A 1,143,782-nucleotide genomic window follows, 5' to 3' on the forward strand; every position below is an offset into this window, starting at 1 on the left:
TTTAATAACTTTTAATAATTATTTTTTAATAAATAATTTTAGAAAATACACAGAGAGAATTTTCTCTTAAAATTTACCATGCAGTTTAGTAAAATTAATCAAACATGTTTTATATTTTATTGTGATAGATATTATTATTTTTATTGTGATAAATATTAATCAGAGAAATTCTCATAAAATTCTTTCCATACCATATTGTCCCACGATTACCATGATTTTCAGGGTAAATTCTAAGAGAAAATTCTCTCCATGTAAGAATAGATATGTATAAAAATAGAACAATATTTTAAAATAAAAAAAATATTTATTGTTCAAATTGTGAATATTTAAAATAAATAACATGTCCCGCGAAAGTATCGTCGCGATGAAACGATGAGGATAATTTTCGGTGTTTCTCGCGTGGAGTAGTAGTTGCCGGCGTAATTATATCGGTATCAGTCCCTATTACGGTAGGAACGGCTGGCGGGCGTCGATACTTTCCGATAGAACGCGGCTAAGGTTAATATCGTCCATGGATGCACTCAGCTCTCGGCCTGGGTAACACTGATAGCGAGCGGAAGCGGAAAATCGATTCGTTCGCGGCCAATGTAACCCGTCGCCGTTTAAGAGATGCACGGCATGGAAAGTAGCATGGCGGATCACTCTCCTCGTGAGCGCATCGATGCCTTAATGCAATTTGCAAGTCGATGCAAAAAAATGCATCCGCAAAGAGCTGTCTCTTTGTCAAGATCTCGGAAAATAAGCCTACCGCGATGAGTGACGATAATAATCATAAGATAAATCAAAGTACAGTTTACACATAGTAGAACTTTTTACAATTTGATAAATGTATCTATCGCTGCAATATTGTTTGGCTTATTTATAGCAATCGAATTTTTTTGAATTTATTAAAATCGGATTAAATAGATTAAAAGATGTTTTACTGGAGTTTTTCCAACAATTACGAATTTGCAATTATTCTCGTATTCGTCGACAATAAGATTCTAATCTCCATAGCCGCAACACGATGGAATCCTAATCCTTTCTGACTTTGTCTTGTGATATAATATCGTGGTTCATTCTGTCTAGAATGAGTTGCAATGCGAGCATCTTGCGCCTCAGTCGCATAATAAACCAGAGACGATTAATTTGTTATAGCAAAGAAAATATTCTTTCATCTTGCTATGGTATAAACATTATTACTTAAAATCCGCCTTTCTTAGTTCCAATAATTATGTACCTCTTTCTTTCTTATTTCAAAAATATTACATTATATTATAGATTAATTATCTCTTTTTAACACACCTACAAGGATTTTTATTTAACACTCTTAAAATATATACACAGAGAATTTTCTCTTAGAATTTACCCTGAAAATCATGGTAATCGTGGGACAATAAGGTGTATGGAAAGAATTTTATAAGAATTTCTCTGATTAATATTTATCACAATAAAAATAATAATATCTATCATAATAAAATATAAAATAGATTTGATTAATTTTACTAAACTGCATAATAAAATTAATCAAACTTATTTTATATTTTATTGTGATAGATCTTATTATATATGTATATAGTATAAAAATTCAGTCGTGCTATTAAATCGTGAGATCTCTAATAATATAAATTAAATTTATACTTTTATTACAGAATGCAAATAATGTATTATAATTAATATACATAATTATATGATGTTCGTATATTAATGTATATTAATTACATTATTTGCATTCTATGATAAAAATACAAATTTAATTTATATTATTAGAGATCTCACGATTTAATAATACGACCGAATTTTTATACTTTATAATTTATGGCAAAATATACTTTCTCTTTGAGCGTTGTAATGAAATACATATTTGCGACAGTTACGATAGTTGAACAATCGCTTGCCATGGTCAATGTCAAACTGTTTTGGTTACAACACGAGTAGCTCGTTGAGGCCGAACTGTATCTCAGGATCGAACGGGTGGTACGCCGCAGCACTTCCTCCTCGAGGTTCGCGGTTCCACTAGGAATTTCAGGTCCCTCCGCGCCACTCTGTAGAGACCCTTGGAGCGCCTCAGAATGACCGTAGAACGTTGGTCGAGAAACCGGCTATATATTTTAGAGACTCAACTTTGCAGCCCAAATTGCGGCGGCGTCAGTTTAAACGCGAATTTCCTCCCAACTTTATGATTCCACGTGCCATCCATAATAATTAATTTGTAATATAATGTCATATTTAAAATAAGAAAGAAAGAGGTACATAATTATTGGAACCAAGTTTGTGCTAAAATAAAGGGATATTTTATATAATTATTTAATATCTTGGGAAGCAATTAAGAAAAAGAACAGAGAATGCAGCTTTTTTTCTATTTATTTTTTTGTTACACTAGCGTAACGATATCTTATACGGAAAGCTTCGTTCTGTGCCGTGTGTTTTTGTGTGATAAAGTTTACCCTTGCGTAAAGCCGCTTCGCGACTCACTTAACGCGCCAATGTCACGAAAAACAGCGGCGTTAATTCGCTGTAAAGTAAACGCACGCGCCGGTATTCATTGATAAGAAAAAAAAAATAAAAACCTGACGCGGAGCGCGAGTTAAAGCGGGAATGAAATCCGGAGGAGAGGACCTAAATATTCCGCACGCCGGCGAATATTCGCGGTTCGACGAAACTCTATCCGTCTGAATAACGCCCGACTCGATTCGAATGAACTTTTCGTGCGGAAGAAACCCGCCGGTCGGAAGAACCGCCGTGCACCAGGAAGTAACTTCATCCCCTCTCTCTTTCTGTCTTACGGAGAACCGTCGAGGTAAAACTACTTGCCGAGCGGAAGCAACTTGAGTCGATCGCCGTGCCTGAGAAATTCGCTCTTGTACGTACGACTGTGATAATGTTTCGAGATTTCCGCCCACAAAGACTCTGCTACGAATCTCAGAAACAGAGTGTGATACGACGCCGCGTTCCGTTTACAATTCTGCTCTTTCAAATCTCAAATCTATACCTTTGTCGAGAAATTGTTTCTTATAAAGCGATATTAAATTTTCGAGGTATACACACTTTTGTGTTGATTTAATTAAAATATAATAAAATAAAATAAAATCAACTGAAATTAATTTGATTATTATACTATAGCAATATTATTAATCATGCTATTATATGCCGATATTCTTTTTCAATTCATGCAGTGGAAATTAAGAATAGAAAAGAAACACACACATGCACATTAGAAATTAAGAGCGGCGATTAACAGGATAGAATTCTTATACATGGAAAGGGTGGAGTTGAGAACAGTCTGGTGCACGCGCGCTTGCGGAATTTAACAGATTGCTACAATGTTGCAGGTTGGTCGATAACAACAACAGCATTTGCAACATAGTAATATGCGAGTTCGCATCCGCTGCACATTTCCGCTGTAGGAAATTCATTGTAGGAAATTTATCGAATTTATCCAAAGAACTTTCTATTGCCCATATTATTAATATTATGCGTTGTGTATGATTTATAATTTCACTTACAACACGATTCGCATAAATAGAAAAAGATTATCCATAAAATTATTGTTGAATAATTATTAGAAAAATATTAATATTATTTTATTTACATATATGATTGTCACATTGCAATGCGAGAAGATATGCAATCAATAGATTTATAAACGAAAATTACAACAAATTTTTATATTTTAATATTGCATTATAGATATACACACAGAGAATTTTCTCTTTGAAATTTACCCTGAAAATCATGGTAATCGTGGGATAAGGTATATGGAAAGAATTTTATAAGAATTTCTCTGATTAATATTTATCATAATAAAAATAATATCTATCAATAAAATATAAAATAAGTTTGATTAATTTTACTATGCAGTTTAATAAAATTAATCAAACATGTTTTATATTTTATTGTGATAGATATTAATCAGAGAAATTCTTATAAAATTCTTTCCATATATACCTTATTGTCCCACGATTACCATGATTTTCAGAGTAAATTCTAAGAGAAAATTCTCTCAGTATAGATTATAAATAATTATCGATTTCTTAAAATTATAGTAAGTGTTATGAAAAAGAATCGCTCACTCGTCGTTGTTCACGATCATCATGTAAACGTTGTTTCTCGTCAAACTTTATGATAGACGGCAGGGGGGGTGATCGATCGCAAAAAAGCAGCAGACCGACATCGATAGGGCCGGACACGTTTGTCACTCGAAGCCGCGATCGATTGGCCGCGACGGTATCCACGACGACGGGATGTTTGCGAGGATTTGTCAAAAGCGAGGCAATAAAAAAAATGCGGGGGCAAGGACGCGAGAAAAACAAGAACGAAGACGCGTTCTGTCGAACGGCGAAGGAAAATTCGAAAAAAAAACAACGCGAATGTATTACGAAGAAAGCTGTAAAAGCCGAAGGACGGAGCAGCAAATCGATGAAAATGAAAAAGGTGTCGGCCCGGCGAAGCAATGATGATCGAGCAAACTGCAAACGCGTGCATATGCGGCGGTGCCGGGGTTACCGCTGAGGGTGGGAAGGTGCGATGAAAACACGAGTCGGACGATTAATCCTCTTTGTCATTTAAATCGGAACCGATGCGTGTCACGCGGCCGTGGTCGCGTTGTCAATCGTTATTGGAATGATTATCGATTTATTGCGAACCCATCCTTTTCTGCGTCGCGGAAGGTTGGCGGGGGAATATTAAGGGGTGCGTTGATGATAATTGAAATTTGAATAGCGACGGTAACGGGATGTTTATGCAATAATGCGAAGGGACGATAAGCAAATTTAGGGTTGCCGGAGCATGTTACAGGTTTAATATTGAATTTTCTCCCCTTTTGAAAAATTTCTCTTTTGAATCAGACATTCTTCTGTGCGCTTATATTCGTATTTTAATCACTACTCTCGCATTCTTCTTTCGTTAGACTGTAGAAATATATTGTATGAAATACAAAAGAAATTGAGGATATCGTCTAATAAAAATATAAGTGTGTGTGAAGCTGGCGTCTGATTTCATAGAAACTCCTTAAATAAATAATTAAGAATTCTGGCTTTATTTTCAATAGTTCTAGAATTCTTAATAGTTTAAACAAATAGTTAAACAAATAGTCTGGCCATTAAAGCAATGAAAATGCCTTGGGACAAACTGAGACACCAATTTCACGCAGCGTCTCACTTTGTGCTACGGCATTTTCCTTATCAGTAATTATCAAGATTAAAATAATTTATAATTCTACATGAGTTCTAAAAAGAGTTCTGCCTTCTAAAAGCAAAAAAAAATATTAATTAAGCTAAAATAAAGACAACCGGATATCTATATCTATATATGTATATTGAGATAAGATTGCTCTAATAATGTATGTATTTGATTTGTTATAGGTTCTCGCAGTCAAATTCGCGCGCAGCTTATCAACAATAGTACCGAACGAATCGTTACTTCGTGTTTTCGATTATAGTTTTCTCATTGCGCAATGTACGCAAAATACGCGTGCGATTCACGCGTCGCGTCGGGAATGCCGTGTAAAGTTTCGCGTGTCGGGAGTGCCGTGTAAAGTGTCGGGCGATCGTAATTATTCGTGTTTTCGCGAGTGTCGTGAGTGCTACCATGAGAGGAGGAGGAGGCCCAGGGAGGCATCGGGCGACATCGGGGCAACTGTGAGGTATGCAAAAAAAACCATTTTTTTCTAAACTGCATTGTTTATTTAATAGTTAAGATATTCGAACGTTTCCAGACTTTCAAACACCCTGTATACACACACACATACATACATACAAATTAAAATACATACACACGTGTATATACATAATTTGAATATTTTGTTTTCAGATCAATGTGCTGTCTGCAACTGCGCTATTGCACGTATCGGTGAGTGAGATTTGATAAAATATTTTAAATAGTTTTCTGGCTTTTTATATTTTTCTCTGAAGGAATAAATCTTTGATGCTAAAATTGAAATATCGATTTCTGAAATTCTTTGTCTGAGATTGCAAGCTTTAAACTGTTTAATAAAGCAATCGTATAAATATCTAACAAAGTGAAATGCTTTTGAAATATTCAAGATACTAAAAATTGGACGTTTGATTCCTCTTTTATAAAAACCTTTTACTTCCCCCTGATTCTCGCACTTTTTGACTTTGAGACATTTCTTATTTATCCGCGCCGAAAGACTTCGATTTTTCGATTAAAAAAAATCAACTCAGCCGACATGGCGACGCCGAAATATTCGCGGGAGTATACAACGACTCTATTTAAGAATCAAGAATCCGATAAAGTTGCAACGGTTAGACGTCATGCCGGAAATCTAGGGAGTTATGTAAACTCAATTCCGAAGCGGCAATCGAATGCGTGGCGGAACCATTCGACTTTTCAACTTTCCGGCTACGGGACTTACAAATTGTTACAGAGCTTCGAAGTTTCATGTCGCGAAATCAATGACGATTACAATAGGCCGCCGCCTGTGACGTTGCTACATGAAAACTTTGCTCATGTTACTTACACTACCGAGCACTTCCGGACTTGCTCTCGAGGACACAATTTCGAAATTCTGACGCGACAATCTGTCCGAATCTTACTGACAAAATCCCTCTGCGATTCTTAACTTTCGTGCCATTTCTTTCTTGCGGAAGTACAGATGAGGCTAAAAGAGAGAGTCAACAGATCTTGAACAATATGTTAAAAATTTTGATTGTATTGCATTTAATCGGATTATACGTCAAATACGAAAATTCGGAACAATTCGTAAAAAGCAAGAAATTCATAAATTATTTTTTATAAATATAAGAATATGAGAAAAACTATTCAAAGATGATTTATTTATATTATATGATTAACATTTATAATTTCGATAGAAATAATTTGTTGACTCTGTTTATTTTTCTTAAACAATATAAAAAAGTCAAATTGTGTTCATTAATCTTTATCGCAAAATGTCTTTTATACATAAAACAAAAAATATATATTAATTAAATTTAATTAAATCTATGTATGACTTTCGAAACTATTGCTGTTTAAATATATGCAATATACGTATCTGTCCAGTGAAATAATAATTAATTTTAATCATAGTATATTTGACAATTCAAATACAATGACGATGCGTTTCGAAACTAATTTCGGATAACTGGTAAATTTAGCGCGCGCGACAGCAACCAAAATTGACGGGATCGGACATCGATAATCAACGTTAATGAGAAACAAGCTGTTCCTCTCGTAAAATATGGTCGATTAAGCTCTTAAAATTTTTGCAGGGTTTGCGTGTCGGAAACTACGTTCCTATCTCGACGTCCGTGTAGTGAGGTCTGCGATTTATGACTCGCAGTCTCCTGCCAGTCCTATTTTTCCATTCTTTCTTTCTTATATTTTTCCGGAGTCTTTTCCAACCTTTTCTTTTTGATCGTTAATGTCGTAAATAGCTCTTTTCTTTCTCGTTCGCTAATGTAAGATAAAATTGCAAGATTATTTTCAATTGTTTTGCTATAAATGCAAAAATATTCAATAATATAATAAGGTTGATGTATCTTCTCTTGACTTAAAATTCTGTGGTAAATTGTTGCTGAGTTTTCTTTAGCTACATTTTACTTGTACATGCCGGCTTTTTTACAAAATGAAAATTTTTGAAAATTTTTAAGATTAAATAAGATTATCTATGCATAAAGAGGCTAATTAATGAATAATTCAAGATTTAATTATTTAAAAACTCAAATTTGATGATAATTACATTAAAAAAATGTTAGAATATTATAAAACATACATATATTAAAATATTAAATATATATTAAATAAGAAAATGAAAGTTTCAAAATTTTAATAAATTAAAATAAAAATTAATTAAAATATTTTCAATGTTAATAATCGGCTTATATGTATATTTATTCGGCAAATCACGTATAATACATATAAAATGTGGAAATTGTGTTTGTACTTGGCAATGCTACGATTAAATATTTTAATAAAGAACGTGTGTGTGTGAAAAAAGCGGGAAGATGTGTAGATAACATTTTTTGCGTGCTAAAATTCCTTAAATATTTAGTGTGACCTGAAAATGAAAAGTTTTCAAACCTTAATTACTGGAAATAGGCCGTATTTGAGAGAACGTGCCTGAATAGCATCATTTAGAAGCATGGTATGCGAGAAATGCATTTATACCTTGCATTTTCCTGCACATCATTATTACATATTCTTCCTTAGCATCATGTTTTTCATAAAATTAATAATACGTTAATGTAAAAAAATATAAATAATAGAAATACAATAACATCGAACATGACGAAAATATATATATTTATATGTATAAAAGACATTTTGCAAGCAATTAATGCATAATAAATATCGGGAATAATTAAAGATTAATATAAACACAATTTGACATTTTTATTATTTTTATTAAAGATACAAGATAATAAAACAAGTTTCTGACTAAAATAAGTTAACAAACATACACATTTTTAAATTTTGATTTGTATACTGAGCATTTTTAATGTTTATCGGTGACTTATTTTACCGCAATTTATTATTGGAAAATTTTATCAAAATATAGCAGCGTTTATGAAAAATTGGGCAAATTGGGCATTGCCTTTATTGACGCATGGCATCGAGCTTGCTTTTCAAAAGAGAATCGCCTCGCATCGATTAACAGTGCCCGCATAAATTGGTCAAGCGAAAAATGGTTTCAAAAATAGAGGTTGCCTGAAAATTGCATGTATTAATCATGGATCGAGGAGCGGGCAAAGATTGAAATTAAATTTGACTCTGCATAACGGAGCACCCCCGATGTATCGCGGATAATCATTAAACAATAAATCGCATATTGTTGGCAATTAATCGCGAACAATGGACAACGCATTAATTCTAGTTTAAATAAGCGCCATTATAGTGAGAATTCATTTCGCATAACAGCAAACTGCATTTTCCTCCCCACACCATCTTGAGCTACTAGGAGCGTTCATATCAGTTCGCGGATGCAGCTGCAATAGAAGCAGCAGCAGCTTGCTGCCGCCGCCGGAGATAGAGCTCGACAAAACTAATTTCTCTCGGAAGAGAGCCGACTCCTTTTGTGCACTTTAAAGTATACTACTTCTCTTTTTCGAGTGAAATTAAAATCCCCGCATACCTTAGAGCACGAGAGAGCGCGAGAGAGCAACATATAGATTCACCTATTTCCAACGCCGCGCATAAACCAGGATCAAAGAATGCATACACACTTTAGGCATGCATCTATGCCGTGGCGTAATTCCAGTCCTGACCCATAAAAAAAGAGGCTAAAAGAGAAAACGAACGAAAAGGATAGAAAGGAGAGAAAAATGTAATCTGTTAGTATTATAGAACATATTGCATTCTGAATGGAAAATAATCACAGCTGCAAAATTGTAATTTTCAAATTAAAGCGTTATAAATTTCCTTTTGATTTTTTCAAATTAAAGTTCTTGATATAAAAAGAGTTATACCTTTTGCATGAAAAGTAAAACAAATAATTCGATAAAATTTTATATTGAGAGAAAAAAATCTTATTCTTTCTATCTGTAAAGTTAAAAAAGGAGAGAAAGAGAGAAATTGAGAAATAGAGAGGGAGAGAGAATATAAAGGGATAATGTATATATCCGTCGTAATTTATTATTATTAATTTTAGCAACGTAAATGTAATAAAACTCGTGCCCTGAATTAATTTTAATTAACAAGTAAACATAAAGATGTGAGCATAAATTTAAAAATTATAATACCGTGAGTGGAATTAAAACTATTTTAATTAAAAATTAGAGATAACATATAGATAAAATTAAAGAATATTTTACTTTATCTCTCAGTCTCTCTTATTCAACGCTATTCATTCTCGGGCGATCGTTGCCCGTGTGATTTTTATTAAGATTCGCGATTACTTTCCGACGACAATCTTTTTTTTGATTAAAAACGTGAAATTTTCAATCTTTCCACATATCCTTAAATCGCTCATATTTTAAAAGTCACAGACAAAGATCAGGTTGAAGAGAAGGAGAGGTGAGGCGGTTGTGTCGGTCGCACGCAAACCGGATACAGCACGGAGCCTGTTTTATAATGGCGTACGTCTTAAAGCCGATTTGTTGCATGCTCGTGGAGGTAGTCGCGCGAGATACGGCACGATTAAGGGTAAAAGTTTCCGTCGGGTTTCGCCGCTACGCTCGCGAGAAGAATCTCGCGTGCATCGAATGAGTCGCGGTGCACCCTCGAAAGTGAATATCCAGGAATTACTAGCAGCTAAAGAAGGCACACGCATATGTATTCTCTCTCTCTTTCTCGACTTTATCTGCCGGTTTATTTATGAAGCATAAACTCGCATTTCGCACTGCGTATATTCCTGCGAGGGTCCGCTGTTGTATTCGGGGGGATAATTCTCACGAATGTTCTCAGAGTTGTGAATTCGCGCGGAGGATGAGAATTGTTGCGCTGGAATGATATCTGCTGAGTTAACACGTGGCATATTACTTGAATATTCGATATAATATATGCTCTATTACCGTATATATGAATAAAGATTTTTTTATCAGTCGACAATTATTCAGATTTCCAGTAATTAATGTTAAAATAATGTTTCATTGATGTTTGTATGATACATATACATATTTTTTCAAGAATATTCAGCAACGAAATCTGAACTTATAAACTTTAATGATGCAAAAATGCTATTTTATATTTTCGCATATACGAGAGGCTTTAACGTATAATAAATATAAAATATCGACGAGCTTCTCGTTACATTGCGAATGCAAGCGATCGATGTAAATTGTGATCGCAATTACGCCGAGGAGATTTGCTTTTTACTCGGGAAAACATGGGAAAACCACCAATCAGCGAGTTGTTTTGTTTCGCTCGTAATCAGTCGAATAAACAGATCCTGTTACTGCATTATTGTCAGCGGAATTTACGTAGAAAAGGGATAACGACACGCACGCCGGCGCTTCGCATTAGCGGTGATTAATCAATTATGGACATTTAAAACCGGAATCATCAAAATGCTAATTTCCACGAGTCCGCGCACTATACCACGAATTCATTTGCTTAAATCAGCTGCGCAAAAGTTCGACGTTGATATTTACGACGTGTATATAATTAGGCATTGCGAGTTTATTTATAATAAATGCATTACATTCGTCATTATTTTCTTGTGTATTAAAAAGATTTATTTTAGTCTGATTGCATTATATATCGTAATCAAAATAACATCATTAAGGTTACTTTGAATTTATATTTTCATTCTTTCATATAGGTTTTATATTGACAGAAGAAATTTATAGCTATATAATAAATATTTAATTACTCTGAATACGCGCAATTTTTTATTTGATAAATTAAAAGAATATGTAAATCGTAGAAAAAATTGAATCTATTTTTTTATAATTGCATTAAGTAATACAATATTATTCGATAATGAAATCAGAAAATTATATTTATTATATAATAAATTGTATAATTCTAATTTTAAATTTTCTCGAATTGCATATGTTATATGAAACTTTTTTTTTAATGTGAACTTGTTTTATTAAATTATTAAAATATTGTACTTTTATATTTATGAAGCAATAAGTTATGAATTACATTTTCAATTATTCATATTCTAGTTTTAAAGAATACAGATTATTCTAACAATTTCATGTTTTTAATCATAATTTAATTTTTTTTATATTTAAAATAATTATCAACGCCTTTATTAAATTGGAAAAACCGGTGAGGAGTTTTGCAAGATATATAATGTACAACTTTATTCGCCACTTTTGATGTCGCGCATTACACTTTTGCAAACTTTCATGACAGTTTTTTTAGCATTTCCTTTCTTCCGTTAATTGTTGTTATATAAAAATGAATCTCTACAGAACGCGGATATGTCTACAACAATAATCGATTTGGATGTTTTGAGTGAAAAAAAGTCTTGTTTTATTTTTCTTTTTATCAATTAAGATGAAAGTTAAGTAGGTCGGTTGCAATTCCCAAAGTTTCCAAGTTGGTGAATGCCTTCTCTTTTCTCTCCGCCCCCTTATCCAGCCCTTCTTCGATCTGGTCCGGGCAGATACGAATCGGTAGGGAACAGTATCCATAGCATCGTTCCTTATTCCTACGAGGAGAGGGACGAAACCCTGTTGCCCGATTGCCGAGGGCTGACCCGAGGCTCATTTGGCTCCTTCTGATTAAACTCGAGTCAGCACAATGTTTACGTTACCCGGCGTTCTTCTCTTCCCTTCCACTTCCGGCGTTCTCCATTATTCGCGAGATTACTCATTTTCCGAGCAATTTAACTCCTCAAAACTCACGCAAACGTGCGCGCGCGCTTATCTCGCAAAATTCCATTTTCGCGACATTCGTCGTAATGCTCGATTTAATACACAACGTAATGCTTTTGATAGCGCGCGAGCTCGAAGACACTGCGAGTTCGTGCGAATTTGTCTGCGTGATTTCGAGGCGAACGCGACGACAAACGATGCTTATGAGACGACTGTCCCCGCTTTACCGTTTCCTCGCCTCCGGACTTTCTCTTTGTTGGCTCCCGGGATTACTTATTCCACAAGGAATTCAATCTCCCAATGCGCGGATTCGTCTTGCGCGCGTTACGCGCCGCGCTACTCGCATTTCCTCGCCAAATCAGGCGGAAGGCGTTTTCTCGAGCAAGGAAATCGCAATTTTCGTCTGTGACGTCAGAATAGAGAATTGTCATTTTTTTTTATTCCGCGAAAGAGATGTGTTTTAGCAAAAGGCAACGTAAAAGGTTTCCTGATAATATCATAAATTTCAATTTGTTTAACCGTACTTCTGTAAGTGCAAACATTTTTTTATTATAATAATGAATTAAGAATTTCGTTGAATAATAAATAAAGAGCAAGTAAGTGAGAGTCTCTCTTTTTATATCGGAAAATTACTCTCGTTGAAGTTGCTTTTGTATAATTAAGATCGTTAATGTTATGAATGATTTATATATTATTTATGAGACATAGAATATACTATATTATAAAGACGAGAAATACAAATTATAATTTCTTTCTCTCTTTTCTCTTTCTTATTTTTTTCAAATAAATTAAGTATGCTGCTTTTATAAAAGTAGCTTTGACTATAATTCTCATTTTGGATATTGCACAGCTTCTTCTTTCACATAAAGATTAATAACTCAGGAACCAAGATCGTGATTCAACCGAGTCATTCGTGATGAAGTTGATTTAATAAGCAGAGCAGGTATAAGGACCGAATTTATAGATAAAACTTCGCCGATGTAGTTTCTGAACTCTGTGAACTCTATGTAATCTCGTTGATTAAAAGGGGAGACCGTGTTTCACATTAAGTGCAAATGTTTGCTGTTACTGTTCATAATTGAGCTACGATTGGTATAACTGTATTGCACATAGTATTCATAACATAACAAGCATTTGCAATATATATGATAAGCTAATGCGACTATTATACATACATCTCTTTCTGATATATAAATTTCTCAATATAATTAGTAAAATGCAATACAATGAATAAATATAATACAGATGCAAATTACGGCACGTAATTTCCTATAGAAAAAAATAAAAATAATTGGCCGTAAAGATAGTAATATTTTCTCTCTTATTTTGAAATAACATAATGCATTTAATTCATTATCTAGTAGGTAGTGAAATTTATACATATAATAATTTATTGTACACACGTTATTATATATACAAAAGTGCAATTTTAGTATTATATTTATAAAAATATCGGAGAGAGATTTTTTTCGTTTTTCTCTATTTTTCTACCAAATCAAGAAAATGCAACGTATTCTTTTTTTTTTGCATTTTCTTCTCGCTTATAACAATTTGCATTTAAAATTTTGTTTTCGAAGGATTTTGATAAATCAATAAGCGATCACGAAATTTCCGGTGGAAAGAAAACTATTCGCGAATATGATAGATGAGATGTCAGAATTTACCGAAAAGGGAACACAAGAATGACATAATTGAAGACCACGATTGTCGAGAAGATCAACGAATTGTCGTCGATTTCACCGTTGCATTGTTTTTTTTTTTTTTAGGCAATTTTTAATTAAAGCATTATCTAATATTTCAATTTCTTGACTTCAATTAAAGTATTAAATAACTGGACATAAGATTTTTTCGCTTTATTCTTCTTTTTTATAATAGATTTGATTCTAGATACAATAGTTAAGATTAATAATTGAGATTAATCATAATAGTTAATTTTTTTGTGTCAAGAAGTTGTGAAAAAGTTAATGACATAAAATGCTTACACGAGAAATTTCGTGAAAGAATTTCGAATTATTAGTCATCAGCAAAATTTATTCAACGGAGAACAATTTATTAATACGCAGGATATATATTTTAATTTTATGCTCGCGCTTTCTCAGGTGGAATTTTATTCCGTTTCTTATCGATGTGCAGGCAGTTATTGGAAAGAATCCGGTGATTTATTACACCATTCCTGCTCGAATGTTCCAAGGGTCGAGTTAGAAGGAGAATGCGCAAGCGAGGGATTCTTCTTTAGTAAAAGGGCTGTTTATCGGAAATGTTTTTATAAGCATCATCGGATTTACCTTTCTCGAATAAATTAAGTCTTTGTAAAGCGGAGCTTTTTTTAATGGCCTAAACGTATCATTAAAAAAAAACTTATTTTACGTTTTTAATTGTATGAATAGTACTTAATTTAAAAAATCTATAGCAGTTTCTGATTCTAGAAAATTTGCAAATAAATTGTGATTAAAAATGTTTATCTTTCTAATAAATTAATATTCATGACTTCTATGTTAAATTGCAATATAGAAATAACGAATTAACAATTTAGAAGATTAAAGATTTGAAAACTTAGGGAGACATAAATAAGTGAGTTCTTTTAAATTCTAAACAGATCAATTTTTGCGACTTGTGTGAACGATGGAAAATCTTGAATCCGATATCATCGTGAAAGAAAGAATTCAAAAATATTTTTCCGCTAACTGCCGTGACGCGTGTTAGATCCACACTTTTATTTCATTGTTGAGGAAGCATGTCGGAAGTTGTACGCTTCGACTTTACCGCCACGCGACTTCCGCATTACGTTAAGAATTGCATTGGAAGAATTTGTTGCCTGGTTCCTCTGCACTGATTCCCCAGCGGAAATCGGGTCAGATAAAATGTGGAAACCGTCGAAAATTTCATAACATTTCATGCGTGTCGCAACCATATCCCACAAAAATGCGCTTTGCTCTTTTTGTCAGCTCTCCCCGCGGGACTATTTTGAAATGTTCCTATGACTCGTGACATAGAAAATTTTGATATATTTGATGATATGTGAATGGGTAATTCTGTTCTCTTTGTATTTCAATGTTAAAATCGGATAATTAAATGTAAAATTATATGAAAAGGTTTGAATTAATTGTTCTTATTTTCTTATTTTCTGAATTGTCACTTTTTTTGAAATTTGAAATATTTAAAGATATCTTTGTCAAATAATCTTAAGGTACCTATGTGTATTGGCTAATTACGAAAAATATTTTTTATTTTTTGTCAATCGTTACTGAACTGAAAAATAGGTACGCCTGAACATCAATAAATTTGATTCATGGATACGATTTGAAAATTAATTTGTTTGAATAATGTGATCCGTCTAGAATAAAACGGAAATCCTACGAAATGATGGCGGGATGCAAAAGGGGAAGCAAGAGCTTGTGAAAACAGTAAAGCGACCCTCGGATTCGATGGTCCGAGAATATCCGTGTGACAATGAGAAATGTCTTCGGCTACTGCGCGTGTAACGTACAGGCGAACATGTAGTACGAGCTCGTACTTTATGCGTATAATGATATCTATGGGAAAACATACGTACGTGTCTGACAGTAGTACGCCATATGTAAACTTGTAATATAACGAAACTTTACGTATAATTAACGAAAGAATTCCTTTATCCATGAAAAATTAATTTTTAATTGTAATAAAATGCTACACACACACATATATATTTTATTTAATATAAAATATATATATTTTATATTTTAATTAATATTTAAAAATATTATTTCGTTGAAATCGACGCACCGACATCCGCGTACGGCTCGAATAGCCTATCTATTACCGATTTATATTTAAAAATATTAGTTAAAATTAAATGGCATTTAATTATTATTTTCATTTCTTAAAAAGAGATGGGACTAGATTAATTTAATTTTAATATTTATGGAAATGAATTTAATGCTTTATGAGCTTAATACTTAGAAATTAATCTTTATAATTGAACTTAGTTATTGTTTTACTAAAAACAACAGTGCAGAAAAAAAACAATTTATATGAATGATAGATTTTATCGGAAGGAGTACAGAGATGTGTGTTGAATTAATTTAAATTTTTTTTACTGGGAGGGTTTGAAATAACACGAAGATAAATTTTAGATAATTTTATATTTCTATTATTTGTACAAGTAATATTATTAAAAAGGAAACAGGAGCTAATAGCTACATAACTTTTTTCTTTGAGCGTTCTACAATTTTGCACGTACGAATTATATTGTTGAATTTTACATAAATTCTCGCAAATGAAAAATCTCCCCAAAAATCGTTTCACGAATCGTGCTAGCCTCATATTCCGCTATATTATTTAATTATTACCGTTAACTTATATGTTTTGATCACGACGCCGATCACATGGAATAACGCTCGCTCGTTTGGAAACGCGCACAGGCGAATTATCGGTACAAATAAGCGGATGTAAATACCGTGACGACTTAAATCGCGCTCGGCCGCACATGAATTCACGTTTTACGCAGTCGGGGCGCGCCGTGGAATGCACCAGAATCGCCGTATTATAATAATCTATCGCATCCATTCCGTAGCTATGTAAACCTAGCACCCGACTTTTTAAAAATTAATTTTTTAAAACGGAAAATGATAGCATTTCGTTTGTAGTTGTTTGTAGTAACAATAATTTTGTTTGTAGTTCTATCAATTAATAAATAAAAAAAATTTTTTAAATGACTCGCACCCGACATTAAGATATCGCAAATCTAAAAAAGACTGCGCAAGCGGATTTGCGATATCTCAATGTCGGGTGTGAGTCATTAAAAAAAATTTTTTTATTTATTAATTGATAAAACTACAAACGAAATTATTGTTACTACAAACAACTACAAACGAAATGCTATTTCCGTTTTAAAAAATTAATTTTTAAAAAGTCGGGTGCTATAGGTTTACATAGCTATCATTTTATATATTTTGTTTATTTAAATAATATTTTTAGGCGCGTCTCCACCTCGCTTTCAATGTATTCGCGACTTTCGATCACATAGGTGCAATTAAACTGACCAGTCTGTGGGGTTACTATTTAGGCTCGCAATGCAGGGCTGTCAAGATTAATAAAGAATCATTTTATATATTTCGCTTTTTTAAATAATATTTTTAGGCGCGTTTCCACCTCGCTTTCAATGTATTCGCGATTTTCGATTACGTAGGTGTGATTAGACTGACCAGTCTCTGGGCTTACTACTTAGGCTCGAGATGCAGAGCTGTAAAGATTAATAAAGAATAACTTTATATATTTCGCTTTTTTAAATAATATTTTCACACGCGTTTCCACCTCGCTTTCAATGTATTCGCGACTTTCGACCACGTAGATGCGATTAGGCTGACAAATCTCTGAGCTTACTACTTAGGCTCGCGATGCAGGGCTGTCAAGATTAATAAAGAATCATTTTATATATTTCGCTTTTTTAAATAATATTTTTACACGCGTCTCCATCTCGCTTTCAACGTATTCGCGACTTTCGACCACGTAGATGCGATTAGGCTGACAAATCTCTGGACTTACTACTTAGGCTCGCGATACAGGACCGTAAAGAGTAATAAAAAATCATTTTATATATTTCGCTTTTTTAAATAATATTTTCACACGCGTCTCCATCTCGCTTTCAATGTATTCGCGACTTTCGACCACGTAGATGCGATTAGGCTGACCAGTCTCTGGACTTACTACTTAGGCTCGCGATACAGGACCGTAAAGAGTAATAAAGAATCATTTTATATATTTCGCTTTTTTAAATAATATTTTCACACGCGTCTCCATCTCGCTTTCAATGATTTCGCGACTTTCGACCACGTAGATGCGATTAGGCTGACCAGTCTCTGGACTTACTACTTAGGCTCGCGATACAGGACTGTAAAGATTAATAAAGAATCATTTTATATATTTCACTTTTTTAAATAATATTTTCACACGCGTTTCCACCTCATTTTCAATGTATTCGCGACTTTCGACCACGTAGATGCGATTAGGCTGACCAATCTCTGGGCTTACTACTTAGACTCGCGATACAAGGACCGTAAAGATCAATAAAGATCATTTTATATAAATTTCGTTTATTTTAAATATTTTTACACGCGTCTCTGCCTTGCGGCCGCTCTCAACGTATTCGTATACTTCCGACTACGTAGGTGTGATTGGGCTGACCAATCTCTGGACTTACTACTTAGATTTGCGATACCAGGACCGTAAAGATCAATAAAAATCATTTAGCTATGTGAACCTAGCACCCGACTTTTTAAAAATTAATTTTTTAAAACGGAAAATGATAGCATTTCGTTTGTAGTTGTTTGTAGTAACAATAATTTCGTTTGTAGTTTTATCAATTAATAAATAAAAAAAATTTTTTAAATGACTCTCACCCGACATTGAGATATCGCAAATCTGCTTGCGCAGTCTTCTTTAGAATCGTTTGTAGTTATTTGTAGTGATTTTCCTTTCGTTTGTAGTTGAACGGTTCAAAAGTTATAAACAATTGTTTATTCATCCAATCGCTAACTTTGTCAATTTTTAAGATTTTTTAAATCCGTTTGAGCAGTCTTCTTTAGAATCGTTTGTAATTGTTTGTACTGATTTTGCTTTCGTTTGTAGTTGAGCGGTTCAAAAGTTATAAACAATTGTTATAACTTTTGAACCGCTAAACAACAAACGAAAGCAAAATCACTACAAACAACTACAAACGATTCTAAAGAAGACTGCGCAAGCGGATTTGCGATATCTTTAAAATTAACAAATTTACCTCTTGGACGAATAAACAATTGTTTATAACTTTTGAACCGCTCAACTACAAACAAAAGGAAAATCACTACAAACAACTACAAACGATTCTAAAGAAGACTGCGCAAGCGGATTTGCGATATCTTTAAAATTAACAAATTTACCTCTTGGACGAATAAACAATTGTTTATAACTTTTGAACCGCTCAACTACAAACAAAAGGAAAATCACTACAAACAACTACAAACGATTCTAAAGAAGATTGCGCAAGCGGATTTGCGATATCTCAATGTCGGGTGCGAGTCATTAAAAAAATTTTTTTTATTTATTAATTGATAAAACTACAAACGAAATTATTGTTACTACAAACAACTACAAACGAAATGCTATCATTTTCCGTTTTAAAAAATTAATTTTTAAAAAGTCGGGTGCTAGGTTCACATAGCTTCATTCCGTTCTTCGATACGCCTTTAGATCTATCTGTCTCAATTTATAGCGGGGTTATCATCAGACTGAAAGAGAGACAGAAAGGGAGTGTGTGTGTGTACAAGAGAGAGAGAGAGAGAGAGAGAGAGAGAGAGTGAAAGAGCCAAAGCATGAATTGCAGAATGAGAATTTACGATAATTATGCCGCGCACTCTGGCTGAGTGTTGATCATTCGACGAATAAATTTAATTTTAATTTTGCCGACTGCACTGCGATATGTTTATTTAATGATATTGGAATTTTTGTTTTAAAATTTTCTATTAAGCAGAAATTGATGGATTAAAAAGATACCGTTAAAAAAGCATTTATGAATGTATCATGTCTCATGATTGGTCCGCGCATAGCGGACAATAAAACGAGCATGGATTAAAAAGTTGAACGTTTGCGCAGTTATTTTTTTAAAATATATTTTTTCGTTTATTTAAATTATTTTTCGAGATGGAAGAAAATAACGGAAGCTCAGGAAAAACAATAACGCGAAATCGCGTCGAATTTGCAATCCGTGTATCATATGCATTAATCCAATCGATTCTTTATATAGATCGATGGCCCGTTTATCGATATACAACGGAATTTCCGTCGAATGCACCGGAATCACTGTATTATGGTAATCGATTGCCCATTTGCTTTCGCGATACGCGTCTTTACGTTCTTTCCGGACCATACAAGCGTATTATGATCGAACGTCGCCGTAATGTTCGCAAAAATTTCTATGGATCGTAACGCGTGGCGAACATGCATTCGGCTATGAAAGCTCCATTGCACCGCGTATATATTCACTTCTTTCTCGTGATAACATAAAATGCATGTGCCGTACGAGTTAACATTATATCGATAATAAAAGAAGAGTTTTTATTATACATATTATATATCTTTATATATTTAATCTCTCTTAAAATCATATTAGCGCAAAAATTTTACTAGAATATACTGAAATGCAAAAAGACAAAAATGAATGTATAGAAATAACATGTAATATATTAATATTTTCTGAACTGAATCAAATATGAGATATGCTCATATGTACAGTATTTAATAACAGCGTTATAAAAAGTATAGTAAAAGAATATTAAATAATGTGAGGTTTTTTAACCGATCTGATTTTTCGCGAGTTTATCATCTTTGTCGTTGCTGTAACTTCGATAGAGGAATCGCATCTCGACCGAAAATTCGTACGTCCATCATTTATTCTTTAGGCTTCGGGATCACGTAGGTCCGGCAATAAAAGTCGCGCGACGGGAATAAAGCTCGTGTCACTCTACTTGCACACCAAGAATAAGTCCTTGGAGTTAACGGAACTCCGGGAATTTTGACGCGACAGAAGTAGTAAGCGCTTATTGCATCGTGTCTCGTCGCATAGCGGTGAACTCCTTTTAGAAGGAGCAGTTTATTCGCGTTCTCGCTGCGCATTACGACAATTTCAACGTGCGTGATAATGACGAGTATCGCGTCACTTCCGGTCGAAGAATATATCTCGCCAAGTTTTGCGCGCGCCTGCGACTGCTAAGTTAAGGAACCCCGCCCGAGGACTCACACTCTCTAACGAGGATGTTTGCAGGATGATACAACTTTATGTTGTCGTACTCGGTGCGGAAACGATGTGCAGAAAGTCGCGAGTTTCTTTGGATTGTCGAGAGATTCTCAAGTGGAATTAACGTTGTAGATTTCTATATCGCAAACTCTGCTTATCTTTTCAAGTTTTCCCTTATCTTAATACAGGATATATATAAAAGAGAGCGATATTTTTGAATTATTTGACAGCAAAATGTGAACTGCATAATGAGGAATTTAGGGCTTGATTTTGCATCTGTTTGAAAACATGTTATCTCAAATACATTGCGCATTTAATTAATATTAATTACATAATATTAATGTGTAATATTAATATTAGAACATTAAAAGGTCATTAAAAACAATATTTTTAACAATCGCTCCTTATCTTGAATCTGTGTTGCGTTTACCTAAATATAATTTCTTTTTTGCATAACATGCATTATTGATTAGTTTTAAAAATATTATTAGTTGAAAATATTATCGGTTGAAAATATTGTCAGTTGAAAATATTATCATTAAAAATATTTGTCAGTTTAAAATAACTTGACTTGAAGAGAAAAGTTGCGATAAAAACTAAACTATAGAAACATTCGCTCCAGATTCCAATTATTGGACTCTGAACAAAAAAATCGAAAATAATTTCTCGCTTTAACAGTTGAACGATTCCCATTCGCGTACAAAGGCGATCAGAAAAGTGAGACCTGAGCAAAACAGGACAAAGCGGCGTGCGTATGAAAAGCCATGTAGTATAATCGGAACGATCAAATGGTTCATCTGCTGAATAATTGCATTCTGTGTTGGAACGGAATGTTTCAGCGACGACAATGTGAGTTCGTCGAATTTTTCGATTGTATTCTCGTGAAAAGTAATGGCTATCAAGAAACTTAACGTTAGCCAAGAGCAAGGCGGGAACAATCTAGAACGAGAAGTATAACGATTGCGTGTGTTCGATTGTTAAATTTCCCTTCTTTCTCTCTTTTTCTCTCTCTCTCGCAAACACCCTTATTTCCTCTCGCGCGCAAACGTCCGCTATTTTTCCACTTTTCTCCACCGGCCATTTCTACTCTTCTCTCACACTTCTCGCAAACCGAGAGTTCGAACTTCCCGTATCGAGCGTTTTCGCCTCGCTGATTTTACCGGATTCAGGATTCCGATCGCCTTCTACCGCGAGGACTTCGGGAGCGCTTACGAAGTCGACGGCGCCGAAGTAAAATGTCTACCTTCGGTAAGATCGTCTCCTTCGGATCCTAGGACGGTCCTAGGTGCGCGTCAGGATCTTTTCGTATGCGACCGCACGTGGGATTTGGAAGGAGTCAAATTATCTGAATATAATTTAGCCGTCCGAATCGGATGGGTAAGAGAGATCGCTGCTCTCATGGGTAGGGGATCACGATCAGGAATCGATGTATCCCAGCGAGGTTCTTTTAACCGATTTCAGATTTCAATCAGAAAATCTGAAACGTAGAGAGATTTTTGCCCGAGATACGATCTTCTTACTCACGATGACGTCGCAATCGACCCATCTATCAGCTGATTCGAATCAAAAATGTTCACGTCAATAAATAGGAAGATTTGTGTGTGTGTGTGTTGTGTGTGAAGATTTTCTCTAAAAATTATTTTATTAGAATCTCAAAACCTCTCTCCTAACTAAACATTTTTTGTAACAGACTAATACTTATTATGATTAAAATTCATTAAAATTATCACGTTTATGCAATCTGAAAAAATATATTGTATTTATGCGATATATATACTCATGATACTTCGTAAATTAATATTTAAAACATTGCGATATTAATTGATATTAATATATTATTTTTGATTATTTTTCTCTTTATTCTTGGAGATTAATTTTGAAATATTTTTATGCAACAATGCATTTAAAGTGATCATATACACATAACTCATTTTTATTTGTTGGATATTCGACAAGTTGAAGTATTGACTGACTTCAACCTCATCAGAATTTCGGAAACATGAAGAAATTCTTTAGGTTTCTCAAGCACATAGCGTGACGCAATGATTTAACGTTCGAGTGTTTCATCTAAGCTTATAAAGGAAGGATTACTAGCGAACATTCTGTACACGCACAAGTTAAGGGCTTTACTTTTCGCGCATTTTCATGATGTGGCATAGCGGAACGTATGAATTTACTTCGTTCGCGAGCATCCATATATATGTATGCTTATGTCTGCGAATGGAAATGCATAAGCTGCCTGAAATAGAATTAATGAAGTTTGTCTTCGGAAATCAGAAAGCTACTGCCATGCGCGATTGTGCGTTACATCGTCAAAATATCGCGAAAATTTGCTATAAGTATTGTCAATTTCTGTGTCACATAATATATCAAAATATAATATATTACAGATAAACTGATGCAAAGTGCGATGTTGATATGATTGAGATAAAGATGGAAACAATAGCAATATGACGAATGTAACTGAAAATGTAAAAGTATTGTTAAATATTATAATAGTCTAAAGTTTATAAATAATTATCTCTTTTCTATATAAATATTATATATATATATATTTGAAATATATTATTTATTAAAAACATTTTTATTTTAATTCATATTTTTTTATTATAATATATATATATATATGTTATAATAAAAAAATATGAATTAAAATAAAAATATTTTTAATAAATAATATATTTCAAATAATATGTTTCAATACTCTATAACTCAAGAATGTGAACGTCGCATATGTTTTCTCTATCTGCATCATGTTTATGATTTCCTATCACGTTCGTTCGACGAGATAACATCTAGATTGTGAATATGTTTTCGCATTTGCGTCCGCGTACGCATATTTCGAGTGCATCGAGTTGGCATGCACTTGCTCGACTGCATTTTCGGTGTCGTCTTGATCAGAGATATCAAGCTCGGATATATCGAACTGGCAATCATTTCCGGTTACCGAATTGACCGCAGCGGTGGCACTTGGACGTGACAGCGTGATGTTGTGTGTGAGCTTTATTGAAAGGGCAAATAGAGAAATGAACAAATAGACGGCTAGGTAAATCTATTTAAGAGAGAGAGAGAGAGAGAGATCTATTTAAGAGATGTATTTTAAAATTATGAAGCACCGTTTAAATAAAATAAAAAATATAATTGCATTTTGAGAATGTGTTATGTTAGACGAAGAAACACTGTAAAATAATTGCGACTAACACACATACATAGACATAGCAATTGTCAATTGAGTTCACCGTACTATTGTTGTACTTCAATCGCAATATGCCGTCGTGATGCAATTCATGTTTCAACACGCGGCAATTTTATTTGCACTGCGGAGAAAACAGCATCGTTTTCATATCTTCCGACTCACGTCTCACGCAGCCAATCATATAAATACAAACGATTTGTAGCGTCAGAATGAAGTTACTTGTGTCTCTATTACGGATATTGCAGTTAGATCTACGAGAGAGATATCGCCTCGATTTTAATAGCAAATAGCAGAGAACATCAGGACATCAGCTAGCGTGCATTCCTATTCGACTCGCACGTATGTACATACAAACGCTTTTACTGTTCTCGACGAATTGTCGTATGTGCGATTGCGATTAGAACCGCGCAAACTGCAACTGTTTCATTCAACGATGAGCCACATCTAACAACCGATCAATTGATACGATAATTAGCCTCTTGTTGCGCGCGTTTAACGAGCTACTTTATATACATAGTCGCATCTGGACAAGACAGTTCCCTTTCGGGCTTTCATGCCTATCCGCATTTCCCGTAATCGTATATACAGTCGACGTTTCCTACTAAGTTTTGGGAAGCACTAATTACGAGTGACGGACTTGCTCGTTAGTGTCCGCCCGAAGTTTGCTGCACGTTTCGAGCGATTCGAAAACCAGAGTGATTATAACACAAATTAGCTCGTCAGAGAGATAAGAAAGTTTTTCGTCACGCCTGCGATGCACGCTATCTACAAAGTGGGTCAGGATGAAATACTTCGTTTGCTTCGCTCGAGATTTTCAGAGTAACAAGAAAATGATAAACTTTTATTTTAAAAACATTTTTGGGTTATTTATTTGGAAAAATTTATTGTAGAAAGAGAGAAAGAATTTAATAGGCAAATGACACACAATCTTGATTTTTTCATTTCATTTTATACGTGTTCTATAGAAGAAAAACAAATTAGTAGTGAAAAAGTTAAAACATTATTCGGGCATATACACTTGTAGTGTTCTTGTAATGCGTCTAATTTGCGTTGAATTTCATGAATTATAATACAAATTAAAACAATGAGAATAGTCAACGGCAAATGGATCTGGATTAGTGCTTTTAGCTATCGATCATTATTCAATCGTATTTATTTGAACGTTTCAAATATGGAATCTATTTTGAGGGCTTTAGTATTCTCTCTGCGCTTAATGTGTTCGTTTATGATAATCCCGTGGCGATTACGATGGATGGATCACGCTATTGCTGAAAGATATATAAACCGGTTCGAAACGACGATGAATTTACATGTCTATCAAAATGTCGACCATTTTGGTGTATTGACTGAAATCCGCTTATGCTTCTATATGACATTTTTATTGAAATCCGTGTTATTTTTGAACCTCATTAATACGGACATAGAATCAGATGGAAATCGTTTCATTCACATTGAGCATTGAGATTTGTATAAAAAATATTTTTATTTTTTAAATATATTTTTTACAAAAATTATAAAGTCAATTTTTTATATTTTTATGATTAATAATAATAAATAATTTAAAATATTAATATATTAGAAAAGAAAATTATATATGAATAATGAAGCTTGTACTTATTTCGCGACATTTATCATTCACGTAAATGTAAGTTTTAAATCTGGCAGGCAATCTTAATTACTGTCAAGTAATTGCCTTAGCTAGAAGCAAAGAAGTTATCGCGCATCGTGTTTCTTATCTCTTTCACCCGCCATAACTTCAAGTCTATCAACGAATCTATTTGTTTCAAATCGAGGTCTGATAGATTTAATTAATTATGATTTTAATTCAAAAATGGAATTATGATTCGAAATACTTTGTCAACTTTTGATATTTGATATCTACAAATCTCTCTATTTGCTTTTTTAATGATAGAGAAAGTAACAACGAACAGTCTCATAAAGACTTAACAATCTAATAAATCGAAAATAAATTGAGATTTAAGAAAAATTAGGATTTAAGAAATATTATATATACGATAAGGAATGATTAGGCATTTACATAAAAAGAACAGAAATTGATTCAATATTTTAAAAGTTTTATAAAAAAATTTAATATAACAAAAAAGAAAAAGAAGACAAAAAAGAGCAGACACATAAATACAATTTTTATATATTATATATTTTATATAATTTTGTATTATACAAATAATACAGAGTAATTTAATTTAATCACTGTAAATACACTTTAATAGTATTTATATAATAAATTAAACAATGTATTTATAATTAGTCAATCATTAAAATTTTTTATTTTTATATTAGGTTTTTTAAAAATTAACATAATTATATTATTTTATATAAATTCAAGAAAATAAGCATATCAATTTAGATATATACAAATATTAGTTCATTCTATCATCGCTTCGTGCTTATGCGAGAACACGCCGAGACGAAAGCGCATTTCCCTCTTTCCTAAACTGCCTTCTGGTCATCCTGCTATCCCCGTAGCACTCTCACCCCCGTATCTCGATTGAAGCTCACGAGCTTGCACGAAGATTATCGAGCTTGCACGAAGCACGGGTGTCGGCACATGGGGAGTGAGTCTGGATGTGGGGTGGATAGCGCCCCGACCGGGCAGAAGAGAAATAGCGTCGAGGGGAAGGGAATAGGTCGGCGGACGCTTGTCCGTGCGCGAAAGTTCGCTCGCAGCATCCAGTGACATCGCGGAGCTCGACGCGCGCGCATCGCTCATCGCGCGGGAGGATCGAATCCTCGGATCTGTTGCGAATTTTCTCGAGTAGCTACCGATCGAAAAGCGTAACACGTGTTAAAGATCCCGTTCGAGTGCGAAACGATCGCGCGAGTTTTCGTTCTATCGTGACATCGAGTGACGATCTTCCTTGGGTCTTGATTCCTCCGTTGATATAGTGTTTGTTCGCCAAGTGACATAGGCGGTGCTCCTCCCGATTGATGACAAAAATCAACGATTAAAAAAAAGTCAATCGTGCGTGATTATCGGTGCTCCGAATCGATAAAATTAGTGCGCGATGCTGCGATGCACGCTCGAGGACGATGCGGCGAGGAGATGATTTTCGGGATCGAGTGAATAGTGTTGGCGGGAGGGTTGGAGATCGTTGCGACCGCCGATGACAGCCCGTGACACCACGTGTTCGCGACGTCATTCCAAGACGACGGGGGACGTTGGCGCCGGAACGATCTGTCGCGGTGATGCCGTGATGCGTGTAATAATGCGTGTGCAAGCTGCAACTGGCAGTACGTTTTGATCGAGTGTTAAGGGATTGACGGCTCAGGTAACGATCCTAATTCCGTTTATCTTCGTGATGCTGCTCGTGACGCAAATCTCGTAGTAGTCGTTTGTATAATGCCAAATATATGTGTGGAACTCTTCGATGAAAAACTGGAGATTATCCAGAGGTGTGGCTCTTATGAGTTTAATCGTGCTCCACTGTTAAATTTATTATTTCGTTTTTATAATATACACACATTTATATTTATGTATGTGTGTGCGTGTTTTCGTTCCTCTTTATATTTTTTTTCGAATTATTTTAATTCTATAATGCAAGACTGGTTAAATGCATTTTTTTTTTATTTAAATCTTTTTAGCATTATAACTTATTTTATCTATTTTAATTTATATTTATTTAATTTAATATATATTATTTTGCTCTATTTTGCCAAAAGGAATTAATAAAATAATAGATCTTTTCTTGAATTCTTCAATTAATTATTAATAAACAATGATCACATGCTTGTCATATTAACATTGTATCGACGCAAGAGTTCGCTCAGCGGTTTAGGTTAGCGGTTTAGCCAAGGGGCGGTTGCTAGCGTGTTGCTTAAGTTATCGATAAGTGACGCGATGATAAACCTACATCCTGTCGATATCCGATACAAGATTTAATCGATCGTATCGATATACTTAGGTACTGTGAGATGATTAAGTCAGCAACAGGGTTTAGATATGTTGCAATTTATGACAAATTATTGATTTTTATTGGCATATTCATTTATTGCCCAATTTACAAATATTTCAGTGTATTATAATAATACAATACAATTCAATGCAATTGCCAGCAGGCTTTTTCGTCATTGAATAAAGTTATGACATATACGTTACGAAGAAATAAGCGCGGTCCAGAAAAAAAAACGCCGAACTTGTAAATATATTGGACATTGTGCATTTAGTGTGTTCCCCGTTGCAATATTACGAAAGTTAAATAACAGCCACCGCAGAAAATCAAATACATAGCGTACTGCCAGCGCCAATAAGCCGTCGTCGAAATTATATTGACAGAGAATGCGTCAATGGTGAGCCGCAAAAGCATTTTCCATTCCGAATCCGATAAAATATTAACAGCCAAAAAGGTGAATGCTTCCCTTCGGTTGTTGTCCAATTCCTCTGAATGATTGCTGCAAAACGTGATAGCTGGTTTTTCATAAACGTATGCAAATAAAACAATATGCCCTTCACAATTGCGATAGGATTGCGCTCAAATAAAATAAATAGTTTTTGTTAGTTTTCTGATTGATCGTTTTCGATTGATGTTGTATATTCGATACTATAGATTTTAAATTCACTAAAATCCACTTGTGTTTTTTATTTATCAAAAATTTTTTATCATTTTACTTTATAATGTCAAGAAATTTTATAGTTTTTTCATTGTTTTTATATATCACGAATTTTTGTCATTATTATGTATAGTGACATAATTTGTTCAATTATAGCTGAAAAATAAAATTTTTTGATAATTTGATGAGCTTGATTGAAAAAGTGACCATATCAAATTAATTTTAAATATGAATAAATGAGAAATAGAAAAGTACATTTAGAAAATTTAATTTAGAAAAATTATAAAAACAATGATTTTTTTTATTAAAGAAACACTGTTAAAACTCAGTTATTTTATACATGTTAGCAATAATAAATTAATTTTTGTCAATACAATAATACATGCAGCTTTCATTATAGTGAAAATTTCTAAAGTTTCTTTTACTGTTTATTTATTGGCGCATATCTATCTAACAATTGCATTGTACGAATAATCCCGCGGGATTGAATACATGTGAAAACTTGTGAACAAAAAATGCATTTTGATTAACGACCAATGAAACATGAAGTTAATCATCACGACAATCAGTCATTATTCGATGATTTATGCGTCGATCCGTAAAGCATACAAGATAGGATCATGGATAAAAATGTAAATAATGTATTTTGATTTTATATCAACAATCGGTCTTTTGATTGTCAAGAGAATATTCACATTTTATTGTTTTTTTTCCCCCATATATTTTAAAGCTATTTTTTAAAATAACAATTATGCAGTAATTCATCCAAGTAAGAAAATCAATGTTTTTTTCAGTTAAATAATTCACGCTCATTAGCATTGTCGATGTGACAACAAACATTGACCCTTTTAGCAGCGATATTGTGTTAAAGTCTCAGTTTTTTTTGTTCGCGTTGTTTGAACAACAGCTAAACATCGAGATGCAACTTCTCGTCGAACGAGCAACGCTCTAAGAGAGAGAGAGAGAGAGAGAGAGAGCTCTTTCTGCTCGTGAATTTGCAAAACATTACCAACGAAAATACAAGCTAACTGCCTATTCGAAACTTCCGCGATACAACGTGCGGCGCGGTGTAGCGAAAAAGAATAAAAAAAAAAGAAGAAGAGAGGTGCGTTTTCATCGGGGAGCCGCGCACTTAAGGCAAATTAAGCGGCCCGCGCGCCATAAACTAATAGAATCTCCCGCGGAGACACATTTGGGGAACAAACGGGGAACAACATACTATTCGTAAGAGGAACTGGCACGTTTATTCGAGGAAGAAGTTGCGCGAGCGATTGACCTAAAATTCCGAGAGCGTGTTTCGTTTGCGAGCGAGCTTTCGACAAATTCGTTGCTTCAGTTTCGTGAACGGGCTCGCCTGTCGTCTATTCGTGTTTCGTGAAAACTTGTTAGATCCCTATTTCCGCGCTACTTCGAGATGTCGAAGACGTCGTGCTTGTTGTTGCAATATCTTCTGTTTGCGAAAGTTTCTCTGCTAAGCTGCTAGATAGCTCTAAACACGGAAAAATGTATGGAATATTATTTTCATATTTTTGTAATACGTGTTTATATTTTGTTTTATATTTTTTCATCGATGAAATTTAATTATAATCTAAATGTGACACACATTAAAGAATAATTTATATAGATAAATTAAAATGGATAGGAGCAATATTAACGCTATTACGTGTAACGTGATAATATAAACACGTAACATGATAATAAATTACATTTTCTTAATATTATTTGCATGATTTCTCTCGTTTTGTATGTAATGTTGTTGTAAATGTTTAATCTCTAAATTTACATCTATAAACAGAGAGCAGTAAACTGTTTGCTTTTTGTTGCTTCGTCAAGCTCGCATGTTTCGTTTCAACTATGTCGAAAATTATAAGAGAGAATCGAATAATCAATAAAATAATAACATTGATCCATCGAAATGTAGAGGATGAGGATTGCTCTTATTCCGTTCCGTATAAAAATCATGCGTTAATTTGCTACTTAACATTGTCCGTCAGTTCTATCCGCTCGTTGTCGCCAAATGCGTTCATCTTTGATGTCTGTCAGGCTAGTCTCGCGAAATTCTCCATCGGTCTTCATGGTCGCTCTTTCGAGCTCGAGCTCGGTTAATGGCTGTTTAAGAGCTCCGTGAAAAGCCCAGAAGCGACCCCGGAGCTCCTCCATATCTCGTCTATCGGAACTTCCTAAGGTAGTCATTCTTCCAGTTCACTCCAGGTCCCATTATTCTTCGCGCTAATTCGACGTCATGATATTAGCCGGAAACTTTCGATCCCCTTTCGAGTCAATTCGAGCTTCTGTGGGTGGCACATAGGATTTTATGAGTTATATACATGTAAGAAAATAATTGTGTCTTTGGTTTAACGATAAGATAAATCAGGCAAGCATTATTTTATTCGCAGATGGAAAATAATTGTGATAACGTTATTCTTTTTTTATATCTTGTTGCTAAAGCTTTCAAGGCTACTTCGCATTTTATATTTTAAAGCTAACACAGTTATATTGCCATGATTTAGAATAGAAAGATGGAAAGAAGAATATATGATGTTATATATTGACATCAGATATTCTAAATTCTTCTTTACTCCAATATTAATTAATATAAATTAGTATAATATAAGATGTGTAGATAAGCCGATAATAGAACTCTTAAAATTATAGAATTGAAATATATTATCCCGAGTTTCTTTTCAACATGTTCTCTAACGAGAGTTTTGAAGTTCTTCAACAGTTTTTTTTATAGACAAAGAGAATTTGCTCAGGTTTCTTCGACATTCGATTTTAGGTGCAGGAAAAATATTGTCTTATCACAAGAATCACGATTTTCGTAAAATGGTCATTGTCTTGCGACGTGCACCCTTTTTCTTGGAACGAATCTCTTGTCACGTAGTGGTTGTAGCACGATGGTTCGGCACGATGTGGAACACGTCGGTGGGACAACTCTCCTTTCCGTAGCCGGCCGTACCAACACGGGCTGTAACCACTTTCCGACATACGCTTCGAGTGCGCCCTCCGATAGAGAAAATGGCCGGTAAGAACAAACAGCGTTTATGTACGTGTACGTGTTCCGCGATGTCGGCAGAATGTCCGCGTGCTCGTTTCGATTCACGCCAATATCCGATCGTTAGAAATCGAATTATCCGCCGTTTCCTTGTCTAACTGGAACATTATGAGATTTCGTTTTAACGAAAAGTCTCAATTTATTAATATATCTTCCGTTTTGTTAAAAGTAAAAGTTTATTTCATCAATACCATTATAGATATAAGAGAGAGCTCAATATTTTTTAAATATAAGGCAAAGAAGACAATTGTATGTGGCTTATAAAGAGAGGAAGAATTAATTTATAATTTCTCTAATAATTTTTTTTTAGGGGAAATATATCATATTTTTGCTCTTTGAAAAAGATTATTATGCTTAATCTCTATAATGTACCATTTGTTGAATTTTTATATATATTTTATTCAGATATGGACACGATTTAATAATCCAATAATATCTTGTTAATCATAAAATCTCTTTTGATATTTTTAATATTTCGTGTGTGCATATATATATGTGTTTTCTTAATCAATTATAAAGAGTGATAAAATTTGAAATGTGTTTGTATTTGGAAAATTGAAGTTTTTACATTGCTTCATCTTTTCTGAGCATTTGATTGATAATTGTGAATTAATAAACTATATAAAAAAAAAGAATGAAACGCGCAAGGAAAAAACATGCAGGTATTAAATATTAAATATAAAACATGAAATATTAAAAAAATCCAAAGCCATATAATAAAATGTTATTATTAAATATTTAATTATTTTATTTCCATTGTGTGTGATTTAAAAAATAAAATATTAGAAAAATTCTTTCTCAACAGTATATTTCATAATAAAAGATCATAAATTAAATATTGCGGTAAATTCTAGGGATATGGTTTTACAATTAGAGAAAGAGAGATGAGAACAAGTATTATTCTCATAACATTCATGTAATATAAAAGTTTTTATAGTATATGTTTACTTATTTAATTAAATTCTTATTTTAGTATAAAAGGTTTAGCGTATTGCACACTTTTCCTGTTTCTGTGCAACTGCTAAATTATATATTTTAGATTTTCTACTAATTATCTTAAATATTTTTAATTATTGATATCTCTTATGAGAGACACATCTTTTTATTCATAAAACATTTTATTAAATTATCGGAGAGAAAAAAGATATAATAATAGAAATATTATGTATATATATTGTACATTTCGATCCGAATTATGTTTATTTGAATAATCGAAAAGTCGATGGAGCATCTCGCATCTATATATTTTCCTGTTCGAGTATCGGCGCGCGAATGATAAATAGAGCTGCGACATGTCAACAATGGCGCGCTAAACGACAAGGCCGAATACTTTGTTATTAATAATTCGAGAGACGCGTTGTGATGGGTGTATACATAGTCAGCGCGATACATTCGCAAAAAGATAAAAGCTCGTGTGTGCGTGTGTGTACATGCATGCATGCGTGTATATATACATATAATTCATTTTCCAATGTTCTAATATTCACAAAAGAAAGATTCATAAAATTCACTCGTGCATGTTGCTTTCGCCAACAGGCGTACGATGGCCAAATTTGTTCGTGATGTCAAGTGCAATTGCATAGTGCGATTCACGTGTGTGCAACGCGGTCGCATCTATGTTTGTAGACTCATGTTATTGAGATTATTAACTATCTGTCGTTGGGTCGCGTGTAGCTTCCATTACTTGCATACCCATATTACACGATCATTCGCCTTCGGCCATAGATACACGAGAGTGAATCAGCATGCGCTACAACGCGTGTAATAGCCACGGTCGATCTTATTTCTTGCACGTGCTTAATTTTTAATTTTACGGACGACAATAACTTGGCAAAAAATCAAATGTAGCGGTGCGTGACAAAGACAAATCTCGAGGGCTTACCTCATCTTTTTGTCATTTCTTTTTCGATGATGTTTATTGAATCTCGATATGCGCACGTACGTTATTTCAAATCAATAAGAATCTGTAATTGAGTAAAAATCGTGCACAATTCGATTATTAAAAAAGTTAATAATTTTATTTGTTTGATACAAGTTTAATATTACCCCTTTGAAGAGAGAATTGTAATACATTTCTTTCGAGTTTGTGATAATATAAAAAGCTGTTGTTGCAAAAATTGCAATTTTAACAGTTTTTAAATATCGAGTTTGCAATGATCAGGTTTGTTTGCGGCGTGTTGTTTTTATTGTTTATGGAATATTATATATATAAATATACTTAAATAAAGAATATATTAAAAATAGCATTTTTTATATTAAAATGTCATTTGAATAAAACTGATATTATGTGTGATTGAGATCTAACAAGCAACCAAAAATCAAATAAAATCTATTAGAAATGTTGTAGATAAAAACTTAGTGAAGGTTTGAAAAATAAGAGAAATGTGTTAAGAGAAATTTGTTAAAAAAAGGTTTTTAATACATTCAATTAAATAAACATTATTTGAAAAATGTTACTTATATATAAAATCTTATTTATAGAACCTTTAAAACAAAATTATATTATAATTATGATTATTAAGCATAATCATTATTATATATGGATGTAAAAAAATAATGTTATTTTCATTACTATTGTATTAATATCAACAAGTTTTCTCCGAGAAATCATTCTGAGAAATAATATTACAGAGAAAGGTGGTCGTGAAAAGAATTGTTTTCAAGAGTCTAGGTAACATCGATACCTTTTACCAGTCGTTCGTTGCGCGATTGGTCTCGTAGAAACCATCGGGGCGAAATAAACACGCCCTTCGAGTCATCGATTCATACATTTACTTTGGACGGCAATGCTCGCTGTCGCATTTTCCGTCTCTTCGACCGGAAGCAGAAAGTTCATTTTGCTCGAGGCGTAAAAATACGAGAGGTAAAGCATCGAGAGTCGCTTCGAGATGAAAGGAATTTCAATTATTACCCGAGGGCCGCTTTATCTCGAAAAGCGAGATAGATTTTCATATTAAAAATATCACATTGAAATTTCGTGAGTTATAGACGCGAAAGTTAATCGAGCAAATAATGCAAAAGCTAACGGGGTGTTTAGATAACCAACATAATTATCGATAGAAATAGTCGTATCTAGCTAGTAATATTGAATAAATTATGCATTTTATTTTTGAAACGATTATCCTGAACAATACAATTTTTTTTAATAGTAAGTTTTATTCTGCTGCACTTCATTGAAAATAAAAAATCTTTAGAAATATAAAATATATTTCATATATACAATCGCTGTGCATGTGATCTGACAATTATTTCGGCGGCTGTCATTGCGGATTATTTATAAGTAGTAATGTAAGCAGGATGCTTGTGTCAGCCACAAAGGATGTAAATCTCGTTATCTATGGCATTCCTGATTAGACGTAACACGATTTTACAGTCTATGTTATTTATCTCGTATTCTTTTTGCGAAATCATTACGCTTGCAAAACTCGCCGGAAGGACGAAGTGACGCAGTTCGCTTACTAAAACATCGATCTCGCGTCTCGCCCTCGAGGGGTGCAGTTACGCTGGTCGCTTTATAGCTCACCGGGAATGACCGGAAGCGCTAGTAGCGCGATCTACTCTTTGGTTGAGGGAGCAAAAAGTGGGAAAGAGTGGATAAGGATCGAGGATAGCGAGTCGTCGACGGGAAAGAATTCTCGATTAAATCTGGCGACCGGCGGCCCTTCGACTAAACCGACCGTATAAAATTCAATCTCGCTTTTTTTTATTTTTCTTGCCTCTCCATCTCTATCCGGTCACTTTTCAATTATTTGATTCTTGTAGAAACTCCTTTAAATCGTTTCATTATTAACATTTGCAATCTCGTCTTTGCGAATTTGTAAAACAATGGAGATTTGTAAGATAAATTACATCTACATCCAAATATCACTTTATTAATCTTTATTGTTATATTGTTAATAAGTGTAATGAGATTATTAAATGGGACTCAACAAAAAATCTCTGTATTATAAAATGTTTAATGCAATCTGCAAAAGAGACATTTAGTTGAGCTATGATAAAAATTATATACAATAATTATGGCATTGGATTCCAAAAATATAATGAAAATCGTATAAACTTTCAAAATCAAACGAATGTTGATGAATGATCGTGCGAATGCAAGAACAGGCTGGCTGATTTTGTGTTTAAGACTCGAATAGATAAAAATTCTTAAGCATTATTATTGCTGGTATATATATTTATCATGATATTATCTTGCGCATTTTGTTTTTAATGTATATTCGCTTGAATTTTGACTGCGCAAGTAGATCTTCTATGGATTCATATCGTTATTTATATACCATTCAAAGAGAGAGATTGCTATTTTATATTTATTTCTAGAACCCAATAAACTTGTCGTGAATCTTTTCCTGCGACAATGTGTATTTTATAAATTTTTATTTCATGAAATAAATCTTCTTCATGTCGAGTAACATTTATGTTACACATGCTACATATGCAAGTGAAAATATATTTGATTTCTCTCATCGTACATCTATTTTTAGCATACAATAAATGTGTCGTGCATTTGTCACTTTGCAAATTTATTTAACTGATTGTTATTTTATGAAATATATTATTCTTTTATTACTAGGAAGCATTTTTGCACCAGATGGAAACGGCAATATTTGATTTATTGCTTTACGTCTGTCTATGTAAACCAATTAACTGTGTTTTGAATTTATTACCTTACAAATTTACGCTGCAAATTTTTATTTCATGAAACAAAATTTTTCCACGTGTGGAAATCGCGTAAGTTTCGATTGTGGTAATGTTTGATTTATCTCAATGCACAGAATAATTCATGAATAATGATAGCTGTGGAATAATGATGACGTAATAATCGGAACGGCGAAATGTTGCCTCGATAAACTGATCTACGAGGCCCCACGCGAATAAGCTTGCATTGTCGCCGCACAAAGGATACTATTCACCTGCCACGTTTCGTAGATTTCCCACGAGTTTCACAGTACGAACGTATAGAGCTTCGAAAGACCCGAAGCATTTTTCTTTTCGTGCGCCATCATTACTTTCGTATTCGCGATCCTATGTTCAGCGATGCGCGGAAAATCTATCATCAAGAAAAATGTATTGCGAGATGCGGACAATTCTCCGTAATAATCGATCGATATCTTACGATCAATCGCACACACATCCGTTTGCTTTTTTTTCCCCCGAATTCTATAGAAATCCTATTATATTCCACCTTTTTGCAATGACGTGTCTTTTTGACGATCGGATTTTGACAATATCGGGGAGAATAAAACGCGGAGTATAAAAAAAATTTCCTTCTCGTTGGATTATCGAAATGCGATTCCGGAGAGAAGTTTGGCAACTCTAAAAAATTGCGAAAAAATTTAATATACACATGTGGGACAGTTTGATCCATATACATGAGTATTTTTTTGTTCGAGTTAACTTTTTCGATTTTTTTAAAGTTATATGATACCTTCAATCTCAAAAATGTGTGTATCGGAAAAAAAATTAAATTTGTAAACAAATATTTTGTTGATGTAAAACTGATACCACGCAACGGAATATCTATCTTATTGTTAGTCCGTCGCAAGTTTCTATGTATGTAAATTTACTTTTTTAAAAATCGTGATATATATATGTAAACAATATAATCGTAAAGTAAATTTTGTTAAAGTTAGAATTTATTAGTCGGAAGCATTGAGAGATAAGTCGAGAATTTTTGAATCATATTTATAGCAATTTCGAGCAACTCGTTACAACTTTTCATCGATTGTGCAAATTTTCGAAAAGGACAAAATATTCGGCGGCGTTTTTGATGGACGCTGTATTATTTGGATTTGATCGATCGACTTTGGCTTTGTATCAGTTCATTCTGATAAGTCGATCACTGTTAACCTGATACCGTAGAATGTACGCATCAAACGCGGCAGTGAAATTAACAATAAACGCATCACGCGTCATACCTTATCAAACGTGGCAACTGCTGTTAAATGCCAGTTACACCTGTCAACGGTATCGCGAAATTGTACTGAAAACGATTCGAGTAAAACGTCATCCAACAAAAAACGCGCAATTTCACAGCTTTAACGTCATAAAATCTATTTTTCTTGAACTGTAAAAAACAGCACAATATAAACCATATCTTTTCTATTCTAAGAAACAGAAGTAATAATGGAAAAAAATGTTTAATGTAAAATCCAGTTATTTTTTATTGTAGTATTTTTTTATAACTTTAATTAAAGAAAGAAGGGAGAGATTTAAAACTTGCATTACATAAATAAATTATGCATGACATGTACAAAGATGCGAAGGAAAAATATTTTTTAAATAAATTTTATATATTTTCTTTTTCTTTCTTCTCTTATTGACAAAAATTAATTGTTTGTTGGCAGGATATTGTCTGAGAGTCGAACGAGACGCGAACCACATTAGAATGGTTCGAGGGTGAAATCGCTAAAGAGACGTTCGTCAGTATGTTGCGGATATTGATAGTGGTGACATGCATCAAGATATCGATGCTCGCCAGTGCGCAGTCGAAAGGAACTACTTCTTTCGACGAAGGTGCGAATAGCGACGAACCTGACCATCCGAGTGAGTACATAAATATTCTACAGATTCATTATTTAATTCAATTATTGTTTAAGCTCGTAATAAATAAATGTAAAATTTGCTTGGTACGTGATAACAAAGTAATTTATTGTTTGACTTGTGTCAACGCGTCGATGTTGGCGCAAACCATTTATTTAGAATACATATACTTAATAGTTTGGCCGAGTTGCGAGTTACTTTATTCGAGTGAGTAATGGTCGGATGGATATTGACAAATACAAGTCTGTCAACTAGTCTAGTTACAGTTCGGCTTTAGCTCAATATAGAGCTTGAAAAAAAAACACGATGGTTTAATATCCGAGCGAATATTAGAGCGGATGGATTCGTAAATTCGAGTAATCGGAGAGAAATTCAAACATTTCCGGTCTGTTGGGAAGCGCAAAAGCACACTTCCGCTGCATTCGCTGTTAGTAAACGAACGTAATGCATTTCTTCCCACACTCTCGCACAGATATGTACATATACATATGTGGAGCGATTTATATATGTATAGAGCGCCAGAGAAACAATTTGTTAAAATGGCCACGGGAAACATACAAGAATCCTCCTTTTGCCGGTCGTGTTGTGCAAATCGGCCGTCCCGAAAACCGTTCATACGACGGCGAAATCGCGAGGGCAAACTACTCGCGCAAATTGCCGTGGGTGCGCGCGCAAAACTTTTTCCCGAATTTATTCGCGTACAGTTTGCCGGCGGGACGGATATCAAGATTAACGTTCAAAGCCGATGAAGAAGGAACGGGGCAAAAAGAGGGAGAAAGGGGTCGAGAGAGCCTCCCCGATCCGCGTGCTAACTTCGACGATGAAGTTCTTCGAAACATATCGAGATCGCAATTACCGGTACCGACCGGTCCGCAGCGAGATTCGATGGCGAAAGTTGCGAAGATCGTGCAGCGAGAGACCCGGTCCCTTTAAAATTTCTACGCTTTACTCTCGCGGAGTTTTATCGAGAAGTTTGATGATCCTGTCGACACACGAGTGACATCTTCCTTTGGAGTGATGGAAAGGAGGGAAAGGGGAAAGGGAAGATGGGATAACTTTCCATCTCTCGTTTTATGCTGCGCGTTCTCTGGAACGCGCAGCTATCAATTTGCTTTGAGTTCTATGAATTTTTATGGATTTTTTTATCGATATTATATTAAGCGGCCTTTTATATCCTGTCTTCTTATCCGTTTTGGCTTGTATCTGCCATTTCGTATATCTTTGAGCTTTGTATTTTGATCGAACGAAAAAGAAAGACCGTCTGCTTGTTTTATTTCAATTATGTTTACTTATTCTTAGTATTTTTGCAAGTATTACATAAGTTTAATTTCGAAGTATTACATAAGTTTTATTTCGCATCTGTTCTTGTATATGTTCGCGTGCGAAACCCATGTTTAACTGAGTTCTTTCAACTCGAAAGGATTTTAGAGTTCTTTAATAAAGTTCATAAAATAATTAGTCAGAATGAAAGCAACACCGACGAGTTATGGGACGTCGCACGTCGACTGGTCGTTGGAAGTTTATACGGGAAAAGCTTGGCGCACTCTATAAGTTCTCCGCACGAGGCCAAACTAATTAGATATGTATGAATAACCTGAGCGTTGGCCGGGGACATATAATTAATGCAGCCCACCGGCTAAGTGAGAAATTAATTATAATATGGAAATTGGAGTTGTGTGTGTGTGTGTGTATGTCTCATCTCCCCCCCCCCCTCTCTCTCGCTCTCACTTTCGCTTTCGCGCTCATTCTCTTCTTTTCTGTCTCTATATGCTAAAACTCTACATGAGTTTTCGCGCAGTAAAAGATTTCTCGATGCACGTGCGAAACGTGTAGATGCAACGAAGCACGTATTTCGTGTAACGGCATATATGTGATGCGCAGTGCTTTCTTGCCGAATATATCTTTTGGTGAGAAGGAAATCTTTTTTATGCACGATAAAACCATCAACTTTCCTTGGGAAAAATTTATCATCGCGCGCGATTGCTCGCACGAATGTCAATGGAAACTTTTATGCAATTTTTTGCGGGAATTAATTTTTTGCTTGGTTCTATCGCGTTAAATGCATTCCATTATGCGGCATTAAATTTCGTATAATTACCTTTCCGCACTTTCAAAAATACAGTTTTATTGTCTATATATATTCCATGTTTAAAATGAGATCAAATCGAGGAAGTCATAAAGATTTAATTATTTCGTGCAGTAATATGCATAATTCTTAAATAAGGTGAAAATAGAATCTAAAATTGATAATGCAAGAATTTTCACACAATTGTATATTGTTAGATAGTTACAGATAAGTAGCATCACAGTTAAACGAAATCTAAGATCTTGTAGCACTGTATGCTCTTATATACTTTTTCTCTTATCTCGCAGATACGAACTTTGTTAGTGAATTTGGTGAATTTTGTACATTCTTGGGGAAGTGTTTGCTCTGCTACAGGCATTACGTGCTTTCTGTTTGTATAACGTCGCGTTGTGTAGGTCAGTAACGACGGGCGGGTCGATTCGCATTCCAGTCCCATGTATGTCTGAACGTACGCTTTACACGATGCCTTCCCTGTCGAGTATGCTACTGGAAAACTCGTGTAATATGCAGGAAAGTCATTCTCGCGAAGTATATTTAGAACATAATAAATTTTTATTGTATCTCAAATATTACAATAAGTTTACAATATTACAATAAGTATTGTTCGCAATTTTGCACCTGAGATAAAAGAATATTAGTTTAGAAATTCGAAAAAAATCATGGGAATAGATAATTTTCAAAATTAAATATATATATAAAAAATGACAAGTTCCGTAATCTTTTTATAAAGTTTGTGTTGCAACAAAATGTAATTGTATTACAAACTGTAATGGAACTCGCTATCTTTTTCCTCTTAGATTATAATAGAACATGTTTACATGTGGCGAACGACAGATTGCAAAGCACTACTAGAAAAAAAGGCATGGAATAATAACAATCAAAAATTAATAGAAATATATTAAATTCGCGGCGCGAGAGAAAAAAAGATTTCGACCGCAATCGGTTTACCTCGTCGGTTAACTACTATAGGGTTAACGGTAACCTTGTTGCGAAATCGAGCCCACAGGAGTTATTCTCACCAACAAGAAGCGAGTTTCGGGTGGAACAACTCGAGACTACCTCGCCGAAGTTACGGGTTAACGGTAATCTCGTTGACGAGAGTCCGGCACACACACTGAGCTTTATATAGCGATGAGCTCGACAATTTTTGAAGTTAAAACCACAACGCGCAAGAGTGCGAAATCCTGAACTCGTTAAAAAGTTTTCAGATGGTAGCTCATCGTGATTCGCGAACTTCGTTGTCCTCCTCTGGATATTTCACCGTGATCTCGGAACCGATGATCTTTTAGTGCTTTCGGGAGAAAGAGGGGAAAAAAAAAGAATAATAATTAGATTTTTAATATATATTTTTAAAACTTTTGATGAATGATTTCATGCGTTATTAAAAAAAAACATGGTTTAATAAATATATATATAAATTATTTAATAATTATGTTTAAACAAAGTCTATTTTGAATGAAATTACGAAGATGGCTCCCTCTTTATTTTGCTTTTAGACAAAAAACTATTCACGCCTCGAAACTTTTTTTTCTCTTTTAAGCACAAGGAGAAGATATAGTTTTGTTCTCGAAGCTAGTGAATTTTATAACACAGCGATACGAGATCTCATTTTCATAGTTTGACTCTCGGGTGCGGAACTTACTCGATTAAGAGCTCGGCGCTCAGAGTTGCAAAAATGCGTCGCGCCGTTCGGTTCGCAAATCGAGGTCACCGCGGTCAACGGGCGTCTCTCGCTCGTTAACGAGTTCGCGAGTTTGCCAAAGTCCCGTCTTGGGTACCCCTGACAACGAGTTGGGGATTCCACTAAACTCGTTGCTTTGGTAAACTCAAGGACACTTTGTTAAGCTTAATCTCCTTTCACGGTTATTGGGTTCCGCGCTCTTTATAAGCAAAGAGATACGAGTCCGTTGAAGGGGGACTTGAGTCCTTCGGGATTGGATGTACTGACGGCCATATTGCATAGGGCCTCGCGGAAAATTCCTCTCGGTTTTTCTCAATTTTGCATATTTTGCGCGAAATAAGCTTCATTGCAATATTTTTTTTTATACGTGAATGGAGAGATCAATAGTGAGAAAGAAAGGTGGCGTTTTTTGCCAAAAACTAAGAGGTGCATTCGCGCTTATTACTGGGTGGGCGAGTTTTCATGCAAATTCGTTTGAATAGAGCTGCCAGAGGTATAAAAGCAGATATAGCGGTGCGCTTTGTTTCCCTATACAATTAATTGTTGATATTCTATTCGAGACGAAATTGAATGTAATGAATAAATCTTGAGGAAATGCGCTCTTAGAAAAATAGATCTTTAAATATTCTTTGCAACGAAAATTGCGCTTTTGGAAAGATTTTAATACTTTTTACGTCTTTGTTAGGGCGCACCCTAGGAACGCGACAGCATAGCCATTTTGTTATGACGGTCTGACAACCGGTAACGCGGTTTTAACGATTATCATCGTTTTAATGAAATTTTGCTTCATCAGCATCTCATAAAAAGCGGTTAAGAAAGAACTTTTTACCATGACGGTGACACAAAAGAGCTAACTTGATAAAGAGCGCCTTTGTGAAGCCCAGCAGATGATGCCACTGGTTTTTTTTAAACATAGTACTTTACCTAGGATCTAAAACTCACGTTTGCTTGCGGTTGAAATAATACATTGAAACTAAGAATAGCATTTTTTCAAAACGTTACGTTAATGAGAATATGGAGAAAAATTCAAGTTTAATAGTGTTTCTCCTATTTGAGAATTAATTAATCGTCATTTGTTCTTTCATTAATGTTATTTTGAATGAATTTACTTCTCATTGAGTGTCACTCAACTGTGCTTCTTTTTATCACAGGCTTGATAGGATTTGAATAGAGAACGATTTAAATTATTCAATAACAACGTACTGTTTTTGTGTGAAATCGGGAATGTAGATATTGTATTGTATTGTCATTTACCATGGTCGATATTTAACAATGTGTGGCCTATTGAATAATGTATATTAAAAGTATCATGTTTTGCATGCGCAAAACTATTATATCTTATAATTATTATTTTAATTTTCTTTTTTTTATGAAATAACGCATCCATCATTTTCCTCAAATACTTAATTCCTTGCAATCATAGAGTAAATATTGAAGCATATTTTATTTTTTCAATTTTTTCTTTATTTTGTGCCATATTGCGTATTCGATATACAGCAACGCGCGAATGCAATATAATATGTGATATAATATAATATATGCAGTTGACAGTTTTTCTGTTTAAAATGCATGCTTGAAAAACGTTGTAAAAACAAATGTGCCAAATACATAAAAAAAATGGCACAGTTGATGTTGCAAAAAATACAATGATAAGAGGCGAATCGTAAATATAAAAATATCGAAAAAATTTTATTTCACAGATGTTACACTAGAAATCTATCGCATAGTGTGTTTCTGTGTGTTTTGCTCTACGATAAATATTCTATATATTTTGCATGATACGGTACATGATTTCAATATATTTCTCTGGCTCATTCAGCAGACTCGACATCGGATACGAAAATCTCACGGATTAAAACGGGCGCGGACAGAGAGGGACGATAAAAGAGCGGTTTATCTATGTAGGTGCCGCAATTTGGGTCGAGGCGACAGGGTCCCGCGCGATAAATGCATGACCCTTTAAGTGGTCGCCTTCGTGGCGGCATGAGAAGGGTTCTCTTCTCGCGGAGAGTCTGGTAGTGAAATACGGCGAAAAAATTGTCCCCACGAGGACGCCGAGCGGACGAACGGGCACGATTTAGATAAAAATTTCCGACGTTTGTCACGCTCTCCCCTAATTAAAGGCGCCGGTATTAATGGCAGCCATTTCTCTCCCAATGTATATCCTCGCGATCGATCCGTTTAACTATTCGAGTTTCTTTCCGGTTCGCTATTGCTCACTATCCCCGTGTTCGGGAAGTTCCGGTTCAGCGGGAACACAGGAAGCATCGTTGTCGTCGTTGTCGTAGTCGGTGGTCGTTCCGCCTCTCCGGCTCTCGCAACTTCGTCAGCAGTTGCAGTTGTGCGAACACCATCACAGCTGCCCATGCCCGCGCGCGCGTGGAATTAAACTTTTTACTTTCGCGCGGCGAGTAATCGAATGAGAAAGAAACCGAGGAAAAAAGCCCGACGGCCGTCGATGGACCGGCTGTAAATTCGTTAGCATAATGAGACGAACGGCGCGGATGCGCAGCGATGCACTTCGTTAATGATGTTGCTAATTCTACTGTTGGAGTACGGCTCGTGTGTTATTGATGACAGGGATACATAATTATCGTATACAATGACATGTATTAATTATATTTGGCTTTGTCGCTGCTTTATGCTCATCATGAGAGGATGTAAAGCCTGATAACGGGAATTCGCTAGAAACCTTATCAGAATCCTTATTAATTATAGTAATAGTAATAATGACAAAGACCAAATAAATTGAATAAGTAATATTTTATCTAAATATTTAAATATTTGTATAATATAATTTTTTTATCTAAATAATATTGGAATATTAAATATTATGTTTGAATATTTGAATATTTGATTTAAATATTTTAATTATAGCTATTATACGATCATAGGAGAGAGAGGGAGAAGAGAATCAAATTACAGATTACATGTTGAAAATTAAAGTCGTTTTTTTTTTTAAAGAATAAAAGGTTGCGCGTAAATCTGTCTTTAGAATATTTTTTATTTTAAGATCAAATATCTCGGTAATCAAATTTTAAATTAGTGTTTTATTAATACAGAATAAATTTTATCTGATACAGTTTATTTGACAATTGAAGTATATATATTTTGGCATCTACAATATTAGCAAATTTAATGTTTGATTTTCAAAAAGTACTTTATTTGCAATTGATTAAAATTCTGTCTTATAAACTCTATATGCCTTCATATATCCTTTTAAAGTAAAAATCTATGAGTAACACAAAGAGATCGCAGGTAAATAGAACGATAATTTTTTGTATAACTCGGTGAATTTTCAAAAAATATATATAATAAATAGGAATTGTGTGCGAGATATAAATAAGGCAAAATAATTAAGATGATTAATTGAGATTTTTGCGAGTGGAGCTATAACTTATCAATAGCAATCGTCGAGTTTGTAACTTCGTCAGCGATTTCGCGTACATCTCACTCGCTGTATTCATTCGGTACATTTGCGCAGGAGATTAAACTTTTCTATTTGAATGGCGAATCGGAAATGGTGGTTGGAACTGCCGCATAAAAAGACTCAGTCCACACCGCCTGTACATTTGTGCAGTCCAGCTAAGCAAAAAGGCCACGCCAATTTAATCCGGAAGATTACGGCCAATTTAACATTGATATATACCCAAGAGGCTTTGCCGCGAAATAAGTTATACCGATGCGAAACCCTCTCTATCGCTTCGATAATAAATTCTCGTTCTGCCATCGACATAGCCATCGAGTCCGCTAACTTTTATATTTTCTTGCAACACTCTATATTTCTCATAACGGGGTATATATTCAGACCGTAGATATCTAGGCGAGTCGAGAAGTAAGGAGACTTTCGTCATTTTTCACACTATAGGTTGGTAACGTTCTCCGTACCATATGGACCATAAATTTCTCGTATTTTATACAGTAGGGACATAAAAGCAAGAAACGTTTCTCAGAATAAAAAGTTTGCATTTAAAGCGCATTAAAAAGGAAGGGCATTAAATAGGAAAATAAGTTGCGCGCGGATATCGCTTTTTTATAACTGTACTTTAAATAAAAACAAAAAAATTTCTTTTCCGCTTCCGTCATTAGTTTTCGAACGAAATTATCTCGTAGATAGGTTAATCATGTTTTAATTTAATCGGCGCGTCAAACTCTTCTGACCACAGCGACGACGAGTTGTGTGTCGCCAGGTTGACGTGATGCGCAAACGTCAGAAAAAAGTTGTGGACCTTAAAGCGCGCGTAAACTAATTTACCGCGAAAAGCCGCATTAGCGGTTGGATTTGTCGACCACGATAATTTACTTAAAGTCGCGAGACGCAAATTTGTCGGCAAGCTCGCACGCACATGCGAATTCTCCCGGCTGCGTAAACTGGTGCGAGTTTTAGAATGGGTTCGCTCTAAACGACGTTACGCGTGTTTCCGCATGATATTATCAGCCTTAGCCATCGCTGAGGCAGCATCTAATGAAATTCGCAGTGTCGCAAGGCACACACTTCCTACTAGTTTCCGTCATAACCGGTCTTTTGCGCCACACACACACACACACACACACACACACACACACACACACACACACACACACACACACACACACACACACACACAAACACAGATTGCGGCGTGTCTTATACTCGAAAGGGCTGCACACGCCCGGTTGTTCGAAACGACGATCAGGCGCCTCTAACGAGTGTTTAAACTAAGCTTGTTAACCAGCCACGGATGAGCAAAGAATTTCGTTAACGTGATCTATTGGATTTAAACAATCTCTCAACTTCCGATTCAGAAGCCGTAGCAAATTTCATTGCGTCATTCTCCATTGCGTGTTTGCACTTTCGTTAAAAAAGCACTGTTTGGCGATTTTTAATTTTGTTAATAATTTCGTGATATTAATTTTGAAAAAAATTATGAAGACAATCGTAAACGCAATATATAATATTATATAGCAAACTCTCTATTAAAATTATATATTAAATATTAAATTAAAGTACAATTGAGTATGCGCAAAGAAAAATTATTTCTCTTACTGATACGTAAAATATCCAACATCGGTATTATAATCATGCATATTGCGAGGATTATAATGGTTATCTCGTAAAACTTTTAGAGAAGAAAAGCATTTGCCACGGTATAGTTTACTGCTATAAAGTTAACCTCTTAATCTACACGCCCGTCTTGAAATAAGCGATTTATTTACAGTGATAAACTTCCGAAAACACAAGACTCGTTTAACAAAATTTTGCTATACCATGATTGAGTTTCGTAGAGTTCGTAGCATGTTATGTCGGCAATCTAATGCAACTCGACTATTAGCTGAATGCCAGACGCAGCTAGTGAACTCGGGAATCGCTTCCAGTGTCGGGCAAATATTCAGAGCTCAAAACTCGAACGTGATGGACTTAGCGTGACGGGAATTAATTACTATACACATTGCGTCACAATCACCATTCATCCGCCTTTAATCGCGGAAAATATGAGGAATTTAATATTATAATTTCAAAACATTTAACATTAGAATTAAAAATATTCGTGAATTATATAGATATTCATATAATGAAAGCGTTAATTTGAAAATTGAAGATTTGCAATCAAGGGAGAGTAAATATAAAAAAAATTACATTTCTCGCTAGAAACACTTTTTTCGTGTGTTTTTAACCATTAAAATTATTATCCTCGAGCTCATGCAACGCGCGATCAATCCTTCTCTTTCTGCTTTTGCCCGCGCGATATTCTCTTTACAATTCTCTTCTCTGCCGTATCCGGGGCACAGCGAAACCGCCGTCGGTGCCCAACGGCGGCGCTTCAGCACTTCCAGTAGTTCCGGTCGGACCGACAACTTGCGCTGCGGTTTATGAATTACGAGCCGTGATCCTCACAAAGCAACTAGAGAGAGAGAGAGAGAGAGAAAGAGAGGGTTACATGACGGGTGCGGGTGCGATGACGCACTGTTGTCGTCGTCGTCAAAGGGGCATAGGCTAACTCGTAATTAATCGAGTTCCACCCGCGAGCTAGTTTTCTATCGCCGTACTTTGTGCCCTGTGTTTTCCAAACCGGCGCCGGCAACTGGCTTTTAATTGATACGTCCTGCTCGTTAGAACCATTAGCTGCGCTTCGTCTCTTTCTCTTTCACTTTCCCCTTCCCTCTTCGGCTTTTGTTATCTCAAATGCGCCGGTGGCGGAAGGCCTTGCCTTGTGTATGCAAGCGAAATGCAACTCGGTCAACCAACTACGCCACAATGATTCTTTTTGTCGAAATTGGACTGAAAAAAATAGATTTTTGTAGTATAGTAGTGAAAATCGCGTAAATATCAAAACTTTTTAAATAAGCTCTAAAATTATAATTTAATGTATATTAAAAGGGATATTGTTTATCTTTAATTTCTATATTGTGTATGTGTAACCGAAATTGAGATTTAGTTCTGTATACATGTAATATTTATTTAACATGTTGACTGTCAAATAGAAGTTGAGAAGTTGACTATTCAGACCATTATTCCGAAATATGTTTAGTTTGTACAATTAAAATAATAGCATTATAGCGTGATTCATGGGCGAGTCACGCAACAATTAACGTATTAAATGTTTACACTTTTTTTAACAAAATCTCTTCACGAATAAATGTATTAAATGAGTACAATTATTATCCGAAAGGTATTGCATTAAAATATACAATAAAAGAAAAAGGACAATATCCGAGATCTCACATAATATATTTAACTTTAATCAATTATCATATTTGTTTCTTTCTCTTAATAATTATATTTAATATTTACAAACACACAGAATTATAATTAATTACGCGATCTTTTCCACATTATTCTAAATGTAAGGTACAAGAATTTAAGTAATTAAACGTCGAGTTAAATCTTTCCCGCAGAGAAATCGGATTTAAATTACTCGCACGGACGCATTCGAATTACTCGCACCGAATATTTCCCGATAATTACCTTTTCGTAAGGAAGGCCGCCGCCATCCGGACAAGAGAACGCTAGATGATAAAGAGAATTTCTACCGGAACTCGGACCGCACTTCTTCGTAATCCGTCTCAAAGAGGTGATCGGCGCGCCTTCGTGAGAGAAACTTTACAGCGCGTATATCTCTGGGCGGGAGGCGAAGTAGTATAAGTCGACCGATGGATCGCCTCGAGGCGTCCGAAAGTTTTAATTAATCGGAGGCACGGGTCTCGAGGTATTTTTATTAATTTTCTCTTCGTTCTCTCTCTTTCTCTCTTCTCGAGCGTCAGCTCCGTTCCGGACAACTCGGCCGAATCAGCTTCGACTCTCTTCAGAGGAAGCCGTAGGAGGATAATTGCGCCCAAGTTTTAACGGTGTGCGCGCGCGAATCGGCGCGGGTCCGGGCGAGATTACGATTATCTCGAGTAAACTTTCTACGTATCTCGAGATACGCGCGCGACGCATTTTCGCGAACAAACACGGGGGAATGGAAAAAGAGGACCGCGCGTTGCCCGAAGTACGTTGCGATAATTTCGTAAATTATGGGACGGGCGTACGAGCGAGTACTTAACTGAGTTTTCTTGCAAAATTATCGTGCTTTACCGCGACGAGGTAAATGTAAGTAATATTTGAAAAGAAATACTCGCATTTTGAATTACAATAATTAATGTTTTCTATTTAAATTTGTGTGTATACAATAATATTAAATCACATTTAATCTGACGAATTGTTATATCGATGTATGAGTTCTGTGTAAGTTGAAATTCGTATTGTAATTTGAGATAATGATACAGCGCGGTTATGGTATCGAATCGTACGCTGATAGTAACAAATAACTCGGAGCTCCGAATATTAACGCATGCAATATATTCGAATTAAATTGTGGAGTGAGATGAATGACGAGCGCGATAAGAGAGCGCGATGTATTCTGACCACTCCGACTAGGATCTTCGACCGAGCTGCGAAATTACATTGCATCGACGAACATCGCGCTGTTAGAATCTGCGAATGGCGATCATTAAGATACCCGGAAAACACGTTGGTAATATTGCTGCGATGTGACAATTAATAACAATGATACATTTGAAACTCGCGTGTCGGGATTAGAATCTGTGACTACGACTGGCCGAGCTGTAACGCGATGTCCCATGCACATTCAATTATTTATGTGAAGTGTGACTGCCCTCTATTTTCTAGTCCGTGGACAAAATGGAATGTAAAATTTATTTAAATGGCGAGTTATTTAGCATGCCGCTATTTTCATTCGTTAGAAAGAACCAGGCTTTTATAAAAAGTAACTTTTTTGTGTGTGTTTTATCTTATCTCATAAATATTTCTGCAGTATTTGAGAATGTTTTGCATAAACGCTTATATATACACAAAAAATCTTGCCTGTTAATAAATGAAAAAATAACTTTGAGATTAAAATTTGGACAGAAATATTAATATTATATATAGATACTATGTGTCATTTTATTAATATTTTTTTATATTATGTTTAAATACTATTTTTTTTATATGAGACTTTTCTATGCTAATGATTTGAAAAAAATGTGATGCAAATTAATGAGCAAGTTTTTAGTTTGATTTATTTTCTAATTTTTTCTTTTCATTCGCTATAATTATATGTAAATTATTAAAATCGTAAATGAAGCAAGGAAAGCAAAAATTCAGGAAGATATTTGCGATGCTCGCATAAATAGCGAACAGTATCGATACTAATTAAAAGCACGTATAGAGTCTAAAAACAGCGTGGGATAATTTTGTCGGGTGAGTCAATTTCCATATCTTGCGTCGCGAGTATCGATCCGACAAATACGGGGCGCGTAATGCACCGGCGTATACGCTGCGTATGCAAATGAAACTCGCACGTCTTGGGATTTAACGTAATGCATGCATAGATTATATCGGGGAAAGATCGTATCGAGTATTCGAAATCGTAAAAGCATCGACCTGTTCTTGTTAAAATTTATCAACCCCCAGAAATGCTATCTCTTTCGAAACAATCTGTAATGTGGATAACTAGATATACTTAATTTTGCATAAAGAGTTAAGCGTTTTGTCGTTCGGATTAATCCATTAGCGAGGTTATTTTTGAATAAATAATTATTTTATTGCGGAATATATTTCAGTGCGCACGATGTTTAAATCATAGCTCGAAGGGTACTCGATATCGATAATGTTTATTATAGCTGCTGGCAGTATCAGGGTTCATTATTATTGTTGAATTGACGTTCGCAGAATAAAAATGCAACGCTGCAGGGTGATTTCGAAAATCTGAACGAGATTGTACTCGTATAATTCTTGTCGACTGACTTTGACGTTGGCGAGAGATCATTGGTCGGAAATTCCGCGCGTATCGCTAGAAATACCAAAACATTCGCTCCGATGTAACGCATTTCCTGCTATAATGGCGCTCGAGTAATAAAGCCACTTTAATAATGCGCCCCCATTAATGTCGTTACTTTTATTATATTATCGCACTCTGATTCTTTTTCTCTCTCGAGAGAGAATCTCCGGCGCACGTTACGCACAATATTTCGCTATGGAACGATGTTCCGTCGATTCTGTTTTTTGAAAAATTCATGGGTCTAGCTAATTGCGCATTGGACGAGCTTATTCATTCTATTTCGCTGCGTACGTTTCGGCGTTTCACATAATAATTTGCCGCGATGCGGTCTTCCCCTTCTCTTTCACAAACGCGGCACTCGAATGCAATTAGCCGTGCTGCTAATTACGGTGTTTCTTTGTTTTTATTTTGCTTCGGTTCGTTTTTCGGCCAAACTCATTTCCCGACCGTACGACAGCTAGATGATAGCAGAAAAAGATAGATAAAATATGACGCGCGCTATGTCATTCCGTCTATTTAGTAACTCGTTATTTTTTTTTTCCTCTCTTTTATCATTTTAATAACGGACATATTTACTCTCTTATTGACGATACAAAAAAAACTACATTTTTCTTTTATATATCAAAAGAAATTTTAATGTAAAGTAAAAAAAATATTTATTTTAATACGCAGTATGAAAATTATCTTGCTGTCTATCAGTTTTTGAAAAACATTTCACTTCTTTTCGAACATATGCGTCCTCAATTTGGAAACCATTTTGATGATGTGATGAGATATACTTAGGTACGCGCCTATGTAAAGCGTCTATGAAATAAACCAAGCTTTGCTATCACGCTCTATTTATCTACTCATCGCACTGTTAAACCTTTTATTCTATATTCGAGAGAACAGTGATTTTACGACGCTTTTAATTAGTTTTTGAGCTCATTAAATTCTATATCGCTGTACATCAATAATTTCACCTAAGATCTGTTTCGCGAAAATATTAATATGATTAATATATTAATGAACAATAGAAAAATATATCGTCTACTACTAATATACTAAATATTTTGCTCATAATTTTGGATAATTTTTTTAAATATTAAATTGCAATTAATTCGTTATTTCTGATATAAAAAAAATCTCTTAAATGCAAGCTGCGATATATTTTACCAATCATTTTGCCGATACTTTTTGCAAGGAATGAATTTTAAACATTCGAAATTTAGGGAATATTTATTTTCTGTAAAATGTTAAATTTATGGCATATTGTGTATATTTGAACAAATATCAATTAATTGAATGAATCTGTAAATGTACGGATTACACGCGGGCGTATTTACGCGAGTGCGCCGCTGCGTCGGAAACGAGTTGGACGCATCGAACGGACTCTCAATCTGATGGATGCATTTAGTGCATTGCCCTGGATGACATGAAAAGGCGAAACCGATTTCATTCGGCGAATACCTCTCGGCTCGTAAATTCCGAATCCCCGATGTGAATAAATCACGGGTCTCGGATACCGTATGACGAGAGTTTGACTCGCGCTGATCGTTATTTTTCGCGAGAGAGAGAGAGAGAGAGATTGACAAGGAAACGCAAAATGTTAAGCATAAAGTTGAATTGAGGAATGAAATATTCAAAGCAAGTGTGTCCGGAGATTGTAAATTAGAATTATTTAATATCACGCAACCACAATATATGAAATAAATAATCTTTTAATAATAAATTATTTACTTTCGACATTGATTGACAGTTTTAAATGTGAAATGTGTCTTGTCATGTTGATCGACATATTTCGCAAGATTGACATGGGAATATAAAATAGAAACTGTGCTCGGCTTATAGGATCGCTAATTAAGATTGTGATAAATTATGCAAACGTGTCACGCAGCAATTTCTATTTATTTTTTATTAAGATCGATCGATAGCTGCTATATGATAAATTTAATTTCAAACGTTTTCTCGCGCGCGCCCATCATTATTTATCGCGACAGATTAAAGAGACATCAGAAAAGATTAAGTGTGAGGGATAAAATGAACAAAAATCATGACGATGCCGCACTTAAGACCGCTCAAGCTATTAGGACTTAAAAGTGTTGTGCGGATGCCGGGAGTGGATAAAATAAACAGAACAGGAAGCGCTTTCCGAACGGGGTCCATTATAGCTATATAGATATAATATTTTACGCCGTCGCGCGCGGCCTGCCCGATCGACCGTGTGAAAAATCGCTTTCCCGAGTAAACCCTCGTTTACCGCGTCGCGATATATTTCCCCAGGACGACGACTACGCCATTTCCGAGCACTCACTGGTTAACCGGTTCGAAAAGATATTGGCGCGCCGTAAAACGCGATGTTAATTGCCAACCAACGTTGGAAAACGCCGGAAGGCGGCGAACTTCTCAAGGATCGCGATCATCACGCCGGCGTCGCTTTATCGAAGAAACAGAAGAGTAAATGGGGGAGAGAAGGAGAGAGTAAAAACAAGTATTCGAGAAATCGCTTTCGGTGCGAATGGTAGAGAATCCCCTTCGGCTCGGTTCCGCGCATCTCGGGAAACCGCCATAATGCCGCATTATTATTCCATTAAGAGACTGGCGATGGTTTCACTCATAACTCTACAAAGATGATTGAAGAGAGCCGAGAAGAAAAGTTGAATCCAAACTTTTGTTCTTTTATGTGGAAATCTAATTTATATGACTAGAAAGAATATTTGTGAGGATCTTTTTAGCTAAGAAAAGCTGTATACATTTCGTTTTTTTTTTTTTTTTATATAAGATTCAGATAATTTTGTATGTATATTTATATATAAATCAAAATTTAATTAATCTTTAAAATATTGAAAATATATACATACAAAATAATTGCTAATATAAATCAGAATATGCCGAGTTTACTTCAATTATTACATCTTAATGCTTTTTACGAGTAAAATATATTTGAAAAATTTATCTCTCCTTAAGGCTCCTGGCTCCTTTCCGACCATGTCGAAATCGTGACGTCAGAGGCGAGAAAACACACGCTAAAATTTCTTAGATGCCATTTCAAAATAAAAAAATATTTCAATGAAACAGCACTTCAGATGGCTTTAGCACACTCTTAAAAAACCCCGAAAACTATCCTTTCCCCTTTATAATCAATCAACAGCTGTAAAATGTAATATTATGAAGCCCAGTCCGTCTGGTCTTTGCACATGCGCAGTCATTCCGCATGTCAAAGTCTGATATCTCGATCATTTTACAGATGTTGATTGATTATAAAGGGAAAAGGATAGTTTTCGGGGGTTTTTAAGAGTGTGCTAAAGCCATCTGAAGTGCTGTTTAATCGAAATATCTTTTCATTAAAAAATGGCATCTAAGAATTTTCAGCGTGTGCTTTCTCGCCTCTGATGTCACAATTCAATATGGCCGCGGTGAGCACCCAGGAGCCTTAACTGTTTTTTCTCTTCGGTTCTTCAAATTGACGGCGGTGGAGTCTCGAATAAATGATCGAGAATCCTGTGTCCGGTTTGCCCTCTTCTCTTCAGTCCCCTTATACCGCGTGCGATGAATCAATTAATTATACGACTGACAATGACGAAGCCTGGAGGAGAGTTCTTTTTGAAAATATACTCCGTCAACAATTCGCTGTGCTTGGTGATTTATGATTTCCGGATTTCTCATGCGGACTGTGAATTCGCGTCCGGACGGATTCAGCATCCGGAAAAGCGGCCGAATGTCGGCGGTGGCGCGAGGACGGGCCGTGGAAATGGGATAATTTTTCGGGCACACGAATTCGGCCCGGTAATAAGGACATCAATCAGTCGCGCCTAATAAAGCAGCGAGGTCGATGATAAATGGCGCAATAGAAGCGGCTCGCGTTTTGCGTGCAATCGAATTGTGTGAGAATGAGATTTTCTCTCGAATAATTTACGTTCGACAGGAGTATTGTACAAACAGCTCGACATGTAATTCGAAAAATTAAAGAAGCGAAGAGAAGAGAGAGGCAGAAAAAGAAAGAGAGGAAGGATATAGCGCAACTGACGATAGGTGGAACGAAAAAGGAAAGGATTTACGTTACAGTGGATGAAAGAGTGGCCGTGTATATATAGATTTACCATGCCGGTACTGAATAATGCAGTCTCTGACGTGATCTTTGCCATTTTCTCGGATACAATTTCTCTTGGAAAGCTCGAGTCCCATGAGGCAGAGAGAGAAAAAGATGCCCGACCTCACCTCAATTACATCGATTCCTTTCTGTTTGCTCCTTATAACCAATCTCTCGAGTATATCCTTTAGCTCCTTTTCTTTTCGCGGTCACCGCGAGAGTAAGACCGGAAAGGAATACTGAAGGAGATGGGAAAGGTGGGCGAAACGAACGAGAGCGATGGATCGTCTCGTCACCGTTTCTCACAAAGCGACGACTGGAAATGAGATTCGATAGCAGCGACTTTTTCTTTTTTTTTTTGTAAATCTTTATACCGTGGTGCACTGGAGAAACTTTCAACTGATATTTGCATAAAACGTTCGCGAAGATTCTGAGACGTTATTTCTTTTAACGTGATTAAATGTCGCGACGCATCTGTACGAATGTGCATACGAAATACACAAACATCAGAAATATCTTTTCAGTTTCAAGTTATTGGATTAAAAGTAAGAAAAAAAATGTTCAATTCACATCCGTTTATATTTAAAAATACACAGTTGAAAAATTTGTGTTAAATTTAACAAATATCACCTGTCCCAAACGGTCCACAGAAATTTTTGTGTTAATTTAACATAATACGGATATGTTAAATGGTAACACGAATATTGTGTTAATATTTTAACATAAAATAAATGCAAACTTCAAATAAACTTAAAATAAATTTTGTGTAAAATTAACATAGTTTTAATGTAAAAATTAACTAAAAAAATTGTTAATTTTACATTTTATTACCCCCACTTATATTATAAAGTAAAATTAACATTTTTTTTCTGTAAATTTTAACAGATAAATCTTGTCACTAATAATACGGAACATATTTATTGTGTAAAATTAAAAATAGATATACATTGTGTTATTTTTACACTTTTTTTTAGTTGTTTTAATAATTTAACATTTGAGTCCAATTAACATAACAGCAATATGTTAAATTAACACATGAATGTGTTAAATATTTAACACAAAAATTTTAACGGGGACCGTTTTTAACAAGAAAACACACATTTTCCAACTGTGTATTCAGACAAATTTTTGAATTTATGATTAATGATTATCAAATATTTGCCGTAAATAAATTTTGCAATAATTAAATCGTTCTTTCAAACTTTTTTGATATTTTCGTTTCACTTTCTTCTGTCAGTTATATGATATTGTTATTTTGTTAATTGATTCTTGTAACTCTCTGTTAGATTCTCAGCAGATTTATCTCCAGAACTGAATAAATCTCTTGTTGCATTTAAATCTGTTAATCGCACGCAAACACGAAAGCGATAGGTATATATCCGAGCAAGAACTAAAGCCGCGCGCCTTAGCGAAATATTTATCCATCCTACGGTGAATTTCCTGCGGAGCTCTCTTACAATACCGCAGTTATCGAAGCGACAAGCTTCGCGGATTTCCTTCGACGCGAATCGCAGCGTCGGAAGTTTTCGGGCCTTTGTCGCGCGGCAATGGGCTTTGATTCAGCATTTCGCGTTCGTCTCCTTTACACCCTTTTCTCAAAACTTTCGCTGTGCACACCGCGTTCTTTCAGACGGGCCGTTTCTGGCTGCTGCGGAATAAAAAGGCTCCAAAGGCTGATTTCTGCAGGATTTTGTGCAGCGACCATGCGTCCGTGTCGCAATGTTGATGGAAGCTGCCGAAATGCACTATTGCCGCTAGAATAATATTGAATCATCGATTTTGATTTATACGCGCGGATTTTCTGCTGCTTTGTCGTGTGCCGTGTGTTATCGACTGTTTGAATAATGATATTCCAAGATTTTTTTCTTGCCGCGGATGCAATCAATGTACGGCTCTCTTACGTCGAAAGAGTCATAGAAATGTTTCGATCTTACTTATTTTAGCGACAGTTGTGAACATATTACGTGGAAAAGATATTTTTCGAAAGAAATTGAATATTATCCGCTTTCACAGATTGACGTAATTTATAACAAAAATACCGAATAAATTCTTTTGATTGAAGTCATTAAAATCAGATATGCAATGGAAATTCTTTACATAATATCTCTATGCAGAAAAGATTTCAATACGTCAGCGTAATTTTTAACTTTAATGAGCTCTCTTCATATATGAAAATAATAACAATTTTATTAATTATTTCTTTATCTCCTTCCCTCAAAAAATAATTTGAGTAATGTTCAAATTATTTAAAATTGCATTAAAAAATCAAAAATATATTATGACATTTAATATGCCGTCAAATTGTATTTCACATTAATTTTTGACTTTTCGAAATATCTTTAAGTTTGTTAAATTTGTCATATATTTCTAATTGCCTTGAAATTACAGATTGACGTCTAAAAATTCAGAGATAATTAAGACAGTTACGGCTCAATTTTCCTTTCTCGGTTCATCCTCTTGTTACGCTGTCTCTTTTATCTCTTTGGGCGCTTTCTCTTTTTTTCTCTGTTTCGCTGTTACGGGTATAAGGTATGGAAAGGATATTTCATGCGGTCCATTCCTTCCGCGCGCGCCCGTTATTCTCTCGTGCGCGCGGGCCGGAAGGCAATTACCGGTTGAGAAATGTCTACAAAAGTGGAACGTGCGGGGGTGGAAATTTCGGGAGATCTCATGCCCTTTGTGCCCAGCCGCATTTTAATTGCCCTGCCTCTGTACCCTTTCTCTTCCTTTTTCTCCGTGTCGTGAGAGAGTGTCACGGCCAGAGCTTTGTGAGCTCGAGGATGCCGTGAAATATGATTATTCAATTGGCGTTACAAAAGGTCTTCCTTAACACTTCGAAGCAAAAGATGAGATTAGTATTGAAACATTTAATTTAAATTTGAATTTATATTCTGAGAATTGTGTGTGTATTGATATTTCGACATTGTAGTCAGAAATACATTAAATTTAGACTGATCAAAAAATGATATTAACGTTCTGTATATTTTATTTAGAGACTGTATTAGAAATTCAGTTGGTAATAACTTATATTAATAAATATCGCTCAAGTTGAATTTTATTCTTATGATTTTGAAGATGACACCTATTTTTAATGTTATGAACATGAAATCAAGATCTATCGTTGGAATTTTCGTTGCGTCACAAGGGCGCATAATTATTATAGAAGAATTTTCGGAACAATATGAGACAAAAACAAATATATCTTCCTTTTGCAGACCGGAAATAAATAAAGAATAGGAGTGATTTACATAGCTAGGATTGCGGTTTCTTTTACGCGTTTCACGAGACTCAAGCCGTGTGGCAGGAAGGTAATTATGTAATAAGGAATCCGTCAGAAAATCTCGCGGCAAGTGATCTCAAACAGTCGTCCGCGAATAGCCGGCGCTTGCGGTTTTCTGGTTTCGTTAATTATACCAGTCAACGGAAGTGTCACCGGCAGAACTTGGCCGGCACTTCCGTCCGACACATGCATGTAAAATGTCATTGTTCTACGAGAAATTTAATTTAAATCGCAACTTAACAACACGTCCGACAGCACGGCTCTAACATGGCTCCGTTAAAATGAGACATAATTCCTTTCCCGTTATTAAGTAACGAAGTTCGCGCGTGCGTAATTAATTTTGAATCATAAACACCGCGACGCGTTGTAAGCCGGTGATGTTAAGTAGATGGGAACTCGTAAATAATCATAACCATCATGTTTAAATAATTTTATTTAACGAAGCGCTTCCTCCGAAACTTATAAACGTTGACATAAATAATGTTAGAAAAAAATGTTAATTATATAAATTTGCTAATATTCTGAAATAATATTATGTGCAATATATTATAACAATTATATATATAAAATAATACGATATTCTAAATTTACATAAATCCTTTATTTATTTATGAATATTCAATGTCAAAAAGTGAAAATTTAACTTCTTTCCGGAATTGAATTCTTTTTGAAGAAAGCACAGATTAATAAAAAAGTTCATAACTGCAGCGAAATTTGTGTGACTTTCTAAAACCTTTTGAATAGTATTGATACAAAAACAATTCTCGTCAAGTATTCGCAATGAGTACATGACACTCAGAAACACGTTTTGTCCCCGAGTGTCATTGCGAGAGAGCAAATCTTGTAAGCCCGACCACGTCTTAGAATGTAATCCGAGTCAGTTTTATTGTCCAGGACACAATCTCGCATGCTAGTCTGCTAGAGTTCTTTGCTCGTCGTCGCTCTCGTTCAATCCCGGTCCGCAGTTTTCCTTTTTTTTTCTCCGCCAAACTTTTCGTGAACGCAGTTTCGTAAATTCGTGGGACTTGAATCGGTCTCAAGTCCCGGATAACCATCGCCGGATTAGTATCCCATAACAATACGATATAATCCGTGTATCGATGGCTGGTGGTTACATGCTCGGCAAGAGACATACCGAAGCGTAAAAATCCACGACGGGCGACGTTGCAACCCTTCAGATGCAACTGTTGCTGTGCCGCCGCTTTTATTTGGCAGATGGCGATATTTCGTTTCGCGAGATATCAACCGCGACTATAAATCCCTCCGAAGCAGAAAATAGTATCGTAAAATATTGAGATATATCCATTTCCACATATGTAACATATGTATGCATGAACATATTCTTCTTGCGCATTACTATTTGTTGCTCGAGATTACATCCGAGATTATGTATAGATGTGAGCTTACAATTTGAATTTAATTCTTCATGAACTACGTACAGTAATACGTAATTTAATGCTTCCCCTGCGTCAGATTTATAAGCTATTGGTTATTATAAATGTAGCCTTTTATTTCTTTCTTTTTCAATTTAAATTAAACTGCGTTTGAACCGTCTGTTACGTATCATATAACGCGAGGGAAATTTCTTCTTGTATAAAATCTCAGATTTTTTAATGAAAAGTTAGTAATTTTATTTAAAATAAATAACAATCAGAAATTTAAAATAATTAAATTCTATATGTAAATTCTATGTAAATACATTTTAATTATAGAACATATTTATATAGCTCGAGTCAAAATTAAAATACTTTTGAAACTCTATCTTTACAAGTTTTCTTACTCGCGCGTAGGAAAAGATTAGGTATATATACAGGACTAAAAATATCCCAAGTTCTTTTCCAGAAAATTGACAATTCTAAATATATAGTTTCAAATATCATCATACGAGCACATGAACAATATGTATATATGCACTGCGGTCTCCTGCTAAGATCGGCGAGTCTTACGTGAATTTTCCCAGCTCGCAGAAGGGCACGTACTTGCATAAAGTCGTTGTAGCGTCAACGTAAATGCAATACGTGTTTCCGCGCGAAAATGCATGCATAGGGCCGTCCTCTTATAGACGAGCAGCAGTGCAACGTCGACTTAAGCGAATTCCGGGTGAGGAGGGAGGCAACCCATCGTGGCGCCGCCGGTTTCACCACGCGAAACTTTCATTTCGCGGGCTTGCGGAAAAATAAAACGCAAAGTCACCCGCAACTTTCGGAAATCGCGCTCGTTGCCACGACCCGAGTGCATTTCCGCGCGCGTTTATAACTGCTATATACAAAAATTTCGACGCTAGTCGGAATAGTGATACGGTTATTTCATAGTTTTATCGATATCGGTATTTACCATAAATGTAGGTCTTTTATTTTTTGACAAAATTAAAAGGCATGATAAATTTTTGTCGTGTATTATAATAAAGATAATATACATAACAATTAATAATGAAATATATACTGTTTGAAAACTTACTATGTTGTCAAGATTGTGAATTAGTTTACTATTTATTATGGGTATCTCATGTTTATTTCTATATTTAGACTTATTAATATTAATTACTTCTCATAGTAAATATAATCAGAGACAATATTTATTCAATGTTATGCAAAAATGTTAATTAGCATAAATATCATATCTGACGCTCTGTGCACGAAGATCAAAAGTTACACTTCATTACACTGGAATGAAACGATATTATAATATTAATGTAGATAAAAAAATTTTTGCCGCAGCAAAGATTAAAAATAGTTATGCCAAGAGATTATTCATGAGTCTCTATGAGGAATGGAAGAAGGTTGTTTAATAAAAATCTGCGATATGATTTTATTCTAAGAAATTGTGCGCGCGTCAGTGATGAAACGAAAAATGTCGTGAAATGCGTTTTTAAGGAGTTTCTTTAATTTGACCGACTTTCTTTACGTCCTTGATGCAACTTATCACTGGCTGTCCTTTTACATCACAGATATTATAATTTTATCATATGTATCTCTCTCTCTCGAAATGTCGTAATAGGTGGTATATTGTATTGCCATATAGAAATGTAATATCGGTCGTATATAACATCAATAAAAATATAATATTCGTTTCTGCAAGAATATCAAGATTAAATGGCATCGTTAGTTCGATATTGCATACAGATGTATGGCAATTGTAAATGCGAACAAGACATAAGAAGGGGATACAATATGTAAAAATATGTACATACATTATGCGAATCCTGATTTTACTTATATAACATATGTGATATGTCGTAATAAAATATCGCATAAAAAAAAGATAAACCATGTTTAAATTATATAGGATATATCAAATCGTGTAATCTTGAAAGTAATAGTAACGTCTTATTTCCTAGAAAAACAAGGAAAGTTTATTCCTTGATATTAATATCAAATAGTCGCGGAAGCAACAGAATCATGTGAGAATTGAATATCTCGCGAAAAAAAACATGCATGTTGAAATCTTGAAGTTGATAAAATATGGAGTTATAATATCTTGTCGGAAATCTTGTCAGCATGATATACATCCCTAGGAAGAGTCTTTTTAAAACACCCTCTCGAGGGATTAGGATCGTTGTAGACCGCCTAAAAAATCCATAACTCTTTGTTATCCGACGATTCTTCCTCGTTTCATTATTCTTCGTTTTCTCGCGGCGTAATGGACATTTCTCTGAGCGAGTCGTTGATGTGTGTTTCAGTACCCATGGAGTCGATACAGGGGGTGGCGGGTCAGAAGGCAATCCTGCCGTGTAATATACAGCCCCGCGAGTCGAATGACGCCGTCTCCATGGTACTCTGGTTCAAAGAGGACAGCGGTGAACCCCTGTACAGGTAAGCCGCATTGATATTTATGAACGATGACCCTCGGAGCGCTCGTTCGCTCAGCCTCGACGTGAATCTCTACGGCGCCATAGATTTCTAAGCATCCAGGGAACTTGTCCTGTAGCGTGGAAAATGTTGCAAATACATACAGTACGTAGATCTCTTAGATATATGCAGTATTAAGATTAAGATTCTTTATAAAATAAATCATCTTTTATAATATATTACATAGTTTCGTCATATAATGATATATTCTTACGCGTTATCAATTTACAATTTTTTAAATCTAATTTATGTTGTACGTAAAAATAAAAAGATGTAAAGTTATAGAATTATTTTAATAAATTAAATTAATTGAAATAATATTTATTTAAAATTAATTTAGTTAAAATTATTTGAAGATTTCGTTCTAAATATGAAAAGAACGAAAAATATTTTATAATGTTTAGTTTATAAAATTGTTTTTTATTTCTTATAAAGAGACAAGCGTTATGTATGTATTGCAATAAGACGATCATGCATATACGACGTTACATTACACACGTCGTTTTGATTTTTCTCGGCAAGTGTATGTGTCAGTCTCATGAAATATAACATCGCTGTCGAGTAAACGTCACGAATCATTTGCGTCACGCGTTACGATCGCGTTCCAAATTACGGAATAAAATGGTAATTTGCAATAATTTCGTTCGATTATTACTGCGACGATATTGTCCGACCTTTATTGATATTATGCTGTTGAATGGCAACCGTGACATTATCCGTTTTAATATGGATGTTCGGCAAATGTTTGACAAGTGTCGTCGCAAAACGCATCGAAACGAGCAGAATTTTATATGCAAATAATTAGTAGTTAATTAAATTCAACTGTTTTTAAATTTATTGAGCAATTTGATGCTATCGACATTTCATACGATCCAGTTTCCTGCATTGACATATGTCAAATATATTGATCGTCTCAAGATATATGTAAATCAATACACTGCCGTCTATTTATTTGAATCAAATTTAATTTAAATTTCATCATTATTAAATTAATATTATTACATTTTTATTGTTATTTAAAAATTAAATTAATTACGAGTCTTTATATTTTTGAATATTTATCTCTTTGTTTTATTTCTTAAATTTGGATATTGCAAAGTTACTACATATTCTTTTATATTAGACTTTTATTTGACACGTTTTTATTTTGCACTATATTCATACTAATTTTTCCAATTTTGTTACGAATGTTTTACGAACCTTTTTTTTCAAACAAAGAGAAAATTCGAGACTTTGCAGACTCTATCTTTCGATTTCCACATTTTCGATCTCATTACTTGTGTATCCTATTGGTTTACCGTTCCGCCACGTCGTCGCGGTGTAAAACCGAAAACCTCGAATACGAGCAGATTACGACGGAGCAAGGATTTCGTTAAGCCGCAAATCGGCCTCACGTTCCATCCGTTATACGTTACTTCAGTCGACAGCCAATTCAATGCTCGTAAATATCGTATTTATCGAGCAACCCAATAAAATCCGGATCATCGTTCGAGCTTGGAAGTACCCCTTCGTTTTTATCGTAAAAAATACTTTGACCTGCGTGGAACATATTTGTATTGCGTTTATTTGCTAGCACATTCGATGGCGCGCAAATAAAATGGCAAAGATTTTCTTGTTTCTGTTATCTATATTTTAATCCCGAAATTATTGCCACTATTCCATAAATCAAGTTAGCTGTATACAAGTTTTATGGCGACGAGAAACGATTTTAATTATACAAAACGTGTGTCATTAACCGTCAATTAGCTATCCGCCAGTAATCTGTATGCCCTTTTCAAAGAACTTTCAAGAACTAAGTTTTTAATCAACTCTTTATTTGGATCAGATATGAAGCAAATTATTACATTTAAAATTAAATGATTGCAGTCTGCAGTCTTTTCATTTCATGTATAACTTCGAATTTTTCATAACTTTCCTAATGTTACGCTAAAAATGAGAGCTCCCGTCTTAAGCATTTTTTTCGCAAAAGCGGATATGCGATTACAGCGAGTGGAAAGCAGGCTTTTGGGAGTATATGCCGAACGCTCCATTATTGGATTTCATACCTACAGGGCTGCGAGTTAAGAGAGTCAACTCGTGAATCTGCAAGCACTGCTGGCAGTGCTGTAAACAGATTTCCCTGACAGCATGATTGCAGCTGCATCGTCGTAAATAACGTTCCTTGCACGACCGCGAATTTTCTTTTCGTTGTGACATTATCGAGTTACGTAAAACGACGCGACATTTTGCATAACGTGGCAGAACAGTCGGAAGCGGTTCTACTGTATAAATTTCGTTAGATGGCAATATTGTAATTTATTTAATCCGATTATATCGAGAAAGATTTTTATAGACTCGATTTTTCTTTCAATATTTTTAGACAATAAATATAATACAAATTGCTTTTACATATCAAAATCTTTTATATACATACACACACGAACGTGTGTTGTGTGTATAAAATGCTTTAAAAATATAATATCCAAATGTTATGAATTTTAAGAATATTTCTATAAATAAAGATTTTATACGGTATTTTTATATATTCGACTACTTGAATATTCTGTGATAAAATCCTTTTTACTGGATTTGGGACAAAGTTGCTGATGAACGCAGCTCATTTGGATAGGTCGAAGATAAGAAACTGTGATCTCGCGAACGAAAGAAAAACGTCTCGTTTGAAGGAGCTGCGGTTTTATCTTAGCGCGGTGATATTTTAGTTTTAACGGGATACAATTGCGTCGTCGTAAAATGTAGACGCGGCGTCGTCGCGACAGTAAGCGCCACGAAAACGGGCTTTCCAAAACTATTCTTCGTCCACGCGACAACGAATCATTTCCTTGTGGGGGATGTGGAGCTCTAAATTCTCTTAAAGTCCGGACGTTCGTTGAACGAACTGCGTTTTGCTACGAACAAACGCTCTTTCACAAATAAAATGATACACTGACCTACTAAAAGCGTGCAAGAGCTGTATATTTCCGGATAGTTTATAATCCGCGATAAAAAAATTAGAATTTATAGTTGCCGTGCTTGGGAAAAAATTACGATGCTTTCTTGACATTCGCATAAGTCAAAATGTCGTCATTCCCATATTGCATATATGTTTTTATTTTTTCATGTATTAAATTGTTGCGTATGAAATGATCATTTTTTATATTTGTAAGTTAATATATAGATGAATTAAAATCGCAACTTTTTACTATTTGTGTCAGTATTTATTCTTATTTATTATTAAAATTTCAAAATTTGTCTATTTGATGAATATAAATTTTATAGATATGGAAAGCTTTTCAAAAACCGCTTTTTGTACTTTTATATAAATTCAGATTTTTAATTAGCACAAATCACGGGAGAATTTAATGATAAAATTTTGAAATTAACATAACTTTAGAAAAGTAATAAGCTAATATAAAAAAAGTAATGTTGTGTAATAAGCTAATTATAAAATAATAGTTAAAAATGAAGAGAAATTTAATGAAATGTAACTTGTGCGCCAGAACTTGCAAGAGATTAAGCAAAATATATTTCTATTATTTCTCGACAATTTAAAGTCACAGAGAAACTTACAAATCGCAAGTCATAAGCAATAGGAAGTATATACAGCATATTAATAATTTCGTAGAGAAGCAGGTGTTACTTGGAGATCGATAACATCATAAAGAGATAAACTATTTACTATGCTTTAGAGCATCAACCTCTTTCAGAATCCTCACACGAGGATACGTTAATTAGCGGTAATATTACTGGCAGGAACAATATGTCATAATGACGAGAATTAGCTAATTTAGTGATAATTAGAATCGATATAACCAGCAATGCGTGTTTAGATAGCAAATGTATGTATAATGACAAAATAGACAAAATAAACAAAAGGAGAAAAATTGGAAAAAAAAAATAAAATCAGAAGAACAAAGGACATACAGTTAATATGCAGGAAAGCATACAGTTATATCGTGTGCGAATTTTTCTTAGTTTCTGTAATGTTTGATAGTAATGGTTAACATTTTTTATTAATATGAGAACAATTGCCGGATAAGCGTAATTTAATGGAAAAAAAATAAATAGTGCAGGACTTTTAATTATATGCATCTCGTAGATTACACAGCGTACTTACGGACTTAGTGTCAGACGCATCGACTAACGAGAAAACACCACTTGGCGAGGGTGCTTAATCGTGTGCGGGATACTCGTCGCGAATGCAAACGGGCGTGCCCTCAACCCCCTTAAACGCGAGCGACGTGATATCGCAGTCGGGGTGCAGTTTTACTCCATCGCGCTCTCCGCTTCCCGTCTCTTCGTGCTGCTTTGCTCCCTTCCGCCCTGTGAACCGAACACGTCGTGATTGCACTTTCGACGATTGCGACATCGACACGAATCCAACGATCCGCGTTTTACGCAGTGACACGCTTCTTTCCCTTCCATTCGATGAGAAAACGGTTCCACCTCTCGTCGCAGCCAGTCACAGATATAAAATTTTCATTCCGACGAATATAATTAAATCTCGCATTAAAACTCTATCATAAAATACAGTTAATTAAAATTCTATTGAACAATAAGAGCTTATATAATTGTGCTACGAAAATTTAATTTATAAAAAAGTTCTTTATATATTTCGTATTAGATATTTTTAATTAAGAATTATTGGTACTTTGATATTTTTAATATGTAAAAATTATCTTTGAATTTATATGAAAAATATAGGTCAAAAAAGTTGCTAACATTAATAATATTTTCTGAAAAATTAGATTCAAATAATATTATTTTAGCAAATGTATCTTTTGTTTGTGTGTATCATAACGATTAAATTAAATCGGTGATATTACATTGATTAAATTAAATTATACTTTGCGCGTAATTTTCCAATTGTAAATTTCCTATATACCAAATATTATAGAATAGTTATTACGCCATTAGGAAATTTGATTACGTTGTAGTTTTTCAGATGTATATATTCTATTTTAGTATGTATCGCATAAACACATAGTGAACTTGTGTTATTGTTGGCAAAATTTATCTAAAATGCGCTGTTTGTGCGCTGAAAATTCGCTCGAGTTTGCGTATCATAAAAAGCTGATTGTGCAAGGAACGATAATTTATAGTTAATTGTTGGATTGAACAATATGTGTTTACGTGCGAAATTATAAAGCTGTGTTGCAACAATAATGCATGTTCACGGCATTATTGATATATGCACGAATATTTATTGATGTATGTTTCCACTCCATTACAAAATAATATGCGTTTAATGCATAATATGCGCATGTTTAAAAAACACGCAACGCGGAGAGCAGTTCTGATCGATTGAGCGTCCCTGAAAATTATTCGCTCTACGAAATGCTTGTTAGATAATTTACAACGTCTTGTAAATTCGTTATACAAAAATCGCACGATTCTTGTCCTTGTCAGGTTCTTTCTTAACTTTTATTAGTGGAATCGTTTTTTAATCGCGCTACAATGAGGTGATGGCAATAATTGAGATTTAAAATATTATATAAGGTCAAAAATATTATAGTTCGACAGAAGAATGTTTAAGCTAATTTCGGGTTGAAGCGATACTTCTTTGCGAGATATCGTCACGTTTGCATTCGTTTCAACGTCATTTTTCCGCAAAGAAAGCATTTTGTCGAACACGAGATCTGTAGAGAACTCGTCGGGCGCGTCTACGTATGCAAATATCTCTTCTACCGCAAACGTTCGGAGTAGTCTTTCGCGAGTATACTACACGACCGCGTATATTGTATGTTGTTGCAGTACTCATCAGCGAAATCGCCGAGTTTCTGCGCGCGCGTGCGAATTCCGCGTAATTCCTCTTGACGCTGACTGGATCAATTCTGCGCGAGAGAAACTTAGCGGCGTGCAGCTGCGAATGCTCGGGGCTGTGCTCCTGTTTTCGTTGAATCGGAAGTGCTGATCGCGCTGACACTCTGCCTTGCGTTGATGGGGCTGACGCCAAGTGTTAACGCTTGAACTCTCGAGACAATCTCAATTGGCGTTACATAAATTTGTTATCGTTATAAATGATGATATTTATGCCGTTGATATTAATTGCAATTGTTGGAACAAGTCTCACCGAAGTATATTACTTCCTAGGAAGAAGTTTGCAGAAGAAGGTTGATTGAAAAAAGAAAAAAAAAAATACGAAAAGATATTCGCCGGAAGCTAAAGATAGACAGTTCTAATTTTCGAGTCGTTCTTTTATTACGCATTAGACATTATATAAAATATTCGCCATATCAAAGACATATTCTCAACATTTACCGGAAGTAGGATGTAGCGCATCGCTTTAACAAGGCGAGATGCGAGATTACCGTTCGTCCGAAAGTACTCGTCATCACGGGCAAGATCGCGAGATTACGAATGTGACATGCGGGTGTTGATATATCGGCGATGCTTGCGATGCAAAGTGTCACCAGCCAGCGCAGCGCCGCAATCAGTTAAGCGCAATCCCACGCGGAAACGTTCTCGATCGACGGCGAGTAGTCAATTGTCCTCCGCTTTCTCTTCGTCCCTATTGTGGTCGACTTACGTAGCGTGGACGGCCGAACACATCTGTGTATATGTGTATATGTGGACGCGAGTGTATCGCACGTGACCGGATGCGCGTACTACCGGCTGGAATTATCGCGCCATTGTCCGCACAGTTACGCGACATAATAGCAGGATTTCTCTCCCTCGTCGCCGATACGCTCGAATCGGCAAACCGGTGCTATTCGTTGTTGCACGCGATTTTTTACGCGTCGTTATCCTCCCTATTGACGTTCCCTGGATTAAAATAACAGAGTCACGGCCGTACGAAACAAAGGGATCATTATTTTTTTCATTGCGATGATCTTCCCGAGATCGATTGCGATCGTGAACGATAGATTAAAAATAGATTAAATAGGACGTTGTGATATTTCCAAGTAATTAATGGTTAACAATTTGTAACAAGGAGTTACATGTAAATACTTCCCCACTACCTTTAAACTTTATTAGTTTTATCGGAAAGTAATTAAAAGTTACATTTATCTCACTGTAATCCTAGTCTCTACCATAAATTCTAAAAATTCGCTGCAAGAGTAAAATAATAAAAGAGTACGTCCGATGGAAAAATGTAGTAAAATATGGATATAAAATTTATATATATAATATTGATTTATGGTGAGGGTATTATAGTATTAAAAAAGTTATGGTCTCTCCTATATATATATATGTGTATAGATTACAGAACTGTATAGCGAAGTGTAAGTTAATACCGTATAGCGAGCTAAGACGTCGCTAGTCTAACCACAGTCTGACCATAGTCGTACCTCGACCACTGGCGGATTCCAATGTCCGATTACTACTGCGAACCGACCGCACAAGCGCCGGTGCGCGATATAGATTTTGCCATAACCGAGATGGGAATAGATACGGCCAAGTATAATCGTATAAGCTTCTCTTAACCGCGAAAGTTAAGGGACTGTAAATTGATTACATACTACAATGTCGGCAAAAATGTAACGAAAATTATAACTTGTCGTTTCTCTCTCGAATACGGTTTTACATGAAATAATATAGAACATTTGACATACAAAGGTGGGAAAGAGTAATATATATTATTATAATTTATTGGTTAATCTTGTATATACAATAATCGAATAATTATATAATAAAGCCACTATTGCAAACATAGAGTAAAATATAAAAATATAATTAATTATTTCCAACTGGTTAGACTAATTTACTTCATTATAAGAATCGATTTCATATCGATACCGAAATCACACACTGTATACACAAAGTAGGTGTGAAATGCAACCGCGATGAGAGAATACCCGACATATTTATGTAGAGATAGATGTGTAACAAAGCGCAGGCCAATGACGACGAGCTTGCAATTTCGTTCGACGAATCTGATAGTTGAAATGCCACAAAGACGCCGTAATGGGTGCAGCCGCTGTCATTGAAGTTCCGCGGGCGCGGATGGGCGCCAATCCAGTCCGGTCCAGGTATTCGGTCATCATTGCGGTGCCGACCGCATTCGGCTCGTGGTGACCACCGCCGAATGGCAGAGATTCGGCGATAAACTGAGAGGGAGGACCGTACTCGGGTCGTAGGAACATCAAAACCGCGCTCGCGCTCTGATGATTCACCGTAAACTACCAGACAGATGAATATGGCGACCGATCGACGACCCGTTCGTCGGTCGACGACCTCGTCGTTTACGGCCGCGCGATCACGATATCGTTGCGGTTTCCATCGGTCGCCCGCGCGCGCCTCTGCACGCGTTTCCAGCGTCTAATAAATGATGTCAATCCTGGAATACGGCCGATACTATGTGCGGTGCGGCGCGCTCGATAAATCATATGACTGCCCGGCCCCCCACGATCGTATCAAGTATTTGCAATTTGCGATATCATAACTACCCCCTCTTCCTCGCGGCCGCTTAGTACGAAATTAATTCCCCGGCCCACGATTGCAAATGATGTAGTGACCTATTTGCGCGCGCTCGCGGAACGTCAGTCTTTCTCGTTGCGCGTTAAAATCGGGATTGGCGTTTCGCGCCCATTAACTTTTGCGAGTTTGTTAATCGACGTTTTCGTATAAAGTCGGCGAACTGTAGTCGCCGTTCAAATCGGGACGAGAGTTCGAAAGTCGACTGGTTGCGAGGGAGTTAAGAGTCGGAGAGACGGAGAGCCGAGAAAATCGCGAATTGAGAGTTTTCAGTTAAGAGTTAAGAGTTAAGAGTTGAAACTTAAAAGAGTTTAGAGTCGACAGTTTGGTTTACGCGAGAACTCTTCCTTTCGAAAATTCTTCTCTTCGAAGATATATACAGATATTACGGAGTTAGCGTACAATTTTCCGCGCTTTATTTTCTCATCCGAAAATCGGCCGACGTTCGCGTCAGCGATTCTTCAGGAAACGCGATCGACGTTTCGAATGCATTGACAGAAGTCGGAGGAAAAAAAAAAAAAAGAAGAAGAGACACACGTCGCTCGTCAACTTTTTCACCGCATTTCCCGTCGATAAACGTTAAATGCAACCAGCTTGACGCGCATTACGGAAACGCATGTCAACCCGCGCGGGAACGTCAAATCGATTCTTTCGCTCTCGCATAATGCTGCGCTTCGTGCGCGATTTGACAGAGCGCTGTTTTGTCACGACTGTTCGCCACACACACATACACACGTATACATATTGTATGTATATTTTTTTTACGCACACGCTGCACGGAAAAATGAAAAGTTGGCGAGGATTCGAACATGTTTATCCCCTGGTTTCGCCACGAGCATTTCAACCGCGGTGAAATGACGGCAAAAATAGTATAGAACGCAAGATTTTGCAGTAGAATCAGCGGTAACGCGCGTACACATACATATACATATGTTTTGCGTGTATTGGTTTATGTGCGATATTTCATATGAGACATAAAAACACGAACCGCAGGTCGCTCTATTTTAAAAGCAAGAGTCACGCGTTTTATCGAGCGCTGATGGTTCTTGGATGCGCGATACAAAAGAGATGCTATGGTCTTTTTTCCTTGCTGTTTTTTGTAACGTTCGATTGAGTCTCAAATGCTGCTATTACCACGAGCTAATGCGATCTCATCTTTACTTTAGTCCGTAACTTTGAAATCCGAATCTTAATGTAATTCTGAATTAATGACATTATGTGAACGTGGCTCCTGAACTCGACGCTTACAGGAGTAATCAAATTTTAAGAACAAGCTTAGCAAGTCTGTGCGATCTAAGCCACAGAGACAAGATAATAAAACAAGACAATATGTATTTAACAGAATCATTATAATTTAGAAAATCAAATGTACAACACGTTTCTGGAAGCCTATTACATAGAATTATTATAAATTCATAATAATGCACAATTTTGAATTTATTACTGCTCGTACAGAGAGCTATTTAAATACAAAAGACACATACATTAAATATTGAATAAAATATTTTTATATATTTTTAGGAATTAATCAACATATTAAGTAAAAAAATAGAAATTCTATTTATGAATTCAATAATTACATAATATATTTCAAGCGATAACATATACGTAACATTATACATTAATTACACATTATACATAATTGTTTTATTAATAATTATATTGCTGCATTAACAAGTTTATTTTTAGAAAATTGTCATAATAGTAACAAATTCTCTGTTGTAAAAAGAATAACTTTTTTTACGACTTATCGAATCTTGGTTGTTTCTTCAGTTTTTGTTTAAATGTTGAGATCGGCGACAGTAAAATTTGATACGTTCCTCAGGAATGGGGTCAGTTTGTTTTTGTCGACCGCGTCGCCATCACCGAATGACGATCATTCTTCTCGTAACCCGGAACGATTCTCGCAACCTTCGTCATTCTTGGACGATAGCGCGCTCAACATCGTCCCCTATTTTGATTTCCCCGGAGTCATCATCGTCTTTGTCTGCGATAGTGATCACGATTCCCGTCGTATCTCCGGATCGCGTTTCGAGAGAATAAGAGAGATCCGCTTTTTCTTGACAATAAACGGACGCCACTTTCCGCTCAACATTCCTTTGAAGCGACCCTTCACCTGGCTACTCGCTTTTTGCTCTGTGCTTCTTTTTTCCTCTTTTCTTTTTTTTTTCTCATCTTTGTCTCTCTCTTCTTCTATTTGCAGGAGCTCTAACTTTCGTGGTTTTGAACTGATGAATAATCCAATTTCCGATTTTCTAAAAACGCGGTCCTTGCCGGTATAATTCGAGAAGAAAATTCCCTTCGCTGGGATGATAGGTGATCAAGAGAAAAGAATATTTTTAGTACTTTTTATATTCGGATTAAAAATGTTATTTGAAAGTTATATTTATTCTTTGTCTGCAATCAGAGGAGTCTCCCAGTGAAGTTTTTATAATTCCATTTATATTATGACAGGAATCGTTAAAAAACGTAGATTCATAAATGTTATATTTTTAATGCTTTTAAAGAAACGTTTCCATTTATTCCGTATATTTTTATTAAATAATCAGTAAGTAACAATATTTAATATATATAGTCATTTTTTCTCTCTTTCTTTTTATTTATATAATATTAATAATTTTTTTTAATTTTATTAATAATATGATGCTATTTGAAGATTTATTATACGAATTAATAAAAGTTATTTGAAGTTTTATTATACGAATTAATATAGAGAGAAAGCGAGAGATTATTATTTATAAAAAATATTGATATTTGATATAAACACTGATAGTTTGTTGAAAAAATATAATTATCTCTTAATATAAATTATTTAAAATATGCACAGAACTTATAAAACACTGTAAGAATTTATATCTTCTTGTCTAAAATTTTACTTTGCGTTTCTCACTTATAATAACTAGTACAACGATATGCATAATATGACCTAGCAGCAGAGATAGCAAAAACAGTAACAATCTTGCCATAGCAACGTCAGTGCAGGTTTACGCCTTTTTTTGCAATAAATTTTTCTCTCAAGATGTAAACGTGTAATTTGCACAAAGATATAAATTTTTCCCCAGCGGGTCACATATAGTTTGCAAGTAATTAATTAGTAGATACCGTCGCGCGCACACTATTCTCTTACGCACTCGTGTATATTAGCTCGTATATTTGTTTTTTCTTTTTTGCTTCTTTTATTCTGTCTCTCTGTTTTCTTTCCTTTCATCTCTCTTACTCTTATATCTGTGCTCCTTTTGTTCCATTAAGTGAAAACTCGTCTCTCGGTAACTCATTAATTTGATGTTGTAAAGAGAGAAAGAAAGAGGGAGCGATCCGTTTCAACAGCCGTGCGTTTCTAACTGAAATTTGTGCAGTGATATAAAATTTCTCCCGACCAATCTCAGCGAGGGATTCTTTTCTCGAGACAGTGATAGACAAATTGCATTTAAACCTTTCGTTAAAGATGAAGACATCTGAGAGAAATATCTCTTTCCACGTTTTCAACCCGGAAATTATAAATTCTTAGTACGAATATAATAATTATATATTAATAAATTGATACAATTAACACATTTAATTTTTATCTTAATATTATTAATATTTCAGATGACTATATATGATAAATATTGAAAAATTGAAACTATTAATAAGTTTTAAACATATTAAGATTGTATTTATTATTTTAATTTTACAAATTACAAGAGATATGTAAAAATTAAAAGTCAAAAATTATTCATGAATTGGGAAAACAATGTTGAGTGATTCCAATATATTTGCATGTATAAAAAAATATGTAATTAAGAATGCTAGAAAAAAGGAATTAAATTAGTATTCATAATATTGACGGGGTATTTGTAATGTTTTAATTTTTACTAAATAATATACAGAGAGCATTTGTTTGCGCGTGAAAAAATGAAAATATCGCAGAGAGTCTCTTATCGAAATGAACGTTCTCTCTGCAGACATTTTCTCGTACACAAAATTTGTGTTTGTGTGTCAGTTTAATTACATTTACATATAAATCACGCCATTGTAGTAGTCTTACGAGGAGAGCACTTCCAGATGATAATAAACTCATCTCTATTTACGTGACTTAGTGTTACATTGCCGTCACACAAAGACTGCGACTAACGGAAAGCCGTGGCCATTAGAGATACTTATTATATTATTCATAAAATTCGCGAGACGCTTCGGTGAACAAAGCCGGCGATCTACATGCTGATTAATTTACCAAGCTTTTTATTTTTTTCGAATTCTTTCAAAGAAAATACTTAATTTCGAGCAATTCGATAAAATAAGAAGAGAAGGATTTTTGTTGAATCTATATACAGTGGCGACAGTTTTACATTTTTGTATGATGTTATCTATGTGCAAAAATTTGAGAAAAAATTCCCTTATTTCATCAACTTTCTTAATTGAGATTTTAAGCGAGTACATTAATTAAAGGAAAAATGCAAGAACGTGATATATAACTTCGCAGAACATGTATGCTTTCTAGATTAACTGTTGAGTATATTACATAAAGTTCACGAAATACTCGTCTTTTTTCGTGCTTCATAAAAACTTGGTGCGCCTTGTAAAAAATTACATACGATTTTACATGCTAATACGAGGCCTGTTCTTCTCTCACAATCAGTTATATTAGTATTCTCTCGTTGTTCTTTCCTCCTTATCTTTAAGAAACTACATTTGTATAACCACGCTTGTCTCATCTTAAATACACGAAATGCAAATAAGTATAATTAAGAAGAAAACCACGATTTGCAGTGATGTAGCTGGAATATTATTCGGGTTTTTTCTTTTATTAATTTTTTTTACACATTTGTTTCGTTGTTATTTTCTTTCACTTATATGACGTATTTAAAAAATGGACAGAAATGATCGTGAAAGGAAGAGAAGTATAGACTCGTGAGTTTTATATATGATTTTCCTATGTGCACTGATTACATCGCTGCTTATAAGAGTAATGCGCATCATACATTCTCGTTGCCGTCTTCCACCTTAATACAATAATTCTAGCTCCAATTCGATGCGTTCGCGGACCGACGTCGTAAATAGACCCTTCCAATTGTCTGGTGCGACTGCCGCGCCGCAATCTTGGTTGGAATTCGATTCGAACATCCATTCAACATTGCCCGACGCGATAGAATTATGCCCCGCGTTCGTCGAACATCGTTGTCGCACATACAATTTCTCTGCATCTACCGCTAACTTAGACCAATCATAACATCCGTAAATTTCTTTTCGTCGCGACGCATTCTTATTCTTATCTGTCTACCATTTACCTTTCAATCTCAATCAATTTACCTGAAATGTTCATCTGCCTCTTTTTACATGCGTAGAATTTTCTCTCTTATTGATTTTATCAATTTTGTGGAAAATATTTCTAAATTTGCATTTAACGAATTTTAGCTTCTGTTTATTATAATCGTGAAAAAGAGCATAAGAAATAAACATATCGAGGAGGAGCAGGTTGCACAAACAAATTTAAATTTATTTCTTTTAATTATCAAACATAAATAAACGCGGAAAGCTCTCCAACGTATAATCATTTTCGCACATCTCTTGCGAATAAGCAATCTACTCCGAAAGTAAACAACTATCAGACTAAATAATATCCATGAGTGACTATTGTACGCTAAATTAACCCGAATAAGACAGTAAATATTGACCGTAGTTAGAACCGTTACGTTCTCCTCGCCACGATAGCAGTAGTAACAGTCGACGTCTCGTCAGACTCATCAAGCGAGCGCGTTTCTCGCCCTTGGAGAGATTTCAATTTTCAATTCATTCGTTTATCATTCGCGCGAGGATCGATACGCGTTACAGGTCAGCTCGCAACGTTATTCGCCGTGATTCGATTCGTGAATTTTAACGCCGACATACGCCGATTCACACGAGCGTGATTTTCCCGTGAAGTATCCAACGAATCCCTTAAGCAAGAAACGATCGATGAAAGCTCCCGCGGATGGTCGATACAGGACGATCACCCATCTTCCGGAATTCGTCCGGAACGAGTGCATTGTGAAATTCTCTTCCCGATCATCCTTACCTCTCATCGTCTTCTTCTTTTTACCGCGGCAACAACGGCATACTCCTTTGTCACCAATACTTTTCCGCCGTCGACGCTCCTTCCGTCTCGTCCCATCCTCCTTTCCATCCATCCTCTTTTGTTACGCTGCGCTCGCAGATTCTTCCATATCGCGGCGCGAAGGGAGATTAAATCGACGTTGATGGTGTTCGCTATTTCGCGGTATTGTGAGCGACCGCCACGTTCGTAAATACGGCCTTGAACGGCGGAGGGTTTCCCAGATTTTCAAGCACGTCGCGATTACGTGACATCTCCATGGCGATTACAACGTTCGGTTGTAATATAGGCAGATTGGTTTTATTTAAATAAATGAAACCTGTTTCTTAATAAAACGTCGAGGCAAAACTTTATTCGCAAACTGTGTTAATTTTAATTAATTTTAATTAATTTCTTTTTTTGGCAAAGATTTGATCGGTCATTGAGTATCCGTTGAAAAACTCGACGATTTCAATTTCTCGAAATCTTTAAATCATTTTTAAGCATTGGATATCGATCTGGATGCACCGAATGTTTATTTATAGACGTAGAATCCAACCGCAGGCGATTACATATAGAACGCGAATGGAAGGGACTCCGTCCTTTCAGCGCGATCGATCGTCCGCTCGGCTTTCGAGCGAACTTTTTCTGCGATCCGAAGGGCTATCAGCAACCGTCAAGAGATATCGGAAGCCCGCTCGCGAATTGAGCCGATTCTCGATTTTCTGCTCGAGTGTCGACGGTGCGTATCTGGTACCGCGCGATTTGACGCATATGCGGAAAGCTACTATGTGGGGGAGCAGCGCCGTTTGCGGCTATGTAATCGGATATTATATTCGTCGATCGGATTGATATCTCTGTCCCATTATGCCGCGGCATGAATCCTATTTGGAAGAATAATGACGGAACGTGGTTTCAGGGTGATATTTGAATAGAGAGATAACGACGGCGATAGGTCGATTATCTCTACGGGATATTCAGGGGACGAAGGAGCAATGATAGAAATACGGCGAGATTGGAAACGACAAGAGGTTGAAATAGGCACTGGCATTATATGGTCGACGACCATTTCGAGCGAATCAAAATCGCGGATATGGTGAATCGCGCGCGACAGTACCGCATCCGAAATATATCCCGAATCTGATCGGAATCGTTATGTCTGATGCGAATCTATCATCTAAAATCGGTACAGCCTCGCTTTGAAACTAAACGTGATCGATTACGTTTACCGCGAGCAAATCGGAATGCTACGCATTACGCATAGTCGTTCTTTTTCGCGATTAAACTTTTTCTATCTCTAGAGAAGATGGAAGAGGGCGGTAAATGGCAGCGATGCAAATTCGCCATGCAATTTGCAAATGTCATAGCAATTATTAAAAAATAAAATTGATTAATGAATAATCTTATGGAGATTTTCTTAAAGAAGTTAAATTTAGAATGTATATATATGAAAAGAGGTGTGATAATTTTAGTTTGTATATTTTTATGTATATATATATTTTTTGTACGTGTTTTAATAATTAATCTTTATTTCACTGTAATTTTATTCCGCCGCAATTAAAAATCATTTTATCATCATCATTTGAGAGAGCTATTGTAGCTAATGCGAAATGTAACTGTCCTCAGGAAAATTATATTTTTTTCCGAATGAAAACACAACAGACATGAATTTCAGAAACAACATTTTTATGTATATATATTTTTTTTGTACGTGTTTTAATAATTAATCTTTATTTCATTGTAATTTTATTCCGCCGCAATTAAAAATCATTTTATCATCATCATTTGAGAGAGCTATTGTAGCTAATGCGAAATGTAACTGTCCGCAGGAAAATTATATTTTTTTCCGAATGAAAACACAACAGACATGAATTTCAGAAACAACAGAATGGGGAACTGGCGAGACAATCGCACTTTACTTCAGCATCGTTTGATACGCCGTTTTGCGGTGTATTAATTTTTTACGCTTTTATTTATCCGCTGGCAAATAAAATAGCAAATAAAAGTAGCGAATTATTACACACGGCTATTCGGATAATATAAAGTGCGGACTCTCTCGTAAAACTTAAATAAAAATTAATTCTCAAAGCAAGCGTAGACATAGAATTTTATTACAGTGCAATTCCAAGTCAGTTTCATTTTATCAGAATTTTAATATGAAAATAGCATTTAATTTTTAAAGTTGCAAAACTGCGAAAAAGGAATTGGCGATCCAATTAGATTTTTGGTAACGAAAAATTATTTTAAAGCTTAGGAAAAGATACCTTTTATGCAAAATTCACAAAAAATTTTGAGATATATAATTATACATTTAATCTGATATACACTGTATTTAATATTAAATTAAAAAATTGTGAAAAGAGATGGTTTATGAAATTTTTTCTTTAAAGAAAAATCGAGTAAACAGCAATTTCCAACACAAAGTATCTCCTTATTTCTGGAAAAAGTATATCATATTCGTCATATTCTGCATATTGTATATTGTAATTTCGGCGAGACCATTCATCGACATGCACACAAAAATGATTTTATCATCGCTGACATGCAATGAAGTTAGCTGAGGCAAATTATAAATATTTCGTTGTCGAGTGAAAGAAGGACGAAATTGACATCGCAGGTCATTTCGAAGGGCTAAAGAGTTTCAAGAAGAAGAGAGGGTCAGCGAAGGTAACGGAAGAAAAAAGGGTCTAGAAAAAAAAAGAAAAGAACCGCGTTGCCACAGCGGTGACGCCGTCTGCAATTACAATGCCTTAATTTTATGCGCGAAGTTAAGTTCCTTTTAAAAGTCCTGAGAGTGGTTAAGTCTCCCTTACAACCCATCTCTGTCCCTCTCTATGCTACATTCGTTTTGCCAACGTTGCCCGTATTCATGAGAGACCTTCTTTTAGACTAGCAATGCCGACACAGCTTCCGGGTGGGACTTGGCGATTATTTTAATTTGTTTAGAGGCCATCTGCCACTTTTTCCTCGTTCTATTTTCTCTATTCCTCTATCTATCTCCCCCCCCCCCCTCCATTCTATTTTCGTTTTCATTTCTATATATGTATATTCGGTATCGATTTTTTAAATTATTCGTTCTCATTTGGAGATTTAAAATATTTTTAATCTTAATCACGGAAACTATCTACATTAACGGTATTAAAATTAAAGATAAATATTAAAATTAATATCAATATTATAATAATATTATATTAATAGTTATTTTAATATTTAATATTTATTTATTACTATAATATTAATATTTAAAATAAATATTACAAAATAAATAGGTATTAATATATTTTATAATAATATTATCTTATATAATATTTATTTTAATTAGGATTTATTTTATTAGTTTATATCTCAAAATCTTATTTAAATGTTTTTTTAAAAATTATTGTAAATTTTGTAGATAATTATATACAAAATTTAAATTTTTTTCATAAAACGAGACTTAATATCGAAAGAATTAAAATTAAAACTTTATTATTTAAATTTAAAATACCTGTGCATTATATTAGATTAAAAATTAAAATAAAAATATTTTAATATATTTTTTATAATATAGATATTTTAACTTATACGTACACGCGCACGTGTGTGTGACGTATCATGTATCATGTATATGTATGACTGTAAAAAAGTTTCATCAAAGTGCAATGTATTGCAATTGGACAAAATTAATAATGCAGTTTTGACAATCCAAACGTGTCATGGAAAAATTTTCACAGTCAAAGTACATAACAGAATTTATGCGATCGTAACGTGCTTTATATTACATGCAGTCACTGTTTACAACGGCAATAATGAATAGTTGACAGTATTAATTAAAACTTCACCAAATGATAATCATTTGAAAAATGTCTGTACCATATTCTGAAATGCGACAATTTTCGGGATATTATAATTATAATTATTTTCGTATTATGCTATGTTAATCAGCAAAATTCCCCGACGTATTAATTTACATTAATCGTGTAAAAAATATATCTCTGTTTCATAATGCATGTACAATTTACATGCAACAATTTGCGCAGATTGTATGATTTTTCTTTAACTTTTTATTTTATATGACAACAAATCTGTTAATAAAATGGATTTATTTTCATCAAATGTCACGTTTTATATTATTCTCCGTAATTTTTGTTATCTCTTTAAATGTATAATCCATAATTTTATCTCTGCGTCCACGTATTTGATTGTAAATGTATATTTATATTTTCCAATACACTTTGAGATAAAATGAAATAAACTAAACTATTCCATTAAATAAAATAACAACTTTTCTATTAACTTAATATTATAAGTAGATTATTATCAAATAAAATGTAAATTTATAAATTTTATGTGTATGTGTAAAAAACCTGAGAACTAGATGTATATTTGTATAGATATATTTATTTTATTTTAAGCTATAGTTTATATAATTTTACATAAATATAAAATCTATAATTTACTTATAAATTTACATTTGATAATAATAATCCATTTATAATATTAATTTAACAGAATAATTATATATGCATATATTTTAAATCTTTTATAAAATAATTTTTGTAACTATACATATACAAAACATAAAAAAATATTAAAAGCCATAACTTTCTTGTGCAAAAATAATGTCACAACAAAGAGTTAAATGTGTTATAACGTGCGTTTTCTATTCAAAGCGGAATGATTCAATACAACTATACGCAGTGTCGCGCTTTTCAACGTCGTTCCGCCAGCAGCATTCGCCCTCACGCTTAATTATCCGCGCGACACAACGTGGCCGACTTTCGCAAATAAAATTTTCCACGAGGGATTTACTCGCTCGGCCTCGGAGAGAACAGCCGTCCGTCGCAATTAGACCTTTTTACTGTCGACGTGTGTTCACGGACCCCTTAAATTTCACGTAGACCACGTAAATCACGGAGAGAAGCTCGACAAGCGGGTTGATACCGAGCGTCGTGCTACGTTGTGTGTCGGTGAATTTGAGCGAGTCGAGCCTCGAGCTCGACGAATCATTGGGCTCATTAAAAACCAATTTAATTTATCTTGGCAACCGCGAGAACGAGAATGAGCCGGGTGAGAGCGATTCGGAGAAGCGAAACTTGGACGTCCTTCTCTCGACGCACAGACGCGATTGACGGCGCGAATGTCTTATCGCGCCAACTTCGTCGTCATTCTGTTCCTCGATGAGACTTACGAACTTACGTTCAAGCGCATTCGGTCCGGACCAATGATAATTGACGGTATGGAAGGGAGGATGCAACATCTGTGTTACAGATCTTCATGGGAACTGAGAATATCTCTGATTTAAGGAACAAGGAAAAACTTTCTCTTTGTACATTTTTCTAAACGGAATTATTATATTTGTATTCGAAAGTGTAGGTCGGTAATTATATAAATTATTCTTGAAAAAATATAATATATTTACAAAAACTTGTAGCAAAAAGAGAGCAGATTTTAAGATATAGAATAAATAAACCGAACATAGAAATAAATTAGATTATCATTGTTCATAGGTCAGCCAGTAGAACATACGATATCGTTGTATAATGCAAACGATATAATGTGACCTTTTCTTTTAGCAAGACCTAAAACCGCCTCCGCGGTTCAAAGCTCCGACCTGAGAAGTAAAAGGTTATCTGACTCTCTCGGTCGAGTGCACTTCTCCTGTATTGGGTCTTCTCTCGAGTCCGGGTGACTTTGAGAGGGATGGGCGAGAATCGTCCCCTATACCTTCGCCTCTCGCGAGCTCTTCTACTATGACGAATTGCAAAAGTTTGGTGAAAAATTGGCCGAAGCCAGATAAGAGCGGCCCGAGTGTATTGTGCGTCGTACTTTTGTCGTCAGCCATTCGTTCCTCCGGTTACTTTCATCCCTCTGGCCGACTTAACCCGCATTATTTAGCTCTTGCCTCCACCCCTCATTCGTCCGCTCCTCTCTGGCCCGCGCAAGGAAAGATTTTAAAATAACTCGTCTGTTATTCCGAAGGGGAAAGTTTTCGTCTGGCTGACAAATGCGAATATCGTGCAGCGGACGGGAGCGCGGGCTACGCGACTTGGCGCCGCGATTTGCGACACGCGAAACTGCGGTATTTAACTCCGCGAGCGGACATATTTCGCGGCGGTAATCCCGTGATTTGTATGCGCGGCCCGAGGACACTCTGCGAAGCTCCAGGCCGAGCCAGACGAAGTATATCAGTCGCAAACAGACTTCTCACTGTAAATGCAGTGTACTCTGTGTGATAAGAACTCCGCTTTGGAGTCTTTTGCCGTTACACATTAAATCAACAGCGTAAATCTTTTATAATGCTTTGCTTTGAGGAGTTGACGCTTTATGCTGTGAGATAAAAGTTACACTACTCTTTCAATGTATATATCATCTTCTTTTTCCTAATGCGATATCTCGCGGCTATTTAAAAATTTTTTATAAATTGTTTCCTTGGATTAAGAATTTTTCATAAAGCTGCTTTTAAATTTCAACGATTGGGACTGTTAGCGAATAATAGACTAAATATAAATTAAGTAATATGCACAATCTTCTTTCGGATTATCTTAATGATACATTTGTTTGTGATTGCTGTTACAGTTACGATGCGAGAAGTCGGCTGTTTGGAAAAGTGAAGGTATGGAGCGCTGCGTATTTTTGGGGCCATCGAGCGTCTTTTCGTGCGAGCCCGCCGGCGCAACTGACAGTTCAGGATCTTCGGCAGAGTGACGAGAGTGTTTACAGGTGCAGGGTCGACTTCCGGAACTCGCCGACAAGAAACTTGAAAGTTAACCTCACCGTTATCGGTAAGTAAACGTCGCCCTTAATCGCCATGGCAGGTTTCTCGTTAGAGTGACGTTTACCCGAAAATGTAGTTTACCAAAAACATTCGATTTATCCTGCTAGGCACAGTACATGTATATATTTTTACCACTGATCTATTAATCTCGAAATTTGCCATTAAATTCAAGGACCGTATTGTGTATACTTTTACGATCCTTGGAATAGAGGTATCGTAGATATCTTTTAAATCGTAATCCCTTATACATATTTAAAATACTGAAATGCTCAGTCGCGCAGTTTACAATTCTGTTTGCATTCATAATGATATGCTGCTGTCACAGATATAGAGTGGACGGAAAATACGCATAGCGACTATTTCATAGCGATTTGCATTTCGAGAAATTGACCTAGTTGTTTTCATGAGAAAACTTGAATTTTTGGTGCGGAACTAACTCAAGGCTCGTTAAACTTCCATAAAATTATGCTGGAATCACTCTTTTTGCACAATTTACTATTTATTTTCCGCATACGTTTTTTATTGCTAATTTCACGATCCGCTTGATTTACGCCATTTTATTGCTTTGACAATTGTGAAATGTTTCAATAGAAACATTAGGTATTTATTATTAAATTATAAAAAAATTCGTGGAAAATTGATATTGAGGAAAAGATTACGATGCAAGAATTGCATCTTAAACTAGCAGAAATTTTCTTATTTATTATATAACTGTTAGTATTCGAAATATGACAACACAATAGTTATAGTGACAATCGCAATTGTTTGCGGAACAGCTATACTATCGCTATTATTCGATAGATCGATGCTACGAATGAAATAACTTTTTTTAGCGACGTGATAAATTTCAAGATACTTTCGACATGGCAATTTTCATTTTGTATGAGAGAGAACATTGATCTTTTCATGAAAAACTAGTTGCAAACTCGTTAAATACAAATAGAAAAGAAACGAAGTTTCTATTCCGCATCAATCATTTTCCAAATATACTTCTCAAACTAGTCCACTTCACGGAAATGTAATCGTCGATATCCGAAGATACGATGACACACACTCGCGATTGCAGTTTACAACTGTTTGCAGTGGAACAGTCAATTGTGATAGCATCGCGATTATTGGAGAACATACGAGAACCCCTACGTATAGACACATTCCTCTTTTTCTTTTTCTTTCTCTTTCTCTCCCTCGTCACAATATAAATCTGGAGATTTGAACTCGTCGGCTCTGTTCTCGTTTTTCGAGAGTGGAAACTTGGACTTTTCGCGCGGGATCTAGTTCGAGGCTCGTTAAACTTTCACAAAATTGCGTCCGACCGAGGAAACTCGGCGGAACTGTCCGCCGATACTCGACGTCGATCGTCGCTGCGATTGGATGAATCGGTCCCAAGAATGGTCGTTAATCCGAGATCGAGCGACCACTCGTACAATCAGTCGACCATTGAAAGCGATCCTCTGTAAACGATCGTGCTGAGAGTACCGTCGATTGGCCAGTTTGTCTATAGTTTGATTCGCTTTTCTGTTGACGCACGGTTGTTAAATCGTCGAATCGAATCTTCGATAACAAAACTCTTGGATTATTTGCAAAGTGTTCAATAATGGGAATCGAAAATTTCACGTTTGTTAATGCGTTAAAAGGAACGCATGTCATGATCGATTAATCTTGCATTCTTTATTTCAATAAAAAAAATATGTACTATACTCGTATAATATAAAATGAAAAAAGTTTAAAAAGAGAACTATATATGCACGATTATAACAAATTTATTCAATTGAATTTTCGATTTATTTTAAGATGATTCGTTTGCTCGAAAATATTCTGAAATATATTTTTAATCTATTGGATAATTAGTAAAATAAAATTTTTCAGTGTATATCTTATTCTGTATAAAAGTTTTAATTTAAATATGCGGTATCAATTTTTACTTATGAATAAAATTACATTCTCGAATAAAATCTTGTTTTTCGCGTGAAAACGTACAAAGCTTTTTTTTTATTTGTTCTATTTTTTACGCGAACAAAATTTTTATTTAAATAGTGAATTGCGTTTATAATGCTATTATAAAATGGAAATATGGACACAAAATCTGTTATTGATTATATCGTTATTAGTGAATATTGGAATAATTATTTTTTAGAATATACATATATTATATTGCAAATAAAGCAATAAGCAATCAACATAATTTTGAGCAAAATGCTTTTAATTTTCACTATATTAATCGAGACAGCATTTTTAGTGTTTCATTTTGTCTCTCTCTGATAATAAATTATACATATATTTATTTTGTATTTATTCTTTGTAATGAGAAGCGATATAAATTTTAAATAATAATGAGCTTTTTTGCACAGTTGAAATAGCAGCGTTGCGCGATGTTATTTTATTTCGTGTAAAATAATCGCTATCGCGTTTATAACGCGACTAACTTGACGAAACGGATATCACAATGTAGTAATTAATGCTCGATGCCAAATCGATATGAGATACGCGTCAACCTGTACAGAAAGTTCAATTTCCACTTTATAGAAAGCTATGCAATAGCGTTTCGCGTTTCCATAATGTTGAATAACATTATCCGGTGTAGAGGCGAAATCAAACGTAATTACCTTATGCATAAACGCTCTGAAAATATTGAAAATGTTAGAGAAACTTGGAAATAAATAGGATATTAATGTTTAAATACTCGCAGGAATCAATATATGTATATGTTGAATGTACGATAAATATGTTTATCCTATTTTATGCAACATCTAGTTTTCAGATAATTTTACGAATATTTTGAACAAAGTTTAATTATAAGCGTAATTAAAACGAGTCTGACAATTCAGAGAGAGTCTGAAATATAGATTCTCATATAAGCCCCTTCCTTTTTGCGAGGGACTCGCAAAACTTTTTATTGTTAGTTACAATAATGGCAACATATTTTATTCTTTTTCAAGTTCTCTGATCCTAATAAGTGATATACAACTTTGTGTCCCAGTTCGATAACAGTTTTGTTAGCGGTGCATATCCTCCGAACTAATTTGGTGATGTAGTAAAACCGGAAGTTCGAGAGCCGGTCTCTGAGAAACGCCAAAAGTTCAAGATGGGTCCGTTGCTCTTGTCTCAAATAGAATCGAACTAATACCTTGTCGGTCTCCAAGGAAGAGCTCTTCATGTCGTGGCGATGAGAAGCTTTCACGAAGTCTCTAACCCAATTTGATTATCGATCGATCATTATGTTGATTTAATATGTGGGTCGCTGATTAGATTCTGTTCAGATGAGAACCGACGAATTTAAATGATTAAAACGATTAAATGAGATTATTAAATGGAATTTGTTGAGCAATATTAAATAATAAAGGCGTTATAATGCTATGTAAAAGCAGTACATGATTTAATATGAAAAAAAGACAGCAGTTTTTAAATATTTAAAGTGTTTCTCCATCTTATCCAGCCTGCTAGATAATGCTTCTATTTTGTAAAACTTTTCAACTTTTAACTAAAAATTTTTTATTATTAATAATTTTAACAATATTTTTCGAATTAAATTGAAGAGAATATCTTGTATATAGAACATTATTTATTTCGGATTAGTCATCAATTTATCATCATGTATATATTTTTATTTAAAAACGTATATTTATTTAAAAACTTTTTAAAAACATATATATGTATAAAATTGATTTATTATCTTCTTTTTAATCGATCTCATCGCATCCATTACTTTTCCTATTTATTTGGATTTATTAGAAGCGTAATTCACAAAGTTCAATTTCCAGTCGAAGAAGAGATTAATCGATCAACCGGAAGCGTATTACGCTAAAAGATTAACCTAGTTTGTCGAATAAATGCGTATCAAATACGCAGAATGTGTCAAAGCCAAATTTCAAAGCCGGCCGATCGGCGTTGTTTTCTTTTAATCAAAACTCGGCCGAGCGTTGCGGAACGGGCCGGATCGTCGCGCGTCGCTAACTTAAACAATCTGCTCTCGCGCTAGTTCTCCCGGGTATCTCGGGCTCTGGTCCCGATGGGGGATGTCCGTAGAGCGCGGGCGCGTGGAGAACATAATCGAATAGGGATACATCTAGCAGGCGAAAGGCCATCGGCGTCGAAACGTCGCTATGCCGCGGCGCTTCGTTTTACGCCTCGGCGCGCCGCTCCAGCTCGGGTTAATTCCGAGTCACTTCGATATATGTATATGTATATATGTGCACATATATAAAGAGAGAGAGGAACACGTTGACAGTGTGTATGTGAAAGGAAGTAGCCCGGGATCTATCGCGCTTCAACTATATTCATGCGTTCTCACGAACGAGAAGTGATACAACCCTATTATAGCTAAACCCTGTAACGCGATATTTGACGATTGTGTTTTCATTTCTTTCTTCGCTCATTATTTTTTTTATCTTCTTATTTTTAATTTCCTTCTTATCTTACATATCTATTGATTATGATTATCTTTCTCGCTTTCTTAAATCACGTTTATTCATGTATTTTTACGCTTTGTTTTTGATTTTTCTCTTCTTGATCTTTTTAAATATTTATCGTATCATTTTTGATATCTAGAAATTTCAAGTGGCTTATTAAAAAAAAATATCTCGTAAATTATAGAAATACAAATCGCACCTTCTTATATTCGCGATATTCCTTGACACGTCGCACGCATCGCTTTCTCCATCACTTCCAATCGCGCTTCCTCTTCGTCGTTGCAATTTTCCTGCCTCGAGACTCGGAGTCGTTAACTCATTGGATAAAGGAGACGCACGCCCCAAGGAACCCAAGGCTTCATCATTGAAACTTGGGAACAAAAGCTGCTCGGGCGTTGAGTCGACTCATGCTAATCCGATTAGGATTTACTTTAGATTTTGACGAGCGCTGCTCCCTTTCTCCCGTTTCCTCATATGCGCACTTTAGGGCACATCTAATGGCCGCTTACGGCTAAATTAGTTTCATACCGTCTCTCGTCCTCTATCTCACCTATCCTCTGGCCGCTATTTAGCTATATTAGTCTCTTTCCACCTAATCGCTCACTTGACTATCGTACATATATGTGTGTCTATGTCTATATCAGTTTCTATAAATTGATCTGCGTTAGACTTTGTTTTAATTTTTCAATAATTGCTTGATTAACTGTATGAGCAATACGTAAGTCTAATGTAAATTTTATTATTATGACAAAATAAATGCGATATGAGATAAAAAAAGTTTTTCGAGGAATTCTATAAAAAAGATGAAATATGTGCATTATGTAAATTAAACCAAAATTTACAGAGTTAATGATAGTATTAATCTCGCGCATAAATTCGTGACTCTTTGCATTCTCAAACGAACTTCTGTATCCCTTCGATCCTCGTCAATGAGCTTTTCAAGTGGTTTAGATAGATCCTGTAATCCCGTACAGGACACGTTGCATCGGAATCGCCGGAACTGCGTCTCAACAGGCCAAGTGGCACTACGTGATTCCCTGAAATCGATACTTCGCGCTGGATATCCTCGTTTAAACTCCCTTTATCGGTAATTATTCGTCAGCTTTTAGGAAGGAAGATCGGCGCAATGAGGATCAAAAACATCTGATACTGCCGAAAGTATCTAAAAACTGGCTTTGTTATCCTTGATCTTCCTTTTTTTTCGCGAATGACGCATTTCATTATCGAAAAGAGGAAATGAATCGAGTCTGCCTATACTTAATTTCGTTGGAGATACTACTTATTTTCAGTATCCGCATATAAATAAAGACCAATAAAAGTTAATAAAATTATAATAATATAACAAAAGATATATATATACATATATATATATAGGTATATAGTAATGAGAGAAAAATTTTTATAATAAATATTACGCGATAATGATATCAAAATTACGTAAAATAAAATTTATTTTATAACATTGTAACTAATACGATAGAGTTTTTTATATAACTAGAAATTCAATAAAATTCTTGTAATAAGAAAATACTTAATATAGAGATTGTAATCATGCATATTTTTTTTATCTATTAATTCTGTCATTACTTGTCCATAAAATGCATCGTAGCACGTCGTTTACTGATGTAGAATTTTTGACACTTATTCGCGAGCGCCAACGAGAAATAATACCTTAAAATCGCTTTCTCCCATCGTCAAAGCCTTTTCTGTCAGCATTTAACCTTCTTGCGCTGTGCTCGATAAACGGAGCAGTCATCTTCCACCCGAGTGTTTTTCTTCTCGAGCGCGTCCGGCGCTCGGAATCTTTCATGAAAATTAAATACCGCGTGCTAGAAGATGATTGATATATTCCGCGAACGACGTTCTTCACGTCATCTTTACCTTCGTGGGAGGGGGCGGATGCCACTCGCGCCTAGAATAAGAAGAGTACGGAGTCGGGCGGACGCATCCTAAAATTTAGTATGACGGAACGGACGGGCTCGTATTTTATCGTTAGCAGATTCCATAGAAAATTCAGAGCTCCGCTTGCGACTCGGGTGCACCTCGGCTGCCATTTCCCATCGGACCGAGTCCCACACGGCTCTCCACGGTTCGTGTACCTCTGCGTCTGCTACTAGCAAACGAGCATATCTCCGGAATATTTTTCGTGTGTCTCGACTTTCTGACATAAATGCATCCTTGTTTGCGCCGCCGTTAAGAAGTTTCTCAACCGCGCGATACGATACTTCGCAGCCTCGCTAGCTCGTTTGCTAGCTTCGCAAAAACGCGCATTTTTTCCTATCATTGAATTTATGCAACTAACCATGAAGAGAAACACATTACATAATGTAGCAAAAATTTATTCGTTATTATTTTATTGCAAGTTAAAATATTTATCGACATGTATTCACTGTCGTAAAAGTTAAGGAAGCATTCTTTCGTGACTCTAAAGATTTGTGAAAATTTGACGAGACTGTAATCTGATGCAGCGACTTTATAAGTTTTATCTTCCTTTACTTTCCTTAAATATCCTGGCAATTAACGTTCAAATTAAGTTTTTGTCAAAGTAAAGCCCGTTAATTTCAAAGAGACATTTATTGCTTTAAAGAAATTTAACTCGTCAAATATATGCATAATTAGTGAAACAAAATATTCGCCTTAAGAACATCTTGTAGAGAATTTTTCTTGAAAAGAGATTAATTTCATAAAAATTTTGAAAGAGAAAATAATTATGAGACTTTTAATGTATATGTAGTATCATTTATCGATGTATTCTTTGCGAATTTCACGAATTTACCGCGACAATAATTCATCGTTACATCATAATAGAAACGTACGTTCAGCAAAGTCGATGCGTTTCCGCGTCCGCAGACCAATGCAATTCGGAAAGTTTCTCCCGAAGCGGAAAACGCGACTCGACCGAGTGAATGAGGAAGGACATAAAAGGAGGAAAGATGGTGGAAGTTTGCCTTCTCGGGTGCACTTGCGGTTAGGTGAGACTCTAAAAAAAAATCATGAATCAGAGAAACGAGCCTCAATAATGGATTGTCCAATTCGAAAACTTCGACGCCGGATAAGTCTAAAGAATGACGGCGCATCCGCGTGAAACTTGCTATAAAAGTGTAAAACTTGCCTGTCATTTCTACGACATGTTACGGCTCTTATTACAGAAAATACCGGACATGATATATTTTTAATATTTTATTCATAAAAAGTTATTTTTGTAATTATATAATTTTTTTTCTTTTTTATAGTCTTAAAAGAAAAGGCGGGTGGGTTCTCTACATATATTAGTTAAAGGTTTCTTACCTATTTTCTTTTTCTCTCTAATTAAAATACAATATTTTTAGAATTTCTTATAAAACACGTGTTCTCGCAGTTCTTCTTTTATTACATTATTTTTTTATATGTAATTTCTTATAAAAAAATATATTTTCTTCATGTCATATTTTTCTGTTTGATATACATTTTACGTTAAATAATATCAAACTATTTAATTTAATTTTTATCAGTGTGTATTATATACAATGCATAACATTCAAATTATATGAGAAAAAAAAGTTAAATTAGTTCTGAAATTTATATTCGCGAAAATATCGAAGCAATTCCTTGTTGTCTTCTTTTATTCTTTGGGTTGTGAAAACAGCACGGTGCTCATTAGTCGGAAGAAGTCTTACAGGGATCTTAAAGCATCCTGTTTTTCAAGGAAAGTTCGTAATCGCCGAGAAACATTGACCGCTTAAATAACAGAAAACGAATGCAACGAACGTTTGCGCTGCCATATTATGCTTCCTTCGTCGCATAAAATCGAATATATTTGTCATCTCTTCGTGAAAACTCCGCAGAAAACTAACCGGCGATGAGGCAAAACTCTCTCGTTGAAAACTTGTAATACTTTAGTAATATTATGACTCGTATATATTGCGTTTGCAATAAATACAGTAAAAATTGTAAATGGACCGTCACTCCTTTTTATAAAAACAATCCACGTCGTTTGAATCCAGTTAAATGCCAGAAAAGTTATAATTGCGAGCTACAGAATTTTTTCCATTCTCATGATAGCACAATACTGCCGATAAAATAATATTTTTTTGTATTGTCCGAATAATTCACAAACGATTAAACATTAGTTTTATTTACATTAAAACTTGTTACTTTAAACAATGAGATTTAAAGGTTGCTTCATAATTCTCAAGAATAAAAAATTTAATAACGATTGTTCGAAGGTAATTAATAATCTATAGCGCAGAAATCTAGTTTCTGGAACAGTCTTTGCACAAAATTAATGACTTTGTTTTTTAATCAAAGTGTCGAGATGCAATCAATATTATAAATTTTAACAAGACACAAACATTGGTTATTCTAGGATGAATTTATTTTTTGAATGTATCACGTTTCATTTTCCCAAACGTATCGCTGGAGAAACGATCGGGATCCTATCGCGCGAGAAAATATAGCGATATTTCTTTGGATATGGATGCCGAGAGCGAAACTCGAGGAGAACTGTCCATCAACACCGCACCGGAACGGACATCTCCATTTCCATATCCTTTGTTGCTTCTTCGCTATTTTTTATCCGCCTCTTGACCTGCGCTTGACTGTCCGCTCAATAGAGATTCTCAATTTTCTTCTAACTAGGATATCGATAGAAAATAATAAAGAAATATATAGTTTTCTCTGATAAAAATTTATACCAATTCTTATTAACAAATACTAAAAAAAAGAGAATCAAATAATATCAGAGATATCAATTAATTTTTCACCGCTAGAAAAATATTTATATTGTAATTATTTTTGAACCAAAATATAATCTAGTGTTGAGACTGCTAAACCGGTTTTCTAGATATTGAAGAAACTTTTTCGAACTAAATTAAATTTCTCAAAATTACTCTCGTTTTATTAATAATTTATTTTTTTACAGCAGTATCTTTCTTTTATATGAGAAATACTGCATTCCGGAATTAAATAGATTGCTTGATTGGTTAATTACAAACACGCGATTATGATTTGATATTTACATACGAGGCGCATGACGTGATACAAAAAAATTAATTTGTCGTAAATTAATAACAGACTGTTTTTGATTTTTCGAATTGTTCGGTTCCTCTCTTTTTCTCTGGCTTCTCTCGATATCATAAGAAAACTAACAAGAAATTCACAGACAGTCCAGCTGCCACATATTTTTCCATCTCGTAAAGCTCGTCTATCTTCGCAGACTGAACGTTCGATATCCCGCAGAATTCCATCGTTTCATCGTCCTTATCGGCTCCGTCTAACATGCCGGTTCAAAAGGCCGTGTATATTTTTCTGTCGTGAGTTAGATGAACGATTTTCAATCATCAACTTTGCTATCTTAATGAAAATTGTTTCCCGATTAAAGAATCGGAACGAATAAAATTCGATATCTGTAACATACTTATTTAAGTAAAATCAAGCGTGCTTTGCCGTTCAATATTTACTTAGAAAACATTACATGAAAAATTTATCATAAAATAATTGCATTTAATATTAATTGATTAATTCAGATGAGTTTTTGTATTTTATCGAAAAATTGTAAGTATTCTTAATTTACTCACAAAATAATTTTTTATCTATTGTATAATAAATAACAATTTTGTTTGTATATAAACTTTACAACTTTGTTTTTTTAGTCTCATTGTCAGTAGATTATAATTAATAACGTGTACAGTATAGAAAAACTCAGCATGTGTGTGTGTGGGGGGGGGGGGAGGGGGAGGCTTTACGTAAATGTTTCCGTTAAAATATTTTAACAAAGACAAGATTAAAAATATTATGAACATGCATGAAAATTATAAATATACGAGAACAGATTCACACACAAAAAGCTTAATCTCGTTTGCGACTCGCAGTCATGAAAATTGACGTCCGCTATGCGTACGTCCACGTTTTTACAAAAGTAAATCCGCGTTGACATGGAGAATAAATCACGAATCGCGACAAATTTTCATATGTTCCGCGAAACGTGCGTCTCGCTCGCGACGTATTGCGAGAAAAATTGCAGGGACACACATTACAATTGAATATGTCGACGTCCAGAATGGTCGTATGTCATATTTCTCTTAGCGACAATCTCTACCTAAATGCGGGATTCGATTCCGGAATACCCGGGATTCTAGTTTCGACGAAGGATCTTCTCTTTTGCGATACGGCTCGGTCGCGGTCAATTATTCCAGTCACGCATGGGATTCACTGTCATCCTCGATATCCTCGATATCCTCGATTTAGAGTGTCCTGTCACCCTGTCTGCTCGGGACCTACTCTCGAACGTGTCTTGAACTGAACGAGTGACTCATCTCCGCGTTTTCTTTCCAACATTTTTTACATTGAAAAGGGATTAGTTTAGAAAAAAGTCTTTTGGCGTATTTGATAATGGCACGCGATTACTTATTCGCCAAATAATTCTGGATAAATTTGAATAATTACATTGAATTTTTTGCTCGTTAATAAATATCACTTTACTATCTTTTATATATGTATATAAGATATATAAGATAGAGATAGAGAGATATATATATATATATATATATATATATATATATATATAAACACACATTGTCTATATATTATATTGTCTTATGTTACAATTACATGATTGCATCACAAAGGCATAGCCTTCGATCAATTACTCGGCAAGATTAATTACTATTCAGCTATGATCGATAATGAGGCAGTAATAACGTAGGAAACCGCGACTGTAATTAACAGAATTATATTGATATCGCGATGGAAACCTTATTCACTGATCTCCATTATGATAAAATGTGATATTAGTGTGATAATTAGTTATCAGTATATCTTCTTTTATGTTGTTTTTTTATTAAGATCTCTTGTGTCTGAATTTTTATGTTATAAACGATAAAGACTTAATTATTATAATATTTAATCTTTAATGTTAAGAATTGTAAAATTATGTGATGTCTGATGAAATGTAAGTGTGAAGAAAATGTGGGGCGGTTTCCAAATATTCAAAGAATACGTAAAGAAAGGTATAAGTGATAAAAAGAAAATTAGGAGTCGATTGTTATAATTGACAGTACATTGTCATATAAACTATGACACAACAAAGTTTTAAATTAATCATAGAAAACGCGCGAAAAAGAGAGTAAAAAATTTTTTTTTTCGAATAAACTAACTTAACGCTTGAAGTTGAAACGGGAATACTTCGGGATAGAAGGAGGCAATGGCGAGATATCTCCGGAAATATGGGGCCGGCGATCTTTTAAAAAACCAGAAACGAGTCCTTCGCATGATAAACGTCCGGATCTTCGCGGAGCAGCAGGTGCAACGGCGGCTAAGTATGTAATATCGTTCTGGGTCGGCAGTAAAAATTCTTCCGGGACTCGACGCGCGCGTGATCTATCCTTACTAGAGAAGGGCTAAACGACTCGCAAAGAGATTCTCTCCGGAGAATATCCTCGCGACCTGAGTAACGATCGTTGCAGAGGAGCATCGCGTAAGTCCGATGCGGGACGCAGTGCTGGGTGTGGAGAAACGTTTGTTACAAGAATTGTGAAACACGACAATTTCGTAACGGAAACCTTATTCGGTGATTTATCCTTGCAACCAATTGGTCGGAACGGCGGTATAAGTTACGAAATGTTTTCTCCTACGAAATGTTTTACGACGACGTAAAGCAGTTTAAATGGTGATCTTTGCGGAATCTCCGTAAGGAGAAAAAAAAAGCAGCTTTTGAATTAAACTTTGAACGGAGTAAATCGGCTAAGGCAAATGTGCGCGCGATATCTCGACAACTATAAAATCATACGATATTGTTCTCTCACGTCGTTCGTATCGGCAGCGTATAACGATAATACCTCGGTGATACCAAAAGATTTTCGTAAATCGCGCCGACGATTTTTCCTGCTCCTTTACCGCTGTCGATTACACATTGTAACGACCCATAGGAGGACGATTACACGGTGTTCGAGATTCGTTGTGTTCGAAAATTTCTTGCGAAATGTTATACCCCCGTCTTTGAGGAAATCGTAAACTCCGGCGTCTTCGAAAGCGTCTGGATTATACGAAGCTACCATAAAAGTCTGGCGAAATGTTGACGACGATGACGACGATGCCAGGAAAATTCACGGAAAATACGGGGGATACCTGGTCTCGGATAACGCCGAGCGGATCGCGAAATACAAAACGCATGACTGCGTTTTTCCCACGTACCTTTCCGTTCCATGAAGTACATTCCTTCCCGTCTCTCTTCTAAAAGTAGCAATTCTGTGTTGCCTCCGTGCGAAAGTTTACTATCATGAACGACTAAATTTGTTTCTATTAGAATTTTGAAGCAAATTGATAAAGCGTAAATTAACATTTAATTTTGATCATGTTACTCATAACAAAAATGTAAATAATTTATAAGATGAGTCTAAAGTATATAATTTATTGACGTTTCTGCATCATTTTCTATTGATATACTGATTATATATACTGATAACTGATTCTATGCACACTTTTTGGTCACCATTATTTTTGCGATCCTCATTTAAATAGACCCTCGACATTATTCGCGATGATCTAATTGTTCGCGATTTATTTATATGACAAGCTTCTCATAAATGACTCGTCACGCGCTGGAGAGCGCGTGTTCTCGCATTTCTTTATAAGAATCCGTCGCTGTTGGCATTATGGTTTTTTTTCTAAAAGGAAGTGGACGAATGCGGTATTCGCGATGAACGAAAGTACGATGTGGAATTAAAAGCTCGACAGAAACGAGCGAAACAAGATTCGCGTATAAGAATACTCGTATTCAGCGTGCCGCAAGACTCACTTAACTGTCTTCCTGTCCTTCCGTTCTTCAAACACAAGACGGATTTTCATCCCCTCCGGATTTCCACAATGCGTTTGCTGGAATTTACCGAGTATTAAAAGAACAAGATATATCTTGGCGCGTGGTCTCCTCTCTCTTTCTTTATTTACCGCGAGCGAGAAAAGGAGCGACCGGGGGATAATACCGAGGGAGAGAGGAGAAACATAATCTTGTAACTATGGCGTACGCGGTGTTTTCGTCCTGTTACATGACTCGGGAAATGCAAGGAACGACTCTTTCGGTCCCCGAAGAACACGTGAATATTCTTTCACGCACTTTTGTATGCAATTTTTGCATTTTCTTCCGCTAGCCCGTCTTAAAAAACAAACGATATTACAATATTCAAGTATTTTTAACTTGTCATTTCATCAGCACGAAACAATAAACACGTTTTCTTGTTTTAAAAGAAACTTTTTATTCTTCGAATGTGTATCGTTGTTTAATAGATTAATATTCGGCGTAAACGCAGAATATAAATATAATATTCTAAATGACGATCAATATAATATCAAACTTACTATAATTAATTGGCAAGTATTATTTGTAAAAATAATTTAAGAATTTAACCCCTTGAGAAAAATTTTAGTTACGGCTCTCAATTTGCCAAGAACGCGAAGAAAGTATAATTTCACGTTCGTAAAATAAAGGATAGAAAGGATTAAGCAGTAAAGAGCTTGCTATTAGAAAACTTTAGTTAATCTTGCGTCGAGTCGTTGATATAAGTCATAACATAAAATGTAAATCTAACGTCGGCTCTAATCTTTTATAGCACAATGATGTAAGTTTCAAGGTACAATAAACAGGATTGATAAGGGTTTGTTGAACTAAACGTTTACGAGTTATAATAATTAACAAATTGTGCAATGGCTAGTGAACATGTACATTATCTTGATTTCATTTATTTCATCTTATTTATTTTTTTATTTTTATTTTCTCTCCCTATTTTATAAACACTAATCTTATCTATTTTTATTACATACTTCTATCTAATTCAGTAAAATTTGTATACAGTAAATTTCTTCTTTCGTAAATCGTGGAAATAAATGAATGAGTAGATTAAAAGATAAATTTTAGAATCTTGCTGATGTGAATCTTTCCACATCAAAGAGTACACGAAGAGTTTCCACGGTCTAATTAAACAATGATAAATGAGTTATTCGCGGTTATCACGAGATCTTCGTCAGGAAGAGTTTTCTTCGCACTTCCGTCCCGATAAATCAATTTTCGAAAGAATGGCGAGCATCCTCACATCACTTTATTTCATTATGGCATTGCTCTCGCCAAATACACGCACGTTGCTCGTATTTTAGAAATTTCAAAAGCCGTGTGTCAAGCGCTCAGAAACTTTCTTTGACAGCGTATTTCGAATCGATCTCCGGTGAACATGTATGTATCTGTGCATCACGTGCCACACTGCACATGTCAAAAATCACGACATACACGTACGAGAGAAGCTAATTTTTCTATATCTTTTTTTTTTTTTTTTTTTACAGATGTAGCGACCTTTTCCGCACTTTGATGTAATTAATCAGAAACTAGAAAGACTTTAATAACGAGAGATGCGTTTCTTTTTTTTCTTCCTATTTTTAAGACGCGTCTTTTCTCATTTCGATGAAGTTTTCGCAGAGAAAAATTTTACATTTTGGGATCTTTAAAATATGCAGACGGGTTCTCGGCGAAACGCTTGATGCGATATTTTTGAGGGAAGAGCAGGGAATAAAGATCTCGGACGGTTCTCTCGCGCGAGCGCGTGTGCGCGCGCGTTACGGCGACACGTCCTGAGAGACAAATGCCTTTGAAGTTGCATCGGCATCGACAGCAACTCGATTCCGAGAACGTGTTGTCAGCTCGTTTCTCCCCTGCGGGATATCCCGGGTATTTTCCCAGGATCTGAATACACGTATACCTACTATGGCGCCGGGGCTTATTCGCTCGCTCGGCCTGAGAGTTTTACGAGATTCCTCGCTTTGTCACACTTTTCGGTTACCAACTTTGCCGTGGAAGAGTCGCTATATATCGATACCTTTGAGGGGGCGCGACGAGACCGACTCGATTTCAGGAACGCATTGTCGCACGGAAAAGTCCTTCTCCTCCGAGTCGTAGACGGTATATTTTTCCATGGAACAAGATCGATCTCTCCTTATATTCGTATAGCAGTGAGGAACTTGCTCCTCTCGAACCTCACAAGTCCGATAGAATAGCGAAGTTCGAACTCCGCATTCGGGATATGTGGAGCGAATTGGCGGGGTAGCGGTATTGACAGTTATGAGGAACGTATGTAAAATACTGTGTGAAACGTTTTACGTGTGAGTGAGACAGACAGATGAACTCGCAGTTTTCTGCGATACGTAATTTTTTGTTTGCTAATTAATAAGTGAAGAAATTTAATAATTTTATGTGGAAGCTTCTCGTTCTATCAAACTTTGATAGCACCGGTAATGTTTAGAAAGTAGTTTACAAAGCAACGGGTGCTTTATTAAGTAAAGTTAATTTCAAAATACATGGTTGATTTACATTATGTGATAGGGTTTCTTAAGATCTTGGTAATAAAGTCTCAAATTAAAATTTGATTAGGATTCCTGATGTTGATGGGAGAATAATGTAAGATTTTTACCTCCATCTATGTACACATCGTTGAAACTTAATTCATCAAAACTTCTTAAATTTTAATCTCTTACAACTGAAAAATGATCGATGTGCCCGCGTTGAAGTCAAGGCATTCTTCTCGTTGTTTGGCGTTTGTTTGGCGTCTAGTGTTTGAGATAAAACGCGGGATTACCACGTATTATGATTTATGATACGACTCATTAGTCTTCGTACCACACACTTGATTTATTACGAAAACACAAGATAAACGCATCTCACGGCAAAGCCAAAGAAAGCTCGCGTCAAAGATAATTTTACGAGCGCTCAAGTGGCAAATCATTAATTTGTTGTTAAATAATAAATTCGAGATTTTTCATTTTACTGTGTTCTTACATTATTTAGCTCGTTTTAATAATTAAGCGAAATGGTAATATTTCTCAAAGCAGATCTCGTATTAAATTCAAAAAGATGCTTTTAATAATTTCATATCGAAAAAATTATTGTCTATCCTCTTAATCTCTCTCTTTTTCTTTTTCTGCAAAATATAAATAATATAAAAATATGTAATATATTAAAAATGATGTAATCTACAAAACAAGAAAATTTTAGTTTAGAATATTTATTATTAAATTATTTTTAAGAAATATAATTTTTTTCTTATAATATTTCTATTTCACTGTTGGCGACTTAAGTATATACTTGGCTTATCGAATAAAATTTAATTTTTGTAGAGAAACTTCCTTTTTGCCCTGGTTTCCATAACAGATATCGTCAATTCACTTTTAGCAGGCCCAAAATCAGCTATAAACGATTTCTTTGTGAAACGACAAAAAAGTTTTTCGTATATGATACGAAACGCGATAAAGAATGGTGAATTTTACGGGCTCGTAAGCGGTCTCTCGGTGTCTTCAACCAGTATTTTTACCCGCTTTTCGAGCACCTCCATATCTTTCGCCTCTGTGCTTTTCATTGACATGATCATCTTTTCCTCTCAGTATCTCGTTCCATCGCGTTTCTCCCTTGATGTCACCATTCACTTTGCGCGCGAGATATACGTGCAAATCTTCCAATATGATTTTGTTTTATCGTGATGTTTGATGTTTTTTTCATTATCATCGGAATATATATTGAAAGCTCGATATAACTCGAGTAAATTTGAAATGTTAATTGTATTTCGCTGATGTATTCTACGAGCAAAAGAGAACAGAATATGAGAGAACATCTCTTTTTTTTAAATAGCTATAAAAAGTCATATAAATAAATTTATATTTTAGAATCTTTTCTGATTTTTCAAGTATATCTTTAATTTATATTTGTCAAAATTTTGTTATCATCACACACATTTTATATACGTGTTCAGCAATAACAGTTATCAGTTTATGTACCTTGTCTCGCAATTTCACCAGAGATGCTCTCGGTAAAATTTTGCGTGTATTTTTCGATGTATCTCACTTTTATCAATTTTACAAATCTGACCACGCATTCGAATAATTTACGCGATGCGCGGTTTAATTAACCCTTATTAAAAAACGACCAGATCTCGGTTTGTTTCGCAAGCGGCGTAATGTATGTAAAAATAATTCCAAGTCGGTGCACAATTCGATCCAAAGCGATCGAGCGAAACGGATTAAATTTACATTTCAAATGAAGTCCGGTGCTTCGATATGCGGCCCCGTCGTGCGACGAATTCTTCGTTAAAATCTTCGAAAATGATCATGATCGGATTTTTTTACATTTATATATTTTTTTATTTCTACACAACTTTTAAGACGAATAAATTCAAATGAAATTATTCTTTAAGAAATTTGCTATCGAAATGTTCATTGTCGAATTAATTAAAACTGTGTATTTGTGTGTTTAAATGTGTTATAGAATTTACTAAAACTATGTTTATGTATCGAAAATATTAATTAATAATTTTGAAACAATTAAATATGGGGCATGGAAAATAAAGATAGAATAAAATTTTATTCTTTATTTAATTTCAAGTCGCTTTTACTTTATAATACTTTCAATACAATATGTTACTAAGATATCTCACGATGGAGATTCGATTCGAATATCAGAATAAGACAGCATCCGAGAAAATTTTCGTTTAGAAAAGATCGTTTTAAAATGCAGGATCGAAGAATACACTTTTGAGATATGATGCAAAGCTTACTGTGTATAACGTATGAAGTAGTGAGGACGATTTAGCGAGCGCGATAAAATTTGTCAGCCGTCGCTGGTCGAGGCCAAGTGATATCGAGTGGGATATCGAGATTTATCGTGCCGCGCGATTTTCCTGAGTTCCGTCCTCGCGGCACCGCCGATAGCGATTCCGATTGAATTCGGGGAGTGAGAAGAAGAGTGAGAGACGAAGCGAATGATACAGGGGAGAAAGCGAGAAAGCCGGTCGATACGATCGATATTCGAGAATGCGCACGATCCTGCACCATTCGGTGTTCTCCTCCATCTCGTCCGGCTAGGCGAATCGATTTACGATCGGAGCATTCACCGAAATATTCCGCGATTTGTCGACGGAAGGCTCTCCGTAATCCGTAATAGAGAGCCGCTTCTTCGCCGCGAATGAAATAAAATCTTGGCCGGCGCAATAATCGGAAAAAAAATCCTCCTCATTCAGGCTAGGGGTAAGTAGAAGAACGAAGCGAATATCTACTGCTCAGGCATTTAAATTTTCCTAGCAGCTCCGTGCTGTAAATTTTCAGCTCAATTCGTTTTCAATCATTCGTCGATTAATATGAGTTTATCTTTAGAACAGGTATATTTTTTACTGGCATTTACAAATTCCGCGGCTTGATTGCGTTTAATTCACTGTTTAAAAAATATTTTTAAAAATATAGACATTTTTTAAATATATTTAAAAAAGGAATCAATTATAAATATATATAACATTACAAGTCTTTTTGTTTAATTTTAAGAATATATTAGTGATCTTAGCATTACTTTTTTTATATGATTTACGTCTCGAGATCACAAAATAAAATTTGAGAAGAATAAAAGCAGCATATAGGAGCGATGCGCGAAGATTTAAGATTCGAAGAGTTCGAGATTCAATTCGCAGTGAAAACGACTATCCGATAAATCTCGATATCGCACTCGATATCAACATGGCCCGTGGTCTCTGCTTCGGCCCAGCGACTGCCGGCAAATTTTATTACGTCGTAAACTCGCGCATTTGTATTTTCGTAAAAAGAACGACGAATTTCGCGTGGCATCGTGCGGACAACCATAAAAGACCGTGACTGATAGTCGTTCAACGCTAATAGTTTCGCTGTTGGAATCGTTTGTTGTGGAATAAGAAATACATGTGTTCAATATAAAATAGAGAAACAGACTTTTAAAGACAAATTACAAATATATATGATATAATTTATATATCATATTATATATAATTTTTATTTTGTTTCTTAACATCGTAAACGATTTATGAAAGACTTATTTTATTCGTGAAATTTAATAAAGAATAAAAAGAAAAAAGATTTTAAAATATTATTTTTACTGCTACAAAAGTACCATTACGAAATATTTCAATTTTTTGAAACTGGAAGAAGCTTTTCGTAATAGCAAATTTAAAATATCGTGTTTTTTAAGGCTGCAGAAATTCAGGTAATTTATCAATCGTCATTTTCATTCGACATTTTCCTTGCGTTTCTCTCTCGTCTCGCGACACGACAGACGGTTGCATCGTTGCATATGGGACCGCAAGAGTTAAGAAATTCCGATATATGCGGGAGGAGAAAAACGCGAAGGTTGAAAACGTTCGAAGATGGACGTTTCGAGGGAATAGGGGAAATTCGATTTCTTCGAGTTTCCGCGACACAGACGCGACGGGGAATCTCAAGTAACTCAGAGAAACAACGTTGCATTCCTGTTCGAAGGAAAGATCTCGGCGCAGTCGAAGCAGTCAGTTCGTCGATTCTCTATTATACGCATCCTTTGTCCGCTGCATACGATCCACCTGGTGCTTTCGATCGTCGGCGAGATGTATCAAAATGGTCTCGTTCTCTCACTCGGGTACTCATGAATATAAATTTTGCGCAAGATACATTCTCTCTCTTTCTCCTTACCTCGCTGATCACGACGTCTTGTGACGTCGTCATGTCGAAATAATTCGCCGAGTCGCAACATGAATCGTTTCGATGAGAGAACTGCACGTCGACAGATGATTAAGTTGAAAGTGTCGCAGCGTTTATGGCATTCGCTAGGAAATATAAAATATAAATTAGGGAAGAAAGAGAAAAGTTCCACAAAAGCTTATTCTAATGTAATTCTTGTGAATATAAGATAAAATTGCAAAAAAAAAACAAGCTTTACATTAATGTTTCTCTTGGCATTTTCTCAGCATAGCCAGATTAATGTCTCGTTATAAGCGTTTCCAAGTTACTTTTTTTTTTATTTTAACAGGGGGATATTACACTGTTCTTCTTCGTCGTAGCGCAATTTTTGTGTCCTTTGGATGTAATTTTCATGTCCCCCGATCGATTCTTTATCGCCGCATTCGTCGCCTTAATCCGTTTCGGAGATGAAAAGCCTGTATAAATTACGAAACGTGCCACGAATATTCGATCTTCGGCAATCCAAGTTCTCTTTTCTCGATCGTCCCTTTCTTATCTCTCATCCCTCGCCCCGTTTCTTGATCGCCCCGTCACGATCTACTATATCTTTCATGGGCAGCCATAAAAATTGTATTAAAAGCACGCGAATCGCTATCGATAGAAGCGCCGGAAGGCGAGAGGGAATTGCGCTGGATCGCCGTGTCGTATCGAAATATAGAAACACTGCGGTTTGTTTTACGATTTGCGCCTTCCGCGAAAATATTGGAAGTTTTACGAACGTCCTCGTCGATACGGGAGAAAATGTGATCCGCGCAACTATGTTCTCGCTATCGGTCATCGAAGTCATGTTATTTAACTCTTTCTCTTTCTTGCCTGTCTCTCCATTTCTCCAGTCACGACATGGATCGTTGACGTTTGACAGCTGATCTCTGAGCTGAAGCGAAATAGGAGCCACGATTTATCATGCACGTGCAACTAGTGTACGATAACCTTACAGCTGCAAATATATTTTATTGATTCAAACATGACATTATAATCGCGCCAGTATGTAGAATATTCGCCATAATACTCGAGAATGTGGTCTCATATGATTTTGTTTTAAGATTGAATATAAATATCTTCTTAATTATAACCGAGAATAATTCGGTCCCCGTCCCAGCAACAATTATTTTTCTTAATTAATCAATTAGAGCAATTGTTAATATGAAACAAACTCGTTCTGAAAAGAAATGAAATGGAACCTAATTGTATTATAATTATCTATTATAATAAATATAAACTATTTCCTAATTAATATTGAATAAACACTAACTTATGTATTTAGCCATATCGAAAAGAAAGTGAAAGAGAATCTTATTATTAGTTTCACAAGGCATATATTTTGTTTAAAAAACTGTTGCGTCGTCTCCTTCACCTCATAATCAGTGACGCTGTCAGTCAATTGATCGAGATAGTTTAGTGTACTACGAACACCGATCGCGTGCGCTTTTCAATCGTGAGTTCCAAAACGGCGAAGAATCTCGACGTAAAGATACGAAACAAAGACTTATCTTTTATATAAGCCATTTCGTTTACGATTGTACCACTCGCTATTCTTTTATTAAGAAACGCGTATATATTTTCTCTTTGTAGCCCTTTTTTGCAATAGTAAAAGCTTATTTTTTCCATCAATTGAAAAGAAAAATTAAAAAAATATATTCACATTTAATCTACACACAAAAATTCTACAAAACATTGACAGTTAGACTTGTACGAAAAAATCGCATATACGATAAAACGACACTCGATAAAAGAATTTGATAGGCATTATCGATCGGGAGATTACATCCGGCGTTTGAGTAAAAGTCACGGAGTGTCTTGTCAGCATTTCGGAGAGCGGATTTTAGCGAGTAATTACCGGAGGAAAATACGATAGATCGAAGGCGGACTATCCGGAACTATCTCGAAATCGTTCGTGCGGAATAAAAACCGCAATTCGAATCCGGAAAACTTTTTCCATGCTCGTCGCAAAGTGCTAGAGTGCTAAGGCAACCGGGGTTAGGTTAAGTTAAGTTGATCGAGGTGGAAAACGACAGTGGCAGACGCGGCAGTCTCGCGTTATCTCGCTGACTTTTCGGTGCATTTCCGTTTATTCGTCCGTTTTATTTGCGATTACGTGTCATCGATTGCCGGCTACGACTCGACGATCATGAAAGTTTGCGTCGATTCCATCAAAGAGCATCGGTAAAGGTAAACCGACAATCGTAGCAAACATTACTTTGGAAACTGTAAATGTGATGAATATCAAACGTAATCGAATGCAAATATTTATTAGTTGTAATATATGGAATTTTTCCTTTTAAATAGCTATCGATGTACACTAAACGATCTTATGCTTTGTAGCATTTTTTTTTCTCAGCAAAGCGTGAAATCAATGATTTCACTCGAATCACCGCTCTAAAGAATTAATACACGCTTTTTTTGATATCTCGTTATCGAGTGAATTTATAAAAGATTAGCATATGCAAAACAATGAATACAATTCGCTAATTAAGACCTTTAATAGACATACTTTTTATAATTTTATGTTATATTTTAAACTCGAATCAGCTTCCTTTCAATCTTTTTTCTTTTTTTTAAATTTTATTCGATTTAGTTGATTGAACAGTATGTAGTAAATTGTTCTTTTTTTAAAACTCTTGGTGAAATATAAAATCTTTGAATGGTAAAAATATGATATAGTATATCTTATACCTATAAAGATATAATATAATATTATAGCAAATGTAAAATAAAGATTTTTTCTTGTATAAATGACGATATAATGAAGATTGAAAGATATTAGAAGGCTTCTAAAAATATATTGAAACATGTTATCATTTTTAATAGAAAGTATCAATATACATGTAAATCTTGTTTACATATTATCACATATAATAAACTATAATATCTTACAATCGCGATATATGTGTATTCTAAAAATTATTTTCTGAAAATACAGTTTAATATTTTGGGAATTTGATCGATGTTTTTGTCGGTCGATCGAGTTTGCTATCTGACTAAAACTTTATATCAAGAATCCAGAAATTCTCATTTTGATTTCTTTGAATCTGCATAATAATTTTAAACTTAGATTTCTACATTGAAGCATAATGAATAGAAATACATTTTATGAAATTTAGATAGATTTCTTTAATTTTGAATTCTTTGATAGTTAATCTGCTTATTCGATAAATGTACATACAACAGCCGATAAATAACATCTATAGAAAAAGTTTCTCTTCTTCAAATATATAACGTAGCTGTTTTAAAATATTTGAGTAATCTTACGATAGTAAAAAAATAGAATTATAAAACGTGATATTATGTTTGAGAATGTCTCGCGAGAATAAATCTTTATATTAAGATATATAACTTGAAATCAGTTCATACGAAGCAATGATAACTTGGAGGCAATTCAATGCGCATTGCAGTAGCACGTATTCCGCTGTAGTAAACTCAAACTCCAAACTGAAGTTTGAACGACAATATAATTACGATACAGCGCTTTAGATCAGCAGTTGATTCCACGCGAATAATTCGCAGGTGAAATTAACGATGTAAACTTATATGAATAATTAAAATAATGACTTCCACATAAAGAAGACATCGGACATCTTTATAATTAAAATGCGAAAAGGAGTTTTACTTCTCATATCATACTATTAATTGTAGAATTTTTTTAAATTTTATTTATTCGCATTTTTTCTTAAACACCGTTCGATGAAATCTTGTCACGTATAGTTATGATTATCGCCGACAGTTTCCATTACGCTCGAGTCTTTATAATCGTTACATCGTGAGGGATGAGAAGGTAGAGGAAGTACCAAAGGACCCCTGGCCTCGAGAGTTCGTCCGGGTCGAGGAGGATTTACGGTATCGGGATAGAAAGCAGCGGTCTTCTCGAAATGAGAGAGATAGAGCGGTTCGGATAAGCGGCCACTTTCGGGAATAAACACAGGCGCGTGCGAATAGACGAGAATGAACGACGAAGGAAAGCCGACTCTTTATTATTACGTCGTCGTTAGTTGATAAACGTTCAATATGAATTTTTTCTTTTTCGGAGATAAAAAGCAGGATCATGCGAGATTGATAGAGAGGCATAAAAAGAAAGAAAGGAATAAAGCGTATATTAAAGCACATACATATCCCAGCCAATTTTTTTTTTTTATTTCGCGTTTCGCGAGAATGTTTTAATAATATTTATAAATACGATGGAATAACAAAGAGAGAATGAGAAAACGAGAGGGGAATCAGGCGCGCTTTTATTAAACAGGGATCTCGTAGGGCAAATCCTACGGGACTACGTCGGTTCGTTCAACAATATTCTGCGTTGTCGGTTTGTGCGTTTCGGGGTCGCATCAATTCGCGACGAGAGCGTGCTTTAATTCCACCGCCGGTGGACTACGATGGCGCGTGCTTTATGAAATGCTTCCGTGATGAAAATATCAAGTTGTTGCAGCGCATACTCTCTCTTCATATCTGTTAATAAATAATGAGACCGGTTTGGAATGTTCTATCATCGCGAAAAAAAATCTCATTTCTCTTTCCCAGTGACGCCACGCTTTTCAACAAATAAAACATTCGGCTATACAGTTTTTTGCTCTACAATATAATGTTAGATCGTCGCAGATAGAAAGTTCGATATAAATTTCATAAAATGTGCTTCTATTCATTATGCTTCAATTCTAGCAATCTATAAGTTTAAAATTATTCAATTGTCACAAACTTTTATATACGTACAATGGCTCTATCATTTTTCCCGCGCATGCAGAAGTAATCCAAATTTATTGCTCAAACTAGGAATATAAGCCCGCGACGCTTTTAATAAATTTCTCTCTCCCTCCTCTCTTCGCGTTCCAAAAATATCGGCTCGCAAATATCACGGTCTCCGGCATATTCGTTGGCGTCGCGAGAGAAATACCCGATCGTTTCCCCATTTTCGACAGCTCTCAACGAGCCACGAGATTTTCACGGCGAAAAGTTGATGGCGAGGTGAGAGAGGCGCTCACACAAAGGGGTACGTGTGCGGGTTGAAAATACGAAAGGTGTCGGGGAACGTTGCCATCACTTCGAGAATGGTGCGCCCGCATGAAAATAGCATTGGTTCTCGGCAGCGACGGTGGCGTCGTAGGAATTTTCCTAAATTTTTAACGGTAATCGTTACGTGGCCTTAGTCCGATACCCAGGTCACGCAACCCGTCAGCGGCATGGAGGCGCGAACCGTTACCATCACTATATAGCGCGAACGTATATACGTGTTTGTGGGGCTAAGAGAGAAGACGAGAGGGTGGCAGAGTTCGGCACCCGGACCATAATTCAGAGGGTACACACGTAGCATTCGTAGCGTCGGCATCACGTGAACCAATACGCATATAAGAGAATGCCGCAGGAATTCAATAAGTTCGAATTGCTCGAATATGTTCCGTTTTTCGAGCGCCCTTTACGAATGTTTTGTACCTTTAAGGCTCGTTGCACATTACTCTTTCCTTCGTCTCTTCCTTATTCATTGACGTTTGTAGATTTTACGGCAGAAAGATGCGAATAAAATTTTTATTTAGATATCTATTTTATTACAATTCAATGAAAATATATTTTGTGTTTGCTGAAATAATGGAGAAAAAAACATTTTTTCTCTCTCTCTCTCAAATAAAATAAATCGACGCAATGCGTTTACGCAGTTTCAATTTTAAACGAGCTTTTCCTACAACAGTATCTGGTTAGATAATGCAGAAATAGTGTTGATATCTTTATAGATGCTTAGGCTGCATTATCCGGAATCGTTCGCCACAAATCGATAAATGTCGTCGATTGTAAGAGGATTTCTCGAGTTACGACGCGATCAAGATCGAATGAAATTTACGAGTAATAATTTTCAACAATGTGTGACGATGTTACTATCGATATCAATGCTTTTTTTTAGTTCGCTATTTTTATTTTGGATCTAAGTCAGTTCATTCACGACGTAGATACAGACGGTTCTCCCTTTACCAAATGTAGTGAGAAATACTTTATTCATATCATAAATATCTATGATAACAGAAGTGTCTCTCGTCGATAGCGGGTTGCCTCGAACTATCTTGCATCCGTCGTGCCATAACGTGATAAATGATTCTTTGACACTTTCTCATCGAGATATGACATCGAAATAACGTCAAAGTTATGTACGTAATGTGAGGGTGAAAAAAGTTCAGTACACTCCAAGAGATCACGATTATTCTGAACGAGAAAGATTAACCTTTTTCCTCGCGATACAACTTGTATAAATTATGTATTGGGGATTATGCATTTATGTCTCTAGAATAAAAATGTGGAACATTTAACTTTAGATAAGAAATTGTATTTTTTATATAAATTTACATAATAATGTGAACAAATGTAGAGTATAATGAAGCATTTTTAAAATTTATAAGTATAGTGATAGTACTGCGTTAAGCGTAAATGTCTGCGTTACAAGCATTGTCAAAGATCCGAGTAGAATTAGCAACGCGTGTGCGAAAAATGGTGTTAACGGTGCTTTGTAGTCTTCGTTAAAACGACAAGTTTTTTTTAAAGATATTATGCGCGCAAGAGAAATTCCTCGCTGATGGTGTAGGATACTTGATGCCGGAAAATGTGTCGCCCCGTCAGGCTGCCGCGTCGTTCGCGCTCGCAATATTTAATCGATGCACGTCGAAGTGGCATAAAAAAGAGCAGACACGGCGAAACGGGATATCGTAACGTCGAGCGATAAAACTATCGCTCTTAAAATACGGTGCGGCCATATCGCAATATTCGTAATGCCTGAAATATGGCGGGGTATTACCTCGCTCTGGCAATAATTTTCCCGGGATAATACCGTTAGTAATGCACTAATACACGCGCGATGTAACATTACTTTTTCGCCGTAACCTCTCTATCGTACCACGTGCTACATTGTGCATTTCTATCGCATTCAGAAGCGACAAATCATATTTTACGAATTTGTCCCGGATTTTCATGCCGATGAAAATGATCGATCGATACAAATTTTATCTCTCAAATTATTGGCGAAATATATTTTACTACAATTTCAATTATTAATTATTTTCAAGATTAAATTTTAAATTAGAATAAAAAATTGTGAAAATTAGAATAAAGCTATTAATAATTAGTTGATACAAAGTTTGTTATCTGCTTCCAATTTTCTTGTATTTGCCAAAATTTGCACATCGAGGCTATTATTAATTTTTTAATTTAATGTCTAATTATCCCTATATCTAATAGTATTTAGATAATCTTTACAAAATATATATTTGTGAAAAACAGTATTTTAAACATCTTTGCAGTATTTTAATTATGCTATAGAAAATTATTTTTTGAAAATATTAAAGAAAAATTTGAAGTGTGCGAATTATTTGAAATGTGCAAGACGTCGCAAGTTTCGGTTCGCAAGTTCGAAGCTCCGGTTTTCAGAAAAATGACATCCCTTGGCTAGGATTGGATCAATCGTGGCCCACGCGGACAAGCGACGTCAAACGAGGCAAAGAAAAAGGAAAAGCGTGACGCACCGTTGGCTGAGTTATAGTAATTGTCTAACTCAGTTGGACGGTCACGACGCGCGCTGGCTGGTTTCGTAGTTTACAGAGATAGACAGATGCCTCTGAATCTATAGCGGGTACGCCCGTAAAACGGTAACGGGGAGAAAGGGTGTGTACGCTCGAGCACGTCTTGCGTCGATAGCATCGCAGAATATCTCGCAAATGGTGCATCCGGCTTACGGTGAGAAAGAGATAGATGCATCTCACATCTCGATACACATCTCGATATATATCTTATACAGCTGCATATGCACGAGCGCATCTATAGTATCGTATACAAGATGTCTAAGAAAGTGGCCTTTTCATAAGGATTCATCAGAGTTCATAAGAGTTCATAAGGGTTCATACGAGGTGTTAATACACCGAGACAACAAACAAGTGCCGCTAATCGCGCTATCTCATTGTCAGTGATTGGAGTTTAATAGTAAACTATATAATTTATATCGACGCGCTATTTTGCTTCTAGTTTACTTGAAATATAATAAATAACTAGTTTAACTTGAGATATAATAAAAAATAAAATGAAAAGTAGAGTGTAAAACATACTATAAATTGTGTTAGAATAATTAAATTTTTATATTAGCTGTACGCAGAGAATGATCTGACAAGTTTAATGTAAAGTAAAAATCTCGATAAGTCTATATCTCTCTAAAATTCGTTTACATGATGAACAGATTCCATTTCTAAAAAGTGCATGTTAAGTCTGATGAACAGATTTTATATAAATATTTAAAAACAGCATTTTTAGCTTAAAGTATATTAGAAAGTTAATAGTGTTTAAATTTCTATCATTTCTTATTACACGCTCAAGTCCCGAGAAATTTTTTTCTTCGCTTATCACACAGAATTTACATGCTAAGGAAAATATAGTTCACAAGACATCTTGCATATATAATATTATAGTTCGATATTATGCATCCGATGTTTGCGCGCAACATACGCGACGTTAAACATGGTTCCGTTGTCAGGACGACGAAATAAGGAGCAAAACAGAACGTTAGCACTCCGAGGAGCCATCCAAACAAGGCATCTGTCGAACGTGACGAGACTCGAAGCACATCACAGAATCCTCTTCCGCGTAGTTTTATGACCTATGTATCCTTGTATATATGCAACTCTCGACATGATGTTTCGCGCAGTATATTCATGCAAACAACACTCTAATGCACTCTAATGCATTTGTATGCTCTCGCTTAAATATGTATAATAACGTTTGCAATGACATAGCTAAATTATAATTAGAGAGAGATGATGAGATAACGAAATAATAAGAACGTTCACAGTTACTTGAGTCTAAAAGTGTATCGGACGGTAATAACTCACTGAAGGCGCGTAAAAGCGACGTGCAATCCGTTTCGTTCGACTCGCGAAGAAGAATACCTCTCTAATCGAGAGACTCGAAACGGTCACGTGCGGTTATCGCGGCTGCAGGCTGAAATCCCTCGACGAACGAGAGCATGGCGACGAGAGGGTCGAACGCGTGACACACGATGGAAGTCCATAAATCTAATCGACGTCCACGGAAGCACGAACGCGAGAGAGTAGGAGAAGGGCAAAAAAGACGAAAGGGCGAGACGGAAGAAAGAGAGAGATAGGGAAGGAGGAAGCGAGCGAGAGAGGCAGAAGGCGGGGTGTGGTTCGTTAAACGAGCTTAACGTGTGCCACCCCGTGGTAAGGCATTACTCTCGACTAACGGGCCGTGTTGCAAACCCTATTAGCAATATATTTTCCTCGCTCCGTCGGACCTCCCGGCCCGCCATTGTGTTGCTGGCCGAACGGTTTACACGTTGTCGTTGGAAACCCGTCCACCGAGATTTTCGGTCCCGTGGGCCGGAAGCGCGCGCATCGATCCCCCCCATCTCATTCTCGGACGCTGACCCTCGGTAGAGATGGGGCTGATTTGTGCGCCCATCGAGTAAATTCTTCTCCATTTTCTGACCGACCTCTCGAGCCCTTTTAACATAGCGGCCTGTTGATTTGCCGGCCGATGGTTAAATGCCTTTGGGATTCTGTTTTCCAAAAGGTATTATAACGAATGCGTAATATGAATTCGTCGGAAAAAAAGCCGGAAATATCTTTCATCGTTCGGGAATAAAACTGTTTTAAATTCGATACATTTTTTAACGCGGAAAAGAATTTAGCTCGCTTGACGTGCGACGCTCTAAAAGCTTATAGCTTTACTAACCGTACGGCAGAATTGATATCGATACTTTTTCAGTTCGGGAATAGCGTTCCGGAAAATCACGGTAAACACTCGCAGCGCAACCGTATTCGCAGTGGGCCATAAAAAGAAAGGAGAAATAAAGAAAAGCAGGAAACACGCGATCCCGGGGAAAGAAACCAACAAGCGTCGACTTTTCAAGTGCACCATTTCGTGTCTCCCATTTATAACCGACAGAGACAACCGGCGAGTATCCCCGGTGGCTCTCCACGTACAGCGAAATTTCAGTAAAAGTTCTCGCGAGAGAGGTTCCGTGGTCGGCATATGTTACCGCCTCGTTTTGTGCACTGGCTCTCTAACCCGCGAGATTCCGGAAACGCCGAATGGGATTCGCGGGTGCGTACTGGCGGCTTACTCTCCATCTACGTGAGCCACACACGAGACGATCCCCTCTTTCTCTCTCTCTTTCGCGAGAAAGACACGTAAATCCCGCAAATCATACCCGCGGGCCACGAGGAGAAAGAGGAGGAAGAGCGGGGAAAAAGAAAGAGAAAACGAGATCGTCCCGGGTTGCCCCGGGCTGCCTTTGTACGAGGCGCTCTGTACGACTTTAGACGGGTTTTAGCGGGGTCTCGATGCCGCAAGCTCGACGACATAACGGGCCGAATATCAAAATAGCCGAGCTGCGCGCGCGGAAACGATAATAAATATGTAAAACTCGGCCGGAGGATGAATCTCGCGCGCGAGAAGATTAATGAGCGGTTACGGGAGAGGGAGATATCGCAGGGTATTGAAGCGAGAGAAAACTCTACACACAGTACATACCTCTATCGCCGTGTTATAAATAACGTTCGATTTCGATAGGATCGCCTTTTTAGATATCGGTCGATTATACCGGTAATACGTGTATTAGAATAATAATACGATAATATCTCATATAGGTATACATGTATATACTACTAATGATCATGAATATTCATGAGATTAGTGCCCATGTGACGCCAATTTATTTCGTAGTTAATCGTAGAAGGTTAACGTGAAGTTACTACTAATATGATTTTTATATGCATATGATACTGGAGCGATTTTGCATCGAGAAATATAAAGGAATATGACACAATAATTGATAATTAGTAATTGACGAGAAGATATATATCTATAAACAAACAACTTTTGCACTAGAGCAATTAATTGTAAAAAAGATATTAATATGACAGTGATATGATATGAAACTTGTTTTATTTTTTTATTCTTAAATTTATAAAATATTATACATTTTTCTTTTCTTGTCAAAATAATTATTAAAAATCTCTGCAAGAAACAAACAAAATGTGATAAGGGTAGCCGCCAACATTGCGATAATATTTTCGTAAGTTTTCCGCAGGAATGGTTGGCGCAAGTAGTACAAGCGCGTTTCGAGTCAGACGCGCGCGACTCTCGTTGATGTCCACATCGGACACGTCTTTCGAGTTCTTTTTGCGAGCGAGTCGATTGTCAACGTAACAACGGTCGACAATAGGAGCTATAAACAAACAACTTTTGCACTAAAACAATTAATTGTAAAAAAGATATTAATATGACAGTGATATGATATGAAACTTGTTTTATTTTTTTATTCTTAAATTTATAAAATATACATTTTTCTTTTCTTGTCAAAATAATTATTAAAAATCTCTGCAAGAAACAAACAAAATGTGATAAGGGTAGCCGCCAACATTGCGATAATATTTTCGTAAGTTTTCCGCAGGAATGGTTGGCGCAAGTAGTACAAGCGCGTTTCGAGTCAGACGCGCGCGACTCTCGTTGATGTCCACATCGGACACGTCTTTCGAGTTCTTTTTGCGAGCGAGTCGATTGTCAACGTAACAACGGTCGACAATAGGAGCTATAAACAAACAACTTTTGCACTAAAACAATTAATTGTAAAAAAGATATTAATATGACAGTGATATGATATGAAACTTGTTTTATTTTTTTATTCTTAAATTTATAAAATATTATACATTTTTCTTTTCTTGTCAAAATAATTATTAAAAATCTCTGCAAGAAACAAACAAAACGTGATAAGGGTAGCCGCCAACATTGCGATAATATTTTCGTAAGTTTTCCGCAGGAATGGTTGGCGTAAGTAGTACAAGCGCGTTTCGAGTCAGACGCGCGCGACTCTCGTTGATGGGACATCGGACACGTCTTTCGAGTTCTTTTTGCGAGCGAGTCGATTGTCAGCGTAACAATGGTCGACAATAGAAGCTGGGAAAAAATCGCGTTCCAGGTATCTCTCTCGGATAAACGTCGCTATAAAAGACCGTGAATGGGCCGGGTATTAGCGCCACTAAAGCGTCGTCTTGCGCCGCTCTCGCGTAATCTCTGTCGAGATTACGACATTCGTCCGTAGAATCCCGTGGGAACAGAGCACTTCTTTCCGCCGTAGAAGTTCTTGCTCTTCAGCATATCGATTCGAGCTGACGGAGATCATATCGCACGCCAGGGATAGCAATTACTTTGACGATTATTGAATTCTTTCCGCGTCGTTAATTTAATTGTTATATGAGGCAATCTCTTTTTTGCACGATACGAGGAGTCTATAACAAATCGAATTAATTTTAATTATTCTCATGTTCTATAATACACAATAATACTATAAAAAATAATAATAAAAAAATAGTATAAAAAAAGATCTATACTTACATGTGTATATATATATATATAATTAATTGGACGTGGGCAAATAAAACGAAAGAATTAATTTTTTTTAATTTAAATTAAAATTAGAATATATGTATTTATTATAATTAAACATATAAACGCCACAAGTATAAACAAATCTATTTTTAATAAAAAGCTACTTTATAGTGCATATAGATGCACTGTTTGTCGCGAGTCAAATTCTTATACGTACATCACATACGTTACATTTTCTATGTATATTTTGCCGTATCTTCTGCCACAGCTTGGAACATAGGTCGACAATACTGAGCTCTGTTTGCCTTTATAGAACACGTACCGAAAATATCGCCACATACTTCGGATACAGGCCGGGTACGCCCGGGATCGTCGACGATATGAACAAACAAGTCACGCCGGCGACACGATGGCACCGTAAACTTCGCTCGAAGCGAAACAACGATATCTACATAAGGATTCCCACGGGATCTCTCATGCGCGCCTCGTGTCAGCCCGCCGTCTTTCGAGGTGCGCGGAGTCGATTCTCTCTCTGATGTTGGCTCACACAGCTGCACAGGTGGCCGCGATTGGAAGAGGCGCGAAGCGGTTGCACGTGTCGCCGTTGCCGAATCGGAATATTTCGCCGTACGTTGAAAGCTTTTATCGGTGTCGCTTTGCCCTCTCGCGCGAAAGTCTTCTCGCGAACGCGATCTTTTCTCGAGCTTTACTGCGCCTTCCTCGCGAAGGAAGGAGGAAGCACGAACGAATGGAGCGCGTGCATTGTCGTCGTCGTCGTCGTCGTCGCGACAATAGCCGAAGGCAATTTCCATTCGACATTCGACATATCGGGATGAGATTCCCATCGGCTTGTTTGCGCTTACCTCTTCCTCGGCTGTGAATGCACCGAGTTGGCGATGAAAAAGAAAGCCTGGATGCTCGCGCCAGTCAAGTGAAAGCAGCCGCTGTTGCTTCACCTTCTCGCCTTTTTTTTCTCGTCAGTAATTGTTCCGCCTATTATAACACAATTATATAGGATACATATATATTATATGTATAGGATATTATATAGGAATATATATATATATAGATACCGATGTCCCATCAACGAGAGTCGCGCGCGTCTGACTCAAAACGCGCTTGTACTACTTGCGCCAACCATTCCTGCGGAAAACTTACGAAAATATTATCGCAATGTTGGCGGCTACCCTTATCACGTTTTGTTTGTTTCTTTTGCAAAGATTTTTAATAATTATTTTGACAAGAAAAGAAAAATGTATAATATTTTATAAATTTAAGAATAAAAAAATATAACAAGTTTTATATCATATCACTGTCATATTAATATCTTTTTTACAATTAATTGCTCTAGTGCAAAAGTTGTTTGTTTATAGATATATATATATATATATATATATATATATATACGGGGACTTATTGTTAGAGCCTCTTTGATGCAAAAGTATCTCGTTCGCGATTAATCATTAATGCACATTAATTTCCTTTACAAAACAAAAAAATTATATTTTTATTACATATTTAGTCTAGATTTTATATCTATATCTTATATAAATATCTAGTTGTTTTGTAATAAATTAAATTTATTATATTTTATTATATCAGCCTCATAGAAATTAAACTAGATAATTCTTGCAATTAGAGCACAATTTGATATTAAAATGAGTCGATCAGTTTAACATATCTTTCTGAGAGACTTGTATATTAATATATAATATATAATAAATATATTATTAGCGACGCTATAACCTCCTCAAAAAATAATTATCTTTTTTCCAATTTTCTACGACGATGGTTGTTTGAAAAAAATTCATTTGAAAAATGCACATGTCGCTCATATATTTTCTGTCTTTCTGTTTACAGTGCCGCCGGCGAAGCCGATAATCTATGATGCGAAAAGGCGAGACATGAGCAAACTCCTCGAAGCATACCCTGAGGGAGCCGACTTGTTCCTAGTCTGCGAGGTGCACGGCGGTAAGTGCTGGCTCTAACATTAACATAACTTTATGCGCACTTTTAACGTTTCTTTTAACGAACATCCCGAAAAAGGCACGCAATCGCATTGTAAAACTTTTTAATATTCAATTCCAATTATACCTTGAATTACAATTCAGGAGAGGATTAAAACCCTCTTGAATTTAGATTAACGATAAGGTCTTGTACTCAGTTTCACTATACTCAAGAAGCTTAGCGCAAAGCCCCGAAGCCAACATAAATTACGTTAGGTATAACAGTAAAATCCGAGGTTCGAAAGAAACAAACCGATCGTTTTCTGCTATTTAATTATGCGCGATAAAAAAAAATGTCTCTCTTTGGCTCCTGAGCATTTTTAAGAGCCTTTGAAAATCATTGCGCGGACAAATCATTAGCAGAGTCGCTCGAGGAAAGAACGTGAAGGTGTAAACGTATGTTATGCGTGCCGAACGAAAAATCCTATCTCGTCGAAGAGGCGCGGGACGCTATTCACGGGCGCGACGCCAATTCCATTTAGGGTTCTCGACACAACGCACTCGAAAAGGACGCGAACGGGAGCGAGAGATGGATCGCGAGACTGGTAGGAGCGAAAGGGAGTTTAAAAGAGAGCTCGCTCGCTTTTTCTCCTAGGTAGGCACCGATTCGACGACGGCGACGATGCGTCGCGTTGCCTCGCGCAAAGGGCGAATCCATCCTGGACCTACGCCAATTTCCATCCTCCCCGAAACTGCCGTCGTTCCAGTGCACCCACCAGGAATCGTGCGCTCGCTTCCGTTGTCGTCGGAAATAAATTATCGCGGTCGAAACCCTCCCGCGCAATGACTACGCCTTTAATCTTTTCACAGTATCGGATCCTTATTCGTTAGAGAAAAAAAAGAACATGATTCTTTTAATTTTAAATTGTTACACTAGCAAGTTTTATAAATATGTAATAACTTCATTTAAACACAATCTTTATTCCGAAAGTAGCTTTAAAACTATATAGTTACTTAGATAGCATAAAACTTCTTCGCTTTAATAAAGATTTTAAAATGATAACTCTAGAGCGAAGAGTACTCAACCTTAAAGAATTAGAAGAGGAAAATTTCGACGTTTCTTACTTCGAAATATATATTACATGAGAATTTCGGAGGACGACGTCTTTCCTTTCCGTTCTCTCGACAAAAGTCTGATAACGGAGTATAAGAATACTTTTATTTCTTTCTTATATTAACGTTTTACGGAAATGGTAAATGTAGGAAGAGATGAGAAGTTTGGTATCCAAGAAAAATAAAAAAGAAGAGGGCGGAAATGACCTCGCAATTCGTCACGTTGTTGTGTAATCAACTTCTTGAAAATTCGCCAAAGTCGTCTCAGAAATTTATAGAAGCATCTAGCTTTCAACGGTACAAGACATCCTTATTTATCAACATATTTTTAAGAGCGTTTGACCAACTATTTAATTATTATCTCCATTGTCGAACACAAGATATTAACGTAGGTCTTCAAAAAAATGTAAAACGTAGCGAGTTCTTATTGTTGAATTTTCTGAAGTCCCGTTTCACGACGATGAAAAGATATCTTTAATAAAAGTACGAAACAGTCGATGGATGGCGGGGTGAGAATGAACTCCCTTAGAAGGTTCGAAAGCGCGGGATGAAAATGAAAAGCGCGCTGGCAGAAGATTAACGTACAGTTGACTTCGGATTTCGTCGTCGCTGTGCAGAGCACGATGAATCCGTTGGATCCGTGCCAATCTCCGCTAACATTGCCGAGCCACTATTTCCAGTTTAACACGAGCCACCAATCTCCCTCTTCTCTCGCGCGATTCCATCGCGGGATTGCGAATTGTTTCGAACTAAGTTTCATTTCCCGAGAATGTTTCGATGCTTTCCGTGAGCCAGATTACTACGGCACGTCGCGCGGACAAAGTATGTCGCGCGTCGATATTATTGAATTTCAACAATGACAGATAAATAATTAATAGCTCGATTCGATGTCTCGGCGCCGGCTGCCTGTATTGAAATACTCATTAGCTTCCGTAATCAGAAAATCTACCGATACCATTTCGAAAATATATGTAAACTGGTACTTTTATGTATTCTGGTACGTACCTCGAGGAAAAACTCTCTCGGAAAATGAAATCATCGAAAATCAATAACATACTAGTTCCCCTTTGAATACTAATTCTCAATTTGCAATCGTAGAAATTCTCTCGATTTTCAATTCTTTCCATTTCAAGATAGAAATAATCTTTATCTTAAGATTATTATAATGTAGCGCTATCAAAAAGCATCGGTATACGTGTATTAATATTCAAAGAATCGGTCGCGATATTTTTCAAGAAAGAATTTCAAGGATCAACGATTGCATTCGCATTTCACATTCCACGCAACATGCCAATGATTTGAAATTATTGCACGTCCTGGCTCACTCGCGTCTTTCTATCTCGCCCTATTTATTGTTACGCTCCTATTGTTGCGTTTTCTCATGCGCGTTTTATTTATTATTACGTCCCTATTGTTGCGCCTTGTTGAGGATTCCTGGGAGATTGCGCGCGGTTCATTTAGCTTTCGTTGCGAAACGTTTTTTTTGCCGTCGAAACGAACGAGGATTTTCTCAGGATATCGTATTCAGTTTCGCGAGAAGCAAGGTGCTGATAGAAAATATCTCAGTATATTATTACTTAATTATATTATAACTCCAAATATTAACAGTGGAAATGTTACATTATCGCATACAAAAATATTTCTTTCCGTTATTAAATTTTTTTTTAATTTATACGGATATTTATTATTATATGAATGAAAATTTCCGATGCATACGTACGTAAATAGCTTTCGTTCGTAAAGAGTATGAAATTACTCGGCACAAATTTCAACGAGACGGTATAATTTCCCAGTCGTCGCAGCGCGATGCGTTTTTGCAGCAGCAACCGCAATTTCACCTTTCGCCGCGTTTCGGCGTCGAGCGGAAACGGGCTCCTCGGGACAGGTGATTTGTCACACGAGAACGAAGCTCGCTTCGCCCGACTTGCTTCGAAAGTTTTTCATGCACGCGTACAGGTAGCTGATGACTTCGAGGCGGAAAGAGCTTCGTGACGAGACACGAAATGCGACAGTAAAGAAAAGGAGAGGTGAAGTAGTAAGTAGCATCGCCGCCGCGACTTCAGGCAGAAGATGCGATGAGAGAACTTTCGGCGCATTTATATTTCCGCCCCTTTTCGTATTACGTTTCTCTCTCTTTCTATTTCTAGTAGGAAAACTCATTCGCTTTGCTCTTCTGATCTCTTCGGGAACAGCTGATTGCTCGTATTTCTCATTCGTCGAGAAATCCAAAGCGCCACTTGTTTGCACGGTTTTTCCGCTCGTTGCTTCCTCCCGAATTTTTCCGTGTTTTTTTATTTTTAACATGTACCTTGTTTCTTTTCTTTTTTTTTTTAATAAAATTCTCTGCATAATTAATGTTTTTCCTTTTATTATTTTTGCATTTATAATATGAAATATTTTACTAATTAGAAAGATTTAAATACTATATTTAAATCCTATATTTAAACAAATGTAATTGAATATAAAATAACAATTTTATGTGTAGCTACATCATTACATTAATATTATATATTCATTCAGCCAAACAAGATATATATGCACTCGCATATGTACATATTTCTGGCGCTTGTGCAAATATTTGCCCGGATAAAAGTTACAGATTGCACTTTTGTGAGCTTATTTTCCTTCCAGCGTCAATGAGCGCGTTAATTACGCCTGGTTTTTTGCAGACAACACGAAAATCTCTTTCATCCTAAACCAGGCAAAAGCGTCCGCATATGCGTGCGTATTAGCGTCGGCGCACATTTAACACCTGCGTCATGAAATATATAATACGCCAATTTCATAATGCATCGCTCGCCGCCGCTGTGGCAATTCGCGTACATACATACATATTAAGAGCCGAGGGAGGGAGGAAATGTCTATGGGAAGATCGCCCCGAAGAGAAACGCGAGTATTTTTGCGGCTTAATTCGAGGGATTTTGGTCGAACGTCGATGCGCGAAATATACGTATGCGGGAAAATCGCGTCGGATATACAAGAGGAAATAAAACGCGGCGGAATGCGCCGCGCGGAATACCAAAATTGTCATTACGAAGATATATCGCGCTCGTGAAGTATTCCGCCCGAATAATAATCATTCCGCGATGCTCCCAATGGTTATTAATTCCCTGTGTTTTGGAGAATTAACGGCTTTCACCGACGATATCAATAAAGCGGTATTTTGTGAAATTTTGCCTTTGAAAAAAATTTTGTCGATACTGATTGTAGGATACCATGTGTATCGTACAATTCCACATATTTATACGAACGTTCTGCAGGTTATATACTAATTATTTTAGTAATAATAAAATATAGTGATATAATAAAAAAAAAGAAGGTAACTGTAATAATAAAGTTAGTAATGAAGGCTTGAATAATTAATATACGCGAAATAATTTTAGAAAATAATAGCGGCAATGCACAAAAATGACACAAATTTTCGCATTGATAAATACGCGAAAGGATAAGTCGTAGTTTTTAACTTTAACGATCACCATCGTTTTTATCCACGGCTCGAGTTCTTTGAATTACAGGTAATTCGGTAATCGCGGTATTACTCGCGGCATATGATTTAGCACAGCGCGGTACGAGGTTGGCATATAATTGATTTATTGAACAACATCGGAGCGAGAAATAAAAACCTATCCTGGGATTAGTGTACCTTGTTTCAAATGCAGCTTCCTACCTCTTCGTATTTTGCAACTTATGAACCAGCTTTCAGATAATGATTCGAACCATTGTTTTCGCCATCGAACTCGTGTTCGACCGGATATTATTCGCCGTTCCGAATAATCATTACTTAGTTGTCCCCGAGGATGGTCCTCTCTCGGGATAAACTAGAATGCAACATATGACTGACCTGAAACCATATGTACGAATTCGCGGACTAAAGCAGGATATCTTGTATCTTCTTGTTATTTGCTGAACATCGAGATAAAATTGTGCCTTGTGTGCTATTAATATAGTTTAATTATTTTTGATAATGCTGTATATATACATATATGATTAATTTTACATCTATAAATCTCACGAATAAATAATTTATATCCTCTCTCAATTAGGAAAAAATATTTTACATTTTTATGCAATGCATTACACAAATTGTAATTATAATTATATATAGTTTATCATCTGTCGAATCTATTATGTAAATGTAATTTTGTCCAGAAGGTATCTCCATATGAGAGCGTATTATCATATATTTAACATAATTGTCCTTATTACGGGATACAGTCGGTGTGTCGAGTATCTGTTTGTGCAATGTCCTATTACTGACGTAAATTGCCTTTCGTCTTCCTTAATGTCACTATCTTTAGACGCGAACATGGAACTACCATAAAAAGAGAGATTGTTCCTTGTTACCGTTTGCAAAAAGAAATGCATCCGGGAGACAAGGTACAAAAACCAGAGAGGTATAAAACCGGTATTCGAAAGAACGGGAACCTATTACGTTCGCACAACGGTATGAAAACATAATTGTTTTACGAATTGATTACTTAGTATCGTCTTGTGCATTTTTAATCTTCAATTTCACATTGTATGGAAACACTCGAATACAGAATAATATATAGTGACACATTCGCGCGACAATAAAAATTGGTGCTTCTAAAATGCATTTTTTTTTCTCTCTCTCTTGTTTTCTCGCGTTCGCGTCATCGATACCTAGACCGGAACGGACTGACACGTTCGTCTCGCACAATGCACTTCCGACACTTCGAGCGAGCCGAACGCGGCACTTTACGACACGCACAACAAGCAACGCAGAGAGAGAGAAAGAGAAAGCCTGCGGAGATCGCGAGCGAGTGGTTGGATGCAATGCGAAGCGAGTCGGACACAAAACGCGGCGGACAGCTCGGAAGAACGGCAATGCGGGATAAAATCCGACGTGACGCCCTTCTCTCTGTTCACTGTACACCAGGTTGTGCATATGCAAAGCGAAACTTTCCGTCCGCTTTGTACACGGCGTTTCAAAAGCGCGTACATATAATATAGGTACATTATTTTTCGCGAAGAGTTTCAGAAAACAAATGAAATATATTACTCGACACGTGTCGGTGGAGATTAATTGTTTTAGTCCTGAACATAGATATCGGGTGGACACGTCATATTATTAAACACAGATCTTTTGGAATTATCAATATGATTATTTACTGTATAATTGTTTTCAATTAAAAAAAATAATTATTTTATTATTTTAATATTAATTATATTTAAAGTTATATTTTAAATTAATAATTAAGAAAATTAAAAGATAGAAATGCCAGGATATATTATATTATTTTTTCAAACGCATTTTTTAGATCTTGTAGTTTTGTAACAATCTGTATTATGGAATATTCTTGGTTTGCAAGAGGATAGCAGCAGCGATGGGTTTTAATTTATTTTATTGTGACATAAAATCTTGCAAAATGCATGCCATCCTATACGAGCTGACCTCGTCGACCTCGTCGACATCCTCGCGGTCCGTGTAAAAGATATTCCTACTGCAAGATGCATTATATATTTAAAGAAAAAAAATTATTTCCCAAGTTTTATTTTTTATAATACATTTATAATATATCATAATATTCTACATTTATATATATTTTAATATATTTATAATATATCGAAGCAAACTATTTTTATGAAATTTTATTCAAAGGATTATCATCGCGGAAAAAGGATATAAAGTTAGATTTTTATTTCTATTGCACGTGTCAAAGCGAAATAATTTTATTGTTTTATTGTTATTCATGAAATTATTCTCCTCTTGAAATACGAAACGACAAAACTTTGCAAATAAATTGACCATTAATATTTTACGCGCGCTTTTTGAGTAGCAAAGTTTGCAGTAACTCGAGCTTCGTTAGAGATTCGTGCTTTCATATTTGCGATTCTTAGCGGTAATGCTTCTTTCCTTCCGGTTTGAGGTTGGAAATGGTTGGGACTGGGAAATTCGCGCAGTGTATCTTGCAGAAATTCAAACTCCATAACGCATTGACTGTAATTCCTAATATCAATAGAACTTTGGACCAAGAGTACACTGAAGGAAACTACTGCGCGATGATGCTTGTAGATTTGCATTCTGCAAACGCTTTATAAAAAAGAAAACTTTATATTTAATTAGCATAAATTTATATCTTGTATACTTTATATTTAATTTGCCGTCATGTCTTTAAGTATATTTAATGATATGCAATTACATGGGAATATTAAATTTGAACGTTGTATTATTCCGTATATATTTTCAACAAAGCGATCTGATTTTCTCATTTCACATATTTATTATATCATATATTATAACTTTGTTTCTCTTTTAATCTTTTGTGATTTTAAATAACGAACATGTTACGTTAACAAAGAATTATATTTTTTATTTAGCTGTCTGTTAGCGCAAATATTTATTAAATTTAAGAGATACTTGATTTTTTAAAAATATTATATAACGTAAATATAAATTTTTCCGCAAACATTGAGAGCGAACAATAAACGATTTTTCTAGAACTCAATTTGCAACAACAATCAGTCGCAATTGTTTTAAATAAATAAAATCTCCGTCCAAAGAAAAAAAAGAAAACATTTTTGACATAAAGACCGATTCTTTCGCCGCATATCGTGACATACGAAGTTCGGCATACTTTCGCGTCTCCTTTCTTCAATCACATCGCTCTTGTGTTCATCCGTAGTCCTTGTCAATTCGACACGGTTGTTTGAAAATAATTGACCCAGTTTTACTCGAATTTCGAGCACTCGCATACGTCGCATAAACGCGCGAGCCGGCGACCTCGCGCGTTTTAAAACTGACTGCGCGTTTCGGCTGTGGATATATTCTTCGAAAAGCGGAGCGACCGCTCATTCTGTCGCGTATTGTTACCGCACAATACACCGTGTATTTTCACTACAACCTCGTCCCTGACTAGCCCCTGTCCGCTGCTGCTGCTGCTGCTGCTGCATTGTCGGTGCCGGCGTTGTGCGTCGAATGCAATTTTACAGCGTCACAGCGCGTTGGTCAGGGACGAAATGTTTGTTTTTAACACGACCGGCAGCCATAACCGCGCCCTCCATCGTCTCTCTGTTCGCGTTCTTCGCTCTTTTCGTCTCGCGATGCGTCGCAATGCGTTTTTATTCCGTCCTTCGTATTTCCAAAGATATATGTATATGCACTGAGAGAATTTTCTCTTAGAATTTATCCTGAAAATCATGGTAATCGTGGGACAATATGGTATATGAAAAAAATTTTATGGGAATTTCTCTGATTAATATTTATCACAATAAAACATGTTTGATTAATTTTATTAAACTTACTGCATAATAAAATTTTTCAGGGTAAATTCTAAGAGAAAATTCTCTCTGTGTGCATTTTGCGCATGTTGATTATACCTCTTTACATCGCTCGAAAAATATGAACATTTTTTTACGCGTATAAAAAGAATTTAAATTTCGAACTATACAATAAGAAGTTTGGCGAGTTTGCGAGAGCATTTATTACTTTCCTGTATGCCAATTGAGGCTCGATTGAATTTGTGGTTATCGATTAAAGTTTAATCGATGCTCACAGCGGCGCGATTTAATATCGCTACAATTTTGCTAGCGTTTTATTAAATTGATGGTTTATTATGGAATTATTTGTTTATCGATTCTATATACTATATCTGCAATGTTATAACTGTTTGCAGTGTAATAACAAGGACTTTATGATCCACATTAACGTGTACGATTGTTTGCCTTTAATCGTGATTACTTACGGTATCGCGTGAGATCTGTTTGACGAAGAAATTGCTGGAGCTGAACGTATAAAATGAGACGGTGACCGGAAAACGGATACTCGCGTTATAAATGTATATATCCATGCAAATATACATCGTTCTTTTACGTTTCTTTAACGAAAGGAGGAGAATTGCGACGACGACGTGTTTATGCGATAACGGTGTGTTTAAAACGGCATAACATCATAAAAATACGCCGCGGTAAGTACCGCGACAAGAGTAAGTACGATACGGTAATGAGTTTAGTTTGCAGCGAGTTTTATAATACGCGAGCTTTTCTGACTTTTAATACGCGACGCGATTGGGCAAAATAACAAAAGTCATAATAATTGTAATAATAACCGTGCCGCTTTATTATTCGGGACGTATAAATACAACTTAAAGCGGTCGGATACAAAGAATGGTCTTAAATGTCGCGCTCTTATTAACATTACGTCTCCACATTGCAGGCAGAATTATTTAAATTACAATTCTATTCAAGTAACACTTTTTTATTTGAGAAACGTTAAGAGAGAAATTAAAGTTTTCGACAGTGCGAAGTTTAATTCGCGAGAAACTTTTAATTTTTAATTATGCATAATTCAGGAAATATTATATAAACGTCTCGATATTTTCCTCCTCGAAAAAGAATTTATAATCACGCAGTATACATCGTGTTTCATACATTTACGACCGCGAGGTGCGCTTTAAAGCGAGGAAGCGGATAGGGAAAAGCCCTCCGAGAGATACCACCAGCAGGATATATTTGTATCCTGCGGGGTGGCGCGGGAATTATCCCGCGGGAAACAATGGAAACAGTAGCGGAATTAATTATAGTATAGAACTTAATGAACGCTTATTATCGTTCCCTTTTTGAGAGAGGGAAGGGGGGTGGCTTGGTTATCGCGCAGCGGTATTGTCGGAATTGTCGTTGTCGCAACAGGAGGAAAGTTGCAAACGCATGAGACGGTGTTCCTGAATATCAATCCGCGATAAACACAATTTTCTTGCAAATCAAATTCGTCGAGTAACATGCTTTCAGATTTGAATAAAAACTCTATTAGAACGCAGATGATTTTTTTTACATTTCTCGGCGTGTAGAAAGTTTGATGGATTTTAATAATGTATAACACGTAGCTATTATATAAATAATAGTTATACGTGTCTAATAAGTTTATATAATATTTATACGATAATATACGAAAGAGATGTACATTCACCAGAAAAATCAACAAATGAGATGAAAATTCGTGATGCGAAAAATTGTAAATTTATATGAACGATAATAAAATTGATATATATTCAGAAATATATACTGCCCGATTGTTAGTTTTTTCATATCAATATCTGAAATACATATATTTATGCTACTTTGAGTATTATTACGCGCATTAATTAGAAGCTTCCCTCGGGTCATCCAGCACGCAACAGACGCGTTTCCTGAACGCGCAGGATAACTTCGATTTCGCGACGGAGGGTGCGGGGAAGCCTCTTGTTCATTTCCTGGTTATTGTTTAATGAACGTGTAGCTCGGGAAATTAATGCGATTCCAGCGCATTGTGCTCGAGAAATTAACGCGATTGTAGATAATACGCGTCTCGCTATAACGCGCATGTTGGATTATCTGTTTGTTTCTTTTCATACTTCCGGCAGTTATGTTTACTCATATAATCTGCATCTGATAAATTATTTTATGCTTCAGTAAAGCTTGTCTCGCAAAATACGCAAATCCATGTCACTCGCGCATTAAGAACAGTGTGAAAACAAACAGTTTGCAGTTGTTGTAACATTGCAGGTAAATGCAGATTAAGCTCCGTCAGCGTCCTGCGTCACGCAGAAATGCGAAATTTTGATGTGCAACGCACATGTAACAGTTTTATATAAACTTGATTTAACAATTATTTAATTTTCGTTGAAATTTCTCTTTTAAGTGTGTTTTGAGTCTTATTCTTAGCTTTTAATCTTTAATATTTTACATTTGTCTTTATTAAAGAAATTCATAAAAGAGGAAATACGTAGTTATCGAAATCTTTATTTAAATGCACTGCATCAGGAAATTAACATTGTACTCCAGGCCCTGACTATGTAAATGCAAGTCCGGATTATTAATGTAGATCTCTAAGCGAGCAAATAGCTACATCTAATTACTACTACCCTTCTAGCTAACTATCAGCATCAACGATCGCGGCTTTCGGCAAGATGTATATGTAATGTACAGACGTATCTTTGATTGGATAGATATCTATGTAGACAGCTAGAACATAGACAGCCGTCTGTGAACTAGATAGACAGATGGTTCATCTAGAATAACTGTTGATTAGGAATGGGTATCCGTTAATATCGTGTAGCGCTCGATAGTACACATCGTTGTTTGTGTAATGATACTGTTCGCTGCAAGACGTCTTTAGAATCGATAAGAAGATGTCATTTAGAGCAAGAATTCTCAAGTTTTACAGTCTCACACTTGCTTTGAATATTTTTGCAGTCAAATTCTTTCTTTTTTCAAGCTATCTGCATATTAAATTACAGAAATTAACACTTGAAATTAACAGTGTAAAATCTTCAAAAATTATATTTTACTAATTAAAATTAATACAACGTTAGAAAAAATAAAGCATTGTTTAAAAAAAAATCTAGATTTTATACAAAATTTGCGAAATTTATATTAAAGAAGCATATTCGAAAGATTGTGAGAAAAATTTGTGATGGGAATATTTTTCAATATAAATATAAAAATAATATCTAAAATTATTGCGCGTGCATAACAGTTATATTAGCGTGCAAGTTCAGAGGCGATCTATTTTGAATTAGTAGGAGAAAATAAACTTACATCGAATATATAAACAGTCCCGGACCGCTGAATTGTCGGAACCGGTTTATTGTCGCTTCTCCTGTTTACAATCGCCATTCGCGCACAACTACTGTCTCGCGACAGACAATTCGCTCTAGTCTTCGTCTGATAATTTACCAGCTTCCTTACATCCCCAGACGACAAGTGTACCTTGCTAATTAGTCAGCAGTAAATTAGCGCAACGCTATTAGAGCGACGCTGCGATGCCTTCGGTGCACGAGCTACGGGCGCGGGGATCTATCCCGGAAGTACACGCTTTCGTGGTCTCCTTTCCTCATAATTAGCCGTAACAGTCGGCGACGGTGAGCCACAGGTAGATAGATAGGTCTCTTGAGGGTGGGAGACGTGGAGTGTCTACCTTTGTGCCGTTGCTTCGGCCGAATGAGACCCGTCCACATTCGTGATTGACGGCGACATCCACGACGCGACCCTCGGGATGCGCCACTCGAATTACCCTTGCTGTCAACTGGCTCATTGGCGGAGAAGTAATGAGTAATTGGCAGGCGTCATCATCCTGCCAGTTCCGATACCTCCCGCTTTTCGATCCTTTTCAGCCCCAGGTTCGATGTTACAGTCGTCGTACGACAAGCTTGTCGAACTGCTAATTGACATTTGATAGAGGCTTTTTCTTAGAAGAGCTTCTCACAAATAGGTTTATAAACTTCTCCATTCGACTTCAGCATATATTAAACGGGGAAATTTGTCTTTAATATTTATAATTAATATAAGTGAATCATTTTGGAGTACTTTGTATGTGCAAATACTAAATAATTTAGAATGGATATAGTAATACGAAATATTTAGAGCTCTATATTTATATTAAAAATTATATATATATTTTATTTAATAAAATTTTAATCGATTTCTCTACATATTATATTAATTTAATATTATAATTTTCTACATTTTAAAATTTCTGTGCCATTTATTTTACACACACACTTATTATTATGTTTATTATAATTTTATATTTGATTTTTGAAGATAATTAAATAATAGTAAAAACTTAACGATTTCAATGCAGCATCTCGCTTTTTTTATTAAACTTTTCTAACTCTAGTTTCACTTTATATGCGCAGGTAAGCCAAGACCGCAGGTCTCTTGGTATCTGGAGTCGCAGAACATTCCTGCGTCCACTGAAATTCGAGAGACACAAGGTCCGAACGGGGAGATCAACGTTGTAACCATCAGCAACGTGACTGTGAAGGTTCTCACAAGGAGGCATCATCATGCCAAGCTGTCCTGTCGAGCGAATAACACTCAATTAGCGCCGCCACCCACCACTACCATCGTCATAGAACTTAACAGTGAGTACGCTCATTCCAATTAACGCTAATTGCGCGCGACGACGTGGCATACATCCCCTTAAGTCGACCCTTCTTCCCACTCTTCGCGACAATAAGTTCTTTTTCGAAAAGAGCGAGCATCCTACTCTGGCGTCTCTTCTTCATTTTGCAAGAGCGAGAAAGCGTAAGCAAAAACGCGAATGAGAAGAAATATTAAATTATCACGAATATTAATCCTTCTAAATGATCGTCCATAACGATGCGGCTTCTGTCACTTTTCGAATCCACGAAAATGTCGGAATTGTCATTGCAGTGCATTGAAGTTTCATTCCGATGCGGTTTATATAGTACAAAGGGGAATTGCGGTTCTCGCGCGTCAGAGAGACTCTTTATTCGCCCGTAAAATAACGACTGCTCGAATTACTCGCTCGCACGTTTGGCTATTACGCAAGTACGAAAAAAAAGTCAGATATTTTCCCCGGGAATGTTTGGAATTTCCCGAATACTCGTGGAACAAGATAGCCGCGTTATGAATATGCAAAAAGCTCGTCAATATCGGCGCACCGCGATACTTTCGATCGATGCCTGCTTCTCTTCCTTCTCCACCTCCTTTCCTTCTTTCCTCCTCGTTCCGTATATTGGTATCAATATTTTTTTTCGCGACAAAAAGAATATAGCGGAATATTTAACTGGCTCGAGATCCGATTTGTCTGGACTGGATCTCTCTCTCTTTTTTTTTTTTGACCCACCCGTAAATGAAAGCGGACTTTGGACGAGACGAAATTGAAACATTTTTCACCGATTACAATGGGGTGGGAAGGGAGAGAAGGAGGAAAAGTTCGAGGAGGAAGAGGGGATCGCGGGGTTTCGTCGAAAAGCAATCAACCCCACGATGTCATTAATAACGCCACTTCCGGAATCGCTTCGAAATGCGACGGACGCATAGCGCAGGCAACATGCCGCGAACGCGGCAACGTTCGATTAATCTCCATGAAAAACAGAGGTAAAAAGGAAATATATACGTAGTATACCTCCCGCTCCCTCCAACCGTTCCTCTAATCCGGAAACAACGGTGGAGACTCGGCGAAAATTGCGATTTCCCTTCGGTCGCAAAGTGAATCCGAGACGAATAACTCGTTTGCAATTATTTCGAAAAGTACGGAAATTATCATGAAAGTTCGTTGCTCGCAAAATTATAATACATCGTCATATATCGTAATTACAAGTATAAGCTGATATAAATTGCTTTCAGCAAGTGAATTTATTATTATATTTTAAGCTTTATGTGTATGCTTTTATGCATATACGTATCAGGTCGATCTCTTTGTACTAAGGTTATATTAGAAATATTAATTACTTGATATTTTTGATGGATGAATCAATTATTTACACGCATTTCTTTATATATATTTTTTTAATAGATATTACTAGCGCAGTTACAAAAATTTGAGTACTGCAACGAACTCGTATGCGAGTATCTGATAACTCATATCTGGCCTATCAGATTTCGCCGGAATCTATCATGTTTCGCAGAAATGGATTTCGAAATATTGAGCGATGCGCGAAACAAAAATCCTTCATTTTTTTTCATCGACTAATTGACCATCCACGGTTCGTCAAAGAACAACCGGCGACCATTTTAATTGATCGGCGCGAAGTAATTCCTGTTGGGTTTGACGACTGGGAATGGATGCGGCTCAAACGCAAACAGATTGCAGCCATTCATATGTGATATCATACTCCGTCCCCAAAAATTGAAAACCGCCGTGCTAGTTGAATTATTTATCGCTTGCCGTGTGCGCATGTATGTCCGGAAAATAATTTCGAAATATGATCTTTCGCGTCTCGCCATCGATATCCTAGAGACCATACTTCCGTGCAATTATTTTTAATCGATCTTTGCTGTTGTCAAAGTTGAAACTGAAACTTGGTTATAAAATCATTTAACATTCTGATGAATTAAATTAAATTTCAATCTCACAAATTCACAAATTAATTTAATGAGAGATGATTTGCTACAAGTAACGTAATAATAGATTATAATTGTGATGTAATAACATTGTAATTTATGGCGCGATATAATTGCCAAAGAATAATTCATTACTCGCTCTAAATATATTTCGCGATTGGAACAGCTGCTCTACATTTTGTAGACGATATTTTTAAATCTTGTCGAACATCTCTCTTCTTCCTTCCATGTCGCCTTGATGGCAGTCGCCGGGATGGAAAATTAATATTCATAATTGTATAAGCGGCGTGGCGGCTCATCGGCACGCCCGAGATTCATCTGACAAGAAACTTGTGCGCCAGACAAACAAGTTTAAATTAAATCGCCGGAAGCTGCCTCGAGCCGGAAGATGCAAAAGCAGTCCACTTGCCATAGATTACCGTAGAGGCTACTTTCGCGTGATCCAAACAGGAACGTATCGATCGTGAAATATTTAGAACACGACGTTCGATTATCTTAATTGAAAAGCAAAATACTTTCACAGCTTCTATAGTTATGGAAGTTATAAAATTCTCTTGCCGGACATTTTCACTCTCTTTTTATTTGCTTTTTTTTATTTGACATTAATATTATCCAAAGAGACATTAATGTGTATTATTAATAATGTCTATAATTCTAATATTGAAATTGAATTCTATGACAAGATTAACGTCAATTATCAATTATTTTAAGTTATTATTTCAATTCAAGAATTCTATAATTAAATAAATATAAATTTTCTGAAATAAAAAAATATAATACAGACTAATGTTTCCAATTAAATAATTTGATTACACAATGCAGAATGATTGAAAATGATAATGGACTCAACAGACTCGAGACAAAATTAAAGCAAATTTTTCTGACACAATTACGACTGAATATCTTAGAACTCAGGCAATAGCGATTTTAATCGAATATCGCAGAAGCGCAATAAATCTCAGCGAATAATATACATAACGTTATCAACGTCTTCAACGTTGGAAAATATCAGTCGCAGTAAGGTTGGCAATTATAATCGAACGAATAAATATCGACGTCGCGCTTCGAAAACGGATCTCGACTGACGCAGTAGCACTCGGTTCAATATTGAAGCATGATTGCTTCGTTTTTTTCCTCGATCGAGTGTCGTACATTGTATCGAAATTCATTCTGCAACTTGTCGCTTCTCGATTCCTCGTTTAATTGGAGAAGCGCGCGAGAATTCGCTGTCTGCATAATCGCGTTACCCTCGATATTCCGTCGCAATCGTATGTACGATCGCACGAAAGTCTAACGAGTCATCGAAGGGCCCCCAGGAGTCGATCGACTTGCGAAAACGATTTCCGCGGTCGACAACGAGGTCGACGGTATACTCCGATGTCGAGGAATGGATTACGTCGAGCACTCGGAACCGCGCGCGATGTGTCCCATTAATTTTTCATGCCGTCGCCGAGGGTAAAGCCTCTCGACCCTATGCACGAAGGCTTCGTCGTCGTCGTCGTTAATCGTTATTCGATAGCTCCGCGTAATGGAAATGACAAAATTGGAGTAGAATGCGATACGTATATGTACGTATATAGGGTATGCGCAAATACAAAGACACGCGACCACTCGAGAAACAAATCGGATTCGTAACGAGGGAGAATTTATTTTTAGAAATGAGAATCATAGTACAGGATGTGTCCCAGAAGTATTTCCGGTTCTGTCAACAGATTATTCGATGAGTATAATTTTTATATGACAATAATTATGAACTATGTTTATATGTATAAATGTATGTATTGTTACTAAATTATAATTTTCTCGCTTGTAGTTATTTAATGCCAAGTTAACACCATCTCACATATTTATGAGACATTATTGATTATGGATTTGATTTATGCAATTTAGCATTACTTTCGAGTAAGAGATGGGGACGATGCGCGCGGTATGAAAAAGCGGAGAATATTGAGTTCTTAGCAGAATTCGCCGCACCGAAGAAAAATATTGTATATTTTTCCATATAATATCTTAAAGCGGCATACCGCTATGAATTTTTATTATTTTTAGCAATGCGTTCTCTTCTACTCTGTCGCCACTCATCGTTTATCTTTTGATATATTTCCTGCAAAATCAGCAGAATGTCGTAGTGTCGCCGCTGATTCTCCCAACTATCGATCAGATAGATAATATGTGAAAACAAAAATATTGTATATGAAACGTTACAAAATTAAAATCTATTTAGCAAGAATTGAAAGATTTATTATAATGCCATTTTGCGCAAATATACATATATTTGATACATTAATATTTCGCGTTCGCAATAAATACGGAACACAAATGAATTTGAAAGATAAATAATAAATTAAATTACATACAATAAACATTAAAGCATCAGCATAATTAAAGAGGTTGATAAATATTGCTAAATCTTCATTTGCACGCTGTTAATGTAAAAGAAGGAAGAAGCATTATGAGAGAATGCTATTATATTACCGGCAGCTTTGTACAATAACATCAGTGCGTTTCATTTATCGCGACTGTATTTTAAATCGCTAACACCAGCTACCTCTCGCAACGAGGTTGCAAATCGGCACATTGCAGAGAGGAACAAAAGCGAGACGATCGCCTTCGCGAACTTGTTCAACTTTTAATGACTCATTCTACCAAGGCGTTTGATTCCGAACAGAATGTAGTCTGCGCGAGTTTTAGAAGAATAATCAAGTTAGGTAACAAGCCGAGAGGAGAGTCTCCGGTTTTCTCTCCCGTCGGGGGCATTCCGTCGACACAGAAATTCCATTCGGCAAAAGTCTCCTTCCTCTTTTACGATCGGCGTCCCCCCGTTAATTAGTAAGAAAATTAATGAAGCCGCCTCGACCCGCGTAAACTTTGCGCGCGCGCGAAGCTCATTAGTCTTTTATAGTTAGGAGCATTAACGAAAGTAGTAGATGCACCTCTTGATAGATCAGGCGATTATATGCTCGCCAGTAGTAACGACCTAATGAGTATCAGACATCAAAAGAAATTTCTCATTAAAATCAATCCTGCCGATCGCCCATTGTTTTTCTTGGGCAAGCAATAATAGCGATGATAATTGTAAATCGAAAAGCTTCTTTTCGACGCAATTATGGACGGAGAATTAAAGGAATAATGTATTAGTATATAAGTAATATATATTATAATATAATTATAATTTACTTATTATAATATATTATAATATATTAAAAGTGCGAGATTTCAAGTTCCAATTCTTTGAGAAATTGGAGTGGCCGGATTACTAATGAAAAATAAGGAATTCTAACAAAAAGTGACATTTAGCATATAGAACAAAATTCATTAATTTCAAGCAAATTGTAATAAAAATTTCAATTTTACTATCGAGTTACGGAATAATAAAAATTCATCAATTATAAAAAAAGAACATTTTTTGAGAATTAATTTTATTTTATTTAGATTTAGAAAATATCTTCCTGATTTTTATATGTCAGTCTTATACTATATACTGATGCACTTTTCGTATCTTAAAATATTCATGTAAAAATACGATATACGAGAGAGGTAGTAAAACAAGTAAAAGAACCGAACAGCATCTCAAGATTAGGAAATAAAATGTAGGTAACTATAGTTCGTAAAACAAATAGTAAAATTTAATTTGTTTATATCGGGGTCTGTCTCGTGTCAATCCGGATCAATTCGTTTTACAATCGCGCTCTCAATCTGTTAAGCAGACAATTCGAACTCGCGATATAAAGTAATCTCGTAACGAAGCCAGGCGAACGGCGGATTTCAGAGACGAAATGAGGACGTTTGTGAATCCACCAAGTCGCAGACAGCGTAACAACCGTCGAAAGTGCTCTCTTGCTGGCAGTACGGTGGAAGAAGAAGCTCACTCCGGAGACGAGTGAACTTCAAGAATGTAACTCCTTGTGCCTGATAACTCAACCCGCAGAGAGAAAGAGAGAGAGAAAGAGAGAGTTAATAATTTTCTCTTCTATACCCGACGCGAATTGTCTTCTTTATGCGGCGACATCAAATTTTTTTTACCAACATATTTTCCAACGTGACATTCTTAATCGCTAAAGAATCTCTACAATCTATTCCACTCTCTTCGAAGAGAAAATAATATATCAAACTTTTTATATATAGGTCATTAATTTGGAAACTTTTAAATATGACAAAACTCTTCTAAGACATTTTTGAATGCATATTTCATTTCTATAAAATTTTGATTCTTAAACAAGAGTTAGAAGATTATAAAGAGAAATGTGGGTAAAGATTGATTATAAACTTGCATAAAAAATTAGATATAATTGGACACAAAATGCGATATATACACAAAATGCGATATATACACTACATATATAGATTTTGTATTCATGATATTTCTTTAATAAACATACATATTTTCTCGCTTGCAAACATATAAGAGGATTAATATTTCGTCGGTGATTTGTTTCACTGCGGTGTTAAATTCTTCGCCTCTTCGGAACTAATTAGTTTGCCCAAAGGCTTTTAGCAAGTTATTATTCCCGCCGTACGTTTTGTATATTTCCTTGTATTTTCTGAACTGTGAGAATCGTATATACATCGTCGCCTCGTTTACAGACTTTTGCGAGAATCGGAATACGAAAATAGACCCGCGAGAAACGTAGGTCCACCCCATCTATTAACCCCTCATTCCGACGAGACCGTAACGATACGGGGCTCACTGAAGCTTTGCCAAATTATGGTAATAATATCACTTAGAATTGCGAGTCTCGGCGAAATTTCACTTAAGTCGACAATTCGCGGGTACGGCGCATATACGGATCTGCGACTCACGACTCTTTAATGTTCGATCGTTACCGAAACAACCAACTTTAACCTATCTACGAACGAGCCACTTAACAGTCAGCCCCTTCCGGACTTCTCTGATTTCGCTATTTTCTTTCTCTTCTTCACCTCTTTACGCTATCTGCGCGAATCATTTTAAGATTAAAATTGAAATTAATAGTTTTCCAAGCATATTCAACATTAAAAATGCCATAAATATTGTATAATATATTTTATGTTGATTAAAAAAGTGTATGAAAAACGATAAAAATTATATCTCGAATTTTTTGTTGATTTCTTAAGTAATCTTATTCGTGGAAGCTCAATCTATGTCATGTCTATAATGCGTCAAAATGTATTCACATAGTTTGCAATATTGAATCTCATTTTGAATTCTTGATCGAGTCAAACATTAAAGGGATTCGATTTTTTTTTAGTAAAAAAGAACTTTTATTCCCTTTTGTTAGAAAACTCTCATCGCTCGTGATATCTTGGTCGAAGTCAAATTTAAAGTTCATTTTCAGACGGATAAATCGATTTCCTTTATGATCTTTAATCACCGAAAAAGCTGGAACAAGATTATAACTTCAAGTTTAGCTAACTTTTTTCTTAAACTAAGTATAAAGTTTATAAGAGGCAGGGAAAGAATTAACTTAAGAATAATTTTTAAACTGATCAACATTGCTTCAATCTCTACTACCCTAGGCTTAAAAACAGAGTTAAAGAGAACTTTCCTGTTTTTTTTTAATTTATAACAATCATAATACATTCAATTGTAGAGGTTGGAAAGAAATTTCTCTGCTCGCACATTATGTTTAATGTATTTAATTACATTAAGTGTGTGTATGAGTAAAGCTATCAAATTCTTATTATCAGAAATTTTATGGAAAATTTCTATCTTAGATTTCAAAAACATCTTTGCATCCTCTTGCGAGCCTCTTAAAACTTTAAGTACCGCACTCAGGCGTTATTCCTATAGCGTCTAACGGATAAAATGGCATAGCTCCTCGAATTCTGCTTTCAGAAGTCACACGATAAACGCACGAACGAAGCGTACCTTATTGAACTGCTTCGTAACTCGATTAAAGACACTCCATGCGCGCGAATAATAATAGCGGCTCATTTAAGCGACCGAGGAGACGACGAGTCTTCGAGTCTTGTGCTTCCATTTGTGAAAGGGTGCTTGATTGGGAATATAAGTTCGCGAAAAGGAACTCACAAGAATCACGCGAACGGCGAGAGAAGAAAACGGAAAATAAATGAATCAATAAATGCATGGAATTAATAATAAAATTGAATTTATTTTACGTTTCTGGAGAACTTTATCTATGAATAACAAAATTAATATCTATTTACAATGCAAAACGTAAAATGTAGAATTTTTATAATTATATGTAGTCATATAAAGAATATATATAATATACACAAAGATAATATTAATTTCTCTTCCTTTGGAGATTTTCAAAATTAATAGGATAATCGAGTCAATAAAAAGAAGTATATCGAAAAAAATGAATAAATAATATCATTCTTTGTCTACACACAGTTTTAATATTTTATAATAAATTTAAAAAAGTAAAAAATAAAAAGATTGAGTAAATAAAAATACGCAGTGTATATAGAAAACGGATTAAAAATTAATTTTTATGAATGAAAATAAAATGATGTTTTTAATACCTTTATAACTTTCAGCATTAAATAATCTTGGCGTTAAAGATTTAAAGTTTCTATTAAAAGCATAATTTTTATTTGTAACAATTTCTTTTTACTTATAAACTTGAAAAGTACAGCTATTCTATATGAATTTATATTAATAGTACGATATAGTTCACGCTTGCTCAAATTCTTTCTTCTTTGGAGAAGATTTTAACGCAGTTAACCTGAAAGGTTGGCTGAGATAGGCGGATGTATGTAGAAGAGAGTAAAGTGATGAAAGGGGAAGACAGTTCTCGTTCGTTCGCAGGGAGAGAGGTACTAAAAGCCTCGTCGAATTCTTCACGTCGTCCCGTCTGTTCGCGCACCTGATGACATGAATTTTGATTTGCAAATGAAATCTCAACTTTGTCGGGAATTTCGCACTCGGCAATCTTCCCCGGGCCGCCTTTGTTTTCGGCAGCTTTCACGACCAGCTCCAATTATACGGACTATTCTCTCAGCCCGACTCCTTTCGCCCCCGTCCTGTTCTCCCCTTTCATCCCGATTCCGAATTTTTTTCTCGATCTATTCGCTTCCTTCCCCCCTTCCCCCCTTTCTTCCGTGTCGTCGTCATCGATCTACGCTTCCTTTTCTACTCTTAGTCGGAAACTTTCGCGGAGAATACCGGACAGAGAAGAGGAACTTGCGGCATGAAATTCGTGAACGGACTGAATTCTAATTATCCCGGCGTTTCTTTCGCGCATTTTTCACGTTCCGCCTTTTTTTCTCCTTTTTTTTTTACCTTTACCGCTTTCGCTGGATCGCGTCGTCCTTCGTTATGCGTTACCGCATATTGCAAAAACGCCGGATCCTCGAAAAGGGACAGAAGTAATGGCCGAAGCGAAGTGGAAATCAAAAAAGCGAACGTCTATGCGCCCTGGTTCTGTGAATCGTGCTTACGAACTGTACGTGATTGGCATTGAAATGCCTTCCTTGTTGTATGAGCGACAAATTTTTTTCTATTAAATTGGCTTACTGATATAGGTGGAGAGTTTTTTCAAGTTTTCCCTCAACGGTATAAAATAAATAGAATAAATGAGAATATGTTATTGAGATGATAAAGCGAACTTTATTCATAATTACGAATATAGGAAGACAAGATAATAAGAATTTTAACTTAATTTGCAAAAGTTTATTGCGCTCAATTTCTCTTAACTGTAAATTCTTTGATAAAGTTGGAGTGTTTTATTAATTAAAATTTAATCACGATATTCTTTTATTATTTCAATGTTTAATATACAGGATATCCGGCAATAATCTTTCGTGTGGAAGTAGAGCGGGTTAAATCTCTATCGTTTTGCGATCTTTTTTAATTAATTTTTCTTTACTTATTGCGAAGATCTCGAAAGATAGAGCGAATTAAACCGAGTAGGAAAGTCCGTTTTGCGATCTTTGCAATAATTAAGATATGATTTTCTAACACGAACTATTTTATTTTATTTTTGTTTTCCATTTATGTTAACCATTGATATTAAATTTGCAATAATGGTTTTTTTTGCAGTGAAACCGTTGAAAGTGGAAATTTTGGGGAAGGATCAGATCCTATCGGCAGGAAAAATGTATGACGTGAGATGTCAGAGCAGCGGTTCAAGGCCGCCGGCGGTCCTGACCTGGTGGAAGTCCTCGAAGCAGCTGAAGGGGCTCAAGAAAAACGTGAGTATCGCCAAGAATCTTCTTCCTTGCATTTCGCGAGGTAAAAACATGCCGTGCTCGAACGAACCGCGCTGCCGCTTCGCGCTTAATTGCATCCCCCTACTTAACCACTGTTTCGAGATACGAGAAACGTTCTCTTTTTCGCCTTTCTCTTTTTCTCGATTACACAACTCTACTCCGCTTTATTACATAGACTAACCTGAGTGCCCTTTCTCTCTAATGACATAAACCATTTTATTTAAACATAAATATTTTTGCAACGATGAGACAAATGAATTATCGTTAATCAAATTGCAAGTATAAAAATATTATTTCAAAGCTTTATTGATTCAACTGAAGAAAAACATTATTATTCTGCTTCGAAATAACGTAGATCTTGATTGATATTTCTATTTTTGTAATTATTTTATTTTACGTATATTGCTTTATATACATATGTATAATAAAGATGTGACTCATTTTATCAACATATTATTTAAATACAGAGGTTTTCGCGATGAAAGAACGAACGAAGCGAACAAAGATTACTGTCGTTATTGTTTTAATATAAAAACATTTCTGTTATTATTGTGGAATATTGTTAATTTGCTTGGAGGTTTATTATTATTTTATTTCGTAATACTCAGATTCCAATCAAAATCTTAATTTTCGCTTGTTCTTCCCCTTTATATACATAGATCTCGTTCTCGTATTACTTTTATATACAATTGATTCGTGTCGCGATCCATTCCATCATCTCGTTTCGAAATTGAAATCTTCGATTCGCCCCGGCGCCATCGCGCACGAGCGGATCGGAAATCGCGCAGTCTCTCCATCGCGATAACACACATTTTCCCCATAATATCAATCGCGAGAGAAAGAGCTCGCTCGCGACGCTCGCCAAATCGACACGCGGCGAAAAACCCGTCTCTCTCCCGCGATTAAACAAAAGAATAATAGAGAAGCGCGAGCACGAAATAACGACGGCGGAAATGACGACGTCGGCGGAAGATGATGTGCCGTTGCCGCGCGATCTTTCGTCGCGAAATTGACGTAGAACCGCTTCCAGAGCAAATCGATTCTCTCGTTGCGCTCTCCAGCTCTCCGCGCGGTGCGACGGAGCGAAAATAAAAATGACAGTGCCTCGATACACGAAATACTGCTGGGAGCTCCTCGCCTGCGACATAAATGGGAACCCGTAGAAATAAATTCGCCTTTATCTCGCGCAATTTCCACCCTTTCTTTGTCCACCTATTCTCTATCTCGCTTGCACATTCAGTTTTCTTATAATTTTCTTTCTTTACTTTTTTGTATCTCGGTCCAACGCGATGTCTACTTTGAAAGCCTCTCCGCTAATTGAGAAGCTTACAATTAGATCAAAGAGAAAATTTATTTTAAGGTATCTATAAAAATGCCGAAAAAAGTATATATGACCGCATCATTTGATGCGGATCTAAAATAATGGGTGGATATAGGGATGACTCCAAAAATATATGACTAGAACGGAAGGTGAATTTTAATTCATAATTGCAAGTAAAAAAAAGCGAACCATCGCGAGTGACGATGGCGCAACACAAAACAATTTTTTTTAGAAAACTAATCTATATTTTTATATTAAAAAAATTTCATATATACTCTCTTGCCATACTCTTTGCATATATTATCCGCGAAATTTTATTTTACCTACATGTTTACGATTATGTATAAAAAAAAGAGTTAAATTATAATTTATCAGGATTTATTCCTCGTTTGCCTGCAAAAAATAAAATAATTACGGCTATCCACTCTTGCTGGAGAGTGGATCAGCTGGAGTCGAGAGCTCGAGGGATCAAAAATTCATGTTACGAATTTAATGACAAAAAGCTTGTTCGACTTCTATAAATGACGCTATCAAAAAGATTAAGCCTTACGCCTAATCATCGTCCCGATATAAAATTTGCCCTCTTCATCTTTCCTTTTACCTTCGGATCCCCCAAGGGCGGAAAGACGATGTCTACATAAATGAATTTCCGGCTGAACCTGACGAGGTTGTTTCTTCGGGACGATTAAATGGGGAGATTGGACGCGCCCCCTTGTTCCTCGCTGTATTTACCTCCTGCGATAATTTTGGAATTGCACCTCGGAGCTATATCTGGTATCATCTATGTCAGCGATTCTCAACCAGTAACTTGCGAAGGACTTGTAATTAAAAGTTCTATAATAGCGTTTGCTTCAATCAAAACTTTTATATATATATATATATATATATATATATATATATATGTATATATATATATATAAAATATAGATTTTTATAGATATATAGATTTAAATTTTATAGATATTAGATTTATTATAAATGCTATACGCAATAATGAAAATTATTTTTCATACATATATATATATATATATATATATATAATTCTTTAAAGTATGATTTATAATATATGATATACTTATATGGTTTATGAGCTATCCGAATTTTTGAGAATTTATTAAAATAATTAGTATGTTTTTACAATCATTGATTATATATAATAAACATAAAATAAATCTATAATAAACGGCATTAAAATAAAATTCTCTAGACAGTGAAAGATATAGCTGATATAATCTTTAGAGAGATAATAATATTACAGGTCAATTCGATACGCGATATTTTAACTAGATGAAATAACTGTAATTGATAATTTCATTAATATTTTCGCTCGTTTTGTATGTAATAATAACTCGATGTATGAGCGAAATAATCGATTTCCATTAATAAAAGACCTCGTAAGCTACTTAGCGAGTAAGTATAGTGGAAATACGCGCTGCAAATTTTTTTAGTCGTAAATTTAATCCAAAAGTTTCACCCGCAAAAATCACGGGCGAATTTCAAACTGTTAAGGAATAACATGCTGTTCGTTAAAAGCGATTTGTGCCGCTATCTCACGAACAGTAATAACTCGCTCGGACCATCCGATAATTAATTGGATCATGGGATCCGCTTGATAATCACGATAAGTCCTTCCACGAGATATTACCTCGCGCGCCAGTGATTATTTCCACGGAATATTTTTCTCTCTTCTCATTACACGTTCCAGTTTTGACATTATGAGCCTCGTAATAGCGATTGCCACGATTGTGAAATTACAATGCATAGATTTCCAACGCTTTTATATTAAATCTAATAAGAGAAAATAAGAAGAATTTGTTGCCAATATAATGTGTATACAATTCACTTTCTGCATTAATTTTGATTTTTTTAAATATAAATATTTTATGAAAAATTTTATATAAAATTTTATATAGAATTTAACTTATTGTTAAATCAAAATTGAGTTTAAATTAATTGCATTAATATTTTAATATTAAATCATTTTCTTAGTTTGGCTTTTAATATTTGTATACTGAAAGAATTTTCTCTTAGAATTTACCCTAAAAATCATGGTAATTGTGGGACAATATAGTATGGAGAGAATTTTATAAAAATTTCTTTGATTAATATTTATCACAATAAAAATAATAATATCTATCACAATAAAATATAAAACATATTTGATTAATTTTACTAAACTGCATAGTAAAATTAATCAAACATATTTTATATTTTATTGTAATAGATATTATTTTTATTGTAATTAATATTAATCTCATAAAATTTTGTCTGTACTATATTGTCCCACGATTACCATGATTTTCAGGGTAACTTCTAAGAGAAAATTCTCACTGTGTATAATTTATAATTTCACTGATTGGATATTAAGCCAATTACAGACATTTTTTCATATTTCTCACTATTGATTTTATATTGTCACACTTCGCTCGTTTTGCGGCATAATCGAGGATCACGAGAGATGCATTGGACGGCGACATCGAGAAAATTTTCAATCGATAGAAAGGAAGTGACTCTCCTTGGAAAAAATACCTACTCGACAAAGCGACAGGCATGGTAGCGTGCCAGCGACAGGGCGGATCGTAATTCTCGACGTGTTCTGTCTTACATATTATCGTAGAGATCGTTTTTCGCGTCGGTTGGCATAACTTCAAGCCACTTGCCGGGAATCGTGATAATAATTCGTACCGATCTGCTTTTTTTTTTTTAATTTAATCCGACGGGGTCAAAACCAGCAAAAGCGAGTCGATTAATGTCGATGGATTGATATTGGGGAAAAAATGCATTATATATATGAAATATATATAATGCATATTTTATTTGTTCGTTATGCATTCTGTGAAAAAACATGTTATATTAGATATCGTTCTATTGTCCAAATATTATTTAATGTTAATATATGTATAGTAACATATTAATATATTTTTAAGTTTTGGTGCTATTAATAATATTTATTAATTTATATTGTATATACATATATGTGTGTGTGTTTTAAAATTGAATCCTAAAATATTTTTCTGCTTAATCGGAATCGCGATAAACTCTGTCAGTACTTTGATGGCTCTCCATTGAAATGGGAATAATGGCAATTCCATCGTTTACGATTCATCCTCGTACAATCGATTAATTTCAGGTTCAATTACTTTTGAAAGACGTACATTCATCCGGTGCATGGCGAAGGGTTTCGCAAATGAAAAAGCACTGAAAGGCGCTTTTATCACGGATAGGGATTAAGTACGAGGGCTTATTACATTCGAGAAGACCGTTTGTCTAATTACACGTTGGCACCGTATGACCCGTCTGTCACAACTTTAATGATTTTTCTAGTACTTGATTCTTCACGTTTTTCTTATCCGCGAAAACTAGGTTATCCGATATCTACATAAACATAATGTTTCGCGTATAACTCTCATGCGATTTTTTGATATAACATTTTTTACAGTAATTTTTAACGTGATCTTTGTATATGCGATTTGCAAGGAATGCGTTTGGACATTCCATTGTAATATCCATCTTGAACTTGGGCTGCTTTTTCCTTAAAGCGGATATCGGAATAACGGGTCGGCAAAATCCCCGGAGATAAAACAAAGAGGCGAATAATCGTAGGAAAAAATTTCGTATGTTGGATAGACTGCCTCGCGAAAGAAATCAAATATACCATCTTATAAATCCAGCTCGCCGTAGGAAGACTAAAGTAAAGTCTTAATGCCTTTAAATCTTTTCTCGAGGGAGATGCTATAGCGAAAGAATCTCATGCAGATATTTTTCGCGACTTGAATAGCTTGGATTCGTGCGATTCTTCAATAGGTAGTTGATAGTTGTAGTTCGGCAACAGTTTGTTCCTTGACGAAAGCTGCATATATTTTTATAACTTTGTTAAATTGTTTAGAGTAATCGGAGAGAAGTGATTTGTTTTAATGTAGAGACACAGCTTTCACAAGTGAGATCTTTGGGAAAATTTTACGAAAAAACATGTCTCTCTTGGCTAAAATAATAATATACTCCCGGAAAACGTATTGAGAATATAAGAAACGTTATTGCGAAGCACTCATGAAGGCCTTCTATCTCGCCCTAAGAAGGATTGGATTCCCCGTGTACGAGCCGAAACGTATTTTCCTCTCGATTATGTCGACAGAAGGACGGAGAGTATATTTACGTAGAGGGGCGATGAACCCCGAGGGGATCTTTTATAAAGACTTCTACTAACAGCGCTTTCAGATCGGGAATTTATATAGGATACCCTACACGCGTTGCGTAAACCTTTAACTATCATTGTTTGACGAACCCCGAGTAAATTTTTGCTTAACGAAAATTTTATTATATATCTCGAAAGACATTATTTGATTAAATTCCAAATTAAACATTTTTTCCTGATAATCAAAATTTACATAAAATTCAACTTAAATGAATTGAATTTCTAAATAAAATGGCCTCAATGATTCAGTGTTGAAATACTTTCCCTTAGTTCGGCTTTTGATATTTATAGCTGAAAGATAATGTGCAGAGTATAATGCTCCGTACATTCAAAGTACTTTAATTAAAACGAGAATGTTATTTCAATGCAGAATAGCTGGTGCACCAATCGTTTTGTCGTAAAAAAAAGTCTTGTTCGGTCTTGCTTTAACGAAATTGGCACGAGAAACTACGAATGCATTCAGTATTATAACAGAATGGATTCCGGTAATCGTGAGAGGAGATTCGAGACAAAACGATTACGTGCACGATTGTGAGGCTAGTTAACACAATATATTTGTACTTTCTTAAATTTTTTCATTAGAAAGATATTACAATCGCAGATGAATTTTAGTAGATGAGTTTTTAGTAATTTTGTAATTTTTAGTAATTTGTATTTTTCTTACAAACAATGTATATATGTATGTTTCAAGAGAATATAAAAATTAATTTATCTTGTAACGATTATTGGACAGATTGGATTTAACAATAAAAAATCTGTATATGTGATGAAAGTGATTATTATTAGTTTACTTAGCACAAAAATTTCATGAGCTGTTAATACTTTTTATCATTATTGAATATCACAATTAATCTATACTTTGCAATATCAGTATCAATTTGTGATAATTAAAGAAAAGAAACTTATACCATGCAACAAATTAATAAAAATCGATGGAATAATTTACACGTTGTAAAAGTATGCAGATAATTGCAGGATTATCGCGCGTGCACGTTTACAATTTTTTATTTTATCGATATGCTGATATAGGTAATAAAAAATTACAAAAAATCTGTAGATATCTGGATAAAATTATAAAAGATATGTGGCATCCAAAAAGCACAATCCGAGTATCGCAAGCATTTCAAAAGCTACGTATCGAAACGCTTTTAAAAATCTTCGAATCATGTTGTCGAAACGAATAAATCATCACTCATGTCAGAATCTTCAGTCTCCATCCCGATGAATGCCCCGTTCGACCGGGAAAATTTTCATTAAACGGCCGATCGTTAAATAACACGCTGCGCAATATTGGTTAAGAAAAATATATACGTTAAAGGTGGACAGGGATGGAGGAGAGCGAAGGGAAGAACGAGCGGGATAGGCTACGATAATTTATCGGCGCGTCGATGCACCGGCGCGACTGAATTAATAGTTTCATGGGGATGACAGACAGCTTGATAATAATTTATCGACGCGTTCGTGTAATTGCGATCGCGGGGGCCATCTGGGGGAGAGTAACGTATCGCGCGTCGGATTGATCGGCATCGGGCATCATCAATAACCGTCGCCGACGAATGTGTTGTATAATGATGCTCGAGGAAGTGTAGCTTCAGTAAAATCAGCCCGCATGAATTGCGGGCGGGGTTTGTGTGCGTTTGCTAAACATGTTTGTCAACACACGTCCGATCACTGGCCAGGACAACCGTGTGTTTTGGGTAATTAATGATGGCGAATCGGGATCACGACCGTAGAAATATTTGTCCGCGGTTCCTCCCCTCTTCCGGACTTAATTGCGGACGATTAGATACGCGATCTAAATGTTGCTGATATCGTCGCATTCGAATATGCATGAGATAATTTATGTCGAATTCGGATAATTCTAAAGAATTTACGAGTCACGATCGGAAATGTTTGAAGAGAAATAGCCTGCACATCAAAATTATCAGAAATAGGATCAATTATTATAATATTTCTAGCACGTTAATAAATATTTTGCACTATATATTGTTAATGAAATAAGAATTATGTACCCTTCTAAATGTAGAGTTTCCTTACAAGTCAAGCACAATTCGAGTCTAATTTGAAAAGATTGTGTTGCATAAATTTGTTGAAGATTATTATATTAAAAAAAGGAGACCAAATTCTTTGCTCTTTATATTTGCTAATTCATTAATGAAAAAATATATAAAACGGATAATTTCATTAATCGACGCTACTATTCAACGACTCTCGTAGGGGATATGTCGGATCGATCTGAATAAAATGACTAAACACACTGTTCGTTCTCTTTGGGATTGATAGCTAGAGTTCACACGTTGTTTTAAGGGAATTGCTCCGTATTTAATCAGACATCGTCGGTTCTCGGGGTTAAGATGTCGTCGTCATTGACGGCGACGATGATGGCCCGGATAGCAACGTCTAATTCATGAAATCCATTAGTTGAGCGAAAGAGCTCTCGCGGCTAGCCATCCCCGCGTTTGATCAAGAAAGAGAGAGAGGCGAGATGAGAGCAATAGCGATAGATAATAGCCGACACTTCGGTAGGTATGTAGTTATCTGTGCTGACAGACAGAAGAAAAGAGATAAAATCTCGACAAACGCGAATAAAGGTTGATTCATATTTGTATGTTGCAATATTCCCTGCTATGTGTTATGATAAAATTTCGTAGGATGGATATACTTTTGTGGCAGTTTTACATATTTGGACATTTTTCGTAAAAATATTTATCGCTTATAATAAAATTGAGAGTTATCATAATAAAATAAAATTATTATAGATTACTAGATTTTTTCATGTTCAGCATTTTTTATTAGTATTGATGTTTGCATATCTATATTTAATTGCTATCAAAAGTAAAGTCGGAAACACTCTTTAATAATATTAATAATATAATGCTATTAATAATATATTGCTAACAACTTCTTAAGAACCAATTCTATCGTAATATTATATCGAACGCAAATGATTTTTAACACATTTTTCATTAAAAAATATTATTTTGTCGCTTATGCTACCGCGAATATGAATTAACCTTAAAACGTTTCTCGAGGTCTGCAAGCGTGTACTTAGCTCTCATGTAAATTTACCTACTCAAGGATATAAACGTGGCATACATCCATTAAATACATTATCAAGGTAGAAGAAGGCTACATCATAAAAAATTTATGAAAGATATAAATCTACGAACTATCTTATCCAGATAATATCCTTTTAAATATTTTTTGTCGGTCAACTCTTCTGAGAAAGAAGAAAAATTTAATATATCATAATTTTTTAATCTTTAAAATAAATATTTTCAAAGTTGGCAAATTAAAATTTCGTTAAAATATATTTGAGATTGATCTAAAGAATATTTTTCAATTGCAAACAACATTTAAAATATTCTTTAGAAAGAGAAAGAAGAACTGAAAGTTAATGGAAGTCGTTACCAGTCGTTAACTTTAAACGAATGCAACCCGAGAAAGGAACTTGGTCTAACATTGAAAGCAGCTGCAAACGACTTATGTAATCGCGACTTTTGTAGGTTACATCTTCCAGAGTAAAAGTAAAAGACGTGCAAAAGTAAATTCCCGACATACATTTTGTTATATGACAGTCTCCACCGGGCACGTTTATACATTTGCATAAACGCCAGTACTCTTTTCATCTATTTCATCTGCACGGTTTGAAGTACGGTCGCTGGACCATAAGGCCGACCTCGCGCTCGAGCTATACTACTGGATTAAGGTGGGCGCGACGTAAAACGCGACGATCTCTCAGCCGTATTATTTTTACGGGATGCCGAGCCCGTCATGAAGGGGCACGGAAAAACTCTGTGTAATCCAGCTCGGGGTCAACCTTTAATTCCGGTTGGCATATTTCGGACGTACTGTTTTTATTTAGCCGTAAGAAAATTAAGAATCTTATTAACGAGATCCACTCATCCGTCGATACTCCATTTAGAAACTCGCTTATTGAAGATACATGAAGAAAAATAAAGAGATCTGAGAGAGAATTTTAAAAAACTATTATAAATATTTATTATAAACAAGATACAATTATATTTGTAATGTGAAAAACTGAAAAAATAGAAATTTTCGGATTAATTTAGTACTAAAGATTATAAGCTTTATTTTCATCGTATTCAATGAAAAGTTTAGCAATGTTTCTCGCATTTTATTGAAAGTGATATATTTTTTTAAAGCAGTAGAATTGTGCGAACTAGTATTTGATTAGAAATCGATATGTAAAATCGTTTCTAATAATCATTACATCGAAACAACTGATTCTTAATCGCGTAAAATTGGCTTCAATAATCGTTAGACTAAACGAGTAATTTGGAGGAAGCAACTGTTTCGTTTCACATCTTTGCAATAAGTAATAGCTTTTTTTCAGTACATGAAAATGTTAACGATCGACAATAAACTATTCGATCTGATTTAATTTTCAGAGAACCGATCTCTTCGTAATAATTTCCGGCCGGAGGCTTCTCTCGAATTTGTCGCAGTTTTGCGCATTATTAGTCGACGGATTTTATCACCGCGAATTATTAGCCCCGGAGTTTTATCACGAATGACCTCGTACACCGGTGGAAATATACGCGCGTTATCTCTCGCGAAAAATATGCGTCACAAAACGAGAGTTCCGTTTATGCGACGCGCACTGTGAATTATTTTTCGACTAGTCGGAAATTTCTCATTGTAGGCGTATGGCCGTTTCCTGAAACGATCTCATTTTTGTGAAAAGTTTATCGGACAAAATCCGATACTCTTTGCACTTTTTTCATGTATATATTTCTCTTTGCCCCTTTCTTTCACGTTTACATTTGCAATAATTTTCGTGTTTCCGCTTTTTTCAGTCGATCCATTAACGATATTGTAGATACACGGAATGGGGCGCGGGCGGTCGGAAATATTTTAATTATATTATACTATCATTTTTCAGATTAATTATTTTAATAATTCAATAAAGTATGTGAAATATTATCTAATCGCGTTTTTAATTAATTTATAATCCGCTTTTATTTAATTTCTATTATATTTGGCATAACTTGATAAATTCGATGAATTGCAATAGCCATGCTCTTCATTTATGCCGACCTTTGTCTCGCGCAATTTTATGCGACGACACTGATGATCACGAGAAATTAATCGGCCGCATAAATAATTTCGATATTGCGTTATTACGTGGAATTTGATCATGAGCCGTCGCGCAAAGAGCGAGGTAAATTTATCAGAAATACAATTATCGTAATAGTGCATAGTGCAATCTCGTTGCGCGATTCGCGAACAAATCTGAAAAATTGCCGAGACAAATATAATAAAAGTGATATAATGGCGCACGAAATATTGTAGGAACGAAATAATAAACGCGTTATACACACACACACACACATACACACACACGCGCGCGCGCGCGAAATTGCACGCAGAGAAACTGAAAAGCTCGTCTCTCTTTTGCTGGCCGTGGAAACTCGGGACGCTTTTGGATATATCAAAAATCACTCGTGAACAAAAGACGAAATATATCCGTCGCTGCACTTTTCAAATTAAAAGCTTATTCCGCGCGAAGCTCATTTAACGAGAACACACATGAAATGAAAACGGTTTACGATTGCATAGTAGAATTCATTATGCGGGCATTTCGTTAAAAGTTTTATTCGGACAGACGGATGTAATTACGAATACTTGAATGATATTGCGAGTTATGTTAAGTGATAATAGCTTTACATCAAATAGCGATTATATGAAACGAGCCAATTTTAACTATTTAAATTCAAAAGGGTTCGAGAATGCTCTTGAAGATCATGTTCATGTAAAAAGAACGAAGTAGTAGAATTTCTAGCAGATATATAAAGAAAATGGTTCTACGATGAAAGATGGAATACGGCTGAAAATTATAAGGCATTCATATTTCCAACAAAAAAAGATATACTAACAATAAATCCCCCCCTCCCCATTTAAACAATTATCGATTGATAAAAGATTTAATCTTGTATATAGACACTAAGAATATATTTGTTCCCAAACTTGTGTGAGAAACATTTGTCTGACCAAATTATAATTTGATTGCCAAACAGTAAATAAATAAAATCAAAGCGTTTAGAAGAGCAAAATACAAAACTCTCGTATTTCACAATGCTCTAAAAATTCTATTCTCGCCCGAGGAGAAGAGTGATTTCGATTGACGACACAATTTTATCGAGTCCACTACGATAATACTCAGCTGCAACCGCCGCATTTACAATACGTGTCCCAACAGCACGTATGCTTGTGACGGCAATAACATAAAAGGCTTTCGATACCTCGGTATCTATCTATCTATCTCGTAGTCCGATCCAAGCGGGATATTACTACTATCTCGTTGGATAAAAAGAGAAATAGAGAGAGAGAGAGATTCGCTGATGCACACGTGCTTTCTTACATCGAGCTCGTCCGATTTTAACGCGACAGGTGAAGAAGAAGAAGAAAGAACGCAACTCTTGAAAGAAACGACGCGGATTTATTTCGTTTCTTGAAAGCTCTCTTGCGAATAAAACAAACGACGAACGTTCATCTTACGAGAAAAAAAAACGCGCATCTCTTTATATTAAAATGGGAAATACGAGCATATAATCGCACTTTCGCGCGTATGGTTCTGCAGAAAAAAAGAGATTGCGATTACATACGTAAGACATTATTTTAAAAAATTTGCTGCTTTATAAATAAAAAATCATATTCGTCATATTATTTGAATTTTATAATATTCTTACAATTTTTGCAGAATTTTAAATGTTCAAAGTATTATTTTACTTCATATATGTAGGTATATATAGGGATGAATTTTTACATCTACTATATGTAGAGAATTTTCTACGTATAGAAAAAGGAGAAAAATAATAGTATCCTCCGCTCCTTTTTTTTCAAGCCATCTAACTAACGGATGACTCTATGACAGAGGAACGTTGTTAACTGTGTGATACCGCACAAATGTATTTAACATGTGCGACGTTAGAGCCTTGTGAAACCTTTCTTGCTCGCGAGCGAATATACCGGGTAACTGAAGACACAAGCGAGTTTCCGGACGGGCGGATCCGAGTTGTGGTTTTGTGTATACACACAAACGTCCCTGTGTACACACTCGCGCTGTGTGTACGCACGCGGAAAGATGGAAGGGCTCCCTCTCTATGTATGTATGCGTGTGTGTGTGTGTTCACAGCTTTCCTCTCGTCCGTGTCTCCATCAGGAAGGTAAGAAGAAGTTAATCCCAGACCCTTTCACAACGAGAACGCAACAGCGGCATAGTATACAAAGGACCGGAACGCGCTACGCAAATTGCGTCTTACCTGTACAATTACGTTTCGTAAACGGACTTGATCCTGTCAACATTCCATTTATTATCTCTAGAGCACAAAGGAAATATCGTTTTAATAGGATAAACGGACTCTCCATAAATTCATTTATTTGTTACGCAAACACATTTTGATCGAAGATCAACTTCCGACACAATAAAAAAGAATTATTAATTAAACGGCAAAACACGTAAAGAATAATTATTTTTGAAGAATTACATTATTTTTTGCGATGAAAAAAATTAACTTTGCTTTTTAATTCAAAATTGAAAAAATATACTCATAAACTGATTACTCTTATCCAAAATACTTCTAGTTTATATCTGTTTAAAAATTATAATACTTTTTCCTTTTTCTCACTTGCATGTTATGTTTCGTTTTCGTGACTATTTATTTACTTATTGAATGACTTACAAATTTGTATAATTAAACATACGATTTTATATGAGATCCGCTACAAAGTAATCTAGTCGTACGAAGTGGAATTTGTAAAATTCTGTACTGCCGGTTAAGACATCGCCCCGGAATTTTCGCCGATAAACTCGGCCCGAAGTTTTTCAAATTCCGGAAACGTAGCCGGCAGACAGCCCGAGAGACTGGCAGCTGCCCGCCGGGAATTTGATTTTAATTTCGCCTAGAGCTGTCGTTGAGTCTCACTCTTTAATTAACTCGCATTGCGTTCGTTCAATCTTTATTGTTTCTGATTGGTTCGCGCACGAAACAGACAGACCGTAGAACGAACAAATAATATATAGAAAAATGAAGGAGAAGAAATACACGCGAAAAGCGGAAAATAATAACGAAAAGGTTGCGCGAAATTCTTTGATGCGATTCGATCGAAAAGAAAGGGAAAGGAAAGTTTGTTCACACACACGCACACGCACACACATGCACATACTTATATTCACACAAAGCGGTGTACATGGCGCATATCGACACATATTTTCTGTCCGCGAAAATCTGCATGACTAACGGTGTTGAAATTTCAGCGCCGTCGCTATAAATTTCGCGGGAAAGCTCGTTTTCGAGGATGCTTCTTTGGAATACAACGACGTGTATCTCGTTTTTCGTTTCGATCCACAACCGTCGCGTTTCCGTAACACGTACGTCGATACGGTATTCGAAATTGAGACGCGTAGTTTTAAAGAGCCGAGATTCTTCGCGATTCCCTGCCACGTTTTTGTCATTCTTTCTGCCGCGATAATGCTAAAATTGGTCGTTTCACACGGTATATCGGATTTTGAATAAATAAAAGCTCGCAGTTACCTACTACATAAAAGCTTAATTAATTCTGCAGATTTAATGATGATCTAAAAATTGTACGAGATTTTTTTATTACAATTATTATTCACAAAAACGTATTAAAAATTTGTAATTATTTTCACTAACGTGCCACGTTGCAATTTGTATTCGTTCTTGTTAATTTTATATTGACTCTCTGCGTATTACATTAAAAATGTATTTAAATTAACGCACAGCATGTGTGATTATGAACCAATTTAAATGCATCCTAATGTATAATTACATAAGATTAATTGTTGTATAAGATTAATTATGAAATCGCTTTTGTGTGTATGTGTGTGTGTACGTAATAATATTTCAATAATAGAAATTATAAAACGAGGGTTTAAATAATATCTCTTCATAACAGAAAAAGAGTCAGTCGAGATTTATAATACCATCGATATATAATTTGCACAGTTGTGTAAAAAAATCCGATTTAATATTGCGATGTGCAAAGTGAGAAATAATATTGGCTTTCTTTTCTCCTACACGATGAGAGTGAAAATTTTATCGGAGGATCGGAATCGATGGAGCGTCATTAATACGATGACGTAGTCGATTCTTCTCTTTGGAAAAAAATCGGGTATTCGCGATCTTTCTCAGCTGAAAAAGCGAGAGCAAAATTCGTACGAAATAAGAAAGAATTACGAAAGCTCCCTCGTGGCGACGTCGATTGTCATGGAAATTAAACGGGACGGGATGAATCTCCGAAACGGTTGCGTTTAGTCGCCCGAAATTCGGTACATTTCCGTAATTTGCATTACATCAATTTGTCGCAACGAAAAATCGTTTCCGCTGACGCAAATTGCGAATATTTTTCGCGTTTTTTTTCGGACAGGATTCTAATTGCCGAGAAGACCCGACACATCAATTTCGCGAATTTTCAAAGGCTGAATTCCTAAAGGAGATACCCATATATAAAACGATAAAAGGATCAGCGCCATAAAATCCGAGAGTGAATCCGAGAGCGGTAAAAAAAAATAAATAAATAAATAAAAATAAAATAACAGATATATATCGTACGCGACGACCCGAATGTATAAGTTCTGTAAGTGAAAGAGCTCCAAAAATGATAATAATAAAGCGGCGTTATCTCCCGTAATTTTTCGACGGCCTGGGTTTTCGCGGGCACGCGAGAGGAAATACGGTCGCACATTTCTGGTAACGAAAACGCACATATTTATTTTACCATTTCACGCGTTCATTGTTCGCGCTTGAAAAATGTACGGGTCTCGCTGTTGCGATAAAACGTACGCTTTGCCGGGCTGTTCGGCGTCGCGTTTAAAGTCTCGTAAACAGCGCGAGCTGCTAGTTATGCGAGACGATAAAACAAAAATGTGGCGCGACCGCAATTTTCCATCGGGCGGGAGGGAAAAAAAATTGAAAAATGACACAGGAATGTTATGAAATCGTTTATCTTCTGCTTCTTGCGCATTGCGATTTGTCCTGATTATAATTTTTGTAATGGGATAGATAATATAAGGGGAAACGGCGACAATTTTCAGAATATAAAACAGCCATAAAATAGATGATAAAATGAGATCGCAATTATATATTTAATTCAGACATTGTATCTGTGTGAATTGTATATTTAATTATTTCGACCTAATAATATTATCAACGAAAAGAATGTATCGAGAAAAATTTTGACTATCTATAACCGTATATCTAATAAACAAGCGAAGCGAGTTTCGTACGGATTTCTGCAAATCACTATCCTGATTGAACAGCCGAGACGAATGATTGCTATTCGCAATTGCAGGACGGTGTGAGTCTGCTGCAATTCACGCCGACGGTAGAGGACGAGGGAAAGTTCCTGGTGTGTCGTGCCGAGAATCCGAAGCTGCCGGAAGCCGGTATCGAGGACCGATGGAAGCTGCAAGTGCACTGTAAGTACCAGTCAGATGATAATCGATAATAGCGATGACTCGCGTATTTTCGAGACATAGCTGCGTCACGGTACGAAACAATCAGTGAGCAAATATTACTGTCTCACACAGTCATTTATATTAAAAAATTATTACGGGAAATCGAGTTTATTTCAGGAGCAATAAATAAATAAATTGGGCTGCGCGCGTTATTTGCAGCAGAATAAATTCATAAAGATTTCTTTATTCCTGTATTTTATTAGTATCGATTTTAATTTTGCTGTTTGCTATGCTCTAATAAATTTAAAATTTTAATAAGATTTAATCTCTGGTATTCGAAAAGGAAAACTTGTAAATTTCAAACACTTTGTATATTCGTGGTACCGTTCGATTAAAGATCGAGAATTATGTGCGAATAAGCTTTTGGGACGCGACACAAATATTTGGCGTAAGCACGCAGTTTTTTTTTCCGAAATATCGACCGTCGTAACGATTCTTTTGCCGATCACCACGCGGAGAAGGAATGAATCCGATTATTCCGATAAATTCCGAAAAGCCGGCGCGCGGGGCGAGATCACCCCCAGGACAAAGGCTGCAGGCAGGCGATCGGAATTTCATTCGAACGCGTTCGAATAACGGGCGCCCCATACGATCGTCCTTAGAAAAGAACGATCCTCGTAAGTCTTTCGGTCGTCCTTAAAGGAAAATGGCGCTCTTAGAGCAGCGGCGTGGTATCTACCTTTCTCTTTTTCCCTTTTTCGAAGCGATAAAGTTAAATATTCCAAACTTGAAGGAATCGGGTGATGCAATAGATAATACAAATCGTATTTAAATAATACATTTTTAAAATAAATTCTATAATATTTATAATATATTTCCATTTAAGAGGATTTTTTCTGCTATATATATGTGACAATTGCACGTATATATTTAAGAATATTAAAATTTAATTAATATTATTTGAAATATTCTCTTAAGCAGGCTTAAATCATCAGTTTGGAAATTTATTGTTTATTATTTAGCCGTCGATTGCAATCCAACAAATTGATTCTCGCTTTTTTAGCTTTAGTATACATTTTGTACATATTTATTTACCATGTGTATTATAAAATGGGTGTAAAGAGATACGCGTTCCAAAATTAGCTAAATTAACTCTCTTTGGTAAAACAGCGCAATTTGGGACAATTTCGAAATCACGCTAATAACCGAACGAAAAATAAAGTCCATGTAATTAGCCAATAAAGCCGGTTGGGATACGATAACAGGTTCATTATCCATTAAAAAGTTAGCAACGCTATCAGATAATGTTGAACGGTGGGGGGAACTAGGCTATAAACGTTATTAAACTTTAATAAAGCGATACTATAGACTACAACATGGTGTAACGAATGTTGGTGTAATAAATATGGTATAATAAGCTATAAATAATTATTTGATTATTTATATGCTTGAAACTTAGGCAAACTGAAATATAAAAAGACAGATTCGAAATAATTGGAAATGATTGAATTGACAAATTATCTTTCAATAATAAATCCTTTGTCGATATATTTTTCCAATTCTCTATGTTTGAGGAATTAATGTTTTCTTAACAAATTTGAAAAATTGCTGTTGAGAAATAGTGTGATAATATCTGAAAAAATCATTATTATAGCGATATCAACTCTCGAGCTTTTAATCTATCTTCAAGAGAAAATCGCTCGGTAGCGCTTAAAATAAAAAAATTTTTAAAGCCATTATAATATTTTTACTTTTTATAATATTTCGAATTGAGTAGGTTCTATTTTTTATATATATCACGGCAAAAGATAGCTATTTGTACAGAACAAGGCACTCACTGCCGCGATATAAATTGGAGCAACGCAAATTAAGGCTGAGTTTTCCACAGTTTAATTGCTTGCCTTGACCAGGCGGCGCAGAAGTAAATAACCCGAATAATCGTACGCAGTTAATACTTTTTAAATGAAAAGGCCAATTTGCATCGCTAATAAAACCAATAATGAGTTCCGGAAATCGAGAAAATGGCAAACGTAATTTTTTTTCGCGGAAACTTTATGTTGCTAAAAATTTCATCTTGCGGAGTAATCAATCTTTGAGAAATAATCCATGAACCAACGTCTGATCAATAAATTACTCGGAACGAATTGTAAAATAAAAGAAAATACGTATAAATATCGTATCTTTGTAAGGATTGAAAATTATTTCTCATGCGAGATGTGTAAAATCAAATGGGAAAATAAAATCCTACTTTCTATATTTTATTTTTAATCGTCGAAAAATGTCGAAATAATAATGAATCGATTTAAGTTAAGACCATCGCGATATGAGAAAATGCTTCGAACAGATTAACTCATCGGAGAAAGATATTTGGGAATTTTAATTGTAATACGACTATTTGTACTTTTCATTGTCGTATGATAGTATCTTTTCATTCACAGGCATAACGAGATTTTGCAAAGAATATTGCAACGTGTTGCAGTTTTGCTCGTATAGTTTCTCTTTTATATTAATCGTGCAATTTTAATTGAAATCGTGTTAAGCAGCCATCTGAGAATACGATGAGCAATATCGGCAATTACATTTTGCGAAAATTAGCGTGTATTAGCGCGGGACGTCGTTTTCGCTCCAGTGATCGTGCAGAGAACACTGTCGGCGGGCCCTGCTCAAGGGCCCGTACGACGCTTTGAGTCGCGGCGTAACAATTTGGATTGCCGGCCTGAAGTGTCCTTGAGCGAACGTAAAGGGATGTTAATTCGATTTCGATAGCTGGCGTGATGCATGGATGCATCAGCGGGGCGAGATTGCGCACGCAAACATGCACACGCAGAAAGCAGCTAGTGCTTGTTTAAGCGAGCGGGCTCGAAAGTAAAAAGGTTGAATGGAGAGCCTTGCGCGCATATTAAACCTTTGCAGTGTGCTAACGCTCGCATGGCGAGACTTTTGAATCTTACGATGTCTCAATTATTTTGACATAAAAGAATTACCTTGTTCTATTTTACGCACATAGATGCGTTATAATTGCAATTAGAACCAGTCAGTTAAGATTGATTTTCGAATCAACATCCAAGATGAGATAAAGATACCATAATTCTATCATAGGTATAAAATGAAATTAATGAAAAATGAAACTAAGATAATTAAAAAAAATAAATAAATTTTAATATAAATGCAAATCTTTATTTATTTATATTATATATATGTTTTTAGCTTCCGTGTATTTTCAGTATAAAAAAATCTCTTTCTTTCTGTAATCACGAATTCTCAACACGCGACAATAAACAAGAATGACGAAAATCTAAATCGTCTTTCGTGGGGATGCGCCGTTATTCCCGGTGATTCAATATCCTTCCCACTTTGGCCGCTTCTCTTCTACCGCGAAATTACTGTGGCCGTCCGATCTGTTGTGCAACGTTCGGATGCATAACGCGCGCAAATCGAGGGAACGTCTGCTCGCCCTCGCTGCCGAGATACGAGAGCTATCGTTATCCGTTTATTTACGGCTGCCCGTCCGATCAGGCCCGCTCGGCTGCATCCGGTATTATCCTCGCGTCCGGCGTTATATGCGGGCATCTGGCATTAGCCCGATGGTTAATCGCCACCGGCGTAGCCGCGAGGAATTCGCGACGAGATCTAGATAGTCCAACTAACCGTCGAGTCCCATACTACTAATCTATATATGTATAAGAATATCCCTCAAATCATAATTAAGCGATTTCGACGATGTCAGTCGATGCAATCTTATAATCACTCTTTGACAATTTCGAAAAAAAAAAAATATGAGAATTCGTAAATTCGTTTTACGACTGCTAGAAAGATTATTTAAAATTTGTTTACATATATATCATATATATTTCTCTTTTTTAATTATATTTTATTAAAATATATTTTTCGAGAAGAAATGTTTCGCGTCTCTTATATGCGTTAGTTTTCAATGTAGATATATGCGTTTATTGAGATTGCACGTTTCGTACACGAATTTGGAATAGCCTTATTCACGGCAACGTTTCTGTGCAAGGAGTATTATCGATGCACGTGACGCATGCAACTGTCCGATGCAACCGCGTTATTCCCCTTTTGTTTATCTCAGAGACTGACATTTGCCGGCGAACTACGCGTGACAGCTGCCATCGGAGAAATCAGCTCTCGTTGCACGCCGCGTTGGTTTGTAACATTTACATTTCCTCTGCATCTATGATATCTATAGTACAGAAAGAATTCTTGCGGTTTCTCGTAAATAAATAAGGAAAAATAAAAAGTTTCAAAAGTTTTAGAATTATCACATGAAAGGACTTGATAAAAAAATATAAGCGTAATATTTTTTTAGACATACATGTATATATTTTTTTTACTTATTTATTTATACACATATTTTTTGTTATCTCTCTCGTAAATAAATTTAAATTGATTTCAGATGGAAAAATAGAATGTCATAATATTTCTCTTTCACTCCGTGGAAATTTAAATCTGTATGCCATAATATTTCTTACGTGCAGTTTTTGTTATTTATATGTATATACAAGATATAATTGTGATATTAATTCTATTTTAAAAAATTACTGACATACACAATTTAATAACTACAATCAGCAGTCCGACAACAAATTTCCTACAATGGAATAAACTTTTAACCGCCAGTTCACCTACATACGGCATACAACTTTCGTCAGGAAATAATGCGGCGCCGTCCGGATTTTTCTGTTTCTCTCGCCCGTAAAATGAGTTTATCTTGGGGCGGGTAGAGACGAACGCGAAATAAAAATTTGTTCTCGTTAGCTGGCTTCTCCTCGCGCTTTCGTTATGACTTGGCGTCGGCAACGCATAAAATGTCGAGGCTAAATGAAATTTGATTCGACCTCTCGGCCCACTCGTTTATCAAATTTTGCTGTGCTTCGTAATTTTAACCCGACAAGTGGTTTCGAGAGGTATACGTAACGTATAAATAATACCACTAGAGTCCCGCTATTTTAGAACCCCACATTTTGTGAAAAATTTAATTATTTTAAAATACATAGTGTGCGCGCTTTTCTGTATTAAATAAATGTTGAACGCTGATGTCCAAATTTAATATCAGATATTAGCTTTTTTAGATATAGCGAAAAAATTAAATAAAGCAGCATTTTTATTGACGACACTGTATTGAAATATACAATCACTTGGAAGATGAAATTTGCATGATATTGGATATTATAATGGCGAATGCAATGGCGAAGATCTTGATAACAACTTTGGACAGATTCCAAATGGCATTGGTCGTATTTCCTCGTGCCAAACAACGCGCAGTAACGAATAGCAATTATGGTTGGGTTCGTGTAACGAGCATATCATATAACATGTAATAGGTATTTGCGAAAAACGCGATCATGTGCATTACATCAAGTATTGATGTCAATGATGGCTGCTACGAATAAATTAATGATATATGATGTAGTGTGAGTTATATATATTGAGATACTTACACCAAAATAGATTAATTGAATTGAAGCCCATAGTCAATGAAACAAATATTTTTCAGCGCCTCACCGCAAAACGCGAAACGCGTTTGCGTAAAAAATAAAATAAAATTGAACTGAAATAAAGGATCAAACGTAGAGAGAACGTTTGAAAAATTAGAGACAATATAATTTTCCGAGTGAAGCGTATAATTCACTGGTAGATGACCAATATCGGTCGCCGCTGCCGAAAAAAACGAAGAAAATAAAAAAAATGAAAATATTCGTTATAGTGCAAACCGCAACGTTTAATTTGTACGATCAAAAAGCACGCGTAACAAGCCGCAATTACAATAAAAGTGCAGTTTGCGTCACAGAAACTCAATAATTTAAAATGTTTTTGTAAAAAGCAGTGGCCAACCAAATGCCTATCATTCTTGATCAACGATATAAAATTACGGCAAGGTAAAATCAATTATCTTGTCACAAAGGGCATTGCGAAATTTTCACAAATGCATTTCACGTAGGGTCGTCGATATTCTATTAACGAACGATCGATAAACCGGTCGATTCTTCAAAATGGCTTTCGAAGTCGAATTATTCATGTAATCGAAGTGACAATTGTATCTCCGGTTATTTCAATTCGTCGACATTTTCAATCCATTTGGGACATTTTCACATGTTTGATCATGCTTTACGGATGTTGATATCGTTTTATATCGAGTTTTTGTTGTAATATAAAAAAATTTATTTAAATGAAGATAAATAAATTTAGAGAGAATTTTATAATTGAATATTTATTAATAACTTGATTTCAATATGAATTCTTTGAGATTTTCGAGAAATTAATCAACAAATCTCTAAAATTGACGTACACAAAAAATCGTTTTTTAAAAAGTACCTAACAGAAAACGAGTAACATTTGAAAAGTATTTTTATTTAACAAACTTTTATACTTATATTCGAAATTATATGTATTCAAAAATTAAAAAATGGCACAGAATGGATCTGTGCATACGTGTGGCATCGATTTTTATTTTTTAAGTAGCCAGAACGAGTTACACTATCGTTATCTGATGTATGTAAGTGTTTATGTTTTGAAATGCGACGTGTAAAGAATTTTGATAGTATCGATACGCATTTTTCAAGCGTGTAGCATGACTAATGGTATCGATAGCCAGCGTTTTTGAAGATCGCCAGTCGTATCCCACGTAACCGCAGGCAAACTCGGATCGTTCATCGGGAAAATGGGCGGCCATTATAGTAATAAAGCATCCCATAACTGCACAGTCTATCCTGCCTAATGGTACAACGACGAATCTATCAACGTCAGACTCTCGAGTCGGCGGCAGTGGTAACGGCGTGTACTTCGTCAGACACAGTCCCGTGCTCGCTCATTCGAGTTTGCGTTGTAACGCGCATAATAGAGTACTCGGAACTCCAAATTGATCGAAAGATAGGCTTTTGTCATCCTCGATTTATCTAGAACATATCTGCAAGATGTCCCAGAACTAGGCCGAGAGTAACATGCATCATCATTCGAAATATTTGAAGTTAATTTTATACATTTCTTTAAACAAGTCATACAGATTTTAGAGATATTTAGAGATTCTCTAGAAAATTGAGGGACACGTGAAATTTATAATTATATGATTTAATTTTAGCGGAGGAAAAGAGTGAAAAATTGAAACTATTGGCATTCTAATAATTCCGATTGAACGGTTAAATATCTCACGGATAAGACTTTGCGAGGGATCATTGGGGTAAAACAAAAGAAGGGCTGGAAGGGATAGACGACATTGCCCACCTGTGGCTGACCATGGATCGTCCGTACGAGCACGAGTTCGATGTCGGATTTTTTGTGTCCCCGCTTCTATCTAATCGAAGACTTTAACAATTCGTGTCGCGTGAAAAATTCAAGCGCATTCGAGATCTGGTGTCGCTTATCGCGAGAACTTGTTAGGCACAAATTTACGAGCATCCATTAATTATTTTTAGAAGGGACAAGCGCAATCGCGATTAATGATTGCCTTGAATACCTGTTATTTGACTGGAGATCACACGTAAAAATAAGTAATATTAACCATTTCCTTATTTTTATATATGCATTAAGTATGATTAATTAATTTGTATTAATGATGAGAAATTTTAATTGCAGAATTCTCTAAAATTGACCTTTATAAATTGACTTTTTTTTATTCTATTAAAAAGTTGCATTATAATATAAATTATTTAATCGCGTTATTTATGGATATATCTACCCTTAAATAAGTATCAAAAATTTCTTTCTAATTATAATACAAATTCATGATTGAAAGGATTAAAATTTCGCCGTCGACAGGCAGGACCTGCTATCGAAAGCCCAAAGGGGGCGAATTTATGACTAAGTGGAGGGAAATAGGATGCGGGGCGCGCTTTAAGCACGACGGAGAAAACGGAAGGAAGTGGGTCGACGGCATCGTCCGTGTCACGTGGTTAACGATCTGTTCGGTCACACGACGACGCTTCTCGTCGTCGTCCGGGACGGAATGCGGAGAGGGCATAGCGCGTGTTCATTCACCGGAAAGCTATTTCCCGCCCGCCCATTACCGGACCGTCCGTACATCCATGCGACCACACGGACGTGTATCCGCAATCGCGATCATGCATGTGCTTTCAACGTAGATGAACGCGTTACTTAAAACGAACCTGCACGATTTACTCACCGTCGCATCGTCCCGAATGAATTATTTGAAATAACAGGGAAGTCAATCAGAGAAGGAAATGCGTATTCCTACAAAAATGATTATTATCACATGAATGATGAGAAAAATAAAGTGACTTCTTATTTATATACATTTATTTGCTTTGCGTAATTATTGAGAATATTAAAAGAAAAATTAATTGTATATTATTAATAATGATTTTGAGAAATTAATATCTTCTGCCGGAAAGTAAAAAAAAAAGTATAATGTTATTCTTTACCTTGTTCAATCATTCGATATTGCAAGTTTCTATTATTTTTTTGCCGTCTCTAATTTCTACGATTCCACGAAAGAAAGGCAAAAGCAAACCGTGTACTCCGTCTATATCGTGACTTTCCAATCTTCGGCGTGAAATATCGCGGTAAATCCGCGATAAAATTTCCGAGGAGATAAAGTCCGCCACGTGAATTAATCGAAAAGAAAAATAAAATGCCCATCGCATATTTATATCCGCCAAGTCTCGTCGGCAAGATAAAAATGCGCACGGTCGCGGAGCTGTCAGTGGAAAATCGATTAGGCGAAATGAATCTTGCAAAGAGTATAAAAAACAGTTTTTCCGGCCGGCAAAAATGATTTCTCGACCAATCCCTTCCCCCTCTTTTCCAGTGGTGGCCCTCCACAAATCACAGTTCGCGATAAATGTTCGCGGCCGGACCCGTACGATTATTTATCATCGTAGAAACGCAGAGCGTGTTTTCCGACGAGCTCTTATATGTGCTCTTGCATTACTCACGAATGGAATAGCTTGCCGAAACGCTCGAGTTAATAATACGTATACTCTACTAATAATAATTATGCGCGTACGCGAGTAATCAATCAATCTGTTTGGACGGGGCTTAAACAACTTGTCAAAAGAAAAGATAAGCGTGTAATTTGCAACCTAACTTATCTCGCTGCTACATAGTTAGGTGTAAACCACCACATTTAGTATATTGTTCACGTCGTTTTGATGCTACGCTAATGAGAATAAATTTGCGATACGTTGTTAGGGAATGTGAACAGAAATCCATGCAGATTAGATCGCGAAAAGTAGACAAATAGTAACATCGAAAAGAAAATGGATTTTAGGTATATTTTTAATTTAAGACTTTTAGACACAAAAATTATACGTCTGCTTTGTGAGATTTTATGGTGCGATTTATTAATTTTAATGCCAAGATTTAATGCAATTATTTTTGTTTCGATTTTTATATCCAGAGAAAATATTAAAATTGTAGGTATATTTTTTAAATATAAATTCATATAGTTTATTATCTAAGAATTTATTTTAAAAGATAATTAGTCCTAACTTTCTATTCGATATTTGTCATCTTTTATATCATCAATAAATAAAATATTAATATTAGATAATTAAAAATAATTTTATTACTTTTTTATGTAATTAAAAGATAACCGCATATAGAATACATTCATTGATATAGTTTAATTAAAAATTTTCCGTATTGGAATTTACAGAAAATGTGCTATAGTTGCGAGAATATATTCTGATGAAATATATATGAGAATATATTAGCAAATTTTTATAAAAAAGATGAACATTTTTATCGAAATAACCCTCCTTGTGCAAAAATTTAAATTAGAGTACAATTAAAAAATTATTTAATTATCGGCAAATAACTTTAATCAGGGATAATATTGGCTATATGTCTGATCTCACATTTGTCCGACATCAACGTATAATATTTTTGTTTCTAAAGGCGCTTACATTGGATTTATATATTATAATTATAACATTTAGACTGAGTGGAGATTAGCCACTATCTTTCATTAAACTGTGAAAGATAAATAGATAATCCTCGCAAGAATTTGGCGTTACGATCTTGCAGAGAATTGCCGATCCCAGCGGCAATCTACCAATTTCATGCGCGCAAAATAGACGAAGTTACCAAAGTTGCTCATCGTAAATCGCAAATTCGGGTCGCCGAAGAACGCCGTATCGGAGGAGGAGTGTCATGAAAACGCATGACAAAGAGAAGGGGAGAGAGAGAGAGCGAAACAACGATGGCGGCGGCGGTGGCGGATATCTAATTAATAACTAGCGTCGCGCGCGCAACTGTCGCGGCTAAACAAGAAACACCGTAAATAACTATCCGCCCGATTGTTTGCGCCGCCCGGTCTCGCGAAATCGCCGGGGAGAGGACAAACTTTGCGAACACGAGATCGCCGTCTAATTAATTAACCGGGTGCGTATAATAATCACGCGTAAAAGTCACCCGCGAGAACTCGTCGCGAAAACGGGAGAAAACAACACTTCCGCGCGAATGCATTGTTTGAATACACGATGAATGATGTTAAGGGAGAAAGGAGGGAGAAATGTTTATTGTGTTGTACGGTAGTATATAATGTTTACATGATACAATTACTATTTTCCCTCTCTCCCACCTTCGAATTTCGACACAGACTGTGCGCAGTTTAAGTGAAAACACGTGCGCGAGCGAGTTATAATTACTACGATAATATTCCATTCCCTTGTTCACTTTTCACGTAAATATTAATGCTGTCGGTTAATTCAATGTCGCACGGCTCGAAAATTATCTTCCTTTTGTTAGCTTCGCTTTAATCACTTGAGCTTATGTTAGCACTTCACAAACAAGGTGCGAAGAAAATTTTCGAAACATGAAAAAACGACAATAATGTTAAAAAATCATCTTATAAGAACTTAGAGAAACAAATTTTATTTTTCTTGATATATAAACCACTATTTTTTTATTTTTTTATCTAAGATTGCCCCTATATCTTAGGTTATTAATACTATTACAGTAATATTTACATTAGTACTATACTTTTATACTTTTTTGCAATTTAACACAAAGCTTTTTTCTTGATTTTTTTTTATTCTTGAAAACTTTCTGCCGGACATCATTAAAGAGCTCATATAATTCGAATGTCATTTAATTCAGGAACGTTCTTATTATATTTTCGAATTTATTCGAGATTGCTCCTCTGTACGCGCGCATAAAGGAATACGTATTTTATTTATTTAGAATATTGGATTCTCTTACATATTCGCGCTCGCAACCGCACGATGCACGTCGCGCATAATTGTATTCAACTCGGTGTCCTGGCCAGGCCACCCGGCCGGCGGCTATTAATCCGATTCAGCTTCGCGCGATAATAACGAGAGGTGGATGCGGCCGGGGTTGACGCGATTCGATTTTCCGCGGAGGCTGCGCGCGAACGCGGCACGGCGTAACTTCCGGGAGATATAATCGTGTATCGCGTGTGTCGCCCGATCGGTCCCACCCGGCCATTAGATTCGACCGTGTACATTGTAAACAGATTAGTTCGTCGACTCGAGGCGAGACCGATTAATCGGTGCGCGCACATGTATATATATATATGTATATATGTATACGTGGGCGCGAATTCGACGCGCGATGCACGTTTATCCACGGTCGCGAACACAATGCGTATACACGCACCCCCGGCACGCACGGTCGCTTCCATACATTCGACGTACCCCGAAATTGCTTCGCCGATCAAACCTCCGCGATGCTGCGTCATCGATTCCTGCAACTCGTCGCGCGAACAAGAGAACCAACTCGCCCCTGCCGGGCTCGCTTTCGACGATTGGTTTGTTGTGTAAAAACTACAAAATTTGTGAAACTCACACGTTGCAATCTTACTCTGTATCAAGCGAAACTCTTTTTCCGTTTTTTTTTCGAGAATAAAAATATCCTATGTATAGAATGCACCGTATGGCTTTCATAGAAAAAACAATTTCGTAAAATTTCGAAAAATTGTTAGAAAATTGAGGGAAAAAAATTAGAGCGCGGCAACGATTCCTACGTTTTATTTAGCCCTGAGCGTGATGAAACGAACTGATGAAAATTGCCCGAAAATTGGCCGAAATCTCGCGGAGGCTCGCGAGTAGTTATGTGATTGTATAACGCGACGCGTCGCATCAGCTGCGTGTTTAACTACTAGGTTTAACTGTGGAACTTTGATTGGCCGGATCCGACTTCGGGTCACGAGCGCAGCTTCCTATCTATCCGGCGCGTTGCATTCGCCGGACAAAAGCGGATGTGGCCGCGCGACGATGCCACGAATGTCGATTCCAAACTCGAGTCGCGAAGCGAATTGTTCGCCGCGGGCGCTGGGTGTTCGATGAATCGTTGATTGACGGCCGACGACAAGTTCTCGTTAGATCCGCGTTCGCCAATCAGCGAGTCGAAATGAAGCCGTCGGTCAAACTGATACTTTTAATTATAGCACTCGCGCGGTGATCGGCAATACGTTAATTAATGTTGGCATAATTATATTGAGACGAAGTTGAACTGTCGAACAAGCTGAAACGGAGCTCGCGCAATATTAAACGCCTATTGTATAAATGAAAGACCCAAGTCTCAGTTTACGGAAATATAAATGGAATCAAATGGATCTGAAATATTCTTAATGATAGTTTGATGACAGAGAATAGAGAGAGATGGTCCCGGTGATTTGCAATTTAAAAATTTCAAAGTCAGCAAGAAACTCATGTCTTGCTTTTAATTACTAATAAAATTTTAATTGTGCGATTTAATTATTGAAATATTTTATATCAACTTTTTGATCGGAGAAACTTGAAAATTATAAATTTAAAAAATGTAAGGTTGAAAAATGTGACGCGATTGTGATAAAGCGGTGATGATATGATGTTTCTATATTCATCGGTCGAAATTCTAATTATCTTTCCGATATTCGGTGTATGCTATACGCACGTACGTGTATGCACAGATACACTGCGGAAAATAAACCGCAACGACTCGTTGGTGAAGAGGCATTCGTCATCCTTCGAATTTCCTGCGCGAAATATCATTACGCGACGGATGTGGCACGCGATTCTACATCCATTTTCGAAACTTTCATTCGCTGTAGATCATGCCGGAGAACGGCATATATATACGTTCCATATACGCTTACGCAAAGTACAACACACAAAGGCAAAACGCGCAGGCGTACGATATATCGCGTTTATAATCGAGAAACGTACGACGGAATTTGCTCGTCCGGAAAATTGCGGGCCGTCTTCTCGACTGTTGCATACGAGTCTTGTTGCCGAAAGCGCGAGGGAAGGAGGGGCCAGGAGGATGAGATGGAAGTGAACGAGCGAGTTTTACGGAAGTCGAGCTCTCGCGAACGACTTTCGCGACAAGTTTCCTGCTCGACTTTACGAGCAGCCGTGCGATTTCCGCGCGCGCGGCACGAAAACGCATCTTGGACGCTTACGGGAAGTGCGGCGAGACTTTTCCCGACGTGTGTGTGCACCGCATATATGTATATATACGTACTGCGGCCCCCGGCGCAATTTATTCGCGATAAATCTGGCGAGGAATCGAACGCGATATCGAGAATCGAATTCAGTTCCGGTGCCGAAAAAATATGGGTCTCTGTAAGAGAGTCTCGCCTGGGAAGAAACGCGAGAGCCTCGCAAATGTCCATTTACTAAAAGAGCTAAAAGACTCGATCTGGTGAATATTTTTATATACGAACTTATATATAAAATCTGAATTAAAGGCTATCTTGAAATATTATTAAAGATATATCAAACGAAATAAATTATAATTAAAAATATCGTGAGAGAAGATATTTCCACAGAGGTAAATTTTCCTCTATAAGCGAGAAAATACGTGTCCGATGCAGTCTATACGTTCATTTAGATGTCACAATTATGATAAGCGAAATTACGGCAACAAAATTGAGCCTCGGCCTCCTATACTACGATGACGCGAACACGTCGATGTGCGGTGCGGACGCGCGTAAATCCAGCTTGCCGGACAAATGACTCGTAGCGGATCGTCGTAAATCCGTAATTAATTATGTCACATTGCATGCGCGTGCGCGTACATGCGTTATCGTTTAGCGGCCGCGGTGTCGGTCGAGGCGCGAGAATGAAATTCGCGTGTCGCCGTAATTAATTTCGTGCCGGACGTATAATGCGTACGGTGTGTGGCGGGGACGGCCGGAATATCACACTTTGACGGAAGAAAATTAACATAAACGTTTGCCGGAGCGTAAGTGCCCCCTCCTACCCTCCCCTCATCGCGATAAAACAATACAAGTGTCGCGGAGCAAACATTAACGGCAAATATGTAATACATATAGCTTTTATTTGATTTAATTGGATTTGCTATTTCCCCAAATTATTTCGATGAAAAACTAGGCACCGAGATGGAAATTTTTCATTTCACGATACGGTCGGTTAATTCAATTTTCGATATATCACGCCGTTGCTTCGAAAGTAGCGTGTTTTGGGGAAAAAATTCCCGTTTTTCGAGTTATCTCGTCGTTTATTGCTCATATTAAAATACTAAAAAAAAAACACTGAAAAAAATGCGCAATCAAGCAAGATGCTACGTCAAAGCAAACTGGTAATTTTTGTCAGTATGAAAAAATAATTTCCTTTAGCCGCGGAAGATGTATGTACATAGCCGCGCATGTCTGCATCATATACGCGGCTCATTTAAGGAAGATTAAATTTAAAGCGCATGTTACGCACGCATAAATACGCGGCTCTTTTTACGAAAGAAATGACGCCGTTACAGACGACGATGTAATCCAGTTCGTTGTACTAAAAACACGGTTAGAGTTGAGAGATGCTCTGACATTCGTGACGCGACATTCTCACCGCGAGAGTTAGTTCATTTTTACCGAGGACCCCGGAGCTCTTTATTTGGCATCGCGCACGGCTCTATTCTCGCAGAAAAATAAAAGAATAGAATTAACTCCGGCCAAATTCCAGGTGCGCGGAAATGGGTTTTTGTGAGACACGAGGCGGATCATTTGCATAACGATGAAACTTATTACGGACGAACCTGAATATCCGTAAAGGCATCACGACTCCCGTCACGTTTCTCGACGATATTTTGTGTGCAAAAGCAAAGAATTATTTCCGTTTTAAATCGCGAAACTTCCCGAGATGTGCGTAAAACGCATCGTCGAGAGTGATCGCGTTAATTCTTTTTTTATAAACTGATTGAGGAAAAATGCATGGTGTAAATTATTCATTATTATTTATTATCTTCCTCATCTCGCGTTACTCGTCTGTTCGTGATTATTTTTACTTATTTCTTATCTAATTTCTTATTTAATTTTGTTTCATATAAAACTATAAAATCAAAATTAATATACCTAATTTATATTTTTTCAATTAAAGGAAATTTGAGAGAATTGGTACGCAAAGTATGTAAAACGTTATATTTTTTGTTAACTCGCGACACATTTTTTGCCTAATTGTACACCTATGTGAACCTAGCACCCGACTTTTTAAAAATTAATTTTTTAAAACGGAAAATGATAGCATTTTGTATGTAGTTGTTTGTAGCAACAATAATTTCGTTTGTATATATATATATATATAGTTTTATCAATTAATAAATAAAAAAAATTTTTTTAATGATTCACACCCGACATTGAGATATCGCAAATCCGCTTGCGCAGTCTTCTTTAGATTTGCGATATCTCAATGTCGGATGCGAGTCATTAAAAAAATTTTTTTTATTTATTAATTGATAAAACTACAAACAAAATTATTGTTACTACAAACAACTACAAACGAAATGCTATCATTTTCCGTTTTAAAAAATTAATTTTTAAAAAGTCGGGTGCTAGGTTCGCATAGATTTTATATATTTTGTTTTTTTAAATAATACTTTTAGGCGCGTCTCCACCTCGCTTTCAATGTATTCACGACTTTCGATCACGTAGGTGCAATTAAACTAACCAGTCTCTGGGCTTACTATTTAGGCTCGCGATGCAGGGCTGTCAAGATTAATAAAGAATTATTTTATATATTTTGTTTTTTTTAATAATATTTTCACACGCGTTTTCACCTCGCTTTCAACGATTTCGCGACTTTCGACCACGTAGATGCAATTAGGCTGACCAGTCTCTGGGCTTACTACTTAGGCTTGCGATGCAGGACTGTAAAGATTAATAAAGAATAATTTTATATATTTCGCTTTTTTAAATAATATTTTTACACGCGTCTCCATCTCGCTTTCAACGTATTCGCGACTTTCGACCACGTAGATGCGATTAGGCTGATAAATCTCTGGACTTACTACTTAGGCTCGCGATACAGGATCGTAAAGAGTAATAAAGAATCATTTTATATATTTCGCTTTTTTAAATAATATTTTCACACGCGTCTCCATCTCGCTTTCAACGTATTCGCGACTTTCGACCACGTAGATGCGATTAGGCTGATAAATCTCTGGACTTACTACTTAGGCTCGCGATACAGGATCGTAAAGAGTAATAAAGAATCATTTTATATATTTCGCTTTTTTAAATAATATTTTCACACGCGTCTCCATCTCGCTTTCAACGATTTCGCGACTTTCGACCACGTAGATGCGATTAGGCTGATCAGTCTCTGGACTTACTACTTAGGTTCGCAATGCAGGGCTGTAAAGATTAATAAAGAATCATTTTATATATTTCGCTTTTTTAAATAATATTTTCACACGCGTCTCCATCTCGCTTTCAATGTATTCGCGACTTTCGACCACGTAGATGCGATTAGACTGACCAGTCTCCGGGCTTACTACTTAGGCTCGCGATGCAGGACTGTAAAGATTAATAAAGAATAATTTTATATATTTCGCTTTTTTAAATAATATTTTTACATGCGTCTCCATCTCTCGCTTTCAACGTATTCGCGACTTTCGACCACGTAGATGCGATTAGGCTGACCAATCTCTGGGCTTACTACTTAGGCTCGCGATACAAGGACCGTAAAGATCAATGAAGATCACTTCTATTTTTTATATATTTCGTTTTTTTAAATAATATTTCACACGTGTCTCGTGTCTCCGCCTTGCGTCTGTTCTCAACGTATTAGGCTGACCAGTCTCCAGGCTTACTACTTAGGCTCGCGATACAAGGACCGTAAAGATCAATAAAGATCATTTTATATATATTTCGCTTTTTTTAAAATAATATTTTACACATGTCTCCGATTCGCGGTCGCTGTCAATGTATTCGCGTATTTCCAACCACGTAGTTGCGATTAGACTGACCAATCTTTGGGCTTACTATTTACGGTCGCGATACAGGACTGTAAAGATTAATTAAGATTATTTTATATATGTATATATATATATACATTTCGTTTTTTAAAATAATATTTTACATATGTCTCCGCCTCGCGTCCGCTCTCAACGTATTAGGCTGACCAATCTTTGGGCTTACTACTTAGACTCGCGATACAAGGACCGTAAAGATCAATAAAGATCATTTTATATAAATTTCGTTTATTTTAAATATTTTTACACGCGTCTCTGCCTTGCGGCCGCTCTCAACGTATTCGTATACTTCCGACTACGTAGGTGCGATTAGGCTGACCAATCTCTGGGCTTACTACTTAGGTTTGCGATACCAGGACCATAAAGATCAATAAAAATCATTTAGCTATGTGAACCTAGCATCCGACTTTTTAAAAATTAATTTTTTAAAACGGAAAATGATTTTTGTTTGTAGTTATTTGTAGTAACAATAATTTCGTTTGTAGTTTTATCAATTAATAAATAAAAAAAATTTGTTTAATGATTCGTACCCGACATTAAGATATCGCAAATCCGCTTGCGCAGTCTTCTTTAGAATCGTTTGTAGTTGTTTGTAGTGATTTTCCTTTCGTTTGTAGTTGAGCGGTTCAAAAGTTATAAACAATTGTTTATTCGTCTAAAAGGTAAATTTGTTAATTTTAAAGATATCGCGAATCCGCTTGCGCAGTCTTCTTTAGAATCGTTTTGAACTTTTGAACCGCTCAACTACAAACGAAAGGAAAATCACTACAAACAGCTACAAACGATTCTAAAGAAGACTGCGCAAGCGGATTTGCGATATCTTTAAAATTAACAAATTTACCTCTTGGACGAATAAACAATTGTTTATAACTTTTAAACCGCTCAACTACAAACGAAAGGAAAATTATTACAAACAACTACTAAAAAATTAATTTTTAAAAAGTCGGGTGCTAGGTTTACATAGGTTAATTGTACGCAAAATAAAGAGAGGAAATCAATCGTTGCATTGCATGCGTCAGTCGCTGAAAATAGACCGCGAGTATTTTAACTGAAAAAACGAAAGAGTTTTCGGTCGTGCTTGACATTATTTGAAACGGTTATGTTATGTTGTGAGAATAACGCGTGGCTTCGGAAGTAAATTGTACAATCCCGTTCCAATTCGCAATCTCTGTAACGTTCACCATTTTGTCCTTTTATATGATATTCCGTGGCCCTAACGAATTCACATCGTATATTCAAGGCGACCGTAAGTGGTGCAGTAAATTTCGGTTTATATCCTAGTGCAATTCGTCATATTCGGTTCGATATGCTGCAATTACATCGGTGCATTTATTATACGTTAAGACATCCGAAAAGCAAATGACAGATTCGACAAATTTTTAAACAAATTTTTTATTATAATTCCTAATAGAGTAACGTATGCAAAAAATATAAGGAACATCAAAAGAGCAAGAAAAATAGAAGGAAAATAATAAAATAGATAGATGCATAAATAACATTGTATAACATTGTATTTTCTTAAGCGAATTATATATATATTTTATAAGGAATGCTAAGATAAATTATATTTTCAAAATTTGTGACGTGAGAAAAACACTATATAAATAATATATAAAATTTGTGATAATTTTGTAATAAAGCAGAAAAACGAAAATGTAGGATATTCTACACGTTATCGATGTCAACATCTATATATCAAAGAGCATTTTATAAAATGCTAAAAAATAAAAGATCAACTGTTGATGTCAGTATATCTATATAGTGAAGGGTGGCTCAAGGGTGCTGCATTCCTCGGAAAAACATCCCACTCGCTGCCGCTCGGAAAAGTGGGTGGAAAATGGACGATGTCGAGATCGGTGGGGACACGCGCGCACTAGTCGACAATTAGCGACGGCCGAAAAAACGGTTTCCGCTTTAATGAACGTTCGCTCATTTATGCATTGAAGCGTAACGAACTGGCAAAATCGTCCCCCTGCCCTCCCCTTGCCTGCTCTCCTCTGCTTGCCCACCTCAGCCCTGCCGCGCGATTGTCCCCTTCGCTTCCTACCGAAGATCGCTAATTGGAGGGAGATCATAAATGCAAACTCGGGAAATCCGGCGCGCGTCGGAGCGATATCGGCGTCGCGGAATAACGGTGCCAATGTTTCCCTCGAAAATATTGGCCACGGAATTCGAGCCGATCGCTGGGCGCCACTCATCAATCACTTCTATCACGTCGGCGTAGTCGCGCACTTCTCTACGCGCGAGTGTTGTTTTTTTTTCACTCGCGATTTTTGTTTTAATTTTTATTTCTCGTCCCACCGCTCTTCGTTCGGCAACAGCGCGCCGGACGCAGAACGCGAGGCGAACGAGAAATCGATATGCGCGCGGTAGGAATGACCACCGTGCGGAAAAAAATACGTCGGACTGGGGCGAGAACATCGGAAATCTATTTTTTTTTCCCCCCCGAACAGACACTCTCTGCTTACGAGTAATAGAGAGCTTGGATTCTTAGGCTCTCGCCGTCCTAGGGACTTGAATATTTGATTTCTCAGATCGCGCAACTTTCGGGGAATCTTTTAGATATTTGGATTTTTAGACGTTTGCACAGCTAACGTAAGATGTTGGATTCTCGTCCTTACGTCCTTCCAAATCTTTATACATGCATGAATCCTTTAATTCTTGAAATTTTATACACAGACAAATTTAAACAACTTAATTCTTTTATATTACTTAGATTCAAGAACTTTACACTTTGAACATTAAAATTGTCGAATTCATGAATGTATGGACTGCGATTCTTGATATTTGAGATCTTAGATACTTTGTTCCTTGAGTCCTTGCACCACTGGGTGAAAATCCTAGAAGATCTATGGAGTCCTTATCTTGGGAGTTTTAACCTTCTAGCTTTTCGGTTTTCTTTCGTTTCTGGGATTTTATATATGGATTTATTATGCTATAAATATACGATCGAATTTATTTACAATATGAGAAACGTCATATTAATACGGTAAATCATCTTCTTGATTTATTTTCAATGCGTGCGCACGCAGTGCGATGCACATGTGATCATCGGGCTATCGATATTTAATCTGTCGGCGAATGAAAGGTTATCTATATCCATTATCTGATTTATATTGACACGAATGAATTGAATTTAATTTGTTTAAACGCGATGCGATTAAATTGCGCGCGACTTCACTGATATCGCAAATGCTCCAATACATGTCTTCTGTGCTCACACACACACACACATATATACCGTTCATGCATATACTTTACTCGTTGGATACAAAAAGGAGCTCGAAGAGCGTGAAACGAGACGATAATTTTTCAGCAAGTATTTTTGTAATAACCATTTGATAATGGTCGGACAGTCAGTTATAGTTTCATACATCATCGCATTTCCATCGCGGGTCGTTTGCATTAAATCGGTGTTACGTTTGAAATATATTCGTTCGATTACGTAATAGTATCACATATATATTATCCAGCGCTTTGTATCCCTCGACAAAGAGGGATTCTCTCTTCTATATTAAATTACGATTTTAATTACGCGCCCTGTCCGTTGCGTTGTACATCAATTTTCGATATTTATGAAATCGATGGAGAATTAATCCGTCGATACTCGATGCAAACTATAATAAAATTTCCGTTATGAGACCATGATGAATAATGTGAATATGCACTCGTAACAAAAAAAAAATCTGAAGTACATCCTACTTATTATATTATTCCAATTTTTATATTTTATAAGTATAACATTAAAACCTTACTTATATTTCAAAACGATTAATTCCGATTATAGTTCTCCCTTTTTCGCTGCAGACGGAAATCGAATCTTTTCTTTATTTATACAAATTTTCAACAATTTTTTCTCTCAAGCAATATCGCGCGATGCAGTTATTTATAAGAAAGTACGGACTAGCTCTCGCTAGTTGCCAATAAATTACGAAAACGCGTAACTCGATACATGCCTTCGCAGGATTAGACGCTCAGGATTAAAAGTGCGGTCGTATCTCTCAGAGAACGAGCTTCCTCTTTTATCCTCGCGGATCTCTCGAACCGCTGTCGATACATCTCGACCGCACCTTCGTATCTACACGGACTGATAAAAAGCCATCTCGACGGCTGACCGATCGGTCCATTCGTCCATTCGTCTGGCTATCTATCGAAATGCAAAGAAACACTCGACACAATCGCGCTGCTGCCTGAAACTCGGTCGAGAATCTCACTCACAATGAGATAAAGAAATATGTCCGAATATAAACCTTTAGTGGTAAATTAAACAGCACAAAGTCAATTGAAAAGAAAAATTAGTAACGTTTTCAGGTTGCTCGTTGAAGGCGCTAAATATATTTCAATCGATATTTAAAAAAAATGTATATATCTCGGAATTGTCTTTAAATGTTCCATTTAAATACAAACTATTAATATGTATTTTGTCTCGATATATACTATCTTACAAACTCGTTCATGCTCGTGAGTAAGAAAGTAAAGGAAGATGATACCGCTCTTTATGTGAAGCCGTCCTGCGCTTTCATAAGATACCTTCTTTTATAAGATCTATCCTTTGATACCTTATCTTTTTCTTCATTTTATTCCGCGTACCCTTACTTTGTAGAATTTTTAGATTTCGCAAATTTGGCTCCGCTTTACGAGCCCTTTCCGGATATCACATTCTTTGCATTTTCAAATATTCTCTTGTTTTCTAAATTACCTTAAAATTTCGCACAATTGTTAAAACTTCGCAATTTTGTAACTTTAGAATCTGTGCATTCGAAAAAGAGACGAAACTTAAAAACTTGAAATGCGAAAAGGAGTTACATAATGTTGGAAAAGGAAGTAATGACGGACACTCGTTTAATATTTAACAAACTTTGCACGTTTACAAAAAACGTAAACGAGTATTAGCAGAATTCATGATGTCAGGAAAAGAAGAAATGTGACATTTTCCTCCGATAAACACGCGACATTTTGCTTAATAGTTGATCTTTCGTAGATGTACTTTCTGTTTTTATTGTTTGCTAGCACTCAATTGTCTCAAAAATGACATAATAAATAAATAAGAAATATTGCATAAATATCTGAGTAAACGTCTTTAAATTATCATTAATCATATGTGTATATTGTATCTTAAAAATATATGTTACTTAAAGTAACATACATTTACTTTTTATTTATAGCATAATATTTCAATATATTAATAATATTTATAATTTAATATTTGGCCATTCTTAATTGACAATTATTTCTGTCTAACGTTAATTAAAGATATAAGACGTAAGGAACGAATTACATTTTTATTAGATACTCGAACGATTTTCGTGATTCCGTAAAATGCAAATTGCACTGCGACAAGAGCAATTCGTTGTCGTAAACAATCACTCTCTTTTAGACATCGGAGTTTCCGTTTATACACAATTGTCAATCCTTAATCACACATTGTCGCATCGCGAGTGAGACACACAACAACCGTGTATGTAATCGTCGGTGATGAGCGGGGAAACGGATGGACAAGGAGCAGCAGGGGACAGGGTCGGGGGGCAGAGGTGGAGACCGGAAGATAAGGGAGTCGGGTCGACGCACGTCGTGCGAGATATATTGCGACGACCTGTGCTGTGTAGTGACCGTCAGCGACGACAAATTCCTTCGACGTTGCACGACCGCCCTCGGAGGTGAATGCAGTCCCGGCCGCGCCCTTAACGGCGACCCTTCGATTTTCGCTGTAACCGATCCGCGACATCAATCGTCCAAGCGTGCACAATTCACGGAGCGTCGTGAAAAATGCATTATGTTGCGTTGAAAAACGCGCGCGAAAATCTATCAGCTCGTACCATAAACAATGTGTCCGTCTCGCGCTAAAACCCGATAAGAAATATTTACGAGATGCAAAAATGCATAGACTTTTTATTATAATTCCAACATTAACGATTAAAAAAAATTGCTGAAGGAGACATAAATTTAAGAGGTAAAGCTGTTCGAGAATTTTTAAGGATTTCAATATCTTAATATTTTGTGCATCTCCGAATTAATATTAATATTTAAAGGTCCATATATTTTAGAAAGTCTTTACGTATATTCCGTGCTGCATTCGTTATAAGAATTTTAAATCAAATTTTGACATTTTACGTGCGACAGAGTAGGGTTTAAAATTGGATTTAGCGACGCTAACTACGTAAAAGGAGAATGGGAGACACACCCAAAAGCCCCGCGGACCCTTTCTCATCAAATCCTTCTTTCTTTGGATGAACGAAAGCCGATGATCGATATGCATGGCGCGTTCTACAAAACGCGATTTAATTGATGGCTCGCTTCGCGAACGCAACCGAATCGTACAGACGAAAACTCCATTCGGCAGCCGAAAGCGTTGTCATCGAAAAATGCGGTATCCCCGATCCGACACCTCGGGGATCCCATCCGACGAACAGGATTTTAAAACGCTTCTGGCAGCGCTCGCGTTCCAATGAAAAAAAAAGAAATGGAAAAAAAAAAAACAAACTTGTTCGGCGGTTCAGGACTTGTCCGACGCACGTTGCAGAGTGTCATGCTGAATGGACGATGCGCAAATGGTAGATGGATATATGGAATATGGGAAACATATGCTATGCCTAAAAAGACGGGCTTTTTTAAAATACTCGATATAAAAATTCGAGGATTGTGATACATTAGAATAAAAATATAAACTTCAGAGATATCAATTTTTTCGAAATTCTAAATCTTTTTGCATCTCTGAATCTACTCATTGTTGCTTTTAAATTCTTAAATTTTAAGCTTTCATAATCTTTTTATTTTGAGATTATTATGTTCTCTTCGGGATATCTGTATATTTATTTAAAGTCTCTTTGAAGAGACCGAATAGTATAATATAGAAATTAAATTGAAGAAATGTCTGACCACGCGCAGTTCGCTTCTACTTTCATGTTCGTGACATATTCTGAATCATATTTTACACACGTAATCAAACAATCATTGATTAATATCGCAGTCGAATATAGAATGTGGACATTCGCGGTTTTTTTTTTCTATGATATAGTTGCGGCGAAAAAATGCGTATTCCGCCAAATATTTCGCCGAAACGATTTCGCGAATGATTACACACAGACGGTTTGGTACAAAATCCGCGGAATGTCGATAACGGCAAGTTAAATGAAGCACTACATTTGTACACTTTACATATTTCATTTGTGTCGAAATTGCCAGGATTTTGTTGCGGCTGCTGGGCACGCCGGCGTTTGCCATATCTGTTTTTGTTCCCACCTCGCATCGGGAGTTTTCCGATTTTGCATTTTCATACGCTCGCACTATGTACGTTTATGACAGTATTACGCGCTTTTCTGCACACAAAGGCGCGCAGCGACAATTGTTTTTACCGTTTTCGTACCGTTTTGTAAACCAAGTGACAAAGACACAATATATTTCTGAAAAAGAGCCAATTAAATTTATTTCTGCTCATTTATTTTTGCCATTATTTTTATTATTATTCTATTTTAGCATTTTCTCACACGAAGTAGTATTAATAGAAATATTAGATGAATAGAATAGAAGTATTAGAAGAATAGTATTTATTAATAGATGCAAAAAAGAAATCACATCCTTCACAAATTATTCAGTATTTTTGTATTGTTGATTTTTCTTTAATATACTATCGCAATTTCAAATTCTATCTTTCTATCATTCTAATTTTTTTGTGAAATATAATTTTTAAAATTATATTAAAATAAACCCCATATATATGGTATAAATAATAATTAATAATTAAATATTATATAATACATACTCTTTTAAATCAAATAAACATTTAAGTTCTCTCTAATTCGCAGTTATATCCCCTCATTAAAATAAATTGATTGATATCAAAAGGGGCTAAAGAGAAAATTCTTTTATTTATTTTTCCTTTACAAATTCATATTGCGGGAGTTTTTTTGTTTTCTCAAGTCAAAATGATCGTTTATCAGGCGGCCATGGAATATTAGCAATCATTAAAAAGATATTACAACGCGGGTAAAAGGATAAAAGAGCGAGACAACAGTCTCGGTGAATTTGAGTGATTCTTTGAGAGTGACGATTCGAGAGAGCAAGAAGGAAAAAGAAAAATCGCTTTATTTCGCTGATGGGAATAAGAACGTTTCGCGTTTTACGCTCGGCTATTTAGATTTTATATGATCACTTTCTGTTTTTGTATGCCTCGTACGTTCACTCGCAATCGCTATATCTTTACGTTCTGAACATTTTAATAAGTGTACACGTGACTCAGAATCATGCGCGAGCGTGATGGTATTTTTTAACTAAAAAAAACTTGATAACATTTTTAACATTATTAGCTGCAATATCTTTTCATAATGGAGAAATCTTTTATTTCTTCATCTTTAGAAACCATAGAAGTTTGTAACATCATATTTCAAATTGAAACATTTATCAAAATTTTGCATAATATTATATAACAAAGAAACAGCTTACAACTTCATTCGTAAGCTATAAATTTTAATAAATGAAATCTATTGTATAATTATTATAACGAATTTTTGATCATTAATGAATTATTATTATTATGAGTTATCATTTCATGATTCTGAATCTACTAATGAGTTTTTTAAATAAAATTAACATTCACACATTTTATACCACTATAATTAGATCGTTTGATTCTGATAAAAAAAATTTCTTTTATAAAGTAACACACTCTATTGATAAAAATACCAATAAAATTGTTTTCGTGGAACAATAATTCTTAATTTGGTAATAAATGCCCTCGTTAGCCAGCTATTTTTGTGAATAATTTATTTTGCGCTTACATTATCCTGCCTCTACTGTTCGCTACTGGCTAATATCGCCAGTGGATCTCGGAAAAACGATGGTACTTTGTCCCGTAATTGTAATTGCCGACGATCTCTTCGACTTTCTTGGCAACTCGCATGTTAATTGCCTTAATTACCGCAGCGAGACTGCGTCAGCCAGCGGAAAACCGCCACGAATTTCCACGGGAAAAGTCGCATGAATATTTACGAATGCTTTATTCCGTAGTCCAAGTTTCGATTTCTGTCCCTTCCTCCCATCTATCTTTCTTTGAAAAGTTTCTGCTCGGCGTCAATTATTTATGAGAGAACACGGAGTCAAAAATCGCTTTTGTACAATAGCAATCTCAAGATCGATATATATTCAGATGAGCTCTGCTTATTTACTTGAAAAAGATGCGCAGTGAAAATCTTTAAAGAAGGTTTCATTTTTCAAAGTCTACGTGAACAAAGGACTATTCTTCAGAAAGTATAAATCTTCGTGAAGATAAACGCCTTAATTCTTCGCAATGCAGTGCGAGTTTCTAAAAATAGATGCGGTCACCGGAAAAAGAAAATCGTAAAAAAGAGAAGTCATACGTAAGGCAGGTGTCGCGGAAACAGAGCAGAGGATGAAGTTTAAAACTCATCAGAAGATGGAAGTTAAAAAGAAGTGACGCGAGGATTTCCAGGTTACATTCTGCAGGATTCATAAATTCAGTGTCGCAGAGATCCAAAAGTCTTCTCTCGTGTTAGTGTCTGAATTCTTCTTATATGTTCGCTATATATTAGTCAATTGTAAAGATTTTATTCTTGGCTTTAACAGAATGTCATCATTTCGAATAGAATTTATATATGAGCAATTACTGATTTATAATGTAACAATTTACGAACAAAGTTATTTCTCTGTCGGAGAGAAATATTGAGCTCTTCTATAGAAGAATTATGAGAAATAATTAATATTTATATCAATAAATTTATATATAATCCTATTGATATAAAAAATATAAGTATAATTCATTTTTTAAAATTGATGTAACAAAAGAAAATATATAGTATATTTCTCCTATTGTATATACGTTCTCTCTCTTCTTAACTTTATCACGTATAAAAATTCTACTATATACTTTAGTATCGTATATAAATATATCGTATAACCGGCTTAATATAAATTTTAATTAGCGTGTTCTTTCCTTAATAAATGCGTTCACCAATCCTTTTAGAAGAACGCGTTTCTCACAATTTAGGCGCAACATAAAGCACAAGAGAAAAAAATCGGGGAAAAAAAGAAAAGCAAAATCTCGTAATCTGGCGCATAAACGAAGTTTTAAACTCTAATATTTAACAAATAGAACCGCATTATAAATCCCGCCGTTCAGACTACGAATTTTTGAATAAGCTTACTATGCGCTTCTAGAATGCCAGGATAGCACCGTAAAACGCGTTATTACGATTTCCGATAGCTATACCGCGACAAATTTGTCTAGCGACAATTCCTTGAATAAATAATTCGCATATATGCTGCATCTGTCCAATGCTCGACTCTGCTTCATACGATAGTTTATGGCTTACAAAGCGATTACGATTCACAAGTGCATTCATAATTCATATTGACGTATTCGATTAGATTAATAATATCATTGAATTAATAAAATAAAATTGAACAAAATGTTGTTGATTCAACAGTATTTTTTTCTCAGTGTAGAACCGAACTTAATCGGTTGGACTAGTCGAGTGTAAAAAAAAAGCTTAAAATATTAAATTAGTTCGATTCACAACGCAATGGAAAAATTATTTCATATTTATGTTTTGATATTAACACGCGCAAAATATTTATCATGTAAAAAGACATTTTTTATTTATGATATTAAAGTTAAAACTTTCAAGCTATGTAATATGTATGCTTTTTTGCGATTCGCGTACAAGTTTAGAATTTCTCGCAAATTATCGCATTATTGGTAGCTAGATGGATCTGCTCCTTCTTTCACATATAAAGTTTCGCTTTATGATTGCATCACGTATCTCACGCGAGTATAAAAAATTGGTGACATCAAGGTTGCCTCTACATCGACCTATTTACTTTGTATTGACAATAAATTTTTCATTCCACCGTCGTAAACCGGCCCGGCGTGGTCTTGTCAGATCTCTCGTTCGCGTATCGCGTGATGTTACGCTTGCCGTAATGAAATGGAACATCACGCGATGACGTTTTTTTCTTCTTATTATAGCTTGCCTGGTCATTGTTTTGTTTATAAACATAGTGTCACACTTTTTCATCTACTCCGTCTTTACGACCACTTTTACGATTGCAATTGATGCCACGCATTTCTTTGTTCGTAACTCACAGCCGAAGCGAGAGCTTATTTTAAGACTTTGTTAATGCTTTAGGTTCAACAAAATTACGATTTTAGAAAGCTATGTAAAAATGCCTCAGAAAACTTTAATTTCAAATTTATACTAATTCGATGAAAAAAAGAGTATAAATAAGGTTGATTATAATCTACAATTGGGGATAACTTAAAAGAATAAGCCTTTTAAACTTACATTGCAAATGAGTGAGATACAATATAGTGATTCGATCTACTTGATAGCGCTGTAAGGAGAGCAGGTCAACGACACGAGAGTCTTAATGAATCATGAACGTTAATGAGCGTCGTAAGAAACGGGCTGACAAAGACGACCACCGTCGTGCTGCCGCTTTTTTGAACGGTGCGGTGGTGCATCTCGACAGGTGGTACGTTCTGGCAAAGTAGCTTTACGGAAGGCTTTTAGACGGGCCATCGTGCCGAGTAATAAGGACATCGCAACACCTTTCAACCCCCGCTATGTAGCTTCCTTGCTCGTCGAAACTTCCTGCCTCTCGTTCGCTATTTACGTGCACCTTTTTCACGTTACCGGTCAAGATAGTAACATAAATTTTCAGCATGTAAATGATAACGCGAGATATTTTTAAATATCCATTTACAAAAGTGTTTGAAACCATTAATCCTTCTTGTATTTTTACAAAGTCGGCAATCAACTTTGAAACAAATTTTCCTTAGTAAGAAATTGATGGAACACTATTTTTCATAACTGTTCTGTTCTTTCATGTATTAAACATTTTATGGCTATTATTTTAAAATTATGAAATGGTAAAAAATTAATTTATATTAAGTAAAGATATATTAAGAAGTTTTTTAATTCAAAAATATTTCTGAAATTTAATATATTAGTATAATAATTAAAAATATATTTGATGGAAATAAATGAGAGAAAGCACGCAAAAATTATTTGATTAATTCAATTAATTTAGATTTTATTTTGCAAAATTTGAAATTAGTTTAAATTTTCTGTAATTATTATTAATTTTTCGTAAGCTTGCTTAATTTTTATCATAAAAGGAAAAATGAATATACGAATGTCGATGTACCTGTAAAAAAATTCCAAAATGTTTAAAAAATCCTTCATACATATGGAATATGCCAAAAGCTTAAAATGGAAAAAATCACGAGCGCTGCCTGCGTTTTGCGAGAGATCTCGAATGAAGCGTTAATCATTTCATTTCGTGCATTTAATCCTAAAATCAAACCGACAAATATGCCGTTGATAATCGTGCTTTTTATCGAATTCGATGCATTCAATATTCGATTAACAGTCCACGGAAATGGCGCGAATACGAACGAAATAAAGCTGCATTTAAATTTATTAAATATGGGCACGCGATCGCTTCGATTTATTCACAGAGCAGAGAGAGATTCGCATATTCATTATTTTACAATTATTTCCCAAAAGTAATTATTCAGAAAAGCTGTCGAAAGATCGTTCCATATATGATGCTTTAGCGAAAATAAATAAAGAAGAAGCAATGAATTTGAGTCCTTTGTTTATAATAAATCAGTATTTAAAAGAGAGAAAACTGAATCGTTTAAAATAAAATAAAATAAAAAACTGTATAGAAGTTTTGTGAAACAGATCGCCTTACATTATAAATCTAGTGAAAGAATAATGAATGAATAAATTCGAAATTTTTATATCTTGAGATTGCGGAATGTCACGTTGTTAATAAATCTTTAAAAAATATCTAGGAATTTTCAAAAATATTTTGTATTTTCCGAATGTTTAGTTTCTTATAGTCTCGAATATTATCTTTAAAACATTGAGAATATTTAAGATGTATATCCTCGGAAAGAGATTCTCAGATTCTCTAAGATAAAGATTAATCATCAGAGATGGGGAAGACACACATAGTTTCTATGAATATATCGCGGTCTTGTCGAAAAATGGCTCAGAAGTATAAAGAAAGCTGTGCAAGTATCATCGTTAAAGGCGATTATGACGAGCGTGTCGCTCGTGATTAATTAATGCGGCGGCCGTAAGTGATATGTGTCGAATCGTTATCTACGACGATGTATGCATGCGGGATGGCGCAGCTTCGCCAATTTTGCGGTTTAGGTACGGCCGCGTCCGCGGTTCCAGGGTATCGATATTGCGGTCGAGTGTCCAATTTGCGAGTACCGACGAATCAGCTGATTTACGGACGGCAGCCGCTGCTTACGGAGGGCACGACACACGTTCTGGGGCGGATAATCCACTTCAGAGGAAGGCTTTACGTCAGTGTAAGCGGGATTTAAATCGGTTGAGGTTTGTGGCCGCGTAACACACCGGAAGAGAGCAGCGTATGTCGCGGATTGTCTCTTGTACCCCCCTTCTGATATTTTCGCGGATAATAATATATTTAAAAAACATATTAATATATAAATAATATTATATAATATATAAATATAATATATAAATAATATTTATATATAAATGAAATATATATAAATAAATCTCATTTTTTTAAAGGAATCTTTTATCACATTTCCTTTTATTAGCAACATACTTGCCGATAATACTTTTTCTTATGTGATTGTGAATTTGTGATTGTCAACGCGAAAGAACTTGTATTTTGTATAATTAAAATTAATATTAGTAGTCTAAAATTTCGTAATATTTTAAGTACATTTGTTGCATAATTAACCGTTTGTGTGTTATCGCAAGAACTTTGCATATAATAAATATCATTGATTGATATATTTAAAAGTTATTAATCCTTACAAATTTTGTGCGCGATAGAGAATTGTCTTTAGAGGTTGAGAGAAAAGTAATTTTAATAAGATCGCTACGGCCCAACGAGCCGGATCGGGTAACGTTCGATTATCGGAATGGAAAGGATTCACGTTGTTGACGCGGAAAGATTTATGTCCTCGTGTCGGTGAATGATTTATGCTCGCACGGTTTCGCGTGGTTTAGAAGCGATAATCCCGGCGATCTATATAGTTACCTTGATTAAAATTACGTCAATAAAAATAAACGCATGTAACGAATCATAAAACATAAAAAAATCTTTTTGATATATAAACTATATGTAAAAATAGTCTTTACTCTTATATTTATATACAAAAATATAAGAAAAAAAATTAGTAATATTATCTCACATAAAATTATCTTACATAATTATTGGATAAGCACAAGATTTATTAACTGATTTATTGGTGATCAATTATTTCCCTAATTAAGGGTTGGACCTAAATTAAGACAGAGTCGTGCGAGGACGTTCTTGCGACGCAATCGCCGTATATCATCCAGGCACGACAAATAGGCAATTATTAATTATTGCCTCGATGAGCATTTAAGTGTTTATCTGTATCTCCGTAACTATACAGAGGAGTTAACTATATTGCGAAGCCGTCGTATCGCCTCCGCGTCCGGCTGCGACTAGCCGGCATAGAAGCGCAAACTCCCCACGTTGTAATAGTCCGCTGCACTTTAATTGACTATCATAGCCCGCGAGCCTTCGTTATCATTCCCGAAATTAACCTGGTGTGCGGTAATCCTTGCGCGCGCGTCTACGTGTTTGAGCTTTACCGCTGTCGGCACGATATTGACATGTACTACTGTCGCTTCCTAATTGACTACTACTATCTACGCCACACGTACGTGTATGCCCACGTAATCCGTAGTGTTGTTCCACTTGACGTATGTATATAGCAACTGGTGCACCAACCGGTCGCTAGTTAGTGAAAGCTTGATCAACGCGCGTTCTATACTTATCACTCATACGCACGCGTATGTCTTATACGACTTGCATTTTTGGCGATAAATAAGAAAAGTAAGAATATATATTTTTATTATATTTCAAATTCTTTATAATTTGTATTTTTTTTTATATTTGAAATATGTTTTATATCATTTTATGTTGTTTATATTTCTTTCTTGATCTCATATAATATTGCGCTTCTATTTAATATATCTCTATCAAACTTTTTACCAATGATAGCTTATTGATACAAACTTTTTCAAAATAAAAAATTATATACTATTCTTGATATCTCCTGCAGAGAATTTCTTCCAAACTCAAACTAAATCTTTTACAATTTAAAAATTTATTTATCAATTAATTTTCAAGTGTTTCTTAATAATCTTCCATTTTTAATCACTAATAACCATTCAAATGCAAAGCATTATACAAAGCTAACATTTTTCGTTAGTCATCTAGAATTTATTCGAAATTTCTTAAAAATTTCTTAACGCAATTTTAATTTCAATTTTTGTACATGTGTTAAGAGAATCGTTATACACACATATTACTTCTTGAGGTATCTCCGAATGCGCACTAACTAAGAAAATATTTAAGAAACTAAAAAAATAATATATAATCCTTTTCTAAAAAAGATATGTAAAGTCGATACTCGCATATATCGAAGTTTACTGTTTTCCGCAATGCTCATTGACTATCAAGATTCGTGTTGTGCGTTACATTCGTAGCATCGAGAGGTTGTCGTCGCGAGGGTTAGCAGTTCGACAGTTTGTTCAAAATAAAATTAAATAAAATAATAATATTAGTTTTAAATAATATATTATAATATACCTTATCCGCGATTAATATTTTTTGACAGAAATCAGCCGATAACTATCAAAAATATTAATCGAGTTTAAAGTATAACATATTTATTTAAAACATATTATTTTATTTTATTTTGAACAAATTGTTAAACTACTAATCCTCGCGATGATAGCTCGATGTTACGAATATAACGCACAATGCAAATCGAAACAGTTAATCAGCATCGGAAAAGATGCAACAATACTTGCAAGAATCGACTTAACGTGCCTTTTTTAGAAAGAGATGTTATAATATTTTAAATTCTATTAATATTTTTGAGAATTATTAGCTGATTTTTGTCAAAAAGTATTCATCGCGGATAAGATATCATAACATATTATTTAAAATATATTATTATTTTTAATATTTTCAACATATATACACCCCTATTACCGCTATAGAAATGGTATAAAATAAACAATTTCTCACTCACCGATACGTGCAATAACGGAGTGTAGTACACAGCACATTGATCTGAAAACAAAATATTTAAATTATATACTTATGTGTGTCGAATATCTCATAAACAATACAGTTTTAAAAAAAAGTTTTTATTTTGCATACCTCACAGTTGCTCTGCTATCGCCCGATGCCTCCCCGGGCCTCCTCCTCCTCTCCTGGTCCATGGTAGCACTCACGACACTCGCGAAAACATGAATAATTACGATTGTTCGACACTTTACGCGGCACTCCCGACACGCAAAACTTCACACGGCACTCCCGCCACGACGCGTGAATCGCACTGTGTATCGCATGCTACCTGCAACAAATAAAATACATATACATATTAGAATAATCTTATTATTTCGCATTACACAATATAAATATGTAAGCTAGAATTAACGATAGATATATCCACGGATCGTAACACATTCGCGCGCGCGAAAACAGATTAAGTTGGGTTATGTTGGCAAGAGATTTTGCATCGAATTTTTCGCGAAATATGCGTTTCGAACAATTACGACTACATATTAACGTTGAAATTATGATATGCGATTGATAAATATTACAATACAAAGGTTAGAAATCATTTCTAACGATTATGCTTACTAATTAATCACAACGGGACGCAGCTCCAACTGCCTGATACTCGCGGCGTTTCGGTAATGGTCGAGGTTACAAACATCGGCAACTTCACTCTAATAGCGCGCGCGCGATACTATATGTATACATGACTTAATATTAATAATTAATTAAAACTCGAAGGAGATTCGTTCGAAAAGATATAGCTTTAGAAAAAAAAAATATTAATCGAGAATAATAAGGTATTATATTATAACATATTATTTACAACATATTACTTTTTTATAACTTTTACCATATTATTATTTTAAAATTTAATTAGCAAATTATAACATACACAATATAAATAAAAATATATAAGCTGGAATATTTAATTAGCAAATTTTCGCTTTATTAATATTTTTTGATAAAAATCAGCTGATTAAAGCGTTAATTTGCTAATTAATTTTTAAAATAATATGTTATAAAAATTAAAATAATGTTTTAAATAATATGTTATAATACTTTTAACATATTACTTTATTAGTTATAATACTTTTAACACCATTAATATTTTTGACAGTTATCAGCTGATTTCTGTCAAAAAATATTAATTGAGAATAAGGTATTATAACATATTATTTACAACATATAACTATTTTAATTTTTTACCATATTATTATTTTAAAATTTAATTAGCAAATTAACGCTTTAATCAGCTGATTTTTATCAAAAAATATTAATAATTCTTTCTCGATTTCTGTGAAAAAATATTAATCGAGCGGCTGTCAACGCAAAGGTTAACAGTTTTGACAGTTGTTTAAAATAAAATTAAATTAAATTAAATTAAATCTTTGAATAAAATAGCGCGCGCTTGTGTTGTCTAGTTATTATAAATTTTAACTTGTAATATTTTATCGATTTATACTACTTTCATTGACCTATACTACTTACATTTACTACATTACTTTATATCACCATTTTGCATTTAACTTTTTAATTTATGATGTCAAAATTAATTAATGTTGGTTATTATTTATTATTATATGTATTGATTGATAGTATTTTTATTAATTTATATCACTTTCATTGATCTACACTACTTTCATTGTCCTATTCTATTTGCATTTACTACATTATTTTATGTCACCATTTTGCATGTAACTTTTTAATTCATGATGTCCTAATTAATTAATATTGCTTATTATTTATTATTATATGTATTGATTGATAGTATTTTTGTTGACTTGTATTACTTTCATCGATCTACACTACTTTCATTGACCTATACTACTTACATTTACTACACCATTATTTTATATCACTGTTTCGCATTTAAGCCTTTAATCATGATGTCCAAATTAATTAATATTGCTTATTATTTATTATTATAAATTTTAACTTGTAATATTTTTCGATTTATACTACTTTCATTGACCTATACTACTTACATTTACTACATTATTTTATATCACCATTTTGCATTTAACTTTTTAATTTATGATATAAAAATTAATTAATATTGCTTATTATTTAATATTATATGTATTGATTGATAGTATTTTTATTGACTTATATTACTTTCATCGATCTACACTACTTTTATTGATCTATACTACTTACATTTACTACATTATTTTATGTCACCGTTTCTCATTTAACCTTTTAATCATGATATTCAAATTAATTAATATAGTTTATTAATTATTATTATAAATATTAACTTGTAATATTTGTATTAATATCACTTTCATTGATCTACACTTCTTTCATTGACCTATACTACTTATATTTACTACACCATTATTTTATATCACTGTTTTGCATTTAATCCTTTAATCATGCTGTCCAAATTAATTAATATTGCTTATTACTTATTACTATATATATTAATTTATAAATAATAAGAATTACTATTAACTTATAATATTTTATCGATTTATTTTCAACTGTCATTAAAAAAAATACAAAACTTATCGTTACGATATTTTTCGTAAAAAGCGATGCGCGCACAAATAAGTTATAGATTCATCAGGAAACCGCGAACGTAATTGCACGAGTGTCAGTGCCGCGTAAAAACGATAAATCTAAGCATTGTCTTCGTACGCTGGAAAGCCATTATCGAATGCCATTACTCGCGAAACTAAATGGTCCCGAACTGCAAGGAGAGTCCGATCGAACCGGCGCAATTCGATACCTGAGTAACGCCGCCGAGGAAATTTCGCGTTCCTTGAATCGTTAAGCTTCATCGTTAACCTCGATCGGTCGGATACTAAATCACGACTTTGTCAATTTCATGGTGACCGATATGTCGGTCTATCTCACAGACTGACACTTAATTAACATCCTCGTATCTCTTCCGGCCAAAAATTAAATTTGTAGTATTCTTTTTTAATAATCCTTTGATATTAAAAATTTTAATTTTTGTTTAAATTTTTAAAGTGAACGTGTAAGTGTATACATATATTTTTTAAATTAATTGTCAGAAGAGAGTAAAGTTTTATAAAGAAAAGATAAACAACACGAGATGCTGAGATATATTTATAATGTTAATTCTAATAATAAAAAAAATTAGAAGTATGTAATATTTAATTTAAAAATGTGTAAAAATTAATTATATAATATTTATAATGTTACTAATAATAATATAATATATAATATGGATTTATGGGCAAAGCTAATTTTCTATCTATTTTATTATCATAAAAACATATGTTATTGCGCAACATTGTTTTCATTTTTAGATGGGAATAGCAAAGTTTTTAATTAAAAATCGACCTAGTCACACGCAGTCAACATTCCTTCATTACTGTAATAATACAGACCTCGATCGCCGTATGTCAATTTTATTTTGCTCGCTAGTAATCTCCACTTTCCAGATAACAGAAAAGGATAACAAAGTTTTAATTAAAAATTAGTAGCTTTTGAGGCGATACATATACCGTCGATTCGCTGTATCGCCAAAAATCGTGCACTTATGAATGATTCTAATAAATTTCTTATATACATAGATAGATTTGAAATTTTATAACATAGATTTTTACACCATTCGAAGTCAATCGAAGTATAATAATAAAATTATTGAGATTTGAACATTTGATTTCAAGCGTCTTTTTTTAGAGTAAAAAAGTATTTAATTAAATTAATTTTTACGAAAATAGAGAGACGATTTTAATACATTTAGCTTTCTATAAAATATATTTATATATATATTCACATTTTTATTTTTGAATAAAATTGTGCCCGTTTGATTGCCAAATGATGAAATACTTCGAACAAAAACTTTTCCAACGAGATCATGTTTTTCTTTCAACGCACATAGATGCGTAATTGTCTTTTAATAGTCGATCGTTATTGCATTGAGAATCATCGCGGTTTCGTCGGTTCATTCTCGATTTGTGGATCGACGCGTATTCTTTTATATCGAATGGATCGACCTTTTTGAAAATTTTACGCGAGTCAAGGCGTCGATATCAATCGGGTCCATCGTGCGATGAAACAAGCGGCAAGAGAAGAATTCGCTAGCTAGCTGATATCGCGTCGATCTATCACACACGTTGCAGAATTCATATCACGAAGCTGATGGTCTTTGCTACAGATCTATCTCAGAGAATCTCGGATATCTATTCTCAACTTTTCTCTCTCTCATTTCCTATTTTTTCTCTCATCTCGGTGTAATTCCATCTCGTTCGTTCCTTTTTAAACTCTTTCATCTTTTTTTCCCTGTATTTCTGTTCGCAATTTGAAACGCGAACATATGAGTCTATAAAGAACTCTCTGACAGTCATTCTATTTGTCTTTTGTAGTGTAATTCAATTCCTATCAAATATGCTTTTAAAGATACAAATTATAACTTTTATTTAGAAATAACTCAAAGTTGTCATTGATTGTGTTTTATTTTGCAATGAAATTTTTAAATAGCATATTTCATGTAGAATTATCTTAAACTTTGGTTAAGGAGAGTAGAGCGCTTTTATTTAGGATAAAATATCTCATTCATTTTTGGCTTATATATACTTATACAAAGTTAATGCAAACATATTTCTTTTCGTCTTTTAAATTTTGAACCCGTCCTTTTGTACTAGAACAACTTCCATCTCTTTCGCAGCTCGAGTTGCTTCCATTGTTTCTCCATGTTCTCCCTTCTTCTTACTCGGTTTCCCTTATACTTCGCCTTCGTTCACCAAGCTCTCGTTACGTTCCTCGACACTGCATCCCTTTTCTTCCTTCCTTTTTTTCGCACTGCATTTTCTTTCTCGCCGCTCTGCTTGCCCACGTAGTTTTTCGTCAGCATTTCTTGCTTCGTCGACATTCATCTTCTTTTCTCCGTTGTCTTCCAACGCGTCTTCCATCTCTTCTCCGCTGCCCCTATTATCTTCTTCTTTACTCTCGTTTCTCGTAACTTTCAAGTGAATTCCCTTCTCGCTGTCGTTCTTTCCTCACTTTAAAATTTAAGATTTCTTGTTCTAATATTACTTACTTAGCTATATCGGGTATTTTTAACAATCTGTAATTATTTCCTTACATTATATTTTCGATAAACGCATCTTTGTATGTCAGAATTCTTTATAAAATATTTTTTTTATTTGCTAAAATGGATTAGATGGGTATTTTATGCAGTCTGCTTTTTGCTGATTTCGTAGATCCTATCTTCGAAGGGTTTGCATTGGAAGAATTTTAATCTTTTCATTCCTTTTCAGCACACATTCAGATTTTCTCTCAGAACAATAAATTTTTCCTTCCCTCTCACACACTGTCCCACTCGGTCTTCTTTCCTATCCCGCTTTGTCTTCCTCCGCTGTCTCCACTTTTTTTTATTTGTGCTCTTCTCGTCCTCCTTATCGAGACTTTTCGTTTGGCAAGAACTTTGATGAATCGAATTCACTTGGAGAGGCGACGGTGGCCCACCACGCGATCTCCACGGGGTGTCCGGGACGAACAATGGTCGCGAACTGAGTGCCAAGCTTTATCCCAGAACGATCGCTCGGGATACCGTCGACGATGGACCGCTGTTATCTAGCGATCGTCGAAGAGAAAAGAGTTTCATTATAGAGCTGATAACATTGGAGACTAGTATGGATGACTGCGTGTCTTTGAGTACTGTGAAATTTGTTATGACGAATTTTGAATTATACATATTTCGATTCTATCGCGATAAAAGTTGGCAAAGGAACGGAATTGTAATGCAGAAAACGAATCGGACTTTAATTAAAAACCTGTTTATTGAATCTTCTCCATCATTTTGAGATATTTTGCGATAATTTTTTTTTATTATGAGGAAGAAATCGAAGGTTTTGATCCTATTTATTTTCAACAAGCATTTCTATAATTTGAAAACTATTCGAAGAAAGAGATCAAGTTGATTTGTGTTTATCTTATATAGATGAAACTGATCGTTGTTATTCAAAAACATCCTGCGTATTATTGATGGATCGCACGAGAAGAGTTGGTTTGAAATTTCCTATACAGAATGCAATGTCGTTTTTATATTTTCAGCGATGCCCTATTATCGGGAATATCCCAGAGGCGTACTAGAATAATGCGGAACGGAGGATGATTCAATACAGAGATCGCCTCGCGGCTTACGCGAACCCGGATACGCAACGCGTGTTGGGTGAATAAAAAAAAATGTGTCGCGATTTGAGCGTTCTCGCAGAAATAAAAATGCCCGACGTGGCACGATAATCGCTCGTGTCACGTCGTTTTTCGATCGAGACGCGATCGGAAATCGCCAAGCGATCATCTGGCCAATTTCACCCGGCCGGACATTGCACGAAAAATACAACACACGTACCGCGAGCGCCGCTTAAAAATCAATTTCGTAAAATAATATTAATAGGCTTATCTCTGAAAGAGAAACGTGAGAAACAAATCGCTTGGAAATATGAACTGAAACTTTGAATCGTCAAATATATGTATATATATTAAATAATTCTCCTTAAAAAAAAATGTTCTTTATGTTTATTAAAAATCTCGTGAATAATATTTACGAATATATTATAGAATATAATTTTAATTGCTGGGGCAACTGGAGCACTAATTTTTTATTATAATATAAATACAAATAAAACGTCAAATTTTAAAACAATATTATATGACATAATATAATCGAGGACAATTCAAATTTCAGAGCAATTATATTCGCGCGATAAAAGATTTTCTGAAATATCTGTGTCTCTGTAAAAAGGATTCATGCAAATTTTTTCGATAAGTAATGCACCACCATATTGAAAGAGGATTAAACGTAGCTTAAACGTGCAGATGCGAGGAAGCATCCCACGAGGGAAAGCTGCGGATGCGGTTGCATGTATTCCGCGAATTTCCGAGCGCGAGCGGGTGCAGCCACAGCGGGGCTGCTGCATCGTCAGGGTGCATATTGTGTGTCGTTGCATGCACGCGCATTTATATCGAACGCGCGTGTTACACACGTATATGCATGCGATCTATGAAGCGACGTTGTATACGCCGATGTAAGATTTATTTCGAGATTATACCGTACAATCGCGAGAGAGCTACGTTCTCCCGAGCTACCGACGATCGTGTTTGCCGACGATCGTGTTTGCCGACGTAATCAGCAGCTTGCGATATGAATATCACAATATCGCGCACGGCTGTGTTATAATCTCACGCATGCGAACACGTGCGATTGCGGATTCCGTGCCGTAATCGCGAAGATAGAAGTCCGCGAATTTGCGGAGTGAAAGCAGGCAAGTGCAGATTATTCCCGGCGCATTTGTAATATATTCGTCCGAGTTTCCAAACTTATCGTAACTTTATGACAGGATTGTGTTTCGATGATGTAGAATGTCACTCAAATTTAGGACATATAAAAATTAAAAAGTTTTGAGAATCTGCCATAAAAATTAATCTTAAATTAATTAAAATTAAATTAAAATTTCTTATAAAATTTAAATGCATTTTTTCAGACATTAGCGTTTATATTTCGTGGGATGTTGCGTATAAATATTTTTTATTCACAGAATATTTTTGCAATTTATTTCTCAAACTAAAGACAATTGATTTTATATACTCGAAAAATCCGCATTTAATGTAAAACGGAATTGAAGTTTTTCGTTGCGTAATTTTGCTGGGTACATTATATACAGAATTTATCGTACAGTTTTGTCATAAGTCGCGTTTTCCACTACGTCGACGATTCTCTCATCTCGTACTCACTTCTATTCCTTGCTGCTTCCGTTTCCGCGCGTAGATTCGCGACGGCGTGGAAACTAACTACGTGAAACGCATTCAGACTCTGGCAAGCAAACGAGTCAAGATGAAATCCACCGCGATTGGGATTAACGTCGGAAATTATTTGGAAAACCGTAGATGGTTGCCTTTCAATCATAATGCGACATTCGTTTCTTGTCTCATGTTTTTCACAATTTTCTTTTATTCCACTTTTATCCAACTCCAACTGTTCTAACATTATTCACGTCATATATTGCATTGATTTATTTATGGTTATGAATATAATTTTCTATTTTATTCGTGATTGAAGAATGAATGAATATGACAAATCATAACGCGTTTCCATTTAATTCTATTTTGATTTTTCACATTTTCTACCGTTCAATTTTCCAGTATTTCATTCAGTTTCCAATTTCTTGTTACTGTTCAATCAAGAAGTTGATATAAACCAATAAAATCACCTGGCATGTTTTTCTTCGATTATTTCAGACGACGGTGAAGGAAATGAAAGAACTGTTCGCGCACTCTCTTTTTCCCTCTCTCTCTCTCGCTCTCTCGATGATTTTTCTGACGGAAAACTTGGTGTTTTCGCGGATACGCGCTAGATTGTCGATATTTCCGTCGATGTAACTCGCGTTTTATTAAAGTCACGTTAATTAAAAGTCGCTCGCTCACTCGAAAGGAATAATAATTTTTCCACGTTTCGTCGAATCGATACCGCGCGGGAAATCGAAGAAAAATATTGCGAGAGAAAGCTGGGCGCGTGCATATATCTTTTTTTCTTCATCAGTCGATTTCGTGCGAAACGGCCGTTGCTCGGAAATCAATGCCACTTTGTTTATCGACGAGTATTCCCGCGATTCTCATTGGTCGTTTGCCTATGCATTGTGAGAATGAATTAAATTAACATGCAATTATTATTTCGCAACGTATTACGTGCGACAATAATGCACCGTGTATACGCAACGCCAGTAATTGAAATTATACGCGATCGCGCATTATTGCAAATATTTTGATCCCATACAAGATGTCCGAAATAACTTTCGCAATCGTTTTTCCTCAGTGCGATAAATATTAGTCGATTGAAGAGAAATTCATGCGCTTATGCGCATCAAAAATTTTTTATGTTAATCCAATAATATTTCGAAGAAAACTATATATACATTATGATTATTCATTTAGCTACATCAACGATATTACTGACGGAAATCTCAATGCTTTGATCAAGGTGTTATTATTAATAATACCCGCTGAGCGCTGTGTTCGTTTGCGTTTCGTTCATGCCATTAGAAAGGAGCTTCAAATTAATCCGCTTTGATTTATTATTTAAATAGCCTTATGGACTCTGAGAGAACTTCATTTTGAAAGCCTTCTACTTCGTTCCTTCTCATTAAACATCGAGTTTTTATTTATGATGTTACGTAACATTATGCTATGCGAATGTAATTATTAATTGTTTCATTCACAATATAAGATGGTAATTAATTAAGTATAAGAGGCACTATAACAAAATTTCGCATCCATATAGTCAAATGAAAACATCAAACAATCCATACGAGTCACGTTATTAAATTAGCTTTGAATAGCTTTGAAATTTATCGCATAACATTAGCTAATTGCAATAAATTTAAAAGCCATCAAAAATATTTTACATTAAATGAAAGCGCGCCGAATAATTCACATCGCTAATTTATTATGACATATTTATATAATTAGAATTAATTAAAATAGATTCAGAATTATGGAAATTATACACATTTTTCCTTTATAAAAAAATGACCTAATAATATTATCAAACAAATACATTTTGGAATTAATAATGATATTTGTTTTACAATCCATGTTTATTTTTACTTATTTTTTGTCACGACTGTTCTATTAATCAACCTGTAGAAATTAATGTTTTAATTTTATATATATAGATGTACATATGTAGAATTCAAAAACTCTCATATTAAAACAAACGACGTGAATTTTGGGGACGCGACATGAATCAGATTCTAATCATCTCTATATCATCAACATCATCATCATCATTTCTGAATTAACTCTATATATAAACACACATCACATCAGATTTGACGTAGTGTTCAATTGAAATTTTCATTATGCGAGAAAATCATATGTGATAAAATTTCGTGTCTAACGTGACGCGTTTTGACTCCAGTGCCGAAAATGCAGATTTCATTAAACTCCGGATCCGTTAATATCCGCAATATTATTGCGTCGTGCATCGGTATCTATATCGATTCATAAATAACGCTCTGCGTCAAAGCAATGTTTATAAATTATTGACGATGTCACACCACGATACTCTCGCGGCGTTCAGTCTTTTTCCGCGATCTCATTCGAATATTGTGCGAGATTCGTTAAAAACTCCGACGTAGTTATATTGCTAAATATTACTGAAATAATTCATCTCGTTATTATTCAAATTTGAAAATTGAATTTAAAAACTCGAAATTACACAAATCCCACAAACAAATAAATAAGCGAATTCTTTTAATAAAATATCCAAATATATCATTTTTTTAAATAAGAAACATTTTTTGTCATGGTTTTTTTTTTAATTAAAAAATATTATTACATAATTAAAGGCCTTTTTAGATGATCTATAATTAACGACAAAATTCATGACTATTGAATATTATTTATAACTTTTATGTATCATGTATTACAGAAAACATTTAAACACGTAAAATAGATACAAATCAAAATATATATCAGAATACATGTATACAGGATATATCGGATATTCCTATATATTAAAATATGTAGAAGTCTAGTTTTAATAATTAATTATATACAACTAATATATTACAACTAATTATATAAAGATAATTTTATAAGACAAATAATAAAAATGTTTATGAGGATTTTTTAAATAAAGATAAATTGTGTTATGTTAAATATTTTGCAATTTTGGTAAAGTATATTTGTGTGTCAAGTATATTTTATTTAACTTTCGACTTTTAATTCTGATTGCAGTTGCGCCCATTGCCAGTTTGAAAATAGGTTCTAATCTGAATCCGACGAACATCAAGGAGGGTTCCGACGTTTACTTCGAGTGCAACATCAGGGCGAATCCCAAGTTAAACAAACTAGCCTGGTTCCACGAGGTAAGCACTACATCGACTCTCCTCTTTCTTTTTTGCGAATTAAGACTATAAGTCGTATATGACTTGTCGAATAATGAGCCGATAATGCACAACTATTTCACAACGGAATAACATTTGTGCATCAACTAAGATAAAGATATATAGAATAAATCTTGATTGCATATATGACACAATAAAAACACATGACGAAATAAAATCAATCGTAAATTTATATAAATTCAATGATCTGGTTTTAAAATATTTTTCTATGGCTTTAAGATTCCTTATATATCAGCCTTTCTATCGTCTATTGATATAATTAATTGAATGCGGCTAATTTTTTGAGAAAGAAAATATATATATATAGATCCCAGTTCATACATAAGGAATTAGTCGAATAGTTATCGAAGATTAGATCTGGGTTAGTTACAATTGATCTGTAGGGGTATAATAGGTCGAGTACCCTCAACATAGCCCTTTAACCCATCCTAAATTGCACAATATACGTCTCATCGCATAATATCGTTATATTCTCCGCGAAGGGGAGATATTCATCGAGGAAAGCGGTCGATAAATTATCATTTTATTGAAACTTGCGGAAAGTAATTGTTTACACGCGAAAATATAACATTAATCTAAATATTAAAAGATATTAAAATAATTTGTATGAAAGCAAGTGAGAGGATATTGAGAACATTCCGTATCTGCGCATGATAGAAATTTTTATTTCCTATTTTTTCCGCAATCTTAAAAAATAAATGAGATAATGTATTTATTTGTTTTTTTGAAATGAGGGATATTAAACCACGTTTTATCTTTTTTTTCACGTTATAGAAACTTTTAATTATGCAGATGATTAATTATTTTGCTGTATGTATATAACATCAGGCAATATATTATTCATAAAATATATTATTTATAAATAAAATATATAATTTATAAAACAGCGTGACTCTCTTTGTACTGCTAGCTTTTCAAAATTTCAGTTATTAACATCCATTTCAACCACATTAGTTTCAAAGAGATAAAAAAAGCGCGGCGAGATAAAACTAGCATACACACATGTGTTTAATGATTGTAAACGGCCGCAGGACAAAATTTCAGAGACGACCGATTTTACTGGCTATTTACACTCGCTCTAATGAAATATCCCCTAATTAGTACGCCTAGTCCGTCCCGCATTAACATTGCGCATCGGGCTCATCCGCCTACGGTGCTATTCGATGCACGTGGCATTAGCCGAAATAGATTACGTGAATCATTGCGCAACATTAAAGCGATCGCGCGCAGATAGAATGAGGCGATTCGAACGCTCAAGTAATTAAAAATAAAAAAAAACAAAAATATTAAACGTTATAATTTAATCAAGATTATATATACATATATACATATATATTCGTATGAAATAATATTAAAATATTATATAGAGAGATAAATGATCAAAACTCGTAAAAGATGTATGCGCATCAGAATTCTGAAAATATATACTTGCAATTATTTATGAATTATATATTTTAAATAACATTAAAATCATAGTAATTATATAATATTTTATGAATTTCATATTTAATGATTTTTTAATATGTTCAATCTTCATTGATTTAATCAAAAAATATATATTACTTGTACAAAATTCAAACGCTGGAGAAAGATAAATCTTGAATTAAATTTTCAAAAATTACAACAAATTTATATGCGTAAAAGTCCTAAAGTTGTACACTCGCGATTATCTATTTGAATTTCATAGAATTAATTTTTCTATGCGTGCGTTCAGTCTTCCTTAATTTAATCGAATATATATAAATATAAACTACTTGCACGAAACACTAAAGGAAGATTATTTCGGATTAAGACAAGCTAGGCATTCTCTTACGTTACCGATGAGTAGCTCTGGAGGTGTCGTACGCGAAGAAACGAATTGCCAAAGTTAGCGTGGAAGGATCTTCAACCATCGAATAATTACAACGATCAAAGCGAAGTACTGTTGCAACGACGTAATTAATTAAATTCGAAGACACCACGACGCAACGATCTACTCTCGGATTAAGCTTTGCGGAAGCTGGAGAAAAAACGTGTCTCGAATTTTCTTATAAATTTTCTCGAAAGATTTTACGAGAAAATCTTGTGTTGCAAAAATCACATAAACAGATTTACGTCGATTTTTTATTTTCTTCCATCGTTTAATGCGAATAATGATCAATACGATTTGCACTAAAACATTAATATAAATTATTTTCTTTACTTCGGTCAAACGCTTTATCCACAAATAGAAAGGGAGATAATAATGCAAAAAGCTCTGCTTTTCTTTCGTGGACTCTCGTTCCCTTATGGAAAAGCATTGTTTATATAATAAACCTTTTTTCCGCGGAGATGATCTTTGAAAAGTACGCCGCGCAGATTCACCTTTATCTTCGGTCACTCGAGGATCGCCAGAGTTAAGCCTCTTAAGCAAGATTACGTCTTCCATCATTTTCCTTCTCCCTCTCTCTCTTTCTCTTCGAGACAGTAAAATCCTGCGAGCATTTTCCCGGTTCGTTCATAACGTTTTCGCATCCTACGCGGACATTGTGCGATATCTAAATTGCGCGTTGCTCTGAGAAAACTTGCTCGCTTGGACCAATAACAGTCGCTGGTTAATCCTCGAAACAAAACTGAATATTATAAAGCTTCTACAACGACACTATTTTCGCCTGAGCCAATCCACCAAGGTAGATTTATGTATAAGATCGTATAGTAATATCTTTTCTTTTTCATCAACTTGTGCTCTCGTACGTTATGGATAAATAATGCGAGTCATATAACACGCAAATATTTGAAAAGTGTGAAGTGAGATTAAAACAAATATCTCTTCTATTTTTATCAGAATTGAACTAAATTTCAGCATATGAGGTGGATAAAAGGGAATGGTTATTTAAATTGATTTCACCCCATGATACTAATTTTAACACAATACATGTAATCTTTTGAACGATAACAATAATAACAAAGCGAAAGAGAGGAAAAATTGATAGTGAGATATTCTGCATAACATTATTTTAATTTCAAAATGAATGACAGATATTAATACATAAATGTCCGAACTTTTTTCATAATTGCACACTTGCAAAAAAATGACAACTTTAGAAGGAAATTATTTTTAAGAATAATACCATTTAACGCACTAATAGATTTAGAAACATCTCAGTTAACTATTTAAAACTGAATGTAATACACTTTGACATAAGGAGAAGCATAAAGAATAATGATGCACGCTGTTTTAGATGAAAAAGTATAGTTTTTGCGAATCTCTTTGCCTCTTCCTCCCCCCTCTCTCTCACTCTATTTCTCTTTCTATCTTTCTTTTGCATGTCCTTAACTTTGGACAATTTCGCGGGTCGTTTGTCTCGGTTCCAGCAGCGCGATGTTGTTGCATATTTAAGCGAAGAGACGGACGTGAGAAGAAGAATGTTGACTATCCTCTTTAAAGTTTTAAGAGGTAGGACGAAGGTCCTTACGACTCCTTACAAAGCAGGAGTATCGAGTCGCTTCTCTCGCGCGCTCTTACGGGACGATTTTCTCCCTCAGATAGTCGCGCGCGCTGTCGGAAGGGACGAAAATTTTTCCTTAGAGAGGCAAGATGCCGTAACGCGACTCTGGGGAATTCCAGGCGGAATTTCGCGAATTATTTATCGGCCCGGTGCCGCACGAGGAAACGACGACGACGAGCGGTAGGTTCGAGGCTGTACACGTCTCGGATAAACGAACTGGCGAATCGTCCGAGAAAATCGAAGACAACGCTCGATATGATTCGAAGCATCGAGTGGGATTTCACTTATCTCCTTCCGTATAAATCCCGGAGAAAAACTTTTAATTGGACAGTGTTTTATATATAAAGGGAAGAAAAGAGATATAGTTGTTTCGAGTTGAAGACGTTTCGGAGATATTTTCTCTTGCGCGCGTCTCTCTTGAAATAATTTATAATAATATAAAAAGTGTATAAGAGAGAAAGAAAGAGAGGAAACTTTTTCTTTTAAAAAAGAAAAAAGAACTGGAAACTGAATGTTTTAGTATCTGTTCATTTTACTTTATTATGCTTTCAAGCATCAATTTACTTCGTTGCTTTTCCCTGCTTGGTAAAGTTATTACCGATGTCCGAGTTTTCGCGAAAGATTTAAGGATCTGATTCACGATGCGATGAATTTTCAGGATCACGGGGGGAAATAAGTTCCATCCGCCATCCGAATAGAATTTTAGAGCAAGGATAATTTCGGAATGTCTGCAGCTATTCGTTGGACGACGCGCGAGCGCCGATGTGCATTCTCGTCGAAATTATTGCAAATTTACGAGCACCCGTTGTCGCACACCTCTCCCCGATTCTGCTCGTCGAACCGAACTGATAAATCGCCCACGAATCACCGGTCCGCCATTGGTTTACCAATTCGTAAAAACGTTCGTGCGACGAAAATTTTATGGCGAACGGACGGATGGAGCGCGCGCATGTTTACGCAAACAAACGCACATTGTGCGTTTATCATTGTGAAAATTGCAACACTCATTCGCGATGACACTTTTACGTTTCAATCGCGTCCTTATCAAAGATTTAAAATTAATCCGGGCTCTCGGGGGACTGGCACAGAGATTCAAATTTTTATCTACATTTCTATTAAACATCGCTCGGCTCATCTTTTCATCAAGAGGCTCTGCTTGTAATTTTTAATTAATATAAAAAGCGAAAAGAGGAGCTTTTTCTCTTTTGAGAGAGAGAGAAAGAGAACATACATATACACTCACACTCTCAAATTATAATCATGCAAAGAATATTAAAAATAAGCAGATAGTAAAAAGATATTAAAATATACATCTTTTACTATAAATTCTTTTTTTCTCCTATTTATTATTTTATTTATGAATCGCGCAGACGATGTTGAATATGTGTTAAACAACAAGATTTAAATAGCATTATAAATAATAATAAAGTTAAATAATATTTTTCTTAAAGCTGCGCGCTTTTTGATAAAACACTTTTATAATTTTTGTACGAAAATATCTAAGCTGCGATGAGAAATTCGAAGAATATTTAGACTGGGTGAGAATACTTTTTTTCGCAACGTGCGTAGGAGGTGTGTGAACAAAAATTGCTCACGCAGATACGAGCATTATCCGGATGAGCTACAACGATTCATTCGCGAATTAGTTCGCAGCTGCCTACCATTTCGTCTGGAAATCGAAAGAGATAGAGAGAATGACCGACAAATATTTGGATGCACCTTTGAAACCTCGCCGGTAGTTAATTTTTATTTTATATTATATATGAGAGAAATAAAGCACGAGTGATTACATCGTTGATGTAATTCGAGCTTGTATATATGCCGCGATCATTTAATTTCTTTTATATAATTAAGTGCTACAGACCGCAACTGTACGAGTTTCAAGATTTCTCTACCGTGCTCTCTATATTTGCAATAATCATGTTATGAAATGTTGAGTGTTGAACGGTATATATATTTTTATGCGATAAAAAAAAACAAAATTTATCGAAAACGCAATCACGGGATGGGAATTCGAAATTACACTCGACTCGCCAATATCGAATATTTGATGTATAAATGCATACTTTTTCACTTAAACATTGCAGCTTAATACATTGATGCAGTTACAAACAAACAATCGCCATTTTGTCGTTTGTCGTTTCATCTGATATCTCGTGAAATTGTGTTATATTGTTACGGATACCGTGCGCATAAAGGATTCGGTTGAGCAAAACGTGTGTGTAAATCCGAAATCGTCGGTACATGATTATTACGTTTAGCGTTGCGGCAAATGTTACACACCGCTGTGATATAACATTATTATATCATATTATAGGCGATATTTCACATTTTACGACGATTGAATGGAAATCGAATTTCCGCCGATTAGTGTCGTCATGCGTATTTTGGGAATTTGAGACTTTGTCCAATGTTTGAAATAATTCGATATTGACGTATCTCGCTTCATCACGGAAATAGGATGAAAAATTGCTCGTATGAGAAAATATGGCAAAATTTTCTGTTCTCGACACGTGCGTTTTAATGGTTATATTTAAATCTAAAATTCTCTTTTCAAAATGTATGCGTTATCATTTATACTCTGGATTTTGACTTTATCATTCATCGCGCCATTATTCTCTTCATATGTCTTATATATTATTTATTTTCGATTATGTTTTACGCTAAAAAATTGTCGTCTTCTAAAAAAAAAAATCATAAAATGTAAATTTGATTTAAAGTATCAACTCGGCATTTCAATTCATCAAAATCATATCGCGCTTTCAATCTCTGTAATTCTCCATTGAGAAAAGACTCGCATCCACATCGGATATCTCCTCGCGTCATCTCGCAAAAGCCACGAGAAAGCGTGCTCGGGCGCGAGTTGAAAGTTAAAAAAGGATTTAGCTGTTACTTATGCATAACCCGAGCGAATGGCGTAACTTTTCGCCGACGAGATGCACGCGGTGCAAGATACACGTACCATCGCAACGGAGTGTTGCTGCAAGAGTGAGGGAGGGAGTGGAGGGTTGGAACTTATCGTCCGTGTCTGAAGTCCGGAGGAGCTTCGTGTATATTATACCTGGTGACGCGGATATATTCTGGAACGAGGCACGCGCTCCTATCACCCGGTCTCTGACACTGTACGTATATTTAACGTCTAATACGACGGCGTCGTGTTACGCGAGAACTCACGCGGAAATGGTAAGACAAGAGAGAGAGAGAAAGAGAAAGAGAGAGTTCTCTCCGAGTATACGCGAGTCCCTCAGGACGGCGTATCCTGGAGGTGGCCGTCGAAATAGGAAATTCCATTTGCGCCGCGAGAGTTTTCGAGATGGAAATAGTTCACGTTCGTTGACAACGCATTATTCATCGCGAATTATCCATTAAAAAATACGAATTACTTGACTGCAAAAGTGGCTAAAACTGTTGATGTTATTAAAACTATAGTTTTCACAAAAAGAAATCACGGAATATAAGATGCGATAAGTTGGTATTTAATGCAGAAAAGAAATAGAAGAGATGGCTGGAATATTCATTTTTTGGTCTATATGAGAAAATAAGATAAGTTGTCTGTTTTTACATTGATAAAATATGGATATAGGTTTATATATTTTATTTAAGAATTAATCTAATTAATGTTCTAATTCATAAATTAAAAGTTTTATATATATTCCCTTTTTTAATCAAACTACAGGGAGTTTGCTCCATTGGCCATCATGCGTGATAATTCGCGAGATCATGAGGCTCTTCTGCTTTTTATGAGCGTTTAAAGCTTAAGACATTGACACACGAATGCGCATATACAATGGCGATACTGTCTCCAGCGAAGATGTATCGCTTCCCGATTCTGCAGCGATGCTGCAGGCACCCTCAGCACATACGTACAGAGTAGAATTTCCACGGAGGACAGACACGAAGCTCGTTACTCATCTAAAACAAGCATGCAAGCCTCTCCTCCCTCGCGGTCGCTATTGCTACCGCATCTACCTTCTCTCGATATTATTTGTGACGACCCGATTTTGTTCGATCTTATCCGCCCGTCGCATATCTCGTAAATGCAACTCTTATTCTCAAACACTGTCGGAGATCCCTTAATTCCTTCCGGTTCTTATTAATTAATTTTTACACAAATCAATTTATTGAGTATTCTATATTTTTTGATGCTCTGTTAATGTTAATGTCGGTCTTTTTCTATCGTAATCAATTTCAATTACACACTTTTGTTATTATCTATAAAGATTCAGGAAATAGAATTGATTACTTATATATAATTACACCATAAATCGGTAGTCAAAAGTTAACGCTAATTTCTGAACTTTTTGTCATTCTTTGAGATATTCTCGCACAAAAACGTTTTCATTAAGAAAATCAATAAATAGGTATTTTAATATTTTAATATAACTTTTAATATATTTTATATTTTATAATTTAATATATCTCTTCAATTTATTATATTATAAAGTTCAAATACTAAAAAATTGCTGAATATATAAAAATGCTTGCTCTCTCAAAAAATTCTATTTAAAAAAATGCAAGACCATATCAAACCACATCGTGAATTCGGTGGACTTTGTTTCGTGTTTTCACTGGTGCCTCGGGGAGAAAAAAACCACCGTTATCTGGACTTCGTGATTTAAAGCGTGCAAATATTTTACATCACGATCGCGTCGATGCTTCCGCCCGAGCGGAATTTTTCTCTCGCGCAATGTAAATCAGCGAGAGAGAAGCAAATGCAAAGCGGGGATATGGCGCTATCATTCTCGAATAGTACACAAGAGCGAGTTGCATTTCGATCCATACGCGAAAGAGGACAATTAGAAAGAATTATACGAGGTTTTTTTTTGGAAGAGCAAGCAATAAATAATAAAAATCAAATTAAAAACAAAAGAAAATTGTTCAAGTATCGAAATATCGATAATAAAGTTAAGAGTTTGTTGGTGCTGTAAATAGCTAATGGAATTTCGTCTCTTAATTTTAAAAGAAATATCTCATAACGTTTTAATACAAGTTCATCAGGATATTTATTATCCAAAATTAAAACGTGTAAAAAAACATCATTCTCAATTGAATTCTTCCTAAGAAAAGATTGTGCATGCGGAGAACGCTCTTGAAATCTGCCAACCAAGAATATGCTTACGATTCTATACACGATGGGATTCAGACAAAAAGACGAGGAATAAAACGCAGAGAATCGCAAGAGAGCGATGATAGAGACGGATGAAAGAGAAGGATGTGGAAAGGCGAGAAAGAAGTAACGATAAAGCATAGAAAAAGGAAAGCGACAGGATTATCTCACGGAAGAGATAGAGGATGCGAGAGAGAGAGAGAGAGAGAACGATAGATACAGAAAAGGAAAGAGACGGGAGAGGAAATAGAGAAGATAGTGGGAGGACAAGTGTACATCGTAAATTCCCTTTGTCCGACCTCCTCGAGCGGACGACAACCCGTGGCGGGCCGCGGTTGTTTCCTCCCGAGCAGCAGCACGATCTCCGCCGAGGCGGAAGCGGTGCTGAATGCCAAGACTAAGACAAATTTGTTTATTTGCGACGGATAACAATGAGAGCCGTCGAGTTGGTCCTGCGGGAATTTGACGCGGAAAGAGAGAGAGAGCGAGAGAGAGAAGCAGAAAGCACTAGGAACGATCGTCGGTGTTTCATCTGTTATCTAACAATCTTGCGGGCGTCTCTGTGGCGCGTTTACATTCAGGAGCTCGTTCGAATTATTCTTAGAATAATTGGTAAAGAGACTATTACTCTTTTTTTTTTTTTTTTTTTAAATTAATATAAGCGCGAATTAATGCATTTTTCTTAAATTCAGACTTAGGTAAACTCAGATTAATCTAGATTGATTCAAATTGACCGTAAGTTGCTTAGAGACTGAATTGCGTTATCTGGAAATGTCGTGTGTAATGCAAGTTGGTATTATTCGAACAAATACTGCGTTGCGCTTAAATGAGATTTAGGTCGTTTCTGTACTCGCGCACATAGCAATTCGTTCACGAGATACCTCGTATCTCGTTTGCTTATTCAGAAGGAGCAGCTGCATCACAACGTCACTGCCGGCGTCGTGCTCTCGGACCACTCGCTAGTGCTGCAGAGTATAACTCGAGAGTCTGCCGGAGGGTATACCTGCATGGCCGCGAACGTCGAGGGCCGCGTCAAGTCCAACGTAGTCAATCTCGAGGTTATGTGTAAGTATGTGTTTTACGTTCTCTTGTGCTTGTAAGCGGGGCAGGCCGTTTTCGTGAAAGCGCCGCTTTAATGGCTTCAGTGGCATAGCATTTGCCCTCATGATGAAATTCCGCGGCGACGAATGTCGCTGGAACGCGGTTTTGCGCCGCCCGTTTCTCCTCGGTGCTCAACAATCGGTGGAGGTTTGTGTTAAATCCCTAATAACGAAGATACTTAAGAGCGCTAAATTTTCTTACAATTAAAAATACCGAGATACGAATCAAAAATTCGAAGCGGAATAGAGAGAAAGTGAATGATTTATTTTCTTTTTGAATTCATATTCAATTATAAAGAATAAAATCGAATAAGTTGTTAATCATTGATTATTTTACTACATGAAAACTATTTTTATATATGAGAGCACAGGGACTTAAATAAATATATTTATTTACTATTTCTCGCTACGTAAGGCGGAGGAAAATGCTATAGAAGTCGAATCAGAATTTTATAAAATATTTTTGTTCTTTCAAAACTGAATTAAAATTGAGAAATTATCTTGATGAGAAACCCCGAGTATAGAAATTAAAAGATTTAGCATAAAAAATTGCAAGAGAAAAAGTCAAGAAACTCAGAAATTTAGCGCTTTTCAGTTCTGTTCGTACTACTTCGCGGCTGACCACGATCGGTCCGTACTACTTCGCCAAACTCTCCGATATTTTATGGAATATCCGTGTGTCGCGTAAATTCTCGCGCTCCGATTTTACGGTGTCGGAAAGTATAAATAAAACGTCCGGTTATACCACGGACGATTATCGATCTGCGCCTCCTTGTGGGAACCACTCTTCCGCTGTCTAATATATAACGCTTATGCAAAAGAATCTCGCTGAAAATCCGAATCTTTTGTCCGACGTGTGTTTCGCGCACCGATACGCAGGCGGAATATTTTTCGAAAAATGTAGCTTATCGGTTAAAAATACGGCGAGTGTAGCTACGTAACAGCGAATATTACAGCGTCGTAACTTCTTATCGGCTTACCTAGTGTGCGTCAATTTGAGAAAACTCGATGAAAAAGCTCAAAAATTGTAAATACATACTCTGTGTATCATTTATCTTATCTACTCGCTAGAGTACATTTGTATCCCTCTTTATCTTAAAACAGTAATAGTTATATATGTTGGTTCAAACTGGTTTTTATACAGATTTCACATACAGTTAATTATTAATTATGTTTTCTTTTAAACCGTAGACTAACTAACATTGTGCGATAACTTGGCATATATTCCGACCAACACAAAATACTCTTAGCTCACATTATTCCACGTATTATGCCAAATTCAATATACTCTACACCTACACTATAACACTAGTTTAAATCCATAATGAATGTTTTTAAATAAATCTATATTTGGTTCTTAATAAAATATAATATTTATCATTAAAATATATATGTAGTTGAAAAGCTTTTCTATTTTACGTTAAAAAAATATGCACTTATTAAAAGTCCAATCTTTATATAAGTTCATTTATTTATATTATTTTTTATAGATATTAAAATTAATATTTAATTTCCTAATCTTTACTTTCGCGACATTGCCTATGTTTATCTTTTTCAGAATATAATAATAACGTGGCATCTTGATTATATTTTATTTTAAGCTGTGTGTGTGTATATATATATGTATATATATGCATTCTTATTTTATATTTCGTTTTACACTTTTCCCTTAGCTTATGATTTATCTCGATTGTATTGTTCTCGTGGGTTCCCCTGCCTAGAATACATAGTGAAATGCCAAAATCCATACGTTATGCCGCAGTCGCGCCCGTTTGCAAGCACGTGCTGAACTCAGGCGGAGGTTGGAGGCACCAGAACGCTACCCCGCCGCCGTTCAACATGCCCGAGGAAGTGCACGGTGCTCTAAAGCACGAGACCATAAGTTTAGTTTGCGAGGTCGAGGCCAGCCCCACCAGTGTGACCTTCCATTGGACCTTCAACAGCAGCGGCGACCTCAGCGACATTCCGTCCACCAAGTACACCAACGAGGGCACAACTAGCAGGCTTAATTACACCCCATTGACCGATATGGATTACGGGATTCTGGGCTGCTGGGCTAGCAACGCCGTAGGTCACTCCAAGCAACCTTGCCTCTATCAAGTTATTGCCGCAGGTTCGTATGAGTTTAGTCTACTACCGCTTTATATTATATTTTGTCTTTTCATTTTAATCTGGTTTTAATTCGGCTGTGACGTGTACAATCCTAAATAATGACGTGTAGAATAAATATCTATAGAATTCTATAGATTGCGAAAAAAAAGGAACTCGTTTGTTTGAAAAATATTACAAACACTACACGATATGTTTTTTCAAACTTTTAGTAATAATTTGATTATAGAGAGAGGACAGTATTTGTGTTGCACACAGCTCAATATAAATTGTGTATTTATTTTTGCTTTTACTAAGCTCAATTTTTATATCAAATCTGATTTGTTTATATAACTTGAAATACTATTAAACGGGAAAACATATGCGTAAAAAAAACAACGAAGCAGATTTACAAAATCCATAAACTATCAGTTGCAGATAGCAAATATTCAATAGTGTACTTGCAATAGTATAGTTTTAGCTGAAAAATTAATTATTGAATACTTCCTGATAACTGTTCACAGTATAATAATATTGTCTTTATAAAAATATTATCATATATCTAATTTTTTTATCAAAGATAAAAATGTAAGATTCGACTTTGGGACTTTGAAATCTTTTCATATTGATTAAAGTTTGTGACCATTTTTCCGCTACATTTTTATTAAAATTCAATCAAATAACGCGATGGATTATTTGGTATGTGTACAAACTTTTTATTCATTGGTTTGAAAATATATTTTTCTTGCAGCGAATAATAATTTTTAATTACTATCCGCGTTCGCAAACGTTGAATAATATAGATGATTGACTTTTCATATTTCTGTATACGTTTTGCTTGTCGTGAAAGAGCTTTTTAAAAAGTTAAAACAGCATGCTTAATGTATTTAACTATTTACAAAACGACGAATACGCGAACCAGAGTGCGACAATATTATCTATTTGATATATATGTATATACATATGTCCCCCAACTGATTGCTCTTCATTATCAATTGTTATTCTGTTCCGTGTATTCATTGTACATGTGTGTTCATTGTTATTATATTGTGTACAAACATTAATCCATAATTAGTGGAAATGTAACTATTATTGCACCAAAATAATTTAGCAGTTTATAACGCCGTAATTAAAGCCATCTCTTAATTAATTTTATAATCAAGTAACATAATACCTGTAGAACCATATTATAATCTGACCACATTGACCTATACATCGCGAAGGGATAATATTTGCAAACCAATCTTCCCGGCTTTTCGAAATTCAATATTGTCAATTGCGTATTTGTGGATATGCAGCTTGTCGCAATTCTAAAATGCGGATTTCTTGGCTAATTTGAAATTATCTTCTCCTAAGAAAATATATTTTATCAAACGTCGGACTTTTTTTATTTCTTATTTTTATTAAAATGCTCGTTATTATATAGAAACGGAACGGATTAATACATAAATCGAATAAATTAAAAATTCTGCCAATTCTGATGCCAAAACATATGTGCTTTCTCACTCGCATCACGAGCTAGAGAAATTTGACGAGAAAAGTTGCGAGAATTAAGAAAAAGAGAGGAAGAAGAAAAGGAAGAGAAAAAAGAAACAAAAGAAAAGAAGAAACGCGGAACGTTGCACAATGAGAGACGCCACGTTGAAATTCGCCCGCGTTAGTCGCGCGCTTTTTTGCGGGAATTTAATGAAAACCGTAATTGAATATGTTCATTACGAGGTATAACGCCTGTCGTGCCGCCGCCGCTGTCGCTGTCGTGCTAGTTCCTGAATCCTCCTGTCGGACCGGAAAAGTCTTGTCCGCTCCGCAGTCATGATCCCCCGTGTTTTCGACGGACTGTGATATCGCCTCGTCGACGTACGGACAACCAAATCGATTTTGGTTCGCCGGAAGCTCCGCGGACTATACTTTTTCCGCTTCGGCTACTATGACCCACCCGCTCGCGGTAATTGGACATAAAATTTATTTCGTATATCGGTTCAATGTATTTCCTTGTATAATTACCGAACACGCACTTTTTCCGCGCGCGCAGCATTTTGCATCGCGATACTTGATAATCGTGTATCTATATCAATCGATAATCTCGTAATATTATCTAGACAAATGTAGATTTTGTCCATACATATACATATAATAAATATCGTATAATAAATATCTAATGAACGATGCATAGAAATGTTGTTTATATATACGAAAAATTATTCAGAACTTTTTCAATTCAATTCAAACGATCCATTGATGCGAGAAACTGAAAATAATGAAAATGATTGAATTTTCGTTATTTTCAGATTTTTTTACGTTTTTGAAACTATGCAATTTTTATACAGACATCTTTTTTTATCTACTCAAAGTTTGATGTATTAGTTCACACGTAATACGTCATTGAATAGATTCAATTTTAGAGAGCAATTACGAATGCAAATATCAGCAGAAACAAAAAAGTCACATCAATAGGGTATTATTTTACTCCACAAACTTTGAATCAGTGTTGCGATTCGCGAACGTTCCTTGTCGAATGCAACAATGACGTGATTTTTACTGACGTGAGTACTTGGTGATTTAATTAGAACGATGACGCGATGCGTTAAACGCAAATGCCCACATTGTTGTTAGTCGTTGATGCATGTTCTCCCTCCCGTAAGATCCTGAAGAGACCGTAAACAAGGACACACGTTGGCAAGTCCCGCGATTTAATCTCCGCGTTAAGGCGGTCTCAGAGAGACGAAGTGATAAAGTAGACCTCGATTCGTCGCGAGTGCTCTCGGTTACAGTGGTTATAAATTTATTGTAAATGCATGAGGTTCCAGAAACTGTCGCATGTCTATTGTCTTTTATTTTTAAATAGACTTTAAATGGGTCAAAGAATTCATAAGATGAAAACAATAATGATACCTTAAGAATATTGTCTGAATATGAGTTGAAGATAATTTCCGATTTTTAATGAGCAGAATATGTTATATCGCAATTGTACGATATCACTTTAGAAAACTATCAAAACGCGAAATTTTTCTCAGTAACGTCTTTTAGTAATGTCTTGCGCAAGTGTTCTTAATTGAGCTACTAATTGTAGGTTTTCCATTCTATTTTCTTTTTTGATAAGATATATTAAAAAATTAATAGAGCGTAGTATAAATATAATATATAAATATTTATAAATAATAATTCACAATTATAATCAATTAAACTTTAGAATAAATGTAAAGTTTGAATTTTTCAAGATAATTTTGCTTAAAAACAAGAATTTAATTTTAAATATAATTATAGAGAATTAAATATTAAAAATTAAAACAAAATTAATATGAAATAAAAATAAAGTATATCATGAAGTATGGAATTCCCCCTGAAAGCTTATGGACTATAAATCTATCGAAAAATACATGGTTGAAGACCCAAAGAATATTAAATATAATTATATAAATTTTCTCTAAGTTTGATGTAATTTTGTATTCAGGAAAAACGAGAGATAATTATGAATTTCCGCATTTTTTTTTCTCTTGAGAACGGAATGGCGGTCTCAAGTTACACGCGCGATATGAGCATGGATAATAAAGCAGATGACGAAAAATAAGCGCTTTAAACCGGTGCTTTAATCCGTAGCCGCCGTCTGTGAGCAACGACGGTGCTATTAGCCTTCCTCTCTCTCTTCCGCCTTTTCCTCCGGGCTATTTTCTTCCGTTTTGCACTTTCCAGGAGATTAGCGATGGCAAAAGCAATTGCGCGATGCGCGGCGAAAATAAATGCAGTGGAACCGTGTAATAATGGCAGGACACGCACCGGCAAGACACACCACAATGATCTTTCGCGTTCTTCTTCTTGTTAAATTCGAAACAACTGAAAGAATCTGCCGCGATGCTTTTGGAGAATTCGCGAGAAAGAAAAATCCGCAATTTCACCGTCTCTACTTCCATTCTCAAGGAAACAGTATTTTAGTTGCATTACGGTTCAAAATAATTTACTATTTATTTATATTTCTTACATTATATAATATTACAAATTTTATTAACTTAGAAACTCGAAAAAATATTAAGGAAATCAAATGAATTGAATGTACTAATTCTCTATTTTTAAAAAGGATCACACAGAAAATAAAATAATGATGAATTATTATACATGTCTACGAGGAAAGAAATTTTGCTAAAAATCAGTCTGATTGAAAAATTATTAAACGATATGTAATGGCTGACAGTGGAATTTTTTACTCGCGTTTGCGTACAATATGGAGATTCTCGGCTAATGCACCACCGGCGTATCTGATAAAAATGGTTTCGCATAATATAATCTTATTGCCTTAAAAACGCGACGTAATTTTCGCCGGGTTATAAAGCGAAATTTGTGAAACGCGCGCATTGCGGTAATCTCATTTTTTCATATCGTCAGAATTTCAATTTTAGAGCTCTTGTAGTGCGGCTTAAACCGTAAAAAAAGATAAAGATAAGGATACAAATTTATAATATATTGAAGTGAAATTTCTTGAAATAAATGGATATAACAAAAGTATAAAATTAAATAGAAAAAATTATTAATCGCGCATATTAGTTATTATATTTAAATATTAATAGATATTTTATTACTAAATTTAGATAATAATAGATATACATATGTGAATCTATGATCATATTAAATGTTTATATAACGAAAAAATGTTTTGAAATATTTTTTTACTAAATTGTTGGTGTTTGTTATTTTATCGATTATTGTATCAAATAAATGTTTCTATTTATCTTTGTAAACATGAAAAATAGCGTTGGCAACGTGTTTGTCTGGAGATTGCTGTGATTTATACGAATATATGTTTTGCAGTTGAAAAAATCAGAAACGTAATCGCAAGAATATTTTTTTTATTTGCGAAATATAAACCTGTGTTTTCGGAAAAATCGAGAAATGAATCACGGAAAATGAATTTTCGTTCATGTTTTTATGTTCACTTGTATTTTTAAAATATTTCAGAATTTAAAAATGTTTAATATTAAAAGAATTATATAAATAGTATTACTATTGTAATTCACCTACTAGCAATTGCTATATAAATTAATTAATTCTTCAACTTCTTTTAAATTTATATCTGTATTTTTTCTATCATTTTTGTGTATTTTTATATAAAATCTAGAGAGCTCCGAGAGAGCTAAAAGTCGAGAGGATTTCTCATAGAGAAAGTAGAAAACAAAAACAAAAGGCAGAACGAGAAGAAAATAGACTTATTTGAAAAATGAACTGTGCTTTTTCTTTGAGGACCTCGTGTCTTCTCTCCTTAATCGGAGATCGCATTCTCCCTTTTGCTCTCTCTCGGCTCTCACGATCTCCAAAGCCGCATCTTCTCCGCAGGCAGACCTTACCCGTTGCAGAACTGCACCACCTATAATCTGAACGGTTCCTGGGTAAAGATATCCTGCGTCGAAGGATACGACGGTGGTCTACCGCAGAAATTCGTCGCCATCGTAGGCAAACGACGTCTAGAATCTTCGCACCCTTATTGGGAGTTCCAAATGCTCAAGCCGGCAAAGGTCGCCCTTTACGCGGTAAACGCGAAAGGTTCCAGTGAGCCATACGCCATAGAGGTCGTCTTGAAAGGAGTAGCCAAGTTTACCGGTAAGTTTCCATCAAATCTAATCATGACTGTCACGCGGTGATGAGCAAAGAAATAACTCGCTCGTGCGCAGGGTCGCAAAGGGTTATAACCCAATGATTTTACGAGGAGTATATATTTGATAATTGATAATACAGTCCGCGAAAATAGATAGTCACTTGTGGAAAAATAAGAGTTTGGTTCTACTAATTTCAAATTTTAATATTGTTTTGATTGACTATTTGTCTGTTTCTAGAACTAAAATTACAGAGATACGAAAAGAGAGGGAGTTAAATTATAGTTAAAATTTAATCTTTGTTTGATGATTTTCAATAATTTGCTATTTTATAGTATCTTTTTTTATTATATCGATTGTCAAACACTTAATATATTTTAGAGAATGAGAAGATATATAAAAATAATATTGAAATTATATATTAAATGTGTTACATAATCAATCGTTTTCCGATTTGAAGAAAAAAAATTAATAAGAAAATAGCTTAAGCTAGTTAATATTATATTGTTAACATATAAAAATGAATATTTTATTTAAAATATTTGTCCTTAAATTATAATTAATTATATCCTCTTTGACACAAGCTATGGCAAAGAGCATCAAAATAAAAAATAAATAATTTTCTACATGCATAGTATTTTATATAGTTCATATAGTTTATATGGTAAAAAGTTGATTAATTATGCATAGGTAAAAATCTATGGAGAACAACTTTAGAAAAATATCAGAGAAACCCTTTTCTTAATCCTTTCATTCATGATGCAAATTTCTGAATGCATGGAATCGATATCACGTACCCGCACTAGAGCCTTTTTCCTCGTTTCATCGCGCGCCCTTTATTCCGTTTTCAACTCCCGGTGAACTGACATTCATGTCAAATCGCAGCTTATCGATCGGCTAGCTGGCCGTTCGCCTGTTATTCGGACTCTTCGGTAGCAAAAATACGATGTGTGGTAAAAATAGCATATTGCGCGAGAGAATCTGCACTCTACCGATTTTCTGTGTATTAAACTTCCGTATTGTTAAAAAAAGAAAAAAGTGTTCGATAAAAAGTGCGCACTGTAGAAATTACAGTGATGAAGAGTTCCGCTTTGTTTGACCACAAAAGATGGCAAACGAACATGTTTGAATAAAAATAGTGCGCTCGAATTCCAGACGCTCACAACCCATAGCATTTTTTTCTATCAGAATAAGAGATACAAAAAAATGTGATTGTTACAGAAGGGAAGTAGTTAGTATGAATTTATCATGCATTCATACACACATGTACACGCACACACATACACTCAACACACGCACACATCACACAATTTTAAATATATATACAATAGAAATAAATGTAATAAGATTAAAATTAAATTGAAAAATCATGTGTGCTATAAAAATCCTTTTACTAAAATTATACGTGCAATCATAAAAATAAAATCGAAATCGCGTATTTAAAAAAATTCTGCTAGAAAAAAATGCGTATATATTATATTATAAAAATGTCGTATTATTCGTTAAAAAAAACACACGGGCTAAAACGGCGATTTACGGATTGGCGTTTTTTCGCTCCTCTTCACATATTTGAGGAACAATCACATTAAGTTTCACCCTTCAATTTGAATGGCTGTGACGCCATCTCAACCGGAAATACTAGCGGCGACATGCAAATGATCCCTGTTGAACAGTTCGGCACGCGCGCGGACGCGCACCAGATCAGCCCTAGTTGAGCTCGTTGCCGGTTTCGCTGAAACATGCGCGATCGACCCTCGCGGAAAATTTATGAGCGTCAAAATTTATGAGCCATTATTATGCATTCTGCTTTCCGCCGCGTTTGCATCACGCCCGTTCCCCCTTCATTTTCTAGACACCCGTTAGAAGCATAATTCTCTAATCGAAAGTGATCGTCGCTTTCGTTAATTCACGGACGAGAAACGTTCGATCGCGAAGAGATACGATAAGAATAAATCTACAAATATAGTTTCTGAATTATGTATAATTGATTTTACATATCAGAAGAAATTCAATTGCAGCGTATCTTCAACGTTAGAGTAACGATCAATTAAAATTACAATTCTATTAATATAAAGTCTACTTGAAATTAATTGATAAATAAGATTCTAAAATTATGGAAAGAAATTAAATTTATGGAAGAACTATCAAAAATCATAGTATTGTCAATTCAAAAATTTTGACTAATAATTAAATTGAAGGAAAAATTTTGAAAAAATTGTTAAAATCTTTTATATTTAATTATGTTTAATTACATTTTAACTTTGCACGTCCTAGATGGGAAAAGTGGTATCGTATTTAAGCACTGATCCTCACTGTTTCGTAACTTGTCGAGAGGATCGTCAATTATCAGTGGCGAATATCACGAAAGCGGCACATAGATCGCATTCCACGGTCTCATTTTAACGTAAAGTAAAAGAATGCGGCTTTTTGTTACTGTTACGGGAAGGACCGTGTTTTCTCTTTGGTCCGTGATAGGTTGTCTTCCTTTAATGTGTTTCCTCGATGCTTTGTTCGCATTCAATTACGCCTCGTAACCAATGGAGCAGAATATACGCACTTTGTGCTTTGTTAATTAGCATTTAACTGAAACTTGATTGTTAATTGGAAACAAATTAGCTGGCCGGTTGTTTGCATCGTGCCGATGCGACGCACAACTTCAATGGATACCTGTTTACAAGGCGATCGAATTACAGCCCTTGCTACGATACTCGCAATTTATACCAAGTGCTCTAGAAATTGTACTTCGATTAATCTAATCGAGTTTTCATTAACGAAAACCTTGAGATACTAGTAGTTTTTATATTTTTAGCAATTGACGAAAAAGAGAGGATTTTGAGTCATGTTTTTATAAAAAAAATTGCTGATAAAAATAATATTCTTCTCTATCTAATTTTAAAATTTTGACTTGAGATTTAATTATCGAAATGTTTAATGTTGGAAGTTTTTGAAGATTATAAAACAAAATTCTTTGGTTAAAAATAAATAAGTTGGAATAGTAGGAACCCCCTGGTATATCCTACGTAATCTTCTGATTGCAAACGTGACATATCTAGAATCTTCGGTTAATTTCAAGCGGACTTTAACAGAATCTTAATATAAGACTTTAGCTATTCTGTGCGGTAAATTGTGTATGGGATACTTCTAAACTTTAAAACTACGTTGCAATTAGAATCTTGTAAAATTTTCGTATTTTTATCGCGCAAAAAATTCTGTAAGGGTTGAGAGATGGAAATATAATATTTCCATAATTACAGAAAGCACATTCAATTATATTTTTATATTATTTAACATTAGCCTTTTTCGAATCAAGTCACAGAAATAATTATTGCCGATGGGATTTCTGCCGAGTAAATCAGCCTTTAGAAGAGCTTTAGTCGAAGAAGAGCAGTAATTTTGAGACGCCCGGTGTACATCACCCTCGCACACGTATACGCACACCCCGTTCCGCGGTTTAAAGCCGAATGATTAACGACGGCGCGGAAACGACGCGGGCGTCGGGCGCGTCGTTCCCGCAGAACCGGAGCTATTCCTAATCCGTTGCACAGCTCTCAGACTCTCTCGCACTACCTCTCTCGCCTGTTCTTGCGCCTCGTAAAGCGAGCGACTCACAAATCAGCCGCAGCGTTAGGCCACCGTAATGCAACCTGCCACGAAGTTCGAAACGATCGACTCCAACGCCGCGCCTTAATTGGAAACAGATTACGGCTCGTGCCGACGAAGGTCCGCAGAAACCTGCCGAGAACGAGAGATGTCGGACAGGTAAATTGGAACGCTCGGTCGCGTCTGATCCGTGGTTGACCGCAACCACTGCGCGAAATCTTAAGCAGGTGAACGTACGCGAAGGTAGCGATTTGTCGAGAGGAAGGAACGTAATGGGAATAGATGTTAAATGGATAGATAGATAGATAAATTGATTGATTAATGAGAGGAGTTGTGAAAGAGAAATATTATTATTCACAACCGAAAAGAGAACGTGTAGCTTTGATAGAAGCGTATATCAAAGAAAACAATTTTTAAATATGAGTGCAATATTAATTAATTATTGAAACAAGGATTGATGAATAAAAGGAAATAATTATTTCCTTCGATAATTGATATTGTGATAGTAATTATAATTTGTCAGTGACGATTGAGATGTAGAATTAGATAGACAATATTCCAGCATATAATATGTGATAACATTACACAGAGAGAATTTTTTCTTAGAATTTGCCTTGAAAATCATGGTAACCGTGGGACAATAAGGTATGGAAAGAATTTTATAAGAATTTCTCTGATTAATATTTATTACAATAAAAATAATATCTATTACAATAAAATGTAAAATATGTTTGATTAATTTTACTATGCAGTTTAGTAAAATTAATCAAACATGTTTTATATTTTATTGTGATAGATATTATTGTTTTTATTGTGATAAATATTAATCAAAGAAATTCTTATAAAATTCTTTCCATACCATATTGTCCCACAACCACTACACCATGATTTTCAAGGTAAATTCTAAGAGAAAATTCTCTTAGTGTATATAATAAATAAAAAATAGTTTCTCTCTGTATAAATATATTACTGATAGATATATATAACGCGCATCTAGATTGACAATCCTATTACATAAGAGTTGCCGGAAAGAGATTGCCACCACGCGTGGGATACATTATTTATGGACTGGCGGGACTAGAGTAGAAATTTCGTTCGCAGGCGAATCGACGTCCTCGGTCGATATGTCACCGATCTTGATTGGACTTGGTGGCACAGCGACCGGTTTGGGGTTAATCGTGACCGGTGTACTAATGGCACTCTGGAGGAGGCACGCGGCCACCCCGGCGAAGCCGAAACCGCCCCAGCAACCTAGCATTGCGACTTTCGCGGGAAAGGGCGAGGAGGAGGACGGCAATCCGGATCTTATACCTACGACGGCCTTGACCAATCATCTCACCGGTAAGTTTGCTCAATTAATCGTGTTTATTAATTGATTAAAAAATTTCCGTAAAAAATATAGATAGATTAAAAGATACTTGTCACACAGAAATTTGATTTGTAAAATTTAGAATAAAATTTAGAATGAAATTTAGAATAAAATTTCAGGAATATTCGAATTTTCTTTTTTTATTTATCTCCAATCTTGCAATGTATTATAATTTAAAGAATTGTATAATTTAATTCGAGAAAACATTACAATGGATGAAGAAAGATAAATCTCGGAATTTTTAGACCGTATAATTTTGTAAGAACAAAATCTCCTGTCTCAATTTCTTTTAATTCGTTTACTTATTATACAATTAGTAGAATGTTCTTGAAACATTGTGAGATAATTCACTGTATCAAATTATAAAACATTGAGATAGGGATTTACTATTTAAATCTTACAAGTGCCCCTTTAAGAAAGGACCGGAGGCATATCATCCGGGCATAACCGGCCATCTCATTCGGTGAATTTCTACTTAGACTGATGAAACTGCCGCATTTATACGAGAATTTCAAGAATATTGGGTTTTGCCTTAGACAGAATAGCGTGCATTAATGATACTCTCAAGAAAATTGCGCGTATGGTATACGGACAGCTTTGGCATATGCATACACACGAAGCATATGGGAATACATGCATATGCATACGTATACACGCAGGAATCCGTATGCGTTCTGTGTAATCCATGCGGGAGAGAATCGTATCTATTATACTATATACGTAGTTTCAAAATAGACAATAATATTTCGCTAAGCAATTTTAAATCATAGTCTCATTTCTTTTGAGATAGAAATGTAATGCATTTATTATAATTTAATTAATATTTAGAAGAATTAAATATATGCATCAAGATATAAAAAGTAATTACACTGGACTCATAAATCTCGAATTCGTGAAACATGTGTGAAAATAAATTCTTGTTTTCTCAAATTTTCACTGAATTTGAAATTCAATAATATAACTATAATATACAATATACAATATTCCATATACTTTAGTAAATATACTTTGTGAAAATTAAATTTATATATAAAATTTAATAGCAGTTAAATCAAAGTATTGAATAATCATATTACAGCGACATGCTTCGAATGAAATATTCGCCAGTCAGGTAGCAAATACAGATTATTCGAAGGATAAGAAAACATTTTACTATTTTTTTTATTGTTATCGATAAACTCAAATGCGGTTTCTCGGTTTTCCCCGCAGTGTCCGAAATAGAAGCATTTCCCCCCGATGCTTCCGGAGCATCCCTTCAATTTCCCTTCGCAAGCCGTGAAACTTTCGGCTTTCGCAAACAAAACAGTAAGGAGCAATTGAGAGTGCCGCCTCTCGCGAGAAGGAAGCGAGCTAAAGTTGCTAAAGTTGCCACTAAGAGAGAAGTTCAAAATACTTTGCGAAATCCGCGAGCTTACTTCAAACCGATTATACGATTGACGCTAAATCCATCCCGGCACTTCTTCCAGACAGAAAGCTTCCTCGTTACGGGTCTCTACCACGAAGACCACGTCAACTGGAAGGACGTGAGATGTCCCACGATGTCTTAGAAGATTCAGATTATCCGAGAGCATCGCCGAACGTGAGTAATCCGATAAGACATTAGTTCCTAAATTCTAAGGACTAGCCTCTTAGGAGAAAAATACTTTTAAATACTAAGAAAAGATTTTCCAAAACGAAAGAAACCGATGATGAAAATGTACAAGAATTACTTGGAATTATGTATTTTTTGAGATTTTTTGATTTTATTTTATATCTATCTCTAAATTTGATCATTTGATCAAAGAAGATCGTTTTGCAAAGATTTAATTAGAATATATAAAAAACACAATTTTTTTTATTAAAGTAATTAAAAAATTTTATGTTTTTATACATATCAAATGTCTATCGTGATATATTTTTTAAGTAAAGCAATAAATAAAAAAGTGTGTGAACTTTTAAAATATTTACAAAAGCGCGAAATAGAATTTTAGGAACCTCTGATTTTAAAATATCTAGGGTGAATGTATACATATATCTGCATATGTCCCCCCCAATAAATATGTCCCCCCAATAAATACAGTCCCCCCAATAAATATGTCCCCCCAATAAAATAGAGGAACAGAGGAATAGTGCTAGGAAAAGTGAAGTGATGAAATTTCTCTATTCTGCGCGTTATTAAATTACATGTCATATGTTTTATATTAAACTGTTCTCTATTTCCTATTTTCTGTTCTCTATACTCTTTCTTATTCCGTTTTTTATTCTTTTTATTGTGCGCAGCCCTTATATTTGTATATTTTAATATATAACACAGAAATAATTGCCAGAAAGTTTTAATCATGTTCATATGTAAATGTACATACATGAACAAAAGAAAACGAGAATTTTTAATACTTTTATTTGCTTGGCATAATTTTTTAATTTTTTAAAGAAAATTATGTAATTTATTGTTTCAATGAAAATTCATTGTTTTAATGTTAACATGTAATTTCTTAATTTTTTTTTATAAAAAGTTAACACAATTTCTTAACTCTTTTTTCTGAATTGTGCTCTAGTTAATTTTTAGTGATTAATTTATATATACAGATAATATTATATGTATATGTATACATGCAATACACTCACCGATACGATGCGCAAGAGTGGAGTTCCATAGTACAAAGTTGATCTGTAACATATAAAAAACACAACTTATATATACAAAATAGTTTTCAAAATAATTAATATTTGAAAAAGTCAATAATGCGCATTAAACTTTTTTAAACTTTTATTCGTATCGTAAAATATATTTAATAAAATTACGTCATAAAAATTATTAAATTTTTTAATTATTTTTTTAGATACAAATTTATATAATAAAATTTAATTTTTAAAAAGTAAATTAAATAATAAATTGTCTAAACAATATTTAAATTATATACATATTATATAATAAAATTTTTTATTATTAATTATCTAATTATAATAAAGTTTAATATAATATTTTTTTTATTTTTCTATAAATTACCTTAAATATTCGTATTTATTTATTTTTTATTTTATTTCAAAATTCTTAATATTAACTTATTTTAAACTTTATTTGAATAAAAATTTAAATAATTTATATAATAAAATTTATATAATATTAATTTATACACTGAGAGAATTTTCTCTTAGAATTTACTCTGAAAATCATGATAATTGTGGGACAATATGAAATGGAAAGAATGTTATGAGAATTTCTCTGATTAAATATTTATCACAATAAAAATAATAATATCTATCACAATAAAATATAAAACATGTTTGATTAATTTTACTAAACTGCATAAAATTAATCAAACATATTTTATACTTTATTGTAATAGATATTATTATTTTTATTGTGATAAATATTAATCAAAGAAATTCTCATAACATTCTTTCCGTTTCATATTGTCCCACAATTATCATGATTTTCAGGGTAAATTCTAAGAGAAAATTCTCTCTGAGTATCAATTTGTTTTAATTATAATCTGCTTACCGCATGATTGTTCCGCCGATGCCCGATGCCTCCCCGGGCCTCTTTTCCTCCTCCTCTTTTGTTTGTACTTGTAGCGTCTTTTTGGCACTTACACAGCACACGCTCGCGAAAATATAATCACACGCGCGCATTAATCAGCAAAATAAAATAATCGACGTTAATCGTACGCGACTTATACGCGGCACTTCCGATTTTAATCGCGCGATACTTTGTGCGGAACTCCCGACATTCGTACGTGACTTTTCATACACGGCACTCCCGATTTTAATCGTACGCATATTTTATGCGCTTTTGTTAATTATACGCGACGCATATTTTAAGAGAACAACACGCGACAATTATAATTATACGAAGCTACGATCCGCGCGGCGTGTCCACGAAATTTATGCGGGAAGTCGTCGCAGTGATGCCAACTGACAAAATACGCGGGAAGTCGCCGCAGTGATGCCACCTGTCAAAATAATTATAGAGATTAGAGTCTTTCGATTAATCGATCATTGAAAAGATCGATTAACATAGAGCGCTTTATTCAACGCGATAAGTGCTTCGAACAATATTTTGATTGACCAATCAAAAGAAAGAAATATTTTCTTTTTGCTTTAGAACAGTTTTAATATAAAACATATGTAATTTAGTAACGCAAAATAGAGAAAATGTCATCACTTTACCTTAGCATTATTTCTCTGTTCTTCTATTTTGCGTTACTAAATTATATTTCATATGTTTGATATTGAACTGTTTTCTATTTCCTGTTCCTATTTTCTATTCTTTATTCCTTGCTGCTTATTACTTTTATTGTGCGCAGCCCTTAATAATTCCGAACATATTAAACTTTCACACTTTCGATTTGATACAATCTGTTTTACGATTCTACTTATCGCTGTTTTCTTGCGAGTCAGATTTAGTGAACGAGAAAACGTTTCTGTTGTGCCTAATATATTTATATTCTGAATAAAGAAAAAGTATAATTATATCGAGATATAGTATTATGATTTGTTATCATTATGTTTGTCATTAAATTTCAACTATTTTAAAAATACGCTGAAATATTTAAAATCATAAAATATTTATTTTTTTTTGTTCTTTTCTACGAAAATCACTTTATTGCTCGATAAATTATGTAAATTCTATATTTTATAAAATGTGAATTTCTTAAAGAAATTTGACGTAATTAATTTTTTTAAAGAATCTAGTTTGCATTTATGCATAATGATTACAATAAGGTTTATTTATCGGAAATGTACATTTCAATTTTGAATTTTACCATCGTATAGAAAATTCGTGGGATGGATCGCCGGCGATATATTCGATACATATATTATTCTATAGTATTATAAAAATATCCGTATGTGCTATAAAAATTCCATACTGCTCCAAATAAATAAGAAGAGAAGTTTTCTGCGGATAGATCAAATTCAATTCTCGGTCGTCGCTTTTACATTTTTCTAAGTGGTATCGTATATCTCCATCGGGACAGGTCTTTTAAACCGTAGACAAATATCTTTCAAACTCGATTCAACCCGGCAATAGTATCATATCGAATATCAATGGTACCATAATGTATGAATATTTCTTTGCATGTTTTTCTCTTATCTTTTCTTTGATACAATTTTAAAAAAATAAAATATTTTTAAATAAAATTGTTAATAGTTTTGTTAGCTTACAAAATTCTGCTATATGTAAATTATTATATTAAATGCAAATCTTATTAATCTCAAAATATTTCTCGCTCACGATCACACAATCTCGGTTTCATGGCGATAATTTTATTTTCTGTAATCTCTTTTATCTTTTACTTTCTATTTCATTCTATTTTCGTCTCTCGGTCTACTTCAGACATTCTACAGTCTCCAAAGGCCGCATTCGGAGTCGATCAGCAGGAGTATTCAGGAGAGCTGTATTTAAGGGTCAAACACCGGGACATTAAGAGAAGTGGGTGGTCGGCGCAGCATTCTAAACGGATGAATGGGAAGCTACAGACGTTTGCAACACCTAACTTCCGGATCGCCGACTATCGTTCAACAGGGTATAGCAGGCCCCTAGACCATGGCTGATGGAGACTGTAGACTGGGAGATGAAGGAGATGAAGCCACACGCTTCTGCGCGCGTTTAAGCGTACCAAAGACATTTATATAGTCACTTGATTCACACTACGCCTTTGTAAATATTGTATATAAATAAAACACATCAATTTCGTGTTATATCCTTTCTATGCTGGATCTCATTTTTACCCGCGACGATGTATCACCATTTTTATCATTCTTACAGATGTACGAGTTATTTTTTTTCGCGAAACGCATTGTTATCAATATTTCGCGAAGCAATCAGATGCAAAATAAAAGATTTTTTTATCTAATTATAAGAATTACTATATAAATGTATTTGGATTGAAAAATAATATAAAAAAATTTTAATTGTATAAAAAATTTTGGAACATATATGTGCATATTTATGCATAGTAGAAAGAAAGATAATTTATATCAAATTCTAAAAATATTATGACCTACTGTTATTCTGTATATCTATTTTTTTTTTATTTTTTTTTTTAATGCGACTAGATTTTTCAATCCGACTATTTTGCACGTTGCATTCAATTTTTTTTAATTTTATAGAAACCTATAGATTATAATTTTTTTTTGCAGGAAAGTCTGACATCGAATTTTTCAAGGAGATATTAGTCTCTTAAATTGTAAAGTGAGATCGCGTGGAAAATCTGGCGTTTATCTTACACAAACTTATCTACTTATTCAAAGATTCTCCTCTCTTTTGCCGCTTTTATGGGGCAATACACGTTTTCTTCCTGCGAGCGGCGACAGTGTGGCGTATACGCGTTATCCTGCAAAGAAAAGCGCAACGAGAGCGGCATCATGAAGTAAATCGCATAAAGCATAACTGCATCGCGGCGAGGAACTAGCAACATCTTCCCGATCTCTTTTCATGCCGCTCTTCCTGGCTGCGAAGTAAGAATCTACTTGAACGCGTTTTTCTCTCCTGTGGGCTCTTATTCAGTGCTTTTATTTTCCCGTTGAACTGTCTTGATGGCTCATTGCCGTTAAATACGCGGAGTTATTGCCGTAATTCAGTTATTCATGACACATAGCGTTAGCCAGCATGGAATATTATATTGAGAATTCCTTATTTCCCGAGATCGCACATATTTAAAAATTGCTTATCATTTTGACAAGATTTTTCTTTAAAAAATGTAGAGTAAAATATTAATACTTGTGAGGTATAGCAAATTTTAAATTTCGGAATTTTAAAGGAATATAATAAAAACTTCTTTATTTTTTCCTAATTTTAACTTGGTTAATTTTCTAATTAATTTATAAATAAATTTGTCTTAAAATGATTTAAGTAATAAAAAAAAATATATATATATATATGTGTGTGTAATGTTATAATGTTTGTTACAGGGAAAATATTTATATCTTTTACGTTCAACGAATGACAGTGAATTATGATATATTATGAGATTTATTGGAATATGGTACTTCAAAGTGGCTGAGTTTCAAGCTGTATTTTAAACTGAGCACCTAATTGACCATTGGAGATGCAAAGTACATCGTCTGCCATTCGAATGCATTATCCCCTCTTTTCTTTACTCTGCTTCGATCTGCGTTTATGCGTCCTCTACCCATATCCGAATGACAACGAATAAAAGTGTGCGGTAGATAAAGGTACAGTAGTTCCCAATAATCGATTGCAAGTTAATAGATACGTGGATTCATATTTATACACGCGCGTGCTGTGTATGAAAAATTTATATATTGAAAAATTTATGTTTATTTAATACATTAATTTATTTGAAAAAGGATCGGAATCACACTCTGCAGCGAGGATAAATATCCTGAGTCGCGCGTGAGGTGACGATCTTTCTGGAGGAGTTAGACGTATAAATCACACGAGGATCAAGACCAAACTCAAACAACGAATTTGGAAGATTCGAGCGAGAGTTTAATCCTTCGAGCGATTACGGCTTAAAATACACTGTGACATTGGCTTGGCTATATCTGGCGCTTCTGGTTCTACCGTTACATCTTAGAACTAAAACTTTTATGATTTCACGTTTGGTCGCGTTTAAGTTTGCGCGTACAAACTCGCTTAGTAACCGTCGCGAGTGCCTGCCGTGGTACATTTACATGCTCAAAACTCTATATGCAAACTTACATCTCGCCGCGAGTCGCTGCTCCGGAAAACGCAAGCACTGCCTGCAGTTCATCTCGATTTTAAAAAAGCTGATTTTTAGCAAAGTATTCGTAGAAAAGTGATCAATTTATAATTCGTTTATATTTCCGAAAAATTAAACTTTTTAAATTATATTATATATGTTACTTGTATGTGAAGTATTTGCAATATTTTAAAAGAGATTTCAAAATCTTTCATTTATGCAAAAAGTTCATGGTACTGTGTAGTATTCATAGTATTTTGAAAAGAACGCATCCTTATTCTTTTCTTACATACAAACGCGACTTCAATGCGAGCATTTTTATGTCGAAGAAATACCGTTGCAAAATCCATGGCATGCGTATAAATCATCCTTACAATTTCAACCGCGAATAAAAACTTTGTTAAACGACGCGGACATAAATCATCGGCGAGAGGAAGTCGGCGAAGTTTCCTTCAAAACTGGCGAAAGATAATTTATATGCGGAGGTACGCAAGTTGCGCACCAGACGCTAATTGGAGGCGGCGTTTATCAATCTCTATTGCGATGCAACGCAATCAGCGGGCGAATGGTCTATCGTTCGGTAAAAGATTGAAATCTCTAGAATGGATGCGGAGTTTGTAATGTAATTTACTCTTACCTGATTCTGTCCGCGCAGAGATGTGGTTTTCCTAATTTTTCTTATCACAGAGATTATAGGATCAGGCAGTCGACGAATGTCGCGCGGAAAAATCCCAGTGTCGATAGTCGAACAGTGACACGTCCTCGGGCTGGTCTCTCGGGAGGATGAGAAAAGCACAATACTTTCAAGCACGACACTTTCAACAAGAAATTGCACGTAACCAGCTAGCTGATGCGATCAAGCAGCTCTTTGACACCTGTAATTTATTTATAATCAATATTAAAATAATATCTATATATAATAAAATAATATATATTTATAAAACATAATAAATAAAATACAAATAAATACATAATAAATATAATAAAAGTAAAAATATATATTAAATATAATGAATTTATTGTTTATTCAAAATTTTATTGATTAAAAATATATTAATATTAATGATAAATTATTAATATATTAATAAATAATTATAATTTTCATATTTCTCCAAATAATTTATTTATCTTCAAATATTTTTTAATAATTTTACTAGATAATTTATTATCTAAAAAAGAGGTAACATGTTATAATGTCTGATAAATTTATTATTGCTATAAATTTTATTATTCTACATAATTTATTATTTTTTAATGTAATTTATATATTAATTTAAAATAATTTATATTTCTAATTAGTTTATCGTAGTTTTGTTACCTGATAATTAAAATGAGAAAGAATAATTTTTATTTTTTAGTTTAATTAATATTTCTAATTTAATGATATCTTCATCCATTATTATAACCATAGAATTGTAACCACATAACATGAAATATAATTTTATTAAATTTACTATCATATTATATGATATCAATAATATTCCAACTCGGATAAACAATCTACATATAACCACATATAACCACCTATTCATTTATATTCTGCCAATTAGCTGAATGGTTAATAATTGATATCAAATATTCCCAACAAAATATGTCACGAAATATATATGTAATCAATTTCATTTTATCCTCTTTACTGTTCCTCTTTTCAAAATAACTCTTGAAATTAGTAACAAAAAAAGAATGAAGAAATTTACTTCAATTTTAATTTTGAATTTATATGAAAATTTCAAAAAATAAGTAAATATAGAGACAGATAAAAAAAAGAAAATCGAAGCGAGGAGAGTTACACAATTATAAAGACAATCTCTCTATTTTCGAAAATTAAAAATTCAATATTTTATGAAATAAATTTCTATCAATTTCATTTAATTTTTATTAAAAGATATTGTAAGAGAGAAATTATTTGACCAATATATCTTTATATAATCCATGAATATAAATCGTAAAGAGAACATGGTAATCTATTCTGCCAAATAAATTACTACCGTTCCTCGAACGCTATCAGGGAAGCTCGAGCTTCATTATCTATCGGCCTCTCTGTGTGTGTGTAGTCTTTCCTTAAATTCTTAGAGAGCTTGGCGAGTTGACCGAGGGATCCTCGTTACGGTTATTTACCGAAGACCAGTACTGATTAATTCCAAACCATTCCCCTCGTCCCTCACCCCTTCTGAATTCTACACCGGACATTGTATCCAACCCCGAGCACTATCCTCAATCTTGCTCTCCGGCCTTCGCTTGTTCAGTATTTGCGGTCAATAGATTCAGAACTACATTCGCATGGTACAAATATTTTCAACAAATAAGATCCGAAGGACATTTCGGAGAAAGTTTCGAAAGGTTTCCAATTTCCTCGATTCGTGAAACTTGGTGTAAATGTTCCGAATAACTTCAATAGACCGTATTTTTCAGAAAGAGATCTGAACTATCTATTAAGAAACGCGATAATGTTTTGATATCAGATGTAAAAAAATCAATCAGCTGATTGCGACGATATTAATTGCATAAAATGTCGAATATTATTTTTTCTTTATTTAAAAAGTGATTTTATTTCGTAAAATAATTCGATCCGAGCTAATCACATTTTTAAATTTTTAATAAATGTAATTATATAGTCGTATTTTAATTTTAATGTGAAATTTAATTTTAATATTTAAAAGATTTGTAAATCTTAATATTTGTTAATATAACATTTGCTTATTTTGAATAAATAAATATTTAAAATATAAAAAATGTTGAATTCTCTCTCTCTCTCTCTCTCTCTCTCTCTCTCTCTCTCTCTCTCTCTCTCTCTCTCTCTCTCTTTAAATTTTATTTTTTTTTGTAGATATTTTAATTAAGATTGTGGCAGTTATTTCATAAATAGTTGTGATATACTTGAAAAGAGTCATATCGAAATATTTTCTATATTTCGTTTTCGTTTAAATATCGTTCTATATCCGCTTAAAATGATTATATTCTACTCATAAGATACACGTGCGAACAAAGTAGATGAATTAAAAAAGTTATATGGCACATTACACACAAGCTGCTCATCTAAGTATGGAGAACATCAGCAAGGTTGCGATCTTCAAACTTAAAGTCAATTTTTTTTTTAATAAAAGTTTGATCGGTGGTCATCGTTCTTCGTTCCTTTCTAACTTTTGACATAGAATACTTTAATAACTTACCCTCACAAATTAAGTTTCCAAGGTTTGTGTCTCTCTCTCTCTCTCAGTAAATTCTGACAAGATCAAATCTTGAAATAATAAAAACCAATTCTTTCCTTTTGCACTAATTCTCGATATTAAATAATAACTATTTTTATTGTCGCTAGCGTTACGTTTATTATCGACTTTGCAAAATGCTTGAAAAATATCAATAGACAACACAGAAAGAAAAATTCTATACGATAACTCCGGCAGTAATCCGTTCTCCACGTCTCCACGTATGCAATGAATGCATTCAATTGACGCGTTTCGAGACTATCGACTATATCGAATATGTAATTATTCGATATATCGAATCGACATATCGAATAAATATAATGGCGACATCTAAGCATTGAGAAAAGTCGTCTGCTAGCATCATGTCGCACAAAAACAATTGACAAGCGAATTCATGTGCCCCCTGTATTATTACTGTTAACAAGCAATTATCAAGATAAATCGCAATGTCAGGAAAAGGTAAGTTTGTTAATTGTTATACTTCATCTCTTGTTTTATATGTTACATCTTTAGTTTGTTGTAAACAATATCAAATTCTCCAAGTGATAATGTTTATCAGCTATATAACAGCTGTCATAAACTTAGCACACAATAATGATACACACAATTCATTTTTTAAAAGCTTGAAAAATTATTTTAAGATTTCTAAATTTAAATTAATTTTCTTGAATTTCTATGAGAAAATAGGTTATATCATTGTTGCAGCAAAGCTTATAATTTTCTTATATTAATCTGTGTCCTGAAATTAAAGATATTATATTTTTGTACATCTCAACTTAATGTCAAAGTTTAACATCATTTCATTAAAATTGAATATTAATTTTGAGAAAAGAATTAAATTTATTTTCTAATTTGTCAAGTATTCGAGTTCAAGCTATTGTTTTTGAAATATATATATATATATATATAGCAAGAAGGTATTTTTATTACACAAATTATTATTTATGAATAGAGTTTTGAATTTGAAAGCTGCAAATCTGTCAAAAAATGTTAATGTATTGTTTTATTGTTATAATAACTAAACAAATATATGCATTAGCATTTGAATAATATTGTATTAAAAACTTAATTTTTTGATTAATTTTAAGAAAAATATTTGTCTTTTTTATAATACATATACAATACTATTCATATCTTATCAGTTTAATCATATATCCAGGTGCTTCACATCTTTTTGAAATTTAATTTTTCTTTGGCATTTGTTGCAACACAATTTCTTTATACATTTATAACTGTATTTAGTCCCTTAAATATTCTGCTACTTTACTATCGACTACAAAATATTGTTGTTTGCAGGAGGGAGAAGACATCGCGGACATAAAGATAAGGACAAGCTCAATCTTGGTGATAAGGGCAAGGAAGTGGTGGAGAACATAGACGACAACAATGTTGTAGTACAACAATTTCGCGCTTACGCGGCCGAATTGGACGCTAAACATGACCGTTATGAAAGAATCTTCAAGGTCAATCGAGATGTAGGCATCGAGAGCAAGAGAATAATCTTTCTACTACACACTATTGACAAAGAGAGTAAACGAAGTGTCGTGCTAGAGGCTGCCAAGTCGAGACTAGATAACACGGCTCGAACATTATTCAGAGATATCGCGGATGAGTTGAATGGTCAAGACGCCTATCAGTTCCACAGAGCCTACCGTGCCGGTCTGGAAGAATATGTAGAAGCGCTCACATTCTACGAATATTTGCAAAATGGTGAAATGCAAGATTTGACGCAGCTGGAAACAGCACTAACATATGACACGATTCCAGTCGATTCGATGGAGCAGATTATCACTAGAAAAGTCATGGTGACGCCGACGGATTATATCCTGGGAATAGCTGACCTAACTGGAGAATTAATGCGGAAGTGTATTAATAACTTAGCTGTAGGTGATATAAGCAGCTGTTATCAGACGTGTAACTTTGTCAGAAAAATATATGTGGCTTTCTTGGGTTACACGAGTGTAGCATTCAGCAATGAAATGAACAAAAAAATTTTCACACTGAAGCAAAGTCTAACCAAAATGGAAAATGCGTGTTATACTATCAAAGTGCGAGGATCGGAAATTCCAAAACATATGTTGGCTGATGTGGCTATTGCGGCTGCTGAGGAATACCGCACTGAAGACGATGAAGGATATCAAGCGTTCTAATATGTGAAACAATATTTGATTCAAATTATTGTGAATTAGTGCGGACTTATCAATCTGATGCAAGATAGAAATAGTTAATCCATAATAGCTAATATATTTGCTTTAATTGATATAAATTAAAAATTTACTGATAAGAACAATGATTACGAAATTATAATTATTTAGATAAAAAATGCATCAGATTAATATATTCATATATTTTCTGACAGAATGTAAAAATATACACGTCAATTGATATATTAACACTTTTATACACCTCTTCACATAAACAAATAGATGCAGGCATAATAAAATATTCTCATCTTTCTCAATCAGAGTAGAAAAATAAATATTTCATAATAAAATATCTGCATTACCAGTAAAAACATCCTTAATTTAGGCGCTCTCAAAAATATGACGTAGAAATCGACGAAGGCAATGTTTGTTGTCAGCCTGTTGTGCCATCCTCCCACTCGCTTCTACTTTCATCCAAATAATCTGAACTTTCTGAATATACAGACGGTTCGTAATCAGATTCGTCGACGGACTCCTCTGCGGACGAATTGTCGGACGTGATATCGATGGTCGCTGAGTGCATTGGGGTAGCGGCTCTTCGACGATGACGTGGTACTCTTGTGTGCTTAAATTGCATTTTGTGCTGATGATTTTTACGATAACACTTTATACCATACGGACACTCTTCTCGATCATCTATCTCATCATAATCGGAATCATCGGGATGGCTGTAATTGTTCTTGTGATTAGGATTCTTCCTGCAAACAAATTTATTAAAAATGTTTAGTACTTTTAGCATCCAGATTATATTGTATTTGACAAAATTATTTTGAGAGATAAGATTGCATTATTTCACTTACCGATAACATCGACCACCGTACATACATTTTTCTCTGAGAGTTCTACCGACATTTAATGCACTTGCTTGATCCTGACGCGAGGCAACAGGTGAATGAGGATTATTCTTGGTTGGCGAAGTTTGAATCTCGGTTTGATCACTGAAATGAGCGTCGCAATCCCATTTAATTTTCTTTCCTGCTTCAACATTTGTCGCAGCTTTGTTCGTTAAGTTAATGTTTGCTTTCTGTTTCTTATCATTCTGTTGCTTGACACAAGGTTCAATTATTTCTTGATCTTGCGCCATTTTAGAACATGTTGCAGACATATTACTTCCCTCCGGAGAGCTGAAATCCAAATATGCAAAAGATAAATACTTGTGTACAATTATTACATTTGATTGATAAAATTGATTTCAAATGAAATAATACTTTGTAGAATAGATTTCCTGCAAGACTGGAGCAGTATCATCATTGTGCTTGCTATTTTCGCCATTAATGGAAGAATTCTGATGCTCATTTGCTGCATCTTTATCACTAAGCATATCGTTCGAAGTTTCACTGGGAGATACGATAGCTTCTACATTGGATGACAAGCGTTCTTTCTTACTGTCCATTTCATTACTCAAATTTTCATCAGCCTGAAAATATAGAATGCTTTAATATCTTATAGAGTTCCTTTCAAATGTCAATTATAATTATATTAATCTGTTGTACTTTTCTCTTTAATATTTGATCATTTTCTTCCATCGTGTCTGGTACTGAGATAATCTTAAACCAACATTTATCAGGCAGCAGAGAGCAGACGTCACCTGCTTTTATCGGCACACTACTTCCCAATTTAATAAATTGCCATCGTGCGCATCCAGTTTGTTTCATATAACATGGCACCACCTAATACTGAAAAATGATCTCTATAGAAGACTGACATAGCATTAACTCAATATTGCGCAGTAATATTATATGCTTAAAAACAGAAAAATAAGTTTGTATCAAACAATTCTACATTACATGAAAGTTATTGTGCTATAAATCATTGTTATATTATTTCTTATTAAATTAGAAATTGATGAAAATTATTATTAAAATATCAGTAAATGATGAATGAGAGAAACACATGAAACTAGAGACCTTACCGGACTAATTGTCATCTCATCATTGGGTGACAAATTGATGGTCACAGCATGCTTCAGCACTTGACCATCGTTGCACTGAGATAATAACAGAAATTGGTAAGTTTTGCAAAAGATGCTGCTGATCATATACAAGATTTAATTTTTTGATAAATTAATGAATGCGGGATAATGTGTGTCATCAACGATCATCAATGGAATATTGTTATTATTGCAATGATCCGTTTTATCAATTCAAAATTTTTCTGTATTTTTCTAATGATCTATTTTTCCCATTTGTGTGCAATAATCGACTGATAACTATATTTACAAGTATCTGTATGTGATCAAATACTGTAATACAAATCGGGAGTAAGTACTGCGAATTTAATTATGATACAATTTGCATTCTAAACATTATTAACATTAATTGCGCCACGCGATACTCAAATACAGTCATCGACGAAACAATATCGAAGATTCGTATCGAATGAGCTTGACAGGCCCGGAGATAATTGGAGAACGATGACTTCCGGCCACGATATCCTGTTTACATAAATAGTACAAGCTACGCCCGCAAAAATTGGAGTGGCATTTCGTCGGGCAATTAAGTAAATGCATCATACGTTTCTATTGATTTCTATTATCAAAGCATATGACGCACCACCACGTGATCTCGCGATGCATCACGCGACAAACTTCAAATTTTCAAAGCGTAACCGTGAATCATCTGATAGATTATTATGCGATCGCAATTACATATATATATATATATATGTTCTCGTTAGAATACAGAATGTTAACATACTGTTCCCTAATGCTAATTGATGTTAGGAAATGCAGGCAGAACTTTGATATATAATAAGATTTTATATCTTAGCTCTTAAACCAGATGATAAAATTTCAGAGAGGGTCACGCAAAATTCAATCATTAATTAGTTATTATTATAATGTATAATTAATCGATTACAATATTGTGAGAGAATCGGATCTATTGTATTATAAAAAGTTTTCCATTGGCGAGTTTATTTAGACTGATTCGTATGCAATTATTGTTTATATTATGTTATTGTGTAATTAAAATTAATTAATGAATATTCCTAGTGATGTATAAAAATGATATAACTCACTCCTGTCGCAGCACCTCGTCCGATGATGTTGTTACCGATCTGCAAATTCGCCTTTTGCACCAGGTCATTATCCACCCGCACTATTTGTAGCTTCTTCGTCATAATAAATTTTCCACCAGTAAATTAACGCGTGATGGAACTATCGGACATTTCGAGACTGTCACCAGAGAAATTTCTATCGTACAATCTATTAAAAAAAAAGACTACAGCAGACTTTTGACAGATCAATATATATGCACATTCCGGATACGCAATTGGCTGTAGAATTATAATAAATAATTATCACTCAATATTATTTGCATTTTTGAAAATACATTGAAATATATCACAGTATTTCAATTTTAATATGTAAAACTATGCTCTCTCTGATTTTTTTTCACAGAAATAAATTTTTATCAATTCTCTCTTTTTTTAATGTATTAAATTTTAACAATAATAATGGAGATAAAAAAAGATAATAAATCTTGTATGATTATCATTAATCTTGAATTTTTAAGAAAATTTTATGGACAAGAGATATAATCACGTTGAGAGAGAACTCTAAAAAGAGGAAAAATAATTAAATGCAGAGTAAAAAACACGCAAGCTTTAACAATGAAATGTCTTTTTTCATTTACAATTACAAAGAATGTACACGCTTATAAACAAACAAAGAGAAATGCGTCGAGAAGTACAGTACAGATCTGACGCGATGCCATAAAGCTCTTTGCCGTGGAAAGGTCTCATAAAAAACTGCCAGAGAGATGCTAGACTCGGTTATTTATCGGTGAGTGAGGATGTATATAATCAGCTGGACCAAGTCGCCACTATTTATATATATATAATATATATCCCAATTAAGCGCGTTCTCGCAATCTCCATCGAGAGACACGCCGTCTTCTTTTTTTTTACATTGCGCATCTACCGCTTTTTACGCGGAATTGCGAATACTTAATCGATTATGCATATCAACCGGTTATGCAATGTAAGTCGTTTGTACATAATTCGTTCACGTATCTTGAAACTCTAGACCGATCGAAAAATCGTTTCATAGGCGTGAAAGCCGAAGGAAGTGTCGTATGACACTAAAATATATAGGAACACCTGTCCTTCTACTTCCAAACCGCAGAAAGCCACTGGTCGGTCCGAGTTCAAACTAGTAAATTAAAGAGGCATTTTTTTCGTTGCTCAAAATGCTCCTAATAGAAGACATGTAATTTGCTGAAGAGAACATTGGTTTTAACACGCTATTTAAAATTCTTTCTTTTTTTTTTCACGAGCGCAATTCTTATGAAAAATATTTTTGATATAATGAAGAACGGCGAGACATATATGTTAATATTTTAATAGTACAATATTTGCCAGAATATCACTATAAAAAAAACAAAATGCGTATTATTATATTCTTCTAAACCGATTGTCTTGCATGCAATTCATCATCTAATAATAAATTATATATCTTCTGTTATAGCAGTTTGAGAGGCGTATTCATTATTTAATCGTTCGCAAAAATGTCATCTGTGGCTTTATTATAGAACAACGCGATTTATAATATCGGAAAATTATCTGTCTTACTTTCGTCTCGATACATCTCGGACGAAGGGAAGTTTCCCATTCTTTTTACATTTACCATTTACATGATGGCGAGGACGTCGCTGCGACTTTGAAAAAAAAAATATATATATAATATATATTGTTAAATCGGTTTTGTGCCGATCATGTTTGAAATCAATTAAATATAGATACATCATCAAGTTTCGTCTTAAAAACACCACAAATTTTCAAAGAAAAATTCGATTATGCCCATGTCCGAAAAAAGAAATCGCGTGAATCCTCCTATCAACTTTAAATATATATTAACTCATCACGCAAACGTCCATCATATACAATCCTATTCAGACTCGTTGATCGACGAGTTTTTCGTCCGTCCTGTGCAAGAACCGAGAACGCATTCCCACCAGGAATCAATCATCGGCCGGAAAATCAGGCGCTTTCAGCGCGCGAACTCGCTCTTTAGCTTACGAAATAGGAACTTTATAGATCGCGGTCTCCTCCGCAAAAGAGGATGAATGTAAAAGAATCGATATAAATTTATTTTAGAAAAAAATCCTAATGTTCTAAATTAAAATCTAAATTAAATCGTTGAATTTTTTCCATTTTTATTTCTCTCACTAAAAAAGATAAGGAACTTGAGATAAAAAGAGATTTTTTATTCGGGGAATTTAGACACGTTAAATTCCTATTTACACACTATATTCAATGCGTAATTCAATTATATCGTATATCAATTGCTAAGTATGTCACGAGAAAAAGATAAAATGAAATTAAAAGATTTCAATCTCCGATTTTGAAGATTAGATAATCATTGCGAACGGAAAAGAATTTCTTTCGATTCGTTTAGATTCATCCTTCCCTTTTTTTGCAGAATTATTAGATGAATTATAGTCTGGTGTGTCGCAGGCCGGCTTCGGTTGTTGCCTATAAATAAGAAACTAATCGGTTATATGTGTAATCGTCACAAGTCCGTTTCGATGCACGACGGAGTGCTTGGAAGTGACTTTCATCGCTCGGGATCATTTATCAGTGTCTTCATATATAGCACACATATCACAGCATACTTTTAACGAGCTTGCACTTGCAAAAATAATAATACAATCGTTTTGCCTCGAAGTACGGTAATCCATCGTGTCATACGAGAATGAAAATATCAAAACGAAAAAGTCTTATCAAGAATCGGTCCTCTTATCGGTGTAATATATCAGTGTCTTGATAGAATTTCTGCCACGGTGCGTACATTGCATATTACGAAACGTAACGAGAAGGTGTCGTTTAACATTAAAGAAGCCTTGATGTAAAAAAAGCTGTAAATATTGCTTACCAAAAATTAAAAATCTCAGAAAAAGCTAAACAATATTTTATGTTTAAAAAAAAGAAGAAAAATGTCCTTTATATCTGTTTTACATCTCATAAATATGTATGGTTGATACTTCTAGCTTTTAAAACGTTGAAATTTTGGTATTGAGTTTTTTTTTCAACTGAGAATAATAATGATTAATTTACAGTCTATTTTTATATCAAGTCTTCGAAGTAAAATTTGAGTAAACGATGTTGCAACGAATTACTGTGCAGGTATAAATTAAAGGACATCATTTAGAAGGCCGAAAATGTGTGATAACAGTAGATATTTTTAATCCCTGAATCGCGCAGGAATGCTCGTGATCAAAGCTAATCGACATAAGCAATCGAAATAAGCAGTCGGAAACAGATATTCTAGAACGATATAAATTAACGCTGTGTGATATTTCGTTATTAATTACAATATATAACTTCTACGTATATTTATATGTAAATTAAAAACTAATATCGCGCGCGCGCGCGGCCTTGCGGAATATGTTCTTCGAAGTAATCGACCGAAATGAAACACTGAGAAATGATAGAGGCTCAAGTCGCACTTTTAATTAAAAGTTATTTAACAAAATAATTTTATTTGAGGAATGTTCCGTAACTATACAATACTTCTGGCCGTCCAAATGAAAGAATATCTAAAACGTTTACAGCATCCTCTAAATATATTTTTATAAACGTTCGTGTGTTGTCGGGAAATTATGCAATATACATATAGCATCGTAATGAGCAAGTTAGAACAAATTATTTTTATATAAATAGAGCTCACTCTTTCAATCCTAATGCTGGCTCTCTGTGACTTGAGTCTATATAAATTTCAACGCTTCATATAATAAATACACGGAAATGCTTTTGATGGCGTCGAGAAACCCATGTGTCCCGCCAATCGAGAGACACATATATTATATATCGCTTATCGCGAAATTTTATTTGGAATGATACAACGCATCTGTCGCGATCGTCAGGCATACACATATGTATGTACATGTATACACAGATTGCTTCCGACTTCGCAGAGAAGGTCACGTAACATTTTTGTCGCTATCACGACAGAAGGGAAAGAAAGAGGAAGAAGATATGCACCGGAAGAGCGAATTACCAAAACGAAAGCACTGTATGTGTGAATGTGTATGTGTTTCTAAACGTTAAGCTGCGGCCAGTAAAAGTAGGCGAATTAAAAAGAATTTAAGAGGAATTATGAGGAATCCGTTTTGCGCAAACTTGTATTTTTCATTTCCTAAATGGATGTGAGATCTAATATCGTTAAAAATATCTTTCCTTTCAGTCTCTCTAAGGTTTAACAGACAGAGTCGACAAATTATAAAGTCAGCCCCTAATTTCCAAGCTGTTCAATTTTCAAAGAAATGGATTCCCTTGAGATATTCATTTTAATTCGTCCGCTTTTTAACAGATGAACCGCTCACTTAAACTGTACCGGAGTAACTCTCGCTCGGCCACACGTAGTACAGATGACGACGACGTACATATGCCTGCTGAAATTGCGCCTCGGTCGTCCGCGATGAACTCTGCGGTTCCTCTTGATGATCTCGCGGTGGACCAACGTCGATGTCCGGTTCTGGCTATACTATGGTACCGCCGCCTTCCGCAGGACTAACCACATGGAGAGCGGCACCGCCAACCTGGCCAATTCCCGGCTGAAAATAGAGAGAATATGAATCTTCTGTTGACATTAATGCATTTTCAAGTCAATCATCAAGTAAACGCACATTATTCCTGAAAAGTTTTCACATAATTTAATTATTTTATAAATTAGAGATTTATTTTTTTCCATTTGTAATAATTTATAATTGAATTAAACAAATAAAGTATAAAAAGAAATTCAATGATTGTCAAGACAATATCCTTGCAGTAAATGAAAAGTTATAATGACTTGTAAATAATTTAAATAATTTATATATATATGCATATATTGCTTGTCCTTATTCAGACACTTTTCAGGAATAATGCAAATTTGGCAAGTGCATATATGAGCCGAGAAAAATATAGTGTGATTCATATAAGTGTAAAATTCGGAAGCGTATCGCCGAGCAATAAAAAAATCTTAAAAATGTGTGTGAATACGACTCGAGCGTGTATATTCTATTCTACTCAATGACAAGTCCGATCAAGCGTTAAAAAATAGAACGAAAAATGATAAGTCATACGTACCATGCGATAACTCAGGGAAGTCTCATCCACGATATTCTCTTGCATCAGCCAAAGCGTGGTACAGAACATTAATCTTTCCGATCAATCAAAAGTGAGAAAAAGGAATTAATGCTTCATCGGCTTTGAGAAATAAGCGCAAGCATTGTCCGTTTAAAATTATAAAAGACGCGCTATTTTTGAAATTATATAAGTCGCGCTATAAAAGAAGCTATAATGAACTTTGTATCGCAAACTTCGCAATTAGTCAGGTATTTACAGCGTTGGCCAAAAGCTAAGACTACTTTCATTAATAAAAAAAATGTATAATAATATATGAAACGTATAATAATATTTTTAAAGACTCAATTAATAATCGTATTACAAAATATTTATCATAATTCTAATTTACAATTCTAATTTACATGTCGCAAATTCGCAATCGACTAGTTTAATTGAACACAATTTAATGAAGCTGTTCTTTCTTTTGGCCAAAGTTGTAAAATGAAAGGGTGAGTGTGGGATACAAATGCTCTATGCAAAACGCCAGGAAACACTATTCGAGCCCTAGTATCAGGACCTAGTATTGTCGACAGTATAATAGAAAAAAGAAAAAAGAAAAGAAAACATGCGAGACGGCAAACGGTAAATAGACATCGCCTTACGTGTCATTATACATGTGCACGTTTTCTCGACTGTTTTCTCCCTGGAGCTTCTGCATTGCACTTGATTGAACAGAATTTCAACAAGCGAAAAGCAAGCAGCAATCGTTCATTCAAATTTTCGTTTTATTGTACAACAAGGCAAAAGTCATCGTTTCCAACAAAAGATTAAATGTTCTCGCATCTCGTATCGTTAATCTGAGACGATAGTTTGGCTAAGTAATTTTCCGTTGATTTTCTTTATGCTCGGCTAAGCTAAGCTAATAACACTTTACAGGAAATAGGAAGAAGGCTTTCTTCAATAAAGGGGCCTGCCCTGTCACAAGGCCTCATAGGGCTCAAACAACATTGCTCTCGAGGATGCAAACCAAAAACATAAATATATCGGTATTCGATATCTATCCTAGCTCGCGTAATTCTGTAATAATCATCGCGAGAATATATCTTGACCAGACCATCATTAGGCACAGATATTAACGACAGTCTATACTATGAATGAACTTTGAGCACACACGTGAATGTTTTTTGTTTGCAACGCATGCATTAATCAGATATATTAGAATAAAATTGATAATATCTAAATGGAAGATATATATAAATTAAAGCTCTTGTCTATATTTATCGCAAAAAAAATGTAATATTAAAAAAACTTATATTAATATATCCAAGAAAAAAAAACAAATATTATAGTTTGTGAGCCCGCTCTACACTACTTAATTTGAAATATCTAATTTCATGCATTTCGAGTAATAGATTTGTTAATTATTTGAGAGCATCACAAATAAAACTGATCAAATGGAAAAAATATCGTCGATATAAAGGCAAGATTATCCAAAAAGTATTATATATCACTTTATAAAGAAACATTAAAAAATATTATCTAACAATACTAAAAGATGCTCTGTAAAATTGTTAAGAGTCTAATAATAACAAATATATTTCAGGCTACAAGTTTGTTCACTCATAGTATCGTCCGTCCATGTACTTCTGTAATCCTCATATACAAAATATAAACTTAAAGAAAAATACTAAAAAAATCTTTAATGCTTTCTCTTTGATGGCACCTCCCAATACTAATAGAACTCAAACGCAAATATGTACCTTAAATCATAGACTTAAAGACGGGCTGAATAAGGACTCTCTCTTTTTCTCTCTCTGTCTCCAAGATTAAATATACTGATCGTAGCATATAAAACTTAAATAACAGCAACGCGATCGTCGTATCAAACCCGGCAAGATACTACCGAATTCGTCAATGTATTTTGTTCTAATACTTCCGAGCAAAAACTATTATTCGTCTTTAAGACTTTCCGTTACCGCAACAGGCGATAGGAAGACTATCCCAAAGCATTACAAGATTTTCCCGTGCCACTTTCGTCACGATAACATCATTCTAAATTCTAACTCTATGTATATATATATATATGTACACAGGATTCGGATTTTTAGACTAACAGACTCTACTTGATGGACTTGCTAAATAACGATTTGGAGATAACAGGTTACATCAGAGGTCGTTACATCTCATGGAATTGATATTACTAGTGTAAGGGTTGTTGCTATGATGGTGTGATGGCCTGTGCAGGGTGCTGCTTATCGTGAGAGGACCTACCATGTGGCCGGGTCTCGCCCACGTGTACACGTATCCGTCCTGACACGCCGTCACGAAGCAATCTTCCCTAAACACTAATTCAGTCAGCCTCTCGTGCGCCAGCTTCTTGCACACCAGCGGCTCGAGGACCGGGCACTCGTCGAACCTGGGACACCAGGCGGTCCCTATCAACCTCATTGGATCGTCCATCACGGAACTAACCTTTTTATTCCCCGTCCCACCTAAACTCGCACCGACACTGTTGTTCAGACTACTACTCGTCGTATTCGTCGAGTTTCCAGTGCTCGCCTTATCGCCACCATTGTTTTGCACAACTGTCGTCGTACTGTTGTTGGTCGCCGTCGCCGCCGCCGCCGCACCGGTGCCTCCGCCTCGCATAGTGAGGCTAAAGTTTCTCTTGTGATTATCACCTTTACGCTCACCAAAACCAAGACCCGCTAGCCTCTGCGTCAGCGAATTCACGGTCGCCACTGCGGCGTTCGTGCTCGTGCTATTATTACTATTTTCGTTATTACCACTCGCGTTCTCTTTGAAGTTTACGTTATTCGAGTTATTATGTTTAGCATTCGAGTTCGAATGATGGTTCGCCGTCGCCGCTGTTCCGTTACCACTATTAAACGTACCCGAAGACGACAGGGTGCCGCTGGTGCCACCCGCTACGGAGGACCTCTGCTTGGCGCACATAGGTTGCCTCAGTACGTCTTCCGTGATGTCCCACAGACACAGCTGAGTGTCTTGAGATACACTGCCTAACCTGTAGCACGTGCCGCCCGACATTCTCAATTCCGAGCCGCAGGAGTTACGGTTCGAGTGGCCGCCTTGCGAGGTTGTGGAAAGACGATGCGACTTTTCGTGGAAGTGATTGTGATTGCTGTGTGGCATTGTTGTCTCGTCATCCGAGCCGCTGAAGTCAGGATCGTGATCGCCGTAGGACGTGGTATACGGATCAAAGGCGACCACGTTCACGTAACTGTGGTGACCCTGTCCACGTGCCACGATTCGTTTCTCGTGGAAGCTCCAAATGGTCACCAAATCGTCCTCGCCGCCGACCACAATGTAACGTCCGTCCGGTGACCAGCACACACACAGAAAACCACCAAAATAGCTCCTCGCCGAACCGACCAATTCCATGGTGTTGTATTGAAAAACGCGCAGAAATCCATCCTGAGACACCACGGCTAGGTTTGTGCCGCAAGGGCTGAAGGCGAACTCGTTTATACAACAACCTTCCGCACCTATCACCCACCGATACAGCGGATTCCTGGTGGATTTAGTCTTGCAGGTATATATGGCGTATCCGTCACCCGACTTAAATGACTGATAATGAGGCGCTGTGGTGCCGCAGAGCAACTCTTCATTATAAAGGTACAGTTGACCAGAACTATGAGAAACCAGAAATAGGTTGTTCGAGCCAGGAATCCACTTTATGCACGTCACTTTGCTCTTATCTATCAGCCTCTGAAATATGAAATATTTGTTTAGTGAATAGAAAAATGTATTCTTGTATTAAAACAAAATGCATATTAATGCTAAAATATTGATATTATTACTAAAAAATTAATATTAATAAGTTAAATAAAAAATTTAAAGATAATTTTTTTATATTATTATTTTAAAGTTATAATAAATGATGAATAAACAAAGATTAAAACGAAATAATAGTATTCATGGTACATAATAAACTAATTTGTAATTTAAAAATAACATTAGACAATAAAAGATTAAGAGAAGATAAGTATTAAATGTACACTTTATGAGAGAAATACAATGATTAAATAAAAATAATGAATCATTTGACATTTTTATTGACATCAAAATGTATTTAAAATTGGCAGCACAACTATCTCACCAAAGCGCCTACGTTATGAGAAGATAGCGGAAAGTTATGTAATGTTGCTTGTTGAGCTTAATTATTTGATTGAGTTATAATTGGATTAGTGCGCGGGTCTACCAAGCAAAAAGTGGTCTGGACAATGTGCTATTAAACAGTCATTGCAAGATGTAATGAATGGCATTAACCATTGAACTAGTATAATATTCATTATCCATTTTATCATATTTCAATAAGATAACATACACATATCAGAGAGATTGGATAAGTGTCGATAGCTTTTGTACACACATTACTAGAAAAGTATGAAGATATATACTAGTTGCATGAATATTATTTGAACTATCAGATTATTTATCTCAATGTAAGCTAGATTGCAGATATAATACAGGAAATTACGAAATTCTCTCTCTCTGGCTAATAAATGTAATGCAGGAGAGAAATTTTCCTTAAAGATTAAGTGTCTGATAAAAATTTGTTGATTCGTGCAAAATTTACTTATATACATACGTCTTCATTGTACAATTTGCTGAGTTCCTTCTTTATCGGATCGATCAACTGTATCTGTCCTGTAGAAAATCCCACCAATAATGGAGCACTGTCAGCCGTTGCTGTTGTTTGATTAAAATTGTGGCAAGTTGGATTAGTCCCTTTATATAATTTTTTATCCACTGGTTTGTTCAAGTCCACAGCCTGGAATATTTTAATGATGTATTAAAACTTCAAGCTTTTCTAATTAAATCTTTGCAAGAAAATAAAATTGTTTTCAATGACAATATAAAAATTTGACACTTTGATACATGTAGTTAGTTATTTGAGACGCAAATCATTTTCTTATTTTGAAAATATCTTAGAAATAAATTCAAACGCTATGCCAGTGTAATAATTTATTCTCAAAGAAGATTATAATAATAAATTGATCGATTATTCTTTCGTCTTTAATTTCATATATGTGTAAGTCAATGATTTAAATACCAAGAATTCTATTACACAATTATCTGCAAATATTATTATCTACAAGATTACTTGGGAGAAATGTCAGCTCGAGTGTTTGCCATGTCAAGAGACATCAGACTTGGTTCGTTTATTCGCGAATAAAAACTCGCACGATTCTCGATGCGCGTCAACTCCGCGAAGAAAATTGTCGACGTCGCGTTCGTCGATCACGACGTCTTCGTGCAAGGCGTGGTGATGAGCCAACCGCAAAGATGGAGGTCCCCACCGCGGCGATAAATTTTGCGAGGTTAGGTCGCGACGACGACATAAGCGAGCACGTTCGAGCACGTCATCGTCGTCGCGACGACGAGACGGCGCCGAGGACTCACCTTCTTGACGCCGCGGTAGACGTAAACGTAGAGCTCCTTGCCGAAGTTGAAGCACATTCGGTCGCCGAGACCCTGCGAGCCCGTCGGATCCGCTGGGTCCGGCAACGTGACGAAGGACACCCTGACGGACGCGCTGCCCTGGCTGTTGGTGTAGCCGACCCGGTTCGGTCTCGAGTACTCCGACAGGGTCATCAGTTTGTAGGTGCCCTCCCGCGTGACAAACTGTGTTTTCAGGTCCTCCTTCCCTCCTCCGTCCAGCTGCACAGCCATCTTACCACCAGCAGCGGCGCGGCGGAGGAGCTCATCAGATACGCAGGGAGAATCGCTCGTAGGCCGCGCTCGTTTCTAAGCCCGTTCCTACCCGTCACCGTCCCTCCGTCACCTCGCACGTCCGCTTCGTCCCTCGCCGTCGAGCGTGTGACTCCTGACTCCCCTCGCTCGCTCGCTCGCTCGCTCGTGCGCCCCGTCCGCAGGAACGCGAACTTGACGCGCGCGAAGCAGGCTCCGCCGGCCGTCGACGGCCGGCTGCTGTCAGGGCCACGCTTGACAGCCAGCCGCGGGGCACTCGTGGAAAAAAAGCCTCGTAACCGCGCGCAACGTCTGTCAGCGACCCGTCACCGGCTACCTGGGCTGGAAACTCCGTGTCTCTCTCTCTCTCTCTCTCTCTCTCTCTTTCTCGTCAACACGGTTAAGGGCGCTCGAAACACTACACCAACTACACTACGAAACTCTGCCCGTGAAGTAGTGCGTTTACCGAACGGTGGTGGCGGTTCACGCCGTCAGGGACGTATCTAGAGTTACTCGCGCCCCGGAATTTAATCGTATTAATTTATCCAGATAAATTTGCGTAGATCGCACGGAAAAATCAAGCGATCGTTCGTCTAACACGAGGAAAAGTAGCGACGTGACATCCTGTATACTAGACATTTAATTAATTAATTTCTTTTGTGCATATTCACATGATGCAGCTATGCAAATTCGTCCGGATAGGCCTTTAATCTGCATGAGAGATACTTAATGTCATGATGCGGGACTCGTTTGAAGAAAAACCAGACTCAATAAAGTATTATAATTATTAAAATGACTCGTGTATAAAAAATTTTGGCTTGAGATTAATTTATCGGATTGCTGTAGCATTAACGTAAGAGTGGTCCACAGTTCGCTTCATACGTCACTGGAAGTCGCGGTATCGCCGATGCGCGCGCACTTCAGAGCGCAGTCATCCTCCTCGACACGGCGTGGCGGTTCGCGCGAGCCCTGTTAGGAACCGGATATTTTGTAAACAAGCAAAGCAAAGGGTCAATTAATTCTACCCGCTCTTTCCTGCTTCCCGCGCCTACGCTCTTCCTTCCCGTGTTGTCGTCGTTCGTTCCACGTCGTGGCATTTCCACGCGATTTCAATCCCTATATTTTCGAACTGTAAGTATCCTCCATTTACTCTCTCCCTTTCTCTCTCTTTCTCTCTCTCTCTCTCTCTCTCTCTCTCCCTTTTGTCTCCTAACGGAATATGCCTACCAATGTTTTGTACATCGCGATTCGTGTGCTTGCGAAATTCGAGCATTGCAGAATTTAGTTTGCCGAAGATAATTACAAGGATAAATGTTGTTATGTAATGTAATATATATACACGGAGCTACACGCGATGCTGTAACGGTAAATTTCAAAAACGTCGATTAATTCTGAATTGTAATTCATCAACTGTTTCTCCGTATTTTGCTTCATCACGGTAATGACTATAAACTCTGTATAATTATCAAAAAGATTTAATTAAGCTTAGCTAATTGTAATCGATATCGATATAAAACACCGATTCTTATACGTAATTAGACGTTTATCGGAGATTAAAAAGATACAGAATTTATTTTTTCTCTCTCTCTCTCTCTCTCTCTCTCTCTCTCTCTCTCTCTCTCTCTCTCTTCTCTCTCTCTCTCTCTCTCTCTCTCTCTCTCTCTCTCTCTCTCTCTTTCTCTCTCTCGCTCCCTCTCTCGCTCCCTCTTCTCTCTCTTTTCTCGTATAATAAAGAGTAAATTTTTTTCCATAGTTATTTAATATCTAATCTCAATTCTTATATTATACAATTAGAGATTGAAAATAGATTTATTTAGATTTATCAAGAAATTAATCTTTTGACAAATTTTGAAAGTTATTTAAATTAATTTTTGATTAGAAGCTTTAATTATTCTCGTTTCATTAAAGTTAATTTTTTCCTATTAATTTAAATTCGTCTGATTTTATTACGCGGTATCGAAAAACCAGACAGAAATTGATCTTATTTATTTACGGCAAATTCAATTTCATATTGCAATTTAATTTTACGCGCACGATCACGTGATCTCTTACGCAAGCGCACTATGGCTGAAAGATTATTTCCGGTTTCCTCATATACAGCGCTACGTTCACAGCGACACCGCGTCGTCGATCGGATTTCGAATGTCGGAAGCCGCGTTCCGATAAAGTCGCGTTCGAGTGAGCGATTAATTAGTGTTATTCCAAGTATTTTAATATCAACCGGGAGTGCCGTGTCCGCGTCCGTTCGTGTGAGACTTTATTTCTGAAGTTGTGCTTGGACATTTTCGCAACAACGACGAACGATCAACAACGGCGAGCGATCAACAATGACGAGACGGTGAGTTTTTTGGACCTTTATGATGCATAATTTCAATCAGTTCCTTCTTAGATAAGATAGGACTATCAAAGATTGACGTAAAATAGTGTAATTATTTGAAAACTGTATGTACAACAAATAACTTTATATTTCCAGAAGTAACAGAAAAAAAATTTATTTTACATTGGTTATAATTTTATATAGATCAGCGAATCGAGTTCGTTGTAAAAGTATTTATGAATCATTTACATGAACACAGATGCGCGAGCGTAGTTTTACGTGATTGGTTGAAGAAGTAGATATCTCTCTCTTCTGATTGGTTAAACGATTCGTAACATTTGCCATGCCAAGTGGAATATATCTATTGTATTTTCGTACTTCAATGCTGTTCCACTATAGCATCTGTGTAATAATGTACACAGAAACACGTGGTTTTACTGGACGAACAGATTAATAGTAGATTTATTAAAATTTAATTAAGCTAATATTTAATATAGTACAAATACGCACAATTGGAATATTATTAAATTTAATAATTAAAAATTAGAGGTTAGCTTAATTAATTACTGCACCGTTCTTACTGTATTATTTGGCTGTACAAAGGTATGTTTATTAAAAATTTAATTAATCTAATAGTAAAAGAATATATGTAAATATATAAATGCAAGCTATCAGAGTAATAATTTCCAAAATTATATAAATAATTATTACTTTTGGGTATTTTCTTTTTTGATTAATAGCAACATATATATATATACAGGTTAAATCAGAATTATATCGCATTAATGGCACCAGGAAAGAAATTATTTCGCGGTAAGAAAAGAAATTTCGATGAACGCAACGCGCGAAGTCGGGCAAAACCAAAAAAAGGCAAGTTCGAATATAGAAAAGCCTCTTATGTCAAAGAACGTGAAGCAAAAAATGAGGAAGTTGAGGCTCGCAGGCAAATAGTGGAGGAAGAAAAGGCACGTCAGCGGCTTCAGGAAACCGATAGTTCTGAAGAAGACGAAATTGATTCTGAGTTGCTCTTTATGTCTCGATTCCCTGATTATGAAAATTTATTGGAGAAACTAAAGAAATCAGTTGTGACCAGTTCAGATAGTGAAGATGAAGAACACAATGAACAGAATAAAAATGAAACGGACAAAGAAAGAAAAAAGAAAAAGAGAAAAGAAAAGAAAAAAATTGACGAAGAAAAGAATAGAGAATCTGAAACAGATGAAGAATCTTATGACAATAAGACTGAAAAGGTTACAGATAGCATGAAAGAGGAGGACTATGAAGATGCTGAGACTGCTCGAGAAGATGCCGGTCATCTGAGAGATCCATTCTCTTTACATTTGCGCAACGATATGGATGATGAACTGTATAAAGTAGTTTCTGTAACGCCGCAGATTACAGAGGTTACAACATTGGCATGGCCTACACTTGGAAATTTATTATGTCAAATCCCAAAATCTGCTGTTGATTCGAAAGACAACCCGATAAAAGTCAAGAAGCTTCTAGACGATGAAGAAAAACAATACACAAATTATGGTAAAATTCCAAGTTTAATTGAAAATATTGATTGGAACAAATTGCATATAAAATCACAAATTCAGAATAATTTAATTAAAGCTAATTATCATAACATAAAAGATAATATGGAAAAAGATTCTGCACCTTTAACTCCTCTTCAAAGAGAATTATTTTCAGTGATAAATAATTATCAAGATTTGTATTATCCTGAGAGTACGTTTTCGAACGCTGATCAGGTACGATTTGTTTATTGTTTGCATATAATCAATCATGTGTTGAAAACTCGAACAAAAATACTGCATCATAATGCGAAGTTAGCAAAATCCAATCGAAATGGAATGGGAGAAATTCCAGATGAATACAGAGATCATGGATTAGTAAGGCCCAAAGTACTCATAATTGTACCATTTAAGCATTCTTGCTTGAAAATAGTTGAGATGTTTATCTCGATTTTATTTGGAGAGGATAAAGGTGGCTCCGTCATCAATAAGCTACGATTCATGGAAGATTTTACTGGGAACGAGTTAGCAATACCGAAGAAGAATCCTAAACCAAAAGATTATGAATTGACACTACAAGGAAATGTTAACGACAAGTTCAAGATAGGCATGGCCGTTACCAAGAAGAGTCTCAAGTTATACACGAATTTCTACTCCTCCGATATTATAATTGGTTCACCGTTGGGTCTCAGAAGGGTGATAGGTGCAGAGGGAGAAGCGGAGAGAGACTTCGATTTTCTTTCATCCATAGAATTGTTAATCATGGACCAGATTGACGTCGTTCTCATGCAGAATTGGGATCACCTGCATCAAATATTAGATTATCTGCATCTGCAACCTAAAAACTCTCATGACATCGATTACTCTCGTCTCAGAAGTTGGTGCGTGAATGGCTGGACCAAATATTACAGACAGACGTTGATTTTCTCCAGTATCGAGCTGCCGCATGTAAACACACTACTGACAAGAAAATGCTTCAACTATGCAGGCAAGGTGAAGGTGGCCAATCGAATTGAGTCGGGCTCAATTCACAAGGTGACTATCAAAATTCCGCAGGTATTCCATAGATTCGAGGCCTCCGATCTTATTCAAGCTATCGACAGTAGATTGGAATTTTTTCTGAAGGAGATACTGCCGCGATACATGGATCCTATATATAATCACACATTGATCTACATTCCATCTTATTTCGATTTTATATATGTGCGGAATCGTATGATGAAAGAGAAATTGAGTTTCGCACAGATCTGCGAGTATACAGAAGACCGGAAAGTCGCCCGAGCAAGAGACATGTTCTTCCATAGCGACGCACATTTTCTTCTTTACACGGAACGCTGGCACTTCTGGCGAAGAACAAGAATAAAGGGTATTCGTCATCTTATATTTTACCAATTGCCCACCTATCCACACTTTTATAGCGAAATGTGTAATCTTATGGACAGATTGTATCAGAATCCGCGCGCTGGCACCGAGTTCAATATGTCGGTGACTATTATTTATAACAAATTTGATGCCATATCGCTTGCTCAAATCGTAGGCCACAATAGAGCTTCCGAAATGATAACATCCGAGTCTAAAGTACATACCATAAAATGCTAAAACTTTCTCTGTGTTCATGTAAATTTGACGGTATAATTACAAAGAATTGCCTGTTTAATTACATTAAAATCATATTAATTTCATATACCTAAGCTAACTGTAAATAAAATAAAGCAATTATTTTCTAAATAAATGTAAAATAATTTCTTTAATGTGTAGCCTTTATTAATCATATAAAACGTATATATGAGATATTGGACGAATTTCAATTGCGATAATAAGCTTGTAGAATTATAATAAATTTCTATTTTATAATTACACTATTTTACTATATTTTTTTACATATAATAGTAATACAATACAAAAATATTCTCTAGAGTACTTTTCGAGCAGCAAGAAATTTGGAAAAATAAAACCTTTTATTAAACAGAAATTACATTTATGCAATTATATTAATCTAGATATCTTGTTACACAATTAATAAAATAAAATTAATTTGTAACAGCCATGATTCGTTTATGAATATTTGTATTTTGCTTAGGATTTTATTATTATTATTGATTTTATCGCCGACAGTATCATTTACATAACTAGAGTTCCTAAATTATATTTATATGTCTAACTTCTATATTCATCTCTGAGAATGATTTTAATCTTTACGAGATTTGTGTCATTTGGCTAATTTAGATCAATGCAACATTCTAACATTCTTTGTTCGTAGAATGAAAAAAATCGTATTATTATGAATATACTAATAGGTGTTAATACTCTATTAGTTTGGCTTCCCTTTAACTTATATTTTCGCGTTCAGTAGAAAGTGTAAAAAGTTTGATATTCGTTTATGTGACACTATCGTCATTGTCGACATTTACAGTACTAGTGAAATTGTTGCGATAATCTTGTACTGTTGATATCGACGTGATCTCAACGGATGTTTCCTCCGTATCCGTGATATCAAATTTTCCAAAAGACTTTTCCGTCAAAATTTCCAAAAGACTTTTCTGTCGTTGCGTGGTCGATATATCCATTTCCTTCAGTTGTTTATTATTTATCGTCATAGATTTTGCAGTCATCCTTTCGATCTCTGTTTCTGTAAAAAAAAGAATAGTATTAGATTATTATCGTGATTATAAAGCAAGATATAAAATATATATTCGTTAATAATAACAAGAGAATTATAGGAATTTATTTATATTACTCATTTTTAATTTTTTCATGTCTTTATATAGAATTTGAAATGCATACATTATTTTTACAGTATAAAAATTTTCTATATGCTACAATGTAAAGTTTTAAATGCTATGGAATATTTATATTATATTATTCACATCTTACATCACAAGATTAATATCGTGTGACTTTTTTTATCTCGTATGAAATTTATAATAGCGTAGATTTTTTATGATTTAATTTAAAAATTTGTATAGCATAGAACCTTTAAAATTCTCTTAGAATTTATTTCTAATTGCAAAACGGTTAACTTTTTAACTATCACTAGCTAAAGTTAATAATTCATTGCATTAGCATAAAATCGGCGTTTATCTTCTAATCTTCTCGCAAAAAACATCTTCGTGATTTTATGAGCAAATACGTCTTCTTGATTAATGTCGTTACCATTGAAAATTGGTGGGATCGTGAGGAAGTCAAGGGAAGGAGATTTGACACAATCCTTGTCGATCCTCAGTTTCCTGACCGCCTGGTCCTTAGGATTCCAGACGAAGGTGTAATATAGAGAGAGTAGTATGGCAGCCATGCTGACGAATATGACATACGCGATTACTGTCAACACTCGCACCAATTTTTGCTTGTGCTTGGGTTCATAGAGCTTGTCCTTTCGGCGTCCGTCACCGGCAAAACGTATCTCGTTAGGCGCCGGTGATTTGCTGTCGCGACTACCCAAGGTAAGACCGATGCTAGCCATCACGTTGTGGGCGCTCATTTTTCGTGGCAATTGTATTTTCGACTTAGAGAAGTCACATCTCGATGCACGAGGCGTTCATCTCAATAGAAACGAGACTTCGAGAGGAATTGTCGGGCGAGGAGCAGACCATCTCTCAACGCTGAAAAATAAGCGATCCACCTGATGCTGATTGAAAACGTTAGAATGGTTCAGCTTCCGAGAAACATATAGATATTCTTTTCGGGAAATTGCATCAAAATATTAAAGCGTCTTTATATTTATACGAGACTTGTCAATTACAATCGCTTGCTAATTCGAATGAATTTTTCCTTGCACGAAGAGACGAATTTTTAGTGCAAATGTTAAAAATTAATTTTTACATTGTTTCACGAATCTTGGAGTATTTTTTAATAAATATATTTTTTTAAATGATACTATATATATGTGGCATCTCAGCAGTATAAATTAATTATATTTTCGAATTTGATAATTTTTCTTTCCGCGATATTTGAATCACAAGTGAACGCACCTTAATGTTAAACACATCACTACTATAAACTGCGCATTATTTTCAACGCATTTTATTTCCACATGCTTTTAGTCTTCGATCTGCTCTCTCGCCGTTCCCAAACTCCGGTACAAGGGTCGGTTGTTTCGAATATTCTTTAATCACATCACGAGTAAGGGTTGTTGTAAAAATGCTACAGGGCGTGTCTTTCCGAAACGAGCTTCGTCCGCAAGTTCCAGAATGTTGCGGAGAGGGCCGACTCGCACACTCGAAATCGATAGACTACGAAAGCTCACCCGTCTTCTCTGCACGCAACTAAACACGCGCGTTTTCCGCTGGCTATTTCTGCGCGTTGGTCTCGTGAATAAGCGTATCTCGCCGTGTGTACGTCGTGAATATAAAAAAACACCACTACGAATATGTGGACGGAAAAACGTTATCCAGTGCGCAAGCTCCAAACCTTGACCCATCGAGAGCTTTTCGTCTCTCATGCTAACATTTAGGGGCTGATAAACTCGAGAGGCCGTTACACTTGCGTCGAGATTTGTCCTTCATTATATTTTGTTATATCTTTTATATCTAAAATATAAATATTAATTTAAATCGTCGATTTTATATTAACGTGATTTTAATTTTCGATATAAAAAATTGTTTGTCAAATATATTCACAGGAATATAATTACACACTTTTCACATTTCTCAAAAGGCAAAATTATTAGAAATTATTAGAAATTTGTTATATATACAGAGAAGAGAAATTATATATCACAAGAGATGCTTTAATAAATTTAAATAAAGATACAAATGCCAATAGCCAATACAAAATACAATAAATAAATTTTTTCCCAGATTTGTATTCTTGCGAGACATTTATGCCTCTCATGTTTTATGAACGAATACTATTATTCTTCTGCTTACTGACATTTTATTATATAATTTTCAAGATTATTCCACAAATTCTAAGAATTGTAGCTAATAAAAGTAGAAGTTTATTGATTGGCGCAAAAGAATTGCATCATTGCAGATGTTGCTTCTACAAATGAATGATTGCATGTTTTTTTGAAAGCATTATCGATTCTTTTTAAATTTCGTATTTTTAATAAAAATTATTTTGCGTATCTTCAAACTGTTTCATTAAAATTAAATGGATAATGGATAACAGAAATCAAGCAACGTTCTTCTGTATTTAAAATATTTGAAAATATTTACAATAAAATTTTATTTAGAATTTTATGCTAAATAATTCCATAATTTGAAGCACTGATCATCTAAAAAACATATTTAATGAAATCGATTTATACATATATTAATATATGCATATAAATTGATTAAGTAATTATTTGTTTATTAGTTAATTGTTTGATTTACAGATTTTCATTGTCTGTAGCATTTATTTTTATTATATCTCTAATTTACATCCTGCTCATGTATGACTTGAAATTTACTTTTTCTAATTTCGATTTCATAATTAAAATGATGCAATAGAGAATATAATTAATTTTTTTTAGAATAGTATTATAGAGAGATATATGTATAGAGTATAGAGATATATAGAGAGTATGCAAAATTTTGTATAATTTATATTGTAGAAGCATCCTTTTTTTAAAACTCGCTGATCAGAGGGATTGTTTCGCTAATACGAATGAAAATTAGAAAGCTGAGCGGAATATCTTATCAGTAAGATATAGTTTAGCTTCGAAATGGGATTAAATGTAACGAGAATTAAATAGGGGCTATAGAGCACTGCTGAGCAATTTCGTTTTAAGAATCGATGCAACTTTATCGCCTTACTTATCCTATAAAAGGTGGCACTCCTTTGTTTTAATAGAATGTCATAACGTAGTCTCTCGATCTTTTCTTTGGCAAACAAGGTGCACTATTCGATCCCTTGGTATAAGTTTCGTATAACCAAGAAAAGATGCGGACCTTGAGAACGACTAAAAATTCTGAAGAAAAGTTATAGTCAGAAGTTATAGACTCCATTAAATTATATAGAGTGTTTTTCACAATCTATCAAAAGAAATATCTATCTCCGTAAAATAGTATATAAAAGAACTCATTGAAGCTTTAAAATTAAATATATTATTTCTATTTATATTTCCAAAATTTAACTTTTGTTAGTTTAGGCAGGTCTTTTATTTTTAATGCAAAATTATATCTATTAATATAATTTAGATTGTGCATTTTATATTTTATTTATCGACTAAAATTCAAATACCTTTTTATTCGTGTCTATTGTAAAAATTTATTTTTTAGATTGAAATATTTATTAACTATTTTTTATAGTAGCCAGCGCTACGATAAATATATGTTGGATTTAAATTAATTATTTTTAACGAATTTTTGTCTCATTACCATTTTTGTGAAGATGAATTAACAGTTTACTTGTCACAACTGCAGTCATTTGATGACTGTAATATTCAGAGTTAATGATATTCAGAAGTTATCGGATCTTGTGATGTAACTGAAAGAAGCCGTATAATAGATCGACCTGACCCTGTTTCACTTATTACATATCGTCAACGCGGATAATCATCGTATACCGATCCATCGGCTTATTTCTAAGGTTTTAATCATTGCTTCAATATAGGAATGTTCAGAATATTTCTTTCTTTTCTAATCGAAAAATTCTACTTTCTCTCTCGATTGAATACATATATTCATCTTATTAAAATTTATTCTTTTGAATTAAGCAAATCTAATATAGTTTGTGTCATAAAAAATAAAATCTTTTTAACGTTTATAAGTCTCTCTCTCTCTTCTTTTAATGATTTATTTATATTTATATTTATATATATATCTTTTAGATATTGCTTCTCATATACTGCAATGCAGCAAAAACACTTGATAAATTTTTATATATGTATATAAATGTAGAATGTGACAAAAGCATAATTTACACTTGTAATAAGAATAATAATATGAAATAATAATAATATGAAATAATAATAATATAAATATATTCGAAGAGAAATAATAATAGAGATCAACTAAGTCTGTGAGAACTTGAGAAGTTCAAATATTCTGAACAATCAAAAGTTTTGCTTATGTTTACGAAATTGACTGAACAACAGTTATAGTTTGATGAGAATAGCGAGAATATAAACTGCAGCAAATGCAGAGCACACACATTCGCGTATAATTGTTCGTCGCCCGAATTTTAAATTTCATAGATTACGAGATATAAATACATCAATAATTTAAAGTTCCACTTATTTTTATTTATATTTATCAATTTTTTAAAACTTAAGTTATACAATCATTGTTACTGAAAGTGGAATCAATCGTCTAATGATCCATGAACAAGCAGAGAAACATCATGAATCCGACAAGGTCTGAGAAAAATCACGAGTGACGTAACGCTCGTTGTTTAATCACACAGGCACGTATTTATTCACACGTCATAAGAAAAGCTGGTAAATTCACGCGAATTCTCTCACCTTCGGAATTTCTCGTAGCGTACGCTTGCGATTTTACAACAGTCGGATCATCCAACGGCTGATGGAATCCCGGATTGTTACGGATATATCCCGATTTATGAGATGACGAGACAGTCGATACTTCATTGCGCGTGATCTCTTCGATGCGGTTGTCTAAGGGATGCTCATTGTCGCTGGAATAATTTTGCTGGAAATTTAGATTATTAACGCTGACATTTATAGACAGAAGACGTTTCGTAAGATCTTCCGCGTATTCTTTCGACGTAATTATCGTGTGCACATTATTTGAATCATTTTTTCGATTGTCATTGATCAACTGACGATTATCAATCTCATCTGGTTTTATCAATTCTTTCATATCGTCGACAATATCGATTTTTGACAATTTTTGGTCCGCTTTAAAAGAATTGTTGCGTTCAAGAACGCGATGATTACTGTCATTTATATACATTATAATATCATCGTTTGTTTTCGCATTGCTGGATTTACGATCAAGATATAATTTAGCGTCATTGTGTTCGCTCTTGTAATTGCGATTCTTTTCCTCACGATCGACAATCGGATTGGCATCGGTAACAGATCTTCCGTTGAAATATTTCTGTTTCGTTTTATTTTCATGTATAGTTTTTGATGTCCGTGTATTTTCAATGTTCGGCATATTTACAGGATCCGTGAATTTTGGAGGTAGAGTATTATTACTTCGAATTTTTTCTTCAGAAATATTTTTACGCAATTTATTCGAGAGCGAATTTTCCGTTATCTTTGTCGAGTTGAGCATCTTTTCTACTCTGATATTGGATCCACCGGAAATCGCCGCTTCGTGTTTTGACGGATTTCGATTCTGAGCGAGTGTTTCCACGAGCGAGTGTCTCAATTTTAGCAACATCACGTTCAGCTTTTCCTGTTTCTTGTCTTGAGAATTGACGTTAGGATTATCCCTATCGTATGCGTCGTACGGCATGCGATTTAAAAGAGATTCGTTCGCGCGATTCACTTCATTTTCTAAAAAGAAGTCGTTCCCTTTCTTCCTCAAGTCTGTCTTCTCTGAAGGCATGCTGGCGATCAGGAACTGCATCTGCGGATCCGCCTGCAATCTTCCTCGATTTATCAATCTTGGATTCGGTGGTTCCCATAAAAATATGTAATAGGCGCTTAAGAGGATACCCACAAAACTCACCGAAAATAGATAGGCTATCACGGTGACTATGCGAATGATTTTTTTAGGCCCGCGATTTTCGTAAATTTCCGCATTCGTGTCTTTCGGCGGCACATCCGCCTGGACATCCGGCGATGCGTCCTGCGACTTTGCCTCGCCGCTGTTCCCCTCTTTGCTCATCTCGGTTCGTGCGCGATCAGCCTCTTCGGGGTGTCAATGCAAAAATTTGAGACACTTTTTTGATTTTCTCAGTCATGACTCTGCGTTCTTTTGCATTCTAGAGAGCTTATTTCATTTTTTCGCTCTTCATCGCGGCAAGATTTTCTTTTCAAAATTTTCCAACAAGCTTTTCTCAATGAGTTATTCGCGTACGAGAAAAACGGCGTCTTTCAACGATTCTCGATGTTTTTTATCTGCCATTCGCGGTTATATTAGAGGAAATAAAGTTGTTATCTCTTTCTGTCTGTTGTTTGTTTTTAGTGTTCTTTTCGCTTTTCGTTCGCGTTAATAGTTTGATCGTTTGTTAGTTTAAGCACCCACAGATACACATAAATACATACAGGGATAAACGTGAAAGGACCACCAATCGAGAGGAAACGTTTCGGTAGCGATGATACGCACGACTGCAAGCTCTGGCGCGCTGCGGAAAAGCTTGGCTCACGACGTTTACGTCCACGTGTTCGCCTACGCGCGCAGGCGTCCTCACGAATCTGCCACATGGTTCGAGTTTATTCCGTGTCCTGACAAGGATTTTTCGTTTCTCGAGTGACTTGTAAGAGCTTTTTTTCCGAATGACTTGTCATCATTTGTTTCGTTGTCGAAGACACATTTTGAATATAATTTTATTACTCTGTCAATTTTTAATTTCACGTGTATTTTATTTCACACAATTTGTTTATCGTCGAAAAGTTGTATTAATCCTGCAAATTTTCATTTTACGATTCTGCCTTTCTTACATCGCTCTGTTTACACTGTAGCGATCTTGAAGAATTTGTACTCGTAGCGGAAGTAAATGATTTCTGATCATCGGAATCCTCTTCCTCGTATTCGATAAAAGTATTTTCGTTGTCCTTCGAGAGATTCGGCGACTCGTCAACTGTCAAACGGTCCGCATTTCCTTGTCCTTTTACCTCTTCTAAAGAAGATTCACCTGTGTTTCCTGAAGATCCTGAAGATCCTTCAGAATATTTTGTCGTTTGGTCATTCGCAGATAAATTACTATTCGCTGAATTAAGTTGCTGCAACAATTGATGTAGCCAATTCCGAAAATATTCTTTCATAACGATCTCGTTCTTATTTCTCGTGGATAGAGATCGAACATCTTCCGAACGTTTCTTCCCAGCCCTTACGAATTCTTCAAACTTCCGGAAGTCCTCCATCGTGAAGATGTTTCTATCCAATCTCACATCAGAATCGGTTAGCATCGACGTCAGTCGCCATTTTCGATCTTTTTCGTTTTGCTGTTGTACGCGAGTGTTGTTCGAATTCCATCTGCTCGTCCCAACGGAAATAGATTCTTGCTTCAAAGAAAAATCAGACTCTTCCGTAGCGATTGAAATATCCTTTTCCTTCTGTTCGGAATGTGTTTGTGAACTTTCGGTATTTGTTTCCGCGGCCAAAGTTGAGGATACTCTCTCGGATTCGAGCGAAACAAACGGCAAATTAGAAATGGACTGTTGTTCGTTTAGCAGTCGGAAGATTTGCGTCAATAGATCGTTGGATCTTTCGAAGGAAGATGATACGGGCGTCTGCTGATTCTGTTGCGCGATCAACGAATTCAATGCCGGCATCAACGCGGGTGTGTAAAATAAAACAGCTAGCCTGTGTAAATAATTAATTATTATTCTAAATAAGGTTTTTAAAGAGATTTAAAAAAAAATATATATATAGATATAATCACACATTTTTACTTTATTGTTTTTTTTTTAAACGGGACTAATTTTTTTCGATTGCAAAATTTCATATTGAATGTTGTGTATTTATTTAATTTAAGATATTTAAGATTTTTTACATATATTATATTTTTATTATCTATATACACACATTCACATTCTTTCATCATTAATAACTTTTGACAGAAATATATGTTTATAAATCTTGGAAAAGAAATGTGGATTAAAAAGATCTTAAAAAGAATACAAATTAGAAAATAAGCAAATTGTAAATACCTCAAAAGCTGTATCGTGAGACCGCTGGAATCTAAAATAGGATCAGTGGCCGATGAATGCATTATGGGATTGTACGTCGTGTGCACTGTACTTCTCGGGGCCGGCGTTCTTCTTTCGATTTGCGGATTCGCTCGATTGTATCCAGTGCTGGAAATAGGATTATTAAATTGAAGGAACAATCTCCGATTTATTTACATTATTTATTCATGAAAATGATAAAATAAATAAAAGATTCTATAAAGTTTTTATTAATAAAAAGATAAAAAGTGATGAGAGGTCAGTATCGTAAAAACAAATTTTTGTAGCTTGTCTATTTTTTACAAGACAGAAGAATATAATATATTTCTCTAAAATATAACATTTTTCTTCCAAATTAAAAAATAAATTACTTAAATTTATAAAATTAAAACTTACAAAATTAAGAGATAAAATCTTCAAATAAAGGTATATTTAAAAAATATATTTTTAAAGTTTTATATAATATCTTTCTATAATATAATTTTCTAAATTAAAAAATTTTTAAGATTTTATCTCTTAATTTTATGAATCACTGTACATGAAAATTTTTTCACAGTTTTCAATAATCAAAAAAATTGTATTAGAATATTTCTTTCAATTCTTAGAACCGTTTAAAAAATTTTTTTTCTTTTTGTCCCTGCATTATATTACGATTATATCTCGTAATATATTAGATAATAGTATTAATTAAATACCTCTCCGTAGAGAGTCCTCTTCGGCGTTGCAATTTTTCCCCATCGTCCCTTCGAGAGGAGGAATTATCTCGAAAATCCACTTCCTCCCTGCGAAACATCCTTAGGAAACTCGCATATTTTGGCGAGGATACATTCCTTCTCGAGAACGTCGATCTTCCCTCCATCGCTATTCTACCGTTTCTGATTCTGTTTTTGGCATTCTTCTCTGGAGTGAATATCGGCGCATCCTTGACGCGCGGTTTGATTCCTTCGGTCATTCTCCATTGATTCCGTCGATGACTATTGAATCCTAAATCGAGTTCGGCCGTTGTCGATCGATTTTCCAGATCATCCAATTTACGTTTGCTGCCGCGTCCTTGAGAGCTTTGATCCGTCGCGATGCTTGATTCTGGCAGAATATTTCCCTGACAGCTGATCGGTTGCGGATCGATCGATCGTTCATCGCTTTTATTTATTGTGACGCCATCGTCGTTGGATTTGACATTCGGCGATTCAGCTGAATGGGAAGCTTTCGCCGCATCGTTAATAATTTTATCGACACTCTCTTTCATCGACTGTTTCGAGTTGAGCCGCTTTATCATCACGTTGTCGTTTCGATCCAACGCAGTCCCCACACAGTTCTGTAGAGTCTGGATAATGTTTGATTCGCCGAATGTTATCGTAAATCGAAATTATTGCGTGACAGAATGAGTAACTTTATGACTTTTTTAAATTTTGTACTCTTGGAATGTGAAATCTATTAATACTTTATGGCGGAATTGGAAATAAAAGCGATTGGGATGGAGACAGAAAACTTTTAAATAAATAAAGGAGATACATTGTACCATAAACTCATTCATCTTCATAAAATAACATCAATTTACATTTCTAAATGTAATGAAACAATAGCTCTGTGAATAAGCAAAGATGGATTGTTGGAATAAGCAAAGATGGATTATACTTGGCTGTTATCGATGATTATTTCGAGTGAAAAAATTATCATAAAAATAAATACAATTTCTGAATATTTTGCTAACAATAAAAAATGTTTTGTTTTCATATCACATGAATTCTTTACACATTGAAAAATGTATGCTTTCTGGCGGGACTCTATGTGTGTTTGGCAAAATGCTGCTTTTGAAGTTAGAATAACGGTAGACATAGCCGGACGTTTTACGACTCGATTATTTTATTTGCTAGTCGCTATTTTTGGAATGTTAGCCCGTTGATCTGCCGACAAAAAAATTGCTGTGGTTTACTCAATAGTTATCTGTGCAGCGTCTGTGAAACTAAACGTTTCCCGGAAATAACATACAATGTTGATGCATTTACAAACATGACATTCAACATACAATAGTCTCGATAATTCGATTGCAGCTAAATTGAATTAATTTTAAATCTCGTAGAAATTGTATAAATACGCGACGTATAGATTCTACTACATTATAGGTTGTGAGCTATAATACGATTCATATGTAACCTGCTATATGAGTTGGCAATGCATTAAGAAAGAAAATCTTTGAAAAAACATCGACGAGTCACGAGTATACCAAAAGTGCAGTTAGCTACTTTTTCGCAAGATCGATTCCCATAAGTTTGAGATGTTGCATTAGTAAATGGAACGAGAATTACATTTACTATCGATTTCAGTGATACTGTCAATATCAATTTATCGTTTATCATAACAGTTGTGTAAGTACACAGTAAAAATCATGTAAGCGCAGAAAATGAAAGTAATATATAACTTATTCGCTGAAACTGCACTTAAGGGTATACTGTGTCACATCGTTGAAACTTAAACTTAAAACAACTTAATAAAGATAGATTTAATTAACGAACGTTATTGTTTGCTTGCAGGTTCTTCACGGTTACCTCCCCAGCCGTCTTTGGTAAGTCATTGAATCCCTAAAATATCATTAATTTTTCTGTCTTTATTGGAAATTGCAACCCGCAAATATAGAAAGGATTACAAGAATATACGAATATTAAAAATTCAAATTACGCACACAGATTTATGCAATTATTATCAGTATAGAAATATTAAGAAAAAAATAATGATTTCATATTATTGATTGATTACCTTGAACGAATTTTCTTTTTGTCTTGCTGGTTGCTGATTCACCGAGCAACCAGCGTTTTTGTCGGCAATGCAACATTCGTGCTGGAATGATGCACAAGCTGAACGATTATTATTTTCCTGCGAATTAACGTATTTTTCTCGTAATCCTGAAGACATCCTCGCGGAACATGTTCGATTTCCAACAGGAAATTTATTCCAATATTTATTATATGACGCTGCACGCTACATCGAAAGTTACAATAAGATAAAATATATTCGATAAGATATATCGAATATGATAAAAGTTCTATTATATTGAAATAATTTATCTCGAATTAGGGATGCAAAATCGAACCTGATTATAAAATGCATTCTGACATCCCATGAATCTGTCACGTTCAACGAAAGGAGTTGATATTCTGGCTCTTGTCAATTCTCTTTCGATCGCCGCGTAATATTCGTTCATCTGCCTTACATAATTCCTAAGTAAATTACTATACCTAGCCATATTAGCGTTGCAAGGCGTTCGGCGGAATCCGTTATGAGATTCAGTACAAAAAGGTGACACATTATTCCTACACGAATAAGAATTTACATTATCGAACCATTCAATGACGGAAAAATATTGAAAGAAAAGCTTTAAATAATTAGTATTTCTGACTTGAGATTTTGTAATTATTTTTTACGTTTTATTAAAATATATATTTTCGTTATTCTCTCTCTTCGAAAAAGAAAAATAAATAATTTTTATTTAGAAACAAGTATCATGAGGAGGGAAGTCTATTACAACTGATACATTTCGGTGTATATATCTTGCGGTTCCAAGCGTTCTCGATCGTTGTCATCGAGAATAGAGAAGCTCACGTTGACTCGCAATCCGTGGTTTAAGGGCAGAGTAGATAAATGTCTCATTAAGTGATTAGCGCGTAACAATTCCGGAAGACGAATATCATAATTTTGATTTGCAGAGAGCAATCGATCCCAGTAATTGCATAGAAATTCGAGATCACGTTGGGTTCTTCGATAAGGATTGTCTGGTGGTTGCAAGTAGATAGATCGTTTCGGCATGTTTACGTTTCGTGAAAAAAGAACTGGAATTTAGAGAGATACACGTTGGCCTAAAAATGTGCTTATATATAGGTTGTGGATCTTTCCTCGTGGATCGTTATTTGTTCGCTTGGTCACATCGATCGTGAGATTCTGCTCGTCTATTTTGCAACTTGAAATTATCTGTTATTCATAATGAGAGCGACAGTCAATGTCTAGCCTAGGTTTTATATAATTTTCTATACTATCTATACACTGAGAGAATTTTATCTTAAAATTTATCTTGAAAATCATGGTAATTGTGGGACAATATGGTATGGAAAGAATTTTATGAGAATTTCTCTGATTAATATTTATCACAATAAAAACAATAATATCTATCACAATAAAATATAAAACATGTTTGATTAATTTTACTAAACTGTATGGTAAAATTAATCAAACTGTGATAAATATTAATCAGAGAAATCCTCATAAAATTCTTTTCATACCATATTGTCCTACGATTATCATGATTTTCAGGGTAAATTCTAAGAGAAAATTCTCTCTGTGCACTCTTATATTTTCTCCTCTCAAAAAAATATAAATTAAATTTTAAAATTTTCTTAAATATAATATAATAAATATATAATTAAAAATTAGTGCGAGTAGGATTAATACAATAATATCTTTTTTTCAACAGAAAATGACGAATTAAAACACAATTATTACTTCAAAACGAGTGATATAAATATAAATAATAGCTTTTATCACTTTTTATTATAACTAGAACAACACAAGCACGTATTACGCGCGTACTATTCCTCGGTTTTATATTTAAAAAATGATATTTTTATATATATAAAGTTTTTTAAACTTCATTAATATTTTTTGACAGAAATCAGCTGATTAAAGCATTAATTTGCTAATTAAATTTTAAAATAAAAATATGTTATAAAAATTAAAATAATAGGTTTTAATTAATATGTTATAATTCTTTAAACTCGATTAATATTTTTGACAGTTATCAGCTGATTTCTGTCAAAAAATATTAATCGCAGATAAGGCATTCTAATATATTATTTACAACATATTATTATTTTAATATTTGAACATATTATTTTAAAATTTAATTCGCAAATTAACGATTTATTAATATTTTTTGACATACATCAGCGGATTAAAGTGTTAATTTGTCCTAATTAAATTTTAAAATAATATTATGTTATAAAAATTGAAATAATATATTTTAAATAAAATGTTATAGTACTTTAAACTCGATTAATATTTTTGACAGTTATCAGCTGATTTCTGTATCATTCTTTTTAACATAAAATAGAGGAATCGCGCTAGTGTTGTTTTACTCCCTTTTTAAAAAGATCATGTTAAGTCGATTCTCGCAAATATTGTTGCCTCTTTTTTGCGATATTGATTAGCTGCCTCGATTTGCATTGTGCGTTATATTCATAGCATCGAGAGACTGTCATCATGAGAGTTAGCAGTTTGATAGTTTGTTTAAAATTTAAATAAAATAATAATATGTTTTAAATAATATGTTTTAATACTTTAAATTTGATTAATATTTTTGACAGTTATCAGCTGATTTCTGTCAAAAAATATTAATCGCGGACAAAGTATATTATAAGTATATATTATAACATATATCGTTTACAACATATTATTATATAATTAAAATAATAATATTTTGTAAGTAATATAATATGTTATAATACTTTATCCGCGATTAATATTTTTTGACAGAAATCAGCTGATAACTGTCAAACATATAATATATTAATCGAGTTTAAAGTATTATAACATTATTTAAAACGCATAATATTATTTTATTTTATTTTATTTTGGACAAACTGTCAAACTGCTAATCCTCGCGATAACAGCTGCTCAATGCTATGATTACAACGCACAATGCGAATCGAAACAGTCAATCAGCACCGCGGAAAAGCGAGAACAATATGTCAATAATATGCCTTTTTTAGAAAGGGATAAAATAACATGTTTAGATGCAATAATTTTGCATTTATGAAACTGCATATTATTGTAACATTCTTGTGTTATGTCTCGAGTCTTTCTCGTCATTTTCTGTATGAAGTTTATGATTTTGCTGGCTCTTCCTTCAGGAGAAATAAAACATTATCAAGATGTACAATATAAAACTCATTTATATTGTACAGAATATTAATAAATATTCGGCGATTTTATCGATATTTTTTAAAACGTATCAGATTATCAGAAATTGAAATGTACGGTTGAAATTTATACTATAAGACAGCGCGAATCATCACTCACTGCTTTCGTTACGAAAATATACATTTTTGTATATATTTTTGCAACGGTGATGTGTGATTAATCTCTATACAAAATATGTACAAAACATGTATTAAAACATGGTATTTACGGCGAAAAAACTATAAAATTGTTGTCTTATTATATCTTTAAATTATCTTCTTTTTAAAATCATTTTAAAATTTTCCCTATTATTTTCATTTGTTAATTGTCTCTCCTTCTCACTATTTTAAAAAAGCATGAAAAAACTAATAAAAATTATAGTTTATGATAAAATAAAAAATAATGTTACTTTGCAAAATAATAATGCTTACAGATTTATTTTGTTATAATTTCATTAATTTTCTTATTTTGAGCAGATTGTCGTTTCTAATATTTCTCACTGATAGGGAAAAGAACAAATAAAAGTTTTTGTTATTCTGTTAAAATTTTTGTTAACTGTTAACATATAATTATGAACTTGTTTAAAAACTTAATATTGACAAAAAAAATCAAATTTTTATGCTCTCTATATATTTTCAAGATTTGAAACTATTATATATATATATATATATATATATATATATATATAATTTCAGTGAATAACAAAAATTCTCTTCTTTCTCTTTTGTCATGCTAATATATATGATATGAGTAAGATAAAAAAATTATCATTTTTAAATTTGTATTAAATTTAATATTAAATTTTATATAAAATTATCATTTAAATTATCATTAGCATTTTTATTTTCATTAACGAATTAAAGATAATTTCTGGATATTTTGTAATGTTAAAATCGGACTCCGCTGAGATTATTGTGTAGCATATTTTCTTATGCTGCATCTTACAATTAGCAAGATTGACAGTAGTTGACAGCCACTGCTCGAATGAATGACATCGCGAACGCGAACGCGACACTCGAAGCGAAGTGGAGTATAGTGTCATTCGAGTAGACGAAAGTAGAAAAGACGTCGTCCTGTGTTTGACAAGATCGTGTGGCATGGTTCGCTTCGTATAGGACTCGAATATTTCCGGGAGTATGTGAGTGAGTACATCGTATCATATAATCGATAAGATACGCAAGTTTCTTGCGTGCTCGTCGTCAACTCGACGCCGCGAATGTAAACATAACCTAGCTTAACCTAGCTAGGTTATTTAATTCACATGATTCACATGGAGAAACGACTTCCACCACCACTTTAAGAAACTTAAACCTAACCTAATCTGTATTCGATCACGTGATTGTTTTACCAGACTCGTACTTAGGCGTATTAATTAATGTTTTATTCTAACGACTTTAGTCTAATTAATATACTTATACTTTAAGGACTTTATTATCCCCATTTCTTTTTAATTTATTCGACACAAACTTAATATTACTTTTTTCGATATTTTTTTTTTTTCTGCTAGACACAATGAATATTCTTTACTGCATTAAGATATATACACAGTGCTGTTTGCATTGTTGGCTGCGTATTTAATGTCATTTATTTCTTCATCTAAGAATAAGACATCGAAGTCTCATTTCGTATGGCATTAACTGTCGTTAAATTCGATTAGAGACTTTTTTTCATAGTGAATCTGACATTGTAATCGTGATGATTGTTGAGAGTGTTTACGTCGATTACGATTAGTGACAAGCAGTACTTTGATTGAAAACGCATTTGTCATTTTTTATGTATATATACAAGGTAAATATCATATTCTTTCACAATTTTAATTCAAACGTTATTTCATTTAAAGTATTAATACTTCTTAGAATACATTAGCGAAAGAAGAATAACATAGGAAAAAATATCTTTATGAAAATATCTCAAAAATTTTCTTTAGATGCAAGCATTTCTTTTAATTTTTCTTTTACTTTAATGCTATTGAGATTTGTTTTCTAATACTCATATGATTGTAAACAAAATGGAACATTTTAAACTGTCGCACATGATGAAGGTTAGGTGTTTTTGTTGATACTTCTAGTATTTTATTTTCATCTTTCTGTATATTGGATTTGTTTATCTGTTTTATTCTGGGATATTTCTGTAAGCATAGACAATTTCTTTTTCATAAAGATATTAGCTGCACATGTCAGTAGATATGTTATAATATTTATTCTAAAGAAAGAAAAAAATGCATTAAGTTTATTAAATTTGTAGCAATCTGTTTGGGATATATTCTATGAGTGTTCTTTAATTAAACTGTTAAAATGGAAGAAGAGCAGTCTTTTCAACCAATCTTGATCTCTCAAGAAGAGGACACTTTCCAGCAGTTGAATACTGTGCCAACCGTATCGATACCACTTTTGCTTAGTGTAGGTATATCTCGCTTGCTATGCTTATAGGCTTGTTAAATGTTTAATGGTTGGATATATTCGAGTATTTTTGTAGATTTCATTGGAAATTGTTGGGATTGTATTTGTGTCTGTCTGGCCAGAAGAGCGGAACAAGTGTGACACATATTTTATATACTTATACTTACATTGCGCCTACTGGCTGATAGTCATGGTGACAGATCATGTTGTCAAGGCGAGGCATCACAAGTTACGTATTGATGGATACTTAGATTTTTATCAAACAACATATCGACTTATAAGGACGCCCCTTTTCATCACATCGTTGTGGAATACATGTTATTTGCTACTAGCTGTGATTCTACATCATACGCACAAAGTCGACTACGAGCGATACTGTAGGGCATCAGAGTGGTTTACGCCACTTAATTACATTTTTGTTCTAACTAGTTTGGAACTCTTGATAATCGTGCCGTCTTATATTAATTATATCAGTAAGTATCTTGCAAAAAAAGAGAATATTAAGTTAAATAAAGGAGACAAAGGAAAAGTTTATTAGCAAGATAAATTTTGTACTCTCATATACATTGAAAAGATGATTTCGAGATTTCTTCGTCAACCGTTCTTAAAGAATGGAGATATTTTAATTATTTAGGTATTCGTTGAAGCATTTCCAGAGTATAAATTTTAACGCTAATACGCTAAAAATCTCAAGATTTATACTTATTTGTTTAATCGCCAATTGTATTTCATTCCGATTTGTTCTTCGTGTAGAGAGAGTTATGAGATTCAATCAATTACGTCCATTGCCCGATGTTACTCGTGATGAATGGCTGTCGTCCTTTACACAGGATTCTTATGCAGGAATGGGAGAAGTCGGTTATCATCAAAGGGGAACAAATTTGGAGGAATTGTTGGAAAAACAGGCAGACTTGATAAGATATTTGAGAGATCACAATGTAAAGCTAAGTCACAGAATAATGCTATTAGCATCTCAGCATAGAACGATGGAATCGTAAGATAAAAACATTGTGATTACATATCCCTTCTAAAACAATAAACGAAATGTGTAATTATTTATAATCATGATATTATTTTGTCATGTATATATTATGTAACAATTATTTATAATTAATATTATTATATTAGTCGATTGCAAAGCATCGCCCAAACATTTAATTTAATTCTTTAAGCGTGATATATAATGTGTCTTTTAATGAAATTGAAATATACTCGATAATAATTAATATATCTTTCTCTCTTACATATATTTAAAAAAATTTTGTATTTCCAAGTTTGCTAAAAAAAATTATCTTACATATTTTATAAACTATTCCATCTACAAGTTATTTCTGTTTCACATTATATTTGAAACATATCTTGATCTGTTATGTAGAGAGTATATTATTTTTATATCTTCGCGTATATATTTTTTAAATGTAATTGTATATCTCTAGTTATAGATATAATTGTAAATGATAGATTCGAGATAGCAATGTAAAAGACACTGCATAACACTTACTATATAATGTGTTGTTCACACGTATTATTGTTTGCAGTCGATAATAATATACTAAATATATTCTTTTGAAAATAATTTCGCACGTTTACTAACACATCCGTGAGTTTTATGCGCTGAAGAAAAAAATCGAAAAAAGCGGTCGCTGCGAAAGAGAATACAAATATATATCCATTGTCAACTCAATAAAATATATATATTTTTTCCAGTAGCAATCATCGTTTTACATACATTATTATTTCGCATACACACAACATGAGTCTATATAAATAATTAGTCAAGCAGCGGTTTCCCTTAATAAAACTCAACAGCGTGGTGTCGCACGCGTATCTGTCGCATATTACAATAATACATTCAAAATTTACATATAAATCTCAATTACGTTAACATTAACTCGGCGTGATAATATTACATTGCATTTTGTTGGGTCGCAAAAAGCCGTTTTTTATTGCAGCGATAGAAAGCAGAACCGATAAAAACGTTGCTATCGGATCACGTTTTTTATTCGCAATTTATTTTGCTCGCACGAAATTAAAATCACATATTTTCTCAACATTTTATTACAAATCTGATAAATATGTTTATCATATAGCCGTCTCTAACATGCAGTCTCGTATGAATAATATATGAGTAAAAACTACATAGTGATAATATTTATGTAATAATCTGCAGTTCTCTTAAAGTAATAGTAACGATCGTATATAGGATATTTTGCAGCAGCAAAAATAATGCAAATTTCTCGTTTCGCATCTGTGCCTAGTGTTATTTCGTAGTCTTCTCGAGTATGTTGAAGAAATTATTGCCTTACGCAGTATCACTCTTTTTTGCGAAATTTCCTTTAAAGCATTTTACGTTTCTGAGCAGCTAAAATCATTCCTGTCTATTCCTTATTACGTATTTTAGGACTGTCTTCTTAATTTACACAGCCAGCCAACGATGTAGCGATCAAAATATCTTTCCTGAAATTTTTTTATCGCGCGTTTATTTATAAAGAAGTAATAAATTATTTACATATATCATATAACTCCTATAAAAATGAATAGTACGACGATTTCTTTTTTTTTTTTAAATACATCTTGGAAATCTGAAGAGCGTTTCATAAGAATTGACTACTTAATCATTTTTTCTATTCTATATCTCCGTATTAATCGTACTTTATTGAAAAAAATATCATGTGAGCGATTATCATCTCAATTGACATATGAAAAATCAATTAATATTTCACACTGAGATATTATCGTGCAATAAAAGATTTATCATATGATATCTTAAGAATTAATTTAAGCAGAAAAATATTTTGATTACTGACGTAGATTGGCATTACTGTGTATAACTATAGACATTTCTACACTAGGATTATTTAATTTAACACAGGTCTATACTTGTGTTTCTCTCTTTTTAAGTATGTATATATATAAGTCTATAAATGCCTAATATATATAATACCTATGTCATTTGGATACCGGTCTAACGTAGCACACGTAGAAAATTAGTAGAGCATCGTTGATCCTCTCTCTCTCTCTGTCTCTGTCTTTCTCTCTCTCTCTCTCTCTATTTAGCCCGTATTTTATATAAACCCCTTTTTTTAATATTAAGAATGAAACAACGAAATTAAATACATCACTTTTTTCGACGCATCTTTTCCTTTGGCTCTAGCGATTTTGCTCAAGCCTCACGAATTCTTGATCCAATTGCACCGATAATAGATTAAGTTAATCTTCAATCAACTTTTTTATTGTCCCTTTTTAGGGATTATTATCTCATTAATTATTTAATCATTTTAATTATAATATCTCCTTTCTAGGGATTTAATTATAATATATTTTCCTTTCTAGACACATTACATTTTAATTATAATATATTTACAGGAGAAAAAATTATATTATAAATTTCTTATACCAAATTTTTTGATAAACTTGATATTTTTAATGAATATTTTTTATTCATTCTCAACATTAACAGTGATTAATTAAATTAAAAATAAAACTTTTCTGTGACGAAGATTTAAATATTATTCGAAGAAAAAAAAAATTGCGTAAATAGTTACAGTCTTCCTAATTACGATTTAATTTTATTTTCGTAATTACATAGCTGAAATTTCGATATAGGAGACAGAAGATCGCTAATCGGGATTAATCGGTGAGGATCAATCGGTCGAGCCTTGTTATACATACATATATATATATATATATATATATGTGTGTGTGTAATGGAAAGAAATCTATTTACAAAAGAGTGTGTCTATCGTCAGACTCGGCAGCCCGCGCTTTTTATCATACACGTGTATATATATTTATATATATTTACGATATACAAAACTAGCTTACACTTATGGAACACTCAATTCTACGATACTATAAAACTCGCGTAGAAGCTTGTACACCCCATTATTTCGAGAGTATAGGCTATACGTGTGTTCGCATGTACGACACCATGTATTTACTCCAACATCCGCGCTTCCGCCGCAAATGACGGCACGATTATCATCATCGTGTCAAATCTTTGGAATTATATCAGAAACTCTCTCGGTCCACTCGCAATTTTTTTCTTTTTTTTTCTATTAAGACTTCACTGCAAAATTTGTACTACACTTATTAGGCCAGCCGTTGCTGCTGAGCTAGTTCGAACGGGAGTTTCTTGTTCCACGCGTTGAGTGAATAAATAACGCGATCGCGCACGTTCCTTTTTTAAAAGTGTTCCTCATTATTGTCGTGTCTAGTGGTTTTTATTCAGACTTTGTTGCAAACAAGGGTTAAGTAAGGACGATCCCTATCGTAGGAGCCTGATTATCATTTCGGATTTCTGATCCCATCGATCGGGCTCGCTTTAACTCGATCTCGCAAAATCGGAGGAAAGATGAAAAAACGCTTCTCGAATTTACACGTGTTACATTGCTGATTCATGAAATTTTCTGCGCGAATTCTCGATGGCGCATCTCAGATTTCAAATAGTATAAATATTTTAATTAGACGTAAAATTATGAGATGTTACATGCTTATAATACAATATAACACATTGCAATCATAAATGCACATTTATATATTGTATATAAATCTCGTAGAAACTTTATTAATTTATTAATTATTTAAATTTAATTTAGATTTGAATTTTATAAATATAAAAGTTTATTAAATAGAAAATATACAAAAAATAATTATTATTTCTTATTGCTATAATCCATCATGAAATGATAAAGAAACTTTTAGATTCCACTTATATTGTTTAGGATTTATTTCTGATTTTAATTACCAAACCAAGCATGATTGAATTAGCCCGAAGCGAAAGTCGGCGAAACAAAATTACATAATAGAAAAATGAAAACAGCAAGAGAAGTCCTCTCGAATTCATACCCCCCTTTCCCCCATTTTCTCTCATAATTAACTCTCGGATGCAGCATCCATCATTCTCCGACAAACCTTTTATATACCTTATTCGCATTTTGCGGAGGTACATCCTAGGGTTAATAATCCAGACGTCCAACGATATTTGCATCATCTTGCTCGCAAATCGCGATGGACGACGACGACTTATCCGGATTGCGGTGTTTCGCGGTCGAGGGGGAAACGCGGTGAGGTGGTGGTGGTGGTCGTCGTACGGTGATCGACGCGATGGTCCCAACCCTCGATAGCATCCTCGTCCTGTCGGCGACGGCGATGATAGAAAATACCGTAAAATCACGCGTGCGCACCGCCGATCATCGTCGCGTTTCCGCTCGTCGTCGTCGTCGACAATTGCTCCTCCGCCTCCATCATCTTCAGCTTGCGCACCACCTGCGCGTGCTCCTCCAGCAGCCTGGCAAACTCGCCCCGTCTGGTCTCGGCCTCAACCTGGATCTGCTTGATCCTCTCGCGCGGTCCACTGGGACTGTCCAGCGGCGTCTGCGACGCCGAGTTTTGCGAACTGCTCTCGCGCGACAATCCGTCCAGGTCAGAGCCGTCGCTGAGGATCGAGTGCGAATCCACGTCGTCCACGATGAGACTGAAAAGAGATGAGCACGATGATGTGATGACGATAATTTTACTTTAGGTACAATAATCAAATTGCCAAAAAAGATGAAGTCAGAAAAATGTTAATCGTTTATAAAAAAACAAAATGATAATTATATAAATTTGTGCAAGAATATCGTCATTTGTTCGATACACACATACACTCGCACACACGTGTCGATACAATATCTGGGAAATGGAATAATCGCTGATTGTTTTTGCTACGTTGAATTTGCATGATTTTTTTTAAATTTACTTTTTTCCTCCCGTTTTTTGCGTATTATAGAATGACATTCAATAACGTTTAATATATTTCCGTGTTTATTCTATTTTTTTTTTTTCGCGGGCGTATAACATATAAATAACATATCTCGAGGGATTTGAGGGCTCATTGTTTCCGCGCGGGCGACTGAAATACGCGCGTAAACCCCTTACGTATCTGTTATTGACGTCAGAGGAAAAGCCAACTTCTATCGTATATATCTCGATATACTCGATGATAAATGATAACTGATTGCTATCGGACGCAGTAACATTAAACACAATATACGATTATATATATATATATATATATATATATATATATATATATATAAACTAATTTCTGAGAATTATTTTACGTTCATGTGCGCGATGTGTTGGATGCGAGAATTTTCCATCGCGTTTTCAATGGCTTGAAATGCATCGAAGGAGAGTTATTTGCGCATACATAAAATGCAAAAATGATTCGCCTGCATTTCCTCGAAATTTCCTCGCTCTTGACATCATTCGGGCAGATTCGGTGAATAGCGAAAAAATTGCATCGAGAATTTCATTGTCATCGCGTTCCTTGTGCGGCGAGATGTCAGTCGAATAGGATGATTTCTTCTGCCTTGTCGTGTCCTTCGTAAAGTTCGTACTCGCGAAAATGTTGGCGGCAAGTATCGATCCGAAAGCCGGCTATGTATCTCGAGTCTCGTTTACAGGCTTTGGTATTTTGTTGCACACATGCTCCGCATCACTATACATATGTATATATACAATATACATATATATATATATATATATATATATATACACACACATATATGTACGTTATGTATATATATGTATGGTCGGATCGCGGCACAATCGAATCTAGAATTATCCCTCTCCAACACGTCTCTCGTGTTTTAGGGCGTTGTTTACGCTCGGATTTACGAGCTTCTTTTGCCGGACTGCTGATATCACCGGCGGAAAAAGGCGGATGTGTTATCGCGCGCAAAGAGAAAACACTAAGGTGCCCACGAAATCTTCAACTTCATTAGCTTTACCCTCGTGTGGCCGATTATATAGCGAAATTTTGTTCATTTTGCCGGTGCTTATTGACGATAGGATTATCTATGAAGCAAAAATCTCTCTAATGAGAATGGAATGGACTTTGGCAAGAGATAAAATGCGAGAGATAAATTTAATTCATAGAAAGGGCTGCAAAATATCTTAAGAGACTTTTTGGAGATACTTTTTGTTCGAAATAGTAAAAAATTTAATCTATCCACACACGAGTATTGAAATAGAAATAATCAGTGAATAATCAAAAGATTATTCTATTTTGATTGCTGACCGATATTTTTTTTTTAAATAAAAACTCAACATAATCAAGATTTAAATTCTATACAGTATTAATATCTGATTCCCTAAGAATATCACGATAATTGAGAATTAAAATTAATTTATTTTGACGCAAAATACTTGTTTAGACCATAAGATACGAAAATCGTGTTGCGTTCTCCGAGGATAATATAAATGGGGAAATACGAACATATTGTGTATTTGTATGTGTATATGTGTATGATCTTTCTGACGGTTACCTACTTTTCGCACAATGGCGGGTATTCACCCGAGAGACGAGCGGCGGAGTGGCGAAATCAATTTCGCGCGGGTTAAGGATAGCGCGGACGGAAGACGGAATATTCGCCTCGTCAGCGCGAATGCCTGCCACCGCGGTAATCACAGACCATTTTCGTGGCACGTTGCCGGAGCGGCGGCGAAACGGGGTCGAAGAAACGGCGAAAGGGCAGAGGGCGACGATCGAAACCGAGAGATTAATCGACGACAACCGTGGCGATCGGTGGCGCGAGATTTCGCGAATTTCGCATGCGAGTGGAACGCGATTCTTTCGCGGATCATCGTATATAAAAAAAACTCATAAAATTATATCGGACTTTCTTTTATCGAAACATTAAAACGATAAACATCGACGCAGATTCACGGAGCAATTTATATTGACGATAAAAGTCCATGTTTGATTTTTTTTCATGTATACCTTTTTTTATTATATCTTTTTATATAGCTGTCCTGAAATTATTTATGCAATTGAATTGGCCATTTCAAAATACCGTTGAATTTTATTCCCCAAATTCTATATATAATTTTGGCAAACTATTTATAAAGATTATTTCAAGTATTATTTGTATAGCTTGTATGTCAATCAAATACATCGAGTGATATGACATATCGTTGCGAAATTCGCAACGCTACCTTCCATTATAAGTTATTTTGTCACACGGATAATTTTCATAAAAACAACGATGATGTATGTAATTATCATATAATGCTATTACAATAAGGCATGATGCATTCATTCAAAAAAATACTGGTCTGAGGAAGTCAAAGGTATTCATGACGTCCGGTGTACTATCGACGTTCGCCTCTCTGCGGCATCGCGGCCGCAACGATTGTCGCTTGCGTCAGGCATTACGTCATCGGTGTGCCGGGAACCGCGTGTTGCCGCGGAAAAGTATTGATTTTTCGGAAATCGCAAACTACACATATGACGCGCGTACGACCGGGATTATTTAAGAAAGTATTTAAAAAAGCATTTTAAAATCTTTTTTTTTTAATCTTGCTGAATCTTAATGAGCTTCGACTTACTATAAGTATACTACTTCTTTTCAAAATTTTCGAAAGAGTTTTTTATTTTAATATTAAGCTCTGATTTGCCTAAATCGAGATCGAGACAATATTGAGAATATCGTGTATAGCCACATTAAAGATTCTTCTCACATTGCTTGCAAGACAAATGACTCGGATATTATTCGAGAGATTAGACCGAACAGGAAAGAGGAGATGCGTGAATGGCGTTTGATTGCACTCGAACAAACGCGAAAATGTGATCCAGACGATACGAGAGAACGCGATCCAATTTATTTTTTGTGATAAACTCGATAATGGGTTCGCATTGTTTAATGAACAGCACCGTTCGATGGGGAACGCGATGCGATATGCGCCTCTTCTGATATCCTTAGAACTCTTCCTTCCCTCCCTTTCTCTCTCTCTCTCTCTCTCTCTCTCTCTCTCTCTCATTCTCTCTATCATAATTTTCTAACGATGTCTTAAACGTGACATCAAGGATTCAGTAGCTTAGCGAGGCTCACTTAGGCATGAATGGACGACCGGTATCCAACCGGGAAAAGCGAAACCAACTGCATTTCGGACGAAATTTAGTGCGGAACTTTCCAATCTCCGGTTGGTCGAACTTGGCGAGAGAGTCACCGGAGTATATCGATTGCCGAATTCACGAGGGAGCTTAAAAGCGCTATTACGTACGCCAAAAATATTTCCGCATCTGCCAGGCGCTGGATATTTAATTTACGATCGGAAGTACATATCGGGTCCCCGGTGACACATGGCGGTTTTATGTTAAGTGTTTGGAAGATTCAACTTTGAGATTTTTTAATTTGTTTGTTACAGCAAATATATCTTTTGCGCGGATACGACTATTAAAATCATACATTTATTCTTTTACATGATAAGTTTCACATTTATTAAATACAAAAATAAAAGTTTATTTTTTAGAGATCAATTATAATATAATAGCTTAATTAATTTAACGAAACTATTGGAGCGAGAAAGAGAGAGAAGATATCAATAATCTTTTTTATATATTTTACATTACGGATTCTTTTAACGTAAGAAGAGATGTGCTCCTAAACTAAAACGTTTTACGCGAGATTGCAGACAATTGAAATTACGTAATTATTTCTATTGTTTTTTGCAATGCTCGTGATGTTATCTATATGTAAGCTATTTGAATCGCTAAATAGATCGCAAAGGAATAAACAAAACATATGGAAGCAATGTAACTTTGTAGCTACTAAAGATATTCTTTCGTTGCATTTTTTTCTTCATTCAGCCGTCTGACTCTATGACGCGGTACTACTACTTTCTCGTTGCATTACTTATGAGCGTCTATCAAATCGAACGACGTCAACTCGCGAGAGCGATCGATGTCGCGCTCTATAAGCGCAATAAAAATAAAGTAACGTTGCTAAGAATAAGATGGCACGCAGCTAGCACTGGCTGCCAAGGCACTTTTTCTTCCATTCACTACCAGTCGGTCATGTGTGCTATCGCGAAATAGTTCAAAACTGCCCGATTCTCAAGTTACTCTCGTCTCGCGAGAAGACAACGATCGATATTTCCACTCTAAATCCGTACTTGCCATTCTCATCACGAATTTCGCGACATGTTCTAATGCCGAGGTTTATTCGTGGAATATCATATCCATGATGTAGACAGGAATCGAACAATTATATTTGGCGCTAAATGCCTGGCAAAAATACGTTGATTAGTACGAAACGTGCTTCAAAGTCGTAATAAATATGTCATTTGTGCATAAAGATACTCTAAAGATGCTTTCAATATATGAGGGTATTAAAGATTTTATATAAAAGTACTTCAAATTTTATTTAAAATTGAGTCAATTGCTCGAAATAAAAAATTTAAAAAAACTTTACGAGAAATATATACATTGCTTCTTGTTAATTTATCTTTATTTACTTTAATGTGCAATGTCAATATTCTGAAGTAATATTCTGAAGTGATTTCATCGGTGAAAGTATCGATTTATATCGTAAAATATTGATTAATTACTGACTAAAAATAATGATATTTTATTATATTTAAGCATTTCTATTTATGTAACAGAAACTCGTATCGATGTACTGTCGAAGTGTCCTATTACCTTATTCACTCACACCCACGCCAGGAATTTGCAAAGGTCGCGTGAAAAATGCGTGCGTGTGTATGTGTGTATACCTACAATTTTCGAACTAGATGACTTTTTATATATATATATATATTTCCAGACAAATACATTAAAGAGAGAAAATAGAATACGATTAGAATTAAATTGTTATGATTTTTTCGTTTAAACTGATCTATTTTAAATTAAAATAGAGATAACGTATTTTTGAAGATTATTCTGACAAAGATATGTATTCGATATTAAATATCTTTTAAGGATATTTTTAAGGATATTTAAATTAGAAATAATTCATCTTTCTTGGACCGAGCGTTTTTGTGACATCTTTTTTTAGAAAATTGTCACGAGATATAAGAGATTCGAATCGTTTTTACCACATCATATTATTTGAATACATGAAAAAGATATTACGTTAAATTTTAACTTGAAATCAACTCAAAAACTTGCATATTTCGAAAAATCTGTTATTAAGGAACTGTATATCTTATTTGTGAGCTGTAGATTGATGTAACAGATGGCTAACTAGCTTCTCATTCCTGGTATTTCACGCAATAATGAATTTCTAAAGGTCACGTGTCGAGAAATATACACCCACGAAAATCCTTGAAATTACAAACCGAGTTTTGTGTGGTGAAATCAGTGGTGCGTGTATGTTGTGCCCGTTTTTTTTTCGAGTGCACTCGCGCAAGACTTTGCATGCGTAAAGTAAGAAAAATGAAAACACGAAAAAAGGATATTAATAACGCGGAAAACATTAATCAAGGCAAATTGGATATAATTATAAAAAATTGCATTTTATAATATTCAGAGTTAAAATTATATATAAATAAAATATTTTGTTGCAAAAATAATCAAAAATTAGCATTTTATCCATTTAAAATAGAGTTGTACAGTTTTAAAATATTAGATAAATCTTAATAAATTATTTTTAGAACTGAAATTTTAATATACATAATTTAAAGTTTATCTTACCTGAAAGCACCGTGGATTTCTCTGCCCGATGCCATCGTCACTGCGATATCAGGTAACGATCCTGCAATGAACGGAAGGACGTTAGTCTTTATATAATCATTCTTGAGAAAAAATTCTATAGCTTTTCCTCGCATATCGAGGCTCTGTTACATTGTCGTTACATCTGTCCTCATTTGTTTCCTTAAACAAGATGACTTTCCTTACAAATCGCTTTAACGTGAACGAGGACGACGCTCTTCATCTTCCGCGAGTTTTCTCATGCGAAACGAAACTACTTTTTGATAAAAAGAAAACAACACAACCGTTATTCTTGAGTAGGACACGAATCCACGTCTTTTAATTATAAGCATAATAAACTCAATTTACGATATATTCAAAAATTTTTAATTTTACATTATGAAGAAAAATATACAAAAAAAGTAGGAAAGAAGAAGGAGATAAATAATAATTATAATTGATAGCCACACACACACAGTAAGCTATTAAGCAATATTTTTATCACAGAAGGTTTCAATTGAATTAAGTAAATAATATTTAATTTTTTAGCAAACGATTTTGTATGTTGCTTTCTCTTTCGAATATTTAAAAAATTTTTCAACGTTTGCCAGGAAATATGTTCATTAAAATATCTGAATTAAATTTAAACGAAACTGCAGAATGTATTCCTGCGTTCTAATTATGACACTGCGCACATTTGTTAACCCAGAGGTAACATTACATATTTCCAGCCGCGGATAGTATTTAAGGCTTAACGATGCGCGAAATTCGCTCAGTAATTCGCTCGGAGACAACGTCGTCGCAATTCGGGTTCGGACAATGAGGCTCTTCTCTCCTATGGGAGGACATAACTATACTTCATCGGTGATGTCACGCGTCTCTGAGAAAGACTATCGTGCACGAGATGTATCCCATTTATTCAGGAAACAATAAGCGTGTGTCCGCGAAGGCACGTCTCGCTCGAAGACTCTAAATTCTGAATGTAATTGCTCATGTCCAATAATTCTATTAAAATATCAATGACGCTTTATTCTAAAATTCTATGTTGCAGAGAAAATTATTACTTCTTACGTAATTGCATGCTAATAATTACAGCATCAAGAGTCTTAGAAAATAAACGTTTTTGAACAAATATTATATAAAATTGAAGAACTTATTTCCAAAATTCGCATTAAAAAAGAGATCGAAGATGATATAAAGTTTTCGATTTTCCACTGTTGCTTTTTGTAACACATATATAATCTCCATTTATACATAATCTTTATATTTTTCTAAAAATATAAAATCAAAAAATTCGGCTTGAAAATAAAAGCGCTTCAATTCTCGAATCGAGTAAAAAAGAAAAACAAAACGATACCTTCTAAATATATTGTATCGTAATTACTCTTTATGAACTTCTTTACTTTATAATAACGTTCTGTAAAACTTACAACTTGATATAATAACTTAAAATTAGTTAATTAGTCTTGCGACAGATCGATATCGAGCGCGTGCTATTAGACAGATTGTCTGAACTATTGTCTTTTTTTGGCACAGTAAATGGACAACGCCGGCTGGCTCTACGTCGATATTTTATAATCGAGACGTGGAAATGTTGGGGTTTTCGGATTTTAGAAAGAACTCCGTATCGCTCCCCGGCATAGCGAGCGAGTGGTCGGTCGATCTATAAATTGTTGATCATCTTGCTCGAATGTCGAGAGTGACGTCTCGATCGTGATAGATCGATTTTCTTCGCTCAGCAGTGTGCATCCGTCGACTGACACTGACATACCGTCGTCTTCTTTCATCTTTTATGGGACGCGCCCTGCACGCGTTCGATTTTTCTATGCAAATTGCAGATCCTGTCTCTCTTTCTCTCTATTTAATGAAGATCGATCGACCGTCGCGCGTAATATCGAACTATTCACGACAGTATTTCCTCGAGAGGAAGTTGTTCTCGTCCTGATCATTCTTTTCATCTCTTGAGCGTTTTTCCATTTAGATCAGTATTCGTATTAATAGCTTTTATAAATATTGCAAGATAAAATTTTTGACTTATTTTGAAGAATTTTTTTATCGAGAAGTCTATTCTTCAGTTTCAATTTAAATCTCAAATATCAATTTGTTTGAAAATGATATTAATAGATATATAATTAATTACGTAATTAATTTTGATTCGGAAACTGTTAATATCAGGCAGCGATAAAAGTTCGAGTGAATAAGAAGAAAGGGAGAGTTTTGACCTTTTCGATGATTAGATGGCAATCATATGCATTAATTAATAGAGCAGAAACGTGGTCGTCGGATTAATGGCGCAGCATCGCCGTACAATATGAGAGGTCATCACTATACAGATTGTTCCATGAAAATTACGTAGTAATTTTTTTGTATAGTAACTTTTTCGCTGAACTTTAGGTTGACGTAAAGCAAAATAATTTGTACGGAATCTCCGTTATTCTTGTATTCACATTTTAGCTTTTTAATTTTTATTCATAAGCATCTCAGTAATTAAGAGAGTTAATAATTAAATTTTGCCGCAGCAAAGTTTTTCTACAATTAATTGCAAAAGGACAGTCTTTCTTTATTGCATATAATTCCGCTTAGATTTTAATTTTAACGACAAGTTGGTTTGAAATCTGTCGAGAAATACATTCGTCGCGTGACTTATGAAACATCTAGCACGACCTACGTGCAGCATTATGCGAACCATATAATGTGCATACAAATAGTATAATTAATATCGATTTCTGTATTACGCGTCATACAGATACAGCATGGATTGTCATGAATAATCCTCACACGACACGCGCGCTTTTCTTGCAATGTCGAGTTACCCAGCAATCAGAGATGTAAATTAATGTTAGGAATCGTAGACTGAAAATGTAAAACAATATGAAGAAAATGCTATATGATTTCAAGAATAAATGAAAAATATAGTTTAAATAAAATAATAATAAATAAATTATAAGTTAAATTAAAAATTATTATTAATTGTATAATTATTAATAAATATTAAATCAATTAGGCAATAAAATATTTAAAAAATAACAAACATAATTGGGAGTATAACAAAATAGAGACAGTATATGATTATCGAATCAGGCTTGTATATAACATATGTATAGCTAAGCATATCTAACGTGTATCTCTAATTAGACATTTCTGATTTAATGAAACCTTAATCTCATAGACAATCTCTTACGGTGCTTTATTAATGCAATACTTAATTGAACATAACGTGCGACAATCTTTCGTTACAATGTTTCCATGTAAGCGGTTCGAAATCAAATGCTAATATCAATTTGTCACGAAAATCTTCTTTTCAACACTTCGACAATTTCTTTTATTTCTAGAAACTCTTAAATTTTTGCACATTAATTACACAAAATGTATTTGTATTTATGCGCTGTATAAACTGCGATACTTACAATTAGTTTTCACTTAAGATTATTTTAAATTAAAAATTATAATTAGTGTTATTAATAATATAGTTTTTTTTTTACAACTAAAGATATAATAATTATTTTGTTGAAATATACCGTTTCTGTTACTATTGCGATAGAGTTGAGAAAAAATAAAGAATAGATAGAGTAATAGAATTTTTTTATCACTAATAAAATCTTTATTCTATTTTTGACATATAACGTATCGAAAAAACGACGAACGAATTCGCTGACAATAATGTGATGACATTAAGGTATTGTTCGGTAATAATGACACTTCTGACTCAATTGAATAGCGTTCTGCTATTGTTTTAACCGCGATTGCCAATATGTGCTGAGGATCTTGCACAATGAATTTGCTTCGCTACATAACGACAAAATTTACACACGTCGAGAAAGAACAAATTTAAATCCTTCAATTGCGTGACGTATACAGCCAATCGAATTATGTTTTATTGCTAAATATATTATTTATCATATAGGATACGCTGATAATTTTAATTTGTGAAAAATATTACTCCTTTAGACAAATAATTTCTCTTAATCCATTTAATATAGTCAAATAATAATCAAATAATATATTAATTTCTTTCTCTCTCTCTCTCTCTCTCTCTCTCTCTCTCTCTCTCTCTTTCTCTTTATATATATATATATATATTTATTAATCGAATTTTTATATTAATATATTGATATTTTATATGTTATCTTTCATATATTTTTTTATTTATTAAATGTTGTCTGATATGACTTGGTATAGTTAATTGATAAAAAATGCACATATTTTTATAGAACGAAAAAATAAAATCGGAATGTGAGAAATGAAGATAAATTTGCTTTTGAAGTATATTGACAAAAAAAATCAATTGATTCAAAAAAAATTAATTCTTTAATCTGATTATGCACAGATTAACAAGTTTGGTAGAGCTAAATAAGAATTAAATAGAAAAATAAAAATTAATAATTGAATAATGATGCGAGATATTTGGAAAATTTAATGGTAATTAACTTTATTACATATACATACTAATTGTAAGTAAGATTGTACAGAAAAGTGTAGGCACAAAACGACAGCCGGTTATGTTCGATTATGATCGTCAAGCTCTTAGGTACAGTTGCAACATATCTACCCAAAATTGTTAATGGGGTAAATATATGTTATGTTGCGGCCGAGTGGAGCAATTTGATCCAATCGCATCACTCAAAATTCGAGGGAAATTTAAATTTAAGCGCAGTACGACAGCCGGCTGATTTCTCGGTTTCTCGCGACGCCAATGTAAATTTAAACGTCGTTCATGCCGGATCTCGCGGGAAGACCGACAGGCTCATTTCGCGACTGACACTCTCGTCCGGCACGCGGAAAGTGTAATTTGCGTATATAGGTGAACAGGTGTAGGAAGAGAGTAAGATAGATAGATAGATAGATAGATAGATAAATAGAGAAAGACAGGGGAAAATGAGAACGAAAGAAAGAAATTAATTTATTATTATCCTGGGACGAACTCCGACTTTTCAAAGAAAAAAACAGTGTAAGAAGAGGCAGATAGAAAGAGATAGAAAAAGAAATAAGTGATATCGTATAGAATTTATCATATAAAAGAAGTTAATTGATAAAGTAAAGAAAAGAAATAGAAATGCGTTTAATCTAATATAGAACTCTCTCTCTCTCTCTCTCTCTCTCCCCCTCTCAAGATATTTATATAAAAGATGAATTTATTTTTGGATTTATTTATATTTATCAGTATCTATATTATACGTATAATACATCTCATTCTCTATAATACAGCAAGTGGAAAAAGATGGATATGTAATTTAAGTAGAGAATGATTAGTTGCGGTCAGACATTTTTTTGTACTGGATATCTTGTTCCTGTTTCTATTGAATACAAGATGTAATTATACACGCCATTTTTATTAATTACATTTTCAAGTTACTCAGCAAAACTTTTATCTGCATACAAATATTTGGCTAAAAACTGAAGAACACATAAATTGTGTAAAAGAATACTAATCGAGTATATAAAAGATTGGTTAATTATCTATTAAACAACGCGCGAGAGATGTTATATTACGGTTTATTTATAAAATGATTTATAAATCTATTAAAAACTATTTTCCAGAAAAATCGCGATTTAAATAAACATGTCGTTTATTATTCTGTATAATCGAGTAAACGGCAGATTTTCCTATAATAGAACATTTTTATCTCTTTATCGCATTTCGACTGCTTGGATATTCCAGGAAATAGCGAATGGGAATATACCTGTCGGAGGAAAATTTCCGATTCACCCGCCCTGACTTAAGTTCGAAATCAATTATTCATCACGCCCAATTGAGCAGTCGAGGAAATTTTATTCCAGTTCCACGGCCGCCTTACGTCAAACGAAACTAATAAGTCAGTCTGTGCGAAAGATTAAATTTAAGGTGGAACTTAAATTTGAATGGGATCGATCGCCACGTAGTCGGGGCTTTAAATTTCATTTGAGATACGACCAAAATACTCTCTCGGGAGTACCATTTCTCATCGTTAATCGAATAGCGACGATTACGTTCTCGCTTCGTTACAAAACATTTCAATCCCTTCGAGCCGCAGTGAGCCATATAGTAATAGTTGTAGAGTTTCAAATTCAAACAAAAGGAAGAGGGTGAGAGAGAGAGAGAGAGAGAGAGATCGCGTAAAGTATTATAAATATTATAAAAATAATTCTTTTTTTATGGCATTTACCATTGATTGATATTTTTTCTAATTATTTGTACAATAATATTATTTATATATTATTTAGTGAATCGTTTGTTAGTTGATTTAATTAATTTTCGAAACTGATTAAAACACAATAAATTTATCTCGATCATTTTATGAGAATTGAACCGTCTCTTAAAAGGATATAAAAAAGAAAATATTTTTTCTCACAGTTGATTTCTCTCGTTGTAATTGTTTTTTCTTGCAAAACTGATTTACAAAATATATTAATTATGTACAATTTATGATCGGATTATTATATTGCATCAGTCTAATTTTATTATCGATAATTCGTTCGTTCTGTTTCGTACGAAGTGAATATAATCCGATTCAACGAATTAATAGTTAAAGGATTTAACGAATGTTAATTTTGACATCGCTCGAAAGTGTAAAATTACCTCGCAATCCGCACATCATAATACATAACTTGGAATACATTTTCCCATTTTCAACCACGTTGAACCGACTCATCTCGGTCAAATTTGATTAGCGTGATAGATTAAACTTCGGAATTAACGGACCTTAACCCGCGCGTCGTTTGGCACGCGAGAAACGCGACCAATCTAGGACCATCATCATCCTCAACATCTGTTCGACTCTATTAAGGGTGGGCAAGAGTAACTAAGGGAGTCCCTCTTCGGAGGTCGATCGATTGCTTGCAAAAGTGCCCTTATATATTTCATCCGTAGAGACATATAAAAAAATACACGCAAGGAACGTACTTTTGTCGCGTTTTTTTCTCACCTCTCACCATCTGTGCTTCAAAACTTCCGGAGTTCCGGTCGTCCCGCAAAAAATGCTTCTCTATGATCGCCGCCGTTTTTCTTCTCTTCTCAATCTCGATTCTACGGAACTCGGATGCGAAAACTGGCGCTGTTTCTCTCCCGCTCGCTCGCGTTTACTATCCGACGCACCTGAGAGAGATTTAGAGAGCAAAGCAATATGTGAACACGATCCTCGCTCCTCGAGCGTCCCGCGCGGACTGATCGGCGCGCGTCGGCTGTCGGCTTCGACATCGACTGCAGCCTCTCGGCGGCCACCGGGTGGAAGGGGTTGCAGCCGGTTGCGAATTTTATCGAATTCACATACTCACCTGTAAAAATGTCGCTGATTTTCGACTAATTAATCTTTTCGACTGTGACTTTTTTTCTGTTTAATTTTGCGTAAAATTGGAAAATACATATAATAAAATTACATCAAAATTCACTCTTCACAGTATTTATAATAAAAAAAGTACATATACATTTAAAGGAATAACATATGTTCATAATGCTATAGCAATTTTTTTTTATTTTTTAGAAAAATATATATTATAATATGCATCAGAAGATCAATGAATATATTTAATTTAACCCGTTGAATCTAATATAAAATCTATAAATAAACCTTTTTTTTAATAAAATGATAACAGTATTTGCTGAAAAAATTCTCATCTGATAGAAATATAGATTAGTTTCGACATTGATGAAACTGTTCTTTATCGTGATCTGTCGTGATTAAAGATAATGCAAAAAAGCAGGGTGCATCATCACGTTGTTCCAATGAATGGAAAATGTATGAAACTCTCAGTTTTAAAAATCATTGCTATCCTCACTACATTTGTTTTTTTATAAACATCCTTAAGTTTTTTTCGTTTGCATATGCCACATTGTATCCCACATGTGGGCCACATGTTTTTCGCGGCCACACATTGAGTCAAAATATCGGGCGAGGCGCGTGCCATCGAATTTTCTCATTTAAAATAGTAATCAATTTTTTTTTAAATGTGGAAATGCTTTATCCGTCGCAATTATACATCCCGAAAATTACAATAACAATAGCGCTTATAAATTAATGTTTTAACGCTATCTTTTTTCTTTTAAACTTGTTTTAAATATTAAATATTCTCTTTAATTTGATTGAATATTAAATATGTTTTACATGCCCTCCCCCTTTCTAATTAGAAAAATTGAATATTATTTCAATATAGAATTGCTCTGGATTATTATTATAATTGATATTGCGGAATTTACTTTACAATAATTATTATTTAGACTGAATACAGCATAGACCAGCTTGGAGCTACTTGAGTTAACTCGTTTTCTATGTGCTCGATAAATTATAATCGAACGAAGAATCGCGAGAGTGACATGGTCGCACTGCATGATGGCCTCGCACGTAATAAACCCTGACATACTTCGTTTGAATATCGGGCTCCAATTTCCGATATATAATTCCGCATGTCCGCCAACGAGACCGGAATATTGTACGTGCTATCATCTGTCATCGCCTTATGTCTCCTGAAACCTTTCAAAGCCCTAAGAATAATATGTCCCAAAGAATATTTAATATTATGCCGAGAATATATGATCGAAATTATTTTTACATTTTGTATTGCTTGCAATAGCGAGATGTAATCTTTTAAATTATTTTAATAACATCTTAAAAATAAGCAGAGAAAGAAAGAGAGAGAGAAAGGGAAAGAGAGAGAGAAACAAAGAAAAAAAATATTATTTATTTTGCTTGAAATTATTTGCAAGTAAAGTTTATTTTAAATGATAATTTGTAACAAAATTTGAAAAAGAATTCTGTTTATTATTTTATCTTTTAATATACTAGAACAACACAAGCGCGCCATTTTTTGGTTTTATGTAAAACAAATGATATTTTTTCAAAAATAATATAAAGTTTCACAGAAATTAGCTGATTAAAGCGTTTGATAATTAAATTTTAAAATAATATGTCATAATATGTTAAAAAATTAAAATATAGTAATATGTTGTAAATAATATGTTATAATATCTTATTCTCGATTAATATATTTTGACAGAAATCAGCTGATAACTATCAAAAAATATTAATCGAGTGTAAAGTATTATAACATATTATTATTTAAATTTTTATATAAACATATTATTATTTTAAAAATTAATTAGCACAAATTAACACTTTAATCAGCTGATTTCTGTCAAAAAATATTAATAAAGCGAAAATTTGCTAATTAAAGATATATAAAGATTTTAGCTTACATATTCATGTTGTGTATGTTATAATGCAAAATAATAAGATTATTCTAATATGTATATGTATTTTATTTGTTACAGGTAGCATGCGACACACAGTGCGATTCACGCGTCGTGGCGGAAGTGCCGTGTTAAGTTTCGCGTGTCGGGAGTGCCGTGTAAAGTTTCGCGTGTCGGGAGCGCCGCGTAAAGTGTCGAACAATCGTAATTATTCATGTTTTCGCGAGTGCTACGAAGGACTAAGAGAGAAGGAGGAGGCTCGGGGAAGCATCGGGCAATAGCGGAGCAACTGTGAGGTATGCAAAATAAAAACATTTTTTTTTTAAACTGTATTGTTTATGAGATATTCGACACACACATACATATGTATATACATAATTTGAATATTTTGTTTTCAGATCAATGTGCTGTGTACTACAATTCCGTTATTGCACGTATTGGTGAGTGAGAAATTGCTTATTTTATTTTATATCATTTCTATAGCGGTATTGTCAATATCATATCATCGGTCATATCATCAATAATCATATCTTAAAATATGATTAGCTATATATGATTAGCCATATGTATGACGCATTGATCAATGTGTCATTGATGCTAATTTGTTGACAGATGCGAAACTAGATATACTACGCTAATTGAGTTATAGACAATCGATAGTTGTTGGTAAACCAGTGGTTTCTCGTTATTCATTTTTTCCTCAGCCAAATATGTGAAACCAAAGTTTCATCGTATATATTTTTATTATTCTCCGCGAGAAAAGGGCGACGATTGCATGAAGGAAAATTGAATTGCCGTGAAAACAACAAGGGTTGTTTCTTATGTAGGGAAGGAAAGACGAGGGTCGAGAAAAGTTTTTGGCGAAATCTTGAAGGAAAAAATTCCAATCGTGCGTTGATATAAAACGACGGTTTCTCGTCGAATCTCGCGAAACAACGCGTTTACAGTTTAATAACAAATGATTCACGATGACCTTCGTGCTGTCATCCGAGAGCGCGTAATTTACGAGGAAACGGAAAAATTGTCAGAACAGTCGAGCTGTTAATGAATAGAAGTGCATATAACTTCTACAGCGAGAATCATTCTCATTTAAATTTAAATCGCACTGATAGTTTCACTGGATAAAATTGTTTGATAGTTTTCTGTATTCTTGTTATGATTCTACCAATTTAAAAAAGACGAAATTACTGAATCGAAACATTGCAATTTTTATAAAAATTAAAAAAAAATGGAATTGTGATTTTTTAAAGGAAATTATATCCGCACTGTAATTCTTATTAACGTACATTCATTTATTAAAAAAATTATAAACAAAAAGTTAGTCAATTATTTTTAGTCGTAAAATATATGAAAATTTTTGAAAAGTATTTCAAAGTTATAAGACTATTTTCCTGTATGAATTTTATTTGCTTGTGGAATCTTCTCGTTGAATTTATAATCCTTCGCCTGAGATCCGCGTCTTGACATCTTCGGCGTGATAAATTTCGATCAGGACTTATGACACGAGCTTCCTTGCTGATGAAATTTGCGGCCCTTTCATGACGCGAGAAGAATGCGATTTATCGTTGAAAAATATGGCGTGGAAGTCACGGGAACCTGCGAATAATTAAAACAAACTGCGCTACCTTTCACACTTTGAAATTTACAGTACACATAGTTATTTATTTTAACATGCATGACGCTTCTGTAAATGTGAGCGGATTTATAGATGCCCTGGGTTATGTGTGTGTGTGTTAGTCTGGAAGAATTTGAGATTAAACGAATTACTTCGTTAGGCACCAGTTATTCTATTTATTCTCGCGAATAAGAGAAAATATTCTCTTTAAAATTTATTTAAAAAGAAGATGTGTAAAAAAATATAAAAGACTAAAATACATATACATATTATAATATAATAAGATAATTATAATAAGCTTTAATCATACACAGGAATATAAAGTTAGAAAATGGGATAAGAAAATATTTTTTCTATATATATTAAATTTTTCTTTTTCGTTTGTATTATATCACAGTGCTAGTATCTAAAAAAAGAAAGAAAGAATTTGATTAAACTGCAATTAAAGTTAATCGACGTTAGTGGCATCGACCCTTAAATAAACAAAACTCAACTATCAACCACCATTCAGTATTAAATGATGAGGACATAAATCAGTAATGTTTAGGATGATCAAATCTATTTCGATCTTTAAGCAATTGTTCCAATGACGTCAATGTATATGACATCTATATTTTGTGATTAGAGTAACGAAGTATATTAAGGTGATATATGTGAAAATTTTATCAATATAAAATATTTAAAAAAATATAAAGAATATTGAACGAGAGAGAAACGCGAAACTATTTTGTTTAAAACTGATGCTTATTTTTTTAAAAAATATTATTACATCTAAAAGGGAGAAATAATTTGAAAGAAATTTTGTTATAATATTATTTTTGTAATATTTATTTTTAACATGTAAAGATCTTGTAAAAAATATTCCATAAAATTAACTTGAAAAAAATTTTTAATTTCTTCTATACGTTTATAATTTAATGATATACATACATGACGTATGCATATACATGTTTATTTATTCTTAATGCGTTTAAGATTAATATATAGTCTGAATATTCTAGTTACTCGTACGCTACGTGGGAATGCCATTGCACGATGGCGTAATGAATGAACTATAGTGGGTTTCAGGGTCAGTGCGAGAGGGAGAAAGAGAGGAGAGATTATATATAGAGAGAGAAAGACAGAGAAAGAGAAAAGGAAGGAAATTTAGAACAGGGATAGGTGCGAGAGAAAAGAGATAGAACGCGGCGTATATGAAGTCTGGCTATAAATTATTTCGGTTGCCCGCTAATTCCGTCACGATACATGATGGGCGAATCGCACTGGTGGTCATCAACCACCACTGCGTATGACGTAGTAACAAATCATTCGCTCTTAAGCTTGCTCGACGAATGTTACCGCAAACACATTGATATGCTCGCGAGCTGTCAGCGTCGTGAATGTATCGTGATATCAATCATAGCCGTTAGAAAAAAGAAATGTTCCCACGATCATTAATACTAATAGACATTTAGAGTACATAGAGTCTACCGAATCGTGTGAGAGCACCTTAAACTGGTGGCCTAATTTTCGGGGGGTTTATCTTTACTACAGCTCGCGTAAGGATCAAAGCGATATTTTCATCTGTAAAAAGAGCACTTGAAATTTCTGTTGGCGTAGCAAAGAATTCTCACTGCTCGATAGCGAATATTAATTCAATGTTTGGCATTAACATACATTATCAAATATCTACATTTATAAACTGTGTCTTATATATATTGTTTTATTTAGATATTTTAATGAAAAAGAAGCTATAACTCTTACTTAAATCATATAAAGGAGTTATAATTTAATAATATATCCTGTATGTCGTTTGTCTTTTTTTTTTTTACATGAGTGGAAATTTAATCGAGGGATTACTTTATAAATATTGTACCCACGATTTCCCGGATAATTCGTCTATTTAGGGAAGTCAATCAGAAAACGAATTTCCCGGACATGACGGTCACACGGGACCGATCTCACGACCAATTCCTGTAACATCGGATTATACGCGGGACGAATACGCGAACTCGATTACGGAATCGATTAACTATTTGCACGGCTTGATTAACTACCGCCATGTGTAAAGCAACGAACTCGATTATGCGCGCGCTAAATCGGATTTGCATCACCACGTGCACGCGAATCGCACAATCGCGCGATAATACCCGGGACAAGATCTTAAAAACATGATAAAATCGATATATCTTCGATAAGAGTAACTTACATAAGCATGCACATTTCATTAGCATAATTATGCGCGTGGAGAATGATCGCGAGAATTTTCGCATTATCATAAATCAATTGCGAAAAGTATTTGTAATTTTCTAAACATTGTTGTGAATCTTTCTGAATAATCTAGAAACTTAATATAGCATTAATTTTTTTAATTCCCTTTATATATGTATATCGGTAAAAAATTACGCGAATTAACCGTTCTTGAAAATTGCTTTTTAATTGCTACTTGAAGGAAAGGCGCACAAATTAAATATACATTGAAATGTAGATCACCCCTTTATCATCTCCTCTTCCCTTCTCTTGAACGGACTATATAATGGTATTCAGGGTCACAGACGGTACGAGACAGTACGAGACGGTAACCTGGAATTCGCTAAATTATTTCGGTTGCTCGCTAATTTCGTCACGTCATGAAGGATGTGCCATCATGGTGCCTCGCATGCAATGGCTCAAGCGCCGTCGCAGGCGACTTCTCGTGAAATTCCGGTGGTTAATAGTCGATTTCGCTAACTATCCTCAAACTGGATTATGTCCGCTAAGATTTCGAGAGCTACAACTATAATATTTGGTTATTTCATATATATGTGTATAATACTCGTATGCATTTTAAATATCTTTAAAGCAAGTTTTTTTGCGAACATTTACAACAAAATCTGCCGTTAGTTGAACGAAGAAGTTTAACATTTTATATAAAAATTTTAGTTTTCATTTTTCTCGCTTTAAAAAGATATTTTAATGGAATTTTTTAAAGCACACACACATCATAAGATTTAAAATTATATTGAAATCTGATTCAATCTTTCTTTTCTTTATCCGATTATTATTATTCATGATTGTTGAAGAACTTCTTTTTTTAATCAATTGTTAAAGATAAATACATATATCATCATATATACCATACAACATTAGTGAGAACGTAAGAACGTAAGGATGTAAGAAAAATTAATGAACACACGTTTCAAGTCAATTTATCTGTTTTACTTAAATTACATACGTCAATTATTTAAATATCGAAATATAAAGATATATGTCACAGAAACATTTTAGGAAGAAAAAACTTGTTTATTATTATATAATAGATATATTTTATTTCACACAGAAATATATAAACAAAATACTGTTTAAATATTTCTAGTTTTCATATTTCTGAGAGAGAGATTTCTATATTTTTAACTTTACGCAATATAATTCTTTTATTTCTATATCTCTATTATTTTATATACCCTCATATATGTATATTAAATTTATAGTATAAAGAAAAATATGATTAACTATTGACTCATCTGATACCGAAGGAGTAAAAATGATCGATTTGAACGCTCTTTCACTCCTACCTGCTATCTCTCGAACTGTCGATTAACCGACTATCTCGATTAAAGTCAACGATCAGTATTCCGCACTAGACGGTAGTCAGGGTCAACATCTCCCTCGAGGCCATCTCGATCGGAAGAGCCAGGCCGGTGTGTGTCAAGTGAGCGTAAACACCCCAAAATGGCAAAACGATTCGAGGGAGCTCTGTTTTATACGCGACAGGGATGTGAAAAAATAAATTTTTTGCGCGCATTCTTCTTCTCTCTCATCGTAAATTATCTCCTCGACCAGCGTCTCGGTATTTATTTTCTCGCCGCTATTAGTAGCCGCACCCCGCGGGACATTTGGAATTCGGAGGAGCGAGCGCACGAAAAAATACTCGCGCGGGCGGCGATGGAACACGCCGCGAATCGACAATTTCTTTCGTCGCTGTTTTTTTTCGGTGAATGGCACAATTGTAAGAAACGATGGGGTTGACTTCCCCCGATGTGCCATTCAATTTGCAGCCGCGAATACTGAGCCGAAAATTTGGATTAAACTATAACACTGATTTTTATCGCACGAACAATATAGTTTCTATGAGGATTCGAAACGCAAAAAATAATGGAATTTATCAACATTATTTAATAATAACAATTTATAATATTATTAAATATAACGTGGTAAAAATGATTCGAAAGCTTGTATCGAACAGTATCAAAATTTCTAGTAAATATGATTTACAGCCTTAAATTATATATCTCATTATGAGAAATAATTCGTTTTTATTTGGGCATCATAATATTGATTATTTATTCTTCTCTTTTAGATTAAAAAATAGATAATCTTCATTATAATATTAATCAATAAAATATTTTTCTGCACACAAGTAGTACAGAGAAAAATAAAAATGAATTATTTCGAAGCTTTTGCTATCTTGGAATAAATGATGCAAGATTATAACCCTCTTTATTGTAGCTCATTTGTCACGAGGCATTTATCTCTCTCTTTCCATAACTAAGAAATTTCTTTATTTCTGACGCGACAGGCAGTTACAAGCGATTTACACATGAGCTATGGCACGCGGCGCGTAGGATTGTTTGATATCGTCGATTACGATGTGCGTCAATGATAATAATCGTCGTCGAGAGCCCCTCGACTTCGTCGAATCTAATCAAAGATACGGATCATGGTGTCGACAGTCTTTCTGTGTCCTCATGCATTGTTGTGTGTGTGATATGTTGTAGCGATAAGTGCGTGCGTCAAAGCTGATACCGTATCTTATCGATCTGTCCTGCTTCTAAGATCATGATAGTTTGCCATGAGAAATCATCTCCGGCGAATCTCACAAAATAACCTTTGCTTTTGCTGTCTTTTTTTACTTATTTCAGAAAGAAAATTTAGAGGCGGTCGCGAGACGATTCGCTTTATTTTTAACGCTTACAGAGATAGAGTTCGAGTAAGGAGAGAGAAAGAGAGAAAGAAAGAGAGATAGATGCATGACTCTTAAAATAAAGAAATGTTATAAATTTTAAAATCTTTCTGTTAATGTCTCATCATTAATATTTTAATTTCCAAACCTAAGAATCTTTGATATCGAATTAGAAAGTAGACCTCTCCGAGCCTAATTATACTTCTTAATGTATATAATTCAGTATTATTTATCGTGATACAATATTTATCATATATAATTACAATCTAATTCTATATGTATTATATATTTTATATTGTAATTATATGACATATGAATTATTGTATCAATAAATAACTGAATTAAGCATTAATTGTAAGAATAATTAAGCTTGCTTAAATAAGGTTGTTCCTTTCTTTTTCTTTCGATTTAATATTTTTATCTTATTAAAATTAGAGAAAAATATAATGAATTATTTATTATAAAGCACACTAAGTGTACATATCGTACGCAATGCTATACAAACGAGGAAATTGCGCACATTTAAATTATCTACATAGATTAATGACACCTGTCAGCTTAAGCTGTCAGTCTTATATAGTCAAGCGCGAACGCGCACGTGACTATTGCAAACGTGAACACGTCAATCGCATCCGATTATTTCAAAGGAGCTTAACTCGAGAGTAAACTCGAGAAAATCGAACGTTCGATTGGATTACGGGCCGGAATCATCATGGGAAAGATCCAAATGCAGCCTTGGATCCATGCGGCGACCTTGAGCTGACACAACACGCGCCAGATATCGCGGTTATATCGAGGTTAAACGCGAAGAGGAGAAAAAGAAGACGAGTTTTCTTCGCCGTGAATTTTTGTTTCTTGAAGGGGAATCGCGAGGGGCGTTGACGAGCGGAATTTCGCGCATACCGGATCGAGTTAATAAAGTCCTCGTTAGCCCGTTTTCGGCACGCTACATTAATAGCGCTAATAGCGAGGGAAGGGGAGCTTTCTCTTCTCTTCTCTTCCTTCTATATGTCCGATGATCGCGCTACTTTTAGCGGGTTTCACGTTGTAGGTAAATCATAACAACCGCGTCTCGAGATATACGCATAAGCAATCTACGCACCTTCCCCGCAGACCGAGGATGTTCCCTGTGCAAGAAGTAGCGCAGAAATTCTGAGAACTCGAAAATATAAAGAAGAACGGTATGCAAACGTGGAATCTCGTGTACACACATTGCCCTAAGTTCCCTAGAGTACAAAACACAAATTGAACATACCGAAAATTTCTCCCGAGAGCTGTGAATAATTATTGCAAGTAGATAGTTTCCAATACAAAAGATGTGATCACGTAAAATGTATGTGACAGCTTTATATATTATTTATAATTTAAATTAGTTATACTGCGATGAAAGAGAGCTTCTCTAGAACTCACGGATGTGAAATGATAAAATGAAAGCAGGAAGTGTTTTACTTCCCGTTTGCAGCGTCGTTTAGACATTTTACGAGTAGAAACTGACACTGATATGCATAAATTCCATAGGATGAAGCTAATATCAGATTGGAATTTTAAGGGCTTGATATAAATCGCTTATGAATCTGTGCCAAGTGTCTTCAACAACTCGCATTATGCACACGTCGAAAGGAGTTTCGCAACATCTATTATCTGCTGTTTCTGCACTAACAATAAGGGATGCACACGAAGATATCGTTAATTTTCTCCGTTGAACAACTTTTCAACAAGTTAGGCAAAAAAATCTTATCGATAAGCACTATCTTTTCGTTCGGGGACTATTCCTGGATCGAAACTCTTTTTCGACTACGAGATAAGTCCAATCAATAAATGCATTAATATCCGCTTCGTACCGTGCAGTACGCCGTGTAAAAATGGAAAGTCGACATTAGAGAATCGAGGGAATTTTTGTCACTAAAACTCAACTCATTTAAAAAAATTCTGATATATTTGTATTCTTGATTAGATATAGATTATCTATTATGTTTACTTTTGCACGAAGGAAACGTATCATATTTTTATATTACAATGAGAGATCTCAAATTCGTTCGCAAACCTTACTCGACGTCTCGGCGTAGTCGAGGAAAGTTTATAAGCCGACGAGTATTTTTGTCCGCGGATATTATCGATTGCATATACGGAGCATGCCGAAAGTATCAGCCCCTTCTTTTCTACAACGAATCCGCAATGAATTTCTTCATCAAGCTGATCTATTTAAAATCATTTTATTTAGTATCTTTAACATTTTTTTTGCCTTTTGAGTTTTACAGAAATAAATGTCTCATTGTCAGTTAAATATTAAATGAAAAAAATTATATCGATATTAAAATCTGTTCAAAATAAAACGCAATTTAAAATCCTATTCTTAAAGAAGAACAGGATAATTTTTTTTAGACATTCTGTATATACACTCCATCACTTGTATTCTTCAACGAGTAATCTTCCTTCATTTCTCGTTATGAAACCAACCTGTTCGAGAGAGATCCGCGATAATCATTGAGATATCATCGACACGCTTTTTATCGAACGCCTTGCGTCAATGTAAACAAAAAATGTTTTCAATCCTGCGGGATGCTGTGATTCGCGCGAAATATCAGATATTTTTTCTGCGAGATAAACACAAACAATACGAAAATTTAATTCTTCTTAGCGATAATCGTAATATTGCAAATATATTTCGTGTATTATACAATGGTTTAGCGAAAGAATTGCGAAAATCAGTCTCGAGAACTCTTGATATCCTCCAAAAAAAAAAGAGAAGAAAGAGAAAAAGAGGAGAGAGAGAGTGTAATAAAATCTATTTTGCTATATCCTGTACTTTAGCTCACTGTAAACATGTTATATCGCATTGTATATGTGTGTATCTTTGAATTACGTAAATTCCAGGCTATAAAGATACTAGTGCACATATTTGCGATGCGATGAAAGAGCTTGTCTTCTCATTATAGTTTTACAGATTTTCCTCTGCTATTTTTGCCTTCCGTTCCGAATCAACATTCTAGAATAATGCAACGAGATGCTTATAATATACACAAAGTATAATAGACAATTAAATCGATCGAACTGTCATTTGAGACGTAATTTTGTCACAGTTTATGAAGCTTTGACATTTAGTATCACGCAAATAAATATGCCGCAAATTAGAATCCTATTAAAGTTCAAAATTATTATTAAAGTTTAAAATTAGGCGAATAATAAAGTTGCCTATTTATATAATGTTCAAAATTTCTCTCTCTCTCTCTCTCTCTCTCTTTCTAGTTTTTATCAATTACAGCTCGAAAATTATTTTCCTGACAATATTTTCGCGCTAAGAAAAGACTTCTCGATTTTCTCACACTTGGTATTGCGTTTATTATCGGTTTCTCTGCATTGCGTATTACAATCTCCGGCGTGTAAATTTCAAGCAGCGCTCTTGTGACGCATTTCGCGATCGTTATCGCAAGTCTGATTGACGTGTACCTAAAATCATCGTGGTTGATCGGTGGTGTGCTGAAACGCGGCCGCCACTCGGTATCTCGCTGCGATGACGCGAATGGAGCTAGCTAGTCTGAGCGCGGGTGACGTGTCTCTCACTTCTTTGATTCACTGCAATGCGTCATGGTGAACACATAGGATATCTTGTTGCCGATTCATTGCAGAGTATTTTTCATAGTCGGCCAGGTGTCAATGATTACTTTCGCCACTTTGTTCCCTTCAACCAGCGGAGGGAAGAACGAGAAAGACGACTCAAAAAAGATAGAGAAAAAATCACGTTCTCTTCCTTTTCCTTTTTCCAACAAATTGTCGTTTTCTAGATAAAAAACATGTAATTTTAATTTAGATACAAATTTAACATTTGATACTCCTTAATATTAAAATTAAAAATAAATAAAATATTAAATAAATCTCGGTGAAAAAAAGCGATAGATATCATTAATAGCTCGAATACCGTGAGTTGGATGAGATACAATGTTTGAATGTAGTTTAAAACGCAGCACCGATAATTTCGTGGTCCGATCGATTGCAATTCGACAGCGTGCGATGCTACGTGACGTTTACACACATGCTATTTATTTACATCTACGTTTGCATGCCGGCATGCGGCCGTCACGTGATTATTTCAACTATTTATAGTCGTCGATGCGGTCAAGTACTAGCGAACCAACGAAATTCCAGCAAATTTGCTGGAATCTTTCTATTTAAACATTTGGGTATCACGCTTTTACCTTGATGTATTAAAGATCTCTTTGTAGTAAAGTAAGAGGAATATCAAGCTTTATCAAGCGAATGCAAATAAACAATAGAAAATCTTGAAACAAAAAGATTTATTTAATTCTGTGTAGAGCTTTCTTTACAGAAAATTTATTTGAAATTAGTTATAAAAATATTTATTGTTAATCATTTTTGTCGACAAGAGATAATTAAATTTTCATTAGATAAAAATCGATTCGCTTCAGGATTCCGTAATCGCGAGGAAAATGCGCGATATTCGGGGCAGAAGTTTAACACCGAAACAGAATGTAGTAATAAGCGGCATGAAAATCGCGCAGCTTCGTGCGTAAATACATCCGGCGTAATTTACGAGCGGCCAGTCGCAAGCTTCTCGATTCCGGAAGTTGGTGAAGCTCGCGCCCCTTTTCTCGCTAACCATCCATTGTTCCCGCGAAACGCGTCGAGGAAGTCGTAAAGCAACGGCTCATAAACTTGTCTCGAGTCAATGAAAACTCCGGCTGGCGACCGTTCGACGCGCTTTAAAAGCTTTCCACTTTATGTGTGCCGATCTCTTCCTAACGGCCGATGAGATAATTCAATGACGCGCTGCCTGCTGCTCCTTCTTTCAGAAATTCTAAGTTCGTAAACGAAGTAATCGAATTGATTTGTTTGAAAAGAAGACACTGAAAGTTCAAAAAAATGTTCAAGAAATAATAAAAAATTTCGCCGTTAAAAGATAATATACCTATTATAATATAAAGTATCTCAGAAACAATACCATCATTTTTTTTAGCTATAAATTTATCAGTCAAGTTTAATGTATTTTTTTAAATGGAAATTTAATTAAATTTTTTTACTTTTTTTATCACTTTTTAACATTATTATTTTTATTTTTATATATTAAATATCTATTTAAATAATTCTCTCAAATTAAAACTCTGATATATAATATATGTATATATGTTCCATTGAATTAAGAAAATCAAATGCAGGTTGTTTATTATAATATGTTTTAAGTTATTTACTTTATTATTATTTACATTATTAAAAATATACGGATCTTTCTCACGATGTATTTTAAATATATAATACATTATATTCACATAAAATTTGATATCTGAAAATTTAGACTTACAATTAGATCTTTACTTAGATCGCAAGAATATTTTGAAAAATTAGATCTTATTAGAATATATATAATATTTTTATAATGAAAAAGTTTTGAATCATCTAAAAATATTCCTCAGTCGAGCCTTGGTTGGTGCAATGAAAAGCTAATAGATTTATGTTATCAGCGCTCATTTTGTATCCTAGAGCTTGTAACGGTCGTGCCGAAAGAAATATTTTAGAATTTAGAGCGCGGAAGAACATAATGTCGAGGAAGCATGAAGATACTCACGGGTTTTTCGCCAGATTCGTTCAATTGCGCGGAAGATCCCATCGCGTTTTCACCGCCGCTTTTATGCGAGGCCTTTATTCGAGATTACGCCACTGGGTCGCCGGTAAGAGAAATCGGTAAAATAACGTGGACCGGCCGGAATAGGGGTGAAGCAGCAAGGTGAGGAGAAACCGGGGGTGGCACGAAGCTAGATTACATGGGCGAAAGACCACCCTATCTAAACTCTCCTTACCCCCAAAATAGCGGATGTTCGCAGAGTTGGAGGTGATGGCACACGTGTTTGACAGCCTAGAGGCAATAGCGTAAAGGGCACCCTCGGATTTGCGTTGCTATTACAAGAGTTGTAACTTGGATTTAGCGATGCTGTTAAATCTCTCGTTTAGGGAACACAAGATCATTTAGAATAAATTTGAGGGGCTTTTAAGATGAGGTCAAAGCGTGCGATACTATATGTATCGGATATATTCGCGCGATTATATTTTATTTTATTTTATTTTGTGCAGAAAAATGAATATAGTAGGAATGTGATTTAGCTAAATGGAAGATTGGAATCGGAATTGAGAATTATTTTCAATAAAAAAGATGAAGAGAGAGAATTTTGAGAAAATATAGAACTGGCGTAAAATTGATGATTTGCATCAATAAAACTAAAGCAAATATTTGAAAGAATGTTAATTGAAAATTAAAAAATAAAAGCTACGAGAAATTATTAACCGAGATAATTAGCACGTTTAGAAATATTAATGTCGATTAAGCAAAGAAATCACCATTTTTGGCTACTTTTAATGCAATATACTATATAGGGAAAGCTTGAGTTCTTTTATTTGATTTTATCGAAATGATAAAAAGTAGGCGTGCAAAGGCTGAAGTGACTCATCCAACTTGTGGAAATAGTTATTTTTCGTTCAATTATTCCATCGTCCATCTCTCCGCTGGCGCGGCGGTTCACAGCTTTTTTGCCAACGAGCAATGAAGAGTCTCCGGCAAACTTTCCGGCGAATAGCTCTTTTTTTATGCGGGGGTTGCTTCTTTCTGTAGGACGCGTCGCAAAAACAAACGAGTACGAACTACTATGTTACAGATAACGCGGCCCGGGCCGCGTCTATTTGATCATCGTGAAAGAAATATTTTCCGGGCAGGAAACTCTGTCGACGAAAATCTTATCGCCGCCTTCTCTCACCCCTACGCCGTTGTGCGAACCACCACTACCATCATCGCAGCCACCCTGTGCAATTCTAGGTCAATGACGTCATAGCACAGTGGCGCCAACATTCATCCGAGTCTTGACGTCAGCACACCAACTGCTATCCAATGTTGTTAACCCCTGTGCTATCGCACGATTTTTTTTAGTGCTTATTTTTCGAGACGCATAAACAATGCGCGGAGTATCGCTGCCCCCGTCAGTTACTGATGTCAGGGAATGGTGGTGTAAAGTATGATATTTATGAAGGGGATGGTCTCTACAAAATAAAAAGAATAGCGATAGCTTTAATATTTAAGAACTTATAATGTATATAATTTTTTTATAAATTTAATGGATTAATGAGAGTGAAGATGTTCGAAAAGTTTGTGTAAATTAAAAGCAATTTTTTAAAATAAAACATTGAAATTTGAGATAAAAAATTATCAAAGATTTATCAGTATTAAAAGTTGAGTGCGAGGAGCTTTTTTGTCTAATAATTTTTTCAATTTTATTATAATTTTATCATACCACACACTATATACATAACTTTACTAAAAAAGAAAAACAAAATCCAGATAACAGATTAAAAAATAAAATATCTAATTGCATGCATACAGATAAAAAAAATATTTAGTATTTTAATTAAACTTTATCTAAACTTATTTACAGCTTTATCTACAACTTTTTTTATTTAATCATTATAATATTTTGTTCACAAATGTAATTTGCAATCCATAGATGTAGATTTGCTCTTACTTTTGCAAACAATTTATGTTTCGCGCTTCGATATACAGGTGTTTTTGTCAGTATGCTTGCGACTGGATATTTTATTTTTTAATCTGTTATCTGAATTTTGTTTTTCCTTTTTTTAACTCTATAATCTATTTTTAAAACGATGAGTCGCAGTCTTGACTTTTTCACTTGCATGATTCTATTCGCGTATTTACTCGCGCTAAATATTTCGCTATGAGCGCGAAGCATGCGATTTCCTCGGCCGGTTCCCGACCTTTCGAGCGGGAATAACGTCATCGATTCACCATGACGACGATGCTGACGATTTCCTTCGTCATTGGCCGTTCTCAGGCCGTGTTAGGTATGAGTATCACCTGGCAGCCGCTTACGACGAACTTGCGTGATGTAAAGCGGGGGGGATTGTTTGGTCGAGGGTGGTTGAAGAATCACTTGAAGAGGATATACTGATTCGCTGACTGACGTTGTCGAAATTGCATTCGAATGAATCTTTAGAACGGAATATAGAATGAGTTTAATGCAACTTTGAACTTAAGGATGAATCGAAGAAATCAATATAAAATGCAAACATTATTACAGTTCTCGTATTATAGGAAATTATGGGTTATATGAAGCATCTTATTTTTGGCAATTAGATTCGTTATATAAATTATCCCTGAATCTTGATAAATTTGAATTATTCGTTAGCAAACAGTTAATATGATCATTTATTAAGGTCGTAATGTTTTTTATTTTAAATATTATATCATATGATATACAATAATGACCAAAATTTAATAAAATAATTAAATATTTGTTTCTAGAAATATATCATAAAATAACACACATAAATAATGTAATTATGTATTAGTATTATTATTGACTGCTATTATCGTTAATTTACTCTTATTAGTTATTTGTTTTACAAAGATACGATTGTTGAATTGTCTCATTTGGATAATTTAGAAATTTCGTGACGAAAGAATTTTATGTAAACGTTCCAATATTATAATTTTAATATTATATAATTCTTGTTGTAAACGTTCTTCTACACAGGGCGATGAATACATATTATCAAAATTGCGTTTTATTCATGTTATTTTATTCAATACTTTTTTAACAAAAAGATATCCTATAAAATATTATAAGCTATGAAAATCCCTTTAGAAGAATTTAACGTTGTGAAACTTCTTAACAGTTTGATATTAGAACATCTTTATGTCAAAAAAGATCTTATACGAATTACAAATTACTAAGGTCTTACGCTGCTGAAGTTTTAAAAAGATATTCTGATCCACGAAAAAAAAATTCTTTTAAATGCTAAAATACATATATACGCATGTTTTTTCCTTAATTAAATTTCAAAAATTGGAAATAAATAAATCATTATTTACAAATATTATTTATTAAGAATCCATTTGATGGAAGCTATAAGCGCGAAAAATAATCTTGTTTACGAAATATGACAAGGATTATAAACAAGTATTACATACGGTAACATAATTTAATGAGATAGTGACATCTCCTTTAATCCGTCCTTGATCCTTAGGGTTAATCTGCAACGTCTCGTTCTCGTTCATAAATGCGCAACGCACGAAATTGGAGAGACCTATCGGCGTTTCTGGTCCTCATTAGCAACCCTCTTACAACTATCATCCTTGGTGTAGATCAGTAAAGAGAATATTCGCAGATTTAGAGTCTCCTCAGTTTTAGATTAATTTTTTTTTTTGGAAACGCGTGTAAATCGTTCCTTATACGCGGCTCGCGATATTTGCAAGACGGCGATTTGTAGCTCCCATTGCTAATTCGATTTTCAAACGAAATGCTTGCGGGGATTTATGTCGAGCACCCTTTTAACTTTTGCCCGTGGCATAATAAATTTTATTCTCGGGTCTCTGCCGGGTTGTACAGCCGTCAATGCGATTGATGACGGCGTGGAAAAAAGGACCCATCTTGCTTCTATTCCCGTCGTAAGAGACTCGACAGCATCGGTTATTGGCCGTCTTTTAAAACGACATAAGCAGGATAATATATCAGGGACGAAAGCGTAATTGATTTCAGGAAATTCCGAAAATAATAAAAACGCAATCCACTTAAAACTTGAATGAAATTTGTTTGAAGAGTTCCTACGAAATTTGATACTCCACTGTAATATGTCTTATATGATTTGAATGAATATTGCTTGTTTCGGAGCTAAAATTATTTCGAAAATCATTTGATTTAAGATAATTCAGAGTATTTTACATAATTGATGATTATTCAGATATAAAGTTCGTACTCTTCGCCGAAATAATTGACAACTTTAATTAAATGGATATCTTGAATCGAGAACAAACGAGATTCTGCAACTTTTTTATTAATCATTATCTCATTATAAATGGATGATATTATTAAAATAGTCCATGTCCAAATTGAGCATATAATTCAACATCGACGAGGTTTGAATTAAAGTGAATGAAACACAATTTGAAATTTTAATCAGCCATGCCTTTATTATCGACATTATATTTTCCCATTTTTGTCAATTTTATCCTATTTTGCTAATTTGAACGTGAAATGTAAAATATCTTATTACTCCGCGCGTTCTCTCTTATCAAGTAAATATAAAAATATCAATATACACGTGTGCATTTCCCGAGCGGCGATACACGTGCCGTAATTTACTGGCGCCAGACAACAACTTCGAAATAATCGGAAATCTCGGAACTTAAGCTCATCGTTTTCCGTTTTCCGTCTCCGACGGAAAGTCATAGTTACTTGCTGCTTCTATTTTCTATAATCGACGCATCGTGCCCGTAATAAAATCTTAGATTCGCGGTGCGACAGTGTGGCGGACATGTGCGCGCCCACACAATCCGTAGTAAGGATATTCTCTCTGGAGAAAGATATTCCGTAGATATTCCTACGTTCAAGGTAAAGTTTCTTCCTGAAGCACACAACTTTGCCTTTTCCTCTGATTTTTGCAAAAGTGGACAATTGATTTAAAAACGCTCGTAACTCATATATTATAATTCGGGACTTAATAATATTTATTACTATCTATTCGTCGCGTGTCTTAGCCTTAGGATCTTAGGATCATTCGTCTTCCAGTGAACTTGATTGCAATACCGCGCACGTACACAGAGAGAATTTTCTCTTAGAAATTACCCTGAAAATCATGGTAATTGTGGGACAAAATGGTATGGAAAGAATTTTAAAAATATGTTTGATTAATTTTATCATGCTTTTAGTAAATTTTACCATACTTTTAGTAAAATTAATCAAACATATTTTATATTTTATTGTGATAGATATTATTATTTTTTTATTGTGATAAATATATTAATCAGAGAAATTCTCATAAAATTCTTTCCATACCATATTGTCTTATGATTGCTATGATTTTCAGGATAAATTCTAAGAGAAAATTCTCTCTGTGTACAGATATTTAATGATGATGATGGATGTAGCATATCTTTTAGAAATGAGTTTATTAGAGAAGATATATCGATTTCAAAACAGTAGTAGGTATTAACAGTAGATGAAAGATAGGTGGTATCAAAATTTTAATTTATTTGCACGAATAGTATTTTGTAATTTAATAGTAATAAAATGAGACAAGATTATCGTTCGGAAAGTAAAGAGACAAATATTAAAGAGATATATTATATGATTATATAAATTAAATTTCAACATCCAGTTGAGCTAGAGTTCGTGCGAATTTGTAAGCGGCATCGCGAAGATACGTTTTTGACATTTAGTACTGATGAATATGATGTAAGAAAAGTTACTGCTGACGCACGGAGAAATAAAATATACATTTCAATTAAAAGTCGCAGACACCTGTCGAAGAGAATGTTGAAAAATCTACGTGGCGTGGCTGGGAACCACGCCAAAGAGATAAACGGCAGCCCGATGCGACGTGGATATTATGTAAAGAAGCTCGTAAAGAGAATACACGATAGACTGAAATTTGTTAAGTGTAAGTAAACCGCTTCAAAGAGACAGAAAAAAAGAAACAACAAATATATCCACGTCAAGTTGAGAACTGACATGAATATCGGAATTATTCGTGCGTGACTCCATTTATTTACAAAATAAATATGCGTAAAATTCTCTCTATTATTTAAATCTTCCTTTCTCTCTCTTCTATTTATTATTGTTATTATTTTGTTTAAAAAATAATTGTACTAAAAATATATTTTTTACACAAATATTGTCATTTCAAAATTTTATTTATTTTCAATATTATTCTATTTTATATTCTCTCTTATTTTTTCTCTCAACGAAATATCGACGCATATATAATTCTCTTATATAATATTGATATTGCTTTAATATCTTGAATATTAATATATAGATTGCGAGAGAATTTTATAATTTGTATAAATAATAGAATGCAAAAAACAAGATGATAATGTCGATGATATAAAAAAGAACTTCAGTAAAATTTGCACAAAGATTACATCTCATCGATCATTTCGTTTTTCACATATATAATAGTCACATATATAATAGAATCCTGAATGTGCATTTTTTAAATTTTTAAGTCACGTTGCGGACTCTACTAGTTTCTGATACGACTCAAAGTGAGATAAGATGTAACCTTTTCGCAAGTTTACTTCAGATTTTCTTTACACGAATCTTTATTTGCTCATAAGAGCGGATAGGTCATTCATTGCAGTACAACATTTGCATAATATTTCACTGAGAATAACGAGTATTTTATGGGATGAGATATTATTACTGTTGTCGCTCTACGAAACAAAGCTTTTTAAAAAGTTTTTTTTAATATTAACTTTAAATCCGTTAAATTAATTTTAATAAGTAGAGAAATGATCATAAACACAAATTGAATTCTATTAATTACGATATTAAATCGTGTCGGGATGCGAATATTTTTTATAATGTAATAGTAACTTTTAAAATAAATAAAATAAACAAAATAAACAAAATAAACAAAATATTTAAGAAGAGCATGATAGGAAGAAAATTATATTATGACAAGTGCTATTATAGTTAAATGCTAACAAATTACGAATTGACTCTAAATTTAACAGTTCATTGCTTAAATTGAAGCTGCAGATTTCTTCGGTCATTCTATACATTGTTATAGCATATATTTGCAACTCACTCTATCGTGACGATTCATTGTCAGTGATACGATGCTCGTGAAACCCGCGTCAGTCCCTCTTTTTATTGTCGCGACCGTGACGTCAATAGTCGCTAATCTTGGAGCTTACTTCCGAAAATTATGACGCTCGCGACGCCGACATTTAAAGCGATTATTCGTTTGACGATGATACATACGGCTGTTCTCTTCCTTTTTCTATCCAATAAATTATATAATGCCATTGAGAAAACGTGATTTCTTTTACATTATTATGAAATATGATGACTTTAGAAGATTAATATTTTAATGATATTGAATATATCTTTTTACACGCAGTTTATACAAGATTAATTATAGTCAGCAAAAAATTTAATAGAAATGGATTTGTAATTAGGCATCATATAAATAATTCTATATATGAATTTTTATTTGAGATTTTTTTTGAGATGTGAATTTCTATAAACATTTTTATTAAAAAATTGTGCATATACATATATGTCTATAGAGTTGATTTACAGAAATTATCATTGATTGATTTTCTAAATTTTTTATAAAAAAATCCAAATAAATTATACGAAATAAATTAAACATTTGATTGAAAAAAAATTCTTTACTTGGTAATTATTTATTTAAATATGTCGTTAGTTATTTTTAGCAAAACCGTATATTTATTTTGTTTTTTAACGGAAACTTTAAAATTAAAACATAGTATTGATCGCAGAAAGATGCACGCCAACCGAAAGTAAATAAGATCATCTAGGCTTAATGCAGATGTAGTTTGGAGTCTGCGTATATCAGAGGAAATTTCTCTGGCCGAAATATCGACTATTCCGCTAAGCTACTCTCTTTCTTCTCCCGATTCTTTAACGAAACTCAAGACACAATCGGCAAAGATTTCTTTGCTGCCTATAAATCGTCGTATTTGATAGGAGGCTGCCATTGTTACCCTTGGCCGTCGCGATCGCGACGGACGTAAACACGGCGATTGTTGACGACAATCGTCGTGTTTTCCCCACCGGGAGTGCACAGTTGCGAATCGCGCAATCACGGCAGCCCCAGCGATTTTTCCATCCACGCTCTTTTCTTCTTTTTTCCTTCTTCTCAACTTCCAAAAGAAACCTCACGTTCAATCTCGGATAATGACGCAACTGACATAACATCCCCGTCGTCGTCGCGGGCGTTATATTCTTTTTCTCGTTATCGACTTCTAAAGACGTCAAAGTTGCGCAACTCCTCCTCAAGGTTAAAGGACGCAGTAAGTGACTTTAGGAAAGAGAGCTTGCGACTTAAAGTTGTCCAGATAATGACGATAAAAATACGACATAGAGTCTAACATACAGAGTACATAAATATGTATTATAGAGAATATATGTATTTTAATAGTATCACACTTTTTGTTTTTTGGGGATTCTCTCAAGTCGTATTTTATAATGGCGATATTGCAAGTGTGATTCACGACTTTGAGTCATTTTATATATACCCACGAGGCTTCATCCAGATTAATAAGTTCGGCTTAGCGGTTAGACGTCAAGGCCATTATATGGAGATACAAAAAGAGGGGAAATCGTCGCTCGGAAGCTACTCCGAGAGCTTTCGTCGGCCGAGACCGCCAATTAATCGTGTCCAAGAATTAGCGCGTCAGAATTCACCTTATTACTATTTCCAAGCTGAATGACTCTTAGGGACGACTGTCGAGTTATTAACTTCGCGAGAAATTAGGTCAGCGTGGTGTTTCTGATTATTTGTTCGAGAAATCGAGCTCTCGAGTTTATATTTTGACAAAGAGACTTGTGTCCGGATATATTTATATTCTATCTCTAATCTCTAATCTCGCTGAAAGAAATTGACGAAATTAAATGATAGGAAATTGAGAATAAGAATAAAAAAAAATTTTTAATAATAAATAAGAATTAACTTTTGACATGACTAGCCAATTGAAAATTGTAAGATGAAGATTTCCTCGAAATCTGACGTAAATATCATTCGCTACAGTTTAATATATAACATCGCCAACTGCTTTTTCATGCAGTAAAAAGCTTTGGATAGTTCGCCGGTTGACGCAACGCCGATTTAGAGTCTGTTAATTTAATGGTAGCTTTTTGCGCTCACCGAGATTGATTAAGCGTGGTGCGATAGAAGCGTCTCGATTATAAATAATTTTGTTCCAGCGACGCGTTTTGCTGGCTCGATTCGCACACATACACACATACACACAGAGATCCAATCGCAGTCAATGTAAGAACCATAATATTAACACTGTAGCTCTGTGCAATGACAGTAGACGCATGACCTGCATACATTTACAGTCGTTCTCTCGGTGTTTCTCGGCTGGGTATGTTGGCACACATATTTAACCTCGTTTTTGCTTTGAAGCCGTGTCGAGTCTCCCTTTGAGCCAAACGTGGTTTGGCCCACTTCGGCCGATCGCCCTCGACAGAAACCAAAATGCTCCCCTGTGTGTTTATACACGCGATGCGAAAAACATCCGCGAAAATTCCAGGTACTTGACACGAGCGAGACGATGATAAGTTTACGAGCAGCCGCGATTTACTACTTCCGAACACGTCGTTCCCTGGCCGGAGTCGATTATTTGGCGGGTGAACGATTGCGAGATTTCTCAAAGGGAAATCGTTGACTCGGATGAATCAACGTAAATTCGAAAATGAGATTCTCTTGTTTGCTTGAGAATTTAAAAGTTTCTTTAAAATTTATTTTTCAAAGCTTCGTATGATTTGACAATATTAATGTTTTAAATTTATACATTTGCACACAATTTTTTCTTTTTATTTTTTATTGAATTGAAAACGTTGATATATTTATCATAATTACTAAAATTATTAAAAATGATCACAGTATAAAAAAATGGTCAAATGATAAAAAATATCTTAAATTATACTTGTGTACTGTATTGTATTCATTATAATAATTTTAATTTTATTTTATACTAATATTGTTAATAGTTGATTAATTGTGATTATTGTATTATGCGAGGTAAAATCAATTGCTAAACATTAACATTTACAATCTTTATTTGTCTTTAATCGTAAAGAAAATAGGCGTTGCGTGACTTATACATTGCGTGCTACATCGTATTTACTAGTGTGCATTAAATATAGCAACATAAATTAAATATTGATAAAGTCATTACTTATTAAGTTCTTGTTTAAGTATTTTTTCTATTCTTTTCATACACAGCACACAACGATGTCGATTATTTCTAATAGATTGTGCAACTTTATTTACGTATAATTCTAAGTTAGATTCTTTCATAGCAAAAGACGGCAGAGTTTTCCGGAATAAAAGGTATATTTTGTTTATTGCATCGAAAATATCTGTATCCATGAGTTTTGTATTTTTGTGTCAATGGCAATAGAAATCTTATAAAACATTAAGTTTATGTCTAATTTAGCTAATTAAAATGTTGGCCTCACAACCATTTTATTCCGTGCTCCGCAATTTTTCTTCATAATGCTCTTCGCGCAAGAAATGAACTTCTTCAGTTCTACGTATGTTAATTCAGGGCAAATTCCATATTGATTATTCAATATGGAATTTTATCATTAATTTTATCATGGCATTATTATCATTCTTTTATATTAAATATTATTTTTTATAATAAATATAATACATTAGAGATAAAGTTGGCTGCTATTTCTGAGCAACGAGGAGTCGTTAATTATCAACGTGTTTGCTCGATTATTTCCGGAATCCTCGTCCTTCCAAATCGATTGTTCGGACAATCGCAGTCAAATCAATTTCATGGCTGAAACTCGAAGCTGTTATTGTAAAAATAGACGACGACGACGACGACGAAGCCAGCTCGACTGCACAAATGAACGGCTAAAATTTGTCGCGATATTTCTACTCGATTATTATCCGAGATTATAAACGAATCATCACCCCACCACCATCGACAGACCAACGGAAATCGATACTCATGACAGACTCGATCTATACGGGTTGCCGTTCCCCGATACGAGATAATATGGAAGGTATACGGTCAGTAATGAAATAAATACGCGCAGATGACACGAGATCATAAACGAGTCTTCAATCAGTCCTTCTGAAATTAGTCGAAAATAATTGTTAGAAATCCTACAGTTTTAGACTCTTATATCGATCCATGCGAATTATACTTTAATACGATTAACATAACGTAACGTGAAATGAAATTCACGACAAAATGTGTATTAATACAACGTGAAACTTAACGTAAAATATGAACTTAATGAAAAAATAAAAATAAAAAGAGATCAGATTAGATATTACAAAAAATTTAATTAAGATTCCTTCATTATGTCACCGATCGCACATGTACGATGATGCTTCAATGATACGTGTATGAGCTGAAATGATAGACAAAGGCGGGTTGAATCCTAGCGTTTAACGATGACAATAAAGAAACGTGGTCCATCGACGCCGCGAATCGGTCCGAACCGGCCGGACTCTAATTACGCGTCCTGATCACCCCATTCGAATTCCTCGCCGCCGGAAGTAACTTCCTCGATTTGCGGTTCATCTTCGACCGCCAACGGTCCCGTTTGCGACTTGCTTTCAGCCCCTTCTGGCTCTTCGACGAACGGATTTTCGGTTACCTCCAAGTACTCTTCTTCGGGAACGTTCTCCTCTTCAATCTGAAAGGCGGATTCCTTACGTTTTAACTCGTTCGACGATTCTCTTCAACTATCGGTTCTTGAATAAATTCGAATTCTCTTTGCGGAGAGAAATTTACTTCCTTCCCCTTTCCCCTTTTCTCTGACGTATATATTCATATGTATAATTACACAAAGAGAGTTATTATATTAATATATTTATATTTATTTAGATATATAGAAAGATATAAGAGCTTAAAATTATCTAATCTTAAAAAATATCTGCAATGTTATAAATATAAATAGCTTAATATTATTAAAATTGACGGCTTAAAATTTTATGTATCGAATATGTAAAAATCGGCGATATTTAAAGAAAATTATAGATTTTTAGGATGCTTTTAGGGAAGGGGGAGCATTACCGTGACTACTTACCCGTGTTTCGTCATCCGTGGTAACATCGCAGGGCTTTTCCTCTCTTTCTTGATCGGTTATCTCACCAGGGTCCACCGGATCTTCGGCGCAGCTGATATCAAGCTCGCTAGCTGGAAGCTGCGCGACGTCCGCCTCTTCCTGCTCCTGTTTCTGTTTCTGAACTTCTTCGAGATGTTCTTCGATTATCAATCGTTCTTGCTCTTGTATGAGAGCTGTGAGTTTCTCCTGGTTGATTAATCTGTCAATAGAAATCAACAGAGCGAATTAGACACTATATCGGATATGCAAACGGGATAGCACAAATATAAATATAAAACTATGAAAATTTTTACTTAAAAAAAAGGTGTGTTAGGGAAAATAAATTAATATAATTATTATATATTCTCTAGAACACACATATTTTTCTTTAATTTGTATGATTTTAATTTTTTAAAATTTTATTAATCGAGTTTCGTCACTTATGGGAGCTTTTTTCATATAGCGCAACATACCTCTCATTCTCCTCTATTTTTTCCGTTTCCTCGCGTTCCGCTTGTACCTTCGCCTCTTCCGCCTTCCTTTCGACTTCCTGTCGTTCGGTCTCTAATATGTCGCAAAGCTCGGCTTTCCGTTCTTGTGCAAGCTGCAGTGCCTCCCACGCTTTCCTCTCCTCCATTTCGAACAGCAGGCGTTCCTTCTCTGCAGCTTTCCGCCTGTCCTCTTCCGATCTTCAAAATTAAGTTATTTGTTCGTAAAACGAATATCAGAATGTAACAAAGCAAATGACGAGATAGAATATAAATAAAATTATTTACAAAAAATTGACATATATACACACACACACACACACAATTAATAAAAAAAAGATTATTATACTTCTACGATTAATTTAATATCAAACTAAAATTTCATTTATTCATTTATATAATAATTTAATATAATGTAATATGATTATAATAATATTAATATATAATAATTTTTATTATTCTATGCCTTGAGGAATAATAGTTATATAATAAGCGTATACGAAAAAATGCACGTTAATTATTTTTACATTCTTAATAATTATTATATTGAATCATTTCAAATCAATTCATATCCTATGAACTGTGGACGCAGGTCAGGAATTTGGCACTTTGATTGTCGCGAGTCACAGATATAGCGGGTTATTTGGCTGAGTTCAATGCTAAATATTATCCCGCATATACGAGTGATTAATTTACACGATTGGCTCATTCGCGGTGTGTTGATTTATTCGCGACTCAATTGATATATATTACTTTTAAATAAAATTAACTTACTGCGCTTCTCGAGCTGCTTTAGCAAGGTATTCCTCAGCCTTCTTTATGGCATCTTCTTTCTGCTTTTTCACTGTAACAGGATGGTTTAATTAGAATCTTGATGGATAAAAAAAATTTTACACAATGCACAACGTATGTTTAATAATTTTAAATGATTTTATATCAGAATTTTATATATATACTCATCTTGTTACAATTTTTTCTACTACAATTTACTAAATGAATTAAAATAAGGAAAAATTATAATTTTTAATTCGAATCAAAACTGATATTATCAAGATTTCAATTTCGAAATTGAACTCAGTTTATATTTAATGTTAAAAATGCATTATGAATGCGATTATTTATGCATCACGATTGTTCTGTCTAATACTTTATATTGTATAAGTCTGTGTAATATTTTATATTGTATAAAATTAATTTCGAGGAAGATTGTGACACATTATATTCCACAAGATCACGTCGACATTGTATTCTTATAGGAAAGACATTTATCACGAGAACGAACATTGAAACCCTGGACTATCTAAACTAAAGACATTCATCCACGTGCAGTCGATATGAAAAGATGCTATTAACAGAGACACAAGTTAACGCTCGATCTTTGCCTACCCCAATAAATATCCGCAATTTGCGTGACAAGCTCGTTTTCGACCATCGAAATAGAATATTTCCGATCCAATATCGATCGAAAAATATCAACGTACCCTCATCGAGTTCTTCTTTCTTCGCTTCGTCACTTACAGCCTCCGTACTTTCGATCGGCGCATTTTCCGCGATAGATTCCGCCGGCGCTTTCGATTCCGCTACAGGTTCAAGTTTCGCAGCTGGTTCCGGTTCTGGTTCTTTTACTGGCTCCTGTACAAGCTCGGGCTCTGGTTCTTTTATCGGCTCTGCTTCCTTAACGGATTCCACTTCCGGTGTGGGTTCTGGTTTAGGCTCAACCGCTTTCGCGGATTTCGTCGCTTTCGCAGATTTCGAACCTTTCACCAGTTTCGACGGTTTCACAGATTCAACAACTGGTTCCGCCACTAATTCCGATTCTTTTGCGAGTTCAGATACGGGTTCGGGTTCTTTTACCAGCTCTGGTTCTGGTGTCGGTTCCGGCTTCTTCTCTGGCTCTGATTTCTTTTTTGATTTCTTCTCTGCTTCCGATTCCGGAGCAGAAGCTACGATGTGTACAGGTTGAACATGAACAAGGGATGACACGAAATATTGATATGAATTCTGCGATTTTCTGCGGAGACTTACTTATTTTCTGTTCCTGGACCGTCGGTGCGATGCTTAACGCGCGTGCTAAAAATTGTGTGAAGACGTGAGACATGGGGGAAACGTAAAACGAAAAGGGCACAGTAGAACATCAATCAAACTATGATGGAAAAATACAAGGATAATGATTGCAATTTGAATCTTGTGCGAATTAGATTAATTTTATTGTCATAGAATTTAAATTGTCATAAAATTCTTTGAATTAATTAGAAATTTTTAATTTTGTAATCTCATTAAATAAATATAATTTGTATAATAGATTATAAATATTTTAAGATATATTTACACCTCACAAATGACTATAAATAAATATTCATAGTCAAATATTAAATAATTTTGTCATCCAAAATTAATAATCTGCACTTTTTATCAAATAAACATAATAAGTTATGTTGAATTCTTTTTGCATACAATTTGAAAAATAAAATATGAAACTATAGAATTGTAGAATCTTAGATTGTTCTATTTGTTTCAATGATAAGTTATACATAAAGTTTATTTCTTTGGTCTCAAAACGTCCCCACAATCGCGATTATCTATAATTCAAGTTCTACTGCACTTAATTTTTTTATTATTCGCAAGAAAGATTACTTCGTGTGTGCCTACTGACCCTTTCGCATCTCTCGTTCTGTCATTGGTTGACGGGGGGCTGTAGGATACATGAAACGTAAAGAATTGATTAATGACAAAGGATTATTTCGGATTTTGTTAAGTAAATTCAAGAAAGCGACAGAGGCTTCGCAGAAAACTATATTACGAATATTATATGACATTATAGGAAACGATTACTATGATTATTATACATGTAGCATCGATATGAAAATGAAGTGATGAAACATGCACACGTTAGTCAATTACAGATCACGTATAATAAAAATACATATGCACTTTTTATGTACACATATGGCAATAAAATGTTATGCACACATATGTGACGAATAAATTACAATAATTAGTCATTAAAGAGATGGAAACATTCTAAGGATGAATCATTAAGCTTATTTTCGATAACGCGGAATTATCGCACGTGTCGATATTTTAATGTCGATGAAATTGATAATTAACGAGATTAACGAGATACTCGTTTCTTTCTGATGAAAATGATTGTCATTAATCGTCACGGTCCTAATTATGACGTACGATTAAAGATCACACTCGATATCTACCGATAGACTTGCCAGATTTCTGTCTCTGAAACCAAATGCTTAGAAACGAATATATTTTACTGTTAAATTATATGGTTAAATAAATCTTTTATATTCCAATTTTTTTAACTGTTTGATATTTTTCTAATGTAAACTTATGTTATTAAATCAAATTACGTCTTACCTCAAAATTTGAGATTTTAATTGATATTAAACATATTTTGGATTTTTAAATAGTTTCAATTGAAATTTATATTCAAAGAAATATATTATAGAACTCTTTTATATTTCAATATATATCCTTTTTTAAAGGAAACTTTAAAAATATTAAAACAATTTTTTTTGGTAAAAAAAAAAAATTTCTTTTCAATTATTCTTAATCGATTCCACAAATAGTGGATTTCAGAGGCAAAACGGTGTCGTTGGTTAAACTACGAAGCACACGAAGAAGCTTACCTCGAAAACAGTGCATTCACTCTTGCTACGCAGCTCGGCTACTATTTCCATTACTTTGCAAAGTAAAGTAATTGATTTGGGAATTTCCGCTTCTCTAGCAGACATTATTATTTTATTCGTATCGTATTTTTTTCGTTATCCAGCAAATATACGGAATAGAAGTTATAAAATTGAAATAGTAATGGACATCACAATGCAATTTGAGCAACATTGAATTAGTGTCAACATTTTTAATTTTGTCTTTCTTTTTTTATCATTAAACACGTGCGAGTTTCGCGTTTTTCTGTTGTATCAATTTAATCCAGTTCCTCTTTTTTGTCTCTTTCCTGTCGTATTTCCGTATTCTATTTCTCGTGTTTGTTTCACTCCGTAGATCGCATCGCTTGAGTATGTGCGTTTCGATAGTCACGATTATTTTATCCGCTCGTCGCAATTTCATTAAAGTCCATCGAATAAAAATCGAATGAAGGATGCTCAGAAAATACAGCACGTTCTATGATTATTGCGAATAACGGCACATTGGAGTTTAATGAAGCGGTCGACGAGCGCATGACCAGAATAGAAGAAAGTAAAAATAAAAAAGAATGAAGACGGATATTAGATTTTTTCGATCGTAATTACCCCAGCAAATCCGCACGATAAAATAATTCCGTTCAAAAAAGATTTTTGCCAGGCTCACGAACCGAAGATAAAAATATATAAAAACGCTGAAATAAATAATATTTTAAAATTAAACTGTGCAAATTTTTTTCTGTTAATTTCAGTGATCAAAATCAAAAGTGACAATAAAACGTTGATTGGTATTAAAATTGAATAAAATTATTTTAATAGATAAATTGATATATTTATATAGTCCCTGCAATAATCATATCCCAAAATAAAATTTTATTTGAAAAATAAAAGTTTATACAATTTAATCCAATTTCTCTTACATAGACACGAAATTATATTTGTATCTATACAATTTAGTTTTGTTGCGAAACGAAATTGTATTATTCTTTTTATCGTTATTTTTTTACACCTTTTTTCTTTGATCTCAATTTAGAATGATAGAATCGTTATTTCTTCACGTAAATTTAATCGAGCGCCATACTATTTATAACTTTAATCTTTTATACTCTAATGATTCAGACTTCCGATGCAAGACCTCTATTTACAATTAATTAAAGAACTCTCATTAAAAAAAATAACGAAGTTGCTTTTCCGGTTCGTAATCCTGACTTTCGCATGTCGCATAACGCCTATCGTTATATCCTTCCACGTACGGACGCGTCACTTCTGGAACGCAAAAGTGGATGGTATCAGCCACAGTTCGTACGATGACGAAGTCACTCTTCGGTAACGGTCTCCAACTCTTCCTCGGGTTCGCTATTTTTACTTGACTTCTCATACAGCTCCGGCACCTTCTCTCTCCAACCTTTGCCTGAAACGTTCAAAAAAGCCGCACTGCTTCCCATCTGCCATTTGCTCTTTTATTCGCGAGCGCCACAAAATTCTGTGCTTTTGGCGCGTGATCCCAGTCGCCTGATTCCGCCTGGAGTCCCCTTCATGTAAATGTCTTGCTCTCTCTCGTTCCTTCGTTTCTTTTGATTTTTTTTTTTTTTTGGCTCTTGGTTTGTCTTTTTGTTACTGTGTCGTTTTGCGCTGTGCTTTCAATTGCCCGATATCGCAACAAAAAATAGCGATACATCTGTTCGCAAAAAATTGTAAACCGTCGCCGAATCGATGGATCGTATAATCGATGATTGAATCAATCATTCCGGAAAAAAACATAATTTTATTTTTTTATGGATAAATGTAAAAATTAATTATACCTTCTCGGTAAAATTATTTTCATTTTGAAAATACGCCATTTGTTTTATTTTTATTTATAATTAATATAATTTATATTTAAAAAACCAATAATAAAATAAAAATTAACATTTCACTAAATTATATGCCCTTTCCGTGAAGATCGATTCAATTGCATGTATGTTTTATAAAATAATAATAATAATAATAAAACCGCGCTGTCGCGATCGATATCGAATACATATTACAGGGCAGTTACAAAAACGGATGCGGGGAAGAGTAAGTGTTGTACGATTGCGCTGTTGTACAATTAGACACAATACTATCGAACAGTAATGCAGCCACGACAAAAAAGACGTACAAAAAAATAATAAGGAAAAATCAACTGTTACGTGACTAACAAGAAAAACAGCAAAAATACCAACACACGTGCTCGTCAGCACAAACAAAAATTCTCAGACAGTGTAAAATTAAAGGTGTCAGCCAATCTCCAAAAAGAGGGATAAAAAAAGTAGAGAAACGAGAGGGCAGGGCGGGGGCGGTGGAACGAAAAAAAATAGACAAAAAGAGAGTTGCACACAACGGCGTCGTGGGGCCGTCTTTTATTTTCCCAAATCTGTTTTAAAAAGTCGTGTTTTTTTCGAGCTTTGAGATCGTAGCGTAGCTATTTTTCCAGGGCTTATTTCGAAATGTTTTTCTACAGGTGACATACATTTTTATAAAAATTAATTTTCTCGATATCTTTTATCTTTTACAAAAACATATGATTTTTATTCCATTCATAAAAAAATTAAATGATCTAGATTAATATATTATCATTGAAAACACATGATTATTGTATGAAAGAAATATCTCTCTTCGATTTTGAAAAATTCTTTGCTACGCCACTTTCTCGTTAGTCTCGTGCCTCTAAGACTACGTCCTTGGTGTAAATCGTAGAATGTCTCGTCAAGACGGAACCGTTCTTGAGCAATGTTTTGTCCTTGAAGAGAAACCTCTTCAAGGCCAAAGCAAAGATCGCAATATGGTCCCTATCTTCGTCAGTCGTCGGCGTTACTGTCATTTGTCGTGACGAATTACTCACAGGCAGTCGCGGCCGCCTGACGATTCTTGCTGTAGTAGCTGAGGAAGTTGACGTCGTTACGAATGTCGGCCGGTCTTAGGTCCGCGACCTTGACGTACGGCCTCCTGATGGATTGTGGCTTGCCAGCGACGTACTTGACACATGACAGGGTGCCAAAAGCGCCTCGATCAGGCACCTCGTACCAGTTCAGGTGTTCGACTTCCTTCTTCGCGTTGTTGCGACCGGTGAGCAATCGGCGAACATAGTCGTGGCTGCGCATACGTTCTGGGACAATCTCCTCGGCAAAGTCGCTGGAAAATGTAAGAAGAGATCGCTAATTTTCTCGGCTTGAAAGCGACGAAGGCTCTATTTCGTGATTCGAAAACGGAAATCCCCAGAAATCGCGAAAAGTTGTGCTTATTTTAGAACAGATACAACAAATGTTATAGAGTAAGCAGAGAAAAGGGAATATTTATATTTTTACCTTTGAATTATAATTCTTATATATATTTTTCAGGATATATATATTGATATATAATTTATATTATTAACAATAGGACAGAAAGTTAGACGTGTAAAATTGACGTTGGCGATTAATTAATTTAAAGGATCTACAATAGATTTTGATTAATTTAGTCATTTAATTAAATGCAATCATCCTTTTTTCGTCGGATACCTTGCTACTGCCCTTGGCACAAACACATGGACCCGTCGAAGAAGGGAATCCACTCTCGCGCGAATTTCCCTCGTCTCGTCATCAAACAACTGTGAAAAGACATATGTAACATGTTACTATATAAACGAATCGATTAATCTTTTGCATGCATTCAACATAATCATGATAATTTGCGACGAGAATGTAATTTTTTAAAGTTGAAGCTAAAACTACTAGTTTTTATTATTTCCTAAATTTAGTTTAATTTAATTTTGCATTGAAACAGAGAGATAAATTAAAATGTACGAGTCAAAAAAATCTTTATCCATTTCTTGCGCGCGTTATATCACGTAGAAATTTATCTGTTATTAAAGATAGACGAACATTTCGATGATCATTGCAACGATGCGATTCCGCTCGCGGTGTCCGACGTAGACAGACGTTGATGAGAAATGACGATAATGGATAATGTCGATAATGATGATTCATGAACGATGACGACGTCTTACCATGTATTCTTACGATTATGATGTCAGGCTAGTTTAGATAGGAAAGAGAGAGAATGAGCGAGAAAGAGAGAGAAAAGATAGGAGAGAAAATGAAAGATCAGGTTAATTCCAAACTTACGATGTTGTCTCGGGAATTTAGGTACTCCTCGATGTAGGATTTGGTGGACGGTCTCGGCAGATCGCGTATCCTGTTGAGCTCGGCTGCAAGGACGCTAGGTCGCACGCGCGCCCGCACCCTTATCGGTACCATCGCGCCGGCATAGTACACTTGATGGACCGGCGAATGGATTATGGTGACGAGCCTCTTGTGTGCCACGTATGGCAAATGAGGAACGCTCCTCAACTGGAGGCAACGAACGTCTCGTTTTTACTAATTGCTCGGCAACAACGACGAGCTGCGAAGCGAATTGCTCGGTACAAGCCAAGGCTAGACGATCAACGCCTTTGGTGACGATTACAATGTACATATAAATGTAAATTTATAGAATTTTACCGAAGATATGCGGAAGATAAAATGTTTATGCTTTCAGCAATTTTTAAAATAGATTCGAGACACGAATGTCAATTTTTATATTAGTTGTATAATAATTGCAAGGAGATTTAATTTGAGGCATGGTTTACTGAAATATTTTCTATTTAAAATGGAAAAATCGGGACAATAGTCTTCTCTCAAGTTTTTATTAAAGATTTAATTATTTGGTAAATATAGAGTTTATTATTAAAATGGAATTCATAATCAAATAAAGTATTCGAAAATTTGTATTCTATGAATAAAAATTCTCAGTTACATCATGTTATATCACAGATTTACAATTAATAAAATTTCTATTTTAAGTGATTAAAAAAATAATTAAATTATTTGATAAATATTTATGAAATAGTTTTTAATATTGAGGTAAAAATGATCGTCACCAAAAGATTGATAATAGCAAAGCGTAGCGTTCAATGAACATCTCCAGCTATGAGCAGCGACAGACCACATGATGCAAACAGGCACACAAAAGGTTTCAATACTTAATTATATTAGCGAGCGTTGAGCATGGCGTTAAGCTCGGTGTGTCAATGAAGAACGTGGTAGCGACGATTAATTGATGTGTTACATTACCTTGAATTACGCGCGACACCGTGAAGATGAGTATTACTGCGATGAAGTAACGCTTTAGGATTAGTAAACTTCGAAATCGGTAATTAGTTAGCGTGAGACGATGTCAGAGCGGCAAAGCATCGTTACGTACTTCAAGAACCTTTCCATAAATTACCGGCAAGTTTTACGTAACTTCCTGTTGCTGTTAAAGCGATAATACGCAATATATATACATGGTTGATTATATATATAAAGGTTATAAAAAATATATAAATGATTTTATATATCACATATTTAAACGAGGTGTTAAATATTGTCATCGAACGTAAGCAAATCAAATGATTGATCAACATTTCCTTTGATAAGTTTCATAAAATTTTCAAAATATGAATTTCAGAGAAATTTAAAATTATATATAAACAGAAAGAGAAAACTTCATTAATTATAATTATTTAAAATTAAAAAATTTTTTTACATATTAATCAACTTCATTAATTGCTAAGTACATTTTTGCAATTATTCGAAAAAGGTCGATCTAGTTATAGAATCGTGTGAAAAGATGCCAATCGATTCCGATAAATAAATTATGATTAACTCTATTTATGATTCAGTGATCCTAAAACTTTGAAACAATCTTTAAAAAATTCTTGTCTGTATTCGAATAGAACTTTCAACAAGATATCTTATAATTTAACTAGACTATAACTATTGGGGATTTGCAAAGTTGTAGGCAGATCAATTACCAAATAAAGACGAGATACTTGTTTGCTTCTTCAATCAAAAATAATAGAAATTAATTTGATACACAGCTATATGCATTTGTTTGCATAAATCCGATACAAAATTAAGACGAAAATACAAGTCGGACACGAAAATCAGAATTGACAATCACATCGGTTGCGTTCTTAGTGATAAAAGCAGCCGATCATTCGCAGAGAGTGCATTTCAATCGTAATTCATCAGCAACAGATGAAAATATCTACCTGAATGATACTGGAGAACGGTATGACGATGGGTCGATACTGCACGGTCGTGCGTTCGCAGAAGTATATCGATGTGTTTCAATCAATATTTTTTTATTTGTTTATCCGTTGAAGTCCAACGATGAAGGCATCGACGGCGGCGGCGGTCGACGATGGCGACGAACGAGGAGTAGTCACATGTGAGAGGCAGAATAAATAGAAAGAAGAAGAACAACACTCGGTTAGTGGCTCAGGTGGCGTGTGCGTGTTTCGCTCCTTTTCTTCTTCGTCCCGTTTTTTCTTCGCTATTTCGTTCGCCTTGTCTTTGCTTAACGCTCTTTTGTGACATCTCGAGAGGATTGATCAGAAGGGACGAAAAGAAGGGTCATCGGAGGAAGCAAAAGTGAGAAAAGAGCGCAGAAGATCTCGTATATCGCGAAGAGTTTTTTGTCGTGATGTTTGAAATACCGATTTGGCCAATTGTCGCGTTGTGTGTCTATCGAGATGACGACGAACGATGACGATGACAATATTGATGATGATAGTGCGTCTTTGTTAGTCACGATTAGTAGAGCTCGCTTCATTTCGCGAGAAGAAAACAGCTACATAGAAAGCAACTCTTTATTCATAGTGTCCTGCGATGATGTTGTATATGATAATCATAATTTCAGGAGACAAGACAATAATTCTTACAATCAGTAAATGTCACTTTTTGGAAGCATAAGATTATATGAATCGCCATACAGGCGTTATGATACTTGAATTATTGCCAATATGACTCTTGAAGAGTTTACATTTCGAATATTAATGTATTTTAATTTTAATTTAATCAAATCATTATCAAAAATATAACGAGAATAGATAATGCGATAAACTCTTTTTTAAAGAAAATTATAAATGAAATTTTATTATTTCTTATATATTATCTCATCCCATAATCTTCTTTTATTCCATCTAAATAGTATTTATTTGAATATTAAGCAATTTGTCTAATATAGCAATCTGTTTAATATAAAAAAAATATTTCATTATTCGCATTGTATTAATCAGAACTTTTTTTATTTCCCGAAATTATGGATTGCCTTGCAATAGAGCAATAGACATGTCGTAAGACGAGAAACTATCTTCGTAGAAACATCGGGATGATACAAACTTCCCGATCGACACTCACTAAACTAAAGATATGATTCATGAAAAACGCTCACTCTCGGCTATACGGAAAAATTAAAACATTCCTAAGGAAAAGAAGGAGAATCTGCAAGTTAGGAAAAGTTAAGGAATAAATAATTAAACACAAACAGTTGCACAATCCGCGAGATTTTGAATTCTTGCAGGCGATTCGCGATTAAATATCGACTGAAATATCTTTATCATATCGATATTATATTATACATATAGGTATATAATTGATACAAATTTATATATTTCATAGAATTTATTGCTGTAATTGTTTACAATTTTTGCGCTACATATAAAGCGCAAAAAATTCTAAAGAACTTGTTCAAAATTCAAGATTTATATAAATTTTAATTTTTAATATACATTTTTTGTGAATAAATCGAAAACCACCTGCAATGATATATTGCTTACACCGATTATCACGAACTAATAAATTCGATCAAAATGCCAACACGATAAAACAGCTTATTGCTCTCGATATTAGCGCGACTAGCTTTTAGTATCTCTAAATGCAGCGTGATCTATCATCGGCTATAGTAATAGCGATAATTCGAATAATAACAGTTTAAAAATATCAGGATTATTTTCCTGCCGATCCATTGATGTATATTTAAATCGCAAAAAATTTCTTCTTTTTTTTCAAATACTTTTTTTAAGAAAATCAAGCATACAAAATTGACGCGAGGACAAAAGAGAGTCCTAAATCGGCGAATGACAGAGAAGCTATATTCCAATTTCATCGATACCGACGACTAAAATGTCCATTTGAAACTTTGCGACTTTCAAATTATAATAGTTTTTATCTTTTATATAACAAATAAATTTAAATTGATAAGTGATCTCGCTGTGGAAAAATACATTTATGAGTGTGTAATTCAATATATTTTTTATGTATTTTTATCATTGCTGTCACTGGATCTAACAATTCTTTCCGAAAGGAAATCTCTGTCATTGCCAAAGATGTCTGATCCAGCGTTCTCTAAATCACGATTCGATTTTCGCGTCTTTCTCACACTTCTCCAGCCACTTTTATTAATATCAAAAAGCGCGTAATTGTAGCATGTTTGCATTCTTAAACGTCTTTTTAAATACCGCGAACAGACGATCGAAAAGCAATATCGCGAAAATTTGATTCGTGGCGTTTCCCATCCAAAATGTATGATTTATCCCCGACACAATATATTATATGTCTTTGATATTATCGAAAAAAATCGCCGATATGAAGAGAATCTCGATAGTCGGCCGGATCGATGAAAATGGAAATGCGATCGGCGAGGGACGGGGAGGAGAGACAATTTAGACCCGATAGGAGTAATGGCGGTAGCTGCTTCCGCCAGGCAGACGACCGGAAGTGGTGGACTCGTAGGAGGAGCGGTAGCTTCCGGGGCCGCCGCCGGCCGATGTTCTGGTCGACCTCTCGGTCGAGTACGAGCCGTACGGGCCGCTCTCCTTCTTGACGACGCTCTCCTGGGTGTAGCTGGATCTCTGCGGACGGCTGCTGTACGGATTCGAGTTGGCCGAGCTGCTCGAGTTGGTGTTGGTGTACGAATAGCTGTACTGCTCTTGGGCCGACCTCACCCCGGCGTCCGGATAGTCGCGGACCACGTAGTGGCGAGGCGTCTACGGATTCGGGGTTAGATCAAGGTCAACGACATGGAGGAGAACAGGCTCGCCTCTGGAAAACGGCGCGGCGTCTCCGTCGACGAGTCTCGGTTCGATCTTTACACCCAGCATACGATTTACCGCCGTATTACGCGATTAAAATCACGAAAAATTTAAATAGAAGATAAAGAACATCATCTTGATAAAATTAGTAATTAATATTAGAATTATATTTTTTTTATATTCAGTGAAGTTTTTTATGAAGTTACTGTGATTGATTTCATGAGATATATAAATTTCTTCAGATTTTTTTCATTCCTTTAAATCTTGTAGAGTGGATATTGTATAAAAGTAACATGTGTGTATGCTAGGCATTATTCATCTCAGGACGGCTCTCATGGTTTTCCATCCGCGAGCCGCTAATGGATTTTCGGATCAGGAGATAGGTTGTGAAGTTTAAAGATCCTCTCTCTGATCATATTAGAGATATCATTTATTCGGTCGGAGAATAGATTGAAAATATCGAGGTATCGATAAGATTTAAGTTATACGAAAATGTAGAGCTCTCTCTTCGATAATTAAACTTCAAATAGAGTAAAACTTTCATTCAATTTAAAGCAGATTTTAGATATACTGATTGTGAAATATATACTTGAGATATATACATATATTATTTATTTATCGATAAAAATATTTAATATTAAAAATTGAAAGTTGCCAAGCGGAAATCGGCTTTAAATTAATTGAAGAATTTATAGAATAAAATAAAAGTTTGCTTATTAATTCAGAAATATATAAATTTTCATTAATCATATTTACGTAAAAACTGCATATTTTTTCCGGACATACAATTTTGTTATAAATTATTATTATTATTTTTCTTTTTTTCCGCGCATTTCATGACGAAATGCTCGTGTTCCCAAAATATCATCTGGCTCTGTTCTCCGGCCGAAAGAGGAGAGAGAGGCGTGGGAAGTGGAAGAACAGGTGCACCGCTGCGTCGTCTGGCTTGACGTTATCCATAACTACTTGCGGATAATTAATCCGCGGCGCGGCGAGTGACGTACTCGTTCGTTTATTCTAAGAAAGAGATTCGCGAAGCCGTTGCTCTTGAAGGAAGTTCGACTGATAATGTCGTCCAGATGGCCAGCTGGGCTCGCGGTCAGATAAGGAAAAAGTTTGAGGAGATTCAGACGACGCTGAAATCCGTTTCATTGGATTTTCATGAGAGCGATTAACCCTTCGCTGTGTTATCTCGCGCGATATTCATTATTTCGCGTCAGCTGGATGGCTTTTCACCATTTGTCGTTTGAACTTTCACAATGTATAATTAAAATTCATATTTATGAAAACGTAATAAACGAGTTATTTTTTTTTTCAAGTTGAATATATTTTCATCTCTCTGAGGCGACAAATATACTTGAATCGTGTATATATATTTTTATAAATTAATTTATTAATTAAATATATATATTTGTACATATACATATATATATATAATTAATTAATTTCACCGTTCACGATTCTGATAATAATCAACATAGCAATCACGAATTACAATGCAAAGGGTTAACAGACTCAAGACAGAAGGAAGTCGTATAAATGTCAGGATGACGATGAACAGTTTATTTGTTATTCCTACATAGAGGCAAAAATATGATGGATCCCGGCGACATGTTCGCGCTAATAACATGTCGATCTATCTGTAGACACACAACGTGCGGGCCAACTATAAACGCGGAGCGGTATATAACGTATACATTTTTTAATAATATCTCCCTGCCGAAATATTCAGGACACTCCGAGCGTTGGGCAACGATTCGCGCCCTTGCCAAGAAATGCGTGGGCAACATTATGTATCTATGTATGTGCATGTAACGTAACGTGTATATGTTGCAGCATCTGTCCCGCCACGTGTGCACTCGGTGTCTCATTTCGAATCTTCTTCGAGCGCGAAACTTTGTGGCGGATTCATCGCGCGTTCATGCTTCATTAAATTTAATTACGATTAAATTGGAGTCGCTCGATTAATCGAATATGTTCTCTCACGATCGCGTGTTTGGCACGGAAAACGATTTAATTCCAGACTCGCATGCGATACACAAAATCCCATTGACAACGAACGAGATCGAAGAGCCGATAAAATGACTTTAAATTGCAGTTGAACTGCAAATCGTGTTTTTTATTAAAATTCAAGAGAGAAGAGTGTGATTTTTTTATTTTATAAAATATCGTAGCAAAATTGATTTTTCTTTTCTTTTTCTTTTACAGTCGTAAACCATTCTACGGATATTTTCCGAAAAAGACTCAATCGCGCAGTCTGTAACGCGACTGTAAAAATTAATGTTAAACAATTTAGTGAATATCACATATAAGGCAATTAAAATTATTGTTTTCAGAAGGATTTAAATCAAAGCTGGATAAGCTTAGGTGTAGACAATAAGGAATCCTTTGACTTCTTTGCAGTTATGAATAGTTTCATATTGATTGTTATATATCATTGTTTAATAATTATTAGATATATACGTTTATCTTTTTGATTTAATTTGTGATAATAGAAGATGAAGGAGGAAGATGTTTAATCAGGACTTACGATATAACCGCACATGATTACGCTAGATACGAAGGAATTAATTAAATCCTCGTTTAATTAATTTAGGTCACAGTCTTGCGACAAACAGGTCTGATAAACTCGTCTCTGTAAAATGACATTATAACTTTATTGACTTTGTCTTATACACGTGTGAATGTAGGACTATGCGTGAGTTACGTATCGTGAAATGTTCGTGTTTGCTAATAAAAAAAAATTAATCAAGATTCGATTGAATAATTCCAAAAACGAGATGCTAGAAATGCGTATGCAGTACGGAATGCACCGAAACGAAAAGCACAGAATCCTACAAGCGATTTTATATTGCGATCGCAATTGCATTTCGTTTATACTAGTCTGCTGAAAGAGAGAATTTTCGAGATCGTCGTTTTTTCGAGATTTATTACGAGATTTATTACGAGATTTATTCGAAATCTACGTGTTTTCAGGCGCGTCAATCCTTCCATGAAAAAAAGTAAGCTGCAAGAATTTTCGCGTCGTGAATTCACGTCAAGAACTGCAAATGAAAAATATATTTTATTATTTTTACAAACATTCAGAGGTAAAGATTTACTAGCAATTCTTAAAAGCTTGATAATACAATCAATGTATGAATGTAAAGATACCTTTCTGATTATGTTCAGAAAATATAATTGTTTATTATTAAAATAAAATACTAATCCAAGAAGCTTTTAAGAGGATAAAAGCTTAACAATCCATTGCAAATATTTTTCTATAAAAAAATTAACTGATTGAGCCTAATTGACGATCTAATCCGCTATTGACACACGAAATAAAAACAGCAAACCTAATGTTACATGCGAAGAAATTATCCGAAGAAATTCGTATTTAACATGAAAAGAGACATCGTTATAATGATTATTTTCATTTTGTCTCTTTACTGCGAATACAAAGCAGAAACATTTATGCTAATAGCATAATGTGTGTCCCACCACTGGCGGATCCTGGGGGGGGGGGTTAAACCCCCCCCCCTTTTGCAAATTAAAAGAAACAGTTTTGCTGAATTTGTTTAAAAAATATAAATAAAGAAAAACAAACATTAAAGAGCTATCAACGTCAGGAGAGATCCGCTAGTGTATATATATAAGTATAAGATACACTGTAAATTATACTCATTACGCATTCAAGGAGTTAAGTATAGATTAAGTCAGACATAGGACGAAATGATGAGATAATTTCATTGCACGAAAATAATTAGGTGAAATTCTTTATATCTATATAATATATATATATATATATATATATAATATATATATTATATCTATATAATATATATTAAGCTCTTTAATGTTTGTTTTTCTTTATTTATATTTTTTAAACAAATTCAGCAGCAAAACTGTTTCTTTTAATTTGCAAGGGAGGGAGGTTAACCCTCCCCCCCCAGGATCCGCCAGAGTATATATATAATATTATATAGATACAAAGAATTTCGCCTAATTATTTTCATGCAACAAAATTATTTCATCATTCCGTCCTATGTCTGACTTAATCTATACTTAACTCCTTGAATGCGTAATGAGTATATTTACAGTGTATCTTATACATACATATTGTATATATTATATAGATATAAAGAATTTCGCCTAATTATTTTCGTGCAACGAAATTATCTCATTATTTTGTTCTATGTCTGACTTAATCTATAGTTAACTCCTTAAATGCGTAATGAGTATAATTTCCAGTGTATCTTATACTTTTATATATATATATATATATATATATTATATATATATAAAAGTATAAGATACACTGGAAATGATACTCATTACGCATTCAAGGAGTTAAGTATAGATTAAGTCAGACATAGAACAAAATAATGAGATAATTTCGTTGCACGAAAATAATTAGGCGAAATTCTTTATATCTATATAATATATACAATATGTATGTATAAGAACTGTTTCTTTTAATTTGCATTTTAATTTGCATAATTTCTCGCCTAATTATTTTCATGCAACGAAATTATCTCATTATTTTGTTCTATGTCTGACTTAATCTATAGTTAACTCCTTGAATGCGTAATGAGTATAATTTCCAGTGTATCTTATACTTTTATATATATATATATATTATATATATATAAAAGTATAAGATACACTGGAAATGATACTCATTACGCATTCAAGTAGTTAAGTATAGATTAAGTCAGACATAGGACGAAATGATGAGATAATTTTGTTGCATGAAAATAATTAGGCGAAATTCTTTGTATCTATATAATATATATATATATATATATATATATATATACTCTGGCGGATATATATATATATTTTATATATATAAAAGTATAAGATACACTGGAAATTATACTCATTACGCATTCAAGGAGTTAAGTATAGATTAAGTCAGACATAGGATGAAATGATGAGATAATTTTGTTGCATGAAAATAATTAGGCGAAATTCTTTGTATCTATATAATATATATATATATATATATATATATATATATATATACTCTGGCGGATATATATATATATATATATATATATATATATATATATATATATATACTCTGGCGGATATATATATATATATATATATATATATATATATACTCTGGCGGATATATATATATATATATTTTATATATATAAAAGTATAAGATACACTGGAAATTATACTCATTACGCATTCAAGGAGTTAAGTATAGATTAAGTCAGACATAGGACGAAATGATGAGATAATTTTGTTGCATGAAAATAATTAGGCGAAATTCTTTGTATCTATATAATATATATATATATATATATATATATATATATATATATATACTCTGGCGGATATATATATATATATATTTTATATATATAAAAGTATAAGATACACTGGAAATTATACTCATTACGCATTCAAGGAGTTAAGTATAGATTAAGTCAGACATAGGACGAAATGATGAGATAATTTTGTTGCATGAAAATAATTAGGCGAAATTCTTTGTATCTATATAATATATATATATATATATATATATATATACTCTGGCGGATATATATATATATATATATTTTATATATATAAAAGTATAAGATACACTGGAAATTATACTCATTACGCATTCAAGGAGTTAAGTATAGATTAAGTCAGACATAGGACGAAATGATGAGATAATTTCGTTGCATGAAAATAATTAGGCGAAAAATTATGCAAATTAAAATGCAAATTAAAAGAAACAGTTTTGCTGAATTTGTTTAAAAAATATAAATAAAGAAAAACAAACATTAAAGAGCTATTGACGTCGTTGATCCTGGAATAGAAGCTAATCATGAAACCAAAAATATTAAATAAAATAATTTTGCAAACCCCCCTCCCCCCATTATCGACGTCAGGATCCGCTAGTGTGTCCCACAAATATTAAAATTAATTGCATCTTGTCTTCCGAGAAGAGAGAGTTCACAAAGTATTATCTCTCTATCTTTCTCTTTCTCTCTCCCTCTTTTTTTTCGTTCGTTAGTATCGATACCAGGACGGCGTCTGGAGAGCCATCAGGATCTTGGTGCGACCGGTGGCGGGCATGGTGATATGTTTGATCTTGCTGGACGGTCGTGCGAGCACGCCTTTTTCGAAGACGTGGCCGCGGGTGGCTAGTTCAGCAGCGGCATCCAGACCGACCTTCGACACGGCACCGCCGTCGATCAGCTGACGAGTATGATCGTCCTTGGCGGTGTCCTTGCCGCGTACCACGCCCTCCTTCTCCGGCAGGGTGACGTACTGATAGAATTCCTTGCTCGGATCCTGCTTCTTGCGGCCCCAGACAGTAAACGGTTCCGGAACTAGCGACGGTCGCGGTACGAATGGCACCTTGTCCCATGGGAAGTAGTCCTGCTTCTTGGTTTCCGTCTGCAAATTTGTGCCCGATAAACGATCCGTCAGGATCACGAGTCCTCGAGCCATTAAACATCAATTGGGGTGTTTATCAGTTAGAATCTTCGAGTTTCTCTCGATGCACTGAGTGATTCCATTGAGATCGCGCAGTCTTGATATTTTTTTTTTTTAACAATATTTCCCAAATTCGTCGAGGAGAATTGTTCACCGACATCTCTTTGAGCTTCCACACCACTCTTCCACTACTGCCACGCCTGTTCTCTTTGCTAAACCGCGACCGTCGTCGTGGTACCGCTCGTGTTCTCCTCGATGTCCCATCCGGTGGATTTAGATTAGAATCACAGTTAATTCCGTCTTAGCTTTCTCTTCGGTATTACCGAATATATCCGCGTATACAAGAATCGAATTTTCTTTTTGCAGGTCACGGGATAAGAGGCAATTTCGAGAGATTTCGGAGGTTACCAAAAAGGACGCGCAACGTGAATCAAAGTACTGAAATAGAAGAGATGACTATTCGCCTGAAACTGTTCTCTGACAAGTAGAAAAAGTCATCCACAATTAGACGGTGAGTGAGAGAGAAACAGTGAGATAAAGAATAATTTACTTTGAGAACATTTAATAATTTTATGAGAAACACTTATTATGATAAGAATATTTTCAGAATAAATACAATTTATCGTATAGTGATGTCATTAAAAAAGTTATATTTAAGATTCGCTTAAAGATACTTAAAAATTATTTTGAAATAAAAGAGAAAGTCGTAATATAAAATTATTATTAATAAAATTATCAATAGCATGTATATATTTTTTACGAGTAGTATCTTTTATTGCGTTGCCTTTTGACTAATCTCTGTCATGTATCTATTTTTTTATAAAGATTTATTAAAAATTCTCTATTTTTTACAATGAAAGTGTTAGTGAAAGAGGATCGAAAAATTTTGTTACTTCTTGAACGAAACTTAATGGCATATTTCTTTTCTCCGTGCGAAAATAAACAGCGTGAACGGTGCTCCAAAGAGCTTGACAGTCAGGCCACTCATAATCGCCCCCGCGAATTCTCAAATGCTGACCACCACTAGAATAATATCAGACTCGTGTTTATGCGCGAATAATAAAGCAACAGAAACATGTCGTGTGCTTTCCTATTAAAATTAGCTCTTGGCTATTATTGTCGTATTTATTTTGCAATCATTAACGTAATATGATGTCACAAGCATATTGAAATGGTGACTCAAGTATATATCGTCATTCAGATTTGCCAGATTTTATTGAAATTTCAATGACACTAATTTATAATTAAAACCTCGAGAAAAAAGATGTAAGTACTAGAAACGCAGCATATTTAATATTACTTATGAAGAAATTTATATCATTTTTTAAATTTTCGGTGCGATATATATTTCTGAATTTAAAAATTCCACAACATGATATAAATTATAAAATATTTAGTTCGGCAGCGCTGACACCAAAACATCTAACTAAAAATTGTTGTCCCTGCTTTTATATTACAGAACATGATAGTATTATAAATAGATAGATGATATAGTTTTAGTAACATGTAACATTTAGAAATACTTGAAGGATCGAGAAATTGAATCTCTTCTAAAAGAATTTTCTTTTTTTATTGTGTTGCCGAACCCTAATATAAAATAAAAGAATTGATATCGGAACTCTATGTTAATCTTTTTTTTCAGTTTTTTTTATGTTGAAGAAGTAAAAGCTGTGACTTTTTAAAGTATAATAGATAGTCAAAAAACTATAATAGATAGTCTTTCGCGCACAAAAAACTTAAAATAATATTCATCAATGTCTCGCTTTCTAACAAGTCATAAGACATTGTCATAAATTATCGCGATGTAACCGGAGCGCGTTTATCCCCTAAATCTCGATGTAGACTTGCAAGATATTCATATTAGTGACGTACATCGATATAAAGTCGAAACAAATCAAAAGAGTCTCGAGAGAAATTTTCTAACATAAAGAAAAACTCGTCCTGCTCTAAAAATAAGCCTCTGCGACTTTACACACACTGTATTAATATATCTTGTGCTAAACACAAAGATAAAAAACAGAAAGACACATCAAAATAAGGGATTATAATTTTTGAGAAATTTCACAGAAATACTTGATTTATATACAGTTCAATTTTCAATTTAAAAAAACACTCGCTTTGATACGCACTCTTTCAAAACTCTTTTCAAACATTTTCTCTTTTTAAAAATTTTATCATTTTTCATAGATGATTATTTTTTATATCATAATTACAATTTTTTTTTATGTCAAAGTATATCTGAACTAAGATTATATAGCTTATATTAGGAATTTGGGAGGCAGATTATTTCTCGATATTGGTTCAACATGTGTTCCACGAAGATAGGATACGAGGAGACGACGCCTCGCACAGATGTATCCGCGTTGGTGGGCGCGTATATGAATTCTCGCGTCGACGAAATCCGACGGTGGGCGTCGGCGTTGCGCCGTCGGTGTGTCTAAATTAGGGCAGAGTAACGCAACACCGATTCTCTCCCCTCGAGACCACGTAGCACGACGGCAAATATCTTAATAATCATCACGTACGAGACGATCTGGAACGCGTTCTTCGCGCGTTCTTACGGTAGCCGAATCGTTCCTCATTTTGAAACCAATCACAATATCAACATATACAAGTATGTACATATTAATATCGAGGGATTTTCAATTGATTGATTTCTATAAATGAACGTATTTGATCCGACATCGTTAATTTTTTTATATTTGTTTATATTTTTGCTATAATTATATTTATAATATCATTGTAATTATTGTGCATTATAATTATATGTATAATATATAATTTTATATAATTATATATTATTTCATCTATGATTATATATTATTAAATTCTAATCGCGATTTAGAATAATTACGATGTTATTGCAATTATACTGTATTATTACTTATTATTGTACTCATATAATCTAATTCCAAACCGTCAAACCGGCAAATTAGCGTTTGACAAGATAGCATTAGGATGCAAATTACTATCTAAAAATCTAAATATCCCAGCATTTATCTGAAAAATTTGGATGAGTTATGTTGATTGGTGCATCCTCATTAATTTTGCCTTAACTTTATAGACGTTGGCGTGAAACATTCATTAATTCTGCGAAGCGTAGTCGTTTCTAATCTTTATAAATAGACGCGTATTAAGCACGAGCAGTTCTCTCTTTCTTCTCTCTTCGTGCCAATACTAAGCAAAGCGAATCGCTGTATGGCAGCCCGACACCATAACTTGAACTCTCAAAACGCAAACGAGAATCTGAGGAGTATCGCGTAATTCGCGCCGCTAAAAGAAGCGCGCGGAGCAGAGAAAATGCAGGATAAAATTCGGAACCATTTAACATCGGAAAATCCAAAATCATTATAAATAGAACTGCCGGAGGGCAAGGAATTACAGAACGGAAGCTATTCATAGCGTTGCAGCCATTTTCCGGGACTTCGCGGCGTTAAACTTAGATACCGCGTGACCCAGCGAATCTCAAATCCACCAGCAAAAAAAAAATTAATTTGGCCGACAATCCGAGTCGAGTCCTGTGAACAGGACTCGGTAGAGAACGTATACCAGAGATTATCGAATTATGTTCGAGAAAGAGTTGCATCGTAGTTTGAAACGCAACAAGTTCGGTTTTAGCTGCCAAAATATCTGTGATGCCATAGTATAGTGACGACGACAATGATATATTCGTATTCTTCGAATCGTGAAATTTATATTCCTTTTGATATCTGACGAATGAAAATATTACGTAAAGTAAAATAACTCGTAATTCAAATTCCCTATTATTAAGATTATTCGTGAATAATTTTATTTTTAATTTTAAATAATCATTTATTTCTGACTTGCAATGCTCTTAAAATCATACATAACACATTGCTTTATTTTATAAATTCTTATGCATATAATTAAAATGTCATTTTTTTCATTCAGATTGAAACTAAATATGTTTTATAATTTCAAACAGTAACTATTATTAATTATTGTAACTATCTCTTCTCTCTTCTTTTCCGAATGTAAAAGATTTAAGTTTTGATGAATTGAGAATTGAACATAATCTTTAGGTATATAATTTCCTTTGCAAGAACATTTTCCTGTCAACTCTGTGCCATTTATCTCACGCTGTCTTCGACCATTTATCGTCGGACCGGTGATCAATGGCAATCCCTAAAGTTAACCCAGATTCCCGGTCCCTCGACGATTCGAACTATGCCTAAGAGAGGTTTCTCCTCAGGTAGCGATAGAGTCGAATCTCTAACGAATAAAATTAATGATGTTTGCAATAAAATAAAGCTTTGAATCTTCCTTAAAGGATATTTTTTAAAATTTAGAGAATTTGTGACGATAATTTAAAGGAAAACTAAATGAATTAACAATAAGTTTACGAAATTTATTTAAATATTTTCTTATTTAATAATTTTTTTCATAAAAATATGATATTTTAAAAATATAACAATATCCTTTTTCTCTGCTTGCACCCTTTGTCGTATCTAATTAACGTCACTCAATTCATTTAATTCGCGTGATAATCATATATCGTCCATTAACATCAATAAAAAGACATCAAATATCTATCGATCATCAGCAACATATTGTTGCGCGGATTTTGCAAAATCCGTGAACAGTTTTGATAATGGATCGAGTTGCGACAATAAACAATTAACACAGACAATGTGCGGCGAGTCCTGTCGCACGCACACCACAATTTCCCCGATCGTTTCAGGGTCATGGACATGGACATGGACAATGTTTATAGAACAAGAACTAATATGCTATCCCTTGAATTTATCAAGAGTAGCCATACTAAACAAAAAAAAATTACAAAGATAAATCACAAGCCCTGCGCGAAAGATCTTTTTGCAGATCCATTTACCCCGTGGACTCTGCGGAGTTTGCGGTTATTTATATATAATCTCCGCCTTGCATTATTAGAAAAAACACAACAAAATAACAGAGAAACATTCACCGAATTTCTATCAAATCAGGATTTGTGTTTCGCGGGATTGAATTGCGAGTTCCATGAAACTGTGCGAAAATATAATGAGAATAGTATATAATAGTTTTGTGAAAGTCTCTGTGTATTTTCTGGAGTTTCCGGAAACTCCCGCTGTATCATCCTTTGAACTTTCCCCGGCCGGAAAGTTCAATTGTTCACCGTTTTTCCGGGACACCGAGTGCACGTTTCCTCGAGTACAGGAGCAGTAGTAATAGCTGTAGTAGTAATAGTAGTAGTGGTAGTAGTAATAGTAGTAATATAGTAGCAGTAATCTGGTAGTATAGTGCTAGTATAATAGTAGTAGTAGTGCTATATAAACACAGTGGTCGGAGTGAAGTGTGGAAGTCGAGATTTGTCTCGGTGATGATTTCTTTTGGCGATTCGCGACGTCGAGCTCGACGACGAACAGCAGCGACGAGGATCCTTGTGGGATCCTCGAGGAGGAGACGGAGAACGCTTGGATTATCTAGGTAGTTCCGGTCGTGTCGCTCGCTCTCTGTCGTCGATCGACCTCGTCGACGGAACAAGTGCCAAGTTCTCAATCGTCGCTTCGTATGCGATCGCGACGTCACAATCACGGCATGTCGGTCGCGACCGCAGCAAAATCGCGACCGACCGAATGCGGGTCAACGTTGTTCATACTTTGCTCTGTGTGGCTCATCTTCTCGGCGAGAATCATAATTTGCGAGTTAAATCGATATCTGACATTATTCTCAATTTTTTTTCATTGAAATCTCGGTATTTTCCTCAGAAATATTTATAAAACTACACAGAGAGAATTTTCTCTTAGAATTTTCTCTTAGAATTTACCCTGAAAATCATGGTAATCGTGGTATGAAAAGAATTTTATGAGAATTTCTCTGATTAATATTTATCACAATAAAAAATAATATCTATCACAATAAAATATAAAATGTTTCATTAATTTCATTAAAAGTATAGTAAAATTTACATAAGTATGGTAAAATTAATCAAACATATTTTTAAAATTCTTTCCATACCATATTGTCCCTCGATTACCATGACTTTCAGGGTAAATTTTAAGAGAAAATTCTCTCTGCGTATTAATCTTAACACGTAGATATTTTTTTTGAAAATTAAATAATATTCGACGATAGAAAAATATATGAAAAAAACAGAAAAATCTATCGGCGCCAAATACGCCGACATAGTCGCGTTAACAATTAATAAACAGCATTATTGTCGACATTTATATTTCACTTTATTATTGAAAAGCTATTTTATATATAGTCTAAAAAAAACATATAAGAAATCAGTAAAAGATTATTTAGTTCTTTAATATCGATCGTATTTTCTTATTATCTTTCAATATGCAATTAGTTTCTTTTAGGAGAAACTCGATCCAAGTTAGAATTTTTCAACTATTTAATCTTCTAATTAATTAACACATAAAAACGTTGACCCCATCCAGCGATCGAAATTAATCAATCATCGATCATTATTTAACCCGTTTTGGCTCGAATCAATTTTCCACTTTTACCTCGATCTTTGACGTAACATGCTGCTAAGAATATACTTTAAATATGATTCTCGCGTTAATTGTTAAAGATCACGAAACGTGGCATGTTTTATTTCACAAAATATGAATAAAAAAAAAAGCATTAAAAATTTTAAACACCAATCAAAGACAAATTTCGTATAAAAGAATGATCGATATATGTATAAATGAGACGTCGACGCGATCCAACGAGATCACAAGGGGATGCTGATTTTGATTACTCTAAGGTACGAGGGGTTGGCACTTCCTGTTGCAAACGGGGCTCTCTCTCTTTCTCGACGTTAGTACCACGTATAGCAAAAAAAACATTATTAAGACATATTTCCAACCCGCCCTTTCTCGGCGCAAGGAAATAATTAAGAAAAAAATGCAGAATCTCTAAAAATACTGACCGTGACGGTGTAGGACGAGACGAGCGGCCGCGAGTAGGGTCGTCGAGTCGTGTAGAAGTCGCTCTCGTAAACCATGGTTGTAGCTGTTCGGCCCTCCTGGTCTACTCTCGAAGTTTTTCGGATGTTTGACTAGTTTGTCGAGGAGTCAGGCTCGCGCTCGAGCTCTCTCAACGTGTCGTATTTTCGTGCGCGCGTGCGAGGGGAGAGGATACGCGACGACGATGTGGTCGCGATGGAGGTTCGTATGTTTCTGCCAGGTTCTGCTTCCCCGACTGCCGACACCGCTTCTTCTTCTTCTTCTTCGTCGTTCGGACTCTCCTCTCCTCGATGTCCCTCTTCGTCTCTACTCGTGCGAGAATATTGCATCATTCTTGCGGTCCCCTTCGGGAGAGCCGTGATGCATCGGCGAAAAAAATAGATTCGTGTTAAGGTTGCAAGCGCAGACCTTAACACGTCATCAACGTCGTCGATCCTTATGACAGGCGAAATTATCCCAAATATATATCTCAAAAATGTCTTTGATCTCGTATAAAAAAAGTGAGAAAAAGTATTATTTTTTTAGAATTTTGTTTATTCAAAACTTAATATTTCTATTCTGTATCGAATTATAAATTTATTTCTTTGATGGATTAATATTTATGACTTCTGTTTGTAATACGAAAGTTGATATCTGGATCCGCAGCCAGAAAAATGTACATTTCTAAAAACCATATTTTTAGAATGAAATACAGCTCGCATTCTGGAACTAAACAATCGTGTCAAGGTACATTAAAAATTTTTTTCTCTTGCGTGGATATAAATGTATCTGTCCTCATTTTTATCTGTGTGTTGTTTATTCATAATATGTTGCAGAAAATTTCTCATTATAAATCTTTTCAATATCTATGGAAAATATTGCGAAAGAACTTTAAAGAAAATGTATTCTTCGGCATCAATTGTTAGTAATTGGTTCTCCAAATTAAATATTTGCAGTACTAAGGCTGTATTTTCAGAAAGAAGAAATAAGTTTCTTAACTGTCTTTTATTATCAAAATTTTTTGTCATCCAATTCACGTAATTTTTCAATATACGAAACGAACGGAGGAGATTCGCGACAACGACACGATTCATCCGGGTTTGTTTATTCGCGGTCGTAATGTATACAATAATAAATATGTTACACACATCAGATATTACACTGGCAGCCCCCCAGGATTTTGCACAATGGTCCGCGTTCGAATTCAGTGCCAAAGTTTACTTGTAGAATACGTAATGCGCAGATCGTCGAATTACTTCGAGATGAGGGAAATATGATTTGCGAAAAATAAAATCGTACCGACCAACTCATATCGAAACAGTGTAATCAGTGTATCAGTGTAATCTTCCAAAGTCTTTCTTTTTACCCTCATCTGACATTATTGTATAAAATAGGAACGTAATACAATTTTTATCAATGATGCTATGACTGCTCGATTCTGAAATTCGCGATAAAACATTCGGTACGAATTGTTTATTCTGAGAATGACGGAAGCCAAATTTTGAAACGCAAGGAATCTAACATACAGATGCAAATTATTGCAATTCTCATCGTTTTAACAAATCCGCAAAATGTAATTCACGCCGCACTATATTATCGAAATAAACCGCTTTAAATTATATCTGCAATGATTAGCAATCGCAGTTGCGGATTGCTGCACGAAAAGAAAATTTATTTAGTCGACCGGAGGCAAACGATAAATCGTTCAGATATTTTTGCAACTGAAAGTCTAGCGCCATAAATCTTGCGAAACGGAGACAAAGATTATTCCGCGTCACTCGAAACAATATTTTTGCGACAAACGATTAGACGAGCGATATATCTCGAAGTATTTTTCAAGTCACTGGTTCTATTGTTTGGAAGACAATATAGCATCAGAATTTAGAAGTATCTTCGAAATTTTTCCAATATAGGAATTGCGATAAAAATGAATAAAAAAAAGAAGAGACGATACGCTTTTATATCTAATAATAAAGATATTTAAGTTTTATAAAAAAATTATTATTCTATCACACACATGTCTCCACATATGTAACCCAATAAAAAATAAGAAAATATAAAAGATATAGTGAAAATATATGAAGAACGTTATCTTCTGAATTTATGTGTCAAATTAATAGATCGATAAAAATAAGCTCAATATAAAACTCTGTTCAAATTTGATGCCCCAGCGATTGTCGTGATTATCTATCTTGAATTTGAATTGAATAATTGTCCCGAATAATTGAATATTGCTTTATTACGATTGCACAAGTTTATGAAAATGCACATTTTTAGAATGCGACTGTATGTACGTGCTTTCATAACAATATTATTTACCTTTTGTACATTAATCTATACAAAATGTTGCACAAAACACACCTTTCTCGTTGATTTACGCAGTAGACAAATGTCTATATATGACGAACACAGTATAAAAGAGTTTTAACAAAGAAATAAACAACTGCCACACAGAGTTAGTCCTTGTTGGGTCAGTGAACCTTTGGCTTCGCTGACTTTGCCTTCTTCAGCTTCTTCAGTCCACTTATATTTGTCTTCAAAAGATTCCAATACGCCTGTTGGAACTTGTTTACATCTTTGGAATGAATCTGAAAAATAAAAATATCATGTCAGAGAAATATAAACGAGTTATTGTCATCTGCCAGTGAAACATAGACACATACAACAGTGGCAATTTTCTTAGTGCGAAAAGATGCTCGAACTAGGCAAAGATACTCTGTCGTAGTTGGTAGAGGAGGCCTGCCTTTCCTGGGCACAGGTTTGTTATGTCCATTAACTGCAAGAGAAATAGAAAGCCTTTTAATGCAGATACAAAGAATTACATAAAAATAAAGGATACAAATTGTCATTGCTAAATCTGTTCATATTTTCTTATCAAATGTATGTAATTCAATAAAGTTAGATGCCAGTGTTTTTCAGATAAATTAATAAAAGGATGAAATTTTTTTATGTTTCAGGAATGAATAAAACGGAGGATACTCACATCTTTTGATACTGAGTGACACTGCACCAGACAAACGCGACTTCTCAAAGAGTTTGGTTAGCTCCGCTAAGAACTGCAATCAAGATTCATCAATTAGTCCTTCACGTTTGAGGAAACGTGATGTATCGACGAAATGTCAAATTACCGCGTCGTTCTCCAGTAGAACCATTCTGACGACGGTAGCATATGTTAAACGTCAAAAGCCGTCGAAAGCAGTCGCTTAGAGAGACAGGAACGAAAAGGTTAGAAAATGCAGCCGCAATTCTTGCTTTGACAGTACCGTTGACTATGCGAGACTCGTAGAAGACGATCCGCTTACCTGAAATCGATCGTTCATAATGAATGTTATAAAAGCTCCAATCAATTATATAACATTTCTATCTCAAACTGTATAAAGTAGAAATCGTAGGAAATCTTTTTTTACAATTATAAATATTCCAACTTCAAAACATTCATGTTTTTGCAGATTGGGAAAAGTCGCCAAATACATGAAGTCGAGTCGGTGTCCTCTCTAAGTTATCATCTGTATTTAATGGTCAATGGCTGCCACCTCATCGTGATGTTGACGAGTGTTTCGCGCAATAGTGGAATGCGTGGAACTTGCTGCTAATACGTCAGAACTCATCGGAGCCTTTCCAGGACGATCGTCGACGACGACGACAACAACCAGGATGAGCCGCGCTCACGTCAGAGCTCTCCTGGCGATTTTCTTGATCGCTCAGGTTCACGGTATCATGTTCTACCTGGAACCAAACAGTCACAAGTGTCTCAAGGAGGAGGTCCACGCGGATGTACTCGTCACGGGCGAATACGAGGTGTCCGAGGCGATGAATCAGAAAGTTGATTACGTGGTGAGTAGATGCAATGGTGATCCATCATTGGATACCTTTTCATTCATCATCGATTATCAAAATATTTCTTTTTTTTTTTTTTTTTTTTTTTTGAGTTTAACGTGTCTTCAACCGAAGCAGTCTATGGTTATATTGACACAAAACTTATTTCTTTCTATTCCTTGTCTGTTATCTCTAATTTCTTGTAAGATCAAAATATTTCTGTAGGAACAGAGGTTAGGAAAAAAAATATTTCTGTAGGAACAGAGGTTAGGAAAGACATAACCACATGTCAGTTTCAGACTGACAGCTGTGATAGAAAATTTGCTATTTTCTTTAAATAATAATAAATATTTTAAAATAAATATTAAATTACAATAATTTTTGTTTACAGATACAAGATTCCAAAGGACACATATTATCCCAGAAGGAGGATATTCCCTATGGAAAACTGTTGAAGTTCTCCTTTGTAACTGAAACTTACGACACTTTTGAAATATGTTTTGCTTCACATGTTCCAAACCGTATGTGTATACTCAAGTTTTTTATTTAATTTATCATACTGTACTCTGTTGTACTATTATTATTAATTTGATTAGATTGCAACTGCACAAGTACATATACAAATTTCATATCTAATAGATTTGTATATAAAATGAGATTATATATAGGTATATCTTTTTTTGAAGAGGCCTCTCTTTAATTAGATTCGATATAAAAATGATTTCAGATCAACGTGGTGTCAAACAAGAAGTTCTATTGATCATGAAACGTGGCATTGAAGCGAAGAGTTATGAAGGCGTAAGTCCATACATTATACATCATTTATAAATGATTATATTTATTACAAATTATATACCTATCCTATCTTCAGCATCGTTTTATGAGAGAAATTATCTGATCTTATTTTATCTATTTTCTTTTTATATATGGCTTATTTCTGCGATGCAGTTGGTAAAGTAGAGATTTCAATATTGTGTTTTCACATAGCATGCATTTTGTCACAAATTGGCATTTGTACATTATAATCAGTCTTAAGATTAAGCAGTAGAATATAGCACATTTTTATTATTTTGTGCATGATTTTATTGTCGATGTTCCATTAACAAAAAACTGTTAAAACTTATTATATTTACACGAATACACATATATACAAGTGTTGGACATTAAAATCAATTATATTTATTTTACTATTGAACTTTTATTATATTCTGTTAATAGAAATTTTTACTACTGAGTTCTGATTATTAATATTTAGAACAAATATATTGGCCATTAAAAATAATTGAAAATTTCTGTAGAGAACATCTTTTATTTTTAGATTTTTTTAAAAAAAAAGGTTAATGGTACATCTATATAACAATAGTGTAATAGTGATATTGGCTAATACTGAGTATTTTTTTCCAGTAATACTAAAGATACAAAACACTAAATAACTTGATTGTACAATATCCTTCAGAGATTGCAATATATATATATATTCTTTTGTTATATTATAATGTTTTTCTGTCTCTAAAAAGTTTGATAAAAATTTGATTTGATTTCTAAAAAATCTGTATGAAAATATTCATTTGATAATTTGGTGTTTGTGTTAAAATACTTGATTATTTAGTTATTTTTGAGCGGATATTTGAAGTTTTTGATATAAAACATTCAAAATAAGATTTTTAAGAATCAAGGATTTCAATAACTAACTTTCTACATAATTAATTCATTTTATTATATTTGATTGCTCAAAGATTAGAGCTATTGCAATCTTCGAACATCATCTCGTAGTATTTTCTGTTGCTCCTGTACAAAACACATACACACAAAGTTCATTCATTATTTGGCTTTAATTTTATAAAGTAAGAAGTATAAGTTATAAGTAAATGTGTTCTTGTTTTCGTTCAGTACTAACAAGACTGCTAAAATTTTTGTTTTTACCAATTTCCGTAAGAATTGTAATCTTTTTTCGTTAATAATAGATTGGTGAAGCAGCCAAGTTAAAACCAGTAGAAGTGGAATTGAAACGATTGGAGGACTTGTCTGAGGCGATAGTGCAAGACTTCGCCAGAATGCGCAAGAACGAGGAAGAAATGAGAGATACGAATGGTAAGAAAAAAGACAATAAGAAAATATCATTTAAAATAAATATAAGATATTCTGCAGCCAATATTACTATCTCAAACAGTAGAGAAAATGGCTTTATTAAAAAGAGAATAAACTTTAAAATTTTTTAAACAATTGATCCGCATTGTATTTTTCAGTAGTTTTGTGTAGTTTTGACATGTTACTTTGATATTCTAATTAATTTAATTAATGACGGATGTCTTTTTTTATTTCAGAGGCCACAAACACTCGAGTACTATACTTCAGTTTGTTCTCGATATGCATTCTTTTTGGTTTATCTACCTGGCAACTCTTCTATTTCCGACGTTTCTTCAGGATGAAGAAACTTATAGAATAGATTTGTAACAAATTTATTATCTTTGAATTTCAGTTCTTGTTATTTGCAACTTCGTATTTAATTATAAATGCAAGTTCATACATCATGAAACATTTTTTATATTTGCAACAACGTAAAAAGAATCTGAAATATATAAGCAAAAAATGTTACAATCATATTATCACAATTTGAATCAATGTAAAATACGATAAAACTTCTTATCATTTCACCACATAACGCGCATATATATCACGTTATCGAAAACGTAATATTAAAAAAAAAATGTAAAATAGATTTCTTAAATAAAAGATTATTGATACAATATCACATTTATGTCTTAATCTCTATTTGCAGACAAACATCTAGCCATAAAATAAATTTGTCGCATATGCTTCGAAACTTACATAAAATAAATATATTGGAAGTTTTTTTTATATAAAAGATATCTACATATCAATTTATATTGATATATAAATTTATTATATCAATATTTTAAGACAGAAATGAGCTCGTATTTTTTACGATACATATCTATAAAAATTGACATCTCTTTTTTATAGTACTAGAATATTACAAAGTGCGCGACATTTGTTTCTTTATGTCTAAATGTTTTTGTCAATGTATAAAATTATATATTATATTTTTCAATTTTTTAATTTATTTTAATTATGTAATTTAATATATATATATATATATACACACATATATATATATATATATATATATATATACACATATATATATATATAGAATTATATAAAATATAAAATTTATTGATAAATATAAATAATCATGTCATTTTTAATTTAAGATTGTAAATTTTTTATTTAAAAGTATCAGTTAACTTGCATAAATTATTTAGCATTATTTAATTTAAAACGAGTTATATTTCTCATATGGATCTTTTAATACTCGAAAAATCGTCTGAATTAATAGGAGAATATATTTTGCGAAGAGCTCTATAGTGCAACAATATGTGTCTTTAATATCCGAAAAATCGTCTCAGTTAATAGGAGAATATATTTTGCGAAGAGGTAGTAGTGCAGCAAAATGTCTTTTAAATGTCCGAAAAATCGTTTGAGTTAATAGGAGAATATATTTTGCAAAGAGGTTAAGTAAAGAGGTAAGGTCGGCAATGAAGGTTGGCAAATTATCGACCTGTCGATTATCGACAGGTCGATAATTTGCCAACCTTCATTGCCGACCTTACCTCTTTACTTAACCTCTTTGCAAAATATATTCTCCTATTAACTCAAACGATTTTTCGGACATTTAAAAGACATTTTGCTGCACTACTACCTCTTCGCAAAATATATTCTCCTATTAACTGAGATGATTTTTCGGACATTAAGACATTTTGCTGCACTACTACCTCTTCGCCAAATATATTCCCCTATTAACTTAAATGATTTTTCGAGTATAAAAGATCCATATAAGAAATATAACCCGTTTTAAATTAAATAATGCTAAATAATTTTTACAAGTTAAATGATACTTTTAAATCAAAAATTTACAATCTTAAATTAAAAATGACATGATTATTTATATTTTATATAATTATATATTATATATACATTATATAATTATATAATATATTATATATACATTATATAATTATATAATATATTATATATACATAATACATATATATACATATATGTATTTTTTTAGAAAGGAATTGCAATTAAAAAATCTTTAACTTAGAAGAAAGAAATGTTTTTGTCGATGCATAAAAGTAAAAGTATATACTGATGAATTATAAATTAAATATAGATGTCATTTTTAATCTAAAAATTTATCTAAAAATATATCTAAGAATAACAAAACACATGAATTCAATTCGAAAACAACGGTCTTTTTTAGAGAGGATATAGAATTGATCAATGTATAAAATGTAAAAAACAGTTCATTGTTTTAATATTTTATTTATAAAATAGAATCATCTTATGGGAACAATAAATGACTTAAAAAATATAATGAAGAAATATCGCTTGGAAGACAATTTATTTGTCGATTCGAAGGCGGATATCTTAAAATGTTTTTGGGATTTAAAATCGATATTGATATCAATCGATTGTAAAATATTATATATTGCTATTTTGTTCGTATAATCTTGAAGAAGCAACATTATATCTACCTCGTATACAAATAAAGATTTAATATTGTATACGTAACCTAGACCTAGACTCTTTCTCTTATTTATGTTTTTATTTTTAGAGCCAAAAATTAAATTAATGGCACACGAGGTGATCATAGAAGTTCTAAAATGCAACTTTATACTCGCATTTGGATATTTTCTTAGCGCTAAATATAATAATACATTGGAGTGTGAATGTATTGTCATTGGATACTGCCAAGTTAACTCGAGCTAATTCGTAAAGGTACATTCTAACAAAACGTTTGTTTTTTGGCAATATTTGCAATAGAAAAATAATATATATATAATATATATATATATATATATATATATATATATATATCTTTTACTAAATGATTTCTTATCACATAAATGAGTGATTCAAAATAGGATTCGACATAACAATAATGATTCAAACATTGTTAATAAGATACAATAAATACAAGAAAGAGGCCTAAATTGCAACAATCAAATTACATTTCCTACCTACCACCATAAATTACGGTTTCGTATGAAGCTATTCATAAATAGTTATACATTTTAACGAAATGGTTGTCTTTCGAAATAAGATAATAATTTCTTTCTTCTATACTAAATATAGTTCTTTATCACAAAACGAGCGATTAAAATTTGTAATTCTACACAAATGATAACAATTCGAACTAGATATATTATACTACCAGATATAAAAAATACAAGGAAAAGAGTTATACACTGCGACAATAAAATAATATATCATATTCATTGCAATAAACTACAATCGCTATCATTAGCATTTTAATGTAACAATTATTACAGTAGACATTAATCGACAATAATTAATGCCACGAGATAACAGAGATAAAATCTATATTTGTTATTGTTATACATTATGCTCATTTCTACTTATATATTAATATAACATTTATTTATTATCGCAATAACTCGGACTGTCATTATTTTATTAGGCTTATTATCTTTTTCATCTATATCGTTCGCGCAATATCTATTCATAGTAAATGTTTGCACTGAAAGTTTGTACAGATTCACAATTAGGTATTTCTTAAATGAACGTTATGCAACAAGAAATTCGTATCAACATATTTTATTTCAAACTTTAAGAAATTTATTTATAAAAAACAAACAAAAGTTAAAATTGATGCCACAGGTATATGAGAATATGTAATAAAAAAAATTTTATAACGCATAAATTCCTAAACTTTTCCCTTTAAATTTTTATAATTAATAGTTCGTGGTAAAATTAATTTGTCAATTTTTAATATAATTAATTCATTGTTGCACAACGCTATCTAAATACTACAGTTTACCTGAGAAGACTAGTTAACAACAGGATCAAAAGGAATTTTGCAACTATTTTTTTTCATTGTCATTTGTACGTCCAATAGAACTCTTTGTTCCCTTTATATCTAAAAACATATAGCTCTAAAATATATATAATATATATATATATATATATATATAATTCTTGAATTCTTTCAAATCTGACTATTAATTTTTTTTCACACAAAATTGGATTATTATTTCTAAAGACACAGCTTTCTAGTTTTCTTATTTTCAAGCATCTTAGCATTTAGACATTGAGCGCTAAATCGAATCTTAAAATAAATCTGAATATAAAAATTTGAGAATCTTTCGAAAAACAATTATATTTTTCATATCTTTATAACCAACTAGTCTTTTTTTAAGAACTCCTAGTTTTGGGAAAGATATATCTTCCCTTGGTAGGTACGCGTGACTCAAAAAAAGAGCGCTATTCTTAGCGCATATAGTGTGTACTCGTGTGAGGAATAAATTAAGTCCCATTTGGACTATGACGACGTGTCGCGAGGAGAATTGTCAAGGCGGAATCGTTTGTACTGAGCTAAAGAAGCTCATCGCTGTTCGTTATAGTTGACTGCCGTTTAGACAATCCTCAAACCTTCGCGTTCTGGCGTCTTAGATCGTTGGGTATCATGATCGTGAGCAACGTGCCGATCCCGAGACCGATGCACATCGCGATGTTTGCCTTGAAATCGCCCAAATTGTTGAACAAAGAACCGTAGAGCATCGTGAAGGCGATGCCGAAGACTTGCACCACCGCGTTCAACAAACCCGCCGCCGTTCCTTCCGGTTCCGGATACGTAAGCTCAGCAGCGAATTCAAAACCAACCGGCAGATAACCGGTAATGAAGAAGCTAAAAATATAATATTTTAATAAATATTATATTATAAATATTTTAAAAGCCTCAAATTAAAAATGATAGTTATCTGTCGAATTTGTTATGGATGAACTTTTACGGAAAAGACAATTAATTTTAACGAGAGACCTTTTTAGCGAAATCTGGCCAAAGTGTAGAGCGTCTTATAATAAATCAAATTAGAATCAATATTTATAAATTAAAAAACGCATATCGTAAATCATAATGTTAGATATGTTTATAAAAATAAAGTTCTTCTAAAACAATTTTGCGAATTACATAACGAAAATAATCGCTAGATTTTACCCCAAAAGGCCAGCTGTAATGTAGACAACGTATATCTCTTTGCTGTCCAGTGTCAAAGTAAAGATTATCATTCCAAGGAGACAACATAGATAGATTACTAGCGTAGTCTCTCTGAAAATTTACATATTCTTCGTTTTCTTTTTTTAATCACATAGATTTATATCATTCGATGAAATGATATAAATTGAAATACAGATATATGTATACAATTTAATATAATACTATTTGAATTATTTTCAATATAAACGATATCTTAAATCCTGATAAGATTTTACAATAACTGTTATCATAAATTGAATTTACTGATTAAAAAACAAATCAAAGTTATTTGTTGAAATAATATTGCTATTGTTAAATTGGTTTTAAAAAATTTTCAATAAAATCATATTACTGGACAATATTAAAATAAAAGCCGTGATTTCGTTTACTCACTTAAATTTGTGTGTTTTATCCAATATAACGCCGCATATAACGGAGCTCAACATTCCAGTGCAAACTATTGTTAAGCCGATACGACCGGCGTCCTCTTCATGTCCCTGAAAAAAAGACAAGTTTAAAAATATCAACTTTTATAATTTTTCAGAGAATCGAAAAAAGATACATATTGAAATATTTAACATTAATAAATAACAGTTTGTAAAATAAAATCCAAAAAAAATCAAGGAAGAAGCGAGAACTTGCAGTTTTCTAGAGGGAAAATACCTACCCGGAAATGTTTGAGAATAATTTGATTCAAGAGGGTGCTTATGGCGTAAAGGACAGCGATATTGATGCCGTAGCTGAATAAAAGCAACACATAACCGGTATTGGTAAGCAGCCTCTTGATAGAACGATAAAACTTCTCGTTCTCAGTGTTCTCTCTTTGCACAGCTTGAGCATGGCTAGGTGGTAAAGGCGGTGCTGACTTGAAGACTGGTTAAAAATAAATTACTGATTTCTATTAAGTGATAAAAGAAAATGTGCATGTCTTGACAATAAAATTTCGGAGCTGATTAAAGAAAATATAAACTTGTGTAAAGACGAAATATATTATTTGCTCGAAATATGACTTTCTTGATACTGATGAGGAACGTTCATAAAATATAAATATAATATTTTATAAAAATATTATCTACATGGAATGTCTTTTTAATTATTTCTTTTATATTCTTGTTTTTCAGTTTGGTAATTTTTTTGTAGCGAAATACTCAAATCATTAAATTAAAAGATGGGTCATATCATTAATTATCTCATCACTTGTCAAATAATATCTTTTCTAAATTTTCCAGCTTCCAAATTTTATTACCGATTACGTAACTATTATATAACTATAAATGGAAGTTCACGTACAGAATAATATGAAAACTAGTATGAGTGTCGTGAAAGCCGCGACGAGATAGAACATAAGTCGCAACCCTCTTTCAATGTTGCAGACGTTGTCGCTGTTAGGCACTAACATCGGTGGAAATAAAAAACCAATAGCTATACCCAGCTGCAACAAAAAGCCAAGAGACGAATATCCTAAGAAGTTGTTTTCGAATTTCAGGAAAAAGTTTGAAAGAAATATTTGTAGTATAAATTTAATTATTTCCGGTATACATACAAAATGCTTATCTTAAAAAACTTTATCGTATACTTATGATAAACGAAATTAGCATCGCTTTTCACCATATTTTTATAGATTTACTTATCGTTATCGAAGCGGAACGTTTCCGCTTTCAGCTGTTAAAAGAAGTCATATATGGGTCAATGAAATGTATTTCAAAAGAACATATCCAACACATTAAACTTATATATTATATCAAAAGAGACTGCGTTTATTTTTTCAATAATACGAAAGAAAATGGATTTTTTACTCTAAATGTAAAAATTAAAAAATAAGACATTGAGAGACCCATTAGATGCTTTCTCCTTTCTGAAAATTTATTCTAAAAACGTGTTTTAAAATTCGGATCCATAGCACCACAGCGATTGCAAAATGCATCGAATTGAGCTTCCGTTTTATCTATTGCGAAATCGATGTAATTAAGGCGCGACCGTCTTCCCCGATAAAACACACGACGACTGATAAAATGATAGCAGCTGCACACAGTCCGCACCTAGGATCAATTGAATCCGATATAGGGTGAGCCCCCTGCCCCCTTCGTTTCATCCGTTTGCCCCCGCGGACAGACACGACCGATCTGCCTGTCGAGGTAGCGAAATTAATCGTGGGTGTCCACTTCGACTCGGTTTCCCACCTAATCACAGTCACAATTTAAATCTCCCGAAGTACCCTTCGTCGATTAGCGATATATTCCAGACTGTCACTTCCGTTATTCCGTGCACGGAGATCTATTCTCGTTTGCCTGCACGTGCAGCGACACGTGTCGCTGTAACAATCGCGAATATTTTCTCAATGTCGTGCATTTTTAAAACGATAATTTGTGCTATGTTTGATGGAAAACGAGTCTTATATAATATACTGAGAATTTACCTCAAGAGAGAGAGACAATCAAAATCTTGCGTAATAAATTCCCAAGAATTATTATTATATATTTCGATAACAATTAATCGAAATATTCTGCACAGAATTAAATTAAATTAGACAGAAATAAGTTGCAATACAATTAAATAAGAATTAACTTCATTATACGTAATAATAACCATGCAACATTTTAGAAACTTTTAACACTTCTGCGTGGATTCTTTCCGATCGATTATCTAATATTAAATTAAATTACATTCCATCGGATAAAAATGTGTGCAGATATGCAATAAATTTGAAAGTTATTAATTTGCAACAAGAAAAACCGGATTATCGAGATATTATTTCACGTGTAATAATTATTTTGTAATCTATTTATAAACGAGAGAAATACAAAAATTTGAATTAATATCCATATCGCGTCGAGTAAATTTATTTATCTCATTATCGGATTACATCGATTGTCTATTATCGCGCGTTCTTGATTCGTGTAATCAGAAATCATTTTATTGTATGGATTAACAGTTGGCGGCTCTTTGTGCTTCGTAAAGTTAACACGTTTCTACATCATGGTTCTTTCATACTTTTCACGAAGATATTTGTACAAACATAAGAGAAAGAAAAAGAGAGAGAAGAGAGAGAAAAAAAAGAGATATTTATACAAAATTAAATTCTTACACTATTCAAAAAGTAATCGAAGGCAATCATTAATTTAATTTTTCAAAAATCTCAATTTTAGAAAATTTTAAAGATAAATTTTTATAAATTTTTAATATAATTCAAAGACAAAAGTAAAGGTTGTAACGATATAATGAAAAAATCAATTAAAAAAACATATATTTCTTTAAATTATCAAGTCTCCTTCAAAGATCAAATTCAAGTTCTATTCTGTGTAGCATACTTTAATGATGTATCAAAATATTGACATACTTGGTTGCCGAAAACACCGATGCTACAGGCGCTGCTAACTTGATCAGGACCAAACCAAACCGCGGCCAGCCGGGCTGGAACTGACAGAACGAAGGTTTGACTGACTGCCACTAAACTTTGACCGAGGAATGTGATCCAGAAGCGATCGGTAGCTATGCTGAACACCTTTATCCAAGAACCGAGAGCGGTTCCGAGCGCCCCGAAGATCACAGCATATCTGAGACCCTAAAATCCACCCCATACGATGCGATCGTTTAGATATTAATAAGCAGGAATGTGCGATATTATGCGGAATGAAATTTGTTCGATCAACAATAAATAATTACTGGAAGGAAAATGACTTTCGAAAGATATCGTCCGTGAGATTAAATCCGGCGATCTTGTCGATCTCGGTATTGTATCCAAACTCATTTATTCGATAAACGTAACATTGTTTATTCTAAATAAGAGGGAATGTTATCGTTCAGTGATGATCAGATAAGGTGCTATACATGTACTACAAGTGTTTAATAAATTATGCAAACTTTACGTCCCGCGCCACAATTCGCTATCGTACCTATATAGAAAAATCAGACAAGTCAGAAAGTCCAATTTTTCGAAATTTATTGTCGCTTTCTAATAATTTTGAAAGTTCTACGTGAAAGGAAAAATGGTTCACAATTAAAGAGAATGTATGATTGTTTCGTAAAACATAGTATATACAAATCTCCGATATTTCGTTCTACTTTATCATTAATAAAATTATTACTTACAAATTTATTGAGCAGATAACTAGCGGGAAATATCAATGGAATGTATGTTATCATATATATCATGCTTGTCATGTCTATCAGGAAGCTCGAAACACTGTAATAGCGCATTACAATGTTCGCTATAATACTGTATTGGATCCACTGCATGGCATTGCTCGCGCTGTACAGTACGAAGAGGATAAGCATCAGCCATCTTTTCTTGTAAATTTTAATCTCTACGCCCTGCAATCAACGACATTCATTCTCAATCTTTCAATTTTTTATGTACGAATATCTAGATATTATAATATTACGATCTAGATATTAATAGTAAAAATTTAGCATTATCACCCTCTTGTTTCATCGTGTTTCATATTATCGATTGAAAGAATAAAAATTGCGAAGAATTAATGTTAGCTTACTATATCGATCGCAAAAGTGACATTAAATTATGTACATATCGCTTTTATGTACATTATACTAAAGCTGATATTAAAGCATTTTTTATATAATTCCAAAGGAAGATTATATAACATTTTTTTCTCTATACAATTTCGTGATATTTTCAGGAAAAAATCCATCTACATATTTTTTAAAAATATAAATCTTGAAGAAAAAATTTAAAGGACAAAATTTTAATTAGACGTATTAAATAAATTTAATATTCCAATATTTACATAATGGGTAGCTTCCTGAAAGAATATCACGTGCAGCTTATTAAAAATATATCACGTCAATTCGAAGCGAAGACTCTTTCGTTAATTTTCAATTCTTTTTTATTTGATTTTTTTTTCTTATCCAGATTTATTCGATAAGAGAATTATTCACCTGCGTTGGTTGCATATCACCTTCAACAGTTTTTATGTAATCGCCGGAAGCTTTCCCCATTTTTTCAGACACTTGCGTTCGTTCCGACTCCATGATCAATATTAATAATATTAACGAGATTGATTGAATCGAGTAGAAGTATCGTCAGGAGACGAATCAAAACGGTTTTTCCTCTTTCATTAATACGGCTTTAATTCCTAAAATTCAAACAATTAAAATATTGATCTTATTTCTCGTATTTTCGAGCGTATTCCTTAGGTATATAAATTCGATAAAATCATAAAATCAATGCAATGAAAAAATACAAATATTTGGAATGTTAAAAATAAGATGTTGTGACACTTGGACATTATTGAAACACTTTTCTAAAACACCACTATTTGTAAAGAATATTATATTTATCGTGTTGTACAGAAGCCGAATATTCTTACAAAATTAAATCGGAAATTAATCTACAATTTGCAAATTTCCAAGAAATATATTATTAGAGTACACGATAATTAAAAGTATTCATAATATTTTGATTTAACGTGTATTATATACGCGAATACAAGTATTTATATATATACGTATGTGCGTGATCCTTGCATATACGTAATTGGATGCGCATCTAACAACACTTAAATAGATTTATATGAGTCACTCCAAATGCTGAGTATTTTTTTATTGTATAAAATTGAATTCAAAATTGAATCAAAATTTCATTGCTATTCTCTTTCGACATTTCTGATAAAAATTATTATTATTATGTTATGAATTTTGATCATAATTCCACATTGATATTCTAATCAAGGATTAAATGTATCAACGAAAAGTATCTATGATTTATTTCGCAAAACTTTGAAAACTGTGATCATCTTCTAAAAGATAATTATTATTAAAACTTAAATAGCACTCATTCAAAATTAATATTTTTCTCAATAAAATAATCTAAATATTATTCAAATAAATTAAAATATACATTAAATTTAAACATCTATATATATTGTGACATATTTAAATTTTCAGCAATAAAATCTTATTTTTATATATTAATATATACTGTAAAGTAAAATTGAATATGTATACACGTGGTACAGGAATAGAAACAAATATTGATAAAATATCTTTTTCATGAAAATAAAATTTTCATAAAACTTCGAATTTTGTTTGCCATTTTACGTGAACAAAATTATAAATATATAAAAATTTCAATACACATACACACATTAAAAAAAATATCTAAATTTTAATTTGTGATCAAAATTATTGAGAACGTCGTATTTGAAATAATCAGAGATGTTTTATATACATACGTTCATCCAATCTTCTCGTTTATTACGAAATAAATCATACTTGAAATATCTTTTTCGATTGCTTCATCATCCAAACTAGTGATTCACGATCGCTTCTTCATCGGGTTATACATCACGAATGTTCTTCGACGCGTTTAAATTCACGTATGAGGATGCGACAGATGTTACATCGGTCTGTCACGTCTCATCGCCGGCATGACGATAACGTTGATAACGGAGAGCGATCGTGCTATCACGGAACGTCGAACGTAAACTAATGTAAGTGCATCGCAAATTCCTCGAGAGCCTGTTCTACCACTCGATTAAATGCCCCTCTGTCACTGTCCCCTTCTCCATCGCACATAATCGCACGTGAAAATATTTACGCACACATATACCCGTCTGAATGTGCGATAGCTAAGCGCGCATCTATCAATGGCGATTCTCGTCGTTGAATGCGCCGTCGCAATGTTAGTCGTTCACGAGTGTCCGACGAGAATTGTTATCCTCGACAATCATCCTCCCACCGATGTTATTGTCAACCTTGGACACTCGGTGCATAAAAAAAAAAACTGCGCGAAACTGCTGCGACATTAGACCATCAGGATTTCGCAACTCAGGCAACTTTCGTTTCTCTGGCAATGCAATTTTGCTACCGAAAAGTGACACGTTAACTGATAATCTGGTTAAAAGAGTTAAAGCTAACAAAGTTGTATCTTTTTAACTGTGACTGGTTGTGAATTGAGGAAATCGAATTTAATAAATTTTGGATTATGGAAAATATTTATATATAAACATATTTTTTTATGATTAAGATTTTATATCGATTTGAACAAAAGATTTGTCTAAAATATATAATATTTTGATTTTTTTAAATTATATCACATAAGACGACTCTCGTATGATGTGCGGATCAATTTATTTGCTGATTAGTTAATCCGTATTATAATTTTGTTACAAAAGATTATATTCAATGTATGCGCTAACAACATATTGTTTATTCGCGTTAACAAATAATCTCAAAATAAATAAAATGTTCACGATATTCTCTATTCATAAAAATAAAAGACATAACAATACAATTAATTTTCGTCTAATTAGGCAGTTTATTCTATCTACATATGTGTTTTATGTTGAATGTAAGCAAAACAGTTCATTCTATTCTCGGTGTCACACGCATATCTATGATAACTCTGAATCATCGTACAAAAGTTCCACTCCCTATCTCGGAAAATTTTCGAAGAGAAAGGCGAATGTATGTAAATTTCCAATATCACACCGTTATCTTCCGATGACCCGGTTTCTTTCCGATATATCCACGCGGGCTACTCTATACTTCTCTTTAAAATACATCATAATAATACCTAGCTTTAGAATCACGAACAAATATCGAAAAGCCTTTGCGCAATCAATTCATTTAAATGTAATTTTATTTAATTAACGTAATGAGAATGTTTCCATGAAATTTAATAACAATCATTTAATATTTTATCGTGGGTTTATATAAATATCTCTTAATTAATATAATTGAATTTATTCAATACATTTCAAAATTGCCAATATAAAAAAATTTTAATAACTACCGTTTATATATTTGTTGAAGAACATTAAAAGATCCATGACAAACAGCCAGAGGCACTACGAACAAGCTATTCTCTTCTCAGCAACATGCAACCACACAATTATGTATTGCAAACTACAGAGTAAAATAAAGAGTCAACACTTCGAATTTCAAAGTTAAAAAATTGTCTTTCATAATTTAAAGTTACGACCGTTTTTTCTTTTCAGTTGATTCGGAAATTTAGCATTAAAAAATAGAAACATCGGCATAAGATTTATTTTTCATTATTAGACATTGAGAACTCATTTCAAATTATTTTAATTTCCATTAATTTCTTTTGTTTTACCTGCGAAGGAATCGACGTGAAACTTGATTCGTTTTCATGATTTTGGATCTCGTCCATCGTTAGAATTATTTTTCACTCCGTTTTCAACTTTAATTACACAAACACGAAAATTTTCTTGAAACGCAGATTTAATAGAATTAAATCAAAGACAAAAACGATCGTCGATAGGATGATCGTTAATGAAGCGCGATGGCGATAACTTTTCATTAGCTAACTAACAATAAGAGTGCTGACATTTCTCGATTTCTCATGTATTTTTTTTTTTTTTTTGGGATCAGCAAAAAAATCGAAAAGCTGCATGTTTATGCGCTCATGGCCGTTGAAAAAGAGAAAAGAAAACAATCCTTTTAATTTTTCGACATACTATATATTAAATATATATAGTCTATACTATATACATAATAAAATTGAAACAATCGGCGACGTTAAACACGGAACTTGAACACTGACTGAAGTCTTCCAGCGAACTAAGCAACCAATGAAACTGGCGATTGCGAAATATTATTTCACGCGTAGATAAACATTAAACGCTTTACTATCGCACTATCGTATAATTAGTAAAATAATCATTCCGTATATATTTAAAACAAAATTGTTTTCTTAAACAGCGATTTATATAGACGCGAATAAGTTAATAATATGCGTTTCTAATTTTCTTCTATAAAATGTGTCGAGTTTTTTCGAACAGAAATTACATAAAGATATTGTAAAAATCTAATAATTCTTAAGTATAATATTTAATAATCCCAGCGAACTGTTTTCAGTATTTTCAGATGTAAAATATATTCATATGTGCGATTGTATAACATTTGTAACAATTTATTTTTTGTTATACTTTTCTAAGATAAAAATATAATATCTTTTTTTTTACCATATAGATAATTATTCAGTTAATTGAAGAGAATATACATTAATTATTAATTTTCTAATTATTAATTCCTTCTGATATAAAAGAGAAAAATTAAAATTGTATATTATATTATTCCCTGAAATATACCAAATCTTCTTTTAAATTATTTATATTTTAAAGAACTTATATTGTAAAAATGTTTAGATACTAAAAAAATCTGAATTATACATGGATTCATTAGATCATATACATATTTAATTTCCAGAATGTGTACATTTCTTGAATAAGAAAATCAAAATTTAAGCAAAATGAAAAATTTAATAATATAAAGTAAATAAAATATTTAATAAATAGCTGAAGCAAGTTATAATCTTTGCAGCAGCGAACCGTTTGATAGATAATTGTTTCGAAATGATACCACCTATCATGTGAACTCGTGTTTTGTCATGCGAAAGAGCTGCTAATACGATCATGTGGTATATAATATTTTCATGTATAATAGTTTCATGTTGATAACATATCAAAAGCATCGTTCTACATCTCATAAGACTTTAACCGGCGATGCAAACACTGTATGTAAAGTAAAGTGACGTTACGTTGACAGCATCTAGTATTAGCAGATGAATCTACGTCGCAAGCTATTCATTTTCACATCAGCAGTTTTCGACGTAACGTGATAATTAGTCTTTCTCTTTAAACATCACTACTCACGCGTTTAGATAAAAATATATTAAAGAACCTAATTTTATAAACTAAGAGAATCGATATACTTATTTTTCAATAAAAGAATCAATATATTATTTTTTCTTTCTATTAAAAAATTAAATTTTAAAAATTAAGAGGGACTCTATTACTATTTATAACTAAACTAAATTGAATATAATTATAAATTGAATATCGTTTTGTACAAACAAAAACAAATATAATAAAAAAATATTTAGTTTCTGAGCAATTAACAATCAAATCGAGAGAAAAAAAAGCTTTAAATATTAAAAATTATATGATATAGTAATTTGATTAGTTCAGTATTTTCTTGATAGCTACATTTTTTTCAGATAAAGTGTTATTAGACAGCTGTCCTTCGTCTATGAACATTTATCTTAAGATTCAAAAATTTATATTTACTTAAAATAGTACAATTGAGATACGAAAACCTTCAACACATGCTCAATATCATGATTATTCAATCGCAACGAGTGACTGGACCTTCAACATGCAGTTTAAGTAATAAAAGCTGGACACGCATGCACTAATATCATTTTTTATATTGAGTCGATAATAAAATACAAAATTACAAGGTTTCTGCTCTTTTTATGTGATATTTTACATTACTATTCTATTCTATAGTATTTTACTTTTTTATACGAAAAAATCTGTACGAATGTGCAGATCAGCGACTGACAGAATGAACATCAATAAGCACAAAAATTACAATATTTAGGACCACTGTCTAAATGTGAGAGCGTCTAGGGCCCCGACAGGTGAAAACGCATCACTGTAATTCACGTGCTTCGCGCATCACGATAAAGCAGATATCGCGCATTGTGTGAACATGTGACAAAGACGAGCTTTCTTAACTCGTGGTGAAGTCGTCTGTGGAACTGCAGAATCAGGAGTCAGTCGGGCCTTATTGCGAGCACCGGACGGATACGCGCGATATGTGGACGTAATTCTTGCGAGATATTACTACTCGTACGGAAAAGAGAACGATTGTGTTTTCTTGTCTCTAAAATAGGTGAACGCTCTCTTTCTACCTTCTTTCATAAGAGAAATAAATGCGCGAGAAAGAAATTATGATAAAGTGACAGTGAATAGAGAGATGTGAAATATATTTCAGACTTCAGGGATAGAGAAAAATAAAATTCATTGCGCATTTGCCACGATTTGTAATAAAGCTGAAAAAGTTTCTCATACATTTAAATAAATTGACAAAATTCTTCTTTATTTCAAAAGTGAACTATTGAATTAGAAAATGTTGTGTTAATTATATTACACAATTTTAAAAAATCGACTCTTTATTTCTAAATAAAAAAATAATAAGAGATATTGAGCTTCTTGCATCTATATCTTTCACCTTGTTTTATTATAAAAAATGACATATTAAATATTATAAAAACACAAGAATATATGGTTAATAATCGAAAACATTTTATTTCACTCTGAGATTTTCAAAATGCAAAGAATGTTATATACGAAGTAAAATATAAATATTGTAGAATTTGAAATTCTAAAAAGAATTTAAATGATTTTAATTTTTTTAAAAGTATTTTTTAATTATTTAAAATTTTTCAAGTATTTTAATTTTGTGGAATTTTTTTTTTTTGTTTCTTGCATTTGGGATTATTACTCGGCAAATGATATGCATAAAGAATGCTATTCAGTATCTCTCTCTTTTAAAGGTCAAGAAAAATCGATAAAAATTGAGTATACGACCAATATTATGATGAATATTAGGTTTTTTAAAAATAGATCTAACAATTGAATTATCAGAAGAAAGGTGCTGTTGCGTTATCTTGCATGTAATTTTATTCACCTATGCGCTGATGTCTACCGTTAAAATAATTCATGTGTATTTTAGAAATAAAATATATGACCTAAGAACTCATCTATAATTCAGAATTTTTTTTAGTACTTAAAATTATTTTTGCATATAAATTTTCCAAAATATACATAAACTTGAAGATTCAATTTCTTAAATAAATTTCATATTAATTAATTTTTTTAATTTTTTTGCTAAATTATCGAAAAAATCCTGAAGTACAAAATGCACAAAGTGAAGTGAAGAATAGTGTATATTAATCAAACATAAAAAAATCTTACATTAAATTAGTAATAATATAATTCATATGAACCTTAAAGAATTATTATACATGAATAAAAATACCTTTCACTTTGACTTAACTACAAATATACTAAATAAAAATTTAAATTATATGAAATTGAATACAATTGTGAATATATAGAGTAATCGTTACCATTTAACACTTGATAGAAATAAATTATAAAGGAAACATAACATGACATATTTCCAACAAACACTCGCGTACAATAAATTACAATTCAGATATGACATGATCTTTCGAGACACGTCCTTGCTCACACGCCTGATGATAAAACGCGATGATGCTAATCGCTCCCAAATGTTTCCGCACTACACTCCGCGCTATGTCGAATGATTATTATCGATTGTATCGATATATGTATGTCGCTTACATACGTATCATATCAAGAAAAGCGCGAATAACAGTAGATTAACGTGCGTACTTCCAATCACATCTCAGAAATATCTGCTTGCTCTTAAAGAGAAATATCGAAACATTATTCTTAAATCTTCGAAGAAAAAGTGTTCTTTCGTCACGTTTTTGTTGAACATTACGTTCTTGCAGTTTTCAAATTTCAAGTTTTTGAAGGAAAGAAGAAATATGGTCGTCTCGCCTAGTATTTATTTATTGATGGCCGGAGTGGCTTCTGGGATTTTTCTTTTCATTGGCCTCCGAGCGAGGTAAGTATTATTAATATGATTTAAAGATTATATGAAGATCGATTAATTGTAATATTTTAGTCTACATTATCTTTTAAAATTTTTTTGCACTGATTAAAATGCTTAATGATTATATTTTATTGAATCGTTTTATCGTTAGATAAAAAAAATGATTTATAGAAACGAATTGTAACACGCGGAAAAGTTCTCAAGTTCATGAATCTTTAATCCTTCAATCTTTAAAACTATTGCATTTTTTAAATTTGAGGTATTCGGAATAAATTATTGGGTTTTTTAAAATGTTATGTTAATGTTGAAAAAGCCTATAAGTTTCTTAAAGTTTCAAAACTTTTCCTTGAATTTTTATTTAGATAGTTTTTATTTTTAATTTAGATAGTTTTTGTAAATAATAGTATAATGTAAATTAATGTTTCTTTATTTTTTCTTTTTTTATATTAAACATTTTTCGTTTCTTTTTTTTATAATGGTGTAAACACAGGTTGTATTCAAAAATTCCAAGATTATCAATGATAGATGGATTTACGTTTATCATATACATATTTCGATCATATCAATTTCTTTTTTTTTATAATTCTTCAAAAAAGACTTGTCTTGTGTTGCTTCACGATAAACTTACTTAAGCACTATTGTCGTAATATCATAAACATCGCTAAAAAATTGCGGTTATATTTAAAATAGCTATCTGTTTCTTACATTTAGCATTTTTTTACTTTAAAAAAAAACACATATGTTACATTGTCTCTCACATCGGAAAAACAGAAGAATAAATCTTCACTTAATTTTTTTATCTTTCGAATATAGAGTTTTGTCAATTGCGTGTCGGTAAAAATAACTATTGAAGGTTGATAATACTATTATATAATACTCGAGACTATTTGATTGATGACGCAGTAAATTAGGATAGTTTGTTTTCCGTTCAAATCGAAATATAGGTTTATTATTCAAAGGAAATCGATACCGAAAGAAATGTCTACTGATATTGTACACAGTTGGAAAATGTGTGTTTTCTTGTTAAAAATGGTCCCCGTTAAAATTTTTGTGTTAAATATTTAACACATTCATGTGTTAATTTAACATATTGCTGTTATGTTAATTGGACTCAAATGTTAAATTATTAAAACAACTAAAAAAAAGTGTAAAAATAACACAATGTATATCTATTTTTAATTTTACACAATAAATATGTTCCGTATTATTAGTGACAAGATTTATCTGTTAAAATTTACAGAAAAAAATGTTAATTTTACTTTATAATATAAGTGGGGGTGATAAAATGTAAAATTAACAATTTTTTTAGTTAATTTTTACATTAAAACTATGTTAATTTTACACAAAATTTATTTTAAGTTTATTTGAAGTTTGCATTTATTTTATGTTAAAATATTAACACAATATTCGTGTCACCATTTAACATATCCGTATTATGTTAAATTAACACAAAAATTTCTGTGGACCGTTTGGGACAGGTGATATTTGTTAAATTTAACACAAATTTTTCAACTGTGTAAGATAACCAGATAGCATTGTATTGTTGACCCAAATTAAAAATTAATTTCATTTCTCATCTTCCCAGAGCGTGTCACTGCTTATAATAGAAGCAATATCGTAAAATGGTATAGACTTTCTTGTATTGTTAGATTTGTCGATATTCTCTTATATTTGGACGGATTATTTCCGAAAAGGACGCAAGCTATTTTTTGATGAATTTTCTATTGTTCAAAAATGTACACGTGTACTTACTGAAATAAACTGTGATCTTATAGAAAACAAGCTATTTTCAGTATATAAAATAAGATTAGATTTCTTTTCTAAATTATCTTTATAAAAATAACAAAGATTCAAAGATCATCAGAAGCAACTGCGATCGTCATAATAATTTCTATCTAATATTTGATCAAAAGTTATATAACAGAAAATTTTTCATAAATTATTACTCAAAATGATTAAATTTATAATATATTTTATATTATATAATATTATATAATATATAATATTATATAAAATTTATTTTATATTATTTTGTTTTATTACTAAAACTTACTTTTTAATATTTTTTAAAAATTGATTACATTTTATTTTATTTTGATACAAACATCATTTAATTATCTAATATATCAAATAATATAAATTTCTAAATCATTTTTAATTCACGCTCCCTGAATCAATGATTTATCTTTCTTACATCTATTTTACTTTAATTTTTACCTAATTGTATCTTATCTTACCTTACCGCGTGTATTATCGCATTCTTTTTTTCTCGGCATTACATAATCGCGATGGAAAGAATGTTACGTGCAATGCTCCCGTGCGTGTAAATACTCGGCTGAGGTACCGCGATATCATCAGACGAGCCGGTTTAGGCTCGCACGTCGTTACCGGAAGCGATGATGCACGCGCGACGTATCGACGACGTATCTATCGATGAGCGAGAGGAAGAACGGAAAGGAAGAGGAAGAAGAAAATAGAGAAAGGGAGGAGAAAAGAGTGTCATTAATTAAGGATGCACGTGGCGATCCGGGGCGTGGAACACGTCCTCAACGGCGAAACGTCGACAGACAATGACCGGCACGTATCGAACGAACAATGGATGCAACGGCGCGTAGGGGAACCGGAAGTGCCGTATAGGAACCGAACACTCGGGGATCCGCGCACACCAATCTGGCGTTCTCTTCCATTGTCGGGATACTCGTTGTCGCGGATAGTCGGTCATTCTCGGTGTAAAACGGTGTAAAACGCTAACGCGAATCTTTCTCGAGTGGTCCCCAAAAGGTGCAAAGATGCCCTTCAATTTTCTATTTAATCAATACAACAGTTGATTGGATTCTTTGGTACGATATAATCAAGAGAAGAAGTTTCCACTTTACAATGCTTGATTCTCTACGAAGTTAGAGGTAGAGTGATCTATTGTAACTGTGTCAATTTTTTAACTTATATTATTCGACATCGATGAGATCGACGAAGTTCCTGTTCGATTATACTTGAAACTAATTTTCTGCGAAGTTAGAAATTCGCTTTATGGTCTGTTATAAGAGCGGTAGCATAAAAGAACAGACAAACTTGATTTAACAACACAACTAATTGTAAGACCGATGAAATTTCTACTCAACGTTGGAAATTAATTTTCTACAAAGTTGCAAGTCTACGTTACTTTAAGTTTATTTTAAGAACGATAAAGAACATCTTCAGATAAAAGAAATCAATTATCGATAGTTTGATCGCATAAATCCTCAAATTTTTAGTGTGTCACTTCGAAAAAAATAACATAAAATGCACAAATATAAATGTAATATCTATAATTATATAAAGAATAAAAAATATAGAGAATAAAAATAAAAAAAAAAAAAAAAAAGAAATGAATCGCATATAAATCGCCGGAAATAACGCTAACAAAATAAAATAAAACAGAAATATAGAAAGTCTGCTAATAGAAAATTCGAACATTGCATTTTTGATCGTATGAGAAACGAAGTTGAAGAAACAGCGTTAAACGATAAACAGAACAGTTCGTCGATTTTTTACTCGATGACAATAGCGCGAAACATTCGCGTTAGTGTTCATTGTGAGACCGGATTGAAGCTGAACGACCGATGAAACATTTTTTTCTGAGGATTCTCTGCGGGAGAAAGCGAGATAAACGGTAAGTGTGAACATTGTGAGTAGGTCTCCATAATTATAGTGTGTCTGCAAAATTATACTAATAAAATAATATTAAGTTTTTATTAGAGATTATAGACAATAGAAATGGAATTACTAGATAATAGAAATAGAATACATACTAGATAGTAGAATACATATTATATAAAAGAAAGATTTTTATAAAAGATAGCGAATTTTTCATCGTATTATACGATCACTGCACTTCATCTTTTTTTCGTATAAGAAATTTTTCGCTAATTTACTTCAACAAATAAAAGAAAAGAGAAAAGACAAATATATCAATAAGATTAATGAAACAAAATACCTATTATTAAAAATTGATCATAAAATCTTAAAATGCAATCTCGAAATTATTTTGTTTTCAGAATAATTTTTACTCCAGATATTTTTTTACAGACTAATGTATTGCATCAATTGGGGGTAACATATTTTAGAAAATCTGCTTTAATTAAAGAATTAGAGCGATTTAATTGAAAAGTGATGAAGTAAAGATTTATATATTCATAAGTTATAAAAAAATCGCATATATTCTTGATGATTTTCTTGTTATTTCTGTCTCATATAAATTGTAGGTGTGTGTATCAGGGACCCGGACCGAATCGGAACCAAAACCGATAACCGTTCCATAACCGTTTTTTTAATAGAACCGAAACTGTAAATCGTATTGAAATTCTATTAAATTTATAACACCGGAACCATAATCGAACAGTTAAATTATTTTCGGTTTACGGTTCTTTTCGGTATTTTTTTCTGTTTTTGCGCAAATGACGGAAATGTCATGATAACTGTCTCCTTGAAGTGCAATATAGTTATAATTATTTTTTAAATGTTCTGTGAAACGTGTATGTATTATCGCAACAATGATATCTGTGAGGATATTATATTTTTCGTTATATTATAACTATATTGCACTTCAAGGAGACAGTTATCATGACATTTCCGTCATTTGCGCAAAAACAGAAAAAAATACCGAAAAAAATCGTAAACCGAAAATAATTTAACGGTCCGGTTATGGTTCCGGTGTTATAAATTTAATAGAATTTCAATACGATTTACAGTTTCGGTTCTACTAAAAAAACGGTTATGGAACGGTTATCGGTTTTGGTTCCGGTTCGGTCCGGGTCCCTGGTATATTATAGTCATTAATCAAGGATTTGTTAAATAATAATGTGGTATTACTGCGCGGTTGTCTAAAGCGTTTATTATGTAATACGAAGCATTACACGATTACATAAACGGATTACAGCAACGCTGTGAAGCTGTGAATTGTCGTATGCGGAGAAATCAGGAAATGATCGAAGTATACAAGAAGTCTCTCGCACGTTGCCGAATACGATTGATTTCATAATGCTCATTTAATATTTATTTATTTGCTGTGACCCATACTTTAATGGTAATAATGATGATTTTAAAATTTTAGAAGATGAAAAGATTATATTTTTTGTGTGTGTGCAGAATGTGTGTGTGTGTGTGTGTGTGTGTGTGTTTGCCTTAGTCATTGTGTATGCAGGAATAAGAAATTATCTTATTATAAGAAATCTTAGATTTATAAAAACTGAATATTTAATCTTCCTTCTTTTATTAATTCAATTACCATAAAAAATACAATTTATTCCATGAGTCATTACGCTCTCAAATTGTTATCAGCTTATACTGTGACTACTGTAATTATTTAAGTAAAGAGAAAAAAATGTTAATTATTTTCAAAATATAAATAAAGTAAAATTTTATAATGGACAAAATAAACTTTTAAACATATATAAAAAATATTTCCTCTCTTATATTTATCACCATTTAATAATTTGAAATAAATTTTATTAATGAATATTTAATGAAAATTGATTTATATCGTTTGACACAATTTTTGAACTTTATACATTAAATATTTTAGTAATCTTTTAGCAAAAATACGTGAGCTTAGTAACATAATGTATGTGTCTTAAAATTGAGAATGTCATAAAAATGTGAGTACAAAAAATATAAACTGAAATCAACGCTTTCATTGAACATATAATATAATTCTCTCATTCTAAAAAATAATTCAAATTTATGTGTGTTTTGTGTTTGACCGTGAAATTTCTTATTATTATTAATAATCATGTTAAAATATCGAATTTGTATCTGCATCATGATTCAACTTTCGACATTACATCATATCATATTTTCATAAAATTAACGACATAGATTGGCAATATTTGCCGCAGAGTAGAATAAGAAATAAAGACCGACGATTCTCCCGATGCCGTCATAATCGGATGTTTCGAGCGACCGCCGAAATTCAGTGAAAGTTCCCATAAATCGCACGAACATGGGTCATCGGTTAATGAGAGAGAAAGAGAAGAAAACAGAGCAAGAGAAAGGAATATTGTTGCGGCGAATGTAACGAAGACAGAGATTCCTACCATCGGCAGAAATCAGCGCGCATAACCGCGCGATCCTGAGTTTCCCCGGCCAACGACAGTTCACTGTCACTTTCGAGCCGACAGTCCGATACGAGGATACGATCGTGCCGGTTCTCTGCGGCGCGTCTGGTCCACGGAAATGACATGCCGAGCGAGTTAACAAGTCTGCGGTCTGACCGCGTGCCAAACTCACACTTCCGTCAACATCGTCGAAGACGCGACTTGAATTGCAACTTTCTAGGAAAATTCGAATTAAAACGATTTTCTAAAGAACAATAAAGATTGAAATAAAGTGTCTAGTCTAGAGTATTAAAATAAACTGGATGCCAGACCAGAAGCAGCATTTGTGGACTACAAGTTAGAGAGAAAAGATAACCAGAAAGACGAAAGGACTCAAGAGGAGTGGAGAGAAGAACGACTAAAAAAGAAAAAAAATCTCCTAAAGACTACCTAGAGGAACAAAATCGCTACCTGGAGAAAAAAATCGCAAGAGAAGAGGTACAATGAAAATATTCGATTGTAGGAATACCTGATATAATCGAAGCAACTTTTAAATTTAAAAAAAAATCGGAATGTTACAGCAAGCCTGGTGTATGTTAGGATAATAGAAGATTGACAGAAGTGAAAGGAAGAAGAAATCGTATATAGGCATTGAATAGAGAGGATTATCTAAGGTGATTGATGCGCGTGAGAAGTAATTAGAGAAGAAATCTAAGACTTCGTAGAATCATAACGTGATCATGAATTGACGGATGCACATTAAAGAAGAAACAAGATCAATAAACGAAAAAGGAAGAAGAGGTTGTGGGAATCTATCATTCAAGTAATTTGATCGAAAAGATCGGCCAAGCTTATCGGAACTTGTGGAACAACGAGAAGATCTGGTATCCTATGAGAACGAGTTACGAAGCTAAAGAAGATACATCTACAAGAGGAAGCCAACAAAATCAGTTAATTAAGAGGATCGTCTGAGGAGATGACGCACGAGATACAACAAGAAAAAGAGATTGTAAAAATCCAAGAAAAAGTCAGTATGTGAATTTGCTACACATGACAATAAAAAAAAGCAGGATCGATCAAAAAGAAAGTCGAGAAGTTTAATTGACAAAATCATCTGAAAGAATTGAAAAAGTATAATGAGACAAAGAGAAAATCTAATCTACCGAAAAAAATCACTAAGATCCGGTTAAAATCAAGATAAAAAGAGGAATAAAGAAAACATCTCAATGCAATTTAATTATAAAACTATAACTTGAAGAAATCAAAGCGCGGTGAAAGTCACATGAATACATCAGAAACGAACAAGGATTCTAACAGCAGGAAAATCAAGGAAGCAAAAGTGAAAGACGAAGTAGTGCTTTCGTCATAAAAATTAAGATTTTATAATTTTAAAGAACTTTCATATATATTGAATTAAGATTAAATCCAGTACGTAATTGCCATGATTATATAATTTTTGCCAGTTATTTTTGAATTAGACGTACATTCGTGCATAGGAGTAAACAACTCTGCACAAATTAGAAATAATTGCACGTTACGTAAAATCTACGTCAACGTAACTCTCGTCGATCGCGCGCGTTGGAAAGCTGCGTCGTTGCAATCACGTAACCGGCGAAATTAGAGCGCGAATTACGCAATCACAACGAGACATCGTGGATTTGTCAGGAAATGTGGGTGGCCAGAACGCGGAAGAGATGAGCCGAGGAAGCTGCCGGGGAAAGCGAAAATCGCGGACCAGATGCGGAATCGTCGAATCACTGTGCCCGTCATCGTAAATGCAAAATTACCGGGTGACACTTTCGCATATTAAGTCGCGATAAATTACATGCAAATTTGCAGACATCGTACCTGGTTCAAAGGATGACCTCGCAATGGAATTCACCGAAGCCGATTAAACCAATATCGGTCAAAACTAATTGCCCTAAACTTTTTTTCGTTTCAAATTAATGGTATAATTAGTGCTATAATTTAGAAAAAAAAACGAGAAATTTATATCCAAAGCAAAAAAAAGTTGGATCAGCGTTGACAATCGATTAATTGTAAAGTTAATATATATTGCTGATTTAGAAAGGTAAGAGAAATACATATATTCAAATCGGAGTAAAATTCCGCGATTACGCCAACGTTGGCTAGAACTAATCGTGATTAATCTTACAGTTCATTTTGCATAATTTATATTACAACATGTACCATTATTTAAAAAATAATAAATAATTGTGAACGAAAGAACGAAGTTAAAGAGAAAGACGAGTGTTGCTTTCGCAAGAAAACGCGTTCTGCAATCAGCAACATGCTGATTTACGTTTTCAGCTTGATCTCAACGCTTCTAATTGAGAATGACAAAGTCGTGCATGGTCAAGAAAGATACAACATGGCGACCTTTATGGTTCTATTTCTTCTAATTACCATTGAGGTAGTGCTGGTGAAGGTCGTCACTTCCGATATGGAACGAGACGAGGACAGTCACTCACCGCTAAGCACGGCCGCAGCGTTTTTCGATCGCGACGATTAGAAAATCGTGATAAATTTAGGAACAATGAGAATTTAAATTAATTTCGTTGAAAGTGGCAGAAGCGAGCTTAACAAGTTTTTTAAAAATAATTTTGCAATAATATCGCACGTATATTGCAAATAAAAATTTTTATTTCTTAATATACCTATATATTTTTATATGAAATAGGTTCTGTCTTTATAAACAAATATAATTATTTAAAAAATAAATAAAATCGCATTGTACATATTTCAAATAATTAAATCACCATGATATATATTCACGATACTTTAAGATTTTATTGTTAAAACTGAAACAATCAATATTCATTAAAAGTGACTCGTGACACTGATAATTTATCACATATTTATGTTTGACTTCTGCCACTTTCCAAATAAATATAAATCGTTAATTGAGAGCGTGTGTGCATTGACCGAAAAAAAAAGAAACTAGAAAAACGCGCTATTACAGAACAAAGCAGTATCCGCGTCTATTAATAAATATATACTTTCTATTACATTTTCTTTTCATACTATTGGCTTGTGCCAATTATTATGTCTCGATAATATAGGATCTCGTGTAGTAATATACGTATACAGGGTGTTTTAAAATTGTCAGTACGACTTCTTCAAATAATTTAGTTTTCTTTAACAAAAAAAATTTTGATATCCTTCAAATAATGTAAAATTTTCATTAATAAAAATTTAATTTAAGTGTAAATAGAAAATTGTATATTATACAACTCTTGATTAATCCATACATATTATTAATATCAGAATATTATTTAAGAATATTATTTAATTCTAGTTTAGAAACTGTATTAGGAAATATAATTGTAAATTATTTAATACTGAAAAGTACATAAACACAATATAATGTGCCATGAAAAAATTTAGGAATTTTTAAATTTAAATTCGATGAAGTAGGGGGAGGAAATCAATTTCCTATGGATTTCCGCGTATTATATGTGATTGTTTTATTATGTATTAAATAAGTATGTTCGTCAAAATTATTTAATCTTAAATAATTTTCAGTTTAATTGAAAACCAAAAGTAATAAGTCTTTAAAATATGAAAAAGTTTTTTTTAAGTTCAAAAAAATAAATTCTTTACTTTTGCTATACAACACAAAATTTTGTCCGATTGCCATGATTTTGCGAAGCACCCTGTATAGTAAATGTGCATTGTAGTTTGTGCATGCATATGCAATAAGCGCGGTTATTTTGTACCGTTACGACGTTATAAATATGTAACGACTGTGCCCTAGAATACGTAGTTCGAGTCGATCATTGTGGCTTCACAATATGATAAATTGCGGTAGCTTTATTGCGTGTGATACACGCTTATCCTTCGATTATTATTGTATTACTTTGTTCAACGGGTGACATAAACTGTGCAATTATATCATCCTACGTCATAAATGTCTACAAAAGATGTTTGTATCTCAAAAATAAATTCAATCAATGACTAATTTATCAAACTACTCGTTATTTCCTCATTTCTGGGATTGACATTAACTTATTTACTATTCTATAGTTCGTAAATATCTATTTTTTTAGAATATATCTCTTCTATAAATTTCATAATTATTATTAATTAATAAATATGTTGTTTATTTGTACCTTATGTGATCTTCATTTTCAGACACACAAAACCTATCTCTAGTTTAAATATATAAATGAATAAATATATATAATGTGTATAATAATAATTAGATTATAATATTATATATATAGAATATTATAATGTAATTATTACCATGATAACAATAATTAATACTTAATATTTTGTATAAATAACAAGATGTCTAAATAATAATCAAGATATATGAGAGAAAAAGTACAAAATAGAAATTCGAATTTTATTTATTTAATAATGTTTTTTACCGACTATGCAAAATGCCTACGTCAACATCATATATTTTGTTTTTTCTTAATTTGTTATATCTTTCACATACATTGTATGGGAATTATCATAAATTAAAATAAGATTTTTTAATTGTATTTAGATTTAAATTTGAGGTAAAGAATATTATAAGTGATCGGTCTATGTGATCAGTATGCATTTTTTTTTTATGAAGTCTCCTTGACTTGTACTATCGATAAAAAAATTTTTTTCAGGAAAAATTCGAAGTCGAAAGAAAAAAAGCGAGTGGTTGTAAATGACGGCCACTGCGCCTGTTGCTTGGCACCACTTTTAATCAGCCGTGGTGTGCGTTGCAACGATTGCGACACTAGGGCCTGCAGAAAGTCCTGCTCTCGTTGGGACACATCAGATAATGCTTGGAATTGCATATTTTGCCATCAACGAAGGTCTCTTTAATACGTTAATATTTATCATAATATATATTATTAATCTTTGACACGATATTTTAATATTACTTTAATTTATATATGTATTTTCTCGTAAAAATTGTTCTTTATTTTTGATGAATGAAACATAATTTCTCTTCAAATTATTAATTATTTTTAATGAAGACTTAATATTGAATCAATACGTATGGCATTAAAAAGATATTTTTCGAAGTTTAACATTTATTTTTAATAAAGTTCCAAAGAAAGGATAATTCTCTTAATTTCACAGAGCGTGGATGAGAAGAAATGAGAAATGCTTCGAAAATTTCGGTGGTACGACAAATGAAAAGGAGGAATTGCATAGCTTCTTCGGCACTGCTAAATCGCGAGTCTACATTGCAGGTGATGTATAAAAGTCGTATAAAACTTTTTAATGTTTGGTCAAATATTTATACGATTTGTACGATAAATTATCTATAAATGTCATAAAGATTTCGTAACATCCATATCGGAATTAATTATATATGTTTATGATACCATAAATTAATTCATCTAATTTAAATATTATTTATTATTCCTCTAATCTTTAGAAATGTTAAGTATTTCAGGAGTATGATATTTCGAAACGGTGACATTGTAACCAGCATATCTTCTACTTGTTCGATTACATTTCTTTCCCTACGATTTTGTGTATCGCGCATTTATTGTTTTACCCGTGATTGGCGAACGTCTGTCCTTGTTCCAAGACGGAAAAGTCGCGTAACGGAAGGAGACTGACATTAACAGTAAGAATGGCTCGAAAAGTCTCTCACGACGATGCTCATTGTTCGGTGCGCGCCGCGTGATCCACCACATGAATCGTATCAACGCGCTCGATCGGGAAAGAGCACGAGTGACCTAACGGACACGAAGGTGTATGGTCCAAGATTTAGAAAGCGACTTTTCTTCATTTCGTGACGAACGTGCGCTGGCGGACTGTGATAGCGGCAAAACACGATACGCGTTTCAAATAGTCTCGCGATATTGAGAAATGTGCGAGATAATGAAATGTGATATATAAATCAAACATTGAAAGAAAGAACGTGCTTCTAATATATGAACATAATATCCGCGATTTTATAACGTAAATTTGTATTGAGATTAACATAAATTTGGAACGCGTGCATTTGATAAGCGTATCTCTTTATTTTTTGACATTTACTCTTTTACGTATTTTTTTTTTCAATTAAACAATAATAAAAAATTGTATATTTGTGAATTTTTTAAATCAAATTTCTACATCAAGTATTAATAATAAATTATATTTCTAAGAATATTCAAAATTATTCTCCAGAACATGCAGTTGCGACAAACATGGAGCAAATTCAGGAGGATCAGGAAGAAAAGCGCACAGTGCACGTAATCCGAAATTTTGTTGAGAAGATAGTCGAGGGTCTCATTGAGAATGTGGATGACACGTCGATCGATCGACTCTATAAAAATTCCGAATGTAAGTGTATTCTATATATTGCACATTAAAAAAAAAAAAGAAAAAATACAGATGTAAAATATAATTGAAACTTTATTTAATTTCTATCAACAGACGACAAATTTTTGGAGGAACATCGTCCACCGTTGATTGCCGCTTTGACTCGATTGGCTACGTGTCTGGAAACATCTCTTACAAGTACGTACACTATTTAATTTAATCGATTTTTTTTTATCAATCACTCATCATTAAAGAAAGAAACAGTTTTCTCTATTATATTTAAATTTGTGAATTAATTTTTAGACATTTTTTTTTTTTTCAAATTATATTGTGATTTATAAGGCCCACAGTAATCAGTGCTAAATCCACTTCGCACTGTTACAAAAATAAATGATCTCATGTTATATCAAGTTCTTGCAGTGAAATCTTCAGAAATAAGCATCGTATGACCTGCATTTCTACATACATTTATGTCTCGAGCTCACTAATACACGTTGTCATTTTATTCTCGCATTACCAGAAGAAAAATTCAATGGATGTCGTATAATTTCAACTTCTCTGTAATACATTTATAAACAGCGCGTTCATACAGAGCGTTTCTTTCGAAATACAACTAAAATTTCATTCTCGATACGTAGTGTTTATGATACCATAAATTAATTTATGATATAAATTAAATGCACTACTGTTGATAAATAAGTAATATTGTTTCGAAATTATAATCATGAGTGTCTTGATAATTTATTTTTTTTTTTTAATAACAAATGTAGACTGCTTAATTAAATAATTTGATGATTAGTTAAAGTTTATGAATGATTATTTAAAGACTATTAATATATATTCGCATTCCAAAATAAATTCAATTCTCAAACTTGTTCGAAAAAATATATATCAACTGTCAAACTTTAACGCGATATGAGCGGAACAACGCGATCGATTCCGAATACAATTCGCTGACAAGTCTGAAGGTCGACACTCGGTGTATTCTCATCTCGATCATGCACACCATTTATTAACCGCCACCGCGATAATCCCGACAAAGACAATGCGCTTCGTTCCGTTTCAACTCTGGCTGCCGTTCTCCAGGCATTTTGATCATTATACCTGCATCCGCGACATCTTGACGGTGAGATTACGTAAAAGACACTGCCAACGTTCGTAATTAACGTAGCTCATCCTCCTCTCACTTGGTTCATTCCGCGCAATTTTGTTTTCCCACGGCTGGCGCGACGCGATCCCGTTAAACACGAAAACCGGCTGTTTCTGTCGTAGCGAAAGTGGGTTGCAAATTTGTTATCAATGAGCACAAGAAATTGGAACACCTAGATATTGTGAACAGGAAGCCTGTGAGAGGTTCACTATTTAATGTTTAAAAAAAAAGCGTTTTTTTCTACCCGCTAAAAAAAGAACAGAATTTTTGTTTGAATAATTCTTCAATTTTTTTGTTATGGTGTATACATTATATTTTTTATTGTATTAAACATTATGAAATCGTATGATTTGATAGAATGTATGGCAATGCAGCGTTACAACAAACAGTTCGTTTCTTTCGAGATAATATTAAAAATGTATCTTTCTATATTTTGTCAGTGAGATATGTAATACATGTAATATATTTATTTAAAAGCAATAATGCGATATTTTATTTTTAAGATCTTATTTCTTATATTTTTAAAAGAAACATTTTTGTGCAGAACCTACATAACGTGTGTACGTAGTTCAGTGAAAGGTCGATAGATTGTGCATGCTGTATCTCAACGGTGTTTTCTTTAAACAAATATCTGATCTGTAAAATTTTGCAGGCAATTCAGATTATTCATAACAGCATTTTTAATTTAAATACAAAGCCTTCATTCATTGTAATTCTGATATGTTTGGTATAATACAATTAATTAGCAAAAGAGCAGTGACATAATTTTTTATTTTAATCTTAAAGTTTTAATAAGTAGAATTGCAGTTTTAGTAAAAATTAATTTGTGCTAATAAGTGTCAAAACTAAATTCGCATTACTAAATATCTTCCTAATATGATTTTATTATAAAAATATATCGCAATATTGATTTTATCGTAAAAATATTATGTATGTATAAACATCTAATTATTCTGACTTAAAAAGAAATCTCAGCTTCACATAGCTTTTATAAATCTGTTTGATTTTTATTCTAACTTAAATCACTTTGAGTTTCTCCAATACTTTCTAATGTCTTTAATAATAAATTACAGGCAACACATCCGAATTTTTTTAAATCATTAAATATCATAATGGAAAAATTTAATGAAAGAAAGAACTGTTCTACAGAGAATTGATGTATAATTGCATCTTCTATAAATTATAAAAAAAAAAAATATTCCGACCGTTTGCGTGATTAGCCTTGTTATTTATAATGGTATGATAGTACGAACGCGCATTAAAGAAAGAAACAGTCGCACGACTCAAAAAGTAGATCTGAAAGCCGATCGCCATTTAACAGCGGATTCTCGATGGCGAAAGTTGAAACTTCAACTTTAATCCAGTTTTTAGTTTCGAAGACACTTCAAAGATGATCGTAAATATTATTCTTGTTATATATAAAAGCTCAAAGATTTTAAAAATATTACTTTCCAGAAATTGCCTGATATAATCGCTTGATATAAAATTTCAGTAATTTCATATTATGCAATAATATACTATTGAATTAATATGAATAATAATTCATTTTCAAGAATTTCTAATAATTCGAAAATTACTTAAGATCTCAGGATCAATGTAGAATAGATTTAAATAATTAAAAAACTAAAACAGCAGATATAGTCCCCACCTCTCACTTTTTGAAATTCAAAAATTTAATTAATTACCAAGCGAGAAAAGTTTCGAGTTGTCTAGCTAATCTTTTGATGCAAAACGGTTTGTAATGAAAAATTTAATCGTCATGAAAATTATAACACGAAATTTAAAATAGCGAATCTTACAATATAACACTTCTTTCTGACTGAATCACTGCAATTTCTGACTCGAAGGATAGATTTCTGATTAGCTGATTCGCTAATTGAAGGAAATTATATGAAGGAAATAATAATTTGCAACGATCTTGTTGAATGATAATCGTCAAGTCGTCGTGTTTGACTCACTCGAAGAATATATAAACAATCTCATTAAAAAAATAAAAAGTGATAATTATATTTAAAATTTGCTCGCACGCATACTAAGCAAATCTGCAATAAAATAACTATATCTATATATAAACTTTTCAATGATGATAAATAGTATATCGGCCAAAATTGCTTACATATTTATCAATTATTCACGTAAATAAGTGCAAAAGAATAAAAGTGCAAAATAATTGCAAAAGATTTATAGCTCATAATAATTTATAAATAATTTTTTATAATGATTTATAAATAATTCTTTCATTTTCAATCATTATTCAAAAAACGACTGTTTCTACTGACATTTTCGTTGAAGAAAAATCAACTGGTAATCAACTAACAAAATCGTCTTATCGCAATTTTATTATAATTTTATTCTATATGTATGTAGGCTAAATCTAACAAACAACAAATCCATAAGAAAATTCAGGTCGGGTGTAAAAGCACACGGGTAGCATTCGCAGATAAGGAAAACTAGTTCCGTGACTCTTCCACGAATCGAAGTGACATTTACGCAGTTACGATCGATTAATTTGGTACCGGTTACTTACGTCGCAGAATTTTCGAAGTTAAAATCATATCCTAGTCGTAATCAAAGTCGTACTAATTCCAATCTGATCCAGAGAATGATATGAGATTAAATCTCGCGTAATTCGAGCGGTTACTTTTACTTTCTGTCATACGGACACGAACGGCTCTTTTCTTCAGGTTCTATTTAAAAGAGAACTAAAAAGAGTCTCATAATCAGTCGCATGACCGATTATGAGCAGTAGATAACTGCGTCTATCAGCGCGATAACGTTAGACCATAACTTGGCGAACGCGAACGACTATTTATATCGCCACATATCGCTCCAATTTTCTTACTGCATAAGTTGTGTGGCTTCGCAAGCTAAAAGCTCGTTTGGTATATCGTGCTAACAATTGCCGACATTCATTATTAAAGTTGTACCATAATCGAGAAGATATGAATAATGATATCTCGAGCGCGAAATGGAAAACTTATTTTTAGAATATATATGTATATACAATCATAAAATACTGTATAAAAAAAAAGAAAAACCATGAATTTTTGCCCAGATATTTTTTTCATTCGAAGTATTGTAATTATCCCAGGAGAGTTAATATCAATATGTCGAAATTAATTGGAACCGCAGGATTACAGTTTACCGCGAGACTAATTTCGAGACTTGAGCGGCCGTGTAATTAGCGCTAAACGCGCGCCGTGAATGCGGGCCACCTTGGTCCCACAAAACATGGGGTCCCCCCGAGATCCGACGACGCGGCGCGACGTGACGTGCGATTTCGCGATAGACGCGCGTTCTCTCGCAAATACGACTGACTCCCCACTATGAGGAGAAGCCATAGGTCGTATACACCGTCGTCGTCGTACAGGTGGACGAGGACGAACGGCGAACGATGTGCGTGTCGTCTTTGGATTCAGTCGCGAACGAGCGGTACGAGAGCGCGCGAGTGAAATTTCGCGCGGCCTGCGCGCGCAATTTAAGAAGCGACGATAAAATTAGCCGTGTCGAAGGAAGAAATATACCGCGAGAATACGGTGACGAATACACCGCGCGAAAAACCAAGTGAGAGGAACAGCTAGGTGTCTTTTAACAAGCGTGACAGCTAATCTTTAACCCTCCCAGAACGATTATGGTTGTTCAACTTTGCTCACGACGGATCGGTATAATTATCGAAGACAATCTGATTGATGAAAACGTATGCGTGTTCTATAGGAAATAGGTGAATTGACAGAGATTAACAGATGTCTGTTTTATGCAAAATTAAATTCTACTTCAGAAACGCAATATCTTTTTTCACTATTATTATATTTCCTCGTAAAGAGGAAGAGAAAAATAGAGAACTTATATGTTTAAAACAGATACTATTTATTAATTTTAATTTTTTTTAATAATGATGTCATATATTTTATCAAATCTAGGAAGTGTCAAATAATGAATAACTTCCTTAACCTTTCCATCAATTTAAAAATTTAATTTAAAATCTAAAAAATTGAAAATGTAATTATATAATTTAAATATTTTCAAGTATATTAATCTCGCGGTGGTCACACAAAGATTAAATATATCACTTTGCAAAATAGATTCCTATCATTTTATTGTCATCACTTATTTCTTCAAGGTAGACAAAAAAAGAAAAAAAAATTTCGCTTACGTCTATGTCTTATATTTAGCGATCGCGTAATTATATTGATTATATCGGTCTTGTACGAAACATCTAGAATCTAGAGAAATATAAGATGACGTCTTGATTGACAATTTATCAGATGAAACGAAAAAAAAACGTGCTCTTAGTACTTGCCTGAGAAGTTTGCATTATATTAAAGAATCAAGGTCGATGTTAATTACAGAGGTGCGATAAGAACCGATATCGGCCGCGGAAGTAAAGGAAGGATAGATCTTCTCACGTTTGAGAAATCGATTTGAACACCTTGAAACACGCTCTGAACATTCACCGATACTTTTGATCCTACTTCACGCGCAATCAATCTAAATGATTTGGTTTTTATATATTTGCAATATAAGCGCAAAAAATTCTTGCGTTTGTAGAGCTCACAGTTTATACATTCCGATCAGATTGAAGTAGGAACGTACAATCTTAGAGAATAAAATCTTTTGTTCGTTTCTACAAAAGCTCTTGAGTCGTAATCATACATTTTTTTCTTGAGTAATCAAACTTTATCTTTCATATCACATAAAAGCATTTGTATTTTTAATATTAAAAATGTTAATCTAGCTCTTTTGAGTAGTTAATTCTTCACTCTTTTAGTATGACTTAACTCCTTGGAATCTGAGGAGTTTTTTGAAAAATCATAATTTTTTATTTATTACATATGAATCTCGAGAATCTTTATAAAATAATACATCAATGATCTAACATTAACCGCGTTATCTAGAACAAATCACAATTTTTTAATTATGCGCTTTTCGCAATTCTGATCATCAAATATTTTCAATTTATTTATTCAATTTTCTGCCAAAAAGAATGCTGTTGAAAGAATTCCTAGAAATTTATTTTGCCAAAACATAAAGCATTCTTGCAGAATATATATTATGATTTATGACATTGTATAAATACCATTTTTCTCTATAATTAATGCAGTTTTACAGGTTTTCAGATATTTTTGTATATTTTATAAATTTATATATAAGTAATTAATCTAATGAATGAAATCTAATTAATAAACTTTCAGTAAATGCTAGGATGAATAGCAAAAAAATTCTTGCGTGCTAAGAAAAAGAGGACAATCTTATTTAGTTCTTATTATCGTAATGCGTGACAATCTTTTATCAACCGCGTGACACAACTGAACAAATTAGATACTTTTAAACCGAGAAATGAGATTGAAATTTTCAATTGAATCTTTTTGGCGTCAAAATAATTTTTATGTAAACTACGAAAATGCTAAAAATAATTAATTTTACAACTAGAAATGTTTTACAATCGTGACATGTTTTTTTGAAAGATGTGACGATGTTCATCGATTCGTAACGTAACGTAAAGTTTGTACACTTGTATCGTAATATATCTCTCTCACAAACATGTTCTTACATTCATTTAAAGTGCTTATCTAAAATATAATCTTGAAAATGAAAATATTTGATGTTAAAATCAAAACAATTGATATCCTACTCTGTGAAGAATTTAATTCTCTTTAATTTGAGAAATGTATGAATAACGATTAATAGAAACTGAATACACTATATACAAAAATTTCCGTAAATAATTATGAGACTTGCCTTATCGAGTATGACGTAAAATTCACAGAGCTATTTTAGCCATTTTTCATTAAAAAATTACGTAAAAAATTTAATATTATAATAATTAATACTAAGATAAATAATATTAACATAAAGAAACGAGACATTTCAAAATCAGAATAAATTATTTAAAGTTAAAATTATTAAACAATGCTCGATTTATATTTTTGCAGAACTATATTATATATTCAAACAGATATTTTATAATTTAAATTGATTATCGTAAAAATTTTAACTTCTCGCATCAATGTTAATAAACGATTTTACGTAAGAATATTTATGTAATATTTCCATGCATATTGTATGCCTATTTGGCATGCAAACTAAAGTCATGCATAAAAAAAGCATCGGAAAACGTGATTATGCTCGATCATGTTCGTCATAAACCGACTTTGACCGCATATAACACAGAGACATAATGATAATAATGAAAATAATAATAAAAAACCGCGGAAGCACGTGGAATCTCAAAGTTCGAGTGTCAGCGTCGAGTTATGTTCCATTGCTTTTAGCATTTGCTATGCAAATGAGAATTATAAAGTCGTTCGTAAAAAGAAAAGAATAATAAGTCGACATTTTCATAAAAGTTTCGTCAGATTAATAATACATGTACCAAAATCTAATATATCTCGTAACTATAAACTATATATCACAATTAATTTCATTAATAAACGTTAAATATGCAATTTTATTAAAATCTATTTTCGTTACAAGTTTCTGAGAGGAACATTATCACATCTTTCAAGAAATTACTAAGAAACGTCACTTATATTTTCAAATTAAAAAAAATTTTTTTGCAAGGGACGTATTTGATACACATCACAAAAAAATATAGTTACCGTTATCAAAAGCTCGCGAGAAATAATAATCTTATGCCTGACAAGTAAATAACAATGTCGCTGATAAATATATGATGTGCGTAAGTATCCGATTCATCGTCAGTTTATTGTCACTCATAGCATTCCGAACTTTTGCGAAGAAATTCCGATAGTCAAGAGAATATAAAAGAATAGGAGGGAAATAGAGTAACAGCGATTGAGTCGGCGATAGGATGTGAAAGGTGCAGTTCATGCAACTGCAGTGAACCAAAGAGATGTTGATACTGATTGGTGGTCTGATCGTCGCCTATTTCGTCTATGTTCTGATCATAAGGAAAAATGGTAAATATCTGTGCTAAATATTAGTTTATTTTTCTTGAGTATATTCAAATCAGAATATTCGAATAAATTCTATATATTTTACTATAAATTTTACTGTAACTATATTATATGTCAAGTTATTATTTATGCATACACACATATATAAATATATGTATATATAGTTTTAATTAATGTTAAAAATATAAGGAATTGGAGTCAAATTGAAACGCAAGTTTAAATAGTGCAATTAATCATTAGAAACTATTACAACGAACTTTGTTGAACTATTCACAATAATCAATATTGCTCATAAGTGTGCACATATTTGATCAATTTTTGTTATCGTAAAATACCGTTTTATCAATATTTGTTACAATGGACATGCGCCATTGGTATGCTATAATCTTTTCGTCGCAAGAAACTTTGACTTATCTTCTTATCTAAACAATCCGACGTAGATAGATGGATAACTGCAATGATCATCACTTCTTGCAATATAACAAAGCAATATATTATTATAATATACAGAAAATATATTATTATAGTAATTTATAATAATCTGGATGTTATTAAAGTATGGAAACAAAAATATATGTTATCTTTTTTTTTTTGTTCAACAAATTTTCGCAAGTAAAACTCCGATTTCACTTTGTATATGTTTAATTATTTCTCTATTTATTTATTATATCTATATATTTATTTTTCTTAAGTGATGATCAAATAGTGAAAAAAATACAGCAAAAATATTTAATATAATATATCACACACTTTCTTCCATTTTTTAAATATGTTTTAATTTTATATTGTATTTAATATTTTAATATATTATATAGTCACTTTCTTATTCTAACAATAAGTTGCTATTATTCCCCACTAGCGTACCTAGATATATATGAATTTTTTTTCTCATTCATTGTACATCAACGATTTCGAACTTTCGCACGAAAATGCGTTCATGCGGCGCACATTCTCGCGAGAGATATCGTCGTTCTTTCTCCGCGCAAAACTGGTCCAGTAACCTCTTCTCGAAATCATTGAGCGCGATAGATCATTTATAACGTCGCGATCGAAGAAAAACGAAAAAAAAGGAAATGCCTTGGTGCAACGGTTTTATGATTTCCGTTATCCGGATTTTTGCGCGAGAAGTTCGTGCTATATTAAGGTATCGCTGTTGAATGAATTTCTCCGCGAAGAATGAATTTCTCACATGAAACACGCTCATTATCGCGTCTCAGGATTTATTCATCAAATTATTCACATACAAATAGAAAAGAATCTATCTGTAAACCAAATTGTTATTTTATAGAGTATTGTTTCTCAATAAATTGACGTTACATCGTGAGAAATTCGATGAAGACTGTTGAATTCTTTAAAAATTCGATGCTCGATAAAATAAATTATATAGTAAACTAATGTGCTTAAAGTTGTGTTTCCAGCCAAAATTAAACTTGTAATATAAATAAAGCTGCATATAAAAAATTAATATAGAAATTAATAAAATGCAGAATTCTAAATCTTACAAGTCTCAACAATTTTAATTGACGTTAATCTATCATGAGTCAATGACGGTCTTGACGGATTGTTACTTTGACAATTTTTTCTCTACCAGTGCTGTCATTTAGTTGCACATTTCGGGCTGATTTCGTTGTCGACGCCCACTGTTTCCCTCTTGCCGCGCGTGTTTAGCATGACCCACTGGATTTTTCACATCCCAGGAACGTCTATGATAGAATTATAATCCCCCTAAGCGTTAAGTAATACCAAATAGTTAATTAGAGCATTCATCTTTTGAATAATTTTAGATTAATAATTTAGAATCCTTTTAATTGTAAAAATATATATATAATTCTCATATTATTAATTATTATATTATTAATTATGAATTACAATTCCATCATAAACGTGTGACGTTCCTGAGATGTGAAGCGTTATATATTTTGTTTATAAGAGTCCAAGCTCGTTGCTAACAATAAGACACACGCGGCAAGAGGGAAACAGTAGGTGTCGACAACGAAATCAGCTCGAAATGTGCAACTAAATGACAGCACTGCTCTACAAGTTTGACATAAAGTCGCAGTCATGCGAATAATGATATCGATCAAGCCTAGTTTCCTCATCCAATCGATCATAACAAAAAAAATTCGAATATCCCATATTAATTATGCACGATCGTTGTTTCTTTACATCACGCGCATGCTATCGAAATATAATCGTTTAATGTAGTTTTTTCGCACGAGAAAAGTAAAAAATCGATCGGTGAAAAAGGCCGGTGATAATGTCACTGGCTTTATCATTAACGGATGTCGAGAAGACAATTTTGCTTGTTGAAGTAATCATTCTTACATGCCGGTTAATAATATATACATACGACTAATGTTTAAGGCAGCCGTCGCTGTCTCGCGCGCGAAATAGTGTCGACCTTCACCTTCTACAGCGTGAGATCAAGGCTGGATGGTCTCGGGAAGGTAGATCTCTGGATCGATTATGCGTATAGAAGAAGCGTCTGTGTGATTCACGACGTACCGAATGTCTGTGTGATTCACGACTGGATGGAAAGAGAAAAAGAGAAAGAAGAGGGAAGAGAAAGGATTGCTTCGCGCAGTTAGCACGCAACGTGTTTATTTACAAATTGTTCGACGTATCCTTGGAAGGATTATTAGAGTTCTCTGTTATTTATATGTATATACAATACATAGAGTATCGTGGACAATAATAGGTACGCGCTTCTTTTCAATAAAAGATTCCTCGACTAATCTGGATCTTATTTTATCGAAAATATTCTAGGAAAGAATTTTTATCTGGAATTTTATCTCAAACTTCAAAAATATATTCGAATAATTGAAGATTATTTCCGTTTTTAATATAGTGTCGACGATAAGTTTCTAAATTATAGAAATCTAATTTTTTCTTTACACAGAGAAAATTTTCTCTTAGAATTTACCCTGAAAATCATGGTAATCGTGGGACAATATGGTATGGAAAGAATTTTATGAGAATATCTCTGATCAATATTTATCAAAATAAAAATAATAATATCTACACGTTAAAATATAAAACATGTTTGATTAATTTTACCATGCAGTTTAGTCAAATTAATCAAACATGTTTTATATTTTATTGTGATAGATATTTTTTTTATTGTGATAAATATTAATCAGAGAAATTCTCATAAAATTCTTTCCATACCATATTGTCCCACGATTACCATGATTTTCAGGATAAATTCTAAGAGAAAACTTTCTCCGTGTAGAATTCTGAAGAGATTCTTTTGAGAATTCTAACAATTATTCTTAATATTCGAGACAGTAAAAACAAAATTGAAAATGATTAGAAAGACAATTTTCCTAATAATAATTTTTAATTTTCGAATAAAAAAATGAATATTTTTAAGATTTGTGAAAGTACTTTTCTCTCATTTTCATTCTAGAGGCTAACAAGTTAAAGTACATCGTACGTCATTCATTTAAACCAAGCAATAAGTGTAAAGTTTAGAATACAGATTATTCAGAAAATGAAGATGGGTGAAAATGCAGGAGTAAAAATTACCGCCGCAAACGTGACTGCCAATAAAAGAGCGTACCTCGAGAGTTTCCCGCAGAAAGAGTTCAGGAGGTCGGCGAATTTCACCTGCGACGCGTGATCCACGCGTCGGGCAGAGATGAAACGCAAAAGGAATATGCAGAGAGAAGGAGAGATGAAGTCGCGAGAAAGGAATCGTCGACGAAAGGAGTGGTCGCACGCGAGTATGTATCGTCGGCAAGGTCGTGTCGGAGAAATTACGAGGGAGATACGATGCAGCAGCGATGATATTCGCGACATGCTGCCAGCCGTATACTACATATATCGCCGTTATCTCGCCATGGCTCGATCAAGCCGAAGAAAGTTGCGGCTGGCCGTGCTGATGCCGGCGAACTGTCCGACAGTCGCTTGGAACTTTCCGTAGAAACCGCGATCGATCCATGAGATCGCCAATCGACCGCGAATCAATAATAGTGGAGTCGCGGATGATATAAAATAATTTTTAAAAATTAGAAAAATTGTAATTCTTTTTCTTCCTCAAACGAGAATTTCTTGTCTTTTGAGGTAGACAGCGTTTTGACTTATTCTTTATATTAATATGGGTGTTATTAATAAGATAAGAATGTAATCGGTTAAATTGTCAAAATGAAAAAAGCATGACCTACATCGCTCTGTTCCCAAAGTCTGTGACTAATTCATCGAAATTGGTGCGTTTAAGCTTCTGATATAATTAGGAAGAATTTATATATAAATTATAGTTTTTATTATATAATTAGAGAAGATTTAATACGTGTAAAAAAAAAGAAAGCAATGTGTTGAATGCGATATTCGAATTTAGCGATATACCGAGAATTAAGATATTTTTATATCACATTCATAGTAATTTTCATTTGATGTTTCAGATAAACCATCTATGGATCCGCCAGCTACGGCGCACGCAGCTCTTAAAGAGATCGTTGAACGAGCTGTCGAGGAAGCTCGGAAGTTACCGGGATTGGGTTCATCTACGGATACCGAGCATCCTCGAGAAGGTCGTCCAATCGCTGATCACAGCTACGAGGACCTTCTCGCCACCGCGATACTCAATAAGGTTGCTTAGATTGCTAGAATATTTTATCAATAAATATCTAACACACAAATTAATTACATAAGAAAAATTAAAATCTGTATCTTATACAATTTCTTAATTATCAAATAAAACCTGCATATTTTTTTTAAATCAATTATTACGTAAATGAAACGCGTCTTATATTTTTTTATACAAATATTGTCAATTCTAAAATTTACATTCTTGAAGTGAATCATGAGAGAAAGAATATTTTCCCACCCAATAAATATTTCCCATCCAAATAAATATAATATTAAAATTGTAATATTAATTATTATTGATTAAAGTGTATGGTCCAACTTTTTATATTAAATATGATCAAATCCACGATGCGCATTTTAGGTCGTCGAAAAATTCCAAAGAGAACGAGTGGACGGTAACAGCAATGTACTACATGACACAGATTCGCCTAAAGCGAAATACACCACGAGTACGTAGAATTTGCTTAACATGTTATCGCGCATAAAGTATGGGACATGGGACGTCATATTTACGGAGACGATGTTCCTCTTTCAGCTGAGAGCGAACATGGCTTTGAGGAAGATGCGGTGAGCTACGAGTCTTATCATCGCGAATGCAACGGTAATCGTAGCGCTTCGATCAGACAAAATGAAGATAATCGAGAACCGGTGTCTTTTATGGTACGTATACATCGTGATTAGGATCGCATTTACATATTTTTACATATAGCGAAATGCGGAACGTAACGTTCCCAGGACGCAGTAAAAGATGAACATAAGATCTGTACATCAGATTTTAATTCTTCGCACGACGATATATAATGCAACATATATGTATATATATAATCGATATACATATAATAAAATATATCGTTATATTATATTATATCTGAAAGAGAAAGAGCGAGAGAGAAACCGAATCTTTCTTATTGCAGATGGAAGAACAAATAGAAGAGGTAACTACGATCACGTCAGATAATGATGAATTTCGAGGCAACGACATCATGGAATTCGAATGCACCCGGCGCGTTCCATTTCCAGAACTCGGAATGGATATTATTGATCGTTAGTATCTCAATTCGAATATTATTTACGTATAAAAATATACGAAATTATCTATAAAATAAAGTGTGTTATGGCTATATTTATATACTTTCAGATTAATTTAATAAAATCATGTACTTGACTTACAACCGAAATTTAAGAACCATTTCGACTTTTGTATAATCGTCCAATCTGCTTTTAATATTGTTTTTTTATATATGCGGAAAATAAGAATTTTTTCACAATTATAAATTTCTAGCATAAAAAAAACAAAATATAATTTTATCGCAAGTTAAAAGCGATTATTTATTTAGTTATTTTTTTTATGGAAATAGCTCCCCGAGAGTTGTCGCCAGCATCATCGTCAGATTCTTCAGATTTAGATCGCAATGAATATTCGCCGGCCAGAACAAAACGTCATGTCGCTAATCGTGCGATGGACTTAATCTCGCCCGTCGAATCCTGGGAGGATAATTGGCTATTCCAAAAGAAAATAACTTCCCGAACACAGCCGGATGCGGTATCCATGTTGGTACCGAGTTCTAACGCGTATTACAAGGCCCTGATCGGCGACAAGGATGCTGAGGATACGTCAGATTTATCCGAGTGTTCCTCCACAAAATCCGATGAGGAGATCGAGAAGGAACTGATGGAAGCTATTAACAACGTGGTCCCGAGGACTCCTAGGACGTCCGAATGCGACGCGAAAAATAATCAAACGGAAAATAATTCAGAAGTGCTAAATATCGTGACGCAATTCGGAAAAGACGAAATCGGCATCTGTCAAGTGAAAACAAAAATTGAAGAAAATTTGTCTGAAAAAATTTGCGAGCGTTTCGATGAGAAAATTAATGAAAAATTCTTGAAATCTTCGGAAATCTCGGAAAAGAAAGTAATCAAGAATGAAAATGATAAAGAGAAACTAAGTGAAAGTTCCTTTACGTTGATAACTGTAGCAAAAGGAGAAGATAAAGCCAAAGAGAAACCTAAGGATACAACTGATTGCGGCGAAAGGATAATCCTGGTGGAAAGTTCTGCGGGAAAGAACGCAAACACGCAATTTGAAAAATCGAACGAGAGGAACGATCGACCGGGAAATGTCGCCGACGAAAACGAAGAACAACGAGAAAGTGAGTACACTGAGCACTACGACACGGCGATCCAGAGGCACTTAGATAGTCTGACGAAAGTCGAAGTTTGCTCTGGAGAGAACGAGATGACTGAAACGTGCAAAATAATGAATGAACAATTCAAAGAATTGGAAAACGACTCGATCGAGGAACAAGAAAGGTAGGATTTTCTTTGTTTCTATAAATATTAATTAATTATAACGCATAATTTTATTCGTTAATTATGATTTCATCGGTAAACAAATTGAATAAAATTACAATTTATTTTTAAATTTTTTATAAATTAAATTTATTTGAATATATTATTAAATGTATATTATTTTATTATATTGTGTGTTCTTTTGTCAATTTTTTTTTTATTTTTGATTTTTTGTATGCATCTAATTTGCAAGAATACAATAAATATGAATAAAATGAGTCTTTGTTTCGAAATGAACATATAATAAGTGATAATGATAGTTCGGTTCCCTATACAACTTGATGTATTGCATAAAAATTCTGTATCCTGCTACGTAATTATTCCCATCATTCCACCGCGACACGTTGTATTTCTTTCGTAACTCTTTTTCTTTTATACAGCGAACGCTCACAAACCGAAGTCCAATTATCTTATGTAACGACTGATGAAAATCACATTGGTATGACGGTTGAAAACGATCGATTAAGCACCCCACCACGTCCAGGTAACTTTGATTATTCATAATTTTATATAATATATAATAAACTTATATATACATACATATATATATGTATACATATATAGACACCACAACCCTATACCTTGATATTGAATTTAGAAAATATATTTTTTAATGGAGAATTATTTTTTCCTGATATAAAATTATACGAGATATAATGTATTACTACATGTATTACTTATTACTATATAAATATTAAATACAAATTTTTTTATAAAAGAAGAAAGAAAAACATAATGCAGAAGTTATTATAATCGATAAAAATTAAAATCAAACATAAAAGTTTTTAAAATAAATTTTTTTAAATAAGAAATTATATCATAAATAAGAGTATCGTATTATTTGTAATTACGTTGTTTTTCAAAGTATATGAAAAAATAAAGTTTTCGTAAACTTAAAAAATATTTTCGATGTTCTATAATAAACGCGAAAAACTCACTAATGTGAATACTTATGCATTATAATAAACATATCACGAATATATAACATAATAATAAATATATCGGACAGGCACAATAGCGGAACGTGAGCACAAAAAATGGGAAAATGCGCCACCGATCGAAAATAATCCCTATAGCGAGGAGAGTATACGAAAACGATGTTTAGAAAGACAATATTCGAGAAATTCAGAAATTCCAGGGTAAGTCGCGTGAGAATGTTTGCCAATATCGTAGCCGCAAAGCCTTCAGCTTTTGATCTCTTGTTTTGTTTAGAGTTCACTATGATTTAACGAAGTTAAACGAAGTGAATCTGGAGGCGCTTTTGGCACTTGACCGACCGGATATTAAACGGTAACTTTCATCAATTTCTTCGAAATAATAAAATTAATAATTATAAGATGCACATAAAGAGAAATTTATATTTTACTTTAAATTTCTTTTTATATTTTTTCTCTTAAAAATGATATAAGGACTTTAAAAAATGCAAAAATTCCAATTTGCTTGAGAAAAGAAAATTCGATCAAATAATTTCTTTCAGTAATTTACTTGCGCTAGTTTTCGATTAAATTCAAATTCAAAGTACTAATTGGATTAAAAATAAACAAAAATTTGAGTATTATTTTGTTGCTATCCAATGTTATCGGTCATTGTGCACAGATTCGGCAGGGACTACTATATCAATCAGTCGAAGACGGCCAGCGGAGAGCGACAGGAGCAGGCCATCAAATCGACGATGTCCTCGATATCGAGCAGACCGAGCAGCTCGCTGTCCCAACGATCGAGCTGTACCGGCGACGAGCAACGCGAACAACAGGTGAGTCACCACGAGCTCGAGCAATTCGAGGCCGCCTCGCTGCGCGATAGTCTTCCTAGACAACGCTGCCGTGATCCCCTTGCCAGTGCGCATTTCGCGATCAACCCCCTCCTGCATCTGAAGCTCACGAACGATCGGTTATGCCACGATGACGACGACAATGAGCGAGTCAAGAATGTCATAGAGAACGAATTGAGGCGAATAAACGATCGCAAAGACAGAGAAAATATGATTGAAGACACGAGAGGTGATCGAGGATTTATAAATTTTGGAGAATCGGACTTAGAAGCGATAGTTAATAAGGAGGACAACTACGTTCTGGAAGAGAACTTGGAGATCGATACGAATTTCGGGAAATTAATATCGACGGATCAATTTTGGAGCGATCATGATGGAAACGTCGATCGCGAGGTTGAAGAGCCGATAGTACCGCGATACGATGCTAATCGTGGGAGTTTGCCGGACAATCGAGACACTCGCGATCTGGGCGATCACGATTCTGGGATCGGTTCGCGTGACTCGGTGATCAGCGATCGGGATCGCTGGCGACGACTGTACCGAGTGACAGGCAGCAATCGTCACAGCGGCAGTGAACAGATCTCGTCGATTAGTGGCAGAAGATTCTGGACCACCGGCGGATATAAATATCACACGTTCGGCGGCATCAAAATTCGACTCAGGAAAAGAGAGGACCTCGATGATCTTGAAGACGAATCGACTTCGCTGTCGGAGGACCAGTTCGCGGATTATCCACTGGAGTTCGCGAAATTAAAATTTCAAACATTTGGCGGGATCAAAAGGAGTCGAAAGATCGATGGAAGCAAAATTCCGAATTACAGAAGGATCCGATTGAGACCGATCCTGCTGGAATCGGCCGTTTCTAACGCTGATAAAAACCGCGATCGAATCGTAACAGGAAAGTCAAGGAACTTTGAATTGTATTCTAACATTGATCATTTAGGAAACTTTGATCATCTAGCAAACTTAAATCGTTCCAAGAGTTTCGAGGGATTAGCTAACTTCGAGCACTCTACGAGTTCGACTTTCGAGGAGAGCGACTGGCAGGATGAAGAGGACGAGATCGCGAACAATCGAATTTCAGCTGGACGCGATGTTGGTAGAAATCGAACGATCGTCTTCAAAACGAATTCCGCGACGAAATATAGGAATCCGATTCGTAAGAAAAAGGTAAATTCGTCCTCTCTCTTGTCCTTAGAAAACGAGGACGACGAATGGCAGGACGAGGTCAATGCTATTTCTGATGAGAGTATAATGAACAAATTCCTGAATGATATCTCGAAGAGGCGAAAAACTTACGCGTTCAGTGACGACGATGCAAAGCAAAGAAGAGAAACGCGATCTCGAAGGCATCGGGAAATCTTTGAGGAAAACAATGGCAAAAAGTTGGACACATTGATAAACACTAAGAAGAGCCTGGATAGCTCGAAGAAACTTCGGCGAATGCAAGAACAGAAGGGCGATGATAAGAGGAGAAAGTTGGATATAACAAGTTTGAGTAACGTCACGATATGGTGATGATTACGAATGGAATAAACATCGACTTATAAAAATGTACAGGATATATCACGTTAATAATTATAACGTGATGAAGAAATATCATGTTATAGGAATAATCCTAAATATTTTTGCCATATTATATATTAAAACGCTAAACCCCTTCTTACTAGTAATTTATAAAGAAAATATTAAAGAAATTTTCAAGATGAGTTCGTATACATGATGAAATAAAGGATTAATGAAGGATATTGCGAGATTTTTGACAACGCGAATATTCAGAATGCGAGCTTCCGTGTGATAATCGCCGGATGCGATCAAGATAACGATTGTAAAGATTAATTAATAATAATTTGATGTAATTGCTACAATATTATATAATTGATTTCTTTTTCTCGATGAAAAATAACTCTAAATGTCTGAGAAAATGCATTTATATTAGTGCCGTAATTCTGTGGCCATATTGATAAAAGTGCCATGGCGCGATGCGCTAATTATGAATGAGTGCAATAATTATACAGAATTAAAAGATTATTTATATAGCGATGAACTGCAAGTGGTAAATAAATACGGGTATAAAATACGAGACATGTATCACAATAATGCTGATTCTCCTCTTCCTTCACAAATTTTTATAACTACACTTTTGTTTCTGTTTTATAAATCGATCTTTTGAAACGTTAAAAACAGAATTAAGTAATTTCTTGCATGTCAATTCCTAATAATTAACTTAATCCAAAATCAAAATTAATTGATACTTATATGGCAGATAAGTATAAAATTATTATACATATACTTATAATCTTGTGAAAAAATATCTAAAAAAAAATAATATAGAATAAATTAAAATGTAGATATTTAAAAAATTGTTAAAATCTTTGATCTAAGATTATCTATATAATAACATATATAAACATAACATGTTTATAAATGTTTGTAACCGGAAGTTCGTCCTAAGCCGAAAGGCAAGGACTATGAGAAATAAATAATAAAAATATATAAACATAACATTTCCTATGTATATATGTATGTATGTATATATTCTCTATGTTTCATATTGATACGAAAACTTTAATTAATTATCTAATTTAATTAATCAAATACAAACTGATCTTACTTTTCAACTACAAACTTACAGGTGACGGTTTCTGTTATTAATTTTAACATTTATCAATTATTGCAGAAGTTTGCAAAATTTTGTTTTTAATTTTATCTTGGTGATATTAATTAAAGCGTATTTACATATATTTAATATTTTACATATTACATTTATTTTTAAAATAACGTCACAAATTTTTATATATTATAATTTTACAATTTTTGCAATTAAATATTAAAATAGTGATTGTAGATATGAATTTATTATTTTAGAGAGAATTGTGTTATAACAAACCTTGTAAACCTCTGTATCAAAAAAATTCTGTAAACAATAATTATGTTATAATTCTCAGTTAATTCGACGGCACAAAATAAATTTGCGTATTCAGTATAATGCTATACTTTCTTATACACAATTGAAAAAATATCCAGATAAAAGCATTTTAAAATTGAGCAAATGATTATTTATATAATACGTTGGCATATATTAATCATAACACACACACACACACATATGCTGATTTTAAATTTTATTTTTATCAATTTCTTTAAAGATGAGGATGAATATCTTCAAGACATATTTTTAATTTTTGCATCATCAATATACCGAGTTATTTATCATTCTTAAATGCGTCCGTCGCGGTATAAAATTTGCACAAAGAATATCTTTGTTATCTACTTATCTATGTTTTCGATGCAATCTGATAAAATGCTCGATTCGTGTAAACATGGCGGAATCAATTCCGCATCTGAGCTACAAAAAAGTATGTACTTTAATCGGTAAGTACTATCTATTCTTACATACATATATACAATGTGGTGACTAACAAATAAATGTATTAATATACTTTGTAAAGCAACAATAACAATTTTATAAATTTTGTTGTTATACTGCAATTAATTCAACAATTATATTGTTTACATTTATATGCATCTAATAATTCCTCTAATAAACCCATGCTAACTATATAATAATCATACTGCAAAACTTTCTATCAAATATGCTTTATAAATTATCCACGGAATCTCAGCATCATTCATACTGACAACATTATCAGAGATCAATTAATAATAATATTAATGCGTAATCATAATTCTATTATCAATATTTTCATCATAGAGATTATATACTATACATATATAGCAATAATATTAATCACATACGAAAGCTTATCGCTTTTATCGCATGATTATATTTATGGATTATTAACACAATTAGCTTATTTTTAATTTGCAAAAGCAAATGCAGATGACTTTTTGCTTAAAATATATATATTGATCCTTAAAACTTACTGCACAATTGTACAATAGTGCACAATTTGTGTCCAAAAATTCAAACTTGTAAATAAAAAATAAAAATGTAGTATTCTTGAATGATAAATTGTTACGTTTTTTTTTCTAGACTTCAAAAGTTTGAAAATTATATTTTGTTATATTGTCATAATAACAAAATCTATGTATTTAAAATCTAAAAGTTAAACTTGTATACCACTATCAGTTTCTGTCGTTAAAAAAATATGCTTATAAAGTCGCGATCATGTATTAAACGCAAATATAGGCGTTTATACGATTAATAATTATTATATATAAATCAGCACTTTTTCAAATGTTGATGATATTACAGATCACGTACGATGCGCTAATGATATTAATGCTAAAAATTTTTATTGTTAAAACAATATTATAAATATAAAATATCGTATATATAGTATTATTAATATTACATTGTCAATATTATTACTTCGTTAAATATTAAATGTATGCTGTTGAATATCGTCACTACAAGATAATAATATTAATCGTATAATAGCTCTACGAGAAGTGAAACAAAGAGAAAAGAAACAAGAATATTATTATTCGTAGCGTATAAAAATAAGTAAAAAAAAAAATGACAAACTCAGAACATACAATTATAAAATGCACAGCTTTTGAATGAATTCATTAGCGCGAGATAATTAAAATTAGCCAATTCTTCGTGTGTTCCAGGAAGAATCCACGACATCTAAAGAAATCGACGATATTTCGCTCTTGCAAGAAGACAACGGTATAAGAGCGACGGAGGAATTGTGTCGCAGGAATAACGCCGAGGTAATTAGTCTCGAAACGAATAATCGCGTCGTGAATTCGTGTACTTCGATGATCGATACCGATCAGAGAGTCAAAAGCGAGAAGGACGCGCCTAACGAAATGACATGGAAGGATCATCAACGAACGGATAACATCTTGGAGGATCAGAGGAAAAACAGCAAAAACGAAATCAATGCCAAATTGAACAATCAGGAGCATAGTTTGGAGACCGAGTGCAAGAATGACAAGGAACAGAAGGTTCGCAGGATCGATCTGAAGGCATATCGTTTCGAGAACGAATTCACGGATCAAAAGAAAATTATTCGACAGCAGAGAGTGATCAATAAATTGGATCTGAAGTCCTTCGGCTACCAGGACGGCCTGCATCGCGCTTGCTCCAATAATCAACTGGATCAACCGTTGCGAAACAACGAGAAATCGAACTTGACAAGACGCATGATCGAACGTCGCGCATTTAAAGGATATTTGATCGATGCGCCGAAGTCACTCGGTTGTAAAGAGTTCGCGAAGAGCTCGAGAGATCTCAACAAGCTACGGGATAAAGTTGAGGAGGTGGGTTTGAGATTGATATCGGTCAAGTCAATGCCGAACGTTGCTGATGAAGTGTATTATCATGCGAATCCGGTTCACGTGAACGAGAAAGAAGATCGGCAGAACGAATTGACTGCCAGGAATTTTCTGGATCGCGTAATCGATAAATCGGAGGGAGAAACAACGATGAACGAACGCGACACGATCGTCAACGAAAACGATTCACTGCTGAACGATTACGATAAAATTTCTTCTGACGTGGACAGATCTTTCGAGGATATATATATCAGAAGCAAGGAACAACCTCGAGGAATGAGAGGAGAATGGCAGGCGATGCCCTCGGTGAAAAGGCTCGCGGAAGCGTTTGGCAGACGACAAATTTCCAAAACAGAGACTACCGTGCTAGCGAAAGTAAACAGAGCGGTAACTAATGAAATAGCCTTTGTATTTCAGTTCGATTTCATTTAGATCTTAGATTTCAATTTGAGCTTGATAGCTTTGATATGCTAAAGAACATTCAAAGCAAGAATGAAATAAGTCCATAATTTATAAAAATACATGAAGTCTAGATAAATATATAAATATATAAAAATAGATCAATTTTAGAGATAGAAAAAACAGTAAAATATTTAAAATTGTACAGAAAAATTTACGTAAATTCAAATATGGATTCTAATTTAAAAAGAACTTACAAATCATCTGACTTAACTCATACTTTATTTATCACACGTTAAGTTTATCGATCATGTAAAAAATAATTATATTAATTTAAAAATTATATTTAAAAATTTTTAAATTGACATAGCATTTTCTTAATAAACATCATGTTAATAATTCATCCTATATATACGCTAATAATTTGAATATTCTATCAATTCTATGCATTTCTATCTCACAGGTGGCAAAGATAAACGGTACCAAGGATAGATCGTTCACACCCGAGATACAGATAGTCGAATCGCCAAGGCAAATTCACAGTTTGACGGCCAGATCTCTTTCGAAAGAATTTCGAGAAGGACTTCGTCAAATGCCTAATAAAGTTTCCTCGCCGCCGGTCAGCCGGTCACTGATAGAAGAGCGATCAACAAATCGAACGGAAATCGTACGATCGAAACGAGAGAACGACACAGCCGTGATCTCGCCCGACAAGTTCAAATCAAACATTATATTTTGGGAGCAAATGCAAAAAAGAAGTTAAACACAGTGTGTCCCACCCTATCTGCTAATGATAGAGAGTTAAGTAGAATAAAATATTAAACACAGTAATAATGAGATCGATTTTTTGTACATATGTAAGAATAGAAAGTGTGAAATTGCAAGTTAAAATGACTGGAACAGCAATTAATTTTGTATATTTATAAATAATTTTGTACATGTAAGATTATACATATTTCCGAGCAATTGTGGAAATATAATATACAATTATGACATCATAGAAAATCGACTCAATCATTATACTGCAAGAATAATATTCATAAAAGAAACCGATTTGTGCATTTACTTTGTGAGTTATAAAAGTTGCTAGCGTTGCTATCCTTGCATAAACATAAGGATATTAACGTCTACATTATAATAGTCTCTTACCTGTTGTAGATTTACTTATAGAATTACTTAGAGTAGATTTACTTATAGATTATATGTAAACATGATAAAATATACAAGTCTTTTGCTGTTGATAACAGCTTTGCGTAAAATGATTAAAATGTCAAACGACGTCGCGACACATTGATAGTCAGAGAAAGAAAGCATTCCACTATTAGTATTCATTCTAGATAAGAAATCAGTTTAATCCTTTTTTTCCTGATTTATATTAAATCAGAAATTAAATTTAAATAAAAATTATTAAATAAAAAAATATATAGTATTTTAATTATATATAAGTTTAACAATGTGGAATATCCTGTGCTCTTCATAAATTTTTGATTGTAGAAATATCGATAAGAAATTATCAACATCAACTAATTGTAAATATCAAACCACTTTACGCCAAGATACTTGGCTTATACAACACAAGTAAAAAATGTGCAATTTCATGCATATGATCTCGTCATTGCAACTGTATGTCTTTCGCGAAACTAATAGTTTAATTTTAGTATCCATAATGTGATTATATTCATATAAAAATTGTGGATGCAAAGTGTTATTTACGAACTGTTATATGAAAAGATACTTAATGCATACTTAATGCATAGAAATGTTTCTCTTGCAAAGAATAATTCGAAGTGACACAATAAAATGCACGATACAGTCTTTAAACAGAAATAAATAGATTTTACATTAATTACTTTTCTGATGCGAGATGGAAAAGAAGTTAAATTCAAAAATTACTTGTAAAAATAGAGTACATTATCCACTAAATATATAAAATAAAAAAACAAAGTACAAAGTCACTACTTTTCATTGATTTTACCACAATTTTAAATTTTAATATAAATTATGGTTCTGAATAACACTTTGATCCAAGTGTTAGACAGTAAAATGCAATTTAGAAAATAAAATATATTGCAAACACGAATCATAATTAAAATAATAAGTAAAATAATATATAAGAATAGATCAATAGATTCTTCCTTTGCGTAGAAGAAAAAGTTATGAAAAAGGTCAACTGCGATACAGGTCAACAGAGACAAAAGCATTTAATATGCTATTATATATAACTATGTCACAATGATAATCTTGTCAAATCCTCTTTTCTTAAAAAAGAGATATTAGTGATATCTCATAAAAAAGTGATAGTACATTGAATTATGTACAAAACTTCAAAGTATCGTGACATTAATATGATGATATAAAAGGACGGTATTCAAAAATATTTAAAACGCTGAGAAAAATCTCTAAATAAATATGAACTGTACTCACCACAAAGATTCTTTTGAAAGTACGATGCCAAATTTCTCAACTGCTCCATTGTCCACTGCTTAGCCTTTGGAATCCAGAGTGAAAATAATACAGCGTAAGACTTCAGATAAGTTCTTGCTATTCCGGATAACATAGTGTAACATCTAAACAAATCAAATAAAACATTTCATTTAGCGAAACATTTCTGGTATAAAAACTCTCAAATAAAGAACTAATTTGATTTAGCAAAATGATTTTCAAATCACATACTATTCGCAACAACAAAAAAAGATAAAATTACCATATTTCTTTGCAATATTCATGTGATTTTACTCATTATTACTCACAGATATTTCTTAAATATTATGCACATATTGATTATTGTATACGAAGTGTCACGCAACTTATCATGCAACTAAACATAAAAATTGTGAATGAAATGAGATGAACATACAAACATACAATAATAAACCGATTTGATAAGATTTGTATTTGCAAGAAAATCAATGTTGAACATTGCAAATAGAGACGTTTCTTTTATGCTCTTGATTAATTATTTTATTCAAAATCCGTTATTGAGAATCTCTCACTATTTATTAAGATCATTGTCAAATAAAATTTATTAATCGCAATTTTACATTTTATAATTTTTTGCAACTTTATTGCCCAAAATGAGATTATATCACAATATAAAAATTACTTTCGAAACGGCGCGCTTAAAAAATCTAACCTAACTTTATTTAATCTACGATCTCTCTCAATATTCGCAAAAAAAAAGACTTGTTTCGAATAATTTCTCGAAGGAAATAAGAAATCTCACCTTCTACACGAATGCCTTCACGTTTATTGCATTCATAAACACATTTTGCGCACATTTTCGACGATGATATCTGCTATCGAGCATCACACCACAACGTTCCCATCAACACTGGTTTCACCGGTCGTTTCAAAAATTCAAACTGTATGCGATTATTTCGATCGTGATTATTTTGATTGTTGTAACAAAAATATAAATACGCATGAGTGTTCATATTCTTTTATTTTATAAAAATTAATTATTCGTAATATTCGCATATTGCATTTATTTCTGAAATATATCATTATGACAACAAAAAATGAATACAAAAATATAACATATATATTACACAGTTTTTTTTTTTGTAAAATCAAGAACCGCGCGCAATTTAGAAAAAGAATAGCTTTTATTTCTCCTCCTTAATGAAAGAATTAAAATAGAAATTAAAAATAGAAATAACATATAAAAAAATGCGTACACTAAGAGAATTTTCTCTTAGAATTTACTCTGAAAATGGTAAATCATCATGGTAATCGTGGAACAATCAGTGTTTGCTGTTATCTAAATAAAATTATATAGATGATCATCTAGATGAAATTTTGGCGTTATCTTATCCTTATATAGATAATAAAAAAATGTATTATCTATATCTGCATCTTAGATAAAAAAATTGTTATCTTTACTAAATTATCTAACATATATAATATATAATATTCAGATAATTTGGTTTAGAGTTTCACAGCACATGAAATTATTTTAAGTAATAGAACTTGAGCAGTAAACGATAAAAACTTATAAATAAAACTATAAATATATTTTTATATCTATAATTTTCATTTTTTTATTTTACATTACATTTTTTAACTGTTTTACATAAGCGATTTTAAAAATAATATTATCTGGAAGTAATCTAGATGAATCGTCATATAATTTTATCTTTTATCTATATATATTTAAAATAAAATCATCTTTATCTTATCCAAGATGAATTTAAATATTTTTTTCTCATCTTTATCTAGCTAATTTTAAAATCATCTAAGCACAACACTGTGAACAATATATATAGTATGGAAAAAAATTTTATGCCAATTTCTGTGATTCATATTTATCACGATAAAAATAATAATATTCAGTAAATACAATAAAATATAATACAATAAAATATAAAATATGTCTAATTAATTTTACTATGCAGTTTAGTAAAATTAATCAATATTTATATTTTATATTTTATTGTGATAGATATTTTATTATTTTTATTGTGATAAATATTAATCAGAGAAATTCTCATAAAATTTATTGTAAGATTACCATGATTTTCAGGGTAAATTCTAAAAGAAAATTCTATTTGTGTATATTTCTGTCTTTTAATATGCTCGTAAATACCTGCGCTAAAACCTCTTTGCAAATAATATATATATTCATTTAATGCATATACTTTTTGCAAAATATGTTAGAATATCTTATAAGCAAAATAAAAATAAAAGAATTTTTAATTATAAATAATCATTTAATCAATTGTCAGCAGAAATAAAAAATTGACGAAAAATTTGCAAAAGGATTACATTTTCGATATTGTTGAAAAAATTTGTACGCTGTTGTCTGCTTGGTACCAAAAGATTCTGTAATCAATGTACTATTAAAATGTATAATCGATGAATTTTTGGCTCGTCTAAAAATATTAGAAATTGAAACTTTTTTGACGCGGACCCTGTGCGACGCATCCTTATCTTATGGTTATCGTTTTAAAAAATTTGTACGCTGGTGTCTGCATGGTACCAAAAGATTCTGTAATCAATGTAATATTAAAATGTATAATCGATGAATTTTTGGCTCGTCTTTAAATATTAGAAATCGATACATTTATGCCGCTGACCCTATGCGACGCATCCTTAATTTATGTATAGCAAATGAAAAAGTTTGTACGCTGTTGTCTGCTTGGTACCAAAAGATTCTGTAATCAATGTACTATTGAAATGTATAATCGATGAATTTTTGGCTCGTCTTAAAATATTAGAAATTGATACATTTATGCCGCTGACCCTATGCGACGCATCCTTAATTTATGTATAGCAAATGAAAAAGTTTGTACGCTGTTGTCTGCTTGGTACCAAAAGATTCTGTAATAAATGTACTATTAAAATGTATAATCGATGAATTTTTGGCTCGTCTTAAAATATTAGAAATCGATACTTTTTTACCGTTGACCCTATACGACGCAACCTTGTTTTATGTATATCAAGTTAAAAAATTTGTACGCTGGTGTCCGTTTGGTACCAAATGATTCTGTAATAAATGTACTATTAAAATGTATAATCGATGAATTTTTGGCTCGTCTTAAAATATTAGAAATTGATACTTTTTTGATGCGGACCCTGTGCGACGCACCCTTATTTTATGTTCATCATAATAAAAAATTTGTACGCTGGTGTCTGCATGGTACGAAAAGATTCTGTAATCAATGCACTATTAAAATGTATCATCGATGAATTTTTGGCTCGTCTTAAAATATTGGAAATCGATACTTTTTACCGCTGACCCTATGCGACGCAACCTTATTTTATGTATATCAAGTTAAAAAATTTGTACGCTGGTGTCTGTTTGGTACCAAATAATTATGTATTCAATGCACTATTAAAATGTATAATCGATGAATTTTTGGCTCGTCTTAAAATATTAGAAATCGATACTTTTTTACCGCTGACCCTATGCGACGCAACATTATTTTATGTATATCAAGTTAAAAAAATTGTACGCTGGTGTCTCTTTGGTACCAAATGATTCTATAATAAATGTACTATTAAAATGTATAATCGATGAATTTTTGGCTCGTCTTAAAATATTAGAAATCGATACTTTTTTACCGCTGACCCTATGCGACGCATCCTTAATTTATGTATAGCAAATGAAAAAGTTTGTACGCTGTTGTCTGCTTGGTACCAAAAGATTCTGTAATCAATGTACTATTAAAATGTATAATCGATGAATTTTTGGCTCGTCTTAAAATATTAGAAATTGAAACTTTTTTGACGCGGACCCTGTGCGACGCATCCTTATTTTATGGTTATCGTTTTAAAAAATTTGTACGCTGGTGTCTGCATGGTACCAAAAGATTCTGTAATCAATGTAATATTAAAATGTATAATCGATGAATTTTTGGCTCGTCTTTAAATATTAGAAATCGATACATTTATGCCGCTGACCCTATGCGACGCATCCTTAATTTATGTATAGCAAATGAAAAAGTTTGTACGCTGTTGTCTGCTTGGTACCAAAAGATTCTGTAATCAATGTACTATTGAAATGTATAATCGATGAATTTTTGGCTCGTCTTAAAATATTAGAAATTGATACATTTATGCCGCTGACCCTATGCGACGCATCCTTAATTTATGTATAGCAAATGAAAAAGTTTGTACGCTGTTGTCTGCTTGGTACCAAAAGATTCTGTAATAAATGTACTATTAAAATGTATAATCGATGAATTTTTGGCTCGTCTTAAAATATTAGAAATCGATACTTTTTTACCGCTGACCCTATACGACGCAACCTTGTTTTATGTATATAAAGTTAAAAAATTTGTACGCTGGTGTCTGTTTGGTACCAAATGATTCTGTAATAAATGTACTATTAAAATGTATAATGGATGAATTTTTGGCTCGTCTTAAAATATTAGAAATTGATACTTTTTTGATGCGGACCCTGTGCGACGCACCCTTATTTTATGTTTATCATAATAAATAATTTGTACGCTGGTGTCTGCATGGTACGAAAAGATTCTGTAATCAATGCACTATTAAAATGTATCATCGATGAATTTTTGGCTCGTCTTAAAATATTGGAAATCGATACTTTTTACCGCTGACCCTATGCGACGCAACCTTATTTTACGTATATCAAGTTAAAAAATTTGTACGCTGGTGTCTGTTTGGTACCAAATAATTATGTATTCAATGTATTAGTAAAATGTATAATCGATGAATTTTTGGCTCGTCTTAAAATATTAGAAATCGATACTTTTTTACCGCTGACCCTATGCGACGCAACATTATTTTATGTATATCAAGTTAAAAAATTTGTACGCTGGTGTCTCTTTGGTACCAAATGATTATATAATCAATGTACTATTAAAATGTATAATCGATGAATTTTTGGCTCGTCTTAAAATATTAGAAATCGATACTTTTTTACCGCTGACCCTATGCGACGCATCCTTAATATATGTATAGCAAATGAAAAAGTTTGTACGCTGTTGTCTGCTTGGTACCAAAAGATTCTGTAATCAATGTACTATTAAAATGTATAATCGATGAATTTTTGGCTCGTCTTAAAATATTAGAAATTGAAACATTTTTGACGCGGACCCTGTGCGACGCATCCTTATTTTATGTTTATCGTTTTAAAAAATTTGTACGCTGGTGTCTGCATGGTACCAAAAGATTCTGTAATCAATGTAATATTAAAATGTATAATCGATGAATTTTTGGCTCGTCTTTAAATATTAGAAATCGATACATTTATGCCGCTGACCCTATGCGACGCATCCTTAAATTATGTATAGCAAATGAAAAAGTTTGTACGCTGTTGTCTGCTTGGTACCAAAAGATTCTGTAATCAATGTACTATTGAAATGTATAATCGATGAATTTTTGGCTCGCCTTAAAATATTAGAAATTGATACATTTATGCCGCTGACCCTATGCGACGCATCCTTAATTTATGTATAGCAAATGAAAAAGTTTGTACGCTGTTGTCTGCTTGGTACCAAAAGATTCTGTAATAAATGTACTATTAAAATGTATAATCGATGAATTTTTGGCTCGTCTTAAAATATTAGAAATCGATACTTTTTTACCGCTGACCCTATACGACGCAACCTTGTTTTATGTATATCAAGTTAAAAAATTTGTACGCTGGTGTCTGTATGGTACCAAATGATTCTGTAATAAATGTACTATTAAAATGTATAATCGATGAATTTTTGGCTCGTCTTAAAATATTAGAAATTGATACTTTTTTGATGCGGACCCTGTGCGACGCACCCTTATTTTATGTTTATCATAATAAATAATTTGTACGCTGGTGTCTGCATGGTACGAAAAGATTCTGTAATCAATGCACTATTAAAATGTATCATCGATGAATTTTTGGCTCGTCTTAAAATATTGGAAATCGATACTTTTTACCGCTGACCCTATGCGACGCAACCTTATTTTATGTATATCAAGTTAAAAAATTTGTACGCTGGTGTCTATTTGGTACCAAATAATTATGTATTCAATGTACTATTAAAATGTATAATCGATGAATTTTTGGCTCGTCTTAAAATATTAGAAATCGATACTTTTTTACCGCTGACCCTATGCGACGCAACATTATTTTATGTATATCAAGTTAAAAAATTTGTACGCTGGTGTCTCTTTGGTACCAAATGATTCTATAATCAATGTACTATTAAAATGTATAATCGATGAATTTTTGGCTCGTCTTAAAATATTAGAAATTGATACTTTTTTACCGCTGACCCTATGCGATGCATCCTTAATTTATGTATAGCAAATGAAAAAGTTTGTACGCTGTTGTCTGCTTGGTACCAAAAGATTCTGTAATCAATGTACTATTAAAATGTATAATCGATGAATTTTTGGCTCGTCTTAAAATATTAGAAATTGAAACATTTTTGACGCGGACCCTGTGCGACGCATCCTTATTTTATGTTTATCATAATAAATAATTTGTACGCTGGTGTCTGCATGGTACGAAAAGATTCTGTAATAAATGTACTATTAAAATGTATAATCGATGAATTTTTGGCTCGTCTTAAAATATTAGAAATTGATACTTTTTGATGCGGACCCTATGCGACGCAACATTATTTTATGTATATCAAGTTAAAAAATTTGTACGCTGGTGTCTATTTGGTACCAAATAATTATGTATTCAATGTACTATTAAAATGTATAATCGATGAATTTTTGGCTCGTCTTAAAATATTAGAAATCGATACTTTTTTACCGCTGACCCTATGCGACGCAACATTATTTTATGTATATCAAGTTAAAAAATTTGTACGCTGGTGTCTCTTTGGTACCAAATGATTCTATAATCAATGTACTATTAAAATGTATAATCGATGAATTTTTGGCTCGTCTTAAAATATTAGAAATCGATACTTTTTTACCGCTGACCCTATGCGATGCATCCTTAATTTATGTATAGCAAATGAAAAAATTTGTACGCTGGTGTCTGTTTGGTACCAAATGATTCTGTAATAAGTGTACTATTAAAATGTATAATCGATGAATTTTTGGCTCGTCTTAAAATATTAGAAATTGATACTTTTTTGATGCGGACCCTGTGCGACGCACACTTATTTTATGTTTATCATAATAAATAATTTGTACGCTGGTGTCTGCATGGTACGAAAAGATTCTGTAATAAATGTACTATTAAAATGTATAATCGATGAATTTTTGGCTCGTCTTAAAATATTAGAAATTGATACTTTTTGATGCGGACCCTATGCGACGCAACATTATTTTATGTATATCAAGTTAAAAAATTTGTATGCTGGTGTCTCTTTGGTACCAAAAGATTCTGTAATCAATGTACTATTAAAATGTATAATCGATGAATATTTGGCTCGTCTTAAAATATTAGAAATTGATACTTTTTTGATGCGGACACTGTACGACGCACCCTTATTTTATGTTTATCATAATAAAAAATTTGTACGCTGTTGTCTGCTTGGTACCAAAAGATTCTGTAATCAAAGTACTATTGAAATGTATGATCGATGCATTTTTGGCTCGTCTCAAAATATTGGAAATCGATACTTTTTACCGCTGACCCTATGCGACGCAACTTTATTTTATGTATATCAAGTTAAAAAATTTGTACGCTGGTGTCTGTATGGTACCAAATAATTATGTATTCAATGTACTATTAAAATGTATAATCGATGAATTTTTGGCTCGTCTTAAAATATTAGAAATCGATACTTTTTTACCGCTGACCCTATGCGACGCAACATTATTTTATGTATATCAAGTTAAAAAATTTGTACGCTGGTGTCTCTTTGGTACCAAATGATTCTATAATCAATGTACTATTAAAATGTATAATCGATGAATTTTTGGCTCGTCTTAAAATATTAGAAATCGATACTTTTTTACCGCTGACCCTATGCGACATATCCTTAATTTATGTATAGCAAATGAAAAAGTTTGTACGCTGTTGTCTGCTTGGTACCAAAAGATTCTGTAATCAATGTACTATTAAAATGTATAATCGATGAATTTTTGGCTCGTCTTAAAATATTAGAAATTGAAACTTTTTTGACGCGGACCCTGTGCGACGCATCCTTATTTTATGGTTATCGTTTTAAAAAATTTGTACGCTGGTGTCTGCATGGTACCAAAAGATTCTGTAATCAATGTAATATTAAAATGTATAATCGATGAATTTTTGGCTCGTCTTTAAATATTAGAAATCGATACATTTATGCCGCTGACCCTATGCGACGCATCCTTAATTTATGTATAGCAAATGAAAAAGTTTGTACGCTGTTGTCTGCTTGGTACCAAAAGATTCTGTAATCAATGTACTATTGAAATGTATAATCGATGAATTTTTGGCTCGTCTTAAAATATTAGAAATTGATACATTTATGCCGCTGACCCTATGCGACGCATCCTTAATTTATGTATAGCAAATGAAAAAGTTTGTACGCTGTTGTCTGCTTGGTACCAAAAGATTCTGTAATAAATGTACTATTAAAATGTATAATCGATGAATTTTTGGCTCGTCTTAAAATATTAGAAATCGATACTTTTTTACCGCTGACCCTATACGACGCAACCTTGTTTTATGTATATAAAGTTAAAAAATTTGTACGCTGGTGTCTGTTTGGTACCAAATGATTCTGTAATAAATGTACTATTAAAATGTATAATCGATGAATTTTTGGCTCGTCTTAAAATATTAGAAATTGATACTTTTTTGATGCGGACCCTGTGCGACGCACGCTTATTTTATGTTTATCATAATAAAAAATTTGTACGCTGGTGTCTGCATGGTACGAAAAGATTCTGTAATCAATGCACTATTAAAATGTATCATCGATGAATTTTTGGCTCGTCTTAAAATATTGGAAATCGATACTTTTTACCGCTGACCCTATGCGACGCAACTTTATTTTATGTATATCAAGTTAAAAAATTTGTACGCTGGTGTCTCTTTGGTACCAAAAGATTCTGTAATCAATGTACTATTAAAATGTATAATCGATGAATTTTTTGCTCGTCTTAAAATATTAGAAATTGAAACTTTTTTGACGCGGACCCTGTGCGACGCATCCTTATTTTATGTTTATCGTTTTAAAAAATTTGTACGCTGGTGTCTGCATGGTACCAAAAGATTCTGTAATCAATGTAATATTAAAATGTATAATCGATGAATTTTTGGCTCGTCTTTAAATATTAGAAATCGATACATTTATGCCGCTGACCCTATGCGACGCATACTTAATTTATGTATAGCAAATGAAAAAGTTTGTACGCTGTTGTCTGCTTGGTACCAAAAGATTCTGTAATCAATGTACTATTGAAATGTATAATCGATGAATTTTTGGCTCGTCTTAAAATATTAGAAATTGATACATTTATGCCGCTGACCCTATGCGACGCATCCTTAATTTATGTATAGCAAATGAAAAAGTTTGTACGCTGTAGTCTGCTTGGTACCAAAAGATTCTGTAATAAATGTACTATTAAAATGTATAATCGATGAATTTTTGGCTCGTCTTAAAATATTAGAAATCGATACTTTTTTACCGCTGACCCTATACGACGCAACCTTGTTTTATGTATATCAAGTTAAAAAATTTGTACGCTGGTGTCTGTTTGGTACCAAATGATTCTGTAATAAATGTACTATTAAAATGTATAATCGATGAATTTTTGGCTCGTCTTAAAATATTAGAAATTGATACTTTTTTGATGCGGACCCTGTGCGACGCACCCTTATTTTATGTTTATCATAATAAAAAATTTGTACGCTGGTGTCTGCATGGTACGAAAAGATTCTGTAATCAATGCACTATTAAAATGTATCATCGATGAATTTTTGGCTCGTCTTAAAATATTGGAAATCGATACTTTTTACCGCTGACCCTATGCGACGCAACCTGATTTTATGTATATCAAGTTAAAAAATTTGTACGCTGGTGTCTCTTTGGTACCAAATAATTATGTATTCAATGTACTATTAAAATGTATAATCGATGAATTTTTGGCTCGTCTTAAAATATTAGAAATCGATACTTTTTTACCGCTGACCCTATGCGACGCAACATTATTTTATGTATATCAAGTTAAAAAATTTGTACGCTGGTGTCTCTTTGGTACCAAATGATTCTATAATCAATGTACTATTAAAATGTATAATCGATGAATTTTTGGCTCGTCTTGAAATATTAGAAATCGATACTTTTTTACCGCTGACCCTATGCGACGCATCCTTAATTTATGTATAGCAAATGAAAAAGTTTGTACGCTGTTGTCTGCTTGGTACCAAAAGATTCTGTAATCAATGTACTATTAAAATGTATAATCGATGAATTTTTGGCTCGTCTTAAAATATTAGAAATCAATACTTTTTTACCGCTGACCCTATGCGACGCATCCTTAATTTATGTATAGCAAATGAAAAAGTTTGTACGCTGTTGTCTGCTTGGTACCAAAAGATTCTGTAATCAATGTACTATTGAAATGTATAATCGATGAATTTTTGGCTCGTCTTAAAATATTAGAAATTGATACATTTATGCCGCTGACCCTATGCGACGCATCCTTAATTTATGTATAGCAAATGAAAAAGTTTGTACGCTGTTGTCTGCTTGGTACCAAAAGATTCTGTAATAAATGTACTATTAAAATGTATAATCGATGAATTTTTGGCTCGTCTTAAAATATTTGAAATCGATACTTTTTTACAGCTGACCCTATGCGACGCAACCTTGTTTTATGTATATAAAGTTAAAAAATTTGTACGCTGGTGTCTGTGTGGTACCAAATGATTCTGTAATAAATGTACTATTAAAATGTATAATCGATGAATTTTTGGCTCGTCTTAAAATATTAGAAATTGATACTTTTTTGATGCGGACCCTGTGCGACGCACACTTATTTTATGTTTATCGTAATAAAAAATTTGTACGCTGGTGTCTGCATGGTACGAAAAGATTCTGTAATCAATGCACTATTAAAATGTATCATCGATGAATTTTTGGCTCGTCTTAAAATATTGGAAATCGATACTTTTTACCGCTGACCCTATGCGACGCAACTTTGTTTTATGAATATCAAGTTAAAAAATTTGTACGCTGGTGTCTGTTTGGTACCAAATAATTATGTATTCAATGTACTATTAAAATGTATAATCGATGAATTTTTGGCTCGTCTTAAAATATTAGAAATTGATACTTTTTTGATGCGGACCCTGTGCGACGCACCCTTATTTTATGTTTATCGTAATAAAAAATTTGTACGCTGGTGTCTGCATGGTACGAAAAGATTCTGTAATAAATGTACTATTAAAATGTATAATCGATGAATTTTTGGCTCGTCTTAAAATATTAGAAATTGATACATTTATGCCGCTGACCCTATGCGACGCATCCTTAATTTATGTATAGCAAATGAAAAAGTTTGTACGCTGTTGTCTGCTTGGTACCAAAAGATTCTGTAATAAATGTACTATTAAAATGTATAATCGATGAATTTTTGGCTCGTCTTAAAATATTAGAAATGGATACATTTATGCCGCTGACCCTATGCGACGCATCCTTAATTTATGTATAGCAAATGAAAAAGTTTGTACGCTGTTGTCTGCTTGGTACCAAAAGATTCTGTAATCAATGTACTATTGAAATGTATAATCGATGAATTTTTGGCTCGTCTTAAAATATTAGAAATTGATACATTTATGCCGCTGACACTATGCGACGCATCCTTAATTTATGTATAGCAAATGAAAAAGTTTGTACGCTGTTGTCTGCTTGGTACCAAAAGATTCTGTAATAAATGTACTATTAAAATGTATAATCGATGAATTTTTGGCTCGTCTTAAAATATTAGAAATCGATACTTTTTTACCGCTGACCCTATGCGACGCAACATTATTTTATGTATATCAAGTTAAAAAATTTGTACGCTGGTGTCTCTTTGGTACCAAATGATTATATAATCAATGTACTATTAAAATGTATAATCGATGAATTTTTGGCTCGTCTTAAAATATTAGAAATCGATACTTTTTTACCGCTGACCCTATGCGACGCATCCTTAATATATGTATAGCAAATGAAAAAGTTTGTACGCTGTTGTCTGCTTGGTACCAAAAGATTCTGTAATCAATGTACTATTAAAATGTATAATCGATGAATTTTTGGCTCGTCTTAAAATATTAGAAATTGAAACATTTTTGACGCGGACCCTGTGCGACGCATCCTTATTTTATGTTTATCGTTTTAAAAAATTTGTACGCTGGTGTCTGCATGGTACCAAAAGATTCTGTAATCAATGTAATATTAAAATGTATAATCGATGAATTTTTGGCTCGTCTTTAAATATTAGAAATCGATACATTTATGCCGCTGACCCTATGCGACGCATCCTTAAATTATGTATAGCAAATGAAAAAGTTTGTACGCTGTTGTCTGCTTGGTACCAAAAGATTCTGTAATCAATGTACTATTGAAATGTATAATCGATGAATTTTTGGCTCGCCTTAAAATATTAGAAATTGATACATTTATGCCGCTGACCCTATGCGACGCATCCTTAATTTATGTATAGCAAATGAAAAAGTTTGTACGCTGTTGTCTGCTTGGTACCAAAAGATTCTGTAATAAATGTACTATTAAAATGTATAATCGATGAATTTTTGGCTCGTCTTAAAATATTAGAAATCGATACTTTTTTACCGCTGACCCTATACGACGCAACCTTGTTTTATGTATATCAAGTTAAAAAATTTGTACGCTGGTGTCTGTATGGTACCAAATGATTCTGTAATAAATGTACTATTAAAATGTATAATCGATGAATTTTTGGCTCGTCTTAAAATATTAGAAATTCATACTTTTTTGATGCGGACCCTGTGCGACGCACCCTTATTTTATGTTTATCATAATAAATAATTTGTACGCTGGTGTCTGCATGGTACGAAAAGATTCTGTAATCAATGCACTATTAAAATGTATCATCGATGAATTTTTGGCTCGTCTTAAAATATTGGAATACGATACTTTTTACCGCTGACCCTATGCGACGCAACCTTATTTTATGTATATCAAGTTAAAAAATTTGTACGCTGGTGTCTATTTGGTACCAAATAATTATGTATTCAATGTACTATTAAAATGTATAATCGATGAATTTTTGGCTCGTCTTAAAATATTAGAAATCGATACTTTTTTACCGCTGACCCTATGCGACGCAACATTATTTTATGTATATCAAGTTAAAAAATTTGTACGCTGGTGTCTCTTTGGTACCAAATGATTCTATAATCAATGTACTATTAAAATGTATAATCGATGAATTTTTGGCTCGTCTTAAAATATTAGAAATCGATACTTTTTTACCGCTGACCCTATGCGATGCATCCTTAATTTATGTATAGCAAATGAAAAAGTTTGTACGCTGTTGTCTGCTTGGTACCAAAAGATTCTGTAATCAATGTACTATTAAAATGTATAATCGATGAATTTTTGGCTCGTCTTAAAATATTAGAAATTGAAACATTTTTGACGCGGACCCTGTGCGACGCATCCTTATTTTATGTTTATCATAATAAATAATTTGTACGCTGGTGTCTGCATGGTACGAAAAGATTCTGTAATAAATGTACTATTAAAATGTATAATCGATGAATTTTTGGCTCGTCTTAAAATATTAGAAATTGATACTTTTTGATGCGGACCCTATGCGACGCAACATTATTTTATGTATATCAAGTTAAAAAATTTGTACGCTGGTGTCTATTTGGTACCAAATAATTATGTATTCAATGTACTATTAAAATGTATAATCGATGAATTTTTGGCTCGTCTTAAAATATTAGAAATCGATACTTTTTTACCGCTGACCCTATGCGACGCAACATTATTTTATGTATATCAAGTTAAAAAATTTGTACGCTGGTGTCTCTTTGGTACCAAATGATTCTATAATCAATGTACTATTAAAATGTATAATCGATGAATTTTTGGCTCGTCTTAAAATATTAGAAATCGATACTTTTTTACCGCTGACCCTATGCGATGCATCCTTAATTTATGTATAGCAAATGAAAAAATTTGTACGCTGGTGTCTGTTTGGTACCAAATGATTCTGTAATAAGTGTACTATTAAAATGTATAATCGATGAATTTTTGGCTCGTCTTAAAATATTAGAAATTGATACTTTTTTGATGCGGACCCTGTGCGACGCACCCTTATTTTATGTTTATCATAATAAATAATTTGTACGCTGGTGTCTGCATGGTACGAAAAGATTCTGTAATAAATGTACTATTAAAATGTATAATCGATGAATTTTTGGCTCGTCTTAAAATATTAGAAATTGATACTTTTTGATGCGGACCCTATGCGACGCAACATTATTTTATGTATATCAAGTTAAAAAATTTGTATGCTGGTGTCTCTTTGGTACCAAAAGATTCTGTAATCAATGTACTATTAAAATGTATAATCGATGAATATTTGGCTCGTCTTAAAATATTAGAAATTGATACTTTTTTGATGCGGACACTGTACGACGCACCCTTATTTTATGTTTATCATAATAAAAAATTTGTACGCTGTTGTCTGCTTGGTACCAAAAGATTCTGTAATCAAAGTACTATTGAAATGTATGATCGATGCATTTTTGGCTCGTCTCAAAATATTGGAAATCGATACTTTTTACCGCTGACCCTATGCGACGCAACTTTATTTTATGTATATCAAGTTAAAAAATTTGTACGCTGGTGTCTGTATGGTACCAAATAATTATGTATTCAATGTACTATTAAAATGTATAATCGATGAATTTTTGGCTCGTCTTAAAATATTAGAAATCGATACTTTTTTACCGCTGACCCTATGCGACGCAACATTATTTTATGTATATCAAGTTAAAAAATTTGTACGCTGGTGTCTCTTTGGTACCAAATGATTCTATAATCAATGTACTATTAAAATGTATAATCGATGAATTTTTGGCTCGTCTTAAAATATTAGAAATCGATACTTTTTTAACGCTGACCCTATGCGACATATCCTTAATTTATGTATAGCAAATGAAAAAGTTTGTACGCTGTTGTCTGCTTGGTACCAAAAGATTCTGTAATCAATGTACTATTAAAATGTATAATCGATGAATTTTTGGCTCGTCTTAAAATATTAGAAATTGAAACTTTTTTGACGCGGACCCTGTGCGACGCATCCTTATTTTATGGTTATCGTTTTAAAAAATTTGTACGCTGGTGTCTGCATGGTACCAAAAGATTCTGTAATCAATGTAATATTAAAATGTATAATCGATGAATTTTTGGCTCGTCTTTAAATATTAGAAATCGATACATTTATGCCGCTGACCCTATGCGACGCATCCTTAATTTATGTATAGCAAATGAAAAAGTTTGTACGCTGTTGTCTGCTTGGTACCAAAAGATTCTGTAATCAATGTACTATTGAAATGTATAATCGATGAATTTTTGGCTCGTCTTAAAATATTAGAAATTGATACATTTATGCCGCTGACCCTATGCGACGCATCCTTAATTTATGTATAGCAAATGAAAAAGTTTGTACGCTGTTGTCTGCTTGGTACCAAAAGATTCTGTAATAAATGTACTATTAAAATGTATAATCGATGAATTTTTGGCTCGTCTTAAAATATTAGAAATCGATACTTTTTTACCGCTGACCCTATACGACGCAACCTTGTTTTATGTATATAAAGTTAAAAAATTTGTACGCTGGTGTCTGTTTGGTACCAAATGATTCTGTAATAAATGTACTATTAAAATGTATAATCGATGAATTTTTGGCTCGTCTTAAAATATTAGAAATTGATACTTTTTTGATGCGGACCCTGTGCGACGCACGCTTATTTTATGTTTATCATAATAAAAAATTTGTACGCTGGTGTCTGCATGGTACGAAAAGATTCTGTAATCAATGCACTATTAAAATGTATCATCGATGAATTTTTGGCTCGTCTTAAAATATTGGAAATCGATACTTTTTACCGCTGACCCTATGCGACGCAACTTTATTTTATGTATATCAAGTTAAAAAATTTGTACGCTGGTGTCTCTTTGGTACCAAAAGATTCTGTAATCAATGTACTATTAAAATGTATAATCGATGAATTTTTGGCTCGTCTTAAAATATTAGAAATTGAAACTTTTTTGACGCGGACCCTGTGCGACGCATCCTTATTTTATGTTTATCGTTTTAAAAAATTTGTACGCTGGTGTCTGCATGGTACCAAAAGATTCTGTAATCAATGTAATATTAAAATGTATAATCGATGAATTTTTGGCTCGTCTTTAAATATTAGAAATCGATACATTTATGCCGCTGACCCTATGCGACGCATCCTTAATTTATGTATAGCAAATGAAAAAGTTTGTACGCTGTTGTCTGCTTGGTACCAAAAGATTCTGTAATCAATGTACTATTGAAATGTATAATCGATGAATTTTTGGCTCGTCTTAAAATATTAGAAATTGATACATTTATGCCGCTGACCCTATGCGACGCATCCTTAATTTATGTATAGCAAATGAAAAAGTTTGTACGCTGTAGTCTGCTTGGTACCAAAAGATTCTGTAATAAATGTACTATTAAAATGTATAATCGATGAATTTTTGGCTCGTCTTAAAATATTAGAAATCGATACTTTTTTACCGCTGACCCTATACGACGCAACCTTGTTTTATGTATATCAAGTTAAAAAATTTGTACGCTGGTGTCTGTTTGGTACCAAATGATTCTGTAATAAATGTACTATTAAAATGTATAATCGATGAATTTTTGGCTCGTCTTAAAATATTAGAAATTGATACTTTTTTGATGCGGACCCTGTGCGACGCACCCTTATTTTATGTTTATCATAATAAAAAATTTGTACGCTGGTGTCTGCATGGTACGAAAAGATTCTGTAATCAATGCACTATTAAAATGTATCATCGATGAATTTTTGGCTCGTCTTAAAATATTGGAAATCGATACTTTTTACCGCTGACCCTATGCGACGCAACCTTATTTTATGTATATCAAGTTAAAAAATTTGTACGCTGGTGTCTCTTTGGTACCAAATAATTATGTATTCAATGTACTATTAAAATGTATAATCGATGAATTTTTGGCTCGTCTTAAAATATTAGAAATCGATACTTTTTTACCGCTGACCCTATGCGACGCAACATTATTTTATGTATATCAAGTTAAAAAATTTGTACGCTGGTGTCTCTTTGGTACCAAATGATTCTATAATCAATGTACTATTAAAATGTATAATCGATGAATTTTTGGCTCGTCTTGAAATATTAGAAATCGATACTTTTTTACCGCTGACCCTATGCGACGCATCCTTAATTTATGTATAGCAAATGAAAAAGTTTGTACGCTGTTGTCTGCTTGGTACCAAAAGATTCTGTAATCAATGTACTATTAAAATGTATAATCGATGAATTTTTGGCTCGTCTTAAAATATTAGAAATCAATACTTTTTTACCGCTGACCCTATGCGACGCATCCTTAATTTATGTATAGCAAATGAAAAAGTTTGTACGCTGTTGTCTGCTTGGTACCAAAAGATTCTGTAATCAATGTACTATTGAAATGTATAATCGATGAATTTTTGGCTCGTCTTAAAATATTAGAAATTGATACATTTATGCCGCTGACCCTATGCGACGCATCCTTAATTTATGTATAGCAAATGAAAAAGTTTGTACGCTGTTGTCTGCTTGGTACCAAAAGATTCTGTAATAAATGTACTATTAAAATGTATAATCGATGAATTTTTGGCTCGTCTTAAAATATTTGAAATCGATACTTTTTTACAGCTGACCCTATGCGACGCAACCTTGTTTTATGTATATAAAGTTAAAAAATTTGTACGCTGGTGTCTGTGTGGTACCAAATGATTCTGTAATAAATGTACTATTAAAATGTATAATCGATGAATTTTTGGCTCGTCTTAAAATATTAGAAATTGATACTTTTTTGATGCGGACCCTGTGCGACGCACCCTTATTTTATGTTTATCGTAATAAAAAATTTGTACGCTGGTGTCTGCATGGTACGAAAAGATTCTGTAATCAATGCACTATTAAAATGTATCATCGATGAATTTTTGGCTCGTCTTAAAATATTGGAAATCGATACTTTTTACCGCTGACCCTATGCGACGCAACTTTGTTTTATGAATATCAAGTTAAAAAATTTGTACGCTGGTGTCTGTTTGGTACCAAATAATTATGTATTCAATGTACTATTAAAATGTATAATCGATGAATTTTTGGCTCGTCTTAAAATATTAGAAATTGATACTTTTTTGATGCGGACCCTGTGCGACGCACCCTTATTTTATGTTTATCGTAATAAAAAATTTGTACGCTGGTGTCTGCATGGTACGAAAAGATTCTGTAATAAATGTACTATTAAAATGTATAATCGATGAATTTTTGGCTCGTCTTAAAATATTAGAAATTGATACATTTATGCCGCTGACCCTATGCGACGCATCCTTAATTTATGTATAGCAAATGAAAAAGTTTGTACGCTGTTGTCTGCTTGGTACCAAAAGATTCTGTAATAAATGTACTATTAAAATGTATAATCGATGAATTTTTGGCTCGTCTTAAAATATTAGAAATGGATACATTTATGCCGCTGACCCTATGCGACGCATCCTTAATTTATGTATAGCAAATGAAAAAGTTTGTACGCTGTTGTCTGCTTGGTACCAAAAGATTCTGTAATCAATGTACTATTGAAATGTATAATCGATGAATTTTTGGCTCGTCTTAAAATATTAGAAATTGATACATTTATGCCGCTGACACTATGCGACGCATCCTTAATTTATGTATAGCAAATGAAAAAGTTTGTACGCTGTTGTCTGCTTGGTACCAAAAGATTCTGTAATAAATGTACTATTAAAATGTATAATCGATGAATTTTTGGCTCGTCTTAAAATATTAGAAATCGATACTTTTTTAACGTTGACCCTATACGACGCAACCTTGTTTTATGTATATCAAGTTAAAAAATTTGTACGCTGGTGTCCGTTTGGTACCAAATGATTCTGTAATAAATGTACTATTAAAATGTATAATCGATGAATTTTTGGCTCGTCTTAAAATATTAGAAATTAATACTTTTTTGATGCGGACCCTGTACGACGCACCCTTATTTTATGTTTATCATAATAAAAAATTTGTACGCTGGTGTCTGCATGGTACGAAAAGATTCTGTAATCAATGCACTATTAAAATGTATGATCGATGATTTTTGGCTCGTCTTAAAATATTGGAAATCGATACTTTTTACCGCTGACCCTATGCGACGCAACTTTATTTTATGTATATCAAGTTAAAAAATTTGTACGCTGGTGTCTGTTTGGTACCAAATAATTATGTATTCAATGTACTATTAAAATGTATAATCGATGAATTTTTGGCTCGTCTTAAAATATTAGAAATCGATACTTTTTTACCGCTGACCCTATGCGACGCAACATTATTTTATTTATATCAAGTTAAAAAATTTGTACGCTGGTGTCTCTTTGGTACCAAATGATTCTATAATCAATGTACTATTAAAATGTATAATCGATGAATTTTTGGCTCGTCTTAAAATATTAGAAATAGATACTTTTTTACCGCTGACCCTATGCGACGCATCCTTAATTTATGTATAGCAAATGAAAAAGGTTGTACGCTGTTGTCTGCTTGGTATCAAAAGATTCTGTAATCAATGTACTATTGAAATGTATAATCGATGAATTTTTGGCTCGTCTTAAAATATTAGAAATCGATACTTTTTTACCGCTGACCCTATGCGACGCATCCTTAATTTATGTATAGCAAATGAAAAAGTTTGTACGCTGTTGTCTGCTTGGTACCAAAAGATTCTGTAATCAATGTACTATTGAAATGTATAATCGATGAATTTTTGGCTCGTCTTAAAATATTAGAAATTGATACATTTATGCCGCTGACCCTATGCGACGCATCCTTAATTTATGTATAGCAAATGAAAAAGTTTGTACGCTGTTGTCTGCTTGGTACCAAAAGATTCTGTAATAAATGTACTATTAAAATGTATAATCGATGAATTTTTGGCTCGTCTTAAAATATTAGAAATCGATACTTTTTTACCGCTGACCCTATACGACGCAACCTTGTTTTATATATATCAAGTTAAAAAATTTGTACGCTGGTGTCTGTTTGGTACCAAATGATTCTGTAATAAATGTACTATTAAAATGTATAATCGATGAATTTTTGGCTCGTCTTAAAATATTAGAAATTGATACTTTTTTGACGCGGACCCTGTGCGACGCACCCTTATTTTATGTTTATCATAATAAAAAATTTGTACGCTGGTGTCTGCATGATACGAAAAGATTCTGTAATCAATGCACTATTAAAATGTATCATCGATGAATTTTTGGCTCGTCTTAAAATATTAGAAATCGATACATTTATGCCGCTGACCCTATGCGACGCATCCTTAATTTATGTATAGCAAATGAAAAAGTTTGTACGCTGTTGTCTGCTTGGTACCAAAAGATTCTGTAATCAATGTACTATTGAAATGTATAATCGATGAATTTTTGGCTCGTCTTAAAATATTAGAAATCGATACTTTTTTACCGCTGACCCTATGCGACGCAACATTATTTTATGTATATCAAGTTAAAAAATTTGTACGCTGGTGTCTCTTTGGTACCAAATGATTCTATAATCAATGTACTATTAAAATGTATAATCGATGAATTTTTGGCTCGTCTTAAAATATTAGAAATAGATACTTTTTTACCGCTGACCCTATGCGACGCATCCTTAATTTATGTATAGCAAATGAAAAAGGTTGTACGCTGTTGTCTGCTTGGTATCAAAAGATTCTGTAATCAATGTACTATTGAAATGTATAATCGATGAATTTTTGGCTCGTCTTAAAATATTAGAAATCGATACTTTTTTACCGCTGACCCTATGCGACGCATCCTTAATTTATGTATAGCAAATGAAAAAGTTTGTACGCTGTTGTCTGCTTGGTACCAAAAGATTCTGTAATCAATGTACTATTGAAATGTATAATCGATGAATTTTTGGCTCGTCTTAAAATATTAGAAATTGATACATTTATGCCGCTGACCCTATGCGACGCATCCTTAATTTATGTATAGCAAATGAAAAAGTTTGTACGCTGTTGTCTGCTTGGTACCAAAAGATTCTGTAATAAATGTACTATTAAAATGTATAATCGATGAATTTTTGGCTCGTCTTAAAATATTAGAAATCGATACTTTTTTACCGCTGACCCTATACGACGCAACCTTGTTTTATATATATCAAGTTAAAAAATTTGTACGCTGGTGTCTGCATGGTACGAAAAGATTCTGTAATCAATGCACTAATAAAATGTATCATCGATGAATTTTTGGCTCGTCTTAAAATATTGGAAATCGATACTTTTTACCGCTGACCCTATACGACGCAACCTTGTTTTATATATATCAAGTTAAAAAATTTGTACGCTGGTGTCTGTTTGGTACCAAATGATTCTGTAATAAATGTACTATTAAAATGTATAATCGATGAATTTTTGGCTCGTCTTAAAATATTAGAAATTGATACTTTTTTGACGCGGACCCTGTGCGACGCACCCTTATTTTATGTTTATCATAATAAAAAATTTGTACGCTGGTGTCTGCATGATACGAAAAGATTCTGTAATCAATGCACTATTAAAATGTATCATCGATGAATTTTTGGCTCGTCTTAAAATATTAGAAATCGATACATTTATGCCGCTGACCCTATGCGACGCATCCTTAATTTATGTATAGCAAATGAAAAAGTTTGTACGCTGTTGTCTGCTTGGTACCAAAAGATTCTGTAATCAATGTACTATTGAAATGTATAATCGATGAATTTTTGGCTCGTCTTAAAATATTAGAAATCGATACTTTTTTACCGCTGACCCTATGCGACGCAACATTATTTTATGTATATCAAGTTAAAAAATTTGTACGCTGGTGTCTCTTTGGTACCAAATGATTCTATAATCAATGTACTATTAAAATGTATAATCGATGAATTTTTGGCTCGTCTTAAAATATTAGAAATAGATACTTTTTTACCGCTGACCCTATGCGACGCATCCTTAATTTATGTATAGCAAATGAAAAAGGTTGTACGCTGTTGTCTGCTTGGTATCAAAAGATTCTGTAATCAATGTACTATTGAAATGTATAATCGATGAATTTTTGGCTCGTCTTAAAATATTAGAAATCGATACTTTTTTACCGCTGACCCTATGCGACGCATCCTTAATTTATGTATAGCAAATGAAAAAGTTTGTACGCTGTTGTCTGCTTGGTACCAAAAGATTCTGTAATCAATGTACTATTGAAATGTATAATCGATGAATTTTTGGCTCGTCTTAAAATATTAGAAATTGATACATTTATGCCGCTGACCCTATGCGACGCATCCTTAATTTATGTATAGCAAATGAAAAAGTTTGTACGCTGTTGTCTGCTTGGTACCAAAAGATTCTGTAATAAATGTACTATTAAAATGTATAATCGATGAATTTTTGGCTCGTCTTAAAATATTAGAAATCGATACTTTTTTACCGCTGACCCTATACGACGCAACCTTGTTTTATATATATCAAGTTAAAAAATTTGTACGCTGGTGTCTGTTTGGTACCAAATGATTCTGTAATAAATGTACTATTAAAATGTATAATCGATGAATTTTTGGCTCGTCTTTAAATATTAGAAATTGATACTTTTTTGACGCGGACCCTGTGCGACGCACCCTTATTTTATGTTTATCATAATAAAAAATTTGTACGCTGGTGTCTGCATGATACGAAAAGATTCTGTAATCAATGCACTATTAAAATGTATCATCGATGAATTTTTGGCTCGTCTTAAAATATTAGAAATCGATTCATTTATGCCGCTGACCCTATGCGACGCATCCTTAATTTATGTATAGCAAATGAAAAAGTTTGTACGCTGTTGTCTGCTTGGTACCAAAAGATTCTGTAATAAATGTACTATTAAAATGTATAATCGATGAATTTTTGGCTCGTCTTAAAATATTAGAAATCGATACTTTTTTACCGCTGACCCTATACGACGCAACCTTGTTTTGTGTATATCAAGTTAAAAAATTTGTACGCTGGTGTCTGTTTGGTACCAAATGATTCTGTAATAAGTGTACTATTAAAATGTATAATCGATGAATTTTTGGCTCGTCTTAAAATATTAGAAATTGATACTATTTTGATGCGGACCCTGTGCGACGCACCCTTATTTTATGTTTATCATAATAAAAAATTTGTACGCTGGTGTCTGCATGGTACGAAAAGATTCTGTAATCAATGCACTATTAAAATGTATCATCGATGAATTTTTGGCTCGTCTTAAAATATTGGAAATCGATACTTTTTACCGCTGACCCTATGCGACGCAACCTTATTTTATGTATAGCAAATGAAAAAGTTTGTACGCTGTTGTCTGCTTGGTACCAAAAGATTCTGTAATCAATGTACTATTGAAATGTATAATCGATGAATTTTTGGCTCGTCTCAAAATATTAGAAATTGATACATTTATGCCGCTGACCCTATGCGACGCATCCTTAATTTATGTATAGCAAATGAAAAAATTTGTACGCTGGTGTCTGTTTGGTACCAAATGATTCTGTAATAAGTGTACTATTAAAATGTATAATCGATGAATTTTTGGCTCGTCTTAAAATATTAGAAATTGATACTTTTTTGATGCGGACCCTGTGCGACGCACCCTTATTTTATGTTTATCATAATAAATAATTTGTACGCTGGTGTCTGCATGGTACGAAAAGATTCTGTAATAAATGTACTATTAAAATGTATAATCGATGAATTTTTGGCTCGTCTTAAAATATTAGAAATTGATACTTTTTGATGCGGACCCTATGCGACGCAACATTATTTTATTTATATCAAGTTAAAAAATTTGTATGCTGGTGTCTCTTTGGTACCAAAAGATTCTGTAATCAATGTACTATTAAAATGTATAATCGATGAATATTTGGCTCGTCTTAAAATATTAGAAATTGATACTTTTTTGATGCGGACACTGTACGACGCACCCTTATTTTATGTTTATCATAATAAAAAATTTGTACGCTGTTGTCTGCTTGGTACCAAAAGATTCTGTAATCAAAGTACTATTGAAATGTATGATCGATGCATTTTTGGCTCGTCTCAAAATATTGGAAATCGATACTTTTTACCGCTGACCCTATGCGACGCAACTTTATTTTATGTATATCAAGTTAAAAAATTTGTACGCTGGTGTCTGTATGGTACCAAATAATTATGTATTCAATGTACTATTAAAATGTATAATCGATGAATTTTTGGCTCGTCTTAAAATATTAGAAATCGATACTTTTTTACCGCTGACCCTATGCGACGCAACATTATTTTATGTATATCAAGTTAAAAAATTTGTACGCTGGTGTCTCTTTGGTACCAAATGATTCTATAATCAATGTACTATTAAAATGTATAATCGATGAATTTTTGGCTCGTCTTAAAATATTAGAAATCGATACTTTTTTACCGCTGACCCTATGCGACGCATCCTTAATTTATGTATAGCAAATGAAAAAGTTTGTACGCTGTTGTCTGCTTGGTACCAAAAGATTCTGTAATCAATGTACTATTAAAATGTATAATCGATGAATTTTTGGCTCGTCTTAAAATATTAGAAATTGAAACTTTTTTGACGCGGACCCTGTGCGACGCATCCTTATTTTATGGTTATCGTTTTAAAAAATTTGTACGCTGGTGTCTGCATGGTACCAAAAGATTCTGTAATCAATGTAATATTAAAATGTATAATCGATGAATTTTTGGCTCGTCTTTAAATATTAGAAATCGATACATTTATGCCGCTGACCCTATGCGACGCATCCTTAATTTATGTATAGCAAATGAAAAAGTTTGTACGCTGTTGTCTGCTTGGTACCAAAAGATTCTGTAATCAATGTACTATTGAAATGTATAATCGATGAATTTTTGGCTCGTCTTAAAATATTAGAAATTGATACATTTATGCCGCTGACCCTATGCGACGCATCCTTAATTTATGTATAGCAAATGAAAAAGTTTGTACGCTGTTGTCTGCTTGGTACCAAAAGATTCTGTAATAAATGTACTATTAAAATGTATAATCGATGAATTTTTGGCTCGTCTTAAAATATTAGAAATCGATACTTTTTTACCGCTGACCCTATACGACGCAACCTTGTTTTATGTATATAAAGTTAAAAAATTTGTACGCTGGTGTCTGTTTGGTACCAAATGATTCTGTAATAAATGTACTATTAAAATGTATAATCGATGAATTTTTGGCTCGTCTTAAAATATTAGAAATTGATACTTTTTTGATGCGGACCCTGTGCGACGCACGCTTATTTTATGTTTATCATAATAAAAAATTTGTACGCTGGTGTCTGCATTGTACGAAAAGATTCTGTAATCAATGCACTATTAAAATGTATCATCGATGAATTTTTGGCTCGTCTTAAAATATTGGAAATCGATACTTTTTACCGCTGACCCTATGCGACGCAACTTTATTTTATGTATATCAAGTTAAAAAATTTGTACGCTGGTGTCTCTTTGGTACCAAAAGATTCTGTAATCAATGTACTATTAAAATGTATAATCGATGAATTTTTGGCTCGTCTTAAAATATTAGAAATTGAAACTTTTTTGACGCGGACCCTGTGCGACGCATCCTTATTTTATGTTAATCGTTTTAAAAAATTTGTACGCTGGTGTCTGCATGGTACCAAAAGATTCTGTAATCAATGTAATATTAAAATGTATAATCGATGAATTTTTGGCTCGTCTTTAAATATTAGAAATCGATACATTTATGCCGCTGACCCTATGCGACGCATCCTTAAATTATGTATAGCAAATGAAAAAGTTTGTACGCTGTTGTCTGCTTGGTACCAAAAGATTCTGTAATCAATGTACTATTGAAATGTATAATCGATGAATTTTTGGCTCGCCTTAAAATATTAGAAATTGATACATTTATGCCGCTGACCCTATGCGACGCATCCTTAATTTATGTATAGCAAATGAAAAAGTTTGTACGCTGTTGTCTGCTTGGTACCAAAAGATTCTGTAATAAATGTACTATTAAAATGTATAATCGATGAATTTTTGGCTCGTCTTAAAATATTAGAAATCGATACTTTTTTACCGTTGACCCTATACGACGCAACCTTGTTTTATGTATATCAAGTTAAAAAATTTGTACGCTGGTGTCCGTTTGGTACCAAATGATTCTGTAATAAATGTACTATTAAAATGTATAATCGATGAATTTTTGGCTCGTCTTAAAATATTAGAAATTGATACTTTTTTGATGCGGACCCTGTGCGACGCACCCTTATTTTATGTTCATCATAATAAAAAATTTGTACGCTGGTGTCTGCATGGTACGAAAAGATTCTGTAATCAATGCACTATTAAAATGTATCATCGATGAATTTTTGGCTCGTCTTAAAATATTGGAAATCGATACTTTTTACCGCTGACCCTATGCGACGCAACCTTATTTTATGTATATCAAGTTAAAAAATTTGTACGCTGGTGTCTGTTTGGTACCAAATAATTATGTATTCAATGCACTATTAAAATGTATAATCGATGAATTTTTGGCTCGTCTTAAAATATTAGAAATCGATACTTTTTTACCGCTGACCCTATACGACGCAACCTTGTTTTATGTATATCAAGTTAAAAAATTTGTACGCTGGTGTCTGTTTGGTACCAAATGATTCTGTAATAAGTGTACTATTAAAATGTATAATCGATGAATTTTTGGCTCGTCTTAAAATATTAGAAATTGATACTATTTTGATGCGGACCCTGTGCGACGCACCCTTATTTTATGTTTATCATAATAAAAAATTTGTACGCTGGTGTCTGCATGGTACGAAAAGATTCTGTAATCAATGCACTATTAAAATGTATCATCGATGAATTTTTGGCTCGTCTTAAAATATTGGAAATCGATACTTTTTACCGCTGACCCTATGCGACGCAACCTTATTTTATGTATAGCAAATGAAAAAGTTTGTACGCTGTTGTCTGCTTGGTACCAAAAGATTCTGTAATAAATGTACTATTAAAATGTATTATCGATGAATTTTTGGCTCGTCTTAAAATATTAGAAATCGATACTTTTTTACCGCTGACCCTATGCGACGCATCCTTAATTTATGTATAGCAAATGAAAAAGTTTGTACGCTGTTGTCTGCTTGGTACCAAAAGATTCTGTAATAAATGTACTTTTAAAATGTATAATCGATGAATTTTTGGCTCGTCTTAAAATATTAGAAATCGATACTTTTTTACCGCTGACCCTATGCGACGCATCCTTAATTTATGTATAGCAAATGAAAAAGTTTGTACGCTGTTGTCTGCTTGGTACCAAAAGATTCTGTAATCAATGTACTATTGAAATGTATAATCGATGAATTTTTGGCTCGTCTTAAAATATTAGAAATTGATACATTTATGCCGCTGACCCTATGCGACGCATCCTTAATTTATGTATAGCAAATGAAAAAGTTTGTACGCTGTTGTCTGCTTGGTACCAAAAGATTCTGTAATAAATGTACTATTAAAATGTATAATCGATGAATTTTTGGCTCGTCTTAAAATATTTGAAATCGATACTTTTTTACAGCTGACCCTATGCGACTCAACCTTGTTTTATGTATATAAAGTTAAAAAATTTGTACGCTGGTGTCTGTGTGGTACCAAATGATTCTGTAATAAATGTACTATTAAAATGTATAATCGATGAATTTTTGGCTCGTCTTAAAATATTAGAAATTGATACTTTTTTGATGCGGACCCTGTGCGACGCACCCTTATTTTATGTTTATCGTAATAAAAAATTTGTACGCTGGTGTCTGCATGGTACGAAAAGATTCTGTAATCAATGCACTATTAAAATGTATCATCGATGAATTTTTGGCTCGTCTTAAAATATTGGAAATCGATACTTTTTACCGCTGACCCTATGCGACGCAACTTTGTTTTATGAATATCAAGTTAAAAAATTTGTACGCTGGTGTCTGTTTGGTACCAAATAATTATGTATTCAATGTACTATTAAAATGTATAATCGATGAATTTTTGGCTCGTCTTAAAATATTAGAAATTGATACTTTTTTGATGCGGACCCTGTGCGACGCACCCTTATTTTATGTTTATCGTAATAAAAAATTTGTACGCTGGTGTCTGCATGGTACGAAAAGATTCTGTAATAAATGTACTATTAAAATGTATAATCGATGAATTTTTGGCTCGTCTTAAAATATTAGAAATTGATACATTTATGCCGCTGACCCTATGCGACGCATCCTTAATTTATGTATAGCAAATGAAAAAGTTTGTACGCTGTTGTCTGCTTGGTACCAAAAGATTCTGTAATAAATGTACTATTAAAATGTATAATCGATGAATTTTTGGCTCGTCTTAAAATATTAGAAATGGATACATTTATGCCGCTGACCCTATGCGACGCATCCTTAATTTATGTATAGCAAATGAAAAAGTTTGTACGCTGTTGTCTGCTTGGTACCAAAAGATTCTGTAATAAATGTACTATTAAAATGTATAATCGATGAATTTTTGGCTCGTCTTAAAATATTAGAAATCGATACTTTTTTACCGCTGACCCTATGCGACGCATCCTTAATTTATGTATAGCAAATGAAAAAGTTTGTACGCTGTTGTCTGCTTGGTACCAAAAGATTCTGTAATCAATGTACTATTGAAATGTATAATCGATGAATTTTTGGCTCGTCTTAAAATATTAGAAATTGATACATTTATGCCGCTGACCCTATGCGACGCATCCTTAATTTATGTATAGCAAATGAAAAAGTTTGTACGCTGTTGTCTGCGTGGTACCAAAAGATTCTGTAATAAATGTACTATTAAAATGTATAATCGATGAATTTTTGGCTCGTCTTAAAATATTAGAAATTGAAACTTTTTTGACGCGGACCCTGTGCGACGCATCCTTATTTTATGGTTATCGTTTTAAAAAATTTGTACGCTGGTGTCTGCATGGTACCAAAAGATTCTGTAATCAATGTAATATTAAAATGTATAATCGATGAATTTTTGGCTCGTCTTTAAATATTAGAAATCGATACATTTATGCCGCTGAACCTATGCGATGCATCCTTAATTTATGTATAGCAAATGAAAAAGTTTGTACGCTGTTGTCTGCTTGGTACCAAAAGATTCTGTAATCAATGTACTATTGAAATGTATAATCGATGAATTTTTGGCTAGTCTTAAAATATTAGAAATTGATACATTTATGCCGCTGACCCTATGCGACGCATCCTTAATTTATGTATAGCAAATGAAAAAGTTTGTACGCTGTTGTCTGCTTGGTACCAAAAGATTCTGTAATAAATGTACTATTAAAATGTATAATCGATGAATTTTTGGCTCGTCTTAAAATATTTGAAATCGATACTTTTTTACCGCTGACCCTATGCGACGCAACCTTATTTTATGTATATAAAGTTAAAAAATTTGTACGCTGGTGTCTGTTTGGTACCAAATGATTCTGTAATAAATGTACTATTAAAATGTATAATCGATGAATTTTTGGCTCGTCTTAAAATATTAGAAATTGATACTTTTTTGATGCGGACCCTGTGCGATGCACACTTATTTTATGTTTATCGTAATAAAAAATTTGTACGCTGGTGTCTGAATGGTACGAAAAGATTCTGTAATCAATGCACTATTAAAATGTATCATCGATGAATTTTTGGCTCGTCTTAAAATATTGGAAATCGATACTTTTTACCGCTGACCCTATGCGACGCAACCTTATTTTATGTATATCAAGTTAAAAAATTTGTACGCTGGTGTCTGTTTGGTACCAAATAATTATGTATTCAATGTACTATTAAAATGTATAATCGATGAATTTTTGGCTCGTCTTAAAATATTAGAAATCGATACTTTTTTACCGCTGACCCTATGCGACGCAACATTATTTTATTTATATCAAGTTAAAAAATTTGTACGCTGGTGTCTCTTTGGTACCAAATGATTCTATAATCAATGTACTATTAAAATGTATAATCGATGAATTTTTGGCTCGTCTTAAAATATTAGAAATAGATACTTTTTTACCGCTGACCCTATGCGACGCATCCTTAATTTATGTATAGCAAATGAAAAAGGTTGTACGCTGTTGTCTGCTTGGTATCAAAAGATTCTGTAATCAATGCACTATTAAAATGTATCATCGATGAATTTTTGGCTCGTCTTAAAATATTGGAAATCGATACTTTTTACCGCTGACCCTATGCGACGCAACTTTGTTTTATGAATATCAAGTTAAAAAATTTGTACGCTGGTGTCTGTTTGGTACCAAATAATTATGTATTCAATGTACTATTAAAATGTATAATCGATGAATTTTTGGCTCGTCTTAAAATATTAGAAATTAATACTTTTTTGATGCGGACCCTGTACGACGCACCCTTATTTTATGTTTATCATAATAAAAAATTTGTACGCTGGTGTCTGCATGGTACGAAAAGATTCTGTAATCAATGCACTATTAAAATGTATGATCGATGATTTTTGGCTCGTCTTAAAATATTGGAAATCGATACTTTTTACCGCTGACCCTATGCGACGCAACTTTATTTTATGTATATCAAGTTAAAAAATTTGTACGCTGGTGTCTGTTTGGTACCAAATAATTATGTATTCAATGTACTATTAAAATGTATAATCGATGAATTTTTGGCTCGTCTTAAAATATTAGAAATCGATACTTTTTTACCGCTGACCCTATGCGACGCAACATTATTTTATTTATATCAAGTTAAAAAATTTGTACGCTGGTGTCTCTTTGGTACCAAATGATTCTATAATCAATGTACTATTAAAATGTATAATCGATGAATTTTTGGCTCGTCTTAAAATATTAGAAATAGATACTTTTTTACCGCTGACCCTATGCGACGCATCCTTAATTTATGTATAGCAAATGAAAAAGGTTGTACGCTGTTGTCTGCTTGGTATCAAAAGATTCTGTAATCAATGTACTATTGAAATGTATAATCGATGAATTTTTGGCTCGTCTTAAAATATTAGAAATCGATACTTTTTTACCGCTGACCCTATGCGACGCATCCTTAATTTATGTATAGCAAATGAAAAAGTTTGTACGCTGTTGTCTGCTTGGTACCAAAAGATTCTGTAATCAATGTACTATTGAAATGTATAATCGATGAATTTTTGGCTCGTCTTAAAATATTAGAAATTGATACATTTATGCCGCTGACCCTATGCGACGCATCCTTAATTTATGTATAGCAAATGAAAAAGTTTGTACGCTGTTGTCTGCTTGGTACCAAAAGATTCTGTAATAAATGTACTATTAAAATGTATAATCGATGAATTTTTGGCTCGTCTTAAAATATTAGAAATCGATACTTTTTTACCGCTGACCCTATACGACGCAACCTTGTTTTATATATATCAAGTTAAAAAATTTGTACGCTGGTGTCTGTTTGGTACCAAATGATTCTGTAATAAATGTACTATTAAAATGTATAATCGATGAATTTTTGGCTCGTCTTAAAATATTAGAAATTGATACTTTTTTGACGCGGACCTTGTGCGACGCACCCTTATTTTATGTTTATCATAATAAAAAATTTGTACGCTGGTGTCTGCATGATACGAAAAGATTCTGTAATCAATGCACTATTAAAATGTATCATCGATGAATTTTTGGCTCGTCTTAAAATATTAGAAATCGATACATTTATGCCGCTGACCCTATGCGACGCATCCTTAATTTATGTATAGCAAATGAAAAAGTTTGTACGCTGTTGTCTGCTTGGTACCAAAAGATTCTGTAATCAATGTACTATTGAAATGTATAATCGATGAATTTTTGGCTCGTCTTAAAATATTAGAAATCGATACTTTTTTACCGCTGACCCTATGCGACGCAACATTATTTTATGTATATCAAGTTAAAAAATTTGTACGCTGGTGTCTCTTTGGTACCAAATGATTCTATAATCAATGTACTATTAAAATGTATAATCGATGAATTTTTGGCTCGTCTTAAAATATTAGAAATAGATACTTTTTTACCGCTGACCCTATGCGACGCATCCTTAATTTATGTATAGCAAATGAAAAAGGTTGTACGCTGTTGTCTGCTTGGTATCAAAAGATTCTGTAATCAATGTACTATTGAAATGTATAATCGATGAATTTTTGGCTCGTCTTAAAATATTAGAAATCGATACTTTTTTACCGCTGACCCTATGCGACGCATCCTTAATTTATGTATAGCAAATGAAAAAGTTTGTACGCTGTTGTCTGCTTGGTACCAAAAGATTCTTTAATCAATGTACTATTGAAATGTATAATCGATGAATTTTTGGCTCGTCTTAAAATATTAGAAATTGATACATTTATGCCGCTGACCCTATGCGACGCATCCTTAATTTATGTATAGCAAATGAAAAAGTTTGTACGCTGTTGTCTGCTTGGTACCAAAAGATTCTGTAATAAATGTACTATTAAAATGTATAATCGATGAATTTTTGGCTCGTCTTAAAATATTAGAAATCGATACTTTTTTACCGCTGACCCTATACGACGCAACCTTGTTTTATATATATCAAGTTAAAAAATTTGTACGCTGGTGTCTGTTTGGTACCAAATGATTCTGTAATAAATGTACTATTAAAATGTATAATCGATGAATTTTTGGCTCGTCTTAAAATATTAGAAATTGATACTTTTTTGACGCGGACCCTGTGCGACGCACCCTTATTTTATGTTTATCATAATAAAAAATTTGTACGCTGGTGTCTGCATGATACGAAAAGATTCTGTAATCAATGCACTATTAAAATGTATCATCGATGAATTTTTGGCTCGTCTTAAAATATTAGAAATCGATACATTTATGCCGCTGACCCTATGCGACGCATCCTTAATTTATGTATAGCAAATGAAAAAGTTTGTACGCTGTTGTCTGCTTGGTACCAAAAGATTCTGTAATCAATGTACTATTGAAATGTATAATCGATGAATTTTTGGCTCGTCTTAAAATATTAGAAATTGATACATTTATGCCGCTGACCCAATGCGACGCATCCTTAATTTATGTATAGCAAATGAAAAAGTTTGTACGCTGTTGTCTGCTTGGTACCAAAAGATTCTGTAATAAATGTACTATTAAAATGTATTATCGATGAATTTTTGGCTCGTCTTAAAATATTAGAAATCGATACTTTTTTACCGCTGACCCTATGCGACGCATCCTTAATTTATGTATAGCAAATGAAAAAGTTTGTACGCTGTTGTCTGCTTGGTACCAAAAGATTCTGTAATAAATGTACTTTTAAAATGTATAATCGATGAATTTTTGGCTCGTCTTAAAATATTAGAAATCGATACTTTTTTACCGCTGACCCTATGCGACGCATCCTTAATTTATGTATAGCAAATGAAAAAGTTTGTACGCTGTTGTCTGCTTGGTACCAAAAGATTCTGTAATCAATGTACTATTGAAATGTATAATCGATGAATTTTTGGCTCGTCTTAAAATATTAGAAATTGATACATTTATGCCGCTGACCCTATGCGACGCATCCTTAATTTATGTATAGCAAATGAAAAAGTTTGTACGCTGTTGTCTGCTTGGTACCAAAAGATTCTCTAATCAATGTACTATTAAAATGTATAATCGATGAATTTTTGGCTCGTCTTAAAATATTAGAAATCGACACTTTTTTACCGCTGACCCTATACGACGCAACCTTGTTTTATATATATCAAGTTAAAAAATTTGTACGCTGGTGTCTGTTTGGTACCAAATGATTCTGTAATAAATGTACTATTAAAATGTATAATCGATGAATTTTTGGCTCGTCTTAAAATATTAGAAATTGATACTTTTTTGATGCGGACCCAGTGCGACGCACCCTTATTTTATGTTTATCATAATAAAAAATTTGTACGCTGGTGTCTGCATGGTACGAAAAGATTCTGTAATCAATGCACTATTAAAATGTATCATCGATGAATTTTTGGCTCGTCTTAAAATATTAGAAATTGATACATTTATGCCGCTGACCCTATGCGACGCATCCTTAATTTATGTATAGCAAATGAAAAAGTTTGTACGCTGTTGTCTGCTTGGTACAAAAAGATTCTGTAATAAATGTACTATTAAAATGTATAATCGATGAATTTTTGGCTCGTCTTAAAATATTAGAAATTGAAACTTTTTTGACGCGGACCCTGTGCGACGCATCCTTATTTTATGTTTATCGTAATAAAAAATTTGTACGCTGGTGTCTGCATGGTACGAAAAGATTCTGTAATCAATGCACTATTAAAATGTATCATCGATGAATTTTTGGCTCGTCTTAAAATATTGGAAATCGATACTTTTTACCGCTGACCCTATGCGACGCATCCTTAATTTATGTATAGCAAATGAAAAAGTTTGTACGCTGTTGTCTGCTTGGTACCAAAAGATTCTGTAATCAATGTACTATTGAAATGTATAATCGATGAATTTTTGGCTCGTCTTAAAATATTAGAAATTGATACATTTATGCCGCTGACCCTATGCAACGCATCCTTAATTTATGTATAGCAAATGAAAAAGTTTGTACGCTGTTGTCTGCTTGGTACCAAAAGATTCTGTAATAAATGTACTATTAAAATGTATAATCGATGAATTTTTGGCTCGTCTTAAAATATTAGAAATTGAAACTTTTTTGACGCGGACCCTGTGCGACGCATCCTTATTTTATGTTTATCGTTTTAAAAAATTTGTACGCTGGTGTCTGCATGGTTCGAAAAGATTCTGTAAACAATGTAATATTAAAATGTATAATCGATGAATTTTTGGCTCGTCTTTAAATATTAGAAATCGATACATTTATGCCGCTGACCCTATGCGACGCATCCTTAATTTATGTATAGCAAATGAAAAACTTTGTACGCTGTTGTCTGCTTGGTACCAAAAGATTCTGTAATAAATGTACTATTAAAATGTATAATCGATGAATTTTTGGCTCGTCTTAAAATATTAGAAATCGATACTTTTTTACCGCTGACCCTATACGACGCAACCTTGTTTTATATATATCAAGTTAAAAAATTTGTACGCTGGTGTCTGTTTGGTACCAAATGATTCTGTAATAAATGTACTATTAAAATGTATAATCGATGAATTTTTGGCTCGTCTTAAAATATTAGAAATTGATACTTTTTTGATGCGGACCCTGTGCGACGCACCCTTATTTTATGTTTATCATAATAAAAAATTTGTACGCTGGTGTCTGCATGGTACGAAAAGATTCTGTAATCAATGCACTAATAAAATGTATCATCGATGAATTTTTGGCTCGTCTTAAAATATTGGAAATCGATACTTTTTACCGCTGACCCTATGCGACGCAACCTTATTTTATGTATATCAAGTTAAAAAATTTGTACGCTGGTGTCTGTTTGGTACCAAATAATTATGTATTCAATGTACTATTAAAATGTATAATCGATGAATTTTTGGCTCGTCTTAAAATATTAGAAATCGATACTTTTTTACCGCTGACCCTTTGCGACGCAACATTATTTTATGTATATCAAGTTAAAAAATTTGTACGCTGGTGTCTCTTTGGTACCAAATGATTCTATAATAAATGTACTATTAAAATGTATAATCGATGAATTTTTGGCTCGTCTTAAAATATTAGAAATCGATACTTTTTTACCGCTGACCCTATGCGACGCATCCTTAATTTATGTATAGCAAATGAAAAAGTTTGTACGCTGTTGTCTGCTTGGTACCAAAAGATTCTGTAATCAATGTACTATTAAAATGTATAATCGATGAATTTTTGGCTCGTCTTAAAATATTAGAAATTGAAACTTTTTTGACGCGGACCCTGTGCGACGCATCCTTATTTTATGGTTATCGTTTTAAAAAATTTGTACGCTGGTGTCTGCATGGTACCAAAAGATTCTGTAATCAATGTAATATTAAAATGTATATTCGATGAATTTTTGGCTCGTCTTTAAATATTAGAAATCGATACATTTATGCCGCTGGCCCTATGCGACGCATCCTTAATTTATGTATAGCAAATGAAAAAGTTTGTACGCTGTTGTCTGCTTGGTACCAAAAGATTCTGTAATAAATGTACTATTAAAATGTATAATCGATGAATTTTTGGCTCGTCTTAAAATATTAGAAATTAATACTTTTTTGATGCGGACCCTGTACGACGCACCCTTATTTTATGTTTATCATAATAAAAAATTTGTACGCTGGTGTCTGCATGGTACGAAAAGATTCTGTAATCAATGCACTATTAAAATGTATGATCGATGAATTTTTGGCTCGTCTTAAAATATTGGAAATCGATACTTTTTACCGCTGACCCTATGCGACGCAACTTTATTTTATGTATATCAAGTTAAAAAATTCGTATGCTGGTGTCTGTTTGGTACCAAATAATTATGTATTCAATGTACTATTAAAATGTATAATCGATGAATTTTTGGCTCGTCTTAAAATATTAGAAATCGATACTTTTTTACCGCTGACCCTATGCGACGCAACATTATTTTATGTATATCAAGTTAAAAAATTTGTACGCTGGTGTCTCTTTGGTACCAAATGATTCTATAATCAATGTACTATTAAAATGTATAATCGATGAATTTTTGGCTCGTCTTAAAATATTAGAAATCGATACTTTTTTACCGCTGACCCTATGCGACGCATCCTTAATTTATGTATAGCAAATGAAAAAGTTTGTACGCTGTTGTCTGCTTGGTACCAAAAGATTCTGTAATCAATGTACTATTGAAATGTATAATCGATGAATTTTTGGCTCGTCTTAAAATATTAGAAATCGATACTTTTTTACCGCTGACCCTAAGCGACGCATCCTTAATTTATGTATAGCAAATGAAAAAGTTTGTACGCTGTTGTCTGCTTGGTACCAAAAGATTCTGTAATCAATGTACTATTGAAATGTATAATCGATGAATTTTTGGCTCGTCTTAAAATATTAGAAATTGATACATTTATGCCGCTGACCCTATGCGACGCATCCTTAATTTATGTATAGCAAATGAAAAAGTTTGTACGCTGTTGTCTGCTTGGTACCAAAAGATTCTGTAATAAATGTACTATTAAAATGTATAATCGATGAATTTTTGGCTCGTCTTAAAATATTAGAAATTGATACTTTTTTGATGCGGACCCTGTGCGACGCACCCTTATTTTATGTTTATCATAATAAAAAATTTGTACGCTGGTGTCTGCATGGTACGAAAAGATTCTGTAATCAATGCACTATTAAAATGTATCATCGATGAATTTTTGTCTCGTCTTAAAATATTAGAAATTGATACATTTATGCCGCTGACCCTATGCGACGCATCCTTAATTTATGTATAGCAAATGAAAAAGTTTGTACGCTGTTGTCTGCTTGGTACCAAAAGATTCTGTAATAAATGTACTATTAAAATGTATAATCGATGAATTTTTGGCTCGTCTTAAAATATTAGAAATCGATACTTTTTTACCGCTGACCCTATACGACGCAACCTTGTTTTATATATATCGAGTTAAAAAATTTGTACGCTGGTGTCTGTTTGGTACCAAATGATTCTGTAATAAATGTACTATTAAAATGTATAATCGATGAATTTTTGGCTCGTCTTAAAATATTAGAAATTGATACTTTTTTACCGCTGACCCTATGCGACGCATCCTTAATTTGTGTATAGCAAATGAAAAAGTTTGTACGCTGTTGTCTGCTTGGTACCAAAAGATTCTGTAATCAATGTACTATTGAAATGTATAATCGATGAATTTTTGGCTCGTCTTAAAATATTAGAAATTGAAACTTTTTGACGCGGACCCTGTGCGACGCATCCTTATTTTATGTTTATCGTTTTAAAAAATTTGTACGCTGGTGTCTGCATGGTACCAAAAGATTCTGTAATAAATGTACTATTAAAATGTATAATCGATGAATTTCTGGCTCGTCTTAAAATATTAGAAATTGAAACTTTTTTGACGCGGACCCTGTGCGACGCATCCTTATTTTATGGTTATCGTTTTAAAAAATTTGTACGCTGGTGTCTGCATGGTACCAAAAGATTCTGTAATCAATGTAATATTAAAATGTATAATCGATGAATTTTTGGATCGTCTTTAAATATTAGAAATCGATACATTTATGCCGCTGACCCTATGCGACGCATCCTTAATTTATGTATAGCAAATGAAAAAGTTTGTACGCTGTTGTCTGCTTGGTACCAAAAGATTCTGTAATCAATGTACTATTGAAATGTATAATCGATGAATTTTTGGCTCGTCTTAAAATATTAGAAATTGATACATTTATGCCGCTGACCCTATGCGACGCATCCTTAATTTATGTATAGCAAATGAAAAAGTTTGTACGCTGTTGTCTGCTTGGTACCAAAAGATTCTGTAATAAATGTACTATTAAAATGTATAATCGATGAATTTTTGGCTCGTCTTAAAATATTAGAAATTGAAACTTTTTTGACGCGGACCCTGTGCGACGCATCCTTATTTTATGTTTATCGTTTTAAAAAATTTATACGCTGGTGTCTGCATGGTACGAAAAGATTCTGTAATCAATGTAATATTAAAATGTATAATCGATGAATTTTTGGCTCGTCTTAAAATATTAGAAATTAATACTTTTTTGATGCGGACCCTGTACGACGCACCCTTATTTTATGTTTATCATAATAAAAAATTTGTACGCTGGTGTCTGCATGGTACGAAAAGATTCTGTAATCAATGCACTATTAAAATGTATGATCGATGAATTTTTGGCTCGTCTTTAAATATTAGAAATCGATACATTTATGCCGCTGACCCTATGCGACGCATCCTTAATTTATGTATAGCAAATGAAAAAGTTTGTACGCTGTTGTCTGCTTGGTACCAAAAGATTCTGTAATAAATGTACTATTAAAATGTATAATCGATGAATTTTTGGCTCGTCTTAAAATATTAGAAATCGATACTTTTTTACCGCTGACCCTATACGACGCAACCTTCTTTTATGTATATCAAGTTAAAAAATTTGTACGCTGGTGTCTCTTTGGTACCAAATGATTCTGTAATAAATGTACTATTAAAATGTATAATCGATGAATTTTTGGCTCGTCTTAAAATATTAGAAATTAATACTTTTTTGATGCGGACCCTGTACGACGCACCCTTATTTTATGTTTATCATAATAAAAAATTTGTACGCTGGTGTCTGCATGGTACGAAAAGATTCTGTAATCAATGCACTATTAAAATGTATGATCGATGAATTTTTGGCTCGTCTTAAAATATTGGAAATCGATACTTTTTACCGCTGACCCTATGCGACGCAACCTTATTTTATGTATATCAAGTTAAAAAATTTGTACGCTGGTGTCTGTTTGGTACCAAATAATTATGTATTCAATGTACTATTAAAATGTATAATCGATGAATTTTTGGCTCGTCTTAAAATATTAGAAATCGATACTTTTTTACCGCTGACCCTATGCGACGCATCCTTAATTTATGTATAGCAAATGAAAAAGTTTGTACGCTGTTGTCTGCTTGGTACCAAAAGATTCTGTAATCAATGTACTATTGAAATGTATAATCGAAGAATTTTTGGCTCGTCTTAAAATATTAGAAATTGATACATTTATGCCGCTGACCCTATGCGACGCATCCTTAATTTATGTATAGCAAATGAAAAAGTTTGTACGCTGTTGTCTGCTTGGTACCAAAAGATTCTGTAATAAATGTACTATTAAAATGTATAATCGATGAATTTTTGGCTCGTCTTAAAATATTAGAAATCGATACTTTTTTACCGCTGACCCTATGCGACGCATCCTTAATTTATGTATAGCAAATGAAAAAGTTTGTACGCTGTTGTCTCCTTGGTACCAAAAGATTCTGTAATCAATGTACTATTGAAATGTATAATCGATGAATTTTTGGCTCGTCTTAAAATATTAGAAATTGATACATTTATGCCGCTGACCCTATGCGACGCATCCTTAATTTATGTATAGCAAATGAAAAAGTTTGTACGCTGTTGTCTGCTTGGTACCAAAAGATTCTGTAATAAATGTACTATTAAAATGTATAATCGATGAATTTTTGGCTCGTCTTAAAATATTAGAAATCGATACTTTTTTACCGCTAACCCTATACGACGCAACCTTGTTTTATATATATCAAGTTAAAAAATTTGTACGCTGGTGTCTGTTTGGTACCAAATGATTCTGTAATAAATGTACTATTAAAATGTATAATCGATGAATTTTTGGCTCGTCTTAAAATATTAGAAATTGATACTTTTTTGATGCGGACCCTGTGCGACGCACCCTTATTTTATGTTTATCATAATAAAAAATTTGTACGCTGGTGTCTGCATGGTACGAAAAGATTCTGTAATCAATGCACTATTAAAATGTATCATCGATGAATTTTTGGCTCGTCTTAAAATATTGGAAATCGATACTTTTTACCGCTGACCCTATGCGACGCAACCTTATTTTATATATATCAAGTTAAAAAATTTGTACGCTGGTGTCTGTTTGGTACCAAATAATTATGTATTCAATGTACTATTAAAATGTATAATCGATGAATTTTTGGCTCGTCTTAAAATATTAGAAATCGATACTTTTTTACCGCTGACCCTATGCGACGCAACATTATTTTATGTATATCAAGTTAAAAAATTTGTACGCTGGTGTCTCTTTGGTACCAAAAGGTTCTATAATCAATGTACTATTAAAATGTATAATCGATGAATTTTTGGCTCGTCTTGAAATATTAGAAATCGATACTTTTTTACCGCTGACCCTATGCGACGCATCCTTAATTTATGTATAGCAAATGAAAAAGTTTGTACGCTGTTGTCTGCTTGGTACCAAAAGATTCTGTAATCAATGTACTATTAAAATGTATAATCGATGAATTTTTGGCTCGTCTTAAAATATTAGAAATCGATACTTTTTTACCGCTGACCCTATGCGACGCATCCTTAATTTATGTATAGCAAATGAAAAAGTTTGTACGCTGTTGTCTGCTTGGTACCAAAAGATTCTGTAATCAATGTACTATTGAAATGTATAATCGATGAATTTTTGGCTCGTCTTAAAATATTAGAAATTGATACATTTATGCCGCTGACCCTATGCGACGCATCCTTAATTTATGTATAGCAAATGAAAAAGTTTGTACGCTGTTGTCTGCTTGGTACCAAAAGATTCTGTAATAAATGTACTATTAAAATGTATAATCGATGAATTTTTGGCTCGTCTTAAAATATTTGAAATCGATACTTTTTTACCGCTGACCCTATGCGACGCAACCTTGTTTTTTGTATATAAAGTTAAAAAATTTGTACGCTGGTGTCTGTGTGGTACCAAATGATTCTGTAATAAATGTACTATTAAAATGTATAATCGATGAATTTTTGGCTCGTCTTAAAATATTAGAAATTGATACTTTTTTGATGCGGACCCTGTGCGACGCACCCTTATTTTATGTTTATCGTAATAAAAAATTTGTACGCTGGTGTCTGCATGGTACCAAAAGATTCTGTAATCAATGCACTATTAAAATGTATCATCGATGAATTTTTGGCTCGTCTTAAAATATTGGAAATCGATACTTTTTACCGCTGACCCTATGCGACGCAACTTTGTTTTATGAATATCAAGTTAAAAAATTTGTACGCTGGTGTCTGTTTGGTACCAAATAATTATGTATTCAATGTACTATTAAAATGTATAATCGATGAATTTTTGGCTCGTCTTAAAATATTAGAAATTGAAACTTTTTTGACGCGGACCCTGTGCGACGCATCCTTATTTTATGTTTATCGTTTTAAAAAATTTGTACGCTGGTGTCTGCATGGTACCAAAAGATTCTGTAATCAATGTAATATTAAAATGTATAATCGATGAATTTTTGGCTCGTCTGTAAATATTAGAAATCGATACTTTTTTACCGCTGACCCTATGCGACGCATCCTTAATTTATGTATAGCAAATGAAAAAGTTTGTACGCTGTTGTCTGCTTGGTACCAAAAGATTCTGTAATCAATGTACTATTAAAATGTATAATCGATGAATTTTTGGCTCGTCTTAAAATATTAGAAATTGAAACTTTTTTGACGCGGACCCTGTGCGACGCATCCTTATTTTATGGTTATCGTTTTAAAAAATTTGTACGCTGGTGTCTGCATGGTACCAAAAGATTCTGTAATCAATGTAATATTAAAATGTATATTCGATGAATTTTTGGCTCGTCTTTAAATATTAGAAATCGATACATTTATGCCGCTGGCCCTATGCGACGCATCCTTAATTTATGTATAGCAAATGAAAAAGTTTGTACGCTGTTGTCTGCTTGGTACCAAAAGATTCTGTAATAAATGTACTATTAAAATGTATAATCGATGAATTTTTGGCTCGTCTTAAAATATTAGAAATTAATACTTTTTTGATGCGGACCCTGTACGACGCACCCTTATTTTATGTTTATCATAATAAAAAATTTGTACGCTGGTGTCTGCATGGTACGAAAAGATTCTGTAATCAATGCACTATTAAAATGTATGATCGATGAATTTTTGGCTCGTCTTAAAATATTGGAAATCGATACTTTTTACCGCTGACCCTATGCGACGCAACTTTATTTTATGTATATCAAGTTAAAAAATTTGTATGCTGGTGTCTGTTTGGTACCAAATAATTATGTATTCAATGTACTATTAAAATGTATAATCGATGAATTTTTGGCTCGTCTTAAAATATTAGAAATCGATACTTTTTTACCGCTGACCCTATGCGACGCAACATTATTTTATGTATATCAAGTTAAAAAATTTGTACGCTGGTGTCTCTTTGGTACCAAATGATTCTATAATCAATGTACTATTAAAATGTATAATCGATGAATTTTTGGCTCGTCTTAAAATATTAGAAATCGATACTTTTTTACCGCTGACCCTATGCGACGCATCCTTAATTTATGTATAGCAAATGAAAAAGTTTGTACGCTGTTGTCTGCTTGGTACCAAAAGATTCTGTAATCAATGTACTATTGAAATGTATAATCGATGAATTTTTGGCTCGTCTTAAAATATTAGAAATCGATACTTTTTTACCGCTGACCCTATGCGACGCATCCTTAATTTATGTATAGCAAATGAAAAAGTTTGTACGCTGTTGTCTGCTTGGTACCAAAAGATTCTGTAATAAATGTACTATTAAAATGTATAATCGATGAATTTTTGGCTCGTCTTAAAATATTAGAAATCGATACTTTTTTACCGCTGACCCTATACGACGCAACCTTGTTTTATATATATCAAGTTAAAAAATTTGTACGCTGGTGTCTGTTTGGTACCAAATGATTCTGTAATAAATGTACTATTAAAATGTATAATCGATGAATTTTTGGCTCGTCTTAAAATATTAGAAATTGATACTTTTTTGATGCGGACCCTGTGCGACGCACCCTTATTTTATGTTTATCATAATAAAAAATTTGTACGCTGGTGTCTGCATGGTACGAAAAGATTCTGTAATCAATGCACTATTAAAATGTATCATCGATGAATTTTTGGCTCGTCTTAAAATATTAGAAATTGATACATTTATGCCGCTGACCCTATGCGACGCATCCTTAATTTATGTATAGCAAATGAAAAAGTTTGTACGCTGTTGTCTGCTTGGTACCAAAAGATTCTGTAATCAATGTACTATTGAAATGTATAATCGATGAATTTTTGGCTCGTCTTAAAATATTAGAAATTGAAACTTTTTGACGCGGACCCTGTGCGACGCATCCTTATTTTATGTTTATCGTTTTAAAAAATTTGTACGCTGGTGTCTGCATGGTACCAAAAGATTCTGTAATAAATGTACTATTAAAATGTATAATCGATGAATTTCTGGCTCGTCTTAAAATATTAGAAATTGAAACTTTTTTGACGCGGACCCTGTGCGACGCATCCTTATTTTATGGTTATCGTTTTAAAAAATTTGTACGCTGGTGTCTGCATGGTACCAAAAGATTCTGTAATCAATGTAATATTAAAATGTATAATCGATGAATTTTTGGATCGTCTTTAAATATTAGAAATCGATACATTTATGCCGCTGACCCTATGCGACGCATCCTTAATTTATGTATAGCAAATGAAAAAGTTTGTACGCTGTTGTCTGCTTGGTACCAAAAGATTCTGTAATCAATGTACTATTGAAATGTATAATCGATGAATTTTTGGCTCGTCTTAAAATATTAGAAATTGATACATTTATGCCGCTGACCCTATGCGACGCATCCTTAATTTATGTATAGCAAATGAAAAAGTTTGTACGCTGTTGTCTGCTTGGTACCAAAAGATTCTGTAATAAATGTACTATTAAAATGTATAATCGATGAATTTTTGGCTCGTCTTAAAATATTTGAAATCGATACTTTTTTACCGCTGACCCTATGCGACGCAACCTTATTTTATGTATATAAAGTTAAAAAATTTGTACGCTGGTGTCTGTTTGGTACCAAATGATTCTGTAATAAATGTACTATTAAAATGTATAATCGATGAATTTTTGGCTCGTCTTAAAATATTAGAAATTGATACTTTTTTGATGCGGACCCTGTGCGATGCACACTTATTTTATGTTTATCGTAATAAAAAATTTGTACGCTGGTGTCTGCATGGTACGATAAGATTCTGTAATCAATGCACTATTAAAATGTTAAATCGATGAATTTTTGGCTCGTCTTAAAATATTGGAAATCGATACTTTTTACCGCTGACCCTATGCGACGCAACTTTATTTTATGAATATCAAGTTAAAAAATTTGTACGCTGGTGTCTGTTTGGTACCAAATAATTATGTATTCAATGTACTATTAAAATGTATAATCGATGAATTTTTGGCTCGTCTTAAAATATTAGAAATCGATACTTTTTTACCGCTGACCCTATGCGACGCATCCTTAATTTATGTATAGCAAATGAAAAAGTTTGTACGCTGTTGTCTGCTTGGTACCAAAAGATTCTGTAATCAATGTACTATTGAAATGTATAATCGATGAATTTTTGGCTCGTCTTAAAATATTAGAAATTGAAACTTTTTACCGCTGACCCTATACGACGCAACCTTGTTTTATGTATATCAAGTTAAAAAATTTGTACGCTGGTGTCTGTTTGGTACCAAATGATTCTGTAATAAATGTACTATTAAAATGTATAATCGATGAATTTTTGGCTCGTCTTAAAATATTAGAAATCGATACTTTTTTACCGCTGACCCTATGCGACGCATCCTTAATTTATGTATAGCAAATGAAAAAGTTTGTACGCTGTTGTCTGCTTGGTACCAAAAGATTCTGTAATCAATGTACTATTGAAATGTATAATCGATGAATTTTTGGCTCGTCTTAAAATATTAGAAATTGATACATTTATGCCGCTGACCCTATGCGACGCATCCTTAATTTATGTATAGCAAATGAAAAAGTTTGTACGCTGTTGTCTGCTTGGTACCAAAAGATTCTGTAATAAATGTACTATTAAAATGTATAATCGATGAATTTTTGGCTCGTCTTAAAATATTAGAAATCGATACTTTTTTACCGCTGACCCTATACGACGCAACCTTGTTTTATATATATCAAGTTAAAAAATTTGTACGCTGGTGTCTGTTTGGTACCAAATGATTCTGTAATAAATGTACTATTAAAATGTATAATCGATGAATTTTTGGCTCGTCTTAAAATATTAGAAATTGATACTTTTTTGATGCGGACCCTGTGCGACGCACCCTTATTTTATGTTTATCATAATAAAAAATTTGTACGCTGGTGTCTGCATGGTACGAAAAGATTCTGTAATCAATGCACTATTAAAATGTATCATCGATGAATTTTTGGCTCGTCTTAAAATATTGGAAATCGATACTTTTTACCGCTGACCCTATGCGACGCAACCTTATTTTATGTATATCAAGTTAAAAAATTTGTACGCTGGTGTCTCTTTGGTACCAAATGATTCTATAATCAATGTACTATTAAAATGTATAATCGATGAATTTTTGGCTCGTCTTAAAATATTAGAAATTGAAACTTTTTTGCCGCTGACCCTATGCGACGCATCCTTATTTTATGTTTATCGTTTTAAAAAATTTGTACGCTGGTGTCTGCATGGTACCAAAAGATTCTGTAATCAATGTAATATTAAAATGTATAATCGATGAATTTTTGGCTCGTCTTTAAATATTAGAAATCGATACATTTATGCCGCTGACCCTATGCGACGCATCCTTAATTTATGTATAGCAAATGAAAAAGTTTGTACGCTGTTGTCTCCTTGGTACCAAAAGATTCTGTAATAAATGTACTATTAAAATGTATAATCGATGAATTTTTGGCTCGTCTTAAAATATTAGAAATTGATACTTTTTTGATGCGGACCCTGTGCGACGCACCCTTATTTTATGTTTATCATAATAAAAAATTTGTACGCTGGTGTCTGCATGGTACGAAAAGATTCTGTAATCAATGCACTATTAAAATGTATCATCGATGAATTTTTGGCTCGTCTTAAAATATTGGAAATCGATACTTTTTACCGCTGACCCTATGCGACGCAACCTTATTTTATGTATATCAAGTTAAAAAATTTGTACGCTGGTGTCTGTTTGGTACCAAATAATTATGTATTCAATGTACTATTAAAATGTATAATAGATGAATTTATGGCTCGTCTTAAAATATTAGAAATCGATACTTTTTTACCGCTGACCCTATGCGACGCAACATTATTTTATGTATATCAAGTTAAAAAATTTGTACGCTGGTGTCTCTTTGGTACCAAATGATTCTATAATCAATGTACTATTAAAATGTATAATCGATGAATTTTTGGCTCGTCTTAAAATATTAGAAATCGATACTTTTTTACCGCTGACCCTATGCGACGCATCCTTAATTTATGTATAGCAAATGAAAAAGTTTGTACGCTGTTGTCTGCTTGGTACCAAAAGATTCTGTAATCAATGTACTATTGAAATGTATAATCGATGAATTTTTGGCTCGTCTTAAAATATTAGAAATTGATACATTTATGCCGCTGACCCTATGCGACGCATCCTTAATTTATGTATAGCAAATGAAAAAGTTTGTACGCTGTTGTCTGCTTGGTACCAAAAGATTCTGTAATAAATGTACTATTAAAATGTATAATCGATGAATTTTTGGCTCGTCTTAAAATATTAGAAATCGATACTTTTTTACCGCTGACCCTATACGACGCAACCTTGTTTTATGTATATCAAGTTAAAAAATTTGTACGCTGGTGTCTGTTTGGTACCAAATGATTCTGTAATAAATGTACTATTAAAATGTATAATCGATGAATTTTTGGCTCGTCTTAAATATTAGAAATTGATACTTTTTTGACGCGGACCCTGTGCGACGCATCCTTATTTTATGTTTATCGTATTAAAAAATTTGTACGCTGGTTTCTGCATGGTACCAAAAGATTCTGTAATCAATGTACTATTAAAATGAATAATCGATGAATTTTTGGCTCGTCTTAAAATATTAGAAATCCATACTTTTTTACCGCTGACCCTTTGCGGCGCAACCTTATTTTATGTATATCAAGTTAAAAAATTTGTACGCTGGTGTCTGTTTGGTACCAAAAGATTCTGTAATCAATGTACTATTAAAATGTATAATCGATGAATTTTTCGCTCGTCTTGAAATATTAGAAATCGATACTTTTTTACCGCTGACCCTATGCGACGCATCCTTAATTTATGTATAGCAAATGAAAAAGTTTGTACGCTGTTGTCTGCTTGGTACCAAAAGATTTTGTAATCAATGTACTATTAAAATGTATAATCGATGAATTTTTGGCTCGTCTTAAAATATTGGAAATTGATACTTTTTTGACGCGTACCCTATGCGACGCAACATTATTTTATGTATATCAAGTTAAAAAATTTGTACGCTGGTGTCTGTTTCGTACCAAATGATTCTATAATCAATGTACTATTAAAATGTATAATCGATGAATTTTTGACTAGTAAAATAAAAGACAATTTTTACTGATGTTTATATTGTCATATGTTCAAATAAGTTTACTATGAATATTATAATATAAAAATAGTTCTCACGTAATACACACGCTAAATTATAAAGTAATTTATTAATTTAAAATCTAATTTTATTAAAATATTTTTACTGACTTTCTATTATTTGATTTTGCCGTGCATATAATACGCTAAATCCTCTGTAATACTATTATCAATAATTACTCTTTTTGTCATCGTATGTTACTTCATCTTGATATGACTCGAATTTATCGAAAAGTAATTTTATCAATTTATCTGCATCGTAATCGGATGATTTAATACATTCTACAAATGTACCTGTAACAATATTAATAATATATTATTTTAGTAATAATTATATGCATTTTTTATGAATCTAAAACATGTATTATTGCTTATGAGTCATAGGCTATGACATCTACATTTAATCACATTTTCATACAGACAAATGTTTTCTCTTTTCTCAAGAAACAAAGAATTCGTCCTAAAATAATCTTATATCAAATACAAGAAAATGCTATAAAACAAATAATTTTTTTAGACGTAATGTCAGAATTTATACCTTGATATTTAGTCAACAAAACTTCTCCAACCTTACGTAAAATCTTAAGTCTGTCATGTATAAGTGGAATGTCAGTTTCACCATCGTCCACCATAAAATGTGTAGACTGGTATGCTGATGGTACCATCATAATGTGCATATAATGTACTGTTGAAATATATAAAAGATTAATTTTTGGCGCGTCTTAAATTATTGAAAATTTAAATTTTTAATCCCATACGGCGCACAATTATATTACGTGTATTATACCAAAAAGTTTGTAGGCTGGTATGCTGATGGTACCAAAATAATCTAGTAAACAATACACTATTGAAATATATAAAGAATTAATTTTTGGCTCGCTCTAAACAATTGAAAACTAAAATTTTTAAGCCGCGAATCCCAGACGGCGCACAATTATATTACGTATATTATACCAAAAAGTTTGTACGCTGGTATGCTGATGGTACCATCATAATGTACAGTCAATGTAATGTTAAAATATGTGAAAGACTAATTTTTGGCTCGCTTTAAACAATTGAAAATTAAAATTTTTAAACCGCGGACCCCATACGGCGCGGATTCATTTTACATATATTTGATCAAAATGTTTGTACGCTGGTATGCTCTAACTCATTTCGTGTTATTCTTGTGTAATATTTAGGATTCCATAAAGGTTTTCTTTCCTATAGCATTAAAAAATAGAATAATAAAAAAAGCTCTGATATATGTATAAACACAAATTCAGGTATGACAATAACTAATAATATAGGCGTTTTTTCCTTTTCAAGCATTATATATTATCAATTAAAAAATAAACAAGGATTTCAATGCAATACACTAATTAATTTTTGCTATATATATATATATATATATATAAGTTATAAACTGAATAATTATATTTAATTAAATAAAATTATATTTAAAAAATTTAATTATATTTAATTAAAAAAGAAACCACTTTTTTACGATTTTACCCTATTTATGGAAAAAAGACATAAATCAATTTTTTAAAACTTATAAAAAAACTAATATCATCTTCAAATCATGACATCTGTTTTCAGAACGTTTGAAGGATATGTTACACCTTTAAAAAAATTTCAATCGCATTATTTTTCATTAAGTAATATTCTAATGAAAACTTTGAAGTCGATTTTTTCGAAACATCGTTTTGGCGTATGTGCCTTTTTTCCATGGCCTCAATTGATTGTGTCATCAATTATGAAGAAAAAATATTACATTATTATAGGAAAATAAAGTGCATTTAGTACTTCATAATAAAGTACAATATTAATACAAATTGCTATACTTAGAGCAATTGGTCGCAAATTAACGTTAATATAATAGTATTTTAATAATATAGAGTTTTAATATAATGGAATGGTTCTTCATACTCCAAATATTCATCATGAAAATTGGCTATAATTCCTAATATGTAATTATTAACCAGAATCGGCACATCAAACGCCCTTGTCTTTAGAACAGGCATTATTTTCGCATAACGTTTGCTCATCTCTTGTATTTCCTTACATACTTTTCGAGCAGCAACGAGTGAGCAACCGCGTATTTCCAGTTCTTCCCTGCTTCCATGCAAAAGCGGTTCATCTACGAGAAAAATGCAGAGCGTTTTGCTATGATTCGCTGGAAATGTGGCAAATCTTCTATGTTAGAACGAAATTAATTAAAATGGAAAATGTTCTTTAAACGCAAACTCTTATGCAATATGTAAAATATAATGTGATTGAACGTAATTAATATAATACAATAAAAAATTTGAAAAACATTATAGAATCTAATGACATTATCTCTATATATATATAATTACAATATCGATTTTTAAATGCACTTTAAATTCGTGACTTTTTTTTATTTTTCCTGTTAACAAATTTTTAAGACTTATCTGATAACAAAATGCAAAACATCTAACTTTATAAAATGCCGCTCTAATTTTATCGATCTCAGTCTCATTCTTATTTAGAACGGAAAGAAATTATTCCTGCAAAAAACACAAGTTCGCGCTTCGATTATAAAAACCGACCGATCAGAAAATCTATAAATGAGAAATATAGGAGATAACCACTTTGAAGATAGACACCTTTAAACATTGCATATTTTTAATGTTGAATAAATAAATATATTGTAATATATATAATTTTTAACAAAGAAAATTATTAATCTTTTAAAATATAAGTTTATTACTATTATTTAAAATTATATATATAGTTAATTATATTAATTAATCTAATTAAGTTTATTACTATTACTATACTATTTATCACATGATATATCACACATTGTGCTTATCGTTTCGCTTTTAATTATCAAATAATAAATAGTTCTTAGAGTTAAAAAATCTGGCATAAAAAATGTGACAGATTTCGTAATAAATAATTTAATATAAAAATATTTTACTGTTATTTTGGAATCTGGTCATCAGCACGTCACTATAATGAATAGCTCTGAAATAAAAAAGAACTTGGGGAGCACGATAATTAATGAACATTGTAGACAGCATCCTCTTTTCGTCTAGGTTAAATATAAAAACATCCTTAGAGTAAATCCATATGTCGATTATTAATGACTTAGCCTTGTTATGAAAACGAACTAAAAAAATAATTTAAAAGAGAATTTAATAAAAATGTATAATATTACTAAATTTATAATAATATACAAAACGCGCTAAATTACTTAAACCTTAAACTATAGTTAATTATAATGATTACAATTATAATTGTATAGCGTTCATTAATTGCTATATATGTTCATGAAATAGTCTACAAACAATTATATTTTATAAATTTCGCGCTCTTATATAGAATTATAAATAGAATAATAAATATGCACATAACATAAAAGACAATTTTTACTGATGTTCATAATTAAATTTAATTTTTAAAAATTTAATTATTTTTATCATAAATATTATAATAAAAAGGTTCTCTCGAAATGCACATATAAACTTATAAATTAATGTATTATTTAAAGATTTAAATGTATTAACATATTATTTTTAATGATTTGTTATTATTTAATAATATCGCTGCATGTACAATTCTCAAACTTCTGTAAATGACATTAACAATAATTACCCTTTGAACCTTCAAATATTGCTTCGTCTCGGTACGACTTAAATTTATCGAAAAGCAATTTTACTAAATTATCTGCATCATATTCGGCTGCTTTAAGACATTCTACAAAAGTACCTATAACATAATGCGATTTTATAATTCCCGCCAATTGCCTATTATCGAAAGATAGATTATATGTTTATTTTATATTGTTCTTGAACAATTACTGATCTAAAACCGTTAATTTATCTAATACATTTAACAATAAAAAAAACTTGAAACATATTGATCGCACATACATAATTTAAAATAAATCAATTTAGTTATATATATATATATATATATATATATATATATATATATACAAAACTGCTTTTTTCGTTTTTTTGGACTGATGATATCTATTTATATAGATGTACATCGTTTTAAAGAAAATATTTATAAACTGTAAAGCAAATATTTATTATTTGTCACGCGTATACAATTTGTCATAATTTATACCGTCATATTTATCTAACAAAACTTCTCCAACTTCACGTAAAACAGTAAATCTTTCCTCTATAAATGGAATGCTAGTTTCTTCATTATCACCTCGTAAAATGTGCTCCAATTCACTTTGTGTTATTTTTGAGTAAAAATTAGAATCATACATAGGCTTTCCTTCCTATAAACATTGTACAGTATATATGTTGCAAAATTAGAATCAAATGAATATTTGTATTTAGTACATTGTTTGTAGAATATTTTGGTATCAAGCAGACACCAGCGTACAAATTTTTTTATTTAATGTACATAATATAAGAATGCGCCGCGATAGGGTCCGCGGTGACATAATGTCAACTTTTAATATTTTAAAACGATCCAAAAATCCATCTTATTATGCAATGCATAAAAATTCATTATTTTTTAACTTTAACTTTAACAGAGAACAAAAAAAATAGAATTTTCTACAAGAATCTTTCGATCAAAATATCTGCACTTCTATTAGATTTGTGCGTCTGTATGTACACATCCATCACGCTGCACGTCTCGCGCAAGACTGACCGCAAGATTCTGAGCAGCGGTATCGCCAAGCGCAGCCTACATGTCTACTACGCCTGCGCGTCTCGCGCGAGACTGATTTTCGAGATATTGCGATTGCGAGACTGATCGTCGATCGTCAGTCTCGCGCGATACGCGCAGCGTGGTGGACGTATAGTCTGTGTTTGGCGATATCGCTGCTCAGAGTTTGCGGTCAGTCTTGAGCGAGACGTACAGCGTGGTGGGTGTGTATAGATGCGTGAATCTAATAGAAGCGCAGATATTTTGATCGAAAGATTCTTGTAGAAAATTCTATTTTTTTTGTTCTTTGATGAATTTTTATGCATTGCTTAATTAAGTCACATATTTTTATGCATGCATTGCAATCAACACATAAAAAAATAGATTTATTAATTATGCAATGCATAAAAATATAGTATTTAAATCTTTAACAGAAAGTGCAAACAAAAAAAATGGAATTTTCTACAAGAATCTTTTGATAATCAAGATAATCACAACATCGAGACTAATTACGATTTTATTGACGAAAAGATTTATTAATATTTTTTGATAGAAATTAGCTACTCTAAACTCGGTTAATATTTTTGACAGTTATCAGCTGACTTCTGTCAAAAAATATTAATCGAGAATAAAGTATTATAACGTATTATTTACAACATATTACTATTTTAATATTTTTAACATATTATTATATTAAAATTTAATTAGCAAATTAACGCTTTATTAATATTTTTTGACATACATCAGCTGATTAAACCGTTAATTTGCTAATTAAATTTTTAAATAATATTATGTTATATAAATTAAAATAATAATATATTTTAAATAAAATGTTACTAGTACTTTAAACTTGATTAATATTTTTTGACAGTTATCAGCTGATTTCTATATCATTCTTTTTAACATAAAATCGAGGAATCGCGCTTGTGTTGTTCTAGTCTCTTTCTAAAAAAAGCATGTTAAGTCGATTCTCGCAAGTATTGTTGCCTCTTTTTGACGATGTTGATTAGCTGCCTCGATTTGCATTGTGCGTTATATTCATAGCATCAAGAAGTTGTCATCGCAAGGATTACCAGTTTGATAGTTTGTCCAAAATAAAATTAAATAAAATAATAATATATTTTAAATATGTTTTAAATAATATGTTTGAATACTTTAAATTCGATTAATATTTTTAACAGTTATCAGTCGATTTCTGTTAAAAAATATTAATCGCGGATCAAGTATGTATTATAAGTACATATATATTATAACATATTATATTATTTACAACATATTATTATAATTAAAATAATAATATTTTGTAAGTAATATAATATGTTATAATACTTCATCCGTGATTAATATTTTTTGAAAATCAGCTGATAACTGTCAAAAATATTAATTTACAGTATTATAACAATTTAAAGTATTATAACATATTATTTTATTTTATTTTATTTTGGACAAACTGTCAAAGTGCTAATCCTCGCTATGACAGCCTCTCGATACTATATGAGTATAACGCACAACGCCAATTGAGACAGTCAATTAGCATTGCGGAAAAAGGGTAACAATACTTCGAGACTTTCGAGAATCGATCTAATATGCCCTTTTTTAGAGAGAAGAGAGGATTCTGTTTAATATAATAAAATAGAAGAATGTCGCGCGCGTAACGCGCACTTGTGTTGTTCTATAGTTTAAACTTTAAACAAATAAAAATGTAAACATGATACAATTTGCACACATGTGCACACCATTCCGATAATTATAATTTATTCATCATAATGAATTATATGTGTCCTTCTCTCTACAAAAACTCTATAGAAATATATGTTCTATTATATTTTAAAATTACGATGTAAATAATGTATTTTGAGGCTATGCGCGTAAATACACAATGTAATAAAAAAATATAGAAAATTAAATAAATATGTTGTTTTTCAAATTATACACACTAACTTACCTAATCAAATATTTTTCGACAAATTAAAACATGTAAAGGACGAATAGAAAATATTATCAGAAATAAACAGGTTAAGAACTACTAGAAACTGACGAAAACTTTGCTAGCACACACAAAAACAAAGAAATTTAATATGCCATTTAAAAATATATCAATTTTAAAAACAAATTTTAATGATGTTTCGTCAAAATTAATAAAGAATCAATGATATAAAATTAAATTGTGCTAATATAGAGTATTTTAGATTGTAATAACATTGATTGCAATGATATAAAAATATATCATATTAATGATAATTATATTAATTATCACCCTAAGAAATAAGCACTGTACTCACATCAATGGCTCTTTTAATAGCATTGCATAATCCGACATATCCTTTTGCACCATTAACTGTCCATTGCTTAGTACCATTTCGATTCCAGAGTGAAAAATTCAATGTATGCAACACAAACAGCCAGTCCACCACTCTCACGTCTTTTTTTTTTGGATATGTTAATGGAACTTTGAATTTATTATTGACTGCATAGTTATCGATATTATTCTTCAAAAACTCTATCACCTGTGAATCAATCAAAATATATCTATTTTAATGGTATTTTTATCGTAAAAAAGAAATTCTAAAGCAATGAAGTTAATTTTATTTATACAACAATAATATCACATAATGCTTACGACGAATAAAATAACATAACTTGAAACAATTATACACGAGCCTTATCTTAATTTTGATATTATTAATTTTAACATAACTTGTCAAATGTCATTGCAAAACTTGCAAACCGTGAATAATACAAAAATATTGGCTAAATGCTACATATCTATACTAAGAATAACATGCTATTATTAATTGTATAAGTAAATGTAAAAATTACATATCAGAAAATAAATCGAAATTTTTAAAAATTATTGTTTCTGTGTATGTTAAGTTAATTAAAAAATTAATTTAGAAATTTGTGGAAATCAAAATTCTTCCTTTTTCCTTGCTCGATATAATTTTATATTTACAATCCCTTTTTTTATGTATATTAGACCCGAAAATGTATACAAAATAAAATTTGTTAAATACATGTATTCCAATATTTTATTCTTTCTTACAATTACGATTTATTTCCTCAAAATAAGATTTTAAAATGAGTTAAATTTTCTGTCGAAATATTGCGCACCTAATCTAACAAAATTTTTTAATATTCTTTCCGAAATTTCAAATGAAATGAATAAATCGTGTGAACATATCGCCAATGTTTCCAAATTTTTTAAACAGTTAGAAGTTAAAGTAACTTACGTAGTACGCCGTAGTCTTGATGCTTTCTTTGTTAATATGTACGTTTTGAGCTCTTTTAGCGATAAATTTCGCCGCCACCAATGATTCTTTCACATCATAGTCACTGCTACAAGCCATGATATTACATTATATTTCGCCGATTGTTTCAAACTGTTGACTGTAACATTGACCATAATATTTATGACACTCACCTTACTTAGATTGCCATGTAAGAGAAAGAAGATAAACTGATCGCATACATAAAGACATGTAAACATAAGCATTTATTTATTTATAAAAATACGTTAATGTGTATTATTTTTAACTCACTTTTTAAATCTGCACTAATGAGGTTCTGTTATGCTTCTCTTTTCCAATTACATTGCTTTAATTCTTGTCTAATTGTTTCAATGTAACTGTTTCGTGTTAAATGTAGATAAGGTAACAACAATTATAAAAAAACAAACCTATTTATTTATTTTTGTTTTTGTTTATTCTACTACGCTATGATAACTTATCTTATATTAAGATAAAATAAATATGCATTCAATATTTGCAAAAAAGAAAAACTGCAAAAAATTTTATTCTATTACCGTTGAGATGTTACGTCCACAAATATCAGTCTATAATAGTATAGATTTGTCTTATTCTCAAAATAAAGTTCCAAAAGACATCTATTGTATGTACGTTTAAAAATTAGTTTTGAGTCAAAATTTATCTCGAAACAAAAATCCAGTTTATTCATATTTCCTATCTAGATTTATGTCACATATTTGCTAACATTATTTATTTTAAATATATACGTATATTAAAAAATGCAATTCATAAAACCAAAACACACACATATATACACATGTACAAATTTGATATTATTTATAAAATTGTTAAATAATGTTTTGATAAAAAAAATTTACTGTCTTTTATGAATCAGCGAAATATTTTATATAATTCAATATATTTTATTAAATTTAGAAAGTTTATTTAGATGAGAAATTTATATATTATTATATGTGTATATAATAATATTAAATAATGTACTTCACTCTTTTTATAAACCACAAAAAATTTATAAACAAAATTAGTAATCAAATTTAATAATAAATGATGCCATACTATCAAGGAAAATCGAAAACGTTAATCCTGCACATTGCCAATTGCAAGAGACAATGCAACTTAAGATGTTGTAAAGGTTTTATATATTATTAACATTAAATGAGAAAAAAATACCTCTATTATAATTAAATAAATAAATTGTGGGGAAAGGTCACTTTCTCACTCATTTAAATTGATGAATTTGGATTGTTGGAACAAAAATAAAAAAATTTGACAAGCAAAATAAAAATAAAAGAGCTTGTAATTAAATATAATCAGTCTTACAAAACAAAAAATTCGTGGAAATTTTGTGAAAGTAATACATTTTCGATGTTTGTCGTCACAAGTGCTCAAAGTAGAGAAAATTAATTAAAGACTTACCGAGAATATTTCATATACTATATTTCTAATACACATACCTATATATAAATTTGTCAAAATAGATTACTTGGATCTTTTCCATTTTGTGATATATCAGAGTAATACACATTATCATTTTTCGAAATAAATATCAATATACATTACCGAATATATGTATATTTCCAATACAATCCTATTTATATCAACGTTTAAGAAAATATTTTTGTATTAAATAATCAATCTCAATCGAAAATCAGAATTTATTGTGTCATCAATTATGAAAAAATATTACTTTATATTAAAAAAGAGTATGTCGTACTATCGCACTTCATAATAATATATGCATATAATATTATTATAAATTGCTATACTTTGAACAGCTAGTTGCAAATTTACGATAATAATAGTGTTTTAATAGTATACACTTCTAATATAATGGAATGGTTGTCGTTTCATTAATTCTTCATGAGAATAAGCTAGAAGTCCCAACATGTAATTATCAATCAAAATCGGCACATTAAACCCTCTTGTCTTTACAACAGGCATTTTTTTTATGTAACGTTTGCTCTCTTTTCGTACTTCTTTACATATTCTTTGGACAGCGAGGAGTGAGCAACTGCGTATCTCCAGTTCTTCCCTGCTTCCATGCTTAAGTGGTACATCTGCAAAAAAAAAAGCGTTTGGCTACGAAACTTTTCACTGAAAACATAGCGAATCCTCTATATCAGAAAGAAATTAATTAAAATAAAAAACGTTCTTTAAACGCAAACTTTTATGTATATATAAAATACATAATGATTGAACGTAATTAATATAATAAATTTGGAAGCCATTATAATCTAATAACATAATCTCATGATTATAAACTATCGATTTTTAGATTCATTTTATTTTTTCAGTTAATAAATTTTAAGTTTTATTTGATAACAAAATCCAAAATAGCTGCTGAGACTTTATAAAATGCCGCTCTATTTCTATCGATCTCATTCTTGTCTTATTTTTGTCTAGAACGGAAAGATTTATGAGATTATTTCTCTAAAAAGCACGCTCCGGTTGTAAAAAATAACCGATCAGAAAATCTATAAATGAGAAATAAATAGAAGATAACTACTTTGAAAATAGACACCTTTAAGACACTGCATTTTATCAATGTTGAATAAATAAATGTATTGTAATACAAATACATAACTTTTGACAAAGAAAATTATTAATCTTTTAAAATATAATATAAGTTTATTATTATTTATTAAATTATGATTCATTATATGTTTATTATGGAAATTCGTACTTTGTATTTGTCGAAGAAACGTTTCACTTTTTAATTATTAAATGATAAATAGTTCCTAGAATTAAAAATCTATTAAAAAAATGACAGATTCGTCATTCGTAAATAACTTAATGTTAAGTATCTTACCACTATTTTCGAATCTGGTCACAAGCATGTCACTATAGCGAAGAGCTTTGAAATGAAGGAGAGTTTGGGGAGTACGATAATCAATGAACATCGTAGACATCATATTTTGTGTATTTAGTTGAAATTTAGAATCGTTAAATTTATGTTCCTTATAATAATACCATATGTCGATTATTAATGACATAGCCTTGTTATGAAGACGAACTAAAAAATAATTTAAAAAATAATTTAATAAAAGAAAACTTAATAAAAAAGTATATAATAAAGTATATATAATAAAAAAGTATATAATATTACTAAATTTATAATAATATACAAAATGCGCTAAATTACTTAAACTAGTTAATTATAAAGATAACAATTATATATATATATATATATATATATATATATATATATATAATTGTATAACGTAATTGTATAACGTATAAATTATTTGATAAATGTTCATCAAATAGTCTACAAACAATTATATTTTATAAATTTCACGCTCTTATGTAGAATTATAAATAGAATAATAAATATGCATAACATAAAAAACATGTTTTACTGATGTTTACAATTAAATTAAATTTTTAAAAATTTAGTTACGTCTAAAAATCATAAATATTATAGTAAAAAGTTCTCTCAAAATGCACATATCAACTTATAAATTAATGTATTATTTAAAAATCTAAATGTATTAACATATTATTTTTAATGATTTGTTATTATATCGCCTCACGTACAATTCTCGAACTTCTGTAAATGACATTAACAATAATTACCTTTTGAACCTTCAAATACTGCTTCGTCTCGGTACGATTCAAATTTATCGAAAAGCAATTTTATTAATTTATTTGCATCATATTCGGCTGCTTTAACACATTCTACAAAAGTACCTATAACATAATGCAATTTTATAATTCCCGTCAATTGCCTATTATCGAAAAATGGATTATATGTTTATTTTATATTGTTCTTGAACGGTTATTGATTGAAAACCGTTAATTTATCTAATACATTCAGCAATAGAGCAAAAACTTGAAACAAATTGATCACATACATAATTTAAAATAAATTAATTTAGTTATATATGTATATAAAATAAAACTGCTTTTTCCGTTTTTTTGGACTGATAATATCTATTTCTAACGACGAAAAATGTTGCTATTTTTATATGTTTTATTTATTAATAATATTTATTAGTTATTAATAATATAATATATTGTTTTAATAATATTTATATGTATCGTTTTTATAAATATAAAAAATAAATTATAAATTATAAGATACTGTGATACCTCTGTAAGTATGATACATCTATACTTAATCCTATTTTTGTAAAAAAAAGTTTTTCTGTTTTACTCCAAAAAACAAGAGAAACAAATTAGTTTTGAGCGATTTATATAGACATACATCGTCTTAAAGAATGTATTTATAAACTCTAAAGAAAATATTTATTATTTGTTACGCGTATATAATTTTATTGTTATAATTTATACCGTCATATTCATCCACCAAAACTTCTCCAACTTTACGTAAAATCGTAAATCTGTCCTCTATAAGTGGAATGCTAGTTTCGTCATCGTCACCTCGTAAAATGTACTCCAAATCATTTTGTGTCATTTTTGTGTAATAATTAGGATCCCATATAGGTTTTCCTTCCTATTACAAGCATTACATAATATGTTGCAAAATTAGAATTAAATGAATATAGAACATAAGCGCGTTGAAATACATTTCGAATGGTGTAATATGTAATATATAAGATTTTACGAATTACTTCTACAAAGAATTACAATATTTTACGTTACACTTATTATAAAATTATTATTATAAAAAAAAAAAATAATTTGTACTACTGCAACTATTTGTTGATTATTTCAATTTACGAAAAACAGTATAAAATTAATGTAAATATTATAATCGTCAATTAAAAAATTAAAATTATTTTTTAAAAGATCGAAACAAAAAAATTGTTAAATACAAAAATTTCTACAAATGTTTTCTGCTTCTATATTACAAGCATTATAAGATATTTAGAAATATTAATCATTTAAAAATAGTAATATAAAACAAGATATTATTTTAATATTTTATTTAAATAAACAGATAAAATTATGCGCAGTATTCCGATAATCGTAATTTGTTAATCATGACGTGTCGTTCTCTCTAAGAAGTCTACATATAAATATATGTTCTAATGTATTCTAAAATTATTATGTAAATTATTATGTACGTAAATACATGTTATAACAAAAATTTTAGAAATCATATGAGTATTTTATGTTTTTAAATAATGCCCTGATTGACACAATCAAATATTTTTACACGCAGAGGACAGATAGAAAAAACAAACTAGCACAAATAAACAAGTTAAGAACAAACCAAAACTTTGATAGCAAAAACAAAAAAAATTAATATGCCATTTGAAAATATCAATGCTAAAGAACAAACTTTAGTAGATATTTCGTCTAAACTAATAAAGAATGATATAAAATTAAGTTGTGCTAACAGTATTTTAGAATATTTTATAATAACATTGATGCAACGATATAAAAATTGATAATTATGCTAATTATATCACTCTACAGAAATAAGCCTGTACTCACATCAATGGCTCTTTTAATAGCAATGCATAATCCGAGATATCCCTTTGTACCATCAACTGCCCATTGTTTACTATTTTTTCGATTCCAGAGTGCAAAATTCAATGTTTGCAACACAAACAGCCAATCTATTGCTCTCGAGTCATTTTCATCCGGATATGTTTGGTGGCGTCGACAACAGTTTGTGAGCTTATATATGTTTGTAACATTATCCATCAAATACTTCATCACCTATGTAAATCAATCAAAATATCTATTTAATAGTATTTTTATTGCAAAAGAAAAATTCTAAAAAAATAAATTTTATTCACACAATGATAATTTTCAAATATCGCATAGTATTCGCGACAATGAAATAATTTATCAAATATCTTTGCAATATTTGCGAACTGCGAATATTTGCTATAAATATTATATATATATATACGAAAAATATTGTTAATGATTGTATAAGTAACATATAAAAATTACATATCAGAAAATAAGTCGAAAGTTTAGTATAAAATTCTGTATATGTTATATTTTTTGAAAAATTAATTTAAAAACTTGGAAATTGATGTTCTTCCTTTTTGTTAGGTATAATTTTTTATTAAAAATTTTTTTATGTGTATTATATATATATATATATATATATATCCGCGCAAAATCTATACAAAACAAAATTTATTAAATATATCTCTAGTTTATTCTTCCCAATAACTACGCTTTATCTCCTCGAAATAAGATCTCAAAATAAAATTAAGAAAACGCACGTGCGATGTCATTGTCTTGATGCCTTCTTGATTGATATAGACATCTTGCGCTTTTTCAAAAATAAATTTCGCCGCCTCCAATGATTCTTTTACATCATAGTCACTGTTATTATCCTCAGCCATGACGTTCCGTTATATTTCGCCGATCGTTTCAAACTGTTGACTATCTCTAATCATGACTTTTATGACACTCACCTTACTCAGAGATTGTCAGGTCAGCAAAATAAGACAAACTCGACATTTATAAGAACATAAACATAAGCATTTGTTTATGTATAAAAATACGTTTTAATGTGCTCTATTTATGACTCACTTTCAAAATCTATTGTAGTTACGCTGTTACACGCTATTTTTAACTTTTATCTATTTGCCATCTATATACTCTTTATTTTCTAACATTTATAAATGTAACTATTTCATGTTAAATGTAGATAATTACAGTCATGAAAAATTTATTTAGTTTTTCTTTTGAATTACGCTTTAGATACACTCTTGTACTAAAATAAAATAAATATGCATTCAATATTTATTAAAGAATATAGATTTTTCAAAAGTATAATTGACGATTTTGAGAAAATTTTATAAAATAATTTTTTTTTTAAATATGTCTATATTTAAATAAATAAATGTTAAGATAATTATAAAAGAAAGAAAACGTTGTCCTTGTCACATGAATTTTGGGATCTATATTACCAAAATGGGAACTTTACAAGAGAATATACATAATAAAAATAAGAACTTGTAATTAAAAATCATTTTTAATACACTTGAGAACAATAGAACTCGATTACAAATTTTATAGCACAAATCCGATATTTACTCTACTATACATCGTAAGTAAAATAATACGTGATAAGTAATGTATGCTTAGTCGTACTCTTTATCATGAAGCTCTAATTATATTTTGAAAAATAATTTTAAAAAATGTTTTATTATATCATGAGATAAAATATCTCTTTCTTTCTATATTAATAAATTGATTTTTAACACGATGTTAAAAGAATTTATTTATATATTAGAAAAGTAATTTCTCAATCAATATGTGCCTGTGTGTGTGTGAAATTAAAATCAATTATACCATGTTCTTTTAAATAGTAATAAACAAATATTATGCTATAAGAAAAAAAGTCGAAAAGAAAATTGCTCTAAAACAATACGTTATTACAATAAACGTTATTACAAATATTTACTGTCCTTTTTATAATTCTTTGATCCGAAAATTGCTCAGGAATTTATAGCAATGTAAAGGAATTCTAGTAGTACACACACTTAATATTTGGAAGTGGTTGTGTCTCCATTAGTAACTGATCGTGTACTTGTCGATAATCCGATAAGAAATTATCGATTATGATGCTATAATTAATGTCCTTTTGAATATGCTCTATGAAATTGTGACATACCTTCTGCATTTCCTCGATCAGCATTTCCACTGAGAACATTGAGCAACAACGTATTTCTATTTCCTCTTTGCTTCCATACTCGAGTTCGTCTGAAGGAAAATACAGTATTTTATTCTATGACACAGTAAATCCTCTACATAGTAGTTAATCAAAGCAAAGAATATTTGGAAATTTTTGTTATGCGGTATGTAAAAATATAGCATGCCAATTAAGAAGATAGCTTACAACTGTATAAAATCCATTAATAATAATAATAATAATGTAAAAATATAATCCAATTTTTAATTGAATACTTAATTGTATTTATTATAGCATTTTAAGCACTGGGTTTATTGAAAAAACAATTTTTATACATTGAATACATAGTTCGTAAATTCAGGATTCCGAAAAAAAAGAATTTGTCGTTTGTAAAAAATAATCTAATATTGGGCATCTTACCATTTCTTTCTAATCTGGTTAATAATTCTTCATCATAATTAAGAACTTTAAAATGAAAAAGAACTTGAGAGACACGATAATCGACAAACATTGTAGACTTCATCCAACTTGAATCATAATTAAGACTGAACTCATGTTCTTTAAAATAAAACCATATATCACTTACTAATGTTCGAGCCTTGGTATATAAATTAACTGAAATAAAGTTCAATAAAGTAGCATTATAGTAATATTTATCAAACACAATGCAGTAGTTAAATCAATTAATTGTAGAGATTAAATTATATCTGTAATAGTATTCGTTAAATGGAAAATAATAAACATGTGCACACTCGTTATGTCTACACAGAAGATTTTTTGTTAGACATTTACTCTATTTATACTTTAAAAATTTCACATTTATATTGAGTCTTGTAATATATAATATAGAATTTTCGTTGATACTTCAAAAGTACCAAATCTCTGAATAAATTGTCATAAAAATCTTTTCACAAACTTCAACACGATTCTTCAAAGACATACATAAACTTATAATACGATCTTATACAATACTGCTTGAATTTATAACTTTTATAATCTATGTATACACACAGACACCCAGTGCTCAACACAAACCTGTACACATGCACATGTATATATTATATTAAATAATTATTATCTTGCAATAATTACTTTTCTGATCTTCATATATTGGTTTATCTTCATATGATTCGAAATCAGTTATAATTCTTGTCAACAATTTCGATGGATCGTGTTCACACAATTCGATACATTTCATGAAGCTACCTACAACATAACATCTTATCAATAACTGTCAATCGCCTTTTTTTTTTTAAGAGAATGTCTTTACATTATATTAATAAAAAAACTACTAATTTATTTAGTATATCTAATATGGATTTCATATTACAGAATAGATAAAATTTGCAGCAAAAAGTGTATATCTTTTTATTGGCAATATCTATTCCTCCGTATGTAAGGAGATTTATTTTTATTAATTTTTTCCAACCTTGCGCGATGTTTTATTTCGAGACTGATAAGAAAATATTATAATAGTAATAAAGAATATTTTTTTATAAGCGTTATGTTTAATGTAAATTGAATGTGATACATTTATTATCTTTTTTTTTTAGTGAAGAATCTTTTTTTTCTATCTTCCAAAAAACAGAATAATTCTGAATAAATTATCTTAGAACGAATAAACAAAAATAATCGTATATTTGAAAAGATCTTTTTATTTGTATGTGTAGAATTCTGTTGTGATAACTTTTATACCTTCATATTTCTCTAACAAAATGTTTCCAATTTGATGCAAAATTGTAAGTCTTTCATGTATAAGTGGAATGTTAGTTTCTCCATCGTCACTTTTGAAAATGTTTTCGAGCTTGTCTTGCTCTAACTGTGTGTAATATTTTGGGTTCCATATTGGCGTTTCTTCCTATCGCAAATGTTATATATTATATATATTATTAATGTTGTACCAAAGAGATATAGACATATTTAAATTAAAAAATTATATTTAAAAAAATTCATTATGTAATATGTAACAAAACTATGGATATTGAATTCATTAGGAAAATTATCTTTATACCTATCGTCTATATATATTACACATTATTACAGATAGTAGTTGATTATTCTAATTCACGATTCTTTTAATAAATATAATTAAAATATTAATTTAATATATATGTATGTATATTAAAAAGTTTAAATCTTAAAATTGAGGGAACTTGTCAGAGTTATTAAATACGTGATGCAAATTATATTTGACGAGAAAAAAACAGTTTAAGAATAAATATAAGTTTCATAAATATATCCTACATTACGAAACGTTACAAAAAATTTAAAAATCTGCCAAAAAATTAAATCTGCAATGAAATGTTTGTCTAATATTTTATTTCTAAAACAAATGAAAGAAAATCATCAAAATTTTACATGCGTGTGCAACGTTCAATAGTTATATAATTGACACCATTATAAATATTGCTGTAAGAAAACAGGATTAATATATTTTAAATTTATAACGTAAATATTTCATTTCGTACAAAAAATTAACGCGTATAATGATTAGAATTAGAGGAATTACGTAAGTATTTCGTGTATTGAATGCAATGCACAAGATTAACCTATATAATTAACTATATGTACCGAATATATATACCAAATGTTTTTCATGTTTGCAATATTTTAAATTAATTTTAAAAAAAGTGAAAATTATCAAATTATTCTGCTACATAAAAAAAAACAGATAAAAACCTATGTGTTAATATACCACTTCAAGTTTACAATTTAATAAAAAATTTACATAATATTACGTTAGTGCATTATGTTAATACTTTAATTTGCACATCAATGCAAAGCGAATTTTAAGAATTTAAAATAAAAGATAAAAATCTAATCGCATAAAATTAAAAAAAATTATATGAATTATTGATTTCTGTATAGATTTATATATATATATATATATATATATATATATATATATATATAATGATAGGTTTATATTGCAAATTATTTATAAAATTATTTATTGAAATAGAAACTTAGACCGGTTAGCCGAGACAATTCCCAAGCCAAAGAGTGCCATGCTCGAGTTCGGTCTACCAAAATGGAAGATGATGCCTCTAGAACATAAAATACCTATGATACCTGGACCCAAAGATGCTTATAATTTTACGCGACGTAAGGTAGGAAGGAGTCTATGGGAGATGGATGGACCAAGGATAAAATTCGATCTGAGTGATCCTTATTGCCATGAAAGCGAATTCTCCTACGAACCCTTGCATGATAAGCATCTACACGATTTTTTCTCTAGACCAGCTAACTTGAAGTGTCTATTAAAAGCCGGTCTTATCACAATCGATATGGACGTGAAATGTTCGTTGCGCGATTATAACAATTACAGAAAATATCTGAAAAAAGTACACGCTGACCGTATCAAAAGAGAGCTGAAAAAAAGAAATCGTTTATTTGTTGAGAGGAGAGCCCTTCGTTTCGCCGAGGATCAAGCACACAAGGAAGCGAAAAGGTATATATTTCATAATTATTATGCAGCTAAAGGAGAATATCATTTCCCTAATTTCAAAAATTAATTTTTTCAACAGAAAAAAGTAAATTTTTAATCTATACTGAATGTTTTACAACCATCGGATAATTTATAGATAAATTTCATTCTTTTAAAAATTAGATTTGATTAATTTAGAATCGATTTTTTTAATGCAAATATCGCAAAACATCATTAATTTTCAACTTATAGGCAATTGAAAATAAGAAAAGCTTCGTATGAAGTACTAAGGAGTTAAATAGATGCTAAAACTATATTTTTCAGTTAACATCAAGTAAAATTTGTTTAGAATTTTCATTTGAGACTTAATTACAAAGATATACATGTAGGATGCAAAAAATAAAATGTTGCAAAAGATGATCTCTATACATATATATATATATATATACATCTATTGTATTTTTCTAACAAATCGATTCTAAATTATAATTAAAGACTGTCAGAAAAATATCTTAAAATTTTTGCAATATTTATAGTCTTTGTTTACATTAGAATATGCAAGATGTATGGTGAGTCTATTTTTCTTTTTCTTTTTATAATTAATTATCAATATTTTTACATTATTTCTACTTGAATTTAGTACATGAACATGTTTATAGATAAATATTTTATGAAAATGTCAGATTAAGAGAAAGAGAGAAGTTGGCCAACGGTAGGAAGCACCTCGTACAACAACAACTGTTAGAAAAAGAATTAAAAATCCGGAAGCAAAAAGAGAGAGCGCATAAAACGATGCGAAGATTGCAGCTGTTAAAGTTCATTAGGCAAGAAGAACAAAGAATGATAAACATTAAGCGTAAAAAGCGGGCCGAACAGATCCGGCAAAAATGCAAAATTGCGGCGGAAATTGCCCGACAAAAAGTGATCAATGTTTTGGTAGATTGGAAAAAGAAAGACAAGGGGCGAAAGAAAGCTGAAAATATGCGACTAATAGACATTAAACAACAAAAACAGAAAATCATAGAAGAAAGGTAATATAAACTATTTGATACAATATTAAATAAATAAAAAAATTATAAAAACATATCCGTCAAAATATTCGCAACATGATCTAATGTTTTTGGCTTAAGTAGAATATAAACCTAGTAGAAAGAAAGCTCTATAAATTTTTCACAGATGGGAAAAAAAACAGTATTTTCAAGAAAAGGATATTGAAAGACAGAAAATATTATTACAATGTATAGATATTCGTCGACAGAAATTTATACAGAATTATAATGATAAAATTAATCAAGAAACTGCAAGAATGCAAAGTAAGACTAACAAAATAAGAGAAAAATATTTCAAAAATAGTGTGTTAAATTTTTAATAATAGAATTATTCATAGTGTTTATATATATAAAAATTATTATACATATTTATTTAATAGATCAAAAATTTTGAAATCAATGTCATATCGCGAATGATTTATTTATTGTAATGACAGATTATATCATCTAGTAAAAATCTCTCTCTCTATAAAGTAAAATAAGATATAGTTTTCTATACTTATAAATTTTAATTTTACAATATATAATTTTGTGCAGGACTTTTGGATAATGCAAAGTTGTTTACAAACTGCTATATTAAAAAGTACTCAGCAGATGGAAAAGAACGTATTTGCTGTAAAAAATATTTTGAGAGCAATAAGGTAAAAAACGCGCAAATATATAATAAATAAAACACTTTAAATAAGTGCAAACATATTTTCTATTGAATGTTTTCCTAGTTATGTATCGCAGAACGTAAAAGAAAACAAACTAAGAAATAACTCAAAATTCAATAAATTTCTCGTCACACTTTATAAAACAAAAAAAATACAAGATAAAATCAATATTCTTAATTTTTTTCAACGCTTCAAATTTTAATAAAAATTATTTCAAATAACAGGAAAATGCAAATAATAATAAATATCAAAATGCAATGCAAAAGCTTGAATATATTGCACGCACAAATCGTAACAAGGTAAAATAATATACACGGATAGAATTCTTAGCTGGAGAAAAAGTCGAAGAACGTCAATTATGTAACATAAACAAAAATCGTGCCAACGGAGATAGAATAAATATTTTATGCGTCGTTAATATAATGTTTAGAAACAAATATCCATTTCATAAAAACTAATAAACAACATATTTAAATTATATTATAAATTAAATTATATATTACATTAGCCCAGAATGTAACATTGATATAATGAGAAAATATTGATATCTACAAATGTGTGTCAATATAATTATTGTGTAAATAATTATTGTTACTTACTTCAATAATCGCCTTTTTAATAGCAACACACAGTGCTTGATATCCAGTTAGTTGGTTAACTGTCCATTGTTTGGTACCTTTTGAATTCCACAGTGCAAAATTCATAGTGTTCAATACAAATAACCAATCCGCCGCCCTGGGATCGAACAAATCCGGATAAAAATCAGATGTAAATCGCGTCAAATTCTTAATTTCATCCAAATTTTCATTCTGATAATTTTGTATTATATAACTTTTTACCTACGCAAATCAATTGCAATATCTTACTGATTTTTTTTGCAACAGAAACAAAGAACTCATTTAAATTTTCTAACTAATGAAATAAAATAAAATGAAATAAAAATTATAAGTTGCTAGATTTATATTAAAATATTTGAGGTCAAATCGTATAGACGAGTAAAAATCTGAATATTAAATATGCATCTCAATACGCAGTAGCTCTGTTGCAATACTATATAATAAATAAATATCTCAATATATAATAAATATCTCAATACGCAGTAGCTGTTGCAATGCTATATAATAAATAATAATATTATAGAGAATGTAAAAATTATATATATGTGGGAAAAGACAAGATAAAATGTAGTATAAAATTTTGTTTTTGTACGCTCTTTGTATTTTTGACAAAATTAATTTCAAATTTTAAAATGCCTTTTTTTCTTTATTTGATATTTTTTTCTCTTTTTCTTTATTTAAAAAATTACTGATTGTATCATTAGTTTTTCCTCCGTGAATATCATCCATACAAGATAAAAATCTATTAAATATGTATATGATTTCTATCTCTTATGCCTTCTTTTTTAATTTATCGATACGCGTAATTACATCTTATATCATGACATATTAAAATCCATTTTCGAAACATGTGTCCAATTTAAGCAAATTAAATTTTGATCTCAAGATTTGCGAGCAATTATTAAAATATTACGAGTCGTCCTGAAATTTTTCAAAGAGGGAATAAGTAAACTCACCTCCGATGCTAGATTTTTTAAATTTTCTGTGTATATAGATACGTTTTCCGCAATACTAGCGATGACACCTACCGATATGTTTTCCATTATGTTACGTTTTTTCTGTTTCAAATTATTAACTATGAACTATGATTATCTTGCGATTAGCTCAACGACAGTTTCATGATTGCGATAATGAAAATAAACAAAAAAGTCTATGTTTATATTTGAAAATTCGTTAATCGTCATCGCGAGTACCTTACTGTGCGCACTATAATTTACCTTTAAAATCCACGGTTGCCAACTGCATTTAGGTTTAAAAAAAAATCCCGACTTCTCTAATAGAAAGTACAACTAAAATGCATAAATCTTTTCCTTTTTTTTTATTTTTTTTTTTATATATATTCTTAAGATAATATAAATGTTTCTTTGTAGTTATATCTTTTATAAATTTTTTATTTCATTCCATATTTTTCCTAATTTTAAGCCTAAAGTTTTTTATCCATGATATTAGAACTGCTAGAACAAAATTCTTCGAGATCGCGTTCGAAAATCTATCACGGAGTAGAATAGCAACAATTTCTTTGTTTTTAATCAATTAAACGCTATTTTATCTGATAGATTTTCAAACACAATCTTGGAGAACTGTTCGACTTTTAAACACAAGATTTTAGATAATGTAGATACACTTTGTCTTGCTATTCAAATCAGTTTATAAAGATGTTTATTATATTCTAAATAGTCATTAATAAATAGCAAAGATTTTTATTATACTTCTTTATGTGTAGAACATTTATTAGATATATTATTTAAATAAGCTATTAAAAATAATTTATTAGTTTATGTAAATAAATCTTTTCAATTAGATATTTATATATACACATAAGAAAAATTTAATTATCGAGGGAAATAATTCCAAAATAGATCTTTTAACTAATTTGGCAAATATTTTAATATATATTTACTTTTAATAATTTATTTATTTTGTAGCGCAGAGAGTTGCGGGTTTGCTCTCTGTGTCCGAGGAATCGGATTCAAGTTCGACCTTAAACGTTTTGACAATCTATTCGATCATCATCTCTCGAAAGGCATACTACCGAGAGTATCTTGTTATAGACACTCCTCTAATCTGGTCATTTGAAATAAAATTTATAGCTTCCATGTCTGCGAAAAAATTATAAAAAGACGCATATCGTACATGTGAAGGGGAAAGAGGAGGCATCTAATCCTGACAAGAAGTTTGCTGGAGAGAGAAAGCTGGAATATTATTAGCACGGGATCAAGAGAATTTTTATTACAAATATTTCATACATGAGGTCAGCTGCGGTATTGTGAACAACATGTAGAAATAATGTTGCACTTTTCTTACAGAAACAGATGAACATATAGAAATAACGTTCTCTTTCACTTTTCTGTAAGAAAAGTGCTTGCGGCACGCAGACTTATTTCCGATCCAGAATAGGATCTATTGTTTGACCACCGCAAATTTGTCCCCATCCGATCAGACGCCAATGCTTCTCTACACGCCTGGATAAGGCAATCTTTTCGTCAATCTCCGTACAAACCGGATTCGTCAAGCTAATTTTCGCCAAATCGGCGCGAGTAGCTAGCACTCTACCCCCGGTACTTAACGATCCGATATTTACTAACAATACTTCCCCTCTCGATAATTTCGGTACCTAGTCAAAAAATAATTTTCTTTTTAAGCAAAACGAGCATAATTTTAGAAAAAAAATAAAATTACTTTTTTAAAAGTATATCCTACGAATATAATTAATATAATTATATATCAAAGTATTTCTTATACAACAAATGTATATCAAAGTGAAACATTATATAAATCTGATAACTTAAGAATTATAGCAATAGGGCTACAAATAAGAGACAGTTTTAATTAAAAATATTCTTAAAATCATACAATCACTTTTAAAGACACGGATGTAAGTTTTGGAAATGTGGTGATGTAGATTTTCAATAATGTGCAAGCAAATTAATATAGATTACTTACCCTCGCACCCTTTTTGTCGCCCTCGGTCCTTACACCCAATAAACGTTTCAGTAGATAATACGAGATTTCCAGTTCGATAAATATCTGTGGCAACGCGCCGACGCTTCCAAGAATTTGGCCAACTAAACGATCAGCACGACACAGTGTGGGTTCGATTTTGGTTCCGACACCTTAAAACATCACATATAAATTCCTTTAGGATTATTCATCAACATTTACTGAGATTTTGTTTATATTAAATCAATTAATAATGCGAACATTTATACATAAATAAATATTTTTATCAATTTATATAATATATATAAATATAATATAAATATTACTTACCAATTAAACCACCCGGTACAGCGAATTGCAGTTCATTCTGTTCGGCGAAGAGAGATACGATGCGTGAGAATATCGGGCGACAAGTCAATTTACCCTCGCTGTCCTTGGACACCAATCCTGGACGAACTTCAATTTCCATGCCGACCTACAAAACCATGATATTTATAATACACGTTTTGTATCTTACGTGTATGTATCTTATTTGAGATTAGCTTTATCGTTACCTTTAGCACTCCTCTGAGGATACTTCCACCAGCTACACCGCCCTTTAAATCGTCCACCTCGCATCCTGGTTTATTCACGTCGAAAGATCGAATAACAATCAATCGCGGTTCCGATGTAAAATCTCTCATTGGTACTGGGATTTTCTTTGTGATATATTCGCATAATACTTCGATGTTGTACTTGAGTTGCGCAGAAATCGGTATTATCGGTGCGCCTTCCGCTACCGTACCTAATTCAAAGAAAATTATATTCAAACATAAAGTATAGAACATAAAATATAAAGCATAAAATATTAAATATAATTAACTTTTATTACATTTTCTTTAAAAATAGAAAATAAAATAGAAAATATTCAATATTTCTGTCAACTTACAATAATTTTAGAAATGCATAAAATTTTAAATTATATTTCGGATTTTATATAAATAAATAAAATTACATAAAAACATAACTAATTTTACATCGAGAAACAGTATAAATAATAATGAATAATTAATACCTTGAATAAATTTCAGAATTTGCTCATATTGTTCTTTTGCTTGTGCTTCTTTCACCAAATCGATCTTGTTTTGCAAGATGACTATGTGTTTCAGTTTCATAATTTCGATAGCCGCCAAGTGCTCCGATGTTTGGGGTTGCGGACATGACTCGTTACCAGCTACAATTCAAAAGTTTATTATTTGAAAAAAGAAAAGATTGATAAACGAAGGAATTTTTCGATAATAAGAATAAATTTAAAAAATATCTAAATTATTTACCGATTAAGAGCAAGGCGGCATCCATAACAGCCGCTCCGTTGAGCATAGTTGCCATAAGAATATCGTGTCCAGGGCAATCAACGAAGGAAACATGACGAACCAACTGGAATCTTCCAGAACAAACCGGGCGCAAACAGGGGAAAGAATCATCTTTACTAGATCCTCCGGATATGTAGCGCCCTGGTCGAGGACACTTTGGATTTTCACACTCATAAATCTTGGCATTTGCGTATCCTGAAATAAGAACAATTAGATATAATAAACATTTCTCCTATTTTCGTTTTTCTTCATTCTTCTCGCGAGAATTTCTTATGCAAAAAGAGACTGTTCAAACAGACTAGATGTTATTTGTTGACTTCTAAAACAAATTCAATGTCTTTGTATGTGAATTGATAAGAATTTAATTTCAATATTTCCCATATCTCAGATTTAATATTTAATATCCAAAGGTGTGTAAAAACACGTGTAAACATTTTTTTCAAATAATGTTTTTTAAAGTTTTCCATATCTCTTGCAATGTCTTTGCTTATCTAGAGTAGCAAGAAAAAGCTTATTTTATTGTTATACAAATTTTTAATTAAAATAATTATGTATGCATTATATCGTGTTATATCGAAATATTCTCAATTTACCAGATATAATAATAAAAACAGTTAACATATATAATTTTACACATAGATTTTCTTCGTAATAATCTAGCTAATCTTATACTAGAAGAACAAACATCATGCTATAATTTGCCTCGTGCAAATCTTTATTTCAAGTTTATCGACAATAACGATATATGTACGAGTCTTACAGAATATGCTTTCTTATGCTCACTATTTTTGTTTAATTGTTTGGTCTCCTAATATCGATAGGCCATCGACGTATAAATAGCATAATTTTAGTGTTTCGTGTAAAAAGACATAACAGCATAATAATCGCTGAGTCTTTCGTGAATGATGAAATTAGAACATAGTTATATCTGTATAGCACATATATATATCGCGAAATATATAGATTCCAAAGATACTGACGACATATAACTAAAAGATAATTTATTTCTAATGAGCAACGTGTACAAGGTTGCGTCAACCCTTTACATTCTGAAATAATCAAGCAAAAAGAAAAGAATATGAAATTCTAATATAAAACAAATTGTTATTATTTATAACTATTTACTATTGAAATTGTACGATAATAATTAATTTCGCGATTACTTAACATAACTGTTTCAAACTTTGCTCTGTTTTAATTATACTGATTATTATATATATTGATAAACACTTATATCTTAATATTTAAAGACAGTGTGTGTACATATATAAATAATATTGCTTTTCAATATGTTAATATGTATTTGATTGAACGTTATGTTTGTTAGATTTTTTTGGCACATTTCTTGTGTAATGTGATCAAACTTTTAATTACAAAAGATCCACATGAGTGTTTGGAAAGATGAAGTACATATAATTTTAAATGTAAAGGGCTTCCGCCACTTACATTACAATCTCAAATATCCTTATAAAGATTTTTTTAATGATTTATAATATCGTAATTACCATACATTTTATACAATATGGAAATAATCGAAAAAAATACGCATTTTCTCAGAATAAAAATAAAACACTTTTCTGCTTTATAATATGCAAATCACCTTTTACCAATGAATTTACATATCTCAATTTGAACACAACGTTAAGAAAGCGTATGTATTATCAAATATTCTCTCTCTTTATATTATACCGCAATAAAAATCGCACCCGCTTCTCACAGACGAATTAATAAGTGATCCTGGTTATGCGGATAAAAGCAAAATAAATATGTTAATAGAATCTATAACTTACAAGATTATAACAATATTACAATTAACGTGCTAATGAACACTGAGATATCGTATGTGTATCGATACATTCTTAGTGTTTTTATTGTAGTAATATTTCATAGCAATATATATGAATTATATTCTCACAGATGAAAGTGATTCACAGCATCTCTTGTCATTTAACTTTTGAGACAAAGACACGTTGTGTTTTTGTACGTTTTTAATTTTATTTCTTTAACTTTAAATGCCTATAACATAACTGGAATCTATTAATATATTTAAGTTTTAATAAATTGAAATTTTCAGCTATTTCCGAAAGCTGTGATTGCAAAATTGGCATACCTAAAATAATATATATATATATATATAAATGTACGCGCGAGAAGTATAAACATTCTTCAAAAAAATGAACAAATAAATAAGAAGGAAAATGGAAAAACTAACATATTAAGTAATTTTTGTTGCATATTGCCTTCTTATATACACTATACTTCTTATATTACTACAATACTGTTACTATATATTATCATAAAAGGAAAATACGAATTTTTATTCCACACATTTATGTTCACCTATGTACAAGATGAGTATAAAAATAAGCATAGAATGTATTAAAACAAAACCATACAACAAACAGCTTTGTCACACGCTTTCGTAACATTTCTCAGTATATTTAAGAAACTTAACATTATAATAACTATTAATGAGGTCAGTCGAAAAATTTGGCTTCATTTTCGATATAGAACTTTATATGCATCTAAAACAGGCACTGTTGACCATTTCTATATATTAGTAAATCTGTAAAGATAAAATCTTTATCTGTCATTTGTGCATGAAATTAATTCATCTTTATCAAAAGCAGAGCTGTCATCAAATGCACATTTGTAAAATTTATAAGGGCGCCGCGACTGCCAAAATAATTTGGAGAAGAGTATACGAAATTTAGATGTTAAGTTTAATTTAAAAAACAAGTCACGTTTCTGGATCGAAATTCTATTGCCAATTTTATGCTCTACAGATTGAATAAGTATTCATTTTTAGAGCGATTCAAGAGACACGGTAGTGTCTCGCACTAGGTATAGCGCAGCCAAAGTTAAGTTATGACTAATGACGAAAGATGCATTATAAAAGAACATCCAATGAAAACGGAGATAAAAACAAATAAACCTAGCTGACCGGCGCCAAAGGCCGACTTTACACTCGCAGAAGATATGATACTGTATACAAAGGATTGAGATTATAAAAATTGACTCAAACTTTTTGACTGATCCAATATTTGATGACAATAATCCGCATGACAAGTCCATTTAACGAGTCATATTAATCGTAAATTATTGACAAAATGTATAGTACAATAGAATACAATAATAACAACTTTGAAATATCTTATGTTTCCACATTTTTCTCTTACTGTCTCATTTGAATCAAATGATTGATTGTTACAAAATTGACTAATTAATTACAATCCATTTTTAATCAAATTGAACCAAATAATCTCTTTATTCTTAGTATTATCTCTCAACCTACAGTCTAATGATATATATGTGAAATGAATTTCACATCCATTGTCAAGTGGCAAATGTGAAATAATATAAAAACTAATGCAAAAGATAATGATAAACAAGTTAAGAATGGCAAAAATACAGAGGTACTAAGAATTCGAGTATTAATATACAGTAATCAGAATCGAGAATTAATACATAGTAATCAAAGGAACAGTAAACTTTGTTATAACTTGGATAAACATTGCAATTTTATGTGATAATCAAACTTGCGAGTTGTGTTTACAATTTTTCGCAGCTTTGCTGCCAGTCATAACTCAACTCAAAAGGAAAAACTGAAACTTTAAAAAGATAATTAATAAAGAAATTTCAAAGTACTGTAAGATTTGGTCACATTATCCCAATCTAAATTAACTAGTTCTAAGTGAATGCTTCTTCTCTTTCTCTCTTCGAATTACAATTGTTGCTAGCTCGGTAATATATACAAGGAAAAAAGAACTTGACTTAATCAGGGCTAGCACCAATTGAACCATGTTGAGCAGCTTATAACAATTACATACACTTCAAGAAACATTAAAATAAATATCGCCGACAGGTTGCGGCGCCGCATTTACAGAGAATCCTATTCTTCGAGACATTCTTGGCACCCGGTTCGTTATCCAGCAGCTGCTGTTGCATCTTCTCATTACCGCCGCGCGGCGTCTGACACGTATAGTCAAAAGTGAGCTCCTCGTTCTGCTTAATGTCCTTGATGGCGAAGAGCGCGAGATTCGGCAGATTCGGATCTAGACAATTGATCCAGATCGCGTAGACCGCGAGATTCGGATCACACGAGTGATTGATGAAATGGGAGACGTTGCCGTACATGGCGGCGTCCACGGTGTACGGGCACTGACCGTCGGTCTCGTTGTAATCGAGATCAAAGAGATACGTACGACCGGTCACGTCGTATTGCTTGCCGCGTCTCTCCGCTTCCTCAGTACTAATCACCTCGCCCACGTACTGGATAACGAAGGTGCCCTTCTTGATCGCGCGCAAAGTACGGACACCCCAACCGCGACCGTTGTCCGTGCGGAAGATGCACAGCTGCGTGTCGCTGCCACGTTGCACCACGCGATTCGGGCAAGTTAGCGCATCGCAGGCGCAGCGCTTGTTGCATTCGTAGATGGGTGTACCAGGAGGTACGCGTACCCGGTATGCCGACGTATACGGCAACGATGTCACGCCGTTCTGCGCGAAACAGCAACCGGACTTTTTACCGCTCTCGCAGCTGTCACACTCGCAACCGATCGGCGGATCGTCCGGTATTATGATGCCTGCGCCCGGCAAGTAATTGTTGATGTAATAAAAGTCCTGCGGTGCGCCCTCCAGATCCACCAGATTCTCCACACGTATCGTCGGCTTGCTCTTCGCGATACTGTTCATCTCGTTCTCCCAGTCCTGCAGCGACTCGAGCTGGTCGCGCCGCAACTCGAGCAGAAGCATGTGCACGATCTGCCGCTTTATCTTTATCTCCAGTTTGCCGCTACGCGACGGTCTGTTCAAATAGTGCCGAATATCCATATATATACTGTCTTTAGCAACGGCAGCGGCGGCGGCGGTAACGGCGGCTGATGTAGCATCTTCGATCGACGACCCCTTGGATAATAACTGAGCCAGAAAATCCTCGACGTCGCGCACACTTGGATAAAAGTTCGTTTTCGCTTTGAACCGGTTGATCAAATTCTGCCGTTCGTTCTCAAACTCACGCAACATATCCTCACAATTAATGAGATTGCGCAACGGCTCCCACGTGTTGTATTTGTGATCCCAACTCTTCCATTTGATTAAATAGGACGGCTCGCCATTCTGCTCGCGCTTCTGTAGGATCCTCTCTACTTCCCAGAGTTTGCTCGTCCGCTTGTTGGATCCAGTAGAGGACTTGCCGGGTGCCGTTATTGGTGATTCACGATTATTCTCAGTGTGCTTGATATCGTGCAACAACACTCGTAACTCTTTCAGTTCGAACTCACGAGAAATCAAACTGTCATCTCGTGCGGACGATCTACCATCAGACGACAACTCCTCGTAGTCGGACTGTCGGCCATCGCTACCTGGATCTCTCATACTTCCGTTACATACGCGAGAACTGCCATCGTGTGTCTCGAGTGCCTGCTGCGTGATGACTCCTCGCTGCGCTCGCAGACGCTTCGATGATGCTGATGCTGATGCTGATGATGATGATGATGATGATGATAATGATGATGATGACGACGACGACGATGATGATGATGATAGTGATGATGCGACGTGGAAGGTATTTCTGTTGTCCAGCCCATGGGATATATTGTTGTTGTAGCTCTCTCTTGTGTCGAGTCTGGACTGCTTGGCGCATGGCGCGTCAAGCATGCTTCCAGGGGAGAGGTGTCGTTTTTGATAAACGGCCGGCGTTTCGCTATCTACGCTGCCGGGTATATCTGGTGATTCGCTGCTGCTACCACAAGCCACTGCGTCTGCAATGCCAAACATTTAACAGCGTCATTGTTTCATCTTTTTTTTCTTTTTTTTTTTTTTTTTAAACGAGTACGACAACTCTCCCCTTTCGCCCATTTTTTTCTTTCCTTATATCTGCTTTTTTTTAAATTTTCGCTTTTGTTCTCTTCAAAGCTCCTTTTCACTTTTTTTTGTCGACATGCCGGACGAATAATAGCAATAAATAACACGGGGTTGCTTTGTTCATGCCATAATTATTGATTCCGATTGAATGATACGTAACACACAGTGACAGCATATAGTTCTAGTATTTTCTGAAGAGACCTCTTCGACTTTTCGTCCTACTCACAGTTTCAAAGATTACGAAAAAATCAGAAGTTTGCACATTTGGTATAAAATCGATTTTTCTAATTTTCTAACTAAAACATATTGTGTATTGTTTTATTTACATTTTGACGAAAGATATAAAACGCAAGCTCTTATGACACAAGTATCGTATAAAGCGTCTATGTAAAAAAAGGATATTTTATAAATAAACTCCAAACATATAATATATAATGACATACATAGACATGTGAATATTATAGACATACATAAGTGTATTAGTACTATATAAACTATGTTAATATCACAAATTTTATACGTCACAGTTTTAATGTTAAATGCTGAAGAGATTAATATATATTTGTAAACAAAAACAAAATCAAATAGCAAGAGAACATAAATTCACATTTTGAAAATGTACATACAGATTTTATCTTAAAACAGTATATCTTATTATTAAAGTAAAAAGCAGTTTAATAATGTGTATAATTGTATTTGTAATTGTAATTATAATAATTATAATTATAATTATAATTATTATAATTGCATGCTTTCTTTTGAAATATTAATAATTTTTAATCGTTACAATAAAAATGATACTTACCTTCCTTATCTCAATCTTTTTCTCACATATTTAAAAAAAAAAAAAATTTTTTTTAAGTTAAATCAAAATAACTTCTCAACAACTGACTGATAATTTTTCATTACTATTTTAATCAATATCAATTGTAATCAATATATAAAATCACCATTTCACTATATTTTTTACACATTTGTTGTGTATATTATTAAAAAAATTATTACTTTTTTTCAATAAGAATGAATGTTCAAAGGATTTTTCATTGCATATAATTGTGCACTTTCATAAAAAAAATTAACTGCCACCTTTGCAAAAACATTCCAAAAATATACATTTGTGCAAAATTTTCATTGTATCAAATTAAAAAAGAATACGCAATGGAGAAAATATTCAATATATTTAAATGTACTCACCGAGTTTAATGGTGATATTCCTTTCTAGTTCATTTTTGAAACGAACAGTCTGCACTCCTGAAATGGCTTTTACAATCGTCGACTTTCCATGTGCTACATGTCCGATAGTACCTATAACAAGAGTTATATTTGTAATAGAAATATCAAAATAACATGTATATGTGTGTGTGTGTGTGTGTGTGATGTATAGTTTTATTTCATATTACATGTAATCTAAACTAAACATAACATTAAAAACTATACATTAAAATTCAAATATTTAAATACTCACCAATATTGATTGTAGCTTGCCTGCTGATCACCTCACGTGACAATGCCGTTAATTTACTAACATCCTGCAAAATTAAAATAATATTACTAAATCATATAAAATAACGCATTTTCACCAAGTGCAGGCATTAATAGGAAGTAAAAAAAAAATCGCGGGAAAGAAAATATATGCGATTGACGTATGTTAAGATCAAGACAATTTACTATTGTGAACAATGCACAGTAAATAGTAAATAGACTGATGGATTTTGTCTTTTTTCAAATAACAATATGTACTATATATATATATAATAAAAATTAATTTTTCTTGTCTAACTAATTTAACTAACATCATAAATCTCGATCGCAATTCATGCCGTTAACTTCTTTATAAAACAAAACATTGAGAAAAGAGAATATATTAATTTTTAAAGATTATTATTATTATTATTTTATACATATATGTAGATGTACGAGTCAAGTGTTGCCCGGCACGAATCAGTATACTGATTATGATGAAATAAGGTTAAGTAGGCAAACGCGAAATGACGCGGCGCGCGAACGATCATCAAGACTCGAGTTTCTTCTACTTCTTCTTCTTCTTCTTCTTCCTTAGGTTTGGTTGGCACCGGATGGTTAATTTATTTCACTCAAAAACGGTTATAAAACGTATAAACTGTAGTGAAATGAATTAAATTTGAAAAAAGTAGCATAAAAAATCCGTAATTGTCCGTCCAATATGTAGCGGAAGGAGTATTCAGCGAGTTAAAATATTGATATTAAAATGTAGTACATTACTAGTAAATGTTTTCGAGATACGCGCGAAATCTTCTACGATCGAAAGTAGGTTGACCAAGTGTTCGAGGACTTGACATCCGCTGAAAAGTAGGGTCCGAAGGACACGTGCGGTGAGACGCGTTTTAATATCATCCGTTCACCAGTTCACCATTCACGCATGACAAACAAGTCCCCGGTCGGATGCATCTTGACTGTACGAAATAAACTTACGAGTTTCGACAAGTCCTGCTTGTAGAGATTTGGCTGGCCGGTGGTAACACCAATTACTTCCTCGCCGCCCATCTTTTGCTTCTGCCTCAGCGGTGCCTATCTATACTAGCGTAGACGAAATTACGAAGGCGGAGGCGGAGACTTCGTTTATTCGTTTTATGAGAGAGAAGAGGCCCGAAAGGTTCGGCCAACGACTCTGATCATGGCGAAAGGCGCTTGATGCTTTATCAACAGTGCTCTTTTACGATTGGTGGATCCTTTAAGCTACGTGTGAGAATGCTTTACTGCGATTGGTCGATTTGCGAGCGATCTTCGAGATTACGATATATCGAATCTCGAAGCTTGCTGAAAATAAACCTTTATGTCAGTCACATATACATACTTATTCATATTGCAAATTATTATATTGAATGAATAAAATATTACATTGAATGAATACTGTTATTTGTCTATACATTCTTATTTTATTCATTATTTATCAATTTCATATAGAATGTATAGAGAATTTCTATTATTATATATAACGGGACATATACATAGCTTATATTTAAATTATATATTATTGAAACGTGAGGTTTTCTAATTTGATCGATTTATTGAACAGCTTGGGCACATAAATAACGTTAAGGGTGTAAAGTATTTTTGGTTTTCATAAAATAACTTCATGATTCATACCATTCAAGTCGATCAGGAATTTTATCTTTCGCCAGCCTTTTCTCTTCTCATTTTTCTTCTTTATTCAACAATGCATTCTTATTCTATTTGCCCGCACTAGAAATTGATAAACTAATTATCCTCCAGGATATTCTTATTCCAAAGCTGCGGCACCGGAAATAATTTCGATCAATTCTCTGGTGATCACAGCCTGTCGAGTGCGATTGAAAGTGAGAGTGAGTTTGTCAATCATCTCGCCGGCGTTCTTGGTAGCATTGTCCATCGCTGTCATACGGCTGGATTGTTCGCTGCAAGCACTTTCTTTCATCGAGTAAAATAACAACGAGGCGAGCGAGAACTCCAAATAGCTCTGTATCACTTCCTCGTCAAGTGAATCGTAGATTGATAACTTTGGCGCGGTAACCACCGCATTTTTATCGAACAATGGCAAATCATCAATTCCATATGACACCACAGATTTAAATTTATTGTATACTATACGTCCAGAACCAAAGGAATAACTGTAAAAGATTAATACAACAATAATCTATTATTTGTATCAGTGTCGTATCTTTAAAGCGAATCAGCGCACTAAATAAATACTCTATATACTTAAAAGAAAAAATAATCAAATTACGAATATTTTAATAGTAATATATAGGCAAGGTAAAATATATAGGTAATATATAGTGAATAATATATTGCAGTATTGCAAATTAATTATTTAAATAGTAATTTAAATAATAGCAATTTAAAATAGTAATAATTTAAATAGTAATGTAGTAATTACTACGAGTTACCTGTTTAAATGATTATTAAAAATTATTATAGTATTAGTTATTTATACTGTATAATGTGTTTGAATCTATAAATATTTGAACTGAACTGAACATACCCACTGTTCATTATTTGTATGGCTATCTTGGCAGCATCGTTGAATGTCGGTGGCTTACGACCAACCTCGGATGCGACGAAGAGTATATTGTTCGCAAACAGTCGTTGGAGGATCGCCCGGGATTTCTCGCCAATGCATATGATCTTTGTGTTCTCACGTTCCTTGGGATCGGCTAGCAATCTGTCGCGAATGTTACGGGATATTCCAGTGTGCACGGCACCGCACAGACCACGATCGCTGGTCACAGCAACGACGAGTCTTTTCGGTTCCTCCGATGGTGCTTGGATCTCAGCCTGCTCGTAAAACGCCTTCGTACCAACGCCAAGAGGACGAGCCTGTTTCAAGTCACGTTCTGCACGATTGTACTTGGCCGCTGACACCATCTTCATGGATTGCGTGATCTTTTGAATATTCTTGACAGACTTTAGACGTATGGAGATAGCTTTAAGAGTGGCCATTCCTCTCTGTTGTTGCCATTGTTGATCCTGTGCGGCCAACCGCAGGATTGTTGGTAGACGATTGTTGAACATTGTTGTTGTGGATGCTGGAGCCCTAAAAGTTTACATTTTTTTCAAAAAAACTAATCAATATTTTTCAAACAATAACAATCATTATTATTCTTTTGCCACTAGTTGCAAAATACGTATATTTAATCATTATTTGTATAATATTCAACATGATACATAATGTCAATTTTTAATATCTAATCTCTTGCTATTTTCAGCATCATTTACAGATAATTAAAACAATTAATTTTTTTATAGAAAAATATATAGAAAATTATCAACACAGTAATTAGAGATAAATTGAAAAACTATGACATATAGAAGTAATAATATTGCATATAAGTATAGTTTTATGATAATAATCTATGCAAATGACAATGTTATTAAAAATAATCAATATACTGCATAAAAATTATAAGGAATATTATAAGGAAAAACTTTTGACATGTTACGCATCTCTAGCTATATATTTTTTCATAATTTTTTCCTAATAAAAAAACCACATAATATGCAAAATTTAATTCGTAATCGATTTAAATTTAGAATTACAACGATATGTCAACAATATGTGTCTAACACTGACACTGACACTACAATAGATAATTTTAAATACAGCACAACATATCACTGTCATTTACATAATAGCAGAAAGGCTGGTCAGAGAATGTGCACACACGGATAAATCCTCAGCTCATTCTCACAGAAAGTCAGATCACGAATACCTGACACAAATATTTTGAGAATCTCTTGGGAACGATGTAAGCAAATCAACTCACCAGCCAACTCCGTAAATAATTCCTTCAAAGTTCTCAAAAAGCTCTCAGCTTCCGTATGTGGAAACCCACGAAGGAGATCCGTGCACACGTAACGCGATCGTAAGGTGTAAGGTGGATTCGCAATTATCACAAAAACTCGACGCGCCATCTGTAAACATTGAACGTCACTATCGATAAGGAAAAATAATATGCATGATTTATCTATGTACCATTTAGATTTTATGCTTATTATCTATTATTTTATTTTTGTATGAAAAAATAAAAAGATAAAAAAAGATATGATACTGAGAACATACACATATATTTATATATATGTGTATTGTAACTTATAACAAATTTTTCTACAAATTGTCAATGCATCTCCAAGAAATTTCCAATGTTATATTTTCATAATTAGTCTCTATAACATTAATTGTTAATAAAATTTTTTTTAAGGAAAATTAATAAAGAAAACAAATAGAATATAAATTTAAAAATAGAGAAAAGTACAAATATATAGATTCCTGAATATTATATTGATAAGACATTTCTAGGAGTGGAGAGACAGGAATTTTTACAAACAATAAATCGATGAAACTTCCTTTTTTATAGATGATAAAACACTTTTGTCATCTATAATCATTTAACAGAATATCCAATGCATCTATACTTAAACTATATATATTAGCACGGGGCAGCGACTCAATATAGATCGAGTGGTGGAGTTTCCGCCCAAGGTTCCTTCCTCTCACCATTTTTATATTGACGCCGTCTCTCTTGATGCATCGCTTCTACACGCCGTATTCTCTTTATTCTCATCGAACATTCGTACATATCCTCCAATATCAATCTGCATTGTTTTTTACCCCTGTGATAACCATATGCTTCCATGCAATCGACATATTGTAGCTCGTATTGTGCACACTCTTTGAGGAATTGAAGATTTCGTATACTACCCAAGAAATCTGTAATGGGTCCCTTAAACATGGGCGAACCATATCTCAATCCAGTAATATGGTCGTGATCTATCATAATGTACCTGAAAAGAGCAGAGTTATAAGAAATGCATAACATACCACTTGGTATATATATCTTGCATATTGTTATTATGAATAAATATATTCTCTTGAATCAAGAAGCTTAATAAATTCCCAACAAAATTTTGATTTAATTCGGTATTTCTTCGTCGACCAATAATCCATAATTGCATAATTATAATGATTTAATGAGAGAAAGACGTCAGAGGAGGTAAACATAGCACCCTTATCACGCGAAATAAGGAAACACAATAATCAGCGTTTCTTTTGCGTATGTAAAAACGAGGATCCGTACAATATTACTTACCACTGATATACAAAATTTCAATCTTTTAATTATTTATGTTTTCAATCCCTTGACAATTGCGTTATATAATTGTCGACAGTTTTACGCCAACCATAGATGCTACGTATCTAGTAGATGCGATACACATTTCTCTTGGTACTGCAAATACTTGGAAGTATTCGAAATCTTGGGGCGAGAGGTCTGTTCCACTTGACGCTACTTTCGCTTCGAAAGTTCGATGGACCAATCCGAGAGCGAGGAATCTTGCGTTACGAAATAGCGTGCTCTGATTAGTCAATCGATATATATTCGCGAGTGTGGCATTTGTCGAACAAACACTGTATCGAACAACCACTGGATTGGTCGACCGTCACTCATGATGTTCCATTCAAGTGTCGATCACGTCGCCGGTTTTTCTTTCTCGTATTAATTTATATTATTTCTCGTACTACACTGGTAGGCCGCATTGAATTGTGTGGATTCGGATGTATTTCATCATGCACGGTGAAATTGCGTCGATTCAGCTCGAGAGCAATTGATGAGAATAATCGTGAATCTCTCTCGTCTCTCGTGTCTGTACGCGATTTCTCTTGTTCTCGCTGCATCGGGGAATAATGCATAAAGTGAGCAAATTGAACTCGTCGATCGATATTATTCCGCTGCAAGGATCGAGTGGTGATTACAGATCGAAGAACATAATCAATAAACACAGAATGGATCAGAGATGTTTCCGGGAGCAATCGTTAATCGAGCGCGTGCAAACGGTAAAGCATTCACGCGAGGTTATTTATTCTGATTATTATTATTTCTGATTTCATATCATTGACGAAATCACGATATAAATATATGCACGTGTGGCAGAATGTAATCATTGATAGCTCTATTTCGGTTCTTTGAATACACGAATGCCGATTCTTTTTTAGAAAAATTCAATTTTTACATTAACTCTATATTAACAGTTATATTAACTATTACTGTATTTAATTTCACGCATTTTTTTTTACAGTATATGCACGAAAATGAAAATAAGGTGTACATAGATGTCAATGAGATGGCAGATGCATTGCAAAGACGATACAGAGATTATCGTAATAAAAAGCGTGCTGCATTTCGTGGGATGGTACGTAAGGCTTACGATGAGCTGACAGAGATATTTTCGAGAAAGCCTGCGGCACGTGAATCTTCTAATTTTGATGATGATGATTTTGAGGATGTCGATGTTGAGGTATTTAGATACGTTGCTCTTAAATATATTAGATCAAGTATAATTTTTTTAACAAAACACGCTTGTTAAATTGTAGTCAGAGATGCAACACACTTTAGATGATATGTTAATACATATGTATAAAAAACAGAATGGAAACTCAAGCGATAAAGAATTGATAGACATCAGTAGCGATGATGAGGTATCTAAGGATGAATCTAAGACTGGTGAAGAGACAAAGGCACTCAATATATGTAGTGTAATTGATGAATCTTTGGACACACCTTCGACGGTTACTGCAAAACCAAAAACAGCTACTTCAAAGCCAGAAATACCTACCTCAAAACCTGAAACATCTGTTTCAAAGCCAGATATACCTGCTTCAAAATCAGAAATACTTACTCCGAAATCAGAAGTACCTGTAAAATCAAAAACAGTATGTGTATTTGTACATTTATTATTAAGATTTTAGATTGCTAAATTATAAGATAAATGGATTGAAAAATAAAGTATGGACTTATTATCTATCACATTTCAGCCTGTGAATGAGGTCACAAAACAGCCACTAATAGAATCTACAAGGAAACGACAAAGAGATAAGGAAAATGTGGATAGTGGACCGTTCTCATTTATGAAAAAAGCAAAAACTATACCTGTTGTAGAGCCAAAAATTACATTTTCTGATGTAGGAGGTAATGACAAAATTTTGAAAACTGTCTGCAAATTACTGGCCCACATGAAACATCCCGAAATCTTCAAACAACTTGGTATATCTCCACCAAGGGGGTTTTTACTTCATGGACCACCTGGATGTGGAAAAACATTATTGGCATATGCAGTTGCAGGCGTAAGATAATATATAATTCTAGAAAACATCTAACCTCTATATACTACATATATACTACAATAAATATATACTATATATACATATATACTACAATAAAAATATTTATTTAGATTATCATAATGAATAGAACAATCAATATATTTATGATATTCTATAAATAATTGTAAAAGTTATATTTTTGTCTATGTTTTTTTTTTCTCTTTCTTTTTCATATATAAAAAAGTAGTTCTCTCTTATGATAATTGATGAATCTTATGATGAATTCTTATGATATTGCGTCCTTTATATTAGGAGTTAAATGTACCTCTACTAAAAGTAGCAGGACCAGAGCTTGTGGCTGGAATATCTGGTGAGAGTGAAGCTCGTATTAGAGACTTATTTGAACAAGCTTTAGCTCTTGCACCATCCATCGTTTTCTTAGATGAAATTGATGCTGTAGCACCTCATAGAGCTACAGTTCAAAGGGAGATGGAAAGGAGAATTGTTGCACAATTATTGTCAAGCTTAGATGGTAAAATGTTATTGATATTGTTACAGCATATTTTTTGTTTTATATGCCGATCTTTATGAGACACAGTTTTATTTTATTTCATTTTTTTTTATTTCTATTAGAATTAAATCTAAAGGAAAATGGAGATAGAGTATTGGTGATTGGAGCAACAAATCGACCTGATTCATTAGATCCTGCTTTAAGAAGAGCAGGACGTTTTGATCGTGAAGTGTGCCTTGGAATACCAGACAGAGAGGCAAGAGCTAAGATCCTAGCAGTACATACTGAAAATGTTGTACTGGCTCCTAATATTAGTTTGTCGACAATAGCTTCCCTTACTCCAGGTTTTGTAGGTGCAGATTTGGTTGCCTTAATTAGAGAAGCTGCTATGGCTGCTATAGATAGGTAAATCTTCAAAAATAATATAGTATATATATGTGTCTATGTCTGTGTGTGTATGTGTGTGTATATGTATGTATGTATAATATAAATATATAAAACTTACAGAGTATTCGAGGATTTAAACAGATCAAAACAGGCAGAAAAATTGCCAGAAATAACTCAAACTGCCCAAACTGATAAGCAAATTGCTAAAGAAACACTGACTTTTGAAAACTTGGAAAAGTTAATCGATACTAATGTTCCAACAGAAGCATCTACTATGATCGAAGCTTCTAATGCAATAGAAAATACTTCTACACAAAGAGACTCACCTAAAAATCCAAACTCAGAAACTGGCGAAATGGATATAATACAAGAACAATCAACAGATTTATCAAACTTACTGGCTTGGTTGCGTAGCGAACCTCCACTTTCCTCAGAGCGCCTTTCGACCTTGTGTATTGAGCATGGTGATTTTGAAACTGCTTTACGCGTTGTTCAACCTTCAGCAAAAAGGGAAGGATTTGCAACAGTTCCTGGTGTAACATGGGATGATGTTGGTTCACTGCAAAATATACGTCAGGAATTACAAATGGCGATTCTTGTAAATATCAAATTTTATCTGTGATATTTTATACCATTTAAAGTTTTTATGAATAATAGTTGTACTTTTTTTTAATATCGAATTTTCAGCACATATATTTAAATATAATTTATTGCAGGCTCCTATTAAGCATACTGAACACTTTAATGCATTAGGTTTAACTACTGCTAGTGGAGTATTGTTATGTGGACCACCTGGTTGTGGAAAAACTTTGCTGGCTAAAGCTATTGCCAATGAAGCTGGAATTAATTTTATTTCTGTTAAAGGACCTGAACTTTTGAACATGGTAAGTATCATAGTAAGGAAAATGTAAGGCGAATGTAAGGAGAGTAAGAGTTCTAATAATTTTGTTTTATATTTTTAGTATGTTGGTGAAAGTGAGAAAGCAGTTCGTCAGTGTTTCTTGAGAGCAAAAAATTCGATGCCATGCGTTATATTTTTCGACGAAATAGATGCGTTATGTCCTAAAAGAACAGAAGGCGATAATTCCGCAACATCACGTGTCGTGAATCAAATGCTTACGGAAATGGACGGTGTAGAGAGTCGACAAGGAGTATTTCTCATGGCCGCTACTAATCGTCCTGATATTATAGATGCAGCTGTTTTGCGACCAGGAAGACTGGACAAAATTTTATATGTTGGACTTCCGACAGCCTCAGATCGGGTTGATATTTTACGTGCAGTAACAAAGGTACTTATATATTTTTATGTAATTTATATGTAATTTATATTCATATGTGTGTGTGTGTGTGTGTGTGCTTAAATATACAAAGAAATATTTTTCTGTATTAAATGATTTATATTTTCTTTTTTAAGACTAATAGATATATATGTCATAATTTCTAGAATGCAACAAAACCAAAGCTTGCTACCGATGTTGATTTAAATCAAGTTGGATATAGTGATAAGTGTGAGGGTTATACAGGTGCAGACTTGGCAGCTTTGATAAAGGAAGCTGGCATGGAAGCGTTGAAGGAAATAATAGCTGGTTATGGACAACCAGAAATTTCTATGCAGCACATCTATCGGGCATTCGATAAAGTGCAACCATCTGTTCGCGAGAAGGTATTTATTTATTTGTTTCAATGTATTTAATATACGATAATAACACGAATAACAGAAATTATATATACTGTACAGGATATTAAATATTATGAAAAATTTAGTAAGCTATATTCAATTAAAAAAAATTCTGAAGTTACGCCAATGGAAACACCAATGGAAACACCGATAGATGCACCAATTATTGATGTGGTCATGGAACCAATGGAAACATGAAGTACAATTATTAGAAGTTTATAAAAATTATTATAAATAATTCTTCCATTACCAAAAATTTGTTTAACAAAAGAAACGACAAGTATTTCTTTTAATGATGTTTAATGAAATAACAATAATTAATGTTTTAAAACGCATGATTAAGATAGATAGTTGCATTATGCAGTTATTTTCTTGATATAAATATAGAAATCATATACACGTTGCATAACTTTAATGTAATAAGGATCCTTGATAAAATTTTCAATAAATAAAAGTTTATGTTTAATAACATACTCTTTTCATTAGATGTGTAAATTTAATCACACATAAACACACATACATACATAAAAGCAATGTATTTAAAAATAGAATAAAAATCTCTTATCTCTCTTCAATTTATTTTGCATATTTATATTCTTCAATAACAATACAAACCATTCATACATTCTTTGTTTATCCAATCATACTTGATTCATAGCAATTCAGTCTATTTGATTAAAAATAGAAAACAGGTGCCAAACAATTATAAAAGATGTCAATGTTATTGATATCTTTGTTGCATAAATAAATCACTTTAAATAAAGTTATAGACTAAAACTTACTAGATTAAAAAGTATCCTAAAACCATTTATATATATATATATGAAAGAGAGAATTGTAAATGCATAATAGTCTATGTAAAAATTATTTGTTAGTAATTATTTGTTAGTAATTTTCTGTGGTAATAGTTGCATTCAGAATTATAACAAATTTATATAATATGATTTATGCAGTTATGCTGTATTATACAATTAGATTTTATTCATGCCTTTTCCTTTTCACGATTTTTTACAATCCAAGGATGCGTAAGAACGCCATCCATATTCAATCTTTTTTCAGGATCAATAACTATTAGCTGAAATATAATTTATTAAGAATAAGGTTCTAAAATAATATATATTATTGATTCTTATAAATTTTATTTACTACGAAACTTACCTTTGAAATTAAATCTCTCGCCCCTTCGCTAACAAAGCTTGGAAATGTGTATCGTAATTTTTTTATATTTACATAAGTTTCATCGTTAGTTGTTGCAAAGAAAGGAGGTTTACCAACCAAGCATTCATAACATAATACTCCAACACTCCAAAAGTCAACTGTGTGATTATGTGTTTTGCCAGATACCATTTCAGGTGGTAAATAATCTAAAGTGCCACATAAAGTGTTTCGTCGAGAAGAAGGAGCATGTACAGACCATCCAAAATCAGCTACTTTTAATTCACCATTCAACCCAAGGAGTATATTTTCTGGTTTAATATCACGGTGTATAACACCCTTACTATGACAATATTTTAATGCATCTGCTAATTGAGCTATATAAGTTGCTGTTCTAAAAGTATATATAAATTTGATTAATTTTGCTTCTACGAAATAACTTTTCAGTAAACACCTACCTTACTTCATCAAATCGTTTATTAGGTTGATTATTTAGTTGTTTATAAAGCTCTCCTTTTGGTGCATATTCTAATATTAAATAAATTCTTTTGTCATCATAGAAATATGCATACATCCTCAAAATATTTGGATGCCTGTGAAAAATGAAAGGTTTATATGTCAAATATAATTATTTTATGTAACCCTTATTTATATATATATATATATATATATATATATATATATATAGAGAGAGAGAGAGAGAGAGAGAGAGAGAGAGAGAGAGAGAGAGAGAGAGAGAGCTTTTAATATAATAGATAATAAATAAAAAGTAATACCTTAAATGGGTCTGGATTTCTATTTCTCTTATTACTTGATGTGTAATGTTTGCATCTGCTATTTGTGATCTAAAGAGCACCTTCATGGCTACTATAAATCTTGTCCTCTTTTCTCTGGCTAAATACACATTACCAAATTTACCTTTGCCCAAAGGTCGACCAATATCAAAATCTCCTAACACCCATTTCAAATCTGTTTGATTCTCCTTATTTGTAGCTGTATCTGAACTGGAGACTTTTTGAACATCTTTACATTTGTTATCCCTTACTTCTTCACTAGGTTCATTATTAGATTTTTGTTGATCTTGTGTAGAGTTGATTGATTTAGGTACTGTTGCTAACTTGGGCGGTGGCATTAATTCTTCAGATTTTTTCATATTTTTTTCTAGGTCTGTAGTTTTTGTTGAGTTAGTTTCACATGTTTCTGTCATTTTTTTCTTGTCATCATTTTTTATACTTTTTACAACATTATCTGTTGGAGCTTTAGAAATATGCAAATCCTTAAAATTGCTCACTTTCAATGCTTGCGTAGTTAACTGATGTGACTTATTTTCTACAGATTTTGTCACAATATCATTTTTTTCTAGGTCTGTAGTTTTTGTTGAGCTAGTTTCACATGTTTCTGTCATTTTTGTCTTGTCATCATTTTTTATATTTTTTACAACGTTATCTGTTGGAGCTTTAGAAATATGCAAACCCTTAAAACTGCTGAATTTCAATGCTTGTGTAGTTAACTGATGTGTCTTATTTTCTTTGTCCATTTTAAGTTTTCTGTCTAGTTTTCACAGTCGATATTTTTCGATCCCAAATCCCTGTAATAAAGATAAAGCAAAGAATATTTTTTGTTATGCTTCAATCTTCTTTTTATATGTACAACTCCAATAATATCATACATACACACGAGGCTTATATATATTTTAAATAATAGAATACTATACTTTTTCATATAAATAATTACCTAAGAATTCAATTTAAATAATTATCTAAGAATAAAAGTACACAATCCTTAGGAAGTATTCACTTTTAATGAAATGGCAGTGTTAAAAGTTGGACAGCTCTGCAACTTCCTCTCAAACTCAAACGGTTTTTCGAAATAAAATGCCTTTCATTGATTGGCCAATACGAAACGTCATATTTAACAACAAATATATAGATAGAGAACTCGAATAATTTTATATCGGTGCTGAAATGCATCGCGCTATATTCGACAAGGTAGTAACGACATGGCGCAACCAATTAGAATCGCGATATCATCTTTCTGTTTACGAACATTCCTTGCTTAAAGCTGCTCTGATTGGTCAATCCATAACTGTTAACCCCAAAGAGAGAGAGAGAGAGAGAGAGAGAGAAAGAGAGAGAGAGAGAACTCTTAAACCATTATAAATGCAAACATTAATTTATTAATTACATAATATTTATTTATTAATCTCTTAATATTTATTCAGGAACATACAATCCATTGTTTTGAGTGTAGGGAGAAACATCACATAATAATCTTTAATAAATTTATGTAACATCCACAATACACATAATTTATTTTTTAAATGAAAATTAGGAAAGAGAATTTACTGCCACAATAAGCTGAAAAAAAGACAAAATGTTAGAAAATATATTGTTTTTAAAAGAAAAATTCCTTGAAGAAAAAACGTTTTTGCAAAAAAATTCTATCGCAGTTACTTACTTCATAAGAGTTAATTCAGGCATGCCTGGGTCTGCACCTTTCTTGAATCCTAAAAATTAAATTTTTTACTTTTAATATCTTGTTATAAATTTGAGCTATATGATGTTATATAAAGTTTAAAATTCTAACCTAAGAAGAGGACGGCGGGAATAAAACCCCATTGAAACACAAATTTGCTCACATCCATAACAATGGCTATTCTCTGTTTCGTAGTCGGATTTAAACTCATTTTGACACTTCCTCGTTTCCTTAATATTGCAATTCGTATTTCGTGTATTCACGTTAAATAATTCTCGTAAAATTCGGATCTTGCAATATTAAGCAACAGATCAACGAGGTTACGAACGACTAAAGAAACTACGACGACCTCTCACATAGATTCATGAACTATTCGTATTTTTCATTCATCAAATAATACATACAGAGAATTGTATTATATTTGTTAATTAAAATGTTTGCTTGTATCGGGAAATTATATACAAATAAATTGTTTGAGAAGAATCAAAATAAAAGTTTCATTATATTGTTATAAAATGGGAAGTGACAAGATAAATTATCGTATTGATAATATATAATTAAGTAAATCTAATTTTGTATACAATTTACATCGATGTTAATGATCTATTATAATAAGTTCGTCAATGCCCCAATCCTCATAACTGTTATCAGGCAGGTAGCGACGTATGATTATGGGAATTTTTCTCTGCTTTAATTCCTTCATCGCAATTTGTAGCGGATCGGTTTCCCCTTCTAATTCTACCATTACAGGAGCACACATTGCTATTTGAAGTGCTCTTGTGCCTAAAACTCTTGCCCTTTCGTATCTAAAACATAAATTTTATACATCATTAAAGTAATTGACATTTTCATTCTGTGTGAATAGTATATTATAAATAGTAAACAATATACTTTGTCATATATCTTGTCGTTATCCTTTTTGACTTTTGAACGCCAGCAGTAGCTTCACTAGCATTCAACAATTCGACATTTTCACCCTCATCTTCCTGGGGCTCTAATTCGATATTGTCCTCGTCATCTACATCATCGAAATCATCCACGACCCTAGAAATAATAACAATATTAATTACATATAAACTATACTGAAAAATTATTAATCTTCAATCACTTGTCTTTAATTTATACAATTTACAAATTATGTACAAAAGGAATAGCACATAAGTTATTTAAAAAATTTGATTATTTAATTAATAATTTATAATTAATATTAATGAAATATAAAATAACCTAAACCTATGCATTCTTACATATGCTCTGACATGCATATACCACATTTTACATACATCAAAGAAACTGTGTCATACTTACTCGTCTCCGTCAAAATCATCAGCCATTATTTTGGTACAAGCTTTTTTTACAAGTATGTATTGTTATATATTGTGTAAATTTTTCGCGTGCACAAAATAAACTCCACGCTTGACAGAAAAGTCAATTTTTTTAATTTTTACCGATGACAAATATTTTTAGCTAAGGTAGTAATTGAGAAAAAGACAGAGAGTCAACCAATGAGAGAGAGGCTTCCTCTGGTGCAACCAATCACGAGCGTTTGTCAAAGTTCGCTGATGCCGGTGTTGAAAGCGTCTTTCCTTGCCGGATAGAGGTTATGTTCGTTGCGTGTATCGTAAAAGTTATAAGAATAAATGTTCATGTAGCCGTCAAATAGACATATACTCTCTTTCCTTGAGTTATTTTTGTAAGGAAGCCACTGGGTGAGTATTTGATCATTCATTGATGATACAATATTTAAAATATACTTTGCTAAAAATACTTGTAAATTAAGAGAAGAAATGATAGAAAAATTACACACAAAATATTACGAATATTGTAATTTGTGATATCGCATCTAACTTATAAATTCTTATTCTCTTGAAGAAATCCTACAATCTTTTAAGATGTCTGGAGGTATGCTTTATGGTGGAGATGAGATAGGAGCATTGGTCTTTGATTTGGGCCATCATTCGTTGAGAGTGGGCTATGCTCAGGAAGATACCCCAAAGGCAGAGATTCCAGCTGTTGTTGGTATAGGAGAGGATGCCAATGGTACGGCCACTAAAAATGAACCTATGGATATCGATGATAAGAAGCCTGATAGCAATATCACGCAAAGTGGGACAAAATATTACATTGATACCACGATTCTTCATGTTCCACGGAAAAATATGGAGATTGCAAATTATATGAAAGATGGCATGATTGAAGATTGGGATCATTTTGAAAAGGTAGGATATTAGTAATACTTAATGTAAAATTTAAGGGTTAGATGCATTATATAAATTTTGAATATTAAAAATATTCTTAACTGTATATATTTATATGTATGTATGTATCTCTTCTAGGTTTTAGATTATACATATTCAAAAATAATCCAATCCGATTCCGAATATCACCCTGTATTATTCTCTGAATCACCATGGAATGTGCGCAGCAAGAGAGAGAAGCTAACTGAACTAATGTTTGAAAAATACAATGTGCCAGCTTATTTTCTTGTGAAGAATGCAGTGTTAGCTGCATTTGCTAATGGCAGAGCAACTGGTATTGTTGTTGATAGCGGTGCTACACATACATCAGCAGTGCCTGTGCAAGATGGATTTGTATTGACACAAGCTATTGTTAAATCTCCTCTCGGCGGAGATTACATAAGTATGCAGTGCAGACAGTTCTTACAGGTACACAAATATGCATATTTAAATGCTTTTCAAATCTCATTCACTCTTACTTATCTCGATTAAATGCAGGACAATGATATTGATTTATCTCCCCCTTATATGGTGGGTAGCAAAGAAGTAGTCAAGGATCATGATAAACCAAGATGGGTTAAAAAGAAAGGTTTACCTGAAGTCACTAAGTCTTGGCATAATTACATGGTGAAGAAGGTAATTCAGGATTTCCAAGCGACAGTTCTCCAGATATCGGAAACAGCGTACGATGAGAAAATTGTTTCTACAATTCCTGCAGTACAATATGAATTCCCTACTGGATATCATCAGGTATATGTCTTGAATAATGTTTCTCTGATGACTATATATAAAATTGTCTGGTTAATGAAACATGAGGTAATTAAATTAAAATTTTGTAGGACTTTGGAACTGAAAGATTTCGAATACCAGAAGCGTTATTTGATCCTAGTATGGTACAGACGCGCCAAGGTATGGCCATTGGTAATGCCATGTTGGGAGTGGGGCACATCGTTACGACCAGCGTTGGCATGTGCGATGTTGATGTACGACCGGCGCTTTATGGGAGCGTTGTGGTAACCGGTGGCAACTCGTTTATTCAGGTACAATTTTAATAAATGGGATATTAGATATAAATAATGTTTGTTTTGTCTTTGCATATATTAATAGATTATTGTACATTCATATAGGGTTTTACAGAGCGCTTGAATAGAGATTTGTCCCTGAGAATACCTTCTAGCATGCGCCTCAAATTGATCAGTGCGAACGGTTGCGCGGAAAGAAGATTCGGAGCTTGGATAGGCGGTTCGATATTAGCTTCGATCGGTACTTTCCAACAAATGTGGATCTCCAATCAGGAATATGAAGAGAGCGGAAAGAGTCAAGTAGAAAGAAAATGTCCTTAAACCGAGATACTTCATTGTATGTTTACACCGAGTCGTATTAAAGCGTCAGATTTGTACAGAGAAACATTGCACAGAAAGTGAGTACAATTTTGGACACAAAAATCTACATTCTATGATATTGTGTGTGCATTGTTTGATTATGCATAAGAAATATGAAACTATAAATCATCTTTTTACATAAAATGACTTTTTATAACGTTATATTATGGTAACAGGTATACTTGTGATGTTATCAAATTATAATGTCTACTAGCACTTGATACGTATAGATAAGTATATTATAAATGATATAACACTATGTTTCGAATTTATATTGTAAGCATAATGAAATAGAAGAATCGCCATTATTATTTATTGCTGAAATGCCGTTTGCAAAAAAAATTATTTGTGCTCTATAAAACGACGAAATTTTGTAAATTGTAATAAGATTTTTTTATAAAACTTACCATATGGCAGAGGTCCTGTCTTAAAAATAAACTTGTTATCTGTAGTTCTTTCAATTTCATCACATTTACACGATATTCTGTTAGTCTCACTGCCAATAGTGTTATATGCATCATATTGAAATTGTGGACATTTGAACCCAATATAACAAATGCTATTATAAAGAAGGAAGTACAGAGGAGACATTCACTTGGAATGTACAACTTCCCTTCTATAGTATATACATGTATTTTGCATTGAAATAATAAATAGGTATAAGACGGAAGTACAAAGGAAAAGGAATTTGTCTCTTTTCAAATGCATTAATTAGTGATTGATCAAAGAAGTGGCATTATTCACTAAACTGCATAAATAAAGACATACTGAAGAGAAGAGGTCTTAAAGTAGAATTTGTCTTTATGTACCAACAATAATGAAAGATGTTGATCTAGCAAATTAGCTATTATTAGATGTGAAATATTAATGAACATAGGGTAGTTATAAAGCCTACGTTTCATGTCCTTTGCCTCTATGTAGATCTTTAATACAGTCACCTACTAATTGACTCACAGTACTAATCAGTAATGTCTGCTAATTATCTGAATAGAGTGAACTAAGCTAAAAAATATAGAGTGCAAACTATGAAAGGCCGATAATGTGTTTTTAAATATCAAAAAATGTATAATGTTTGTAGATCTCTCTAATATATTGTTTCTATCGGTATTAACTAGCGTAGATGTCTGATATATAAAGTTCGTGAATACAACTTCTTCCAAAATTTTATTTCTGATTATATAAATCATTTTAAATAAAATGGAGAGAGATATAAATAATTATGTATGTATTAATAAAAAAGTTTTAAAGTTTGTTGGCCTTTATCCAATAAGTATTGGGAGATATATCATGTGTTGTGTGTGTATGTTTGCCATTGTTATACCGCAAACAATGCAAATTTATCAAAATTGGAACGATTTGGCTATAGTATTGGAAACGAGGTATAGCATGATTCCCCATCATTGACAAAATTAAATTTTACACACATACACATTGCGATTTGATTATCATTTAAAGAGACAATTAAAATACTCTTATTTAAGTTATATCCATTTTTACAGTTCAGTACTGTTCACTATCTTACTTGCCATATTAAAATCGCTGGTTTGGATAAGCAACAGAAGAAAAATGGATTCTTTTATAGAATATATGCTAACAGATTATTGGGAAATAATGACGGCATATGTTTCGAAACATGAAAATGTATATGCAATGTAAATTTTTTTTTCAAATTACATATGCACATATGTGTACTTACATGTGATATAACACATGTATTATATTATTTATGCACGCATGTGTACTATGTTATTCATTCCTATTTATTATTTATAGATATGTGAGAAAAGGATTTTTATATACTAAAGGATATTTATTCTTAATTTGTAATTCTTTAGCATTTTTCTTTAGTCTACCTATAATTGAGATATTTGTTACCGCGATCAAAAATACCAACGATAATAATACTACCAAGCATTTTCCATTTATGGCTTTATATCCAGATAATTATTATAATTTTCCGATGTATGAGGTAAGAAATTAATTTTTTTCCAATTTGTCAAAACTAATTATAAAGATGTGATAATATTCTATGCATATTCTCTATTTACATAGATTATTTATCTCTTCCAAATGATAGCAACAAGCTTATGTGGCTTTGTTATTCTGGGAACTGATACTTTAATTGCAACAGCACTATTTCATACATGTGGTCAATTTAAAGTACTTCATGAAAAGATAGAAAATATTAACATTGAAATTGATTGCGTCAGTATTTCACAAGCCTTTCATATCATTGCATTATAAATAAACACCTTTATAACAGATATTGTGTAAGCATATTAAAAATGTTTTCTCTTATTCCTAGATACAACATGCATACATTGAAGAAAGTATTTTGCAAAAAATTAAATCACAAATAATAGCAATTATTAAACATCATCATATGGTTCTTTGGTAATAACTTTAAATGAAACAAATATATTGATATATATACATGATTAAAAAAAATAAAATATCACAATATTACATCTAGGTTTTGTGATTGTATGGAAACAATTTTTAGTCCAATGTTATTTCTACAAACATTAGCTAGTAGTCTCATAATCTGTCTAGTAGGTTTTCAAATTGCAACTGCAGATATAACAGCAAGTACAATCTCTAAATCTGTTAAATACATCTCATATTTAATCATGGCACTTTTTCAATTACTCCTTTTTTGTATTCCCGGTGATGCTTTGATATACGAGGTATGTTGATAAATAAAAGTGAAGTAAAATTATAGTATCTTATAAAAATTATATATATATATTTTTTTTATATCACAGAGTTCTATGATTAGTAAAACTATGTATAGTATTTTTTGGTATGAATTACCAATTTCATTTAAAACTGAGATATGTTTACTTATGTTGCGTAGTCAAAAATCTAATAAGATCACCGCAGGAAAAATTTATGTCATGAATTTGGAGAATTTTAACGCGGTAAGAAGAAATTATCACATTATATATTAAAAAATGTATGAGAATTGTAAGATTCTTATACAATAAACAAAAAAATATTTTATTTCTCTGATTTACAGGTGTTGAGCACTGCTGTCTCATATTTTATGCTACTTCGAAGTTTTAATTCAGATGAAACTAAGGTCTAATTATAATTGAATAAAATTGCATGTAGATTGTATATATTGAGAATTATATTTAGAAACGATAGTGATAATAATAATTCAAAATTACAAATATATAAAAATTGACAATATAGCATAATTAGTAAAATACTGTACATTACTTTACTATACATTATTCTATCCTATTTATATAAAATATGCTGTAAGTATTCCTATTCCACTTGTTATAAATACGCACCCCAGCCAAAATACATTTGGCACATATTATCTATATTTGTTGCTTCTAAAATCAAATGATTAGTTTGTCCTTCGACACTAAGATGTAATGCAATATTTTCTGCCTTTCTTCCAGAATAACGTATCAAGCCTTTTAATCGTTGTTCAATGTTCTTTATATGTTCTACAGCCTAAAACAAAATAAAATAAAAAAAGAAATGTATGGTTCTTGTTCCTTTTTGCACAATTGATTAATATCAGAGAAGAGTATTTCGTTATACTTTTTCATTTGTTTTTTCAGCTGCATCACCAGGTTGATTCTTATTCCAACTGACAAGAGGATCATAGACGAAAGGTGTGAGTACACTCAGTAATGTGCTCGATTCCTGTCGAAGTACTCGCATGGTTATTTGACAAGCGCGTCTGAATGGGCCTTCAATTTTAAGAGGACCCATAGCGTTTACCATATTATGTGTCAAACGAAATGGTACGCGTTCAGGCCAGTCGAAAAGTTCCCCCTAAGAATATATATTATAACATGTGGTATTTGATAGGACAAGATGTAACAATTATATGTTTAAACATATACTATAATAATAAAAATATAGTATACGAGAGATTTATAATTATAAGTTGATTTGTTTCGAACTTCCACATGTAAGAACTTACCCTGTTGAACAAGCAATTGAAATCAACATGTACGCAATCTCCGCATTTGGAATCGAACAATATATTCTCTCCGTGACGATCTCCAAGTCCAAGTATGTATCCTACCATAGACATAACAGCGGTTGTCCTAATATATGCCGTACGAGCCTCGTACCTATTTCAAAAGTTGTAATAATTAATGTCTACGTATGTAAAAAAAAAATCACAAGAGCAAAATATATTGTAGAATATATTTTACTGACATACCATCCATATGGATCGGGAAATATGATGCGAAACCAATCGGCAAATACAGGAGGATGCCGCGGCAATAGTTTCTCCAGGAACATTTTCTTTTTCTTTTCCAACGGATCCTTAAATCCTAGTAAAACAGATTTAGACATGAGATAAGATAATATTGTTTTTTCAATTAAATTTTTAAATACTTTTAGTAATCATTATCATGACTTACCACATAACATCGTTTTAAGTTCCCTATTTGTACATGTGATGCCTTTCTCTCTATACAAATTCAAAATAGTAGGTCGAAAACCAACTAAATTTGGTACCCATTCTATTAAACCACATTCTTCGTTTAACGGTACTACGCTCTATAAAACGAATATATAATTAACAATATATTGAAATTGAATCTGAATCGAACACGTATGAAAGGCAATTCTTACATATGTTCGTATATAGAGTCTTCTTTGTCGTGACTCTCGATCATTTTGAAGATACTTATTCACAATAGCATTGAATTCCATCAATCTGAAATCTTTGCGTAAATCGTCTTTTGGTTTGCACATGAATAGATATTCTTTACCATCTGATCCTCTCAATGTAATTCGTCGTGGTCGTTGAAGTGACGGCATTATTACCACGTTTTCTTCTATTTTCATGATATGCACCCACTTCCTGCACATATTATAAAAGAGATAACGTGAAATATAGTGCATTGCAATAAAAGTAATATTTTCATAATTGATACATACAATAGGAATGGATTATGATTTTCCATTGAAGCATTCTTGGATGGAAGATGTAGTTGCCTGAATTTTGTTGTTGGCATCATGATTGGGCTGAAATCTTTACTCGCAAGTAATCTTGGCAAATTTTTTGACAAGTGATTCACCGTGGTATTTAATGTCCCCTGTAAAATAAAAAGTATGTTATTATATGTTATAGACATTATATTAATTCTTGACGTATCCAGTATATACTGTGTTTCATTACTGATTCGAATTCAACACATATTATGATTGAGTAATAAAACTTACATCTGCTATTGTTTTATTAGATAATTCGATCAATCTTTCCCAAAGTCTGTGAAAGTCTCTGATAAGTTTAGACATTACTGATGTTTTCAATTCTGCATGATTTAAAATTTCCTGACACCGTTTCTGTCGTGCCGGATAGGAAGACTATAAAATTAACGAAAGAATAAATTCCATATATTTCTATCTTAAAAAATAATGTCTTTGTGTAATATTAATATTAATAAAATATACGTTAAAAACTGATGCCATCATCCATAAGCAATGCTGAGGATATGCAGAAATTAATTTCACCAAAATTGTACAAAGAGTATTTTGCACTTGTAGACATGGATGACAAATTCGCGATACAAGCTGGCTGAATGCCGTCAGCCACATGAACGTCGGTAATCTAGAATGATAAACCTCTGCAATGTGAAAATTGATTATTATCATCATCAATTTATTATTTAAATCGATTTATTATTAATTCATGAATAAGTACCCATAATTTGAGTCATCTTTACTAGACGATCTTGACGAAGTCTAACAATATCTTGTGGATCGGAAGTAATCGTAACACGAGAAGCATGATCCAACCAGATGGTCAACATCTTAGGCATTGAATGATGGATGTACTTGCAACCATATTGAAGCGATTTGCCATAAAAGTTCATCATGTGCACTTGCAGATCTCTGTTAATGATAAATATATAATTTCAATTATAATTCTAATGTCCATCCCATATCATGATCAAAATTAAGTTATATTGAAGCAAACTTACTGTCTGTTTTTATCTTTGTCATCTTCAGACATTCTCTCAACGATAGTGTCATAATATTGAGCGCATAATACCCAACTTTTTTCCCATCCTCTCCATACTTCTATCGCTTCTTTATAATTCATGATACAACCGTCTGTATCAACATTGAGAGTTTCATCGTTATATTTTGCAAAAAGAAGCTTTGCCTATAAAACACAAATGTAAATATAAAACAATTCTAAATATTATGCATTTTTTGATAATTAATACATTTTATTTTTTAGCATTACAAACCTTTGCATATTGTTTTCTTTCTTCATTACAATCTCCTGAAGATAACTGCTTGTAATATTGTACTGGTTTGAACCAATTTAAGAAACTACGATTTAAAGTAATGAAAGCATCTTCTTGACAACCCTTTTGCCAATATAATTGAGCTTGTTCTATATACAATGGTTGTGGTGGACATGAATCACTAGCTGATAAAATATGCATATACGCTTGTTGGTGTAAGCCAGCCCTAATATGAAACGATTTAATACAATTAGTATATTATAAATATTTAATACCAAAAATATATTTAAAGTCGAAGAGTTTCATATATAAAATATACATAATATATCATATATATGTACATATATACGTGCACATGCATGCACGCACGCATCCACAGACACAATACACACACACACACACACACACACACACACACACACACACACACACAAAATACATACTTTCTGGCAATTTTGGCGCTTTTCAACCAAATTTTACCAATTTCTTGCTTAAGCATCGAATTCTCTGTATTGTGGATTTTTTGTTGTAACTGCACAGCTAAATCCAAAGTAGCTCTACGCATACTCAGAACAAACTCTAAACCACGAGATGCCCTCAATAATTGTCCGCGTTTTTCCCATTCTTCCAGCATTATTGGAAAACCTTCTGCATTGTTTAACATCATTGAAACTGCTTTATCAAATTCGTTCAATATATGTAATCTGAAAATGACAAATACATTTTGAAAAATTACAATGCATATATGTTTGTGTGTATATATATAAATAAATGAAAGAAAGAAATATATATAAATATAAAAAGAAAAAGAATATATAAATTATTAAAATTTACTTCATGATATATGAATAACTCTGTTGATAAACTCCGGGTCGGGAAGCATCTTCCAATAACGATACTAAATTCTTCTTTAATGATAATAAATCTGGTTTGGTTCCTTTTATAAGATCATCTAGTAGTACATGTTTTATATTGTTTTGCGAAGTTTCCTCAAATCGGGAGAAATGACCAAGCCTCCAAAAAAGTTCATGTTCGGTTATAAGAGGCTCCAGTTCTGGTCTGTTGTAAGATAATTAAGAAAATATTTGAATTCACTAATAATTAACTAACACTAATAATTAACTGTACATTTAGTCTTATTATAATTTTATTACCTGTTACTTAATAGACCCTCAGATATGTGTTTGGCAGTAAACGGATGATCTAAATCAAGATAACATTGAATCATACCTTGCAAGTATGTATGTTTCAAGTCTTTTTTCTGTGCGAGCCTTTCGTAACATGTAGCTGCATCCTAAGCAAATTGAGTATTATTAAATACATATTTAAGATGTAATCTAATAAAGTAAAATCAGTAGTGTTTCTTCAAACATACTGCATTTACTTAAATTTTTTAAGCTTACCTGAAGTTGTCCATTAACTTCGTGAGCTAAAACCAGTTGTTGCAATGTAGGAGATTGATCCTGAGTTGCTAGAATACCGGATACTCCGTCGGGATCATCAAGTTGTGCATAAATTTTCTGTAATAAGGCATCTCGTTGAACGAAAGAATATGCTCATGGAATAGAGAAATCATCAAATTACACAAAATATTACATACAGCGAGTAAACCACCTTCTGTGACTTCTGATAAACCTTTATTAGAAAAAGTCATATGTTGCTCTAAATACATTAGTGCCCGATGATATTCCCGTGATTCGTAACAACCTTTCGCCACAACCAGACTGTCCAATCCATCACAAAACTCTAAAAAATATTAATAAAACAATTAATCATATTACAATTGACTTATATAGAAATTAAAAAGAATAAATAACATATATACTGTTAATTACGCACTTTTTATTGCTTTATATCTGCCATCCTGCAGTGATCTTCGTTCTCTAAGCCATCTTTGTAAATGATCTAATATACAAAAAACTACCTGTTCCAATCATATAATAATATTAAACGATAGTATCACGTTAATGTAATTAAAGTTGTAAAAAAAAACTTGTGCTAACCCGTGAGCAGCGTGTACGTCTAGTTTCCTCCGAGATTCTTTTGTCATCAGCCTTTACAGTCTGTCCATACCGAAGTGGTAGATGACGCATAAGTTCAGAATCTAATATAGGTTTCTCTCCAACGTTAATCACAGCCAACATTTCTTGTTTAAGCTTAACATGTATCTCTTCTCCATTATTTGCAATTATATATGCTAGTAAAAGAAGATATACACATATATTAAATGCATGTACTAAAATCATTGGTTTTGAATTTGTGCTTGAACTTACATATGACATATGGTAGACAAAATATCAATGTTTTTATATCTCGTTTGAATGCCAATTTGCACGTTTGTAGTATATTATTGAGCATTGTATCATGTACAGCACTCGTTATACTGCAAAGCCAATTATAAGCCCAGCTTTCGACTGAAGAACCTGCTTCAGAACTGAAAGGATTTACATTAGCAATCGTGGTGAATTAGTAGCACAAACAATACGAATACAAAAAATTGAAAATATAATATGCACACTCAGACTAATCTCTTTTATAAAACATACCCATAAATAGGATGCGGTAATTCATTATCATCACTAACAGTCGCTATCTTGTAATGCGATGTCAAAAAAGGGGTAATAATTTGTTGTGTTGTGAATGGCAAATTATTCCATAATGCATTATTTCGACCTTGTGGAGAAATATTGTACGCTCTTAATATTTCCTGGAGATATCGATCATATTTAAATAAAGTTTTTAATAAATTTATCATAAATGTATATGTATGTGTAAAAAATGTGTGCACGGAATTACATACTTGTATAGCAAGCGAAAAACAATCCATACTTTGACTATTTTTTTGTATTTGAAAAGCTCGTACAAGTTCAATAAGTATCACACAGGCAAATTCTTCATTCATGTCCGATATAAATTTACTGTCCTCTGTAATACAACAAAATCTTTAGAATAAATTTGAAAAAAATTTACAAAGAATAAGAATGATAGCATTTGAAAAGAAAGCAAAATTAAATACCTCTGGAAATAATTCTTCGCGGAAGAAGACTCGGTTCAATCGCTCCCAATTCTCCAAGGCACTCTCCATAACATAAACGAATAGATTCGTCTTTGTCTTGACATCCAATTAACAGAGTATCTAACAGCTTTAAAGTAATATGCAAATGTTGTAATAATGTATACGTGTAATACATATATATAATAATGATAAACATACTTCAACTATTAGTGGATGAACATCAGTGTCGCTTAATATCATTTTGTTAAGCTCGCTGCGATGCTCTTCTAAAAACGTTTGTAAATGTTTCAGAGCTCTAATTCGTACTTCATCAGTTTCATGTGTAATTCGTTTCAACCATAACTCTAAATTGGCATTAAACCCCTCGGGTCTAAAATTAAAGATTTTTATAAAATCTCGTTAAAAATGTAAATTATAAATTTATATTGTTAAAATTACTTTGCTTGTAGAATATGTGCCTTGACTATATTAGATATATTAGTGGAAACAGCCATGTCGTCTATAAAAAATAGTTCTGAAATATGACTGTTGTGTTCTTCATTATTTTGAACAATCAGAAACTCTAACATACTGTTGACTTTTTCTGGAAATATTTTCTGCAACGACATTAATGATACGCATATTGTTGGGAACAATGGTCCTAAGTCTTCAATAGCTATACTGAAAATGGTTTTTATGAGAATTACTATTTAGGAACATAACTATCATATTATATAGTGTATTAACTTGATATTTCTTTAATATACTTGTGAATAAACGCGTCCCATGCATCGCAGACTAAGCGTGGAAAACCAGGTCTTTTAAATCCAAGTGAAGTTCTTAATGTGGCTAAAATTTTGTATCTAAGTGGAGTCAAGTAAGTAGCACCCATGTATCGAATTAAAACGGCTAATGAAGCAAGTGCAGATTGCTGTGTATATTCATCTGACTTGAGACCGAGTTTTATATCAAAGTTCACCAGTATGCCATGTAATCGTAGATTCAAATAAGATGCCTGTTTATATCATAATACATTTTTGACATGTTTTATGTTAAAGAGTTAATCGTAATATAATTATGAAACAAATACTCACAACTTGTTCTTGTGTATTAAAATTTCCTCTCTGATTACTATCATATTCTGAAATAATTTCTAAAAAGCCTATTATTCCTTTGGGGGATTCATGAAAATGTATCATAAGTTCCTCAAAAATTCCCTGTAAAATGATGTGTATATATATATATATATATATATATATATATATATATATACACGATATATAAGCATTTAGCAATTTTTCATATTGTATAATAAAAATTAACATTGAATAATAAGAGTTGATCTTTACCATAAATGATTGCTTTGTAAGAAGTTCAAGATTAGTTTTTGTTATATTCATTACTAGTCTCAAACATTCTGTTATTCGTAGAGGTATATTTAAAAACGCATAACTATAAATGTACTGAAAAGAAGGAAAAAAAAATATAGATTAAATATTACATATTATTATATATTTATCCAATTAAATTATATATTTTTACATACCGGAAAATATTCTTTAAGCATTTGCTTTATATCCATATTTATCAATTCGGCTATATCATCTAAAAGTGCATTTGCTTTTGGAACTTCAACGATAAGAGCAATTAAAAAGCAGATTGCATAGTGACCGTCCTTGCGCAGCAATTGACGTGATCCTTCATAGCCAATACATTTAGCGACGCGATGTACCGTAGTTGCCATATTATATGAGTAATATATATAATTATTAACTGCACTTTTCATTATAAGCTGCAACAAGATAAATTGCAGAAAATTCAAAAAGAAATAATGTTATTTATAAAAAAATAGTTACCTCTAAAAAATCCTTTCGATATCGAATGTACAAAGTCTTTGGAGAAACATTTAGAAAGTTAGCAATATCCTGATATGTGATTGTAGCAGATGCTACAGCTGTAGGCAATGAATTTGGATGTAATATTGTGATTAAAAATACATCTAGAATTCTTCTTTCCGTCAAATGTAATGAAACACTGAAATTTTGTCATCATATTAATAGAAAGGCAATTGAACATTTATGCAAATTTTACTATAAAATGTGTATATGTAATAATTTTTCTTTTTATATATATATATATATAATTACCATACAAAATTCTTCGCAGTGTCGAGTAACGTATCGTGTAAAGAATGATTGGAGGTATTCAATGCTGTCATAAGTGTGTCAGTTATAACATTAATTACTAAATCGACATATTTGTCCAAATAATCTGGTACAGTATCTGGCAAACATTCATTGTTACGTTTCACTATAGAGATTTTATTACTCAATAATCGCCCAATTACTGATGCAATATTTGATCGAATCTCAACATTATCGTCATGTATATAAGAGAGCCATTTCTTTGTTACTTCATTTGAGTTAAATAGTTCTATATGATTCGAAAGAGAAAGAATATGTTTAGAAATATGCAAACGTATAGAAACGTTAGTCGAAGAGAGTATATCAAAGTATGTATTAAAAATATGATTATAGGTTCTTGGCAGATAGTTCATATTAGATTCGATATTTTCTTTTACATTCTCTGTACAGCATTGACAATATACTGTCCATTTTCTGTTGTTTGATAATTCGCTAAAAATAAATGTGAGTTTATTATATATATTGCACAAATGTTTCACAAATATAAAAATATATTAATATAATACCTAATAATTCTTCCCTTTCCTGATGAAATACAAGCCACTTGACCTAAAACATTTGCAAAAGCTTCTTGTATTTCTACTTTCGTCGAAGATAAGGCAGTATTTAGGACATACTGGCAAAGATCTTCCAATTTTATGTCTGCATCATTCAGTAATAATACACTGTTCCTAGATTACAATATAATTTTTGTAATTAAGAGGTACATATATATACATATAAAAATGTGACAAAGTGTATAAAAGTACTTACAACACTGCTGTAACAGCTATTTGTGTCTCACCATTTAATATACATACACGTAATAATTTTAATCTTTCTTTCCCATTGCCATGTATACATAAAGTTTCAAGACACTCTGACATTGTTTCAACGTCAAGAGATTTTGCTCTTTGCACCATTTTTTGACTAATGTCCATAGATCCTTTGAAAGTTTGAGTAAATGGCAATGCTAATATTGATTGCAATAAAACTTTATTCGACTCATCATGAGCCATTAAATTTATTAAAATTTGAAAGCTAATCTGCTCATTTTGACATTTTTCAGAATTTAAGTTTTGGATAAGTATTTTTAATATAATGTTCAAGTCATTTTCATATAATTTTACTTCAAATTTCTGTTCTTCCAGCCACAATTGTAATAAAGAGGAAGCCTTGATAATGTATAGTACTTCTGTAAATTTCTCAGCCTGTACAAAATTTATCAATTCTTTTCTTAATAATTTCCATTTTTCACTTATTTCTGTTACAAGAACAGCTTTGTTTGGTACAGCAGCTCGTCTAATATCGATAAAAACGAATCGCATAAAAATGTCGATAATAGCCTAAAATAGATACAAATTATTTTAAAACAGAGAAAATAAATGTATTATATGTATAAATATATTGATGATTATACAGACTGAGCAATGTACGAAATAAGTCAATAACTTTGTAGCTTGTAAAACGGTACAGGGCTTTTGTTCTTCAATTAAATATTGTTTAATCTTACAGCAGGCTGCTTCCATCAATTTTTTTATTGCCTCAGTTTTTTCACTGTATGCTGAAAAATAATAGTTATGATACAATATATATATAAAAGTTTATAATATATTTAAATATATATATATATAAATTTAAATAAAGTAGAAGAATATACTCACTAACAAATTCAGAAGCTATAAAATCAATAAGTTGAAAACATAATTCCATAACATTAAATGAAACAGGTAATAATTGTATCAAATCTGTCCATGCTTCTGCCAACTGGGACAAGTGTAATGGCAATTGATTTGAATTAATCCAAGTTGGAAGACTTTTTACTATTTCTAAGCCATATGTAACTTTAGCCATAAGTTCCTATAAAAAACCCAAATATAATTTTAACAACATACAATACAAATTATTAAATTATAAAAATTATTTACTCACCCAATCATGAACAGTACAATTCTTCATTATTTCTATACACAACCGTAAAGCTTCCACTTGCAAATCTGGAGAAGATTTAACAATTATTGTTGTAGCTCTGTCCCATAGTTTTACTTGATCCCAAACTGACACACCAGTCTTCATAATTATCTATCGATACAAATATCATTTTTATATCGTATTCGAAGCAATGTGTTTCATTAGAGAAATGTTTGATTAGAAAACTGGGGAATAAAAAATATAAAACCTTTAATAAAGATGTATATACTGATGGCACATTTGACAATTTAATCTTTGCAGGAAATGGCGTCAAGTCTAAATCCTGTATAATATTTCTTTCTGTATAAAACTTTGAAAGAGTTATTTCTTCCGTTTCTTTGCCACTTAGATAAAACTCTGATATCTCTGTAAAAAAAAGCATGTTTAATTATTAATAAATATATTTATACTATCAATGTATAATTATATCTTTATTATATATTAAATTTTCTCTTATTCTATTTAAGTCTACTATTACATACCATCAAAAATATTTAAATATTCTGAACTAATGATTTGAAACATTGTGCTGTGATGCCTGGATAATAGTCTGAGCATACAAGCTTGTACTTCAATGCTATTTGAAAGCACCACATTGCTTGATGGCATAGATGTCAAGTAAAACATTGTACCAAATAACCAGGTTGTAAATGCTAAAATATATAATTGCCAGCACATTATGGAATATAATTTTTGACATATCATATATTGCGCAGATACAAATATTACCTGTATATTGTTGTAGAGTCTCATTTGTTGTACTATTATTGAATGGTGGAATTAATATAGGTATTAAGGTAGAGGATCTTTTCAATAAAGATTCCAAAAGAGAACAGAGCATCTGTTCTGTTGTAGGATTTTCCAGATTTTCAGAAAAGATTGCTATTATTGGACGATTAATAAATTGTCGTAACGATTCCACCGCTATCCTATAATGAAAAATATTCATCATCAAAATATATATCACATTATATATTTTATTATTTTGTAAGGAGTGTACAAAATCTTTTTGATTCAAAATTGTCAATATGATATATGAAATATTCTACTGTTACGATAATGTTAGCATATTTTTTGACAAGTATAAATCTTTTCTCATTATGTATAATTATTTATATTATTATTTAGATGCTGTTATGCTTCATATTTCAATTGTACATAGAATGTTCCAATAATTTTCTTCAAAATTCACTTCGCAATTAAATGTACAATTATCAATATTTTATAAATCGAAATATTTACGTATTATCTGGGGAACTCGCCAAATCGCTATCATTCACTTCCATTATTGCAATATATAAATTATCGTAAATAGTTCAGTTTTTCTTTTATTGGCAAAGGGCAGACTGCTTATTTGGTTCTGCTCATGCTAGATTATCTTCGGTTGATTTCGTTTTCACTATCTTGAGGAGTCGGATTTTCACTACGGAAAACGACGGGGTTTAATAACTTCTTCTATATCACTAATTGTGATGGTGATGATGGTATAGTCTTGAAGTGATCCTTATCGTAAATAAACAAAACGTAATTCTCCCTCAACGTTGTGGTTATAAAAGCCCGCGTATCAAAGATTTGTCCTTTGAAGCAGAATTAAAGTGCGTTCGAAAATTTTACTCATAGAATAAGGTAGTTTTTAATCGACCAATCAGGACAAAGAACTTTTTGTTCTCATTGGTCAATCAAACTACTTTACCCCACGTGTAGGATTTCCGAACACATTCCCAGAACAGTTACAAATTCGAAATAAAACGAGACAGAAATATATTTAGAATTGGAGAAAGAGAGAGAGAAAACACAAAAGTGCAAGTTCATCTACAATAAAGTACAGATAAAACGAAGACGATTCGCGACACACATTCACACCAGTGTCGCCAATTTCAGATCGCGCAACACGGAGCGATGTGCGCGGCGCGTTCGACTTTCGACTTTAAATCGATTTAGCCTTCAAGTGGCGCTCAGGAATTCGGTGCGCGGAGTGGGGAGTGGGGAGCGGTGGGGGGTGCGCGCTAGTGCGCCGCGCACCCCCCACTACCTCTTCCCCACTCCGCGCACCGAATTCCGACGCCGCGTGACCGCGTGACGCAGCGACCGTCGCGATCTGAAATTGGCGACAAATGGCAACACTGATTCATACATGCGCCGGCGCCGAAACAATCAGCTGTTCTCGCCTAGTCACGAGCAATTACGACTCCTTTTTCCTTTTGTGTGCGACGCGTATCTCGCCGAACTCGTAATGTCGTTTTTTCGCGTGAAAATTTGCACGCACGTCGCTCAAGATCCGCGTAAACGTAACGCGTTTTCGATTCGTTGAGTCTTTCGTTCGCGCCCATTGGATGGGCGAATCGCGATCCTGTCGGACATCAGAAATTTTTCGCTAATACACCACGTCAGTTTTTCGCGGTAACGGTGGTGGTGGTGATGGTGGTAGTAGTGGTGGTGGTTGGTAGCGGAGGTGGTGTCATTTCGTTGATGGTGCTAAAAGCATCGGCGATAATACGTACCGTACCGTTTTCGCGCGTTTAATAACGAAGACGAGTGTAAAAAGAAAATTGCTCCTAATGCGGTGGACAATAACATCGGTGTTGCGTAAAAGGAGAGGATGAGATCCCACGTGTTGTACGTCTACTGGGCGCTGCTCCTAATATCGATAGTGTCCAGGTGAGTGCACATCAGTATCGGAGAATCATTCGAATATGATTAGTTTCGTAGAATTGAATTTCGAATACGTGGGGAGTAATAAATCCTGTTTGAGTTGCGATAAATTCTAGTCTATGATCGCAATTGAAATGCAAGAATAATTTCTTCCGTAATTTCCGCAGTAGGATATAGAGTGCAAATTTCAAATTCTTAGACTTACTAAATTATTCGTTAAGATTTCATTTTTTTGAACCTTTCGATAAGAAATCGTGATGATGCGACAAAATTAATCATAATTTGTGTAGGATGTATTCGAATTTTCTCATGCAATTTTTCGGTAGTTACTCTGACAAAATTAGAATTGAGTTTTATTTATTAACAAATTGAATATAGTCTTTTAAATAAATTAATTCCTGATAATTGAGTCAACTCTTGTGCAAATTAGATCTCTGTTGGATCTCAATAAAAAATAATTAATTTTTAATTTTGATTAATAAGTTTTTACAAGAGATAGTAACTTATTTTTGTATTATATAATATTAATATAATATTACTTAAGTAAGACAACTTTAATAATAAGAGATAACTTCTTTTTTTCACAGTGGACTTCTATTCCTAATAGTAGCTTCGGAAAGTGCACAAACCGATCCTTCTTTCCATCCTGAAAAGAATGAGACTGAGACTGATGAGGCTTACAGTAATATTACACTCAACTATGACAACCATGAAAGTTTTGAGTCATCCATATTGGATATCAAAACTCAAACTATAATGACGTTCAAGACTAATCAGAATGATCAATATCATCAGGTAAGATAATTACATAATTTAACTCTTCTCGTAAAAAGAAGGAGAATATCAACTTATATTAGACATGTACGATAAATAATATATATTTACCATTGTCATATAATACATAATAATAGTATATATACATGTAAAATTTATTTTATGTATTTTATATTGTATTACAGGAAGAAGCTACTACAGTTTCTGCTAGCGTTAAGAAAATCACCAACGACAATGCACAGATAGGAAAGGATGTGGATATTTTAGCAGAGAGTCTTACGCAGCAGCCTAATCTTTCCCAAGGGTGAGTTTATATATAAATCATTATTCTACTTTATTTTAGTATAAATAATAGTATTTTCAAAAATAGCGCAGATATGTAGCAATATGCACATAAGCTGTAGCAACTGATCAATGTTGTATACAGATATTATTCCTAGATTAAAAATTGCTAGTAACAATAATTAATCTTTTTTTCTATTTTTCTAAAATATTTGTTTAACTGTAGATTTATTATTGTGTATAATATAATGGTTAATATTGCAATATTTCTTTATAATTTTTGAAAATACTAAGATATACTTTTTAAAAGAAACTTCTGCATCATTTTATTTATTATCATAATGATGTGTCGAAAGTATCGAGATTATTTTCTCGATTGCTGATATATATTTACTACGAAAAATTTAAGTCACTTAGGGCGCAATGAAAGTTCAGGGCCGATTAAAAAATACGCATAAGTGCGAAAAAATTGGCATCAAGTCAAACATTTAAATTATGTTTTATATCAAATATATTTACATCATGATATTAAAATATCATTGCAGTTATTTGGAAAGCTTAGCAGTCTTTTGATAAAATTTGTTGATGATAATGTAAATCATGTAACGCAATTCGTTATTGCAATATCTGGCAAGATATGATATAATACGAAGTTTGTTAATAAATGGCAGGCACGTGTAAATAGTTGAATATCTCGACTTGTTGATGTCTTAAGACGATTATAAACGATAGTATACGATGGATATGCGCCAGACTGACGACAAGAATGACGCAAAATGGTAATCATAGATAATCGCGATAGGTTTCTGACCCCTTTTCATTATGTATACACGTCGGTTTCTTATTTGACATTACGATACAATCCATGTCAAGAGAACAATGATAAATATATTCTTGTATAATAATAATAATAATGCAGTAGATGATTATTAATGAAAGTTATTTTTCAAACGAGTTAAAGTCATTTTTAAACTGTATATAATCAGAATTTTATTCTATTTATTTTTATTTAATTTATTTATTCTTTTAATTTCTCTATTTTTTTCTTAAATCCTTCTTACACTCATTTATATATCGATTGTGATATTTCAGAGAAACAAGTGCTTGCAAAATCTTAGGTTGATTTTTAATAAATCTCGCGCGTTATTCCGAATATATAATACTGTTTATATTTGTTTTTATATGATATCACGTGCAAGGAAACTGATTCTATTTCAGCCTACTATAAAATAATTTAATCGATTTTGATATACTTGGAATATATATGTATACATCCATCATGAACTTTGTAGAACATCAAGTGTTGTCAGTATGAAGACATAAAGATGTTATTACTAGCAATATACTTTCCTGAAGTGTTTTATTTATTTTCTCTTATAGAATGACATTTTTTTTTACATATTCTCTAAAACCAGAAGTATAGAATATATATATTTTTTTAACGCGATTTTGTCATTAACGTTCAATATAATAATTATATGAACTTGTTTATTCTAATATTATATTATTATTATTATCTCCAAAAAATATCACAATCGTAATATGTGTGCAAATGTTTCCATTACATATTTATTAACTCTGCTTCGATTATTTTTTACTATGATCTTTTCTTGTCGCATTTTTTTCATTTTTCTGCTGTAATTACAGACAATATTTGACGTCGTTATTATTTTTTTAATTCTTATTATTTTTCTTTTTTCTGTTAATTCTGTTTTTTTTTGTTATTGTGGAGTTTGCTGTATACACACATATACATATATTGTATATGTGTTTTATATATATAAATATATAAAACATGTAAAACAAGATACAAAGCATCGCAACAATGTGACCAAAAAAAATAGTAAAACTGAATACGCATACACATAACAATTTTAATTAAAGAAGAAATATATATAATTGTTGTGTGTACGTATTCAGTTTTATCACTTTTTTTTGGTCACTGTTGCGATGCTTTGTATCTTGTTAAGCATGCTTTTGTTCTAATGAGGCAATACGAATTGCGTTACATCGTAATTTGAGCTCCTAGATGAAGGTTTATGTCTAGATTATTTTCCTGTGCACTGTTTTGCACCTGTGTGTAATTTGCAAGAAGGCTTTTTACGTAAAATTACGCATTAGTTTGCGAAAAGATTTTTTACATAAAGCTTCATATTACAATAAAAATTCATTGCACAGTAGTGAAAAATGTACAAATAAATATAAATTGATATTTTTTTTATATTATTATACGAGAAATGTCATTAAATTTATTTGCATTTTTTAAAGAAAGTATAAAGATAAATACTTTTATCTCATACTTCCTATTTTTACATTTTTATGCATCATAATTTGCTTTAATACATAAATTTCTGTAAAATATATTATCTAATAAAATAAAATAAATAAAATACGTAAAGTAATAAAATATTTTTAGAATTATTTGATTATGTGGGAAGTAAAATGGAACTGTTATGTTAGATATTTTTATTTTAACTGCAGAAAAATTTATTAACAAAAATATACTAAACTTAATAACTCTTTTTTGAATCGCTAATGATTTCTAAAATTACAGTTAGATTTTATAACTTTTATCTATTCGATCAAATAAAAAGGCAAAATTTGCGATCAAAAATTATCTACGTTGAATAGCGAAATAAAACTTAGTTGGTATTTTATTTTCAGAAAAATTGTATTCTAGAAAATTATTTAAAAATAATATTTGCATTTTTATTGTAATATTATATATATATATATATATATAATATTACATTGGCTTTATTATATATATTCGATATATTTGTTCTAATGATGGAACAATATATTTTTCAAAAACATTTTATATTTGTTAGTAGAGAATAATTGCGTGACTATTATTTTATTGTATCATTGTAGGGTTTTTGCGAAATATATTGGTAAAAATAAATTTTTGTTTTGCTTTTTAAATTAATGTCATAATAATATATTGATTAATCTATTTTATTTTTATGGATCAATTAATAGACATTAATACAATTTTGATACTGGTAAACGATTAATACGAATTTACTTTATTATATGATGTCAATTATATATAAAATTTATTTATTATGAAAGTACAATTGGGGGGGGGGGAGGAATCGTACATATTATATTTTATATTTTACAGAAATTTATATTTTTATTTGAGCAAATTATGATCCATGTAATATAAACTGAGAATATGAGACAATATCAATACCAAAAATATTTTCTTCGTGAAAGGAAATAACGCGAATAAAATTATTTGCTTTTAGCATTATTAATTATTTCATTCTACTACGATTGGAATACATATCTTAGGATACTTATTTCGAGCTTTTTACTCGAATATTTATATTTATGATGCTTTTAACTCTTATCAGTGGCGCCTACGATATGAAGGTTTCGTCACGATGACTTGACTCATTGCATTACAATTTGTTTGCTGACAAATTGCTTTGTACCGATTGCGTTACGAGCATTTACATTAAGACGATTCACATCAATTTATCACGACTGTTATTATGCTGTGCATACGCCTATACATTGCAGAAAGCGCGATTTCCTTTTACTCATCATTAATCGCACAGACAACGTCTCATTACCCGTGCATTTGTCGCGCAGATTGCATTTATTTGGGGGGCGATGGCTTTAGCGTTAGTCTTTATATATCTGAAAAAATATATTAGTGATGCTGGTAATATTATAAAGAAAGTAGGTCTAGGAATTATTGTTATCTTGAAGGAAAAATATTACGCGAATATTTTACACATAAAATAAAATTTTTTTTTTCAATTATCTTTTTATTACGAACAATATGGTAATGACTTTTTTTCGCGTACAAATAAGGCTATTTATATAGCATAGTAACATATATAATAATAGCATTATAACAGATATAATAATATTATTTTTGTTATCTTTTGTGTGGTATTCTCAAAGTTAAATAAATTTTATTACGACTTTATTACGAATAATTTGTAGGCTTCTTTGCCTGCAACATAAGGTTTATAATAATAATATATTATTCGGGCAATTATACACTTTGCGAATATAACATATTGCTGAAATGAGAGAGATATGAATGCACTCAATTAAAATACTGCGCGTTGACCAATTTGAATTGAGTTCATTATATTTGCCAAATTTCTATATAATTGAAATTTATTAATTATAATTAATAATATAATAATATTATAAAAATGTTATAAAAGTATAACCTTGCATAAATAATTTTATAAAGAAATTTCCAAAAAAATTTTACATTTTTTTATTATAAAAATACTTGCATCTATTTTTCTCCATATTTATAATAAAACGATATTTCGATAGATAATATTTATCAGTTTATGCAGTTTATACACAATTTGTGAATTGATAAATTTTTTAACTTATTATATAATTAACACATTGGATAGTTATCATATTAGATAAATATGTGGGATATATATACATATATATAGCAGAAATATTAGATTATAGTCGGAATTTTTTTGTATATAAATGTCGTCATTCTCTTTATTTGATTAATTAATCAGATATTTATTGTATTTCAATTATAGAGAACTAAAATCTATCTTAACGCAGCGAGCGATAAAAATATACTTATATATAATATATATTCTATATCCTATATATTCTATATATCTATCTTTTATATTTTTATAAATATAAAGTGTAAGATATATGTAGAATATATATAGGATATAGAATATATATTATATATAAGTATTTTTTGTCGCTCGCTGCGTTAAGATAGATTTCAGTTCTCTATAAAATTGAAATAAAATCAATATCTGATTAATTAATGTAATAAAGAGAATGACGGCGACATTTTTGTACAAAAAAATCCGACTATAATCTAATATTTCTGCTTGTTAAGTTTAAATGCAAAGTGCTTTAAAAAAACTGCTTTAATGTACGGAAGGTTAACAAACGTCGCGATTTCATTCATTTAATGTGTTTTTACAGTCATGCTCATTCGGTTTTGATTTACAATTGTCAATTGTTTCTTCTGTACATAAAAATTGCGTTGTCACATCCGTTATTTCGTACGTTCACTTTTACAAGTTGAGAATTTAAAAATCTTGCAGTGGTGCAGGAATTTCTTCAGGGAATTCTCCTAAACACCTCTAATCAACTTACACTCTTAATTGAGCACCTATGGTATCCGTTTTGAACTAACATTTTTACATTTTGCTTTTTATTCAATGCTTGCGATCGCTATTATCTAACTGATATGAATGTGATTAATGTGAGTAAGGGTACTCCTTACAAGTCACACCTACACTGAGAGAATTTTCTCTTAGAATTTACCCTGAAAATCATGGTAATCGTGGGACAATATGGTATGGAAAGAATTTTAATTTTATGAGAATTTCGAATTTTTCTGATTAATATTTATTACAATAAAAATAATATCTATCACAATAAAATATAAAACATATTTGATTAATTTTACTAAACTGCATAGTAAAATTAATCAAATATATTTTATATTTTATTGTAATAGATATTATTTTTATTGTGATAATTATTAATCGGAGAAATTCTCATAAAATTCTTTCCATACCATATTGTCCCACGATTACCATGATTTTCAGGGTAAATTCTAAGAGAAAATTCTCTCTGTATATACATTGTATTAAAATGCGTGTATGTTTATTTAAATAAAATACGTATATATATATATACATACGTATATATATATATATATATACACACACATATATATGTGTATGTGTGTATGTATATATGTATATATGCATATACAAACGATAGGGCTTCGTTCTCAGTCTAGACGTCAAAATCTACATATACAACTTTTCGCTTAATCATCGCCAAAGGGCTTCCCAACGGTATTTTCATATGTATAACAACATTTCAACGAAACGTGAGGCGTCCACGCATGCACGTGCTATATAAGTGATTTAAGCTTTTAAGTACTATAACGAACTCGATGGCTCGTACATATTAGAAGTATATCGATTTTAGAAATATCGGGGCGAAAAATGCGCAGCCGTAAAACACTTAATTCGTTTTTTTTTTATTGAGAAAATCCATTGCGCGATAGCACACGAGGGATGATGTTGCACGGGGGATACTTTTGGCAAACATCCAACTCGGCCATGTAACCGATCCCGATCGGGTGGAGTTTCATGCAAATATTCTTGCCATCGGGTTGCTTCCTTGCCCACGTTTGAGAAAAGCCCGTGCATTCATTACTTGCATGTCACTGGAGCTACGAAAATGTCTTTTGTCGGAAGCAACCTGCACGGGATTAGAATTCGTTCTATGTGTGCACTTAGCATCCTGCAATTGCAGCTGCACCATGTCCTTTTCCTCAATGATCGTATTTGCGTATCTCTCCTCTGTGTATTGTCTTATCGCTAAAAATATAGAAATTTTGCTATGAAATATTTAATGCCTGTCAATGTATTATGAGAAAGATGCTGATGCTATAATTGAACAACTGTCGAATTTTGTAACAAAAGCCTCAGCTTTTATGAAATTTAAATTATGTGTGTTCTTTTTTCATTTTATTTATGCTTTTATCTTTTGAACCACAAATGAGAAAAGTTTTCTGTTTTATACGAAAAAACTAAATAAAGTGTGTTTTATAAACATCGTGACTGCACGTACTATAGTTGCAGTTATTGCAACATATTATATATGTTTAGTATTTTTTTTCTTCCATGAGTTGCATTATCTGCATGCGTACAAAAGAAATAAATACACATGTTTTATTATTCCGAACACATATAAAACATGTCAACAAAAGATATCCCAATTTTATTTTACGATGCACTTGAATATACATTGATGGTTATCATTAGTTTATGATCATATTTCAATGTTTTTCAAAGCTAGCCTTTATTTTTACAAGAATTATGCTAATTTATTGCTAAATATGAAATTTTATATTCTATTTTGTATATCTTTTCTGTATTTGATATACTTGGATTTTTTTATCTACGTTTTCGAGTTTTGTCTGGTTAAACGTTAATTATATCGCAAATTTTATTTCGTAGAAACTTATTATTTTCTAAAAAAATTTTATAATTGTAATATGCCTTAAATTTTGCAGTGTATATTGATCGTAGGAATTTTTTTTCGCGGTACACCGTTGCCTATTTTTAACACGAAGAGATTCGAAAAAATATTTTGCATAAAAGAGACTAATTGTAAGTAAGATCGATAATTCAGTACAATTTTAGTTTTAGCGCTTCTAATTTTAAAGATAATCGTTAGAACTCTTGGGGAAAGCTATTCAGAACTCTCAATAAAATGTTGAATTTAGAAAGAAAATTTTTCGATCCATGAGACTTGATGAGAAATTTGACTGAGAACTCTAATAATTTTAAAGAAAGTGAGTATAAGCTTTTCAGAGATTAGCCAATATTATAGTCATGCGTTTTTTTTTATTATTATCGCGTGTATATCAGTAAAACGTAACATTTCCATTCCGGTATAGACAAATACTTTCGCGACGAGAGAGACATGATAAACTTTAAAAATTATTATTGAAAGTATGTGAGAAGAGAGCTTTTCCGTCTTCGTTTGATCTCCGTTTAAGTTTCAAGATACACAGATCGATAAATCACTGCGCTTTCTAGTTTCAACGACTGGCGAACGTGTTCTTTAATTTTATGTATGGAACATTAAAATTTATCTTCGATCACCTTGTGTGTGCAATTTTTTAAAATCTAGATCAATTTGACATCTCGAGCATGCATCTTTTTAAAGTTACCTACTAGGAGTTTAAATAATATAAACACATAAAAATGCATAGATTATTTTGCTATAGAATTTTTAATCTATGAATAATTTAGATACAGATAATATAAAAACTAAGATATTATATTATAAATTACATTTGAAACTGCAGTGCACAATAAAAAAAATTAAATAAAGTGTTATAAAAATGTACCAGTGAATAACTCATACTTTGAATATTTAAATAAATTTTTATTTTGTTATTTCAATTACATATTTAATGTCATATTTAATGTCACACTTATTGTTACATTTTTTTATATTGTTTCGGTATATACTAGAATAGCTATACACACAGACTTTGTATTAGTTGACAAAACTTTGGGATTATTTTTTTTGTACACGAATAGCGTGGAAATTTAATGTAAATCATTTTTCTTCATGGCTTTTTAATTTTTTATACATTGAATATCTTTACAACTAAGCTGTAAAATAAAAAAAAATTATCAGAAAGATATCCTGATTGATAAGTATTTCGAAAAGAAATTACTTATCATAGGAATTCTCTTACTCTTGGATCACGATCCGGAAAATGCAAAAACGTTAAGAAATTTACGAATACCTTTTATTCGAAGCGCACGAGAGAGAGCCACTCTTACTCGTCTCACTTTTACACGTGAATACTTTATAGGGGATAAAAAGTACCGCAGCGCAGTTGGTTGCAAATCGTTGAGATCGTATGAGGGTCCCCTTCCAGGCGAGTGAGCCAAGAGGGGATTCCTGGAGAAAAAGGGCGGATTAGAAAGGATGCTAAGGAAAGTCACGGTTCTCGGGCGACGTGACACGAGAGGGAACACGAAAGAAAGGAAGGGTGCTGGGGGAAGGAAGTGGGCGATGGTGCGGTCGGGGTGGTGGCGCGGAAGGGTCGTGCCGCGACGTCGCACGAGGGCGGACTATCAGTCCGCGTTCGAGCGGCCGCTGATATGGGTGTATGGACGGATGATCGGTCGATCGGACCGCATTTTCTCATTATTCTCCGTAATTCCGCGGTCTCGGCCATAGAAACCGTGTTAAAAAGACGAGATGATCGAAAGGAAGGAAGTGCGTGCGTGTGCGTGAGTGCGTGAAATGATGCGCCAAGTTGCCGGTCGACTAACAGGATGGTCTCTGGTGCAATAGATGTGGCGGAATGTGGCTAAGGACTTAAATGCATCGATAAATATTTATTGTCATTTCAGAAGTAATGTCGATATTTTTCCTTACTTTCGTGTTATACATATTACATTGACAGATCGACCGTGTAAAACTAATTTTATATGAACCTCCTATCGTAATTTCGAGTGTGAAAGAAGATTGATTAGTTAACAGAGTCTTCATACATAAATACAGTGGCTAGATCTGCCATCATATTATTAATTTTTATCAGCAAAAGTACAAGTATGACAAGTAATAAGTATCTTTCAAATATTCAATAATATTTTTTACGTTTCGAATTCTTCGGTACTTATTATTAACTCTTCATTAATATTGTCAGTATCGGAGTATGGTTAATAAATAGTGATCATTTGAGAGTTTCTTAAAAGGTGAGTTTGTATAACTAAATTGTTAGTGTGTATATTTATTTAACGTTAGATACGATTGAGATATTTTGATTAAAAAGTCTTTAGAAACGTACATAATTCACTAATGAATATCACGATTAATTCTTACTGTGAAAGAAGTATTTCGCAAATTTTTCCAATTTAATATGGCCTGTATATAATGTTTAGAATGATTTCATGTATTTAAAATTGTCCTTGTTAAACTTGCGCATTGATATATGACATGTTCTCGCGTGATCGTGGTTTCTTTGCAATGATTTAACCTTGGCTGTTTAAATATAGTCATACTTTGATAATATGTACATTTATATATATAATATCTGATTGTATTGTGGAAAGCTGCAATCGTTATTTCTTTCTCTTTTCTTACATTTTATTTATAATTTATAATTCAAATAATGATTTTCTGCTAATTTTTTCGTACGAAGAGAACAATTCCAAATTTAAGGAATTTATTGTGAAATTAAGCGATAGTAACGAATTATTTGATTTAAGATAGTAACGATAGTGAATTATTTGATTTAAAGTTGCTGAAATTATTATGCTGCAATATGAACGAAATTATGCTACTGATTAAAACTAATTGCAAATAATTTAAATTATAAACGTTTTAGATTAATTGAATTATTTAGTAATTATCTCTCTCTTTCTCTTTTTTAACATTGGTAGAGACAGAAAATTGAAATGAGCAAGATCAACCATAAATTACATTAATGCTATTAAACATAGCATCCATAGAAGTAACTATAACATTGCGATATTTACATTATTTTCTATAATATTTATAAAAATTTATGCGCACAATGTTTACGTACGTGCCAAGTATTCCTTCATTTCTAGATAATTATTTCGAAATCAATCGGACAATTACTTTGATCTTTCATGCAATTTAAGATTCTCCCCAGTTCAATTCACGGGATATTGAACTATCGTCGGTCTGTATATTCTATTGGAAGTTAAAGACAAGATTGAAATATATACAAATGTATATATTTATGTAGGAGCAAACCATTTAAATCTAAAAATTATATTTTAGATTTAATTATATTTTAGATTTAATGCATTGCAGTTTATAAACAATGATTTCATCAAATTCTATCCTAGTCTCATGTCATGCATAAAATATTACTTACACCTGACAAAAAAGTTTGCAATATCATGCTATTTAAGTTTAAAACCTTCTTTATAATTCATTCAAAGCCATTCAATGAACTTTTATTTGTTATGATTTATTACATATATTATAATTTATATACGAATAACGAGGAATTAAAAAATTCAATAATTTACGAATAATTGCCATGGAAGTCGAGTAAACAACAGCAATCAAGCAATAACTAATAAAAATTATCTGAATATCTAGACGATATTATATTCATGAAACTCTTCCGAAATTATATTATTAATTAGCTTCCGGCTAATTTTAATCGGACGTTAATTGCCGCTATTTCGGCCTAGGCAAAGTTAAGTCTCGGTCTTTTCTGCTCTGATCGTTGTTTTTGCAAACAGCTATTCGTTCTCCTTGACAACCCGACACGCTCGTCCCGATATAAAATACTTGTCGTCGGTCGTTGAAAGCGTCACCGTGTACCATTTTAATTGCATTTTAATCTGCGCTGCCCGCCGTGTTGGTACTTAGTATCCCGTGCTTTTCGCGCTTAATTACCAGTGCGAGCATAACAGTGCATGAGTGCATCTAAGGCGCTCATCTAATTACAACGGTCGGTCATATGTACACATATATGTATACATGACACAGTACAGTTTTATAAAAAAAAATAGATTCAAAAAATTTTTTTGTTTGCAAAACAGATTATTTAAAATTATTTACTGTGTAGAGTTATTATACATTAAGTTTACATTTGTATTAAGTTTATTATCGATATAGGAAGTTAAAATGCAAGAGATCAAAAAAAGCGATTATTACCGGATACTCTTTATTTAAAATTAAGTTAAGCAGATTTTCTGTCTCTAAACTTTATTGTTGATGTCAAAATGCTCTATTAAAACGCGAAGAGATTTCTACAAAAATAAAGATTCAGATGAAAGAAAACTCGTTTAATTTTTAAAGTATTTGAATTTAATGAACATTGAAAAAATTCACACATTGTGCTTTTAAATAATAGTACACTTACCAGTTAAGAAATTTGCGGATCACTGGTTTAGACGAGATAATAAACGAAATGATTGGTGCATGTGTATTTAAAAATTTTTTCCTTCACTTTATATTATGGAGCGGAATTTCTTTTATCGAACTTTTCTTTGTAGAATAGTCGGCGAATGAACTCTCGCATTTTTCTCGCACTTTTGAGAGTACCGAATGGTATTTGTCGAATTTGTTATATACTTTTGTACGCGGAGGAAATACGAGAAAGCCACGATGCTCGGAAGAAACTGCATTCTTCCTGGAATCGTTTTTTGGATTTCGACAAATAGACAGGAACCGTCAAATGGTGACTTTCTTGTGAAAATAAGGCAGACAGAAATTTTTTACTGCGACTTACTGCCAAATGTAAAAAGCGTGACTATGTAGATTTTTCTTGAAGATTTAGTTTTATGGAGCTCAGAAAGCGGTTTCATCTCCGGAAAAAGCTCTTTCGACGAAAAACTTCGTCGATTTGTGATCTCGTTCCCCTTGTTTTAAGATATTTATAGAAAAAGGAAAATTTCTCCTATCTCTTTACAAGGATTAAAATTTTAAGCGTGTATACGATTGATATCTAAATAAATAAGAATAGTCGGTTACTTTGATATCTCGCCAGAATTTTTACATGTGTGATTTTCGCTTCGCACATATAAGATTAATAATTAAAATAACAGATATAGATTTTAACAAGGAAATAATCTTATATGTGATATATAAAATTGAATCCTTCAATTATAGATCTTATTCTGTAAAGCTACATTTTTACAGAACTTGTAAAGAAAAATTATTTAAATTTAAAATTTATTCTTTTTTCTTATATATATTAATTCGCACATTAAATACTATCTTATCTTACTATAAAGTTCCGATAAAAAACAGCAATAATCTAATGTGCAATCTGCTATTGTGTGTAGACTTTTTCGCGATCTCTGTATGATATGGAACAATCTTCGCGAAGAATAACGCATTAACGTTATTTCGCTTATCAACCATAGCTTGAATTCACGACACGAATAATTTTATGGCACGTGGCTAGAGAAATTTTTTAAGATACACACACATATATACACACACACGCTATTTAAAATTTTTCTATTCGAAATTGTATTAGAAATTTATATAAATTTCAATGTCGTAAACTGAACATATACAAGAATCACAACTGGTGTAGCGTTGTTTATTGTAAGCATTGTGTTTCATATAAAATAATATATATATATACAATATATAATTATAAATAATACACTTGATAATATATAAAGAGCAATTACAAACATTGCTTGATTGGAGTGGAATAGGAATGGATTTTATTCTAAAACAATAGCATCTCCATCTGAATATTTATGCTTGTCGACATTATGTTCGGTATTTATTTCAATTTGTTATTATATTCACGATATGATATATCAGTAGAGACACGCAAGAAGCTAAGAATATTTTTTCGCAAAAGTTGATGTAAAACATCTAGGAACGGTTAATGAAGTAATATTTTTGTGAAAATGGAATAGAGGAAACGCGCGAAATGATTGACTCTCGCTTTTGTAATACTCGTGATTAATTATCTGGATGATTAATCGTATTTGTTAGTGAAGTACGTATCTACAGCGAATACCACTGCAGCTATGATCGCGAAAGAACCGGCCGCAACCATTTGATCGCTGTACTCCTCCAGATACGCGTGAATTAAATTAGCCGAGAAATTGTCCCAGTCGCGAATCAGAATGAGGCCGGCAGTGCAACATAGAATCGCCCCCATCGTCGTAAAAATAAGAGCCTGAAAAATAAAAGAATAGTATATATGGCTTGTCGAAACGAAGAAATATATCCTTGTTACAATTCGGTGTGCATTGTTACCAGTTATTCGCGCACATAGAAATTTATCAGATCAGATGAGAGTACAATGAAACTAGTGGGAAGATAAGAAGTTAGATTTTCAGAATAGAATTATTTCTTTCAAGAGATATGCGAGAGAGAATATAGTGAAATATAAATCTCATATCTCTTCGTGTTTCATTTTTCCACTGCATCTGAAGTTTGAAACAATGGAATTTTTAGACGGCATGATCGAGTCTTTAGACTCGATCGACTTTAAATAATTCGAACATATAGAAAGCAGACGATTTCAGAAATTAAAGCAGCGACGACAAAATTTTGTGTGATGCATTTTAATATTCTGCTAAATTAAAGAGCAATTCAATTCTTTGATATACATATATTCTCGGTATAAAATTTATAATTTTTGTCACAGAACACGATTTATATCGCAAAGAATATCATTTCTTCTCAATTGTCTTCTTTTCTGAACAAAAATATTTATTTTTATTATAACAATTGTCTATGTTATAAATTGCATTTATCGTCATATGAATTTTTTTCACTTATGAATGATATTATAATAGCAATATATTTCGTATTTTAACTTACCGTCTTTTTCGGCACTTTTTCGCCTAATAAATGGCTCGTGATAAGAATCGCGTTTATAAGAATATAACCGCACACTGCCACATGAAATATCGCTATATGGTGTATATCAGTCGGCCGTATTTGATTCTCTTGAAATGGTCCTACCGCTAATCCCGTTGCAATGACGCAGAAAATCTATAACATTCAATATGTATGATTGTTATTAAAAAGTATATTCTCGTTATAAATTATTTTCTAGAACAACTTGCAATTAAATTTTTTAAAATATTTATTAAATAATTTAATTTAATTTTTAGTTTTCGATACTAATGCTATAATTGATTTCTTAGTAAAGATAAAAATAATATATTATTAACAATAGTTATTGATTTGGTATACATAAAATAAATGCAATAGTGAAATAATTATAGAATTTATGGTTACTTTTGCGGAATTTTGAAGTTTATGTTATTGCTAAAATATGAAGAAAGATATTTAAATATAAAAAAATATTTTTTTAAAATTCTTTTTCTACCAAAAGATCAAAATAACATTTTCATCGCGTATATATTATTAATTAGACATCGTTATTTAAGAGATCGCAATATAGCATTCTCACCACTTCGATAATTTTACAAAAGAATGGCGCTTCTTTAAGATGTCCCTTCAATCTCGTAAAGAGGGTGGATGCGGTGGTCTCCTCAGCCATTTTTGAATCACTTTTTGTGTTATGTTGTATTCAATTTAGTATAGACGTACACTTTATAATCACTGTAAAGAAATATTTGTCGACATATATTCGAAGTGCGATGATGACTGTATTTCCAACTACGCTGAGAAACGCTCCACCCAACTATTGACCTGTCAGTAGTCAGTAGTCACACTGGCTAACATTAAATCGACTAAGTCCCCACTTCCTCGCTACTTAAATGCATTTAATGCGTCATTGTAACAGTTCTTGGTACTCAACTTTGGCGGAGGGTCTGAGATGATCTGTGCTCCACATCTCTCTCTTTCTCTCTTTTTTCTCTCTCTCTGAAGATGAACTTTATCGTTGCAAATACGAATCTCGTGTATGTATATATAGATGTATCGCGAAAAGAAAGATGATTTCTTAATATCATGTTGATTACATTTAATAATGTGATTTTAAATAATATTAAGTGTGTGCAATAAATACACGAATAACTTATTAATTTAATAAAAACTTTTGCTGTTCAGTTTTTTATAGCAATTATTTGCATTAATAAAATGTTATTTGACATTATTAAAATGAATTCCGGAATTTGGAACAAAAATATGCATGTTTAATGAAATTTTATTGTGATTTGGCAATAACAGTGTAAAAGAGAGCGAAATTTGGAGATAGGTTTAATCCGGTTCAATCCGACTGAGAATTACAGTGAAAATTTATATTTTTTGCTGAAAATTCGCGACAATCTACTGAATTTTATAGCGAGATGCAAGAAACAAAGATAACAATTGTCTAAAGCTAAAGTGACTAATCGAGAAATGCAATGAGTAAAATTTTGCATCTCATTGCTTCGTGTTGGATCATTGCACACGATTCCTTGTTGAGGTTGAGTTTTCTACTATTGAATTGTCCTTTAGATTATACTTTAATTAAGATACTTTAATTTGACAAAATTCTGGAAAGAAAAAGAAACGCATTCCATTCCCAAATGGGAACCAGGCACAAAAATACACGCCCGGTATATACTTACACTATCCACCTACGTTCATCTGATTACCACGTTCAATTACTCGCTTAATTTATCATAGCTTCTTCCGACTTCTTTTCTATCTCATTCTCTTGCTCTAGCCACTTTTTTCTCTAACGAATTCCTTACTTGCTTCCACTCATCGAGTTATGTGACATACTAAAATGAGTGGCCTTCAAATAGTGGGGATGATAGGAGGGATTGCTATACAGCTAGAAAACTATACTGATTGCGATATTTCTGATTGTGTGCTTAACAATGATTCTCTATAATAAATTCGCTAAATGAGAAGGTTTGTTACATAGAATAAATTTTTGTGAAATTGCAATTGTGTAATTTCAAAAATATTGCGTAATCGCAAAATTTCAGTAATAAAATTATTAAATATTTTCTTTCTTCACAAAATTATTTAATTACATTTTTGTAAATGTTATAAGCTTTTATTCTAGATATCTTGAGAATTCATTTAATGCTATAATCTTTTGCACTGTAGTTTTATTTTACCTCTTTTTTGTCGTTTGCTTTTATCAATTTCTGCTAAATTTAATCCTATTCGCAAATCACAAGATTAATGCATGCATTCCACAAGATTAAATGTGGAAGATATGCTGTTAAAAGAAGTTCAGTAACTGTTGTATATTTAAAAAAATGTTTAAATGTATGCAGTAGAGCATTAGAGTAAATAAAATACATGTCACGATAAAATGTTTACGATTTTCGATTGATAAAAATATAAATTAAAAAAAAATTTAATAAACAAAGAAAAGTTAATATTACCTGATTATAGGTTTAAAAATGGAAATAATCTGTCAAAGCACATTATTTTTGGTCGAATATTATATATTATATATCCGTAGATACAATAATTAACTAAATCGAAAAGTTTTTAATAACTAAATTTATATTTTCGTAGAATTGAGATAAGAAATTGAAAAAATATCTTTTCTATAAGAGACTCGATATATAGAACATATTTTGATTGTATATTACTCTATATCTTTACTGTACATATAAGCAACTTTCAGGAAGATGCTTTAATGCTACTACACGCTAATAAAAATCGATTTTGTCGTCGTAATGCGTCATATTCTTTCATAAATGCGTCATCTTCTTTTATAAACTTTAATTAAATACCGGTTATTGTATTCGGGGAGAAATATAATCGCGTAATTTCCGTGTTTATAGTTTAATAACGTCAGAATAGCGTCAGCGATTTTTGACACCACTCAATCGTTTAACATTCGTTAAACGAGCGAAATATATTGTCAGGTGATTACACGGTAAAACCGATTTCTGAAAAGCAGGCGGGTGAAAGCTCTCTCCGCCCGCTAATTAGAGCTTTCACTCCGTTTACGGTCGGCCAACCTATATATTTCCGCGACACAAAATCAATGATCGCAATTTTCTCCGTCAAATATCGTTCTTGTCGGCAAGTCACATATGTTAATGCGAAATTTTACAAGCTTTTTACGAACGACTTTAAATACAAGAGATAAGAATCGCCGACTTATCGTGACAGTCGGTGAAAATTCTCGCAATGCGGGACCGCATTGCATCCACAATACGCTATTGCTTGCATATATTTACCTGCGAGAAAGCATAGGATCTCCTTTGCAGCACATTTCAAAGAGATTCTGCACTGCCGAGCATCTCAAGATGCCAGTTTCACCCATATGAAAAGCACTTATTCTAAAAAAGTTTAAGCGCGTTTTATTATGCATTTTCAATAGCAAAAGGGAGAAACATAGATATGTACTTGTTTTTATCTTAATTTGTATACGGGAGAAAGAATAATCTTTTTTAAAATAAAAAACGTGGCATAATTTTACACATTGAAAACAGAACTAAAGCGACTCTTTCACACGAATGAAATTTATTATCATATTAATAAACAAAATTATAATGCAGTAAACATTTATATTTTTTGTGTTTATATAATGGAACTGATTACATTGCTTCAACATAGTTTACACTGATTATCACGCGAGCAAAAATAAAGAAAGTATAAAGAAATTATAGAAACATAAAGAGAGAGAAAAAAAATCAAGTAATTAAGTTATTCAATATTTTAAAGATATAGAAGAATATTATTTCTGTCATTTGGTTTGTTATTCATATTGGCTTTGATTTCTAGAAAGAGCCGGTTTTACTTAATGACGTCCACTTTGCTCATCTTGTTTTGTACATACAGATGGCCAATGTTAATCAGATTCATAGACACATGTGACACTTTATCCGTGTGATCTTCGCTTTCATCTGATTGAGCGTATCCTATTTGAATGACAACCTAGATTCTGTTACACATGTTAATACAATGTATTATTATGTATCGCAGAGTGTGTTTCTCTCAAATAATGAGACTGGCAATTAATAATCCGGAATATTTATTTTTGTCCACACGTTAATCTTATTTCACATCAATAATGCAACTAACACTTTCACGTTACAAGTATTATTCTTAATCTCTAATAGAATAATCAGCGTTCACTTTTACTCTCTTACATGCTTCTCTATTTCGATAAAAGAAGCGAGCACGATATAATATCTATATTTTGGGGTCAGAGATTATTGTCACAATATATAATTTTCTTTAGAGAAAAGCGCTAATATTTTAAACATTTTATATTCATCATTTTGCACAGTAGTTTAAAATTTATTAATCTGACATTTGAAGTAGCCAAATGATCGAGAAATAATTCTAAAAGTTATATAAAATATAATTATTATATTGGATGATTGCAAAAGTTCGTGCCCGATTTGCATAGATGGTGGTAATAACTTCAAATCGGGCACGAACTTTTGCAATCATCCAATATAACCAATATAAAATAATCAAAATATAATGATAATATTATAGATAATTGAATAGAAAACGTCTGTGTGTTATAATTTCTGCATTCGCTCCACGTAGGAAAGTTTATATTCTCATATCCTTCTCCATCTCTCGCGCTACCTCTCATCCTACTAGATATCGGTTATCGATCGATCAGTGAACTGCAGATGTAGCGTGCGTGGTGGATGCAGGTGTAGCCGCAAATCCCTTCTCGACAAAGCAGTGACTTAAGTCTTAATCGTGCATTTCCCCCTTTTTGTAAAGCGCTTTTGAGCACGTTTATACGATGTCCATGTAAACCTTGCTACTTATTTTACTCGTTCTAATTTAATGAAGAGAGTTCATGGTTCCTTGATTTTATTATTCAATATTGACACAAGTTTTCACTCTATCGCTGACCATGCTGATCCTGTCAATTATTAAGAGAATGCAATGTACCGTCATCTTAAATCACGATGTATAAAGTGGGTAATAAAATAACGTTTAATAAAATGACGATATGAGACGTGAAGATTATCGAAAATTGGAATAAACAAATATATATATACGATATAAAGATATAATAAATGCAATAAACTCGAATATAACAAATATTCAACTAAATTCCTCCTCTCTTCTTTTCTCATCGAAAAGCTGTGTTATTTTGTGCAGAGCAAATTAACGTAGTAATTATATTTAAATTTAATGCAATTAAAATATCCGCATTCTCGGCATTGCAATGTTGAAACATATTTTCGCGTTGATTTTTATATTACCTTTCGTAATCTCTTCCCATTTGATTTATTATTGCGTACAAATTTCTGTTATTTGGGCAATAGTTATTACATTAAATGATATGGCTTGTTCGAATGATACTGAAATTGTTTATATAATATGTGCAACATTTTCTCGGCAACATCATTGCGAGTCCCCGTTTCGCTATACGCGGCGAATTCTGGTTGCATGTACCTTTGGCGTCGGGAATGACCCACGTCGAAACCGCATCTAACAATGCGAAGCACATCCAATTTCTATACGTAGACGAGAAGTTATACCGCACCGAAACTTTCGACGACGACAGGGAAGTTCCGACTTAGTAAATGCGCGTATACGTTTATCCGTCGTGTTGTAATCAAAGAAGCAAATCGTGAAACCAATGTAAATTTGGCATTTTATTTTTAACAAGTTTTTAATATAAAAACTGATAATATGTCCTTCTAGTTGTAATAATAATAATTTCGTTCCAAGTAATAAAAAATACATTTTGAAAAAAATAATTGTCATTCGATTTTAAGATAAAAGAAAATCGCTGATATATGATTCAGAATCGTTTGTTTCCAGTGATTTTCCTTTTATTTGTAGTTTGACTGTTTAAATATAGTATATTTGCAATTGACGAAAAATGCAATTTTGCCAATTTTAAAGATATCTCAAATCTACTCACATTATATATTTTTCAAAATATATTCAAATTAATTGTTTGTAGTTATTTGCAGTAATTTTCTTTTTATTTGTACTTGCGCTGTTTAAAAGTTATGATATATTTGATATATGATATATTAATTATTGAAAAATGGTGCACAACACATACACAACTAAAAACGAAAAAAATTATCACTATAAACGACTATAAACGACTTTGAAAAATATTTAAAAATTCGGGTAGATTTCGGGGATACGCACATATTAGATATTTCTATTACTATATAGATATTTATAGGCATTTGTAGTAATATCGTATCATATTATTATTATTATTATTTGTAGTAATATCTTATTACTTGAACTTATATTTTAGTAAAAAGAAAAAGTTTAGGAAAGGAGATTTTTTTGTGTATTTAAAGAAATGTAAAGTTTTTTTAAAATTATCTGTCATGAGGGAGAAAAGAGTACGCAGTTATATGCTTTTTTATTTTGCGATTACAAGTTATCAAAATTATACGTAATCGAATAAGTCTCGGTTAATTAACTAAACCTATACTCTGCAAACGCACATATGTATTCTTTTCTGTAGTGACCATGACGCGATCGGTCATGTTTGCACCCAACTGCAATCATTGCAGTTAGCGTCCTTCCACTCAGAATTCCGATTCAAGTGGATCATCGAGCAAACGAGAATAGTTTGCATAATAATAGAGATGATTATTCTGATAACGGACGTTAAGATTTCATTGTCACGAGTATCATTTGTCCGATATGAATTAATCATTAACATTGAAGTTTATAGTGCAAATTGACTAAATTTTGTTAAACTCTTGGTTAAATAATTTAAATATTAGACAGAAATATAATTAAAACAGTTAAGAATTATAAGTAAAATTTAATGTATCACAATTTTCATTGCTATAATTGTTTAAATTGGTCAATTCCTAGCACTGACTATTCAACATGTAGTTATGACATGAAGATGCACGCAAAATGTACCGGAGGTATTCAATAAATTTTATTTGCTCTAAATATTATTTTTAAATCGCAGAAGTGTAGTGAAAAAAAATATTTTTGATCCAGTATAAATAATGTATAATATATTAGTTAAATATTTGATAAATGAATTTTGATAAATATACATAAATGATCTGATTTTCTATAAGTGATATTAGAAAATCATGATTTACTTTATTTTTATAGAAATGTATTGTGACACATATTGTTACAACAATCTTCCCAAAATTTGTAATTTGTTGGATCTTTTTTTTTGTATAATGCCGAATTTTTCATTAGATTGGCCGTCAGTTCTAATATCATATACGCCCGATGCCGTGTCGTGAACATATATTGTGGTATTATTTAGCACATGGTCGGGAATAACGATCCACGGAATGTGCAATAATAATGCCACCGGGATTGATAATATCTCGCGATATGTCGTGGCCTAATTTCACTCTAAGGTCAAACGAGAAAGAATTTTCTGCAATCGTTTGAAGCACGTAGACAGTTGATTAACATCGCGCGACAAAAATAGCATGTTAATGATTATAATTATAAATAATTTTATTTTTTTCGCAGATTATTTCTAAAATAGTAAAATTTTAATGACGAATGATAAACCAGCAAATGATAAACCATAAACAAAACAATCGAGAGGACATTCTAAAATAAATAATAGAAAAATTATTCTGTTGAAAAAAATGACAAGATCTATATAATTATAATGTATCCTACACTGAGAGCATTTTCTCTTAGAATTTATCCTGAAAATCATGATAATCGTGGGACAATATGGTATGGAAAGAATTTTATGAGAATTTGTCTGATTAATATTTATCACAATAAAATTAATAATATTTATTACAATAAAATATAAAATATGTTTGATTAATTTTACTAAACTGCATAGTAAAATTAATCAAACATATTTTATATTTTTCACAATAATAATATTTATCACAATAAAATATGTTTGATTAATTATACTATGCAGTTTAGTAAAATTAATCAAACATATTTTATATTTTATTGTGATAAATATTATTAATTTTATTGTGATAAATATTAATCTGCAGACAAATTCTCATAAAATTCTTTCCATACCATATTGTCCCACGATTATCATGATTTTCAGGATAAATTCTAAGAGAAAATTATCTCTGTGTACAATGTGTAAGCTTGAATATCTTAGGATGAACCGCGGAATAGTCATATAACAATGCATTCTTTGAGAAATATCTTTTATATTTATATATATTTGTATATATATAAAAAGAAAAGTAGATTTTTATTTAATTTTTATTTAATACTGTTGCTAAATGCTTATGTTATTTAATGAAGTATTAAGCTACACCGTTTTTATTATGATTATATTGGAAGTTGTTTATGTTATTAAGAAAAAAAAATATTAAGATATGTCAATTATATTCTTTGTAACCATGAAAGCTTTACCATGAAAAGAAAAATTGCTTATACATATAATTAGTTTTTTATATCTCATTTAATCGCATTTTCCGTTGTTTCTCAAAGTTTATAATTAATTTATAAACACATATATAAAATTTATACTTAACGGTTTATGTTAACAATATATTGTGAGACGTAATATTGAGTAGGTGTCACACATTGATTTCATAAGTCACGTTTCCGTTTCGAGCTCGTTTGTTGCACATTTACGAGTTGTACATGCATTTTAACGACTTCGCCGCAGCAACACGCAGCGACTAATCGCGCAAAACGATCGATCGACCTTACAAAGGTGACAAAGGCACGTGGAAACCGATACCTACACAACACCCTGGTTGGACACGCCTTGGAACGTGCCTAACCATAGAGAATCCTATTTTTTGTGCAACGACAATTGTTGAATTTTGCGTAGGTCTCGATCGTGCTCCCAAACAAGAAAGCAGGAAGAAAAGCCGACTCGATATGTAACCAAGTCGCTATATGAGATTATTTTCCTTTTTCTAGAGCAAGATTTAGTGCTAATCAAGGTATCGTTTACGACATGTGCGTGACACATAAATCCGATCTACGCAAAAATTATCGCCTTAATGAAATCGCGATGACAGCGCAGTTTTGCAGCCACGTATATCTATTAAAATGTGTTTTTCTGAATAATGTATATATGTATGATTTGTTAACGGTGCAGTTACAGAGCAAAATATTTTGCAGTGAAATTTGCCTTTAAAAACATTTCATGTGCATTATATGATAATACTCTTCTAAAGCTATTTAAATATTTATAATTCCCAATCTTGAAAAAACATGCAGGATATCTCTTTGAAACTACTCAGTGTATGTATGATAATATAATTGTAATAATAGGAAAATTAACATCGATAATTATTTATAAATTCGTTCTTCTATTTACCAGTCATGTATACAGAATGTCTTGGCGATGTGTTCTAATTTCTATAATATGCAGAAATGTTATTACGTGTGGGCTATGAATTTCTGTATCAGTTTTCTTTGACAATTAAAAAACAGACATATTTAACTTGATAAATGGTCGATATTCAATCAATTTCGAGTACTTGATCTACTATTACGATCTGTCAGTCAAGAGAAATCGCGATTTTATATCTCAGAAGAAAAAGACCTAATAACCAACATTCGATTAATTTTATATCTTCGTTCTTCATCTAATCCCATACTTTTATCCAATTTGTTGCATTAATTTTCAGTATTGGACATCAATTTATATATCTGCTATGCGTGTAAATATCGCGAATAATTTTTGAATGAAGAAGATATTTATAATTCTTTATATATCGAGAAAGAGGCATGATCAGTTTTCTTGTGTCAGTTTCCTTCATTATAATCGTCAATCATACGACTTTCATTAATGAATAATAGCTGTTAATGGTTCCTCATTTGTTAGCTTTAACCCTAGTCTTCACTGATACATAAAGAATTCCTGATCTTTATGGAGTGATTAAATCGTAACAATGTTTGATGAATTATCAAACGCGAATATTCTTTTTCGATAATCGCGATACAATATTATGAGATATACGCGATATTATTAAGCATGATTAATATTAGGGGCTAAACTGTGAAAATAAATGATTTGTCAGAATGATGGATAGAAAGTCACAAATATGATTTTTATCTAATTATAATCAGTTCTTATTGTAACGAGGGTGTAACATTAGAAAGGATCCATACTCAAGAGTAGTCTTATATTTTTACGCGTCTTACGAGAAAAGGCTACTTAGAAAGCCGTTAAGTCGATAGAATTTCCAAGCTACTTTCCTGTGTAGTCACTTCATGATTTCGCTGTCACTTGAGATTTATCGATCGCCTAAGTACACGCAATGGAGGACTCACGCACTAATATGAACATTATTTAGTACATCTACAAAGAGCCATCGATATCCGATTGAGAAAGCGCGCTCCTTCAAAGATCTTCAAGTGAATTTAATTACGCATGTACAATCCAATTGTTCGATTATGTACATGTTGATGTATAGATTTTGTTAACATCTCAGCGTTACTTTTTACAAAAAGAAAATTTCTTTAAAAAATTTCAGGATTATTAAAATACCTGATTATTTAATTTAACGATTCATTTGCGATGTAATTATAAATAATTTTTCTTCTTTTGATTAGTTTTAGTTAATTTTTGTAAATAACATTTATTAATAATACATTTAATAATTCGATAGAAATTTAAATGGAATTGGAATTTTATGCAGTTTTTTTTTTTTACAGTGCAGTATATAATTACATAGCTGCATAGTTTATTTTCTATCTTTATTTTCTTCGCTTTCTTCAAATTTTTAATTTCTCAAAATTTTTCTTTAATTGTTTATCTAATACTTTGCTAGTTGCATATTCTCCTATTTATATAAGACGGACTTTTGGTCTTGATCTCAGCGAGTTAATTTTCCCATGCTTATATTACTGTAATTATAATTCGCGTTAATTATTCTAATTAAGTGATAATTAAAGCTCTTAATGTGTAAACTCTGTGTAATCAACTGTGTACTCACATGTATTCACACATGACGATATATTATTATATATATTTAACTACAATGTGTTTATATGTATATATAACGTTATATATACATATAACGAGCAAGAAACATCTGAAAAGGAAGAACTAGTCCGGATTATTTCCAGAGTCGTTCTAGTTCCACGACTGACAAGTTTTTAGATTAGATACATATGGCTTCGTTTTCTAACGAATGAATTTCTCTAGTTAATAATTGTATTTTCACCTTGACTGCTGTTTTTATCGCGGGTCGCCACGCATTAAATCTCCTCTCTTGATTTTTCGCGCAAATTTATATATTGTAAAATAGCAGTATCTTACATTTCTTCGACATTTCAATTGCATATATTAGCGCAGCTATTTTCTTTTTACACACGTGACGTTGGAACATGCCATATTTATAAGAATTATGGCAACACATACATCATCCATTAGAACTAAATCTCCTTTCATCTTTTAGAATTAGAATTTCTATTTCTATTTTTCTAAAACGTTACGTGCTTTTATCTTTTCTTTCACATAGTATAATTTTGTCTGTGTAGTTTGCATTATAATAATGCTGTAATACACGTAATATACATGTATACGTATGTATACAATACATGTATAATTGCGTTACGTAACAATACTCTATGAATGACTTCTGAATCAGGAAGCGTTATTATTAATCCATTGAAGAAATGCTTTGTTGTACTATTTTGCCTACCTACTTAAATTGATTGTAACTTGTGAATGAAATCTACAACACTTGCAGCGTTAAAGCTACCAGTCTATGCGAAAAATATTATGTTATAGGCGTTGACAGTAACATGCCCACACATTTGTAGGCATGCTAGGCATTTGCTATGTAAGTTGCTCGACAATTCAGGACAAGAAACGCAAGATTATTTCCATGATTGAATTAATATTAATTGAATCAAATGACATATAGTAACATAACTTTTTTCGTTGTTTAGAAAACTATAGATCTGATGAATAATCGATAAATAATTCGTCACTTTTCTATGAATGCGTAATCATTTCAGCTTCAAGTAAAAAAATCAAATTTATATCGAAACTAGATCAGCGCGTGATAAGAAATAGTTATATGAATGAGAGAAAGAGAGAGAATCTAAGTAAATTAATACGATGGTTCGAAAAAAGATACATTAGAAATTAAAACAGACATAATCATAATATATTGCAATAATGAAGAACATGAATCATCGTGCAAGTAAAATATAAAAGATAAAAAAGTATAGGTATATAATTCATAAAATTACATATATATATAATTTTTCCAATTATATATTTTTTTTATCTTTTATTATTTTACATATTTCATCTTTGCCTGTTTTAATTTCTGATGATTATTTTGCTGAACCGATTACCATCGCGTTAGTTTACCTAGATTCTCTATTGCATTCGAGATCAACGTTTGCGAGTTGCAGCTTGAACAGACAGTAGACAGGATTGCGGTTTCTCAGTGGCAAACTCGTCGTTCTCGCAAACCGGCTCTGCTCATTGATCGATGTTCGCCAGACCGTGAAACGATCTCGACGAGGCTTTTACCTCGGCTTTTATTCGCGGTGACATCGCCTCTCCGTCTGAGGGTTTGTCCACAATGCGCCATTCGTTCCGATTAAATGCACACGCGATAAGTCGATTGTTTGAAGCCATTGTCATAATTGAGATATAATCATATATTTTATCGGAAGAGCGCGGAAGTTGATTTTTCCGTTGTTGCGTGGTGCATAAATATAATGCACTCTGCAAGTGACTCTATTGTTCGAACAATAGCTTAAAATGTTAATTACGATAAGCAGGTTTTGACTTTCCGATTGCGTGTCACATATACAGATAGCAAGAATACTTTTGTTAAATTATAAATAATTTTTTATTGAATTTTTTAATTGGTTAATTGTTTGATTCAATGAAAAAGAGAATATGCGTGCCGATTAAAATGTGAAAAAATTAGAATATTGAAACTAATTTTATAGATTAATTTATATTATGTGACATTATATAATTTATTACTGATATATGTTTTGCTTACACTGATTTACTGACACGCTGAATATACTGATTTTGTGGATTTTTAAGGGTAGTTGCATCTTTAATCTTTCTCAGTCTTTAATCACAATCGGTCAATCGATTTATATTATGTGTGTGTAAGTTGGCGTCTCATTTTGTGGAAACTCATAAATAAATAAGAGTTCTGGCTTTATTTACAATAGTTCTAGAGTTCCTGATAGTTTAAACAAATAGTTCTGGCCATTAAAGCAAAAAAATCGATTCGGACAAACTGAGACGCCAAGTTCACGCAGCGTCTCACTTTGTCCTACGGCGTTTTCCTTATCAGTAATTATCAGAAATGAAAAGATCTATAGTTCTACATGAGTTCTAAGAAGAATTCTACCTTTTAAAAGCAAAAAATACTAATTAAACAAAAATAAAGACAACCGGAGACCAATATCTATAGATGTCGAGGTGAGACGCCAGTCGATTTTCAATAGTTCTGCTTCATTTAAAGCAGTTCTCATATAGTTCTGGGCATGTACATTGCCTTTCCAAAGAGTTCTGATAATTAAAACAATTAGAAATTTTTTAAACTAATTATTTTGACCGAAAAATGCATTTTTTCGACTTTAAAGGTGAGACGCCAGTCGATTTTCAAGAGTTCTGCTTCATTTAAAGCAGTTCTCATATAGTTCTGGGCATGTACATTACATTTCTAAAGAGTTCTGATAATCTAAACACATAGAAATTTTTTTAACTAATTATTTTGACCGAAAAATGCATATTTTCGAGTCCAAAGGTGAGACGCCAGTCGATTTTCAAGAGTTTAAGTCTTTAAAGTCGAAAAAATGCATTTTTCGGTCAAAATAATTAGTTAAAAAAATTTCTAAGTGATTTATTTATCAGAACTCTTTGGAAATGTAATGTACATGCCCATAACTATATGAGAACTGCTTTAGAATAAGCAGAACTCTTGAAAATCGACTGGCGTCTCACCTTTAGACTCGAAAATATGCATTTTCGGGCAAAATAATCGTTTAACAAATTTTTTAATTGTTTTAATTATCAGAACTCTTTAGAAATGTATTGTACATGTCAGAAACTATACGAGAACTGCTTTAGAATAAGCAGAACTCTCGAAAATCGACTGGCATCTCACCTCGACATCTATAGCTATTGGTATCCGGTTGTCTTTATTTTTGTTTAATTAGTGTTTTTTGCTTTTAAAAGATAGAACTCTTCTTAGAACTCATGTAGAACTATAGATCTTTTCATTTCTGATAATTACTGATAAGGAAAACGCCGTAGGACAAAGTGAGACGCTGCGTGAACTTGGCGTCTCAGTTTGTCCGATTCGATTTTTTTGCTTTAATGGCCAGAATTATTTGTTTAAACTATCAGGAACTCTAGAACTATTGTAAATAAAGCCAGAACTCTTATTTATTTATGAGTTTCCACAAAATGAGACGCCAACTTCACACACACTTATATTATATTTAAAAAACTCTTTCGACACACAACGCTTAATTGCGCGAGTGTTGATACTTTCTAATTATACATATATAGTTATATAAAAACCATTAACTAGCCGGTATTACTAGTACGCGGTTTTCCACGTCAAGTTCGACTTTCAGTGTGACATCGGAAATGTATTACCAGCCACAGTCATGCATAAGCCGTCAAATCGTGTTAGTTCATGAGAAGATTTATATTACTGCGATATGAAAGAAATATTTTACAAATTCCAATTCCTGTGAGCGCAATAAATCTTTTAATATTGAATATAAATAAATCTTTTTTGTGGTACAACGCGTTAATTTCACCTGATAAAACGTGGAACTAATTTTTGTTTTTCAAAGATTGAATTAGCAAATAAGCACACGATCACTTGACTATACTAGAATTCTACTTGTACTAGAATCATTATTGTCAACATTGACAGCGATCAAGCTGCGATGTGACAGAGAGACGTTAGCTCGGTCCGCTGTGTTCTCGAATTAATTCCAGATATTGAATATGCATGTCAACACCAACAACATTCCAAGCATATATATACAGGCATCAATAAATGTCGTATGCTTCGTGCCTCTTAATCCTACGCTTGCCATAGATAATTCCGGATTGAATAGCACGTTAAAGTATGTTTGATAGAAGCGAGGATACAACATCAATCAATGCAGTATCAATAAAATATGCTGAAACGTTTGATCAATTACTTGATCATACTTATTTCTATCGCTAAACGCAATGAATGGCAAATTCGATACGACTTTATTTATTCTACAATTATTGCAATTTATAGAAATATGTATAGAATTTATTCGAATTCTTGAAATAAAATATCTTTTTGCTTAGGACATTTTGTACTTGCGCGATATTTCAATTTTTATTTTCATTATATATCGGTATTTTGTATACTTTATCGTTTTATCGTTTGAACAAAACGTAAAAGAACTTGGGTGTTTTTACAAATCAAAAGGAACAACATGAAATAGCCGCAACGATACAGTTCTCTGGATTTTTTTAAAAGACAGAACAAGTGATGTAGACACTTCCAGTCATGGTTTTTCAACGGCTTTGATGATGAGAAATTCGTAATATCACGGATGTACGTGTGATGTTTTATCTAATATCATCATAAAAGTGACTACGAGAAACTTTAGGCACGTGAAAGTGCGAGAAATGGTGAACAAGCCTGAAAGAAGAATTACAACGACAAGACGAGGCAAGGCAATGGTGAAGTCGTGGTGTCACATCACTTCGTGGTGTGAAGTAACGTGTGTGCCTGAGCCTAAAGTCATGGCCAAAAGTATCGTCAAGAACAACGATGGAGGATGTCCCTTGCATTGGGTTGACAATCCCACCGGGCAATCCAGACATCTTCTTCGAGTGGTTGTCTTTTATTTAACCATATTGGCGACATTGTGGTGCATCCCTACCTGTCTCTATCATCGGTGAGAAAGCGGGATGTTTTCGTTAGCCCCGGGCTTCTTCTAAAATGTTGACAAATGTTGGTTCAACAATCATTGCTTATTTTGGAAATTAATTTTTCTAGAAAAAATGCAATCTTAAAATTTTTTTTATAAGCTTTTGCTCTCGAATTACATATTGGATGGAAAACACAGAAGTCTTTATTTAAGAAAATTTATCAAAACTGTAATCTGCATATATATATATATATATATATATATATATATATAAAATCTTTTTTATAGCCCTAGAAAAAATTGTATATAATGCAGGATGACTTAAATATATATTTACATAAAAAATTTACATACGATATATTTTAAAAACCAACCATATAAAATTGGTTGCAGCAGTTACATGTTTTCCATATTTATAAATAATTACACTATGTTCACATATGCACATATTTTTTCGATGTCAATTTTCATTATTGTATTTCATATTTTCAATATACATGATACTGAAAAATTCTATGCATCTGCAAGTAATCATCGCACATTCTGTTTCAGTATTCTAAAGAGTCACATTTGTTATTTGCTGTTATATATGTATATGTAATATATTAATTTTTTTAATAACAGATGCTATGTAATATTATTCTTTTTTGAATGGCGAATTTTTTCACATAATTAATTTTACATACATCTTAGAGATAATAATTGAAAAATAATTGAGATAAATATCTTACGATGCGTACAATTTATTTATTTAAATTAATCAATTATTATAATAATGAGAAAAGCATAAGAAATATATAAACTTATACAGATTTGTTTATTCTTTCCGAATCATTAATTTTTCAATTGAAAAAGAATAATTGAAGAATTATTCAATGATAAAATTATATAATTTATTAAATCCTGCCACGCGGATCTTGTATATAAAAAATATATTAAGATAGGCTAGAGGTGATATTTAATAGACAAACCATTTTGCAAAATTTTAAATTAAATAGATTATTAAGATATATAATAAAAGAGAAGTATTAAAAAATATTAAACGTTATAATATTTTATGATACGTTTTTTTATAAAGCAATATCACATTATTTGACAATAGAGCACGATTTATATAGTGAGACATTAACGTAATTCGATGTTTGTCGTATTCGCAGGATCTCCGAGACCGGCCAGGCGGTAGTGTTGACGTTGGTGGACACTGCGACAGCAGAGTTGCAGAATCTGGCCGAACCGAAGATCGACCGCGAATTTTCCACGAGGACATCCATCAAGAATTCCTCGATATTGAACGATAATCAAGTCAAACAGTCTGAGCACATAAAAGAGATCGTTGTGCCGACGACGCAGATCCATCCACCGCTAGTTGTCGACGAAACGACGACGACGACGACGACGGAGCGGCCGAATGACACGGATGCCCTCGAAGACGGCGAAGTACTTCTGCTGAAAAAGAGAGTCGAGGAGGCGCCGGAGGTCGTGGTGATCGTTAGAGCAGAGCAGAAAGTTAACACGGACGAGTTGGAGCTGAGAGTCGAGGAAGAGGTTGGCCAAGTTCAGATGTCCGAGGAGTTGTCCTCGAAAGTTGACGACACATTTACTACGGCACCGGAATTAAACGATACAGCGGCTAGAGCACAATTGATCGGTGGTAATAGAGATGAAACTGCAGCGGTGATCTTAGACGGGCTCGTTACTTCAGGTCCTTCCGATCCGCATGAGGATATACCATCCTTCAGTGAATGGGCACAGAAGCGTTTGGAAGAAGCCGAGAAGAAAAAAAGTGAGTATTTTTTTTATTATTAAAAAAATATTTAAAAGTTACATTTGTTATAAGGAAAAGATAACGATTATTGCATTAAATTAGATGCAATTACATATTTTATTTATGATCATTATTTTATTTTACAGCTCATCCAAATGCTTCCGTGCAGACTCCGGGTGGTCCAGGACGAGGCGTAAGCGGCATGAAGATTCGTTCTAAGAATTACGCCTCTCCCGACTGCGGCGCCAAAATCGTGGCAGCCAATCCCGAAGCAAGCAGTGCCAAAAACGTTTTGGTGTCCACGCGGGACGAGTACATGCTGAACGCCTGTACATCGCGCGTTTGGTTCGTCGTTGAGCTCTGCGAAGCGATCCAGGCGAAAAAGATCGAGCTGGCAAATTTTGAGCTCTTCAGTTCGTCGCCGAAAGATTTCTCCGTCTACGTGAGCGATCGTTTTCCTACTAAAGATTGGAGTCCAGTCGGTCAGTTCACCGCCAAAGACGTGAAGGACATTCAGAGCTTCGCTCTGCATCCCCACTTCTTTGGTAAATTCATCAAGGTTGAGCTACAATCGCACTATGGCTCGGAACATTTCTGTCCCGTCTCGTTGTTTCGCGCTTACGGTACCAGCGAGTTCGAAGTGCTGGAAACCGAGACGGAGAATCAGATTCTACAAGAGACGAGCAGAGAAGACGACGACGAGGAGGATAGCGACGAGGAGGAATTGTTAGATAGTGAAGGTGGTGATCCACCAAGAAATCTTTTCGGCAGTGCACGCGATGCTGTATTAAATATTGTGAAAAAGGCCGCAGAGGTTTTAGTGAAGTCCAGCGATCTCACCGGAAACAACATCACGGAGATTCAGCAGAGTATCGATGACGGTAATATTTTGGACCACTCATACACGAGCTGCACGACGCCCAGATACACGATTCTCTGCGGCAATTGCACCGATCAAAAGTTTGCCAGTGTTTTTCAGCTAGTCAGTTGCAGAGATCGACAGTTGAACGATTTGCTTAAGATCGATTGGATGAATAGAACTCTGAGACGTGGAAGATTATGTGGTTTTCACAGTATAGAAATCGAATCGTCTTGGCGAAAAAAAGAGGAAGAAATAAATTACGACATGACGCGTTTCAATTTGGCGGAAGATCTTCAAGCGATTTTTTTAGCTTCCGTCTTTAAACCCGAATACATTGTGGCATTGTGTAATGTTCTGGCAACAAGAGAGCGTAAGGTCGTGATGAACACGAGTTACGAGATTCCCGCGAACAGTTCCGAGGATGCTGCCAGAGAGGCTATTCTATCCACTAAGATTACCGATCATAATGGTGAGGCCATTCCTCAAGCATCTGTTACGTGTACTTTAGATTCGAATCCTGCTTGTAAATCTGCCGCATTCTCCGACAAGGAGTTCCGACAGCGTACGTTTGTTCAAGATATTAGCGAAGAAACCGAAGACAACTCTGCGTCCATAAAAACTTGCATGGATAATCTAGCATCACAGATCAAACCTACGAAGACACTCAGCAAGGAAGATATGAAGAAAGAATCGTCCGTACCGATCTTGGAACCCAGTAAGGAGCTCACAGAGGAAACGTTGCAGCCAGAAATACTGACGACTGTTCCGCCGCCGTCTAATCCGACGCCAACATTGAAAATCGTTGAAGAGCTGCCGGTTCTGGGAACTTCTGTCGAGATGACATCAAAAACTGTAACCAGCATTTTGTTGATGAACACACTTGACAATCAAGAAACTGGTAATACCCTTGTGTCTGATATGGAAAGTGCCGAGACTGTTACGCAAATGAAAGCAGACAAATCGGAAAATGGCGAGCAAGATGGAAAACAGATGAAAAATCTAGGCGAACAAGAAGTTCGATTATCGTCTCAAGATCATCTTACGTTGGATACATTACTTTTTGATTTGAAAGATTTGGAGGGTGACACTGTTAACATGCAGAATGGAGCATCTAGCTCTTCAATGACTCAGCCTACAGCAAGTGCTGCACCTCAGAAGGAGTCCGTCTTTCTTCGACTGTCCAACAGAATAAAGGTAAGAAAGAATATTCTTCAGGAATATTTAAAAAGATATTTATTACGAGATTATTTTAAAAGATATTGGAAAACTTGAGAAAAAAAAAGAAAAAAAAAGAAAGCACTATTATAATTTATTTATTAAAGCAGTTATATATTTATATGCATTTTTCAGACTTTGGAAAGGAATATGTCACTCAGTGGGCAATATCTGGAAGAGTTGAGTCGTCGTTACAAAAAGCAAGTCGAAGAAATGCAGCGTTCATTGGAACGTGCCGTAGCCGCTATGGGCGAGGAGTCTCGAAAGGGTGAGGAGCGCGAAGCGAAGAGAGTGGAAGAAATTACTACTTTAAGAGAAGAAATTGCTATACTCTCGAAATCAGTCGAAACTCTTCTTTATGATCGTGACAGCTGGCGCAGTCGAATATCCGCAATTGTTCAACATGCCTTGCTGATCTGTTTGGAAGTCATTGTTATTATTGTGATTCTCTCTTACTGTCGTAGAGGAGACTTCGAAGAGGAAGAGAAGCTTCAATCGAATACAAAGAAGGAAAACACGCGTCGAAAGAGTGCGGATAATTTTAGCTCTCATACCGCAGCGAAGAAGATGAAGAAACGACGACCTAGCGAAATTGCTTCTCACATTAGCGGCACGTATCACGAGTTGCTGATCGACGATCGATCCCATGAGACAAAGAAGGAGCGAAAAAAGAAACGTAAGAGGGAAATAATCTCTCCCGGAACTAGAGTAGGAATTAACCTCGACGCGAGGCAAGAAGCAATTCGTTACAAGAGTGTATTGAATGTGATCCCTGACGGCACGACATCGCCATCGAGAAGAACATCATCCATAGGGTCTCCACATTCTAAGGAGTCGCAGAATTTACTTGAGAAGAGGCCAGACTCTGCGCCCGAGGCTGCCATAAGTTGGTTCGACGATCAAACAGAGAGAGAACGAATCGTACAATCTGCATCGCCGAAAGATAAAATCTTCAAGATAGATCCAAATTCCGAATCTGTTCGTCAAGATGATGAATTCAGGGAATCCAATTCATCGTCAGCGCACAGATCTGTCGAAGGATCAGCCACGATCGAGCGGAAGATCGGGACATCGAAGAACGGCTCGTTTAGAACCAGTAGTATCCTTAAGGGCGCGAAATTAAGTTCGCCATCTTTCATGAAAACTGCTTTAGGTACGAGAAATAAAAGGAAGTCCTCCTCAAACTCCATCGAGAAGTGGGAATCCAGCCAGGATTCGGAGTATTCAAACGACAGGTCTTTTTCGTCCACTCCTACGGATTTAAAGACACTGTCACAAATCATCGACGGTAGCACCAATGGTGGATCCGCGAATGGCTTAATCGAGGAAAGCGATGAATCGAGGAGTAGTAACGTTACACCTACGTCTAGCAAAAAAGAGAAGAAAAGCACTGGTCTAAAAAAAATGGTAAGAAAGTTTTTTTGATTGAAATAGATCCGCACATAGACTGAACTGGAACATCGATCTTTGATCGAATTGCCATATAAACTGCAGATAGACTTTACTCGTTATCGCGTAATAGATTGATTTAATCAATCCATTTATCTGAATAATGTGAATAATTTAAACGAGGAATATGAGACTAAAATGAAAGCATGAGATAAGATTAAGCCGAAAAGTTTCACGAATTTAATTAAATATAAAATGGATACTTACATCCTATAAGAGGATCGAAGAATGAATGGAACTATGAATACTTTTCATATTTATATATGAATAAGTTTTTGCCTGAGCACGATTTTTACTTTATACTTACCGGTCTTACTTGTGTATGGATTAGAAAGCGGTGTTTATTATTTGAATTAATAATTAATGTTGAATTCTTTTCTTGCTCAAAGCTGCATAATTTTAGAGAATATAGCTTAATTTTGAAAGAGTGACAGATTTGAAATAGCTTACATAAAATTTTCAAGTACTACAAATTGTGGTAGAAAATTATTCACGTGACTGCTTAAGTTTCAAAAGTTTTCTCCATCGCTTACATCATTTACTATTGTAGCTGATTTCTCTTTTTTTTATTATTTTTTTCGATATTTTAAGAATAATATGCAGATTTACCGTCACTATAATCGATAAACAGTTTAGTGTAGAAAAAGAAAAACAAACCGAGATAGCAGAAAATATGTAACAATATATGAAAACAGAGACTGTAAATGAAAACAAATATGTCACATCACGTGTATTGTCCCATTACTTGGGAAGCACAATGTCGAATGTAGAAAAGAATATAAATATATATTGTCTTTCTTATTGGATAATCACGATGAATTATATTGTACGATACATATATTCCGTTGATTAATGGAGGGAAAGATAGAGATAAAATTATAATGTTTTATTAGTTTTTTAACATTGTGTTTCTAAAGTTCTTTGGCGTACACATAAATACATCGATAAATATTTTTTGTTTGTGTGATAATGCTCAGTTTCACGAATCACAATTAGTTGTGCTTTATTTATTAGCGATAATCGTATCATACGTAATCAGTTTGACGTATGCATTATTAGATACAAAGAAATATGTAGAAGTTTTCCACGAGGCATACTTTAACTGCGTTATTGTCACAAGCGTGAGATTACCCCACCGTTGCGAAAAATAAGTAAAATGATTTATGAACATAGATTATTTTATGTAAAATATATAATAGTGATTGATGATCGTAATCGATGCAACGGTATAGAGCTACAACGATATACATAGAAAATATTTCTACGTTTTTGTTTGAAATCGCATTCGAATTATTTAATTTTTATTTATTAATCATCGCCAGAGAGAAAGAGAGAGAGAGCGAGAAAGAGAAAGAATGAATAAATGAAATGATACGAGCAAATTCTTAGGATATTAGCAGTAATCACATTCATTATCACATAATCAAAGAGAATTAATTTTTGTTGTCAGTGATGTATATGAATATGAAAAATTGCAACAAATAATAGAAAATAAGATAAATCTAGAAAATCTCTCGACTTTTTTGTCAATGCCGATGAATTATAAAAAGGCAGTCACTGAATTATAAAGGCAGAAGAAATATTTATAATTAAGGTAATTTAATAAATTTAAATTAGTCATTTATAGTAATGCATCGAAGGACTTGGTTGATCAGAAAATTTTATATAATCGATTAATTAAATCAAATAATTAAAACTTGGCGTGTACACACTTAAAGAATCGTCTCGAAATTATTTTTACTTCGGTTTTTAATTTGTCGAGTTTTGGCATACTTTAGAAATGCAATATATTTCAAACAAGCGTTATAGTTAATTTGTATGTATGTATTTTGGATTACATCAAATTTAAAATTTTGATCTCTGCCTTGTATATATTGGTTCTTAGAGTTTTTATATTTTTACTGATATCTAGATCAATGTTTAAAATTTCAAAAAAATTTGAAAGGATTTGGCCGCAAATATTAGAAATAAGCTTAGCTTTTACGATAAACAAATTATCTAATTGCGGCATATGTACTGAAATTAATTGTTGCAGATTTTTCAGTTCTCTTTTATTAATTACAAAAATGTCACATTTTACAGATGACAACAATTTTTGTAATAAAAAACTGAGGGATACTGAAATCACGAAAAAGCTTGATTATTATTTTCGCTCAAATCTTCAATTATTATTGTTGATGACATACATTGCAATATTTACGCATGGAAAAGAATCTGGAGAAAAACATATTGAAACCTTCGGGTGTTTTCTGTTTGCTCGATATATCTTTCACATATGTTATTTATTTTGCTTTCTCGATAGTCTGCCGTTCTCGTCTTCCAATAATGTATTTAAGGTTTATTCTGTGTGTGAAAAAAGTAAAATTCTGTAGATATATACGTAGCGATTTCATATATATCATTCATTGTTTTTTTTTCTTCTAGAGTTTTTAGATTTATATTTACGAATTTAGTGCTAAATGTAGCCGTGTAATTTATTTAGATGGACATATAATTTAGCAATAATTAAAGCATTAATTAAATATACGGTTAATATTTAGCGCTAAATGTGTAAAATGTAATATACAGACGTTTCTTTGTCGATATATTAATTTAATTAAATATCTATTGTGAAGATATTTCGAAGATCAACAATGATTGTGCCAGCATTTTGTATTTGATAAAGAAATGCGCTGTGATAAAATCCTCCTGTGAGATTACAAAAAGACAGACAAATATAAAGAAATATATAGAAAAGGAGAAAGGAAAAGAATACAAAATGGAAAAGTAAAACAAGGAGGAATAAATGAATCTATTGTAGAATGACTTAAATTTTAATTACGTAAAACGTGTCCTATTACTTAACGTGCATTTAGATATTATAAATATATTTATCAGTATACTGATAAATGTGAAACATATATATGATATGATATGCTTGGATAATGCTCGAACTTTTTTGTGAGCTCTTACAATAGTAAATATATTTTCTATGTGTAAGTTATTATTACGCACGTAACATTAATCTAGTGATTATTTATATGATATGATATTCAGAAAAATATTTTAATAATTGTATCATAATTTCCGTTATTGAATGGAATTCTCATTGTCATAATAATAATTGCGAGTTTTATATAACTTTTACGATGTGAATGTGGATGAAATAATTAGCGAAAATGCGAAACTTCTTTCCAAAAAGAGAATTATTTTTCTTGTCAGCATGATATATATTTATTCTTCTTTCTAATTTAATAAAAAAAAGTACGCAATCTAATATACATATGTTACTTAAAACTATCTACATTATCAAGAAATATATTTATATATTGATAATAGTAAAATTGCAACATTAAATTTTTAATATAATAAGATAATAAGATGCGTACTTTAATATTAGACAATAGAATTAATTTAAGCACTTTCTCAATTTTTTACATATTTTTTATTTATGCATTATATATTAAAAGTATTTAAAAATATTTAGTACAATTAATTTTATATTTCTCCAACAAAATAATTAACACTTAAATATCACGATGAAACGGTATATATCGTTTATTAACAATTAAAAAAATTTACATAATATATTTTGCGTTTACGTCTTATTTGTATATATTGTTAGTTTATGCCAAGAATTATATATTTATGTTTTCATATATATAATTTAATCAATAAGTATAATACTAATCGATAAGTGACAGCTTTTTATAGTTCTACTACATTACAAATCATATTGCTGGTAAAGTAAGAGGAATTTAAAAAATCGAGCTGTGTGCAGTTAGCTTGTGCTAGTCTATAACTGCGAAGTTTTCTATCAGTTATGTTATCATATAAGATATAAGATATTAATTTCCCTCAGAAAAAGAATCTGTAGCATATAATATGTGTTTCAACTTTTTTATTAATGTATGAATAATTAAAAATTTGATGTTTGAGCGGATTTTCAGATAGGAGTGTACAAGAAAATATGTAAATATATTTTAGAGCAGATAAAATTAATATCGCGCGGTAGCATATGTAATTAATTACACACACATACATGTAATGTAATTATTAAGGATATGTTCCTATATATAAAGTTTATATATATAAATTTAAAAAACTGAAAGTGTTTGTGTGTGTGTTAACTTCTCTATCTTTCTAAAATTTTGGTTCTGTAGAAAGATAGAGAATGTACATTAAACTTTATTATTCCCATCATTTGTAAAACAGTCACACACACACACATACAAATAATCTCGACATAACATCATTGATGTAATCTAAATGAACATTTAGTCGATCAGACTAATTTGTTTCGTATTTACATATTTAATATTAATTTATGATGGTTTATTGATATAATATTAATTGATGTGATTCAGACATAAAAAAAGAATAAATAAATTTTATTAGATTTATATCTTTTAATTGTATGTGATAAATACATCTCTTTTATATGTATATCAATGTGTCATGTACAAAATGAAAATTCATGAATATTTCTTTTTACTTATATACTTTTAAATATTTATTTGCTATATACACGTTCCTGTGTTTTAGGACAAATTAATAATATATATTAAAATAAATATTTGAATGAATACTATCAAATAATTTATTGTTATTATATATTAGGGAAAGATATATGAAAAGTGGAAAAGATATGTATATATATATGTGTGTGTGTGTGTGTCTCTGTGTGTGAGTGTGTGTGTGTGTAGAAAAGAAGAATATATACATATAAGATTGTTTGCTTATTGTTGAATGTTTAGTCGATTATTATTATGACTGTTATTTATGCGCCTGAATTTTAATTGCTTGTAATTAAACTGTACGTCTGTAAATACGGAAGTAATGCACGTTGCATATAATGAATTACTAGAAGAATAAAGTTGCCAAAAAATTCGTCATATATACATCATATGTGTAATTATGTACAATGACTTTTCCTTAACTTATGCCAATTTACATTATTTTTAGAGCCAACATGTAATAAATGCTATGTATTGAAAAAAATAACACTTTTGAGATATGGAAATATGAATGAATTAACTTATTGGATTTAAATTTATACCGATATTTATGTGAATATATTTAAATAAAGTTACTTTAATGAATTATATACATTATATATATGTATATTGAAAATATATTAATAAGATAAATATGTATGTCTTAAAAGATATATAAATATGTGATATATACAATTTAAAATGTTAAAATTGTATCTTTAATTTTATTTATTATGAAAAAAATACATTTATGTAATGATTAGGATTTCATTGATAAGTTTTCTAAAAGTGTAGAGACATTAAATGCTTCCTTGAAAGAAATTAATTTTCTCGCAGTCGCTTGCTTATTCAAGCTTATAGCGGCGAGTTCGAATTTGTTTTTCCATTCTTTTGAATCATGTTTCTCAACGGAGCACATAACGATCTCATTTACTTCATCTTCAATGGTATAATAAGCGAGCGATTGAAATACTGAGTTCAATTCATCCTTTGCTCTCTGTTTTAAATTCTTATCTCTACTAACCAGATTTAAGATAAAAAGACCGTCCTCCGTTAAGCATTTTGTAACTGTTTTTAATAATGATAATTCGAGAAATTGTTTAGGCGGACAACTCATTCCGACAGTAGTATCTTTATTATCGATATCAAAGAGTATTGCTTTATATTTTTTCTCACATGTCGCAGCATCTTTAAGAAATCGAATTCCATCCGCGATCTCGACTTTCATCCTATCATCAAGAATAAGATTGAAATATTCGGTAGCCATTTTTAGCATCGCATTGTCGATTTCAACTGCAGTAATTTTTAACTGGAAGAAAAGAAAAATTTCAATTTATGTTACAAAAAAGTTACACTCAGATCTCTCTCTTGCTTGTGCAGCGCAACACATATAATTTGACAATAAATCTGTTCATAAATTCTATTGCGAAGATACATACTTTGGGGAAGCAATGATGTAAAAACGTGCAAAGAGCACCACCCCCTAGTCCTATAATCATAATCTCTTGCTCTTCTTTTGTATCTATCACTGCATTTACACCAGCGCTCATATAAATGTGATGTTGACAAGCTAAAAATCCAGGATCGACAATTTTTTTCGTCTTACCACGTCTGGATTTTGCTATAAGTATATAATTGTGTTATTAGTTATATACTAATTGTAGAATTTTCGAATTTATTGCTAATCATAGTACCTTCTTTCAGTCTAGCTTCACTTTGAATAACATACGGATTATTCAAGAATATAATGCGTCTGAATTCGTGACCATCTTTCTCCACCTGTTCGACAACGAATGGTCCACTCATGTCGCTATTTCCTTCGTAACAAGTAGTTCGAGTTCCAACGTCGGAACCCAAAGACAAAAAAGGAATATCATTTTTACCAGACAAGCCGGCTGGTGCTAGATTGCGTACGCAATCTTGTAACTCAGTTTTCACTGCGTCCCAACTTTCAAATTTATGTTCTCTGCGTAAAGTAACTATCGCGAGTCTGTCACGTTGCGCGCTCTTCAGAACTTGCTGTCGTCCTTCCTTCGTACTGAACAGCCAGTCCATTTCTCTGTTAAATAAAAAAAGAATGAGACAATATAATTTACAGCCAATTGACAAGTTTACATTTGAAAATCGTCGAACGTACTTTCCCTGTGGAACAATGAAAGCCGCATACGTTTTCGTTCCGCGTGTACGTGGTTGATCGAGAATATAAACGGTATATCGTGGATGCTTATCACCCGGACGATGTAGATCTAATGATATTTCGCCCACATCAGCAACATTTCTCTTGTAAAGACTATTGCACACTAATGCCGATTGTTGTGCGGACAATATCGCGGATACCATATCATCCGTCGAAGATAATCGTTCAGGTGGACCATCGACCAGTGCTATTTCAAAAACCTATCGGGATTACAATCTAAAAATAAATTCGATAACTTGCTCACCCCTAAAGTTAAGATGACAATGTGACAAATTTTACTGCTTTCATTGCAATAACATACGGTCTGGGTTAATTTGACGAACTTTGTAGCAATGATCACAAAAATTGGCACCAAACTACCCTCCTCTAAACGCGCCTTTGATTCAGCTTCGTGGCATCGTGATATGCGGAACATGAAACCCAAAGCAGGAAAGTAAGATAAGAGTTTTCGTAGGATGTGCTCCTGTAGCAATGATATACAGATATATCTGCCACCATTTCGTAATACTCGTGTGATTTCCTAAAACATAAGTTTTATTTGTTAAAATAAAAATTATAAAATCTTCTCTTTTTTACAGTAATCAGAAACTTACTTTGAAATATTTATCAATTGTAGACATAGTTGTCTCTTTGGTATCTGGCATTAAAGCATCTAATGTACCTTTATCGAGAATTACACTGAATTTTTCATCAGGATACATTATTTTTGTGGCATCCATATGTTCATATATCAAGTTTGGCCTTGTACTACTATTTATATCACGCATTTGTTTGATAACAATATGTGATATATCGATATTAATGATATTCCTGTAAAAATCAATTTTAACATTTATTATAATGAAAAGTACTTACAATATAAATGTTAATTTATATGAATCAATTAATTTAACAAAAGATTATAATCATATATGTATATATATACATTGCAAAGAAAGTACATACAAGAAGATTTACCTGTAACCAACATCGTACAACGACATGCTTAGTGTAGAATTTCCACAACCAACAATCAAAATATCATCCTTTATTTTTATATATTTTACAAGTATTTCACATAATTCTGGATATTCACCATACCTGCAGCCAGACAGAAATAATCAGAATGTAACAAGTAATAATTATAGCCAAAGAATTGTTCATCTAATGATAGAGTCTCATACCATTCAAACACCTTTTTGCCACGTTTTTTGAAGAATGTGTTCCAATAATCCGCATGACTAAATTCTTCGTGTGTTTTTGGTAAGAGATTCATGTTTTACATTAACAATTAACGCAATATCCCTTGTGTTTAAACGTAAAAGTGCAATGTGTGTTCGAGATTATATTTTAATATTACATAAATTAAATTCTAATATATAGTATATATTATTACACCTTACAACTTTGAATATACAAAGAAGTGGCTATAAAATAAAGCATACTGTTAATTTCCACAAATTTGCAAACTGTCACATATATTTTTCACAAATTTATCAATTTGTTTTGGCTTTTTGGAGACATATCGTGTGTTTCATAACCATAAAATGAAGAACGATGACACTGGCCGTCTTGATTGTACCGACTGAATAATTATCCACAGAGCATATAATTTGTACCTCCGCTAGATGGCTCTGCATTGTTAAGAAAGCGCGCGCTTCCGGTTCCCCCCATAATGGCGTCTGGACGAGTGTCGAGAGGGGGATCGAATCTCCGTTAATCTCTTCATCAAGTGTAAGTTTTACATTTATTATTACGAAATATTGTCCATAGCTTAATATTTCTTTATAATCTTTGTATATTTTATAAATATCATCTCGAAAATGATTATATTTTCTCAGTAGGTGACGCGACACAAGATGAGACGCGAAGTTTGCGGCAAATTTTATGGCAACAACAGAAATGGATCGAAATGGATCGAAATGGATCACATCAAAGTAAGTTGTTATAATATTTACATCATTAAACGGGATTGTGCCCAGTCCCGTGTATTTTTCGTACGAATGATAGCTTCGTGTGTATATATACATATGTATGTGTGCGCGCGTGTATGTGTATATATACATATATATATATACATACATATATATACATACATATATATATATATATATATATACTTATATCTAATCAAGATATCTAATGAAAAATAATCAAAATATTTTACAAATAGCTACTTGTGAATTATATGCGCGTTTATGCATAAAATATATAATAATCTACATTTTAGGGCCACTTCGACCAGCTCTGATTTAATCGTCGATTAAAGTTAATCAGAGCTGGTCGAAGTGGCCCTAAATGTAGATTATTATATATTTTTTGCATAAACGCGCATATAATTCACAAGTAGCTATTTGTAAAATATTTTGATTATTTTTCATTAGATATCTTGATTAGAAATAAATTTAATTTATCAGTCTGCGATTTCATTGTATCATATCGAAATTTAATAAGAAATAACGCTAATTTTATTTAACTTAACCACTTATTCAACCTTTTTTGGCTCTTATTATTACTTTCACCACCATGTTAGTCGAATCTACCTGATATCCAGTCGTTCTTGCGACAGATCGTGATGCGATTTGTAAGAGTAGCATATCTTTCTCTCTCAACAGTGGTGAAAGCGTCAATCTTTCAGATATTATTTGGTATATCATGATCTTTTGAGATTTCAGAATTTCGATAATATGTGAAGTCTAAGAAAATTACAATATATATATATATATACACACACGAAAAAAAGAACAAGCGATTTTTGTGTGAATGCATATTATACACATGTATACAACAAATAATGCACATTTAATATTATCGGAATTGTATTAAATGACAAACAAATATTTTTCACATTGTATATATAATATTTGAAATGCAATTATTTTTTCTTAAAGATATATACTCGAAAGAGAGAATAAGCGATGTTTGTGTTGAATGCATATTATACATGTGTAATAAATACACATTTAATATTATCGGGGGGAAAATTGATCGGAATTTATTAAATAATAAACAAATATTATATATATATATATATATATATATATATATAATATTTGAAATGCAAATATTTATTCTTAAAGAAAGTAATGCGATTATTATGTAATGTGTATATCAGACACATTATTCTTTTATTTATTAAACATTATCTTGTCAGCGCAGCTGGCTTATTTATTTATATATTTATATATATATTATATTGCCACGCATATGATATGAGAAAGCTTATAATCTTTATATGTATATGTAACACATCTTTCTTATATAATTATCCAACGCGATTTTTACTTACAATTAGAACATTCTATCGAATTAAAAATGTTACGCATCACGCGAATTTCTCCCGAGCGTATTAAAAGAGCGATGTGCACGAACAAAAAAGTGTAATATCTATACGGAAAAAAGAACAATATTTCTTTGGGGGGGAAAAAAAACGGAAAAAGTAGGACTTTTTATCGTTATCTGCATCGGTCGTACTCGATAATTTTTCCGCTATGACAGACGCGCGCAAACGCATTTCCCACGCAAAAGACATAACAATGCATATATCGTCGTTTCAGCTTTTATATCGAAATAACTCGATCATATAAGTCTTCCTCGGACACGTGTACGCATACCACACGAGCGCTCTTTGCTAATGTGGTCGACGACGTGCGATAAAACGATGCCGCCGCGTACATAGTCGTCTTCGTCATCGTACCTGAAAAGCGTTTGTGAAACATTAAAAGCCGCGATATGCGACGTTGTCGCCTAATGACGCCCCTCGAGACTCTGGCAACGATAATTATTGCGCGACGGCTTTATTGACGGTACACCGGAGAATACACTTTCCTCGTTTCTTGCCACGTGGTGTATGTTATAATTCTGCGCGATACGACGACGTCACTTTGTTAATGTCGCACCGGGAATACGCGATAATACGCGCGACGAGGACGATGGTTCAATAGAAGAATTGCTCGTTTACATCGCGTATTATAATCTAGTATTTAGATATATTCTTAATATTTAGATATATCAATATATCGTGTTTATAATATCCGGCTTGCCTTTCAATTTTAAAATTTTTATATAATAATATTAGTTTCAATTTTTCATATTTTGTTTGTCCTCACCATCCTCCAATATCATACACTGTTTAATTGGATATAAAGTTATACCTTATGAAGTTTTTCAATACATTTGCATTTATATAAAAAAGAATGACATTTTTATATCAAGTTTGTTTAAACTTGATTAATATTTATTGACAGAAATCAGCTGATAACTGTCAAAAATATTAATCGAGTTTAAGGAATTATAACATATTATTTCAACATATTATATTATTTTAATTTTTATAACATATTCTAATTTTAAAAATTAATTAGCAAATTAACGCTTTAATCAGCTGATTTCTGTCATAAAATATTAATAAAGCGTTAATTTGCTAATTAAATTTTAAAATAATAATATGTTGTTAATAATATGTTATAATGCCTTATCTGCGATTAATATTTTTTGACAGAAATCAGCTGATAACTGTCAAAAATATTAATCGAGTTTAAAGAATTATAACATTTTATTTAAAACATATTATTATTTTAATTTTTATAATATATTATTATTTTGAAAATTAATTAACAAATTAACTCTTTAATCAGCTGATTTCTGTCAAAAAATATTAATAAGGTGTTAATTTGTTAATTAAATTTTAAAATAAAAATGTTATAAAAATAAAAATAGTAATATGTTTTAAATAATACGTTATAATTCCTTAAACTCGTTTAATATTTTTGACAGTTATCAGCTGATTTCTGTCAAAAAATATTAATCGCAGATAAGGCATTATAACATTATTTACAACATTATTATTTTACATTTTATAACATATTATTATTTTAAAGTTTAATTAGCAAATTAACGCTTTATTAATATTTTTTGACAGAAATCAGCTGATTAAAGCGTTAATTTGTTAATTAATTTTTAAAATAAGAATATGATATTATAAAAATTAAAATAATATAACAAATATATTTCATTTCTAGATTGAATATTGAGAAAAATTTATATATATGTATATATATTTAGCATTAATTCTGGATACCTATAAATAAAATAAAATAAAATAATATGTTTTAAATAAAATGTTATAGTACTTTAAACTCGATTAATATTTTTTGATAGAAATCAGTTGGGAGAGGACTGTCAAAAATATTAATCGAATTTAAAGTATTAAAACATTTTATTTAAAACATATTATTTTATTTTATTTTATTTTATTTATATCCAGAATTAATGTTAAGTACGAGACTATTAATATCACAGAAATATTGAGATATTTTCTATAACTATACAATTATAAGAAGGAATAAGAGCTCACTTCGTATTTATCGTATAAAAGTTTATATGGTTGGTATTGAAATTTTAATTACTCATAGTTTCTAAAAAATATGTCAATACAGTAAAAGAATTGTTGAAAGAGAGAATAATTATGTGTTATTTTTAATCTTTTTTTATTTAAAATAAAATAAAATAAAATAAAAAAATTTTTAATAAAAAAATGTTAAAAATAAATAAGTAATAATGCTCATAATACAAATAGTTCGCGAGCAGTCTTATATATATATATATATATATATATATATATATATATATATATATAATCTTTCTCAATATTCAACCTAGAAATGAAATATATTTGTCACTTAATTATAGTACAATTAATTATATACAATTATTTTAAATTATTTAGTATAAAATTAATTAATCCTTAACTTACAAGCTGTAACTCTTTTGATTTCGATTTTCTGATGATTAGGCTTTCTGGCGCGTACTTTAATACATCAGCATACTTTTAGAAAATTTATACAAGAAGCTCGAATATGTTTGAATAATTTAGAACTCTCTAAATAGAATAAACAAGAATGATGGTGCAAATGATAAGATCGTAAGGTAATCGCGTTATAGGAGTGTTTTTACTAAAACCGCCATATCGACCAGTCCTTATTCTTCTTAACTCATTGTCATTCATTGTATCATTGTCCCCATTTAGGATGTCTCATATCGTTAACGGCCTGTATATTTTACGTAGTCACTTGTCTTGTGCAATTTTACGTTCTTTTCATTTCTCTTTCTAAGAGAATCACAATTATCTTGTTTATCTTTAAAAAGAAACATATGCAATTAAAAATTTTTTAAAAGGAATACAAAACACCTGAAGAACGAATGCGCACGAAAATCTTTACCTATATATATAAAAGTAAAAGAGAAAGATATATTAAGAAAAAGAGAGAAAGAGAGATTAATATAGAAAATATATAGATTTTAATATATTGGGTTACGAAACAATTTACAATTAATTAAGCTTCACGCGTTCTATCATTTGAGAGCTATCGTCGAAGGTATCAGAAATTGCCCCACAGGTGTTGCCATTGATTCCCGTTGGGAAATTAATTGCAACGCGAGCAATTTGCATCACGCAGAAGTCAGGTGCGCATTGACGTTTCGCGCGATATAATTCACGCCCGTTTTATCCACCGCTTTCCGAAAGAGACATAAATAAGCGTGCGCGCAGATAAAGTAAATGTACATAAAAGTTTCACGAAAATTTCACGATAATTGCAGCGAAAGTATTATCCATAGGATGCATGCAAGTTTGTCCGTATTTTTATAAGCCAGAAATTGGTGCTATTTAAAGGCGCACGGAGTCTATCATTATTTTGCATGTCGGATTCGCGAATTGAATTCAAAATAATATTGCGTGTTGCATGAATCGCGTTTCAAAATTAAATTGACATGACTTTGATTCTTTATTTGATTTGTTATACATATGCTTGTTATTACCTGCCAAATATTTCTCAATTTTAACAATATTCGTGAAGAGTACAATAATTTAATTAATAGATATCTTTTAGCAGCCCAAGTTTATCGATATTTTAACATTTACGTTATATCGTTCGATCGTATTTTAATTACGTAGTTGAAGATATTTTATAGAATGCTATGATAGCGAGTTTACGACTGTATACTATTTTTTTTATTGACGTAGAAAATATTTTTTCTTCTTTACATAGCAACTTTACCATTATTACATAGTACTCTTTGAAAAAGTAATGAGAAGTGACTTCGAGAAAGAAACTATCAACAGCTCGATAACGTTTACTTTGCGCAATAGCGATAAATATTCAGACATTTATCATAACATGCAAATTTATAGATTATGTAAATAAATATAAAAATATATTAATTTTTAACATTAAAATAATTAACGTTAAATAAAATTCTGAAAAAATTAATGTTTTATCGAATTATCGTTAAGTCTTACACAATTATTGCAAACTCTTACTCTCAAAGAATTTGCTATTATGAGATATATATATTTTCATATACATTATGCATATTACTCGACAAAATGCATTTTGATTATTCTTAATTTTCGATGGGAAATCAGGTACAAACGGTACGGATGCGAAATCGACTGAAATGAGAGCACGTGTAATTGACGCGAAAGCGTAATCGATAGTCTGTACAGATATTTATATATATATATGTGTATGTGTAAATATATATATATATATATATATATATATATATAATGCATATACATATACATACAGATGTATACGTGAAATGATATGGAAGCAAAAGAAACGTCAGATGAGAATAGAGGGGCATGAAATATATTCAGGAAACGTGAATGCAATACATACATATGTACGTATAAAAGATCAGAGACACGTTCTTAATCCGCGGAAGACTTAATAATGACACTAATGTGTGCCAGAAAAGCTTGATGTAAATCGCGAGGTGTAATCACGATCGCTCTGTAAATCGTCGCTCAAGTTTTTATGGAACAGCTAACGTGTGTACGAGAATATCTATCGTGTATATACTGAATATATGCAATGACATTTTGGAAGTTTGACGTATGAGTTACACATGGAAATTTTAATACGAAAATTTAATGTTTGATAGCCAATCATACAAGTTTATTGATAAAGTTTTGGGCGTTCTAAGCAGAAACTAAATTTGTAAATTTATTTTTAAAATTTAAATCTATATAAGTCAGCTTTTTATATTATTTCTGTTCTATAATAACATTTTGTAATTATATAGTACACATTTATATAAATCTGACATACAAATACAGTTTGCAAATAATTTGATTCATCTCGTGATTTCATACGGTCAATCTTCTTTCAGAGAATGTACTTGATTCATGACTCGAGACGCAGATATCTCGACGCACCGTGTAATTTTGCGAGACTTAAACGCGGTTACTGGGTTTTCGCGTCGAATCTGTCCGAGGACAGGCGTCATTTGCATTTTTCATGAGAATCATTATTCGCTCAAAACTCGCCGTCGAGATTAAAGCGAAGAAAGAGAGCAAAAGAGTTATATATGCGGTCAAAAATGCCGATGTCGAATTCTTGACAATCATAAATTCGATCCAGTAAATCATTCAGATTTGTCTGACTTATTCGAACTCTGTGCTCATTGAAACGACTTAAATAAATTTATATTCTCTCGGGAACAATGATTGAAAAATTAATGAAAATGGCAATTGAAGGGAGACTTCTCGTAGATTCCTAATGTATTTCGTGTTATTTATTGTGTCGCAAATTTGTGACGCCTTGATAGACGCCACAAACAATTTAGAAAAAATTTACTGCAACACTCTTGTTTAATATTTTTAATAACGATGATGTATGCATTTTAAGCATACGTGGATTGATCTGTACACGGAGAGAATTTTCTCTTAGAATTTACCCTGAAAATCATGGTAATTATAGGACAATATGGTATGGAAAAAATTTTATGAGAATTTCTCTGATTAATATTTATCACAATAAAAATAATAATATCTATCACAATAAAATATAAAACATGTTTGATTAATTTTACTAAACTGCATGGTAAAATTATTCAAACATGTTTTATATTTTAACGTGTAGATATTATTATGTTTATTGTGATAAATATTAATCAGAGAAATTTTCATAAAATTCTTTCCATACCATATTGTCCCACGATGACCATGATTTTCAGGGTAAATTCTAAGAGAAAATTCTCTCTGTGTATAGTTGACATGATCCGCGCTCATAATTAACATTAATTACGATTAATTTTATTAATTTTTCAAAATTATTGTTACCAATAGTTTTTATTCGAAAATTATTTATTAATTATCAAATTTTCTTTATTTTAACTTTTCAAATTTTTATTCAAATAATTGTTGTTTATAATTATGTAAATTACTGGTTTACTTACGAATTTGTTAATCAATTAAAAGTTTTTTAATAATTGTTTTCTTCTTTGCTTTTTATTGACATTAAATACATTTTCCAAAAAAATTTTTTTAATATTCTGATGTTACTTGCAATTCAGAATAAAAGAAAAAAAATTGTTACATATTTAATGTTTACGTTTTAGAGACTTTTAATCATTTATAAACAATAAGGCATTTTTATTCTACAATTGTCAAAGAATCTACAAAGTATGAAATGTATATTCCAACAAGTATTGTCAACTATATTAATGCATGATACGATGTCATGAGTAACTTTAAAAACGATCAATTCTCGTTTCCACTCAGACATATCTTTGATACTTCCACGTATATTACATTTCTGCTGAATATAGATACATGAAGCTTCTGTACACTGCACGTAATAATCGCGTCGCTCGTAGTATTTATACATATACATATATATGTATTACTTTCACGCAATACATAATTTTATTACGAGGTGTGCACCTGTACATCACACGCGGCTCATCAACGCGAAAGCGATCTTGACGATGGGCCTCGATTGAAATTTTTCTTGGAAATCGCTGAATGCGAGGAGGGAAACCCTGTCGCAAAGTTTGCCGCGTCGCGCATAACGATAATGGAGATTACAAACGCTGTCCGTCAGTTTCTCATTCTGGGAGCGACGTGTGCTTGCGCAATATGATTAAAAGAAGCAGATTATCGTTGACGAGGGGTGGCCGGGTGACGAGGGGTGTCGAGATGAGCTGGTATCGAGCGTAGTATAGACACGAGAACGATCACTTATCGGGCTTTATTAATTTCCTTGATGGGGCACACTACGTGTGACGGATTGTATACGTCGCTGGAATAAAGCGAAATATTACTGCTAGTCGATAGTGTGTAGCGTTACGGATATCAAATCAATTGCTCCAAGATAACATATATACCTGCTTTTTAACTGCAACTCGAGATTAAAGATTAATTATTTGAAATTGATAAATAATACTAATACAATAATGAAGTAACACCGATAATAAAAAGAGTCTTCTTAAATTTTACTGATAATAGTATTAATAAAATTATAAAATTATATTTGTTGTGTTATAAATTATATCTAATTAGTTTGAAGTGATAACATATTTAATTATTATTTTATTTAATATCATTCTTATTATACAGAAAATGCTATTTTTGTTATACACAAAAATCTTTTTTCTAACAAAATTTATAAGAATTTTTTTATATTATTAATTTTCCTAGTTGTTATATGAAAAATGTAGACAATTATTTTCTAACAATAAGTGTTATTTATAGTAACAAGATTTTTTAATATATTGAGGGATTCATTTATAGGAAAAATATGATTGCTTTCGATTGCTTTTACGATAAGCCGGAAGTACTTTTTGCATGTCTCAAGTAATTAAAATTTTTATCACAGCAAGGAAAAAAGGCATATCTTATTTTTATCTTCGATCATTGGCGCGAACGTAAAATGCGGTACAGGTGCAGAGAAATGATTCCTATAAGATATATAACAAACTTGAAATAATAACCGTACGTTATTTCCGTTATGTGAATTTATGAATAATATAACATATATTCGCTATTTTGTATGTGTTACATGGTCATTCATCTATCTATTTTGTCACACCTATTTTATAATACATATTTTATAATACGAATAATATATATCGGAGAATATTACATTGATGACGATAAGGTTGAATCGAGGTTCAATTTTAATAAAAGGGGCTGACACACATTACGCCAGGATATCCCGTCTCACGAGTCCCACGAGTCTCTCTGTGACAAATCAAATAATTGATGTGTACACAACGTACTGTGAAAACAGTACGTCACCTTGTCACAAAGAAATCGAGAGTCGAGGGTGATATGAGTGGCGAATGTAATGCGACAATCAATTGCAGCTTTCTATTGAGTTTGAAAGTCGTTTCAAACAAATAATTACCAACTATGATCAGATCTAATTTTTGTTATAATTTTTTTCTTAAGGAGATTATAAAATGTTAACAATTTTATTATTGCAATGTGTTTTTACAAACAAATTATTACATTTCTGTGAGAAAAAAGTAAGATATAAAATTTCGGCTAAATCAAATAATTATTTGCAAGCTATGTGGCTATATCTTTTATTTTTTTATTTTTTTTTTATTATAAAAATAGACTTTTTCAATAAAAGAAATTGGTTATTTTTACATTGATTATTTTATATTGCCAATGTAGAACGCGAGTAATATGCATCACGGTAATCGACAATCAATTGCAGCTTTCTATTGAGTTTGAAAGTCGTTTCGAACAAATAATTACCAACTATGATCAGATCTAATTTTTGTTATAATTTTTTTCTTTATTTAAGGAGATCATAAAATGTTAACAATTTTATTATTGTAATGTGTTTTTACAAACAAATTATTACATTTCTGTGAGAAAGAAGTAAGATATAAAATTTCGGCTAAATCAAATAATTATTTGCAAGCTATGTGGCTATAGTTTTTTTTTATTTTTTATTTTTTTTTTATAAAAATACTCAAAAGAAATCGGTTATTTTTACATTGATTATTTTATATTGCCAGTGTAGAACGCGAGTAATATGCATCACGGTAATCGCAGTGCGCATCGTACTTTTCGCCCGCAATCATTTCGTGCGCAAATATTGCGAACCATACCTGGCTCTTGATTCCTAATCAAATGCATCCGTGCTGCAAGGAATAGTCGCGCTGCTGTTTACTCTGCTTTACACGCGATTTGCGTGATTGTGAAAAAAATGGCAAAGCGCAGTAAAGCAAGAATGAAGCAGTAACGATTGCTTATTTAATGACAGCGATATAATAGGGGTAGATCATTATTATCTAATATACAGTCTGTATCAAGAGTGTTATTCTATCGATGATAGATTTTATAACAAATATACATAGATATGGATATTTTTTTGTGAGAATTTAATACTTCTCCGAAATTCAATATTGTGTTGTTTATAATTTGTTTTTATACTTTTTTTATTTATAATTTTTTTTTAAGATGTTTTAACGAAATGTATGAACGACAAAAGCTTGTTCCCCCTTCATCGATTTTTAACAGTTTTACGTAAAAGAGAGAATGATTACACATCTCCAAAGTGACATTTCTAGGCAGGAAAATAATCAAGCGTTTTATCACATTTTTATATAATTATTTTTCCGATAAGAAGTTTTAAAACAAGACAAAACGAAAATGAGACTCGAGATCATTTGTAGATCGAACGCAACTCTGCAATTTTTCGCTAAGATCCGATATGAAAAATGTTAGCTTAACATCGCTTAAAATTTCCTCACTTGGTCATACGTTACGTACGCAAACAACGGCGAGTGACACGGCCGTTGGTTGCTTCCTGAGTTGTCTCCTGATTCCTAATCGAACCACGAAGAGCGACTGCTCTGTTTACCCTTGTTCTGTCTGATATATCGCTTCTTTCGTGTGTACCTAACTGCGATGTGCGGCATTCGGAGTATATCTGCCTGGCACCACGAACGATTATTTGCCGTGTCATACAGTCGTGGCCGCGCGAACACATTATGCGGAATATACGCCGCTGTTGGCGGTGATGTGTGCTTGCGATTGGTATCGGCTTTGGCTGGCGGCGACGGTGGGTTGCCTCCGCCTCTTCGTCCAGGCGCGATCACGCTCCTGTAGCGGCAGGATAATGAAAATAAAGAAGCGTGGACGAGAGCGCGATCGATATGAATGAGTGGTCTTACGCGAGCGGGCCCTTCGGCGACGCTGGGTGGCTCCGAAAGATCGAAAGGGTTCGCGCGGTGAAAAGATAACAGGTGTGCCTTGCGGGAGGATGAGCGTACCAAAGACGCGGTGGTAATACTGTTTGACAAAAAAAAATTATTCTTTTCTCTCAAAGGAAGGATTTATTCTTGTACGATGCTGCATTTTTTGTATTAAGATTTTAAAAATCGAAAGAGAACCATCTAGCGTAATTATTTTGCTTTCAATAATTTTTTTCTTTCGAGAGAAAGATATATTTTAAGTTAAATTGGTATTAACTTCGCTGATTACATAAAAAAATGTTATTCTAATACATTTGTATGATTAAATCATATATCAGATGATTGTTAAAATAACTTACACACACATAAAGATGCAGACTTTATTTTAGTCGCACAGAGCATGAAAAATGACAATTTACGAGGTCAGAGAAGCCAGCTGATTTCGAATGATGAAACCGTGAACGCAAGATTGTGTAACAGGTGTTGCTTGCTGATACATATATGTAATATTCCATTGGCTGTGTTGAACTGACAGACAGTTATGAATTATGAAAATTTCATGCAATGACTTATTAAAAAAAAAACTTGCATTTGTATTAGTTGCCTTGCAATCAGCGGAGTATCTAAAATAAAAACTTCAAACTAACGGAGCATTATGCTTGAAGATATTGCCATACTTTGAATCTATCTTTTTTATATTTTTATTAAATTTTGTTGCATTTTTAATTATCATATCAAAGTTTAGTAAAATTCAGGAAATTGTGTCATTTATATAATTGTATTGTTTTTGTCAGATGTGTTAGAACGAAAAAAAAATCTTAATTCTTTCTTCGTATCTTAATTTTCTTTTCTCTCTTCTCTCTTCTCTCTATTGTCTCGGGCATAAAAAATTGCTGTGTTGATGAGAAATCTCTTTTAAATTTTTACTCGTGAAGAGAAGAATCAATCGTCCGGATATCCATTTCCGAAACACTATTTATTTCAACACCACGTGGTTGCCAACGGTGGTTTGCCGTAGCGTTCGTACGAGAGCACGTGCACCGTTGGCATCTATTGGTTGCATCAGCAGGTGCATCGGCAGGAACGATGCAACGGGCAGGGGGTAGCGTTTTGAACGGCGTGCGGTGTAGCGTTCTATAGCACGCGAATCGTGAGGCTCCGTAACAAACCGGGTATTCCCTTCGTCGTTTTTGCACCCGGAGAGTGTCTTTTATATCCATCTGCTACCGTGCCGATATGAGTGGTGACTCCACACTTGACTTGTATCTCCCTCGGTCTCCTCTTAGATGATAATCTTGATATATCCTGCGATCAGGAACCGTGCCATTGATCTTTAAACGGCACGTCAGAATAACGGAATGGAATTAACGGAGACGTGATACGAATAATTTGTACAGACGGATATTGTATGGGAGTCGCAAAGGCGTTTATTTCTACAGAATTTATTGTCGATCCATTAGCTCCCGATTAGTGATTCGATTTGAATTTATTCGACTAACATATCAGTCGACGTGTTTGGAGAGTGCATCTGTTCTCACCGAATTATCACGATTCTTCTTTTGCATTCTTCTTTAGGATCGAGAAAAGATTTAGCAGTACTATCTTTAAAAAATCGCAGTTTTAATTTAAGATAAAATTATTTTCTTATTATTGCTTATGTAAAGATAAAAAAATCTTAGTAATATATGAAAAGAAGTCTTATAAGTCTCAATTAAAAATTTCTCTTTTTGTTTATTCTTATTAAAATTAAATCATATTTTTTTCTCTTAATTTTTAATCTTTTTATAAAAAGAAATAAATAACGAAACTATTTCGATCTTCAAACTTTTTTTTCATATAAATAATAGTTAATTTTATGTCGTAAAATTTCGATTTGAGATTATTATAATATCGCAAAGTGATATTTATTTGATTGATATAATAATATAGAATTTATATACTGCATCTATTACATGCTTGTATTTACATAGCGAAAACTTACTGGTTTCGCTATAGAAAACTTATTTTACTAATCATGCTAACATTGAATAAATGTCATACAGGGAAATCTTGTTAATGGCGTAGAAAAAAATACATTAAGAACATATCAGATTATCAACTATATAACATCTAGGAGATGAAATGAGAAAGAGAGAGAGAGAAAGAGAATATATTGCTCTAAACATCTTCGAGAAGTGCCGCTAATTGTCTCGGCGCTGATACGAGTCTGTCATTATGCAATCTTGTAAACTGTTTCTTTCGCGCTCGTCATCACGAGTCGTCCAACTTTCTGCACGCGCAATTTCGCAAAAATTCCCGCATCGCAACATTTCCACTTTACCGCCGCGTCGTCCGCCGCATCGTCATTACTCCACTTATCATTACTGCCGTTATCTCGCAAATCTGCGTTTTTTATAATAGCGGAACCAGCTCCGTGGTAAATCTGACGGGCGGGATTGGGCGCCAACGAGAGGAGAGAGTGAAGTTAATAAAGCCGTATATAAGAGCTACATCGGTTAGGGGGAGCAAAATTACTTTAATCGCGGGCACACGACGTTGTTAAAGGGATTAATAAAAGGGCACTACAACGTTTCGCGTGTATCGTCCTTGTCGGCGCAGCGGTATGCTTTTTTTTTTTTTTTTTTTTTTTTTTCCTTTTAGTTGCAATTGTCGTTCCTCTATACCGGTCCATTTTTTCTCGCTTATACGAGGAAGAACGTGACTCGTCATTAAGCGATATTAAGCTATTACCAAATGTAGCCGAAAAATACGGTCTCATAAAAGCCGCAGTTATATACGACGTTAAGAAGCCGCTATCTTTACTTTTGCATAATGTGTCCTAATATATGCGCAAGTCGCTTCCGCATCAAGGCGCATTTTTGTAGTTATTGATCCTTTGCATTTTTGATTTTACGGAATATCTCGAAAGAAAGAAACATATCGTCGGTGTTATTATTTAACATTGTAAAATTTGGTAAATTTTGTATAAAATAAATTAATCCATTCTGATTAATTTTCTTTTATACAAAATTTTTAACATAAATAGTTTTAACTTTTTTAAAACTGCATTTTGAAATTAATTGTCAAAGCATCAATCTCAGCATAAAACTTTTTAAGTTTTAGTCGATAGATCACGGACACACACACACACAAAATTCATTGCAATATGTGCGATTCAAATGGATCATACGAACAATATGAATAATTATTTTCAATATGGCATATGAGATGATGGACGATGCAATCTTACGATATGCGTAAGTGCATCGCTGCAATGTACGCGGCATACTCATCAAATTCGCGTGATACGTATGTTTAAGGATGTAATTAAGCTGTCAATGCATCATCGATTTAGTCTTCGGTTAATCGAGATACTCATCCGATCTGCAATTAACATTCTGGCGGACTTCTACGAACTGCAAAATTATTTTTGCATTAAATCATTCAAACGAACTCATACACATTAAAATAACAAAATACAAAAAGAATTGCAAAGTAATGATATAGTTTTATCTAAATATTTTACAACTACAAAAGAGTTTTCAAGCGAAAAGATAGAAAACGCAAAATATAAAGAGATATAAAATATGTCTAGTTTTTTGTTTGATTAAAATATTATAAGATACTTGAATGTTTAATAGGAAAAATTGACATAAGAAATTTCTAAATTTCATAATTTCTTATCAATAAATTTATAAATAGAATCTTAAAATAATAACTAGTCACAGAGATTGGTTGTTTTGCACAAACAATGCTATAAATGCTATTAATATTAAATTTTTAAAGATTAATTTTAGAAACTATATTAATTTTTTGAATATGAAATATGATAAAAAATACATAAAAATAATCAAAAATTAGTAATTAGTAATAGCCACCATAAAAATAGCTTTCAGGGGGGAAACTGCCGGATACTTTGTAATACACCTATGAAAGAATTGTACAGATTGTACAGATATTTATTTACAATGTGTTCTTTTGTTGCCATTCTTGCTTGATAAGATACAAAAGAAATCAAGAGAAATATGCTACAGTCACTCGGACCGAGCAGACCAAATGACGGGACAATTTGGGTTGAGAAAATCACTGCTAAAAACGCATCGGTATCATGCCCGCACGAAATGTGGGCCCTTAGGGCCTTTAGCAAAGGGTTCTTGACCGCGGTAGAAAGCTCGTGAGAGATCTGTATCGCCACGGCTAAAAATATGGCGGGCGCAGGAGGGAACGTGAGGAACGCGTAAAAAGAAAAACAAAAAAGATGGATCGAAGTTAGAAGGAAGTGGAATATGGGGTCTGTGTCTTTAACCCCGAGTGCATCGAACGTAGAACATTTTTGCGTGTTATATCTTGGCGGCTGATTATTTCGTCGGTGATTATATAACGGATTTTTTTTCCTCTTTTGCGCACGTCCGATAGTCAAAGTTGTCAGCTGTGATGTGCCGACCAACGGACGCATTCGTTAACGCCACTCTCTTACGGGATATTTAACAATACGATACTATCAATCGCCGTGATCTTGATTTACTAATTGCTTATTAAAATGTAACATAATTAGTGCAAATGCGAACGACGCGTGTCTCATCGAAGGGTTCCCCGACCGAACATTGATACTATTTGTATCCTCTTTCGATGTAGCCTTTTTTCTTAAAAATTTTATAGGAGAGGGCAATATATTTTTTTGGATAGAGGAAATATTAAAAAAATATAATATTATATTTTTTTAATATTTCCTCTATCCAAAAAAATATATTGCCCTCTCCTATAAAATTTTTAAGAAAAAAGGCTACATCGAAAGAGGATACAAATATTGCTATTTTATTAATTTTACCACACATCTTTATTTTAGGATTTTTTAAATTAAATGTAGGAAGACTTTTTGTTTTATCTCTACTCATACTTAAGCTAGTTTGTGAAAATCTATGGACTTTCAAAAATTATTTCTAAATTCCCAACATTTTTGTTAAGAAAAAAAATTATTTTTATCATAGTTTAAGAATTCAAGATTGTCGACATAATTGTAACATTTTGCATATGCATATAACTATAATAATCATATATAATTATGTATATACATATATTATATATCTAAATTAATGAAAAAAAAGCCAGCTGTTTATAATAAATTCCGATATAATAATGTGTATATAAGATTATGCGAGAATCATCAAATCGAGCGAAGACGACGTTCTTCATCATTCGCGAGTCTCGTAAAAATCAGCGCAATTAGTCCTATAGACGTCCCTTTCGACCCGTTGCGATCCAGAGTTCGCCGACCGGAGGCGGCGGCGGCGGGCTCCTTTTTCTTTCTCTCATTTGTTCTCTCTTTTTCTCTTTCTTCTTCCTTCTTTTTCTTTCCGAATTTTTTCTTCATCCTACTCCCTGCCATGCTGTGCTTTGCGGAAGATCGGATTTGTCAGATACTCGAGAGTAAAGGGTGGAGGGGCAGAAAGGGAGTGAGTCTTAAGTGGAGGGCATCCGGCTGCCAAAGGGCCCCGAGGGCCCCGGCCGGTCGGAGCAGCTGTTTTCGGATGCGATGACACTTGCCGCCCCGCGCGCTCTCAGGATGCCCGCAGCAACGACAACAGCAATGTAACGTCGGCGCGCGATGCGACCCATAGGGCCCCGCAAAAACCACAGAAGGGCGAACCTCAATGGGGCACGTGCCCTTACGAGTCAATTCACTCGAGAGGTTTATTTTTGGATCTTCTCGCGCACTTCTACTCTCTCTCTTTCTTTCTTTTTCTTTCTTTTTTGTTTGCTTCCTTTACTGTTTGGATATACAGTGTTATCTGGAACGCGTAAAATTTATTCAGATTTCAGATATTTTATATCTTTTGCGAGAAAAACATGTTATAAACATAATAAACAAGATTGCGAAGTTGTTATTGATTTAAAGATTTCACAAAATTAATAAATTGATCTTTCGAATGGTTACTACTAAGCGTTACATAGCATGTTTTATATCGTAACATCAAATTCATTAATTTGCATTCATTAATTCATTAATTCATATAAATAATTTTTTTCTTTCTTTTTGATTGGCAAAATAAATGCTCAGTAGGTATTATTTTTTATATAAACGTGTGGGCATGATTTTTATATGAATATTGAATATTTCTCGGTTTTTCTATATTGTTTTGACGGAGCTTGCTATTCTTATTAACAAATTATGATTACAAGAAATCTGAATGATTTCTATAATATATAATCACGATTTTTAGATTTTTAAAATATGTTATTATTTTATTATGCATATAACAAAGAAAGAAAAGAGAGCAGAGGAAAAGAGAAAAAAAGTGAAAAGTGTGTACGGGTGTGTAAAACTATTTTATTTTAATTAAAAAGGACAAAATCAAAATTGAACTTTCTAAAAAATTGTTGGATATTTATATCATATTATCTTTATATAAATTTCTAATATAATATTATCACGAAAAGAAATTTATTATTATTCAAGTTATTGTGTATTTTATAAGAAAAAATATTGGGTATAAGTAGAAATAAATGTTTCAAGCGCATCACGATAAAAGTAATAGTTTTGATAAAATCATACTTTCGAAGAGGAATCACTTACATCTTATTACATCAATATTAACATGAAATTGAAGCACATAATATCTAACGGAACACTTTTATAACGATCGACATAACTTTCCGACGTGGTAGTTCGGCCCGAATGAATAATTCCAAGAATTTTTCCACACGCAAGAACGCCGTTGCCGCCGCCCCCGCATTTGCGGGGGTTGTTTCATCCCCCATCCCCGCAGTTTTTCATACAATTCTCAGTGACTTCGTGCTGTATTATACATCAGCCCCGACTGACATTTTTTATTTGCTCTGGGTGTCGTGTTACGAGCTCGTGCCCGCGCGCGAAAAGCGCTACTTATCTTTACAGCTTCTACAGTATGTATATACGATCGCACGTATGATCGCTTTTAGCCTTGTATGGCTGGCAGATCATTATCGTTAGCCGACGCGAATTACTCTTCTCTCGACTAATCAGCGATGACCCACTTCATTATAACGCTGTTAAATAATTTTCATCGAATACGAGTCGTCTTTGCTTTCTTTTTTATTTCTTGCAAAAGGCCACGTTTTTTTTTAACACATGCTTATACGCATCCTTAGATAGCTGAACTTTAAATTTAAAATCCTGGTTTTTAAGCAGATTTATATTTTTTTTGTTCTGACAATAAAAGCAGAAAGCGATGAGTTATATTTGTATATTATTTGAGTTCTGATTAATTAATAAGAATTAAAAATAACGAGAAGAAAGAAAGAGAGAATCCGTAAGAGATTTATTAGCTCACATTTTTTATACTCGCCGATGTATCATTGAACACTCACACACAAGCTTTGCAAATTTTTGTGTAAAATTTTTGTACTTAAGTAGTACTTAACTTTCTAGTATTACTAGAAGAACAATTCAAAGTAGCGTTAGAAGATTATTATCGAAATTATTAGCAAAAAAAAAAAATGATTCAAGATGAAATTTCCATTCAATTGAAAATGATAAGATTTGTAATAATAAGAATGTATTTTTCATGATATTAATAGAAAAGAGTTATGCGAGACATAAGAATAAATATCTTTCTGATTCGTATCGCTTGATATTTATTCGCATCACTTGATATTTTTTCGAATTTATTACAAATTTTTCATTGCAAAACATTACCTAATGACATTTTGCCAATATCTCCTCCAGTACATTTCAAGAGAACAAATACACTTATAAACTCATTATCGCTGTAAATTGTGTAGGATTGCGAGAGTAAGGATTAGACACGTAGCTCTCTCGCTGTTGCGCGCGGGTGCAAGGTCCCTGCCAGGATCCAAGTAACCCAAACCTCGGCAGGTTTTTCGAGTGCAGGTGGTTTGCCAGCATGCGAACGTATGAATAGAAGACGAACGGGTGTGTATCCTCATTGTGAACATGCAGGAGTGCCTCTGCGCGCATATATACGTTTGCGAACGCAGAGAAGGAGGGTTTTTGTTTTCTTACGTATGTCTACAAAGAATATATGGCGTGTTAGCAGAAGCGCGATGCCAAGATTACGTAACAAAAAATATATTTCTTCTTCCCATCTAATTAGTGATAGTTTGCATAGTTGATAAGAAAGAAAAGAAAACGTAAAATATACTATCTATATACTATATACATATATACACATATGTATATACACAAGTAAATCGCATTATCGATAAAATTGAGAATACGAGAAGTTTATTTTATTTCAAATTTACGGATTAATCGAATCATGCAGGAGCAATGTATAAGTTGCGATACACAGCTTGTAAAAGATGGAAAAAAAAATACGCGACATCTGAGATATTCTATATAATAATTATACTTATTCGATATCCCTTGCGGATCATCCCGGTAATCCTCTCGATTATTAACACATGCCTAGGATCAATATCTTACGTATCCTTCTTCCTCTCCCTCGTGTGCACCGTGCCTTATGTCAGGGCCCTTCGTCGAGGGCCCGCGGGCCAACTGCTGCACTCCGAGGCTGCACTTTTGACCAATGCGGACGACTCGGCGGGAGCCACGCGCCGAGCCTTATGGGCCTCATGGGGTAATTAATACCCCAGACGGGGTGTAACCGATATCGTACGCCCCCGCCGTCCGTATCCTCTCTTTCCTCTTTCCCTCTCCGCCAATCCTTTTTTTTTTCTTTGTTTTTTTTTTGTTGCGAATATTAGAGGCTCTTCTCTACGGAGGCCGTATGGGCCCCGTAATAATTGGCACGTGCAAAAAGGGGACGGGCCGCCCTGCTAGCACGCTGCCTTTAATATTCGACATTAGGTCAGTGATGCGCAAAATTGATCCGGTAGATCGACACGTTAGATTAATTCGTCTAGCAGGAGTATTCAGGCGGCAGGTTATATTCGTTTCCAAAAAAAATTACAATGTGTGCTCGCTGATGGCGTGTTAAGATTTATTAACAAAAATTGACAACTGCTCTTGTGTCAATAAAAATCTTTATTCTTGCAATATATTACGAAGTGACAATTACAAAAATTATCGTTTTAATTTGGCTTTATATGTAAATCGAAGCAAAAAAGATAAAAATAACAATTCGTTATAAAAGTTATAAAAGAACACATGGAATAAATTAATATGACGTACAAGTTTAATGTTAATTATTATATTATGAAGTATTCATAGGAAACGTCCTGATTTACTCCAAGTATAGATATTTTTTAAAAGATAAAAATATAGATAAGCTTAAGATGTTAAATAACATTCTTTATTTAAAATAATATCAGTAACTTATTCAATATTTCTTATAAAAAAATGATATTGCATTATTCGAGAGTGATATTAAAAAAGTGGACTGAGAACCGCTGCTATGCGCAGCTACGGGAATTGAAGGTGAGGATTGAAGACTCGAAAAACGCTGGGGATATTATTAAACGGTGGTAATGGCGGTAATAAACACAATTACAATAATCTCGATGCTCATGAGGTAGTGGCTGACCTCAGTAGCAGAGGTATAAAGTGATTTAGGTATGATGTACCGCTTTTGAAAGACGATGTCTTCATTCACGTCAAATTCAAGAACCGCAAATTATGAGGAAGGGATGAAACTAGTTGTTAATTGTGTAATTAATCATTTAATTGTAATTTATAGTCGACAATATTCATGCTTTTTTACACTGATAAAGTAAGAGAGAAACAACCGCATTATACGTATATTACATATAAAAAAACACATTAAATCACTAATCGTGCGATTGTACGATAAGTAATATGCAATTGCAGATTTCGTTTCGATTTTATTCCGCCCATGGGCGACCACGCGCAATTCGAAAGTTGCGTTTAAGATTTAATTGAGTCGATTAAGTCGAGCGCGTTAAAAAAAAAACACGGAGATAACGCCAATCAATGAGGCCGAATGCATGCAGGCCCTGGCGATCCGGAAATATGCCCGAGTATTAAACGGTGCATTTCCGATTGCTGTCGCTCTTGTCCCTGACATTGTTGCTATAAACTTATCTGACGAAATAACGGCACTGGTTACTGTACACAGAGAGAATTTTCTCTTAGAATTTACCCTGAAAATTATGGTAATCGTGGGACAATATGGTATGGAAAGAATTTTATGAGAATTTCTCTGATTAATATTTATATCACAATAAAAATAATAATATCTATACGTTAAAATATAAAATATGTTTGATTAATTTTACTATGCAGTTTAGTAAAATTAATCAAACATGTTTTATATTTTATTATGATAGACATTATTATTTTTATTGTGATAAATATTAATCAGAGAAATTCTCATAAAATTCTTTCCATACTATATTGTCCCACGATTACCATGATTTTCAGGGTAAATTCTAAGAAATTCTTTCCGTGTATTTATTCACTTTTTATATACCGTCATCATGGTGGTGTTTTAATGCAATTGAGCCACGAATTATATATATAACATGATTCGGTATTAATTAACACGCTCGCTTAAGGATCCATACATTAATCAAGCATAAATTAATTAAAGTATTAAAATTTATTTGGGTATTACAAATCTCTCTCTCTCTCTCTTTTTAATTAATTATTAATTGTTTTAGGATTAATTATGCTTATACGTACTGCGTTTTTTTATATCTCATTGTTTATTCTAATACATTTTGGTGTTAAAAAAAATTATAAGCATCTCGAAAAAATTCAGGATAACATTGTTTCAATCTCACACACGACGAATTCTTGAGTAGTTTCGATTTTGATTAAATAATTTCAATCGCCTGCGCATACTTACATTGCCTACCTGCCTGTGGTTTTACTTACGATATCGTGATCGCGATGTATGCAAGAATTTTTCTCTATAGCCGGCGGACAATACGCGTTGCACCGACGGCGATAGCCAATCAAGTATTATAATTCGTCGCTCGCCTCGAGGCGACGCATAATTTAATGCAAACAAGACCCTTAAGGATCCGACCAGCAGCCGCTTTAAAAGTCACTGTTCACGCCTGTCACAATATTTTACGTACGAATGAACCTCGAGCCTGCGGGGGTTGCCTTTTGTGTCGCCATGTCGCCCGTAATTTACGCCCTTTTAAATAGGGTGAACCAAGAGGGAGACGGTGCGCGAGGTTAGTTATAACCATTAAAAAAATCCATGGAAAATCGTGTTGAATGCGTTTATCGCCCATTTTTCGGGCCCTATTTCTCCCGAAACTTGTCGCGGGTGTAAATCACATGTGACATTCTTTTCGTTCGTTTTGAGGGGTGGAAGCGAGCTCGATCGAGTGAAAATTAGGACGAGAATTATACAGTTTCGCGCCTTGTCGGTGAGCATCCTTCGAGATCTTCGTTGAATTCAACCTTTCTCGAACAGGCCCTTTCGATTTTACACAAGAGACAGAAGGTGTTGCAACTTGACAGGGGTTGGATTACGCGGATAAACATGCTGAAGGTTTAAAAAACGTGAGGGAAAATTTGTGGTTTAAAATCGTGGAATGTTTCGAATTATGATATGTTGACTTTTTTTTTTATTGAAGTGGGATATAGTTTATTATATGAAACTTAATACATAAAATTTAAATATAATTATATCTACTATACTACTAATCAGCCTGTTATATAATAATTGATGAAAATTACGATTTTTAAATTGATTTAATTACATTTATATATATATATATATATATATATATATATATATATATATATATAAAGAGAAACATCATTATTTTATATAAAATATATAACTCTTGATAGTTAATAATATTTTAAAAACAATGCTATAAATGTTAGACACAATCATCAATTATCTGTTTTAAATTTACGCATTTGTAAACACTCTACTATCTTATTTTGTACTATCTTATTTTGTATAAGAGACTCGGTTCGATTAACACTAAATTAGCTAATTAATTCGTTTATAATTAAAGTCTGAGACGCAATCAAGTTTCGAATGTTATGGCTAAGGCTCGCGTGAAATAATTTTCATGAAGTCGATACCATGATCTTTTGCGCACGTGTGTGTCGATGAATTCAGTAACGAGAGTCAGGAACACTCGAAATAAATTGTAATTGCTATTGCTCCGGCCGCAGACGCGTGCCACGACATGTTATTCCTTCGTTCTTAAAGATGCAATTAACCTTTTCGAAGAGAGCAGATCGTAATGTAATGATCGCGATTGTAAAAGGTATACTGCCATCGTTTTTGAATAAATTTTCCAAAGCTGATGATGCTGATGTACTTTCTTATCGCTACATTGATATAGCAACTTATGATTCTTTTAATTAAGAAAAAGTAGCATGTATTTTGCTTTTGCAAAGTTTGATGTTATGTTATAAATATTAATTGATTTGATTTAATATACATATATATACATATTCGTATATATATACATATTCAATCAATTAATATATCTCATCTGTACGCACATTTTTGAATCTAGAATTAAGTTATATATTAATTGAAGTTAATATTATATCTATGTGTCATTCAAGATGCGAATATCATAATTAAATCAATAATTTTATCCGAATTTCTTGAAAATAAAAATGCGTTTAAAATCACATAAGAAAACAGTAATCGTATCAAAGTTATTTAAAATTAGTGCAGAAGCGAATTATTTATTTCCAATTGTGGTATAAAAATAGAATTCAAGAGACGCCACACTTACACACATAATTTTTTTTCGCGAATGAGTTCGGCCTTTTGCATTTTGTTAAAACGGTAGCGTAATAAAAAATAGAGAAAGAGAGAAATGTCATGCCAGCACAGCGTGTAGCATTGAATGGAATCCCATACATTTATCGTCGTGTCATTTTTTTTTTGCCGTATCTGCAATATTTCTGATTGCTCGCATATACAGGATTCGCGCAACAGGTTGTCTGTGGACCGTTATCAGAAATGCAACCGGAATTATACTTGTGAGAGATATGTATATCCGATTAAATGAAAGAAAATCGCAGGAGAGTCTTGTGAGAGCATTGCGAGATCAGAAAGCATTAGTCACAATTATTTCGAGTACAATCATTTTTCGTCATTTTCATCCTAGATTTGTAGCGTTCAAATTAATTACTGATTCTATTTCACAAATTGTTTTCACTTGCATGAATCTCTATCAGCATGCGGATTTAAAGAATATATCTCTCTAAATTCACATTATTAATTTATTTCGTTGCATCTTAAATATAAGTAAAATAGAGAAAGGTATTAGAGAAAGAGAAAGAGTATAAAACATGTCAAATAAAAGTTTTTTTTAACTTTTTAATTTTTATAGAGAAGAGTAATTATCTCATACGTATACACAAGAACATTTACAATACTTATCTTTATTAATTTATTATGTATTGCAAGATGTATATAGTAATGTTCCCCTTTTTTAAATTTCATATTAAAAACGGAATTAATAGCAAGTTTGTCGCTTGCGAGGAAGGAGAGGCAGCTGGTGCCGCATTCGGCGATGATCAAATGTATAACACGATACTTTCACCGACTAATGAGACTTGTAACCAGTGACATATCCAGTTTAATCTATAGTTTAACGATGGCGAAGACATCTTTCCCTCCTATTCTCGCATTAATTTTACTTATTAATTAAACACATTACTTTCGTTGCGGCGTTTCGTTCCACCTTGCGAAGGAACATGATCTACAACATTTATTGATATATTTAATCGATCATATATGTTTCTGTCTTTTTAGGGATGATTTTGTTCTCTCTTGACAAATACAATTATATCACTAATAGGGGGATATGTATATCAAAATGGATATACTATTCTTACAATTATCGTGATTTTTAAGTAGAATAAATTCAATGATTTTAATGATGTCCGTGTCATTAATATAGAAAATCTTATTCTGTATTAATAATTTATAGAGATATTAAATATTTTATGGAGCTACTTTCCCATAAAATAATGTTGATAAAATAATATGTATTGATGATATATGATTGCAAATAAGATATATTGATACAACGGTATAAATGATTTCGTGATATATATATATATATATATATATATATATATATATATATATAGTTTATTTATATATTAATGAGAAGCAAATAGAAAAGAAAATCTATACAATAACGGTACTCGATAATTCTCTCGAATGGACGATATGTCATCGTGACTGATTTTTTATTATAACAACGTGAGATTAATGTGGCGGCGGAATCGGAGCGAGACAGAGCAGCGTGAATGCGATGGTAGGTAATGAAGGTAATAAATGAGGGAAGCCAGAGCAAGGAAAGGGCAGGTGTGAGCGCGTGCTCCGTGATAAGGCGAATTCTTAAGGAGCTACCAGCAAGAAAGGAGCGTCGTTCGCGTGCGTTTCTTACATGCGTGGCGCAGAAGCTACGTGTTTGTTCTGTTCTTTGTTTTACAACATGTTGGTCCTTATTATATGTATATGTTCTTTCGCGAATTTTTGGCATGTCTTATTAAGTTAAATCAATCGTAGTTTATGAAATTCCACATTGACTATATCGATGTCAATAATAAAATAATAATAAAACGCGAATAATTATAATCTTGTCTCATTTCTCGTATTTTCGTTTCTCAAATAAATTAGGATTACAGGTTGCTATAAACAACGTTAGAGAGATATGAAAGTTACTAAAGTTTGTCTTGATTTAATTTATTGCTTCATTTATTATGCATATAACTAGTAGTAGTACACTACGTTTTTTCTTTTCAGAATTATAAAAAAAAATTAAATTGACTTGAACTATCAGCAGTAGATATCTTTTGTCGCACTGCTCGTCACAGTAATTCTTCTTATTTTTAGAAGAAAATAATTTTTTTCTCATATTGCATCAATTGCATTTCATCTGCATGAAAATGCTTCTCAGACAACCCTCTGAAAAAGAGGACAAATTACACGCATCACGCGTCGCGAACAAAGTCCATTCGAGAATCGACACACACAGTGCACGCGCGATTTATTAAATTATACAGATCGAACGCGATGCACGCGCGAGATAACGGCTGTGTGAGATTATGTTGCTTCCCATTTCCTCCCTTCTCCGTTTATTCCAATGTGCGGTCTCTTTTTGGCGTGGGCTAGTCTCTTGGCTGCCTCCTCATCCCTTGGCTGTCAGTGAGATGAGCGTTTATCGGGATACGATCGACAAAAGAATCGTTCTACCTTGCGATTTTACGCTTCGATTTCACGAAACAGACGGCGGAAGTGGCGTTAATTATCAGCCGGCTTTCAAATTGAGACTCGCCCCCGAGTCGAGATCGGCGAGAGCTTCAATCTGCACATATGCCCAAATCTCATTGTGTATTATTTTCAGTTAAATACGTGCAGCACACACACACACACACATATATTAATATTTTTTATTAATATTATTATTGATTTTATTGGCACAATTTGCTCTATCTTGAAATATGATATTCTTTATGAACAAGCTTGTACATACAATTAATTAACTCTAAAATTGATAATATATTTTCTAATTAATTTTAATTTTAATTGTTTTAGGGGATCGTGGGAGTGTCGTGGAAAATGTCGCGTATCCGAGTTCGGGAGTGTTGCGAAAGTATCGCGCGTTTATTTTTCTATCGTGCCGTGAATGGTTCGTTTTAATTTTAATTTCGGGTATGTCGTGCAAAGGCATTATTACGTTGTAGTCTACCGCGATCGTTATCGAAGTGTGATTCTCGCGCGAATATCGATTCGCGATCGCGAATTCGAGTGCCGTCCGGATCTCGCGTGCGCGAATGCAGTGAACGCTAATGGAGGAAAACAATTTGGCAGTCTAAAAGAAAAAGGAAATCTAGGAGGCATCGGGTGACAACGGAGCAACTTTATGGTAATTTATTTGGATATTATTTTTTCTTAATTGTATATGTGTATTTTATATTTCCGTTTATTTGAATCTTTAATTTAAAGAACTTGCAATTAAACAAGAAAGTTAGAGAAAAAAATTTATATATATGGGATTCTATAAAAGCTTATATTTAAAAAGAATAATTTTTTTTTAAATTATATAATTATTCCATATTAAATATCTGTTTATTATTATATGCATTGAATATAAAATTTGATGCGAGAGAAGAATTATAATTTTTTGAAATATTATTTATTTTGAACTTTGTTATAATTTAGATCTTATATTTTTATGTTACAGATTAAATAACCCAGTTTACGTAATAGTCAACTTCGTTGTTATGCTTTGATCGGTGAGTGACAAATTTTTATTTTTTGATAAGAAACGAAATATATATATATGCATATATATACATATACGAGGTGTATTTTAATATATATCTTAAATTTTTATTTTTCTACTAGTTATATACAAGTATATACTTTATATATATTTGGATATTTTTATATATATTTAGCGTGTTTTTACGTTTTTTAAAAAAAATTTTTATGTGTCTCATGTATTGTTTATTCTGTATATATTTTAAAAGTTTAACGTAATTTAATTTTAGATTTAACCTATCAAATATAATTTAGCTAAATATAGTTTTGTTTTTATTACTATATAACAAATGCAAATATATTTAGTAACGTTGATTTTAATTTTTATACACATGCTATATGTATATGTATCTCTCCAAGTCGAAACTTTTTTCCTACTTTCGACCTCAATCTACTTTATTACTTTAAGCTTAAACAGTCAGATTACCCTAAACTATTTAATCTATAAGAACCTTTTTAATCAAGTTTGTCAAAAGTTTTTCTTTTAAATCTGAATGGGAAACTATTCATTTCCTGCTTATTTGAGATACGAAATAGGAGCTTAATACAATTCCTAAAATAAATAAAACCTATCAAAATCCTCTAGAATCCATAAATGCGAAAAAATAGAGCTTGAAAATACAAATAAAATTTCGACTTGGTAGCCTTAGAATTATTTACGCAAGCCAGGATCGAAATTCGACATCGAAATTTCTTCTTTTCGTTTGCATCTCGCGTTCTGTTACGTACTATGGGTTTAATATATACACATACAAATACGCACGCAGTGCGGTAATTAACAGAATTTTTATAATATATTACCGTAATGCATGGCACTGCGGTTATATGACAGAATTTTTCATTCCGAGACGTAACATATCTATCCTAGAGTGTAACATCAGCACACTCGCTCAGGATATTGAGATTGATGTACTTTTCGACACAAGTCGTCTTACGATTTCTTGAACGCGATAGATTACTGATAGTCTGATAATCGAGAATCCTTAATCACGCCTTTGCTTGTTACGTGTTTCCCGTATATCGCAGAAATTAATCGTGGATGATTATATATAATCTCTATAGAGATACTGCCGTTCTTGCGCGTCAATTCTGTACTTTAAGACCATATTTATTATCCTCCATATAATTTGCGCGCAATAACAATGCAAGATTTTACGCAATAGAGCGTATAATCACGCAAGTGCGAGCAGCATGGTATCGAGAAAAATTGTTATATTCCTTTGTGATCAACATCGCGTAAATACCTTCGATAACAGTTTATTTTCAATATATTATTTAAAATCAATCTTATTAGATTCAGTCAAATAAAATTAATATAAAATTTAGTTTTTTGAATTTTAAAATTTTTTATAAAAATTTTCGTGAAATTTTATAGATATTTAAATCTAAAATCGATCTATTTATTTCATTATTTTGTTAGTAAATAATATTCACTCTTGAGCTCATTGAATTGCGAATAACGAAAAAGTTTCTCTCATGCCGACTCCATGTGTCTCATTACCTCGAATGTCAGGAAATTGGCAGGTATTATCAAGAAGGAATGGCACGATCATATCAATTTATGCCAACGATAGGGAAGAGTGGCAAGTGCATAAATAAGCTCTTGTTCGCTGTACCGATTATCCGATCCGTAAGTAATTCGAACCTTTGAAGAGATACCTACCGGATTCTTCAAGTTCCCTTCCTCTTTTTGATCGGAGCCCTGCTCCGGCGCACGGCCTTCTACAGGTGTTCCCTATCGACGTATCACTGTATACATATTTAATGCCTCGTGGATTTTGCATGCGCCTCGGATTGGAGCGCGTAATTTATTCGATGCTGCATACCTGCCGCTTCGGCTTTCAAAACTGTTTCGGCAGGTCTTTGCCCTCGTAGAAAGGACTGCGGCTTGTTATGAGTAGATTGAACAGTATGCTGAGGAATTATCAAGCTATGATATGAACTGTTCTGAAACCTTGAGAATTTCAATTTACATATACATATATATATATGATATTAAAAAAAAAGTATTAATTATATTTGATATATTTTACACAAGTTTCGTAATTATTAATTATTGCGTTAGTATACTCTAAGAATATTCAAAAAATATTATTTCACAAAATTAAAAAAAGAATTTTATAACAAATTTTTTATAAAGTAATTATTTATATTTATATAAAAAAATTATTTATAAAATAATTCCTCTCTTTTTATCTCTCTTTGTCCCTGATGGAATTTTTATTTCATTTTTAGATTAAATTTTTAGCATTTTATTTTTGCAAAATCTGACGTAAAAGATCTTTATATGATTTTGCTTTGAATAGATCAACTTTAAAGAATTCTGTGATTTATGATATAAAAATTAGTTGTATGAATTTTTCGAAGAGCGTTTTCATATTCATTTTAATATTATTTGTTATTCTAATTATATTTGTGAAATCAGAAATCTTGCATGATAATCATTAAAAGTTAATAAGATGTTATGAATAAATTGGTCGCGTCAAGGAAATCGGTGACTTCTCTGCTTTCTTTCGAACGATGGGTGAAACGTGATATTTGAGAGAGATTGATTAAATTATCGAGGTATACGCCTGTTCGGCATAAACAACTAATTAAGAAAAAAATTTTAAATGGAGAAGAAAATTGGCGACATTTACGAAACGAATTATGATGTGATATGTACAATAATGTTGAGTGAAAATGTGCGTATCCATTAAATGGAAATAAAATCGCGATCGTATAACGAAACTAAATTAAAAAGTTAATTATTATTAACGAAGAAAATTGATATCGTATTTCAACGAGGCGACAACAAAATAATATCTTATGCATTGAAATGATCTTATTTGTGAAAAGAAATTCCGTTATGATTGCGAATTTGCATTGCTTAAGATATAAGCACTGATACACGGCGTAAAAGTAATTTGAAAAAGAGGTTGCAAATGGAATGTAAATTTATTTAAATATTTTCGATTATATTTAATTATCAATAATATTATAAACTTTGGAAATATCGTAAAATATACTAAAATTAAGACCATAAATAGTAATATGAGAAAATTATGCTGCAATATATAATTGATAATATATAAAATAAAATAACTATATAATACACATATACGTGTTATCATGACTTTTAAATATCCAAAATAACTCGATAGTAATATCTCAATTAAGATAATTAATTCACCTTTTGATTAGAGATTGAGGATATTCGTTATTTTTTATTTTAAACGTTGTTTTAAGAAACATCTTATTTTTAAAAGATACATATTTTGATAAAGAATATTCCACTTCGTTCCAAGCACTCTTGTCGACCTATTTAAATCACCTTACCACCATCAAAATACCATCTTCTCACGAGAACGCGCGACATTCATTTCCCTATCGTTCTTCTTTCACTTTGCTGCCAAGTAAAATGGTTTAATTTACTCGCGCTCGTAAACATTTTGTCACGGCATAAAACCTTGTTAATTGCACGCGGAATTAACTAACTCTGTCAAAAATACACTAGAATCCATTAATGGCGCTCATAATAATGTCTTAGTTATTTGTTTAGTAAAAAAAAAGAGAGAGAGAAAGAGACACTGTAGAAAAGAGAGGAAAAAAAAGAGCAAGAAGAAAATTGTGAAGAATAAAGCGAAAGAGAGTGATAGGGATGACGCTTGAAAAGGATCATTTGTGAAGCGGCGCCGCGGCTGCAAGCAGAATAATTTCCCGCATAAGTATATACGCGGTTTAATTATCACCGGAAAGCGTCGTCCCGCTTAATTATCGTGTTGTGCTTCTTTTAAATTACGAACGGCAGGTGCGGCAGCGGCGGCGAGCATGCTCTTTACGGTGGCTGTTTTCTCAGGATTTAGAAACCTTCGTGAGAGAGCGGGTTCATTAAAGTTATGCGGACAGTAACGCGCGATAAATTATGTGTCCTTCGTCCTTCACGTGGTAGGAAATCCGGATGAAGGTCGGAGGCGCGCGCTACCACGAATAATATTGAACGAATAAATTGCACACCTCGATGCGATTTATTAGCATCTCGCACGAGTGAGTCAACTTCTTTTCACTTTACGAAAGCAAAATTAATTATAATATAGCGGTTACATCGCAATTAGCGCTTCATACATTTTTATTTTTTATCGGTAATTTTCATGATTTTCTGATTAGCTTGTGAGAAGTTTATTATCCACATACAAAACATACTCAATATTCTCAATACTTAATTTTTTTAATGAGATTTACAAAAATGTCTCCGATAAAGAGATTTTGAAAGAGTTATTGAAAATAATGCACACGCGTAAAAAGTTGAGTGACAATGTGATAAATGATCTTAACTGATAAAGACTTTGAATATACATATATACGCATAATAATTGCTATAACTTACTTGATACTTGTTAGACGATGTTGAATTGATATTTCTACAAAATTTTGCATTATTTAATATTAATGTAAAACAAATTAAACATATGTGATGTGTTTCCTATTATATAAAAGTATACATATGTACATTATATGTATATTGATAGAAAGGATACAAATTTTCTGTCGATGTCACTTCATAAAATTCAAATCATCTTGACAATTCAAAGCAGATAAAGAAATAAAAACGTACGATGTGAAGGAAAAAAAGAAATGAGATACAGTTAGTTATAACGATTTGCTTGGAATGATTTATTAACATCACAAAAGCCATTCGGATTATTGGATTTGTACTCTATATCGTTTGAATAGGAATGACGACCTTTTACGTTTCATTAGTCGATAGTGGATCGAATCTTCTTTTAGACGCAAGACGGTTTCGCTTGACTGCTTCGAAATCTGCATAAAAGGCATTGTGTTTTGAGAAAAATTTCTTTTTATGTTAAAGAAAAGACATATATGTATTTAATCTTGGAGAGACGAACACGTAGAGTGAATATCTTTCGAAAAATAATATGCAACTTGAATGATACTTTTAAATTAATCTATATGAGAAATATCCTTTGAAATTTATAATTTATAAGCATATATAATTTATTTTATTAATTTAGCAAGTTTATTCTATATCTCGCGTACAAATGTTTTTTGTATGAATAATATGCTGAGAAAGATAATTCATTAATTAATTTCTTCGCGCGATAATAAAATTAATAAAATATATACATAAAATTATTTATATATTATTAGATCGACGTTTATGTATATATTATTATTTTTATATTAGATAGATTTATATTTTATATTAGATAAATGTTTAATCTATGTGCTCTCTTTCCGTCTTTATATCTTTAAAAAGTTAATTTTTGATTTATCCAAAATATTTGAGGGAACTATCTAAGAATCTGCATTAAACAAATACGTAAGATTTGATTCTATTTTTTTTCACGGTTATCAGATCTTTATACTGTTAAAACAATGACACAACACTTTCACAAATCGGATGATGGTCTACAATACATCTCGTTAAGCATGTAAATTTAAATTATTCACAAAAGGAACATTAAATTTCTCTCTCTTTCTCTCTCTCTCTCTCTCTTTCTCACGAATGGTATATATCTCTTTTAATAAATAAAATATCTTAATTGATCTGTCAATCGATTGATGAGTCTGGTGCACTGATGGTTTCAATTCAAAATCGAGTAAAGGAGTGCCGATGATATAATAACGATACACGACATGGAAAAGTTCCCTTACTTTTCTCAGTCGATATATATTAATAAATAATAGTGTTGCATGTGTATGTTATGAATAATTTCTAGTAATAAAAGATACGGGTTTACGGAAATGTCCCCGGGGATACTGATGTGCTATTCCATATTTATTGTAATAACAGATCGGAGCGTGACGGTTTTGTTTTCTCGTGGGGAATGAATTAATCGTTTACATAAGCGTAACCGTCGCGCGTTGCGTTTTACCTTATAGTTTATAAAAACCCGACGGGAGATATTCATGCTCGTGGGATGCGTTTGTTGTCGGATCATATCTCTGTGACACGTCGCAATGTTTATCAAACTCCCTTGCAAAATTTCTAATATATAATTTCTTTCCACTGAATGATATTAAAATACGCAAAAATTAATAATCGGATATCACGTTCGAGAATTGTTTGCAAAAATAGCACTTATATGTATGTTAATATCCATAATACGTATATTAAATAAATAGTGAAAAAGTTGATATATTAATCAATCTATTTAAATAAAAGTAGACTTTCTTTAATATAATTATATTTATCAATCTAGCTTTTGTTATATATTCACAAGATTTAATATATTTTTAATATATTATTTAAAAAATTGGATATATTTGATTTACGGTTTTCTTCAGTTGAAATCGATCGAAATAACATGGATAAGACACGCAAGACACCCGCAGTCCACCGCGGAATCATAGAATTAATGTCATTGAAATATTTACAAATGCTTCGTGATCGTATTTTGGATTAGGGTTCGACCCTTCGAAACCGTGTCTTTATATACGCTCGGTCTTTCATCATAAAAAGATTGCAACTATACATTAATGCAGAAAGAAAACTTTAAATATTTGATGTACATTTTTCAATATAAAGCTTTAAACAATACACACATACTTTGTACGTAAGAGGTAAGAGAATCCACGTTAATAAAGCAAAGTTATACATATAGATTTAAAAATCAGCGCACTCATGCAATTTTGAAAATGAGATGAACAATATTGCAATTGAAATAGATAATTTCGACTATATTAGAAGTGATTATATTAAGTTATTATGATATAAATTTTTAATGATTATATAAAAAAAGAGAAGTAGAATAAAAATTGATCTCTAAATAGAAGCAATATTTATTTATAAAGCAAACAGTTAAAGACGCATTAACGAAGGCGCGATTAATTATTAGTCAATAAATGTGGTAGATTTTTTTTATAAGAGAGTTTGCAGAAACATATCTGTTTATGCATGAGGAAATAGTCCAATCAAATTGCGTAAAATATATGGATGATTCAAGCGGAAAGCGCAGTCGAGCAGTGATGCGAGGGAAACGTCGGGTTTTTAAACGTCTGCGTTGTAGGGCGGATTTACTGCCTATCCATAATTAGCGGTAATAAAGCCAGAGACGTGGAAAAACCAGAGCGAAGTATCGAGCAGCAATATCGAAATACATTCTCGAAAGCACGATAAAAAACGCATTTATGAACCGGATATGATTTTCTAACAGCGGAGCTAAGTTGATTGACGGTTTTGCATGCGTGAGCTATTCAAAGTTCTATATAATAATAAAAGTATGAAAAATATTTATGTTGAAACTTACCCTAAAAAACTATATATTATATACAAAGAGTATGTACGGATTTCAAACTTTCAATTAATCATGAATTTTGTTAGGTAAATCTAAAATTGAATGAAAATATCGGTACGCGCGATATTCGGTATAGATTGTTATAACTTTTTTTATATATAAAATGTTGTATATTATATAAAGCGCGAGAGTGATTACGTTAATTTATAAACTGATGTAAATATGCTATTAAATTACCGTACAGAATACGAGTAGAAGGAAAGCGTCGGCCTCCTGCTCGATTTTGATTAATTTGCAATCGTGTTCGATTTACGCGGTTTGCCGCGTGAAGAATTTCAATTTCAGCGCCCGAAACGTGTCATCGACTAATGACTCGATTGCCGATGATTACAATGTATAGGCTCGTAAAGAGCGCCACAAAGTTGCGGCCGATCGCAGCCGATTACGACAAATTTTTCATTTGCGGTTGACGCGATCCGCGGCTTCATTAAATGGAGAGAAGTTAATTAAGGGCTAATGGCGGTTAAAATACTGTTTTAAGCGTACAATATACGATATGTTCGTATAAAGCGGAAAACGAAGAAAGTTGAATAATAGGTTTGCAAGGATGAGATACCTACATACTTGCTAAAAATTAACAGTTTTTATGTACCTGTTGAATAAAGATAAATTATATATTTCTGTATTATATTAGATATTTCTTAATATATATTACAAAAGGAATTATTTAATTAATTTCTTAAAAATTTTCGTAGAAATATCTTTCTCGTACGTTTTATTCTCTTTTAGAAATTTCGCGTTCAATATAGATTTTACAGTATAATATATTTATTCTATAATTTTAATATATTGTAATAGAATATTTGTGCTTACAGTTTGTAAAACTTTATTTTCTAGGAACAAAAATGAAGAAGTTGCCAATACGAATCACGTCTACATCACGTCTACGACAAGGCCACACCGCGTATAAACGAACAACGCTTTAACATTATTATATTATTCATAAACAGATATACAATATATTACGGTTTCCTGCTACTTAAATTATTTATAATAATTCGTCCGTCAAAATAAATGAAGTGCGCGTCGTGTGCAATTAGTTCGGGAGTGCCGTGTAAAGTGCCGCGCGTAATTAACTGTGCTCTCGCGAGTGTTTTGAGTGCCATAAAGAAACAGCGGAGGATGAACGAGAAAAGGAGGCCCAGGGAGGCATCGGGCAAAGGCCGAGCAACCGTAGGGTGAGTAAATTATAATTTTGTTCATTGTTATTATGTTATTGGTGAGATTAATTGTTTATGATTAATATATCATTTATTCCTCTATTATATTTCCGTATAAAATATATTTTTCACATTTTATTTTAAAATATATTAATTAAAATATTTAATAAAATGTTTCTAATAATGAGTATAGGATAACAATTTTTTTTTAATATAAAAATTTTGTTTTTAAATATAAACCTAAATTTTTTAAAATATAAATATAAGTATATAAAGCTTTTTTTTTAATATAAATTTTTATGGAATATAATAAATAAAAATATAAAGTAGAAATTTTTATTTATTATAGTCTATATTTATATTTAAACAATTATTTTTAAAAATTATGTATTAGTAATTTCTTTTTATCAAACCCCAATTAATCGCGGACAAATAAATTTATATTATAAGTATATATTATACCATACTCGTATAATATTATTTATATATTTACAACATATTATTATAATTAAAATAATAATATTTTGTAAGTAATACACAGAGATAATTTTCTCTTCGAATTTACCCTGAAAATCATGGTAATCGTGAGACAATATGATATGGAAAGAATTTTATGAGAATTTCTCTGATAAATATTTATCACAATAAAATAAAATAAAATAAAATAAAATATAAATGTAGTAAATATAAGTAGTATAGGTAAATGAAAGTAGTGTAGATCAATGAAAGTGATATAAATTAATAAAAATACTATCAATCAATACATATAATAATAAATAATAAGCAATATTAATTAATTTGGACATCATGAATTAAAAAGTTAAATGCAAAATGGTGACATAAAATAATGTAGTAAATGTAAGTAGTATAGGTCAATGAAAGTAGTGTAGATCGATGAAAGTAATATAAGTCAATAAAAATACTATCAATCAATAAATATAATAATAAATAATAAGCAATATTAATTAATTTGGACATTATGAATTAAAAAGTTAAATGCAAAATGGTGACATAAAATAATGTAGTAAATGTAAGTAGTATAGGTCAATGAAAATACTGTAGATCGATAAAAATAATATATAATAAGTCAATAAAAATACTATCAATCAATAAATATAATAATAAATAATAAGCAATATTAATTAATTTGGACATCATGAATTAAAAAGTTAAATGCAAAATGGTAACATAAAATAATGTAGTAAATGTAAGTAGTATAGGTCAATGAAAGTAGTGTAGATCGATGAAAGTAATATAAGTCAATAAAAATACTATCAATCAATAAATATAATAATAAATAATAAGCAATATTAATTAATTTGGACATTACGAATTAAAAAGTTAAATGCAAAATAATGACATAAAATAATGTAATAAATGTAAGTAGTATAGGTCAATGAAAATACTGTAGATCGATGAAAATAATATATAATAAGTCAATAAAAATACTATCAATCAATAAATATAATAATAAATAATAAGCAATATTAATTAATTTGGACATTATGAATTAAAAAGTTAAATGCAAAATGGTGACATAAAATAATGTAGTAAATGTAAGTAGTATAGGTCAATGAAAGTAGTGTAGATCAATGAAAGTAATATAAAATACTATCAATCAATAAATATAATAATAAATAATAAGCAATATTAATTAATTTGGACATTACAAATTAAAAAGTTAAATGCAAAATGATGACATAAAATAATGTAATAAATGTAAGTAGTATAGGTCAATGAAACTACTGTAGATCGATGAAAGTAATATAAGTCAATAAAAATACTATCAATCAATAAATATAATAATAAATAATAAGCAATATTAATTAATTTGGACATTATGAATTAAAAAGTTAAATCCAAAATGGTGACATAAAATAATGTAGTAAATGTAAGTAGTATAGGTCAATGAAAGTAGTGTAGATCAATGAAAGTAATATAAAATACTATCAATCAATAAATATAATAATAAATAATAAGCAATATTAATTAATTTGGACATTACGAATTAAAAAGTTAAATGCAAAATGATGACATAAAATAATGTAATAAATGTAAGTAGTATAGGTCAATGAAACTACTGTAGATCGATGAAAGTAATATAAGTTAATAAAAATACTATCAATCAATAAATATAATAATAAATAATAAGCAATATTAATTAATTTGGACATTATGAATTAAAAAGTTAAATGCAAAATGGTGACATAAAATAATGTAGTAAATGTAAGTAGTATGGGTCAATGAAAATACTGTAGATCGATGAAAATAATATATAATAAGTCAATAAAAGTACTATCAATCAATAAATATAATAATAAATAATAAGCAATATTAATTAATTTGGACATTATGAATTAAAAAGTTAAATGCAAAATGGTGACATAAAATAATGTAGTAAATGTAAGTAGTATAGGTCAATGAAAGTAGTGTAGATCAATGAAAGTAATATAAAATACTATCAATCAATAAATATAATAATAAATAATAAGCAATATTAATTAATTTGGACATTAGGAATTAAAAAGTTAAATGCAAAATGATGACATAAAATAATGTAATAAATGCAAGTAGTATAGGTCAATGAAACTACTGTAGATCGATGAAAGTAATATAAGGCAATAAAAATACTATCAATCAATAAATATAATAATAAATAATAAGCAATATTAATTAATTTGGACTTTACGAATTAAAAAGTTAAATGCAAAATGATGACATAAAATAATGTAATAAATGTAAGTAGTGTAGGTCAATGAAACTACTGTAGATCGATGAAAGTAATATAAGTCAATAAAAATACTATCAATCAATAAATATAATAATAAATAATAAGCAATATTAATTAATTTGGACATTATGAATTAAAAAGTTAAATGCAAAATGGTGACATAAAATAATGTAGTAAATGTAAGTAGTATAGATCAATGAAAGTAGTGTAGATCAATGAAAGTAATATAAAATACTATCAATCAATAAATATAATAATAAATAATAAGCAATATTAATTAATTTGGACATTACGAATTAAAAAGTTAAATGCAAAATGATGACATAAAATAATGTAATAAATGTAAGTAGTATAGGTCAATGAAACTACTGTAGATCGATGAAAGTAATATAAGTCAATAAAAATACTATCAATCAATAAATATAATAATAAATAATAAGTAATATTAATTAATTTGGACATCATGAATTAAAAAGTTAAATGCAAAATGATGACATAAAATAATGTAGTAAATGTAAGTAGTATAGGTCAATGAAACTACTGTAGATCGATGAAAGTAATATAAGTCAATAAAAATACTATCAATCAATAAATATAATAATAAATAATAAGCAATATTAATTAATTTGGACATTATGAATTAAAAAGTTAAATGCAAAATGGTGACATAAAATAATGTGGTAAATGTAAGTAGTATAGGTCAATGAAAATACTGTAGATCGATGAAAATAATATAAGTCAATAAAAATACTATCAATTAATACATATAATAATAAATAATAAGTAATATTAATTAATTTGGACATCATGAATTAAAAAGTTAAATGTAAAATGGTGACATAAAATAATGTAGTAAATGTAAGTAGTATAGGTCAATGAAAGTAGTGTAGATCAATAAAAATGATATAAATTAATAACAATACTATCAATCAATAAAAAAAAAATAAAAATAGTTATTTTCATCAATGAAAATTGATGTCTATGTTATAAAATATTATATTATTTACAACATATTATTATTAATTTTATTTTGGATAAACTGTCAAACTGCTTAACCCTCGCGATGCTATATGAATATAACGCACTATGCGAATCGAGACAGCCAATCAGCATCGCGGAAAAGCGACAACAATGTCAATAACATGCCTTTTTTTTAGAAAGGAGATATTTATTTAACACAAATAAAAAATTAAATTGCGGGAAACAATTATTTTTTGAAATTAAATTATTTTAGACATTGTTTTATAATTTGGATATATTTGTATTTTACAGATCAACGGTGCCTACAACTCCGCTGTTGCGCAGATTGGTGAGTTTTATTATAAATTATCTTCTCTTTTAATCTCGAATAAATGGATTTGCGAATATTCCAAAATATTTAACGCGCGTTTACACATATACACGATTAAAAATTTCTGGCAGTCATTGCGCCAAAGAATGCAAACATTGTGGCACTTTTTAAAATCTTACACGATAGAAAGGAAATAATCTGCTATGAATCAAAATTTGGAAGAACATGTTACAGTTATTGTATGCAAATTTTCACAATTCTAATTAATAATAGCAAATTTTTAATTTTTGTTTCCAAGAATGCTTTGAACTCCAAATCAACAGTTTTATTATAACTTATTTAAATTTAGAATATATGTATATATATATAATATTTATTTCATATTTTGTGTATGTGTGTTTACGCGTGCGCAAGAGTTAACTTTGAGAGTTAACTTTGAAAGAAGTTATCAGCGTCAATCGGGCGCCGTCTCATGATAGAATAGAGATTATCAGCGATCGTTTCTCGCCGCAGGAAGAAACCGATAAAGAAAGGTTTCGTGAGGTAAATGAGAAAGATGATGAGAACAAAAACTAAATTGATTATCTGTATCCAATAGGCTAATTTATTTTTGCCTTCGTATAAGATAGGGGCTTCTTCTTTTAGGAATTATCATGTGAACACATCACTATATCAATGAACAGTGACTAAAAAAGTAAATGATGTGTTTAAGTCGTTAATTCATTAATTTTTTGCATACAACTGACGTGAAAAAATATACCGGCATGTTAAAATTAAAACAACCAGTATCATTTCGTGAAGAAAATTTAAGAAATATATAAATCCTCTTTTTTCTCAAAAACACAAAATAATTTTGATTGTTCTAATTGGAAAATATTAACATAAAAATTCTAACATCAACATCCAATAAAAAATAAATGCTAGAATGATGAAAAATGATGTTAGAAAGAGATGATTTATTCCGTGAAGACTCATTTGATTAAGGGTTTGTTCAAACCGGTTAGTGTTCTTCCTTTCGTTTTCGAATTCTCGTTTACATGTGTAAGATTACTCAAACTTAGGCTGTTTATTTCTGTCTAGAAATCTCTCTCGTCTCTTGTCGATTCTATGATTTCTTAAATTATTAAAAATTACTTTTCGCAACGTTTAACAATATAAAAATAAGATAAAAATTCAAAGGAATAAAATTATGAGAATACTGATAATGATAAAATCTGAAATAATAATAAAAAAAGTATTTCAAGTAATAACGTGTATACCTTCGAAATAATTAAAAAAATATTTCGCAAAATAATATTATTTTTTAAATAATGAAAGAGCGATATTATAAATATTAGGAAAATGCAATAAAGAAATTGTGCGATTTATACTGAAAAATTTCTCGGCACGCGAATGCAATATGCGCATCACGCAGCACGCGTTCGAGCACGCGTTTGAGTTTGAGCACGCGTTCGGTCGAAATTGCGCATCAAATTCACGCAGGTGAATCGATGAGAAAGCAAGAGAAGCGGAGAATCTTACGGGGTAAGGATGACGGCTTATCGTCTCGATCGTATAAATTGCCGCATTCCGATAGAAATCGGGCAGTGGCCCGATTATCTCTCTTCCTTCGTTATCGCGCAAATCGCGGCTCAACCCCTTGCTCCTGATCGCGAAATTCAAATTAGGCAATTACGTGCGCAACATACACATCGACACTGTGCGTGCTGGTTTATTTCGTTTTTTGGATTTCTCAATTTACTATCTGGGAGAGACGCATATTTAATTCTTGAAAGTATATAGAAAAAAATTGTGATCTGAGAAATAGTGTATATTATTTATACATACGTATACATTATTATAAGATACTATATGAGTAGAGTATTTAAACAAATTTCATGAAATTATTACAGAAAATAGATTTTTTAAATATTTTTTTGTGAAATTTATTTAAAATTTATGCGAATTAAAATTGTTGCTTTTGTATTTATTTTTAACATCAAATTTTCTTTAAATTGCTTATTGTTTATTTATTTTGCTCCAAGTCATTATTAAAATTTTTTGTATATTTTCAATTTTAGATTTTAATAAGTACACACTATGTAGTTTAAAATTTATAAATTTGTTATGTGCTTTAATCAGATAATAAGATTTATTAATATAAAGATCGAGATTTATATCGTAGAAAAAAAGAACCAAAAAATTATTTATTCTGCTTTTGATTTTATTCGATGGTCGATATATATATATATTTAAAAAAAACATTGATATCAGTGTGTGAGACTGATTTAAAATTGTGCGAAATAAAATAAAAAGATAAGATATTATATAATTACTATCAATAGTTATGATTAACAAATATTTGAATTGTTAGAACATATAGAATAACTATATCCGCGATATAATTGTCCAATTATATGAAATATTAAATAATAGTTAGTAGAAATAATATATTAGTTACGGCGATGTCATGCACAAAAAGTTTCTTACGAAAGTTAATCGCTTATTAAGATAAATTGCGGCTTTTATTTTCTCAAATGAGGTTCATACATTTATTCCATAAACGGAAATAACTGAAGTCCTCCGTAAATGATTACCGCTAATTGCTCGAGTAAATGTAACAAAATTATCTTATCATGATAATAGTCGACCTTCAGCTTTGAAGGAAAAATATATGTAAAACGTAAATGAGAGATTGTATTAGCAAGAAACCGACATGTGAAAATCGAGGTGAAAATTTTGCATTTTTACGTAAAAATTATATATTTTACAGCTCAGGTATTATATTAAAATTATATTAAAATAACTAAAACGATTTTTAATTTTCTAATAAATTTGTTTTAAAATATAAGAAATGCATTTAATCGTAATTATCAAAACATATTGTCGTCTATGTAAAATGCATATATAAAATTATTTTTAAAAATTGGATGTGGTAGTAATGAAAAGAGGATTATGTGGGAAAATTATTATGAAAATAATATAAGAAATTATAAGAAAAACAATTTATTCGATCAATATTCTCTTTAGCAATAATAAACATATTTTTGGTTTTACCGATTAACACGAATCATTCACTCGTGATCGCAAAATCTCTCTTATCACTATTGTATCTTCTTTCCTTTTCTCTCTCTCTCTCTCTCTCTCTCAGACATATTTACGCGCGCTGTTTCGTTTTCCATGCTAGTATGGACATCTACACAAACATCTTAAAAGATTTCTACTTATTGATCTATCGATCACGATTTCTACATATAAGTTTATATAATCTTAATACATACAGCACAAAATTGCTCAACGCGCGAGTCTAGTGTTGGATACACGTGTCGCGCTACAATATTCGCTAATTAATTATCCCGAGAGGACGGTGTCTCTGCTCGTCGATCTTCATCGCGAAACTTTGATTGGAAACAAATTATCGTTAACGATACGTCATAGTCAGACGATTAATCTAAACTCGCACTTAACTAGCTAATTCTAATGGTATGTTACAATCTGTATGTATGTACGAGGGACCAGGATCTCTGGTAAGTTACGAGTTTTCGCAAATTATCTCGTCGTACTCGTTTTGCGTTTGACGCTATAACTCATTTCGCGTTTCATATTTTGTAGACTTTACAGAAAAGAAAACCCGATTACACTACCAATCGATCAGGTCCGGCTTATACTATCTTTGGTCCTCTAGCCGCTATGATTGCCGGATATGCGAATTTCGTGCGAAAATTTCGTCTCCGTCGCTTTTCACGATTTCTTTTGCTATCGTTCACACAGGGACGGATAATTTTTTAGAAATTTTTATAAATCGAATATATTAAAGCAAATATCTATTTGCAATAATTTTCGCGAGAGCTTAAAATCTTTCCGTTATCTGGACTTATTCTGTTTCGTACATGGAACTCCGATATCGTATATTATAACATTGATTGTTTCTCCGTGCAGAAGTAACAGTAAAGTACAGCGTGCTTATCATTTAAGCTACATATTTCGCTTTCTCGCTTTTTTTAGCTTTTTAATACAAAAATAATCGCTTCCACTCACGCTTTTCTTTCACAGCAATGACTTCCCAATACGGAAGTATATTTTGATTTTCTGACGATCAAATGCCGATAAAGTATGTCCATTGAGATAAAATACATATATTCATACATCAATAATTACAAAAATATAATAAGAAGCACGAAAGCAAGACGTGAAAATATTGAACTCATAAATAACGTATGAAAGAGTTTGAAAAAATATTTGTCATGAAGTATTTTAAATTGATGATATTTATTAACAGTTTGACATAAAATATCATTCTCTCACTCTCTCTCTCTCTCCCTCTCTCCCTCTCTTTCTGAATAATTTTTTTGAATAATTTACGATCGGAAAATATAGATGTGTACATGTGAAAACTTTGGCTTCGATGGACTATGACACATAATAGACAAATATTATATTCACAATCAGCTCAACGAGTTCTTCATACAATATATTTTGTGTACATTTTATTTTGTCATATATATATGTATATTTAGACTATCAGATGTACTTTTTGATCGTGGAATAGAAATAACACATCAAAAGGAATAGTTTTCAACAATTACAATTAATGATCCCAAATCAATTATTTTTCATGATTTTATTATATACGTTTTAGTTTAATATTTTTCTTTTGCTATTACCAAAATATTCAAATTTACTAAAAACGCATTTAACGCAATTTGCATTAAAGCTGATATCAACTGTTGATATTAGAATATTTCATTTAAAAAATAAAATGTGCATAAGATTTGTAAAACGTGTAAAAATTCATAAACTACAAAATTTATTAAAAATAATTTCTGCTACTAGAGCTTAATTGTACATCAAACATACGAATGTTATTTATGTATTTAAATGTTACGTTATTAAAACGTAACCGTTTTAATACAGCTGAAATACAGTGATATTCAATAAATATGATATATGACGACACATCGAAAGAAAGGCACATTTAGGCATTTTAGTATAGCATTTTACTTATAGTAAGCTCACGTCAATCGAATTGAACTGTTTCGTAACAAGAGAAATTAATATTGTAAATTAAGATGCAAAAGTCTTTTTCAATTCCGATTTATATTTTTGATACACCGAGATAATTGTATACTTTTATATAGTAACTATTATTTAAATATTTTTTTATACATATCATGCAAAAAAATTTAAAAATATTTCTATCATGAAATAATTCTTAATTAGTGTAAATTATTTTTTTTATTAATTAGAATTTGAAATCATCTATCATAGATATCATTTTTGACAAAGATTGTGCAATTATCTTTTTGGAAAATAGTAATAAATAATAAAATTATAAAAGCAGAGCAATGTACAAATATGCATACTATGTATATCCTGCGTGGACGCTTCAAGAAATATAATACATATGTATATGTGTTCGTAATATATACATATACACAGTGTTTTATCCATCGTTAAATTTCAGAGATGTTTTCGATAATAAATTTGGAATATTTTGGAGGATTAATTATAGTAATTCTAAATGTGTCAGAAATATTTATTCTCAAGGCACTGTGTATGTAGAGTTTGATTAAACGCGTACGATTGACTGATTTATGTAAATATCCTGTCAATCGCGCGTTCGATTACGTGCTTTACGCTCCGTAATTATACCTCCGAAGATATCGGTGGTGATTTTAATGAAAAATATTTACAATTCTGTTTCTCACCTGAGTATAAGCGAGACTGGCTTGCAAAGAGATAGTGACCTTCACAATGTGGCAGACGATCCTTGAATTACCACACACCTTGAATCTGTATCTGTATCACGGCTGTGTGTATTTACATCTCATCATTTCGCGATAAGACAAACCTATGTCATTTTCATAATATGCTGGTTTCTTTCGTTCCGTTCTCTCGAAATGTACCTTATTTTGAAGACTCTCGTTATTTTTATAAATTATCCCGATATTATTTTCAATTTTGATATATTTTCCAAGACACAATACATCACTAGAGTTGCAGTTATTGAAGTATAGCTTGTTGATGTTTAAACTATAAAACGAATGGAATAATGCGAAATTAACTCCCCGTCTTATAGAATTTATACTCGGTCCGATCGACATGAATATGTGATAGATAATAATATTTTGACATATCACGTGTGTTGTCTCAAGAAAGTAACCGATATTTAGCTGGCTATATTATACATATATAATATATCATGCCATAGAGTAGACGTAAAGTCACTGACATAATAAGAGCGAAGCACTATACATTTCGAAGTTACACACGTGCATCATTCATCGATGTATGTATCATACATATGACGCGCATTTCAATACATTAATCGCGGAGGCACACGTGTCTTCACGTTACTTCGAAACGCTGTACTTGTGATGGGATTCGTTGATGCAACGAGTAAGAGCCGTCTCCGATAATTCGCTTCGATCGTGCATCGTGGTATATTATCACAATATCACAACAGTATCATCTAGATATGCTGATCAGTAATACGCTTACAATTAGTCACAAAAGTTGAGAGAGAGAGAAAATGGAAAGATTATTAATATATTTCTAGGATATTTTATAATGTCTGCAGAAGAATCTTAGAACTCTAAATTTAAAATTTGAATAACTGTATATATAAAATAATATATGTATATATAACAATACTTAATAAAATAAAAAGAAATATTTTTGGAATCCATTTTTCTTTTGCAAAAATTTGGGAAGAGAAAGTTTTTTTTGAAAATTTTGAATATGCTATGTTAGAGAGAAATATTCAGATAAAGAAGTTGAATTTCTTTTGTGACATAAGTGCATACTTATTTTCGATTTACTGTGCAGTATTCGTGATTTAAGGTAAAGTTGAACATAGCGAGAATAATTGATTGTCTCCGTTTTACATCGAACGTAAAGCACCGGAATCTTTTGCCTCTTTACTCTGAGAGACATGAGGAGTTCTCATTGTAAATTCAATCTTTTATCTTACACATTGCTCGCACATTAAATACGCTCGTGTTTCGCTATTTCAACGTTACGTCCACCGATGCACGTACTCGAAACGCATTACTCTTTCCAATCAACGTCAGATTATATCTATATATGACATCTCGCTTCTCCGGCGACCGATCTCACAGTAGTATTACCTTCAATGGGCTGCGACGCGATGATGAGATACGTACCGCGCAGGCGAGGGGGATGAGGGAGATTATTCGGTTCGAAGCACCGCTGCTTTCACGGACAAGACGTTCGTCTGTCAGGTGAACGGGTCTCAGCTGCTGCCGGGCACAGATATCATACGATAACCCGTCGAATTCGCCGAATGTGGCGGTACCGGTGACGAGCGCCGGCTGTTGCCGTTCGGCTGCTGCGGTAGTACCTGCAGAGAGCGATAGTCGAGCGCCGGCGCCGCCGGATGCTGACCTTCCCGGTGTCTTCGCAGGTCGACCTTCCTCTGGAACGCTTTGTCGCATAGGCCGCACTGAAACGGCTTGTAACCGGTGTGCTTACGCATGTGTGTGATCAGGTTGCTACTCTGGGAGAACGCTTTGCCGCACACCACGCACTTATGCGGTTTCTCACCTGTAACACGAAATCGAGGGAGATATCTGGGTCAGTGCGCTGTGCCTTGCACTTTTGAGTATTTTTGGGATATCATTTTTAACAAATATATTTGTCGTATTTTAATTTAATTTTCGAAAGAAAGCGTATTTCGTAAAAAGATTTGAAATAGTTATATATATGAGCAAAATTTACACGCGTTTTCTGAAATAAAATTGCTAATGAATATATTTCTATTTACATTAATATAAATTTTTTTTTTTTATTTAAGTGTATTATTTTTTTAAAGCGTATTAGTATTAATACATATATTAGACTGTTTCGTTAATTATCATATCAAAAAGAGGCAAGCAATATTCCTGGAAAGTTTTACAGTATGTCTCCTTGAAAACCGTGAGAGATGTTTGACATTTTTAATTGAGTCAGGCGATTAATTAAGTATTTGCATTGATTGTCACAATACATTATAATTCGCGTTGTAATGCAGATGGCATAATAAATTCTGATCGAAAGACATTAATTACGAATGCGCGCGTTGCAAATTCGATTATCACCGAAGAAGATAACGGTGCTCAGTCTGGAATAATGAGCCAAGGTTAACTAAACGCAATTGAATCAACTAATAAATCATGATCGTGTCGTATGCACGTCAATCGACGATAACTAAAGTCTCTGTGGTTGATCTTGTCGAAGACGACTTAGCCATACGATCATAATACTTCGTACGTTCAACAACTCGCTCAAGTATAACGTAATATTAATAATTAATATTTTATATGTAAAATAATCAATTAAAGTACTTGGTCAAAACATCTGACGTGTTGATAAATAATAAAAATGCATTTGACGTAATTTTCACAAAAATTAGTAAAATAAATTAAATCAATAAAAAGAACCGTGATATGTCATATGTAGCGGAAGATAATCGATTATATATGCTATATATGTATGTTACGCTGTTATTCGCGAGCTTTCTTAAAATGATTTATAAGTGAACCGTGAAAAAATGTGTATCGTTTCTTTGTATATAAATTTGGCAACGATATATTGTAATAATAATACCATTCGCGCAGAATGACGTTTCAGCTTAATTATAGTTTAATGAATAAAAGCAGAATCCGGTAAATATAGTTTTATTAATAAAAACAGAAAATGTCACGAATGGCTATCATTTATTAATGTCAATCGCATAATCTTGTACGTATCTTGCAATTGCTCTCGCGATATCGTAACACGAAAAAAAAAAGTTAATAACTTCTCTGTTAATCGTTCTCGCGAATCTTGTCATTCAAGAACGATCCTTCTGCAGATCGCGGCTTTATAGTAGACAGTAATAATAATAATAATTATTATTATTATGAGCATAAATAAATAATAATAATAAAGAGAATGACCACACACGCTTGTAAATTCTTGTCACGATCTTCTAAAAGTTCGTCGTCGGACGTCTAATGACGATCGAGCAACAGTGATAGTACCGAGCAAACAGCTGTTCTGTAGAAACAACGCTTCTCTCTCACTTGAAATTCCGAGCAAATAATTTTACGATTGTAAAGCGACGATAAAAGTGTACGGACGTCTCCGAATGTTGTAACGCGACGGAAGGCGCCGTTAAGATTCTATCGAAAAGAAATTAATTTTGCTCGCGGACACATGCGATATCTCTTTCTTTTCCTTTCTCTCTCGAATGAGCGTGCACAAACAGCAGAAAAAAGAATTTAGAAATGTGAAAAAAACGAACAGTTATTCACGTAGGAAGTAGAAATTTGTTATGTTGTCATCGTGTGAAGTGCAGCGAGTAATTGCGAGGTATTTAATGCTCGCGCGGAAAGAGATAAGATCGGTGACGAAAACGTTTGAATTTATATTCGATTCAACTTGTAATGGCATAAAGAAATGAAATGTCGAAAGTGTTTATGGAATGATCAACATTAAAGTAATTTAATGGCTCCGCGCTTTTATAAATTAAGATATATTACTTCAAGCTAAAAATTTGCGAAACTCAAAAATGCTATAAATATTCAACGCTAAAAATCGTATTTAAATTATTAGAAAATTAATAATAAAATGTATCAATAGTATATTAACAGTATAAAATTAAAATTATTTCAGCATTAGGCTTAAAATTATTTAGCATTATATCAGCATTAGAAATCCAATTTGAGAGAGAGAATTTTCGGAAAATATAATCTCTCACTGAGAAATAGAGAGTTTAAGCTTTATTACTCTATATATATTCCGTATCTGTAAATTTTAACTTTACATTATCTTTTTACTACGGGAAGTAAAGAGGTAGAGTACAGTCGATTTTTAATATCGGGTATGAATTATCATTCTAGCATTTAATACACACACAAAAGAACCAAAGATCGATTTCTTGTATCTTGTACGGACGGAATAAAGAAAATTTCTTTTCTTGACGCACTTCTGACTCATCGACAGCCGTCGACGTATAAACGGACATTCTTTTTTTTTAAATTAAATTTACCGACGTTTTATTTCGATATATTACCGTCAGAATTATCGTCCGCAGCATGGATATGTACAATAGCGGAGTAGATGACAATATTGCTTTGTTGAAGCAGGCATGTCGTTTCACTCTTACCATCCTTTACGACTACACGAAGGAAAATACAATTATCGTAATTGTCCCACCTACAATTCAATTTTTATATCGTATTGTTTGACGCAGAAAGTGCAATTATATCATATGCTTTAGAGTGAATACATCAATAGTTTGTTTCGTATTTTATAATAAATTTTCTGTGTGTCTATAGCGACTAAGAATAAGATAATTAAATTTGCAAATGCTCGTATTTAATTTTTATTGCAATAAGTAAATGCAATCAATTACACCCGCACGTGTCTCTTGCATATGCAATTAGAATATAATTCAGTAGTTCATGTGCAATATTGTTGTCTCACGAATTATTTTTTGTTATCGGCTATTTTGCTAAGAGATGCATCTCTTTGTTATATAACGAGATCAAATACGCGATTAATGTGACTATCTAATTTTAAAAACGATATGGTGAAATAAGAACGTTATTTACATAAAGTTTCGATTAACTTTTGATTAAGAAATCCATTAGAAAAATTTTGCATTCATAATTTGAAAACTTTCGTGGAAACTTTCCCATACGATTTTGCTGTGACTTGGTGAACGCTTTGCGGAATTAAAGCTAATGGAACTTGATGGAAAAGCGATGAAAGTAACATTAGAAATAACGTGATAATGACTTTAGCGCTTAAAATACAATTCAATCGCAATCGCTAACATTTATTATAGTTAATTCATTTGAAGGGAGGACTTAATATTCGAAACGACAATTAAATCACATTTGCTGTTTTCGTCCATTTGCCTTTCAAAACTAACATAATGAAGCACATTTTTATATCATTCGAGAGAAGGGTGACTCGCGGGAAAAGAGGAAAGAAGTATGACAGCGATGTTTGCCTTAGACTTTTTAATTTCTCCGCGACGATATCATCTCTCTCGCACACGAACGCGCGGGAAGAAAGGTACGATTCGCGCGGCTTGCCGGACAATATTTATCGAGAGTGTCAGCGACCCATACGGACGTGCGTATACACCTCATCCTACGTACTACGTCTATCGATCCATCTCGACTCTCATTACCGGCCCCTTACCGGTCGACTTAAATATTTACCGGTTGAAACGTTTGCTTCGCGGCCGATTATAATGATAGGAGCGGGTAGCGCGCTTCTCTGTGTGTGCGCGCGCGTATACGCATCCGTGTATTACGCATACAGCAGCGGAGTGAGTCCTCTTAATTATGCAGGTCCGTCTCTTTTAACGAACATGATGTAATAGCGGTGGTATCGACTGCGATGACAGAGAAAAAGAGAGGGAGAAAGAGAGAGAAAGAGAAAGAATCGATTTTGTGCGGATTTTTCGCGTTGGTGAAGCGAGGCTCATCAAAGATATTCGATAGTCCGACGAGGCAAACCGTAAACCAGTGTCGTCTAAATTAAGATTTTTCTGAAATGGATCATTTCTCGTGTGAAGTTATGACTTTTACTATAAAATACGGCTCGTTTTTTAACGTTGAAATAACTCGAGTTTTCATCGGCGAGGAACAAAATCTTTGGCATAGTACAATACACAATATTGATAAAATGATAGCGTCATGGCAATGATATGATGATCGAACTGCAGTTTTGTCAAAACCCACCAAACGCCCCTTTCTTTGTTTTCCCGCTCGCCCAGGGCTCTCGATAAAGCGTCGCGAGAATCATAGCGTTTGTCAGCACAATTTGCCGGATACAACATACCATTTCGCTTGATACCCGCGTATTCGCCACGATTACTCTTTCAGAGCGCTCACGACGGTTGTTTGAGCGAATGATGAGGTACAGGAATACACTCTATGCTCTCCGCGCGCATTATCCGTGGAATGCCTGCATAAGCGAAAGTTCGTGTCCGGAAATGTGCAGTCGGCGAGTGGTCGCCGAGACCGGGTATATTTTTTTCTGCCAATTGCTGCCTGGTATGCGGAAAAAGTTGTTTCTCCAGGTCGATCGCCGGAAGCGATCATCGTAACCCGACTTATTCCATCACTCTCCTCTTTTTCTTGCCCCTTCCAGCTAAGTTAGGGGTGAACGAGAGGGACTCTGTCGCATGATCGATCCGTTCGATAGGAAAAGTCCGGTGGATGAATCCAAATTACCGAGTAAAAGTGTGCTTTGATAATGGCAAAAATGTGCGCAAAGTGTTTTGCGCGAGAGGTAACATTCTTTTTTTTTTTTTTTTCGTCAATGACCGTCATCTTGGCCCGATTATGTCGATACGCGTTGCATTATAGATAACGGGGTTGCATCCCCGCGCGATGAATAATTTTGTTGCGACGACACGAAATGCAATATGCGAGTATATGTATTATAGTGCGCGGACACAATACTCAGACGTCTCATTGTCAGAGTGAATCATTGACGGTGATGTTGTCTTCGATTCGCGAATCAGCCGATCGCGCGATGATAATTGATTGATGATAAGTACCTTTCACCGCATAAATAAATGTTACTCGAACTTTTTCTGCGATTGTATTCGGAGAATATATTCAGAAAAAAAGTCGAGCATTGTACGTTACTAATGCTTATGAGAAAAGTACAATGATAATCATTGTTCTTTGTAATTTTCTAAATTATCAATTTTATTTCTTGGAATCTTATAATTAGTATTTAATGTTTCTCTCCGAATCTTAAAGAAAAAAAATTTAATGAAGAAAAGTGAAGTTTCAACTTATTGAATAAATTGAAAATTATTCACCAAAATATATGTTAAAAGTTCGAAACGATTGAAATTTAACAAAATTTCCAACAGCTAAAAAGTTTGCAGAAAAATACAAACTATATTTATCATTCGACACTTTAATATTAAATCGAACCAAGTTATTGTACAGTCTCGACAAAACTATATCTTGGACATAGTTTATATTTTTTTTACATTAATTTTGCGAGAAATATATCCATGAGTAGAGACATAGTAATCGTGATAAGTGTGATCGTCAATTATGCAAGAAATCAAATTGCAGTGACGTCGCTACCCTAAGAAAGACACCGTCCGCACGATAGTGACAATGAGACCTTTGGCGCGTATTCCACGTTTAGGAATTATTTATAAGATACACTTTCATCGCGAAAAAGTTTGTTGGGGAATATCATTGAATCTTTATTCTTTGGATAAGAAATATTCCGGCGCACATTAAGAGAGCATCATTGAAGCATTACACTTAGAAAAATTGAAGTTATAGAGCATATTTTTTTCAAGAAAAAATTTGTCTTTATCGAACATTTATTGAAACTTGAAATTATCTTTGAATCTTTATTTCCTAGACAAAAAAATTTCATTATAATGATATACATTAGACAAGACTATGGAAGCATTGCTCCTCGTAAAATGATTGAAGTTATAGTGAATTTCTTCTAAAAAAAGCTTAATGATAAGACAATGTCCTCTTTTATGAGAAAAAAAAAAAGACAGAGAAGAATTTTCACGCACATGAATATTATTACTAGCAACTACAGTCACTATAATACAGTACTATATAAAAGTAAATGGGAGGAAAATAACACAGATGTTCAAAATTTCGTTGCCTTTAAACGTTGGTATTATACTTTGCCAACGTTTAAAGATAAGGAAATTTTGAACGTCTGTTATTTTCCTCGCATTTATTGTTATATTCAACTAGCGTAGAATGAAAACTTTTTCATCAAGCAATTTTACTTTACTGATTACAATATTTTGTACAATATTTCATACTACTCTATAATTATACTAAAATATAATATAATAACTCATAAGTATGAATATTGAATATATTTTTGAATGTGTGTGCATGAAAAATGTTAAATTACACCAGTCAATTTGAATCATAAGTTGCATTTATAATAGACTTTAATAACCTTATTATCACTTGCAATTATATTTCAAGGAGGTTCTTGATAACGCATCAAGAAACATACGCAAGCTTTTCTGAAAATTGGTTTCTAAGTGTTTAATTTTAAAATATGTTACATAAAATCATATTTTTCCATATATACGATATCTACCTATCCGCTATATGCAATGCGAAAACATATACATATGTGATCATTAATTTACCTCCGTACTTTAATTTTAAATAATTAAACAGCGATGAGTGAATTTACAAAAAGAAATATATAATGAACATACAATGGCGATATCCACAGTTACAAATAAAAAATATAATAGCCATTATGAGATAAATTCTTACAAATTATTAAGTATAATGTATTGAATCACACGCAAAATTTATCAATTCGAAAAAACGATGTATTGTGTCTTGAAGTATCACAAATTTATTTAACTTTTTAATTATTTGAAACTGGGTTTTATTATTAATTTAATTAATTTAACTAAATGTAATTAGTCCAATATTATTTGTATCTTCTTACACAATCGTGCCTTTTAATTAATGCATAAATCTCGAATATTTCGATTGGCTGTCCGTCATTACGCGATGCGAGAGAGCGAAAAGTTACCGCTTAGAAAAGGTCGATTAAATTCGCATTATGCTCACCCCTCGTGAAAAGACATAGAAAGCACAAAGTGGCTAGAGCGAGTTCTTCGAGGGTACTACACTCCCTTTCTCTTGTAACTCTTAACCTACGACGACGACGACGACGACGACGACGGCTCGTTCCCTTAGCCGTTAATTAGCGCGGGACACGCAGACCCCACGAACGACTCGTGTCGGGCACGTGTCGTGCCGGAAACTCGCTTAGCGCGCGACAAACAGACCGTTTCCCATCGTACATGCGCTCCTTCCGGTCGTTTCCACGAGAAAACGTGGCCGAGGCAGCTGATTAAATCGCTATTAAAACGTGTTTCTATATCGCTCTCGATCGACGCTTTCTTTCATGTCCCGCTTTTATTACGGGATAGTCATTTAAGAATAACGCACGATTGGACAGACGCAATATACACCGGGGTTGGATTAGCCACGCGTCGCTTGATATTATGCATATATGCGTGAGATTTGATTTATTGGATGGCTTAATGTGTAGGTTCAATCGCCGAAATATTTTCGATTAATCATTTCTTCATTAGGATTATTGTTTTAGTGGGATACACTTATTAAAATATTTATACATAAATTACGAATTATACAATTACTTAATAATTTATACTTACAATAACAACAAGCACGGGATATCTAAACATTGTATATAACAATGTAATTTAATCACGTTTATAGTTTTTATTTATTTTCTTATCGAAAGGGATATTTTGTTAAATTATTACTCTGGTAGAGCTAGAGAATACATACACGGAGCTACATGTATGATTTCAAATATTGAAATATACGCCAAGAATTCTCAGTTTTTTTTTTCCTGGTAATATCACGTCCCGGTATTATCAGATGGAAAACATAGAATACACAAAATCTATATTTTTCTATGAAAAAATTGTTTTTAAGATTTAGTAAATATAGTTATTTTCTTCTCGAGAAATTGCCGATAATGAGCTGTTCTGAATTATGAAGAAAATCGTGCTGCGATTGTGGCTTCGTTAGGTATACTAGGTATTGAAGTTGTGCGGGGATATATACAATCACTTTTTGATGCACGGCGTTGAACAAATGCATTTCCCATCTAGATTATCTTTTTATTGTATGTGGCAACAACTCGCTTAGAAGCTACCTTCGACGTTGCGAATAATTTGCACTAAAATAGATGAATCTTATATTATTTTATAATCTTGCGTCGCGTTCGAAAAGTCCTCCGACTAAATGCATACTAAATTTTCACGTAATTATGTTAAATTAAATCAATTCTTTTCTTTCATTTTACATTATTTAAAAGACAAACTTTTAATGCATCGACATAAAAAATTATATTATTTTTTAATTATTAATTATTATATTTATTAATATAGTTAATAATATTGAAGAAACATAACAAAATGTTGAATCTTTAAATACTTCTTAAAAATTATAATTTAAAGGGAAATTAAAGTACAATAATGATTTTGTGATAGTTTTTTTTGTAATAGTTAGTAACCATTTGTTATACAGCAGGCAAATTTCTGCTTTGGGCGATTTTGTTTGGCGAAAGAAAGAAAAATAACCGTTTGCGTGTGCGTGACGAGACACGATTTCCATACAAAACAGCCTGATGATCTGCCGATATATTTATTGTGGACAATGTGCGTGTTCGCATTTCGGTCTCTCGCGGCGACAAACCTCGAATAAATCAAATCCGGAGCTAATCTGATTGCATGCCAATCCACTTTTTTTCTGACTTATATTGTGAAAGGATAATTGTCATCACTATCGCGAATGAAACGACGAAAAATACTTTGCCTATTTTGTATTTAGATATTAAAGAGTGATTTTCTTCATATATGAAGCAACAGTATTTCTGTATCTCGAACTTTCATGATAATATTAAAAGTATATAACACACACTAATATTTTATCTCCGCGTGGATAAAGTATTATATAAACATTATAAAACTGCATTAATTTGTTTTTGGGAAAAAGATTCTTTAAGATCCGTTTAATTGTAAGATTCCCTTTGAGAACCTTCGTTAGGTATAAAATATGTTAAAAGCTTTAGATTTATATTACTATTTCTCTTTTATTTCCCCTTCCTATCTAAAGTGCACGATGGCGTGATATCGATTCCTGGTGTCGCGTATATGCCCTCTGCGTGATTCTTTCATATGCGAAAAGGGTCAGTCGCATAGAGACGTGGGTGCGACATTCATGCAGATACCCTATTGAAGATGCACCGCGGGTCGCGTTTAAATGCATGCATCGATATAAAGGTGCGGTCACAAGTCTCTCCGTTTTCCGTCACATTAAATCGAATAAATGCGCATTACAACGCAATCTCATTTATGCGATAACACGCATCAAGCAAATGCAACTTTTTATAAGTCCACTCTGCGAATAATGCACGAAGCTTATTACGCTTAATGAATCCAGTGGCATTAATGTCTTGAAATATTAATTAAATTAATATCTTAATTTACAATGTGTCGAGAGGATATTTGATTAGCAAGCATTTTAATTTGTTAAAATATTTGAGTATAATATTTTTGTATACTAACAAATATTTTTATAATATACATGTGATTGTAAAATTGACATATCGTATAGATATATAAACCCTCTATTAGGGTTGTGTCATTATCTATATTCAATCAATTTTATTTTATAAAATTATTAGATTTGTGAATATAATTAAAATTATTATATTAGCTAGAATGAAAAATATTATTTCTTGCTTCTCGTACGTGTACGTTATTTTCGAAATCTTAGATACATTATTAAGTTACATATGCTCTATTCATGAAATTATCAAAGTTCATGAACCTTATTCATCGTTTCTCAGAAACTATAAGAGAATAAATTCTTTCCGTCTTCTTTCACGATGCGCGACCTGTGTTCGAACATTTCGCCGATCACAGGACACCAATAGTCTGAATAATATACAAAGTAGCTTACCATGATGGCAACAAGATACAGAGCCTTTATAAATAATTCCGAAACTACCCGTCAAAGACTCGATCGCGCATTTTTTATTAAGTGTCGTGAAGAATAATATGCAGTTGGAGATATATATAACAAAATTTGATAAAGAGAAAGAGAATGAGAAAATATTAATTTGCAACTCACAAAAAAGAGAAACAAAATTAAATTTAATTCTTTGCACTTGTATATTTGCTCTCAGTTGTCTAGATTGCTACTGAATTTAAATTACTACGAATGCAAAAGATTAAAGCTATGGTTTTCATAGCCATGCTTTTATAATAACGATAAATAAATAATTTTATAATCCGTCTCTAGATACTTGTCTAATTAAAATCCTGTTAGAAAACATCGCGTTTTTATGGTAGAGTATAGTGTTGGAAGTCGATTAACTACTTCAATAGTTTGATATCGCGCTGTCCTGTTATCGAATCTATTTTTAACTATTCGCGCGCTTGGGTCTTCCGTTCGGGTATAGAGACTACGGAGAGAGGCTCGTTACTAACAATTGTAGATATCGATCGGTTATATGCAGTAGCAACATTTGGTCGAAGAGAAAGAAGAAGTTTAAGGGAGAACACGCGACAAGCTGTAATTCCGAGGACAAAACTTGAGTTGTACGAGTATAGCCGCAACGTAAAAATTAGATATATAAAGTGGAGGCTTGTTACGAACGATTGCAATTATCGATACACACGCAACAGTCTCGTATGCCGAAACTTTGTCATATGGTTATACCCGCCTTGTCCGGTTGGCATATTACGATCTCTCTTTAGAGGTTCGAAAGTGATGACAAAGAGATCGGAGAAGCGTATTGTATCTCCGAGACTTTATGTATTATATCAAATATTTAGGGCAATCACATAAACCTCCGTTTTATTTTAAAAATTATTTGTTTGGCCGTACATTATGTGAACGATTATTTTTACTATAAAATACAAGTATAATATCGACTATACTCATATTGTATTCTTTCTGATATATTTTTAGGCAGTTTGCGCGCGTGTACTAATGAAACATACTAATAATCTAATATGCAAATAATTAATTGTATTTTTAAATTAAATTTAGAATCTTTTTTCGTAGTGAATTTAATTCTCTTCATATAAATAGCATTTATCGAATATTAATGCATGCAATGATGAGTTCTTCCCATTTGAAAGCGTTCTAATAAATTTATGAACGCGCACGCGTGGAGTTAGGATTTCAATTCAACACGAACAACGAAATAAGAAAAGGAAATTCTTGTGATGAAACCGATCAAGTAATAAATAACTTTTATAGCTATATATGATTAATCGTGAATAAGAATTAAAAGATATTGGAGATTGAATCGATGTATTGAAAACTCACCGGTATGGATGTAGGTGTGTTTCTTCATATCCGACTTCTGATGAAACCTTTTGCCACAATATTGACAGGGATAAGGCCTCGTGTCAGAATGGATTAGCAAATGAGTGCTGAGTGTGCTTGACCGTTTGAAGGCTTTACCGCACTGCTTACACTATTATAAACAAACAAAAAGCAAGTGATTTACATAAATATCTTATTACATATCCTACTTGTTTGAGGAAAAAGAAATATATACTTTGATTTATTAGTTATATTTTGATTATTATTTTTTATTTTGCCGATTTCGCGAGTCTAGTAAACTAGAGTCATTCTGCTGTTAAGTAGAAAGTTTTTTTCCTGACAAATCACCATCGTCTCTCAAATAAATTCTCTATCTCCCCCTCCCCTCTCTCTCTCTCTCTAACTGTTAAACCGTTAAGCAGCTAATTTATCAATTCCTTCTAGACAGCTCATGTTTCTGCACATCACACGCGATATTGATTATGTTCCTTTCGAGAAACTTTTTTCTGCAATTATGTCTTCTCAATCTTGTGATCGTGAAATCTACATCATATAATATACATTATTATATCGTTATTACTAACAATAAGGATTTATTAGTGGATTTTATCAATGTTTTAAGAGTTATCATATTTTCTCTACAAAATTCGCTAAAGTTGATCTATTCTAAAAAAAGGACCTGAAATTCAACACATGTTACATTATAATAATAATTTATATGTATGCTTACTCTTTTTCATTTCCTCAAATCTTTGTCCGAAACTTGTATTTTATTCTCACATTTATAACGCTAATCGCCGTAAAATATATTACATTCCGAGAGTCTTCATTATTTCTCTAACGCCATAAAGTCTCACGCTTTCCAACCGCGGACGCGTAAAAAAGGGATAAATGCAGATGATGAGGGAGACGGAAGGCGCTGGACGTCGGGATCGCCTGGACGTCGGGGCCGATCACACCTGTGTTTACGAAGCGTCGTGCATTCTCTCTTTCTCTTTCTTTTCTAGCTCATTGTCACACGGGCGCCAGTCGTCACAATGTCCCGGCAGCGCGGTTCGATGCGTGTTCAGGCTAACAATTTATATGGCATATGAATATTATTACACGCGGGCCGCGAGCACGCGCGCGAATACGCGAGTGCAAGTACGCATGATTCACGTTGCGCCGCGATCAATATATGGGGAAGAGCGACTTATCTTCAGGCGACACATTTCGCTCGTTTCGCCATAGTCGTACGGGGATTTTAATTTTCGTCATCAATCAAACGACGGGATTAAAAACAAAATTGCTAAAATTCTAGAGAAATAGTTACGCGCGTCTCTAATAGCGATCATTAGTACGTTTGCTCTTCTAAATAAAGATTGCCAAATGCAATTGAAATGTTTAGCAGTTAAAATTATATTTTGTATTTATGAATGCGTGCAAAAAATTTCTAAAGGAATAATTTGTAGTTTAAATTTAGCTTTCGTTACTCAAAACGGATACATAATTAAAAAGCTCGGAATAAATTAACCGACGAAAGAATATTTAAAGAGCCTATACCATTTAACTGTAATTAAATACATGGTTTTACATAGTGTATGATAGCGACGCACCACCAGTCACGACAGTAACGACTCCCACGCATAACAATTGTCACCCTTAATTGCTCCCCGTCGTCCATCTGGCAAGATACTCTCGAAACGGTCAACGCGGTGGGACGCGTCGTCCCGTTCGCGGATTCGAGGGAAAGGAAAGCAAACGGCGCGGAGGAGATGGGTGGAGTTTCTCGTTAATAAGCACCGCCAGAACGTCTATTGAGAGATCGCGAAGAAAACGCGGCGGGAAAGACAGGGAAGGATAAAACGAGCGGTGACAGAACGGAGACGACGAGGCGGTACCGCCATTGTCACCGCACGAAAGCGTCTGCTTCCGGTGCAGCTCGGAAACAAAGCCGCGAGAGAATTCCGAGTCGGTCGGCCGCCTCTCTCTTCGGTTCCTCGGCCGTCTTTTAGTTTCTGCGCTCCTCGCGATTCGCGGTGCTCGAAATCGCGTAATTACCGTTAATCACTTGCGCCGCTCTTTTGTCCGGCTCTTTTTCCCCCGATACCACGCCGTCGTCGGAACATCTGCCGGTTGTCGACGAAGGCGTGGATAAATATAAAGGAGGCTGTAGCTTCCCACGGGTGAATTATTTATATACCGCGGCAAAATTGTGATATTTTCGAGAGGATAGGTTTCGCGTTGCTGAAAATGTTTTTCCTTAAGCGTGAGTCTTATGGAGAGAGAAATTAGAAGAATCTAGGAAAAGCTGCTTATAAGAAAACTGATCTGTCATTTGAAAATCGTAATTCTCTTTAATTTATTAAGAATCAATTAGAATAAGAATACTCAATTTCGAGACTTCGATAAAAAGTAATTATATAAATGAAATGAGAAGACATATCTATCAGAGTAATAAAGTAATTCACTTATTGCGAATCATATATATATAAAATAAAAATAAGTTTTTGAATTACATTTTTTCTCATTACAATGCACTTATTGTATTTACATCGATGCAGGACGAGTTTGTCACGAATTATCTTTATCTCTTCTATTATTATTAAGTTATATTTTCTATTTTAAATATTCGTTACGATTTTAGTTTCTAGTATTTGTATTGATTTATATGTGATTTTTGCAATGTTATTTTTAATGCAAACCTCTATGAACAAATCACAAAAAAGTTTGCATTGGAAGTAGCATTACAAAAATTACATATATAAATTCCAGAATGCGATTATCTTTATTTTTTATTTTTAAGATTGAAGGTCTTTTTTAATTGCGGAACCAAATTCATTTTGCAATATAATAATAATAAAAAGACTAAGTAGAGAGAGAGAGAGAGCAGCAAGAATTTAGCGTTCTTTTCACACAAAAACCTCGTACTTGCTTACATATACAATATGTATGTATGTGTGCACGTATGCTTGAACATGTATGCGGCCTACATATCCTAATATGTCGGGTTATGGTTACGTGTCGTGGACGTAAAACCACGAGGCGAGTTTCTCTACTTCCATTCAATCACACGTAATTGCGGCGAGGTCTTTTGTATCGAGGTCCGATATTCGTCAAACATTTGACCCGTTTCTTCGCCCCGATGTACTTAAGGGTACTTATGCGCCCCGAAGAAATTCGTATCGCGTGACTCCGTGTATATCGCCGTGTGATTTTTTTTCTGGAACGCTGATTGACCGGTTTTCACTCGATATGTATGTAAAACGCCGGTCGCTTCTCTCTTTCTCTTTCTTTTTCTCTCTTTCTCTCTTTCTTTCTCTCTTTCTCTGTGCATATATCGAGAGGAAGTGTCGCGACATCGCGCCGTGATGAAGTAGGCTGAAGATGAGCGAAAGCAGTTTCTTTTTTTCGACAACTCATTCCTCAAGATAACTTCGTTATGTTAATTAGGATGTGCTTACGTTGTAACAGATGCGTGATGGTTAATAATGACATCTCATTTGAGCGTAAGCATTTGACGCCGACAATATTTCTTTTACGACAACTGCATGGAGAAATGATGATACGCGGTGAACCTTTCCCGAGATAATATATATTTTATGAATATTCTATATATGTATATATTCTAGATATTGTTAAAAAAGAAAATTTTTTTTTGTAAGAATATTTTTACAAAATGATTGTTAGTGTCACAGTAGAGTCTGTAAAAGTATTATGATTTATCTATATAACAATTATCAAACAATGCGATAGCATCAAATACATAAAAAGTGATTGGCCGTGCAGTTATGTTCGTGGCATATATGTTTCCAAGAGAAAATGCGATTATTCCCTACGCACTTATTTTCATAACATATATTTCATATAAATATATATTTTAATTTTATAAATTATATTATGATTATTGTAGATAAAACTATGCACTGATAATTTGATAGCTTCTGTTGTGAATTTGTTTATTAATTAAATTGATAAGAAGTACTTGTTTTTTTATAAAAATATTCTTACACAAAAGAACATTTGACGCTACATAAAATATTCATAAAAATATATTGCGTGTATATGTTGTTTGAATTATAATAATCTATTGAAACTTTTTTTCGCTCATCTGTGTAAAATATACATCAGTTATTTGTTTAGAGAGAGAGATATACGAGTACCATATTACTATCATATACAAAATTTTCCGTTAAAAAATCGAATTAGATTGAATAATGCGCACAGTAGTTAGCATTTGCCTGAAATAAACCACTTCTTGTGTTTGCCGTAAAAAAATATCGATTTTTAAGGAAATCAACGTGACTTGACCATCAGATTGGCGAAGAGCACTTTCCCGCCGTGACTTGTAAAAAAAAAAAAAAAACCGAGTTCCACATATCGATCATCAACGACCTTTTTCAAAAGCTGTCACGTTCTGAGAAGCTCACCTCGTAAACTATTAATTCGGCCAAGAATAATGTTCTTGTCTTCGCTTATAAAAGAATTATTAGTAAGCAATTTATTTATGAGGTATTAACTAAAAATACGGTTGATAAAAAAACTCTTAATTCTATCTTGAATATTTTTATATATTTCATCTTCATCGATATTATGTATTTTTAAATATTCGTCATTAACATTTTTATTATAATGTTTGTGCCATCTAAGAATTATTTATTAAAACAAAATAGCTATTACGGATCTCTCATTTTTTAAAATAATTTTTCAATTTAATTAAAAAACCTAAAATCTTCTTTTTATAAAACGTTGAATTTTTATAGGACAGTGTTATAAAGAGTGTAGACTATACCTGCTATGTATATATAAATTATGTTCGTTAAGATATAATGAAATAACTTATTAATGGCGAGGCAGAAATAAATCCATAGCAAACCGATATCTATACTATCTATTAATACCAATAGATTTCTAAAATCAATAAGTTGAAATTATAGATTATTTAGGATATCTATGTGTATCGTCTGTTTCTCAGAAATAAACCGCATCAAGATTCCAAAATATATAAAAGAAAAGTACAAGGGAGGGTCGCTAAAACGGGACCAATTACTGTCGATAAGCAATATCGGCCATGCGTTATTTAGAAGCGATCAGACGATGGATCGATACAAGCCCCATGCGGGGAAATCTTAATGAAATCGGGATACCAGGTTTTTTTATTGCGAGTCGATAGCGCGAAATGAAATTTTTCCGAGGCACATTAAAAAAATTTTTTGTCGAAAAGAGTGTTGTATTATCACGCAATGTTAAAATTCATGATGAACTGCTTTGCGTTTGAATTATTTTAAGTGTTGTTTCATGTCACACGCAATATTGAGTCATTCGTTCTCGGAATAAACAACTTTAGCGATTCTGGTCTCTCGCGAGATAAAATGAAGGAGGATAAGGAGAGATACAATATATTAACACTCACTTGAAAAGTCCTTTCCGTCGAGGAGGGCGGAGTAAGCGGCGAATGATGAATTTGCCGCGTAATTATAGAGGTCGAGGACGGACTCCTGGAGGACGGTGCTCTCGTTTCCCTGGCCTCTCTCTCGCACACCGAGCCCGGTGACCAGATTTCACTTTTCCTGTTACCGATACTCGACGAAACGTCGCTCGGTTTCGTGCTGAGGTTCAATGGCACTTCCTCTTCTGAAACGAAAAGCCGTCCGTCTATTTCGTCATTTAAACTCTTGTTTCTCATTTTAAACATGCTTATTTATTAATTTGTACGTAAATATGGTTGCAGGATACGAATAATATAAGTAGTTATTCATAGTTTAAAATTAATGCAAATATAAATTCTTTGTTAATATAGAAAAGAATACGAAATTATAAAAATCTTTAATCATTGCATTAAACAGTCTAATTTACACATTTAAGAAATAAAGTTAGAAAATGCCTATATATATGATATGTACTTTTATATCGATTATATATCGAATAAATATATCGATGTATATTCACATATAAATATTTCTTTATAAATTTAATTGAATATAATTTTTAACATGGACAATATACATATGAAAAGATATGAAATTTATTATCGCTAAAACATCACGATATCAAGAAAGAGAGATAATTTATAATTGAGCTTGTAGCATCATTTCATGGGAAAATTTTATAGTTTCTGCACATCATATATATATACACATATGCATATAGGAGATAGAAATTAATTGGTTCTAATTAGTAACCGTGCAGCAAAATCGAGCGATTATAAATGGTGCCCCATGTGACAATGTTCATCGATCGATAGCACCCACTTACCGATAATTGCTTGTTAGCCGTTCTACTTTTTTAAAAAGATACTTTCAAACGTTCTACAGAAATTTATCGAAACAAAACAGATAAAGACAATTTTATAAAATTTTTTATTTATATATCCTTCTCTAAATTTAACTGTTATCAATGGACTGTTATCAAAGATACTCAATTATGTAATTAGTACATTCATGTTTTTTTTCTTTGCATTTGTTAAAATTACATATATAATACTAATCTAATTATCTCACATAATACATAAAATAATAAAAAAATTCTTGATTGATATATCTAATATTGAGATAAATATCAAATTATTATTTAGAGAACTATTTAAAAATAATTAAAAATAATATACTTAAATGCATTTTGTATAATCTGTAGTTATTTAGATAATTATATCACTTTTTAGCGAGAGTTTTTTTATCATATAAACACATGAACATTTATAATATATACTAGAGATTGACTTTAAATCTCACCAAATTTGGCTTTCTCCGGCGTGCATCTTCGCGGTGATCCGGGACGCGCCGGACTAAGAGGTTCCGGATGAATGGGCGAGCAATTTGTGACCGGTGTCGTTTGTTGGGACGGGATTCTTGTAGGCGGGAGCAAAGAATGTGGCAGTAACAGACCCATGTGACGAGCCCACCAGGCACCCCCGGATGCTCCGTAACCACCGTACATCAGTCCGCACCGCATATCTGAGACAATAAAGATAATCGTATTAAATAAATGCGGCATAATCCTCGCGTGTAACACTAAATTTACAAATTACTTCGTCTTATTAAATTCAGTGTGAAATCGAGGGGAGAGGAGAGATTAGATGAACAATTTTAGATAACATTTAAAATGAATTTCGGGCTAATTACACATACACACAGAAATATGAGAAACAGACGTATGAGCATAATTAGGTAATATTCGATATTTATTTTTTATTTTTTCTCATCATATATAACTCTCTGCTATATAATTCTATCTCCTATTCCGTGCTATTCCCTTGCATTATTTTGGCAACTTGATGAATTTCGCGGCTTACCTCGCGCGGCAACGGTAGCGCTGAGTGGTAGATTTTGCAGTCTCAAATCGGGATTGTAATTTGAGACGAGGGTGAAGGCGCTGAAACGATCGGGTACGGGTTGACAAAGACCCGAAGGTGCATTAGCGGAGGCAATGGTGCTCGAACTGCTCCCCGGTATACCTGGGCTCCAAGGCGAGGATGGTAGCGTGATTATGCTTGGACTACCCGGTGGCGAGAGGGTGGCCGGGGGTGACAAGGCGCCCGCCGGAACTCCAACGGGATTGCAATGAAGTTCCGGTTTCATGTGCCAAGTTCGAGGTACCGCTTCTATTACGAGAGAGTAAAAAGCATGGCTTATTATTCGTACCAAAACGCACAAACACAAGTTACTTCTGATTGTGAATAGCAAAATTAATAATTGCGCTAAATTATTAATGACAAATTTTTTTTAGAAATATACCCAAAAAGAGATACATATGTAAAATGATTAAAATTCATAGAAAATTTCAAGGAAATTTAATATTTATAAATGTATAACAATAATAACTTTTTAATGGTTTGTAACAATTATTTTTAACTATTCATGTCACTTATATTTTTCATCAACTATAAGGTATTATAATTTAAAATTTTTGTTTAGTATTATCTGTTAGCCCTTTTAACTCTAATGTGAATGGAATAAAGAAAACCACACGAAACCTAATAAGATGTACGAGCTACATCTCGTGTGAAAACACACGTAGTCGACTTCATTTCACAAGTACGGTTATTATATACACGAAACATATTCCGTTAACAAAGAAATTAATAATACATGGAGTCTTGGAGCGGATTCTTTCGTGACACATAAAATCTGATGATGCTAATCGCGACGCGATTAAAATTGTTTCGTCGATCGCGCATGTGTATGTACATGAATGAAAAAAATTATTATGGACCAAATCATGATTCTGGTTGTGTTTTAATTAACTATGTTGAAAAAATTGCGAAATAAAAATTGCGCTATATAACGTAAGTATGCGTGGCTTCGAAATATGTTGTTTCTTGGCGAAAAAAATATATACATAAATAGAAAATATTTAAAATTAAACGCGCGAATGTTCTTGTTTTTAATTCGTATATATATAATGAAAGATTATTGCATTAAAATATTTACAAAACATAATTCTGAACGTTAGAATATTTACTTATGCAAAATAGCATTATAAATAAGCATGAGATTAAAAATTTCATAAATAAATTATCACAATCGATATGATCGTTTATGTGCGCGTTGCTTTTTTGATATATAGCAAGATTTATCGCGATTTAAATATGCTTTGTTCGCATGTCGATTTAAAAATTAATTGTAACCCAAGCATCGGAAAGGATAATTAATTATAATTATGATGTACAATCCCCATATATAAAAATCGGAAAGATCGTTTATCGCAGAAAATGTATATCTTGGAAATTGAAAGATGTCAAGAGCCCAATTTTTCCAAAATTACGAACTCATTGTACATTTTGCATCAATCTCGTCGTGCTTGATAATAGGGAAAATAGAAAAAGTACTAGCGTTTATAAAATGAATATTTATAATAGTCATTCAGTTGGAAGATTATTTAAACCGCTGCTATAGTATCGCACGAAAATCTCGCGCATCGATAAATATAGGATGTTTATGCTCGCTGCATTTAACGCGAGCTTGACGGCGGTCGTCGCCGCGTGTTTCACGTGTATCAGATTCGCGATGGTATAAAAAAAAAGCGCGGAAGGGCAGTCGGGGGAGAAATCACAAACGGCCTGTCGGCCACAGTGAAATGAATTATAAATCGTGCGTGCGCGACTCGCGCGATGAACAGACGGATTGAACGGAGGAAACGAGAGAGGATCAAGATCTTGATCGGGCGAGATCAGACAGATGTGATTACTCGACAACTTTGCTCGCGACGAATCACGATAAAATATCGCGGCAATCGTTCGGTAGCACAAACTTGACAGAATAAGGCTTTCGAAAGCGTGCGCCGATTAGCGATAGATGAGCTTCTCATAGCTGCATATGCGCAGGTTGCTCTTTGCAGTTATATTACAATTATATTTTGAATGTCTGTACATATGTGTGTATGACATGTTAAAAAAAATTATTTTGTCACGGTATTTTGAATTTAATTGCATTTTTCAGAAAAAGCTACACTACACATATAGAATGCAATTCAAGATTATTATTATTAAACATTCTAATTTTTATGAAATGCATAAATTTTTTAATTTGTTCTTAATTTAACTTTACAAACATAAATACATTATATAATTATAATATAAACTTTCTTTTATATGAGAATTTTATATATAAGAATCTGTATTCTTAAATTCATACATAAATTCACATCAATAAAAAAGAACTCTCCTTCAACCTTAATCAATTATAAATTCAAACAATCTGACAAATTATAAAATGATTGCAATTGCAACGAAGTGCAATTTCTTGTCAGTGTAGATAATTCGTAAACCACGCGATGCATGAGCGGAAATAGAAATAACCGTTTTGCGTGAAACGACGATGCGTCAGAAAGCGTTGATAACCCACGAAGTAAATCACTGACTCCAAGGTTCTCCACTGTATGGATAAGAATCGCGTCCGCATAAACTACGACTAATAATCGCTACTCGTTGTTTGAATAAATTTGTAATGCGTTCGTACGAGCCGCATTCTTACATAATTCATGCGTTGGCAGTGAAGAATATTTATTATTCGCGTTACGTTACCATAGATATAACAGTGCACAATGCAATTTTCTGCCAATCGTCAAAGGATGTTTATTGCAAATGTAAATTATTTTATCGATTTATAGAGGAGTGAATTAAAAAATGGGAAACGAGTATAATACAGTCAACATAGTTAGAAAAAAATATGCAGCTGATAAAGATCATAATTTTTTAGTAATCACATTAAATAATGATTTAATAAAAAAAAATACATAGAGAACAGAGAGAATATATCGAATAAGTTAATTTTCATCTCGAATTTAATAAGTTATAATGAAAAGTCGAGTTATAGATGGTAAAAAACTATTGCAAAATAAAATGGTAAACACGTAACATATATATATATATATATATATATTTCATTTATTATCTATTATATCCTAGCTAGAAAAATCATTAATTGAGAAATATATTTAAATAAATTGTCAATAAGATTTATTAATTTGCTAAAGCTCCATACGTAAGTGTATATGTGAGAGATATATTGAAAGTATTGAATTATATTTTAATAGAAATAAATTAAAATTATAAGACACCAAAAATATGATTTAAAAAATACCAATTGGGTTTGCTAAAAGAAAAGTATATACAATTATGCGCTAAAGAGATTTTGCACAGAAACAAAGAAGAATGCAGATTTGAAAGTCTACGACTTTTTTCGACACAGGAAATTTGTGCAATGTTTTGTGTCAAAAATTCGAGATCCAGATTAGACAAATATATTTTGACAAATAGGAATAATTTAACGATATCACACACGCGCGTTTTGCATTTCTGCGTTGTTATCGTTTATGCATCACATTGTCCACAAAGAACTATGTCTTGTTTATCGCATAAGAATAAACATATAGTGAGAATAAACATATAGTGTCGCGAGCCGATTTCCCGATATATTTTAAATTTTGCAATTATAATCAATAAAGTATAAATAATGCCAAGTAGAAATATTAAAAACATTATTCTCGTATGAAAAATTCTCCAAAAATATGTGTGTATAATAACATTGTAGACATAATAGTCAACAATTTACTGCGTGTACTATTGCAATTAATTATTATTAGACAAGATAAATAAAGAAAGAGGAAGAAAAGATAAATGCATATCCATAAGAAATATATTTGATCACAGATATTTTTTCGAATGTTAGCATTCAATCATTGTTAAATTTACATAGATACAACAAATATCTTTAACAGCGAATGCTAAACTGATGGTATTTTCACAACCTTCAATACGTAACAAATTTGAGAGAAATGATAACGAATTGCACTGTCAATATGCGATAATCGGTGCAATAATAAAAATCTTCGATTAATGATGAAGATTGATTCACTGCGCGGTCCCACTTGTGAAAATATCTGTCGCTTTGACAGATTCGATACATTAACTGCGTCATTTCTTAATTTCACACTTAAGACTTATATGTTTCACATCCATGTAACGTAAATTCCGAGTCAGTGAGTCGTTCGTTTTCTTTTTCGCCGTAATCGATAAAAGCAAAGAGAAATTCTTTTAATTAACGATTCATTACTTCTTTCTGATTCATAATGATCTCGTGCGGAGTTTCCAATTAGTACGAATTTCAGAATTACAGAAAATTTTTATTTATAATTAACATAATCGTGCTATTTCGACTTCGATCTTTTATCTCTCTTTTCTGTTAATTTTTTCATAAATTTTTATCATAAGTTTTTTTATCATAATTTTTTCATAAGTTTTTTCATAAATTTCTACGTAATAGTGAACGTGTGCGTATCGTTCATCAAGTCCAACAAGTAGTAGTAATCTATGAGAAGATATTCGCTAATCAAATCAATTGATTAATTAATGATAAACTGATATTTTAAGCTTCACTTGAGAGACCAACCCTGTATGCTTGTTAATTACGAAAGTATCTCCCATCACAGCGACTCGTATGAAATCTCGAAAAATAATCATGAATATTTACGCAAAGCCTTGATTAAGAGAGCTGTATGAACAAGTGTCAGATATTCTTAGCCCGAGTCTCTTTAAGGCGGATTTTTGTCAGCTAACAATAAGTTATATGAGTGTTGTCGCTGCATCTTTGAACAGAGATATAAACATCTAATTTTTCACTTCAAGGTTAATAAATTCAAGTTTTAAGTACGTGTTCTTCGATACCGTAGTGTGAGATACGATTGATATTGTAATGATAATCCAATGTGTAATATATGAATTTAATGAATTCATTAAAAATGTAAATTAAAAAGATCTAGCCATATGTTTCTGTTAAGAAAGATATGGCCAATAAACCATAAAGTTTGCATTTAATAAAAAGATTAAATAACTACTTGAATATTGATGTTATATATATCTTTTAGTTTCAAATAAATGATTTACAATCTGAACACACACAATATATGAATTTAGAAATATGCAATATACTTTAATTATGTTAAATAAAAATTCAGAACTTTAAAAAACCTTTTAAAGTTCTGAATTTTTATTTAACATAATTAACAAACTATTTATCATATTTCTTGCAAAAGATAGTAAATTGTGTTAATATTTTATATATTTTTTAATCTGCAAGTAACTGCGTGTGTATGCTAGTCATAGTATATTTTATGCAAGAAGGCAAAGTTCAGTGTAATGTTTTGGAAATTTACACGTGTTTCTAACAGTAACATTTGCATTCAATTATGTGTTTAAAATACAGTTATTTTAATGCCGTGCTTTGGTTATCGCTGTGCGGCTTATCCACAGTATTCGCTTCGTGATTACAATAATATACGCATATCGAAAAATCTTTCATTTATTTAAACAAATGTTTGTAGCTTCTATAAACGTTACTTGCATCTAATTTTAATTTAATATTAGATCTGAGAATAAAAATAGTAGTAAAGTAAACAAATTTATTTTTAAGAGCTTTTCTCTTTTTTTTTTTCTTTGTGGGTGTACAGAATATGTAATATATATCAAATATCAAAGCCATTTGAAATCAACAAATAATATTTTCTAAAATTTTTATTTGTAAAAATATCAAAACTCAATAGTTTTTATGGACGATTAAAGAAAAATGTGATTTCTGGCGAAAAAAATTGCAAGGATACAAAATAAGAAAATTTTGTTCTTCGGGAAAATAGTTGTTTATTGCGTGTTGTTAAAAATCTACAGAATGAGTTAATTAGCATTTGTATCTGAAATTATAGAATCGCGGCATTTGCTTTCTGAACACATACAAAAACCAAAAATCCGAGTTGCTCGTTAGAATAGATTGCACAAATATACACAATCTACGTGTACTTTTTATGAAAGAAATACACGAAATCTCTTATTAAGACCGAGAGCAATATATACGTAGATGTGATTTAACGGCGGAAATATGTCTCAACGAAAATACGATGAGTGATCTTGACGCTTCTTAAATATTGGACGTAAATCATTCATGAAACATGCGACGATAAAGTGCACAATCGATACCTGATATGGAAAACTCAATACTCAATTAAAAATTTCTCGCATAAACAGATATGCAACAAATCAGCTATTATTTATTAAATAAACATGATAATACGAAGACAAAATGCCAAATGGATTTCAAATGGCTTTTTCTATTAACAATTGTTATTAACAAGTATTATTACGTCATAAAAATGCAATAAATTTGCAAATGTATTTTTTTCGTACTTTGCATTACTTAACATTTTAAATACGAAAATAATTGGTTCAAAATGTTGACAAAGAACAGAAAAATTTGCAAATGGAAATGACTATAATATTTAAAATAAGATGGTAAAAAAAAGATCAGATGCAGATCAATGAAAAAAAAAACACAAGTGACTTTACTTCTGATAAGACTTGCGATTGACGTCGTGGAAAGTTACGCGAAAAGTTAATAACTTTTTAACTTTAAATCAGCGTCATGTCATACGATGTCAATAATCAAATTCATATCACTTCGAACAAGAAAAGTATTAATGATTAATAGCATGCATATGTCACATTCTTACGGTATTGATGATATTTATTTCGTACAAATGAATATAAATTTATCATTATAATCAGTTTTTTTATTTTAATAACTGATTAGCAAGATATGAATGAATTGATCAGCATTCACTGTTTTTTGACACACAATCCAACTTTTTCTATTTGAAAATTATATATATGTAAAATTTCTACAAAATTATAAATTGCATATCATAAAAGAAAATGTTAATGTCATTAAATTTTATTTCACATATTGCCAAAAATTTAATTTTGTTTTTTACGCCTGTAATAACTTGCATATGAATTTTCCATAATTTTCTTTTATTATAATTGATCACAAATTACATATATCATCTGTGTGACATATAATAAAATAAATATAAATAAAACTTTCGGTAAGTCAATGTTGTATGCGCGAGAAATGCGATATGCGCACAAGATTATTCTAATTACCAAATTGTGTATCTCAGCAAGTCAAGGAATGTGTCACGTGTTATCGCGTCGATTTGATCTGGTTAGATGATTTTAATCGACAAATATCCGCTGTATATCGGATCCAACGTATTAATCAAATCCTATACTCACCACACATCACGTTCAGGTTGTTGTGGCGAAGATGCGCTAAAATTCTACGCCGTTCATATGGAGGATCGTGACACTATATCGGTTCCCGGCACTGTACGTGTCCGGCGCGTATATCACACAAATCTCTTCAGCAAACGTTAAACTTCCGACACACGTCGTTTTCGCACAGATACCGGTCGCGGAAACACGCGTGCGGCTCGAAAAACGCGGAAATGTTCTCTCGGACGGTCTTGAAACGGGTCCCGTTCGCCGGGCAGCCGAGTCTCCTTCCAGGAGTGTTCCACGTGGTTCATCAAGGTCGATCGTGGCGAACGTGAACTACCACCTGGATATCGGTCTTTCCTCTCCGATACTTTGATTTCCTTTGATCGGAACCTCGAAGATACACGAACGCGCGAGACTTTAAATCCCTTCGCAGAATCTCTCTAATGTCAATGATGGTTCAAAGTTGATCTCTTCTTGCTCTTCGTGGACGATTAGAGTAACCATGTATGATTACGCGAGAGCAGCGACTAGGTAGCGACTACGATTATAGCTAGCTGGATGTCTGAGCGTCAGCCCGTACGAAGAAGCTTTTTCCTCTCTCGGAGTATCCTGTGTAAGAGCAGGACCCCGACTGACCCCGGTGTGGCCGAGGAGGGCACGCACGGTCTCTCGCGTGTGCGGATGAGCGTGCGTGCGTTGTGCGTTGCCTGTCGGCTGTGGCTGGCCCGTAGCTTCCCCTTACCTGGTCTCCTCGCTCCGGGTTTCACTCTTCTCTCACCTGCGCACCGGTCTCGTGTGCTACCTGGAGACCACGCCTACCGGCGCTGGCGCGCGCGACTACGCAAGGGTTTCCTGTGGTAGGGAACGAAGGGGACGACGCGCGCGCGTCTTCGTTCTCGTGTCCGAGAATCGCGCATAGTCAGGTGAAGATACGTAATATACGTACGTGTAAAATCCCCACCATCGTTCCGAGCTCGATAGAACGCGTGAGATGTGCTCTAAGCATCGGCGGATGGGCGGTTTCCTTCTCGCGGAACAGGAAGGGGATCATCGGGGATGCAAGTGTTCCGTTTTGTATCAGTGTCAAGACGAATTTTCAATAGCAGATTCATTCTTCTCCGCGGAGGGAGCGATACTGTAATTAACGCGACGATGAATGTATATACGTGTAATGTATGTGTATAATGATACTTGCGTATTTCCGTTGGAATGACGCCGACTATCGTTTCGCGCGACACGTGCTGTAGATCATCGGATGGGTAATTAGCGGTCTCCGCGACGCTCTACGCATACGCGATTGAGTATCGCGGCGCGTTCTTAAATTTAAATTGCTCTCCGCTTATTTTGCAATTGAAATTCCGCGACCGCAGCGTGTGTTCGGCTTACGCTGCGATACTACGTGACAGATTCGAGCATAGATGTGTCTCTTGATTGCGAAAGATTAGCTTATATAATATATTTTTGTCACGTAATTTTTACGTCCTATAATAATTTAATTACGATTAACGTACATAAAATATAGAAAAAATTAAATTACTCCAAAATAATGTTATCATTAAATAGCGGCAGTTGAGATTTTTAAAGCAATCTGATTAGCACATATATAAATCCGATAAATCCATCGACCAAATCTAACATTTAACTCCAAGTTGATTAACAAATAATCCTTCAATAATTTAATTTATTAAACGCATCTATAATCTATCATTTTCGCTGAATCTCGACAATATACTATATTTAATATGTTTACCGAGACTATATTTCGTTCATTTTTCCACACAATCGCTGTTTTTTTATACATTTATGTCCTACGTCTATTTTACTTCATTACTAAGAATATTGATGAAATATGCGATATCAGTAAGTGATATAAATCAAGTCTTATCTCTATATACTTGGATATTTTCCATTATTAAAGTTGCGAATTATATCTAAATTCTCAATAAGATATCTAAGATGAGATATTTTCTAGTATTCTGATATCAAATCGCAAAGCATATTCGAATATCCAGGTATATAATATATTATTCCAATTTGCTATTATTCTGATGTGTTATATATTTTGTATTAAGAAACGCTTTGCAATTAGTAGGCGCGAATTATAAAACATACTGGATGTGTATCATAATATATTTAATTTTCAATGATCTCTCTCTCTCATATTGGATCTTATCTTATAATCATTTCATATTTCATTAATATTTTTATGTGGGAAATGTCGAGCAAAATCAACCGAAAATCTCGGTCTAATTTAACTTATATATTCTTTATAGTTTCTCAATACTCTGTTGCCTAATTATATCGAAATAAATAAATACTCGTTTGCTCGTGTAATATCCGAAATAATTCTCGGGTACCCTGGAAATGTTTGACGTATTCGAATATTGACAGCACTAGTGCATGGTCCATGATCTAATAAGGTACCATCGCACAACGTCCATCTTAACTCGAGGCACGAATGCAGATGGGATTTCATCACGCCAATAGGCATCCTCCGGAGCAGCGGTGCGCGCGCATAAGATATCCTCTGTTAGATTTCATTCGGCAAGCTACCTCAGCCAGAGTAGGAGAGAAACCGAGTGCGTCGGCGCCGTTTGTCGACATCACTTTATTGGCTGCTTTTCTAGGAGAGAGGCGAGTAGCATGGCGTTGCTCGAATCTATCTAGATGAAGAGGGGCGCTGCCAATGTGTGACAACCTTGGGATTAAATATATCGCGATGCGCTGAGAAGTTACCGTGACAGCTGCCAACTCGAAACGCTCGGATCTAGGTCAAGATTGTGTATCACTCGTCAATTGACGACGCCCTGGATCTTGTACATGCTTATTTTATGTATAGTTTAACGCGATTCTCAAACCAGATATTACATTAAAAGTCGTGATCAAAATGTTTAACATAAATTTTAATATAATATCATATGATGAGATGGATTGTAGAAGTGAGAGAAGAGAATAAGTTTGAATATCATTACATTTTTTGGACATCATACTCATTTTTATCATGTGTCAATTAATTTTCAGATTGCCACTGAGCATATTTTATAATTTTAATATGCACATATACCTATAATGCAAATATAAACATAAATATAATATCTCAATAGCAAAAACTTAAACTTAAACAAAAACTTTAAACGTGACAATGATATATGATAATTGCTACAAGAGTCTCTAGGTCACAAAAAGCGAACAATTCGCGCGTATGCGATATGCGATATCGTAGAACGAAAGATTAATAGACATTAAGTCTAATGATCGAGAAGGAAAAACGCACAACTCGGAATATTTTAATTACCCTACCTCGGCAATGAGGCAAGAAGTTTCATAATTGTCGCGCTACTATTTGAACGCAATTTTACTCGCAATTTTACTAGAAATATAATAGTTTCGAAAAGTGGACTAATTATTTTTGCAATGCAAGACATTATATATTCACAATTATCTCGCGCATCACATGCAATATTCACGATATTTCCTTGTGTTCATCTTGAGTTAAATCTTAATTAAATTTTAAATCTTGTCGTCTTAAGAATAGCCTTTGATAAAATTTGACACTTTCAATTTAGAAAGACAATAAAGAATATTCCATTCAGAAACAAGTTTTTTGCCTCACAATATTGTTCTACAAAGATAAATTAAAATTTCTGTCCTTTCAAGACGCCACGCATTTCGTAATATTTTCGCGTTAAATGTTAAATGTAACCTATTGTATTTGTCCGGCATATTGGAGCAATTAATGTATTGCACATCTTGCAGAAATAATGTTTGCAATTAGTTTGCAGTGGGTTTTCGAATAAACGCAATTAATCACGATTAGCTGAGTCCTCAATTGCGCAAAGGCTCATTAACCGTTAATTAAGCGTTATCATTACCTTCGTCTTGTTATTACCCGGACAGATAACCCTCGGTAATTATGATGTAAGAATGCGTGATATAAAATTGAAAGGAGGAAGTTTGAAGTATAACTATTAACTAATAATAAGTTTAACATTAAATTATGATTCGTATTAAATTCGTGTTATGATCCGGTGCACCGATTTAATTTTTAAATTGAAACACAGCAATTTATTGTAATAAATTTTTAGGGATATCACTTTGAGGGTAAAGGAGAAATGTATATAAATTTTAGCAATATAAATATGTAACATATTAATTAAAAAATTAGCATTTAAAATTTGCCTGAATAAAAAATGTATAATTTTGAGATTAATCTTTTAGTCGTGAGAACAGAAACAGCCGCAACGCAACGTTTCGATTTGATAATTAAACATTTGTCGCGATCGTGTTTTCATATACCGCATCTCGTCTCATGCAAATGCAAGGCTAGTTCGTGTATGACGTGAATCGTCGCATAGATCACGATCGAAGAGAAGCATTCTTTTTCATTATTGTATTCTCCTCTTACGTCTCGACCCATCCGTGGCGCGCAATGAATACACGTGCGTATCGATATATAATGCAGACGAAAATAGCATCCCGATGCGCTACTGTTAGAAAACTGGGTAAACAGCTGTGCGAACACAATGCGAGCGCATATTTCTTTTACCTTACCTCTCCACCTTATTGCTCTTCCTCTATCTTTTTCTTCGCTTCATTCTCCGCTTCTCTTGGAATTATCATCTGCATTAAAGTGCAGGGCGAGAGCTGCATCGAGATTAAACGGTCCTAAATTAGTTAGTCCTTAAATAAATAGATTAAGGACATCGCAATGCTCACAGAACTAGATTAATAATAATTAACAATTAATCTAATAATTTTTTCAAATTTTAAATATTTTATGGAAATTCTTTTATATAAAAACATCTATATACACATATAGATATATCTATATACGTATCGTATAATACGATAATAGGCATCCCCTTATAGCGCAATTTGTAAAAAAGTATTAACAGTTACGATATGCAAAAAAAAAACTTGCAGTTAGAGATAACACCATAAATAGAGTCAAAATTACACTGTACTATGTAATGAAAAAGATCTCATGTGTATTTAGTATTTTTTTTTTTTTTAAGTTTCAAATAAAAACGTCATTCACTTCAAGTTTAAGAATATCGCTGAGAGAAAGTTAGTTAATTTTAAGATATTATTTGTTTTTTAATTTATGACTTTTTATTGAATCTTTCTCTTTTTCTTATTTTCTTTTATTGGTTTACTAAACGTTTGGTTAGTTAGCACACTCTCATTTCTATTAAGCTGTAGAAAGAGCCATGATATTTAAGCTATACTTATCTCTGGTAGTAAGAAATATAACAATTTGTGTTGATTAAAGTAAGCACTGGTGCAATTTGGATTCTCATCTCAATCCCAATTTGCAGATGTTAACGAAACAATTTTGTCATACACTGCTGAAGTTATTTTAAGCTCACATTGATGTGAAACAAGTGTTTCCATCAGTGAATAAAGAAAAAAAATTGCGTAAGTGGCTTACTATTAATAATTATCGTTATAATCGCTACGACATAGCTATCGCAAATGGAAGTGTCTCGTGATAAATAAAGTCCTTCTTGGACATCTAATTATTGGCTTATATGGGAAATCGCGATCGGTTCCGATATCGCATCCGTGCAAGGACATTGACATTACGGAGTGACCTTTCGAAATGAGTCGCAGTAAGCTGCACTAATTACAATCCGCAATTACAATTTGCGTCCTCGGTTGTCTATGTGAAAACATGGATATGACTTAATTTGGTGTATACAATTTATAATTTCTTGGGAATTGAAATAATATCGATAAATTCACAGAAATTAACATGTGTGCCAAATATACTGCGTTCTCTCAAAACAGAAAAGTAATTACAAATAATATTATTGTAATTTCAATGTTGGTAATTGTTTTATATCATGTAACAGAAGAGGTTAGGTTGCTACTTTCAAACTTTCTAGTATTTATGCAAATGAGTACGAATATCAAAATGCGGGTAGTTTTGAAAAGAAGCAATGCTAATTTAGTTATAGCACAATTAAAATAAAGTGTACGATAAGTTTATAAAGAATAATAATTTTTATTCTTGAGAACGAATACAAATTTTATCCAATAAAAATAAACAATTTGTTGATTATTGTTAAGAAATTGCTATAAAGTTAAATTAAATGCGAAAATTAAAAAAAGATAATAAACAAATTTTAAAAATTAAAACCCAATAAATTTTAAAAATTTCATTTTTGATTCAAACTATAATATAGATAAAATAAAAGAAAGAAACATGATTATTGCATAAAAAAATTTATTTTATTTTTTTATGTAACTTCTGTATATTAGAAAACTCAATAATTTATAAATATATTCCTTATAAATTGCTATATATAAAACTTCCCTAAAATATAAATAGAATTTTTCTTCTTTTTAAAAACTTTATTATTTTATAATTTATGTAACATTTAAAAAGATAATTATTAAAAGATTTATTTACAATTATTAATATTTAATATGAAGAAAGTACCATGAGAAAGAAAAAAATATTGTAAAAGTTTCGCGGAATCCTGTAGTGACACAAAAGCTTCACTTTTCTTTGCAAGAAAAAAATCGATTTTATGTCCGTCACGAAAAGAGAACAGGAGAGATCTGTTTGCGGTTATATGTAGACAGGCCAATACATACCTACAGAAGGAACGATATAACAGTGTAGTTTTCAAATAACGTGCTAAGTTACTTCTTTCTACATCATATAAAATATATATTAGTTTTTAAATATAAATAAAATATTAATAAAATTTATAATTTTTGACATTTTCTTTATTGAATAATTTTGTAATATAAGAAAAGAGTTTAATAAGATGCACAAAACTTGTATATTTTTAATAAAATGTAAATTAAAAATATACAACAGTATATTAACTAAACAAAGATTGCAGAGATTTGTTGACATAATTATATTATTATCTTGACACATAAGTAGTTTTGCTAATTATTAAAATTGAAAATAAATTCGAGATATGAATAAAGAAGCACATAAAGAAAGAAAGAGCATGTTGAAATAGCGAATATCATGCACATTGACGTTAGGCAGACAGATAACGGTCATTCACGAAATTTTTGTTCACCCGATCTCTCCATCCCATTATCGTAAAGTTCTTATTTAGGAACGTTACACACACAACCATAATGAATCGTTCGCCATTCATATCCGTAAAGTGATAACTACTGAGAACGAAATTCGGAAGGAAGAAGGCGTTCCCCGATGGAAAGTATCGGCGAGGCGGCGGAAAGTGATGTCAAGACGAGCCGCGGGAAATTTCGGGAGACGCCTACTTCAAAGAGAAATAATCGTTCTCTGAAAAAGAATAAAATAGAAATAACACGTCCGTTACGTGTTAACCCTTTCGATACGACACTTCGCTTTGTAAGCCGACGCGGAAGCATGAATGAACGTTCACGCCGCAGACTTTCCCGCCATATCGGTCGATGAGGATGCCTGAAATCTCTCTCCTCGAAAACCTCGACCGAAATCGAGGCGAAAGAGGGCAAAATTGCACGCGATCCTTTTTACGGGTACAGTAAATTGAAAAAGTAAATATCGTCGTAATAAATAAATGTTATAACCGGCTTTTAAATCTATCCATCTTTAATATTGTCTAATTGGTAGGTGACGTTTATTTTGATAAAACACAAGTCATCACATAAATTTATTTGATTCTTATATGAGTCTGAAGATAAGAATGTTGTTTATCTTTTATAAAAATCTAAAAAGCAATAGATAAAAAGACATAATATTGCTCATTTATTTCTTTTATATAAACTTATAAATATATAAATATATTTATGATTACTAATTAATTAAAAAGAGATTAATTAAAGCAGCAGCTTAAATTTTTAAACTTTGATTTAAATTCTTGTACTCCCCCCCCCCCTCCCCCCGTTCATTGTCATATCTCTGAATTTTTACATAAGAAAGCGCTAGCTTTTTTTTATATAAAAATTGTTTACAATTATATATAAGCATCGCACAAAATCTTTAAATCTGTCTCATAAAAATTCGTTTCTGCTTTTCTCTCAAACGGTTGATATTTATTGAAAATGTAAAATATTAACAGAGACACAATATTTAATGGAAACGATCTTAGATCGGAGTGTACACGACTGTCTTTTCCAACCATACGAGGGTATTCTTTGTTGCGCGTAAGTGTGCAGTACTTGCGACCGATGCGTGATGCATTCTTCTTTATGTACCACCTCGCGGCTGCAACGGATCAGAGCGATGCGATTCCGCCATCGCTTTCGCAACTCACGGGAAGTTTCGCAATTCTACCCAGGCGGTCCGAAACGATTCAAGCTATCGTGCCAATTCCGGATGCCCTCGTTTCTCGGACTTGTGTGACCGGAAATCTGTCAAGAGAAGCGTCACTTCTTTCCTCTCTCCTGAGATGAGATATCTCGGACAGAGAGAAGAGCATGCACAATTGTTCGTCTCACATGTGGTCAATTTTATGTATTTGTGGCTTGGTTCCCAAAAGATTACTAAAAATAATTTTGCACGAATTGGGCTATTCGGTTAAAACTGATCACTCATCTTTTTTATATATCAAAAGTTGTAAATTATTTAAAAATATACTACATACTTTTTCTAAAAATGTTATATATTATATTATTCATAATATAATATTTAAAAAATATATAACACAAAATATTTTAAGATCAAGTTACAAGTAACATTTTACTTTTTCTTTTCATTATTATTATTGAAAATTCTCATGTATCTATATAACTAAGATGTTAGGGATGGAATTAAATAATTCGTCTTGTTCTCGGCACACATTTATCAGAAATTTATTAGCGGTAGATTATTAATTTTATCATAAACCCCGAAAATACAGTTGCAGAAACAGTAAAGCGGGGAGCGTAATTTTGATGATAACTGCCGCTCGTTAACGAAGCGGTACTCTGTAATAAACCTTCGTGGCCCGGCGTACGATCGAGATTTGTCTCGAGTTGTAGCCCTTAATCTCTCGTCACGATCCGCTGGATCGCTCTGGAACGAAACTCCCGTTGCAGGTGCAAGCGGGAATGGCTAATAAATCCGAATGACATTGGCGAAGGTGGGAAAGAGAATACCAAGTAGTAATAAGAGGAATAATTAACAAGTGTGGCTTAACTATCGATCACGCGAAATGAACGTATATTCGTCAAATCTATTTTCAATTTTTCATTAATTTAATCTGATTTAATTTGATGTATCGCAATCTGTTTTATGCAATTGCATTTCTAGAAATTGTCGTTCTTTTCATGACAACGTCTTCTAGACATGCAGATAACGAGCAATGTATGAAATCCATAAAAGGGTTTAAATTGTGGAATAGATCATAGTTTGAAAAATTTATTATAGTTAATATGTTTAAAAGTTTCTTCGGTGAAGTTTTCTATTGATAATAATCAGAAACATAGGTAATATAGAAGTCAGTATCAGAAATATAGATAACATAAATAGAATTTGCATAAAAATTCTATAATTCTATAATTATGTTATTGTATTAATAATAATATTGCAATTTTGTAATAATGTATAATATGATTATACATTAATGTATATATATTTGTCTCACGGTGCGCACATGTTAAATTAATTTTTTAACCATATATATATAGGTATGCATATAAGCACTCGATAACTCATCTGGAAATTATATTTCAGAAATTTAATCACGTATTGAATCTTTCAAATCTTTAATTGTTAAATTAATTATTAAATTCTGCAGAAATTTATTTATATATATTTATGCCTAACTTTGTAAATAAATTTCTGCGTAATTTAATAATTAATTTAATAATTAATTTAACAATTAAAGATTTGAAAGATTCAATATGTGATTAAATTTCTGAAATACAGTTTCCGGATTATCGAGTAACATAGTTGCGGTGCTGAAATCACAATTATCTCTGTTTTTTCCGGCACATTAATTTACAAAGCAAAGAATATGTATAACCGTCTGTAATGACCAGTTTCTCATTCGGCCGAATGGGAAAATGTTGCCATCGAACTTCAAGTCTTATCTGCATCGAGAGCGAAGCTTCCCGATGTCGCGGCACAAATTACATTCCCGTCTTGTCTCTCGCCCATTATATATTTACTATAAACGAGAAGGGGGACCGGCACTCTCGACGATGTTGCAGGTGTAAGTTAAATCGTCGCACAAAACCAGTGGGAGATTTAAGAGGGTAGCGGGGACGCGAGTACGGGTAAAGCAATAATTAACCGGTACGAATAATTATGAGGATGCGCGAACGGGAAGATTTTGAGGGGGTTGAGTAGGGAGAACGCTGACATGCCGAGAATGCATGAAGATAACATGTTGCAAATCCGGTCGCCTCCATTCCCGTTAACTTCCAGGACTTAAGTCAATCCAAACTCGTCGCACCACTTGTCGCGTGTCTCCCGCGTGTACACGCGCAAAGCTTGCGAGCGGCTGCAGATTTCACATGTCCCTTTGACAAACTCTTTCCGACAAAGAGTTGCTGCTGTAAAATATACGGGCGCGCGAAGAGCAGGTTTCACTTTTCCCCACACTTTGCGGAAGGTTATCAACGGTCACCTTTGAGTTATGCATTTGGAATTATGCGTTTTATATGATGATTGCGTCTACGAGCTCGGAAATCACGTGTGCTCATATTAGATTAATTTGAAAAATTAATTTTCATTAAATTGCAAGAAATTGATAGTTATATCTGAAAATCTTTAAGGATGTGTGTATGTGATTCTTGGTCCACTAAAATTGTAAAATATAGTTTATTTTGTAACGAATGCAATTCATTCACTTACTTACGTGAAACGTATTCGATGTACAATTTATGTTGGAATTGTTATTTATAATCACTATTAACCGTATATTTAAATGACGCTAATCTTTTATCAGGCAATTTATCTCTCTGAACGAAATTTCTCTGTACTAAAAAAGGTTTACTCTACGAAAAGAAATTTCTTTTAGGAGATTTCTTTAAGAGGAAATATAATTGTGTCATATGAAAATCAATTGCTATTATTTATATTATTTATCTATACTATTTTATTTTTATTAAAATATATAAATATAAAATATATACATCTTGCATGACTAATTTTAATTCCTTGTATGTTATATATAACCATTTCAATCTTTCTCACATTAATAATCGAACGATCATGCATTATTTGTCGTACTCATATAAAGAAGAACATAGTTCCGAATTGCCTGATAAAATATTAGCGTCATTTAAATACAAGCTTTAATGGTGATTATAAATAACAACTTCAGCATAAGCTATATGTCTCGAACACGAACGTTTACAGAGGTGGGCGAATTGCATTCGTTGCACGAAATGCCTCCCTTCCTCATTTGAATTTGTAATCTTTTATTCGCGCATGAAGCCTCTTGGCCAGCGGGGGCTAACCACCTGCGCATCTTTCGCTGCCAAAATTAAGTAAGTAGTTTCGCTAATGCTCAAGGAATTGCGGTAACACTAAAAAACTCGCATTCTTCAAAATCAAAATAAGTATCTGTTTTACTTTATTATGCAGTTATGCATTAATTTTTTATTATTGACGGGGAAAAAAGCAACAAGCAGATGTGCTTTTATTTTAATACATAAAAATTATATACATTAGATAGAATTATTTTAATTTTTTTATTTTTCTTTAAAAACTTATACATACACACACATAATTTTTCGTATATTTTTTTCGTATATTTTAAGCTTTGGATTGCTACTATTTTACTATTTTCTTCTCTTGCTAAAATCTACAAAATAGAGTTGATAATTTAAATAAAGATGCCTTTTAAAGAGAGAAAGAGAGAGGCCATTATCATTTAAAAATAAAATGTTCTCTAATTAGTTTATAAACATTTCAAGCAAAGTTGCCTGATACATAATCATTAATAAAATGCAGTACACTATCATATCGCAGTTTTATATTAAATTAAAAATCTAAATAAATGAGAAAAGATTACTTTATTAATTACAGAGTTTGTGAATGTATAAAAAGGAATTGATCTGATCGAGCCTGTAAAAAAAAAGAATTCGAGCTGTTCTCTCTTTTTCGGACATGTTACTAAAATCCACCAGTCACGCTCGGTCAGAGACGCGTGCACGAAGGATGCACCTAAGGATGCACCAACCGGAACGGGTACCCGACACGCGTTCGCGCGCGAGCACAACCGACTTCCCTTTCCTCGGTAGAAAAAAAAATGTAAGCGGATCCATCATTGGCGTATGGTCAATATTTTTTGGACAACGATATATAAATTATAAAAATTTTGTTACAAGCAACTTTTTGCTCTCAAGAAATGTATGTTTTTAAAGCTGCTTTTAAAATTTATTTGCAACACTGCTTACTTTCTTTTAACATATATTTTTATAAGAGAGAAAATGATATTGTATAGAAGGAAAAAAAATCTTAATAGCAATGTGCTTATAGAACATTATAAAAAAAAGTTATATTATAAAGCATATTACATACAGCTTGTATAAAAAAGATTTTTCGAAGTATTTAACATAAAATGCATAGATTTTTATTTTGTTGTAACGATGAAAAGATATTATTAAAGAAAAAAAAAAAAATGATGAAAAAATATCGACTCATTATTGATTTCTTATACTATTATTATGACCGACTGTTTATATAGACAAAATAATTGCTTTGATAGGAAATCTTAGGTGCATATCAGAATAGACAGTCATTACGCCAATGCTTGATGAGCACGTGACTCGGGCGCACGCCGGCACGCGCCACATTTCTCACGGAGAGCACGCGCCTCTCGCTTATTCCGTGTCTCGTTCTCTCTCTCTGAATCTCTTACTTTGTTTCGTTTCTCACCATCTCTATTTCTCTCTTGTCATTTTCTTCTTTTTATCTCCTTTTTTTATTTTTTTTTATTTCTATCAAGCACAAATATACTCTGCTCCAATACATTTGCTCCAATTTTGCATCTTCTGCTCTCTCTATTTCGTTAATTTTTCTTTTTTTCTTGCGTATTTTGTAATGTTATTTTTTTTATAACAGTTATAGCTTTGCGTTCTTCAGCTTTTGTCTCATTTTTGATTATATACAACACATGCTCGTTATACTGTTTCTACTTACTTTGTTTTACTTTTTCTCTTTTTCTTTCTCTTATTTTCTCTTTTTTGGTCTATTTTTTAAATCATATTTTCTGTGTTCTTCGTTTTCTCAATCAGTGTGCACATAATCTTTTTTTATTCATATTTTTTTTATAGCCTCGCAGAATATCTTCATTTGCATATACCTATCTTATTTTTCTTGGTGGCCTGAGGTATTCCCCGTATAAAGTACTTCTCGTCGATTTGAATTTATTATACTAATTTGATATTAAATATGCAATTTGTGTCAAAGCGCTGTATAAATATCTTTAAAAAGCCAATGCGCTTTTACCGGGTTACAAATTATATAACCATACATAGAAGTCGTAACATAAATTACATACACACACAGCTATAGATATATGTATGCATATATTATAATATTAATTTATATGACGGATATTATATAACTTGAAGAAAATAATTTTTTTAACTTTTTTTATTTTTAAATTAAATAATGTTCGTCCAATTTATTTAACGACAAAAAGAATCACGCATTTTTTTATTTATAGTTTTTGCAAATTTGAAATTGTATAAAAAATTATTATAATTAGATTGGATAATAATTTGACGTAATTATTACGTTAACAGTAGCTGTACAAATGTCACGATAATTAAAATGTTTGAAAACAAAAATGATATATGAAAGAATGTTAGAGATTCTAACGAACGCTTATTGAATTCGATGCAACAATGTCATTCTATGTATGAAGATCCCATTATTCAAGACAATTCAGGCAGGTTCGCGTGTAACACGTTCTCCATACAGCTAATGTATAAAGTGTGACTGTTGCATATATGTATACAGAATTTACAGGAGAATATTTTCAATGGTTTAATGAAATCTATATTAACACTCTTTTGATTTTTATTCTGATTTGATATAAATGATTCTAGAAGCTCGTATAGTTTTGTTGTATTCTATATAAAAAAAAGGTTCTATACAAAAAAAATGCGGTACTTGTAAATTTTGTATAATAGATTGTCACTTGGAATTGTGAAGATGAAGAATTATTAGCATGACGGTTGAAATTTTGATAAACCGATTTTTGACGAGTCCCTACTTTATAAAGTAGTATATATCGCTTTTTTGACATCACACGGCGATGCGTACACGCACGCGTGCGTGTGCGAAGTGAAGGAGCAGCTGCTTACGCCAACGGTCATATACGCCCGCACACGTTTCACGGAGAATGGCGATTAAATAAAACGAACAGCGGAAAACGAGAAAGAGTCGTGTACGTGTGAAGACGAGTTAATGTCTCTCTAGTAGCCTTGGAGAGAGAAAGAGAGAGAAGCTTTTTAATTATGTTACAAAACATCTTAAAATTCGATTCAAAGTACGTATTAATGCTTTGCTTGCAACATCAGTTTTGACACTTCAACTATTAGCTTAGGTATCGATACATTCGATGTTTATTTAATTATATCACATCTATAATGCAATATAATATAATGTTATCTATTGCAAAAGTAATAGGTTGCTTTGAAAGCGATGCTCCAAAAAATAAAAAAAAAGACGATTGTCTTTTCGTATGAAACATTTTGATAGTTTCGAATGATTACTGTCTCTGACAAAAGAAAAGCGTCTGTTGCGAGAAACTATCTTTTTGATGAGCTTTTTTTAATATTATAAATTAGAAAATGCGTATTTTTTCTTCGTGCGACGTATGTCGTATAATCGCAAGAGAACATACTTGACGTCTATCGAGTTAAAACCACTTACACCGGCGACGAAAGCCGGTTAAAAGTCGTGGCCAGGTGTTACCCTCGGTTCAAAGACTGCCGTAGATAGAGGCGTGTATGGTGGTCGTTCATCTCCTGTAGGGTGATTAAATGAAGCATCACGATTCATGAAAGAAGCCAACTGTGAAACGTTGGTTTCGCCCCTATATATGTATTATAGAAACTTTAGACAAAGGTTTGTCCGCGGATTAAGAAGTTAATCGCTCGAGTTTGGTGTCATCTAACTTGTCACTCAGAATATGCTAATAATGTGCTAATACTTTGCGCTTGATTGCATTGATTGCAATCTATTTTGATTTAATGTTTATAATGAGAGATCATATAAAAAGCTTTGAGATTGAAAGACGAAAAAGGGTTAAAAAGCTTAAAAAACAGTGCGCTATCTTATACACACATAAATATATGCAATTTATTATGCACAAATTATTGTATAATTATAATAAATATATTATGTAATTTAAAATTATTATATATTAACAGATGACAGTAAACAAACAAATAAATTGAGACAATACGAAGGATGACAGCTTTCAACATATTAGCATTAATTTTAATAGATATTAATTTGAATTACGTGCGCACGTGTGTATGTGTCTATCGAAGTTACACGCGAAAGTTATAAAGGAATAGTTATCGCGATCCCAGCATTACACTTTCGTCTATTTGGCGGAGTACTCTATACATATATGTCATCACTTTACGGCCGGTCACTAAAATACGATATTATCTTTATATTTGTTCACTGATGGCTTAGAACAGTTTTATTGCCGCTAAAAACGCCAGTCTCGAGGAACAATAATATAGTGTATATACGACACATCGAGATGATTTGTGCCTCGTCGTAAACCGTGTGTCTACTTTTAACATTTGCACCTGTTCTAGTCTCTCGATATCCTATATCTGCATTCGTTAAATCAATCAAAACGATAATGATTTTTCTCAATAATAAAATTAATATCTTTAAAATGATCTTTAAACTTGAGAAACGCAACTATCCCTTTTTAATTCTTGAATATTTTTTAGATATTAAAATGTTGTAAAGTTGTTCAAAAAAATAGATATTAATTTAATCCATGAAAATTTCATACATATTGTCGCGTTTATCCACACAAATCTTAATTACAAATAGATGTTTGATTTTTTATCAAATCGCATTAAATAGTTTTTGATTGCTTCGATAATTTTTATCATTTCTTTAAAATTGTGCAAAAATTTTGCACGATGTATAGTCTAGATCCCACATCATTTGTACACGTGTACAATTAGGCGATAGTAACAAAGATGATTTTCTGACGTAAAACAATCCAATCCATCGCGCGAGAAAAACGGAGCGAGAGCGGAAGAGAAGTGAAAAAGATCTGTCCTCACTCAGGCCGCTCTCTCGACGCACGGAGATACCGTAATTGCCATTTAATAAAGCATTGACACGAGAGATATTTGGACCGCTTGATACACTCACGTCTTGTACATACGCAAGTACACGGATCTTGTCTCATATTTACGAGCGAGTGCTGCCGACAGATCAGAAAAGAAAATTGTGGTGTCTACCTGTCGACGCGTGTAATTGATAATTAATGTTCTTCGTTTTTTTTTTTTGCAATCTTCATTCTTATTTCTCTCTTTTTTTTCTTGTATATTTCCTTTTCGCTTTTATAATATCTAGTTGTGTGACATATCTGGGGTAGATTAAAGCATCAACATCAAATTCACAGGAATGAAATGCTCATGCCGTTAGCTTGAAATATTGCGACGTTTTAATTGGTGAAAGCATGTGTCACTAAAATCGGAAAAGGCTTTTCAAAATTAAAATTAATCAGATTTTTTGTTAATTTATATTGTCATCTCTAAATTTTTGAGGGTCAAGTTCTTGCTAGATATTATATAGCTAAGAATTTTATCTATAAAGTAAAGAAATAAAAAATGTGTTACTATTTCATTTTGCAGCCACTTTAGTTCTTTTATTTAATGAAAGACAATTATCAATTATCAAATCAAAGAAAAGAGAGATTGGTAATTTTTGAAATACATCTTATTTATACGAGAGGGTTGAAATTAAGTGGCGCACGTCTAGACTTTATCGTGTAAGGTAATAGCGGCTAGGATGTAATCGGGAAAATCCCGGAAGAATGAATCCCGGAATGCCCATCAGAGGCACGCGACTGGCACACGACGCCCAGCGAGGGTGCGCATAAGGTGCCCTTTTTTTTCGGACCGCCCTTCGCGTATGTGAGCTTGTCTGTGTGCGGTGTTTGTCTGCGCACGCTGTGCTCGAGGAACCGTGGTAGATCTAGAGTGGTTACTCGGTGTCATCTGGCAAGCAGAGGAGCCCGCAAACCCTGAAAACACATAGGTGTTTTGTGTCGTGTGCACTCCTACTTATAGCACGAGCCTGTACGCGTCGACATAACGGTCGAATCAGCCGGTAGTGTACAATATGCGAGAAAGAGAGAAAAGCATTACGAAAGGCAGTGCAGGAAAAAAAAATTCGTTTATGTTCAAAGTTAGTTTGATTTTAATCTGTGAAATTATAAGTTTATATATTCGATATTTCCTCAATTTTTTGAGAAATTAATTTAAAATTCGTCAAAGCATTGATAATTAAGACACGTGTTGAGAACTCTGAGATACGAAGTAAGAATTTTTTTTTTTTTAATTTTATTTGTATCAGATTTTAGATATGAGATTCTGCTTTACTAATAATTTGACTCAATTTCACACATTTAAAGAAATAAGAAAATCCTGAAGATACAATATAAGAGAAAGAAAAATATTTGATATATATATGTATATGTATGCATGATTTTTTTAAATTATCGAAACTATTACATATATTTCTTTTTTCGTGCTACTTTTTAAAAACGTCACTTATCATTGTCGAAGTGGCATACTGTATATTTGCGCTGTACGATCCGCTTCGCTGATCTGGAGCGGTTAATCAGTTAGCCACACACATACACATACACACACGCGACAAACCGATGCGATGCGCCCGATGGTTTTTAATGCCCTAATTGAAAGAGGCTGATGAGCTACGGGCATTCTCGATCGGGGAATTGGGATAATCGTATAACCTGCTGGAACGATGAAAAAGATACAAATGAGGAAATGGAATGGCTGGTATGGAACCTCATTTCATTTGACTGTGCATTCGATTTAATTTTTAATTAACATTGCCATATGTTGTACTTTGATTCAAATATGCGTATTGGCTGCGATTTTAGGGCATATGCCGAGAATATAGACCAACTCAAATAGTTTTCAGTATTTTTGTAATACGTAAGTTTTTATTATTATAAAACTAATTTAGATATGAAAGAGAGAGAGAGAGAGAGAGAAAATTTTGAGTATGTCACACATAAAATATTCGTTTTATTAAAATAATAATATAACATATTGTTATATTCATATAAGAAAATGAGAAGAATCGTGTTTCTCGAAGAAAAAATATTTTTTATATTAACTTTTATTTTTTATGTAATGAGAGTTTTGTGGCTAAATAACATGATGGGATAAAATCAAATTGAATCACACATATTGAAGCGAATAAATATGAAAAGAATAAAGATAAGGCATTTCATAGGCTGGGAGAAAGAAATTGAGAAGATGTATGCCGGTATAAATACAGGGGTCCACCGGTACCACTCAGAAAACGATATTAACGATTCGATTATGCTTTCTCTACCTCTCTTTTCTTCTCGTTCTCTCGTCGTCTTGCTACATCGTGGGTGGCGGTTATCTTACAACTTCCTCGCGATATGTACCTATATGTATGTATGTAGTCAGTAATACGTTACATGCACACATACGAACGCGTTCCAGATTTACCAGATAGTCTTTCAACCACATATTCTTCATTTGCAAGGTGACCTTAATTCAAGAAGAATTCGACGGACAAATATTTTAATTTCTGATATTAATTTAATTCGTCCAACTATACAATAAATTTTTATTTAAGAAAAAACATACTAGAATAATAAAAAAAAAAAGATCTTACTATAATACTCTCTGGAAAAAAGAAAGGAACTTGATTTATAATTTCTTAATTAAGAATTTGTGTTGCGCAAACTGATAAATGATATATGTACATACAAGTTGCTTTAAAAACTTATATTACAATGTACGACACAATTATAAATATAAAATGATCAATTTTTTACCAGCGTAACTTTCATGAGCTTGGCTTTATCGAACGCGGCTTGTATTTTCGCAAAAAAGTTTCGTACGCCTTTTAATTGGACGCAATCTTTTCTGGGTTGCATCGGTTAATGAGCACGTGGATTAAAGGAAATGCACGCGGTGCATTTCAAGTATAATAACTCACAATCAGACAGCAAAGTCGAATCATCTCTGCTTGTCCATTTCGATGAAATTTTAGCGATGCTGTCAGAATTAAAGATGAAGACGCGAAAAACAGCTTACTATCTTTATTAATCTTGATATTAATTTTGATAATTTTCTCTTTGTGCAAAAATATTTTAATATTTATTAATTTCAAAATTTTCAAAATTTTGCCTAACATAATTAATGCATTTAATATGTTATAATAATAAAACGACCTAAATAAATAGTTATAATTATATAAATTGTATAACTGCAAAATTTCTTGCATTTCAATGTCCCAAAAACGTTTGTTTGTAAGATTAAAGATAAAGTTATATATATTTTTTTCATTATACAAGCTTTAAAGATTTTAATTTTATTTAAATTTTTTGTGTTTAAATGTTAAATTTTTTTTAATAACATAAATTTGACACAATTATTATATATTCTGATGTGATTAAAACAATTATCAGAAAAAAGTCGTAACTTAGACAAATTTATTGGCTAGTTTTGGTCGATTAATTTAACTACCCTGTGAATTATCAGAATAATTAATTTTATTACAATGGGTACGAAAACACGATTATAATATTATTTAATATGTATTATTACGTGTGCATAAGATTATCGTTTATCATTTCTTTAGCAGCACCTGCTATATACTATTTATACAGGTAGCGTAATAATCGGCCGTTATAATATTATCCGGTATGACGTTCGCTTTATTTGAACGTAAATCAGCGAAAAGTGAAAGGACAGCGATCAAGAGAACGATATTGCTATGCAAATCATGTTCGCGTTATCGCTTTTAACGTGACATCTGCGCAAAATTAAATGGAGACATCTCGATCATCAACAACATCATCTTGTTTCTATACACTGTAAAAAAATTTAGTAAATTTACACAAATAATAGGTGTAAAAATTACATGATTAGTCTTGTGAATATAAGAAATCATGTAATTCTACAGAAATTATGTAATTCCACAAAATTATGTAGACTTGTCTTTTATTATGTAAATATATCTTCTTTTATATGGAAACTTACGAAATAATATAATATTTTAAAGATTTTATGTAATTATCTAAATTTTTGTAATATTACTCAATACAACAGTAATATTCTATATATCGTGTTTAATAATAATATGTTTAATAATATATTGTGTTTAATAATATGTTTAATAATACAATTATAAAAAATATTTTTACATTATCGTTTTATAATTTTACATACATATTGTAAATTTATTTTTGCAATCAGCTTAATTACAAATGAAGAAATTAATTTTACTTGTATATACTGCAAATTTACAAACGCGTGAAAATTTACAACTATTATGTGGGTCTTAAAATTACCCACTATAATAGTTGTAATTTTACACAAAATTTTTTTACAGTGTACGTTGAAACGGTTGCAGATCGAGAGAAAAATTTACGTGCTTAAAAGCACGCATAAGATGATATCTTTTGCCAATTCGCATTTCTTCGGATTCGTACGCTAAAATTATAAGTTATTATATATTACAATATTTTTATATGCGCATAAATATGATTAGGTACCTATTTCTCACATTAACCCTCAGACAACAGATGATGTAATAGCACAACGAAGCTAGGTCAATTTTGATTCGTAATAAAAATTTTTTTTATACATGTCGCAGAATAAAATTTTATAATAATAATTTCAATTATATTAAATAATATATATATATATACTCTAATATTTTTCTCTATTAAAAAGTTCTATTAATGTATAATAATTAAAAACTAAAATGATATTTTTGTATAATGCTCACATGAAATATTTTTTCTATTATTACATGAATTTTATAAAATATTCTTGATATAGAGATCACATGAGTGATTCAGCGTCCGAAAGATTAAAGAAATATAGTCTAATAAATTTTTTCTGTGTATCATTTTTTTCTTTATGACGATTCTATCTATAACATAAATAGAAAAAAAGTATTTCTTTGGCCGCAATTAACGCATAAATGTATGCGTGTGTGTATGTGTGTACAATCCTTGATGATATGTTTTTCTTATCAACTGTTCGTTCTGCTCGCCAACATTGCATCGCGCGCGTGTGTACGATGCATTACATACACAATATGTACGTAAGAAGCGAAATTATTATATCTTGGGTCAGCTTTCGCGATTGCGTATGTGCGAGCAGGGCTTCTCAAGTGAGAGAGTACGCGAGACACACGGTTGAAATTATGGAAATTGGCCAGCGTGCCATGCATCGGAGTGTTATAACGGTGTGCAATCGCGCCGATGGCAGGTACGATGGGGACCGGAGCGATGGGAGCCCCCGCGCTCGAGAGAGGCAACGTATATGGGGACCACACCAGGTATCATTTGCCATTTCGGCACCATTATGGCCGGCCGAAAACGCGGAACCGTGTTCTCGGCTTCTTTCACGGACGTCTACTTAAATGATTTCACCGGCGATTAAAGCCATGTCTGTCCGGCCAATTCGCTCTGGATAAAACCGCGCCGTCATCATCAGAAACGAAATTAGGTCCCAGATTCGTGGTCTCTCGGAAAACGTAACTCGCTATGCGGGTGAGAAAGTCTCTCTTTTCTTGAGATTTCTTTTTCCGAACTCACGTGTTTTACCATTGATTGGAATGTTAGAATATTAATGTTATAAGCATATATGTGGCACATATGTTCCCGCGAGATAGTAAAAATCTAATTGAGCCAACAAGTAATTTACATTAAGAAATATATTAATTTATTTAATTATATGGCAATTTTTGGTTGTGTGTGTGTGTGTGCATGTTTGAACTAAATCATCTAAATTTGGATTTTTTAATTTAAAATATAAAATGCACATAAATATATTATGCAATACTGCTCTCTTATTAGACATGGCTTAAGCCATAATTACTCATTAATTATTTAATATTTATAATTGTATTATATGTAATATATATTTATCTATAATTGTTATAATTTATAATTGTTTGGTGCGTGTGCGCAAATCACACATTTAGACACAGCTTACTCGGATATAGAAGTTTCCTAAAAACTGTTCAGGAACAATATCTAATTAACTGAATTATTTTTTGCATGAAAAGCGAGAAAAAGCTCGAATTCTTTCCCAAAGAGGAAAGCGCAGGGAGTGAGAGAGAAGGGTAACGGCTGCCAGCTGCACATATGCGCTTCGAAGTTGCACCTGACCATTGAGCTTCTTTTCCAAGCGCGATCAAACACTCCGTCCTCGTGCGGTTTCGATAGAGGGTTCGTTAATGAGACGCTACCACTCTCTTCGGCTTGAGTTTGCCTCTAATGAGGGGTTTTCCTTTTCCGTTACCAACAGATTGTGATCTACCGTACGCACGCACGAAAAAAACGCACGCGTCTACGTGAAGCTTGATTCCGAAGCTATATCAATTTCACGTTTTTGGCAAAGAAGTTACCGAAGGTAACATCGGCTTAAAGGAATCCCAAGTTAAAATAAGTTCGAGTAATACGAAATGTGTATGACATATATTTTTGCAATACTTGAATTAGAAGTTTGCAAAATCACTTTGACTTTAAAATTAATGGGAATGCAAAATTTATAATAAATTATTTATATAAATTGTATCACCCTAATTCTTTTTTCTAATATTTTTATAAATCGCATTTTCTAATTACATATTAATTTTTATTATATTGCGCACATCAATTTATTCGAAAATTGATTGAATTCTTTAAGTAATAGTTAGGAATCGTATACATTTTTTCTCGATGTGTTGAGTCAATCATTGCAATAAATTATACTTAGTCATTAACCATGCAATTTAAGAGAATAAAATAATTTATTCTGTCATTAAGTCGGTTCTCTCAATTAAAATTTTATGATGTATATCGTCATCCTTGTTTCTCTCTTTTCTCTTTCTGCTGCTATCTCTCTCGTCTATTTGCCGATAAAGATAAATGTGATTTAAACGTTTAACACACAATTAATATATTCGTTAATTACTACTATTACAGCGCGAATATAAGCACCATCAATTCGATTTCTTAATTTTTATACTTGTTCGTTATTTGTAGTCGAAGAAAATATTGATGCTTATTTTAATTTTATAAGAACAGTATATCTAGGTTTATCTCGCGTTTTTGACAGAAAAAAATTTATTAGAAGAAAATGTCTTTTCTTAAAAAAATTTAATCCATAAGAACAATATATATAATGATGAATAATTTTCCATATTATATTCTAATCGTATAAAAAATGTATTTCCAGTTAGTTCGGTTAGGAATGCTTTAGCATAAATGTTAGAATAATACGTGATGAAGTAATTTCGTCAAAATACTTTAATCTACTATTTTTTTTTATTATGCTCGCTTCGCGCTAACGTAATTAGAAAGCCAATAAAAGGAGTACTTGATGACGACGACGAGTGAAATTACAGACTAGTTTTTTTTTTTCGTGGCGGGGTAATTGAAAGGGTGAGAAGCAACCCGTTATTGCCTCAGGGTTGAATGAAGAGGGTAGACGGAAACCGGCTCGTGCTTCCGTTTATGGCGCCTTAAGGTACCAAGGGGTATGAATGAGCTTGTAGAAGACCTTCCCCTCGTTTTTGGCCAATGAATGAAGTCGCAAAACTTGTCGCCTTCAGACGAAGAGGCATGTTCCTCCTCAATGAGCGATGAGAAGCGGTTGTCGCTCTTACACTGTTACATTTACTAGCACCAACTTATTTGATCGATTGTCGCGCTCGTATAAGAAATAATGAAAAAGAATTTTAACGATTCTAAATATGCGTCGCGGTTATAAAACGCAAAGTTATTCGACGGTCAAGAACGGTATTAAGAGTCGGCGCTTTTATTATAATGGAAGAATGCGAGAACAAGGGCCATTAACCCCCTCCCACCTTCTCTTCCGGGTCGGATCAGCTGTTCGTCGAAGTCCTTCCTCATGGGGCAAACACGCCCCTTTAAATCTCTGTGACGGATCATAAAAGCTGAAACGACTGGAAGATACGGCAACGGACCAGATGCCCGCATCGCAAACTTCCTTAAAAATAAAATATCGCGGGTAATATTTCCGTGATTTAAATGCCCCTTGAAACATTAAAACTGTACGCGGCCTTTAAATGTACGAATGTGAAGATTTTGTGTCGGAACTACTTATGTTTTATCGTATTGATTTTGTTGACTCTGATATTTTTATTTTTATTTAAATAAAACTATAGGTTTCGATAATAATAATAATCTATGGTAATGAATAAAAACTGTTGAGTGAGAAGGCAATCTTTAACTTTTTTAAAAATATGAAATTGATGCTGTTAAACATAATTTTCAACAACCAGTCTTATATATTTTTTTGATTAATAATAATAAAATATAATGAGTCGAGTGAGAATGAGTTTCTGTATAATCATTTCAAAAGATGTAATATGCAATATACATAAAATATTTAGAAAATTATAAATAATTAATATAATAACAGCAATCAAAGATCACTTTAAAATGTAGAATAAGCTATATAGCGACAGTCATTTTATAATAAAATCGAAATGCAACGGCTCTCAGAATAATGTTCTTGATCACTGCTCGAAATAGAGGTATCTTTCATGGTCAGGATCCTGAATGAAAGACACGCGGTAACAAAAGAATGAGCGAAATTTAGATTGATTCCGTAGTTAAAACACAGTTATACTGATCGTGAAGGGCTTCTACAAAGATGAGAAGGCCATAATTGAATGCGTCGAGGGATATAATTTTGTCAATTTATCCTCGAAACGCGAATAAACCATGCTTAATTGAAGCTAAATGCCGGCGCTAAACGCCATGGGCAATAAACTCCTTTGATTTAACCCGGCCGCATACATTCGCTATTCTCTTCGTCCCTTTTGATGTCGTTAAAGGAAGTAATTAAATTGCCATGCGGCTATATTATCGTTGACTGGAATTTTTTTTTTAAATTCTGGAAACGAGAAAGAATCTCGTATGCACTTCACACACGCTTAAAAAAAATTAAGATGCTACAAAGTAAGAAATAAATTTTATATCTCTTTACGATTTTTATGACATTTTTTAGATCATCGTTGATTATCATTTATTTTAAATAGCATTTTTATTTATAAAAAGTCGTAAAATTTTTATTTTACTCTAAAGATTAAGAGAAAAGTAAAATACTTTATTATTATATTTTATTAAGAAAATACGAAAAAATCGAACGGGATTTTCGTACACTTAAATTGTATATGAGAATCATATTACAAACATCATTAAAATTTTAGGGAACGAAGCCAATTTTCTGACACCTTGCAACGTATCTGCTCACGGAAGTATAAGATGATAAAGAATACACACTCATCTTAAAGAACGTAAAATCACTAAGCATGTAACGGGGTATTCAGAGACACCAGGCTAAATTACGATCGTGTTACAAGCATATAAGAAAAACAGCTGCCAACTCACCCGATTCCGCGGTCCTGCTTCTTGGAAGCTTAATTGTCATCTGATCTCCTTAATCTTGAATTCGAAGTCACGAGTGTCGCCCATATTTTATTTAACACTGAAAATATAAAGAAAAAAACGGTGCGTTTATATCATTTGGTTAGTTCTCGTAAAGTTTTAAACGATCATACAAAATTTCAATGTGACTATAAAAATTGATTACAATTATTGCAAGATTTTACAAAACTTAGTGTTATACAATAAAATGTGTATTGTATCAAAAGCATTCTTTAAATAATATTTATCATAAATTAATGTAAATTGGGATTAAAATTTCAAAATTAAGAATATAATATAAAAGTTTAAATATTTGAAATATATTAATTAATTACATTATAGTAATTATAGTCATATTATAGTAATTGCAATCTAGCTGTATTTAGTTGCGATCACAGTATTAATCATATCATTGATTATCGTTGATCTATACAAATTATCAAGCTCTGGTTTATTCAGCAAAAACAAAATTTGATTAATTGTAAGACATAAGTGTGATTATATAGAATCTGCTAATTTTTTCGTTTTCTCTTTCTTTTGCACAATGACTCTTATTGCCTTGTATAGTTTATTTGTTTGATCTTTTTTATGACATGTGTATACTTGTACAAGTTACCTCGATATATAATTCGTATGCAATTAACGTGTCGCCAACGCATCTTACTGTAAAAGGTAACCATGTTACATTTCTTATGGATCGGTTACGAAAATTGTCAGCCTTAATTGTATTTCATTATTCGACATGGTTATGCAGACCGATGCAACATCGATAAGGATTCTTGGTGTATAAGTTTATCATCTCTCGCGTTGACTTTATCGGACAAAGATCTTTCATTTACGAATTAACGTTTTTATTTATCTTTTTAGTATATATTTATGAGTTTAATTATTTAGCATATATTATCTCTAGCTTAGAGCTAAGACAATTCAATAAATTCAGGTGAGCATCGCAAGATTATTAATACGGATGTTCAAGAATATATCGCGTGCTATAATTTATCGATCTTAAAGATTCTGCATTTCAACTTTCTTTATGTGTATCGTATAAATTAAACTTGCAACTAGGTCGAACATTTATAAAATGCTACTACGTGCGGCTACAAGGTGACGCGTGTTCGCAAGAAACGGCAATTTAATGATATCGGATATTTTCTGCTTTCACGCATGAATAAGGTGTTGCAAATGCTGAAGGTCAATGTGCAGGCCTCGCTACTTAATTATCGATTATGTAAATACTTTTTCGCCTTTAAGCGCCTGCGTGACAAAATGTTCTTCCTTCCGCGTTTATCCGTAACTTTAATCTCCGCACTTTGTATTAATAACTTTCATATTTTTCTTTGCTATGATTTTATAAGAAAACTTCGCAAAGAGAAATCTTAGCTATTTATCGCTTGCTTGTGGCTGAAATGTGTCAAATATGTCGCGTCAAAGCAAACATTATAAATTTTGAATTTTGCTAATTATGGACTTTGATTATATTTTATTTTCTCATTACTTAATCTCCTTGCATAATCGTACCTGTCGCCTCTTCCAATGAATGAAAGAGAATAATGTTACATTCACGATTGTGTACTACATTTGCATGTATAACTTATGTACAAGATCTGACCATATCGAACCGAGCACCGAGCTACATTTGCATAACAAATGTATATAAATATCTATAATTTATTACTCGATATGAGACACAAACGTTTGCGATATTGGCACATATTTCGAAATATATCACTTGGCTGACGAATAATAAAAAGAGAAATATATGCATATACCATTTCTTCAAAAAATTAAAAATATTTGCAAGCTTTCTTTAAAGTGAGCAAAATTTGATTGCAAAAATGATTTATAGAAATAATTTATCATAAATTGAATTTATTATAAGTTTGATTTGCTGTATTTTTACAATTCTTTATTGCCGCTTTTACTAAAATAAATATATCAGAATAATATATAAAATAATAATCAATATTAATTATTTGATATTAAAATATGATGGAGAAATTATTATGCTTTTTAAATTTATTATGCCTTTCTTGAAAAGATAATAAATTTAATTATATATCTCTTTGACTGTATTTTAAAAATGTTATTTATTTGCGAAATTTTTCAATGATAAACCCAGTTGATATTCAGTGAATGCACATAAAAAAATATGTTGGGATGGTTGTATTTTAATTGATATAAAAAGTCTTATACACAGCATACATACACGCAGATGTATATACGTATGTGATATATATATCGGTCAAAGTAATCAAATCATTTATTACGTTAGCAAAATATGCAAGTGCCATTATATTTTATTTCACATTTATTCACGTGTTAATGACTGTAAATCGTTTAATCTTATCGGGATTACCTTCAAAGATATTTTGTCAATATTATTTAACCACACATACTCTTCGTATATTTCTCCATTTGAAATTATTACGATTCGCGTATAAAATGCATCATAAAATCAAGTTGTTTTTTTCGCATACTCTAAGAAATGAGATCCGAATATGCATATATTTACTTTATTGGCACCATATAATTTTATAGCTCGAATTGTGTCCAGGCGTCATAATTATCCGTTGTAACAAGATGCAACTTGTCATTTTATACACTGATTAATTAGTATCTTCTTAAAAATATGATTTATCTATAGTTTGTTTCGTATTAAGTATGAATAGAAATATTTTAAAATTTTTGTTTCAAAACAAATATTTTTTATTATTATTATTTAGAACTCTTTTTTGTCTCTCTCTCAACAGTTTTCATAATTAAGTGTATATTATAATACATTAAAATGTACGAGATAATTGAAAAGCGATACATATTCTATATAGATACAATTAAAAAATTTTTGAATTATAAATAGTTTTTTTTGTCGACAGCTAAAGCATGATGCTTTATCACGATTTCAATCCCAGCACGTTACCGCTGTCACTGCTGACCGACCTCATTCTTAATTTGACATTAATCTTTAAACCGGTACTGATTACGATAATTAATACTTGGTCGGATTGTCGCTCGCGGCGCAACGTCTTTTATCCCGATATTCTTCCGCTCTCCACATTCTTTCCGCTTTACGAATCGCCCCTCTTATAAACGCTATGATTTCTGGTAAATAAATATTGATAATTTTTATTAACAAGATGCAATTTCACGGTATACCAGGATAATTATATCGTAAACGATAAAATATGACATTATGTTAATCATTCGAGTGTCTGACGTATATAATTTTTCTCAGAAAGTCTTTTAAGAGAAACGTTATACATTTGATTGGATATCACAAGTCAAGTTGTCAATCAAAAGTAATTATTATGTTAATAATTGCGTAAGCATGCTTGTCGTGAGAGTATATGTAGCACGATAATCCAAGTAATAACAATAATTACGCTCATACTAACACGAAAAGCAGTATGAAAGCAAATTTCCGATGGAAGATAATTTGCAAGCGATTGTTTGCAAACAGATGATAAGTAATTATCAATTTTATGAAAATCATATAATCTCTCCTCTCTTTATTTCTCTTGCTTTCACATTTTAAGAGTTTAATTAGTCAGAGAATTTTTCAATTTTTTTGCTTATAATTTTTTTTATAGTAAAGTTTTTCTAACTTTCATAATTTAGGAGCGCACAATATATCTGACGTGACTTTTGCATAACACAATCGAGTAACGGAATCTCCGATCTATTTTTGAATAACATTATTCTTTGTCGTTCATACATTGAGAACGGGACGACGATGTTAAAAGAGGATTACACAAACCCCGAAACCTAGTAATCCCATCCGAGAAGGAAAAGAGAAAAAGATAAATAAATTGGTCAGTTAATCCAGCAGCGCGTTCTGGCAAACGGCTGTTCACTCTGCTTCTTTTTCTCTTCCTGCTTACACACGTGCTCAGAAACGCACCGTGAGGCCCCGATGTGCCAGATGATAACACCACCAAAAGTAAGACAAGTATCGTTGAGGATATCACGTAACGTCGTGTGTGAAGTTAATAGGCCGAACGAAACCTTGAAATATATTTTCGGGACAGCTTGCGAATAAATTAATTTAAATTTCTGCGATTAATATAATAGTAAAATATTTTCTCTCTGTTTGTGTTATGCAAAATCATATCACTAAAACTGAGAAAGAGAGAATCTAATTTCTTAAAAAAAAATTATGTCAAAATATTTATTCAATCATTTCCTGGTTCTCTTCTAAAGATGATCCTAATTATACATATATGTATTTCTTGATTTCTCCGGAGATGAAAAAATTTCTAGATAGGAGATATATGTACATATATTATGTTGCAACTAAAGACATTCCCGAATGGACGCGATCGCGATGTTTCGATCTAAGTTCCAACGTCGGCGCAGTGATATATCTCGATTTTGATAACGCTTTTAAAGAGACCGAAACAAAACGAAGTCGATTGTGTTGAAACCTTCTCTTACACCTGGAAGTGACTGCCGGTTATAGGATCACCCTGAAGGCCCATCCAAGAGTTTGCCACTTTCGTGAGTGGGATACCAGGTTGAGTTACGAGATAGCGAAGAAGTAGGGGGCACCTGTACGGCAGGTGACCACTCTACGTAGAACACGACAAAACTTTAAGATGCTTATGTACATTCGTTATTACACAATATCAATGTTCAGGTTTGGATATGTTTTGAAATTAATAATAATAATATATAATATAACAAGAATAGATAATATCATATAAAAATAATTGTCTTCTTTGCATAGTACGATGTACGTGTTATATTAATTTTTTTAAAATAATTTTCAAGATCTGATTAGAGAATGGCTTTATTACATCTCGTATTTTTTTTATTTTTTAATAAGATTATTATTTTATATTAACTTTACTAATTTGTTTTTCGATTTCTTAAGAAATTTATAAACGTTTCTTTATACATATGCAAAAAATACTATCTAATATTAAAACTCATTATTTATTTTTATTGTTTTTTAAATTTTCTTCCTCTGTACTTCACTTAATATACATTTATGTGTTTCACTTATATATAACTTGCGATTTATAATAAAAATTAATAGTAAAAAAATTTTTGATTAAATAATGATTATGACATAATTTATTAGCAAGTTATGGAACATAGAAACATAGAAACAATTAATAAATTGTTACATATTTACTATTGTATTCATAAAAACACCATTGTATCGTAACATTGATTGTCTTCGTTTGGCTGATTCAGCGTATCACACAAAAAATGATCGTTTCGATTACGAGCCGAACTTACGACCACTTGAATTCTTCAAATTTTATAATTGGGTTCATAAAACTGACTATTCGAACATAAAATCAATGTATAAAAATTGATTATTGAGTTTCCATTTTAGGGTTTTACAGCAGAAACGATTGCACCGAAAGATATCAAAACAAATACATTATTAGCAAACTCAATCAATCAATTAATTGCAGCAGAACATTGAGATTTTCTGTGATTGTAATCAGCTATAAGCTATATTTATAAAACTTTTAATATTTCACATATATAAGCAATAAAAAATTATATAACAAATTGTTATACACAAATGGAAAAAGGCAATAATAGTATATTTTTTCCAATGTCACAAATATTGATTAATTCAATTGTTAATTTATTACTATATATTTTATGATTTAATATTCTCCCAATATTTTTTAGAATTGTGCATTTTCTGTTCATGTTTATAAATTTTATTCGTATAAATTTCAAATTGATTAACCCACGCAAGATATTCAACGCGATGTGTATAACAGAACCAATCGTGACATCCAAGTGTATTTCGACCAAATATCAATTACAGCGCGCCGAGAGGGCAATAAACGGTGCAATCGTACTAATTAGAAGGCGCGCAATAGCCGCTTAAGTTTCGATCTGTACGAATCCGTGCGTAATTTACCGGCGCGAGTCGGCGAGGTGCAATTAAAAAAAGGGCGATCGGCCGGCGGTGGCTGAGAAAGGACGAACCTGTGCGAACACACAAAAGGGCTTTCTCCGACCGCGTTCGTTAGGGCGCCGTGATTGGTTTCATGACGGGACAGGTGCGTATCGTGAAACGAAGTTGTACGAAGGGAGATTCTGCCATCGCCGCCAATATTACCAGCTTTTGTTACAGAGAGAATCTCGAGTCTTTTATTCATTTGTGCTTCAAGTTTGTTTAGAAGATTCCGTAATAAATTTTTAAATAAAGGTCAAGCAATTAAATTAAAATGATTTATTGCAATATCGTGAAATATTCACTCATTTTTCAATTGAAAAAATTCACATAAAATAAAATTAAAATTAAACCGATATATAGGTAGCGCATTATCATCTGCATTATCATTATTAAAATTCGTGACATTGAATTCTTGAGAATTCTTGACAAATGAATTTTTTTGATATGTTACTATCATGATTCATGATCCGGTAAAGAGAACAAGCGGACTAGCGATATTTAATTGCGAGCAGAAAAATTATAATTTATAAAATACGAAATAAAGAAAATATTAGCTTCTCTCTGTCTTTCTTTTTGTTAATTGTTGCGCATATTCAGCACTTGACAAGCGCGTAAAGAGTTAGCATATCATTTTTTGACGGCACATATTGATTAATCGAACAGCTTTAATCGTTGCTGAACAGCTGTCTATACTATATCACGACATATAAACCTACAAATAAAAGATTGAAAAAGTATTACACAATTATACGCGATCATATGAAAAAGAAAATTTTTTTTTTTTCATAATTAACAAGAATTAAAATTCTGTCTTAATTTAATTCAAATTATTTTCAAGATTGTTGATATATAGACATAAATATTCAATCGGAATATTATTAATGCATAGATGTGTTCTCTATAAATTCCAAAATCAAGCAGATGAAAAGGTCCATTATTTACGAGATCCGTTCATCATCGCGAGGAGAACGGCGTGGCGACGTCCGAAATTGTAAATTGGCTAATTAAAAAAAGCATACAGAAAAGAAGCGAGAGCGACGTTGGTTATCTGATGAAAAAGGACAGGCTGGTATTAGGAATAATTTAAGAGGAGAACATGTGGGAAAAGAAGCAGCGTGACCACGAAATCGCATGTTTAACGACACGATGTTACAAATCTTGTGTGTTTAATTGCGGACTAAAATATCTAATCGTATTCAATCTATTCCCAAAATTGACTGTCCATGCAAACGCAAATTAGCTCGGCAAATTGTGTTCCGCAGGTTCTTTATGTGCATAACTAATGTGTGATATAATTAAAGATAAAATAAATTTTTTTTCACAAAATGTGAATTAATTAATATCATATCATGTGTGCTGGAAAATAATATTAATTATTGATTATATAGAAAATAACATTTTTGAGATGGACACTGGCATGAAAAGATCATCATAAAAAGGAATAAAAAAGATGTTTGAAAAAATTTCCTAAAAAAATAGAAAATTTTTTTTCAGCATATAAAGTAAAGAAAGAAATTACGCGCGAGGTAAAAATTAATATTCTGTCACATTAATATCATTTTAATATGATGGCCCCTTTTAATTTATGGCTGTCTGGCGTTCATGAATGCACTAATCTCTCGAATTGTTCTCTAAAGGCAATTTTTTGCACACCCGGTGTGCAGACATCATCTGTGGACAAACATGTGGATCGAAAATCTCGTCGCAAACCGGATGGTACGAGAGAGCCTTGACTTCGTCTTCCCTCTCTTTATCTTTTTTTTTTCGCTCCGCACTCTTCGCGGTCGATATCCGGTGCCTGAAGTCTACCATCCTTCGATCTTCATTCGCGCAGAAGTTTTCGGAACATTAATCGCGCAACTGCTGTTTAAATTCGCTCTTCGAGCTCGACGCGATCGAATCTCGCTTTCCTCCTATCTTCTTCTTTTTGCTCCTTTGCTCGATTAATCATCCAATTTACGAGCCTTGATAGAAAGTAGTGTCGATTCATCGGCGGCTCATCGACGATGAACATGATATTCTCGATGAACGAATTTGCGCAGAGAGAGATTTGAATGCCGATTACTCGCAATAACGAAATGTGCGTCGACACGCAGAGTGGACATATCATGTATTTTAGCATATAAAACGAGCACGTTTTGTATTATACATATGTTACAATTTTTAAGATAAGTTTGTGCCGAAAAGTTTAAAGCGCGATTTTTGTTTTTCTTTATTCAAACATATTAATTATATCTTATCTACAAATTTACACATATCATAAAAAATAAATATCATCAAAAGAAAGAGTTTACATAAGAGAGCAAGAAAGAGATTACTATACTGTACATATCTTTAAATTTTACAGGCGATTGCGTAAGATTTGTTGATATGCTTTTTATAAGAATTTTTCGATATTATCGCGTATACAAACGAAGAAAAATTTATTTTTATATATTTTTCAACAAAAAAAAAATCGATTCTTTACACGAAGTATCTTTCGATAAGACGTCGCACCTACATATATACACAGCACATCAATATCGACGATGATTACACCGTCGCCAATGAATGGGTCAGGCACATAAAAGGGGCGTGTAACTAATCCGGTGTCGACGACATCATTACCAACCTGACGCGGTGTGCCTCGAGCGTGTAATTAATATACACAGGCTGCTCGTAACTCAATCAACAAGAACCCCTCCTCTCTCTGTACGCGATCTCTCTCATTTTCTTATGTTCTCTCTCTCTTTCTTTCTCTTCCACGCTGCACTTTCTGCCTTCTATGGCTGCATCGATCGCTGGCTGTGAAAGATATCGATTCCTTTCTACCGACGCGATACCCGCGCAATCGAACACCACATTGTAGCTGCTCTGGGCCTGGCACGCGCCGAAAGCCGATTCGTCCGTTTCCACGGCCGGTTGCCCGGCAATTTGCCGGTTCGCTACCTCTCAAAAAAAAAAAAAAAAAAAAAAAAGAAATTACCTGGGGGCCCCACTTTGTTCTTTCGGCTTTACTTTACTTTCTTCACAACGGTGGTTTTTACGCACGGGAATGAGTGCCCGCGAATACTTGGATACCTCGCGAACAGATGAAAAAAAATCGGGATTCTCTTCCTATCGAATTAATGTATGTGTCACAGAGATGGAAGAAATATTTGGAAAAATATTTCTATTATTTGTTTCCTCACATGATAGCTCTCTATTATACGTATCTTTACAGTCTAACAGTAATCTCGTCTCTGATTTATTTATACCATGATTTTAATAATTAAAAAATTGCTTTTTTTTAAATACCTAAAACAAATGTGTAGAATTTCATACTTTTAAATTATTTTATACTTTCTCCAGAGAGAAATAATTTCCTTTTTATTATAGAATAAAGCTTGATCTGTTTGAAATGAGTTGATTAATTCTTTTATACACATTATATATGTATTCGCTGCACGGTGCATTAAGCAAACGTCGCACGACGATGCATGACTCGAAGAGTAATGCACGAATGTATTATGGAAGTAATTTGCTACACGAGAATTCTTTTAAACGGCTTTTTTTTTTAACAAGATATCTCAGGCGCGCGTAATTAATCGATCGCGATACTGATAAATCAAGGAGAGCAAACAGACACGCAGCGTTAAGTACGCGCGAATTCTACTTTTCGCTCGCCAAACTGCACAAGGAAGAGAATTGATTCGAGATACGGAACCTGGTACCGTTATACGAGCACATACATAAATGATCATCCGGCTCGTAAAGCACCCGCGACGTTTTATAAATCATTGCAACAAGAATAAATGAGAACGCGACATTGCGATTATCGATCATTTCTGGTATGCGGATCGCAACGATAGATAGATCGCTTTACAAAGGATATATCATATTTTTTTAATATGCGGCTAACCACATTTTGATTTTTCAATCGTAAATTTTTTCACGAATTCGGAATCCATTTTTTCCTTTAAAAACTTAATGGAAAATTAATTAATTATTTGACATATTTCTGATTTTTGACATTAAATATGCTAGCATTTGGACCTTAGAAATTGTTCTACAACAATTATCAATATTTAAATTAAGAAATATTTTTATCGGCTCTCGGTATTTAATAACTAAATGTGATTCTTAAATTCGGCCAATAGAGCCAAGCACGAAAATCAAATCTAATTTCTCGGAAGAAGAAATTTCCGAGAAATTAGATTTGATTTTCGTGCTTGGCTCTATTGGCCGAATTTAAGAATCACATTTAGTAATTATCAATATTGTTTAGAATAGATGATTATTTTTAGCGTGTGGAAAAAGTAATTGTATGTTATATAAAGAGTAAATTATGTAATTAGAATAATTTATCGGAGGTTACAAATTTCGTGATTTTAATAATGATATCAATTATATCAATAATTGCTTTTTACTCTGAAAATAGCTGATGAACTGATAAATATTGTGACAGCCAATTTCGGAAATTTCATCGATAAATCGTTATCGGTTCGGTGTCACCTGTCGCAATATTGGCGAAAATTTCCAAGAAACCTGTTGGCCGAATTGAATTATGAGGCCAATTACAAAATAACTTTCGCATGATCCACTGAATTTATACGACACTTCTAGTGGTAGTAATACGCATGAGACTAATGGTTCACGCATTATTTCTTTTTATATGGTTTGCCATACATAAGTGTTTTCTAATTAATTGATACGCAATGATTCCAATTTTTTCTTATTTCAAAAAAGACTTATAAAAATTAAGTGCATTTAATGTATGTAACAAAATAGATAATTTGCTATAAATATATTATCTTCTGCATCTCATACATATCACAGTTATATATCACGACGTGTGTGCATCATTGATTACATCATTAAATAGTGCATAATAACATGCTTATTGTCATTTATTACTTTTTACCATAAAAGGAAAGCTATAGTTTGCATCTTAATATGCCACATACTAATTAAAGTACAGATGTATCTTAAACAAAGTGCAAAATGGCCATAAGAATTATATGGCGTAATGATCAGTCCAATCATGTGGCACTTGACATGGCGTGACTGATTTTTATTATTGCAATTTATTAACTTCTTCTGCGTAATTGCATCCATAAAAATATATGCAGTAGCACTTCTCCTAAATACGACGCGGCAATTAAATCTGGTCAATTAGCGCTGTTCGCGAGTTAATAAAATGTTAAAGTGACAGACATATATTGGCGTGATCGTAAAAGCGAGTTTTGCTTTATGACTGTATAAGAATCGGTAATATGATTAAGTAAATCGTAATCGTAAAAAAATTTGATTTATTTTATTTATTATTTAAATTGTCATAATTTATTCAACTTTTATATATATATATATATATATATATAAATTAATTAATTTTAATTAAATATTTTACATTATACATTATATAAAAGTACAATACACAAATAGTACAATATACAAATTAACGAAGAGATATGTGTTAATAAAAGAAGATAATATATTTAGAGCAAAGTAGTAGAAAGAAAAAAAAAAGAGTAAAAGGATAAGTGCATAACAGAAGGTATTATAGAATTGATTGACTCATTTTCTCGCAGATGAAAGCACAGGCCAAATTACATAACTTCATTTGCGAAGCTCCGAGTGTTGAAATCATTGTGCACAAATTAGTTTGATGTCATTATTCTTAATCAAACGATGCCATTGTGCGTAACAACATAATTTTTAAAGTCGTGTTAATTTATACTTTTTTCCGATTAATTAAATTTTGCAATGCATGCTAGAAATGTTTCTGTAGAATATATTTTTTCTATTCCATTTCTTTCTGCAAAAAATCTATTAAATCTATTTAATAAATATTCGTTGTATAAAATGCAATCTTCTATTTTACAAAATATTATCAGCTTTTATGTGAGAATTTAATCCAGAGAGAGAATTATCTATTTCTTTTTGTTCTTTCTCTGCCAACTTTTTCGTAAGATTAATACAACGTATAACCGCGTATCGCACAAAAAAATTACGTGTACTGTGATGTAGGTTAATAAAACATGTAAGGAGAAAAAGCGGCGGTAAATTTTCGAAAATCGAGTATAAAACATTAATGCGCTCTCGTCATGATTAACACGTAGTATTAATGTAGTGATATAAATGTGTTTGGGCCGGGCTTCTCGCGCGCGAGATTTTGCAAGGAATAATAAGAAGTGCGAACCGCATACGCGCACAAGATACACTTTTAAGTGCTCGTTACCGACGTGAGTGTCGGAGGCTCTCCTTATTTCGTCGGGATAAGTGAAGCTCGCGAATCGAACGGTGATTCGCTAATTACATGACGGAGTTAAAATTACTAATTATTGGTTGGAGCGGCAGACCGCGATCGAGACTTGTTCGGTTCACCGGAAGTTCTTGCAAGCGAGAAGAAAATTAAAGACGTGAGAAGGTTGCACAACCACGAACATGCTCCAGATTTGATTTAACCATTTTCAGATTTAATGTTCTGCATTCCAAGTTTGCATTCTGATAATTCAGAGACTTTGTATACATTAATGCAAAAGAAATTTTGTAGATAAAATTATTATATATATAATTATATTAAATTAGTATAACATTTTATTTAACACACTACTTTTATAACAAATGCACAAAATATATATAATTACTAATAATATTTTATCAAAAGTATTATTGTGAGATAGGATGTATTCAATGAAAAAAGATATATAAAGATATACAATAGTTATTTCTCATTATATCAGAATTGTCTTACGAAAGTAATTAAATATGTCGGTTAACATCATTTATACGGTATACAAAACATTAATTCAAGAATCCGAATCGGATTACTTCGAGACAAGGAAGCATTCACGTGGGGCCAGTAGTGGCAGGAAGTATAGATTATAGTCTCTAATTTGGAACAGGATGTCCCTCTGTGTATTTGCATACGATTATTTTCTAAATCCGTTAAGCCGGAACCACGATCAGAAATTTACGATCATGACAAAAGAGGTAGTTAAAAAACTCATTAAAAAATCAACAAACGTACAAATTAAAAGACGACTGAAAAATTCTCGTCTTATATTAATTAAATGTATATTATGCAATGTGTATATCATCTAATGTTTTCTATTATATGCATATTAAATTTGCTGTATATTCGCATAAGAATTTAAACAGTGTTTCTTGACATTCGCGAAAAAAAAGAACGAAAGCTACTTCGAAGAATGGCGATCGTCCATATCCTGTCTCCGCGCATTCTTTCCAAACCTTCGTTTTAACTCGTCATAATTTTCGCCGAGATACGTACAAAAACACGAGCATTTTACCGGCATCCAGTACGTGCAGGATACACATTCGTCGATATAAAACGTAAATCCGGAAAAGACAAATGCGGGACCAAGTGAGGAAAGGGTGGAGAACGGCAATGTGCGAGATGAAAGAAAGAGGCACATCGGTAATTATCGTGCGAGTTATTCTCGTAATCGCATTGTAAAAATCGCTACCAAAACAGCAGCTGCAGTCAGGTTGCATTCCCGGTGGTTCCTGCTCGCGTGTGGCAGCACGAGAGGAAGACAATAAAAACGAAAAGAAGGAAGAGAGAAAGAGAGCGCACAGGTGAACGCGAGAAGAAAGGTTGATGCGCGGCAACATCAATCACTGCATCACCGCACTCCCTTATTCACATCCACGTATGTGTCTTCCGTACAATGTAGGTACGGCCGAGACAGAACGATCGCGTTCGTCGTGTAGCACATCGCGTACGCGTGCGCAATTTGTCGAGCCTCGCATCTCGCATTTTGAGTCTTTTTTGCGGGATAGCCTGATATATTTTTCCTCTCGGAGCGCAGAGCCGCGTCGACGTAATAAGTCTTGCCAAACGCGAAACGACGAGATAATTTATCGTTAAGTCCGACTCTCTTCTAATTATCACGTCGTGCACGTAGTTTATTTCGGAGGGAAGGAGAAAGATATTTAATGGACTTTTGCTCACGTTTACATTGCGATGTTGTGCATAATCTATTTCTTTCTTATACTAATTATTTTTTTAATATTTTGGACTAAATAAAATAAAAATTTATTTAAAAAGTAGTGAGAGTATTTAAAGCGTCGAGAGAAAATTTATTTCAAATTGAATAAAGGATTGAATAAAAGTGGAAAAAGAGACAATTCAAAGATATCTCGCGTGTAGCGAGTTAAGAAACTACATATATACAATACCGTTTTTACTTTATTACTTTATTACTTCCGTCACTTTATTACTTCCACAATATGGAGCAAAAAATGCATCGCCGCCAAGGGAGTTTCATGTGTCTGGTTTATTTAATCCGCGTTTAATGTAACCGAGGGGAATTGGCGCAAAAAGCGGATTACGAAGACAGATCGAGCATCAAATTCTCTCTACTTGCGTTCTCCCTGTAACGTTTGCCTTTTCGAGTGAAACCAAAAAACTGATGGGCCGCAGTTTTCGGGCGAGTCCGCCGAAAAACGATCGCCAGGATGCGGCAAATCGCGCATGCGGCGCGGCGCAATCTCAACGAAATCTCTTTCCGTTCATTCATCACTGTCACTGCCGGTTACCTCTTCCGCGACCATGCATGAATTTCACCGATATGGACAGCTTCTCCCGGACGACAAAACTCACAAAACACTACCTGCCGGATGAACCGGTGGGCCGAAACCAAGGCGGCGATACGTTAATCGTGAATGACGATTAAATGCAAACGCAGCCGCGGGCTGAAATATGCGTCTTCATCTCGATGAGAAAATATGCGTTGATGCGTGTTAAAATATCGTTTGCACTAATTTCGGTGCCATTGCATCAAAATGTTGTAAACAAGTAATGATCGTGTATATCAAGGCTATTTAACTCTCCTTAAATATGCATTCCTCTCTTTCACTCTTGATTTATACATAATATTATTCGAAAACGTTAAGAAATCGTGAATTAAATTTATGAAATACGACGTAGAACAAAATCTTACTGTTGTTCGAAATGGATTGTTTTAAAATCTTAAATCATAACTTAATTATATTAAAAATATATAATATTGACTATTAAATATTTGCAATTATATATAGTTGTAATTACTCTTAACATTTTTTTTAGTTGATTCCAAGTTTATTCAAGTTTTTACTACTAAAATTAAAAGTGGATGTTTCCTGCGACATATTTTATATTTTTAATCATATAGAGTATTGTCTATGTATTTTATTTCTTAATTAATCTCTATTATTTATATTCTACGAATCACTCCACTAATTATTAATTTTACAAACGTTTATAAAAATTCAATGCGCGACAAATGTTCTGAAAAACTAGGCGGTTTGTATGTTACACACATAATTCGGATTTTATCGATGACACACATAAGATACATGTTGCACTGAACGCTGCCAAGCCCTCGCTAGAGGCGATCGAGATTCGCGGCATGCTCGGTCAGTGCATCCCGTTGCATTTTTCTCGAGATGCATGCGCCGCGGCATCTCCGAGGCATGCAATGTAACCCCGTTAGTGGCTCGTAATTGATGGCTTCGAAAATTCGATAGAAAGTAAAAATCACCCGGCAGCAACAGTAGCGACGACGATGATCAGCAATAACCGACAAATGGCGACTGTGGGTGGAGAACAGTCTCCAGAAACGACGATTATCGAAGTTAATTTCCTCCATTATACCTCTATTATACGCGAACCAGTGGACTGACCCATATCTCCGGGGCTTCCGCTTTCGGAGAGGACGACACCGAGTTTGGGACCAGTCGGTGGGATTTGTGATTTTAAATTGCACCCTGAATTGCAACCTCGTTGAAGTTTAAAACGTATTTCTTACAATAAATAATTAAAATTTTCTTCAATATTAAGCAAAGCAATATTAAGTATTACAAAAGATGTATTCTTTCTTCATTTTTTACGAATAACTGAAGATTGATTGCCCGCGTTCAATTAATTCCATGATTGATAATTCGTAAACGTATCAAAGCCATGTCTATTTATATCAAAGCAATTTCGCGCGATGTATACATTTCAAGTAAGATAATCGAAGAAATGATAAATTTTTGTTTTATTGTGATTTTTAGAGGCGTTGATTACTTATTTAAATGTTTTAGATTTAAAAATATATAAGTTTTAGATTTAAAAATATATAAGTAATTATGTTTTCGCGAATTAATATCTTATAAATGTCATGATGGAGCAGCAGAAAACTAAGGTGGTGACTCAAGAAGGCCTTGGTCGATGACAAAACAACTATAAGATATTAGCAAAATTTATAACTTATTTATTATACGTGTTACTTGTGAAATTAATTACTTGTTTATTTCTGCAATTTATTTATTTTACTTTATTATGTAATCTAATACATATAAAGTATGCATTATTATATTACATAGTAATAATAAAATTAATTACTGCAAAGATATACGAGCAACTAATTTCACAAATAACAAATAGATGCGGGTTCTTAATTAATAGTATGTCGATTTCGGGATTTAGTTTGAAAAAACGTAGCTTCTTTAACATTGCAATCACACGTCATCGATTAATCAACATAATGGAATATATGGCATATAGATTATCTTAAATTTCTATCACATCTTATATTTGATCCATCTTCCTATTCTTTTATATTCTTATATACCGCTTATCCAATCTTATGTTCTTTTCAATTTCTTGTTACTTGTTTATTTCTGCAATTTATTTATTTTACTTTATTATGTAATCTAATACATATAAAGTATGCATTATTATATTACCGTTTGTGTGTGTGTGAGTAACGTAAACACATTATTAAAAAACTCTTAAACAATATTTTATACAACGGGCGAGAAACTTGTATAACTTCTTCTCTTACATTTTAATCATTTGCAAGTGCACAAAATTACTATACTTTACGTCATACGCGCATGTATTTTGCATCGCACGTAAAGCACTGAATGAACAATCCAGTATAATACAGGTGTAGAATTTAATGGCATTTCCACCATTAATATAAATATACAGAATGAGATAATGTATCATATATACGCAGATTAAAGTACCATCAGGATCGGACACTTCTTCGTCCGTACACTTATCAAATGGAAATGTGTCTCGCAGATATAAAGACATTACGGTTAATTGTACGTTAAGTGTATCGGATTGCGAATGTACGCTATAAGGAAAACGTTATAGGGATCCATTCGCCGGTTCTCTGTTAAATCGGACAACGAGATCGCACGTTCTTTCTCGCGGCGATCAATATGCAGCAGAAATTTCACTGCAACATGTGAAAAGACCGACGAAGGCCGCCGTCGATTATCGGAGCTAACGAACCGGTCGGCTTTAACGAACTCACGTGCACTTGCGTTCAGAATTTCAGAATCGATAAAATTTGCCATCATGAGTCGCGCTAAAGTAGATATATGTATATATGTATATATATCGAGAATGGATTTCCGCGAAGACGCTTACTAATTAACACGTAAAAGTCGGATGCTATCGTAATAAACTGAGCAACAATTGGAGAAACAAATTGAGAATCAAAAGCGTAAAAGATTCATTAAATTAATCTTATATATTTAAAAATTTCTCTGTACTTTCTGAAACATAAGGATTTTTAAGTAATTTGTGTGTGCCCCTCTTCTAAAATGATTGATCCTTGATTATTTATTTTGAGATTTGCAAAAATTATTACATAGAGAAGAATAGGTAGAAGACGCCGATAATTAATTTTAAATTGTTCAAGCTGTGTAAGATATTATTTGGTAAGCCACGTAAATTGAAACGGTTGCATCTTAAATCTGATACATTTTACACTCATTTCCTACGTTTTTAATCATTATGAGATCAATTCTTTTAACGAAAAAAAAATTGGTGAAATTCTTTTCCGCGATATTTTAAAGGAAAAATCTATGTTCTAGAATCTATTCAAAGAATTTTTTAATAAACAAAATCTCCAATTTGTCTCTTGCTATCTGGATGCTGTGTAGCGAGTTTCGAATATATTACAGATATTTTTATGCTTTTATGTAATTAGCAGCTGCGTGCTAGCACGCGCGACATGGCCCGTTGCGTAGCGTCGCGTCTTAAACGCACGTTAATGAATTCCATGGACATATCCCCAAGTAGCAATGGCAACCGGCCACGACGGCAGCGGGTCCACGTGCACGCACCATGGCACGATTCCGATTTCTCCTCTCGTGTGGTGTCGCGAAAAACGCCCGACACTTTCACGGCGTGTGCGTGCAGCTGTCGCGTCGAAGAGGTACTCGTTACACATCCGATTCCGAGTGAGACGAAGGGAATATTCGCGTGCTGTCGCAGGGAAACGTGTGGGCTCTCTCCTCTCTCTTTCTTTTTCCAGGCTCTCTCTTCGAGGCCGGATATTGATCTCCAGGATTCGAGCACGCGCACAATCCGTCCGATGTGACAATCAGTTTAATTAAAATTGAACGCGATTTTTTTTTTCGAGAGTCGCCGGATGGAGGTTACCGAGTGGCGGGTTTTACAGAAAATTAACAACATCGTTCCGCTGCAGGGGCTTTTACTTCCTAATAACCGCTCACGGCACATTGTGTCCATTATAAGACATCGATAGCTTTTAATTTACGATATATGCGCGAAAATTATGTTCGAGCGATCTCAATAAACGTGAAACGTGCAAATTTAATGCTCGCATGATTGATCATACGTTTTCGATTACATTTAATGTAATAATTCTACTTCTTGTTTGTATGAGTTTTTCGGCATTAATATTTTATGCGATCTTAATTTTATGCTATTTGAAAAAATATGGGATGTGTTGAGCATACATTTTTAAAATGGGATATAATACAATTTTTACGTTTGAGTGATTTACAAATTTATTGTTGCTTTTGATTTTACTTGACACAGAAATTAAACAGTAATATCTGCGATAATTGCTATTTTTATTTTTTTATTAAATTTTATCGTAAGTAAAGTTTGTATTCTATACAAAATAATGCATGAGCAATCTTTTTAGATTATAAATAACTTATACAATTATTTCAAAGATAGAGCCCCTATAATTTATTACATTCGGCGAAATTAATTCCTATATTCATCTGCATTTTATTTTTTATCTTTCTGTGCCACAACGTTGTCATTTTTCTTATTAGTAATTTTCTGTGAATTAGCATACTTTGTACTCTGCGTTATTAAAAAGAAAAGGAGCCTTGAAAATTTTTCAGCCGTTCTATACTGTTATTATTATTACTTATCGTCGATTCTCAATCTTCTTCATGACGCGACAATCAAGCGCAATGTACCGTTCCGTTGAGGCTCGATATTATCGGCACTTTATAACGTACTTTACCATTCTTACATGTTTCTCGTATTACGCGCGCGTATTTTATGGCACGCGCGAGTCCAGGCACGTAAACGACATTAGCCTAATTGCGGAGTGGATGCGCGCGAAGGCGATAAATCGTTGTGCCGCGAGAATAAAGGCGCGGTGCATCCCGAATAATGAGATTATCACAATCGATCGCGTTGCATATTATTATGGAGGGCGAACATCGGACACATCGTTGCACGCGGATGGCTCGATTCGAAAAACAGTTTTTTCCTTCCTCTACCCTTCTTTTGCAACGACTCAAAAGAGAAAACGGGCCCGCAGCTACGCGAGAGCTGCAACGGGTGCAACCGCGTTTCGAGCGCTTTGAACGCGACCACGACCGCCTGACAATTTGTGTAAATAATATTGCAACCTCTCGATCGAGAGAATGGGGAGCGCGTCCTCCGATTGCCGAGGAGAAAATCTGCTCGGAGCTATGGAATCGCGTGCACATTGACTGAGAGCGAGTGGCATTTGCAGCCGCATGTGCGGCTACCAATGCACTTGGCGTATCGGCTGCAAGTCGCAGCATCTGCGAGAATGCGCGAGAGAGGTGGGGCATACACACACATGACAAACCAGAAAATATTGTTCGACGAAAAATTGCACAAAGTGTGCCGCGATAATATCGAGACTCTTGACGTATATCAAGGTGGCTTCATTGTAAAATAACATTAAACTCAAGTTAATTAATAGATTATGTAAGAATTCCAGTGTCATATAGGTATCAAAAATGCATTTAAATCCCCGTGATACACACATATTGTATATTTATTTAACTATTCTATAAAATAGATTGAAATATATCTGTTTATTATAAAGTAATAATTTCGTCGGATCATAAATTATAGAGATCTTTTTATAAATTTTATAAGACAATTGCTTTTATTTTATCTTAAATCTCGAGAGTAAATATGTAAATAGATCGAGAGAAAGACAGCTGATTGGAGAGGAGTATAAATGAAATACAGTAAGGAAAAAACGGTGCACGTATGCTTGTATATGTGTGATATGATCTGATAAATATATTGCTTGAAAAAGAGCGCACATTTGATTTATGCGCGCGCGCATATCGAAAGAGAAACTCGAACAGCGACTGCTGCACGTGGCGCGTGCGTAAGCGCGCGTGCAACAAGTGGCGCGCACGCGGTAACAGTCACGCGTGCCATTGCGCGTACGATAGTTATCTCGTTCGTATAATGGTCTTGTAAAGGAAATAGATACTGAGCAAGAAGAGAGTCGAGAGGTTTATGTATAATAAAAATAGATTCGCGCGATTGTGGTAGGGATGAAATGAATAATTATTCATATCTGATTGCATTCGTCTGCTATCTCGCGTCGGATTCACCTTGACATATATATATATATATATATGTACATATGAATATATCATATATATTTTATAATTAAATATATAAGAATCTCAATCTAAAATTAGACTAAATTATATTAAAATAGAAAGATTTTATCTAATGATATATATATTAATATCATTAATTAAAAAGAATCTACTCATAAACTTGTAGAACATATATCTTTCTATAAGACTTACGAGCATGCATAATTACATATTTACATATTCATATATTTATTTATTTTTATTGTGTGTGTGTGTTTAGGTGTGTATTAATGTCAATATATAATAATTAAACAATATGTAAAAACGTAATTTTATATGCTCAGAAATTTTATAGAAAAAAATCTTATTTTATTCTGAAGATTTAAATTCAGATTTATGAGATTCTCGATAGAATTCGGGATAAAATTATATTTATAACTGCATAAGTATGCCGTATATTTCGATATATGTATGTGTAGCTTATATATTCTGTTTATTTTTTGATATGTATATATTCTGATTCTTTAAATATATTTTATATTACAGAGCAGAACATAAAATTATAAAAATAAAATTTTCTTTTAAATTCTATCATAAGTTATGGATTACAAGTGTTAAAGGGGATTTTAGTTATTGAAACGATAATGATTACTGTTATGCAAATCTTTCTTAGTACATTGCAGTAACAAGAGTAATGAGGGGAAACAAAGTTTAGGGTGTTGTTGATACGGTACACGTTTCTCAACGTCCTCAGAAACGAGAGGGAAGAAGACGAATCAAAGTGGGCGGCTCTCATGCTTCTCCGAGACAGCGGCAGCTGTCTTTCGCTCTACCAGCCTTCTCCTTATTAATTAAACCGGTACACGCGAGTTTAACGCTACCGCTCCCTGGTTTACGTTGGCAAACGCCGCATCTAATTAAGAATCATCCTCGCGGAAGCCGAAGGCCGTGCACTCTTGTCGTAAAAACCGAATATCGGATGCTCGATTAGTTGGTCGCGATTGCCGTTTCGCGATTAACCGCTCCTCTCGAACGGTGCGTGTCGCGATTTTAATTCGAATGCGTAACGGTAGTGAGGACGAACATGCTTTATTTGTTTTATTTGTTATACACGTTTCGCGCGCGAGATGATATCGTAATCCGCTCGTAAATTCACCGCGGTGCTCGTACGCGAATTTTGTTTATCGCGAGAAAGACGGAAAATGTTCGTTAATTAAATAACATGTATGTATAAAAGTGTATTATTCAGTCAATTAATGCACTTTTTGAATATGTATTGCTGACGAGTTATTCTATTGTATTGTTTATTAGTAATTATATATATTTGATTATTATTTCCTAATTTTTAATTTCAATTATTGATAATTAACACAATTAAATTTAAGATATTTCGATTTTACAACAAATTCGAAAATAAAGATATTCTTTCATTGCCAGGTGTACATTATATTATGTACCTGAAGATTACTATATAAGAAGTCAAGACGATGATTTTATAAAGAGTCAACAACCATAATTCTTGGTTTTTTTATAATCGACATTACACGAGCGGGTGCAATCTTCGCGATACATATAGGGTCGAATACAATGCAAAAAGGTCGGCTTGTTTATACGTCGTTAACATAAAGAAGTAAGAGGAGGGGAGCATGAACAGGTCGAATAATCGGCGTTGTTCGTCAAAAGTGGACATGACATTGTCCAGTCGTGGAAAAAAAAACGTATCACGTGCTGTTACGAGGAGCCGTAAATGGCATTACAGCTGCGAGTACGTGTCTCGACGTATATGTGTAGTGAAAAGAAAGAGAAAAAGAAGAAGAAATCGCAAAGGTTTAAACCGTGAATCAGACATTTCGATTGCTCGACCGCGATCAATTCGGCTCTCGAGTCACTTTTGGACATACACTTTTGGATATATGTACTTTAACGTCGAGCCGATCGCGAGTCCTTTGTGTCACCGATTCCCGGAAAGCATGCAATTAAATGTTTCGTTCGTGTTATGTCAATCTTAATTATACGATGATTCTCTCTTGAGAACAACACTAATATATTTTGATAATTCATTAATGGTAGAATACGAAATTATTTTGCAAAGTTATGATATTTATAGCGTTTAGCGTTAAACGCGGTCGGCTTGATAAAAATCTTCTTCCCGTGAAATAATTATTTGCAAAAAGTTCAGAGACATTTACTTCGTTGTCTGACAAAAGGAAACGCAAACGAGTTTGACATTTGCGACATGGGAAGCAATGCTTACAATGTGAGCGCAAAACGCTCTTGCAAACGCTTGCAAACGAAATTACAGTATCCGCATATCTTTGCGATCAACACCTTGCAAAAATTGTAATTTAAGGGTATTAGCGTAATTAGGATTTCCTTAAATTTCTCCGTCCTTGAATGCGAGAATTGCACGCGACAGCGGCAGCGTAACTACCCTTCGCCATCGCAATTATTGCCGAATGCCATTGCTCTGGCTGATTGCTCGTGTGACGAACGCTTGTGTAGTATTTGAGTCGAAAGGGGGTCGAAAAAGAGAGGGAGCGCGGGGGAGAGAGAGAACCGCCAGAAAGATTGCCTGGAGCAGCCGGAATCAGAGAATCAACGAACGTATAAGCCTTACTTATGTTAGTCCGGGTCCGCATAAAGCTGTTATTACGTGCAAGCTGTAACTACGCGCGATTCTCAGTGCCTTCGATTCGGGTGAGAAAGTGTCCACCCAAGGTGGTTAATAATAATTTTCCCCTTCGTAACGCAGAACGGTGCACGCAGAGCACAGCGATTGCGAGCGTAACGAATCGATGGAACGACGAGTGAAACGCACTCGATAACGGGTTATCGTTAATTCCGCTCTACTTAATTATTTTGTCGTGCCTTCGCCAAGTTGAACCGCGATGCTTGATCGGATGTTAATATATATGCTGTTAATTACGTTTGAATTGTGCCTTAATGATAGGGAATGATTTAGAAGCACAAATGAATAATATTTGACGAGAGTAAATGTTTTAAATTTATTCTACATTTAGAAAAAAAATAAGAAAATAGAAATAAAATTATGATAAAAAATAAAAGAGGGAACTCATTTAAAAATATGACGAAAAAACATGGATAATATCTTTTATTTTAATATAGTTTTACCTCAGCAAAGATCGTAAGATTTCTTTTTATTATTATTTTTTAGAATATCTCTGAAATATTTTAAAGACATGAAAATATTATCGTATTTATATAATTTAAATAAACAAGCTTCTTTAAAAAAAAAAAAAAAAAAAAAAAAGGTAATATTTTAAAGTTAACGCAAAAAATATTTAAAAAATAAAATTATATCTTTGATTGTATTATTATGATTGTATAAGATCTTCACAAAACTTTGAGTTAATCTCGAACTCGTTTCTCTTGGATATATATATTATAATATCTGGAAAGTCCGTTCTTAAATTGATGGGTTACATATTGTACTATATCATCTGGGTGACAGTTTTGAATTAAAAGAATATAGTCGGAGATCTTATCGGCGCGTCTTCTCTGACCCGGAAATGTTATTTCGCCGATCGAAGAATCGAATCTGAGTAGTCATAAGTTTTATCGACACGCAGTCCGCGCCTCCAAGCGAAATGGAGCAGGAGAGTGAGTAATTGTACTGACATGAATGAGCTCTCGATATTGCTCTCGTGTGCGAGAGAGCGATTTCGGGAGCACCTGTTGATATCTCGTCATCCCAGTTAGAGAGGTACATGATACATGGATCGCTCTCGACTTCCGCATTATTTTATTGGTGTTACTCTTGTAACATAACACGAGATCGCGTTATCGCAATTATTATAATTAGTATCTTAACGCATTCAACATGATTGAAAGCGAACACGAAAGCAGCGAGAAGTCAATTTTATATCGAGTAATCATTTATATAAATAAAAATGTTATACAATATCGAGAGCTAGAAGAATAATTATACACAGAAAGAATTTTCTCTTAGAATTTACCCTGAAATCATAGTAATTGTGGGACAACATGGTATGGAAAGAATTTTATGAGAATTTCTCTGATTAATATTTATCACATAAGAATAAAATTACTATGCATTTTAGTAAAATTAATGAAACATGTTTTATATTTTATTGTGATAGATATTATTATTTTTATTGTGATAAATATTAATCAGAGAAATTTTCATAAAATTCTTTCTATACCATATTATCTCACGATTACCATGATTTTCAGGGTAAATTTTAAGAGAAAATTTTCTCAGTGTATTAATCGATAATAATGCTACAGAATTAGAAAAAGAGAAAGTTAAAAAATTCCGTTAATTTTAATTAATAATGTACTAATTATTTATATTTATATGTATATATGTATATTTATTACTTTATATATGTATATGTATATTTAATCCTTCCTTTCTTCTTTTTTTCTCTTTACTATAATTACAGATATAAATATTTGGAATATCGTGACTTTTTCAATCTCCCCCAACCAATATCCATATCGTTCAGATATCCCGCCGTGTGTCATTTCTCTTTTTATTATTGAACATAATTTTCGGAGGCTTGAAATTTCAATTTGTCTCTTATAATTTTTTTAATTTATCTTGTCGCGATACGGCAAGCAGAAATAATGGTTTACCGCTTACACATGTTTATTTCGTTCGCGAATGATACGGGTAAAAGCAATGAAACATCACCGAATAATAAATGATTCCTACTGCGTCGTTAAAATAGATTAGTAATAGTTGCAGAGTCTCACACACAGTCAGCTGCGCCCCATTAATTTCTATCAAAATAAAGCCCACCAGGAAGTTGACACTGGATTTTTAACTCGTACCTTTGCGGTTGCACAAAGGATGATCCTATCGCAGTAAAGTACAACATCGATCCTTCATTCCGCTTCAACAAATATGAAGCACATTCTAAAAATTTTATCTCGATCTTCACCATTCCATCTTCGCTGCGATTAAGTTATTTACTAATTCTATATTTTATATATTTTACCCCAGCAATATATAAAAATTTTATTTTATCACAACGGAATTTAAAAGTCATAAAGCAAAGTTTTGTAGAGTTTAAATATTAGTTGAGAATTTAAATTTTATTTTAATACCATCCAAACAAAATACCTATAATATAATATATATTTATTGCAAAATATTATAGCAATTATATTACAACTGTGTGGCCACTTTTATATAAAATGCATTATTATTTAATAATAATTTCAAAAAAAGCAGAAAAATTAATCGTATATATTATGTATAATAAATTAATCGTTCTCGTACTATATACTTTGAATTATATAGTCAACTGTCCACAGAAGTAAAGTGCTTAATTTAGTAGTTCTACGATCGAGGATTAGATATGCAATCGATGAAAACGATCGATACGTTGTTAAAAGCTCGTTAAGGATTTTTGTGCGGGCCGATGATCCTTGAAACCGGAAATTTCTAGGCGCTCTCACGAGCATTCCCTGTTAGTTGCAGGTGTTTATTTCTAAGCGGATAGGAATGGCGACTTCTTTCCGAAGCACGTGCGCGAAGAGAATTTCCCGCCAAAGTCTCGACTTATTTTCCTATGACATTTTACTCGCACAAAAGATAAAAAGATAAACCACCTGTAAACGTAGGATACGGGAAGAAGAGACTATCCTTAACATATTTTCGGTACAATATTAGCTTCAGGTGACACGTGTGTGCTATTAGCTTGGTATATCTATTATTTAATACTCGAACGATTACTCCTTGTACAAAAATAATATCAACACGTGCGATGTTATAGTTATAATATATAGATTATCTTGAGAAAAATATTTTAATTTTCACACAACTTTATATTTTGCTAATTATATTAATGCACAAAAATGTATTAATATTTTTATGCTCAACATTTTTAGATAAAATTTAATCTCTTGTTTTATTTATTTTATATAAGTAATAAAATAAAATAATAATTTTGTTGCATTATTTTAACACACGCCATGCAATTTTTACGTTAAGAGAATAATTAGATAATTTTATTTTAGAGAGAATGTATTTATTAAAGAATTTTATTTCTTTTTATGATTTATCTCAAAATTATGATCGGTATATATTACGTTATATTTACGTAACAAAACTATTACGTAACAAAATTCAAATCGTTATTTTTTATGCATCAAATTCAAGTAATTAATTTAATTTCAAGATCGTTTTGACAAACCTACCACACAGTCGTGAAAGAAATAAATTATTGATACAGAGGAGAGGAAAGGAAAGCGGCGACGTTTGAGAACAGGAAACGACACCGACTACTATCGGCGCCATCGTCCGCCCCATTGGACAGTCTGTATAAGTACCGGAATACGCTGGTACTCGCAACGGTGACTGACAATGAGTACAAAGCGACGTTGGAGAGTACCCAACGACAACGATCTATTTAATTACATGTGAGGTTTCGCAGGTGTATCTACTTCCTCTTGTCTCTAGTCGTCTTCCCCTTGTCCTTTCCTTCATTTCAATTTGCCATCTTATGTATCACATTCGTATAGTCGATCGAGCGTGAGAACCGTTCCTTGAAACGATATCGAGGCGAAAAAAAATATGGTCGGAACGCCCGCATTAAGAACCGTCATTAATTTACTATGAGAATAATAATCAAGCATCATGCTTAAGTTTTCGACCGTGTGAAATTTTAATCGTCTGGCTTTTCTTTGCGATATTACGATAAGGGAAATATTACGACGCGAATCTTCTTTTGACATTTATTAATAATAAATGCGGAATGCCTTTTTTATGTTAATAAAATATTATTAAATATTTTTATATATGTATAAAAGATTAAGAGATCTTGAAAAAAATTTTTAATCTACTCTCTGAAATTTCGGAAAAGGTTCTTTGGCTTGAAGGAACATTTATACAAGTTCTTTCTCGCGTGAAGAAATGTGTTTCGCATAATTTGTCGAGTACCGAATGTTATCGTCGAAATCACTCAAGGTGAAATTAATCTGACTAATTCATTTGACGATTGGGTGAATTTTAGTACGAAACATATGTCGCGCGTGCTTAGGCAACAACCGACAATTCCGATAGGCGTTGATATGGAGAGAGATATTAGAGGAACCCCCGGTTATAATGTCGAACTGCAGAGCCGGACAGGAAAGAGAACTGATACAATACTGCGTGAAAGAAACCGAAGAAACCCACCGATCGACGAGAAACCGCATCGGGCGCGACAGGTGGTCTTACATTGTAAAACATCGAATTGCAACAATGTATGATAATTATTGCCTTGCATGCAATAGGAAGGCGTAGAAAGGTAACGAACAGGAAGGATTATTATCCGTCAATATTGTTCGCGAAATTGAAACGTAGGGTAAGAAAGTTCTCTCGTCACGGAAGAGAGAACGCGGGTTCTCCTGTTGCTCAATCACATATGCGTACCTGTTCGAAAGGAAGTTCGATACATTTTCACCTTACACATAAATTGTGCAAAAGGTTCAATCAAAAAAGAAAAATGAGAGCGATAAGACGGAATTCGTACTCAATAATATACTTTTGGCATGATAATTATAAGGTATTCTTATACACAAGATATCAAGTGCTTTTTGTAAAAAAAATTTCAAAAAGATAACATAAAAGGTTGATCTCTTGTATTTGCTCTCGTAATAATTGGCTGTTGATACTTTGCACAATCGTTAATTATCCTTCTCTTGTATATATATATAATATTATAGAAATATTATAGATATAAATATCATCGATATATACTCCGAGTTTGATACGTAGCCGCAAACTCGCTAACAGATGGTCTTAGGTCCCCCCGAAAGCTAATCACTCAAAAACGATGAAAGGGCATTGAATTAAAAAGTACGTGACGACACGAAGAAAAGGGTTGGGGAGGAGGAAAAAGAGCAAGAAGGGCAGAGACGAAAGAAATTATATTCTTGTAGAATCTTGTTGCACGCACGACCGCAAACCGGCACACGCGGTAAAGTGATGCTCGCGGCACGAGGTATCGATGGTTTGCATGCATTTTTATTTTTCTTCTTCTTCGCTTCGTCTGTCTCTCTGCCTTTTTATTTTTTCCTCCTCTCCTTTTCATTTACTACTCACACTGTAATACAACGCGCAAACTGTCGATCGTTTTAAAGACGTTGCAAATAAAGCAGATAAAAACGAGAGAATGGAGTAAAAAGGGCGAGGGAGGACGGAATAGAGAGAGAATGGGTGAAAAAGATGCGAGGATGAAAGGTGGAGGGAAAAGGTGGAGTGCAGCACGAGCCACTCGTTCTCCCTGCACCATCTGTTATACTGTTGCATCGAAGACGTTGCGCCCGAGTCTTCGCAGGGACACCATATGCTTACTGTATGCCGCACCGATATTACAAGACTATGGCGCTTTTATTGTTTTAAAATATCGTACCTGTCGTGGGCGGTGATTAAAGTCTTGCGATTTCGAAACGTGGAACGTAATTTCTTCTATCAGACGAACACTGAGGATCCAAAGATGTACGGCAGCGCGTTTCTGCAATAAACAAAAAATTTTATATTAGATTTTATATGCAATAAATGCATTATCAGTTATTAGTTAGAACTACTTAATTTATATCGAACTATTTAATTTATATCTCGACGATTCTCTTATAATGATTAAATTGCTTTGATAGATGTTCATAAAAACTTAATAAAAATACGCGTTACGAAAATAAAAAATATGTGACCTCATTTTGGAAAAAACTAACTGTTCAACTTTTCTTGCCCGATATAAGGACTTGATAATCATGCAAGTTAGTGGAGAGCATGAATATTCATAAATAAAAGATGCAAGATCGATATCGTATGATTCCATATAGAAAGCAGACGTTTTCTTCGAAAAAAGTCGGTTACAAATTTTTTTATCCACACATATGTCAAATCCAATTGAATCTCTTATAAGTTTAGTATATTGTAAACTGATGCTAATTAAGTAATGACCACATCAATGAAATAATTATAACATAATAATTAAAATAGAATTCAAAATAATGATAAACATTATGATATTGAATTAAAACAGAATCTAAAACTTTTTCTTGAATTTTTACTTACATATTATTTTGTTATTTCAATATAATTATTATATTACAGATTTGATATCTGTTATATTGTAATAATCATATATTTATGCATATTAAATTGTATGTCTATAATGAGAAATAACAAAAATAAGTAGTAGAGTAAATTGCACGTCCTTTAATCATAATTTTTTATCAGTATTTGTTATCAATTTTTTTATCAAATTTTTTTATCAAATTTTTATCAATATTTTAATCATTTATTATTTATATTACATGCACAGTGTGCTATTTTATAAAAAGTAATCAAAACAGATATATAAGAATATAGAGAAGAGAACACAAAATGTGTAGTATAGACTGATTATAATGTTACGAAGTGCTTGCTCGTGTCGTTTCCAAAGATACAATCCGCTACAAGCGGATCATCGCAGGTAATCTCACGAAATGAGTTTGGAAAATCGCATTCCTATTCGGGTTCGCGTGGAACGTGCGTCGACATCAAAGGCATCGCGTCGTTTCAGGGAACGAAATAAGGACCTACGCACGGGTCTACGCACGGGCGCGTCCGAGAATGGCTTTTAGCTTCCCTGTTCCTCTTTTTTTTTTTTTTTACCTGAGCCACGTGGCGACGCGTGCTGGCTACAGGGGACAGTTGCCGAGGGCTCATCGGCCGCTACCTCGCCTGTCGTGTGTGATTCAGGGTGTCTTTTAGACAGAGGAGAAAAAGAGAAGAAGAGAAACATCGACGAGACATTAGAAGAAGAGTTACTTGTCGAGAGAATCCCGCAGGTTTCCGACAGGACGGTCCCTATCCACTTCGACTTATTTTTATCTTTGACAGTCGCGACAGGTCTGTATAGTCGTGAATGGTCTCATGGTCATTGATCTCAGGATTTTCGAAGAATACAGTTTGATCATACGTGTTCTTAACTTTTTTTTTGCATTTTATTAAGATGCAATTTTATTATTTATCACAAATTTTTAAATTGAGAAATCTCGTTTTTTAATAAAATGTCTGGGATATATAAAAAATGTTAAGTCTATATTATTAATAACATAGCAATCTTATGAAAAATAAAAACTATGAAGTATAAACTGATTAAAACTTTTACAATTAAAGAAAAATATAAAATTCACGATGTATGACAGAGCATCTGTCCCGTATATTGGTTTTAAAATCATATATCCAACCCCATATAAATGGTCACGTGTTTTCTCTGACGTTTTATAATACTATTTGGTATTTGCTGTGGGTCGCGTGCATGGGAACTCATAACAACGAAGATACTCACACTTTTTTTATGTCAATCATGAAATACGATCTGTATCTCGACTATTGCCAAACACATCCTTTTTTTGTGAGTTTTTTCTAGCTATAATACATATTATATGTTATTGAACCAATAATTAATTTATTAATGTTTAATTTTATATGTATTAATTTTATATGTATTAATTATTATATGTATGTTTATTTTTCTTTACACATTTTTATTCAATATTTTCCCATAATGTTTAATAAATATAATATCACAAAATAAAAATTTTAAAACCCGTTAGATGAAGAAGCGTCGTTCCGAAAGCATTAAATTTTACGCATGTTTTCTGCAATTAATCTTTAGAAAATCAACTGTATCCCTTGAAATGTGAAATTTCGTTAGCCACATGGCACGCATGTGCATTTTACGTTAAGCCATTTGTGATGTAAACACTTTATATTAGTTTGTTTCTTCGCGGTTTTTTTTTCGAGAAAATGTTCAGAAAAAGGACTTGAACAATAAATTAATTGATACATTTAAAAACATAATTGTTTGAGAAAAATTGCATTTTACATGCATATTATAGATCGCTTCTTCATTATTCAAACATGAGTCACTCTCGGCAGAAGCTTCTCGGATTCGAAAAATCGCAGGGAACGACAGACATCGGCGATCGGCATCGCTCCGGTGGGGTGGATTTAGTGATTAGCAATTAACTTCGACCCTCCTGCTGCTCGCCGATGTCCGAGTGCTTCTCTCTCTCTCTTTTTAGACTATTTTTCTACGCTCTACCGGCCGCCGATTTCCGTTCGTCGGAAACGTCATGTGGCACATTAATTGGATCCGCGCTGAATAAAAGGAGAAGGCTCCTGCATCAAACTTAGAAACGCCCGAACCATTCTCTATTGAGATATAAATAATGGCAACATGACAGTGACTGACGTGGATAAACGGCATCTCAAAAGTCACTACACATATATGTGTATTTTAAATTATATATATATATATATATATATATATATATATGCTATATAATTATTTATATTATTACAATTGCATTATTAATGAATTAATCTAGGTAGCAAATGCACATTTTAACATTAAATGTCATCATTTTGATGTCCAATGATATTACTTGTCAAATAATATATATTTATTATCTGAGAATATTATACTGTTTCCATATTCAGGAAAAATATCAAATTATTAAATTATTTTATCATATTTTGTAAGAAATATTTAATTCAAATTTTTATTTATTCTAATATAATAATTATATTTCAATCTCTTAATTTTGAAAATTAAAAATAAGCACATATTTGTTTGTTAGCATATATTAGAAAGATATAAAAAGGTATTAAAATAAAACTATTCGTAATTAATATAAATATTCATGCTAAATATAAAAATTCTGCATGTCAAATTATCGTTGTAATTTTTTAACGGCGGCATGTAATACTGAGCGATTAATATAAATCCTTGAAGAAACGATGTAATACCAACGTGTTTCTCCCGGAAGAAGACAGAGAAAGTCGCCCAATACCCCTTTATCTTTCTCCACATTGGCAACGTGGTGACAAATTAAAATGGCTAAGAGAAGCAGGTGATGCCGTCTTGGTAGCCCATTTATCTTCCACGTGCATCGATTCTTAAATGGTTAAGCGAAATTTCAACGCTAGATTAAAATTGGCTTTCTGCTCTTGGTTGATGGAAATTTTGTGATATTGAAATAAATGTGGCGCATACATAATGAGATATATACCATTAGATTACGAAAATGTTTTTTTATCTTCTACTTTGTCGTTTTCATGCCGTTATATTTTTATCTATTACTTGGCACTTATCTCATATTTTCTAAAAAAGTAAAGTAGCGTGCGGATTCACGCATACACACAAATAAAAACAAAGTAAGTAATTAAATTATTTTGAAGTCATAATATTTTGTGTCACTTTTAATCGTTTAAAATTTTTAAACGTTTGAATTTTTATAACTATAAAATAGTAGAATAAAAATTCTTTCTTTCATAAAGTACGTATAATTGTATATTATCTTATGAGATAAATATACAGCATAGATTTAATAATCATTCACTTGATGCATGTCTTATTGAAATTAATCAGATGAATATGGTGAAATAATGGCAAAGGGTAATAAAAATATAATATCGATCGCTAGGATATCAATCGAGGTTTTTCGATTACATTATCAAAAGTCGTGTCAATCTAAGTACGCATTAAGCGACGCACAGGCCTGAGAACCGAAGCAATCATCGACAGCGTTGCCGCAATAACAGCCGTCCAGATCGTCCGAAGATTCACCCAGAGGGTGAATCACCCCGGGGATTTAGGTGGTGTTTAACACGCTCTAGCGAATCGAAGCGTCGCTGTGGTTGAAACGAGAGGTTCCGATGATACGTAAAAGTGGAAGAGAGACCAGTATAGGGAGGAGGACCAACGGTGCGTGACCCCCTCTAGAAGGGTCAAGTACCGGAAGTAGAGAGAAGCATCGAATGCAGTGCCCCCCGAAAGCACTGGGTCACGTGGATGAACAACAAATTAACCGGCATCGAAGCATCGCCGCTCGCCTGCCCCACCGGCGGCCAAAAACCTATCCACCCCTCGGTAAGCATCCCTGAACATCCCTCGGCTTGCGTATCCTGCCACCATATGCCGCGCAGGTGAAAAAGACTGCTCAGGCTGACACCGGTGGAACGACTCCTACTGTATTATCAAAGTCCTCGATACACAATTTTGGAATAACGGCACATGCATAATATACGGTGATTGTTAATAATATTGACGAATTCATTCGTGCTCGAGTTATTCGATGAAATTTTTTGGCAAAAATTTAAATATAATTTTTGTAACTTCGTAATTTTCAACATTTAATAAAATTTCACAATTTTAATTATACACAGTTATCAATATCTTGACACAACTGACAATGAGTATAATTAAAATTGTGTGGTTTAATCTATGCAAAAATTAATAAAGAGCAGAATGAACGGATTTTAATCGTCGATTTTATATTTAATCTGCAGCAATTGTGATTTAAAATATTTTATATTGTTTGCAATTTGATTTTTCTTTAAAAATTAGATGAGCAAAATCTATGTCAAATTAATTTCTAACATAATTATATTATAATAACTGATTATAAAAATATCTTAATGAATAATAAAGATTTGCGGTATAAAAGAAATTTACATACCCATTACATTTTGTTTATTAACACACTCCGCGAATTAATTCAATACCGTCGTATCCTGTTCTACCCTAATAATGCTAAATGCCTGCTTCTGTACGCGCATGGATCTATTTATATTTCTTATCATATCTAGAAGGGAATTTAGAAAAAGACACATTTTCTACATTAGCATTAGAAGGCGTGTGTGAATTATGGCATCACAGAAAGTTTAATTTGAGCGGTTTTGTTCCACTAGTTGATACAGCTGCGAAGAAAGAACTTCATACGATTAGATCGAGTATTATGTCTAAAAGAAGATAAAAATTTCCGTTCCGCACGTGACGCCTCTTATTTGCCGAATAGATGGCGAAACGAAGTGACGAGAACTTTCATCGAGTTACATCGAAAGAACTCTTTGATAAATCGTATCAAATCCTTACAAAAGTAAACAAGACATCGCGTTGTCAATCCAATGCACAGAAATACATTTGTAATCCAGATCCATTTAATCGACGTTCCGATTCTTATGCAAATAAGTTCACATTCGTGTCATGGTATTATCGAGTGATAAAAAATATACCGCGTTTCATTATAGACAGTTGTATATTCTCTTTAGTATAAATATACTTTTAATATCAGAGATTTTTAAGATGTGTAAGATTTTTAATCTGTCAATTGATTCTTACTGTATACGCGCATATATTTTTACAAAGAGCACTTACATAATATTATATACGTAAATATTTAAAAAGAAATGTTTCTTAAAAAGAAAAAAGGAAGAGAAGATGTTAGAAAACGGAAATAAGTAAATCTCATATAGTTAACATATAGTTAGCATATCTTTTACATTAATAAATTTACTGAAAATAATTTTACAAGTGCAGAAATAAAAAACATAATAATTTAGTTTTCTGAAATCACAGTAATTAGTAAAAAAATATTAGTGCATTAATATAGGTTTTAGATAAGTTAATAAAATGTGAAATATTAATATAAAATAAAAACTTTCATATATTACAGAAAAGTTTGGCAATTTACCATATGCTATATTAATTAGTATATGGCACAAATATGTCAGCAAAGTATTTGGTATATTATGTGATTCCACAAATCAATAAATACTTTCTCATAATTCATTTAATATAATGAATAGATGTTGAATACGATGAATTATGTATAGATGTTTATTTATAATTACGCTTTTAATAGATCCTTTTTAATTCTTACGATTTTTGATAAATTACAATACTGTGTTTCATTGAATCCGTGACTTCCAAAAAGTCAGCAGATTAAATTAATGAAAAACAATAGCCCCTCAGAGAACGACCGATTCTTCGATTTTTTATTCATATAGCCTCGCGAACATATGGATAAAAAAGATTTATCGTAAGATTCGTCGCAAGTTTCGTTTTGAAAAGACGACACTGACGAAAAAATGTCTCGGACTCGATCTGAGATAATTGGAAACCTCACTTTCCTCGGCCTCCCTGTAATAATCGGCACATTAGTAGTGACGTAAGCAAAGGCAGATGGCCCGTGCTTGTGTCATCGTGTCCTCCGAATGAAGGAAATTAGTCTGCTTTCTATCGAGTGTGTCAGATTATTAGCACGCGTCCTTCATCGTATTTTTATACGACATATTTCACTGTTTCCTTTCTCTTATATGTACAAGAATATAAATAAATAGATAAATATATATATATATATATATATATATATATATATACTTCTACTATTTTGTATAAATTTACGTATACGTATAAACAAAAGATATAAGTTTTTAATTGTATAACAATTTTATATAGATGTTTGAATTTAATTATACTTCAAAATATTTTATAATAATTTAAATTCAATTTAAATTTGAAATTAAATTTTTTTAATAATAATCTGAAGCAAGATTCATGTCTGTGTTGTGTAATTTAATATAATTTAGGTAATTCAATGAAATAAATTTGAGTTACATATCGTCTTATTTAAGTGGTATAACGTAATCTTCATTCACTTTTATATTAGTGACATTGTATCTAGGAGGCGATAAACCATTGCATTATAAGCTGCGTACCGATGACACCCGCAGTGTTCGTTTAAAGACGTTTTCTGCGGGACCGCAACGGAAAGGTATATACAAAGACGAGACGCATCGCACAGGTGGTACTGCAAAAGAACCACCTGCATCAACCGCGGCTACGTACCGCGCAAATGTTCGTTCGTTCGTTCGCAATCATTTACTGCATAATCGGAGTTGCAAACGTTACTCAATCTAAAGAAGGAAAGTATGCAGTTGTAATCAGTATTTCTTCTACTTAATTTGAAACGTGTCGTTTTTATAATATTAGTTGCTTAAAATCTTTGAAGAAAATGTCATCACTATGAAAATATCTAACGATATAATCATATGCAATTTAATCCTATCTTTTTTCGACGCGCGATTTGCGATTTACGTCAAACGTAAAATCCTGTACATTCGTCATATGCGGTGTTATATTTATAAATTAATTGCGGCCACACGGACGGTGTTACGAGACGGTGACTGATGCAAGTGTTTAGCGGCACGAGACCACGAAACATAAGATTACGAGTTCGAGCAAACGGTTACCTTAATGAGCCTACCACTTCTTGTGGTCGGTTCTCGATGCGGCATGTCGAGGAAAGTAAAGTCAGCCGGCAGGTAGTTTTTCGGGAGAAAAAGAGTAAAACAGGTGCGGAAACCGACGCGCGCGCGAGCGAACCATCTAGACACAACACGCGGTTTTATCTACACTGATTTATCAGGAGAAACAAATTGTCCGCGATAATTCACCTGTTGCCTCACCCGCTGGGCAACCGCCGCCCTCGCGCACCATCCTTAAAAATTCGTTCTGGTTCGCTGGAACAAATAAGCTGATGCGCGATACCTCCAGCTGGACCTCAGGGAGGGAGATCATCGATATTCCTGATGTGAATAACCCGGTACTTGCCTATTACCGCATCTGAGCGACCGTTTCATCAATGCCGATCATGTCTAATTTTAATTTAACTGATTTTTTATTTCCTCAGAGTATTATTTTTTCGTAGAACTGATCTTAATACAGACATAAGAAAAAAGGCTAGAGTCATTGTAATTTATAATAACAATGTAACATATAACAATATTTCCTGAGATTCGAAGACGTATATAAGTATCTATAATTAATATTAATATAAAAATTTTGGAAAAAAAACATTTTTATTCAAGATATTTAAAATGTGAATTTTAGCGTATGAGTCCTTATAATTTATTTATAATTTATTAAGGTTATTTATTGTTTAAATGATTTATTGCTTGTAATTTTATAATTATAAAATGCGTTACCATTTTCAACATGTAATAATACTTATAATTTTATCGCTTTATATATAATTATTAACACGCAAAAAAATTTCTAGATGTCGCAACAAAAATTATCGCTATTTTTTGTATCTGATAGAATATCGTTTGTCACAGATAGAATTATCGTTTGTCACAAATAGAATTTTTTAGTTCTGTCTTTGTCATTTAGATTGATTACGTGCAAAATATATACGATATTGCAATATGTGCTAATCATTTGTCTACCTCAGTTAATTTTTTGCACCTAAAAAATTTTTGCTACAATTGCAAAACCATTTTTTTGATTGAAGATTTATGTTAATATCATTAAGTTTTCAAACATCCAAAAGCTAATTAATCCCAAGTAAATTAAGAATATCGCTTAATGGAACACTTGTTGTTCACGAAAGTACTCGAGAAATCTTTGACCGTCAAGAAATCATAATAACATACTCTCGAACTTTTATGCATTTTACGACCGGAGAAGGCGGCAGCAGCAATCCCCTTTAAATTATAATCTTCGGTATTACCGTTTCGTCAGGCCTGAAAAATGGACCGATGCGATGCTGTTAAGGATCCCCGTATGGAAACTTGAACGAAATTCGCACGCATTGATATCCAAAGTGCGTGCGTGATCTAAATAAAATTTACTTTCAACGCGAGACGTGACGCACCATTGTCATTATATAAAAATGATTTAATAACATACATGTGAATTTTTTTCGTCAACATATATAATGTTAAATCAGTAACTTCCTATTTCAGTAAGCAATATCCTTATTTTATTTTGAATTAATTAGTTTTTGAATATTAGTATTACTAAAATTTTTAATAATTTAATAATTAAAATAAATCTTATAAAAATTATAAAGCGATCAAATTACACATTATCATGTATTGAAATGATAATGCATTCTGTATCTATAAAATTACATTATACAAAAGCAATAAATAATTAGAATAAGTAATTAGAAGTATGTGAGAGAGAAGAAAGCCTACATGCATTTTTAATTACATGCATAAATTTTTGCTGTACGATATAGTGTAAAAATTCTATATGTACCATGCTTGTATTTTTTGACGCAACTTATTATATTTATCTGGTTGCTTTTACTAAAATTTAAGAAGTCTTCTTAAGAACTTATATTGAAAGAACTTTGTATAAAATATTTGTGATCAAGCAATTATAACTGGACGAATCAAATCATGGCGCTCCTCCTTTTTATATACACAATTGGCACATGATTGTAAAATATGATTGTAAAATTATCGTAAATACCAATAAAAATATTTTATTACTTAATTACTGATCGGTTAATTAAGTTGAAAAAATATTTATTTGGTATTAAACACAATATATGTATATGTAAAAGGAGAAGAAAAAAAAAATGCTAAATTAACATTAAAAATATGAATATTGAATTCACAAACGTGATATGTATGTGTTTTAAAACTGAGATATATGCAATTACCCCAGTTACAAAACGCGCACTTTTCTTCCTTGAAAGAATTTAATTCAAACATAAAATCTAATTTACGCAACTTTCTTCCGATTAAACATAAAGCTAATAATTTAAAATCGCTAATTTAAAGGCATAATTAATATTATATCAAAGGTACAAAATATACATAACATATCATTATCTTAACTCGATAATTGATATTTTATATTTTGTTGACAATATATAATAAAATAGTTTATAAGAGATTTAAATAAGATAAATAAGAGATAAAATTGAGAAACTATAATTAATTTCTTGGATAAATATCTTCAGAAAGAAAAAGAGAAAATGCGTTTTTTGAACAAAAGAAAAGCTATTGAAATAAGTGTATCAAAACACAAGACTTTAAACTGAATATTTTGTGACTGAAAGCTATTATTCATAACAAACACAAACATTTATACAAATATTACATTTTATTTTAATATCTTCATATACTTTTCTCTCTCTCGTATTATTTTGTAATAATTAAATATTTTTTCTTTTTGCATAGTTTAACATTGCAATTTAAAAAGCAATTATCATTGCAATCTCACTCATTGAAATCCTGTCTTTTTTATCCAGTTAGCATTTTATATTTTTAAGATTTCGATATAATTGATAACGTTCTGGTTCTTTTTTCCAGGTAATTAATAAAACTGATTCCCGATCGTCATTAAACCGGTTTCACTCGCATTACCCCAATGACTTCGCGAGACCCAGTTTCGAGAAGCTCACGTCAAGCTCGCGTCCACTTCCGTCGGCTGATCAGATATATGCAGAAGCGAGGAAAACCGGCGCAGGTTGCATCAATAACGATACTTGTTACGCATATACACGCCTATACAACACGATCACGCGTGCAGATCGCGGCCGACGATGAGAGATCATCGTCGTCGTCGTCGTCGTCGTCTGGAAATTACGAAGGTAAGCCCAACATATGCGCCTTAAATTAGGCCAAGTATATGATATAATAAATATAATATATACGAAGAATAAAATTGTTAATATTAAAATGTGGATCTTAAATTTGCAAACACGTTTTCATATGTGTATATATACGTGCTCCAAAATATATATATATATCTATAAAATATATTTATTTAAAAACGTATTTTTAAGTTTACTTATTAAAAATTATATAAAAATAGATTTATATAAACTTTTAATCTATTATATATATATTATTATATGTATTATAAATCGAAATTTAAACATTGGAATGATTGATAAAACAATCAATATATCAATTTAATGAAAATAAGTTAATAAATATGATCGCGTTATACTTTCTTTTTGATTTTATATAAATCATAACATTACACTAATTTTCTTTATATTTTGTTTCTTGGAGTATACTAATTATTTTACACAGCAACTTCGTTATTACTTTAGCACCAATGAAAAGAAATGAAAAGACTTCCCAAGCGGCTTATAAAAGCGTGCTCGCAATATGTTTATTTATACATATATAAATCTACGTGCACGCAATGTTCACATATGATTTGGTCATGCGATCATATGCACATGATGCACATATGTACAGCTTCAGCTGTCTTTCAGTTTAACCACCTTAAGAGAAAGGGAGATCTCCGGTAGAGAGGGAAAGAGGGTACATCGGATACATAAGACTGCACGACACTTATTTTTATGCCTACTCATTTGCACCCGCTTATGGTCGGGCACGTGCTACCCGGATCGATGTAGCGTTGTCTGTGTTCTGTCACATTCATACACCATAAATGCATGTAATGTATATTTTGGAGAGATAATTCTTATTATTATTTTTGTCTTTTTATTTTAAAGACAATATTCTGCGTTTCGTCGCCGTCTAATTAAATCTCCTCATTAAATTCAATTTATTGTTTAATTAATATAATTGTATCAATCTTTATGAAAGCATTGTTAAATTTAAGTTTTATTACATCTTCAGTCTCTAGAGAGATTTCTTTGTTAGATATTATTTAAAGAAACACAATTTTTCTTATTTTTAAATTTTGTTAACCCGCAATATTTTTGTAATTTATATAAGAAGAAACAGAAAAAAACTAATATAAAATAAAAAGATAATACGAATAAAGGGTGTGCTCTCTGATCGATGCGCAATCGCGCTGGACCTCTTTCGCTGCGGATTATAAGATGCCCGGAAGGCACCGCGTTTAGCCACGAAAACCGCAGTAATGTCGCTTAAGAGGCTTTAAAACCGTATCTGTAATAGCGGTACGACGCATCGCAAATTTAAAATTACGCTGACGATTCACTCTACGCACGTCTGCGATAAGCATCATTTGCCGAGGCCCCCGAGTCGATGGCGCAAACCGACCGATAAACCACAATAAACCATAAATTAATCATCTTCGGGACGGCAGTAAATAATAATTTGACCCTCCTCCCCTAAAAAAAAGACGTATACAGAAAGTTGGATCAATATTATTGACATTGATTGGCCGTGAGTCTGTTTGTCGAATCGATTTGCATCACAGATACGAATGCATCGAGAAAACGCGATCTATGATACCAATCATTAATTTGATGGATACTGGTTCATATCATTATAACTCATTATATGGAAAATAAATAGTAGTACAGTGAGAGAATTTTCTCTTAGCATTTACCCTGAAAATTATGGTAATCGTGGGACAATATGATATAGAAAGAATTTTATGAAAATTTCTCTGATTAATATTTATCGCAATAGAAATAATAATATCTATCACAATAAAATATAAAATATGTTTGATTAATTTTACTATGCAGTTTAGTAAAATTAATCAAACATATTTTATATTTTATTGTGATAGATATTATTATTTTTATTATTTTTATTGTGATAAAATAAATATTAATCAGAGAAATTTTCATAAAATTCTTTCTATATCATATTGTCCCACGATTACCATAATTTTCAGGGTAAATTCTAAGAGAAAATTCTCTCTGTGTAGTAGTAGGTATAGTAGTAATATAGAAAATATGTGAAACTTATATAAATATGTTTATAGCATGTATAAGAATAAGGAACATACGATTCCCTATGCACATAAATATTAATAGAAAAATATTTTTCAATCTCAATCATTTTAAGTTATTTATACAGTACACAAATTCTATTTTCGAATGTCATAATAGTAATGCATACACATATATACATACACATTTACATATATAAATATGTGTATGTGTGTATGTAATTTATTTATATAAAACAGAATCATGAATTTTCAATTTATTTTTCTTAAGATGCACCTTTGTAATTACGTGCTTATATATATTCCCTCTTAAATTATAAGTCATATAATGTAATGAAACATAGTCGGACAATAAAACCGCACCTGTGATCTTTGGCTAATTAATCATTCTCACATAATATTACCGGATTATTCATATTTCTGGAGAATTAACTGTATGTGCGCGGACATGTATGGGGATGTGCTGGTCTTTAATCGAGAGACAAAAGAGAGGAACGCTGAAGCCGAATGACTCGCGCTTTTCCAAACTGAAAGAACGTCGAACAGCTGGCACAAGGTGCCTTTTGCCCCCCTTGATACATTCCCTTGCCGAAAGTACGTTGATCGTAAACTATGCGCTTCTTTTTCACACCGCCACGTGCCAACCGAACCCCTGAGTTCACCGAGCGTAAAAAGCTCGATGCCGCCAAATTTGTCACTTACAATTAGTATTTAACGAATGAGCGTTATGCGATCACAGCGATTTTATATTGGTATTTTAATATTTATTATCCGAAAAAGTCAAATGGACTTCAATTTTACTTCGTTGCAATTAGATAAAGTTATATAAATGTACATATACGTTTTCTCTTTTGTCATCATATAACAATAATGAAATATGAATTTAAAAAAGATGCATAATGTGCATCTTTTTTTTACTGAGATTTTTTATTATTATTTATTAAAAATAATATACTGCAAACTAAATTTCTTTTAATTATGTTGAATGTGATTTGTAAAATAAATTTGTATATTTGATAACTTGATTCAATTAATTTTGAGAATATATTTGTTAATAATTTAAGTTATTGCATTTTGTTATATTAGTTTTCAATTTTGTTATTTTATTATATATTTACTATTTTATTTAATATACATATATATATATATAAATTCTCTCATACTCATTACAGCATATCCTCATTTTAATCTCTTAATCTGATGCAATAATTCATACAGGAAAAAGCCCAAATAGAATGAGAAAATGTACAATACTTACATTGTCATCTGTAGAAACGGAACAAAAACTTGGAAAAATTTTAACTATATGAGATTATCTAGTGAGTCCAATGATAATTGAAGAAGTTGATTAAATCGATTGTCAGTAACATATCACTACTGAACGATTGTCAGTAGGAATCGATTCAGAGTTATTATTCAGCAAAGTACGAAATTCAATCATAATTATTTCAAAATCTAATTTTATTATTATATAAGAGAGATAAATAAATTAAGAGCTGCCAACACATATTCAATTAATATCTTTATATTGGCTCATTATATTTCGCGTTAAAAAATTTATTACTGTCATATGTGTGATTAAAAGTCTTATAAAGAAGTATTATCTTTATTTTATCCATCGAATATGCCGCAAGCGCGGTTGACTTTCAATGATTTATGTTTATTGTAATTATGTGTGTGTCGGATCAATAATTTATTATAGTTATATAATTTTCAAGAACATCATCCTATCGATGCGCAAAAAGCATCGCAAAATTGAAAAATAGTATAATATATGATTATTTGTACACTGTGCTATTGAGAGAGAGAGAGGGGGGGAGAGAGAGAGAGAGAGAGAGAGAGGGAGGGAGGGAGGGAGGGAGGGAGGGAGGGAGAAAGGGAGAGAGAAATATTATAACTAATATATTTATTAATTGCAGGATAACAAAATATACATGCATACCTGGTAACTTGTGCAGAAATTGCGTTCTTGCTGCATTTTTCGACGATAATCGACGAGAAGATAACCGACGAAGGCCGCCATGTCGCTGATTGATTCGCGCACAGAAGCGGATTTTCGATACCGAAATTATCATTAATAATGACGCATAACATCGATCGTATGTAATGTACAAGCTTAATACGTTACGACACACAAGATTTATGATACTTTACGCGATTCACTGGTTTAAATTTATACTTAACACTCGGGAAAAAGACGGAGCGATGGACGAACGTGACTCGACGATCCGGTGCGACGCGACTCTTGACTGAAGTTTGAAATCTATCGCTTTGACTTCGAGAATCGAGATATCGAAACTCGAACTCGAACTCGATGTAATCGACTCGACTGCGATGGCGCCCCTAGAGCCTCCCCTCTCCCTTCACGGAGGTTGAGTTCATGAGCGGCTGGGGGCTGGGATAACCGATGCGCCGTGCATCATCGACGGAGAAACATCAAAATGAGAGCACCCTCGTGATATAGCTCGCGGCGCGACGCAGTGCAAGTCAAAGTCCGCGGTTTAGCACCGGGTCGGGAAACGTCAGCGGCGGACGTTGGCCGACGTCCGATGTTCCGCGACAGGCGCCCACGCTGACGCAAAAACGGCGAGCCGAAAGCAAGTCGAGTTCAGTGATAACTCTCTTGTTGATATCGTCTGGCGGCTTCCGGAGAAAGCAAAGTGTGTATATACACGGATTAATGATAATGATTTTTCGCTTCTACATTATGCATTTATGCTTGTCCCTCTAGAATCGTGTAAATCACTTCTTTACGCGTGTCCTTTCATCCTTCTTAAGACGAAGCACAAAAGGCTCTGTCTGGAGATATTGCGAAAGATTGTGTACTCTTTATCACGCTTATGAGTCATTTAAAGTCTGCTTGGATTGTGATAATGATAAGTTCAAAACAAAATCTTTTTATTACGCTTTACACTATTCGCCAAAATTTCAATGAATAAATAAGAGTTCAATATGTTTTGTCGCATTGTAGCGCAGTATATTTGTTTTCTAAATGTAAATCTTTATGATTAATATGTAAATTAAATTATAAAATGTATTATATACATGAGAATACAAAAATCTAAATATAAAGTGTTAAAAGATAAGAGGCACTTTGTGTCTGAGAATAACTGTTATTACTTGCAAGAATTCAATGCAATAAATTGATTTTTAACAGCTTGCGTTTGAATGACTCATATGCTTATCATATAGCTTTATAGATATACTCTTTACTCACTATTAATTTTCTCTCCTAAAATCAAACATAAAGTTATATCATCTTTATACAAATATAAGTAGTGATAAGTAACAAATATGATCTTTTTTAATTTACTTAACAATATACATTTCACGTGACGTTTTGCATATCATATATTATATATCATCTTGTTACTACAGGGAAACTACAACATTAGAGGACCTGCTGCAGGCACATTTGAGACCTGCGGTGGTTGGTGAATGGTGTTGCAGATAGATTCCGTGTGGGGCTGGGCGTCACCCCCGCTGCGCCTCCAGCTAGCCGGGGGGACCAGGGGTGCCTCGGGGAGAGCAGCTGTGGGTGCCCCATCCTCGCAGAGGATGGGTGAGATAGTTGTAGAACGCGCTCCTTCCCCTGCACGCCTCAGTCATACTTCTGAGAAGCATCCTCGTGCAACTCTAACTGAGCTTAATGTTCTTCGACGTCATCGGGAATTGTGCGATGTCGTCCTCAATGTTGGCTCTAGAAAAATATTTGCACATCGTGTCATTCTCTCAGCATGTAGCCCATACTTCAGGTAATGTCATATGCAATTAATATCTTTTTAGTATTTAAGCATGAATGTAATCTTGTAACACATACAATTTTTTTTCTTCAGGGCGATGTTTACTGGGGAGTTGGCGGAATCTAGACAAACTGAAGTAACAATACGCGACATAGATGAGATGGCTATGGAATTACTCATAGACTTTTGTTACACTTCTCACATTATTGTCGAAGAAGCAAATGTTCAAACTCTCCTTCCAGCAGCGTGCCTTCTTCAATTAGCAGAAATTCAAGATATATGTTGCGAATTTCTCAAACGCCAATTAGATCCATCAAATTGCTTGGGTATCCGAGCGTTTGCGGATACCCATTCGTGCCGCGAACTTCTGCGTATTGCCGATAAGTTCACACAACATAATTTTCAAGAGGTATGAAAAGGAAGCGCGTTAATTAAATTCAAATTTAGAAATACTTATATTGATTGAATTTATATACTTTTCAGGTAATGGAGAGCGAAGAATTTTTGTTACTACCTGTCGGCCAATTAGTGGACATTATTTCATCGGATGAATTAAATGTACGTACGGAGGAGCAAGTATTTAGCGCCGTGATGAATTGGGTCAAATATAATGTCACGGAGAGACGACAGCATCTATCTCAAGTTTTGCAACACGTGCGATTGCCGCTACTTAGCCCGAAATTTTTAGTCGGTACCGTCGGATCCGATCTGTTAGTTCGTTCTGATGACGCTTGCAGAGATTTGGTGGACGAGGCGAAGAATTATCTGCTCCTGCCGCAAGAAAGACCGTTGATGCAGGGACCTAGAACGAGACCCAGAAAACCTACGAGACGAGGAGAAGTGTTGTTCGCCGTTGGTGGATGGTGTTCGGGTGACGCCATCGCTAGCGTCGAAAGATTTGATCCTAATACTGCCGATTGGAAAATGGTTGCACCTATGAGCAAGCGAAGATGCGGAGTAGGTGTAGCGGTATTAAATGATCTGTTGTACGCGGTCGGTGGACACGACGGACAAAGCTACTTAAATAGCATCGAACGATATGATCCACAAACGAATCAATGGTCTTGTGATGTTGCCCCTACCACTTCTTGCAGAACCAGTGTGGGTGTCGCTGTATTAGATGGATTTCTCTATGCAGTTGGTGGCCAGGATGGAGTGCAATGCCTTAATCATGTGGAAAGGCAAGTATCTGCATTAATAATTTGTAATCTGTATTAATAATTTTCCAATCACACACAACATATAACATATAAATATATAAAATAATGTATGTTAACGTATAACTTTGCAGATACGATCCTAAGGAAAATAAATGGTCTAAAGTGTCGCCAATGACTACCAGAAGATTAGGAGTGGCGGTTGCTGTGCTCGGAGGTTATTTATATGCCATCGGCGGGTCTGATGGGCAATCACCTCTCAACACAGTAGAAAGATATGATCCGAGACAAAATAAATGGTCCCAAGTATCACCGATGTCTACAAGACGTAAGCATCTAGGCTGTGCTGTATTTAATAATCTAATTTATGCTGTGGGAGGACGAGACGATTGTATGGAGCTCTCCAGCGCGGAACGTTATAACCCCCATACGAATTCCTGGAGCCCTATAGTAGCGATGACATCTAGAAGAAGTGGAGTAAGTCTATTTTTTTTAATTACAAATATTAAAATATAAGAATGTGTGTAATTATCGCATGATTTGTTTGCAAATAAATTATTTATGTATTTGAATTATTTTATAATTTATATACGTATAACTATGCACACAATAGTAAATGTATAAATATTAATATTTGTTGCCATGAATCTCAGGTGGGTTTGGCGGTAGTAAATGGTCAATTGTACGCCGTGGGCGGATTCGACGGAACTGCGTATCTGAAAACAATCGAAGTATACGATCCGGAACAGAATCAATGGAAGCTATGCGGTTGTATGAATTACAGGAGACTTGGCGGAGGCGTGGGAGTGATGCGAGCCCCACAAACTGAGAATTACATTTGGTAGCTCAGGCCCCCCTCTTCAGCCCAAATGGCTGAAACTCCTCTAACTCCTCTTACACCGGTAACGCCAGTTACACCTGTAACCCCTCCCGCCCCTGTATCGGTTCCTGTTGTTATAACTAATACTAGAAAACGCTACCGCCGATCGATGAGCATTATATAAGTAATGTATGCATTTTGTAAAAGACTTTGCCTTTCTAAAGTTCTTCGAGAGCATCCGTATTGAAATTTTTGGTATATAATTTATTAGTAACTTTGAAGTATCTCTTCGCTCATTCCAGCATAGATTGTGTATATGAAAAGAAGACGCATAAAAAGATGCGGATATTCCATCGTGATTTTACTGCCGTTATTTTATATTTATACATACATCACATTATTTTACAAGACTCTTTTTATCAATATTATTTATATTTTATCATGCAATGTATAGAGTCCTATTTTAGATTTATACTACTTTTAGAAGCGTCTAAAATATTTTTAAAGAAATGCCTTGTCTGCACATAGAGCTTCAAATAGCGTTTTCTTATGTGAAAAAAAAAGAAAGGCAAAATCTCTTCCCTTACATTCGCCAGAAACGTACATATTTTGAAAAAAATATTCACAGCTTCCATTTTTCGTGAATAATCGAAATAAAAATTTAAGTTGTCAGTTGTAGTCATAATTTAATTATAAAGGGTTACTTCTATACCCAATGATGCAAAAATGATGTAATATAAGATATAATAATTTCTCTCTATGTAAGGCTAGACTGCTTTTTTAAATGTATGAATACCTTCTTTTATTTATAAGACTGAATCTCAACCAGAAAATATTAAAATATTGAATCGTAATACAATTTAAATTTTCTTATAAAGATAATAAATTGTATCATTTGTTGTTAAAATTTATACCTTTCTTTAATTTAACGCATTTAATGTTATTAACGATTTATGACAAATATCAAGATACCCAAGAAGCACAATTGTATAATATTTAAGATTATATATTATTTAAACACGACATTTGAAATTGTTCTTTCGAGTTGCTGCAAAGAAGACGCCATTTATATATAACCAACATCTGTTATATATCTTTAAATCTACAGAGGAGTAGCCTTATCGTACAAAATGGTGATAGGGATCATTGATCAATAATCTCATAATGTAACATTCGTTGTAATTATGTAACAAGAATCAGCAGAATTGGCTATATAAAAATGACCAATGTTTTATTAATATAATGACAAATATTGTGTTTGTAATTTGTTTTAATAAAAATTGAACAATGCATTACAGGGATGATTTTAAAAAATATAAAAACGTTTAAATTGTCGCTGTTACAGTATGAGATTGTTGAAGGCAGCAAAATGCATGTCTAGTGTAAGAACATATTGATGATGTAATGTAATTCTTTCTAAGCAGCTGGTTGCAGATATAATTATTCCGAATTACTGGTTACCGAATGACCATTACAATGACTTATTAATGCATTTCTCAATTAACTGCTGGACTATTCTATATAGTCAATTATTATGTGTTTAAATTATGAACTCGTGATACTATAGAAGAGAAATCGTGGATTATTGTTCAGTTAATCAAACTAGACATTAAAATGGTACAAATTATATTGTAATGCGTGAACACAAAGTTCAAATAAGTGTTCAATATCCAATCTTATCTGATTTTGAAAAAGTTGGAGTTCTATATCTGAGGAAAAAAAATGTAACATTTCCACAATATTTAACATGCATATTACTAGCTGATTAATTTTAACTCTTGTGTCGAAATTCATACATAAGAGATATTGTACTGAGCTTTAATACAATAAGTTTCCCATAAACAAGAAATATCAAAAGTGATTATATTATATTCATTATCGCGTGCAGTAATCTTGAGTAAAATACAAAGTTTTAATGCAAATTTATTGTTTTATTAACTAAACGAGATCAAAAGCTTATTCTGTACAATTGTTCAGTACAAAGAAAGAGTCATAGGATTTCTTTCCTGTTCTTTGTCAATAAATTAAAGAAAATGCGCATTAGAATTTGCGCGAACCATTATGTATATAGCGTTATTGTATCCTGTATACAGAATATCCTGTTATTTCTTCTCCTAGATAGAATAATAACAAATTCTTTTATATGGCTTTTTTCTTTTTATAAGGTATGAGAGAAATTAATGCAGAGATTTTAGACTTTTCTAAGAATTATGAGTTTTACTTTAATTAGCTTTCAAAATGCTATTTCGAATATTTTTTATATTTTTGGTAAAATTTAAAATATAGAAATGACTTTTATTGAGAATTTTCTACGAAAGTTTACCTGGACCATAATAAGTTTTAATGATTGCATTTCTATAATACGTGCAATTCCTTTAAATAAAAGAGTTATAGTGTCAGCAAAAATAATATCTGCTCTCTTATTATTTTTAATTTCTAGTGCCACCTGTAGACTCTTTTTGTAAAAACTCGTGTAGCTAATATTAAAAATATAGGTTTTGAGTATCATCCTCTTTTAATAAAAACTCTTATTATATTTGGCAAATATGTATAATCTTATGTAAAAAATATATTTAATATTTCATACTTTGATATACAAATAACTGCAAAATATTTTTAGTTCTTCTAAATGCATCCGTAATGGAAATATCTTGAAAAATCTCTCGACAGATGCCAAGTACTCAGATTTATTTTTTATTAAATATATAATAAATTAGCATCGTACATCTATGGAAAATTGTATATATATGGATAATTATTTATATTCAACAGCAATGTAAAATAAATGTAGCTTTTAATTACAAATAGATAGAATTAAAAAATATAATTTGTACAGAAAAATTTGTACATATTAACTATATTAATTTAAAAAATTGACAACAAAATCGAACCTCATCTTCAGACAATTTATCCAATATTTGTCGTAGATTTTCCTCATTTACTGGCAAATCCATATGAATAATATTGTTGCATTAATTAGTAAATCAATCATTTTATTTCATACATCAGAGATGTATTTTTGATTGACATTTCTCATATGCACTACATTTATCATTTATCACAGTAAAGTGGTGTGTGGTGTGATTTCCATCTCGGTGATGTGTTCTTACTTGCATTTTCTTTATTTATGCATAATGTACTTTCTTATAAATCTCTCTTTTTCTCTCTTAACACGTAAATATATATTTATTTCATTTTTAGTGCAGAAAGTGTAAGATTGCGCAGTAGAGAATAGATTTACATGAGTCAGACGCGAAAAGAACATGGCGATCGTAAAGTAGCAGTAGATGAACGATTCGGTTTCGATTTCGAAGTACATGCACGCGTTTCTCGCGATCGAGAATAATTATTAAATATTCAATAGATCGAAAAAAGCACAATACGATGAGCTTCTTCAGCAAAGTGTTTGGCGGCAAGAAGGAGCCAGTTGCTCCTTCGACGGCCGAGGCGATTCAGAAACTGCGCGAGACAGAAGATATGTTGATAAAGAAACAGGAATTTTTAGAGACTAAAATAGACAATGAAGTGTTGATAGCAAAGAAGAATGCGTCGAAAAATAAGCGAGGTATCGTTTTCCCTCTTTCTACGAATCAAGTCGTTTGGTGGACTTTAATTAGATTTTACAATTCAACTGTCATCGTGCATGACAACATTTATAGACTGTTATTCAATTAACAATTCATTATTGTACTGAATTGTGGTCATTTACTTTGCGCCCGACTAGTATTTTTATTATCTTTTGCATAATTATAATAATTTAACTTGTCACATGTATGAACTCTCTGATTGAGTGCTAACGATATCACTTATATCTTATATTTATATTTTAGCTGCTATCCAAGCATTGAAAAGGAAGAAGCGATATGAAAAGCAGTTACAGCAAATTGATGGTACACTATCTACAATTGAAATGCAAAGAGAAGCACTGGAGAGTGCAAACACAAATACTGCTGTTCTTACCACCATGAAAGGTGCTGCAGACGCAATGAAGGCTGCGCATCAGCATATGTAAGATATTTTTCCATTTACATGATTATTGTATTTGTCATATCCAAAATGATGTAATAAGTGACAATTGTATATTTTGACAATCGCATAATATGCTCCTACCTATTAATCTTTGCCTCTATCTACATTAGAGAATAAAACTATTTTTTATGTGTTTATTTCAGGGATGTTGATCAAGTGCATGATATGATGGATGACATAGCGGAACAACAAGATGTGGCCAGAGAAATTTCCGATGCCATATCTAATCCAGTAGCGTTTGGCCAAGATGCCGATGAGGATGAACTAGAGAAAGAGCTAGAAGAACTTCAACAAGAACAGCTTGACAAAGAATTACTTGGTATTGATACAACGACAGATGAACTGCCAGCAGTACCGACTTCAGTTCCTGTTGCACCAAGCAAAACCCGCACAAGTAACTATTATTCTTTTAAGGAACATATCTACTGTAGAAAGATTTTTATCAATTTGATAACAAAGTGTTTATAAATATTAATTATAATTTATGGTTTTGTGTAAAATATTGAAATTTTATTTACAGAAGCTAAACCAGAAGAAGATGATGATTTGAAAGAATTGGAAGCATGGGCATCGTAAAGTGATATTAGAAGTGAAATCAAAGATACAGGACTTTTTAGATAAAAGCAAATTACGTATAATTGCCACCATGCGTGTAATGCTATCGTATACTTTGCATTAAATAACTAACTAAATTAATTTTTTAATATAAGTCCGCAGTGTTTAGCTTCTTAAGCAGTTTTCGAAAAAAGAAAACTATTGAAGTTAATAATTAAGCTTAGAGTAAAGATTATATTGCTTGTATTTTTATGCTGGCAAATATCACTAACAATTGAACAGCAACAAATTTAGCTAAACAACGGGCAAGTATCAATTGATAGTGGAGAGAGAGTGAGTAGATATATATTTTATATTTACAGTAAATATATTGATATAATGGAGATAAAATTTGTGAACGACAATGAACACAGTTCATGTAATATAAATAAATGTAAAGAAATGAAATAATTTTGTAACAAAGTTTTCAGTGAAAAAGGACCTTCCGACAATTGATCAAAATTTACAACTGTTTATTAATTCACGAATTTAAAAAAAAGTTTTCGCTGTATTTTACTAATTCATATTATGAATCATGAATAGTTGCATTCACAAAAATTTATATATTTCGATGTATTTCGCAAGAATAAAACTTCGATTTCTTGCTTCATAATTCAATATAATTGTAATGAGGGTACAGAAGCCTTAATTAAGGTCCTTAATTAAAGACTAAATTTAATATTAATTTAATATTAGTTGAATAGATTTTTTAAAACAATCTATATGGTATCTTTTTTGTGGTATTATTTTTTATAAATTATATTAAAAAGAACAGGTTAAAGATTGAATTAATATTGAATTTTATATTGATTATTACATTAATACTTTCTTTGTATAATTTATGCTTTATGTTGCGATTAATATTTTACATCTATTAGAGTCATGGATGTGATGATATAGACTTGTAGACAATGAGAATAATGCTAAATTAGAACTCCAAGAAGATAATAGTGAAAATATTAAATTGTTGAATACTATTTGTTGAATGATTCCCAAAAATAAAAAAGATAGCAACAAGATGTATGACAAAATACATATTCATACTCTATGTAAAAATACTAGTTCTAACATAATTTATTTTGTAGATATGACAGGACAAGAACATTAGGCACACAAGAGCGATATAGAAAACAATGTGTGCTCTATAATGATAAAATTAGAAGAGAAAACACCTATTGCTATGAAATAATTAAAATAGCAGAAAGTTCTCATATTAATACGTCGCTATCTACCTAATAACAATTATGAAAATTATGATATTAATGAATTTATTATAATAGATTAATTGCAATAATATAAGTTATAGAATTATATTTTATTCTTATTGCTAATGCATATCAAGTCAGTATAATTTATTTTATATAAATATTTTATTCTAAATTATTTTGAAGAGAGTACAGTGATATATACATATGTATATATATATATATATATATTTTTTTTTTGAGAATTATAAATTATTAATATAAATTTGCTGAAATACTGTGTACATAATTATTGTTATTCTTAAAGTGTAAACTATTTTTCTTTGTCTTATTTTTATTGTAGGATTTATTAAGTTTATATACAATTAAAAAAGAAGAAATTTAAATATAAAGAATTCATTAATGAAAATTTTATCAAGAATCCTTATTTTACATTAAAATTATATATGTACATATTATCTGTACTTATCTAAAAATAACAATATATTTCAGTTGTTTAACTTAATTGTGTTCTTTAAATTAATATCAATCATCGTTAATTTAGTCAACATTTAAATACGTTTGTTTATAAAATATCAATGGTTTGAAATTAAACAAAATCGTTAAAGAAATATCTTTACTTTTTCAAACAGTATCAACAATATAGAATTGTTTGCCCCTTTTCTTCATTTTTTCTGTCTATTATCTTATATGTTTCACACATGAATATATTTTATTACTTCCAGCAAAATATGACTTGTCTAATTTTTAGCAAATGATAATTATATATATATTTTTATATTATAATAATTTATATTTTTCGCCTCGAATATACATCCATATATCATATTGATCATTGCGGAATTTGAACATCGCGGAATATTTCATCGTTCAATGATATTCTATATCACCATTATTGAGAACAGAGACTGCGCTATGTCGCGGGATGCTGGATGATCAATACTGTCACACTTTGGACCAAAGATCGGAATCAAGAAAGGACACATCGTCTAACAGCATTATGAAAACCGTGACACATACCTGCGTGCCAGGCATCGCCGGTGAGTGTATTTTTGATCTTTTACATTATTTTATATATATTTATTTAAATGTTAAAAAGTTATTAAAAAATGAACGATGTATCAATTGCTTGGAGCGTTACCAACCTCGAACGTTGCTCTGCATAAAACTCCGTAAGGGAGTAATTGAAAAAATTGTGTCATTTTACGATATTTATATTATAATATAGATGTTGAATACCACAAATTTTTCTAAAAAAAAGAGCATAATTTTTACCTAATTTTTTTATTTTACTGAAGAAAATGTATTTATACTTAATGTTATCAAATTAAAAAAAGAATCTCAAGAAAAGTTATTTTAAAATATTTTTATGTACGACTACTATATATATAAACTAATTCTTTAATTAAATCTTTAAATCTTTAATTAATTATTCATATGCTCGCTTAATCAACAGATCTACCTGCTGAAGAGTCGATCGAGGAGATTGCCGAATCGGTGGATGAACTGCGAGAGAAGCTCGCTAACATGAAAAAGCTCATGGAAGAGCGAAAGGGTACGACGCTGGGAGAGATTAGTGCCCGAAAAAGAAAAGAGACTTCCGACATAATAGACGGCAATTTCTTGTCCTGGATTTTCGGATCAGTTCTCTTAGTAATTTTGAGCGTGAGCTTTTACGCTTTCTATAATCTTTATAATGCAGTGCTGAAGAAATTCCCATCTCATCATACGGAATTATAAAGGTGTATGAAAACGAAAAGAATATCAAACATGGAATTTTCATACAAGAACAGTCTATTAAAAATTTTAAAAATGGCCTTTAATTTCTCTTTTAATGTCAGACATAAAATGGAAAGTTTTAAAAACAACAGATGTTTTTTATGATTTATATACAAATTTTTCAATTAATCAGTAATAGATTTTTTCTTCAAAAAATTGTCGATGTTTTCGAATAATTAATGATTAAAAATAAAAAAAACTAGCGAGTTAAAGATGATAAGAAAATAGACAATGTCGTATTCTTTAATTAATTTCACGGTTTACTTAATAGAATTTTAATTTGAAGCTTAAAAATACGTTATGTTATGGATTTAAAAAATATGATAAACTTTTTTCAATATCTTTTTTGAGGGATAATTATCAACAGATCAATTGAAGAAATTTTATTAAAAGTTAATTAATGAGACGTCTGATGATCGGATAAGAAATACCAGGCAGATTATTTATTAATTACTGAATTTTAGGAAGATAATCTTAAAATATATCTCAAATTATATAGAAATATCTTAACTTTAATTTAGATTAACAGTTAATGATATACTTTGTCAATGTAGTAATGAATTTCGTGAAATTTAAATTAATATTGAAAAGGATGTAAATGTATATTTCTGGAAAAGTTAATTGCGATGTAAATTTTAGGAAGAGGAAAGATATTTATTTTATCTATTCAGCTAGATAAAATTTGCAGTGATAAATAAAAGACCAAACAGATTTTTTTAGATTTATAAACTAAGTGCCTTAAAAAACTTTTGAATTAAATGTTTTGCTATGTATGTATGTTATAATATGTTATTCATTATATTTGTACATATGTAAACAAATTTAGTTTTAGTTAGCCAGTCACTAATTTGAAACTTCTATTCAATTTAAAATAAATCAGGCATATTATATCTTATAAATTAATATAAAAATACTTAGTATATTGGGCTAAATTTGTAAAAAATACAATTCTCATTCGTATGATGCTATAATATTAATTGTTGATTGAAGTAATCCTATTAATACAAGTTAAATATTAATAAGTTCTTTCTATATTAACTGTCGATGTATATGTAATATGAATAAAAAATAAAAATATACAATTAAATCAATCACATTTCAACATTTTATTCTATTTTAGAGAAATTTAATTACATATGAAGATTATTCGAATTGTATCTTTCTTTATTTAAATCAGTGACTGAAATAACTTGATGTTATATTTATGAATAAACTTTTAAGAGAAGAGATTCAGTAACGATAACATACAGAGTAGTATTTCTTTGTTTACATCTTTATAGCGAAGCTATTGAGCATTCTTTGATAGTCTTTGCTTTGCTAAAAAACATAGTATTTATGTATATATATAAAATAATACTCTTTACTCGCATTATACAAGATACCAATCGAACAAAATGTTAGTAATAGGTAATTAGTATTTTTACGTTTCATTTAATTACAAAATCAATTATTTCCAAGCAATATATATATATATAATTGAATGATTCATACCTTTAATATTTCGTTCCCAAGCTCCTGCCATTGGAAAGACAATCTGGAAATATGATATATATCCTGTAACATCTTCATCTATTGACACATTTTATTTTATTCAAAGCACTCATTCATTAGTTTAATTTTATTTGTTTAACGTTCAAACCTCGACTTTCGTTTTACGAACATCTTTATTCAATCCTGCTATTATAGATTTGTATCGATCTTGACAGAACAAAGTTTTATTTTCAATGTCTGATAAAATGTTTTCTACATTTTTTATTTCATTTCGGGATCGTTGAAACTGAATTTTTATAAAATTTAATTGAATAAAATAAATTTAATCAATAATCCACCGAATATCACATAAAAAAATACAATTATTATATTGTATGCAATTTAGAAATAACCTAACTTCTTTAATTTCTTTCATATAGAATTATTTTGAGATAGAGATGTACAAATACTTTTTCTATCTCTTTATAAGGCGCATGTTGATAGATAGATTATTAATTATAACTGACTTTCGAACTGGTTGATATTAATACCTTTGTGGGTAAAATCTAAAGAAAAGAAAATATAGTTCATATAATTTTGTGTATGTGTGTGAAGAGTTTAATAAAAGTCTCTCTTAATTATAATTACTCACGCGATTTTTTAACTTCGTCATTTCAGTATTATGCTGAAATAAACACAAAGTTAAAATTGATTTTAAGATTTAAAAAAATGATATTTTTTCTTACCAAAAGTATCAGGAATGTCATAATGCATAGTTCGACGAAAGTAAAAATCCATAATATCTTTAAGTTGTAATAAAAGTCTAAAATTGTCCACATTTTATAGCAAAAGCAGGATAGTATAGAAACTATATAATTTACGCAAATTTCTTTCGTTTCTACTATTAAACAATTATTAATTTTGTAGTGTAATTTATGCGTGTGGATATAGCGACTCAGATCAATTTGAACATCGTCACTATCGTCCTCACTATCGTCACTATATCGATCTATCGATCAATCGATCTATCGCTATCGAGAAGTATTATATTGCGATATATTGAATAATTGAAATATATATATAGCGTCACTTCGTCAATTTCTCATTTTAAAAAAAAGAAAACAATGAAAAGATCCTTATTCTTTCAATAAAGCTTAATGAAAAAAAAAACCAATTAGATTGTTAATAAATGCGTAATTATGTCAATAATTATTAAAATTATTTATATCATTTTAATATTCGTAATAATACACATAAATAATTTGATATTCTTTATGACGAGAAAAATTATTAATATTATTTATGACAATAACATAAATAACTATATATAAACTTATATATATTATTTTCAGGGTAATTATATATATATATATATATTATATATATATATATAAAATCCCTGGATATGACGTTATATTTCAATATATATATATATATATATATATATATTTCAAATGACGAATAAATAGAACATCTACATCGGAGAACGCATTTCCATTTCAAGAATCCAAAGTCTCGTATTTCAGACTGCGCGAGTTTTATAAAATACAAGATTTTTCTTGACGGATGCGAGGTGGATCTCGCAGATCCTATATATTTATTCTTTACTCAATTTGAAGTGGAATTTTTCTTAACACAGCATATCGGCAGTCGCGAAACACGCCTTGCACTGCTGCAAATCATTCGCCAGCGTTTAATGTTAAGGCAAATCTCTTCAAGATGTGCATGTTTGTCACTCGAGAAGAAAAGTACGAAGGGTTCTATCGGCACGCAATACATAACCTGCAGGGATGAGACGTCCCTACGGTACTCGTCGGCATATGCTGGACGCAAATTGTCACCCAGCGAGAAGAGTTATTCATCTGAAAACTCTCCGCACTTACCGTCTCAATCGCAGATCGTCATCGCCGGTGCTGGAACAGTCGCCAACTCGGTTGCCTATCACTTGGTACTGAATGGATGGAACGATGTTCTCGTTCTGGAACAGAATACGTAAATTTATTTTTAATATAATTTTATATTTATATCTCAGATTTTGTATAATTTATAATTATCTTTTAGTTATAAATACTGCATATCTAGCAGTAGCAGAAAATTAATTAATATACAGCAAGTAGTACTTAATGAAAAAGTTCATTAAGTTTATTAAATGGATTCAGATAAATATTCTCCGATTCTAGAATTGGCAGTGGATCCTCACACTTTGGCTCTGGTACACTTGGGCTCTTTAAACCAATTTCTCGCAGAAACCTGATCGCATACAGTATCAAATTATATCAACAGTTGCAAGACATGGGCCATGATATAGGATTGAGACAGTGTGGTAGTATAAATTTGGCACAATCCAAGGATAGGATGGTAGCTCTTAAAAGAAGAATGGCTTATAACATACCAACTGGATTGCATTGTGAAGTACATAATTTATTTTTTACAATTCATAATATAATGATTGTGCTTAAGTAAATCAACTAAAGATTGTAATAGTGAAGAATTATTGAGGAAAAGTCAATTATATATAAATATATATTTTTTTAAAGATATTTATATATAGTAAATTATATAATTAATCATTATATTATAATCATTGTAACGTATTACAATCTAGTCAAAAATAAAATTATTAATACATTATAGATCTTGGGCAAAGAAGAATTAAAAAGATTACATCCTTATTTACATGTTGACGATTTAGAAGGAGCAGTTTTTGTACCAGAAGATGCTATTGCTAATTTAAGTGCAATTTGCAAAGTCTTAGCAAATCTGGCAAAACAAGGAGGAGCACGATATATCGAACACTGTTATATAGAAGAAGTAAAGACTGAAAAAGGCGCTGTTAAAAATGTCAAAACTGAATATGGTAGTGTTACTTGTGAATATTTTATTAACTGTGCTGGGATGGTAATTATATCTTTGTATTAGTTTTAAATATATAATAATAATAATATATTCATAATTAATCTAATATATGTGTTAATATTTTAGTGGGCTCGTGAGTTAGGATTAAGATGCACACCACCTGTCAGAATTCCAGCATATCCTGCGGAACATTTATATGCAATTATACCACCTTTGTCATCAAGGATCAGTGCATCTCTACCATATGTACGAGATTTTGACTTCTACTCATATATGAGAGAATGGCAAGGTATTCATACTTACAATTAGTGCATATTTGTATCTCTTCTATTATATCTTTTACATTGTTGACAGATAAAAGAGCATATATTACATTTAAAATTGCATGTATTACGATGATAAAACTATTGATGATAATGACATATAGGTGGACTTTTACTTGGCTGGTTTGAACCTAATGCAAAACCTGCATTTGGAAGCGGTCAGGTTCCTTCAAAAGATTGGATGAAACGTGTGAAAAATGATCCAGCTCATTGGCAGCCATTATGGGACAAAGCTATACATAGATTACCAATTTTAAAAGAAGTGAAACATCCAAATATATATAATTGTCCTGATAATTTTACTCCAGACGGTAGATGGATATTAGGTGAAAGCCCGGAAGTAAAAAATTATTTTGTTGCTGTTGGAATGAATGGCAATTCATTGCAAGGTATACTTTTTGAATGTCTAAATTTTTAAATTCTTTTATCATATATTTTTATCACACATTATCACATACACACACATATGTATAAAGAAGCTTCATATATAATATAATATATAAAAAAGCTTCATATTTTTAGCTATATATTTTTCCAAAAGGTGCTGGTGGAATTGGTAAAGAAATCGCTGAATCTGTAATAAATGGTGAATCCACACAGGAAGTACTCCCATTCAATGTACAAAGGTTTCTAGATTTGCATAATAATAAACAATATCTACAGCAAAGAATGAAGGAAGTGGTCGGTCGAAATTATGCTATATTATATCCTCATCAATCCGAATACAAATATGCCCGTAAATTACGTTGTTCACCTTTGTATTCTGTTTTGGAGGAACGTGGTGCAATTTTTGGAATAAAAATGGCCTATGAGCGTCCACTTTATTTTGATTCAACGTATAGACGTAAGTAAGTTCTTTTAACAATTAAATTTTTTTATATAAATATTGTTAATATTTTTAACACACAAGTATCATATAAATTTAAAAGGAGGACAGAAAAAGCCGATTATGCCAAAAGGCAGTTTCTATAAACCAAAATTCTTTGACTTTATGAAGGAAGAATTTCAAGCATGTAGAGAAGGAGTCGGGATAATAGACATGAGCTCATTTTCAAAGATTGAAATTAAAGTAAATGATTATTAATGCAATTAAAACAGTGAAATTAGAAACTCCTTATGAGTTTTTTTTTTATACGAGTTACAATTTCTAAAATTTAACTATGAGAAAAGTTGATTATCTATCCCCAAAGTATATATTAAAAACATAGATATAACATGAGTTTAAATAAAACTTGATCAAAAATGTGCAGCATTTCTAATTTCACTGATTCACTTATCTTCTCATTTTAATGACTGATTTTATCGCAGTCTAGTCATGAAAAAGTAGTAGAATATCTACAACGATTATGTTCTAATGATGCTAATATACCAGTCGGCGGAATAGTTCATACAGGAATGCAAAATGAAAAAGGTGGTTATGAAAATGATTGCATATTAGTACGACAAAGCGAAAATGGTTATTTCATGGTCTCACCCACATCACAACAGACACGTATTTATCAATGGATGTCTAGGTAGATGATATTCTGTTTCTGATTGTAATTCTAAAAGAAAATAAGCTTAAGATCAGTTAAAAATTCAGTTTTGAGTACGAATATAAAAATATATGTTTGGAGAAATGTTATTTTATAAAAAGAAGTTTTTCATTATAAGAATTAAATTTATTATTTTGATTCACCAAACTAATGTCCATTTGATTAAACATTATGTGTAAATATTATTAATATAATTAATTATTTTTTTTTATCCATCAAAATAGACATTTGCCGACAGATCATTTGGTAGGTCTTAATGATGTGACTTCAAAATATACAGTGATCAATGTAGTAGGTCCTAAAGCTACTGAATTGCTTTCTGAGTTATCCAATTCTGATATCAATCTTGCACCTTTCACTTATAAGGTCAGATTATTTTCTAATCATTACTAATAGTTTTTTGTAGGGGTATTTCGAATTAATTTTGTTTTTGAAATTGTAGACAGTAAACATTGCATACGCTTCAGATGTTATGGTAATGGCATTCACTCATACGGGTGAACCTGGCTATTGTCTTTACATACCTTCGGAATATGCACTACACGTTTATTCAACATTAATGGCTATAGGAAAAGATTATGGTGCGAGAGATGTTGGCGTTCTTACACAACGTTTTATGAGGATAGAGAGATTTATTTCATTCTGGGGTGAAGAATTGACACCATATGTGACACCATATGAAGCTGGAAATGGCTACAGCGTAAAATTGAATGTTAGTATCACAATATTATATGTCTATTTATACATTTAAATCATATTGCACAGTACTTTATGTATATTTATACATTTAAAAAAAAATGAATGCTTCTATTTTAATAAAACAGTCTTTTTTCTTTTTTATATTATAAAAATCTAAAGATGAAAAATTATCCTCAAAAGATTAAAATGTTAGGAATAATATAATTGAACTAAAATGGAAAATAGGTCAAATAGATTCAAGATAGCAGAGATATTAAAATAAATAGTATTAATTTAAAAATTTAGTATTAAATAAGTATGAGAGAGAATTTAATATTAAATAGGTATGAGATAAGATTTAGTATTAAATATTTCATAATTATGCTCTATAGAAACAAGACTATTTTATTGGAAAATCTGCTTTACAACGTCAAAAAACGCAGGGAGTGACAAAGCGATTAGTTTTATTTGTACTTGATGGTATGGATTTGAACAAAGATGTATGGGCATGGGGTGGTGAACCACTATATCGAAATGGTGAATTTGTTGGTACTGTTACATCAGCTGGGTAAATATCTTTTTTCATTGAATGTTGCATTATTATATTATTACTTGCTTATTTCACATTATTTCTTATTGGCATATTATTATATTACTATTACTCTTTTAGCTATGGTTTTGTAACAGAGAAACTCATTTGTCTCGGATTTATTAGTCTTCCTGGAGTAAGACATAAGCAAGAGACACATGTTATTACCACAGATTTTATAATGGATCCAACAACTTATTATGAAATTGATATCGCTGGAACTAGATTTCCTGCTAAACCACATATCCATCCATTGCCTATACCAGTATTAAGTAGTAAGTTAAACCAAAAATATATTCCAACTCCAGTTATTTCGTATCAAAGTGATGTTTCATGCTCGAAATAATATTTTAGTCATTTTTGTGTAATTTTCATCTGTCCAAGATTTAAGAAACAAAAATCTAAACATGTGTAGTTCTGTGTAGTAAATTATAGCTTGATATGTTTGAAAAATGTATAACTTGTGAAATTAAAATATTAATAATTTATTCTAATCATAGACTTATATGATTCTCCCCATATTATTGAACATCCTCAAAGTGACAATAAAATCTCATGCAACATTTTGAGAAACAAAGATACCTGGTGGTAAAAATTTACTTTAAACAATTGTAATAAGTCTGTCGATTCGATGCACAAATGCAATTTTACATTATATTATTTGAACAAGATAAATAATCATATTGTATACAAAAATATTTATTCAAATTATATGTATAAATGAGATATCTACAATATATATATATATATATATATATTGTTTATCTTAAATCTTATAAATATGTTATGAAGAAGAGAGCGTACCTATTTTAAACGTAGTCACTCATTCTCACTTTATTTCTATTGTCGCTTTATCATTATTAATTTCAAATTATATAATATAATCAAACATCTTGAAGTTTTTCAATTTGTTTGTAAACATTATAGCTTTGGAAAGCTCGAAATTATAACCTCTGTTTATTTTGAAAAACTACATTGTCGCCACGGTGGAGCATCTCAAAGGCTACGAAAAAACTCGTACTCTACAGTCGGTAAATCTTGCAATAAATCTTGAGTTTTTCAAAACCTCTTCGCACAATATGGTCTCCTAATACATACTTCTTTGCAACATATGTTTTGCTATTAACTTATTCGCTTGGCGACACGGAGAACATACTCTATAAAGAAGTATGCATTCGGAGATTTCAGGCGTATTTACGAGCATTTTACGAAACATAAATGAATATGAATATGTACATATATGTACGTGCATATTTATATGCATATGTAAAATGACTGATCAGTCGTATAATGCGAGAATTAAAAGTAGACCTATATTTTCTATTAAAAATCGCGAATGATATATGGAAATTATTTTCTATAACAAAATGATTAATGAGTTATTAATTTTTATAATTAATGCGTAACAAAGCGAATAAAAAAAATGTTTAAAATAAATTTTTATCACCAGGTATCTTTGATTCTCAAAATGTTGCACGAGATTTTATTGTCACTTTGGGGATGTTCAACCTGCAGATGATAGAGACAGATGTAAGTATACATATATCATAATCACAATAAAAATAAGATCTTAACTGTAACTATATATTATCGTTTTATATATATTACTAATCTCTCTTACAGTCTATAGATCTTGATAAATATCTACATCCTGGGGAATGAGCGTAACTCGATAAAATATTAGACATTACGAAGGAATGCAATGTCATATGAAACTTTATACACACAGTGAACAGTGAGGATACAAAAGGTCTCAGAAATATTCAGATAATATATGATTATTACTTACTTGAATGTGAAAACAATTATATAGGTAAGATGTAAATTTTATAAGATATAACTGTATATGTACATATATGCTAAAATTTCTTTTTACAATCTTTTATCAAATTCTTTACTCGAAATCAGGCATAAAAGTTGTAATTGATTCGAAAACAATTTCTTGCTTGCAGGATGTTTTAATCTCAAGTTGAAAGAAATAATTCAAAAATATATTGGTCTACAATTCTCTTCGTAGCGTGATGAAACATGCAGGCTTCATTGTCAGCTCAAACAATTGGCTGTATTGGAAAATGTACAACTGGTTTGACAGCTGAAGAGATAGATCAAATTACAGATAATATAAATAGGACATTATCTCATCAAAAAAATAGAAAAATTTTTGAAAGATACCTCCAACAACGCAATCTTCAAAGTAGTCTGGAGTGTTTGGAATTGTATAAAACCTATTCAGAATTTCTTGCTAAGGAGTTGACTCAATCGTAAGTCTATCTCAAGTATTAATAATATAATACAAACATCAAACATTTGCATACAACATCATATATTCAAATATTATAAAGTTTAAGACTTGAAAAATTTTTACAAATCACTGCAATTTATATAGCATATTTTTATATGAATATATATTATTTAATTAAAAAGAAAATATATATATATAAAGTAAATAGTTTTAAAATATCATATCATTCCATATTAATAATTAAAAATAATTTACAGACATACAAAAGATTTTGATTTAGAATCTTTAACTGTGGATGTTACAATGGTGAGAGACATTGTTGAAGATCTGGATGGTGTTCCACAAATAGATCCATGGCATTTATGGAACGATTTAACGAGGCCTTAACAAACGAAACAAGAGAAGCATTACTCGCTGTATTGGAAGATACCAGAGATTGAGCGCGAGATTATTTAAGAAGTGTACACTAAAGTTTTAAACAATATATTTCAGCACCATGTCCATTAACGAAATAACATTATTATATAACATATTCAAGTAAGAGCTTCAGATGTTTTGCTACATTTTCACAACGAAAATCTGTGATGTACATTTTTATTTTCATATGACGTACTTTTATTCATATGCAACTTATTTATAGTACTTACTATCCAAAGATGCATTTAATACCCAAGGATTCTGATTTATATGTATAGAATAGAAATATTTAAATATCAGAAAGAGTAAATTATAAGGCTGTAAGGAGAGAGAGAGAGATAAGTCATAAAATTATATAGAATACAATGCAATCAACTATAATAATAAGTGCTTTGAATTACTTAAGACTATTTTTCACAATTATATAAAATATAGAAGATTAATAAAACAGTAACGCTAACAAGAACGACTCTTTCATGTAGTCTATTCTTTCTGCTCTCAATTAAATTACATTAAAATTGACAAATGTCAAACATGCATGTAGAAAGTCAGGCTGGATCTACATTGTAGATCCAGCCTAAAGGCCATATCACACTAGCGATTGTTGTTGGCGGTCGCTAGTGTGATACGGCCTTAAGAGTTACAGAATCCCCGTACAGGAGAGTTGGCAAGCTTGGTCACGTGGTAAAGATTATGTGTATGCAGGTTTGTTAGGTTAGAATAGAATTGGAGTTTGCAATTGAAAACTTGAAGAGTAATAATATTGTATAAACATGTCTATAAACGAGATGAAATTAGACGAAGAAAACGAAATAAAACCGAAAAATTTTCACGAGTTAGAATTAGACGACAGGCTATTGAAGGTAATTTAAATCATTTAAAGAATTTTTGAAGAATATATTAAAGAGTAAAAACGTGGAAAAATTTTCTAGGCTATTGCAAAATTGGGCTGGACAGAACCTACATTAATACAAGAAAAAGCGATACCTCTTGTACTTGAAGGAAAGGATGTCTTACTTAAAGCACGCACAGGTTCAGGCAAGACTGCTGCATTTGCAATACCACTTATCCAGAAAATATTAGTAAATAAGCGTTCACAAAAGAAACAGGAAATTAAGGGCCTGATTGTTGCACCTAGCAAGGAACTGTGCAAGCAAATTTATGATGTCATCATGTCCCTGACTATAAAATGCTATAGAGAAGTCAGAGTAATTGACATTAGTCCACAAACAGATTTAAATGCACAGAAACCATTACTCAATGAAATGCCAGATATTATTGTGGTTACACCAGGTCGATTATTGCAGCATTTAAAAGCAGGAAATGTGATGCTGAAACATAGCCTAGAAACATTAATAATTGATGAAGCTGATCTGGTACTTATAAATAATATAAATTAAATTTTTGGTTATGTAAACAGAATTATTTAATGATACTTTAATTATTTCAGCTGTTCTCATTTGGATATGAAAACGAAATTAAAGCTGTATTAACTTATCTACCAACTGCATATCAAGCAATTTTAGCATCTGCTACATTATCTGAGGATGTTAAAGCCTTGAAAAAGTTGATTCTACATAATCCTGCAATTTTAAAACTAGAAGAACCACCTTTAGCTCCTCCGACACAATTAACTCATTATACTTTGGCAGCAGAGGAAGCTGATAAGGCTGCCATTTTATATGCTTTACTGAAGTTACATTTAATTAGGTAATATATTTTAATTCAGTACTTAAAATCATTTGTATTTTTGACATAATTTTGAAATATTTAAAATGTTATGTCTATTGTAGCTTCCTATTGCTTATACTTATGTTTACTCGATACTTGTAGCGAAGATGCTTTATATCATTTTTTGTTTCAAAATTTTGTTTCACATACTTATGTGTTTTGAGGATACAAATGACAAAGAGAGAACAATAAACATAACATCTGACAATCATTTTGAAATGCAACTAATTCTGAAGTTTTGAGACAATACTAGAGCTTCAGTTTTTTTCTAAAAAATTATAATTTTCCAATTATTAAAAATAAATTATTTCTTATTCTTAGGGGAAAAACTATAATCTTTGTAAACACAGTTGATAGATGTTATAAATTAAAGTTGTTCCTGGAACAATTTGGTATTCCCACTTGTATTTTAAACTCTGAATTACCGGCAACTTCGAGATGTAGAGCAGTCTCACAATTCAACAGTGGCACTTATGACATCATAATAGCATCAGATGAGAAGGCATTAGAAGAGGTAAAAACATATATGTTGTAATGAAATGTATATTTTATATGTATATATATTATATATATATATATATCATTATTTTCATTTTTTACAGCCACATATAAAAACGAAAAAGGGTAAACGAAAGAAAGATAAAGAATCGGGTGTAGCGCGCGGCATTGACTTCCAATTTGTTTCTAATGTAATCAATTTTGACTTTCCGTTGGATATAAACTCTTACATACACAGAGCAGGACGTACTGCTCGTGGGAAGAATCAAGGAACTGCCCTTAGTTTTGTAGCGATCAGAGAAAGACCATTGATGGAGAAAGTAGAAGAAGAATTAAAGCGCACTTACAATTGTGACAATCTATTTAAGACTTATTTATTTAAATTGGAAGAAGTGGAAGGTTTCCGGTATGTATTACTCAATTCTTTTATTTTAATACATTATAATTGGATTGTAAAATAATACAGCATACTTTTATTCTTATACTTTTTTTAATTTCTTTTTTTTCACTTGTTTTATTTTACTTTATAAAATTGTATGTAAATTTATTAATTATATTAATTGTAATAATTTAGTTATCGTGCAAAAGATGGTTGGAAAGCTGTCACAAGAATTGCTGTCCGAGAGGCACGATTAAAAGAAATTAAACAAGAAGTTATGAATTGTGAAAAGTTAAAAAGTTATTTCGAGGATAATCCGCGAGATCTGCAATCATTGCGCCAAGATAAGGCGTTACATACTGTGAAACTGCAGCCACATCTAAAAGATGTACCTGAATATATCATACCGCCAACTTTAAAGGGTATCATGGGAATAGGAAAAAGAAAAAGAAAATTTGATAGAGATGCTGCATCATCCGGAGCAACAGCTGTCAAATCAAGACATCAAGCTCGCGCGTCAAATCCGTTGATAAGTTTACAGATACCGACAAAAAAATAATTCCTTGTAAATTAATTTAGTATATTTTATAAATCTATTAAATTTACACACAAGTACGTGACGTACTCATGTGTAGCTATGTGTGTAAAAATCCTACCTGCTACGATTCCTGTTTTGCAATATTAATTTGAAATTGAATTTGATTGTATATATATAATGAATTAAGTTCAGTACATTTTATAGAGGAAGAGAGAGAAAAAATATGCTTTTATTGAACTCTATACAATTTAAAAAACATGAGGTGATCTAAGAGAGAGAAAGAATGAATCGGATATTATCTTTGTCCTTTAATATGCGCATGCGCATTTAGTCACGCATGTTCAGAAGAAAATCTCTCGAATCACTTTATTATGGGAAGTTATATGGGGGCGCTCGCGTTTGTTCCAGCATGTGTAGAGTTTAGTGAACGTATGTATACGTTGTATGTACATGGTATTTAGTCCGACAGACAAAAATCTAAGCAAGGGATAATATTTAGTGAGTGTACACATACAAAGAGCAAAAATGCGCGATTCATCCTGCGTGCCCTTTCCATTGATACGTCGCAAAGGGAGCTAAAATTGCGCTCATCGCGGAGAAGAGACTCTCTCCCAAGTGGGACGCTTGTCATTCCTTCCTCGGCTTCCATGGAGTTATCTACCCGGACTTCATATTGAACAGTAATGGAAAGGTGTGCGTGATATCGAATGATCGTGCATACTCGTGCTCGGAGTACTGAAAGCGAAGTGTAATAATTGTAATGGCCGCGATTGACTTGACTTTCCCAGGCTAACTAAGCAAAGGCATGCGTGTTCATTATATTACGCGAAGGCGAGAGTGCGTGAATAACGAGTGCTAGACTGGGTGAAACGCGAGTGTAACGTCGCTCTTGTTATCATCGAAGCCTCGATCGCTCCGTTCGAGAACGAATGCAATATTCGGGCAATTCGCAGCTATATACATATACATATATAAGTGTACATATGTGTGAGCTCGAGTAGGTGTGGGCGAGGCGCTCTGGTTCTCCTGCACACACGACGAGGATCGTTCGCACGCGCGTGTGAGTGCACGTGCATGCGGGAAGCGTGTGCGTGCGTGCGTGCGTGCGTGCGTGAAGCGAGTGAAGCAAGTGAAGAAGTGAGCTAGAGCGAGTGGTGGTGCGTCGATCGCGCGATCGGCAGCTATGAGCGACGACAGGAGCGAGGATGATCCGATAATGGACCTCTGGTACAGCAACTGGGAACAGCAGTGCGTCGAGGCGCTCGAGTCCGAGCCCGATTACGAGAATCAGCTGCACAACGAGAAGGAGCTCTACTCGCAGCAGATGTGGACGAAATTCCAAACCACCGCGTCGGCCATCGCCCAGTTGTACAAAGGTTCTACGATATTATTCATCTCCCCTCTATCTCGAAAGAAAAAAAAATAAAATAAAATAAAATGCTCGGAATTCGTGCCTCGATGACGTTTAGTCGCTTCGAACGCGTGGTACTTAATTAAAGTCTCTCTCCGCGTCACATCCGTCACGTCGCGAAGGTTACGAGAACGATCTTTACACATGGCGATCTTGCGCCTTCGTTCCCGCAAGCCTTTTAACAGAATCCATCCATTTTATGGATATCATCGATCCATTCATTTAAATCTTTAATTACCATTTTACAGACCGCACGCTGGGCGTCTCATTATGGGTGCCCTTTCAGACTGCTGCTGGTACTGTAACATCATTATACAAAGGTGCGTGTTTTATGATCTCCATTGTCAACAATGACCCCTAGAGATAAACGCATGGCCATCCCCACATTCTCTCTTCGGCCATCTCATTTTCTCGTGTCGTAGCGCTACGAAGCCTCCTCTCCACGTTTAATCATTTTGCAGTCTCGTACCTTGTACCTTTCCTCTGTTATACTTGAAATATGACCGTCATTTACAAAGTCGCAAATAAGCACCTGTAATGGCTGACCACACTCAGGGTCAGCTGTTATCGAACAATGAATGCAATTTTGTATTATTAATATGATACCGAGAAATTAGAAAATGCCGATGTGCTTTTATTCTAATTTTTTCTTATGTATGTAGATTTTTCAAATATATAATTTTATTGCATTATATAATACAAAGTCAACTTGTTTGTATAAATTATTATACCTAGTAAGTCGCCTAAGAAATGATTTTTAAGCTTATTTAGCAATTTAATTTTAAATCGCTGTAATGTCTACATATATAAAGAAGATTTTCGGCAAGTCATTGCAACATATCTTTATATTGGTTATACTTATATACATTATAATATATATATATATATATTTTCTTGGCAAGCTATTATTTTAGCTTTTCGTGTATAGCAAATGTATAATGAGAAAATCACTATAATAACATTTTTGTACTCATTCATACCATTCATATTCTTTATTTTTACAAGCAGAATATATTTTTTAAGTTTGACCACTTGTTTCAGAAATATGCTATGTAAAATTTATTTGTGTCTGTAATTAACAAAAAATTGTTTAAACAGATTCAGTGGATTGTATGAGGCGATGTAGTGATCTGGGAGTGGAAATGGGCAAACAGAAACATTGTAAAGAAATAATGAATTGGGCTAGAAAAAAAAGACGTATGATTCGCAGGGAAGATCTTCTTGCGTATCTTGCTGGAAAGCCACCACCACCTCGACCACATCCACATAGGTTTGTCTTCACTATCATTTATTTTAAATGTATTATTAAAAATGTATTTGAAAGCCATCATTCACTCACATTTATACAGATTTGTCTTCTTTATTTTAAATGTTCTCTATTATTAAATTAAACTATTGTGTGTGTTAATATTATATTTTATTTAATTAACAGGTAAATAAATAATATTGATTGATTTTTTAATATGATCCAATATGTTGCAAAACAGAAGTTCACCTAAACCTCGTATGATGGTATGTGGTTCTCCATCGTCGCAGAGTCAAACACCAAGTATGGTTATTGCTCCAGCACCAACAGTAGGCAGTGATCCAGAGCCTGAGTTACACACATTTAGGGAAGCCATTGCAGTATCTGGTATATATATTTCCTCTCTTCTAAACTTAATTCTTTTCTCTCTTCTGATTTAAAATCGTTACATCTTATAAACTTTTTTACATTTCATGATGTTATACTATTTAGCATACATCTATTAAAGAAAAAAACTAAATTGCAATATTTAGTTTTTTCTCTAATATCTATATTTAAACTATCTAATATCTATATTTATTTTATATAATATTTAATATTACATAAAATAAAGATTATTATAATCATATTTAATTAAATACAGAACAGATTTACACGGAACAATGTACTTATGATGAAATTTTGAAAAACATTGTATTTTCCCAGGTTCTCAAGTGTCTCGACGTAGCGGAAGACAAGCCGAATTGTCGGCTTTTATTAACAACGAATTGGCTCGACATCATAAACGACCCGCTTCGCATGACGTGGACATGGGATCACCCACGCACAAACGTACGCGTACTACACTGTAACGGCGCGCGATGCGTATGGTAGCTTTACTCTCTCGCTCCCTGTTGATTAATCAACCCGACTAATGACTAATAACTTAGCTCTTCTACATAACTCCCGGTTATGTGTTAATCATTGGAGGAAACCGGTAGTGGTTCACACTGCCAGGTAAGTACGTTCGTATATATCTCCAAGCTTCTGCTGCCGATCTCGATTTATATCATGTTCAAAATCACTTAATCTCTTAAAAGTTATGCTTGTACAGTTATAGTTCTGACCTACGCATATAATTTAAAATAATTTATATTCAGAGTCACAGAATATGTATATATATTTGTGGGATGTTTATTTTGGCAATATATTGGCAAAATAATAGTTTACACATGCAAAATATGTTTATTTCCGATATATATATGTTAGATTTATCAAAATTTAGAAAAAACTATATATTATGCATTTTGTTACGTTTGTGTATACAAAATTAAAGAAACGAGAGCGCATAACCATGTTATTTTACGTCTTAATATTGTTTAAAGTGCTCACGATTAGTTTAATTTTTCATATGTAAAAATATACAAGACTATCGTATTGTCGATCTGTAAATCAATTTATTAGAAGAATTAATAAGCAAATATATGACGCTATTCGAAATATTAAGTCTATATAAACATACATATATCAATATGTATATTCAAATTTCTAGTAAATAATAAGCATCTTGATGTTTGTTAATCAATTTTGTTGCTTTCTTATAAATTCTAGATTATTTTGCTTCCTTATAAAATAATTCAAATTTTTAATCGATGAAATAAGAATATTTTTACCTTATTTCAAAATTAATAAACATAATTTATGGCAAAATAATTGTGAAATACTTGTTTTTTGCATTAAGATTCCTGGCTCTCTCACTGACATATTGAATTCTGATGTTAGAAATAAAAAATCATGTAAGTTTTTTCTTAAAATACATTGAGATTAGTTTTTTGTATGTTATCATTCGCATTTACTAATATAGATTGGTAAAATATACTAAAGACTTTTCATTTTGATTAATAGATTGTCATATAAATCTTGGCAAATTGTCATAAGATATATTTTCGTTGGGAATGTAAGACACATGCAGATGAATTATATACATATTTACTAATAAAAGAACACAACAGTTTTTATAGTAGTAGAATAATGATATAATAACAGAATACTATAGTATAATAGTAGTTTTTAGTATAATATTTTATTAATATTATTGAATATACATAAATATGTATATAAAAAACTAATTCATTTTAACTAAACTAAAACTAATTTAGATTAAAACTTAAACTAAAACTAATTTATTTATATAGAAGGAAAACTTTTTATTCATAGATTCAAATTTTCCGTTTCTGAAATTATGATTTAATGTGACAGTGAGAGAACAGTAAATACTTTATTAAATTATTTATTATAATATTGATTTTAGATAAAAAGAGAGTCATAATAGTATGATTATGATATACATAAAATTTTCGATTTTTGTCACATTTCAAATCTCATTTAACAGGTATCAAAATTAATCCATTTATTCTATTGTTGAAATATTTTTGAATGATAAATTGTGTGTATTTGTGTGTGTGTGTGTGTATATATATATGCATACTATTTTTTCTTGTTTCATGTTTATATATATTTTTGCATTTTTTTCTGAACATTTTACGCTCTCATTTCATCATGTACATTATCATGAATTAAATTATTATTGCCTGATTTTTCGATTTTAATTTTGCGTGGTCAGACTTTTATGTTACTGAAACGATTATCGATTCAAAGTTACAAGATATAATATCGATATTTCAAGAGAAATATAGAATATTCAAAATATTTAATGAAACATTTTATTTCTTAACTCTATATGAAATGCAGTAGTTATGAATATTACGAAAATATAATCGATAATATCTCTTAAAGAGATCTCATTGTGAGAGAAAAGAGAGAGTCTTATTAATTATAGTAAACCAAATTTCTAATATAAGATCAAGTGTGACAAGCAAGATAAAGGGCAAAATAAAAGGCAAGTAGGCACGTGTAACTAATTTATTATAACAAATCAATATCAAAACAGCAAGGAAAAAGTGATGCAATAATATAAATTTGATTTATCTTTTGTTAAAACAAGAAGAGACCGTCAAAAAGATATCAAGCTTTTTACATCCCGAACAAGGTCTACGTTAATGCAAAAAAATGGATTTAGTACTTCATACCTCCATAAAGACAACATATATGTTCACTCAATAAAAACTTATATAAACGTAGACTTTGTTAGGGTAGATGAGATAATGATCCCATCTTAAATGTGTGTATATATATGTGTGCATATATATATATATATATTATATACTTATATATATGTATATATACACACACACACATATATATATATATATATATATATACACATATAGATATATAACAATGTATTTAATGGGAGGAGAAAAAAAAAAAAAAAAAAAAAACGCTTAACGATTGTGCGTTTAACATTTTGTGCCAGAGAGTGAGAGCCCCATACATGTCCAATATGAATATGGTTGATTGTAAATGTACATTATTTCTAGCTAATATGTCTTACATTGCTTCTATTTGAAATTTCGAAGACTTTTAAAATTCGATTCACATTATATGACAACGATACGATAAAAATTGTATATTTACACATACTGATATGTAAAAGATATGATAATAGTAATTTTGATTTTGATTTTAATTTAAAAACACTTAAAACTGGGTAAAAATGTTTAAAAATAAACTTTTGGTCATAAAAGAGATTTGGTGTTGTGTATTTCCTTATTATTAGATGAGGAAGAGAAAGAAAGATAAAAAATAATACCGACTTTAAAAGTGTTTACAGTGATATTATTTATTTTTGAATTATTGGAAAAATGAAATAAAATATAAATATCTCACAAAATTAACAATGTATTGTTTTACTTTAAAATTACATGTGATTTTGCAAAACAGTATTCAAAGAGCTTTAATAGAAGATTATAATAAAAAATTACATTTCAGATTATAAAAACACAGTTTCCCATTTTTGTACTTAAATATCGCATCTGAAGTCATTTTATATTATTAAACAATGACACGCGATACGATAAAATATTTTCTTCAATTAATATTCGAAATATTATATCGTTCTCAATCTTTGTCTTTACATATCATTGTCAATTTAACGTGACGCATATGTTTATATACGTCACAGAAAAATATCGTATCTTATCATGTTATAATATATCATGCCGTATCGTGTTATATCGTATAATGTGCATCAATTTTAAAGCTACTGGTCCATGATTAAATTATATGATGATAGAAATGAGGTCATACACATTAATTATATAATTTTTTTGTGCAAAATATGTCGAAATAAATTTGTTTTTTGACATATGCTATCGCGTTTGATAATATAGATTAATAAAATATATCAAATGCTCTTTTTTGTTTTGTAGATTAATAAATTGTTCTGAAATCTTAACTTTATTAAGTCCATAAAGTTTATTTTTACTTTGAAGAAATATAAGAAATATAACTCATGCAGATGAGTTAGACATGCATTTATTAATTATAGAACAGAGTTTTCGTTCGATATATTTTACTAATTTAAATTATTGAACGCATATACATGTAACAGAAAGGTAATTAATTTAGACGTATTCCGCAAGAAGAAGATTTATAAGTGTGATTTCTCACATCTGATGTAATAATTTAATATGGCTGTAATAAGAGGAAAGTAGCTTTGGCTGCAGACTAATAATTGCTATTCGTGCTTACCGAAATGATTTATAAGTGCAAGATTTACTTTTATAGCTTAATCGGTCTGCAATAGTCATACTGTTCTTCAAAAATCACATAGGAGTCAATTTGTATTTCGTTTCTTCGTAAGATTATTCGAGCGTCATTCATATGAAAGGAATAAAAATTGTTCAGTTGTAAATATAGCACATATGCTAATTACAATAAACCTAGATATATCGCTAATAATTAATATCATTACTAGTATTAACTACTATGCGATAGCTTTAACAATGATATTTATCAATAATATCGTGCGATCGGCAATTAGTAAAATGTCGAGGGCTTTACCCTCAATTATACATTTTTCTGGACGAGGTTGACGATGCGCCAATCTCGCGTCAGTAAGAACACAGCAACCGTGGAGAATTTATTTTTTGCGAACGAACCATTTATATATCTATTGTATATGCAGATCATGGAAGGAAGACGTTGCTTTCACGATGATGTAAAAAGATCGATTGAAAAATTTGTACGTTTGCATCGTTTTTAACACACGTTTCTTCCTTCCAGCTCATTTCAGCGCTGTCGAAAATATTTTCTGTGTAAATGTCGTTCTTTTCGTAACTCTATGATAGAAGAAAGTAATACACACTTAGATATATATCGTATGCGAAGATGCCATACTTAGGTACACTTTATCCATAAGCGAGCGCACCAAATTCGACGAAATGATGTCGAGGCAACTTTACAAACGCACCGAATTTCGTTTCCGTTTCATGTATTCGTAATACTGTATAATTGAAACATCTGTTCTTGATCGGTTTATTTTGAAAGAAAAAAAAATATTGTCGAGAATTATTTTCTCAAATTATACTTACGAATACTATTGAAGGATACGAGGTAGAGAGTTATTCTTACATTTACTTATTTATATATATATATATATATATATATATATATATATACATAGCTTCTTACTCTCTTCCGAAAATTACTTACAAACTGAGATCGATGATAATTATATGCTCCTTTTCTCTTTAGCGAGTAAGTTTTCATTAATTACTTGAATATTAACAGATTTCATCGATGTAATTGGCATTTTCCCATCTTGCGTAATGAGCGAACAATGCGTACGAGACGACACTTTGAGGTCAGCGCAAAAAATTTTCCCACATGTGAGGAGCTTTCCCTTTCTCATGGAAGAATTATCTCGTCAGAAATCTGTGGGCCATTATAAGATAATATATTTACAGATACAATGCGTCGAGCAAATTTGAAATTAAAATGGTTTTGTTAATTAAGATATAATTAAATTTAGATACAAGAAACAAATATGTATTATCTATTTTGAAAAAATTATATTTTAAAAATTGTTTGTTAAAAATCGATTTTTGATATATTTAATATAACATTATAATTTAATAAAATTTGATAATTTCGACAAACTAAGTTTGTATGGAATTATGTTAAGCCAATGTAAAAGATATTTGTCAAAATGCGAAAAAAAAATCTTTTTATGTTTATATAAGTATAATGATATATTTATATGAAAAAATGTAAATGTATAATAATATAATGATGGAGAGACGCGTTTAACAGTCTCTAAGAAACACAGAGTCTTTAAGAACTAAGCCTCTAAGAAATATATACTTGAAAATATAATGAAATCAATATACAAAATCTCTTCTCCCCCGATGTAATAGTATATTCATAAGCTAAAAAGCGGAGATGAAGAGAGTGAAGAGGAATCACTTGTGTATTATATTTTTCACAATTATATTGTATTTCGTACATTCTTGATGCGTAGAAACGTATAAACATATGTTTGATAAACGCAAAGCACCAAAAAATTGTTTACGAGCGTTTCTTCTTTGCTTCCTTTATTATTCTGATGCACATTACTGCAAGTTGCATTGGTGCACTTTTGTGAAAAATGAGTGTACATGAGACTTGCACGAATATGATGCCTTGATTGGACACGAATATGCGTTCATAACAAGGCGTGAAATGGTGCTGTTACTTTCTTGCGAACATAAGAAGCTTGTATATTTTTGCGCCTCTTGTTTGTAAGATAATCATTTACAAATAAATCACGAGAGAAAGAAGCTCCTCGTGGTCGTTTTCTTGCCCACGTTATGATTATGATTATACATTTTTTTTAATTCTGAATAGAGACTATCGTGCATATATATATACATACTTTATTGTTATATATTCATTTTGTACATTATTATTGTCATGCATTCATTTTGTACATCTGCTGTTTGTGGATATAATGTGCATATACATGATGTTAGAAAGTTATATAATACTGTAATCTAATTCATATCTTTAGTAATTATCAATACTTTCTCACTTATATTTGAGATATGATTATAAAAATCACAATTCACTATATAATTACTATCGTTCAATAGATCGTCAGATTTAAAAATAATCAATATTTATCGTCTATTATTATCGTTGCTTAAGAGTTATTTCTTTTTTAAATAATTACGCATAAAGAAAGGAAAGTCTTAATTATTACACAATATAAAGTTCGTTAATAATATTTAAAATATTTTCTAATGTGTAATTTTTTCGAAAACGATTTAATATAAATAATTGTGTATTAATTATGGTAAACATTTGAGATTTCATGTATATTGATGTTAATCTAATTAACTTGCCAAGCTGATGTCAAGTAGTAGCAGTGATATTATATTTTATGGCAATATGTACTGAATTTTAATTATGGCATAAACTGTCTATCTGTTCTATCTTATCTATTACTTATTGATAGTGGTCGAGAGCTCCTTTTCCTAATTTTGAATACTTTCTTTCTGGCGATTATTTACTTTACGATTATTATAATATATAATTTAGTCCCCGCTTCCTCCCCAATACGATTACTTAAACTTAGTATTTTATAGTAGTAAATGGTGGAGAAAAATATATATGTTGATAGTAAATAAACTAAAAACTACAAGGCACAAAGGAGTTCGATTAAGATTATTCTGATATGTGCTAAAAATTATCCGACGAATATATTACTAAATTTTTAATGGCGCTACGAATGTATGATTCAAGTGATTGCATAATTTAAAATTAATAATAATTTTAATAATTTGTTTATCTTCTTTTTAATGTTTTTTTTTAATTCGATAAATTTCACAAAATTCTTTGATATTCTATATTTAGAATTTCAGAAAAATTTAGAATTTTTATTTTTGCATAAATCAATCAATAAGTACTTGTCATACATTTGTAGATGGACGGATCATTTTATCAACGCGGCAATAATAATATCCTCTATGGCTAATGTAATATGTTTTGCTTATAGTTTACTGTCCTTGATTACGCTCTCCGGCATGCTCAGTGCTTTTTTCCGGTTTGCGATTGCATTAGTGAGTTTCCGTCTGGGACCAAGCGGAAGTTTGAGGGCTGCTATATCAGTTTCGGTGAGCAGCATTAGAGCCTCCAGATCGATTTGCTCTGATTCCAGGATAGATTGTATAGATGTGAGATTATTGGCGACTAAAAATCTTTGCAAAGGTGTCCATTCCTCGTCCGTCTCTTCACTTTCTGTTTACAGATAAACTTAATAATGTGATATTCCATTCTCTTGCAAACAAGACATAGCAAGAGCGAAGGAGGATAATTGATAATCACGTCACTTTTTATAGAACATAGAGGTCTCATCTATGGTATAATATTTCAATTGTACTTTGTAAGGTTCGTTCAATTTACCTGAAAGCAGATCCTCGTCCCACGAACTTTGCCTGCGTGCCAAACTGCCAGCACTTCCTATACTGATCTCTTCATTGTGTCCATTTGGACTAAATTTGTTACTATTTATGGATCCGTTTGTAGAACCATTTCCAGAAAGATTACTGTTTTGTAGTTGAACATCCATCTGCGTGACTGGTAGATTGTCCAGCGTAGATGTTATCTGTTAATAAAAATAATAATTTTGATGCAATAAATATAGAAAACATTAATTAGCTCACTTTATCATTTTTAATCTATTCGTCGCATAATTATTTAATTAATGTAGCCGATAAATATTTATAGTGTAATCGTTTAAAGAATTGCATTCGAGTATTTCCACAACAATTCTCACAATGATTTTCGCAACTCATATTTCTTTGTTTATCTTGAATCAAATCTTGATTCAAATGGAACGGAACAAATAATAATTCACTTCATTATGAAAGAAAACGCAACGGCATAATGCATACCGATTTCTACGAGTCGAGTTGTTATAGCAAAGATAGCCGTGTGATTTATGTTATACAATTACATTTTATGAGATGAAGATCCTTATTACAATATATAAGAAGCATTATAATAACTTGGAATTATAATAACAGAAAATAAAAGACGCGTGTTTTATATTATATAAATCTTTATCACAGCTGAGATATTTAAGGAAAAGAAAAGAAAATATATATATATATATATATATATATATATATATCTCTCTCTCTCTCTCTCTCTCTCTCTCTAATGTGCATATAACTAAAACACTATATACAAAATTCTTTAAAAAATTTTTCATTTATGATTTTAGCTTATTATTAATTTTATCGAAAAGACAAGTTTATAACTATTTGTTGTAAATGAAACTATGGATTTACAGGTACAAATATTAAAACTAACCGCCCTCCTAAAGGCTACCGAACCGAAGCCAGGTCGATTGAAGATGCTGGCTGGTTCCTGAAGAAAAGTGGTGTCTTTTGCAATGTTCAAATTCTCTTCCTCCCTATTTTCCTCTTCCTCGTCATATATCCTTTCACCTAAGAGATCGGGCGTGCTCTGAGATTTGCTCAGAGTACCCCATACATCAGAGATCTTTCCTCTTCTGCCTATATGTTGAGATTCAGTATCGTATGTGCCTACGTACATAACTTCAGAATCTCGTCGAACGCCAGTCAGACTTCGAATGGATTTTCTCCCATTCATTTCAACCTATGATAATGATGACATACAACGTTATAATTGGAATATTATACAATTTATTAATTATAAAATTAAGCAAAAAGGAGAATTATCATTTACGATATAAGTTTAAAAAAATTTTAAATAAACATTTATTACTAATTGTTTTTATTTTCTTATTTTGTCAGGAGATAACGTTATAAAAATTAACTTTATATTATTTTTTGTAATTGTAAAAAATTGAATTATTTTTCAATTTTTTTACCTCTACGACCTTGAAGTCGCTGGCGGCTTTTTTCGCTAAAGCTTTCCGACATACCGTGCTGCCGTGTTTCTTCGTAGTGGTACCAACAATATCGCTAAATGTCGGCGAAGGTTTCATTCGGCCTTTAAAGGTCAATACGCCAGATCGTTGAGAATTCAATTCATTCATCGCGTCGAAGTCCGATCTAGCACGATTCTTTATGAGTTTCTTCTGTTCCTTTTCCGCCCTCATTTCAGCCATCTTTTGTTTTTTCATATAGTCTTTCAATCTTAACAGAGAGATATTTTTATAATCAGTATTAAAATCTATATATTCAAATTAGAAAACGTATAACAAATAATATATATATAAGCTATTGATAAAATATTGATCTTTGAATCTGATTATTTCTGTGGTCAAATAAACTAGTAGAGTTATATTTTTTAAAGAGTATTACATATAAAATATTACTAATATTTTCTTATATTAGCATTAATTAAAACCTGGAATAACCAGGGCAATAATTATTTCGCAATTATATACCTTTTCTCTGCTTCTTTCTCTGCTTTTTCCCGGAGCAGACGGCTTTTTTTGCGATTATTTAATTCTTGATCGGCTTGGGCGAGATCTAGAAACCGCAAAATTCTCTCGCAACCGTTTATTGCCGCAAGTTCTCGGGCAGAGTGTCGATCGATATCCAATGACCAAATATTGCAACCAAATTTCACCAGGAATTTCACGCAGAATTCATGACCCCTCGCCGCTGCGAGATGCAAGCATGTATTACCGAAATAATCAGTCTTGTCCGGATCGCCTCTACAATAAAACGATATCGAAATAAATACGAGACAGATATTTTTCAAAGCTGAAAAAGAAAAGAAGCGTACAAATTTAATAAATAATATTTAATAATAAAAAATTAAATATACATTTATAAAATATTATTGAAAAAATGTCTTCTTTCTCTAAGAAATTAATAAATTCTATTATTATATCTGTGTGTATGTTAATAACATACGTGTTCAACATAGCATTCAGTGCATCTCATATATTGTTAATACATGTGTTTAAGAGAAAAAAATACATTAAAAATCTGTATTGCATCTAACAATAAACACGAGTGACACAAGTGACAAGTGACAAGTGATCGAAGCAGTCACGTGATCCGCGGGTAATCGAGACCATAGATAATAATAAAAGTATAGATTGCGCATGTACATCTTACTTACAATATATATATATATATATATTAATCGTAAATGTTCCATAATTGTAGCGTTTTCGAGTGACGTCATTGACCAATCACAACCATTTCTCTGAAGAATAAATGGCTGTGATTGGTCACACGTCATTAATCGATCGATAGGATCGATCTTGGATCGATAGATAAAATTTGCGACCGAGCGGTAGATAAAATTCTTGCGTTGGCATCACTGTTTTTCGTTGTCGTTAGTTTTAAAGAGCTTGTATGTACTTGCACGTACGTCTCTTCTCGCGAGTGTTACTTTTCGTTCGTATTTCTTTCCGCGCAATTCAGCATTGATCTCGATAAGATTTTAGAATTCGGATGCGTACGGCTTCGTAAAATCTTTGAAAAGGAAAAGGTAACTTCTTAATTATGTCCGACAAAAGTATTAACCTATTTCATGTATGTGCGACTCGAGTAATGAAGATCTACTTGTGCGATAATATTAATAATTTACATTGCGATTTGCTTCGTGTTATAGTTCCGTATTTCAAATTATACATTATATTTATTAAATTTTCAGGAATTTATTCGATTAAGTTTCTGTGGATGGTGCAAATACACATTATTTCGGACGGATTTTTCCTCAACCTTGGCCATCGATTCGTTTCCGAAACGAGATAAATATATTTCAATCGTCGATTTCATTTCAAATAATATGGTATGTATATTTATTTATATGTTTTCAAAATAAATTATGCGATACATTTATATATTATTCTTATCTATATAGTCTTATATATTCTACTTTTTTATATTAAGAGAGAGAGAGAGAGAGAGAGAAAATTACACTCGTCAAAACTCCCCTCTCTTTCTAACAATACATAGTGAATATAGGAGAATATCTAATTGGAACGCGCCCTCTATATTTTGCTATGATTTATGACTCAAGCGATAGATAAAATTCTTGCGTTGGCATCACTGCTTTCGCAAATATATATTTTTTTAAACTTGTACCCGTTTGTTACGCGAGTGTTTCTTTTCGCGCATATTTCTTTCCGCACAATTCAGCATCGATCTCTTGATAAGCTTTCAGAATTCGGATACTTCATAAAATTTTATGGAAAAGAAAGAGGTAACTTGTTAATTATGCCGGAAAAGTATTAATCTTTTCATTTCATAATTACATATGACGCGAGTAATAGAGATCTTCTCGTGCGATTATGTTAGAAATTCACATTGCGATTTGCTTCGTATTATGGTTCGATATATCAAATTATAGTTATAAATTATATTAAATTTTCAGGTATCTCTACCGCCGGATTGCAAGTTTCTGGATTGTGCGGACAAATTTCGGACGGATTTCCCGAAATTTGGCGATATCGGTTCGTTTGCGAAACGAGAGAAATATTTCAATCGTCGGTTTCATTTCGCAAATATGGTATGTATTTATTTGTGTGTTTTCAATTACGTGATATAGGTATATATACATATACATAAAGCTTGCTACTTTATTGGGTATGCGTTGTATTGTTTTTTATTCGTTCGATCACGGTTTCCGCCACCGCGTGCACTCGATGGACACCTGCAATGCGTACTTCCGGTTCCGCACATATATTATTATGCTGATATAGTAGTAGGACTAAAGGTTCGATGACGGAAAAATAATGCAATTTAAATCGTTATTTTGATTGCTATAAAGCGCGTTCGATAAAAATTTAATAAAAATATTATATTATGTTGAGTATATTGTTGAAATCTGTTTGGCTAGATATTTGATTAACTCTTCGTCTAAACACTTTAATTATTTTCAAGTTTTTGCATCCGTTTTTCGCATATATATTTTTGCAATTAATTTCATATATAATAATTATATTTTGTATGCAATATTTAAAAATGAACAAAATTAATATGTAAAAAAATTTATCAAGCTATATTCTGCTTCAAATTAGTTGAAGTACAATTACGTTATCTATTTGGAGCTTTTTATGATTTTATTTCCGAAAAACTTTCTTTTTTAAGTTATTTATGTAATTTAAGTAATTTTGAAAATTTGAAAATTATTGAGCACTTATTGAATATTTTTATATTTTTACTAAGGAAAAATAAATTCTCAAAAATAGCTAAGGAATCTGTCATTAAATTTAGAATATTCAGATTCTTGGGCATCCTACATAATTTAAAAAATTTTAATATGTAGTAAAATTTATATATATATATATATATATTAAATTTTTTAAATTTTATTTTTATGTATTTTATTATAAAACAAAGAAATTTAAATAAAATTAATTTAATATTAATAGCTCTGTAATTTTTGTTAAATCTTTATGCTTTTCAATTTAATTTATTCCTTGATACAATCGCTTAAAAAAAACGAATAATTTATAATATTTATGTATAGATGTTGTAGTTTATTAGTATGATTAATATGATTGTTTTTTTTATGTTACAGAAACAAGTGTGTAAGTGTACAAGTACAAGTGTTCGAATAGTGTTTGTGATAAACGATTAAAAACATCGAGGAACTTTTCTGTATTTTGGAGCTGACACGAGCGATGGGTCCCCGCATGTTCGGTGAGCAGTGGTTGAAGTAAGTACTAATTATGAAGCATATATACTAGTGGGGCTGTCGTGTTCATAGGGCACGACGACCTCGTGCCTGATAGGCACATGTGTTTCGTGTGAGTGGATAAAACACGAAGTTACATATATATATATATATATATGTATGTTCTGCCGAATATATTGCTTTCGCAACTTATAATATGGTCGTGTTGATGCACGATTTATTATTTTCATTTATCACAAAACGATATTAATCTTACACACTTGGTTTGCAATAAGTTGCAATAATCAAATACATGCAGTCAGATGAAAATATCTTGTTACGTGCATTAACTATCAATGTAAAATATGACGTTGATCGTACTTATATATAATTATGACATAAAAGAAAAATAAGATATGCGTACATACCCCCTAGTGACCAGCAGTCTTAAGACATCTATGTGACCTTCGAAGGCTGCCCATAATGTTGGGGTCATTCCTCCTTCATCTCGCGTGTTGCAATCCTTTCTCGTAACTTCTTTCAGAACGTCCAATGCTCCTTCTCGAGAGGCCCTTTGACAAAGAGAAGCCTATGCATTATACGTTCTTTGTTCGATCAAATGTTTTTAAGTTCAATTTCTTAAATTCGTGGTTTGTACGTCAATATATCGATATTTATAAAAAATTGCAAGCAAATGAAGATAGGATATTTTGATAAATAATATGTAATTTTTAATTATTTAATTTTTAATTTTTAATTTTTAATTATTACGTATATAATATATTTTGATATAACGAGAACATATTTTTACTTTTCAAAGTATCGTACAGTATCGTAAAATTCTGTTATATTATCGTGCGATCTATCACAGTATCTTATCTGATTTAAACCGTGTCGTTGCTTTAATTATCGTCACGTTTCTTAAAGAATCACGGATTTTATCGCAAACAAAGCTTTGCGAAATATGCATATCCATCATGTTACTTAACATCTAATTATTCGCGGCATGTTGCTCGCGATATTTTAATTATGATTTAAGCTATTAAAGTGCTTGCATTAACAATGTGAGCGCATGAGATATTTGTATTTTTCCTCTTTTTCAATTAAGGAAATTTGGACACTGAGCATATACCTATATATGCAATTTACAAGGCAAGACAATAGGCACTTTCAATTTGCCAATGTTGTGTTCCATGAAAAAAACGATTTTTGCATATTAGCGAGTATTATTTCTTGGTACTTCATTAATTATGATATCATCAATATAAATTATAATACATGGCACCAAAAAATATTATTCTTTGCGATATGTTTGATTGAATTTTGAAATATTTTATATTAACAAATATTTGTCTATAAAACTGTCTTTTTTTAAAACTTCTAAATTTTTAATATTTAATTTGACATAAATTAATAAGAATATATAAAATTTTCATATAAAATGTACTTTATTAAATATTTATAATTTATTTTGAGGAATTAATATCAAAGAATTAATACCAAGATGTATTTGATATATATATATGTAAATAAAATACATCTTGGTATTATATATATATATAATTCTTTGATATTAATTCCTCAAAATAAATTATAAATATTTAATAAAAATGATAAATATTTTACATTTTATATAAAAATTTTATATATTCTTATTTATATTATTTTGAAACCAAGATCTGATGATCGTTTTATAAACTTTTTGAAGATTTAGTTTGAGAAATAATAAAATATTTTTTCTCAAAATATTTTGAATAAAAGTCAATTTTTAATCTTTCTCTTCAAATTAAATATTGAAAATTTAGAAGTTTTAAAAAAGATAGGAAGTTTTATAGACAAAAATTTATTAATATAAAATATCTCAAAATTCGATAAGACATATCGCAAAGAATAATATTTTTTTTAGTGCCATGTATTGTCTGTAAAATTAGCACATCAATCGTGTGGTAATATGCACTATTGGTTGGGAGTAAAAGTTAATAGAAACGCTTGGAATTTCTACAGATGATCTGAGCAATAAATTTCTGTGGTGAATGAAATAAGATCTCTTCTCATGCATAAATTCCGCACGCGCTCTTATGATGCACACGATACTATAACAAAGCAGTTCGTAATCACAATTATTCTGCACTTGTGTAGAGATAACTATATTTTCGTAATATTTAATAAGTATATCTTTATTTAATAAATTGCGTATATTATTTGCGCGCGCGATTATCATCCTTTTTACTTATCTGATGATAAACGTTTGTAAAAGTATAATATATTTATTATTATGTTGTTTAAACGTGTCTAACTATTTTAATAACTTATTAGACATCAATCAAATTCAATTATATAAATATCAAGAGAGATACGATTTTTCTTAATATCTTCTTACTCTTTTAATTGTTTACCACATCTTGACACAATTTTATTATAGTCTGATAAATCATGGGTCTGATAAAGCAATTATTATTGATCTTGCACAAATTATTTAATTTATTGTTTGTGTGCTGTGTACGTGTAAATTGCCAATTATACATATATATAGTCTCCGTTTTTTAAAGATGTTCCCTAAAATAAAAATAATAAAATCCGTAAAATATCAATAAAAATAAAGTTTTAACTCGTATTTATTGCAAAAAGGATTAATGCAACAGCCAAACTACCAAATTTTCACATAACTATAGATGAAATTTAAAAGTTTTTTGTCACATTTATATTTTAATATATAGTAAAACAAAATATTAAAGAAAAGAATTGCATTATATAAGTCCTATCCAATTTGCAAATTCCATCAATATTGCGTTTATGACTTTTGATGGACTTAGTCGCTGTTCTCCATGCATTCGAATCGGTTCGTGCGGTCAGCCGTATAGTCAGACTCAGAGATTTTTTCAATCCCAAGGCGAATACTTGTCCCACGACATTTCTCTTCACTTTCCGGACTCCAAGACAAGTTCTACGTGGAAGCGCGTGTATAAAACAGGAGCAGAGAAAAAGAGGAAAGAAAGAAAGAAAGAGAGAGGAAAGATAGAGGGAAGCAAAAGAGGGACACAGAGAAAGAGAAAGAGGAAGAAGTACATTCTCGAGATGCAATTTTACGCGCGCACACACATACATAAAAGAATCCTTAAAAAAAAAACAATAACAAAAAAGAGATACACTCACTTATGAAATCGCTCGGATGACATTTCGCGTGTCGTTCGCTATTTCGCGAATTTGGCTATCCAGATAACATTGTTTGTAATTTAAAAAACAGCGTGTTAATCGCGTGTTTTTCGCGAATCAAAAAAGGCAGTATGACGATGTGAAACGATACAACATTGAGGTGAACCGCGTGCCGAGTATTGCGTCCGGCAATGTACTGTTCGAGCGAGCGGCAAGTTACACCTGGGTCGCCAGACTGTGGCCTCCCTCTCGTTCTCCATCCTTTGGCTATCACGTTTCGCTCTGCTGATCCGACAACTTTACCTCTCTCTCGCGCGTACTCCAGACGATTTGCCACCTGCGCAGTTCGGGGCATCATTCACCTGAAATTCCTTTCATGCAATACATGAATCGATAAACTACTTAGATTCAAATCATTTGTACGAAAAAATTTTATTTTAATTTTTTTTTATAAATTTTATAACGAATAAATTAAATTTAATTAAAAAAGAATGTGTATACTAATAGAATATTTGTATATACATTTTGCTAAAGCTAAAACTATATTTTTACATTTTTTGCAAAAAAGTAAATTGATTAATTCAAATGCTTCGCGTAAATTATAAATATATTTAACTTTAAGGTAATAACAAAAAATTTCAAAAAAGCTATTATGCTCTTCTTTAATTATATGTTATAATTCATGCTTTTCATTATAAATATGAATTATAAATATGAATGGTTCTAAAATTAAAAATAACTAAGTAGTGAGCGACAAAATGTCATTTGAGCGATTTTACAAATATAACATTTTTTTCTTTAAATTAAATTATTTTGTGCATGATCAAATAAAGAAAAAGTAGCGTAGTTTGATAATAATTTATTTATTATTTCACGTATTTTTTTTTCACGTGAAAGAAGCGACGCGTTAGAAAAGATCGCGGGTGAATTCTTTATTCTTTACCTTTACCGACAATTTTAAAGTCCCATGTTAGTGACAGTAACTTTCTATAGATAGTGCCATATGTCCGTTTAAATGTTCATTGTTTGTTGTCTAAAATAAATGTGCGCCCAAACAAATTTTGTAATTTTTAATTGTTAGTTTGAATTGCATATATGTGCAATATATAAAAACTATTCTATATACATATATAGAATGCCCAAACAATGTGGAGCTGAATTGATATATAGCGTATTAAAGGGTTGAATAAATTAAAAATAAAACCATATTTGCGCGTATGCAAAAATGCTTTATTAAAGAATTCTAAGAGATCAATGATTTAATGACAAAACTGTAATAACTAATATTAAACTCGCGGGAAACGTGTAAACAGTAAATAAATATATGTATACATATATATTGCTTTGAAAAAGACGCAGTTATGATTGGTCTAAGAATGTTTTTTTATTAATATGTTACAACAATTAGCATGCAACAATTACACTGACTTAAAAACTTTACACTGATGTTTATCTGTTTTAATATGTTGTTTATGAACTATATATAAGAACTATAACTGGTTGCCTTTATACGAAAAATTTTAAACTCCAAAAAGATATATTATTGTTGCGAACAATATCGCTAAATTCCTCGAAAAAATTAAAATAATTTTAGTAAGATTTGATTGTTTGTTGCGATTAGTATCGCAAGAAATTATTCAAATAGTTAATATTTTTCATCGCCATATTAATTAAATTATCAACGTGAAAGTTGATGTATATGAAAATTGTTATCAAAATATTAAGGAGAATATTATCTCTTCTTAGATTATATTAGATTTACGTAATGTTGATAATACACTTTGGAATGCCTTAGGCAGTAAGACTTATCAACAAAGTTCTTCTTTAATACAATTGTGTTTAAAGGATTTAACTTTTGTTTGTCATATGCGCAAGGAAAAGTATACGCATTATTTTATTTTAAGAATATTTTTTATTTTTATTAATTTTGACAATTCCAATTTTAATCATTTGCTTATTTATTTTTTCAATTTCAAATAGCATTGCGCTAATCAGAGCATATTTGTGCAAGAAATATCACTCGATCATAATGTTTCTTCTTGAGTTATATCTTGATCACAGTTCGATTATGTTTACTCTGTTAAATACGTATTATACATTTAATATATTTGTTCTACAATACTACCTGTTGATACGACTTAACATTTTATTATGTTAAAATCGCTGTTTTTATAAGTATATAAGCCATTTCAACAAGGGGTTAGAAAATTATGAAAGACTTGATACATTAATTTTTACATCTCTGGTAGAAAAATACCAGACCGCGTTTTAAGAGAAATACTGTTATTTTTATACATATTAATATCGAATTTATTAATTTATTAATCAACAATAATATATATTGCATATATGATTACTTTTTTTATTATATCATCTTTTTTAATACTGTTTTTTTTTTTTTTAAATCAGCAGTGTGTGTATTAGAACAAAAATATATCGCTTTTAATAGATTTAAGGATTTAACAGATGTTAGATCATATCTAAGTAATCTTAAACAATACAACATGTTGTGTATAATCTTCGATTTTAATTTTAATAACAGATTTGTCAATTTCAAGTCAAATTTTTTCTATTTTAAATACAGAGAGAGGCATTTTCCATTCTTTTATTTTCAAATTGTAGATATTTAACAAAAAATTTTCTGATAAAAATCAAGAGTTTGTTGTTCAATTAAATTAAAATAGATTTTTTTATTGAAAAATGTTAATTTAAGATTTAATTATCACATAATAAGATTTAGTTTTGAATACTAAAATACTAAGAAGTTAAAAAAATTAAAAAATTCAGAGAAAGTACTTTAAATATTAAATATTTATAAAAAAATATTCAGAATTTTATATTATAAATTTTTTAATTTTTTGATGTGTTATATATATATCTAACAGAGTGATTTATTATATGTACGGAAGTCGAAAGCGTTTTCGAAGGCAATGTTATGTTGGAGTTTTTCTTTTCTTGTGATTTCTTTGCGCTCTTTCTCTCTCTCTTTCTTTTTTTCTTATCGATTTTTTACTATGTATGTACATACATATATTGATCGAGGCATCGTGATTTTACAATAAAGTTTTTCTATTATTTAACAGTTTTGCATAGACAATCTCTCGATCTCTTGAGCATTGTGCATGTTTTTATGGTACCAGTATAATCTTTTGTTCGCGCCAAATTTTGTTAAAATCTTCCGAAAAATTCTAAATTAATTTGCAGTTTCTCTATTCACATTCGTAGAGTATTATAAAATCTTGTTTTGTAAATTTATTATATTTATAATATGATAATGTGATATTTATTCACATAATCTTAAAAAAAGTATTTTTAAAGAAATATGAAATTAAAATTAAATTGGAAAATAGATTTGTCGAGAAATTTAGAAATTTTATCTGATCGATAGAAATAAATTATAAATGATTTGCGATTAAAAATATAAAATCAAAAGATAATGCTGCCCATTTCAAAATAAAAATAATCATTAACATTGAGTGATATACTTATTAGAATTATATTCTTTTCCTAGATACGATAAATTAATTTCTCAAATGCAAAAATACATTTTTCTCAAATCAGAGAATCGATCGTATAAGTTTTGCTTAGAGATAGAAAGATAATCAAATGAAAATTTTAATATTTGCCAAAATTTTGATCACGCAATTATATTTAGCAAATATTCGAATATATATTATAGTATTTGAAACAATGAAATTTTTATTGTATAAGATTATAAGATTAGCAAAGACAGAAAACAGAAAAGAGTTTACTGAAAATTATATGATCGATAATGGACGCTTAAATCAATTTTTGTAGTCTTTGTTTTCGTCGAGTTATTACATTTTGCTGTTGAGATATAAAAATATATTACATGCGCGGGGCTACGTCGTCATTTAATTAAGAACAATTGTTATATGCTAGATATTAAATTTTGTCCCATTTCGCTGAAGACTTTGTTCCATTTTTCATTAAGTGAGTCAAACAGATTTTTTGAGTTTATCGCGTTTGTTGAATGCGTTTACATAATTTGTCGTCGATTACATGTTTAATGAAGAAGTATGGAATAGGCCACAATCGCGTGCAAACGCATTAACAACAGATTGGAAGAAATCTGAGATCTATAACTGTTTTCATACATATGTTTTGTTTTAAGAAGCGCTTTATTGACTTCAAGAAGAGATTTAAAGATACTTTTGATGATGTCAACACTTTTGATGATGTTAGATAAGATTTATATTAATTAACATTCATTATTCTTTTTAAACTTTTTCAACTTTTAATAATACATTAAATATGATATTTATTTCTAATATTTATTCTTTACAACAGTATATGTTTTGATAATGATCTGGACATACAATCTGAAAATACAAAATAAAAAATTTTGCAAAAACTCAATTTGCAAGAACTTGCATTCAAAATTCAATACATTTAAAACATATGAGTGCATTCAAAACATATATGAATTGAATTTATATATAAATTACGTAAATATACAAAAAGCAGCCTATTTTTGGAATCCAAGAACATCTCATGTTTTAGAAAATAATTAATCCATGCTTTGTTTATTTGAAAAACAAATGTACTTTTTTCACAGTATTCTATTAAAAATATCAAACGCGACAATCTTAAAGAATATTGTTGCAGATAATTGGATTTTGTAATTAATAAAAATATAGAAATTTTCGTCACATCTCTCATATAGATTTTATATAAAAGTTTTTAAATATTTTTTATTGCTATGAAACTACTTCAAATTAACTCTTTAAAAAAATATAAATCGCTGTTTTTTAAACGCGAATGAATGAATTAAATAATTTAAACATAATGAAAGTATGTACATGTATGTGCGGATCTAAAAATATAAAAAAAGATAAAAAAGGATAATATATAATATTGACATCAAAAATATCTTTATTTTATCTTTCTGTCACTTAACACATATTTTACTGATTCGTATCCTTTTCAAAATGATTAAAACTTTTAGCTCTCAAATATATTCACGTCGAAAAAAATCAGTATTTTTTTTGTAAAAAATTATGCTTTATATTGCATATAAGTAAATGTATACAATCTTCTCATTTTTTACGTAAAGTAATGCACCGGCCCTTCCCCCGTATAAATAAAACTAATTAATACATTTTTTATAAGAATGTTTTAAAATCAATCTTTGCAAATATTTATTGTGTATATTATGCATATACAGGGTTTTCTCAATATACTTTTTATACTAGCCTATATAAATGCCTTGGTAGATTTGTAATAAATTAAAATTCGATTAAAGTAAAGTACATTTAAAATTCTACAATAACATTTTCTTTACTTGTGTTTTTTTTACAAAATTAAATTATTATTTAAACTTTTTTTGTCACATTAAAACAAGGCATTTTTTTCTTTATTGCAGTATTTAGAGCTGAGAATAAGTGTATCTGGGATTTTCTGTATTTTAAGAACACTTTCCCATTTTTTAAGATTCATTTTGAATCATGCTATATGTTTCTCTGATTATATATTATCAGATTTGACACATCAATGATCGCTCGAACAAGTTAGTTTGAAATATTTACAAGTAAAAGTTGTATTTTTCCCATTACAAGTACAAAAATCTCTCCGGTATGATTAATCACGTTTATATTTCAACAAATCTTACTTTATATATATGTTAGGTCTATTATACCATCTACATGCTACGTCAAAATTTGTTGGTAACAATTATTTGTCATCAATATTACACGCTTGTTACTTTTATGCGAAAGGTAACGCGAAATGCCGATAAAAAAATGATTGTCTCGTTACAAAACGCAATTCGTACGTGATGTTATTATTTATGCCGTGTTTAAATCTTAAGTTGTTGAGCATAGTCGCATTCAAAGATAATCGCCATCGATCAACGATTTTTCGCTAAGCCTTTATATAATCTTCTTAATCTTGCGAAGAAACATTGTCAGCAAATGTTGCACGCAACATTAATATTTTTGCTTCGCAAATGTCATCATTATTTTTCCACAATTTGAATCCGCTGTTAATCCTCAAGGATGTTTTTTTACTCTTCACACTTCATCGTCTTCTATATATAAAGTTGTTTCACATTTCTGATTATCGATTTGCGTTGTTTCCTCGTCAATTATCATTTGCGAATCTACGTCCTCAGTAATAATTATAGGATTTTGTAATATCATATCGGTTCTCTCTCTCGTCGATCTAAGCGATCCGCGAGATTTTTCGTCATCATCTACTGAACTTTCCATATCGATCTCCATGACATTTTCCAATTCCGGTTCTTCGAGCAGCATGTCAGCTTCCGTAGGTCCATCAGGTGATAAAGCGCTTGCATTCGCTTCCTCGATGTCTACTACGTGATTCTCCTCAGAATTGTCGGCGCGGCTTTCTTCAGTATCGAGGGACACGGTCGTAAAATACTTGAGTTCGCAATCGGAACCTTCCACGACGGCTTGAGTGTTTAATGAGTGTCGACTTGACTGAGAATCCTTCGAGTGCTTATCGAAGGATTGCCTTCTGTTGTCATCCGATCTAGAATGATGCAGCTTAGGATGACGCGATTGTCTTCGCAAATTCTCTCCACTGCTCGTTCGTGACTTCATTTCCGTCTCGTCGGGTATATAGCGGGTACAATCGATACTGAATCTTTCTACTGAGAGTTTTCTATAAATTTAGTTAGAAAAAGAATTTCGTTGCTTGCCTTGATAATAGATGATTAGACATCTTAATATAGATATTATTATATAATTATATATATTTATTTTATTATATAATGTTTATAGAAGAAATCGGATTTACATATAAACTAAGCAAGCTGCGATTTAAAGCCTTACATTGAATTGCAATGTGTGCAATCTTTTAAAAAGTATACAAATAATTTATTTGATTTAAATATATTTTGAGATTATTTTATTATGATAACTTATAGGGTTGCAATAAATTTAAAAATTTGCTAATAATTGCAATTGTAACTGTAAGCATTGTAATTGCAAATGATATATGCGAATTATTAGAAATACAAATAACAAGATAATTGTTATTGTAAAAGTTGATACAAAATTCTCTATTACCTGTAATCTCCTCTGCGAAAATCAGGACTTTTTCTAAATTCGAGACTAGCCTTACGATGTCCGAACGAAGTTCGATCGAAGCGACGGTCACCACCGATTCTATCGAAGGACATTTTACGGAAGTTTGGTGACGAGACTTTTCGGAAGTCTCGCGGTGAGGCCTTACTAAGTTCTCTTGATACTGCCGTTAATTCTTCCAACAATCTCAAGTCTATCGAATTTCTTTTTCTTGGCACAAAGTCATCTGGATATCTATAGGCACCTGAGCGAGATATTATTAATTTTTATCTATACATTTTTTTAATGTTTATTCTCGCAACTTTCTTTCCCGGTCTACGGAAAATAATTTCCTTGATTCATAAACGTAATCAAATTTAAAATTTGATAGCTTGAATAAAGTTTAGAATTTTTATATTTTATATATAAAAGGAATGTATTCGAGATTTTTCTTTTTAAATTGAATTTTTAAACTGAATAATATCAGTAAGTTATTTTCTCATTTCGAGAGTATCTCATGTATCTAATGATGTGATTACAATAACGATGCTATATCTTAATAATATATATAATTATACGTTCAAAATAATTTATTTATATAGTCACCTGGTAATTTAGGCGAATGCACGAGGGTCGGTGGTGGTCGCGTAGCTTCATCAACTTCCTCGACATCTTCCACTTTTGTTTGACGAAGTAGTTGATGTCGTCTTGCTGTATCGGATCGATCCTTCACTTTGAGCGTAACAGGACCTTTATTCGGAATGTGCAAATCCATTGCCATTGAGACTTGACTACCACTCTTTTGATGTTCCAGACTTTCTCTGCTAATCTGTTAATTATCGAAAAAAAAAATTGATTGGCATTTTTAGTTGAAATCATTGAGACAGAAAAGAATAATTAAAATTTATCGAAATTTGTATTTAAAAATCTATTTCCTTTGAATTTTATGATTTAAAATGATATAATTAATACAATTAATGGTCTCTACGATATAGTGAATTTGACAATATAAAGGTCATAAATTTGTTTGTTAAAAGTGAAGCTTTATTTTTGTTTTGTATAAGGCATAGGTTTGAAAGATACTAAATACCTGATGCGGACTGTAGCTCGGATTGTCGACCGAAAGAGCGTGTCTTTGTAGCAATTCTGGATTCAATAACGAGCAACCCGCATATTTAGGCGATCTTCGACGTGGTGACTTTTTGTCGACTAATGTTGGCGCGCTCGGGCTCTTCTTTATGGAATGCGCTACACCTTTCTCTCGTAAATCTTTCGAAAATTGCATAAATTCCGCCGTTAGTTGTTTCCTGGAGACTTCATGCGTGCTGGGACTCGGGCTGCGATTTACTCTAAACAGGCCCAATTGATGGTCCCATTTTGTTGTCTGACTCGATGTCGATCTTCTATTACGTTGGCTCTTTTTTAACGTTGATGCTTGATTGAAGCGATAGCGAGCTGGTACCACCTTAGCTGCACTGTCACGTGCTTCGAAGGTCATCACACAGGCAGCTACTACGATAAAGCCTGCAAACATTCATCCTTTATGTATGTGATAGAATGTACATACATTTTATTTACAAGTTACATAAACGTATGTCATCAGATTTTAGATTCTTTTTAGCCATTGTTAATAATTTGTTAACATATATATATAAATATATGCAAGTTTGAAAATAGATTTCATATAGCTGAACAATTTCTCAAACTTAATATAATACATAATATCAACTAACAATAAGATAAAAATTTAATCACAAAAACATGAGATTTTATTTCGTTGCTTCTATAATATATAATATAATTTCATTGTTTAATAATTGCATAAAATTATTATCTCATATATAATAATAATTGTAGTTATTGGATTTATATATATAATTATCTTATTATTTATTATTTAAGATAATCAAAAGTTAACTCTTTACGTGCATGCGCGAATTAGAAAAACCATAAAATAATCTAAAAATATATGTTTTTTAATTAACAAAAATGTTTGTATGAATATGTATGAAGAACTATGTGCCACTGATTTATCTAAGGTTTCAGGCATCTAACTCTGAAACATGAGCCTCCATAGCTCAGGGGTTAGAGCACTGGTCTTGTAAACCAGGGGTCGAGAGTTCAAATCTCTCTGGGGGCAACTATTTTTTTCTCGTTTCTATCGAGTATTTTATTTAACCGTGATATCGCAATATATTGCACATTTTTTCCGTTTCATATCTACAATTTTCCACTTTACATTCCCTCTACACGTGTTATATTATTTGATGCTTATAGCTGTTTTCGATCTTGGTATTTTTTCGTGTAAAGTTAACATATGTATAGAATTTTGTAATTTTATTCTTTAGAATTAGCGATTCATTTGACCCTGCGCACAATAGAAAAAATATTAGGAATAGGAATAAATATTAAGCATTAGGCCTACTGTACAATACAAAAGTATAGACAATAAGAACAAAGAATAAAAATATCCATGCATCAACAGAAGCAGTAGATATTAGGGGATAACAATAAATATTCTTTGCTTCTATTGAAGAATATTTTCTATTTTCTGTTCTTATTGCTTGTATACTTTTGTATTGTGCAGGAAGCTTAATGCTTAATATTTATTCCTATTCCTAATATTTTTTCTATTGTGCGCAGGGCCTTAGTGTATAATAAAAATGCAATTTATAAAAAATTATTACAAAAGAGAATATTTATATATAAAATTAAATATCTTTGACACATAAAATAAAAAATTATAGAGTATTATACGCTAATTAAATTATGGAAAATTATAGTACAAAAATGTCTTAATTTTTACTAAAAAAATATTAATTTTATATTAAAAAAATGTGTGGTATAAAAAATTGAGATTTGAATTTTAATATAACGTTGTTTTTTCTTCCACAACGTTGTTTTATCGTCATATTGTGATAACAATTATACTAATACGTATAATTATATATTACGTAATATTACATGCAATTATATGTAGTACATCACGTCTATGTCGCAGAGAATGTTTATTCTGCGATATTGTACCTATCTATTATTGTGCAGTTGCATTAATTCAAAGAGATTAGTGTCATACAATTAGTTGCTATCCATTATTACGCAGTGTTATACTATTTCAAAGAGATTAGTGTCATATAATTAGTTGATCAATCGGATGAGTGTATCGCGCTCGTAAATTATATGCAATGTATATTACTATTACCTCCCAGGCCCATTACGACAGGGCCGGCGTAGCTCAGATTATTCAGATGAAATCCGCGTGATTCATTCTTCACTTTTACCGTGATGTTACCTCTGATCTCCTGCGCCACCGAGAGCTGATCTGCATAATATCCTATTTAATGAAACGAGAGAAATGCCCTTATTTCAGGTCATGTGTATGTGCAGTTATTGAGTAGAACGGAATTATATTAGATAGATATTGAAATATATAGAAAAGATCTTAATGTTATCGATTTAAATATTATTGTGACTTTTTTATTTAAAGAGAGTCATATAACATTTATATAAAATGTTATGTAAATTGAAGAATTGTTTTCTCTCGACATATCAAGAAGTACTATATATTAAGACAAATAATATTTTTCAATTAATAACTTTGTCCCTGTTTCGTTATGTGGTATATTTTCCTGTTTGCAGTACACAAAAGAAATTAGTTGGTTAAAAAAGCAATTTTTTTTTTATATATAATAAATATATCCGATAGATATTTTGATATCCAATTAAAAATAAAAAATCTGAATGTCGCGATCATTCAATATTTGAATATCCAAAAATTGGCTATATAGCTGTGTTATATGAAGTGTAAAATTGTTCTTAAAAATATAGTATCAAATCTAATTTAAATTCTCTCGATTCATGCACGTAGACATAAGTAAGCAATTGCAAGCTTGCGCATAATAAAGAAAAAGATTAGCTTTTTGCGGTCTATATGTAAATATTACAACATTTAATTGGAAATTTATATACATATATTAGAAGAATACGTATTGGAATATATATTAAAAAATATTTTTTATTTATTTTTCTATCATTATAAAGAATACTTTACTAACAATAAATAAATTAGCTCTGCGAAATTTCAAATCTGTGGCATTAAAAGTGACAGAAAGTAGACCACAAAGGGTTAATCTTATGTTAGTAAAACGCTCTTTGCCTTGAAGCAGATAGTGGCTTAGGGATTAAGATAAAATAGCATTCGATCGAATCGTATATGAACCGATGTTTAATTTATGTAATTCTCTACTCACCTATAGTCGCCATGCAAGCTCCTAAAAGCATTAGCAGTAGCCCAATTCCGAGAGCTTTGCAGGCGTGCCACAAGCACCGCGTTGTCACCTTGCCTCTCACCACCTGTTTGATTTAATTGCCGCCATTAACAGTTAATAACCTGGACAATAGTCCAGTTGTTTACCAGCCGGTAGCGGCACAAACACACGTACAAGCGCGTTTACATGGTAAATCGATAAATCAATTATTACGATTTTGGATGTAACATTACGGTATAACGGCATAGTAACGCTTTTCGGTGCTGATAATCATGAGCAATATAATAGTCTTATGCAGCCATTTATGTAATATAAATCACTGCATAATAAAAGATAGTATAGGATGATTAATTTTTAATCATAGATTGATTAAAGAAAATATATAAAATATATAAAAACTTTTTCTACGAGCTTTATATTGAAAATAGTTTTGTATTTATACAAGAGAATTGTCGTGTACGCAAATATTATTAGCAGAGAGCGATACTAATTTTTGCTAGCAATAATGAAATAACTATAATTTGTGTGTTTGTGTCTGTATAAAATTTGCGTATATTTTTCTCGAGGCAATTTTTCTATCAGAAGTAATTTCTGCAAGCAAAATTCGTGCTAGAAATGATTAGAGTAGAGATATTTTCCTACGATATATATGTACATGCTCTCTACATATATGTATATACTATTTGGTTCTCTCTCTCTCATTCTCTCTCTCATTCTCTCTGACTAATTTTCATCTGCTTCTTAATAATTAAACTAATAAAGCCGATATAAAAGAATCTCATCTTTCCGATATGATACACTGTACTCATTATCGACCTTGAATTTTGAAAAGTGATGAGAATGTACCTGTACGTTCCAATTAGCCCCAGGCCCGCAGGCTCTTCTCTGCGTCCCCTGCCATTGAATGCTTCCTTGTGGCATCCTGTTCTCATAAAAGCGGATATTTTCTGTATAACAATGCGATAAAAAAATGTATATACCTATGTATATTAAATTGCTTACCCTCACGTTTTCCAGATTCTTGTGCCTCAGAAACATACGATCCCAAATTCTATAAAAAGTTTTCATTAAATATTAAAAAAGAAGAAGTTGATTGTTAAAGATAAAACGAGTTAAAAAAAAAATAACGCTATTCGAATTCACACAGTAGTGCCAAGTAGATAGAAGAGTCGAAAATTGATTATTTCTATTTACAATCTCTGCTTTTTTGTTCATAGTTTTATTTGAAACAGCGTTTTTATTTCGCAACGGTGGAAACGTGATGCTGCCGCGAGTTAATTAGCAATCCCGAATTTATCTCGCGGTATTATGCGCGCGATCTTTTATCTGTTCGTGGCTCGTCGCATAGCATCGTTCCGCGTTTTAATTTGACGTATATACGTATAACGAGCACCGAGTGTACTTTCGAACACATCGACACTCATTTGTATATATTGTCTCGTCATCTAGCTACGCATACGTTACTCGAATGCCGCACACAATGTATACGTGAGAGTTATTATCTGAGTACGTCGTCGGTGTGCATCGCTTTCGTGTACGGCGGATGCAGCAGAAGTGCATTGTTCGTATGCCTGTGCCTCTCGCATTTCGTCTTTCAGCGTCGAAACTTCGCGCGTTTCCTATCGATTCAAATCCCTCTTCACAGTTGCGGTCGCAATCCTTCTTTGCGTCTCAAAAAGTTGGCCATTTTCGCTTACCACAGATTTTCAGCGGCAATAAGTTCCTCTTTCGACTATATACAGATCTCGCTAATGCCAAACTAGTTTGTGCCTGTGTGTTTAAAAGCCTCTCTTTTTCCTTGGCAAATATATAAATATATTTGTATTTGAAACCTTTCACCATACGCGCGTTTTAGAATTTTATTTTAAAATAATTTTTATATTTATCTCTTGCATAGGAGAACGTAGAAATTTATATATATATATATCTGCGAGTTGAAATAATCTGTCTCTTTTAAAATTGGGAATTGCGAAACTTGTGCGACATTTAGGAAAGCGCAGCTTGCATTACATACAAGAAAAAAGATTTTTCTCACCATTTAATTTATTGAATTAATTAATTAACTGAAAAAATTGAGACAATTATGCACTCGTGTGCATCAATAATGCATTTTAATGACAGAAATTTGCGTATTATTGTTCACGTTAGGTATACATGAAATTTCGTACGGGATAATAAATACACGCAATTTAACAATGTAGTTTGTAATCGCTCTTGCTCTTGCCTGTTCACAACAGCACACGTGCACACATCTACTTAAATTGCACGAATTCCGCTTGGCTATTTTAGAATGATTCGATCCGACAGGCTTCCAAGAAACTGCTTTCCGTTGGATTGCTTTTCACAGTTCATTCCACACAAGGTAGTACTCAATTTAGGGAAATGTCCCGTACCATGTTATTTCAAGATTTTAAATTGAATTGATTTAATGTGCGAAACGTTATCATAAATCGCTCGCTGTCGACAATCTAGATCTAGTATTGAAAATCTTTATGTTTAAAAATATTGCAAAATTTTTTATATAATTTGTATAAAAAAAATTCTATTGATATTTTGATATAAAAATTCTAAATTAAATTTTTTAAATGAGACGTGTCATATGATATATTTATTCAACTGAAGTCTTTTTATGAAAATTAAATTATAAATACTATATATATACCCTGGATTCTTTCTCTTTATTATACGATCTCTCAGACTCTCAGATACATAGTAAAGTTTAAACTTGAAAGAACGTTTCAAAATTAAAAAAGTCATTTTTCTTCTATTCTTATATCTAACATACGTAACACATATCATGCATTCAAATCATTGATGTGTAGGTAAAATAAGAAAATATTAATTTTATAGCTAAAACGAAAGCTTTTCACGAAAGCGTGATTTGTCTCTGATTGAACTATCCGCGATTTCAGCAATGCTATGTATTTTCGAAACGGTCTCGCGTAGTTTGCCTATATCTAGCTGGATTATTAACATCTGACACCTGTGCTCTTGCGCTCGTCATGAAACCGAGTGCTAATACGTTACCGAGATAAATAATGGATTTCGATCACTGCAGAGGGTTGGTTTCCATAACGACCGACTCGGCCAGTTCCATTTGCATAACCACGACCTTTCGTCCTATGTTCTTCCTTGTTCAATTACAGCCCGGTTTTCGATCTATCGCATATGGCTTGTTTAAATAATGTATCGCGAAAAAGTAATCGATTTCCGCGAGTTTTCCAATCATTTTCCAGACCGTTGCCACGCGATTCTTGTTGAACTCATAATAATTTTATGATAACTCTTTTGATATTACTTTCTCTGACTTCTGAAATTACCTGCGACGCGCACGTAAAGCGTTTTCTGCTACGTCCAGCCAATATTTCAGAATATTTTTATCATGAACAATATTTTTCCGATGTTTCTTTTTAGTATATTATGGCATATCAATTATGTTTTCAATATATTATACAAAACTTGCGAATGAATATTGATTGCGTACAGATGGCCGTAATAAATGACTATATTACATTTTTATAAACTTAATAAACGAATCCGATATATATATATATATATATATATATATCTCGAGTTTTATATCTTAATATCGCGCAAATATCATATATGGAGAGGTCGCGGTCTATATTTAATCCTTTGAGGTATGTTGAAGCAAACAAGGTAAACGCCGTGTTCACGAAAAGAACGGGATAAAAAACTTATTCTAATACGACCTACGTCGTTACGGATATCGATGTAATCAATGGCGAGGATATTTCTTTGCCATATATAATAAATTAAGAATATTTTTAAGAAATATTTCTATTTTTACCGGCTCTCAATATAATAAAGTTATAATATATAATAAAGTTTCAGATGAAATTAACATTAAAATACTTACATAAAACTTATTTTTAAAATTAATTAAAAAACTAAGTGCTTTTGTAAATAACAATAGTAAATTTTATGCTACGATTAACATATTTATAAAAGACATTATTAACATATTTATAAAAGAAATTAGTATTTAGCAAAAAAGAGTGCATTATTTATGTGATATATTCTATAGAATTATTTTTATCTCTATGTTCGTTTATATCTAGTTATTGTCAAAGCATTTATAAATTTTTCAAGTTTTGCCTTAGAGAATATAAAAGTATACGCATAAGTGAGAGATTTAACGAATTGCTATTATTCCGCCATTTGAATTTGCATTTTTAATTACTCTTCATAACGCAATCTTCTTGATGCAGAGTCCTCGCGCATGAGTATTTCATCATTCATCTTGCCATTTTCATACATATATTCTATATATATTGCTTTTTTATATACATATACCTTTATATATTATGCTTTGGAATAGTATACATAAAGATATCTTTCTGCTATTTATGTGCATCGCATTTTGCTTTTGTAGACGAACGCACGCGTTCAAAATACATATTTGTATAGAGAGATACTATTTAAAATATTATTTAAATTATACACAACCTTCATACAGTTTTCTTTTTTCTTTTGCTCTTTCTCCGTCATCACAAAATCTCATCCGTATTCCGTATTTCCGAAGAATCAAATTTGATTAATTATGATTGTCTATCTGGCTTTCTTCTTCACCGATGAGAGTCAGATACGCGAATCAAAGCTCCATTGAAATTAACAAGCTGGAAATTAACCGACTGTTTCGCTCTAATGTTTTGCTACTATTATTTTTATGCGATATTTTATCGAGTTATGCGGTAAAGATTGTAATGTGCACAATCCGAAGTGCTAATCAATAATATGGCTTGATAAACTTGACAATTTTCGGCACCGTATCGAGAGCATCGATAGTTTTATTTTTGTTCCGACACGTGTTACGTACAGTGGGGAGGGCAAACTAAGAAAACATGATGATATTCAGGGCGATTCGTATTTGTGTCATGTCTCTCGTCTCGTCATTTTACTTTCATTATTTTCCGCGAAATAATTAAACTATCAACTTCTAAAGACATAATGCTTTTCAGATAATGATATAAATTGTTCAATGTAACGTTATGACTGACAATGTAATGCTTCATAAATCGTTTTCTACAATGTTTTCTTGGATGTAGAATTTGCAACATATAACGAGTTATTGATATATTTAATTTATTGCATTCTATAACGCTTCGTCATATTCACTTATAAAGTTAAGATTTTTTTTTGTATCTTTACTTGATAAAAATGTAACTACATTGAGAAGAGAAGCTGATCGATTAATCTTCAGAATATCTCAGATTATATATTTGATAGCTTTATTGAGGCCAGCGAACTGAAGAGAAAAATTGTACTAAAATCGGGACTCGGTTAATAAATCAGAGTATAAATCAGGTGCAATCAGACTCTGAGCGTGGAGCGACAAGAGGAAATCAATGATTGTATATATACCTATAAAGTGAAGATGTTCGTTATAAGATTTCTGCATATAAATTGAAATCCGTTGAACAATGAAATATTCTGTCTGACTGCAATATGCTTTTTGGATTCTTTTATATATTCTTCCATAAAACATTTTAATATATTTTTATCACTGAAAAAATATCTCCATTTCTCAGTAAGATTCTTATGTACTTTTGTTATTGCGCCGATATTTTATATCTACGTCGTTCGTCACAATCCCGTCTTCGTAATCCTTTCATTATATTCGTGTTTTGTATCTCCACACTGAGAGGATATTTTCTTTAAGGATACATTTTTTTTTATAAATATTTTTTCCAATTGCTGCAAGATTTTTTTCAAAAATTCATTCTTTATTTATATAACTGAGATTTCTATCTGATAAATGTCCATTATATATGCATAAATCGAATCAGGATATCTCGATGAAACAAATCAGGTTTAAGAAACTTCAAATTTAAGTAACTTTTCTGCAAAACTTTTAATAATAATTAGAATTGAGCATAGTTGGAATATTATAAAGATGCAATGATTTATCGATTCAGCTATTGTATGTAGATATATTTCAAGATCGCCTTCCGTCCGTTGCTATAGCTAAAGAAAGATAGATAGAGATCTGAAAATCACTCACCTTGTCAAAATCCAGCGCATTGAAGAGAACACTCGATCATCGTACGTCGCGAGTTGATCCCGTTCTCATGTCAACTGCTTAATTCTACATCCCGACTCCGATGCTCTCGCGAGTAGAACGAACGCGCGGGAAGAATCACGAGGAACACTATTAAACGGTCTATCCACTAAATCATCGACCGATCGAAACTTTCGCGTCGTTTCTCTCACCAACACCGGGGTTTTCGCTCGATTTTCCTCCTTATTCCATTGGCGCGCGCCAAAGAGGCTGCTGATCCTTGCGCGTTTATCCTTGCAGCCCTTGTAAATGGATCCTGGCGGTAGTCAGCAAAATCCGTAGGGTGTAGGATAAATGATAGGCTCGAGAGAACGATACTAAATCACCATCGTCGCGATCGCGGTACCCGGGGGAGATACGCTCGACGAGATGCTGCTCGAGGGAGTGTCCTCCTCCTTCCTCAGCATCACCTGTTGGTATCGCGCCGTGACCCCGGTCACGGTTTTATACGGGGTGACACGCTGAAAATCTCCGCGGCCAGAGCGGCGCGGCGCGGCGCGGTTCCTCGCAGTGCGCATTCGCCAACACGGCAGATCAATGTGTGTTAAATCGCCAATTTCTCTCTGCTCTCTGAGAGGATAAGGACCACACAGAGAGTCTCTTTCCTCTTCTCTCTCGACGGTCGGTTACGAGTATGATGCCATTATGAATTTACCCGTCGATTTTACGACGGTATCAAATGAGTCAGTTACGACTAGATAGCGTGCAAATAGTAGCTTCTGTGGTAGATAGATAGATATTTAGAGATACACACATATAGATAGATAGATACACAGATAGAAAGAGAGGGAGAAAGTATTTGGATAAAAATATTTATATATTTAAAAATATTACAATATTTGATGAGTATATCAAAACTGCTGTTAAACATAACATATAAAGTATAGATATTCCTTCTATATTTAAAAACAAGGGTTTTTTATACTTTAACATTTATTAATTTTATCTTCTAAGTTTATAATCTTATTTTAATTTTCTTAATCTGGCATTTTTCTTATATTTCTGGCAATATGATTCTATTTTTATTTACGTGCGTGGTAAGAAAATATAATATTGGATATCGCAATTTAATCCGGTATGTTATTTTTTCCGATATTGGTTATTTTTATTACTAAAAAAATGTGTCAAGTTTAAATTATATATAGTAGATTAAGAAGGTCAGTCTCTTTCTTGGGAGATATTATCTCAATACTTTATAGTTATTCTAGCAGACATTAATGTCTTTAATATTTCTCTAATATTGACGAGAGAGATCAACTATAAATTAAATTTATCGATCGTTAGCATATCGATATATTGTACATTATATAGACTAAGCTTCTATTAAATTTCACTGAGTTTTATTGTCATCATATATGTATTGTATATAATATATAATACGTTTAGTTACACTTTCCACATAAATTTTCATTTTTTGCAATTGTTAAGTGTTAATGTTTTTTATTTTTTTATTTTTTTATTTTTTTAGTTTGACACTAGAATGTACTTTTGTAATACCTTTTATTTATATGTACTTTTATTACTTTCTCATTATTACTTAAAACGTTAAATTGGATATATAACTCCTAATTTTATTTTACATTTCATAAAGAAAAAATGTTTTCTTTAATGTAAATAATATTTTAGTTTTTTAATAATTTTTAAAAATCAAATATTTTTAAATAAAAATTTATAGTAGTATTGGGGGAATTATAAAATAAATATTGCGTCAATAGTTTGATTGATTTTGTAAATAATATTTATTAGATAATGTGTGTGCTTACGAGTATTAGGTAACATAATGTACTCTAGGGTCCTTCATAGAAGGCGTACAAATCATTGTTCCAGCAATGTCTTCTAGATTAACGTAGATAAAATTGTCGCCGTTGCGATCGTCTTCGTCCTTGCGAAATCCGCTTCGTTACGCAAAGTAACAATTTCTTTTAATGATTGGCATTTAAAATCGAATCTGTTTTTCTCGTCAAGGTGTCGCAGATTATTACTTTTCGCATTTATCGGCTAAAGTTTGCAAGATTATCTATTCGTTCTAATAATTTGATCTATACGCCGTAAAATGGCGTAATAATTCGTGTTATTTGCAAGCTTCTTTCGCGCGCGCACGAAATATCTCTTTAAATATATTTCTTTAAACGCTTATCTTCTTTTACTTGTAACAATTTTCTTTACTTGTATATGTATATATTGCTAAAAATTCAACAATTATCTATTAGTAATAAGAAATCGAGTAGAAATGTGTTGCTGATCATTGCTAAAATGCTTTATAGTACTTATTGTAAAATTGAATTTTATAGCAGGGTAAGAGTGTCTAATTAATGTAATGCAAGCCGCTTAATTGCAGGAAGCGAATTACGCTATATATGTACATATGCTTCGAATGCGCAAGAGAAAATTCTTTTTGCAAACTGCCATCGCGATAAGAATCTGACTTTATTATCCGCAGACACAATCGTAAATTAATTGATTCGATTCGATTTTATTGCCGCAGTTCACGCGCGTACACGACGATCGACTCGACGCTCTTCCGGATCATTTCTAACATCAAACCAAACGAAATGTCTAAAATTAGTTTATACACGATCTAAATTTTTTACCTTTCTCACTCTCTAACTAAAAACTGCTCTCAAGTAAATGTATCACTTATAAATATTTCCCTAAGTTTGTCGGAGCCGGCGAGCGTGCGCTCGAAAAACGCGGCCCGACTTTTTTTTAAAAAATTCTCAATTAGTTTATTCCTATCCTCTTTGCATTTTCTCGCGCGAGTTGTTTCTTATTTATACATTCACACTTTTCTCTCTCTCTCTCTCTCTCTCTCTTTCTCTCTCTTTTGTTATATAGGATGTATCAGAACTATTGCCACTCTTTTTCTGTAAGAATATTTTGATCAATTTAAATCCCAGTTTTTTAAATGAAAATATTAATACATTAATAGTATTATATAAACAATTAAAAAATAGAAGGTTTTTTATTAATACTTAATATAAAATCTTATTTTTTACTTTATTTTGGAATTTATTATTTTAATTATTATATTACTTTAACAATCTTAATCTTAATATAAGAGATTTACTTATCAAAATATCTAATATTCTCTTCAGTATTTAATATTAAAGATTTAAAAAGTTATAAGAATATGAGTTCAAAATTAATCAAAGAATCGTAAATGAAAAAAAACGGCAATAGTTTTTTTACTTGGACATCCTATATGTATATAGTATATATTTATCTGTTCTCATATAGATAATAGCAAGTGAGAATTAATCTCATGCATGTTTTACGTCCGCAAGTACATCGATGCCTAATCTGCATAGATATTAATGTAATTACGCACATATCAGTATATATTTATAATTATTTCATAGGATGTCATGTACGTGTTTATGTTTCTCTTTTTCTTACTTTTTTCCTCTCTCTCTTTCTTTCTCTCTCTCTATTTTTCTCTTTTCCTTTTTCTGATTGTGTGTAGGTGTGTATAATCGCGTATATATATGCTATGTTTCTTAGATAGTATCAATAGTGTCTCTTGTTTATAGCGTTAAGAATTAATTTATTAAAACTTTCTCTATCATCTTCATTTTCATAGTCTCTTTAATTATTTCTGGCCATGCATTAATTTTTGCAATGTATTTTTATCGCATGGATCTCACAATCTTTCTCGTTTTCGCTTTCTCTCTCTCTCTCTCTCTCTCTCTCTCTCTCTCTCTCTCTCGCCCCGTTACATAGTTAAATTTTTCTAAAAACTTTTATACGCTGTATATAGTCACATCGAACAGCTCGAGGCATCCTGCTGATTGTACTTGTATTTGTTGATAATGAGATTTCCATTAAACGCCTCCCACTTCATCTTTCGTTCCCGAGTTCTCGCAACGATAAACGGCAACACCCTTAAGAACGGCGTTTCCAAAGTGCTCCAACTCGTCACTTTTTTCTAGGATTCATCTCGAGCGTTCAACAAAGTGATAAATCGAGAATGCGAGCGGTCGAAAGTTTCTCGTCGTATCTCTTTGAAAGTTTACCGTAGAAATTTACAGCTATCCCCTCTTGGATCAACTTGTACAACTTCTCGGTATCGATTCGACTTCGCGTTGTTTATGCCCGTAACGATCGGCGTCATTTCAGAGAATCTCGAGAATCTTGGTGCCAAGAGAATTGGTGAAAGATATAAATTTTTTATCAAACTGTGAAATTATTATTTTACTTGAATAAAATATTAAGTCGAGGTAAACTTGATCAGCGAAGAAAAAGTCCTCGTAGTGACAAAGTCTATATGCGAAAAATAGAAAATACATTTAACAACTTAGCGTCATAGAAACTGATTTTTCTTGCACTTGCATTATTGAAGTGTGAAGAAGCGCAGAGTGTGAGATATATCTGTGAGACGTGTTTAAATTTTTAAACTAGTAACTTCGCCGAGATAACAAGCGAAATCGGCTATGTAGTAGAGACTAGTGATCGACGTTTATCTTTGCTCGCATTACTCGATGTATCTACGTTCGACCGCAAAACTTGTTTCGCGGTGAGTAGTCGGGAGTACATAATTCTCGCCAGAGACGAAGTGAAAAATCGTAGCTACGGTCAGAAATGTATTATGGTCTCTCGAGTACAGTTATACGATTCGCTCTTTCTGTCTGTTATACGGAATATCTCAAAACTACCAGCACTTCGATTATGACTTTATTATATTGCAGAGCTGATTTTTACCAAAAATCTCTCACGAAATACAATTTTTTTCAATTTTGTGATATAAGATGTGATAATTAAAATTTTATCAAAGTAAAACCAGTTTAAATTTTATACATGATTTTATTATCTGTCTTTAACTCTTCGAAACTTTACTTCTGAAATATATTTTTTATTTAGAATTAACTCACAACAATAATTAAATTAAATATTAAAATTTCAATATATTATAATTTTCTTAATTTGTGTATATGTGGCCTCTAATATCTATTAATGAAATATATTTTGGTGGTTTTGGGATACTCTGTATGTACATGTTTCACACATAATCATGATTGGATATACTCTATTTACATGCACGTCTTGTCTTATTAAACTCGCCCGTTGTTGTGCGTTTAGACATGTCATTATTAATTGTATATAATATAATATAAGTATAATATATTATATTAATCTGAGTTTCTAGGCAGTTGTGTGTTTTATGTTATATACGTTAAAGTTCATATAGCTAAGATTTTTCTTTTCCTCTTTTTGCCATTGTCTTCCTTCTTCTGTCCTTTTCTCTGATTTTCCTTCGATTAAGTCATCTTAGAAAAAATGGATTCTACATATGCGTGATTGATCGTCCTACATGTTAGGTTTTACAAAATGAACACGTTGATCTATCGAGAGAATAATGGTCGAGCTGTTCGAGAAAAGAACGTTTACATCCATCTTTTTCAGTTTGATTTTTTCATATCTCAAGAAATAGTGTGGTCATAAAATGAAGCTTCTATTTCAAGATAAACAAAATTCGATGATTATAGATTGTCGAATCGATACGAGATATATTCGATAAAATTCGCGCGTAAATAATTGACATTATTTGGATACAGCTTTCGCGTCCTTCTCGAAGCGCTCGAAATTATTCCGGACTTTGATGATACATCTCTTCTCTTGCCTCGCTCACATGTGTTAGCGATTCATACACATTCAAAATGGTTATCTGTGTTTTTCTCTCGATTCGCGAGTCGATTTTTAGTATTTGTCTCGGCATCTGCTCGCGTTTACGCGCGCGAGAAGGAAAGATCTCATAAATTATTTATAAAGAATAATTGTGACAGTCGCATTTTTTTGTTCATCTAAACGTGGTAAATTACGAGGATTTATATTACGGAAATACTACGGAAAGAACAGTATGTATGTGTCTCCTCTCCCCTTGATGTCCTAATTGATGGTATTGAGCAAAGTGCCATAATTACGTACTCGTTAAACTTACTCCGAATTACGAATTAAAAATTATGCGTATTCTCCTATTGGTCATTTATGCTACTTAACAGTAGACTATCTGGCGATTACTTGCGTTATTATTACTGCTAAAATTTATGTAAAAGGGAGCAGCGTCTCGCTAATAGTTATCGATTAAAATTGTAAACTTTTTTTAAAATAATTTTTAATGTATTCGCTAGATCTCTCTTGGGATAAATGCATGCTCATAGCTTTATCAAGGGAAAAAGGATTTTTTTTTGCTGAATCGAGATTTAAATGCAACCGCGCGGGGAAGAGTACAGCCAACGATATATTTTTAATTAATGACTAAGCACTTTAACCTCTTCTAATGTTGCAAAAACATGTTTCTTGTCAACAGTCTAGTTCTTTGACAGTTTTGTGCGGACGAAAATTCCGTAAAATAACGCCGCGAGTCGTCGAAGGCATCGTTTACATAACAATCATTTTACATAATACATAAACGTATGCGCGCGTGTGTGTTTGCGCGTTAAGAATATTCAGTAAAGTATTTACGTATGGAGAAGTTTCTCGTAGATGTACGGTCCACGATAGACTACGCTATGTTTCTCGTCGTCTTTGCTACGAATCTATCCTTCGCTATTATTTAACGCGATATTATAAAGTCATAATCTGAAGATTTCGGCGCATCGACTAAATGCACACGCTTCTTTTCTTGCTTCATTGTCTTGCAATTCGTTTATTAAAGTGATATGACGATCGATTAAGCTATATCTTTGTTCTAAATTTTTTGTATAATTATAGAAACAGAATTGATTTAATAGAATACGTGCGCGCAAAATTAAAAATTCTAGCGCTTTTTCTTGTCCTCCTTAGAATTTGGAAATATTTCTGAAGTATTTTCTATAAAATATTTTCTATTTGCTATTAAAAGAAACATTTTCATATGTAATTAAACCGATTATTACATCACTTTAATGAACGTTGACCGTAACGTACCTATATCTTCGACTCGTAATAATCGTACATACACAATTTTTTTCGACGGTACATTTTCTCCCTTCAGCGGCGCGTCCCGATTTGTTTAGGTGGAAGCACGAAATGTTTCACGAGGCCCGCGGAAAAATATCACAGTCCTGAGGAAAGTCACGAAACTATTTGCAACGCATCCAGGAGTTGTTGGTCGTTTAGCTATTTTGAAAGTAGCGTGAGTCCAAGTTTGACGCGTTCTAAATTCTGGAATACAAATTCGTGCAATGTATCTTCGTAAGTTCTTCTGAAAATTGTTCACGCCATTTTCAAAATTAACAGTTTACGTAACGACAACTTGCGAAGAATATAGGTCGCGTTACGCGTTGCATGAGATTTGTAAAACCGATTTTGTTCTCAAAGCACTTATGGCTGTAGGACGATTCAGAACGACGGTTCATGCAATCGGTGCAGCAAGTGCAGCGGTGGAACTCGAGCAAAATTCCATAATACCCAATCCATTTCGCTTTGATAAATTTGTCTCCGTGAATATGTAAAAATATTTGGTTGCAAATTGTAGTCAACAATTCTTTTGTTGCAATTAAAAACAAAATATATCCCTACATTTGCATTATATTTTTGAAACTGAGAATAACGTGTCATATTAGATGTAAATCAAAGTCTTCGTAAAGTCCAATATTAGCATGGTTTGGCAGTGTTTAATATCGGCAACGAATCGAATCGCGTGTTATGTATATACTCGTAAGCGTAATCAAATAGCGTGAAATAATGATACAAGCTGCGTGTCGAACAAATTTCGAGAATAGCGAACATTCTATAGCAATTTGATTCAGATGAAAGCGTCAAATGCCTCCATAATAGCATGTATTATCTGAAATGTTAATTTTTTATCTTTTACATAGTAGTTAGTTAATTTTCGTGAAAATAGAGAACCGATATAAAATTAGCACAAAAATATGATTTATTGCATTCCTATCAATTACGGAAGCCTGCTATAAAGCGAGGTTTGTATTTTTTTTATTGATGCGTGAAAACTATTTCCGGAGTTTTTAGTTTATAGCTAGAAACTTGGCATTTGTCATATATTTTTAATTTTTTCCTTCCAGATTTTGTTATATTTGCACATTATAAGTGCACTTGTCCGATTTAACCGTTATACATAGGGTATTTTAAAACTGTACTGACAAGTGCCATTGATGGCGAATTCATCGACAAACTTGGAGTCCTTTCTCCTTAAAAACTAATATTATTAATTTTTCAATTATAAGCAATTAGATATGAATATTTTTCGTATATTATTTTTAAAGAGTACAAACAGGTGTAACGAAATTTTTTATTCTACATCTATTTAATTTTGAGCGAACTTTATATAGAAGAATTTTTATTTAATATTTATTCATTAAGATGTTCAATGTTGCAAATTAAAAAAAGTCTAAGGAATTTTTTATCTAATTATGTTTAATGTATAAACAGTGTCGTTTACATTCGTTCTCAAATCAAATATAAAGAACAATGTAACAGCTGTAATGATAATCTTACTGTATTCAAATATGTATTTTGTTTTAACGCCAATAATTTATACGATTAATCACGTATAATTGTCACGTACAATCTGTCCATATTCTTGCATATTCAACGCTATAAATGATTCGGTGTTTTATTAATCTAATGTCGCGTGTTGCGTATGCTGTAAACGCATGATATGAGAATCAGGGGGCCATATAATTGATACTAAATGTGAGCTGAGAATTTAGTCTTTATCTCTTTCAAGAAGAACTTTTTGAGGATTTTTCTAACCGCCTTAATATAATAACACAAATATAAGCTGGCTGCATGTCTTTATGAATTTATCTTAATGCACCAAAAACACTGTAAAGCGAAAATTAGGAAATTGTGATTCATGCTTTTATTTCCACGTTTTTTTGATTATTATTTATTTCAAATTAAAATATATAGTACACGGCATATATAAAGCATGTGTGCTTTAATGCTCGTGATGCGAATTGTGAAATGATATGAATACGTATTGTTAAGTCAAGTTTAAAATCTGGACGGAAATGTCTGATAAATAATCGCAAAATCATGCCGAATAATTTATAAGCGTGCTAGAAGTACTGAGTTAAAAACAGTCATTAATCTTTCTTTAACATTATGAGGTTAGTAATTCTTGCCCAATATTACACAAAATTAAACGACGCGTTTATAGGAAGCTGATAATTCTTTTTCAAATGTGATGACCGCAATTTACGTTATTATCGTGAATGGCGTTGATTTTGACATCTTCTTTCCGAATGATGTCTCAGGCAAACGAAGCTTGTCGTCTTTAAAAATGATTTTCCGAAGGATCCACGACGCCATTAATTTCGAAGGACCGGTCGCGTTTCCGCGCTGAATCTTCGTGTTTCGTCAAGGCGCGATGGAATCCCTGAAGTAGAAGTAGTCGGCAGTTCTTTCGGTGTAGATTAGTCGTTTCCGTTGGAGATATCCATGAAGCTCTTCTCCATAGAATCTTCCTTTGACGATTCAGGGCACGCGTCCTTAAAGACTCCAGTAATGCCACGGCACCCGTAGGATCCTCGGCGATCGCGCAAAATCGAGAAATCCCGGCACGAACGTCCTTAAAGAGGATCAGGATGCACCATAGACGCAGGCCGAATTGTCTGGTGGACTGATCTTCTCCACGGGTAATACCGCCGCTCTGTGCCACTCGTCACGAACCTGTTTTTCGAAAATGATAATGATTGCATACTGTAGTAAGATAAGGGAACGATAGAGGAATCGATCTACAATATTGTATTTTTGAATTTTTTTAAAGATTCAAGAAATCAAACTTTGGCAAAAATATTATAACACTTGCTGATTTTTATTTGCAATAGCAGTTAAAATAATACTTAAAAGAATACTAAAACACATTATTTAACTTATAATTATAATTCTTTTATTTTCCATTAATTTAAAAAAATTTTTTATCTGGCTATATTTAATTTGCCTTAAAAGTTAATTTTTGTTGTTTTTATTTTTTCTCGTATATAAACTTATCTCTTTTATTTTGAATATAAAAACAATTCTAACGAATAAATTTGCTAAAATAAGAGCAATATACCAAGTCATAATGCGCTCAATTAGTTTGACAGGCGTGTGTAACGAAGAATGCTAAAACTTTAACAAATTGTCCGATAAATTTAACGCGCGCGCGATTAATCTCAAATAGTATCCCGAATTATGGACTGTGTCGCTGGAACTCATCGTCATACAGGATTACGTGTTTTGTTGGAGAAAGTAACTAAAATGTATGTGTGAAGCTGGCGTCTGATTTCGTGGAAACTCATAAATAATTAAGAGTTCTGGCTTTATTTTCAATAGTTATAGAGTTCTTGACAATTTAAACAAATAAAACGCCAACTTCACGCAGCGTCTCACTTTGTCCTACAATATTTTCCTTATTAGTAATTATCACAATTAAAAAAATTTATAATTCTAAAAAGAGTGTATGAGCTCTAAAAAGAGTTCTGCCTTCTAAAAGCAAAAAAAAATTAAGTAAGCTAAAATAAAGACACCTGGATATCTATATCTACAGATATTGAGATATAAGATTGCTCTAATATATGTATGTATTTTATTTGTTCACAGGTTCTCGCAGTCAAACTCGTGCGCAGCTCATCAGCAATAATACCTGTACTGAACGAATCGTTGCTTCGTGTTTTCGATTATAGTTTTCTTATTGTGCAATGTACGCGAAATACGCGTGCGATTCACGCGTCGCGTCGGGAGTGCCGTGTAAAGTTTTGCGTGTCGGGAGTGCCGTGTAAAGTGCGATCGTAATTATTCGTGTTTTCGCGAGTGTCGCGAGTGCTACAAAGGACCAAGAGAGGAGGAGGAGGCCCGGGGAGGCATCGGGCGACGTCGGGGCAACTTGGAGGTAAAATTAAAACATTTTTTTCTAAATTGCATTGTTTATGAAATATTCGAACGTTTCCAGACTTTTAAAACACCCTGTATATATATATATATATATATATATATATAAGCAAAAAAATACATACACACATGTATATACATAATTTGAATATTTTGTTTTCAGATCAATGTGCTGTGTACTACAACTCTGCTATTGCACCATACTCCGTATCGGTGAGTCCGAAATTTTTATTTGATAACATTTCTATAGCGATAATGGGAGTGTATGAAGTCGATGTCTCATTTCGTGAAAACTCATAAATAATTAAGAGTTCTGGCTTTATTTTCAATAGATTTGGAGTTCTTAGTAGTTTAAAAATAGTTCTGGTCATTAAAACAACGAAAATGTCGTGGGACAAACTGAGATGCCAACTTTACGCAGCGTTTCACTTTATCCTACGGCATTTTCCTTATCAGTAATTATCAGGATTAAAAAAATATTTTACATGAGTTCTAAAAACTATGGAAGATGAAGCCAGAAATTCTTAATTGTTTATGAGTTTTCACGAAATGAGATGCCAGTTTTACATACACAACTAAATCGCTTTTTATTTACAACCGTCGTAAATGTTGATTGTAAAAACAAAAACTGTAGCCTGCATCCAATTAAAAACGAGCCGTACGTTAAAAACATGTTAAAAACGAACGTACCTGTTCAACTTTCGCGAATACTCTCAATAAATTGAGACCAGCCAGTTTCTTAATGTCCTCTTCCGTCCATGCTGGATCTTCCAGCAAAGTGGCGAATAGTTGTGGATATCTCGAGACATCTTCTAAGCCCGTGGGAGTACTGTGAAAGAGACAAAAATTTTGCGGGTGAGGGTTAAATAATTGATTTCGTTCAATCGAGTCGATATTCAGAGAACGACGTTAAGTTGACACCATTATTGCACTTGATTGCGATTTCCATTTTTGGAAGAATATGATAACTAACAAACAAATCGTTTATTTATGCACTTATTTTTAATATATATATCTGGCTGGTTTTTAATACTTTCAATTCTGTTTCAGTGTTATATATGTAATATACAAAAATAGTCATTTATTGATTTAAATTCAAATCAATTATACAAGCTTTCGTGTCTTTACATTAATTCTGTGTATACAGTTTTCTTATTATTTTAACTTATAATTAGCATAATTAAATTTGAATATAGAAATGTTGATCTTATAAAATTAGTTTAATGTGGAATGCATATTCGTATAATGAAGCATTCGCATAAAATGTTTCTATGTTTTCATTTAATAATGAATTTTGACGGTTTTAAAGAAATATATTGCAGCAACAAGAAATTAAATTTCTTTGTGTCTAATATAATAAAGTATTAAGAACCACATTAAATGTTAAAATAAAATCAGTTTAACATTTAAAGGGTACCATAAAACAGAATCGCGGAAAGTTATATTAACAGCGATATATTTTATAGTATACATTATGAGAATCATCATAAGTACTTTGTGAAAGTTTCATGGCTATAGAACAAAAGCAGCTCCTTCGTCATTGTTTCATGTGTCCCCTCGTAAAATTAACCTCCTGGGACTCATACCCTTTTCAAAACAAGCGAAGCAATTATCCCGAGTGTTGTAAAAGTAAAACTCTGTGGGTTAAATACATATTTACGTGGGGCTGCGCAGATTTATTGCGCGATTCGTATCTTTCAACGAGATTAATCATAAATATTATTGAACCGAATGAGTTATATGGCAACGGGCCCCGTCTCTGAATATCTCTGTGCCTCGTGTGTGTAGAAATATAGCGCGAAAGAATAATTACAAATTTATCCCGTCGAAACCTGCTCCGATCCCGACGTGATCGATCCCCGCTACCTTTCGAATATGATTGATGTGTGCTGAAACAGTGCAGAACCTTAATCATTCCCCGTCATGGTGGCGCGTAAAGCGCGCGCCACACAAAATATTTTATTATATTTTAATATAAATGCATATGCGCGCGTTTACCCGAGGGAATAAAATGTGACTGGGGAATAATGCGTAGTTATGAAGTAACGCGCTTATGAGATTGTCACGCATGCACGCGTAAAATAAAATATCTTTTTATTATCATGACAACGAATTTTTCAAATATTTGCAAGCGTTAAAATGGAAGCAAGTATTCTCTGTAAAAAAATATATGCAATAAGATGCATTAAAGGATTTTTATAAAATTGAAATAAATGTGTGCTCGTTTGAGGATTATATAAATATATAAATTTTTATCTTGAAAATAATTTTGAAAATAAAGTTTACAATACTTTCATGACGTAAAATACGACGAATATGATAATTGCGTCTGTCACATGCAATATCGATACTTTGCAAATAAAGCGTTTGTACATACCAATAACATCTTTTATAGTAGCGGTGTTGTTGCACGTTATGAAGTAGGTATAAAAAGGGACCATTGCCACCCCGCCGTTCTTAGCCTGCGAACAAATGCATTAATGTCATACGTGCTGTGATCGTATTTCTTTCAATTCTTAAATGCATAATAGAGAATATGTTGTAGCATCACGCATTTATAGTAAAATTATGATATATTATAAAATTATTCTACTACTATATATAGAATTTATTTATGACAGATTATTGATTATTCGACACCTTACTATAGCCACGTTTCAAAAATATTCTATGATCTAAAATCTGAACGGCATGTAAAAATAAAATACTTTATTTGTTGAATAAAATCAATTTTTTTATTATTTATCAAAAAACGCGCAGAATTGAAGAGATCAATAATAAGATATAAATTTTTAAGACTTTTACGAGATAACATTGTATTAAAATAATCAGGCAATAGACCTGAATTTACTATATCCTTATTTTTTCGTAAGTAGTTTTTTTTAAATTTATGAAGCATGCGTCTAAAGTCAGCAATTAAAATTTCAGATGTTACGTAGATTGTTATAGTTATACATACCATAAGTTTTATAGCATTAAATAAAAAAGGTATTTAAAGATATGCACAGACGATATATCACTGCATCATCAAATTGACGTTCCAGAAAATTAATAGTAAATTAGTGTGATGGTTACGATAAACATTATCGAAAGTAGGCAATAGATATAAATCGGAGAATATAAATTTTTTTTTATTGGCGATTGTTATTTTTTTATATCAGCTCGATGGAAGCTATCAGGAAAACTATTTCAAGGGACACAGTGCGCAATTGTCTATTTGATACCTAAACTTCGTTTAAACTACGTGGGCAGTGTTAATTAGGGCAGCAGGACGGCACGGTTAATAACACGTTACCGGGCAAGCCATCCGGCTTAGATCGTTGTTACTCATCCTCTCGTTCTGCGGGTATAATTAAGGGAATATTGATCGTCCGTGGAAGAGGATGAAGTTCGTGCGGAGATGTTAGACTGACTTCTCAAGAAGCTGAGGAAAACGTCGGTTAATTAATTAGCCATCTTTTTTCTTGTAGGTGTCTAACAATCCTTTATGTGTATTATTTTAAATTGAAAATGTGTCTCAAAAAGATAACGAGCATTCGCGAAATAAGTTTGAAAAATGAGGTATTAATCCACAACAGTTTGTCTAAATTACTTTTTTTACGTTTATAAAATTAAATATGATTAAAGATAGCTAAGTTTATTATTATCAAATCTAATACATACTCATTTAAACACTTAATAAATGAAGGGAGGAAAGGAAGACTCTAAGTAGATTGCAAATTATAAAATGTGAATGTGTTTATACGTCATTTCATTTTTCTCATCAATCTCGTTGTTTTCGTAATTTATAATATATCTTTATATTTATATAATTTGTTTCTGAAGAAGATAGTAGTGAAATTTTTATAAAATTATATCTTCATTAATTTTTTATACAATTATATTGGAGTCTATTATTTTTTTTCTCTAGAAGGTATTATGAAAAATAAAAATTTACATTGTACACCTCTTGCGATAAAGTCGATGTGTTGAACTAATCGGTATTAAGTTGAATTTAATTTCGCTAACTTAGAATTCCTTCAGCTTAATCGTTGGTTCGTCAATCGTTAATCGACAGGCACGCGCCACGAGAATGAGATGAAATTTTAATGAAGCGTCATTTAAGTCCTCGCTTAGCCAACTGTTATACGATTAATGAGACGTCAATTATTATACCGCGTTTATGCTTCCCGCGAATTTAATGACCGAGGAAAAATTTCAGTGCCGCGATCGAGAGAGAAAGAGAGAGAGAGAGAGAGAGAGAGAGAGAGAGAAAGTGAGAGAGAGGGACAGAGGGAAACAGAGAGAATGAGATTAGCGCCAATTGGATTAACGCCAATCGTTAGTAGTAGGTGTGCGCAGAATTACCGATAATAACGTGGATTAAGCTTCAAACTTCTAACACACTCGCGCTATTTTGGCGCGTTGTTTCCGGGGTTACCGCTGCTCGAAATTATTTTGACATATCTCCTCCGAACCTCGTTCCATCGGTTCCATCGAATAGTTTGCGATTATCTCATTACTCGAACTTGAACAATTTGAACATCCGATACTTCGTGTTTGTTAATATAGATCCTGCGTTCTTGTATGCTTTCACATGTATATACATACACACAATATACACACATACACACATATACGTATCGCCATACACATATTACCTCGCGTACGCTTTACAACTTTGTGGATTACAAACTATTCTCCTATCGCATTCGATTCGCACACGGTTGGCTTCACTTCGTTTGCACTCTACGAATTTAATTTTGACGCATCTCGCTTCCAGAGATATCAGATCTGTCGATAAAACTTGCGTTTAATCACCAGTACAGAACGTACATCTTTAACGTAAAGCGTTTTGCTTTCACATCGTTTTTATTTCCCTTTACATACGTTCAAACGGTTACGATAAAAAAAATTGGTTGCCGGTAGTTATTTATTTTTGTACCGCATCATTGTACATATATGTTTTATTTCTTCCCATAAATTTGCAAATATTTATATCGTATCGTAGCTATATCATGTTTTACTGTCTATATTTTTCATATTATAACATTATTTTAATATCACATTTCTCTCTAATTATACAACTTTGTCATATTTATATAAGTTGCAATATAATATCTTTATAAATAAATTCTTGATGAGGGTATTTCGTGTTGTCATAAGATCGATAATTGAATTTACGTGCAGCTTCCGATTTTGGATTTGTTTTCTTAAATATTACATGTATTGGTACAGGCAGAGGTTTCGCGCATCAATATTAAATTTCGTTAACTTCATCGATCTGGTTAGGCCGTGGCACGTATGCAAATATGTTGGTCCGAAATCAAATAATTTCGTTGTTCGTCGAACAAAGGTTGCTAACAATTTTACATTCTCGAGAACGCGCCTTGATTTTTTCCTACCCGTCGCTTGTACCGTTTGTAGCAAAGGGATATTCATTCATTTTTTTCTATACGCTTGTATTCTGCAGTGTTTTCTAACTGATCGACGCGCACACGGTATCGAAAAAGATCCGAATAAATAAATAAATAAATAAATCTGTCCGCGCACATATTGTAGTCGACGTAACATTTTTTCGCGACAGCGCGTTTCGTTTATAGCTCGCGCTTCGAAAAATATGTTATATCAGCAGCAACAGAATGAGCAGATTGATTCGTTTTTTTATTTATTTATTTATTTTTTTTTTTGCGTGTTTGATTGCATTTCCATATTCTTGTCTATGACGTGGAAAACTCACCAGATTTCTGAGCACGTCGTCCGGCACGTTTCTAGTAGAATTGCATAGCGCCCTGGCAGCGCTGTGCGAGAAGATCACCGGCGCCCTCGTAGTCTGCAAGGCCGCTCTCATCGTTCTTGTCGAGACATGCGAGAGATCGACCAACATGCCCAGCCTGTTCAATTCTCTGACAACTGCCTGGAGAATAATGAAGCGCGTTAAATTCCTTTTTTTTATCTGTGCAATTATTTAAATTTATATTAATCATGTTAAAAAAGAGATAGAACAATCCTGTGTGAATTGAATAATATTTAACTTATGTTAAATAGATGCATGACTTTTCTGGAAAAGATAAAATCAAATTTAGGTAAATAGTATAGATAGGTAGGTAGAAAAGATGCGGTACACAGCTTTTTTCGATTTTAGCCGACTTTTCATTCGTCATTGTCTTTTAAATATCGTTTTCTACGTAATAAATCGATAGGAAAAATATTCAATGAGAAAAGCAAAATATTGAAACAATCTAAATGTCGTAAAGGTTCCTAAGTTCGAGGTGATTGAACTGGAATATTGGATGCTGGGTTTGAGATTAGGTGCCTTTATTATGGCGCAAAAACACGTGAAAAGGATGGACTGGGAAGGGCGAGGGGAAAGTAGTAAGGGAAACGAAGGGAACGTCGGCGTTTCAGTCAGCGAACATTAGTCGAGAACGCAAGCAACCGTCCATTTCACAGTGCGATAGCGAGAAAAAGCTTCGACGTATTGGTGGTAATGTGCAGGTTCGAGCTTAGTATATTTGTGGCCTTCTGCTTTGATAAACACGTAAATCTTCATTTGAATCACTTATCTTAAGAGCGGAGTAAATTTAATTTTGAAACGTTGCGAGTTTCAAATCGAGATATAAATCGGTACATTAATCTCGATCGATTTTCTTTGAAATTTGATCTATTTTACTTTCACAAATAACAAATTATTAATCAGACCTGTGTAGAATTGTGAAAAATAACCAATTGGTAAACAAATATAGAACAATTGATAGTTTTTCTTCCATAGCTTTTTTATATTATTTTTAATTAGAAATTTAGTTGGAAATAAATTTCTGTTATTTTATAAAAATAAAGTTACTAATGTGTGAAAAATATCAATAGTTGAAAGAGTGATATAAAAAATATTTTGCTGATATTTAAAGATTATTATTTAATGTTTAATTACGTACTCTATAAAGACCACGATGCGTTTGTATGTTCTACATGATATTTATACAGAAATAGCGGGCAAATTTCGATAAAGACAGCCCTGTCGACGCGAACGGAAAAGGAAATGGAGGAAGGTGGGTGGAAGAACGAATCACAATGGTCCCGTTTTTCCGGCTTTAAGGGTGAGGGTGGCTTTTCTCGGCGCGCACGATTTCATCCGAACGATGCGAGTCTCGTGCGTCGATGGCAGAAACGACGCGTATTGTTTTTGCGGAGAAACAGCTTCTGACGCGCGTCGTTTTAGCGAGACGGATGATTACGCGATACAAGGGACTATTTCTTATCAGCAGCATTAACAAGTGACAAGCAAGAAACATCACGCGTATATGTGCAAAATGCGAAGCGAAAACATGCAAATAATAAGGGTCGTCAACGATTAAAATCAACGCCTAAATAGCTGTGAAATTTTGTCGTACAAAATTATTTCTAAAATTTAGCATCTAACTAAAAAAAATGTCATTTAAATAATATATGCTAATCTTTCTATGAATGACTTAAAACTGTGGGATTTTTTAAATTAATAGTATCACGTAATATATTGCAGTCATTAATATCGCATTCGATATCATGTGCCAAAATTCTTGGGAAAATCGAAAAAGAGAAAGCAAATTTCACAGTATTTGGTCTGTATCGTATAACGGGCGAATGGCGAGTTTTCGCAGGTAATTCGATGCCTGTTGCTGGGTATCGAACGCAACGAGGCTAGACGAAACTAATCGTCACATCCAAAAGCCGCAATAAAATCAAGCCCACGTTGAAACCGTGACAAATACTACGCCGCGAGCTATCGCCATAATTCCACGATATATCACCGCGACGCGTTAACGGTGAATCGAAATGTGGGTGTGCATGCGTGCGTGACACGGCCGCGCTCGTGTCATACACGCGCGCGTATTCGCGCACCTGGTGAAGCCGTTGCCGGAAAATATGGGTCTCTCGTTTGATAGAAATAACAGGCCGAAGGAACAAGAGGATAAAAGGTCAAAAATGTCGAATTGCGCACACGCTTGTGCACAAATGCTTGCGCACGAACTCGCTTCGTCGCACGAACTTGCATGCCGTCGGTTGCAGGAAGTGTACAATGTCGGTATTTACAATGAACGATATAACGAACATTACCGGAATATGTATACACGCGAGGGGATACGAGGACGAACAATTTTCAAATAATTCTATTTATCTTTCCGAACCATGGAGTCGCGATGTTTCTTCTTTGAAATGCATACGAAATGTACTGCTTCGCTCAGCATTGCGAGTATAAGTAGATGCTTTCGGTATATTTGCAATTTGTGACTTAGAAAATTATATTATTATATCAAAATCGTTTACAATTCTATTCAATTAATTATTAACATTACGCGCTTCAATTTTCTTTTTTATTTGCTATTATTGTACGTGATTGCACAAATTTGTTTTTTCCCTTTTATTTGTATCTTGAGACCCAGAAAATATAAACACGCGAGAATAAAAAGATCTTTCTTAAAATGGTCAATCTTTGTTGAAAACTAAATTGACGCGTACAAAATAAGTCATTATACCTGATAAAAATATTTCGATATCATAGACGAGAGAGACGATATTACTTCTCGTAGATTATTGCAATTTCGTGGTGAAACCGTAAAAATATTTCGCTGGTAATACGCTACCAGCAATAACAATTTTGTATCGTCGGTGTTTCGATATAGCCAGCAGTGTGTTGCAATAATCGAGACATGCCACATTTTTCGTTTGTGCAGCAAATAACATAATGACAAGATTGATATTGTTTCACGAATGGAAAATTCTTTTTGTAGAATAATTTATTGGCGATATATATGGTTCGCGACTCTCTTCTTAATAGTTAATAGTTAATTGAACATGTGCTGGAACGATACAGAGGAATGGTTTTGACAATATCTAAACGTTAATTCTGTTCTCTGTTTTTGATCGCAGCAAAAAAATAAGTAATACATTATTTAAAATGCACTAAAATAAGGTATACTAAATATAAAGAAAATAGTTTTATCACAGCTAAATCTATAAATATATAAAAATGAGAAATTATGAGAAAACCTAAAGATATAATATTTGGAAAGACATTACGGTGACAGCGAATTATTCAAAAGATTTAATTGTTGAAAAATTTCAGATGGTTCGGAATATCTATTTAGCATTTCACGAGAACGAACATCAGTGACAAACTATAGAGCATTTAGCGACGCGCATCGAATTTTTCTCTGGAAAACTTGTCATTTATTAATGCGAGCCGTTGCAAGGGGTGCGAGATAACGGAGGTGGACCGTTTGATTTACGTTCTCACGCGCTTCCCTCGTCCGTTTTCCTTTTCCTTCTTCGTCGTATCTGTTCCTGCCATTAAGCTCTTCGTTTTTTCCGCTTTTTAAATCAGAAACTGCGCTATTGCCGCAAGAGAGTACGAATTTCGGTAAAAAATTTAATCGATGCGGAAAGAGGAGATTCGTTTCTTTCGATTTTGCAGACGGGATCTCGGGATCTTCGCATAATGTCAGAAGGCGCGCACGGCAGAAATTCGACTTGACGTAATTGTCGAACCTGTGCGTTAACGCTCGAAATCCCTCGACGAATTCCACCCGTTAAAGTGGGTCGAGATATAATTTTATGAACGCGGCGGAGCGATGAGAGTGATAAACGGAATGTAGGTCGCAATCGGTCGCGTGTTTGTTGACGATCACTTTTCTCGGTTATGTAGTGGAAAAATAATTCGAGCCATCGAGACGGTGAAATCGCAGTCTAAATCCTGCCACAAGAATCGAAATCGTCCCCGATGTAATGCGCGCGTCTCGTAATGTCTCGTTTATTTAAATATTCCGGAGCAGAATGTCGCGTTGGAAAATTTTAACGTATAAACTAGAGATGTAGTAAACGTTTTAACGAGTATTTCTTAACGATGTATTATACATAATAATAATTACAGTACATTTGATATTTTGTAAACTTTTCTCTCGACTTTAGAATATGAAATTACTTGGAGCATCTTGCGCGTGAGTACATCAGAAAGATCGTTCTTCAAATAATCTTGAGCATTAATTTAATATAATAGAGTATTATTGTGTATTACATTAATGAGAATTATTATTTAATATACAACTGTCCTATGGAACCAGTTTAAAAATTTCGACCAACCGCTTATCTCTTTCTGATATCTCGAGCGCTGATATTACATTATTATTTTCCCGAGGAAACCTCGTACACACTTCGCAAAAAGAAATTGTAAACTTATAATGTAATACTCGTATTATATATTATAAACCAAATTGTCGCCCGGTCGTTTCGCGAAATAATACTGGGGCGCGCGTCTTGGCCGGAAGTCTGCAGTATTATTTTTCTGCAGGATGTGTCGCGTAAAACCCCGCCTGCGGTCGTAAAACGGAAGCTGTTTCGGAAGCATGTATGTACACGTGGGCATTTTTTTGCGGACATGATATTTCTCTGTTCGCCGAAAAAGGTGAATCCGCAACGGAGCTCCGAGTACATAATGTAAATGTTGACTCACTTTTCCAAATTCGCTGAGGCCCGGTGTGGAGTCCTGAGTGTTGTTCGTCTCGCCAACAGAACAGACTGCCCTGCCAAGAAAATGTCTGTTAGAACGTCGGTTTGCTTGCGAAAATCCAGCGGTTGCTCGCGCTAGCTTTGTTTCTTTCTTTTAGATGAACTTCGGACGAGCTTTTACGTGTAGAAGGAATAATATTTTCTAACGTATCAGTCATGTCGTCTTGTGCAAACATATTTATTATGCAAAAATTTATGAGAATTAATTTCTAACATGAAATAAAGAAATTGCCAGTGATGTAAATTATTTAATCATTGAAGTATATCACTAATTAAAAAAAATATAACACTAATTGAAAAGAATTCGATCATCACAAGCGATATCCATCTTCAAAAATATCGAGATTCTAAATTAGATTTTTATATTCTTAGTTCAATAATGATTTAGATATAGCTTGAGCTAGATACTCGAATAGGCGCGAGTGGTCTTGGGTCAAGTGATTTAGGTCAAACCTACACAAACTCTGCTTTCGAGTTCGCGTATTTTGTTATCATATACATTATACGTTATGTTCTAGGATCATATTAAAACAAAAGCTTCTCTTTCGAAGCACATCCGAGTTGCATGTAACTTTTCGGAAATAACGCGTGTTTCCATTTGCCCATTTATCGTAATTAGCTCTTACTGTTTGTTAAATATAAATTAATTGCTAGTAGACAATTTCAAGGTAGCTTCAAAAATTGTATCTCGGAATTGCGAATGTGTAATGATGAATAAGCAACGTATGAAATTTTAAAGCTATATTAATAGTAGATTTTTTATTGTTGAATATAATTTTGATGTTTCTTCTTAACGAATTTCGTAAGAAATTATTATTTATGACAGTTCTTTAATTTTCTCTATAAATATCTTAGTAATCATCAATTTACAATAAATTTCTATGAAAATAACTATTGCCTGAAATTAATTAAGATAATATTTCGTTATCTATTTACATTCTTGACACTTAATTTTCATTGTTAAACGTCATTTTAATCTTTGCTAAATAAAATATGTTTTTAAGTTCATCAAAGAAGCTATTAAGATATTTTTCGATCACAGTTTGATTGTGCCTTATTTTTTCCTATGAATAGCGGAAGACATACGAAATATCTATAGAATAGAAATGTAAAGATTAGAAAACAAGTGATATGAAAATACAAACGATATCGAGAATTCTGCACTCGCTTCCAGACGAGATGACGAAACATTAGAGATTTGGCGTTATCATCTAGAAAATTCAATCGGGTCGACATTGTCGACAATCTCGCATTCCTAGAGAGAAAAGAGAGAGGGAGGGAGGGAGGGAGAGCACGCGATCGAAACAGAAGAGAGACGATAAGAGGTGAGAGAGAATAGGATCAGAGTCTGACATTAAACCACGAGTACACGTCGGAAAGCAATTCGGATATTGTCCCAATAAAAGCACGCTTTTCCCCATGTGGGTGCCGGAAATCTCAGGCCGCAGAGATGAAACCGCATTTTTATGACGAGTTTTCTTCAGGTCCTCTATATGTTATAGTCTACACTTTCATAGGCATACACTTTTCTGGATACTCCAAGTCACTTTGTTGTTCGAGCAACTACTGTCATATGTATTTATTTGAATCTCTTGTATAGAAATGCGTAAATTTTCTTAAAAGAAAGTTACTTCCATTTGTTTAATTCCTAAATCACATAAATTATGATCTTTGAAATTTTAACAAAATCTAATTTTAATATCTATATATATTACTACAATAAATTATAATAAAATAAATTTAAATTATAATAAATTAAGATATATTATAATATCTAATTCAATATGAGAAAGAAATAGAGAGAGAGGTGGGGAAGAAATTAACTTTCTCAATTTTTAATATTTTACGACTTTCAATTTTCCAATTTTTGCTCGCTATCGAACTTTATAATATACAATACATTATTACAAATATTTTTTATTCACATTATTAACACAATTCGAATAATGAATATTCATGTATTTAATCTCTTCTCTCTTCAATATTATTCTAATAACTATTGAGAATTAATATCTATTGAGAAAACTTGATCTCATGTCGAAAATAGATTACCTTCTGCCTCGTAAGACATTGGCGTAAATTAGGGAGTCAGAAGAGAAAAATATGTATTGTACTATATCCGAAGAGAGATTTGCACGTGAGAATCCGACATGACTCCGATTCTTATTTATTGCGGTAAGCATCGTAGTGTCGAGGGAGACATAAAGCAGCCGAAGATCGGAAAGTGCACGGCGAACCAGGTCGGTGCCCATTGTCGTATAATACTGCGACCTTAAAGCGGCGTTAGAGTTAGTGACATTGGCGGTCACTGTCGTAATTTACATCCCGAGAGCCAGCGAGCGAAGCATCCAGCGCCGCTCCTCGAGGTGTAAATCCTATTTCGCGTGGCAGGCCACAGAGAGTGAGATTATTACGGTTCGAGCATGAGTCCCTTCGCTCGTAAAAGGTACAGTGATGGATTTTCACTGAGCAAGGGATGAATGCGGTTGGTATTCTCCAAAGTTCGACTGATATATAAGAAATACAATACGGTAGTTGCAAGAAATAAAAAAAGAATTGCGATTGTATGCCGCGAGAAATACATTTTTCAATTCAGGATTCGTTTGCATTATCTCGATAATATCGATGCCACAGCATAATGATCGTTTCGTGAAGAAAAAGCAACGAGAATGTTTCAAACATTCAGTTACCTTCGGGTTTTCGAGTTATGAGTACTATTACGTCGGTAGGATAATGGAAAGCTTTTTGAAAAAGTAGAGAACTCGGACGAAATCGCTTTAAATGGTCGCGAATAAAATTATCTTTCTTTTGACGAGGAAAATTTGTAAAGTAGCCGCGACTTTGTACTCTAATTAAACAAATAAAGTCATACGGGAGTCGAAAATGTCGTTGTTTTGTGCACGTGTGTAGTTCTATTTTGTGGCTCGTGCAACTCACAAATAACGTACGTTGGATTTTTCGTAAAAACGCAACTCGTCGCGGGTCACGTGATTCAGGATCGAACGGATGCATAAAAGCGGGAACTTTATTTACAACTCCATGCGGCACTCGGCATCAAGGGATGCATAAACTTCGGGTTAAGGATCGATGTTTGAGGCAAAAGAGGAGAAGAGCTTTTTATTTCAGCATTGTTTCTCTCACAGTCATGGAGATGCAAGCGAGCGTGTATATAATAATAAACTGCGCAACTTGCATATTTTTAAATTCTGATTATACCGCGGAGAATCGAATAAATTTTTTTACTATCTCCTGTCGATATGTCGCTGGGAAAAGAGATATGGAGTTTTTCATTATGCATTGAAATTAGCAAATAAATGATGACTTTAGAGAAATATTATGTAAAGTAAGATAAACGGGCTGTACCAGATTCATTGCTTTTATACATAAAGATTGAATGTAAGAAAGATATTAATGCAAAAAAAACTTCTATAATTACAGATATTTCACTTGGAAAAATATACAAAACGAATATTCTCTCTTTTTATGTATGTGTGCATCGAATTTTTAAATATTTTCATAAATGTTATTATAATTATAGTTGTTTATACTATATATCAAATAAAAATTATTGAAGTTTAATTAAGCAAAATTATTAGAGATAAACAAATAATAGAATAGATCGAGTAAAGTTAGATAAAATCTAACATTCCAACAAGTTAGAGCAATTCAAAGAAATGTCTTTACCATAATGCATTAATGAAATAAAATTAAGAAAGTTGATTTCTCTGGACAAGTAGAAATCGATATATTTGATAAGGACTAATCCTCTCTCTTTCTCTCTGCGAAACAAATTTCTTCTTCCGCTATTTCTTTTTTTTCCGGATGCGGTACGAAATAAGTGGCGGCTTTGGGGTGTTGCCGAAATTACTGAAAAGAACTTTCGAGCGTCCAGATTTCAGGTTAAGCCGATCAACCGTGGAATTGGTTTGCCTCTAAGAGTAGATCGTGATACGAAGCACAACGAGTCCCGAGTAAAAAAACTAGATGCTCGATGAACGAGCGGCTTGTATATCGAGAAACTTCTTGAGCGCGAGGTAAGAGGCGATAAGAACGATGTCGAAAAAACGCAACATCCTGCAGAGTTTTGATGATCTCGTGAATGCGAAAGTGCAACCTCCTAACTTTAATGAAACGTACATCAGCGCGAGTAATAGGATCGAAAATTATATTAAGCTCCATTTTATAGAATAAAAATAAAATTAATGGTGAATTTAATTAATTTAAAAAAATGTTTTTTAAGGCGATACACTTTTTATTTTCACGTTCTTAAATCAACTTTTAAGTTTGGTCGTTTAAAATAAGAATAGTCTGTATTATATACATACAATGTGTACGTATATGAAATGTGTGTATGAAATATTTATTTTTTGTATTAATTAAAAAAAATCGTGATAAGTTACTACATAGTTTCAAAAAAGATTCATATACACTCATAATTCATACTCACCAGGAGGTGTCGCATGCATGTGTCAGAGTAAGGTATCGCGCTCCCAGACCGTAAAACGTCCTGAGAACGCCCAAAGAATTCCCTAGAGAGTGACCCCCTTCTACTCCGATTAGACTTGCGATTTTTCCTTCTCTATGAGCCTCAATGAGACCTACGTACAAATATGTCATAATTTAAATAAAATTAGTGATATTCTAATAATAAGCATGATATATTACTTTTTAAAGAAAGAAGTTATTTAATGAATAATACAAATTTTATCTCTATCTTTTTTTTTTCTCTTAAAATAGTAAATTACAGTAATTGTTTAAAAATACATATTTTACGAATGATTAATATCGATGAAGAAATATATCATACGTTGCAGTTAAGCATCATATAAATCACATTTATAAATATATATATATAATTGTACTGAAAGATTCTAATTATATTAATAATATTTTATTACTCGATATATTTTTCATGGATATATTAATATTATTATATATTAAGCATACTTTTATAGTACGTTTTGAAGTGTATTATTATATTCTTTCTCTTACATATAGCTATCCTATGATTATATAGAAAGTCGGTCATATTTTAGCGACTAAACGTTGTAAACACGCTAAAAATTGCGGCAATATGCTATCGACAATGAATTTGCCGAGCTGAGAATACTCGAACCTCGGGGAACACCTAAATACACGAGTTATTTGAGGCTCATCTTCTCTCATAAAACTTCGAATCATCTTCGGTGAACTTTGCTCTCGGCCGAATTACGCTCCTTTCGTGAATCAGCGAAGTTTCGTCTGTTTTTTCGTCGTGCTCTTGCCCCGTCGCGTCGGCGCGAGTTTAATAACTCTTCCTTTTTTCTTCCGGGGCGAGATTAAAGTGACACTTTATGAGATTAAGCGGGACCTCTCGGGTTCGGGAAATTATGGTGTTCATAGATTATTTACGATCTTTGCCGGTGAAGAGATCGCCGATGAAATCTCGGAAAGTCGGTCCCTCTACGGGTGGGTTGAAAAAGTGAATGAAAAGATCGGTAAAAATCGGCTTTTAGATCCGCTTTCGAAAGTGCTTTCAGGAGTGCTGTCGATCGCCTCATTGAAACTTTCAGGCGGCATCGAACGACGGTATGGGTATTAAGCCGGCTGATTTATCGTACTTTACATCGAATATATCGATCCGTGCGAGTTATTTGTTTAATCGTATATTCAGGATTTAAAGTTCGTTTTGCTGTGGTATTAACGATATATGTATATCTTTAATCGTACAGATTAACGATAGATTCGTCAAATACATAAACATTTTATCATCCTGTTGCTTTTCACTCATTCGCTCAATACAAGTTCTTATACTATACTTCTTATTGCCGAACCCATGTCATTCACGATGTTTATCTTTTTGCACAACTATTGGTAAATTGTCATTGATGGTGATTAATATAATTATGATATAATTGAATTTGCACGAGAGAGACCACACGAAAGAGTCGGATAAATTTTTAAAATAATTTCAAGGATATGGAGAGAATATGCATTTCTGTCTTTTTTTTTGTTTCTTCTTCTCTCTTTCTTTTTCTTTCTTTCTCTTTCTTTCAAGATTAATTTAATTTTAATAAGGGAAAGGGTTTGCTTTTTTTATTTGGATTGTTGAAAAAAGATGTATATGGCTCAACTTGCAAAATTCCTTAATTAATGTAATAAAATGCTTACAACATAAAAATGTAATTTGAGAATATTGAATAATTCTACAAAAAAGATATAGAGCAATTAATATTAAACTAAAGTTTTTATATGCGTTTGCTTTATTTAACCTTTTATCGTATCAGATTACGTTAAAACACTTTATATCGCATTTAATATGATTTAATATCTTTTATCTTGATACAAGAAAGTCGTATACTATCTATTGAGAAACGCGCCACTGATCTCGAAAATTAAAAAGCTGGTAATCTCCTCTTGTAACTGTTCTCTGCCTTTGTTGCTTTGAACGAAGCTCGCTCGGAAGCAGCTTGCTTCAACTAAAAAAATAAAACGAATCTAAATGAATATGCCTAGTGCTTTAACGAGATTCCCGTTTCAATTATTAATTGCTACATCTCCAGCCGAGTCTTTTACCACATGCGGTGTATAATATAACATCTAAGAGTCAGTTTGCGTATAACAATTATACATTACGTGTTTAAAAGTTGTTAAAATGCTAAAATATGATAAAAAAGTTCTTATACAATTATTATAAGTTATTAATTTATTATTATCAACAAGTCCATTTTTCAATCTGATTAGTAATTATATTAACTTAATGATTATTTTGTATATAGAGAGTCTGCTGTACAATATATTGTTGATTATTAATTAATAGCATTTTTTTGTACTAAATTTCTAAATTTAGTATAGTGAGTTAACGAAATCGCGATTTTGACCATATCCAGACTATTGTGGAACAGGTTTGTGTGCACGAGTCACTGCCTTTTCCACCTTTTGCCTTCTTCGTGCCGCGACCTCCTTTTCACTTCCCACTTGGCGAAGTTTCTCGAGCTTATGAAAATGGCTGACAGCTTTCCAGACCAGGTTACTCGCGGTAAGTTCCATTGCGGGCTTTCGTTTGCAAGGCAGTGCTTCAGTGCTATTTCTTCACTCGCCCTTCATATCTCTTTCATATTTCAGCAGCGTGCATAACTTGATTTCGAATACACAATACATGTCCAACGATTATCCATTTGCATAAGTGTAGTCGTCGTAAAAGGGCCATATTTTTCTTCATCAAAAATTTAAAGACCATCATTCATAAAATATCTATGTCGGATGATTGAAGTTACGTATTAGTAATAGTATTTTTTTGTTAAAATAATTTTTTATTAAAATAATTTAATAAATTTATTAAAATAATTTGTTAATAAATAAATTAACAATTCCTTTAAAAAAATGGCAACTTTTTAGTATGATGTACAGTTTGAATCTAATCCTAATTTCTCTAGATGGATTATTTAGGCAACGTTTGCAGAAGTTTCCGTTATCTCTATTCTTATCTCCTTTTCACGCGATCTCGGTTTGATTTCAACGAGCTTATGAAAATGGCAGTCGGATTTCTGAAGCCAGTTACTTGTTACAAAAACTTTCACAAGCTTTCGCATATCTTTTCTGCTAGCTTCTCCTGCTTGGCATTTTCTTTTCTTTAGGATTGTGTACATAGTTTGTTCTTTATTTTAGTGTCGGTGTTGCTTTGGTATTTTTTCTCTTTTTTTTCAAAAATCTCTCTCTTTCACTCATAAAAACTATTGCATATTCGATGAAATTTATTCTCCATTAGTTGATTTCACCACATTCCGTAAATTTTACAGTTAACAGACGATAGATTGATCCATCAATTTAAAAAAAATTTTGTAATCAATTTTCGTTAAAAATAGAGAGATTCAATTGTCATCGGCGCAAATGTGTGTTCGTAAAACAAAAACAAGAAAAATTACATGTTTTGCAGGTTTTATTCTTTTTCTGTATTGAAATAAATTTTTAATATAGTTATATAACAAAATTTCTAAAAATTTGAAACGCTAACGTTAAGAAATCATTATTAAAAATTTTTATAAAATATAAATACATACAGAGTGCGGCGCTTTACGTGATATACATATGTATGTAGAATGATGAAAATTGATTACTGCACTAAGCAATATTCCAATAACAAAATTTTAATTTTAATAAAATTTAAATTAAAATTTTAACATATTGTTCTATATAATTTATCAAAATTAGTTTAAATCGCGAAGGGATAAAAGTTTGTCAGAGATCCGACCTCTCGTCTGGATCGAATCTTTTTTAAGTAAGATTCTTTATTTTAGTATATATCTTTATAATAACCTATAATTTGATTTTATCGAATATTATGAAATCAGATCTTATATTATCTTATGAATCAGTGAAATCTTTGTCGACATGAAGCGGCGATAGTTTTATACTTTTGTCCACTGCCGATAAATCTTCCACAATACAAAGTTATGCCATCGAATCGAATCCAATAACGACTTTCCTCTTCAACTTCGGAGAAGTCGAGCAATTAATAGCGACCCTTTATCCTCTTGAATCGTCTCGATGAGAAACTTTCTTCAAGACGTCGCTCTGATATCTATTGGTACCGGTGGCTAGCGCGTTACATTTAATAACGTAATACTGCGGTCACAAGAATTCTTTCGGTTACAAAAGATGCACCTCAAGTTAACCGAATTGCCAAAGGACAACGAGAATTCTTGATAATACTTATAGACCAAATTTATTATATGCGCTTTGCTATTGTTGAAGCTTCTGCTAAAACTCGTAAATAATTCTCATCTTTTACTTGTATTTACTGGACACGTATCGTTCTTAACATATTAAGAATTACTATTATTAAATATATTTATTAAAAGAATTAATTTTATTACTATATCGTATTAAATATATCGGAGTAAAAAGAAATTATTTTAACTCTCATATAAAAGAATAAAAAGAAAATAAATATTTTCTAATAAAATATATATTTTTCAATAAAAAATAAATGCGTAAAGTGTTAGGCTGTTTAGAATAAATTTAGAATAACTTCCTACAGTTTCCATCGTGTCTATATAATATACATTAGAAAAAAGAAAATCGCGTTAATGTTTCTACGCGCGTAATGATATGAAAAATATACATATATAAAAATTATAACTACTGTAATATGCTGGGAGGGTTATGAGACTATACGAGTCAATGTATGTTACTCACCTTTGACAGAGGTAACCAGGGTTAAATGTTGAGCATTCATTTCGGCGAGTCGACGAATCACGTCGATCTGTTCCAGCGAGAGTTGAACTGCGTTTAACTGAGCGGCACCGCAAGGAACGTAGGCGGACCAAAACTGAAAAGGAACGTATCGTGTAATTAGATTGTTCCGAAATGGCCGGTCGTTATTTTTAGAAATTTAAAATGATACAAATCGAATTCACATACGAAAAATAGAAAAATAAATAAATAAAACTGACAATGAGTGTATGTGATGTCAAATATTACATATAATATTTTACAAAAGAAAAAAAAACAAATAGATACGTTAGGAATATAATTCATTAAACGATAAAGAGCAATATTGCTAATTGATATTGAAAAATTTGATATAATCTGGATTTCCCTGTAATGCAATTTAAAAATGTTTTATCAAAATGCTTACGAAATAAAAACTTTCTAAATTTAAAGAGAGCGATTTTATGTTTTAAACTATTTCTCTCATAAATACAATGTCAAATAATTAAAAATATTTTCAAAAAAGATAAAAAGAGAGTAGGGGAAGTGGAAATAATTAATAAACTCAAATGTTGATATAAATTAGTGAGATTAAAAGTCAACGCATTTTGCAAAGTTACGTAGAAAAATTTATATAGAAAATTCTTTTTATGGAGAGGAAATCCGTCTATGTGAAATTGTGCATTCCTCTGTTGGACGTTTCATTCAGCCCTCGAGTAGCAGTCGTAGTAAAGCATCGTGGTGGAGTATTCTAAACGGAGGATTATTAACCGTATATTCTCCCTCGTATTCGCGTGACTTTGATATTGCGTGACTTTGTGTTATAGTGTTGAATTATATTGTCACGTTTGTAAATTGTTCACACCGTTTTGCAATTGCTCAGCAAGATAGATATTTGACTAACGCTTTACATTAAATAACCCATGATTTGATTTTCGCACGAGCTGTTTTATTGTGTGAAAAAGATCCGGCATAAAAAGATCTCTTTACCGATAAAAAGAATATACACACAGAATTATATACATACATTTCTAAATTTTATTATTTCTTTAAGTATAAAAATTTTACTCATGTGCAATGCCTATACTTGTTTTTTGTTTGTGCCATATATTGGAAACATGAAAATTGGAACTTTAATATCTAATATCAGAAATTTCAATATTTAGGAAACTAATTAAGAGAGAATTTTAAAAATCTCTCTTTCGAATCTTTTACTTTATATATAAAGAAAAATGCAAAATTCGCAAGTATATAGAAATTTTAATATTCATAATTAAATAACAATTAAAAAAAACAAATAATACCCTGCCGAAATTGAGATATTCGAATATCTAACATTACTAATTTCCTATTCCGATTAAATTGGCATAAGATATATTTTTAAAATCTGAATTCTCACCCTCAAGTTATATCGATTTCAATTTCTCTCTAATCTTGGTATGTTATAATCTAAATATGTTTATCTATCCGTAGTTTATGTAGCCCCTCGCGGCGTTGAGTTAGACGTTTACGGTACTCAGCGAATGTTGAATTCCCCAGATCGGTCGAGCATCCGACGTGCGTCGTCGAGTAATCGAACGTCCATATCGTCCCAACGAGGGGAGAGATGCGTAGCACGCAGCTAGTTGCGGGTATACGGTATTCGGCCTGAATTTCACTGCGCTCACTCGGCTTTGAGAGAGCTAGCGTTACCAATTACTCGGTGGTCTAATTAGCGCCGAGTTGCCGCGCGCTGGCGTAAATATTGAATTTCGGTTCCGGGTGTAGTCTAACGCGATTGGCATCCTCGATTCTCGCGCCGCCGATTTTCTCTTTCGACGTCAATGTTATTATACTAATCGCATGGCGATGTAGATGGGGCGATCAGGATAGTGCGAGAGACGAAAAGAAAAGAAAAGAACACATGTAGGGAAAAATACAGAATAGAGAAAATAGGAAGAGGAAAGCAGAGAGGAAAGATACGAGATGGATATGGAGTAGCAAAAGTTCTATGCAACTGAAATGAATTCTTTTTCGGTGGAAACATCGTTTTACCATCGTAGCGTTTCACGAACAGCTTTTTGATACTTGCGCCCGCCGCATAATCGCGTTCTACATATTTCTGTTTGATAATGTTTAATAATGCGAATAAAGACACACTTATATCACACAATTATTCCAATTGATTACAGACATATAACATGCTTTTTAAAATAAATTGAAAAATTCTAACAACTGTCGCAAATACTCGACATTCTCGTAGAATCCACGAACCTAAATGCATACGATTTATTGCTCTCGGCGGTAACGAGCTATGCGAATTGAAATAATCCACAGTGTTTTGCGCGGTAATTTACACGAGTGTGGATGTGCGTGACGTGCGTGACGCGCGTGTAGACATCTTTCCGGTATATCGCGTGGCAGAGAGAGAGAGAAAGGGATGGAGATGTGCGCGATAGAGGGTTATTCGTCATGGCGAAATATAGAGACGCGTGGGGATGCTAATAATCTGACGCCCTTAACTGATGTAGTTAGTATCGCGAGCAGCGTACAGAGAGCGGATCTGACGTTTCCCATCTTCCGGACACCCCCACTGTGGCAGTTTGCGCGATCGTATGGCGAATCGCAGTTAATAATGATATCACAAGGGGGTGGCAGATAAAGCCGTCCGACCGGAAAGCTACGTGCCTTCTTGCAGAAGGAAAGCAGATAACACCGACGAGGCTCGAGTTCAAAACATGCGACGGCTGCCAACGGAATATCCGCTCGATAGCGGCGCGACGTTTCGAGAAATCCGGGGCGGAAACATATTTATCGAAGAAAACGTATCTTGAGAGCGTCAGCATAAACTGGATAAACAACGACGCGGATTAAATACAAGCCGCTTCGTCGTCGCTTCGCGGAATAATGTCAAATCTTGCAGACGTAATTGCGCTAATAAACGCCAAGATACTTGAATTTATGGGTAGCTGAGAGAAGCGCACAGGGTGCATCCTCGGCTATCTGTGATGTTATATCTCATTGTCGAAACATCTACGTGTAAGCAATCAACTAAATGTGAAATCTTATATTTTATTTGCGAAAGAAACGCACTTGTTTTATTCTAAATATTTACAAACATTTATTCTTTTCTCGTAAATTTTTTCTTTGATATTTACGGGTTTTTTATGTTAAATGTTAAATAACCTGGACTTGGTGTATTTTATATTTTTCTAGTTGAAATTTACCGGAACTTACCAGAACTCTGTGAATGTACATTATCTGTTTCGCGTTTCACACACAGAGGGAAAATTACAATATATATTCTCTTTGCTAAGAGGTAAAGTCGCGCAATGGAGAAGAGCTCTCGAAAACAAAGCTTTGATGCGTTTTGCGCGCAAGTGCATCCACAGTGAGAGTTCTCTTGTTTCGTATTCCCTCGAAACGCTTTTTCCCGACAAGAAAATCACTTTCTTACGGCCTGCGCCAACGGGTATTTTCAGGAAGAAAGCCGTAGAGAGACAGGTGGTAAGAGTACAGTTCAGAGTAAACACAACGGTGAGACGGGGTTGTTGGTCCAGCGTGGCCGACTTCGCGGATGAAGCTTTCAAGCTCGCTGATTATCTTTTATCGCGCTTCTCTCGTTGCAAACTTCGGCAATCATTTCGCGGTCACGGTACTTTCTCCGCGTTTTCGCCGGGAATTATAAGGGACAGGGGGAGGACGGTAAAGATCGAGCGAAACAGGTCGGGAACTCGTCTTTGTGTATGCGTTCCAACGGACTGAAAAGTGGAATTTTGTCGCGCATCCGCTACAGCGAAATTTGTTCGTAAACAGAATTGCCATTGTTAAGGATATATCCTACCTACGTAGGGTAGTTGCGCTCGCGCAGCGAAGTTTGAGTGGCTTGACGCGAGAAAACTGAGTTTATTGTTGTCTCATCTTACGAATGCACCTCGATACAGTCGCCCCGCGAATTACAGAGCGTTTCCTTGTTTTGTTATGTCGCTTTTATAGTCATACTTTTTGCACGGTGTAGTTCGAGCGAGGAACGAGCAAAACGGATGCACGTTTTTTAACGCGGTCTTCATATACGCATTTTTGTAGAACTAAACGGAACAAATTTCCTTCAGCGGTCACAAATGTTTATTTAGAAAAAAAATTTGTAAGTTGTAATTTTGCGATAAACATAATATACTATATATTAATAACTTCGTATATAGTGTATATCCATACAGATTTTATTCGCGCTATTAATTTCAAAATTATATATAATTGATATATAATTAAAATCACATTTTTTCAATATCACAATTTGAGAGAACACATACAGTAAAAATAATAATAATAATAATGTCGTTATATTCAATTTTTTATTTATTATGTTTATATTTCATTGTAACTATTATTTTCATATTATTTCACGGCTGTTTAATTATAGAATGCTAAATAATTTATCAATAATTCTATTACAGTTTCAAATGCGTGACAAGTTTTCATTCATATAACCGTATATATTATATTGCAAATAGAATTTATATTAATTTCTAATGACAAATCCTATGCTCCGTTCATTTTCCGTCTATCTAATCTTCTGGCATTTATCGATGAAATCATACTGACGAGAGGATAGATTAATATCTTCGAGCCAAAATATAATTAATTAAACTTCGTTAATGAATTAATGTGAGAGACCATTTAGTAGTTTAGCGAATTGTATTGAATTCAAAATACCTCATTGATTCATGAATTGCAACTAATCCGTAATTGTTAATATCTCGTATATTATTTATTAATAATACTTCTATGTTATAAGCTGCATGTTGCGTGCATATTTGTTATCAATCACAACACGGTCTGTAAGGCTTATTTATTTATTATTCGTATTAATATTTGTTCATATTGTGTAATTATTCCAAGATTAATTTTGAATTTATAACGATGTATAAGATACATCTTTATCTTCTATTCTCTCTATATGTCTTTACATTTTTTTGTTACAATAAATATATTTTTTTTAAGAGAGAAATACTCTTATATTCATCAATTTACATATTTTTCTTAATGCATATATTGTAATATATATTATAATATAATATACAATACTAATTATAATATTAATTAATTTATAATATATTATTTAACTATTATTGATTTAATATATATATATATATATATATATATATATATATTGTATATATATTATTATTATTAATAAATTATTTTATTAAAACAAATATGTATATCCCAGAAAAATTGTATAGTAGAAAAAGAAGTTAAAATATTTTCTGTGATACATATAATTTTTATTATACACATTTTCTTTTTACATTCTTTGTTATAAACTCATCACGTTTCCATTATCCTAGTTTCGTCCGGTTTTGAAACAAAAATTACTAATTTGTCACGCAGCGTGCAGCAATTTCTGTCAATCGTAAAAAAGTAGATCAATCATGTCTCATCAAAACGCAGTTAGTAAAATTTCCGTCGCTGGCGAAAACTTTTGCGTCAACTACTTCGTGATTCCCGGACGCTCCTCTTGTGCCACTTCTGGTTCGCGGGGCTTTTTTATAACGCTTTCTTCAGCTTGCCACAGAAAACGTGCGAAAACCATTTTGCCACCAAACTCCGCTCGCCATTCTCTCGGCGTGCTTTTATCTATGCATAAGTATCTGCCTTGAGCCTTGAACTTTGCCGATGCGGATTTTCATGCGCGTTAATGCACCTTCGATTCGTTCCCGGCTTGTTTTGTTGTAAGCGCGAAATGGGAGCGAACATCCATGCGGTGTGATAAATTGATTTTGTAAAGTAAAAAGGTTTGAGCTGTCTTCTCTCGAGAAAATTTGACGCGCAGTTCTTTGACGCTTTGAGGATAATATAATGTTGTAGAAATTACTGGGATAAAAATTGCTGCATAAAAAAAAAATTGTACAAAAATATTATAACAATGATAGGATGAAATATGCAAAGTGATTTATATTTGTGTTATTTGGAAGTACATAGATAAATGGATTGGAAATAGATAGATGGACATCTATCTGTTTTAAAAGCTTCGAAAGATCGTGAGAAGTTTCTAATTATCAGTAGAATAATTACATTTAATAGGTACGATCAAAGATAATTTTTAATTCTGTTTTGAAAAGTTTCATCATTATTTCCAAAAATACAAAAATCTCAAATAAATTTATAAGCTAGGAATATATTAAGAATTTTATTATTAGTAGTCGCTTTTAAAAAGAAGAACTCTAAAAACGAGTATCTATCAGAAATCAATTTTATGTTAGACTCTGTTAGACAGTACAATTTCCAACTTTCTGAGTTTTAGGGTTGTACTTACATAGTGAACATCAAAATTATAGTTTTTATTATTGAAAGTTACTGTTACAGAGATAAAATTCTCAAACGAACAACTATCGAAAATCAATCTCAGAAAATAAAACTATTAAGTGAGTTTTATTGATAGCTGCTCTTGTAAAGTCTCAAAACTCTTATGTGAACAATCATCGAAAATCACACTAAAAAAGTCTACATCCACCGCATATCTTCGCTACAAGGAATCACTCTTGAGTGGACATGTGCTTACATTAGTAATATTGATTTACAATAGAGAGAGAGGAATACGAGTTTTTCCGTAGTTACTGCCTCTCCACATTTTCATCGAGTTTCGAGAAAAAGGCGGAGATGGAAGCGGAAGGAGATTCCGCATTCAGTTTCCGAGCTTTTTTTTTCTCTTTCCATTTTCTGAGCAGGCTTTTATCTGCGGGTGAGCACTCTCTCAGGGGCAACAAAGTTCGTCCGTATGGACGTGCTTACCGTTCTGCCTGGGCCCGCCATTAAGGGCGAACTCCTGGTTTTAACCCTCGATGGATTTGTCGTAGAGCTTAACGCGAATATGCGCGTTATTTATATTTCTGTCGGTCGTAAAATTGCTAAATAAATCGCGCCGTCCGTAGATACTGCAGTAAATCATAGCTGACAAGTGCGATGCGACTGGGCTGTCCTGTAACGCGAACGATTGTGCGTAAAATTTATATTGCGTAACGTCAACGCGTATATCTGGAAAGGACTCGACGGCGCGGATCGATACGCTCTAGATGACGCATTGTTGTTTGATAAATATTAATGGTTCAAAAGCGCGTGTCGCTTTTTATATGAAAAAAAACCGCGTTCCTGAAATTGATACGCAAATGATACCCGTCCTTTTACATCACCACATTTTCTTCCATCTTGGGGAATAATATTTGGAACTCGCAACATTTCCCTGCCGTTCTTCCAGTTGTTTTATATTTTCATTTCTTTTAGTTTCTTTTGTACAAATGTGGTTTACATTGTCGTTGTAAATATATGGCAAAATTGTTTTATTTAATTTATTTTTGTTAATCTATTTTATTTAGATAAGCGTTACAATTTTTTTATATATTCTTTTTTTATTCGTAAATTCTTTTATATAATTTATAAATATATATATGGATATTTTTTAAATATATGTATTGTAATATATATCTTAATATATGTATTGTAATATTTTAAATAATTAGTAGATCTTAAAGAGAAAGAAAAATACAAGAACTTAAGTGAAAGGAAATACATATATTTTATGTTTTATGTTTAATTATAATTATTGTTATCATTTTCGTTCTCTTACTATGTCCTTTTATTGTCATATATTTTTAACGAGATAAACTATAAGAATATAAAGTATGTTTGATTCTCTCGATGTTTCAAATCAACTTCTTACACTCAAGGAACGCGAAATCACAATTCTAACTTTAACACGAAACGTTTAAATTATTACATACATATGTCTTTAACATTACATTAAGATCTTTTAGTAAATCAAATCATTGAAAATCAGCATCATCAATTTATGTTTTAGACTAATTGTTAGACTGAATAATTTCTCTTCTTATTCGTGTACTGACAAGTCTATTTTAGCTCTTTATTGCCGAGCTTTACTTAGGCGTTTTCAATCTGACTTACAAACGAGGCCGAAGAGCGCAACGAACGAAGTTTTCTTTTATCGAACCTTAATATTTATTTGAGTCTAGAAGAGAGTGAAAGGGCTTGGACAGGCAGTCTCGGGAACTAAAAAATTGAATTTCACGAGCGCGGCTGCTTCTTGTCGGTGACAATGGTCGCACCTTTTGTCGAGATTGTTTCGATAATTGAATTAGAAATCGCCAGTATCTCCGGCAGGGGTTACCAGAAAAACAGATAGAAGCTTTCGCCACCCTTTCATAACATGTCTGGAATTCTAAATCCGATTGTTTGCATTGTATTTCATTCGGCTTTCTTTAATTTTCTTCTGTTGTATAGTCTTCAGTCACTAATCGCTTGTGAGAATTTTCATTTAATCTTTTAAATAATCCGGTGAATATTTATAAGTTATTACAAATATGAATTTACTTTTCTTAAATGTATTTATATAAATAATAGAGTTATTACAGTACATAGTTATAATTTAGCTTAAAATAATGTTGGAAATAATTTAAAAAAAAAAGAAATCTTATTTTTTATTACTAAAGTTTATGCATGCTTTATTGAAAAAATAATAAAAACAGTTTGCACAACCAATCGGCAACATAACGCATAGAAAAGCTAATTAAACTGTGCACTGAAATCATGTATGAAATGAAGATTGATTATATGCATCGAATATGCGTGTTAAGTCCATTCTGCAATATGTTAACATTGTAGCCCATAATAGTGATCCGTATAATTTATAATAGCATTGCTGGAGTGTTATTGGAGGGAATCAATAGCCCGAAACTTTGAAAGGGTGCACTTTAACATCTGGTGTTGTATATCTCTCAATATTTATCAAATACAATTAATCCATTTTCATTCATAATTATAACAGTTTATCTGACTCCGAAAATCATAAGTTTTGCACGACATTTATGTGATATTTTGCACATTTTAATTTTTCTTATCACATTTAATACTTTAATACAGATAATATACATAAATTTATAAATATTTTGACGTTCAAAATTGTCCTAAAATCATTAGAATTGCTTATAAGCATAATTTAAAATAAGATTGTATAAGATAGCGCAAGTTATACATATCTTACCAGAAAAGATCATTATTAACTATATACAAAACTTATTACCTATTAATAAATATTAGTTAATATTATTAAATCAACAAGTGAAATTAAATGGCTCTGTAAAGGTCAAATTCACTCGATTAGTGAAGTTAATATTATTATTTTAATTAATAAGCATACAAATAAAATATATATGCAACGAAATAAAAAAATTATATAAAAATCTTCTTATCGTAATTTTCGATTTATTTTACTGAAAAATATCCAGATGATTTCTTGTAATCGCGCATAAAGTTTTAATTTGAAAGATGATTTAAAAAAATAATATCTCTTATTTCCATATCATTTTGATTGCGCGTGAATTGAAGATTTGTCTTTCATCATATATGCGTTTTTTTTTAAATGAAATTTCCTATTTTCACTGATTCTCTCTTTTTCTTGGGAGAATATATTGTTTTAATTTTTTTCGAATTGTCTACATTTTTGTCTTGTATTACTCGATTCCGAGAGAAGGAAAATTCTCAACGCATGTTCAGTCTCGTCGTCATAGAAACCGCCGTCAATTTGTCAGAACATCGCGAGTTGAACATCGATGGCAGAAACGAGACGTAAAACTCTCGCGCGCAATAAAAGAATGGCAGCATGAGGATGAAAAGGTGGTACGGGGATCTGTATCATTTGTGATCCTGATACGCCGCTGCAAACGAATTTGATTATGGTGCAACCGCGTTTTATTCGACGTTACTGCCGTACGACGAATCGAGATGAGCGCGATTATCCTTTGTCTCTTCCATTCCGTCGTGCACTCAAGAAATCGATTTTCTCGCATTTTTCTTATTAATTTTGTCCGCATGCTATTTTTGTTAGACATCTTTGTGTTATCGAAAGAAAGAAAGTAGTTCGGCTATTACATTGAATCAAAACTTTGATTTTTTTGGGGTAAAAAAAATGATTAATATTTTTTACAAATATCACAGAATTTATTGGATTCACATATTGCAATTTTTTGCGAAGTAAATAAGTCGTTATAGAATCGATATTCCTTAAAAAATGTAATTTACACTTCCTTTTTATATTATTCTTAATATACATAATATGGATAATATACATAATATGGGTATAATATATTTCATTTTTTCAATATTATTTTAATATTAATATATTAATATTATCATATTAAATTAAATTTGGGAAAAATTTTTGAGGAATTTTTCATAAAATTTAAAGAGAATTACATATATGTAAATTTTTTAATCGCTTGTTCACTTTCTTTATGTCGCAGCATTGAACCTTTCGAAACGGCTTTCAGCACTTCGATGACATAAATCGTGCAAACGCAGAACCTTTCTGTTATGAAACGAACGAGCGATTATTATCGCTGCGGCGAGCTCTCGGCTTCCTCCATCGTTCTTCTTCTGCTCGTATAATTGAACGCGAATCATTTATATCGTATATCAAACGCTCTTTTTTGTTTTCAGCGTCGTTCGATAGCTAGACCGGTTTTATGTATCCTACAAAAAATACCTTTGCCTAGCTAACAAAGCGGGTGTAAAGTTATTAAACCGATAGGTGTTAGTTGAAAAGTCATTGCTTTCAGTGTAATGCGCGATGTGTTTTTTATATATTACGTTTAAAAGATTGTGACAAAATAATAATTATAATAAACATCAAAAACACTGCGAGCGAGTAAATTTTACTAGATTTTTGAAGAGACAAGGCTTGCACGGACAACGGAAGAAAAAATAGATTTAATTTATTTAAAATTATTAGTTTATTTATTTTAAATTATGAATTTATTTAAAAACGGATATAAAGTCGCGGATATCTTTGCACGACATTTCGACTTTATACTAATTTCGGAAACAGACATTTATATATAATTTTTTTCTTTCCCTCAAGAACCGCTGACAATATTAGGATATTTTCATTTCAGTTTTAAGATATTATCGATATTTCATGAATCGATATCTCGCTGCAATTTTTAAGAGTATTACACTTATTGTTAGATTCACAATCAACAATTTTTCATTCGATATTGTCTGAAATATTAAAATTTTAAAAATTATGCTAACATTCTTTTACATTATCTTTATAGCAACGCTTTACTCACATATACATTGTATGCTACATGCATCTGCGTTTGATGCACTAGCAAGTCTATCGCGTCTGGATGCATTCATGCGATCAGACATTGTAGTATGTATTCCGAAGTTGCAAGAAAGCGCAATTTTTCGATACTAGGAAGAAAGCGCAATTTTCCGATGCTGAATTTTCGATATTGAAAAGAAAGTCCATTCTACGCCCTGAATGCATCGCCTCTGACATTAAACACGCAATATTATATAGTATGCATGATGTTTCTTGAATAATTTTATCATTTTATATATAACGTAAACATAATTTTTGTATGTACATATATAGTGTAGAATATACATATTTAGAATTGATCAAAATTACTGTTGATTTTGGTGAATCCTTTTAAAATAAATTAGCTTTAATTTTTTATTATGCATACAAAATAATAGTAGATATATTTCAAGTGTAAATTATATATTGACAATTATAAATTATATATTAACGCCTAATAGAGCGATTTCTAATTTCTGATTTCTAATTTCTGGTCAATAGACAATTCGAATGCGATTGAGCAATGACGCGCACGTGTTTCCACATGTACGAATCTCCCAATTTCGGATTTCCCTTGTCGGAAGATCGCGCAAATACCGACTCGCTTAGTTCGTTTCGCGTAAAATGATAGTATGCATACCGTATTATATATTACGCTACGGAGATGAAAGTGGATTATATGAAATGGATATTCGAGAGGAAATTCGAAATTCAAATTGCAAACTCAAATTATATAATTGTTATTGTTTAACAAAGTAAATTACTTAAATTTCAAAGAAGTTGTATAATTAACATAGAATGTATGTTTATTTGAAATATTTTGTACACGAAATAATTTAAACTGATTTCTTTTGACAAGCTTTATTCAAACTTATTTTCGTTATGATTATTATTGAATTCTTGATAATATCAATTACATATTGCAATATCAAATTATATTGCAATAACTTGAAATTGATTGTGAGAGAAATTGATGCAAAAAAACTCATGTAGATATAAATATAAAAGTATTTAAAAATTAATTAATACAAACATTTATCATGTCTTTCACTCAATAAGAAGAATTAATTTGCTAATAAAGAATTAATTTATATATTTTTACAAAGTGTGTTTTGATAAAATTTTGATACTATATACATACAAAACGGTTCTTGTGCAGTTTCTATGTAAATTGCTTACAAAAAATTTCTGGATTTTATATTACTTATATGTGGTATACATAAAATATGAATTCGCAGAGAAAATTTTCTATTTATAAGCCCCCACATTTCGCATATGCGTATCACGTAGTATATAAATATTTCTGTAAGTTTGGTTATTTATAGTTATTATTAGGCCATGCTAAACTGGGACTTAGTTTGAAAAGGCAGTTCTCATAACTGACGAGTAAGAAATGCCAGTGGCTCTCATATAAATAAATTCGCGGAGAGATACCATAAGAGGTAGAAAGCATGTAACCCTCGGTGAAAATTTCAAGACTATTATTCCTTTTTGCCTGTTTTCTCGCTCCTCATCCCGGAATACAAACATTGAAATGAGTCGTATTTTGCGTGCATACTTGAGAGTTCTATGTAATGTGTATACTGTCTGAACGATATTTGTATGAGTAATAATCATTTTAAATATATAAGCACGCAAAGCAAACTGATTTTTTTTTTAATAAAAAATTTTGAAGATTATTTTTGCGATCTATTTCAACCATATTTCTTCATACGATAGAGTTAGAAAAATTATTGATAAATGAAATTGATTGCTACGCGTCGTATAATTCTAATTAAATGAGAGCAAATAAATAAATTGGATATCTGTAATATCGAGAAGATGATATTTTTCGGGCTCTCGCGAGAGATCTAGTCGGGTACTCTTTTAGATCAGTAAAAAGAGAATTAGAAATTCTGGTCTATATTTCTTAGGTTCTGTCTGGATCCTTGTTATCCCAGCACGAGGAATCGAAAATCGAATTTCACTAACACGCGGAATTTTATTTGCGACTTTAAAGCGGATGGCTTTAGTGCCAAGTTACAGATCGAGGTAAACAACAATTTGGCTCGTTCTTACATAGGCAAGAGGAATAATAGCGGTAAAAGGACCACTCTCTCTCCTTCTCTCTCTCTCTCTCTCTCTCTCTCTCTCTCTCTCTCTCTCTCTCTCGCGCGTTTTAACGAAAGAATCTTTTCACTGCTGTTATTCGAAATTTATGCAACGAGATTGAGCCATTTCGCATTAAAAAAATGTCTTGCGTCCCTTTCGATGTCACGTGTATTCGATGTCACGGTCAGTTGAAAAAGCGATCGACATAGTCGTCATCTTTCGCGTGATACCGGAAATGAAGCTTTTGGCAGAAAGCCTGGACAATCAATATTCTTTACGAACGGTGTGCGATAAAACACACGGCTCGTTATTAACGCGGCCGGGAAATAGGAAGAACAACAAAAAAATAGCCGGTAGCGTCGATCAGTTTCACAGATGAGGGGAAAGAGGAAGTGGATACGCTTCGCTATTTCGTCGATAATAATACATCCAAACTCGAGATGGTCCAAATGAAACAGCTTTTTGCACGAGCGTCATTGTTCGTTCATTTATAAATGTTAGCTAATAGTTTTCTTTTCCGATACTTGAAGATTAGCTTTTACAATTTTATCAATTATAATATCACTTTATTGTGATCCTACGTAGCAATATATTATTCAAATTATCGTGATTAAATGGCAATTAAGCGAAAACTTTAGTAAATTTCCATGAAGTGTCTCTCTGTCAAGTTAAACTTTAAGAAATTAGAGTATAATTATGTTGTCAATACATCATATGTATATAACAAAGAACAGGCATTTTTCCCTAAGTTAAAATATAATATGGAACACCAATAGAGCAGCATTTTATCTGTCATAAAATTAAATATCGATCTTTTCTCTCTTCGAAAGAATTTAATTAATCCATTATTTAACTGTCTAATTATCCAATTGTCTATGCTATGAACGCAAATTAAGCGAGGGGCACAGTGGTCGAGTGGCTCGTTGATCTGATATGCATCTTTTCGGGAATACCTCTGAGAGATGTACATAGGTCTTCTCCCTTGGAATGACCAGGTGCGGCGTTATTATCCAATATGACCTAATTATGATAGTGGTACACCGACGGAGCGCCATGCGTCTGCTATAAATGGAGCCGCGTAAACCAGTCCTGCGTGCACATACTAGCACACCGACTATAATACCTGTCTCGTAATAACGGCCAATTCGCGTCCTTCTCCTCCCTATATACCGCACGCGGCGTTCCTCATTGGCTGAGGACGCGTATGCCGAATCCTATCGATCCATCCAATTGATTGACATATCGACACCTGTCGCTGCTACCACCGATTTTCGTAAAACTTCGCGATCGTGCCGGATCACAATCGATTAGACCAGAAGCATACCTCTTCATCCCTTCCTCTCCGCGATATATAAATGTCTTCAATTTTTCGTATATATTAATATAGAAAATAAGAGAGATTAAAAAATTTTTAATATAGAAAATATTGATTAAAAATATATCGTTTAATATTATATACTAAACATTAAAAATTCGTTAAATAGAAATAAATATAATAACACTAATTAGTATGCATACTTATTCGCCAGTAATTATAATGCATCATACAATTCTAATGCATCATACAATTCTATAATTTAACAATGAGAATGAAATATATTGTGTGTATTGCTTGAAGACTATTGTTTGTCAAAGATAGTCGATCTTCATAATACTGGAAGTCTCTCCTTTGCAGAAATCAAAGGTGAACAAGGACACGAGCTAAATTCTGATGATTTTCAAAAGTGATTGACGTATCGACATCTGCTATCCGGTTGATATCGTCATTGTATCGTACAATTTCGACGTTTCATCGATTTTTGCGCTTTGCGCGAATTGCTACAAAAAGTCGGTGTACAAAATTTTTCGTTCCATTGTTATTGTAATCGAATTAGCGAAACCAATTAAAACTTAATAACGCGACATCATATTTAGCAGATTGCGTAGTTTTAAAGAGCGGATCATTTACGGTAATGGCTTATGAGGATTTAATTTAACTGCAATTGCGAAATATAATAAAATTCATTCATTTAACGTTAAAAATCTCAATAAATAGAATACTCTGTAGCAGAGCACAGATTTGGATAATAACGAATGTGATGTAGCCGCAGGTAAACGTACAAAGTCAGATGAGAGACAGATGACAAGAGAGACAAGCGACAGGTCGGTTGTCATTTTTGTCTCTGTAATCCGATATTTGGAGGAGAGATTGATGTATCGACATCTTTGATAGAACTAAACTATTTTTGTTCACATTGATTTGTTCAGCCTCTGATTACTAATCAGATTTTAAGAGCAACAATCTTGAACTTTAATTTAATTTTTCACACTCATCTCTCATTGCTACGATTATTTTTAAATAATTGAACATATAAAGAAATGTGACGTAGTGGTGGAATCTTATAATTAATAGAATGTCTTTTTCATGTGTCACATGTTTTTCACAAGGACAAATTAGTTAGTCTTAAGCGTTGCATCGAGAAAAATGAACAATTTTTGTATAAGATTATAAATTTTGACTTTAGAGCGAAAATTGGATTTCGTAATTTAATAGTCTTTAATCATAAAACAGTCTTCTTTTCCTTGAACTAGGTATATCAAACTTTTCGTTGATGTTTAAAATTTCATCTGAGAAAAACGGGTATCGTCAATAATCAAATTATAAAGTTTTTAATTAAGTCACTTACTAATTATTAGCTCTTCGTAAATGAATAACAATGTTTCGTTAATTAAGCGCGAATAATTCACAACTAATCCACTACAAATTGTGCGAACGAGAAAGTTAATAATAAAAAGGATATTAGCAATAATCAATGGTGCTGCAACAGTCAATTCCTAAAGGAAAGTTTGTGTTATACTTTTATTAGCAAGAAAAGATGTAATAAAATTAAGGCGAAAGTACGCAATGAATGAGATCTAACTAAATGACTGTTTAGTAATCGTAATGTATTCTCTATAAAAAAAAAAAGATTGTATCACTAAAACTTTTTAAATAATAGCAAAACTTTGTTTATGTAATTTAGCACTATGTTATGAAAGTACTTAAAAATAAGAGAAGTTATGTTTTCTGCAACATACTTTAAGTGCAAAGAGAAAGAGAAAAAGAGAGAAAGAATTTAGAAGATGTATACATAATTGTCTTTTTATTCAGCACAATTTATTCTAAATATTCTTGATAATATATCAGAAAAATAAATAAATATCTTTATTGAAATTTTTTGTTCTTATGTCATTCTTGTGGATTTTAATATGTTTTCCGGATTTTATTACATTTGTCGTCGAAATTCGCATTCTCCCTCTTTTTCTGGGGGTAATAAGAAATCTTAATAACTTGAGTTCTCAACGTGAGGCGCGAGTCTGCGTAATTAGCATCTCGATAATCGAAGCCTAAAGTTTCCCTATGACCTTACCGGCCCATTGACACTGGCAACACTGTTACCAAGTTCGCCAACGAACTCTCCCTATCCCCCTTCATCCCTTTTCTCAACGTCCAAATAGTGTCGGCGCAAACTTGTCCGAGTTCCAACTGCAGCTTGAGCTAGGCAGAATACGTAATGAGTACGTGGGTTCTTGACTTCGGGCTATTATACGAACCGACCCATTATGACTAATCGTTTGGTATGTTCCGCTATCGAGTCTCGACTAGGTATTCGTCTGGTGAATGAAATTCGTACGTGTAAGAATCACAGTTGCAACCGTGGATTTACATCCAAACAAACGCGACAACGTTTATTCAGAGCTGAGGAATGTTATTCCCGGCTAATATAATCTTAATAATTATGAAAAAGCATAATACATATATAAAAAGTGAATAAACGAGGAAATCATCATTTTTTTGCAAGTTAATAATGTGCGGAAAGCATACACAATGATGGAAATAATTTTATTTTAATTGATTACTGTAAGTCTTTAATAAAACATTTGTTTCTGTTTCGTAAAATTAATTAAATATTTAAATATTTTAAATCGAAATTTAATTAATGTACAAATAAATTATTATTTTATGTTAAATTTATAATCCAGAGAGAAAGATCTTTTATAATTAATATTTAAATATATTTTTTACCATTATATTTATATCATCAGTGCATGATCGGTAATATACTATACAGGATATATCCTACAATCGTTCCGAACGTTCAATTGAAGCACGGTCGGATCTAACTCTTACTTTACTACTTGACGTCGCTCACCGTGAAACGCTTCTCGCACGAGATCGAAGATTCCTAGATAATTTCCCGTCACGCGATCGTGAAGTGGCCACTCACTCGGGCGCGACGGCGTGCGATCTAATTTCTGGCTTAATCTCGAAGGCGGGTGCGGTCCAGTGATGGGAAACGATGCGAACGCGAACGGTCATACGCGCAATCAGGATACGAGAGCTAGAGAGAGATCAGTAGAGAAGGGATGGGAGGAAGGGGTAGTTTAGATATCAGCTCTATAGCGACGTATTATAGCATCGCGATTGCCACCAGCAACCTCAGCCTAAATGAATGACTCTGCCGAGGGCCTTTGCTGATTATGGTGTCGCCATTGATCCAGATCGAAATTGGCTTGCCTCTGTCATGGAACGCACCCAGAGGGTCATTAATATCCTCCGCGGGCCAAGAGCGAACCGGGCGCGACGCTCATATCGATGAGAAGAGGAGCAGGACAGCTAATCGCAAATATAGCTACAGATCGAGGTGCGAAACCTCTCTCTCGTCGCTCTCGGGATATATCAGCTCGTCGAGTTAAATAATTAATTAAATAATCAGCATCCAATCGTTTCTTGTATCCACCGAGATTTCTTTAACTAACCATATAATTGAAGATTTAAGCTGCAAAATAAATATGTCCAGAAAAATAAAATGTTTTAACAGAAGAGATGTTTAAGTGAGAATAATATTTTGGGAAAGTAAATAGCAGAAAAATATTTTTAAAAAAATTGTATTACGTTTTATATAAGATATAGACATCGCGTACTAATCTTTTAATTATTATTTTTTCTTAAGACTTAAAAGAACTACTGGAAATACTTCTTTAATAATAAAGAAAATATGTTCTACTTCTAAAAAAATATATTTTCCACGTATATTCAAATTTCAATCGATATCGTAGCAATTTCATTTCAATCACAGAGAAAATAGATCATTCCTGATTCACCCCGTTACAGAGAAATGCCAAATGAAAATGATTTATGAGAGACCGAACTTCTGACAGTAATCGATTCTTCGGCGTTAAGCAGTCGGCTAACGATAAAAAGAGCCGTTCGATTTATATAAATCCATGATTAGGAGAATGTCGGTCCGCTATTTGTCTACCTATCGGCACGATTAATAAATTGTCAGGATTAAAAAGAGCTCACAGGCAGTAACGAACGTAGCGCTCTCGGAGATTGGATTCGGCATAAATCGATAAAACTGAAGCATAATTCTTGCTCGCTCCCGAACGCGTCTCGAACGTGTTCGTTCACATTTGCACTTTATCTGTCTGTCACCTGATTAAGGAAGATTAAAACAAATTATAAAAAATAAGAATGAATGTGCTCCATATTCGATAGCGCGAAGTTATAAAATTGTATCAAAGTATAAAATTTATGGACTAACCGCAGCGTCACTCGATGCAAGTAACAGATTATAAATATCGGATTGGATACAAATGCCGTTTTATTTTTTCCATAAAATTTTCCGATGTACATAAATTATGCAGCATCGGAAATATGCCAATAATAGCAATGGATTAATTTAGATCATTTAAGGGCATTTGTTGCAAACTTTTACATCGCCTCTTATTTTTTCAGTCCGACGAATAAACTTATTTGTGGGACAAATATCCTTTAATTTTATTTTTAGCCAATATAAGGGGAAAAATCTAATTTTTTCGCATCATTATTCAAAGCAGAAAATTGTATGTAATTATTCTACGGATCAGATTATCTGCTATTAATAATAATACACAAATGTTTACCTTTTTTATCACAAAATCTTCATTACGCTGATATTAAAGTAGAATATGCCGTACAATAATATGCATTCTAATTAACTTTCTGTTACTTTAATGCAATCTATAAATAAATAAAGTTCAATAATTGGTTAAAAATTTGCAAAACTTAAAAACTATATAATTATATATATGTATATAAAACTATATAAAATTATAAATTTATTATATATTTATATAAATTTTGTATGTACGAACAAGTTGCAAGATGAAAAAAAATTGCTAATATATAATAATAAAATATATAACGCGTTGTTTACAATTAGCATTATAATGCGTTATTTCAACTATTGGTTTTTATATCAATTAAATTGAACATGGAATTTGATAGCACACTGAAAGCATGATATTTTCGACCGCAACAGAATTATATGGAAGATGACATGTCTTCCACGCGAAGAATTATCTGGAAAGTGAAGATGATATTGCTTCTGACAGTTGGTTTCTTTTTCACTCTCGACGTTATAGTACGGTTTTGTCAGCCTTTATCAGCTAATTGCAGATTTCAAAGATTGAAAGAAAGTTATCCTGAATTGGATTAAAAACTGACAATGAGTAGTTTCCGGAGATCAAAGAAATCTATTTTCTGTCGTTCGAATAAAAATACCGCAACGACAAAGTTTTACATCGACAGTGTGATTGGCGTATATATAATTGCTATATATACATATAGAATAGAGTTTCTGTCAGATTCACGTCGTTTTTTTTTTAATTATATATCATTCAATAAATCGTCAATCGATTTTTCCAAAATTAAAAAGAAGAATACCATTACGTTTTAATTTATAATATCTTTTGAATTTAGAATTATACTTCGAGTTAAATTTCTTAACAATTAAAAAATTATAGAAATAAATTACGCATACACGCGTGGAGTTATATATATATATATATATATATATATATATGAATTTTAGATAAAAATTTTCTTAAAATTTATCGAGATTGATATATATTTTTTCGGGACATCTCGTAGACGCAACGATGAAGACTCGAAGTAGATAGATCCTTCCTTTTTCCGTCTGTCTTTGTCGATTGCCAATATCTCGGCAAGATGGCACGAGACGGCGGGATCGAACAGGCGGGATTCCTGGTTCCGATAAGAGTTAGTGCTCACTTGTTGACCCGTTTCAATGATCGTAACTTATCGAGATACAAGACCGGCGATTGAGAGCAACGACGTGAGGCCAGATACCGAGAGTTTCGGATTTATCGAGAGGTCTTAATATATATATATATATATATATATATATATATATATATATAACGCACGCGTGTGATCGCACGAAGCTTTTTGCGGCAAAGTGTGCGATCGATTGTGCCATGTTGATGGTGTGGCAATTTTCAAAGGAATCAGCTGATCGACTTGACAATTCTCGATTCGTTAAGAATTCATGCTCAATTGAACGTTCTCGTGTTTCATCGACAATCGTCGATAGCAAATTGAGGATACGCGGTCAATTGACTGTTAATGATACTCTATTCGTCCACAATTATCACGACAAATCGGGAGAGCCTACGATCGACCGACCATTTGGCGATTTTCGACGGTGATCCGCGCAAAGCCATTAGTTAGCTTCTGATCAGCCACTCCAAGTGGCATTACGAGCGAGTAAATTTTCTGTTTTATCGTGTGCATGCAAATCATCGTAGGAAGGCATTTCGACACACCGTTTGGCACGATCTGATTGGATTGGTGCGTAGTCGACTAGAATTACAGACGCGGGATATGCCGATCAATGGCGATTCGTTACAATGGATAGATACAGATGAAACTGATAATGAATTGGAATTGTTTACGTACTGCATAGACGTTTTAGCAACAACGCGAATATTCCCCACTCGCGCGCGTAGTTACTCCGTTTGTATACAATATGTTTCGATAATTGGCGGCTTTTGCATGTTGCCCCCCCCCCCCCCCCCGATTGGAATACGTTTCTACATTAATGACGGGTCTCTTCGTTATCGATGAGATTGCTCTGTCGTAGACGAGATGCCATATACCGCGGCGACCGTCTTTGGCTAAGTTGGATTGCTTCCCGCTCGTATCTAATTGCCAAGCAGTTGGATCACTTTTAGAGTAGTCACGAGCATAAACTCGCTGTACCAAGTAGTTTCGATTCTGCTTAGAAACTTGTGTACATCAAACGCCGAATCGTCGTTGATTTTCTTAACATTGCCCTAATACACACTCATACACACACATATGCGCGCGCAAAGAATCAAAGTCTATTTAGATCAAACGATTTTCCAACGATATTCCATGAAAAAAGCCTATTCTGATTTGTTAATGGTAATAGATTTGTCAGTGAAAATAGAAGGTAGATAATTTTAGTTCTATTTTTATTCAACTGCCAGTGTGATAAACTAATATTTGAACGAGAGAAATAATACTCATTTTATTAAAATTTAAATTGATTTTTGACAAAATTACTTTTTTTCTTTATTTGTTTTATAAACGTATAATATAAATATAACATAAATCAATATAAATATAATACAAATGTAATATAAATCAACATAAAAAATGTCTAAATAAATATTGTAATAGGTAAAGGTATACCTGTAATAGGTACACCTTCGGTAGAAAAGCGAGATGAAAATAGTGACCGACGAAAAGAAAGGTTGGAGAAGTTTAATGAATGCCATGTTGGGTTTACCTGTGCACCGACGAGGCCAGCGCGTAATCTAGGGATGTCCGTGTGACTCCAGTCTGATCTGGCCCAAGGGTCGACCCTGCCGAGGTCGCTGCTCAGGTTGACCTCGCCAAGTTGATTGTGTACGAACTTTCTGACGTTCCAGGGCAAATCGTTGTGCCTGCGAAATTGAGATGCGAGTTATATAAAGCAATTTTACAGTATTTTACGAACAGTACGAAATTTTTTAACTTTTGAATTTATGTTATGTATTTCAAATTATGACTTTTTATTCAAATATAAAATGTTATAAAATGTTACATACGCTAATATTATTATATTAGCGTATAACTTAAATAATTCGCGAAATACATTATATATATAAAGTATATATTATTTATATTTATATAATATTATTGCTTTATATATATATATATATATATATATATATATGTGTGTGTGTGTGTGTGTGCCTGTATGGATATAATAATTGCAAATTATAATGTAACTGAAGATGAGCAAACATTAAAATCGAAACATTTATCTTACACTGAAAGAAAGAAAGAGAGAATTATTATTATTCTATGTATACGAGATTTTGGAACAATTATTTGATATTAAAAAAATGATACATGCATATTCTGGGAAATTATACGAAACTGTATAATTAAAAAACAATTTATATCTTTTCGATATCTTTATTTTTATATACATAGATCAAAATTTGTTTACTTTTACCATTAATGCATATGCAAATTTCTCAAATTTCGTCAATCACATATCGAATAACAAACGCTCACCCGTCGATCAGAGGCACTTCAGTGAGGATCCTCCTGATCACGTCCAGCCTCTGCTGGTGCGTGGCAGGCGCGGATTGAAGTAGAAACGGCAGACAGAGGCCTCCGAGGAGCAGGACGGCCACTAAGAACAGGACAGGCGCCAACAGCCGACATCTCCTGCGAGGACTCTCGTCTCTGCGATCCTTGCTGCTGCCGCTGCTGGGCGAATCCTCGCACGGCGGCGGTAGCCGCACGGTGCCGTTGCACGGCGCCACATCTGGCAGTTCTGTTAGGCACGTGGTCTGAAAAAAAATCCATATCGTGAATGTTTTTTTATTTTTATCGATAAATTTTTACCTCGATAAATTATTAATCTTGTCTCGTTGTTATAATTAAATAATTGACGAGTTAGAAATACGATTTAATGTCTTAATAACAGCATGATAAATATATTACGACATCGGTTTTAATTTGTGGTAGCAATATTGTTTTAAAAAATTGCTACAATTTATATACGTATAGTTTTTCTTTATATTTAGAAATTTAATTGTCAGCATAGCTTTGATTCTGAAATTTTTCGTTTCATTGCTTTAAATAGAATAATCATTATCATCTTTTCGTATGTATCATTCTTTTAATATTAAACTTTGTTTTAACTTTAATAAATAAAAAAAACAGGTGGCGTAGATTTTTTATTTTCTTTTCTTGTGTAGATTTATGCGCGGAGTAGTATATGTGGAGACCAAGTTTGCGTAACAGAGCTCGATTCATGGAGCAAAGAGAGCTTTTTGGGTCAATTTAGTATATCGTACACACGTTCGAGATATTTGCTTGGTGAATTAATTAATTTGGTTAATAGCTGCCGCAGAGATTACACGCTGCTGTCCAGTGGCCGCGCGTATACGCTTATGGAAATAAATAATTACTCAACTGTAATTTCGTGCGTTGTAAGCGACGGGAAATTAATTTTTTTTCCTGGGCAACTAAAATTGAACACACACTTATTACAATAGAATAAAAAAAACTATTACAATAAAATAGAAAAAAAGCAATCGAGTATTGTAAAACTTTTGATTAAATATATATATCTAAAAATATATTAATTGCAGAAGAAACTGATTTTATAGTTATAAAAATTTCATCTTTTTTGCATCACAGTAACAAATCGTTATCTTTGTAATATGTCGAAGACAGATATATTTTTTTACAAAGTTAATTAATATTTGCGTTTAAATCTATATTTTTAAAGATATATTCAGAAATATATTCGATGGAAATTTTTTACAATATATTTTTATTCGTTTCTTTTACATTTTTTGCGATAACTTGTTTCTTGTATAATTTTTTGTCTGTTGACATATGCAACGTTGTTCGAGGCCACATTTTAAACGTTGTTAATATGAGTTTTGCAATTAACAGGGGCGTAAATCTTCTCGTTTCGCACACGTATAAGACTTTTCGATGCAGGTGAACACATCCGAGTGCAGTTAGACAATCGTGTGTGTTAACGACTATTTAAGCGTCTCTTAGAAAGTGCATTACGCTAGTAGTACATGTAGCGGAAACGAACGGTACGATGGTTGCAACCTGTCCGCGGAAAATTACAACCAACGCGGATGGAAGTGCAACCCCCCTAGCAGAGGGAGGGTTGAAAGGAACGAGAGTTCCTTCGCGACGTCATTGCGACGCTCTGCAGGCAACTCGGCAAACTTTTGTTCGCCCTCCTTTCGACCACCATAAAACACGTTAACGCCCGTGTACGTAAGATTTTCCGCGTGTATATATAGTGGAGTAGTTGCGAAAAACACAGGGATACTTGGCAAGCCTTTGGGAATTTTCTTAGCTTCTACAGTTGTCATAAACAACTCACCAAGTCACAACTCTCGTGTGTATCTCTTCGTGATACTCATCAGATTTCGTGCGGTTTCATGATGCAGTAAATCAAATAAAATCACGATTCTCTGATATGATCGATACACGATAGAAAGAATAATAAAAAGTTGCCTCAATTTTTATAATTATTCTAGTAAAATGTAATTTTTCAACATTTTTCTCATATATAATTACTTTCTCATATATAAATACTTTAATTAATCATTTAAAGAAACCATAAAAAATTGTGAAGACATTTGACATAATACAAGATAAAAGCAAACAGTAATAATCAGAGGTAGAAAATTGAAAACTAATGTTTTGTTATCATAGATTAAATTTAAAAAATATAACTGGGAAAGCAATTAAAAAATATAACCGCAATGGTAGTTACAGAAAAATTCTGAGAGACGCATGTCGCATATGTACCTATTTTTCGATACTCCTGCAAAATTTACATTATTCTGATGTATATCTTTTTTTTCTGCGCACGGCGGTGCCGAGTTTCGCATATTTATGGGGCACAATAATATGGATATGTGAAGGATAAGAAGTTTTACGAGATACTCATACGCGAAGGAAGAAACTCGAACGAGAACGATGAGCGCCGGATGAAACGAATTCTACGGCGAGCAATGAGTTAAGCCGCGAAAGTTATCGTCGGCATTACTGACGATTCGCAAAAGAAACGGTAGTATGCGTTATCGTCGAAGCACGAAACGGCAAAAAAAAAAAAAAAACGCGATTCCCATTTCTAGTCGTTTCTCCGTTTTCTTGTTCGCGACTCCGCTCGGTGAGAATCGATTGTCGATACTGCGGGTAATTAATAGCTGCCTGGAGGTAATGAAACTGAAAGCCATGGGCTTGCTTCGTTTTCGCGCATATAACTGACAAAGTGAAGAGTTCTCGCGACAATACTCATAATTCATTGTTTAAAATCAAGATTGGTGATTATATGATACAATGGTGATTACATATATGCTTTCTTTTTTCTATCTTATTTTCTCTTTTAATATATATTCTTGAATGCATGTGACTTTTATTTCGTTCATTAAATATAAAATATGAAATTGAATTTAATTTGCATTAGTGATGTAAAAAAGACAATTTATTATTTTAATTTTTAAAATTTTGTTTAATAAATTACGTAGTAAAGAGAATAATTTCGAACTCTTGATTTTCCTCGTGCAAGCAATTGCCGACAAATTAATTTGTACTTTGCCACGCTCTGGCAACGTTAAGATAATTATTGTCGCTCGTGATAGTAATAATGGGCGACTGCCTTTTAGCACTGCTCCTCTGGAATTTAACGAAAAAGCGAATTCGACGTACTTTTATAACCGCGCTAAAAGTTTTTACCGCGAGCAAAAACGTATTAATTAAGCGCGTTAATTGAACGCGTTTAAAAATGAAACGATACGTAAAATGATTAGAAGAAAATATGCATTGTCTTAGAATAGAAATTCTTTTATTAGTATAAAAAATCAAGGCAATAATTTCTAAAAATATCAACTTTGCATTATTCTTGAATCCTTAAAGATTCTACAACTTATTTCTCGAAAAAAGTAAAATATTATTTAATATGTCAATACTAAAAATTGTTGGCGGGATAAGGGAGAAAAAATGAGTCTATTATATAATTACATATATATTTTTAATCTTTTCCACAGAGAACTCGAGAAATAACGTTACTTGCTTCTCCTCAAAAAGATTTTCTTCAATATCTTTAATTCCGGAGTTTTTATATCTTCGGCAGTATTTTTGTGATAATTGCAATTTTATTTAGAAAAAAATTAGATAAAATAATAAAAATAATAGATAATATGAATAAAAAATCGTAAGATCTCCATATTTGAACTGAATAATGTTCAGTTATATTATATTTTTTCCACTTTGGAACTGAAAAATATAATGGTGCCAAATATGCACTTGTCACGTTTCGCTCTGTATAGTTTGTACCGGTCTAAAACTATAATAGAAGTCCTTTAACATCTGACGTGTTCTTACGCGATTAAGTCCCAACTCGACTTCTCGAGGAGACGCGAACTGCGAGATTCGTAAGTTGGCTCTTTAGGTACGCGTCGGGAAACCTTGGGGTGAACGCCGTCGCAGGTTCAGTCTGGTTAATGGCACTAAGAAGCTCGTAAACGTATTAACTGCTGCAAAGGACATTAGCTTTGATCCATCGGTGACGGGTGGTTGCCTGCGTCTCTAGCCTTTGAAATAGTGCGATCGACGCGCATGAATAACTCACATTTGAAGAGCTGTTCTTTTATATCAAATTATCGCATACGCGAACGCGCACACACACATATGTGCACTAGCGGATCCTGACGTCGATAATGGGGGGGTTTTGCAAAATTATTTTATTTAATATTTTTGGTTTCACGATTAGCTTTTATTCCAGGATCAACGACGTCGATAGCTCTTTAATGTTTGTTTTTCTTTATTTATATTTTTTAAACAAATTCAGCAAAACTGTTTCTTTTAATTTGCAAGGGGGCGGTTTACCCCCCCCCCCCCCCAGGATCCGCCAGTGTATGTATGTATATATATATAAAGAATTTCGCGTAATTATTTTCGTGCAACGAAATTATCTCATCATTTCGTCATATGTCTGACTTAACTAAACTTAACTCCTTGAATGCGTAATGAGTATAATTTCCAGTGTATCTTATACATACATATTGTATATATTATATAGATATAAAGAATTTCGCCTAATTATTTTCGTGCAACGAAATTATCTCATCATTTCGTCCTATGTCTGACTTAATCTAAACTTAACTCCTTGAATGCGTAATGAGTATAATTTCCAGTGTATCTTATACTTCTATATATAAAACTTAACTCCTTGAATGCGTAATGAGTATAATTTCCAGTGTATCTTATATTTTTATATATAAAAGTATAAAATACACTGGAAATTATACTCATTACGCATTCAAGGAGTTAAGTTTAGATTAAGTCAGAAATACGACGAAATGATGAGATAATTTCGTTGCATGAAAATAATTAGGCGAAATTCTTTATATCTATATAATATATACAATATGTATGTATAAGATACACTGGAAATTATACTCATTACGCATTCAAGGAGTTAAGTTTAGATTAAGTCAGACATAGGACGAAATGATGAGATAATTTCGTTGCACGAAAATAATTAGGCGAAATTCTTTATATTTATATAATATATACAAGATGTATGTATAAGATACATTGTAAATTATACTCATTACGCATTCAAGGAGTTAAGTTTAGATTAAGTCAGACATAGGACGAAATGATGAGATAATTTCGTTGCATGAAAATAATTAGACGAAATTCTTTATATCTATATAATATATACAATATGTATGTATAAGATACACTGGAAATTATACTCATTACGCATTCAAGGAGTTAAGTATAGATTAAGTCAGACATATGACGAAATGATGAGATAATTTCGTTGCACGAAAATAATTAGGCGAAATTCTTCATATCTATATAATGTATACAATATGTATGTATAAGATACACTGTAAATTATACTCATTACGCATTCAAGGAATTAAGTATAGATTAAGTCAGGCATAGGACGAAATGATGAGATAATTTCGTTGTACGAAAATAATTAGGCGAAATTCTTTGTATCTATATAATATATATTATATAGATATAATATATATTATATAAAGAATATATGATATAAAGAATTTCACCTAATTATTTTCGTGCAATGAAATTATCTCATCATTTCGTCCTATGTCTGACTTAATCTATACTTAACTCCTTGAATGCGTAATGAATATAATTTACAGTGTATCTTATACTTATATATATATATATATATATATATATATATATATATACACTATATCACTAGCGGATCCTCTCTCTCTCTCTCTGACGTCGATAGCTCTTTAATGTTTGTTTTTCTTTATTTATATTTTTTAAACAAATTTAGCAAAACTTTCTTTTAATTTGCAGGGGGGGGGGTTAACTCCCCCAAGGATTCGCCAGTGCATATGTGTATATGTATATTTTTAAAAATTTTAATATATGTATAATAAACGTTTCTACACGTACAAATAACAAGTTTTTATAAGTCAATAATAGAAAAATATTGCAAAATAGCGGCATATAATGTTCTGATTCGAATTATGACACGCATCCCCTTCTGGAATGAGTTGATAACGACTATATTGAACATATATTGATACCAAAATAATTCATTTAAATTAGGAAGGCATATTTAATTTCTTTATTCTAAATTTTTATTTTCAAAGAAGAAAAGAGATCATATAAATAATTATAATTTTCTTTTTATATAACATAAATTAACCGTAATATAAAGATATATGAAAAATAGAAAAGAAGAAAATATAATGCAACGTGGAGCTGGAGGCACTTTTTTCCACTTAACAAGTGAAAATATTTGCGAAAGATAGATCAAGAACTTGTCCTGTCCGAGCGACAAGAGACCTAGAGTCCTCTCTACGGGATGCATTCTCGTTAAATGAGTCCTGTAACGAGGCTTCTCGCCAAACTCTTCTAACAGGGTCTTTCTTCCAGCTTCCTTGAACCGCTCTAAATTTTACGTCTCGCTATAACGACGACGGGAGATAAAAGCGGGAGTTTGGGCAGAGACGCTTATCTCGTTGTTCATAATTTCGGAAATCGGACAAGTGGGACGCGGCTGTGAGAATGATAAGTTTTAAGCTGTAAAGTCCTTGCAGAGTTTAACCATCGTTAATAGAGCGCCGTTGCGGCGTTGAGGATCAAAGTGGGAATAGAGGGAAAGCTCCAATAAAACGAATATAATTCATAGTCGCGGTCGCGTGTCGATGCCGCGCGCCAAACATCATCCGCGAGCTTTTCCGCTAAGTTGAAGACGCTCTCTCCACCTCTTTGCATGCGCGTGTGTGTGTGAGCACCGAAGCACGTTGGATAGGCAGGCGAGAAAAGGACTTGAGAGGCGGTGGGTCCACAGACCGAAAGCATTGTCAAGTTTTCGTATAAATTTCTCCTCGACGTGAATTCAAAGAATACCGCGGGAAGAGGGCGAACGAGGGTAAGAGAAGGTCGTATAAAGTCGAACCGGAAGGGGGTAGTCAAGACGAAACGAGAGCGGAGGGTTGGCCTAAAAAGGAGGTGGTATTCGAGTCTGCGTATCCCCTTATGTTCCCTTGCTTCTTGCCTTTATCGCGGTTGTCTCCTCGTTCTCTTAATTCCGGTGCAATTAACGGTCAGCACCGCCGAGAAATTAGTCCTTTATTCTCTCTTTCTCTCTCTTCCCCCCCCTCTCTCTCTCTTCTCTCTTTTACTTCCCTTCACATCTCTATTATATATCTTTATAGTTTCTATTTTTGTTTTCTCCTCTCCTCCAACTTTCTCATTCGTCCTTAAACGCGAGAAAGTCTTTATCGTTGCGTTCATCTATCTTTATTTTTTTAAACTTTAATTCAAAAATATCAAAAAAATTAATATTATATATATTGCATAAAAGTATAATAATTAGATATTCTTATTGATGTGTTAATATGTTAATATAGTGACATTTTTTATCTAGTTGCATAGTCAAGGGATTGGGACGTGACCTCTTTTATTTTATGCGCGATAAAGTTTGCGCTGTATTTATTTTGTAACGAGAGCAGCATCTCGATGCGGGTTTTATGTTAATTAGTTTAATCGAGTGATGCTGTAACGCTGTTGAATGTGTGTATGTATGTGTATGTGTGTAAACGTTGAATCGGACGAATGAACCGTGAACAGAAGCAATTTTCTGGACGTTAAACAACGCTTCGTTCTTTAAGAAGAAAGTTCTGATTTGCCGGAAATTCGATTATCACCATCGACGGCATTTCGCACGACTTGATTGAAAGGAAATAACGACAAATTTCATAATTATCGGGAGAATGATATGTCAGAATTATCAATGCGTATTTGTCATCGCAAACAATGTTCGTTTATTATCATTGCGTTTTCGAAATGCTCGTATTTCCCCGACTCTTTTAATCTTTACCTCCCGAAACGTTAATTTCGCTATTCTATCTTCGATCGTGTAAGCCGGTCGTTAAATGTAAATTTTCCGCGTGACAACAAGAGGGAACGCGACAACCGTGCGCGCGGTTTAGACTAGCGCGGATTAGACTTAATGAATTTACGCCATTTCGGCGGTCCGAATGTCGACAACGTGTGCAGAGATGCGCTAACATACGGGACATTTAGTCGGAATTAAGGACGACCTTTGTTCTCGCGCGAGCTGTCGCGAATGCTGTCCGCGAATTCGCACGTCTACGTACATATTTGTTTTGAGTAATGAGCACCCGCCGCAATTGGCACAAATACTAATGTGAAACGGAGAGGAAATGGGATGAAAGAGCTTTTGTCTCAAAATGTGCCTCGTCTGTCGAATAACCGGACAATAATTTATGTCATTGAAGATAGACGAGAATATTGGTTGACATATTGCGGGATATAATAATAAATACAGTATATGAGACACACACATCTCTAATCGATATATTTCAACGCTTTTTCCATCAATTTGAAATCGATTTTTTCCAATGATGTGTCAGTAAGCAAAAGTTTGGGCTAAAATTAATATTGACCGATTTTTAGTTTCAGCACACATACACACACACATATATAGCGTTTCCTTTTTTAAATAATATTTAACTTAATACACAAAAACTTTCACTTAAAACTCGATTACGAATGCATGAATGCACAGAAATTTTTATTTTAAACAATTTGGAGTTTCTTACGCACTTCGTACCATAAATACACGTTAGCTCTTTTAGGTCACTTCCTTTAATGACGGCTCCTTCGATGCTTTTAGTTAATTAACAATTATACGACTTCGGCAGAGAAGGCGGACGAGCAAGTTGCCTTTGTAAAAAGGAAGCTTGTCGAGGAAAGGGAAAGAGAGAAAGAGAAAGAGAAACGTTTCTTATTGGAATTAAATAATTTAATGCTCTGCGTAATTTTGCGAGCTCTTCTGGAAATTCCGAGTGAGCTCTGTTCAGCATTTAAATCGAAACTTCGGCCTTCGATATCCTTCGTGACGAAACAAAATAATGTGCATTATTGAATTAACTTTCAAATGTTGCGACGTTTTTTTTACACTAGAACAACACAAGCGCGCCATTCTTTGGTTTTATTTTTGGTTAAAAAAATGATATTTTTTCAAAAATAATATAAAGTTTTTGTTTAAACTTAATTAATATTTTTTCACAGAAATTAGCTGATTAAAGCGTTTGATAATTTAATATATATAATTAAATTTTAAATCAATATGTTAAAATAATATGTTAAAAAATTAAAATAGTAATATGTTGTAAATAATATTTGACACACACATATGTATATACATAATTTGAATATTTTTTTTTCAGATCAATGTGCTGTGTACTACAACTTCGTTATTGCACGTATCGGTGAGTGAGAAATTGTTTATTTTATATCATTTTTATAGCAGGTATATAATATGTATATATAATATGTTGTGTGTGTGAAAATATTAAAAATAATAATATATTTTAAATAATATGTTATGATATCTTATCCGCGATTAATATTTTTTGACAAAAATCAGCAAATAATTGTCAAAAATATTAATCAAATTCAAAATATTATAACATCTTTTTCTAAAAAAAGCATGTTAATTGTAAGTCGATTCTCGCAAGTATTGTTGCATCTTTTCCGCGATGCTGATTGACTGTTTCGATTTGCATTGTGCGTTATATTCGTAACATCGAGAGGCTATCATCGCGAGGGTAGTAGTTTAACAATTTGTTCAAAATAAAATAAAATAAAATAATATGTTTTAAATAATATGTTATAATACTTTAAACTCGATTAATATTTTTGATAGTTATCAGCTGATTTCTGTCAAAAAATATTAATCGTGGATAAGGTATATTATAACATATTTAAAACTAATATTATTATTTTATTTAATTTTATTTTGAACAAACTGTCAAACTGCTAATCCTCGCAATGACAATCTCTCGATGCTACGAATATAACATACAACGCGAATCTTGACAGCCAATGAGCATCGCGGAAAAGCGACAACAATAAACTTTGATATATGCGATATATAACCTATTATTTAATACATATTATATTATTTTAATTTTTATAACATTATTTTAAAAATTAATTAGTAAATTGATGCTTTAATCAGCTGACGCTTTAATCATATATGTCATGTAGAGCTTCAATTAATTTTTTTTCAGTAGTAATATAAGACATTAATCAGACGTTTGTGATTGCTCGGTAGATACACTCACAAATTATTCAAATGAATTATTATACAACAAATTAATTATATAACAAATTAATTATTTTTTACAATAATCAAGCTTCAAATACACAAGACATCTCGAAAATATTTCTATGAATACGAGAGAGAAAATTGTTGTATTATTGCGGAGAAAGAGACATTCTCTCTCTCAATGTCTCTTAATCAGCTGATTTTTCTGTCAAAAAATATTAATAAAATTTGCTAATTAAATATTCTAACTTACCTATTTATATTTATATTGTGTATGTTATAATTTGCTAATTAAAATTTAAAATAATAATATAGTAAAAGTTATAAAATAGTAATACGTTGTAAATAATATGTTATAATACCTTATTCTCGATTAATATTTTTTCTTTCTAAAGCTTCTATATCTTTTCGAACGAATCTCCTTCGAGTTTTAATTAATTATTAATATTAAGTCATGTATATAATATCGCGCGCGCGCGCGCTATTAGCATGAAGTTGCCGATGTTTGTAGCTTCGGCCATTACCGAAACGCCGCGAGTATCAGGCAGTTGGAGCTGCGTCCCGCTGTGATTAATTAGTAAGCATAATCGTTAGAAACGATTTCTAACCTTTGTATTGTAATATTTATCAATCGCATATCATAATTTCAACGTTAATATGTAGTCGTAATTGTTCGAAACGCATATTTCGCGAAAAATTCGATGCAAAATCTCTTGCCAACATAACCCAACTTAATCTGTTGTCGCGCGCGCGAATGTGTTGCGATCCGTGGATATATCTATCGTTAATTCTAGCTTACATATTTATATTGTGTATGTTATAATGCGAAATAATAAGATTATTCTAATATATGTATGTATTTCATTTGTTACAGATAGCATTGCGATACACAGTGCGATTCACGCGTCGTGTCGGGAGTGCCGTATAAAGTTTCGCGTGTCGGGAGTGCCGTGTAAAGTGTCGGGCGATCGTAATTATTTGTATTTTCGCGAGTGTCGTGAGTGCTACCATGGACCAGGAGAGGAGGAGGAGGCCCGGGGAGGCATCGGGCGACGTCGGGGCAACTATGAGGTATGCACAATAAAACATTTTTTCTAAACTGTTTATGAGATATTCGACACACACATATGTATATACAACATAATTTGAATATTTTGTTTTCAGATCATTGTGCTGTGTACTACAACTCTGCTATTGCGCGTATTGGTGAGTGAGAAATTTATTTTATAATATTTCTATAGCGGTATGGGGGTATATATTATATAATATGTTGAAAATATTAAAATAGTAACATGTGTTTTAAATAATATGTTATAATCTTATCCGCGATTAATATTTTTTGACAAAAATCAGCTCTGATAATTGTCAAAAATATTAATCGAATTAAAAATATTATAACATCCTTTTCTAGAAAAGGCACGTTAAGTCGATTCTTGCAAGTATTGTTGCATCTTTTCCGATGCTGATTAACTGTTTCGATTCGCATTATGCGTTATATTCGTAGCATCGAGAGACTGTTATCGCGAGGGTTAGCAGTTTATCAGTTTGTTCAAAATAAAATTAAATAAAATAATATGTTTTAAATAATATGTTATAATACTTTAAACTCAATTAATATTTTTGATAGTTATCAGCTGATTTCTGTCAAAAAATATTAATCGTGGATAAGGTATATTATAACATATTTAAAACTAATATTATTATTTTATTTAATTTTATTTTGAACAAACTGTCAAACTGCTAACCCTCGCGATTACAGCCTCTTGATGCTACGAATGTAACGCACAACGTGAATCTTGATAGGCCAATGAGCATCGCGGAAAAGCGACAACAATAAACTTCGATATATGCGATATATCGACTTTACATATCTTTTTTAGAAAAGGAATCGCATTGCTCTAACATTTCTTATTTCGTTTGCCTGCTGTTTCCATAATCAGATTAAAATTTTACGTATTTTACTTCGACCGTCACATCATCCTGACAGTCAATTTGCGGAATTTTATATTTGTGATTATAAATGTATTTTATATTTATATGAATTAAATTTATTTTGCGCATTGCTATATATACGAAGTATTTTCTGTTTATTTCGCGACTCATTAAAAATATTTTAATTTTAGCGCCAATAGATATTTCTATTAAACAAATAGAGAGAAGAAAAGCAATAAAAATCGCTTGTTTTTTTTATTTAAAAAATTCCATAATAATTAATAATTTTCTTGATATTATAATAGATTTGTTGGCAATTATTGTTTACGGTTATAAAAATGTGGAATACATAAAATGATAGATTAATACATATGTTGATGTATACAATGTCATAAAAAAAATCCAAATAACAGCATTGTTTTCAAATAAAACTCTGCATTAATTAATATTATATATTGAAACATATTTCAATAAATCTGTCAGAATAATAATTTAATCAAAAGCACTTTATAACATAATAATAATTTTAATATAACATAACAGAATTTTAATAAATTTTATATGAATCCAGTAAAAAGTGGCGTTCGCGTTCAAATTTCAGAAAAATTTATTTAAAAAATCTATATAATCCATTGAAAGTATGCAATTTCTGATACACCGCGTATATAACAGCTTTTATATCACCCCAGCATTTCCATTAAATTTGCGCGCTTCACGCTCTCATATATCGGCAGAGAGATCTTTTCTTCTTGCCTTGGCCCGTCTCCCATCCCGGCAATAAATTTCATCGAAGTTCTCGCGCTTGTATGTCATTTTCGCGATGACATACAATACACGATGCTTCATGCATCCTTGCAAAATCTTTCGAGAGCGAAGAGCTTCAAGCTTCGTCTTGAGAAATTGAAACACGATTCATGGCTATTCCTTCGCGTCTGTCCGAGATATTGTTTTCCTTCACGTCCACCGTGCGTGCGAGACAATCGATTTTCTCGGTCCTAGAAAAAGACTCCCCGCAGTGGCAACTGTCCCTCTTGCTCAACGTAACAGTGAAATTAATTGAAAACGCGCTTATGCATCAGCGGTGAAGCCAAGATCTCTTATTCTCGGGGGGCACTGTAATGTATTTGCATCTCCATTAATCTATCTCCACTGTATATGTCTATTTTATTATTAAACGCAGTTTTAAAACATCCATTTATTATGCCGATTATAACAAAATTGAATTAAATTAAATACCGTACACCAAATATTATTTTTTTTAAGTAGGAAGGCAGAATCGCGCGGTGAGAAAATCATAATAATTGTACACAAAAATACAAATATATGAAAAGTATTAATGCATATTAAGAATGTACGTATTTTATTTTTCTTATATAATTAGAAATAGATATAAAAATTTTTTGAGCGCGCTCTTACAACGTCTCATAAACTAGAGCATCTGCTTTTCATTGTCTCTTTCGCTCCGTTGAGTCTGTCGCGCATGAATTTCCATATTTTCCTCGTTTCCCGATTGGGCTATAACTTCTACGAAGTGATGACTTCTTTTTTTTTCTTGTCTCGAGAGAGAGAAAACTTTGGTCTCTCTACGAGAGTTAACTTTGCGCTTGCCCAAAGTACTTTCGACCGCCACCTTGTTTTCTCGTTCTGTCGCGAATCGACAATGAGAGATGCATAAAACATTACCGGGCTCCGATTTCCTAATCCTGCAGCATAGCATGACGGCTGTATTATCTAAATTTTTCTTCTGGAAAACGTTTATCGATGATGAGTATTTTGATCTATGCGCGATTTGATACATTCAATTTTAAAACACTAATGTAAAGTTACGGTCATTAATGTCTTTTTATATATACAATAATTGAAAGATTATATATCTTTATTATAATTATCTTAATGAAAGATATTACCTATATTATATAGCTATATTATATATATAGCTTAAGTCTCTTTAGATATACACACATGATGAACTAATAAAAATTAAAACTTTAATTATTTCCGAAATTGCAATAGATAGAGGAAACTTAATAATGCAACAATAACATAGTTAACATAGTTATTTTTGGTGTGTTTCTTTTTTCTCTCGTACATTAAAATAGTTTCACGTACGTTGTTCTGAACGACGCTGAGCGAAGTACATGGATAACTCGGTTATCCCATATTCATCTTGTCCTAAGATAGCAAAATTAAAGAATTTTTACTAGCGAATTAATGTCGAATGACGAAAAAATACATTTAAATAATGGATTATAAAGTTATTGATCTATATAATGTTCAAATAAAAAGAGATTATCGATTTGTACATTAGCAAGAATTTTACTATACATACATAATTAATATTAATGCGCAAATCAATAATCTCTGTTTTCGTTTTAACATTAAAAATAATTTGCTAATAAAAATTTTACTACATAAATCACAATTAAAAATTGATTGATTGAATTCGACTACCCCGATATCAAACATTTAAACTTTAATACATTAACATAATTATAACATTTAAATAATAATAGACGTAATCACAGGAAATTATTATACACACATTTATGAGACATAAAAATACAGAAAATTCTTCACGCGCAAGCATGTTAGTAAGCAGCGAAGATAGAATCGAGCTATGAAACTTGGATAAGCGAAATTAATCGCGACTGATCCGTCGCTTCCGCTTCTTCAGTACTCCGTGGAGATGAAAGATGCATAAAACATTATCGGTAGTCTCTTCGCCGACAGCATGGCGTAATTACTGATCCGTCTCACCTTTTCGGATCGATTATCCTCGGCATGACATTCCGATTTATTTCTCGTAATTAATTTGCGGACGATGAAAACGCGACGCGGTGGGCGATAATGCAACGATATGCGAGATGGAAACACGAATATGGTGATAATCTCGTATCTCGATATCGTAACAGGCGAGAAATCGTTTGACCAAGTTGTCATCGTAAGTTGTGATCTGGTAACGTGTAACGAGGATCGAAGAACGACGTCACCGTTGCCATATCATCGACATTAAAATGCGATTTTTCGAACATAATTGAAAAAGAGAGAAAGAGAGAGAGAGAGAGAGGGTGGGAGGGAGGGAGGGAGGGAGGGTGGAGGGAAGAAAAGGAAAGAGAGAAACTTTTGTTCTGTCGTCAAGTCCGAGTGCCTTGATCGAACTTTGAAAAGCTCGGCCAACTCTTGCCATCTTTCTTCTTGATCTTTTCTTTTCTCATCCGTCCGATGATGAAAGATGCATAAAACATTAACGGTATTCCGTTAGCTGCAAACCAGCATCCACTATCTTCTCATTGAAAAGATATCTTCCTTCCGTTCTCGATTTTCGATTCGGTGTGTGAGCGCACATAGTATTTTTGTTGCCACCGTGTTTATGAAAAAACTCTCGTAAAAAATGAATCGGGTCACGACCTGATCCTTACCGTCGTCACTTCTCACCACGTTGCGTCGAGACCTCTCTCGTCCATTGACCTTATCGTGCTTGCCGATATCGATCACCCTTTCGCCGATTTCTTTTCTTTCTTTGTTTTAACTTGTTTCTTCCGCAACTAGTTTCTCTACCTCAGAACCATGCCATCTTTTTTACTTTTGTAAGAAGCGTCAATAATCACTGTTGTTTTTCTCACAGAACCTTTTTAAAATAATTATAAAGCGCTTTATAAATTTTATATATATATATTAAACTACTTTCTTTGTGTTGGCATTTTTATATAATTTAGTTCATCAAAATATAATTTTTAAATGTGTTTGTGTTATTTGATATATAAGTAAAATATTTCTTATATTTTGAAGAATTATATACACACACAAACATACATATACATACAGATTCACATATTAAAAGGTCTATGATTGATCATTAGAAATGTTTTTCTAATTTTTTTATCTTTTAATTCATTTGCGTAGATATAATTTTTGTTGAAATTTAATATAAAATCACTAATTAAAGAGGAGATAAAAAGTTTTATATTTTATAATATGCACGTATGTGATAAACGGAAAAAAAATTATAGATACATCATGAGTACATATTAAAAAAGGAATCTGTATTAAACTCACAAATTCTGATTAAATTTCAGATAATGCGTAAAATATTTTAAAAATTAAGTATAGCGAACAAGAGAGATACAATGGACTCTCAATAAAGCATATCTATATTGTAATGAGTAATTGAAGTTTTACAGCAGAATAACGTATATGATTGTGGATCACAAATTTTTCCATTTTCAAATAATTGGAAAAATTCATATATTACATATTTGAATCACATTATTACATTTTAATGTACTTCATTACTTTTATTTTACAACTGTTATTTATATATACATATATATATAATTATATTACATACTATTATATATTATTTAAATAAAGTTACCTAATCTTTTAGTTGTGATCTAAAATAAAGAGCAATGAATATAGAAAAAGCGATGTAAATATTGATCGGAATGTAAATATTGAACAACTTAACGGAATGAATATCGAATGGAATAACAATTATTGAGTTATTGCAATTCGATTTATCTTTGTCAGATTATTTTTTTGTTGCTTAATCAAAAATATCAATTACGTATTACCTGATAATAAAATTAACAATTTTTATTTGTGCGCCATTAGTTTGTTTATTAGTTAATTTATTAATATAAGTGTACGAAAAACATAATCATATAAATCGGCGATTGTGTATGAGTAATGGATATTCACTAGTGAATTTTGTACTGAAAAGCTTAAAAAAATAGATTATCAATTTCGAGTAATTTTTTTAGATTTACTGCGTATTTGCTAAGATTAGTGAGTAAAATATAAAGAATCATTGAATAATTTTGCCGTTAACATCTGTAGGATCTTTAATAGAAACGCAAACTGTTTTCTGAACGATGTCGATATTTTAAGTGGCAATTCCCGAATTGCTGGCGCGTAAATAATTTAGACGAATAAATTTACCTTATCCGTTTGAGATGACTTGAGAGAGTCTAGGGACAAATAAGATCGACTTTTCCTTTGCGTTAAATGCTATTTAAGCGATCCTTGCTAGGTAACTTATATGTTAAATACAAATATCCTGTCATAAAACACATGTTGCTTTAATTTAAATAAAACAACACATAATTTTTGTAATAATATAATATTATATATATATATATATGTGCGTATATATATATATAATTAATACATATATAAAACATAAAATACGATATACAAATGCTTTTGCTTTAAAAAATATATATACATATTTATACATGTTTTAGAAAAATGGAATTATTCCGTGTATAATTATCATGATTTAGATATTATGTAAAAAGAAAATAACAGTAAATTATTAAATATTAAATAATAAATTGTTTGTAAATTTTTAATACAAATGATAGAAAAATAACTGACAAAGAAATCATTGAGTTGCACTTCGTTTTTAATGGCAATAGTTTAAAATTTTTATCATAAGTAAAAAACCTATTCTAACAAGAAAAAATATTTTAACAAAAAGATATAATGTGATAAAAATCGCAAAATTTAAACAATTTATTCAAATTGCTCCATTATTTCTTGACATTTCAATGAAGTATAGAGCTTCTGAGTTTTTTAATTTTTAAATTTTTTCCAGAAGACTGACAACCCTTCCAAAAGTCATATTCGCGATATTTAGAGCGCGCAGAAAATACGGTTGAGCGATTTCTCGAGAGAGAAAACCTCTCACAAAATTCTCGTGGCCGTGGGAAAATCGCCGCGAGGCGCAAAAATATTGTCGCGAAAAAAATCATCTCGGAACCGTCCCCGTAAACGGCGACAACTGAAAAATCGATGCGCTCGTTAAAACGATGCCGCTCTGCTGGTTTCAGTCGCGGTCGTATTCGAATGTGTAGTTTTGTGTTCGCATACATTTTTTCCGGTTCTTTATTGATTTTTTGGCTAATCTCACAAAACAATGTTTCGCCTTTAGATGTTTAAACATTTCCATAAAAATTATTTTTTAATTATCTCTATTTAATTATGTATATATAATTATCTATAAAATAATATATATACATAATATTAGTTTTTAGTTATCTGCAGAATATCCGCGATCTTTTTTCTTGACTGGCAGATTCTTTTCCAGATTGTACAGCATCTCTAAGGTTTTAAAATATCTCGATTCGCTATCGAAGAAAAGATTTGGCACGGCAAGAATGGTTAAGATGTAATATTAGAATCGACTAGCCAGCTCGCCGTTTTCTATGTATCGCGATTTATTGTTCTTATATATAGTATAATATATGTTTTATTGTTGTTTTCTGTGTTGTTTTCAATGTGTATTTTTCTTCTAACGGAAAACAAAGAGGAAAAAATTGAAATGAAAAAAAAAGATTATCTCTCTTTTTCGCTTTATTTAATTTACCATGCATATAAATTTAAAATCAAGAATTTAAGATTCTTATGCTTTTAATCATTAATTGATTACATAAAGCATTTGTAGTTCTTCTAGTTTTTAGCATAATTATACGTTATATGCGCTGCACGCTCAAAATTGAAGCTACACATTGCACAAGTACTTATATAAGTACTCCTGACAAGAGAAATATATAACAATTTCTTTAATAAGATGAATTGAGATTAATTTTACTTTAAGAAAATTTTTATTTAAATTATTATTCTATTTTTGACGCAAATTATAATTTTCCTGCAAATTTCCTTTCAGTAAAAATTTATTTCAAATAATTTAAAGAACGCTTGATGTATACTATACTACGCATAATATGTACTTATAACTTTGAAACACACTATAAATCGTCTAACACGAGAAAACTTCTTATCCATATATTTAAGAGCTTTTACGAAACCCACCATCTCTTGTTGGTTTGTCCGCTATCGAATCTCCATTGTCAAAAATTACGGCACACTACTTTGGTCACGATTTAATAGCCGCGCTATTTTGCGAACTTTGCCGAGAAGTGGCGCGAATGAACTTTCTTCTAAAGTACGCTTAAGTAATGCGGCTTTTGGATGATCTCGCTCACTTCTACGCGAAGTAATATTTTTAAAATACTATTTGTAATTTGCGTTAGATTTTGAGATCTCATTAAGTGCAAACACGCAATATGTAATTTAATACTACGTAATAGAAATAAACGATTAATTTAAAAAATCGTTATTTTATATAGTTAAATGCATTTTTTAAATAAATATGTTTATACATATATAAGAAAAAGAAAATCAAAATTCTTTCTCAATTATTCTTTAAATTGAATTTTTGAACGTTATCTGTTACAATTTTATTATTTTTTAATCAGATATACAAATTGATACGTAAAATTGTTAAAAACAAGAAATATTAATCATACGAAAAAGCACTAGTTTTATTGAATAAAATACATACGTACATTCACACGTACTTATATCAATTTGTCTCGCTCGCGATATCGGATTTCCCTCTCGATTTCTGGCCTTCTTCCTGTCGCATCATAGCTTCAGCCATTTACGATCCCTTTCAGAGCTATCGGGTCTTCCACGGTCGAAAGATTTCACGTTAAATCGCCGGCAGTCAAGTTAAATGAAAACGTGTTTTCCGCGCCCTTCGTACGTATTTCAGTGCTAATGGTCGTGGTTGGAAATGCAATCGATACATTTGAGTCTCAATAGTCTTATTCATTCGATAGTTTGTTTCTTTAAAAAATATTGACATTATTTGATATTCGAACCGCAAAATTGGTTAAAGAATCGGTATCGAGATATTTTCTGAATTGTATCCAAGATGTAAATGATTAAAAATTATAAAGTTTTGAGAATCTAAGAATTTAATGAGAAAATCCTGTTTTTTACAGTTTATTTTTTAGCATTAATAGATATTTAATTTGGCAGCTTGGTATATATTGATTATACATATTTTGTATAATTACACTTAATCTTATAATTCAAAAGATACTTGAAATATTTTGTAAGATTTTCAATGAAAAAGAATGAATTTTGAAAAATTAAAGAGTTTTTATCGGCTTTTCATTAAAATATGTATCGATAGCCTGAAGCGGCTTATATTGACATATTGACATTACATCTCATACGTGCGATATGATGTTCGTCTCTATCGTATGAATATTTGGAGTGTTGTACATGTTAACTGATGTTGATTTTGGCATTCGTCGATTTTTCATATCGAATAATTACTGTTGCATATCGCTTTTCTAGATTTTAGAAAACAATTAAAAAAACACACACAAAAGCTTTGAAAGTCTGCAATACTGATTCTTCATCACAATACCGTGCAAAACATATTGTGCCAGGCGCCGTTGAACAATTCCGTGGTAAATTATTTACACATAAAATATCGAGATGTCGGGTGCAGCCGCAGTAGACGGTCTCTCGCAATGGTGAACGTTAATCCAAAGAGTAGACGAACCGCGCGCTTCCAATCCGGATTTTTCCAGTCTCCCTCTTGTGCACGAGACCGACGCATAAAGGCCAGTGGTCACAAGCCTGACGGTAAAACGGCGTCCCGAGCGATATTATATAATATTCACCCGTAACTCGACGAAGCGTGAAGTGTTTCCTACCGCATGATGGCCATAGTCTCCACGACCCTGCGATTTAGTCGGACCCACAGGTGAGCGAGGTGCGTCAGACACCACTACAGGCAGGTGCACGAGGGTCGATGATCCCTTGTCAAACTTTCGATACAAGAGATGCCTTTTGATCGGAACCGCTGAATCGCGCAGCTCGTTATTGAAAATTACGAAAATATTCAAACGCATACATGAAACGATTGAAACAGAAATTGAGAAGAATATAAATGGATAATGAATTTTGATATACACATATATAAATAAAATATTTAAAAGTTTATAAATAATAATAATAATAATAATTTATGTGCGTATTAACCAAGTTATATATACGGCTTCTTTAATTTATAATAGAGCTCGATAAACTGCTTTTAATTATATTATTGTATTATCATAATTATGTGAACGTATTAATTTATTATTATGTCGATAATATTATTGTGCAATAACATAGAAACTTCGCAATATGGTTCATGTAATTTTTCATTATTATAATTCGTAAAATTTAAGCGTGCTCGAAGCGTTTTTAATCTCTCCTTTTCATCTTTTCAATTCAATTTGATCTTATTAACCGATTTTTATGACACTATTGCGCGAGAATGCAACGTCGCCGAAAATATGGCACACACGACAATCACCTCGTTAGCTCGACATTCGCATGAAAAGAACCCATTCGTCGCAAAGCTCGAAATTTTTCAGGGACAGAGATAGGTGAGAAAAGAAAATTATGAAGGGGCGTTTTGTCCACGGAGGAGTCGCGGGGGGGCTCTCGCGAACTTGTCGCTTTTCGAGGACGCTATTGTGCTCGCCTATTGGCTGGATCGCACACAATTTTTCACCATACTCTTCCCTCGGGATACCTTAACTTCTTTCCATCTCCTTCTATCACTTTGATACTTTTGCGAAAAAATGATTCATTGATAGCTTTGAAAATGACGCACGATTATTTATTGAATTAAATTCACTGTGAAAGTACGTAACAATGATACAATATTTAAGCATTATCGCAACAACAATTTCTATATATATTTCTATCTTTTATATAAAAAGAATATACTTATTATGTATATATATTTTTTAAAATTCTTTTTTTAATTTGTGCAAAAAGTGATTTTGTAAACTTGCATCTCTTTATACTGCTGCATTTTACAATTAGGATTTTGGGAATTCTATGACATTTTTGTATGCTTATATTTTTATTGTTGTATTGTATATTTCTTTTCCATTATTTAATTCTACCAACATGTTTTCGATTTAAACGACTAAAATGAATGTCTTGTTCAAATAACAAAGCAATGAAAAAAGATCTCCTTTTTGTGAAAATCATATAAGAAAGAAAATCGTGTTAAAACGTTTAAGATAAAACGTAATATTAAAATAAAATTGTTATCAAAGTTCACTCGGCGATATGGAGAGATCATATCGATAATATTTATATTTTTCATTGGAATGCAACTCGAACAAGCCGATTGTATTAAAATGAGTTTATCTGTAGAAATTACAAAATGCTATGCAAATTACAACGATACTAAAGAGATGGTTACAAAAGGTACAAGAAATTGAAGCGTTTGATTATACCTAAAGCTGCCCGTCGCCGATATTGCCTTTATCGTTCTATCGTGTTACTTGCACTGACTGCACTTTATCCGCTGCATTCTAGTGAAACGTTGTCCCCATTCTGCCTCGTCGGACTTTTTAAACGGGATTTTTAAATCGATCAACCGCAAGTGATTTGTATGTTCTCGTCAAACTGTTTTCAAAATTTTGCGTGTCGTTTACAATTTAACGAATGTATATCTTATTTTCTCCCTGTGAAATACAACATATTGCTTTCTAACATGTATTGAGTTTGTTGCAATACAAACAATGATAAAGAAATAACGTAGTATTATCTTGATCTGTTTTCTGTGATGATAGTTTAAGAAACTTCAATTCTAGTTAAATTCTCACTTAAGATTCACGCTTGCAAAAGTGACAACTGCAGCGAGATAATTTCGAATCTCTCCCCTCTAATTATTTGCGGTCGCATCTCTTACAGTCTACGCACGTTGCCGGCCACGTGAATGGAATCTCAAACGACGAAAACTTAATTTCCGAGATCTGACAAAGAAACATTTCCAATTGAGCCCTCCTTGATTTTGATGATAATTCTGAATATCGAAACAGTAAGATAAACGCAGAAATATTTTAAACAAAAATTTTGTCATTTAAAGTATTTTATAATGTGTTTTTTTTTAAGAAATAATTTTAAAATGTAAAAAACTGCACACAATTGTACGATAATTCGAGAAATTGTATAGAGAACTGCACGACGACTCAGATTAACAATAGCATAGTATTATGTCTCATGACACACATCGTCTCGCTCTATTTTCTTTATTTCCTATTTGTACTAACAAATTGTCAGAAAATAGATATTATCAGATATCTCTCAATATCGCAGATCTCATCTTAAATGCACGGATGCAAATTTATTACAGTCAACTGAAAGCATAGTTGAAATATTAGCTGAAATACAATCTGCAGAACTATACATCTACGGAATGCATTAACGTTAAAGTACGGAACCCTTCTCTTACGTATTCCGCATAGAGACATTAAAACTACATTAAAGACCGAACATTCCTTATTCTTTCTCGACGCCATCGATGCTTGTTTTTTCTCTTAGAACGATTTTAAATTAATGTTCACCGTAGCGTATAAATTCAAGATACAATTTAACACCAAATTCCGATAAATACGAACTCGCGAACATGAATCGGAAGTGAAAAGAGAAAAATTATTGTGCATTTCTGTCATTTTTGTTATAGCTTATCATTGTTTATACATAAATATTACGGATTTTCAAATACGTTTTTTGACGAACAATATTTTTTTTTAAAACGTTGGCTTTCTTTCTTATATCTTTTTCATTCATGTAAATTATATTGCCTACTATGTATAAGTTCACGTTATTGGATTTTTTGACAGTACCCATTTTTTTAGTAAAATTTTTTAGTAAAACTGAAAATATTTGATCTTCGATTTATTTTGAACAATTTGATTCAAAGGATACAAGTACAAATTAAATATACAAATGCAAAGAATTTTGTATATTAAATTGTTATATATAGTATGATAAATATTTTACGGGGGTTGGTATTATTAAAAATAATATCGAAGAAGCAAGTTGAATATAAATTTCCTCATTGGACATCCGTTCTTACAATCTCTTCTCTTTCTGTCTCTAGACTTGGTATTGCGTATTTCCATATAGCTTTGGTAACCGGATAAATTACCAGAGATACATTTTCCTTCAGGAAATCAAGCGATCTGGAGGATTTCCAGCGTCGATGTCTCGAGGCAGTCGGAAATACGCGACTCGGTATAGCAGAGTACTGAGTCGCGCAAGGGGATCAATAAGATAGAGATCAAAGACATTGAACATGCTTTCGAATCCGAGTGTGACAAAAATCTGAGCTGGCAGATCAACCATGAATTGCACTGTACATGTAATACAAATAGAAATATAGACGTAAAAGTAGGCATATGCATATAATATCGCGATTAAAATACATCTGATCGATTAATAGTTAGCCAATACTTAAATGTTAAAATATTCAATAAGATTTTATATTTCTTTTAATCTTTTGCACTCGACGTATTTATACACAGCATTGATAATTATTGATTCATTATTTAAATACACACATGTTTTCGTAATTTACATATTTATTCATATTTATGTATTTAAAAAATTTATTTATTATAGCATTTAGTATCTTTATTGGATAATGAATAAAAGTTAATTAAATCATTAGAACTCCAAACATTTTAAAGTTAATATACTTGATACATTTTTATAGTACATAAATTTATGTAATAGGGATATTGAAATATAATGATTAACATGTAGCATTTAAAAAATATCCTGTATCTTGTCATGAACGCCGATTGCTTTGATTTACGCAAGTTAGGCTTCTTCACACTTATAAACATGACAAGTAAATACATATATTTTATCATCTAGATGAAACGATCCCTTAGGACATATAAAGGAAAGAAAAACATAAGCGTACTTCTGCGCTCATGATAGAAAATAAAAACAAACTTAAGAATAACATAAGAAAAGATCAGATAGCAAAGTTACTTCATCTATACTTGTATATATATTTGGAATGCCCTCATATATCCCAGCAAAAAGTCTGGGAACGATATTTTAACTTGAGTATACATATCGCGACGAAACTAGCGGGAAGTACTTTAGCCTATAATTATGAGGAGACTAATCAGGCAGTTAATTACAATATTGCACGTTCCGTTTATACCTCGGCGCATAGCAGTTTTATTATTTATAATGGAATATCGATCTCTCTCTCTCTCTCTCTCTCTTTCTCTCTCTCTTATGATTCTTCCGTGTCATCCGGCATGCATGGTTAATAAAGCCTTTCTAGGGCGTTTCATATATGGGCCATATTATGCAAACGGATTATATGTTACGCAGCGGGACTGTTGTAATGTGTAGCACGATGAATAATAAAATGTATTACGTCGGTTGCGTGATATCGAGAGTTTCTTAGGCGCGCTCGTCCGATATATGTAAAGTCTTTCCGAAAATTGCATACTATCAGATATATTAACAATTTCTTCATACGATAGGAAAAAAGACGGGACGATAAATTGCATTTTATAGCGCACGAATTATTTTATTGTCGAAAACTCCGTAAAATGCTGTGTTCAAAACTGCAGATAATATTACGGTTCCCAAAATCGGCCAAATCGGATAATTATTCGAATAGAATAATTGGACTCGATTCATTCCGAACGTAATTCCGCGGGGTATTGTTTGTGGAAATAAGAAGCTTACCGCTAACCGTTCAATTTTACTGCATTATTTCGTTCGATGTTGTTGCAGTTATATTTGCTTGCGTATTAGTGAAACTCATTTGTTACCGCATTTTATTTTTCGCAAGGGGCTTGATAATGATTTCGGAAATCTTTGCTAGACATTTATGAAAGCTTTAGTACGAACTTTTTAATTTTTATATATGTGCATTGTATTATATAAATAACAACACAATATAAAAATTCTACATTAGAATTGTCGATTATTATGATTGGCATTATGAATCGCTTTTATATGATATATGAGTGCTGAAGTTATGAGGGGAATTTAATAATATCAAGTCTAAAACCAATCTATCTGATTTACAATGAAAATTAAGTGTCTATCTTTCTTTTCCTTTCTCTTTCTCTCTTTCTTTCTCTACTATTGATCTATTTCTTTGTTTCTGATTAAAAGAATTATAACATCTAATATATATTTTGTGTTTCTATTTATTTCCAATATTATATCGACACTAAAATTGGTAAAATGGCTTAATATGGACATTGTTAATATAATTTATATAAAGTCTATTAATTTGCAATAAATTAAATGTGCGATTAATGGATAAATCGAAATAAAATTGAAAATCTGTTTTTTATAAAGGAAGTAGATTGAGCATAAGAGCAATTTATTGTTTCCTGGCAACTAAAAGAGCTATCAAGGTAAATCGAATTATGTAGCAACGGAGTAATATAATTCGACTTTAATTAAAAATTTAATAAAATCTACCGTGTTTCAATCAACCGTCATAATTATATCTTATGAAGAGGATTAATTAAATTGTCAGAAGTTTGTGTACATAATTCATGCTGTAAATTAATAAATAAAAAGATGCAATACAACACATAGTATTAAATTTGCATAAGTGATCTGAATCATTCTCGTAGAATGGCGAGCGATTAATTAATCGTTTCATTTCACTCAATTTGTCGAATAACAGCTTATAACGTTGCCGTAAATCAGGTTCATATGTTATGCCGTCATTTCTTCGACAGTACGTGATGTTCATAAGGATATCTTATAAATAGTTTCGAAGTCGTTTATACATATTTATGTAGGATATTCTAGAAAATTCTCCTGTGTCTTGATTCTTTGATAAATTTTAATTTTCTTTTTTCTTAAAGAAATCCTTGAGATAAAATAGTATATTTATTGCATATTTGTATAATGTTGCAAAAAAATATATATATCTAATAATTAAATCATAAAACAACTCTTAAAAGAGAAAGTTCACTTTGGGAAAGCGATAAATATTTTGTGATAAAAGTGTGAACCTGCGACCGAAATTTTTTTTACTTACAATTAGTCTGAAATATTACAGAAATTTCGCGAGAATCTATCTCTATCATAAATCATTTTATTACATCCAAAATATTTAGTTTGCATAGTCCATGTAGCGCAAATACATCTAAATTGATTTTGCGATATGCTGTCATGCACTTTGCATCCCTATGACAACACTAACGATGTTTCAAAGGACATACCAACCAGACGTCAGTAAATACACGTTAATGCGTGTTGACAAAATCTAGTAACTCTCGTCCGCCGGTATATATTTGCATCAACCCTTTCGTTGCAATTATAATTTAATATGGCGAACAATATAAACACATTCGCAAATTAGTCTTTCCATTCGTATGTCTATTCATCACACGACGAATTAAAAGCTCAATATCGGTCGAGATTATATATTCTATTTAAAAAACAAACGATCGACAGTAGAAAATAATGTATGATATTTTGAACGAAGAGCTCTATTTCGGGAGGGAATTATTTTTAGATCCATATTGACAAGTCCGGGGAAACATGTCATCGAGAACATGTCTCTCGTGCCGGAAGGATGAAAATGTCTCGTGTCAACTTGACACGTTCTTAAAGTTTCCCCAAACTATTCGGACACATTCTGTACACAGCATGATTGAAAGACGTATTCGGGGGTTTAACTAGATATAATCTCTAGATAGAATTCAAATACCCGCGTCGTTTTATTATCAATGTAAATACATGCCCTGAAATTCTCTTCTCCCAACGATTCGCTATATAAAAAGGTAAACGAGAGTCGAATGGAAATTCGATAATAATTATTGCATTCAGTACCAATGGGATCCTCTTCCTCCCTCTTTCTTGTGGACCGTCGAAAATCGCGCCTGTGGCGTCCATAAATTTCGTTATACGACATTACGCAACTCTCAGATTGGTTTAGGTACGCCCGAGAAGCTAGACAAATGCTTGCATTTATCAGTCGATCCTTCTATCCTTCGCACCCGATAATTCGATTAAAAAATCATCGAACGCTACCGGGAAGACAGATCCTTGATCGTCGTTCGGCGACTCATTTAGTAGATTAATTCATGTATCTTTTAAGATATTTGTATCAACTGTAAATGATCAGTCAAAATTGACTTTTTAAAAATATTTAATATTATTTTTAGTTTCTGTCTAAGTACTTGTATAAATATCTCAATGAAAAAAAATACATAAACCAAGATTGAGATTAACATACAGTAGAAAGTTCCAAATATCCCGAAATAAAATGGCTCTATATGAATACACGAAAGCATTTTATGTATTTCATGTTATAATTGTATTACTGCAATTTTGTGTATTCTCATAAATTTCAATATTTAGTTGAAAAGCAGTTGTATACACACAGAAAACAGGTATCTGGTTTTATGTGTGTTAAAAACTCACATATATTATCTCATTTTCATTAATTTTATTAATTTTTCCGATCAAATTACTTTTATACTCTATTAATATTTCATCTCCGAGAAGGGTTGTTAAATTTTATTTGTTTCACTCTTCCACTCACTTGGCGTTATTATATATATTTGCAATAAAATGTTTAGACGATTGAAGAAGAAATATAAATAAATAAAAAGATATTTAAACATTTAAAAATTTATTTGAATACGTATTTACATAGTTTAATTATATTATCAATTAACCGATATCAGATATGTTAATATAATTTATCAATTATCACATATCCTAGATTTAGATGAAATTATTATAGCGTAGAAAATCACAACGAAAATTATAATAATCTGATTTAGAACGGCTATGCAAAACAATTATTAACGTCATATTCGTTGGTCTATAAAATTCAATTAGAAAATATGTTACTGTGAATGATGCAGTGGAAGATATTAATGGAATTATTGCAGCTATCACGAGTATTAAGTACCTTGCGAGCGAATAATATATTTTGACGACTGATTAAGTCTGCGATTTGCATATGAAAATGCATTGAATAACGTCGGTAATAATGACGATGGCGGAATATGGTTATGCGCGCGATTCGATATTACGGAACGGCATTACATCGACTATAATTTCGTGGCGTGCACTGACTCCGAATTACCATCCTGACTAAACATCACTCTCGGGTGGCAGTAGCAAGTAAATTTCGTTTAATGTCGCACGAATGCGCATCCGCCTATCATGCATCTATCAAAATCTTCGAAGACGTATTTCGTTTGTAATAAGAATCTAAATAAATCGAGTCTACACGATGTAGAATTAGCCATTAATATTTAAATTTCAGTATCTTTTGCCGAACAAAAATCTATATTTCGAAAAATAGCGCTTTTAGATCGAGAAATGGAATTTCACACTTGAATTAGAATCACACGAAAGATGTAAAATTTAATCGAGCAATAATTATGAAATATTTTTGCAAAATTTATAAAAATGACAGCACAATTTCTAAAGGCTTTCTATCTTATAATTCAAATATCATTTAAATTTATTAAAATATGATATGTCTATACAAAATTCATACTGATTACATTGTATATACATACACATAAGGTTGAGCCAATCTAAACTTTAAAATATATTATTTTGGTCAGACGAGAAATTTTTCACTGTAAATTCTTTTTGACTTTACTAATCAATATGGGTACTGAACATTCAACTAGCGGAAACAAGGTCAGACGTTTTCAACCCGACGATAATATATTCTTTATAAAGAACAATCTCTGGTTTCAAATATCAAATAGATTGATTTTTTAATAGCATTATGACGCATGACTTTTCTTGATCCCAGATATTATTATAATCTGCGACATATTTGAAATATCGACGCAACGTGTGCAGCGCAGATCAGTGAATATCGCGACCGAATAAAGCACCATTTTGAATTTACCCAGGTCGGTAAACGTACGGTTAATGAGGTATGTTTGATCACGATTTGGTGCAGCCACTCTTGGCGTACATACCTGTATATCCACATATACATGCATCACATTTATGCCTGAGGCACTGAGGCGATTGAACGCGTGTGGCCACTTTGCTCATCGATTTAAGCTTACGCGCAATAAAGTTTTATCCTCCAGATAGCCTAGTTCTACCTTCGTATGACTATCTACGTGATATTTCTGCATCTGGATTATATATCTTTTTCCTGATATAAGTATTAACTTGTAAGATTCCTGGGAAGCCGCTATCTGGGAGGTATCTAGGATAAAAAAAATATTGGAATACATTTTGCTTTGATGGTTTTGATTTTTTAAACCGCTATTATTACTTATAGAGAAGAGACGTAATGGAAGCTCGTTTTTTAAATAACTTTCTTCTTTGAGTGGCGTCTTTAATAAATTTGGAATTAATACTTTTTAGCAAAAATTAAGAAATCAATATCATTAATGTCCAATTTTCATTAATCTCTTTACTACAGTAATTAACAGCGTATACTAAGAATAATTTAAATTATATTAAATTTTTATTATAATTGCGAAAGGTTAAATATTTTAGCAATAGAAAGTACCAAAATCTAATATTATATTAATAAGATAAAATCCATTTCGATCTGACTGAAAGGCACAAGATTGAAATTTAATTTGCCTAAATTTTTGAATGTCATCGCTAATCCGTTTATTCCCAACGGATTGTTAACGACCTACTGCGTGCAATGCGTTTTATTATGCAAATGAAAAATACATGTTCAATAGATACATCAAACTTAACGAGTCCGTTAACGAGCTATTACGAAATTGGAAAATAAATACGATCAATATTATTTTGCAATGTTCGCATTATTAAATATATAAATATGTTTCAATATACGTGCTCCGTTTATTCTAAAAATCGAATTAGAAATTTTCATGAAAAATAAATTGATGTACTGTCATTGATTATTGCTTTCACATTAAGAATTATGAAAAGCTACCTTTGGAGTCGACAATATATCGATTCGACTAAAAAAAGAAACTATAGTATTTCTGGTTGTAAAACAATTAAATATCCGCGTTTATAAATTAGTTTCGTCGTAACATCCCCTTGGAAGAGAAAACACTTCATGACATCCTTTACACATATATAATACATATTGCAAGTTAATATATATTAAATAAGCAGCGCGAGTTATAATGCGCCGGTGGCGATTCTGCGGGCAGAGAGTCGCGCAGGAATTTCGCAGAGAAAGTATCCCCTTTGGGGGTGGTCCCCTGGAATTTTAATTTTTTCTCGAATCACCACGCCGGCTGCTTCCGTCCTTGCGACGCGAGAATATCGCGTAAGGAATTACGACGGTAGGGACTGGAGAGGGATGGAATATAGCCGCGAGCACACAGGGACCCGACATATACGAGGGTTGGGGAGTAATTATTTAAATATACGTCGCCGGAGGCGAGAGCGCTTTGGGCGCGCGCGGGAATATTTCACAGCTCCGCGCCATATTACGCCAGTAACTTACGTCCGGCCGTCCGGGCCAGATGTTTCTCTCGGAGACGCTGGAAACGAGCGGAGTCGAGCGATATGGCCTCGGCCGCCTTCGACGCGGCGCCGTCACGTGGTGGCTCGCCGCGAGAGAGAGAAGGATAGCTTTTGCGCGTGCGGAGGGATGAAACGGGACGGCCGCGCGCGACGCCGCCGTCGGCGGGGCCCTGGGGGTTGCCTGTTGTGCCCGATATTGATGTCAAGGTCCTTCATCTCGACCGTACTCTTCTTCTCGGCCTGGCGCGCGCGCGCGAAATCAATAGGGATAAAACCGTCGCCGATAGGCAGTCTCGTACAGTCGCCTCACGGACCATCTCCGTCGTCGAGAGTCTGTCCGTCGGGAATTTTAGAAATCGCATGTGTTGAGAATTATGTGCGTTTACTTTACTTTCTTGATGAGGAAATGTCCTCGAAACATACTGTTCTGAGTATTGATAATTAGTAAAAAATATCTCGTAAGAATTATTGCATATGCACATATTATTACACAAGAGATCGCCGCTACAATCATAAGCAATCGTTGGGTATTTCGGTTATCCACACATCTTGCCATCAATTTTTTTATCCAGATTACAGTTTCAAATATTTTCTCAAAAATTATTATTTGAATCTCTGCAGGCTCTAATGTTCTAGTATTAAAATTAAGAGATTCAAAAAGTATTCAGTTTAGCCTCTGAGAAGCTTATATTTAGCGCATATTGAATATAATAATAATAATTATATAATTATAATTAGGAGCATAAGAGCTCGTTCTATTCGTATCTATAATTTCTATAATTATCGCAAACATCATTGATTTTGTTAATCATCTAATAATAAAATATTAGTAATTATGCGGATATATTTAAAATATGGTATGTTAGAATTTTCAGAATACTTGAAATTATTGATCATATTCGTACGAAAACTGATATATTAAACAATCAAAAAGATCTCTTCTGTAAAACTCGTATCGCTCCGCCATTGGAGATTGAGATTGCATTGTGATTATGCATTCGAGATTAGAAGCATAGCCAATAGGACTGAACTGGTTTCATTCTCATTGGTTGAATTCCAATTTCCGATGCGTTATCACAATACGATCTTAATTTCGGCAGCGTAAACTGATACGAGATTAACAATGGACGATGTAATCGTCGGAGCCGCTCGAATTTCTAGCAATTTGCTACGCTCACTTTAGTAACGCGGGTAACAGTATGGTAGTAAACAACGTGCGACATAATCTTAATGGACAAATGTGAATAACATCCCTCCGGGGCGATGTAAGCCCTGAAATCCACATCCCTCGTGTAAACACTGTTACGGATGGACAGTGTTACGGGTGTGCAATGTAAAATTACGATGTCTCGGCGAACGGATTACTCTGTCAGTCTGACATAAGAAACGAGACCGAGAGACAAATCATCCCCTTCAAATAGAGGTGTATCGCGTATTTTCTCAGCAGACTTTTAATTAAATGCGTTTACTAAAAATTATTTTTATACTTCGGCAGTCACACCTAATCAACACTGACACTCTTTTACGATCTCCGCTTGTTTTTCTATCTCGGGGAGGATAGATGGAGGGTACATCCTGGGGGTCACTTCTTATTATCGCATTCTTACGTTCGTGCGCGGCGACGCTTAATCACCGCGACTCTAATTCCAGTGTTATCACATGCAGTTTTTTTCCGTCGATCTCCTCTAGTGGGAGGCAGCCGTCGCGTTTGATAAATTATGCCTCGCGCTTTGTCCTCGCGTCTCTCTCCAATTGTTCCCCTTTTTACGCATACCTCTCTTTCGCTGCCTTCATTCCTCTTTAGAGCGTTTTCAGTAGTATTAATCCTGTCTGTGTCTGACCCTACACATAACGATGACAATCTTAATACTTTAACAATGATCTCAAAGCTGCATAGTTAGCGTTAATTTTTTTCTCATTTTAACAAGACTATTAATTCGTAAGGATTTAAAGATAAATTGATTTTCAAAAAGCAAAATAAAGAGGAATACAAAGGAATATTCATTAATTTGTGCCGTAATTGTGCGTTAATTTATGACTCTCGCGGAGTCATTCATGAAAAATTGATAAAAAATTATTCCGATTAAATCCACTTTTCTTCTGCACCTAAAAATTTGCAAGAATAGCTGAATCATAGTCAGATGTTATTAAAAAGATTAATTAGATAGATTAATTAGTCGATCTACTGCTCTATGTGTTTCTTATCGATATAATTTAAAATGTAATTATGTAAGTGGATGTTTGTGTAATGTAAGCTTGATACATTGGATGTGTGTTCCTCTATGATACATGACTATACGTCAACCAAAATATGCAAAGGTAAAGCCTCTCGCGCACAAATTTACATAGAACTACAAGCATAGCATATAAGCGTCTTGACCAATAGGATACCTAGTATAAATTGCGAGGAACAATATGGCAAGACTTATGCTATTAAGCGTATCATCAGAGTTTATATGCTATTGGTATGCTAAGTTTGTGCATGATAGAATTAACAGTCGATGAATTAAGTTCGGTGTTACCATTAACGATAGTAGGATTTACAAGATTGTATGGTCTGACTATAATTGCCCATAACTACTTCGTCTCGCAACTTCTGCTCGTAAAAATTATTATAAGATTTCTTCGCAATAAGGTAAGAAGACGACACATTCAACGGTTGAATGATTAATTAATAATCATCGGAATTAACTTTTTTCAGAGTTAATTATCTTTTGTTCATTATAACAGATAAATTAAAAATAATAGTCTTTCTCTTATAAGTTAGAGTTAGAAGTTAAAGTGATTATTTAATGAGCCAAATTGATTAATTATCGGATATATTATTATTTAAAATAAAACTATTAATTCTTCCTCTGTCTTTTGTAAATGAACACAGAGTAATTTATGCGTGGGTTGAGGCTATTAAATAAATAACCCCCTTTTCTCCTCGTCAATCAATCGAACGAAGCGATTTTCGCCGGCAACAGGTGCAAGAGAAAAAAAGGCACGGGAGGCCATATCAGTCCTGCGAGGTTTTTCGATTAATGGAATAACCTGCGGAGAAGGGTATGATTCGCGCAAAGAAAAGAAGAAAGAAGTTTAAAATTTTAGAAGCTCCGAAACTTCACGGACTTTGCGATCGATAGTTCTGCGGGAATATGCTTTTACTGTCGCGCCGAAATTGCGGCCTTCTCATAAACTTCGTCGAGCTTTCAGAAATCCAGAAATGAAACGACGAGAAGATTTGAGGACGGTGAAGATTCGAGTTTTTATGATACAGACAATATTCAAATAAGTAACCGAATAGTGTCTTTTTCTTTCTCTGTAAAACCTGAATATAGATTACATAAAGTATAACAAAGAAAAAATGAAGTGAATAAAACAGCAATCTAAGTAGAAACATATTTTATAACAAGAATATATATCCGATATATAATATTAATATTAATATTGCAAAACACATTATTTTTTGTCGAATGTGCATTTGTTTATTTATTATTCATTTTAAGAATAATATTGTAAAAAATATGGAGACATTCTACATATTTTTGTTTTAAATCAGCAATATTACTTATCGATACAAAGTGCTTCGAGAAATTTTGCAACGTAGCGACAATCATAGTATTCTAGCGTTCCAAGATATCTGTTGTGTAATTGTGTAATGAGATCCAATTATTCTTGCATTTTATGCGAATCTCTCGACGAAATACAGCTGGCATCGTTTGATTTTCCGCTACGAGAATCTTTCTCTATGAACGACGAGAGAGAATTTTCTACAGTGTCATTCTGCCAAGTACGTTGTAAATTGTGCGATTCTCTCTTTCGTGTACTTGATTTTTCCATTAATGTTTCCCTATTATTCGTATCCACTCAGCTCTTTTCATCTATTGTTTCTTTCGTTTGACGAAAATAGGCTCGCTTTCCTGACGTTTTAACACTTTTGCGGCAATACTATGGCCTCTACTGCGGCGCTGAAATGCTGCGACGTATTGTTCCCTTTCACACGCGTGTGTAACTTGTAACAAAAATGTCGAGCAAGTATTCAGATTTAATATCCCCGAACACTCCTTTCTATACATCATTTATGGTAGAATTTAATTTCCTCGACGCTTTTATTTGCGCCCGTTGTAAGGGCGCTAAAAGCTCGCGCGTGCGGCTCACATAGTCGCGATAACAGAGCGTTATTACCGAGTTGCTCTGCCATAACGAATTTGCAAATTACTGTTATTGGAGCCCCTTAAATTCGCCGTTTGCACACAAGAGAGATAGAGGGACAGAGAGAGAGAGAGAGCGATTTTCGCCCCAGCGCGACTGTGTTTTCCGGTTTGTACGCGCGGCCGTAATCCAATTAAAAGGTGATCGAAGCGCGGCAGGGAGACAATTTGAGAGAGATATATATATAGAGAAAGAGAGACAGAAAACACGAAGGTGGGTGTATGGGTCACCAGCGGTAAAAATGGCAGCTCCGTACTCAATTAGGCCGGCGGTAACAGCGTCGGTTTTGAAAAATTCGATTAGTCGCCACAATGCCCGTTGCTGAACTTGTGCCATTTCCGCTCTGCTTTCAGCTCGTGAACGCGTCTTCCTACTCGTCGATCTTTCTCTCGATCGAGAATTCCTCGTTCGCTGTCAAGCGACGACTCGTCTCCTCTCGCTCCGCCCCGTAGCCTCTTCAGTTTTTCACCTTCGAGCTAAATATTTAGCTCGTCGTTGGTGGCCGGAGGGTGAAAAACGACAAGGGTGGCAAGAGGAAAGAAAGGGCCGATCCGAGAGGTTTCCGGGGGTGCGAACACAAAAGGCGCTACCCTCATCGTCTCAGAGGCACTCGCGCAGAAAGAAAAGGAGGGTCGTCGGCCACGGATGGAGGCCTGAAGAAAGCACGAGAGCAAGAGAGAGAAAGAAAAAGAGAAGGAGGCAGGGAGGGTACGAGAAATAGATTTCGTCGCGGCGCGTCGGTGTTTTCTAATTTCCGCGCGCGAAAGAATAGCGGATTCGTTTTACCGCTGTGGTCGTTGTTTTTCGGCGAAAGTATGCGGGGTGGCTGATATTGGGCGCATCGAGTGTTCGGTGACCTGGACGAGACGGCTGGAATAAATTTTTTTACGTTCGAGAGAGGGATCGTCGAGGTATTCGATAGCTACCAAGGATTTGTAACGCTTAATGCGCTCAAGCGTATATCCTATATAGTCTTGCAGGCATTATTAGTTTGGACAATTTAAACTTTAGAAAGCGTAGATTGATGGCAAAAATCTTTATCCAATATACTTCAGGCGGACTTTACTTTAACAGAAAGTTAGCCTGAACTTTTATTATACAAGAATCTTCAATACAAAAATTACCAAGTTACAAAGAATGATAGTCTTTCATCAAATTTTCATTATAGAAGAATCAATTTCTACAAAGAGTACGGTATAATATGTGCAAACGTTTTTTTTTGTTTTATGTGGATTATTGAAATTATATTAATTTTCTTCAAATGTTTTTATTTTGTTGGAAAATATTTTAATCTTCCTTTTTATATTTCACGCTTCTTCCTCACGCTCATGAAAGAAAAATGTTATGGCTGACATATTTCAGCCTTTACTACTGCTGTCTGTTGGCTCCTATAATTTTGCATATCCTTGTTGGAGAATTGAATATCTCACAGATAAAAAAACAGAAAGAGAGGAATAATAACAGAAAATTATTCGGCTCGGAGAGAGAATATTTTTCTGTACATTTATAATTCACGTACTTTTTTTCTAATTAAGGCATGATTAAATACCGTGGGTCACTCCTTAGCGGCGAAGAGGCGTGCGTGTATCGAGTTCTTTTCTAAATTTAGTACGTTGTGTACGTTCATTGAGGTAGCATTTTCTACAACGGATTACCACGTTCGAACGTCGCAACGGATATCGGATTTTTCCGTACTTCCGCGTGTTTGATCGAGGTTGACCCGACTTAACAACGCAGGAACAGCACGGACAACTTTTCCTCCTCAAGAGCAGTGAACGTAATGACATTATACAGTTACGTAATAACAAGCGTGTATGTGATATTCTAGGATTATCACTGTTTCTCTTTTATCAATATACCCTGAAAGTTCAATATATTAATTAATTTATTAATTTAGAATCTGCTTTCTTTGATAAACATTTGGTTCGACATCAGCTTTTGTCGTTGCTTTTGAGCTTTTAACATTATTACATGTGTACATGTATTACATAATTTTGACTGAAATATGTTTAATTTATTTTTTACATTTTTGCCGACGAGGAGATTACTTTTTGATTTTATCTAAATAAAACTTAATGAAAAAGGAAAAATGATTAAAATAAAATCAAAATAAAATCTTCGATAAAAAATGAGAGTGATGACAATCTGGGTACATTAAATATATCACTACCAGGTCGACGGAAATTAGAATTCCTTATCGTAAAAACGTTGCGGTAAAACAAATAGATATGGTTGAAAATAATTGCATTGTGTTTGTCCTATTTCTCGAATAGCGTGCTCTTCGTTATCAAATCGAATTAATGCCGGAAATTATTTTGTTATATTTCTCATTTTGCGCCATGTTGCGTTCTCCTACTTGTTATTACGTTAAATAAATATAATTGTATCGTGTATTGCTAATTTACGGATTTGGCATTTCTATCAAGAATAGAGTGATTCAGTCGTATGCTAATGGAAGCTCCATACTTACGACGGCGTGTCCTTGTCTGAACACTTTGGAATTGTAATTTGCATTTATTATCCAGAGTTTCAGTATGTCCTACATCGAAATCTCTGACGTCCCTAACTTCCCGAAAGACTAATTATTTCGCTAATGAAGACGGATAAGTTCGGTTAAAATCCATAAATTAATGAACGTTTCATTGAATTCTTCTTTCATAAGAGAGAGATAGTATATAATTTTTTCCTATATATTTATCATCTTTTCATGCTAAACATGCACATAATTATTCTTTTTCCTTTGTCTTAAAGGAAATGTATATTTAGTTCATTATTTAGAAAGATACAAGTAATCGACAAAATAATCGGCTCGCGAAACATTGTTGTTAAGTAGTTGAAATAATGAACAACAAGAACAATGAAACAAACATAACAACATCATTTAAGTTAAGTTTAATCGTGCTCAAGTTTAATTAGCACGAAGACGTCAGCCATAATGGCAATCTGTTTAGTGACATTTTACTTACTAAATATGTGTGTGTACATTAACTCTTAAATACATAACTATTTAGCTTAACAAAATAAAAGTAATGCTTAATAATAATAAAATAATATTATCTCTCTCTCTCTCTTTCTTTCTTTTTTCTCTTTAAGGAAAGATAAGAAAAGATATTTTAAAATACAAAGAAATAATAAAAAACAAAAATCTAAATATACATTTTTCATTGCAAAATTCAGACATTTGATACACGTATATATGTATATATATTACTGTATAATGTGAAACAAATATCTGCAAAAGTTAATATGAAATTGAAAGCGTATCAAATATACACTGTGCCCCAGAGATTAACATTGGAAATCTTGACCGGTTATTGCGTTCATTACACTACCAAATGAAACGAATTATTGAAGCGTTATGGAGAGTATCTTAGAGCATAATCGCTCGGCGATTCCGTTGGCAATAGATAATTAATGATAACGATTCAACGATTTAATAACTCATTCATTATCACTGTAACATTCCACTAACCGATGATAGCTAATCGAGCGGTTAGACGATATTTGTTCGGCGGTCGGTCTAATAATTGATGCATTCCCAAGTCGTCACAATGAATCATCGCACAATTACGTTGCATGTAATTATAGCGGCATGTGCGGTTACGATACATATTGTAAAATCTGACTTGCGTTCTACTGCACATAGACTCCCGATGACTTTCGTAATTCTTTAATGGGAGGCAGGGTGGCTCACTATCACTAATCTGTCTCTTGACATAAACTCTCCCTTGACATTATTATTCTGACTTGTAGTTCCGAGAAACTCGAGGATCTTCGGTCCGAAATCCTCCAAGAGGAGCTCGAAGTTCCCAAATATAATCCATGGAATCCCTTTACCTAATTCCCAAATACACTCGGAATGCCAAGATCCACTGTTTGGCCATATATTCGTCGTGTTACTGCATTCGCGACAAGGAAAAGTGCAGTTAGCCAATAGTTATCAATGTAGAAGAGATCGATTTCTTTTGCCTTTCAAATTTTGTTTACATTTGAATCATTTATCGTTTGGTTAATGAGTTAAAGTATTTTAAGTTAGAATAAATCTTTCTTTTATATACATTAATTATATCTTTTTCTGGACCTAAGTGGCCATTTCATCAAATTTGATTGACTTTTATTTTCTCTTAATTAATGATATTTATTAATATAATTGAAAGTAGATAAAGAATTCACAAATGCATGTTATAGCATATACCTATATAAAAAAATATATACACATAAATTAATATAAAATATTAAGAGTTTACATATATAAAATATTTTAAATCTTTTAAAATTAATATATGCTAAAAAAATAATCTGAAATTATGTAATCTGATAATTGCTTAAGTAAAGTTCTCTCATTTAATGATGTTTTTGTTCAATAGATTTCTGCCCTTGAATATTTTATATTGAAAAGGAAGAGAAGGCAAATATATATACATAGATTTATGAACTTTTATACTTTTGCCCTTATACGGTAGCTCTGTGTATGTTTCTGCCACGCGGAAGCCCGCATAGTGTGCAATCTATGCACTCGACGAAGTTTACCCGCCGCACTGCAGTGGTAACGACTCGGCTGCTGCGCGCCTTCTCGCACCGAGAATCCATGATTCTCCCCACCTGTTCTGTTGGAAATAATTTTCGGAGAGCCTCGTGTGTACATAGTTTTCGTCGCTCTTTCGCGCGCATCCACACATGCACGCATACGCTCATCTAACACATACATACGTACGCACATATACATAATACACACACCCACACACACATCGTCGTACCTGACAGGTATCCTGATGATAGATATGCGCATGTACCGGTTTTTTTATTCGTTTTCGTTTCTTCCGATCCCTTCGCGATTCCCTGGCAAGCGGCCAGGCTCGCAGTTCGCCCGAACCAGGACGCGGACTCTGAAGTTCGACGCGCGGCCCCGCTAGGCAGCACCCATTTCAAAATGAATTTTTCTCCTCTCTCTCTCTCTCTCTCTCTCCATCTCCTTGTTCCTTTTTCTGTGCGAAATGTTCCGGGTAAAACGAGGCTGCGTCGAAGTTTGCAAACCCGCGCATACATTTCTGAGCGAATCTGTGATTTTTTGGAACGCGACGTTTCCATAAAAATAATAAATAGAAAAATTGATGTGTGGAGATATTTTTATTATTAATCTTCATAATTTGCTTAAAATTAATGTACAGAATATAATATAGTTGGATCTCTCTTGATTGGCTGTGCTATAATTATTCTATTTGGTTAATTAAATTTATGTTTTAGAAGATAAAGAAAAGTGATTATGTAGTCTATGAGTAAAATAAGATGGAAATTTGTAAGTGAAAATTTTTATGGACAATGCATGTTGTGTAACAAAAAGCGTGATGATTGATCGAGGAAGAAATCATGTAAAATTCAAATGTAATCTATTTTCTTTTGTTTACTAAACGACACTGTTGATTTAATCGCGGAATTCTCTCTCTACATATATTTAATACTTTTAAGGAACTTTTAAGGAAATGTACAGAGTATAGCTATCACTGCGTTTATAATCCGCAACATTAGGTTTTCATAAATTTGTCATGAACGTATGTTAGAATTTTCTCGGGGGAAATAACAGGAAGGACTTTGCTCACAAGACTTTGCGCAATACACGTTCATTTGCACATTCATTACGAATGTCTCGTTTATTATCATGATAAAGATTTTAATGGACAATATTGGTCGGCTATTTTCTTCCGAAGAAACCTGGATGAAATCTACAAACTACATTTCTTTTCTGATTGTTTCTTTATCCCGTCTTTCCTTCTGTTTTTCCCCTATTCGTACTATTCTCCGATTCTCCGCGAGAGATTTCACGGACAGTTCGGTCGCACGTACAAGATGAAATGCCAACGGGAGAAGCAGACGCGGGACGAGGTCTCAAAGCTGAAACCTGCTTGTGAATTTTTCAGACCACGATGAATTGCTTCTGATAGCAAGTACGGACGCGAAAGACGGGATCTCCAAGGAGGAGAGATGTCTTACGGATGGACAGATTGCGCGATTCGTAATAATTCGACCAGCTCCCGCATCCGTGAGCATTATATATTTATCCCAACAAAGTAAATCCGTTGTATCTCTGAGTAAAGCACAGTAAAGATTTAGGAACTTCGGGAGGATTGTTATCACGTGGAAACTTATAAATTTGATCGTTACACTTTCTTGTAATTCGATTTATTCATTATCACAGTAGTACTTGTGTGCGTTTTGAAAAAAGACTGATTCGATTCACGACGAAGATTCGATTGGCGGGTTATCTCCGATGTTTCGTTTAATTGTTCGATTGATTGACTCACTGATTGATTATCGACTTTCCGGTTAATTCGCGTTTGACTGACACCGATTGACCGCACTATCTCACGTTAATTATTGGACTCCACTACCTTGTCTTTTCGACGTGGATGGCTTATATACTATAATTTGTTTAGTCTGGAAATGATCAGGTCGTGCGAACAAAGTCTAATTGCAAGCGAAGAGGTTCAAAGTTTAACTTCTTCGTCTGCACTTTTGCGCAATGTCTTAATTTTCGCGCGCTATTCACTGCATCCTTATAATTATTTTCGATATAGCCTCTCTCGCTATAGTAAATCGGAATAAATCGTAAAAGCGATGTATCTTGAGGACAATCGATTCGAGCAAAATTTAGACGGTGATTGTCAAATTCAGATAATTTTACAAAAGTATGGTCGCTAAGAACGAATCGAGAGAAAAGGAAGAATTTTCTGATTCGCCATTTCTCTATGCTAGATCAATCGCTTAATGTTTTTTATAATAATCTTTTTAAATATAAATCGAAAAATTTGAATCAAATTATTCGTGCAATTTTTTATCTATATTATTGTAATCTAATATTAATTGCATTTAAAAGATTGGAGTAATATATTATAAGAATTGTATAAAAAAATAGTTGAAAAATAGAATTGTTCCAAAAAATATCTTATGTTTTCATTAATAATCTATCGATGATTCATTGAATTGCACTACAAAGAATATATTAACAATGAAAAATAGCATGCTTTTAAAATTCTCTAGCGGGATTACAACCCTTGCTAAGGCACTATAAAGGCTTAATTTAAAAGCTTTAAATTTGCATCTCGGATTCCATCGTCTTTTGTAAGTTTTATGAATACGTTAACAAATTAGCTCATCACAACGGTGACGTTGAATGCATTAGAATGTTTCATAGGTGAAGGAAAATGAACCATAATGTGACAATCACTTTCCTCATGAAAAGCAGCTATGCAAAGTATTTCACTTTAAATTTTTGTAGTTGTATGTTTTAAAATACATATTACGAGAAAAAAACTTTTTAATTATGATGTATTCCCTAGATCTTTAAAACTTTGCACGATACATAATCTCAAAATTTGAGATGAAACAACTTATAATGTTGCGAGAAAACTCAGTTGCGAACAATGCCGGCCAGTTATTTAGTTGTATCATTTGCGACAAAAAATCCTGAATCTCATCATTATGCTTCATGTCTAAAGATGTTCCATTTTTCTCTTATATTTATGAAGGCTCAAAAAGAATGACTTTCTATCCCTTTTCATGAAATATTTGCTGACAGAAGGATCTCTCTCTCTCTCTCTCTCGCAGAGTTGTCCTCGACAAAACGCAATATCGCATCGCGATTACAAACGTGCATGCACGCATTTGTGTAACAAGCGCGATATTACGCATGATTCGCGACAAAGCGAATCCCGAAGGATTTCGTTATTGCATTCTGTTAAAATGTTTCTATCATTACAATCGACAATAAATCAAAATTACACGAGGAACGATTTAATTTTCTAATTTTTTTGCAATTAACTTTATGATAAATATAGAGCATTGTGCACGATATGTCAATGACACAAATGTCAAATATATCTCCAATCAGCACGCATTTAACTCTCTGAAGGAAAGCCTTCGCCCAATGATACATTCACCGATTATGAATATATTTTTGACTCACCTGATAGTCCATGTAATTCCCGTAGCCCATGTGATTGCATGTGCAGGCGCAGGCCTGAATGTGCCTTCGCATGTCGAGCTCGACCTCTTCGCCGCACACACCTCTGCTCGTCGCCATCATCGTGTCCCCCATGCAATAGCCGCCGGTGCAATACATTCTCGGGTCACTCTGATCCAGGTAACCCCCACCGGTGTCGTCGTATCCAAGTCCGCTGGTGCACCTGGAATCCGAGGCGTATCCCACCCGGGACTGAGGACGCTCGTCGTAACCCAGTCTAGACTGGGGCCGATGGAATGTCGAGGATACATCCTGAAAGAAAAAGAAAATACAAATCACTGTGCGCCTTTAGTTCGATTACAGGGACAGAAATGCAATTCTTTTTCGACAATCCTTGTTTGCAAACGTATCAAATTTTTTTTTTCATCTGTGATTGAATTTTGAGAGAGATGTGTGCGCGTAAATTAATCATAAATTTCACGCGCTTCAAAGATTGACTAACGTGAGTTGCAAATTTGCTTAATTTTGCCGAAAGCATAAATAATCTCGACTAATATATACCTATACGACTAATTATACTATATAAAATTCCTTTTTAATAATTGTTTGAATTATTTTATTAATAATTAATAATTTTTCTCCAAGAATTAACACGCAATAAAAAATATATTTAAAAAATGATTATTTAATTGAATCACATTTTTGCATTTCGGATGTATGTATTATGTATCTGCCGAAAGCAATTTGGCCGATTAATTCATTTTTATAAATAAGATATCGTTCGCCAGCCAGAATCTCTTAAAATATGAAGAGATTTAATATCCGGAACGGGCAAGCATTTAGGATTTGAAAAGAGTCATCTTAATGTAGCATAAAGGTGCAATGTATTGGTACATGGAAATTGCAATTGCGTAAGAGCGTATATATAACGTGTCAGTTGCGTCTGATGAAATCTTTCTATGAAATATTCGCTTCAGCTATATAATCTTCTAATTTACGTAATAGAAAAGGTTACGTACTTGAATTATATCAATTTTTTTCATTACATTCTATAAGAAAAAATATGATTTATGCGAAAATTCGTGATTTTATAAGAGATATATATTTTCTTATATTAAATACAGAAACTGATCACATATATATCGACATTTTTTTACGCATGTAAACACATTATTGTTTCAAAATAAATTTAACTGTAAGATATTAAAATATCTGATATTTGCATGGTTATTTATTTTTTTTTTTTATAAATGCATTTTATTATTTTAAATTTTCTTTGAATAAGTAGCCGCTATACGGATACTAAGGATTAAACGTATCGCGAGAAAGTATGTATGATAGGAAGGGCATTTTATTGCTGCGTTTATCTCTCGTTCATTCTTCTGATATATTCGCAGTTACCACGATCGCAATGCTCCATGGCTTACAAGTCCCCCGTATTCCGCACAGTATGCACCGCATTCTCGTTCGATATGGGTAACACGACCGTCATCGCGGATCGCGCATCGTTGTATTGCGCTATCTTTCCGCTTCGATACGAGGTTTCCCCCGTAACAGTAAAGTATCGATATCGCTAAAATAACCGGAACGAATGTGTACGGCCTTTGAAGTCGAAACCACGTACGTAGGATCCTGAAATTCGTCCAGTAACGTTCCATCCCGTCATCGCCGTACGATTCCGAACGATAAGACTGTAAAAGCAGAGTTGGCACCTTCCTCCGCGATTTCAAGAGCGGGAAAAATGCTCGGTATATTTTCGATCGACAGTCTGTCTATTTCTGGAGACTTGTTTTCGAATCGATGAATTTTGTAAACTCTATCAAGTCTCGCGAAATAATATATATATACACACACACACATTTGATGTACATAATATAATATTATATACCATCTTAACACTTGACACACGCAATTTCTTAATAAAATTTGCTAAGAAAATTTAACTAAAAAAATATATTATTACTTTTGATAGATAAAATAGAGCTATACAAAATTATTCTTAAAAATTTTTATTTTTTTATATCGACAAAAAGTTAGTGTTTTTAATTAAACTGCTTTATTTTATAAAATTTTGAAGATTTATGTAATTTTACTGCAATAACATTTTTTTATTTAGAAAAAAGCATGTAATGCGGCATAGGAAGATTAAATAGAGAAAATGCACGTTTAGGGAACCATCTGCGATGATATTGCGCGGGAAGGAAACATTGAGGAATAGATGGATGATCTGCACGTGATCGCTTTGTATATGCGTTATGCACCCCGCGAAATTGCATCCGCAGGCGATGCGGCCTGCGGCTATCAATGCTGAAATTTAATAGGATATTGATACTTTAAACTTTTTTTTTATATATCAAATGCCGACATTTATATCAAGTATATATCGACATTTTCTCCATACTTGATATATCCTTCATGCATATTCATGTCGATGTTGGTCGCGATAAACAAGGGGGAAGACTTTTCACAGCAATTAAATCCATAAAAGTCGATGTAGATTAATATCTTTATTCAAGCGTTTTGAGTGTATTGATACTATTTTTCATTCTCAATTACGAAAGAATAAATCACCGATAGTAAAAACGCTCAATTTAGGAAGAATAAAATATCGATAGCCCGATATTACTCATCTATGTTCATGTTGCGCGAAAATTAATTAATGAACGTAGGGATAAACACCGATTTATCCTCGACCGTATCATTTTCGCGCGATTCAGCGATATTCGCGATCCCTCTTTTCGGCAGAGAACAGCCTTCGTCGAATCGATAGTCCGCGTAACATGGAGAGCTGAAGCGCCGCGCCGGGTCGAATCAATTTTCGGATACCGAAAATCCTATAATGGCTCTTGGAAGATTCCTGCGGCTAAGTTGAAGCAGGGCCCTGCGCCGAACTTGTGCGAGCTGAGAAACTCGTGACTCGTGAGGCTACTACGGATTTCCTACTACGTCTCATAGACGAGGGATGAGGGATGAGGTTCATTTCCATTCTTGTGAATGCGCGCGTATCATATTCAGAAGCGTGTCGAATTGGCGGAAAAAATAAGCCTATTAGCAAATGCGACGCTTTTTGCGATGATGCTGCATTAAACTTCGATCCCAGGGTATTTTGGAGACGCATTTTTTTTCTTTTTACGTTCTGCTTGGAAAGTTCTAATTATAATTCTTTGTCTTTTCTGCGCTCCGGGGAGGGGAAGGGGGTAAAGTATTATAATGTGTTCGAAAAAGAAATTTTGTTGGTAGAAAAAAAGTTATAGGCTTTTATCAATTTAGAATTCAGCACGTACAGTTTTTTGATTAAACGTTATTCTAATATTTGACATTTTGTCTTATTATTTCGATTACTAATTTGCGCGAAAAATAGTGAATTTTTGCTCGAGTAATATTCAATCTTTACATGTAACGTAACCACATTTTATTATATATTATAAATATTGTTATGACAATTCGTTGTATCTCATGTGCATATTACAGTGATTGGTTTTTTGAAAAATAATTTTTCTTATTCATTTATATCGTTTAATATCTGAAGGAATATTGAATATTCATACATGATAAATATTCGTGATTCATATTATCGAAAGCGAACGTTTCAATTTGCTGAATCATGGTGATCTTAAAGTCTTCCTTTTTCGCGCTAACTAAGCTCCTATTTTCCTGAAATTGGCAAATTCAATTTTCGTCGTCCGATAATCATAAATACCAGACTCCAGCAGTGCGTTCATTATAAAATGCCGAACTCGTTCGATTTTATTGGATAATTATCGTGTAATATTCGCACCTGAAGGCGATTATTAAATTTAATCAACATTGAGATGCAAAGCGACGAACTATAATATTAAAGCTTGCACCGCGATTAATAACGTTGAGATGAATTGTATATAAAAAAATGTTAATTTCAAGCTTATTAATATAAAATCAAAAATTTCGATTTTAATAAAATATCTCAACTTTATATATATGTATACAATTAAAAATATTTATCTTATGTATATACATATATTGTACATATTGTACATAAGTAGTAAATATATAACATATAAACGTATAAATGGAAATAAAGTATTTACATTTTTACTGTGTAAATATAATGTTTTAAAGCTACTTTTACAAAAGGTGCTATTCATTTATTTTATTAAAACTCCATTCATTCACACAGTAATTTTATGAATATATCGCTGCACTATATGATATTATAATTGTAATATAATGTTAAATGAAAAAGCGTTATGTTGTGTGTGTGTGTTAAAATTTTTGAAGCAATCAAACATTGATTATATTCACAAATCAATTTTCGCTAATATTGGTAAAATGTTTTTCATTACACCATTTTCATTCTTGACAGAAATTAACTTGGCAAGAAATATCGAAATACACAACTCATTGTTCGTCGAGAACTTTACCATTAGTGATTATATTCAGAACTTGCTTATAAGTTTTATAAAAAATTTTAATTTTTCAATTGATAATAGCTGTTGATGATTTATGCAAATATTCACAATCATATTCTGCGCTTACAATGTCAGTGGTCTCTTATTTTGTCAGCACAGTTACAGAATAACAAAATTACGCTAACTAATAAAAGCACTTATTTAGCATTAATAATTAAACACTTTTAATCTATGTTGTGAGTAAAAAATGTAAATACTGATGGAGTGCTTATAATTTATACTTTAAATATTGACGCTGGCAACAGCGTTGTGAATAGCGAGTTGTAAACACATCTGTTTTCGTATATAATCGATTAATAATTTTATTAATCCTTTAACAGTTTTTTTGCAACAAAATGACAAAAAAGTCATTATTTTAATCCACTGAAATTAATATTTTAATAATTACGTATAATAACTAAAAGCTTAATGTTAAAACCTAAAATATTAGGTCAAAATATAATATTCTTACATATTATAATAAACAAAAAAATTGAAATTTTTTTTTGTTTGATAAATCATGAAGCAATGCGTAATACACAATCTAATATACTTTTATTCCACAACATACTTTTTAATTTACTTACTTACTAGTTCAGGAAAAATTAATTACAGAATACACTGCATAAAGGAATATAATACACAAAAATTAACTCTATAATAATGCACTCATCAAATATAGTACGTCTTTTATTGCTGATAAACAGAGTAAACAAAATTAAACATTTCTGACGGACCGTTCGTCTAGCATCTATACTCATCAGATACGTATGCATAAATAACTTCAGTCTAATTATTTTTCATGCCCGAGTTAACACAGGCGCGTGTATCATAACAATATAAAATAAACTCGAGCTTGCATAATACTATCAATACCGTTTGCTCGAGTTAACTTGGACTTGTGCATTAAGGGATTAATGATCCAATGTATGTTTACGCTTAATAATTAAACTCCCTTGTAATATTTAAAATATTTTCCTTTAAGTACATAATTAATCGGTTCAATTATCTCGCGTAAATAAGAGAACGAATCGATGAATGAACGACACTGAATATTACATAGCTGAAAAAAGAATCTCAGGAAAAATTATTTTCCTAAAATGTTTCGATGCTTAATAACGATTTTCGCGCTTAATTAATTTAACGAGAGATCTCAACGTCGCCGACAAATTAAATTCGTCCGTATATATGGCAAAGAGAGAGAGAGAGAGAGAGAGAGAGAGAGCTCTGTGTCCCTTAACTCTTATTAATGATGCTCTAAATGATATCAAGCGTGCGAGCATACCTGAGAATAGGATTCCTCCTGGTACGGCGTCCTGCGATGGCATTCATCGTAGCACCTGCCGTCGTAGCCGCTGGGCGGCCGTGGATACGGGTCCTGCGCCGCTACCGCGGCCGCGCAGCAGTCCGGGATCTGTGCCTGGTAGGTCTCGTAGGGACACTTGTCGGGCTGGACCGGCCGCGGAGCCTGGTGCACGCGCTCCTGCGGCCCGCTGCCGTAACCGGCGCCGCCGCCGCCACCGCCTCCGCCACCGCCGCCGCCGACGCCGCCACCGACACCGCCAGCGTGATGCATCGTCTTCGTCCACTCCCGCAGACCTGCCCCTCTCGCCACCTGACCTCACCGCACCACCACCTCCCCTTCCCCCGATCACTGCATCCTAATCTCACGTGGAGCGCGACGCGCGATCGAATCCGCGGCCTCGGCGTGCCTCGTCTCTGTCGCGCGGCCCTCTTCGCACGGGTCCATCCTCATCACACTCCACACTATATACCGCGGGTCTTATCTTCGCTGGATATACTCCGGCTCGCTTTAGCCCATCTCCGACTCGTACCTGTACGATTATAGCGTTAATAGCGCCGACAAGGGGGTCATCCTCCCGAGTACGCTCAAGCTCGCAACAATTCGTCGGATACGAATGGACCGAAAACGTAGTCTACGCTTACTCGCGTTGCATTTAGCGCTACCTCACTCGAATTAATGCACCGCAATACGGATCGAACTTATGGAGAACCATCTGTATTCTCTCGTAACTGCCGAAAGAGTAAACTGCCGGTCCTCTTCTTTACCTACTTCGCGGGTGTATTTACGAGTCGAGGAGCTTTTTTGCATTATTTACTCGAACTCTTTTAATCTTAGTCCCTTCGGGCGCTTTTTCAGTGTCGTCTCTCGGTGTAAGCTTTTAGATACTCGTATTCGTGGAACGGCGATGCTCGATCAACGTGCCAGACTTGATCCACCCATTGATCTTGTCTGACCCCTTGTCTGGCGGAGCGTACGATGTTGCTATGTAAACTAATGAGTTTGCAAGTAGAGGGATGAAGAATCGGTCCTCCCCCCGGGCAAATGCAATTTTGACATATTAAGATCGTCAAACATACCTATAGCATTGGATAATCGCGAGCTAATTTTGGAAACACGTTGTAAAATCGTTCCTATCGTACGTCGACAGACGACGATTGCGAGAATATCTTGCGAACATGATTCATACGAGTTTCGGGAAGTTTGTCTGGATTCTTTATTGAAAATTTATCCATAAAGGATGCTTCGTCATTTTAGAAACGACGTGGACTTTCCTAATCTAAACTTGGAGAGTTGGTATGTGTCCTTGGTTCGAGCTGATGTATCGATATAAATCTCATTATAGATCTTGAATATCCGCACGAAACTACATAAATTGCTTGACGTATCTATGTATGAGCCTGTAATTAGCGCCTCTTAATTTATCGCATAAAAGCCATACAGGCGCGCTCGGCTGAAACTTTGATACAGTGATAGAGCAGCGTTATATAGCCAGACTGTGTAAAGAGACCGTAACGCGTCTACGTCTCTCCCTCTTCCTCTCTCGTGGATTTTGGATGTAGAATATTATATAATCGCATAAGACGAACTGGATCGATTACCATATTTAAAGCAATTATTTCACTTTCGTTTCATTATTCGAGTAATTAATTGCATGCAGTTCAATTATATATATATATTATGGAAATCAAAGATTATTTTAGTTTGTATGATATTGTAGTGTTCATGTCGAGTGATACTTTAACATGTTATATCACTTGAACGTTTTGAATACATGTATGCAATTATTCCTCCAGTAGTCTATAATTTAACAGTTTGTTGTTGATATATAAAAAAATATATAATAAAACATAAAATATTATTTATTATATATTAAAACATAAAAAAAAATACACCTTTTTCTGTCTATGCTTTTGTGACGTGATATATTGAGAGAGAAAGAGATAGAGTAAGGTACACAAATCTTATTCTCAAAAGCAAATATCGCGAGTGAATACAGCTGAAGTCTTCAGATACATTGTTGGGCTTAGAGATTAAAAACGAAAAATAAGTAACGTTTGTTTCAAAATAACATAAACGAAGTTTCTGTTCTGTTTGTTCATAAACACACAAAATATTTCATCTTTTTGTTTTTATAAATAAAAAATAAAAAACATAATACTTTTTAAAAATTTATTTTAAATATTTTCAGTAAAATGAAAATCTAAGAAATGTCGCTTTTTATACAAAGAATACTTTTTTAATTAAATCTCAAGATAGAATATCTTTCACTATTAAATATATATTTTAAATTTAAAGGAATAATAATAATTTTATTTTTTCTTGTCTAATTGTAACAAATATGCAATTATTAATTATTACAATATAAATACTGTGATTAAAAATTCGTAACCAAAATTATTTATTCCGGTTTCGTTCATTTTTAAATTTAATATTATTATTGATTTTAGCATTTGATTCAACTACTAATATACACGATGCCAATATTAAACTAACGATATTAATATATCCTTTACTATTGTGGTTTTATATATATATGTATATATATGGTATATGGTAGATCAGCTAGATATAGGCGCCAGTAATGTTGCAATATGTATCGGGCATTCATTGCTTTTTACAATCTTGATTATAGAAGCGCTTTGTTGGTTCTTGTAATCCGAACTTAATCCGCATACAGTATCTATAAGATGACGTCAGTGCTGCATTTAACTCAAATAGCTTCATCATTTTATTCAGATATTCATCTAAAAGTGATTGGTGATTGATATAAATACGCACGTAATTCTTCGCCTTTCAATGATTATTTTTGGACGAATTACAGGCCGCGATTTTTTTTATACATTTAATAAATTAACTAAGAAATATAATTAGTTACTAAATGATACATAAGAAAATAATTTTCACATAACTATGAAAAATAAAGGTAAAATAAGAATGAAAATTACATTTTGACAAAATAAAAAAGATTATTGTTTGAGAATACTGTCAATTTAATATTACTGATTTACAAATTTAATTTTATAGATTTTTTATATACATGTGGTCGCGCATGATATCAATCATGTTCGATTATCTACTGCAATATTTCTTCCGTAGCGATTCGGAACGATTGGCCTCGCGATTGATACTCGAAGCAATCTCATTATTACCCGCAATACGCCTCTGCTCTCATCTACTCGCGCCGCGTGGCACGTTTCGGACGTTTGCCGGAAATCAAAAATCCCTCCGCAAATACTTCGGAAGATATCAGCAGCGATTCTACCTCCGCTGTATCACAGACAGCATAACTTGTTTCGACCAACAAACTCGAACGTGCTCGGAACTGCAAATCCGCTGATTTTCTCGAGTGAATTAGGCGCTAGGAGGGTATCGAGGGAAAATTTTTCGCAGTGCACAACGCGGATTTCGGAGATTGTAAGATAAAGTTCTAATATAGAGTTCACAAGTCGCGGAGTGTATTCTTTTTTATTATAGTAAGAATGAAAGAACATAATTGCACAAAAACACATCTTAATTATCAGTTTAATGAACCATTTTTTAAAGATTATTATTTCTTTTTATTCTATTTTAAGATAATCTTTAAAAGATCGATCCAATAATTGCATCCCCTTGAAACTAAAAGACTCTATTAGCGAATTAATAAACATTTTTTAAAATGCAAAATTAAAATCTTTTTCATCACCTTTGTATATTTGTTACCTTTTTAGAGTATTAATCCGAAATTATACTAAGAGCTACTGAGAAAATACGAAATATTGAAATATTACAATGGTATAATTTTTACAAAATCTTTTGAAGATAAATCGATCCAGAATGTGAGTTTACCTATATGATTTTAGAACAATCTATATTATTAAAGAGCAAGAAATTATGCCATTTAATCGATATCTAACAAAGATATATCTATCTTAAGATTAACCTGGATTATTTTTCGCATGATTTATAAAATAAGGATGGAGCACAGCGTGCAGGAGAGGGTCAGAACGAACCCGCAGTCCCGGTACACGCGCGCGCAATCCCGCTCTCCCGGAAACCCGATTCGATCACGAATTCAGTGTGCGCGCGCGTAGAAAGCGGCCTCCCGCTGGATTTAGTTCACCCTTTTGTTTTATTTCACCTCTCATCTCTGACCGTTTCTCTCTCTCTCATACCGCATTCTCGAGACAGCGGCAGCGCTTTCGATATACGTGTGTTCTTATACCCCGATATATTTTCCGCCCCAGTCCTCAAGCCGCGAGTTCCGCCGTCCTCGGTGTAAGCGCAGCCCCGTCCATGAAAACCAAAGCTCTTCCGGGTTCTCAATGATTAGCCGGAACAGTAGCCGGGAAAGTAGGAGAAATAGAACGAAATGGTACGGCGAGCTCTCGTCCGAGAGAGAGAGAGAGACTGCGACTTCCCACGCGCGCACTGTTTTATTCATCGTCCGTAGTCACGACAATGCTGGTCTGACTTTGGCTCCGTTCCGGTCGATTCCACGGACGGTTCGATTAATCGACCGGAATTTTGTTTTTGTTCCGATTTATTCTGAAACTCGCGTCCAGGGAGCGATCGTTTCATCAGCCGGCATCCTTTCATCTATCGTGTTCTCTCTTCATAACGCGAATCTCACACAATTTCTCGTTCTTGTTAAATATGTATAGAGATCTTTCATAAATATTGAGGAAAAAAAGTCCCCCTCTCTCCCTTTCTCCCCCTTTCATTTATGAAGTTATTATTAAATAATTTGGAATACCGAGATACTTTTTCTTATAACAAAAATGTCGAGATAGAAGTGATCAATTATGAAAAAGCTTCAACGAATTAAACTACCGGATTACAAGCTACTGCAAATTACGTTTTACTTTTTAGGCAACTTTATAAGACTTGCTTTTAACAAAATTTCAAATTCACTTATCAATACTTGATGTTGGAATTTCAAGCGTTGCGAAAAAGGATAATGTCCGATAAATAATTTTCGTTGAAGAAAAGTCGATTTTAAATTAGTCGAAGAATCCGAAAGAAGAAGAGGAAAAGGAAGATGAAAGTTGTGGCGAAATTTCAGGGCATCTTGTATATATATTTACGAAAAATCTTAAGAACCGTCGAGAGATTGTCGATAGAAGAGCTCGTTAGTAATAAGACTCTGAATGCGCAAACTTGAGAAAGTTTCAATAGACCGTCGAATTCTTCTCCGACCGGAATGTATTTGCCGACATTTTAATATTCTATGATGGAACGTGACTACCGCAGTGACGTTTCATACATCTATTTAGTAGACGGATTTTTATGCGCTTTTCGTGCCGCGATACGACGTAGGTTAACACGTCGCGCTTTACAACCGAAGTTTAATAAAATATCTCCGACGACGTCGCGCATTTAAGTACGGCATTCGAACGTTTTCCGTTCGATAATGTAAAACTTTTAGAGCCCAGCTTCTTCACGACTTGTATTGTACCGATACATGCACATAATTTTTCCGAAATTGTCCATTAATCAAAAAATTAATTTACGATAACAATTAAACTTGAAAAATATTATTTTAAAGAGAGTAAATTAAATCTTTTTAAAATTATACAGCGAAACCACAAATAAAATCGTTTTATACGTAAATTGGTTAGTTAAACAATTACATAAAATGATAACATGATAAAAAAAATTTTTGTGGCATTTGACAATGCTTAAAAACATTATAGAGTATATATACATGTATATAAATGTCGTAAAAATTTGAATAATAATTATTTAAGATTTGTTTGAGTCGCAACAACAACGACTGCACTTGTCTATTTATATTTTTAATCACTTTTATATATTGATAAAAATCGGGCAAGATGTAATCGCGAACTTGTTTGACTGCAAACTTGTTGCACGGATTGATGTCCCTCACAACACATGTCAAAAGAAAAAAAATATTTCTCACGGCTAAATTATATTATCCTTTCGCGTAAATATCATTGAAATAGACGATACGAAGAATGACGGCAATTTCTTCATCGTTCCGTCGTCGTGACGAAATTGCCGTTAGATCGGGCAGATAATTTTCTCTCTTCTGGATGGATCTGAGGGTGGCTTGCCGGAGCGAGAGGAATCTTCATCATTTAAGGACGAACCGGGCGCCCGACTCTACATCGGACGCGATCATCAATCTTCGCGAGGCAAGGGTAACACGTTCATCTCCCAATTACGAGGCCTCTTCCTTCCGGGAGGGAAGATTTGCATCCCAGAGATGGGTGCATCTTTCGGTTTGAATCGACTTTCAGCGAGATTACAAAGACATTCAGTTTATATGTCTTTCATGGAGAGAAAATCATTTCAAATAAATGATGCTTGATAAAATTTTTCAATTCGTATATGAAGCATATACTATAATCGAATACTGTAAATCAAGATTAAATATCATTAATGAATGATAAAGCAATAAAGACGAATATCTCTTTTTATAAAAGTGAATCGCAAGTGAGCTATTACATAACTGTTGAATCGCGCTTCTTTAAACGATACTTTAATAATAATAATAATGATAATAATAATCCCTCGATTATGGCTGAACTGCACGCGACAATAGAGTCGTGTCTAAAAATCTTCTATTCTAAAGAAATGGAGATGGTCACGAAGAAAAAGCCAGAAGTCTTTTTCTCACAAACTACAAGCGATGTTTCGCTTCACAATAGGGACGATCTCAATAGGAAAACTGTATATTACTAGACATCCTTCCGTTTAAGAGCAAGGATCGATTAAGTTTCTAGTATAATGTAGTGAGAGAGAAGGCAACCGCTATTATAATACATAGTTTGATGTTAGTTACGATCTTATATAACAATGTATATAATGAGCTATTTCATATATAAGATCATATATGCGCTATTATAATAATAAAGGATCTCATTATTCTATTTCATGTCTGATTTTAGTTTAATACTGCAATTTTCCTACATTATCTGATTTTAGATACAAAAGAATTTTCTCAAAATCTGCTGTCTCTTTCAAGATATTGAAAATAATATCTTGTTAATTTAATATGACATCAATGAATCTAATTTCTTGCATGTTAGTTTAATTGTATTTTTTTCTTGCTGTCGAATTAATTAAAAGATTTTTTTCGTTTCTCTCTCTCTCTCTCTGTTAAATTTCTCAAAACTCCTATACTAACAAAAACTAATATTTAAAGAAACTTCTTATTAGCTACATATTTCGTCACGATATGCTTAATTGCGGTCTAAATTGATTCAAAAGAATAGATTGCTTATATCGGGTTTACTCGTGAGGGAACTTACTCGCAAAATATCTTCACCAGGATGTAATCTCGTATAACTGGACGCGCCCTGATTGTAAACGCCATATGCTAACACGCACAATTCGTACGTGCAGGCAAGAGATATACCATCATGCTATTACCTCGATAATAACACGCTACAACGTGTTACATACCGATTATGGATCGAAGCTACTCGAAATCCATGTCGAGAGCTACAAATCTATGATGCAGGACATGAGATATGTAATCACTGGGAAATTATTAAAATTAATTTTCGCTTGTCAAAGTGAATTTTCCATAAAATTAAATGTTAAATTACGCAAATAAACTATTTGTTTTTTAAGAGAAAGAAAGAAAGCTACAACTTGAATCTAAAAATCGCATTAAAAGAAATTTAATTTCAAAATAAGTTACTAACAGTATATTATTATAAACAGAAATTTATGCGCTATTTTTTATTTATACAATAATAACATTAATAGATAACAAGTTACACACAAGTTAAATTATACTCCTATTAAAAGTAAAACATTTAATTCCTAAATAATTCGAGTATTAATATTTTCAGCTTGTCAGAATTTCTCAGCAGTTTCTTTTACAGATCGAATGAATCTGCAACGATATCTCATTTGAACGGCAATTCGATATGCGTGTGTTACATATGATATAACATATCGTACTTCGCTCGCTCGAGATGTAAATATGTAATGTATAGCAAATATTACCTGACAAGCCACGTAGAGAAAACTTTTTCGCCGCGTCGACTTGTCGCGATAATATATCGACACTGTAATTTACATATTCGGAATTACCCACAGCCATGTACTATATCATACTTATCAATGCAAATCGAAAAGCTGCATTCGTGCAAAATTGCACGTAACAACTGAAATTTACGATGATTCACGATCGGTTCGTACATACGTTGTCCCGGGAGTATACAGTTTGTTAATTTAAATGTTAAACACAGATTATCTAGCGGTTGCATTGATTGTATCGAATCGTTCTCGCCACAAATTGCACAAGATATAAGCTCGTATCGCAGCGCTTGGTAGGTCGCGTGTGTTATTCGCATTTCCTGGACGCACGCTAGCGTTAGCTTTTCTTTTTTCCGGTAAGAAAAGACTTGCGCCCCTGACAGGGCGATCAGTCAAGATCGAGCAGGACAAGACGTTTTATCCAGAGCCAATTACTAACCTTCGCCTCAAAAAAGGCCAACAATTTGCCACTATTTTTATCGCTCGAATGTACGGTTGAATTGCTTATTTATATTTTAAACTTAATTCTGATCGATAAATGTTTGAAATAATTAAATAAATTTTTGTGCGCGTCTCTCTCTCTCGATTACTTAATATTAAAATAAATAGAAAGTAATCCGTCAATTTTCTCAAGTTGTCAGCTAAAAAGGGATTAAGAAGAACTATAATAATATCTCTGACTCTGCGATTGCAGCGGATTAAAATTTGAACCATAGTTCGAGTTCGGGGCTTTTCGCGAGGCTCGACTTTAATACCGTCGCGATCACAGATTTGAACTATGCCGATAAGTTGGATTAATTAACGGGCCGACAACTAGGCGCGCGCGGCAAGATAATCTATCCTCGGGAGATGCGCAAAATGCGTCGGATACTTCCAATAACTCACCGTCTCTCTTTGCAACGCGAACAAGATCGGAAACCTTTTGTTTTCGTTCGGCGATATCTATCGCGCGATCTCCTAATTTAATTTCCTTATTTTTCGCATATTCTGTCGCATAGCATGGCAGCAGCTTCATTGATTTTAGTTACGAAAGTTTAAACGTAGTAAGAGTCCGAACGCGCTCTATCCGCGTTAATTACACGTCGTTTCTTGAATGGCGTGAAAGAGCGTCTTATATAGCGGATAAAACGTTAATTGCTACCGCCGAGTCGAAGTTGATGAATTACCTGTATTGCACTAATGACCTCGTTAGGGTCAACAGATGCGAGCGGTTATTCTTATCGCGATGATGTATTATGCTATCTTAATCTGCAGGCTGTCTTGCAAATTGCTGACTTTTTTTTATCAAATTGCTCTCGAATTTTTTTGATAAATTTACAGTCTATTCGACCTCGCTATTGTTGATAAAAATTTCGATTCAATGCATTTTTTAAAGGTCTCGTTACACTCGACGCACTCGTGCAACTTTTAGTCATTATATTACAACTGGTAGGTTCGCGCGAGCTTCGTTTTTACAAACTCGTTGATAACTCTTCGATTCGTTTTGACCATCAGCGAGTACGTTTTGTGATAACTCGCCACTCGATTCCGACACGGCAAGAGGCGATAGTCTATTTATTTATTTATTTTTTTATTTTTTTCCGCACTAAAAGCCCGAGCTCTGATATTCTCTGCAGAAACTCGTGTCTATATCCGCGCTTTCACGACGACGCCGCGTTGTAACGACGCGCGACGAAGTCGCAAAGATATAACGGCGGTGGTGGGTCGTTTCGGGATCCTTACGAGATCTTTACGAGTTCCTTACGAGTTTGTTGCGAAGAAGAAGAAGAAGTAGAAGAAGATAGAGGAAGGAAGAAAGAGAAGGCGGAGAGCTCGCCACATACGTGGATGTAGATGCGAATCCTGTTTATCGAGAATTCGCGTTTCTCGCTTCTGTCATTTTAAGATGCGCTTCTAGACACGAGCGTCAAATAACGGCGCGCAGAGAATAGCATTCCTCGCTGGATACTAACTTCTGAGAGAACGTCTGTATCTCATTCCGCGTTCTCTTTATTCATTTTTTTGCAGTTTTCCTTTCTTTTCTTCGCAGTTTTCATAAGCATGACACAGTTGCGAAAAGTACTTAAATAGATTCTACAAGAGTTCATCTCATTTTTTTAAAAATAATATTATTTTAGACTCATCTCTTAAACTCATTAATGTCTAGTACATTATTATGTGCGTTGTGAAAAAAATGGGATTTTTATTCTTGTAATTTTTTAAAAATTATAAGAGGAAATAATAAGATGATGTAAAATAATGATTTTATAAAACATCTAATATTACTGAGATTAAATACAAAATCAGAATTATGAAGTTTAAAGTGAGAACGAGATGCTAAACAATAATTAGGTGATTGCGTGAGAAGCACAAGTTACAAGATTTTCATGTCTGACAGAGAAAGGATTAAAGACTGTTCTATTGCAATAAACGCATTTTTATACTTTTATATTTTAGAGTCGAATATGTACAATTTCGTGCAAATGTCACGTTTATTCAACCAGAATTACATTAGTTCGTTCGCATATTCGAGAAATGTGAACGTCATGATCGGGAAAGCTTTTCCCTTCCGCCAAGAAGAGGATTCGCGCAATATCCCCGTTTTCTCTGTGCGCGAGCGAAACGCAAAACTATATCTCGCATGCTCGCGACTTCAGAATCGGCCACGTGACTCGCAGCTCGAGTAAGAAACTTGAGGATATTTCGCGGGGAATTCCCGGGAATCCCACCGATAACTCTCCCCATATCTGCGCTGACTCGGCCATTTCTCCGCTTCCGCGAGGACGACATCCGCGAGAAGTCCGATAAAATGGGTAACAAGAAAGAGAGGGACATTTATTTAGCGTTTCACGATGTAGTTCCCTTAATCCCGCGCAACGAAAAATATCGGATATGTTTGCGCAACAATATTTTCTTGGTATAATATTCCTGAATCTTGTAAGAAGAAAGAGAGAGAGCTTGTACGTAAGTAAAGTTTTACGCTGCCAATCTTCTTCCGGTTAAAAGCAAAGACAATTTCCTAACTCTTACCGTTCTCGATAAATATATTTCTTCTATTTTATCTATTTTAGATATGATTTTATATTTAAAGTTTAACTTACAAACTGTAGAGAGAAACTTAGTTTACTTTTGTTCCGAACATTTCATGTGTATCTTCGTTATTGCCGCGAAGAGTCTCGGTCGCGAATATCTCGGAAATCGATGACGGAGCTTACCGTAACCCCGTTTGAACCTCGCCGAAGTCGTTATACCGGTAAATGGAACCGGGACTGCCAAAGAGGAGTTCTCATCTCGAGGAAAAGCACACATGTCGCCTTCTCGAGGATCGAATTCGACCTTGTGTGACTCGCGCACGTCGCATGAATAATAAACTTTAGCAATTGTCAAAAGGGTAGAGATATATTAAAGTGTACCATATCTATACGCAATCAAATATTTTAATCGATAAAATTCTAGGTTGCGCCAAATGTGTACATAGGAGCGCCAGAAATAAATGCATCATTGATCCGACATGCGATACATTGTGGTGCATTTTAATATTTAAAAAAGTAATGAAGAAAAAGCGTGTATTTAATTCTCTGCATTGTTGACATTTGATTTCATACTAATAATTTTCAGTCAAGTTTATAGAAAAAATTAATATGTTTATTTTATTATTTTAAATTTAATTGTTTAATTAAAATAATTTCAAAATATTTCACTTTTTATCAAAATTTTATCTAAACATCTTGATATTCAAAAATTTTGGAGTCGAAAATGATTTTTTAGTATATAATTAATGTTAATTTAGTGAGAAAATAAAAATTTTAAATTTATTTGAGAAAAATCTCTGAGTTATTATTTTTAGTTATTCAAGTAAATCTCGTGTAAATACATTTCAAATGATCGACTCGTAAAGACCTATCGAACGGAACGATAAATCGCCGAGGAAACATGGAAGATTACGAGAGAACGGTGGAGTAAAGTAAGATGGATATCAGGAGAAGAAAACAAGAAGAAAGAAAAAAAAAATATCAAAGACGAAAAACAGATTGCACTTGAATTCGGTGAACGGAAGAACAATGGCAGAAGTCGATATTTGCCGAGTGGCGACTTTGTCATAAGGTATTATATGAAAGATTTGTGACAATATAACGCACTGAGAGACTAAGAGAAAGAGAATCATACAGGAGCATATCTTGAGATGTACGTTTTGTGTGTATATTTAGTTGTAATTCTGATCAAAAGTGGTATTTTTTTCAGAGATAAAATGTCAAGAAGCGAGTAAAATAAAAAATCTATTTAATAATTCATGACATGTATCGTATTACTTGAGTCCGTTTCCTGTCATTACTAGAATCAATATTTAGAAGGCAGTTTTTCATATAAAAATAATATAAAAGAATAATGCATTTATATATTTCGCATTTAATGCAAAGTTTCATATATTTTCTAATGATCGATAATAATCCTTGGTAAATAGAAGTAAGAAAAAAATTAATGAGAGAAAGATAGATCATTGATTAATATTTTATTTATTAGATATTGATTAGTAATTTATTTTTAGACAAACTATGAGTCATGAAAATATATTCCTCGACTTGTATAATTCATAATATTCTCTGAAAAAATATTTAAAATTCAGAAAACTGAGTAAATTAATATTTATTTTATCTTAAAGAAAAATGTCAGATTTCTCGTTAACATTCTTGATATATCAATTAAAAATAGATAAAGTGAAACTATTGGATATAGTTTTCAATCAGATTCCAGTAGTCAACCTTCTTCTTTTTAGAAATAAAATGACATATTTTTGACATATATTTTATGTATAAATATAAAAAATTGTTTTGTGTAATGAAAACTTAGAGGAACAACAAATTAACTTGGATTAATGATATTTTGCATCACTAAATCTATTTTGCTTTCTCTGAGACATAATGCTCGAGAACATAAAACATACGTTTGCCTATACGCACGCGATCGCTTCCTGTCGTAACAGCTTGACGGTGTTTAATCGTTAATTAGATGTCATCAAGTTTCGTTAGTAATTGGATAAGTTTGCGACGACGGAGACACAATGCGTGCGATGCTTGCGAAGGCAACGTCGTGCGCGAATGAACTTCGCGTTTGAGACAGTGAACTCAACAATGCGATGATTCACCGTACCTAGGATGAACATATCTACTTTCGAGCGTTTTCCTATTTCGGCTTTCAGTACACCTCGCGACAGTCTATTACGCGATATCGACAGCTGCTGAAGCTGCGCGTCGAATTCTGCACGTGAAACAGTCAGGATCGCAAAACTCTTACAAAAATTCTTGAAATACATAAATTCTTGCTTGCGTAATGTATATTATGCTGCAAATGTGCGTGTGTATATATATATATATATATATATATATATATACAGACTTTTATATTTTATTCTTTGACAGTGATCAAGATATCGCGTGTTTTTGTAACTTTAATAAAAATTTCTGTTTTCTATTATAAGATTTTCAAGAAATATTGAAACATCAATTTAATATTAACTGCTCTAAATAATTTGTTCAAGAAATTTAAATATTGGAATAATTAAAATAATAATTTATTATTATTAGTATATTTAAAATTATTTAACATTTATTTATAATTTAAATAAACTCTAAATATTGGAATATCTCGTACGAGATTCATTTAAAAGATATTTTGTTTCTTTTGTGTAAGCATTTTTTCAATTTTCCCCTAATTTCACGAAGCTATTACGCATTCGGTCGAAGAAATTCACGCTTGCCGCAAATTCCATTCGGTTTTCCGCAAGTCGTCAAGACGAAGGAGAAGGGTTCCACGACTTACGCGGATTTTCTCGCGATTTCCACGTGCTAACGAGCTCCGAGTTTCTTGCGTGAAATATATCGCTAGAGCTTCGCTTAAGCAGACTGCGGTAAGGTCTCTAGGCTATTTCTGCGAGAACTCATGAGTTTCCTACCCGATTCTACCGTCTTGTCCACGATCCTATAGAACGTTTTACGCTCTCGTGGCTGTTCTTCCTTCCTCGATCGAGCTCTTAGAATATGGCAGAGAAACGCGTGACATAACGAGCTTTATTGGAAATCATTGTTAATCCACGTATTTTTATAATCCGAGTAACAATATATGACATTTAGAATAGTAATAAAGCAATTTTTTTTACGCTTTATAAGAGATTTACTTTAAATATATCTTAATTTTTAAAAAGCTTTTGTAAATTAAAGGATTTAATAGAAAAAAACTCGTTTACTTTATATTTACTTTATATTTTGGAAATGTGAATTTACTAAATTTTGTTTTATCAAAATTTATCACAAAGCACTCTCTTTATCTCTTTATGCAAGACCCGTTAATAGCGTTTCCTATGAAAAATCTTAAACTCCATGCAACATATTTCAGTGAGTCGAGGCAACCTCAAAGCTTGCGGTTCGCCAACTGCCCCAACTTTAGCCTCAACTTCAGTGGAGACAGGCTCCCTTTGCACACGCTATTCGATAATCGCGTAATTAGATAATACCATCTATAATCGGTGTCTATGTAATGTTTGCCGCTCTAAAGCACATTTACTCTACCACCAAAGTAGATTAAATGTGCTGTTTGCAAGGAAAAAACTGCATTGTAAACTGTATTATATGTTGTTATTTTGATCCTTGTCGAGATGAGACAAAAATCTAAAATTCTTTTGAAGTAGATCGATAAATTAAATGTAAGCCAGTATTTTATTACGCGAATTTAAAAGACAATTAGTTTATAATTTACTAGTACTGTACTTTATATATTACTATACAATTTTTAATTTGAATTAATTTGGCTAATGTTGTACGGTTGATTTATTTGAAGTTAGTAGTAGGTTGAGTTATTTAGTAGAAACAATTTTATTTAGTAGAAAATGAACATATAATCGCTGTTTAAATAAGGTATATTATATAAGGTATATTATATAACAATATTTTCAATTTTTTGTTACAGAATCTCGACGGACCGGAAGGAGAGGTAGTAGCAACGCAGCATTGGGTGAGTAATAAACAAATATTATAATTTTATGATATGCGTAATTAGGTTAACTCGTAAATTAAGTTTTTGCTCGCATCTCTTCGGTATCTAATGCGAGCGAGAGACGCTGGGATGAACTTCGGCGATACTCGCGATCGTAATCTTTATACGAGCAACGTTATTGAGGATGATGATTTTACCATCCCATAGCGATACGAAACGCCGAAACCGATATATTGTTAAGGTTCATTAAGTATAACGACATGTTTGAAAATGATTATAGGCTTGAGTAACTCTTGAGATCAAAGTGATTCCGATCTGCGTCGTGGAATTTAATGTAGATAGAAATTAGGACTCTGGAGATACGGGACTTTACATACTGTATCGATTTTCAAATGAAATTTCAGAACTGAATTTTATAAAGCAGAGAGTCGATGATACATCAAGCGCAACATGCGGCAATGCAATTCATATTTCATGCGGCAGATATAAGGCATTGGCCATGAACATCACGATCTCGTTTTACGTATACTTCGAAAAATTTGATTTCGCGCGTGATTAATGAAAGTCTTACAATGAAACGGACGTGCCGAATTCAAGATCGTTCGCTATCAAAGAATTTGACACGAAATCGATAATAATATTTTCTCCAGAATTCTTTGAAGATTTTATGAAATCGATTTTTCTTTATAAATTACAAAAATTTAGAAAAAAAGTTACTATTCAGCGTAATTTTTCAATTTTAGCTAATTTTTGTTTAGTTTAATCTCTTATATATAACGTGGTATATATTAGTGAATAGCCTGTAGAACTCTCGTGGCTCTCGTGATGAAAAGCCGAGCATTTTCATCATCTCAGAAAATCGATTTCGATGAAACGACGTGAACGGTATTATTGGCCACAAGAAGGAATTAAGTACATTATAGACGATGTACCTCTTTCTTATATAGCGTTACATTGCACATTTTCTCTGAACCGCGAAATAGAAGGCTAAACTAAAATAAGAGAAAATTTTTTAGTATTGATAATTTCTATAATAAACGATTAATAATTTGTTTAAAATAGCTTCCTTTTTTTTCAAAGAATGTGTGTAGATAAAACTTCTTTATTATATTTATCGTATATTTATAAATTTTCTCTGAAAAGATTTTCAATTTATGATTTAGAGTCGCCAAGCCATATAAAGTAGAAAATTTAAAAGTTGTAAAAGGATTCTCAATTAAATTTTTCAGTGTACAAGTGATATCATTTGATTCAAAGTGCAAAAGATTTAGGGTAGTTTTATGACTTTATCATCAAATTGACGGCGTTCAATTCAATTGTTCTATCAAATTCTTTATATCCCATGCTGCAGATGATTTTTCCTGAATACGATTCAGAAGACATATCTGATAGCAATATTTCAATTTACATATGTTCGATATCAAATACATATCGTGCACGCAAATACCATTTAAGTGCAGATTTTTAAAAAATTAATTTTAAGAGAGTTGGAATTTTTTCGAAAGAAATCATACAAGTTTGCGACGAAAGTGATTTGCACCGTAAGCGATTTAATTTCCTATTATCGCGCTTATTTTCCCTACGGAAATTAGTATCCGGAAAAATATCCGGATTACGAAATTAATATACAAAATTTTACTCAGAACGATTCACCCTTCAGATATTGCTCGATCGTTTTTAGGGTTCGTTTCACCGGTCACGATAGTATCATCGCGATTTCGTAGGATTCCGGAGCCGCGATTCTTATCCAACTGTAAATTTCTATTCCTCTTGGAGATCCGGCGGATGTGATATCTTCAAAGGATAGCGCTATCTCGAACAGGATTAAAGTTCTCGCGGGATACTCCCGCTTTTGCGCGCACGCGGTAGGCGCGTTCGCAGGAGCGGAAACTTGTTTATGGCTCGTTGAGAGAGAGTCGGACGACTCGCCAAAGGTAAATTGAAGATCTCGTTTAAGTGTTCCCGTGCCGCGCAGCTCCGAGGAAGTTTTATCGCCACCGGGGTCGAGCTAAACTAAAAGCACGGTATGGCGTGCCTTTCATTTTGTGCGAGCCACGACTCGACGAATCGAGCCGTCGGGACATTCTCGTCAACACTGGCTAGAGTGCTTCGGCTGATTTAAATAATCCTTCTCGCTCCTCGCATCTTCCGGGAGCAAGTCGATCCGCCATGTTATAATCCTACACGCAAAAAAATTTCTAGATGTCGCAACAAAAATTATCGCTATTTTTGTATCTGATAGAATATCGTTTGTCACAGATAGAATTATCGTTTGTCACAGATAGAATTTTTTAGTTCTGTCTCTGTCATTTAGATTGATTACGTGCAAAATATATACGATATTACAATATTTGCTAATTGTTTATCTACCTCAGTTAATTTTTCGCACCTACAAAATTTTTGCTATAGTTGCAAAATCATTTTTTTTAGTGTATATTCAGCCATACTTCTTCGAAACAATATTTATGCATTCATAAAATTTTACATTGATCGTTTTCAAAGTGATGGGATTATTTATAAAGCGATAACAATCAAGAGGGTGGCAGGAGAATGCGATATTATCGGAATACATTTAAAGGTTTGTGTTGAATAAAATTCGAGTATAATTTATTTTATACAGCTCAGCTTTTTGATAGTTTTTACATTTATATTTTCAATCAATGTTTAATTATTTGTCATTATTTTAAATTTTTTCTCTCATTGGATGTGCGCGTGCTGATATATGTGTGTCAAAATTATGGCGAATGATAAAGAGATTAGATCGAAATAAATCTTCTCTTATCACGATTAAATGAGAGGCAAAGCGATGTTGCTTTGTATAAGTAAACAATCTCAATAGCTCTTCCGCGATAATATCATTCCGAGATACTCGCGCGAGAAACGTTTCTGCCCGATTAAAACAAGGCTACTATATACGATGATTACCGTGGATTGACTAGCAAGTAGTTTTAAAAAATATTGAGAATTGTTTCTTTTTAAAATATAAACATTTCAATTAGAACATACCTTATTTTTTTTTACGCTTAAATTATGAAATTATTTTAATTAATTTTCACGCATAAGTCGATTTTTCAAAATAAATAGCAAAAAAAATTATTTTGAGTAAAAATTACTTGGAAATTTAAAATAATAATTCCAAATATAAAATTTTAATCCTTTTCTTTGATATAAGCGTGGAATAAACTCGATAGATGAATTGACTTTAATAAATGTCGCTGGATAAAAGCGTTTTTGTAATGAAACGAAACCAATTTGTGCAAAAGCCCCCTCCGTAACGTTCGCGAATGACATATTTTTGAGCAAATACGAAGGAAAAAGGCGAATAATAGACATGTTTAGCCATTGTGCGCAGCAATTACAAGATAACGATTTATTCGGTAACAAGCTTGGACGGTTGTAGAAATTCGCTGCATTGTATTCGGAACGCAGTTTGATCGGAAGCGAGTTTAGTCGGGGCGATTCACTTTGACAGAGGCGCGATTCGAATCGATTGCTGAATTGTGCAGTATAACCGTTATTCTCAACGACGTTTCCAATATTTTTAACTTTTACGTAACTGTTTCCAAACGAGCTTTTTGTTCAAGTCAACAACAAGCTCGAGCGTATTACAATAATTATATCTTTATAAGAGAAAAATCGACACGCGTTGTCGCTTAATTAATTGAATTAAAGGAAAAGTAAAGAGATCGTTTTTAGTCTATTGCTTTCTTTTTAATGCCTCCATAATTTCAGATGCGATTATTCGTTTGCCCGCGTTAGAAGGGTAAGTAGCGAGAAATGGGGAACAAAATGTAATTTATTCTCCCTAATCTAAGGACTGTACATTTCACGGTTAAAATCGAAAGTACGTTCGCCGTGATGTATCGTATACGATTTACATAGAAAGCGACTGATCTATCGCGTGCGAAAGTGCAAAGGGAATCCTTCCTCTTACAAGTAACCTCGTCGTCACCTTCCCGATTACTTCCCGCGAATACATATTAAGTAGGTCGCTGCTCTCGCTTGTCGTTTATACACAGCCGTAAATCGAACAACATACAAACAATGCCGAAATCATTTGCCAAGTTTCGCGCTCGAGCGCGTATGCGTGGAATATTACGTCCTTAATTATCGAAAATCTATAAAAAGCGCGATTGTATTTAAATAGATTTTATATTTCGATTTCCACGAGAGACTGGGAGGAATTGCCAGAGCTCTGATATCTCCTTGGCGATTTGCGAGAAGCATTGGATCTGCGATGAATCACGACCGTCTCGCGGCTTAATTAAATTAATAATTACATTACCCCGTTATCTCTACGGCTGATGCAATTTACAGTCGAATAAAAATAAAATGCCGTTCGTCGACTTCGTTTAATCTCGCATACGAAACGACACTCGCGCCATTGATATTCAAACTTCGTTTCGAAAATCTCGAGATATAATGTAGCCTCGGTGGCTTTAAGCGAGTCACGCGCTATCATTTTGAATTTTTCGTATTTAATCGAATGTCTCGGCCGTAAAATAATTTTGCAACTGATAAATATTAAAATAGCGTTTACGTATAATTAATACTTACTCAAATATAGTATTCTTCTCTTTAAAACTAAGATTTTTACACTTAAAAAATATATATACGACACTGCTTCCATTTAATGATGTATTTAATTATCGGATTGTGGATTTTAAGTTTTCCCGCAACAAAGAAAACATCTCAGGATTAAAATCAAATTAAGAAAATAATTAAAAATATCTGATGAACATTGAGAGCTCAACGATTTTAGTTTCTTAGATTAACGCAATCACATTCCGTATGTAGTAAATAAATATAACCATTTTATTCTTAGTTTCGTATATCGTATAAAAGTCGTGTTATTACGAGATGAATGAATCAAACGGTCACATTTAATATTAGTCATAAGAGGAGAGAATGTGAGCCAAAAGGAAAGGGACACCTAGTGTGAGGAAGGAGAGAAACGTGTTAAACGGGAATTCAAGACCCAGCTGCGAGAATCAGTCCCAGCAGCAAGTTCACTTTTTCGTACGTTACAAGAGCGCCAAGAAGCTGTCCGAGACATTTTGAAATTTTATCGAGCATTTTATCGTATTCCATTGAGAGGTGAATACCGAAAGTGCTTCACTTTTGCGACAACGTTTACGACGCACTTCGATTGCTGCAGAAGCCAAGTATACCTTCAAGTTACTTTCTTTCATCTTACTTTCTTTTGTGACACTACGCATTGTCAGACATTTTTTCTTCTTGCATCGATCGATGGGTTATTATTACTCGACTATTCAACTGATAAATAATTGATTCTTTAGTATTTATATTGACATTACATATATTTTCATTTGTATTATTCAAACATCAAATCATAAATAATTGATTATTTTGAATACTATTAGTGGAATACTACATTTTTAATTATTGAAATGCTAAATAAAACTAACTGACTTATTTTATAGCATTAATTAAATATTATTTTCGCTACTATTAATCGATTACCGAATGGCGCGCATAGTAGAAAAAGGGGACTTGTTTGGTTCTTACGCTCACAGGCTTTCAATTTTCCATCATGAAAATATTCTGATAGGAAAAAGCGAAACGACGAATCAACTGGTTGCGACGCGAGGAAAGAAGAGAAAATATATGTAACACGGGAAAATGTGAAGCCATGGCGGGTACGCATAGAAAGCGTTGAAACCCCTAGCCGGCATTTGCATTTCTTCCTACGACGTCCTTTGAATAACAAATAAGCTCCCCCGACCGCAAACGAATGCGTGCGATATCTTGCGGAAAGATGCGGATGATAATAATAATAATAAAAGCAGAAAGAGAGAGACAGCTCGGTGCTGCTATGTCTATCTTTTGACTCTCAGAGCGAAAACTATGCGAGTGTTGTTACAATTGTAGAAATACGTACGCGTAATTAGAGTGTTTTAAATCTTACTTAATTACTCATTTAAATTAAAGTAAAAGAATTTGCTATACATGCGTGTTTATATATGTATAATAGATATTCTAATATATCCTACGGCTTTTAATAAAAACAATATTTGCTCATTTAAAGAAAGTTAATAAAGCGAATATTTTATACATACATACGTACATGCATATATATGCATATGTATGTAATGGCATAAAGAGATAACTAAGAGATTTATATTTCATTAGAATAGTATGTTTCATCTTTGGCATTATTAAAAAAAAAATTGAAATTATATATATCTTACATGTATATTAATTTTTGACTTGTTAAAAAGTTTTAAAAATTATATAGAAATGCGATAATTATAGTTTGAGTGGTGAAGAATTATTTCTTTGCAAACTAGTATCATGCATCATTTTATTTTTCGCTGTTCTATCTTCTTTATCCACAAATCGTTGGGCGCGGTAACAAGAAGAAGGTTATGGATTTGAAGAATTTCTGGTACTGAGTTCCAACGACTATAATCACAAAGATTTATTATCACTGAAAGAAGGAGATGAAGAAAGCAGATGCAATTCCCACGATATTCAAGAGAGAAATTAAATAAAGAACACGACTTTTTAAAAGACGGAAAGAATACTCAACATTTCTAATTTTTTCTGTTTTTAGTTCTCTTTCGTAGCTTATTCTGAAAGTTTGCCAAATTTAAAGAACTTTAATTTAATTTAATTTCTATTTTGAATACTTCGTTTATTTTGTTAAATCGAAAAATCCATATAGATTTTAATTCGACAAAGTTATCAATTTAAATTGATTTTTCTATCTTCAACAAGATCTATATCAATAAATAATTATTGACTAAATGAGAGAAAAGTTTCTGTTGCCAGATATATAACTATTCCTCGAATATTTCTCACAATGTGGTTCCTATCAGATGCAATTGAAAGATATATTACCTATTTGATATTATTATTGAAGCCTATTACTTCCGGGAAATATTTCAAATCGGGGTCATTTTAATTTTAAAAACTACGCTCGATCACTTATTATCGTGACAGAGAAAATCGGGTGTAGTTTCCGACTAACCGAGTTGCATAGCGATCTTTAACGAGGTGTCCACTCCGTGAAGTTTCATCGACGCGTTCGCAGTAAATTTGTCAATCCGACGACGTACCGGGAAAATTGCGCGTCGCGTTTATGTAATATTCATACACGGTACACAAGCGGAATGCTGTTGATCCAATAGAGAGACGAATTAAAACATCGCGCTATGAACGACAGAAAGAGATTCTAGAGCAATTTTTCTTCGCGATATAATTCAAAAAGCTAGTACAATAAATAAGAGATATTTTGTATTCGACTAATTAATTTTTTTATATTTAGTTTTATTCTATGATAAAAAGCATTGCTCTAAACGATAAAAATCTTTTAATATAAGAGAAATTAACATTTATTAAAAACATGCAACTTTATATACGTACTAAATTTAAAACGAGTTTTCCTTTCTTTAGATATTTAAGATAGTATAAGATGATGCAGTTAGGTCTATTGTTAGAAAAGAAAAATTGGACATTAGATAGGCAGCCCGTTTAGAGCAAGAATAGAATCGCGAACTTGTCAGGAGGAGCCGCACAATCGAGAGGATGAAGACGTGTAGCGGCATGGAAAAGAAACTTCCGCCGGGAATCCTAAGTATGCTAGCAATTAAATTCTCGAGCGTGTTCAAAACGAGCCTCGGCGTTACCTAGCGCCATGAGCGGAATTCACTCTTTACTCTCTAATTTGTCTTGAGGTAAAATATATCTCTCACCCATCCATTGCGAGTCGCCGTCGACGACGTCATCAATCTGCGCGAAGCCGAAGAGAGTAAACGAAATCGCGGAGCACTGCACAAAAGTGTTATCACTCTGTCGTTTCTTTCATATCCAATAGCCGTGTCCAATAATTTTAACCAAGTATTTTAAGTGTGCGTGATGTGTTGCTCGTATTTTTAATTAAGATTTTTAATTAAGATATTAGAATTAATGTTGCCATTTTTTAGAATTAAATATAGCGCATAAATGTCAATATAAATGCAATTATATGTACCTGTACGTATAAATGAAAGTTAAAATATTTTATAGAATTAGTATCCAAGCATAATTTCTGCAAAATCATTAAGTATTCTTCAATTTTAAGTATTCTTCAATTTTTGCAAGAAGATATTGTATTGACGAATTTTTATTTGAAACTTAATATTATAACATTCAAGATATTTAATGTTAGAGATTAAAAAAGTACCAATAATGACTTCTAATTAAATTTTTAGAAAACAATCGTCCAACTATGGTAAAGTTCGTAAAAATCAGTAGTTTAAAATAAGGATATGCGATTCTTTATACATGTAGTCTAAAAATTGAAAAATACATAAATAAAAATTGCACTGAAGTTTGAAAGCTTAACGGTGCGATTCGTGATCGTAATCAACTACTGCAACTGCAGTCGTGTCGAGATTCAATTGAGAGAACCCTTTTCGCGACCTAAATTCACCTTGACGAAGTAAATCCAGATTGATTGGTGTAGACAATACTTTTTCCCTGTCACGATTACGCAAGCGTTCATAGTGCGGCATCACGTCGAGAATCATACTGAATGCAACCGAACGCAGATATCGACGACTAGAAACATATCGAAAATTATCGTTCGAAAATATATCTCGATTGGATAAAAATTTTATTGATTGACATCGCTGAACGTATCACGACGGCAAATCCATGTAGGGATTTACTGTAGAAAATTGCACTCGGGGCTCAACGATGGGGGCACAGAAATCCATTAATGCTTTTTTTTATTTTAATAAAAATTCTATAAGACTTTAGATATATATCACATACATGCGCACAATAAACTGAAATGAATTTATGGCATAGTATGCTTGGATATCTAGCTTTAGAATTATTGAAATTTTTAGTTTTCAGAAAAAAAATTTTTTTAGATTTTCTGCGACGTGTTAATAATTTTAATTTTTTTTTACACAAACTTTACGCAGAGGAATTTTTGTCTAATAAACGTTTTTTAAATTTAAAATTGATTTCTTCGTATGCAAAGTGTCAAAAGAAGCTGTAATATAATGTTTATATTTGCAGAAATGCGTGTGAGTGACTATCAATTTTGTTGCAATATTCATGTCATGAACTGTCAACAGAATATTCATGTGCACAGTACTGTATTATGGGATGAAAATTAGAATCGTGAAATATACACGTAACGAATGCTGTTTCGATGCATCGTTTATAATATCTGTATTAATATAAATGAATGTCAGAGAGCATGGTGTATTTTTAATTACGCTAACGCAACGCCATTTGATTGGAATTAATCAATTAATCAATTAGGCGAACATCCGATGAACGTTTATTTTATCGCGTGTAAAAGGCGTAAAATTTTCATAATGTCCGTATTTTAAGTTATTCCTTTGAGAGTTAACATATGCTCGCAAATTTTGCTTTCTCAAATACTAAGATACTTGATAAAAATATTTTTTTCCCAAATATTATAAAATAAATAACAAATTCGTCAATGTTAACATTAAAGTAAAGATATATATTCTCAATAATCATCGATATTCTCTTATAAGCTCAAACTTATTCCCCTGTTTTCTCACACACATTTATATCTCCTTTATAATTAAATTCAATTTATCCAAGTTAGAAGTAAATGTTGACATCTCTAGGAGAGTTAATTTTTTGATTATTACTCAACGAGATCGCGATCGAAAAGATCATTTTTGCTTCGTGAAATGGAACGAAAGCGAATCGATCATTGTGATGCGATTTAGCGCTTATCTCGCGAATTTAATTTCGTGAAGAATAATGTCCGTCGTGCACGAGATTAATATCGAAATATTATGTGGATTACTTTCGAGATATCGTATCTGAATTTGCGGTGCATAAACTTTCATTTCGACCTCGGTTGCATCGGAGGAAAACGGGAGATAAGAGTAGGTCACTGCGCATTCGACAAATATCGCGCTAAGACGCGGCCTGGATTTACCGCGAGAGATCCTGACTGGTAACCGTACATTAACTATACGCGAGATGCTGTAAACCTGATTTCACTATGAGCCGAGATATTACGCGATGCTTTTGAAGGATACTCCATGAGGCTTATGGACTCTACTATGACGTCTTTTAAACTGTATTCTAACAGAACGATGATTTATACGTTTTACGCGAAACAATTTTACGATTAATTATATATTAGCTATACACACACACGTTTCAACAATACCTACTATTAGAATATGCCAAAGTGCATAGATCTCGTAAACTAATATATACCTCTATTTCTAAAAAATCAAGCGTTGTGCTTTATCAGAGTTAATATGAGTTCGATCTATTTAGTTTACATATAAAAGCTCATAGTTTGTGCATTCGCGTGGCTCGTTTATACGTTAAATTGACTTGCATCGAGAGTTCTTAAAGTTTAAAGGATTTTCTTCTGTGATTTTTTTTGACGAAAGAATTACATGTAATCTGCGTAGCATTACTAGAGATATCTTTCTTTAATAATATTATGTTATTGAATATAACGTTAGTGAATTGTACATTGTGACTAATTCTTAATCTGTTTCTTTTTCTTTTTCATCTTTTTGCTACAATTTTCATTATATTTTTGTAATTTTCAGTAGATATGCGAAATTTTGAAGAATACTTTTTCCTAGTCTTAATTTTTGCTTATTTAAAAAAGACCATTATTTTAAAGATTTGGAACAATATTAAAAATTTACAATCTGATATAAAACATAATCTTTATAAGTATTCATGTTTTATTTTGAGTTTTTAGCCCAAAATTAAAATGGTATGTCAGAGTTTTGCCTTTCCTATACGATATAAATTTAGTTTTATTATAAGTTGAGGTATTATATGTGTTTTAAACACTTTCGAGCTATACTAAATTTTGTATAATGTAAAAAAAAAAAAAAGATTTTTATTATTGCTTAATTCTAAACAAATTTTATAATAAAATGAGATATATGATTTAAAGCTTAAGCATCAAAAAGATATAAAAATAATTATCTAGATTCATATATATATATATATATAATAGTTAATTATATATTAACTGCACATTGCATTAAATTACACAATAGTATAATACACAAATTATATATATGTGTGTAATGTTTCAGAAATAAAAATTACTGATATATAACATGTCACTCAAACTATATTATATTAAAATTACAATCTACATGAAGAAAGCGTATTGAGAATAAATTTCATTAACTGCAAATCTATAATATTTATTACGATATGAGATTATTACGCGAGATCTCAGAAATATTCTGCTATACTATTCTTTACGTGGTATTCTTTACGTCCTATTCTGATAAATGATTTATTTAAAGCAGTTGCCGAAATTTTGGAATTTTTATGAATATTTCTAGCTAATGTGATCGATGAGCACTGACTAAAGACGTGAGCGAAAAGACGAGAGATAGAATCTCCTTGCGCTTGCAAAAAGTCACGCGCTGCAAATTTCATTCGTGATCTACGTACGAGGATCGAGCATCGCGTGCACGAAATCAAGATCGCGATTGCGAGCGTTTTTCGGAGCGCGATTTCAAGGAGGATGTTGAAAATTTCTAGAAATAGATCTCGGGCTTTCTCGAGGAGGACCCGGGAGGACGACAGAGTTGTCGATCGGGTTTTCCACGATTGCGAGACCATTACATTTCTGTCGCGGCGGACGGTTGCGTACGCGTCTGTTAACTCCGCTCACACAGATTCCCGCGGCACCGTGAGAAGGGTCGACTTTCACCAAGAACCAAGCGCGCGTGGCGTAATCAGAGTTATCACACAAAACAAAAAAACGAGAGGCAGAGATAGATAGCCGGACTTTTCGATTTTCGAAAGCGTAGGAGGACGAAGCGATAAACGAGCAGCAGCAACGACGCGAGGGAAAAGGTAAACAGAGCCGTCGCGCACTCGGCGACCGCCGCGGCAAGACTGGGGTCTGCTGTGCCCGGCCGGGGTAGCTGCCATGGCAACCCGACCACCCCCGAAAGCCTCGTCTCCTCTCTCCCGTTCGTCTGTCCATCCCCTGTCTCGCGCACCCTCGGCGCGGCGCAACGCGTGCGTCTCTTCCTCTTCTCCGCTTTCCTCATCACCCCGTTTTCTCGCTCTCTCTCTCTCTCTTTCTCTCTCTTCCCGCTTCCCTACCAGAGAGATGGTCCTTAAACCGATACCCATTCGCGATTCTCGACCAAACGGAGAGCAGATGCTCACCCGAAAGGGGTACCGGGTGTATCCTCCGCTTAGGATGCATTTAGAGATGCTTGTGGTATTTGGAAGCACATCGGTCCGATACCAGAGTAATACAATTGCAGCGAGGCTTAAGATAACTGTCTTGGCAACTTTGCCCTCCTCCATCTTCCGCTGTCATAACGATCTCTCCTTCTCTGCCGATATATCCACTCGATATCTTCGATAAAACGAAGTGCAGATGCTTGTGCGGAAAGGGTGTATCGATGTATCTTTGCTTTGGATATGTAAGGATCAAAAAAGATGCTCAAGACTACATTGATGCCCCGTTTCCGATACCGAGAATGGCTGCCGTGTATCGTGTTAACTCGAGATACTTTCAGAATATCTCTCTTCCAGAAGGCCAGTTTGTCGGCGGTGTGCACAGCTGCATTCGACTTTTAAAATATCAAACTTTTAAGTATCAATTCATTCTCTCGTAATTGTTACAACAAGTTATAATTATCGTAGGAAAGATATCGCGAAGCGTACAACAAATACCAGGTCTTGTAATCCTTTTTTTCATTTTCATCCTATTGCCTTTTATCTTTTATCTTCGATAGCACTTGTGTATGGATGGTGATATAGATTTTTGAAGTATTAACAAATAATGCGTAGCTTTATCTCTCTGCGTTCATATTTTCCTCCCAAATATCTATTATTTTCAGAGCTTTTTAGTTTTGGAGTGTCGGGAGAGAAATCGCGGGAAAACCATCGCTATCCCAAGGAGACTTCTGGTCTAGCCGGTTCTCCGTGTAACCCGCTACAAACTCGCCATTCCAGCATCCTGTTTGTCTTCTCCGAAATAATGCTCCGCGACGTAGACCGCGACGTAAAACGCTTTACGCCAAGTTTTGTCCGGGACGTTTAAGACTTCCATTTGAGGCGAGTGACAAATTTCGACAAAACATTGGAAGGATGTATAAGCGTGTTCAAAAATAACTTCGAATCGCTCTTCTCGATGGGACGATTTGCACTCTCTGTATCACTTTGTTTGCTTGTAAGGTATTCGAGTTTAAGCAATTCAAAATTATTTATGGATAAAACAAGCAAACATGCTAAATTATCACGACTAATTTGCATCTAATTTCTAAAATATTAATATTTTATGTTTATATTTTTATGTGCAATCTTTTCTTTTTTACAGTTTATTGTTAGATTATTAAAACAAGTTGATTTGTTCATGAAGATTACATAAAAACAATTCTCAATTTATATATATATGTATGTTAAATCACGAAACATATTAGATGTTATCCAGATGTAATTTATCTAGATTTAATTTCGATCTCTCTTTGCAAATTCCTTTAAAAATTTAAGCACTACTGTAATATTACATTATTTTATATAATATTTTTCTCTTTCTTTATTTACAATTCTTATCATATCCCAAATATTAGATCAATATTTAAAATTATTAAAAAAATTTTTATTAAATATTTACTCTGATAATAGTATCTTTCTTTCTCGACAAAATTCTTAAAATTATTCGATTATGAGGCTTTTGCGTTGTAACTATGACGAGTTGTTAAAGGAATCTGAGATAGAAAATATTTTTTGAGAACAATATTTCGAGACGTCTGTTAAGAGAGAGACGAAGAGAGAGAAAGAGAGATAGAAAGAGAGAAATAGAATGAAAATAGTCTTTTTATGGGTTTTTCTTGTGACTTTCGGTTTTTATTCCCTTTCTGCATTTTTGCGTCTGGTTCCCTTTCAGACGTCACATCGTGATGAAAGTCATTTTCGAGTCTCAAAGACGCGCGCGGTATTTCCGACGATCTTAGATCCTACATAAGAAACTGTTACGCGGTTTCCTTTTAAAGTAAGATCCCTCTGGAATCCCGAGGTTACCTGAAGGGTAATCGAGAATTTCCGCCTTGTGGAATCTTCGATCATCATCGATAATTGAGTTACCGTTTTAACGCTATTAAATACATCTCTATGGACCACTTGGTTGACTTCAATAGCACGTTCGTGGACTTTCGAATACATTCTGCAAATTCTCTTCTCTGTTTTCTTTCTTTTTCTCTTTCTTTCTTTTTTCTCTCATTTTTTTTCTTTTATCTAACTCGTACTTAGTTCAGATTTTTCATTCATTTTTTTTATTATTTCTTAGTGCAATAAAAAAATATATTGTAATATCGAAAACTCTGTTGTAATATAAAAGACAAGTGCAAAGTTTATAAAACAAACTTTATTCTAAATAATACATGTGCCATATGCTTCTGATATTTATTTAATATAACATTCGAGTATAACAAACATTGTACCGTTAACTCATTTAAACATGAAAAGAAAAATAATTGGAAACAAAAGTTGATTGTTTATTTGTACTCGTATTTCTATGTTCGTTCGTAAAAGCGATGGGTTACATTCGAATAAATTTTCAGTTTATGAATTTTTCAATCGATGTTTAGATTGCGGTTTAAGCAACTCTCGCGCCACGATAATAAGATTTGAATTGTTTCGTAAGATATTCGAAGACATTACAGTATTTTTAAGCCAAGAACGAGAGCATCGTTATACCGATACTTTTCACGTTGCTTTTATTTCGTTCAAGAATAATTCAGTACTAGTTCTCGTTTTCTTACAGTTTGCGACAAAGGAAAAGAATAAAGTGACGCAACGAAAGTAAAAGGCAAGATATTAATACAGATTTAAAAGCAAGACTTTTCTATTGTGTCGAATAAAAAGCATTAATTTGTCGAAATATTTAATATTCTCATATTTCTCAAGAAAAATAATTAAGAAAAATTATTTATTTCTATATTTATTATTTTTTTATATTTATTCCTATATTTATCATATTTATTAAATTTAAAAAATAATATATTAAGTTTTAATATTTGATCCAGACGTGTGCAGAGTGATATTATTAGATATAATTTAAATTCCATTATATACAAAAATTCTGGTTATATACAAAAAATGGTTTTAATTTGAAAGAACTGTGATATCAATAATACGTCGCCATTCAACTGCTATTTTTAATATTGATATGATATGAGTCTCCCTGTAGTTATGCATTGCAATGGGTTGCCATGGAGGGGTTTAAAGTTTAAAGCGTTAAGTGTTGAGCACATTAGCCTTAGCGAGCTCAAGGTGTTAATGGACGCAAAATCGATACATATCTTCCGTCAATTTTATAACAAAGAATTGCTATAAAAAAGAAAGTGAAAAAATGTATCTGGAAATAAACGCTAAGAAAAATATTAAAAGTATAGTGTCCTAGATGCGTCGCATCTTGCTTTTATTGTAAGCATTAAAGAAGACAACCTAAGAAGAATTTATTTTTAGTAACAAGAATCGCTTTATATAAATAATTGACAATTATAAAGGCTCGAAAGAATAAAACTTTTGAAGATAAACTTAATTTTCGTTTAATATATGTTTTGCGTAATATTAATTAGAGGGTTGATTACATTTATTATTAAAAAAAAGAAAAAACAAAAAAGAGATGGCATTTAATCAAATTTGCACCAAAGAATTGTTTCCAAACTCTTCAGTACATAAGTATATTGTTCATAATTGATATTTCTTAATTAATATTATATACCAATATTATATATTAATTAACGTAAATGTAGGGGAAACGCAAAATGGAAGATATTTTCGCTTTCAATTAATAGCAACATAATCGAGCTGCAATTTTTCACCATATAAATATCTTATTGTAGAATTTACATTACGGATAAAAAATTCGCGTGTCTTAAACGTTATGATTCACGGTTTCCATATTTTTGTAGCTCTACGCTGCCATTTACGTGGATCGGCATTAATGTAAATGCAAAATGCATTAGCCGTGCCGAGATGAGCGTAAAGCTCGCGAATTTATCCGGAGATTGTACTGGCAACGAGATGCGATACCTGGGAATGAACAGGGCTGAGTCTAGTGCGTCCTGCATCCCCTATTCGTGCTGCTGAATTATTGAAATACACGATAATGGGGAAAAAAATCTACCTCGCTAATTATAAGAGAGTTGCTCTCTTATTATCTGACTAGATATTTTATTATATAGATGCATTTTAAGCACAGCTCTCGAATATATATTCTTTCTCCCACAATAAAATTTTCTTAGTTATTACATTTCCAATGTCCTGAATCTCCTGAGGCGCTATAAAGTTTACTTTTCTTTTTCCTCGCCTCTCTTGTCATCCCGAACTGAATATCCGCGCTATCCGCGGAATGCGCCCAGCTCCGTCGTTTTATCGTTCCGGATGAAAAAAGGATGTAGCTTCGAATGAAGTCGCCTCGCCTGCTCGCTCGTTTCTCCTAGTCGACCAGGATGGATTATAAAGGAACAGCTCCTAGGAATGTCGGCTCTTCCTTCCCGTGCGTGCGAGCGCTTTTTCTCGAGTTTCTTCCTTCCGCGCGATGCTCGATACTACGACCGGGCGAATGGCTTCATTGCTGCGAGTCAGGTCTTGTATCTAAATACTCTCTGTTCGTCTCTTTTGTACGCGATGTTCCAACGCAAATTCCGTTTTCCCGGATCTTTATTTCTGCTTTATTACGAAACTCTAATTGAAAGTACACGCTCCGTTATTTTCTTGCCGTGTGAAAGTCGGAAAACTCGTCATTTTTACGTGACACTGTGTGAAGTTTACTTAGGACGGATCTCTCTATTTTATACGAGTTTAAGTTGTGTGTGTGTACCTTTAAACATTATTCATTCTACTAAAACGAGTTGGGTATAACAGTAGGAATTTCCAACAAACGGCGAAAGCTTTTTGTTAAATTGTTATACAATATTTATATGTAATTAGACAATATATATGTCTCAAAACTATCAAATTGTTTATTAGATCTTTTTATAGTTTAAAATTAATTTTAAAAAAATTTCAAGAAACTCATGTATGTATATTGTACATATATATTTTATAGAGAGATGTGTTATGTAATAAATAATATATATTATAATATAACATATATTTATGAAATATTTGTGAAATTAAAAAAGAATATTTGTATTTTATATAATACAAAAGAAATTTTAAAAAATTACAGCGTTCTATTGAAATTCTGCATTCAAATAGTAATTAATATATATTACGTTAAATTAACGATATTAAAGCATATTTAAAAAAAAAAGAAATATATATATAATTTTTATTTCACTAAAAACTATTTTTTATATCAAAGAAAGAGAATTGTATAAGCGACAGTAACAAAAGAAGTGATTCGCGGACAAGCTTCTATACAAAGTACCGTCGCAAAAACCGCGGGTTATTATACGCTTTTATCCGCAATATTTCGACACCGTTAAAAGCTCTCTTAATTGACTTGATTAGATTACATGCTCATAACGAAGTGTTCCACAAAACATCGACCTATGTGTGTGACAAATATGGTCATGCCTTTTATTTGATGGAAAAGGCGCACATATATCTTTTATTCTAATAAAAGATGTATTTTTTTCTATAAAAATAGCGGAAACTGAATGAGCAGCAGTATTGAATATGATTCGTGAAAAAACTTCTATAGCATATAGTAAAAAAAAACACATATGAGTTATATAAATTATGGCATATAAGGAATAAATCTTTCTATAATATAGACAATTTTATTTTGCAAGGATATTATTTCTTGAGATTCCGCAATGATTTCATCTAAAATTATGGCAAACGACGTTTGCATTATCTCGACGAGGCGCATAAGCAGTGTCGCGTGAAAAATACGAATTTATTTCAACCTGATTGTTTCGGTTACGATTATCTTAAACGTATCCTTCGCTCTTAGAGGGTAATTATTACTACGGCGTGATAAATCTATCTTAACGCTGTGCCCGAAATGTCCTTCCTCTTCTGTTCTCTAGTAGAAGCAGCTCTCTGTTTCTCTAGAGTCTCCTTCGCAACCACTCAGCTCTCTTGCTCGAAAGGATTTAAACGCAGATGTACGAAATTGTCCAAGCAACTCGGGTGTAATCCATGCGGATAATCAAATAGGCAAATTTCCGCCCCTTTTGCGTCGCGGCGCGAATCGAGTTCCTCCAACATCGCTTAGCGGCGATCGTTTATACCGAATAAATAGATTTCGGTCTGTAGCACAAGATGTAGCAAGAACGGGCGAAACCGCAATAGTAATTTTCCATTATGTAAGAGAGAGAGAAAGAGAAAAAGAAAGAGAGGGAGAATTCTGGATTAACTATAATCTCAAGCGTGAATATCATAAGATACAATTTATAATTAAATAAAATATAATTTATATCAACTCTGTTTCATTGTTATGTATTACAATAAAAATTTTGTAATGTATTAAAAAAAATTTACGAGAAAGAACGCGAAGAGATATAGGAATCATACTAGTTTTTCAAACAAGTAGAATCGGTCAGAGTCTAGTCAGACAACGCAAGTAGAATAAGACAATGATAAGATACGAACTAGTTTTTTTTGCACAAGTAAAATTGCTCGGCTCCTACTCAGACATTTTTAAATGAGATTAGGCTGAGCTCGTCTAACATATCGCCGAGAAGAAATACGAGCAAGTGCTCTTAATTACCCCTTAATTATCTTTGCCGGAATAGTCATTAATTTTCACTGGTCGCCGAAAGGCCGCAGTTGCAAGAGAACTCGTCACCTTTTCTCGCGGATATATTCTATAAAGTAGCTCGACTACACATACACACACATTTTCCAAAGAAACCTAAAAAAAAAAACGAGAATTTATGTGATAAAATTTATAAATTGTAATTAGTACAAAAAAATAATACGTATTGTTTTCTCAGTCTTTTAAAGATTTAAGAAGATAGATGAGACCACATTCTTTACGTTAAATGTGTAATCTAAGTAAAAATTTCAAAATTACGAAAGAGAAAGGATCGTGATATTTGTGCAAGTGTTAATGTCTACACGCAAACCAAAGCTATTCACTTTCGTTTTAACGTGAGGAGAGGCAAACAATTAATTTTATCGCTAGGTATACTTAAGTCTATCGTTATAAACGATATACTTATTCATGGTAACGCAATTATTTACCGATATACACGTGCTTGCGTGTTTGGTGTGTATTAAATTCCGTGTAATAAACATACTATACGATGACAATACATTTTCGAGATAGTTGACATTGTTCATCCGCATCTAAATTGTGTAATTAAATTTTCCTGGATGTCACTTTGCGGCAAATTGATTGATGTCCTTCAAAAGTCTCGTTTAACTGATAGAACGTTGCACGTTTCAATATCTTGAACGCTCAAAGATAGCATGAAATGAAACGAATTACTGATGGTAGAAAGCAGTGAAAATTTAATAAGTAGCGAGATGCAAGACTATCATGTTCGATAAAATTTTAATAGCAGTGAAATCTTTTTACGGAGTGGCAAGTACATATTTTTGCTTAAAAAATATTGTTTCAAAAATATAACATGTTACTATCTTTGCAATTGTTATTCTTACTAGCAAGAATATTTTTACATGCAAATTTATCTATAAATTCATATTGTTTCTTGCTATTCCTTGTGCTATTTGTGTGCAATGATCGTATAAACTGCAAAATGTATAAACAGAAACTAGAGAATTAATTTGTGAGAGAAGAGAAGGTGTGAGCAGATAATAATTAAAAATTAAAATCTACTAATTTAGAATTGCAAGATTTCAATGTATAAACTTATGTTTGATATAATCGTAAGCTATGTGAACCTAGTACCCGACTTTTTAAAAATTAATTTTTTAAAACGGAAAATGATAGCATTTCGTTTGTAGTTGTTTGTAGTAACAATAATTTCGTTTGTAGTTTTATCAATTAATAAATAAAAAAATTTTTTTGAATGACTCGCACCTGACATTGTGATATCGCAAATCCGCTTGCGCAGTCTTCTTTAGAATCGTTTGTAGTTGTTTGTAGTGATTTTTCTTTTGTTTGTAGTTGAGCGGTTCAAAAGTTATAAACAATTGTTTATTCGTCCAAGAGCTAACTTTGTCAATTTTTAAGACTTTTCAAATCCGCTTGCGCAGTCTTCTTTAGAATCGTTTGAAGTTGTTTGTAGTGATTTTCCTTTCGTTTGTAGTTTAGCGGTTCAAAAATTATAAACATGTTTATAACATTTGAACCGCTAAACTACAAACGAAAGGAAATCACTACAAACAACTACAAACTATTCTAAAGAAGACTGCGCAAGCGGATTTGCGATGTCTTTAAAATTGACAAAGTTAGCTCTTGGACGAATAAACAATTGTTTATAACTTTTGAACCGCTCAACTACAAACGAAAGAAAAATCACTACAAACAACTACAAACGATTCTAGAGAAGACTGCGCAAGCGGATTTGAAAAATCTTAAAAATTGACAAAGTTAGCTCTTGGGCGAATAAACAATTGTTTATAACTTTTGAACCGCTCAACTACAAACGAAAGGAAAATCACTACAAACATTATTAATGCTATTATCGCGATATTTGTCGAAATTATTTGAACGAGGAATGAAAGCGTGCAGGGATGAAAAGAGTTCGGACGCGTTACTATTGTCGCTTATATCGGACGGATAATCACTGAAATCGGCTGACCAGTGCTACTTTCTATCCCTGATTAATCGCCAGACTCGGAAAAAATCACTTTCTCATTATTATTGCATATGTACATTATATTGTATATTATATGCGAGTATAATATGACTCATTCGAGCGAGATTTGTTAAATAATTTTGTTGAAACGCTCATATATACATGATGTTATATGATATAAAACTTTTTGTTTTTTTTCCCCGATTTCAAACATCAAACGGTAAGAGTTTTATACGTCGTGTGAGCTATGTGAACCTAGCACCCGACTTTTTAAAAATTAATTTTTTTAAACGGAAAATGATAGCATTTCGTTTGTAGTTGTTTGTAGTAACAATAATTTCGTTTGTAGTTTTATCAATTAATAAATAAAAAAAATTTTTTGAATGACTCGCACCTGACATTGTGATATCGCAAATCCGCTTGCGCAGTCTTCTTTAGAATCGTTTGTAGTTGTTTGTAGTGATTTTTCTTTCGTTTGTAGTTGAGCGGTTCAAAAGTTATAAACAATTGTTTATTTGTCCAAGAGCTAACTTTGTCAATTTTTAAGACTTTTCAAATCCGCTTGCGCAGTCTTCTTTAGAATCGTTTGAAGTTGTTTGTAATGAGTTCCTTTCGTTTGTAGTTTAGCGATTCAAAAATTATAAATATGTTTATAACTTTTGAACCGCTAAACTACAAACGAAAGGAAATCACTACAAACAACTACAAACGATTCTAAAGAAGACTGCGCAAGCGGATTTGCGATGTCTTTAAAATTAACAAATTTACCTGTTGGACGAATAAACAATTATTTATAACTTTTGAACCGCTCAACTACAAACGAAAGAAAAATCACTACAAACAACTACAAACGATTCTAGAGAAGACTGCGCAAGCGGATTTGAAAAATCTTAAAAATTGACAAAGTTAGCTCTTGGGCGAATAAACAATTGTTTATAACTTTTGAACCGCTCAACTACAAACGAAAGGAAAATCACTACAAACATTATTAATGCTATTATCGCGATATTTGTCGAAATTATTTGAACGAGGAATGAAAGCGTGCAGGGATGAAAAGAGTTCGGACGCGTTACTATTGTCGCTTATATCGGACGGATAATCACTGAAATCGGCTGACCAGTGCTACTTTCTATCCCTGATTAATCGCCAGACTCGGAAAAAATCACTTTCTCATTATTATTGCATATGTACATTATATTGCATATTATATGCGAGTATAATATGACTCATTCGAGCGAGATTTGTTAAATAATTTTGTTGAAACGCTCATATATACATGATGTTATATGATATAAAACTTTTTGTTTTTTTCCCCCGATTTCAAACATCAAACGGTAAGAGTTTTATACGTCGTGTGAGCTATGTGAACCTAGCACCCGACTTTTTAAAAATTAATTTTTTTAAACGGAAAATGATAGCATTTCGTTTGTAGTTGTTTGTAGTAACAATAATTTCGTTTGTAGTTTTATCAATTAATAAATAAAAAAAATTTTTTGAATGACTCGCACCTGACATTGTGATATCGCAAATCCGCTTGCGCAGTCTTCTTTAGAATCGTTTGTAGTTGTTTGTAGTGATTTTTCTTTCGTTTGTAGTTGAGCGGTTCAAAAGTTATAAACAATTGTTTATTCGTCCAAGAGCTAACTTTGTCAATTTTTAAGACTTTTCAAATCCGCTTGCGCAGTCTTCTTTAGAATCGTTTGAAGTTGTTTGTAGTGAGTTCCTTTCGTTTGTAGTTTAGCGATTCAAAAATTATAAACATGTTTATAACTTTTGAACCGCTAAACTACAAACGAAAGGAAATCACTACAAACAACTACAAACGATTCTAAAGAAGACTGCGCAAGCGGATTTGCGATGTCTTTAAAATTAACAAATTTACCTGTTGGACGAATAAACAATTATTTATAACTTTTGAACCGTTCAACTACAAACGAAAGAAAAATCACTACAAACGATTCTAGAGAAGACTGCGCAAGCGGATTTGAAAAATCTTAAAAATTGACAAAGTTAGCTCTTGGGTGAATAAACAATTGTTTTTAACTTTTGAACCGATCAACTACAAACGAAAGGAAAATCACTACAAACAACTACAAACGATTCTAGAGAAGACTGCGCAAGCGGATTTGCGATATCTCAATGTCGGATGCGAGTCATTAAAAAAAAGTTTTTAATTTATTAATTGATAAAACTACAAACGAAATTATTGTTACTAGAAACAACTACAAACGAAATGCTATCATTTTCCGTTTAAAAAAATTAATTTTTAAAAAGTCGGGTGCTAGGTTCACGTAGCTATAATCGTATCTAGATTAATTATTAATCTTTCGAATCTTGCGTTATCTGAAATAAGATATCGTGACGCTGATATTATTTATCTTACATTGTATCTTTGAGATAATTTATTTCATGATTTGACTTAAATATATATTATAACTTAACAACAAATACTATTCGTCAATTCGCGATGAACTCTGCGCGCACTTTGTAGGACTTCTCCGTGGCTCCTCCGGCATCCTGCGAAAACAAGCGGCACACCGGAGACTCGTAATTACGCTGAATAGTGTGTCGCATAAATTCTATTGCGTCTCCGACAAACAACAGGAGCGCAGCACAGCTTGGGCGTTTTGTACAAGGAATGGCGTATCTGATCTTCGTCCCTTTCGCGTTCATTTGTTCGAGTGCCAATTAATCCTTTCGCCATGTTTGGAACGAGCGCACCGGCAAAAAGATGTGATGCACCGGTCGCACACACGCGTTATCTAATAATTTAATTAAATTGGCTAATCTATTGTTTAATACCTTAATTGAATCGAAGATGGATTAAATAGAGAAAACGAGCGTGTTAAATAAAATCGCTCTGACTTGAGTGTGTTCTTTTTTGCAATTTAGAGTGCCAAATATTCGCTCTGGAAAGTTTAATTTGTCGCAATGGTGATCTTCGAGAAGAACTGCGCTTTTTCTTCTTTGACAAGTTGGAATTCACAAGAGTATTGTAGTCAAGTAAAATTCCCAAGTAATTTTTTTGGAGCAATTAATTAATTCTTTTAACCTTCTTTTTCTATTCTCTATTATTATTTTAATTTCCTTATTAATCGTTGGCATTATTTTTATTAATTGTTTTTATAAATAGAAGATTTTAATAAATAGAAGGAAAATCTTCATATTTTATTGTATATAAAATTGTGAAGATATTAAAATATTCGGCTAAACAAAAGTTTTTAAAATTTTACAAAATATCTCACTCTGCTGTAATTTTTGATTTATAATTGTTAATTACTTTTATGAGTCCATAATGCATATAATGATAATGTAAATAAAGAATTAATCTAGGGATATGTAAAATTCAAACATATTTATTAATTATTTAGTAAATCCGCGTGTACACATAAGATATAATTATATATATGTTCAATATATGTTGTTCTTGAACATGTTGTTCCAAATCAAACGAATATTTTGGCACGATCGATTAAACACGTTCGACTCTTCTATTTGAGTATTCCTGTTGCAGTGTACAAAGTAAATAGCCTTTAACTGTAACACGATGTAATGTTGATCCTCTAATGAATTCATTACATTAATGTTCAACGCAATTTGATGCGTAGGTAAGTAAACACGGTTGTCTAATGTATACTGATCGATTGCTGAAATTGCGAATATCTCTCCGAATATGTCCAATACAATATTCTTCCTGTCGTAAAACTATTGTAATTATCATTAGTAAATTGTCTCTCGCTGGATATATTTTTAATGTATTATTACACGTCTCAACAAGAATTCGCTACTCTGTCATCGCTCTATGAATGCGTCACTTAAGAGACATCGAGGAGAGAAATTCGCATGAACATAGTTGCGGTACGAAACAATGTTCCAGGCCTAACAAAGTTAAGGGGTTTTACTGGCAAAGGTGAGAGATATAATGACAAAGAGATCGTGGATTATAAAGTTTTGCATTCTTAGAAGTTTTAAAAAAAATTTGATATATTGTTTTTTTCTCCCTTATATACAAGATATAGTGTTTGAAATAGATTCCGATTATTTAATTCGCTCAACACTTTCAACTCGTTAGCCAATTTTGTGCGGATCAACAAGTTTCTAAGAGCAACAAAAGAGATAATTTTTCGAAATAAAACATCTGTATTTCTCTTACAAAAGAGAACAAGAGAGAGAGAGAGAGAGAGAAGAGGAGAGCGAAAGATAAGCCATGGGAAATTGGCTGAACTGCGACATCGGTTCTTCCAGTTTCTCACAATAGCACTCGCTGCTCACGTTGTATTACGAACTCCTCGGTGCGGCGGCAGAATCATTCCACGTCGATGGAAGTGAAATTTTGCCCCGTTCGTGACGACCCTCGCCTGCAACCTGGCCGCACGAAAGCCCCCGGCCACGGTCGAGTTAAGCTTTGGAAAAGCTCCGAAAGCGCACCCGACTGCGGTTTCCCATTGCAATAAATAAAGCTGATAAGCCGGCCTCGTTGTTTGCGAACGTTTTGCTATTACTTTTTCCCCCGTCCCGCCTTTGCCACTATTCTTCATCGTTTCCGTGTCACGATGAACGATCGCGCCGGACCCGTAACTTCGATTCGACACCCGATCATTCCCAGTTTGCTCGCTAGCCTCTTCACACGTTATCTGCAAATGCTCTCTCTCTCTCTCTGCGTCTCTTTCTCTCTCTATCTCTCTCTCTCCACAAGACAGCTCAGAAATGTATTTTCAATTTTAGTAAAGCTAGCTATCGATTATGATATCTGGGCAAAATCGCGAAATATAACAAAAACTAAAACTAGAAAGATAATAATTGCTAAATATCAAAACATGTTCGCATCACATAACTTTGTTAAGTTATCTTGACTCTTTATGATTTTGATTATTACGTGACTGTTTTTGCACTTTAAATTAAGCTGTTTTAAATTTTTCTGGAAAATATCTTTACGCATATTTTATGGATTAAATTTATAACAGATAGATAAATACTAAAACCGACACATATTTTGATTTTTGGCTCTAATTTTCAGTTAAAATAAATACATGTATTTGCAGATATATTCACTAGATTGCTTCTTGTTAGGTTTTACAAATTTGATATTATGTTTCAAATTGAAAAAATAGACTTTATTAAAATTTAATAAAATTAAGATCTAAGTAATTAATTCCTCCCCAAAATACACATATCGATATATCAATTAAAAAATATTATAGTAAAAATTAGAGTAAATAAAAAAAATAAAAATAGAAATGAAGCACATATATAATCATGTAATGTACTATCAAAAAAATTCTACCGTAATTTTGAGATTACGTAATTCACCAAAGAAAATCGACAGAAAAATTGTTAAACTTCAAGAATTGTGTAAATCGATTTAGCCGATTTCTTTCCCCTTAATACTGTAAACAATGTTGTGTACCAAAAAATATTAAGTATGTTTTTTTTTCTCTTTTTTCATTTTATAACATCAGAATAATTATATTAATTTCGGCCCTTAACTGACATCTAGCTTGCTTCTTGTTCAATTATGCACGTATGCATACAGTGTGCGTCAGACGTGCTCGCGGTCGCGAGGAAGTGTTTGCCCATAACCTGCGGCTATCGTCGGGGTTATCCTCGGTTCTCCTCCTGAAATTCCTCCCGGTCGCGGCGCAGTTCTGGTTACCAAACCCGACCGACCTCAAACTGACATGGTTCGATTGTACGACGCGCATATACACACGTGCATCTTACACGTGCGTAATGGATACTAACCGCGCTTGATTATGTCTCAGCACGAAGCACTCATAGCGCATCCTTAATCCTTCTGTCTGATGAGGACTGCGTAAGGGATTGCAGATCGCGTCCCTCGAGAAAACGAGTTTGAATAGAGAAAGCCGTCCTTATTTCATGTACGTACGCGCGCGAGCAAAGTTTCATGATGCAACTTATTGATATCCGGTGTAAACTTTATAATGGACTCGTTAGATTAAGTAAAAAAGTTTTCAAGCATCGTCAGATTCCGAAAGGAAACTTAGGCTAGTGCCTTTCACGCACTTTCTTCAGGAAAGCATCCTCTCGAAATTTATGGCAGCGCCGAATTATTTCCAGCTTCGATAAAATATCACATATGAAGCACATTTAATGCTCAAGCAGATGTCGATGGTTGTTCGAGTGAAAAATCACGCGAATAGATATTATTCAGAAAGAACATGAAATATATTTTTATAGGAAATTCGATAAAACAACTTTGGTCTCGTAGAATTTTCTTATTATTTATTTGATTCGTGCTTATTAAGGATTTTTATATATAACGCAAATAACGTAAAGGATCTAATGTTCCAAATCTTAAAAAAAGTAAAAATTTAATTGTGCGTCAGAGAATTAAGACAAAATGATGTGCATACATTGCAACTTAAAAATGTATCTCCTTTTTAATGCTAATGAGCATTTTTGTGCATTGCGTTCACAGTATGTTCTCAAATGCTGTAAATTATTTGACGTACTCATGGCACACAATACGAATAAATTTGCCAAATAACTTCGATCATTCTATTTTCACGAAATTAAATCGGACGCGTACGTTCCCTTCAAATATTCCACGTCACACATGCACGATAAATCCTCTCAAAACACCAGATTTGATTTGCATTCAAAGTTATTCAGTTCAAAGAATATTAAACATATAGAAAAATATCTTTCCAATTTATTCGACATGCTTTTTTAATTATTTTCTAATTAATATCTTGCTGTCTTATTAAATAACAATTTAATTAAACAATTTAATTAACAACAAAAAAAAATCATAATTTAAATTATTTATGTTGATATATTTATATTTTAACTTCTCTTCTCTCTCTCTCTCTCTCTCTCTCTCTCTCTCTCTCTCTCTCTCTCTCTCTCAAAATATATTGCATATTTTAGATTATTATTTAATTAAAAACGATACATGTGTATGCTAGAAAATCTGCATATATCTGCGTCTCTCTGCAAAATACCCGCTACATTGCAAAAAAGTAGTATCCCATAAAGATATTGCACGGTGCGATGGACATCTAGTTTGCACACATTTTCATATGGGACTCATATTATCGTTACGCGATCGAATGAGATTTATATGACTCGTTAAAGCTTTCATCGGGTGCCTGGCGATATAAATCCAGGCGATTATACGTTGCCTCGATATTTTCCGGCAACCGCTTATATTTGACAAACAACAACGTGAAAATAAATTTTGCGTTTTACACGAGCTCCTGGCGCGATAAAAGCACGATATTTTGGATATTCCTCTTCACAAATAGCCAAAGTAACAAAACCTAATTGCATAAATTCAGTTTAATCTCGGGTGCAATATTATGTAACCACATCGTGATAGCCTGTAAACATTAGATGCAAACTGGATGTAACGCGCCGATAATGAAACACTGTATTTTTCTCAACAAAAATGCGAATGCAGCACGTTTACCCGTCATCTTACTTTATTTTTTCACATTATTAATAATAGCTGGCGCAATGCATTTATTTTATTTTGAGAAAATATATCGAAGCCAACATACTCATATTTTTTATTAATTAAATGTTATATTTTTTCAGAGTTAATATAAATTTGGTTCTCTTAGTTGATTAATTATCAAAAATTTATATGCATTCGTTATTCGTTCGTTACTCTAAATTAGAGAGACTAAAGAATAAAAACAAAATGGAATATATAGCGGTTTAGTATCTTTTCTCTGAACAAAATGATTAAGATGTTAATTATGTAATATAAAAAATATTAAAAATATTAAGTTAATAAATATCACTTAAACTTAAAGATGTTTTTATTTTGTAATTCAAAGAGAAGGTCACTTATTAAATTTATATATTGTCTAAGAGTCTAAGAAAAGATTAATTTTACCTCGATACAATCCATTTTGTTTCAATTGATTCTTCAGAAGCGTCTATTCATATTAGAGTGCGTAAATTCGCTTTTATGTTCAGTTTGTTCATCCGGGTGTATAGTGCACTCTCTAAAGTACGCGTTCGGAGAAACAAAACCGCTATCGATTTTGTTGTACGCTCCATATCGCGCGACGATAAAATCCACTAGCGATAACGTGTATCACTTCACGATACGATCTTTTTTCTACATTGTTAAAGCATAATTGGCATATAATTATTGAAGTGTACGATTTTAAGATTGCGATTAATTCTATTACAAACGTCAAGAGTTATTTTTTTAAAGGATATATATCTTTTTAGGAATTGCAACAAAAATTAACTTGTTAACTTTAATGACTCTTGGATAGAATATTAATAGCAGTTCTATATATATTAAATTAAAAAAAAATGTGAACTTTTGTCCACTTCTAAAAAAAATAAAATGACAGAAGTGGCACATATGTATATTATTTTTGCAGCATCTGTTGTCAGAAATTAAAATATGTATGTATTTGTATGCGTTTTCGATTTTTCAAAATTTTCAAGTCCTCGTTAATATTCTAAATGTATATGCACATATAATACACACACATACGTTATAATAACGTTATTATCATCCCATATAATCGAATCTATATCCGTATATATCTTACGACCATAACTGCGTGATTCTGCAACGAGAGGCGTTTACTCAGAATGCCACCTTGTCAGCGATAGCCGCATCGGGAGACATAGTTGGGCGAGCGGGTGGCCACCGAGGGGATGACCGGGAGGAGGAAGGATGCGCGGGTAGTAATTAATGCTGCTGCAGCGTTGCAGCGAACCAAGAAGCTGCGGGAGAGACCGGGTGGCAGCGGCGGTGGCGATGCCAGCCAAAAGCAAACATTCCTAGAGTCACGGTATCCGGTATCCCGAGTATCCAGATATTGGTTCGACACGTACCAATTATAAGCCGGCGCACTGGCCATTTGTAACGCGCCGGAATGCTGCGCGGACTTGTCGTGGGGAAGGTAGCGGCTGTGGCCGGTTCTTACCCTAGATTGAGCGTCATTCAACCCTCGTATTGTATTATATATCGGGGGGTTCCACGAAATATTTAGCGAGCCTAATGACCGAGAAGGAACATGAATATTGCTCGTTATTGCCCCGTTCGTGACTTAAACACCTCTCGAGATACATTGTCGTTATTTATGCCGCGAGAGAGCGTCGAGCGTTAAATTAATTAAAAATCAAGGTTTTCGCATTTCATAACGTCAAAACTGTTTCGATGGCGACGAGTTAATAGCAGAGCTGCCAACTAGTTTATACTGATTTAGCCTTGTCGCGAAATTCGTCGATGTTTAGTTTCTCTCGCGCGCGCTCTTTGCACCCGGAAATAATAATTCGATTTCCCTAATCGCATAATCGCGCGATTGTGTTGCGTGCATCCAGTTCGACCGATAACATCGTGCAGCTAGAAACTGGAATAATTGATCTCATTGCACTTACGGTGAATCAGTAGTGTTAGACTGGTAGACAATGCTAGACAAAACTCGGTCATTAGTTTCGATACGCAGTCGATCGACAATACCGATCAAAATTCAATTCTCGTTCTTAATCAGTCGATTTCACTGCGATCTCTGCTAGTTCATCAACTTAGTACAAAATTAGTTCATTAATTTGACTTAAAATACTGAATTTGTAAATAAAAAGTTATTAAATATCTCACAGTTCGATATCATAAATCGAGTCGTGTCTGTCTTTCATTTCAGCAATAAAGAATCTTCAAATATATATTTTTTTAAATATTTTATAGATTTATATATCTGTAAGATTTTTATTTTGCATAAATATTAATATTCTTTTGGCAAATTTCAATATTATTTTGTTAAATAAAGAATTCTATTTGCTGTTATATAATTTATTATTTGATGTCTGTCGGAAAATGTAATTTACGGTTTAACTATGCCGAATCTTATCACTAGAATGTGCATACGGCTTCTCTCTCTCTCTCTTACGTTTCCATCTACTATATTTCATTCGCAATGAGATCGTGTAGTTCTATATTGTATATGTACCCAGGTATCGAGTTATAAAGCGAGCGTACCAGAATGATTTGTTTCGCACGGAGACAGGCAAAGCGGATGTCGTGAGATTAAAAGAGCGAGAATATCTTCTTCCCATCTCTCTCTCGAGAGGCACGAATCATATTTTCGATTGTTTTGTGTCCTGATTCGAGGATTTGCAGAACTGATCCCGTAGATACTCGTGGATTTCATTTTTCGAATATTAACTCTTCGCAACGTAGCTCTAGAGAGTTTCTAATTCCCTTTCCTTTTGTCTACGTATTTTTTGGTCAAATTGGATTTGATTTCTCGAATTTTGTATAAGTATAAAAACTTGTCAAGCTTCCCAGAAATCAAGGCTTTTAGGAATATGAAAACAAATTTTATTTTTTATCACTCTTTTTTATGAGCATTAACGCGGAATTTTAATTTCAGAATTAATTAGAGAGATATACGTGTATAATAAATTAAATATTTTAAAAATTGTACAAAAAAGTATTCAATAAAATTTCGGGAAGTGAAATAGTGAAAAGTACGACAACTTCTATTGCTGCATTTTATTACTTGTAGTTATTCTTAGTTCTTGGAAAGAAATTTAATTAAGATAAACATTTTATATGATATAAATGTAAAATAGCTTTGTCCCTCCCAAAAATTATAGGCAATGTAATTAGCTGGACATTAAAGTAAAAAAGATATGCAAGGTGAATTTAAGGCCACTAAACAGGAAGTTTGCTAGAATTTGTAACGGCGGTATGCAGCAGGAAAAGTGCGGCGTAGCGCCGCATCACTTATAAATATTCACGACATCGTAAATAACGAGATACAAAATAAACACGAATTATTTGCTTCCTGCGGTCGTTTCCGTCATTGAAAAAATGCTCACGTGTATATTTAAAAGAGATGGGGAAAAATGGTAAAATATAATAGTATTTTCCACTTGCAACAAAGAACCAGTAAAATAATTCGTCAGAGACATTAAATGATTGACAAAAACCTGGCCAACTATTTCTTAAAAAATAAATCAAGTAGAAAAATGATGAGATTATATGACAGCAATAATATAGAAATAAATAAATTAAAATTCTTAGATTATTGACATTTTATTAATATATTTTAATATAATTAAATAATTTACTCATTTTTAATAAAAATTATAGAGAAATTTTATATTCCAGAGAATTCATATAGAATATCTTATATGTATATACAATTTTATATAGAATATCTAAAAAGAATATTGGTTTAAAAAATACTGTTTTAAAATTGTATAATTTTACAGATATTAAATATAATATCTTGAATTAAAAATTATTAAAAAATAAATATAATAAATATTTTATTTGTTAAAAAGAGGCATATAATTGAATGTTGATTTTCGCACTTCTTTTTATCTCATGAAGAAGAGAGCGATTATAACTTTAGGAAAATATAAAGGTGTCGACGTTTGAACGACGTTGACGGATAAGCGTCTTGAAAAGGCTGGAATAATTTCAGTCGTGAAGCGCTCGCGGGGGAAAAGTGAGAGTCGAAAGATGGGTGTGTTTAAAGCCAATTTACAGGGTTTACTTTGGAAGGTGATTGAATTATACAAATTGAAAAGAAGAAGTAGGAAAAGATGTTACCTAAGATCTAATATAATTTTTATATTTTCTAGAATTCATTGAATTTTAACAATAATTGCTTCATAATTTTAGAAATGCTACTTCATTAATCACACTTAATTTATAGTAATTTGCTTAATTAATTTCCAATTTTGGAAGATGCAAAAATAAAAGTAAATGTATATATAATATTTATACATGCATGTGTAAAGATCTACTCGTAGATTTTGCATTAAATTTTAATTAATTTCATATTTCTCTATAAAAGTAATGATGCACATTAAATGATAAAAGGAAGAAAAGGACTAGTGCTCTTAGAGGACTCTATGCGTTTGCTTTGAGTAAATATGCAAAAGATCAAGTAAATTAAAACATGTGAAGTGTTTTATAGAGGTAAAAGAGTCCACTTGTGTGAAATTTTTACGATGTACCTCGTTAATTGCCATATTCTTCTATTCGTCTATTACTGGTAGAATTCTCGCAAGTACGTAATAAAGTTAAAGTAATTAGCGACAACGACAAAAGCAGAAAAAAAAGTTTATGAGATTAATCATAAGTTTGATAGAGCTAATAAAATATGTAGTAAGTAAAAAATAAAGAAAAATTACGAGAAATTATATATACACAAGAATTTGAAAGTATCTGTTCTTCTTAAGAAACCGAAATTCGGGGAACGTAGCCTAATCGAGTGATTTAATCGTGTCCTAATTGCGTGCTTTAATCACGTATCATAATTGAATGCATGGGTAACATTCTTAATTACATGTTACTGCATGTAAGTAAAGTATAAAATATGTTTCCAAAAATACGTACTTTTCGCTATGCATTCTGGCCGCAGTATTGATCATTTACTTATATCATTCTTTGGGTCAGTATTTAACATATCTTTCGTCGCTCTTGACCACATTTATTATGGCTGCATTCAGCCACTTTGACCTCTTATTAGAGATCAAGAAAGGAAAGAATTTTCCTCGTGTTGTTGATTATAATTATCATTGCCGGCTAAGATAAACGTTTTACGCTGATTTATGATCGTGTGATCTTACGATCGTTCGTTCGATATCGTTTAAAATATAACTTTGCTTTAATTGATATATAAAGCCAAGTCAATCAAAAATAATTGATTACAATTCTTATAGTATCTAATATATATAATATAATTTACAACATAAGAAATGTAATTTGTAATAAAATAAAATAAATTAAAGTATGTTATTTATTACCACATTACATGTAATTTATTTAATTGATAAGTTATTTTTACATCAGTTAAAGCAAAGCTTTCTAATATGGCAACATAGACGGATGGGTTATAAGAAATTAAGATAAAGTCACTAGAGCATATCTTTTATGTGTGTAAAACCACAATAAATTAGATAAATGTATTAATTAAAAAATGCTTTCTAAATGCATTCTTTATGCTTTAATTTATTTTTACAATATATGTATATTAGAAAAAATCTATATTAAAAATTATTTAACTTAATTTGTTTTAGCCCCATCCATTTTAAAGCAACGGATCTATCTATATATAATCGATATAAATCCGTTATCTCAAAATAAAATAAAAGTTTTTCACTCACCGACCGATGCAGCAGAGTTAATAGCATTGCAGCTACGATCTGTAACATAAAAGTAGAAAATTCAAATTGTAGCAGCGTCCAAAGTAATTAGTATTTTCAATAATTACTATTGTATGCACTGAATTTTCTATTTGATGCATACAATAATAAACAGATATATAATGGAATAATTTTTATAAAGTCTGAAAAACCACGAAGAATTTTTATTTTTAAATAAAAATTCTTATACAAATTTATATAAAAATATTTCTCTTTAATCTCTCTTGTTTAAATCGTTCAAATAAATAAACCGAATTAATGCGCGAGCGCGATTTATATAACAACGGATATATAAATAATTAATACTCACTCCAAGGTTCTTCCACCGGCGTCTGATGCCTTTTCTAGAGCTTCTCCTGCTCTTATATCGTCAGGGTTCGTTGGTCCTTGTACACGTTGCACTTGTGTAAAAAAAAAAAAAAATATACAGTTCGTACAAGTTACTCACACACAAAAAGTTCATACAATATATTACGCGCGACCAACCAATGTATATAATATAACCTTTTCTTCATTGAAAGATAAAATTATATTATACAATTATTAAAATTATATTAAAAATTATATTATATGTAATTTTATAACATAATACAATTATATAAATATAAGTAATTTATTTATTTATTATATTAATATAATTTATCATTTATTTTATAATTAATAGATTATATTGCATTTTTCTTAATCTCAACAAAAAGATTTAGATATGTTTCAAAACTACAAACATTGATTAATTTGTGTTTCGTGCCGTTACAAAATACCTTCTTATTACAAAATTAATTACACAAAAGATATTATATATTATAATATTATATAATATAAATGTGTACCCCGAATATTTGAAATATTTAATGCATCATAAATTAATTATTAGTTATTTGATCAAATGTTGCTTGTGATATAAAATTATATTCAGATAAAATGTTTTTGACATATTTTATGGTGCTTTATTACACAAGAGAATATTGTGATTAATATTATGTATATATGATACACAAATTAAAGTTCGTAGATAAATGATAGTAAGCAAATAAAATGATAGTATAAAATAAGAAAAAAGCTGTAACATAACATAACATAACCGTTTTATTAATAATTAATAATTTATATATTTAGGATAGCAATTTTATTATGTTGTGATTTATTACAAATATGACAAGTTAAAAATTAAAGATAAATATATTCGTACATTACAATATTCGAGAATATATGTAGTTAGATTTGTTAATTGTTCGCACTTTAGATTTTGTAATCAAATAAATCTCGCGATAAATATTAATATCGTAAGAAAATAAGTGCTAAATATCGTGTAAAATAAATTATTATATTCGCCATTGTGATATATATAATACAAATACTAAATTTATGCAAAATATTCTGTTTCTTGAATTTTAAATTAAGCGATTAATGTATTGCTGCTTCTTTTTACTTTAATTTGTTTAATTTAATTGCTTTAATTATTCTTGCGACTTGTGTCTTTTATTACATGATCTCAAATGACAAAATACATATAAATTGGTGAAAAATTTCAAATATCGGAATAAATATATTTGATTCTAAGCATCTCTAAAAAAATTATTATTGTCCTTAATTAGCTCAGTAAAAATTAGAATAAAACAATAATTAATAATTTTTATTCCTGTCGCTTCGATTTTTACTTGAAATAATAAGTAAAAGTATGGTATATGCGCTTCGATAAAAACTTATTATCGCGATACAGTTATATGTTGTTCATCGAAATATATTAATCGTCAATTGTAATAATTATGGCACATAATTTTCTGATATTTGTCGCGATCGCATTTTGAATAGAAATTCAACAATATATGTGGAGTCACGTATTACTACCTTATTGCTCTGATGTTGCCGCGAGAATAATAATAGAGTCGATATAACACCTAATGATTAATAATTAATTTATGATATGCATTAAACAGTTATCTCCAAGATCGATTATTATGTTTATTTAATTCGCTATCGAAATATTTTATGTACTATAATTTTTTCTCTGTATATCTATATATATATTTTTTTCTCATTTCTCGTTTAATCTAACTTCTAACTGAATATAATTATGTTTGCAAAGCGAAGTTATATTATTCTTTGACAATGAAATGTTAAAAATTGCAATGCATAAAAATTATTATTGAATGCACGCATAAGAATAAATTAATTATGCAATGTAGAAATCTTTCGCTCAAAATACCTGCACTTCCATTAGACTTGCGTGTCTCCATACATCCGCCATTCGGTTCGGTTACGCCGTCAGGTGGCGACACCGCTTTGCGTCTTGCAGTCGGTGATGGTCAGTCGTCAGTCCTGTGCGAGTTGTGCAGCGTGGCGGATGTTTTTTCTCGGAGATCTTCGGTTCATTCTTGATTGTGAAGTGTGAAGTTCGGTTTCGCCGTCAGGCAACGATACCGCTGCGCAAGTGTTTTACGGTGAGGATCGGTTTCTCGCGAGTCGTGCAGCGTGACGGACGTATGGAAATCCTCGGTTCATTCTTGTCTGTGAAGTGTGAAGTTAGGTTTCGCCATTAGGCGACGATACCGTTGCGCTGCGCAAGTGTTTTACGGTCAGGATCGGTCTCGCGCGAGATGTGCAGCGTGGCGGACATATAGAAACGCGAGTCTAATAGAAGTTATTAGAAGAATTATTGTTAGGCAGGAAAGTAAAGAGATTTTGCTCATCTCAAGGTGAAGCGAGATGGTCTTGGCCAAGCTCGCTTCTTTCTTCGCTGTGAAGTTAGGTTTCGCCGTCAAGTGGCGACACCACAGTGCACAGTTTTACGGTTGGCGAGAGTCAATCGTCAATCTCGCACGAGACGTGCAGTGTGGCGGATGGCGGACGTATGGAGATGCAAGAGTCCAATGGGAATGCAGGTTAGGTTATGTTTGAGCAAAAGATTCTTGTAGAAAATTATATTTTGTTCGCATTTTCTGTCAAAGATTTAAATATTGACTTTTTATGCATTACATAATCCAGGCCTGCGGCCGAGTTGCACATTTCGGCCGATTTTTGCTTGCTGCTATCTTCACTCTTTTTATTTCATAGTATCTAAATTCTTAAAGTAAAGATAGCAGCAAGCAAAAATCGGCCGAAATGTGCAACTCGGCTGCAAGCCTGACATAATCAATTAATATATTTTTATGCGTGCATTGCAATAATAATTTTTATGCATGCCCTTGTAATTTTAAATATTTTATTATCAAAGAAATAATATAACTTTGCTTTGCGCACCTAATTACATTCAGTTAGATTAGACGAATTGGAAAAAGGGACAAAAAAAAATATATATATATATATATAGAAATATATAGAGAAAAAAATATATACGCGCGAGTCTAATCGCAGGTATTTTGATCGAAATATTTTTGTAGAAAGTTCTATTTTTTTGTTCGCATTTCTGTTAAAGATTTAAATATTGAAGTTTTATGCATTGCATAATTAATTTATATATTTTTATGCGTGCATTGCAACAATAATTTTTATGAATGCGTTGCAACTTTTAAGATTTTATTATCAAAGAATAATATAACTTTGTTTTGCGCGCGTAATTATATTCGGTTTGATTGAACAAAATGAAAAAAATTGTATATGTGTATATATTTATAAAGATATATATATAGAAAAATGTTTTTTTCTCTTGAATTATAGATTAATTATTAATTAAATAATTAATACATCATAGATTCTTTCGCAATGCTAATCACTCGAGCCTATGATTTATAATGATACTGCATATTTTCAATCCGAATAACAATTTACATTTAGATCGGTGAAAATTTTAAGTATGAAAATATATACACTTCAAGTATCATTAGAGAAATACTTATTATTGTTCGTAAGAATCACAACAAAACAATAATTTATAATTTTTATATATATTGCTTCGATTTCCAGTTGAAATTATTTTTAGTTGAAATTATTTCTAGTTGAAATGAATAATAGATATTTTAGATTTTGTTTTATAATATAAACGCTGAGTATTCTATATCTTGTATTTCAAATTAATAAACAGTTGATAAACAAATTATTGTCGCAAATAAAATCTAACATTTATTCGAAGAATAAAATTTATTTTACTTTGATTAATAAACAATTTTTGTGTAAATTAATTTACTATTATTATTTTACTTCTTATCAAATTTTCAAACGAAACAATTTTATTTGTTTCTAAAAAATTAAGAATTTTTCTCTTGATTTTAATGAATCAATATAATAGAATTTAATTATGCGAATAATGTGACAATTTATTTTTTTCTTTGTTTTATTAAAATCAAATTTCTCTCTCTCTCTCTCCTCTCTGCCTTAATCAATCAATCAATCAATCTCTCTTTTTTTCTTTCTCTTTCACTTTCACTCTCCCTCGCATCATTATTTTCTTGTACGGGTGTCGGCGCACGAATGTCAACAATATCGGAGCATGTCAACAATAGACGCGTTGGACAACAGGCCGTATACCATGTTATTAATACTTTATTGCCGAAATATTTTACGCCCGCGCCGCAGGGTGGGGTATATTATTGTATTTTCATGCATATTATACGAGAAATGTTCGATTATTCTATATAATTATTATAATTATCATTTATCGACGCCGCGTGATGATGTTAAAATGTTTTTCTTCTTTAAAATACACGGTCTTTCTGTTGTTGACGCGAGACATTACCGTGTGTTTCTTGATGAGATACATTGTCAAATTTATAAATTGATAGAATTTTCTTGTAAATATAAAGCAAGGTAATTTATTAATAATTTCCGCTTTATTATTAAATTTAATTTAATAATTGCTAAAACATTTCTGCGCGAATTTAATGATAAATATCTAAATATTTGTCGTCACAATGATAATCAAGGCAATGATGATCATTTTTTTATAGAGATCATTCTTTTCTCTAAAGAAAATATTAGATTTGAAAAAGAGATGAGAGCTCTGCGTTATATCGCGAATTTCACGTACATTTCGCGATGTCGACTTCTCGTGTGCCGTTTTCTATTACGTGATTTTATATTCTCGAGCAATCTCCATCCGCGTACCTGTGTGATGTGCACACATGCACGTATGCAGGGATTTTCATGTCGGTTAGAAGGAAAAAAGTACGGAGAGTACAACTTGGGATGAATTATGATCGAGATTTTTCATCCAGTCGGTCGCTACGTGAATCGCATCGTAGTGCGAAACTTGTCCGAGTGTCAATCGCTCGGCTTTTCGCCAAGGAAGCATGACTTCCGCGCAAACCACCGAGATATTATATCACGAGAATCGGAAAATTCATGCCGAAAAAAATACACGACCCCAATATTTCGCAGTAATAATTTATAAAGTCTTTCGCAAATAAATGTCGGTTTTGTATTTTCTGTAAACGCGCGTTCAGTTCGGGATGAGAGCGCTTTTCGATGGAAAACTCTAATGGCTTAATGAATCTGCGTGTAAACGAGCTCAATATCGACCAATGTTATGATTACAGATCGGTGTACACTTCAACCGTATCCGCCACGTTCGTGAAAAAAAAATCCTGCAACGACGGCGCTGCTGCAACATGTAACGGAGAAACCAAACAAAATAAACATCGAGAGCGCGTTATCAGAGAGCGATTCGTCTATCAGCTTGCAATTCGGAAAAGCAGGCTTCCGCCGGCGTCGACAGTGGCTTTGTTTACGTTCTTTTCGGATTGCAAACGCTTTTTGGATCATCGAATTCACGCCGTACTGCCAAACACTGTGATACAAATCCACGTCGGTATCCAAAGGTATGAATATTTTTTCGTTACTTTCTTGATCGCTTGATGACAGAATCGATTTCTTTTTAGCAATAGACTTTTAATATTTAATTTCTTTTTGGCATTATCATAATTTTAACATTATCATAATTTTAATATTATAAATTAATATTATAATTTAATATTATAATTTGATAAATGATCTAATTACATTTAATGTATAATTAAACGAATTAAAGGTATTAAATCAATTTTTCTTAAATGAAAATTTAATTACAAAGGCAAAAGCAAAATTTCTCGACGCGAATTTAAACGAATTTAAACGAGTAGTGTTCTTTCACCAAGCATCCACTAAAAGCTAGAATTGATTTTAAATTTACACAAGTATTCTCAGAGATAGTCTGACAATTGTGGGACATTTTCTGTATAAAATAATATATCGTGAAATAAGTTATTGATGTGTCTAGCGTCAAAGATATCGCATGAATATTATTACAGCATCAAATATGCAAATATTAAATAATATATGACGCTTTCCGCGCATATTCGACCAATGTGCTCCTGCATATTTTATATAACAACGACCTCGAGCTTTATAATTAATTAAGCCAATCGTATATCTCGAGCGCAGATTCTTATCCACGTGTGCTGCTTGCATACGCGTTCGTACCAATTAAAGTTTTGTTTCTCTTCGGTCGCGAGACACATAATATTTCCGCCCACGTTATTTCCGCTAACAACGGCGCAAATTCTGTTTTTAATTAAAACTATGCCTATCGCTGCCACGAATTATGGCATCGCCACCGTCGCCCTCCTCATAAAGTTTTAACCGTCGCGGGAAAAAAGTCGTAACCCTTTTATTATTGGCCGTTACTATACTTTACGCGTCGCGCCGCTGCATCCGGTGATATTGGCAAAGACGTATTTGCCCATCGATCACTATTTCGTGAAATACCGAGTGTCCAGGCCAGTGTAAATCCGTCTCCGGATTTATTTGCTGTCAACAATAAATTCGAGAATCGCGAAATACTAAACGCATCCTTTATTTTATTTGTTCCTTCGCTCGCGATCGTGAAAAGAAATGCTGTTTGACATGTCGGATAAATTTCACAATAACGTAACACGTCCAGCAGAATGGCTTCGAATTTTTTTTTTTTTACGTGACTGAGAAATATACTAGCTTTTATGTGCGACAATAAACTCTGATTCGTTTGCCATCACTTTAGTGGTAATCGTTTCATTGACGGCGCTCGCGAAAAAACGAATGAAATTTCTATTAGAGCTTCTCAAAGCTGATCCGCACGTGTCTTGTATTCTCATTAAATATTTACGAATCACGTCGTAATTACGATGACACGAATAGAATAACGATTGAATATCTGAATTTTTTAAGCGCGATTCATACCGATATTTCACGCTTCCTCACAGATATCGTCTGCGAATAAATAAATAATGAAGACATAATCTCGAATTATTTATCTGCGTTCAATGCCGCAAGGAAATTGTCGTTTGATAACTTCCCTTTTCCGTCTTCTCTCGCTCTTGCTTTTTAATTACGCTAACTCTGAAACTATCGACAAGGAGTTCGTCACGATTAAATACACGTTAGTCGCCCTCGTCCGCTCGACCGACTCCTGTCGATCTTCATCCACTTGGAGAAAGCGGTTAGTGCCCGAAGGGCTGAGGCTTACGAAAAGGACGTCATTTGCGAGCCCGGCGAATCGATTTTTCTTTGATTATCTTGTTAGGGACGCGACCGGAACCGCGCTGTGTCTGTGTCTTCATTAAAGTCCACTCGACCGCGCGGTCGCTCCGAAGAGGACAGAGTCGGAGGATGAGTGGACCATCCGGAGGGGTCGCGAAAAAGACATAGCAATTGCAGCTTCGACAACTCGCTAAGAGAGAGAGAGAGAGGGCGGGGGGAAGACTGAACGTACAATATTTATCGACTAAAAATATATCACTGACACTGTGCCACCATCGATATTGAAACTATGATCCAGCCCGATGCGATGGCTGGACAGTTTTAACTCACACGTCCCTGTTTATCTTCCTTTATCAAACTTAAATTGATTACTCAACTAGTATTTTAATATCAGTACACATACATTACATATTAATCGGTGCATGCGCAATTAGCATAGTTCAGAATGATTAAATAACAAAGATAACGAAACTGAATCATTATTATTTTTATTATCTAATTATATAATTATATAATTTAGACTAAATTTCTTTTAACAATGCGATTTTTCGCTTCAAAATGTTTCTTAAGATCGTAATGTATAAATTTTAAATACTTTCTCTTTGCTTCAAAGGATGAAAGAAATGATTAAAAATCATAAAGTAAAAATATAATTTAAAAATAAAATTTGCTTTAAGATATAAATTAAATACTGTTTGGTTGGTGTAAAATATAAGAATCTTATAGTATCACACACAACTGAGACAGAAATTTTATAATTTTAAAACTATTTAGTTACGTGCAAAATTGAAGCGTTATTTTTCTTCGCTTCGCTCGATACTTTGTATATGCTTCTATAGTATGTGTGACGCTACATACTTCATCACATAATTAATCGTCTTATCCGACTAATCTCGGTTGCTCCGTGATAAAGTGTCAAAATGGCGACGCTAAACTTCCTCCAGGACGCAGATCGAATCGCGCGGTGAGAGAGAAAGCAATCCGACGATCTCTTCGAACGTGTTCGAAACGACTCGCGCGAGATTCGAAGGGCTCACGAAAAAGGAAGGTAATTATCGTCTTCGAGTGCGCCGCGCAGATAAAGTCAGCTGATATATTGTAACATCGAGCGGCAGATGCTCGCTGTAATGGAACAACGCCGTTATTTCGCGTTATCTCTATCTTCTATTTATGTTTTTTGTAACTCCTTTTTGGCTCCGTTCGCGTGGAATCCGGATCAAGACGTCTCATTACCAATATTTAATCGACCGCACAAATAAAAAGCTCTTGCGCGATTGATCTTTCCATTTTAACAGTAAGAACCAAATACATATACATAGTATTTCAGTCATCGAAAAAATTATTTACGTTTCGGTTCAATTTTCTATTTATACATATATATAAAAATGAAAGAGATATTCATTTTTTTTGTATGTATGTACAAGGCGTTAATTAATGCATTCTTTTAAGGCAAAGTAATTGCTTGTTACATGATTTTAACAACCAAGGTTGTAATATGGAAATCAGACTGACTGCTAATCCGCTTCATTAAGCGCCATTCGGAAACACATTGACAAATGTCACTATTTGCATTTCGGAATCGGTATCGATCGCGAGAGATATCGAGAACCGTATTATCACGGGAAATGGCTGATAGTATCTTAATTGGACATTTTACAAATCGAGCTATACGAGAATCTCACGCACGATATGAAAGAGAATATAGATTAGAAAAAAATAAAAAATACACATTAATATAAAAACTATTTAAACTTGTATAAATAGAAGTGTAAAAAGTTAAGATGTAAAATGTAGTTATATGTATTTGACGTTTTTTACTACGATGTTCTATAACATATAACTGTAAGAGATTCAAATTATAGCAGTTGCTCAGAATAATTTATATTTAAAAAAAATTACTATTCTACGCGTTAAATATAAAATTCGATGCATAGTATCTACAATAATATAAGTAGATATTTAATTGAATAAGTTTACGAATTCTGAAAAGATTATTCTTTTTAAGTATAAACTTTTACAATATTATAGATTTTATATAAAAATGTCTTTTCTTCTAAATTTCTCTTGTTTAAAGATATTTAAATAATAAAATCATATTATTGCATGCACTCGATTAATAACAATTAATATATAAATAATAAATTATTCATCCCAAGATCGCTGCTTCCTCTAGGTATTTTCCTTCTCTCATTGTCAGATAATCAAGTTCGTTGATTTACATGTTGTACTTGCTCGAAAAATTTATACAAATCAAACATTTTATTATAGTCTCTTATGCGGCACGATGAAAACAGATGCGCGACACTGCACGGCACTCCCGAATTAATTAAGATACGACAAACCATTCACAATACGATGAAAACGGACACCCGACATTTTACACGGCACTCCAGTACTCGGACACATAATACTTTAGACAGTACTCCCAAACAAATTAAGACGCGACAAAACATCCGTGCGATGAAAACGGACGCGCAATACTTTGCATAGCACTCCCAAACGTGACGTTTTGCACGGTATTCCGGAATTAATTTAGAAACGACAAACTATCTGTAACATGCTAAAAACTGCATTATTTAACATGGCGAACGCATCGAATGTCATTTAATCAATTACTGGTACTGGATGTGGCAATGCAGTTAATACTAGTTTTCACCCTAAAATAAACCTTTCGGGTACTAAGCCTTCGGGTATAAGCCCTTCTATCAGTGTCAAAGTGTACTCAATGGAAGGGTTATTTTGGATTAAAAAAAAAAGCTTTTGGACTCACGTTTATATAATTTTTTTCACTCTTACACCAGATAGAATGAGCTATGTGAACCTAGCACCCGACTTTTTAAAAATTAATTTTTTTAAACGGAAAATGATAGCATTTCGTTTGTAGTTGTTTGTAGTAACAATAATTTTGTTTGTAGTTTTATCAATTAATAAATAAAAAATTTTTTTAAATGACTCGCATCCGACATTGTGATATCGCAAATCCGCTTGCGCAGTCTTCTTTAGAATCGTTTGTAGTTGTTTGTAGTGATTTTCCTTTCGTTTGTAGTTGAGCGGTTCAAAAGTTATAAACAATTGTTTATAACTTTTGAACCGCTCAAACTACAAACGATTCTACAGAAGACTGCGCAAGCGGATTTGTGATATCACAATGTCGGGTGCGAGTCATTTAAAAAATTTTTTTTATTTATTAATTGATAAAACTACAAACGAAATTATTGTTACTACAAATAACTACAAACGAAATGCTATCATTTTCTGTTTAAAAAATTAATTTTTAAAAAGTCGGGTGCTAGGATCACATAGCTCACACGACGTATAAAACTCTTACTGTTTAATGTTTGAAATCGGGGAAAAAACAGAAAGTTTTATATCATATAACATTATGTATATATGAGCGTTTCGACAAAATTATTTAACAAATCTTGCTAGAATGAGTCATATTATACGCGCATATAATATGCAATATAATGTACATATGCAATAATAATGAGAAAGTGATTTTTTCCGAGTCTGGCGATTAATCAGGGATAGAAAGTAGCACTGGTCAGCCGATTTCAGTGATTATCCGTCCGATATAAGCGACAATAGTAACGCGTCCGAACTCTTTTCATTCCTGCACGCTTTCATTCCTCGTTCGAAAGTTTCGACAAATATCGCGATAATAACATGTTATCATTTCTTACAACAATTTTTTTAAAATTTTATTTACAAATATTTAAATAATAAATTCTATTGATAAAGTAATAAAATATTATTCGCACACGACGAGCTGTGTGAACCTATACCCGACTTTTTAAAAATTAATTTTTTAAAACGGAAAATGATAGCATTTCGTTTGTAGTTGTTTGTAGTAACAATAATTTCGATTGTAGTTTTATCAATTAATGAATAAAAAAATTTTTTTGAATGACTCGCACCTGACATTGTGATATCGCAAATCCGCTTGCGCAGTCTTCTTTAGAATCGTTTGTAGTTGTTTGTAGTGATTTTCCTTTTGTTTGTAGTTGAGCGGTTTAAAAGTTATAAACAATTGTTTATTTGTCTAAGAGCTGACTTTGTCAATTTTTAAGATTTTTCAAATCCGCTTGCGCAGTCTTCTTTAGAATCGTTTGTAGTTGTTTGTAGTGATTTTCCTTTCGTTTGTAGTTGAGCGGTTCAAAAGTTATAAACAAATTGTTCTAAAGAACGATTCTAAAGAAGACTGCGCAAGCCGATTTGCGATATCTTTAAAATTAACAAATTTACCTCTTGGACGAATAAACAATTGTTTATAACTTTTGAACCGCTCAACTACAAACGAAAGCAAAATTACTACAAACAACTACAAACGATTCTAAAGAAGACTGCGCAAGCGGATTCGCGATATCTTTGAAATTAACAAATTTACTTCTTGGACGAATAAACAATTGTTTATACCTTATGAACCGCTCAACTACAAACGAAAGCAAAATCATTACAAACAACTACAAACGATTCTAAAGAAGACTGCGCAAGCGGATTTGAAAAATCTTAAAAATTGACAAAGTTAGCTCTCTTGGACGAATAAACAATTGTTTATAACTTTGGAACCGCTCAACTACAAACGAAAGAAAAATCACTACAAACAACTACAAACGATTCTAAAGAAGACTGCGCAAGCGGATTTGCGATATCTCACTGTCGGGTGCGAGTCATTTAAAAAATTTTTTTATTTATTAATTGATAAAACTACAAACGAAATTATTGTTATTATAAACAACTACAAACGAAATGCTATCATTTTCCGTTTTAAAAAATTAATTTTTAAAAAGTCGGGTGCTTAGTTCACATAGCTGGTAGAATGCATCTAAAATTTGTTTATTTTTTTTTTTAATTATCTTGTATTATAAATATAAAAGAATTTTATAAATATTTTAAATATAATATTAAAATATTGTATATGCATCTATATACAAATATTATAATTTTTGTGAATATTATATTAAATACTTAAAGTTTTTCAAAATAAAAAATCTAAAAAATATTAAATTATACACATATATTGTATATGCAATCTATTATATAATTATTTAAAGAATTATTATTGAACTACATTTCTCGCGACTTTCATGCGCGATTTATTTCAACTCGCTGCAACTCTTCTGACCGATAATATCGGCGATTCATGTCCACTCGATGCGATCGCGTCTCACGTGATTGAACGAAGCTGTGTACACACGTTATTACATACGCGCGTAGCCGCGACCTATCTCACACTCCTTATTTCGCACACGCGACCACTCATTCAAATATATCCATATATCATATCAACAATTCATATTATTCCACGTTTTATACATATATTAATTATTTTCTATTATTCTTGAATTATTTTATCTGGTGATTTTTATGTTATTCCATTCTTTCAATCCGGAAATAATAATATATAACAATTTACAAATTGGTAAGAAATTTAAAATGCAAAAGATATATTTGAGTATCAACAAGTATTAAAATATAAACTTTCAACAAGTATTAAAGTATAAAAATTGAATAAATGCACATATATAATTACAACAAAAAGTTCGAAAGCTTATATCAAAATTATTATTTAAAAAATGTTAGATTTTTTATTATTACTTTATGGATATTTTAATTGAAAGCACATTTGACATATAAAATCCGGATTATTTGATTATTTAAATTTTGACACTATACTATGAATATAATACACACGGCCAGTTGTTTTTTATGTACTTAGCATCAGGATGCTATCACATTATTTGATAAATAAAATTATAAATAAATGACAAAGGACAAAGTCTAGATATTTAATTACATATTAGTAACTAATGATGATCATTTCTATTACGATTTAATCAGAAAACAATCTAATTTGATAGAAGAATTTGCCATTATAATTATCGAAAGAGATTTTGTAAATATGTGGGTTGTCGTGTAAATATATAAATACGAAACAAGAATGTTAAATATCGCTTCTGTTATACCATACAGACATAAAATTTATTTTGCATTTTTGCCAGTATCTCGAAATTGATTATTAAAATTATATCCAATTATTGCAAGAATATTTGACGAACGTTTTCAAATAAAAAATTCACAATTACCTCTCTCTTTCTCTTTGTATTTCTGTCTCTTAGTTTCTGCTCTTGCATAATCCTGCTCTTGTCGACGAGGGAAAGGTTCCTTAGACGTTCCGCGAAGATCTCTTCGTTCACTCTAGTGTTTGTTTAGTATCCACTTATTGTTAGAGTCTCGGACCTTGGCCGTGCTCTTCGTTTTCTCTTCTCTCGAGTGACTCACTCGCAGTGAACCAGTCCCATTCTCTATAGTATCCTTCGCTATGCTCTCTGCGGGCAAAGATGAATTGCCGGGAGCGACAAACTGTGCTCCGTCTCTCCTTAAATCGTCGTGCGAGATATTATTACCATGTCGACGATCGTTACAAACGAATAATGAAATTTGCTATTTTCAGGAATTAGCAATACGCGGATGCTAGCAATTAATAGTAAACATTGCAGAATGTCGGGTCTCTCTCTCTCTCTCTCTCTCTCTCTCTCTCTCTCTCTCTCTCTCTCTCTCTCTCTCTCTCTCTCTCTTCTCATTTATTGTCAATCAATTCTCTTTAAAGTAAATTATAAATTTTTTAAAATTATTTAAAATATATAATTAATTTTTATATTATGTATCTCTAATAAAAGCGATATTTTCAATCTTTCAACAAATCATATTATATATGGCAAATACAGCAGACTACAGCATTATATCAGCTGATATTTCTCATTAATATAAGAGCTAAATAATTACTGGTAATCATTTTATTTTCGGTTTGAATCTACCGTTGTTCTCTAACCGGAAAACTTTACGAACTTCTCGTTACTTCGACAGCGAATACAGCTGGCGAAAGGACATTGCATCGTGAAAAATTCTTCTTACTTCATGCGAAAGACGGTTTATACCGGGTGCCTCGAGATCAAGAGGGTAAGCTTTTGTTACGGTTAGAATATTTGAGAGCAATGCATTTTTCTATTCCTTTCGCTATCTCCACTCTTATAAGGAACGACAATTCTCTCGTCCTTTGGATCTTCCCACCCAGCTTTCCACCTCCTTATTCCTTTTGGTTACTTTGCCGCAAGAGCAATATCTTAAAAACGCAACCACTGGACCGTTAAAAGTTCAAGGCATCTTTTATACATTTATCAAAGATTTCGTCTGTCAGAATTTTTCACTCGATAACAAGTATCTAATAAGAAGTGATTAATCGATGATTTTCAGTTAATGATAATAATTTTGTTGCTTTCAAATATATATTTTAATGTACAAAAGCATCTCTTTATCTCGTTGCCATCGCATTTATCAAAATCATATTTATTTGTATTTAATAAACTCAGAGCAGAAAATCAAATTTGAATTGATTAAATTCTTATAACAGAGAATTATTAATAGAGAACGGTATAGCTAACGACAGAACGTCATTTCGGCATTTCATTATCTTTCATTAAATTATTTTAAAAACAAACTTCACGATATTAAAATACAATATTACAAATAAGTCAAATAACGAGAATTTTCTCCTACACAATTTGCCAGACACGTTTTTTTTTTTTTGTAAAATGCAATAATTTTTACGTCAATGTAAATTTCTGCACATGACCTCGATTTGTATAAACGAATCGCGCTTCATAGCGACCACGTCGGGCTCTTCATTTGAACAATTCTTACGTACGCGCGCGACAATTGCAGATCGCGGAGATTAGAACACGCTCGACATCTCGGAATCGCGGGATCCTCCCTCGAGGAAAGTTCTCGACGACGGTGGTAATGGATCTAAGGCCATTGCCGGCGGGGCCCCAGACACGAAAACGACGAATGTACTAGAGAAAATTTCGCGCGGTGATCTACACACAGTAGCGTTTCTTAAATTGAGGAAGCCTCGTTGCGCGTACGTCGCAATATTTCGGTTTTTTTTTTATTTATTATATTGTTACATACATATATATATATGCTCAAAAATTATAGACTAATTATATTTTAAACAGCCGGCAATAACGAGCTTAAAACCATGCTTAACGATGTAGAATTAATTAAGCGTTTTAAAAATCAATCTAAAAATCTTTCCTTTACCGCACACATTTCCGATCCTCTTTCTGGACTACGCGAAACATTATTTCTCCGATCCTCTTAAACGGAAATCTGATAGGTAAGCGAGAAAAATATCGGAGTATGAATAAGTGATTTGAAAATCAAATATATTTTCCCTTTCTAGATAACTGTTCTTATTACTATTGCAAATCCAGGCTCTATGCTATATATCTCTCGTCAATTAAAAAAAAACCTCGAATTAGAGATCGCTATATTTAGAAAAACATGGACCGAAAATGTGTGCAGCAAATAGAACATATTTAGATTGATTTCTGAGTCGTTTAATTAATTACATTGTTTAATCGCCATTTTAATGCCATATTATTGTCGTAATAGACTGTAGGCTTGAAATTTACCGATGTTTATCATTTCCATTGACTTAATTATTGCCAATGATTGTGCTGATTCAATTAGATAAATTAAATAATACAATTTTATCTGCATTGTTTTGCAATCAATATTTCCTTCATATAAATACTAAAATACTGACAGACTCTAACATGTAGATGTAGAACATGGAAATTAAAATATGCAAATATAGCTGACAAACTTATTAATTATTTACTTAATTATTTCGGAAATGCTGTGAATTATATCTTATATTTTATAAAAAGTTTCGCAACCAATTTTTATGCGTCAAACCCTCGGCGCTATAAAAACGAGACTAAACCTGCATGTCGCATTTCCTTCTTACGACACATACTTTCTCATATATAATGTAATTTAATTTAATATTTTCCTACTGCAAGAGGAATATCAGCGCGACATAAGAATCTTAACCACTCGCTGAGACGACCATCTTTAACTCTCGATATTGTCTTCTCTATTTTTTTACGATTTCGCATATGTCTCACTTTTCTTTTAAATGATCTCACAAACGCTTTGCAAATTGAATGTCTGTCGACGCCAAAAAGACCTACGACATCTGAAAAACACGCACCGAAAAAATTAAGAAATTTGTTTGTTGTTTTTTGTTAACATATTGTTTTCATTTTTAAATTACTAACTTTGTAGTTTATAGCATGATTTATTTTGTTCAATTAAACAAATTTTATTTTTTTCAAATATATTGGTAGGTAATGGTTAAAAATTGAGAAGGGAAATGTTTACTATAACGAAGTGTATTTCATATGTTTTTAAACCTGTTTGTAAATAAAGTGCATCGATAGTTCAATTTGTAAAGCAATAATAAAGTAATGAAGATAGTTACTATATCGTTGCAAATTATGATGATGATATATGCACATATTTTTCTCATATGTGAACATATAATATGAATATAATAATAATAAATAAATTTATATATGGATGTGCATTCTCTGTAAAATCTAATTTGTTTGGTTTTTCATAGATGTCCATTAGACATATAGATACAGAGCAAAAACAAAATTTTACAGATATTTACGCGTAGAAAAATATTCAAAGACCTCAACGGAATCTAATTGATTCCTGGCAAATCAGAATTATATCAAAATTTGCATTTATTTACAATTCTGCTAATCAAAATATTCTGCAGTGTTGTTGTTTACTGTTTGTATGGCAATGTATATCGGATTTTATATCGATTGCGCGAACAGAGAGAGAGAAAGAGAGAGAAAAAGAGAGCGACATTCTCGCAAAAGGTGTTCAAAGTAAATTCTAGAGGTAAATACCGAATTTCACGATACTTATTTTCACTTCTGGATATGTAACACTTGTATTTATTTTACCGTGAAATTTTTGCTTTCTCCGTTTGGTGATAGTTGAAATATTTCGGAATAAATAAGGAGAAGAAAAAAAACGGGAACGTTGTAAAAAAAAAGCTATTTATACTTACTTTACTTTACATTTATTTTCCAATAACGTTGTAAAAATTGAATTGATCTTCACGATTTATGAATGTCGAAAGTTGTGTTTTTTTCAATTTTTCCGCTCGCGCAATTCGGTGTAGCGTATTGTTTATTGAAGACTATTCAGAGCGGGAAATGACGGGGAACGCATCGCCATCGTTTATTCATGGAGCCCCAGGGGGACTGTCGAATTGCAAGCGCATTACTCGTTCGAACAAAATAGGTGGCCACAAGCGCTAAACTTCGACCTAAAGCGCCTACAAAGCGTGTGTGGGTTTTAATTTTCTTCCCATAAATCGTGAGATATGATCTGCACGAAGATTTAGCATCGTCCAAAGTGAATGATAATGAGAAACAAGCTCTCTGTCTGGTTATTTCCGTCGGCTATATATTTCCCTATTAATCGCATTCGCTTCAGTTAGAAATCATTTCGCTTCGATTAGGAAAATAAGTACACGTGTCGAACGAGTCGATCGAAGAAAAAAGCGTTTATCACATTTTTAGGGTTGTTTATTTTAAAAATAATCCGAACAAATGTGATTGAATATACTAAATATAATATTTTATTGAATTAACAATTGTATTATATATAGAAAACGTTGAGAAATGTTAGTGCTATACAATATATCCGATAATACTTGTTGAAATAATTCGAGAGATCTTAATAAGCATAGAAGACAGCAGTCAATTGATCTGATATACGAAATATGTTTATCGATTATGAGTGTCATAAAGCGTTACAAATTAATGAGGCTTGTGAATTGCAATTTATTTTGGAGTTTAAACTGTACTGTATGACAATAGAAAATAATTTGTAGAGATAATTTTTTTCCTAAGAATATGTCATGATACGTTATCTAAAAAAAAGTTATATAGAGAAATAATATAAAAAAATGTTTTTTAAATTATTATAGAGGAATCTATTACTGCTCCAATTTTAGGAGAAAGAACGCCGTTTCAATATTATATGGATGCTCGCGACATTCGTTAAAACTACCAATAATAATTTTTACCATTGTGTTATTTTCGATATCGCGTTCGATTCTATTGATTGAAGCGGACCACTAAATTTGTCATGCAATGCAATATTCAAACGATAATTATATCACACTACGATTCGACATATAGAGCATTTTCATGCTGGATTACATGCAGTTTCTCTTAAATGAATTAAAGTTAACCTATTTATACAATTTAATGAGATGACTCTATATATAGAATAATTTCTAGCGTTATTTTCGATGTCGCGCGGTCAATCCTATCGAATCAAGCTAACGATTAACTGGCACATGACAAAATATGCAAACTACAACATATTATGTTACACTATATTTAAATATATAAAATTACAGTTTGATATCAAAATCTTCTCTCGTTAAAAGAAAGTTTAATCGAAGAATAGTTATAATTTAAAGAACAAATTCTAGAGATAGATAGACTTAAAATTTTCGTGGAAAATTATTTCTAACGCAAGAACTGTAAATCGAAAACTTGATGGTCATTAAAGAGAACCGTAAAAGGGTGGATACGCTCGCACTCGTTCATGCACGCATGTGCACACGAAATACATATGACGACAAAGCGCGTGACTTCGGGCCATGGCAGCCAATAAAGACTTAATTACACGCAGTAAAACTGGCAGATAAAAGGAGCCGACTCTGCGAAACCGATCGCAGCTGTCGCGGAATACGGCCTTAATGAGCTATCGTTAGTGCCTTTACTGCTGCTCGCCTTCCGTTTCCGCGGAAGTTATGATCCAAACTCCGTTCTCTCGGCCCCCGACGCGGCGCCTTCAGGAGCAATCTCGTCGCCGTTGTCAAGACCGGGGGATTATTATTTCTGTTGCAGAAGGAGCCAGACTCATTAAGAGCCCAGGAAATTACCCTAAAGTCGAGTTTAACCTCTCTTCGCGTCCCCAATTATAGACCTTATCTTCATTTGTAGGTATAGATTATAGATATAGCAATCGATGTGTCTTCTGGTAAATAATCATATTGAATCTAATATAATCTCATATTATCTCATATATAATATTATATAATATATAATATAATATATTACCTATAGAGATTCCCATCTCTTCGGGAATATATACATATATAAAATACATGCATAATTTTACTTTTAAAAAATATTAAATTTGTATCAGAAGAATACATGCACTAGAGAAGAATACAGATAGCTTTATAATTTTGCCGATTTATCAGTTATTAAATTTATATGCTTCTGACATTAGAAAGTTTACATTCGATTAATCTTTATTCTTGCGTCTCGAGACAATGAATCATATTTAACTTCGCATTGCCATTTGCCTTACGTTGCTCCTACGTTTCTCAGTATTCCATGCATATTCAGCATTCATAAAAAGAGAATCATATTCGGATCTAACAAACGATCATACGGCACTGCGGTAGCATGCGCTTGCAAATGGGTTTGGAGCGTATGTATGCGCGACTGCCTTTGTGTTAGCGAGATGCGAAGCGTATACGCCGGATCAAAGAGAGTTCCCGCGATTTTGCAATTCGTACCTGTTCGTACTTTACTGCCGCAACTCGGAGCCGAAGATCTTCTCAAAGGAGGTCGCCTCTTAGGAGGTCGCCTCTTAGGAGGTCGCTATTTGAGCCCTCGCCGTTCTCGCGATCCTTTCATGATGCTCTCTTTTCGGGGTAAAGATAAAGGGAAACGCTTGGAAAATATAGTTTCTCGATATGTATGTATCATCCAACCGGAGATATACATCTTGACAACGCGACGCAAACAGTAAAGTTTCGTCGCCGAAGGCTATGCGAGGGACTTTTCTTTCTCTTCATTACTCTGCAGTTTGATAGCTCATAATCATAGAATTCAAGCTGTCGCTATTTTTAAGAAAGTTAGTTTGCACAACCGTGAATTTAGTATTAAACTGTTGTATATAAACTTTTACATTATATTTTTTAATAATAATAAAATAATATAGTCAATATACAGCATAACACATAATCGTATAGAAAAATATTTTAAAAGTTATATATATGTAGGTATATATAATTAGTATATTGTGCACAGCATAAAAAAAATCACGATTTCGTGCGACATAGACAAAATAATAATAATATTTTAATTTATTATGTATTTAATACGTATTTATTAAAATTATACGAAAATTATACAGAATGACAGTGGAAAATATGATTCACAAAAATTTATTTGGTTAAAAAATTACACAAAAAAAAATGTAAATAACAATTGTATCATTCGTATATGTCACGTATGCAAATTTGAACAGACAACAAATTTTAATGTTCTGCATACATATTTAATTTTCGTAATGTCACGTATAAATTTATTAATCGTCATACGTTTTATACGATATTAATTAATAATTTGTTGTTTTGTGTATATGTATACTGCACTTAGAAATTATTAACTTTGCTCTGACGAAACATGGAAATGGCATATCAAAATGTTGGTTATTTTACATAACTTTAATTAATTTTTTTTATGCATCTGTATTAAACACGCGCACACAAAGTTAAAAGAGATGACGCTTTATTTTATTTTGCATTGCTTACCGCGTAAAATTGATATCAATTCTATTACCACGTGTCATTTTAAGTAGAACGCTCTGTTAGTTCGCGACGGTCGTCTGATCAAGGCGGTGAATATCTACTGCAACTACTACTCTAATGCTTTGAGTTGGCGGGCCGACTAAAGCCGCACACTTCCACTGCATGCGTGGAACTAATCGCTCTGATAACCAGCTTACAGTTAGGCTGTAGTACATATTCTAAAGAGAATGTATGATAGCTGAGTGAATATAATCGTGTGCACTTACTATCAATTAGATGTGCATTAACCGAGTTCGCAAGCCTATGTATATTTTTCAACGTAAAGGTGATGGTTATTTCGGGATGATGAAGGGAGCGATTGTATACATGATATATGATATATGTCGCGATATAATAATCTAAGTTGCATCTTTTAAGGATTATTTATTTTAGTTGTCATATTTCAATAAACTTAAATTATTTATAACATTAAGATTTCAATCCAATAAATGACAATTAATCGAATAATCTCAATCGAATTATCGGTGATGTGCAAGCCCGAAAACAATATATATTGCCAAGTGTAATCTAGCTGCATTATAGAATATGGATAATTAATGACAAAATTAATATTAAATATTTTGTATCCCCATTTACAGGCATTCATTAAGATTAAATTTATTCGCATCATGTTGATGTTTCGGCTCTTTTTCATATATAAATAATGACAATAAATTGTGAATACAATTTATTATATTTTCGTAACATATCAAACGGGCATCGCATAACAAGAATTATGTCGTATCATCGGCGAAATACAATGGACGTAATTACTAAACAAAAGATAAAATTTTGTACATGAAACTCAATAACCTAATTAGACATTCGAAAATTCACGTCGAAATAATACGAAATTTATTTATGGCATTTGCAAAAGATATGAGTGCTTAAACCAGAACGTAAATACGTAAATCTGATAAATTATCCGAACGACAGCACAAAAAATGGAAACGACGAATGAAGAAAACAATTTAACGCGTTTAATATCATGTTTTTAGTGATTTATTATAGTGTCACGTATCGATGTTTACCATATATATTGATGTCCCCGTAAAAATTTGCATGAACAAAGACAACTCGAGAACAGTATAAAATTTTCTAAAACGATGTTATAAATGTTAAATGGATAGACGAATATATATATTTTAGTTTTTAATTAATGTTTTATATTCTGAGATTTTTAATTTTGCCAATTATATTATTCAATATTTTTATAGCATGTAATTTAAACTGTTTAATTTTATTCTTATAATATTTATTTTTTTATATATTACAAAATGAAAAATATATTACTATGTACTCTTTTTTGAAATTAATATTTTTTAATGATTTTTTAAAATTTATCCACGAGAAGATTCCGTAAACGTAAAATTCTATTCCTGCCAAAAACATTTTTTTTTTAATTTTTCTTTTTTAAAAAATTTATTTTTTTACAAAGTTTCCTTTAAATGCATAAATATGTAGAAACTATCTATATATGTAGAAACTATCTATGATAATTGATTGATATAATCAATGCTTAAACAATTATTAGACTGAAAAGAGTATGCCGCGACAATTTTGGAATCTTTTTTATATTGTCTAGAGATGAATATTAAAGTGTAAATAATAAGATACAAATTCGATCTATTTTGTAAGCTCTCGTAGCACCTGTATATTTACAGGATCGAAGTGTCCGTGTTCATTTACATACTTTGCGAGCGTCTGATCGAATTTCATGAAAGTTTCAGCACGGAGCCGTATACGTGCATAAAGCTAGCTGTCGGATGCCTTCTGTTGTAATATGCACGTTATAAGACCTCGATATCTGATATTAAAAGTGCTTCGGCGGATCCTTGCATTTAAAGTGGCGCGATGTCACGCAAACTTCGATGTAACTGTGCTGCGTAAAGAAGTCCCATAAAGTTCGCACACTCCCATGCGCTTTTATCGGCGGCAATTCCTTCATTTTTTCCCCCCTTTATTATTATTATTATTTTTTTAGTTTATTATTTGAGAACTTTGTCTCTTAGTTTCTTCGAGCTTACGATATTACAGCGATCGCGGAAGTGTATATTGCGTAACGCAACTTTTTCATAGGCTATGAAAAATATTATGGTTTTAAAAGGAGACGCGAGAATATTCCTTGTACTTGGCAAATCGGCTGTAAATAAATCCGACCAGCGTTGGAATTTGTAAAAACGAGCAATTGTTAACACGTAAACACAACAATTAGCAGAAGTAACTATACACTGGCAAAACTAATTCTCTTCCAAGTAAGTTTATATTAAATGGTAGTTTCTCGTGTTTCTCTAGAAATTATCTAATGTTCAACGATGTTTTCCTTCACTTCGCTAACGATATCGTTTACTTTCAGTAAAATATATATCTAAAGTAAAGTTAAATTTCAATTTTAGAAAATTTAACATAGGTTTTTTGCAATATGTAAAAATCTTAACATATTAAAATTTTTAGTTAATTAAAACATAAGCTCATTAATTTTTATGACTCGCATGTTTCTGTAGATTCTTAATTTGTCCATGTTCAGCGTTTTTCTATTCTTTGCCAGCGATAGTAGACTTTTTAACTTTTTTAAAAAGTATTTCGTAAAATTATGTTATACAATCCGATTTTAAAATTTGCATATTTTAAAATGTTTAATGCTGTTGGCAAAAGAGAGAGAAAAAGATCAAGAACGGCAGGGAAAGAGATTATTTTGAACATTTTATTTAGATACATTCAAATGTTTTAAACTTTTAGTTTCAAAAACTGAATTAAAAAAATGTTTTCTAAAACGAAACATTGTTTTTTATATAAATATAAATATGACAAATAGAATAAATATAATAAATTAAATTACATAGAGAGATACATATGTAGCATATAACTATTTTACGATATATAAATATATTTTTTAGAATGAGTCATTTCTTTATTTACATAATAAAAGTGTTAAATAGGACAGTCAGTTAATTAAATATAAATTAAAGCTTTTTTCTCTGATTTCTAAAACATGACTCAAAGGATATGTCTTGTCAGGAGTAACTACTTCAGCTCTCTTTCTCCTTGTCGGAAGTTCCTTAGAGTGACGTAAACTTGTGGCATCCACGAGACAGATGTGAGTGGCGCGACTGATATCCCTCGAGAACAGCAGATATCAAATGAATACGACGACGATGTGCGGCACGTTGTCGTTGTCATTTCCGAAAGGACATTGGCAAAGGATATTGCGATATGTTGAGGATGTTTCCAACCGCGCTCGCGTAGAAACACCGCCGGAACATTAACGCGTGGCTGCGATGCATCTTTCGCAAACGTTGCTTGCATACAAACAGATAGGTAGCGAAATTGTCGAGAGTAACATACGTATAAATAAAGTGGGTATTTTCATTTATATAACTGTCGTTGTTTCGTGAACATTAAGTCATTATCAGAAGAAAAAAATGGCTAAGATAAATTATAGTACACATATTTAATCCTCGCATATTTTGTTGTGAGAATTATTACATTATAATATTAATTACAAATGGTATACAAGCTGCTTGAAGTTTATAAGAAATTTTTAAAAACTTATTATATTATATTTCTCATATAATGCGTTGATTTCTTATGTTTATATTTGTAAAAATATTTATACAGGAAAAAAAATTTTTAAATATCACGACATTCTGCAAAGTAGTGAAATTTCTTAAAAGTTGCTGGCTTCTAGACCCATGCAAATTATATATACTACTATATATATATATACTATTATAGATGCACAGATGCAAAATAGGTTAATTGAGCTTTCTTTGTTCTCTTGAAAAGTCAAAGAGATGCAAGTGCACTTCTCCCTTCTACTTCATTGCGTCGCATCGCGTCCTCTGTCACGGCGCTCCCATTATGTATAGCGAAAATTCGCGGATGTCGCAATTCGCCTCATCTTCCACGCCGATGCAGCCTCATGTGCTCGCAAACGCATTTATGCGTCTGTGTAATTCGCGAATCAGTAAGAGAAACATAGTAAAGAAGACATTCATATAATACACAGCGAGAATAAGATTGAAGTCAGTTTATTACTGACTTTAATCTGCGTCAAGCTCAGTCAGAATAAAAATATGCAAAAATATAAGAAAAAATAAAATAATAAAAAATAACACAATTAAAAATTATACAATTTTATAAGTTAATGCACGATGTAATCATGCGTAAAGAACTAATTTAAATTACAATGATAACACAAATAAACAAGATTTATAAATATATCATAAATATGAAAAACATAAATATGATTAAGAATATATATAAAAAGAAAAGCAAAACCTATTAATTTTTTATATTAAATTTTTATATTAATGTATCGAATTATTCAATGTCTAAATTAAAAAAGAAAAACATGCACTTTTGATATAAGTACATAAAACTGTGGAAGGACAAAATGCAAAGAAAGAAGTAGAGAAAAGAGTAGAGGTGCTAGGCGCCGATTGCAGTATAGGAATTGGCGCGCCAAGCACATTACCAGGAGAAGATGTTCAGAGATTGTGCCCTCGAGCGCGACGTATTCAGGTCACTGGTACGTTCCCTTCGCCCATCCACCTTCTCCCTTCTCTTTATTCCTGGAGGCTGCTCTGTTTCATCCTTGTCTACCACCCTGTCATCTAATCATCTCCCGCGAAAATGTCGTCTTCTTCGCCGTCGTCTTCCTCTTCTCGTCGTGCATCTTTTTTGCCTTAGTTTCAATCGAAACGTCATGTCAGTTGCACGAAGAAAGCGACGAAGAACATCGGCATACGTGTATACTCGAGGATTCTAATTAGGACTTGCTATCAACTGTTTAAAAAGGAATGTTTGCAGATGCAAATGAAAAAATAAATCTAGATATATATCGATTATTTCAAAATCTCTCCTCCTATTACTTTAATCTCCTATTTATAGTTAGGCAATTTTTCAAGTTTAATTATACATTTGGAAAAAAATACAAATAATCGATAATTATTTAATTACTTGGCAATCTAAAATCAAAAGATGGCTAAAAGACTTGCTCTTCATTAAAAATAAAAATTGTTTTACTTTTCTAAATCTAAATGTTAAATTGCTAATGCTATGTATTAATCGAACAATATCAATGCATAAGAAATAAAGAAATATATATATTAAACGTATACACAATAATAATTTCTTTTAATATTAATTTTTAATTTATTAAATTATTAAAATATTAATTTCAATGCTTTAATTTGTTCTTTATATTTTTTATGTTACAGATAACGTATAACTTTGATCTCAACAACTATACTGTTACACATCGGTGCCGGTGAATGAAAAATTTTTATTTAATTTGAAGTGACGTGTATTATAAGATTTTTAAAACGGTAAAATTTTATTGAATTTTAAAGTAACGTTTAAAAAGTAAGGTTTAATTATGTGATTCTTGTTTAAAACGAGCTTTGATCGTAAAATTTGGAAGCGCTGTTAAATGTATCGTGTGTATAAGTGCGGGAGTGCCGTTAAAAGTGTCGCGCGTATTCCACTTTGACAATCCTGACAATCTCTGAGAGGAGGAGGAGGCCTAGGAGAGGCATCAGGTGCCGGACTAGCGACTCTAGGGTAAATATTTATTATTTTGTATATTAATTGTTAGATAAATTGCGCATTAATTTGATTTGTTTATTTAAGTAAGTTTATTTGAATAAGTTTATTAATTAGGGAAAAATACTTTTATATAAGTTCGTATAAAAAAATTTCTATTTTATTTAAAAAGTTTATTTTTAAAAATTTATAAAATTATTTCATATATCAGTTTGTTATTGTGCATTGGGTATAAAAAATTCGGCGCGTTCAATAATAATTTCTTTAAATATTAATTTTTAATTTATTAAATTATTAAAATATTAACTTTGATGCTATAATTTGTTTTTTATATTTGTATGTTATAGATACATTATCAACAACTATGCTGTTGTCAACAACTTATGGCTGTTACGCATCGGCGCCGGTGAGTGAAAAACTTTTATTTAATTTGAAGTGACGTGTATTATAAGATTTTTATAACGATAAAATTTTATTGAATTTTAAAGCATCGGTTTAATTTGCTTGAAGATATTTCTGTGTTTTAAAAGATATGTTATTTTTGAAACGAGAAACTTATTATAATAAAACTTGTTTATATTTTATATTATATTGTTTTATTTTTTAATAAGTTTTAAAAATTAGCAGCGTTAATTAATTTATTCACAATTTTATCAATTAAGCGGACGACTATTTAATTAATATTTTCTTATATTTTTAACACATTTTTTTTATTTTTTAAGAATTTTAATCATTAGCGGCGATTATTAAAATTTTTATAATTTTGTGGTGATCAGGATAGAGAGTACACTGTTAAATTCAGATGTTAAATATTTCTGGAATCAAATTGTAATTATTATATATGGTTTCTCTCTTTTATTCTATATATCACACAATATACATATATGTATATATATTTATATATATATTTGATCTTTTGAAACTTTTCTATCTATCAGTTATCAGTGGAATTAAATTCTCACAAGCTTTAAAAAATCTTAGGCTACAATCTTTTCGCTCACAAATTACTCGCTTTAGAGTAATTTTCCATCACTAATATAAACGTTAATTTCTTCTGAAAACAATTCATTGACTGCATAATTTTTTCCGCCTATCCGATTACATTTGCGTCTTGCTTACTATCGCGACAGTGTTTGACGTTTCGAGAGCACGCTATCGATTTTTGTGTCTCCTTAATGTCCCTAAAACGAGCAACATCAGGAAAGCTAAAGGATACTTTTTTTTCGATACGTCGATCGAACTATTTCAGTAGCTTGCCGTGGCTTTGTTCCGCCCGTCGATTCTCCTTCAAAGTGGTGACCTCGATCTCTTAAATAAAGGCTTATTATCGAGAAAACGACTGTTTCGTTGTCGTTACCTCGTGGTCGTTGTCATTATGGGCATCCTTAATGGACCATTTGATATCAATCGATGGATCGACTTAGACCGCCCAAGGATAGCTTCACGAGATTGAAATCTTATATCTAATATTTAATATTTAATTGATACAAAATTAAAAAAAGTGCGGATCTTTTTTCAAGAGTCGGTTATCGAACCGTGAGAAATAGAATTTAAGTTACATCTTAGACATATTTTATCTGAGTTTCTCAATTGAATTGCTATTTAAAATATGATTTAAAGTATGAATTATAAATTTTGAATTGACTTTTAAGATTCATCTATTTAACAATCGCGCGTCTTATATATATAAATGAATTCAACTAAGCTTCTCAACAGAAAAACACGAAATAAATACGATTTTTAATATTTTAAATTCTAAAAAATATCGGTTCTTATACATATATATATTGTAAAAGTTGTAAAAGTCCTTATTTTCTATTAGATGCGAAAATGTATTCAATAATTCGAATGCGATTGTGTATATATACAAGATAATGTTTATTTGCACGAATCGTTCGATTGTTTAATTCATTTGGTAAACCTGGGTCACCATGAAACTTAATATACAAATTTAACAATTATTTAAACAATTTTTACAAATAGAAAATAATAGTAAAGTAATAAAAAAGAAAACAGGAAATCTGACACGGACCTCTCGCTTCATTTATAAAATTAGTCACTGTAGTAAAGTTTGATAATGAATAATTTGTTAGATGCCGCTGAAACATACTTATGGCAAAGTTCGCTGGAAATTCCGTCATTTAGGATAAGGAAAGTCGAACTCGTTGTGTGCCAAAACCATCGGCGAGCGCTTAAATGTGCTACGTGCTTTTGCATACGTGTCTCGAACAATGTGTAACTAGTTGCACTTACATGGGAGACTTTCTAATGACAGGAAAACTTCACTTGAGTAAGCAGCTAGAGATTTAACCGAAACGTCACGAGAACTACACGACGAATATGCCAACGTGACGATGTGAGCGGTTATGCATTTCGCAGGAATGATTAAATGGCTTTGTAACTTTCAATACCAGTTATAAAGTTATCACTGCACATAACTCTACGCGTATCCTCTCTCGAGACATCGATTAACTATCTTTTTACGGATCGAACGAATGTTACGAGTTTATAAACTTTTTTTCATTAAACGTGCACTCATTCGTTGAACGAGAGAACGTGTGTAACCTCGCGTTAGGTAATAGTAATAAAACTTGAGTACTGAAACTCAATTAACTATACATGAAAGAGTTCAGCAATTAATATTTTATTGCGTTTTATTTTATTCAATTTGAAATTGCTTGTGGCTAAAAAAATTTTGACATAAAATATAAAATAATATCTTTTAGTATATTGCGATATGAAAATATTTCGAACGTATAGAGAAGACTCAGAAATATAAATATCTGTCAAACAAAATTTATATCTTTTAATTGACGCTATAATCACGCCGCATTCTTGTTTACATTAATATAAAAGTAAAATTCTTTCTTTGTTAATGAATACATTTCATTATCACATGCATATTAGAGTCTCAAGCGGACGACTCGAAATTAACAAAGCGAAGCAACGAAATCCCGTTAATAGCCCGGGAAATTATTCCATCCAGAAACTCGATTTTACCGTTGGAGCGAATCTCTGCTTTTCCCCCTTTTTCTCTCCTCGCAACCCCCGCAGAACGCATACAAAACGTCCCGCTGTGACAGGCCGCAGCACGCAGCTTTTTTTCGTCAATAGAGAAATTGTTTTTCTGTTCCGTTAAAAAAAATGGAAGCACACACGCTATTTTTTGTTGCTTCTGCCGTACGTGTTTCAGTCTGGGAATTTTATGGCGCTCATCCCCTCAGACTGGAAATATAGGAAATTTAAGCTGCATTGTACATCTAACACACGTGCTGAACGTGATTGTAAAAAATTTTGTCCAAGCCAACTAACCGTAGTTGGATAATTAAAAGATTATATTCTTATTATCCTGATTTAATCTTCGCTACAGCATTGTGCGAGAAAAAAAGATCTTATCTTTCGTCCTGCGGTGGGATTAAACTCCACGTTCGTAATTACTTGTAAAAATGGCAGCTGCCTGTGCTCGCGCTGAGAATTAAATCAGACGTCGCTCGTCTCTCTGAGGATACCTTCGTTGAAATTATACGCGGCTAGAAATACGGAGAAGCGCACTCCTCGCGGTATTAAACATTTTTACGCGGGAAGTGGTATTGCACTTTGCTCCCAAGAGCGTCGTGCAGTTGTAATATCAATTTAAAATTAGAAACCGCATTTCTATTGTGAGTTTGGCTTTGGTATACTGTTTCTTAAGTTTTGTCTTAAGCCGCTTTCAGATGGTAATACATGTACGCCAATTTTAGCAAATACACTGACTATCGGTATTAGACTAAAGGCCATCGCACACGAATTTCCGTAACCGTAAGCATAAGACGTAAGCATAAGCTCGAGAACCAATCAAAAACTAGCTTTGATCTAAATAATTCCGTAAGATCAGAAATAACCATAATCTTAACACGTAACATGAATTTCAGTCGGTTGAAATTTTTACGTACGAAGAATTGTATACATATATATATGAGTATTGCTACTAAAAGGTTATGGCACATCTCTATTCTTCTACACGATTTATGTTCATTGCATGACATATGTATACATATATCTGATTTATGTATGATTTGATATTTAATAATTTTAAAGAATATTAATATATAATATATATAAATATATACACATATTTTAGACATAAAATAATTCTTTACGTTACTTCTTATGCTTACGGTTACGGAAATTCGTGTGCGATGGCCTTAACATTGGATTATGCATTAAACATGTAGGTACGATAAAAAAATATGCAGTTATTATATAAAAAACAGGCTAGATGCATATTTAACTAAAATATGCATCAATCTTCAAAGAAGTGGACAGCAAAAAGAAAATAATTTTATTGCATCTATTGTATAAATTATATATATATATATATATATATATATATATATTTCTCTTTTCCATAATTATTCTAATTATTCTATTTGAGTAGTTTTCATTGCCAAGCAATGAAAGAAATTTTTTTTTAATGTTATTTATTTATTCACGTATTTCCTCTAGAAATTCTGTCTAAAATTGATATATATTATTAGTATTGATTTATTTACAAAACTATTATAAATGAATTTAATCGACGTGCTGCAAACCCTGCAAATTATGCCCATTTATTAAACAGTAACTGGATGAAAATATCAATATATTTGGATTCTTTTTTTTGCATCGATTACTTTCTTTGATATTTTTAAAGAAATTGCTATTATAGCAAAAATTGTTCAAAGACAATATTGACATGTGCATAATTATAAGCTTGGTGTACAGAATTTTTATATGCGCAATATGGACATTAACAGATGTTAGCGCATATGCGCATGTCATGTCATCTAAAACCGGCTTAAGGATATGTGCTAAATGCCATGTGCACATTTTGCTCGTATCTAAATGTGGGCTTAACACCAGCGGATGTACGGAGATGTATGCGTATGTAAATGTTGCACCGCGATAATAATGAGGCATGTAAAGTGAATTTCAGAGAAAGGCAGTCTTTGATGCGTTGTCAAGCGGAATCTGTCAAAGATAGACTAAAATAGAGCTTCTCTGTATTACGATTACTATACTTAATTTGCAGCACTCCTATATATCTGCATGTCCTTAGCTATGCGAACCTAGCACCCGACTTTTTAAAAATTAATTTTTTAAAACGGAAAATGTTAGCATTTCGTTTGTAGTTGTTTGTAGTAACAATAATTTCGTTTGTAGTTTTATTAATTAATAAATAAAAAAAATTTTCAAAATGACTCACACCCGACATTGAGATATCGCAAATCCGCTTGCGCAGTCTTTTTTAGAATCGTTTGTAGTTGTTTGTAGTGATTTTCCTTTCGTTTGTAGTTGAGCGGTTCAAAAGTTATAAATTGTTTATTTGTCCAAGAGGTAAATTTGTTAATTTTAAAGATATCACAAATCCGCTTGCGCAGTCTTCTTTAGAATCGTGTGTAGTTGTTTGTAGTGATTTTCCTTTCGTTTGTAGTTGAGCGGTTCAAAAGTTATAAATTGTTTATAACTTTTGAACCGCTCAACTACAAACGAAAGGAAAATCACTACAAACAACTACAAACGATTCTAAAGAAAACTGCGCAAGCGGATTTGCGATATCTCAATGTCGGGTGCGAGTCATTTTGAAAATTTTTTTTATTTATTAATTGATAAAACTACAAACGAAATTATTGTTATTACAAACAACTACAAACGAAATGCTATTATTTTCCGTTTAAAAAAATTAATTTTTAAAAAGTCGGGTGCTAGGTTAACGTAGCTCACACGACGTATAAAACTCTTACCGTTTGATGTTTGAAATCGGGCAAAAAAAGAAAAAACAGAAAGTTTTATATCATATAACATCATGTATATATGAGCGTTTCGACAAAATTATTTAACAAATCTCGCTCGAATGAGTCATATTATACGCGCATATAATATGCAATATAATGTACATATGCAATAATAATGAGAAAGTGATTTTTTCCGAGTCTGGTGATTAATCAGGGATAAAAAGTAGCACTGGTCAGCCGATTTCAGTGATTATCCGTCCGATATAAGCGACAATAGTAACGCGTCCGAACAGTTATGTAAACCTAGCATCCGACTTTTTAAAAATTAATTTTTCAAAACGGAAAATGATAGTATTTTATTTGTAGTTGTTTGTAGTAACAATAATTTTGTTTGTAGTTTTATCAATTAATAAATAAAAACAATTTTTAAAATGACTCGCACCCGACATTGAGATATCGTAAATCCGCTTGCGCAGTCTTCTTTAGAATCGTTTGTAGTTGTTTGTAGTGATTTTCCTTTCGTTTGTAGTTGAGCGGTTCAAAAATTATAAACAATTGTTTATTCGTCCAAGAGCGAACTTTGTCAATTTTTAAGATTTTTTAAATCCGCTTGCGCAGTCTTCTTTAGAATCGTTTGTAGTTGTTTGTAGTGATTTTCCTTTCGTTTGTAGTTGAGCGGTTCAAAAGTTATAAACAATTATTATTCGTCCAAGAGCTAACTTTGTCAATTTTTAAGATTTTTTAAATCCGCTTGCACAGTCTTCTTTAGAATCGTTTCTAGTTGTTTGTAGTGATTTTCCTTTCGTTTGTAGTTGAGTGGTTCAAAAGTTATAAACAATTGTTTATTCGTCCAAAAGCTAACTTTGTCAATTTTTAAGATTTTTTAAATCCGCTTGCGCAGTCTTCTTTAGAATCGTTTGTAGTTGTTTGTAGTGATTTTTCTTTCGTTTGTAGTTGAGCGGTTCAAAAGTTACAAACAACTATAAACGATTCTAAAGAAGACTGCGCAAGCGGATTTGCGATATTTCAATGTCGGGTGTGAATCATGTAAAAAAATTTTTTTATTTATTAATTGATAAATCTACAAACGAAATTATTGTTACTACAAACAACTACAAACGAAATGCTATTATTTTCCGTTTAAAAAAATTAATTTTTAAAAAGTCGGGTGCTAGGTTTACATAGCTCAAATCTTTCTACAAATTTCTTTATATTTTTATTAATTATAGATGACATATATTTTTAATAATAGTAATTATAAAAATTTTAATCTTATTTTTATTCGTAATATATTAATGATATTAAAATTTGAAAAAAGTGCGACAAATATTACAGCGAACATTCGATTTTTGCTAAGGAATAATTGATTACAGATTGGTCAGAGTTTCCGATATTAAAGTTTCATCCGGTGGTGATTGGGCACCAATCACGGTACAGCTCGATCATTGCACAGAGAGAATTCATTTTTGCTCGTGATATTAAATGCCCCACTCTGACGTGAAATTGAATACTCTTGTTTCGATATCCGTCATGACATGATTTAATTGGATAAATTTTACAAAACGAGGGTCGTCACGTGTATTTTTGCGATAGAGTTGACTAGATTTGTCTTGGTCGCATTAATGTCGAAAGATAACATGAAATAGCAGATTTAATTCACGTCGCGCGAAAAATTACAAAATGTGCATTATGACGAACGAACGCAAACGCCGGATTTTTCTCTTATCGAAATATTTTCTTGTCGGCGACAACGAAGGCGCAACGAGAATTAGATTTACGAACGAATTAATTGGATCGGACATGGAAAATGTGCAATTCACACGATGTTATGGCGATCGGACGCGCGTGCGATACTTTACTTCTTGCATTCATGGTTGCGTCTTGCGGTGCCTTAATTGCTACGATAAAATAAACCATAAAGTGTGACTGCTCATAAACGTGACATAAAGCGTCGAGATTGACTCGTCATTTTATCGCTGTAAGTTTGCAACGCGTTGAAGAAAGTTAGATCTTAATTATGTACGTCTCTCATATTATAAATCTCATATTATAAATTGACAAAAAAGTAATTACATTGGCACAAAAGCATAATTATATGTGTATATATATATATATATATATATATATATATATATATATATAAAATATAAAGCATTGAAAATATACATCAGAAGAAAGATACTAAAACATCACACAAAAGAATTAATATATGATTGATTGTTATTTTCCTTTGTTTTTTTATTAAAAAAATAAATAGCATATTTTTTTATATTAATATGAAATCATCTAATCATTGATTAATAAATTTATAGATTAGAAATATATACTGCGTAAAAAAAAGTTCAATTAAATTAAAATACATGATGCAAAATGCATGATGTGAATCTATAAAATATTTGTTTATCTCTTTATTAAATTTAATATAAATTTATTGAATCATTCTCTTTTCTGGCCTATTATATTGAGGGATATAAGTTAAAAAGAAATATAACTTCTTTTATATGTATTAAAATATAATTTATTCAATTAGTTTAAATAATGTTTGAAGAGATATATTGCGATTAAATCAATAAAACTTGTTGAGGATATACAAATAATTTTACAGAATCACGTTGCGTGTCAGTGTACATGTTTATAGCGCCGCGAATAAAGTTTCGATGTTGAATTTAGCGACTCGGCGACCACGCGGTTCGTGTCGTGCGGAACATCGCCGCAATCGCGAAACATGAGTCCAGCAGTTAGTCACTGTTAGCGGTTAACAATCGTATCGCAAAGTTTTCACGGTATATATACTGCAACATGTCATGGCAGAGTGAGACGCAAAGCCATCGCAGATTAACCATTCGTGCGTAGTGGCGTCGAATAAAATTTCTTCACGCTCGTTGCCGCATTCGTTTATCGATTCGGCGTGTGAGTAGGTAAAAGTGCATTTTTACATTTTTACGCATTTTTTTCAACTGAGTTATTTCGTGGAGGAAAGGGGAAAGGGTAGAGAGAGAGAGAGAGAGAGAGAGAGAGACTTGGAAAATTGCTGTATATATTTTCATTAGCCGGTGAGCTGAAAATAAATCACGATATATAATGCAGTTTATATTCGAGAATTGCTCAGTCTTTCTCTCTCTCTCTCTATGTTGAATATTTAATTCTTAAATAACATACATGCGAATTTTATGAGTTATTTCTTTATGTTACAACGCAAAATGCAATTATAATTTTTTCCAAATAAGAAATGTACATACGCGAAAAGATATATAAAAATATATATAAGAATAAACGCAATCCTTGGTGAAAGATAAATCGATTAATTCATATTTGTTCCATCATTGTTTGCTAATTGAGTGATTGTGTAATTAAATGCATATTGTATTATTTATTAAAAAATTAAAATATGATAATTATTAAAGGGGAAAGCATTTATATATACATATATTTCTATTAGTATATCAATATTTAAAGAATATCATTCTACATATGTACTTCACTTCTCAATCTCTTTGTTAATGCATGAATACATATATCAAAATTTCTCGCCAATTTGTCATAATACTATTCTGAATCTCTTTTAAACAATGCAGAAGCAGTTTAATCGTATTTGAATGCACGACGCAGATGGCGAGGACATTGAGTTTCGTATCGTCCGAAACGAAACTGTGAAAGTTATCCTATAAATTGTGTGTTTCCATTTGACAAGTTTGCTGCCGATTTTTTCCATAACGCTAATTTAATTGAATATGTCACATAGTTTTGTGCACCGTTATTTATTTCTATTATTTATATCTGAGATATGATATACGAGACGTATTTTTTTAAATGAATAATACTTGTAATATAAAATCAAAATTTTGTGATAATAGAATATACAAAATTTGTTAAAAAACAAAATACATATATTGTTTAGCGGCGTGATTTCTTAAAAATGTTATAAACTTATATTTATATAATTTTTAGCTCTGGATTTTTTTTAAATGCGTTTTTTTGTGGGACATTGCGGTATGTCGTTTAAGATCACCACACACACACACACACACACACACATACACCACAATCCGAAGGTAAGAGGGAAGCGGTCACTGGAAATCGGATGGCAAAGTTCTCGCTGCGCGCAGTGTCGCATCAAACCCCCAGGCGGATTAATTTAAGGGACAAATAAATCATGACGCTATCTCGGCAGTTACGGCAAAAACATTTATCTTCCAACCACCGCAGCGGGAAGTGCGAACGCGTACGCTCGGGTCGGTCACTAACCAGCCGCTATAATGACATGAATTGCGTGCGGCTAATACAGTGTGGTTCAGAGAGTAGTATTTGATTTTAGTACATACGAATTATTTAATATATATGTATATATATATGATTATTTAATTGAGATATTTAATTTAAGATACTGTATCGATACGGATTAATCTTTTCATTAATAACTCAATATCTTCTATTTTCAAAAGTCAAAAGTGCATAAAATATTATAAAAAATATTATAAGATTGGAAACACGTCTTTCAGAAATGTATTAAGTTTCTTCTATAAAAAAGGTTCTTCGCAAGATTTGCCTACCGTTTCAAGTAAATTCAAATAAAAAAGCAATGAATAATAATGAATTTAATGTTATAGCAATTTGCTTGAAACAATTGTTATACTTTGACTTATTCTAATATCGCAGAAATTAATCGTGAGTTTTATTCTAGTTACAGATCTAGATAAAATATTTTTATTAATATAATTTTAATAATTTTTTCTATTTTGGCAATTAGTCACAATTACTTTCATTGAAAATTTCGATAAAAGCAGGACGTGCGGCAAGGTTGATACCAATTGTAACATTGTATCTAGCTAGTATAAGTATCAATTTGTTACGAGCATGTACTGCTCGTGACATACCAGACAAGTCCAGCAGTGAAGGCATGGTTAATGGAAACAATATTCCATTGCATTAGTTTTGCCTTTTTTTCATAGCCGAACGTAGTCCGAATACAAAAAGACATCTTGTATTTTTCTGAATATACATTCGTGGTTATCTAAATTATTAATTTTCTCTGAAACATTCTTCCGGGCTTGGTTTGAAGTTACAGGGTCGAGACAGGTTAAAATATAAATCTACTTACGTTTTAAGTAATCTATATTTATATATTTTAGAGAGATTGATCAAGCAAAGATTAATGCCATAAATAAGACAGCCAACAAGACAGACATAAATAAACCGCGGACAAACCACTTCGTCCAACGTCACGCTCGACCTTTCGACCCTTAACACTTGAGTGTCATACCACGAGGACTTGGCTTTCCGCGCAAGAACCGACGATTCTATCGTTTAAAATAGTCGCCGGCAGGCGACCGGAAATAAATGCGACGAGCGCAAGAAGAAACACTTTGCGCGCGGCCCGCCGGTCGGTCGCAGAAAAGCTGCGACCATTAGGGGATTAACGACGATAAAGTGACGTAATAAGGAGAAACGGGACACCGTGACAATGTGCAATCCTCCGGGATCGTAATGAATTACGGCTCGCTTTAAAAAGCCTTTTATTGTCGGCGCTCCGCGACGAGCGGTATATTAAATTTATCAAAATCCGCGCGCGCGTGCACAAACCATCAGCACATCTATCGTAGAAACAATCTTTACCTTACACGAGTTGTACGCACGTCGAAAAAAAGGTCCGTTTCATCTCTTTTAGTTTCGCAAGATGTCATTAAATATTTCTGCTAGACAATTAACTACACAAGTTATCGGAATGAAAATTTAATTGCGGTTTTGTCGAATTTTCGTTTTTACGTGATTCTTGTTATTCTATTCGATCAGAAGTATATTTGTAAATTAGCGTATTGATCGTGAATGATATGCCATGTAGAATGAGATAATAACAAAATATAAGACTGACAAGATCATATAAAAATTCATCTTTATTATAATAGATGCAGTAATTATATAAATTTTTATTACACAGATTTTAAGAACAATAATATTACGAAAAGAGTTTTCTGTTTTATAATTGTATGAGAGATCAAGAGCGTTATAAAATATTTTTTAAATAATTAATTTTAAAAGTTACTATTATTATGCCGTGCTGTATAATCCTAATAATCAGATATCTCGAACGCGAAAAATTTAATTCGGTTCGAAACTGTACAAAACTTTCTTTTATATGTAGCTCATTCTGAATAAGTGAGCAGATAGTTTGACGAGATCTTCGTAGAATTATTCTTTTTCTTGATTGACTCGAATCATTTTTTTTTAACCCAGGTTACTGAAATTGTATCTTCTCGGTAGCATAATTCTACATAAAATTTTTCTCGAATATTATTTCAAGATTTCTCGATAGTCGCTTTCGTCTTTCTCTCTTATAGTATTTTATTGAACGCGAAATAGATACATAAGTAATATATTTAAATTTACATTTCGTTTATTTATTCTTTATTAACTAAGGAAAAATTAGTCTTTCAGATTAACAATAGAAATTAGCGAGTTCGGAGATTAAAAATTAAAATGCCACGAAATCCGAGATCATAAAGAAATGGCGTGAAAAATTCATAATAAAACTCTCAGTCTCTTGCCTTTCTTACAGTTTCTGCATTCCTAATGTGCGATTTCAGGCTTTCTCTCTCCAGCAGTCGCCATGTAAATGACGACATCATAATGTCCGTAGTCTTTTATGCGCATCTCAATATTTTTTCGCGATATACTCGCGCAGATGCATACGAAAAATAAACAGGGCGGTGCCGCGTGCGAAGCTCCATGTGTATTTGGCATTCTTACCTGCCATGTATTATTAAAGATTTCCTACGCGAGGACACGAATAAATGCATGAACACTTTATGTAAACCGGGGCATATTCTCGGATCTCGATTGGTCAAAATGTTCTCCTTATAAAAGAATTCGAAGCCAGCGAAGCCACGACTGTCGAGAACGCTTCTGAATGTCTATAGTCGGCATGTTTATTGTTATCGATACAGGGTGCAGAGTCTGCATCCTCTAGTTTTTGCATGCGGGACTTCTGTAAGAGGGATACAAGAGAGATCGACGTTCTACCATTACATCAGAGATCTGTGTCTTTACACAATTATTTAACACACATATATACAGTACATAAATATTTAACGATTAGAAAATTATTTTTATTTAAAATGAATTGATAAAATATCTAAATACAAGCATGTTTAATAAGTCAGAGGGATGCACATGAAATATAGTAATATACATAAGAATATAGGAAAAATATTCACTCGAAAATAAAAATTACTATTGAAAATAAAAATTACTACTAAAAATATTTTTTGTCTTGCACTGCGCGCTTTCTATAGTACACATAGAATTTTTTGTAAATATTTTAAATAAAATGGAAATTGAATTTATTAGGACAGTTTTTTTTAATTATAAAAAAATCATAGGTCCGCACCGTTAAAATTAATGAAGAGAGATTCTACATAAACCATATCATTTACTGATTAGAAAAAATTTCGATGATATTAATATAGTTATTGATGTATCGCGAACGTTAAAGTTCTGTAATAGCACCTGGCAACGAGCGTTTTAGATGGTTTTAAAAATTGATCGTCACATCCATCGACAGTAAATGCCATGGCATATACGGAGAAGGACTCGCCCCTCGAGCGTTCTTTTCCATCGTTTCACCGTAAATGATGTCTCCGATCGTTTCTCTTCGGAGTCTTTCGCCGGTTACACTGAGGAGTCTTGATCCATTCGTCATGGTCGCGACGATACCATGCGGACATCGTGAACGGACATTCGATCATTAATCCACGCATTCATGCGCATACGTGAATATTGTCTGACGCGTGTATAGGAAAAATTCGTATTCAGCATTATTCCTTAATTAATCTAAAAATAGAACGAGAATTCTGCTCGCCGTTAATAAAGTTATGTATTATTATAATTATTATACTATGCACACCGTGAACGGACATTCATGCGTACGTGAATATCATCTGATGAGGATAGAGGAAAAATTAGTAATTTGCCATATTATTATGGATATTTCTTCGCGGCTTTTTTCCTGTTTGTCAACAAATAATTTTTAAAATATTGTTCTTATTATTCTTTTGGAGAGAGAGACAGAGAGAGAAAGAAAGAGATATTTTAAATATTGACATGGTACAAAATATAAGTACAAAATATGGGGCGTGTAAAATTGATAATTATGAGGAAATGAAATTTTTTGACAATGCTAGTATTAATGTTGACGGCTCGCTTGGAAATTGTCCAGATTGCCCCCTTCCTTTTCTTCTCTTTTTCCTCTTCTGAGTAGATTGCATCGAGAATTCTGTCGACGCAGCCATCCAGCCAGCGTCAGTGCGCGCAGGATAGCATCGGCTGTACATTCGGACGTGTCGGATAAATTTAGAATGAATAAATGTACCCATACACACATCACACACACACACACACATACACATACACATACATATATACACATATATATATATGTATATATACATATATCCGGCGCGTAGACGCGGCAAATGTCGGATTTCGGGATTCAGCGTAAACTCGATCGCGTTCGCGCGTTCGAACTTCAAGCCGGTTTTACCGTTTTTTTTTTAGTTTGCTTGCGTATCTACCCATCTACCTTCCTACATTGAGACCAGGTATTCCGTTTCGATTTTATATCCGCGGGAAGAGAAATGGTGTGCAATGCGCCGCTGCCAACATTCGCTACATTCGCGAGAGGCCGGGGGGGCGCTCGAGATTTTTATTCGATTGCCGCGGGGCCAAGAATTCTTTTTTTATTCGGTCTAACTGCGCCGTTTGCGAGAGGTATCTTTCTCGACGAATATTACCGTAAGTATTACAGTACAGTGGAAATAACGTTTATTCGTTCAAGAACGTCTCTTTCGTGGCGAATATATGAAAGAAATTTAAAACGCGGCGAACATAGCTTAAAAATGAAGGTAATTTTTTTAAAAATATTTTCTAAGAAAAAAAGGAGTGAATTGAAAGAAGAAAGACGAAGATAATAAAAGTACTGATTACCATTTAACTTCAATAGATATAATAGCTTTAATTATAATTTTAGATATATTATATATAATTCTCTTATATTCAATTTAATTAATAATTTAATTATAATTTAAGTATATAATTTATAATACTAGACAACACAAGTGCACGCCATTTCATTTAAAGATTTAATTTAATTTAATTTAATTATGCGGTAATGGGGATGTATATATAATATATATATATATATATATATATATATATATATGTGTGTGTGTAGTATATATGTTGAAAATATTAAAATAATAATATGTTCTAAATAATATATTATAATATCTTTTATCCGCGATTAATATTTTTCGACAAAAATCAGTTTATAATTGTCAAAAATATTAATCGAATTTTAAATATTATAACATTTCTTTCTAAAAAAGGCATGTTAATTGTAAGTCGATTCTTGCAAGTATTGTTGCATTTTTTCCGCGATGCTGATTGACTGTTTCGATTCGCATTGTGCGTGTGCGTTATATTCATATCATCGAGAGGCTGTCATCGCAAGGGTTAGTAGTTTAACAGTTTGTTCAAAATAAAATTGAATAAAATAATGTTTTAAATAATATGTTATAATACTTTAAACTCGATTAATATTTTTGATAGTTATCAGCTGATTTCTGTCAAAAAATATTAATCGCGGATAAGGTGTATTATAACATATTATTTAGAACATATTGCAATTTTAATATTTTTAACATATTATTTTAAAATTTAATTAGCAAATTAACGCTTTAATCAGCTGATTTCTGTCAAGAAATATTAATAAAGCGTTACTTTGTGTGCTAATTAAATTTTAAAATAATAATTATGTTAAAAATATTAAAATAGTAATATATTCTAAATAATATGTTATAATACTTTATCCACGATTAATATTTTTTGACAGAAATCAGCTGATAACTGTCAAAAATATTAATCGAGTTTAAAGTATTACAACATATTATTTAAAACTAATATTATTATTTTATTTAATTTTATTTTGAACAAACTGTCAAACTGCTTATCCTCGCGATGACAGCCTCTCGATGCTACGAATAGGGTATAACACACAACGCGAATCTTGACAGTCAATGAGCATCGCGGAAAAGCGACAACAATAAACTTTTATATATGCAAGTATCAATTTTACATATCTTTTTTAGAAAAGGAAAGGATTCAGCCTTTCTGTCGCGCAATTACTTTGCCATGAGCATAAAATAATAAATACGAGTCAAAAATAATAAAAAAATAACACGCACTTTATATATCGTAATTTTATTATGCGCAAAGTAAGAATGTAGATAGATTAAGTAGTACGAGTCAACAATTTCTCACTACGGTTAGCCTTTTCGTCGCGCAATCACTTAATCATTAACATAAAATCATAAATGCGAGTCAAAAACAATAAAAAATAACACGCACTTTATATATCACTAGACAACACAAGCGCGCGCGCTATTTTATTCAAAGATTTATCCGCGATTTTACTTAATTTTTAAAAATTTTATTTTAAACAACTGTCAAAACTGTTAACCTTCGCGATGACAGCCGCTCGATTAATATTTTTTCACAGAAATCAGCTGATTGAAGCGTTAATTTGTTAATTAAATTTTAAAATAATAATATGGTAAAAAATTAAAATAATTATATGTTGTAAATAATATGTTATAATACCTTATTCTCAATTAATAATTTTTGACAGAAATCAGCTGATAACTGTCAAAAATATTAATGGTGTTAAAAGTATTATAACATATTATTTAAAACATTATTTTAATTTTTATAACATATTATTTTAAAAATTAATTAGCAAATTAACGCTTTAATCAGCTGATTTTTATCAAAAAATATTAATAAAGCGAAAATTTGCTAATTAAATATTCTAGCTTATATATTTTTATTTATATTGTGTATGTTATAATTTGCTAATTAAATTTTAAAATAATAATATGGTAAAAGTTATAAAATAGTAATATGTTGTAAATAATATGTTATACCTTTTTTTTTTCTAAAGCTATATCTTTTCGAACGAATCTCCTTCGAGTTTTAATTAATTATTAATATTAAGTCATGTATACATATAGTATCGCGCGCGCGCTATTAGAGTGAAGTTGCCGATGTTTGTAGCCTCGGCCATTACCGAAACGCCGCGAGTATCAGGCAGTTGGAGCTGCGTCCCGTTGTGATTAATTAGTAAGCATAATCGTTAGAAATGATTTCTAACCTTTGTATTGTAATATTTATCAATCGCATATCATAATTTCAACGTTAATATGTAGTCGTAATTGTTCGAAACGCATATTTCGCGAAAAATTCGATGCAAAATCTCTTGCCAACATAACCCAACTTAATCTGTTTTCGCGCGCGCGAATGTGTTACAATCCGTGGATATATCTATCGTTAATTCTAGCTTACATATTTATATTGTGTATGTTGTAATGCGAAATAATAAGATTATTCTAATATATGTATGTATTTTATTTGTTACAGGTAGCATTGCGATACACAGTGCGATTCACGCGTCGTGTCAGGAGTGCCGTGTAAAGTATCGGTGAGTGAAAAATTGTTTTTTTATAATATTTTTCTATAGCGGTAATGGGGATATATATCATATGTTGAAAATATTAAAATAGTAACATATGTTTTAAATATTATGTTATAATATCTTATCCGCGATTAATATTTTTTGACAAAAATCAGCTCTGATAATTGTCAAAAATATTAATCGAATTAAAAATATTATAACATCTCTTTCTAAAAAAGGCATGTTAAATTGATTCTTGCAAGTATTAGTGCATCTTTTCCGATGCTGATTAACTGTTTCGATTCGCAGTATGCGTTATATTTGTAGCATCGAGAGACTGTCATCACGAGGGTTACTAGTTTAACAGTTTGTTCAAAATAAAATAAAATAAAATAATATGTTTTATATAATATGTTATAGTATACTTTAAACTCGATTAATATTTTTGATAGTTATCAGTTGATTTCTGTCAAAAAATATTAATAAAGCGTTAATTTGCTAATTAAATTTTAAAATAATAATATGGTAAAAAATTTAAATAGTAATATGTTGTAAATATATTGTTATAATGTCTTATCCAGATTAATATTTTTTGACAGAAATCAGCTGATAACTGTCAAAAATATTAATCGAGTTTAAAGTTTTATAAAATATTATTTAAAGCATATTATTTTGAACAAACTATTAAACTACTAACTTTTGCGATGACAGCCTCTCGATGATGTGAATATAACACACAACGCAAATCGAGACAACCAATCGCGGAAAAGCGGCAACATTACATGCGAGAATCGACTTTGCATGCACTTTTTAGAAAGGGAAAAGGATTGATGAAACGTTTAAAATCGTATTTATATCGAGAAATTTGAAATTTACATTCTTTCATTTTTTTTCGAGTATTTAATTGATAATTGAATAGACGAACTGTAAAAAAATGTCGCGTCTCCGTTCACATAATCTCGCATGAATGCATCAATGCGTATTACGCGTATATTAGTCACGACTTTTTCCAACTCGCGCATTCGATTTTTAATTTTATTGCGTCAATAATTCCGCAAAAAATTATAGCGGCGCGCGACAAAGAGAAATCTGCAAGGCTCATCTCATCTCATCTCTTTGTTGTTTTTTTTCTACACCAATTCCATGTTCTCGACATACGTATCGATTTTATGTGTACCGATATTATATGTATCGTTGAAGATGTATTATTGAACAAAGATCATATAACTTGACAGTTTGAATATTGAAGAAGTTAATAATGCGTAAATTTTACTCGCGTTTAATATGACTGATTTTGTGTGTGAAAAACGAAGGAAACTGTAATGCATTTCTTTTAAGTTTATAATATGTTAAAAAGTTGTTATTGCAAAGATAATATTTTAACAGCTTCTTTAATATTGAGTTCGCGCAACGATTATGTCTATTCGCAGAGTAGTGCTTCCACCGTCAATGAAATATTAAACATAAAGATTACTCAGACAAAAGTATTAGAAATGGTGTTAAAAAATTCAGATGCCATTTGAGTAAAACCGGTATTATGATTTTGACTAGCAGGCAAAAGTAAAATATAATCTATTCACTTATCTTCAAAAATAAAATATATTCTTCCCACGCATCTCGCGTTTTTGATTTGTCGTTCTCGATTCTCGATTCTCGATTCCGTCCTAGTCGTACAAATCACCTCTTCTGCTGTCGCAATTAATTATCGATCCTTTTTTTTGTACAAATCACCTCCTCTGCTGTCGCAATTAATTATCGATCCTTTTTTTAAATTCTTTTTCGCGTACTTTCGTGTGATACGGATTGCCTGGTGTCTAACTTTTCTTGTAAATATAATCATAGACTGGGAATCGATAATCGATAAATCGTGCCAAAGGTATGCCGTGAATTATCAAGAATGGCTCGTTGATCGACTTTAAAAAAATTATGAATTTTTTTTCGCGAGATAACATCGTTTAGTTATACATTTTCTAATCACACGAGAAAGTCTACTAGTATTATTCAGACGACGTATTCATCAAGAGATATCAATAGATCGTCATCTCAATCGATTTTCTTTTTCGCAAGTGGATGAATTTACAGTTTGACATCCGAGGCACGAATAATGGAATCTCGGTGCCGAGTGATTTATGTGGTTTTCTGCGGTCGCCTGTCAATAATAGCTCTTGTCTCGCCTTCTATTCCTTCGTCTTTACGCGTAAAGTAAACGTAAAGTTTTCCGCGTAGCGAGCACGAGTCACAGCAGCATTAAATAGCGCGTGAATATAAAGATCGATTAACGTCGAGTACTTGCACTATACATAAAAGTGTTATGAATTCTCTGATTCTCACCGATGTTCTCGATTTTTTCACGTACTTAATCGCAAACGAGAAGCAGAAGTAGATTTAATATCTCCTACTATACTATTTTTTCATGACAAAAGTGTGAAGAAACGTCTCATCTTTACACACATATATACATATAATTTTAAGATCTTTAATATAAGAAAATTTAAATAACAAAAAATTAATAAAATTAAAATTTTGTTACATAATTTTGATATATAACTATTTTATTGTATAATTATATATATAAAATAATTAAGTGTATAAAAATTTTAAAAATCAAATAGCATGCTAAAATTTAAGAGATTTAAATATTAAATAAAACATTTTATTGAATTTTTAACGCAGTTTGCAATTACATTGCGATCGGCAGCACTTTTTATTAATTATGCAAAAAGATCCTAGCAATGTATCTCTCCGTTTAAAACGGTGCAGTGAGAAAAAGATAAATATCAGAAACACGTTTCATTGATAGCTCCGCGTTGAGGTTCAGATCCCAGGCATTTCTCTTCCGGACTCCGCGCTGCGCAAATAAATACTTATGGCTACGGGAATTCAGTAGTTTTATCGTCCCTAAGCGCGGCTGTGCCTATATACATATGTTTTACTTAGAAGCTGGACTGTACCCATTCAAAAAGGACGACAAGACTTTCCTAGACCGTATGGTTATCCCGAAATGTATAGCTGAAAATGCTCTGTGATGTCTCACTTTTAGAAAGCGATATAGTGAGCAGTTCAGATACATTTTCACATAAATAGAATCCATGCTATGGAAATATAAGATATTTTTATTTTTCGTAAAAAAGTTCTTAATAAATTTTTATTTTAAATTGTCAATTAAAATTTTTGAAATTTTTTAAATATATTTGTATGTGACGATAGAATATATATATACTATCAATGAAATGCTATCAATGAAATATTGATTGTTTTCTATTAATAACGTTACATACATTATTAAAGTCTTGGTAACTGATAGCATGTAGAAGCTGCGTGATTTTATTTTCTATTTAATAATTATTTTAATTCTCACATCTTTCGATTCTAATTCTATTTTAAGTTTCTACAAGAACACGATCTTTTTCATGATGCTCCCTTAAATTAACGTGCCCTTAGTTTTTTTATTGTTTCCAAGGGCTCCCTTCTGTGTTCCGAAAATAATCTTCACAAGCGATGTCACACACAAACGCGCGCTCAAAGGGCAGCTCGAGCTATCTGACGCAACGGATGTCGATTCTTGTCGACGTCACGCGATATCAGGGTGAAACTCTGTCCCAGCCGGGATAATAAAACGAGGACGATTATTTAATTAACTCGAACCCGAGTGGGCGAAAATAAGTGCGAGCGGCACGATAAATCGCGGCGCGGACTTATTAGCCTTTCATGCGGACCCACCTCGTGCCTCCGCTTCGTTCTTGCTTCGTTGACCCGAGAGATTCTCAATTTCCTGAAGACGGAACGCGACGACGAGGATGGCGACGACGATGGCGACGACGGCTACGATGGCGTCGTCGGTGGCTGAGGCGGCTATCTGTGTACTCTGCCATAAGGTATAGCGCCTGCTCGTCGGTGCTGCATTATTAACCGAGACTTGTTAACGTCGTTTCTTCCCCGTCTTCCGTAGGAACAGCCACATCCCCACGCCGTAGCGTACACTTACCTCCATGTCCCGCAACCATTGTGTCCCTCCCCGCAGACATTGCGGTCTACCTTGGGTACACGACCTTACGTAACAGCGGCATTCCGCTACGCGCGACATTAATCCTTTAACAGCAAAATTCTTCTTCTCAGATGCACACAGAAAAAGAGAAAAAAATTAACCGTTTTAATAAAATTATTATAAAATTTATATGTGAAAAATAAGTTGGGGGGGAAGGAGAAAAAAGAGAGAAAGAAAGAGGAAAAAATAGAAAGAGAGGGAGGAGGGAAAAGAGAGAGAGAGAGAGAGAGAGAGAGAGAGAGAGAGAGAGAGAGAGAGAGAGAGAGAGAGAGAGAGAGAGAGAACAAAATAGCAAAACTATACATTTGGTTTTCGACTTTGATCCACAGCTCTAAAAGTATAAAATAAAAATTTATTCTCGTAGTTTATACTACAGACTATTCCTATCAGATTATTATTATACGAGTACTTTTGATAATATTATTTCAAAGTTTTAAGCGAGTGACATATTTTAAAAGCAAATCAAAATAATTTAGAATTGACATTAATAAATATAAAGATATGATAAAAACCATGATAAGAAAAACAGAATATATATAAACCCACAAGCATGTAAAACTATATAATTATTGAAAAAAATGTTTTATTATTATATTACTACTTAAGTTACGTCACTAAAAAAAGTTATGAGAAGGAAACTTATAAACTTCAAGAACTGTTGATTTAAACAATTTTAGCATATAAACAAGTAATTTAGATTTATGTGATGAGTAAATTAAGCTAAGATTAAATCATTTCTAATAAAGTGCTACATTTAATTTCTGCAAAATCAGTAGACGTTATTTTAAAAGACATGTGGTGTCGATTCTCTGATACATTCTCTTTAATAGTAAAAATTAATAAAAAAAAATAGATAATGTGTGAAAAAATAATTTTGTCTTGTATAATATAGATACCTCAGTCTTTGAAAATTGCTCTAAGTAAGATGTAAAATAATTAAACTTCATTGGGTTTAAGGTTTCAATCATTAGCGGTGATATTTAATTTTTTCAAATTTAGAGTTGCCATTTAAATACCATAACGTTATGTCATGTCTTTTTCTTAATTAAATTTAATTTTGAGAAAATTTCAAAGTAGTCATCGTTTTTATTAATATATTTCATAAACTGTTTTTAATATATTTTATTTTTTATCTATTATGTTTACTTATTATAACCATACACCGATGCTTGTGCATTATGTATATGGATTATTCTGCGTTCGTTAAATTAGGTTATTCAATGCTCGCAGATACGACCCACTTATTATTAATACATACGTAGATACAGCCTCCTTCTTGATGCTAGTACGTAATAATTCATGACATATCAAGAATACGTATATGTTACATACAGCATAGCATTATATTACTTTAGTAGTTAACTTTGATGTGTGGATGTGTGTATGTATTACGCAATTTAATATAATTATTCAAAATATTTATTAAAAATTTTTTTTATATAAATGTTTTTATATATTTAAGAAGAGTTTTAGAAACATCTTTAAATAATTTTTGCGATGATAATATAACAATTTTAAATAATAATAAATTTATTTCAAAATAATTGATCATTAATCTTTAGTTTAACAATTTAAATTACATATTTTCGTAACTCTAATTCTTATTTAATAATAAAGAAACAGAGAAAGAAAAAGAAATAAAAGGAGAATTTTGCATGAGAAGAATTGTTATGCTTACTCTTGGTAATGAAGTTCAACGCAGAATGCGAGTCAAGTGGATCTCAAAGCTCCCACAGACTGCAAAGAGTCGCTGAAAAACCATATTTAATTACTTTCGGCGAGCGCCACGCTTTTCCCCACCCTCGATTTTAATAAGGATTCCGACGAAGACATAAAATTTCACGACTATCCGCTCATTGAGATTCTACTCGTTCCAAGCCGATCGGTAGACACACGTGACGAGGCTGACAACCTCTTTCTTGGCGTAGCAACCGCCCTCAAGAAGAACGAGACGAATGTTTCATAAAAACGATCACGGATGAAAATCCAATCAAGCTGGCGCTCGGCTCTCTAAGTTCGGAGGTCACGGAGGATGAAAGGGCAATGATTCTTTCAAAGAGTAGAAAAAGAGCGATGGGGAAAAGGGTATATTTTATTAATACTCCATGATCATCCCCTAAGAGTGTACATTTATAGTTTAAATATTTTGAATATTTATAGAAGTTTTATATGCAGTAGTAACACACACTTTCAAGATAAATAAATATATATTATATATAATTTCTCAATTTTTCTCCATTCAACTTAATCCTCAAATGACAATTTGCAGTGATGAATGTTATAAATAGTCATAGAAATAAAAGTGAAAATTGAGCAAGCAATTTTTATAATGATATAATGTATAAAATACATGATTGTTATGTGATTACATAATGTTATGTAATACATAATAAATAAAACGATTATTACACCGTTTTTATAATAAATTATAGAGATATATTAGGTAAAACAAACGTATTTCATACGAGGCATCTTAATCTTTGCACATTTCTGCTTTCATTAAGATTGAGCTAAAGTTTTTTTTACGCTAATGCATTATGAAAAGAAATAAAGAAGGAAACAACGGTTCTTGAGTAAATTTTAATATAAGTCTGTTTCTCTTAAGATGAAAAATTCAAAGAGATATAAATTAAAGGGTTTGTTGGGAAGATAATATCTAACGCTTTGTAACTCAATGCATAAAAGGATTAATATAAAAATCAGAAATGCCGTTTGGCATTTAATATTGCGACGTGGATACATGCGAATTTAAATGTAAATTTTTAAAATTGCTAGAAATTATATTTTATTATATATTGATATTACACATTAATTACTTTTATGTCACAAAACTACGAAAATTTATTATTCAGCATATATATTCATATATAGTTATAGATCTTTAAATTTTAAATATGCCTTAGTTATATGTGATTAAGTCTATGTCTTGATATAACTCATACATTAAAATAAAAAAGATGTATAGTTATTTTTTAAATGTCATAGAATAAAGATTCTTTTGGATAAATAAATTCAAGAATCTGTTGCATAAAAGAGAGAAGAAAGACTCGGTAGGGAAGGCTCGAAGGAAAGAGATGAGATCGAAGCGATGGAAGAGGATTGAAATATATTTCCTCGTACCCCTGTAGGCGGCACGCTCGCAGTTGCAGTTGCAACGAGTGCTAACATCGTTCGCTTCTTCTTTCCGTATTTCGTCTGTCCACTCGCGACTGCAATTCCTTCTGGAAGTAAAACCTGTTTTTGTACGACAAATTGTTTTTTGCGACAAATGAAAGAAAATGCAAGTAAAAGTAAAAAATAAGAAAGAAAAAGTAAAAATCTTGAATGGGATTCCTCGCGGGTTCCTGCTGACTTAGCCAACAAATATGGTAGCTAAGATTATTAATTAGAGCTATTATGATTACTAGAGGTACTAGAATTTTTAGCATATTAAAAAAGCTAGGAAAAAGATGATATTTTCTTTATACCATAAATATGCATGACGCGTAATTTGGATGCATATTCGATCGTTTCGCTTGCGAGACGTTTTCTTGAAGTTAATATACTGTTGCCGTGCTATTTTCATCTTCAGAGGTACGATTCGCAGTCGCGTAAAGTCGTCCTCGCCTCCTTTCCTCGCCATATAAAATTCTATTCTGGCAGATACACGAAGAAAGAGAAAACGCATAAAGTGTGCGCACGTTCTACGTCACGCGCCAAATAATATATTTAAACGTCAGCAATCCTCAACGGGCCAAGCTCTGCTACGCTATTTTGCTACAACATATTTGCGAGCTATTCCTATTCTTGCAACGTGTTTGGTATTTGTAATTTATGACGCGTGATATGGTATACTAGTAATTTTTTATAACGTGTTATGTGTTCTCATATGATTAATCTTGTAACGATAATAAATACTAGGCGTGTAAGTCTTCAAATATAAATTATGTTATGTATATGATTCCTGTTCTTATATTACAAGACAAATCCAAAATTGTATTCTTGCTTTTCTAATATCAAGAAAATTATTTATTTTTTACAATATTTTTTAAATTAAAAGCAATTAAACATTTAAGAGTTTTCTTTTCATTCAATTTTATAAAAGTAAATTGATATATTGGATTGTTCGGAAAATCATAAAATTTTATGTTTTATTTTTAATACTTTATTTTATAATATTTTTAAAAAATTTGATGTATAGTTTCTAAGATATCTAGAATATCTCGAAAAATTGCAAAAGAAGATAGTTCGTGACTGAGTTTTGAATTTATTGAAACATTGATTTCAAGTTTGTCAAGAAATTCATGCTTACGAATATACCATTTTTACGTTCATCATTCTACATATACAATAACTGTAATACTTATGCAACAAGTACAGTTTCAATTCTCTCGTAATACAGTACTTTGATTGCTTAGGAGAAGAAAGAGAGAGAGAGAGAGAGAGAGAGAGAGAGAGAGAGAGAGAGAGAGAGACAGAAAGAGACACAAAACATTAAATTTTCTCTACTCTGAAAACAATGCTAAAATTTAATGATGACGATAAGCTCTCTTACAAGAATCTTATTAATGATTACTTCCCATCATGAAAATTACAATACATTTCCTTCATAACTTGTTCATAAATGCATTGGAAGCTTCTTCCAAATCACACTTCACGTTACATTAAACATTCATCGTAGTAGTTGAGGATTAAATTCGATTCTTGCAAACGCTTTGAATTACATCCTCGCTGTTTCGGAAGTGCGATATATCCTTGCGATCAAATGTAGCGTCAGAGAACACGGGTGCATTGCAATTCGATGCGTTTTAGATGCAAGTCGATCGGAAGGACAGCGTGAGAAGAGGCCTAGCGTCTGCTATATTGAATTCGTATGCGTTAGCGAGCCAGAAAATATGCTGTTTACAGCGAGCACCGTATTTACGTTCCGCGTACAAATGCACGTCGATAGACGCAAAAGAGGCCGCATTGCGGTTTCCCCAGTATCCCTCAAAGTTCTAAGATGCGTCATTGAGATGCAGACGTCGGACATCCCTCTCGCGTCTTTTCTTTAGCCAGATAGTCTCTCTCTGCTTCTTTTCTATCCACCATTTCACAGGTCAATACACATTTCTTCGAGTTCGACAAGCGTTTAATAGCAATAAGAGACAGAAGCAGAATTATATTTCTTTCAAAGTATTCGTATTTATATAGATGGATCTATTAATCGCACTTCTCTTTTTAACGATTAAAAGATCCATCTATAACATTTTCTCATGATAAACACAAGCTTTTTGTGAATAAAATTATGCATTATGAATAATAATATTATTTATGGGAATAAAATTGTGCAGATTCGATATTTAAGCAAAAAGACTAACAAGATAGAAATGGAGAGCTTTAAAATGTGTGTTAAATAATTATAAAATATATTTATTATAAAAACGTTAATGTAAAAACGTAGAGCGCATATATATATATATATATATATATATATATATATATATATATACATATGTATATATAAACTTGAAGAATATAAAATTTTTAAATATATTAAATATTGAACATGAAAAACGTTTTAATTAATTATCAAGTATTGAAACACAATATATTATGCATAATCTGATTTACTCTTAAAAAAGACAAAGTCGAAATTCAAAATTATTGATTTTTCATTTTTTGCGGTTTCTCATATATTTTATATTGTACGTAATTATCATTGTGGAAAATCACATATTCCTGATAACTTAAACGCTTTTAGAAACAAGTTCTTTGTATGTATTTATTCATTATTGTGAAGAAAGAAACATTTTGAGACGCAACATCAGACACTTGTAACTTTTTGCTGTCAAATATGAAAATCTACAAAGGCAAAGTCAAAACTTTATAACAGTTTATCAGAAACACAGTTTTATCGAGTGGGAGCGTACTTTTATCAAAAACATTGAATCGACTAGGAAAATTGGATTGCTTCTTTTCTATAAAAGAAAAGTTATGCAAGTTTGTAATATAAATATCATTATAATAAACATTTCAATATGCCTATGATATTTGATGCAATAACAACTTTTGGAATATTTTTCTATTCTCTCTTTTTCTATCTGTGTCTCAGGGGAATAATATTTGTCGAATTGACTATTTACAATTAAATTAAGAACATATAAGAGCCATTTAAACCGAGTAGCACGAAATTTAATAAAATAAAAAAATAAAACTTACTAGTTAGATGCCAATTTTTGTGCATAATTTGTTTAGTATTTTAGATTTATTTCATAGAATTATAAAATAATGTAATAAAACAACTGAAGCAGTTTTTTTCGTAATGACAAATATACGTTTTCTGTTGAATGATATAATGAACTCGATTGTCTCGTTTTATACTGTTTGTACTGCTAAAAATTACAATCACACACAAGCATCGGATCGTTCGCTACACATCACTTTAGGCGTAAAGTCTTCCGCAGTAAATTTCCAAGATACTTCAATGTCATTCTTACCATGTCTTATCTCACGTCGAGGGCTCGCCTTGAAATAATCCATTTGACTACTTGATAATTCATTGTTTTAACGACGTCGTAGTGACGTTATTCGCCAAATCTGCGCGTGGTGACGAACGGATTGAAATCGAGGCCAGGATGAAAATTACATCGAGTTCGCGGTCGATCCGCCAAATGTTCTTTTCCGCAAGTGGAATAAAAGAGTTTCGTCTGGCACGTCGACCCGATTGTCTTAATTTAAGTGAAATATATATTGTCAAAATATAAAATATGATTATCTTTCCGTAATTGTTATGAAATTTGGGTATCTCTAAATTCCATCTAAATCTGCTAAATCTAGAAAAATTTTTTTTTATTTAAAAAAAGAATTAAATTACCCATTATTTTTCTTGATTAGTTGACTAATAATTTCTTTTCTGAATTGCTTGCAGAATGTTACTTTTACTATTGACAAGCGCTTTAATCTGGCGAAAGTTAATAAGAAGTGAATATTATACTAATTGTTCTTGAATAGTTATTACATTTTTCACGTTATAATATACTTTATCTCTTATTTTTCTCTTTAGTAAAACTTCTTCTTGTTAAAGATTACAAGTTGATATAAATATTAAAAGTGTCCCATATGTGCTTTTAAAAGAAGCAGTGTCTTTCAGCGAAACTGTAGCAAGCTGGTATGCAGTTGTGAATGATTGAAATTAGAATTTCATGCCGCAATTTCTCCCGGACGACCCGCCAAAAACTCGGCCGCGGTGCGCATGAAATTTTAATTTTAATTAATTGTCGTCGCGATATTGCGCACAGAACCAGATTTGAGATAGCCTATGCACTCCCGGATGTGTCAATTTCACATGTGTGTGTGTATGCATTATATTTCTCTATTATATAAATTTGTTATGCAAATATATTAATTTCGTGAAAGATTAATGAATGTCCAAAACAATATGTAAGCTTTAATTGTGCAATGTACAATTAGGAATTGAATTATGAAGAGACAGTTATCCGTAAATAATTATTATAGATTAAAAGGATAGGAAAAAATATAAAATTAAATATAAAATATAAAAATAAAACGCAGCCATAATTGAGAATTATTTTAAATTCAAATCATTGATATATATATATATATATATATATATATATATATATATATATATACATATAATAAAGGAAAAATTCGAATTTTATATTAATTATGCTATTCATTATTTGTGTGTATCCGATACTTTATGAGATTTACTCGTATAATCTCAACTATATTATAAGTATGTATTTATAAGAATTGTGTGGTGCCTGAATCAGGAGATCTCATTACATGCATTCTACTAACTATAATAAATTTTTGTTTATTCTGCATACACTAGCTTTGTTTTCGACACAATCACCATTGCAATAAACTAAATAGACACGGAATTGAAATTAATTAGCAATATTTATAAAAGGATAATACAAGAAACTTTTAGTTCTTTTACACTTTAACAAAAGAATAATTCAAACATAAAAATAGACAAGTTTAGATGTATTTATTTTTATGGAATATATATAAATAAATAATCTCACTTAAATTTGCATGAAAAAAAAATGTATCCTATTTTGTTCTTTTTGATAGATTGTGTGTAATGCTTTATAGATTTAATATTTCGCAGATTTTTTATATTTTACAATCGTAAATTGTGGGGCAATATTTTTTGCCGCGTAAAGACGGCTAATGATGTCCATCGATTCACGCAGAAACCGTGATGCACGTTAAATCAATATTTTCCAGTCGACGATACAATGCTGTCGGTACACAATGGGAAACGCAACAAGTATGCGTTGGGATCGTGTCATGGCAAAGTACGCGCATTTAAATTGCCTGATTAATTAATTGCCGGATTTGCTTGGAAGTATTATGCCGCGGCGTGTCGTTGATGGCCAGTGAAATCAGCGTTTTTTCGGCATTTTAAAAAATTGATAGGTCCATTTAGTCGTAAATTAATAAGCGGCTGTTGGAACGGCGTTTTTTATCCTTCTTTGAGTGACGTCGACACTTTAAATGGATGAAACCTTAGCGATCGTATAACAAAATATTTCAAGTTCACCACAATTTCGATTTTATTTAGCGAAATTATAATACACAATATAAAAAATTATGCAAATAATTTGTAAGCGCAATATATGTATAATATATATTCTAAAATAGATGTAGGTACTGCTTTTTAGTTGATACTATTTCGCGGAATTAGAGAAAACAATTGCGATATTGGACAAAAGTTTTCATTTTATGGATCAACTATACCTCCGATATCGGAAATTATCGCGCGATTCGAACAGTTAATCGTCGATTGGATATAAAATCTTTAATACCGCTTTGTAATATGGTATTGTTCACTTCTACGAAATATTTCGCAAGCTTTCAATGCGCTGTTTTCAAACAAGATATGCCACCAAATTCATACGTTGAGTATTACATTCTACCCGTCCACAATTGAATTATATGCGGTTGAATATTTTAAAATTATTTAAGAAAGTTTTCACAATATTTTTAAAAATATATATATACATATATGTATATATTATTATATTTTATTCAAATATACTTATTTTCAGATTTAAATATTTTCAAAATAATAAATAAATTAATAAATATAGAAGATGAATAAAACTATTTGTCTTTTGTTATACATCTTATGGTTGATTTTTGGTCGCAAATTCGATGGTCGAGGTTTATCGAAACCGGCGAATTTATGGAGCAAAAAGAAGGGTCTGTACCGAAATATTCTCGATGCTGAGAAAACAGGGTCCTTTTCCACCGCGTCACAAAGCAGAACGGCTGATGAGCTTTCGCTATTTCGATCAGATTCGGGCGCGTCGATCGCTGATATTTGCCGTATTATCGATATAATCCTGACAAAGAATTCGCTTCCATCGGACGCCGAGGAATGTGGGGGACACACGTAAAACAAATTCCATTCTTTCCATCACGACCGCCGGATTTCGCGCGACATTAGTGTCGGCCTCTCTGTTTTCGAGTTTACTGCGTCCATCTACTTCGTGAAATCTGGCGTTCCGAACTTATTGAACTTCAAATAAAAAAAAAAAAGCTTTGGCTTCAATCCTCGGATTATCAAACTTGAAATTCTCAAATGCAAATCTTTCATTTCTTTTTTCATTTTTCTTTTCTTTCCTATATATTTCTATAAATATATAGAAAAATCGATAACACAATATATCGAGAAATTCATGCGACACATGTAAAAATCAGTTTAGTACCAGGGTTAACGATCAGATAGATCATCGTATCTTGATCGCGACCGATGAACATTTATAGGAGCTATCACGTATCGATGAGAGCATCAGTGAATAAAACATATCTCTCGATATTTGCGGCTCGCGAGACCATCATTCAGGCGATCATGAGGGAAACGCGTATTCGTGTCTCGGAAATGGCGAGAGGAGCGTGCTTTTCTTGCAGTAACGGTAGTATGTGTTCTGAAATCTCTTCGCAGTTGTGTTAGATACATACGCGGTCGCGAAACGCGGCGTACCGCCCTTATTCGTTGCAGGATGCCGGCTTACGACTCGGCACTTGCTCGTAGAGCGGTTAAGGTAGTCGCTGCTATTTCACGGGGAAGAAACGGCGAGAGAGATACGTTTCTCCATGATGGAGGTGGAGGCACGCTCGTATATTAGGACAGCGATGTCCTCACGTCCGCGGAATTTCCCGTCCCGCGCACCACGTCTCGGAGATATGGATCGCTCGCGTCTGACCAGCGACTCGCCCTTACTACTCGACGCGCGCTCCCGAGCATATTTCATCGCGATCCGCATACGTATTCCTGTTCTGTACCCGAGAGCTGTGCCATTGCAGCCGACGTCCGCTTATTTTTCAACAGGCGTAAATAACTTTATTGTTTTCCGAAGGCGGCGTTATGTATCAAATGTCCCGGAATTGCAAATGCAATATTTCTTTCAACTGATTTTTTCTTCTTTTATATGAAAATGAGACTTTTACTCGATAAATTTTGAATAAGCTTTGACTATGCTCTTTTATTTTTTAACTAGAACAACACAAGCGCGCGCTACGCGCGCGCCATTCTTCAATTAAAAAAATAATATAGTTTGATTAAACTCGATTAAAATATTTTTTCACAGAAATCAGCTGATTAAAGCGTTAAATTTGCTAATTAAATTTTAAAATAATAATATGGTAAAAAATTAAAATAGTAATATGTTGTAAATAATATTTTATAGTTTATAATACCTTATTCTTGATTAATATTTTTTGACAGAAATCAGCTGATAACTGTCAAAAATATTATAACATTATTTAAAACATATTATTATTTTAATTTTTATAACATTATTTTAAAAATTAATTAGCAAATTAACGCTTTAATAAGCTGATTTCTGTCAAAAATATTAATAAAGCGAAAATTTGTTAATTAAATTTTAAAATAATAATATGTTATAAAAATTAAAATAGTAATGTTTTATTTTATTTTATTTGTTACAGGTAGCATTGCTGATAAGCTGCGCGCGCGATTCTCGAGTGTCGAACGAACGTTGATTCGTGCGATTATAGTTTTCGCATCGTTATTTCTCATTGCAAGTGCAATATACGCGAAATACGCGTGTGTCTCACGCGTCGTGTCGGGAGTGCCGTGTAAAGTTTCGCGTGTCGGGAGTGCCGTGTAAAGTATCGGGCGATCGTAATCGTGTTTTCGCGAGTGTCGTGAGTGCTACGAAGGACCAAGAGAGGAGGAGGAGGCCCGGGGTGGCATCGGGCGACAGCGGGGCAACTGTGAGGTATGTAAAAATCTAAAAACATTTTTTTCTAAACCACATTGAGATATTCGACCCGTTTCCAAAGACTTCCAAAACATCCTATACACTCCTTTCCCCCCTTTTCCCAAACGCACACATGTATATACATAATTTGAATTTTTGTTTTCAGATCAATGTGCTGTGTACTACAACCGGTGAGTGAGAAATTATTTATTTCGATCGTGTTAAGAAAATGTTATAACATTCTTTCTTAAAAAATTGCGAGAATGGACTTGACATATCTTTTTAGAAAGCGATTATTTATTTTATCAGTATTAATATTATTGCATTTGTGCATTACAATGTATTCTGACGTGCTGCATATAAATTTTAATTATATTTGTAAATCTTAATTAAATTTTAATAATTAAAAAATTTTCAATTATATATATAATTTAATAAAATAATATAATGATTAAAAAATTACATATGGCACATTGTCAGCAGATTATTTTTAAAAAATACGTTCGTCCAAATTTACTCTAATTCAGTTTATTGTGGTTAAATCAATTCTCGTTGATTAATTTACGAGATAATAATTATGCAAATCGGCAATCACTTGTCTTATCAATACTGCGGTAGAATGCCGTGACGAGACCGCGTTAATTCGAGAGATCTAGGCTTGCGGTTTCACCGCTCTGCGATTAGAATTTAAAAATTCATGTCGCGCTCCGTCAGTCTGCCGTGGACGATCGCGTGAGCGGCGAGAAAGCTCGTGCTGCGGTGGCGGAAAATGAATCTTCCCCGACGGGGCAAAGAGGGGAAGAGAGAAGTTCCACGACGTAAATATGACGTAAAGCATACAAATAAAGTTCTCGCCTGGCAGAATCTTCTCTCGTTTATAACAAACGCTCGAGCCGAGTTAGTCCTCGTTACATTTCTATCTTTTTCGATGCTCAGAAGAGCGCGCCTAGTAGTAAGAGAGAGCGTCTGGTCAGACGCAAGAAGGCAATATCTGTATCGCCTGCACATCTTTTCAGCGGAAGCGAATTGAATAACGTTCGATATCGGTTTATCGCGTGTAAATGCGAGAGTAACGCAATTCTTTGCGAAGGTTAGCTATATATTACACCGGTGTATAATATTAAATCACGCACGATATTTTGGTATAAAGATACCGCGGCCGGATATTGTGCGAAATATATCTACGCGTTTTAAGGTTTTTTCATTTTCACGAAAAAAAGAGCCGCATAAATCTTTGTTTCGTTTCGCGCGATATATCGTATTAAATTCGTTGTCAATTTATACCAATTTGCAGATTTTCCTGATACGCTCGACGCTATCGCGCTTATCGTCGGGACGATTGAACGATCGTATCGCGTTGGGGAATGAATCGACCGCGCTTGATTACCAACGCGTTTTACGCGACCGCCGTATTGTGTATCCGCGGGAATTGTGCGAAGTTTAAATTGATATTGCCTCGTTGCGTGATGCATGAACCTGGCATTGTTTTTCTTAATATTAATCTCGCGCCGCGCCGCGCAAGTTCGACCGTTCTGCGGCCGCGGAATTATGCTCTCGTGCAATTCAGCAACGGCCCGGTTAGTTAGTAACGCGGTTAGATTGTGCGATGCTATTTTCTCTCTCTACGAGAGGGCTTTATCCCCTTTCTGATATATTATCGCGGATAAAATACTGTATGTGTAACGGCTTGTGTATCTCTTCTAATATGTATATCTGTATACATGCGACGCAAATCTGGAGAATGAACTTCTAAGTTTTTATATCATTGCGCGTCATATTAATAAATTTTTTTTATCCTTAAAATCCCGAAATTATTTTTTCCACATTTATGCTTGCAAAAAGGAGAAATATACCGGTTGTACTCTGAAATCCCCCGACGGTTTGTTATTCTTTTCCCGGGACAGTACGTCGACCATTTTTTTTTCACGGTAAAAGTCCACCTTTGCACGGTTCTTTTGTCGCAATTTATTGTACGGCAAATATCTAAGCGGCATATGCTCAGACTACCCACGCAACAATGGTTACATGCAACATGTACCTAAATGGGAAGTGTACTTAGGACATCGGAATCTGTCGCGTAAGAGGGCGGAATGGGTGAAAAAGGATGGGCAGAGAGTAGGCGAGAGAGAAACGGAAACGGTTTTAAGGTCTTTATCGTCGGCGTTTAATGACCCCGCGGAACGAGCACGGGTTTATCTAGGGATCTTTATATTGCTTCTTTCCGCTCTAACGTTGGATGTAATACTAGATTAAGAGATTATTGAACGAGTCTACTTCGCGAAGTTACGAAACATTCTCGCGGATTAAATGCTATTCCTTATTTCAAACTTTGGCAAGCCGCAGCACGATAAAATTCGTTCAATGAAAAAAAAAGACACTTATTACGGATGAAGAATTAAACGATTTTTAAATTAAATGAACGGAATATGCACATATCAAAATTAAAAGCGAAAAATTTTTTCAATCTCCATAATAAGATTTTAATAAAATTTTAATAAATTATATCATATTTTTTATATCATAACATAAATATTGATACAAGTTCATATTTTAAACATATTTCAAGTAATCTCGGTTAAGTGTTTATTTCTTGAGGTTTACTCCATTTCGAGTTCTTATAAATAGATACTGGTTTTATTTTAATTATAATGTTTCTATTTATATTTTGTTTATTTTAACTTCTCTATTAACTTTGACGCATTTGAAAGAGCAGTTTTTATCGCAGATTTATTCGTCAAAAGTATGTAAATAGCGCAACACGCGGCTGATGCCAAATTGGTATTTACGCATTAATTCATACAACATCGTAAACACGTCGTTAAATGCGCGGCGCGTAATAGCACTGGGCGATGAAAGAAAGTATTTATCGTACCCATAATCATAAAGGACGTTGCGTAGTTTCACGATGGCGAGATTATGAGTTCTTTAAGATAAATTACGAGTCCGAAAAGCGACGCTCATAGTTGTATAGGCCGTGTAATTTTGCAACATTTTATGGTGCAGTTGAGATGAACTATATTACATCGTTTCTATAAAATTTTCGTGACTCTAAAAGAGCAAAGTACGTGAAAATTTTATTCCTTTAATATACCGAATGAATTAATGATAAGTAAAATATAAAAAATGAGTTTCAAAATTGTCTATTGAGATATTATTCCACAAATCTTAATTTATTAAAAGGTTTAGAAAAATATGAAATGTAGAACGAGATAGATAAATTATTTAAAACATTATATATTTACATAATTTCTGATAAAAAATATTAGCTAAAGTATAATTAGAGATAAACAAAAAATATAAAATTTAAATTATATTTATATATTATAATACAGAAATATCAAATATATAAAATCTAGTTATTATGTAATAACCTAATGTATTTTTATGCATAATATAATTTTTATTTTTTACCTTTGTATGCAATTTTAGTTTTAATATATCTTTAATTATTCAAAATATCATAACTGAAGTTCAGATTATGTAAATAAATCGATCGAACCGTATTGAATAGGTACATATACATGTATGTAATTTTTTGAGATTGAAAAAGTACATTGCCGATGGCGCTTTTTCAAAAATTCTATCTCTGATTCGGTCGGAGATATAAAATTGAATTTTGAAGCTGAGCTTCGTAAATGAAAAAATTGAATGCATGTACATTTGATATGTACATACATATACGTCTAGTTGATATTTAATAGCTGATTTATGTATCTTTATATTATCATACTTTCGTATACGTTCGCGTTGTAAAAGTGAGGTAGTATTTCAGTTTACTGTCTGATAACAGCGCGCGCGTTAAGTAATCCCTTTTTTATATTTTGAAAATGAGTCTCAAGCACTCAAATACTCATCGCGCAATTAGCGCGAGTTGAATTTATCACGTTGAATTTATAACGTTGTTGTCATTTTCACGAACCTGACCTCGCGACTCGGACTGCCGCGTTGCGTGAAATAAATATGCAGATTACGTGGAAATTTAATTGACAAATAAATATGCTGCGTGGTGCTACATCGAAAAACCGAGTCTCTCCACGAAAACTTCAAATACTTGAAAATTCGTGAGTAAAATAGTTCAACGTACACGGCGTATACGGAGTGACCATAAATATGCAACACATTTAATATAGTGATAAAAATTCTTCGGTAAGAGACTTTTCTTTTTAATAGACAGACGTCATTAATGTGGTCAAAACATTAAATATTTGTATTTTATTATTCTGTGGTTTAACACATATATAACAAACCATTATTCTAGTTTTATATATATTTGATAACTGTAACAGAATTTTAATTTGATTGTCAGTTATTGAAATATTTTTAATATCGAAAAATTGTAAAAAAAGGATTGGTATTCAATCAAAATTTTGTTAAGCACAAGTTGCTTCCAAATTGATTAAAGTATTTCACGCACCGCGTAAATTTCACGGCGTGTGCGTAAATTTGCGGCTACATTGTATGTATCATGACTACTTCGATCGAGATCAATTAATTCATTTCGCTGACGATCGCTGCAATCGAGTTAATTCACGCGACTAAAATTTGCACAGTTTTTGATATAATGGATAACTAAATATTACATAATTTTTAATATAATATTGAAACGATATTATCTCAATATTGTAATCGTATCTCTTTATACAGATGTTGTTCTGACACGGTAGACGTTATCATTCAATTTAATATAAATAAATATTTACGACGATTGTATTGTTACATATGAAGTTTATGTAGAGCAATTATAAAATTACAACTGTAATAAAAAAAATATCAATGTTATAGATATTTAAACAACAAATAGCATTAAATTATATAATGCGGTATAATATTAAAAAACAGTATTAAAATTTATTTAATTATTAACCAAACATTTGATACAATAATGTAGATATATATATTTGTATAAATTTTTATTTTCATTGAAAGTATTATTTCTTTGATCTCTTTACTTTGAAAACAAATTTGTATTGAATCGTTTTCACAAAAAAAAGAAAAAAAATGCCGTTACACTTTTTTCATCAGTTATTACAGATTTAACTTAATGAAAACCTGGGGGTTGTTCAAACTTGTTTTTGCGTATGCAGTTTATCCGCTTCTGTGCAAAAGAGTCAAGGGTAGCGTCCAAAACTGAAAGAGAACAGGGGACGATTCGCGTCGTTCTATTTGAGGGTTGAATGGAGAGGAAGTTGGCGCTGCCAATAAAACGGCACGCGAATGTCGTGATGCATCCGGTAGCGTGGAGCGAAACGAGAGAGAAAGATACAAGCAGAGTGTAACGACATGACGACGACGATGGGGTTGGCGAAAGAGAGGTAGTAGTTGGGGAAATGGAGGTGGCTTAACAAAAAGGTGGGTGGAAGAGAGGAATGGACGCGCGAGCGAGGGGAAAAAAAAGAAACTCTCGCGAGGTCGTGTAGCCGACTAAACAATGGCAATGGAGAATAAGCTCCTGCGTCGAGACGTAGAGGAGGCGTAGGGGCCGCGGGAAAAAACCGACTGCATTCGTCGTATATCATTGATACTGGGCTTTGGCCTCGGACTTGCCCGGTGAAATTCAATTATGCAATTTTAAAAGCCCGCCGAACACACGCGAATGAAAAGACTCAGTAAATGGATATCGCGGTGTTTTCGATTCGCGAGGGTTGAAAGAAAATTGGTTACGCATGTACATACAAGAACGTATACGTATTTTATTAATTTAAGAATATCTATAGACATCGTGAACGTACAAGAAAAATTAAGTTTACTTATTAATTATAAAACACGAGAGATTTAAGTATTAAACATTCTTTCTCTGCAATCGATCAAATTCTCCAAACACACATATATATAATTTTTTTACAAATGTGTATAAAAAATAAAATAGTAGGTATGTTAAAAAATATAGCATGCTTAATTTTATCAAACATGGAAGCTTATTTTTATATATACATTAATTTAAATATGTTTAGCAATCAAATAAGTTTAACTCTAAAGAAAAAAAAAAAGATTTTTTAACAATTTTATTGCATACTTAGAAAATATATTTAAATATAAGAAAAATAAAATATAATTTATATATATTTATTTTAAATTTTAGAAAATCAACTAAGCGTATAAATAAATGATCAGTACTCTACAATGTATAGATAAAAGATTGAAGTTTGATGGATATAAAATACAATATATCTCTCGAAATTTGTGAAAAATATTTTTTTAAGTTTTGCAGAATTTTCAATTGCATACAATTGTGAAAGTGCTCCATTAGCCAATAACGTATAAAAACAAATGATGTTTAAACTGAATAGAAGTTGAAATAATAGCCAACTGTCACAAGTACATCGTTAAAACTGAAAGTTTGGCTTTTCCATCTGTTTCTCATTAAAATAAGAGTTACTATTAAAATAAGAGTTAATATTTTAAAAATCAATCGAAAAATTTTCTGTTTACCGTCCGCATTTCCCTTGGTCCACTTTCATGATTTCGAGAAATGTAAAGTTCAAATTTGAAATTTTTTTCAATTAATTCCTTCCAATTTTTTTCAAGTAATCCCTTCAAGCAAAAATCTGATAGACATGTGAACGAAAAAAATGGAGCACGAGTAACTGAGATTGGAAAATCGAATTCCTGTCTTTCGCTGAAATTTGTTACTTTATTATAACTTCATTAAGTCAAAGGTTTATTAATTTTAATATATAGTAATATCCTTATTTAAAAAATTATTTTTATTTTTTATTAATATATAAATTATATCAATAAAAATGAGATAAAGAGAGAAAATAGTTAATACCAAGCGCACTGTTGTACAAAGTAACAAAAGTTTTTTGTTTATAATTTCATATTCTTTGAAAAATTTGTTTGCATAGAATATTTAGTAATGTAATAAATTCACATGTAACATTATATGAATTTCTTTGGCCCTTATTAAATTAAAATGATTGATGATTTGTGAGAGACGACTTTTCTCGTGAAATATTATTTGCAGATTAATAAACAAGAGAGAACATTAGTCAATCGCAATAATAATATTATTTGCATAGTAAACTATGTATGACAATTTCTATATTTACTATTCATCAATAAAATTAATAAATATCATTGTTTAATGATATATCATCATGACTATATTAAATCAATATTCGTCGTATACAATATATATTATATTATTTTGTAAAAAGTATTAATTTTATCGTCATACAATCGTATTCGCTTTATTAATATAATTAATTTCATTAGATAAAAATTTTTATAAAATTGCAAAAATAATCACAATTAATTCAGAAAATGTGTCCTTGACGTATAATGCGAATATACAGGAAGGACAATCTGATTTTTGCGAAAAAGCTTTTAAGCGTTCATCGGCGTCGCGTGCCGATAAAAACTAAGACAATTACGGGTACGCAATTGTCGGAGCAACAGCGTCCTAATGGAGGTTTTTTGTGTATAATTCAACACAATGCGATGCACATACATGCGAGCCAAGCAAGTTAAGCTACTTGGCCACGCTTCGGTAAAATGCACTCGACACGCGATCGGCTCGTTTCACGTTGCGACCAGATGGACTCGTTGACTTGTTCAAGGTAGAATAGATATGCTGATGATATTTTGATAACATCAAAGTGTCAACATTATCGTAATGACTGCAGGACCGATTGCAAAGTCGATCGAGATGAAACGATTGCGGTAGTAAAAGATAAAAAGCACAGAATGCACGCACTTTAATTATACGAATTCAAATATATATTCTTATAAGAAATCATCAGTCTCTCAACTTGCAATTATAATTTTCGGTGCCTTATTCATGCAGCATTATATAAGTGTATTATGGAGCATCTTTAAATTCAAAATCACAAATGAATTAATTCTGAAAATAGAAAATTAGAAATAAATTATCTTTTGAAGTAGAAATTAATTCTTTTAATAATTGTTTAATGTGTTAATTTATATATCTAAAATTTGAAAGGGCAAATCATAAAAATGGAATTGTAGTTAAATGCATTTGATGCAAAATTTTGTTATATATTTTTCTTTGTATAAAATGTTTATAAATTTTTATGAACAGAAATTTTTTATTTAAAAGAGATTATTTAATTTATCTCTTTGAATTTTATTTTATTTAACAAAAACCCGATATTACACAAACAATATTAAATAGGAACATGAAAAACATACGACTTGGCAAAGGAGATCGAAAATTATTTAAAAAATAATATTTAATATTTAAATGTTATAATATAACATTTAATAAAACGTTAATGTGTTATATAAAATGATTATACGATTCGTTGATTTATATAAACATTTTATAATAGATTTGTTAAAAAATTTTATTAACAAATTTTTTATTCAAATGCGAAATTAATGCAGTATGATGTAATTACGTAATTACGTAATCCTATGAAACAAACCGCAAAATATTATTGCAAGAGTGGTGGATTATAAAGTGCATTGTCGACTTTTTCGCGAAATGTGTGTGTCTCATAAAATATTTTCACAAAAATTATTCCACTTTTACATAAAGGAAGAAAATTAACGGAGTCGACATTTAACTATTGCTTCGCGACTATTATTCCTTTGTAGAACGCGGTATTCGAAGTAGAAAGCATTTGGCCGATTCCCATGGAGCTTCCGTAAGGTTTTCCACCAGCTACACAATACAATAATACGCGGTACATGAGACGATGACACGCGAGACTCTCGAGAGCGAGTACAGCGAGTAGAAAAGGGCACGTATGGGCGGACGTATTACACGTATACAGAATAGGATCGGGAAACATTGTACAACCGAAAAGGAGTCGATTTTTGTGCAAAAAGTAAAAGATAAAATTTAAACTCTAAGGTCTAAGAGAATTCTACATTAAAAAAATAAATCTTTACCTTTAGATAAAAGAATCAGTTTAAGTCTGATTTAAGTAAAATTGCTTCCAAAAATAATCTAACGTAATAGGTACCTGAAAGTAGCTTATGGATGAAAATGCGTTATTCAAACTTGCAACTTTCTAGATTTTCTCATTACGAGAGAATGGAGTGAGCTTGAAAAATTAAACCATTTTATATTTTGAGATTGATTGGGAACAGTGCAATAAAATTTTTAAAAAAATGAAGAAAGACGAGTGAATCAGTTTAAGTAAATATTACATATTTTTTAAGTGACAACTCAAGCAGATTTATAAAGATCTAGAAAGGAATTAATTTGACTATACTTATCCCGCTATATCTTTTATTGCAAATTAATAAAAAATGATGTCACATTTTTTGCATTTGATTCATTTAGTTTAATTTTTGATCGTGTAAAAATAATTTATATACGCTTTCTTTCTTATCCGTTTAAAAGATGATGAGAAAAAAGTCTTGGACAATCATCGCTAAACGTTCATGAAAAAAAGTACTTAATTGCTACTGTTAGTTCGTAAGAATTAAATCGTAGGAAAAACAATCTCGTATCATTCGTTTATTGCAGTTTGCGATTCTCGGCGAAAATTCGACATGACATGCATTCGCGCATAAATATACACAAGCGTAAGCACACACGCACGCATAGACTCGATACACGTTATCGAAGTCCGCTACGCATAGCGGTTGCCTTGTTTGCGATCGGCTCGTTGACTTAAGCCGATGATGCACGTCCTCTGACTCCGCGTCGAATATAAATTCCCGCGCGGACACGACGTCGAATAAATTTGATCGTGACGAGATAACGTCGCTGTCTCTTTAAACGCTCCCGTTTTCTCAAAGTCATGTGGCATTTTGATGGATTTATATGCGCCTGATTGAGAAGTGTTTTCCCAAAAATGATTCACGATGTGTTTGTGAAAGCAGCTTTTTTATAATAATTTTCGAAATAAATATTATATATGGATTTATCTCACATATTTCTTTTTTATACATACATAATATACATACAATAATATAATATTTCGAGATATTTTCTATATTTTCTCGACTATACAAATCGACTGTAATAAGAGTGATCTCTGAATTTGAAATCGTAATGAATTTATAAGTTTGATTCGGGGTGTTCCATTAATTGATACATATATAACTCATCTCGCCGAAAAAGCAAACGTCGTGTCGCGGTCTCGATGTCTTTTTGAAAATTTGGGACCTTTGACGTTATTTTCGATATCATTAGATTTCGAGCTAAATTAAAGGTAGAAAGCCCCGTAATATCGCGTGCATCGCGTATAGTTTCGAGGAAACTCTCATTTCGGCGCGTTTCACGTTCGATGTCGTCGCGCTGAGATTACCGGATTCAGAGCTCTTAAAGTTTGCGCCTTGACGTGGTTAAACGTTCCCGATATCCAGTCACGGCTCGTCTATGTTGCAGGGAGGTCGTAAGTCGAGATATCTCTCGGGAGGTAGGTTTAATTAGAGATTATAAGCAACGAAACGGTATATTCCGCTTATGATCATTAATAACTAAGGCGCTTAGTTCCTATCGGCCTATTCTCGATACGTTCCATTACCTCGTTTGTTCATGATAAATCCATCGATAAACGAATCTGCGAAGCGCCTGTTATTCCTATATTCTCTATATAAAATATAATGAATGAAATAAACGACTCGATAAAGGATTATTTAATATTCAAGTTGTAACAAAGCACAACTGTTTGCTCTTTGATAGAATCTTGAACCATGATATTATTATTTTTTTTTTTTCGAAATAAACTTGCTAGGAAAAAAAAGAAATCAAGAAGCTATCAAACCTTCTTTCTCTCTATGCGTTTGAGTAATGTAGCTTTAAAATATAATATTTTCTAAGAAGGTTTCTTCAATGATTACAGCATATTGGAGAAATATAAATAAGAGAGAAAGAGAGAGATTGGAGTTAATGTTTCTTTTTCTAAAACTTCTCAATGCGATCTCCATCTTCGCGACAGGTTCCGAGCGTAGACTTATTTTTTTAGACCTTGCTCCAGACGCCAGAATTAGAGAAATTAATCTCGCAGCGGGAGGGCATGTTTTTTTTTTCTTTCCGCGGAAGGGAGAGAAGAAAGATGGGTAAATGAAGCACCCTTTTCGTCGAGTCGTCTTCTGTTTCGTTTCTCGTGTTGTCTGCTCGTCCCCTCGCGAAATGCGTGCATATTGTTTGGTCGTGTTTACCTGCGGGAAAACCATCGACCCGCCTCGACATTCCGCACCCCTCCAGACGTCGACGGAGAGATACTCCAATTTGTCAACCGCAAGCGAGTGCTTTTTTCTCTGAGACCCCGTCACGCTCCGAAAGGAAGAGCAGCTTTCACGATAGACACCGACGAAATGCTTGAGAACTTCGCATCTATTCCACTCTTACATGTTTCTTGAGTAGTACATTGCTCCTTCAGTGTTCTTATCTCTCTTGTCTGTAGCCAGTCTGCAAACATTGTGACGTTGTTTGCTAAATATTCGGCAAACATAGATATGCCATATTTTCGCTAGACAAATATTAGATTCAATTAATTAATATCATAGATATATGTAACATGTATTCACGATATTTGAAATTAGTAATAATTCAAAAATCTTTCGTTGAAATAATGACACACAGTCTATTTAATATTTATTAAAAATTAATGTGATTGTTAATTTTATCACTGAAAAAATGTTTCACATTCGCCAGTGTTTAGATTAAGCAGTTTAATTACAGAGATTATTATACATATATAATTTTCGCAAAAATATTATTAAATACGAAAGATTATGAGCAGATAGTAAAAAAGCGAAACGATTATTTACATTTGTGTTCATAAAAAAGGGGGTCGGTGTTAGAAATATTTTAGGACGCACTTTACTCTCGTACTAATATAAAATATTAAACTTATATCATAATTAACATCAACTGCAAAATTAAAATACTGTCTAAAATATGTTATACAGTTTATTTATTTATAAAACTGTAAATTTATCATTGATTCTGATTTAATTCACGCATATTTTTCTTTATGAGGAAGTAAGCAAGCATAGAGAAGCGAAACAATGGCGAGCATAAGAGGAAGTCGAATAATGAGTTTGAATCAGGATTGTGTCGAGTTACGAGAAGCATCGAATATTCAGTAAAGTCCTGTTTGCACGTGTTACATCCTCGCGTTGCTCCCAGACATTAACTCCAACGCCTTGTAATTCCGATGCGGAATCGCCTGTTCGCGCAACGACCTCCGGAATGCACTAGATACATTAAATTCCGGAGTTCACTGGCAGCTGGACCGCAGAGTGTATCCGCGTTTAGGAATTGGTTAGCTAAGATTTACGTCGCAAAAGCCGTAGAAAAGGATATGCGTATCAGGGAATCGGAAATTTTAGAAAAAAAAAAAAATTTAATCCACAAAATATAATTGTGAAAAACGATATTTACTATAATATCGTATAATGGATATTTATTGATTAAATTAATAGCCATTAATTTTTAATAGAATCATTAATTTTATGGCGTATAATAATTTCATTATAATATCTAATATATAGCATAATTTATATACTTAATGCTCTGCTCCAATTATTCCCCCTCCAACTCTAATTATATTTAAATATATTAAAACTTAAAAAAATCTTGATCGGTCGCATTGTGACTTCAAGACAAAGAGAATATGTATTACATATATGTAGATATAAAGTATATGGACATACAAATTCTCAATTTTTTTATTTAAAAATAATATTGATTATTCTTATCTCTCTATAAAAATGTATTTAACATAAAATTTACATTAAATTATCTCAAGAAATAATTAATAAGAAAAAAATAATACGAGGTAATGCACGTTATAAATGAAACTTTATTCTCTGTTTTCGTATGAAAAGGGTTAATTTTGATTTCTTAGCATACGAATACAAACAGGAAATAATTATACACACATAGATATAGAAAGATTACTTCAAACCATTATTTAAAAAATTTTTTAATAATAAAAAAGTACTTCTACATTGCTCAGCAACAACAGAACAGAAGACAATATATCGCGAAGCAATATAATATTGGTAACATTTTTGCACGCGAATAAATTTGACAAGTATATGTATCTCTACTCGCCCGTATTCTTTCCATTATGTGAAAGCTTCTGAACTTTCCCGCCGGGTTGAATAAAATGACGCGTCGAAACTAAACTTCCGTTTAGCCTGCCTTCGGCGAGCAGTCCACGTGCGAGCAACAACTGAATGGTATTAGCATTGATGCGAACTTTCTATTACTTTTTAACGCTAAACTTTGCAAAAGTAAGAAGAAGCAAACTTAGAATTAGAACGAAAGAAAATTTCTCGTTCCCTTTTTAAATATTCTTTTTCTTGCTTACACATCCTTAAAGATCTTTCTGACAGCCTTCTATATATTCGATCTTAACTTACTTCAAATCACATTAGAAATTTTGTTTGTCTAATCTAATAGACAATAGAAAGTTGAAGCTCAGAAAGAGAGATCTCTAAGGGTGTGTAAGCAAGCAAGAGAATATTTAAAAAGAGGACATGAAAAACTTGTCCTCCTCTTTTTAAATATTACAGCAAAATTAAAACAAAAGAAAATGTTTTGTCCTCTTTTTAAATATCCTCTTTCTTGCGCTGTATCCAAAAGATTATACATACTAAAAACGTCATAAATGAGCGGGAAATGTTACGCGATCGACAGAAAAAGGAATCTCCTGCACTCTCGATGAGGAAACGCGAAATCCTTAATGCACGAGAGAGTCGTGTCACATGAGAAATCCTGCGCGATGCGATCCCCAAAGATCCTGAGCTGGTGGTCCTTCTCCTTCGCTTCGTGCGCAGCATCGCGGCGACCCCTCCGTACATCACACGTCCGTATTCCATTATGTAATGGACCATTGTACCGCGCAATCCTACCGCGGCAGGATGGAGCAATGCCGTTGGGTGTCGTACAACACATCGGCAAAGGGGTGGCTCGAGCGGCCCTGCTCTTCGTTTCGTAATCAAAGAAAACGACCACGAGCGGAATTATTAATAGTATGAGATAGGTAGATAAATAGATAGCTATAGAGAAAGGAAGAGAGAGATCATGGAGTTCTCACGTAGAGGTAACAGATACTTACCGCAACCCTCGTTCGGTGGTAATAAGTAAGACTTCGCCGAATCTCGGATGTATCTACCTGTGCGAAGAACGTTTGTTGACCAGAATTTAGGCCGCGTGCAAAGTGATAGTAATCGCATCCCCTGTAAATCTCGAAAACGCGTCTCACGTGTCCCTGACGGATACATTACCTTAGACCATCCATTGCGAAAGCACCTCGATCCTGGTGCTCATGGGAGATCCAAAAAAAAAAGAAATGTTCGGCCTACATACTTTTTCATTATAACGCAATCGCGCTCAATTTTGATATCGTCGTGGCAACAGCAAATTGATTTAATTTAATGTCGCTTTCAAGACGTCTTCATTAATTAGTCGATTTAAGATATCTCATTATTCGCATAGATTTATATTAGATTATAAATTATATGTTTCATAAAATTTTATGTATTTCACGATGCTTAATTTAATTTTTCATAAATCTTTAGAAACGTCGAAAGAGAATGGGACATCTGAAAATCCTTCTCGCGTTGCCTCTGACAGATCGCGACTATTTTGGTTTTCGGTTTCGCGAGCACGCGGCAAAGAAGTTATGCTTTCAGTATCGTTCATCGTATTACGCTCACGTACCCAATTTCATTTCGTCGCGATAGACCGCATTGGTTCGAGCTAATTCACTCCCGCGCGCTTCTAACTCCCTAGATACCTCTATCGGCGACTTGGCCGTCGTACGTCGATGAAACACTCGATACGACGCAATAGACGAGAGTTGAAAAAAAAGAAGACAAAAAAAAAATAAAAAGAAAGAGAGAGAAAAAAAATAGGAGGGAGTACGAAAGATCCGGAAGAGTAAAGCAGGAACGCGGACAAGAGGTGACAATTAAAGGTAAGGGGACGCGCACGGGCGCGTAAAGTCATTAGCCTTAATTGGAGTGCGCCGCTGAGCTGTCAGCCGTTGAATGGGTGACATACGTTTCGCGATATGTCGTTCATATGAGAAGGATAGAGGTTGTGCGAAATGAAGGAAAGGGCTAGCCGCGGGGTAGCGAGGAGGATGACAGGCAGAAGGGAGAGAATGCCAGAGAGAGAATCGTCCGGTACCGTCCGCGGCCATTGATTTTGCCCGTATGCAGTTGCACATGCAATCTCCGTGCATACATTTCTCTCTCGCTGCCTCCCTTTCTCCATCTCTCTCTTGGCCAAGTCGTTTTGCCGGGCCTGCGCGAGCGAGCGCACCGCAATTAATTAAGCCTGCGCGCAATTTATATCGGCATTATACGCTGTTTTGTGTGCAAAAACCATTTACGACGTACTATGTGGACCCTCCTGTCTGCGCGACGACGACAAATGCGAGGTCGATTTTGCGCGACTCGAGATTGTCATAGATTCACAAAAATTATATATATGTATATGTATGTACCATATATATGTAAATAAACCTCAATATATATGCGTCGAATATATGAACGCGAAACTCATTCGCAAATGGAGAAAGAGTGTTCTTTTTGGAATTGCGTAATTCTCGCGTAACGACAAAAAGTAGGTTACTAGAAATTTTTGATGAAATTAAGGTCGAAAAAATTTTGATGTAAATTTTTCTTACGATCATTTAATTTTCGATATTTCTTGGGAATTAAACTTCGGATAAAAACTCTGTGATATTAAAACTAGAGCGAAATGAATATTTAACTTTTCTAATGCAAAGATATCGCGTTTAATATCAACACGAAATGAGAAGCGGAGAACTAGTTTAGGTGTAAATATGCGGTGAGAATCCTTTACAGTGCATATTTTAATCTTCTCTTTGAAGATTTTTAATATATTCTTTAATAGTATGAAGAAAAAGGTAAAAGTTATTTATTACAACTAGCAAAGCTAGAAAATCGTTTCTAGAAACGATACAAATTTAGGAGTCATTACGAATGTTTTATCCGCTTATAAAAGACACACATTTTGATTTTCCGACTGCATTTCTTGCCTTCTAAGAAATATATTATACGATTTTTTAATTATTTTATTGTTATTTAGAAAAACTAAAGCCACTGCTAATAATACCCACTATATTACAGTCTACATTTCTAATTATCGATAAAGGATATGCAGTAAGCATCGTTCGAATCGCACCCAGGAAGGATATTAACTCAAAATACTTGTACACATTATGCACCTGATGGTCAATGCAGCGCATTAAAATGATTCCGATAATGCAGTCGCACGCGTTTCTGCACTCGCCTCGGCCAATATGCTCGTGCAGATGGATAGATTCGAACGCGAGAATAATGCGTGCGCCGTCGTTAATTCTAATGGATAGGCACGAACGCGTGAGAATCCGTGATTCATGAAACGCTCCGCGTTATCCGTCGTGATCTCGGTATACCGAAATAATATCGTTAACGTATTGAGAATTTAACATCATCGCGAAAACCGATCGATCATTCCTCTCACAACAGTTTTTTTTTTTTTTATTAGTCTCGCGTATTAAATCACTCTTGGATAGATAATTTGTATTTTTTTAAAAATAAAAACTGTTTAAAGCTATATACTTTGTTAAAATAATACTTTCTCAAAATTTGTGCTATGTGTGCATTAAAAGAATGATATATTATTTTGCATACAAGTTTTAAACTGATCATATTTACCCAATGCACATTGTTTTAATTTTTATTAAAAGTACATATATTTACATGATTCTCAATTTAAGAGAGAGAAATCTCTTCCAAAAATATAAAGTTTTCTTATATCTTTCTTTCTCTGTTTTTTTTTGTTTCAAAATTATTTAACTATGAGATGACAAAAATAAATACAAGATGATCCTCAATTTTTAATGCACTTATGATAATCTAACAAAAAAAGTCTTGAACAGAATTTTATCAGTTATAATCGGCAATAAATTGCAATAAAAATTGGCTGAACAGTTTTTGTTTGATAGAAAATATTAACAATTGTTAATTGACAATTCAGAATAAATTTAAAATTTCAATGAATTACGATTGTCTAGGATCAATACGAATGATGCATAGGTTTGTTACTACTATTACTGCACAGTATTTAACTGAAAGTTGCAGTATTTAACGCACCATTGTACCATGAGGACACATTATTTTCGCTAACGATATCTCACGTGGGAATTTAGATAGTCCCGTTGCTTTTCGCGAAACTAGAAACTCCTCTTTTCCTGAGGAATACATTTGAAATTGCATGGTGCACCGGCGCGCAAAACCGAACGTGTCGTGTTGCAAATGCAAAGCAATAAAGTAACATATCATGTAGGGTGTTGCAGAAGTTGTATACTTCCAGTGAACCACAGAGACGATGGGAACTAGAATTACTCTGATACAAGATTCAATGATTGATATTTATGTATGAGAAAATGGATGTTTTTAAAAAAACTGCAAGATTTTGGTGAATGAGCTTCGTGTAAAGTAACGAAAAAAATATACACTTAATTTTTTTAAATTTTAGATGTGAACTTTTTAGAAGGATAATTAATAAGTTTAGATACGTAGAGGTATAATTGAAAAGAAACAAAATCATAAAAATTCTAAATAAAAACTTCAAATTTATATATATATATATATATATATATATATATATATATAATTTGCAGGAATTATACAATACATCAAGTGTGAAATATTAGAATATTTTGCAAAATAATCATTCCTTAATTTCTTTCACAAAAAGAAATCGCTAATTATATTTCAAATAATTCATTGATTTTCGGGAATAAATGTTTAATTTATCACACACGCAAACATTTAAAACAAAAAAGATTAAGGACTCCTTTTTTAGTTGTAGACGTAATTGTAGTTTGACGTTTTTGCATAAATGTAAAAGTTGAAATATAATATAGACAAGTACCTTGTACAAGGAAAATTTTGCGCGTTGCTTAATCGAGCACATAAATCATAATAATATAATCGAAATATTTTACATTATGGTTATATAATAATAGAAGATGTGTTGTCGCGCTTAAAGTGCGTCGGTAATTAAGCATTCCTGTCAAATAAATGTAGTTTATTCTCAACGGATAAATTGTTTAGAATAATTTGTGTGCGACAATTTTGTGTCTAATTACTGGTATATACAAATTAAGATTTGTAGATTACATTAAAAAGCTCAAAGATGTTTAATCATCTCCTTAACAGCTCGTAACTTTCGCATTATTCACATAATCCCTGCACAGCAGGGATAGGAATATGGTAAATTAGCACTTTGCCCTTTGCATACTCTGTCCGTCCAGCGCCTTCATTAACTGTAAGAGAGATCGCAAGTATAATTACTTCGATAAAGAACTTTGCCGACTAAGGACAGAACGGAACAAGATCTTCATCACAATTTTTACACAGTCACGAGATTTCATTCTTGTTATCTTTTTTCGTTCATACAATATACAATATCTCGTTTGTAATACATTTTTAAGTTATCCCCATTTCTTAAATTTGATCAAATTCTGGGTTAAGAGCCTTGAAATAAAAAGGTTTCTTTGATATTTTTAAGATTTAAGTAGTTATACGAAAATAATTATACAATATTTCTTTCACAAGTCTTGACATTTTTGTGCACAGCAACTTTTCGATTCTTAAATCTTTTTTTGAACCCTTGAATCTTTAAATTAATCGATATTCCTAAATCTGTGTCGGGGATATTTATGAATTTGAAGGGTACATACGTAGATTTTGGACCCTTTAATTTGTAAATTTACATATGTAGATGTTTTAAATTCGAATTTTTGTCTGAAATTTTTGTATTGTAAAATCTTACTAGCCAATATTTCGTCAAACTAGGCTAATTACATTTTGAATGGATCGCACGTCATATACGTCGGACTTTGCCTTTATAGCGGTATGCCACGATGCAAAGAAGGGTTTACTAGCCGAACATTTTACACATGGCTGCGCAGGACGCTCTCGAGGTAACATAATATCTACTCTCTTGCACGACCCTGTCACTAGACACATAAACACGTGTGCATCTATAAGTGATATGCATGTATATTGTGTGTGTGTATAAATATATATATATATATATATATATATATATATATATATCGCACGGTACCTCTCACTCTCTCAAGGAGAGTAGAGGCGGATCGTAGTGCCTGGCGTTAATTTGCACGAGGGCCTTAACGGCGAACTTAGAGCACCGTAATTTACGAAATACGGCTAACGATAAATGTACTACAATTAAGCATGCGTATTATGCGGTGTTTCCTATCGTCGCGTCGGTCGCGTTCCAGTTCGTGCATAACGACGTAATATTACTTTTGATTAACCAGCTTTCTGACCCAACTGCCACGAAATCAGGTCGCGCTAACTCCTCTTGCCTATGTCAGGGCCTATGTGCATTAATATGAAGAGCGTGTCATCTCAATTTCTTACCGCGCGTGCCGCTGCTGCAAAACGATTCGCGCGCGACTTTAAAGAATGCATCGCGTCGTACATATTACAAACGAGTTTATTCGCTGCAGTATTAAAATATGCACCTGACACCTGACCAACCGCGATGTCCTAGCCGCGACAAGGGAGAGAACCCGAATATCATCCCTCGTAATTTTGACTTTTATGCATGCCGCAGTCCGACGAAAATGTATCAAATTTTCATTGTTTTATCTTCTTAAGATCTATGATCTTTTATAAAGTATCATATTAATTTCATTATTCATTTATTTGTTTTATATATTATAAAATTTTTAACTTGATATATATTCAATTTGCATAAAAAGATGCAATCGACAATATCAGTCATATTATATGTATATTGGCTAAACTAATTGTAAAATTGCAATAATTTATATATTAATTTTGTAAATTAAGCATATTTAATTTTCTTGTTCTTCTCTTTTTTAAAAATATTCATATTTTACACGTACTGAATATTGTAAATTTTTTATTAAAAATTTCTTTCTCTGTCTCTCTCATCATCGATATATTTCTTAACAGTGATAAATCTTATGGCGAATTATCGATAGGCAGAATAATCGAATATTCTGACGAGTCGAACAAAAGCGATGTAGGCGGCATTAGGTAGGTTTTCAGCGCGAAAGTTACAGATGAACTAGTTCCTTGCGCGGCTGCAGCTTTTCGAAATCAGGTCACCGTGAGGGTGGTTCCCCGCCAGGGTGAACATATCGAGGTGATCACACTGGTTGAACTCCATTGGCTCCGCCTTCTATTGAATTTGCAGAAGTTAAACGGCGGAAGCCGCCACGTATTTGTTTTAACCAAGTGACAATCCCGGATTCGAGACTCGCAATCGCGTGTTATCTCATTATTATTTACTATTGAATAAATCAAAAATATTTGGTTTAAACATTGAAATTACATTATCGTGTAAAATACTTAATTATTGCATAGAACAAAATTATTTAATTACACTGGGCTCTAATAATACATCAAATTATAAACTTATGTATAGATAAGATTCTTCAGAAAGTCAACTTTTCCCGAGCACGACTTTTATTAGACGTTAGCTTTTCTTGTATAATTTTTTTTTATTTTTCGTAACTAAACATCTCATTAAACGAAATTTTAAATTCAAATATCCTTTGCTTGAAACTAGGAATTAAAAAAAACAAGACTTTTTATCTACTCGCATTTTTGAAAGTTCGTTTCTTTGAACTGTAATTCCGTCAGATATAATTGAAAAATTACTACCGATGCTTCGATTTCGGTATAGAAACCATTCATCTTAATTTAAATTCTTCTATCTGCGACTGAAAGATTACGCGAGGGGAAAAATTGCAATAAATCTCGATCTCGTATATTTTATATATATATATATTTTTGTTATTTTTATATATTTTTATTTCTTTTATTTTTATATCTATGGATAAATGAGAAAGGGAGGCGGAAAAACACAATTCGCACTTTCCGTTACGAGTTTATACACTTTAGCGACGTTGGTTGCCACTCACACGACTTACATCTATACATTTTAGATGAATGCATTCTCTTAATTTTCTTTCTCTCTCATCAACGAAGATGAGCAGGACCATAGTGTTTTGTAACGGGGTGTTCTCTTCTCGACACAATGCTGACGTGAGGGTGGAGAGAGCAAAGAAGACAAAGTCAGCTAGGGTAGACAGGTGGGAAGCATGAAAAAGGGGGTAGAGCATGGTCCACGCTGGGCTGTATTCTGTGCTTGTGAAATAGTCGCTAATGCTTATCGATCCCAACTCCCGCTCTGTGTTCCTTCTGCCAACCATCACGTCTCCCATTCGCATTTGCCGTATTTCTCTTCACTCGTCGATCTTTTTCTACGCCATAGCATGCAAAGCGACGAAAAGTGAAAGAGAGAGAAAAAGAGAAAAAATAGAGGAGGGAAAAGCGAGACAATCTACTTTTCTCTCTTTTTCTTTTTTTTTTTTCTTTCTTTATACGATATATATTCTCCTCCGGTTTTTTTATTTTTTTACTTCTATGATATATTCTGCATTTTATTATTTCTCTCCTTTTCATATTTTTTATCGATAATTTAGAATTAAATAATCCACTGTTGTGTGTGCAAAGGATTTGTATATTCAACCAATTAACGTGTATAACATTTTATCTTTAATCCATTCGCATATCATAATAATTTGCATTATCCTGGAAATCATCAAATTTGCAAAAAAATTGGTTATTCATAAAGTTTTAAAATTTTATATGTATAATCGTTTCACATATATATTGAAATTCTTTGCAAACCGACTAAAAAATTAATGAAAAGTACTACCTTTAAATTATAATTAAAAAATTTTAAACAAAAAATATATATACATATATAGGTAAATGATTTTTTGTATGAGTCCTTGCAATTTATTATTTTAAATATTATTATCATTATTATTAGAAATTGTCTATTTTGTACGTTTTTGAAAAAGATGCGAAAAAGGGTTAAGAGAACGTTTCAAATCATTGAGATTCTCATTGAAATCTTTGAGATTTCATTCCTATTCTTCCTTTCGCGATATCTCGGAGGAATTTGTTGCGGGAATTAATGTCGAGTGCATTGGCTAAGATGGCTCCGGAAATCTGATATGCAAATCCGCCGTTACCCGATAACGTAAGATATCCAGCGTAATAATGCTATAAGCCGTATAATAATGATCGATGTTTCAGTAATTTATGAGTCGAAGGAAGCGATTATATCAAGCGTTATTTCAAGCATACTTATGCATCTCTTACGGCGCATCCGTGTTTACCTGTAATCGCATCCGGGAATTCTCTCTTCTTCTTCTCTTGCCTCTTCTTTTTTCCTTTTTCTATTTTCCCTTCCAGTGTGCTTGAAAACTACACTTTCATTTATAACTCGAAAATTTATCGTATTAATTATATTTATTATATGGCATTATTTATTATCATTGTAGGAAGCTACGTCTTATATTTTTTGCTTTCTTATTTGCTCGACTAGTGTAGTGTGCTAAACTAAAAGAAATTTGAAGTATTATTAGTTGTCAAAAATTATTTAATAATATCGAGTTTATACACGTCTAATAAAAAACAAAAATAGACAAGGGCACAATTTAGTTTTGTGTATAATCTGCAGTCTTGAAAAATGTGCGCATTTTCAAAATCACTTATTATATTTAATATTACAATTCAAAGCAAAAATATAATATCAAAAAACATGCGAAATAATGTATTTTAACTTTATTATTATTTTTAAATATCTGGAATACATCCTTAAAATACACATCACGTATTAAAAAAAGAGAGAGGGAATAGAAAAAACTTTGAAATATCGTTTTTGTAGAAGAGATTATACTTAAAATTATTGGATGCTTAAATGAACATCAGTCTAAAATTTATAGATTCTAAATTTTTATAGGGAGTTTATATATATTAGTTATAAATACATATATGTGTATATATTTGCGTATGTTTTTCTTTGCAAGAAACAGAATTTTCAAGAGTGCTTGTTCAAAATGCAACTCTCTCCGGCTGTATTTTATAACGCTTAAATAAGACATTTTTCGATAGTATCGTCAACATGTCAGTTACAGTCTATATTTATCGCAAACTATACCCTATGCCCTTCGCTTCTGTTCAAGAAGCGTACTTTAACAAGCGGTTGTGGTGAACTTGAAGTGCTGCTAGCTTGATAGCGCAGATAGATTATTCAATATAATATCGGATATACGTCTGTCTTACTAAAAGCAAAGTGGAGTGATAAATATGCAACATTGGCTTACAAAATTGATGTACACTCTTTCTGTTTACTTTCGAGGTGAAAATTTACAGTCGCCAATCTCAGTCTTACATGGTATTTCTCTTTTTGATTCGTCTGATATATGGTATATATTGCACGATAAAAAATAATTCGTACATTATATTTTTTTAAAGCACTGCACCTATGCATCAAACATCATAAATCACTCTTGAGCTGAAATCATATACTTTATAAATAATTAAATAAATTAATTGTTTAAGAATCAAGCAAATTTGCAGCTTTATCATATGTTTTATATATCGTATTACGTGCATGGTAACCTTTGACACGTGAAACTATGTAGAGATATTTTTAGGGACTGTGATATTTAGATTATAGGCTTTGTAACTTGTTGATAACAGTGTGTTTTATTTAGTTCTTAGGTGTGTGGTATGTCACATATCATAGATTTTTGCTTTAATAAATGTCAGCCATTCTTTTTATCTCTTTTCTTATCAAATATTTAAAGCCTTGCATACATATATTGGTTTTTATTTGTATTATCCTTATTAGAGTATAAGCCACATCGAATTTGTTTTTCTTATGAATATTTTCGTTATTCTCTTTTTTACTCATTCTTATTATTGTTTTCTTGTGTTATGTTACTTATTTGTCGAGGAACGTCAGGCACACTCGTTTCCGGCGCGCCGATATAATCCGTGATCCGATACGGCATAAAATGACCTTAACCGCCGAAAAACCGATGGTATTTTACAGGGGACACGACCAGCGAGGTTTATTTCCCGTAGCGCAATAGAATAGGGAATGTCGGGTTGACGCTTTTAAATTCTCCGGAGGCGGCACATCCTTCCGGCGAAACAGGTCGACAATAAAAATCTAGCGCACCGAATGTAAAACCCAGAGAGTCCGATCGTCAAAGTTCGAAAATTTCTCCCCGTTCTTCCCCCATCTCTTTTTCCTTGTTACATTAGTCCCCTAAAGACGAATTTATACGGTTCGCGCTTGATGATCATTCCGGATGAATTATATGCCAGCGGACTCGCCGCACGAACGAATTCTCGCTCAAACGTGGATTGTCAGAAGCGAATTTACCTAACGCAATGCAAATATTCTATCGCAACGTAACGCAATTTCATTATAACTTCGATATCATTTAAATATTGCGAAATAAAGATGCATAAGGCAGATTATTAGAAATCCGCAATTATTCGTACGTTAAATCTGCATAAATATAATCGTATTGCAATACGTTGTGTAAAGTATATTAATTCATACAATTCACAAAAATCTTGATATACTCAGACACGAAATAAAGCTTTTCTATGTTCTTATGAATTATTTAATGCGAAATGTTTTACTCATCTATGTCATCTCTTCTCACAATTTACATAAAATTAAATGAAAAGCATTTCTTCTTCAGAATGTATTTTTCAAGAGTTCCAGATGATTTATTTAACGGAGATAGAGATCTCGATTTTTTCTAAACTAGAGAAGAATGGAAGAATTTATTTCCTTCAATGCGAATAATTATTATTGCAAAAATATTACATACATTGAACAGAGAGAATTAAATTTTTATTAAATTAAATCTTTAAATTTTTATCGAGAACATCAAAGAAAATTAAATTATCATTGTATGACAACTGTCTCTACTAATGCCATTATTATTCATTTGCGCTTGAAATGTGACAGTCAAAAGTGCAAATTTTTGGTCTAAATTATCGTTCAGCCCTTCGTAAAATTTCCAAAGCAGCCGCCCTTTTCATATATACATATATGTACGGTTATGACTTTTGCCAACGAATTTCGCGCACGCAATATACGAAAGTATAAAAGTATAGCCCGGCAAAATTTTCCACCACCGTCGATTCCTTCCACCTTTCACCCTCCTACCCTACTGTAAAATCCAGCAAAATGAAACGAATGGATTTGCGACTGATCCGCGGTGTATCGTTGTACTTGGCTCGCGGTTCTTCTAAGCAAAGCCTCGATTATGAACTTCGTTATTGAAGTATAACTTCAGAATAAATAGATTTAATATTCTACAATCTGATTGCACCAGCAATCTTAATTAACAAACTTTATTTAGCGATTATCATTCTGTTTCCGAAATATACAGAGAAATTTATCAAGGTGCATCGACGCAATATCTGTGGTTAAATTGAATTTAATCGCGCAAATAGAACAAGTATGTTATACCGCATTAACACGATTTCGTCCATGTTGCCGTTCTAGTAGAAACAAGAAATCTGGTAAGTCGATTTCAGCAAATACACGATTCTGATCGAGTTCTAATCGCACACGTGCCGACGACTGTAACGTAGAATTTTCTGGCAAAACATCATTTCGAATAAACAGACCGACAGTCTCTAATTACGCTTTCCCGATACGTACGTCCGATTGTGAGATATAGTAAATACGCAACTTTAATCATATGAGTTTTCTTATGTAAAATCTTGCAAACGAGAGATGCGCGAAGAGGAATAATGAACATAAAAGAGAAAAAAGGTGATTGTCAAAGAGAATCCTCTTAACGAGCCGCATTCGCCCAGCTGGTCACGATAACGAGACGATTCTATACTTTGCTGCATTTTGTGTGATGCAGGATTATGCACTATTATAGCGCGAGAATAACCGCGGGATTCTATAGAGAGCCCTTTAAATCTAGAAGCCCTTTAATACATAAATGTAACTATAGAAGTTAAAGACATTAAGAATATATAATATATCATTTTTGTATTTAATAGATATAATTATCTTATTTATAATTATAATTATCTTCGATAATATATTTTGTCATATTGTGAAATCTAATACATATGTTCTTTGTTGTAAAATTTCGTTTTACTCTTTATGTGAGTTTATTAATCTAGAATCTAGAAAATCTATTATTTAAAGTCACGTATTTTCAGCTAATATTTATAGACATATTTGTACATTTTTTAATGCAAAAAACTGCAAGATTTTGTTTCATGAAAAAAACATTCTGTTTTATTTTATGACAATAACTTGTTCACATTATTTCTCGAACAAATAAATCTCGAGCCTAATTATTTTTCTGACGCCTGACGATGCTCAAGCTTTGATGCCGAAAATCATTCGCTTTTATTTTCGTCTCGCTTTCACCCTCGATGAATCGCCGAAGAGATTTATAGGGTAGTTCTTGAAAAATAAACAGCTCGCTTTATTCGAAGAAAAAAATTGAGCACGTTTCATAAAATCAAGGAGGAAATATATATCAAATAAAATAATAATAAATCTTTTTAATTAAATGTGTGAAATTGATAGAAATATTGAATTGATATCTCATATTTTTTATTTTTTAATTAAATATGTGTGAAATTGATAGAATTATTATATTAATATCTCATATTTTTTGCTTATGCAAACCGAAACGATAAACAGATCAACAAGAACGAGGATTACGTGATGTATATATAATTGCAAAATTCTACATGTCAGTAAACTTAGTGAAATTTTTCGATTCTTAATTTAACGTCTACAAATTTCTACATATAAATCCCAGCAGACGGAAATAAAAGAAAGTCGCAGACAGAGTCTACTGTCCGAAGTCTTCAAGGTACTCTATTTAAACAATGAAATTAAACGAGACGCGAGATACGATAGCGAGAGAAAAGTAACGTAAATAGGCAGCATCAGGGGGTGGGAAAGCGCATAAAGGAGGTGAATTAGTCGGTATTGCCTGGGGCGCCTAATTAACGAACTGTGTTACTACGGCGCGCGCGCATCCGGTCGTTCCTCTTCGTCATTACCTGAAAACTGTACCGGCACTCTTCCGGAGGCCGGAATTCCTTTGAACGTCGACGGCGCCGGCGGAAGAAACGGGATACACCTGAGTCACGCGTGACTTTCTCAAAAGCACGCAAACGGACGAAAACAAAGTGGCCGACATTGTCGAGGAAAATTGCCCCTGCAATGTTCAGTAGCCCGTCGCCCCTTTCTTGTTCGGGCATCGTACGCAGCCTCCTTCCGCTCGATTTTTCGAGGACGAGATTCTCCGCTCGCGGAGAAAGAAAAGAGAAAGGGTTGGAGAGGAAGAGGAGTCGTTTATTCTCGAGTTCTCAATTGGTCGTCGAGAACGGAACGTTATCTGATGATGTTGACATTCAAGTGCGACGAAAGAGCTCTCCGCAATGGTCGCGGAAGGGTTCTTTTGTACATGGCGAAGGGTCGACCAAGAATCACGTCCCGGTAACTAATTAACATCAAACTGCAACACTAATTATGCTCTATTGATGATCTTTGTAGAATAACTATTGAAGGGGAGCAAGGAGAGAGTTGCATAAATCATCGTTATATAATAATAATAATAATATTAATCATCATTATTCAGTCGCACAATAATTATTTTGGAATTTCAAACATATGTCTGTTGTCAAGAAAAAACAATTTGAGATTCGATTTCTCGTAAGATAATTTTTTCGAGATAGTTATTTAAAAATCCATCCGGTGCATCTTTGAATCAATACGAATTGTATAATATCCAGTATCCGACGCGCAAATTGTTTCGGAAAGAAATGTCCGAGATAAACATTACTTCCGTCTGGGTGAGACTCCAATGTGTTTCCCTCCTCGACGAGTACGTAGACGAGAAAGGACTGGTTAACCGCCTTTAATCTAAAATGCTGGTCATCCGAAGACCGGCTACTGTTCGCTGTGCGATAGACAGGATCAAGGATCTAAATGAAGCTTTTAAGGACCTTATTTCAAATTGATGCGCGCGCGGATACGATTCATTCGATCGCCTATTTACGAGGAATCGATGCGCTAGCTCTAGGTCTCGTCGGTCCTTACACAGTGCTAAATTGCCACTTTGTGTGACCTAGCAATAATTAATGTTTTGCGGTAACACGTGTCCTTCTGCGACAAATAAAACGTGAAAAACGGGAATTGCCTATAGATTGCATAAAATTTTCGGATGAAAAAAAAATTCTTCTCCTCTTAGAAATACATCGAAATTTTTGCATATTCTTAAAATCAATTTTAATAATTAAAATAATTAATAAAGAACGAGTATTTAATAAACGTGCTCTTTGAGATCACCGTGCCGACATCTGTGACATTGAGATTCAAGCTGGTGTAGTGGACTATGTTACCTCTGAAAGCGTGAAATATATTTTGCAAATTCGTTGTTGCAAATAGCGATTGCATATTTATAATATAAATTACATATTTCTATGAATAAACTGAGAAAACATATTTCTTGCCTTAAACGAATTTATTATATGATGCTGTGATGATATTCTCTTTGTCGATAAAATGCGACACATAACTCGAGATCTCTATTTACTATCATTAAAATTTCGCATCTTAATTATTCGTCCAGATAATCATAATTTTAATCATCATAAAATTTAATCCAGAAAAATTGAAAATAGACATTTTTAAAATAACAATATATTTCATATTGTATATATAATATTATAAACATGAGTATTGTATGCAAATCATCTCAGAATTATTGTCAATTTTTGAACTTATCAATATTTTAATCATTTCGAAATTAAGTTTTTCTCTTTTTTCTTTTTAGAAAAGTTGATTAAATTTCATTGAATTGAAATTTTTCAATTTTTTACATCAAACTTATGTTGCAAAAATAAACTTTATTGAAGCAATATTTCGAATGGAATACCGATAATTCTGAGACACTTCATATATACATGATTGAGAGCATCCACGGTCAACATGGCATATACATATAAAAGATTTTCAAACTATATGTATAATAATATATATAAATATATATATGAATATATAAATATATATATATAAATATATATATTATATATATAAATTATATATATAAATTTTTGAATTATATATGTATATATTTACAATTTCTTAGGCACTTTATATCGTTACGAAATATATACAACCTATGAGTCTTTATGTACATAGCGATATAACAATTATTAGAGAATTAAAAATATTCATTAATTCGAAATATTCATTAATTCATAAAATATATATTAAGTACATAACAAAAGGAATGTCTAAAAATTGAACGCGCTATACACATTCGAGATTCTTGTCGTTATATAATTATAAAAGATAAATATCTAATAAAAATCGAGCATGGTACATATGAACATCTAAGCAATATACAAAATAGTACAAGAGAGAATCTATATAGTCGATTATTATATAAAATTAATTATTAACATTTGCGAGAATGGAATCTACGAAGTCACTGGACAAATTAGAGATTTTATTATATCTCTCTCTTCTTTCTTTCAACAACACATAATATATATGTACCGTGTATATGTTTATTAAAATTGTATATAAGTTTCGGTTATCAATTATTTGACAGCACATGATCTGCTGGGACAAACACGAAACTTTGCTATGCTATCCTTCATTGGATCCGCTTGCCAACTTCTCGGGTAAACACTTAGTAATCGTCGGTTCGATTAGTTTCCACACTTCAGCCAACTATAAACAAACATTTGCATCAGTAATCTCTATCCGTTTGCGATTCCAGAGATTTATGCAAATGTTCTAATAGTAAAGATGCTTTCTTAGGATATATGTATATATATATATATATATATATATATATATATATATATATATATATATATATAGGAAAAGATAATATACCGTGCAATAAACATAACGGAGCTGTGTATCGAAGAGAAGATACGTGAAGATATACGAAAACAAAAATAGTACAAATAAAAAAAAAAAATTATATAACGACTCACCGACGTCTCTGCGTTCGTTTGCAAAATGAGCAAGTTCATTAATCAACAAATTATATAACATTTGAAATTATCTAGAATCGGCGATAAAAACTTACCTCGGAATGTCCGCGGATTTGTACGCTCACGAGACTCTGTAACACGGTGGCGAGTATCTCTAAATGTGCGTGAACGAGCTGAGTCTCCATTTGCAGGCAAAGCAGCGAGAAGCAATTTCTCAGCTCGACGTTGGCGATCACCGATTCCTGGGAGACCATCTTGTTCTCGAAGTATTCGACGGTGTCGGCCTGAGTATATGATAAAATCGCATGCAATCTTCTCGAAATGAATAAGTATATGCGTTACGGTTCGCACCGCGCGCGTTCGCCAACTATGACGGATTACGTAAAAAGTTACCCGCAAGAAGTTAAACTTGCAATAACGAGTTTCTCCCCCCCTTCCTCCCACGTCCAGATTGTCTTTAAGTTGATGGCGAGTAATTATACAACTGCGACAACGCGCGATTAAATGCTGGTTAAATTACGCGCTTCATGCGGATGAGCGCGGAAGTCACGGTTTGCTGGCTAATGAATCTTAAATAAGGTATACGTACGTCGGTTCCACGAATAACGCCTTGCATCTGCCGCTTCTTGAGAGACAACATAGTGGACAGGGCGCGTTGATGATCGGTGTTGACACCTCGCTCGTGTCTCTCGCACAGCATTCTGTGTGCGACTAAAATATCGAGCAGGAGATTCAATCTCTCGCAAACCATGGTCTCCTCTCTGACCGCCTGTTGGAGAGCTCTGCTTGACAGCAAGTTGAATTCTCTAGAATATTTTTAGCTTCGTTTATTCTCTATATCTTGTTTGAACGCAATCGAAAGTTTTTATTAATCGAGCAAAATTAATCGTGAAATTAAACATAGTGATATGTAGATTTCATCCTTCTATGAAACGTTTCAAAACTATCGAATGATCTATTGTTCCACGTCGTTTAATTTTGTCTATTTATATGACTTTCGTTCGCAAATTAATATTATTTTACAATAGAAAAAGCACGAGCAAAAGTATAATTTTATTTTTAATAAGATCTTTTAAAAAGTAAAAAAAAAATAAAAGCCTACGCGATAACGTGAACTCTCAAGTACAATTCGTTATTTAATTCTTACTTTGAGATTACATGAAAGCCCTTCTTCATATCTTGCCAAAGACTGGAACCTCCGGTGACCCAGGTACCGGTGCCGTGCTGTTCCGCCGCCAAAGTGCTCAGCTGATTGCCGAGCTCGGCCATGTCCACGGCGTAATTGTGTGATCTGATTGCCAGATTGTCGGCGATGTGCTTCAGCCGCGAGATCCCGAAAAGTATGACGCGTACCTGATCGCGGCTGTTCGCGAACTCGGTCAGCGTCTCGGGCGGCACCAGCTCCTTCGCTCTGGACGATAGTTCCGACGTCGCGAACTCGTCCGGCACGCGTCTAAATACCTCGCGAATCTTATGCTGCGTCTCGTCGCCGGTGAACGTGAAGAAGAACTGAACGATCGGGTCCCCGCTCACCACCGGATGGCGAGCGATCAGCGTAAGAAATCGCAATAGAGAACGCCGCCTTTCCTCGAGAAATTGCGAGTCCGCTGTATATATAAAAGGAGGTGAAATGAAAAACGAGTTCCTCGAAAATATATATCTTCCGTTCATTATATTAATCATAATATTATAACATCGTGATATTATAATATATATGCATTTTTCGCATTTTTGAGTATGTATATTATGTATGTATTCACCTCCCACTATTTTCTTTGGTGGTAATTTGGGTATCAATCTATAAGGAAACCGGGCCAAAAGGAGATCGTACAGCGACACGAAGTCATTATAACGTCTGTAGACCACAGAATTGAATCTCTAAAAACACGAAATATACTTGATATTACTGCCTTACATTCTTCATCGCGATATAATTCTCTTATATTATTATATTATTACAAGTTTGAATCTGGATAGCTTTATTATAGCATTCTTAATCTTGCATTACATTCGCTCCTATTTATACAAACAAACACACACAGACGCGCAGACTCTGGTAGTACCTTACTAGTGACTTGATATTCCACGTGCTTCAGGAAGATACCCTTTTTCTCGGGAACGAGGTTGACCTCGATAGTGTCGAGATTACAGATGTCTGAGTAGGTGTGACTCAGCTTGGCAGGATTGCCTCTGTGCAGCCTCTGCGCCAGTAACGTTACTTCCGACAAATCGCCCAGGACAGGCACGGGTAATTCTGCGAATAAGAAGATCCTCTCAAGCGAAGGATGTATTTTTTGACAGTTGTCGGTCGGGCGTATTCAATGGAGAGACGACTATTGCACAATTATGAAGTAGCAATAAAATTTGATTGAGATATATTAAGCTTAACGAATTAAACTCAGGGGATGATTAAATGTTCTAGATTTTACGAAGTGTCCTCTTCTCCGATCTCGGATGTTTGCATGTATTTCTACACTTTTAACTTTTTATGTTCATAAATTCATAAATTTATAAATCTGCTTTATATTCATAAATCCAATATACAGTACATATTTGAATATATAAATGCACATGTATGTTTCACTTTGCGTATAAGTCATTTTTCGAATAAAATTTATTGAAAATAATTTAAAAATTTTATAATAAACTAAGAGACACACACAAATTGAAGATATTCTTTAACAATATTTATTTATCTTTGTTTCGTGAGAGAATATTTTTTCGTTTTATTTATTATATGCAGATTGGCTTTTATCTTTTTTTAAGTATTGCAGAAATGTCCTAATTTTTTCCATTGTTATTTCACCGGAAGATATGATTACCATAAAATGCTATAATATGATTTAATAATTCTTGTATTAAATAGACTCGACATCACTCAGTCAAGTCAGGTCCGTCTGTCCTCGCAATATCGTTACTACTTAATGACCAATAAAACCAAAACTGGAGTAACGAATTCGACAAATATCCAAGAAAATAGGGAAGGTTAGTTTCAATTTTTTTAATTATTTTCTCTCTTTCCGTATCCTTTCTTGTACGTTCTACTTCGACGAGATCTCACGACATTGTTATTCCTTTGCCGTGGCAAATAATCATCGTCGCCGTAACCTCGATAACGAAAGAGTCTCTTGACTTCGCGATACCTTGCTACGTATAGCGACGCTTATTATATTCCCACAATCTTACCATTCACTATCATAAAACCGCTTTCCTTCTACGTATTTATAATTTCACATTATATAATGAGGACAAACAATATTGTTTCAAAACAGAGAAAGAAAAGAGTTTCCACCATGAAACTAATCATTTTCGCATCGAATTATTGAATTTTATAATTTTTAAGTTGAGTGGCACGAGACAATTTTTCGAAAAATGTGAATATAATTTAATAAAAGCATAATCATCAATAATAATAAATAGCAATTTATATAAAGTTTTTTTATGTACAATAGATTAGGGGACGTACGTATATAAATAAGAATTAATATAATTTTATTAATACAGAAAAACACACATATGAAATTATATAAATTAATTCAAATTGAATATATAGATAATAATAAATAATCGTATTTCGTTTCTTCATTAATATTGAGGTAAAAATCAATATGCATATATCGCATGCAGCAGCGACATAATATTCTAACGGAAAGTTGCAGCGTATTTTCTTGAATTGCGATAGGGTACAGAGATACGGAACTTTCTAACGATAAGCAAAGCGGCAATGATTTTGCTGGTCAATGACTCCGGTAATTCCTACAAGTCTCTTGATATGCTAGCGAGGCACATTTGTGTATTATCTAAGCACCTGTCCGATAATAGATTTATTCAAGACCTACTTTCTCAGTGCAGTCCATATATGTCAACGGCATGTTAATGGCACGGAAAATCGCATCTGTCTTTGCGGATAAGTTACATATTTAAGCTATAAAAAATATAGGGATCGTTGAAAAATTACCGAATTAAATTCAAAACGCATAATTTTTCTTTGCGTTCAGCGAGACGCATTATCTCTGATTCATTATCTCCGATTTGATAATTAATCATCAATTATTGTTGTCGACATTCGTTATTATCTGCCAATATATATCGCCCCAATTTCTTATCAATCAAAAGAGACATACGATATCAGAAATATAAATATATTATATAATCAGAGTATAAGCAATTTTTATTTGAAAAATATTTTCTTGATAAAAATACATTTTTAAAAAATCTTTTTCTGGAATCCTAAAAATTATATATTTATCCTTTTTTTGTATTCAAATATTATTTTGCACAGAATTTTCTTAGCGAATTATTGACAAAAATTAATTATACTTAAAATAAATATATCCATTAATAAATATATCCAAAATTAAAACTTCTAATTTTTTAAAAAGTTTGATTTCTTCAGAGCTAATAAGTATCTTGTGTTGCAAATTAAAAAATTAATAATTTAAAAATTAATTCGACTAACCTTGAGATTCAGAGTTTTCCAACAGCTTATCGCTCGGTTGCTTTCCTTGTTGAGCGAAGGCGACGAGAGCAAGTCCTTTATAAAGCCCACTTCTCGTAAGATAACCCGTCTTGCTGTCTACCAATTTCCATATCTGAAGAGGAATAGAGAAACCGCTTTAAGAGTATCGCTTTGAATAGGTCTACTCTCATTCCTAGAGATATTTCGACGTCAGTATTAATTTTACTTCAATATCTATAGAATAATTTCACTTGTAAATAAATATCAAAAATACGAGCGACTGTTCTCTTCTTGAAAAATCGCAGATAATACATAGGAATGGAAAAAAAAACAAGTTCACGAAATCGAGAAAACGCCGGCAATCGCATGTACGAATAACGGTGCAATAGTAAACTCTGTGTGAACGAAGCTTAAGGATTAGGCCATAAATGAAAGTAACTGCATTCCGGGGATGTTTCTACCTTGCACCATCCCACCTCTGCTTCCATTCTCACTCGCGTCTCTCCTTCTTGGTACCCCCTTCCCTTATCTTTGCGCGACACTTTGCTCCTTTCCTTATCCCCCCATCTCCCGCCATCCTCGTCTGTGCTCGAAGAAACCGCAAGAGTTGCAGAATGCATTGTACAAGTGCATGCGAACTTAAGCCAAGTATAAAAGTATATATGCAAAGATGTAAATATCGAAAAAGAGAAAAGACCTCTGTCCCTTGATTTGATTGTTACAATTTAGGAAAATGCAGATATAAAGTATACGTATACACACTAGGAACTGGATATTATACGACGACATTTGTTATTAAAATTAAAATTAAATAGCTTTATTAATAATAAATTTAATACACTTATACAAGCAGCGCACGTAAATAATTTTATATCGAGCATACTTTGAAACGGAAGATATATTTACAACAAAAGTATTCCACTGATGCTTTGCAGAGAAAAATGGTCTGAATAAAGAAAATGCGGTCGAAAAGAGCAGGCATCCATCTACGCCACTGCGGGCACCCTTGCTCTCTCATTGCTCCCTCACGAGTGTCGTTAAACCTTAATCGTCGATCAAGTTCAAGCCGGGAGTAAAGCCCGACAATAATAGATTCTCCATTCTAGCTACGTGTGCGAACCGCGAACAAACAGCGAGAAATCTGCTCGGGTCATGCGAACGTAAGTGCGTTTTTTTATTGGTCGGAAGAAGTCGTGATAGAAGTGGAATAAATAAGGAAGGGTAACACGAGGGCGAAATCGATAGAAAATATCGATAAGAAGAGATAAAAATAGAGATATTTACAGGGAAGAGATAAAAAGACTTATATAGATCATAGATTCATGAGGAGGTACTATAAAAAAAGAGCTCGGAGAAGAGTGTGTATGCTTGAATATGTAAATTTTTTATGTGATGTACAGGAACACCGAGAATGTATACACAAAACGAGTTGTAGAACACCGTGTAAAGAAGTTTATGATGGAAGAGACGTGAGAGAGAGCGATATTAAACTGAGAAATTGTTATCTGACGCCCGGCGTTGTATATTCCTTGTATCTTGGAATGTGAACCCACAAAACTTTATCGTTATCATTATTATATGATAAAATAAAAAAACAGATTAACCTGTGTTCTGTCACCGAACCAATATTTTTATCTCAAACGATAGATTACATAACTTGTTATAAATCCATTATATATTAATCAATTATTGAATTTTACATAAAACTGAACGAAAATTAATATTTTTTCAAACCCAAGAAAAAAGTAATTAGTTTTATGTATGTAATATTTTTTCCTCTCTTTTCTCTTGAAGGCTAATTATAATTTTGATCTTAAAAAATGAAAAATATTCTTCATATTTGCAAAGATATTTTTAAGAATGACACGAGAGTGGTTTCGAGAACGTGGGAGTGTGTTGACATTCGTGTCAATAAAGTTCGAGGCGATCGCACGAATACAGAAGCGGATATAATATCCATGTAAGAACGTGGCATGAAACAAGCCCCGCGTAACGAGAGCCGTGTACTCGCCATCACGCAACATCTCCACGCGAGATAATTATGCGCAAGCACTGAATCGGCCAACAACTCATTATCATCTCTCATTTGCGTACCTGAAGCATGTAATCTTAGAAGACGATGCTCAAACATCCCGCTGTGAGTTATAATACGATGGAAACACAATCGAGATCACATGTGTTTCTTCCCCTTGACATGACATTTAAATATGTATCTATTTTCACAAAAAATAATTCTACGCCAGACATTTCAAGGAAGAGAATTTATTACATATCCAATATCAATTAAAATATTTTCGTATATTTATTTGTGATTAATTAAAAATTATTTGATAATTAACAATTGCGAAAAAAGAAAGCGCGAAGAATATATATTAAATAAAATAACACGTCTTAAATGGAAGATGCAAATCCAGATTTTTCTTTCTAACGCGATATTTTTACATATAAAAGTACCATATATTGCGTGCCAATGCGGAAGACGGCAATCAAACGATTTCACCTAACAGGAAGACGACTCGCATGTCGTACGTTAAAACGTTACTGGCTGCTGTTGCATTGAACTTGTTTTCAACGTTGGAAATGGATATTAGGGATGCCCGCGGAAGTATCAGCGGTTAATTCATTCTATTTAATTGAGGCAGCATAAAATTATATAGCCGCGAAGTAAATCATGTCCGCAAAAGCCTAGAGGCCTAGAGAAAACGAGAGATGGAGACAGGTTTTATTCTCTTTTCTCATTCCGTAAATATAATAAAAATGGAAAAATATTAGAATATAGAAACTTTTAATATATTTTTTACTCGATTTTTTATTTTTCCAGAATAGTTTTAATATAATGTTATTTACAGTTAATAAATTATACAATTATATTAAATTATATTTAAAAATCACATTTATATATTGTATACCAATAAAAAATAATATCAATTTTATTTTTTTTTCAAATATGTTCAAATTTTCAAATAAATTTATATCAAATAAAATAGAGAATAATTTTCTTCAAATGAAACAAAGTAATAATATGTGTGAAACATAATATATAAAATATAATTTCTCTCAAAATATCGTGAGAATATAACTCGTCATTAGTATGAGTAATAAACTTTTGATTGCTTATCGATTACTAATTTGTAAAAGTAATCGTGCGTGATGGATCATAATCGTCAATAAATGTGAACAATCCTAAAAAAACAAAGTATAATTTAATATGAAAACTATGGACACAATGTATATTGAGTCAATCTATGATTGGAATGTTTTGTGCTATCTCTGTACTTTTTGTGCAAATGCATAATAATGTCGTTCCTTTGATAATAACTAGCGGCTAGATAACTGGAGGCTATATAACGACAATATTATTATACATAACAATCGATTATATATATTATACAATTTATATATATATATATATATATAATCTCATCATACATTATAATTTATAAAATACAATAGAAAGATAAATAAGTACATAATAATATCCTATTCTATACATAATAATATCCTATATAGTTAGAATATTATTATTAATAAATATCCTGTACTATATTTAGCCTAAAATGTATATGTACCTATATATTATATAAATATTCAAATATTCAAATTTTTACATGACTGTACAATAATAACAATATCAAGCCGAAAGAAAAATTTCGCACTAACTACAAAATTGTTTACAATTTTAAAAAAAAATATGTTTATTTGCCTTTTTGATATTATTTTTCTCTGTGTTAGAGGTTTCTACTGACTGATATTATTTTTCTCTATGTTTATACTGACAGTATATCGACACTTCTAATTTTAAATTTTATTGACAGATTACTGTCTTAAAAATTTACATTGTAAATTTTGTGTGGAACATTATCACATTGTTAATTCTGCATAGCTATGCAAGAGATTATCATGCTACTCGCGCGTACGAAACGCACTTCGGCGCGGCCCTGCGTAATGCTATTTTGATTGTGTTGTTAATACAATGAACGAGAGACAGACACGGACGTCGCGATACGATCAATTGACAAACCTGGCTGTCGCAAAGCTGTATTAATTTTGACTTGAAATCTCTACAAAACAAGTTTCTCATGGATATATTTAAATTAAGAATTTTTGGAATATCTGCATCTCATAAAAATTTAATGAAACGTTACGCACAGCCTATCCTATATATAAAAATATACAAATTTATAAGTTAAAATAATAAAATTTCTTACATCCATATTTTTCTAATACATTTTATTACATTTATAAAAATTTAAATGAAAACTTAAATATTTTTACCGAAATTATTTAACGCATTTAGAAGATAAATTTTTCAATAGATAAAAAAGAGAAAAAGAGAGGCGAGTAACAGGCGTTTGAGAATATGTTAAAACATGTTTATGATGTTGCCACGAATAACAGACTGTACGCGACGGTACGGTTGACCCTGCTACGTAATCTTGTATCATTATGAAGGGGCGTCCACGTTATCATCGACAGGCGTGCTGTCGAAGATGATAAAAACTTTGTTCCCGATACGGCGCCTGCGGAATATTTTAATTGTTTTTTTTTTTTTTTTAGAAAGCTACATATTGCCACATTGCATTGCATAATGCAACACTGTGTAATTGGCATTGGTAGCAATTCTCAGAATTAAACCGTAAATAAATTGATTGGTCCAATGAAAAACAGGATACACATCCCGAACTGCAAATATTAATCCTACGTAATGACGCAGATTTTATCAGCACAACAAATTGGTATTGTCGAAATGCAATTGTGATATATAGATATTAGAAAATAAAAACTGCCTGAGAGAGGAATATTTTTTTCAATCGCGTATTTTTCACATAAATATTGGATAGAATTTATTAATGTTTTTTGAGTGTTTGATCTGAAAATTCAATACTCTTAATAATTTCACGAGCATACCGTTTAGTGAAATCATGAAAATGATATCGAAATCACAAGTAACGATAATATTATATGAGACAGCGATGAATACATGAATTATTATATGAAATATTATTATATGGAAAAAATTAATCAATTCACTGGAATTTCTGATACCGCATTCCGAGACGCAATCTCAGATCCGATAATATATGCGAGTTTATAGTTAAACACGAAGTACAAGTAATACATTCAGAAACATCAATTGACTCATTATTATCTTCGTAAATGACGCACACGGACATTGACAATGAGATTTTCCTTGGAAATTTTAAATGTCATGTTAAATGATTGAAATGCATTTACGTGCAGCACGGTATCGGTAATACGAGAACCACTTTGTTGTAGATCCAACAAATTATCCTGTCAGCCTCAATGGGATCCACGTGTTTCTAAACGTAGCGTTCCTGTCCGCGATCTGAATAATAAGATGCGAAAAGACCGGAATTAAATACGGAATTAACAGAACTATGCGGAAAACTGAAGATCATGTGAAAAACTTCAAATTATTCTTTTCGTTCCTTATTCCTGAATAAGCGATAATTTGCGCGAACTTTCTTGCTTTGACATTAGATTCAAAGCTGACGTAAACATTACCGATTCTTAATACATAAAAAACTATGATAGAAACTTCTTTCTCTAATTGGTATTTTTTTTATATTTATATCTATATGATAAGTTTTCGTTACATAATTAAAATTGAACTGCGAAGTATTTAATCAAATTGACTCGTCATTAGATAGAAAGTTGGAAAAAATGCAGTGACTTTAGAAATGTTGAAAAATAATGAAATGATGAAATCTTCGAGAAATAAAAGCAAGCAATAATTTTTTATTTGCACGTAGTAATATATTTTGGAATTGTTTTAATAATTGTAAATAATGTTCAAATAATTTAAATAATTAATAGGCTTATTCATTCACTCCGTTGATTATTTATTCGAATTTTACAATTGCAAAATGTATATTCCTTTCATGCAATATGAAATAGTTTATTAATTATAGCTCCGATGACTCTTGGGAAGAAAAGTTTAGAGTTTAGAGAATGAAGCAAAAGACAAATGGAAAGAACAAGATTCTTATTATGTTACATTTCTTGGTATCTCATGTGACACTTTGTATCCAGTCGCGATAAATTAAGAAAACATAAGTAGATTCTTCTTGAGAAAGGTCATGCATGATACGTTAGAAACTGAAATCCGTAAATATTGCTTGCCGCGTATTTAAGCTCGCTATCGAAATTACTCTACGGTATGATAGATTTCTTTGTAATTATCTAAAGAAACGCTTCTTTTCATCTTATTCGCGTCTTCGTTTCATTTACTTTTTAATAAATCCACAATAAGATTCAAATAATTAATGTTTTATCGACAACAATAAAAAGAAATAAACTTATTAGCCAGCCTTAAATATCAAAAATAGACAAGATTTAAGATTATACATCGATCCTATATCAATCTATTATAAAAGAAATGAGATTGATTTATATATAATTATATTTAATAATATGATTTATATATAAATCTCAATCTCATTTTTTATAGATTCTTATAGATTGATATAGAAATGAGGTCAGATGCAGAAGAGTCATACCTGACTGACGACGGAACCGTTTAGCTGCGACTTGACGAGGAGGGACCGGAACACCTCGAGCTTGACGTTTCCGTTGGTGGGCGAGCAAATCTTCTCGTAGACCTCTCTGTAGAACGCCGGTATAGAGCCTGGGAGAGAAGCATGAGACAGATCTCCCCGACAATCTCATCGTCGTTGGTTCGCTCGCTCTCGACGGCTCTGTAACGAGGCCTTCGAGAGCGGCGTCCGTCCGTTCTATCTACGTTCTCGTCGTTCGCGCGTGACGAAACGCGGAGTATGTATGTATGCATGTATACATTTGTATCGCTCGATTGTCCCGTAAATGAACGTGCTTTTGTTAAAAGGAACTTAGGTGACTTTCTCCGCGTTTCTTACGAGAAACTACGAGCTTCTATTACGCTGAATTTCTTTCTAGAGTTTCGTTTCGATATTGTGATTGCTTTACTATTTATGTATATTAAAAAAAATTGTGTTATCAAATTTATAAGAAAATTTTTCGTAAGAGATTGTCGAATTTTGAAAGCAGATTCTGTATTTAAATCACGAACAATAACAATTATAATTGTAAAATTATCTGACTTTAAAAATTAAAGTTTTGACAAATATGCAAGTAGATGAAGTATTCGATTTACTGTATTCTTCAATAAAATCTTCAATCGTTAATATTTTCAATATGCATCTATATGTCGCGAAAAAATGGTAATAAAATTTCTGTCAAATTAAAGTCATCTGCTAAGTGCTTACGAAACACCTTACGTACGTTATTAGCTGATATTAACATAGACACGCTAAAATCGTGACTTAACTTCCTTTTAACAACAATTATATTTCAATAACATCGTCGCATCGTCTTAAAATTTAACGTATGTCAAGTTTAAACGGTAAACTTTTATCCTGCATAAAGTTATTAAAACGGTATGGAAATAAGATAGAATCAGGCAGGCGGGTTGTTACCGTTATCGTTGACTACCGGCCACGCATATATGATTATAGTGTGGATGTCAAAGCGTTGTAAAGATCAGCTGATTACTGACGAACACGAGACGCATCTTTAATTCGCTATTTTAAGAGCAAAAAAAGAAAAAGAAAAAAAAACCAGCTATATCCCGAAGAGAAATTTTCGTTCTCGACGAACGAGAGACATCCGCTCTGTCCCATATTCTAATTGCACTGATAAGAAGATCGGAGTACATCCGGGGGGACGGACCGACCGCGTTTCCGAGCGGCGAGATCCGCGATGTCGCGGATCAGCCGACGACGAAATGCTCTCGACGAGGGAGAACCGGTTGACCTCGCCGGCTAGACCTTGTCGCGAACTGTTACGAGGCTCTCTTACTCATCATTTACCGAACGACAGATCGGTCGACGCCATGTTGGATCATCCGTGAATCATCCGTGCGGGATCAGCGATGAAGACCCGGGTGGTCGACTCCAGGTTGTGTCGCGCCGATCTTGACGGCGGCACGCTTTGAGGTTAGAGTCCCGTTCCGATTGTGCGCGGGCGCGTGAACGACTTTAATATTGCGCGCACTGACACACACATGCATACACATTCGTTACGTCCGACACGTCGACGACAAAACGTTTGTGCGCAGCGTCGCACATGAAAAACGACTATACACAACATGCGCGATCGCCGTATCGCGCAAGACTGACAACGGGACGCCGCGGGTCGCCGCGCAACGCGGAACGCCGTATGACGCGACGCGGCGCTTCGGCGCGGAGCCTGCGCAGAGCGACGCGGCTGGTGGAAGTGCATCTGCGAGAGCATTGTAAAAATATGTACTAATAAGTACATTTTCAATTAATTAAAGTAGCATACTTTTAATTACGGAGAAAACAGTAACAACAATTTGATAACTGCATTTATTTCTCTCCCTAAATCGATTAATCTTCTAAGAGATCAATATAAAAATTATCAATTATCTATAATCTATACCATCTTGAATAAAAAGTGTATAATTATAATTCTATATTATTTTTCTTTGTAAAAATAAAAATAATATAAAACAATAAAGAGTGAAAATGTACTATTAAAGAGCAGTAGAAAAGAAAGAAAAGAGGGAAAACAAGTCCATCTCTATAGATGTAGATTTTATAGTTTAAAAAATTAATGTTAAATATAAAAAGATTTATATATATATATATATATATATATATATATATACTCTTTATGATTTAACAAAATTTAATTACATTATTCAAAATTATTTTTTGTGTTCTTATTATTGAATTTTTTTGTAGCTAATTAAATAATTGAAAATGAAAAAATTATATTTGATACATGTTTTACGCGATCTATCCCGAAGAATTCATTTATCTTATACATTAAAAAACGATCGAATTACTTTAAAGATATGCACTATAATTACCTTTTCAATTAATTAAAGTAGCATACTTTTAATTACGGAGAAAACAGTAACAATAATTTAATAACTGCATTTATTTTTCTCCCTAAATCGATTAATCTAAGAGATCAATATAAAAAATTATCAATTATATCTATACATCTTGAATAAAGTTTGTATAATTATAATTCTATATTTTTCCTATAAATAAAAATAATACAAAATAATAAAGAGTAAAAATGTAATATTAAAGAGCAGTAGAAAAGAAAAAAAAATAGGGAAAACAAGTCCATCTCTATAGATGCAGATTTTATCGTTTAAAAAATTAATGTTAAATATAAAAAGATTAATATATATGTGTACTCTTTATGATTTAATTTAATTATACTAGAACAACACATTTTATATAAAAAAGAATTATATTTTTATATAAAGTTTGTTTAAACTTGATTAATATTTTTTGACAGAAATCAGCTGATAACTGTCAAAAATTTTAATCGAGTTTATTTGGTAATTAATTTTTAAAATAATAACATGTGACAAAAATTAAAATAATAATATGTTTTAAATAATATGTTATAATTCCTTAAACTCGATTAATATTTTTGACAGTTATCAGCTGATTTCTGTCAAAAAATATTAATCGTAGATAAGACATTATAACATATTATTTACAACATATTATTATTTTACATTTTATAACATATTATTATTTTAAAGTTTAATTAGCAAATTAAGACTTTATTAATATTTTTTAGCAGAAATCAGCTGTGATAACTGTGCCTTTTTTAGAAAGGGATTATTCAAAATTATTTTTTGTGTTCTTATTATTGAAATTTGTTGTAGCTAACCAAATAATTGAGAATGAAAAAATATATTTGACACATGATTTACTCGATCTATCCTGAAGTATTCATTTATCTCGTACATTGAAAAGCGATCGAATTACTTTAAGAAGATTAATTTTCCTCCAATTCTCCAAGTGGAAATGGTTTGGGCGGCTGTTTTTCATATTTAGATTTACAAATCTCCTTTCGCAGTTCTTCCGAGGTTTGTTTATCTAGTGACTCGATCATTCGTATTTTCTGTGCTATCTCTTGTTGTATTATGGGTCGATATTTTTTTCCCATTCCAAGATTTTCCATGTCGTGCAGAAAATCCATCCTCTCTCGAATCCCTTGTACTACTATGAAAAGCAAAGCAATACAATTGTATATTTGTGTTGACAACGTTATAAGAAACATGTAACATGTATTACGAATATCTATTTTAAATTTGAGAAATTATCTTTGTAGAATCATTTATCACATAAATGTTGCAATGTTAAAAGAAGCAAACTTCGATTATGCTCTTTCCATTCTAATCTTTCTTTAGATATTGTTCTATACATCTGTATAATAAATACAGTCAACTTACAATCGTTTACAAAATCGATACTTTCAGGTATTTGTGGCTCTCGTCTAATCTTATGAAGGATCTTGGGACCATGAGGAGTCTCTGGCATATCTTTCCCATAAGCCATCATGCATGCCAAGTGACGTTTCTGTTTTTCCTTGTTGGCTAATCATGTAAAATTTATGTCATTTAATAAGCCTTTCATTTGTGATTATTAAAGCACTTTATGAAAAGAATTATTTATAATTTTTACGTAGAGGCGCTGTCCTCCTGTATTGTTCTCTCTCGTAAGCACCGCTGCTTACGATCGTGTCCTGTGAACGTCTCCTCCAAGCACTAGGCAATTTAACCTATCGGAAGAGAGACGTTACAGGATATTATCTTCAAATCATTTTCTAAGAATATTTTTACAGAATCATGATATTTACTCGATTATCTTCGATCTTATCTTTGCCTTTCTTCGTCCTTTCAATGGAAGACGGTAAGGATTCACCCTTGTCGACCGCTTCCTGGATCGTCTTCCTTTGCAACATTGTTAGTTTAGATTCCTCCATTAAAACTAACATTAAAAATTTTCAGATATTATTTAAATTAAAAAGCATGATTTTAAATTTCAAGTGTATTACAGAAAAAAATTAGATCTTTTAATTCTAATTAAAAGGACATTTCGATTATTAAATTTGACACATTCTCTGTATTTGATATATCGATCGAATATGTTAGTTACTATTTACTTACGCTTAATAAGATTTCTGGTTTCCTCGCTATATTTCGCTCTTGGGGGATTGTGAAAGGCACCCACGCCCAGATCAACTCTCTGATATTTTCGATCCATTACTTTCAAAATCGTAAATTCTCAAGAGGCAAATATGCGCGATTATGTTAATTTGTCGAACAAGCCGTTACGAGTTGCGGCTTGCTAAAGCGAAATGAAGCTAAATCGTGCACCTTCATCCCTTTGACATAATATATAACATCGGGGGTGTGCGTAGCGTTTCTATGACTACTCAGAAAGATGACTCAACTCGATCGAACTAACTTTTAAATTGGAATTTGAAATTGCAAGCTGCTACTACTTATAATCAGCAGGTCTATTAATCTCGGCAGAGGTTCACAAATCATTTCGTTCGCAATCAAAACGATTTTATATATATTTATATAAATATATAAAAGTTGTTAATTTAAATATATAAATTTCTGGGATTTTTTTAGGTTTTAAAAATCTGGAGTTTGATATTTTTTATAATTAGATTCTTAAGCTCTTTAATGTCTTAGGATATTTAGATCTAAAAATGTAGAAATTTTGGTTTTGTGTGAAAATCCAATATTAAATTTTTTCCAGAATTCTTAGATTTAAGATTTCAAATCTCTTAAAATTTAAAATAATACATAATGAGCTGTCCAATTATCAACATTTAATATTTATTCTAATTTAACTTAAACTTTTGTCTCTCTCTCTCTCTCTCTTCTTTTTAATTCAACTTCTCATTCTAAAAATAGTTCTGAAAGATCAATATAAAATTATATTTATGTAATCAATGCTTTTTTGAATTACTGCTCAATTTAGCTTTAAAATAATTATGCTAATATAACTCGAATTCACACATACACAATTAATTAATCATCTAGGAATATAAAATAACAGAATAAAGTGTTCGCTGCTATTGATCGTAATTAAATACTACTAAATAGGCAGATTAAAAGAAAAATACTAAGCTCAACAAAGTCATCGGGTTAATAATTAATCAACATCTACGCAACATATAAACAAACAATGATCAATTCAGAAGATTGATCACCTTGAAGGATGCGCGTGTGCGTACATTGTGGCGCGTGCGCCTTTGTCGGGTAGCTTCCTGACAGGGGTTCGTTTTCATCCCCTCGCTTCCCTTTCATTCGACACAGTAACCCTTCGCGTTTTATTCAACCGACCCTGAAACCTCACAGTTTTTCGAGCACGCGAAAAATCGTCGCGGACATTCCCGACGAAACCGCTACGCTGCAGATCTTGTGTTTCGTTTCCGCAGTGCAAATCAGCGAAATTTATTGATTTCCCTTCACAAGCGGAGGGTGTTCGCAATTTGCTGAACGCTACTCGGAGCACACCTGCGAAGGTAAACGGCGATGTGTTTCACCTACTTTCGTCGTCACTGCAAGTCTCGATCAAGGCTGTGTCATACAAGGGTTGTCAAGGGTTGGCAAGATCTGATTATCTAATAAACTGTTAATTAATTAGTAAACTTATCGGTGCACACATTAGTTAATCTAGATTCTTGTTGGAGTTACTTTGTAGTATTTGATTTTATAAAGGAAGTGCGTGTTTGTTTATGTTAAAGAGTACAAAATTTTCGAGTATATAATTGATAAAACTCACGAAATGAATGTTTTATATTATATTAGCAAATGGTTTTCCTTGAAAAACTCGAGTATCATTAAAATATAATAATGCGTACTTATATGTGTCATGTGTAATAATATAAAGATAATGGAAATATTATACATATTATGTATAAATTTATAAACTTTTTCAGGAATATTTATAGAAATATATAATTGGCTTAAATTCTTAAAAGCCAAGATGAAGATCGGATTACTGAAAAATTTTTTGCACTATTTCAATCTGAGGCAGGGAACCATACTAATTGCCATATTTCAATTGGTAACAATAATTTCTATAAAATGTCTACAGCATCTTTTGCGAGCAATTAGTCTTCATTGATAATTCTAAAAAAAAAATATTACAGTTTTCGTCCGGATTCAGTATGATATTCTTCATTCTGGCGCTAGCACATGCAATGGGGATTCAAGATATGGTGGTGAGAGACACTGAAGATGCTCTCGAAAGAGAGGCTTTGGAGGAAATATCGTCGAATCATCTCAATACCAAAAAGATGGATCTGGCACATCATAATGCAACTGGTATAAGTTACAGAAAATTTACTTTCACGCAAAAGATTATTACACGACAAAACAAACATTATCTCCTTTCTATTATATAATTTTTAACAAGGCAATTTTACGTGTATTTGCAGAAATGGTATATGCAATGTACTGTGGCCTTGTCATAACAGTTATTCATTTCATTTCCACCATGTTACTTCTCTATGGAGCTTTGACGGTAATTAAAATCATTCACAAAATTATTTAAAGCTCAACTCTTTTATTATTCTGCATATTCCATTTTTAGAATAATCGTCATTTTATGGCGCCTTGGATGATGGTCAAAATCACTATCATATCGGCTCTAGCGATCTCACTATTTTTGGTAGAAGAAGACTGTCCTTTCCTTGCCACTTTAGGCGGGAGAGCGGGTATTTGTGAACGTAGGTTAAAGTTAAAAATTGCAAAAGATGCTTCAAAAATTGTCGCGCTTATATATATGCAATGTTATATATGCAATGAATTTATTTGACTAAATTTTTATCAATTCTTCAACGAAAATTGAACTGTATCATATTCTTTCACAATTATAAAATATTACAAGAGGGGAAATCGCATGAAACGTAAATTTTAGAACAAGTTATTTCATGTTATTGCACTTATTGAAGCATCTTATATTAATGTTGTTTTTTCTAAATATGTTTGTCATGTCTTTTATTCAAGAAGAATATAATATTTCAGGTCTTATCGCCTTTTTCCTGATAATTATGAGTTTTTACGTTTGGTTCGTTGTATACAGTACTTATAAGAGTCTCGAGACAAAGAAAGGACTCACGCACGAAGTTCACAGTATGAAAAAAAAGTACGCGATTCCCGTATCAATGGAGGTACCAAAAGCGATCCAGGTTTCGGCGAACAAACCTTACGAGCTTTAAAGATATTATGCGGATGGAGATAGAACAACGAAGAATTTCGTTAATGTGAATGAAAAGACCCCTGTGACTTCGCAAAGACACGAGATTTAATCGCGAAGAGTTTTCTATGGCATGCATTCTCAAGAGAAAATGTAATTTCGAAGAGATATCGTGAAACTGAGAGAGCAATTTAGAGATGATTGCAAAATCGCAAAGGAAAAGTGCATTATGTCGAAAATGAAAAATTAATTAACAATGCGGACGAGAAAAGTTTCGTAATAAAAAATATATTCGACGTAGGACATGAAGATAAATGAAAAAAATATTACTATATAAAATCCGAGAAGTCCTGCAAAAAAAAGGACATGCTTCTTATGTTTAAATGTTTCTTCTTGTTCTTACCTTATCTTGTTAAAGTTGCGCCACTTCTTTACGTTTGTGCGTTAAGACGGTTCTTTAATTCGACGCACAGATGCTAGTGTTGTTATATTTAAATTATGTATCTAATTGAAAAATTGCATATCCACTATACGCACACATATGACACATATAAGTTTCTGGATTTTCATCTGTCAGAATTCTAACAGATAAAATCGTGATTTCAAGATTAATCTCACTGCTAAGCGAATGCGCACTTCCTTTCGCGCGCGAGACTGAATTTAATTTTTTAATATAATGCGAAATATTCTTGGAAGATTTGCGCTCGGTAGTTAGTTCTTGACAACGTGAAAAAAAAATTTTACATGATGAATCATAAGATTAATTTACTAAAGAAATAGCGGCAGGACTCCGCGAGTCGTGGCATATTATATATAATTATTTTATTTCATACTTAAACCCAACTTCTTTGTGAAATTACAACTTTGTTATTTGCGGTAATATCCGTGTGATAAAGTTTGTAGGGTCACTTCTTGTGTATATGTATATTAAATGTATGGAAAAACGTAAAAATAAAAATTACAATACATTCCAGTACGATACATATATGTATAACGTGTATATGATATGATTCGACTATGAAACAAAGACATGTTCATTTTAACTATCAAAAACAGTATCTCTTGATTATAAAATCAATTTTTGTTTCAATTGTAAGATCGTAATTTATTCCTTGCCTTTTCAATTTCTAAACAAGTTATCCTTATCTCACGCCAAAAGCTAAATAGACGACTTCATAAAAATGTCGTTCTATCTCGCTTTCATTATTCTTATTTTTTTTCGTCCAGACAAACTGGCAAAATTGATAGAACTAAATATTAATTTCTAAATGATAAACAAGTTCATGCTCCGATTATAAGGGTCGATCTCGAATTACAATTCTATAATTGCAGAACACAGTATTTATAACAATAATTTGTTTTAAATTGTTAAAGGGAATAAAGATGTATATCACTTTTATATATAACGTATTTATATATAACGAAAAAATTTGTAAAACTACAAGATCTATAAGGGTACATGATTGCATTGCAAAGCTTTTACCGCATAGCTACAGAAAATGATTATTTACTTTTTTGCCACAATATTTATGGTCAACATTCGCTTTAGCTATAGTTGCAGCAGCATTCTTATCTAAACTGTAAGAAAAAATGTGAGTATCACGTCAACAAGTAACTCGCGGTGTCCCCTGTGTGTTATACCTGGGGTATTATTCCTTCTGTTTTTTTTTTTTTTATTTTTTTATATATATTTAAAAACTTGCTCTTTTATTTTTATTAATAGGCAGAGTGAAATAGGCTCATGTAACAGGTTAATGACACAATCCTCGTTAACGCGTTTTGCGGCGTTCGCGTCGATAATTTTTCTTATTTTTTTTTTCTTTTTCTTTTTCGAAAAATCGCGCACAATACATCAACGAACCATTAATCACCAACAATTAATTAGAACTCTATTTGGTCCTCTATCGTAACATCCGATCTGGACGTTATTTTTTCTATGAACAGCCCACATATTGCAATCTCAATGAGCGCAATGTATCTCTGCCACATCCGCCCATTTTTTATTAGCCGATATAAATGAAAACAATGAAGGAACACGACGACAGTCGTCTCTCGTCGTACAATTAGGAGTTCACCGCCGCTATCAACCTCCAATCACGCTTTGTCATCGGTCAATTCGAGAAACTGTGCGTAAAAATCTCTCGTACATTCACCCTTGTTGTTGAATACGAACTTGTAATAACTACCGTCCGCGCATATCACTGTACAAAGGATCGTAAACATAAGAAAGATTGCCATATATATGTATGGTAATCGTATATTTCATAGCTTACCTATGATGCTATTGTTATCTTGACCAAACGCGCACATGCACTTGGGACCGCCCGGCACTTGAAACTTGCAGAAACTCCAACTTGAGCTAAAGTACTTTGGCAGAAATGTGGCAGATGCTAAACTAGATTGACGATTTAGTTTTTGATCTTCGACGGCGAATACGTGTACGGTTCCGTGATCACTGGCAACGCACAGCCACGTAGAATCGTGATTGAAATTTATGCTGGAATAAAGTATATGCATATGTCAAATGATATTTCGCATCTCATACATACATATATATATATATATATATATATATATATATATGTATTTTATCCATCTCCTTTTGCACTTACCAATAGATATTTGCATGATTTGCTCCTCTTCTTAATTCATTAATCATGTTACCGTTTTGTGTATCAAATACTCTTATCAAAGTGCCCTTCTCCGAGGCAGTGGCCAATCTAGTGCCTTGCAAGTTTAAAGCTATGCAAGATAAAGGCGTTTCATGTGCTTCTATATTTAAGGGTTGCTTCTCTGTATTAGCCAGATCTATAACTGAAACGAAAATCTTAGTGTTACATATCATGTACAAAGCGCATTAATTTTTTTTCTTTTTTTAAACAAATCTTACCTTGAACATGGCCATTCTTTCGTCCAGGAAAGGCGAGCAAGGAGTTGTTACTATTCGGGCATAAAACGCACAATCCTCGTGGATTAGGATTAGTTTCAAACACGTGCAACTGCTGGGGACTTTGCGTAAATGTATAAACTTTTATAACACCTTCTAATATTACTACTATCCTGTCCCTTCGCAGCTTGACTCCTTTTACAGATGCGTTAAACTCTAAAGTAATTGCTGGCAATTTTTTTATATCATCCCATATCATAACTGCAATTATAAAAAAAGTACAAGTGATATCTATTTGCAACAATATTTATAACATATGCACATCAAGTAAAAAATAAACAAACCTTTATTTGTTGGATACATTGGCATTGCTCCACCGCCAACTAATGCTAAATAATTACATCTGAAAAGCATTTCTACATATCCCAGGCCTCCGTCACTAAAATCATGTCTCTCTTTCTCCTTCAATGGATCACAATTGTATACTCTGAATCCATTGTCCATACCACAAGCAAAGCATCCTGCAAAAGCGTGAACAGGACTGATAACTTTATCTGTTTGTATACATCCCTTTTCTCAGCAATATTAATCACAGTGTTTAAGATACATACATATTAACACAAACACATCAAATGACTGGATATGATAAACTCACACATGTTAATGCGATATCATGAACATGAAATATGCAATCACGCAATGTACACACATATACATATGATAATACTCATGATTTTTGAAATAGAAAGAAAATATTAACGAACATATTGCATCATTTTATTATATTTTTTATACTTTCTCTTTTACAAAAATCAGGATAAAAAAGTTTATTGACAAAAGTAGATACGAATCCGAATCTGCTACGAGCCTGATGACATATCGTTGACATATCTTTCGCGAAGCAAGGAGGATACAAGGAATTAATTAAATTCGCAATGAACTAATTAACAAACAGGATTACGATGCAGGGGCATGCAAGAACGAGGTTAGGAGCGACGAATGCCGTTACATGTCCGCAAGAATGAATTATTCAGACACGATTCCGAGGCTGTAAGACGCGACGTTAGGATGTTAAGAGCCCGGTGTCAAATATCGCGTGGTGGTCGCGTTGACACTTGCATCGGCGACGTGTAAACATCGGGATGCGCGAGTGAGGTTAGACGCGGAAACGCAGCGGATCTGACAGTGCGTGGGATAAAGGCGCGCTGTCAAACGTAGACGACGCACCTTGGTCCTGATTGAAGCCGGCGTAGAGCAAGCCGTTGCCGTGCGGATTTCCCGCGGTCAGGTTCATCGTCGACAGCCCCGATGGCGAAAAAACATCCGGATCCAAATAAAGTCTCGCGCTCGCGTCGCGACACTCACATCCTCGCCGGCTAGCCGCGAGATACTTTTCCCCGTCTGCCGCTACGAGCGTAGTCGAGAGCATACGTATATGTATGCGTGTGTGCATGTATATACACTTGATGTCACATACACGTTCAGCTTCCAAGCTAGATACTTTGGTCGAGCCGACGACATTGTGCGTAAATATTTCGGCGTCAAGATTGTCAATTAAATAAAAAAGGAAATTATTTTATTTAATATATATTTTATCTACTGCGTTGGCTTTTCACACATGTCAAACGTCATACATATGTCAAATTGTCAGGTTTTACGTCATGATGCATGAATATTTAGATGCGATGCGCATTTAATTGATTGAATGTTTTGAGTAATGAATGAACGTCAGACTGTAATGAATGTATACGAGGAATTTTTTACTACTGCGTCAGTATTGGCAATCTATAATCGAATACACCCTAAGCTGTTTAACTACTATTTCCAGGCGTGCCAATCGACTGACGTTGATCAGCTGATCAGCTGATTGCGGCGCAGTCATTCAATATGGCCGCGCACAGAGTGGTCGTGCCGCGCTGTCGACAGTTTATCACGTGCCTTTATTTTAATTAATTTATTCCACTTTGCGTATACATTCGTCAAAGATATACGACGTCTAATTCGCGCAGAGTTATTCAAGACAGAGACAATTGGCAAGAAACGTCGATATCGAGCACGTTCGCTGAGTGACGTTTGTTAGGTTAGACGAGATATTTGTATACCGGGATGAATTGTTTCTACAAAAGTGTTTCGCAGACGAGAAGCGTGTATATTAGTAGCACGCTCTTAAAAGAGACGCCGCGGAACTTGAAGGGCAAGAAACACAGTTCGCAGATGTGGTTAACGAGGCAAATCCGCGATCCTTATGTGGAGAAGGCGAAGCAGGAGAACTACAGATGCAGAAGCGCGTTCAAGCTTCTGCAGGTAAACGAGAAGTTCAAAATCCTCAGCCCGGGTATGACTGTCATTGACTGCGGAGCGGCGCCTGGTAGCTGGACACAAGTCGCTACGAACCTGACTAATGCGCACGGCAAAAATGAGGGTCCCATCGGCAAGGTATACGCTATTGATAAACAACCGTTTTATCCCGTGGAAGGTGCGACCGTGTTGGGAAATATGGATTTTACCAACACCAGGACGCAGGAAACTTTGTACAAATTATTGCAAGGTAATAAGCCCGATGTTATCTTATCCGACATGGCTCCAAACGCGTCCGGTATAAGGGAGATAGATCACGATAATATAATATTACTAGCGTACGCGGCTTTGAAATTTGCACTACAAACTTCCAAAGTACACGGTACACTTGTAATAAAAGTTTGGGACGGCGGTAAATCGCAAGAATTCGAGAAAAATTTATTGAAATTTTACGATAACGTTAAGGTGGTCAAGCCTGACGCGACGAGAGATGAATCTACGGAAAAATTCTTTCTGGCTAGAGGATTTAAGGGCCTCGAGTCTAGCTGATTTAATTAGAATTGATAGATGCATATTAATTTTCTATTATAAGATACGATGATGTGTGTGGAGATTGTATAAATAAAAATTCACAGTAATTTTGATATCATATACGGACAGAGCGTATGCAATTTTTTTTTACAACTCCTTTCACTTTGTTATCTAACAGGCGGTCTTGCACAACACGACAATATACATCGATATATAATACGCTATAAATAATACAATACAGTTACACAATTAATACGCATCGGGACGTTGTTGTTAAAACTTAATCATATTATGCCTATACTATGCTATGTATATACATTTCTCAATAATAAAACTAATATGTACATAAATCGGACATCTAATAATACGAGAGACATTACACACCACATTAAAACGCATGTAGATTTACTGGCCGCATAATGTCAAGTATCATAAAAACTTTCCGGTTCGTTGTCGCGTTCGTAGCGAAACATGCATTAAAGTAACAAAAATTAATTCGAAATATTTCGTAACGGTGTCTCGATAACACCCGCTATAATAAAGATTACAGTTTTCTAACTGCAACAGATCCCAATCAAGGTATAAAACAATTTGACAAATTTCGATGTGCAACAAGATTTAATGAGTATTGCTTCAAGAGAATTAGCTTGAAAAATTATTTAATTAACGCAATGATTTAGTCAATGATATATTCGCTATATTTTTAAAATTCTTTGATCTCACAATTAGAGAGAAGAGATAGAAAGCTAAAGCAATTCCAGAAATAACATTTTATATATATATATATATATATATATATATATATAAATATATTATTTGTAAAGTAAAATGTAAATAGGTATAAAAAAAATTCATTTGTAATTGACACTAAGAAATTAAATTTTTTTAATTTGTAACTATTTTTGCCAGTTTATACATTGACCTAAATAATTATTATTGATATTTAGCGTAGCAATGTTCTTTTTCTCTTTTTCATTTTTTTCTTTTCTTTTCTTTCTCTTCTCTCTAATTTTATTATCATACAATACTATCTAGAGAAGTAAAAACTTTATTAAAAGCGTTCTTGCTTATTATAGCTGGAAACGTTTATTATAGCGGTATCGATAACATTTTCATCGAAGCGCAATCATCTCGCATACGTATAAATATATGAAAGACAAAGTAAATATACAGTAAAGATGATCAAAACTTGTCAACTTTGAGACTATCGATTTTGGCGACTATTTCTAGCGAAATCACTTTTCAATCTATCGACATGAAAAAACGATTATTTAGATCACATCGAAAACACCCTACGTTGCCGGCTACAATGTAGATGTAATTCTCGATTGATTTAGTCAATGATATATTCTATATTTTTAAAATTCTCATGACATAAAATAATCTAAGACGTCGAAAAACACGCTTACTCATTATGCGAATTATAAAATCGACTCGCTTAAAATTCGTCAAAATCGAGATGCGACTTACATCTCTTTCTCCGAAAAATTTTACAACGACGTGCATCAAGTTGATTTGCTGTATAACATTATTCCGTTACTACGCGATTCTCAAGATTTCGTTACGACCAGAAATCTTGCTTTTTACTATTCTATAATAATAACTCTAAGATCAGTCTGCTTCGATAACATCTCTATTAGTAGATTAGCTCGACATATCGCTCGTGAACTCGTTAAACGCCGCTTATATGTCATTATCTTGAAAGTAGTATTAGCACTTTGACAAATCTAATAGCGATCCATCCGCTATACAGAGATTAAAAATTTAGCAATGACATTTCGCATGAAAATTTGCATTATTAATGACTTATTTCACGTCGCGTGATGTTTATTAACAATATATCTCGCGTTATAAATTTATAATTTTACATATTTATTATTAAATGTCATTGTATATTTTTAGTCAGTGTATTCTTCATATTAAAAATAATATGAAATTTCCAAAAAAAAAGAAAAAAATAAACAATTAATAATGTGAAGTCACAGTGCAAAGAAAAATTTATTAAAAATTAATTATTATATAATTTTATTAAAATAGTGTTAAAATAGTTAAAAAATATAAAATATAGGAATCCAGAGTATCGCATACAAAATCAAATATGTAAATTGAGGATTGTTATAAATTTTTATACTTGATAAAATGTAAAAATGTCTGTACTTAATAAAATGTATGTACTTAATAAAAAGTAAAAAGTCACTTGTAAAAAATTTTTAAATGATCTCGAGCTTTGCGTTACTCTTCTAGTCTATTTTAGCGCATTTTAGTAGGACCTTATCTACGTTTCGCTTGCGTGTTTCGTAAATATTAGCTTAATCGGTGAGATTCAATATAAAGTTCTAACAATTCGATTTTATTATTGAACGTTTAGCAGCGGCGTGCTGTTTCACGCAATTCGATATCTCATCATCGCTAAATACAACGAGTTCGCAAAGAATACCCGAATACTTAAAGACTCAGTAATGTCTTTGTTTAAATGCGCGATGCAGTTTAAAGTTTTCGTAAAAAATTGCGCGTCTATTATGGTGGAATTCTGTCATCAGGATTTGCGCAGATCTCTTTCCTACGTCAATACATTATAGGTATATATATATATTTTGTTCTACTTTCAGTTAAATTTGTAATTAAATTTCGTCACTGATTATGCAGCTATTATCAAGATGTATTCTTCGCAAGATCGTTGAAAGCGTATGTTGCGATATAGCTATGGATTTCTACGGAAAAAAATCTTCCCAGTTTCGAGCTTAATGATTAATATTAATTCAATATGACTGATAACATTCGTTTAGTAAGTTTCTACTAAATTTTTTCCGCTATTAGCGAGTTGAGCTCGATTGCTTTCTTTCTACACGAGAGCCTGGAAGACCGAGATCACTATTTCTGAGATCGTCAAACTTTCCAGACAATTCGCAGCACTCGCGATACGAAATACTAGACACGATTTACGCAATATTGATTATTTAATCATTACGATCCTTCTTTTCGGCAATCTTGTTTTTTTTTTTTTCGACGAAGTTTTTGTTTACTACAGCGATTTAAAAATGTCGCCTCTTCGTGCGATTCTTCGGGATACTTCTCGCGAATCATTTGGCACAGTTCCAAACACGGTTCACTAGACTTTTATTTCAAGAAAAATAATTAAAATAAGAGTAATTAGCCGCCGATCGACGTTCTCCGCTTCTGCGCGCGCACTTTGATAATATTCTCGGGCGATATTTCCGGCGTAAAGCGACTCAACTTGCGCGTCCGCGAGGCTCGGAGGAATCGGTCGGAGAGTAGCCCCTGAGCGTCGTCGGCCACATCGTCATCCGGAACTCGATCGACGGGGTAGATGTCCGGATCTCTGATCAGCGGCATTTTGCTCCAGAAGCGTAATAAATCCGGTCTCTGCTTCTGCTTCTCGCTTCCCGGGACGTGATCGGTTTGCAGTCGCTCCGGCTTCCAGCTCGGCAAATAATAGACCGGTTTCTGGCGAACGGGGACGCTGCTCTTAGTGCTGGTGCCGTCGTGAGGACCAACGTCGTCTATGGGATGATGCGAATGCTGCTTATAACCCAGGCCGTGTATGCTGTTGGCCTCGTTAGATGCCGGAAATCTCACGTAACCGTCCTGCTGCGGCTGCTTCTTCACGTAATCGGGAAACCTCACATAGTCCTCGGTCGAGCCGAGATTCATCGTGGTCTGTTTGAAGTCGTTCACGGGGACATTTAGCTGAAAATCTTTCGGATTTTCCTGCAACATGCTCTCTTTGACGGTCGATTGTTCCTTGTCGGGCATGCGGATCTCCGTTATCGGATGTTCCTCGGGAAAATCGTACAAAAGCGTCTCCGACGAAGAAGACGCAGCTCCTCGTTCTAGCTCTTTGTTCTTCTTATCCTCGAATCTTATCAAACCCTCGATTTGTTTGCGTCCGTGCAGACTGGTAGGCGTCGTATCCTGAACTTCCTGAAAGATTACAAGATCCGGTTCGGTGTCAGGACTCTTGCTGAACGATTCTTTGGGACCGTCATCGCTGCTCTTTATAATCGCATCCGGCGACTTGGTGGTAACTTGCAGCTTCTCAGTGTTTACGTCCAAGAGAGTTGTCTCCAAAATGAGATCGCCGTTGATACTGACTTCACTGGAGACATTGCTGCCCGCCTCGTCCTTGTCCTCCGTAGGCATGGAATCGTTAAAGCGGATCATGATCTGATCGTTTACCTCGAGTGTCTTCTTCTGGTCCGCAGTTTGATTCTGTTGCTGCTGATCGCTATGCAGTCGCTCGACGCTTCGCGTGGGAATCGTCATGCCAGCTTCTCCGTGTCTCAAGATCTCCTCGTTCTCCAGTTCCACCGAATCTTCATCATCCGGTATGTCCGTGCTGTACGAGTATTCCGCGTCCTCCTCTTCCTCATCGTAGACGAACTCCGTTTCCTGCGACTCGTTCAATTTGGAACTTTCTAGTGACGTCTCGTCGTCCACGTGCGTCTCGTTATCCCGCTGCTCGTCCGTTACAACTGATGGCACTTCCGCCGACTTGTCCGGAAGCGCGGAATCCGGCACGCTGACAGCAATGACCTCCTTCATGGTCTTGTTCGAGGTGACGTTAGACATCTGCACGGTTACGTGGCTGACGGTTTCGTTCTGCGTCACTGACAGATCATCCGCTATGCTTGGCAACTTTGTAGACGGAATCAGAAAAATCAATGTGGGCGACATTTCGGTGAAGTTTTTCGGTTTTTCCGTTATCGAGACACTTTCTTTCGTAATATCGCTCGCATTTAGCCTTTTCACGTTCGAAGTGTTCAACGAAGTTTTCACATCTATCGGGATCTTGTAATCCACCACCTCTGAAAAATTAGTGTCGTTTGTCTCTTCGACGAAATCGGCTACCGGAACTACTGCGTCAGCCTTCCGATCAATTTCGCTGACATCGATACTGGAATTCCCTGCAAGAAACGTCGTCTTTTCCTCTAACTTTTCTTTCTCGTCTAACATTGTGTCATTCTTCATCTCGTACGCGCTCGCTATTACGACCTCGTGCGGCCTCGTCTTCTCTTCATCATTCGGATGAGTTTCAGTGTGAGGCGGTACGACGACCGGATTGTTCATCGAGAACGTTTCCTCAAGTTCGACCTTCGTCGAGGAAGGCTTAGGATCAGAGGGTATCAGAGGGATGTTAAGTTGCAATGGACCAGTCGATTTCCTTTTATCGTTCTTGTTCCCGGAGGTTTGCGAATTGGCGTACATAGCGTTGAGTCGCTCCAGAAGGAAGCTGATGTGCGCGTTCTCGTCAATGTTGACACTCTTCACGCACCTGCCCATGGTATCCGCGCGATAACCCTCGGCGCAGGCGGGTAACGCCGGCGCGATGAACACGCTTTTAGGCGTTATCCTCCGCAGAAGAGTGGCGGAATCCACGCCATGAAAGCCGTTCTGCGAGTCCACCAGGAGCCACGCTTGCCACGCGAAGTCGCTCAGGGAGCCGATATCCTGTGATTTTCTTTTCGCGGTAGGCGCCGACGACGACGATTCAGGTACATTGGCGGACGCTAGTTCGCTGTTGCAGGTCAGTCCGAGAAATGCCAAGCAGATGAGATACATTCTCCATCGAGAATGCCTTCGTCGTTGGCTCAACATCTTCTTCGTGTTCCTGACGAAGCTTTTTCAGGGAGTATTCCGGATATTTTCAGAGACGCTCGTCTGTGTATGGATCTTTTGCTTGTCACCTGTCCTTCTTTGGAAGCATCGGATCAGTCTGCCAACAGGTAAGAGGGATCAAATTAATTATTATCTACATATGTATGTGATATTTAAATGATCGAGCGGAGAAATTAGCGATGCGTTTGCGTAACGCGACGATGAATTAACTTCAGCCGCTAGGGCTTTCACTTAGTAACCGCTCATCTCCTAAGGAGCAATATTAACCCAGTTTCTAATCTTAATAGACACCACTTAGCCGATGCCACGCGTATACCGGACGCGACGTTCCCCGAGGTAATTTAGGTCCGCGAGTTTCCTCAGGAGTTTCTCAGAATGTTGCGCATCTGCTTCGGGCGTCTCTAAAGTGCCTCTAGAAATATTTCTATCTGTCCGCCAGTCGCATAAATTGATAAATTAGAATTAAGACAGTGTACCGCATTTATTATAAAGAATAATGCATAAAGAAATATCTATTTCCCTAAACAGAGAAAAATTAATTAGCGTAAAGAACGCTAAAGTAATTTTTCCAAAGAATCCGAATAAATCATAATTATAATGACACATGGCATGACACGTATGAAATAATAATGATTCATTATTCTTATGAAGTAAATGTTTTTTGAGCGCAATATAAAAAATCACGGGATATATTTTTATATACATTAAATATACATATATTACGACAACTCAATTGTCAATTTTATTCATTTAATCGATCGCCCACGAATGTCACGTATTAATTGAAAGCGATTCTTAAACGCGAAAACATTTTTTCGAAGGATTATATCATATTTCAAAAATCTATCTTCATCTTTCACATATAACAATAGAATTCGAAATAGAAATCTTTATTGATTTCTTGAAATATATTTATTACTATTTTATTAGATATATAAAGGAAAAAAGACCATATATTAGTTGTCGTACATTGATTTTTTCTTCTATATATGATACATACATAATGTATCTGTATGTAACATGATGCACTCATCTGATTATTCAATTCCTTGTCAATTACATTTATATTTCACTTTTTAACTGAGACTCTTTATCTAAAAAAGTATATCAAAGATAGTAAAGCAGAATTGGATATTGCATATATTTTATAGATATGTTATGCATCGCGAGATGCATCGTTTCCCGAGAAATACAATATTTTAACTTGTTACTAGGTATTATACTGACATATACCGTTCGTATATATCCTTAAAAGGCGCATTGCAAAGTGTATGCCTCATATGCAACTGAATAATGCGTTTGCGTGTGTATGTATGTGTGTATACGCACAGTGAGGAAAAGTGAATGCACGCCGATCTGTTTTTACCGTTACGCAGGCACGCCGGGATTATGTCTGCTTCGTGAATAAGACGTACAAATAAGAGAATCGACTTCCCGATCGTTTATGTGTCGTCGCCTCGCGGAATATATGGGCCCTCTTAAGGGTTCTTTTGCTTTCTATTTTCAGTAGCAATAACAGCAGAAGCAACAGCGGTAGACACTTTATGACGTTCCGAGCGAGAGAAGTCGCGAAATATATCGCATATTTTAGTTTATGTCGCTAATTTTTATCGGAAATTATTTTAAGACGAATTTCTATGATTATGGGTTAAAATAAAATATTATTTTTAATTAGTAACTATAACGCCAATGATAACTGCCTCGGGACTTTTTAAATCAAGCGAACAAAGTCACATAAATTTTTAAAAACTAAAATTCATATTTTCTTAGAGCACGAACATAAGATTTCCTTCATCTTTTATAATTATGACTATGTTAATCAATGATATTTGGTGTACAATTTGTTCTCCATTTGTTACTAAATGATTCGATTAATGACGAAAAAAAATGTGCTTTAATGATTTTGAACAATTAAATTCTTTAAATGCTTTAATAAAAAAATAATGATTTATACTTTAATTAATCTTAAATTGATTTTATTTTAGTTGTAATTTGTTTAGTTGTAATCACCATGTAATCACTATGTTTTTCATGTAATATGAAAAATTAATCGAGTTTCTGCTAGAAAAAGAAATTTAATATTTCAAAATCGTCAGAAAATTCGTATGAGAGTGTAATGTAAAGTTTACGTAGTAAAGTTTACGTAGTAAACTATAGAATAATATATACCAAATAAAAGATATATATCGAAAAATTGTTTTTAATAGACATCAAATCAAAGAATTTCTTTTTCTCTTTCTGTGAATTGATTCATGAATATGTATCACTATACTAATTGACTCCCTAATTGTAATTGATATCATCAGGATTCTTGCGTAAAATTATGTATAATTTGTGTATAGATATCTGTGAATAGATAATATGTTAATGTTTATTTATTAGCTAAAAAATATAAATTTGCATTATACTTTGACATATAAAAAATTAAAATCTCGAAATAATGCTTTTCTGTTCTATTCGTGTCGATGACGAAATATTTCTTTTAATTAATCTTAAATAATGTAAATACACACAATTATAATAAAGGAAAATTATAATAAAAAATTACTATAAAAATTCAAAAAATGTTAAATATTACGATTAAAAACATATGTTCTTTAGGATCACAAGATTTTTCTCTTAATGGTTCTTGACAAAATAAACGACCGCGCTTAATCTAGACCAATTTCTCTGTCCTAAGAAATATACGCTTATAAATTATTCACTTCCGGAAGGAAAAGAAATTCACGATTTAAGCAATTTATTCCGAAAGCGAGTTAAGTCTAGTATTGAAATATGAGGAATTTCGATAAAATGCAGGTACAAATTGACGTGATGTCGATCAATAAACAAATATTTTTCTTTTTTTCTCTTTTCTTAATTAAACTCAAACGACTCAATTTATACAATATATTTATAAACGTATATTCCAATGCAGAAGTAAAATATATAGTTTTCTGCGAGCAAGTCCGTTAGCATTCCAAAAAAGTTCAACGTGTCCCACGGCTGCTGAAATTGATGCTATAAATAAAACGACGTGTAATGACCGAGGAGATTGAATATCTTTCGCGCGACCATATTTATCAGTCTTTCCAATCAACGAAAGTCGATGCGTTAACATCGAGGTAAATGTCAGACCGCGACAGGAAGCGCTGTCGTCTGGTTTTTCCCGTTTTTATACGAGTATATCTCGCCGCTGCCACTCGCGCAATAATTTCGCTTGGCGATGGAAAATGCGATTTTCCGCGCAGGCCGCGATATTGACAATCTGAGTTGAATTAACGCCGATATCGGCGATACGTTGGAGCAGAGCGGAGCGGAGCGGAGAAGTGCAGACCGTGAATATTTCCAACGTGAAACATCGATAATCGTTATCGCGAGAATACGCCGGAACAGAGAAAGGACGGTGATTTATGCTGATTGTGAGAGAGCTAACTAAGTACATATATATCTTTCTACGTGCCTCTCGAGATCGTCATTGCGATATCGGTGCGATCCTTCCTTCAGAATGACCCCATCTCAAGCGACAACGTAGGGTAAGCACGTGGAAGCGTCTCTATTAAGAGCTGTTAAAGGCGTAAGGGCGCTCGATTAATGTTCACAGCCGATCGCAGTAAGATCGCTAAACTAGGATACTTATCCTTTATAGCCTACTTCTCTATAATTGCTAAATTGGTTATTCAATATATTCTATGCTAATAAAAGGCATTATAACGTGCCGTGAAGATATTAATATATGCAAGACAGATTTTGCAAAATTATTGTTTTGAACAAACTTTAAAAATTAAAATATGGGCTTCACAAAATAAAAATCAATATAAATACATAAAATATTATTTTTTTAAAAATTTGTCTATAAAACTTTTCTTTTAATTTTAGTTCTTTTTTGTATAATAAGAGAAAGAGAGAGAGACATATTCAATTTATATTGAAAAAAAAGGAAACAAATATGCTAATTTTTTACCAATGTCACGAAAAGCGACCAGTTAAGTATTGGAATAAAACTCAAGTTTCATGCTTATTTGCTAAACAAAACGTGTAGCGCGCATATCCGAAAAGAAAATAAATAGAATATAAAAATATATCACGTTTAATACTATATGGCGCAAACAAATGGCACGTAATCCAATTCAGAAATTCGGACAGAGAGCGAAGTAAATATAGTGTGAAAATTTTTCACTTCTTGCCGGATGCGATGATTGCTCGAGGCCATCGAGGAAAGAGAGTTAATGTCGCGTAGTGACACTTTATATTTTATACGATCGTTGTATTTCACTTCGATCTCGTTATTTTGCAAAAATATGTGTTTCTATATATAAAGATTATATGAGATACAAGTATAATAATTTCCAACTGCCACTCTCGCCAGCAGAAAGACATTAGATGTTAATGCGACGTTTTTTATTAGCTCTATTCTTTGTCGCCACCGAAGCCATTCTGACATATATTTTCGTTGCCTCTTTTTTTCAAGATTATTGCGTATTTGAATAGTACTAATAGGAAATTAATGAGAATTTATCGATTTAATCAATGATTTTAGGCAAGAATATGAATGGAGATATTATACAGAATAGGAGATAAATATGTAGAAAGATTAAAGATCACACACACACACACATTTAAATATACTAATAAATTTATATTCAAAAGAGTAATAAGAAGAAGATGAAGAAACTATGTCATCTAATTTTAAAATATATGTTAAACATAATTATCTTTTTCTTGTTTTATATGTTTTAAATATATATCAATTCTCTTAAAATGATTTAATCACTGGTGCCTTGTATTCTTTGATGTCCTAAATATATTTTCCTGCAAAGCGTTTTCGCTACTCAATTTCAAATATGCAGCGTAATAAAAATATCGGATGGCTGCTTGATTCGACGAAAAAGTATTTGTTAAACGTATTTTACAGAGCCGACACACGAGCGAATATTGTACGCTTCACCAATGATTATCCGTTCGTTCCGGCGAACACTTAAGAGAAGTCGTTTCACTGATAGCCGATGGCGAGAGTATTTCCTACGCGAATATGTGCAAACGATTCGTTATCCGCGTTTGTCAATGGACAGCGACTTTGATTACTCATGTACCAACCACTGAGCGTTTGTGTAGCGGAAGCTTTCTCCGATAAGGTTGTCATTTTCGACGAAAAGAGAGGGTAGAGAGTGAGATGAAGAGGAATGCTCGGAAAATCCGTTAATTACGCTCCAACGTTTAGGAGATTATAATTAAACGATAACGTACGCGTGAACAACGCGTTCGTTATGCTTGATTTCCTAGAAATTAATTTCAATGTGACGTTCCAACTGAAACAAGATTATTGGCCGGGAGAAAATTTAATTATCCAGAGTTTATAAATTCTATTGTCTCTTAAACCTTACAATTTTAAGGATGGATAAGATATTCCTCACAAAATTTCTATAAAAATTGTAATAAATAAATTTAAATAAATAATAAAAATAATTAAATTGATTTAATAAGAAATTAGCCATCAGCAAAATCTAGAATATTCACCGCATAGAAAATTTATAATAAAAGTAATGCATCATAATGATTTTCTACAATATGCTTTCTGTAATTCACATTACGCACATCGTTAATTGACAATTATATTGATATGATGATTGTTGGACTTTTCTAATTCACAAGAACATCTGTTGCTTTGACGAATCTGACCATGGCAGAACTATTAACCTTTCGCGATCTGAGATAACATTGAGAAATGGGTCGATATCAAATATTGTACAATTATTTGAACATCATTCATGTTACTCAATATGACAAACATTTTTTTTATTATAGTTTACTTATAATAATTTAATAAAGACTTGAGATTCTGTTTACGAATTATAATTACTCATTTAAATATTCAAAAAAATGTACACACAGTAAAGATAAAAAGATATAAAAATAAATATATAAAATGTATAAATATATATGTCAAACTTGGATTACATTTCAAAGATTAATTTTTTCGTAAATCAAGTCTTTAATGTTAAAATTATTTTTGGAAATATAGAAAGATTTAATTGTTAAAAATTATAAATCTTGAAATAAAATTAACATCTTTAAAAGTTTTATCAAGAGTTATACATTGAATATATCAAGAATTATATATTGCAATCGATAACAATGTTTTATCAAATTAAGATTTTTAGAGTTTGCGGCAAATCAGAAACACAATTCCGTTTAATAAAAGATATATTGGAAGATATTAATCTTTGAACAAGAGGATCCATGACCAGATATTTGCTCGACTTCGCTCATGCTGTTCGTATACAGATATTTCATCGAAAAAAAAAAAGAGAAAGAGATAAAGTATCTGTATTTTCTTAATATGGTTTATTACACATCGTGACGCAATCACTTAAAGAAACTGCGTAAATGCGTATCACCGCATCATGGAATGGTCCAAATGCATTTCGCACTCGGATTATTCGAAGCAAATCGCGATCGCACCGAATGATACATACGCCTGAGAATATATTTGAGAGAATCACATGCTGTTCATCATGGCCTGATGTTCTCGTTTCTTCTGCGAATTATTTGCAGAATGCAGGCATTGATTTTTTTAACGCGTTGCATATAATTAATACAACGCAGCTAAGATAATATTATCTGGGAAAATTAACGATACATTCTCTTTCACTGACCCATTTTATTAATTTAGTTAAAAATTGATAACAAATCCACAAAAGAAAAACTATTTTGAGTCTAACGCAATGATTAATGTATAGAATATTTTAACATTATTAATGTGAGAAATTGAAATAGAAATTGAAATCTTGATAATCGAACTGATAAGCTGATCGTTCAAAGAGTAAAAAGATTCAGCTTGCTAATTAAGATTATTGTTTTTTGCAATATTAAAATTATTATATTTTTCCCAAAATTAATCTATATGCGTTAAATTAATATATCAGCATATTAAATTCGAATTGTCTTATTCTTTTTTTTTCATAAACCAACTAATAAAAAAATATTGTGAAATATGCTGAAAGAAAAGGCAGTAAACTTGGGACACCCTGTAGAATCAGTCGGAGAGTAAAGATTTATCCCGAGAGTTACTATTCTCGGTCAGTTAAAATGGTTCGCATGTACGAGATGACCGATGATGATCGTGTCTTCTTCGACTTTCGTTGCTTCTGAATTCTCTCGCTTTGCACGAATCTACGATGATTCACTGCGAGTTGACCTCTCCCTAAATAACGCGACGCTAGCAGAACGAATTCAATAACACGAAGTAAAATAAATTCTCGTGCTCAGATTAATTAATATAATCAAAAGACATATGTATTACGTGCCAAACTATTTTGACGCACAATAAATATCGAGTAATGCAAATAATTCTTTTAAGAAGCAGATATTCTTACCGCGAAAATTCAGGTAGAAAATTTTGCGAACATTTCCATACATTAATAAATTTTTCCATACATTAATTTAATTGTAATTGTGAAATTAATTATCGATATGTACATAATATAGAAGGATTTATACAATTAAAATATTAACAACTCTCGTTAACTATGCGATAAATAAATCTTTATTGCCAGCAAAGACCACAAATCTGTATACGTGGACGAACATAATACGGTGCAGCTAGAATGTGAGAGTAGAAGCCTTTCGAAACGACGGCTCTAAGCGCATTCCTTAGGATTGTAATCTCGGCGTTTCTCAGGTGATTAGTAAATCCGCTTCTCTCTCGGTTTCTTTCCAGTGAGATTTCGCTTTATCGACAAGTCAGTGACTATATTTCTATTTTATCTATTCTATTCTGTTCTATTTTTTATCTTATCTATTCTATTCTATTCTATTTCGAAAAAATGTAGCCAAATTATTTGGATATTCTAATATCAGCGAGGAAAGTGCGCGATTTATTTATAAGTACACTGCTAGATTTATTTTCACGATAAACTTGATTGACATTCTATAAATATAAATGCGTTTTATCTAATACTATATATTCTATCATTATGCAATCACCGATTTGTTTTGTATATTTCGCAGTTATACTATACGCGTACATGATATTTAAAAGCGTTATGCAACTGCAAGCTTCGGTTGTTAATGAAATTTGCGATGCATCGTTATTAGAAAATTTAATCATGCTTTCACGATGATATATGACATTTATTACAGTAATAATTTACAGATCGTAAAATTTTAATTTTATTTTTTGGAGAAGTTCAACTAAACGAAGTTGCTATATATATAACTTATATAGTCCCGGTTTAAATAAATGCATTTCTAAAATTTTATCGAAAAAAATCCTTCAAGTCATAAATCACGAAATAAAATTCTGAAAGCGCAAATGCAATATCTCTTTCTTTTTTTCCTCTTCCTCTCTTTAGGACACTGTAACTGAGTACGAGTCGCACAGCAGGTGCATCTTTGCTAAGAATCCCCTATATCTCCAACAGCATGCACTTTGTCTGGTCTCGTACGTATCCCGGAGCCGGTGCATCTCGGCTGAGTTTGTATTTATCTGAGAGTGTAGTTTGACCATGGCCGTATATATTTCAGAGCGTCTCGGCTCCTCGGTCGTGCTACATATGTACGCGTTCTAGCTCTCTGAGAGATACACCTTACTTACGTTCAACACGTTTCGCCAACAACCGAACAGTCACTATTTCTTGCGTACTTGTTGCACGAGTGCTCAACCGAGTAGTACGTTTCGCTCTTTCTCTTTGCGATTACATTTTCTTATAAAGGTCTTCTATACGGAACACAGTATTAATCGGCATTTTAGATCATACATTACCCCATATTATGCGAACAAAGAGTAACTGTATTATTGTTAATTTGTACTAATTTGTATTAATAGTTAATATTTCTAGGATAGTGTACTATTTATTTTTTGCCACAATATCCAGAAAAGCAGCCTTTTGGAACTCTGAAAGTAGCACGCTTCAAAGCATATGAAATTAAAAGGAAATTTTATCTGTCTTAATAATAATAAATTATTATACAGTGGAACGCAAATAAAATATCTCAAACAGATTAAATGCTTGAATAATATTTCAGTCAATTATTACAATTCATCAAATAAATAAATGAATAAATAATTATATATTTATAAGAAACAATAATTAAAGAGAATGCTTAATATGTAATATTTTATAATTTCATATTTAAATGAGCTCTATTAAACACTATCTTATACGACATCAACAATGTATAAAAAGTGACTCGTATGCTAAATCAATCGAATAAATTGTTGGAGCTCACTGATAAATAAAGGTTAGATGCAAATATTTATTCAATGTTGTACGAAAAAAAATCACTTTAGCATTTGACACGTGTAAAACTTTCTGACTTTTATTAGACGGACTATTAATAATTGTTATTATACGACGTCGGCGACACGTCAAACAAGTTAAATGCTAGAGCAACAGAATCAATTACCCAACCTGTCGAAATAAACAAGCAAAGAAAAAAAATCAGATTATATATTTATTCAGTGGCAAAAAAATATTTCTTAGAAGTCCAGATATGCAAAACTCGTCGATAGCAGAATCGTATGAATGTTTATTTTTTTCTACGAATCCAAAATTTCGTCATATCACGGTGAAGGTTGACCGGCTTGTTAGTGACAGGATCGTATCCTACCGGCCCACACATCGGCTAACGTAAATGGCACGCGTGATTAAATGTAAAATTAGATCCGACACTGTTTTAAAGCGAAGGCAATATCATAATTCATTATCCGAGGCGGTCTCGATTGATCCGAATTGCTGGGCTTTTAAGTAACAAGATGTGAGAGGGATTTCCTTTGCAGCATCTTGCGCGCTGCAAAGGAGCAGATGTGACACACTTCTGCTATATTTGGCCTCGGGTGACACGACTGTGTTCGGGAACAATGAGCGTTTATCGATTCAACGAGGATCATCGATAATAATAATCATAGCACGCGTAATTTAAATTGAAGGATTGAAGGTTCCGTGTTTTGCTGCAGATTGATGGCATTAAGAATCAATAGTTTTTTAAACACTTATAAAGAAAATAATATATTGCAAATGGTATATAGTTAAAGAATTTGCTCGAGTGCTTTTAATAATAATTACCTATTATTTTAAGTAATGGAAGATTTAAATAAGAATTAATATAATTTTGATAAAATTATTGATAAGATTATTTTACTTTATTACATTATAAAAAATATTGAGATATCTTCAAATATTATCAGATATACAGTAGAAATTATCGAAAATTATCTACAGTTTCTTTCTTTCTCTTTCTTTTTTTCTCTCTGTATATTTTTTTCTCTAATAATTGATTAACGAAAGTTTCTTTTCTTATGCATGTCTCAAGGCGCTCATTATTATTTCATCGCAAGGTCAGAGGCGTTTTATCAAGGTATGACTAAATCGCTGGTTAGTAGATTACTTATAATACTGCATTTTCAATATGTACGTCACTTTTGTTTGGAAATTATGGACACCGTCACCTCAGAATTATGAGGTGATACAGCTTTTTTTCGTTATTAGCTCTTTTTTTTGAGGTATCATATACATCGAATCAAAAATCAAAGTTGGCTCTGTGCCTGAGAGATGTAGAGCGCTTTTTCCGGCACATTTCCTGTTTGTCTCTCACACAATAATATATACCATTTATTATCTGTAATAATTTATTTCTACTCGTTGACCTTCGTTTAGGCTATCACGACGAAACTTCGAGAGCATCGTCCTGATATCTCGCGCACGTGTGTTACGTATAAATATGAGATTATAATTATTTTTATATAATTAATTATATATTACCTAAATTTATATATAATTCTATTACTTAACTGTGTAAAATTATCTTTAAAAAAAAAAAGATATTTATCTCGAAGAAATTTTCTAACAATACATCATAGAAAGGAAACTTTACTGAAGTGTCTACAACAGGGAGAAAAAAATGTTAACCAACCTTTATTTTATATTATATCATTTAAATTGCCAACGAATTCTTTTCTATAAAATGTCATTGTTAATCTTTTTTTTTATATTCAACATTTTGTTTGTCAAAAACGTATTTGATTATTACAAAATCTTCTTTCTTTCTCGTTCTTTCTACATTTTTATCACGTTACATTAGATAGTTTTTTTTTAATACAGCGTTGAAACACTCTCGTATGCATAATTACATAGTAGTATCGTTTAGTATAATTCGGACAAAGCTGTATGTATACGCGATTCGTTTTCATCTTCCGCTTCGCCATCGTCGCCGCGGGCGGGCCGCGTTTGTGTCACGCAGGAAAAAGCACGAGTCTCCGCTTCGAGAGATTCAGCGGGGTCAATGAATCTGATCTGAAAAGCGGCGTGTACTCTCGCGGTGGCTGAGCTCGTGGGAGCCACAGTCGTGGGGAACTACACAGTTGCGACCTCGAGGCCTCCGCTCCCGGAGGCGACGACGGCGGCGGCTTCTACTCTCTTCTTATTCTCTTCTTCGCTGTCTTATTTTTCCCGCTGCAGATGCACCGCGATGGAATCATATGTTCGCGAACTCGCTCGCGACGCTCGTCGCTTCAAAAAAGATTCCCCAAGAGATCACGACACAATGTTTTTAAAATATAATAAAAAATAAAGTCCCTATATATTGTGGAAAAAATGGAGCTTGTGGAATTAAATATATTTCAATAAAAAAAATAAAATGTAAAAAAAATGTATGTATTTTGGTATAATAATAAATATTTTTATAAGTAATAAATGCACCGGATACGCATTTCCAACGTTACCAGGCTCGTCGCGAAAACTGCATTCGCAGACTATCGGAGTAATTTCGAGTCCTGTCTATATAATGTGTTTTGAATCGCGAATCCGTGACATATCGCGTGCATGCGCTCCGCAACGGGAATTCCAGTACATGTTTGCAACATGTCTGGCTGTCGTCCAAGGAGGTTGTTGGAAGACACAGCGGTAATAATCGGCATGGCGAAAAGTTCGTCTGTATCGTAAGAATTAAGGCTCTGGCGCGCCGCCAGATTCACTACCACGCACAGGAATTGACATTTCCCCCCTATAATGTTAATCGTAGACACCTGCTTCCGAGACTGACTTATGAGTCTGGACCACGCGCTGGATCGTGTGGCTTTTTCTTTCTGCTCTTTCGATGTATGAAATAAAACGAACATCAGCTCTCTCGGTCTCAGTTACAGACATAAGAAATACTCTGATCGGAAAGAACTTATTAGTCGTTTTATATATTACGAAGATTATTTTATTTTTTTTAGTAAAACCCCCAGTAGAACATAATCAGCGATTATTCCAAGTGTTCATTAAGATAATAAATTTATTTATGTTAGATTCTTTTTATTTCGTTCTTTGTAAACAAGTAAGCTACGAATTTTTTGACTGAAAAAACGACATTTGATATTATTTAGAAGAAATATATATATAAGATGTTTGATTTTATAATACAAAAGAGATAATATATTTCTGCTCGTTCTCAGTGTTAAATTTCACAGACGGCGAAGATATTAAATCTGGTGCGTCTATGTATGCGAGGCATCCCTTACGTCGTCGATGCTGTAAAGATATATTTATATGATGTGCGATCGTTCGTTGAAAATACACGGGCGGAAAGAAAAAGCACGTCGAAATTTATCGTGACGTCTCGACGTCGCTATATCTCTCGTCGCTCGTCGGGATAAGATGGGATCGGATTCGCATTTAATGTCAGCCTCCGAGCACCGAGCACCAAGCTCTTTCACGCTCGCTATCGGTACTTTCGAAATTACGAGGGGCGCGTTATCATTATAACGAATCTAAACGGGTTCGCAGGAAACTCGCGAAGAGAGTTTATAATACGCCGATATATTATATAATAAATTCCTTCCTCGATTTAACGCTCGGATGAATTTAAGTTATTGTGCGACTCTGAAAAAATGTAATTTTATTAGCTCGAGAGAAATATTTTTCAAGCATTTCCGTAAAGTCAGCAGATCTTTATAGATGACATTGCGAATTAAAGGACTGATTCATCTCAATTATTTTATTAAGATATCTATATGATAATTATAAAAAAAAAACTTGATCATCATGCGAAGAACATCATCTTCAAGGCTACACAAACGCATCTTCTCCGGATAGCTGAATATTCTTGTAAACACACGAGGTCTCCGCCAATCTCTTATGCGCATTTTGCAATCTTCTTCATTCGCGGGTCAGCAATTAGCCTTTCACGTTTAAAGGTAACATCGATATCTTTCTACTTAATGATGATACTTTCAGAATAATATCGACATTTCATTACACTACTCTTGATGATAGAAGTGAATATTCCCCATATATTAAACATAACTTATTGACTAAATTAATATATTTCAAAAAATAGAGAATGAATATTATATGAATATGTGGTGGTTTCAAGTGTATTAATATTATAAAAAGATCTGCTGATAATCAACATTTTCGTATTATGCTGTCATAGTCATACTTTTGCGTGAAGTACGAGCAGCGCCGCATGTTTTACGACGCGTCGAGATCGCCGCCGGCGCATCCTGCAAGGTCTAACGTTATTCTACCTTGGAGAATGCATTACGAAGACGTTCTCACTGACAGGAAACAATATGAATCGCCGGTAGATAAGGCTTATTCACCTTGTCCCCACACTTGTTGCCCTTCCTAATTGAGAACATATGTTTGTTTTTTATCGGAAGTAAAAAGAATGGAGAAACAAAGGTGTTTTATAAAACTGTAATCTTAATGAACATCCTGATGAGCTGTGCTAAATCACAATCAGATAAACTTGTTTCATCAAGTTTGTACCGACTGCTGCTCTGACAAAGAAATGAAAGAAAACGCATCTAAACTACATCTTTTATTTTTTATTCCTATTTGTTCATCGCGTATTCCTTCGAATCTGGGACATCCCATATAAAACAATATCTGTTACAGGGCGATAAAAAATATGGTATGCTCTAATGACGCCAGATATACAATAACGAATTCACATTTCATTATATCTTTTGAACTATTTCATCTTTGTGATGCTGAAAAACTCGCGGGATTTATCTGCGCTCTCTAATTTGCTATCTGAGCAATCGATTGCTTGACACAACTTTTTCATTTGTTTTCATTTGTTTTCAGGAAATTGCAATGTAAAACACAGAAAAACGGCGTGATTGTGTCAGAAAAAATGTATTTAAAACTGTATTTAGGACAATTGCATTAGATGCACGTTGCATCAATAATGGTGCTATCGTCCTGAGAATAATTATTCGATAACAATTAATAGATTATACACGTATATGATAGACTGAATTTTTATGCGTGCCAAAATGTCAAGAACACTCACCGCAAGAATTTATTAAAAATATTAATTAAACATATATTGAATTTAGACAGACTAACTATATTGAGTTAAACAGATTAAAACGATGACATAATTACTAAAAATGTAATTATGAAAAAATAAATAATATATTTAAAAATCTATTTATCACAACTTAAATTTGATTTTGCAAGTTACTGCAATATTTTATTAAGTCGCTCATTCTTCATTTTCTCCCTTATTCAGTTTATGCGAAACACCATAATGTGGAATTTATAAAAAAAAGGCACGTACAAGGCAGGTACAAGAAGCGCGAAACATGTGCTTATCTTTCCTATTGCTTCCTTTTGTTGAAGAAGACAAGCAGGTAACTATTCCATTGGATTCGCCTCCCTGTTTTCGTGCGAACCTGTCATAACGGATTCCGCTATTTTGCCGCGAAAGAGCCGCGCTTAATCCCCTACCGAAGTTAACGCGTTTTATTATGGCCCCGTCAAAAACATATTCTTGTAAGAGGGTAAAAACGTTCGTTCGTTTCGTTGAACGGCCAGAGGCGTAGAAAATGACGCGTGTTTGGAATCCAAGGGGAGAAACCCGGCTTCTATATTCTTTTTTGTTCCAACCAAGCGCACTGCTTAAAAACGTGACTCGAACCGGATTTCTAAATCCGTTCAACAACTGGCTATATTTAGAATCAAATGTCTTTTTCTCAGCATGGTATATGAACCGCAGTTTTTTCTGTCTTTCTGACAGGGTCCTCATCTTATGCGGCTTTATCTCGACGCGTGTTCAAAACAATTGAGAGAATAGAGAAGCAAAGTAGATTTTAAAAAAATGTTGGGGCTAGTCTCGTGGTGTTTTTTTTTTTTTTAAGTCTCAGTTACATTCCGCCGAAATGACGTTTCGTTTACACGCTTATCCTGTTGAGCTTGTAATCGTGCGCTTTTGTCTCAAAAATTTTACAAAAATTATTAAAGGTTTCACATATGTATTTTATTAAATTTGACAATTTGTAGCTTAATTGTTCATTAACTGTAACTGCTTATATTCATAATTATATATTTAAAGACATTCTGCAAAATTTTTAGATAATTGAAATAGAAAGCAAAGACATGTTTCCTATGATTTTTTTCTCGAAATAGAAAAACTCGTTAGTAATACTGTTACTTTTAATAATAATTTTTATCCCCTATGGAAAACGTCCTCTACTTTATGGTTTAATAATATCTCGATTATTCCGAGAGTGGCAGAGATCTCGCGGCAGGTATTCAGATTATGCAAACTCTGAAATAAGTGATCGGACTCAACGAGCCGCGGCAAGCAATGAAGACAAAGAAGTTCAAGGCAAATTGAAAGTAGAAATGAGACTCCGTTACTATGCCGATCCGCAGGAACAAATTGCATTTGAATGGAGTACCTTATATATAATATGTATCGACACGATTCCGCAGAAAATCGATACCGAACCGTATATCGCCTAAAATTATAAGGTACTTTTGAAACAAGAATAACAAAGAAAGTTTAACGTAAATTCAAATTCATTTAACATCATAAATTAGCAGCGCAAATAGCACTCTGCGAAATATCGGCGCATAAGTCGGCTTTTAGCCGGGCCTTAGAAACGTGACAAATATTTCGAAGACTACACTTTCTTCAAGCACGACAAAAACATTCTTGCCTGTTGAGCTGTGAACCTGCCCTCTCGAAAGAACCGACCCTCGTGCCGGTATCGAGCGATTACGAGCGTCAGGTCTGTATGCATACACTCAAGAATTTTACACGTATATCATACTCCTCGTAAAGAATTGCTGAAATTCTTTGGCGAAGTGAAGGTTTCCTTCCAAGCGAACATGTTCCCATTTTGTCAGAAATAATGCATTCTATTCCATCGGTCTCTCGGCACCACTAAGATATGAAAAAATACCTTCCTAAGCTTCTCTTTTGATGTATTCAAAAACTTTTAAAATATTCAGAATTTAATATTTTTTTTTTATATATGCGATTCTTTCTTATAATCTTCGTTCCAATGTCATCGAAATAAATGACTGAATATTTGATTACAAGTGATTTAAAATTAAAGAATTTTAATAAATTAATCTCTATGTATTACAATATGGTAGAATATAAAAAAAGATAATAATATATATATTAAAAATTGATGATGATAAATCATCTCGAATTTCAACAAAGAACAGTGACTTGATCTTTAAATTACATATAGTTTAAAAATCTATAATATCATTTAACAAATATAAATCACAAAATCTCTAGAAATAACGAAGTATTCTACGAGAAACATGCGATCATTTCATAATCGAGAAAGATTAATAGATCGTCTCGCTTGTGGCCAATTAGATAAATGGCGTAACACATTCGTGAACACGCGTCGGATGAAAAATAGCAACGAAGTCGAGGCGTCGATTTGTGCTAACACGCGCGAATCGTAGCGTTATTTAACGGCAGTTTTGTCGTCATCGTCATCGTCATCGTCGTCGTCTTCATCGGTTGTCGTTGGTGAACACGGAGACCTTGAGACCAACTGTCTTGCTTTGATACCATCAGCAAAGTTTCGTGTAAACTAATTAATCGGCGCGCAAAAAGGTGCTGGGCGTAAAAAGAAAATAAAACATCATATATTATAAAATAACATGGCGTATATTATCTCCTCGCCCGACTTTATCGCAAATTATGTTTCCGTAAATCGTGGCGTAGCCGCTCGAGAGAGCGCGTGCGAAAAGAGTGTGAAATGATCCTCGGTCTCGGATATATTCGCTCGATAAATTACGACGATCCGTGCCGTGTAATTCGGACGACGCGGCGGAAGAAAACGAGCGATAGAATACGGCCACATTATCGAGAGCCGGAGATAGTATTTCGAGTTAACACCCGACTGTATGTTATGGCCCGTCGCGCATTAAAGCCTCGGCGGTGTGAGGTAATAAAAATAATGATGACGAAAATTTAAATGAAAAAGCAGCGATAATAAAATCGCGTAAATGCGCTCGCCGTCCGCCACGCGCGGTGATCTTGGCGGTGAAAACGATCGGTTTATAAAAGAGAGCGCGGAGTTAAAATCTCCACAGAAAACTGGTTTGGCAAATCGTCCACTTCCGATATTTCGCCGCGCGCGACTCGGCTATGGCCGACCAATTGCGTGACGAATATTACATAGCTCTCCGCCGGTTGTTGCTCATTACTGAAAATAAGAAAAACAGCGAGCCACAATGCCATAACGTGAAATGTCTACCGTATAAACCGACGGCCGACAAGTACTGCAAGTATCGCCTTAATTATATGTATGCGCGGTGTGTATGTTGCAACATATTTGTATTTCTATTTTTTTTATATCTCTACATTTGCGCGAGAATCGCATTAAAAAGTTTTCATCTTTTTTTTTTCAACGTCATCTTATTCCGCCATTACAAAATAGATACGATCTGACGAGGAAAAGAAATACCATCTAAGTGTGCGAATGTTACAATGACAAGTGGTATCGATAAACTGGATAAAAAGAAATACACCATCTAAGTGCATGAATGTTACAATGACAAGCGGTTTTCGATAAACTGGGGCACATTCTTGCAGGATTATAAGTTCGAAATGAATAATTATGCTGAGAAGAATGCAAGTAGCGAGAACAAAGGCTTTTTTATTTATTAGTAACCATAGGTAAAATAAGTTTGAGATAATTTTTACCTTAACGAAACAATGTCTAATATCCACAAAAATATGAATAGTAAAGAAAAAGAAATTTTTGACAAATTAAACTTTAAAGATATAATAAAAAAATGTTCAATTTCAATTAATTTCAAATGACCTTTGCTTTAATTCCACGCAGAATTTTATTTGTTCCCGGAATTGACAGAGCTGCCAAGACATCTCATGCTTAGAATGTCAACTCTACGATTCTATAGCGAGGAAAAAATTGTTTCAGTTTTCGATAAGGAATATTGCCAGTATAAAAGTCAGAGACAGTCCAGGAGTTGGAACAGAGCGGTGACTAGCTAATGCCAACTACCGTAAACTGGAATCGATGAAAAATCAATGCAAGTCCCTCAGACACGCTCTGATAGACTTCGACGCTCGTAAGTCTCTCGCAATTCGACGGCGAACTCGCGCCTCGGCTCTCTCGCAAGAGCGCTTTCTTTTGCTGCGGGAGCGACACAGACGAAGGTAACAATTCATGCGCTATAATTATACCGGCGAGTTCGCATACTTGATCGATCAAATTGTAAGGCGATAATAAAAGCGCACCGCGCGATCGGTATCGCTTCGCGATTTTCAAATAGTTTTCCGCTTGAATTCCTGAAATTCCCGACTGCTAAAGAGATTACTCCAAGCCGATGACGAAATAATACGATACTTCCATCACACGATCTTTTATATAGTTTCACGAGTGCGAAACAATCAGTAATAAGATCGAGAGAAAAATTAGTTAAATTCTTTGTCGTATTCATAATGTGACAAAGACGCTCACTCAAGCCTGCCTTTGGCGAAGGTGATTTATAATTTAAGACAAGATTTGTATAATTTGATTATTGATTTTCACAGATACTAATCAGATTACGAACTTGTTATACCTGAATGGAATATTATATCTGAATAATTCATAATTTTATTATAGTCTTATATATTTATATCTCTTATATTTTCGAGAGATTCTGACTATATTCTGATTATATTTTTAATTAAAATATTCCTCTACCTATTTCTATTTAATATGGCATTGTAGTTTTGCTGCACGTTCAGCATGTATCTTCGAAAAACTCATTTCCATTTCATTTCCTGCCTTTTTTATCGTGTAATTTCCTATACAATGTTTCCTTTCTTCTAGTTGGCAGAAAGAAAGAATGACTCTAGGTAAAATCGTGTCGTCACAAAAATTTCAAATTAATAAGTGCGCTTCGTCGCAAAGATTTTGCAATGTGAAACTAGATTTGTATATCTGGCGGGATATAAGAGTTCTCATTATATATTATTTATCTATTGCATTATTACAACTTTTATCTGTATCTTGAATTTACGATTTGTACATAATTTGCGATGTTATTTTATAATTTGCGGCTGCATGTTGCGTGAACTACGATGAGCACAAAGTAGTTTCCGAAATTATTTTTGCTGTAAATGACAACACCGTGAAATATGCAATTTCGAAGAAGATATATTTTTTTACGTATAAAGATTGCGTGTAATCATCTTTTGTTTTTTCCAAATTATTAAAGAGTAAGTACGATTATGAAACAGAAGTTTATCCTAGAAGAACTGCAAGTCACGAGCACTTGCTCGGGTATTTTTGAGGCATTTCTGGCATCCATGAACATTTGGCCGCAGCATGGCGCGAGCCATCATCGTGGCATTCATCGCGAATCTGGTGGCGTGCCGGACCTATCTCAATGTTCAGAGGAATCTCGCAGTTTTTGTTGATCGCGTTGGATCCATCCCGCCAGCTATTTACTTAGAGAGAGAAAAACAACCGAATTACGTAATCATTTCATCATTGACCAAAATTCATTGATGATATGTATTCACTTAATATTTACTTATATACATTTTTTCACATAAAGTTATTATAATTAATCTTTTTATTATGTTAGAAATGTGTATAATTCTTGTATATAATTTGGAAGCATAAATAATTTCGTGATTATCTCTCTCAATCGAATCGATTACATTTGAAAAATATGTAAAAAATAAATTTCTGATTTTATTTAACGATTTAAAATCGATTTTATATAAGATGGAAGAAAATTTTATTAATTTTCTATAAAATTATTTTCTATTCTTTTAATATACGTTTCTACTTAATTTTTTATTGAGCTTACAGCTGATTCTGTATTCGATTTACAAAAGTTAGGTGCGTAATAAAAAGATATAAATAATAAGATATAGACAGTCTCTATTTAGGCTACGATAATAATTACAGTATCGTTTAATTAGCAGGATGATGAGTGCCACAAAGTCTGACCACCGTTGCTCGCTCTAAATCATTCTGATAATTGTTCTAATACGCTCTAAGCGTCAAGGCGGCTCGTCTAATTTAGATTATCTCGTGTTATACATGATTAAGCTAGTAGACACTTTGAAATCATCGCATACGACGAGTGTTATGCTGAGGAAAATGGAGATCACGATAAATAGGAAGTCGCTATAGGTGCGCATGACGACACATATGGCGAAAGGATGAGGAATACGGCTTGAATGCGCTTGCATCCTCATTGAAGTGGCTCTGTGAGCGGAACTTTATATTTCATACTGATGATAAGACGGTAACTAAAGCGAAGGCTTAGCTTAGATGCTCTATGGATATATAACGAGTTAAGAAAAAAATAGATTATTTTTAATTTTTAACTCTTTAATATAATATAACATAAAAAAAACGTACGTAAAGGCTTTGATTAATTTATATACCATCATTTGCATTAACTACCCCTTCATAAAAGCACTTCGAATAAAATTGCAAAATTTACGATGACTTTCGTCTCATTAGCAATATGATTCATTGTGTTAATTGTGTTAATGTGCGGTATTATATTCACACACGATCGTCCATAAAGTAACGCTGTTCAGACCGGACGGGGATTCAGGGTCATAACATCCGTAATTCACCATGATACGGTGAATTTGCGCTCGCATGGAGAACGGCAAAAGAGAGCACGTTGTGAAACGTCGTTTCTTTGGCTTTTTTCAAAAGCCGGACGTGGCCGGAGCCGTTAATGGGACACGCGCGTGCATTCACGCGGAAATTATGGAAATCGACGGTGACGATTTTGTGAGAGGCGAAATTCAACAACGAGCGGAAATGGCGGGAAGGACGGAAGAAAGGGGTTGGGAGAGACGAGTTCACTGGAAATTTAGGATGAAACGTGGGAATAGCCATTTTTCTTTGCACTGGTACTATCGATTTTTTTCATTTCAAAACACTATACTAGTGAATTTTATAGAATCTTTTATTTATAAAACCGAAAATTTGTTAAAAAAAAAATAAAATATACAATAATTGTTTCTTGCTTGCTTGCTTGTAATAAAATACAATAAGCATGCTGTAAATCCGACACAATCGTCGATGATATACGATCCGCTTCCGGTTGAGGAAGAGTTACGAATCGCACCGGCATATATAACAATTATATCACGACAGTAAAGATTCTTTAGTCAAGGAACAAATTATTCATGATCATGCTAATTAGATTCTTAATTCCACAACTTATTGCGATTGTGTTGAATGCTGATTATTAGGATGATAAAACGGTGCAAATAGAATAATTTGTCCTATTTAAATCACAATTATACTCAGTTCAACAATTTCGATCATCTATTTTAACTTTTTTATTTATCTTCGAATTTTTATTTATACATCTATTCGTGTAAATAAAAATCAATAAGATTAGAAAATTTTAATCAAGAAATAGAAACAGAATAAATTGAAAATATTAACTATTAAAAAGAAACTTTTAATTTTATTTTTTTCAAAATAAGTTTATAAGCTCTTTTTATAGAGAAATATTTTATAATAAATTGATATTTAAGAGTATCAATATATTATGCTTTTTTTTCATGTTTCAAAATTAATATAAGAAAAATATAGCATAAGAATATTAAAGCATTGAAAATATTACAATAGAATTTATTCACTTTAAGAAATTTTTATTTCATTGAATCGCGACAAATTCAAGAAAAATGGCTAAAGGTTAAGTGCAGTTAAAAGCCGGCGCCAAAATAATCAAGATGCTCCACAATACTGGAAAAACGTGCCAAATCGCACGATGGCGCGAATGAGATTCCGGATAGGAGAGCTGACGATGCAGGAACATGACTCTCGAGTTTCGCACTTTATCTCGCTTATCGAGGAGTAGGTGAATTTTCTGAACGAGACTGCGATGTGCGAGAACGAGATACGTGCCAAGTACATAAGAGAAAAATATCAGATTTATTTTGCCAGTTGTTTCTTTTAATATATGTATATCGTGTATATGTGTTGGTGTATGCATATGTGTGAACAGAAAATTATTAGATAAAAAAATAAGCAAAAAATATTGGAAAACATTAATATATATACAGGGTCACGTCTGGAGCATCCATCAGTTTTATTTTCTAAACGAAAGGTCTCACTCAGGTAAAAGTTATTTTTGCGTTTTACGTAGTTCCGGACCTTCAAATGGACGTGTCCATTTTTCAAAATAACATCTTGTCTGAGAGTTATAGCACTATTTCATTTCTAATAGTGCGTGTAAAGGCACGTAGAAGGTAAAAGAAAACTTCGCACCTTTCACTTTCTCGAAAAAATGATGACCATGACGACAAATATACTTTGTAAAACTATAAAGGTTGAATATTCATCTGAAAAACTTCTGAAATGGGATTTATAAAATCAGCAATAATCTCTAATTGGATAAGAAACTAGACACCCCTTTAGTTTTTACTAAATGTTTTTACTAGGACTCTGTAAAATCGTCGACAGAAAAACAGGTCCCTTCTTTTTTTTCTAGTAACGGCTAGAATGAAGAAAATTCAACGGCAATAAAAGTCAGAGTGAGAAAGCGAAATGCAGGATCGGTATTTACTTTCATGCTGTGCTGACTAAGAATTATCAGAGGAATTCAAGAGTGCCATGGTCAAGGTAAGAGGGTCAGTGAGATGCACGGGAAAAACACGAGAAATTGGGATGTATCACCATCATTGATGCAATTCTTAATGTTGGCTTCATATATTGTTCGAGTTTCAAATATGATTTATATGCAATGAAAATACTTCAATTATGTGTAGCGACTTCAATGGCAATTAAATTTCGCTAAGTTTAAAGTGACAAAAAATACCAACCATTTAAAATGTATTTCAGATGCATTAACTGTATATAATATTTTTTAAATATATTTTAATGTACTATATTTTTTTAATATATTTTAATAAAAGAAATTATTTCTAAATTTATTTATGCAATTTCGGATTAAAAGATATATATTATAAAAAAATTCATCATATTACAAAAAATATACTACAAAATAAGCGATATGCATATATCTAGAATATATTTTTTAATATTTAAAGGAGATAATTTGAAAAAAAAAAAATATATAACACACACACACATATTGAAATTTGCCAGCTGCGTCAAGTAACTGACATATGTTCGCTTAATTGAGCGAAAGCTTTTAGACGAGGATACAGAGTGGTTATAGCCAGCACGGTCGTTTATTTATGTCAAAACTGTGTATGGTACATTTATCAGGCATGATATATTTGTCCGTAAACGTTATGTGTTAGTACTCACGATTGGTGCAATATATTTTTGGCTGAATTTATTGGTTGTTTGAAGAACGCTTAAGCTCTTATAATACTTCGAGTAAGATGAATAAACTATAGTATTTCTCTCTCATGTTTTTAACAGAAAGTCGATTCTTTTATAAATTTTCTTTTTATCAAACTTGATTATTTTTGAAAATGGCTGGTATCGATGAATCGAATTAAAATAATATGCATTATATGTATATAATATATATAATATTTTTCATTGCAATTCCATGGTCCATATGGACATCTATCGTATGGCGCAAGCTTGTTAACTCCGTTAATTGCAAACATCTGCTTCCTAAGTACCATTATAGATCATCGTAAATCAAAATTTTACGCAACATTTGATAACAAGAAGTGCCAAGGTAAATGAGGGCGACCAAGGACAAAGATGCAAGTAGCACGTATTCTGTTTACACTCAATGTCGACCCAAATTTTGTTTCTTCTCGACTCTAATTCATTTAGACGACCTCGACATTACACTTGCGTGCTGCCGAAATCAGAATCGCAGTTTCAATGCAGAATGCTTTTTTACAGCGAGATGTGAAGTAAACAAATTTGAGGCAATTCCGATAACAACAGAATCAAGTAAAGCGTTATAGTTTGCCTAATTTCCGGAAGCAGTTTCCGTTTAATCTCAACGTCGACAGGCGATCATATCTATCTTAATCGTAACTATCAACATTGGCTACCGTAAATATTATTCTCCGATGAGCTTCTTCCTTCGATAACCTTCTCGCAAGTTGTCAAGTTATGCGTCCAACTGTCTGGAAAGCTTTTGGATGTGCTCCAAAATAAACAGCGTTAAAAGAAGCTTTAGGGTTTCTACGTTTTACCTTGTACTCTTCAGGATAAAAGCGACTTAGATGCGCGCGTAATGAGGAGCTTGTGATTTTCGGCAAGGCTTGCAGATTCGTCATGGAAAGATTCGTTTATTTAAAACTACGAATATTTTATAGCTCTGCCGGCAAACAGAAAATTTTGAAGAAATAGCAAAATTCTATATTTATTCTTAAATATTTAGATGATATTTTCTTTGTGTGTATTGTAAAAAATATTGCAGCGTTATTTTTATGATTAAATCTCACTCATATTAAAAAAAAAAGTGAATATGTGGATTTTCGAACATAAAATTATGAATCGCGAATGTCAAAAATGTTTAAGCTTTCATACGCAAGTGAAAGCCTCTGGTCGTTATGTTCTTCGAGCTTTCAAGAAGACTCGCTCAAAATGGTTGGTAGTGTTCGCAAAGTGAATTCAGTCTGTATGACCGAGGATTACCGAGGATAACGGAAGAGAGATAAAAATTTCGACGAAACTGTCAAGCCGATGGCAGATGCTTTTTTCCGTTAAAAGCGCGATAGACACGAACATAACGAGTGACGACAGCAGAAATTTCGATAAAATTTCTTGCAGCTCAAAGTTGCAACGCGCTTACAGCAACGACGAATGAATCGGATCGGGTGAATCGCATTTTAAATTTAAAAAAAAACCCCGCTCATTGACTCACTCACTTTCTCCCGTCGAGAAGGAAGCAGCAATTACTTTTACGACCGATCACTATACTTTCACTAAGGTCGTGAGTTTCTAACTATAATCCGCTGCGCGGTCTGCAATGATATTCTCACCCGCGGTTACTATATTTAAGAATTCCAGCGAAAACGTCGACAGCCACGAGCGGAAGTTTAAATAAACTGCACGGACTCGCGGCACAATGAATCGCAAATCGTGCCCAAGAGCATTCATCATAATTGTTTCAAATGGTCGCGGCCGCGGTTTGATCTCTCGATCGAGATTTATCGCCGTTCGCGTCATCCCGGAAACACGCGGTCGGCGTAAATATTGACGCAAATTATCGCGGACGCGGAGGAGAGGCCGTTACGTAATCACAATGTTAAATTTATAACAGCAATTATAACAGCCCGCCGATGCAGGAATTTGAAACATAATACGGTGCGCGATGTGGCCGAGAAAAAATATGCGCATCATCGCGCACACTTTGCGCGCTTCGCTCTCCCTGACCTCGACGAGCTGATATTACTTCACATAAAAAAATGACAATAGTTAAGATGAAAACGCGCAAGTGATTCCGTATATATGTGAAAAGAGACCTTACATTTTTATCGAGTTCTCTCGCTTTATCTCTGTGTATAATCATAATAATCAAAATAATTTCTAATTTTTAATTAAAAATTTGTCTTTTAACAAATCTTTTCATATCTGCACAATTATGGTTAAATATATTTTTTAACACTTATTTCTGATAATTTTTTATATTAAAGAAAATTTGACATCATCACCAATAATTTTAAATTGTGTGAAAAACAGGTCTCATAAGTTCGATCGATCAGAGATAATTCAGTTAGAGAGGCCATCGATTTTGCCGATCGTATCTAGTCTTCTCTTACGACTAACTGGTTTAGATGATGAATTGACCTGATTGTTAACCCCTTAGTTTTGCTCGTTCAGAAGCTCGGTTCTTCTGTTATAATTCGCGCAATGGCTTTTGAACCACTGCGAAAGTTTAGGACGATTTGCGCTTCGAAGAAGAGCAAATTGAGAGAGTGGTCCATATTAATTATATACGGTCGTTGCTCCGAAATATTCGAGTGATTTGTCACCAGCAAGATCAATTTAATTGCACTGCCAGCTGCTTCATCAAATCTCAGATTTATTTATAGAGAACTAATGATATTGCGGTTTCTTGAGTGACCTTAAGACCGATTTTAAAATGCCCTTTGGGAAGAGTCTCGTTGAGGCATCGCTCGATTACTTTTTCTCGGTACGATTTATGTCGAAGTTTAAGTCAAGGTCGTGGAAAAGTTTCAATCTCCTTCACCGAGTGAAGGTAGCCTTCTCGTTTTGTGGCTCCTTTGCTTCACGAGATAATCCTCTCTATCTATCTATGTGTTCAACCGAAGTTCCCGGGCACGAAAATATTTAACTCACATTTCAGTAATATTGCTTAAAAATATCGGAAAATAATTAATTTATTCTAAATAATGAATAAACATTAATGTTCGACATAAAATTAGTTTTTAGCTTCTTTCATTCCAATTTCTCATTATCCCAAATAGTTAATTTTCTCATAAGTTTATATAGACTTTTTTCAATTAATTGCGTTTTTCACTTTAATGACATAATCCTCGGTCATTCAAAATTCTCTTTTTTCTTAAATTTGGGTAAATCTGGTCTCAAGATATTTCGAGAGAGAAGCTCGAGGGCAACTACTTGAAAGTCGCTGATCCCACGTGGAATCGAAATGAAACATCCGCTCGGATTTACGGATGCTTTTCGGTTCCGCCGTGCGATCACGTGAGGATACGAGCCGGGCCGTTGAAGCCCGTCATGCGGGTTGTGAAACAGTGTCAGTGACCGACAGCCTAAGGCCACCAGACCGCCTTGCACAGAGAACATCGTCTCAAAATGATTTAAGTATCATTCACACCGAGAAAAAAAAGAGGCGACGTTTATGTCTTTTCGACGCGACGCCGTCGTGCATCGGTGCTTAAATGCGGGAACAGCATGTCACCGAGAAAAAGGCCGAGATATCACGTCTGAAATTCGATTTGCTTTCACTCGGCGTGTCTTATCGATTCATCCCGTGTCCTTCCCTGCGGGACATATCGATTGCATAAACACGGGAATTTTGTATATCGCCTTCACGTGAATAGAATATTTTAGCTCTTTTCTTTTGAGCAGAAAAATATAGTCTTGTGCTGTGCGCATATAATTTTTTTTCTACATGAGATGTTTGCAAAAAATAAGAATATGAAGATATGTTTAATTTTACTTGATAATATGTACACTAACTGCACGAATCACTAATCCAAATATTTTTCAAAAGAGAAAGAAGCTGAACAATGAAATAACGCGACGGGATATCTGTATCGTGAAAATACTTTCCTTTTGCTTTAATTGAATATTCATCCTTGATGGTCATATCCTGAAGTAAATACTCTTCTTTACCTATAATCACAGTACAACCAACAATTCGCGAATTACAGGTTCGAGGACGTGCTATTAATAATGATAATGAAAGGAGAGAAGAGAAGAGAAGAAACGCGTTTAGCTACCGTCAAGAGACTATCCGGCATAAATTAATTAATGCAATTATACATGGAATGATTGCTACTTTATGCTGCATCTACGAATCAGTCACGATCAGTTGCTACGCATAGAACCGAATCGAAAGCTTCATCTTTTATTTGCGCTGAAGCCGACATTAGAATCGACCCCGATCATCGCGACCGTGATTGAGATAATCCGTTACAATCGCCGATGTAATGCGAGACACGCGTGTCTCGCGATCGATACACCATCGATCTCGAAACCAAGATTCATCCGCCAGCGGCGGTTGCAGGCCCTGAGAAAACCCCATCCCTCTCGCGACAATCACCTTCAATGTGGGTTTGACACTGACATACACGCACATATATACGCACATATACTCACACCGCCTGGCCCACTTACGCGTTACGTATAGCATTGCCAATGGTCACGAATTTTTCCAGTCTCGGGATAAACCGAATAAAACTCGTAATTTTTATATTATTTTTAAATTGGAGGAAGAAATCCGTACGTGGTCAGCCTTTAAATTATTGATTTAACTTTAACTCCAAGTAATCTTGCTAAAGAGGCAAGATACCAAAAACCGACATACTTCTATCTCTTACCAATTAAGTGACACTTTATTAGAGTTGATTTAATCTTGATCTCGTTCACTTCTTTAAAATTTATTGTTTAAAGTTCAAAATAAGATTACATCAAATCTGTAATATAACCTGACAGAGAACTATCTAATAAATATCTATATCAATTTTTATTTTACACTTGAAGTTAAGAACAATTTAGAGCCCAAAAACAAGGGGTGATATGTCAGTTTTGATATATTCCCACTTCCTTCAAATGAAATCTGAGTAGTCGCATTTTCTACTTCTGTATCAGTCCACTCCGGGGAAGTTACCTCGGCTATTTCCTGTCGACCCTTGAGTCGAACGCGAAGACAAAAGGAAGATAATCGTTCTACCGAATGAATAAACGACAGCGTCATCCGTTTCGCGAGAATTCTCCAGATCTACCCGTGGGAACCGTTACACGCGGGAAAACCGCGATACAAACGCGACAGAAAATAGTTCTCTCATTAATCACCGCATCAGATGGTACGCGCCCGCTCGCCCGCCCCTATAATTAAGCCACGTCTAATTGATTTCTCTCGCGTCAAATATGGAATGAAAACGTATGACGGGTGACTCCGCTTGAGCGAAGATCAAGTCGCCCGTGTAAAACGCATTGGCGAATTACATCAGGGCGTTTGGTCGACCGTAAACTTTGTCTGGACTTCGGCTTTGAGAAGAAGGGGTTGCACCTCGCTGTCAATTTCATCGACATATTTGCATTTCGCAAAAAGGATAACGTCAGAATATAAAGAATAATTAAATTTTAATATAGTATTTAACGACAAATAATTTTGTAAAAAGTTTCTATAAAATATAAAATATTTATAAAAAAATTGTGCTATAAAACAAAACTATAAATAAAATTCTCTTTTGTTCTTTTTATTTATAATTTTCCTTCGTTTTTGCTTTCTGCGATTTTCTTCTTCGACATTTTTATTATGTCGCTTTGCCATTAAATAGACCTGATTATAATATTCGTTCGCCTATCCTTGTATACACATCGTGCAAAGGTTCCCTCGAACATTCGAGCATGTCTCACGACAATGGTGAGTCCCTGTCGAAGGCATGCTCGAGATCCCTTACAGCTAATTCTGAGAACCCCGCAATCCCGCGGACATATCCGTTCCAAAAGAAGGTTCCACCGACACTATCTCCGGGTTAAGTCATATTTCAACGCGCACGATAGGTTTAAATACCTGGTCGCGTAATTGCCCGCGTCCAGTCTTATGATTACTTTAATAGCGAATCGCCCGGCTGCTGTCGGTCAATGAAAAGAAAGAGGCTTTCCTGCACTGTCAACTTCTCTTTAATTGATTATTTCCTCCAAAAGAAATATATGTCAACGAAAAAAAATTTGCGTGTGCGATCGTGTTCTTTTGTGATTATATCCAAGTGATTTATTGCACTTGGGACATCTATCTACAGATTGAATTAATCTTCAGATTAAACTTCGCAGATTCAATTTATGAAAAAAAAAAGTTAAATGTGCTGGATCAGCTGTAATAGCTGTTCTTACATTTGCATTTGCATAATTGCAATAGACATTTTTGCACAATTATGATCATTATTGCTACTTATGATAATCATCGTTGATTGTTATCGCTTCTCCTTTTCAATCGAAAAAATAAACGAGGTTTTGAAGACAGATTTGATTTTTTAAATTTTCCTAATTTTTGTATTTCGATTCGCCCTCGAAAAGTTACATTTATGGAAATTCCGACATATGTGAGAAATCTTTAATCTTTTATAATATTTTAAAAACTACTCCAAAAAGGATGATGTCTACTAAAGGAGCGGGGATGAAAGAACGTTCTCATCATGACAATGTTTTTTGCGGGGATGAAAGAACGTTCTCATCATGACAATGATTAGATGCAACTCATTTTACAGAGAATATCAAAATAGTTCTATAAAAATTATATGGCAAGTTTTTTAAAGATATCTATGAAAAATGTTATATATATAAATTTAGGTTTTATATATTTATATATATGATAATTTTTTATTCAATTTCAACATTATATAAAATGTCTAAAATATACATCCTATAAATATTCAGATCTTTCTTCATGCAATAAGAAGAGAGCACGATTTACTTTCATGAACATCAAACAAATTTACTTTTAAATTAATTTATGTTTTATATAATTTTTATTTATTTGTATATATATAAAATAAAGATTCAAGCATCTTTCAGTTTGTGAAACATTAAAATACAAACAATAGTTAATTCAGTGTTATTATTTTTATGTTAGCATGTCGAGAGATGCCTTTAAATTACTTAAATATTGCACGCAATCAGCTCTTTCTCGCGATACAGCCTCGTGCTGACTCGAAACTGTTCCAAGGTGGAAGCAGTCGATGCACGGGCGTTGAATGCCTTATGAAGTACGAACGAACGGACATCCTGGCGTTATGATGTAACGTCGTTCTTCTCCCCTGCGTCCGCGATTAACTACCGTCTACTACTGTTAACCTTCCAACCTCCGCGTCAAACAGCGGCACTCCTTTCTCTGACTATATGTATATATCCACTAGCTAGTGATTGCCGAACGGGGTCAGCCATGAGCCAAATACACCGGCAAAAATCGAGACACTGCCCACGCGTCAACAGGATGCTGCAAAACGGTAGTGCGGTGAGAGCCTTGAACCTGAAACCGCTCGCAACCATGGAATAAGGCACGAAAGCAAGATACTTTTTGCCAGTCGCTTTAAAATATTTGCGTTGATTCTCACAATGAGAAAAATTTATAATTTTTCGCGGCTTTAAGTCATTTTATGTCATTAAGTTACGTTATATAATATATATTTATAGAAAATCTCATGATATCTAAATTAGACTCGATAAATATGTATAAGAGCATAAATTTGTGTTATATACATAAAAATACACTTCACATTCTGCATAATTAATAAGAAATCTTTTTGATAAAGAATTTTTTGAAATAATCGTGAGTTTTCTACTGTGAAAAACTGTGAAAACGGAACAGTCTTTCCCGTTTCACAATACTGGTATTATTTCCAGCTACTAGAAAGCCAACGCCCCGTGTAACAACTTGTAGAAATTAACGGAGGTGCTATAATTGCACCCACAAGGTGCTTACCGGGGAGCCTCTTCTGAGCATAAAACAAATCCTCGTTAGATTCTTTCCTCAAATTGCCTGGCGGATAATACGTAACGGTATAAGCTGTTGCATAAACCACGCGCAAATGTTATGCATTGTGAGCCAATGTTTTGGCCTTTATATCCCAAATTTTTTTAATTTAAAATTTCGATTCATATTTCGACTTATTAATCTCTAATCGGCATCGTTGTCAATCAATAAATAATGATTTCAAAAACATATTATAGTGAAACATCTTAATTTCCAGAGCTAAATGCACGAGTATTAAAATTTTTAATTGAACTAAAAGCTAGTGTCTCTTTTCTCCTGCGAATATAATATTTAAATAATGCATGTCTGTATGTAATTACATATTTATGGTATCAAATATTTACATTCGCAGAATTGGAAAACTTTAAAATTGCTATTAAGATTGAAATTATAGGCTATGTTATACACGATAAAATTGCGTGACACAGTGTTGCAAGTATGAAGAATTCCATTTTTCGAAAACATTGGACGCCGAGATAGTCGATTCAGCGTTTAAATCAGTTGTGCAGCGTCGCTGATGTTAAAATCGCCCTCAAGTAACGTAACATCACGGTGTTACGTGCGACAATGTACCGCAACATCGTACCATTCTCGCCACTTCCTGGCTTGTTGCTGGACATTTCTTTCCGCGCTGGAAAACAACACGAACGCGCGTGTCATCGTCTCCTGCATTTCGCTCCGAGAGCGTGAACATTCTCGCGTCGACGAGGAAATGCATCGGTGACGCGAGCGACGAAACGTCTTGAGTGCATCTCGCCACAAAATTGCAACGCTTCTCGCATTTAGACATGTCTGTTTGTAAATAGAAAGGCTCGTGCGACAAAAGCAATTAATTTTGATCAGAAATATTCACATACTTTTTGTGGATAAAGAAATATAAAGAAGTGATTCAAACACCAAAATTTTTCAAAGAGAGGCAAACAAACATATTTCTAAATTTCACAAAAATTGAACTTGCAAGATTTTAGCAATATAGAATTGATCCATATTATATTATTTTTCCGAAATGTTTTCTGTGCGATATTCGGTAGCGTGTCATCGACCCCGGTTATCGGTGATTTAATTTATTTTTAATCCATTTCACCAATCGGGGTGGACATACCATTGTCGCGCTTCGGCGAACGTTAGCGAACGGTTTACATAGGCGGACGTTTTGGAGCCATCACGTACGCCAGCGAGTAGTTAATACCTATTTTCGTTTGGCCCGTACACGTTCCACGGAATTTTATTTGGCGGCAGCGGACCGTAACAAAATCCCTCGGCGCTGCGCGCGGGCTAAAATCCCGTTCCGGAAGCCGCGATTGGCGGGCGCTTGATTGAATTGGCGGTCAGTGCCGGGCATTAGGACCAGCTTGCAAAGGATTGAATTTCTGTCACAATTATCGATCCGTCCCTCTTATCCGCGTATGTACGCCTATACGTACGAACGCGGGACCGAATTCCATGGCAATCGTCTAAACGCAGCTGCTACTGCTGCCTTTAATGGCAAGGGCAACGAAGAAGGGTAAGTTCGAACGACCCCGAAACGACCCCGAAACGACATTCGGATAAACGACATGCTTTTCTACATAGAATTAGTCCCGCAGAAGCGAAAGCTCTTACCATATCCGGATATTCCCTTAGGATTATGGAATTATAAGCTGAATATGCCGCTCTAAATTTCTTTGTGGAAATGATTAAAGCAGTGACTCATAATATCAAGAATAAAGTAAATATATAATATATTTTTTTAGTTATATAATATAATATCAATAATTGAATCAAAATTATACGCGACCGAAGAACCAAGGCTAACGTGATGGTTATTCGAAAATTTCCATCTATATTACTTAAATTATAGCTCATTAAATAAAATAACATGGGCTACAGGGTCTATTAAGAGAAAGCCTAATATTTAGGAGTTTCATGTCTTTGGATCCAGTAAATTTCTTCACATTAACAACAATTTATTCATTAACGCATTGGAAAGCTCCGAGAGAAGAGTGTCACAGCCGACCCAAATTGGCGACACGTATACTTTCGTCGTTAAGCCTGAAAACGTGAGATGAATCTGCGGATTGCGCGATTGAGATCGATGTCGAGCCCGATATTCCGATCACAAGTCTCATTAGAAAGTGTTGCGTGCGCGACATGTATCGTACCATAAAATGCACGATTACACAAACAGATCTGCTATGAATATAAGTGAATAAGCCTGCATTAAATATTTTACAAATATGAAAAATATATTTACTAAATTATATTTATTAAATTCATAAGCAAATGAATAAGATCCCTTTCCACTTTTGTGACTAGAATTGAATTGTATAGACTTGTGCTAAAAAACAATCACCTCTAATAGCATTTTTTCTTCTGTTTATCTCATTATTTTTTTATATAATTGCCAGTCGCGTTATGACATAACTATAAACTCGCTTCTTTAATTTTATCAAGGATAATCATACAACGATGTCGCGTGTCTCGTAAAGATTCGCAGGATTCTCATTGGAATGATCTGTTTGAGCGATAGACGAGAAAATTACTTGCAAACGTACAGTTAATTACAGTATGTTAATTAGCGACGACACGACAGTGCACTTAAATGCACATGCATGTCGATGTACGACGACTAGTGCGGCGTTATTCGCACACGTATTTTCCGTGTCCGCACAATCGATATAGGCAAAATAAATACGCTAGCGGACATTCGTTCTCGCGAGATTATAAAACAGAATCAACGAGTGGAGTTCATAATATTGTTCCAAGGCGTGCACGTGTGTAGGATGAGCGCAGCCGCTGCTCTTTAATCCGACAGTGCCGAAGAGATCAATGAAAATTATAACGGTATTTACATATATGGAACATACGAAAAAACCAGATTTTATCACATTTTTAAAATTTAAACATTTTGATTCGTAAAATAAAACATGCGTCATGGTCATCGAGTTCATAAAATGGTTTCATAAAATGATAATAATTTATGATGTGTTTTTCTCCTATTCATTATTTAATTCTCTAATTTATTAAAAAATATATTATGTGTATTTATATACATATAATATAATGTTTTTATAATATATTTATATACATGAATTTTTTTTTAATAAAATATATATTAGCAATAGTGTAGTATTTTGCAATAAGAAATAATTTTCTTTTTCGTTAGTTTGTATTTAAAATAAAATTGTTAATTATTTAAAAAGATATATTGAGACTTTTATTATATGTTTAATAATTATTATCAATTATATAAAAATTATATATTGATATGTAAAGTGTATGTTACTTCAAAGAATTAACCTTATTGAGAAATTGATCATCGGGTGATGATAATCTACTTTGATCTAGATTTGTTTCTTTATGGTTCGATCTAACGCGGATCCTGACCTCCGTTAACCGAGTACCGGTGACCTGACCAGCCGAACTGGACGAACTTAGACGACCATACATTGACATAAGAGCACAAACTATTCACATTTTGATATGATAGAATATTTCAGATCATTTTAATTAATTAAATAGACAAACCAGTTTAAAAAATCATCTTCGATTAATAATAATTAGAGATAAAAAGAGAAATAAAACTTTCTCATTTTCGAAAAAAAAAATGTTTTTATTAATCGATTCTCTGATAGTCACAAATGAGTATTAATTATTTTCACATGTAAATGGTCAAAAAGAGAAAATGATTATAATTTAAGGAATGTAAAGTAGAGGGAAACTCAGAATAGAACTAGATAAGTTAATTGCTTAAAAGATAAGCATTCCATATGATAAATGACTATATTATCGAAGAAATTTCACCTTAAGTAGGGATTTCCATGCTGCATACTCTAAATAATTTGCATTCTTTTAAAAATAGAATTTTATAAAAATGATATATAATTTTTATATATAATTACCATTATTATATAAAAAATAAATACTCAGCATCCAAAATTTTAGCATTTTAGTCTCTTAAGGATTTCTTTTAAAGAGATAATTTTAATGTATTTTATGTTTAAGATATGACAATTTTATAATTCTAATAATCAAAAATCGAATTGTTTTTATTATTAATTTATTATTTATAAAAATTATTTTGACGATTTAAAACTCGTCTATTAATTCAAATATTATATAAATTAACTAAAGTATAACTTGAAAATACTCAGGAATGCTTTGAAGTGAAAATAAGAAGCAGTTTAACGTGAAGTGAACATTAATTAGTAACTATATCTGGTTGTTTCCCTTCTTCTAATGACCAAAGACATTAAGTTCTTAACATTTTATAAAATTAACTGGTGACGTCACTCTCTTCGCAGTTTATCATCGTCTCGTTTATTATCTTCCGCGAGGACGACTTATCCCTAAAGTATTCAGTGCGATAGAAAGCAGTGAAAGCAGTAATTTTCACAAGGGATCTAATGGAAACGTTATTTCCATTTGTACGGATTATTTATGGATGAGAAAATTAAATAAAGATTCATTGAATATAATTCAATAACTTGTGGATTACGTGAAAAATGGGAACGTTAGGAAATATCCGCAACTATGCTTGTATGAATTTTCTAAATTATTAGTATATGTGTCAAACTTATTGAGACCTAATTTTCTAAAGAACCTTTAATTTCAAAAAGTAATTTAATCTACCATAAAAAAGATAACAGAACTATCACTGTTGACTGTTCATTGAATCACTTGTTCTCTCCTTATGCTGTTACTAATTGTACAGAATACCGACGGCGCTATATATTAGCTGCTATTTCTCATGCTAAAGAAAACTGACCTATCATAAGAAAGACAGTAAAACGACCATCGCTATTGTCTATCTACTAAAAGTTTTCTGCCTTACAATGCAACTAGAAATGTATAAATTTTTTAACACAACGCTATATATTAATTTCTATTGTTGTACGAAAAGAGATTTTATATCTTTTTGACAAAAATTTAATTTTTAACAATGTAATTTTTAAAGTATAATTTCTAATATTTAATATTTCTCTTTCAATCATTAGTTCAATCTTCGCAAATATTTCTCATTTGTATCAATCTAAAGGAAAATATATCCGCATAATAAATTAAAAGTAATATATTTTAATGTACAAGTTTCTTGCAAATTTTGATTATTTAAATAATGCTTATATTAATATTCTTTAAAAAATTATTAGTTGGAAAAAGAAATACTCTTGCTAAAAATATTTCTGTTGACATTTAGTATATGTATTTTATTTCAAAAGGTAAATGACAAAGTAATGATTAAACTATTAAACGGAGAAATTTCCGTTGCACACAATAAATATAATTCTATATTTATCTATAAAATAGTTATAATAAGAATGAAAATATGAATGATTCGAAAGATAGAAAAAAAAAAGAGAGAGACAGAGTGTGTCGCAATTTGTCAAATGTGTTCCTAAAGTTTGATTGAGATTACATAATCTTTAAATACGATCTACATATATTAAAAAGCTTGTTCTTGATATGTTATATGATACTCTTTTCGCGAATACTTTTCATTTGCTTTCTACACGACCGAGAAAAATAGATAAAATTATTTTCGCAAAGGGTTAAATCTGTGTTTCGCATCGGAATCGTACTCGAGAAACTATATATAATTGAGAATCGCGAAACGCGCTCCGTTAACGAGCGTAATTGTTCTTGGATACAAGGGGATTTAATTACATAGCACCTTCCTCCGCGCGCCAAGCGCAGCGTATCTCATATTAATGAGCGACGATCGCGAAGGTGAGTAATTACGCAAAGAGCGGTCGGTATATCAACAATCGCGCTTTTAGCCTGATTCCACATCGTTTGTTTACAAGCAAACGAACTGCGGGAACCCGCAACACTCTCTGGGTTAATTAATCGGTCACACACGTTTATTTCATGCGACGTTTATTTCATTGCCGAACGATTGATGCTGATATTAATTTATTACTCACATTTCAAAGGACCGCAAGAATTTGCATTTAAAAATATAATTATATAATACACATTGGAACAAGATTTTGTGGCAATAATTAAAAATTTAAATGTGCGCGCGTGTCATAGAATTTATTACTTAAATTTCAAAATGTAATGAAATTATTGTGAAAGCATTATAAATATTGCAGAATTATTCTACATTAATTTAAAATTAATATGTATTGTCGAGTAATATAATCGAAGTTTTGTTCAAATTTTTTAAAAAATCTCTGAGAAATACTGTTTTAACATGCGCAAATTATAAAATTTTATATTGTAATAAATTTTGGAAATATCTTAATTGAGAATATTCGACAGTTTATATACATACTCGTATATATGCATTTTATTTGACAATATTTTTTGCTGACCATTTTCAAACCATCGGCTCAATTTTGCATAAGATACGTGACATTTCGAATATTCACGGGGTCCAATCGCGAGATAGATTTATGTTAAGCGTTGCCGGCGCGTATCTGGCGCGTGTTTACATCCGTATATGTACACATAAACAAAACTCAACTTACCACGTTTGGATTCGTCCGGGAAGCGCGGATCCGTTGTTTCTCTCTTGTTTGCGTTCTCGTTGTGTGATATCCGATAAAACAATATCAATTTATCGTGCCTTCTCACACATGCACGTGGTCTCTTTTCTTCTCTTCCTTCCGCTTCCTCTCTCACATCCGTCACGTTCGCGAAATTTCTCTTCTTCCTGAGCCTAGAAGAATAATCCACGTGCTCCTCCTTCTGCGACGAATGCCAGGCACTTTCTCACGGAATAACTGAGAAAAAAAAGGAAACGAAGCACGAATGTGTCACACTCGCGCACGCGTTTCCTTTACCGATCACACCGATCTCTTTCTGCAGCCGGCGAACTTTTGTCCGTGTCACGTGTCTTGGAGACCTGTTTCGGGCCCACTTGTCATCTGCTTTCTCTCTTCCTCTCGGTCGCTTCCAAAAAACGATCGGATAAATGTCACTTTCTCTCTGCCGCCCGTTAAACGTAACACTACTTTATATTTGTCTGTTATATTTTTTCTTCGACGATCAATTATTTCGATGCGTCCAGTCGTTCTTCTCCCTTTACCACTTCATATGAATACTCTCTCGATCGATTTTTAGGAACAATAAAATCGCTCGCTCTCTCTCCCTTCTCTTCTTTCTTCCTACTGTCTTTATGTCTCCTCTGTCACTAATCTCGCACCTGTCCGGCTGACAAGCTGCTGCCACCGCTGCTCGAGCACACTTTCACGAACCGCGCCGTTTTCGATCGCGCGCGCAATTTTACGACGAGCGAAACACCATGCCGGCAATCCACGAATATTACAGAGCGCTCCCCTTTTGATCTTCTCATCAGCGATCTCGAGAGCGATCGAGAGCGATTGCTCCGCCGAAAAACTCCCGCCGACCGGAAGAGGCACTTCCGCTCGGCCTGCTTCGCGCGATCCGATCGATCGATCTCTCGATCGCAGATATCTCCCTCCTTTGGACGCTCACACTGGATCCAGGACGATCCCGCGACGATCCCGTTTCATCATTCCTCGATAATCGTCCTTAACTTTTAAGAAGAAAAGAGAAGAGAAAGAAAAGATCCGAGAAAAACGAGAGATTTAAAAAAAACCGAGATGCAACTTTGCGATCACCGAAAATTATCCTTAAAATTCGACTCGTCGAAGCTCTCCTCGGCGAGGACAAGGATGAAATTTCGAAAGAAGCCGTGTGCTCGCAAAGATACCTTCCGTTCGGTGCAGGCGTCGAGTGGCGACTGCCGTTTCTTCCAGCGCTCGGTCTGCCTCTGGCCTGTTCCTTCTCCCTCCCCGCGACCATTGGGAACCGACTACGCACAGTTCACGGATTTATGCTATTACAGCACCGTTTTCCACCCTCTATGCCGGTACACGTTGCCCGCAGCCACCCGTCGGTTTTTCTTTTTTTTTTTTAAATTCCATGCTTTTTCGAAACCCCGTAGGAGGGAATTCGATGGAACTGCTAACTAATGCGGCGAGACAGCATTTTCTCACGCAGACGAATCTTTTCATGCATTATTAAAAAAGTTTTGGGTATGGAATAAATCTGCGTAGGAAAAAAAGTAGAAAAAATGTTCTATTTAAATTTAAATTTAGTTATGCAAGAGATTTTCCTATCATTCAATTATCTACAATGTTTTATCAACCTGAGATTTATTGTTAAAAATAATATTTTATATTAAATTTATCATGTCATATTATTTCTATCAGTCGTTTATATTTATTGAAAATAAGGGTTTTGCCGGGGTGGTGTCCTTTCCCAAGCTCCCCCGCATTAATACCACTTACGGATATACAATTCGTTTAAGTATCTCCCTCGAAGGGTCGACCCTCCCTATAAACACGAATATCAATGCAAAAAGAACCATGACGATCATGACGTATGCATGGCGCATCGCCGGCTCGTGCACGCGTGTGCAATGGTAAATACAGAAACGTGAGCATGGGGATGTGACAATGCTGGCTTCCTTTCGGAACCGGAAATCTATAAATGAATTTTAATATAAAAATAATACATTTTTTTAGACCCAGATCCGGAAGAGCGTATAAAGGGTAACAAAAAGGTAATCCTCGAATTGCACGTGTATTTTTCTTAAGGCAGCGTAAACTCTCGTCACAATTGTATAATTATCGGTACTTTTGAGTGCTATATAAGATGCGTGACATATATTTTGAGAAACATATATCTTTTTATATTTGGATATATTTATAAGAAATAAAAAATTCTCCGTCAAACGAATTATAACGACGATAGTATCTTTAGCTGATCTATTTGGGGCACGTGGTCCAGTGTCTCCCTCTCAAATCCGCTTACGTATGTATGTATCGTGCGGCGTGTGACTCCGGGCCCTTCTCCCGAATAAATCATCGGAGGAAAACCTGCCGGAAGGTATTAACGTCGCGTCCCGTCGCGGAGAAAGGGGACCTTTCGCGTCCAAGAGAGGGTTAAGCCGGCGCCCTTATCGCGTGGTCCCGGGAGGGATCTTCTCGTTCTCTGCCTGATCCTGCCTGACGCGAACGATCCACCGGATCGCTCCAATCCTGCCGGTTGCATGTGGGACGATGAAGAAGGAGGATGGGGACGACCGGCAAGCAAAGAGAAAGGGGAGAGAGGCAGGAACAGGGCACAGTTGGCTCTTATCAGAGGTCGCGCATGACAAGACAAGCTAATTGTGTTATCAGTGTGCAACGGATGCTGCCGCACCTCCCGCCGTCGCCCTCCTAAGCTGTCGCCCTTTACACGGCACGCGTGTTTGTTTCCCGAACCGCGCATCTGTTGCAGCTTCCGACGACAGTTGCAACGAGAGCGTGACTTCACGCGCGTGCGAATCTCTAGGATAGCATCTTAAGCTTGTTAAGAACGAATTTTAAGATATCTATTAAAAGTTTGATTATTTATACTGACGGGTCTTGTAAAAATTTTCGAGAAATTTTTGGAGAAATAAATTAATGTAAAACTTTTGTAATTTAATGTAACTGTCTTCTTTCCTACCGTAACTTAATGACACTTATAATTATTTATAGTGCACATTTTTAATCTTATATTGCGCGTGTGCATTAAACTCTATATTTTCTGCAATATTTTTACATTTGTGCAAATATCTTGAAAATTAAAGAAATAGGTCTAGATTTACATAGGTCAATGTGTGACATATTTGTCTTGACATTCTCTCCTGCAGAGCTTCTTCACCGTGAAATAGGTGAGACACAGTTTTAAGCTTCATCTTTAATAAAGTTCTATTTTTTATTAATGATCAAATTTTTTGTGGATTTATTAATACACGGAATTATTACATCGTAAGTAAAATCAAAATATAAAAAATATTACAAGCAATTCTTTCTAATGTGAAGGTTTCAACAAAATGTTCTTTTTATCATAAGTTCTTTTTAATCTTATCATATCTTTAGCGATGGAGCATTTAAACTTTTCAAATCAGGAATATGCAAAGTCGACCGGTTCTGCTGCGTCAAGTCTGGCGCCGTTACTTATCGCGTTCTAGATAATGCATGTTACCTATTTGTTACACATTTAGTTAACGCAATCGAGTTTAATCGATTGCGCGTGGCAATTACAGTAGTGCACGTTGTCATCGTTTGAACGACCATTAAAATAATTACACGTATCATGGTGCTCAGCGATAAGAAAGATCGGCGATCGGCGGATATTATCGTTACGACTTTATTGCAACTATTTGCTACGATTGCACACAGATAGAAACTTTCTCTCGCTTATCTTCCCAGGAATAAGGAAAAGTGCGCGGGAGGATTCCACGCGTAGTGTCCGACTTAATTACGACCGGCCCCTAACCGGGGTCCATTCGCTCGCCTCGATATGAATATCGCATTAAGTCGTGAGTGAGAGATAGCTCTAGGCGGAGGGGTGGACCCCCAACGGGAAACTACGAATTTAATAGAATAATAAATGGAGTTGCGCGCGGGAATGGTGGAGCGGTACGCCTGAAGCATAAATCGATTCGCCAATCGTGATTACGCATCTGTACAGAGTGGTCCACATGGAAAGTATTTAAGTAAACTAAAAATTCAAGAATCTAAAAATTATTCGTGTTAATGATGGAATTAGAGAAAGAAAGAAAAGAAAGAGAAAGATAGGGAGAGTGTGTAAAAGAAAAAGAGAAAGTGATAGAGAAAATTACTATCTAAAATTTTCTATCAACGAAGTCTCAGTAATTATTCAACGCGATATCAAATAAGAAAAAATTTTAATATCAAAACAAATAACAAATATCTGTAAGTACTTATAAATACTTGTTACAACTAAAATATTGGAGGAATTTGGATTACAAAGAACAAAGAAATCATAATGACACAGGAAAATACATAATTAATTTTTTTTATAAATAAGCATTGTTTTATAAATACAGAAATAAAAAAAAATATAGGAAAAGATGGAAGTTAAGGAAATGGCAATTTTCACTGCGGCGCTAAATGTCCCGCGAAGGGACGCACCTCGACATATAGGTTTGTAGAGTAATACTTTAATTAATAATCGTGCTTTCCTGGCGGTAATTATGTGTACACTCTCGCTCGCGTGCACAAATAGAGAGGGTGTGTGGAAGAAGAACGGAGAGATAAAGTGGAAGAGAGGGAGGTTCATCGTAGGTAATTGCATGCGCGCATTCTCGAGGGTATCAGTATGCAGGCGCATAAGTGCGCTCGCACATACGGGGTTGAACTCTCGGTACATTTGCCATAATGAATCCCGGCACACGCCCACGTTTCCGTTTGTTCGGATATTTGTAGAAAGAGAACATGTACAAAAATGCGTTAAGGGGAAATATAAAATACACACACAACAAGTATGCAGATTTTCTACATTCTAGAGTTCAAGAGCGAACACTATGTATATGATACGAATATATATAGCGTTGTAAATTTATAAATTATAAATTATATATTAGAGAGAACTATATACATATAGATTGTATTTTTAATAAATATTTTGGTAATCGAAACTTAAAAATATTTATTCATTAAATTCTCTTTAAAATTATCTTAAAAGCAAAGTTTCTTTATCGCTTTATTACCAAAACTTAACTAATTTCTAAAATTTTTCTATAATTGAAATTCTTATCAAATCTTATCTTAAATTTTTTCTCGAAAAGTTACTTCTGAATAATTTCAAAAATTTATAAAAGAAAAAGAGATAAGGAGAGAAAGTATATATATATATACACACTAATCTTAAGTATAGAAGCATAGTTCTAATATTTTATATATGAGATTTTAGGAAAATTTTATAAAATTCAATAAAATGAGATGAATAAAAAAACATGAAGCACATAAAAATATTTTTAAAAAAATGTAATATTAATGTAAATTATTTTTTTATTAATTTTATAATTATTTGAATCTTCTTTGATATATAATAGGAACAAATTCTCATTAATAATTCGCAAACTTTCATCTCTAATAAGCTCATAGAGCTTGCAGTTTTTTTCAAAATAAAAAAAATATGCGATACATATATTGTTGATTATCATCGAGTACACACATCACCGGATATTCGTGTACACAGAGAGACAGCTCGTGCGACTCGATACATTTCCCATAATGAACCCGCTGGCACGTACACGCGTGTATACGAACATCGTCGGGCGTGAGGGGTGCAGGACGAAACAGATCGAGCTGTTGGAGTAGCCTCTGTGATGTTACAGGTTCAATGCATTAGTTTGCCTAAAAGGTTTGTGCCATCAGTCTCTAAATGTCCCTCTGTCGTTTGCCTCCGCTCTCGCACCTCTCCCTCTTTCTCTCTTTCTCTCTCTCTCGCTTTGTCCAAATTTGCTCGTCCTTCGATCTCCCCAACCGTTTTGCTCGCGCGAACGCATCCTCGAGGGAAAAGGAGGGCAAACACCCCCGTACGCACACGTACGCTCGCGCGTAAATTAAGTGCGTTGCATCAGCGGAATTCAGATGAGTTAGTGCAGCGCGTTAATTCGCGCTAATGAGCAGGTTATGAAAGTTTAATTGTCGGTTAGGCACACCCAAGGTGGATTTGCAGAAAGAGACAGAATGAAAGGGAGAGATACAAAGAAGAAAAGGAAAGCGCAGAAGACTTTCCTCTTCAAAATTGAAGAAATTCCCTGAGTACGGAGAAGCTTAGAACAAGTTTATGTTAATTCGAGGGAAAAACAAATTGCATCAATCTGATAGAAGAGCAACGCACAATATATGGATCACAAATATCTGAAGACGATGATCTAAGACTGAATTAAATAATAGAAATTCTTTATGGTACCAATCCTTATGGTACCAATTTTATGATATAGAATGCAACTTTTACATTATCTATAACGCAAAAATATATTCTATAAGTTATTTATTATTAAAAAGTTAAAATAATTCATTAATATCAGAATCTTGTATAGTTAAATACTGTATGCAACATGTTTTAAAAATGTATATTACATACCAATAATATATTTTTTTCCATAATGTTTCTCGTAAAATATAAATATTTTATATTTAGAAAATATCTCTTTCTATAATAATTTATTCTTACATTAATACTTTTGTTTCAAAGTAAAATATGAATGACAGAATTTTAAGTCTGCGTTAATGAGTAATTGGCTTTTTCTGAATGGAAGTCCGTACTATGTTGTAGATGAAAGAAATCGCAGATAATCGGAATTGTGAAAGTATCGCGACGTTACAATCACTTCAAATGTTGAGATGTTAGAGAAACGTTGCGTAATATGCTTTCCAATTCTCGCAATTTCGCGTTATCGATCGACCTTTAATGCGCCATAGAGCCGACCAGCTGCTTCGTGATTAGCGATTGCGATTTGTGCACGCTGCAATTGCGGCCGCGCGTATACCGTATGCTGTTCTTTGCTTTCTCGCTTCCCTTCCTCCTACTGTCTCTCGTCTAGATTCGGTCACGCGCTTTACGTTACGCAAAACAGAATCGTGTTTATGAGATAAATCCGTGTTTATAATTTTTACAACGAGGTGATACAATCCGAAACGCACTGCCTGACGCAGCGTGTGTCACCATATTATACTTACCGTGCTCTCTAAATTACTTGAGATTGACTTAAAAACAGTTTCCAGTCATGCAAGAAATATGCTTTAATCACCTTACATTTTTCATTTAAAATTTACGTATGGATATTATATATTGTTACATAAAATAAATAAAATATTGTTTGTCACTATTAAAAAATTCTTTCTGAAAAAAACATGTTAAATCGATTCTCACAAGTATTGTCGCTTTTCCGTGATTGGCTGTCTCGATCTGTGTTGTGTGTTAATTTTAATTCATTAGCATTGAGCAGCTGTCATAGCGAGGTTTAGCAATTTGATAGTTTGTCCAAAATAAAATTAAATAAAATAATATTATATTTTAAATAATATGTTATAATACTTTAAACTCGATTAATATTTTTGACAGTTATCAGATGATTTCTGTCAAAAAATATTAATCGCAGATAAAGTATTATAACATATTATATTACTTACAAAATATTATTTTAATTATAATAATATGTTGTAAATAATATAATATGTTATAATTTATAATGTTATAATATATACTTTGTCCGCGATTAATATTTTTTGACAGAAATCAGCTGATAACTGTCAAAAATATTAATCGAATTTAAAGTATTAAAACATATTATTTAAAACATATAATTTTATTTTATTTTATTTTATTTTGGACTGTCAACTGCTAACCCTCGCGATGACAACCTCTTGATGCTATGAATATAACACACAATACGAATCGAAACAGTCAATCAGCATTGCAGAAAAGATGCAACAATACTTGCGAGAATTAATTTAACATGTTTTTTTTAGAAAGGGATGTTATAATATTTTAAATTCGATTAATATATTTTTGACAATTATGAACTGATTTTTGTCAAAAAATATTAATCGCAGATAAGGTATTATTTAAAACATATTACTTTAATATTTTCAACATATTATATACACCCTCATTACACAGCTGTAGAAATGTTATAAAATAAACAATTTCTCACTCACCGATACGTACAATAGCGGAGTTGTAGTACACAGCACATTGATCTGAAAACAAAATATTCAAATTATATAAATACATGTGTGTGTTGAATATCTCATAAACAATGCAGTTTAAAAAAAATGTTTTTATTATGCATACCTCACAGTTACTCCGCTGTTGCCTGATGCCTCCCCGAGCCTCCTCCTCCTCTCTTGGTCGACCGTCATTGCTCCTTCGTAGCACTCACGACACTTGCGAAAATACGAATTACGATTGTCCGACACTTTACATGGCACTCCCGACACGCGAAACTTTACACGGCACTCTCGACGCGCGACACTTTACACGGCACTCCCGACACGACGCGTGAATCGCACTGTGTATCGCAATGCTACCTGTAACAAATAAAATACATACATATATTAGAATAATCTTATTTCGCATTATAACATACACAATATAAATATAAATATGTAAGTTAGAATATTTAATTAGCAAATTTTCGCTTTATTAATATTTTTTGACAGAAATTAGCTGATTAAAGCGTTAATTTGCTAATTAATTTTTAAAATAATATGTTATAAAAATTAAAACAATATGTTTTAAATAATATATTATAATACTTTAAACTCGATTAATATTTTTGACAGTTATCAGCTAATTTCTGTCAAAAAATATTAATCGAAAATAAGGTATTACATATTATTTACAACATATTACTATTTTAATTTTTTAATGTATTATTATTTTTAAATTTAATTAGCAAATTAATGCTTTAATCAGCCGATTTCTGTCAAAAAATATTAATCAAGTTTAAACAAACTTTATATAAAAATGTCATTCTTTTTTATATAAAACCGAGGAATGGCGCGTGTGTAGCATGTGTTTGCGTTGTTCTAGTACAATAAAAATTTAATGGTTTTTCCTATTCTATTTTTTTTTAATTCTGGCACAATATGAAAACGTCCTTTCAATTGTTTAAAATAAAATATTTTTTATGATTATGCCAAACAAAATTGTTACATAATGAGATGATATAATCTAATGATTTAAAACATGTAGTTCAATGCAAAGCTTACTTTCATTCTTAATATCCTTTTATACTACGAGATTAAAATAAAGAAAAAATTGTAATACTTGGATAAAATATTTTATAATTTATTTGTGTTTTTGAAAACTAGTTATGATACAAGAGTAAATTTGAATATAATTGAAAAGCATACTTTTTCATATACTTTTGCAAATCTAAAATCATTAATATAAAATCCTGATAAAAAAAAACTCAAATTAAATTATGTTAAAAATATATTTCACTTATAATTAAATAAAAAAATATTAGCGTTTCTCTAAAATTTTGCAAGAAGTTTGCTTTCTTTTTCAATCATTTTTAACTTACAATTAAAAATTATCGATATTTGCTAAGAAATTCTGCTAATTCCACATTAGATTCGAGAAATGCATTGTACTTTTTCACCTTGTACAGTAATTTTTTTTATTAAGTATCCCCCCGTTCTTTCACGCGCGTGCGCTGCGTTCTCATTCTGAGTACGGCCGTAATTAACGACGACGTGCGGCGCCGATAAAAGCGGCACGCCGGCACTATAGACTGAGATTCGCTTGCGACGGGTTATTTAGAAGAGATGCGGTAGGTCGATGTATATGGATGCACGAGGAGGTAGAGAGCCCCTCATTTGCATCTTTCCTCGCCGAGAGGAGGCAGCTGCTGGTCGGCGGTTGGTCACCGCTCGCTTCATCTTGTTCCACCGATCAAGAATTCCTAGACAGTGGTGGCTCTGTTCGCTCCCGGCGTTTCTGCTCGGTTTCACTGTTCAGGATTTCCTGTTTCCTGCACCACGGATGATTCCGCGAGCATCCATCGACGCTCGACCGCATGTAAGGCTAGCGGCGATGCAACACGAATCGCGCGTTTGCATTCGTAATCAACAAACTTGGCAAGAAAAAAGACATTTATAAATAAAAATAATTTAGCTAGAGATTCTCTCCTTTGCAAATCTACATTTCATATAAATTTGAAAATATTGGTGAATATCAATTAATTTGATTAAACATCTCAATCAAAATCTCTCTTAAGAAATGTGCGAACCTATTTCATATATTTCAGAAAAGAATTTAAATCCTGGCTCATCTCAATCACGCGAACAGTCTCTTTTCAAATTATAAAGAAATGACATATATTATAGCAAAATATGTAAAAACTAATAGCTTTCACTTTTATTGCATTTCGGAGTAATCAACTAAGAGAAGAAAGTAAATTAAGAAATACTAAAACATACAAGATCTGATTTATCGTACTTCTTGCATTCATACAGATGCCATTCAGTACTGTGCTCCTTTGATTCTAGCCCGGTTTCTGCTTCACTGTAGTAATTAATAGACACGTTAATTAATTGCTCAACATTACGTCGTGAGGAATTTTGCCCCTACATTCCAACTCTGACTTCGAATGTTCCTTTTCGCAGAATTTAAAATTTTAAGATAACATTCTGAGAAATAGCATCTTAGGATGAAAAAAATCTTCTAAAATGTATATATAAAAAAAACATGCTTTACATATTATTAAACGTACTTTATTATAATAAAATATTCTTAAAATATCTTCTAATTTACTTTGTTTGTTGTGAGAACAAACTGCTGAATTTATTTTTCTAGTGAAAAAGAAAAATTCCGTATCTCGAAGGAGAAGATTAATTGACATGATGTCCTATGTGTCATTGATCTCGATTGACTAAAATTGCGTTTATGCGCCGCGCGTAAAATAAAGAGTTGGGGTGATCTACGCCTTAAGACGATAGTTTCGCGCCGTGATGTGCGTTAATATTAAATTCTTTCGCCGACAAAGAGTCTAGTGTTCGACATCGTACCAGCAAACGGCGGGCGGTAAATGTTAATAGCTACGGCCCTCGCGCTATAAAGTAATAAATAATCACATTATACCGTCATATAACTGGGTTAACTACGACGACGGCGACGATGACTGCGAGAGATATGCGCAAACGTTATCGAGAATGGTGTACGATACGATTCTCTTTGGCGGACGGTGCACTCTGCGAGCGCATACCGGAAGTGCAATTTCGCGGGGCGACGGCGACGGGGAACGACCACCGAAAATAACCCCGCCGACGAAACTCCTGCAGACGCTGGAGCGAGAAAAGAGAGGGTCGCTTAACCCGCTGCAAGCGGCTTTTGTCCGGCGAAAAGCTGGCTCAAGGCTGGACCAAAACAAACTTTTACTGCCAACGGATTCGAGCAAACGCCACCATGACACGTTCGAACACTTTTGTTCCATGATTTTTTCTTCGTTCGTGTTTCAATAAATTATTAGAGGAAAAAAAGCACTATTTTTTATTTTTTATTTACTAATTTTTAATTAAAAGTTTAAAATAAGACTTTAGTATAAGAAAATTATACTCAATTTTATATTATAAAAAACTGCTCCGTATTATATTTTTAAAAACTGACAAAATTTTAACTCCTGAGAGAAAGCTACAAGAACAAAAAAAAAATAATAAAAACAACACTAAACAGATTTAGATATTTACAAGCATGAAGAATAATGTATTATCGAAAGAGATACTTCATAATTACATGTGAAATTTGTTAAATTAGAAAAAAGAAAATTTTTGAGAAGAACTAATTGTAAGTAATCAAGTTTATATCAACACTGATAAATGGAGCAAAATTAATTGTGAAGAATGTTTTTTACTTTGTTTAAATAAATTAATATGATTATAAAAATAAATTATCAACGAGAAGATAAATTCTATTTTATTCATTTTTAAATTTTTTAGAATTTATTATTTTTTATTTTCGACTTCTCACTGTATTGTATTAAACGAGCAGAGAATCGCAGCAATTACGATTACCTAATAATGTTTCTTTATTATTAAAATTTTTTATTGTCGTATTATCTTTAGTATAGCATTTGCAAGTATAATAATTCGGACGATTTGCGGATCAGCAAAAGGATTGTTTGATGTTAGTCGAGTTAAGCGAGCCGTTTTTCATGGACCAGAAAACCGCGTGTCTGTTTCTTCCGCATCATATTTTCCTTTCTCAAAGGAAAATATTATTTCGCGTGGGAATTTCTGCGTGCCCTCTACGGACTGCTGTCTTTGCTACTTTTGCGCACGCCTGTGTTTTTCCGTTGCCTCGTATTTTCCGAGGGGGAGACGTAAACAATCCTCGCCCTTCCCCTCGGTGTAAATACAAGAGAAGATAACCCGTTGCACAAACCTTTGCGTAGGATACTGTACAGGTAGAAATAAAAGCTTTTATTTAAGTTTTCAATGCACGCCGAAAAATACGCAGAATTGATTCATTCATCATGCAATCTTTGTTCATTTGCAGCAAATACCACATTTATTATCGTTTGTATCGATATGTAAAACAATTAACCTGTCAGGCTTTCGTAAAGACATATGAGGGAACTAAACAATTTCGATTTCGATTTTTGACTGTACGATACACAACAATTTACCGTAAACATGATCGAAAGATAAATATTTTTGTATATTTTTCGTTCGCTGAAATAAGTTTTTGATGTTTTAAGATCCTCTTTCGAATTGCTTTATATTCCAAAGTCACGTTCTTTCGATCATAATATATAATAAACTTTTGCATAAACGTTCCGTTCAAAATTCTTTTTTCTTTTTACATTTACGTACATATATCTTTATATCAAATATACTCAATTCTTTTTAACAGAAAAAAATGTTATTTCTTAAACAGATTGTATATTATCTTAAGTTGAAATACAACAAAAATTATTAAAATGCAATTTTATGTTTGAAACTTTCTTGCATATTGATTGTTCAGAAAAATACAAGAAGAAATTGCATGACAGAAAGTTATTTAAAAATTATGCTTGTTTAGCCAAGAGACGTTCTTGTCTGTCGTAGTTTTAATGCGATGGCAAGAAATAAATTTCACTTGGAAAATTGATTTCTTTCTCTTCCGCATGCGATTTCTTCCTACTCGTCAACGTCTCGTCTATTATATCCCGAGATTTATCGAATCGGTAATAGCAGTAAAAGAAGCGAATCTCGAATTTTTCTGCTCGCATCGTCAAGGTTGTCTGGATCGACGATGGAGAAAGGAACGGAGGCGCCATTCAGAAGACGCGATTATACGAAACATCCGCGTGTTCTTCCCGAAGTTATCGAGAGAATGACGATTATACGATGATCCGATGAATTTAAAGAAAAAAAGGCATGCGCTCTTTCTCTGGATGCGCATGCCAGCATTGCGTAATGCATCATCTTTAGTTATAATTATTATATGAACGTCAACTCACAAGGATAAACAAAACAATAAGTATCTTAGTTAGCTCCGTATTTATCTGTGGTTATACATCGGGCATTCAATAATACGATTGTAAGTCGCAATTTGCAACGTAAGCTGTTACAGACTGGACAATGAGCAAGTTTTTAAAATATAATGCAACTTTTTGAATTTATTTTTTGATTAATCCAATATATTGGCCAACCAATATATTTGGATTAATAAAAAAAATGAATTCAAAAAGTTGGCTGTATATTTGACTTTACAAATGCTTGGAAGTGTTTGATTAACGAATTAAAACATAAATTTACATATATATACACATATGTATATGTATATATGTATACTTATTGCTATACCTACATATATTAATGAGATAAAAGAAATAATTAATTACAATAATAAAATATGATTATATGTCATCTTTGTGTTTTTTTATTGGATATATGTGTATAATAGAAATTCAAATTAGAGAGAAAGAAATTCACTTTATATTATTTATATTTCAATTCATTATGTCACAAAATTGCACTGCATCTATCTGCTTAAATTATGTAAAAACAGTTTTGTATTAACGTCAGAAAATTTTAACTGATTCTTTGTTTCTAGTTTTGATTCTTGACATAGACAGATTAATACTGGCATCTGGCATAAATTGATTGCGAATGTCATTTCTGTCATTGCTCATTTGTTAGATAACCCAAGAAAATCGAGTGTAGTCGAGCTATATTCAGATTGCATTACAAGGAAATCTGGCGACAATTTGAGTTAATAATTAATGATTTAATGGTGAGTCAAACTAAAAATAGAGAATCGATCAGCGAGTATGAAGCCGCGCTGGAACTTTACAGACTCCGAGACGCTGCCAAGCTTACAGCTATACATCACACTGGGGAAGTAAAGTTTCAGAGAAGGACAGATCTATCGCATGTCGTGCATGCCAGTCTACACTGTGTTCAATTCGTAAGAAATCGAACATGATGAAAAATTTACTGTAATTGTGAGCAGACATAACGTAACTTTTTTAATTTTAAACTATTTAATTTAAATCTTATTCAGAGTCAAAGACAATAATGGAAAGTGATCATGCATATTTATAAAAAGTATAATAAAAAATATTCAATAATTATATGACAAAAAAAGAATATTGATAGAAATAATATTAAAAAATATTAAGTAAAGAAATATTATTTAATATATCATTTAATATATCAAAATAAGAAATTGAATAAAAACAAAAAATTGAATTTATAATTTTACGATGTTTTATAATATTGTTATTCGCTATATAAAATAAATGTACAAGCATATAGATGAGTTCAAACATATAAGAGTGATATAATTGTTCTGTGATCTACTTTCTTTGCATGATAAAAAACGTGACATGTAACATCTCAAGATAATATTGTTATCTTTACATACTGTATACATTTCGCATGTAAGATAAAACTATTATATCTAAAAAATGCAACAGAATGCGACCCAGTTTTTTAGACCAGATTCTCTTGTCGTTGCATGTGTGATTCATTAATCATCTCACGACGATAATTGTGACATCGAGATTTTTATTATGTAATGGGATACGATATGTCGAACAAAATACGCATCGGACCTGTTTACACGTGTGAATATGCGTGTCAATACGTGTATTCTGCAAATTTTAATCGTTTCAGGAAGAAAACCAGAGCCTTCCCGCGTGTTCGATTACTCGCGTTCTATTTCAGTTTTGTCACGATCAGAAGAAACCTGCTAAGAATGCATTGCTAGCACGATATATCTGCGATGAATATTGCTTACAGCATCTCTTTTTGCTCCCATTAATTTTATCATATTTTCTTATATAATATATTTTACTTCTATTTTATTTATATTTATACTTACAATATATTTTATTTTTACTTTGACGCTATTTTTCTATATTATATTTGCACTTATCACTGAGAGTATGTTTAAGTGTGTGGAATTGTTACAACAAAATCTTTCTAGATAATTACATCGGCCATTGAAATATTTCATCATGTACATCACTATATAAATAAACGTGCGAGAGAAAAGGATGACACGATCCCGTCATTGCCGGAGGAAAGAAATCCTATTTTCTTCGTGTACCCTATCTGCATGCTAATAAGCCTTGTTCTTGCGATCCTCTGGCTTGTTAGAAAGATACTACCTGATAGACCTATGATAGTGAGTCTTTCTTCCAGAATGCTTAAAACTTATAAAAGTACACGAAAGTGTGCTTAATTGTTCCTTCCCCCTTTCACTCTTTCTTTTAAATAAAATTATAATTTAAAGAAGAAATATAATACTAAATAATACTATAAATACTATTATATAATATAAAAAATCGTCAAATCTGTAATTTATGTTTTTAATTAATTATCATGTAATGTATGCTTATGTGCCTTTTTTATTTGTAAAAAATTTCTGAGACAGTTCGGCAATTTATAAAAAGTTAAATATTTTTATAATATACAATATCCATATTATATATGTATGTCTAATTTCAATTTTTTTCTTATAATGATGGTAGTTATTTTATTTTTGATAAAAGAAAATATTGCAAGATTAATTATCTCAATACATGCATACAATCAGTAAACAAAATTTTATTTGAGAATTGCGTATATATGTTAAATAATTATCCTCATATGTGATAATGAACTTGCAAGCCTCTCGCAGCATGCGCAACATCGGCTGTTCTGATGCTTGTGACAGGAATAATGGAAATGAAGCATGCTGATATGTATATCGATGTTACCGAACTTACTGATGAGGAAATACTGGAGCATCCTATCTTTATTCATAATTTTGTAATGTGTATATTATCAATCTTTGTCATGACTCTGTATCTGATTCAAGCGTGGGTTCTCTTTGATCAATGGCAATGGGTGCGTAAGCGTAAACAAAAGCACTTTTGTCGATATTTTATAATCTGCGAAATATTTTTTTGTTTTTACATTATCAGCCTTGTCCAATGTAATAATATATTTCCATTATATCTTTTTAAAGATCTATAAAATGTAGCGTACAACAATTTTACAGTTATTTACTAGCCTAAATTTTTCAAAAAAATTCTTCAATTTTTCAGGAAACTAGAAATAACTAGAGTATCTTCAAATAAATGAACTAGCAGCAATCACTATATATAATTTTATTTTGATTACGAGAAAAATTACGATTTAAATAACTTATTTAAAATCATATATACACATATACATATACACACATGTATAAAGTAAATATTTGCAATTTTAGATTCGAGAAGAGCTAGATACAAGTACACAAAGCGATAGTACGCAAAGTTCCGATTCTAATATGGATAGTGACATAAGTGAAAATTCCATAAAAGGAGAAAAGATCGATAAACATAGTTCCAGACAGCAGGTTGTAGAACTGGCACCAATTCCCTCCTTGAGAGATTTGTCTGTCTCCACTCCGATCACTGATAGTTTTATCGTAAGAATTCATTCTGTCTACTATACAATTCTATCGACGTTTTGGATCTTGAAGGAGGTCATGTTTTACTGTGTTAAATAAGAAAAAGGAGCATTTTCTCTATTCAGATGTACGATAAGAATTCTATCTTGAACTCTATTTTTATAGAATAGCATTGGTCGTCAGTTCTAAGGTTATCGAATAATCAACAGAATGTTTCCTTAAAGATTTTTTATCATGAAGATATATGTATACATTTAAAATATATACATTTAAAAAATGTATTAACATATAAAAAGAAATTATTTGAAGAAGATAAAATTTTTTTCTTTTTTACATATTTCTTCTAAAAATTCTTCTATAATAATAATTTGGAAATACTTGATTATATATCAATTTGATTCTTTTAGGAGATGGATACAGAACCAATCCTTTATTGTTGTTTTATCGATTGGTGCAATTATATTAAAATAAAAATGAAAAGTAAACCAAGACATGAGTTCCAAGTTGTTCACGTCATGTGACACCTGGGAAGAATTTCCAATAATTAATTTTAAAAAAATATAGCGATTGTGCTGGCATGTACTACTCTCATCATTGTTTCTTTGAAACTTCAAACTCAACATTTATTACGCCATCTTGAGAAACTGGTAAGTGTTAGCCAGCTAAGAAAGATGCTCTGCGAATAAAACAGTCAATTTATAATATCAAACTGTTTATAAAATAAATGTCTTTTTTCCAATCTGCAATTTTTGTTCATATAATTGGTATTTTTAATATTTTTGTATTTTTAATACTTTTGTATTTTTAATATTTTTTGTATTTATTATAATATTTACTTTATATACTATTAAAACACAAACGTTTAAAATAATTTAAAATTAAAGATTTACACATTTAAATATAACAATTTTTTGTAATTTATATGGCAATTTTATGATGTTGCCATATGCAATCTTTATAATAATTTTTCCCGGAAATGATTTATAATATTAACCAAAGAATATTAAAAATACCAAAGATTCATATGAAAGATTTATATCGAAGAATAAAGATTTATATCAAAGAATATACATTCGTTCAAATCTTTAATGTGATGCAGTTTTTCCGAGAAATTCGATGTTCTATATTGTCAGTTCAATTAATTATATTATTAATAATTATATCAACAATATGTGCATATTTGCGTTTATATGATAATTATAAATTTGTTTTTTTACGCTATTATTTATTTTATTATTTGCAAGGAGAATTTTATAATAAAATTCTATAAAAAAATTATACATATAATACTATAGATCAACATAACTTAATAATGTTTTAATTTAATTTATTTGATATTAATACTAAAATATTATACATATTACAATATATTATGCATATGTATATATATATGTATATATGCAAGATAGTATTTAGTATTCATAATATTTATAACATATAATTTTATTTTATTTTTAATAGAAATATTGGTAAGCCATATAAAAATACTATAAAAAAGAGATTCAAAATATTTTTATGCATTAAGCGAAATTCACGACATGTTAATTTCGTGATAATCTAGTGAAAAAAATACGCGTGTTGTATTATATCGCAAGTAACTGGCAAAAAAGGCTAATGGAAGCAAACGTGAACGATCGCGGGTAATTTACTGGTGGTACACAGACACATTAATACGGAAGATACGAATAAGTGCAACGATGGAAATAAAGATGATAAAAAACATAACATGAGCAAGCAAGTCGGAATCAGACAGTTGTGAACGGGGTGAAGAAAATCTAATAGGCACAAGTATTTATATATAAGGTATTTTGATGTTGCTCGATAACGTTGCATTCTTCGCACATGTGTAATACACGTATATTAAAGACATAATTTATTTATATTAAATATATATTAAAATCAATTCATATATATATATATATATATATATATATATATATATAATGTATATAAAAATTCTGGCTTAAATATTAATGGTAGATTCTTTAGATAATAAAGTTGATTTGTATTTAATAAAATACTATCAAGTATTAAAATTAAAAATAATCAAAAATATAAGCGCACTTGGATAACATTAAAACAATTTTGTTTATTTAAGAACAAGTTTTTTTTATAGATATTTATAATTTGACATTTATAATTTCTAAAATATTCTTATAATATTTTTAAAAAATGTTCTAAAACAGTATTTAAATTTGCATGCATTACAAATAGAAGTTTAAAAAATAAATAAATGATTAAAAAATTAATTATACAAAAACACGTTAAAAAAAAAAATTATTATAGTTTGAAAAAAAAAATTTTACGCAAAATTACATAAAATAAGCTTCAATTTTCTTTTGTGTCGAAAATGTTTGAAATGTTTTCCTGCCAAAGGATTCCGGCATAAAAATCTTTATTTATTTATATATTATATGTGTTTTATGAGCTTTTAATTTGAGGAAGAATAATATAAATCGAGAGATAATAGATTTAAAAAAACTCTTGATATTAATTACTTAAAAGTTAGAATACTTCTCAAGTGTGCTGGGTTTTCTTTCTATAATATATTCCGGAAGTTATTCATATATCATTGTAAAACTTGAAGCGCCAGCATCACGTTTTATGCTGTTTGAATCACTACAATACATGAGGTCATCGTAACAGACAACATGATGTCACGCTTGAAGTGTAGATTTGACATAATCTTTGAATCCAATTTCTGGATATTTTCTTTATCTTACACAAATGATATTTCATAATTACATCATTGTTAAAAAAAAGCAAAGAGAACAATTATTAAATGGACTCTTTGTGATAAGAAAAAATAATAAATAAATAGCTTATAGTCAGATAAGTTAATTAATAATGTTATATTATCTGCACAAATATAATATTATTTTAATTGAAAGATAGATAGAGATAGCGGAAATAATTAAGAGAAAAAAATATTTCTAAAACATTAACTTTCATAATTCTTAATGTGATACAAATAAGAAAAATAAACATAAAAAAATATTGTAATTATTAAAATGAGAACTTTAGAAAAATATATTATACCAACATACTTTCAGTTATATAAAATAATAAGAATGTCTTTAATATTTATTCAATATATTAAAAATGTTTTAATTTTTATATTTAATAGAGCGTCTGTCAGCATGCAAAGCTTCGAAAAAATAATACAAAAAGAGATCATTTTTACGAAAATATTATAATTTACAAAATATTTGTTTTATTCAATTCTTTTTAAATTAAAAATTTTTATAAAAAAGACTACTTATTTTTTTTTAAATTTATTTTTAGGACCATGTGATCTTAAGACTTTTCCTATAGATATTAATGAAAGTTAATTAAATTGTACAATATTTACAAAAAGGGTTTATGAATAGATTTAGTTGTACAATGTATTCAGTATTTGCGTTTTTTATATTTATATTTACGCAATTCTGTTATCATGTAACTACGTTAACTTGCTATTTTAATTTCGTTTCACGTTAAAAGCCATAATAAAATATTTTTTATAGTAACATTTGTTATGGTTGTTAAGCTAAAAGAAATCCACGATCAAAATGAGCGTCACTGAACCATAGCGTCCATATGGTCACCCTATGCGTAAACACCACGAAAGTCGGCGCGTTTCTGTCAATGGTAAAAATTGAGGCTAGCCCCGACGCGCCTCCATAATGCGTACTTAGTCGGACTTCAGCATCAGTCGTCGCTGAACCTTCGTCTCGTGAGCAGCCACGACCGTCTGTGAATCGAAAACGCGAACACGTATGTAAGTACGCTGTATTACGACGCCGAACACGCCCGACCGTTTGACGCATAAATGAGTGAACACTTCAAAATTATTTTCTCTTTCACGCTCTTTATAAATTGGAAAGTTTACGGAAACGCTAATATATCCGAAGAGAATTAAGAGACGCTTCCGACGCGTCTCGTTCCTTTGTTCGTGTTATCCTTTTGTGTGCCGGTTTGTGGGTCGACTAACCTTGACCGGTCGGAATAAAGATATTAGAATAACAATACTAACATTGCTCCGTTGTAATGTTTAAAAACGATGGCATATTTTGCGAAAAAATATAGCCAATTGTAAAGCTAAATGCTAAAATTATTTTTGAATACGTTTTGTGAGGAACAGAAAGAGAGAGAGAGAGTGAGAGACATATGGACTACAGAAAGAGAAATAATATTTTGCTTGAATAATATCTTTTGTCGAGTTTTATGTTGCTGATGTCATACGAGAGCTATATTTTTTGTTTTTTTTTTAAATGATAATTTATTGAATAAAATAAGTAAATGAATTTATTAAGATTTTAATCGTGCACATATTCGTACGCAGCACAATATTTTTAACCGATATTATAATTATAGAATAAGGCAAAATATTTATAAATTAATATTAAAATATTAAATTTACTGTTTATAAATTTTGGAGCATCTTTCATATAATTTTCCTTTTTAATTTATATATAATATCATTCAATTAATTGCTACAAAATAATTATAAGCGGTATTTTCAACGGTATTAATATAAAAATAACATAAATTATCCAAAATTAATACAAATATTAAAATCTTAATATTTTATCACTTTTTATAAGAATTTCTTTAATCATCCATATATATTTCATCTTAATACATTTTTAAAAAACATACTCTAATTCGAGAAAGAGAGTGAGAGAGAGAGAGAGAGAGAAATTTTTAAAGAAATTATATAAAAACGAAGTCAAGGCAGTTGCAAGCAATGTAAAAGTGTGTCTTCATTTTGGATATAAGAAATGCATTTCCCTTACTTACGCGATATATGACCGCGATTTACGCCTCAACGCTTAATTTACGTCGCGTTACTGGTTTGAAATCGCGGGTTATTGAGAATAATAACGAGATCTCGTTACCCATATCAGGTTTTCAACTTAATTGTGTGTTGTGGTGAATAAACAATCCAAACGAACTACATTTTCATGAACGATGCCGCTTCAGATTGACATGAAAAATTTTATTAATTTATGAATTTAAATATTATTTTTGCATGTGTATAATATTATGTTATGATTATGTATTTTTACATTTGTTTTCTTGTTACTGAAGATAATTTCTGTATGTATATCTTTATGGTTTGATAAAATGTATTTTAGTACTTATATATATGCATTAAGATACGTTTAATTATTTGTGAGCTTTATACAGATTAGTTGGAACGAAAATGAAAATTATTGATTTCAAAAATATATACATATATCTATTAGTATTATTTTTTTATTATGTGACAAATTAATAAGATAAGAAATTTCCACTTTTTGCATAAAGATGATTCACTGAAACAGCGCTATATTAATTTCACTTTGATGAGTCAAGCAATCGCGATTTAAAAAATTCATTACATCATTTGACACACACTAACGAATAAGAAGTCTTGTTCATTCAATGACGATATAAATGTACAGGACACATCGCTACTTCTATATCAGTTTCATTGCATTATATCTATCTTGGATATGTCATGGTCGTACCGATCGTCCACTCATGTTTATTTTTTATTCACTGATACTGAAAAATGACGTAAAGTTTATTTTACAATTGGTGCAGTTAAGCAAGAATTATTTTATTAATTGTGAATTGATACACGATTATCGTGAGTGTATAATTTCTGTGAAAACAATTTATAAAGTTCCCAACTTTATAAGTATCTCGAAAATTATATATTTAAATATAGTATTAATTAGTTGGTTGTTATTATATTTCAATATCACGGTTTGATACTATTTTTAATTCAAAAACTTTGTACGTGATATTTTGATATCTGATGGAATAATTTTTATTGTGTTCTGTAAATGTATTTATTAATTCTCAATGTTGTAGCATGTCTAAAATTTTTATCATGTGAAAATAATATCAAATTTTTATTACATAAGAAATAATACGAAAGATTTATAAAAGTAATTTTATATATAAAAAGATAAGTATGAAAGAAATGTAAACATGTTGACAAGGCTAGTGTAATTAATTAGAATTAATTAGAAAATTGGATTTAAATTTGTAGCTATTAAAAAATGATAAATGCAGAGAAAGAGAGAGAGAGAGAGTCATCATATATTAAAATTATTGTAGTCATAATTAAACTATTCCATTATATTAATTCTATGCACAATTCATTACAACATTAAAGCATTAATTGACATATCTCATCAAATAATACATTATTATCTTGTAATATGCTCGTGTTTTCTGCATACACAAAGGCGCATAATAATGTTCACTTTGACTGAATACTACGCATTTCCGGTCTCGTTTACGCGACTTTAGTCCAGCTATATCGATTGTCATGTCTTCATTCTTCTTTATGATTCAATATGTTTTTATGCGATGTACATACATTCTGTACTTATAGTCGTTATATTTTTTTTTTTAGAGCGCATATCCATCGATATCCATCAGTAGTTTTTATATAAAAGTGCATAAAAATATGTTTTCATATATTTAAACAAACATAGCATGAGAGATTAATTAATTAATTTTTTTTCTACTTATAGATCAGACAAAATGGCTACTATCACTAGGTTGTCGATCGTAAAATTTCTCGAACTTGTAAGTATATTAATAAATTTAAATATTTTAGTATTATATATGTAAGATTAAATGTATCTCTTTAATGATTGACATTTTACTTCATACTTCAATTTCAAGAATAATATATTAGTTTAATCTTTATGCAAAATGCAAGTTTTTAATATAAACATTAACATGTACATATTATATTTGGATGATATATTACAATATAAATTGTGTAAAATAAATGATTACGTAATTGACTTTAAACACAAATCTATTGCTCTTTTATAACGTTATATCTAAAAAAAAGTTATTGACGTCATAATCAGATTCTCTTTCAATGAATAAGCTCAACAACAGATCATAGGGTATGATGTCACATTACAATATATTAGTTAACATAATCGGAAACAACAAGCAATTATTAGCAAATCCTGTGCTGCATAGGAAAATAATTTATTCTAACGAATTTCTCTATTCTCAGAATTTAAAATTATGTGAAAAATTCTTGAGAAAATAGGAGATTCGATATCACAAACTGCATAAATCTGTCAGTGTTTCTTGCACACATGTATTTTGAGCCGCAAGAGAAACATTATCCTCGAGGTCGTTTGATACTCCTCTAAGAACTCCATCACGAGCGCTTTCAAATTTATTTTTAACGGTACTGCGCTGTTCTTTCTGATCGATTGACCTAATTTCGAAATACGTATATCGCGATCTGGATCGCGCTTCTCTGAGATCGAGAAAACCGATGCACGTCAGTATCGGACTATTGTTGGGTGGTGCAGCATTCCGCGCTGCATATCTTTCGCGATTCGTAAGGCGACGAGAATGGAGAGTGACATAATCGACGCTGATTACCGCACAAGAGCGTTCTCTTCTCTTATTATGGTCCGCTCCATATCGTCCGGAAGCCGACCTGGATGAGAATTTCCGTTAGAATTCTTTGGAACTACGGGTCATAATGCGAGAGAGCTACGCTTTTTGTGCAGCAAGCGTTTCTCAGCCACGTTTTTTAGCGAAAATTTTAGTTCATTATATATTGTACTGAAATATATTATATATTTTGTCTTGTATTCATTAAAATTATTAACAGTATATTCGTATAATAATTTTTGCATTATTAGAAATGTAAAATGTTAAAATAGTAAATGTGTAAAATGAATTAATAATTTTAGTCTTCTTTTCATTACATAAAACAATTTTTGAAAGTTTCTTTTGATGAATATTTATGTAGTTTTGTTTACAAATTAGCCCAGACTCTCAGCATTGATCCTACGATTTTTTCAACTGCGCCGGGACAAGTGTTTCGTATAAATGTAATTTTATGAATATAATTTATAATAAAAACCTACTTAAATTTCAACGAGCTAGTAAGAACCAAACGTGGAAGCGCGTCAATTTCAATAAAAATTAATGTTTCACTAAAATTAATTTGTTGACAGGGCACAAATTTTTCTTGGTGTAACGATACAGTATTATTCTACAATTATTTTTTAGTTAAATAGAAGAATTTTTAACATTGTTTGTTGATAAGCTATAAATAAAAAATATATTTGCATTTATAAGCAAAAAGCGTGATATTTAAAAATTGATAAACGTTATTATTATATTACACGCGTTGTATTGTATAAATACAAAAGACAATAATAATTCTTGTGTCTGTATTCTTATATAGAATAAGCTTTATTATTATCTTTCTCTCTAAAAATTATTCTACATAGAATAAAAAAATTAACAAGATGCTAAAATGTATACCTAGAATTAGTACTAATCAAAACGTATAAATAAAAACTTGTCGTGCTGCTTTCTTTACTTAACACGTGGCTCTAGAGTATATATTTACATCGCTAATATATAAACTGGCTGATATATAATGCCACTCCTCAATGATGACTCTGGCTGTAGTGAGTGCGACGTATAGTATCGCGTGCTTATCGACATACACGTGGGTGACTCAAGCCCAGGACTCTTAAAGATACATTCAGAATCAGGCATGTGTTCATAGCATCAAGGGCGACTGGTACAATTTTAATGTTGACGCCAGAGATGACTCCGAGATGAAAATGACATAATTGTGTGACATGTAGCTATAAATTAATTCTGCATTTTTTATTTAGCTTTTATTGATTGCTAATTATTGAAAAAAAATTGATATCATATTTTATATTTTATACCTATATTATTTTTTATTTAATTTTTTTATATATTATATATTATTATAATTGTAAGAAAATGTTCTATATTATAAGAATAAAAATTAATATTCTTTTTTTATTAATAAAAAAGTCTATATAAATTTATATACATATATATACATATACAAAATGTTTTTATATGATTAAAGACACTTTAAGAGGTTTTTAATAACTTTTTGGTTCTGAGATTTTAAAATATATCGTTAACGTCTTCTGCTCATCATACTTAATAATATAAAAAATAGTTTCTCTATTTATATCCTTATAATTGTGTTAATGATTCGACGAGTTATATCGCACGATATTCGATTTACGAGTCGACCTGTTGCCTGGAAATAAAAGCTGTTTTCCAACTAGGGCAATAGTGGGCAATATTTTATTTATAATTGGATTGCGAAAGGGTCGATGTACTCTGTTCGAGTCGACCTACTTTTGTGAGCGATATCCACATCTTTACTTTGGCGAACAAAAAGAATTGTTATAGTTGTATAATTTTATTAGGGATGAGTGAGATTATAAATCGAATAATAGATACAAAATTTAGCGTACAGTTAAAAAAGTTGTTGCTTATATTTTAATAAATATCTTCTTTTAATTGCAGCTCTTGGTGTGCATCCTTATCGGATTGCACTACAACTCTTTCAATGCGGGAGATCAACATACCGCGATGATAACCATGGGTACTTTCGGCGGATACCTGATTATCTTGGTCGGTTTGTTCATCGGCAGTGTGATGGGAACGCCGGTCAACCGTCGTGTGGTATGTTAAAGCAGATCTATATTATTGATATAATATTGATAGATATTGCAAAATCTATCTTTTATTTTAGATATAAATCATAATATATAATTGAAATGAAACGCGTATAGTCTGATATTAAAAATTAATTTATAATTGAAAAGAATTTTTAAAAAATTAAGAAAACCTGTTTAAACAATTTATAATTTAATATGTAGATATTTAATTTCATAGGCAAGATACATTGCCAACAGAGTTATAATAATAGTACGGTTTTTTCGATTTCTATTAAATGTGATTTTTTTATTTCTTAGGACCTCTTCTTTTCGCTCATCGGATGCGCTTTGTTCGTCGCCGCGGGCGCACTCAACATCGACTATTTCCAAAAAATGATGCACAAAACATCGTTCCGCGATACCGGTTTGGCTAAGGGTTCTCTCAGTATTATTGAGGGCGTTGTTTTTCTCGTAGATGCTTTTCTTACGTTTCGGGGAGAGAATTGAAACCTGAGTCGTCTTTAAGTATAACAGGGGGCTTGCACGACTCCTCTATCGGTGTTAATCACAGTCCGCAATCGAGGGAAATCTTTTGTGTAAAGGATATACTGCCAAGAACTTTCCCGATATGTCAAAGAGAAGCTCTTTTTCTATAGCCGGATAGCCAAAGAAAATATTTACACAAACATCGTATGGCATTATCAAGCTTCGCTAAATCCATGATTCGTGCCTTTTATCACTTTACGCGAGATGTTTATTTTACCGATTTAACATGTTTTCTAATTCGATAACTTGAGAGAATTCTAGTTTGAAAACTTTTAGAAATGTAAACTAAATTATTCGTTAGACAGTTTTCTCCTTACTAAAAATTTCCTATTTAAAAGTCAGATTTTTAAATAATATAACTTTGCGATACACTTAACACCGATGATAGTACAAAACGTGCGAGAATCACAAAGACGACAATTATATATATGCGTATTTCATATATGTACGCACATATATATATGAATAATAATATTAATAAGTGGCAGTTTTTTCATAGAAACAGGCCAGTCGATATTATAATCGTTAATAATAATGTATTGATATTATGCAGTCGTAAATTTAAGTTATGCAACTATTAGATTTGACAAGAGCAGCAGCAATAAAAAGAAAAACAAGAACATGACAAATAAATATCATGACATGTTTTTATATGTCACACTATTTGCGTGTTATTCGACATTAAATTCATCGCAACAGTCTCTATTTGTTCGCTAACTTTTCATGAGTATTTGTGGATATTTAATATTTACTTCGATTTGTACGTTTTTATGTTAAGATTTCAATAATAAAGAATTATGAACAAAACTACGAAGAATAAATATATATGTATATCTATGGTATTTTCGCATCATTTTTCGGACATTTTCATCTCATCCATCAAATTCGTTGCAAAAAATGAAAATATTTGAATGAGACTCGCACGCTTGTTATCATGTTGCACAAACCAGACGTGACGTTATACAATAAAGCACAGGAAATTTCACATGACATAATTTTAACTTTAATATACAGGAGTAACATAGGGCATTTGAAAAAAAAAAAAAAAACAGTTTTGAATATATATATCGCGATGTATAACTAATAGTAGAGCATAGGATTATTAGTATTATTATGAGCAATAGGATATGATTGACTCTGATAAGAAAGTTTAAAATATTTTCGATTTATATTGTAATTAATTGAGCAAAGAAGAAGGAAGCAAGACTTTTTTTAATTTTTAAAAAACGTAGAAATAGATCGAGTGTCAATTAATGCTTTTTGAATCTTATTCAATCAACCGTATGTATTGTATTATTTCTCTCTTAGATCCATCCTTATTTGAGAGAAACACAGTATTATATTTTATTATATTCTATTGTTTAGAGAATGCATTATTCTTCACTTAGTTATCTCAGACTCTTTTAATAAATCATTTAATGATCATTCAAGCATTTCCACTTATATAAAATTGTTAATTGACCGCTAATTCGCTTGCTGATTCTCTCTTATTGAGCTAATTCAGAATTTTTACATAAAAATAAAAATGTTTATGAATGAACTTTCTTCTTCTAATCATACTCTTTATCAATGCTAATGATTTTCTTGACGATGTCGGGCAAAAATTTATTATAATATAATTGTCTTGCTAGAAAATTTACTTAGATAGAATATTTGAATTATTTATATTATATTAATCAAGAAAATTTAAATGTACTATTAAAGTCACAGAAATTAAATTTATCCCTAAATTTATGTATATAAATAATATCACATTTAGTATATAAATAATATCTCATAATCAATATCTCTCATAAGAGATAAAAAAGTTGTCTGCAACAGAATAATACAAGCTATCTGATAATAAGAAAATAAAACGCGATATATGTATATATAATCTATATATATATATATTTTCTAATGGAATTATACGTTTTATTCATATTATGGATGCGTTCGTCTTCGCTTTTACGCTAAAAGCGCTCACAAGCGTCTTAAAAATTGAATTTTAAATGTCGAGATCGATTCGAGATCTCTCGAAATCATATCGCATATCGAGGAGTCGATTTGCGATAGTATCGTACTGGGTAGCGCGTCACGAGAGGCCGCTGATACGCGCGTATGCACATGTGTGCGTGTGTTGATGCGGACGGGGACGGGGAGCAAGCTGATTGTGAGAGTGGAGCCGAGTAAGTGCATCGTCGCCGTCGCGCGTTCTTGGCAAGGGCAGTCCGTATACTTTATTTATCAATTATAGCGCCGATGCGCGGTGCGTAGCGTTAAATGTGCGTGCAGGATGTCGAACCCGGGCGGTAACAGGAGGAATGGAGCCATGAAGATACGTCTGACGAGTGAGTGTAGCGGTATCCCGACATCGTCGGGCGTTATGCGTGAAAGTCGCGACTGCACGCACGAGAACACCTACCTACCTACCTACACTCGGCCTGTTTTTGTTGTGCATCATTCAATATGGCCTCGCGCGTGCGAATCTCGCCCGGGGAGGGCTTCTACGCGAAACGTCAAATCGTTCGGGGGTCCAGCGTACCCTGCACAAACGATACGAGTTTCCTCGTAGCTCCCTCGTCCCCTTTGGTTATGTGCTTACTTCCTTCTGTCGACCCCACCGCGAGCACTCTCCGGGAGACCCGATGAAGAGACGTTAATTGTGAATAGTCGCCAAGTGTCTGTCTCTAATGTGTCATTATTTTCATATCCTTGACAAGGCTTACGCAAGAAATTTTTGTGGGGCATTACATGCTATGTTAATTTAACACAGAGCATAATTAACTGTCACTATATTAAATCTGATTCTAATGAGACTATTTTAAAATTAAAAAGATCAGAAAGAATTTATGCAGAAAGAATAGGCTCTTATTGTCAGCCGATATTATCTTTTTAATATTTTTATAATTCTATATATATTTGATTATCCTCTCCATCTCTTCTCTATTCATGTTATAAAGGCTGTTTAATCATTATTAACAATCTGCATGAGTTATAGCATTGTTGATATATTAAGCTTAAATTGACTTCATCATAATAACAAAGATAATAGCATTCAATTATAGTAGTTTAAAGAATATTATCCTATTTGTAATAAAAATATATAAAGAGATGACAGATATAAAAAGACAATAGAAGTTCTACATTATTACACAAATTGTAGATTATTAAATCAAATTTTGTCTTATAAAATGTTGTGAAATTTCATTGATTAAAATTATATTAATTGCTGAAAAATAATATATTTAATTTATTAAATTATATATATATATTTTGAATTGTTATAATACATACATGTATTATATACATTTGTACAATATGTAAAAAATATCAGATTTAAAATATATTTTGACACACACACACACACACATTATTACAGCTTATTACAGAAATATATATTCATGATTTTATATGTTTTAGTCTTATGCGCCCGTAATCTTGCTAGGAAGGATTTATTTCGTGAGTTTATTTTTTCTCATAAAGAGTTTAGTATGTAAAGATATAAATAAATAATTTAAGAATGATTTCTTGTGTGTAGGATTACCCGATCCTTTTGCTAAAATAACTGTCGATGGTTCTGGACAATGTCACAGTACAGATACTTGTAAAGCTACGCTTGATCCTAAATGGAATCAACATTATGATTTGTGAGTGTTTCTAATTTAAGCATAGTACATAATACATTTTATTATATATTAGTGCTAAGAAAAAAAAAATATTTGTTTTTGCAGGTACATTGGAAAGAACGATGGAATTACTATATCTGTGTGGAATTACAGAAAATTCCATAAGAAACAAGGTGGAGGATTTCTAGGATGTGTATGCATATTATCAAATACCATTCAAAGACTTAAAGATACAGGATGTATGTTTATGTTTGTTTTTTCTATTATATAATTATTTTAATTGTCTCTAAAAAAATCCAAGTTTAAAATACTTAAATATTATTTAGGCTTGTTTTTATGAATCCAAAATTAGTAAGATTTTTATAATAATTGATAAGGCAATGATTTTATGTAAATACTTTTTTGTCATTTGTTTTTTAAGATCAACATTGAATATTTCGATACATTATTTTAAAGAAGAAGAAAACATTTTATATATGTTGCAGTTATATATTTCCTAAAAATTATTTATAATATTTTATAATGTGTACTTTTAGATCAACGTTTAGACTTATGTAAGGCCCGTTCGGATGACACAGACGTTGTGAAAGGGCAAATTGTAGTGTCTTTAATGTCACGAGATGGTCACAATGGTGCTGTAAGTAATACGGTCGGGCATAACGCTGTGGTCGACGTGCTTGGGGATCTGAGTTGTCCGAATGATTTACCGGACGGATGGGAAGAAAGAAGAACCGGAAACGGTCGACTTTACTATGTAAATCATTACACGAAGAGCACGCAATGGATTCGCCCGAACGCTCGGTAATATTCAATATCTACGAATATTACTGAAATACAATATATATAATATGAAATTTATTCAATTAATGTTTTTGATAGGCCTAACAATGCTATTATACCAACAACACCGGAACCACCTCCGTTGCCGTCGTCAGAACCGACATCTCCTAGCAGTAGCGCGAGCTCGCCGAACGTGAGAAACGAAGAGAGTCCTGCTAGACACACGTCGTCCGAATGGAATAACGGAGATGGGACACCTAATCAAACACCGAGTCGAGACAACTCGGCGCAAAATACTCCAAGAAATACGCCAACTCAACAGCAACAGCAGAATCGCAATCTACAACAGAATCAGTATATGAGGATCGTGACGCCGCCGCCGTTACCATCCGTCACGAGAGATCGACGCGTCATTAGAGTTGATGAACAAAATGGCAATCAAAACACGAACGGAAGGATAGAACGTGGTCCCAACAACGGGAGTCAAACGCGAAGGCCTAATCGCATCAACAGAAATAGAAATAACGTTATGTCAAGTAGCGACAGACGAACTGACCCTCCGCAACCGTTGGATTTACCTCGTGGTTATGGTACGAATCAAATAATATAGTTTAATAGTTTTTTTTAATACACTTTTTTTTAATATACTATTAAATATACTTTTAATATATTGTTAAATAAAATTCTATTAAATTAAATTAAATAAACTATATATTTAAAAAGTATAGTATAAATATAATATAAATTTTATTATATATATGTATAATATATATATAGAAATGAGGAAAACCCAACAAGGTCAAGTATATTTCTATCATGTACCAACTGCATATTCTACCTGGCATGACCCGAGAATACCGCGTGACTTGCCAGCTAATGAAGTGGCGAACGAACTTGGCCCTCTTCCTAGCGGATGGGAAATGAGACAGACTCAGAGCGGACGAGTATATTTTGTAGATCACAATAACAGGACAACGCAATTTACCGATCCTAGATTGTCCAGTCAAATCATAAGCAAACTGTTGAGGTAAATATAGATATGATATAATATTATATAGACGAGTACCTATATTTATGATAACAAGAAGATAAAATTGTTATTCTTTTTATTAGTAGGAGGCAAAATAATAATATAATCTCTCAAACCACGAATAATGCAAATAGCTCTGTAACGAGTGAAACTACTGAGGCAGATACATCAAGTTCACCAACGGCTCAGTCTAATACACCACAGCAATCAACGAGAAATGAAAATGGAAATAACAACAATTCTCCAACAAGTGAGTTGTTGCAAATTTTTTCAAAAAAATATTTTTGAAAGAAAAAAGTACATTTATAACAAATTTTATGTACTTATATATTTTTGCTTTGTGTACATCTTACATATTTGATAACGTTCGCACAATATAGATCACGTAATCTACTCATTTCCAAACAAAAACAAAACAGAACATGTGCTGTCTCACACTTTTATCTTATCTGCGAATGCGTCTATCTGTGTAGTTGTTAGGATTGTTAATCAGTCTCGATTATTTTATCATTTGGACATAATGCCATTTCATTTCGGAAGAGTTTTGTTCATCAGGGCGCATTATTGTAAAGATTGAAACTTTTAATTCCATGTTAGTGTTATTAGCATTGAAACTTTTCTTTACATTTTCTTTATATTTTAGTGGAAAGCGCGTCATCTCAAAATGCTCAAACAGTGTCAGAATTACCAAAAGAGCTTATGGATAACGAGCTTCTTCCAAAATATAAACGTGATTTGGTAGCGAAGTTGAAATGTCTTCGAGCGGAATTGAATGCGCTTCAACCTCAGAGTGGACATTGTAGATTGGAAGTGTCGAGAAATGAGATATTTGAAGTGAGTAATTTTTAAAAATCATATATGTACTCATCTTTTTCTTTGTTTTAAAACATAATTTGTTATCAATTTAAAAAGAATTTATAGTGTTTCTTTTTATAATAATATTACATTTTTAAGTAATGCTTTGTTCTTATAGGAGTCGTACAGACTGATAATGAAAATGCGTCCGAAAGATATGCGCAAAAGACTCATGGTCAAATTTCGCGGTGAAGAAGGTCTTGATTACGGTGGCGTCGCGCGTGAATGGTTATATCTATTGTCTCATGAGATGCTAAACCCGCAATATGGACTCTTTCAATATTCAAGAGATGATAATTATACTCTGCAAATTAATCCGGATTCAGGCATAAATCCGGAACATTTATCATACTTTCATTTCGCTGGGAGAATTATAGGCATCGCCGTTTTTCACGGTCATCACGTTGATGGTGGTTTTACGACTCCGTTTTATAAAATGTTGCTCAACAAAGGTATAACATTGAATGATATAGAAGGGGTCGATCCAGAACTACACAGGAGCCTTACATGGATGCTGTAAGTAACGTATTTTTTTTAAGGAAAATTGATTAATATTTAATATGTATTGTTGCTTTGGAAACAAATTATTCTAGACAATTTTGAAAAAAATATTCATTACATTTTTTATTATTAGCGAAAATAGCATAGACGACGTGTTGGATGCCACGTTTTCTGTAGAACACAGCAGTTTCGGTGTATTGAAAAATCACGAATTAAAGCCAGGCGGTAAAGATATTGCGGTGACGGAGGAAAATAAAAAGGAATACGTCCGTTTATACGTAAACTATCGATTCATGCGAGGTATCGAGCAACAATTCTTAGCGTTGCAGAAAGGATTTCACGAATTGATTCCTCCTCTATTACTGAGACCGTTTGACGAGCGTGAATTAGAATTAGTTATTGGCGGTTTGGGCACTATCGACATAAACGATTGGAAGATGCATACTCGTCTCAAACATTGCACGCCCGATACATCAGTTGTGCAATGGTTTTGGCAGATAGTAGAATCATATGGCGAAGAAATGAGGGCAAGATTGCTTCAGTTCGTTACCGGCAGCTCCAGAGTTCCATTGCAAGGGTTTAAGGCTTTGCAAGGTGAATATTTACTTAATATCAGATGTTTAGATATGTCACATTAAAAATATCGCATTATAATTATAACATTGCATATTGCGTTTGATTATATAGGATCGACTGGAGCAGCGGGTCCTCGACTTTTCACAATTCACGCCGTTGATGCACCGAGCGAAAATCTACCAAAAGCGCATACTTGTTTTAATAGAATAGACATACCGCAAAATTATCCGAATTATCAAAAAATGCTTGATAAACTCACTCAAGCGGTTGAGGAAACTTGTGGCTTTGCAGTCGAATAATAAGGTATGTTCTTGCAATCTTATGATCATTCTGTATGCCAGAACATATTTAAGCAATTTGCGAAAACAAATTTTTGTAATAGATAACGTTCTGTAGATTTTGTCGTTTCTAAAGAAAATATACTATGTTTATTCTCTATATTGATAAAACACCAAGATGAACTTTAGGGGAATTATAGAAAGAAAGTGTTATAAGATATCAGCGATGTCTTTTTGACTTGTGTACAAATATAAATGGCCTTGCAATTATGAATCATGATGCCGATCAGTACCTTGCATATCGAATGACATATGTCTATTTTTAAACATAAGTTTGAGTAACGATTTTTAGAAAACCATTGATTTTTAAATATTATTTGATTCAATAATTCAAGTTGCGCAAAGATTATTATTGTTTTCTAATAAATATTTTGATTTATTTTCTATATTTGTACATTCATCAAGATTTTTGTCGACTTCTCTTTAATTAAAATCATTAATTTTGTTAAGTTTATCAAAATTAAATTCGTTAATTGAATTATGATATAAATATAAGACAGAGTATGCACATATATGCAAATTTTTGTGGAAGATGAAATCTTCTGAGGTTACGGTTATTATTATATGATGTTTATATTGTACAGATTTTTTTATTGAAACACGAAAAAAGTAGTATCAAGAATCTCGCGGTTATAAATATAGCAATAGATAACATAGGGAATTAATTCGCACAGCTAACGATGCGATTTATATTTGGAAGTTTTTGATTTCACTTTTATCACATGAATATCATTAACAAACTGCACAGTCAATTAAATTCATATCAGTTATCTATCGAATAATACTATTAATTAGTATATTAGATGAAATTACATATACGTATGAAATTCATTGAATTTCTAGTAGGGGCGGACATCAACTAGACATAATGCTGGCAATTTAGTATTTTGAAATGTATTATTTGGCCTTGGTGTCTCTCTCTTCTTAGAGAAGTGGAAAGTTTGTACATAATTTTGAGCGAAATGTTAAATTTAAATGAAAAAAAATTATTGTGATTTATTTAAATAGAATATAGAATTAATAATATTATTTTATTATTGGAAAGTGTATTTTTAATTCTATTAAATTTTTAATTTGGAGTAACAGATATATGATATAAAAAAATGTATATTTTTTATGAAAAGGCTGCAAATATAATGTGGCTTATATATATATTTTTTTTTTGACAATTATTTGATATCATTAGTATCCGTTTTTTTATTCATCTAGATTGATATTTTGAAATTAATTATATTTTTACTCCACAGGATTATAATATACCAGGATTATAATATATTGTATATTGTAACACTTTCGTTCAGAAATTTTGTAACGCAATCAGCAAATGTTATCACTATGTAACTTGTGCGACTTATGCGAAAATTATTTGCTGCTTGTTAAGAATTGATATTACCGAGTGCGTTGACGAGATGTAAATAATTTATTAGAGATTAGTGTAATAGAATAATATGTAAAAAATAGCGTTTCACGCGCAGACCCTCCCCCGGACGTAGTCGATTATGCACGTCGGCTCTGCAATGAAATCACGCTGATTTTAACATTGACACTTACAATCCTGTACATTGGCTTTAATTTTAAAGCATACTTATTTAAGGAAAGAGTTCATTCGACGGGTTTATGTAAGCTTCAAATGTTTCGATCGAACTGACTTTTTTGTTTGAGAATTTTACGAAACATATCCATATCTTACTAAGCTATTTTTAGTAAGATATAGCGCTACTTTTTTTTTATTTATCGCACGAAATCTTCATTTAATCCAGTTTATAATATTACTGTAAAGTATCTAATTCATAAATCACCGATTTGTATAATTATTGCATTATATATTTGTTTATTATTATATATATCATGCACATAACTGTGATGGAACATATCGTAGATAGAAACCACAGTGTAAAAGGCACCTAAAATCTTTTTTCGAATTTTGAGAATTGGTGCGTAATTTTATGTTTACTTTTACTTACACGATATCATATATATTTAATTAACAAAACTATATATATATGTAACTTATGCGACTTATGTGAAAATCATTTGCTGCTTGTTAGAGCTGATATTACCGAGTGCGTATATATATATATATATATATATATATATATATATATATATATATATAGTTTTGTTAATTATTTTTTAGAACAAAACGTTCCCACCCATCTTATTTGAATTGTGCAAAGTGTCACCTGTTTTCAATGCTTGAAATACAGTCTGAATATTGAATGTTATTATAACGGGGAACGTAATTATTGCGACTCAAGTAGGATATAGCTCTTAGCCATAGCTAAACTCGCCTAAACGAACATTTCTCTAGTGATGTCAATCTTTTTCTGTCACGTTAATTTCAAATATGTACACGAATCATAATCTATTTCTCGGATGCAGTCAATGCTTCAATATGTATTCTATCAGCGATATATATGCTAAAGTAAATCCACTAATTTTTTACGAGATATATATAACTACGCCAAATATGACATAATTAAGCAAAGAAGCTATTTTCGATATCTAGAGATTGCGACGAATTTAAGAGTAACAGATTTACAGACAATTGAGAAAGTTGACAAAAATACAGAGATTTATTGAGATTGAATCAATGCATATTGAGAATAACAAATTTTTATTTTCACATTTGAGATATACTCTTTATATCAAAAATTTTGTATTTAAAAAAGACATTTTAAATATAGAAGAGGTTTTACAATAGCAATGGAAAATTTCTCTCATAATTTCTTCGCTGCTTTCTTTAATCATTATCTTGTCAGTATAGCAATAAAGGCCTTGAACGTGCCTTGTTGTTAACGTTAATTAACGGGAAAAATGTATTTATACAATATTTTGGGATGTGATATAAATTTATCCTTCTTTCAAAGCAGATATATATGTATTACAAGTGTCAGTTAATATTATGACGATCATATAAACGAATAAAAAAAAATGACAGAGTAATAAGATTATAATTCAAGTGTGAAAAATAGCCAAAGAAGCATTCTGGAAAATTAAATATCTATTATTTGAAAGGAATTTTGTCTATATAAGTACATCTCAAAATAATTAGAATATTATAAATAATTTGCAATTTTTCTTAATCTTTTATTATCTCTTTCTAATTCTTAGCTATCATTATGTAAATGTCTCTTTCTAAAAATTATATGTTATATGTGTATTGTGTTAAATGAGTGATATTTAACATCGAAAATTAGATATTTCATTAGAACATTGTATATACGATATACATATACTTTGTGAATTATGTTATAATTTTAATTATAGTGATGTATATATGGGAAATTTCACATATTTAGTAAAAATTATTATATATTGGATGACACAAAATATGATTATTCTGTTGTTTATCAAATATATATTGAGAGGAAAAGAATTATGAATAAAAAAAGAAAGAAAACGAGAGAGACAATATTTAGAAGTCACATAAACAATACGTATAAATAAATGTATTGCATATTAGTATGTTGCACAAAATAAACTTGCTTGTAAGGCATAAGTATTGCAGGGAGATTTGTTGAAATTAGAAAATAGATGCACAAATTTAAATATATGATTATAATCTGCAATTTGTTTTATTCTAAATAATAGTAATCGCGAGTCGCGTTTTTTAATCCTTTATCGATTCATTCTGCTGATTCTATATATTATTAGAATTAGTTGAACAAAGTCTGTGCACAGAATAGTGATGCATCTACTTATAGAAACGATACAGTTTTGTATATACGTATGTTAAAACTTTATCAACTAAATGCAATGAGAGATATATCGGTAAAGGTTTAAATACACAAACATTATGAGAAAAAAGATAATTAACTTCGCAGTAACAATTATACTCGTCTTTTTTTCTGAATGTCAATTAACTGACATTAGTATTTAGGGTTGTATTACAGAAATTCCTTTTTCTATGACTATAAATGATTGATTAAGAGGACAAAATAGAGAAATCTTATTGCGCCAACTGACAAAAAATTTGTATTTTTAAAAAATTAAAATATGTATTTAACAGTTCTCTCTAAAAATTTGTGAAAAAATTGCACAAATTATAAATTAATATATATAATTAATGTAATATTATTTATAAATTTTAAATTGTATGATCCTTTGTGCTGATAATTGGGAGATTATGCGTACTATTATATATATATTACTGCGAATGTATTATTACAGCTAAAATCATGTTACTAATCATCATTATTGCGCAAGCCTTTCAGGAAACAAATGTATATAATTTTTCCTTTTGTATTCTGGACGAAATGTATATTTTAATAAAATATTAAAAGTATGAAATCTTCTAATGTGCGTTAATATGATTTTCACTTTATCACACGATATCATATACAAATCATATAAATTATTATTGCTACTTGTGTTTTCGTTAATAAAGCACTAACATAATTATATAATTTTTACGTAATTTTATATTTATATTAAATTAAAATGAGGTAATATTGAAAGAGAAGTTCCGTCCTTTCCAATTTTGTCAAAACTTTACAATATTGTGTATTTTTGTGCGTGAAACACGAATCTATAAATTCAAATTGTCGCTCTCAAATAAAGAAAAGCGTATTTTAATTTACAGATTCGTGTTTCACGCACACAAATATACAAAATATTGTAAAGTTTCGGAGAGGATTTTCATAAAATTATTATCCAAAATTTATGTAAAAAATTAATGCGACTCACCGATACGATGCTAAGCAGCGGAGTTGTAAACTGTAAAATATAAATACATAAGAATTATATAGTGAAATTTGAAATAATTGATATTTTGAAAAATAAAATTATTATTTACATTGTTTTTTATTTTATAAATAAATTTATTGAATAGATATTTAAAACATTACATTATCTTTATTAAAAAAATGTTTTTAATAAAATAAATAATAGTAATAATAAAATATAAATAATAAATAAATTATTTACCATATAGTTGCTCCGCCGTTACCCGATGCCATCCTGAGTCTCCTCTCTTCCTCTCTTTTTCCTCCGTTCCTCCTAGTTTCCTTATGTAAAAATAAAACAAGAAAATATTATACATATATGATACTGAATGCACGAGAAATGTATCATGCAAATATGAGTATATTTAATTAAACTTAAATAAAGAATAAATAAATAATAAATAAATCCATTTACCATATAGTTGTTCGGCCGTTGGCCGAGGCCACCCCGGGCCTTCTCCTCGTAGAAGAATAAGCACTTGGAAACACTTGCACTCGCGTTACGTTTTTTCGTTCGCGACGCGCGCGGCGACGCCCGGGTTTTAATTATCATATAATTTCGACGCGTTTCGGTAAAACGCGAGAATCGCGAGAGCTTATTCGCGCGCGAATAAAACCGATGCTCCGTTTCCCACTTATCGCGAGACATTATCGAACGACAACGGCGACTTTTCCCGCGACGCACTTAGTCGCCGATAAACGCAAATTACGAGCCTAATTCGTCGCGTAACGATACTTGGACGACCGGAAACGCGCAATCGCGAGCTTAGAATACGACGCGCCGAAAAAGTGCGGAAATTTTCGCGTCGAAAGCGCGGTAATTCTCGCGATCTGCCCGCGTAAATTCGCGCGCGCAAACCTTCGGCGGTTCGAGTCGGAGCTGTGACGTCACGCGTTTTCGGGAGGACGAAACGGTTGGACGGTTCAACGAGATTTATGATCGACGAGATGAATTTCGCGCGTACGATCGCGACCGCGATGTCGGTACGCGCGAGGCGATCGGATTTCTACGATAATTAACGGCGTAAAGATTAATTAATATTCACAAATTAATATTTACACTCGTACTTTGACGGACCGGCGCGGATGAGCGTGCGAACGTTGAGCGTGGACAATTCGAAAAGGCACAAGATGGCAGCATTCTAGATTGTGTTCGAAAATATGTCACCTAGGGTGAAAGGCTCGATTGACCAATCAGGACGAAGAGATCTTCGGTCTCCGATTGGTCGGTCAAATTCTGCACTATGATCAAAGACCAATCAGAGAGGATCTCTTATATGATCGTGCTCTGAATGATAAGTAGAAAGAGAGGGAATGCATTCGGGTGACGTTTCCGAACGCAGCCCTATTAACCTCGCTCGATCCAAGTCAAAACCAAGGAAGCAACGTTTTGATCGTATATTTTATGGAAATTTATATTTCTTGGACCGAGATTCTGAAAACTGAGAATATGTAAAATTGTTAAAATAACTAGAAGTGATTTTAAAAACAATTCATGGCAGTGGAATTATAGAAAATGGCAACGTTCGAAGTGTTGAGAAAAGACTACAGTGTGAGTAGAAAACGTTTGGCGTAAATAATCATATAACAGTATATTTTTCAGACCTTTGTTTATAGTTATAAACTTTGCATTTATAAAGTATCTTTGTTCCTCTCTTTTCAGGATTTACTGCAGCAATATTTTACCGCAGACATCACATTGTTTCAAAAGAAATGTGTCGAACGTTGCGCGAACGATGGTGATAGAAAAGCGGCGATCGATCAGGCGCTCCGTGACACCCTGCTGGTGATTTTGACAGAAAACGCATCGGGCAACGTCCGTCCTATGCAATTATATATCACCTTTTGCATAGAGCTATGCAGGAAAGATCTAGCGACAGCGAGTATGCCGGTCATGCTATTGGGCGACATTTTCGATTCGATGACGCTAGATAGATGCGAACAACTGTTTACTTTCGTCGAGAACAATGTTACCGTATGGAAGGAGGACTTATTCTTTGCTGCCTGCAAGAACAATTTATTGAGAATGTGCAATGATTTGTTAAGGAGATTGTCACGTTCGCAGCAAACTGTATTTTGCGGCAGAATCTTGCTGTTTCTCGCAAAGTTTTTCCCCGTCTCTGAGAGATCAGGTCTGAATATCGTCAGTGAATTTAATCTAGAAAATTATACGGAATTTGGTTCTGATAAAGTGGAAGGGGATGATCTGGAGCAAATAACTAAAGACGATGATAAGTCAGAAAATAAAATACCAATTGATTATAATTTATATAGAAAGTTTTGGGCTCTGCAAGATTTCTTTAGGAATCCAAATCAGTGTTATGTTAAAGTGCATTGGAAAGTTTTTTCAGCTGTAAGTATTGTATCTTTTATATAAACAATGATATATATTTTTATTACATATGATGTACTAAAAAATATTTTTTTTTTTTTAAGCATGCATCTAATGTGCTATCAGCATTTGCATCTTTTAAATTGGAGGAGCAGCGTAGTTATCCTACGACATGTATAAAAATGGATTCTTCAATGGAAGGCTCACACAAGGATACCCACTACTTTGCAAAATATTTGACTAATCAGAAATTGCTAGAATTGCAGTTGTCTGACTCCAATTTCAGACGATACGTATTGCTGCAATTTCTCATTCTCTTCCAGTATCTGAATAGCACTGTAAAATTCAAGTCGTAAGTATCTTATGCACTAATGCAATGAATATTTTGTAATAAATTCATAAGCTTTCTCCTTTTGGATTGAATTAACAAATTGCTCGATAACACGACACTAGTACAATATCTCTGAATAGTCATAAAACAATGTCTGTTTTTCAAAGCTTCCTTGCCAGTGGCTATGAGACAAGGTCTGCTTTTCTTAAATTAAATGTCCCATGACATGTACGTTATCGAAGCATTATGATGTTTGTTGTTTTTAAGTGAGATACATGAGCTCAAACCAGATCAGGTGGAATGGGTGAAGACTACCATGGAACAAGTTTATACTCTATTGTCCGAAACACCACCCGATGGACCCACATTTGCGGAAACCGTAAAAAACATCTTAAAACGTGAGGAGCATTGGAACGCATGGAAAAATGATGGTTGTCCGCCGTTCAAGAGACCGGCGTCGGACGTCATCGGTGACGAAGAACCGCGGAAACCGAAGAGACCAAAACGAAGAATCGGTGATGTAATCAGGGATGCGCAAGCGGTTGGCAAATATCACCTGGGAAAGTAAATAATTTTCTGAACTATATAATTATAGAACTATATAACTATATAATCATTCTTGAACAAGTTAAAATTAGATAATTAAACTTATGTTATTTTTTTATAGCCCAGAACTTACTAAATTGTGGAACCTATGTCCTAACAATCTCGAAGCATGCAAATCGAAGGATAGAGATTTCCTCCCGTCTTTAGAAACATATTTTGAAGATGCCATAATGGAATTGGATCCTGCTGCAATGGTTGATGACAAATACAAGTAAATATTATTTGTTATATATAGTTTTATATATATAGTTTAAAGTTTATAGTTTAAAATAAATGTATCGCATATTAGTATGTTACATAAAATAAACTTGGTTGCGAGACATAAGTATCGCAGGGAGGTTTATTGAAATTAGAAAGGAGACGCACAAACTTAAATATATGATTATAATCTGCAGTTTGTTTTATTCTAAATAGCGATACTTATGTCTTGCGAGCAAGTTTATTTTATGCAACATACTAATATGCGATACATTTATATATTTATATATATATATTTATATATATAAAATGTATTTAAATATATAAATAAATAAATAAATATATATATATATATATATATATATATATATATATATGCTTTCACTGCAATTGTTAATATTTTTTGTATCTTACAGGAAAGTAAATGATGGTAATTTCGGTTGGAGAGCATTAAGACTGTTGGCAAGACGAAGCCCGCATTTCTTCGTTCACGGCAATTATCCTATAAATAAATTGCCTGAATATCTTGAGACAATGATAAAAAAAATTGCCAAAGATCGTCCAGTAAGTATCCAATATTCATCATCTTTCTGTAAATATGTTTGATCTTGATTGCTCTGTAACTATTGTATATTTTATAGCAAACACAGTCCGACGTGAAATTGGAAACCGAGGAAACGCCACCATCGGAATCTAATGATCAGGAATTTAACGAAGACGTTTTGAAGCAGGATAGTGAGCAGGATTCTGAGAGCGCCGACATAAAAGCCAGAAAATTGAATAAAGTTACACCAGAGATGGTAGGAAAATTATCGGAGAGCCTGAAAAACGATTGGAAAAAGTTAGCAACAAAATTTGGTTATACTAATGATGAGGTACGCAGATATTCAATTTTCATCATAATATGATTATAATATGATTAAATAAATGATTTAATGGGTTATAATAAGATAATAGTGGGATTTTTTTAACATACGAGATATATATTTCAGATTGCTTTCTTCGAAAGCAAAACAACGCCATATGAACAATGCAAGACTATGCTCGAAATATGGGCAGAAGAGGATGAGGATGCGTCGGTCGAAAATTTAGCTTACATTTTAGAAGGTTTAAAATATACAGAAGCTTTAACATTGCTCAAATCTTAAATATCTTTTTAATTTATTTAACAATAGAAATATAATTATAACATCGTAAATAATATAATATACAACTTTTAAGAACTATATGATAACTTTTCCATTTGTAATAATCGATCCGCATCAGACATGTATATTTCAATTTAGATAGATATTTAATGAAACCAATAATAAAACTATTCATTCTCAAATTTCCTCTGCTTAAATTTATATTATTATTTATAGGTATTATAACTATAGTATTTATTTGATAGCAAAAAGTAAAAAGGCATTATGCAGCAGTAGCAGTAAACAACAATTGTTTTTTGTTATTTAATTCTTTTGTAGTAAATGAAAAAAGATCATAAAATCATAAAGATGTTTGAAAGAATATTAAGTTATATCTATATAACAATATTAAATTGAACATAATAAAGTAACATTTATTATTTATAATAATAACTTTATTTTATTATTGTATTTATATTTTATAACAAATTATAATCAATTGATATCTTATTTTCTGACTTCTCGCTTTCTAGGTCGAACATTTTTATATCGATCTTTCATATCTAAATACGTCATATTAATTGAATCGATTCTACAATTGCACGTTACTTTTATGTATATTTAGGAAAAGCAAAGGAAGGAAACAACTCCAAAAGAGACTCCTTTTCCTCTTTTATTTAGAAAGACAATAATAAAGTGTACAAATAATATAAAATTTGGAAACGAAACATTTTCAGTGCGCAAACTATATCGAAGGACAATCGATTGCATACACGAGATATCGATTATCGGTACATGGTGCCTCAGTCGCACATGAACCTAGACGCGCGCGGGAAGATGCATGCATGTACGCTCCGATGTGCGCATAAATTCATGTAGTATAAGACTCGTGTAGTTAATCCCGTGTGCGCGCGTTCCTGGATGCCACGAATTACTACTGACGACATTTAAAAAATCTCACGTATGTATGTACGTAGGAAATATACGCTGATAAGCATGTGATAACCTATAAGTATACATATGATAGTTTCACGATCGATCTCTACATAATTGTAATAAATTAGATTAATGTTAACGGTATACCTCCATTTTATAGACACTGACTTAGATTCGATTTATGCTCGGTGTACGTGTAACGGCTAGGAATCCTTAAACCTTGTGTAAATAATAAGGAGAATGAGCTTATGCTCGGTGTACGTGTAACGGTTAGGAATTCTTAAACCTTGTGTAAATAATAAGGAGAATGAGAAACGAATTACGTACGCGAATAAGAGATATATATATGAATCATTATTATATGCATTTTCGCTAACGGTTATTTGTTCATATATATGCTTTTAGGCTGGCGAGGGATGTACGCATCGGACGAGATATCGCATCAAATATAAAACTCGAAATTATATCAAGAACGAAAGACGATTCTTCTCAGGATGTTTGGTGAGTGAAATAATGCTCAAGTCACATATGATTATTGCTTTCAAGAAAAGGAATCGTAACAAAGTCATGATTTCTCATTCTTTTTTCATGTTGACAAATATTGATAAAATATATATAAATATATAAAATATTGATAAATATAAAATATATATAAATACACAGAAAGTTTTCTCTTAGAATTTACCCTGCAAATCATGGTAATCATGGGACAATATATGATAAGAAATTTTATGAGAATTTATATCTAATTAATATATTTTTATCACAATAAAAAATAATAATATTTATATCACAATAAAATATAAAACATGTTTGATTAATTTTACTATGTAGTTTAGTAAAATTAATCAAACATATTTTATATTTTATTGTGATAGATATTATTACTTTTTATTGTGATAAATAATTAATCAGAGAAATTCTTATAAAATTCTTTCCATGCCATATCGTCCCACGATTATCATGATTTTCAGGGTAAATTCTAAGAGGAAATTCTCTCTATGTATAAAATATAAAATATTGATAATTATTTTTAAATATAAAATATATATAAATACACAGAGAGAATTTTTTCTCAGAATTTACCCGGAAAATCATGATAATCATGGGACAATATGATATGAAAGAAATTTTATGAGAATTTCTCTAATTAATATATTTATCACAATAAAGAATAATAATATCCATCACAATAAAATATAAAACATGTTTGATTAATTTTACTATGTAGTTTAGTAAAATTAATCAAACATTTTATATTTTATTGTGATAGATATTATTATTTTTTATTGTGAGAAATAATTAATCAGAGAAATTCTCATAAAACTCTTTCCATGCCATATCGTTCCACGATTATCATGATTTTAAGGGTATATTCTAAGAGAAAATTCTCTCTATGTATAAAATATAAAATATTGATAATTATTTTTAAATATAAAATATATATAAATACACAGAGAGAATTTTTTCTCAGAATTTACCCTGAAAATCATGATAATCATGGGACAATATGATATGAAAGAAATTTTATGAGAATTTATATCTAATTAATATATTTTTATCACAATAAAAAATAATAATATTTATATCACAATAAAATATAAAACATGTTTGATTAATTTTACTATGTAGTTTAGTAAAATTAATCAAACATATTTTATATTTTATTGTGATAGATATTATTACTTTTTATTGTGATAAATAATTAATCAGAGAAATTCTTATAAAATTCTTTCCATGCCATATCGTCCCACGATTATCATGATTTTCAGGGTAAATCCTAAGAGGAAATTCTCTCTATGTATAAAATATAAAATATTGATAATTATTTTTAAATATAAAATATATATAAATACACAGAGAGAATTTTTTCTCAGAATTTACCCTGAAAATCATGATAATCATGGGACAATATGATATGAAAGAAATTTTATGAGAATTTCTCTAATTAATATATTTATCACAATAAAGAATAATAATATCCATCACAATAAAATATAAAACATGTTTGATTAATTTTACTATGTAGTTTAGTAAAATTAATCAAACATTTTATATTTTATTGTGATAGATATTATTATTTTTTATTGTGAGAAATAATTAATCAGAGAAATTCTCATAAAACTCTTTCCATGCCATATCGTTCCACGATTATCATGATTTTAAGGGTATATTCTAAGAGAAAATTCTCTCTGTGTATAAAATATAAAATATTGATAAATACTGATAAATATAAAATAAATACACAGAGAGAATTTTCTCTTAGAATTTACCCTGAAAATCATGATAATCGTGAGACAATATGGTATGGAAAGAATTTTATGAGAATTTCTCTGATTAATATTTATCACAATAAAAATAATAATATCTATTACAATAAAATATAAAATATGTTTGATTAATTTTATTATATAGTTTAGTAAAATTAATCAAACATGTTTTATATTTAATCAAACATGTTATATATTTATTGTGATAGATATTATTATTTTTATTGTGATAAATATTAATCAGAGAAATTCTTATAAAATTCTTTCCATGCCATATCGTCCCACGATTATCATGATTTTCAGGGTAAATTCTAAGAGGAAATTCTCTCTATGTATAAAATATAAAATATTGATAATTATTTTTAAATATAAAATATATAGAAATACACAGAGAGAATTTTTTCTCAGAATTTACCCTGAAAATCATGATAATCCTGGGACAATATGATATGAAAGAAATTTTATGAGAATTTCTCTAATTAATATATTTATCACAATAAAGAATAATAATATCCATCACAATAAAATATAAAACATGTTTGATTAATTTTACTATGTAGTTTAGTAAAATTAATCAAACATTTTATATTTTATTGTGATAGATATTATTATTTTTTATTGTGAGAAATAATTAATCAGAGAAATTCTCATAAAACTCTTTCCATGCCATATCGTTCCACGATTATCATGATTTTAAGGGTATATTTTAAGAGAAAATTCTCTCTGTGTATAAAATATAAAATATTGATAAATACTGATAAATATAAAATAAATACACAGAGAGAATTTTCTCTTAGAATTTACCCTGAAAATCATGATAATCGTGAGACAATATGGCATGGAAAGAATTTTATGAGAATTTCTCTGATTAATATTTATCACAATAAAAATAATAATATCTATTACAATAAAATATAAAATATGTTTGATTAATTTTATTATACAGTTTAGTAAAATTAATCAAACATGTTTTATATTTTATTGTGATAGATATTATTATTTTTATTGTGATAAATATTAATCAAAGAAATTCTCATAAAATTCTTTCTATATCATTATATTGTCCCACGATTACCATGATTTTCAGGATAAATTCTAAGAGAAAATTATCTTAATGTATAAAATATTTTATATTGAATAATATAATTCCTAATTTTTTCAAAAATCTTTGTGACGGTTCTTTTTCAAAGATTTATAAATAAGTCGATCGTAGAAATTTTACAAAAGCGATCGGTGATTTGATAAATGAACAACTTATTTTTATTGACCCACTTGTTAATACACGGAGCATAAATCTTCGACAGCGACTCGCTGTCGTCTGAAACTCCTTAACTGATGTGTCTCTTATATCTAACATACACACTCAATATGTATCAGCTAAAATGTAAATGCAACTTGATCGCGCGGGTACGAACTTCGTTTAAGTTTATTTAGAGCAGTGTTAGGTAATTATTTTTTTTATAAATGATACAGTCTGCATTCGTAGCGCACGTGCCAAACATGATTGTTTGGATTTTAATCGGGCAGGTATAATTACGTCAATTATTTTGTATTAGAGTAATGAGAGATTTATATGAACAAATTTGGGATTTAAATTCCAAACCGTGTTAAAAGAAAAATCAAAATTAAATCGATTCGATTTAGTATGAAAGAATATTATATAAGAATAATTTTTATAATTTATATTTTATATATATATTTTTTAATTATAATACTTTTGAAAAAATTATAAATTTAAATATAGTACGGTACACAATTCAAAATTTATAATTGAGAATTCATGTTTCTTTTTCGTTTTTTTATGTGAGTATAAATTTTGAATTATGTATCATACTATATTTAAATTTATGTTTTCAAAAATATTCTAATTAAAAAAAATATATTTTATTTTGAAATATATAAGTAAGTTTTTTAAAATAGGTTACATAACAAACAAAGGAGTAGAAAAAAACAAAAAATAAAAAAAGAATGAATTAGATAAATTAATTTTCCTTTCTGAAAATTTTTGATTTCTAAAGTTAACACTGTTTTGAATTCAAGTCCTCAATCTTTGCAATGATATGGCCATTGATACGATCATCAGATCGTAAAAATTCTCCAGAATTTTCTGACTTTTGAATAACTTAAAACTGGCAAATGATTATTATGGAGTCCTGGCGTGTGGCGTTTAATTAGAAGGAGTAGAATTATACAGTCGCTTTTTAACATCGTAAACGCGGGTCTGAGCGAGTCATGCACGCGTATGTCCGAGGTCACATCGTTCACGTGATGATCTATAAATATTTTTGGACGTTTATATCGTGATGAAGGGAAACGCTTAACGAACGCTGATGACTTCTCACAAAGAGATTTCCGAACGATCGAAATTCTCGGTAATGACTGAGAGAAGATTGAGTACCCGATAGGAATACTCGATACGACGAAACACTGACGAATGAGTATTTAGAGAGACGATCAGTCTTCTTTTTATTTTTAAGAAAGATTGAGAGAAGAGAGAACTAAGACGCGCGTTTGAAAAGCGGATGATTAGTGTACTCGCGACGGAAATATAAATAATTATACCTTTGGAATCTCGGGAACAAGATGAGGCGCGACGCTGATCGCGCATTATTATTTCGCGATATGTATATCGATATGACGGCTTGATTTTCGTGTTACGGTGATAATCGAGAGAGAAAGGGAAAGAGAGAGAGACAGTGAGTGTTCAGTATTGCACGAGTTCCTCCAGGTATTCCATATAGTCGTTCTCCGTCATCTCGACGTCGTCCTCCGGCTCATTGTTGGTGCTCCGTCGTCTCCTCACCATCTCGCTCGTCACCTCGATGCAGAGCAGCGCGAATTTATTGTCGCATGAATATCGCACTTGTTCCAGCAGCCGGCCGCCGGTCAACGGCGAGCCCAATCCATAACGATCTGAACTGCTTGAGTGCCAGGCATCGCAATAAGTATCCATCGCACGATCGCCAAGTTTGTGAGAGCCATGCCACGCGACTTTTGCAGGCCTGAAATAGGGAAATCGATCTAATGATCAATCCTAAAAAAACTTAATTGACAAACAACACTATTTATAAATTCGTGACCATTTAATTAGGTTGCCATTTCATAAGTTATATAACTTTTACATAATATAAATATAATATAAATTCATATATTTTTTCATATTAAAAAAATATATCTTGTATATATATTTACCACGCAAAGTCGGTCAGAATGTTCTTCCCATTGAAACTATAAATTCTGGGATTTTGAGAAAAGTACGCCCCGTTTCCGTTGAACATCTCTTTCCAAGAATTGAATAGCACATCGCCCTAAATAATTTCGATTATTTTTAACAGAATGTTCGATTTAATAGAGAGTGCCGAACACATGATAATAAATAAATATTATTTCCGTAGTAATTACCTTTATGTTAACTATAGGAAGATCTCGATCTCCTAATCTGACGATACTATCGACGTTTTGAACTCGAGAGCTAAGAAAAGCTCGGAATGTACCTCTCAAGCCTGCTCGTTTTGCTTGTCGATAGCAAGCGTAGTCTGCTCCTCGTATACCATGCATATCTCCGGTGAATGGCTCATTCAATGCAGCCATTCTCAACTAAAAAGTACATATAATTCGTATGAAATAAATATTTTCAATCAAAATCGAATTTCATCACAATATTGGATGCACATTGATTAAATTTTACAAATATTTCAATAAAAAAATTATTATTAGATCTTTTAGATTTTTTAAAATTATTTGAAATAAAAAAAAATGCAAAATATTATATTGTGGATGGAAATGGAGGAAAAAATTTTAATTAAATATGATCTCACCATTCGCGGATACCACTACGCAGCATGGAAAAAAATTGCGAATTATTTTTGAAATTAATAGGATTAATTTTTATAGACGTATTTTTTTTACGCGAGGTGAACTCAAATTCTTAACTTACTCCCGTTCCGTCAGCTTTCACAGGTATCTGATTAATTAAATTTGACGCTTCGAAGGGAGGATTCGCTGGTGGCGGTGCTGTGGTTGGCGGTGCTGGCGTTGTGATAGGCAAAAGTGATCCGAGCTAAATAGTAATTTAAAATAAAAATTCAGTTTTATCAAAAATTATAACATTAAATATTATTTTTGCAATAATGCTGATACTGACCGCTATGTATTGCCAACCGTTGTTAACTCTGACTAACAAAGCTTGTTCGTCTATGATGTAAGCCAGAGTTCCAACTGGACTGACACCAGACATCTGCAATTATACAAGTAAAGAGTATGTTAAAATTATATATTTTAAACCGAGTTAAACGTTCGTGTGAAGGAACGATGATTTTCAAAATTTTACTTTTGTCATGGCTTCTGTGTTTTGGAATGTAACAGCTCCTGGCACAATTTTCGTTGTACTTTCTAAAGGCCCTCTTGTAGCAGTAGTGACAGACCCTTGAAAAAAATGTTATTAAAAATAACTATTTCATAAGAACACTTGAAAGAACAATGGCGTTCTTGCATAATATTACATTATTAACTTACCTAAGTGTTCTTTTAATTCTTTCAATTGCTTGAGTTCACGTAGAGCTATCAATTCATCCAGACTACCTCTGGGTGATCCTATGTGAGTGTGAAATTTAGTTATATTTATGAGTAGAAATAAAAAGCACGCGCTCAACGAAATGATATTAAAATGACTTAATAAAGAATAAGTTTATTATTAACAAAATCGATTGTTAATTTGCAATATTAAACTCGTGGACTATGGACGTTTTAATTGAAATTAGTTATAATTATTATTAGTTGTAATTATTTTTAAAAAGTAATATTAAAGTAAAAAATTATTATCTGTGCTATCGAATAATTATAATAATTTTCATCGAGCTTCTTAAAATTTTCACCTTGTCTAGAGCCGTAATAATCTCTTTCACCGAAAACGTGGCTTCTACCGATTCCGGGTTCGCCTTTCTGTCCGATTAAGGATAATCCAGGCGGACCAGGGGGTCCGGGAGGACCTGGAGGTCCTGGAACTGGAATGTATTTTCCTTGGGACGGTGGTCCAGGAAGTCCAGGTGGTCCTGGAGGTCCTGTTTGGCCCTCTCTTCCCGATTGGCCAGGAATTCCGGGAAAACCTTCGTTTCCTTTATCGCCTTTGATCTAAAAAAAGATATTTAAATACGCAAATATAAATTTACGATAATTTTAACAACTGAGTTTCGCGAAGACGTATATATTTTAGAAGCTGCTATTATCAGTTTTTTATGCTTCTTATCACTTTGATAGACAAGTAGATAGGTTTGTAGAGAATCAGTAAGTAGTAAAGTATATTGCCAAACGCACAGGAGCGGTTGATTTATCGGAAACACAGAAGAATGAGATGCAACGATCGCTTAGGCGCATCACGTCGGCTTTCTGTCGACATTTCTTCGTTGCGTTCTTTTTCACGAATGTTTAGCCGAGACGGTTTATATGCTGAAGAGGCGGGAGAGGCATCCTCTCTCGATCGTGGGAAGACGATATCGGAATTTTCTGTTACCCGACCGTGTGATCGCTCTTTCTCCAAGAATAATCTATCTTTGTCGTTATCAATGTTGCATTATCCCCTTAGAAAAATGACGGATATCTGGAGCGATTTTTCTCGTTATCTATTTGTACTTTATAATTTTGTGGAATTTTCATCACAAAGATTTCTTTTTATTACATCCACCAGATCTTTGCGATTTCTTAATGACGGCATTGTTAGAAATTCTGCGTAAAAATAGGATGGTTCAGATGTAGCGAAAAATATTTTAGACATTCTTTAACGAGTATCGTGTGTTTCGTCTTCTTTCTTAATTTTCAATACAACTAAATCTCTATGTAGATAAAATTCTTGTTTTTCAAATATATACATATATATGAAAAACAAGAATTTTATCTACATAGAGATTTAATTGTATTGAAAATTACACATATACATGATCCAAATAAAATAAAAAAATAATTGGGAAACAAAGAGCTCTGTGTTTTCCATTTATAATCTGAGATTTATATTATTATATCTGAAACCTTTTATCTAATAAACTTTTCCTTTGAAAATTTCTGAGACAGAATTGATTTTATATATAAGTTCGCGCGACCAAAAATCTATTTATAAATTATTATTCCATGTAGACATTCCGTAAAAAACTGAAATTTTGTGATATACATATTTTCTTTTTATACTTAGCATGCAATTGATCGGTTTTACATGCTTCGTAAAACTGGAAGTTGTAATTCACATTTAAAAGAATTATTATATTCGGCTATGTCTGGTTGAATACGTTGCGTACAAATACAGGCTCGCAAGCAAAACGAGCGCCATATCGTGCGTATCAGTATGCGTTATTTGTCAGTTGTCGGGTGTGACAGCTCGCGAAACTCCACTCGCGCCACGGGAGAGAAAATTTCTGTTTGGCGCAACGAATAAATTCAGCGACGAAGACGCGAGAAAAAACATGCATGCACGCCACATGCACTCCTGCATTAATTTTTCCATCACTTTGCCGTTTGTTGTTCAAAGACCTCTGTATTGTTTCATTTACACAATTTACATTATTTATAATATATATATTTCCTGTTGCTTTAATTTGTTAGATCAAAATCACGCGAGAGAGAAGAGAGAGATGAAAAAATTATTTTTATTTCTGCTATATTTTTTTTTCTTTAAAAAGAGAGATTGGTTCTCGTTGTTCGCGGACGAATGACCGACGAGTTACTTGTGAAAACTAAATTTCCAAGCGATTCGCGGTTTGATTTTTCGTTCTTGATTTTCACTTCACTAGCGGGCACTTAGATTTATATGTAAAGTTAGCGCGCGCGAGAAATTTACACGGCCGATACCACGTCGAGAAACTAGAAGTTATACTTACACCGACGGTAACACCGTAAGGACTCGGTGTGCCGGGCTCCCCCCTTTCTCCCTTGGGTCCCTTTGGTCCGGTACTTCCAGAAATTCCAGGTGTCCCAGGACGACCCTGCAAAAGACAGTGATAGATGAATTGCTCGTTTAGGTTTTAATTAGTGCGGAGATTCGGTTTTATCGTCATCGGATGCTTAGCAATTTATTTTTGATGTGCACATTTAATAAATGTTTATTTATTTAATTATTAAATTTATTTTTCATTTTATAACAATATACAAAAAATATTTAATCCGAGAATTATAAGAAAAATATTATATGATATTTTGTATAAAGTACGTATGATTTAATGCAATCTGTTTATATAAGGCTACCTTCATCGAGTTCTTCGGTTAGCATTGTAAAAGAAGGAGAAATATTATTTAGAAATAAAATATATTTTATATCTCAAGATAATGCAATATATGAGTGATATATATTTGTTCGATATACATTTGCTATTGTAATATGGAATACGTATGGAATGCATATCAATATAACAATGGCTGTATATTATACAAATAATATTAATTACCATCAATAATTATACATCAATATTGCCACGTAATTATTGTTACATAATTAGTATTACTGTAATATAAAGTGGAATAATGTAAAAAATTGTGAGATGCGTACCATCCATCCCGGTAAACCGATCTCTCCCATAGTTCCTGGTTTTCCGGGAGGACCCACAGGACCGGGCGGTCCAGGTCGTCCTCTCCTACCTCGTTTTCCTTCGGCGCCTTTCTCGCCTTTGATAGTGATATAGTCGCCAGAATTGGCAATGGTAGTAGCTCCAGGAGGACCTCTTTCGCCTCTCTCGCCCTTAGAACCAGGTATGCCGGCTGATCCTGATACCCCATCCTTGCCAGGTTCGCCTTTATCTCCTTGAGGTCCTTGAATACCATTTATTCCGGGAATACCAGCTGGACCGGCATCACCCTTATCGCCTTTCTCGCCCTTCGTGCCCTTATCGCCCTTATACCCGCGCGCTCCAGTATCTCCTTTGTCGCCCTTTGTGCCGAATCCTTAATTAAATAACATTTCCACGTTATATGTTATCTCGACACAATAGATATTGAACTTCAGCGTAAAAAACATTGTTAATAACGGCCTACAATCCTTATATATAGTTTTTTGTGGTAGAGACTCATACACGCATACACACATCTCTGATATTAGATATGAAACTAGAAGAAAAAGAAAAATCGAAATATTTTTAGACTTTTATATCTTCCTAACATTTAAAAATTTGTATTTTTTCTATTAAAAAATAATTAAAGACAAATAATAGAAACATACATAATAAAAGAATAAAATAGTTTTCTTGACACGAATTATAGTACTATTTATGTAGATAATTTTATTTAATGTCTTGTTAATGTCAAAAAAATGACTTTATCGTAGCTGAGGATTAATAAAATAATAAATCATATAAATAATTTTTGGGCAATTTTATTTTATATAAAAGATTATATGAAAAATACGGACGCGCAAGAATAAATAAATGAAAAAATAATGTATCATCAAATTGGACTTGTTATTGCGCACGAAAAAGAAATGTTTAAGAAAAAGTTTTTAAAATTGCTCACCTAGATCCCCTACGTTTATGCCACCGGGACCGCTCGCACCAGGTGAACCGGGTGGTCCCGGAGGTCCCGGTTTGCCTTCGGATCCTATGTCGCCTTTATCGCCCTTCTCCGCCGGTCGTCCATTCTCACCGGGTGCACCAGGTAGACCGGGTGCGCCTGCTACGCCTGGTTCACCCTTAGAACCTTGAATTCCTCTGAGACCATCCTTCCCATGATCACCCTTGGCACCTTTGTGCCCTGGTTCGCCCTTGATACCCTTAGACCCTGGTATTCCAGACTCGCCTTTAGGGCCAAGGCTTCCTGAGATGCCTGGTTCACCCTTCTGTCCTGGGAGTCCCGGCCTCATCGTGATACCTCCTTCCGTCTAGATCCGACGAAGATTCAAATAAACGATAGCATTATGTTAAATAATGATAATTTATTTTAATGAAGTTGCGCATAAATATTATTTTTGACATCTTATGATTTGAGAGGGATATTCCGAGTATCGGGGAAGATATTCGCGGCGCAATCAGGGAATGCTCCAATCCGTACTCACCCTGTAAATATTTCGAGGCTTCCAACTGGGCTGCATGCGCATAATAATCGAAATTTCGCTATTAGATCGTTGGAATAACGTTGCGAGACTGAGAGCCTCGCGGCCGAACCGACACATTGCCGTCTACGCGTTTGCATTGCCATTGATTAGCAGCAAATGATTGTTGCGCGAACAATCGTCAGTGGCACGTGATTCACAATTGCTTCAGCGTAAATCGAATCTCGCCGATAGAATCGCAAGTGCAAATTTTATTCTTAAATGCACGAGTTTCCTACGCTCGCTATGTGATTTGAATCCTTTCAAACGTAAAATTGATTTTCAGACATGCAAAAAAATTAAAAAGAAAGTTTTCTCTGATTGAAATTACGTTTTGATTTTCTAAAGGATGTAGTATGCTTGCGTGTACATAGAAACAAATAATTATTTTGTGATAATGAGAATATAATTTTTTTAGAATATAAATTTTTTAGAATATAAATTTTTCACAGCTTACATATATATACACTCTAAATATTTGAGAATAATCTTGTATATTCAATTGTGACATAAAAATTTAAAATCACATGTGCTGTAGTATTTATTTTCTTACGTTTAAGATAATTTTGTAAAAGAAGAAAAGATTAATTATATTATTAATCAGTAATTTGCGATATGCAAGTCTTTGCATAGAACAAAAATAGACTTGCTTGGGAAATAATTCCTTCTAAGATTTTCTTTCAATACCGGCTGCTTTCTATAAAGCGAATATTCTCTTTTTCACATTAGTACAGCATTTCGCTATAAATCATGTCGCTGCGATTTCTGTATATCTATATATCAACGCCACCGTTTCATCGTTCGTCATATCCATTCAAAGCTTCTCGCGAATAGTTTGAAACTTTTAGACTTCTTCGGCTATTGATAGAATAGCGATATATGTATATATGTATAGCTTCTCTTCCATCTTCTATTTGGCTACATCGATATTTATGTGTATATATATTGATTTGTATCTTTGTAAATATTTACCGAATCCATTTTCATTACATCATCTTATTCTGTATTAAATAGAACGTTATCAAAAACAATTTCAACATTATATACTACTCAACAAATATTCAACAAGTTATGTACTAACAACATTAACTAATTCAATTAACAGTGTTTGTTTCATAATTCAACATTTAATACTAATATCATGCATATATTTACAATACACAGTAAACAATCTTTTTTAAATTTATACATACAATTAATAGAGAGAGCGAAAAACCTCGCTCGCAGTAAAATTTATGAAAGTCTTTTCAAAACATAAAACTAGGTCATAAAAAAAACACATCTTTTTTTCTCGGAATTCGATGGCATTCTTCACTCGTATCGAATTCTGCTTTCGCGTGCACTATGCGTGCCTATAAATCCGCTTCTGTTTTAAAGCAGTTCTCTCCGGCTTTAATACGATTCCCGAATTTCCTCTCTTCTACTCCGTTTCCATTCATTCAAATTCCGGGCCGCGGCGAATTCTCCGGGAAACATCTGCCGCGAAACCGATCAGCGCGCGAACGAACGTCTCGATGCACACACATCGAAACGCGCGAGCATCTCGATCGAGCGTTACCGGGCGTCTTCGTCTTCAAGTACAACGTACTGGGGATGCAACACTCGAGCGCATCTCTGAGCCTTCCTTCCTTCCTTCCTACCTAGCGCACACCTAGCCGGTGCATGCAGTAGCACAGCCTAGAAATTGGTTTCTGTATTCCCCGGGGAAATCGGGCTCTTGCACATCCTAGGAAGGACCGGCGCGAGGCGAGGTCACGTAAGATAACCGTTGCCAGTATGCGTGTGTCTGTCTTTGCATGAACTGTCTCGACGACAGGCTTTTCGGTCTTTGATCCTACCGTGAAATATTTCTTGTCTTGTTTTTGCCAATACGTGTTTGCGTTCTAAATCGTTCCATTTTAGTTTTTCATATCCTCGCGATCGATCGCGCAGTTGTTGAGTATGTAATATGAAATTGTTTTTGACGCGATTAAGATATTTGGGGACAAAACTAATGGGAAATGCTTCTTACTGCTTAGTATCGCCGTGCGATATTGTGGAGGAGATTTTAAATGCGCTGATATTCAGAATAATATAAAATCAATTTCAGAATAATTATTATATACATTAATAATTAATATAATTATTACATATTAGCTAAGCATATGAGTTAAGATGCTGTATTTTTTATAGAAATACAGACAGAATCTAAATACAATCTTCTAAGCTTGTTAGGAAAGACTTACATAATTTTAACTGATTCGAGATAATTTAATTTACACTGCAATAATATTTTCCTAGCTAATAAATAATTATTTTCATTTCTAATTATTTGAAAACAACGATTTTCCGATATTTTCATAAAAGAAATAGACTTTAAATTTTTTGGGTCGAGAGAATCTATCACTGAAAAATAACACTACAGAAATGGAATGTACATCTATAACATGTCGAATTTTATAATTTGAAATATTTTTTAATATTTTGTTGAGTAAAAAATATGTAATGTAAGGTAGATTCAAGGATATTTCTACACATCGATGATCTTGACATTTTTATAATTTTACGGTATTATAAAAACTTAAATCTCAAAAACGCTAATAATTGTCACGTAATAATTCTTACAATAAAATTGTTTTTATTATAATGATATGAATAGATAAAATTGCAATGTAATATTATAGAGAATATCAATAATAATTTTTGTCACCGAATGCAAAGTAACTTAGACATTTCGATATATTCTAACAGAAAAATAATAATTCTAGATTAACGATTTCGCGTCAATCTAGAATTATTATTTTTCTGTTAGAATATATCGAAATGTCTAAGTTACTTTGCATTCGGTGACGAATGGATTAATGATGTCGCGGAATAAGATTAATAAAACGGCGCGTTTGGAATCGACAATCCGGAATATTATAACGACTTGGACACTATCCATGCAGCTTCTTGGGAATCTTTATCAATGGTACAGCTGGCGTTAACGAGCCTTAAACAACAGCGGCGCATCCCCTATTGTCACAACGCGTAACCCCATTCGCCCTGCAAGCAACAACATACATATCCGATGATGTATGTCGTTATGTGTCGTGCGACTCGTGGTTTTCCTCAATTCCCGAGCAAAAGCTAGAAGCTTACCGTTTCGTTACCTCGTAGAGACGTATGTTTCCTTTACAGTTTGTATCTGAATAACCGATATCGCCGCAGCGCGAAAATATATCGCGTGTACAATAGACAGTGTAATCTAACTCATAAAGTTATCATTCTCTCTATTCGGTGGCAACGTGGTAAATTATATACAGAGGAAGATTTGTAGAAGCAAGATACTATTGTACAACACGTTTAAAATATCTTCATCATAATTTTGTATTTAAAATATCAATATTCATCTCTCTAAAGTTTATTTAAACTACAAGCAATTAAATAAAATCTTTTTCGGAGCATCATATCGACACATCCATATTATCCTTCGTGTTTCTAAAAATATAAAAAAATAAAATTTGAAAACGCTATGGATGATATTGGACATATCGAATTGACGCTCACAAAAAAAAAAAAAACGATACAATTTAATTGTAAAATCTTGATGACGTGCTACTGCTTTTATATTTACTGAATTGCAATATATTGTAAAGTTAAAGTGTATATTAATTCCGCTATCATTTTATACTACGATTGCAGCGACAGGAAGCTTCCAGTGCTTTCCGCGCTCTCGGTTTCGAGAGTAACGAGATTTTTTTCTCCGTTGCGAGACGCGTCTCAACAATTACCGGGTTGGGGGGTCAACCTTTTTTTCGCCGGTAACATTTGGAAACATGTCACTAACACGAAAACAGAAAATTGTAACGCAAGGGGATATTCTGCATTCCCTACTTTCTTTTTTTTCCTCTGCGATCTTTCTCATAGCCGAGTATGAGGGCGGGATAAATATTGCGTCACCACACCGATCTTTTCCAACGATATGCGGGCGCATCTGCATCACATGGGTTTGTGTCGTGGATAAAGCGATGCGATGCAGTCCGATAAGCGCGATGATGCGATGCCCTCCATTCTGCCACTATATTTCCGCGCGCGTCGCCGCGCTTTTCCTCCATGAGAGAGCCGCATAACAAGAGAACAAGGTGAAAAACGACCGCATCTCTGGGGGTAAATTGACGGTTTGAGGCGCGACAGGATCGTTACGTTCCCACGACAGCACGGAGATTTCTTTTCCCACCCGTGGCCGGAAGAGCGTTTCAGGAATTGGACTTCCCCGCTGACTTTGACAGCGTGGAATATCAATCTTAAGTGGATTTAACTCGTTCCGCGAGATAGCTGTTGCTCTCCGAGCGCTGAAATGGGTGTCTGTCCGAAAGAGTTGTTACGAATCTAGAAAATCGGAAACATCGCAAAAGATAATGGGGACATTGAAAATAACGAGATATCGGAAAAGTAACGAGATGAAAAATTTTGAAAAAGACTTGGTATTTTTTAATAGAAATCATTTAATAGGTAATATATTTATATTACTGTTTCAACGACATATTAATTACATTCGTAACAAGTATGTGATAATAAAAAATAATATAGTTATTTTCTTTCATATATGCGCGCGCATAAACTTTTAATTTTCTTTTTTTTTTCGTTATCAATCGAGTTTTCTTTCGTATTTCTTGAAACGTTGTAGTTACGAAGAAGAGCGGAAATGTTGCAACTACGCTTCGTTGCACAAACTCGGGAAGAGAAGAGTTTATTTATTGGAAAAACCGGAAAAATTCAGGAATTTCTCGAGCTGGCATGTAGCATCCCCTGCGAAGCACATCGCTCATACAGAGAATTCTCGCTAAAATTGTTACCGCCATCAATATCGTGCGTATGCAGATGTACTTGCATGCTGTATACCGTTTTAATATCGTGGGCCTGTCAGCGCGATTCACAACCATTTTTCGTGGCTGGCAAAAAGTTGAGTGAGACTCGCCGCGTTGTTAAGAATGGATCAGGGCAAACTGCGACCAGAATGAGAGGGAGAGAAAAGAAAGAGAAAAAAAAAAAAAAAAAAGAAAGAGAGAGAAGGCACAACGGGAAACGAGAGTACGTGTACGAGAAAAGGGAGGAGGTTGAGGGTTGGACTTACAACTCGACCGTTATTACGTGCACGGTTTCTTACTCCCCGCGGGGCGATATGCGTTCCATTTCCATTCAACGAATTTCTTGTCGCGTCGTCCTACGGTGAGGTAGGATCGCTGGTAGTTGTCGTTCCAGTACACGTAAAAGCGGCTACACACGAGGGGGCAGTACATTTTCATACACTTCGAAACGTGTGATAGTGTTGATAATACTGCAATAATATTGCCGTTTTCTCGATAACCGGACATAAATTGGATACTCACATTCTTTTACGAGAGTATCGGGACTTTATGCTTGATTAGTGCAATAAATATTTAATATGTGTCCGATAAAACGACTTATACATACTTAATCGACGTAATTACCATTGCAATCACATCTCTCGATTCAAATTTATTGCACGTTTAAAACTTGCATCGCATCATTTTCCAAATAAACAATTTGAATTTTTATCATGCGAAACCAATTAGTCATAGAAAAAAAATTACTTTAAACATATTTTCTCTTATATAAATTTTCACACAAATACTTGAAAGGAGATGTTCATCCAATTAATTTTTATATACATACAATGATATAATCCGAATAATATGAATAAAAATATGAATAAAAAGATGATTAATCGGGATAATTTGCTGAGCTCATGCACAATGGATGGTACCAAATGCGATCTTGCAATAGCATACTTTTGATAATAAGCCCGACGATTCCGCGGGAAAAGATATCGTCTCCATTTCCCACCGAGTTTCTCGTTGCCGCGTTGTCCGTTTCGGGAAAATAGCGAATAATACGACTGAGCTAGATTCATACGCGGATAATGAAAATTTCTTGAATAGGAGATACTTATCTGCTTATTATAGCGACGACTTCGTACGGTCGGGCGCACTTGAATTTCCGCTACTTCGTAGTAATCGCGTACACAATAAATGTTCTTCTCTAGCAAAAATTTCTCAATGTCATATCCCTCGTGTTAACATTTTATCGCATCACCCTCCACTCTTCCCATTTTCATTTCCATACCGCTGCTATATTTAGCAGAAACCGCCATTTAACCGAACATTCAGTTTGCTTTTATTATCCAGCTGCTTATCTCATTAGACAATATAATGGAATTTATTTTTAATTTTACAATAATTTAATTTTATATTAATATGACAGTCATATTAATATAAAATTAAAAATTTGCTCCATTGCTAAATGTGGTTACATTGTTCTACAGTTCACATAAGTTGTTTAATATTATGTCAACTATATATATATATATTGTTAAAAATATATAGATCTTTTAATAAATCATCAAGAGAATAAAGTTTCTCACAAATAAAATCATTATCGTCACGCTTTCATTTTCGTTACAATAACTCACGCGGCCATTGGCGAGTTGATGATAGTAAAAAGCAAATAATAAAAAAAAGAGAATCTCGACGAAAGTTTTATGCAGATTGCTACTTGTCGCCAGAAATAATGGGCATAAAGAAAATCTCGTGAGGTAAGCAGAAATGGCGAGCGCAAGCCGCGGAAGAAGCATCGGGGAAAATATTTTAACTCGGCTTTCGGCCTTGGCATGACAGATCATATTCAGGCGTGGTAATCTACTTACGTCATAGCTAGAGAATTCTCCTTTTCCAGGCGGTCCCGGTGGACCTTGTGCGCCCTTTTCACCGGGAATTCCGTCGCGACCTGGCTCGCCCTTCTGACCTTGGGGACCTTCTGGTCCCGGTATTCCAATATTACCCTTGTCACCTCTCGCCCCGGCCGAGCCTTGCAGCCCTCTTTCCCCTGGCTGTCCTGCCACACCCTGAAATCGTGACGTTAGATTTCGCAATTAAGCACAACGATGTGGCATATGCGCAAAGAATTGAAGCGCTAGAGATTGATATAGTTTTAAATCGAATTGATTAAATTTAACGCGAAAAGAGATAGAAAGGAAAAAATTGGAGAAAATCTTGAATTCGGATATAATAAACGATTTATATTAATTTGGTAATATTAGTAATCGTTGCATTATTCAAACGTTTATTTTTTATATATGATGTAGAGATATCATAATATATTATTTTTTAGTTTTGCCGTAATAAGACAAAAAGACATAAATGGCTATATCATTTTTTAGCGCTTTGATAGATAATATCTTGGAATATATGTAGAACAAAAATCGCTACCGTGAGACCCATTAATCCTTGCTTTCCCTCCTGTCCCGGTACTCCTGGCTCACCCTTCGGCCCTTGTATCATTTTCGGCATCGTAAAGGAAGACATTAAGGCCGTAGCATTACAGATGCAAGTGCCAGGGTCTCCTTTCTGACCAGGTGGTCCCTGTGGTATCTTCATTAGCAAATCCTTTAAAAAAAATCGGTTTATTTAATACTGCTATTGTAATCTATAATTTTACTTTAGTGAATCAATTATAACATATAATTATTACTTATGTATATTACGAAAATTATTACGAAAATAAATTATTTTTGCGTGTTATAGTAGTATGAATAATAAAAATATATTTTACATAACATGTAAAATAATATATTAAATTATTAAATAATAATATCTCTCTAATATAACAATCTGACGGGAAATTAGCTCAAATAATAAGACGAGAAGCATTAATAATTTCATATTTTTTATGTTTTTTTATTCTTCTTTTCTGTTTAATTTTATGCAACTTGTCATTAACTTCTTACACAGCGATATAATCAAATTTTAATGGTGTCTAGAAGCGAGTAAATATACTGCATGTATATACTGCATACTAAAATAACGGTGGAAGATAGTAAATACCGTGGAAGCGGTTTTGGTTATAATCAGTGTTACATGCGACAGGCACTGGTTCTCTAGCGTCGATGCTAAATTGACTCATGTGAATAACAAGATAAATGAGTGATCCCGGATTCAGGCGCATATATTCACAAGCTACCTTCAATATCGTGCCTGGCGCTCGGATAGTTGCGGATGCAATCGCGGTCCCTACAGTTAATTTAACGAGATATGTCTATATCACTATATTAGAAAAGATATTTCTTCCATTAAGAAAATTTCCAAAGAAATCAATATTACTATATACGCGATGAATGCAATGAGATAAAATATAATCTAATGATATGCTAGTCCGAACATGTAGGTTAATATATAATTTTAATAAAAATTTTGAAATAAGATAAAATATAATTTATTTCTTATTGTCAGTCAATGACATATGTATATCTTTTTCTTATTATAAACTATTTATTGCCATCTTTTTTATTCTATTTGAAATAGAGATGTACTTAGACGAATTTATAAATGGATATTTCCAGAATAGATGAACTCTTAATATAACTTAATATAACTTAATATAACAATTACCATAATTATTTCAATCGATTATTTAATGCTATGAACTATTCAAAAATGTCGGTTTAGGAATTATTGAAAAAAATGCACTGAAAATAATTGACATAAGAAATAATCGTTTTTTTTTGTGGCCACCTATACTAAAATTGGCTTATAAAAAAGTCTCGATTGAGAAATACAACTCACCTCATCGCGACCAGGCGGGCCCGGAGGACCCGGAGGACCCCTAACACTTTCGCCTTTATCCCCTTTGTCGCCTTTTTCGCCTTTCGGACCTTTATCTGAAAAAAAAAGAACAAATATGTATCCGTAAGTCCGCGCAACTTCGTCACTCTATTTTGACACGCCGAGGTGATTTATGCGCGCGAAAAGTAGATTAAAAAAGTTTGCTTCATATTTTATCATAATTTCTTCAACGCGATACCTCCGAAATCGATGGCACGCATCGACATCGGCTATGGCAAAATTAATAAACGATTTTTAACGCGCCGCCCCATCCTTACTAGAAATATTAGATTTAGAAAAAAAAGAGAAAATATTGATGTTCTTTCGGTGCATTGATTAATGGAAGAACTGTCAGATTATCCCAAAATATCGTTACGATACATATTTATATTTCACGAGTTAGTTTGAATATCCTCGCAATTAGATTGGAAAAATATCCGTGATAAAAAACAATAAAAAATATATTCGATTGAAAGAAAATCGATACGAAAACTTATTTTACATTCTTTAATTAATAGAAGAATGCAAATATTATAAAAATAGGTGACATAACATAGATTACTTGGACATCTTATTCTCAATATAATGCCACATTTTACGAACGATTAAACAATATCGTTATCGCGATTAATATTTGATAGCCTTACTTACAATCTGGATTCGGAGGCGGGGGCGTGATGAATGGCGGTGGGTTACTCTCCTCGCTTTTGTCTTCGTCCGCATCCCGACCGATCTGAAAATAATATTATAAGCAATGCCGATAAGATTGGATTATGCTGTCCTGTCAATGATACATAACAGGACGATTATCGAAGTCGTCATCGTCGATTGCCAATTCGGGGCTTGATGCAGGGGTGCGAGTAATAAATATAGTATAGACATTATTTACAGCATTTGGTTGTGACGAAGATAGCGAAACAGGGCGGTTGGTTTATCGATCGTTTGCTGATTAGTTATTTTATATGCAAATTACAAGTATATATATTGTGTAAACCGCAATGTTGAAGTGACACGGCAATGTGTCGACCGTTTTTGATTAGCTTCACGAAGGGGCGCCAAATATTTGCGTAGTGTTCGTATAACGTCATTGAAATTCATGAAACTATGTGAACGGGAACTTTTGCAGCGTTATGACAAGAAACGAGAATCAAGATTGGCCTGAAATGAGTTTGTAATTATATATGTACAGATGATGAAATTCAAGAAACAAGAGAGCATAACATATATATATAATATGCCTAAGTGAGAAATAAATAGTATAATATTATTACTAATATATTATTATAATATTATTACGCTATATATATATATATATATATATAGAGCGAGACAATCTTATATAAGATATCTTGCTTCTCTGCACGTTTCATCGTGTCCCGATCCGGATCTTGTCACGGCCTGCCGTCGCAAATTATTAGCTAGTAGTATAAATGATCGCATGCGCCAGTTGTGAACAATGCAATGCCCAAGTAAAGTTCTCCAGACGTGATACCGGACCTGTCTTGTACGTTAAAAGCGAATAATACATCAAGCAGTGACGGTGATTAATGAACTTCCAAGCCAATCAGGCAGTATGGTTAGCACACATGACACCAGCCCTAAGTGTTTTCCGATAATTATCGGTAACGACGGCGCTTTATCGGGCTGAGTCGACGTCCGGTTAGGATTTTTCGCCGATCGAACACGTTCTTGCATTATTACAAAAAATATCGTATCCCACTTCCGCTGCGCGAGAAATCTGTTAATTTGCTCCAATTCGTCGAAATAACGATCTTGATCGTTTTGGATATTTTTTATATATGAAGATATTAATGTAGAAGATATTAATTAAATATTAGGAATGTTTATTGAGATTGAATATTTATGGCTTGGAGATTTCAAAATATCTTACCTTCTGCGCGTTCACACATAGCTTTCACAATTTTTTCAAATAGATTTTTACTTATTGAAATAAACCAAATTGACTCGTTACATAGTAAAAGCACTAATAATTAATTATTTATAAAATCTAAAACGTAATATATGATATTTAAAGTGAGTCGTACAAATGGTGAAACTTAATTATAATCTACGTCATCCATATGCATAACTTTTATCTATATAATAAATCCATGAATGCATTGGAATCTATATGCAGATATAAAAGTATTAAAGCAATACCTGTTATATCTTTATCTCTATTTTCTATTTTAAAAAAAAACGCGATAAATATTTTATATTCAAAAACCAACTACAATGTAATTCGTGTGATTCGATTTTTTTTTCGAACAATTATTCGCGGCCTCGTAGAACGAGGAATACACAAAGAGTTTAATATTTTTTCAATCTATTATTTCTCGCAAACTATACTTTTTTCGACAACCCAATATTTTTCCGAAACGATTTAATGAAAGGAAACTTCTCATAGCAGATCGCATTTCTCGTCACAATAAAGATTTTGATTTTTGTGAAACGTGGATTTTGTAACATTTTTTTTTAAACGTTTGCTTTGGCTTACGTTGCGTATTCGAACGTCACCGACACGCGTGCGTGCGAACAAAAAATACATTTGTCGCATCTGTTGTGCAATTGCAATAACGCGTAGTATCGAATAAAACAAAAAGAGTACTCTCAACATCGGTATGTAACTATCCATAGCTTGTATTTATTGCAGGTGGATTTGCTTATTTCACGTTGCGGTGGATTTATAATGTCGCATTTAAATTAATGCCATTTATTATTAAAGGCATAATACAGTTATTTACAATTACAATTTATACAATGAGAATTTAGAAAATAAAGTAATAATAATGCACAAACAAGTATTATATTATATAATATTATAATAGCTGGTTATAAAATAGTGTATATCTCGTTATTACTTATTTTAACACGAGTGTTGCATAAAGAAAACACCCCGAAATGCTATAATAATCAAGCATTTTTCTGTTTTTTTTTTCTATTTTCCGCGACTCCGTCAAATATTCAATTATTTATACAGCCGTACACAATAATAATTAGTAATTCTTACGTTATTTCAATATTCTACTTCCACGCGAAATTTGCGGTGCACGATCAGCTTGAATTGTATTTTGACTTATACATATACACGCATACACGAAGTTACATATACATTCGAGAGAAACGTGCACGCTGGGAATACGAGCGGGGTTTCAGTTTCGGCGAATGAAGTTTCAGCTGGCTCTGCTGCAAACGCTCGTCATGTTTAATTCGTGCTTTTTTTCCATATAGTACGTTCAGGATAGTGGAATTACGCGGCATCTCCACATACGCACATACACAGTAGCGCGTAACACCTGCTGTACGATTGCAGTAACACGTAGAACTGTAACGAGACACGTCGCCATCGAAATCGTTCACCCGTACACATCTGATCAGCCCTCCTATGCACGACCGCGTCTTTGCATCTCGCCACCATACCGTAACGCACATTCCCGAAGCTTTTCGCGGAGTGCGGGATTTTATAGGTGAAATAAGTTCCGTTCCCTCTTTCTCTCTCTCGTTTTCTTTCTTCGTGCGCAAAGAAAAGCTTGCGCCACAACTTCTGAATTTCCGGACAAGCGTACGGAAAGCAGAATCTCCCGCCAAGGATTCATGTGATGATGCAGGATTGCTATCATAAGAATATATGCATTTACTGTTATTGATCGATATATCTCTGCAATCGAGCGAGGATAAAGGTCGAATCAGAAGTGATTGGTGAAGTCGATTGTTACTTACAAAAATGGATCTCTGATTATTAAGTGATAACATAGTTAATATATTTCTCATATCTCTCTCTTACCAATCTACATTTGACGAAAAATTTTCAACTTGAAGTAACATATTATATACGATTTTTATAT

At 32.8% G+C, this 1,143,782-nt stretch overlaps 53 protein-coding genes, 4 long non-coding RNA genes and 1 other non-coding gene across 105 annotated transcripts in view; 27 read left to right on the plus strand and 31 right to left on the minus strand.

Annotated features, from left to right (window-relative positions):
• Positions 1–5,790: 5,790 nt before the first annotated feature.
• LOC145934586 (nephrin) lies at positions 5,791–229,244 on the plus strand. 2 transcript variants are annotated; one of them, XM_083035178.1, is made up of 15 exons: positions 5,791–5,829; positions 38,126–38,324; positions 62,419–62,551; positions 83,589–83,794; positions 117,930–118,040; positions 130,765–130,992; positions 140,928–141,079; positions 156,949–157,075; positions 201,074–201,204; positions 210,723–210,882; positions 212,680–213,030; positions 218,328–218,591; positions 223,286–223,525; positions 225,020–225,132; positions 228,871–229,244. In XM_083035178.1, exons 2-15 carry the CDS (start codon positions 38,207–38,209, stop codon positions 228,937–228,939), a joined length of 2,403 nt encoding a protein of 800 aa, XP_082891304.1. In that variant the 5' UTR covers positions 5,791–5,829; positions 38,126–38,206; the 3' UTR covers positions 228,940–229,244. The 2 variants fall into 2 exon arrangements, with proteins under 2 accessions (XP_082891304.1, XP_082891303.1); XM_083035177.1 differs by lacking the exon at positions 5,791–5,829 and adding an exon at positions 26,843–27,444.
• LOC145934589 (uncharacterized) lies at positions 190,463–227,200 on the minus strand. Its single transcript, XR_014425063.1, has 3 exons — positions 227,035–227,200; positions 226,158–226,200; positions 190,463–190,652 (listed from the first exon to the last, which is right to left on the minus strand). It is a non-coding gene; the product is annotated as an uncharacterized LOC145934589 (long non-coding RNA).
• Positions 229,245–234,708: 5,464 nt separating the features above from the next.
• On the plus strand, positions 234,709–236,793 carry Trax (Translin associated factor X). Its single transcript, XM_083035179.1, has 2 exons — positions 234,709–234,867; positions 235,705–236,793. The coding sequence occupies exons 1-2, from the start codon at positions 234,855–234,857 to the stop codon at positions 236,556–236,558; spliced, it is 867 nt and encodes a 288-aa protein (XP_082891305.1). The 5' UTR covers positions 234,709–234,854; the 3' UTR covers positions 236,559–236,793.
• Positions 236,790–250,832, minus strand: LOC145934588 (WD repeat-containing protein 20). The gene is made up of 8 exons (XM_083035180.1): positions 250,089–250,832; positions 249,274–249,456; positions 246,933–248,390; positions 238,525–238,599; positions 238,106–238,282; positions 237,821–238,029; positions 237,413–237,736; positions 236,790–237,310 (listed from the first exon to the last, which is right to left on the minus strand). The coding sequence occupies exons 1-8, from the start codon at positions 250,356–250,358 to the stop codon at positions 236,986–236,988; spliced, it is 3,021 nt and encodes a 1,006-aa protein (XP_082891306.1). The 5' UTR covers positions 250,359–250,832; the 3' UTR covers positions 236,790–236,985.
• A 2,255-nt stretch (positions 250,833–253,087) lies between these two features.
• On the plus strand, positions 253,088–255,988 carry LOC145933589 (U3 small nucleolar RNA-associated protein 25 homolog). The gene is made up of 2 exons (XM_083033421.1): positions 253,088–253,296; positions 253,454–255,988. Exon 2 carries the CDS (start codon positions 253,479–253,481, stop codon positions 255,807–255,809), a length of 2,331 nt encoding a protein of 776 aa, XP_082889547.1. The 5' UTR covers positions 253,088–253,296; positions 253,454–253,478; the 3' UTR covers positions 255,810–255,988.
• Positions 255,989–256,149: 161 nt separating this feature from the next.
• LOC145933591 (uncharacterized) lies at positions 256,150–263,371 on the minus strand. The gene is made up of 2 exons (XM_083033424.1): positions 261,598–263,371; positions 256,150–256,839 (listed from the first exon to the last, which is right to left on the minus strand). The coding sequence occupies exons 1-2, from the start codon at positions 262,931–262,933 to the stop codon at positions 256,589–256,591; spliced, it is 1,587 nt and encodes a 528-aa protein (XP_082889550.1). The 5' UTR covers positions 262,934–263,371; the 3' UTR covers positions 256,150–256,588.
• Positions 263,372–263,510: 139 nt separating this feature from the next.
• LOC145933596 (uncharacterized) lies at positions 263,511–268,896 on the minus strand. Its single transcript, XM_083033430.1, has 7 exons — positions 268,460–268,896; positions 268,028–268,247; positions 267,694–267,915; positions 267,453–267,518; positions 265,635–266,263; positions 264,922–265,068; positions 263,511–264,574 (listed from the first exon to the last, which is right to left on the minus strand). The coding sequence occupies exons 1-7, from the start codon at positions 268,738–268,740 to the stop codon at positions 263,689–263,691; spliced, it is 2,451 nt and encodes an 816-aa protein (XP_082889556.1). The 5' UTR covers positions 268,741–268,896; the 3' UTR covers positions 263,511–263,688.
• A 3,016-nt stretch (positions 268,897–271,912) lies between these two features.
• LOC145933592 (transmembrane protein 192) lies at positions 271,913–274,998 on the plus strand. Its single transcript, XM_083033425.1, has 4 exons — positions 271,913–272,023; positions 273,130–273,284; positions 273,361–273,757; positions 274,038–274,998. The coding sequence occupies exons 2-4, from the start codon at positions 273,180–273,182 to the stop codon at positions 274,280–274,282; spliced, it is 747 nt and encodes a 248-aa protein (XP_082889551.1). The 5' UTR covers positions 271,913–272,023; positions 273,130–273,179; the 3' UTR covers positions 274,283–274,998.
• Positions 274,999–275,139: 141 nt separating this feature from the next.
• On the minus strand, positions 275,140–291,901 carry LOC145933594 (uncharacterized). Its single transcript, XM_083033427.1, has 3 exons — positions 291,645–291,901; positions 284,746–284,806; positions 275,140–278,760 (listed from the first exon to the last, which is right to left on the minus strand). The coding sequence occupies exons 1-3, from the start codon at positions 291,652–291,654 to the stop codon at positions 278,457–278,459; spliced, it is 375 nt and encodes a 124-aa protein (XP_082889553.1). The 5' UTR covers positions 291,655–291,901; the 3' UTR covers positions 275,140–278,456.
• A 24,130-nt stretch (positions 291,902–316,031) lies between these two features.
• LOC145933590 (uncharacterized) lies at positions 316,032–344,722 on the minus strand. Of its 2 annotated transcripts, XM_083033422.1 has the most exons (12): positions 344,421–344,722; positions 328,283–328,321; positions 326,334–326,558; positions 325,728–325,816; positions 325,073–325,362; positions 321,207–321,245; positions 320,579–320,623; positions 320,035–320,496; positions 319,328–319,397; positions 318,539–318,754; positions 318,048–318,285; positions 316,032–317,654 (listed from the first exon to the last, which is right to left on the minus strand). In XM_083033422.1, the coding sequence occupies exons 1-12, from the start codon at positions 344,493–344,495 to the stop codon at positions 317,472–317,474; spliced, it is 1,971 nt and encodes a 656-aa protein (XP_082889548.1). In that variant the 5' UTR covers positions 344,496–344,722; the 3' UTR covers positions 316,032–317,471. The 2 variants fall into 2 exon arrangements, with proteins under 2 accessions (XP_082889548.1, XP_082889549.1); XM_083033423.1 differs by lacking the exon at positions 321,207–321,245 and having other exon boundaries at positions 344,421–344,721.
• A 705-nt stretch (positions 344,723–345,427) lies between these two features.
• Srp14 (signal recognition particle 14) lies at positions 345,428–347,706 on the minus strand. Its single transcript, XM_083033429.1, has 4 exons — positions 347,565–347,706; positions 347,420–347,492; positions 347,100–347,212; positions 345,428–347,024 (listed from the first exon to the last, which is right to left on the minus strand). The coding sequence occupies exons 1-4, from the start codon at positions 347,586–347,588 to the stop codon at positions 346,908–346,910; spliced, it is 327 nt and encodes a 108-aa protein (XP_082889555.1). The 5' UTR covers positions 347,589–347,706; the 3' UTR covers positions 345,428–346,907.
• A 384-nt stretch (positions 347,707–348,090) lies between these two features.
• Positions 348,091–350,999, plus strand: Bai (transmembrane emp24 domain-containing protein bai). The gene is made up of 5 exons (XM_083033426.1): positions 348,091–348,270; positions 348,644–348,773; positions 348,980–349,050; positions 350,217–350,343; positions 350,577–350,999. Exons 1-5 carry the CDS (start codon positions 348,091–348,093, stop codon positions 350,696–350,698), a joined length of 630 nt encoding a protein of 209 aa, XP_082889552.1. The 3' UTR covers positions 350,699–350,999.
• A 2,647-nt stretch (positions 351,000–353,646) lies between these two features.
• LOC145933955 (choline/ethanolamine transporter flvcr2b) lies at positions 353,647–405,846 on the minus strand. 5 transcript variants are annotated; one of them, XM_083034037.1, is made up of 10 exons: positions 405,729–405,846; positions 404,930–405,072; positions 360,233–360,429; positions 359,426–359,647; positions 358,674–358,898; positions 356,627–356,768; positions 356,004–356,209; positions 355,730–355,833; positions 355,298–355,408; positions 353,647–354,988 (listed from the first exon to the last, which is right to left on the minus strand). In XM_083034037.1, exons 3-10 carry the CDS (start codon positions 360,323–360,325, stop codon positions 354,727–354,729), a joined length of 1,365 nt encoding a protein of 454 aa, XP_082890163.1. In that variant the 5' UTR covers positions 360,326–360,429; positions 404,930–405,072; positions 405,729–405,846; the 3' UTR covers positions 353,647–354,726. The 5 variants fall into 5 exon arrangements, with proteins under 5 accessions (XP_082890163.1, XP_082890166.1, XP_082890164.1 ...); XM_083034040.1 differs by lacking the exon at positions 360,233–360,429; XM_083034038.1 differs by lacking the exons at positions 404,930–405,072; positions 405,729–405,846 and adding an exon at positions 361,568–362,272.
• Positions 365,886–403,934, plus strand: LOC145933951 (uncharacterized). Of its 7 annotated transcripts, none has more exons than XM_083034028.1 (17): positions 365,888–365,998; positions 367,650–367,765; positions 378,435–378,626; positions 378,898–379,010; positions 379,942–380,097; positions 380,191–380,274; positions 392,547–392,734; positions 393,095–393,182; positions 393,269–393,393; positions 393,648–393,777; positions 394,092–395,046; positions 395,466–395,569; positions 396,095–396,224; positions 396,298–396,375; positions 396,682–396,838; positions 401,438–402,481; positions 402,969–403,934. In XM_083034028.1, exons 2-17 carry the CDS (start codon positions 367,686–367,688, stop codon positions 403,266–403,268), a joined length of 3,924 nt encoding a protein of 1,307 aa, XP_082890154.1. In that variant the 5' UTR covers positions 365,888–365,998; positions 367,650–367,685; the 3' UTR covers positions 403,269–403,934. The 7 variants fall into 7 exon arrangements, with proteins under 7 accessions (XP_082890151.1, XP_082890154.1, XP_082890153.1 ...); XM_083034027.1 differs by having other exon boundaries at positions 365,889–365,998; positions 401,438–402,493; XM_083034025.1 differs by lacking the exons at positions 401,438–402,481; positions 402,969–403,934 and having other exon boundaries at positions 365,886–365,998; positions 396,682–398,939.
• A 49,386-nt stretch (positions 405,847–455,232) lies between the features above and the next one.
• LOC145934339 (queuosine 5'-phosphate N-glycosylase/hydrolase-like) lies at positions 455,233–461,553 on the minus strand. The gene is made up of 5 exons (XM_083034700.1): positions 461,221–461,553; positions 460,273–460,497; positions 457,424–457,613; positions 456,971–457,084; positions 455,233–455,486 (listed from the first exon to the last, which is right to left on the minus strand). The coding sequence occupies exons 1-5, from the start codon at positions 461,335–461,337 to the stop codon at positions 455,233–455,235; spliced, it is 900 nt and encodes a 299-aa protein (XP_082890826.1). The 5' UTR covers positions 461,338–461,553.
• A 1,376-nt stretch (positions 461,554–462,929) lies between these two features.
• On the minus strand, positions 462,930–475,063 carry LOC145933954 (queuosine 5'-phosphate N-glycosylase/hydrolase-like). The gene is made up of 10 exons (XM_083034034.1): positions 474,558–475,063; positions 470,522–470,684; positions 469,919–470,032; positions 469,247–469,441; positions 468,809–468,897; positions 466,660–466,887; positions 465,550–465,712; positions 464,833–464,946; positions 464,066–464,269; positions 462,930–463,313 (listed from the first exon to the last, which is right to left on the minus strand). Exons 1-10 carry the CDS (start codon positions 474,660–474,662, stop codon positions 463,063–463,065), a joined length of 1,626 nt encoding a protein of 541 aa, XP_082890160.1. The 5' UTR covers positions 474,663–475,063; the 3' UTR covers positions 462,930–463,062.
• LOC145933725 (uncharacterized) lies at positions 471,794–474,041 on the plus strand. The gene is made up of 4 exons (XM_083033705.1): positions 471,794–472,277; positions 472,937–473,284; positions 473,430–473,566; positions 474,022–474,041. The coding sequence occupies exons 1-4, from the start codon at positions 471,835–471,837 to the stop codon at positions 474,039–474,041; spliced, it is 948 nt and encodes a 315-aa protein (XP_082889831.1). The 5' UTR covers positions 471,794–471,834.
• A 1,712-nt stretch (positions 475,064–476,775) lies between the features above and the next one.
• Su(var)3-9 (suppressor of variegation 3-9) lies at positions 476,776–487,513 on the minus strand. 2 transcript variants are annotated; one of them, XM_083034033.1, is made up of 9 exons: positions 487,184–487,403; positions 486,198–486,261; positions 485,927–486,037; positions 478,829–479,062; positions 478,570–478,728; positions 478,070–478,299; positions 477,846–477,990; positions 477,519–477,688; positions 476,776–477,189 (listed from the first exon to the last, which is right to left on the minus strand). In XM_083034033.1, the coding sequence occupies exons 1-9, from the start codon at positions 487,253–487,255 to the stop codon at positions 476,953–476,955; spliced, it is 1,422 nt and encodes a 473-aa protein (XP_082890159.1). In that variant the 5' UTR covers positions 487,256–487,403; the 3' UTR covers positions 476,776–476,952. The 2 variants fall into 2 exon arrangements, with proteins under 2 accessions (XP_082890159.1, XP_082890158.1); XM_083034032.1 differs by lacking the exons at positions 476,776–477,189; positions 477,519–477,688; positions 477,846–477,990; ... (1 more) ...; positions 478,570–478,728; positions 478,829–479,062 and adding an exon at positions 481,098–484,629 and having other exon boundaries at positions 487,184–487,513.
• A 245-nt stretch (positions 487,514–487,758) lies between these two features.
• Atpsyngamma (ATP synthase, gamma subunit) lies at positions 487,759–490,169 on the minus strand. Its single transcript, XM_083033748.1, has 3 exons — positions 490,015–490,169; positions 488,733–489,284; positions 487,759–488,358 (listed from the first exon to the last, which is right to left on the minus strand). Exons 2-3 carry the CDS (start codon positions 489,260–489,262, stop codon positions 487,992–487,994), a joined length of 897 nt encoding a protein of 298 aa, XP_082889874.1. The 5' UTR covers positions 489,263–489,284; positions 490,015–490,169; the 3' UTR covers positions 487,759–487,991.
• Positions 490,170–490,581: 412 nt separating this feature from the next.
• Positions 490,582–491,482, minus strand: Nd-15 (NADH dehydrogenase (ubiquinone) 15 kDa subunit). The gene is made up of 2 exons (XM_083033503.1): positions 491,338–491,482; positions 490,582–491,032 (listed from the first exon to the last, which is right to left on the minus strand). Exon 2 carries the CDS (start codon positions 491,023–491,025, stop codon positions 490,696–490,698), a length of 330 nt encoding a protein of 109 aa, XP_082889629.1. The 5' UTR covers positions 491,026–491,032; positions 491,338–491,482; the 3' UTR covers positions 490,582–490,695.
• A 187-nt stretch (positions 491,483–491,669) lies between these two features.
• On the plus strand, positions 491,670–496,427 carry Smid (nuclear valosin-containing protein-like smid). Of its 2 annotated transcripts, none has more exons than XM_083033500.1 (11): positions 491,670–492,080; positions 492,323–492,541; positions 492,618–492,956; positions 493,059–493,367; positions 493,659–493,878; positions 493,980–494,262; positions 494,365–494,842; positions 494,961–495,128; positions 495,207–495,533; positions 495,689–495,907; positions 495,983–496,427. In XM_083033500.1, the coding sequence occupies exons 1-11, from the start codon at positions 491,931–491,933 to the stop codon at positions 496,118–496,120; spliced, it is 2,850 nt and encodes a 949-aa protein (XP_082889626.1). In that variant the 5' UTR covers positions 491,670–491,930; the 3' UTR covers positions 496,121–496,427. The 2 variants fall into 2 exon arrangements, with proteins under 2 accessions (XP_082889626.1, XP_082889627.1); XM_083033501.1 differs by having other exon boundaries at positions 492,672–492,956.
• A 129-nt stretch (positions 496,428–496,556) lies between these two features.
• On the minus strand, positions 496,557–498,935 carry LOC145933396 (aurora kinase C). The gene is made up of 5 exons (XM_083033062.1): positions 498,812–498,935; positions 497,854–498,665; positions 497,536–497,670; positions 497,081–497,471; positions 496,557–496,997 (listed from the first exon to the last, which is right to left on the minus strand). Exons 2-5 carry the CDS (start codon positions 498,612–498,614, stop codon positions 496,905–496,907), a joined length of 1,380 nt encoding a protein of 459 aa, XP_082889188.1. The 5' UTR covers positions 498,615–498,665; positions 498,812–498,935; the 3' UTR covers positions 496,557–496,904.
• A 409-nt stretch (positions 498,936–499,344) lies between these two features.
• On the minus strand, positions 499,345–499,897 carry Tom7 (translocase of outer membrane 7). The gene is made up of 3 exons (XM_083034783.1): positions 499,664–499,897; positions 499,535–499,583; positions 499,345–499,434 (listed from the first exon to the last, which is right to left on the minus strand). Exons 1-3 carry the CDS (start codon positions 499,761–499,763, stop codon positions 499,419–499,421), a joined length of 165 nt encoding a protein of 54 aa, XP_082890909.1. The 5' UTR covers positions 499,764–499,897; the 3' UTR covers positions 499,345–499,418.
• A 138-nt stretch (positions 499,898–500,035) lies between these two features.
• On the minus strand, positions 500,036–501,019 carry Rpii18 (RNA polymerase II subunit RpII18). The gene is made up of 3 exons (XM_083034782.1): positions 500,861–501,019; positions 500,444–500,596; positions 500,036–500,358 (listed from the first exon to the last, which is right to left on the minus strand). Exons 1-3 carry the CDS (start codon positions 500,884–500,886, stop codon positions 500,148–500,150), a joined length of 390 nt encoding a protein of 129 aa, XP_082890908.1. The 5' UTR covers positions 500,887–501,019; the 3' UTR covers positions 500,036–500,147.
• An 80-nt stretch (positions 501,020–501,099) lies between these two features.
• Positions 501,100–503,408, plus strand: Bap55 (Brahma associated protein 55kD). Its single transcript, XM_083034779.1, has 6 exons — positions 501,100–501,261; positions 501,425–501,771; positions 501,889–502,218; positions 502,288–502,539; positions 502,629–502,829; positions 502,917–503,408. The coding sequence occupies exons 2-6, from the start codon at positions 501,445–501,447 to the stop codon at positions 503,130–503,132; spliced, it is 1,326 nt and encodes a 441-aa protein (XP_082890905.1). The 5' UTR covers positions 501,100–501,261; positions 501,425–501,444; the 3' UTR covers positions 503,133–503,408.
• Positions 503,409–504,312: 904 nt separating this feature from the next.
• Positions 504,313–506,319, plus strand: LOC145934399 (odorant receptor 13a-like). The gene is made up of 8 exons (XM_083034781.1): positions 504,313–504,550; positions 504,671–504,823; positions 504,945–505,140; positions 505,224–505,376; positions 505,477–505,565; positions 505,645–505,858; positions 505,937–506,092; positions 506,191–506,319. Exons 1-8 carry the CDS (start codon positions 504,369–504,371, stop codon positions 506,257–506,259), a joined length of 1,212 nt encoding a protein of 403 aa, XP_082890907.1. The 5' UTR covers positions 504,313–504,368; the 3' UTR covers positions 506,260–506,319.
• LOC145934395 (serine/threonine-protein kinase ATR) lies at positions 506,075–518,479 on the minus strand. Of its 2 annotated transcripts, XM_083034774.1 has the most exons (41): positions 518,389–518,479; positions 517,805–518,065; positions 517,292–517,491; positions 517,045–517,215; positions 516,771–516,928; positions 516,524–516,673; positions 516,256–516,451; positions 516,016–516,155; positions 515,366–515,937; positions 515,119–515,283; positions 514,556–515,044; positions 514,265–514,442; positions 513,955–514,200; positions 513,758–513,871; positions 513,503–513,625; positions 513,176–513,423; positions 512,868–513,089; positions 512,628–512,799; positions 512,430–512,556; positions 512,214–512,338; positions 511,960–512,120; positions 511,687–511,847; positions 511,417–511,610; positions 511,253–511,337; positions 511,014–511,159; positions 510,817–510,933; positions 510,568–510,707; positions 510,248–510,472; positions 509,857–510,117; positions 509,414–509,639; positions 509,141–509,325; positions 508,861–509,051; positions 508,611–508,783; positions 508,380–508,523; positions 508,095–508,252; positions 507,786–508,017; positions 507,572–507,710; positions 507,367–507,481; positions 507,121–507,274; positions 506,733–506,969; positions 506,075–506,642 (listed from the first exon to the last, which is right to left on the minus strand). In XM_083034774.1, the coding sequence occupies exons 2-41, from the start codon at positions 517,846–517,848 to the stop codon at positions 506,460–506,462; spliced, it is 7,467 nt and encodes a 2,488-aa protein (XP_082890900.1). In that variant the 5' UTR covers positions 517,849–518,065; positions 518,389–518,479; the 3' UTR covers positions 506,075–506,459. The 2 variants fall into 2 exon arrangements, with proteins under 2 accessions (XP_082890900.1, XP_082890899.1); XM_083034773.1 differs by lacking the exon at positions 518,389–518,479 and having other exon boundaries at positions 517,805–518,220.
• Positions 518,480–518,711: 232 nt separating this feature from the next.
• On the plus strand, positions 518,712–558,550 carry LOC145934396 (SUN domain-containing ossification factor). Of its 3 annotated transcripts, XM_083034775.1 has the most exons (6): positions 518,712–519,220; positions 519,802–520,009; positions 520,174–520,292; positions 551,161–551,786; positions 551,915–553,824; positions 553,981–558,550. In XM_083034775.1, exons 1-6 carry the CDS (start codon positions 519,162–519,164, stop codon positions 555,268–555,270), a joined length of 4,212 nt encoding a protein of 1,403 aa, XP_082890901.1. In that variant the 5' UTR covers positions 518,712–519,161; the 3' UTR covers positions 555,271–558,550. The 3 variants fall into 3 exon arrangements, with proteins under 3 accessions (XP_082890901.1, XP_082890902.1, XP_082890903.1); XM_083034776.1 differs by lacking the exons at positions 518,712–519,220; positions 519,802–520,009; positions 520,174–520,292 and adding exons at positions 528,529–529,548; positions 549,556–550,030; XM_083034777.1 differs by lacking the exons at positions 518,712–519,220; positions 519,802–520,009; positions 520,174–520,292 and adding exons at positions 528,529–529,205; positions 549,556–550,030.
• LOC145933989 (uncharacterized) lies at positions 532,867–535,011 on the minus strand. The gene is made up of 3 exons (XM_083034100.1): positions 534,735–535,011; positions 534,137–534,310; positions 532,867–533,486 (listed from the first exon to the last, which is right to left on the minus strand). Exons 1-3 carry the CDS (start codon positions 534,822–534,824, stop codon positions 533,283–533,285), a joined length of 468 nt encoding a protein of 155 aa, XP_082890226.1. The 5' UTR covers positions 534,825–535,011; the 3' UTR covers positions 532,867–533,282.
• Positions 558,551–558,793: 243 nt separating the features above from the next.
• LOC145934397 (eEF1A lysine and N-terminal methyltransferase homolog) lies at positions 558,794–563,514 on the minus strand. Its single transcript, XM_083034778.1, has 8 exons — positions 563,130–563,514; positions 562,924–563,046; positions 562,560–562,776; positions 562,268–562,486; positions 561,907–562,166; positions 561,464–561,828; positions 561,209–561,390; positions 558,794–561,078 (listed from the first exon to the last, which is right to left on the minus strand). Exons 1-8 carry the CDS (start codon positions 563,219–563,221, stop codon positions 560,530–560,532), a joined length of 2,007 nt encoding a protein of 668 aa, XP_082890904.1. The 5' UTR covers positions 563,222–563,514; the 3' UTR covers positions 558,794–560,529.
• Positions 563,515–563,644: 130 nt separating this feature from the next.
• Positions 563,645–706,618, plus strand: LOC145933923 (uncharacterized). Of its 2 annotated transcripts, none has more exons than XM_083033981.1 (8): positions 563,645–563,679; positions 563,787–563,882; positions 590,400–590,730; positions 591,049–591,100; positions 599,264–599,604; positions 603,590–603,626; positions 702,094–702,374; positions 706,333–706,618. In XM_083033981.1, exons 5-7 carry the CDS (start codon positions 599,441–599,443, stop codon positions 702,328–702,330), a joined length of 438 nt encoding a protein of 145 aa, XP_082890107.1. In that variant the 5' UTR covers positions 563,645–563,679; positions 563,787–563,882; positions 590,400–590,730; positions 591,049–591,100; positions 599,264–599,440; the 3' UTR covers positions 702,331–702,374; positions 706,333–706,618. The 2 variants fall into 2 exon arrangements, with proteins under 2 accessions (XP_082890107.1, XP_082890108.1); XM_083033982.1 differs by lacking the exon at positions 706,333–706,618 and adding an exon at positions 703,011–703,229.
• On the minus strand, positions 606,602–637,739 carry LOC145933815 (uncharacterized). Its single transcript, XM_083033812.1, has 6 exons — positions 637,047–637,739; positions 629,778–630,086; positions 629,218–629,439; positions 627,900–628,120; positions 622,508–622,658; positions 606,602–611,153 (listed from the first exon to the last, which is right to left on the minus strand). The coding sequence occupies exons 1-6, from the start codon at positions 637,051–637,053 to the stop codon at positions 610,843–610,845; spliced, it is 1,221 nt and encodes a 406-aa protein (XP_082889938.1). The 5' UTR covers positions 637,054–637,739; the 3' UTR covers positions 606,602–610,842.
• Positions 706,619–707,851: 1,233 nt separating the features above from the next.
• Dbo (Kelch-like protein diablo) lies at positions 707,852–712,200 on the plus strand. Its single transcript, XM_083033973.1, has 5 exons — positions 707,852–708,168; positions 708,250–708,565; positions 708,640–709,337; positions 709,448–709,790; positions 709,967–712,200. The coding sequence occupies exons 1-5, from the start codon at positions 707,852–707,854 to the stop codon at positions 710,156–710,158; spliced, it is 1,866 nt and encodes a 621-aa protein (XP_082890099.1). The 3' UTR covers positions 710,159–712,200.
• LOC145933927 (uncharacterized) lies at positions 707,976–720,336 on the minus strand. 2 transcript variants are annotated; one of them, XM_083033985.1, is made up of 4 exons: positions 719,957–720,336; positions 719,863–719,895; positions 719,232–719,274; positions 707,976–708,113 (listed from the first exon to the last, which is right to left on the minus strand). In XM_083033985.1, exons 1-4 carry the CDS (start codon positions 720,047–720,049, stop codon positions 708,076–708,078), a joined length of 207 nt encoding a protein of 68 aa, XP_082890111.1. In that variant the 5' UTR covers positions 720,050–720,336; the 3' UTR covers positions 707,976–708,075. The 2 variants fall into 2 exon arrangements, with proteins under 2 accessions (XP_082890111.1, XP_082890112.1); XM_083033986.1 differs by lacking the exon at positions 707,976–708,113 and adding an exon at positions 718,708–719,057.
• Shrb (charged multivesicular body protein shrub) lies at positions 713,368–715,167 on the plus strand. The gene is made up of 4 exons (XM_083033826.1): positions 713,368–713,698; positions 713,964–714,141; positions 714,306–714,556; positions 714,683–715,167. Exons 1-4 carry the CDS (start codon positions 713,518–713,520, stop codon positions 714,736–714,738), a joined length of 666 nt encoding a protein of 221 aa, XP_082889952.1. The 5' UTR covers positions 713,368–713,517; the 3' UTR covers positions 714,739–715,167.
• Positions 716,855–717,833, plus strand: LOC145933924 (uncharacterized). The gene is made up of 2 exons (XM_083033983.1): positions 716,855–717,001; positions 717,418–717,833. The coding sequence occupies exons 1-2, from the start codon at positions 716,887–716,889 to the stop codon at positions 717,699–717,701; spliced, it is 399 nt and encodes a 132-aa protein (XP_082890109.1). The 5' UTR covers positions 716,855–716,886; the 3' UTR covers positions 717,702–717,833.
• Positions 720,337–720,670: 334 nt separating the features above from the next.
• Positions 720,671–726,956, plus strand: LOC145933915 (pyruvate dehydrogenase phosphatase regulatory subunit, mitochondrial-like). 4 transcript variants are annotated; one of them, XM_083033962.1, is made up of 14 exons: positions 720,671–721,202; positions 721,391–721,622; positions 721,845–722,108; positions 722,193–722,355; positions 722,494–722,778; positions 722,931–723,233; positions 723,319–723,458; positions 723,698–723,903; positions 724,149–724,290; positions 724,367–724,636; positions 724,995–725,170; positions 725,273–725,466; positions 726,642–726,721; positions 726,815–726,956. In XM_083033962.1, exons 1-14 carry the CDS (start codon positions 720,907–720,909, stop codon positions 726,851–726,853), a joined length of 2,790 nt encoding a protein of 929 aa, XP_082890088.1. In that variant the 5' UTR covers positions 720,671–720,906; the 3' UTR covers positions 726,854–726,956. The 4 variants fall into 4 exon arrangements, with proteins under 4 accessions (XP_082890088.1, XP_082890091.1, XP_082890089.1 ...); XM_083033965.1 differs by lacking the exon at positions 726,642–726,721 and having other exon boundaries at positions 726,815–726,947; XM_083033963.1 differs by lacking the exons at positions 726,642–726,721; positions 726,815–726,956 and adding an exon at positions 725,692–725,798.
• Positions 726,871–728,091, plus strand: LOC145933926 (uncharacterized). Its single transcript, XM_083033984.1, has 3 exons — positions 726,871–727,004; positions 727,144–727,452; positions 727,691–728,091. The coding sequence occupies exons 2-3, from the start codon at positions 727,220–727,222 to the stop codon at positions 727,818–727,820; spliced, it is 363 nt and encodes a 120-aa protein (XP_082890110.1). The 5' UTR covers positions 726,871–727,004; positions 727,144–727,219; the 3' UTR covers positions 727,821–728,091.
• On the minus strand, positions 727,722–728,343 carry LOC145933928 (uncharacterized). Its single transcript, XR_014424948.1, has 3 exons — positions 728,252–728,343; positions 728,081–728,168; positions 727,722–727,815 (listed from the first exon to the last, which is right to left on the minus strand). It is a non-coding gene; the product is annotated as an uncharacterized LOC145933928 (long non-coding RNA).
• A 197-nt stretch (positions 728,344–728,540) lies between these two features.
• Positions 728,541–731,082, plus strand: Hlc (putative ATP-dependent RNA helicase DDX56). Its single transcript, XM_083033975.1, has 6 exons — positions 728,541–728,713; positions 728,783–729,226; positions 729,301–729,560; positions 729,903–730,095; positions 730,184–730,485; positions 730,654–731,082. The coding sequence occupies exons 1-6, from the start codon at positions 728,624–728,626 to the stop codon at positions 731,015–731,017; spliced, it is 1,653 nt and encodes a 550-aa protein (XP_082890101.1). The 5' UTR covers positions 728,541–728,623; the 3' UTR covers positions 731,018–731,082.
• A 305-nt stretch (positions 731,083–731,387) lies between these two features.
• LOC145933921 (HUWE1-associated protein modifying stress responses) lies at positions 731,388–740,354 on the plus strand. The gene is made up of 5 exons (XM_083033978.1): positions 731,388–732,372; positions 732,656–732,727; positions 733,506–733,677; positions 733,895–734,040; positions 734,359–740,354. The coding sequence occupies exons 1-5, from the start codon at positions 732,180–732,182 to the stop codon at positions 734,502–734,504; spliced, it is 729 nt and encodes a 242-aa protein (XP_082890104.1). The 5' UTR covers positions 731,388–732,179; the 3' UTR covers positions 734,505–740,354.
• A 147-nt stretch (positions 740,355–740,501) lies between these two features.
• Positions 740,502–750,531, minus strand: Sans (SAM_USH1G_HARP domain-containing protein Sans). Of its 2 annotated transcripts, XM_083033976.1 has the most exons (7): positions 750,304–750,531; positions 747,579–747,722; positions 743,957–744,229; positions 743,435–743,702; positions 742,891–743,199; positions 741,979–742,180; positions 740,677–741,813 (listed from the first exon to the last, which is right to left on the minus strand). In XM_083033976.1, exons 1-7 carry the CDS (start codon positions 750,324–750,326, stop codon positions 741,566–741,568), a joined length of 1,467 nt encoding a protein of 488 aa, XP_082890102.1. In that variant the 5' UTR covers positions 750,327–750,531; the 3' UTR covers positions 740,677–741,565. The 2 variants fall into 2 exon arrangements, with proteins under 2 accessions (XP_082890103.1, XP_082890102.1); XM_083033977.1 differs by lacking the exons at positions 747,579–747,722; positions 750,304–750,531 and adding an exon at positions 744,432–744,564 and having other exon boundaries at positions 740,502–741,813.
• LOC145933922 (uncharacterized) lies at positions 744,881–924,368 on the plus strand. The gene is made up of 11 exons (XM_083033980.1): positions 744,881–745,017; positions 745,183–745,320; positions 745,906–746,040; positions 747,055–747,192; positions 778,227–778,515; positions 778,678–778,727; positions 830,089–830,130; positions 831,847–832,043; positions 832,137–832,178; positions 884,836–884,880; positions 924,182–924,368. Exons 6-11 carry the CDS (start codon positions 778,682–778,684, stop codon positions 924,257–924,259), a joined length of 450 nt encoding a protein of 149 aa, XP_082890106.1. The 5' UTR covers positions 744,881–745,017; positions 745,183–745,320; positions 745,906–746,040; positions 747,055–747,192; positions 778,227–778,515; positions 778,678–778,681; the 3' UTR covers positions 924,260–924,368.
• LOC145933685 (uncharacterized) lies at positions 754,765–768,142 on the minus strand. Of its 2 annotated transcripts, XM_083033655.1 has the most exons (9): positions 767,646–768,142; positions 762,623–762,671; positions 762,467–762,542; positions 761,603–761,705; positions 760,555–760,686; positions 758,443–758,876; positions 757,959–758,181; positions 757,356–757,617; positions 754,765–756,948 (listed from the first exon to the last, which is right to left on the minus strand). In XM_083033655.1, the coding sequence occupies exons 3-9, from the start codon at positions 762,539–762,541 to the stop codon at positions 756,336–756,338; spliced, it is 1,842 nt and encodes a 613-aa protein (XP_082889781.1). In that variant the 5' UTR covers position 762,542; positions 762,623–762,671; positions 767,646–768,142; the 3' UTR covers positions 754,765–756,335. The 2 variants fall into 2 exon arrangements, with proteins under 2 accessions (XP_082889781.1, XP_082889782.1); XM_083033656.1 differs by lacking the exon at positions 761,603–761,705.
• On the plus strand, positions 759,420–759,492 carry Trnat-ugu (transfer RNA threonine (anticodon UGU)). The gene has a single exon. It is a non-coding gene; the product is annotated as a tRNA-Thr (tRNA).
• Positions 776,248–896,746, minus strand: LOC145933916 (dipeptidase 1). 8 transcript variants are annotated; one of them, XM_083033968.1, is made up of 13 exons: positions 896,513–896,746; positions 869,884–870,433; positions 864,175–864,483; positions 820,853–821,133; positions 820,077–820,233; positions 798,213–798,345; positions 793,483–793,633; positions 788,980–789,049; positions 784,234–784,410; positions 780,892–780,976; positions 780,328–780,403; positions 779,205–779,343; positions 776,248–777,314 (listed from the first exon to the last, which is right to left on the minus strand). In XM_083033968.1, exons 2-13 carry the CDS (start codon positions 870,172–870,174, stop codon positions 777,225–777,227), a joined length of 1,959 nt encoding a protein of 652 aa, XP_082890094.1. In that variant the 5' UTR covers positions 870,175–870,433; positions 896,513–896,746; the 3' UTR covers positions 776,248–777,224. The 8 variants fall into 8 exon arrangements, 7 of the variants coding, with proteins under 7 accessions (XP_082890094.1, XP_082890092.1, XP_082890097.1 ...); XM_083033966.1 differs by having other exon boundaries at positions 896,485–896,746; XM_083033971.1 differs by having other exon boundaries at positions 896,651–896,730.
• Positions 924,369–1,006,104: 81,736 nt separating the features above from the next.
• Positions 1,006,105–1,020,223, minus strand: LOC145933553 (sorting nexin-8). Of its 2 annotated transcripts, none has more exons than XM_083033351.1 (9): positions 1,019,915–1,020,223; positions 1,018,579–1,018,706; positions 1,012,058–1,012,190; positions 1,009,662–1,009,852; positions 1,009,359–1,009,476; positions 1,008,746–1,009,205; positions 1,008,188–1,008,404; positions 1,007,694–1,007,882; positions 1,006,105–1,007,326 (listed from the first exon to the last, which is right to left on the minus strand). In XM_083033351.1, exons 1-9 carry the CDS (start codon positions 1,019,919–1,019,921, stop codon positions 1,007,243–1,007,245), a joined length of 1,527 nt encoding a protein of 508 aa, XP_082889477.1. In that variant the 5' UTR covers positions 1,019,922–1,020,223; the 3' UTR covers positions 1,006,105–1,007,242. The 2 variants fall into 2 exon arrangements, with proteins under 2 accessions (XP_082889477.1, XP_082889476.1); XM_083033350.1 differs by having other exon boundaries at positions 1,006,106–1,007,326; positions 1,019,926–1,020,223.
• A 1,583-nt stretch (positions 1,020,224–1,021,806) lies between these two features.
• On the minus strand, positions 1,021,807–1,023,255 carry LOC145933960 (UPF0193 protein EVG1). The gene is made up of 5 exons (XM_083034047.1): positions 1,023,060–1,023,255; positions 1,022,750–1,022,880; positions 1,022,575–1,022,671; positions 1,022,343–1,022,486; positions 1,021,807–1,022,112 (listed from the first exon to the last, which is right to left on the minus strand). Exons 1-5 carry the CDS (start codon positions 1,023,154–1,023,156, stop codon positions 1,021,886–1,021,888), a joined length of 696 nt encoding a protein of 231 aa, XP_082890173.1. The 5' UTR covers positions 1,023,157–1,023,255; the 3' UTR covers positions 1,021,807–1,021,885.
• Positions 1,023,256–1,024,187: 932 nt separating this feature from the next.
• Positions 1,024,188–1,027,082, plus strand: LOC145933378 (uncharacterized). Of its 2 annotated transcripts, none has more exons than XM_083033025.1 (6): positions 1,024,188–1,024,515; positions 1,024,853–1,024,980; positions 1,025,066–1,025,240; positions 1,025,354–1,025,439; positions 1,025,509–1,025,644; positions 1,025,943–1,027,082. In XM_083033025.1, the coding sequence occupies exons 1-6, from the start codon at positions 1,024,446–1,024,448 to the stop codon at positions 1,026,134–1,026,136; spliced, it is 789 nt and encodes a 262-aa protein (XP_082889151.1). In that variant the 5' UTR covers positions 1,024,188–1,024,445; the 3' UTR covers positions 1,026,137–1,027,082. The 2 variants fall into 2 exon arrangements, with proteins under 2 accessions (XP_082889151.1, XP_082889152.1); XM_083033026.1 differs by having other exon boundaries at positions 1,024,190–1,024,435.
• Positions 1,027,083–1,027,770: 688 nt separating this feature from the next.
• LOC145933377 (WD repeat domain phosphoinositide-interacting protein 3) lies at positions 1,027,771–1,030,748 on the minus strand. The gene is made up of 6 exons (XM_083033024.1): positions 1,030,229–1,030,748; positions 1,029,346–1,029,522; positions 1,029,005–1,029,262; positions 1,028,727–1,028,928; positions 1,028,388–1,028,611; positions 1,027,771–1,028,315 (listed from the first exon to the last, which is right to left on the minus strand). The coding sequence occupies exons 1-6, from the start codon at positions 1,030,452–1,030,454 to the stop codon at positions 1,028,209–1,028,211; spliced, it is 1,194 nt and encodes a 397-aa protein (XP_082889150.1). The 5' UTR covers positions 1,030,455–1,030,748; the 3' UTR covers positions 1,027,771–1,028,208.
• Positions 1,030,749–1,030,864: 116 nt separating this feature from the next.
• Mrm2 (Mitochondrial rRNA methyltransferase 2) lies at positions 1,030,865–1,031,950 on the plus strand. Its single transcript, XM_083033028.1, has one exon. The coding sequence runs from the start codon at positions 1,031,108–1,031,110 to the stop codon at positions 1,031,846–1,031,848; it is 741 nt and encodes a 246-aa protein (XP_082889154.1). The 5' UTR covers positions 1,030,865–1,031,107; the 3' UTR covers positions 1,031,849–1,031,950.
• A 10-nt stretch (positions 1,031,951–1,031,960) lies between these two features.
• On the minus strand, positions 1,031,961–1,076,522 carry LOC145933376 (uncharacterized). Its single transcript, XM_083033023.1, has 2 exons — positions 1,075,281–1,076,522; positions 1,031,961–1,037,564 (listed from the first exon to the last, which is right to left on the minus strand). The coding sequence occupies exon 2, from the start codon at positions 1,037,444–1,037,446 to the stop codon at positions 1,034,981–1,034,983; it is 2,466 nt and encodes an 821-aa protein (XP_082889149.1). The 5' UTR covers positions 1,037,447–1,037,564; positions 1,075,281–1,076,522; the 3' UTR covers positions 1,031,961–1,034,980.
• Positions 1,076,523–1,095,678: 19,156 nt separating this feature from the next.
• On the plus strand, positions 1,095,679–1,102,132 carry LOC145933678 (protein snakeskin). 2 transcript variants are annotated; one of them, XM_083033644.1, is made up of 4 exons: positions 1,095,679–1,095,766; positions 1,098,522–1,098,576; positions 1,101,343–1,101,501; positions 1,101,795–1,102,132. In XM_083033644.1, exons 2-4 carry the CDS (start codon positions 1,098,532–1,098,534, stop codon positions 1,101,981–1,101,983), a joined length of 393 nt encoding a protein of 130 aa, XP_082889770.1. In that variant the 5' UTR covers positions 1,095,679–1,095,766; positions 1,098,522–1,098,531; the 3' UTR covers positions 1,101,984–1,102,132. The 2 variants fall into 2 exon arrangements, with proteins under 2 accessions (XP_082889770.1, XP_082889771.1); XM_083033645.1 differs by having other exon boundaries at positions 1,095,687–1,095,762.
• Positions 1,102,133–1,104,144: 2,012 nt separating this feature from the next.
• Positions 1,104,145–1,112,153, plus strand: Smurf (SMAD specific E3 ubiquitin protein ligase). Of its 3 annotated transcripts, XM_083033396.1 has the most exons (13): positions 1,104,145–1,104,352; positions 1,105,425–1,105,463; positions 1,105,543–1,105,651; positions 1,105,736–1,105,869; positions 1,106,167–1,106,431; positions 1,106,510–1,107,000; positions 1,107,188–1,107,437; positions 1,107,524–1,107,690; positions 1,108,084–1,108,274; positions 1,108,414–1,108,811; positions 1,108,930–1,109,390; positions 1,109,484–1,109,675; positions 1,110,958–1,112,153. In XM_083033396.1, the coding sequence occupies exons 1-12, from the start codon at positions 1,104,298–1,104,300 to the stop codon at positions 1,109,669–1,109,671; spliced, it is 2,748 nt and encodes a 915-aa protein (XP_082889522.1). In that variant the 5' UTR covers positions 1,104,145–1,104,297; the 3' UTR covers positions 1,109,672–1,109,675; positions 1,110,958–1,112,153. The 3 variants fall into 3 exon arrangements, with proteins under 3 accessions (XP_082889522.1, XP_082889520.1, XP_082889523.1); XM_083033394.1 differs by having other exon boundaries at positions 1,109,484–1,112,153; XM_083033397.1 differs by having other exon boundaries at positions 1,107,527–1,107,690; positions 1,109,484–1,112,153.
• A 2,243-nt stretch (positions 1,112,154–1,114,396) lies between these two features.
• Positions 1,114,397–1,114,968, minus strand: LOC145933882 (uncharacterized). Its single transcript, XR_014424941.1, has 3 exons — positions 1,114,853–1,114,968; positions 1,114,640–1,114,719; positions 1,114,397–1,114,429 (listed from the first exon to the last, which is right to left on the minus strand). It is a non-coding gene; the product is annotated as an uncharacterized LOC145933882 (long non-coding RNA).
• A 786-nt stretch (positions 1,114,969–1,115,754) lies between these two features.
• On the plus strand, positions 1,115,755–1,119,130 carry Hpr1 (THO complex 1-like protein Hpr1). Of its 2 annotated transcripts, XM_083033917.1 has the most exons (9): positions 1,115,755–1,115,989; positions 1,116,101–1,116,790; positions 1,116,874–1,117,121; positions 1,117,268–1,117,294; positions 1,117,368–1,117,664; positions 1,117,768–1,117,917; positions 1,118,321–1,118,468; positions 1,118,546–1,118,779; positions 1,118,897–1,119,130. In XM_083033917.1, the coding sequence occupies exons 1-9, from the start codon at positions 1,115,954–1,115,956 to the stop codon at positions 1,119,050–1,119,052; spliced, it is 1,986 nt and encodes a 661-aa protein (XP_082890043.1). In that variant the 5' UTR covers positions 1,115,755–1,115,953; the 3' UTR covers positions 1,119,053–1,119,130. The 2 variants fall into 2 exon arrangements, with proteins under 2 accessions (XP_082890043.1, XP_082890044.1); XM_083033918.1 differs by lacking the exon at positions 1,117,268–1,117,294.
• Positions 1,119,131–1,119,849: 719 nt separating this feature from the next.
• LOC145934001 (uncharacterized) overlaps positions 1,119,850–1,143,782 on the plus strand; it is a 93,997-nt gene continuing 70,064 nt past the window's right edge. The window contains exons 1-2 of one of the 2 annotated variants that reach the window (XR_014424969.1): positions 1,119,850–1,119,992; positions 1,120,373–1,120,468. This is a non-coding gene — a long non-coding RNA (uncharacterized LOC145934001). Of the gene's footprint in view, positions 1,119,993–1,120,361; positions 1,120,469–1,143,782 lie in introns of those variants that run through there. The other variant, XR_014424970.1, reaches the window with a different exon arrangement.
• Positions 1,123,308–1,143,782, minus strand: part of Mp (collagen XV/XVIII-type protein multiplexin) — a 238,165-nt gene continuing 217,690 nt past the window's right edge. For 7 of the 10 annotated variants that reach the window (XM_083034129.1, XM_083034128.1, XM_083034123.1 and 4 more), the window contains 18 exons: positions 1,140,589–1,140,670; positions 1,139,899–1,139,993; positions 1,138,546–1,138,722; positions 1,137,984–1,138,181; positions 1,131,260–1,131,289; positions 1,130,722–1,131,085; positions 1,129,766–1,130,157; positions 1,129,465–1,129,476; positions 1,129,101–1,129,205; positions 1,127,112–1,127,367; positions 1,126,753–1,126,830; positions 1,126,568–1,126,662; positions 1,126,382–1,126,474; positions 1,126,175–1,126,297; positions 1,126,056–1,126,070; positions 1,125,640–1,125,834; positions 1,125,430–1,125,545; positions 1,123,308–1,125,239 (listed from right to left, as the gene is read on the minus strand). In XM_083034129.1, coding sequence (XP_082890255.1) covers positions 1,124,942–1,125,239; positions 1,125,430–1,125,545; positions 1,125,640–1,125,834; positions 1,126,056–1,126,070; positions 1,126,175–1,126,297; positions 1,126,382–1,126,474; positions 1,126,568–1,126,662; positions 1,126,753–1,126,830; positions 1,127,112–1,127,367; positions 1,129,101–1,129,205; positions 1,129,465–1,129,476; positions 1,129,766–1,130,157; positions 1,130,722–1,131,085; positions 1,131,260–1,131,289; positions 1,137,984–1,138,181; positions 1,138,546–1,138,722; positions 1,139,899–1,139,993; positions 1,140,589–1,140,670 — 2,724 coding nt within the window. In that variant the 3' untranslated portion in view covers positions 1,123,308–1,124,941. The remainder of the gene's footprint in view (positions 1,125,240–1,125,429; positions 1,125,546–1,125,639; positions 1,125,835–1,126,055; positions 1,126,071–1,126,174; positions 1,126,298–1,126,381; positions 1,126,475–1,126,567; positions 1,126,663–1,126,752; positions 1,126,831–1,127,111; positions 1,127,368–1,129,100; positions 1,129,206–1,129,464; positions 1,129,477–1,129,765; positions 1,130,158–1,130,721; positions 1,131,086–1,131,259; positions 1,131,290–1,137,983; positions 1,138,182–1,138,545; positions 1,138,723–1,139,898; positions 1,139,994–1,140,588; positions 1,140,671–1,143,782) is intronic. The other 3 variants (XM_083034127.1, XM_083034124.1, XM_083034126.1) reach the window with 3 other exon arrangements.

This window comes from Prenolepis imparis, unplaced genomic scaffold (genome assembly GCF_030444845.1).
Source record: "Prenolepis imparis isolate NDT839.2.m4 unplaced genomic scaffold, iyPreImpa1.0 SCAF_3, whole genome shotgun sequence".
Taxonomy (NCBI): Eukaryota; Metazoa; Arthropoda; class Insecta; order Hymenoptera; family Formicidae; genus Prenolepis; species Prenolepis imparis.

Coding starts and splice junctions, on each gene's coding strand:
- LOC145934586 (XM_083035178.1), top strand. CDS start 38,207: ATGTTGCGGATATTGATAGTGGTGACATGCATCAAGATATCGATGCTC. Junction 157,076..201,073: donor ATGGAAGCTGCAAGTGCACT/GTAAGTACCAGT, acceptor TTCTGATTGCAG/TTGCGCCCATTGCCAGTTTG. Junction 225,133..228,870: donor ATCCGAGAGCATCGCCGAAC/GTGAGTAATCCG, acceptor GGTCTACTTCAG/ACATTCTACAGTCTCCAAAG.
- LOC145934588 (XM_083035180.1), bottom strand. CDS start 250,358: ATGGCTGTGCAGCTGGACGGAGGAGGGAAGGAGGACCTGAAAACACAG. Junction 248,391..249,273: donor GCAAATTGTACAATGAAGAC/GTATGTATATAA, acceptor TTCATATTTCAG/AGGCTGATAGATAAGAGCAA. Junction 237,737..237,820: donor CAGGAAATCTATTCTACAAA/GTATTATTTCAT, acceptor TTTGGATTTCAG/CTCTCCGGAGGGAAGTAATA.
- LOC145933589 (XM_083033421.1), top strand. CDS start 253,479: ATGGCACCAGGAAAGAAATTATTTCGCGGTAAGAAAAGAAATTTCGAT.
- LOC145933591 (XM_083033424.1), bottom strand. CDS start 262,933: ATGAGCAAAGAGGGGAACAGCGGCGAGGCAAAGTCGCAGGACGCATCG. Junction 256,840..261,597: donor CGCTACGAGAAATTCCGAAG/GTGAGAGAATTC, acceptor TTTTTTTTACAG/AAACAGAGATCGAAAGGATG.
- LOC145933596 (XM_083033430.1), bottom strand. CDS start 268,740: ATGCCGAAACGATCTATCTACTTGCAACCACCAGACAATCCTTATCGA. Junction 268,248..268,459: donor TACACCGAAATGTATCAGTT/GTAATAGACTTC, acceptor TTATTCGTGTAG/GAATAATGTGTCACCTTTTT. Junction 266,264..267,452: donor ACCTGCAAGCAAACAATAAC/GTTCGTTAATTA, acceptor AACATTATCCAG/ACTCTACAGAACTGTGTGGG.
- LOC145933592 (XM_083033425.1), top strand. CDS start 273,180: ATGGAAGAAGAGCAGTCTTTTCAACCAATCTTGATCTCTCAAGAAGAG. Junction 273,285..273,360: donor CGATACCACTTTTGCTTAGT/GTAGGTATATCT, acceptor GTATTTTTGTAG/ATTTCATTGGAAATTGTTGG. Junction 273,758..274,037: donor GTCTTATATTAATTATATCA/GTAAGTATCTTG, acceptor TTCTTCGTGTAG/AGAGAGTTATGAGATTCAAT.
- LOC145933594 (XM_083033427.1), bottom strand. Junction 278,761..284,745: donor GAAATCCACGGTGCTTTCAG/GTAAGATAAACT, acceptor ATCTCTTTTCAG/TCTCATCGTGGACGACGTGG.
- LOC145933590 (XM_083033422.1), bottom strand. CDS start 344,495: ATGGTTTACGAGAGCGACTTCTACACGACTCGACGACCCTACTCGCGG. Junction 318,755..319,327: donor AAAGCAGCTCGAGAAGCGCA/GTAAGTTAATTT, acceptor TTAATTTTGAAG/ATCGGAAGAGGACAGGCGGA. Junction 318,286..318,538: donor AAAATAGAGGAGAATGAGAG/GTATGTTGCGCT, acceptor TTCTATTGACAG/ATTAATCAACCAGGAGAAAC.
- Srp14 (XM_083033429.1), bottom strand. CDS start 347,588: ATGGTTCTACTGGAGAACGACGCG. Junction 347,493..347,564: donor TTCTACTGGAGAACGACGCG/GTAATTTGACAT, acceptor TCTTGATTGCAG/TTCTTAGCGGAGCTAACCAA. Junction 347,213..347,419: donor GTCACTCAGTATCAAAAGAT/GTGAGTATCCTC, acceptor TTTCTCTTGCAG/TTAATGGACATAACAAACCT.
- Bai (XM_083033426.1), top strand. CDS start 348,091: ATGAGCCGCGCTCACGTCAGAGCTCTCCTGGCGATTTTCTTGATCGCT. Junction 348,271..348,643: donor ATCAGAAAGTTGATTACGTG/GTGAGTAGATGC, acceptor TTTTGTTTACAG/ATACAAGATTCCAAAGGACA. Junction 350,344..350,576: donor AGAAATGAGAGATACGAATG/GTAAGAAAAAAG, acceptor TTTTTATTTCAG/AGGCCACAAACACTCGAGTA.
- LOC145933955 (XM_083034037.1), bottom strand. CDS start 360,325: ATGGAGTCGGAACGAACGCAAGTGTCTGAAAAAATGGGGAAAGCTTCC. Junction 356,769..358,673: donor TCGGTGTTTTCGGCAACCAA/GTATGTCAATAT, acceptor TTTTTGTTGCAG/CTGGGTATAGCTATTGGTTT. Junction 354,989..355,297: donor ATTACAGCTGGCCTTTTGGG/GTAAAATCTAGC, acceptor TTATATTTTTAG/CTTCTTCATTACCGGTTATC.
- LOC145933951 (XM_083034025.1), top strand. CDS start 367,686: ATGGTCGTCTCGCCTAGTATTTATTTATTGATGGCCGGAGTGGCTTCT. Junction 395,047..395,465: donor TCGATCGAGGAACAAGAAAG/GTAGGATTTTCT, acceptor TCTTTTATACAG/CGAACGCTCACAAACCGAAG. Junction 396,376..396,681: donor GACCGACCGGATATTAAACG/GTAACTTTCATC, acceptor CATTGTGCACAG/ATTCGGCAGGGACTACTATA.
- LOC145934339 (XM_083034700.1), bottom strand. CDS start 461,337: ATGGCTTGTAGCAGTGACTATGATGTGAAAGAATCATTGGTGGCGGCG. Junction 457,614..460,272: donor CTATTAAAAGAGCCATTGAT/GTGAGTACAGTG, acceptor CAATGTTTATAG/GAAGGAAAGCCTATGTATGA. Junction 457,085..457,423: donor TTATGACAAATTGTATACGC/GTGACAAATAAT, acceptor ATTATGTTATAG/GTACTTTTGTAGAATGTCTT.
- LOC145933725 (XM_083033705.1), top strand. CDS start 471,835: ATGCTCGAGTTCGGTCTACCAAAATGGAAGATGATGCCTCTAGAACAT. Junction 473,285..473,429: donor CAGAAAATCATAGAAGAAAG/GTAATATAAACT, acceptor AATTTTTCACAG/ATGGGAAAAAAAACAGTATT. Junction 473,567..474,021: donor AGAAACTGCAAGAATGCAAA/GTAAGACTAACA, acceptor ATGTTTTCCTAG/TTATGTATCGCAGAACGTAA.
- LOC145933954 (XM_083034034.1), bottom strand. CDS start 474,662: ATGAATTTTGCACTGTGGAATTCAAAAGGTACCAAACAATGGACAGTT. Junction 468,898..469,246: donor AACCAGATTAGAAAGAAATG/GTAAGATGCCCA, acceptor ATTTTCCTTCAG/ACGAACTCGAGTATGGAAGC. Junction 464,947..465,549: donor TTTGGTGGATGAATATGACG/GTATAAATTATA, acceptor ATTATGTTATAG/GTACTTTTGTAGAATGTGTT.
- Atpsyngamma (XM_083033748.1), bottom strand. CDS start 489,262: ATGTTCAACAATCGTCTACCAACAATCCTGCGGTTGGCCGCACAGGAT. Junction 488,359..488,732: donor ATACAAATAATGAACAGTGG/GTATGTTCAGTT, acceptor AATCTTTTACAG/TTATTCCTTTGGTTCTGGAC.
- Nd-15 (XM_083033503.1), bottom strand. CDS start 491,025: ATGATAGATCACGACCATATTACTGGATTGAGATATGGTTCGCCCATG.
- Smid (XM_083033500.1), top strand. CDS start 491,931: ATGCATAAAGTGAGCAAATTGAACTCGTCGATCGATATTATTCCGCTG. Junction 492,081..492,322: donor TAATCGAGCGCGTGCAAACG/GTAAAGCATTCA, acceptor TTTTTTTTACAG/TATATGCACGAAAATGAAAA. Junction 495,534..495,688: donor TTTTACGTGCAGTAACAAAG/GTACTTATATAT, acceptor CATAATTTCTAG/AATGCAACAAAACCAAAGCT.
- LOC145933396 (XM_083033062.1), bottom strand. CDS start 498,614: ATGGACAAAGAAAATAAGACACATCAGTTAACTACACAAGCATTGAAA. Junction 497,671..497,853: donor GAAATCCAGACCCATTTAAG/GTATTACTTTTT, acceptor CATTTTTCACAG/GCATCCAAATATTTTGAGGA. Junction 496,998..497,080: donor CGAGAGATTTAATTTCAAAG/GTAAGTTTCGTA, acceptor ATTATATTTCAG/CTAATAGTTATTGATCCTGA.
- Tom7 (XM_083034783.1), bottom strand. CDS start 499,763: ATGAGTTTAAATCCGACTACGAAACAGAGAATAGCCATTGTTATGGAT. Junction 499,584..499,663: donor TCCCGCCGTCCTCTTCTTAG/GTTAGAATTTTA, acceptor TTTAATTTTTAG/GATTCAAGAAAGGTGCAGAC.
- Rpii18 (XM_083034782.1), bottom strand. CDS start 500,886: ATGGCTGATGATTTTGACGGAGACGA. Junction 500,597..500,860: donor GATGATTTTGACGGAGACGA/GTAAGTATGACA, acceptor TATTATTTCTAG/GGTCGTGGATGATTTCGATG. Junction 500,359..500,443: donor ACGACAAGATATATGACAAA/GTATATTGTTTA, acceptor TTTATGTTTTAG/ATACGAAAGGGCAAGAGTTT.
- Bap55 (XM_083034779.1), top strand. CDS start 501,445: ATGTCTGGAGGTATGCTTTATGGTGGAGATGAGATAGGAGCATTGGTC. Junction 501,772..501,888: donor ATTGGGATCATTTTGAAAAG/GTAGGATATTAG, acceptor TATCTCTTCTAG/GTTTTAGATTATACATATTC. Junction 502,219..502,287: donor AGTGCAGACAGTTCTTACAG/GTACACAAATAT, acceptor GATTAAATGCAG/GACAATGATATTGATTTATC.
- LOC145934399 (XM_083034781.1), top strand. CDS start 504,369: ATGGAGAGAGATATAAATAATTATGTATGTATTAATAAAAAAGTTTTA. Junction 505,141..505,223: donor ATAATTTTCCGATGTATGAG/GTAAGAAATTAA, acceptor CTATTTACATAG/ATTATTTATCTCTTCCAAAT. Junction 505,566..505,644: donor CATCATCATATGGTTCTTTG/GTAATAACTTTA, acceptor TATTACATCTAG/GTTTTGTGATTGTATGGAAA.
- LOC145934395 (XM_083034774.1), bottom strand. CDS start 517,848: ATGGAAGTGAATGATAGCGATTTGGCGAGTTCCCCAGATAATAC. Junction 515,284..515,365: donor ATAGCTGTTACAGCAGTGTT/GTAAGTACTTTT, acceptor ATTGTAATCTAG/GAACAGTGTATTATTACTGA. Junction 506,970..507,120: donor TCAATTGCTTGTTCAACAGG/GTAAGTTCTTAC, acceptor ATATATTCTTAG/GGGGAACTTTTCGACTGGCC.
- LOC145934396 (XM_083034775.1), top strand. CDS start 519,162: ATGAGATCCCACGTGTTGTACGTCTACTGGGCGCTGCTCCTAATATCG. Junction 519,221..519,801: donor CTAATATCGATAGTGTCCAG/GTGAGTGCACAT, acceptor TTTTTTTCACAG/TGGACTTCTATTCCTAATAG. Junction 520,010..520,173: donor AGAATGATCAATATCATCAG/GTAAGATAATTA, acceptor ATTGTATTACAG/GAAGAAGCTACTACAGTTTC.
- LOC145933989 (XM_083034100.1), bottom strand. CDS start 534,824: ATGGCTGAGGAGACCACCGCATCCACCCTCTTTACGAGATTGAAGGGA. Junction 534,311..534,734: donor TTTGTAAAATTATCGAAGTG/GTGAGAATGCTA, acceptor TGAATGTTATAG/ATTTTCTGCGTCATTGCAAC. Junction 533,487..534,136: donor AAAAAGTGCCGAAAAAGACG/GTAAGTTAAAAT, acceptor TTTATTTTTCAG/GCTCTTATTTTTACGACGAT.
- LOC145934397 (XM_083034778.1), bottom strand. CDS start 563,221: ATGAATCTCTTACCAAAAACACACGAAGAATTTAGTCATGCGGATTAT. Junction 563,047..563,129: donor GGCAAAAAGGTGTTTGAATG/GTATGAGACTCT, acceptor GTCTGGCTGCAG/GTATGGTGAATATCCAGAAT. Junction 561,829..561,906: donor TTCATTGTTCCACAGGGAAA/GTACGTTCGACG, acceptor TTTATTTAACAG/AGAAATGGACTGGCTGTTCA.
- LOC145933923 (XM_083033981.1), top strand. CDS start 599,441: ATGAAGTGCGCGTCGTGTGCAATTAGTTCGGGAGTGCCGTGTAAAGTG. Junction 599,605..603,589: donor AAAGGCCGAGCAACCGTAGG/GTGAGTAAATTA, acceptor TGTATTTTACAG/ATCAACGGTGCCTACAACTC. Junction 603,627..702,093: donor CTCCGCTGTTGCGCAGATTG/GTGAGTTTTATT, acceptor TCTTTTTTCCAG/GTAATTAATAAAACTGATTC.
- LOC145933815 (XM_083033812.1), bottom strand. Junction 622,659..627,899: donor CGACGGAAAGGACTTTTCAA/GTGAGTGTTAAT, acceptor TGTTTATAATAG/TGTAAGCAGTGCGGTAAAGC. Junction 611,154..622,507: donor ACACACCTACATCCATACCG/GTGAGTTTTCAA, acceptor TTCGTGTTACAG/GTGAGAAACCGCATAAGTGC.
- Dbo (XM_083033973.1), top strand. CDS start 707,852: ATGGTGTTGCAGATAGATTCCGTGTGGGGCTGGGCGTCACCCCCGCTG. Junction 709,338..709,447: donor TGCCTTAATCATGTGGAAAG/GCAAGTATCTGC, acceptor ATAACTTTGCAG/ATACGATCCTAAGGAAAATA. Junction 709,791..709,966: donor TGACATCTAGAAGAAGTGGA/GTAAGTCTATTT, acceptor CATGAATCTCAG/GTGGGTTTGGCGGTAGTAAA.
- Shrb (XM_083033826.1), top strand. CDS start 713,518: ATGAGCTTCTTCAGCAAAGTGTTTGGCGGCAAGAAGGAGCCAGTTGCT. Junction 713,699..713,963: donor TGCGTCGAAAAATAAGCGAG/GTATCGTTTTCC, acceptor TTTATATTTTAG/CTGCTATCCAAGCATTGAAA. Junction 714,557..714,682: donor ACCAAGCAAAACCCGCACAA/GTAACTATTATT, acceptor TTTTATTTACAG/AAGCTAAACCAGAAGAAGAT.
- LOC145933924 (XM_083033983.1), top strand. CDS start 716,887: ATGCTGGATGATCAATACTGTCACACTTTGGACCAAAGATCGGAATCA. Junction 717,002..717,417: donor CTGCGTGCCAGGCATCGCCG/GTGAGTGTATTT, acceptor CTTAATCAACAG/ATCTACCTGCTGAAGAGTCG.
- LOC145933927 (XM_083033985.1), bottom strand. CDS start 720,049: ATGTGGACAATTTTAGACTTTTATTACAACTTAAAGATATTATGGATT. Junction 719,275..719,862: donor TGACGAAGTTAAAAAATCGC/GTGAGTAATTAT, acceptor TCATATTTCCAG/ATTGTCTTTCCAATGGCAGG. Junction 708,114..719,231: donor TTGGGAACGAAATATTAAAG/GTATGAATCATT, acceptor ATATTTTTCTAG/AGCCAACATTGAGGACGACA.
- LOC145933915 (XM_083033962.1), top strand. CDS start 720,907: ATGTTAAGGCAAATCTCTTCAAGATGTGCATGTTTGTCACTCGAGAAG. Junction 724,291..724,366: donor TTGCACCTTTCACTTATAAG/GTCAGATTATTT, acceptor TTGAAATTGTAG/ACAGTAAACATTGCATACGC. Junction 724,637..724,994: donor GCTACAGCGTAAAATTGAAT/GTTAGTATCACA, acceptor TATGCTCTATAG/AAACAAGACTATTTTATTGG.
- LOC145933926 (XM_083033984.1), top strand. CDS start 727,220: ATGCAGGCTTCATTGTCAGCTCAAACAATTGGCTGTATTGGAAAATGT. Junction 727,453..727,690: donor GCTAAGGAGTTGACTCAATC/GTAAGTCTATCT, acceptor AATAATTTACAG/ACATACAAAAGATTTTGATT.
- Hlc (XM_083033975.1), top strand. CDS start 728,624: ATGTCTATAAACGAGATGAAATTAGACGAAGAAAACGAAATAAAACCG. Junction 729,227..729,300: donor TAATTGATGAAGCTGATCTG/GTACTTATAAAT, acceptor TAATTATTTCAG/CTGTTCTCATTTGGATATGA. Junction 730,096..730,183: donor ATGAGAAGGCATTAGAAGAG/GTAAAAACATAT, acceptor CATTTTTTACAG/CCACATATAAAAACGAAAAA.
- LOC145933921 (XM_083033978.1), top strand. CDS start 732,180: ATGAGCGACGACAGGAGCGAGGATGATCCGATAATGGACCTCTGGTAC. Junction 732,373..732,655: donor CATCGCCCAGTTGTACAAAG/GTTCTACGATAT, acceptor ACCATTTTACAG/ACCGCACGCTGGGCGTCTCA. Junction 733,678..733,894: donor CCTCGACCACATCCACATAG/GTTTGTCTTCAC, acceptor GTTGCAAAACAG/AAGTTCACCTAAACCTCGTA.
- Sans (XM_083033976.1), bottom strand. CDS start 750,326: ATGTCATCCGAGCGATTTCATAA. Junction 743,200..743,434: donor GCGACTTCAAGGTCGTAGAG/GTAAAAAAATTG, acceptor TCATTATCATAG/GTTGAAATGAATGGGAGAAA. Junction 741,814..741,978: donor GGACGAGGATCTGCTTTCAG/GTAAATTGAACG, acceptor ATCTGTAAACAG/AAAGTGAAGAGACGGACGAG.
- LOC145933685 (XM_083033655.1), bottom strand. CDS start 762,541: ATGCCACAAGGAAGCATTCAATGGCAGGGGACGCAGAGAAGAGCCTGC. Junction 758,182..758,442: donor CGAGCTACAGTCCGCATCAG/GTATTTAGTATC, acceptor GATAATTAACAG/ATTAGCAGAGAAAGTCTGGA. Junction 756,949..757,355: donor TTTCGCAGAGGAGATTACAG/GTAATAGAGAAT, acceptor CTAAATTTATAG/AAAACTCTCAGTAGAAAGAT.
- LOC145933922 (XM_083033980.1), top strand. CDS start 778,682: ATGTGCTGTGTACTACAACTCTGCTATTGCACCATACTCCGTATCG. Junction 778,728..830,088: donor TTGCACCATACTCCGTATCG/GTGAGTCCGAAA, acceptor TTTTTTTTTCAG/ATCAATGTGCTGTGTACTAC. Junction 832,179..884,835: donor CTCTGCTATTGCGCGTATTG/GTGAGTGAGAAA, acceptor TTTTTGTTACAG/AATCTCGACGGACCGGAAGG.
- LOC145933916 (XM_083033968.1), bottom strand. CDS start 870,174: ATGCATCACGCTGGCGGTGTCGGTGGCGGCGTCGGCGGCGGCGGTGGC. Junction 821,134..864,174: donor GGAATTACATGGACTATCAG/GTGAGTCAAAAA, acceptor ATTTTTTTTCAG/ACCACGTGCCTAACAGAACT. Junction 798,346..820,076: donor CTGGCCTCGTCGGTGCACAG/GTAAACCCAACA, acceptor GTTCCTTTTCAG/TTTTGGTCCGCCTACGTTCC.
- LOC145933553 (XM_083033350.1), bottom strand. CDS start 1,019,950: ATGGCGTCGACCGATCTGTCGTTCG. Junction 1,009,853..1,012,057: donor GGAAAACTCTGAATCTCAAG/GTTAGTCGAATT, acceptor TCTTATTCGCAG/AATTACCCGTGCCTGTCCTG. Junction 1,007,327..1,007,693: donor AAATCCGCGGACATTCCGAG/GTAAGTTTTTAT, acceptor GTTTGTTTATAG/TTGGCTGAAGTGTGGAAACT.
- LOC145933960 (XM_083034047.1), bottom strand. CDS start 1,023,156: ATGGATCGAAAATATCAGAGAGTTGATCTGGGCGTGGGTGCCTTTCAC. Junction 1,022,881..1,023,059: donor AACCAGAAATCTTATTAAGC/GTAAGTAAATAG, acceptor TTTTAATGTTAG/TTTTAATGGAGGAATCTAAA. Junction 1,022,487..1,022,574: donor CAGGAGGACAGCGCCTCTAC/GTAAAAATTATA, acceptor TTACATGATTAG/CCAACAAGGAAAAACAGAAA.
- LOC145933378 (XM_083033025.1), top strand. CDS start 1,024,446: ATGTGTTTCACCTACTTTCGTCGTCACTGCAAGTCTCGATCAAGGCTG. Junction 1,024,981..1,025,065: donor TAATTGCCATATTTCAATTG/GTAACAATAATT, acceptor AAAATATTACAG/TTTTCGTCCGGATTCAGTAT. Junction 1,025,645..1,025,942: donor GAGAGCGGGTATTTGTGAAC/GTAGGTTAAAGT, acceptor ATAATATTTCAG/GTCTTATCGCCTTTTTCCTG.
- LOC145933377 (XM_083033024.1), bottom strand. CDS start 1,030,454: ATGCACACACGCATACATATACGTATGCTCTCGACTACGCTCGTAGCG. Junction 1,029,523..1,030,228: donor CGGCTTCAATCAGGACCAAG/GTGCGTCGTCTA, acceptor ACGCTTTTGCAG/GATGCTTTGCTTGTGGTATG. Junction 1,029,263..1,029,345: donor AATGTATCCAACAAATAAAG/GTTTGTTTATTT, acceptor TTATAATTGCAG/TTATGATATGGGATGATATA.
- Mrm2 (XM_083033028.1), top strand. CDS start 1,031,108: ATGAATTGTTTCTACAAAAGTGTTTCGCAGACGAGAAGCGTGTATATT.
- LOC145933376 (XM_083033023.1), bottom strand. CDS start 1,037,446: ATGTTGAGCCAACGACGAAGGCATTCTCGATGGAGAATGTATCTCATC.
- LOC145933678 (XM_083033644.1), top strand. CDS start 1,098,532: ATGGCTACTATCACTAGGTTGTCGATCGTAAAATTTCTCGAACTT. Junction 1,098,577..1,101,342: donor TCGTAAAATTTCTCGAACTT/GTAAGTATATTA, acceptor TTTTAATTGCAG/CTCTTGGTGTGCATCCTTAT. Junction 1,101,502..1,101,794: donor CGCCGGTCAACCGTCGTGTG/GTATGTTAAAGC, acceptor TTTATTTCTTAG/GACCTCTTCTTTTCGCTCAT.
- Smurf (XM_083033394.1), top strand. CDS start 1,104,298: ATGTCGAACCCGGGCGGTAACAGGAGGAATGGAGCCATGAAGATACGT. Junction 1,105,652..1,105,735: donor TGGAATCAACATTATGATTT/GTGAGTGTTTCT, acceptor TTGTTTTTGCAG/GTACATTGGAAAGAACGATG. Junction 1,107,001..1,107,187: donor GGATTTACCTCGTGGTTATG/GTACGAATCAAA, acceptor ATATATATATAG/AAATGAGGAAAACCCAACAA.
- Hpr1 (XM_083033917.1), top strand. CDS start 1,115,954: ATGGCAACGTTCGAAGTGTTGAGAAAAGACTACAGT. Junction 1,115,990..1,116,100: donor TGTTGAGAAAAGACTACAGT/GTGAGTAGAAAA, acceptor CTCTCTTTTCAG/GATTTACTGCAGCAATATTT. Junction 1,116,791..1,116,873: donor ATTGGAAAGTTTTTTCAGCT/GTAAGTATTGTA, acceptor TTTTTTTTTAAG/CATGCATCTAATGTGCTATC.